Source organism: Schistocerca americana, chromosome X (assembly GCF_021461395.2).
Source record: "Schistocerca americana isolate TAMUIC-IGC-003095 chromosome X, iqSchAmer2.1, whole genome shotgun sequence".
Taxonomy (NCBI): Eukaryota; Metazoa; Arthropoda; class Insecta; order Orthoptera; family Acrididae; genus Schistocerca; species Schistocerca americana.
Genome location: NC_060130.1, coordinates 336,236,462 through 337,389,894, shown reverse-complemented (window position 1 = coordinate 337,389,894; position 1,153,433 = coordinate 336,236,462). Strand labels below are relative to the sequence as shown.

Below are 1,153,433 nucleotides of genomic sequence, written 5' to 3'. Positions count from 1 at the left end.
GGTAAAAGAATACTAGAACAGTTTAAAGAAACGAGAAGGCAGAAATGCGTGAACTTGACTTCTAGTTTAAATTTCGCACATTCAAGCAGAAAGGCATGGACATTGTTACGAACGCTTGGCACTGCGACCAATGTCCAGAATCAGAAAGCGAAGATAATGCCATCGGAACTGGCATTATATACAGAATCAAGAGCTGAGAAGGTCCCTGTAGATTCAACCACCAAATACAGAGTAAAGGGCCAACTAAGGGAAATAAATGGCTACCATCATGATAACACCATCTTGTCAGGTCTATTTAACGAAACAGATATAAATGAGGCTATCAAAACATTGAAAAGATGGAAAGCAGCAGCACTGGATGATATATTCCGTGCATTTACGAAACGTATTGGGGAACATGGACGAATGCTGGTGAAGGAGTTATACAGTAGTATACACTAAAAGGGAAAGGTATCTCAACAGTTAAAAACTGAACATACGCGTGGCGTTTGAAAAGTCCGAGTAAAGTCCGTGCAAAGTCCGAGAGATGGAACTACCGGCGCGTATCGAGGTCATGTTTAGTTATTAGCATCTTTGGAAAGAACGCACACCAAGTTTCAGCAATATTGACTATATCTTTGTGTTTGGCATTCGTGTGCGTCAAGGAAGTCGAGTGATTGTCAAAAAATGGACGGAGAAGAATTTCGTGTAGTGATTAAACATTACCTTATGAAAGGCAAAACACCTCAGGAGACTAAAGAGAAGCATGATAAACATTATGGTGACTCTGCAGTTTCGATTAGAACAGTTTATAAGTGGTTTCAAAATTTTCGGTCTGGCACAAATGATGCTGAACGTTCTGGACGCCCTGTGGAGGTTGCGACTCCAGAAATCATTGATAAAATCCATGTTATGGTGATGAATTACAGAAGAGTTAAGGTGCGTGAGATCGCTAGTGCTGTGGGCATCTCGAATGAACCGGTACATAATATTTTGTATGAGGATTTGGACATGAGAAAGCTATCCGCAAGATGGGTTCCGCGGTTGCCCACGCTTGACCAGAAACGGAATCGTGTGAAGTGTTGCAAGGATGGTTTGCAGCTGTTTAGGAAGAATCCGCAGGACTTCAAGTGTCGTTTCGCCACTGTGAATGAAACATACACCTGAGACCAAACAACAATCTAAACAATGGGTTAGCAAGGGAGAATCTGCACGAAAAAAGGCGAATGACCAGTCCTTCGGCTGGAAAGGTTAAGGCGACTGTCTTTTGGGATTCGCAAGGGATAATCCTCGTCGACTATCTGGAAAAGGGTAAAACTATTACAGGTGCATATTATTCATTGTTATTGGACCGTTTGAAAACCGATCTGCAAGAAAAACGCCGGCGATTGGACCGCAAAAATGTCCTTTTCCATCACGACAATGCACCCTCACACACCTCCGCAGTCGTGGTCGCAAAATGAATGGAAACAGGATTCCAACTCGTTTCACATCTTTCCCATTCTCCAGACTTGGCTCCCTTGGACATTTGTTCCCCAATTTGAAGAAAAGGGTGGCGGGACAAATATTTTATTCAAATGAGGAGGTGATTGCAGCAACTAATAGCTGTTTTGCAGACTTGGACAATTCCTATTATTGGGAAGGGATTAAAAAATTAGAACAGCATTGGACGAAGTGTGTATAAGTCTAAAAGGAGACTAGATCGAAAAATAAAACAGGTTTACATCAAACATGTAAGTAGATTTTATTTTGCACGGACTTTTCAAACGCCCCTCGTACACTAGAAATCCTCACTTTTATAAAGCCCACAGACGATCCCTCAAGATACCGACCAGTTGCAGTGCTCAGTCCGAGGATCAAAGTACTAGAACGAAACATCCTTAACAAAATTAAAGGAATAATAAATAACGTAACTCCAACATACCAGGCTGGGCTCTGAAGGCAGCGGAGCTGTTGTGAACAGCTTCTATTTGTGACATCCTACACTGAGGCTGGATCCCAGAAGAATCTAAAGACATAGATGGCCTTCGTTGATCTGTCAGCAGCGTATGATACTGTGTGGCTACATGGACTGCTGCTGAAGCAAAAAAGCATGTCCCAAGAAAGAAATCGGCGTCACTTTTGGGAAGTGGGTTAACCAACTGTTACTTCAAAGTTAGCGTTGGACAAAATCAGATTGACATTTACCGTAAAAAATGGTCTTCCTCAAGGGTCATTCCTAGCATCGTCACTCTTCAATCTGTACACGAGTCACATGCTGAACACTGCGACCAAAATGTTTTGTTACGCCGATGACCTCGTCATAACCATACACACCAGCACCCTAGGGGAAGAAGGAAATATATTGTCTAGAGACTTAGAAACTCTCAAAACGTATGACAAAGTATAGAGATTTGAATCAAATGCAACCAAGAGAGAAGTTGCGCATTCCACATAAACAACAGAGTTGCAAACCCACAGCTCAATATGAACTTCTGTCAACAGAGGATTAGACACAATTTCCAGCCTAAATGCCTTGGTGCTACACTGGACCGGTCTGTGCCACAGTATGGCAACACAGAGTTTTGAATGAATCAGTGAGGATTATTATGGGTGAACTCAAATCCACGCCGATCCCTTGGTTGCACACCATTAGTCACATTCCACCATCAGGATTGCGACGTCAAGAAGAAACCAATCGAGAATGGAGGAAGCTGCATCATCTCGGTAACCTTGCAATTCACATAGTCTTAAATGACCCTCCTCCATGCTGTTTAGTATCGCGCAGTCCATTGTGACTTAATATAAGAAACAACAATAAAGATGACACTAAACAAGAGTGGTGCAAGAAACGGAATGCTGCAACAATAAAACGTCAGGATGTTCAACATTCATCTTCAAGCCTACCGGGATTTGGTGTCAACCGAATTTAGTAGACAAAACTGAACAGGATAACAACTAGCCACGCCAAATACAATGCTATGATACAGAAGTCTGGACTCTGAAACTTTACAGCCTGCGATTGTGGGGCCCCACAACAAACCGTTCAGTACTTTGTCAGAGACGGCCCTCTGAGAAAGTGTCGAGGACCATTCAGTGATATTATTAATGCTGCTCCCTCTGGTATCAATTGGCTTCATTCACTAGAATAATGCTGAACTCTGATTCAGTGTATTAACTGACAGTACTCATTTCATAGTTTAAATGTTCTTGTTAGTATTACTAAATTATTAATTTTCGTAATTTACACACTAACTTTGTGTCTAAATCCTTAAAAACAGTGTCGTACTGACAAATAACTCTGAACATGACACCATTTTTATGCAATTCAGTAGAATCTTTCCAGATGCAATGTGTCTGACTGCTTCATTTTAATACTGTGCTATGATTGGTTGGTGAGGGAATGGAAGTTCCGGAATCTTAGACTTAAATGTATCTTATTTATTTATTGAAACTAAATTAATTGTCTCATTTTAATACTATACTGTGATTCATTGGAGAGGAGGGGGACGGGTGGGAGAGAGAGAGGAGGAGTTGTGGCCTGAGGATAACATTGAGAAGGATGATGACGTAACTGATAAGACTGCCCCTGCATCTAGGCAACCTGCACTAACAAGCGGCTGCCTATTGGATTATGATGTCGGTGGTATCACTTACTTCAGTATCACATTATGTGCAAATTGCGCTGGCTAGTTTGTATATGGGGTGTCCCATTTGTCTTGACCACACTAAAAACTGTTTGTCCAGATGCAAATTACAACATGTTTCAAAAAAAGGTTCTATAGCCATCAGGGGGACATCAGTCAGCATGATTGCCTTCGTTGTAGCTTTGTTTTTTACAAAGATATGAACAGCGGTATGACTTTTTTAAATAGCACCCTGTATTTTTTATTCGGTAATTCATTTCCTCTCCTAAAGACCCATTCAAAAATGTATCACAGTGTATCATTCACTGAAACACAACGTCATTAATTACATGACACAACATTGACGTTGACGCTCCCGGGGCTTAGTGCAGGTACTCGGGGTAAGGGCACACCTCCAAGTGCTGACATTATAAGTAGAATACACACCCGTCATTTCGTCAGCCATCGTCAGTTGAAGAGTTGTGTGAGTAGAATGTACACCAACGAAGAGAAGGTAGAAATGCTACTCATCTATGGGGAATGTAAGTTAGCTGAACAGTAATAGCAATATTGTTTTCTTATGTACGAGTACATTTAGTAAAGTAGTTTAGTCCTTTTAAATACTGTTGTGTAGAGTAGGCATACAGTAAAGGCTGTCCTTCCTAAAAACTGCAGCGACATAACGTTTCTTTTATTGTGGTGGAAGGTAGGCGAAATGCTACGCAGGCAGTGGAACTGTAGAGAGAGCGATGTCCTGACAAGAACCCACCTTCCTGACGGATGCTTTCTCGTCTTGTTGCGACGCTTCAGGAAACGGGAAATTTCAACCCACGACGACGCAATCGTGGTAGCACTCGCACAGACGAAGGTGCCAAAGTTACTGTTCTCGCTCCCGTTGCTATGAATCCACGTGTGAGCACACGACAGCTTGAACACGAGATTGGCATTCCTAATACCAGTGTACTTCGTATTCTTACACGTCAGCGGTTCCATCCTTACCATGTACACTTCATCAAGAATTGCATGGGAATGATTTCCAGAATCGTGTACAGTTCTGTCAGTGGGCACAGCAGCAAATCCTCGCCAACTTCTTCTCCAATGTTCTATTTACCGATGAATATAGGCCGCGTCCTGTGTGAGCGACAGAAGCGAGCTACAGCGTCAGGCGACAAAACACAACCGCAGGTGTAGTTACGGAAGTGTCGTATGTAAGCGACATCTGTGTCGCTGCCTGTCTCCCGCTGCAACTGGCGACGTTTGAAATCAAACGTGTTTGCATCTTGTCGCTGCAGCACACGCGACAGAGAGCGACAGCCTGTGTATTCTCGTCAAAGCAGTAGAGCGGACGCAACGCCAGCTATGAATTACTAAACATCCGATTTTAAGAACACTATTCCGTGAAAAAAATTGATTCTTCCGCAACCTATAGCTTGATATCTTTAAACGATAAAGGTCTGAATTTATTTTCTTTATTCGTCATAGTTACTGTGCTGCACGAAATTGAGGACATGGCTGCACGAAATATTTAAGAATTTGCAGAGGTAAAATCACATTGTGCAGACCTTCCGTATAGTTCATTTAATGCCATACATAATTGCGTATGAAATGTTACCAAAGTATCTAAATTGTATTTAAATTTGATACTGGGATGATATCTCTTTTCATTCTTGAGATATTGGTGGTTATATCCGCAGACGGGTCGCTCGCGGCGCGTCCGAACCTTTCCTGCGCTTCGGGAATCAAGTGGTCGTAAAAATCGTCGTATCTCATAAAAGGTTCAAGATATCGAAGTGACGAATTTTCGAATTGGCAGCACACAAAAAGAACTATTTTATCATATGATTAGCACTCGATACGTTTTTGTAAACGCGTGAGCAGAGTGAAAACAAGACTCCCTATAACTTCATATAAATTTTTATAGCCACACAAAGGGAGAGAAACAGGTAAACGGGTATCAAAGTGACCAGAATGAGATCTAGTTTTGCATGAAGATGTTTAACTGCTTGAAAGTAATCAGGGTAATTAACGGAAACTTAATCAATAAACTGAGGAAAATTTGAAATTTTTCACGAAAACCTGCTTTAAATGAAGTGTCAAAAATTTCCTCTGTTTAAGAGCTAGCTATTTTGCACATAAAAAGATACATTGGCGTGGTATTTAAATATCAAAAAGGCTTCCTTCGAATCAAATACGTTAGGAAGGAAAATGAGGAGTCAGTAAGATCACACTTTCTGAATAAATCTTGATATTAAAAAATGAAAGAAATGAGTCAAATATTTTATGACATGATTTGTCTATAGGAAATAAGTAAATCAGGGAAACGTTCTACGTGCCTTTGAATGATGCTCGAAATCTTGAACAGAAAATGAGGTGCACCAAACGTTTCCCTAATAATTTTTATTTGATACTTTTAGAAAAATCATTACAGAGAACGTTTGACTTTCTTTTCAAAAATTTTGTAAGCTTTACTTTTACAGACTGTTTAGAGTAATTGAAACCCTTGGCCTTAACATTGACTGCTGATGAATTACGTTTGCAACGTCAAATACAGTAAAATTTCATGGTTCATTTTAATTTATTAGGAATTAAATGTGTGTAATATACTGGGATAGGTGTGAATATCAAGTTCTTTGACAAGACCTTAAAAATATGCTTAGCGATGCAGTTTAAATAGTATACATAAAACTTAGTCTACATAATTGTAACTGACTCTGTAAAAATTTAAAACCAGCCTGGAATCAAAAAATGGCTCTGAGCACTATGGGACTCAACTGCTGAGGTCATTAGTCCCCTAGAACTTAGAACTAGTTAAACCTAACTAACCTAAGGACATCACAAACAGCCATGCCCAAGGCAGGATTCGAACCTGCGACCGTAGCGGTCTTGCGGTTCCAGACTGCAGCGCCTTTAACCGCACATTCACTTCGGCCGGCGCCTGGAATCAAACCCAGGACCTCTACCTATGACATAGTCACCCACTGCATACGCTACCCTAACACCACAGTTACATTTCGTATTCAAGACGAATCTGTGCACTTATGTTTGTATTTAGTGTAGTTAGTCATGTAGTAGTCATTCCTCCGCATTTATTGGCTGTTAAAAGTTCTTGATCATGTAAAAAAAACAACACATTCGTATTTAATTTATAGATGAGATGGTCGAATGCTCCTCTGCTCATTCACGTGTATTCGAAGAATTTGTCTGGTGATCTTCATAGTTGATGGTATTTATGAAAGTCTCCATGGCGATTCCTCCCTTTGCAAATTTCATGCACAGCATTCGTTTTCGCTTTATTCTGTAGCTAATTCTGTAGCCTTACTCTCCAACTACAGTATTCTACAGGTTGGGAACGCCGTTTTATAGAAACAGCTGATTGGCTCTAAGCAGCCATCTTGTAGTGCGACATGGTCGCTCGCACGCAGGACACCCAAGCTTTCGCCCGATGCTGCTGCTTGTCGCTGCAGTGTCACGTATACAGAAGTCGCTCGCTGTCGCTCGCTTCTGTCGCTCATGTAGGACGAGACTGCACAGCTACCCCACGCGGCTAAACACAAGGAACATGCATTATTGGTGTTGCGACAATCCACGATGGCTTAGACAGGTGGAACATCAGCATCAATGGAGAGATAACATCTGGTGCGGGATGCTTGGTACTAAAATTATTGGCCCTTATTTCATCAATTGCCGTCTACACGGCACAGCGTATGCCAACAGCCTCAGACGAATTCTTCCGCCTCCTCTGGAGGAAGTGCCGCTAAGAACCAGAATGCTTATGTGGTATCAACAAGATGGGTGTCGAGCACATAATGCCTTGTGTGCACATTGTGTTCTGAGCCGGAGGTATCCTGCCACATGGATTGGTCGAGGAGGAACAGTTACTTGGCCTGCTAGGACTCCTGATTTAAACACTCTGGAAATTTTTCTTTGGGGATGCATTAAAGACGTTGTCTATCGCGATATTCCAACAACTCCAGAGGACATGCAGGAACGTATCGTGCTTGCTTGTAATTCTCTTCAGCAGGCAACACTGGAAGCAGTAAATAATTATTTCATTCAACGAGTGCACCAGCGTATCGGTGTCCAGGGTCACCACTTTGAGCACCTTTGAATGTTCTACTCCTGGGGAATGGTGCAGGAGAGTCAAAGTTAATTTTGTGTTATGTTTTTACTTTGTTTTCATTTGTTTTCTGACAACTCCAGGAAGTGGATGGGTTTGTGACCCTGGGCTCAGAGTCAGTGTTGTGTTATGTAATGAGTAACGTTGTGTTTCAGTAAATGGTACACTGTGATACATTTTTCAAAAGGTCTTTTGGAGTGTAAATGAATTACCGAATAGAAAATACAGGGTGCCATTTAAAAAAGTCGTGACACTGTTCATATCTTTTTAAAAAAAACAAAGCTACAACGAAGGCAATCATGCTGATTGATGTCCGCATGACAGCTAAAGAACATTTCCTTGAAATATTTTGAAATTTGCATCTGGACACACAGTTATTTAGGATGGTCAAAATAAATGGGACACCCTGTATATACTGCTTCCTACAACTAGGTCGTCATACCACTTTAGATACCTCTGTTTGGTTTCCCATTGGTAGTTTTCCGCCAGCAACACAACCGGACGGAAATTAGTCTTTCCGACTGTTTATGCGCAGTATACTCCATTTATTTATGCAGAGGATAATTGCCTGATTTCAAAAAACTTGGCTCCTCAGCGGATCTTCCTGCACTTAGCTTCAGTTTTCTGAAGTCTCGACGTTTTTAGATACAATACTCCCATGTAACTTCTCAAGTTATGTATCATATGATTTATATATGTTTCGAGCAGTAACGACGCAAGAATACTATTGTGAAGTACTTCTAAAGTTACATATACGTAGGATAATTTTGGACCATTAAAACCAACGTGTTGACTTTTGCTACAAAATCATAAATCACGTAAAAAAGACGTTCTGATTGTCTGTAGCTCGTATTTTGTTCAGTATGTGTCAATTCGGAGCAGTATTGAATGTCTTTCGGAAGTCAATGAAAACGGCGTCAACTTGTTTGCCACTACATGCAGACCATAGATCTCACGGACGAGCAGGGCGAAATGAGTTGTAAATGGACCCATGTAACTATATAAACACATGTAGAAAAACTGTTCCTTATTCTAACAGAAAGCTTAGTCAGAGTTAGTACTAAAACATGTTCGGATGGCTTTGGAAGCGCAACAGAATTCCACAAACGTTGAGGCAGACATTAGATTTAAAGTCTGTTGATGTTAGTCATTAGTAAACACTAAAATCAGTTGTTATGCTCATCAGTATAAATATTTTTCATTTGTTCCGTCCAAAATATGTCACAATATCAATCTGATTTAGTTTGTAGACTGAATGCTAGGACAATAACCGGGAGTTTTACGTGAGTTCATCTGCTCCACGTGTTCCCATGTACCGCCTGCGAGATAAAGCCTTCCTCTCGGTCAGAGAGCAGGGATGGGGAAACCAGACTGGTTAATTCTCAATAACCCGTATTCTTTGGTATTTGTTTGGTCTCGGTTATAACACTTTTTTAATTTTATACTTTAAACCAAGTAAAAAACCGAAATATTAATTAGCCATAGGAGGGTTTTTAAGAAAGGATTAATTTTTATAAAATTTCTTCCATTTCGTCATCTCAGCTGATACAGTAACGAACGTAAAAATTTAAATAAAAATACAAAATAAGAAAAGTAAGCAGATCTGAAGGTGCCTACCGTAGGAGAAACGCGTCATTGAAAATGGAAAATATATACATCATAAAAACTTCTGCATCACCTCGGTTCCGAGAGTTCCGGAACCTGTACAGAAAATTGGAACAGAGATCAACATAAACATCATTTCCACCCTTTTTATTGCTCATGAAAACCACACATTGCATTTGTACCACCACAGAGCGAGAGCTTCAGAGGTGGTGCCGCGCGGGGTAGCCGCGTGGTTTGAGGCGTCTTGTTACGGTCCGCCCTGCTCCCCCCGTCGGAGGTTCGACTCCACCCTCGGGCATAGGTGTGCGTTTCGTCCATAACGTAAGTTAGTTTAAGTTAGATTAAGTAGTGTGTAAGCTTAGGGACCGATGACCTGAGCAGTTTGGTCCCATAAGACCTTACCACAAATTTCCAAAATTTTTTCAGAGGAGGTGGTCCAGATTGCTGTACACGCCAGTTCCTCTAATACTCAGTAGCACGTGCTGTTGCACTGAAGCATGCCTGTATTCGTCATGCCGCACGGAATTATCCGAGCGGTCTAGGGCGCTGCAGTCATGAGCTGTGCGGCTGGTCCCGGCGGAGGTTCGACTCCTCCCTCGGGCATGGGTGTGTGTGTTTGCCCTTAGGATGGTTTAGGTTAAGTAGTGTGTAACCTTAGGGACTGATGACCTTAGGCAGTTAACTCTCATAAGATTTCACACACATTTGAACATTTTTGTATTCGTCGAGGCATACTATTCACAAGTTCATGAAGGCACTACTGATCCAGATTGTCCCACTCCTCAACGGCGATTCGGCCTAGATCCTTCAGAGTGGTTGGTGGTCATGTCGTCCATAAACAGTTCTTTTCAATTTATCCCAGGCATGTTCGAAAGAGTTCATGTCTGGAGAACATGCTGGCCACTCTAGTCGAGTGATGTCGTTATCCTGAAGGAAGCCATTCACAAGATGTGCACGATGGGGGCACGAATTGTCGTCCATGAAGACGAATGCCTCGCTGATATGCGGCCGATATGGTTGCACTATCGGTCGGAGGATGGCATTCACGTATCGTACAGCCGTTACGTCGCCTACCATGGCCACCAGCGGCGTACGTCGGACCCACATAACTCCACCACAAGACAGCAGGGAAACTCCACCTTGCTGCACTAAGGCGTTCAGCTTGACCGGATTGCCTCCAGTCACGTATAGGACGATTGTCTGGTTGAAGGCATATGCGACACTTGTCGGTGAAGAGAACGTGATGCTAATTCTGAGCGGTCCATTCGGCATGTTGTTGGGCCCATCTGTACCGCCCTGCATGGTGTCCTGGTTGCAAAGATGGACCTCGCCATGGACGTCGGTAGTGAAGTTGCGCATCATGCAGCCTATTCCGTACAGTTTGAGTCGCAAAATGACGTCCTGTGGCTGCACGAAAAGCATAATTCAACACGGTGGCGTTGTTGTAAGGGTTCCTCCCAGCCATAATCCGTAGGCAGTGGTCATCCTCTGCAGTAGTAGCCCTTCGGCGTCCTGAGAGACGCATGTCATCGACAGTTCGTGGCACTAAGTAACAACGCAGACGCGATCGATCCTCTGTGTTACCGTCTAAGCATGGTTGAACTGCAGACGACACGAGCCGTGTACCTCGTGATGGAATGACTGGAACTGATCGGCTGGCCGACCCCTTCCGTCTATCTGTGATACAACATCCATCGTCAACGTCTATCTTCAGGAGTTCTGGGAACCAGGCTGATGCAAATTTTTTTTTTTATGTGTGTAGAAACCTCCGAAAGCAAGATTGTATTTTTAACGTAATTTGTATTTGTTGAGCTTTGCATCGGTTTGAAATATTGTGTTGTTATAGAAAATGGGAAAAGCTATCAATGCTATTCTAATAAGAATGCCGACAAGGTCGAGCGACTAACGCGTGGCATAAGAATTACTACATCAATGACGTTACTGTGTGTCGTGGCTGTGGGTACGTGTGTACTTGGTGTGTGCAAGACTTGCCCACACCTGGTCTGTACGGTACATTCTCGCTGTCGTAGTCGGGAATCCGTCGTATTTCATAATGGCGCCGACCTTAGACTGGAAATTTTTTTTTACGAAGTGATGTAGCAGTAAAGTACAGTGCTTCATGTCCTTTAAAAGATAAAAAATTCATCTACCATTTCTATGAAATAATAAAGGAGGAACGAAATTACAGTAAAAGCAATAAATTAGAAACTTAATAATAATTCATTCATAAAATACAATAAATATAGAAAGCAGCTGATCTGTTGCTTGTGACTATATAATATGGTATTATCTGCTTAAAGCCCTTGGAATCGGATAAATTAACACGAAAAACAGGACTTTTAAACCTCAGTTTTCACCCTCTGGCACTGACTATTCAGAATACCCAAATCGTGTTGTATTCTCAATTACAACATGATTTTAAGCAAAGTTTCAAGAAAGTAGTATCAATGGGAGAATGCAGGTGATTTTTTGTAGTATTAAACCACTTAACACTTTTCGAGAAAAGCAGTGAACTGTGGGCGGACTAAATTTTCTTTTATTTGCCCATTTCATTTAATAACATGATTATTTGCATCTTAAAAGTGAGAGAGTCAGAAGTTTTCGACCTTAGTTCGATTTCTATGTTTATTATAGAAAATTGCTCATCTCATAAAACCGTTATTTGAGAAGTTTTAACAGTCAGGTTAAAATTGCGTGGAAGAACAAAAACAATACAATCGCAAGCTGGTTGTTTCAGCGATAACCGCCACTCTCACCCGAGACTGCAAACGCACGCTGTTGTCACAGTGTCACTTGGTTCATATGGCTGCCGCCTACGCAGATAGCTCATGTTCAACAATAGAGTTTTTGCTGCAACTTCACTACGGTATTGTAGGATCTCGAAGCTAGACGATTGTCTGTTGAAGCAAATCTTCTACTTGGACAAAGGCTTACGATTTTTGCCGATTTCTGCCTATTCAGAACTACAATGAAACTATTTTAGTGCTTTAAATGATTTTACAGAATAAAAAGTGAAAGTCATTTTATTTTGTTGTCAAGAACGCTTTAAATGAGAGCTGTCTATCTTATTTTAAAAAATATGCAGCAAGTTTTGCTGTCGAATATACGAGAAATATCAATGCGGCTGAGCTAGTTTACCGCGCGGATTGGCCGCGCGGTTCGAAGCGCCATGTCACGGATTGCGCGGCCCCTTCCTCCGGAGGTTCGAGTCCTCCTTCGGGCATGGGTGTGTGTGTTGTTCTTAGCGTAAGTTTGTTTAAGTTAGTCTAAGTAGTGTGTAAGTCTAGGGATCGATGGCCTCAGCACATTGTTCACTTTGGAATTCACACACATTTGAATATTTGAGCTAGTTTTAACGAAATAGCGGCTTTCTTTTGGAGTTGGAAGCATTGATGAATATGACACACAGATTCGAATCTGGATATTTTATTCAAATTATGGGTTACAATATGTTTATCCAAACACTGAAATAGATTTGAGTATATTCATGACTATTTCAGTAACAGCAGCATCTTATCGACGCAGTTTCAGCTAGTGAAAGAAGATAAAGAAACTACTTACGGCCGGTTATAGGGAAAATCGATTGTCAAATTCAGCTATGCTGTCGATAAAGTATACCACTACTGCTGAATTTGACTTAATGACCTAACCAATTATTTTCGTTCGCTCAAAGCACGGAACTGGAAACTAATATTACAGTACAAACGTTATTCTGGGAAAGGAATGTCTTCTCAGCACTTATTTATAGCCCTTTTCCTTTTATTTACGATTAATAATTTATGTAATATAAATAATTCAAGAGAAGCCATTCCTGTTATTTATTATACATCATACTAAAATCGGTGTGCGGTGCCTGACATAAAAAATAAAATGTAGATTTTCCTTTCTTTCAGTTTATTTAAAGGCTTTACACAACTCATAATTTATTTAGAAAAATGATGTATTTAAGTAGTTGTGTGCAATATTTTTTATCTGTTGTTGTTATTATTATTATTGTTATTGTCGTCGTCGTTTTCAGTCCGAAGGCTGGTTTGAAGCAGCTCTGCATGCTAGTCTGTGCTTTGCAAGCCTGTTCGTCTTAAGTGTGCAACTTACACTCATTTCAAACAGCTTACTAGATTTAAGAGCTGATCTCCCTTTTTTCTTTTTACCCCCCTGTCTCCCCCCCCCCCTCACGCAGTTAACTTCCACTACCAAACTGAAGAGGCCTTGATGTCTCTGGAGGGGGCCTACCAACCGATCCCTCCTTTTAGTCACGTTGGGCCTAATGTTTTTCACAATTTGATTCAATAGCTCCTCATTTTTTATTCGATCTTCCCGTCTGGTATTCAGCATTCTTCTTTTAGACCAGATTTGAAAACCTTCTATATTCCTCTTGTCTCAATCACCTATTGTCCACCTTTCACTTCTATAAAATGTTTGACTCCAGACAAATACCTTCATAAATGACTTCCTAAAGTTTAGTGTTATACATGTTAAATGTTAAAAATTCCTCCTTTTTAGAAATGCATTTCCTGCTATTGCCAGTTTGCACTTTATTTCTTCAGTACTTCGGCCATCATAACTTACTTTGACACCAAAATAACAAAACTCATATACTACCTTTAGTGTGTCATTTTCGTCTCCGACAGATTTACGATGTCATCAGCAAACCGCAAAATTCTTATTTCTTCTTCCTTAATTTTAGATCCATTTACAAATTTCTCTTAGATTAGTGATTATCTTCATAGCTTGATAAATGTTCATACAGATTAACATCGCGAAAACGCTAGAACCATGTCTCACTCTCTTCTCAACACTGCTTCCCTTTTGTTTCCTTCGGCTCTTATAAACTGCAGTCTTCTTTCTGTACAAGTTGTAAATAGTCTTGCGGACCTGGTAGTTCGTGATCGCTACCTCTGAAATATCAACGAGTGTAGTCCATTTCACATTGTCAAAACCCATCTCTAAATCTACAGATGCTATAAACATATGTTCTTCGTTCTTCAATCTGTGTTGTAGAATAATGATAGGGTCAGTGTTGTTCTATGCCTTTCTACATGTCTCTGGAACACAAATTGATCTTCCCCAACGTATGCGCCTACCTGATTTTCCATTCTCCTGAACCATAAATGGCGTCAATATTTTGCAACCATGACTTGTTTTCCAGCAGTATTCACACGTGTCAAAACCTGCCTTATTTGCAGTTGGAATTATTATATGCCTCCTGATGTGTGACAGTATTTCGCCTGTGTGATATATCTTGCGCACCAGATAGAATAATTTTGTTGAGGCTGGCTCTCCCAAGTTCCGCAGTGATACTGAGAGAATGTCATGTATTGTAGGAGTCTTGTTACCACTTGGATCTTTCAGTGCTCTGTCAAATTCGTCTCGCAGTATCATATCTCCCTTTTCATATTCGTCTACTTCCTCTTCTCTTTCTATCATATTATTACCAAGTTCATTTCCTCTGTAGAGTCTCAATATTTATTTCTCCCAACTTTCAGCTTTCCCTTCTTTGCATAGCACTGGATGGCTAACTGAGCTCTTGATTCTCATACAGCTGCCTCTCTTCTCTTCAAAGGTATCTTACATTTTGCTATGGGCAGCACCCATCTTTCCCATAGCTGTGCATGCTTCTAAGGCATTGCATTCGTTCTCTGCCTATTTCTGCTTAAGGGGGCAGGCTCCAGACATTTTACAGCCCGTGCGAAAATTTAAGCGTCGTCTTCTCCCCCCTCCCCCCCCCCCCTCCCCCGCCACCCTGCTACCCCACCTCCTCACGTTATCAGACATAGCCATTCATCCATAACGTCATATGTTTACATGTCACAATTACTCACATGTCTTTTTCAAGTGAACATGTCCTTAAGGCCAGAGCCAGCTATGGGACACCAGCCGGTGAAAAAGAAGTGAAACATTTACATTGTCACATATTTTGAGTTGTAACTCCAAAATTTATTATGTCAACCAAAATGAAGTTATACATGAAATGTAATCGCAGTTGCTAATATAAACTACCATTAGCTGTATAATGGAATAATGAGAATGAAAATTTGTAGCGAACCACCGCTTATCGCGAACGGTTACCGTTTTTTATTAATCTCATTTTTTTCGTTGTATTTGTTCGGAGGGGACGTCCCAAGACACCCATTCACCTTAGTCGCTGATACATTCGAATTTTTTTTTTCATTAGAGACAGCAGATAAGCCTCTGACCTAAGAGGCTGAGCTACCGTGCTAGCACCAGAAAGCTATCCGAGCACGACTTACGGTTAAACATAAACTTCCATATGTCGTCAGCCACGTGCCTGCAACACATACTCGCACATCCATTATGGATATTCCCGTACAGGAGAGACATTTTAGTTGAATGTCGCTTGCCTGGTTTTGGCGGATAAGTACGGTATTCCAGCGCCTGTGTTGTTCCTAAGTACGATGCAGTGATCCATCAGACATGCATGCGTGTCCGAAGGAACATTGCAACGTACTTCGGAACAATAAAGGTACTGCGATATCGCAAACATCGTATAAAATTATGTTATGTTACTCGCAGAGTACATAACTAAAATCTGTTCACTTTTCTCGTTCTCAGGAAACAGAGGAGTATGCGGTGTGGAGGGAACAGCACCATGATCGCATGATACATCAGAATGAAGGCAGCCGTTACACGAGTCCTATCCATGCTGTCCCAGAGTGACGTACTGACATATCAGCAGGCAGTCACGGGCGAACACGGTACGCGCAATACAAAGAGGCGACGAATGTGTTGTGGTCTGCCACACGCAGTGGATAAGTGGCTTGGGAATATATCCTTACGCCATGGAACTACTGACACTTTTATTTCTGTGGTAAGGACCCATTTCTGACCCGGCTAAGAAACGTAGGCATCTTTGCAGTAAGTACGAAAAAATACAAAATAAGAAAATAAAAAATGTTACTGTTTTAAAAATTTAAATGTTGGTTACATTATCCACTGTTGCAAAATCAACACTCGATCTCTTACAGCAGTGATAGTTCCCCAGCTTCATTCCTCATTGCCCGCTGGCAATCGGGAGGGGAGAATTTGCAAAACAGTGATGGAGATGGAGTGGCAGCACCTCAGACAGTTGCGGCGCGAAACGTGAAGCAACTAGAATAGCTGAGTGCTGCATTATCGGCAAAATCGTCGGCGCTTCTGGTGTACAAAGTGGAAGGTTATAGGACAGCAAGTGACTTACAAAAAATGCTTTATTTGTTGAAAAAAAAGTGTTTAAGTCACCAGCGCCTATTTTGTGTGTCCATAGATGGTAAAAGAAAAACGGCGGTGGTCGGATGTCAAGAAGGTGTGTTTTCCGACATGCCACAACCACGATTTACGGCTGAAAACAAACAGTTTTGAAAGCAGTTTGACTTATTGTAGAGAAAGGTAACAGTTATATCCCAAATAAAGTTGTTGGAATGAAAATAGCGCAGTTTAGTTAGTTCAGCTCCAAAATAAAGTTTGATAGGTTTCTTCCGTGTTATATTAAAACTGATATCTGTTTATTATGACTTCAGCATTGAGAAAGGAAAGGCAATAAGCGAAAACTTAAAAGAAATTACAGAGAAAGCAAAAAAATTAATTTAGAAGAAAGTGGCAACATGAAGAGCAATGTAAACGGTATTAAAGGCAAATCCAAAGGTGGGGGAACGGTGGGGGAAGGATGCCATTCATCTTTCCACATGTAAACGGCGCTTAATCACAATGTCTGGATTCAAAAGGCTGTGGCACATGGCAGGCAATGCATATTTTTCTTATTTATTTATTAAAAGTGTTTTCTCAGGGATGCTGCTATAAGTGCTTAAAGTTTTTGTATGGGAAATCTTAGGCCATCATATGCTGACATTTATCTTTAAATCGTTATTATAATGCTTTTCGCTTCTATAGGGGCTTTCCAGCTGACGCAGGTACATTTTACGTGTTGTGTAGGCACATGGTAGAAACAGAATAAGCCTTGCTATTTTGAAAGGCACACCTAACGTGACCAACTCCAGCGCTTCGTTCTTAATCTGCATTACAATATCGTTGATAGTTTCCGGTAAGACATTAGATTTTATTAATTATTTGTATTTACCAATGTGCCGTAAGTTAGGACATCTTTGCTTGTCGGGGGATTGGTGCATCTTCGCGGTGTGCGGTCTGGCCCGACACGAATTCCACTGGGTGGCCGTTGCGGAAAGAGGGAAGGACTGGCACGGGTCAGTTGGAGCGAGCTGTCAGAAACACATGTGGGACCAGCAGCAACGACTGGTACGACGTGGTGTACCGCTGTTAAAAGGGTACTGCTAGGAGTTGGCTAACATGTGGAATCATTTTGTATAGCTGAAATCCGATAATGGTTTTCCAGATGGCTATACCGATGCTGTTGGTTTAAAGCTCCGATTCTGCACAACTGAGATGCGGAAACACAGTGGAGACGATACGTGTGGGGTTGTTGGTGAATCTTATTGCTGTTCATCGTGCCTTGCCTGGCCTTGTTAGACGATCTGTGTATTCTAATCGATGTGCGGCCACCGTAGGTAAATTGTGTTGAGAGCAGGGCTATCATTAATGAAGCGTGTCAGTGTTTGTAGCCAGTGATTTCGGAATGTGGGCTTAATCTCTGTACGTTCTTGCATTTCGCTAGTTTGCTGGGGCTAGCGCGTGCTATTGTATGGCGGTTAGGGCCGTGTTTCCGGCCTGCTATGTGCGCGCACGGAAGGACTTAGGTGTAGATAAGCTCGCACTAAGCAAAATCTTGGATATTTGTGTTAAGGTCTTATGGGACCAAACTGCTGAGATCATCGGTCCCTAAGCTCACACACTACTTAATCTAACTTAAACTAACTTACGCTAAGGACGACACACACCTATGCGCTAAGGAGGACTCGAACCTCCGACGGGGGCAGCTGCGCGACCCATGACAAGACACCTCAGATCGCGAGGTTAACCCCCGCGGCTCGCACCAATCCTGTATCATTATTTGTAGTAAATATGGATCGGTTCACCTGACCTTCTACTGATCCTTCTGTCAAACTGTTTGTTACTGCGAAGCAAATGGCTACTGAGAACTGTGCCTGGAAGCGGAAATCTAGCGCTGCCACTTGTCCTTAAGATTGTGTTATTTAACGAATCTTGTAGCTGTTAGTAAAGCTGAGGTTTTAGATTACTCCTTAATACTCAGATACTCAGCTTAAAGACCGGAATCCAGCTTTTCATTGTTATATAGTAATTCGTAACGGGAAGATCTTCAGTACGATAATGACCGAAACAGAAGAAATGGATTAAAATTTTTGCTGCGGCTGGACCTCGACCGTGGGTCTTCTTGCTCGTTGGGCAGAAATGCTAACCATTCCACCACCACAATACGATAGTCAACCTTGCTGCACGAACTACCGAAGTTGAGTGCCCTCCTCAACACAAATTTCAATTCATATCTTCAGCTTATTTTCCGTTACATTGTCGCTACTACCAGGGCTCTCCAGCATTGGAATAGCACCTCAAGCGTTCGACGTAACGGGAAGATAAGCTGAAGATATGAACTGTGTTGGGAGTGCACTCAGTTTCAATAGATCGTGGAGCATTATTGACCATTGTGTCGTGGTGGTGTAATGGTTATCATTTCTGCTTAGCAAACAAGGAGACATGGGTTCGTGTCCCGGACGCAGCATAAATTTCAATTAAATTCTTCTGCTACGATTATTATTGTAGGTAAAGAAGAGACTTAAATGTCTCAGGGAAGAATTTAATTATTGGAGGATCTTTAATTTCACGATTTAAAGGTACAAGTGTTGAAGGGAGTTGTTACTGAATGTTTCTGTGATCAGGTTTTAACGTGGTTGTTCTTTCCACTGAGAGTATTGGGATATCATTTGTATTACTGGCGTTGTCCAGGTTCCGGCGGCGTCGCTGGTCCCTTACACTGTATACAACGAGGGCGTCCACTTGCGTTGATTGTGCTGTGGCGGTGGGCCCAACTGACGTGAGAAGATTATAGATTAATTCAAGCTATGTACTGTGTAAATAAACACTAATTATGATGGTAAAGATTTGATTGGTGGTTGTAAGAAATGCTTAAATTTTACTGTGTTTTGAATCTTTATTTAATTTCTTGGGTACTTAATAAATGTTTTAAAACGGCACGTGGCACTTATTGGGCCCAATCCTTCTCCATTTCTATGTAACAGAACTTATCTTCACACTTCCTCAGCTATGCAAAACTTTCATTGTCTCGTTTAATTCATCCTTTTGGAACCATATTAAAATTGAAGAATTTGTCGTCCCAAAAACTTGTCGGCCTGGGCGGTGGCATGTCTCGACTCCTTACCTCCTGCTGCTTGATTTTCTAGCACTTCCTGTCAATCTAATTTTTTAGACATCTGCATTCCCTTTCGCCTGCTTCATTTATTGCGTTTTATATTTTCTCCTATCGGTAATCAAACTCAGTATCTTATAAGTAACCGAAGGATTCCTACTAGGTCTTATCTTTTTACTTGTGTACCTATATGCTACCTTCACTAAATCGTCTCTCAATGTTACCCACTCGTTTTCTAGTATCCCTTTCCCTTGTTTGAGTAAAACGTTGCCTAATGCACTCTATGAATCTCTCAACTACCTCTGGTTTCTTCAATTTTTCCAGATCCCATCTTATTAATGCCCTATCTCTTCATTGTTTCTTCAGTTTCAGTCTTCAGTTCCAATCTAATGAAATTCGTCAGAGTGCATACATGCCCCTGTAAATGTCTGAAAGTTTAAAATGTGATTTCTAAATCTCTGTCTTGCCGTTACATAAACAATCTGAAATCTTCCCATGTCCCCAGATCTACCATGTACACAGTCTTCTTACATGAATCTTAAATCAAGACGATTTAATTATGGCCTGTGCTAAACTCTGCCAGGCGACTCCTTATTTCATTCCTTTCCACTGTACCATATTCAGCTTCTAATTTTCCTCCTCTTTCTCTTTCTGCTATCGAATTGACGTCACCCATCACAATTTAATTTTCATTTCTATCTGAATAATTTCCTTTGTCTGATCATACGCTCTGTCAATCTCTTCATCATCTGCTGAGCGAGTTGGCTCATAAACTTGGACTGTCTCGGTAGACGTTGGCTTTGTGTCTGTCTTGGCAATGAGAATGTGATCATTACGCTATGTAGTTTACCCTTCTTACCATCATTCCTATTTTCTCATTCATTGTTAGACCTACTCCTGCCTTACTCCTATCTCATTTGTGTTGATAACGTGTACTGATCCGACCAAAAGCCAAGTTCTTCATGATATTGCACGTCACTGATTCTCACTCTGTGTAACTTCAACATGTCTATTTTCATTTTTAAGTTACGTAATTTAACTACCCGACTAAGACATCTAACATTCCACGCCCCGTCATGTAGAATGTCAGTTTTATTTTTCTGAACACGACAGCCTCCAGACAAGTAACCGTTCAGCAATCAAAGTAGTGTACTATTTTATCCTGGAATATTTTACCAGAGAAGAACCAGTCATCATTGAACCAAGCAGTAGAGCAGTTAAAGCTGTATTTTCCCTTTGCCTTCCGCCGTCCACATACAAACGTAGTAGGGCCATGTAGGTTAATGTTACGAAGCCAAATCACTCAACTACCCAGACCGTTTCCCCTGCAATTGCTCAAGAGGCTGCTGTCCCTCTTCACGAGCAACTGGTTAGTCTAGCTTCTTCACAGACACTTCACCATTTTGGACGCACCTATGGTCCACCAGCTCGATTCTGTTAGGATGACTGTAATATTTGGCTCATTTAAGTACTATTTTTCAATAACTATTGATCTTTATTAAATCTACCTTGGAAATGACAAAATTTCTGAAATGTGTGCAGAAAACATTGCAGAAATATACTTTTTCTATAATTTGTGTGTGTGTTTGTGTGTGTGTGTGTGTGTGTGTGTGTGAGTGGGTGGGAGGATGGGTGGGTGGAAGTGTGTTATGAAATACATCTTAAGCGTTATAAATTTCATTCGTCCACGTGAACTTAATCACCGAAAATTTAAAGAACAACACGATAAATTGCAAGCTTGTTACGCTGAAATCCTACATATTGATGTCTGACGACTAAGCAAAGGAAAATTGTTGGAAAGGCTTGTCAGTCTGAAATTATTTTGTTCCTACAACAAAGCGGCAAAAATTACGGTGAACCTCATAACGATGGAGAGTAGGCACTTACACCTTTTTTGTCTGATATTAGACAAAGATTCAACAAACTTAATTTGAAATTTCAAGGAATAAAAAAGACAACTGGCCAAATGACTATTGAAATATTTGCATTTGAAGCCATACTGCAATTGTGTAGAAACAAACTTGAAGAAAAAGTTTTATCTAATCTTCCAACTGTGGCCATGCTCCGATTAGACTTACCTATCGTCAAAAGGATGGACCAAGACATGGTGTCTTGTTTCAAAGTGTACTTGGAAGAAATAAGAAACAGATTTTCAGACGGGTAGAGGGTGAGTCAGTAAGAAATCTACGTGCTCTGAGGGTCATAGTATTGATGGTTCAGAGCAAAAGACTTCATGTGAACAAATGCCCTATTTCGAATAGTTTACGAGGTAGAACACCGCTAATGTATGTTTTGTACGTTTTTTTAATAGCTCTAAAACCACAGCTTCTGACGTAAACGTTTCACAGTACAAAATTATACTCTATTAAAATTCCTGAAATGAAGCTCGTATTCAGCATCATCTTGTGCTAATAGTATACGGGAAGAGACTGAGAGATTATATAAAATCCAGCACGATGGACATACGCTGTAGCTTAGTCTGTTTTTGCAAGACAGTTTGAGGTTCTCCGACGACTTTATAGACCACAATGTCCTGTATTCAATTATTTGTCCTGAGTTCCTCTACACTACCGTGGTAAGATTGTAAGCAATCACAGTTTACTGAATAACAGAAAATAAATAACAGTGTACAATACACGCGTTCTAGCTCGGAAAACATTCGAAATAGTGCATATGTCCTTATGAAGTTTTTTGTTCGGAATCACCCCTCAAAGCATGTACCTTTTTCCCCAACGCACCCTGTATATTCGAGGCTGATACATTATGTTATGTTGGACGAACTGATCTCAGATAATTTATTTGGGAAATAAAAAAATCGAAGTTTGACATGGTACACAGCTTAAAGCTCAATTTATAGAACATCGTGGAAAGTAGGTGTAAATTGAATTTCAGAGTTGCGTGCCTAAGGAGTTACAAAAGTTCACAAGACTGTGCACAGTTTATTTTAACACTATTTCCTACAACTCACGTTTGTGAAGCTTAGTTTTAAAAAATAAACCACTTGGAAATAAATATTGTAACCGGTCACCCAGTCATTTAGAAGCTTCAGTGAGCATTGAATCCAGTCCCAACGATGTAAATATAGACGCAGCCAAATTGATATAAATTAACATTTGTAATTTTCAACTTACGTTTGTGTTGCAGTTAGAATAAATAGTGGACCAGAGGAAAGAAGAAACTTGCATTTTTTCATTCATAGGTTTTGTTATGAGAAGGTTACCTGAATTGAAGGAGCTTATCGGCTTTTTGACGTTTTGAAAGTTTAAGGTTAATGGTATCAGAATAAACTGTATTTTGCCATTCCAAAAATACAGCATAGTTTCTTAGAGATACGACTGGCTGATCTTGAATAAAAATACTTGGAAACCAACTTCAGGGGCGAAATACACTCATCCTGACCCATTTTTGATAGTAACTCAAAATGTTGATATTACTGATTCAAAGATCGCCCATGCGATCATGCAGTTGTTTGTAGGGGGCAGGGGAGACTTGGTAGTATGGACTATTTTTAATACTTTAGATGACGAATGGGACTTGTAAAGTACCCATAAAGAAGTTCCAACTATGACTCTGTTAAAAACCTGCGTAATACCGACTTTAAAAACATTTTCTAGTCTGTGAGCTGCGAGGTGGCCGTGGCCACCCTTTGTCCCCGCCCGCCACTCCTCCACACCGGGCATGGGCGCCCTTGACTGATCCTCTTCCTACCATTAACCTTAAACTTTCAAAATGTCAAAAAGCCGATAAGCTCCTTCAATTCAGGTAACCTTCTCATAACAAAACCTTTTCTGCATCATTCGTATGCACTTGTCTAGCTACCGAAAAGTTATAAGACTACATATAAAGATAACTTTTATTTACGCAGAAATAGGTTAAAACATACTCAGTTAGACATGATGCAAACATTCTTTTCTTTAACTTATTGAAAATTGATCAAGAGCACTTTATGCAATTTTCAGCACTCGCAAATATAGTGGCAGGCATTCTATGAAATTCTGTCAGTGTCGTATCCTGTAGTTGGCTCATGCTGTCATAACGATTAATCCAGTCAGCGCCAACACTCGATTCCCATGAACACATCATTAAAAATCAGATAGTTGTTAAAACGTTTTGCGTCAACACTCGACTCCTGTGAATACATCCCATCAAATCTAATTGTTGTCAAACCGACCCGCGACAATTTTAAATTCTTATCCCCTGTACTGGGGGATTTTAATATCAAAATCATAGCTGATTACTAAAAAATTACTCTGAGCACTATGAGACTTAACGTCTGAGGTCATCAGTCCCCTAGAACTTAGAACTACTTAAACCTAACCAACCTAAGGACATCACACACATCCATGCCCGAGGCAGGATTCGAACCTGCGACCGCAGCGGTCGCGAGGTTCCAAACTATAGCGCCCAGAACCGCTCGGCCACTCCGACCGGCAGCTGATTACTGTTAGCAGCTGCACAGTAATATTATTCCAGGAAGGTGTCAGATACAGTCATCAGTTGCGAATGGTATGCACGCGCATTAAAAAAGTTGTGCATCAACCTGGTTCCCAGAACTTCTGAAGATAGACATTGACTGTGGATATTGTATGACAGACACAGTCCCCTTGACTGTACAGAGATGTCAATAAACCCGCCCAAAGATGTAAACAACCTATTAGACGGAGGGGGCCCGACAGCCGATCAGTTCCAGTCATTCCACCAGGAAGGAGATCTAGGGCTAGTGTTGTCTGTAGTTCGACCATGCCTAGACAGTTAATACCGTGGTTCGATAGCGTCGACTTTGTTACTTTGTGCCAGGAAGGGCTCTCAACAAGGGAAGTGTCTAGGCGTCTCGGAGTGAACGAAAGCGATGTTGTTCGGACATGGAGGAGATACGGAGAGACAGGAACTGTCGATGACGTGCCTCGCTCAGGCCGCCCAAAGGCTAATACTACACTGGATGATTATGGCTCGGAGGAACCCTGACAGAAACGCCACCATGTTGAATAATGCTTTTCGTGCAGCCACTGAACCTCGTGTTACGACTCAAACTGTGCGCAATGGGCTGCAAGACGCGCGGAGGTCCATCTTTGCAACCACGACACCATGCAGCGCAGTGCCGATGGGCCCAACAACATGCTGAATGGACTGTTAAGGATTAGCATCACGTTCTCTTGACCGATGAGTGTAGCATATGCCTTCAACCAGACAATCGTTGGAGACGTGATTGGAGGGAACCCGGTCAGTCTGAACACCTAGACACACTGCCCAGCGAGTGTAGCAAGGTGGAGTTCTGTGTGTCTGACGTACGCCGCTGGTGGTCATGGAAGTGCCGTAACGGCTGTACGATACGTGTATGTAATCCTCCGCATGATAGTGCCACCATATTGGTAGCATATTGGCGAGGCATTCGTCTTCATGGACTACAATTCGCGCCCCCAACGTGCACGTCTTGTAAATGACTTCCTTCAGGATAACGGCATCGCTCGACTAGAATGGCCAGCATGTTCTCCAGACATGAACTCTTTCGAACATGCCTGGGATAGAGTGAAGAGGGCTGTTTATGGACGACGTGACTCACCAACCACTCTGAGGGATTTACGCCGAATCGCCGTTGAGGAGTGGGACAATCTGGACAAACAGTGCCTTGATGAACTTGTGGATAGTATGCCACGATTAATATAGGAATGCTTCAATACAAGAGCACGTGCTACTTCGTATTAGAGTAACCGGTGTGTACAGCAGTCTGAACCACCACCTCTGAAGGTCTCACTGTATGATGGTACAATATGCAATGTGTGATTTTCATGAGCGATAAAAAGGGCGGAAATGATGTTTATGTTGATCTCTATTCCAATTTTCTGTACAGGTTCCGGAACTCTGATAACTGAGGTGTTGCAAACCTTTTTTTGATGCGTGTATTACTCTTTACCTATTTCGAATACACATTTATATTCGTAACTGGTGTTAACATTGTAATGGGAACTGGGCAAAGGACTTTCTTTTTTCATGTTCTGGAGTATCCGATACACAAAGTAAGTTCACCAAGCGATCCAATAAAGTGTAAATGGTAGTTTTGCGTTTAGTATACTTTTTGTCTTATGTATTTATAAAGAGTAAATGTGACAAAACAACAATTTAACATAAGATTAATGATCTTTCAGGAAACTGAATTATTTTCATATTTTCGATTTATCAGAAAATTGTAATTACATTTTAAGTTGTTGATTTGATGTTGGAATTATTAAATATGAATTCTCAAAATAACATTAGTAAAGACTGTCAAGGCATCGGTAATTCGTAAAGGTGAAGGGCTACCTTGCTACTTAATAACTTTGTTCTTCCTGTGTTCTTGTCGAGTTACTTAGCGCGAGTGGCGAGTTGATTGTGGTTGTTATTGTTTGAGGCAGTGATTGATGTACTGCCGGTGTAAAAATTGTACTCGACTAAAATTAATTCCGTATGTGCAATAAATGAGTTAATGAGTGAAGTCAAACCCCTACAATTTATATTTATTTAGAGCAATGCATCAAATGAAAACACAAGGAATCCTTTTGCAAACATGTAGGAGAATTACGTGTGCCAAGACTGCTGTGACATTTATTTTAATTCAGTGTTTTTTTTTCAGTTAGTGTCGTGTGAAAGTGAACGAAGAATGATAATCGCCGAACAAAAATCTGAAACAGAAATGAATGGTTTGGGAATGTAATAGACTTGGAAGCCTACACCAAAACAGTTAAACGAGTTGATAATATGTTTGAACCAGTAGAATCAGGAGACAAAGACTTGAAAAGGCTGTTTATGGGGACTATCTGAGCAGTGAAAACTAGTAGTGGAAACGAAAGTGGGGAGAATAGAGTCTCTTCTGAGCAAGGCAATCAAACCAGTTAAGTATGAATTAGTGACAGAAAGGAAGAAAAATTAAATTATTTTGAAGATGCTGTTGCTCAGATAAAAACATATGGAAAATTTATGAACCGGTATTGCAGATGTAGAAACCAAAGTTGAAACATATTTTACTGTTCTTAGAAGTATATTAGATGAACAGATTAAAATATTTACTGACACAGTAAAGTCAAATGAACCAGAAGGTAGAAGGAATGTAATGCACATAGAGGAGTATTTCTGTGCTTGAAATTTGGAGATCTTAGAAATGTAGCAGTAAGTGATAATCTTCACAGTAATACTGCTACTTTGTGGTGTAACAATTCAGTGAAAAATTGGTCGGCTCAGGGTAGTTTGGGTGCGGTTGATGTTTTACAACATTGTAAAGACTAGTTTGTGCTTAATATGAGTGAGTGTGTGAAGCTTAAGAGCAGGCCGTTGTAACCGAGCGGTTCTAGTGCTTCAGTCCGGAACCGCGCTGCTGTTACCGCCGCAGGTTCGAATCCTGCCTCGGGCATGGATGTGTGTGATGTCCTTAGGTTAGTTAGGTTTAAGTAGTTCTAAGTCTAGCGGACATATGACCTCAGATGTTAAGTCCCATGGTGCTTAGAGCCATTTGAACCAATTTTGAAGCTTAATTTGGTCTAAAAAATTTCGGAAGGGGAACGAACTTTTGTCATGGACAGACAAAATTTTTCTGTAGGCTTATCATATGCAGAGTTGAAGATCTGAAAAAGTTTTTTAAGCAGATTCTGGTCTGAATCTCGACAGGCCGCAATAAAAAAGGGAATTTTGAAGGGACCAAATTACAGAGAGAAGTGCATGAAACAGTTTTTCAAAAACCAAATAAAGTTAATATCTCATTTAGACAAGCATTTGGTGAAATGATACATATGCTTGAAAAGGAAGATTGCCGTCTGGCATTCAAAGTGATTACGTGTATGGGCTGGAGCCAACCGTGAAACAGTGTTTAAACCATGTGGACAAATTTGTCAGAATTATGCATATATAACAGGACACACTCCTCGAGTCAATTCCAACGGTGTGTCAGGCGTAGCTTTAGTGTGGGCTGGGGTTCCCTGCTGTGAGAGGACGCTGCGCAGCTGAAGAAGGACCGAAGATGGTTACAATGCTTTCTTTATTGAGGCACGTTTGTAATCCTTGGTTAGCGACCTCCTGCAACTACGTCACTATGTTGACAGCGACAGTGTGGCCGTAAGCTTTTGCAGCGAAGATGTTTGGCTGTTTCCCACTCTAGGTCGTGGTGCATAGTGTCTTCAATTGGTAACCCGGTGAGGCTACAGATGGCTGGATCCCCACGTCATGCTCTCGGAACGGTAGCGAAGTGTGGAGCTCTCCTGAGCCCCGAAATGCTTCGGTGACAGAGCGGTTCGTGTCTCGGGTGAGGCAGAAACACGGTGTGGAGTAGAACATGCTCGATTTCCCATTACTGCCCTCCTGTTCGACGATCACGACCTGATTCGTGTGCCATTAGAACTGCTCTCTTGTGATTTCACAGTAACAACGTGTTAGCGGGTCACACAGAAAGTTTAGGGCCGTGGGCAAAGACACAGTTGTCGTAATAGTGCTGCAGTACTATGCTGGAGGCCCACCCAACATCGGCAAGAGTGGTCTGTCAACAGAAAGGTAGTTGCGAAGCCGCTGGCCACCCGGTCTATTGGGCAGCGCCCGACTTTGGCACAGCCTTACTCCGCTCTGGTACTACACAGCTGGTTCTAAGTCTCGTTCATAACTTTATTCATTTTTACATTTCCTCCCTTTCACGAAGAAAATCCAATCTTAGATTTTGCTGAAATAGATACACCATTTTCTTTACACTTATTTACACTTTTCCTTTCAACCTCAATTCCTGGCGCTGCGCGGAGTGGACGCGTTGTTTAGGGCGCCATGTCACGGATTTCACGGTCCTTCCCGCCAGAGGTTCGAGTCCTCCCTCGGGCACGAGTATGTGTGTGTTGTTCTAAGCATAAATTAGTTTAAGTTAGTTTAAGTAGTGTGTAAGTCTAGGAACCGATGGCCTCAGCAGTTTGTCCCTTAGAAATTCACACACATAAATTCCTGATATCACTTTGTGCTTGGCAATATGTTCATTATCTCTATGAATTCACTAGCACTTAACCCTGCACAGGGGTATTTGTTCATGGTTCACTTTGTTCTCATCAAATTATTTCTGGTTGGTGCCGTTGTGCCTAGATTGAACCCACAGCTTGCTTCTTATTGTCGTAACATGAAGAGTTCTGTAAGTTAATGAGATAGGGCAATTTTGAGCAGAAGCCTAATGTTAAGAGACTGCCATTTTCTCAACTGTTCATACGGTGCCAGGAGTCACATTTCAGATTGACACAGCTCTGTAAGCAGCATTATGTACAATTTACGCATCTTACTGCATACAGGTAAGTATTCATCAAGTAGGAGCAGAACAGGTTGTGCAGTGGTTAAACCACTGTCCTCGCAACGAAGAAGGAAGGAACTGGATATAAAGTTCCGTCATGGCATCCTGATACATGTTTTCCAAAATCACAAAAGGTGGATCTGGGGCTAGTACTTCTGAAAAGGCCCCCGTGCTTTCCCATCCGGATTTGTATCACTTTTCTAAAGACCAATTCCTCGGCGTCTAGTCTAAGGGCAAAGTGTGTCAGAAAGACGACAGCGCAGCTTTCACTGCGATCTCTATTGTTAGCATAAAGCTACTATTCTCACCATTTGAGGCTAACAGATGAATCAAGGAATCACTCTATTCCTTATGCCACTTGCCAACGAAGATTTAGAGTTTGACTGGCCTCAGTCCGTCAATAGGTAAGAGATTAACAACTTGATGGAGTTAACTTTGATATTCTACATATCGTACGGAATGACGATGGCGTCTAGATATTCCGAGAGCTTCGTATCTACTGAAATGAGGTCGGTTGATGTTGATGCCATGTTGTGCGTTTGAATTAAATTTCAATACAGCATAGCATTTACGGGTATGGCTATACGTGTTCAGGCACACGCACACACTACGCCAACGAATGACAACCAACAGCTTCGTTGGCTGAGATTTGTTCAGGGCGGACGGGTGACAAATCGGAGCCAATAAAGCTGTTGGCCTTCGTTGGTGTTCGGACTACTGGTGGTAACATCAAAGAGTTGGTGGTGGTTTGGCCTTGAGGCCGCTCTGCTAGTGCGGACACCGGGTCGAATGCTCGTTACGTCAGTAGCGATTTTCTATGTGTTGTGTACGTGTGTGTATATATTGTGTAGTAATACTGGAGTATGGAGTGGAATACGGAGACGGTAATAAAGCTGACAGAGTCTTACCGTGAACGGAAATGTTTATGTGACACTACGAACTGATTATAAAATCAAATCGAAAAGATTAGACGCTGGGAAGAAAATAGGTTAACTGTTAGAAAGTAATGTACACGATGTGAAAAAGAAAATGGAATCTTTATCGATATTTTTTCATTGTAAACGATAAGGAAAGACAAATAAACCTGGAAGTCATCAATAATTTTTGTGCTGCAGGTACAGATCTCCTAAAAGATGTGTCATGTTAGGAAATTTAAGGCCTATACATTCAAATGGTTCAAATGGCTCTGAGCACTATGGGACTTAACATCTATGGTCATCAGTCCCCTAGAACTTAGAACTACTTAAACCTAACTAACCTAAGGACAGCACACTACACCCAGCCATCACGAGGCAGAGAAAATCCCTGACCCCGCCGGGAATCGAACCCGGGAACCCGGGCGTGGGAAGCGAGAACGCTACCGCACGACCACGAGATGCGGGCCTATACATTCAAAATCTGTAGCTTCCATTACCAAAAAAATTGTGGAACAGTGCATATTTCAAGTCTTTACTTTATAACAATAACAAAATGGAAGCAATAACTTACCAGAATCAACTGAGATTCCTCATGCCCGAATCCCTTTCCCCCAAATCCTTAGTCTGGTGAGGATGAGAGGACAAACACCAGTGTGTTGGTATTGAACGTTCAGCCGAATCAGTTGGATTTTGATCGTTGTCCTTCATTGGCCCAGCGTGTACACGGCTTTAGAGAGGCAGATTACACTATCACTCCGACGGATGGTCAAGACATCTGGACCCGGAGAGTGGGAATGTGTCAGTCGCTAGAAGAGCTACGGCAGACAAAATTGGCGGCAATGTGCATAATATAAGACTCAAGCTGACGTCGTCAATCCTTATTCATACTAACAATCGGTATTTGCAGTATCATTTTTAAGAAGAAGTTTCGGAAGATCAACAGATGAATTTTAAAAACGAGATGAATGTCGGCGGAGATAGTCTATCTCTGACGGAAATGTGCCCTGCACGGGTAAGTGAAAAAATATCGTTAAGCAATCTACACTAATGGAAGAAAGTAACAACACCAAAAAATAATTAATGTAGAGTTATGAAATTGTGGAAAATATCGTTAAGCAATCTACACTAATGGAAGAAAGTAACAACACGAAAAAATAATTAATGTAGAGTTCTGAGATTGTGGAAATAAATTTGTCTAAGTAACATATTTAAATGATTGACATTGCAAGATCACAGACCAGCCTTTGCAAATGTGAAATGCTGATACATTAACAGCCGGTGTATCCACAAGAATGTTGAATGCAAGCATGTAAAACTTGCATTCATTATGTTGAACAGGTGCTAGAGATCAAAAAAATGGTTCAAATGGCTCTGAGCACTATGGGACTTAACTTCTACAAGGTCATCAGTCCCCTAGAACTTAGAACTACTTCAACCTAACTAACCTAAGGACATCACACACATCCGTGCCCGAGGCAGGATTCGAACCTGCGACCGTACCGGTCGCGCGGTTCCAGACTGTAGCGCCTAGAACCGCTTGGCCACTCCGGCCGGCGCTAGAGGTCAGTTTGTGGGATGGAGTTCCATGCTTGTAGCACTTGGTCGGTCAATATAGGCACGGTTACTGCTGTTTTTGTATGACGATAGAGTTTTCGTCCAAAGATGTCTCATCTGTGCTCCGTTTATGACACATTTGGTGATCGAACAGACCAAGGCAACGTATCGACACTCTGTGAAGCATGTTGGGTTACAAAGCGGTATGTGGGCGTGCGTTATTCTGTTGGAAAGCACCCTCTGGAATGCTTGTAATGAATGGCAACACAACAGGTCGGCCACCAGACTGACGTAACAATTTGCAGTCATGGTGCGTGGGATGCCAATGAGAGTGCTCCCGCTGTCATATGAAATCACACCCCAGACCATAACTTCAGGTGTAGGTCCAGTGTGTCTAGCACGCAGATAGGTTGGTTGTAGACCCTCACGTGCCCTCCTTCCAACCAACAGACAGCCATCACTGGCACCGAGGCAGATCGAGCTTTCAGCTGAAAACACAGCAGACCTTTACTCTGCCCTCCAAAGAGCTCTCGCTGAAGTCAGAAGTGGTGGTGGTTTGGGGCCAGTGGAATGCACGCTACAGAGTGTGTCGCTTGGATTTGTAACTGAAGCAACCAACTTGTAACCTTTCTTGGTGTCACTATGGTGCTCACTGCTGCTCAAAATGCTGCGGCAAACGCAATGTGCTAGAGCCATGCGCCGAACACGACGGTTGTCGCTCTTGGTAGTGCCACGGGCTGCCCGGAGCCATCTTCTCGTGACCATACATTCTCTCGACCATCGCTGCCAGCAATAATGTACGGTGGCTACATTCGTGTCAAGTTTTTCTGCAATATTGCAGAAGGAAGATCCAGTTTCTCATAGCTCTATTACACGACCTCGCTCAAACTCAGTGAGATGTTAATACTGCCGTGTTTGTCGCCTTAATGGTGTTCTCGACTAACATCAACTCACCACGCCCAGTTTCGAAAGTAACTAACGCACAACCGCTACAGCGTGTATTTAAAGTAAACCTGATTTGCAAGGTCTTTCTTATGCGACTGGCGCGAAATATGAATAGGCTTCACCTGGCAGATGTAGAAACTTGCCTATTAACTTTCGTTTATGTCGCACAACTCATTGGTGGTGTTATTTTTTTCCATCAGTGTACGTCAATGTTCGGTTGTGTTAACACATAACTCGTTAGCGCACGAGCAAGCCATAATTTTGTAGTTAAAAGTGAAATAAATGTTAAAATAGCGATCTTGAATGGGTTTCAAGAAAAGACGGTGATATTATGTATAACAGTTGGGTGCTTGGTATTGCGATTAGACATTGCAACTGTAACATTTACTTACGGATTATTACCCTCCCTGAGGCGACATTGATTTTACCTTACCATTAGATAATAGTAAAGAAGAAGACATATGTTATTCTTATTTAAAAAACTTTGAACACTATCGTAGTGACAATAGTAACTATTGATCATGTCGTAAGTTCATCGTTGAAAGTAGCAACATTAGAAGCGGCGACCTACGAGATGAATTCCAATAGGAACAGCGAGATATCTTTAGAAGACATGACGTAAACATGGCCTCTTTACCAACATTCAGCGAATGATCTAGTGTTGACTGTTCACTCTCGCAGTTCATCGAACGTAGCCTTCCATATGCATCTTCACGTCCGGCTCGTCGCAGTTATTTTTAAATCCAGCCGAGTAGTGCGTGTAAAGGGAAGACTTCCTGCCAGTCGGTACGGGAATTTTTTCTGATTACGGAAAGATAGCAGAAACAGGGAGGGAACGTGAGGTTCAGCACACGTGGTCTGCTATCACCAGTTCCGCTGAACCTCAGTCGCCTGTGTGGGACGGAGCGATAAGGCTAGGTTAGCAGACGTCTAGCTGTATTTTGTCGCTGCAGAAACTTTCAGCGCTCTTCGTGATTTCCGTGGGCTCACTTTTCCAACTTTTCTTTTTCTCGTTTCAAGGAGTGCTAGCATACAAAATGTAGATGGGACACAGAAACCTTCGGTTCCCGATTCACTCTAAGAGTTGCCAGACGCATTTCTTCTGTTATTTCGGCAAATATTTTCTATTTCGTTCCTTTTTTAAATTTGTAGATGGAGTCGGCCCAAACAAATACTGCTCATACTGATCATATAATTCATACGACTCCCAATGTCAGCGGAAAGCGTCGGTTAGTTTCCAGATATGAGCAAATTGTTTTTTAAAACGAAATTTCACGTGCCCATTAGATAGAGTACACCAATTAGTATCGTGCGATATTCGGTTTATTGATCTGAGTTAAGAGAGACAGTAAACCACGAAAAATAATGACAACTCCAGCAACTACTCAGTAGGGCTGCTGCATGACGCTAGCAGACACAGAGGGGCAGGGCTCCACACGAGACAGGTATGTCGGGCAACGAAGACGTGGCGAAAAAAAGGTTTTACTGTCACTGTTGATACATACCTGTAGACCGAATATCACACTAAACTAATTTGCGACCGCTCCATAGAACGACCACGTAAAATACAGCTTTAAAAAACCAGACTGTCTCTAATTTGAAACAAAACTACGCTTTTCGTTGATACTGGCAGTTGTATGAAATACGTGATGAGCCGTATTTCTTTGGGATGACTCCAGCTACACATGTTGTTGTTGTGGTCTTCAGTCCTGAGACTGGTTTGATGCAGCTCTCCATGCTACTCTATCCTGTGCAAGCTTCCTCATCTCCCAGTACCTACTGCAACCTACATCCTTCTGAATCTGCTTAGTGTATTCATCTCTTGGTCTCCCTCTACGATTTTTACCCTCCACGCTGCCCTCCAATACTAAATTGGTGATCCCTTGACGCCTCAGAACACCCTCTGGAATGCTTGTAATGAATGGCAACACAACAGGTCGGCCACCAGACTGACGTAACAATTTGCAGTCATGGTGCGTGGGATGCCAATGATAGTGCTCCCGCTGTCATATGAAATCACACCCCAGACCATAACTTCAGGTGTAGGTCCAGTGTGTCTAGCACGCAGACAGGTTGGTTGTAGGCCCTCACGTGCCCTCCTTCCCACCAACAGACAGCCATCACTGGCACCGAGGCGGAACGAGCTTTCAGCTGAAAACACAGCAGACCTTTACTCTGCCCTCCAAAGAGCTCTCGCTGAAGTCAGAAGTGGTGGTGGTTTGGGGCCAGTGGAATGCACGCTACAGAGTGTGTCGCTTGGATTTGTAACTGAAGCAACCAACTTGTAACAGTTCTTGGTGTCACTATGGTGCTCACTGCTGCTCAAAATGCTACCTACCAACCGATCCCCTCTTCTGGTCAAGTTGTGCCACAAACTTCTCTTCTCCACAATCCTATTCAATACTTCCTCATTAGTTATGTGATCTACCCATCTAATCTTCAGCATTCTTCTGTAGCACCACATTTCGAAAGCTTCTATTCTCTTCTTGTCCAAACTATTTATCGTTCGTCTTTCACTTCCATACATGGCTACACTCCATACGAATACTTTCAGAAATGACTTCCTGACACTTAAATCTATACTCGATGTTAACAAATTTCTCTTCTTCAGAAACGTTTTCCTTGCCATTGCCAGTCTACATTTTATATCCTCTGTACTTCGACCATCATCAGTTATTTCGCTCCCCAAATAGCAAAACTCCTTTACTACTTTAAGTGTCTCATTTCCTAATCTAATACCCTCAGCATCACCCGACTTAATTCGACTACATTCCATTATCCTCGTTTTGCTTTTGTTGATGTTCATCTTATATCCTCCTTTCAAAACACTGTATATTCCATTCAACTGCTCTTCCAAGTCCTTTGCTGTCTCTGACAGAATTACAATGTCATCGGCGAACCTCAAAGTTTTTATTTCTTCTCCATGGATTTTAATACCTACTCCGAATTTTTCTTTTGTTTCCTTTACTGCTTGCCCAATATACAGATTGAATAACATCGGGGAGAGGCTACAACCCTGTCTTACCCCCTTCCCAACCACTGCTTCTCTCTCATGTCCCTCGACTCTTATAACCGCCATCTGGTTTCTGTACAAATTGAAAATAGCCTTTCGCTCCCTGTATTTTACCCCTGCCACCTTTAGAATTTGAAAGAGAGTATTCCAATCATCATTGTCAAAAGCTTTCTCTAAGTCTACAATTGGTAGAAACGTAGGTTTGCCTTTCCTTAATCTTTCTTCTAAGATAAGTCGTAAGGTCAGTATTGCCTCACGTGTTCCAGTATTTCTTCGGAATTCAAACTGATCTTCCCCGAGGTCGGCTTCTACTACTTTTTCCATTCGTCTGTAAAGAATTTGCGTTAGTATTTTGCAGCTGTGACTTATTAAACTGATTGCTCGGTAATTTTCACATCTGTCAAAACCAGCTTTCTTTGGGATTGGAATTATTATATTCTTCTTGAAGTCTGAGGGTATTTCGCCTGTTTCATACATCTTGCTCACCAGATGGTAGAGTTTTGTCAGGACTGGCTCTCCCAAGGCCGTCAGTAGTTCCAATGGAATGTTGTCTACTCCGGGGGCCTTGTTTCGACTCAGGTCTTTCAGTGCTCTGTCAAACTCTTCACGCAGTATCGTATCTCCCATTTCATCTTCATCTACATCCTCTTCCATTTCCATAATATTGTCCTCAAGTACATCGCCCTTGTATAGACCCTCTATATACTCCTTCCACCTTTCTGCTTTCCCTTCTTTGCTTAGAACTGGGTTTCCATCTGAGCTCTTGATGTTCACACAAGTGTTCTCTTATCTCCAAAGGTCTCTTTAATTTTCCTGTAGGCAGTATCTATCTTACCCCTAGTGAGATAAGCCTCCACATCCTTACATTTGTCCTGTAGCCATCCCTGATTCGCCATTTTGCACTCCCTGTCGATCTCATTTTTGAGACGCTTGTGTTCCTTTTTGCCTGCTTCATTTACTGCATTTTTATATTTTCTCCTTTCATCAATTAAATTCAATATTTCTTCTGTTACCCAAGGATTTCTACCAGCCCTCGTCTTTGTACCAACTTGATCCTCTGCTGCCTTTACTACTTCATCCCTCAAAGCTATCCGTTCTTCTTCTACTGTATTTCTTTCCCCCATTCCTGCAATTGTGCCCTTATGCTCTCCCTGAAACTCTGTGCAACCTCAGGTTCTTTCAGTTTATCCAGGTCCCATCTCCTTAAATTCCCAACTTTTTGCAGTTTCTTCAGTTTTAATCTACAGGTCATAACCAATAGATTGTGGTCAGAGTCCACATCTGCCCCTGGAAATGTCTTACAATTTAAAACCTGGTTCCTAAATCTCTGTCTTACAATTATATAATCTATCTGATACCTTTTAGTATCTCCAGGGTTCTTCCATGTATACAACCTTGTTCCATGATTCTTAAACCAAGTGTTAGCTATGATTAAGTTGTGCTCTGTGCAAAATTCTACCAGGCGGCTTCCTCTTTCATTTCTTAGCCCCAATCCATATTCACCTACTACGTTTCCTTCTCTCCCTTTTCCTACACTCGAATTCCAGTCACCCATGACTATTAAATTTTCGTCTCCCTTCGCTATCTGAATAATTTCTTTTATTTCATCATACATTTCTTCAATTTCTTCGTCATCTGCAGAGCTAGTTGGCATATAAACTTGTACTACTGTAGTACGTGTGGGCTTCGTATTTATCTTGGCCACAATAATGCGTTCACTATGCTGTTTGTAGCAGCTTACCCGCATTCCTATTTTCCTATTCATTATTAAACCTACTCCTGCATTACCCCTATTTGATTTTGTGTTTATAACCCTGTAGTCACCTGACCAGAAGTCTTGTTCCTCCTACCACCGAACTTCACTAATTCCCACTATATCTAACTTTAACCTATCCGTTTCCCATTTTAAATATTCTAACCTACCTGCCCGATTAAGGGATCTGACATTCCACGCTCCGATCCGTGGAACACCAGTTTTCTTTCTCCTGATAACGACATTCTCTTGAGTAGTCCCCGCCAGGAGATCGAATGGGGGACTATTTTACCTCCGGAATATTTTTCCCAAGAGGACGCCATCATCATTTAATCATACAGTAAAGCTGCATGCCCTCGGAAAAAATTACGGCCGTAGTTTTCCCTTGCTTTCAGCCGTTCGCAGTACCAGCACAGCAAGGCCGTTTTGGTTATTGTTACAAGGCCAGATCAGTCAATCATCCAGACTGTTGCCCTTGCAACTACTGAAAAGGCTGCTGCCCCTCTTCAGGAGCCGGCCGGAGTGGCCGTGCGGTTCTAGGCGCTGCAGTCTGGAGCCGAGCGACCGCTGCGGTCGCAGGTTCGAATCCTGCCTCGGGCATGGGTGTGTGTGATGTCCTTAGGTTAGTTAGGTTTAATTAGTTCTAAGATCTAGGCGACTGATGACCTCAGAATTAAGTCGCATAGTGATCAGAGCCAACCCCTCTTCAGGAACCACACGTTTGTCTGGCCTCTCAACAGATACCCACATAGCGAGAACAAATTTGAAAATATCTGCTGGAACACCTTCGCGATAGCCGAGCACGTTATTACGCCGACACCGGTACACACAGAGCGAGTCTGACGCGGATGGAATGATTCTGGACATGATTCTTAGGCGGTTCTCCACATTCAGTTAAGTAAATAGCGGCGTGGTGCGTATGTTCTACCTTAGATAGACGCTACATGAACATATAGAAAACCCTCTCACACTTGAGCATGTAATTTACTATAAACGCAGACAGATGAGGTACACAGATTCCGCTCGGGTGGGCGAAAGGGTCAGGGGGTGGGGGTGGGGGGTGGGGGGCAGGAGCGTAAATAAGAGACTGATGTCCTCACATTTATTGTAGTTTACTAGTAGTTAAGCCGAGATGAAGTGGTCTGGACTGGAAAGATTAGCGTGGAGAGTTAAATTATACCAGTCTTCGGACTGAAGACCACAATAGCGACTACAACAGCAGTCCACCATTCACAATGAATCTTGGTCATTTGGTGTCATTTGGTTAATAAAAGATCGTCATTCAATTATAACCTAACACCTAAAGGCCGGTCCACACGTTTGGAAACGTATCTCTCCATTAAGTTTTAGTTAACAGAAACTGGAGAAGTGCCTCTTTGTTACCCACCAGTATCATTCCAGTGTTTTTTTAGTTGCATAGTGGGTCAGTCCACTGAAGTAAAACTACGTTACAGAATAAACCTAACTTACTAATAAAGCAACTACTTACGTGAATCCTTTGCAAAAACAAAACTGTTGCTGTGAACACCATTTACGAGTACGCTCAAATTTTAGTATCTGCTATTGAATATACATCATGTCGAGTATAAATTCATGTTCGGAGCAAAGCGGCGTTATCTACCATCTTTTATGTTTTAAAATTGGACCTATTGAAAAACTGTTATGATCAAATTCTGCTGCTGTGATTATATTCAGAAATATTTTAAGAAAATGGTTAAAGAATTTCAGTACCATAGAATTTTGATTTTATGTTGATTACTCTCTTACACTGAGTTTCTACAACGAATTAATTTCTAAATGTTAACTATCTGGAAAGCATAGAACAAGCGAAAAACGACTGTGAGTAAAAAACGCGCACGTATGAGACTTTCGAACCGAAGGAAGAAAAGATCTTTAGAGTCTAACGTCCTATCGACGGCCAACTCTTTAGAGATCGTTGACAAGGTCGGCCTGGATCAGAACTCGCAAGGGAGTGTGCTCCCTGCCGCCGTTGGATAAGCAGCTGAGCAGCAAGTCGTATACTCCTAGCTCACTCATTTGTTACATAGTTTAATTCTTAATTTTTTGCGTGTTTTTGGTACTTGCATTGTTTAATTCATAAATTTCGAGCGTATTATAGTATTTGAGAGTTGTAGCATCGCGTTTTAGTACCTGAATAGTGTAAATTCGCGTAGTCGTTTGTCTACTGTTTTGTTTTGAACGGCCAGTGTCGGTTGGTCGCAGTCAGTGTGCTCCCTGCCGCCGTTGGATAAGGAGCTGCAGCAGCAAGTCGTATACTCCTAGCTCACCATTTGTTTTATAGTTTAATTCTTAATTTTTTGCGTGTTTTTGGTACTTGCATTGTTTAATTCATAAATTTCGAGCGTATTATAGTATTTGAGAGTTGTAGCATCGCGTTTTAGTACCTGAATAGTGTAAATTCGCGTAGTCGTTTGTCTACTGTTTTGTTTTGAACGGCCAGTGTCGGTTGGTCGCAGTCAGTGTGCTCCCTGCCGCCGTTGGATAAGCAGCTGAGCAGCAAGTCGTATACTCCTAGCTCACTCATTTGTTACATAGTTTAATTCTTAATTTTTTGCGTGTTTTTGGTACTTGCATTGTTTAATTCATAAATTTCGAGCGTATTATAGTATTTGAGAGTTGTAGCATCGCGTTTTAGTACCTGAATAGTGTAAATTCGCGTAGTCGTTTGTCTACTGTTTTGTTTTGAACGGCCAGTGTCGGTTGGTCGCAGTCAGTGTGCTCCCTGCCGCCGTTGGATAAGCAGCTGAGCAGCAAGTCGTATACTCCTAGCTCACTCATTTGTTACATAGTTTAATTCTTAATTTCTTTGCGTATTTTTGGTTCTTTCATTGTTTAATTCATAAATTTCGGGCGTATTATAGTATTTGAGAGTGTAGCATCGTGTTTTAGTACCTGAATAGTGTAATTTCGCTTAGTCTCCTTCCGCCGCCGAGCAGTGTCAGCAGTGCGCAAGTAGCAGCATTACTGCATTTACTAGGCAATCTTGTATTTTAATAACCGTTTAAATTTTGTCGATTTGTTTGCGCTCTCTGTAGATTAGTTCAGACGTTCTTAGCAAAACAGCTTTTAGCATGGATAGGGACTGCAACTGCTGTGTTCGGATGCAGGCTGAGTTGGCATCCCTTCGCTCCCAGCTTCAGGCAGTGTTGGCTTCGGTCACACAGCTTGAGGCTGTTGCCAGTGGGCATCACTGTGGGGGTCGGGATGGGGGTTTGTCGGGGACGGCCAGCTCGTCCCACGCATCCCCTGATCGGACTACGACTGTGGTTGCCCGGGATACTGCCCGCATTGAGGCTGATCCCTCACCTGTGGTAGAGTGGGAGGTCGTTTCAAGGTGTGGCAGGGGGCGAAAGACATTCCGGAGGGCTGAACGGAAAGCCTCTCCAGTTTGTCTGACGAACCGGTTTCAGGCTCTGTCTCAGGCTGATACTGATCTTCGGCCTGACATGGCTGCTTGTCCTGTTCCAGAGGTTGCCCCTCAGTCTGCAAGATCCGGGCAGTCGCAGAGGGTGGGCTTACTGGTAGTTGGGAGCTCCAACGTCAGGCGCGTAATGGGGCCCCTTAGGGAAATGGCAGCAAGAGAGGGGAAGAAAACCAATGTGCACTCCGTGTGCATACCGGGGGGAGTCATTCCAGATGTGGAAAGGGTCCTACCGGATGCCATGAAGGGTACAGGGTGCACCCATCTGCAGGTGGTCGCTCATGTCGGCACCAATGATGTGTGTCGCTATGGATCGGAGGAAATCCTCTCTGGCTTCCGGCGGCTATCTGATTTGGTGAAGACTGCCAGTCTCGCTAGCGGGATGAAAGCAGAGCTCACCATCTGCAGCATCGTCGACAGGACTGACTGCGGACCTTTGGTACAGAGCCGAGTGGAGGGTCTGAATCAGAGGCTGAGACGGTTCTGCGACCATGTGGGCTGCAGATTCCTCGACTTGCGCCATAGGGTGGTGGGGTTTCGGGTTCCGCTGGATAGGTCAGGAGTCCACTACACGCAACAAGCGGCTACACGGGTAGCAGGGGTTGTGTGGCGTGGGCTGGGCGGTTTTTTAGGTTAGATGGCCTTGGCCAAGTACAGAAAGGGCAACAGCCTCAACGGGTGCGGGGCAAAGTCAGGACATGCGGGGACCAAGCAGCAATCGGTATTGTAATTGTCAACTGTCGAAGCTGCGTTGGTAAAGTACCGGAACTTCAAGCGCTGATAGAAAGCACCGAAGCTGAAATAGTTATAGGTACAGAAAGCTGGCTTAAGCCAGAGATAAATTCTGCCGAAATTTTTACAAAGGTACAGACGGTGTTTAGAAAGGATAGATTGCATGCAACCGGTGGTGGAGTGTTCATCGCTGTTAGTAGTAGTTTATCCTGTAGTGAAGTAGAAGTGGATAGTTCCTGTGAATTATTATGGGTGGAGGTTACACTAAACAACCGAACTAGGTTAATAATTGGCTCCTTTTACCGACCTCCCGACTCAGCAGCATTAGTGGCAGAACAACTGAGAGAAAATTTGGAATACATTTCACATAAATTTTCTCAGCATGTTATAGTCTTAGGTGGAGATTTCAATTTACCAGATATATACTGGGACACTCAGATGTTTAGGACGGGTGGTAGGGACAGAGCATCGAGTGATATTATACTGAGTGCACTATCCGAAAATTACCTCGAGCAATTAAACAGAGAACCGACTCGTGGAGATAACATATTGGACCTACTGATAACAAACAGACCCGAACTTTTCGAATCTGTATGTACAGAACAGGGAATCAGTGATCATAAGGCCGTTGCAGCATCCCTGAATATGGAAGTTAATAGGAATATAAAAAAAGGGAGGAAGGTTTATCTGTTTAGCAAGAGTAATAGAAGGCAGATTTCAGACTACCTAACAGATCAAAACGAAAATTTCTGTTCCGACACTGACAATGTTGAGTGTTTATGGAAAAAGTTCAAGGCAATCGTAAAATGCGTTTTAGACAGGTACGTGCCGAGTAAAACTGTGAGGGACGGGAAAAACCCACCGTGGTACAACAACAAAGTTAGAAAACTACTGCGAAAGCAAAGAGAGCTCCACTCCAAGTTTAAACGCAGCCAAAACCTCTCAGACAAACAGAAGCTAAACGATGTCAAAGTTAGCGTAAGGAGGGCTATGCGTGAAGCGTTCATTGAATTCGAAAGTAAAATTCTATGTACCGACTTGACAGAAAATCCTAGGAAGTTCTGGTCTTACGTTAAATCAGTAAGTGGCTCGAAACAGCATATCCAGACACTACGGGATGATGATGGCATTGAAACAGAGGATGACACGCGTAAAGCTGAAATACTAAACACCTTTTTCCAAAGCTGTTTCACAGAGGAAGACCGCACTGCAGTTCCTTCTCTAAATCCTCGCACAATCGAAAAAATGGCTGACATCGAAATAAGTGTCCAAGGAATAGAAAAGCAACTGGAATCACTCAATAGAGGAAAGTCCACTGGACCTGACGGGATACCAATTCGATTCTACACAGAGTACGCGAAAGAACTTGCCCCCCTTCTAACAGCCGTGTACCGCAAGTCTCTAGAGGAACGGAGGGTTCCAAATGATTGGAAAAGAGCACAGATAGTCCCAGTCTTCAAGAAGGGTCATCGGGCAGATGCGCAAAACTATAGACCTATATCTCTTACGTCGATCTCTTGTAGAATTTTAGAACATGTTTTTTGCTCGCGTATCATGTCATTTCTGGAAACCCAGAATCTACTATGTGGGAATCAACATGGATTCCGGAAACAGCGATCGTGTGAGACCCAACTCGCTTTATTTGTTCATGAGACCCAGAAAATATTAGATACAGGCTCCCAGGTAGATGCTATTTTTCTTGACTTCCGGAAGGCGTTCGATACAGTTCCGCACTGTCGCCTGATAAAAAAAGTAAGAGCCTACGGAATATCAGACCAGCTGTGTGGCTGGATTGAAGAGTTTTTAGCAAACAGAACACAGCATGTTGTTATCAATGGAGAGACGTCTACAGACGTTAAAGTAACCTCTGGCGTGCCACAGGGGAGTGTTATGGGACCATTGCTTTTCACAATATATATAAATGACTTAGTAGATAGTGTCGGAAGTTCCATGCGGCTTTTCGCGGATGATGCTGTAGTATACAGAGAAGTTGCTGCATTAGAAAATTGTAGCGAAATACAGGAAGATCTGCAGCGGATAGGCACTTGGTGCAGGGAGTGGCAACTGACCCTTAACATAGACAAATGTAATGTATTGCGAATACATAGAAAGAAGGATCCTTTATTGTATGATTATATGATAGCGGAACAAACACTGGTAGCAGTTACTTCTGTAAAATATCTGGGAGTATGCGTACGGAACGATTTGAAGTGGAATGATCATATAAAACTAATTGTTGGTAAGGCGGGTACCAGGTTGAGATTCATTGGGAGAGTGCTTAGAAAATGTAGTCCATCAACAAAGGAGGTGGCTTACAAAACACTCGTTCGACCTATACTTGAGTATTGCTCATCAGTGTGGGATCCGTACCAGGTCGGGTTGACGGAGGAGATAGAGAAGATCCAAAGAAGAGCGGCGCGTTTCGTCACTGGGTTATTTGGTAACCGTGATAGCGTTACGGAGATGTTTAATAAACTCAAGTGGCAGACTCTGCAAGAGAGGCGCTCTGCATCGCGGTGTAGCTTGCTCGCCAGGTTTCGAGAGGGTGCGTTTCTGGATGAGGTATCGAATATATTGCTTCCCCCTACTTATACCTCCCGAGGAGATCACGAATGTAAAATTAGAGAGATTAGAGCGCGCACGGAGGCTTTCAGACAGTCGTTCTTCCCGCGAACCATACGCGACTGGAACAGGAAAGGGAGGTAATGACAGTGGCACGTAAAGTGCCCTCCGCCACACACCGTTGGGTGGCTTGCGGAGTATCAATGTAGATGTAGATGTAGATGTAGAACTTATTCGTGTCCTTTGCGAAGAAATCATTCCGAAATATGTTTCAGGCCACTTAGAGAAACCACGGAAAACCTTTATCTGGATGACCATCCTCTCGAATGCGTTCGAGACGGAATTCTTACGAGCAGATTCAGTGCTCTCATCCATAACGATGAGAAGCGAGAGACTGTTGCCACTTATGGTACTATCTACGTTCCTGAAATGAAGGCAAAAATTTCAGAAATATTCTGTTATACATGATACAGTAACATTAATGTGTCCACCACTTATATTCAACGTCAACGAGCAACATTCACTCACAGACGGCAGGTAGCAGCACTAGTAGTGTGGGGTAAATAAAGCGTGTCAAGGGGACGTGGAAAACAATGAAATCATTGTCGTACTGCAGAGATGGAGACCTGCATCTGACGTCAGAAAGGGCATGATCATTAGCTTTTGGGTAGAGAGCGAAAGCATTTCTGAAGTGGCTAAGATTGTAAACTGTTCGCGTGTCACCGTGGTTACAGTATACCGCGCATGGCAAAATGGTGCTATCCAAAACAGGCATCGAGGCGACTGTGGAGCACCACGTGCCACAAATGACAGCTGTGAACGACGGCTGCAGTACGGGTGAATATACGTACAGCTGTTGAGCGCCTAAGCATCCAGATGAACCAAGGGGCTACCAACAGTGTCTCCTCAAACCCCGTTCAGCGAACATTGCTGCGTATGGGCTTCCGCAGCAGACGCTTGGCTCATGCACACATATTGACTGCTCTTCATCGGCGAATAAGGCTGGAATTTTCAGCCATTACCATAGCTGGACGTCCAATGAGTGGCGATTGGTGGCTTTTCCCGATGTGTCATGTTTTATGCTCCATCATACAACCGGACGTCGGCATGTACGGCGTGAAACATCTGAAAGCAAACTTCCTGTAGCAGCCGTTGGAAGGATTCAGGGCAGGGAGCATTTCTTGTGTGGTCTCATCATTCTGGAACGCACATGTATCAACACAAGTGTGCATCTATCTTTCCTCAGCACGACAGCATCTACCACCAGGACAATGCAACGTGTCACACGGCTTGCAGTGTAAGTGCGCGATTCGAAGATCACCAGGATGAGTGTACCGTACGATCCTGGTCACCAACCTCCATGGTTTTAAACCGAACCAAGAATCAATTGGACCATCTCGGTCGGGCTGTTCGCGCCATGGATCTTCAATGGAGAAACCTAGTGCACGAGGCTATGACAAAGAAGTTGGCGTGGCTCCACTTTCATCTACATCTACATCTATAATGATACTCTGCAAATCAAACTTAACAGGCTTGATCCAACCACGTCCACAATAATTCTCTGTTATTCCAGTCTCGAACAGCGCGCAGGAAAAACGAACATCTGCAGCTCTGATTTCCTTTATTGTATTACGATGATTGTTTCTCCGTATGTAGGTCAGCGTCAACAAAATATTTTGGCATTCGGAGGAGAAAATTGGTGATTAATTGTTGTGAGAAGATTCCGTCGCAACGAAGAACGCCTTTGTTTTAACGATGTCCACCCCAAATCCTGTATCATGTCAGTGATACCCTCTCCCCTATTTTGCTATAATACAAAACGTGCTGCTCTTTTTTGAACTTTATCGATGTACTCTGTTAATCCTATCTGGTACGGATCCCAGACCGTGCAACAGTACTCCAAATGGGAACGCACAAGCGTGGTGTAGGCAGTCTCTTCAGTAGAACTAGTAAATTTTCTAAGTGTTCTGTCAATAAAATGCAGTCTTTGGTGTGCCTTCCGCACAACATTTTTATGTGTTCTTTCCAATTTAAGTCGTAATTCCTAGGTGCTTAGTTGAATTTATGGCATTTAGCTTTGACTGATTTATCGTGTATCCGAAGATTAACGGATTCCTTTTAGCACTCATGTGGATGACTTCACAATTTTCATTATTTAGGAATAATTGCCAATTTTCGCACCATACAGATATCATTTATAAATCTTTTTGCGATTTGTTTTGATCTTCTGATGACTTTACTAGACGATAAACGACAACATCATCTGCAAACAACCTAAGACTCCTGCTCAGTTTGTCTCCTAATTCGTCTATATAGATAAGGAACAGCAGAGGGCCTATAACACAACCTTGGTGAATGCCGGAAATCACTTCAGTTTTACGCAATGACTTCCCGTCAATTAATACGAACTTGCCCTCTATGACAAGAAATCACGAATCCAGTCACTTAACTGAGACGATATTCCATGAGCACGCAATTTCACTACAAGCCGCTTGTGTGATACAGTGTCAAAAGCCTTCTCGAAATCTAGAAATACGGAACAATTTGAAATCCCTTGTCAATAGCACTCAACACTTTGTGTGAGTAAACAGCTACTTGTGTTTCACAAGAACGATGTTTTCCAAATCTGTGTTGAGTATGTGTCAATAGACCGCTCTCTTCGGCGTAATTCATATTGTTAGAACACAATACTTGTTCCAAAATCCGGTTGCATATCAACGTTGATGATATTGGCCTGTAATTTAGTGAATTCCTCCTACTACCTTTCTCAAACATCGATGTGACTGCGCAACTTTTCAGTTCTTAGTTACGGATCTTTCGTCGAGCGAGCGATTGTATATGATTGTTAAGTTTGGAACTATTTCATTAGCGTAGTCTGAAAGGAACCTAACTGGATAAAGTCTGGGCCGGAAGACTTCCTTTTATCAGGGGATTTAAGTTGATGCACTACTCCGAGAAATCTACTTCTAAGTTATACATGTAGCCAGCTGTTCTTGATTCTAATTCTGGAATATTTACTTCGTCTTCTTCAAATGGCTCTGAGCACTATGGGACATAACATCTATGGTCACCAGTCCCCTAGAACTTAGAACTACTTAAACCTAACTAATCTAAGTACATCACACAACACCCAGTCATCACGAGGCAGAGAAAATCCCTGACCCCGCCGGGAATCGAACCCGGGAACCCGGGCGCGGGAAGCGAGAACGCTATCGCACGACCACGAGCTGCGGACCTTCGTCTTCTTTGATGATGGAATTTCGGAAGGCTGTGTTTAGTAACCCTGCTTTGACAGCAACGTCGTCGATAGAATTTCCATTGCTATCAAGCAGACAAGACACTGACTGTGTCTTGCCACCAGCATACATTACATACGACCATAATGTCTTTGGATTTTCTGCCAGGTTTCTAGACAAAGTTTCTTTGTGAAAACTATTATAGTCGTCTCGCATTGAAGTCGGCGCTAAATATTGAGCTTCTGTAAAAGATCACAAATCTTGGAGATTTTGCGTTCGTTTTAATTTGGCATACTTTTTCCGCTGTTTCTGCAACTGTTTTCTGACCCGTTTTGTGTAGCAAGGGGGCTCAGTTCAGTCGTTCGTGAATTTATTTGGTACAAATCACCCAATTCCTATCTATGCTATTCCTTTGAATTTAAGCGACATCTGGTCTATGACTTACACTATTAATTTGGAAGGATTGGAGATTGTCTCTCAGGAAGGTGTCAAATGAATTTTTATCTGCTTTTTTGAATAGATAAATTTTTCGTTTATTTTTGAAGGATTTGGGGAATACAATATTCAGTCTCATTACAGCAGCCCTGCCTTCACTAATCATTGTATGAGTTTCGATGCTCGTTATTAGCTCAGGATTATTTGTTGCTAAGAGGTCAAATATGTATTCACAACCGTTTGCTATTCGGGCTCATAAACTAACTGCTCGAAATAATTTTCAGAGAATGCGTTTAGCACCATTTCGTATGTTTTGTGCGTACATCCGGATTTAAAGATGTATTTTTGCCAACATATGGAGGGTAAATTAAAGTCACCACCAACTACAATTGTGTGAGTCGGGTACGTGTTTGAAATTAAACTCAAGCTTTCTTTGAACCTTTCAGCAACTGTATGATCTGAGCTGGGATGTCGGTAAAAGGATCAGATTATTATTTTATTCCGGCTGCAAAGAATGACTTCTGCCCATAAGAACTCACAATAGCCGGCCGAAGTGGCCGTGCGGTTAAAGGCGCTGCAGTCTGGAACCGCAAGACCGCTACGGTCGCAGGTTCGAATCCTGCCTCGGGCATGGATGTTTGTGATGTCCTTAGGTTAGTTAGGTTTAACTAGTTCTAAGTTCTAGGGGACTAATGACCTCAGCAGTTGAGTCCCATAGTGCTCAGAGCCATTTTTTTTGAGAACTCACAGTAACTATCTACTTTAATTTCGCTACAGGATAACCTACTTCTAACAGCAACAAACACGCCACCGTTAACTGTTTCTTGCATATCCTTTCATGTTGGTACCTTCCAGAACATAATTAACTTTCTACTTGCTTGTCTTTCGATGGTCCACGCCGCTAAATGTGGTTATTCAGGCTTTTGACAAGTGGAAACATTAATGTGGTTGGATAGTGTATAATGCTCGGCATTAGAACTGCAATACCAGGAAGAATAGCAAACAATGGAACTTAACTTATTGTTCATATACAGTACTGAAGGAAGAATGCATTGTTAAATTTGTAGGCAATTTGTGAATGTGCAGGACACGTAATTTACTTGACAGGGATGTCACTTTTGGCAGCAGCAAATGCTGTGTCTTGGCTGCACATCGGTTCGAACTGAGTTTCGATGACAGGTAGATGTACGTAATTTCAAGTTGCTTCAGCTCCATGTCAGATTTCACCAATCCTAGTGGCTGTTGAATGGTGGAACGCTAGTCTGTGGCCATTCCATGACCAGGTGTTTCAAATAGTCAAGGGATCTGAAGAAAATACGGATCAGAACATTAGTCGAACACCCTCTGTATCGAGGTAGATGAGAAGAACATTGGCAACATGTGGTCTTGCCTTACCTAGTTGAAAGATAACGTTACGGGTGCTTTGAAGATAGGACATGGCCACCGTTCTTAACAGGTGAAAAATGTAAAGCCTCTGTCCAGCTAACTGTCTGTGTCAACGAGAGGTGACGGTGTTGTGCACCCAGTGGCGCTCCATATCCTGACGCCAGGTGCTGGGCCCGTATGACGATGACGAATGCACCTGGTAGTGTTGTCTATCGCGATACTATACGTAGAATTGGGTCTACTCTGAAAAGACAACGAAGCGCCACTGCTATGCCCAATATTGAGGTTGGACGCAGCACTGTCGGCACCTCTTTCTCTGTTGCTGCCCCAGGGATGGCTGCAGTAAATATCTCCGTACTAAAAGTCCCTCATGCTTCAAAAGTCGTGACGTTGGCCAAGTCGATAATTGTCCTGGTGAAAACAAGCCACATGACGTGGCTGTACTATCCTGCACAGCCCTGTGAACAGTAAGTCTATCCTCTCGGAGGGTATTTATATGGAACAGATGTAATCCTCCAGGACTTTGAGTATGGGTCTCGTGAACCGACAAAGTCCATATTTTAATGTCAGTCGTGGGATCCCGCCCAAAGCGAGCAGCAATATTATCGTGGAACGGTAAACCACAGTCTGTATCCGGCACGAATCTACAGTTGTCGAATTCCGACATGTCCTGGTAGATGTTTCTGCTTGTGACGCGAAGCATAACGTGATCTCATAAGTAACTAACAGTTGAATGCGAATTCTGAGTTAGAGATCCACTGTTTAAACATTTATTATATACATAATATAAACGATATTACTCCCTTTTGCTTTGTGAAGTTGCTCTGAGATGCTAATCATTTGCGTATCAGCCGGCCGGTGTGGCCGAGTGGTTCTAGACGCTTCAGTCTGGAACCGAGCGACCGCTACGGTAGCAAGTTCGAATCCTGCCTCGGGCAAGGATTTGTTTGATGTCCTTAGGTTAGTTAGGTTTAAGTAGTTATAAAGGTGCAACCACAACGGAGGGGTATCTGTTGAGAGGCCAGACAAACGTGTGGTTCCTGAAGAGGGGCAGCAGCCTTTTCAGTAGTTGCAAGGGCAACAGTCTGGATGATTGACTGATCTGGCCTTGTAACAATAACCAAAACGGCCTTGCTGTGCTGGTACTGCGAAAGGCTGAAAGCAAGGGGAAACTACAGCCGTAATTTTTCCCGAGAGCATGCAACTTTACTGTATGATTACATGATGATGGCGTCCTCTTGGGTAAAATATTCCGGAAGTAAAATAGTCCCCCATTCGGATCTCCGGGCGGGGACTACTCAAGAGGATGTCGTTATCAGGAGAAAGAAAACTGGCGTTCTACGGATCGGAGCGTGGAATGTCAGATCCCTTAATCGGGCAGGTAGGTTAGAAAATTTAAAAAGGGAAATGGATAGGTTGAAGTTAGATATAGTGGGAATTAGTGAAGTTCGGTGGTAGGAGGAACAAGACTTCTGGTCAGGTGACTACAGGGTTATAAACACAAAATCAAATAGGGGTAATGCAGGAGTAGGTTTAATAATGAATAGGAAAATAGGAATGCAGGTAAGCTACTACAAACAGCATAGTGAACGCATTATTGTGGCGAAGATAGATACGAAGCCCACGCCTACTACAGTAGTACAGGTTTGTATGCCAACTAGCTCTGCAGATGACGAAGAAATTGAAGAAATGTATGATGAAATAAAAGAAATTATTCAGATTGTGAAGGGAGACGAAAATTTAATAGTCATGGGTGACTGGAATTCGAGTGTAGGAAAAGGGAGAGAAGGAAACACAGTAGGTGAATATGGATTGGGGGACAGAAATGAAAGAGGAAGCCGCCTGGTCGAATTTTGCACAGAGCACAACATAATCATAACTAACACTTGGTTTAAGAATCATGAAAGAAGGTTGTATACATGGAAGAACCCCGGAGATACTAAAAGGTATCAGATAGATTATATAATGGTAAGACAGAGATTTAGGAACCAGGTTTTAAATTGTAAGACATTTCCAGGGGCAGATGTGGACTCTGACCACAATCTATTGGTTATGACCTGTAGATTAAAACTGAAGAAACTGCAAAAAGGTGGGAATTTAAGGAGATGGGACCTGGATAAACTAAAAGAACCAGAGGTTGTACAGAGATTCAGGGAGAGCATAAGGGAGCAATTGACAGGAATGGGGGAAATAAATACAGTAGAAAAAGAATGAGTAGCTTTGAGGGATGAAGTAGTGAAGGCAGCAGAGGATCAAGTAGGTAAAAAGACGAGGGCTAGTAGAAATCCTTGGGTAACAGAAGAAATATTGATTTTTATTGATGAAAGGAGAAAATATAAAAATGCAGTAAGTGAAACAGGCAAAAAGGAATACAAACGTCTCAAAAATGTGATCGACAGGAAGTGCAAAATGGCTAAGCAGGGATGGCTAGAGGACAAATGTAAGGATGTAGAGGCCTATCTCACTAGGGGTAAGATAGATACCACCTACAGGAAAATTAAAGAGACCTTTGGAGAAAAGAGAGCCACTTGTATGAATATCAAGAGCTCAGATGGAAACCCAGTTCTAAGCAAAGAAGGGAAAGCAGAAAGGTGGAAGGAGTATATAGAGGGTCTATACAAGGGCGATGTACTTGAGGACAATATTATGGAAATGGAAGAGGATGTAGATGAAGATGAAATGGGAGATATGATACTGCGTGAAGAGTTTGACAGAGCGCTGAAAGACCTGAGTCGAAACAAGGCCCCCGGAGTAGACAATATTCCATTGGAACTACTGACGGCCGTGGGAGAGCCAGTCCTGACAAAACTCTACCATCTGGTGAGCAACATGTATGAAACAGGCGAAATACCCTCAGACTTCAAGAAGAATATAATAATTCCAATCCCAAAGAAAGCAGGTGTTGACAGATGTGAAAATTACCGAACTATCATCTTAATAAGTCACAGCTGCAAAATACTAACACGAATTCTTTACAGACGAATGGAAAACCTAGTAGAAGCCAACCTCGGAGAAGATCAGTTTGGATTCCGTAGAAAAACTGGAACACGTGAGGCAATACTGACCTTACGACTTATCTTAGAAGAAAGATTGAGGAAAGGCAAACCTACGTTTCTACCATTTGTAGACTTAGAGAAAGCTTTTGACAATGTTGACTGGAATACTCTCTTTCAAATTCTAAAGGTGGCAGGGGTAAAATACAGGGAGCGAAAGGCTATTTACAATTTGTACAGAAACCAGATGGCAGTTATAAGAGTCGAGGGGCATGAAAGGGAAGCAGTGGTTGGGAAGGGAGTAAGACAGGGTTGTAGCCTCTCCCCGATGTTGTTCAATCTGTATATTGAGCAAGCAGTAAAGGAAACAAAAGAAAAATTCGGAGTAGGTATTAAAATTCATGGAGAAGAAATAAAAACTTTGAGGTTCGCCGATGACATTGTAATTCTGTCAGAGACAGCAAAGGACTTGCAAGAGCGGTTGAATGGAATGGACAGTGTCTTGAAAGGAGGATATAAGATGAACATCAACAAAAGCAAAACAAGGATAATGGAATGTAGTCTAATTAAGTCGGGTGATGCTGAGGGAATTAGATTAGGAAATGAGGCACTTAAAGTAGTAAAGGAGTTTTGCTATTTGGGGAGCAAAATAACTGATGATGGTCGAAGTAGAGAGAATATAAAATGTAGGCTGGCAATGGCAAGGAAAGCGTTTCTGAAGAAGAGAAATTTGTTAACATCCAGTATTGATATAAGTGTCAGGAAGTCATTTCTGAAAGTATTCGTATGGAGTGTAGCCATGTATGGAAGTGAAACATGGACGATAAATAGTTTGGACAAGAAGAGAATAGAAGCTTTCGAAATGTGGTGCTACAGAAGAATGCTGAAGATTAGATGGGTAGATCACATAACTAATGAGGAAGTATTGAATAGGATTGGGGAGAAGAGAAGTTTGTGGCACAACTTGACCAGAAGAAGGGATCGGTTGGTAGGACATGTTCTGAGGCATCAAGGGTCACCAATTTAGTATTGGAGGGCAGCGTGGAGGGTAAAAATCGTAGAGGGAGACCAAGAGACGAATACACTAAGCAGATTCAGAAGGATGTAGGTTGCAGTAGGTACTGGGAGATGAAAAAGCTTGCACAGGATAGAGTAGCACGGAGAGCTGCATCAAACCAGTCTCAGAATTGAAGACCACAACAACAACAACAAGTTCTAGGGGACTAATGACCTCAGATGGTTCAAATGGCTCTGAGCACTATGGGACTCAACTGCTGTGGTCATAAGGCCCCTAGAACTTAGAACTACTTAAACCTAACTAACCTAAGGACAGCACACAACACCCAGCCATCACGAGGCAGAGAAAATCCCTGACCCCGCCGGGAATCGAACCCGGGAACCCGGGCGTGGGAAGCGAGAACGCTACCGCACGACCACGAGATGCGGGCAGTGACCTCAGATGTTAAGTCCCATAATGCTCAGAGCCATTTGAACCATTTGAATTTGCATAACCAAGGATGTCAGTTTGAAGTTAGCCGTATGCCGTATTACTGGCATTCCAGTTTTAATGGACAGCTGTGTATTTTGGAAAATATGACACAATGAGAAGAGGAATGTCGGGTGCTGTTCCGACACTTGAGCATTTTCGAAATTGTGATAGTTTCCGAAGGCTATATTTGAATACTTTTAAGACTAAATAGTACCATACACCTTAGTAGAATTACAAAACGCAATGTCATAAGTATGTAAGTTCATTAATTTCTTAATATACAGTCTCTAAATTAAGATCGTGGTCGGAATAATCAGTAGGAAAATGTATTTGACAACAAACTAAAAAATTTAAATGCATCCTATACCAACAAAAGAAAGGTGCAACTGCAATTAATAACAAGTCCAGTCACCCGCAGCGTTGAAAATTGCTTGACCTCTCCGAGGCATGCCTGAAACCAAGCTTTCCGCGTATTCACGTGGAAGAAATATACAAAAGCTTCGATTTTGGGTTGACAGCCGTTTCAAAATGACGTTTGCTTGTGCTTGACGCAATGTTAAGAATGGGTTTCCCGAAAAAAGGTTAATAATAATTTTTTCCCACTTTTGGAGTCACTTTGCCGATTAAGACAAGTTCGTCTAAGTCACCCACGTTTTAAACAATTTACAGCGTGTTACCCACTTCTACGGAAATAATTCTGATTTCCCCATATACAGGGCGAATCGAAAGAATGCGGAATTTTGGAACGTATTGTGGCAATGCTGCGAGGGAAGTGGCGCCGCATGAGTACAGAATGCTCCTCGCGCCGTGTTGCCATTTCGTAAATGGTAAACATGTATCAATGAAGCGGTGTGCAGCGTGCCTTTATGGTAAAAGTCTATTACAAGAATGGAAATGTGGACACCGCACATCGAGAATTTCAGCGTCATTTCAACATCGGACGGCATGGTCGTGTTCCTTCAGCGCATGCAATGAAGAACTGGGTCCGCACTTTTAAAGCAACTGGTTCTGCACTGAAGAATCAATCCGTAGGGACACTACGAACCGCTTGTACGGGAGACAATATCCAGGCTGCGCGAACTGCTTTCATAAGTAGCCCACAGCATTCTGTTCGACGTCACGCAGAGGCTCTGCAGTTGCATCGGTGCAGACATCAACAAATACTGAAAGTAGATTTAAAGTTCCATCCGTAAAGGCTTCTGATCGTTCAGCAATTCGAACCTAACGATCTGTTATTGCATAACTAATCTGCCGAACGCATATTAGCAAAAGTGCACGACGACGACAATTTCATTAACAACCTGCGGATGTTGGACGAAGCTCACTTCCAGCTCAATGGCTTTGACAGTAGAAGAATTTTTGCTACTGGTCTTAGCAAAAACCACATCAACTACACTAGCGTCCATTGCGCAGCAGCAAGGTTACTGTATGGTGAGCGTAATAGGCCCTACTTTTTTGAACATGATGATAGACGTGCAACCACTTTAACGTCTGTTGGGTATGTTGCCATGCTGGAAAGCTTTGTTACGCATGATCTGCCCCATTTCCCTACCAACAGTTGCTTTCAAAATGATTGAGCAACAGCACGTATGGCACGGATATCGATGGGCGCTGTGCGACTGTTGTTTGGTATCCGTGTCATTTCAAGACACGGTGACATTGTACTCATATGGCCTTCCAAGATCACCTGACCTGCTAGCGTGTAATTTTTTCTTGTGGGGCTACCTTATGAGTGTGGTTTACCGTATTCGACCTGCTACCACCGAAGAACTTACAGCATGAACACGAGAGGAAATCTCTTGGGTTCCTATTGAAATGTTAGATCGAGCCATGCGTAACGTTCCTATCAGCCTGCCGGAATATCTGCACCGAGGTTGAGTTCATCTATCGGATGCAATATTCAAGACATAAAAATGATTCTGAAATTCTGTAATGGGACACTCTGTAAGTTACATTGATATAAATATGTGTAAAGTAATCGTGTTCATCATTAATCTCCATTCCAAAATATCCCTTTCTTTTGAGTAACCCAACATTTAGACGGCAGGCATGGCTCATTTTCGGACCTTTGGGGTGGCTACAGAAAAACACGTAGGCTGCCCTTATGTCTTTTCTTGTGTATCTCAGTCAATAATTCAAAGTAAAGTGATGTTTTATAGACATTGCATGCCGGCCGCAGTGGTCTAGCGGTTCTAGGCGCGCAGTCCGGAACCGCGCGGCTGCTACGGTCGCAGGTTCGAATCCTGCCTCGGGCATGAATGTGTGTGATGTCCTTAGGTTAGTTAGGTTTAAGTAGTTCTAAGTTCTAGGGGACTGATGACCACAGATGTTAAATCCCATAGTGCTCAGAGCCATTTGAACCATTTCAACCAAGACATTGCATGAAGGACAGAAGTTACCTTTACTAGTCTGTGAAAGAACTAAGGCGATATATTTTACAATCTACGTGTAATGTCGACTAAGCTCTTATTTAACATACTGTATTTTCCACCCTTTGCATTTCAGTCGTTTAAATTTTTATAGAGTTATATCAGACGTGAAATTGTAATGTGTAAATAATTCATTTTTGTTGCAATAAAGTTTTAATTACATAGTAAATGTTTATAAACTTGAACTTTTCTATCAGTTTACCTAGTTCGTAGAAGATTCTGTCAACATTTTCTTTACTGAATCTGCTGCTTGATGGAAACTCTTGGATTCACCTGTCCTCAGCCTGTCCTCAGCCTAAAGTCTTCATGACTTTTCATAATACGATAGCAAAAATTTTTACAAGCTTCCTACAGAAAAGATAATCGCCGTTGCAACCGGCTTGTCTTCGTCCTCGGAAGGCTGCGGTCTCGGCTTCTTTGGTCTTAAGGCGCGTTCAATCTGCCGGTTGTTGTAACCGTCCGTGAAGAACGCGGCCTGCAAGCGCTGCAATTCAGCTGCTAGGCTGTCACAGTCGGAGATTTCGCGTGCTCTGTGCACCTGTGTCCCCAGAACACCCTCTAGCAGTGAAGGAGCATGACAGCTGGAGGCATGCAGGTACAAATCTGTATGTGTCGGCTTACGGTAGACGCTGTGTCCTAGCGAGCCATCTGTCTTCGCTTGAGGAGCACATCCAGAAATGGAAGCTGATTGTTTTCTTTTACCTCCATCGTAAACTTGATATTCTGGTGCAGTGAGTTCAGATGCTGCAGAAAGTCTTGGAGGCTTTGTCATCCGTGCGGCCAGGTTACGAATGTATCGTCTACATATCGAAAAAAGCAAGAGGGCTTGTAGACTGCCGACTCGAAAGCTTCATCTTCAAAAGCCTCCATAAACATATTGGCCACTACTGGTGATAGAGGACAGCCCATCGCTACTCCATCTGTTTGTTCGTAGTAGTTCCCATCGAACAGAAAGTATGTTGACGTAAGTACGAATTCAAAAACTTTCGTGCAATAATGTTTCCGGTTCATCGTTGAATACTCTCGGATAAAACTTAATATTTCCTAGAACAGGTTTGTTGGCTAGCTCTCTGTTTTGTCGTAAAGCTTTTAAGTCTATCACCTAATGTACATTTTGGAACTGAATACCTCTCTCTTGCCTCTTGCTTCCATGACTGTCATTTCAAGAATCTGGCTGTTTCCATAGCTTTCTTCACGTCATTTTCATTCCTTTTCCGTGCGGACTTCCCCATCTTTGCTTGCTTTTTTTTTGTTTTGTTTTCTCAGTGCAACCAGAACCTACCATTACGATGGTTTAACATTCCTATTATGTTTTTGGGGCTAGATTACGTCACAGCTTAAAATATGTAATATATTATAATAGATAAAATATATAATATATAAAATAAATAACATATGTGTTTAACGTAGAATAAAAATACGATATTACTTACTTGCAAGTAAAACACAACAATCCAGATTTAAGTTCGTGCACCTCAAATCATATTAGTAAGAATAACTTGCTGCCACTCCGAAACACACCGTTGCTTTCATTCAAAATCATGTTCGGTCTTGCTAGTCCCTCCATATTTCACACCAAACTGTCGTGATATGTGCTGTCCCTAGCTCCAGTGCTTATAAACAGCTCTTGTCATATACAGTCCGCTGTCCGATACTACCAGACATATCCCTACCGCCTATGTGAAGATATATTGTTTATAGGAAATATTTAGATCCCTGCCAAATAATACCTAATTTAGTACTATTGTGAAACTACCGGATAGGATTATGTTACACCATCTTTTTCAACAGTGTCTTGTACTTTTTTAACCTTTACATTTCTTAAACTTCCAACAGCTATTGTACACAAGTAAAGAGCTTAACATGTAAATGAGAGAGGACGGTAGAACAGATACGTCTCCGCATTTTAATATATGTGGTTTGATCTTAGTTGTTTGATCTAGAGTATTTGTGCATTACCGGCAACTGCTCTTTCCCATTTGTGGGAACAGGAAAAAGTAGAGTTGTAATTTATCTTCCAAGGTGCCATCTGACATCTCAGTGATGCTATGTGTCTTATTACGGATCTGTATTGCAGGTGCAGGTTACGTAAGGTACTGAAATTGTTTTTCAAGAAGATATTTATGGGGCTGAATAATTCTGCAGCTATGATTGTACACAGTGTGCTGTTGTTTTCGTGGCGTGGTTGCGCAGTGGTAAGAGACTGGACATCTGTTGGAAAGAACGAGCTCCTCGTCCAGGCCGTCACGATCCAAGGGGTGTCAACTGGTTGCCGTGTCATCCTCTGCCTTACGGCGTCATGCAGATGTGGTATGGAAGCCCATGTGGTCGGCACACCGCTCTCCCACCGTTCTGCAGACATTCCACACCGTGGAGCCGCTACTATTAGGTCGAGTATCTATTCAGCAGACATCACGAGATAGAGCGCACTCCGTAACAGTTTTCCGACCGAGGAAAAGTCCTTGACAGTACCGGCAATCGAACCCGGGTCCGACCGAGGAAAAGTCCTTGACAGTACCGGCAATCGAACCCGGGTCCTCCGCATGGCAGCTGTCTATGCACGCCACTCAGTTACGGAGGGTACGTATTCGGAAGAACGACGGCAAATGTCACCATCCGGCGATACAAATTTAGGTTTCTCTTGATTTCCGCTATATAGCTTAAAGCGACACCGAGATGGTTCCTTCGAAAGAGCACATCAGATAAACTTCTTACCTTTCTCAATCCTAACTAGTGCTCCATCACTAATGATCACACCGTCGATGTGACATTAAACACTAATCTTCCCGCTTTCATCGCCAGTCTGAGGACTTATTTGATGTGTCCCTCTATACCGTTACTCGTGTATATTGTACACGTCCCACCATCTCTATACAGCTGCTGCAACTTAAATCCTGTGTGATCTGAGGTTTTCCCGGCGTACTGAAATCTTGAAAATTTCTCGGGTATTCAGCCGGGTAGTGTCGTCCAAAAGGCGCGATATTTCGGCAAGCCGACTTCTTGCCATCTACCGGTGTTCTTGGAGTCTGATTGATCTCTGATGGATGCTGACTTTATATAATCTCCATCCCTCTCCCGCAGCCACCGTCTGGGCGCTTCCGAGCGGTCCGCGGCCGGTACTGGGGGAAGTGCGGCGCCCCGCGACAGATCATGGGCAGCAGTCCTTTCGTAGCCACGACCGCTTGCGGAACTCTGCCGTCGGGTTACAATGCTTCTTTTTCTTCTTCAGGTGTCCTGACAGGAGCGGATTTCCGTGTGGACTGTCGTTGTGTTTTAATCGTACTCAAAGCTGGATCCCAGGCCTTGCTTAGCTGGAAACCGCTGTCTTTATTTATTAGTTCGTCATGCAGCCAGATCTCCACTGCCCTTTTTGAGGACACAGTCCCAGAAAGGGTTCGATTGCTGTAACACCTTTGTGCCATGGTAGTTTATGTCATGTCCATGTGAGATATAGTGCTCTGCCACGGTGGACTTGGTCGCTGTGCATTGTCAGTGTGGCGTTTATGTTCACTACATATCTCCTTTACCGTCCGGATGGTCTGGCCTACATGCGTTTTCCCGCACTGGCAAGAGATACTGTAATCTCCCGGTTTCCGGAGTCCTAAGTCGTCCTTGACTGGTCCTAATAATGTTTTCGTTTTTGATGGAGGGTGAAACACGCACTTGACATTGTATTTTCTGAGTATTCTGCCTATCTTTGTTGACGTGTTCCCGACATATGGTATAATCGCCGTTGCAACCGGCATGTCTCCGTCCTCGGAAGGCTGCGGTCTCGGCTTCTTTGATCTTAAGGCGCGTTTTACCTGCCGGTTGTTGTAACCGTTCGTACGGAACACGGTCTACAAGTGCTGCAATTTAGCTGCCAGGCTGTCACATTTCGAGATTTCACGTGCTATGTGCACCAGTGTGCTCAGAACACCCTCTCGCTGTGAGGGAGCATGACTGGTACAAATCTGTATGTGTCGGCTTCGGTAGACGCTGTGTCCTAGAGTGCCATCTGCTCTTCGATTCACGAGCACATCCAGAAATGGAAGCTGATTGTTTTCTTCTACCTCCATCATGAACTTGATATTCTTGTGCAGCGAGTTCAGATGCTGCAGAAAGTCTTAGAGGCGTTGTCGTCCGTGTGGCCAGATTACGAATGTATCGTGTACATATCGAAAAAAGCAAGAGGGCTTGTCGACTGCCCATTCGAGAGCTTCTTCTCCAAAAGCCTCCGTGAACATATTGGCCACTACTGGTGATAGCGGACAGCCCATCGCTACTCCATCTGTTTGTTCGTAGTAGTTCCCATCGAACAGAAATTATGTTGACGTCAGTACGAATTCGAAAACTTTCGTTACCGTTGGTCCGAATTTTTCTCCTATGAGTCCTTAGGGAATATCATTGAGATACCCTAGTAAAGAGGGATACCACGTCAAAGTTCACCATGAGGTCTTCTTGGCCCAATTGGAAGTTCTGGAGCTGCTGGACGAAATGTGGGGAGCTTCTGATGTGGTAGTGACATTTGACCACAAAGGTACTGAGCATCGACGTCAGGTCTTTTGCTAATTCATATGTTGGTGCTCCAGTGTTGCTTACAATCTGGAGGAGAGGCAATCCATCCTTATGGACTTTAGGTAGTCCGTAAGGTCTAGGAGATGCAGCTGCTCGTGGACGAAGTTTCTTCACCGTCTTCTTATCTTCGAAAGTGTGTTGGAGAAGCTCAATAGTCTTCGTTTTCACTTCGTTGGTAGGACCGTCCTCGATTCTCTGGCAGGTGTCGTAAGTCCTACAATTTTTGCTTGTATACATTATATGGTAGTAGGACCGTGCAATTCCTTTTATCTCCTGGGAGGAAGACAGTCTCTGTATCTTCTCGGAGCCACTTCAATGCTTTTCTGTCTTCCTTGGAGATGTTTGGCTTCGAGGAAGCCGCCCTGGTTAGTACACGACATGTTTCCCGTCGTATTTCCTCTGGAGCGTCACGTGGAAGTGCAAGAGCGGCCTGTTCCACCACTCTGATGAATTGTTTTGTTGGTAATGTTGTCGGCGTTGGTGCGAAATTCAGCCTCCTTTAGAGTACGGAAAAGGTAGCATCTCAGTTACTTTCCCTGTACAATCGATGACAGTTCTCTGTGGTTCTTCTTGTGGTGGTTTGGCTGCAAGGCGTTCGTATTTTGCAGTTTGTCTGCAGATGGCAGGTGGCAGATCCATTGAGGAAATGGAAATAGCCACCTCAGTTAATGGAACATGTATGATTCCATTGTAATGGTACTGTTTTTAGATTGCTGAAGTCATCATTCTAATTATATGAATGTGTGGTGTTTGTTTTTTCGGACATGTCGGAAAGAACAGACGCTGCACATTAGTATAATTAATTCGCCTCGATGGGCAATGAATCCACCATCTTCACTGCGGGTGCACAATTACTTTCGACCACCTGTGGGAGTCTCAAGTAGCGAGCATGGAGGACATGGACGAGGACTGCTGATATGTGGCGCTAGCTGGGAATCTGAGTAGGCCGAGACGCGTACCGAGACAGACCGAGCAGTGGCGGTAAATACTGTGTCTGGATGAAGCAGTGGTTAACGCAACTGCCTAGCAAGGAGGAGGAGATCTTTATATTTTGACTGAAGTTCAGTCTTGATCACATCATTTATGTTTCAATGACATAGGTAACCGGTTTCGGTTATTTTTACATAACCATCATCAGACCCATGGCTCCCTTAGGATGGTAGGCGGAGCTGTCCTCAGCTGCTACGAAGTCAGATCAGTTGACTTCGTAGCAGCTGAGGAGAGCTCCACCTACCATCCTAAGGGAGCCATGGGTCTGATAATGGTTGTGTAAAACTAACCAAAACCGGTTACCTATGTCATTGAAACATAAATGGTGTGATCAAGACTGAACTTTAGTCAAAATATAATAATCTAATGATCACTGTATTCCAAAAATGTTTACCAAAATTGAGGAGGAGATCGTTTGAATTCTGGTCCGCCACACATTTTCACTCGTCGCCGCTGATTCCGCATGAAGTCCCGATGCAGCTGACACTACTAGTTCATTTCTTTCCTTTCTCCCCCTTCAATTTACGTAATCAGCATTCTAAACTTACTAGAGGCTTATTTCGGCTATAAAGAAGTAGTAATAAGCGACAAAACAAGAAGAGCTTTAAAAGTTCCTGGTAGATCCATACTGTGTACCGATTCGGGACAAAAAACATGGAAACAGTTCCTTTGCTTATGGCTAGGTATTTCTCCGTAATATCCTTTCGTCTGGGAGTGTTAGTCCAGCAGAGGATGAAGGACAGATTTGAAAGGGAGGAGGTGGAGAACAGGGGGAAGCAGAGCAGTGACGACGTGTTGTGAGTCGTGCTTGTACAGAGCAGTCGGTAGTGCACTTTCCAGGGGAAGGCAAACATAATAGGTTCGAGCCCAGTCCGGCACTCACATGTAATCTTCCAGGAAGTCTCAGATCAATGCACAGGCCACTACAGAATGAAAATTTATTCTGGAAGGAAGAATTTTCATGGACAGACCCACGTGAGTGTCCATAAGGTGATTAAAACATTAGGGTGAAAATTATACAGATAATTTACCTGCATATTTTATGGTAAGGAATATTTCAGGTGGTGTGTGTGAGGCACGTGTTTGTAAACTGGCTATGTTCTTGCTTAAGCGTTCGTGGTACTACCTCCAAACACAATACTGAACCTTCACAGTGGTCTACAGCGGGCGTTTTCCTATGATGTAACGTGAAGTCGTATGCTTAGGGAACTGAAGTGAGATTGATTGATTGGTAGGGTCCTAAACGCCTGCCTCGTTTTACAACTGACAAGAGGTATGTTTCAGAAAGTGTGACAAAATTGTATTTGCCATTACAATGCATGCTTCGACGCTGGAGTTTATCACTTTAAACCGTCTCAATAAGCACATGCTGTTCAAAATGGTTCAAATGGCTCTGAGCACTATGGGACTTAACATCTTAGGTCATCAGTCCCCTAGAACTGAGAACTACTTAAACCTAACTAACCTAAGACATCACACACATCCGTGCCCGAGGCAGGATTCGAACCTGAAACCGTAGCAGTCCCGCGGTTCCAGACTGCAGCGCCTAGAACCGCACGGCCACCGTGGCCGGCACACATGCTGTTACTATAAGTTGTATGTAGGTTCTACTAACACGCGAGTATTACAAACATGCTTCATGAATTCAAATAGAAATCCTTGGAGGGAATACGACGTTCTTTCCTCGAAATTATATTGAGAAACCTTAGAGAACAGATATTTGGAGCTGACTGCTGAAAGGTTTCTCTGCTGCCAGCGTACATTTCGCGGAATAACCATGAAGTTAAGACAAGAGCATTTAAGTCTCGTAGGAAAACATATAGACAGTCGGTTTTCCCTCACTCTGTCTGCGGGAGCGACTTGTTGTGTTATAAGGTACCCTCCGCCACGCATCATACTGTTACCTGGGTAGTGCGTATGTAGATGTCGACGTTTCGTATGTAGATGTAGACTTTTTTATGTCATCAGGAAACTAAGTATTAATTTCCGGTTATCAATTTGTTATATCAAAGTGCTTAGTTTAGGACTCAATGCCAGTTTGATGCTAAGGTTTTGGGATACACTCTCCAGAGTCGCTAACATTGTATACGACTCTCCTCCTATGAATGGGAGGAATTTTAGTCAGCAAGCCGCATGTAACGAGTACATATCGGAAATTTTGAACGAAAGTATAGTATTCAACATTTATCTGGCATTGTGATTATTGAATAAATGCCAGACGTCGCCTTTTTGCATGAACTATTCTGCTAATTACTGGAAGAGACGTAGGGAAACCTCGAAAATCTAAATCAGGGCGGTCGTATAGATACGTGACTACTTGCGTGTCATCTGAACAACTGAAAATCTCAGGGAAACCAAATTGATCCCTACTCTGTTTCCTCCTGAATTAAAAGAAACACTATCTTGTAATAACGATTTTAAATCGCCCTCATAACCACATAATAGTGCACTACAATGATACAAAGCAGCGGACGTAATATGTTGCACGATTGTTGGTCCTGAACCTGACTTTCAGATTAGAGTAAGGAACCGAAGTTAAATGCCTTTGTCTCAGCAGGACTATGACAATAAATCTTAATGGAATTGGAGGAGATGAACTACGCTTTTGATCTAACTTTAGATTTATATTTGGAGAAGACTCTCTACATCAGATATTGAAGGCTGGAATGAGACCCAACAAGTTAAGTTATACAGAGTGTTCCAAAACCATTCGTTCAAATTAATATAGGAGATGGAGAACATTAAAACAAATGTATTTCGTTATGGTACATATGGTACCTGACGGCGATGACATGCTAGGAACGATTTACACAGAAGGTAGTTTAGTATGCTGTTTGGACCAGTGACATCCGCAGAAACTGTTCGAATGAGCGACCACTTGCCTACATGCACACAGTAGATCTTTGAACAATTAGTTGTCGTGTCTGTTCGAAGATTCCTGGAATGTAGGCAATGCTAACAGCAGCGGTGGCAATTCTAACGACTCGGTCTTCTTCAATATTCAAAACAGGTGGTGGTGGTTAGTGTTTAACGTCCCGTCGACAACGAGGTCATTAGAGACGGAGCGCAAGCTCGGGTTAGGGAAGGATTCGGAAGGAAATCGGTCGTGCCCTTTCAAAGGAACCATCCCGGCATTTGCCTCAAACGATTTAGGGAAATCACGGAAAACCTAAATCAGGATGGCCGGAGACGGGATTGAACCGTCGTCCTCCCGAATGCGAGTCCAGTGTGCTAACCACTGCGCCACCTCGCTCGGTATATTCAGAACAGTTTCATACACCAGCTGCTTCATATGACACCAGAGGAAGAAATCCAGACAAGTGAGATCAGGTGACCCACGCGGCCAGGTGCCAGAGCAACCTCGGCCGATCCATCGATTCCCGAAGGTGGCTCTCAGATGATTCCTCGTAGAAAAGCTTAAATGGGATGGCACCCCATCGTGCTGGAAGATCATTCTCTGTCTAACATTCAGATGTACAGCCTCCAGCAGTTCTGGCAACAAATATTACACGAAGATGCGATATTCCCGTCCATTGAGGGAGAATGAAGGAATGTATGATTCAATCAAACTATCGCTGAGAATGCCAGCTTACACATTAATATCAAATCACTATTGACGAACCAGAGATTGAGTATCTCGTGGATTCACATATACCCAAACATGCGAGTTGTGGATATTGAAAGTCTTCACGAGTAAACAAACCCTCGACGCTGTAGACGACCTCGGCTGGAAATAACTGGTGCGGCGCAGTCTGCTCACCCAGTCCCAGTACCAGTACTGGAGGAAATGCATGTTCTTCATTATTGGCACACGTGCTTTCAAGTACTGAAGAGGATGTATTTTAAGAGTCTGATGAATATGTTCCAAGTGGTGGCGAAAGTAGTGTTGAAAGCAATGACGGAGGGAATATAGCAGTACGAAAGACAGTTAAAAGATCTTCAAGGATTGAAGAAATTGATCTAATTCAACAGCAGCCTGGCAATGAAACAACAAAGATCAGTGGAAGGGGGAGGAAGAAATGTGATTCGCAGGATTCATCCAGAAAAAAAAACGAAACGAAAAGTTATCGGAGAAAAATCGGAGGAATGAACTGAAAACTGTAGGAAAGGAAAATGTGACGTTAAAACTAAAAGTTATACCTGCTAAAGTTCTGAAATCATTGTGAAAGTGCAGAAAAAATTGCCGGAGGAAAAGTAAATGACGATGAGAGATAGAAAATGTTCATAGAATATTACAAATTGTCCCCAGAAGCTCAAAATCAGTTCATAGTTAATCACGTGTCTGAGGGAAAGAAACATGTAAAGCGTTTAAGGAACAAACCTGAAGGAACTCAAAACAGGCAAAAATATTACAGGAAGTACTTACTTTACAGTCCTTCTTTGAAGACTAAGATAGGAGTATGTCAGAATATGTTCCTTAGCACACTTTCTTTAACAAAAAAATAAGGTAAGAATATTTGTGGAGAAAAGACGGGGCTCTGAAGGAGGAGAGTGTTCTGAAGTAGGACGTGGTAAACATTTTGATCATCCGAAAGTTCCATCTGACGACGCTGATTTGATAAATGTACACATTAACATGTTTCGTTCCTACGAAAGTCATTATTCTCTATCTCATTCTTCTAAAAAATATTTATCCCCATACTCGAGTATCTCAGGAAAGTACCGGCTCTATCAAAAATTCTGCCAAACCAAAGGTATGAAGCGAAGAAGTGAAGCGTGTTATCGAAGAGTTTTTGTGACCTGTTTCAATCTTAGCTTCCACAAACCGAAGACTGACACTTGTGCAAAATGTGACAAATACGTCATGTTACTCACGAACTGTACTGATGATGCTGAACCTTTTAAGGTTGAAGTGGAGCGGCAGCTACATTTGGATTTAGACCAAGCTGCTTACGATCAGAAAGACAGTGATAAAAAGAAAGCTGAGCAGAATCCAAATGTAGTAACCCTGGCCTTTGATTTGCAGAAATTTCTACCCACTCCTTTCGTACGCTGTGGTGTGGCATCTTACAAAAGACAACTTTGGACCTTCAACTTGACCATCTATGTAAAGAGACATAAAGGATGTTCTCCAATATGTTACATTTGGAATGGTGGCAGGAAGAGGTAGCCAAGAAATGGCTTCTTGTCTATATGATTATTTGATGGAGCTGGCCGACGAAATTGTTGAGGTACACATGTACAGCGATTCGTGTAAGGCCAAAACAGAAATATTTTTATTGGCATCAAAGTTTCTGAGATTAGTGGAAGAATTCATGATTCAGGGAAGGCGTTTGGAAATCAACCCCAAGTTTCTTGAAGTTGAACATACTGACTTGGAAGCTTACTCAATTCACACAGACACTGAAAAAAAAAAAAGAAAAATTTTGAAGTACAGGATGCGGCAGAACGACTAAACAGTTTCTATCGATTACCGCTGGGACTGAGGTGGGGGTAGGCAGTTGCACGTGGTCTGCCTTTGTTCAGTCGTTGACCCCATTCCAATAGCCAACATGGTCTGGATCGGTGCACATCGTGGTTTTGCCGTTCGCGCTTATTATGAAAACAACAGATGTGTGGTCGCTACACAACGAGCTTCTAGGCGACAGTTCAACATTCTACGTAACAGTGCCGTTCCTAATGCAAACACAATTCGGTCCTGGGTATGGCAGTTAGAGGAAACTGGTAGCACACTAACAATAGATACACATGGTCGACGCAGATCCATCAGAACGCCAGAAAACGTGCAACGGGTGAGAACAGCAGTTCAACAATCGGCCAACTGTTTTGAATACAGTCAGAGAGAGTCCCTTTAGTCAACCATAGTGCCAGTAGTGCTAGTGTTTGTTTTCAATGCAGTCCAGAGACAGGTAGCGCTGTTTTCATTGTTTTCTACAAGAAGTGGCTAGCAACCACAGTTTAGTCAACAATCAGCCGCCTTTAGGGAATTAGCAGTCTAGTTAAAAGTTGATTAACTGTCTACGGTAAACTGATTTCTTAGGATGGATAGGATGTGTGATTGCTGTGTACGGACGCAGGAGGAACTGGGCATTGTTCGTGAACAGCTGAACGTGTTGATGGCCGCGGTCAGCCGTCTTCAGGCTGCTGCCTCGGAGTGTAGCGGCAGTGGGGAGTCTGCTGCGTCGCATGGTACACCTCAGGTGTTACGTGCTTCACCCACTGTCCCTGCTGTCGAGACATCTTCGCGGGTACCGGGCGCGGTTGGGCCACCCTCGAGACATCTTCGCGGGTACCGGGCGCGGTTGGGCCACCCTCTCCCCAAGGGGAGTGGCGGGTTCAGCGGCGTTCGCGGGGCACGAGGCGGAGGGTAAATGTGGAGACTGGCCGTGTGGCATCGCCCGCTTTGTCTGTGAGTGGACATGCGGCCGCTCGATCAGCAAGGTCCGAGCAGGCACACGGGGGGAGGGGTTTATTAGTTATTTGGAGCTCCAACGTTAGGCGGGTGATGGAGCCCCTTAGGGAAATAGCGGAAAGGTCGGGGAAGAAGGCCAGTGTTCACTCTGTCTGCTTGCCGGGGGGTCTCATCCGAGATGTGGAGGAGGCCCTGCCGGCGGCGATAGAGAGCACTGGGTGCACCCGACTGCAAATTGTTGCTCATGTCGGCACCAATGACTCCTGCCGTCTGGGTTCAGAGGTCGTCCTCAGTTCGTACAGGCGGTTGGCGGAATTGGTGAAAGCGGAAAGCCTCGCTCGCGGGGTGGAATCAGAGCTATCTATTTGTAGTATCGTTCCGAGAACCGATCGCGGTCCTCTGGTTTGGAACCGAGTGGAAGGCTTAAACCAGAGGCTCAGACGATTCTGCGGAGCTCTGGGGTGCAAATTTCTCGACCTCCGCTATCGGGTGGAGAAACGTAGGGTCGCCCTGAATAGGTCAGGCGTGCACTACACGCCAGAAGTGGCTACAAAGGTAGCGGAGTATGTGTGGAGTGCACATGGGGGTTTTTTAGGTTAGAGAATTCCCTCCCTAGGCCCGACAAGACGTCTCCTGAGACGCGGCAAAGTAGAAGTAGGCAAAATGCAACAAGGAATAACAATATTAATGTGCTAATAGTAAACTGCAGGAGCATCTATAGAAAGGTCCCAGAACTGCTCTCATTAATAAACGGTCACAACGCCCATATAGTACTAGGGACAGAAATTTGACTGAAACCAGACGTAAACAGTAATGAAATCCTAAACTCAGATTGGAATGTATACCACAGAGACAGGCTGGACAGTGAAGGGGGAGGCGTGTTTATAGCGATAAGAAGCGCAATAGTATCGAAGGAAATTGACGGAGATCCGAAATGTGAAATAATTTGGGTGAAGGTCACTGTTAAAGCAGGCTCATACATGGTAACTGGATGCCTCTATAGGCCCCCTGGCTCAGCAGCTGTTGTGGCTGAACACCTGAAGGATAATTTGGAAAATATTTCGAGTAGATTTCCCCAACATGTTATAGTTCTGGGTGGAGATTTTAATTTGCCCGATATAGACTGGGAGACTCAAACGTTCATAACCGGTGGCAGGGACAAAGAATCCAGTGAAATTTTTTAAGTGTTTTATCTGAAAACTACCTTGAGCAGTTAAACAGAGAACCGACTCGTGGCGATAACATATTAGACCTTCTGGTGACAAACAGCCCCGAACTATTTGAAATAGTTAACGCAGAACAGGGAATCAGCGATCATAAAGCGGTTACTGCATCAATGATTTCAGCCGTAAATAGAAATATTAAAAAAGGTAGGAAGATTTTTCTGTATAGCAAAAGTGACAAAAAGCAGATTACAGAGTACCTGACGGCTCAATAAAAAACTTTTGTCTCAAGTACAGATAGTGTTGAGGATCAGTGGACAAAGTTCAAAATCATCGTACAATATGCGTTAGATGAGTATGTGCCAAGCAAGATCGTAAGAGATGGAAAAGAGCCACCGTGGTACAACAACCGAGTTAGAAAACTGCTGCGGAGGCAAAGGGAACTTCACAGCAAACATAAACATAGCCAAAGCTTGCAGACAAACAAAAATTACGCGAAGCGAAATGTAGTGTGAGGAGGGCTATGCGAGAGGCGTTCAATGAATTCGAAAGTAAAGTTCTATGTACTGACTTGGAAGAAAATCCTAAGAAATTTTGGTCTTATGTCAAAGCGGTAAGTGGATCAAAGCAAAATGTCAGACACTCTGTGATCAAAATGGCACTGAAACAGAGGATGACAGACTGAAGGCCGAAATACTAAATGTCTTTTTCCAAAGCTGTTTCACAGAGGAAGACTGCACTGTAGTTCCTTCTCTAGATTGTCGCACAAATGACAAAATGGTAGATATCGAAATAGTCGACAGAGGGATAGAGAAACAATTAAAATCACTCAAAAGAGGAAAGGCCGCTGGACCTGATGGGATACCAGTTCGATTTTACACAGAGTACGCGAAGGAACTTGCCCCCCTTCTTGCAGCGGTGTACCGGAGGTCTCTAGAAGAGCGTAGCGCTCCAAAGTAATGAAAAAGGGCACAGGTCATCCCCGTTTTCAAGAAGGGACGTCGAACAGATGTGCAGAACCATCGACCTATATCTCTAACGTCGATCAGTTGTAGAATTTTGGAACACGTGTTATGTTCGAGTATAATGACTTTTCTGGGGACTAGAAATCTACTCTGTAGGAATCAGCATGGGTTTCGAAAAAGACGGTCGTGTGAAACCCAGCTCGCGCTATTCGTCCACGAGACTCAGAGGGCCATAGACACGGGTTCACAGGTAGATGCCGTGCCTTAACTTCCGCAAGGCGTTCGATACAGTTCCCCAAAGTCGTTTAATGAACAAAGTAAGAGCATATGGACTATCAGACCAATTGTGTGATTGGATTGAAGAGTTCCTAGATAACAGAACGCAGCATGTCATTCTCAATGGAGAGAAGTCTTCCGAAGTAACAGTGATTTCAGGTGTGCCGCAGGGGAGTGTCATAGGACCGTTGCTATTCTCAATATACATAAATGACCTTGTGGATGACATCGGAAGTTCACTGAGGCTTTTTGTAGATGATGCTGTGGTGTATCGAGAGGTTGTAACAATGGAAAATTGTACTGAAATGCAGGAGGACCTGCAGCGAATTGACGCATGGTGCAGGGAATGGTAATTCAATCTCAATGTAGAAAAGTGTAATGTGCTGCGAATACATAGAAAGATAGATCCCTTATCATTTAGCTACAAAATAGCAGGTCAGCAACTGGAACCTTTAATTCCATAAATTATGTGGGAGTACGCATTAGGAGTTATTTAAAATGGAATGATCATATAAAGTTGATCGTCGGTTAAGCAGATTCCAGACTGAGATTCATTGGAAGAATCCTAAGGAAACGCAATCCGAAAACAAAGGTAGTAGGTTACAGTACGCTTGTTCGCCCACTGCTTGAATACTGCTCAGCAGTGTGGGATCCGTACCAGATGGGATTGATAGAAGAGATAGAGAAGATCCAACGGAGAGCAGCGCGCTTCGTTACAGGATCATTTAGTAATCGCGAAAGCGTTACCGAGATGATAGATAAACTCCAGTGGAAGACTTTGCAGGAGAGACGCTCAGTAGCTCGGTATGGGTTTTTGTTAAAGTTTCGAGAACATACCTTCACCGAAAAGTCAAGCAGTATATTGCTCCCTACTACGTATATCTCGCGAAGAGACCATGAGGATAAAATCAGAGAGATTAGAGCCCACACAGAAGCATACCTACAATCCTTCTTTCCACGAACAATACGGGACTGGAATAGAAGGGAGAACCGGTAGAGGTACTCAGGGTACCCTCAGCCACACACCGTCAGGCGGCTTGCGGAGTATGGGTGTAAATGTAGATGTAGATGCTGTTGCATTGGGGATTTCAGACTGCAGTTTGAAAAGGATTCTGCAATGCGATTTGAAGTTCCATTCTTTCAAAATAATAATTGCTCAAGAATTACGCCCAGCAGACTACGACAACCGTCAAAATCTGTGTGAGCAAGTGCTTGCTCAGATCCCTCCGACTGCAGCTTTCTTCAGAAGTGATGAGGCACATTTTCATCTTAGTGGGTGCGTGAATAAGCAAGACTTTCGCTGCTGGACTGAAAATAACCGCCGCATTATTCAGGAAAGACCGCAACATTCTCCTAAAGTGACAGTGTGGTGTGCCATATCACAATTTGGCGTGGTAGGCCCTTACTTTTTCGAGGAGGAAGGAGTGACCGTGACAGTGAATTCCACACGTTATGTTTCAATGTTGCATAATTTTCTACAACCCAGAATGGGCGGGATCGTGGAAGAACATGGACTGAGGGACTAGTTGTTCCAACAGGATGGAACTACTGCTCACACACTCGAATTTCACTTGATGTTTTGAGAGAAATGTTTCCGGGACGCCTCGTCTCTTTGAGAGATGATGTCGAGTGGCCTGCACGGTCACAAGATTTGAGCATTTATGACTACTTTCTTTGGGGATATCTGAAGGAAAAGGTTTTCAAAAGCCGCCCTCACACCCTACCAGAGTTAAAAGAGCGGATTATTGACGAAGTGAATGGCATACCCCGCGAGATTTATGCAAGAGCTGCTAGAAACTTCAGGGATCGTCTACAACAATGTATTGATGCTAACGGCCGCCATCTCGAGGACACTATTTTCAAAACTAAATGAATGTAAAATGGTATATTGTACTAATTTAGGAAAGAAAATTGTTTTTCTTTGTACATCCAAATTTAATTTTTATAGCTCCTTAAAACTGCATAGTCAGTTCTGCCGCACCCAGAAGAACTGCCAAGATACTGGTCCAAATTAATACCCATGGTTCCCGGAAAGCCACCCATAACTGCAATAGAGCTGGAACAAAAGGACTTCTACAACTTTAAAGACCTGATGAGAAGTCATTATCTGCACAGGAAAATTAACACAGAAGGGAATTCTATAGTTTGGAACACGATAAAAGGGATGAAGTAGCATTCAGGTATGCCAGGAATTGTCTCCTACAAACACAGTTACTCCTCGGAAGAACCATTCAATATGATAGATTTGAACAGAAAGAAAACTCGAGGCTTGTCTATGCCAAAACTTGCACCTGTTTCAGATGCCATCATACCCATTTCAGAAAAGACGTTAGAGGACTTAAGGGATCTCCATCCATACACGAGTGAAAACAGTCGTCCATTCTACATGCAATCACCTGAGAGCCAATACACAGTCAGATGAAAGACATAAACAGATATATTATGAAGAAGATGGTAATGATGACGGAAACGAGTCATTTATTTTTTCTCTCTCCGTTTACAGTATCAACCATAGTGTATGCAAATTACTTGTCTGATATTAAGAAATGTGAATAAACAGTTTCCCCTCGATTACGAGCCCAATAGTGTTTTCACGATTTACAGTGATAAATTGTTATTTTTGGAACATGTAACAGTTTCTATCAGTTATTAAATTCTTGAGGAATGAATAAAGTGATTTAATTAATGAGTACAAGGAAATATTTATCTTAAAATTACCTGTTTCTGGTCATTCAGTGTACCTGACTCTGATGGCCAAAGGGCCAATGTCGAATAATGTAAGAGATTTCATGATCTTAAAAAGGGCCAATGTCCTCTTAAGTCCTTTAATTTTGAATCTGCAAATTCTAGAAATCTGTTATCTAAAAATAAGCTGTAGTTAATTAACTTACTATAATGACAGTGACAAATAGTCCCAAATAAATTGTTAATAATTGTCAGAAAATGACAGAAAATATTGAGAAGCTTATAACTTAATACTAAGATTCTTGATATCGGCCCTTTTAGAACCAAGCCACAGATATTTCCACTCGCAGACCCGTATGCCCGATATGTGTCAGCCATTTCAGCACACGTAAACCGCCCCATGTTCACTGTCGTCACTAGACGGTGATGCTTGCGAATGAATCGGCGTGTTTCCAAGTAGACCTCAGACTCAACCATCCGTCCACAGAGCAGTTTTGAATGTCAGTACACATTCCCAGCTGGCGACACCGACACAACATCTTGCGTTAGTAACAATAACAAACGTCTCCGAACATTTCAAGCTGATTTCGGAAACCATATGTTCCTCATAGAAACACATTTGGTTTGTTGGTAAAATTTCGTCGGACTTCCAGTCATGTCCAGTGGTTTAAAATCCACGAGCTTTCGGCCGAGTTCTCCTCGACCGGAAGCTCGTGAATTTCGAATCACTGGACGCGGCTGGAATACTGAGAAAATTTTTTCAGTGTATATCGATGCAAAACGATATATTGGATATTCGTTTTGATGTTTCTTACCTCATTTATTTATTTGAACGAATAGTTTCAGAACACCCTGTATCGCAGGGCCGAGTTCCTCGGACGTCAGGCTTGCCTGTAAGCTAGTATCCGTGTTGCGTAGTCGCGGCCACGAGGTGCAATGTGGCAGGGACCGACGATATACATCTCATGCGGCTATACTGGGAGAGTCCGCTGTACTTCAATGACTCGTAAATATTGGATTGTAGTTTTTCGCATTGCTATAACGACGAAAGAGCACATTCTACGAATGTTATCAGACGGGACGTAACATGCCTCCTACAAAGGTTGGCTTGGTAGAATGCAAAAAAAAGTAAAACAGTAATACCTACGTTCTCCTCATACGAAAATTATCCGGAAGCTGAAGAAAAAGTAGGGAAGAAAAATAATAAAAGAAATACTCAAAACGAAAGCTTTCTATGGGGAAGAACAAAAGGACCAAGCCGTAAGTAAAGCGAAAAAGCAGAAAAGGAGATTGGTGGGTTGGTTTGGGGAAGGAGACCAGACAGCGTGGTCATCGGTCTCATCGGATTAGGGAAGGATTGGGAAGGAAGTCGGCCGTGCCCTTTCAGAGGAACCATCCCGGCATTTGCCTGGAGTGATTTAGGGAAATCACGGAAAACCTAAATCAGGATGGCCGGACGCGGGATTGAACCGTCGTCCTCCCGAATGCGAGTCCAGTGTCTAACCACTGCGCCACCCCGCTCGGTAGAAAAGGAGAGCTGCAGCCACTACATCGTAAGCCACACGATACACGTAGTTCTTGAAGAGGGACAGCAGCCTTTGTATTAGCTGGGGGGGAAAAATCTGGATGACTGACTGATTTGGATCTGTAACATCAGCCAACATGGCCTTCCTGTGCTGGTACTGTCTACGGTTGAAAAGAAGGGGAATCTAGAGCCGTAATATATTCCGAAGGTATGCTGCTCTGCTGTGTGACTCAATATCGTGGCATCCACATAAATAAAATTTTCTATAGTAAAACAATCCCCCTTCCGGATCTCTGGGAAGGGACTGCCCAGAGATCTGGAAAAGAAAACCGGCATTCTATGGGTCGGACAGTGCAAGTTAGGTACGTCAGTCATGCAGGTAGGTTGGAAAATTAAAAAGAAAGAGAAAGTATCCGTTGAAGTTAGATATAGTAGCAGGAGGAACAGGACTTCTTGTTAAGTGAGTACAGCGATAAAAATACAAAATCAAATAGGGGTAATAAAAGAGCAGGCCTAATAATGCGTAAGAAAACAGGAATGTGGGTAAACTACTATGAACAGCATAGTAGATGGATTATTGTAGCCAAGACAGACACGAAGCCAATACCCAAAACAGAAGTACATATTTACATGTCAAATAGCTCCGCAGATGATGATGACATTGAAGAAACGTATGATAAGATAAAAAAAATTATTCTGATTGTTAAGAGAGACGAACATTTAATTGTGATGGTAGACTGGAATTTGGTAGGAAAGTGAAGAGAAGGAAATATCATAGTTGAATATGGATTTGAGAAAAGGAATGAAAGAGGAAGACTCCCGGAAGAACTTTGCACAGAGCTAACACTTGGTTTAAGAATCGTGAAAAAAGGTTGAATACTTGGAAGTGACACAGGATACCGGAAGTTTTCAGACCTATGATGTAAAGGGAAGACACAGACTTTGGAACCAGATTTTAAACTGTAAGACATGTCCAGGGGCAGGTGCAGACACTGACAATAATTTATTGGTTTTGAACTGTAGATTAAAACTGAAGAAATTGTAAAAGTGCAGAAAACTAATGAGAAGGGCTCTGGATAAATTGAAAGAAACAGTGTTTGTTTAGAGTTTCAGACAGGGCATTAGGCAACGATTGACTACAACAAGGAAAAAGAATGCCGTACAAGACGAATGGGAAGCTTTGAAAGGTGAAATAGGCAGGAGAGGAAGAAATATACTATACATAAAAAAAAAATTAAAAAAAATCGCAACACCAAGGAGTTGTGCGACATCAACAAAAGTTGGTAATGAAAAATGATGTGCATTCAAATTTCACGCCAGTAGCATAAGAGTGGCGCTATTAGCGCCATTATGAGACTAAAAATCAGTTTTTTTTAATACAGGCTGTAACGGTCGTGAGTGCTACTTACCTTTGAGACTGGGCGTGGTGAGTTGATGTTTTCGAGAATGCCTTTAAGGCGACAAAGACACCATTATGAACACCTCACTGAGTTGGGACGAGGTCGTGTAACAGGGCTACGGGAAGCTGGAGGTTCCTTCTGCTATAATGCAGAAAGACTTGGCAGGAATGTAACCACTCTACATTACTGCTGGCAGCAGTGGTCACAAGAATGTACATTCGCAAGAGGACCGAGCTCCTGACGGCTACCTGGCACTACCGAGGGGAAGACCATCATGTTGGGCGTATGGCTCTGGGGAAACGTACTCCCTCTGTAGCAGCAATCTGAGCAACGGTTGGCACCATAGTGACACTAAAAATTGTTACAAATCAGTAACTTCAAGGACAGCGCCGAGCCAGCCGCCCTGTAACTTGCATTTCACTGACCAAAAGCCACGGTTGTTTGCGACTTCAGTGGTGTTAAGTGTGAGCTCATTGGAGGACAGATCATAGGTCTGTTGTGTTTTCTGATGACAGCTGGTTCTGCCTCGGTGCCAGTGATGGGTGTGTGTGTGTGTTAGAAGGAGGTCAGTTGATGGCGTACAACCAACCTATCCTCGTGCTAGACATACTGAACCTACACCTCGAATTATCACCTGGGGTGCGATTTCGTATGACAGGAGGAGGACTCTCGTGGTTGTACCGCTCACCCTGACTTCAAATTTTTACGTCAGTCTTGTGGTTCGACCTGTTCTGCTGCTATTCATCAACAGCATCCCATAGTGTGTTTTCCAACAGGTTAACGCTCGCTCAAATATCGCTGTTGTAATCTTACATGTTCTACAGAGTGTAGATATGTTGTCTTGGCCTGTACGATCACCAGATCTGTCTTCAATCGAGCGCATATGGGGCATCATTGGACGACAATTCCAGCGTCACCCAGAACAGCATTAACCGTCCCTGTATTGACCAACCAAGTCCATCAGACATGGAACTCTATCCCACAAACTGACATACAGCACCTGTACAATATAATGCATGAAAGTTATTAATGTATCAGAGTTTCACATTCGCAATGGCTTATCTCGACGTTAGATTAACCTATGATATTTCAGTGTTAATCACTTAAATATGTTACTTAAAGAAATGCTTTCCGAAATTTCATTACTCTACAGTACTTATTTTTTGGTGCTGCGACTTTTCTTTGCGTCATTGTAGTTACGAAGACAAGAGCTATTAGTAACCCTGCCTGTCACAGGAGATATTGAATTTAATGGATAATAGGAGTAAATATAAAAAATGTAGCAAATAGCAAATGAACCAGTCGAAAGGGAATACAAATGTCTAAAAATGAGATTAAGAGGAAGTGGGAAAGGGCTAAGCATAGGTGGATACTTTACAAATGTAAAGATACAGATGTATAGTCACACACGTATACGTACGTGGTATCACGTAACATTCCGCCAGTGTGGACGATATTTGCTTCGTGATACATTACCCCTGTTAAAATGGACCGTTTACCAGTTGCGGAAAAGGTCGATATCGTGTTGATGTATGGCTATTGTGATCAAAATGCCCAACAGGCGTGTGCTATGTATGCTGCTCGGTATCCTGGACGACATTATCCAAGTGTCCGTACCGTTCGCCGGATAATTACGTTATTTAAGGAAACAGAAAGTGTACAGCCACATGTGAAACGTCAACCACGACCTGCAACAAATGATGATGCCCAAGTAGGTCTTTTACCTGCTCTCGCGGCTAATCCGCACATCAGTAGCAGACAAATTGCGCGAGAATTGGGAATCTCAGAAACGTCGGTGTTGAGAATGCTACATCAGCATCGATTGCACCCGTACCATATTTCTATGCACCAGGAATTGCATGGTGACGACTTTGAACGTCGTGTACAGTTCTGCCACTGGGCACAAGAGAAATTACGGTACGATGACAGATTTTTTGCAGGCGTTCTATTTGGTGACGAAGCGTCATTCACCAACAGCGGTAACGTAAACCGGGATAATATGCACTATTGGGCAACGGAAAATCCACGATGGCTGCGACAAGTGGAACATCAGCGACCTTGGCGGGTTCATGTATGGTGCGGCATCATGGGAGGAAGGATAATTGGCCCCCATTTTATCGACGGAAATCTAAATGGTCGTCGAAGCACCATACCATGGCCCGCACGTTCACCGGATTTGACGTCTTCGGATTTCTTTCTGTGGGGAAAGTTGAAGGATATTTGCTATCGTGATCCACCGACAACGCCTGAGAACAAGCGTCAGCGCATTGTCAATGCATGTACGAACATTGCGGAGGGCGAACTACTCGCTGTTGAGAGGAATGTCGTTACACGTATTGCCAAATGCATTGAGGTTGACGGACATCATTTTGAGCATTTATTGCATTAATGTAGTATTTGCAGGTAATCACTCTGTAACAGTATGCGTTCTCAGAAATCATAAGTTCAAAAACGTACATGTGTCACATTGGAACAATCGAAATAAAATGTTGAAACGTACCTACGTCCCGTATTTTAATTTAAAAAACCTACCTGCTGCCAACTGTTCGTCTAAAATTCTGAGCCATATGATTGTGACTATTACAGCGCCATCTATCACAAAGCGAAAAAAGTGGTCCAACTAAAACATTCATATTTCTTTACGTACTAAACGAATATGTAATAAGCATGAGGGTTCCTATTTAAAAAAAAAAACGCGGTTGATATCCGTTTGACCTCTGGAAGCGCCATCTAGCAGTCCAACCATAGCAGCATCTGGTTTCTCCCTTCAAGCTTCGTTCTTTGTAATTTTTTCGTTTGACACTTGTTTCGTGAGGTATTTGGCCCGGTCAGGATCAATGGACCACCCTGTATATCACTAGGTGAAAGATAGATGACACCTACAGGAAAATTTAAGCGGCCTTTGGAAAATTTGGGAATTTGTTGTAAGGTCTTATGGGACCAAACTGCTGAGGTCATCGGTCCCTAAGTTTACACACTACTTAATCTAACTTAAACTTACGCTAAGGACAACACACACACCCATACCCGAGGGAGGACTCTAACCTCCTATGGGGGTGCCTAGCCTGAGACAGCGCGGCTACCCAGCGCGGCCGGGCTTTGGAAAAAAGAGAAGCAGCTGTTTGAAAATTAGGAACTCGAATGGTGAATTAGTACTAAAGAAAGAAGGGAAAGTTGAAAGGTGGAACGAGTATGCAGAGGGGTCTACAATGGAAACAGACTTGAGGGCAGTATTGTAGAAAGTGAATAGGACGTAGATGAAATTGAGGTGGGAAATGTGATACTGCTAGAACAATCTGACAAATCACGGAAAGATCGAAGTCGAAACAAGTGCCCTGGAGTAGATGAATGGAACTACTAATATCCTTGGCAGTGCCAGCCGTGGCAAAACTGTTTCATCTGGTGCGCAAGATGTATGTGACAGGCGAAATACTCTCAGACTTCTAGCAGAATGTGGTAATTCCAGTTCCAAAGGACGCAGATGTTGGCAGGTGTGAATACTACCGAACTATCACTGTAATACGTCATGCCGGTAAATTGTTAACACGAATTATTTACAAAATAATGGAGAAACTGGTTCAAGACGACCTAGAGCAAGATCAGTTTGCATTCCGCAGAAGTAGAGGAACACGAGAGGCAATACTGACTCAACGACTTGTCTTAGACAATAGGTCAAGGAAAGGCAAACCTACGTTTATAGCATGTGTAGAAGTAGCGAAAGCTTTTACCAATGTTGACTGTAACACACTCTGTGGAATTCTAAAGTTAGCGGGGTTAAAACACACGTAGCAAAAGGCTACTTACAACTTGCACAGAAACCAGACGGCCGTTATTAGAGTAGAGGGCCATAAAGGGAAGCAGGTCTGTTACGTGAGTGATTTATGGCTGTAGCCTATCCCCGATGTTATTCAGCTTGGCGGAACAGTAGAGGAAACCAAATCAAAATTTGGCGAATGAATTATTTCAGGGAGAAGAAATAAAAACTTTGAGATTCACCGATGACATTGTAATTCTGTCAGAGACAGCATTAAACTAGTAAGTGCAGATTCATGTAATGGGCAGTGTCTTGACAACTTGATATAAGAGCAAAACAACAGTTACGGAATGTAGTTGAATGAAAGCAGCGTTGTTGACAAAATTAGATGAGAAAACGAGACTCTAAAAGTAGAAGATGAATTTTGCTATTTGGGCAGCAAGATAACTGATGATGGCCGAACTAGAGAGGATACGAAATATACACTGACAATGGCTAGAAAAGAGATCCTGAATGAGAGAAATTTGTTACCATCGAATATAGATTGAAGTGTTTGAAAGTCTTTTCTGAAAGTATTTGTTTAGAGTGTAGCCTTGCATAGAAATGAAACATAGATGATAAACAGTTCAGACAAGAAAATGATAGAAACTTTTGAAATGTGAAGCTACAGAAGAATGCTGAAGATTAGATAGCTAGATCGTGTTACTAATGAAAAGGTACGGGAAAGAAAACTAGGAAGAAAATAAATTTGTGGTCCATCTTGAGTAAAAGAAGAAAGATAGGATCGATAGGTATAACACGTTCTGAGACGCCAAAGGATATTCAGTTTAACACTGGAGAGAAGTAGGGCGCAGGAGGGGGGGGGGGGGGGCAGTGGCGGGAACCAAGAGATGAATAACAGTAATCGGGTTCGAAAGGAAGTAGATTGCGGTAATCATTCGGAGATGAACAGGCTTGAACAGGATACAGTAGTATGGAGACCTGAATGAAACTAGTCTTCAGACTAAAGACAACAACAACATCACCACCACCACGCGAAGAAGACCCAGACGAAGCGTATGTATTTTTTAATAGGCTATAGTGACACTAATTATCGAAGAGTGGATGGATCCAGTTTCTACCTTGTCTTGGTGCGCAGTGATTGGCACATTAGTTTAGCATTCGAGAGGATGACTGTTGAAATCCGCATCCGACCATCCAGATTTAGGTTTACCGTAATTTCCTAAATCGTTCCAGGCACATGCCACGATGGTTCCTTTGAAAGAGCACGGCCAATTTTTTGCCCCATCCCTGAAAAAATCCAAGCTTGTGCTTCGTCTCTAATGACCTCGATTTCGACGGGACGTTAAACTCTAACCTTCCTTTCGTTGTGGGTGGGCTTATGAACACTGTTAAAATGCTGGGAAGCAAGGAAACTAGTTCGTTTGCGTTACGTATTCTTAGTAATGTGTGTTTTTGTTTTTTACTGCCACCAAATAAAGAGAACTTTGCCTATATCTTCGTAATATTTTGATGCTGTAGAGTTCTCTGCCAGCAGCTAGTTTTGGTACTTATCCCTTGATAGTATTTTAAGGATTTCTGTATGTTGTCATACATTTATTGCAGTAAAAGGAAACTATTTCCTGGTTAGAACTTCTTCCTTTCATTTAAATGGGTACCTCATTTCACCCCTCCGGTGGGACGAATCCGGATATTTTTCACAAAACAAGATTATTATTTTTATGGTGACACGGTTCCTCTTAAATTGAAACATGATTAGTATCATGTTGTTTAATATAAAAGAGATCTTGATAATGTTTTTTTGCAATATTACTGCTCACTAAAAATAATTTATATGAATTAAAAGTCAAGGTACACTGACATGTCCTACTCTCCCATAGTTGGTACACAGGGAGTGGATAAAAATATGGGAACACCAAAAATACACTGTATTACGACGTCTAATAGAGCTTAGGTAACCTATTGGCACTCAAAAGAGCTTCTGGTCGTCTTGGAGTGGGTAAATATAGGTCCTGCAAGGTTTTTAAGGGAACTGTACATCGTTGTTCCTGCAAAGCAGTGGTAAGTTCTGTTACGATCATGAAGGTGGATACCGATCACGCACATTTCTATCCAACGCAGACCACAAATGTTCAATAGCATTGTAATCTGGTGACTGTGGTGGTCAGGGGAGATGCGGCAGATGATCCTCGTGCTCACAAAAGCAGTCCTGGACGATGCGAGCTGTGTGAACAGGATCCCTGTCGTTTTGGAACACAGCATCACCAATGGGAAACAAACATTGTACTATGAGATGGAACCGATCAGACAAAATGTTCGCATAATCCTCACCTATAATGTGACCTTGAAGAATAACCATGGGCCCCATGGAATACCGCGATATGGTTGTCCAAGTCATCAACGAACCCCCGCCATGTTTCACTCATGGGACGTAAACTCAGCCAGAAGTTGGAAAGAGTATGAAACAAGAATAATCCGACCAAATGACTTTCATCCATTGCTCCACTATCCAACCGTATTGGTTTCTGCACTACGTCGTCCTGTTAGGGACATATATATGAATATATGATTGCTTTGTGGCTTTCAAATTCCAGCTTGCCCTGCAACTCCTTACTTACGGAGCTCCCTTCGTGTTGTTTTGGTTCTGACAGCGTTCGCGAGTGTGAAATCCAGTTCTGCAGTGTGTTTTGTAGCTGTCGTCCTGTTATTTTTCGTCATTATCTTCCTCAAAGACCGTTTGCCACGATCACTCAACTCACAGTTTCGTCCGAGGTGTGACTTATCGGGCGCCGGCCGAAGTGGCCGAGCGGTTCTAGGCGCTACAGTCTGGAACCTCGCGACCGCTACGGTCGCAGGTTCGAATCCGACCTCGGGCATGGATGTGTGTGATGCCCTTAGGTTAGTTAGGTTTAAGTAGTTCTAAGTTCTAGGGGACTGATGGATGAACTGGTGCTTAAAAGAAGTAATTAGAGATGATACTACCACGATACCGTGTAGCTGCAAAACGTTAAAAGATAAAGTACTTTGGAACAAGTAATAAACTGATTAAAGGCATGTAACATTGCAGTTTTAGTTAACGGAAACAATCATGTTTTGCAAAATTTCACAGGTGTTCATTGTTGTGCATAAGCATGAATCGTATGTGCGTTTTGAAGGTAATTTTGTAAGCAAGGTAAATATGAGTAGTAGCAGAGCAGTGCGGCATTAAAATTAAAATTAAGTAAATAGAATACCTAATGAGCTAGAATTCCCAACTTTTACGGCGTAACTAAAATAAGGTAACCAATGATTTTAGGGTGATGATCCGAGTCAGATGTTATATTTAAGAGGTGCCGCGAAATAAGATTACACGTATTGTTTTCGTCCGGTATCAGCTTCATTCACTGGCTTCTACAAAATAATGTAGAATGTTCAGCAACGACTGTTTCATATCTCGGGAGTTATCGCATTTCAGACTAGGAGCGCAGCCTCAGCGCTGATAGTGGATAAGGTCTGTCTGCCAAGTAGTTTTGGCGTTTCATGCTGCTGACTCAAACGCTGCTTCCCGGTAATCTGTGCAGTGGGTACTTACTGCAGGTAGCCACGAGTGTGGTGGGGGGGGGGGAGGGGGGGGGGGTTGCTCTCGGCTAGTAGAATCACTCAGTTGTCAGCTGTCGCTTGAGCGAGACGGATGCAGTGCGCACGTGTCGCCCGGGAGCTGAATATCTGTTCGTTCTAATTGTAAGTACAGAACAACCGTATACGATTTATAATGAAACTGCTATATGTGTTCGCAGTTATCTCCGCGATATGCGAATGTTTGAATGTTCAGTGATGCCAGGATAGCTTTTATTAAAATATTAGCTCTACAGCCATATCTACATACATGCTCAGCAAGCCATCGTACTGTGCTTGGTGGGGGGGGGGGAGGGGTCGGGGAGGGGGGGACGGAGGAGAACATTTTATTGTTATGCTCAGAATTATCCAGACGACCTGATTTATGTTCTGTCTGATTTACATGCAGTGCACATCACTTAACTTCCATGCAAGTCCTCTAACATCTTTGCGAACAGTCGTTTACCACAAGTGCTCACTAGACAATACCATCGCATATGCCAATAAGTGAAGATGCAAATTAGTACCACGACACTGAAAGTCTCAGGGACCATCTTATTACAGATGAGACAGTTCACAGCGCTTGTAGTGTTAGATTTGTTAAAATGAGTGACATTTTAAAAATGTTTCCAGTCTCATTAGTATCTGAGACAACTAAAGCCTATAACACTCTTACAAAGAAACGTTCCGCAATGCTTACTCAAAATTAAATTTTTTTGTGAATAAGAGATTTTGCAAATATATCTGGACTCCCAAAGTTCTATGATAATTCGAAATATTCTTGATCTGTGAAAGGTCTTCCAAACACCCATTCGCTCGTTCACCTGGCAAGCTGTTTTGCATAAACTGATTAATGAACTAACCAGTTAGAAAGACAGCGAATATTAGCGTCAAGCGCTATATGGAAACCTCACCATCGACATCGTAATACAGGTAATTTCACTGTACCCATGATGACATGTGGATCTGTGTATAATTCGAAAGTGACTCGAAGTGACATTAAATATCTACGTCCTTCATGAGCAGATAGTTGTGTACATGTTTCATATCTAACAGAGACTCGAACACATCACTGATCGCCGGCCGAAGTGGCCGTGCGGTTAAAGGCGCTGCAGTCTGGAACCGCAAGACCGCTACGGTCGCAGGTTTGAATCCTGCCTCGGGCATGGATGTTTGTGATGTCCTTAGGTTAGTTAGGTTTAACTAGTTCTAAGTTATAGGGGACTAATGACCTCAGCAGTTGAGTCCCACAGTGCTCAGAGCCATTTGAACCATTTTGAACATCACTGACTATCGTTGCTAACTAAGCGTAAAGAGGCGAGAAATATATAATTTGTAGCTAGTGTCAGTAAATTTGAAGTGACGAAAATTTTCTGTTTTGGAATGAGACTCTTATGTAGCACCTATTGAGCATCTTAACAAACCGCTAAAGATGTCAGATGTCAAGTAGGATTTCATTCAGAAGTACCAAATTAGAAACAACGTGATATAGTGTTTTGTGCTGTCTGGGATCCGAACCTAATCGGATTGTTAAGTAAGCACAATCGAACGTTGAATATCAATCTTTTTTCACAAGTCGCGTGATTTTTGAATCTGAATCGATGAGACAAAAGAATCAGTTTTGACTTTCTGGGATTCACACGCTGTACCTATTGCCGTCGTTGAATGGTCCCGAAAGGACGTTAAGTATCGATTTCTGTCACCAATAGCGTCATCTTTGTACCTGGAATGACGAGACGATAGAATAATGTTGCCTTTCCTCGTTGTTTTCTTGCACGAATGGACGTTGAGTGTCGGTTTATGTCACCAGTAGCGATGTGTACGCATGTTTGAACTACAAATGATATGATGAAGTTTTCCGATCTGACGGAGATTCGAACTAGGGCTATTGATAAAATATCGATACACCGATATTTTCCTCAAAAAATGTCGGTATATTTCGGCGATATTTCTTCCTGATATATCGATATTGAAAGCCAGTATCGAGTGCCGATATTTATATTTTATATTATATTTCCTTAGCAATTTTCGGTAAATATTGGAAATTGTTCTTTTGAAATTGTAGTAGAATGTTTTTTACTTTCACTGTGTGAAGGAGTCTTTTTGAGCGTCACGTTCAGTCTTTCTCTTTGACTGTGTGAAGGAAGTATAGGTGGCACAATAACGAAGTTCAATTGCACTGGGGGGGGGGGGGGGGGCATGTGAATTGCATAACGAGATTTCCGATTTGATTTCCAGTGTGAAGAAAAACAATTTTTAACGCAACTAGTGTGCTATTTCTTCACGTCGATATTCTTCAACAACAGTTCCTAAGGATGATGAACAAAAATCTAAATGGCAAGACTGTTCTTTGCGGTGGATGAAGACATGTGAGGGGAAATTCTGACGTAATCAGCGCTCGGCGCTACTTTCAGAAACTGCAACATTTCACTTCACCACGCAGTTTTGACACTACAACTGCTTAGTATCTGGCGTTTGCAGAAATGAAGAAACAGAAGAGTCAAAATGTAGTGCTCCGGACAAATCCGATATGTGATGAAACAGAACGCTGGACCCATCGGACACCTTTTATTGTGCCACTTACATGCATTTACTGTTATTAGCAAGCTGGTTATCGCCAAGCGTGAACGTGCATCGTTTTCTTAGATTCTATCTCTAAGGGGGATAAGCAGGGTGTTAGCTTGTTGCTGTACATAATATCTAATAATAAATCAATATTTAAATATACGGCTCTAAAACCGGCAATATATTTACAATGTGCAGCCGATATTTTTATAGGCCAGTACGTCGATAGATTTCCGCCGGAATATCAATACTTTTTTCCATGTACCGAGGGCCGATGACGATGTTTTTTTTTTTTTTTTTAAACATCGATATATCGGATTTCCGATATTTTTAAAAACATCAACTGTCTTGATTCGAACCTCACATAACACTTTTTCTGACTACACATGTAGAGATGTGAAACATTAAGATTGTTTTTCACAAGTAGCGATGCGTGCGCTCGCTAGAGCTTGAAAAGGCATGATAAACGTTTTCGTGCTGGACCAGGCTTGGCTTTTGTGGAGACCTTGAAGAGTTTGGAAGCTAAAAGAAAAGAAGTCTTAATGCAATCCTATATTTTCAGCATCTAAACTTCAAATAAAATAAGAAATAAGCGGCATGTGATCTTACAAGGCTATTACTTCATTAACTCAAATAAAATTATTAATGTAAGGAAGCTTGCTGGTGAACGAATTTCTACATGGCGCGACTTCCACCTCTGTCATGGCGCTACCTTACGTCTAGTTGGTACTGAAGGGCTATAATGGTTAATGTAGATTTTGAACCACGGTGCAAGCCTACATTCATCCCTCGGAATTTCCGGTGGTGCAAAGGATCTCTTTATGCCAGTTACAAATGGTCGCCTAAAGAGAAAATCGACCCCAAAATTTAGGCATACCAATGAATCAATGATATAATTTTGTTTCCTTTGCTTTTTATTTTTTGGTCTCCCTACCTCCCCTTCTACCCCGATCTGCTCTCACCAATTACATCTTGATCGGCGAGCTTCTGCGCTACATTTTAAATTCCAGCTGTTTTTTTTATTTTTTACTGTAGCTGCACAGTTATGTATTTGTTTAGAGGTTTCGTAAAGTCATGGAGTACGTCTGCTCTTCGCAAAGTAAATACTATGTAAACTGTAGGAAATTCAAATAAATTTCATTGAAATCTGGCACCTTCTTCTTAAAATAAAAGAAAATTATGCAGTGAAACCACATTTATACGTTTCTCAGCTCTACGTTTTTCGCACTTTCACGTTGTGTACTGTGCACTTTTTCGAGTTTACATGCAAAGTTACCTCACTTTCACGTTTTCCATTTACAAGGGTTTTCGCACATTTACGCTATTATTTTTAGACCTCTACAGACATTTTCTTCGCACATATACATTATAAAGACCAAGAAATTGCCTCGGAACGGTTCTTAGATGGTGTGGCCAGTGACTGTTGGTTTACTGTTTGCATGCAAGGTCGAAATTATTATTGTGGACCTTAGCTACAGTTCACATGACGTGACTGTTGTTGACGTTGTGGCAGCCGGTTTCAGATCATGTAACTTGGCGGAACATTTCTCCCAATAGCGGCCTTCACACGACGCCACTCGGGGATGCTGTTGACAGACCAAGCAGCGGGTAGCCGGCAAAATGGTTCAAATTGCTCTGAGCGCTATGGGACTTGACAGCTGAGGTCATCAGTCCCCTAGAACTTAGAGCTACTGAAATCTAACTAACCTAAGGACATCACACATATCCATGCCCGAGGCAGGATTCGAACCTGCGACCGTAGCGGTCGCGCGGTGCCAGACTGAAGCGCCTAGAACCGCTCGGCCACCACGGGCGGCATAGCCGGCAAGGAGTTAGAATGCAGCCCGCTGTCCAACAATCACACAGTACATACCAGTGGCACTTGACGGTAGTGTAAGCAGGTAGAGAGCACATTGTGAGTGAAACTACGAGTGAGCGGTTCTAGTTCAGAGTGACTGGAACCGCGCGACCGCTACGGTCACAGGTTCGAGTCCTGTCTCGGGCATGGATATGTTGATGTCCTTAGGTTAGTTAGGTTTAAGTAGTTCTAAGTTATAGGGGACAGATGACTTCAGATGTTAAGTCCCATAGTGATCATAATTTTAAAAAAAAAAAAAAAAAAAAAAAAAAAAAACTAGGAGTGTGTTTGCACGAGGTGAGCTGAATTTTTTAGTGTAGTTTCTTATTTTTGTGTATGCGAAAATGGTGAATCACAAAATAAAAGAAGATATCTTTCCATGCATGAGAAAGTAAACGTAATTGAGGAAGTGCAAAGAAGTCCTAGTGAACCTAAATTGGGCATCCCAGAGCGTATCAGAATCCCTTATTCTACCTTAATTACCATACTGGCCAATGAAACGCAGATAAGATCTAGTGCTTCGTAAGCCGGGCCAAACGTTGAGAAACGCACGCGTACCCAAGGTGGAAAGTTTGCAGGCCTGGAAAATTGTCTACGGCTGATGTACCTGTCTCAGGCTTTATATTGAAAGAAAAGGCTTTAGAATTCGCAATAAAATTAAATGTTTTATGCTTTTTCTGGTTCGAAGGAAGATGTGGCATTACTGGCAGGAGAGTTTGTGGAGAGGTCAATATGTGGATAATGTCACTGTAGAATGTTGGAAAGAGCACGCACTGAAGTTTAACAGAAATATGTTAAAATGTTTCATATTAACGTTATATCACTTCTACATTTATTTTATCATCCTCCTTGAAAAACGTATGAACGAGGTGGCAGGTATCACTACGATATTGACAGGAGGTTAAAAACTTTCCGGTTACCACTCCTCTGCTAAATTTCTTCAGAGAAATTTGAGACATTGTGTGCATATAAAAGAACAAAGGAAAGAATGCCTGAAATAAACATCTTCCAGACTACTTTTTTGTATTTTTATTATACTATGCAATGTCCTGTACTGAAGTCAAATATCATCTCAGAAGAGAGGAGAGTGAGAAAGTTTTTCAATAAACTTAGAGTTTTCTTGTTTAAGTAAAACCCGATACTTTCTTCGTCTCCGTATTAAGATATTGTAAAAACCTCCAGTCAATCATAATTCGTAGCATGTAGCTATATATTAGCATATTTAAAGTTAACTTTCAAAACGCTGTAGAGATAACACCACTGGTCAGAATGACGTCAAATTGCAACGAAACACTATCGGAGAAGGGGGAAAACGTATGGCAGAAGGAAAAAAATAGTATGAAAATTGATCAGTAGATGGCGCTGTGTGTGTATCACAATACGTAAATGAAAACACCTGTCATGCGCACGCCCTATTGAAGTTGGTATAAACACGCCGGGCACATGGTTTTTCCTCCTTTCGCGTCTGCGACGTTCGCTATGACTGTCTCAATGCAGGATCGCGCTCTGCTTGTAAAGCTGTATTACAAGAATGATGATTGTGCACGCGTCGCTCCTGCAGAAGTTCCGGACACTGAAGGGTGTGAGAAAACGCGTTGGTCCGATGACTGCCGTGACTGCCGTGGGTCTGGAGAAATGATTCGAAATTCGAAAAAACGGGTTCTTTTGATGTTCAACCTAGTGGAGGAGGAAACGAATTGATTCGACGTCAGTGGAAGCAGTGGCAACAATAATGCAGGTGAAGGCGAGTCGTGGTGTGCAAACATGTAATCCACGGAAAATTGCCCGAACGTTAAACATACCAGTGAGCACAGTGCGTAAAATCCTATGAAACATACTTCTTTGCTATCCATTCAAAATTACCCATGTGCACGAGTTGCTTCGTGTAGACCTGCCAGCAAGATAGACCTTTGCTTTAGAATTTCTTGCTCGCATGAAAGCGGACAACGATTGGCCGTTGGAAGACTTTGTGGACAGACGAAGCCCACTTCCATCTGACAGGGTATGTCAATACACAGAATTGTCGAATATGGGCAACGGAAAGTCCACACGCAAATCAAGCAGTACCACTTTATCCTGAAAAGGTCACTGTGTGGTGCAAGTTTACGGCATCATGTAATCATAGGGCCATATTTTTTCGAAGAGACAGGTGATTCCGGTTCTATTACCAGTACCGTTACCGGTAAGCGATATGAGTGTCTTTGCGCAACCAAGTCATCCAGCTCTCCATCAGCGTGGATGTGTGGATGGGATCTTTTTTATGCAAGATGGTGCACCTCCGCACATTGAAAATCCAGTTAAGCAGCTGCTGAAGCGCCATTTCGGAAATGCTTGAATTATGAGCCGCCATTTCCCTACAACTTAGCCGTCCCGATCACCTGATCTTAATCCGTGTGACTTCTGGCTGTGGGGCTACCTGAAAGATGTGTTCATTGTTCCGACTGCAAGCTTAGCTACATTGAAGGCACGCACTGCGCAACACATTCTGAACGTGACCCTGGAAACACTTCGATCAGTTGTGGTTCATGCTGTTTCTCGATTTCAACTTACAGAAAACGGTGGACAGCATACTGAACATATTTTGTGCCTGTCACACGGAAATTAATAATCCGATTTGTTTTTCACTGATGCTTTTTATGCGGTGTTTGGCCTCAGAAAAATTAATAACCGATGTTATTTATGCTTTTTATGTTGTTTTTGTCCTCAGGACATTTTAAAACCGATGTGATTGATGCTTTTTATGCGGTTTTTGGCCTCAGGATAATTAAAAACCAATGTGATCATTTTTACGCTGGTTTTGGCCTCAGGACAGTTAAAAACCGAGTTTTTCCATCCGATGTGATATGACCTTGCCGTGGTGAATGGGCTTACGTAACTAATAGTAACACACCTGTACACCCATGCACATTGAGTAGTATAGTTTGTTTAACGTACAACGTACAACTTAGGCATTGTTGATTCATTTGTGATTTGCAGTCGATCACTGTTAAATTATGATGCTTATAGCGCCATCTATTGCTACATTTTGTAACTATTTCTTTTTCTACTGCCATACGTTTTCCCTCTTCTCCGATAATATTTCGTTGCAATTTGATGTCATTCTGACTAGTGGTATTATTTCTACAGTGGTTTGAAAGTTTAACTTTAACTACAATTACCCTGTATTTCTTATTAGTTCTCATTTTGTAGCTTTCATATTCGTGATACTCATAGTGTTTGCAGTTCTTTAATGTGTACCTCAATGTGTGTCATGTTATCCCTATTACTGCGTTGTTCTTCATTCATGAACATCTTAACCTCATAGAATGGAGAAGATCATTTGCATACATGTAATTATGATCTGAGCGATTTACAATCACTATTTTGTGATACAGCCTACATACTTAAATGTTGTCAATGTGTTGCCACAGTAAATCTATGGATAGGTGTAACCACCTGATCGCATAACTCACCGTTGCAAGGCATAGACGAATATTATTTGATTTACCGTTTGTTGATATGTTGTCCTTCACAATGAGATACCATCGCGATCTGCCTTGAGATGGAAGGTTGCTGTCTCGGTCGTTCTATCAAATTGTGTCCCATTTCATATCCGGCCATTTCTCTTCTACACAGCTCACAGATCCTTACGTCGTTTTGTGTCCTGAGCACGTATAACTTGTGAGTCGGTAGTGGCTGGAGGCAATTTCCAATATTGTCCATCTGGCTAAACTATAAGTAATATAACCTGAGATGACGGTAAGTGACACATATCAGTAGGATATTGACCGGAGGTTGCACGTATTAGTATGATATTGTCAGGAGGTTTAAATTTGTTGGTTTCCATGTTTCAGCTAAATTCTTAGTTATAATCGCATGGTGGTTGCGAAAGCTCTTCCACATGTGTTGATTAGACGAGTTTTCGAACTCTTCGGTACGTGCGCTAGGTCCAGTCCGCCTTTGTTACTGTTCGGGATAGGGTATCAAATCTTATTTTGAATATGTGATCTCTCATCGCAGACCACAGCGCAACGCTCTTTGGTTACTGTCAGCTATGTGATCAGAGAGAGTTCAAGTGGTAACTGTTTGAGAATTTGAGAGCCAGTTTATCAGAATACGTAACGCAGCGTTGTTAATGACATTTTCGATTAGAGTAACTTTCCTTTATCTGTCTAGTACTAACTCTGAAGCCCAAGAAATTCATTCAATCAAAAGTCCCAATCATTCTGTACGTTGATCGGGTAGATACAACCCATTTACAACAATACTGCGCTAGAAGTTTGTCAAGTGAAATGAATATTTAGTAAACCTATAACGATGAGCTGAATCGGGAATATCACAAGAAATCAGAAAGTTTGTGTTGAAGAAGAAGTTTTATAAACTGACAATTTTCCACCTGGTAATTTCATAAAAACAGATTGCTGGCGTTTAAAATTGAAAAACACGGAAGGAATGCAAAAAACCAGTTTAATAGTTAATATTTTTTCTTAAAGATAAAGATTAATTGTTGTAATCAAGCACATACATTTCCTCGCAAGTACTGTTTTGAATATATTTACACCAAAAGTAATGTTTTTGAATAATATATAATAATTTTTTTTAGAATTTATTACCAAGACATATTTCTTGTTTTCCCCATGGTATGACTGTTAATGTGTGCTTTAAACAAGTACGATAAGAGATTGTCATCCGACGTTTACGACTGCCGTTTCTGAATGAAAATCAAAATGTAAAGTGTCCCGGGCTCTGTCAAAATTATTGCTCAAAATTTTTAACAAAAATTATATGCAATGGCGGGAAAAGGCTTCCGGTGTAAGCACTCACCACCCCCTTTCCGCCAACGGCCTTGTCAAAGAGGGTGGAGCAGACAGAGGTTCTGAGCCTTGATGTTGGAAACTGCCATCAAAAGCCTGAGAAATTAGCAAATATCAGCGGCATGACGATGTAGGAGGCAATGGCAACCACTGCATTAAAGAAGTTTATTGCGTATTCACATAAAATGTATCCTGTAATTGAAAAATAGTGTCATGATGATCTGTCCATTAACAAAAGATTTCAAATTAGTCCTTCGTTTGGTTCTTTGGGAGACGATTGTCAAGGAGTACGTCTGAGTACGTCTGAAAGATGATGTCTATTGATATTTCGTGCCAGTCGCATACGAGTGGCGATAGTAGCACCTCTATGAGCATGCAAATCAGGTTCGCTTTAAATATACACTGTAACGCTCGTGAGCGCTAGTTGCCGTTGAGATTGAACGTGGTGAGGTGATGTTAGTCAAGAATGCCTTTAAGGCTACAAAGACGCCGTTATGAACACCTCACTCAGTTTGAACGTTATCGTGTAATAGGGCTACGAGAAGCTGATGTTGCTTCTGAAATATTGCAGGAAGACTTGGCAAGAATGTAGCCACTTTACATGACTGTTGGTAGCCGTGGTCACGAGAATGTACGGTCATAAGAAGACTGGGCTCCCTACGGCCACGTGGCACTACCGAGAGGGAGACCATCGTGATCGGCGTATGGCTCTGGCGCGTCTAAATTGCATTTGCAGCAGCAATTTGAGCAGCAGTTGGCACCACAGTAACACAACGAACTGTCACAAATCGGCTATATCAAGGACAGCTCCGAGTCAGTTACCCTGTAGCGTGCACAGAAGGAGACTAATTGAGGGCCTGCAACCAAACTTTTCTATGTTCCAGGCGCACTGGACCTAAACCTGGAGTTATGGCTGGAGTGCGATTTCGTATGACACCAGGAGCACTCTCGTGGCTATCACCGAGCGAGGTGGCGCAGTGGTTAGACACTGGACTCGCATTCGGAAGGACGACGGTTCAATCCCGCGTCTGGCCATCCTGATTTAGGTTTTCCGTGATTTCCCTAAATCACTCCAGGCAAATGCCGGGATGGTTCCTCTGGAAGGGCATGGCCGACTTCCTTCCCCATCCTTCCCTATTTCGATGAGACCGATGACCACGCTGTCTGGTCTCCTTCCCCAAACCAACCAACCAACCAATCATGGCTATCCCCCTTAGCCTGACTGCAAATCTGAAACTCAGTTTGGTGACTCGACCTGCAGTGCTGCCATTCACGAACAACATTCCATGGGGTGTTTTCCAACGGTTTAACGCTCGTCTACATATCACTGTTATAACCCAACATGTTCTACAGAGTGTCGACATGTTGTCTTGGCCTGCTCGATCACCAGATCTGTCTCCAGTATAGCAGATATGGGACATCATCAAACGACAACTCCAGTATCATCCGTCTCTGTAGTGCCCGAACAACTGCAACAGGCATGAAACTCAATCCCACAAATTGACAACCGGTATCTGTTTAATACAATGCATGAACGTTTGCATGACGATGTAGGAGGCAATGGCAACCACTGCATTAAAGAAGTTTATTGCGTATTCACATAAAATGTATCCTGTAATTGAAAAATAGTGTCATGATGATCTGTCCATTAACAAAAGATTTCAAATTAGTCCTTCGTTTGGTTCTTTGGGAGACGATTGTCAAGGAGTACGTCTGAGTACGTCTGAAAGATGATGTCTATTGATATTTCGTACCAGTCGCATACGAGTGGCGATAGTAGCACCTCTATGAGCATGCAAATCAGGTTCGCTTTAAATATACACTGTAACGCTCGTGAGCGCTAGTTGCCGTTGAGATTGAACGTGGTGAGGTGATGTTAGTCAAGAATGCCTTTAAGGCTACAAAGACGCCGTTATGAACACCTCACTCAGTTTGAACGTTATCGTGTAATAGGGCTACGAGAAGCTGATGTTGCTTCTGAAATATTGCAGGAAGACTTGGCAAGAATGTAGCCACTTTACATGACTGTTGGTAGCCGTGGTCACGAGAATGTACGGTCATAAGAAGACTGGGCTCCCTACGGCCACGTGGCACTACCGAGAGGGAGACCATCGTGATCGGCGTATGGCTCTGGCGCGTCTAAATTGCATTTGCAGCAGCAATTTGAGCAGCAGTTGGCACCACAGTAACACAACGAACTGTCACAAATCGGCTATATCAAGGACAGCTCCGAGTCAGTTACCCTGTAGCGTGCACAGAAGGAGACTAATTGAGGGCCTGCAACCAAACTTTTCTATGTTCCAGGCGCACTGGACCTAAACCTGGAGTTATGGCTGGAGTGCGATTTCGTATGACACCAGGAGCACTCTCGTGGCTATCACCGAGCGAGGTGGCGCAGTGGTTAGACACTGGACTCGCATTCGGAAGGACGACGGTTCAATCCCGCGTCTGGCCATCCTGATTTAGGTTTTCCGTGATTTCCCTAAATCACTCCAGGCAAATGCCGGGATGGTTCCTCTGGAAGGGCATGGCCGACTTCCTTCCCCATCCTTCCCTATTTCGATGAGACCGATGACCACGCTGTCTGGTCTCCTTCCCCAAACCAACCAACCAACCAATCATGGCTATCCCCCTTAGCCTGACTGCAAATCTGAAACTCAGTTTGGTGACTCGACCTGCAGTGCTGCCATTCACGAACAACATTCCATGGGGTGTTTTCCAACGGTTTAACGCTCGTCTACATATCACTGTTATAACCCAACATGTTCTACAGAGTGTCGACATGTTGTCTTGGCCTGCTCGATCACCAGATCTGTCTCCAGTATAGCAGATATGGGACATCATCAAACGACAACTCCAGTATCATCCGTCTCTGTAGTGCCCGAACAACTGCAACAGGCATGAAACTCAATCCCACAAATTGACAACCGGTATCTGTTTAATACAATGCATGAACGTTTGCATGATTGCATTCAACATTCTGGCGGTTACACCGATTGTTATTGTACTAGCATTTCAAAGTTGCAATAGCTTATCTCGCTTGTACATTAACTTTGATCTTGCAGTGTTAATCAGTCAAACATGTTACCAGGATAATGTATTCCCGAAATTTCTTTACTCCATATGTATTATTGTTTGATGTTGCTGTTTTTGCCTTCGGTGTATCTGCCCATTCTATGTACGTTGGAAATGTCTTTTTCGAGAAAACGGTGCTCCCGTGGTTTCTCGTATAATAGCTTTTTAGGCTAACTTTCAAAATCAATGTGAAGAATGACTTTCACGTTCCTGAAAATTTATAGGAAACGGCTTCTGGATTTCAAATGAAAACGTGGCACAAAATTGGTATTGTTAAACAGAACTCTCCAGAACGCACTCTTTTTGTCTGGAAACGTTTTTAAGTGAGCTGGGTTGATTCAACAAGTTGATAAAAACCTTTCTCCAACTAACTAGCAGAAAAATACCGTAGGAAATAACCAAAAGCTTTTTAGGACAGAGGATGGAGCAATTGACAGTACGCCATCCAGGAGAGCAGGGATGCGAGATTGAGTGGCGGTCGGTACATGCTGAACAAAATACTACTAACCCCTTTAATAGAGCTCACTAGTAGTTATTTAGCCCTATAGTTGGTGCAGAGCTGGTACCAGGTGATCATGTGACCATCCCCCACCGAGTTTAAGTCATGGCAGAGAAGTGGTTTGCATGTGTTAGTCGCTAGTATGGAATCGGCGCATAGGCTAGGCCGGCATGGGGGCATGACGAAATGGCAGAGGGAGCTGTTGTATTTGGGCGAACCCATGACCACACCGTGAATGAAGTTGCCCTATCTGTTAAAGTGTCAACGCGGATTGTCCCTCAGCTACGACGGTGGGTCGTGAGACGTCCCTTGATGGCTTGGTTGGTAGCCCAACAGCTGACAAGAGGCAAAGGTTCAGCCATCGGCTACCGATCCAGCACGCAATTTTAACTTGACAGAGTTTCAAATCAGCGCAGACGCCACTCGGGGAATATGAACGACGCAGCGACATATATTTTTCCTGAAATCGGACTTCATTCTATTTCTCGTTGATAGATATTGTTCATAGACTACATATTTTACGTACACTGGAATTATTAATCAATTCAATTTCAACTTTAGTTATCCTTTTCTTTCAGTCATCAATCTTCTCATTGATTTGATGAGCCCTGTCATGAATTCCATTCTTGGGCCAACCTCTTCATCTCAGAGTGACACTTGCGCCCTACGTATGCAATTATTTTTTGGATGTATTCCAGTCACTGTCTTCCCCTACAATCTATCCCATACAGCTCCCTCTAGCAACATGGAAGTTAAGCTATGATGTCTCAGTACATGTGCTATCATCCATTCCCTTATACCTGTCACTGTTCTTCAGATTTTCCTTTCTTCACCGATGTTGGAGAAGACCTGTTCACTACTTATTTAACCACTTCTACTATTTATTCAGTATTTCTCTATAGCAACGCATCTTAAATGCTTCGATTATCTTCTTTTCCAGTTTTCTCATACTCCAGGATTCAATAGCACTCACTGCTGTGCTCCATATGTACCGTCTCAGAAATTTCTTTCTCAAATTAAGGCTTATATTAGATGGTTCTGGAATTCTTTTGTCCAGGTATCCTCGCCTGTTCTAGTCCACTTGTTATGTCGTTCTTGCATTGTCCGTCGTAGGTTACTTTGTTTTTCAAGCTAGGAGCATTCCTTACATGCCCGCCTAGTCACGTGTGTTAAACCGTCACTTCCTGGACGGGGCAAGTTCTCCGGTCCCGCATCGAATTCGCACGGCGCATTAGCGATGAGAGTTGACGTGCTGGCCAGGCTGGATGTGATTTTAGGGCAGTTTTCCACATCAAATCGGGTGAATACCGGGCTGGTATCCAAACATACCTCAAACGTTTCATAAACACCTAGAAATCTTTCGAACGTTTTCACATAAACCATACAACACTCAGGCAGCTGGAGTACACATTTAGCCTTGTGGTGGGGGTGGGGGTGGGGTAACAGGTTGACGAGAGGAAGTGGTATCAGGCCACCCCTTAAATTAAATGCCAAACCTCTTAATAACTATGGCGATCCTGCGCTGATGCTGGACAGAGGAACCAGAAAAAGAGAAAAAAGATTATGAAGCTAGCAGAGTTCTTTCAGTTCATATAATTCGTGGTCACTAGTTCTGATGTTGAGTTTATCGCAACTCTCATTTTTCCTTCTCTTCATTATTTTCGCGTTTTTAAAGTTTACTGGCAGTCCCTATCCTGTACTCACTTCACTGGTCAATCCACTCATCATGTCCTGTCGTCTTCACTTATACTGAGGATAACAATTTTATTTGCGAATCCTATCACTGACATTTCTCTTCAGTCCGTATTCTGTACTCATTACATTGTTTAATCGATTCACCAAATCTCGTAGTCTTCACTTTCACTTAGGATAGCAGTGTTATCAGCCAAGCTTCTCACTGTCATTTTTCACTCTGAACTGTAATCCCACACCTAAACCGTTCTTTTATTTGGGTTACTGCTTCTTCTGTGTACAGGTTGAACAGACGGGACGAAAGACTGTATCCCTGTCTCACACCCTTTCTAATCAGAGAAATTTGTTATTGGTCTTCCATTCTTATTTTTCTCTCTTGATGTTTGTACATTGTATATTATTCGTTTTTCGGTGTAGTTTACTGTTCTTTTTCTCAGAATTTTAAGTCCCTGGTAACTTTTTAAATTATCGAATGCTTTCTATAGGTCAACATAGCCTATGAAAGTGTCTCAATTTTTCTTAAATCTTCAATCCATTACCGACTGCGATGTCAGAATTGCCCCTATGATGCTTTTACCTGTACAAAAGTCACATTGATCATTATTTAACCAGTCCTGAATTTTCTTTTCCGTTCTTCTGTATATTATGCTTGTTAGCGACCTAAATATATGAGCTTTTAAGTGTGTTGTGCAATAGGCTTCACATTTATACACTGTTACTATCTTCAGTATAGCGTGGATGATGTTTTTCCGAAAGTATGATCGTACGTCTCAAGTATTTTATATTCTACACCCTAGCCTGAACAATCGTTGGTTGCCATTGCCCAAAATGGTATTAGAAATTCCGACTGACTGTTATCAATCCCTTCCGATTTATCTGACCGTAGATCTTCCAATAGCTTTCTTAAACTCTGACCTTCGTACAGTATCCCCTATGCCTTCCATATCAACGTCCATTGCTGCTTCCATCAGGTTATGAGACAGTTCTTCCATCTGAGAGATGCCTTCAGTATACTCTTGCCATCAATCTGCTCTCTCCCCTGCGTTTAAGAGTGAAATTCCAATTGCGTTCTTAACGTTAAAACCATTTCTTTAATTTCATCTAAGATTGTTTATCTTTTCTATATGCTGTATCGGTTCTCCCGATGACCATTTCTTTTTCGACTTCTTCACATTTTTCCCGCAGCCAGTTCGCCTTGGCTGCCCTGCACTCCCTGTTTATTTCATTTCTGTGTGATCTATGCTGCTGCAGTCCAGTCTTTCCCTGAACACTTTTGCACATACTTCTTTCGCCGAACAGTTTAACTATTTGTTCTGTGTCTTCGAAGTCATCTTCCTATGACCTATATTCGATGTTCAACTTCTGTGACTGTCCATTTCGGACATGCCAATTGATCATCAACTGAATTGCATTCTGTGGTACTCATTGTCGCAATATCTGTCGCCATAGAGAACTTCAAATGCACCTCGTCATTTTTCAGTACTTCAATATCCCATTCCACTTGATAATTATTCTTCAAGGTGGTTTTCTGAAATTTCAGTCGATTATAAATTGTAATCCGAGTCTTTATCTGCTCCTTTGTACGCCTTATAGTCCAAGATCTGATTTATTAATGGTGTAATACAGCTGGAATCTTCGTGTGTCCCCAGACCTTATCCAAGTATAGCTCTTCCCCTGATGATCTTTGAACAACGTATTCGCTGTTACTAGCTGAAATTTATTGCAGAACTCAATTTGTCTCTGCTCTCATTCCTACTACGGAGTCCATATTCTCCAGTAAATTTTCTAATCCTCATCATACTAGAGTTTCCCAATCACCTGTGAGTGTTATATTTTTCACTTCCGTTTACAAACTAAATTACATGTTCAAGATCTTGGAAATTTTTGGAAATTTAGGGTAAGTTTCTATGGGACCAAACTGCTGAGGTCATCGGTCCCTAGGCTTGCACACTACTTAATCTAACTTGCGCTAAGGACAAAACACACACCCATTCCCGAGGGAGGACTCAAAACCTCCGACGGGGGGAGCCGCGAACCGTGGCATTGAGCCCTAGACTGCACGGCTACCTCGCGCGGCGAAGATTCTCATATACTTCCTCTATACCTTCATCTTCTGCTTGTGACGTTCTACTTGACAAAGAAGTAAATAACCCGCAAGATACGACAGGATGTCAATGTAACTTCGTAAGCAAATACACCAACGGGGAGTATGTAAATGATCAGAGCTGCAATTCTCTGGCATAGGTAGGACAGCCATTAGAGTGGATTAGTGTCGTTCGTGTTCAGTGTTATTAGAATGTTTGGTAGGGCATATAAGAGGCGTGAATTGCGTCAGATATCGATTAATTACTGTGAAGGGCTTGGGGGTGCTGCGTACGCTTGTGAGACATTGGTAGCAGTACCTGACAGAATTTGAAAGAGGCCTCTCGCCGAATCCAGCAGTATTCAGGTTTGTGCGGCGTTCGTATGTGGTAGTGGTCCGATGCTTGACTACATGGAAAAGTTAGGCAAAGTATACTCGGCTTTGTGGTTCCGATCGACCACGTGTGAGCACCAAGACGGAGTATCGCCTTACTGCGCAGCAAGCGCATCGTAACGCCTTCGCGTCTTCGCCTGCTATCCGTAAACAAGTAATGGACTCCCTGAAACATTGTTCCGTAAATTGTAAGCATGAACCATTCATGAGTGGCGTCGCATTATGTTGAAGGACGATTCGTGCTTCTGCACTACCCCGGATGACCAGTGCCTGGAAAGGGACAGCGTTGTTACTCCTAGTGTCACGGTGTGGGTAACCACCGAGTAAGACCTTAGGTGACGGCTGGTAGTGATTGAGGAAGCACTGATGTCACAACGTTTCGACACGGACAACCTGCATCCTATGTGTTCACTCTCGTGCGACAGCATCATAGTGCCATTTTTCCAAAGAACAATGCTTGTCCAAACATGAAACGTGTTTCTATGTTACATCTGCACCAAGCAGATGTATTTTCGTGGCCAGCTTGATATCGCCAGATCTGTTTCCGATGGAACAAGTGCAAGATCAGCTCGGATGCCATCTTTGTCCGAGCGCCAGTATGCAGGATATCAAGGTCCAGTTACAAAAGTTGTGACCCATCATTCCTCAGGAGTAAATGCAACGGCTTTATGACACTCTTCCCTCCAAAATCAGTGTATGCAACCCAGTTGGAGGGTTAGTAATCACTGAAATAACATCATATACCCTCTCAACCTGCTAACATTCCTCCTCCTCTTCCGGATACTTCAGTTATTTTGTCTATCAGTGTATGTCTGAACTGTTACTTTATCGCAGGTTTGCCGACGATTCTAAGACGAATAATGTTATTGTGGTGTCACCGCCAGACACCACACTTGCAAGGTGGTAGCCTTTAAATCGGCCGCGGTCCGTTGGTATACGTCGGACCCGCGTGTCGCCACTATCAGTGATTCCAGACCGAGCGCCGCCACACTGCAGGTCTAGAGAGACTTCCTAGCACTCGCCCCAGTTGTACAACCGACTTTGCTAGCGATGGTTCACTGACAAATTACGCTCTCATTTCCCGAGACGATAGTTAGCATAGCCTTCAGCTACGTCATTTGCTACGACCTAGCAAGGCGCCATTACCAGTTACTATTGATACTGAATCATGTACCGTCAAGAGCGACGTTCATCATTAATGGATTAAATTTAAGTATTCCACCAGCTACGTCCGTTTTTTCTAAATTCTAATTTCCTTGTCCTGTTCCAGACCTCACGCCAGCCTGCGTGAGCTAAAACTCTTGCCTTTCGGCTTCCTCTAGTAACCCGGTGTTGGTTCTCCTTCCAACCACAACAGTTATCACTGAATTATTCACAATAACTAACTCTCTTTCCTACTTTTCTATTCGCGATAAACCCCACTCCGTTTACACAATTTCCGCTGCTGTTGATATTACTTACCGATCGTCTGACTAGATATCATTGCCGTCTTTCCATTCCACTTCACTTACCCACATTATACCTCTAATGGATCTTTCCATTTCCTATTTCAGATCTCTAAATTCACTGCCAATTCCAAACTCCTTACATTCCTTTTTTCCCGTTAGATTGGGCCCGCAACGTAATACGCGTCATAATATTACATTCTGGAAAGAAAGGTCCAGACTAGGAGCAAAAAGTGTAATATTCATTATTACAACAGGTGTTTGGGCTGTATTGGCATCCTCAACTAACATGCGAATAGAACATTGGTGAAATTATCTGCACATATGGTGCGTGTCAATGTCAATAATTATAAGATGGAATAGTGCGTTAGTACCCACGTCTAGTTTGATTTGACGTCCATATTGCATCTATAGTAGACTGTCAATGTCTAATTCGGAGAGATTATGTGATTTGTAGCAATTTTTAACATATGGAATGAGTTCTGTCACTAATATGATGGAAGTATTCGGAAACAATTGCTTAAGATTTTTATTATTCGAAGCTGGGACAAATGATATTTTGATTAATGTTCAGAGACGGTATCTGTAATCGACGAGTGACAGTCTCTCATTGTAACTGTTAGGAGCAAACATTAACCACCATACCTTGGCATAAAGAGGAAGATATGTTATTGTAATATATTGTAAATGAATTATTATGTACAATATAAAAATATTGCTTTTTGGTGTCAGTATTTTCAAAATAGCAAGTACGAGGAAATGTATGTTCCTCACTTAACAACAGTGTAAACCTGTATTTCTAAGAAAACCCATCATCGATTAATCTGTAAAAGTTCAGTTTCGTCCCATCAGCATCAGCATTGTTCATCTCATCAGCACTAGAATTATGGCTCAAATGGTTCAAATGGCTCTGAGCACTATGGGACTTAACATCTGAGGCCATCAGTCCCCTAGAACTTAGAACTACTTAATCCTAACTAACCTAAGGACATCACACACATCCATGACCGAGGCAGGATTCTAACCTTCGACCGTAGCTGTCGAGTGGTCCTAGACCGCCTAGAACCGCTCAGCCACACCGGTCGGTACACTAGAATTATGTTTTGAGGAATTATCGGCTAGAAAACGATCAATTTATGTAGCCCCCTCTTCAATACAAATTTTTTTGCTATATTTCAATTTATATCCTGATACTGACGTCCCCGCTTTCGAACCGATTCCAGCCTGTATGATATTCAAGAATACGTTTGTCGCTAAAGGTTTACTAAATACTCATTCGCAATATTAGCAACAATGCATGGTTGTTGTAAATGGAATGTATCATCCTGATCAACATACAGAACTGAGGGAAATTTTGATAGCACGAATTTCTTTGGCTTTAATCTTACTGCTAGAGAGGTAAAGTAACGTAAAAGTAATTTCGTATGACATTGTTGACTTTAAGACCCCTAGAAAATTTGTTCAGCGCCACATTGGAAAAGTTTACATTATTTGCACCGAATGGAGCCTGCAGTGATAAATAGAATACCCCCGACACAGACTGCAAGGTGGCTTGTGGACTATATATAACGGATGGTTTCTATCAACCGGCCGTTTACAGAAAATTTGTGATAAAATCCTCGGATATTGTAATACATATTTTATTTTCAGTGTAACTTGAACCTTATCTTTCACAGTTCACTATAGTAGAGACAGAAGCCATAAATACTCACCGTAAACGAAATACTTGAAAAATAAAAACGTGTGTCTTCAGCCCAATCAAGGCAACTGATTTACTTCATTGGTTCAGCCAGTTTCCGTGAAAGAGCAATAGAGTAATAGCTGATAAATAGTGTACACATTTAAATTAGTGTCAACACATTCCATATTTTTTATTGTAGGTATTTTTTTGTCATTTGAAACCGAATAACATGTATTAAAAACCCAGGTTTCTAAAAGTCTTCGAAGATAAGAAAAACACGCACGCATTTGACTAAGTATCAACACTTAACATACTATTAGAAAACCATTACTTAAGCTTGTTCATAGTGGCCTAATTAGACCTGAGATTAGACAAAATTCGAGGTGACTCATTCAAAGCAACTTTCAGTGCATCGACTCACAATACCTAGTCTCTGCAAAATGTGAATGTGACTAAATGGGCCGGCCGGAGTGGCCGAGCGGTTCTAGGCGCTACAGTCTGGAGCCATGCGGCCGCTACGGTCGCAGGTTCGAATCCTGCCTCGGGAATGGGTGTGTGTGATGTCCTTAGGTTAGTTACGTTTAAGTAGTTCTAAGTTCTAGGGGACTGATGACCTCAGATGTTAAGTCCCGTAGTGATCAGAGCCATTTTATGACAAAATGGAGTGAATTGGTCATACTTTTCCATGAGGGCTGCATAAAGTTGATTACTATCACTATATCAGTAGGACGTTTCAACCACTAATACTAGTCAAGTACATAGCAACCTTCCCACAGATGTATCCTTCACGAAAGGTGAGAGCTGTCTCGTGATTTTATGTGTATAGCGTAGATGACTGTCTTAAGTGCATATTGAGATACAGTATAGTGTTCTGTCGTTTGATGATGAGGAGATAAAAGGAAACCGGCTGCTTGCACATAGCCTACTTTTGAACATCAACAAGGGGGACGACGAACGTAGCCCACCTATGTATTGGGTGGAGCACAATCTACAGCGTCACATTTCTTTCTTCATGAAACACTGCGGAAAATTTCAAATTTAACCTAAGAAACAATGCGAAGTTTGGTGATAACTGACCTCACTTCACCTCCTCAGTTCCCTTGTAAACCAAATAGTGGCTAGGAAAATTTCTACCAGGAACAGAAGTCGAGCCGAAAATGTGCGGGTCGAGCACCACTGAATGAACGTGCTTTTACACGGATATGCTAATAGGTACTGACTGCTAGGCTGACCAACATCCAGTTAAAATTATAGCGTCTATTCAGACATTCTGTAGCAGGTTTCTCCACAGACTTTGGTCATTGGAAATATATTAATACACTCCAACGCACGAGTGCGTGATGCTGACCTAGTTGCATTTCAGACGCTGCACACTTCAAAATTGTGTAGGACACTGTCGAAGTATAGGAAACTGCATACTGGTGTTTGATTTTATTGTGATTTAAAAGGTTTTAACTTTTATACTATCGACACAATGAATTTTCAGTGCTTAATGAACTTCGTAAGGCTAACGTTAGGTTTATTTGTGAGGAACTGAGTTAAAGCATAAACCATAATTCGTCAAAAATTTATTTTTGTGGACTCGGCTGGAATAATTTGAAAACTGTGATTAACAGACGCTTTCTTGACGTATATTGATACAGATGAACTTCGTTAATATATCATTTGTGTATGCTGCACAGTCTGAGGTAAGTGGGTTTCGTAGCTGAACTAACTGTAAGGCTGTAGCCGACGATTCCCTGTAGACATATGAACAGAGGCACAATTACCTGCAGGTTCGGACACTTGTCTCGAGCACCCAGACGCATAGGCATACATTGATGTAGTGGTAGGTGGGGAGTGGCCTTGAAACCAGTGCCAGGAGCGAATTGGCATGTAGTTTCTTCTCAACGTGTTGATGTACTAAATCTGAAGCATTCATTTTCCTGGTTTGGTGAGCAGCTTGTGTGCAGAGGCAGTGTGTGCTGTTGTCGCAGCTGTTGGCAGCGGGCTTCTTCGCGACTCACGTAATGTCGCAGCAGCCAGGCTCTTCGCCGCCACGTCAACCGGATACCCCACCGCCGCCTCATGCTACACCAGAGGCACCATTAGTTCCGGTGACATTACTTCAGCCAAAAATTGCTATCATCCCTCAGCCGACGTGTACGATCGAGCAGGGGATACTCCAGATGCAACCGTAAGTATTCATTTCCTTATGGGCATTGAATTACATTTGTCATTGTAGTATTCCTCAGTGCGAAGTCTGCTTTGATGCAGCTCGCCACGCCAGTCTATTTCGTGCAAGTCTTTTCATATCTGCGTAACTACAGCACTCTAAAATCACTTGATTCTGCTTAATGCATTGAAGTCGCAGCCTACATCTGCAGTCCGTAGGCCTCACACTTCCCTCCATTAACAAATTAATCATTCCTTGACGCCTCAAAACGTTTCGTATAAATTTAAACCTTATTTTAGTCAAGTTATACCGTGAAGCCTTTGTATCCCTAATTAGAAGCTGCATCTCTTGAGTAGTTAATGGAATGAAATGTCGTGTTGCGAGGGCCTCCTGGCGGGTAGACCGGATCACCTGGTGCAAGTCTTTTCAGATGACGCCACTTCGGCGACTTGTGCGTCGATGAGAATGAAATGATGATTATGAAGACGTCACAAACACCCTGTCCCTGAGCGGAGAAAATCTCCAACCCAGCCGGGAATCGAACCCGAGCCCTCCGGGCATGACAAGCTGGCTCGCTGTCCACTCAGCTACCGTGGCGGACAGTTACTCAATTAAACACAATTATTGATCACATATATTTTACTTGTACGGTTCTGTAATTTATGTATGGCTACATGCTGGAGTTGCTCATAGATTTTAATTGGATCAGATGTGTTCAGGGAACTAATTTTACAGCCCTCTTTATTGATCATTGACTCTATACACACTGATCCGCCAGAACATTATGACCACCTACCTAATAGTCGGTATGTCCACCTTTGTCACGGAAAACAGTTGCGACGCGTCGTGGCATGGAAGCAGTGAGGCCTTGGTAGGTCGCTGGAGGGAGTTGGCACCACATCTACACACGCTAGTCACCTAATTTCCGTGAATTCCGGGGGAGGGGGCGGGGGTCGTGGGGTCAGGGAGGGGGAAGGAGGGAGGCGATGAACTCTGACGCTACGTTCGATCACATCCCACATGTGTTCGATCGTGTTTAGATGTGGCGGGCTGGGGGTTAGCACATCAACTGGAACCCGACAAGGTGGTCCTCGTAACACTCCATCACACTTCTGGCCTTGTAATATGGCGCATTTTCTTGTTGAAATGCCACTGCAGTCGGTAATCATGACCGTCATGAAGGAGTGTACGTGTTCTGCTACCAATATACGATCCCCCTTGACCGTCATGGTGCCTTGCACGAGCTCCACTGGACTCATGGATGCCCATGCGAATGTTTCCCAGAGCATAAAGTAGCCGTCGCCAGCTTATCTCCATCCTGCAGCACTGGTGTCAAGGAGCTATTCCCCTGGAAGACGATAGATTCGCGCCCTCCCACTGACATGACGAAGAAGGTATCGGAATTCATCAGACCTTGCAACACTCTGTCACTGCGCCAACGTCCAGTGCCGGTGATCACGTGACCATTGCAGTCGTAGTTCCTGATATCGTGGTGTTAACATTGGCACATGCGTGGGTCGTCAGCTGCGGAGGCACATCGTTACGAGTGTTCGTTGCACTGTGTGTTCAGACACTCGCCACAGTTCGCAGTCAGTCCTGTTTTACCAGTCCGCCCAGCCTACGGCGTCCGACATGTGTAACGGTGGTGGCCGCCCAGCCTCACTACGTCAGGACGTGGTTTCATCTTGGTTCCGCCACGTCTTGCAGAATCTCACCACAGCACTCCTCGAACACCCGACACGTCCTGCGGTTTCCGCAGTGCTCGTGCCGAGCCTCCGGCCCATCACAATCTGCCCTCGGTCAAACTCAGATACATCGAGTGCCTTCCTCATTCTACACACGGACAGGACGCTCCCTGATACTACATTCACCGTGTGTGTGTGTGTATGACTAGCAGTCATTCCCCGTTAATTGATGCCGCTGTCGCCTGAACGAGTTTATATCTGTAGCGGGTCGGTGGTCATAATGTCCTGGCTGATCAGTGTATCTGTCTTCTTGCATTCGTCTTACTTGCCTCAGTAGCCACTGCCACAAACTTACGAATTTGCGCTTGCTCTCAACCCGCAGATTTGCAGTTCAGGTGCTGCTGATGCAATATCTTTTTGCTATATCGTGATGATGATGATGATGATGTTCGGTCTGTGGGGCGCTCAAATGCATGGTCATCAGCTCCCGTACAAAGTCCCAATTCTTACACAGTCCAATCTAGCCACTATCACGAATGATGATGATGATGAAATGATGAGGACTACGCAAACACCTAGTGCCCGGACAGAGAAAATACACAACCGGGCGGGAATCGAACCCGGGGCCCCGAGTACTATATCGTTACTGACGTCTGTGAAACTGCAGCATAAAGAAGGACTTACGTGGAAGAAATGTGTACTTTACCACATCCTAGATTCATGACAACATACAAATAATTACTATGAAGCAGCGCTACATATTCTCTTGTTCTGTGTGTTCAGCATGTTTCGAAGCATCTGTATTAGAACCTCCATGACAACATACAAATAATTACGATGAAGCAGCGCTACATATTCTCTTGTTCTGTGTGTTCAGTATGTTTCGAAGCATCTGTATAAGAACCTCTAATCGTCGTGTTTCGGAGTGGCAGAGTGTTTGCTAAATCGCACTCAAAGAACTTGGTATCAGAGTCGACCATGTGAGGATTGTCTTAAGGGAAGCGAATGGTCGACTTCGGATTACTGGGAGAATTTAAGTAAAGTGTGGTTTATGTGTAAAGGAGACAGCATATAGGACGCTAGTGCGACCCATTATTAATTACTGTTAGAGTGTTTGAGATCCGTGCCAGGTCGGTTTAAAAGAAGACATACAAGCAATTCAGAGTCGGGCTGCTAGATTTGTCACCGGTAGGTTCTAACTACGCGCAAGTGTCACGGAAATGCTTCGGGAACTCAAATGGGAATCCATGGAGGGAAGGCGACATTCTCTTTGAGGGACAGGATTGAGAAAATTTAGAGAACCGACATCTGAAGCTGACTGCTGAACAATTGTTCTGCCAACAACATGCATTTCGCATCAGGACCACGAAGATAAGATACGAGAAATTAGGGTTAGGTTTCTGGGAGAACCTGCTAACCAGTCATATTCCAAACATTTTCCTCTGCTGTCATGTCAGACGAATGTAAAGGAACTATACATAACTGTCCGTTGAAGTATTCTCAAAAATTTTCACCATACAGCTTCGGTCATAATTCTATGGAAATATAACATGTGGTACTAGCGGAAGGAGGAGTGGTACCACAGTCTCTAAAGCCATCACGATGATGCGATTGTTGCTCAGATTGTTGACATTCAATACACACTGTGATAGTACGTTCAATAGAGTTGCGTCCCAAATCATCACACTTTGTGTTTTTCCGCTAGGCCTCTCATCAGTGCAGACTGCCGGATTACGCTCATTACAATAGACAAGTGTCTAAATCTTCATAGCCATCAAAGGGTAGGTTGAAGCGCATCTTCATGCAGAAACACTACATTTAGCCTTTCAGAACGCCTGTGACGGATTTACATGCCTGTTAGCAGACTGAAACTCTTGTGACGCCTACGAAATGGATGCTGACACAATAGTCTAGATACACCAGTTAAGCTCAAGAAAGACCAAATGAAGCTGTCTAACTAGACATATTCATACCTGCCTCTGTACAGTGACGTCGTTAATCACTTACTACTGTACACATTTTAGAAAGTATTCGTGTTTGAAGATTTGACACTTTCTGTAATAATTTCAGTTAGTTCAATTGTAGCTCAGAGACTGGTTTCTCAATCCTTGTTCTTTATTTCTGACGCTATACGTACGTTGTTATATACCTATACCTCTTTCCGTGGCCATCATCGGTTTAGTAGGAGTCTTTGGTAGGAGTGTTCGAAATCTGCTAACCGAAGAAGTTTTTGTAAGTGGTCGTCGTAGTCAAGTCCTGGTCTTTAAACTGTATCCATGAGTCAAGGTTTGACTATCAAACTTGTCCGCTAAATCTCATGACGTGATGGCAACTAATCCTGTTCGTCCAGGTCTATCCATCGTGTTGAGAAAAACGTTTGTGCGCACCACTTGAGTCGAAGTTCGACGGTTTGAGACCTGCCTGTGGAATAAATTTTTATAATTTTTATAATGAGTCTTTAGCCATCGAGAGGAGGAGCGATCGTCACATTCGAGTCCTGATCACTGAAACTGGTGTAAGATTCGTGCCCTAAAAGTTATACCGGTCCGCAAAGTGGCAACATCCACGTTGTTGACAGTGGTCCATCCATCAGATTGAGACACTTAACTCAGCGGTAGTCTTAGTGCTAATTGAAAGATAGGAAGATTTTAAAGAGTAAGGCGTCGTGAACAGAATGGTCATCAGGATAGGGGACGAATAATCCCGAATTTTTCAGAAAGAAACAACGATAAAATTATTTATTCCTTACACGATGAGGACTTCAGTTCCACTCGTCGACAATTCAAGTTTAGTGTCTTAACGATTGTGTCATGTCAAATGCAAAATCATTGCTGAAAAGCATTTATAAGTAACAAAAATTCTGTTCTTTTAGATAGGTGCAAGCTTCCTTTAGCAGCAAACTTCACACACTTCGATCACTTCCTCACCGGTATTAACTGTAAAATCTTGATGAAACACTCTAAGAACACTCATGGAACAAACGCGATGCCACACTGTATGCACACTCACTAACAACAGCAACACTAAGCAGTTAAATTTTAGATAGTACGGCAATAGCCATCTCCTCATCCTGGTGGAACGCTAACTCATAAACAGGACAACAAGTACAGTCTCGTGCACTTCCGTGGGCTTTCAATGAGCATTTATTTATTGTGTGCATTCTCCGAACGGACAGAAAAGATACAGGTTGAGGTGTGTAAGACCTACCACCGTTTGTTTCATAGTGGGGCAATATATTGAAAGGAGGGATTCAGGAAATGATACTATGCAAAGATACACAAAATTTTGTTACATTTTTTATGCCATTATTTCTCATGTGATGCAAAATCCTGGAGCAATTATGATCTTTTAAAATGGAACATCTTAAAAGAAATTCGAAAGCTCTTGAAAAGACGTACACATTGATATAACTCTTAATAATGATGGCGTTCAAATGTTTTGCAAACTGATCTGAAAAATGTGCTAAGATTATGAGATAAAGCGATCAGAACTGCCAAGTGCGGCTCTTACGTCACTCTCTGTCTCTGTATGCAACATATATTAAATACATATTTGAACGAGTCTTACCAGTTCCGTTCTCATACACTAATCGCAAGGTACACTTCCAGTTACAAGAAATCGTAACTGTCGACAGTAGGTGCCAAAAGGAATACTTTTTATAATACTAGTCTCGGTCTACCTTCTTGCTGCATATAACAACGGAGCCTCGTTTCACTCTGTTTACACGTCCCGACGGCCTTGGCTGTGAATTTTAGCACTTTTTCAGATGTTTTACGAAACCTCTATCTTTGACAATCGTTATACCACTGTTATCGTCGTTTCAAGGGCTTTCTGATTCCGTTAAAGGAAGACTGATATTCGTTAGTAAAAAGAAGGAGAAACGAAAATTGACATTCTTGCTTGAGTATCTTAGTCCAGCTCATGCACTGCTCTAGGGTACTTGCGCATACAGCGGGTTGGCTGGTGATCTGGAGCTGATTTTCAGCAGCCAGTGCGCAGGTAAGAGTCAAGACAGGTGTGCGCTGAACCACTACTGCAACAGCAAGTCGTCCCTTATCACTTAAAACGATGACGTATCGCCTTTGCCGCCAGTAGGATGCATAGTGTTGTCCCGGATAGTGCATATGTACGGACGTTGCTTATCGCTTTTCTGACTACACTACTACGCACGTCAGTTATTAATCGCAATATCGACACTCCACTGGGCACATATTGTTTGTACCTATGCGAACGTGACGATAGTGAGACATTATTTTGCACGACTGCGTAGCGGAACCGTCGGCAATCTCATTTTTGGACTCGTGCGGACACTTCTTGGGTTTTAAGTCTGCAGATGAGAATATTTTCCCGTTTAAGTGGTTCTGTTGGACGCTATGCATCCGTTGATGGCCGAAACGAGTACTAAACTATTTATTCTGTAAAAGACAGAATCCGGTGCTTATCTGACAGTACAAAGGAACACTAGCTAGTGAATGCTACGTTACATAGAAACCGAAGGGGAGGTGATCTGTCTGTTGTCAGAGTACCACTGAATTCAAAAGCTGTGAAAAGTTCAAACACAGTTTTAATTTGTCAGAGATGGTTGTGACATAAGAAAATCTGAATGCTTGTTTACGCTAAAGATACATGTCTTTGTGACCGATTCGTGACATAGGCGCAAATGTATCCGCATAGTGTTTCTAGTAGGTAGCGTATAAATTATACGTGGTCGTGTTGGAAGTCAGATCTGGAAGCTGGAGAAATCTGTAGAGATTAAATAAGAGTCCCTAACCGTTCTTTCCACCAACCTATCGTCTTCTAAAGTTGTGTTCCCAGTGCAGAAGACAGCCCATCGGTCGTGGCGGAGGCTGCTATGCTGTCATTTCAATCTTGAATCTGTATTTGTACTTCCTTTGTGGGATGCCACTTGCTCAGGTCTGTATCTACAGAGGGCTAGATCTGTAGTTCTGACAACGATGGTGGGTGACACCTCTCATTAATGTGTCCTGTTTATTTTTATTTTAAAATATCACTTTTTACACTATCTTCTACAACACTCGACATAGCTTTCTTAATAGTACGGTAACTTTTCTGACAACTTCCGATATAGAGTACGACATGTCCGTCCAAAACATAGATACAAGCCCGGCTCTGATGAACACCCGAAACAGAGTGACTAGCACAGCCGAAGTACCTCGTCATTCAGGCGCACCAAAGAGACCTGAAGGTGTCCGAAGCACTTCGGTTGTAAAATCATTACTCTTATGTTTCTCATAACTATTGAAATTTAATAAATAAAAACGATAAAGTCGTGAGATTGTCGTACTGAAAACTGGGTTAAATACAATGAAAAGCACTTGTATACAAACAACCTTTGTGAGTAAGCCGTGCAGTAGTATCTGCCGATTTCAGGGTACCGATGGATGTCCAAACCTAAAATCGCCAGATTGAATAAAAAGATAGTAAATGTGGTTGAGGAATCAGGTGAGTGATGTCCTGGAGGCAGACCTGGAATTTCTGCAAATTTGCAAGACGCGCTCGCCGTCTCGCCGCTGTGTCCGAAGCGCCTCTTCCCATACAAAGATTTCGTCCCCAAGCTGATGACAACGATGGGGAGCAAGCAGTAATACATCCTGCACTACAGACATCTGTAGCAGTGTCTCAGATCGTGCTGATTGAAGGAGTATATTGATTTAAACACTGAAATGAGGACATCCGCGATGTCTGATTCCCAAAACGATCTTTATAAATAACTGAGAAACTCAATTTTTGCGAGAAAATGGAAAATTTGGGGGAATACGATGAAATTCATTTAATTTATGGTTGGGATGGGCGTTATTGCGCAAGAGATAATATCTCCAGGCCAAATTTCAAGCGTGCTACCATCTTGAATCAAGGGTTAGTCACTGTGGACATGACTAAGGTTTCAGTACAGTTCACAAAGCCTATCTATATCAGGAAGTGTATTCAAGCCCTCTCCAAAATTCACACGTAACACTTTTACTATAACTTTGTGAAGCCAATCTTCACCAGTTCCCAAAATTTTCATCCACTGGATGAAATTCTGCGATCCATATGAGGTACACTCATGACAAAATCTTCTCGGGTTGAGAGACTAGTCAATGCGTTGCTCTCCGGCAACGTTTCAGCAAGTTTCTTACGTGCCATCTTCAGGCGAAGTGTCGGGTTCACTGCTGCTGCTGCTTTCATCTAATACTTTCCCCTCTTTGGGGAAGTGTGAGGGGGAGTTTGTAGCCTTTTGGCTTTTACTCCCCTGTGTACATGTGTGTGTGATTTTTCTATATATTTTTGGTGTCTGTGATATGTGATGAGTTGTTGTGAGTGTGTCTGGTATTTGCCTGAGGTAGGCGAGATGATTGGTGATATACGGGAAGGAACTGGATTAGGGATTGGGTATTGGGATTTTCTCTTCGACTTAATCATCGAAGATCATCATAGGGCGCTTGTGTTTATCGCGGGACATGTCATACCGACCTAGGGAGTGGATGAGTGCATTTCCGGATCTGGAAGTACCTTCATAGAAGGCCCTTGCCAGATCCTGGAAACGCTCTCTCAGGAGTGGGATTTCGGCTGCGGCGTGCAGGTCGTCTGTGGGGAATTCGAGAGGTAGATGCAGTGCCCTTCTGAGGGCGCGGTTTTGCAGCCTCTGGAGTTTGTCCAGGTGCTGCTTTGCCGCGTATCCCCAGACAGGGCACGCATACTCCATTACCGGCCGGATGAGGGCCTGGTATACATTTACTGCTACTGGGCAGGGAAGGGAGCTGGTTGTGTTCAGGATAGGGTATAGGATGGACATTCTGGCGCAGACCTTCCTGTGGACCTCGTCTATGTGGGGTTTCCACGTAAGACGAGAGTCCAAGGTTACGCCAAGGTACTTGGCGGTTCTGCGCCATGGGAGTTGGGTTCCATTTAGGTAGAGGTGGAGGGGGGGGGGACGTTGAGGAGGTTCGCGCCTTCCGAGCCTGCGGGTAATCAGCATTGCCTGCGTCTTCTCCGAATTGATGGTGATGCGCCAGCGACGGGCCCAGGTTTCTGTGTCGTCTAAAACCCTTTGTAGCCTACGAATGACCTGGTCCTTGTTCGCATTTCTCGTGCAGAAGGCTGTGTCGTCTGCGTACTGCGCGGTGTGCACCAGGAGGGCCGTTGGAGTGTCCGCAGTGTACAGACTGTACAATACGGGCCCCAGGACCGATCCCTGTGGCACCCCGGCACGAATACACCTTCTGGTGGAGGTGGCAGTTTCTACTTCGACGGAGAAAGTCCTATTTGTGAGGCAGCTCTTGATTAGCTGAACTATGCTCCCGGGAAACCCTTTTGAGTACAACTTGTAGAGTAGCCCTCTATGCCATACCGAATCAAAGGCTTTGGCTACGTCTAGTAGCACTATCCCGCAGTAGCCTCTGTGGTTGAAGCCCTCTGTGGCTGCTTCAACCATTCTCATGACCTGTTGTGGGGCAGAGTGGTTCTGGCGGAATCCAAATTGGAAATCCGGCAGATTTTGCTCTCTGGTAATATGTTCTTGTATGGTTTTTAGCAGGAGGCGCTCATAGATCTTGCTGAGTGTTGGCAAGAGGCTAATCGGCCTGTAGTGCTGCGGGAATAAAGGGTCTTTTCCTGGTTTGTGTATCGCGACCACTTCCGCATGTTTCCAGCAAGCTGGGAACTCGCGGGAACGAGTAATCTCGTTGAGGACGTTCGCGAGGTGTGTGTTCGCTGTGGGTGGGAGTTTTTTGACTAACTGGTTTGTGACACTGTCGTGCCCTGGCGCCTTTTTTGTAGGGTGGGACCTGATTACTCTTGCCACGTCCTCGGGGGCAAATAGTATGGGTTCGTCCTCTGGGTCCCCCTCAACATTGAGGAAGACGGCCAGTTGACGACTGACTACCTCTTCATGCTGTTCATCCTGGGGTTCAGCCGTTTGAAACTGCTTCTCGAAGGAGTCGGCGAGGGCGTTGGCCTTCTCAGCATGGCTGTAGACCAGTCCCCGCTCGCCGTGCAGTGGCGGCATCCTGGCGCGTCTTTTTGTGAATTGTTTGGTTGCTTGCCAAAGTGTATGATCGTCTACTTTGAGAGCTGTGAGGCGGTTTTGCCATTGCTGGTTTCTGTGCTCATTGAGCGCTACCTTCAGTTCTCTCTGTAGACGATTGAGCAGCCTCCTGGTGGCCTGATTTCTGGTGATCTTCCACTCTTTTGTCACTCTGTTCTTGTGTCGGATTTGAGCTAGCAAGTGTTCCGGGAGCTGTATTTGCGGTGGAGAGCCATCCCTTTGTGGTGGGGTGGCCTCTTCCGCTGCCTGCAAGATGGTGCCTGTCAAGTCTAGTAGCGCTTGTTCTACTGTTTCGGCAGTAGGTGGCGGAGCGCGAGCGATATCAGTTTCTTGGTATCGCTCCCAGTCTGTGCGTTTGTAAGACGTCTGGTACCGTGGGAGTGCTACCCATTCTCCCACATCGACTTCTAGAATCACTGGGTTGTGGTCGGAGGGCATTCTGTTGATTGTCCTTGCGGTCACAAATCCTGCGATCCTCCTAGTGAGAGCTATGTCTAACACATCGGGCCTGCTTCCGTTTTTCGGAAAATGTGTGGGCTCGACTGGACCCCATGTTTCGAAGTGGTGGGTGCGCGCTAGTTGTTGCAGTTTGGCGCCTGCTCTGGAGGTTACTCTAGAATTCCAGTCAGAGTGTTTGGCATTGAAGTCTCCCCCTATTACGAGTTTGCCTTCAATTTGCCCTAGAGCAGCTATGTCTCCCTCATCTATCTGGTCATGTGGGGGTCGGTAGACTGCAACAATTGTTAGTGGTCCAGTGGCAGTGGTTACTTCCACCGCCACTGCTTCGATTTTGTTGATAGCTGGTAAGAATACCTGGTGGTGGGGGATCCCTCTTTTTACATATATGGCCACTCCTCCGCCTTGGGTTGGCCTGTCTTTACGGTAGCTGTGTCGGGTTCACGTCGTGTCCGGATCTTTATAGCCGCAGGACCACGGGCTTCTCTGCATCCTCGGCGCTGGTCGGGCCAATCAGGCGCGAGTGGAATCGACGCGGCGGCGCATGGTGGGGGGAGGCGCGGGCACCCGGCCCTGGCGTCTCGTCTCGGTGCGGTCTGTTTATCCCATCCGCCGCCACTGACCTGCCTCCATCGGTGCGCTCTCGTCTTATTCTAGATAATCTTGTGTACCACGCGGTGCCGAGTTGGAAGCCACTATCCCAGTTGACCAGGTTATCACTGATCATTTTCTCCACTGCCCCTTTAATAGTAGAGTCCCAGAAACCTTTAGATCTACACAACACTTTGCTTGTGATTTTATAGCAACCGGTCGCGCGGGTTCACACAGTTGGCAACTCACCTTGTGTGTCCTCCCCCACCAGCGACCTTGAACAATTGACATGAGCCTGCTAGGGCCTTTAGGGACTCAGGTGGCAAAATCCACGTGACGTGACCCCCTATCAAAGAAAGCAAAATTGTCGTCGCTTTCTAAAAGAGCGAAGTTGTCGTGTTGGGGGCCACGACTGACAGAAACGAGAGGACCGCTTCGGCGAGATGCAGCGTGTGTCAGATGACCATCCAAAGGAGGTTTCCCGGACGACGGAAGCATCTGACCCCCCACCACCGAAGAAGACGACGAGCGAGAGCAATGCGCGCAGCCGCCGGATGGACGTGGAAATTTCTGCGAATGTTCGGTGCCGCTCCCGCACACTCGCAGGACGGAGACGACCCGCAGAGCCAGGCTGACACCTCTGCAGAGTTGCTGCCAGATCCAACGTCCGGCCATGGGTACAGGAGAGGGCAGCGAGGAGGTACTTTCGAGACTCCGGTCGTTGGTACCCGTGGGTTGATACAGCCAAGCACATGTCGCAGCCGCCCCGACAGCTGCCGCGCCAGTAGTCGCACCCGCACCAGTCACGCCGTCTACAGAAGCCGTCACTCCGTCGCCAGTAGCTGGTCTGGCAACACCAGAGAAGCCTGCGTAGGCCGAGCAAATCTTGTGGAAGCGCCCAGACGCGGCCGTAGAGGACACTCTCTCCCCCAGCCAAGTTCCGGTCACGCCAGCCGGAAGAAGAAGAGGGCGCGCCTCAGGACGACCGCATCGCGGAGGAAACCCGATGAAGACGGTTCATCGCGCCCTCCCGGCGCCACACAGCGAGAGCCAGGGTGTTCTAACTGGTGGCGCCGGAACAGGTACAGGCTGCAAACCGGTATGCAGATCTGTCGGAAGTAGCCGAGACTGACGGAGATGAAACTGCCCCGTCGCCCGCCGCCGATCGCCATCCATTGGTGCGAGGACTATGGGGAGCTGCAAGAGAACCTGTATTCGGTCGTAAAACCAAGAAAGATCATCGCGGGAACCGACACTTACAAGATTAGAGCAGAATGTATTGAGGACCACACGAAACTCATGCACCTCTGCGAAACCGAGAAGTAGCACTGTTTCACGCAGAGTACTGAACAGCTGAAGCTGCTGAAGGTCGTCTTTCGCCACCTGCCGTTGAAGGTGGAACCGGCAATCCTACAGCGGTAGCCGGAGGAAATATGCTTACAAATCCACCACGTGGGCCTAATGCGGTCACCCAGGGCTCACAGGGACATGCCCTTGTTCCTAGTGGTATTGATAGACAACGTAAACCGGGAAATTTTTCAAATTGACAACATTGCCGACTTCGACGTAAAAGTCGGACCGCTCTTTGCGAAAGGCAGGAGAGCCCAGTGCTTCAACTGCCAGCGCTTGCATCATGGGACAAAATATTGCAGAATGCCTGAGTGCTGCTGCAAGTGCGCCGAGGAGCACCAGTCACGGGACTGCCCGAAGAAGAAGGAAGACCCGCCGAAGTGCTGCAACTGCAACGGGGATCAAGTCGCCTGCTACCGAGGATGCGCCGCATTCAACCGCGGGAGTCACGCCAGCCGCGTAAACCCGAGTCGCAGCTTCGCGGATGTCACTAAGGGGAAGCCAGCCGCCCCCTACGAGAGGCCAGCGCCGTTCGCACGGGAGGCCGCACTGGCACCGTAGCCGTCGCAGCTGCTTCGCCGGCGGCACCGCCTACTGTCGAGGGAGCCGGCTTGCCGGCGCCCAAGGAACAAAGGAGGGTTGCCGTCCACGCAGGGAGTTCCCAACACGCTGCCCCGCTGCAGACTACGCGAAACGTCGCGATGGAGTCAAACCTTCCCGAAACAGCGAAGGAAGACACCACTGACCTGGCCGCGCTTCTGCGGTCGCTCAACCAGATGACGACTCATTTACCGGTTCTCGTGGGAGCAGTGATGGCGGCTCTACAGGCCACCACCGGGAGAAGCCAGCCTTAAAATTGATAAACAACCATATTTATCGGTTAACCATTTACACGTTCAACGTCAGGGGCCTCTACCCCCAGCAGGGCGAATTTCGCCAATTCCTACGGGATGAGGTGGTCGACATCTGCCTTGCACAGGAGACCTTCCTCAATCCCGGGATCGACGTGCGAGCAGCAAATGTTTGCTGCTACCGAGATGACAGAGCCACCCACAACGGCGGCACTGCCATCTACGTTAAGAAGTAAGTGCGCCACCACCGGGTCCAACTGCCGGCGCTTAATGCGCTGGAGGCCACAGGAGTGGCAGTTAACACCATCGCCGAAAAGATTCTTTTCGTGTCGGTGTACCGGCAGCCTAGCAGACCGCTAGATGAAGCGGACTTCGACGCCCTGCTGTCGTTGGAGGGGCGAGCTTTCATTGCCGGGAATTTCAATGCGAAACGCATCTAATGGAACTCGCGAACTGTCAACCACAGTGGGCGCCACCTCACCCGCGCTGTTCACCGTAACGGCGCGCTCACCCTGGGGCCATTTGACGCCACGATCTTCCCTGTAGGGGGCAACCGGACGTGCTCGATATTGATCTTCTCAAGGGCATTGGGCAATTCGCGGCCACCGAGACGCGAAACGCCCTGTCCTCCGACCAGGTACCGGTCATTTTGGGCCTCGACGTGGTCGGAGCTTTTCTTCCAGAGAACCGTCCGAGCTATCGCAGGCTGGACACCGAGAGCTTTCGGACGAAGGCCCTCGAACTCCTCGAGGACGCGCCAAACCCCACAGAGGTAGGAGCAGACATCACCCTAGCATACTTCACCCGAAGAATACTTCGAGTAGCAGATGAAGCCACGCCAAGATATCTCCAAGGGCGACGATACTTCTAGCGACAGCTACTGCGCCATGTTTTGGACGCGATCACCGAGAAGAACCGACTGTTTTGTGAATGGCAGCTCACTTGCCAACCAGACACGAAGCACCGCTTAAACCGCATGAGACGGGAAATAAAGGCAGCAGTCGAGCAACACTGGAACCAGGACTGGGCAGACCTTGTGTGTAGGCTCAATCCTGAGGATGGCAGTGCATGGAGGGTGGTAAAGTCCTTCCTACACCGGCGGCAGCGAATACCGCCCTTACTGGACGGGAACGACTTCGCCAGCGACCCGGACGCAAGAGCCAACTCTTTGGCTGACGCGTTCGCTGCGAACTTCACACCGGTAACCGACGTCATCGACAAGGAGCACATACGGCGGGTCTACGAACAACAACCAACCTTCCGCGCCGCAAAGGAGGAAGGCGATGCTATCGAGCCGATAACGGAGAAGGAAGTTGCTGTACAGCTTCACTCACGGAACCCCAAGAAGGCTGGAGGCAGCGATGGCCTCAGGAACTTCCTGCTGAAGAACTATCCGCCGGGATTACACCGCAAATTGCCTATGTTTTCAACTAGATCCTCCGATCAGGTGTCTAACCCTCTGCATGGAAACATGCGGAGGTTGTAGCCATTCTAAAATCAGGCTAGAACCCACGCCACGCATCCAGCTACCAACCAGTCAGCGTGCTCCCGTCCCACTCGAAAGTTTTCGACAGGCTGTGCGCGAGAAAGCTGATGCAGCACGTCACCCAGGAGGGCTTAATCCTGGAAGAGCGGGTCTGATTTCGAGAAGAACATGCCACTTCCCAAAAGCTCCTGCGGGTGGTAGAACCGGTGATGAGAGCACTGTAAACAAGGGAATACCTTAGGGCAGTGTTCCTCGACGACTCCGGCGCGTTTGAGTCGATGTGGCACGACGGTCTCTAGTTCAAACTTTTTGAACACGGGATACCGACGTCCTACGTCACGCTACTGCGGTCGTACCTGTCTAAACGAACCTTCCACGTGAGGGCCGACGACGGTACGTCCACAGACCAGCAGATGCGTGCAGGGTGCAGCACGGGTCGGTACTCGGCCCCTTGCTGTACTCCATGTACACTGCCGGCGCCCCAAAAGTGGCAGGAGTTGAACTGGCGTTGTGCGCGGATGATACAGCCCTGTTTACTCGCTGCATGAACGCCCAAGTGCAGAGAAACCGCATCCAACGCGGGTGCGACGCCTTGGGCTCATGGGCAACAAAGTGGCGGCTGAAATTCAACGCCACGAAGAGCTAGGCAGTTGTCTTCACCCGAAGACTCCCGCCGCCTGGGCTTGCGCCAGTCGAAATCCTGGGAGAACCTATCCCAAGGAGTGGAACGGTGAAATACTTAGGGGTTACCCAAGACCGCAGGCTCACCTGGAAGCATCACATTCGTGATGTCTAAAGGAAAGCAGTAGGACGCCTTCGCGCCCTGTATCCGCTCCTAAACCCGCTGTCGTCATTAGCACTGCAACAACGTATTACGCTTTACTTAACATTGGTTCAACCACTGTTAGAGTATGCGGCCGTGGTCTGGGGGAAAGCCGCAGATGTTCACATTGTGACTTTGTAGTGGATACAGCATCGCGCCCTGAAGGCTGCCCTGCATCTTCCGAGGCTCTATTCGACGCGCCAACTCCACGAGGACACCGGGATCCTGCCGTTCCGAGATAGGATCGGCGCCATCGCCAGGAAGTTCTACGAGAAAGCGGGCCACTCCCGCAACCGACTCATACGGGGACTGGGCCAACAACCACACCACAGGCCAACCACGCGTCGGCGTGACCTGCTGAGGCATTAAGTTTTACTAATCCCCCTGCAGAGTGTGTTTACTTCTTTTACGGGTTTCCATCATCAAGGACGAATCAGGAAGACAGGTAATATCTATTTTCTCCGCCATTGGGAATCGCAGGAATGACAGTTCTGTCTAAACTGCACCATCTCGAGCCAAGGACAGGCTCTTCTTATAGGGTCAGCGTCAGCGAACATGACACTTCCCCTGAAGATGGCAAGTACGAAACTTGCTGAAACGTTGCCAAGGAAAAAAGAACATTGACTCGGCTATCAACCCGAGAAGATTTTATCATCGAGATTCGCAGAGAAAGCCTGCACTCTCGTATGAGGTGCACTCATGTTCAGAAAAAGAAAAACAGAATATGTTGAACGACTAGAAACCGGACGTTCATATTCACAGGACATGTACATTGGTATGTTCTGGAGAAACGATTAGCATTTCAGTCACCTCGGTTCAGCATGTGTTTTGTCGCCTAGTGGGCACAGGGTCCGCCATGGACCCCGATAACTTGTCCCCTGCGTGATGGCATCGACGCGTATTAGGCCCCGAATGGCGTCCTGTGGTAGAGCCATACATAATACATTCAACTGCTTCCAAAGTCCATCTGTGGTGGTTGGCATTGAAACTTCTCTTTCGCCATATACCACACATTTTGATTGGTGATAAGGCTGCTGTTCTGGTGGGCCAGGGCAAAAAGCTGGCATCCTGTGACGCATTGAAGGTACGTGTTCGTGCAGCAACATCTGGTCGTGCATTGTCTTACTGAAAGATCGCGTCCAGGGTATTGTGCAGAAAGGATATGCCTACGAGTCGCAGGAGGCTATTCACGTAGGTCACACTGGTCACAGTGCCCTGGACACGCACCAACAGTGGATAGCACACCACACCGTAAGTCCTTGAGTTGGCACTGCATGTCTCGTGCAAATTCAGTAACTTTAATGCCGCTCTTTCCGTCTACGGCGAACCAAAATGCTACCATCATGCCATACCTGTCCCCAGTGACGTCGTTCCACACACCATTGCCGTCTATCATCTTTCTACACATTCGTCAAAAGTAGACAGAGGAGTGTACAGATCGCACGTAACACATATCGAATAAACAGCGACCGACTGTCATCACCTCTGATAGTGTACGAGGTGTTACACTTATCATGGTTTCCCCCAACCCTAAAAAAAATTCTTCCATTGCTATTCCTTCTCTACTCTCAGACATTCCATAAATACGCACAATCATAGTTAAATAAAATTACACACATACAATAATCTAATTTAAAAATAATGTTGTAGGTAAAAGACAAAGTAGTGGATACGTTATGTTGCAAACACTACAAAACACAAACCACAAAACATATTGGAAGTACAAAAACAAACAGAATACAGTGGTGTGCATAAAAATGTGTTGCGAAAAATACAAGCAATGCATAGTGCTGCAAAACATCTAAAATTTAGACCAAAATTATCAGTGTCTAACGCAGGGAAACAACGATGTGCTAGCAGAAGGCATTTCCCGATGTAAGAAAGGAATCAACCGAAAATCATCGTAAGTGTAAATCAATTTATTCTTAACGAACTGTTTTTCGATCTAAAAGGAAATCAAAATGTAAATCACTTAATTACAGGCCACTGATGATGCTTTACCTCAATAAAGCGAAACACGCCTGTTGAAAAAAAATCACCCATTTCTGTAGTTGCCACAACAGAACAAAAATACCCTAAAGAATTGTAAAGCAACTACGGACACTATGGCCAAACAAATGAAGACTTTAACTTTCGTAGTATTGAGAGGGAAGGAACGACCTGTTCTCCTCTTCGTTATCAATACTGCTTTCTGCAGCCTCGTTGCTAAACTGGGAAATGCTTATTAGTACCTCAGGCGTATCTTGCAACTGTGATGGATTTATGCTTGCGTGTCAGCGTTAATTTCTACAGTGGTCATTCTAATGTTAATTCCATTATAAGGCGACTGTTTCACTACGTGAGCCAACAAAAATTTTTTATGTTCGAGGTTCTTGATGTATACATCGCTGTAATGGATCATGTTCGACTCCAGTTCGATGTCAATAAAATGTCACGCTGATTCGTTCAGATTGTATCCAGTGAGGTTCTTAAAACTTTGCCTTGTTGCTATATTTGACATCTAGTGCGTATCTCTCATTGACATAGACCAAGTATTTTCTCTAAATATGCAGAATTGCAACAGTAGAGACTTAATATCTTTTGCAGGACCTGCTCTTCACAGATGGATTCTCAGAGTCAGGACACGGGGCACTCCGACAAAGAAGTCACTAGTGCTATTTCCAACAACAGCACTTCCCTGGATCACCTTGATATGCAGGGTAAGGAAAACTGCACTGCAGCCAAGCTTGAGGAATTAGGGAAAAGACAAGAAACGCAAAGTTGCAGCAAGGATCAGATTTCTGGCACTAACAAACGCCATCAAGAGGAAGAGCAACCGCAGCATGATACACAAGCAGAGGCGCTGAACGGCTCCGTAGCAGAAGCGCGTGCTGTTGAATCCAGTAATGCTGTGAAGGTAACTACTGCTAATTACTCACTGCTGTATACGTGAAACTGACTTCTGTAATCATTAGTTCCGTAGGCATGTAAGATTTTGGATATTTTTTCACGTTTGGAACGGAATAATTGCATCATTATCACAAACGTTTTTTACGGTACTGCGACTTAAAATTATTTCTTTTTGATGTGTCTGACATCGCTTATATGTACATAGTTGCACAACAAAAACTGCCCAACTGAATATCACAAAAAGGTGAATCAGATGAAATTTAATAAATGAATGACAATCTCAAATTAAACATTTAAGGTCGTATCTAATGAGATGAAACATCTCCAAACCAACAATGTGTCAACAGAACAATAAAACACAGTTATTCATATAAACACAACCAATTTTCTTCCCAAGGATGCACAACTGTCATCACCTACTACTCGTAAGGAATAACAACTGTTCCTGATGACGAGATCAAGCCGTCTTCATTAGAAGCCAGCTCATGAAGACCATTAGAAATTTGAGAATCCAGATTAACATCGTGTCGGAATTTCGTTACCCCATTCCCCCAAGACCAGAGAGACAAAGAAAATAATACAATTACAGAGGTTGCAATTTCAAAAAATAATATTTAAATTTTATACAGGAATAAGCGACAAATATACAAACTTATGATAAAAGTTGACATTTTCAGTTGATTTCCAGCTACCAATAATACGTAATCTAGTGCTTGAAGTTCAGTTGAGAGCAAAAATTAAAAGACTGCCAGTTGTAGTGTAAGAATTGGAACACTCATCAGTGTTTTCTAATGAATGTTTATTTTCGCCTTCGTATTGATCTGCAAATCCCGAAATTCTAAATACTATTCAGATTTACCCTACTTCCTAAAACGATGATAAACCCAGTGAGACATACCGAATATTGTTAAAATTGCTTGTACGTGTCGTAATACTTTGTAAACAATTGTGAATAAGATGAAGACTGTTAATAGGAATTGGTAAGAACTCTCTATCAATGTGACGGGATGTGCTTAGATTATGTTAATGGTGAATTTCTTTTTTCCAAAGTTTTAATTTTTCGTCTGCAGTCTATTTGATACAGACAACAATATACAATCAATATGAACCGTTTCTAAAATTGACATTCATTATTTCTTTGCCAAATTTGAGCCCCTATTCACCAGCGCCAAGACTTTTGTGATCATTGTTTTGAAAACAATTTCGATTGGCGAAGTATAAACGACAGAGTTTCTTTGTTGCCCAAAATCTCTCCGTTGGGTTGAGTGTATCGAATAGAACGTAAACGCTCTCTCACATCAGAGAATCTGCTTTGTATCACCTCGTGAATATAGGAACATATTTTTTTTTTTATGTTCGGGTCCATAACTTCAATGCATTATCCAGAAGTGAAAACCATTTTGTCTGCTATTGGCTATTCATGTAGCCAATGTACTACAACATTTATTATGCTTTACTAGTCAGTTTCTGAACGAGGAAATTTTCAGTGAAATGTGTGCTCGTGGTCCCTCTGGTTGTTCTCGTATACATATATAAAGTCATATTACTTTTTCTAGGGAAAAAAATTCCTTTCCGACGTTACACGATTTGGTGGAGAAAATTGTTCTGTTCTCTAAAAAATTCTGTGTTCCATTTCTCTACAATATGGACGTTGTAAAATTTAGTTGTATTTTATGGTATACCCACAATTGTGAATCGATTGGAAAATAGTACGAATTGGGCCACGTTGCTTTGTCACAGTTCGTAGATGTGTGAAGTCTGAGCAGGCTTGAATGACACCAACACCGACTCGCATACTTTGTTAGATTTGGGATTATACGTTGCAGCAGGTAGTGGGTTTTGTGCTGCAGGCGCTGCCAGTAGCGATCGTGCTGCAGCAGCCGACTGCGCTGCCACGGAGAAGGCCACTGCCGCCGATTCTGCCACGTCCACCTCCACCACCCACGCCTCCCACACCAGCAGTGGTAGCGCCGGCTCAGGAGCCATCAACTTCTTCACAGCTCATCATTACCCTACAGTCCACGTGGACAATTGACTCCCGACGCATTGAGATGCAAATGTAAGTACTTAATTTCTTTACGTTCACAAAATAAATATTTAGCACATATAAGAGACATTACAGATATAACTTACCACCATGAAATGTGATGATGCTCTTACTTCTACTATATACACTGCCGGGAAAGGAATTAGTACACGTGGAAAGAGGACGTAGATTTTGATCCGATTACGGCATACGCCACCTGGGGTATAGTAATTGCACTTGTAACGATTTGAGCATTCTCAGCCAACAGATAGCGTAGTGGCATAGCTACCAGAGTGCCACCTGTGTCTATATTATAATAGGGAATCCTCACAGCCAGGAGGGTCAGTGAGGTGCAAACAAGTGAAGCAAACAGGCAACCATGTTACGGAAAGGCACATGTGCTTCCTACAGCCATCTGAGAGAGTTTGAAAGGGGTCAAACTGTGGTCTTCCGAGTGGTGAGATGCTCCTTTCGGAGAATTGCCACACAAGTTGGATCTGCTGCGTCAATTGTGCAACGATGCTGGTATCAGTGGTCACGTGAACATTCTCACACCCGTAGACATGATTCTGGACGACCATGCAGTACAGACGCCCGCCAAGATAATCGTATTTTAAGGTCAGCAATGGCAGATCGTACAACTACTACAGCACAGATAAGAGGGCTTCTGAGTCTAGACATGTCAACATGAACTGTCACGACCGGTTACAAACAGTGGGGATATATGCAATCACACCTGTAGCCCGATCCATTCATGTGCACGGCTCGACTGTTGCCGTCATAGCATTACTTGGAAGTTGGAATTTCGCTCCATGGTCTTCAGCCATGAAAGCAGATTGTTCCTGCACGCAAGTGATGGTCGTTTGTGCGTACGACGTAGACCTGGTGAGCGGAGTTTCGTAAAGTCCATTTTTCGAAGACACTCTGACCCTCCACGGGCCTTATGGACTGGGGTGCGATAAGCTACAGCTCTCGTTCACTTTTGGTATTTCTGGAGGGGATGCTAACCAGCAGTCGGTACAAATGGTTCAAATGGCTCTGAGCACTATGAGACTTAACTTCTGAGGTCATCAGTCCCCTAGAACTTAGAACTACTTAAACCTAACTAACCTAAGGACATTACACACACCCATGCCCAAGGCTGGATTCGAACCTGCGACCGTAGCGGTCACGCGGTTCCAGACTGTAGCGCCTAGAACCACTCGGCCACCCCTGCCGGCGCAGTCGGTACATGCAGAATGTTGTTAGACCCGTTCCTTCACCGTTCTGGCAAAAGGAAGATGGTGTGTTGTTCCAGCAGGATAATGCTCATCCACACACTGCCACTGAAACTCAACATGCTCTGCAAGACGTGCAGATACTCCCCTGACCAGCACGATCTCGAACTTGTCTGCGATCGATCACGTGTAGGATATGAGGAGACGAGAAGTGACTCGTGCGGCTAGTCAACAACAGCTCTTACAGAACTACGTGAACAGGTCGAACAGACATGGGACAACATATCCTTGGACAGTAGTCACTATCTATACGATCATCTGGTGCCCACAGTCCGCACCTACATTGCTGCCCGTGGAGGGTACACCACTTACCAATATTGTTTTTCGTGTCGATACCTGGTACATCATAGCTGATTGTGCTTTTGGTCTGTAAATGTAATTTCTCCGCCTCGTGATGACTGGATGTTGCGTGATGTCCTTAGGTTAGTTAGGTTTAAGTAGTTCTAAGTTCTAGGGGACTGATGACCATAGATGTTAAGTCTCATAGTGCTCAGAGCCATTTGAACCATTTGTCTGTAAATGTAAACATATCACGTACTCCATATGCATTCACGCAACAATAAATCTTGAGTTAATTGCGAACATCTAAAAGCGTGTACAGATTTTTTTTTCCGGCAGTGTATATTCAGCCTCCAGTGCGAAACATTTTTCCCGCGGATGGATTACTTACCGGAGAACATGGCTGTAGAAATCTGCATTTTCAATGTTCAGGAAGAAATTCCACGTTGAAAATTGCCTCTCCGTTATTCTAGCAATGCCTGCGACGTAATAGTTCCTTCACCGAAGGACAGAGGAAGAAGTCATTAGATGCTGTGTCACGAGAATACGGGGGAGTGAGACAAAATTTAATGCGCCACAGAAGCGGCAGGTGCATCTGTGTCCTCTGCAAAACGAGCTGGGACCTTTACACGTAGCAAAGCATCCGCACGGAACTCTTATCTTCCAGTGACGCTTCTTCTTGGCAGCTTCATAAACTAGTTAGAATATTACGGTAGTATGCTACTGTGACAGTTCCCCCTTAGCACCGTAATCTCTTAGCACGACACCACAGTTGTCCCAAAAAGCATTGAGCATAATATTAGCCGACGATAGATGTGTCTTCACGTGTTTTCGGCTGTGATGAACGCTCGCATTTCCACTGCTGGCCTTGCTCTTTTGTCTCTGTGTCATAATGATACAGAAGGTACATGTCCACTCCATGGTGATTAGGCGACTAAATAAGGCATCTTGATTGACGTGACACAGTTGCAACCTTTGCCCCCGTTCGGCGGGGTTTTTGAGTATGTGTGAGCACTTGGGGTACTTAGTTGTCGGTGACCATTGCAGTGTTTAAAACGCCGTACAAGATGTTGAATTCTGACTGATGACTGATTTAATATTTTTCCACTGTCTCCTCGATTGTGGTACACCTGTCTTCCAGCACAAAGGCTGATTCCCGGTTCTTCACAGAGCTGTGGTGTGCCATGTCGTTCTTCGTCATTTAGATTTGTTTAACCAAACTGGAGGTATCTACGCCACCCAAACTCTGTAACATACGGTGGTGTGTTGCAGTCGTACACTCCCGGCAAATCAGTGTGAATTTTTCTGGTGTTGTTACCCTTCAAATGTGTAAGTGTAGTACCATTCCGTTCTTCATGTTATGAGTAGGCAGCGATATTGCGTTTTGGTTCCTCTAGCATGGATCAAAAGTACTGTGGCGCGAGTATATAAGTGTCTATCAGGATTGCAGAAAGATAGTATCATGCTCAAAAGTATCTGAACGATCTGATCTGCGTTCGCCTGATTTTCATGCAGACTATATAGCGTTGCTTTCTTGCAGGTTCTCTAATCTGTTTGGGGTACATTCGTTTGACTGTACAAAATGGTTTCCGTACCACAAGCGGCTAGCTGAGAAATTGCCACTGTATGGGAATCAATCAAGACGTAAATTACTACGACAATATTCCAAACATTAGGAAACGTGTTATTAAAGACGAGACAGTCCTTAACGCTTGTAAGCTTAATATAAGCAACACATCTAAAGTATTACCATACTCATTTGAATCTGAAGAAACCTTTGTCACATACATCATTCTGCGACCCTCACTCAAAATTAAATATTTATACGAAAAAGAGAATTCGAGACAATATTTCGTTCTTAAATTTCTATGAGAATTCGAAAAATTATTGCTGTCGAAAATGTTTTCTACTTCTACATCTACATCCACGTGATTACTCTCCAGTTGACTGTTAAGTGTGTGGAAGAGGGTTTATCGAACCACTTTCAAGATAAATCTCTACCATTCCACCCTCGAAGATCTCACGGGTATCCGACCTCTGATTTCTGTTAATCTATTAAGATGATTATTTCTCTCTAAGAAGATACTGCCGCAACGAAAATTGCCGTTGTTTTAATTATTGCATCCCAATTCACGTATGACATCCGTGGCATTCTCTGCCCTATTTCGCAATGATACAAAACGAGCTGCCCTTATGCGAACTTTTTCGAAGTCCTTCGTCAATTCTATCTGAAGCGGAATACCAAACCGCGCAGAAATACTCCGTAAGACGACGGACAAGTGTACTGCAGGCAGTATCTTTAGTAGATCTGTTGAATTTCGGCAATAAATCGCAGTCTTTGGTCCGCTTTCCCCCACAACATTATTTATGTGATCATTCCAATTTAAGATGTTCAAAATTGTAATTCCTAGTTACTGAACTGAATTCACAACGTTTAGATTAGTGTGGTTTGTCGTGTAATCGAAATTTAGAGGATTACTCTTAGTACTCATTTGCATGAATTCAAATTTTTCATGATTTGTATTCAACTACCACTTTTCGCACCGTACAGATATATTGTCTAATAATTTTGCAGTTGAGTTTGACCATATAACGACTTTACAATACGGTAAACGACGACATCATCTGCAAACTGTCTAGGAAGCTGCTCAGAACGTCTCCTACATCGTTCATATAGACCAGGAACAGCAGAGGAACTATAAGCCTTCCTTGAGAACGCCAAATATTATTTCTGCTTTACTCAACGACTGTCCGTCAGTTACTACGAACCGTAATCTTTCTGACAGGAAATCACGAATCCATTCAGACAACTGAGATGATAGTTCGCAGGCACGCAATTCGATCAGATGTCGCTTGTGAGGAACGGTGTCAAAAGCTGTCTGGGAATCTAAAAATATGGCATGAAGTTGGCGTTCCCTGTCCATAGCACTCATTACCTCCTGAGAATAAAGAAGTAGTTGTGTTTTACAAGAACGATATGTTCTGATTCCATGTTGACTATTTGTCAAGAAATCGTATTCTTCGAAGTAATTCATAAAATTCGAACACAGTATATTTACCTACTGGAAATCGATGTCGGTGTTATGGGTCTGTAATTGAACGAATTACTCCTATATCCTTTCTTCAACATTTGTGTGACTTGCGCAACTTTTCAGTCGTTAGGCACGGATCATTCGACAAGCGAACGGTTGTATTTGATTGCTAACTGTGCAGCTATTTAGTCAGCATACTCCGAAGGGAACCTACCTTGTATACGACCCAGAGCGGAGGCGTCGCCTTGCTAATTGTCGTTCCTGCGGCGGATGGTTTTGTATAAAGTGGTTATTGAAGTAACCAGTTAAAAAAAAGGTAGTTAGTAGCTTCAAGCGCTCTATGGAACCTCATGGTAAAATTTTTTTTATCTGACTGGAATTCGAACTCGTCACGTTCCGCCTTTGTTTTCTGACCATGAATCTCGACTGTTTGTTCCACAGCAGCGACATGTGCTCATGTCTAACTAAAAAGAGCGCTACGAAAGGTTTTGTGCTGACTGGGAGTCCAACTCCGCACATATGCCCACGAGGTCGTGTTATTTTCCAGGACTGGCTTGCTTGAAGTCATAAAGATTTTATTCGAAAATCTCTGTTGACTGGGAGTCGAAACCAGCACATATTTTCGTTGCTAACTACAAACGGTGTGTGTGTGAAATCTTATGGGACTTAACTGCTAAGGTCATCAGTCCCTAAGCTTACACACTACTTAACCTAAATTATCCTAAGGACAAACACACACACCCATGCCCGAGGGAGGACTCGAACCTCCGCCGGGACCAGCCGCACAGGCCATGACTGCAGCGCCTGAGACCGCTCGGCTAATCCCGCGCGGCAACTACAAACGGAAAGCCGTTTCCATGTAACTGTGTTTCACCAGAAACTGGAAGTGGAGTGTTGGAATTTGAAATCAGGTGATGAAAACTTTTAATCTGAAATGACGTGATGAAAAATTCACTCTCTACATGGGAGTTGAAACCAGCGTCTATCGTGATTGGTGACAATACACGAAGAGGCGTTAGACATAAAATTTATTTATCAATGGTAGTTCTGTTTGTACATGTTAAGGCTTTGAATGAAATGACGAATGCTTCTGTGCTGGACCAAGTTTCGAATCCTGATACATCCTTTCGTGGAAACCTAGAGGAGTTTGCGATCTTTGGGAAAAGAACGAAACGATGGAGCTGTGTCGTCCTGAGAGAGCCAAATAACGGGAACTGGGAGATATGAGTTAGAATTGTAGTCCAACACAAAAATATTCAACGTCTCAATTTCAGGTCAAATAAGAGTCCGTACACGATTAGTTGGTTCATAAAATAAAATTTCTGGTGTAAGGAAGGTTACTGACGACAGAGATTCTGCTTGCCACGACTTCCACCACTGTATGCCCCAACCTAAATTAGCTTTGCGCCATCCGGTAGCGAATGGATATCATGTTTAATACGGATTCTGAATTAAGGTGCGACATGTCGTCCTGTCTTACCAGAGAGGAAGAAGATCGGATCGTACGCGTTAAAAGTGGGTGCCTGATGTGGGAATCGAGCCTATTCCTTGCCACAATCAGATTTCAGCCAGTCCACCAGAACATGTATGTAACACTTATAATTTGAGTTGTAATTGAAGATGCGCGACACTGTTGAAGCGTTCTGAGTCTCGGAAGTGTAGTACAGATTGTCCAGTACATTCAATTTCTGGATCTGTTTCAAGTTGGTTCGACCGCATCTACATTCAACAGCTGCCTTTGTCAGGTAATGTTTATTTTCGATACGATCAATACCTCCACAAAACCCAAAATTCAATGGTATTTTTACTGTACTGATATAACCGCTAAAACCAGTGTATATGCCGTTTTAATTGCAAATCGGTTACAGTTACTTTCTGACACTATGATTAAAAAGAGATTATCCGCACTTAATTTCTGACACTATGATTAAAAATATCTTATAAATAAGACTCGTAAAGAGAAACTCGATCTGTATTAACTGGTTAATTATCAGCAATCTTCTTACATGCCTATTATTCTTCAAATCTCATGTGAGCCGGGTTAGAAGACGCTTCTCGCCATCATAGTCTCGATTAGAAGCCATTTGGAAATTTTAACCCCTTCAAAACTTTCTTATTTCGAGATATACCAAAATCATTTGGTGAAGACGTTACTTGACAACAGAAAAGGTACTGCATTACCTTATTTACTTCCAACATAGTAGCAAGGACGCGTGTAAAACGCTAAAACTTAATATCAATGCCAGTTGAAAACCCAGAGCATGTTACTGTCTTCCATTAAATGTCTTGGTCATTGTTTCCAGATGACTTGCTCAAAGTTTCCTATTTCAAGTAGTATAAGGAAGAAAATACAATAAAAGATCAAGTGCTATCGTTTCAATAAACTGAAATTTAGTACCAGCTTCAATAATACAGAATAATAAAATACCATTGGGAAACGTAACATGCGACTCAGCGACCGTACAATTACTATTCAGTCAGATTTGGCGAAGTCTGTCTACAGTGCTCTTTCTCACCTAACAATACGTAGTTGGCTTACTGGGCTCTACAGCTACACGGTAACAGCAATTTGATGTGAAATGCTTGCGGACTGCAGATTTTTACAACTGACACAAGAGTGTGCTCGTGCTTCCGACTTTATTATTCGTTCTCTTCATATTGGACTCACTGAAACAAAATCACATATTCTCTCAAAGTGGGAGGTTTCTTTTCTTTCCTCCTTCCCTTCTACGAGATTTCTCTGTTAGACAGTTAAATCCCCATCTGCAAGGGACATGCCAGTAACCAATTTGCAATAAGCTGGTTAGTACTGTTAAAAAGATTTCTTTTAACGTTCGGTGTAGGTGAAGGTATTTATTTTCTTATAAAACGTCTTAAGGAACAACGATCATACAATTCCTGAATAAGAAAAGTTCATTGACAAGATAGGAAGAGGTTCGAAAACAAAGTCCACACAGTATGACTCAGGTCGGTCTTTCCGTCTGATAGGACTGAGTAAGTATTTAGCCTAAGAAGTATCACAATTTGTGTATCTGTAGCTGTACGAATGTATCACTGAAATCGTGTTTAACACTTAAGAGTACAGAACTGCTAAAAATCCAAAGTAATTATCAGTAGAAGGTGGAAGTCATATTCAAAAGGAAACGTATTTATATGATGTAAATTGGTTGAGACAATTCGTCCTTGCCTTCTTAAAGCGAGCATTGGAAGTTACATACAAATGTATACTGTCAATATTTCGAGGAAAGAATGGACGTAGTTCTCATAAACTAAAAATTCATTCAACGAATTAGAATTTGCAGAAATAGCAGGACTCGAACCCATTACCTACAGATTATAAATTACCGCTTATACCATTACATGATTCTAGCACTCGCCGACAGCGATGTTACTGCGTTGTATCATATTGACGGTAATGGCACACTTTTTTAAATTACATACAACAGCCGTGGAGAAATAACATGAATCACTATTAAAGTCTAAATTGCACTTCTAAAGTATGCCAGTTCGATAGCTTTCGAAACAGTGCCGTATTTGACATAATCATCATTTCGCCGGGCAATTTCCACCGTGGTTAAGACATAAGCAGTCCGTAAGTGGCAAACATCACACGGTGTTAGATGCGGAAGTTGCTAGAGGAAATGTTGTCGTGTATTAGAGCCGCCGATGTCGTGTCTGCTAGTGGTCCTACGGTAGTCGGCGCTAATATGCGCGTTTTAGTTCCCTCGTAATGCTGCATTTCGCCTGTGTACTAAAATTATATGTCTAGCGTAAGAAAAAAATCACAATTTCACACAATAGCACGCCACAAATGGCAAGCTAGCGCAATAATATTTTTGCGACAGAGGTCCAGCCTGGGTGTTCACTTCCGAACGCCTTCATGCTCGTGACCCCGCGTCCCAACGCTATGGTCGCAGGCACCGACTACGGTCACCGGCATCGAGGTGATCACTGCGTGTCGCAGCTACAGCAACAGCAACAGCGTATGCTACTGCTCTCGTTTTGGCTAGTAAAATACTATTCATAGCTACAGTGCGAGTTTCCATGGAAAAAGAGTATGATATGCCGAGTGAAAGTGCCGCAGTGCGTCTTTGACGGAAATACAGACAGATTATCTAACTTTGTGTTGCATGAACGAAGTTAGATGACCATAAGCCGAATGAAAGTGACGCAAGAGAGATTCTACTGGATTTTATAGAGATGATTTTTGGGAGATTTCGAGTGTGGGAGGGTGTGAGAACCTAATAACTGCTAAGGCATGCGTCATAAAGCTTTGACAAAGGGCAGGCAAAGTTAGGCATGTAACAACTGTTCGTGTAGATACGACGTGAGAATCTTTGTTGCATGTAATCCACCACCATAGTTAAAATGTACCAGAAAATGTAAGTGAAATGCACTTATCAAATTAGCTTACGACGAAAGTATGTGGAATGAAAGAAAAAGTTAACTATTTGATTTCATCGCTGTTGGGAAATGATCCATGTGGGCATAACCGTTTCCGGCCTCTAAAGCCATCTTCACATTTGTACTAGTTGTGTCCAATGCAATAAGTATCATTTGTCGCCGTGATGGCTCCCATAACATAAAGAGAAAGTAACTGCAAAACCAGCTTACCCAAACGTCAGGTAGCAATAATATACTGCGCATTTTTGATATGCGCATCAGGTGTCATGTGCAGGCAGCACATTGGAACTCTCGCCATAATGTGAAAACATGGTAGTGGAAATAGAACTATAAGGAAACATGATAAACAAATTATTCACTTCACACAGTAACAGAAGGAAAATGTATCTCGTTAGATGTAGATGCAAAAATAAGGGTATAGACAATCGTACAGTTCTGCTTTACATACATTTTTCACCTGCACGCCGGCCGAAGTGGCCGTGCGGTTAAAGGCGCTGCAGTCTGGAACCGCAAGACCGCTACGGTCGCAGGTTCGAATCCTGCCTCGGGCGTGGATGTTTGTGATGTCCTTAGGTTAGTTAGGTTTAACTAGTTCTAAGTTCTAGGGGACTAATGACCTCAGCAGTTGAGTCCCATAGTGCTCAGAGCCATTTGAACCATTTTTTTCACCTGCACATTTATCACAGACAGTTGTTAGTCAGTGTGTTTATTGAAGGTAAAAATCCTCTGGTTTGTTAAGTCATGTCAAATTTCATCTATACGATCAACGTTTCGAACCCTCTGCTGGTATGGTATCCTCTTCGAGATCTCGTGGTGTCCACGGTTACTGAAAACAGAGTGATTACAGCTTCCATAACTTTTGTCTGGGATAATGTTTCCTTAAATGATGAACAAAAAAAGTCATTGTCATTAATCATTCCTTTAAGTCCTTCCATATCCTTTCTTGTGAAGTAAGGAGACCCGCACGCTTACTTACGCAAGGTATTGAAACGAGGATGTAGGATGGCGTATGATGCAGATCTTTAATTATGGTCTTCTGTTACCATTTCTTTACTGAATTTCTTTCGGGGCATTTGTAAATCGAATAAAAAATAGGAAGAAAATGTCTTGAAAACTGCAGTGTTTCCCAGTAGGACACAAAGCGACGTCTCAAGCCTCTGCCCCATGAGAGGTCGAGCGCGTTACCTCTAATCCAACAAGAAGCTACTGCAGCTTGCCTTCCCGCATTACTTCCGTGGTGCCAGAGGTAGACTGATCGGAACGTGGAAGAAGAGAACAGTCGTGACATAGGCGCCGAACATCAATACTGGGTTCAAACTACGAATTTTCATTACTCAGTGTCACGTCTTTGTGGAATCATTCAGAATATTTCATCAACCTGAAAAGAAAGGATGAAGTGAATACAGAGGGATGGTTTAGCACACACCCGGAAGTAAGTGGAAAATCATAGCGTTGCCCAACTTTCCCTGCAAATTTCTCAGTTCCAATCTACAATAGTCTCCGTATTCAGACTGCTGGAGTGGCTCTAAGAGTCCCGTGTAGTGGAGAGTAAGCATAATCCATCCATAAAACGAGGATATTGGAATGTAGTCGAATTAAATAGGGTGATGCTGCTGCGGGAATTAGATTAGGAAATGAGACGCTTAAAGTAGTAAACGAGTTTTACTATTTGGGTAGCAAAATAACTGGTGATGGTCGATGTATAGAGGATATAAAATGTAGACTGGCAATGGCAAGGAAAGCGTTTCTGAAGAAGAGAAATTTACTACATCGAGTATAGATTTAAGTGTTAGGAAGTCGTTTCTGAAAGTATTTGTATGGAGTGTAGCCATGTATGGAAGTGAAACGTGGACGATAAATAGTTTAGACAAAAGGAGAATAGAAGCTTTCGAAATGTGGTGTTACAGAAGAATGGTGATGATTAGATGGGTAGATCACATAACTAATGAGGAGGTATTGAATAGAACTGGGGAGAAGTGAAATTTGTGGCACAACTTTGTCTAGAAGAAGAGATCGGTTCGTAGGGCATATTCTGAGGCATCAATGGATCACCAATTTAGTATTGGAGGGCAGCGTGGAGGGTAAAAATCGTAGAGGGAGACCAAGAGATGAACACACTAAACAGATTCAGAGGGATGTAGGTTGCAGTAGATACTATGAGATGAAGAACCTTGCACAGGATAGAGTAGCATGGAGAGCTGCATCAAACTACTCTCTGGACTGAAGACCACAACAACAAAATTAATTTGATAGGTGCTCACCCACCTGGGGAGTGCAAAGTAACTGCAGGAGTTTCCAGCTGAGTTTTATACCCATTTCATTAACTAGGCAAATAGTACAAACTGTAGGTAGGACTATACTTCTCGACCGCCATTGAAACCTACACAACAAATTAAGAGGAGGAGAGTTTTTATGTAGGCCTCCCACGCAGTAATGCTTACAACTGTTTCCTTCTGGTTTCAGTGAACGACAAATTCACATTTTCTTTCAATAGATGTCGTTTAGCTTTTCGACTACTTATTCTCAGTTATTTCCAACGGCTTTACCGCAGTGGTGACACCGTTTCTCGTCAGATCACCGAAGTCAAGCGCTGTCGGGCTTGACTAGTACTTCGATGGGTGGCCGTCCGGGTCTGCCGAGGGCTGTTGGAAGCGGCGTGTACTTAGTCTTTGTGAGGTCAATTGAGAAGCTTCTTAATTGCTGAGTAGCGGCTTCGGTCACGAAAATTGACAACGGCCAGGAGAGCGGTGTGCTGACCACATGTCCCTCCATATCCGCCTCCAGGGACGCCTGTTGGCTGAGGATGACACGGCGGTTGGTCGGAACCGTTGGGACTTCCGAGGTCTGTTCGGATGGAGTTATTATCCTCAGTTACCATGTTTGAAAGCCGTCATCCGGATATATCACAATATTCATATGGGAAGAATTGCGCCATAATTACAAACATTTTAATATGTGATGATTACAAAATGTTGGCAAGAATAATTTACAGAAAAATGGAAACATATATAGAAGTCGAGCTCGCGGAAGATCAGTTTGTGTTCTGGAGAAATTGCAGTTTAAAATGAGTGCAAAATATCTGAAGCATCACGAGGCAGTGTTCCTTGTAAATTATCCAATGGGATCTACGCTTTCATATGGAGACGGTGCTATACTTCTTAGAAAGTCAAAGATATTCGTTGTGAAGTGGATCAAACGATATTTAGAGGTTGGAAATGTTCTGACGTAACCACAAGCGCCGGTACGAAGAGGGAGAACGCAAGACCAGAGGAGGGGGTGAGGAAACGTCAGCCAATAGCCCGCTGACAAGGACTGCGCCGCGCCAGGAGCGAAAAAAATGGTTCATATGGTTCTAAGCACTATGGGACTTAATAGCTGAGGCCCTAAACTTATAACTACTGAAACCTAACCAACCTAAAGCCTGCCCGAGGCAGGATTCGAACTTGCGACCGTAGCAGCCGCGTGGTTCCGGACTGAAGCGCCTAGAGCAGATTGGCCACCGCGGCCGGTGCCAGGAGCGACATCTGCAAGAAGTGAATACAAGCGACGCTCTTGCCGGCATCGGCCGCTCAGATCGGCTCCGAATACGGACGTTAGTGGACGGTTGTAGAAAGGCGCTCGCAGAACAGATTGTAGTGATCCGTATCAAGTGCTTACTTGGACTTTGTCTATAGCGAAGACTATTATTGTTTTGCATGTCACTTGCGACACCAATGTAACTCCAGTGTTAAGAATTGTCAATTTGCTTTATGGAAGTAAAACTGCTAATGTTATTTGCTTGAATTGTTGTATAGCATTCCGAGAACACTACATCCCTTAGGCACACTATAAGCGACATGTGGAAAGATCCAACAGGAAACATGGATGATTTACCGGAGGGAGGGCTAAGGTACAAGCTATAATCGATAATGGCGACGATTGGATTAACTATTAGGTCATTGACATTAGTAATATCATGTATTTCCATGTAAACATATATTTATAATATTGTCTTTTATTTCATACAGATAACAGCGTACACTTTCATGTGGAACTGAATGTACATGTTTAAGAGCCCACTATTTATTGACTTTTTCGTTTCGAATGATCATTCCTATAAGATCCCTGAATATTAACCATCACTTCTGAAACACCCTGTATAGTGTACATGTCACAATTCGCCAACGAATACTGAGGTTAAGAAAGTCATGGCATACCTCCCAATATCGTGTAGGACCTTCTTTTGCACGATGTAGAGCAGCAACTCGACGTAGCATGGACTCAAGAAATCGTTAGAAGTCCCCTGCAGAAATACTGAGCCATGCTGTCTCTATAGTCAACCATAATTGCGGAAGTTTGTCGGTGCAGAATTTTGTGCACGAACTGACCTCTCGGTTATGTCCCAAAAATGTTCAATACGTTTCATGTCGGGTGATCTAGGCGACAAAATCCTTCTTTCGAATAGTTCATAATATTTCTCAAACTATCTGTGAACAATTGTTGCCCGGTGATATGGCGCACTGTCATCTATAAAAATTCCATCGTTGAATGGCTACAAATGGTCTTCATATAGCCGAACATAATTATTTTCAGTGAATGATCGGTTCAGTTGGACCATAAGACCCAGTCCGTTCCTCGTTACCACAGCCCACACAAATATGGAGCCACCATCACCTTTCACAATGCCATGTTGACAACTTGGGTCCATGGCTTAGCGTGGGGTCTACGCCAAACTCGAATCTTACCATCAGCTCTTACCAACTGAAATCGGGACGCATCTGACCACATCACGGTTCTCCAGTCGTCTAGGACCCAACCGATGTGGTCCCGAGCTCAGGAGAGGCATTGCAGATTATGTCGTGCTGTTAACAAAGACACACGAGTCGGTGGTCTGCTGGCGTAACCCATTAACATCAAATTTTGCAGCAATGTCGTAACGGATACGTTCGCCGGATGTCCCACAATGATTTCTGAGGTTATTTCACGCAGTTCCGCTTGTCTCTTAGCACTGTCAACTCTACGCAAATGCCGTTGCTGTCGGTCGCTAAGCGAAGGTCGTTGGCCACTGTGTTATCCGTGGTGAGAGCTAATGCCTGAAATTGATTATTCTCATTACACTTTTGACACGGTGAGTCTCGGAATATTGAATTCCCTACTGCGGCCGAAGACTTCCTGCATAAGAAGTCACCCTCTTTCTGCCAACGGCCTTGTCAAAGAGGGCGGAGGAGCGGACAGAGGTTCAGGGCACCCTCTTGTCCTAAGGATGGGAAACTGCCCCTAGAGGCGGAGGAATCAGCAATGATCAACGACGTGAGGATGCAGAAAGCAATGCAAACCACCGTATTAAAGACACGTAACGTGTTTCCACAGGACATGTGGCCTGTAATTGAAGAAGTGTCATGATGATCTCTCCATTGTCAAAAGATTTCGGAATAGTCCCCCATTCAGATCTCCGGGAGGGCACTGCCAAGGAAGACGTTACCGTGAGAAAGAGATTGAATAAGGAACGGAAGGATAACGTTCTATGAGTCGGGGCGTGGAATTTTAGAAGGTTGAACGTGGTAGGGAAACTAGAAAATCTCGAAAGGGAAATGCAAAGGCTCAATTTAGATATAGAGGGGGTCAGTGAAGTGAAGTGGAAAGAAGACAAGAATGTCTGGCCAGATGATTATAGGATAATATCAACAGCAGCAGAAAATGGCATAACAGGAGTAGGATTCGTTATGAACAGGAAGGTAGGGCAGAGAGTGTGTTACTGTTAACAGTTCAGTGACAGGGTTGTTCTTATTAGAACCGACAGCAAACCATCACCGACAACGATAGTTCAGGTATACATGCCGACGTCGCAAGCTGAAGATGAAGAGACAGAGAAAGTGCATCAGGATATTGAAAGGTTAATACAGTATGTAAAGAGGGATGAAAGTGTTTTAATCATGGGGGGACTGGAATGCAGTTGTAGGGGAATGTGTAAGCGAAAAAGTTACAGGAGACAAGGAATGAGAGAGGAGAAAGACTAATTGAGTTCTGTAAAAAAGTTTCAGCTAGTAATAGCGAATACCCTGTTCAAGAATCACAAGAGGAGGTATACTTGGAAAAGGCCGGGTGATACGAGAAGACATCAGTTAGATTACATAATGGTCAGACAGAGATTCCGAAGTAAGATAGTTCAAATGGCTCTAAGCACTATGGGACTTAACATCTGAGGTCATCAGTCACCTAGACTTACAACTAATTAAACCTAACTAACCTAAGGACATCACACACATCCATGCCCGAGGCAGGATTCGAGCCTGCGACCGTAGCAGCTGCGCGGTTCCGGACTGAAGCGCCTAGAACCGCTCGGCCACAGCTCCGAAATCAGATACTGGATTGTAAGGCGTACCCAGGAGCAAATATAGACTGAGATCACAATATAGTAGCGATGAAGAGGCGGCTGAAGTTTAAGACATTAGTCAGGCAGAATCAATATGCAAATAAGTGGGATACGGAAGTACTGTGGAATGACGAGATAAGCTTGAAGTTCTCTAAGGCTGTAGATACAGCAATAAGGAATAGCTCGGTAGCTACTACAGTTGCAGATGATTGGATATCTCTGAAAAGGGCCATCACAGAAGTTGGGAATGAAAACATAGGTACAAAGAAGGAAACTGCGAAGAAACCATGGATAACAGAAGATAGATGAAAGGAGGACGTTCAAAAATGTTCCGGGAATGTCAGAAATACAGAAATTCTAGTCACTTAGGAATGAAATAAATACGAAGTGCAGGGAAGCTAAGAAGAAATGACTGCAGAAAAAAATGTGATGACATCGAAAAAGAAATGACTGTCGGAAGGACAGAGCATACATGGAAGTCAAACCAACCTTCGGTGGCATTAAAGGCAAGGGTGGTAACGTTAAGAATGCAACGGGAATTCCACTGTTAAATGCAGAGGAAAGAGGAGAAAGGTGAAAATAATACATAGAAAGCCTCTAAGAGGGAGAAAATTTGTCTGTTGTGATAGAAGAAGAAACAGAAGGCGATCTGGAAGAGATAGGGGATCCAGTATTAGAATCATAATTTAAAAGAGCTTTGGAGGTCTTAAGGAAAATAATGCAGAAGGGATATATAACATTCCATCAGAATTTCTAAAGTCATTGGGAGAAGTGGCAACAAAACGACTATTGACGTTGGCGTATAGAATGTATGAGTCTGGCGACATACCTTCTGACTTTCGGAAAAGCACCATCCACACAATTCCGAAGACGGCACGAGCTGACAAGTACGAGAATTATCGCACAATCAGCTTAACAGCTCATGCATCCAAGTTGATTACAAGAATAATATACAGAAGGATGGAAAAGAAAATTGAGGATGCGCTAGATGACGATCTGTTTGGCTTTAGGAGTCAAACAGGGATGTAGCCGAGTTTGTGACTTTTACGAGTTCCTAAGCAGGAACGAATTTTATAGTATCATCTGTGTACTTTAATAGTTTAGTTTCTTGAGTTTCTGTGTGTTTATTTAATATCTAATACCCATAGTTCTAGCGTTTTCGTTTGCGTCGGAAAGTAAATCGATTTTGAGACTTATTACAAGTTCCTAATGAGGGGCGAATTACTTAGTTTCACCTGAGTGTTTCGGTAGATAGGTTTATGAATCTCTGCGTGATAATCTAATTTATTAGACACAATTCCTGCGTTTTCGTCAGGGTCTACAGTAGAGTTGCGCAGCACCTGCCGATAGTCCGTTTATCTGCATAGTTTAGTTTTCCACGGTCGTTAGTATGGACAGGGACTGCGACTGTTGTGTGCGGATGCGAGCCGAGTTGGTGAAACTTCGCTCTCAGCTTCGGGCTTTGACGGCTTTTGTTACACAGCTTGAGGGTGCAGTTGATGGGCACCACCGTTGTGGGCCGGCCTTTGGGATCCAACGGACGTCAAGCACGTCCGAGTCCTCCGATCGGTTCTCACCGGTGGACAGCCCAGTTACTGCTCGCACTGAGGTTGACCCATCACCTGTAGTCGAGTAGGAGGTCGCCCCAGGGCGTAGCAGGTGGCGGAAGACTACCAAGGTGGCCGAACGCGAGGCCTCTCCAGTTTCTAGAATGAAATTTTCCCCAGGCTGTGGCTAAGCCATGTCTCCGCAATATCCTTTCTTTCAGGAGTTCTAGTTCTGCAAGGTTCGCTGAAGAGCTTCTGTAAAGTCTGGAAGGTAGGAGACGAGGTACTGGCAGAAGTAAAGCTGTGAGGACGGAGCGTGAGTCCTGCTTGGGTAGCTCAGTTGGTAGAGCACTTGCCCGCGAAAGGCAAAGGTCCCGAGTTCGAGTCTCGGTCCGGCACACAGTTTTAATCTGCCAGGAAGTTTCAAAGTTCCTCTCCAGTTTGTCTGACAAACAGGTTTGTGGCTGACACTGTTGCAGAGCCAGATGCTGTCGCCTGTCCTGTTTCAGAGGAAACCTCTCAGCATGCAATATTCGGACAGTCACACAGGATGGAATTATTGATAGTTGGGAGCTCCCACGTTAGACGCGTTATGGTGCCCCTTAGGGGCTTGGTTGACAATAAGGGAAAGAAAAGCAATGTGCACCCTGTGTGCATATCGGGTGGAGTCATTCCACATGTGGAACGGGTCCTTTTGGATGCCATGAAGAGCACAGGGTGCAGCCAACTGCCGGTGGTGGCTCACGTCGGTACCAATGATGTGTATCTCTTTGGATCAGAAGAGATTCTCTCTGGTTTCGAGCGGCTAACAGAAGTGGTAAAGGCTGCCAGTCTTGCTTGCAAGATGAAAACAGACTTTGCCATTGGCAGCATAGTCGACAGGATCTACTGCGGACCTCTGGTATTGAGCCGAGTGGAGAGTCTCAATCAGAGTCTCAGACGATTCTGCGACCGTGTAGACTCAGACGGTTTTTCGATCATGTAGGCTGCAGGTTCCTCGACTTGCGCCAAAGGGTGGTTGGGTCTCGGGTTACGCTGAATACCTCAGGTGTCCACTATACGCAGGAGGTGGCAACACCGGAAGCAGGGGCTGTGTGGCGTGAACTGGGAGGTATTTTAGGTATTTAGGTGTTGGGAAAGTACCAGACCTCCAAGCGCTGATGGAAAGCACTGATGCTCAAATGTTATAGGCTCTGAAAGGTGGCTAAAGTCAGAGATAAGCTCAGCCGAAATATTTGCGAAGCACCTAACGGTGTTGCGATAGGATAGTCTGAACACGGTTGGCGGTGGTGTGTTTGTTGCTGTTAGAAGTAGTTTATCTTGTCGCGAAATTAAAGAAGATAGTTCCTGTGGGTTAGTATGGGTAGACGTCATTGTTGGCAACCGGAATAAAATAATAATTTGATCCTTTTACCAACCTCCAAATTCAAATGATACAGTTGCTGAAAGGTTCAAAAGAAAACTAGAGTTTGATTTCAAACACGTACCCGACTCATACAATTATAGTTGGTGGTGACTTTAATTCCCTGTCGATATGTTGGCGAAAATACATGTTTAATTCCGGAGATACGCATAAAACATCATCCGAAATTGTGTTAAACGCATAGTCTCAAAATTATTTCGATCAGTTAGTACATGAGCCAACGCGAATAGTAAACGGTTGTAGAAACACACTTGAACTGTTAGTAACAAATAATCCTGAGGTAATAACGAGCATAAAAACGGATACAGTGATTAGTGAACACAGGGTTGTCGTAGCGATATTGAATATTGTAACCCCCAAATCCTCCAAAAGTAAACGAAAAATATACCTATTCAAAAAAAAAAAGTAGATAAAAATTCACTTGACGTCTTCCTGAGAGAAAATCTCCACTCCTTCCAAATTAATGACATAGGTGTAGACCAGATGTGGTTTGAATTCGGAGAAATTGTGGTCCGCAGCTCGTGGTCGTGCGGTAGCATTCTCGCTTCCCGCGCCAGGATTCCCGGGTTCGATTCCCGGTGGGGTCAGGGATTTTCTCTGCCTCGTGATGACTGGGTGTTGTGTGATGTCCTTAGGTTAGTTAGGTTTAAGTAGTTCTAAGTTCCAGGGGACTGATGACCATAGATGATAAGTCCCATAGTGCTCAGAGCCATTTGAACCATTTTTTTTTTGAGAAATTGTGTCGGCAGCAGTTGAGAGATTTGTACCAAAGAAATTAACGAACAACAGAGCTGATCCTCCTCGGTACACAAAACGGGTCAGAACACTGTTGCAGAAACAACGAAACAAACATGCCAAATTTAAACAGGCGCAAAATCCCCAAGGTTGGCAATCTTTTACAGAAGTTCGAAATTTAGCGCGTACTTCAACGCGATATGCTTATAACAGTTTCCACAACGAAACTTTGTATCGAAATGTGGCAGAAAATCCAAAGTGATTCTGGTCGTATGTGAAGTATGATAGTGGCTAGAAGCAATCAATGCGTCCTCTGCGCGATAGCAGTGGAGATGCTATCGAAGACAGTGCTGCCAAAGCAGAGTTACTAAACACAGCCTTCCAAAAAGCCTTCACAGAATTCGAATCAAGAACAGCTGACAACATGAGTAACGTAGAAGTAAACATCCTCGGAGTAGTGAAGCAACTTAAATAATTTTATAAAAGCAAGTCTTCTGGTCCAGACTGTATACCAATTAGGTTCCGTTCAGAGTATGCTGATGCATTAGCTCCATATTTGATAATCATATACAACCGTTCGCCCAACGAAAGATCCGTACCCAAAGACTGGAAAGTAGCCCAGGTCACACTAATATTCAAGAAAGGTAGTGGGAGTAATCCACTTAATTGCCGGCCCATATCATTAACATCGATATGTAGCAGGATTCTGGAACATACATTGTATTACCTCAAAGAAAACGGTCTATTGACACACAGTCAGCATGGATTTAGAAAACATTGTTCTTGTGAAAGAAAACTAGCTCTTTATTCACATGAAGTGCTGAGTGCTACCGACAAGGGATTTCAGATCGATTCCGTATTTCTGGATTTCCAGAAGGCTTTTGACACTGTACCACACAAGCGGCTTATAGTGAAATTGCGTGCTTATGGAATATCATCTCTGTTATATGACTGGACTTGGGACTTCCTGTCAAAGAGGTCACAGTTCGTAGTAATTGACGGAAAGTCATCGACTAAAACAGAAGTGATTTCTGGCGTTCCCCGAGGAAATGTTACAGGACCTTTGCTGTTCCTCACTTATATTAACGATCTGGGAGAAAATCTCAGCAGCCATGTTAAGTTGTTTGCAGATGACGCTGTCATTTATCGACTAATAAAGTCATCAGAAGATAAAAAAAACTGCTAAACAATGTAGAAAAGATAGCTGAATGGTGCGAAAATTGGCAGTTGACCCTAAATAACGAAAAGTGTGAGCATGCACATGAGTGCTAAATGGAATCCGTTTAACTTCGGTTACACGATAAATCAGTCGAATATAAAAGTAAAGGCCGTACGTTCAACTAAATACCTAGGAATTACAATCACGAACAACCTAAATTGGAAGGAACACATTATTGTGGGGAAGGCTAACCAAAGACCGCGTTTTATTGGCAGCACACTTCGAAAATGTAACAGATCTACTAAAGAGACTGCCTACACTACGCTTGTCCATCCTCTTTTAGAATACTGTTTCGCGGTGTGGGATCCTTACCAGATAGGATTGTCGGAGTACATCGAAAAAGTTCAAAGAAGGGCAGCACGCTTTGGAAATCATTAAAAGAAAGGCGTTTTTCGTTGCGACGGAATCTTCTCACAAAATTCCAATCACCAACTTTCTCCTCCGAATGCGAAAATATTTTGTTGACACCGACCTACTTAGGGAGAAACGTTCACAACGACAAAATAAGGGAAATCAGAGCTCGTACGGAAACGTATAGGGGTTCGTTCTTTCCGCACGCTATACGAGATTGGAGTAATAGAAAATTCTGAAGGTGGTTCAAATTGGTTCACATGGCTCTCAGCACTATGGGACTTAACATCTGAGGTCATCAGTCCCCTAGACCTTAGAACTACTTAAACCTAACTAACTTAAGGACATTACACACGTCCATGCCCGAGGCAGGATTCGAACCTGCGACCGTAGCGGTCATGCAGTTCCAGACTGAAACGCCTAGAACCGCTCAGCCACAACGACCGGCACTTAAATGTGATTTGCAGAGTATCCATGTAGATGTAGATGTAGATGTAGGAAAAGTAAAGCCTCGAAAGAGGCAATTCTGACGTTGCGGTTAATAATGGAAGAAAGACTAAAGGAAAACCAAGACACTTTCATAGGATTTGTCGACCTCGAAAAAGCGCTCGACAATGTAAAATGGTGCAAGATGTTCGAAATTCTGAAGAAAGTAGGGGTAATGTATAGGGAGAGACGGGTCATACATAATATGTACAGCAGCCAAGAGAGAATAACAAGAGCGGTCGGCCAAGAACGAAGTGCTTGTATTAAAAAGCGTGATACCTAGGCAGTAAAATAACCAATGACTGACGGAGCAATGAGGACATCAAAAGCAGACTAGCTATGGCAAAAAAGGCATTCCTGGCCAGGAGAAGTCTACTAATATCAAAAATCGGCCCTAATTTGAGGAAGGAATTTCTGAGAATGTACGTCTAGAGTAGAGCATTGTATGGTAGTGAAACATGGACTGTGGGAAAACCGGAACAGAAGAGAATCGAAGCATTTGAGATGTGATGCTACAGACGAATTTTGAAAATTAGATGGATTGATAAGGTAAGGAATGAGGAGGTTCTACGCAGAATCGGAGAGGAAGCACTGATAAGGAGAAGGGACAGGATCATAGGACATCTGTTAAGACATGAGGGAATGACTTCCATGGTACTAGAGGGAGCTGTAGAGGGCAAAAACTGTAGAGGAAGACAGAGATTGGAATACATCAAGCAAATAATTGAGGACGTAGGTTGCAAGTGCTCCTCTGTACTCTGAGATGAAGAGGTTAGCACAGGAGAGGAATTCGTGGCGGGCCGCATCAAACGAGTCAGAAGATTGATGACCAAATACCGTTTCCCGAAATGGAATGTCCCATGCCTCTCGCTCCAACTACCATCCGTGTTCAGAGTCTGTTAACTCCCAGGGTGCGGCCATAATCATGTACTGCCCCTTTTACACTTCGTGTATGCGATACTACCGCCATCTGTATATGTACATATTTCTATCCAACGAATTTTGTCACCTCAGTGTATACAAATAACTTTAAGTATGTAGTCACTACGTAGGAGAAAATAATCTTATATTCTTAACATCAAAGCTGTATGAATTTGGTATGAAATCGTGAATGAAACTAACAATAATTATGATCCAGGCAAATTTCTTTCATAATGACTTTTGACTAAAACTAGCAGTCACGATGGCGATAAAGGCAAGCGCATGTATCATGAAATTTACACCGAGGCTAATATTTTAGATTGTATTTGCAATATTTTTCTTTGCTTCATACATCTAAACATTGATGAGCTAAAATATTATGGCCAATATCCGCCGGCCGCTGTGGACGGCGGAAGAACCATTTTTTGAGCCAATGTCCATTGCGGGACTGAATGTCACCTGGGGCCGTTGCAAGCAAGAAACGATATCTGGATAGCACATAAGACGACCTGAGACGAATGGGAAGTAATTCTAGCTATGATGCCGGCCATAAATGTAAATCCTCTGACACAAAGGGTCTGACAAATGGCAGACGGCAGATAGTTATGGTCCGGTGCCACGGAACGTGCTTCAAGGAAACAGCGAAACTGGTGGACAGGCTACTGTAGTGTAATCAATAGAAAGCTGTGGACTACGTGAACATTACTACGGACTATATGCATTCTTTCATGTTTGAGCATTTTCCAGCAAGATAACAGCCCATGCACAACGCCTGAATAGCCTTACAATGTAACTCTTCATGATTTCCCGGCGATCTAATGACATCTTGGGTTGTCGGGTGTTCTGCAGGATATCAGCGTCGTACTTGCACGATATTTCGGTCACGTAGCTCGTCACCTTCATCAGGTGCGACCTGAGACTGTCTCAGGTCGCACCTGATGACGGTGACGAGCTACGTGACCGAAATATCATGCAAGTACGACGCTGATATCCGGCAGAACACTCGACAACCAAAGATGTCAGCCTTACAATGGTTTGAGGAACGTGATAGTGAAATTGCACTGAAGTCTTGGCCACCAGGCGCCACCGGTTTGTATGTTACGGAAACTGCAGAACGAGTACGTAGACATCTGGTGCTACACACATGCGGAATCTTAATAAGGATTTGTCGAAATCCTTCAACGTAGATTTCCTGCCGGATTGTACCCCAGAGGAGGACCAGTGCTCTATTAAGAAGGTAGTCGTAATATTTAGGCCGACAGTGTATTTAATGTTATATTCATTTTGCTGGTGCAGACGCAGCACAAAATGCATAGTTCCACGTTTAAGATAAATAGGTACTTTTGTTTGAAAAAGTCATATTTCAACAGCCAAGAGGTGCTGATAAACAGATCTTTATTAATTACAAGCATCAACATTCACATCATATTCTGGAATCAAAATTACGTGTAACAACCTACATGGCAACACTGCTATGGTGTCAGTTAAGTTAAACGCTAATCTCTGTATCAGCCATCAAAAATAAGGTGCATTAAGCAGTCAGTAATAAAATTTAGAGATAGAGTAATCTTCATTATGATCAGGGTCCATCTGTTCGTGTGGAGCTACTCTATGTACTGCCAACTGCACACTGTTTCCTGTTTGCAGACTTATAACTAAATCGTAAGAATACCCTAATATAAAGTATATCCCTAAATTTTATTGCTGGATCGTTAATATACTATTAATGGCAGTGGTTTTGGGTAGCATTTTATTTTATTGGACGCAATAGCAATGTTTCACTATAGCCTGCTGTAAATACTTTTGGTACCAGAAAACAATCTGAATGTAGTAAAAGTGAGCTATATTTTTTATTTAACTATGACGCTTTTCAGATACTTACGATCTGTGAGACACCTTCTACACAAAACTGTTATTTTCGGCTTAGAAATATGTGGATAAGCAGTCAGTACCTTGCGATATAATCACTATCGATATGTTTGATCCTAAGCTGTGTAGGTGTACAGAGAATTTTGGAAAATGCTATCGATATCAAATCATGGATCGAACTTGGTCTCTAAGCGTCCCCTGCCATGACCGTTTCTTAAAGGCTTGGCCAGACAGAACGTGGCCTGACCGTGCGGCATATGGTCTTGAGCCGCAGCGACCTGGTCGCGTCGCTGACATGCTCGTTATTACCCTGTGCAACACAGAAAGCGGCTTCGATGCACGGCCGCCGATCTGCCTCCACGGCCTTCGCCTAGTTGTCCGAAACTTCCCCACCGCCGCTTTGTGCACTGCTGGCACAATTGATCGCTGTGCTCTCACACTGCTACGACAATCGCACTACAAATGCCAGCTGCGAATGGGTTACCGGCCGTTTTCAAGCAGTTGTAGAGGCCAGTCCCTCTTGCCAGTATGGCGTCCCTTGCCGCTGGACGCTGCGGACTACCGCAGTAGAGCCGCGGCTTACCGAAGTTGTTGTGCGAGTTGCCTACTTTTCTGAGCGTCCCAACGCGGGAGATTGAACTGACTATGGTATAGCTCCAATCCTGCCATTGACTAACGCATGGATAAGAGCCCGACCCTTCGGGACAGTGCAACAGTACTTCATAGGCATGCCACATCAATCTGCTATCACTGTTGGTAGACACACACTTTATCTATGGCAACGAATCACTCCACTACTGACATCCGATATGTACCAATTGGTCATTGCTACACTGTGGACACGTAGAAGGACACATCTGTGTATTCCTGTAAACATTCGTGAGGCTCTGTGCTGCAGAGAATGAGGGAATTCACCGATTTCGTTGTGTTGGGGGCCATTATGGATTTCATAGTACCACATTTATGCCTTATGCGATAAAAGCAGACTTCTCATCAAGTTATAGATAGAATATGGTGATCAAATGTTTCAAGAATAGATCCCATTTCAGCAAGAGGTTCAAAGGAACTGAGCAGAAAGTTATTTTACAGGTGTGGAAGTAGCTTACTTTGATACTGTGCGAAACACAATATTAGTAAGTCACTATGACCTTGGGCCATGGATGTCTCTAGACTTCATCAGCAATTAAGATACTTGACTGTGTTATCGGTGAAGACATGCATGCAGCAGAAAGCAAACACTCAGGTGATAAAAGTCATAGGATAGCGATATGTCACACATAGACGGCGGTAGTATCCTATACACAAGGTATAAAAGGGCAGTGCATTGGTGAAGCTGTTATTTGTACTGAAGTGATTCCTGTGAAAAGGTTTCCCACGTGATTATGACCACACGATGGAATTAACCGCCTCTGAACGCGGAATAGTAGTTGGGGCTAGACGCATGGACGCTTGGAACATTCCATTTCGGAATTCGTTGGGATCCATGTTGTCAAAAGTGTACCGAGAATAGCACATTTCACGCTTTACGTCGCACTACGGACAATCCAGTGGCCGACGGCCTTCACTTAGCGAAAGAGAACAGCAGCATTTGCGTAGAGTTTTCAGCGCTAACAGACAAGCAACTCAGCCTGAAATAACCACATAAATCAATGTGGGATGAACGTATCCGTTAGGACAATGCGATCAAATGTGGTAGTCATGGGCTTTGGCAGCAAACGACCGACGTGAGTACCTTTACCAACAGCGCGAAATCGCCTGAAGCGCTTCTGCTGGGCTTATAACCATATCAGTTGACCGTAGACGACTGGAAAACCCTGGCCTTGTCAGATGAGTCCCTATTTCAGCTGGTGAGATGTGATGGATTTCCTCAGCATCGCCTGATTTAATTCGAATACATTCCATTACCTTAGTTTTGCTTTTGTTAAGGTTAATCTTATATCCTCCTTTCAAGACACTGTTCGTTCTGTTCAACTGTTCTTCCAAGCCTTTTCTGTCTGTGACAGATTTACAATATCATCGTCGAATGACGAAGTTTTTATTTATTCCTCTCGAACCTTTTTCCCCTTCCTAGTATCTTCCTGCTTTCCTTCAAACTTTGCTCAGTGTCAAGATTGAGTAACATAGGAGATATGCTACAAACTTGCCTCGCTACCCCCTCAACCGCTTCTCCCCTTTCACCCCCTTTGCCTCTTATAAATATCGTCTTGTTTTTTAAACAAATTGTAAGTAATCTTTCACTCACCGTGTATTACTCCTGTTACCTTCAAAAACGTAGATAGTTTTTTACGGTCAACATTGTCAAACGCCTTATCTAGATCTGTAAGTTCTATAGACGTAGGTTTGTCTTACCTTAATTTACCTTCGACGTAGTCCAATCTCTGTCTTCCTCTACAGTTTTTGCCCTCTGCAGCTCCCTCTAGTGCCATGGAAGTCATTCCCTCATGTCTTAGCAGATGTCCTATCGTCCTGTCCCTTCTCCTTATCAGTGTTTTCCACATATTCCTTTCCTCTCCGATTCTGCGTAGAACCTCCTCATTCCTTACCTTATCAGTCCACCTAATTTTCAACATTCGTCTATAGCACCACATCTCAAATGCTTCGATTCTCTTCTGTTCCGGTTTTCCCACAGTCCACGTTTCACTACCATACAATGCTGTACTCCAGACGTACATCCTCAGAAATTTCTTCCTCAAATTAAGGCCGGTATTTGATATTAGTAGACTTCTCTTGGCCAGAAATGCCTTTTTTGCCATAGCGAGTCTGCTTTTGATGTCCTCCGTGCTCCGTCCGTCATTGGTTATTTCACTGCCCAGGTAGCAGAACTCCTTAACTTCATTGACTTCGTGACCATCAATCCTGATGTTAAGTTTCTCGCTGTTCTCATTTCTACTACTTCTCATTACCTTCGTCTTTCTCCGATTTACTCTCAAACCATACTGTGTACTCATTAGACTGTTCATTCCGTTCAGCAGATCATTTAATTCTTCTTCACTTTCACTCAGGTTAGCAATGTCATCAGCGAATCGTATCATTGATATCCTTTCACCCTGTATTTTAATCCCACTCCTGATCCTTTCTTTTATTTCCATCATTGCTTCCTCGATGTACAGATTGAAGAGTAGGGGCGAAAGGCTACAGCCTTGTCTTACACCCTTCTTAATACGAGCACTTCGTTCTTGATCGTCCACTCTTATTATTCCCTCTTGGTTGTTGTACATATTGTATATGACCCGTCTCTACCTATAGATTACCCCTACTTTTTTCAGAATCTCGAACAGCTTGCACCATTTTATATTGTCGAACGCTTTTTCCAGGTCGACAAATCCTATGAAAGTGTCTTGATTTTTTCTTTAGCCTTGCTTCCATTATGAGCCGTAAGGTCAGAATTGTCTCTCTCGTTCCTTTACTTTTCCTAAAGCCAAACTGATCGTCACCTAGCTCATTCTCAATTTTCTTTTCCATTCTTATGTATATTATTCTTGTAAGCAGCTTCGATGCATGCGCTGTTAAGCTGATTGTGCGATAATTCTCGCACTTGTCAGTCCTTGCCGTCTTCGGAATTGTGTGGATGATGCTTTTCCGAAAGCCAGATGGTATATCGCCAGACTCATATTCTACACACCAACGTGAATAGTCGTTTTGTTGCCACTTCCCCTAATGATTTTAGAAATTCTGATGGAATGTTATCTATCCCTTCTGCCCTATTTGACCGTAAGTCCTCCAAAGGTCTTTTAAAATCCGATTCTAATACTGGATCCCCTATCTCTTCTAAATCGACTCCTGTTTCTTCTTCTATCACAGCAGACAAATATTCCCCCTCATAGAGGCTTTCAATGTATTCTTTCCATCTACCCGCTCTCTCTTCAGCATTTAACAGTAAAATTTCCGTTGCACTCTTAATAGTATCACCCTTGCTTTTAATGTCACCGACGGTTGTTTTGACTTTCCTGTATGCTGAGTCTGTCCTTCCGACAATCATATCTTTTTCGTTGTCTTCACATTTTTCCTGCAGCCATTTCGTCTTAGCTTCCCTGCACTTCCTATTTATTTCATTCCTCAGGGACTTGTATTTCTGTATTCCTGATTTTCCCGGAACATGTTTGTACTTCCTCCTTTCATCAATCAACTGAAGTACACTCCTGGAAATGGAAAAAAGAACACATTGACACCGGTGTGTCAGACCCACCATACTTGCTCCGGACACTGCGAGAGGGCTGTACAAGCAATGATCACACGCACGGCACAGCGGACACACCAGGAACCGCGGTGTTGGCCGTCGAATGGCGCTAGCTGCGCAGCATTTGTGCACCGCCGCCGTCAGTGTCAGCCAGTTTGCCGTGGCATACGGAGCTCCATCGCAGTCTTTAACACTGGTAGCATGCCGCGACAGCGTGGACGTGAACCGTATGTGCAGTTGACGGACTTTGAGCGAGGGCGTATAGTGGGCATGCGGGAGGCCGGGTGGACGTACCGCCGAATTGCTCAACACGTGGGGCGTGAGGTCTCCACAGTACATCGATGTTGTCGCCAGTGGTCGGCGGAAGGTGCACGTGCCCGTCGACCTGAGACCGGACCGCAGCGACGCACGGATGCACGCCAAGACCGTAGGATCCTACGCAGTGCCGTAGGGGACCGCACCGCCACTTCCCAGCAAATTAGGGACACTGTTGCTCCTGGGGTATCGGCGAGGACCATTCGCAACCGTCTCCATGAAGCTGGGCTACGGTCCCGCACACCGTTAGGCCGTCTTCCGCTCACGCCCCAACATCGTGCAGCCCGCCTCCAGTGGTGTCGCGACAGGCGTGAATGGAGGGACGAATGGAGACGTGTCGTCTTCAGCGATGAGAGTCGCTTCTGCCTTGGTGCCAATGATGGTCGTATGCGTGTTTGGCGCCGTGCAGGTGAGCGCCACAATCAGGACTGCATACGACCGAGGCACACAGGGCCAACACCCGGCATCATTGTGTGGGGAGCGATCTCCTACACTGGCCGTACACCACTGGTGATCGTCGAGGGGACACTGAATAGTGCACGGTACATCCAAACCGTCATCGAACCCATCGTTCTACCATTCGTAGACCGGCTAGGGAACTTGCTGTTCCAACAGGACAATGCACGTCCGTATGTATCCCGTGCCACCCAACGTGCTCTAGAAGGTGTAAGTCAACTACCCTGGCCAGCAAGATCTCCGGATCTGTCCCCCATTGAGCATGTTTGGGACTGGATGAAGCGTCGTCTCGCGCGGTCTGCACGTCCAGCACGAACGCTGGTCCAACTGAGGCGCCAGGTGGAAATGGCATGGCAAGCCGTTCCACAGGACTACATCCAGCATCTCTACGATCGTCTCCATGGGAGAATAGCAGCCTGCATTGCTGCGAAAGGTAGATATACACTGTACTAGTGCCGACATTGTGCATGCTCTGTTGCCTGTGTCTATGTGCCTGTGGTTCTGTCAGTGTGATCATGTGATGTATCTGACCCCAGGAATGTGTCAATAAAGTTTCCCCTTCGTGGGACAATGAATTCACGGTGTTCTTATTTCAATTTCCAGGAGTGTATTTCTTCTGTTACCCATGGTTTCTTCGCAGCTACCTTCTTTGTACCTATGTTTTCCTTCCCAACTTCTGTGATGGCCCTTTTTAGAGATGTCCATTCCTCTTCAACTGTACTGCCTACTGCGCTATTCCTTATTGCTGTATCTATAGCGTTAGAGAACTTCAAACGGATCTCGTCATTCCTTAGTACTTCCGTATCCCACTTCTTTGCGTATTGATTCTTCCTGACTAATCTCTTGAATTTCAGCCTACTCTTCATCACTACTATATTGTGATCTGAGTCTATATCTGCTCCTGTGTACGCCTTACAATCCAGTATCTGATTTCGGAATCTCTGTCTGACCATGATGTAATCTAATTGAAATCTTCCCACATCTCCCGGCCTTTTCCAAGTATACCTCCTCCTCTTGTGATTCTTGAACAGGGTATTCGCTATTACTAGCTGAAACTTGTTACAGAACTCAATTAGTCTTTCTCCTCCTTCATTCCTTGTCCCAAGCCCATATTCTCCTGTAACCTTTTGTTCTACTCCTTCCCCTACAACTGCATTCCAGTCGCCCACGACTATTAGATTTTCGTCCCCCTTTACATACTGCGTTACCCTTTCAATATCCTCATACACTTTCTCTATCTGTTCATCTTCAGCTTGCGACGTCGGCATGTATACCTGAACCATCGTTGTCGGTGTTGGTCTGCTGTCGATTCTGATTAGAACAACCCGGTCACTGAACTGTTCACAGTAACGTACCCTCTGCCCTTTTCCTATTCATAACGAATCCTACACCTGTTATACCACTTTCTGCTGCTGTTGATATTACCCGATACTCTTCCTTCCACTTCACTTCACTGACCCCTACTATATCTAGATTGAACCTTTGCATTTGCCTTTTCAGATTTTCTAGTTTCCCTACCACGTTCAAGCTTCTGACATTCCACGCCCCGACTCGTAGAACGTTATCCTTTCTTAGATTATTCGATCTTTTTCTCGTGGTAACCTCCCCCTTGGCAGTCCCCTCCCGGAGATCCGAACGGGGGACTATTCCGGAATCTTTTGCCAATGGAGAGATCATCATGGCACTTCTTCAATTACAGGCCACATGTCCTGTGGATACATGTTACGTGTCTTTAATGCAGTGGTTTCCATTGCCTTCTGCATCCTCATGTCGTTGATCATTGCTGATTCTTCCGCCTTTAGGGGCAATGTCCCACCCCTAGGACAAGAGAGTGCCCTGAACCTCTATCCGCTCCTCCGCCCTCTTTGACAAGGCCGTTTGCAGAATGAGGCTGACTTCTTATGCCGGAAGTCTTCGGCCGCCAATGCTGATTATTTATCAAAATTTAGCCAGTGGCGGCGATCAAACCCGGGACCGAGGACGTTTTGATTATGAATCAGAGACGCTACCCCTAGACCACGGGTACATTTACCTTTCAAGGTAAGCCTTAGGGTCAGTACTGCTTCGCGTGTTGCATCATATTTTTGAAGCCCTTACTGATTTACCCCGAGGTCAGTTTCCACAAGTTCTTCCCATTCTTTTGTAAATAATTCGTGTCAGTATTTTGCAAGCATGACATACTAAACTCACAGTTCGGTAATATTCACACCTGCTTTCATTGGAATTGAAATTATTACATTCCTCCTAAACTCATATGTTACTTCCCCTGTCTCAAATATTCTGCATACGAGACTGAAATTTTGTCATGCCTGTCTCTTCCAAGGATGTTAGGAGTCCTGAAGGAATGTCGTCTGTATCATGGCCCTTGTTTCACCTTAGGTCTTTCAGTGCTATGTCAAATTCTTCTCGCAATATCATATCGACCATACAATGTACATATTTTTCCCACTGCGTTACTATAATGTTTGTCTCCCGATCATTTCCCTTGTAGATATGCATTTTTAACTAAGGACCGATTCTTACGGTCAGTGGCCTGGAAACAAACATTTCGGAGAAGGCGAAGCTAGTCGGCTGTTTTCGCGCTCCTGTACAAACATGTACGGAAAATGGATGAAGAAGATCAGTGAAAACGCTGGACCAGCATGCCTGATCTTCGAACGTGGAGGTCGTAGATTTCCCGCCCTGTAAGGTACGATATGCAATAACCTGTTGCAAATATGTTGACACTGTGTATGCGCGTACAGGCACAAGTAGTTTTCGGCACACCGTTCAGTGTACATTGCAAAACATTGGGCACCACAACGGACGACACCTACGTTGACCCAACGACAGCCTCTATTACAACGGCAGTGGACATAGAATATCGATCGTGGATTCGTGGTAGAGTGTCAATTGGTCAGGTGAATCATGTTTGTTGCTCTAGATTGATGGTAGTGTCTAATTATGCCGCTATCCCGGCGAACGTCTGCTCGGAACATGCACTGAGACAGAGACGCTGGCCAGAGGGGGTAAAAGCCTATTTTGCTGTGGTAGAAATTCATCTGCGATTTCGTTGGACCTGTGGTAGTAATAGAACGCACCATGGCATTTGTGGACTACATGAGCATTATTGCGGGCTACTTCCATCCCTTCAGTCTTGATTGCTTTCTCAATATTAGTGTCATCATCCAGCAGAATGACTGTCGGTGACACAAGATCGGAATTGTGACTCAGTGGCCTGAGGAGCATGAGAGTAAAATGACGTTTATATCTTCACCACCAAATTTCCCTGATCTGAACGCGATGGAACACTTTATGGACGCTACTGGTCGCCGCCAGCCTGTAATCTACGGAAATTGCATGCCTAGTGAGTGACATCTCGTGTCACAGGTGGTAGGGAGATGGTAGCGATGGTGCAATTTTGATATCAAATTGATTTGCAGATTAATTAAATTAATCAATTAACTACCCCCGCCCCGCAACAAGTCCCATTCCTACCCCCACCCCCAAATGAAGACGTGTTCTCTTCAGAGTACGTGTGGTTCTCTGCCCTGGTCAGGACACAGCTGCCTAGCTCGATCACCCACACACAAAAGCTGGACCATCCCCGACACCACCCCACGCCACTGACTGACGTTCCAAGAAGTGAAAACAATTCACTGCAAGAATTTTATTTAATGTCAACGCATCTCCTATAATCGAGTATCTATTAAACTGGAAACCACAATCGCGAAAATATTAAATGCCCTCTTCCCACGAAAATAGGCACAATCCATTTTCTTTTAGTTTTATGAGAAAATCGGTATACTTTTTAAATTCGATTGCAGGACACAATTCGCAGCTCATTACTTTGCGCCATCCAACGAAGTGCATCGCCGCCGATTACATATGACCAAAATTCAGAAGCATATAGGCCTACACATCCACCCTGAGTATAACCGGGGGGGAAAAAAACTTCCACTATTTTACTGCGAAAGCTACCGATCACTTCAGAATGTCCTCTTATTGTGAAATCGTCTTAATGGTAAATAAAAAGCGAGAATTTAAACTGCGAAGAGAAAAAAATCTATATTAAGCAATTTTTTTCTGCTTGATGGGCCAATTACATGTCAGAAAAATACCGTCATTTTACATTCGACATCAACAAGCTACAATTGAAGACAACATTGGTGTTTTGTACACTATTGCAAGTCCCGTTTTACAAATGTGAAGTTATATCACACCTGCGTTTATGAAACAAATAGTGAGACCTTGTCAAGTAATAGAACCTCCTATAAGATTTTATCGCATCTCCCTCTCTTCCGTTACAACGGAACCATTTACCATCTGCGTGCTTATATTAGACATTTTTGCTCTATAGCTCACCTATACCACCATGTGTGTAAAGTTTCTGTTATACAGCAGATTGTTGCATTCTAGTGTTGTAAGCAATTTCATCATCATGAAATCTACTCACATGTCGGGAAAAAAACACTATCAATTCTAGCATCCGCAACGAGCTCAATACAAGTTTATGGCGTTGAAATTACAGAAGAACTGATGAAATTGATAAAACTGATAGCGCTATCAACTGCAATGCATATTACTGTACGTTGTCCCATATGAACAGTGTCTTTCCCATCCCACCCATCCACTGGCATGATGTTGATTACTGCATAATGACTGACTGACACCACTTGGTTTAGGTGGAGGGAACCATGGCAGAACACTGGATATCTGCTAATTGTCAATGTAGAGCATGGGCTTCAATGTAGAGGTCATGACCTTCAAACAGTTGTTTGGATGCTGCAGACTCACCCTATTTCCATATGCTGCGATGAGTCCACATATTTTTATGGTTTTTTATTTCTTTCACCAATAAGATAACAGTACCTCTTTTTATTTCTAATACATCGCCCATGTTGTGAATAGCACTTTCAGGCGATGTTCATCACCAGAACAGTAATCATGGACATAACTGCAAAATGATTCCATATGTTGCGATGTCTTCCACATTTTTGTCAGTGAGGTACATCGCTTCTGTGTTTTATTTCTACCAACCTGCGTGTTGAGGGAGCTGCATAGCTTACACCATGAGGTGTTCAGCTTCTTATGAGAGCCAAAGGATCGGAACGTGTTAATGTAGGTTTAGCAGCTGTCACAGACCCTGAAGTCATGGTAGAAAAAAAAAGTGTAGGGCCGTGTACAAAGCTGTAGTTGTACACTGCTTGAATGTGTTACAGCCAGAAACACAAACTGCCTACTGTTGGATGAGGTCTTCCCTCCAGTAGAGTCAGCCAAACTCTATGCATTTTTGTTCAAGCGACTTCGAGCACTGGCCACATACTCCAGTGAAGCGATACGTGTACATGTAATTGCACGACGTCAACAAACCAATGGTGTTTGTGGTTTCGACATATCAGAAGAGAGAGATGTGGTAAAATCTTGCAAGAGGTTCTATTACAAAGAGTGGTATAACTGGTTAAAGTAAGGATGCAGATAGTTCTCTCAAAACTATACCGATTTTGCTAATAAAACTAATAGAAATCGCCTGTATCTATTCTCATGTAATCATGACTGTTTTTATTAGTATCATTACCATTGTGTGCTTGAAAACAGGTGTTACTACAAGTCCTGTGTTAGTTCATGCTTCGTAACCTGTAATTATAAAGTACACATCACTTGTATTATAGCTCATTCTGGAACCTAGAAATGATAGTGTTTTTTTTTCCTGACATGCAAGTAGACTTCGTGAAACAGGGTGTGATGATCAAATAAAATAGAACGAAAGAATCTCCTATATGATAGAAACTTTAGAGACATGGCGGTATAGGGGAGTTATAGAGCAAAAACGTCAAATGTAAGCGCACTGATGGTAATTGGTTTTGATGTAATGGAAGAGAGAGAGAGACACCGTAAAATCTAGTCGGAGGTTCTATTACAAGACAGGGTTTCACAATTTTTTTGACAATCGGAGATATAATACAGCTTCCCACTGGTAAAAGGTGACTTGCTATAGTGTATAAAACATCATTGCCTTCTTCAGTTGTAGCTTGTTGTTGTCAAATGTAAAATGATAGTATTTTTCTGACATGTGAGCTAATGGCGCGAAAGACTTTAATCTCTAATGTTATTCTACATGTCTGAAATATTTGTAATACACACGTCCTTGGGAGCTTTCTTACAGACACTGATTTGAGGGCAAGAGATGCTCTTGGGTCGTGTAATATGTCCATCGAGCTGAAAGAAATTGCTTAATATAGTTTTTTTCTTCGTGGTTTAAATTCTCGCTTTTTCTTTAATCTGATGGTGGTTTCGAAATAACTAGGACATTTTGCAGTAATCGATAGTTTTCATAGCAAATTAGTAGATGTTTTTTCCCCAGTTTCACGCAGGGTGGATGTGTAGGCCAATATACTTCTGAATTCTGGTCATATGTAATCGGTGGCAGTGCACTTCGTTGGATGTGATTATTCAATTTCTCCAGGCGTATTTTATGACGAAATAAATCTCGGGTGAACACCCTGGTACACACATACCAGGCTGTGCACCTGAGATTTATTTCGTCACTTCGTTGGATGTTGCAAAATAGTGAGACACGAATTGTGTCTTGAAATAGAATTTAAAAACTATATCGATTTTGCTCATGAAACTAAAAGAAAATTGATTTCTCCTATTTTTATGGAAACAGGACACTTGTTATCATCGTGATTGTGGTTTCCTTGTTAATAGTACTCAATTATAAGGGATGCATTGATATTAAATATGAGTTTTGAAGTGAATTGCAGTCTCTTGTGTGGGAAAGTGTCGGGGATGGTCCAGTGTGTATGTGTGTGGCAGTGGTCGTGGTAGACAGCTGTGTCCTGACGAGGGTATATCCTGCGGGCTGGGATATCTTCGATTTATCTGCTATTGATTTGTTGGTTCAAAATCAAATGGCTCTGAGCGCTATGGGACTTAACTTCTGAGGTCATCAGTCCCCTAGAACTTAGAACTACTGAAACCTAACTAACCTAAGGACATCACACACACCCATGCCCGAGGCAGGATTCGAACCTGCGACCGTAGTGGTCGCGAGGTTCCAGTGATTTGTTGGGTTTACATGCTTTTGTGGTGGTGAAGAACCATCGTCTCAAGGCAGTCTGGTTGCCTCTCGTCCGCTGGCGGAATGGCGGTGGGCCGCAGGAAAACAGCGAGGCACTCGACAGTAGCAGTTTGCCATTTCAAGAAGCCTTTGTCCCCCGATAGGTGAAAGAGGGAGAGAAGTAGGGGGTGTCTAATTTTCAACAGTTTGCCATGGTACAATGAGGAGAATGCATGTTCAGCTACCATCCTCTCTGCAACGTTTAGGATGATGATTTTCCGTTGTACATGTGTTGCATTATGGCCTTTTCATTACGTGTGCTGGTTTTTTTCCCCACAACAATTTCGATGTGTAATTAGAACAGTGATGCATTCTCTCAATCAGTTGTGGTAACGCGTAATGGCTTCGATTACCTGGGGGGCAGAGTGTTTCTTGAGCAGGTGTCTGTAGTGAACCCTGGCGTCAAACGGCGATAGATACAGTCGTCGGCTGCATGCTTACAGAAAACGCACTTATTAAACAGTTTGTTTATGGTAAGTTCCTATGGGACGTAACTGCTGGGGTCATCGGTGCCTAGGCTTACACACTACTTAATCTAACTCAAACTAAATTACACTAAGGACAACACACACATCCTGCCCGAGGCAGGACTCGAACATCCGACTGGAGGGCCGCGCGAACCGTGGCAAGACGCCCCAGACCTAGTTGCTTACCCGCGCGGCACTTATAAACTACTCTCTGACCAACACCAGCATCTTGTCAGTTGAATATATTTCCGCTAATAAATAAAGAGAGTACCCTAAACCCCAGCCATTTTCCATCAGCTTGTGGGTGAAGGGTAGTTTGAGTGTGTTGGCCACTATTTTTGATTGGCATTGTGAAATTCTTTCGCCCACGCGGAGTGGCAGTGCGGTTTGAGGCGCCATGTCACAGACTGCGCGGCCCCTGCCGCTGGAGGATCGAGTCCTCCTTTGGGCATGGGTGTGTGTGTTGTTCTTAGTAGAAATTAGTTTAAGTTAGTTTAAGTAGCGTGTAAGTCTAGGGACCGGTGACCTCAGCAGTTTGGTCCCTTAAGAATTCACACACATTTGAACATTTTTTTGAAATTCTTTCCCAGCAGTTGTATAGTTGTATAGCATAGTCAATTTTTGAGGTGTATTGCGATTTTAGGCAGTTCTTGTGTAGCGATATGCATATAGTTGTGTAAATAGGACCGATCTGTGTGATTAATTACGTAATTAGGACCGATATCTACTTCAGTTTCACAGACAAAATAGATAAAGTACACTAACCTTACCTTCCTCTCCTACACTGGGCAGTTTCCATGTGTTGGGGGGGGGGGGGGTGGGGGTGGGGGGGGGTGCGGTTGTGCACTTGGTCTTTCGGTCTTTTCGTCCAGGAGGACTAGGGTTGGAGTCCCGGAAAGGACACTGCCATTTTCAATTTCCCGCCAGTGCCCGGGTGGGTAGTGGGGTGGGACATCAGCACATGCTCGGACAAAGAAATTCCATCCAAAATTCGAAATTCTCACCAAAATTTGAAATTCGCCAAAATTCGAAATTCCAGACAATAGGGTAGGTGGGGGAGGTAGAGGGGGAGGGTTAAGAACGGGGAGGGTGTGGGGACCAACGCGCAGGCTGAGGGCAACATATCACGCCATCTGCACGTGGGGTCGGTTGGGTTTGGGGTGGGCTTGGTTGGGGGGAAGGGTAATTAATTGATCAGTTTAATTAATTTGCATATCAATTTGATGTCAAAATAAGACCTGCATGTCATCTCCCTACTACTGCCACATACAGTGGAAACCTTTCGAGGATTTGGTCAATCCAGCCAAAGCAGAATCATTGATATATTGAGTACAAAATGTGGATCACCACTCTTTTAAGCAGGTGGCTATAATACGTAGGCGTGTTGAAAAGTAATGCCCAGAATTTTTAATGTAAAAAATATTAAAGCTTTTTGAATAAAACAAACTTTATTAACGTTCTGCATTTTTATTCCTCATGTCTACACATTTATTTCTCAACATAGACACTCTCGCGATAAACACATTTCTCCCAACGGGAGGCTAGTTTATGATACCTTGAATGTAGAGTGGTTTAATTTAATGATGGAGCCACAACCTCATCTCTGCTTGCACTGCCTCATCACTATCAAAGAGAAGTCCTTGAAGAGGTTCTTGAAGTTTTGAAACAGATGAAAATCGGGATTATCGATGACAGTCAACCCAATGCGCCGGATTATTGCACGTGTTGCAGCACTTGTGCGTGGTCTGGCAATGTCTCGCCGAAGGAGAGGGTGCTCCATGTGTGGACAAAATCTTCTAGTTCGAAACTTGATTACAGAGCGCACTGTTTCTCACGCACCAACACAGTACAATGCACACCGCCGTGTTACACACTACAATATGGAGCCATCTAGCGGCAGAAGGATGCAACTCGCGTCAGCAAGCGGGTGGATAACATGTAACACCTCGACCGATAGTAAGAAGAGAATTAAAAGAATCGGAGGCATTACTCTTCAGCTCGCAGTTGTATTTTGGATCATCAGTGTTAGTGTGCTGAGAATGTAGGGTTAACAGTGAAATATGGACTGTATTGCATGTTTGCTAACAAGCATTCTACACAAATGGTGGTGAGAGCAAGAAGCGTCTTTCCCATTAGCGCCTGAGTCGCCTCTCATATGCCAAAGCCATCACTAAGTGACGACCTTACCTAAAAGACCTTGCAGAAAAGACAGACAAATGAAAGAACAACAATGCATTATGCGTATCTCTCGTTAGCGATCATCTACGAGTTTGCATACAGTAAGCTTTTTAATTACGAATCATTAATTAGAAATATAGTGACAACTGTCAAAAGTTTGTATTGCTAAAATAGCTACAAAATATGAAACACTTCATCTCACTAATGAAAATGGTATGCTAAATTCAAAATACGCCTCAGTGAATACTTACCTACTCATAGGATGAAAGTGGTCATTTTGAGAGCCCTAGGATGTATCGAACTGATTGTCCTGTGTCCATTACCTCATGTTCATCCCGCCCCGCTTCAGCAACCTAACAACAGCTTAGTCGACTAAACTGTGAACCGAGCCTGCCTTCCTCCAGCGGGTGCAAGGAAGTGAGTGTTAACTTATAATCCCCACTATCGGAGTCTGTTTTAATGAAATATGTCTTCTATACTGTTCTTATCGTCGAATGTACAACTACAAACCTGTTTTGGTTTGCATTCGTAAGTTGTGAATACGTTTCATGAATATATAAATCAGGTTAATGTACTGTTCATTGACATGGAATAAGTGCATAAGGCATCTCGTGTGCACACCATCTACTAACTCCCTCTTTCTTCCTTCATTTTGTGGATTTCGTGCCCTGCACTGGCAACGATACTGGTACTTGTAGCAAAGAGTCTAGCGCTCCTGGAAACGGATTTACACGTCTCACATAGAAAATAGCAGTTTTCATTGGTGCTTATAATCTGATGTTGATGGGCCTGATATGGTCATTGCTATCAGGTCAGGATTCTTTTTATTTGCCCTTTAGGACAGGCTCATCCAAGAATTGCGCCCGGCGGGCGTGCCTGCGCCCCGCGGGCGCAAGGCAGTTTAGTTCAGCGCCCCGTCCGCGACCGTGTCTCGCTAGTGTTGGCATAGGAGCTGCGCTGCCCTGGACTGTCCCGCAGCCGGCCGAAGTGGCCGTGCGGTTAAAGGCGCTGCAGTCTGGAACCGCAAGGCCGCTACGGTCGCAGGTTCGAATCCTGCCTCGGGCATGGATGTTTGTGATGTCCTTAGGTTAGTTAGGTTTAACTAGTTCTAAGTTCTAGGGGACTAATGACCTCAGCAGTTGAGTCCCATAGTGCTCAGAGCCATTTGAACCATTTGACTGTCCCGCAGTCATATCCAACGTAAACAAAGTAACAGAGGAAGCCCAATTCTGTAAAAGAGGTCGATGAGCGGTAAAAAAAGCAAACCATTTACTGTCTAGGTAACAGCTAATGTTCGTGTGGCAGAATTACTACGCAAAGCTTTAGAAAACAATATCCAAAACAAGAATCGAAGAACATCTGAGTTGTTTTCTGACCCACAGGTTCATTTTCATAGTTCTGCACTCATCATTATGTACAATAAGCGTCTTCTGAAAAATATATCAGTTTCTTAAATGAACTAGAGTCATAAATATTCTATTTTAGGAATAATTTCATGTAAGGGATATAGAGTCTCATTCTTACTGTTAGCAGTTACAAGTAAATATTTTTTGTTTTACTTCGGGCTACATCTTTTTGTATCACTTTTCAGAGTTTAGAAATCGGATCCTTAGTTTGCTGTTTTGTACGTAATAATTTTACCCGACCAAGTTGGAATACTAATTAAAAATAGAATTAAGGTTATAAAGCTCAATAATTCTCACAATCAACATTGTTAAAGAAGACAATTACGTACGAAGCGTGTGTACAGCGGCATGGCGAAGCTCGGCGGGCGGTCCGCACGGCCAGATAAGTGACACGGCTCGGCCACTGTGACAACAAACGAATTCGCCTGGGGCGCTGGCCGCGGGCGACAGTTTGGACGAGCCTGCTTTAGGAAATGGCTCTGAGCACTATGGGACTTATCATCTAAGGTCATCAGTCCCCTAGAACTTAGAACTACTTAAACCTAACTAACCTAAGGACATCACACACATCCATGCCCGAGGCAGGATTCGAACCTGCGACCGTAGCGGTCACGCGGTCCCAGACTGAAGCGCCTAGAACCGCACGACCACACTGGCCGGCCTTGCTTTAGGATATAGGGCTTTGTCACCAGAAACCATTGTCCATCTCCTATCATCTTCTACCAAAAATTGCGTAACATCTTCGATGATTTATTTTCCGAATCGCTACTTTTTAGCTTAGGTTTTATTACCTCAAAGGGTGGAGGAATTTTCTGGTATACACTACACTGTATGGTGAGAGTCCAGTCCCACTATGAAATTTTGAATTGTACGCTGACGTGATGAGTGGAAAGTAAATGTTCCAATTACTCCAAAGGCTGTTCACAAAATGACTCAGCACATCTGAAACTTGGTAAGACATGCATTCTGTTCTCCGAATACACTGAGGGTCGAGGGACCTAATTTGAATATTGCAGATGTGCAACAGACAGCATAGCCATGTCATTAAACTGGACATACTTGTAAAATTAGTACCCTGACCCATGAACATAGTATCAGGAACACCAAACTTGAAGAAACAGTTGTTCACTATGGCTTGGGCTACTGTGCACGTCTACTGATATATAAGGCAGCCATTGTAACAAAATGAGAAAAGGGAGCTATCATTGTCAATGTGGAGTGGTGTTCGATTAAATGGGCCCATAGTATGTATCCCAGCATTTGAAATGGTTTCGATGGTACTGCTAACCTTTATAACGGGACGTGTTGGCAACTGAGGTCAGCATGTTGTGCACAAGGCATATAATTCCTGACATGTAGTTACACATTCTGTTTCCCTCTCCACCACCAAGAATTGCCAGCTATTTCTCACTCAAGTGGTCTTCATCTGTCATGACATAAAAAAATGACCTGATGGTTCCTTCGACATTTCATCCCTAAAGCTGCAGGTATTAGCACATGTGATCAGCCTTTAGTCATTCTACAAAACAAGATTTTGTGTATCAAAATTGTGACAGTCACCTAAATATTTTCAGACAGTGGTAGTTGCCCCAGGCTGCTGCCCTTTATTGATGCCTCTACCCAACTCTTGGAAAACTCCAATCTTCCTACTCGAACTAATGCCAGTACTATGATTTTCCCAGGCTTATGTACGTGATAGTCAAATTCGCTCAACCTCAGAGCCCACCATGTAAGATTACTTGATGTACCCTTTAGTTCCAGCTACCACTTTAATGCAGTATGATCTGTTACAGCTTTGAACCATGTGCTATACGAGTAACAGTGGAAGAATGTCACACTGTAAATAATAACCAACATTTCTTTTTCTGTGGTATAATAATTCTATTCTGCTGTATTCAGCTGCCTTGATTCATATGCTACTAGTTGCTGTATGCCACTCACATTTGGTATAAGAACACATCCTATTGTCAGACTGCTCACTTCACGTGATAATATTAACACCTTCCTAACTAAAATGGAGAAACACCAATACTGGATTCACCATTAATGCCTCATTCAATTTTAAAAACATGTTTTCACAATCAGTTGACTACTGGAATTTTAATTCCTTTATTAACAAACGGTTTAATAGTTCAGCAATTTCAGAAAATTCCTTAACAAATTTCTTATAGTAATTAAAAAATCAGAAGAAAGACTGAAGCTGTATTGTTGTCTGTGGTTGTCTGATATAACAGACTGCAACAATGAAATGTGGATCCATTCTGACACAGTTCAATCCCGCGTCCGGCCATCCTGATTTAGATTTTCCATGATTTCCCTAAATCGCTCCAGGCAAATGCTGGGATGGTTCCTTCGAAAGGGCATGGTCGACTTCCTTCCCTGTCTTTCCCTGATTTGATGACACCGATGACCTCGCAGTTTGGTCTCTTTGCCCCAAACAACCCAACCATAACCCATTCTAACACTTTCTTGACTAATCACATGACCCAAATAATTCACCTTTTGTTGCTGCAAAGTAACACTTTTCCACACAGAGCGTAAACTGTGTGCTATATATCCACTTCAAAACTTCTTCTAGCCACTGGACAAGCTCTCTCACATCTTTCAGAAATACAATGATGTCATCATGATACACCATGCACTGTTTTGACTTCAACCTTCTGCCCACTTCCTCTAGTAGACTTTGGAGCGTAGCTGGTGTATTTTTAAAACCAACTGGCATCTGATGATATCGGTAAGAGCCCCAACGAAAAGCAAAGGGAGTTTGCAGCCTGTCTTCACATCTGCTTCCAGCTGGTGGTAGCCAGATTTAGAACCCATTATCTAGAAATATTTACAATGGCCCGAGTTGTCTAGCGTCTCCGTTATAGTTGGCATAGAACATGCATCTGTAATAGTTCTTGCATTCAGTAACGGTATGACAACAACATCCATATTTTTTGTGCCATCTGCTGATATCTCCATGAAATCTACTCAACATGTACTGTCACTGCACTCAATGATACCAACAACCAACCAGCTTTTGGTCAATAAACTCTTCCATTACTGGTTGCAAGTGCTTTAGGATTCTCTACTGTTTTCTGTACACTAGAGCATTCATGCCTGTTTGTAGTTGGCAACAAAGCATTCATGGTAGCTTTGTCTTTCCCCACTTCATATACCACTTTCTCATGTAATTCAGATATATCTACAGTTATCTTGTGGCCGAGGTCCCCCTTCCAGCCTGTTGAGATCATCCTCTTTCAGGACATCTGAACTGGCAGTTAGTAATCCTTTTGGAAGACTTACATAATCCGTGAAAGAGTTATAGATGGCAGTCAGATGAAAGCAAGACAAATAGAACGTAAAAAAACTGTTTATTATTACAAAAGGAATCGCCATAACCGTTAATGAATTTGTCCCGCTATGAGACAATTTCTTGAATGCCTTCATGGAAATATGTTCTTGGTTGCCTAATGAATCATGATGGTACATATGCCTTCACATATTCGTTCGAAGCAAATTGATGGCCATGAACGTATTTCTTCAGGCGTCCAAAAATAAAGAAAAGGCACGGGGAGAAGCCCCCTTTGTGCCAGATTGTTTAAAACGTGCTGCAGAAATTTCACTTAGAAGCTCTTACACATCGATACAATGTCGATCTCTCAGCATACAAATAATACTTAAGGAGCCCTAAAGAAAGACTTTCACAGCCGTCAAATTTCTTCTGATGAAAAGGTACATGCCTGAATACCATGAATACCATCATGGTTCCATAGGAAGCCGCAGGCACTTTTCAGTGAAGGTATTGCCGATCACATCTCACAGTAGGATAAATGTATTAACAGTCACGGTGATTACTTTTGGGATAATAAATAGTTTACTTATTTATTTCGTCTGTCTCGTCTTTATTTCGCTGCCCCTCATAAACAAAATCGCAGACGGAGTAAATCTATGAAGTATCCTTCAATGTACGAGATCATGATCGATGCCCCAGTTTCAGCAAAATGCAGCACAACTCTCGAGTTTCATGCTGTGAGGCATGAGCGCTAAAAGAGTAACTGCATGTCGACCAATCATCCTCTAGGACGTTTCGTCACGCCATGTCGCCAGATTTCACAACTGTTTTATTTTGGTCATTGACAAAGATTTATATTTGCTATATTAATTTGTTTGCAAAACAGGAAAAAGAAAAGTTATTTATAAATGTGCGCTGCGAAACTAGTTATCAGGTGGTATGATATTAATTTCTTTCGTAGGGCCTCCAAACCACAAATAATACAACTTCTGGACACAAAACACCCTGACCCAGGAACTGGTATTGTGACTGCTAAAGACAGCACACTTATAGCTCCTGGTGGTGGACAGCAATATCAGAGCCCAGCAGCAAATGAAAGCGAGAAAACGAACGACTTAGACCTGCTGCACCAAGAAACACAACTCCAGGGGAAAAGCAGCCAGGCGACGGCAGAAGTTCGTATTGTTCAACCCAGCATCGTTTTCGGTGATGGGAACAGTGGAGCGAAGGTAAGTAATGACTGCTCATTTACTACTAAGTACCAAAAATGCATTTTCTCCAAGAATTATAGGCTCATATGAACTCGACATAGCACAGTTTTCCTCGAAAGCTTCTGTAATGAGACATAAATGGTTTTAATTTCAAGGACTCATTTCTTCACTAGAAGGCAATTCTTCACGGTTATTAGATGCGACAAAGGGAACCATCATCAGTATACGCATTCTTTGGAAACTAAAAGAAACAAATTAATAACTGTAGCGTACGTGATTATTAAAATTATTATTTGAAGTGTATCGTGAAGTAGTGTCAAATGCAGAAACGCACGATGATGGAAATAGTTTTCTATTACTTTCCTGCTTAGAATATGGAAAGTGGCGCCTGAAGATCAGTTGAGGTTTAAAATTATGATGCAGCCGATTGTACTGGAAGAACTCCAATACTCATTAACATTATCTAAAACACATTCCTTCTTGTCTGGTTGTGGGAGTGAAAATCTGTAATTTCTAATCATTGTTCCGATTTTCACTACTTGCTGAAACTATCATGGTTTCAGTGAGTCATCAACATTATAAGATTATTCGGAATGTACCACTTGTTAATTGCTGGAGGCATAAAGTGTCGTGTAAGTTATATAAACTGCATGTTACACAGGATGAATATTAATATAACCGACAAGTTGCGGGGACGGATTCCTGATTGGAAATGGAGGTTCAAATGGCTCTAAGCACTATGGGACTTAACATCAGAGGTCATCAGTCCCCTATAGACGTAGAACTACGTAAACCTAACTAACCTAAGGACAACACACACATCCATGCCCGAGGCAGGATTGGAACCTGCGACAGCAGCAGCAGCGCGGTTCCGGACTGAAGCGCCTAGAACCGCTCGGCCACAGCGGCTGGCGGAAATGGAGGAAAAAAGGTCCTATGAACATATGTGCAGAAATGCATCGTTGCCACGGTAGATGGATCTGACGAATGAAAGTTTCTGTGACTACGTGCGGTGTGTTCCTTGTATATTTCAGGCTGTGTGACTGACGCAGCGTACTTCGAGCAGCAGAATGGTCTGGTATTCTTGTCTAGATGGTGTTTCTTTACGGTCAAGCAGACGGAAATATTCGAGATGCAGCCTGACGATACCAAAACGAGTACCCCCACAGACACCAACCACATCACACAACGTTTCAAGCCATTTTTGAGCGTTTGTGTGATCATGGGTCCTTTCAGTCAGACGACCGGGCAGGGAGGCGGCGGACTGTGCGTACACTAGATTTCGTCGACCGGGTCCTACAGGATGTCGAGACGAACCCTTGTACAAGCTCCAGGCCAAGACCCACGAACATGGTGTAAGTCAAAGTACGATAATGTTTACCTTTCATGACAACCCCTGCTATCCCTATCACATGCAACGAGTGCAAAGATTATCAGCAGCGGATTTCCCTCTACGGGAAGGATTATGTCGATGGATTTTGCACCAGACGATCACTATTATGAGATTTCTGTCATGAATCCTCTTTACCAACAAAGCAAGTTTTACTAGAACTGTCATCATCAATCTGAATAATCGTTATCTTTGGCTAAAGACATGGTACACGGTCAGAGGAACTTTCTTTCGTCAGTGCCATCTATCGTGGCAACGATGTATTTCTGGACACGTGTTTATCAGACCTCTTTTCCTACATTTGCAATCAGGAATCTGTTCCTGCAGTTTTCAGTTTCATTAATGTTCACCATGTATAAGTTTCAGTGACTTATCATGATGTTTGTTACGAATTCCTGCACTCTGTGATACATTACAGAATTATTCGGAATGTACCACTTATTAATTGGTGCTGGCATAAAATGTTGGATAAGTTTACCAGTTAGGAAGTGGAATATGCTGATCATACGTATCTCTTCAATATCGATTCTACTTCTCGGTGGGCACCACGGCCTCGATAAATCTGAAGAAAGGAATGATCCAGTCAGGCTGCGTATTAAAATAGTAGAGGAAAGAACTGTACCTGGCGACACTTTTCAGACTATCATCTCTAGCCGTCCCTGTAAAATTTGTTTATTTTCTTTTGAAATTGTAGCATTCAATTAAGTCGTATACCTACATACTGTACAGCGGACTTCCGTTTGCATCGTGTATTCTGAACCGCTCTCTCTACATCACGTGGTTAGAAACGTGGCCAGAGACAATCTATGTTATGAATGACATCACAATCATGACATCACACGCCACACCCCTTTTTTCTTACGTTATGAAAAAATGAAGATGAGGAATTTGAAAACTGGCAGCTAATTTAATAATAGAAAATTTTAGTGGCAACAAATTTTAATACACACAAGCACGAATTCTAGCGATTAACGCTCGCAATAACGAGGGGGCTGGGGGCAGGGGCTGCTTGACACTTTATCCCCACATTTTGAAAATGCTGTAACCTAGTCAATTACTTTATATTTTAAAAAGTGCTTCTCCCAAGTTCAGTAAATATGTAAAATTTAATGCTTAGTAGTAGATGTCACTTCCTCCAATGAATTTCTTGGGATCAGGACCTTACTTACACATCTAGTGGTAGCGTCTTTGATTAGTAATCAGAATTTTCTCGGTCCAGCCACCGCTTAAATTTTGAATAAAGGTCATCAGCAATGGCTGTCGAAGACTTCTGGCATAAGAAGTCACCCCTCATTCAGCCAACGGCATTGTCAGGGAGAGCGGAGGAGCTATCAGAGATTCTTGCGCTTTCTTGCCCTTGGGGTGGGAAATTGCTGATAAAGGCGGAAGAATCAGGAATGATTATCGGCATCAGGATGTAGAAGGCAATGGAAACCACTGCATTAAAGAAACATAAAATGTATCCACAGGATATGTGGCCTGTCATTTAAAAAGTGTCACGTTGATCTCTCCTTTGGCTATAGATTCCAAGCTAGCCCCGATTCGAATCTCCGGGAGTGGACTGCCAACGGGGAGGTCACTACTGGAAAAAGACTGAATAACCAACGAAAGGAAAACGTTCTACGAGTCTGGGAATGGACTATTAGAAGTTTTAACGACGTACAGAAGCTAGAAAATCTGAAAAGGAAAATGCTAACACTCAATCAAAATACAGTGCGGATCAGTGAAGTGAAATGGAAAGAATACAAGGATTTCTTGTTAGATGAGTATATTGTAATATCACCAACACGGAAAATGGTATAACTGGAGTATGAATCGTTATGAATAGGAAGGTAGGGTGGAGAGTGAGTTACTGTGAATAGTTAAGAGGTAGTGTTATTCTCATCAGAATCGACAGCAAACGTAAAGGAAGATGAAAATGTAATTTTCATGGGGGATTGGAATGCGATCGTAGGGGAAGGAGTGGAACAAAGGGTTTCGGGATTATATGGGCTTGTACTAGTAAAGAGAGAGAAGGAAGATTAATTGAGTTCTGCAATAAATTTCAGCTAGCAATAGCGAATACTCTGTTCAAGAATTAAAAATTGAGGAGGTATACTTGTAAAAGGCAGGAGGATACGGGAAGATTTCAGTTAGATTACATTCATAGTCATAGACAGCCAGTGATTCTGTAATCAAACACTGGATTTCAGGTGTTGCCAGGAGCAGATACAGAGCCAGAGCACTATTTAGTAGTGATGAAGAGTAGGTTGAAGTTCAAGAGAATAATCAAGAAGAATCAACGTGCAAAGAACTGGGATCCGGAAATACTAAGGAATGAAGAGGTACACTTGAAGTTCTATGAGGCTATAGGTACTGCGATAAAGAATAGCTTAGTAGGCAGTTCAGTTGAAGAGGAATGGACATCTTTAAAAAAAAAGGCAATCACAAATGTTGGAGAGAGAAACATAGGTACACAGAAGGTCACAGCGAACAGACCATGGGTAACACAAGAAATACTTCAGATGATCTATGAAAGAAGGAAGTATAAAAGTGTTCAGGGAAATTCAGCAATACAGAAATACAAGTCACTTAGGAATGAAACAAATAGAAAGTGCAGGAAGCTAAGGAGAAATGGCTGCATAAAAATGCGAAGAAATCGAAGAAGGAATGATGATCGGAAGGAATGACTCAGCATATAGAAAAGTGAAAACAAACTCCGGTGTAATTACAAGCAAGGGTGGTAACATTAAAAGTGCAACGGGAATTCCGCTGTTACATGCAGAGGAGATGGCGGATAGGTAGAAAGGGTCCATTGCAGGCCTCTCTGAGGGAGAGGACTTGTCTGATAAACGTGATAGAAGAAGCAACAGGAGATGATATAAAAGGGATAGGGTATCCAGCATTAGAGTAAGAAATTAAACGAGGTTTGTAAGACTTAAAATCAAATCTGGCAGAAGGGATAAAGGAAATTCCCCCTAAATATCTCAAATCGTTGGGGGAAGTGGCAATAAAACAATTATTCACGTTGGTGTGTAGAATGTATGAGTCTAGCGTTGTACCATCTGACTTTCGGAATAAGGTCATCCACACAATTCCGACGATCGCAAGGGTCGACAAGTGCGAAAATTATCGCACAGTCAGTTTAACAGATCATGCATCCAAGTTGCTGACAAGAATAATATATAGAAGAATGGAAAAGAAAACTGACGATGAATTTGGCCTTAGGAAAGTTAAAATCATCAGAGAGCCAGCTCTGACGTTGATGTTGATAATGGAAGCAAGACTAAAGAAAAAGCAAGATCCGTTCACACGACCTGTCGACCTGGGAAAAGCACTCAGCAACGTCAAATGGTGCAGGATGTTAGCAATTCTGTCAAAAATAGGGGTAAACTATAGAGAGAGACAGGTAACACACAATGTGCAAAAAAAACCAAGAGGGAACAATAAGAGTGGAAGACCAAGAACGAAGTGCACGGATTAAAAAAATGTGTAAGATGGGAATGTAGTCTTTCGCCCATACCGTTCAGTTTATACATCGAAGAAGTACGACGGAAATAAAAGAAAGGTTCAAGAGTGGTATTAAAATTCAAGTTAAAAACGTATCAGTGATGAGGTTCGCTAATGACACTGCTATCCTTACAGAAAGTGAAGAAGTACAAGATCTGGTGAATGAATTGAACATTCTAATGAGTACAGAATATAGATTGAAAGTAAATCAATATATTTCACAATTTTAGATATTTTTCCACATCTTTCACGTATATCCCAAAGTTGACATATTTCATGCAATTACGTGAAGTCTGTCCCGCAGCTTTCTGTATCACGTCAATGTCAATGTCATATCAACATCATGATGCTCTCAGTCAATCATAATGTTACGTGTACCAAATATTTATGAGTAAGTTATCACTGCTAATCAACCACAAAACTACTAGTGTGTATCTGACGCCGTAGTGAATGTGTTAAAAACGAACACATTGGTAAAAATAATGATGTGACGGCGTAATACTGTAAGTACTGCAGTTTTACCGATTTTTAACCAAAGATATTGCACGTATAAGAAATACGACACCACGATAGATAAAACCCTGTTAAACCATCACTACGTTACTAGATTATGTGATACATAGATTGTGTGTTAAAATGAGTGTGTTGCTCGCAGTAGTACAATACAGATGTCAACAGAAAATTCTAGCGCTTCCGACCAAAAACACTGTGTGTATATAAATTAGCACAGTGCTAAGGAATATTAACCTAAAGAGCTGGCCAACACAAAGCAATCCGCCTGCGGGGTTGACCACTCCTCTAATGCTGATGTGTGGAGTATGGTCACGAACACATTGCCCCAGACCCAGCGATGACCGAGAAATTTGCACAACGTATGCGTAATCGTCTCTGGCCTGGATTCTGGCTGAAAAGACACTACTGCAGTATCACGCAATGGACATGCCACCCGTAGTAATAACGACAGACAGGTTCCAACACCTCGGTGGAAATCTGTGTGCTGAATTCTCTATCCCTTGACCAATCTTAATTGGGGTATCAGAATTAGCGCTAATGCGTGAGGGATCCAATTTGCTACCAGGCCCCCAAGTGGAATGCAGAGACGTAATTACAATTACGATCACTAAACAAATAAAACGTGCAGTATTATTAATATTCAGACATTACTATAAAACTCATATATTAACTGTAGGAAAGTCTGCGTATGATCACTACTGTGAACGTAATTTAGACTTATTCACGAACCTTGAAAGACCCACGCTGGACACCTACCACACAGCAGCATTTAAAAAAAATGCGAAGAGAAAGGCATCTATGCATAAATAATAAGTAACTTCACGTATATTCAGGGTGTTCATTTCAACTGAATACATTGAAATATCTCGAGAACTGCATATCGGATCAAATAAAGCTATAATTTCAGTTTGTTTGTTTCGGAGGGGGGCATCTAATGATATCACACTCGACCCACATCCCACCAAGTGTGTGGGAGGCAGGGGGGCACCTTTGAAATCTTCAGTGCGAAACTCCGTTTTTTATTGCAGATTAAGGTTCTAAGGCAGAATCTACATATGTTTTGTTTGAGGCATTTCCTTCGTTTCGCCACAGATGGAACTATAATCGGAGGAATAGAAATCGGTACACAGTCGTAATTTACCACATGCTACTCATTGGCCCTTGAATATCCAATGGCACGTGATACCTCACCTCCATGCTGCGAGAGTAGGGCAGGTCAGTAGTTCTTAACTTCTAATTGGAAACTCCATTCTTAACGTTGTAATCCTCCGACGCACTGAACAGGGGACTACTCGATGCATTACTGTGGCCATGGCTTGAGTCGAACGCTACTCTACTTTTCCAATTTGAATTAGTGTTCAAACGTAGTACCACAAAATTCAATACACTTAGTGTTCCGCTTTTCAGATGAAGGTGCACAGGAGAGAAACATATCTGAGGGAATGTCAGCACAGGCGTTTCTGATGCGGTCGACCACGTCATCACGGCTTGTTTGCACTTGCTGGCACACCTCATCTTTTAAATATCCTCACAGAAAAAATCCGATGACCTAGCGCGCCAATTAATAGGGCCACCACTGCCGATCGTTCGACCAATGTAAGCATGGTCCAGTACCTCCTGTGCTTCAATTGCGTAATGCGCTGGGCTACCGTCATACTAAAACCATATTCTTGTCTAACGTCCAGGGCAACATCCTGCAGTAGTACCGGTAATTACTGTTCCAAAAACGTTTGATATCTGCGTCCATTCAGTGTGCCGTCAATAATATATGGACCAATGAATTTGTTCCCCATGATGTCACGCAGTACGTTAAAAGACCAAGGACACCGATGGTCAACTTGTGTAACCAGCGGGGATTGTCTACAGTCCAGTAATGCATGTTTTGAGGGTTAACGCTACCATGGTTTGTGAATTTGGACTCATCGGAAAATAGTACCTCGGCAAAGAACGTGGGAGTCGTCTGCATTTGTGGACGTGCCCTTTCACAAAACACTGTCCGATTATGGAAATCGGTGCCATGAAGTTCTTGATGCAGTGACACGTAGTATGGATGCTACTTATGACTGTACAGTATTGTGACAATACTACCTACGGACATACCGGAATCGCATATCAGGGATGACTATCTATAAAGCTACTAGTTTGCACCAAGGAACAGAACTATTAGATCACAGAGTCATCTGTTCGCAAAATGTCGGTGATATTTACGTTAAAGCTTGAAAGGGAGCTCGCAGGCTAGTTGGAAAAGAAATGTCGTGTTTGTTGTTCATACAGAGGGAGGGAGCGAGAGACATGCCATCACACATACGCTTAGAGAAAAAAAGAAAAGTCTTTATACAGAGGGAGTAATCGGTAGAGATGAACTGTAATGATTACAGGTAGCTACATGAGAGGGAATGACACTACATATGTTTTAAAAAGGGGAAGACAATACCTTCTCAGAAGACATGGTTTCGAGACTTAAAATTGACATTCTCCCATATTTTCCGTGTGTGTGAGGAAACGGTAATGTTATCTCTTCTGAATGCTTAGTATTCTCGCCCATTACAAGTGAGTTGCAAGTCATATGTATTTGGAATCATATAAAATGTTTTGATGTAGAGTACATTGGTTTGTTTCCAGTTACGAAAAACGATACACTTAGATCACATATCGATGTTACAATAGATGAAATTACCAGAAGTCTGCTAATAGATGATAAAAGCGATTTTGTACACATATCGATTGCATGTACTTCATCTGCATAACTTAGATTAGTACCTAATAGTATAGTCTATAGTCTACAGTAATGTTCGGACACCAGACTTGGAGGAAAATATTACAACGCTGTGGAAGGTGACCGCTGTGTCAGTACCAGGCTGTTGCCGTGCCGGTACAGGGTAAGCCAAACGACCGCGTGGAACATTCTCCATTACATTTATTACTCCCTTTATCACTCACAGCGAGTGCAGGTCTCACTAGCGGCCGACTTTCCACATCAGGAGAAATTATGTCGCTGGTTCCTTCTCCAGGCAACCATGATTCCGGGATTTGTGTCATCCATCCTATTCACAGATGAGAACACCTTTACGCGGAGTGGTATCGTCCACTTTCATAACAGTTATCTGTGGGATAGTATGCAGAACCCCCATGGTGTAGTGACAACGAATCATCAGCATCGATGCAGCCGGAGTGTGTTGGCCAGGATAATTGGCGACCGTATTTTGGGACCAGTCTTCCGTCCTCGTTGCCTAACAGGCCGGAACCATCGGCGTTTCTTGTGGGTGACTTTGCCCATCCTGCTGGAACATGCGCCCCTGATGATTCGAAGGGTTATGTCGCTGCTACATGATGGTGCTGCAGCCCACTTCGCCGTTAACTTCCGGACACATCTCAGTCCTCTTTTCCCTGGTCTATGGATCGAACGAGGGGGTCCTGTTGTGTGGCCTGCTCGTTCACCGGATCTCAACCCTTATGATTTTTGGTTATGGGGCCATCTCAAAAGTATCGTATATGCAGAGCCCACTGCAGATGTGGAGACAATGAAGCAGCGTTTTAACGCTCCCTCTGATACTTTTCGGATGTGAACGTGTGAGACAGAACATGCAAGCGTTGACACACATGGAAACCATTTTCAACACATACTGCAACTGTGGCTGCATGGCACAGCGCGTGTTAGACTGCAGTCTTTGAAAAAATATATCATTGAATAAATGACATAAGTTCATTACACCTTTTTTGTTCCGTATCGTCACATCGACCAATCCTTAGAGTTTCTAAACTGTGGAAAAAATCACCCTGTATAGAGAATCTATACATACGAGATGTACATGAGGACAATATTATGGAAATGGAAGATGACATAGATGAAGATGATATGTGAGACGTGATACTGCGTGAAGAATTTCACAGAGCACTGAAAGACCTAAGTCGAAACTATTCCCCAGGAGTAGACATTATTTCGTTAGAAATAATGATAGCCGTGGTAGAGCCATCCATGACAAAACTTTTCCATTTGACGAGCAAGATGTATGACTCAGACGAAATACCTCATATTACAAGAAAAGTAAAACAATTCCAGTTCCAAAAAAGGCAGCTGCAGACTGGTATTACAACCGAACTATCAATTTAATAAATCACAGTTGGAAAATATTGTTACGAATTCCTTACAGAAGATTGGAAAACTTGGTAGACGCCGACCTCGGGGAAGATCACTTTTGATTCTGGAGAAATGTAGAAACATGCGAGACAATACTTATTCTACGACTTCTCATAGAAGATAGGTTAAGGAAAGGCAAGCCTACATTTGTAGCATTTGTACAAATAGAGAAAGCCTTTGAGGATGTTGACTGGAATACGCTCTTTCAAATAGCAAAAAGGCAGGGATAAAACACAGATAGCGAAAGGCTATTTACAATTTGTACAGAAACCGGATGGCAGTTATAAGAGTCGAGGGGCATGAAAGGGAAACAGTGGTTGAAAAGGGAGTGAGACATGGTTGTAGCCTATCCCCGATGCTATTCAATCTGTATATTGGGCAAGCAGCAAATGAAGTAAAAGGAAAATTTGATGAAGGCACTTAACTCCAGGAGAAGAAATAAAAACTTTGAGGTTTCCCGATGATATTGTAATTCTGTCAGAGACAGCAAAGGACTTGGAAGACCAGATGAACGGAATGGACAGTGTCTTGAAAGGAGAATATAAGATTAACACCAACAAAAGGAAAGCAAGGATAATGGAATTGTGATGCTGAGAAAATTAGATTAGGAAATGAGACCCTTAAAGTAGTAAATGAGGTTTTCTATCCGGGCAGCAAAATACCTGATGATGGTCGAAACAGAGTGGATATAAAATGTAGACTGACAGTGGCAAGAAGAGAAATTTGTTAACATCAAGTATAGATTTAACTGTAATGGAGTCTTTTCTGAACGTATTTGTGTGGAGTGTAGCCATGTAGGTAAGTGACACAAGACAAGAGGAGAATAGAAACTTTTGAAACGTGGTGCTTCAGAAAATGCTGAAGGTTAGATGGGCAGATCACGTAACTAATGAGGAGGTACTGAACAGAGTTGGTGAGAAAGGAATTTTGTGTCAGAACCGGACTAGAAGAGGGGATCGGTTGGTAGGACACATTCTGAGACATCAAGGGGTCACTGATTTAGTACTGGAGGGAAGCGTGGGGGGATTGTAGAGGAAGATCAAGGACAGATTCTTCTTGTCAAGTCTGGACTTAATGACTTCGCAGAAGCCAGGAATTTATTTCTTACCAGAGACAAAGAGAGTGCTGTGATACTCTGTTTGTATCTTTGTGAAGTCGGTACTTGTCTGATGCAGCAGAAATCAGACGCAAATAGCGCAACGTTTCTAACTGTTTGTCTCTCTCTTTACACATACACTCTCTTACAAAGCAATCCAGGAACTGCTTGTTTTATCAAAACCCAACCATTGTACGAAATATTTGTTTCATTCTTTTCGTAATAGTTTTTCAATTAGATATGTAGCTGGACATCTGGTTTTTAGTTGTTATGTGCTGTAGAAATTCCTCCTAAAGGTCGCATCTTATAATCTTCTAGCACTTCGGTTGATCTGAACTACTCGAATTCTGAATATTTAGGTACACCAGCGTGAAGTGTAGCCTTTCTCGAAAAACGACTTACATTATTCTAACAAAAACACATCAAGGGATCACCAATTTAGTATTGGAGGGAAGTGTGGGGGTAAAAATTGTAGAGGGAGATCGAGAGATAAATATAATAAGTAGATTCAGAAGAATGTCGATTGCAGTAGTTACTCGGAGGTGAAGAGGTGCACAGGATAGAGTAGCATTGAGAGTGGCATCAAACCAGTCTTCTGTCTGAGGACCACAACTACAGCAACATCATGAATAATCGCCATTAGCAAAAAATGTTTAGCTGCTGATGGCCATTATGATTCTATTGCTATGTTAAGACAGTCTAATATTCGTCCTATACATTTGCAAATACTAAGCCAGTCACATGTGGGATCTAAACCACCATCTTCCAGGGAATTAAGGTAAATACTAAGGGCTTGTGTGAATATACATACATTTAGGGTAATTAAGGACTGATACTTGGTTATAAAATTATGTTCTGTGTGTCTTTACTTTTAATTATTTAACCAGGAATCTAATTGCACAAATTATCAAACACTGATGAAGAGTTTTCTACTGCAGAATATATCTTGATGGTATTCTATGTTGTACATCAGGTTGACTTCCTATCCCTCATATCCCGTAAGCAAATCACATTTCGAAATCAGTATGGGATACAATACCTTCCCAGAGGTTTTTTATGCTAGTGTTAAGCACATGTAAAATTCTAATGGCAGTAAATTTGAGAATGCAAAGAATACCAGTACATCCCTAGAGGGCCTAACTGTCTTGCTGGCAAAGATATCTTTCTTCTTGTAGTGTTCAAACCTGAGGTTGGTTTGCAGCAGAGCGCCATTCCTCTCTTCTGTATGCCTTCCTCTTCATTTCCACATATGTGATACACCCCACGTCATTCATGATCTGTTGCATGTATAATATGCTTGGTCGCCCCCGCCGATTCCTTCCCTCAATAGCTTCTTCTGCTATTATTCCAGTGATGTTGTTGCGTCGTAGGATGTGCCCTACAAGTTTGTCTCTTCTTGTTTGGATGTGTCTCCACAGAGATCTGGTCTCCTGTACTCTTCTAAGCACCTCTCCATTTGTTACTTTGTCTCTCCAGCTGATCTTCATCATCCTTCTATAGCACCACATCTCCAGGGCCTCTGCCGGTCTTCTCTCCTCTCGTCCAATTGTCCAAGTTTCACATCCATATAGGGCCACAGTCCAAACGAAACCTTTCATGATACGTTTCTCTATTTTCAGACTGATGTTGTTGATGGTAAGTTCCTTCTCCGATTAAATGCAATTTTGGCCTTTTGTATTCTGCTCGCCATTTCTTTCCGGCTTCTACCAGCCCTTGTGATTTTGTTTCCCAGGTAAGTAAATTCCTCTATCATTTCCAGCTCCTCTCTTCCAATTCTCATTCTCAGAGGTTCATTTTCTTCTCCTGCATACCGTTACTTTAGTCTCTTTCCTGTTTATTCTCATTCCATACTGATTGCATACAATTTTTTCCATTGCTCTTAGGACTTCCTCTAGATCGTCTTTTGTCTCCGTGACTTTAGCAATATCATCTGCATAATGTAACATGTCTATCTTCTTCCCATTAATTTTGATCCCTACCTCAGTAGTTTCTCGAACTTGGTCTACAGCTTCCTGGATGTAAGCATCGAATGTAAGAGGAGAGTGAGCACATCCTTGTCTTACCCGTTTTCTAATATTTTCTTCCTGTTCCTGGTGACAGTTCCTAATCACTGCCACCTGATTCTTATAGAAACTATCACACGGATGTCTTTGTACTTTATTCCACTTTTCTTCAGCACTCTGAACATCTCTTGCCAGATAACGTTATCAAATGCCTTTTACATGTCTACAAAAGCAATATAAGTAGGTTTCTTTTTCTGTAACTGCTTTTCGATAACGAAGCTCAGTGCCAGAATCGCCTCTCTGAAACCAATCTGATCTTCACTCAGCATATCCTCCACCTTCACTTCATTTCTACACTCCTGGAAATGGAAAAAAGAACACATTGACACCGGTATGTCAGACCCACCATACTTGCTCCGGACACTACGAGAGGGCTGTACAAGCAATGATCACACGCACGGCACAGCGGACACACCAGGAACCGCGGTGTTGGCCGTCGAATGGCGCTAGCTGCGCAGCATTTGTGCACCGCCGCCGTCAGTGTCAGCCAGTTTGCCGTGGCATACGGAGCTCCATCGCAGTCTTTAACACTGGTAGCATGCCGCGACAGCGTGGACGTGAACCGTATGTGCAGTTGACGGACTTTGAGCGAGGGCGTATAGTGGGCATGCGGGAGGCCGGGTGGACGTACCGCCGAATTGCTCAACACGTGGGGCGTGAGGTCTCCACAGCACATCGATGTTGTCGCCAGTGGTCGGCGGAAGGTGCACGTGCCCGTCGACCTGGGACCGGACCGCAGCGACGCACGGATGCACGCCAAGACCGTAGGATCCTACGCAGTGCCGTAGGGGACCGCACCGCCACATCCCAGCAAATTAGGGACACTGTTGATCGTGGGGTATCGGCGAGGACCATTCGCAACCGTCTCCATGAAGCTGGGCTACGGTCCCGCACACCGTTAGGCCGTCTTCCGCTCACGCCCCAACATCGTGCAGCCCGCCTCCAGTGGTGTCGCGACAGGCGTGAATGGAGGGACGAATGGAGACGTGTCGTCTTCAGCGATGAGAGTCGCTTCTGCCTTGGTGCCAATGATGGTCGTATGCGTGTTTGGCGCCGTGCAGGTGAGCGCCACAATCAGGACTGCATACGACCGAGGCACACAGGGCCAACACCCGGCATCATGGTGTGGGGAGCGATCTCCTACACTGGCCGTACACCACTGGTGATCGTCGAGGGGACACTGAATAGTGCACGGTACATCCAAACCGTCATCGAACCCATCGTTCTACCATTCCTAGACCGGCAAGGGAACTTGCTGTTCCAACAGGACAATGCACGTCCGCATGTATCCCGTGCCACCCAACGTGCTCTAGAAGGTGTAAGTCAACTACCCTGGCCAGCAAGATCTCCGGATCTGTCCCCCATTGAGCATGTTTGGGACTGGATGAAGCGTCGTCTCACGCGGTCTGCACGTCCAGCACGAACGCTGGTCCAACTGAGGCGTCAGGTGGAAATGGCATGGCAAGCCGTTCCACAGGACTACATCCAGCATCTCTACGATCGTCTCCATGGGAGAATAGCAGCCTGCATTGCTGCGAAAGGTGGATATACACTGTACTAGTGCCGACATTGTGCATGCTCTGTTGCCTGTGTCTATGTAACTGTGGTTCTGTCAGTGTGATCATGTGATGTATCTGACCCAAGGAATGTGTCAATACAGTTTCCCCTTCCTGGGACAATGAATTCACGGTGTTCTTATTTCAATTTTCAGGAGTATATAGGGTGGTCCATTGATCGTGACCGGGCCAAATATCTCACTAATTAAGCGTCAAGCGAAGAAACTACGAAGAACGAAACTTGTCTAGCTTGAAGGGGAAACCAGATGGCACTATGGTTGGCTCGCTAGATGACGCTGCCCTAGGTCAAACGGATATCAACTGCGTTTTCTTAAATAGGAACTCCCATTTTTATTACGTATTCATGTAGTACGTAAGGAAATATGAATGTTTTAGTTGGACCACTTTTTTCGCTTTGTGATAGATGGCGCTGTAATAGTCACAAACATATGGCTCACTATTTTAGACGACCAGTTGGTAATAGGTAGGTTTTTAAATTAAAATACAGAACTTAGGTACGTTTGAACATTTTATTTCGGTTGTTCCAATGTGATACATGTACCTTTGTGAACTTATCATTTCTGAGAACGCATGCTGTTACAGCGTGATTACCTGTAAATATCACATTAATACAATAAATGCTTAAAATGGTGTCCGTCAACCTCAATGCATTTGGCAATACGTGTAACGACATTCCTCTCAACAGCGAGTAGTTCGCCTTCCGTAATGTTCGCACATGAATTGACAATGCGCTGACGCATGTTGTCAGGCGTTGTTGGTGGATCACGGTAGCAAATATCCTTCATCTTTCCTTATAGAAAGAAATCCGGGAACGTCAGATCCGGTGAACGTGCGGGCCATGGTATGGTGCTTCGACAACCAATCCACCTGTCATGCCATATGCCATTCAATACCGCTTCAATCGCACGCGAGCTATGAGCTGGACATTCATCATGTTGGAAGTACATCGTCATTCTGTTATGCAGTGAAACATCTTGTAGTAACATCGGTAGAACATTACGTAGGAAATCAGCAGCATTGCACCATTTAGATTGCCGTCGATAAAATGGGGGCCAATTATCCTTCCTCCCATAATGCTGCACCATACATTAACCCGCCAAGGTCGCTGATGTTCCAATTGTCGCAGCCATCGTGGATTTTCCGTTGCCCAATAGAGCATATTATGCCAGTTTATATTACCGCTGTTGGTGAGTGACGCTTCGTCGCTAAATAGAACGCGTGCAAAAAATCTGTCATCGTCCCGTAATTTCTCTTGTGCCCAGTGGCAGAACTGTATAGGACGTTCAAAGTCGTCGCCATGCAATTCCTGGTACATAGAAATATGGTGGGGTTACAATCGATGTTGATGTATCATTCTCAGCACCGACGTTGCTGAGATTCCAAATTCTCGCGCAGTTTGTCTGGTACTGATGTGCAGATTAGCCGCGGCAGCAGCTGTAACACCTAACTGGGCATCATCATTTGTTGCAGGTAGTGGTTGACGTTTCACTTGTGGCTGAACGGTCCAGACACCTGGATGATGTCGTCCAGGATACCGAGCAGCATACACAGCACACGCCCGTTGGGCATTTTGTTCACAATAGCCATACATCAACACGATATCGACCTTTTCCGCAATTGGCAAACGGTCCATTTTAACACGGGTAATGTATCACGAAGCAAATACCGTCCGCACTGGCAGAATGTTACGTGATACCACGTACTTATACGTTTGTGACTATTACAGCGCCATCTATCACAAAGCGAAAAAAGTGGTCCAACTAAAACATTAGCATTTCTTTACGTACTACACGAATATGTAATTAAAATGTGGGTTCCTATTTAGAAAAAAACGCATTTGATATCCGTTTGACCTATGGCAGCGCCATCTAGCGGGCCAACCATAGTGCCAACTGGTTTTCCCCCTTCAAACGAGACGAGTTTCGTTCTCGGTAGTTTTTTCGTTTGACGCATATTTCGTGAGATGTTTGGCCCGGTCACTACCAATGGACCACCCTATATATATATTTATATATCGGTACTGGTACTCGGTATTAGTTTATAGATAGGTCTCTTGGTGCAATAATTTTTCTTTTTAATACCACTGTTTGCTAGCTGTCCAGCATGTGTATTTGGATTTCTGTGGATCAATCGAAATTACGTTAATAACAATGATGATACTCAGACTTTCTTGTATTTACTATATTACGAGTTATACGTTAATGCAACAGATTTAAGTAACATTGTACGTTTGCTTTTTGTAGATTTCGTAATTGTACTGACATGCCCTCATTCCACTTTGGGGTGCTGGCTGAAAGTGTGATCGCCCATGCATAAGAGTTAATTTTGAATTGTGTATTATGACTGGTCCAGAGACAGAAAAAGTAGTTAGGGGAGTGCCTGGCGCTTATCTGCAATGCAGCACAAATTTTTCCACAAACGTGTTGGATCCTGTCTTCAGTTATTACTGTGAGTGGGGGACCCTTCGCTTGATCAGTGGCTTTTGCTCCAGCAACCACGTCGGAGACAATTAGGAATACATTTTGCATAATTATCGGTCATTGCGGGATTTGGAGCAGTGTGTTGATGGAATCGTTAAACAGAGGTGATGAAGTCAATACGTTAAATGCAGGATGCAAGGAAGATGATTGAATTCAAAACCTGCTATCCTCAGTGTAAAATTTGCAGCTTTACTTGTAAATGATCGAATGAAAACTAAAGTTAAAATAGGTATGGGCATGGAAAAGAAGATGAAGAATACAAAGGATGTAATGAACAGAATAATTACAACAGTTTGAACTTGTCTAAAGTTATGAAACTAGGCAGTAATTTCATACAAGTAGGGGAAATCACTTCTAAAATGGCTTCAGAAGTTGCTCCAAAAGAAAAATCTATTGACAGAGAGAATATAACACCCATCGCCAAGACAGGTGGAATATTACCTCTCATTCCATAATTTACTGGGTTTTCTGCGCTTAGAGGATAAGGAGGAAGAGCAATGGCGTTTGTTAAGTCTGTAAACGACGCACAAACAGCTTGGCGACAGTTACCGCACGTGCAAAGGACTTTATCATACAATGGAAGCAATAACACTTTGTGGAGGGAAGGCTTTGTGTTTAGGACCATGTAGGAAAAACCGGTTTGGTTTATGTCTAATGAATAAAAATCTGTGTGTTCTTAAGAAGTCTTTCAACAAGAGTAAAGCAGAGCTCCCAGCTCTGTCCCTCATGGGCAAGTCGGGACCAACCGACCGACCGCTGTGTAATCCTCTGTAAACGTCCTCACTGGGTGCAGTATGGAGGGGCGTGGTGTGAACACACCGCTCTTCCTGCCATTGACGGTTATCTTGACCTCCGAGCCGCTACTTCTCATTCAAGTAGCTTCTTTAATGGCGTCAATAGACTGAGTGTATCCCGGATCAGTCCTCTCATCCAGGAAAAATCCATGACAATACGGGAAATCTAACTCACGTCCTTCACATAGAATCTAGACATACTGATCATTGAACTGTGGAGGTAGACCCTTCCAACATGAGCATTTACCAGCGTTCGCTTTGAATATTATGCTAAAAAACTGCAAATATTACATTTTCGAAGCTTGTTAATGTGAGATACTTTACGCAAATCGTTTAAATGTTATGAGAGTGTGATTGTTAATCTCTAGACGGAAAGCGAACCTGGCTCACATTGGGAATCATAAAAAGAAAAGGGTAATCTTTTATGCTATTTTGATAGCTTCGGTAACTTAACACCTAATCGAGATATAGTAATGCATTTCGGAAAATATACAATAAAGTACATCTGCAATAAGTATAAATCATCTAAATGGCTCTGAGCACTATGCGACTCAACTGCTGAGGTCATCAGTCGCCTAGAACTTAGAACTAATTAAACCTAACTAACCTAAGGACAGCACACAACACCCAGCCATCACGAGGCAGAGAAAATCCCTGACCCCGCCGGGAATCGAACCCGGGAATCATCTAAAAGTCAGAGGTGTGATCACCTTTGTTTATAGTTTCTCAACTCTAGACAAATTTGCAAGTCTTTTAAGTATATGCGGACAGTTTCACAATGGATGTAACAGATAATGATCAAACGTTAATCCAATCGGATAAGAACTCTATTATAACTGCTGTCATTAACACCACGTTAAATTTGTTTCATAGCGATTACAAAATGCCTTACTCAACTTATTTACCTATAGTTAAATACCGAATTCAACTTACCACATTTCACAGAATATTGCCAAAAGTGGGAGCGGATATGACTGATGGAATGGGACTGATCACGTTCAAGTCTAGAACATTAATTTGATATAACGCACTGATTGACTTATGCTGAAATATCTGAAGTTCCATAACAGCTAGGTGGCGTACTTCTGTTGCAGTGGAAGACAGGTTAAACTTCTGAGCCTCTTCATATGTTTAAAGAGCTATATAGTTTTAAGTTTTTTTTTCTCTGCATCATCTTCGCGCTTATTCTTGATATTGTATGATTCAATCTACCTCAACAAGTTGGGAATAATGTCATGGAGTTCATAAGTTACATGTTTTAAAGTAGCTCTGTCCAGAATATCCAGATCACCAATCTATTTATAAAAGTAGAAGTGACTGTTTCTCGATGTAATATTCAGTATTTAACTGTAGATAAATAAGTTTAAATTAGATTCATGATCTGGATATACTGGAAAGAGTTACTTTGAAATATGGAACTTATGAACTCCGTGACAATATTTTCAACTTGTTGAGGGAGGTCGAGTCATAAAACATCAAGAATAAGCGCGAAGATGATGCAGAGAAAAAGAAATAACGTAGAACTGAATCTCAGGTACAATAAAACACTCAAGCGATGCGAAATGAAGAGTAAGTGTACAGTAAACTCCCGTTTATCCGAAATTATCGGGACGGCGGTCGGTTCGGATAACCAAAATATCAGATAAACCGAAGTCCTCCTGTTTCCACTCGTGAAACACCCCGAATTGCGTCAGGCCAGCAAAATATGATCGTAAAACGTGCATATGGTACGTACATTGTTATTGATAAGATTATGAGTAAGGCTGCAAGTTTTTGACTAAAAGTTTTGTTAACGTATTAAAAAGGCGCCGAAGTATGATTGAAAACTCAAAGTTTTTAAATGCTGAATAAGAAAGCTCGTTTATTTTGCGATCTTACAGAAAAAAATCCGTCTTATTTCGCGGCAGGAAAAAACAGGAGATTTAATTTCATTACCTACTCTTTTGAATAAAAAATAAACTACTGTACAAAATTATGAAACAAATCTAAAGACTACTTAAAGGAATGAAAAGTTTGTCTAAAGGAACTTTAAAACATAAAAAACAAAAAACTTTTAACTTATGGACGTTGAAGTTCTAGGACACTTCATTAGAATTTATTTTTTGTTAAAAAAGCCTGTAATGTTCTTTTTTTTTTGGTTTGTGAAACTTTTGTTGCGGTGCTATATCTCCAACGTTGGAAACAGACGATTACGGGATAAGTCACCTCACCCTGTTGGTTGATGTGCTCCAGGGCGATTTGGATGGTTTCTGATCGGTCACGATTTGGACGATTTCTTCCTCAGTTAAATCGAAAAAGTCATTTTCCATCCAGTCTTCAACGTCGTCGAAGTTCACGTCTTCACATACCGGTAGCTTCTCCAGTAAGTTCACCAAAATTACGTCATTTTCATATATTTCTATCACGTCAGCTTGAATTTCGGTGTTGCCTCCTTCTTCCCAACACTGATGAGTTGCCTTATGATGTAAGATTTTTTCCCAAGCACTAACGAGAGAAATTGGAGGAATTAGATTCCAAGCTTCAGCAGTCCAATGAATGAAACTTGAGACATCGATTTTTTTAAGAGCTTTCACAAAATCTATTTCGGAATCAATCGCACCGATTACGTATTCCAGCAGCTTGCTTCTGTAATATTTATTCAGCCACTCAGGTACACCTTGGTCCACCGGTTGACGTAGAGACGTGACGTTTGGTGGGAGAAACACAACTCTGATATCTCCATCTTGTAGCTCATGTGGGTGAGAAGGAGTGGTGTCCACAAGAAGTAGCGTCTTTCGAGGAAGTCCGTTTTCCTCCATGTATTTTTCTACAGCGGAACAAACTCTACCTGGAACCTCTCTTTGAAGATGGCACCGTTCATCCATGCCTTATGCTAATATGTGTACCACAGTGGCAAAGGTTTATCAGCTGGTTGCTGTCTAAATGCTATTGGTTTTTTGGATTCGACAATTAAAGTAAGGCGCAGTTTATGATTGCCAGTGGCATTGATGCATACGAGGACAGTAGCTCTTTCTTTACTTTTTTATATCCGGATGCCGTATTTTCTTGTTTAGAGGCAAGGGTTTTTGCTGGCAACATTTTGTAATTCAACCCGGTTTCATCACAGTTGTGAAGTTGATCGCCAGTATAACCTCTTTTGTCGATGATTGTATGCAGTTTCTTCTTAAAATCAACGATAGTGGCTTCGTACCCAGATAAAGATTCGCCGATGACGCCAATTTTACGAATGCCATGCCGCTTCCTGACCCGATCGAGCCAGCCATCGCTTCCGAGGAATTCTTGCTCCTTTCCTTCAATCAGCTAATAAAAAGTCATCGCTCTTTGACGAAGTAGAGGACCTGAAAATGGCAGACCTTTGGCTCTTATTTGTTCACGCCACAAAAGTAAGGCTTCTTCTGACAATGTGCACCTTTTTCATTGTTTTTCAAGATTTCACTGCGCTTCCTGACTCTTGGATGGAACAAAATTTTTCAATTTCTGGTCGATTTGTCTTCCAATCAGTAATCGTACTCCTACCGACGTTCACATCCGCAGCAACTTTCGCGGGTGGCTCACCTGCAAAGCCTGAAGCTTTGCTCCCAACGATACCACATTGTATTTTCGTTTCGCGCTTGTAGTCACTTTCAGCGTTTTTTTACCACCACTCGACTGATTCTTTTTTGGTTTCTGACCACTTTTATCTCTGGACATTTTAAAGCATGTAGCATGAGCACGAAACGTTAAATCGAAAACACACAGTCGCACGACTTGACGGCACTCGAGACGCACTAGACAAAGCTTTTGACTTTTGGATCCAGGCTGTGGCAACCATCGAATGAAAACATTCGATACATCTGTCTCCTCTCCCCTGTCCTACCAAAGCCCACGCGGCCTCACAACAGTGCGTTGTACGTTCACTGTTAAATTGTTATACGCTCTGCTTCGTCTGACGTACCGACAACAGGCGGAAAGTGTTTGGCGCCGCGTTGGTTTCGACAGGGCTACGTCACGCTGCATAGAGCAATACTGTACGTACTGTACTTCCAAAGAGTTCCATTAGATGCCAATGGCATGAAACCACGCAATACGAAGAAGAAACACGCTAAATCTTCAACCAACACACGCACGAATTGACGACACACGGACTTTTAACACGCGCCAGTGCATTGATTAGCAGGAGACCGCCGAAACACACCAGCGAATGCATGGCTCCAGGAGTAGACAAGTTGAAACTTGTCAAGTGTCAGTATAGCTAGCCAGAAGCGCAGCTGCGCGATGCATCAGACAACGCCAATGTGAGCCGCGAAATGCGGAAAAAATTGTTCGGATAAAGCGGATTTCGGAGAAACGCGATTTGGAAAAACGGGAGTTTACTGTATTTTGATATTTACGGGATAGTAAGGTAATGTTCGTTTTAGGTTCTGAGAAAATTATAATTGAAAATGGCACCTCAAGGGCAGCGGAACACTCGGTAAATATTCAGAACGCTAACGTCCTAAGCGTTGCCTCTTACATTTTTGGAAGTTCATTCAACGATGCTGCTCCCACATACTCTTTACATTATTTTTGTCCAGCAGAAGCATCTGCATGTAGGACTGCGGAATCATCAAATTCGCCTGCTTACATGCCAGTCGTGGTAAGATAGTTTCGGAATTAATTATATCAATCAGAGATCAAGACGGAGATATTGTGGATTTTGATGTTGGAGAGGTAACTGTTCAATACACTTAAGAAAACGTAATGGGCATCGTATTCACGTTATGTCTGAAGAGAAGAAAACTGATGCAAAGAAGATGAATATGATGAAGAAGAAGACGATAAAGAAGGATAAGAAAGCGAAAAATACCCTCACAATTGAAAAATACTGTCATCAAAAGAGTACACAGCTCTATTAAACTAACATCAACTAATTGCCAGCTCTCATTCGACGGTGTGGTGACTGATGGTCAAAGAGAAGAAGGAAATGATGACGATGAATCGCATACTGGATATGAGGGACAAAATTCTCGTTAACAGTTGTATTACTCTCTTCGAATCTCATAAGTAAAAGCCATTTATTCAGGCAGTTTTGACTTACAACGAAACAGTTGTCCGTATACCGAAGGAAACTTTTTTGATGGATCAGGAGCGTCGAAAACTGCTTATATTTACTTAAATAAAACTTCGGCACTTCACTTGCTTACGGATATTCAGTATCATATAAAAAACCAAATTACTGATCATGTGCGCAGTCAGAGAACTGCAAAGCTAATGAAAGAATAATCTTCTTTTACGCCAAATGATCAATCCCATTACATGATGCTAGTTGGGGAGTAAGAAATGAATTAAAGGAATTTGTTTCAAATGATGGACGTCTCAGATTTGTATCCTGCTCAGTATCGTATTCGGGTCCGCAGGGGGTTGCAAGAAGATTGTTTTAAACGCTCGCCCTGAACTAATATTGATTCGCAGCAGAAAAGACACTAATTGTATTAGTCTGGAACCGCGCGACCGCTATGGTCGCAGGTTCGAATCCTGCGTCGGGCATGGATGTGTGTGATGTCGTTAGGTTAGTTGTATTATCTGCACTTTCTGAGATAATACAATTAGTTCACATGGTTGAAATGGTTCTGAGCACTATGGGACTTAACAGCTCAGGTCATCAGCCCCTAGTACTTAGAACTACTTAAACCTAACTAACCTAACGATATCACACACATCCATGCCCGAGGCAGGATTCGAAACTGCGACCGTAGCAGCAGCGCGGTTCCGGACTGAAGCGCCTTGAACCGCTCGGCCATACCGGCCGGCTAAATTCGTGGTAAGGTCTTACGGGAGCAAACTGCTGAGGTCATCGATCCCTAAGCTTACACACTACTTAATCTAACTTAAACTAACTGACGCTAAGGACAACACACACACCCATGCCCGCGGGAGGACTCGAACTTCCGACGGAGGGAGCCGTGCGGACTGAAGAGCGACATCATTAAAAAAAAATTTAAAAAAAATCTAAGGCTGTTTGTTGTATTTCGTCACTTGGATTTAAACCAGTGTGTGGCACCAGAAATTAGTACATGAACATGGTAAGTTAAATTCATTACAGAGCTCAAAACAGCAGGATACATAATTTTAGCTCTTCAGTCAAACGAGAATGCGATTTTAGATTATTGCAGCACACTGAAGGCAATAAAGTTGAAAATTTATCTAAATTTTATGAATATTCTGAATAGAACTATTCAGTTGATTTTAGAACAAAGAATACTATTCAAGCCAATGATATGTGTAATGTTTTTCATAATAATAAGATTAATATGTACAGTATTTTCATTTTTCCCCATTTTCCTTCTGTAATAGATTATACAAGGAAATATTTTATTATTGACACATCATTCGAAGGAGAACTTGCTCCTGTTGATAATTTCACTGTAATAAGCATGAAAACTTAAGTAGCTAAAGAGCTGCATCTGTCAGCACGCAAAGTTTATCTGAGGAGAGCGGTTATCACTAAAGAAAATGCCAGCATCGGGGCCGGGCGGTTCTAGGTGCTACAGTCTAGAACTGCGCAACCGCTACGGTCGCTGGTTCGAATCCTGCCTCGGCATGGATATGTGTGATGTCCTTAGGTTAGTCAGGTTTAAGTAGTTCTAAGTTCTAGGGGACTGATGACCTCAGATGTTAAGTCCCGTAGTGCTCAGAGCCATTTTTGAACTAAAGGAAATGATGACCTTCATCAAGCCTATTTGTTTGACCTGACTGCACATTCCAAATACAATTCAGGTTAAGAATATTTATTAACAGTAAATGATGTGCACTTTACATCTGCATAAGTCGCTGCCCTAAATACTAAAAATTGTACTAAGGTTAAAGATTCATTCACAAAATTATAGAGAAAAAGTAATAGGATTCCAAAGCCCTTACAAACAGACATAGATAATGAATTTTATAACACTCATTTCAAGAAGCAAATGGAAAAACATTACAATTGATCACCACACATCCTTTTACAACTTGAAAGGTTCAGTTGTGGAGTAATTCAACAGAACTGTTAAAAAAATGTGTTAGACGCTTAACTGTTCATGGGTCTTTCAAATGGATTGATACAGTGCAAAATATAGGTAGTCGAGATAATCACAGACAAAAAAACAGAACAATTAATAAGAAACCTGATGATATGAAAGATAACAGCCTTTTGTCTATTGTGTATAATAAGATCAAGATGATAGATCCACAGATAGCTAAATTCAAAGTCGGCAGTGTTTGTAGACTTCTATTGTTGTGGCCTTCAGTCCGAAGACTGGTTTGATGTGGCTCTGCATGCTATTTTAACCTGTGCAGGCCTCTCCATCTCCCAATAACTCCTGCAACCTACATCCTTCTGAATATTCTTACTGCATTAATCACTTGATCTCTCTTTGCAGTTTTTACCCACATGCCCCCCTCCAATACTAAATTCATGATCCCTTGATCTGTTTCTGTTAGAAAAATATAATTCGATTTTCGAGAAAGGCTGCACACCACACTGGTCTGCCGAAATACTCAAAATTCGAGCAGTTCAAGAGACCAACCCAAGATCGTATCTGCTAGAAGATTATAAGATGCGATCTCTATGAGGAGATTTCTACAGCACAGAACTACTAAAACCCAGATATCCATCCGCATATCTTGTTCAAAAACTAATACGAAAAAAGGAAACAAATATTTCGTGAAATGGGTGGGTTTTGATAAAACATACAATTCCTGGATTAATTTCTAAGACAGTGTATGTGTAAAGAGAGAGATAAACAGGTGGAGACGTTGTGCTATATGTGTCTGATTTCTGATGAGTCAAACAAGTACCGACTTGACAAAGATACAAACAGAGCATCACAGCACTCTCTTTGTTTCTGTAACAAAATGTATATCTGGTTTCTGAAACATTTGTGTGTGTGTGTGTGTGTGTGCACGTGTATTTGTGTTTGTGTGTGTGTGTCTTTGTGTGTGTGTGTGTGTGTGTGTGTGTGTGTGTGTGTGTGTGTGTGTGTGTGTGTTTAAATTTGTCGCCCAACCCGTCTTTAATTTTCAAATTTCCCAACTTCATTTCTTGATGGCGCAATAGAGAAAAAGAAGGTGTGGTTTGTGAAGTCATCACTGTAGCGTCATACATAAGGGCGTGTGGCTCATCGAAAGGTCAATGATATGGGTCACGTGATGGAAACAAAGTGCATCGGAACACACAATGCAAACATTGTGCCCTGGATAGTAGGTAACCATATAACTCACTTTCCGTGAGCTGTAGCCTTTTTCTGAAATTACAAAAATTACTGCAGAAAAGTACTCCAATAGTAGTCAATGTGTTACATTATTATTCCACAGCATATCAATAAACAGTAAGTCAAATCACTTTAAGTATAATCAGGAACAAGTTATAAGTCACAAAAATTTTGAAATGAAAGCCATTGGCAACTAAACACAAATTTCCATTTTTGAGAAAGGGGAAATTGTTAAGACATTAAAGAAATTCTGTTCATTTGCAAATATTCTGTGGTAAAGAGACCATCTGTTTCAAGGAACAAGTTGGTGCATGACTGACGAAGTATAGCTTAACTATCCACACGTTTTAAAAGCATGCAAAATTTTACTTGCCATTAAAATTAGTAAGAGAAGAATTAACAATATCCTTCAAATAGCTTTAATATATAGGGTGTCTATGTTTCTGAATATATAGGGTGTATCAAAAAGAATCACCCGATTTGGAATGTCTATATTTCTGAAACTAACAAGTATATTCAATGAATTTTGTTTTTTGATGAATGGGTAACTGAAAAGAATTTGAAGCCATGTTGACTAAAAAGTTTGTTTGTACCTTTTCATAGGTGTTCAATATGCCCCTTTTGAGATGCACGCCATATGTCAGTGCGGTATTCAAATTGTTCCCACACTGCAGCGAGCATGTCCTGATTTAACAGCTTCCACAGCTGCTGTTATCCGATGTCTCAGTTCATTCCTTGTTGTTGGTAATGGAGGTACATAAACATAGTCTTTTATAAATCCCCACAAGAGATAATCACATACAGTCAGGTCCAGTGACCTTAGAGGCCAATAATGTAAGGCTGAATCATTTGGTCCAGTACGACCGATTCATCGTTCAGTAATGGTTTGAGTTAAAAATTCCCGGACTTCCAGATGCCAGTGTGGCGGTGTCCATCCTGTTGGTAAATGAAGTCGTTTGAATCAGTCTCCAGCTGTGGGAAAAGAAAAACCTCAAGCATATCAACAAATGTGCTTCCTGTAACAATGTTCTCGGCAAATAAAAATGAACCACACACCTTTTCCCGTGAAACTGCACAAAACACATTCTATTTTGGAGAGTCCCTCTCACGTTTTACAACTTCATGTGCTTGTTTCGTACCCAATATTTTCACATTATTACGGTTCATCTTTCAATATTAAATGGGATGTGGCCTCGTCACTAAATGCTAGGCGTGGAAGAAAACTGTCGTCCTCTATCTCACCAAGAACGACATTACGGAACTCCACACGTTACTGTCTGTCACTTTCACGAAGAGTTTGCAGTAGCTGAATTTTGTATGGTTTCATGTGTACACGTCGACGCAACACACGCCACACGGACATCGAGGGCATGTTGAACTGTCGAGCTGCACGGCGAACGGATTTCTGTGGACTCCTTGTGAAACTATGGCGGATGCGTTCGACGTCTGTTTCAGACACTCGGGGACGGCCCGGCGATTTGCCTTTACACAAACAACCTCTTTCTCGGAATTGTTCATACCATCGTCTAATGTTCTGTGCTGTAGGAGGATCCACACCATACCTAGTACGTTAAGCCCCGCTGAACAGTTATTGTTGATCCGCACTACGCAAAACGTAGAACGCAAAACGCGTTCTGTTCTCCCGACACCTTACTAGAAGTGGATGCACACTGCTGCAACCTAGCGGGAGCCATGTAAAACTCGCGAGTTTGTTCTTTCCAACAGTACGTTGTTCATACGCATATCTCAAATAACATAATAGATATGTTTTTTTAAATCGGATGACTCTTTTTGATGCACCCTGTGCTACACTGGAGTTAAATATGTAGGTCCTTTAATATTTAGAAACGCCGCACAAAACACAACGTCATGTCTCACAAAAAAAGTATTGTAGAAAATGAAATTTGCTGATGGTGGTCTTTACAGCACGTTCCTTCATGTGATTCTAAAATCGGTCATTAATTTGGTACACCGACCAGGAGCCATCATGTACTCCTAGGTACCATATCCTCGGGGTACAACACTCTCCCTAGCTTTATTAACATTACTAGTTTCGAGCGTTGTTCATTCTCAAGTGCATCTGTAGCACCTATGGGTACACGATTCGCATCTATTTGAAGCATCGGTTTCGAATTGTTTCGCGTCAATGAGTTGTCGATTCTGCACTGTATCAATTGTGTGAATTCTATATGTTTGACCAAACTGAAGTGTCGTGACGAATTTTTAAGTTTTCAATATCTTTACTGTTTAATTTTATAATAAAACTGATATCGTTCTCAAATGTATGGAGAAACAGTTTGTCTATAGAGAAAAAGCATTAATATTTTATAAATACATCTAAAACAGCATAATGTTTATTTTGGGTATCAACTGGTGAAAATAAGGGTGGCTGGAACGACGCAACATCGTGTTAATATGTCTATTTGCGATTTCTAACCTACCAGAACTACACCACAGTTTCCTAGTATAGAGAGTTTGTGTGCCACAGGGATGTATGTTTATGCTACAGGTTCACCCTTCAGGCGTCATGGTGGACCCAGGGATGCTACAAAAACCAGATCATTCCCTGGGGCAGAATGCATTTCAGTCGCTTCTGCCGTTATCAGCTCCAATGCAGATCATGCCTCCCACACCACCATCAAAAACCCTGGCTCTGATGCCGTTACATCAACAAAAACTCACTATCAACCCACAGTCGACGTTTATGATTAACCAGGGACTACTTCAATTGCAGCCGTAAGTATCGTTGTTTTGTATGTCAACTAAAATTTAGTGTCGGCTAACGGATACTGGACATCGGCTTTGGCTCATAACGTATTGATTTGGCATGTAATGTCGTACATGTGCAGATGAGGAATGTGTATTTTACTAATAATATTTATTTTGGTATATGTTTCCTTTTTTTAATGTGTTGTGGTGACAGACTATCTGTAGCATAAGTCGACGACTAGTTTAGATAGGAACGTGCCGGTCTGGTAGTGAATTGACGAAGTCAAAGAACGTCCTTTCATGATAGGAGCCGTAATTATTGGAGGATCATCTGCGACAATTTGAAATCATGCTGAATTCTGTTTTATATTTTCTTCTCCGTCGTGTATATTACGTGAAGAGATTTCGTTTATTTTATGTGCTTGATTTAAGGAAACGTTATGTTTCGAGCTTTGCCTTACAGATCATTACCATTGTTGTATTTACTTTATGTCATAATAATGAGTTACATGTTGTTCTCAGTTAACAAAGCAAATATGTTTTAAACAGTAAACTAAAAGGAATATAAACGTAAAACATAAAGTTTAAAATATAAAACAAATATAAGTAAAACAAATAATTAGAATAGTAATGAATGTTTAGATGATTTATTTAGGTATATCGAAAATACTCCGGCAGCACATTGTGTATAGCCAATTTTTCCGACATGGTATTTGAGAATCGAGCTTTATTACACAGGGATGTATATGGCGTGAAAGCTTCTTTCATTCATGTTCGAACAAAAGTTTTCGTTTTTCAAAGCTAATTAAAGGTGGTGGGTTACTTTGCAAAATTTCAAATTATTACAAAAATTAATTATACAGTTTTCAATAACATTAATTACATATTAACTGTTATATGAAAAACTTTTTTATATATCGTCGTTTCGAATATATTACCTGTAAACCTAAAATACGAAATTACTTTGCGGGGTGTGTTTTACCCCTAAAAGTGAAATTGGGCACAATAAAACAAATACGGATTACGCTATTTTGCTCCTTCTACACACCCATCAAGTACCATGAATATTGTTTATAGACACTTGGAAATGTTCCCTAGCAAGGCAAATCGAAAAATAGCTTTCTGTTTCCAGTAGTGGGTAAATGGTTTTGAAGTACAATATGAGTAGACACTTTTATGTACAGATGTACGCTTTCCAAAGAACCGCAAGATATCGGCAATGCATCTTGAAACTGATCGATCCAGATCCTAGGTTTCAGAGCGTCTGATGGGCCTCCGGACTGCCGCACAATGTCTGCAATTCTCACATTGATCCTAAACATTATTATAGCACTCCTTGTCTCGCTATAGGTGGAGCAGCATCTCCTGCTTCCTTTGATTAATGTTCTTTGAACTGGAGAAATTCTATTATACCTTTGTGTTCTGTTATATGTCCTGAAACTTTTCGATCAGACTATGGATCATAACGTAACGAGAGCTGTTCCTAGGCCAAAGTTAACATTCCAACCTGCTCTGTAACCCTAGTAACCTCATCACGAGGTATCGTAGCCTCACCCGTCTCATACGGACATTGGGTGTCCGAGTTGCTCACTTAAGGTGACTTGCCCATTGTTAATTATTTTCGTTTGTTCTGCAACTTTGTGCTGGAATGTACCAATCTTCTCAAAATTTGTTTGAAACCTGATACTTGCTTTCTGTATGTAAAGGGTCAACGGAGCTATTGACATACCCCTGTGGATCTCACAATGATTCGCATTGGTTGAGCTGACAGATAATCAGATCGCTCCCCATGGGCTCATATGCTTTGATGCAACTGTAGCACAACGGATTAATAATAGAAATCGGGTGTCCATAACAAACATGAGACATGGGTGTTGCACTTCGCAAAAGGTAATAAACAAAGGGAAAATCTGACTATGAAATGGTCCAAATTGTCCAGCATTTATTATTTATTTCTACTAACACATACATGAACAAGAATAAGCTACAGAATGTATTCGATCTTAGAACACACAAAAATTGAGAAGTACGGACATGGAAGAGTTCAAATCTGACAGTTAAATGGTGTGGCAAAGACTGGATAGGTTAGGTGAATGCGAAAAACCCAGCATCTCATAAGTCAAGCAAGATAAATCCGCAGTAGAAACACAGTGATTACGTTATTGCTCCAAAAGAATGTAAAACTACAAGGTGGAAGTAACATCTTTGATCGAGTCATGAATAAGCTCGAAGTTACTTGAGAGAAGTATGAGACCCGTAGAACATATTTGACTCAAACAACGTACCTATAAACGCTCTTTAAGTACCATTACCTGCTCGATTAAGCTGTAATTTCCCACCGTATACTGCATACAGATGTGTAGTAAGTTGCGAGCACTCTGAGCTGCTGCAGTCTGCGAAAGATCAGCCGCTGACTGCAATAACATGTCTTCTATACACCTGCAGGGAAGTATATCGTCTCAGCCTCTGAGGAGCAAGAGCTTCCCACAATATATACAAATTGAGTCCTCTCCTCAGATTTCACAGACGAAGTGATCTCTTGAGAATCTCAAGCTCAAGAGGTCTCTTCAGAATCCGCGGACCAACTTATTTCTTCAGAACCCCCAGCGCAAATGTTCGTTACCAAAACATACTTGTCTTCCCTTTCTACCAGTTTTCACAATTCCCGAGCGCCAATGAAAAAGGCTCTGCAAAAAGCTTATCAATGATATTGTTCTAAACGAAATAACTAACTATCCACCTGGCAAAATATTTACCATGTTAACCAATCATATAACTCCCACATATGTGGCTGTTAAGGATTTCTAAGTTTCACTCCAATACTTTAGTTTATAGTTTCGCTTCAGCCATTTAGCTTGTGGCCGTGTCTGAATTTCTCGGAAATTGACGTCCTAACCTCCCTTCCTCTGCTATTTTTTAGGATTAATCAATGAGGTACCCCTCTTGCAACATGTTAGAGTGGAGGATGGGAACCCCACGCTAGGCGCTGCCAGGTTGTCGGTTCATCGCTATTACAAAGAAAGAAAGGAATACTTGAACACAAAGCAGCTGTATCACATCTCACAGGACACAGAGATCTGTATTTGTGACTGTCTTCCCCTTCCACAGCGTTCTAGGAAGGTAAACCATTGGTGAAATGTAACGTTCTTTATAAATGTGTTTTTGACCTGATGACACAGCTTACAAAAATCCAGATTCTGCACTAGAGCAGGTGCTCGTCACGGAATGTTACACATCTTCTTAGAACAGATTTAAATACATCATAATCTGAGTTCTATCCCAGCCAATTAATAAGAATTTATCGTTTGTAATAAGTAACTTCAGATACTGCCAGGGTTAATTTCTCCTCTTTCCTGGAGTCAGCTATGCATGTGATACATTCTGTAGTTTAGCTGGGGCCATGATTCAGGGTGCATCGGGAGCAATACTGATAGAATGGTACTCCCAGCTGCGCAAGCTAGACAAAGATTGGGCTATATCATTTTATCTGCCATGAGCGGACACTTCTCCCTATCCCCTCACTTTCATCTGTGAAAAGCGAGCCAGAACTCTCAGAGAGGATGGGAGGGGTGAGAGGGGGCATTAATTGGACTCTGAGTCACTGCCCTGTGCCTCCCTGTCTACTCTGTCCCATTATGGCTCCAGCTAAACTACAGAAAGTATTACATGTATAGCTGACACCAGAAAAGGGGAGAAGTTAATTCTATCAGTATCTGAAGGTACTTAACACAAGCGCTAAATTCTCATTAATTGAACGTGATAGAAGTCAGATTATGGTGTACTTAAATGAAACATGAGACATGCCAGTCCAGAAATGGACTGGCGCGTATCCTATTGCATACTAGGTTTGGAATTGTTACCCCACTGGGGTTTATGACACAACAACGTTGACAGGCTACAGCCACAAGTACGCTGTTTAACACACTGAGTGAGGTAGCACATAATCTTCTGCCAGCCACTGCCCGGGATAGACGTGTGGCACCCTTGGACCGTGCCGGAGCAAACAAGGCGCAGCCTCAGTTCAGTGCGACTTTCAGACAGACATCCTTCTAATACAGACTTCAAGTAATGCCAATAACAACAAACAGATAGGCGCCAATAAAAACGATATTTAGATGCGGATTCACATATGGGCAAGGGCATCACCACGTCACAACCATTAGTCGAAACACATGGTCATTCCAAACAGGAAATGTTCGGCATGCAGTACAACTTTCTCACAAACAAGATTTACATGAAAGCAATTAACGATGACATACGTGCACGAGTATGCCGTTTTGAAGCCACTGTATATTTTCCAAATTCCACAGGAGATATGTACAAAGTAACTGTGGCTTATACCAATATGGATCTGTGCACCGTCAAGGTGCTCTTCTTGCCCTTTGATTTATCCAACGAGGTTACAAAATAGGCTCTGGCTCCTTTCGGATCTGCTTTTCAAATACAGCAGGAGAAATGGTCCATAAATAAACACTTCAATGTACGTAATGCTGTACGAACTGTGCGAAAAGATCTGAAGAAGCAGTACCCTCTTACTTGATCATAAATGGTGGTAAGTCTCTGACTGTATACGAGGGCCAGCCCTGCACCTCTCTGACGTATTATGGTGTAGATCCCTAACATGTCCAGAGCCCGGCTATCATTGCAGCCAGAGAAGCCCTCGGATTGACTTCGCAGGTAGACTCCTACGCAAGCCACTTGCTTAATAGCCGCTCTGTATCATCAGAGGCAGCTAATTCACAGCAGCAGGATGCATCAATGACGCCTGGGATCGAACCCACCCCAAAGTCAACAGGCGTGCTAAACCGACTTCCTGCTACTGCTACTGCACTAGCTCAATAGCCTTCGCCACTTCTCTGGATCCACTTATCTTGCAGGAGAAGCGAGAAAGCCCAACCAAACATTCATCCAAAACATCTACCTCTTCTGCGTTTAGCCTTTCGGCACGTGATACAGCGATAGCCTAGAGGCCAAATCAATCACCTTCACCAGCACGATATCTGCACCACAGAGGGTCAGTGCTAAGTCCTAGGACATCCCGACCGAAGCAACTGATCCAGAAATATCCGTGCAAAATCGAAACAAGCGCACGCAGTATAATGTGGATCCCACAGACGGCCATCGCAAAAGATGTGCTATCACGATCAGATGTTCCCGAACCACTTGAATTGCGTTTCGCTTGATTTGCATGTAGCCAACATAACGTAACTGCCTTGCAGGTCCTCTAATCACTTTTCGGTACAGTCGCTATACAAAATTGGTACCACAAGTGACCACTAGGAAACTATGCTCCGTATGGCAATTACCTCCAGGTTTAAATTAATATCACGATATTACAAATATCATGGAACACCTGAGACAGTCCTTAACGCTTGTAAACTCAGATTTACTGCAACAAGTAACATTTCTAAACTACTGTCACTTTCAGTAGTATGTGACACAAATAATGCCAGCAACAATAACACATAAATTACTCTGTAATCCTTACTCGAAAATAGATTCTCTTGCGAATAAGAGATTTTCAAGAATATTTGTACTGGCAAGTCTCTATGATAACCCGAAGTATTCTTGTGCGAACAAAAGATTCTCAAGAATATTTGGACATCCAAGTCTCTATAATTACCCGAAGTAATCTTGCTATCTGAAAGGGTTTCCGACCACTTAATAACCGTAGTTCATTAAGTGAATGCTTTTGCATAAACTGAAAATGAACGAAGTAGCCACAAAAATAACGAATAACAGCGTCAAGCTTTCTATGGAAACTTTACCATCAACATAGCATCACTAATATTTTCACTATCTTCATGATAGTGTGAATGCTCTGAAAACCTAATCTTTTGCATATCACATCTTCTTCCTGTCGGTTAAATTTCGCATCTGTAGTACGTCATCTTCGTGGTGTAGCAATTTTAATGGCCAGTAGTGTAGATTTCGTCTGACAACTATGTGATAGTCGAGATATTTCCTGGAGTAATACAGGATTGTCCCGCTAAATTTCTTTGATATTGTCTACGTATTTCAATTAAATTTAATCAATGATTTTCATTTACAGCTTATCATCTAGGGATCATATAGCTTGTAGTCCAGGATGATCCTTCCACAAAGAAACTACAACTAATTTCGACATAATTCGGATTATCTCTCTTAGCTATCACTATTTCTATAAGGGAGGAGAACTGCTGGAGCAGCTCGTTAGATCAGTGGAAACGTCGTCGCCGGTGGTTCTAGTTTCACGGGAGGCTAGCATTTAAACTCTTACGTGATAGATCTAGACCGGTTCGTTTTGCTATATGTGCAAACAATTCACGTAAAAATCGGTCTTCATGACACGAGTAAGCTAATATTCGAATTCATTTCTACAATAACACTCAACCCGTAAATGGCACAGATGTTCAAGCTTCCTGCCTTCCGCCTTCCATTAAATTCAAAATCGCTACACATCTGTGCACCAGTCTCCTTTCTCCTGGTAAACTATGCCCGCAATGGTAGATAACATAGTAGTCTTCCCTTTATATTGAGCGGCAATACAGGTTGCAACGTTTTGTTACTGCAGAGTGTACACATTGTTTACAGAAAATATGAAGACGAAACTACAATATTAAATAATCTCTGGTTGCCCATGTGAATGTGCAAACGTCCGCTGTAGATCGTAGGCGCAAGGCGCGATCCGTCGACATCGTTTGAGCTGACGCCGCATAGCGTCAGACGGCCATAGGCCGGCGAAGGAGAAATTTTTTCGATCTGGACAGGCAGCCACGGGCTTTTCCGAGAATCGTTTCCCCGCGGTTTTGCTGTTTTGCGGGATTTAGAAGGAAGTAAATAGTTTTGTAGCTCCAAACAGACTGATAGGGTTAGCAGAATGGCGAGTTGTAGTATACTTAATTATGGAAGTATCAAATTCAAATTGCTCATCTTTTCTTTTGCACTGTGTGACGTTTCCCATGAAGAGTAACTTAAAGTGGAAATTCCTCTGGAGACGTACATCCATTACGTGATTTTACTTCAGTTATTACAAAATCAAGTTGAGTGCACACACTGGGTAGCTGAGGAAGCTGGTTAATGGCGATTCGATCGAGCGAGAATTGAATGTATTGAACAGACTGTAATCTGCTCCAGGGAGTCACGAAGCCAGAAGTCTCATTCGGTGTAGCGCACCAGTGCTACTGGAAAATCATGACCTAGGCTGTCTGTTGAGTTCAGTGGTCTGTTACCTGGTGCTCGGTAAGTATCTGTAAGGTTAGCGTTCAGTTCCCACTCCAGGCGAAAGTTCTAATAGGCGCTGAGAGTTCCTACTTACCCACGATCACGCCAAATGAAGCATATACGATTCTATCGTAGTTCCCGATTCATATTAAACGTGATGTCCCTTCGCTACCGATTACACGTTAGACTGGGCCATGGCAGAGGTTTAAGTGACAACATGTAGAATTTCTGTCACCAGCCACCTTTCTTATAGTAGTATTTTTATTTCAGCTAAAGAGCCAAACGCCATTTAATGTCACAGGACACCTATTCTATCTTGTATTTCCCCTTGACATGTTGAATACATTGGTTCTGGTTTCACGGGATTTGATCCCTTCGTGACTCATAGTGCCATCAATTCGTTGTTTGAAGAAGGTTCCTAGCTCTTCAAGTTCTTTACGTAAGGCGCGTATGATTATCCGAACCTCGGCACAAAAATTCTCATAATGTTCTTACATGTTTTAGCATGAGCACATGTAACTGTGGATGATAATATGTTTTGATTTTTAACATCTTTTGATTCACTGTCAATAAAGATGTGACGGTTCGATTCACATGGAGACAGAGTTCTTTTTGTCACATCATTTCATTCAAACTTGCCACTCCTAGCTAGCTACTGGTGAAAAAAACTTCTTAGTTAACGAGTATTCTTGTAGTCAACAACGATAAGTGCTGGGTTCGATTCCCAGTCATCACTGTACTCTTCATTACGTCTCTTCTAGTTTAAATATGTGCAATCTTGTTTCTGGCGAAAGAAACATATAGTTAATGTCTGTTCGTGGCGAGAAAACAACGAGGTGCCGGGTTCAAATCCAGCGAAGGCATAAATTATCAATTTTATCATCACTGCAATTCCAAACAGCTGTCTACTGGTGAGAAAATTTGATATCTGGAATCTGAGTGTGCTTACATACCTATCGGACAATTTTCTGGGTTCGAATCTCCATCCAACAAATACATTACATCATTTCAAGTTTGTTATTTGCGAATGAAACAATATTTGACATCTTTTGTGATTAATGAACACAGACAATAGTTTCTGGATAGTTGTTCCGATCCAGTACAAAAAATTTTGTCATGTAGTTTGAAGTTCATATTTGCTAACTGATACTGGCTACAAATGTATTGTATCACGCATTTTTATGGTCAGTCAGCAATGACGATGCATAATGTGGTCGGAAGAAACGTACGTTTTTAATGTTACTTTCTGTTAGATAACAAGTACGATAGGTGGCTTTCGAACTACACATCGATCAACGCACCATCGTGAAGGTAGCGAAATTACTGGTAATACGTTGTTGACGTTGAGGTTTCGATAGAGCACTTGATGCTGTTAATCATAGCTTTTGCGGCTACTTAGTTCATTATTCAGTTCATACAAAAGCACTCGCATAGTTAAAGACGGTTAATAGATGGTTGGAAAATCATTAAGAGGAAAGAGTTCAAGAATGATTGATGTGTTAGAGGTACGGTCATTACTTGTGTCAGGTACTAATGAGAGTGTTAACGCTTTAGAAATGTCGCTTTTCGTACTGAATTTGAGTTTACCGGGGTTAAGTACCGTCACATGTATTCTCTGCTATTTGTAGCATCTTGATATTAATTTATATCTGGAGTTATCCCAATAAGGAGAGTGTTTTTAGTGGTTATCTCTGGTAACCGTTTTATGTAGTCAGATGACAATACCAAAACGCGATTGGAGGACCTACAAGGCAGTTACGGTATGTGGGCTGCACGCAAATCGGGTAAAAAGAATTTCAGGTCATTGGGATACATTTGACCATGATTGTGGATGCAAGAGAAGAGAAATTCTAACAAAATGGACACAAATTATGTGGAATATGTCACAGTGTCTCCCACATGATGAAAATGACGCAAGGTAATGCCCCTCAATAGCAGAGTTCAGAAACAAAGGAAGTCAGTCAGTCTACAATCTTAGGCCACAAAATTTTGTGGGCTGAAGACACCTAGAACAAACTGAATCTCAACATGCAAGCCTACAAATTCACCAATCTCAACTGATAAGCTTCTGATACCAACGTATTATGTTTCCGTCAATATGCGCATGCTGCTGAAGTGCACTACGTGATAAAAAGTATCCGGACATGCCCACGAACATACGTTTTTCATATTAAGTGCCTTGTGCTGCTGCCAGGTACTCAATATCACCAACCTCAGTAGTCATTATACATCGTGACAGAGCAGAATGCGGCGCTCCGCGGAACTCACGGACTTCGAACGTGGTCAGGTGACTGGGTTTCACTTGTGTAATACGTCTCTACGCGAGATTTCCACATTCCTAAACATCCCTAGGTCCACTGTTTCCGATGCGATAGTGAAGTGGGAACATGAAGGGACATGTACAGCACAAAAGCGTAGAGGACGACCTCGTCTGTTGACTGATAGAGATCGCCGACAGTTGAAGAGGGTCTTAATGTATAATAGGCAAACATTTATCCAGACCATCACAGAGGAATTCCAAACTGCATCAGGATCCACTGCAAGTACTATGACAGTTAGGCGGGAGGTGTGAAAACTTGGATTTCATGGTCGAGCGGCTGCTCATAAGCCACACATCACGTCGGTAAATGCCAAACGACGCCTCGCTTCGTGTAAGGAGCGTAAGCATTGGACGATTGAACAGTGGAAAAAAAGTTGTGTGGAGTGACGAATCACGGTACACAATGTGGCGATCCGATGGCAGGGTGTGGGTATGGCGAATGCCGGTGAACGTCATCTGCTAGCGTGTGTAGCGCCAACAGTAAAATTTGGAGGCCGTGGTGTTACGGTGTGGTCGTGTTTTTTATGGAAGAGGTTTGCACTACTTGTTGCTTTGCGTGGCACTATCGCAGAACAAGTCTACACTGATGTTTTAAGCTCCTTCTTGCTTCCAACTGTTGAAGAGCCATTCGGAGATGGCGATTGCGTTTTTCAAACGGTCTAGCAGCTGTTCATAATGCACGGCCTGTGGCGGAGTGGTTACACGACAATAACATCCCTGTAATGGACTGGCCTGAATGCTAGAGAACACCTTTGGGATGTTCTGGAACGCCGACTTCGTGCCAGACCTCACCGACCGACATAAATACCTCTCCTTAGTGCAGCGCTCTGTGAAGAATGGGCTGCCATTCCCCAAGAAACCTTCCAGCACTTGATTGATCGCATGCCTGCGAGAGTGGAAGTTGTTATCAAGGCTAAGGGTGAGCCAACACCATTTGAATTCCAGCATTACCGATGGAGGGCGCCACGAACTTGTAAGTTATTTTCAGCCAGGTGTCCGGATAGTTTTTATCGCATAGTGTAGATGTCATCTTTCTTCAACAACCCACCAGTTGTAAAGTAGAAGTCGCTACAGGATACGACAGAATTACCACATTGTAACCGACACACACACTATGAGCATGTTCAAGCAAAAACCCCATGTACCCTGCCCCCCTTTCCCCCCCCCCCCCCTCCTCCCGGTTTATACTCCCGTCCGGGGGAGGCATAGCCGCTTGGTTGTCCCACCTGAAGCTGGTAAACATTTATGCTCCCTCGGAAGCACATCGTAGGGCGGAGTTCTACTACGGTCATACATCGAAGCTTTTCATATCCTCGCGTGCACTGGTAATTCGGGGTGGAGATTTAAAATGTGTGATATCTAAAGACGATCAACACCGAGGCTGCAGTTACTGGAATTAAATTAATACATTAGTAGTGGAAATGCCCCTGAAAGAAATGTTTCCGCGGGTGGAACCGAATACCATCGCCCAGAAATACAATATAGGACAACTGATAATTAAATAAAAAATAAACAAATAAAATAAATTGACCACGCACCACGAACGAATTATCCGATTGGGGCAGAAATCAGTAGATGTCACGTACAGACAAACAAATGATTATAATTTCAGTAAAAATGGTGATTTATTTAAGAGAAAGAGCTTCAAAAATCCAGCAGTTGGGGGTTTTGACGTTCTAAAGCGCCATTTGGACAGAATTTGCCATGATAGCCCTAAGTAGGACATCCAACAACTCTATTGATCAAAGCCTAGCCAAATAACAGCTTGCGTAAGGGCCAGAGGTAGACCAAAGTGTTTTAGACTAGTTCCATATGTGAAGCTTTTCCTCTTGAATAGATCATTATTGTTTGTCGAAACTGTAATCATTTGTTAGTCAGTTATGTATGTCACATCTAACGATTTCCGTCACATTCGGATAATTCCTTTGTGATGTATCATTTTTTTTCTTAGAATGTACGTCACGGCGAGTTGAATCTGCTGTCTTGAAGATTTTACGCACGAGGAAGACGCCTGACAAACATCGTTGAACGTGAAATGTGTCCTGTCACATTTTCACATTATATTGCTATATACCTATTGATACGACACATGCCTCAGGAAGTGTATAGGGCTTTAGGGGTTGAGGTCTCTGGTATCACAACTGCAGAATTCTAGTGCACGCAAACTTGAAAACCCAAGTCCAGCAAACTTGGTGCTCGGCATTGGCTGCACGACCAAAATTTCCGTGAGGCGTACTTTGGTGAACAAAACACGCTAAATTTAAACTGAGGAACTTCATAAAAACTTACGCAGTTAATCGGTCCACATGAAATAAGACCGTAATCCTTTCTGGCGTTGCAGCAAGAATATTCTCCAGCCGTATGTGCTATTCAAAATATACCGCAGTCAGACAGATTAAAGAAAAGACCACGAGTATAATTCGTGAAACTTCCACCGATTTCAAAGTTCGTGGCCGGGCCTACGATGACCATATGTTATGTCCCCTCATCCATTCACCACGAGTTTCAAGCGTCGCAGCGAGCGCGCTGTGTTTCAGTCGCCACCATACGCGTTGGCATGGGAACCCAGTTCAGTAGACAAGCTGACATCATAGCTTTCATTCCACAGCGCTATATTGCTCCGTATTGTAAATGAGTAACAGACCGCACACACATCGAGCCATGGCCAGGAGAACTTCATCAATTCACAGAAATCATCGTTGATCAAAACAGAACCTCACTTGCTAGATTCACAACAGGGGTACTGCACTGATCTTTAAAAGCGACACCATCACACACACCTCCGGGCGCGTACGGACTACTGATAGAGTTTATCTGCGCAGCTAATACCCCTACGACGACTTCTTTGCAGAAATCATTAACGATGTCCTTCAGGGAGCAACGATACCTGCGGATTCGACTCAGGGAAACACAGTACTAATTTCCAAAACGAAGAGTGCCGTGACCATAATAGCTCTGTGGTTAATTATGTTCTTAAACTTCGGCTTAAAATTGATGATACGTGTCTCTTGGAATCGTGTCTCTTGGAATCCTACCAACACAATACCATTGAGGGGTGATCAATGACAAAAATTCCAGCCCATTATACTGATCTCATATCCATAATCTGGCAGACGAACACATAAATTGCCATCACATTTTTAGGACCAGAGAAAGCATATGACAGAACAGATTATGGCTACCTATTGCACACAACGTCCGCTCTCGGCATCCACTCCACCTCTGCTGATATCGTTGCCTCATGCGTCAGTGACACATCCTCGAGATTAAAAAGAAAAGAAACGCTAGCAAACACCATCTCTCTTCAAAAGAAAACTTAGACAGGTTTGCCCTTCAGTTTGTTCACAGTCGCAATGGAGCCCTTGCTACGATATCTACACCTCACGCTATCGGGCATCAATATACAGTATACGGCCTCAAAATAGTCGTCAGAGACTACGCAGATAACTCTTTTAACCTTGATACTCTGAGATGACAGAGACAGGTCGCCCAACAGATGCTAGATAACTAATGACGGTACAGCGGTGCATTACTGAACATACAAAACTCTGCATTATTACCCACAGGTTTATTGCCTGTCCAAACGACTTAAGGATCAACTGGAGCATTAAGGTGCGGCAAAACATGAGGTACCTCTATCGCCTCCACAAAAGTTTCTTCGCCTAACACGATCGCACAAGAAATCATCACCACATCCAGGAAGTTGGGATAGTTTGAACATAAGGATCCTGGAATCTACTGCACGGCGATTCTTCTGCAAAGGGGGTACGAAGTCATCAGTAATACCAACGACAGCGCAACTAAATACCTCTATGGATTCTTCCAGCCGGACGCTGTGGTCAAGCGGTTCTAGGCGCTTCAGTCCGGAACCACGCGGCTGCTACGGTCGCAGGTTCGAATCCAGCCTCGGGCATGGATGTGTGTGATGTTCTTAGGTTAGTTAGGTTTAAGTAGTTCAAAGTCTAGGGGACTGATGATCTCAGATGTCCCATAGTGCTTAGAGCCATTTTTTGGATTCTTCCACCAGAAAATCGATCCATCGCTGCCACCAGACATTGCTGCGTATGTTTTACCAGAATGAGTTGCCATTTACTACCAAGCAATGAACCAACTTGGCAAGAGGGTGTTTCACGGCTCCACGTCATTCATATACAATACTTTGTTTAGCCCTTTGAGCCGCATCCCTCAGCAACCTTGCACAGGGTATCGGGCAACGTCTTCCGTCCGATGGTACCTACCTTCGTACAAGCAATGTGGTGTGAAGCCATCACCAACACAATGCCCGTGGGTGAGAAGTTGAACCAAGCCAACCTTGCACAGAGACTGCTCTGCAATTATTGTAACCATTATCAAATTACCGATAGCGTCAAACATAGATTTTTGTTTCGGGGCCAAAAATTCAGTCGGAGCAGGAGACGAAAGAAACTGCTCTCATCAAAACGATGGCGCCTCACACAGCCACAACATCACATTTGTCACAACTGTACTGGCAAATTTCCCGTCCGCCAATCATTACAGCTACATGTGGCTGGCTGGGCACTTCATCTGCTATGCCTTACATACTGCACATTCCGATCTTGAAGACTTCACGGCGCACCTTGAAAATCATAGATGGTGTGTAACTAAGCGCCCTCGAAAGAGATGAAAACCTACGCATCAAACTTCATCTTTATAACAATTTCCTCATCTTAACCTACGACGACACCCCTTCAATCTACATCACTTTAGCTGCAGTAAGTGTTATTTTATTTCTTCTTAAGACAAGATACCTTTAATTTCAACAATCTCAAATCAAGTCGACAGGAACTTTATTCTGCGCGGATGACGAACATACTTTTGAGCAACCTATACGGACTAATAGTGAAAATACGCCCAACACACACAAGCAATTTGCCGTCAAGTTCATTTTTAGTGTGTAACGGATACATACGTCTTTAATAATAATAACAATAAAATGTATTACCTGTTTACATAAGGATTCAGTAAAACACTTTAACATAATGTCCAATAAATTTTAATGAAGGAAATATTGAGAGGCATTCTTCAGAAAATCTGGGAAGTACATGTGCCAACCAATTAGCTTAAGAACTGTGTATAATAGCAACAAACTCTCATAACAAAGACAATGTCATAATTTACACCACATAAAATTAAGGTGTACATTCAACATTATGGGTATTTCACTAAGAACTACGATTGAGGATACAATTCCGGAGACTATGGATATGTGAGTCTGTAAATAAGGGAAATGCTGATTTTTCAATCGTTTCCACTTCATTTTTGGAAGACAGTTTTTCTGTTATTTTTTTCTTGGTGAGGGGTCTTTCCCTTCTGTGTTACCTTAACCACATATCGCACTCCGGCAAGACAAGTGACATAAATATAATAAATCTAAAAAAAAAAGTTTTCTAGTTCGTCTGAAAATAAGTATGACGTACCTCAACTTGCACTAAAAATGTAATGGATTTTACTGCGAACGATACTTACTTGAAATTTAAAGGAAGATTATACATTTTTTCTAATATAAGGTCTACAGCATTGATTGCCAATTATCTATGGTACTGCATTTTTGAATTATGTCTCTGTTCTAACCGGGGTGCGAGGAAATGGTTCAAATGGCTCTGAGCACTATGAGACTCAACTGCTGAGGTCATTAGTCCCCTAGAACTTAGAACTAGTTAAACCCAACTAACCTAAGGACATCACAAACATCCATGCCCGAAGCAGGATTCGAACCTGCGACCGTAGCGGTCTTGCGGTTTCAGACTGCAGCGCCTTTAACCGCACGGCCACTTCGGCCGGCCCGGGGTGCGATATGGTTTGTCTATTGTACCCGTGGGCTCGCGAAACGTGCTGGATCTGCTGTTAGCTGTTAGCCTGTGAATGTGCGCCCTTGCCTGGTTGAAATGTTACCAATCAGGCCGCAACTCCATCCACGTTGAGGAGCCCTCTCTCAAGCAGCTGAAATAATGCGGTTTAGATTAGAAGTCTTTGTCATTTTCAAGCCACCTTACTTTTCGTGTCACTTTATTCTCCTAAAGTTAACTGCGAGATTCGGAAACAGACGTACGTAAAAGTATAAACGCTTCTAATTCATTACAATTTTTTGTGGGTGTGAGTAGGGGAGGGGGATGGGGGAAATTAAAATTCTGCTTCCTTTCTCCCCTCCCTCAAACCCGCATGTTTGGATCCGCGCCTGTTCTAATTTACGTTTTCGTTAGGCTTCACACCTATCCCATATTGCTTATTAGCATAGATTTCTATTTTCTTTACCTACATGCATTGACCAAAGAAGAAACCAGAGGGAAATTCAAATGTATACTACTAACCCACTCCGTTGCAGGAGTCAGTAAACAGTGAAGAATGCTACATACTTTTGGGTGTACGTATTGAAGAAACCTTGAACTGGAAGAAGTATATTACTGAGCTTCGCAGACATTTAAGTTCAGCTACCTTTCCTCTTCGCGTAACTGCTAATCTGTCTCCTGACATAGTTTGCATATTTCCACTCAATAATATCTTACGGAATAATTTCTGTGGCAACTTCCCACTTATAATGAAAGTACGGATTGCACAATAGCAAGCAGTAAAAATAATATGTTGTTCAGCCCCGCGGAGTGGCTGCGTTGTTTGAGGCGCCATGCACGGATTGCGCGGCCCTCACGCGGGAGGTTCGAGTCCTCCCTCGGGCATGGGTGTGTGTGTTGTTCTTAGCATAAGTTAGTTTAAGTGTTGTGTAAGTCTAGGGAAGATGACCCGATGACCTCAGCAGTTTGATCCCTTAGGATTTCACACACATTTGAACTTTTTTTTTCCACCTGCGAACGTCATGCAGGTGCCTCTTCAAGGAGTCAGGCATTTTAACTGTACCATCACAGTACATACATATATTCGCTAATGAAATTCATCGTAAATACTCCGTCGCAATTTTAGAAGCACAGTGGTCTCCGTATCTTCAGCATTAAAGACAAAATGACCTTCAGTGCCCATTATTAAAGCTGTCAGCGGCTCAGAAAGGAGTTCAATTTGCAGCAACAAAAATTTCTGATCACTTAAACAATAACATAAAATGTCTGACTGGTTGCAAAGCAAGTTTATATCTAGTCTGAAATCATTTCTTCTGAACAACTTCTATTTCATGGACGAATTTCTACTTGAAAACTGGTAGCCTATAAAAAGTAGTTTTTCAGTGTATTTGCATCTGTCGCACAAAAATTGTTTTTTTTTTTAGTGTTAACACCAATCACGTGTACATGTCCTGTAAACTGACTCGTTCCACATTATTTCGATAAGAGAATCGTTCAAATGATCGGTGGAACATACAACTAACAGATAATCTTTTTCAGGACCTGCGTTCTGCAATTTAATCCAGTTAGTCTGGATCCGAGAAGTCCGCATGATAAGCAGCTGGATCACAATGTCACAGCAGCCAAAGAAAAAGATAGCCTTACGAATCTGGAGACACTGAGTTCTCACAGTCCAGACGAGAAAACTGGTGATAATGGCCTATTGAAAAAGACAGAATTGCAGCCGGAAACACAAGCCGAGAGACAAAAGAGCTCCGCGCAATCAGAAGAGAATGAACTATCCAATACCGTCATCTGCGACAGGCCCAGTGGAGGGAAGGTAAGTACTGCTAGTCAAGCAATATTCGGTACCCAATGTGTGACTGTATATACCCATTTCATTTGTGAAGCAGTATAACACGAAATAATCTTACTGATGATGTATTCTTCCCTCGAAATGGCAGTTCCATAGAAATACTCTGTTACTTCTTACTTGCTTGTTCACTTTGTTCGTCGAAACCAGTAACGAACAAAGAAATAAAATATCATAAAGTCTGTCTGTGGAACAGTTATTTCCAGGGAAAAATTCTTTATCAGTTGCAGCCCCCCCACATAAAAATTCTTGTTATAAATTAACGGAGAAGATAATTAAGAATGATGTATTCATTGAGGCTGGTTTCAATTTGCACGATATGGCTACGTTTATTTTACTTGCTGCTGCACTGCGATGGTATTCCTGCGAGCCTCGTATGAAAAATAATCCGCATCACTTTAAAACAAAATTCGAAATTACGAAACCATTAATGGTTCTTTCTAGATGCAATGAAAAGAGAAATATTGCAAGTGAAAACTGTATATAATTATGGACAAATTTTCTAACAGAAATGTAGCTATATGTTAACACGATGATGTACCGGTGTCGTCAATTGTTGCCGTTACGTAAAACTAACTATTTGTGTTCATCTTATAATTAAATTTTCCTCGAGAAAACATTTGTGTTGAGTATGCTAACCCATCGTCATTAGAAGCCCACTCTAGTAAGTCAATACAAGCCAAAGAGGGAAGCTTAGTATCACATCGGCCTTCACGAAAGCCAAAAGAGACAAAAATACAATAAAGAGGTGTGACATTTTAAAAACCGAAACGTATAAATTTATCGACCACAAGTGTATCAAATACAGAGACATAAAATGGTAATAATAGTTTTCAACTGATTAATTTCTGTTGAACCGAGTACACAGTGTCGCTGACTTACCTAAATGCTATAACTAAATCTATCGTATTTTCTGCTCACAAATATCGAATTGAACTTTACATAACGGGACGTCAAAACATTCCGCAACGCATTTGAAACGTCACCTAACAACGAAATCGAATAAATGAGACCTCAACGTCAATGGTTCTCTGGATGAAAGTTTTGACGTTGATGTTGATGGGATTTGGCGGCGTCGTCTGCTAACATTCGAAGTTAGCCCCATTTTCGCCGCGCTCTGATCTTTATTCTTGCATTTTGTACTTTTGTGTTTTATGAATATCTACTTTATTATCTGGTTTATTTTACAGGCGCACTGCAGTGGTTCTATGAGGACCTAGATATTTTAAGACCAATTGTTCTTTTACATAAGAGGCCAAATGTCTGAAGCAGAAAAGCGATTTTACATTTTATAATATCTTTAACAAGAAAAGCCTACACTGTACGTAACCAAGAACCTAAACTGATGAAGTAACTTTCACTAAATAAATTTTTTGACATTGAAAAAGTCAGCTCTACTAAATACCAAAAGTACAATTGTTTTTGGCGTTAAGTGAGACTGAAAAAGTAAATATGAGCTGTAATGTATCAGCTGAAAAGCCCCTGTGTCTTATTTTCTGAATACAGACTGATGTGCGTGTATGCACTTATTCTCATAGCAAATAAATATCAACGTTTTAAAATGTTTGAGCGACAGTCTCTTGCTGTTTCATTTCTCAGAAATTTACAATCCAAACATGAATTTCGCTTCGGTTGCCAACAAAGTTTATCATTGCTTGTTCTTTAATTCTGATACTACATTCCGATAGTTCTTACCTCAGAAGATATCTAATAATCTCACTTCCGCGATTTGGTACTGGTCTAAGCGAACTGACATTGCGTTGACGTTCCATCCTCAGTAAACACATCGCCATTTGAGACTGACGTCGCTTTCCTATTCGTTCTTTTACCGTCCAGCGTGAATCGTCCTTAACGCGAAACTGGGCATCTGAAATTCATTTCAGAGTTAAATTTAAAATCTAGTAGAGTATTCTGTATGATCTGCAACATGCTTTAATACTCATTTCTTTTCGTCTCTTTAAGAGCTTACTGATCTTCAAGTTCCAAGCATTCTTCCAACATCCTCAACTTCCCGAATATTTCAGTGAGTAATGAGCAGTATTGCGACGATTTTCTGACTACTATGTTCTTCATCATAAGCTATTGTTTGTATGTCCCAATTTGTAAATTGCCGGTAACATGCCCACACAAACGAAGAGAGAAAGAAATATTTTGCTCAGTTTACTAGTTCTAGTAAAGATCATAAAATTACCTCGATGTTAATTGCATAACTAAAATGTCGAATTCTACTTGTGAACTTTTCTTTAAACAGGTAGGCTACTAATGTCGCCCAAGTTTCAAAACCATGTGAAAGGGCCGGTCGTACTAGTGTTATGCGCAGCTAGATCTTATTATATCCTATCTCTTATCAGTCGTTACTTGAATAAATTGTTCAGACTAAAGAACATGACATTGACGTTTATTATTCGTTGATGCACTTCTTTCGTCACTTTTGTTCGTCAGTATCGAATCCAGTTACTTGAATTCTCGAAATCTTTCAAAGGTAGGGTCATTAACAACAATGGAAGGAAAGAGAGCTTGATGGCGTGATAAAACTAGATACTTGCTTTTATCCTCATTCATCATCAGCCCAATATTCTTCACACTGTGGAAAAACAGGGAAGTGTCAGCACGTGCTTTCTCCAGGATATAGCGGAGAATCACAACATCGACAGCAAATGCCAGGATAGTATCTGCTACCACCATCTCCGTATCTCCGATTCGGTTAGATTCACAGCATACTTTCTCCGAAGCCAAGTTGGAGTCCATTTCGAAAACTGAATGGTGGCGATAGTTGGTTGCCGATTCTTACTTGGACAGCCTCACAGGTCTGCAAGCCGGCCCGACGAGTTCGAAAGCCAACCGGAACGCATGAATCTGGACGACAGCCGCTAGTCGGCGCTCCTAAAATTTTCGAGCGCTGCTGTTGCCATCTCAGCGCTATGCACGTGCCGCGCTGCCCGCGTCAGTGTATCGGCTGTTAACGGCCGTGCTATGAAGCTAGCAGCGCAGGGGCTCGGACCATTAGTCGCACTCCGACTGCGCTCTCGTATTGTTCGTTCCCTCATCGTTGTTTGTTTGCTTTTACTGCTATGCCTAGGCTCTTGATTTTATTCACTCTCCAGACTTGTCATTCTGCCATGTCGTTATCCGTCCTTCGCTGTTGTTGTCTTCCACAGTACTTCGTCGCTTTTCGGATCTGATGACGATCGATATTTCTTTCTAGGGCTCCGCCGGAGACATTTTTCTTACTAAAGAAGTTGGCTGCTCTCACACATCCGGTTGCTCTCACATTCGACAAGACGCGTTTGTTGTTATCGATATATTATTCGCAACGATTCCATGTGGTTGCGTTGGACCTTGAGTTCTATCAATACTAAATGCCATTGGGTCAGTCATATCGCATTGTGGGTGACGGATTTGCAGAGACTGAGTCAGCGTTGTGATTTCATTTATGCAAACCCGTCTTGCAAATCCTCATATAAGGATTCCTCGATTTGAGACATGCTGGTCCAATTGACCCTCAATCCAGAAGTACGCACTGCAGCCCTCATCCTGGACAATCCTTCCTTGAGTGATATTTTGAAAATCGTTCACTCCTTCGAGATCGCACAGGCAGAAAATGAGCGCCATATGGCTCGACTTCAGGTGGCGACAGTTCGACCGCCACCAAGGGACACATTTCTGGTAAGTCCTATTCCCACCGGCGGCATCGTGATTGGTCACTTTTGGACGTATCAATGGCTTCTGAGCAGCGAGTCACACCGCGTCGGTAGAAGCATCAGGATCTCCCATCTTCTCCTGCTGTTTCACGACGCACCATCGTGCAGATTGTTCTGATCATAGGGAACACTGCACCCTTTGTGGAAAGGACGGGCATCTCCGAATTGTATACCGTTCCACTCCGCATTTGCATGTACTTCAGGCCAATTCTCCCCGAGTCCTTTTCCCATCACCAAGTTCTTTATTGATCCCACAATTACACATCAGAACATTCGTTTCCAAGTAGACGCAGGAGCGACTTTTCCCTGGTGAACTTCCCAAGATTGCTCGTTTGGGCTACCCAGCACTTGAACCACCCTCCCGCGAGGTGATTGCTTATGGTGCCAGCACAGTTCCCCTCAGAGGTCCGTTCACAACTACAGCAGCGAACAAGAACGGTACACAGCCGATAACGTTGGCTATTGTCAATAGCTCCTTAGCTTGCTACATTTTCGGCTTGGATACCTTCTCGCTGTTTCATTTCTCCATCACAGACGAAGTTAAGGTCGTTTTGGACATGGCTTCCTTCAAGGAACTTGACGACCTTTGTGCCTGTTTCGTGACTCTGTTCGAATCTAGCCTGGAATTCGCCACCAATTTCGAGGCACATATTTCTCTATGTCCAGATGCAGTGCCCCATTTCTATCAGACATGACCACTTCCAGTCTCCCTAAAGACGGCGTTTAAAGTCGAACTAGATCGCCTTCACTAAGCTGGGATAGCTAACCTGTCAAAACTAGAGCTTGGGCTACACCTCTGGTAGTGGTTAAGAAATCAAATGGCTCCCTCCAGCTCTGTGGATATTTTGGGTCAAAAATCAATGTCCTGACACACTCAAAAACCTACCACATTTGGAGGACATCCTCACAAAACTTGTCGCCATTGAATCTTTTTCTAATAGAGATCTTTCTGATGCTTGTTTACAGATCCAGCTAGGTGAGGAATCACAACGCATTATGGTCATCAGTTATGCCTTTGGCTTTTAAAAATAGGAACATTTCTCATTTAGCATCTCTTTTGCTCCAGAACTCGTCCAGAGATACTTGGAACAGTTAACCATGTGCATCCCAGCTACATTGCTTGATGCAGGGCCCAGGTATCGCTTCCACAAATGCTGTTTTTTTTTAGAGACAAGTGGAATATCTTGGACACTTTCTCAACAAAGAGAGGATTCAGCTCTCTAACCACAAAATTTCAGCTGGTTGTGGTCGGTTGCCTGTGAGCTGCTTTCACCCCGCTGAAGCCCCTGTTACACTAGGCGCCCTGTCTTGAGTTCTTTTCTCCAGCATATCCCCTTGCTTTGGCTGCCAGCGCTTCCCTCTGTGGCATTGGTGTAGTGCTGATGCATCATAGTGATGATGGTAGTAAGAAAGCCGCCGCCTATCCATTGGAGACACTGACGCCGACTCAAATAAACTACTCATAGATGAAAAAAAGAGGCTATGGCGATCATCTTTGCTGCTACGTAATTCCATGTGAACCCCTTCGGGACCTAGTCTACACTGACTCTAGACTGATGGTAGCATTCTTTGGCACCACTCTCGGCTTCCAGACTGGCCAGCACAAGGGCTCCCCGGTTGGATTCTTTTCCTTAGTTCTTACAATTACACCATTAAGTACAAGCTTGAGGCATAACATGTAAATGCGGATGCACTCTCTCGTCTACGCTGAGAACCAGACTCGGCATTTGACCAGCATCTTGGATGGGTTTCCCATTACTGCTACTCACATCGCCACAGACACGCACTACGACCCAATCTTACAACGAGTCACACGCAATACGTTACACGTGCAGCGCCTTCAGACAGCTGACACTCCAAGAGGTTTGGAGCTTCATGACACCAACAAACTCTCTCCTGCCTACTAGACTGCACGACCGTCAGTGGATCACACGGAATTGGAGTGACCGCTCTTGCAAATCCCTCAATCACACGGATAAAATTTGCACTCGAGGGCACCATTAGCAGTTCCTGGAGACACTGGTATGGAAGTAGAGACCTCACCGCAGCATCCGTCCACTCAACAGTCACCTCCATGACAGCCAGCGCATTATCCGTCGTCCCTCGTTCTTCTCCTCGGTGGCGGGTTCCCACTGTGCCACCTGTTCATCTTCCGAAATATCGTCCAGGGCGGTTCCGGACCTATTCACCAAATTTGTGGGGAGGGAAGGGGGGGAGGGAGGGATCTCGTATCCCGGCTTCATGAGTTTGAAAACCCGCCAGAAAGAACCTAGATGACAGCTGCTAGGCGGCGCTCCTAATGTTGGTGAGAGTTGTTGTCACCACCTTAATGCTATGAACAGGCCATGCCCCCCCCCCCCCCCACACACACACACACTTGTATCGGTGTTTGCGAAAGCTCTATAAAGCTAGCAGCGCAGGGCACCGGACCTCAGTCACGTTCCGACTGAACTCTCATGTTGTTCTTTGCACTCACTGTTTGGTTCCTGACATTGCTAGGTCTAGGCTCTCGATTAGGTTTACTCTCCAGACCCGTCTTTCTGCCGTGTTGTATTCACTGTCTGTCCATCGCTGTTGCTGTCCTTTCGTGGATTCTGGCGACTCCCCTTCGACTCACTCGGTCGGTCAGCCAGTGTCTCCTGGTCGTGGTCGATTCTCGTTACTAAATCCATCAACCAAGTGGTCGATGTTCTCATTCTGAATTAAGTTAAATTTTTTGTCACGACTGTATATACCGACTCGTCGTTGACTTTGACTCTCATTCGTGGGTGCCTTAATTATAAGCCCATTGTTACCTATTAAAAGATCATTATTCTGTCAAATGCAGCATGGTAGCACTGTAAAGCCTACGTCGCATCAAATTTGTTTGGTGAATCAGCTTCTCACTGCATTATATCGCAGACAGTGTAAATTGTCAGTTACATGTGATTTTTATAGGCCTGATGAAGACGTTATGTCGTTAGGTATTTTAAATATATAAATGTATTTGGTTTGAGGTTGGAGCAATGATTAATATTCAGTTAAAATTAGAGTTGTATCTTTCGTGAAATAGTTACAAGAAGCGTGAAAGGGACCGCCACAACGCATCATTGTATGAAATGTTAGCTAGCCAGAGTCACAATATGTTTTCTTAAAGTAGCTGGTGTGCTCTTGTGACGCAGGCGCTGGAAGCAGACGGCGCCAGTGGCCCAGCAATGCCGCAACAACCGGATCATCTACCGCCCATGCTTCCCACACCACCCGTGGCAGCTGCTCCTACTGAGACTTCACTACAACAGCAAATCCTTCAGACACCACAGTAAGCACCTCGTTTCTTTCTCTTAACCGTTGTTTATCCCGTCTCTCCGTAAGGAGACCGTAAAGTTTTTAGAACACATAAACAGATATGTAACAGTTAAAAAGGAGAAAAATTTACACGAGAGTTTAGAAATATTGAAAAGATGATTTCTGTTGATGGTAGTAAAAAATGAATATTCTTTTCTAAAAGAAGTTAAAATAAAAATAGGAAACATTGTGTGGAAAAGTGGAAGATCTTACATAGAAATATTCTGTTGGCCGGCACTAGGAAGCGGTAGATTTAGGAGAGGGAAATGTAAAGGCTTTGTAAGGCCACAGCTCATTGATTACTACGAAAGAGTTTGGCGTGTTTTAATGAGGTGATGGAAGACGTTGATATTTGGAGACAAAGATGGAGCGGGAGGCTGGAATGCTGGTAGGGTCATGAGATAAATATATAGCGAATGCAGAGAGAAGGTGAGGCACTGGGAAAGCCCCTATGTAGAACAGACTAGGAACGGAAAACGTAAGAGGTGATAGGACGGGTAAATATCGAACGGATTTAATTGTCCACGAGAGAGGAATTGTAAATTTCGTTGGGAAAGTCTGTGGGGTGTATGTAAGTCAACAGTTGGTGGTATGTGCCGGTACAGATGCAGTGAGATGAGACTGAAATTTGATGAGATGATAAGGTCCAGAACAGGAGGAAGTTGAAGGATGCAGAAGGGATGGCGGAGTACATGGCATTCCAAGAGTTCGAGAGACTGATTGAACTATATTTGGGTGGATATCCAGGCAACACTGACGGAGGAATGGATGGATCAGATCTATATTTTGTAGGGGTGTATAATTACTGATGGCCTGAATCTCCACGTTCAATCGATCGATATTTTTTTAGTTTAATCTATTACGACATCCTTTTCCTTGTTTCCGCTAAAATACATATATCGGATATAATTTGTGCCACCGAGCCGGCCGAAGTGGCCGTGCGGTTAAAGGCGCTGCAGTCTGGAACCGCAAGGCCGCTACGGTCGCAGGTTCGAATCCTGCCTCGGGCATGGATGTTTGTGATGTCCTTAGGTTAGTTAGGTTTAACTAGTTCTAAGTTCTAGGGGACTAATGACCTCAGCAGTTGAGTCCCATAGTGCTCAGAGCCATTTGAAAATGACTGAGGTAGATAAAATATTGACCGATTACTTGTTGCTCTCCAATCTTTGTTTCTCAATGTCACGATACATTAATTAGGACTTACCACAAATCTTTCACCTGCCTTTGAAGTCACCATTGCTAACGCACGGCAGCTCGTGGATCCTAGACTTGAAGATTCAAGGTCCATGATCTGCTACAGCAAGACCATTTTTTAAACTTACAGTAAATTATTTGAAAATTGTTGAGGCAAGGATGTTATATGTTGTGTAAAGAAATTGTGTACTCTAATTTGATACTTGAAAGTAAACACGTTACTACGATTACGGAACTGTATATGACGTTTGGCTTACGAATCTCCCTATGAAGCTCAATTGTGTTGCGATCAGAACTTCCCAAGGTCAAGGCCTGTGGGTTAGAAAGGATCTGCAAGTGTCAGTGGGGTCCTTAGGCATGTTAGATGAACACTGTGTTAGCTGAAGGTGAATGTGCGGAACGTGTCAGTGGGTTTAGAAGTATTATACATCTTCTCTGTGAAAATGTGGCTATGTGTTTACCTTTTACACTAATAAGCAAAACATTATGGCCACTGCTCACCGCGACGTTGGATGTCGCCTGGTGGCATTTCGCAGTAACAAAGAAAAGTAAGCAGAGCAGACGCTGACTGGAGCTCACACTAGAGAAGATGTGGGCTGCAAATGGGGAAATCCACTGAGATAAGTGACTTTGACAAAGGACAGATTATTATTACACAGAGCCTGCGAACGTGTGTTTTGAAAATGGCGAACGTGGTCGAATGTTCATGTGCTACTGTCCTGAGCATCTAAGGAAAGAGGTACAAAGACAGTGAAACTAGCACTAGGCGATAAATGGTTCGACAGAATGTGAGGTTCGGAAGCTTGTTTGCTGTGTAAAGTAGGATAGATAGTGATCTGTGGCATCTCTGCCGAAAGAGTACAATGCTGTTGCACGCACAAGTGTTTCGGAGCACATCGTTCATTGTACGTTGTTGAAAAGTGAGCTGAGCAGAAGACCACCCCTACGTGTTCACATATTGACCCAAGGACATCTTCAGTTACGATTGCAGTGGGCGCTGGACCATTGGTATTAGACCGTCGATCAATGGAAACGTGTCGGCTCTCCAGGTGAATCACATCTTTACTACACTAGGTCGCTGGTCGTCTCCACAAACGACGTCAGGTGAAGGGCGGCTCGAGATGTGTAGCGCGCCATGGACACATGCCCGAGGGACTACTATTATGCTATGGGAGGCATTCTCCCGCGCTTGCCTGGGACCTGCGGTAGTCATAGAAGACACGCTGACAGCGGCGAACCACATGCATCCCTTCATGATTGATGTCTTTCCCGACGGCGATGTATGCCCGAGGGATTAGTATTATACTATGGGAGACATTCTCCTGCGCTTGCCTGAGACCTGCGGTAGTCATCGAAGAAACGCTGATAGCTGCGAACGACATGCATTCCTTCACCACTGAGCTCTTTTCCGATTACGATGTCATCTTTCAGCAGTGTGATTATCAGCGCTACAGTGGCTTGAGGAGCATTATAGCGAACACACGTTGATGTCTCGGAGATTAAACTAGCCTGACGTAAATCCTATGGGACCCATCTGGGTCGCTATCGGGCGCCATCACAACGTGCGCAAATCCGAGGCCCGTTATTTACGCAAATTACCTGATCTGTGCGTAGACTTATAATGCCACATACCTTCACAAACCTACCAAAAAACTGTCGGATCCCTGATACGCAGAATCAGTGATGTATTTCGTTCCAAAGAAGGACAAACGAGCTGTTAAGCAAGTGGCCATAACGCTTTGTATTCATAAATTCAGTCATTGAGTAGAAAAGTTTATCAAGCAGACAAATTCCAACTTCTTTTGAGACAACGTGTTTATATTCTCTGCCAAAACTTGTAATTTACAAAATTGGTGGTCAACCGTAGTTACGACTGCGTTGTTTGCTCCCTTTTCGTGCAAGAGTAAGTTAAAACATTATTTAAGGGGGGGGTGTTATTTCTGTTTGTACAGTTATATTGTAGAAATATATTGAAAACTGGTACTAGCTCTTCACAAAAAAACTTAATGAGTGACTTAACAAACAAGTCTCCTCATTTTCACGACAACTTCATATGAGAGTATTAGCACAGCGAAGTTGTTTTTGGTACCGTAGTTTTTGAAAAATATTGTTCACATGGTACTCGAGGGTGGAAAACAGCTGTAATCCTTACTGCGCGTTACTGTGAATGAAAATTTTTCGACCCATATATGTGCTCATCCATTCTGGTGCCTTTTCCAAATTGTTTGAGATATAATCAATAGTAGTGGCAGTTTATTATGTTTGTTGTAACAGATGTCTTAAAGGCTTGCTTCCTCTTGGAGCACCTTGTAAAAGTGATGCATTACTTACACCACTGTTTGTGAAAATTGTAACACCAAGAAGAAGACAAGTGATTACAATAATATTTACTACACAGATTAGAGACATGACAGTGCACAATTGATTGGAGTTACAGAAGTACACATGCACTCTGATCACGAGGATTCAGTCAGTGCGAAGCCGCCACGTGCCACAGTCAGAGCCTGTAAACGTTGTGGCATGAAGTCAAAGAATGCCAGAATATGCTGCTGGGGAATACACAGCAATGCGGTTTGTTGGCGCATCCACAAAGCGTAGTCAGTAGTTACAGGAGGGTCATAACAAACAAATTGCCGACCGATCATATCCCAGACATATTCGGTGAGCGACATGTCGGGCTTATCTGCAATCCAGAGAAGCAATTGTAACCATCGTTCTTCGAAGAAAACTTGCACATTTTTCACCACATGCGTCCAGGCATTGCCCTACTGAAATATGGCATGTGGAGCTGCCTACAGGAGGAGCAGTGCTACGGGCTGTAAAACCTCCCTAACTATGACAAAACTAAGCGGCTGTTGTTCAGATTGCCCTCAATACGTAGGAGGCGAGATCGTATGTTATAGTCAATGGCACCCCAAATCATCACGTATGTCGTTTGTCCGTTATGCACTCAACAATGCATTTTTCCCTATTGCGTTCACCACGATAGCGTCTAACGCTTACGTGGTCATCTCTGTAGTACAGGTTGAAATGGGACTCGTTCGAGAACGCTACATTTTGTCACTGAGTACTCCAGTGACGGCGTTCGTGTGACCATTTCTGTCTAAGGGATGGTGGTTTCTAATCAATGACAGCCGCCCCAATGCCGCGTGTGCCATCAGTTTAACACTCAGTAGACGGAGTGGAATAGACACTGCAAACACGTCCAGACCAGTAGCATATCTCTATGGTCGAGCAAACTCCGTGAACGAAGACGTTCTGACAGCTGCGGCCACGCGGACGAGATGGGCATCCTATGCTTTGGTTGCATTGTGCGTTCCAGATCCAGCTCGTCACTGTTACGGCCCTGTTCTACCCACTGCTTCCACACACGTGTCACTGCTGTAGCGGCGTGTCTTGTACGAGTCACAGTGTCCTGATATTACATACACGTTCCCGGAGACCAGTCATTATGCTTCATTGGAACTTACTCATATTCTTTGACGTTGAAAGGGCACACCGGCATATGTTTGCACCTTTCTACTTCCTTTGACGGCTCTGTGCCGACTAAGAGTGGCGTAACATTGACCTGTCCGATTTTAAAAAAGAAGGAGTCTCAGGGCATACGTGCTAAAAAAAGAAGGAGTCTCAGGGCATACGTACACGTCACCTCTTTGCAATCTTACTCACTTGTTATGGTTCCGCTGTTCTACACATTCTCCGATATCGGAATGATTCAGACCATTCCTTCTGGATGTTGCACTATTTACAAACAGGTCCGTATATAAAACGAAGTACAATAGATATATCAGGGAATGTGCTTTTAACTTTTGCATGAACTGTTATCACCACTACAATTATGCTTGCTTTGAATGGAGTGAGTTATATTTGATTTTCCTGGAATCTAATTTGTTGAAACTTTGTAGTACTCGTTGTAGTATTAACTGCATGTCCCATTCTTTTGAGGTGAATGGATCGATTTTCATATTATTTTTAGGAAGTGTTTGCTTAAAACACTTACTAGTTTTTTAATGACACCATTTTGTTATTTTCTTTAATTTATAGATCAACTTGGTCACCGCCCAATTTTCAAAGCTCCCATCTAATTACTCTTAACACAATATTAATTTTATTTTGAGAATTATCAGTTCCTAACATAAGAAGTATGTTTCTTTGTATCTGATAACTCTTCTAAATAAACAACAATACGTTCTAAAATATGAAGCAGTTGAATATATATTCTTATTCTGACCATTTTGTACAGATCTCTCTTAATTTCATGATACTTTCATGTCTTATCCATGGTTCTTTTGATACCCCATTGGTACCATACTTCACAGCGTTCTTGGGAAACGATTGTTAAAACTGGAGAGGAATTTATTTTGAAATGCATAAAGTTTCGTGTTTACACCATTATGAACCTTATTCTAGCTGGTACCTCAAAAGCTCATTCTAAAGGTTCTTTTGTGAGATTATTAACTACGAGGACGTACTGAAAAGTACTGACAGTGAATTTTTTATGTGAAAAAACTATTCTTTACGTATACCTACGTGCAGGCCCCTGCAGCTTGAGGGATCCGAATCTTAAGGTGTAGTATGGCAGTGTGTAACGTAACTACGTCGGTGCGCGAGAAACCGCGTGTTGTAATCTCGTTCGTATTTGAAGAGTTCGTCTACACACGAACAACCATCTACTTCAGCATGACAATGCCAGAGCACACACGAGCTCTGCGACAACAGCAGGAATCTGACGCCTAGGTCCACTGTTATCGATCATACATCTTACAGTTCCGACTTGGCCCCAGCCGATTTTTATCTGTTTCCAAAATTTAAAGAACACCTCTGAGGCCTTCAGTTTGATAATGACAATGTGATGTCAGCGAAAATGAGGGCGTGGCTCCGTGAACAGAACTGTCAATATCAAATCTCTGCAAATTCTTTAGCTTTCCTGGATGCTCTTTTTAACATGCTTGTAACTATTTCCGCAATCCGAAGAGGAGCTTACTTAAATTACCAACATCTTTAATTACTTAAAAGACATTTAGAACACAAAATATGGCCTTAGTCAAAAAGCTATCTTAGGGCTCCTCCCACCGAATGGCGGGAGGGCAGTATTCCCTCCACGTTGAACCACTGTTACACAACATATACCCACCTCCAACACGAAGACTTCTTTTCGTACCATTTTTACTTCTGCAGCCACCTGTCTTTTCCTCCACAAATACCAAAATTGGTCTGCTGCTTTCAAAGTCACATTTACCAATCAGATTTCCTCAGTAAACTAACTTAAGTCGACTACACTACGTTACCACAGCTTTACTTTTATGTTCATCTTATAACCTATTTTCAAGACATTACCCACGGAGTTCAACTTATCCCTCGTGTCTGTTATAGATTTCCGTCATCGGCATACATTAACGATTTTGTTATCTCCTCCTCCTAGCTATAAACTTCTAGTTGAATTCCTTTATTTCTTGCTCCATGTACAGTATGAATAAGATGATGGATAGTTTGAAACCAAGTCTCACTCACTTCTGAATTACTACATTCCTTTCACTTGCTTCGATTGCTGTGACTGCAAACAGGTTTATGTGCAGTTTATAGACAATCTTTCGCTCCCTATAATTTATCACTGATAACAGAACTGCAAAGAGTGAAGAACATCTACAAATTCATTAAAACAATTTGCGGTGAAAAGACTTGTTACTGCTAGCACATAAAGGAGCTACTGATGTCTGAATATACTAACAAACTTACATAAGTAAAAGTGAACCAAACGAAGCACCTACGCCCGTCAACGCCCGTCACTTTCCTCAGCTGAATTACACAGAATCCCTAACACTTGCGGTCAAGTTTACAAGGACATTGTCAAAAGAAGCATTAACACCTGGCTTAAAGAGCACAAGAAGAATTGTTGTCAAGGTAATCCGGATAAAACGGCAGTGTATATAATGCCCTAACACCAGAAAAACTGGAAATTGGCTTTCCCATAGTATGGTTTTATCTAGATACAATCATTATTGGGCTAGAATGGACAGAGAGGCCATAGAAATTCAAAATCACAGAAACAACGTCAACTTGAAAGATTAAGGTTAGAAATTAGCCAAATTGTGTGTCTTTATGCTAAATACAGCAAACAGCGCCCACACTTCCCCACTACAAGCTGCAAAACACACTTCGGTGCGAACGCATGACTCAGAGTCAGCGGTCTGATGACGTAACCACTCGAACATTAGGTGGATACGTACAAACTGTTCGGATTTCCTAGCTTTTTTAAGTTTGATGGTGCCAGCTGAGTCTTAAAAGCCTCTGACGATGTCTCTACCATTCAGAGACGAAATGATAATCTGAGATATATGCCTTGGACCACGACCTAATCTCCATAAAAGAAATTTACCGACGACACAAAATCCACCGGTAAAAGCCTGCAATGTGTGGTGTGTATTGTAACTCGGCCAATAATAATAGTTGCAAGCATCGTTTTGATGTCATCTACACTGCCGTCTACCTACCGATGCTTACTACAGTGGTCGTGCAAATTATTACCCGTCGACGATATGTTAGGTTCTCATCTATCCACTGGTCCAGTTGACGCTATGTGGTGCTGGGTTGAGAATCTGCTGTTGGTGAGCCTTTCTGTGCAAGATGTAGCATTCCAGAAGCTTTCAGCTGGGAGCCGCTTACGCTCCCTCGCGATCGTCACGATCTCTATGGTGCCCCTTCCGCTGGTATGGCACATTTGAAGATCATTCTCCGCAGGACTCCCTCGCGTAGTCCATGACGTAAGTGTAACTGAAAATGTTCCCACCAACGACTGCTGTGTGGACCACATTGCTCGTCTTGGCGTCCACTTTTCCAAGAGAGGCGATGTGAAGTTTACTTTCTGCTTTATACTCTCCCATCGTTCACATCGTTCCAGTAATCGTGATATCGTCATGTCGTCCATCACGATTCTTCAAAGACGAGTGAAAATTTTTTTGGATCATATTTTGTCGTAGTTGATCCACGTTACGCCGTTCTTATAAAGCGTAACTTCTTTCCTTCTGATACCTAAATTAGTTCCAAGCCTACCAGTCTGTCTGTAGAACTGCCTTGTCGTGCCGTCATCCTTGGCTAGATTGACAGAAATGATCCTTCCACAAGAGTCAGCTGGCTGACAAGGGAATTAGTTACCACTGAGGATTGTTTAGAGAAGAACTATGTTACAACGATGGCCACAGAGCTCAGTCCACTTACAAAATTGTTATAGTTGCCATATATCTACTGTAGAAAGAAAGTGTTACATAATAATTTGCCCAATTTCACTTCAATGAAAAACACGTCAAATATAAAAAACTGGAGAATTAATAGCTCGGGAAACTTCGTTATCCTGCTCTCCTCAGACTCCTGACGTATCCTTATGGAGACGATATCGCACACTGACGGTGTGACGTTACAGTATATGGCTCGAGACGCTCGAGAACTTCTCATTGCGTTTTACGCAAAGAAAGCCTCATGAGACACGACATATTGCAAAAACGCTAACGACGTCCCGATTCCGTGACAAATGAAAGTCTGAGGACAACAGCCTCGGACTCTTGAGACAAGGGCCAGTAGGCTGACTCATATACGGAGGTTTGACCTTATGGTTACACGACAGGATTTTCTACACATTACAGCCATATCAAATATAGTCCTGGCAACGCCCCAAACCTCTGTGCACTGATCCTCCACATGGACGTTTACGATTTGCTATGTCTATAATAATGTTTGTGATAATGGCTGTGCTAAGAAATGCATATCAGACAGAAACAAATGTCATAGAGTGGAGACATGCATATCTGAACGAAGAGACATTGTTGACGATCGACAGCTGCACGAAATACTTCAAAATTAATTCACTAATGGTGACTTTCTTGACTTGATATGTATTAGGTATAGATCAACTATCCATTAGTGATATGGGAAAATTTAAAAATTTATACCGGACCGGAACTCGAACCCGTTTATGACGAACGGCCATCCTAACCACATTTTTTTTTTCTTTTTACATGAGAGGGAATATGACCTTTATTTACAAACAGCAGATAACAGAAAATACAAATGGGGAAAACTGACCATTCTTTTAAGCAGACGGGAAGTAGGGATGACGGGAGATGTGAACGTGGAGGTTGCCTCGGACCCGATGGCAGGGCGGAGGCCGGAGTGGTCAGGGGTTGACCACATGAGGCCTGGCCACGGCGTCCCAAACACTACCAACCAACCGGAAGACGACATGAAGGGACAGTCAGGGAAGGAGGTACTTAACTGTAATCGTGAAATTTCACCATGTGACACAGTAATGGGTGGTAGGAGATACGTGAATGGAAAACACGGTGCGGTATCAAATATTGCGCCCGGCAAGGCTTGAAATAACGTGAGGCGGGTGTCATTAGTGCACTTCGACAGCAGTCGAGCCAACCAACCCGGCACATTCCAGCAGAGCGGGGCGGTTGTGACGCAGGAAAGACGATATTTGGAAGTTTGACTCTGGCCCTGAGTCGTGCACAGACAGCCATAGCGGTTCTGCTGAGTGCTGGCGTAAAGCGGAAAATCCGGGTTCGAGTCCCAGTTGACCACAAATTTTCATTGTCGTCATTCCTTTACACAGTTAATGATTGTTCGTATCCGCAACTGCGAATACATTTCGTGGGACTCAAAATGGTCTGAAAATATGGGTATCAGCAGTGTCTGATAGCCATGTCATCAACGTTTCTGACTCAGTTCTTGGCTTAGATTTCAGGTACATACATTCAGCGTGAAGCCATACCAAGGAGAAGTAGACAGTGATGTCTATCTCCTGCAGTAGCTTGAGAAAAACACTGAAGGGCGTGCTCAAGTCGGTTATCCAGCATGTGTTTTCAATTACTGCAAAAATCAAAATGGCTCTGAGCACTATGGGACTCAACTGCTGAGGTCATTAGTCCCCTAGAACTTAGAACTAGTTAAACCTAACTAACCTAAGGACATCACAAACATCCATGCCCGAGGCAGGATTCGAACATGCGACCGTAGCGGTCTTGCGGTTCCAGACTGCAGCGCCTTTAACCGCACGGCCACTTCGGCTGGCTCAATTACTGCAGTCAAACTAGTTGTCAACATAGTTAACACGATAGGTGATGTCTGTCTATAAAAACCACACTTGAGGATAAAACATCCTTGTCTAAAAACATCTTCCAGAGAAAACAATTTTCCCAAACTCAGCACACATTGGTATGCGTTCAGGACCATAACATATGTGGGTAGACTGAACTTACCCATGATATACGTCTGTGACATAATAATGTTTCGTGTGTGACTTAGTACGTGTACAGAGATAGACTCCAAAACTGAGAATATTTACTTTGCTTCTATGTAGTCTTTGGAATGTAGGAGACAGAGACTCTTCCGTATCGGAATGTGAAGTTTAGATCAGTTTTAAACGTAACAGTGTGATTGTGAGTTAGCGAAGTAATGAATGCGAGTATGAAATTGTATTATGAACCTCCTTCTGTATAAACAATTTTGCAAGCTAGCGAGGAGATAGCAAGTGAGTCGACGACCTGTGTGCAGCGTGGCGGGGAGCGGGCAGAACGTTCGACGACGTCAGAACACGAGCCTACGCTGTATTGTCTTGAGTAGTAGCTCCTTCTTCATCGGGGTGTAATAGCGTTAGCGTTCTACAGAGATCAGACACACAACAGAGGCGGAAGCACTGCTATCTGGTTTGATAGCGGAACGTCACACATTTCTGAAAGTTGATTTATTTAGGTTAGGGAAAGGTCCAAGTATTCTAGCGAAACAGAGAGATTTGTTTAGAGAGTTTAACGCATTGTAAGAAAATTTACGATTACATCCTTATAAATTCTATCAATGCAAGAAAATGTCTGTGTTTACATTTTATTACATTCGGAAAAGATCGATACATGCTTGAGAGTACCCTCCACCAATTTCAATTCAACCATATCACCAGAGAAAAAACTTATAATTTCATTGCCGTAAATTAACGTGAATCCAACTTTTTTTTTGCTTTTTAAAACTTTATTTTGAACGAAAATAGTATTACTCAATTTAAACAAAGCATCTAACATCACGAGTACTACAAATGTGCGACACATGTTTGTGAATTATTTAATTTCATAACCTAATGACACAATAAAAATATTTGCTTCCCGTCAGTATTAAGCTTCATTGCCATTTCACTCCATATTTTCCTTCCAATCGACCAATTTTTGTGCTGAGAATGACTAGACAGACAAATTTCCCACGCTTCTTGTACCGCTGTGATAATTCTTTCAAAGCCCATGGGTCGCCGCTCGTTGCGCTCTTGAAAAATACAAACTGGTTTGTGTTGCATTCGGACGCTCTCTCGCATGCTGTTACTGCCAACGCTTTCCGAAAGGCTTGCCGCCAGGACACTCCCTCAGCGTCAAATGGATTATTTTGTGTAGCGCACTGCGGATGACGACGATGTTGGTTTGTGTGGCATTCAACACTGAGGTCAAACAATTTGGAAATTTTCTGGTAAGGTCTTATGGGACCAAACTGCTGAGGTCAACGTTCCCTAAGCTTACACACTACTTAATCTAACTTAAACTAACTTATGCTAAGGACGGCACACACACCCATGCTTGAGGGAGGACTCGAACCTCCCAGGGAGTAAAAATTTGGAAATTTGTGGTAAGGACTATGGGACCAAACTGCTGAGGTCGCCGGTCCATAGGCTTACGCACTACTTAATCTAACTTACGCTAAGGGCAACACACACACTCATGCCCGAGGGAGGACTCGAACCTCCGACGGGGGGTGCCTCGCGAACCGTGACAAGACGCCTCGGACCGCAAGGCTATCTCGCGCGGAATCGAAGTCATCAGCGCCCGCAGAAGTTTCCAATATTTCCAGTTCTAATCTCGCCACTTCCAGAATGATGATGAGATGATAAGGATAACACAAACACCCAGTACCCGGGCGGAGAAAATCCCCGACACGGCCGCGAATCTAACCGAGGACCCCGTGATCCAGAGGTAGCAACCTTAGCCACTAGACCACAAGCTGCGGACTCGCACTGCGGAGTAACAGCGTTGAACGATGCCCGCCCCGCCCTGCTCCACTCAGGCCACGGCCTTTGCGATATATATGGTCATTCAGTTCCCCTACTGATGTTTATTGCAATTCGAACCTCTGTATCTGTCCTTCAAAAACCACGCGCGATATTTTCCTATTGTCTCGCTCTCGTCCTCCAGAAAAAATGAACAAGATCCTTTTGTAGGAAATGTAGTTAAATTCTTTACTGATACACGTTTACATTAAAGGTGGGAGTTTTAGAATCGTTCAAGAAAAACAGACACAAGTGACCTTCGAATGCACTCTTACTCCCACACTCAACCCTCCACCGGTCAAGATTTCTAGTACGTCGTTCATGCCACTCGCTCTTACGAATGTACAAACATTTGCGACTGAACGAATTATTTCCCACGTTCGAACACTTTTAGAATTCATTGACTGGCCTTATTAAGCCGCTAGCTTAGTCACGCACTTACAAATTGTAAAACTGACGTTTGAGTAAATTTTAGCTAACAGTTTTGTGAATTTTAATAGCATAAAATAAACAATTACATCGATGTATTCGTCATTCCTTCTGACCAAGAAACTACTGTGCTTGTAAGGGTTAAGTCTGGATCGAACTGTCAACGTAATTGGTTTTAGCATAACGTTTACAAAAGTTGTTTTTGTTTGATTATTCTCGCAGGTACGTAAAATTAATAATGTTAGCGGAATAGGCGACTATGCTGGTGCTGTCATAATAGCACAATCAACAGAGATAAAAAAAAGGTCAAATATCGGGAATAGTTCGTGTAGTAGGAAATTTTGTACAGTGGTAGGAATGAGCTCCACGTGCAGCATACTACAAATCCTGACTGGTGATTGATGAATGTTGGATGGAGGTGTATTTGGAGGTCGCTGTTGTACGTTTTTCTTGATAAACTCGGAAACCGTGGCCCCCAACAAAACGACTCCTCGTAAAAAACTTAACTACATTAACTTTCCTGCCAAAAGTTCCTGTTCACTTTTCTCCGTAGGGTTAATAGACCACGTGTAGTGAGCGAGAGAGTATTAAAATTTGACACGTGGATTTTGAAGGCCTGATATAGATGTTCAGATTGCATAAGACATCAGAAGGGACAACTGTATCAACCTGTTTACTGCCAGAATGAGGTTATTATGTCTACAAGCGTCTAGGTTCAATTCTAATCCCGTGCGTAGTTTTGCACTGTAAGGAAGTTTCATAAAAATACATAACATTATTTAATTTCGCAAAGGTAATAAAAACGTAATAAGTGTAATAGAGTCTTGATACCTATAATTATCACACTACGAGGGTTTCCAAGAAAGAAATGCACGGCATTTTTTTCTCAGCCGAAAACAAAGCTGCGAATGCCAAACGTTACGTACGTATTATCTGAAGTCTCCTGAGTGAGCGCGCCAAGTTACCGTCACTTCTGACAGGTAGCGTAGCTGCAGTAGAGTTTAAAAATGGCGTTACAAGCAATGTGCCGTCTTTGAATTCCTCACCGAAGAAAAAGAAACAGTGGACAATATTCAAAAACGCTTGTGCAAAGTCTATGGAGCATCTGCTGTCGACAGAAATACAGTTAGTCGCTGGGCGCGGAGAGTCGGTGATCAGAAGGCGGTTCGGCAGAGCTCCACGATTTGCAGTGGTCGGGGAGACCATCCACGGCTGTCACACCTCACACGTTGCAACGAGCTAATGTTGTCATTCGCGAGGACAGAGGCATTACGACTCGGCAGTTGGCAGACATTTTGAGGACAGTTATGAGGCGATTCACACAGTGAAGTACTGGGTGCACCACCAGGACTGAGTTTGGTACCGACTGGGTATTCACGCCCTTGTTTCGCGCTGGATGAAGGCCATAGAACAGAATGGAGATTACGTGGAATACTAGGGTGTGTAGATAAAACACCATTCTATCGTGTGTATAATTCTCATTATGTTCAGTAAAGCACTGTTGAAGAAAAAAATTGCGGTGCATTACTTTCTGGGAAACCGTCGTACTATGAAGAATAATGTTTTCCTGGACCACAGTTCCCTAATTGTAAACTGTTGATCCTCAATATGTACATCGGTTTCTGCGGCTCTGTGCCGTCGTTGCAACAAACTGTTTATAGATACAACATCATCTCGTGCTGCAGCAACGAATGAAGACTGTTTGTTTAGCCGTTAGCACTACAAGATGCAGCCATGCATGAGTGATACCTACTAGAATACAAATATTCACTGTTTCCTGCATGTCTCCTTTTCATACTTTCAGTCATTCATTGCACAATAATGTAGCCTTCTGTGACTAAATCCCAAGCTTCGTATTTATTAGCTCTTTAGAACACATGGGCCACGGACATCTTATTTGTGCAAACAGTAAGTATGCGAAATTTCACATTAACACCGAAAGCATTACAGATGGAGCAGTAGCTCAGTTGGACGAGGTCGGATGAGAAATCTAGTTTTTGCGTAGATCGAAGTACCATACCGGTGATCTCCTGAAGCTGTTTACCGCAGGCAGAAAATAGGTCAGAACATCGAGGAGGTCATTTGATACTCACCCTCCACATCTGCACTATTAATTACGAACGGAAGTTGATGTTCTCTAAAGGGAAAGGAATACTCTTGGAGGTATCGATAATCTGCTGTGTCAATATATCTAAACTGACTCAATTATTGTAGCTCACTTTTTGTGTAACTTCATGAGATCTCTTGCGCAATCAGAACTGACGGGTGAAAATTATCAGTTTTCTCTCGTCACTAAAATACAGTGTAATTATTGGAATTCCAAGTAGTGTTACTCTAAGCGTATCAACGAGTGCGTTGCAGTATAATAATGATAAACACATTTGGACCAAAAAAACAGAGAACCGTGTGATTTCTCCTGTAGCAACTACCGTGTATGGAATATGTCAATGGCTTTTAGTCACTCCCCCCATATCCCCGCATCACACATTTTCTGCTGGAGACGAATAACGAGTCTTTCAGCGAATTATGATGCATTTACATACTCGGTAATATCACTCACTGTATATGTTGTCCCACCGATCCAGTTGCTGAATTTCACGAAGACACCCAAGCCAAGTGATATTTCCGTGTTTTTATACAATGTTTCGGAGTGGACCTCATATTTATCTGTGTATCTGACAGCATTATCTGTAACTAGTGTCCGTGTGGCGCCTACATCATTTTAACGACGTTACTCACTATACTATCATAGTTAAATTGTATGTTGAAGTTATTCATGCTGTACCCATCGGATTGTTAGATAGTTTGGTGCCGTACTACTATCATCAGTAATACAATTCGGATAATATAAACTGTAATACTATAGTCCTGTTTCAACCTTTTCACGAATTGGTACGGTAAGCTTCAGCGTCTTCATCGCACGCAATTTCATCATCCTTCAGTATATGCAATCGTGTTGAATACGACTTTGTTCTAAGTGTTTCTCTTTAACGCCCAATTTTATATGTAATTTTGCTAATTAGGGTGTATCCGTATTTTCCTTACTTTTGTATATCTACTACAGATGCCTATTACTGGTGCATCCGCAAGAGGTATGATACTACATTCTTTTGCAGGATCATCACTCATCAAATTGACGAACAGAATAAGGACACGCCACCACCTATCTCAGGAGCCTGCAACTTGCCTCAAACAGGAAGCCCGTCTGCGGTTCCTGGTGAAGACCATCAAAGTAAAGAAAGTACTTCTGTCACATCGAAAGGAAAGCAGAAGTGCCGCAATATTAGGCAGCCTCAGAACACGAATAACAAAACTGGCGCTAGGAACCGCCAGAGGAAGAAAATTCCAATTCGTGGTGTTACCTGTGATTGCCGCAGTGAAGCGAAGGTAAGTACGACAGTTCAACAAACAGGATTTTCGAGGGTGGGTTTTGACGAGGACGGTTCTCTTTTATGGTCTATACAGGGAAAATTTCAGATCAACATACAACACAGTCATACCACAATGTACATATATACGGTGTTTTGTAGAAATGAAAATACAAAATTAGCCTAGTAAAATGTATTTGTTATGTTGAAAGGTTTCTAAACATTTGGACACATGATTCGATACAAATAAAGACAGAACTACACTGAAGTGCCAAAGAAACTCCTATAGACATGCGTGTACAAATACAGAGATATGAAACCAGGCAGAATACGGCGCTGCAGTTGACAACGCCTATATAAGACAACAAGTGTCTGACGCAGTTGTTACATCGTTTACTGCTGTTACAATGGCAGGTTATCAAGATATGTTTTGAGTTTGAACGTGATGTTATAGTCGGCGATGGGACACAGTATCTCGAAGGTAGGGATGAAGTGGGGATTTTCGCATACGACATTTTCACGAGTGTACCGTCAATATCAGGAATTCGGTAAAACATGAAATCTCCGACATCACTGCGCCCGGAAAAAGATCCTGCAAGAACGGGACCAACGACGACCGAACAGACTCGTTAAGCGTGACAGAAGTGCAACCCTTCCGGAAATTCCTGCAGATTTCAATGCTGGGCCATCAACAAGCGTGAGCCTGCGAACCATTCAACGAAACATCTTCGATGTGGGGTTTCGGAGCCGAAGGCCCACTCGTGTATCCTTGATGACTGCGCGACAGCCGGCTGGAATGACCGTGCGGTTCTAGGCGCTACAGTCTGGAACCGAGCGGCTGCTACGGTCGCAGGTTCGAATCCTGCCTCGGGCGTGGATGTGTGTGATGTCCATAGGTTAGTTAGGTTAATTAGTTCTAAGTTCTAGGTGTCTGATGACCTCAGAAGTTAAGTCGCTTAGTGCTCAGAGCCATTTGAACCATTTGACAGCGCGAAACAAAGCGTTACGCCTCGCCTGGGCCCTTCAACACCGACACTGGACTGTTGATGACTGGAAACATATTGCCAGGTCAGACGAGTCCGTTTCAAATTGTATCGAGCGGATGGACGTGTACGGGTATGGAGACAACCTCATGAGTCCATGGACCCTGCATGTCAGCAGCGGACTCTTCAAGCTGGTAGAGTGATATGGGACCCCTGTTACGTCTAGATACGACTCTGGCAGGTGACACATACGTAAGCATCCTGCTTGGTCACTTGTTCCTATTCATGTCCATTTTGCATTCCGACCGACTAGGACAATTGCAGCAGGACATTGCGATACCCCACACGACCAGAATTGCTACAGAGTGGCTCCAGGAACATTCTCCTAAGTTTAAACACTTCCGCTGGCCACCAAACTCTCCAGACATGGACATTATTGAGCATATCTGAGATGGCTTGCAACGTGCTGTTCAGAAGAGATCTACACCCCGCAGTACACTTAACAGATTTATGAAGGGCCGTGCGGGATTCATGGTGTCAGTTCCCTCCCGCACTACTTCAGACAATAGTCAAGTCCATGCTACGTTGTGTTGCGGCACTTTTGCGTGCTCGCAAAACACGATATTAGGTAGGTGTTTCAGTTTCATTGGCTCTTCCGTGTGTACCAACACAACGATACTAGTGGTCGTCAGAATCTAATGAGATCAACCCTTCTTCTTTAGGAAAAACCTAATCACGGCCATTATTAGTCACAGGAACAGCTTAGCAATGCTTTGACTCTCACCTCACAATCTCCCTCATTGAATGAATAAAAGAAAAAGCATAAGTATATCGAGCATTACTCTCAGCAAGGCACAGTTACAACTAAGGCAGCAGAGGTCGTTCCACTTACAAAATTTTTATGGCTGCCATATGACTACTACATAAAATAAATATTACATAAAACACTGAGGCTGGTCAACAAAAAATTTAAAAGAAACTGAATTTTATCGATAAGAAGTATGTCAAATACAGTAACGCAGGAAGGTAATTATGATTTAAAATTGATTAATTTCCTTCGGAATGGATTCGCAGCTTTACTGAATTGTCTACACGCTATCGCTTAAAACTTCCCAGTGTTTTTGCTGTCCATAATTCGAAGCAAAAGTCTGAAGCTAAGTTAAGAGCTAAAATTAGTTAATTACAGTGAGTTACGACAATGTTTTAAGGATTCTCCACGCAGTATGCACTAAATTGAAAAGTATTCTGAATTTGGTACAATTTGTAAACCGATGATAGTGAATATTATTTGTAAATTTACTGATATGTACCTAGACAATGATAAGCGTAAAGTATTCCATACAGGCTAACAGACTGGAAAGAGATCTCAGTGTGATTCAGAAATAGACATGAGAAAGATGATAATATGCAATTACTTGCTGCTTTAATCATTCTGAAGTAATTTGAAACTCATTAACATCTTTTCTCATTTGATGCCCATGTTCAACTCTCCACCTCTCCTGTTGGTTTATAGAACGTCTTATCGAATGCACATAATTTTCAGATCAGTATTTCCCTGTAAAAGTAAATCATTAAGTTAAATAAAAACTACATAATTTCGAGACTACCTAACTACTGTCTTCGGTTGGGATGATACCACCGCAATGAGTGCAATGAAACCTGTTCATCGCAACGCAGTTCCATGCAAAATTCGATCACACGGCATCACGTCAGGGGCAGCGTAAGTCTGGATTGCCTCAACTGTATGTGAGTTCTATGTGCCTGATCAAAACATAGAGCAGTCAATAACTTTAAAAATAAATTGAATCTGCTTGATGTGTACTGAAGCAGTGATAAGCATGCAGTTACAATCACGGTCTGAAATACATCATTCTCAAAATGCTATAGCTAGTTTCCCGACATTTGTAAGTGTAGTAATATTATAAATACAGGCTACAGTTCCATGTCGAAGGCTCGAAGTGGTGACAACTATCTGATATAGGACCACCTCTCATAGACAAAATACATCATTGACGTGGAGTTAGTGATGTCGTGAAAGCTGGCTCGACCAAGAACTACGCCAGGATAAGAGCGAACAATTTCTGCAATTACAATCACGGTCTGAAATATATCGTTCTCAAAATGATGTAGCTAGTTTCCCGACATTGTCTGATAAGTGTAGTAATATTATAAAAACAGGCTACAGTTCCACGTCGAAAGCTCGAAGTGGTTATCATTATCTACTATAGGACCACCTCTCGTAGACAAAATACATCGTTGACGTCGTGGCACCGAGCGAGGTGGTGCAGTGGTTAGCACACTGGACCCGCATTCGGGAGGTCGACGGTTCAATCCCGCGTCCGACCATCCTGATTCAGGTTTTCCGTGATTTCCCTAAATCGCTCCAGGCAAATGGCGGGATGGTTCTTTTGAAAGGGCACGGCTGACTTCCTTCCCCGTCCTTCCCTAATCCGATGAGACCGATGACCTCGCTGTTTGGTCTCTTCTCCCAAACAACCCAACCCCCACCCCAACGTCGTGGAGGTAGGGATGTCGTAAAAGCTGCTTCGACCAAGAACTACGCCAGGATCAGAGCGAACAATTTCTTTGCTTAAAGAATTTGTGTGTTATTGTGCTGCAGTTGCTGCAAGCGGGCATCGTGCAAGGCCTGCGCATGCTACGACGACTGGGTCTACCAAGGAGGAGGAGGCAATGGGCTCCCACACCGCGGGCGCCGCCCAATTCTCCCGCATCACCAACGGCGGCCACGGCTTCTGCGCCTTTGTTTCCTCCACAGATGCAACCGTATGTATTTCCTTGTTTTACTCCCGCTAAAGCATACTGTTGTGTTTACAGCGAAGTATCTATGTATCTCACTATTTCTGAATTGCATGTTATCATTCCACTCCAGATAACTCAGACATACGCTGATGAGGAAAAGTATTATACCCACTGCCCACCCTGATACTGAATACCGCCTACTGGCCCTGCGGACGCGTCCGCGGCAAGGAAGGTGTACAGGGTGGTAAGAAAAAGTCTGAAAAATCTTGTAAGGATGTTTCAGGATACGTTGTGCTCGGAAATAATTGTTAACAAAAAAATCGATACGTAGCTTGCTTTCCAAGTTAATAAGCATTGACGTTAGTGAATCAGACCATTGCAAGCGCAAATTCAAGTGGCACGCACACAATTAGTGTCAGTTGTTCTCATGACGTAGGTGGTAGACCACGTGACTTCTGAATCTGTGGCTCATATTTTGTATTGCTCTCTTGTTCGGCTATAGTAAACTAAACGAAGACTATGTTTGGCGACACTTTCTGCAGCAGGTTGCTTGAATTTGGGGGCGCATCGGAATGATTGCCTAATTTCCATGCTAGTTAACTCGGCAGCGAAGGAACGCAGCGAATTTTTTCCTTAACAGTTATTTCACAGCACAACGTATCCTGTAACACCCTCACAAGCTTTTCAGGCTGTTTCTGACCACCCTTTATAAGCCGGTAAAAGACCAATACGAAAACATTTTGTCGAAGACACTAGCCACAAATTGGGAAGTACACTGACACAATGAAAATTGTTTCTGTTATATATACCGTCACCTGGGAACGAACAACTAGGAAATTGCAAGGCTGTTCGGCTGTCAGCGTATTATTGCCGTGAACATCTCTGGAAAGTGGTAGGATGATGAAACCAAGAGAATGCTACGAGGTGTTGCATATCCGCTCATTATCACATATCGTAGAGATGGGAGGCTTGCCTGCTCTGGCTATCTGTGTCAGATATGACGACACAGAATACAATGCTGGTTCGGGCAAAAGACCTTCGGAGAACATTGCTCAGCGAACATAGTTGAACATGCACTATGTGATCAAAAGTATCCGGACACCCTCAAAAACATACTTTTTCATATTAGGTGCAGCGTGCTGCCACCTACTGACAGGTACTCCATATCGGCGACCCCAGTAGTCATACATCGTGAGAGGGCAGAATGGGGCGCTCCGCGGAACTCACACACTTCGAACGTAACAGTTGATTGGGTGTCACTTGTGTCATACGTCTGTACTCAAGATTTCCACACTCCTAAACGCCCTTGGCCCACTGTTTACGATGTGATAGTGAAGTGGAAACGTGCAGGAACACGTACTGCACAAAAGCGAAAAGTCGACCTCGTCTGTTGACTGACAGTGACCACCGACAGTTGAAGAGGGTATTAATGTGGAATAGGCAGAAATTTATCCAGACCATCACACAGGAATTCCAAACTACATCAGGATCCACTACAAGTACTGTGACAGTTAGGCGGGAGGTGAGAAAACTTGCATTTCATGGTCGAGCGGCTGTTCATAAGCCACACAACACGCGTGTAAATGCCAAACGACTCCTCGCTTGGTGTAAGGAGTGTAAACATTGGACGATTGAACAGTGGGAAAACGTATGAGTATGGCCAATGCACGGTGTACGTCATCTGCCAGTGTGTGCAGTGCCAACAGTAAAATTCAGAGGCGGTGGTGCTATGGTATGGTGTTTTTTTCATGGAGGGGGCTTGCACCCCTTGTTGTTTTGCGTGGCACTATCACTGCACAGTCCTACATTGATGTTTTAAGCACCTTCCTGCTCTCCACTATTGAAGAGCAATTCGGGGACGGCGATTGCATCTTTCAACACTATGCACGGCCTGTGTCGGAGTGGTTGCACGGCAGTAACATCCCTGTAATAGACTGGCCTGACAGTGTCCTGACTTGAATCCTATAGAACACGTTTGGAATGTTTCGTAACGTCGACTTCGTGCCAGGCCTCACCTAGCGGCATCGATATCACTCCTCAGTGCAGCACTCCGTGAAGAATGGGCTGCCATTCTCCAGGAAACCTTGCAGCACCTGATTGAACGTATGCCTGAAAGAGTGGAAGCTGTCAGCTAGGCTATGAGTGGGCCAACACCATACTGAATTCCAGCATTACCGATGGAGGGGGCCACAAACTTGTAAGTCATTTTCAGCCAGGTGTCCGGATGCTTTTCGTCACATAGTGTATGACTTCGAAACGGCAACCCTTGCGTCTTCTCTCGCAGAACCAACGACATAGCGCATTACGAATGAATTGGGATTGGGGTAACCTAGATCAGATAGTGGATCACTGGAAACGTATCACCTGGTCAGACGAATCACTTTTCTTGTTACACCATGTCGGTTCTCCAGACGTGCACAGTGTCATGATCGGAGCCCTTCGGGTGCAGTATTATACTTTTGGGAACATGGAAACTGTGGTGTGATAAGGGGGTCCATGACATCTGTTTCTGCGTGAATATTATTGCTGACCATCTACGTCCCTTCATACCAGATGTCTTCCCGAATGACGATGGCATATTCTGGCATGATAACTTGCCGTGTCACAAAGCCACAACCGTGTTACAGTCATATGATAGTTAACTGACGTTGATGCCTTGGCCACAAAATTCGTCTGATCTGAACCCGATAGAACACGTCTGAGAACCAATCAGTCGCCAGTTCCGCGACCACAAATCTCAGGTGCGTAATTTACAGGAATTGCGTGACCTATCCATAGACATCATAGGTATCTTTTGCCACATACCACCGCATACCTACTATGTACTTGTTGAGTACATATCACGCAGAATCGCTGCTTTATTTCGTTATTATGTCACAACCGCCGTGTGATAGGATGCGTAATAGGTGCGGATGTTTTGATGGGGAGTCTCATTATGTTCCACGGGAACACATTAAGTCTATGAGCATGAAAGAGAGGGAATGCAGCTGGCATTCTTAGAAGAAGTTATGCCATTTCTTTCCACATGCTGTCAGAAATTGTTTTACATATACACTACTGGCCATTAAAATAGCTACACCAAGAAGAAATGCGGATGATAAACGGGTATTCATTCGACACATATATTATACTAGAACTGACATGTGATTACATTTTCACTCAATTTGGGTGCACAGATCCTGAAAAATTACTACCCAGAACAACCACCTCTGGCCGTAATAACGGCCTTGATACGCCTGGGCATTGAGTCATACAGAGATTGGATGGAGTGTACAGGTATAGCTGCCCATGCAGCTCCAACACGATACCACAGTTCATCCAGAGTAGTGACTGGCGTATTGTCACGAACCAGTTACTCGGCCACCATTGACCAGACGTTATCAATTGGTGAGAGATCTGGAGAATGTGCTGGCCAGGGCAGCAGTCGAACATTTTCTGTATCCAGAAAGGCCCGTACAAGACCTGCAACATGAAGTCGTGCAATATCCTGCTGAAATGTATGATTTCGCAGAGATCGAATGGATGGTAGAGCCACGGGTCGTAACACATCTCAAATGAAGCGTCCACTGTTCAAAGTGCCGTCAATGCGAACAAGAGGTGACCGAGACGTGTAACCAATGGCACACCATAGCATCACGCCGGGTGATATGCCAGTATGGCGATGACGAATACACGCTTCCAAAGTGCGTTCTCTGCGATGTCGCCAAACACGGTTGCGACCATCATGATGCTGTAAACAGAACCTGGATTCATCCGAAAAAATGACGTTTTGCCATTCGTGCACCGAGGTTCGTCGTTGAGTACACCAGCGCAGGCGCTCCTGTCTGTGATGCAGCGTCCAGGGTAACCCCAACCATGGTCTCCGAGCTGATAGTCCATGCTACTGCAAATGTCGTCTAACTGTTCGTGCAGACGGTTGTTGTCTTGCAAACGTCCCCATGTGTTGACTCAGAGATCGAGACGTGGCTGCACGATCCGTTACAGCCATGCGGATACATTGCCTGTCGTCTCGACTGTTAGTGATACGAGGCCGTTGGGATCCAGCACGGCGTTCCGTATTACCCTCCTGAACCCACCGATTCCATATTCTGCTAACAGTCATTGGATCCCGAACAACGCGAGCAGCAATGTCGCGATATGATAAACTGCAATCGCTACAGGCTACAATCCTTCCTTTATCAAAGTCGGAAACGTGATGGTACGCTTTCTCCTCCTCACACGAGGCATCACAACAACGTTTCACCAGGCAACGCCGGTCAACTGCTGTTTGTGTATGAGAAATCGGTTGGAAACTTTTCTCGTGTCAGCACGTTGTAGGTGTCTCCACAGACGCCAACCTTGTGTGAATGCTCTGAAAAGCCAATCATTTGCATATCACAGCATCTTCTTCCTGTCGGTTAAATTTTGCGTCTGTAGTACGTCATCTTCGTGGTGTAGCATTTATAATGGTCAGTAGTGTAAATGGCACATGTCGTTATCAGAACGAGAGATGCTACGGACGGCTCTAACATTACCCCGGAGTAGATATTGTTCAAAATGGTTCAAATGGCTCTGAGCACTATGGGACTTAACATCTTAGGTTATCAGTGCCCTAGAACTTAGAACTACTTAAACCGAACTAACCTAAGGAGATCACACACATCCATGCCCGAGGCTGGATTCGAACCTGCGACCGTAGCAGTCCCGCGATTCCGGACTGCAGCGCCTAGAACCGCACGGTCACCACGGCCGGCCGGCCGAAGTGGCCGTGCGGTTAAAGGCGCTGCAGTCTGGAACCGCAAGACCGCTACGGTCGCAGGTTCGAATCCTGCCTCGGGCATGGATGATTGTGATGTCCTTAGGTTAGTTAGGTTTAACTAGTTCTAAGTTCTAGGGGACTAATGACCTCAGCAGTTGAGTCCCATAGTGCTCAGAGCCATTTGAACCATTTTCTCATCGCGGGCGGCTTAGATATTGTTGTTGGGGTTGGCCTCAGAATGTAGAAGACCAGATGTTATCTCCAAAGCAGGAGGGCTGAAAATCATGACACGTGGCATTTTTAGGCAGTGCGTATGGTCTCTTCAAGCTGCCAGGTTCCCATCGCAAATGTAACAATCTGTAGAGGCCAAATTAAAGCGCAAGCATTGTATTTTGTTACTATGCACCTCACCTACGATTTAACACGACCGTTGCAGCTTGAAGAGCTCCTGTGTTTTAGGTATAGCATTCCGACACAGCAGCTCGTATCGTCTCAGTAGCAGATCTAATCGCTCCGTTGAACGGAATTGTTCGCATTCGTCTTAGTGTGCGTGCATCGCGAATTACTTATTACTTTACTCCGTTGCACAAATTCTCCGTGTTGTGTTGTGAATTCATGACCTTTTTCACTATCGTTATTTAGCCAGAAGGGACAAATAAACTATTCTTGATCAGTGAGGTATATTTTACTCTGTTATTAATCAGTGAGGTGTATTTTACTCTGATCTACATCCTGAAGCAGATAACTCAAGTCTGACTCCAATTTCGGCGACATGTCGCAACAGGAAGTCGTATGTAGCAACTTCAGAGTGCCATGTTTTGAGTGGTGTTCGTACTTCGTTCTAAGGAACTTGTGTCTCGTCCTGTGAATATATAAGCTACCTGTGGTAGAAGAAATGAAGCAAGAAGCTAATTTTCCCAGAGAAAATTTTACACATACTGTTTTAGTTGACAGCAGCCTTGATGCATACATTATATGCATACATCGTACATCATCTACGAAAAATGCAGGAGAGGTCCACTACATAACTAAAACTGTAAGGTAAATTCTGATCAAGTATATTAGATAATCAGCAAGGCTCCGACGCGTATTTCGATGCGTATTTTACACATATATCGGACATAAACTACGAAAAATGCAAGTGGGTGTTCCACTACGGAACGTTTACCGAAAGATTAACGGTATCACTAGTGTATTCACAAGACGGGTATGTTTCAACACTACAATACAGAAGTAAATTAGTGTATGTATCTTCAAGTATGGCACTTTAAGCTATACTCGATGTCAACTTTTAACTGGAATATCCGTCCTCTTACTATTCTCGCTTGCATTTCATTAACCGTTCGCCCCTGGTAGCTGAGTGGTCAGCCCGACGGAATGCCATACCTAACGACCCGGGTTCGATTCCCGGTTGGGTGGAGAATTTCTCCGCTCAGGGACTGGATGTTGTGTTGTCCTTACCATCATCATGTTATCCCCATCGACACGCAAGTCGCCGAAGTGGCGTCACCTCGAAAGACTTGCACCAGGCGAACGGTCTACAGGGTGGGAGGCCCTAACTACACGGCATTTCCAGATCATTAACCTAAAAACACATACTAACGTCTGTATAAATAAGTATTTGACAGAAAATTTAAGGGTGCGAGACGGATTTAATGGAGGGAGAGTGGAATTTTCTCGATTTAATAATTCACTCATCCCTTTGAAATTCCATAATGACTTTAGTGATACGCTATTGAAATATTCAGTATGTGCAACTTACAAACGAGGAAATATCACTTCCGTTGTACTGACACAGTTTATATAGCCTGAAATACCAGTTAGAAGCGTTAATATGCGATTTGAGAGATTTATCACCAAAGTTTTTACTTGCGCCTAATCGCATTACGACATCTACAGTGATAAAGCACAGAAATCACATTTTTAACCCTGTAAAGAGACGCAAGTCACGAATTCGTTAACTATGACTATAAACCGTGACATATCACAACTAAAAATCACAGTTACTGAAATGCAGCATTCACAGAAAACGGTGATATCTATTATTCACAGTCACACGTCTCTACCCCTAAACATCCTCTGGTCGCTCTGTCCTTACCTATGTCACATGACTACAACTGCTGTCATGTCAACTCTTAACTCGTAGACCACGATTTGCAGTTACTTATAGATTTTAAACGTGGATCGTATTTAAAAAACATAGTATGTTTTTATAATTAGTTTGCATTCAACTAATACATGTATAGCTGAAATTATGTCTTTTAGATAACCGTTTCACACTATGAGTCGGTAATGCAGGAACATAGACAAGTTCACAGCTAACTTATTCACCCTCCTGTATCACTACTCTGTCCGCCCCCGGTAGCTGAGTGGTCAGCGTGACAGGCTGTCAATCCAAAGGGCCCGGGGTTCGATTCCCGGCTGGGTCGGAGATTTTCTCCGCTCAGGGACTGGGTGTTGTGTTGTCCTAATCATCATCATTTCATCCCCATCGACGCGCAGGACGCCGAAGTGGCGTCAAATCGAAAGACCTGCACCAGGCGAACGGTGTACCAGACGGCAGGCCCTAGCCACACGACATTTCATCACTACTCCAGACAACTAATATTCTTACAACATGACTACAAAATTTTCTTATTGATACACATAAATGATAAAAGATAATGGTGTGAATAATTTCCCCCCCCTCCCCCCCATGAACCATGGACCTTGCCGTTAGTGGGGAGGCTTGCGTGCCTCAGCGATACAGATAGCCGTACCGTAGGTGTAACCACAACCGACTGATATCTGTTGAGAGGCCAGACAAACTTGTGGTTCCTGAAGAGGGGCAGCAGCCTTTTCAGTAGTTGCAGGGGCAACAGTCTGGATGATTGACTGATCTGGCCTTGTAACACTAACCAAAACGGCCTTGCTGTGTTGGTACTGCGAACGGCTGAAAGCATGGGAAAACTACAGCCGTAATTTTTCCCGAGGGCATGCAGCTTTGCTGTATGGTTAAATGATGATGGCGTCCTCTTGGGTAAAATATTCCGGAGGTAAAATAGTCCCCCCTTCCGATCTCTGGACGGGGACTACTCAGGAGGACGTTATTATCAGGAGAAAGAAAACTGGCGTTCTACGGATCGGAGCGGGGAATGTCAGATCCCTTAATCGGGCAGATAGGTTAGAAAATTTAAAAGGGGATATGGAATATGTTAAATTTACATATGGTGGGAATTAGTGAAGTTCGGTGGCAGGAGGAACAGACTTCTGGTCGGGTGAATACAGGGTCATAAATACAAGATCAAATATGGGTAATACAGGAGTAAGTTTAATGATGAATAGGAATGCAGGTAAGCTATAACAAACAACATAGTGAACGAATTCCCAGCTCCCCAGATGACGAAGATATTGATGGAATGTATTATGAGATAAAAGAAATTATTAAGATAGTGAAGGGAGACGAAAATTTATTAGTCATGTGTGACTGGAACTCGATAGTAGGAAAAGGAAGAGAAGGAAACGTAGTAGGTAAATATGGAATGGGAGTACATCTACATCTACATCTATACTCCGCGAGCCACCTTACGGTGTGTGGCGGAGGGTACTTATTGTACTACTATCTGATCCCCCCTTCCCTGTTCCATTCACGAATTGTGCGTGGGAAGAACGACTGCTTGTAAGTCTCCGTATTTGCTCTAATTTCGCGGATCTTTTCGTTGTGATCATTACGCGAGATATATGTGGGTGGTAGTAATATGTTGCCCATCTCATCCCGGAATGTGCTCTCTCGTAATTTCGATAATAAACCTCTCCGTATTGCGTAACGCCTTTCTTGAAGTGTCCGCCACTGGAGCTTGTTCAGCATCTCCGTAACGCTCTCGCGCTGACTAAATGTCCCCATGACGAATCGCGCTGCTTTTCGCTGGATCATGTCTATCTCTTCTATTAATCCAACCTGGTAAGGGTCCCATACTGATGAGCAATACTCAAGAATCGGACGAACAAGCGTTTTGTAAGCTACTTCTTTCGTCAATGAGTCACATTTTCTTAGAATTCTTCCTATGAATCTCAACCTGGCGCCTGCTTTTCCCACTATTTGTTTTATGTGATCATTCCACTTCAGATCGCTCCGGATAGTAACTCCTAAGTATTTTACGGTCGTTACCGCTTCCAATGATTTACCACCTATGGCATAATCGTACTGGAATGGATTTCTGCCCCTATGTATGCGCATTATATTACATTTATCTACGTTTAGGGAAAGCTGCCAGCTGTCGCACCATGCATTAATCCTCTGCAGGTCCTCCTGGAGTACGTACGAGTCTTCTGATGTTGCTACTTTCTTGTAGACAACCGTGTCATCTGCAAATAGCCTCACGGAGCTACCGATGTTGTCAACTAAGTCATTTATGTATATTGTAAACAATAAAGGTCCTATCACGCTTCCCTGCGGTACTCCCGAAATTACCTCTACATCTGCAGATTTTGAACCGTTAAGAATGACATGTTGTGTTCTTTCTTCTAGGAAATCCTGAACCCAATCACAAACCTGGTCCGATATTCCGTAAGCTCGTATTTTTTTCACTAAACGTAAGTGCGGAACCGTATCAAATGCCTTCCTGAAGTCCAGGAATACGGCATCAATCTGCTCGCCAGTGTCTACGGCACTGTGAATTTCTTGGGCAAATAGGGCGAGCTGAGTTTCACATGATCTCTGTTTGCGGAATCCATGTTGGTTATGATGAAGGAGATTTGTATTATCTAAGAACGTCATAATACGAGAACACAAAACATGTTCCATTATTCTACAACAGATTGACGTAAGCGAAATAGGCCTATAATTATTCGCATCTGATTTATGACCCTTCTTGAAAATGGGAACGACCTGCGCTTTCTTCCAGTCGCTAGGTACTTTACGTTCTTCCAGCGATCTACGATAAATTGCTGATAGAAAGGGGGCAAGTTCTTTAGCATAATCACTGTAGAATCTTAAGGGTATCTCGTCTGGTCCGGATGCTTTTCCGCTACTAAGTGATAGCAGTTGTTTTTCAATTCCGATATCGTTTATTTCAATATTTTCCATTTTGGCGTCCGTGCGACGGCTGAAGTCAGGGACCGTGTTACGATTTTCCGCAGTGAAACAGTTTCGGAACACTGAATTCAGTATTTCTGCCTTTCTTCGGTCGTCCTCTGTTTCGGTGCCATCGTGGTCAACGAGTGACTGAATAGGGGATTTAGATCCGCTTACCGATTTTACATATGACCAAAACTTTTTAGGGTTCTTCTTTAGATTGTTTGCCAAAGAATGATAGAGGAAACCGCATGGTAGAATTTGCACAGAGCATAACTTAATAATAGCTAACACTTGGTTCAAGAATCATGAAAGAAGGTTATATACATGGAAGAAGCCTGGAGATACTGAAAGTTCTCAGATAGATTATTTAACGGTATGACAGAGATTCAGGAACCAGGTTTTAAATTATAAGACATTTCCAGGGGCAGATTTAGAATCTGACCACAATCTATTGGTTATGAAATGTAGATTAAAACTGAAGAAACTGCAAAAAGGTGGGAATTTGAGGAGATGGGACCTGGATAAACTGAAAGAACCAGAGGTTGTAGAGAGCTTCAGGGAGAGCATTACGGAATTATTGACAAGAATGGGGGATAAAAATGGTTCAAATGGCTCTGAGCACTATGGGACTCAACTGCTGAGGTCATTAGTCCCCTAGAACTCAGAACTAGTTAAACCTAACTAACCTAAGGACATCACAAACATCCATGCCCGAGGCAGGATTCGAATCTGCGACCGTAGCGGTCTTGCGGTTCCAGACTGCAGCGCCTTTAAACGCACGGCCACTTCGGCCGGCGGGGGATAGAAATACCGTAGAAGAAGAGTGGGTAGCTTTGAGAGATGAAATAGTGAAGGCAGCAGAGGATCAAGTAGGCAAAAAGACGAGGACCAATTGAAATCCTTGGGTAACAGAAGAGATATTGAATTTAATTGATGAAAGGAGAAAATACAAAAATGCAGTAAATGAAGCAGGCAAAAAGGAATACAAACATCTCAAAAATGAGATCGACAGGAAAAGCAAAATGGCTAAGCAGGGATGGCTAGAGGACAAATGAAAGGATGTAGAGGCGCATATCACTAGGGGTATGATAGATACTGCCCACAGGAAAATTAAAGAGACCTTTGGAGAAAAGAGAACCACTTGCATGAATATCAAGAGCTCAGATGGAAACCCAGTTCTAATCAAAGAAGGGAAAGCAGAAAGGTGGAAGGAGTATATAGAGGGTCTATACAAGGGCGATATTCTTGAGGACAATATTATAGAAATGGAAGAGAATTTAGATGAAGATTACATAGGAGACATGATATTGCGTGAAGAGTTTGACAGAGCACTGAAAGACCTAAGTCAAAACAAGGCCCCGAGAGTAGACAACATTCCATTAGAACTACTGGCAGCCTTGGGAGAGCCAGGCCTAACAAACCTCTACCATCTAGGGAGTAAGATGTATGACACAGGCTGAATACCCTCAGACTTCAAGAAGAATATAATAATTCCAATCCCAAGAAAGCAGGTGTTGACAGATGTGAAAATTACAGAACTATCAGTTTAATAGGCCACGGCTGCAAAATACTAACACGAATTCTTTACAGACGAATGGAAAAACTGGTTGAATTCGACCTCGGGGAAGATCAGTTTGGATTCCGTGGAAATGTTGGAACACGTGATGAAATACTGACCCTACGACTTATCTCCGAAAATAGATTAAGGAAAGACAAACTTACGTTTCTAGCACTTGTAGACTTAGAGAAAGCTTTTGACAATGTTGACTGGAATACTCTCTTTCAAATTCTGATGGTGGCAGGGGTAAAATACAGGGAGCGAAAGGCTATTTACAATTTGTACAGAAATCAGATGGCGGTTATAAGAGTTGAGGGGCATGAGAGGGAAGCAGTGGTTGAGAAGGGAGTGAGACAGGATTGTAGCCTACCCCGATGTTATTCAATCTGTATATTGAGCAAGCAGTAAAGGAAACAAAAGAAAAATTCAGATTAGGTATTGAAATCCATGGAGAAGAATTAAAAGCTTTAAGGTTCGCCGATGACATGTAATTCTGTCAGAGACAACAAAGGACCTGGAAGAGCAGCTGAACGGAATAGACAGTGTTTTGAAATGAGGATATAAAATAAACATCAACAAAAGCAAAACGAGGATAATGGAAAGTAGTCGAATTAAATCATTAGATTAGTAAATGAGACGCTTAAAGTAGTAAATGAGTTTTACTATTTGGGGAGTAAAATTACTGATGATGGTCAAAGTAGAGAGGATATAAACTGTAGACTGGCAATGGCAAGGAAAGCGTTTCTGAAGAAGAGAAATTTGTTAACATCGAGTATAGATTTGAGTGTCAGGAAGTCGTTTCTGAAAGTGTTTGTATCGAGTATAGCCATGAATGGAAGGGAAACGTGGACGATAAATAGTTTAGACAAGAAGAGAATAAAAGCTTTCGAAATGTGGTGCTACAGAAGAATGCTGAAAATTAGATGGGTAGATCACACAACTAATGAGGAGGTACTGAACAGAATTGGAGAGAAGAGAAATTTGTGGCACAACTTGACTAGAAGAAGGGATAGGTTGGTAGGGCATTTTCTGAGTCATCAAGGGATCACCAATTTGGTGTTGGAGGGTGGCGTGGATGGTAAAAATCGTAGAGGGAGACCAAGGGATGAATACACTAAACAGATTCAGAAGGATGTAGGTTGCAGTAGGTACTGGGAGATGAAGAAGCTTGCACAGGATAGAGTAGGATGGAGAGCTGCATCAAACCAGTCACTGGACTGAAGACCACAACAACAACATGAATGATTTATACACAGACTATCTTTTTTGTGTATCCGTGGAGAACTTCTTGTGTTGGCACTGCCTAATGATGATACGATGATTTATTTATAAGTAAATTCTTTCCTTTTTATTAGTATGATAAATAGGCGTATTGTATAGCTGCCTTCATTCTCTTTTATATTAAATTTCATTTGTTCATGAAAAGTGGCTGTATTCGAACTTGGTTTTATTATAAAAATATGTACTATTAAGATTAACAGCGTTATTAATATTGGAATAACGTGTTTGAAAAATCCTTTATTGGAATCGTCCTTTTATTGCAAAGTCATTGATATAATCAAACTTTCTGTAGCTAAAGTGGATTTATTTTTACTGTTTCTGTTGAGTATTGTAAGTGCTCGCGTGTCGGCTTTGACATTTCTCGTCATGCTGGTGCTGCTCCTGAGCGTACAAGCAGACAGGGAACGAGCTGGGAGTTACAGAGAGGGCGCTCTGCCGACTACTGCTACCCCATCCCTCGGCACTGCTCAGTACACCTGTTTCTGCCCCTCGCTATATCGGCTAGCAGCATGATGCCGATTGAATCTGCCTTTTAATATACAACACTGCTTTCGATGTGACGAACTACAGAGACACAATTTCGTTACCCACAAGAACAATCGCATCTTCTCAAAGTATTGAAAAAAAAATTATTTTTAAGGCTGCTTTCCCCATGGGTATAGAGCAGTTCATCTCTTCTTCTACCTTATTCAGGTTCAAATGGTTCAAATGGCTCTGAGCACTATGGGGCTTATCTTCTGAGGTCATCAGTCCCCTAGAACTTAGAACTACTTAAACCTAACTAACCTAAGGACACCACACACATCCAGGCCCGAGGCAAGATTCGAACCCGCAACCGTAGCGGTCACGCGGTTCCAGACTGTAGCGCCTATAGCCGCTCGGCCACCCCGGGCGGCCCCTTCTTCAGGCTTCAGGGTTTTTCCGGTCACATCTTCTTATTATATGCCACTATTTAATCGAATTAATTTCTTTTTTGATCTCTCCAGTGTGTAAACTTCCTATTTTTATACTCGAGTTGCATAATATTCTGGCCCAACTCCTAAGATCCGGGTTGCATAGGGATCGAGCCCACAAACTGTAATGGATACAGGATCCTGTCCTGCATTGTTGAGGAACGGAATGTGGCGGCCACACATTTACGAAGAAGAAGTCAAATATGAACAATGCCTACCTTCATTTTGATGGTTTGGTCACATTTCCGTAAATCATCGACAGTGAGACTCATTAACTGCTTTGAAGACCATGTGCAAGGAACACTGACGTCCTTACAAGTAATGAAACCATACTAGAACATTCTACAAAATACATGCGCTGAAGTGGTCTGCTACTATGCTCAAACGACCTCTCAGACATTCATCCAAACACCAAGTTTCTCTCACCTGAGTCAACCAAGACAAAAATGGAGCGAATATGGGAAAAATTCTCGTAGCCGGAAATGTTTGAAATGTGGCAGGAACACTGCCATGAAGAGCGTACTACAAATTTCCACCCGTGGGGTGTGAGCACTGTGGTGGGGAACATTTAAGATCACTTTTTAAGTTTTTCTTGAAGAACTCGTAAACCACGGCTTCTAGAGTAAACTTTTCGTAGTATAAAATCAAAGTAAGTTAAATTACCTACAAAAGCGCCCTGTTAATTTTTTTCTCTATAATTAATAGCTTCCGTGTTCCATGGGATAGAAAATCGCGAATTATAAAAAAAATAGTGTTTTAATGATATAAAATTAATGTTTTTATGTTCAGTAAGGGGGAGCGAGAACAAATATTAAATTTGTGCACCGCGTCTGAGCGCTGTACAGCCGTACTAAAGGATAAGGTGTGATTCGGAGGTGTAGCAGGGCGGAGGATTTGTGGCAGGAGAGTACAAGTGCGAGCGAAGGTAGGTCACCAGATTGCATCACAGACTTACCTCATCCACAGATCTATAAACTGAGGAGCGAGAAGGTTATTCCCAACTGTATCCACACCACTGCGTCACAAGAAATAACTATCGTACCGGGTGTTTCACGATGTAACATCGACCCTCTGCAGTGCGCCTTATAAATCACTGGTCACGTTGTGCGCACACATGCCTAGGGCGTGTTCACTATCCACAATGTACATTAACACTATGTGGAACACTGACGTGATTTACTAACAATACTAACGAAAGAAACGCATACAGACAAGCTCTGCGTAAATCTCTGCATACTGTTCTACGTCGCTGGAAGAAAAATTGATTCTTACCATCCCATACGGCTGCTGCTGGCAATTTCCCCACTATAAGTGATGCTCGCTTTTCATTTTAAAGACAGATTATACATCCCCAGCATTTCATGTTCAGTTTTGTTACATGAAAAGACATATTTACTTCACTGAGCTCGAGTTTATATAGTGGAGTTACTTTCTGTTTATTAAATGAGGACTTATTTGCAGTTGTCAAGATTTATGTGTTCGTTTCTCCAGCGTGCTGTTTGAGAGTGGAACGATAGAGAAATAGCCTGAAGGTGGTCCCACGAACTCTTTTTTAGGTACCTGATGTGACTAATAAAGTAGATCTGAGGACAAGAGTACTCGTATTCAAGGCTACAGTCGACGACGCCTGACTTCCACAAGGAAAGATCTCCGTATTGTGCACCAGGCATGTGATAACTACATGAATTCTGAGATATTTATACGAAAAGAAGTAATGCGCCCCTGCAACATTTTGTGTCGTTCCGCACGATTGGACGGAGACTAGCAGCAGTCGCACTAGAGGATAACCGTCCCATGCGTCGATGAACGCTCGCCAGCCGATTCGCACAGAGTGAAATCAGACGGCGTACAAAGTGAAGACAGTTGAACTGTCAAAATTTTAACTGCAATCTGTGCAGGTATTTGTTACTGACTAATTAATTTTATTGTCCTCCATGAAATTGTAGTGTACAAATTATTTTCGGAACTGAGAGTTGGCGGAAATCCGAAGTAGAATGCTAAGAAGTATTTAGTCAGGCAAGGAACGTAAGTCGAAAAGACAGACTAGATGCCATAGGAGGGATAGTGTTCATTTTAGTCAACAAAAAAGTTGTGTCTTTCGCAGTCGACACTGAGTGTCCCTTAAGTTATCTGGTCGAAAGTAAGAAGCGCAGGTGCACTTCAGTTATCTGCCCGATGTTTCTACCTGCCCCCCCTATTACGCCGTGACAGTTTCACAACCATTCGAAAACAGTCTACACTATTTGGAGCGGAAATACCCAGAGCATACCGTATACCTGGAAATGACTTTAACATAACTACTGTAGGTTGGAACGTCTACGGATTCATAGCATTTAGTACCGAAAGGCAGTACTGTAGTCTTGAGAAGTCTTTTGAACAAGTTTTCCGAATATTGTCCAGAGCAGCTAGTTAAACAACCCGTACCCAATGGAAACATTCTGGACCTTGTAACTTTCAACATGTGTTAATTCATCGACAGTGAAGTGATATCATGATGGCACTATGGCGACGATGGTTACTGAACAGGTTCCTAGCATTACATTTAGACACTGAAAGGACATCACTTACTTTCAAAATGACGGGGCTAAAGGAATTATGGGCTAAGTTTAAACTCATACTAAAATGCACTCTGAAGAAATATGTGTCAAGTGAATGGATTAAGGCCGGAGAAGACTCTCCGCAGCTTAACAACAAAACTTTGAAAATTCTGAAGAGGCAGAGACTGTTTCGTTCCCAGTTGAAAAACGAACGCGTACATGACGGCATGCGAAGATTAGCAGAAATTCGTGTGTCTAAAGAAAGATCGATGAACGAAGCATATAACAACTTCCACCGTCATACTTTGGCAAAAGATCTTGCCGAGAACCCGAAAAATTTCTGATTTTACGTAAAATCGCTAAGTGAGTCGAAGGCTTCTGTCAAGTCACTCGTTAACCTGTTTGCTGTGCCAATTGAAGACAGCAAAAAGAAAGCTGAAATTGCAAATTTTAAGAATCATTCATGCAGGAGAATCGTACACACATGCCCCCGTTTGACTGTCGAACGGATTCCTGTATGGAAGACATAGTAATAGGCATCCCTGATGGAGTTGAAAACAAATAAGGCGCCAGGTTCGGATGGAACCGCAATTCGTTTTTACAGAGAGTACTCTATGGCATTGGCCCCTTAGCCTACTTTAGGAACTATAAGAATGTAGTGACTGTAAGACGAATCTTAATTTTTGGCTATTTTGTTAAAGAATACCATTTTTACTGTTTTTATTATTAAATTGCAAAGCCAAACTAAAAAACAGTTCCCCGTTTATAAAAGCGAACTATCCTTTGAAATCCCAGAAAATCGTCATCTGAACTTTCTTCTTCTTCTTCTGCTTCCTCTTCGTCGTCATCGTGGTCCTCTTCATAGATAAGATGGTCTTCACTGCCATCGAGAGTGTTATTTATGGGACACTTCTTGAAAAATTTAACAATAATATCTTCTCTTATTCTAGACCACGACTGTTTTATCCATTGACACACTTGCTTGATTGTAGGTCATTTTAGAGCTCTGTTCAACGTGAACTCATGTTGGGTTTCTTCCATCATCCATATTTTACGTTCCTGTCTCTTATACGTTTTAAATTTATCGTGACATCAGTTGTAAGTAAGCCCTCGCCGAAGAACATCAAGCTCTGTATTGCCCTGTGTCAGTTTTCTTTCACAAACTTTTTCAAATGGTTACGAAACAGATCTAGCACAAGAAGAGAACTTTTCTTCAATAAACATTTTTTCCTTTCTTACCACAATCTGTTAATCCATAATTTATTACCAGCCTCGTCCATCCAAGCCTTGTCATACCATTTGAACAACAACACCTGGCGGTATCCTAGAATATTTTGGCAAAGTTTTCCGCTTGAAAATGACCATTGGATTAAGTTTAGGACCGTCAGCACAACAAGAAATGACAACAGTGTGTTACATTTTCTTATGTCCACTTGTTTTCATAGTTAAAGCGTTAGCACCTTTCATGGTAGCAGTTCTGATACTCGGCACATCAAATATCAGAGGACTTTCGTCCATATTCGCTAACTGGCTTATTTGTTGGTTTTCTTTCAATATTGAATAATAAAGCAATGGAAAGATAATATTTTCTCCTCATACTCTTATGTCATTTTCTGAGATATTTTGGTTTTAGTTCGTATGCTAAGTCCATGACGCTTCATGTTCCTGTAGCAGCAACCGACTCCACCCATAATTCTGTTAAGTTCCACTATAATGCCAACGTACGAACTTGTATTTGAATCATTTGTGTATTAATTCCAGTGTCATTTTGACGGTGTCCTTGATTCCATTTCAATACGTCATCTTCTCGATTTGGTCATTTTGCATTCAGTCCTAGCCGGCCAATGTGGCCGAGCAGTTCTACGCGCTTCAGTCTGGAGCCGCGCGACCGCTACGGTCGCAGGTTCGAATACAGCCTCGGGTATGGATGTTTGTGATGTCCTTAGGTTTGTTAGGTTTAAGTAGCTCTAAGTTCTAGGGGACTGATGACCTCAGATGTTAAGTCCCATAGTGCTCTGAGCCATTCAGTCCTCTATTTGCACATTTAGTCTTCTTCACAATTTTCAGTTCTCCTTTACTAGCCCGCAAATCGCGACTGGGTTTTTCTGTTGGTGGAGGACCGAAATGCTGCACAGCTGCCCTGTTTCCATGATCTTCCGCATATGGTACTACTTTCAATTTATATCCCGCATCATATGAAAACCTTTTGTTTTTTTTCATAAGGAAACTAGCCACTAACAAAAATATTGTACTGTTTCCTATAACACAAATCATTTTCAATTCAAGTTCACTGGCACCGTAGACTGCCAGGATAGACAGTGTTCTGGGTTTGTAATGGCGGGGCGGAAGGGAGACACTGTTAGCGAGCTTGTGCATCTCTGCAACTCATGTTCGCCGCATCGGTGCACAGCTGCTGCCGGTTGAATTATATGTTGCCGGATAGAGACAGGTTTCCCGCGGTATCGATTATAAGCCCCTTCTTAAGACTGGTGGAAATTTTAAATCAAACACCGGACATTTTTATATTAATTCCGAGTATAGGACGCTCCTGAATTTTGGACGCAATTTTTCAAGAAAAATGGGGCCTTGTAGTCCGTAAAATGGTTCAAATGGCTCTGAGCACTATGGGACTTAACATCTATGGTCATCAGTCCCCTAGAACTTAGAACTACTTAAACCTTACTAACCTAAGGACATCACACAACACCCAGTCATCACGAGGCAAGTCCGTAAACTACGGTGATTTTCGTGTATCGCGAATATCGCACCCGGCGCAAAACGATTTGAAAAAAGTTCAGGTGACTGTTGTGTATAAGAAGCGTAAAAAAAGAACCGGCAAAATTGTGGACCAAAATCCTGATAATCGCGTTCTTTCAGAGTTCTTGAACATGTTCTGAGTTCAAATATAATACATTTCCTTGAGATGGAACAACTTCGTCCCATAGATAAGTGCGGATTTCGAAAGCATCGCTTGTCCTTGTCTACATGATGTCTTACGAACGACAGACAAAGGCCAGCAGTCAGATTCCTTATTTGTAGATTTCCTGAAGGCATTTGACACGTTGCCCCACTGTAGACTGTTAAAGAAACTTAGAGCATACGGATTAAGTTTCCAGATATGTGAAGGGCTGGAAGACTTCTAATGTTATAGAACCCAGTACGTTGTGCTCTGCGTCGAGTGTCCATCAGGGACCAAGGTATAGTAAATAGTGTGCCAGGGAAGTGTGATAAAAGCGCTCTTTCTCTGTATATAAGAAGGTGTGCTGAAAAGTAACGCTTCAAAATACTTAAAGAGAACAAACGTTATTAACATTGAACAACTTTATTCTTCATGACTACATATTTATTATTCAATATACTGACCTTGGCGACGACTACATTTCTCCTAGGGAGAGTTCAGTTTGTTGATAGCGTTACTGTTGAATATCTGACTTTGCTGACGGACCCACAACCTAACCTCAGCTTGCACCGGTTCATCATTACCAAAGTAAAGTCCTCGACTCTTCAAGTTTTAGAAACAGATAAAAATTGGATGGTGCCATGACGGGAATGTATCGAGGATGCTGAGAGTGAATCCCAGGCCTCGGATTGTTGGTGTCACAGCGCTCGTGTGTGGTCTGCTAAGGAGCAGTTGTTCCACATGGGGACAAACTCTTCGAATTCGAAACTTGATTACAGCATGCTGTTTCTCACGCACATGACATGAAGAATAAAGATGTAGAATGCTAATAACATTTGTTCCATTCAATATGCTTTAAGGATTTTCTCACACAAAATTCAGAGGCACTGCTTTTCAGCGTCTTCTCTTACATAATCACCTGGCGGACAGGGTGAGCACTAACCTGCGGATATTTACCAATGACACTTCGATTTACGAAAAGTTGTCGACATGAAGTGAATATGGGAGGGTGCGAGACACCTGAGACAAATTATCTAGCTGGTCTGATGAATGGCAGGTTGTTCGAAACGAAGAAATAGAAAAAACAAAGCTGTAGTGTTTGGATTCATATTTTTAGTGTATTACTTGACACAGTAACGTCGATTAGATACCTAGGCCTGGTGTTGCAAGACGGGCACATAAAGAGGGTAGTAGGGAAGGCGAGTGCTCTACATCAGATTGTTAGATGAATTTTAGAAGAGTGTAGATCCTCTATAAAGGAGACCGCATAAATAACACTATTGTGACCCATACATATGTACTGCTCTATTGTTTGACATCCGTCCTAGGTGGGATGAAAGCAACACACTGAAACAGTATAGAGGAGTGTCTCCGGATTTGTTAAGGCTAGTTTCGATCAACACGCGAGTATTGCAGAGATACTTTGTCAACTCAAATGACAATCCCTGGCGAAGAGACGAAGTTCTTTATGTGAAACACAATCAAGGAGGCGAGTACTGGCATTGTATGTATGGGAGTAGCGGCCGCTAGAAGTTAAAATTGCAGAGCAGTCACGTGACGGATGTTATTTTTTCTTTATTTTGATATGTTTCATTCGAACAACGCGAACATCTGTGATCTGTGGAAATACAACGTGTTACACCACCATGCAATAAAATAAATTCACAGCTGCAGCTTACAGTACGTATCCGAGGGCCACACTTTGCTAATATCGTGTTGTGTGCAGCGCCCTGTCAAATAAAGTTGAGTAAGTAGGTTGTGTACAGTTAAAGTAAAATCTCTGGTCAGGTACATCCTAAGGTGAAATAGGAACACATATCAGTTATTATTGAGTGAGACAAAGCCTTATCGATTTGCGCTTTGACTGAAAGCACATCATGAAGCAAAATGTTAAACAATAATAAAAAGCAATACTAACACAAACTACGGAAAATATCCGGCGCTTTTCCGGGCATTCTTATACACAAGTCCAAGAATCGAGATCCTGGTAATTAAAATAATTTTAAAAATATATGCACTACTGGCCATTAAAATTGCTACACCAAGAAGAAATGCAGATGATAAATGGGTATTCATTGGACAAATATATTATACTAGAACTGACATGTGATTACATTTTCACGCAATTTGGGTGCATAGATCCTGAGAAATCAGTACCCAGAACAACCACCTCTGACCTTAATAACGGGCTTCATACGCCTGGGCATTGAGTCAAACAGAGCTTGGATGGCGTGTAAAGGTACAGCTGCCGATGCAGCTTCAACACGATACCACAGTTCATCCTGAGTGGTGACTGGCCTATTGTGACGAGCCAGTTGCTCGACCACCATTGACCAGACGTTTTCAATTGGTGAGAGATCTGGAGAATGAGCTGGCCAGGGCAGCAGTCGAATATTTTCTGTATCCAGAAAGCCCGTACAGGACCTGCAACATGAAGTCGTGCATTATCCTACTGAAATATAGGGTTTCGCAAGTATCGAATGGAGGGTAGAGCCACGGGTCGTAACACATCTGAAATGTAACGTCCATGGTTCAAAGTGCCGTCAATGCGAACAAGAAGTGACTGAGACGTGTACCCAATGGCACCCCATACCATCACGCCGGGTGATACGCCAGTATGGCGATGACGAATACAGGCTTCCAATGTGCGTTCACCACGATGTCGCCAAACACGGATGCGACCATCATGATGCTGTAAACAGAACCTGGATTCATCCGAAAAAATTACGTTTTGCCATTCGTGCACCCAGGTTCGTCGTTGAGTACACCATCGCAGGCGCTCATGTCTGTGATGCAGCGTCAAGGGTAACCGCAGCGATGCTCTCCGAGCTGATAGTCCATGCTGCTGCAAACGTCTTCGAAATGTTCGTGCAGATGGTTCTTGTCTTGCAAACGTCCCCATGTGTTGACTCAGGGATCGAGACGTGGCTGCACGATCCATTACAGCCATGCGGATAAGATGCCGTCATCTCGACTGCTAGTGATACGAGGCCGTTGGGATCCGGCACGGCGTTCCGTATTACCCTCCCCAACCCACCGATTCCATATTCTGCTAACAGTCATTGAATCTTGACCAACGCGGGCAGCAATGTCGCGATACGATAAACCGTAATCGCGATAGGCTACAGTGCGACCTTGATCAAAGTCGGAAACGTGATGGTACCCATTTCTCCTCCTTACACGAGGCATCACAACGTTTCACCAGACAACGCCGGTCACCTGCTGTTTGTGAATGAGAAATCGGTTGGAAACTTACCTCATGTCAGCACGTTGTAGTTGTCGCCACCGGTGCCAACCTTTTGTGAATGCTCTGAAAAGCTAAACATTTGCATATCACAGCATCTTCTTCCTGTCGGTTAAATTTCGCGTCTGTAGCACGTCATCTTCGTGGTGTAGCAATTTTAATGGCCAATACTGTAGTTAAATAATAAATTGAAATTTAATAGTCACTTTTACAGACGTTAATACACCTGTGACATTAAAATTATGCTATTAAAATTAATCAATACTGCAAAACCCAATGTCGATGAATTTCCCTAAGCCCTCCGAAATTAACTGTGGGTAGGCCTCCTCTTTAAGAACTAACCTCTAAGTGCTTGTGCACGATGTTAAAAGAATAACGCGAAAATTACGGCCTTGGACATAGCTCTTAAAGTGGTCAATTTGCATAACAAGTATCTCACTCTGGCTAACGCTGTCTGACTGGAGTAAAATGTTGCTGATGATTTTGAACTGATTGCTGACATCTTCCAAAATATAAATTAGGTAGGAACCTATAACGTAATGTATGTGAATGGAGCGAACAAAAACAATAATTAAACTCGTTATTAATTTTTATTTATAAACACATGTAGGAGATCAACATATTAATGTTTAATCAAAAACTGTGATAATTAGCTCTGTCCAAATTTTTATAAAGTTTAAATTAAAAGCACTGACATTCCCTGCTAGTCATTACTTATTGCCCTCCTAAGAAATAACTCTCTCCCGATGTTCAGTAACAACTGGCAATTGTTAATTCCCGTAATGCTTGATAGGAACAGTGACTGGAATTTTGTGATTAAAAACCCAGAACATCACACATCCACTGCTAGTGCAAAGTAGATGAGGTAGGCGATCGTTGTGTATTCCACAAGTACGAAATCAATATAATTACTCTGACGGTGTTGCCAATTATTCTCGCTGTATGTAAGACTGGGGTGCTCCGATCTGCTCGGTGCAGAGTGAAGGCCCCTTCACAGAAATGGAAGCGTCAGCACCCGTGCAGGATTCCAGGATGCCGCACCCTCTACCGCACTGCTACGTCAAGTCTACCCGGACATTTTCACGTCGAACCCGCAAGTGCTATTTCGATGCTGACACTTTCGAGGCATCACATCCAGTACTCTCATGTGGCGCTTAGTTACGTCCTGAGTATTCACTGCTGTCAAAATGGTGCCAGTCGCCAATCGCAAAATTTCGAACCACTGTGGTTGAACTACCAGGTTTCCCTTTAACAGAAAAGCCCGACAAAAATAACATCTCTTTTCCGGCCTCCAATGGCAACACGAAACCCTCCCCTACTACCAAAAAGTATTCATATCAATGGCTTAATCTGACGTTTCATTTCTTTACGTCAACCGCACGTTCTGTTGCAATGTCCATACCCTCGCAACCACGTTCGAGAAGTTCAGAGAAATTGCATGAAACTCTCATATTGAAATCAGATGGCAGTTAGGAGTACTATTCGTGTTGGAACTGCTGACGTCAAGAATGGTAAAGAGGCGGTCTTTTTACAAGCATGAATACGTTTCTAAGATTCGCAGCTGGTTACAAATACCATTAAATTAACATAAAGACGATATCAACATTGCAGTCTTTCTGGCGTTGACTTACAGATGTCGTGTTTGTAGAAGCTGATTAACAAAATTAAGAACTTCCTACAATCAAGTGTATATGACTGCAGAAGTCAGAAATAGCAACGTGATTTGTTTTAAGATTACACTTCACTAAGATGGATCAACATAAGAAACTGCAGATTACGGTACACGAAATTTTCACATTTAAGCAAGATGGAGACTAAGCAATTCATGTTGCGAATGATAACGTCACAAATGCGGTAATGAATTGCTGCTTTTACGTACATGAGGACACATATATAAAATTAGCGGTTATTCGACACAGTAAAAAGCAAATTAAAATTGAAATTGCGTTTTAACAGGCGTTACGGTGGGAAGCACAAAAAAAACGGTCACGGGGGCACTGTCAAAACCGCGGTTGCCATTCTCTTAATTATTATAGTATAAGATTCATTATGACTATTATGTTATGGTGGTTACACACACTAGAGGAATCAGTGTCCATTGTAGCTTAGTGTCGAACAATGACTATGAAAATTCACAATATTTCAGCGTGTAAACATGAATGACCTGTATACATTGTACAGTCGGAAATTTCCACTGTAGAAGCCATTAAGGAAATGTTGTATGGGGATAATTGCACAACTTAAAACGAGGCTTGGTAGAAGCTAATTTTGTGTAATTACATGACATGATAACACACCACAGAAGCCACCAGTTACTGTATAGGCATTGCGTACAGTAAATTGGTTACATTATCCACAAGGCATACGTACTTGAAAATAACTTCTCCGTCAAAAACGGTTACGAACTCATCAACAGCATTAAACGAATACCCATCCTAGTCACAGCTGGATTTGGATTTCTTGACACAGTCAACAGATGTATAAACAATCAGTGGAAAAATAAATACCATACTCAAACATGGATAAATGGGTGGAACTGGATTTACATACTTTGAGAGTCCCTGGAACTTACATTATCGCACAACTTCTTTCTGTTAAACAACATGTTTTACATTCATGTACAAGGATTGGCAATGGATAGTAGTCCTGCAGACTTGCTGCAGGCACATGTATTAACAATCCTGAAAACAAAATTAAATCCCAAACAAAAATTAAAGACGAGCTACTTTAGTATAAACGCTATGTTGATGACACTCTCATTTTGTTCAGTGGATCAACCAAAGAAATAGAAAATTCTAGCCACAGAACTTAATAAAATACACCACAAAATTCAATTCACTGTAGAACATAACACGCCAGATAACATCAAGTATCTTGATTTAAAAATCTCAAGTGAAAATCAAAAGCGCTACTTTCAAATTTTCAGGAAGCCAACAACCACCAGTAGTACTATACGTAACTCTTCTTGCCATCCGCACCAATATAAAGGATTCTTCAGGCCTATGGGTAATCGCATGCTTAATATCCCAATGGAGACAAATGAAAGATGTAAAGAAATAGAAGTTATTAAATGGGTAAAATCCCACTATGATAGATAAACTAATACGTACTGCAAAATTAAAGCAACGAATTTCAGAACAACCACTCGCAAACAAGAATACCACATTTGTAGGGCCACCTTCCATAGGGAAGGGTTCTCACCAAATTGCCAAATTCTTCGAGACGTACAGCATAAAAATATACTTCTTCATCGACAAAAAAAAAATTAACACACAGTACTAAAACTACTATACAATAGGTCAAAGGTTACGGGTATCCAGACTCACTTGAAACTCATGCCAAAGCTGCTGCAAACTAGTACGAGCTTCACAACAGCATTCAAAGAGCACATGAACAATCTGAACAAATCCTGCTATGCTACACATGTTGTCCAACACAATGATTGTGTAAACAGCATAGAACAAAACCTCCAAATACTTCCTCTTACCAATAAAGGGATGATACTCGAACTTCTTGAATAAATCGAAATGTTTGTCAACACAGCACCTGACTACCTACTCAGTGACCAGACAGAACTGGGAAATATATTTTTTGTTCAGAATTTGAAAGACTTGCTAGTTGAAAGTAGCTTATCAGTCAAACAACACTGCCATTCAGCATTCCTACCAATTCCCCCCCCCCCCCCCCCCCCACCCTCCTCACTATCCATCTCCTTACATCCTGGCTAAATATCCAAGACTTCGACTGTTAAAATAAATTAATGGTTATGTATATATTAACTTTTGCTGCAGTAAACAGAATTTGCCGTCACTAATACTGCAGATCACGTTAACGTTAAAAGATAAATAAGTCGGCAGTCCATTTGAAGTTTTGTTCTTGCTAATTTTAAATGCAAATACTATGATGTTCTGTTATTTTATCTCTGGACATATATGTTAACGCCAGTTTTATTAAAGTATTTTCCCACATATCGACTGTATTACATACAAACAAAAACAGATAATATCTCTATGCAAGGTATGTCTATGTTATATCTGCAGGAATATCTTTGTAACAAGCAACAGCTGTATAGCACATACTGGATGCTGGCAAAGTTTCGTAACTGCGGTTTATGTACACATATGTCCTGCAAAAATTAAGCAATGAGGTACCATTTGCCTATCACAATGGTAGCTGACAGATGGATATTAAAAATAAAGCCACCCATACTGACGCGATAAGCACCAAATTCATTTTTGGACCCAAATCGCCTTATAAATTATACTCACGGCAATGTATTAAAGCATGTTGGATCTGCCTATCACAGAGCCAGCACCCGGCATTACACATTGAAATAGCCATGTAACCTCCTGTGCACCATCTGAAGATGAGCCTGAAAAGATTCGGATACCGGTTTATGGAGTAAATATTTATTTCAAAAAACTGACTTGTTGCAGTCATGGATTCTTAAACATCAGCAGTGGATAAAATTCGTAAATTTGTAACATCCCAAAATACAACTATTGGATTCTTTGGAATATCCAATTTACAACCGGATATGTGTATTGGTTGCTATTTTTAAAGTTAAAACATTTATGAAATTCGCAAACAGCTTGCTGCTTTTTATCGAGCAGGAAATATAGCTTGCAGTTGGGAGCATTCCCGTTATTATTAGTACGTCTCATTGCCTTGCCATGTCTGTACTATTTAAGCAGTGATCTAGCTGTGGGAAATTTCGGATTCATTAGCTTTGTGTGTTCCAAGGTTTCTGCTCTCTAATAACTGTAGATTTATGAGGAATGTTTGAATGGTACGTTTAATTTACGCTAATATGGGATAGTTTCAATGTCATTAATAACTTGTAATCGTAATAAACAGGCATGTTTTTGTGCTTGAGGCCCTCTGTAAGCACTCGGGCGTATATATCTTTAGTTTATTGATATTATTGTTTTTATATTAATTAGTTTTCCATTAGGCTTCATGAGGTATTTTCATTCAAAGAGCATATCGTTAGGACTTTGACTGGCTCAACAGGAACTGACTTGTCTTGGTGTTTAATCTTAGAATGTATCCCACCAGAGACTTTACAGTAACGTAACGAAACCTGTGAGGACAAGTCAAATCAAAACCGAACACGTGCAACGGTGGCATCATGGAATGGCTCCATTCAAAAATAATTATTACATACTTTGAGACATTCACCCTACTGGAAGACAGGACCATCAACCTCGGTTCGTACAACGCAGTCGGCCACTGACGGGTAGACAACCGCACCCATACTTGTTCTCCCTCGTCCGTTTGAAACCCACGTCCACGCATGTCTTTCTTCAGGTTGCCTTAGATGTGAAACTAACACAGTGAAAAATCTGGAATGTACGGATGTTTCAGTGTTTCCCAATCAAACTGCTGAAGTTGGTCTTCATCCAACTGTGGTTTCACGCTCGAGGAACTTGTCCCTATGTGATCGCCGGCTCTGCTTAGAGGGCAAGCCAGGATTCAAGCCACGTCTGCTACACTGCTGTCTGTATGGTAGTAGCATAGTAGGGGCTAACCGTATGGTACTGTGACATCTGGACGACCACACTAGACCAGCTCGCAGACAATCAAGGCCATAACCAACAACTGCGTGCCCCTGTGATGTGGCACTATGCCTTTTCCTTACCATAGCGGTAGCAGTATGAACAAATAACAACAGTGGGGCCACATGTCATGCAGATTTTGCATTATGGCAGGTTTTCGGATTTATTTTATCACAATGATAAAATAAGGCAAATAAGAGCTGCTACGGAAAGATATAAGTGTTCGTTCTTACTGCGCGCTATACGAGATTGGAATAATAGAGAATTGTGAACATGGTTCGATGAATCCTCTGCCAGACACTTAAATGTGATTTTCAGAGTATCCATGTAGATATAGATATATGCGTACAAACTTTACTAGGTTGGTACCGAATTTGAATGGCCCTTTCTATTATGTGACGAATACATACACAATGCGTAGATGGGGAAGCAATAAACAATATTGACAGAAGAGAAATACTGTTTATAAGGCCCGAAAATTTTCTCGTATCATGGGAACGGTAATGTAGGATTCTTGAATCCATGGAGAATAGATATTTGCCACATGTAAACTGGGCAGTTCGGGGCTAAGGCACCTTTTGCTGCCGCGCGTGAAGGATTAATACCCGGAAAACGCCGAGCTGGCCCTGGAAAAATCCCCTGAATATCCTCGCAACTTGAGCAAAACCTTCCTTGTAACCACTCTGTAGCAAACACGGAACGTGCCGGGGTCTGTAGCTTCGCCTGATAACCTTTCAGCCACTACCCAACATTCAGTAGTTACCACTGATATTTAGAAATACATTTAACTGAACTGATGAATCCTACAGTCATCAGTACGAGTCATGTTACACCTTAATTAGTCTTATCGTGTCTTCGCGGTCTTCACCCAACGTGCACGTTTGCAGCAACCGATTCGTTCAGTAATCAGTCGCAAATACTGGTATCCTAAACGTTCTCTATTGTATTTCTCGAAAAGATAGTCGTCGTTCCACCACGGATTCGCAGTTGATTTCACCTGATGGTGATGTCAAAAACTCGAGCAGTACTCAAGAACGGGTCGAGCAAGTTCCCTGCAAGCGTTCTCCTATATGAATGAGCTACACTTTCACACATTTCTCTCAATTAACCAAAGTCGACCATATGCTTTTCCTACTACCACCCTAACGTGTTCATTTGATTTCAATCGTCTTGTAACGTTACACTTATGTATTTGATCGACGTGACTGTTTCAAGCACACCACTAATACTATATCCGAAAATTTCAGAATTATTTTTCCTATTCATCTGCATTAACTCATTTCTACATACAGAGCAAACTAACATTCATCACACCATACAGAAATTCCAAGTAATGCTGCATCCTCCTACAGCCGCTCAACAATGACGCTTTCCGTACTCTACAGTGTCATCAGCAAACAGTGACAGACTACTGCTTGCCCTATCCGTCAGATCGTTTACGTGTGTAAAGAACAAGAGCGGTCCTACAACATTTCCTTGTGGCACTCCTGACGAGATCCATGTCGCTGATGAATACTCGCCGTCCAGGAAAAATTACTTATTTTACTTAAAAATCTTCATGTCACTAACGTATCTGAGATTCTGTTCCGTATCCTCCGTACTTCGTTAAAAACATGCTTTCAGTGTGCCTCAGTAAGCGCAGATTCTGAGCGGCCCAATGATGTACATCTTACCATGATTTGTAGTGGTATCGCCATTGGTAAAGATAACTGACTCAAAAACGTATTGTCCCGATCTAGAATCTGAAGTGAGTGATTAAATCCCACTTATCTTCAGCAAATCTCGGTGCTTAATCCTGAGGTGAAGTGGCACATGCTATGGATGAAAGCTGTTTGTACGATAAAATGCAAAAACGCTAAGATAATTTATTCCAGAGGTACTCTCATTTTCTCTGGATTTAACATACGTGATACTAGTAACGCCGGCAGAAGGAATACTTAATTCCGTCAGCTCATTGAAGGCTTTCTCTTCATCTCTTCCGACAACAATGTTTTGTATATTTGCCGAATTGTCATCCTTATTGGACACCGTTTCTCGGGATACCTTTGTGCGGAAAATTTAAGTGTTCTATTCGTGTTCCTCCTGCTTTCTTCATAAACAAATAAGCTATTTGTTTTCTCACGGTTTATGGAACACATTTATCTTTATTTATTAATTAACCGGCACTTTGTTCACATGAGTAACACAAACGCAATGAGAGCTACCTTTCTGTTGTGTCCCTTTTGCATCGTTTTCACGGCTGTGAAACATTGTACACTCCTGGAAATGGAAAAAAGAACACATTGACACCGGTGTGTCAGACCCACCATACTTGCTCCGGACACTGCGAGAGGGCTGTACAAGCAATGATCACACGCACGGCACAGCGGACACACCAGGAACCGCGGTGTTGGCCGTCGAATGGCGCTAGCTGCGCAGCATTTGTGCACCGCCGCCGTCAGTGTCAGCCAGTTTGCCGTGGCATACGGAGCTCCATCGCAGTCTTTAACACTGGTAGCATGCCGCGACAGCGTGGACGTGAACCGTATGTGCAGTTGACGGACTTTGAGCGAGTGCGTATAGTGTGCATGCTGGAGGCCGGGTGGACGTACCGCCGAATTGCTCAACACGTGGGGCGTGAGGTCTCCACAGTACATCGATGTTGTCGCCAGTGGTCGGCGGAAGGTGCACGTGCCCGTCGACCTGGGACCGGACCGCAGCGACGCACGGATGCACGCCAAGACCGTAGGATCCTACGCAGTGCCGTAGGGGACCGCACCGCCACTTCCCAGCAAATTAAGGACACTGTTGCTCCTGGGGTATCGGCGAGGACCATTCGCAACCATCTCCATGAAGCTGGGCTACGGTCCCGCACACCGTTAGGCCGTCTTCCGCTCACGCCCCAACATCGTGCAGCCCGCCTCCAGTGGTGTCGCGACAGGCGTGAATGGAGTGACGAATGGAGACGTGTCGTCTTCAACGATGAGAATCGCTTCTGCCTTGGTGCCAATGATGGTCGTATGCGTGTTTGGCGCCGTGCAGGTGAGCGCCACAATCAGGAGAGCATACGACCGAGGCACACAGGGCCAACACCCGGCATCATGGTGTGGGGAGCTATCTCCTACACTGGCCGTACACCACTGGTGATCGTCGAGGGGACACTGAATAGTGCACGGTACATCCAAACCGTCATCGAACCCATCGTTCTACCATTCGTAGACCGGCAAGGGAACTTGCTGTTCCAACAGGACAATGCACGTCCGCATGTATCCCGTGCCACCCAACGTGCTCTAGAAGGTGTAAGTCAACTACCCTGGCCAGCAAGATCTCCGGATCTGTCCCCCATTGAGCATGTTTGGGACTGGATGAAGCGTCGTCTCACGCGGTCTGCACGTCCAGCACGAACGCTGGTCCAACTGAGGCGCCAGGTGGAAATGGCATGGCAAGCCGTTCCACAGGACTACATCCAGCATCTCTACGATCGTCTCCATGGGAGAATAGCAGCCTGCATTGCTGCGAAAGGTGGATATACACTGTACTAGTGCCGACATTGTGCATGCTCTGTTGCCTGTGTCTGTGTGCCTGTGGTTCTGTCAGTGTGATCATGTGATGTATCTGACCCCAGGAATGTGTCAATAAAGTTTCCCCTTCCTGGGACAATGAATTCACGGTGTTCTTATTTCAATTTCCAGGAGTGTATATTCCTCATCAGCCGTGACGTATTCCAAACATTTTATCCAACGGACACCCACACCTAAAAAATTTCATGCTGAGTAAAAAACACCGTTTCAGCCGTATGGTTACTTAAATTAATAAGCACGACCGATTTCGTAACATTAGTTACAGCAAAAGGTGAATTTCTGAACAAAAAAAAAAAAAAAAACGTGAGACTTTACCAGAAAGTGACATCCTTGAATAAATTTCAGCAAAAAAATCGTTAGAGTTCTACAGCATCAGTTCAAACTGCGAATCGTACACTGATTTCCACATAAATGAATTGTAAGTCCAAATTCTTGCTGGGTGTAGCATCCTAAAATTGAGGAAGACACCACGAGCATCTTCTAATCGTAATCGATACGTCACGAAATTCTCTAAATCCAAAGTCGTGGCGTTACAGTAATTCAGCGCTCACAAACCGAGGCAAAGTTGCCGCTTATCAGACACGACGGCTCACAGAGACTGCTCTCAAAATAAGTCAATACGAAGCTGTTTGAAGTTGGCCGCTACCCTTATAAAGCTTCGGTCTGCGACCACTGAAGTCAGATCAATAACTTGGTAAGACAACTGCTGAAATTCATAACTTAAACTTTTAACATACCTGTTACATAACGATTTGTACAGAAATTTTCTCATAAATCTCATACTGCCGTTCAATTATGCGTAATTTCTTTATAAATAACGTTCTTCTGTGGCTACCCTTAGTTTTTCAGGTTTTTACAAATACATGTATCAAATAATTTAAACTATGCGTTTCAGTAATTTCCTACTTTCTAGTTTATAATACCACTGCTACTTTTAAGATTTCTATAGTTACTTTACTAGAAAAACTGATTTTTCTGCCGGAAATGCACATTTCGTCCCATCACTTACCAACGAGTACAGTTTCAATGAGCCTACTATGACTGTGAGATACAGTTCTAAGAGATGCATCTGTATACACCTTTTTTGTTGTAGCCCCGTATTTGGTTGCCGCGATAATTGCTTTTATGTTTCAGAAAATATACGTAATATTTAATTTATAAGATCTTACAAACTAATGCAGATATAGAAAGCGCATCTTAACTCTCATACAAGTCTCTTGTATCTGCTTAAACTGAGAATCTTAGCTCATCAGTGACACATATGGAGCAATAGTTATTAATGTCTGAAGAAATTTATTTTCCACATAATCACGCAAATGCGGCAATGAATAGGTCTCCATTGTCCCCATCAACCGACAACATTTTTCCCGTCGGGAAGCACGTGTCTCGCTCGTTGGGCTTTTCATGTCGGAAAGACACCGCCACATGTGGACAGAAGTGTGAATTGGCTACTACGTGCTCTTGTCAGGCGGGTATCAGCTGTCTAAACATGCTCCCTTCGATCTTAAACTCCACCTAGGCGCGCGCGGTCGCGTGTTACCGTTTGAAATCAGTGTCTCTCGCATTACTGGTGGGCTGATTCATTACATCTTCGACATTAGTCTATTGTGGCCTGCGACAATATTTCTATAATGCCGTGAAGTTCTAGGAATCAAGGAGAAGTTTCATATCAACAGTGCTCCAATACCATGTTTTACCAGTAAATATTAGTCATTGCCACAGTTTATATTACTTGCATTCACCCACTTTTGAAAGTGATCTGACGACCTTTTATCAAAGGCTGCCACTTTCTGGTATTATTTCACGGCTTGTTTCCCTTCATCACTATATCTGGTGATGTAACTAACGTTACGAAACCGGTCGTTCTTTTTACATAAAGTAACCATCCAGCTGCAGCGGTATTATTTGCCCATCGTGGCGTATTTCCTTATTTGGGTGTGAAATCACACCTTTTTGCATAACATCTATATCAATATCATTCTTTAAGCCACTTAATGGTGTGTGGTAGAGGCTACTTCTGCTACCACTAACTTATACCCCTACCGTGCTGCATTCGCGAATGGCGAGTGGGAAGAATGACTGTCGGTAAGCCTTTGAACTGGCTCTAATTTGTCGAATCTTCTCTTAGTGGTCATTACGAGAGATGTAAGTGAGAGGGCCGGTCGGTGTGGTCGAGCAGCTCTAGGCGCTTCAGTCTGGAACCGCGCGACCGCTACGGTCGCAGGTTCGAATCCTGCCTCGGGCATAGATGTGTGTGCTGTCCTTCAGGTTAGTTAGGTTTAAGTAGTTCTAAGTTCTAGGGGACTGATGACCTCGGATGTTAAGTCCATAGCGCTCAGAGCCATTTGAACCATTTTCAGTCTGGCATTTGCTTTTCCTACTGTTCGAAAAATGGTTCAAATGGCTCTGAGCACTATGGGACTTAACATCTTAGGTCATCAGTCCCCTAGAACTTAGAACTACTTAAACCTAACTAACCTAAGGACATCACACAACACCCAGTCATCACGAGGCAGAGAAAATCCCTGACCCCGCCGGGAATCGAACCCGGGAACCCGGGCGTGGGAAGCGAGAACGCTACCGCACGACCACGAGCTGCGGACTCCTACTGTTCGTTTTAAGTGATATTCCACTTAAGGTCGCTCTGCGTAATTACGCCTAGATATTTTCCAGCAGAGCAGTTGTACGGTGGTGACTTACTTTTCATATGTATACTCAGTCATAAGACAACAATTGTCTTCGTATTAGAAACGGATCATTCTTAAGCTTTACATAGGGTCTTTACTCGGGAACTAGTCATCGGATTTTGAAGAGTAAATCACCGTTGAATTCTGTTCTTTTAGAACTACGATAATAGAAACAGAAATTTGAGTAGAGCCATTAAAATGAGCGAACCCATATCTCTGTTGTTAATATCACTACAAAAAGAGACTATGCAAAACTTAATAAGAACTCTTTCACAACCGACCTGGCTGAAAACCGACTTACGATATCTTCAACATGTCCAGAAATATTTGAAGTAAACAACTTGGCCGACTCATCCAGTACTGCTTCAAAAGCAAAATGGAAATATAATGTATATTACCAGGTCTTAATCCTACTTGAAAATTGTTGTGCTTCTATCCTCAAATCGGTTACAGTGAGACAATTTAGTCATTAGTGATAACCTGTGTACAATTACAGACTGGCCTACGTGAGCAGAAGAGAGGCATATGTGCAACCATTGACGGTGTAAAATCGACTAGTTTGCACCTGTGCATGAATGCTGTTAAAATACTCATTTACTCTGTAGGACGTTACATTTCTTTCTACACATATGGTGATTCATAGCTGAATAATGTGTAGTGTCGTGGCCCATTCCTAAGCTTCGTCTAGTTCAACCCTCTGTAAATGTAACATGTTCTATATTGGATGAGAACTTGCCCTTTCGAACATCTTTGTCGTGGACGTGACAGTGTCGAAGTCGTTAAGTACGCAGAACATCCCACTAACGTCATAACACTTACAAACAGAGCGTTTCTTCAGTTGGACAAGGATGGAGGAGGAAGCCGGTTTGGACTTATCTAAAGAAGCAACCAAAAATTCACTTGAATCGATATAGGGAAGACAGAACCGGCAGAGTAGGATGCCTGGGAGGCAACTTTGAGACTCAATTCCCCGATTTGATTTATTTCTTACAAATATTAATACTAACCAATACAAAATGAACATTGCATACCTTATGGATAACATGATGTTGCGTAAAACCTACATCTGCATTTTCATGGATAATCTGCAAATCACAATTAAATGCCTGACAGAGGGTTTATCGAACCGCCTTCACACTAATTCTCTGTTATTCCACTCGCGAACAGCATATGGAAACTCCTTTATCTCTCCGTGGGAGCTCTGATGTCCCTTATTTTGTCATGTTCGTCGTTTCTCCGTATGTTGGACGCCGTGAAAACAGTGTTTTCGATTCGTAAGAGAACGTTGTTGACTGAAATCTCGTGAGAAGATCCCACTGCAACGAGAAACGCCTTTCTTTTAGCAATGTCCACCCAAATTCTTGAGAGTCTCTCCCCTATTTCTCGGTTATACAGAACGTACTGCCCTTTTTTGAAATTTCTGGGTTTACTCCATCACTTATATCAGGTGAAGAACGTACATCCCACATTAGTACTCCAAAACATGATGGACCTGTGTAGTGTAGGCAGTCTATTTAGTTGATCTCTTGCATCTTCTAAGCGTTCTGACAATAAAACGCAGTCTTTGGTTTGCCCTCCCCACAACATTTTCTATGTGTTCATTCCAATTTAAGTTGTTCATAATTGTAATTTCCCTAGGTATTCAGTTGAATATATGCCCTTTAGGTTTGACTAATTTATGATGTAACCGAATTTTAACGGATTCCTTTTAGCACTCATGTGGATGACCTTACACTTTCCATTAATTAGGATAAATTGACAATTCTCGCGCCATACAAGCGTTTTATGTAACTCGTTTTACAATTTGTTTTGAGCTTCTGATGATTTTACTAGACGACAGACGACAACATCGTCTGGAAACTACCTAAGACGGCTGATCATATTGTCTCATGTTACGTTTATGTTGATATGGAACAGCAGAAGGTCTGTAACATTACCTTGGATAACGCCAGTAATTACTTCCATTTTAATCGATTAATTTCCGTCAGTTACTACAAACTGTGACCTCTGCTACAGGAAACGACCAAGCCAGGCGCATAACTGAGACGATATTCCAATAGCACGATATTTGATGACAAGCCAGCTGGGAGGTACGGTGTCAAAAGTCTTCTGGAAATCTAGAAATACATCTACATCTACATCTACATCTATACTCCGCGAGCCACCTTACGGTGTGTGGCGGAGGGTACTTATTGTACCACTATCTGATCCCCCCTTCCCTGTTCCATTCACGAATTGTGCGTGGGAAGAACGACTGCTTGTAAGTCTCCGTATTTGCTCTAATTTCTCGGATCTTTTCGTTGTGATCATTACGCGAGATATATGTGGGCGGTAGTAATATGTTGCCCATCTCTTCCCGGAATGTGCTCTCTCGTAATTTCGATAATAAACCTCTCCGTATTGCGTAACGCCTTTCTTGAAGTGTCCGCCACTCGAGCTTGTTCAGCATCTCCGTAACGCTCTCGCGCTGACTAAATGTCCCCATGACGAATCGCGCTGCTTTTCGCTGGATCATATCTATCTCTTCTATTAATCCAACCTGGTAAGGGTCCCATACTGATGAGCAATACTCAAGAATCGGACGAACAAGCGTTTTGTAAGCTACTTCTTTCGTCGATGAGTCACAGTTTCTTAGAATTCTTCCTATGAATCTCAACCTGGCGCCTGCTTTTCCCACTATTTGTTTTATGTGATCATTCCACTTCAGATCGCTCCGGATAGTAACTCCTAAGTATTTTACGGTCGTTACCGCTTCCAGTGATTTACCACCTATGGCATAATCGTACTGGAATGGATTTCTGCCCCTATGTATGCGCATTATATTACATTTATCTACGTTTAGGGAAAGCTGCCAGCTGTCGCACCATGCATTAATCCTCTGCAGGTCCTCCTGGAGTACGTACGAGTCTTCTGATGTTGCTACTTTCTTGTAGACAACCGTGTCATCTGCAAATAGCCTCACGGAGCTACCGATGTTGTCAACTAAGTCATTTATGTATATTGTAAACAATAAAGGTCCTATCACGCTTCCCTGCGGTACTCCCGAAATTACCTCTACATCTGCAGATTTTGAACCGTTAAGAATGACATGTTGTGTTCTTTCTTCTAGGAAATCCTGAATCCAATCACAAACCTGGTCCGATATTCCGTAAGCTCGTATTTTTTTCACTAAACGTAAGTGCGGAACCGTATCAAATGCCTTCCTGAAGTCCAGGAATACGGCATCAATCTGCTCGCCAGTGTCTACGGCACTGTGAATTTCTTGGGCAAATAGGGCGAGCTGAGTTTCACATGATCTCTGTTTGCGGAATCCATGTTGGTTATGATGAAGGAGATTTGTATTATCTAAGAACGTCATAATACGAGAACACAAAACATGTTCCATTATTCTACAACAGATTGACGTAAGCGAAATAGGCCTATAATTATTCGCATCTGATTTATGACCCTTCTTGAAAATGGGAACGACCTGCGCTTTCTTCCAGTCGCTAGGTACTTTACGTTCTTCCAGCGATCTACGATAAATTGCTGATAGAAAGGGGGCAAGTTCTTTAGCATAATCACTGTAGAATCTTAATGGTATCTCGTCTGGTCCGGATGCTTTTCCGCTACTAAGTGATAGCAGTTGTTTTTCAATTCCGATATCGTTTATTTCAATATTTTCCATTTTGGCGTCCGTGCGACGGCTGAAGTCAGGGACCGTGTTACGATTTTCCGCAGTGAAACAGTTTCGGAACACTGAATTCAGTATTTCTGCCTTTCTTCGGTCGTCCTCTGTTTCGGTGCCATCGTGGTCAACGAGTGACTGAATAGGGGATTTAGATCCGCTTACCGATTTTACATATGACCAAAACTTTTTAGGGTTCTTGTTTAGATTGTTTGCCAATGTTTTATGTTCGAATTCGTTGAATGCTTCTCTCATTGCTCTCTTTACGCTCTTTTTCGCTTCGTTCAGCTTTTCCTTATCAGCTATGATTCGACTACTCTTAAACCTATGATGAAGCTTTCTTTGTTTCCGTAGTACCTTTCGTACATGATTGTTATACCACGGTGGATCTTTCCCCTCGCTTTGGACCTTAGTCGGTACGAACTTATCTAAGGCGTACTGGACGATGTTCTTGAATTTTTTCCATTTTTGTTCCACATCCTCTTCCTCAGAAATGAACGTTTGATGGTGATCACTCAGATATTCTGCGATTTGTGCCCTATCACTCTTGTTAAGCAAATATATTTTCCTTCCTTTCTTGGCATTTCTTATTACACTTGTAGTCATTGATGCAACCACTGACTTATGATCACTGATACCCTCTTCTACATTCACGGAGTCGAAAAGTTCCGGTCTATTTGTTGCTGTGAGGTCTAAAACGTTAGCTTCACGAGTTGGTTCTCTAACTATCTGCTCGAAGTAATTCTCGGACAAGGCAGTCAGGATAATGTCACAAGAGTCTCTGTCCCTGGCTCCAGTTCTGATTGTGTGACTATCCCATTATATACCTGGTAGATTGAAGTCTCCCCCTATTACAACAGTATGATCACGAAACTTCTTCACGACGTTCTGCAGGTTCTCTCTGAGGCGCTCAACTACTACGGTTGCTGATGCAGGTGGTCTATAGAAGCATCCGACTATCATATCTGACCCACCTTTGATACTTAACTTAACCCAGATTATTTCACATTCGCATTCGCTAATAACTTCACTGGATATTATTGAATTCTTTACTGCTATAAATACTCCTCCACCATTGGCGTTTATCCTATCCTTGCGGTATATATTCCATTCTGTGTCTAGGATTTCGTTACTGTTCACTTCCGGTTTTAACCAACTTTCCGTTCCTAATACTATATGCGCACTATTTCCTTCAATAAGAGATACTAATTCAGGAACCTTGCCCTGGATACTCCTGCAGTTTACCAATATTACGTTAACTTTTCCTGTTTTTGGTCTCTGAGGACGGACGTTCTTTATCAACGATGATAATGTCCTCTCTGGTAAGCCGTCAGGTATTTTATCGTTTCACCCAAGGGGGGGTCCCTCTAACCTAAAAAACCCCCGTGTGCACGCCACACGTACTCTGCTACCCTAGTAGCTGCTTCCGGTGTGTAGTGCACGCCTGACCTGTCTAGGGGGGCCCTACAGTTCTCCACCCAATAACGGAGGTCGATGAATTTGCAACCATTATAGTCGCAGAGTCGTCTGAGCCTCTGGTTTAGACCCTCCACACGGCTCCAAACCAGAGGACCGCGATCGACTCTGGGCACTATGCTGCAGATATTAAGCTCAGCTTGCACTCCGCGTGCGATGCTGGTTGTCTTCACCAAATCAGCCAGCCGCCGGAAGGAACCAAGGATGGCCTCAGAACCCAAGCGGCAGGCGTCATTCGTTCCGACATGTGCTGCTATCTGCAGCCGGTCACACCCAGTGCGTTCAATAGCTGCCGGAAGGGCCTCCTCCACATTACGGACGAGACCCCCCGGCAAGCACACCGAGTGCACACTGGCATTCTTCGCCGACCTACCCGCTATTTTCCTAAGGGGCTCCATAACCCGCCTAACGTTGGAGCTCCCTATAACTAATAGGCCCGCCCTCTGTGACTGTCGGGACCTTGCCGGAGAATCGGCCACTGGCCCAACAGGCGAGGCATCCTGTGGTGGCTCGGAAACGATGTCATCACCACTAGGAAGCACCCCGTACCTGTTGGAAAGGGGTAAGGCAGCTGCCACGCGGCCAGATCCCACCTTCGCCTTTCGGCCAGGCACGCGCGAGCCCACCACTGTCCGCCATTCACCCTGGAGTGATGGCTGACCGGTAAGATGCTCACTGCCGGAAGACGCAGCGACATCAGGGGTTCCATGTGATTCCAAGGCCACCGAAGTAGGCATAGGTCTCACCACAGTTGCCCCAACGCCACTACGAGCCGACGCCTGCGCCTCGAGCTCGATGAGCCTAACAGACAAAGCCTCCACCTGCCCCCGAAGAGTGGCCAATTCTCCTTGCGTCCGCTCACAACAACCACAGTCCCTACACATGACTATGTTTACCCTACTCTATACGGTGACAAATTCCCAAGATAATCTTCTGATGAGCTACTCTGATAATCAAGAAACACTCACTGAAATACGGTATCAAGTTGAAATCCCTGGTCAATAGCACTCAACACTTCGTGTGACTAAATAGATAGTTATGTTCACATGAACTATCTATCAATAGACCGTTCTCTTCGAAGTAATTCGTAATGTTTGAACACAACATATGTTCCAAAATACTGTTGCATATCGACGTTAACGATATGGACTTGTAGTTCCGTGGATTACTCCTACAGCCTTTCTTCAGTATTGGTGTGACCTGTGCAGCTTTACAGACTTTGAGTACGGATCTTTTGTTGAGCGAGCGGCTGTATATTCTTGGTAATTATGGAGCAATTGTATCAGCATACTCTGAAAGGAACCTAACTGGTATACAATATGGACCGGAACTCTTGCATTTATTAAACGACTGAAATTGCTTCACTACTCCAAGAATATCTAGTTTTGCGTTAATTGTGTACATTAATTGGTACTAATATTGTGATTCACTTCCTAGGTAGGATGTAATAATTCTTTCCAGCTCATCAGATGGACGCTGTCTCAAGTTTTACGACGTTACTTAAAGATGCTGGAATCACTATTGTACTTTTGCTCTACCTATTAAGTCGTATCTAAGGAGTTTCTTTTTCTTACGTTTGTTAGGACCGTTAATAATGAAAAGAAGCAGCAAAGCCAGAATACGAAACGCCATCAGAACACAAAGAGCAGCACTGGTGCGAGAAAATGCCAAAAAAAGGCAGATGTACCGCTACAAGACACAGAAGCGCAGGAACAGAACAACGCAGCATCACCTGAAACGCCATCCATTATCGTTGGCTGTGAAGGACACAGTGGAGATGAGGTAAGTACAACCATCCAGTCGTTAATCAGAAATCAGTTTTTTGCGGAAGTAGGCTTTTGGATACCTAATTCAGTATTATCATTAGACAGCACAGAATAACTGCTTCCGCGACGTATACTGTCCCACCAGTTTCAACCAGTAATATTACGAAAGATTAGCTCACTTTATTTTGCATGAGTTAATTTGCATGGCTACTTCAGAGCACCTATAGAGAGTCTTAAGTTTCGAGATCATTGTCTCGGAGTGAATACTTATCATTAGATAATGTCAAAACTACATAGCCTGAAGACTGCTCAACGACTATTTTCTGTAGAAGAGTATTATTTACACTACATATAACCACAGTTGTTGAAGATTCTAGGTTACATCAACTCCATGACTAGTAATTTACAAAATTTGATTTATTTGCTTTAAACTCAGTATAAAATCGAGTGACATAAGTTAAAAGTTTGGAAAACATCCATTTGAAACTATTTGGAGCTCATTTCTCAACATTGCTTAGTCGTAGGAAACTGGGAACATTTTAACAACATACTGTACCTAAAAAAAGAACATTTGTGTTAGGCGTGAGTAGCAAGTATGGATAGAACCAGGTCTCTTTCTCACGGTGTGTCGATCTGCGAATTCTGAATAGATTTTAAGTACATTAGGGCTGGCACGCTCCTTTTCTTAGAGTGTGTATAGCATTAAGTATGTGCTCGTGGTGTAGGCGCTGGCGGCGGACATCGATGTGGGTCGTGGAATGACGCAGCAGTGTGGCTCATCCCCATCACTTCTGCCGCCACCTTCACGAAAAGGACACACATCGCCCACACCACAAGCTGAAGTCCCGGCTTCTATAGCTTCACTCCATCCACAAATAACTGTCAGCCCTCAGTCGATGTTGGTGAACGACCAGGCAACGGCCCAGAGTCTACAGTAAGTACTGTTTCCTTGATGTCCGCTAAAATACTTTGTTGTTTTGGTCATACACCCTGAAGTTGATTTGTCACAGCTCTTCTTTCCAGCTGCTTGACAACTAACCCCTTATTTTCTGCTTAACTGCTGAATCCCACAACATTGAAAAATTATCTGATCTACTCCTATCTAGACCTGCTCCTATGATTATTCTCTCTAGTTCCTTTTAACTGCAATTTTCAGTAACAGCTCACGTCATCACATGTAATAAACTGTTCTATTTGTCGAATTAATTATGTTTTTTACGCAAACGTAAACACTCACGACTTAGCCCTTATGCCTGTATCTATGATAGTGGGACATGTAACAGCACGTCACCAATCCCAGAGTTGGTGAGCCGTCATTATGCGGCTGCTTCTTCATTAAAGGAGCTCTTCAGTTGGTCCCACAAGGCTGAGTGGCCCTATTTCCAGACCTCCCTATCTCACAAGGAACCCCTTGAGTGTGAAGTCGCAAATTCAGTCTTTAGTAAGGCTCACTTGAAAGTGTTATCCTAATCAAGAGGGCGGCAGAAAATGATAGCCCGGGAGGCGCAGAGATCAATCTTCTATGGAATGTAAGTATTTCACTTCACAAAATTGACATAGTCGACATTCAAGATATATTCAAAACAAACCACTGACGTGCACCATCAGCACAGAATACAAGTGAAGCGCCACAGTGGTCACAAAGGTTCGCACCATCAAAATCGAAGGCGAACTCCATCACAGGAACTAACCCAGCAGAACGCTGAACTAGGTACCCACTCTTAAAGAATGCGTACAGAATCATATTGGTGTAGCCGGATGATGAGAATGGAATCTGATGACATGCAGTCAAATGCGAAACAGTCTTTCGTGGAACTTATCTTGAAAATGGCTGACCTTTAAAGCGGTGCTGCAGATATTGCGATAATATATTTTATAAATACGGAAAAAACAAACATCCAGAGTCTAAATTTATTCTGTTGCTTCAAATGGTATGAACTGCAATGTGACACACTTCTCAGGAGGAATAGTGTGGTCTAAAGGAGTATGATTTCTATACGCAGACCAGGAAGTAAGTAAAAGCAAGTTATTTCGACCTGCTATTGGCCAAAATCAGTGCTCATACCATTGTTGTAATTCCCACTCTTGATTGCTGTGGCGTAAATACTCCCTACTGATCTTGCAAGCTCACACACTCAAGAAGGAATCGTAGACGGTAGAGCAAAACAAATAATTTTCCAGCCAGTTTAGCATCCAGATTAACAGTTGGCACAATTGTATACAAATGCGTTCAGGCAGTGATGTTAGTGGATCTTGATACGACTCTCTTAGTAACCCCAAATGTACATAATATCCAGGATTCCTTTCATATGCTTTCTCTCACAAATCCCTGTTGATCGGATTTGAAAACAAGTTCGTCAATGAACGATGGGAGAGGTTTGTTTATCTCAACTACCAATGTTGGGGCGATTCCGCCTTTCACTGTGTGTTGTGAGGTTGCAGCTTTGTTTGAAATTTCGTTAGCTTACGTCCTCTCATTCTGTAGCACTGTCTGCAATCACTGTAATCTATGTCGCGTGAAATTTGATTTGCGTAGCGTAAAAGGTCACAATCATGCACATCTTGAAAGATTTTATCAAGCATTCTTGAAACGCGCTACCACCAGTTTTTGTAATAAGTGTGCCTTGTCCTTCCCTTATAAATACGGAAAAAACAAACATCCAGAGGCTGAATTTATTCAGTTGCTTCAAATGGTATGAACTGCAATGTGACACAATATCCGTAGTTTCTCTTATCCACTACATGCCCATACTGCTGTGAACTCATTCAAAATTTGTTCGTGAGTATCTGTTTACTGTGCTGCGGTTGATCTTACATGTACGTAATTACGTTTAGTACCCGATTCTTGGATAATGATTACCCTACACTAGGTTTCTCTGGACACGGGATTTGTGACACCCTGTCTGACAAGGATGACGAAAAACATGAGTCGACTCTTTTTTTAATATCACTGTCACTTATTGAGCGCGTATCGTTATCAGTTAATTATATACGACACCAGACATTCCACTCGATCTTTTCCTGCCTTTAACTGACAATACAGCAAAGGAAGAAGCTAAAGAACTCTTAGCAGAAACGTGAACACATTATGAAAAATGTCGAGGTGATCTCGATTAAGAAAGTTTTCGTTGTGAAATACTTGATTTCAGTGAATATTTAAAGCGTTTCCTCAAAGAGAAGGCTCCTAAACATTTCACCAGTCGAATTAAGTGAGTTAATGTTTGAAAACGATCTCGGTTATATTTTTCCAGATGTGATACTGTTTACCGAATTTTGATCTCAATATCAATTGCGAACTGCGAAACTGAGAGAGGATTCCCCAAACTAGCTCACATCAAGAACAAATTACTTACTACCATGCATGAATAACGTATATCCTCTCTCGCCTTGTTATCAGTTGAACACGAACCAGTTCTCTTGACTTCCTGGATGAGATAGAGGACTTTGCTATGGCGAAATCGAGGAAATGATAGTTTGGAGATACTCATCTTTTTATATTGCATTCATATAATAGGATAACTTAGTGTTTTTAAATGCATTTGGAAAGTTCAATTAGGTATAATGTCAACTAATGCATGGCATGGTTGATGCTGTAAAAGTATGTGTATTCCTTTAGCTTTGCTATTGTACTGCCAAAGAAATGTATTACTTCTACATGAAGTAAGCAGGGGCCAGATGTTTTCCCTCGTCCCAGGCCTCCACATAGGTTAATCAGGTCCTGGGCACTAGGCAACTATTTTTCAAAAAAAATTTATTGTTACTTATTTTCGCTGCACGAAGAACCACTGCCGGCCTGATTGGCCGTGCGGTTCTAGGCGCTACAGTCTGGAGCCGAGCGACCGCTACGGTCGCAGGTTCGAATCCTGCCTCGGGCATGGATGTGTGTGATGTCCTTAGGTTACTTAGGTTTAATTAGTTCTAAGTTCTAGGTGACTGATGACCTCAGAAGTTAAGTCGCATAGTGCTCAGAGCCATTTGAACCATTTTGAAGAACCACTTATATCAGCGAATTGTACAGCCGTCGATGCCTAGAGTGCGATTCGGCGAACACGTAGATGCAACCGTGACAAGCAAACGTAACTCCGTGTAGTTCAAAGTCCAAAATGCACACACGCAAATTTTAAGCACTTGAACCACATCAGAAATGTCTCAAATCAGTTTTTTGAATAATATGCAGTTCATATCGACGAATAAATTGTTGCAAATGTAATTCTTACATTACTAACGTCCATCATCAATCGGGACTTTCATTTGTTGACATTAAATATTTTATAACAATTCCTGTAGCGAAGTTCTTATGACAACTTTTCCACTATGTATGTTATACTAATAATGAAACAGTTCGTTTTTGTATTGCCTGTAATGGTCACAAAACTGCGATGTCGGTTGGATGAAATAAAACAAATATTTCCCTTACACCAGCCACATCTGATAAATGAAAACGTGATGCATTCAGACACGCTTCACAATCATTGTTAGTTTTATTTTGACAGAACTAGAATTGAGTAATAAATGGTCGCGGGGCTGTTCTGCGTATTGTGCTGCGAACCAGGCATACTTAATCCTTAAAAATGTGGTAACGCAAATTGTCAATGCAGAAGTGACTGATGATTAACAGTACTAGACCACTGATAATCCTGAAATGACAAAGCCCTACCGTAATTTACATTGTCCGACAGTTTTCTGAAGAATGTTTTATGGCGTTGAATAATTTTTTCTTTTGCCAAAAGGCTGAATCACACTTTTAGTTACAAATGTAATCCGAATTTCTTTTCATTACCCTTGTATAAACAGAGTTGTCTTTATGTTCAGCCCAAGAGTCCAACAAAAGAAGTTCAATATTTTCTGCAAATGATAAGAAGAGGTTTTGGATGCAACACTGAAAATTATACCTTCGCACTTCATTAGATTTTCCTACGTCGAATACAAATTTTTAAAATTTTTGCTCCTTTTTTAAATTTCTTTATTTTATTGTGGCTTGGTGTTCCCGAAGACACATACAAATCTGCAGCAACAGAAATGCAATGATACTTATTAATGGCATTGTTGTATGAGAATGTGTCATAGGATTTATCGACTGTACTAACTACTCTGTCGTTTTTCCGTTCGAAATGATGAAGTGAAGTTAGGATGCAGTTCTTGCACAAAAATGCTGCAGTACTCTGAGCGTGAATGAACAGTTACAGGAAGGACAGAAGAACTGGAAAATGAAGAGTGTAAAGATGTTAAATTGTATGTCTCGCAACATCTTAAACATGGGAGACATGCGTATCTGTTAATGCTCCAGGTAGAAACCATTCCTGCAATATAAAAAGTCTTTTGTGTCAAGTAAGTGGTAGCATTACTCCTTACGATTATATTTAGGATGCAGGTGCTATTTATGCTGTTTTCAGTCCAAAGAGAAGTTGGTTGCACGTTTGGCTCGCTCTGAGCACTATGGGACTCAACTGCTGAGGTCATTAGTCCCCTAGAACTTAGAACTAGTTAAACCTAACCAACCTAAGGACATCACAAACATCCATGCCCGAGGCAGGATTCGAACCTGCGACTGTAGCGGTCTTGCGGTTCCAGACTGCAGCGCCTTTAACCGCACGGCCACTTAGGCCGGCGCACGTTTAATTGATTGTTCACAAATCAAACCCCGCACCTGTATCACGCCAAAGACAGAGAAACGGCGTATAAAACTCAAATTGTGGAACAGTCAGTTAAAGTCAGAATTTGTTAAATGTGTATTTTTCAATTCTGCGTCAACCTGCTGTTTGAGTGATGAGTATTTAAAGTTTCAGCGATACCGCTGTGTATACTGCATAGGAATGTTTAGCAAACAGCTGTATCTCATCACAGAGCGCATAAAAAATTACTTGTTGCGTACCAGGCAGATACCTATTGGTGCAGTAGAGAATGAAATATTTCGAACAGTGGAAATTAGTCACATCTGTAAGGAACACTTCAAGTGTACTGATGTAAAATAGAGAAGATAATTGCCAGCTTACAGGCAGATTTGTGGAGCTGCCCATGATAGCTGTAATTTAAATTAGAGACCTACATGTTCGGTACCTGTTAACCATTGTTTGTACTCCTGTACCTTGCAGATGTGTAGGAGAAAAAGTGAAAATAAGTCCAGGACACGTTTCTGTGATTGCAGTGTACATCATAAAGTATACAGCTTTCGGTAAATCTATTACAGTGAGATATCGTGGTGACGTAACATTTCGTTTTATACATTTATGCACCCTTCTGGTATGCTTGGTACGTTTGCAGCGAAGTATCGATGTATCTTCCCCCATCTGAATTACATGTTATCGCTCAACTCCAGATTACTCAAAGAAACTCTAATGAGGCAGCATATAATGACCACCGACCACTGTGAGACTGAATGCCGCCTGCTGTCGTTGCAGGCATGTGACGCGGTGAGGCTAGAATAGAGGGTGGTCAGAAACAGTCTGAAAAGCCTGTCAGGATGTTATGCTGGGAAATAGCTGTTAAGAAGAAAATTAGTTATGTTGCGCCGCTTCCAAGTTAATTAGCACTGAAGTTAGCGAATCAGGCCTTTGCACGCGCAAATTCAAGTGTCCCGAAAACACAATTAGAGTCAAATGGTTGAAATGGCTCTGAGCACTATGGGACTTAACTTCTGAGGTCATCAGTCCCCTAGAACTTAGAACTACTTAAAACTAACTAAGCCAAGGACATCACACACATCCATGCCCGAGACAGGATTGGAACCTGCGACCGTAGCGGTCGCGCGGTCCCAGACTGCAGCGCCTAGGACCGCTCGGTCCCACCGGCCGGCACAATTAGTCAGTTGTTCTCATAGCGTAGATGATAGTGCATGAGACTGCTCAATCTTTGTCTCGTGCTCGATATTTACTACTGTCTCATGTCCAATTTTTGCATCGCTCTTTTTTTCGGTTTTAGTAAACCAAACGAAGACCACGTTCTCGACACTGACTCTGACGCTTGAATTTGCGGGAGCAACGACCTTAATGCCTCTGCTTATTAATTTGGAAACGGCGTAACGCACCGAATTTTTTTCTTAATAATTGTTTCTCAGCACAAATTAATCTGCAAGATCCTCACAAGTTTTTCAGTCTGTTTCTGACCATCCTTAATAAGCTGTGCAGAGACCTACTTGAAAACATTCTGTCGAAGATACTAGCCAGAAATGGGGAAACACAGTGACATAATGAAAACGGCCTACTGATATCTACGCTATCGTCTGGGAGCGTTCATCTCAGAACTTGCAAGGCTATGCGGCTCTTAGTGTACTATTGTCGGTAACATCTACGGTAAGTGATAGAAGGCGACGAGGTGTAGGACGTCTGCACATCATCACAGAACGTGGAGATCGTAGGGCTGCCTGCTACGTATTGAGGCATAGGTGGCTACTGTGTCAGATCTGATGACAGTGTACACTGCAAGTGATAGGACAAGACCTTCAGAGCACACCGTTCAGCAAACACAATTGAAAATGTGATTTCGAAGCAGCAACCCAAACGTCTTTGCATACTGAGCCAATGACATCGTCAATTACGAACGCGCTGGGAATGGGATCATCTAGGTCAGACAGGGGATAATAGGAAATATGTCACTTCTTCAGAAGAATCTAGTGTTGTGTTACACCATATCGATACTTAAAACATGCGCAGTGTCACAAACACAGACCTATGGTTTCCGTATCATACTTTGGGGAACATTCACCATGGCTTCCATGAGACGTGTAGTGTGATAGGGGACCCCATGACAGCTGTTGGTGCGTGAAGACAATTGCAGACGATTTGCATCCCCTCAATGACGACCTCTTCCTGAAGTGCAACACCAAAGATGAACCAACACGTTATGAAAATAGTGGTTACAATGCTTTGGGTTACAGTATATCAGCTTTCTTCTTCTTATGTTTGTTTAGAACTGGATATATCAGTCTTATGCTAACTATGTTCATAATTTACAGTCATACTTCACTTGAAGTTAAGCTTTATGGGGTTCACTGTTGAAAATAGCCGGCCGAAATGGCCGTGCGGTTAAAGGCGCTGCAGTCTGGAACCGCAAGACCGCTACGGTCGCAGGTTCGAATCCTGCCTCGGGCATGGATGTTTGTGATGTCCTTAGGTTAGTTAGGTTTAACTAGTTCTAAGTTCTAGGGGACTAATGACCTCAGCAGTTGAGTCCCATAGTGCTCAGAGCCATTTGAACCATTCAAATACAGCTCACATGGTACAAGCTCACCCATTTTGTTTATAAATGGCAGTATACACACACACCCTTACAGACACACGCCCCAAATGTCGGTGCACTATTTGTCAACTTGGATGCTCAGGATTTGTTATATCTATCCTAACATATGTGATAATTACTATACTAAGAGATGTCTATGTCAGGAGTTATTATACGTGAGTACAAGTAATTATGCTTGTTGAATTATCACTGAACCAAGAAACAGAAAATGCAGTTTGCTCCACATGCTGCACACCACAACTGTAGTGAGATGGTAAGCAGAATGGATGAGGATATTTTGCTTGGGAACCTCGTCCGCTTCTGCGAACAGCACATTAAGAGTATGAGCATGACAAAGAGGGAATGCAGCTTTCATTCTTCGAAGAACGCTTGCCATTGCTTTCCGCACGCTGCTGTAAACTGTCTTATATATATATGGCATGTGTCGTTATCAGAATGAGAAATGCTACCTGTTGCTGTTGTTGTTGTTGTTGGAATTGACCTCAGTATTTAAGAGCCAAGATATCATCTTCAAAGCAGTAGGGCAGAAAATTATGACACTCCGCATTTGTAGGCATTGCGTATGGTCACTTCAAGCTGAAAGATTTCCCTCGCATATGCAATAGTCGGTAGACGGCAGATTAAAGCGCAAACATTATATTTTGTTATTATGCGCTCCATCTACGTTATAACACTCCAGTTGCAGCCTGAATGGCATCTGAGTTTTAAATATTGGATGCCAGCTCAGCAGCTTGTGCCGTCTCAGTTCACCCAGCAGCAGATCTTACGGCTCCATCGAGCAGCAATGCCCGCATTCGTGTCTATGTTCATCTGTCGCTAATTTCTTATTACTTTACTCCTTAGCACAAATTCTCCGTGTTGAGTTGTGAATTCTTAAGCTTTTTCACTGTCGCCATTTACCAAGAAGAAGTAACTGTGGAGGAATTTCTGTTTTGGCACTTCCTAATGGAAATACGATGTTTTATTTACAAGAATATCCTCTTTTGTTTGTTAGTATCTACCTTAGGCTTCTTGTATAACTGTCTTCATTGTCTCTTATGTGCAAATATAATTTGTTTACGGAAAGAGAATATATGTACAGGGTGGTCCATTGATCGTGACCGGGCTAAATATCTCACGAAATAAGCGTCAAACGAAAAAACTACAAAGAACGAAACTTGTCTAGCTTGAACTGGGAAACCAGATGCCGCTATGGTTGGCCCGCTAGATGGTGCTGCTGTAGATCAAACGGATATCAACTGCTTTTTTTAAAAATAGGAACACCCATTTTTAATGGCATATTCGTGTAGTACGTAAAGAAATATGAATGTTTTAGTTGGACCACTTTTTACGCTTTGTGATAGATGACGCTGTAATAGTCACCAACAAATGGCTCACAATTTTGGACGAACAGTTGGTAACAGGTAGGTTTTTTAAATTAAAATGCAGAACGTAGGTACGTTTGAACATTTTATTTCGGCTATTCCAATGTGATACATGTACCTTTGTGAACTTATCATTTCTGAGAACTCATGTTGTTACAGCGCGCTTACCTGTAAATACCACATTAATGCAATAAATGCTCAAAATTATCTACGTCAACCTCAATGCATTTGGCAATACGTGTAACGACATTCCTCTCAACAGCGAGTAGTTCGCCTTCCGTAATGTTCGCACATACATTGACAATGCGCTGACGCATGTTGTCAGGCCTTGTTGGTGGACCACGACAGCAAATACCCTTCAACTTTCCCCACAGAAAGAAATCCGGGGACGTCAGATCCGGTGAACGTGGGTACTTCGACGACCAATCCACCTGTCATGAAATATGCTGTTCAGTACCGCTTCCACCGCACGCGAGCTATGTGCCGGACATCCATCATGTTGGAAGTACATCGCCATTCTATCATGCAGTGAAACACCTTGCAGTAACATCGGTAGAAAATTACGCAGGAAATCAGCATACATTGCACCATTTAGATGGCCATCGATAAAATGGGTGCCAATTATCCTTCCTCCCATATTGCCGCACCATACATTAACCCGCAAAGGTCGCTGATGTTCCACTTGTCGCAACCATCGTGGATTTTCCGTTGCCCAACAGTGCATATTGTGCCGGTTTACGTTACCGCTGTTGGTGACTCACGCTTCGTTGCTAAATACACTCCTGGAAATTGAAATAAGAACACCGTGAATTCATTGTCCCAGGAAGGGGAAACTTTATTGACGCATTCCTGGGGTCAGATACATCACATGATCACACTGACAGAACCACAGGCACATAGACACAGGCAACAGAGCATGCACAATGTCGGCACTAGTACAGTGTATATCCACCTTTCGCAGCAATGCAGGCTGCTATTCTCCCATGGAGACGATCGTAGAGATGCTGGATGTAGTCCTGTTGAACGGCTTGCCATGCCATTTCCACCTGGCGCCTCAGTTGGACCAGCGTTCGTGCTGGACGTGCAGACCGCGTGAGACGACGCTTCATCCAGTCCCAAACATGCTCAATGGGGGATAGATCCGGAGATCTTGCTGGCCAGGGTAGTTGACTTACACCTTCTAGAGCACGTTGGGTGGCACGGGATACATGCGGACGTGCATTGTCCTGTTGGAACAGCAAGTTCCCTTGCCGGTCTAGGAATGGTAGAACGATGGGTTCGATGACGGTTTGGATGTACCGTGCACTATTCAGTGTCCCTTCGACGATCACCAGTGGTGTACGGCCAATGTAGGAGATCGCTCCCCACACCATGATGCCGGGTGTTGGCCCTGTGTGCCTCGGTCGTAAGCAGTCCTGATTGTGGCGCTCACCTGCACGGCGCCAAACACGCATACGACCATCATTGGCACCAAGGCAGAAGCGACTCTCATCGCTGAAGACGACACGTCTCCATTCGTCCCTCCATTCACGCCTATCGCGACACCACTGGAGGCGGGCTGCACGATGTTGGGGCGTGAGCGGAAGACGGCCTAACGGTGTGCGGGACCGCAGCCCAGCTTCATGGAGACGGTTGCGAATGGTCCTCGCCGATACCCCAGGAGCAACAGTGTCCCTAATTTGCTGGGAAGTGGCGGTGCGGTCCCCTACGGCACTGCGAACGATCCTACGGTCTTGGCGGGCATCCGTGCGTCGCTGCGGTCCGGTCCCAGGTCGACGGGCACGTGCACCTTCCGCCGACCACTGGCGACAACGTCGATGTACTGTGGAGACCTCACGCCCCATGTGTTGAGCAATTCGGCGGTACGTCCACCCAGCCTCCCGCAAGCCCACTATACGCCCTCACTCAAAGTCCGTCAACTGCACATACGGTTCACGTCCACGCTGTCGCGGCATGCTACCAGTGTTAAAGACTGCGATGGAGCTCCGTATGCCACGGCAAACCGGCTGACACTGACGGCGGCGGTGCACAAATGCTGCGCAGCTAGCGCCATTCGACGGCCAACACCGCGGTTCCTGGTGTGTCTGCTGTGCCGTGCGTGTGATCATTGCTTGTACAGCCCTCTCGCAGTGTCCGGAGCAAGTATGGTGGGTCTGACACACTGGTGTCAATGTGTTCTTTTTTCCATTTCCAGGAGTGCAGAACGCGTGCAAAAAATCTGTCATCGTCCGGTAATTTCTCTTGTACCCAGTGGCAGAACTGTACACGACATTCAAAGTCGTCGCCATGCAATTCCTGGTGCATAGAAATATGGTACGGGTGCAATCGATGTTGAGATAGCATTCTCAGCACCGATGTTTTTGAGATTCCCGATTCTCCCGCAATTTGTCTGCTACTGATGTGCGGATAAGCTGCGACAGCAGGTAAAACACCTACTTGGGCATCATTTGTTGAAGGTCGTGGTTGACGTTGCACATGTGGATGAACACTTCCTGTTTCCTTAAATAACGTAACTATCCGGCGAACGGTCCGGACACTTGGATGATGTCCAGGCTACCGAGCAGTATACATAATACACTCCCGTTGGACATTTTGATCACAATAGCCACGTATCAACACGATATCGACCTTTTCCGCAATTGGTAAACGGTCCATTTTAACACGGGTAATGTATCACGAAGCAAATTCCGTCCGCACTGGCAGAATATTACGTGATACCACGTACTTATACGTTTGTGACTATTAGAGCGCTATCCATCACAAAGCGAAAAAAGTGATCCAACTAAAATATTCATATTTCTTTACGTACTCCACGAATATGAAATAAAAAATGGGGGTTCCTATTTTAAAAAAAACGCAGTTGATATCCGTTTGACCTATGACAGCGCCATCTATCGGGCCAACCATAGCGCCATCTGGTTCCCCCTTCAAGCTAGGTGAGCTTCGTTCTTTGTAGTTTCTTTGTTTGAGGCTTATTTCGTGAGATATTTGGCCCGGTCACTATCAATGGACCATATATATATATATATATATATATATATATATATATATATATATATATATATATAATAACGTCGATAAGGCTGGTATAACATGGTTGGTAAAACCTACATTGATATCTTCCTGTTATTACAAGTTAATTGATATTATCACAGTTGCTGTACCTAGTGTGGATTTCCTCTTATTCTTTTTGTTGAGTGTTCTGAGTGTCCGCATATTGGATTTGACATTTTTCTCGCCATGCTGGTGGTACTCCTGAGCGTGCAGAGAGACAGGCGTTTAACAACCTAGGAATTCCAGACAAGACGCTTTGCCAATTCACGCTACCCCAGCCCTCGGCACGGCTCGCTACTAAGCCCCACTACATTCGTTTCTGTCGCCTCGTTGTATCGGCTAGCTGCATGATGCCTATTGAATCTCCCTTTCAGTATACACCACAGATTGTAATGTGGTGAACGACAGACACACAGATTCGTTAATCACAAGAGTAATCACAGCTTCTCGAAGTGCTGAAAAAATTTTATTTTTGGGACTGCTTTCCCTATGAGTTCTTCTCTGCTTCCTCCTCCTTCAGACCTCCGGATTTTGTCGATCAAATCTTCTTATTACATGTCTCTACTTCATGAGACGAATTACTTCTTTGGTCTCTCCATCTTGTAGGCTTTTCCATTTCTTCCTGCCCTTGTATAATATTATGGTCCTCTTCCTAACATCCGGCCTGCATAGGAAGCTAACGCATGAACTGCAATTGTAGATAGCATACTGCCCTGCATTCTGTGGAACGATATGTGTCGGTCACAGATTTACAAAGAAGTCAACACAAACCGAATAATGGCTATATTCATTTTAATGATTAGGTCTCATGTGGATAAAACATCGATCGTGAAACTCATTAACTGCTTTAAAGACCATATGCAAGTAACATACTGGCAGCCATACACGTAATAAAATCATATTATAACATTAGACAAAATACAAGCACTAGACTAATGTGGCATGTTATTAAGCTCGAACGAGTTCTCAGACATGCATACAAACACGGAGGCTCTCTCATGTATACTTAGCCAAGTCACCTAACACCAAAAATGGCGAATAGGGGAAAATTCTTGTAGTCGGAAGTGTTTGAAAAGTGTTAGGAGGAGTGTCATGAAGAGCACATTAAGATTTTGCACCTGTGGATTGTGAACATTGGGATGGGGGCTGTTAAAGATCACTTTTTAACATTTTTCTCGAGTAACTCCAAAATCACGGCTTCTAGCGAAAAGTTTCCTACTATAAAATTTCCTACAAAAAAGTCCTCTTCACTTTTTCTCTAAGACTAATACCCTCAGTGCTGCAGTTGATGGAATATCGAGAATTAAAAAAATAGTGTCTTCATGACATAAAATAATATTTTATTTTGAATGAGGCAGGTTAAGCACAAATATGTAGTCTGTGCACGACATCAAAACGCACTAGACCGTAATAAGGTATAAACTGTGATTCGGTGGTGTAACAGGGTGGAGGGGTTGTGGAAAAGGGAATGAAGGTAGGTCACTGGATTGTCATGAAGCGGTTACCTCATCCATGGGTCTGTAAACTGAGGAAAGCGAAAGGGTTTTCAGCTGTGTCTACCTCACTACGTCACAAGAAGTAACTAACGAACAGGGTGTTTCACAAAGTAATATCGAGCCTCTGTAGCGCGCCTTATACGCTGAAGAGCCAAAGAAACCGGTAGACCTGGCTAATATCGTGCATGGCCACCGCGAGAACGCGGAAGTGCCGCAGCACCACGTGGCATAGACTCGACTAATGTCTGAAGTAGTGCTGAAGGGAACTGACACCATGAATCCTACAGGGTTGTCCGTAAATCCGTAAGAGTACGAGGGGGTGGAGACCTCTTCTGAACAGCACGTAGCAAGGCATCCCAGATATGTACAATAATGTTCATGTCTGGGGAGTTTTGTGGCCAGCGCAAGGGTTTAAACTCAGAGGAATGTTCCAGGGGTCGCTCTGTAGCAATTCTCGACGTGGAGGTTGTCGCACTGTTCCGATGGACTGCACAGTGGACATGAATGGATGCCAGTGATCAGGTAGGATGCCTATGTAAGTGTCACCTGTCAGAGTCGTATTTAGGCGTATCACGTGTCCCATATCACTCCAAGTGCACACGCCCCACACCATTCCAGAGCCTCCACTAGCCTGAAGAGTCAGCTGTTGACGTGCAGAGTCCGTGGATTCATGAGGTAGTCTCCATACCCGTACACGTCCATCCAGTCGATAAAATTTGAAACGGGGCTCGTCCGACCAGTCAGCGTGTTTCCAGCCATCAACAGTCGAATGTCGGTGTTGATAGGCCCATCCGAGGCGTAGACCTTTGTGTCGTGCAGTCATCAGGAGTACATGAATTGGCCTTCGGTTCCGAAAGCAGATATCGATGACGCTTCGTTGAGCGGTTCGCTCGCTGACACTTGTTGATGGCCTAGCATTGAAATCTCCATGAATTTGCGGAAGGGTTGCACTTCTGTCAAGTTAAACGAGTCTCTTCAGTCGTCGTTCGTCCCGTTCTTGCAAGATCTTTTTCCGGACGCAGCGATGTCGGAGATTTTATGTTTTATCGGATTCCTGATATTCACGGTACACTCGTGAAATGGTCGTACGGTAAAATCCCCACTTCATAGCTAGCTCGGAGATGCTGTGTCCCATCGCTCGTGCGCCGACTATAACACCACGTTCAAACTCACTTTAATGTTGATAGCCTGCCATTTTAACAGCAGTAACCGATGTAACAACTGCGCCGGACACTTGGTGTCTTATATAGGCGTTGCCAATATCAGCGCTGTATTCTGCCTGTTTACATATCTCTGTATTTGAATACAAATGTCCATACCAGTTTCTTCGGCGCTTCAGTGTAAATCACTAGTGACGTAGTTTGCAGACATGCCCAGAGCCTGACTACTTTCACTATATGGAGTACTCATACGATTTACTAGTAATTTCCAACGCAAGAAACGCATATGGACAGGCTCTACATAAATCTATGCATACTGTTCTACATCGCTAGAAGAAAAATTGAGTCTTTTCATCCTGAACTAGAGCTGCTGCGTTCCTCCAACAAAGAAACCTTCCCCCACTACAAGGCGTGATCGCCCTTAATTTTAGAGACAGGTTATATTCCGCATCATTTCTTGTCGGCTTCTATCATGTGAGTAGACATAATTATTTCACTGAGCTCGAGTTTATATAGTGTAGTTATTTTCAGTTTGTTAAATGAGTACTTATTTGCAGTTGTAAACATTTAAGTGTTCCTTTTTCCAGCTTTTAGGGAGTGGAACAGTAGAGAAATAGTCTGCAGTTGTTTCCACGGATACTCTGCTAGGCATTTGAGTGCGAATATCAAAGTATTCAGTTAGATGTGAGGACAGTAGTACTTCTCGTCACGGTAACGGTCGACCACATCTGACCATCATAAGGAAGGGTCACGGAAGTGTGCATCAAGCACTTGATAACTCATTGGAATCTGCGACATTTATAAGCGAAGAAGTAATGCGCTCCCTGCGTTTTACGTGGCTGTACACTACTGGTCGGTGACTAGCACCAGTGGGAGTAGGGAATTACCGTCCTATGTGTAGATGAATGTTCGTCAGTCGATTCACACAGAAAATATCAAATTGCGTACAAAGTAAAGACATTTCTACTGTCAAAATTTTAACAGTAAATTGTGAAAGAATTCGTAACTAACTTCCTGAATTTACTGCCCTCAGGGAAATTGAGGCATACAAATTACTCTCTGAACCGAGAGTTCGCTGAGTCGAAAAATACTGAGGAGGCAGAGACTTTTGCACTTCAGATTCAAAAAATAACGCGCAAATGACGACATGCGAAGTTAGTAGAAATTCTTGCGTCTAAAATAAGATCGATATACGCAGCAAGCAACAACTTCCATCGTCATACTTTTGCAAAAGGTCTTGACGAGAGCCCGTGGAAATTCTGGAACTACGTAAAAGCGCTAATTGGGTCAAAAGCTTCTGTCAAGTCTCTCGTCGACCTGTCTCCTGTGCCAACAGTAGATAGCCAAAAGAAATCTAAAGGTGCAAATTTTAAGAAATTATTCATGCAGCAGAATCGTACACACGTAACGTTGTTTGGTTGTCGGTCTGACAGAGTTGAAAACAAGTAAGGCACCAGCTTCGGATCAAATCCAAATTCTGTTTTACAGAGTACTCGTTGGCACCGCCCACTTAGCCTACATAGTCTGCATTTATCGCGACTGTCGTGCACAACTCAAAGCCGAAAGCGACTTGAAAGAAGTTTAGGTGTCTACTGTGCATAAGAAGTGTAAAAGAAGAGGCTTGCTAAATTATAGATCAAAATCCAGATCATCGGTTTGTTGCAGATTGCTTGAAAATATTCTGAGTTCGAATATAATAAATCTCCTTGAGGTGTTATAGCTTCGGCCCACAAATCAGAGCGGATTCTGAAAGCATCGCTTGTAATTTTCTCAAATAACATCTTGCGAACCATAGATAAAGAACAGCAGTCAGATTCCTTATTGGTAGATATCCTGAAGGCGTTTGACACGTTGCCTCACTGCAGACTGTTAACGAAACTCAGAACATAATGATTAAGTTCCCAAATTTGTGAGGGGCTCGAAGACTTCAAATGTAATAAAACCCAGTACGTTGTCCTCGACGTCGAGTGTCCATCAGGAACCAAAGTATCGTCAAGAGTGTGCCAGGGATGTGTGATAGGACCGCTCTTTCTTTCTCTGTATATAAGAAGTTGTATTGAAAAGTGATCCCTCAAAATTTAATATGTGAAAACTACAAAGCTTTTTAAAGAGAACCAACGTTATTAACATTCAACACCTAAATTCTCCAAGGCTACATATTTATTTTTCAATATACTCACCCAGACGACGAATACATTTCTTCTAAAGAGAGCAGTTTGTTGATAGCGTTACCGTTGGATGTCTGACTTTGTTGACAGATCCTCAAACTCACCTCAGTTTCGACAGGTTCATAACTACCAAAGTGAGGGTCTCGGTTCTTTAAGTATTGGAAACAGGTAAAACTCGAATGTTGCGAAGTTGGGACTATATAGAGGATGATAACTGACAGTGAATCCAAGGCATTGGATTGATGTAGATGTCGCAGCGCTCGTGTGTGGTCTGTCACTGTCCTGCTAAGGAGAGGTCGTTCCTTGTGTGGACGAACTCTTCGAATTCGAAACTCGATTACAGCATGCTGTTCCCCACACGCATGACATTCAGAATAACGATTTAGAATGTTAATAGGGTTTGTTTTATGCAATAAATAATAATAGGCGTTACTTTCCAGTACCCCCTCATACATAAATGCCCTGGGGTACAGGGTGAGCAGCAATCTGCAGATGTTTGCCGACGACACTGTGGTTTATGAAAATGTGTCGTCGTCGAGTGACTGTAGGAGGGTAGAAAATGTCTCAGAGAAGTTTTCTAGTTGCTGTGACGAATGGCAGCTTGTCTAAATGTAGAAATAGAAAAAAAAACAATCTGGTGATGTTCAGATTCAGCTTGGTAGTGTGCTGCTTGCCACAGTCAAGTCGATTATATATCTAGGCGTAGTGTTGCAAAGATATTTGACATGGAAAAGTGGTATTAGGGAAGACGAATGGTTTACCGGATTGTTAGATAAATTTTGGGAGAGTGTAGATCCTCTATAAAGGAGACCGCTTTGAGAAAACAAGAGCGACCCACACACGTTTGAAGCATCGTGCTGTGTATAGGACCACGTTCATACAGAAAGTTGAATAAGTAGGTTGTGTACAATTAACATAAACTCTCTGGTTAGCTACATTCCAATGTTAAACAGGAAAACTTATCTGTTATTTTTGAGTGAGTCAAATCCCTATAGATATGCGCTATGGATGAATGTACATCATGAAGCCTAATGTAAAACAATGCAATGAAGGAAAAACAATGTAACTATGACAAATATATGATGTATTAGTCCTATGATGGGCCGTTAGATGGTACACGCGCAGAAACTATGGCTGGCTTTGAATGTGATGAGAATGCTAGGAACTGAGTGCACATGAATTACAAAGTCAAATACTTGCAATAAAATATATGGGTCCCTCCCCGTTTAGTTTTTTCGAAGAGTTTTAACTTTTTTAATAGTTACTCTCATTACGCCTTTTATGTCTTCGAACAGTATCCAGTTTATATGTTCTGTCGCAAGTATGTGACTTTCTAATCTCGTGTGCACTCGATTCCTCGCTTTTTTCTCACATTCAGATTCCGCCGTAGTAGTTCTACGCATGCGCCACCTGTCAAATGGACCATCATACGTTTCCGCCTTAGTGTGAAGTAAGCCGTGGCGCGGCTTTTTTGCGGTCCTCCCACTTAGAAAAATGTAAATTTATCTATATTCCCTTTTAGAGTTCGTCTGTTGGCCCATTTGGGACCGTACCACAGTCTTTTGCTAACTCTACGGTGGGTGACGAACAGCTGATTTGTAAAACTTGCCAAAACTATAATTAGTCAGTCCATCCCTCCTCTATGAATCGTATCGGAGACCCCACGTGCCAATGCATGAAAATGTCACCCACACACAGCCTAGTGCAGTACAGTTCAAGGGCCTCCGAAGAATTCGGTTGGACTTAACAACGCAATTGCGTATTATGTCTGAGGGCATCAACTCACACCTTTCGCGGTGTACTCAAATTATATTTTAGATGCATGCAGGCAGGTACTGCTACACTAGAAATTAGGTAAGCACCCGTAGTTGGTGAAACTTTTTGTAACTGAAGTTTATTGCTTTTCCCATAAACACTAAATCTAGAAAAATAGTAAGTATAATTCACAGCTAGTTCTTAAAAACTCAGAGTCCGGTTGAGGGTTTATATATCAGCGGAGGCTATCACCTAATTCACCATAAATCCGCCAAGAAAATCGTTCCTTCTACAGCCTAAAACTGAGAAATTCCCCACGAACTTGTCCTGCTCGCTGTTGAGAATCCACTAAATTGTCTAAGTCCAGATTGGACACCTATAATAATTACGCACAGGCAAACCTAGAAAAACTACAAGTTCTATAAAGGACCAATCACGAAGTTATTTAAGTCCGGGGTTTGGGCCTTAGAATAATTCAACGCTCACAAACTGCGGCAAAGTTGATGCCCATCGAACACGACTCTCAGGGATTGCCTTCAAGACAAGTCAATAAAAAGTTCAACTTTTGAAGATGGCTGCCACACTTACAAACCATCAGTCTCAAATCAGCAACTCAGTAGGACAGTTGCTGAAATTCATAATTTAAACATTTTGCATAGAACTGATATTCTACCTTATACGGAAATTTTCTGAGAAATCTCATACTGTCGTTCGTTTTCTTCAATTTAGCATAGCTTATTTACAAATAACTTTTTTTTCTGTGGCTACAATTATTTTTTCATGTATTTAGAAATAAATATTAATAAATAATTTGAGCTATGCACTCTAATAATTTCCTACTTATTTCTAGTTATATTACTGCCTCTAATTTTAGGATTTGTTTGGTTATTTCACAAGAAAAACTGGCGTTACTGAGCGAAATGCACATTTCGTCTTACCATTTAAAAAAGTATACAATTTCAGTGAGTCTACTATGAGTTACCAATATAGTTGTACGAGATGTATCTGTAGACTGCTTGCTTTTTGTAATCGCACAATGCCTTGCTGAGATTATTGCCTTTACGTTTCAAAAAACATATATTATATTTAATTTACAAAGTATTGCAGATATCTAACGTGCGTCTTCAATCTCACAACCGTCTCTTTTGTCTGCTTGAGGTGAGTCTATTAGTTCCTCAGTGAACATATGGATCTATAGTTTTTAATTTCTGAGGAAGTTTATTTTTCACATAGTCACGCAAATGTGTCAGTGAAAAGGTCTCCATTGTCCACCTTCAACCGACAACATTTTTCCGTCGGAAAACGGACTCTCTCTCTCCTTGGGCTTTCCGCCATCTGTGGAGAGGAGTGTGAACTAACCGCTCACGCGCTCCTGTCAGACCAGTCTAGTAGTCGAAAGACTTGCACCTCGATCTTAACCGGTGCGTAGGTGTTCGCGATCGCGTGTTTTCTTTTGAAATCAGTGTCTCTCGCATTCTCAATCAGCAGTCACCTTACACCTTCTACATTACTCTATCGTGTGCTGCGACATAATTTTTATAATGGACTGAAATTCTAGGAATCGAGGGAAAGTTCAGTATCAGTTATTCTGCGGTATCATGTTGTAGCTGGAAATTTTGGTCATTGCCATAATTTATATTACTTGTACTCAGCCAATTTTGGCACTTACTAGCACTATTTTACGGTTTCTTCGTAATCTGTACTCCAAATTATGATGTAACTAACGTTACGAAATCGATTGTCATTTTTAAATAAAGTAACCATACAGCTGCAGCGTTGTTTTTTCCTCAGCGTGATGGATTTCTTTATTTGGATATGAAATCAAGAACTGCATTGACATCATACTCCGAAAGCCACCAAATGGTGTGTGGTGAAGGGTACTTCTCCTACCACTAACTGATCCCCCCCATAGGTGTTGCATTCGCGAATGGAGCGTGGGAACAATGACTGACGGTAGGCCATTATACTGGTTTTAATTTCTCCAAATTTCTCGTCGTATTCGTTACGAGAGATTTATATGGAAGGAAGTAATGTATATGGAATGAAGTATATGGAGAGTGATCTCTCGAAATTAAGGCAGTAAACTTCTCCAGGAGGCACGTCACCTCTCTTTTATCGTCCGCCAATGGAGTTGGTTAAGTATCAAGGTAACGCACTCGCGACGACTAAACTATACCTTGACGAAAGTCACCGCTCTTGTTGCACTTCTCTGTCTCATCTATCAGTCCTATCTCGTAAGGATATCATATTGACAAACAATACTAAAGAATCCGTCGACAAGTGCCTTATAAGCCACTGCCTTCATGAATGAGTTACATTTCCTTAAGATTCTTCCTTTGAATCTCAGTCTGACATCTGCATTTATTCCTATTTGTTATGTATGGCATTCCACTTAGGGTCGTTCTGGATAGGTCCTCCTGGATATTTTGCGGCGTGTAATGTTTTCAGCACTGTAGCTGCACAGTAGTGGCTTTCTTTTCATATGTGTGTGGAGTCATAAGACAGCAATTGGTTTCATATTAAAAACAGATAAACCTTATAAGACTTCGTGGCAGATTAAAACTGTGTGCCGGACCGAGACTCGAACTCGGGACCTTTGCCTTCCTCGGGCAAATGGTTTATTACCTTTTTCTTTTTCTTTTTTTCAAGTGCTCTGCCGATTTTTTTTTTTTTTGCAAGTGATCTACCATCTTTTTTTTTTCTTTTCTTTCTATACCACTTTGTTCCGCCTCTGAACAGGAAAGGGAAACTACAAAAAAAAAAAAAGTCTACATGCCACCGCCACTTGTGTCCTAAGAAAAAAAAGTTCACCTCTTCAGGCGTGGGCACCTATCTATGCCCCAAAACAACTAACCTATTACTACAAGGGTGTAGGAAAGAAAGAAAGTAGGGAGGCAGAACATACAGAGTAGTGATGAAAATGAAAGTAGTTGTGTACGGGCTTTTGTTTTTTAGTTTATTTTATTTCATTTTTTGTTTTCTGTTTTTTTTCCTTTTGTTGTACGTATATTTTTATTTTCTTTCATTTATTTATTTTCTGTTTCGATTTTTAAAAAAATTATTAAATTAGTCTATGTACCGGAATTTCAGGAGTTGCTAACGCCTTCCGATTGGCGGAAAATCCAAACCTGTCTTCTCGAAATTTTAATGGAGATTCCGTTTGTAGTATGTTCAGAACATCTTGTTGGCAAAAAGGCATCAGCATCTCATGGCTTGGACGTTCCAGCTGGAAGGCGGGTCATGAAAGGCGCTCCATAGGAAATTGGGAAAGAACTGCTTGTATCTGGGGTTGAGAACAAGTGCACGGTGTCAATCATTAACGTACGTCAAATAACCTACTTCTGATTTCTCGTCGGGGCCAAAAAGGTAGCGGGCCGTATGACCGCGTATCCAATTCACAGCGTTAGTTTTGGTCGCGGAGTAATGAATCACATCCGGGAATAAATGCATCAGGAAATTGATCTGAGTAGCTGTCTGTCGGCAAAGGAAAGCCAAGATACGCTGAGCGAGCCTCCAGACGTCAGACGATGGACCACATGAGAGTCGATGAGCGTCTGTGTCATCTACACCACAGTGAACACAGAGGGGTGTGTCAGCAAAGCGGATGCGGTTGAAACGAAACGGGTTGACCTGTTTGCCATTGACGGTGATATACTCGTACTAGGTGGTCTGGACGCTGGTGCCGAGATAACCTGCATGCACCGCTTTCCATACGCGACGCCATATGATCTAGGGAAACTTGTGTTCGATGGGATTGGGGGTTCGACACATTTTTAATGTGTCGTGTACAGTCTTTGTCTGGACTGTATGTGGAAGGGATAAGGAGAGGAGGATATAAATTAATTCAAGAAAGAAGTGCCAAAAGGGATAAAACGGGGGTGCAATGTCTGATAACATGACTGGGTCTGACATGTAGACTGGGGCATATTCATGCAAAGGCAGTCCGGTCCGGCACATCGGGCAGAGACGCCAGACTTTCTGTTAGGAGCTAATGAAACGTGCCGTAACTCTGTCTGACGCATGGAATAAGCCCATTCAATCACGCTCCCGCGGGAGGGCAAGGAAGATATATTGAACTTCAAATAACATCCCGGTACAGACAAAGGATCCCATCGCCATCAACATACGACGTGCGAGGTTAATCGGAAACGAGAACACTTGAGCCACATGGGGGATGCGTGAGGCATGGTAAACATTCACGTATTGCGTACGATGTACAGTGTCGAGGAATCCAAGCCGGTGGTCCACAAGGACAGCCCTGGTCGTTTGGAGGAGACGTCTGCTGTTGCTTGCCGCTGAACGACGGAGGTCATTCATAAAATCAATGCCCAAACAGCGGACGCTGGTGGTCACACTTAGAGGAGCGACCTACACTATGTGATCAAAAGTATCCGGACATCTGGCTGAAAATGACTTACCAGTTCGTGGGGCCCTCTATTGGTAATGCTGGAATTCAATAAGGTGTTTGCTCACCCAACCCAATCTTCACGGAGTGCTGCACTGAGAAAAGATATTGATGTCGGTCGGTGAGGCCTGGCACGAAGTCGGCTTTCCAAAACTACCTAAAGGTGTTCTATAGGATTAACGTCAGGACTCTGTGCAGGCCAGTCCATTACAGGAATGTTATTTTCGTGTAACCACTTCACCACAGGCCGTGCATTATGAACAGGTGCTCGATCATGTCGAAAGATGCAGTCGCCATACCCGAATTGCTTGGGAAGCAAGAAGGTGCTTAAAACATCAGTGTAGAACTGTGCTATGCTAGTGCCACGCGAAACAACAAGGGGTGCAATCCCCCTCCATGAAAAACGGGACCTCACCATAACACCACCGAATTTTAATGTTGTCACTACAAACGCTAGCAGATGACGTTCACCGGGCATTCGCCATACCCACATCCTGCCATCGGATCGCCACATTGTGTACCGTGATTCGTCACAACGTTTTTCCACTCTTCAGTCGTTCAATGTTTACGCTCCTTACACCAATCGAGGTGTCGTTTGGCATTTACCTGCGTGATGTGGCTTATGAGCATCCACTCAACCGTGAAATCCAAGTTTTCTTACCTCCCGCCTAACTGTCAGAGTACTTGCAGTGGACCCTGATGCAGTTTGTAATTCCTGTGTGATGGTCTGGATAGATGTCTGCCTATCACACATTTCGACCCTCTTCAAATGTCGGCGGTCTCTGTCAGTCAACAGACGAGGTCTGCCAGTACGCTTTTGTTCTGTAGGTGTAGCTTCACGTTTCCACTTCACTATCACATCTGGAACAGTGGATCTAGTGATGTTTTGGAGTGTGGAAATCTCGCGTACAGACGTATGACACAAGTGACACCCAATCACTTGACCATGTTCGAGATCCGTGAGTTCCAGGGAGCCCCCACTCTGCTCTCTCACCATGTCTAATAACTACTGAGGTCGCCTATATGGAGTACCTAGGGGTAGGTGGCAGCACAATGCACCTAATACGAAAAACGTATGTTTTTTGGGTTGTCCGGATACTTTTGATGACATTGCGGTGGTAAACTAGATCGTCAGCACAGGCTGTACAACAGAAGCAGTGACCATGCAAAGTGAGCCTCACCAGGCATTGAGGAAGCCCCTGGAGTAGATGCTCTAATGCCAAAGCATACAGTATCCCTGTCGGGCAGAGCGCTCTACATCTACATACAAATTCCGCAATCCACCATACGGTGCGTGGCGGAGGGTACCTAGTACCACAGCTAGCATCTTCTCTCCCTATTCCACTCCCAAACAGAACGATGGAAAAATGACTGCCTATATGCCTCTGTACGAGCCTTAATCTCTCTTATCTTATCTTTGTGGTCTTTGCGCGAAATATAAGTTGGCGGCAGTAAAATTGTACTGCAGTCAGCCTCAAATGCTGGTTCTCTAAATTTCCTCTGTAGCGATTCACGAAAAGAAAACCTCCTTTCCTCTAAAGACTCCCACCCTCGTTCCTGAAGCATTTCCGTAACACTCGCGTGATGATCAAACCTACCAGTAACAAATCTAGCAGCCCGCCTCTGAATTACTTCTATGTCCTCCCGCAATCCGACCTGATAGGGATCCAAATCGCTCAAGCAGTACTCAAGAATAGATCGTATTAGTGTTTTATAAGCGGTCTCCTTTACAGATGAACCACATCTTCCCAAAATTCTACCAATGAACCGAAGATGACTATCCGCTTTCCCCACAACTGCCATTACATGCTTGTCCCACTTCATATCGCTCTGCAATGTTACGCCCAAATACTTAATCGACGTGACTGTGTCAAGCGCTACACTACTAATGGAGTATTCAAACATTACGGGATTCTTTTTCCTATTTATTTGCATTAATTTACATTTATCTATATTTAGAGTTACCTGCCATTCTTTACACCAATCACAAATCCTGTCCAAGTCATCTTGTATCCTCCTACAGTAACTGAACGACGATACCTTCCCGTACACCACAGCATCATCTGAAAACAGCTATCCACCATATCCAAAAGATCATTTATGTAGATGGAAAACAACAGCGCACCCACCAAACTTCCCTGGGGCACTCCAGACGATACCCTCACCTCCGATGAGCACTCACCATCGAGGACAACGTACTGGGTTCTATTACTTAAGAAGTCTTCGAGCCCCTCACATACTTGGGAGCCAATACCATATGCTCGTACCTTAGTTAGGAGTCTGCAGTGGGGCACCGAGTCAAACGCTTTCCGGAAGTCAAGGAATATAGCATCCGTCTGATACCCTTCATCCATGGTTCGCAAGGTATCATGTGAAAAAAAGGCGAGTTGCGTTTCGCAGGAGCCATGCTTTCTAAAGCCGTGCTCATGCATGGACAGCAACTTCTCTGTCTCAAGGAAATTCATTATATTCGAACTGCAACAAACCGATGTTAAGGATATTGGTCTGTAATTTTGAGGATCCGTCCTTCTACCCTTCTTATACACAGGCGTCACTTGCGCTTTTTTCCAGTCGCTCGGGACTTTACGTTGGGCAAGAGATTCGCGATAAATGCAAGCTAAGTAAGGAGCCTATGCAGTAGAGTACTCTCTGTAAAACCGAATTGAAAACCCATCAGAACCTGGCGATTTATTTATTTTCAACCCATTCAGCTGCTTTATAACCCCAGGGATGTCTATCACTATGTCCTCCATACGGGAATCTGTACGAGACTCAAACGGCGGTATGTCTGTACGATCCTCCTGCGTGAAAGATTTCTCAAATGCGAAATTTAAAATTTCAGCTTTCGTTTTGCTGTCTTCCGTTGCCAGACCAGACCGATCAGTGAGTGACTGGATGGAAGCCTTCGGCCCGCTTACCGATTTTACGCAAACCAGGATTTCCTTGGGTTTTCAGCAAGATCTTTTGCTAAGGTATGACGGTTGTAGTGGCTGTATGCTTCGCGCATCGCTCTTTCTACAGCAGCACGAATCTCTACTAACTTTTGCCTGTCCTCATTCTCCCGATCTTTCTTGTACCGCGAGTGCAACTGTCTTTGCTTCCTGAGCATTCTCCGAATTGCGCTGTTAAACCACGGTGGGTCTTTTCCGTCCGTAACCCACTTTTTCGGCACTTACTTGCCCAATGCGTGATTTACAATGTGTTTAAAATTTGCCCATAATTCTTCCACGTCCATCGTACCGGAAGTAAATTAAGTCGATTCATTTACTAAGTGGGATGCTAACAACTGCTTATCTGCATGGACAGCAACTTCTCTGTCTCAAGGAAATTCATTATATTCGAACTGCAACAAACCAATGTTAAGGATATTGGTCTGTAATTTTGTGGATCCGTCCTTCTACCCTTCTTATATACAGGCGTCACTTGCGCTTTTTTCCAGTCGCTCGGGACTTTACGTTGGGCAAGAGATTCGCGATAAATGCAAGCTAAGTAAGGAGCCTATGCAGTAGAGTACTCTCTGTAAAACCGAATTGAAATCCCATCAGGACCTGGCGATTTATTTATTTTCAACCCATTCAGCTGCTTTATAACCCCAGGGATGTCTATCACTATGTCCTCCATACGGGAATCTGTACGAGACTCAAACGGCGGTATGTCTGTACGATCCTCCTGCGTGAAAGATTTCTCAAATGCGAAATTTAAAATTTCAGCTTTCGTTTTGCTGTCTTCCGTTGCCAGACCAGACCGATCAGTGAGTGACTGGATGGAAGCCTTCGGCCCGCTTTCCGATTTTACGTAAACCAGGATTTCCGTGGATTTTCAGCAAGATCTTTTGCTAAGGTATGACGGTTGTAGTGGCTGTATGCTTCGCGCATCGCTCTTTCTACAGCAGCACGAATCTCTACTAACTTTTGCCTGTCCTCATTCTCCCGATCTTTCTTGTACCGCGAGTGCAACTGTCTTTGCTTCCTGAGCATTCTCCGAATTGCGCTGTTAAACCACGGTGGGTCTTTTCCGTCCGTAACCCACGTTTTCGGCACATACTTGTCCAATGCGTGATTTACAATGTGTTAAAAATTTGCCCATAATTCTTCCACGTCCATCGTACCGGAAGTAAATGAAGTCGATTCATTTACTGAGTGGGATGCTAACAACTGCTTATCTGCTCTTTCTGATGAGAATACTCTCCTAGCCTTCTTGACGGACTTTTTAACTTTCGTGACCATAGCCGTAATGACAACATCATGATCACTAATCCCTGTCCCAACACTGACACCGTCGATGAGGTCTGGTCTGTTCGTGGCTACCAAATCCTAAGTATTTCCATTACCCGTTGGCTGCCATTTAACTGCTCAAGACAGTTTTCGGATAATGTGTTCAAAAGTAATTCACACGACGGCTTGTCTGTACCACCTGCAATGAATCCATAGACATCCCAGTGTATACTAGGTATGTTGAAGTCGCCTCCGACTAATATAGCATGATCCGGGTACTTCTGCGATACAGAGTATAGACTCCCTTTGGATGATTCTAGAACTCTCACGGTGGAACCTGCTGGCCGGTAATAACACCCAAAAAATAACTTTATTTCTCCTAGCCCTGTTAAACGTGTCCCGATAACTTCAACGTCACACTCTACTTCGACCTCAGTAGACACAAATTTTTGTCAACTACAATGAAGACACCACCTCCTATGGTGTCTAATATGTCTTTCCCATATACGTTCCAACCCTCACTAAATATTTCAGAACTTCCTATCTCAGGGTTCAGCCAGCTCTCAGTCCCGAGAATAATTTGCGCGCCACACGCTTCCTGAAGGGCAGTAAATTCAGGAACTTTATTCCGAACACTCTGAAAATTTACTGGTAAAATCTTGACAGCTGAAGTGTCTTTACACTGAACGCGTCCTCATTTCCCTGCCTGCACGTCGACTGGTGAGTGTTCATCAGGACACTTCACACTACTGCCTAGCCTAAAAAACCCCCATGTGCACGCTACAAGTACTCTGCTACCCAAGTAGCCGCTTCCTTTGTGTAGTGCATCCCTGACATATCTAGGGGCGTCCTACAACTCCCCACCCTATAGAGCAAGTCTAGAAATCTGTAGCCAAGGCCGTCACAGAGTCGACGAAGCCTCTGGTTGAGACCCTCCACTCGGCTCCAAACCAAAGGACCCCGATCCACTCTGGGAACGATGCTGCAACTAGAGAGTTCTGCTTGCACCCCGTGTGCGAGGTCAGCGGTCTTCACCAGATCCGCCAGCCGCCTGTGCGAACTGAGGATCGCCTCAGAACCCAAGCGACAGGCATCACTGGTACCGACGTGAGCAACTACTTGCAGACGACTGAACCCCGTGCGCTCGATAGCTGCAGGCAAGGCCGCCTCCACATCTTGGATGAGGCCCCTCAGCAGACAAACCGAGTGCACGTTGGGCTTCTTTCTATCCCTGTACGCTATTTCCCTAAGGGGTTCCATCACTCGCCTAACGTTGGAGCTCCCAATAACCAGCAAGCCTTTGCCCCCATGTGCCTGCTCGGGCCCTCCTGATGGAGAGTCCACCTGCCCACTGACAGGATGAACGGGCGAGGCCAGACGGCCAGCCTCCACATTGGCCCTCCGCCTCGAGTGACGCGAACGCGTTGCAGTCCGCCACTCACCATGAGGTGAGGGCGGCCCCAGCGCGCCGGGTACACTACAAGGTGCCTCGGCGGCGGAGTCAGCGGACGCAGCAAGCGACACCTGGGGTGTCCAAAGCGACGCGTCAAACCCTCAGCCGTCGCTGCACCTCGAGGCAGCAGCCTGAAGGCGGTTGATCGTGGCCAGCAGCACGCTCAGCTGCTCGCGAATCGCGACCAGTTCCTCCTGCGCCCGCACACAGCACGCACACACCCTATCCATCCTACTGCTAATGTCTGGACGTATAGAGTTGCTACAAATAAAACAGCAATACGCGACTGCACAGTTGCGTCACCAGCGCCAGATTGAGCTGCGATATATGAACAATTACTTGCGAACTAAGCAATCAAATGACCACGACTACGCCACTATACAGATATTACAATGCGATCCTACCCCTGTCTTAGTATAAATGACAACCGCCTACGCGATGTTACACTCTACCGTTATTAAAATTTGATACTACCCCTTTCTAATTCGAAAACACGCAAATATCCGAAAAATTTCACCACGCAAGCACACAAACACACAAAGTAATTTGAATTAAACCTGCGGAACTAAAACTAAAAACTGAATATACGACTACTTTCTGCTACTGCTGCTCGCACACGTCACTCTGCAAGCACATATGAAACTGCACTGGCCTCTGTCTGCTACTAACTGACTCTACGAAGTAAACAGAAAGCACTGGCTGTCCAAAACAAACAACTGACCAACGACTCCGCGAATTTATACTTTACAGCTATCAATAAGCAGTATTACTCCTCTCAAATATGAGAATCGGCAAGGAATTTATGTAATTAAATATGCAAGCGCACAAACACTCGGAAAGAAATGAAGAATCAAAGTACAAAACAAGTATGAAAGCTAAATGCGCGACTCGCTACTGCACTGCTGCTTCACTGCACCAGCGGCTGTTGAAGGTTCAAATGGTTCAAATGGCTTTGAACACTATGGGACTCAACTTCTGAGGTCATAAGTCCCCTAGAACTTAGAACTACTAACCTAACTAACCTAAGGACATCACACAAATCCATGTCCGAGGCAGGATTCGAACCTGCGGCCGTAGCGGTCGCGCGGTTCCAGAGTGTATCGCCTAGAACCGCTCGGCCACTCCGGCCGGCGGCTGCTCAAGGCTCAAGGCTCGATCGCTAGAGACGCGATGAGGCGACCATTACAGAATATTATTGTAGTCGCGCTGCTCAAGAGCCACATTAGCACTGTTACTATACGAGCAGGAAAACCCATGTGTTGGAGGACAGATTTCAGAAAGGTGTGATCGACATGGTGGAATGCCTGAAAGAAGTCAAGCGATGCTAATGCGCTAGGTAAATGTTGCGACCGCGCGAGCGCGATTACGTCCATGTAACGGCAAGGGGCCTTGTGGATATTGTTGTCACCGCCCAACTAAGTCTGATCAAGGGAGGTGACGTATCTTGCTGCCTTCTTGAGTCGTGAGGCCAACAAACGGGTAAAAATTTTCATTCACGTTGAGTGGAGTGATGGGCCGGTAACCACACATCCGTGATCGCCCATAGGGCTTAGGGATCAGGATGACGACCCCATCAAGGAAGGTGGCTGGTATCGTCGTTATGGGTGATATCAGTTCACGACAGATTGACGTCCAAGTAGGTATAAGAAGATAGCTAAAATTCTATGGGAAAGCTTTCAGGTCCAGGGGACTTGCGGGCAGCTCCCACCTTCATAGCATCTAGGACTTCAGATGAGGTCACTTGCTCCTGAAGTTCTTGAGCCACATCCTCTGGCATGGTGTTGACAGTCAGTGCTACTACCTCCTCAATTATGGTCGGGGGATGTGAGACGGCAGCGTGCAGCCGGCGGAAATGAGAATAGAAAGTGTGACAATGGCGCATTGCGTAGTGTATCGTCGTTCTTCCGCATCGGTGAGGTCGTGGATGAGAGTTCGACGACGACGTCGGCGTTCTGTGAGGAGGTGGTACATCGAAGGCGTTTCGTGAGCCTTGTGGTTACGGGTGCAGGATGTGACAAGGGTCCCTTCTAAACATCGTCTGCATGAGTGAAGTGATCTGCGCTTTAGCACGATGCACTATCATCTGACAGACAGGAAAGAAGGCCATCGAAGTGCAAGCACGTAACACTGCATAATAAAAGTCTATTGTGCTCGCTTTCCAAGTTTAGAAGTCTTTGCCATTTCCCATGAATACCCTGCTTAGAGCTGGTTTCGCTCAGGATTGCCACCAGGATAAGGTTAATGTGTATGCGAGGCGACGTCGACGACAGAGGGCCCACGCACCCTCAATGACCCGTCGGCAATTGGGGACAGTCAGGTGGGAAACGTTTAATTTCCACAAGCCGCGACTGTGCCACATCTGTTGGCGGGCAAGGACGACATTGCAGACGTTATCGTCGTGTTCAGAGAAAGCCAGAGGCCATACTTCGGCATGTCGAGTGTCGGCAGCGACGGGACGGGTGAGGTATATACGGTCGAGGTGACTTGTCAAATGCGCCGCATAGTATGTGAAACCTGCGTGGGTGTCATGAACCTTTGTCGATGTGTCAACAAGCTGAAGTCTATTGGTGATGGCAGAGAGGGCCGCACACGGGGAATGACGTGGAAGTTGGTCATCAGGCTCTTGTGTGGAGCTGAAATTGTCACCGAGGACCATTTCATCCAGGGGACCCTCAAAAAGCGGCGTTACCTCGTGAGCAAAGAAGGGGCGTCGGTCACGACGTCGATTGGAACCGGACGGCGCATACACATTGAAGATGCGGACGCCGAACAGCCTGAGAGCCATACCTCTAGTATTAGGAAGGTAAACAACATCTTTAGAAGGAAATCCAGAACGGAGGAGGATGGCGACTCCACTACCATTGTCAGAAGCATGGGAGATGTGTGCTGTATAGTCAGTGGGGGCGTAGAAATAAGTGACGATCACTTCTTGGAGGAGGACAATGTCGACGTCAGCAGCATAAATGGTCTCTCGGAACATTGTCAGTTTGTGTGAAGCCCGAATGGTGGCCATATTCATCCTCGCGTTGCGTTAGTGTTGTGGGCGTGCACCCACCATTGGCACAGATGTTCCAGCGGAGATGTCCAGCTGGCGTGCAGCATCCTGCTCAGTCACTGTAACGTCAATCACTGGGTGGGAGGTGGGTCAGGCTCCTCCTAGGGGCACTGCTTGACGAGAGGGCCACCATCTCGATCTGGTCCATCGTCGACATCATCAGCCCAGGAGACTGGAACAGGTGGCAAGCGACTGTAGCACTCATTGAGGGCGAGGTGTGGTGACGCTGTTGTAGTGGGATCTAGGGAATCTCCCGCCATAGGTTCCATTGTTGCCAGGTGGGATCGTTCGTCAGATGGGACATCAGGAGCGTCCACTCCTGTCATCAGGGCGCTCGAAGGGAGATCACTGTCTTCTATCCGCTCCATTGCCTGTGATGCCACATAAAGAAGTGTGTCGTCGGATGGCGTTTGACTTCTCTTCTTCCGTTTTCGGAGCGACAGCTGCTATCGGAGGAGCTGTTCTGTATCAGAATGTGGACGTTCAATGTCCGAGTTCGCGCCAATCTGAAGAAAAGCAGAGATAGGCACCGCACACGCATCGATGTCCATCGCAGCGGGCGGGCTGGTCGTCGAGATCTGGAGAGTGGGTGGTCTCGTAGCCGTTGAAGGAGATGGTGCCGGTGAGGGCGCGGTCGCACCGTCATTTCCAGTGGAGAGTGCCGAAAGGAGAACATGAGCCTCCTGAAGTGACGCATCGGGGCTACGTACGGCTGTGGCGCAGCTGTCGAGTAAGGAAGTGACCGTCGCTTTATGAGCTGAGTCACTAGTCGGTACCTGGAGCAAACCTCAGCGGAGACAATCTGACCGAACATGACCCTCTTCTCCGCAACTAACACACGTCCGCGGATGGCCATCATACACCACGATGGCTTGCACGCAACGTATGAGCAGATAGGATGTACAGGTTTGGAGGATTCGATTTTGATTTGGCGGACACCATTCAACACGTGGTATGTTGTGAACGTCTGCCATTTTTCCGCAATGTGGACCATAACACTGCCGTAGGGTCGGAAAGCTTCGACGACCACGTCGTGTGGCACTTCGAACGGGAGCTCAAAGACCAGAATTGTTCGAAAACCTAAACCAGAGTGATGTACCGTTACCTCTCCAATATGCCCGTCAGAATGCTTAAACTTGAGTCCGTGTGCGTATTGTCGAACTACCTCAGCACATGCTTCCTCTTCCTCCGTCGTCATTTTAATATAGACTATTCTGGGTGTCCAGACGTAGCTCTTCACGAATGAATTGTTCAATTTCATAAGCACGTGGTCATGCATCTTCGAAAATGTTCAAATGTGTGTGAAATCTTATGGGACTTAACTGCTAAGGTCATCAGTCCCTAAGCTTACACACTACTTAAACTAAATTATCCTAAGGACAAACACACACCCATGCCCGACGGAGGACTCGAACCTCTGCCGGGACCAGCCTCACAGTCCATGACTGCAGCGCCCGAGACCGCTCGGCTAATCCCGCGCGGCCATGCATGTGCCGGCTTGGAATGTTACTTTAAGTGTCGCTCGGCAGTAACGGTTCGCCATAAGGTGCAGTAGTAATGTACACTACACAACACGAAGTACCGGGACGCGGAAGTAAACAACTGTGGTGCGCTGTCCGGCGCGCGGAGCCAGTACGCACGTGACCACGGCCGAAAGCCGATTGACGCTAAACGATCGTTTGACGAAAGTCACCGCTCTTGTTGGACCTTCCCTATCTCTTCTATCAGTCCTACCTCGTAAGGATCTCATATTGACGAACAGTATTCAAGAATCGATCGACAAGCGCCTTATAAGCCATTGCCTTCGTGAATGAGCTACATTTCCTTAAGATTCTTCCTTTTAATCTCAGTCTGGCATCTGCATTTATTGCTACTTGTCTTATGTGACGTTCCATTTAAGGTCGCTCCGAATAGGTCCTCATCGATATATTACGGTATGTAATATTTCCGTCCGCAGCTCGTGGTCGTGCGGTAGCGTTCTCGCTTCCCACGCCCGGGATCCCGGGTTCGATTCCCGGCGGCGTCAGGGATTTTCTCTGCCTCGTGATGACTGGGTGTTGTGTGATGTCCTTAGGTTAGTTAGGTTTAAGTAGTTCTAAGTTCTAGGGGACTGATGACCATAGCTGTTAAGTCCCATAGTGCTCAGAGCCATTTTTTCTAATATTTCCAGCACTGTAGTTGTACAGTAATGGCTTCATTTTCATATGTATGCGGAGTCATAAGACAACAATAGGTTTCATATTAAAAACAGATAAACCTTATAAAACTTCCTGGGAATATAAAACTGTGTGCCGGAGACTGGAACTCGGGACCTTTGCTTTAGGCCGGCAATTGGTTTACCACCTGAGGTACCCCTCCTCACAGCTTCAATTCCGCCAGTATCAGCACACACTCCACTACAGAGTGAAAATTTCATTCTGATAAACCTTAAGCTACATATATTGTCATTATTCAGAAAATGGTCATGGAATTCTGAAGAATGAATCATCACAGGATTCTTCTTTCTTAGAACTACGATAATAGAAACAGAAATTTCAGTAGTGCTGTTTGAACAAGCGAAGTTGATACCCATTTCTGTGTAGACAATACCGCTTCAAAACGAAACTATGCAAAACTTAGTAAGGACTCTCTCACAACTGATCTGGCGGAAAGAAGAATTACGATATCTCAGATATGTCCAGAAATAATTGAGGTAAACATCTTGACTGAATCATCCAGTATTGCTGCAAAACTAAGTAAGTAAATGTAATGTATATTACCATATGTGTTGATCCTACAATCGTTAGAATTCTACGATGAAGACAATTACTTTGGATCTTAGATTAATACTCGTAAATTTTTGTGCATCTATCCTCATATTGGCTGCAATGTCACAGTTTAGCCATTAGCGATAACCTGTATATAATTACTGACTGGTCTACGTGTTCAGAAGAAAGCCTATATCTGTAAACAGTGACAGTGTAAAATCGAGTAGATTACATCTGTGCATAAATGCTCTTTAAATTCTTGTTTTTTGTATCAGACGTCACATCCTATCTCATTTTAACAAATGTCTTGGTCCACTCCTGAGCTTCGTCTGTTTCAGCTCTTTTAAATGTAATACGTTCTACATTAGATGTGAACGAATCCTTTTCCACATGTTTGTCTGGGACTTGACAGTGTCGCCATCGTTCAGTACATAGTACTTCCCACTAATCTCGTAAGCCTTACAGACAGAACGTTGGTTAAATTGGACAAAGATCAAGGAGGAACCCAGTCTGGACTTACCTAAAGAAACATTGAAAAATTTACCTGAAGCTATTTAGCGAAGACAGAACAGGTAAAGAAGGATGTCCAGTAGGCAGGTTTGAGATTCACTTCCCTGAATTGATTTACTTATTAGAAATAGCATTGCATTTCTTACGGGTAACCTGTTCTGGCCTAAAACCTACATCTACACTTACATGGTTATTCTGCATAAAGTTCTTATGCGCCTGGCAGAGGGTTCATCAAACCACCTTCACACAACTTCTCTCTTATTCCATTTCCGAACAGCGCACAGAAAGAGCGAACACATTTATCTTTCCGTGCGAGATACGATTTTCATTATTTTACGGTAATGATCGTTCCTCCCTATGCAGGTGGAAGTCAAAAAAATATTTCCGCACTCGGAGGAGAAACGTGGTGACTGACATCTCGTGAGGAGGTCGTGCCTTTGTTTTAATGGTGTCCACCCCAAATACTGTATCACTTCTGTGACACTCTCTCCCTGTTTCTCGGTAATATAAAACGTTTTGCCCTTCTTTGGGCTTTCTGGGTGTACTCCGTTACTCATAACTGGTAAGGAACCAACACCCCACAGCAGTAGGTTGGACAAGCGTAGAGTAGGCAGTCAGTTTAGTAGATGTGTGGCTTCTTCTAGGTGTTCTGCCAATGAAAAGCAGTCTCCGGTTCACCTTCCCCACAACATTCCCAATTCTTTCCAATTTAAGTTTTTCGTAATTGTAATTTCTAGGAATTCCGTTGAATTTATGGCCTTCAAATCTGATTGATTTATCATGTAAAGAAATTCCTTTTAGCACTCATGTGAATGACCTCACACGTTTAATTATTTGTGGTCAATTGCTAATTCTCGCACCATTCAGATAGCTTATCTAAATCGTTTCGTAATTTGTTTTGATCTTCTGATGACTTTACTACACGACAGACAACAGCATCGTCTGAGAACGACCTAAGATGGCTGCTCAGGTTGTCTCCTGCAACTTCTATGTAGATAAAGAACGACAGAGCGCCCTTAACACTACCTTGGGAAAGGCAGAAATCACTTCTGTTCTACCTGACGGACTTTCCGTCAGTTACTACGAACTGTGACCTCTCTAAGAGTAAATCACGTATTCAGTCGCATAACTGAGACGATATTCCATAAGCACGAAATTTGATTACAAGCTGCTTGTGAGGTGCAGTGTCATAAGTCTTCTGGAAATCTAGAAATACGGAATCAGTTTGAAATCCCTTGTGGATCGAACATTTCACTTCAGTGAAAAGCTAGTTTTGATTCACATCAAATGTGTGTTGACTGTGTATCAACAGATAGTTGTCTGCGCGATAATTCTTATCGTTTGAACAAAATATATGCTCCAAAATCCTGCTGCATATCAATTAATGATATTGGCCTGCTGCAGTCATGGACAGTGCGGCTGGTACCGGCGGAGGTTCGAGACCTCCCTCGGGCATGGGTGTGTGTGTTTGTCCTTAGGATAATTTAGTTTAAGTAGTGTGTAAGCTTAGGGACTGATGACATTAACATTTAAGTCCCATAGGATTTCACACACATTTGAACTTTCTTTTTATATTGGCCTGAAATTTAGTGGATTACTTCTATTGCCCTCTTAAATACTGGTGTGAACTGTGCAACTTTCCTGTCTTTGGGTAAGCACCATTCGTTGAGCCCTCTTAAATACTGGTGTGAACTGTGCCACTTTCCTGTGTTTCGGTAAGGATCATTCGTTGAGAGAACGGTTATATATGATTGTTAAGTATAGAGTTATTGCATCAGCATACTCTGAAGAGAACCTTGTTTGTATACAGTCTGGACCGGAACTCCTGCTTTTATTAAGCGACTGAAGTTGCTTCACTACTCCAAGAACGTTGTTGTTATTGTGGTCTTCAGTCCTGAGACTGGTTTGATGCAGCTCTCCAAGCTTCTTCATCTCCCAGTACCTACTGCAACCTACATCCTTCTGAATCTGCCTAGTGTATTCATTTCTTGGTCTCCCTCTACGATTTTTACCCTCCACGCTGCCCTCCAATACTAAATTGGTGATCCCTTGATGCCTCAGAACATTTCCTACCAACCGATCCCTTCTTCTAGTCAAGTTATGCCACAAACTCCTCTTCTCCCCAATTCTATTCAATACCTCCTCATTAGTTATCTGATCTATCTATCTAATCTTCAGCATTCTTCTGTAACACCACATTTTAAAAGCTCCTATTCTCTTCTTGCCCAAATTATTTATCGTCAATGTTTCACTTCCATACATGGCTACACTCCATACACATACTTTCGGAATGGACTTCCTCAGATTTAAATCTATACTCGATGCTAACAAATTTCTCTTCTTGAGAAACGCTTTCGTTGCCATTGCCAGTCACTTTTTATATCCTCTCTACTTCGACCATTATCAGTTATTTTGCTCCCCAAATAGCAAAACTCCTTTACTACTTTAAGTGTCTCATTTCCTAATCTAATTCCCTCAGCATCACCCTACTTAATTCGCCTGCATTCCATTATCCTCGTTTTGAAGAGAATATCTACTTCTAATTTGCTCTCGTGTATTAAATGATACTGATACTGTGCTTCACTTCCGTGGAAGCTTGTGATAATCCTTTCCAACTCATCAGACGGACGCTGACTGACAGTGTTATGACGTTATTTACTGATACTAGAATCATTATTGTACTTTTGCTCTACCTTTCCAGTCGGATCTAAAGAGTTTCTTTGTCTTACTATTGCTAGGGCGGCTAAGAGAGAAGAAAAGCAGCTGAGCCAGGATAAGAAACGCCGTCAGAATACAAAGAACGGCACTGGTGCGAGGAAACGCCAAAGAAAGGCAGAGGTACCCCAACAAGAAACAGAAACGCAGGAACGGAACAACACTGAGTCAGCTGAAACGCCATCCATTACCGCTGGCTATGAAGGATACAGTGGAGGGAAGGTAAGTACACCTATTCAATAGTTAATAAGCACCCATATTTTTGTACAAGTAGATTTTTGGGAACCTAATACAGTATTATTATTATACGGCACAGAATAGCCGTTTCTGTGATTTATACAGTACCAATGCTTTCAACCTGGGTAATTATGAAAGGTTCGGTCACTTTGTTTTGCTCGGGAATGTTTCTCTGGTAAGAGCGAAACGAGTAAGATACCATACCAATTAAAAGCTCTGTTCAACTGCGTAATACACATATTTCATCGTATTTACTGTAAACCATTGGTATAATACATACGAGTTCAAAATGACTTGCAGCCACAGTCTTACACACACATGAGAGCATAAAGAAAAATGAAAACGGCAACACGTCATCTCACAGTTGCGTCTCAACAAGTGGATGACCATTGTTGTCAAGTTATGGTATTATGGGACACCAACTAAGTTAAGTAATTATGTCATCCTTCTTTTATTAGAATCCAGCTCCTCAGGGTCATTAGTCGCATCAATGGCTGACAAGACCCTAGCGACGGAGTTCTGTGCAACAAAATGAGAAAAAAAGAAGTTGTATGTAGGAACTTTCTGATTTTAAGACACAAAGTTCAACGTGAGATAATTATTCAAACACAGTGAAAGAGAGCGCTAGGTAATCACCACCTCCTATTGATTACTTTCTTTTGATTTTCGTTCACAATATCGCTGAATTATATAAAATATTTTTACTTAAAGCTTTGTGTTGGGTATGCAATACAAAAATGGAAACGAACGTTTAAATCTCAGATGAGAGTTACAATTTAAGTACAATAGATTCTATTTGGGAAAACTGCGATAGCCACAGAGAGTTTATAATTCATGTTCCCCTTCGTCTTTTTATAGAGTTGCAAATCCTAATTTGCCAGATGTTGTTCTATCTCTCTAACTTACGAGAAGTTCCATAATTACAGTGGCACTAATCTCTATGCACTGTGCAATGCAATGCAAAATATCGTGAATATGTAACAATATGTAAATAATTATATTCTCTTTGAAGCAATTCTGATATTCTGTGCCTGTTTGTCAAGTCACGGTAAAACTGATGAGCTTCTGTGGACTTGTTCTCTTATGGTTAATTTAGAGCACCTATAGAGCGTCTCGAGTTTAGAAAACACTGTTTCCAAGAGAATACTTAACATTAGATAATGTCAAAATTAAATAGCCTGAAGACTGCTCAACGACTACTACCTGTAGGAGTGTATTATTTACAATATAGCACCATAGCTATTAAAGGTTCTAGAGTATATCAACTGCATGATTAGTGATTTACAAAATATGATTTGTTTGCTTTAAATCTAATACTGTGTGAGATAAGTTAAAAATTTAGGAAACGTCCATTTAAAATCATTTGGAGCTCATTTTTCAACATTGCTTCTTCGGATGGAACTAAGGAGACTGGTTTGGTGCAGCTCTCGATTCAGTGAAAGTCTCTTCTTCTACGAGTAACTACTGCAACCTACATCCGTCTGAATTTGCTTACTGTATTAATCTCTTGGATTCCCTCTAAGGTTCTGACTTCCCACTCTTCACTCCAGTACTAAACCGGTGATCCATTGATGACTCAAAATGTTTCCTACCAACCGGTCTCTTCTTCCAGTTAGGTTGTGCCACAAATTTCTTTTCTCCCCAATTCTATTCAGAACCTTCTCATTATTTACGCGAGCGGTCTATCTAGTCTTCAGCATTCTTACCTAGCACCACATTTCAAAAGCTTCTATTCTCTTCTTGTCTAAACTGTTTATCGTCCATGTTTCACTTCTATAAATGGCTACACTACACACAAGTACTTTCGGAAAGGACTTCCTGACATCCAAATCTATTCTAGATTTTAACAAATTTCTCTTTTCAGAAACGCTTCTCTTGCCATTGCCAGTCTACATTTTATACCCTTTCTTCTTCGATCATGATCAGTTATTGTGCTGCCCAAATAGAAAACTGATCTAATCCTTTAAGTTTATCATTTCCTGAGCTAATTCCCTCAGAATCCTCTGATTTAATTCGACTGCATTCCATTAGCTTTGTTTTGCTTTGGTTGATGCTCGTCTTATATCCTACTTTCCAGAAATTGTCCATTCTGTTCAACTGCTCTTCTAAGTCCTATGCTGTCTCTGATAAAATTCCAACGTCACCATCAAACCTGAGAGGTTTTATTTCTTTTTCCTTGATTTTCATTCCTATACAAAGTTTGGCTTCTTCTTTACTGTTTGCATGAAATACAGATTGAATAACTTCAGGGATATGCTACAACACTGTCTCACTCCCATCTCAACAACTGCTTCATTTTCATGCCCCTCGACTCTTATAACTGCTATCTAGTTTCCGTACAAACTATAAATAGCCTTCGCTCCCTTTGTTTTACCCATGTTACCTTTAGATATTATCAAAATCTTTATTTAAATGCACATATGCTTTAAACGTAAGTTTGCCTTTCCTTTACCTATCTTCTATGAGAGGTAGCAGGTGTTCCTACAATTCTCGAGAATCCAAACTGATCTTCACCAAGGTCGGTTTTTACCAATTTTTCCGTTCTTTTATAAGGAATTCGTATTAGTATTTTGCAACTGTAGCTTATTAACCTGATAGATCGAAAATTTTCACACCTGTCAGCACCTGCTTTCTTTGGAATTGGAATTATTATATCCTTCTTGAAGTGTGAGGATATTTCACCTAACTCACACATCTAGCTCACTAGGTGGAAGACTTGTCGTGGCGACACTCCCAAGGCTATCGTTAGTTCTACTGGAATGTTGTCTAATACTGGGGACTTGTTTTGACTTAGGACTCTGAGTGCTCTCTCAAATTCTTCACTTAGTATCATATCTCCCATGCCAAGTTCATTTATGTACTCATCCATTTCCATAATATTGCCCTCAAGTGCTTCTCCCTTTTAAGGACCCTCTATGTACTCCTTCCATCTTTCTGCTTTCCCTTCTTTTGCCATATCTTAAAAAAATAACTTCTGTCTTACGCACGAAAGGCAATCCTGGATTAGACCTTCTCATGCATTCTCTTTCACACAGTGTGTCGATGTGCGGAAGCTGAATAGATCGCAGGTACACTAAGGATGACACTCTCCTTTTCTTAGTGTGCATAGCATTAAGTATGTGCTCATGGTGTAGGCGCTGGCGGCGGACATCGATCTGGGACATGGAATGCCGCAGCAGTACGGCTCACCATCATTTCTGCCTCCATCTTTACGTAAAGGATGCACATCACCCACACTGCAAGCTGCTTCGATGGATTCTCTCCATCCACAAATAACTGTCAGCCCTCAGTCGATGTTGGTGAACGATCAGGCAGTGCTTCAGAGTCCACAGTAAGTACTTTTTCCTTTATGTCAGTATTACACATCACAAAATCAAAGACATTCAAGAAATGTTTAAAACAAACCATTTACTTGCACCATGACCACGAAATAAAAATGGTGTGCCACAGTGATCACAAAGTTTCGCCCCTTGAAGGTTCACTTGTTGGGGGTTAGAAACCATGCAGGACATTGAGCTAGGTACCCACTCTTAAGGAATGCGAATAGAACCATATTTCTGTAACGGGGTGACGAAAAATCATGGAATTCGATTGCACGCAACTAAATGCGAAACTGTCTCAAGTGAAGGTTATTGTGAAACTGAGTAGCCTTTAAGGCGTAGCTGCAGAAAGTGCGATAATACGTTTTATAGGTACGGAAAAAACAAACATCCAGGGGCTGAATTTGTTCAGTGGTTTCAGGTGGTATGAACTGCAAAGTCGCACAGTTTTCAGGAGGGATACTTTGCTCTGAAGGAGTATGAATTTTATACGCAGACTAGAAATCAAACAAAAACAAGTTGTTTTGGCCATCAGTTGGCCAAAAGCAGTGCTGATGCCCTGACTGTAGTTCTGTTACGCCCATTTTCCCATGCTTGCTTGATGTGACATAAATATTCCCTGCTGTACTTTCAAGATCACATACATCAGAAAGCATAGTAGGAGGCAGAGCACCTCCATCTTCTTGTACCACAATAAATAACTTTCCAGCTAATTTACCATCCAGATAAATAGTCGGCCTAATCATGTGCGAATCTGCTCAGATACTGATGTTAGCTGTTCTTGATAGAACTCTCTTGGTACCCGTAATTTCCTTCATATCATTCACTATTTAAACATCTTTTGATCGGAAATGAAAAAGAATTCCATACTTGAATGATGGGATAAGTCTTTTACCTTAACTAAAAGTTTTCAGCCTGATTCCGCAACATCGTATACATCGGCAAGTTGGCCTTTGTTCGCAATTTCGTTATCTTACGTCTTCCAGATCTCTAAAACTGCGGAGTTACGCAACCATCAACATCTTCCCTTGAAATCACTGTAATCTGTGACACTTGAAATTTCATGTGCATAACGTGGGAGGTCTCTATCATGCACATTCTGTAAATAGTATCGAGGTACACAAGTTTTGTAACAAAAAAATGCCTCTGAGCACTATGGGACTTAACATCTGAGATCATCAGTTCCCTAGACTTAGACCTACTTAAACCTAAGGACATCGCACACATCCATGCCCGAGGCAGGATTTGAACCTGCGACCGTAGCAGCAGCGGCCGGCTCCAGTTTTGTAACAACTGTGCCTTGTCCTCCCTTGAATATCCACAGTTCTTCTTATCCACTGCATGGTCATAGCGTGCAGGCCTTATTCAAAATCTATTCATAATTATCTTCCTACTATGCTGCTGATGATCTTACATGTACGTAATTATGTTTAGTACCCGCTTCTTGGACAACGATTGCCCTTTATTACGTTTCTCTGGAGACGGCCTTTGTGGCACCCTGTCCTACAAAGATAATGAACTACGTGGCTCGACACCTGTTTCGATATTACTTTCACTCGTCAAGCACGTATCGTCATCATTGTACACCTCATGTTTATTGTCCTCACAGTCGAGAGTGTACGACACCAGACATTCCAGTGTCTCATCTTGCAGAAATGCTGATGTTTCATCTGCCACTTCTTTCTCACTCTGCGAATATATTGACGAAAAGAAACGCACAACAAGAAGATTCTCTGATGGAGAAAAATCAGAATAACTTTGTGGACATGATACATTTCGTGCGGTGCTTATTGCACATGTTCATAACCTAAAAGTTGAACTAAAAATGCGAGAAGAAAAGTACATCGAAGTACTCGATCTTTCCCTGCCTTTAACTGACAAAATAGCAAAGGAAGAAGCTAAAGAACTACTAACAAAAACGTGAACACTTTATGAAAAAAGTCGAGGTGATATAAAGCGTTTCCTCAAAGAGAAGGCTCCTAAACATTTCACCAGTCGAATTATGTGAGTTAATGTTTGATAAATATGATCTCGGTTATATTGTTCCAAATGTGATGATTCCTTACCGAATTCTCATCTAAATATCAATTGTGAACTGTGCAGCTGAGAGAGGATTCTCCAAACTAGCCCATATCGAGAACAAATTAAGTGCTGCCATGCAAGAAGGACGCATTTTCACTCTCGGCTTGTTTTCAGTTGAGCATGAACCAGTTCTCTTGATTTCCAAGATGAGCCAGAGGACTTTCCTATGACGAAAGCGAGATACTTCTTTTTTATATATTGCATTTATATAATAGGATAACTTTATGTTTCTAATGCAGATGAAAAGTTGTTAGGTATAATATCATCTAACGCATGGCATGGTTGATATTGTAGAAGTTTGTATATTACCTTAGCTTTACTGATGTACTTTCATAGAAATGTATTAGGTCTACATGAAGCAAGCAGGGGACACATGGTTTCCCTACTCCCAGGCCTCCACATAGGTTAATCAGATCCTGGGCACTATGCAATTATTTTTTTAAAAACTGTTAAGGTTACTCATTTTTGCCTCGTGAAAAACCACGTATAACAGTGAATTGTACAGCCGTTGCTGCCTAGTGTGTGAATCGACGAATAAGTAGACGCAACCGTGACAAGCAAACGTTAACACTGTGTAGCGCAAAGTCCAAAGTGCTCACAGGCGGATGTATTTGTTACGGAAGTGACTAGCAGAGAAAACAAAATCAAGGCAGTGTATGATGTTACATTATAGACGTCTTCCATCAATCGGGACATTCATTTGTTGACATTAAATATTTTATAACAATTCCTGTAGCGAAGTTCTTATGACCATTTTCCTACAATGTACGTTTTACTGGTAATGAAACAGTTCGTTTTTATATTGCCTGTAACGGTCACAAAAATGCGAAGTCTATTGGATGACGAAAACAAATATTTTCCTTTCACCAGGCACACATGATAAATGAAAAAGTAATGCACTGAGACACGCTTGACAGTCATTATTAGTTTTATTTTGTCAGTACTAGAACTGAGTAATTAATGGTCGTGGGGTTGTTTTGCATATTGTGCTGTTACCAGGCATACTTAATCAATCCATAAAACGTGGTAACGCGAACTGGCAATGCGGAAATGACTGATGATTAACAGTACTATGCCTCTGATACTCCTGAAATGACGAATCCATACTGAAATTTATATTGGCCGAAAAATTTCTGAGGAATGCCTTATGGTGTTGAATTTTTTTTTGTCCGCAGGCAGATACTTATCATTGGCATTGTTGTATAAGAATGTGTCATAGCATTTATCGATTGTACTAGCATCTCTGTCTTTTTTCCTTCGAAATGATTAAGTAAAGTTTGGGTTCAGTTCTTGCACAAAAATAATACTCAATAGTTTAGAGTATAAGAAGAGGCTTCGTCTTCACATCTGCTACGAATTTTTCTGCAGTATTTCAAGTTGATGAAATCTTCTCTACAGGTTTACTTGAGGTACACTTCCTAATTTTGCGTCTTCCTTTTCCATATAATTTTCTAAATCTGTTTAACCTGATGGGAGAAGCCTTGAAATCAGTAATGTTTCTAGGAGTTTAGAGCGAACTGTCTCGTAGGTCTCCCTCCGTCACGGTGGCTTGACTCTTATGAACAGTTATTTAGAACTTCATGCAGATCTTTCTTCCATTTATACATTTCAGGTTCAGATTTTAAGAAACGAAACCGGCTTTGCGCACTGCTGGAACCTAAGCGTTTTATTCCTCCTTCGTTTAACCAAAGAAATTACAGGCCTCCTTTTGTCACTGAAACCTGTTACTGTACATGTTTTCTTCTGTTTTAGAGGGTACTCTATTATTGTTCTGGACTTTAATTATCAGCATACCATCGTTCGATCCACAATTCACGGAATCATCTGAGTGATTTACTGTGCTTCTAACGCACTACAATTTCTAACAAAATGTCAACATCATTCGAATGAATATCCAAAAAAATTAACTAAAAGGAACTCACGTATAGGTTTTCAGGAGATGTAAATGATTTCAACTGCATACTTCGTGTTTCCTATTTCATCTTGGTAAGGCGGTACCGCAAAAGTAACAGTTAGTTATAACTGATACCAAGTGAGTTGCAAAATCGAGCAAATAGTGAGCGCGAACAATATATTTGCTGGAGTAACTACCAATCGGCAAATAGTGAGCGTGAACAATATATTTGCTGGAGTAACTATCAATCGAAACTGAAATTACCAGTTACGATCACATTGAGTCACGTTATTTGTTTACCGACGTGCCATCAACCGAGGGTATGTAGGCATCGGCCTGCACAAACATTGACTGCTACAGCTACAACAGGGGTTTACACTTCTCCAGCTGCCTGATAAGCTACGATTTTTGAAATATTTATTATTATTTAAAACTTACTTGCAATGTGTCTTAGTGGCTAAAATTTTGACATCGTGTTTCTTTCGGTGTATTCTTCTGGTATAAAATATTTCAGGGCAGGTTTCGACAAGACGTATTAGACTCTTCCCTTGTAATGAGGGTTGCATATGAAAACCTCGGCAGCACAAACAATAAGAGACGAGGTGACTGTTTTGAGAAATTGTGGAGTAAAGTTTCAATTAAAATCTTACCAATAAGATTTCCCTTAGGATGAGCTAGCACTGACTTGCCATTGTGTACTTTGTGGGGAAGATCAAGAAATATTACTTTGAAACTTCACAAAAAATCAAATAAAAGGTCCGGATAGTTCATTTTTTGATACTAAGATCTTTAGGACCAATTTTTACAACAGCAGAGAATAACAATGTCAAAAATTAGCCTTTGATCAGCGCAACACAAAATTACTTCTATTGTCATCTTACTGGAACACATAAGCAATGTTAAGGATGGCCCTTAATATTTCTGCCACCAAAGTGTCATATAATTTCACAGAAACTACAGTAAAGGACACAATAATGTTCCCACGCCCGGGTTCCCGGGTTCGATTCCCGGCGGGGTCAGGGATTTTCTCTGCCTCGTGATGACTGGGTGCTGTGTGATGTCCTTAGGTTAGTTAGGTTTAAGTAGTTCTAAGTTCTAGGGGACTGATGACCATAGATGTTAAGTCCCATAGTGCTCAGAGCCATTTGAACCATAATAATGTTTACTTTCTTAAATAATTATTCACATTTACCTGATTGCAACAATTTTTAAAAAGCATTTACGCCGGTCGTAGTGGCCGAGCGGTTCTAGGCACTACAGTCTGGAACCGCGGGATCGCTACGGTCGCAGGTTCGAATCCTGCCTCGGGCATGCATGTGTGTGATGTCCTTAGGTTAATTAGGCTTAAGTAGTTCTAAGTTCTAGGGCACTGATGACCTCAGAAGTTAAGTCCCATAGTGGTCAGAGCCATTTGAACCATTTTTTTAAAAAGCATTTACATCCAGGAAAACATTCAGGCTCTTTATCTGAGTTGTAAATACCCACATGATAGTTAGATTTGCACAAATCGTCCCTGATGTTCACTTTCCTGTTACAAACACTGCACAGATTGCTGTTATTATCAACCATGTTTTTAGCAATTAGCATTTTTCAAATGTGCACATCCAGACAAAGGTGACAATAGCGAGAATGTGAAATGGGAAGCAGAGCAGCAATTTCTTGGTTAATCGTAGAAATATCAACTAATCTGAATACGCACACCACGTAACATGTTTTAGAAACGTAACACCGTGTAGCGCAAAGTCCAAAGTGCACACACGCGAATTTTAAGCACGTCAAGCCTGTCAGAAATATCTCAAAGCATCAGTTTTTTGAATAACTTGCAGTTCATATCTTTTTGAATTACATGTTATCACTCCACTCCAGACAACTCAAAAAAACTCGATAGGTGTCACATTATGACCACGAGACCCGTAAGAATGGGTGTCGTCTGCTGACGTTGCGAACAAGTGGTGCAGTAAGGTTCTCATAATGTGTCCCTTAGCGTTGTTTAAAGCCGAGGTCTGTATGTAGTTATAAGGAATGGATGAGACATCATCGAAGACTGTTTAAAACCAGTGATGATAGTCTTGAATGTGTTTGTGTGTATTTACCTTAAGTAGAAGTCGTATATACACTGTTGTAATAGTCAATCACGATGAGTATAAGTATCTCAAACGATTTCTTGTCACCTGTCCCCCATGTCTCACCAACAGAGTGCTGGAGCTGAATCAGCCACTCAATATAAATGTCTCAATTGCCTGTAAATTCAAACTTCCCAAGTCCTTAAGGAATTGTATGTGAACACCAAGAACGCTCCTTCATGGCTCTCTCATCTCATCAGTGATTCCTGCTCAATAAATCTTACACAACGACTTCTTTGAAAAAAACTGGAAACTTTCTGAATTCACGATTCCAACTGGGCTGTAAAAGAAAATATGTAAGTTTCCACTGCCGTGAATATAAATAACAGGTTTGTTGTGGGAATAAAAAGAAAATTACCAAAAATTATATCAGAAATAAAAGCCATGACCAATGTTCAGTCAACCAGCGATAATTATTGCTTCTGGCAGCGTATTGAATTACAGCTAGTTTGTATCCAGCAAATGCCCTCATGAACCATGTGTTTAATTATTTTCCTCATTCATATGCACAACACTTCGTCAACATGCATTCGAGAAAACAGTGAAATTGTATCTGTTAATGAGTCCGCCTTCAGTGCCCTGCGTGTGGATGAATGGTTACGGGTATGACAGAAGAACATGAAAATGAAGAGTGTAAAGATGTTCCACTGTATATCTCGAAACATCGTAAACATGACAGACATGTGACTCTGTTAATACTGCAGGTCGAAAATACAGAACTGTACCATTTCTGTAATATAAAAATTCTTTTGAGCCTAGTAAGTGGTAGCATTACTCCTTATGTTTATACAGTAGAATTCAGATACTACTTGTGTTATTTTCAGTACAAAGAGAAGTTGGTTGCACGTTTAGTTGATTTTCCATACATCAAATCCAGCACCAGTATCATGCCGAACGCAGGGGAAAGGCATGTAAAATTCAACTTGTGTAACAGTCAGTTAAAGTCACCATTTGTTAAACGTATAGTTTTGAGTCCTATGTAGAATTGCTACTTTAGTGATGAGTACTTAGAGTTTCAGCTGTACGGAGGTGTAACTGCATAGGAATGTTTAGCAAACAGCTATATCTCAATACATAAAAAATGAATTGTTGCGAACTGGGCAGATGAAATATTTCGAACAGCAGAAATTAGTCAGGTCTTCAAGGAACACTTCAAGTATACCGACGTGAAACAGAGAGATCATTGCCATTTTACAGGCAGATATTGTAAAGCAGCCTATGATAGCTGTAATTTAAATTACTGATCTAATTTTGCGGTACCTATTGTTCTCCACATTCTAAAAAAGTACCATCCTTTATACTTCAGAGCCATGAAGATGTCTGGGCGATACAGTGAAGATAAATCCAGGACATGTTTCTGTGATTGCAGTGTACCTGAAAAAGTATACAACTTTCCATAAATCTATTCTAGTGAGATACCGTGGTGACATAAAATTTCGTTTTATAGATTTATTCAACCTTCTTGGATGCGTGTTATGTTTTTAGCGAAATATAAAGATATATCACTCTTTCTTAATTACATGTTGTCACTCCACTCCAGACAACTCAAAATAGCTCGATGGGTGTCACATTATGACCACGGGACCCGTGAGACTGCGTGTCGGCTGCTGACGTTGCGGACATGTGACGAGGTAAGGAAAGTAAAGAGGGTGGACAGAAACTTCCTGAATAATTCGTAAGAATGTTGCACGGTAGGTTGTGCTGAAAAAGTCCGCAGACACAAGTAGCGTCAGTTGTCCTCATAGCGTACATGATAGTCCACGAGACTCTTCAATTCGATCTTTATTACCATCCAATGCGCAATGTTTGTATCTCTCTCTTTTTCGTTTTTAGTAAACCAAACGAATACCACGTTCTTGACACTGTCTCTTGTAGGCCACTAGAATTTGCGCACCCACTGGCCTGATTGCCTAATTTCACTGCTAATTAATTCGGTAACGGTGTACCGCACCGATTTTTTTTCTTAACAACTGTTTCTTGGCATAAATTACCCTGCAACACCCTCAAAATCTTTTAAGACTGTTTCTGACGATCCTTCGTAAGCCAGGCAGAGACTAATGGGAAAACCGAGCGAGGTGGCGCAGTGGTTAGCACACTGGACTCGCATTCGGGAGGACGGCGGTTCAATCCCGCGTCCGGCCATCCTGATTTAGGTTTTCCGTGATGTCCCTAAATCGCTCCAGGCAAATGCCGGGATGGTTCCTTTGAAAGGGCACGGCCGACTTCCTTCCCCGTCCTCCCTAATCCGATGAGACCGATGACCTCTCTGTTTGGTCTCTTCCCTCAAACAATCCAATCCAACCAATGGGAAATCATGCCGTCGAAGATACTAGGCACTATTGGGTTTATACGCTGACATAATGAAAGCGCCATGCTATTATGTGTACGGTCACCTGGGAATGAAAATCTCGGAAATGGCAAGGCTATTCCGCCGTTAGTGTACCACTGTCGTGAAGGACGTGATAGAAGGACGATAAAACAGCTGGTAGGCGAAGATTGGTGGCTATCTGTGTCAGATCTGACGACAGAGTACAATGCTGGTGCGGGTACGGGACCTATGGAACGTACCGTGTAGCAAACGTTGTCTAACCTGTGATTTCGAAGCAGCAACCCAGACATTTTTATGTACTGAACCAACGACATCGTCAGTTACGAATAAACTGGGAATGAGATCATCTAGATTAGATGGTGGATCATAGGAAACATAGCACCTGGTCAGATGAATCACGTGCCTTTTTACAGTAGGTCGCCTCTCCATACATGCACAGTGTTACGAACACAGACCTATGGGTGCAGTACATTCGGGAACATTCACCCGGGCCTGCATGGGACCTGTGGTGTGATAGGGGACCCCATGACAGCTGTTGCTGCCTGAAGACTATTGCAGACGATCTATATCTACTCGTGGATGTCTACCTGAAAGGCCACACCAAAGGTGAACCGACGCACTATTAAAAAAGTGGTCACAATGGTGCAAATGGGTCTGAGCACTATGGGACTTAACATCTATGGTCATCAGTCCCCTAGAACTTAGAACAACTTAAACCTTACTAACCTAAGGACTTCACACAAGACCCAGTCATCACGAGGCAGAGAAAATCCCTGACCCCACCGGGAATCGAACCCGGTAACCCGGGCGCGGGAAGCGGGTCATAGTGCTTTGGGTTACAATATAAAGGGTAAGTCAGTAGGAAACATACATGCTTCGAGACGCGATAGTAAAATGGTTCAAATGGCTCTAAGCACTATGGGTCTTAACTTCTGAGGTCGTCAGTGCCCTAGAACTTAGAACTATTTAAACCTAACTAACCTAAGGACATCACACACATCCATGCCCGAGGCAGGATTCGAACCTGCGACCTTAGCGGCCGCGGGGTTCCAGGCTGTAGCGCCTAGAACCGCTCGACCACACCGGCCGGCAGACGCGATAGTATTAGTGATTCTGAACGAAAAAGCTTCATATGGACATATGCCCTGTTGTGAATGGTTTCCGAGACAGAACACGTTTAATATCACTTCTTCATGTTTTTCTTTAACAACTCGAAAACCGCACACTCCCACGAAAACGTATCTCAGTACACAAGTAAACTGAATTAAATTTTCTACAAAAAAGGTCCTATTTATTCTTTGTCTAGGACTAACAGTTTGCGCGAAGAGATCGTGAGAATATTGAAGATCACACGCGACGCGCGTGCGCTGTAGCTTAGATACTTTTTGTAGGCCAGTTTGAGGTACTTTGCCGACTTGGTAAACCACAAGCGCCCTGTATCAAAATGTTCGTCTCAACTTCCTCTATATTACTGTGGTACGTTGTAATCAGTGACAATGAATAATACAGAAAATAAATAGAAATGAACATTAAAAGTGTTCTATCTCGGAAACCATTCGCAATAGGGCATATATCTACATGAAGTTTTTTGTTCTTGATGATTAATCCTATCACCCTCAAAACACGTACCTTTCCTCCTGACTCACCCTGTATAAACTTTCTTATTTTATTGTTCCTTTAGAATCTGACATATCAGTCTAATGCTAAGTATGTTCATAATTTACAGTCGTATTTCACTTGCAGCTAACTTTTACGGGGTTCATTGTTGGAAATAAATACGTAATAAGGATTCAGATCAGCAAGCACAATTAATCAGTTATAAAAATTATCTGCACATGTAATTTATCCAGCTCGAATATAGCCCACAGGGTACAATCTCACCCATTTTTGTTTATAAATGGTATTATGCACACACATCCTTCCAGAGACAACGCCCCAAACGTCTTTGCAATAGGTGTCAACTTGCATGCTCAATATTTGCTGTATCTGTCATAACATAAATGATCAGTACTGTAGCAAGAAATACCTATCAGACAGAATTTATTGTACATCAGTACATGCAAATGATTGTGATTACACAGTTATACTTGATCCGAGACATGGAAAATTCAGTTTGATCCACATGGTGCAATTTGAGCTATAGTTGTTGTGTGATGGAAAGCCAAATGCATGTGGGTACTGTATTTGGGAACCTCGTTCTGTTCCATGGAGTGAACATCAAATGGATGAACATGAAATAGAGGGAATGTAGCTGCCATTCTCCGAAGAAGACTTGCAGTTTCTTTCCACATGGGATTGACCTCAGTATGTATGAGCCAATATTTCATCTTCAAAGCAATAGGGAAGAAAATCATGACACTTGGCATTTGTAGTCATTGCGTATGGTCTCTTGAAGCTGAAAGATGTCGCTCGCATTGCAGCAATTGGTAGACGGCAGACTAAAGCGCAAACATTATATTTCGTTATTCCTCGCTCCATCTACGTTATAACACGCCAGTTGCAACAAGAATGGCTTCTGAGTTTTAAATATTGGAGGCCAGCTCAGCAGCGTGTGTCGTTTCAGTACATCCAGCAGCAGATGTTATTGCTCCGTCAAGCAGTAATGTCTGCATTCGTGTTTGTGTTTCTGTGTCGCTAACTACTTTACTCCGTTGCACGAATTCTCCGTGTTGGGTTGTGAATTCGTGACTTTTTTCACTCTCGTCTTTTACCCAGAAGGAGGGGTACACAATTCGTTTGAATGAGACATATTCCGTTGCCAATGCTTAAATACGACAAATCCAAGGTATGTTATTCATAGCAAGTGGAGCCAGGCTTACGTCCTGGAGCTGATAACCAAAGACTGGCTTCAATTTCAGGACCAGTCACATCTGGAAAACGTATATAGCAACCTCAGCGCGCCACATTTTGACTGCTGTTTGTACTTCATTTTACGAAAATTGTGTCTCATACTGTGGATGTATAACATACATATATGGGTGAAGAAATGGAGCTAGAAGCAAATTTGCTAGGAGGAAAGCTAACACATAGTGTTTTACCTGGCAGCGGCACTGATGCATACATTATTTAGGGTGCGTCACTAGCTATTGCAACCAAGAATAACTCCGAAAGTATGATAGTAGCTGAAAAGTTTGTGGGAGAAATGTTGCATGGAAGAACGGGGGCCATAATATGACTTGGGTTAAAAAAAAAATGGTTCAAATGGCTCTGAGCACTATGTGACTTAACATCTATGGTCATCAGTCCCCTAGAACTTAGAACTACTTAAACCTAACTAACCTAAGGATATCACACAACACCCAGTCATCACGAGGCAGAGAAAATCCCTGACCCCGCCGGGAATCGAACCCGGGAATCCGGGCGCGGGAAGCGAGAACGCTACCGCACGACCACGAGCTGCGGACGATATGACTTGGGTTCTTTTTTAGCTCGATGGGGTCGCTTCAGAGATATGAAGGTATCCTTTGTCTTTTTTTCAATGGGATGATACAGTTTGGCACTTATTTACTATTTGCACGATATACGAGAGATAGTTGTCAGAGCGTGTGCTTCGATAAGAGCCGATGTGATAAGGAATACCACTCAGTCCATGATAATAAGGTTGCAGCACTGCATTGATACCAATGGTCATCACTCGGAATGCCTTCTGTAAATGGACGTTCATGCCACATTTTTATCCTTCGTTGACCTTCAAAGACCTTACACATCAGTGGATTCGTCTCGATAGCCGCTATCAGAACATAAGTACCAAACTATAGAACCCCATTTAAAAAAACGAAGTTGGCCTTCATATCTCTGACAGGATCCCAATTAGCAACAAAAAACCAACGTGATATTGTGGCCCCTATTGTCCCATGCAACATTAGTCCCACAAATCTTTCAGCTACTGTCATACTTTCGGAGTTATTCTATGTGACAATAGTTAGTGACTCACCCTGTATACATACATCGTACACGGTAGACGAAAAATGCAAGGGGAGGCGGAGGGTGTTCACAATACAATCAGACAGCAAGGTAAATTCTCGACACGTATATTACATAATGGACCAGGCCCCAATGTGTACAGATATATCGTACATAAACAAGGAAAAATGCAAATTGGTGTTCCACCACGTAACATTCACAGAAAGATTAACAGTACCACTAGTGTATTCACACAGAAGGATACTCCTTCGACACTACAATGCACAAGTAAATTTATGTGCGTAATTTAAGTATCGCACTTATGACTATACTCGATGTCGACTTTTAACTTGAAGACCCTTCTTCCCACTATTTTCACTTCTGTGTAATTAACGTTAAAACACATAACCAATATGTGACAGTGGTACGAGATGTAATATGTAGAGGGAGATTGGAATTTTCATAAATTAATATTTCACACTTATTTATTATCCCTTTTAAATTGCATAACGATTTGAGTGACATGCTGTTGAAATACTCAGTTTGCACATCTTACAGGCGAGAACATATCACTTCCGTTGCAATGACACAGTTTGTCTAGCCTGAAATGTAAATTACAATCATCAGAATGTGATTTCACTATTTACCGCCAATGTTGCTACCAGCGCCTAAACACAGTGTAACATCTACTCTGATGAAGCGCTGAAATCACATTTTAACATTGCGAAGAGATGCATGTTGTAAATCAGTTAACTGTGATTTTACACTCCGACGTATCAGAATAAAAGTTGCAGTTACTGACAAGTAGCATTCACAGAAATCACTCATATCTACAGGGTGTTACAAAAAGGTACGGCCAAACATTCAGGAAACATTCCTCACACACAAAGAAAGAAAATATGTTAGGTGGACATGTGTCCGGAAACGCTTATTTTCCATGTTAGAGCTCATATTATTACTTCTCTTCAAATCACATTAATCATGGAATGGAAACACACAGCAACAGAACGTAACAGCGTGACTTCAAACACTTTGTTACAGGAAATGTTCAAAATGTCCTCCGTTAGCGAGGATACATGCATCCACCCTCCGTCGCATGGAATCCTTGATGCGCTGATGCAGCCCTGGAGAATGGCGTTTTGTATCACAGCCGTCCACAATACGAGCACGAAGAGTCTCTACATTTGGTACGGGGGTTGCGTAGACAAGAGCTTTCAAATGCCCCCATAAATGAAAGTAAAGAGGGTTGAGGTCAGGAGAGCGTGGAGGCCATGGGATTGCTCCGCCTCTACCAATCCATCGGTCACCGAATCTGTTGTTGAGAAGCGTACGAACACTTCGACTGAAATGTGCAGGAGCTCCATCGTGCATGAGCCACATGTTGTGTCGTACTTGTAAAGGCACATGTTCTAGCAGCACAGGTAGAGTATCCCGTATGAAATCATGGCGGTGAATCGATGAGGTACAGTACATACTGACGAAACTAAAATGAGCTCTAACATGGAAATTAAGCGTTTCCGGACACATGTCCACATAACATCTTTTCTTTATTTGTGTGTGAGGAATGTTTCCTGAAAGTTTGGCAGTACCTTTTTGTAACACCCTGTATAAGTCACAGTCACACATCCCTATCCGTGAATGTCCTCTGGTCGCTGCATCCTTATCTACGTCAAATGACTCTTAATTTCTTGTGCACTATTGGCAGTTACTCTCAGGTCTTAAACGTATTTCATATTTTACAAACAGAAAATAGTATTATTATGCTATTACATTCTATTAATACATAGACTAATTTTATGTATAGTTGGAATTATGTTTTGTAGATTGCTGGAACCTGGAAAAAGTTCACAACTTATTTATTCGTCCTCTTGCAACACTACTGTAGTCAACTGACATTCTTACAAAATGATGTAGCCAAATTATCTTATTAAAGCACGTAAATCATAAAATATAATGATATTAGTCGTTTATACACAGGCTAACATTCTCCTGTAACTGTGGAGGACTTCCTGTTTTGGCACTGCTTAACGGTTATGCGACGTTTTATCTACAAGAAAATCCTCTTTCGTTTATTAGGATCTGACAAAGGGCTATTGTATAACTCTATTCACTGCCTTTTATATGCAATATCATTTGAATATGAAAAGTGTGTATAGTCAGGAATACTTTCTTATAACATCATTAAGATTGGTATAACATGGTTGGTAAAACCATTATTGGAATCATCGAAGTCACTGATATAATCGGAATTGCTGTAGCTATTCTGGGTTTATTTGTACTGTTTCTGTTGAGTAAAAAAATGGTTCAAATGGCTCTAAGCACTATGGGACTTAACAGCTGAGGTCATCAGTCCCCTAAACTTAGAACTACTTAAACCTAACGACATCACACACATCCATGCCCGAGGCAGGATCCGAACCTGCGACCGTAGCAGCAGCGCGGTTCCGGGTTGAAGCGCCTAGAGCCGCTCGGCCACCGCGGCCGGCTTCTGTTGAGTATTGTAAGTGTTTCCGTATTGGCTTTGACATTTTGTCGCCATGTTGGCATTGCTCCTGAGCTTGCAGACATACAGGCGCTTAACTAACCAGGAAATCCAGACAGCGCGCTCTGCCGACTGCCGCTACCCCAGCCCTCGACGCCGCTCGTTACTGGTCTCTTCCCTACTGCTTTCTGCCGCCTCGCTGTATCGGCTAGCAAAATAATACAGATTCAGTCTCCCTTTCGATATAAACTACTGCTTCTAATGTGAAGAACAAGAGAGACACAGTCTTGTTTACCACTAGAGTAGTCGCAACTCCTCGAAGATCTTGTATCATTTTATTTTTGGGGCTGCTTTCCCCATGACTGTATAGTAGTTCTTCACTTTATCTTCGTTTTTCAGGCTTCAGGCTGTTGTAGTCTCATCTGCTTATTATATGCCTGTATTTAATGCGAATAATTTCTTTTTTGATCTCTCCAATTTCTAAGATTCTCTTTTATCCTCTCCTTATATAATATTGTGGCACTCCACCTAACATCAGAGCTTCATAGGGAGCGAGCCTACAAACTGTAATTGATGACAACATCCTGTCCTGCAATGTCGAGGAAAGATATGTGACGGTCGCAGTCAAAGAAGTCGTAAATATGAACAATGACTAGGTTCATTTTAATGGTTTGGCTAAATTTGCATAAAGCATCGATCGTGACACTGATTAACTGCTTTAAGGACCATGTGCGAACAACACACTGGCAACCAAAAACGTAATAGTATCATAGTAGAACATACTACAAAATACAGCTCTAGACTAGTGTGGCCTGCTACTAAACTTGAACGATCTCTTAGCCATGCATCCAAACACCAAGTCTCTCTTATGTGTACTTCGCCGATTCTCCCCAAACCAAAAAGGGCGCACAGGGGAAAAATTCGTGTAGCCGTAAACGCCTGAAAAGTGATAGGTGGAGTGCCATGAATAAAACACTAAAAATTTCCACCTGTGGAGTGTGAGCATTGAGGGTTGGTACAGTTTAAAGACGATTTTCGATGATAATAAATTAATATTTGTGTTAAATAAAATTGACTGGGAACAAACATCGAATGCGTGCACCACATCGAAAAGCAGTAGAGCCGTAATAAAGTATAAATTATGATTCGGAGGTGTAGCAGAATGGAGTGGGTGTGGGAAGTGGGTAGAAGTGCGAGGGAACGTAGGTCACCGGATTGTCATCAGACAATTACCTCATTAATAGGTCTGTAAACTGAAGAGCGTGAAGGTGATTCGTAGCTGTATCTACATCACTACTCGAGTAGAAGTAACTGAGGTGTACGGTGTTTTACAAAGTAATATCGACCGTCCGCAGTGCCTTATAAGTCACTGGCGACACAGTTTGCAGATATGCCCAGAACGTGTTTACTTTCCACAGAGTGCATTATCACAGTATGGAATACTGATATGTTTTACTAATAATACCAAAGCAAGAAACATATATGGACAAGCTCTACGTAAGTCTCTGCCTACTGTTCCACATCGCTGGAAGAAAAATTGGTTCTTTTCATCCTGTACGGCAACTGTTGCGTTCCTCCAAGAAAGGCAACTTCTCCCATGACAAGAAGTGCTCGCCTTTCATTTTACAGACAGATTATACTTCCCCAGCATTTCTTGTCGACCTCTGTTATGTAAGTAGACTTAATTCCTTCACTGAGCTCGAGTTTATACAGTGGAGTTATTTTCAGTTTATTAAATGAATACCTATTTGTTGGTGTTAAGATTTAATTGGATCAGTGGAACAGTAGAAAAACAGTCGGAAGGTGATTCTACGGAAACTCTGCTAGGTACTTGAATGTGAATAACAAAGTAGTCACTTAGATGTGAGGACAGCAGTAGTCGTCGTCTCGGTTACGGTAGACCACATCTAACCATGGGTCGTTGAATTGTGCACCAAGCACTTGGTAACTGCTGGGAATCACCGAAGTTGATATGGGAAGAAGCAATGCGCTCCCTGCAACATTTTTTGTGGTTAAGCACCATTGGTTGGGGACTAGCAACAGTGGGACTAGAGTATTACCGTCCCATTCATAGATGAACCCTCCCCAGTCTATTTACAGGGAGCGCAATCAGAAGGCGTAGAAAGTAAAGACATTTACAGTGTCAAAATTTTAACGGTAAATTGTGTAATTATTCGTAACTAACTTCCTGAATTTACTGCCCTCCAGGAAACTGTCGCGATCAAATTATTCTCGGTAACGTCATAGTGTAGGACAGCGGGTAAATAGTCAGAACGGTCGTTGTTTTTTCGTCATAACAGGCACTTAAATTGTCTGTGCCTGCTTTACACCTGCCTTTTCCGTTTGCAAGAGCCTGAAAACAATTTTTGTGGTTAGCTAGAAAGCGATGGAGATCATACTGACCATAATTTCCAGTCTGGTAGTGCACATTACTACTTGCTATTTACTCAGCAGGATCAGAAACAATGACAATAAGTATAAGTTTAGAGTTAAAACCGATTAATATATTCTGTAAAAGTACACACACAAAATACAGTAATATCTCTAATAATAATAATAATAATAATAATAGAATCCCTATTGAAAACAGAACTATTAGTCTGTTGCATATTCTGACCAATTTTTAACTTCCTGTTTTTTTTTATTTAGCGCTACATGTTTTTTTCTTAAGATCGAATTTTTAGCGTAATATGTTCATTTGATTAGTTTGAGATTTCACAACGTTAACATTAACATGCTGAAGCATACAGAGATGAGGTCTGGGAAAGTTATTTTAATTTTTAATTTCTCTCTTAGATTCTGGTGGAATCCTTTGTATGTTAAACACAAGCGCGTTATGATGATGTGGCGCTGGTAATAGCGAACAGGAGTAATCCCTGGCATACTTGCTCGCCTCTGTACCTGTTATAGTGATACAGCGATTGTTTTGCCTCAATAGGAGGGGGAGTGCTCTTAGTAGTCAGCCAAAGTATTGCGTCTTTCAAGGTGTACTGAGTGTAACGTAATTTACCTGGACACGAGTAAGAAGTTTAGGGGAATTCAAGTTATTTATATAATGTTTTTATCTGTAACCCGATAACGCCGTGACCATTTCACAACCATTCAAACACAGTTTACGTTCTGTGGGGCGCAAGTATCCAGAGCATACCGTATTAGCTGAAGATGACTTTAAAGTACATAATGAAGACTGTGATACCTATGGATTCACAGCAGGTGGTACCGAGACACAGTCTTGTGAAGTGTATATGAATACAGTTTAAGAATATTCTCTTGAGCAGTTAGTTCGACAGCCCACATGCTATGCAAAAATTTTTCACCTTGTAACTTCCAACATGCATGACCTTACCGACAGGTAATCTCAGTATAGGGACGCTGGTTACTAAAGCTAATAAATCCATCTTGAAGGCTTGGAGAGGTAGTCCGCTTAAAAGAGTAGATTAACAGTTGTTAACATTAAACTTTGACAATGAATGGTCATCATTTAGTCCCAAAACGACAGGCGAAAACTAATTATGGGGAGTGTTAAACTGTTTGTAAATCACGCTCTGAAGAAGTACGTGCCGAGTAAGTGCATTAAGGACAGAGGAGACCCTCCGCAGTTTAATAACAAAATTCTGAAAATGTTGAGGAGGCAGAGAGTGTTGCACTCCCAGTTCAATAAACAACGCAAAAATGACGACGGGCAAAAGTTAGTAGAAATTCGTGCGCCTGCAAAAAGATCGATGCACGAAGCAGAAACAACTTCAGCGTTATACATCAGCAAAATATGTTCCCGAGAACCCGAGATCCTGATTCAGGTTTTCCGTGATTTCCCTAAATCGCTCCAGGAAAATGCCGGGATGGTTCCTTTGAAAGGGCACGGCCGATTTCCTACCCCGTCCTTCCCTAATCCAATGAGACCGATGACCTCGCTGTCTGGTCTCCTCCCCCTAACAACCCACCCAAACTCACTCTCATGTCTAAAAAACAGCACAGTCCCGTTGTAACCTGGTACCTGGGAGAACCCGAGAAAATTTTGATACTACGTAATATCGTTAAGTGAGTCAAAGACTTCAGCCAAGCCACTAGTAGACCTGCCTGTTGTGCCAATGGAAGACAGCAAAAGGAAACCTGAAGTTGCAAATTTTAAGAAATCATTCATGCAGGAGAATCGTACGCACATACGGTCGTTTGCCTCCCGTATGGAGAACATAGTAACAGGCATCCCTGACAGAGTTGAAAACAAAATAAGCACCATGTTCCGATGGAACTGCATTTCGGTTTTACGGAGAGTACTCTACGGCATTGGCTCATTAGCCTACTTAGCTTGCATTTTTCGCGAATCTCGCGCAAAGCGCAAAGCCGCAAGCGACTAAAAGAAGTTCAGGTGACTACCGTGTATAAGAAGCGTAAATGAACTGACCGCCAAAATTATAGACCAAAATTCTGATCATCCGTTTGTTGCAGAATTCTTTAATATATTCTGAGTTCGAATACAATAAATTTCCTTGAGATGGAAAACTTCGGCCCACAAATTGGTGGTGGTAAGTTCCTGTGGGACCAAACTGCTGAGGTCATCGGTCCCTGGGCTTACACACTACTGAATCTAACTTAAACTAACTTACGCAAAGGACAATACGCACATCCATGCCGGAGAGGACTCGAACCTCCGACGGGAGGAGCATACACGAACCGTGTCAAGGCGCCTCAGACACAAATCATTTTGGCTTTAGGAAGCATCGGTTGTGCGAAAGTCAGCTTGACCTTTTCTCACATGATATCTTGTGAACTATAGATAAAGAACAGCAGTTTCCTTATTTCTAGAGTTTCTGGAGGCGTTTGGCACGTTACCGCACTGCAGATTGTTAACAAAACTCCCAATATACGGATTCAGTTCCCAGATATCTGAGGGGCTCGAAGACTTGTAATTTGAGGGAACCCAGTACGTTGTCCTGGACGTTGAATGTCCATCAGGGACCAAGGTATCGTAAAGTGTATGCCAGGATAGTGTGATATCACCGCTCTTTCTCTGTATATAAGAAGGTGTGTTGAAGAATAATGCCTCAAAATTCTTAAAGAAAACGAACGTCATTAACATTCAACATCTTTATTCTTGCATGGCTACACATTTATTTTTGAACATATTCACCCTAGCGACGAATACATTTCTGCTAAAGAGAGACCATTTGGTTGATACCGTTACTCTTGAATGTCAGACTTTGCGTTGACGGATCCACAATCTCAATTGTGCTTGCACCGGTTCGTCACTATCACATTGACGTACTCAATTCTTTAAGTATTGCAAACAGATAAAAATCGGACGGTGCCAAGACCAGACTCTATGGAGGATGATTACAGTGAATTCAAGGCGTAGGATTATTGCAGATGCCGGCCATAGTGGCCGAGCGGTTCTAGGCGCTACAGTCTTTAGCCGCGCGACCGCTACGGTCGCAGGTTCGAATCCTGCCTCGGGCATGGATGTGTGTGATTAGGTTAGTTAGGTTTAAGTAGTTCTAAGTTCTAGGGGACTGATGACCTGAGATGTTAAGTCCCATAGTGCTCAGAGCCATTTGAATCATTTTTGATTATTGCAGATGTTGCAGCGCTCGTGTGCTGTCTGGTATTGTCGTGCTAAGGAGAGGTTGCTCCATGTCTGGAGCTCGATTACAGCATGCTGCTACTCACGCACATGACATAAAGAATATAATGCAGAATATTAATAACGTTTGTTTTATTCAGTAAGCTTTAAGAGTTTCACATACAAAATTGGGAGGCACTATAATTCAGCACCTCTTCTTGCACATACACTATGTGATCAAAATTATCCGGACACCTAGCTGAAAATGACTTACAAGTTCGTGGCGCCTTCCACCGGTGATGCTGGAATTCAGTATTGTGTTGGCCAAGCCTTAGCCTTGATGAGAGCGTCCACTCTCGCAGGCATACATTCAATCAGGTGCTGGAAGGTTTCTTGGGGAATGGCAGCCCATTCTTCACTCCACTCCACCACAGCCCGCGCATTATGAACAGGTACTCGATCGTGTTGAAAGATGCAATCGCCATCCCCGAATTGCTCTTCAACAGTGGGAAGCAAGAAGGTGCTGAAAACATCAATGTATGACTGTACTGTGATATTGCCACGCTAAACAACAAGAAGTGCAAGCCCCCTCCCCAATGTTTACGATCCTTACATCAAACGAGGTGTCGTTTGGCATTTACAGGCGTGATGTGTGGCTTATGAGCAGCCGCTTGACCATGAAATCAAAGTTTTCTCACCGCCCACCTAACTGTAATAGTACTTGCAGTGGATCCTGATGTAGTTTAGAATTCGTGTGTGATGGTCTGAATAGATGTCTGCCTATTCCACATTACGACACTCTGCAACTGTCTCCGGACTCTGTCAGTAAACAGTTGAGGTCGGCCTGTACACTTTTGTGCTGTATGTGTTCCTGCACTTTTCCACTTCACTATCACAATGGAAACAGTGGTTCTAGGGATGTTTAGGAGTGTGGAAATCTCGTGTAGAGACATGTGATACAAATGAGACCCAGTCCCTGACCACGTTCGAAGTCCGTGAGTTCCGCGGAGCACGCCATTCTGCTCTCTCACTATGTCTAAAATCTACTGAGGTCGCTGATATGGAGTACCTGGTTGTAGGTGGCAGCACACTGCACCTAATATGAAAAAGTGTGTTTTTGGGGTGTCCGGATACTTTTGATCACATAGTGTATGATCTGCCGGATATAGTGAGCAGCAATCTGCGGATGTTTGACGGTGACAGTGTGGTTTACGAAAATGTGGTCGTCATGGTGTGTCACGAATGGCAGTTTGTTCTAAATGTTGAAGTAGAAAAAACAATCACGTGATGTTCGGATTCAGCTTCGTAGTGTGATGCTTGACACAGTGACATCGATTAAATATCGATCGTAGTGTTGCAAAGGTATTTGAATTGGAACGGGCACGTAAAAGGCGGTAGTAGGGAAGGCGAATGGTCAGTTTGGTATTGTTAGGTGAATTTGATGAGAGGAGGCTGCCTGAAGAACACTAGAGCTACCCAGACTTAAGTACTCGTCGAGTGTTTAGGATCCTCACTAGATCGAATTAAAGTAAGAAATCGAGCTATTTAGAGGAGAGCCTCCGTATTTGTTAAAGGAAGATTCGATAAACACGCGAGTATTATGGAGATGCTTTGTGAACTCAAATGGCAATCCCTGGTGGGAAGACGAAGTTCTTTTCGTGAAACACTATCGAGAAGCCAATGCAGGAATTGTCTGCAGGGGAGCAACGACCTTTTTTTTGTCATCAGTCCTCTCACTAGTTTGATGCAGCCCACTACGAATGCCTCTCCTGTGCTAACCTCTTCATCTCAGAGTAGCACTTGCAACCTGCGTCCTCAATTATTTGCTGGATGTATTCCAATCTCTCTGTCTTCCTCTACAGGTTTTGCCCTCTACAGCTCCCTCAGAACCTCCTCATTCCTTACCTTATCACTCCACCTAATTTTCAACATTTGTCTATAGCACCACATCTCAAATGCTTCGATTCTCTTCTGTTCCGGTTTTCCCACAGCCCATGTTTCACTACCGTACAATGCTGTATTCCAGACGTACATTCTCAGAAATTTCTTCCTCAAATTAAAGCCGACATATGATATTAGTAGACTTCTCTTGGCCAGGAATTCCCTTTTTGCCATGGTTGGTCTGCTATAGATGTCCTCCTTACTCTGTCCGCGAATTTACTGCCTAGCTAGCAGACTTCCTTAATTTCATCTACTTCGTGACCATCAATCCTGATGTTAAGGTTCTTGCTGTTCTCATTTCTACTACTTCTCATTACTTTCACCTTTCCTCGATTTATTCTCAATCCATGCTCTGTACTCTTTAGACTGTTCATTCCGTTCAGGATATCATTTAATTAATCTTCACTTTCACTCAGGATAGCAATGTCATCAGCGAATCGTATCATTGATATCCTTTCACCTTCAATTTCAATTCCACTCCTGAACCTTTCTTCAATTTCCATCATTGATTCCTCGATGTACAAATTGAACTATAGGGGCGAAAGGCTACATCCTTGTCTTACACCCTTTTTAATGTGAGCACTTCGTTCTTGGTCACGCCCGCATCTCGTGGTCGTGCGGTAGCGTTCTCGCTTCCCACGCCCGGGTTCCCGGGTCAGGGATTTTCTCTGCCTCGGGATGGCTGGGTGTTGTGTGCTGTCCTTAGGTTAGTTAGGTTTAAGTAGTTCTAAGTTCTAGGGGACTTATGACCACAGCAGTTGAGTCCCATAGTGCTCAGAGCCATTTGAACCATTTCGTTCTTGGTCATCCAGTCTTACTATTCCCTTTTGGCTGTTGTACATATTGTATATGACTCGTCTCTCCCTATAGCTTACCCCTACTTTTTTCTGAATTTTGAACATCTTGCACATTGCACATTGTACATTGTGGAACGCTTTTTCGAGGTAGACAAATCCTATAAACGTGTCTTGATTTTTATTTAGCCTTGCTTCCATGATTATCCGCAGCGTCAGACTTACCACTCTCATGCCTTTACCTTTCCTAAAGCCAAACTGATCGTCATCTAGCGCATCCTCAAATTTATTTTTCATTCTTCTGTATATTATTCTTGTAAGCTACTTGGATGCATGAGCTGTCAAGCTGATTGTGCGATAACTCTCGCACTTGTCAGCTCTTGCCGTCTTCGTAATTGTGTGGGTGATGCTTTTCCGAAAGTCAGATGCTATGTCGCCAGACTCATAAATTCTACACACTAACGTGAATAGACATTTTGTTGCCACTTTCCGCAATGATTTTAGAAAATCTTATGTAAAGTGGTCTATCCCTTCTGCCTTATTTGATCTTAAGTCATCCAAAGCTCTTTAAAATCCCGATTCTAATGCTGGATCCCCCATCTCTTCTAAATCGACTCCTGTTTCTTCTTCTATCACAGCAGACAAATATTCCCCCTGATAGAGGCTTTCAATGTATTCTTTCCATCTATCCGCTCTCTCTTCTGCATTTAACAGTAAAATTCCCGTTGCACTCTTAATAGTATCACCCTTGCTTTTAATGTCACCGAAGGTTGTTTTGACTTTCCTGTATGCTGAGTCTGTCCTTCCGACAATCATTTCTTTTTAGATGTCTTCACATTTTTCCAGCAGCCATTTCGTCGTACCTTCCCTGCACTTCCTATTTATTTCATTACTCAGCGACTTGTATTTCTGCATTCCTGAGTTTCCCGGAACATTTTTGTAGTTTCTATTTTCATCGATTAATTGAAGTATTTCTTCTGTTACCCATGGTTTCTTCGCAGTTACCTTCTTTGTACCTATGTTTTCCTTCCAAACTATTGAGAGATGTCCATTCCTCTTCAGCTGTACTACGTACTGAGCTATTCCTTAATGCTGTATCTATAGCCTTAGAGAACTTCAACCGTAGCTCGTCATTCCTTATCCCACTTCTTTGCGTATTGATTCTTCCTGGCTAATCTCTTAAACTTCAGCCTGATCTTCATCACTACTACATTGTGATCTGAGTCTATATCTGCTCATGGGTACGCCTTACGATCCAGTATCTAATTTCGGAATCTCTGTCTGACTATGATGTAATCTAACTGAAAGCTTCCCGTATCACCCGGCCTTTTCCAAGTATACCTTCTCCGCTTGTGATTCTTCAACGGGAGTATTTGCTATTACTAGCTGAAACTTGTTACAGAACTTAATTAGTCTTTCTCGTCTATCATTCTTTGTCCCAAGCCCATATTCTCCTGTAACCTTTTCTTCTACTTCGTCCCCTACGACTGCATTCCAGTCTCCCATGAGTATTAGTTTTTCATCCCCCTTTACATACTAGATTACCCTTTCAATATCCTCATACACTTTCTCTATCTCTTCATCTTCAGCTTGCGACGTCGGCGTATGTACCTGAACTATTGTTGTCGGTGTTCGTTTGCTGTCGACAACTTTGTCTCTGAACTGTTCGCAGTAACACACTCTCTGCCCTACCTTCTTATTCATAACGAATCCTACGCCCGCTGTACCATTTTCTGCTGCTGTTGATATTACCCTATACTCATCCGACCAGAAATTCTTATCTTCTTTATACTTCAATTCACTGACGCCTACTATATCTAGATTGAGCTTTTGCGTTTCCCTTTTCCGATTTTCTAGTTTCTTTATCACATTCAAGCTGCTGACATTCCACGCCCCGACTCGTAGAACGTTAACCTTCCGTTGATTACTCAATATTTTTCTCACGGGAACCTCCTCCTTGGCTATCCCCACCCGGAGATCCGAATGGGGGACTATTCCAGAATCTTTTGCCAATGGAGAGATCATCATGCCACTTATTCAATTACAGGCCACATATCCTGTGGATACACGTCACATGCCTTTAACGCAGCGTTTCCATTGATTTATGCATCCTCATCCCGTTGATCATTGCTGATTCTTCCGCCTTCACGGGCAGTTTCCCACCCCTAGGACAAGAGAGTGCTCTGAACCTCTATCCGCTCCTCCGCCTTCTTTTACAATACCGTTGGCAGAATGAGGGCGACTTCTTATGCCGAAAGTCTTCGGCCGCCAATGCTGATTATTAATCAAAATTTAAGTAACAGCGGGATTCGAACCAGTTACCGAAGGCGTTTTGAATTTAAGGTACTACCCTCTTTTTTATTTTGTTCGATATTTTTCGTTGGGTTTGGTCTGGGCGAACGTCACAAGACATCCGTTCAAGTTGATCGTTGATTCCTTTACCAGTTTTTTATTACAAAGGGCGAGAAGCCCTCTGATCGAACACGCTGAGCTACTGTGACCGGCACCCCTAGACCACATTTATAAATTAAAATTTCAGATTCGTCACAAGGTGTGTCGTAATTTTTCTTTATTTTGATGTGCTTCACTTGAACAACGCGACCATGAACTGTGGAAATACAACGTTACACCGCCATAAAATAAAATAAATTCATAGATGAAACATAATACGTGATAACTTACGTTACGTAGCCGAGGACCACACGTTGCAAATATCGAACTGTGTATAGCACCGCCGTCGTGCATAAAGTTGAGTAGTTGAGTAAGTGGTTCAAAAATGGTTCAAATGGCTCTGAGCACTATGGGACTTAACATCTGAGGTCATCAGTCTCCTAGAACTTAGAACTACTTAAACCTAACTAACCTAAGGATATCACACATATCCATGCCCGAGGCAGGATTCGAACCTGCGACCGTAGCGGTCGCGCGGTTCCAGACTGAAGCGCCTAGAACCGCTCGGCCACACCTGCCGGCGAGTAAGTGGTCAGTTAACGTATACTTCCTGGTCACGCACAATCCAAGGTTAAACAGGAATACATACCAGTTACTGCTGAGTGAGTCAAAGCCCTATCGATACGCGCTTTAGTTGAAATTACATTATGAAGCTCTATATAAAACACTCTAATAAAAAAAATTATATCGCTAACTACGGCAAATATCAGCCACTTTTCCAGGCGTTCACATATACATGTCCAGAAAACCATACCTGGTAATTAAAATAGTTTTGAAAGAAGCATAGTTCAAAAACAAACTGAAATTTTAATTGCCCCCTTTATGGGCATTCATACACATGTGTCACATATATATCATGTTGTTTATGCCATTAACACTAACTAAATAGCTAAACCCCACGGCGATGAATTTTCCTGAACGCTCCGAAATTTTCTGTGGGTATGCCACCTGCTTACGCACTAGCCTCTAACTGATTGTGCACAATGTTAAATGCATAACGCGAAAATGCCAACGGCCTTGCCGCAGTGGTAACACCGGTTTCCGTCAGATCACCGAAGTTAAGCGCTGTCTGGCTGGGCTAGTGCTTGGATGGGTGACCATCCGGTCTGCCAAGAGTTGTTAGCAAGCGGGGTGCACTCAGCCCTTGTGAGGCAAACTGAGGAGCTACTTGATTGAGAAGTAGCGGCTCCGGTCTCGGAAACTGACATACGGCCGGGAGAGCGTTGTGCCGACCACATGCCCCTCCATATCCGCATCCAGTGACGCCTATGAGCTGAGGATGACACGGCGGCCGGTCAGTATAGTTGGGCCGTCATGGCCTGTTCGGGAGGAGTAGAGTTTAGTTTTCATAACGCGAAAATAACAGCTGCGACAGAGCTCTTAAAGCTGTGAACCTTCATTAGAAATATCTCACTCCGAATAACGCCCTCTGACTGGCGTAATATCTACATCTACATGGGTACTCTGCAAATCACATTCAAGTGCCTGGCAGAGGGTTCATCGAACCACCTTCACAATTCTCAATTATCCCAATCTCGTATAGCGCGTGGAAAGAATGAACACCTATATCTTTCAGTACCAGTTCTGATTTCCCTTATTTTATTGTGGTGATCGTTCCTCCCTATGTAGGTCGGCGCAACAAAATATTTTCGCATTCGGAGGAGAAAGTTGGTGATTGGAATTTCGTTAGAAGATTTCGTCGCAACGAAAAACGTCTTTCTCTTACTGATTTCCAGCCCAAATCCTGTATCATTTCTGTGACACTCTCTCTTGGAGATATGTTATTGATGATTTTGAGCTGATTACTGATACCTTCAAGAATATATATTACAAACCTAGATCTTAATCTATATGAAGGGGGCGAACAGAAACAATATGGTTCAAATGGCTCTGAGCACTATGGGACCTAACTTCTGAGGTCATCAGTCCCCTAGAACTTAGAACTACTTAAACCTAACTAACCTAAGGACAGCACACACATGCATGCCCGACGCAGGATTCGAACTTGCGACCGTAGCGGTCACGCGGTTCTAGACTGTATCGCCCACAGAAACAATAATTTAATTCAATATTAACATTTATTTATAAACACATACATGAGATCAACATACTAATGAATATCAAAATCTGTGCTAATTAACTCTGTCCAAATTTATGTAAAGATTAAATGGAACTGTGTCTCATTCCCCTACCAGTTGGCACTTATCACCATCCTAAGCATTTACTCTCCCCCGATGTTCACTGACAACTGACAACTAATAAATTCCATAATGCTAGGTCGGTACAGTAACCAGAAGTTGGTTATTAAAAATCCAGAAAATCACACATTCATTAGTAGTGTCAATGAGATGAGGCACGCGATCGTCCTTGATTCCATTAGTGTGGAATCAATGTAACTAGTCTGACGATGCTGATAATTATGCTCGCCGTATGTAAGACGGATGTGTCGATCTGAGCGGAGGAGACGTGCAGGCCCCTTCACGGAAGTGGAAGCGTCAGCACCCGCGCCAGATTCCTACCTGCCGCATCCTCTACCGCTCTGATACGCTAAGTCTGTCACTTCAAAAATGGCTCTGAGCACTATGGGACTCAACTGCTGAGGTCATTAGTCCCCTAGAACTTAGAACTAGTTAAACCGAACTAACCTAAGGACATCACAAACATCCATGCCCGAGGCAGGATTCGAACCTGCGACCGTAGCGGTCTTGCGGTGCCAGACTGCAGCGCCTTTAACCGCACGGCCACTTCGGCCGGCTGTCTGTCACTTCCATGTGTTACATGCAAGTGGTATTCCGATACGGATACCTTAGCGTCCTTACGTCCAGTGCTCTCATGCGGCCTTTCCTTATGCCATGCGTATTCCTTGGCGCAAAAACATTGCTGGTCACCAATCGCAAAATTATGAAACACTGTGATCCAACCACAAGGACTCCCTCCAAGAGAGAATCCCGCCGAAAATAGCGCGTATTTTCCATCCTCAAATGGCAACAGGAAATTCTAGCCTACTACCAAAATGTATTCTTTTCAGTAGTGCGTTCTGACATCACGCTTCTTTATATCAATCGCGCTTTCTCCCGCTAATGTCCGTAGCTTCGCAGCCGGATTCGAGATATTCAGAAAGGGCCGCTGCGAGGCTAGGGTTCGTTTCTGATGCCCTGCGCTTTCTACAAGCGCATATTTGCCTAAATTCATGAAAGTAACAAGTTTCAAATTGCATGAAATTTTCATCTCAAAACCAGTTGGCCATTAGGATTACCATTCGTGTTGGCACTGCTGACGTCAAACATGGTAAAGATGCGCTACTATTTACGAGAATGAATACATTTCTAAGATTCCCAAGTGGTTATAAAAACCTTTTAAAGTAACATAAGGAAGATGTTAACATCGCAGTTTTTACAGTCGTTGACTTACAGATTTTGTGTCTGTAATAGCTCATTGAAAGTGTAATTGCCGTTTTAACAGACTCTAAGGTGGTAAGCATAAAAAACAGTTGCGTTTTCACTGTCTTATACAGATATACCTGTCACGGAAACAATCAGTATAAAAAGAAATAAATAGCTCGAATATGCATGAATGGGTAAAGCTGAAATCTACGGAATCAGAGGAACCCTGGAACTTACATTATCACACAACTAGTTCCTGTTCCACAACAGTGTTTATATGAAACTTCCTGGCAGATTAAAACTGTGTGCCGGACCGAGACTCGAACTCGGGACCTTTGCCTTTCGCGGGCAAGTGCTCTACCGACTGAGCTACCAAAGCACGACTCACGCCCCGTCCTCACAGCTTTAATTCCTCCAGTACCTCGTCTCCTACCTTCCAAATCAGCGCACACTCCGCTGTAGAGTGAAAATTTCATTCTAGAAACAGTGTTTGTATTCAAGTACATGGAGTGGAAATGGGTAGTAGTCTTCCAGAATTTCTAGCAGGCACATGCATTAACAAACTTGAAAACAACTTTTTAAGTCCCAAACCCAATGGAAGATAAATTACTTTACTACCAATGCTATGTTGATGACACTCTCACCCTGTTCAACAGATCAACAAAGGAAATAGAAAAGCTAGTCTAAGAACTTAATAAATTACACCACAAAACTCAATTCACTGCAAAACATGGAACGCCAGATAACGTTCACTAACTGGATTTAAAAATCTCAAAAATGAAAAGCGTAATTTTTCAGGAAGCCGACCAGTGTTACCATACATAACCCATCTTGCCACATACACCAGCATAAAGAAGGATTCTCCATGACGGGTTAATTACTAGCTTAATATTTTAAAGGACACAATTTAAACAAATAAAGAAATCGAAGTTATTAAAGCAGCTGCCCTGAGTAAAGGTACAGCCCGCGAAAGGCAAAGGTCCCGAGTTCGAGTCTCGGTCGGGCACACAGTTTTAATCTGCCAGGAAGTTTCATATCAGCGCACACTCCGCTGCAGAGTGAAATTCTCATTCTGGAAACATCCCCCAGGCTGTGGCTAAGCCATGTCTCCGCAGTATCCTTTCTTTCAGGAGTGCTAGTTCTGCAAGGTTCGCAGAAGAGCTTCTGTAAAGTTTGGAAGGTAGGAGACGAGGTACTGGCAGAAGTAAAGCTGTGAGTACCGGGCGTGAGTCGTGCTTCGGTAGCTCAGTTGGTAGAGCACTTGCCCGCAAAAGGCAAAGGTCCCTAGTTCGAGTCTCGGTCGGGCACACAGTTTTAATCTGCCAGGAAGTTTATATCAGCGCACACTCCGCTGCAGAGTGAAAATCTCATTCTGGAAACATCCCCCAGGCTGTGGCTAAGCCATGTCTCCGCAGTATCCTTTCTTTAAGGAGTGCTAGTTCTGCAAGGTTCGCAGAAGAGCTTCTGTAAAGTTTGGAAGGTAGGAGACGAGGTACTGGCAGAAGTAAAGCTGTGAGTACCGGCCGTGAGTCGTGCTTCGGTAGCTCAGTTGGTAGAGCACTTGCCCGCGAAAGGCAAAGGTCCCGAGTTCGAGTCTCGGTCGGGCACACAGTTTTAATCTGCCAGGAAGTTTCAAATCCAGCTGTGCCACACTTCTTGACCAACACGATTATTCTGGAGACACCATAGTACAAGACGTCCACATACTTCATGTTGCCAACAGAGGCATGATACTTGACCTTCTTAAAAAAATTGAAATTTTTGTCAACCAAATATGGCACCTGACTACCTACTGAGTGACCAGACTGAACTGAGAAACAAATTTTCCCTTGAGAATATCGAAGACTTTCTTGTTCAAAACAGTTAATCAGTCAAACAAACCTACACTTCAACCCTGCTCCCTATGCCAGCCCCCCCCCCCCCCCCCAGACTTTCTATACATCTTTTTACATCCTGACAAAATTGATGTCAATGTAAACATCCCACCACAGAATAGATCGAGTATTATATGGTTAAACGTCGAAAATTTCTACTCTTAAAATAAATCAGCATTATATATAAATTACATTTAGCTGCAGAAAACAGAATCACCTTTACTAAATTTCTAAATTATGTTAACGTGATAATAGAAATAAATCATTTGAGGTTCTCTTATTTTTATTTTTAAATGTTGGGTTCATGTTCATACAAACAGCTGCAATTCTCTGCAAATACTATGACTTCATACTGTTTTATCTCTGGACATTAATGTTAAAGACGGTTTTATTAAAGTACTTTCCAATACATCGATTATATTACACGAAAACAGGAACAAGTAATGTCTCTGTGCAAAGTAGGCCTATTTCACATATGTAGGAAGACCTTTGTAACGAACAACAGTATAGTACATGCTGGATGCTGGCAAAGTTTCGTAACTACGGTGTATGTACGTACATATCCTGTGAAAGGGAGGCATATGTTACGATCTGTCCTTCACAATGGAAGCTGACAGATGGATACTAACAACAAAGTCGCCCCTACTGGCGCGGTATGTAGAGAATTCATGTTTGGATGAAAATCGCACTATAAATTTTTTGTATACTCATGGCAATGAATTAAACCATGTTCGAACTTCTTTTTACAGAGCCAGAGGTAGGCATTACACTTTGAAATAGTCACGTAATCTGCTGTGCGCCATCTGAGATCACCCTGAAAAGGCTCCAAACCGATTTATGGGGTAAATAACTAATTCGAAAAGGGTATTATACTGAATAAACAGTCATGCGTTCTTAAACATCCGCAATGGATAAGCTTACTAAATTTGAAACAGCCCAAAACGCAGATATTGTTTTTTTTCTGGATTATCCATAACCACAACTACATTTGCGTATATGGTGCTATTATTATCACACTTATTAAATTCGCCATCAGCTTATAGATTTTTATCGAGCATGTAATTTATCTTGCTACTGGGAGCGTCATCGTTATTACTGATAAGTCTCATTGACTTCTCACGTCTGTGTAATTTAACCAGTGACCTAGCTGTGGGAAGTCTTGGATTCATTGACTTTGTTGTACCCTGATTTCTGCTCTCAGACAGCTGTCGATTTAAGAGGAATCACGGCACCATGTTTGAATGATATGATTAATTTACGCTAATATAGGGTAGTTTAAATGACATTAATAAACTGTTATTTTAACAAACAGGTATGGTTTTGTGCTACAGGCCTTATGTGAACCCCCGGAAAAGTGACGAGTATATACATAGTTCAATGATATTATTGTTTTTTAATACTGATTTCTTTTGCATTAAGTTTCATGAAGTAGTTTCACCCAAAGGGTATACCTATAGGGCTTGGACTCGCTCAGCAGGAACTGATATGTCTCAGAATCACCAGAGAGCCTACCTCAATTGAACACAACCTAACGGTGGCAGTCAAATGAAAGAATACGCTTCACAACACGACCACCGTTTGGTTCCATTCAAAGTAATTACCACATGTGTTGAGATATTCACTGGGAGACGAGACTACCAGTTCCTGTTTCGTAGAACGCGGTCGGACGCTGAGTGATCCACAACCTCACCCACTCTTGTACTCCCTCGTCCGACTGAACCAACGTCCACACATGTCTTTCTTAAGGTTGTGTAAGATGTGAAAATCACAAAGTGAAACATCCGGGCTGTACGAAGATTGTTTCAGTGTTTTCCAACCACATCCCTGAAGCGTAGCACTCGTCCGTCTGTGGTTCCACGCCCGAGAAACTTGTCTCTGTGTGATCGTCAGACTTTATGTAGTGAGCGTGCGAGGAATGCAGGCCACGTCTGTTACACAACTGCCTGAAGGGTAATCGAATCATAGCAGCTAGTCGTACGAGATTGTGACAGCTAGACGACCACGCTCGACTAGCCAGCCAACAAACAAGGTAATAGCCCACTGCTGTGAGCACCTATGATGTGGCACAACGGTGGGGCCATAAGACTGAGTGTTATGGCGGATTTTCGATTTTAATTTGTTTGCCCCTTATACTTGCTCTACTTTATGTATTAGAGCGGCGTTATATACAGCTCCATATTTTTGATATGTGGTCTACGGCCTCGTAATGTAATTTATCAGGTTGTAGATTGAATACATGAATTTATTTTGTTGTATGATTGCGTAACACGTGTATTTCCACATTTCAAATGGTACTCACGTAGGACGAGTGAAACATTACAAAATAAAGAGAAAGTAATGTGCGACAAACGTGACTATGCCTCGAAGAATGAAAATACAGTGAGTGCTGCTAAGGTTTCCCTGATATGGAGTACAAATACGAATAAAAATATCTCTAGGCTGGCACCGAGTTTGAACTGTCTTTTACTATAGTTTGACGAAGGATACACAGTTCCTAATATGGGAAGAAATACACAAGATTGACCGAACAGAAATACTATTCCGATGACTTGACATTATTCACTATTCATGAGAAGAGAAAGATAGGATTCTTGTTGAAATCTGTGCTGAATAAATACTTGCTGCATCTCAAGTGGGAATCTGAAGCCAAGGATTAACTCGTGGAAGTCGTAACGTCAGAATACGCCTGGCTGGCCTTGGAAACAACTCCAGAATGCCTCATCCCCACCTCCATAAATTGAATAAAGCCTTCTTTATAACAATTCTACAGCAGACACAGAAGGTTCCGGAGTCTGTAACTCCGCGTAAGAACCTTTCAACCACTGCCCAACAGTTAGTAGCTACCAGTTTTATTGACGAAATAAATTTAACTGAACTGATATAGGATCCTAAAGCCATCTATACCAGTCACATTACACTCAAATTTTTCTTATCTTGTCATCGCGGTCTTTACGTGACACATACGTTTGCGCCAATAGAAGAATCGTTCAGTAATCAGTCGCAAATAACAGTTCTCTGTATTTTCTCAATAGTAGTCCACGAAGAGAAAGTCATCTTTGATCCACGGATTCCCATTGATTTCACCTAGTGGTGATTCCAAGCACTCGGGTAGTACTCTAGAACGGGTCGCCCAAGTTTTGTACACATATCAAAAAAAGGTTTCCATCAACCCGGTTCCAGAACTCCTTAAGATAGACGTCGACTGTGGATATTGTACCACAGACACAGTCCCGTTGACTGTTCAGAGATATCACTAACGTATCTGAGTCTGTTCGGTACGCTTGGTTCTTGGTTAACAGCATGCAGTCGCTCACTGTGTCAGATGCGTTCAGTGAGCCTCAGTCAGTGCAGATTCTCAGCGGCCCATTATTACATATTTTTTACTTTCGACTTTCCGAGATTTTTAGTGGTAGCGCCATCGGTAAAGGTACTCATTGAATAACTTATTGTCCCGATGGCGTATCTGACCTGAGAGAGTAAATCCCACTTGTTTTCAGTAAACCTCGCTGCTTAATCCACTGATGAAGTGACACATGCTATGCATTAAAGCTGTTTGTACGCAAAATGCGGAAAACGCTATGAGGACTTATTCTAGAGGTACTCGCATTTTCTCTGAAGCTGACATATAGATCATGGGAAACAGCTGTAGAACGAATACTTAATTCAGTCAGCTCTTCACCTCTTCCGAACAAAAATGGTTTGTATATTTGCTGAATTGTCATCCTTTTAGGACCCTGTCTGTCGGCATACATTTGTGCTTAACCTCATCTGTTCTCATCGTTTTCCTTCTGCTTTCTTCGTAAACAATGGAATGCTTTTTTTTTTTTCAAAATGAGCAGCCCTCGGCTCTCGCGAGCAACACAGAGAGAATGAACGGTTCATTTCCTTTGTGTCGCTTTTGTATCGGTATCATGGCTGTGAAACATCGTAGCTTTCTTATCCGGCGTGACGTATTCCTAAAAATTTTATTCAACGGACATTCACAGCTAAAAAAGTTCATGTTGAACCAAAAATACAGTTTTAGCTGCGTGGGTACTTTACTTAAAAAGCACAGTTATTTTAGTGACATTCGTTACGTCATCAGGTTTAAAGTCCTGATGGAAAGAAGCGGTCAACTAGTACCAGGAAATGACAACCTTGGATAAAAAGAACCTCAGATCACAGCCAGTAGTGGATGAAAGCAACAAATATAAAAGATGGCGCTGACGAATACTGACAATTACAACTTGATACTGGAATTGAGTTGATATCAAACTTTCCCCCGATTCCTAGAATTTCACTTCATTGTAAAAGTCATGTCGTAGCTCACTATAACCACAGGTAGAAGAGGCCAATAGAGGAACTTATATAGAAATGTAAGTAAACCAATAAACTTTCCGAGCGGAGGCACGAATCTGCCCGGCGGATTAGTGTCGAGGTCCGGTGTGCCGGCCAGTCTCTGGATGGTTTTTAAGGCGGTTTTCGATCTGCCTCGGTGAATGTGGGCTGGTTCCCCTTAATTCGCCTCAGTTACACTATGACGGCGATTGTCTCCACGTACGCGTACACCATAATTAGTCTACCTCGCCAACATCTGGGGTTACATTCGTCTAGTGTGAGACATTCCCGGGGGGTCCACTGGGGGCCGAACCGCACAATAACCGGGGGTTCAGTGTGGGGCGGCGGTGGAGTGAGTGGACTGCTGTAGCCTGTTGTGGGGTTGTGAACCACTGAGGGCTACGGGTGGGACGAAGCCTCTCCGTCGTTTCTAGGTCCCCAGTTCAGTACATTACATACATTACATACAATCCTATAAAACATGCTGCGATGGGTGGAACGGAGCAAAACTGAAAAACAGGAGAGAAAGCATATCATTTACTAGTCGATCCGACGAATGTAATCCGGGCAGCACCGCGACAGTAACGAGGAAACATAAGCTGGGCCATAAGACAGGTGGTGCATGCGCAGAAAAACTAAGACAGAATCTGAGTGTGAGAAAAATACCAGGAATTGACTGCAGACGAATCACAAAGCCAAACACTTGCAATAGAAAGCATGGGTCTCTCTCCTTTTCATTTTTTAAAGATTTTTAACATTTTAATAGTTTCCCTCATTACACCATTTACATCTTACAATGATATCCATATTATATTTTCTGTTACATCTATGTGACTTCGTAACCTCGTGTGAACCCAATTCCTTCCATTTTGCTCACACCCCGATTCCGCCTTACTTGTTTTGCGCCGGCCGAAGTGGCCGTGCGGTTAAAGGCGCTGCAGTCTGGAACCGCAAGACCGCTACGGTCGCAGGTTCGAATCCTGCCTCGGGCATGGATGTTTGTGATGTCCTTAGGTTAGTTAGGTTTAACTAGTTCTAAGTTCTAGGGGACTAATGACCTCAGCAGTTGAGTCCCATAGTGCTCAGAGCCATTTGAGCCAACTTGTTCCGCACACGCGCCACCTGTCTAATGGCCCATCATACGTTTCCGCGTCAGTATGAAATTACCCTCGGCGCAGCCCGGACTCCACTCGTAGGATCGACTAGTAAATGATATGGTTTTCTTCCGTTTTGTTTTCTTCCGTTCCCTTCACTGCTCATCTTATAGGTTTATTTATATTCCTTTTTAGTCTCCGACTATTGGCCCCTTTGCCACCATATCACAATCTTTTGCTAACACTGTGACGGGCGACTAATAAATGTTCTGTAAAACTTGTCAAAATTAGAATCAGTCATTTAACCTTCCTTCTATAAATCAGCACGGAGCTCCCACATGCTAATGCATGAAAATATCAGCCACACACATCCCGCCGGCCGGTGTGGCCGAGCGGTTCTACGTGCGTCTGTTTGGAACCACGAGACCGCTACGGTCGCAGGTTCGAATCCTGCCTCGGGCATGGGTTTGTGTGATGTCCTTAGGTTAGTTAGGTTTAAGTAGTTCTAAGTTCTAGGGGACTGATGGCCTCAGATGTTAGGTCCCATAGTGCTCAGAGCCCTTTGAACCATTTGAACACACATCCCAGAACAGTACTGTTCAATGGGGCTCTGTGGGACGGGGTTGGACTTAAAAAAGGAGGTGCGTGTTACGTCTGAGGGCTTCATCTCACAATTCTACATCTACATCTACATTTATACTCCGCAAGCCACCCAACGATGTGTGGCGGAGGGCACTTTACGTGCCACTGTCATTACCTCCCTTTCCTGTTATAGTCGCGTATGGTTCGCGGGAAGAACGACTGTCTGAAAGCCTCCGTGCGCGCTCTAATCTCTCAAATTTTACATTCGTGATCTCCTCGAGAGGTATAAGTAGGGGGAAGCAATATATTCTATACCTCATCCAGAAACGCACCCTCTCGAAACCTGGCGAGCAAGCTACACCGCGATGCAGAGCGCCTCTCTTGCAGAGTCTGCCACTTGAGTTTATTAAACATCTCCGTAACGCTATCACGGTTACCAAATAACCCTGTGACGAAACGCGCCGCTCTTCTTTGGATCTTCTCTATCTCCCCCGTCAAACCGATCTGGTACGGATCCCACACTGATGAGCAATACTCAAGTATAGGTCGAACGAGTGTTTTGTAAGCCACCTCCTTTGTTGATGGACTACACTTTCTAAGCACTCTCCCAATGAATCTCAACCTGGTACCCGCCTTACCAACAATTAATTTTATATGATCATTCCACTTCAAATCGTTCCGCACGCATACTCCCAGATATTTTACAGAAGTAACAGTGTTCCTTACAAAAAACTGGTTTTTGTGGCTACCCTTAGTTTTTCGTGTTTTGAGGGATAAGTTTAATAAATAATTTAGACTATGCGATCTAGTAGTTTCCTACTTATTTCTATTTAGTAGTACTGCCGCTACCTTTGTGGTTTTAATATGTACTTAGCCAGAAAAACTGATTTTACTTGCGAAATGTATATGTCGGGCTATCATTTCGAAATGTGTACAATTTGAGTGAGTCTGCTATGACTGTTCGATACAGTTATCCGAGCTATTCCGCAAGCACCTTGTTTGTAGTAATCGCACAATGTGAAACCGACATAATTGCTTTTATATTTCAAAAAATAAACATAATATTTAATTTACAAGATCTTACAAACTGATGCAGATATGGAAAGCGCGTCTTTACTCTTGTAATTATCTCTTTTTTATGCCTAAAGGGAGGCTACTAGCTCCTCAGTGACATCTACTGATGAATGCTTATTAATTTCTAACGAACTTTATTTCTCGTATTGTCATGCACGTGTAGCCTTGAGAAGGTCCCATTGTCCCCCTTCAACGGACAACCATTTCCTCGTCGGGAATCAGCCCTTCTCTCTCCTTTTGCTTTTTGTGTCTCATGTGTGGACCGAAGTGTGAACTACACTCCCTCCTCTTCCCCTCCGCTTGCTCCTCTCAGACCGAACTTAGCTGTCAAAACAGGCGAGCCTCGAGCTTAACCGCCGCCTAGGCGCGCGCGTTCGCGTGTTTACGTTTAAATCAGGGTCTCTCGCCGTCCTAATAGGCTGTCGCCTTACACCTTCGATGATAGTATGTCGTGTTCTGCGACAAAATTTTTGCAACCATGGGCTGCGGCAAATTTTTTGTAATGCAATGAAATTCTAGGAACGAAGGAGAAGTTTAGTATCAACAGTACTCCGATATCAAGTTGTAGCTGTAAATATTAGTCATCGCTACATTTTATATTACTTGAATTACCCCACTTTCGGCATTAATCTGACGACCTTGTTATCAAAGGTTGTCACTTCTACATCTACATCTACATCCATACTCCGCAAGCCACCTGACGGTGTGTCGCGGACGGTACTTTGAGTACCTCTATCCGTTCTCCGTTCTATTCCAGTCTCCGTGGAAAGAAAGATTGTCGGTATGCCTCTGTGTAGGCTCTAATCTCTCTGATTTTATCCTCATGGTCTCTTCACGAGATATACGTAGGAGGGAACAACATACCGCTTGACTCCTCGGTGAAGTTATGTTTTCGAAACTTCAACAAAAGCCCGTACCGAGCTACTGAGCGTCTCTCCTGCAGAATCTTCCACTGGAGTTTATCTGTCATCTCCGTAATGCTTTCGCGATTACTAAATGATCCTGTAACGAAGCGCGCTGCTCTTCTATCAACCCTATCTGGTACGGATCCCACGCTGGTGAGCAATATTCAAGCAGTGGGTGAACAAATGTACTGTAACCTACTTCCTACTTCCTGGTACTATTCTACGCTTTCTTTCTATTCAACTCTCCATCTGATGACGTACTAACGTTACGAAACCGGTCGTCCATTTTAAATAAGGTAAATGTACAGCGGCAGCTGTATTCTTTGCCCAACATGACCTGTTTCCTTCTTTCGGTATGAAATCAAACCTTTACGCATACTCCGCAAGCCTACTAATGGTGTGTGGTGGAGGGTACTTCTGCTACCACTAACTGATCCCCCCTACCTTGTTACATACACGAATGGCGCGTGGAAAGAATGACTGCTGGTAAGCCTTTGAATTTGCCCTAATTTGTCGAATATTTTTGTCGTAGTCATTACGAGAGATGTATGTGGGATGAAGTAATACACACACATAAAAAAGTTTTGCATCACCCCGGTTCCCAGAACTCCAGAAGGTAGACGTTGCCTTTGGATATTTTACCACAGACACAGTCCCTTTGACTGTTCAGAGATGTTACTAAACCCGCCCAAAGATGTAAACAACTATCCATGACCAGCGCCTATTAGACGGAGGGGGTCCGACAGCCTATCAGTCCCAGTCATTCCACCATGAAAGAGGTACACGGCTCGTGTTGTCTGTAGTTCACCATGCCTAGACGGTCAATACCGCGGTTCCATAGCTTCCGCATTGTTACTTTCTGCCAGGAAGACCTCTCAACAAAGGAAGTGTCCAAGCGTATCGGAGTGAACCAAAGCGATGTTGTTCGTACATGGAGGAGATACAGAGAGGCAGGAGCAGTAGATGATATGCTTCGCATGCTGCCCAAGGACTACTACTGCAGTGGATGAGGCTACCTAAGGATTATGACTCGGAGGAACCCTGACAGCAACGCCACCATGTTGAATAATGTTTTTCGTGCAGCCACAGGGCGTCGTGTTACTACTCAAATTGTGCGCAAAAGGCTGCATGATGCGCAACTTGACTCTCGACTTCCACGGCGAGGTCCATCTTTGCAACCACGACACCATACAGGGCGGTAGAGATGGGCCCAACAGCATGACGAATGGACCGCTCGGAATTGGCATCAGGGCCGGCCGGAGTGGCAGTGCGGTTCTGGGTGCTACAGTCTGGAGCTGAGCGACCGCTACGGTCGCAGGTTCGAATCCTGCCTCGGGCATGGATGTGTGTGATGTCCTTAGGTTACTTAGGTTTAATTAGTTCTAAGTTCTAGGCGACTGATGACCTCAGAAGTTAAGTCGCATAGTGCTGAGAGCCATTTGATTGGCATCAGGTTCTCTTCACCAATGAGTGTCGCATATACCTTCAACCAGACAACTGTTGTGGACGTGTTTGGAGGCAACCTGGTCAGGCTGAGCGCCTTAGACACACTGTCCAGCGAGTGCAGCAAAGTGGAGATTCCCTACTGTTTTGGGGTGTCATAATGTGGGGCCGACGTACGCCGCTGGTGGTCATGGAAGGCTCCGTAACGGCTGCACGAAACGTAAATGCCATCCTCCGAGCGATAGTGCAACCGTTTTGGCTGCATACTGTCGAGGCCTTCGTCTTCATGGACGACAATTCTGTCCCCCATCGCGCACATCTTGTGACTGACTTCCTTCAGGATAACGACATCGCTAGACTAGAAAGGTCAGCATGTTCTCCAGACATGAACACTATCGAACATGCCTGGGATAGATTGAAAAGGTCTGTTTATGGGCGACGTGACCCACCAACCACTCAGACGGATCTACACCAAATCGCCATTGAGGAGTGGGCCAATCTGGACCAACAGGCCTTGATGAACACGTGGATAGCATGCCACGAGGCATGTATCAATGCAAGAGGACATGCTACTGGGTATTGGAAGTACCAGTGTGTTCAGCAGTCAGGACCACCACCTCTGAAGGTCTCGCTGTATGGCGGTACAACAGTCAATGTGTGGTCTTCATGAGCAATAAAAATGGTGGAAATGTTTTTTATGTTGATCTCTATTCCAGGTTTTCTGTACAGGTTCCGGAACTCTCGGAACCGAGGTAATGCAAAACTTTTTTGATGTGTCTGTATTGTGCGACCCTTGCTGGACAGTGATCTCTCGAAATTTCAGTAGTAAACCCCTCCATGAAGCACAACGCCTCTCCCTTAACATCTGCCATTTGAGTTTATTGTGGATCACGGTAACGGTCTCGCGCCGACTTGACGATCCCGTGACGAAAGTCACTGTTCTTTGTTGGATTTTCTCTCACTCTTCTCTCAGTACTACCTTGCAAGGATCCGATACTGACTGACAATACTAAAGAATCGTTCGAACAAGCGCCTTCTACACCACTTTCTTCGTGGATGACTTACAGTTTCTAAGATTCTCCGCCTGGCATCTGCGTCTACTACTATTTGTTTAATGTGATGTTCCACGTAAGGTCGGTCTCAGTAATTTTTCCTCGATATTTTACGGTGTGTAAATTTTTCAGCAGTGCAGTTGAACAGTAGTGGCTTTCTTTTCACATGTATGCGAAGTCATAACGTAGTAACTCGTTTCATATAAAAACAGATAAGCCTTAGCTATATAAACTGTCATTGCTCAGAAAATGGTTATCGGATTCCGAATAGTGAACCGTCATTGAATTCTTCTCTCTTAGAACTACTATAATAGAAACAGAAATTTCAGTAGGTCCATTTGTATAAGCGAAGATGATACCTATATCTCTGTTGTTATTTTCGCTTCAAAAGGTGACTATGCAAAACGTAGTAAGGACTCTCTCACAACTGATCTGGCTGAAAACAGAATTACGATATCTTAAACGTGTCCAAAAATATTTGAGATATACAATTTGGCTGAATCATCCAGTAATGTTACAAAAATAAATATAATGTATATTACCATGTCTTGATGCTACAATCCTTAGTATTCTGTTATGGTTGGTTGGTTGGTTGGTTTGGGGAAGGAGACCAGACAGCGTGGTCATCGGTCTCATCAGATTAGGGAAGGATTGGGAAGGAAGTCGGCCGTGCCCTTTCAGAGGAACCATCCCGGCATTTGCCTGGAGTGATTTAGGGAAATCACGGAAAACCTAAATCAGGATGGCCGGACGCGGGATTGAACCGTCGTCCTCCCGAATGCGAGTCCAGTGTCTAACCACTGCGCCACCCCGCTTGGTATTCTGTTATGAAGACAGTTACCTTGGACCTTAGTTTTCTACTCGAAAATTGTTGAGCATCTATCCTCATAACGGCTGCAGTGTGACAGTTTAGCCATTAGTCTTAATTTGTGTGTATTTTCAGCCACCGGTCTTGCCGCAGTGGTAACACTGCTTCCCGTCAGGTCACCGAAGTTTAGCGCTGTCGGACTGGGCTAGCTCTTGGATGAGTGACCACCCTGTCCGCTGAGCGCTGTTGGCAAGCGGGGTGCACTCACCCCTTGTGTGGCAAACTGAGGGCTAGGTAACTGAGAAGCAGCGGCTCCGGTCTCGTAAGCTAACATACGGCCGGGAGAGCGGTCTGCTGACCGCACGCTCATCTATATCTGCATCCAGTGACTCCTGTGAGTTGAGGATGACACAGCTGCCGGTCGGTAGCATTGGGCCTTCATGGCCTGTGTCGGTCGTAGCTTTGTTTAGTTTTGTGTGTAACTACGTCTACGTGTCTACGTGTACAGAAGAAAGGCTAAATCTGTAAAACAATGACAGTGTAAAATCAAGTAGCTTATCTGTGAGTGAATGCTCTTAAAATCCTCATTTTTTGTACGGACGTCAATTCCTATATCCTTTTGACACATACTTTGATTCATAGTAGAAAGATAAGGACTCCTGAACTGTATCTGTTTCAACTCTTTGTAAATGTAAGACGTTCTGTATTGGATGAGAACTTACACTTTTGAACGTCTTCACCTTGGGAAAGACAGTGTCGCCATCATTAAGTTCTTAGAACTTCCCGCTAACATCATAAGCATTAAAGGCAGACCACTTGTTCAGCTGGACAAGGATCGATTAGGAAAACGGTCTGGACTTACATAAAGAACCATCCAAAAATTAACCTGAAACGATTTAGGGAAGGCAAAACAGCTAGAGGGCGATATCCAGGAGGCAGGTTAGAAACTCCCTTCCCGAAACCGATTTATTGCATAGCAACATTAATATTAATGTGTTATTATTAACTCTCTTTACCCTATTTCTCGCTAATGCAAAACCTGTTGCCCTTCTTTTTACTTTCTGGATGTACCCCGTTAATCCTATCTCATAGGAATCCCACACCGTGCAGTAGTACTCCAAAAGATGACGGACAAGTGTAGTGTAGACAGTCTCTTTAGTACTTCTTCTGCATCTTGTAAGTGTTCTGCCAATAAACCATAGTATTTGTTTCCCCTTCCCTACAACGTTTCCTATGTGTTCATTTCAAATTCTAGGTATTTAGTTGAATATATAGCCTTTAGATTTGATTGATTTATCATATAACCGAAGTTGAAGTGATTCCTATTAGCACTCATGTGGATAACCTCACACTTTTCATTATTTAGGGTCAATTGCCAATGTTCATATCATATAGATATCTTATTCATATCATTTGCAATTGACGATAGACTCCAGCATAATTTGAAAACAAGCTAAGACAGCTGCCCAGATCGTCTTCTAAATTGTTTATATAGACTAGGAACAGCAGTGGGACTATAAAACTACCTTGGGGAATGCCAGAAATAACTTTTGTTTTAGTCGATGACTTTCTGTCAGTTCCTATGAACTGTGATCTCTCTGACAGGAAATGAAGAATCCCTTCGCCTAACTCAGGCGATATTCCATAAGCACGAAATTTGATTACCAGCCACTTGTCAGCATTGGTATCGAAAGCCTTCTGGATATTTAGAAATGCGGAATCAATTTGAAATCCCATGCGGTAGACTCAACACTTCGTGTGAGTAAAAAGCTAATTGTGTTTCACATGTTTTCTGAGTCCGTGTTGTCTCTGTGTCATTAGACCCTTATCTAAGAGATAATTCATAATGTTCAAACACAATACATGTTCCAAAATCTTGCTGCGTATCACAGTTCTGAGAATATCTACTTCTAAATTACTCATATGTATTAATTGATGCTAATATTGTGATTCATTTCCATGATAGGTTTTGATAATTCTTTCGAACTCTTCGGACGGACTCTGGCAGGCAGTTTTATGACTTTAGTTAAGGATACTGGAATCACTATTGTACTTTTGCTCCCGCTTTTCAGTCGGATTTAAAGAGTTTGTCTGTTTTACCATTGTTAGGGCCGCTAAAAGGGAAGAAAAGGAGCAGAACCAGAATATGAGACCTCGTCAGAACACAAAGAAAGACACTGATGCGAGAAAACGCCAAAGAAGTGCAGATGTACTCCAACAAGACACACAAGTGCAGGAAGAGAACAACGCAGCATCAGCTGAAACGCCATCCATTGCCGTTGGCTGTGAAGGGCACAGTGGAGCGAAGGTAAGTGCACCTATTCAATCGTTAATCAGCATCCAGTTTTTTGCAAAAGTTTTGTTTTGGGTACCTAATTCAATACTATCGTTAGATGGTACAGAATAACCGCTTCTGTGATGTATATACTATCAGCGTTTACAACCTATACGATTTAGAAAGATTGGGTCACTTCGTTTTGTATAAGAATGTTTCTCTAGTAAAGACAATACGAATAGGATACCATACCAAATTAAACCTCCGTACAGTAGCACATTACACATATTTCGCAGTATTTACTGTAAATCAAAGGTATAACAATACGAAATGACTAGTAGCCAAAGTTCCACATGCATATGAGAGCATAAAGGAAAATGAACAGTGAAACACGTTATCTCACAGGAATATAGTTCTACCACAACAGTTTTTTTCGTGTTGTCGTAAACTGCTGCTATTATGGAACACCAGCAACGTTTCATAATTATGTCCCTTATTAGAATCCTACTCGTAAGGGTCATTAGTATCATCAATGAATGACAGGATCCTAACGACGCAAATCCGCGCAACAAAATGAGACAAAGAGAAATTACTTGTACGAAGGGTCTGATGATGATGACAAATATCATTTTGAGGTAGTGTTCAAAATAAAGTAATAGAAAATTCTAAGTAATTACTATCTTCCGTTGATTATTTCCCTTTTATCTAGGTTCACAGTTCCGCTGAATTATTTAAGTACTTTCATTTAAAACGTTGTGTTAGGTATACTATTCAATAAGTGCGAACGAATGTTAAAAGCTCAAGTGAGAGTTACGATTGAAGTTCAGTACATTCTAATTGGGAGAACAGCGATATCCACAGAGAGTCTATGATTCATGTTCCTCTTCAGTTTCATAAATACAATGGTTAATAGTCTCTATGCATTATGCACTATAATGCAAAATACCGTGAATACGTAATAATTTGTAAATAACTATACTCTTTCTGAAGCAATTCTGAAATTACGTGCCTGCTTGTCAAGCCACTGTATAAAAGGTGAGCTTCTTATGCCCTTGCTCTCTTTAGAGCACCTATAGGGAATCTTGAGTTTAGAGATCACAGTTTCCGAGTGAATATTTAACATTAGATACTGTAAAAAATACGTAGCTTGAAGACTGCTCAATGACTACTTTTTGTGGGAGTGTATTATTTACGTTGTATAGCATCACAGTTATTAGAGATTCTAGATTACATGAACTACATGATTAGTAGTTTACGAAATACGATTCATTGCTTTAAACCTAATAAAACACTGAGTGAATTAAGGTAAATATTTGAAAAATAACGATGTGAAAAAATTTGCTCACCATTGCTTGGTCCTAAAATTAGGAATATCTTAACAACATACCGCACCTAAAAAAATAACGTCTGTCTTAGGCGTGAACGGCAAGCTGAATAGGATTACGTCTCTTTTTCACAGTGTTTCGATCTGCAAAATCGGAACAGATTGTAAGTACACTAGAGCTGCTGCGCACATTTTCTTAGTGTGTGTACAGTAATAAGGATGGACTCGTGCTGTAGGTACTGGCAGCGGAAATCGGACTGGGATGTGGAACGCAGCAGCAGTGGGATACTCCACAAAGCTCACCCCCATCACTGCTGCCACCTTCTTCACGAAAGGGGCACACATCTCCCACACGGCAAGATGGAAGCCCGGCTTCGATACCTTCACACCATCCTCAAATGAGTGTCAGTCCTCCGTCGATGTTGATGAACGACGAGGCAACGCCTCAGAGTCTACAGTAAGTATTTTTTCTTTGATGTCCGCTAATATACTTTGTCGTTTTGGTCACACACCTTGAAGTAGATTTCTCACTCTCTTCCCTCCAGCTGCCTATCTATACCTGCCCTTGAGATTATTCTGTCTAGTATCCTTTTAACTACCGTTTTCAGTAACAGCTCATGTAATCACATGAGATCCAATTAATTACGTTTTTAGCGCATGTAACTATGATCGTGGAGTATGTAATTGGCATGTCACCAATCCCTGAGTACGCGAGTCGTTGTGGCGCCGCTGCTTCTTTATTCAAGCAGCTCTTCATTTTGTCCCACAAGGCTGAGTGGTCTGTGTACCAGACCTCCGTATCTCAGAGGAGACCTCTTAAATGCGAGGCTGCAAGTTTAGTCTTCAGTAACGCTCATTTGAAAATTTTGTGTTAACAATTATGACAGGAGAATGTTAGCTACTAATGACTCGCTTCAGGACGATGGAAAATGAGTGTCTCAGAGGTGCAGAGATCAGCCTTCTATGGGATATAAGAATTACACTTCACAAAACAGACATCGTCGACATTCAAAAAATGTTCGAAACAAACCATTAACTTGCAACATCAACACAGAATAAAAGTGGCACGGCACAGTGATCACAAAGGTTCGCACCATTAAGATCGAAGGTGAACTCCTTTGAAGTTATTAACAGTGCAGGACGTTCAGCTAGGTACCCACTCCTAAGGAATGCATGTAGAAAGAAACTGGCATAGGCATGCGTATTCAAATACAGATTTTTGTAAACAGACAGAATACGACGCTGCGGTCGGCAACGCCTATATAAAACACTAAGTGTCTGCTGCTAGAATGGCAGGCTATCAAGATTTAAGTGAGTTTGAACGTGGTGTTATAGTAGGCGCACGAGCGATAGGACACAGCATATCCGAGGTAGCGATGCAGTGGGGATTTTCCCGTACGACCATTTCACGAGTGTACCTTGAATATCAGGAACCCGGTAAAACATAAAATCTCCAACACCACTGCGGCCGGAGAAAGATCCTGCAAGAACTGGACCAACGATGACTGTAGAGAATCGTTCGACGTGAAAGAAGTACAACCTTTCCGCAAATTCCTGCAGATATCAGAGCTGGGCCATAACAAGTGTCAGCGTGTGAACCATTCCACGAAACATCATCGATATGGGCTTTTGTGTACCCTTGATGACTGCACGACACAAAGCTTTACGCCTCACCTGGGCCCGTCAACACCGACAGTAGACTGTTCGTTGATGAGTGGAAACATGTTGCCTGGTCTCGTTTCAAATTGTATCGAGCGGATAGATGTGTACGGGTGTGGAGGCAACCTCATGAGCCCACAGACCCTGCATATCATTAGGGGACTGTTAAAGCTAGTGGAGGCTTTGTAATGGTGTGATGGTGTGCGGGGTGTGCTGTTGGAATGATATGGGACCCCTCGTACGTCTAGATACGACTCTGACAGGTGACACGTACGCAAGCATCCTGTCTGATCACCTACATCCATTCATGTCCATTGTGCATTCCGACGGACTTGGGCAATTCCATCAGGACAATGCGACAACCTACACGTCCAGAATTGCTACAGAGTGGCTCCAGGAATACTCTTCTCAGTTTAAACACATCCGCTGGCCACCAAACAACCCAGACATGAACATTATTGAGTATATTGGGATGCCTTGCAACGTGCTGTTCAGAAGAGATGTCCACCTCCTCGTACTCTTACGGATTTATGGACATCCGTGCTGGATTAATGTTGTCCATTCCCCATCAGCACAACTTTAGACATTAGTCGAGCCCATGCCACGTCGTGTTGCGGCATTTCTGCGTGCTGGCCGAGCCCCTCCAGGATATTAGGCTGGCGTACCACTTTCTTTGGCTCTTCAGTGTGTTTGTATAACTAGGTGATGAGAAACGATGGAATGTGATCGAATGCAACCGAATGCGAAACAGTGTCTCGTGGAGCTTGTCGTGACATTCGCTGTCATTTAAGGCGTAGCAGCAGATAGTGCAATGATATGTTTCATATGTACGGAAATTCCAAGATTCAGGGACCGAATATATCCTGTGGTTCCAGGTGGTATGAACTGCGATGTCACACACTTTTCAGGAGTGATAGTTTACTCTAAAAAGTACGATTATGATACGCTGATCACGAATCAAGCAAAAGCAAGTTGTTTTGATCAGTTATTCGCCTAAAGCAGTGCTAATGCCAAAGTTGTATTTCTCTTTTGCCCATATTCCCACTCTCGCTTGCTCTGACCTAAATAGTGCTCACTGCCCTTGCAGGATCACGCGCACGACAAAGAATTGTGGGGGCAGAGCACCTCCAACTTATTGCGACACAATATATAACTTCTCAATGAGTTTACCGTCCGTATTAACATTCGGAGTAATGGTATACGAATGCGTTAAGGCACTGATGTTAGCTGTTATTGATACAACTCTCTTGGCACCTCTAATTGCGAGCGTTCCTTTAATACGCATTCCATCTTCAAATCCGGATTGCTCGAAGTTGAAAACAAATTCCTTATTGAACAATGGGATAACTTCGTTTACCTTGTCTACAAATTTTGGGGTGATACCGCAGTTTGCTGTGCGTCGTCAAGTTGGCGCTTTGTTTGAATTTTCATTACCTTACGTCATCCAGTTCTGTAGCACTAACTGAAGTTTTGCAATCATCCACTGCTTCCTTTGATATAATTGTGCTGTATGACGTGTGCAATTTGATGTACACAACGTAGTAGGTCTCTAACATGTGCTTGCTGCAAACTGTATCGAACATTTTGAAAAGCGCTAACACCAGTATTTATAACAAATGTGCCTGTCCTTCCTTGAACATCCGTGATTATTCTTATGGACTACTCGTTCATATCCTCTTGACCTATTCATATTCTGTTCATGATTGTTTCTTTACTATGTAGCGGATGCTCTTCCACGTACGTAATTATGTTTCGTACACGCTTCTTGAACAACGATTGTCCTTTACTATATGCCTCTCTGGATACGGGATTTAGGGCTCCCTGCCCTCCAAGAATGATGAACTACATGACTCGATACCTGTTTCGGTATGACTTTACTTGTCAAGCACGTATCGTCGTGACTGTACTGTTCATATATATTTTCCGCACAGTCAAGAGTATACGACACCACACATTCCAGTGACTCATCTTGCAGAAATGCTAATATTTAATCTGCCCTTTCTTTCTAACTCTGAGAATATACTGAAGAAAGGAACGTCAAAAGAAGAAGGTTACGTGATGGAGAAAAATCAAAAGAATTGAGTGGTCGTGACAAATTTCGTGTGACACTTATTGCTGTTGTTGATAAACTACAAGCAGAACTAAAAAAGCGAGAAGAAAAGTATTGCGAAGTAGGCAATCTTTTACTGCTTTCAAAGACAAAATAGTAAACTATGATGCTACAAAACCCGTAACAGAAACGTGAAAAATTTGTGAAAACGCCGAGGTTATCTCGACTAAGAGAGTTTTCGTTGTGAAATTCTTCATATTAGTGAACATTTAAAGTGTTTCCTTAAACAAAAGGCTGCTAAATATTCCACCAGTCGAATGATATGAATTAATGTTTGAAAATGATTTTGGTGATTTTTTTCCAAATGTGATGATTGCCTACCGAAATTTCCTCTCAATACCAATTGCGAATTGTGAAGTGAAGCTGAGAGAAGATTATACAAACTAGCCCTCACCAAGAACAAATTACATGCTTCCATGCAAAAAGTAAGCTTTTCCGCCGGCCATTGCGGCCGAGCGGTTCTAGGTGCTTCAGTCCGGAACCGCGGTGCTGCTATGGTCGCAGGTTCGAATCCTGCCTCGGGCATGGATACATGTGATGTCCTTAGGTTAGTTAGGTTTAAGTAGTTCTAAGTCTAGGGGACTGATGACCTCAGAAGTTAAGTCCCATAGTGCTCAAAGACATTTGAACCTTTTTTTTTTTAACGCATTTCCGCTCTCTCGCAATTATCAGTTGAACACGAGGTCACCAGCTCTCTTGACTACCAGAATGTGATAGAGGTCCTCGCGAGGACGAAAGCGAGGACAAGAAAATTTTGAAGTACTCATTTTTTATTTATTGCATTTATATAATAGGGTAAATTGTTTGTTTTTCTGAATGCACTTTGAAAGTTGCATTATGCATAATGTCATCTAATTCAAATGGTTCAAATGGCTCTGAGCACTATGGGACTTAACTTCTAAGGTAATCAGTCCCCTAGAACTTAGAACTACTTAAACCTAACTAACCTAAGGACATCACACACATCCATGCCCGAGGCAGGATTCGAACCCGCGACCGTAGCGGTCGCGCGGCTCCAGACTGTAGCGTCTAGAACCGCTCGGCCACCACGGCCGGCGTCATCTAATTCACGGCATCAGTGATAACGTAAAAGTCGTGTGTTACCGTACCTTCCCTACTGTACTTTCATGGAAGTGTATTAGGCCTACATGAAGTAAGCAGGACCAAACGTTTTTTTCTAGCCCTGGGTTAATCATACCCTCGGCGCCCTCCAAGTATCTTAGAAAATGGTAAAGTCACTTATTGTTTCCGCACGAAGAACCGCTTATAACAACAGGTCGAGCAGCCTAGTGTGCGAATCGCTGAGTAAGTAGATGCAGCCGTGGTGAGCAAATGCAGCGCCATGTAGTGCAAAGTCCAATGGGCCCACATATATGACCGCCAACATCTCCTCCATTGCTGTGTAGTTATGCTCCGCCTTGTTTAACTACCTTGAAGCATAAGCTACCGGATTGTCCTGAAAATCTACCATGTCCCAAAACACAACCGACTGCCTTTTGAAGCATAATACGAAAGGGTAAGCTCTTTCTCGAAATTAATAAAACCCAATACTGGTTCTGACACTAATGTCTCTTTCAATTTTTCAAACGCCTCCTAACATTCCTGCGACCAATACAATTTCGTCCCCTTCTTCAGTAGCTTCTTCAAGGGTCCGGCTATTTTCGCAAAGTTTTTCACGAACCGTCTGTGATAACTACAGAGGCCAATGAATGACTATAACTGCTTAGTTGTTTGCAGTATCGGATAATTTAGAACTGCGTCTGTAAGACGAGGATTGGTCTGCACGCCACGCTCACTAATTGCGTGCCCCAGATTTATAACTTGGATTTCCGCAAAAAGGCACTTGTCCACACTTAACTTTAAACGTGCCAGTCATAGTCTACTAAAGACATTCTTGAAACGTCTCACATACTCCGGTAAATCCTTTGAATGGACAATTATGTCATCGACATAGCCTAGACAAGTTTTTGGCTTCAGAGATAGACTAGACAAGTTTTTGGCTTCAGTCATAAAATCAGTGACACACGTCCTTGTGTTTCTCTGTATGTTTCGACGTGAGTTACCCCTCTCTCCCAAACCATACCTCTCGGCCTCTCGGTCGTTCTGACATATTATATTACAATCCCTGAGCTCGGGGGGGGGGGGGGGGGGAGGAGAGGGGTTGCTCGAATTTACAACTTACTCAACATCAGCTATAATTAACAGTTGCCTTGTCGGTGCGCCTTAGGAAAATGAAACATGAAGCATGTGATACGCCATCGAAGTCATTTACATCTCCTGAATACCTACATGTGTGTTTTTTATTAGTCAATTTCTTGGACATTCATTCGAAAGATATCGACATTTTGTTAGAAATTGTGGAAACACTAGAAGCATAGGAAATAACTAAGACAATTCCGTTAATTATGGTTCGAACGATTCTGTGCCGATAATTCAAGTCCGGAACAAAAACAGAGTACCGCCCAAGCCCAAAGAAAACATGGGCGGTAACCGTTTCCAACGTCAAAGAAAGGGTTGTAATTTGTTTGACTAAACTAAGAAGGAATAAAACGCTTAAACAGCGTGAAAAGCTGGATTCATTTAGTAAAATCTGAACCTGAATTGTATAAAACCAAGAAAGACTTGCATAAAGCTCTAAATATCTGTTCGTGACAGTCAATGCATCGTTACCGAAGGAGATGCACGAGACATTGTGCTCTAAATCCCAAATGATACGAAAATTCCTGATTTATAAGCTTCTTCGATCTGGCTAAACAGATTCAGAAAACTGTATGGTAAATGAACTTGCAATCTTTCGATGTGTACCTCAACTAACCTGAAAAGGAGATAGCATTAACAGATAATACTGTACAGAAATTCTTAGCTGATATCATGATGAAGCTGCTTGCTATCCCCTAAACGACTGTGTATTATTTTTGTGCAAGAACTGCATCCAAAGTGCACTTCATCATTTGTAACGAAAAAAAGACAGAGTCAACTGTGCAGTCAATGTAGGCTATGACACATTCTTATACAACACTGCCAGGGATGAGTACCATTGGTTAACTGTTTCCAAGCCACACATGTGTCTTCAGGATGATCAAGCCAAAATGGGTAAAAAATTATAAAACAAGACCAGTTTATTTGCAAAAATCTTTTAATCGACGTAGGAAAATCTAGAAAAACGCGAAAGGATAATTTTCAGTGTTACATACGAAACGCCTTCTGACAATTTGCAAAAAGTAAGGCATTGCTTTTGTTGGACTCTCGGTCTGGATATAATGACACATCTGTTTCCACGAGGATGACGAATGAAATTCTGATTACATACGGAACTAATAATACGATTCAGCCTCTGATCAAAAGAAATTTCAACAGCATAAAGCATTCTTCATAAAATTATCGGGAAATATAAATTCCGCTAAGGCTTTGTTATTTTCATTTCAGGATTATCAGCGAATCACTATTGTTAAACATCCTTTGTTTCTGCATTATCAGTCAGCATTACCACATTTTACGAATTTCATCAAGTATGCCTCGCATGCATCGCGATATGCAGGACAACCCCACGACCATCTCTTACTCAGTTCCAGTTCTGTGTAAATTAAATTAGCAATGATTGTGAAGAGTCTGAATGCATTAATTGTTCGTTTATCAGGTGTACCTTGTGTATGCATGAAATATGTATTCGTCATGCAATACACACTTCGCATTTTTGTGAGGAATACAGGGAATAATGAAGGAACTGTTTTGTTATTGGTAGAATGGTTCAAAAATGGTTCAAATGGCTCTGAGCACTATGGGACTCAACCGCTGAGGTCATTAGTCCCCTAGAACTTAGAACTAGTTAAAACTAACTAACCTAAGGACATCACAAACATCCATGCCCGAGGCAGGATTCGAACCTGCGACCGTAGCGGTCTCGCGGTTCCAGACTGCAGCGCCTTTAACCGCACGGCCACTTCGGCCGGCTATTGGTAGAATGAGCATTGTTCCAAAATTATCATTGGAACTGACATACAGAAATTGTTATAAAATCGACAAATTAAATTCTAGATTAATGAATGAAGTTTGTAGTGTAACAACATCTACTGCTTTGATTTTCTGTCCTGTTAGTCACTTGTGTAATAATTACATCTGCGACTGTTTAGTTGTCGATATCAACTGCAAATTATTCAAATGATTTGAGACGTTTTTGCTATGTTTTCAGTACTTAAAATACGCGTGTGTGTACATTGGACTTGGCGTTACATGTCGCTGCATTTGCTTGCTACGGCTGCATCTACTTACCCACCGATTCGCACACTAGGCAGCAAGGGCTGTTCGATCTGTTGTTATAAGCGGTTCTTCTCGCGGAAAGAATGAGTAAGTTTAACATTTTCTAAAAAATACTTGAGGAGGTCCACGGCTAGAAACAAACGTTTGGTCTTGCTTACTTCATGTAGGCCTAATACACTTCTATGAAAGTACAGCAGGAAAGGTAAGGTAATACACGACCTCTGCGACACCACTGACGCCGTGAATTAGATGATAGTATACCTAATGCAATTTTCAAAATGGATTCAGAAAAACACACAGTGTTACTCTATTATATAAATGCAATAAATAAAAAATGAGTACCTCAAAATTTTCTTGTCCTCGCTATCGTCCTCGCGACGATCTCTATCACATTCTGGTAGTCAAGAGAACTGGTGACCTCATGTTGAACTGATAACAGGGAGAGAGCGAAAATCCGTTCTTTTTGCATGGTAGCACGTATTTTTTTTCTTTTTAAGGGCTACTTTGAAGAATCTCCTCTTAACTTCACAATTCGCAATTGGTATTGAGAGGAAAATTCAGTAGGCAATCATCGCATTTGGAAAAAAATTACCAAAATCATTTTCAAACATTAATTAATACAATTCGACTGGTGAAATATTTAGCAGCCTTTTGTTTACGGAAACACATTAAATATTCACTAAATGAAGAATTTCACTACGAAAACTCTCTTAATCGAGACCAACTCCGCATTTTTCATAAAGTTATGACGTTTCTGTTACGAATTTTGTAGCTTCATAGTTCACTATGTTGTTTTTTAAAGGTAGTAAAAGATTGGCTACTTCGTAGTACTTTTCTTCTCGCGTTTTTAGTTCTGCTTGTTATTTGTCAACAACAGCAATAAGTGCCACACGAAATTTATCACGACAACTCAGTTCTTCTGATTTTCCTCCGTCAGTGTATCCTCCCATTTTGTGTTACTTTAGTCGTTATATTCTTAATAAATATGCTCACTTGATCTCATAGCTTTGTTTTCATAGTCACCAAATTTTGCCGAACATGGCTGAAAAACGGAATCAATGATAGCAACGCTTGACACCCGCTAATTATGTCCAGTCCACGCTTTTGCAAATGTGTTTTAGTTTGGTCCATTCGAGATGACGTGTTATCCCAGAAAAATAAAACAGCCAGTATTGCTATCGCCAGTTGCTTTTAATTTTTTCCTTAGCGATTCTGCCTCTTTTGTTATCGGTGCCTTTTCTTCTTTGTTCTCGACCACTGCTCCAAGTGACACGTAAACGGTATCGACATTCTGTCGAACAGCCGATATTGCATCCTCACGGCACCACCATCTAGTATCTGACAATGTATTAAGTCACCCATTATTCTTTACAAGAATGTGCCAACGATCAGTAGAAGCTATAAAAAAAGCGTATAGTCGTTGCTAAACTTGAAAGGAACTGACTGATTCTAAAGATTCGTCTGCACTCTTTTGGACCACGAGGTTAAACGAGTGTGAAACACAAGGCACATGAAAAGCTATGAATTCAATTCCTTTGTCTTTGAAATTTTCACACTCATGTTACTGACAGTTTCATAGGATTGCAAACGACGAGCTTCTATCCCGTATGACTGTGTGTGGAAACAAAACATTAAAATGTTTCGTCAACTCTTCTCTCGAAACAATACCTTACTACAACTGTTTGTTGATCTTTATGAGCCGTGTCTGATGTTGAATCTCCAGCTAGTCCGTAGTACAAATAATCTTGGACAATAGTGACTGATGGCCACGATCTTTAGAGCAATGCTTGTGGATGTTTTTGATTCAAAAGTGAGTCAAAATGAGCGAGTAGTTCAAGGGAACCTAAATAGTTACCATTAGGCAATGTTTCAAATATTTCGTTATCACTACGAGAAGCAAGTCCTTATATTGGCAAATGTTTAACTACTTCTACCACGCTCCGAAGAACTTCTTGCCCGTAATCTTCCTCTGTTTGAACAATAGGCTGCAGTTCACTGTTGACACGTTTCTCTTTCTACGATCGTAGAAGCCACATCACTGAATATTTGCGACGATTAGCGCTGTTTTCATGAAACATCGCTCTCCCTTCCCCCTTCTTCCAGTCATAAAATCCAGAGGTTGAAAATGGGTCACGCATTTTGGCTGAGTTCATATTGTCACTGACTAATTTACAGAAAATACAAAATACGCTGATGAGCCGAAACATTATAACCACCTTTTTAATATGGTGTTGGTCCACATTTAAAACACAGTGCAGCAGCGGTTTTGCTTGACATGGATTCTGGAAGCCCTCGTCAGGTTTCCAGAAGTATGTGGATCCGGATGTCTGCACAAAGGTCAGTGAATTCCCGAAAATTACGGTACAGTGGTTTGTGGGTAAGCAGCTGGCGCCCGATTGTGTTCCAAAGGGTACAGATCAGGGTTAAGACATCAGTGTGAGCTCATTATCATGCTCCTCAAACCACAGCAGCACGACTCTGACCTTGTGTCGCGGAGAGTTTTCCTACCTGGAACATGTCATCGGCACCAGAGAAGACATCAACCGTGAAGGGATGCAGGTTTCTGCAATAGTGTTCATGTAGTTCACTGCGGTCATGGTGTCATCGAGTACTGCCATAGGTCCCATAAAACCACTATTCGTTATACCCCATGTCTTAGCTTTGCTTTCACCGGCTTGCATCTGTGGCGCGGTCTATGGTCTATTTTTCAAACAGCGATTTGCCTGGATGACGGCGTGTAAGGAGCCAACCATCGACCTGGAGTAACAAGAAATACGATTCGTAACTGGAATTGTATGTTGTTCCTTTCAAATGCCTGCTGCGGTGGCCGAGCGGTTGTAGGAACTTCAGTGCGGAACCGCTCGACTGCTACGGTCACAGGTTCGAATCCTGCCTCGGGCATGGATGTGTGTGATGTCCTAAGGTTAGTTAGGTTTAAATAGTTCTAAGTCTAGGAGACTGATGACCTCAGATGTTAAGTCCCATAGTGCTCAGAGCACTTTCCATTATTACTACCTCACATACAGTTTCCTCTTACGCTGCATACACTGTATCCCTCGACCTAGCTGAAGCGGCCTGCCCTAGCTGACAATGTTTAAACTCCTGACACTACAGTGTTGTTCTGAAGATGTAATTCAAGAGGTATGGACTCCAATTTTCCATGAGTGCTATTACTGAGAAAAGTGGGTTACGACCAGAATCTCGCAAACATAGTGATCTATTTCCATATACAGTTAAATGTATTATACCTGCTCCTTTCAACTGTGTAAAAACGAATGTGATCATTAACTTTTTGCTTCATGAAAATGGTTTCAAATTGAGAAACGTGTATATGTATATTCCAAATCTCTTTAGTAAAACATATGTAAATATCTAACACAGGTACAGTACTGGCGAGTGAAAGCGCTACACAACGAAGATGACGTGCTACAGACGCGAAATTTAACCGACAGGAAGAAGATGCTGTGATATGCAAATGATTAGCTTTTCAGAACATTCACACAAAATTGGCGCCGGTGGCGACACCTACAACGTGCTTAGATGAAGAAAGTTTCCTACCGATTTCTCATACACAAGCAGCAGTTGACCGGCGTTACCAGGTGAAACGTTGTTGTGATGCCTCGTGTAAGCAGGAGAAATGCGTACCATCACGTTTCCGACCTTGATTCGGATCGGAAGTCGGATTGTAGCCTATCGCGATTGCCGTTTATCGTATCGTGACATTGCTGCTCGCGTTGGTCGAGATCCAGTGACTGTTAGCAGAATATAGAATCGTTGGGTTCAGGAGGGTAATACGGAACACCGTGCTGGATCCCAACGGCCTCGTATGATTAACAGTCGAGATGACAGGCATCTTATCCGCATGGCTGCGATCCCTGAGGCAACAGATGGGGACGTTCGCAAGACAACAACCATCTGCACGAACAGTTCGATGACTTTTGCAGCAGCATGGATTATCAGCTCGGAGACAATGGCTGTGGTTACCCTTGACGCTGCATCACAGACAGGAGCGCCTGCGATGGTGTGCTCAACGACGAAACTTGGTGCACGAATGGCAAAACGTCATTTTTTCGGATGAATCCAGGTTCTGTTTACAGCATCATGATGGTCACATCCGTGTTTGGCGACATCGCAGTGAACGGACATTGGAAGCGTGTATTCGTCATCGCCATACTGGCGTATCACTCGGCGTGATTGTATGGGGTGCCATTGGTTACACGTCTCGGTCACCTCTTGTTCACATTGACGGCACTTTGAACAGCGGACGTTACATTTCAGATGTGTTACGACCCGTGGCTCTACCCTTCATTCGATCCCTCCGAAATCCTACATTTCAGCAGGATAATGCACGACCGCATGTTGCAGGTCCTGTACGGGCCTTTCTGGATACAGATAATGTTCGACTGCTGCCCTGGCCAGCACATTCTCCAGATCTCTCACCAATTGAAAACGTCTGGTCAATGGTGGCCGAGCATCTGGCTCGTCACAATACGCCAGTCACTACTCTTGATGACCTGTGGTATCGCGTTGAAGCTGCATGGGCAGCTGTACCCGTAAACGCCATCCAAGCTCAGTTCGACTCAGTGCCCATCTTATCAAGTCCCTTATTACGGCCAGAAGTTGTTGTTCTGGGTACTGAATTCTCAGGATCTAAGCACCCAAATTGCGTGAAAATGTAATCGCATGTCAGTTCTAGTATAATGTAATTGTCCAATGAACACTCGTTTATCAGCTGCATTTCTTCTTGGTGTAGCAATTTTAATAGCCAGTAGTGCATTTGAAAACTTGCAGGATGCTGGATATTTCACACTTTCTAGTAAAGACAATGTAAAATTTCCCTATGAAGAGCTTCTGTTTTCACTTTTAATATTCGATGACATTCCTTGTGAAAAGTGAGATCATATGATGACATACATTCCTAAGGGTCACCAGTACTGTGTATACAGTTTTTATCTGCGTCACAGATAATTAGGAGCAGTGCTAATGTAATAATATTTTTCAGACAAGATGAATGTTATTTTAGGATTATATTCAAGAGTAACGTTAAACCTGATGACTTTTAATGCGTTCCTAATCATGTGTGAACGGAGAGCTCGGCACCGGAAAGCATAATATTTTCTAATTAAAAGGAAAGAGAATGGTTCAAATGGATCTGAGGTCATCAATCCCCTAGAACTTAGAACTACTTAAACCTAACTAACCTAAGGACATCACACACATCCATACCTGAGGCAGGATTTGAGCCTGCGACCGTAGCGGTCGCGCGGTTCCAGACTGAAGCGCCTAGAACCGCTCGGCAAGAACGGCCGGCAGTCATCAGCTGCAGTCAACTCAGTGGATGTGTACATAATATCTCCTGAGATATGTGTACTTATGAACATGGTTAAGATGGTGTATTCATGCTGATGGGCTGTTCTTTTTTAATAAAAAAACTGAACTCAATCCGAACAGGCCATGAAGGCCCAACGTACTGCCAGCCGACGTGTCATCCTCAGCTCACAGGTGTCGCTACATGCGGATACTGAGCGGCCTGTGGTCAGCACACTGCTCTCCCGGCCGTATATCAGTTTACGACACACGAGCCGCTACTTCTTAATCAAGTAGCTCCTCAGTTTGCCTCACATGGGCTGAGTGCACCCTGCTTGCCAACAGCGCTCGGCAGACGGGATGGTCTCCCATCCAAGTGCTAGCCCAGCCCTTCAAGGCTTAACTTCGGTGATCTAACGGGAAGGGGTGTTACCACTGCGGCAAGGCCGTTGACCATTCTGTTTTAATGCCCAGTAAAACATTGGGCTGTGATTAGCTGTTTCCTTTTCTTTTTGTGTTACAATACTGGTGTGACTGAGATATCTAAATATAGTGTGTTGTCGTAGAAGCTCTCTGACTGCTCTATTTCCAACATAGGGGGTGTGTCCCAGGAGAATGGGTGGGGGGGGGGGGGGGTGGGGGGCATTATGATCTCACAGAACAGAGCAGGGCTTTGGAAGAGATTTGGTCTTCACTTGACACTGTTTGAGAAACAGCTGGTGTGCATATCTTGAACAGAAAGTACTTTGCCTTCCTACTAATATAGCTGATAATATCCTACATTTTGAGCGCCGTATCCTGAAAAATATAATTTGCTAGTATAGATTTTGTAGGTGTTACTATACTATAATCAACACCATGAAAGACGATAATAGTGTAATAAACCAGTTGTTAGTCATCAGCTGTGCCAAGATGAATACGCTAGTTCCCGTTAGGTCACCAAAGTTAAGCACCATTGTGTATGGAAGTACGTTAATGTGTCACTGCTCAGGTATGCCACGTGCTGTTGGCAATTTCCCCTTTGCCTTTTAGCCAAGGGAACACTTGAGGTGGTGGCGTTAAGTCTCTGATCATCAGCTTTTGCCCCAATGCCCTGAATTAAATTCCAAACCTGTCTGCAGTGTTCCATAAAGTGAGGGCATTTAACGCTGTTGTGGCGATCGGATAGCGTTGACGGACTTGGAGGTCCCATTGGTGGTATTCGAGAGGAATAGGATATGTGCTGGCAATGGGTTTCAATGTCACCTTCTCTCATCTTGTCCAACACGGACGTGACTGTATACTCCACACACGATCAAAATACATTCCTCTAACCGTACGTTTGTGAAAGAAAGGTACCTGCAAGCGTGGAGGAAAAGAAAATCTTTCCTATTGGGTTGGTAAACCTGTCCTTCGGGATCTCCGAGCCATTCATACCACACAACCTTACTCGATATATGGTTTACTGAGTAGTCCAGCTTGCACCCTCTGAGGTTAACTATAAGTAAAAAATGGAAATAATAAAACAATGAGCAATTTATTGCAAACAACTGTAGTATTTCCACAATAGACACACTTAAATAATCAATGATGCTGATGCAGCCACAAAAAGAATCCTTTTCATTAAGTTTGATATTTATTTCCAATGTTTGATTTTCGTAATTTTTGTTATGCTCAAGTATAACTTTTTGTAGCCTATGCACCAGGTATGATCGTTGCTTCGGCAGAGATTTTTTGTTCTCGTGAAACGATAACTTTGAACAGTCTTCCGTCTATGGACTCAATGTTTGCCCTGAACATAGATTGTGGAAAAGGAATCATGTGTCCACCTTTAGCCGATGCCGAAGAGTGTTAACTCGAAGCCACTGGCTTCCAGCTAGCCAGGACGTCATTCCTTCCTAACTTGTTCTTGGACATTAGTTCTACAGTGACTAATTTACATAGCTAAAGCATTATTTCTTGATCCCGCCTTGACTGACTGGTGCCTACCAAACCATTCTGGGTGGGCCCATTCGCCTCCAAATAATGAATAAACTTACTTTCTGTCCATTAAAACATGTGTAACATGATTTAACACCCTCTAAGACGTGCCTAATATTTGACTATCCTGACCAGTCTCACTATTCACCTGCATAAGATTGAGATAATCCCCTTCTTGTGTGCTATTACATATCAAATTGCCAATGTCTTTACATGGTGACACTACTGGACTACGTGAAATAAAATCGTCATAACTTCTGAACGATTTGCGTTAGGACGTTCAAACTGCACGATTGGCCACGGGGCATAATGGGAATTAGTTTGCGCACGATGATTTGATTTAGCGACGAAGCCTACTTTTGGATGGGTTCGCCAATAAGCGAAATTGGCGCATTTGGGTGACTGAGAATCCGAATTTCACAATAGAGAAATCTCTACACCCTTGACGGATGACTGTGTGATGTGCAAAGTCCAGTCACGGAATAATCGGTGTGATGTTCCTTGATGGCACGGTGACTACCGAACGGTACGTGAAGGTTTTGGAAGAAGATTTCATCCCCGCTATCCAAGGTGAACCTGACTTCGACAAGATGTGGTTCATGCAAGACGGAGCTCAACCCCTTACAAGCAGGAGAGTGTTTGATGTCCTGGAGGAGCACTTTGGGGATCGTATTCTGGCTCTGGGGTACCCTGAGACACTGGCATGGGCCTCGATTGGGTGTCATACTCTCCGGATATGAAGACATGTGACTCCTTCTGTGCCGCTATTTTAAAGACAAGGTGTACAGCAGTACCCCAAACCCATTGCTGAGCTGAAAATAGCCATTCAGGAGGTCATCGACAGCATCGATGTTCCGACACTTACGGGGTCATGCAGAATTTTGCTATTCGTCTGCGCCACATCATCGCCAATAATGGCAGGAATATCGAACCTATCATAACCTACATGCGAATATCTGGAGTGACGTCTACGGGTTGAATGAAATGTGTGGACGCCGTAGTTTGTAATTAACTTACTTTTTTTCATATAGTTCAATGATTGTCACCCTGTAAATGCATAGGTATTACCATATCTTTTGTCACCGACACCACGACTGTGTAGTAATTGCCTCTGAACAACACAAGAAACGGGCTACATTGTATTCGTGTACTCAAAGTTGAATGTTTAACTGTGACTGCTCCTTCATGCATCATTCATGAGATTCGAGAAACAAGTGTGTTGGTGCATGAGCATCGACGCCCACGTGACAGTATGTATCTTAAGCTGCATTCGAAAACAGACATAATACTGTTGTACATGGTATCGTATTTGTCATTTAGGATTGACTTGGATTGTTTCCTTTAGTCTTTCTTTGTTTGGAGTCAGCCGGCCGAAGTGGCCGTGCGGTTACAGGCGCTGCAGTCTGGAATCGCAAGACCGCTACGGTCGCAGGTTCGAATCCTGCCTCGGGCATGGATGTTTGTGATGTCCTTAGGTTAGTTAGGTTTAACTAGTTCTAAGTTCTAGGGGACTAATGACCTCAGCAGTTGAGTCCCATAGTGCTCAGAGCCATTTGAACCATTTTGTTTGGAGTCTTTAAAGAAAGTGTAGCTTTTCGCCTGTTGGTTACATATTTTGACGGCCGCTGTGGGCGAGCGGTTCTAGGCGCTTCAGTCTGGAACCGCGCAGCTGCCACGGTCGCAGGTTCGAATCCTGCGTCGGGCATGGATGTGTGTGCTGTCCTTAGATTAGTTAGGTTTAAGTAGTTCAAACTCAAGAGGACTGATGACCTCAGATGTTAACTCCCATAGTGCTTAGAGCCATTTGGACCATTTTGGTTAGATATTTTGAATACTGATACATATGATACTAAGATGGGACTTTTTAGGTGTTGATGGTTCGCTATGGCTGATATGTGGTGTTTATTGTTTCTCTTTAGGATTTTTTTATTCTTTTCACTCCTTGCTTAGATTTCACTTCAGAGCATGCTAGTAGTACTGCTCTGTTAATAATATACAGTAATTCCACTGTCTTATATTATGATGTGTGTCTAGATACGTTGTGGATAGTAGTGTCTGTTGTTTCTTCTCTCCTGCTAGTTAAATTTATAATGGTTATTTTAAGAGTCTGCTGCATACTTAAGAGGCTTTCATCAATTTTACTGACCTAATCTCTACGCGTAGTTCCGAAATTTCTTTCTCTGCCTGAACTTACGTTCGTGTTTTTCTCCTGAGCTGTTGTTCAGTTCATCACTCTGTCCTGTCACAGAAAAGGAGATATAAACGAACATTTTACCGTACACGTGCATAGTTCCGTACTGACGTTTGAGACACATCAAGCTGATGTTCATATCGTGCCAAATTTTATACTCTGTATAGCTGATGGCCGACGCTTCCAGCTGACGGTGATGAAATTCCTTGCATTGTTTCCAGTCCTGTCGGGCATGGCTAAATTAACAGTTTCTTCTCTTCTTGAAAACGGTGCGATCTTGTATACATTAGTCTGTAAAGTAGTCCGCCCGCTCCAGGGTTTGGTCGACTCACCTGATGCAGTTACTAGGCGTAATTAAACCACCACCTTATGGGACTGTTAATCGGTAAAAACACGACCAGATACTGATACATTGTTTATGCGAATTACTATTGAGAAAGGGTCACCAAGCTTGCATTGACCAGCGGGTGAAGGTTAAAATGCCAAAAATCTGTTTTTACCAATTACCTACCTTGTGCAGCCATTTTATTGCTTTCAGACAATTTCCAATATCCGCTCATTATACTGGAAATTTTCTACCCCCAGCTAACTCTGGGCAATTTAGCCATAAATGTTAGAAAATAAGAAAATCTTGAAGTGAGAATTACGAAAAAGTAAGTGGATAAAGTCACATAAAAATCTAACACTCTGTTTCCATGGAAACAGCAGCGCTTATTCTCCCTTAAATACATCGTCACGTCTGTTTCGCCGACCAGCACCGTATTGAGGTAACATTTAGTTTCTCTGTTTGACTTAAACCTTAGATTGAATACAGGATGTCAAATAAAACACATTTCAGCCATCTAGTTGCCAAACTTATTTTGTTTGGCCCCCAGTTTCGGCGATTTACTACGCTATCTTCAGGCCTCTGACAGACGTGTAGGAAGATCCCATCTCGATTCTGGTCAAAATATGAGCCAGCAGTACTGGTATTAGTAGATTTCTGCTTGCAGTAGCGATGATGGTTGAAGCGATCGCTACAGAAAGCAGAAATCGACTAATACCAGTATACTAGTATTGCTGGCCCATGTTTTGACCAGAACCGAGATGCGATCTTCCTACAAGTCGGTCAGAGCCCTGAAAATGATGTAGTAAACCGCCGAAACTGGTATCCAAATAAAATAAGTTTGGAAACTAGACGGCAGAAAGTTGTTTCATTTGACACCCTGAGTCGAACAGCCGAATCCCGCAACCATCTCTGGAAAGATGGACATACAGTTACGCTGAATAATTACACATGTTAAAATTAAATAACCCTACAGCCGACTGAGGTCAGATACGCCACTCAGATGTAGATACAGCACAGATGCCGCCTTAAAATCTCGTCTTTTGCTCTAAAACTTTGAAGTTCATTAGGAGACATGGATGAGTCGATAACATTACTCGAATACGCTCAGCAGCACCGGCTTTCTGCACTACAGAAGAGTCCATGGCGGCGTTGCTAAATTCACAAGTTTCTTTAAACTCTCAAGTTTTGATAATCATCGAGACCTCTTAGTCAGTCAGCACTTTGGCTGAAAAAAAAATTGACTTTTATGTCCTACTGACTGATTCAGCCACCTCTACATTATGCTACTATACTCTGATCGGATAAAACATTGCAACTACCTTCTCTGTGACGTGATGGTCCACATTGGGAACGCCATACAGCAGGCATTCTGCGGGGCCTAGATTTGACAACTGCTTGGCATGTTTCTGGAGGCATGTGGCACCACATAAATATCTACAGGTCACACAGTTCCCGTAAATAACGGGCCGTGCTTTGTGGGCACATAGCCGTCGTTCGATAGCACCCATCAAGTACATATACGCAAATTTGATGACCAAGACTTCAGTTCGTAAGTTGACTATCACGCTCTTCAAACCACTGTATCACAATCCTGGCCCTGTGAAACGGGTAGTCGTCCTGCTGGAAAATGCCAGCACTGTCAAGGAGGACCACAAGCATAAAGAGACAGTTGTGCGCAATAATGTTCACATAGTCCACAACTGTCACGATTTCCTCGATTATTCCCACGCGTCCTATGGAAGCCCGGGTGAATGTTCCCCAGCCCATAACATTGTCCCTCTGGCCATCGTCCATAGCGCGGTGCATGTTTCGAGCAGCTGTTCGTCTGCATGACAGCGTTTTCGGACACAAACATCGACCTGATGTAACAAAAAACGTAATTCCTCCGACTAGGCGACATCTCTCCATTGAACCATGGCAAAATATAGATGATGCCATTCCCACTGCAATCGTAACCGCCGATGTATCTGGGTCAACGTAAGAATATGTAGGGGTCGTCTACAGCGGAGCAACGTGTTCAGCAAAGTGCGCTGAACGGCGCGGTTCGAAACATCTGTACTTGTACCAGATCTGTTGTCAAGTCTACCGCAGATTGCTGCCTCTCCTGTTATACAGAGCAGAAAGCCTGCGAAATTAACGCCCTGTAATGAGCCATAGACGACTAACACATTGTCGCCCACATGTGTTATCACCATTTTTCAATCACATTCCCTAGATGAACAAATTAACAGCTCAATAGCAGCCAACCAGCTTCGCCATTGTGGAGATGCTCATTCCCAGGCGCCGATCTATAACAATCTTCCCAGTGTTCAAGTTGCTTATGTCAATGGATTCCCCATTTGCGGCTGCTATCTTCGCTAGAATGATTGCCATTAGTCTCTGCTCCGTTTACATACGAGGGCATGCTGAAAAGCAATGTCTCAGAGCTTTTCATATGAATACTCTTAAAGATTTTTAAATAAAACAAACTTTATTAACATTCTACATCCTTATTCTTTACGTGTACGTATTTATTTCACAACATAGTCACCCTGATGACGATCATATTTCTCCCAACGGGATATCAGTTTGTTCATACCGTCACTACAGAAAGCTTGATCTTGTTGACTGAGCCACAACCTCATCTCTGCTTGCATCGCTATCAAAGTGAAGTCCTCGAAGGTGTTCTTTATGTTTCGGCAACACATGAAAATCAGATGGGATCAAGTCGGGACTACATGGTAGATGATCGATGACAGTGGACCCAGGGTGTCGGACTGTTTCAGACGTCGCAGCGCTCGTGTGTGGTCTGGTATTGTCATGCTGAAGGAGAGGGTGCTTCATGTGTGGACGAACCGCTCTCAATTCGGAATTCTATTACAGCACACTCTTTTGTACCCACCGACATAGTTACTTTACAAACCGCCTTGCCGCTTGCTACAATTCGGAGCCCTTTAAGGCAGAGGGCTGCAGACGTGTATAGATGAATAATAATGAAGTGAAATGTTGACAAGGTTTCTTTTATTTAACAAGCTTTAAAACTGTTCACATTAAAAATTCGGCAACACTCCTATACACTTTCATTAGAGCATCAAATGCCCGCAACGGCACCATGACATTCAGTCTCACGGTGGGAGGTAGTCTCACGGTGGGAGGTGGCCATAAAATTTTCACTTGGCGGTGTAGATTACGAAACAAGAGTCTTATATCATCCGCTTGCCCGAGGTCTCATTAAGTAGCCACTGACAAGTTCATTAGTGGCGGCTGAGTCAGCCGATAACGGTGGAGAGTCATACATAATTGAATTAATTCAAAGTCCTGTTTCAGTACCAAGTACGGATGTTAATAGAAGAAAAAATACAAATAATGTGACCTTGACGGCTGCATTCGATTATTCTAAGAGTCTGATGTAGGAAACCAGTTCCGATCAACTCAGGCAGTGGTAGCGCCGGTGGCAAATGTGCAGATCTAAAAAGTAACAACGCTTTCTGAATCCGTTAACTCTAGCCGAGACCCTACAGCCGTCACACTGGTGCCTGTTTGAAGTATGTAGAAGCGCTGTTTAGTGAGACTGTAAACCAACACCATGGTATTTCTTTTGACATTCATTAATGTTCTCATGGTCTTTCGTAAATCCTAGCATGAATGATAACCTTCAGGGATGTGGAACTAATATAGTTATATATTAATAGGCAAAATCAACCATTGTTGGCTACTTGTGTGAAATATGCTAACAATCAACTATGACTAGCGCTAATCTACTCAATTATGGTCATAACTTATAGAAATCTGTCTGCATGTATGTTAGGAGGAATTCAGAAAAAACCCTTTGCCCCTCCTCCTGTATCACTCATCTGCTGGTATCATCTGTTATCTCAAACTAAGCATTCATGTCACTTTTAAATTATCACAGTCAGCTGTCTATATATTGGCAAAATCAGGATCTGTCTAAGTCAAGTATTAGAGTCACCCGGAATTCACATTCATGAGATTAGATTAGAGATTAGATTAGATTAGTACTTGTTCCATAGATCATGATTACGACACTTTGTAATGATGTAGAACGTGTCAGGTTAATAAAAGGAGTCAATACAAGATATTACATTACACAAAATATTATATGTCACTAAATATTTTAAATTTTTTTTTGTGGGGGGTTGGGGAAGTTACCCACTTACTATATCCAAAAATTCGTCTAATGAGTAGAAGGAGTTGCCATTAAGAAATTCTTTTAGTTTCCTTTTAAATGCTATATGGCTATCTGTCAGATTTTTGATGCTATTGGGTAAGTGACCAAAGACTTTTGTGGCAACATAATTTGCCCCCTTCTGAGCCAAAGTTAGATTTAACCTTGAGTAGTGAAGATCATCCTTTCTCCTAGTGTTGTAGGCATGTACACTGCTACTACTTTTGAATTCGTTCGGATTGTTAATAACAAATTTCATAAGTGAATATATATATTGAGAGGCTACAGTGAAGATCTCAAGCTCTTTAAATAAGTGTCTGCAGGATGACCTTTGATGATCTCCAGCAATTATTCTGATTACACGCTTTTGTGCAATGAACACTCTTTTACTCAATGATGAGTTACCCCAGAATATGATGCCATACGAAAGCAGAGAATGAAAATAGGCGTGGTAAGCTAATTTAGTCAGATGTATATCGCCAAAATTTGCAATGACCCTAATAGCATAAGTATCTGAACTCAAACGTTTCAGCAGATCCTCACTGTGTTTTCTCCAGTTCAGCCCCTCATCAATGCATACACCTAGAAATTTTGAATATTCTACCTTAGCTACCGATTTCTGGTCGAAGTCTATATTTATTAATGGTGTCATTCCATTTACTGTATGGAACTGTATATACTGTGTTTAGTCAAAGTTTAATGAGAGCCCATTTGCAGAGAACCACTTAATGATTTTCTGAAAAACGTCGTTTACAATTTCGCCAGTTACTTCTTGTCTGTTGGGTGTGATAGCTATACTTGTATCATCGGCAAAACGTACCAGCTTTGCATCTTCATGAATGTAGAATGGCGAGTCATTAATATATATTAAGAACAGCAGAGGACCCAAGACCGAACCTTGCGGCACCCCATTCTTGATTGTTCCCCAGTTTGAGAAATCACCAGTTTTTTTGCATATTATGTGAACTGCTTATTTCAAGTTTCTGCACTGTTCCTGTTAGGTATGATTTAAACCATTTGCGCACTGTCACATTCATACTACAGTACTTGAGCTTATCTAGAAGTATTCCATGATTTACACAAATCAAAAGCCTTTGATAGATCACAAAAAATCCCAATGGGTGACTTCCGATTACTCAGAGCATATAATATTTCATTAGTGAAAGTATATAAAGCATTTTCCGTTGAAAAACCCTTCTGTAAACCAAACTGACACTTTGTTAAAATTTTATTTTTACAAAGGTGTGAAGATACTCTACAACACACTACTTTTTCAAGAATTTTGGATAAGTTAGTCAGAAGAGAAATTGGGCGGTAGTTGTTAACATCAGACGTATCCCCTTTTTTATGCAGTGGTTTAACAATGCCATACTTCAGTCTACCTGGGAAAATACCCTGCTTCAGAGAGCTATTACATATGTGGCTAAGAATCCCACTTATTTCTTGGGAACAAGCTTTTATTATCCTGCTGGAAATGCCATCAGTTCCATGTGAGCTTTTATTCTTGAGAGAGTTTATTATCTTCCTAATTTCAGAAGGAGAGGTGGGTGGAATTTCAATTGTTTCAAATGGTGTGGGTAAGGCCTCTTCCATTACCTGCCTTACTTCTTCTAATGAACATTTAGATCCTATTTTCTCTACATTTAAAAAATGATTATTCAAAATGTTTTCGACTTCCAGCTTGTTGTTTATCAAGTTTCCATGCGCTTTGATGGTGATGCCGTCATCCTGTACTCTTGGTTGCCTTGTCTCCCTTGTAATAATATTCCAATTTGTTTTGATTTTTTTATCAGAGGTATTAATCTCAGACATGATGCACATCCTTCTGGAGTAACAATATTGTGAAATATTGTAGAAGAAGTGGCTGGCAAGGTATTCTTTTACACTGCTTTTAAATATTTAAGGATGTGGCATTTCCTGTCTGATGTCCATTAGGAATCTGCTATATACTTTTGCAGCATATTTCGATATTCCATTCTGAACCGTTGAGAAAGATGTACTTTATATACGTAAATTATTTCTGATTCTAGTATTGTGGTTGTGAATTGTTGAGTTCATCCTAGAATCACTCTTGTTATTAACCACGAATATCATCACGAAAAATATGTATTGGTATGTAACGGTAAGAATCTCAAGTCCCTGAAGATACTACTGCAAGATGTTAGGATATCTTCTTTACAGGATTTCTCATTGCATGCACCTTTAGGACTAGAACGTCTTCGCCTTAGCTGCAATATTCCAGTACATTAAATCATAGGAAGAATTCAGTGAATATATGCAAAGTATGCCAGAAATCTATTCTGCAGGTCAACACAATGAGAGAGATAGCTGAGACAGGAAGAGATTGTAGGTCATTTTTGCCAACCTGAATGCCAGATGTACAATACACTGCAGTCAAAAGTAATGCAACCACATAGGGAAATGAATAACATATTAATGTTGTTCATGATGTCAATCACTACGCAGTTCACATAACTGGCTACTACGTAGGATGTTCTTGACCATTTGTTGTAATGTTTGTTGAGGAACTGTAGCAAAATATCGTTCAGTTTCTTTCTGCGAGATGGGATTAGTGTGTGGGTCTGGTCTTCAAGCAGCTACTTTAAGCTATCCCCAGAGTGAAATGTTGGGTGGGAATGAATCTTGAGACCGAGAGGAACCCCGAAACTTTAGAAAACCCCTATTCATGAAAACATTTTTCCAAGAAAAATCACGGTTTAGGCTGTATGAGCGTAACATTATTCAGTTGAAACCACTTGAATACAGGTTTATTTAACATCTATAAGCAGTGCACTGCTTACTGAGTCATAAATAATGCGATAAAGATCCGCCAAAATAATATTGAACACCAAACATTCAATTTTAGTGCCTACAGGGCGACTCGTGTCTCTGACGTGAACTGTCCGTAGACCAAATGGGTGGATTCTGTGGATTTACGAATCTATCAACGTAGAACCATGCCTCATTATATTAAAACTAATCATGGAGATATTCCCCATATCCGTTACAGATGACGTGTTCCACTGACAGAGAGTTAAACGTTTTCCACTGTCTTCTGATTGCAGCTCATGAACAACACGGACTTAGTGGGTACCAATCTGTAAGCACTTCCGCAAAACTATGTAGGCTGCACTAGTGTTGGCAGGCGCGCGTTACATAGTTTTCGTGGGACTCAAAGATGGTGCAGCGTGCACTTTGATCAACTGTCATGGATTTAGCACTTTCGGTCGACCACTCTTAGCTATATCTGCGAAGTTTCCCATCCTTTGTATCATATCGCACATTCTCTTGTTGATGAATTTGTTTGATGCAATCCTACCTTACTCTTTTGTAACTGTGAAGGCGTTCAGGCTCTGGAATAATGAGATCATTTAATATGCGCGGTTACAATGACTGCTGCTTGCTGTAATGTGCAACTCATTTCTTTCTCAATTAAAAAACGACCATATCTGCAACAAGAATGGTTGTGCCACTTTTTGAAGCCATCATACATATTCAAGACTGAACTAAGTAAGTTAAGTTTAATAGCCCATAAACGTTGAGATTATTTGAGACGGTACACTACCAGAGCTTGAGAAGGAAGGGGAAGAATTCTATGAATGCAGCATTTGACTCGTGATAAATGGATCACCCATATGTGGTTAATGAGACAACTATTGCAACAGCTCATTTTTATTCCACATTGTGAGTAGAGATGCACCTGCTTCCCAGTTATGTCTTCTTCATCCTAATGCTGTAAAGTATTCATATCACTGCGGAAGAGTCCAACTATGAACGATGGTGCGTGGTGCAACACAATACTGCCACAGTTTTTGGGGGGAATTCTGTAGGAAACCATGCGAATTCTGCAAAAAATATCACCGGGCAAGGAACAAATTCAATGATATGTAGATCATCATTGTCTATGCTTATAATTATGGAGAATAACGTTACAGGCAGCGCATTATGCCATATTAAAGTTCCTTACCATAATGTGGAATATGTTGGTTTTCTAGGCGTTTCAATGGCCAAATTGCATGAAGGCTCTATTAAGAAGTTTCATTTCTTCTAGGATTTTTTGAAGAGGCTTGGTTTGCGAAAAGTTGATCATCAAAATATATCTGTGGGCACTCAGATGTATCTACGTCTACAGTTACTCTGCTTCACTGCACGAATGCCCTAACAATGTGTGTGTGTTTAAGGTCTGTGATGTAAGTTATCATTCGAAATATTGGGCCATGTTTGGGGCCACTTCAATACCTCTAACAGAAGACTACTTCCACTACAAATTGCACACACCACTCCAATTTCATAGTTGAGATGACACTGCAGAGCTTTTAACCGATCAAACTCCTGTACACACTAGCATACGACTTAACCTCAGCACTTCGCCTTATCGTTAGGTTTCAGTTATTCCACGTAGCTCATTAGCATTGATCTACATATATGACATCTGTATATATTCACATAGAAGAGACAAAGATAATGTGTAGATGTATAATACTGATGAAGTCCACGGGCGATACAGTAAGAATTTGTTTTGCAGAACCTGCTCTCCTCAAAGTCATGAGGACAAGGGACACCCTGACGAAGGAGCAAGTGACTTCACTTCAAGGGGAGACGCGTCTGCAGCACTGCATGAACTGCAGGAAAATGAAAATATTACTCCCTCCATACAAGAAGAGAACCAGGACAAGCTGTGCTGCCATGGCACAAGCCAGACTGCTGATATTAATAACCAAAAAGATCAGGAAGACCAATTACAGTGTGAAAATCCACAGAAGAAATTCACGCCATCAGATGTGTTTGGTGTACCAGTTAGCACTATTTCCTGTGATGCTATCAGTGGAGTGAAGGTAAGAACTTGGGCGTCTTCACTATTCAGAATGGAAAAGAGCAATTTATTTTCATCAAATTTCTGAGAATGTGGAACTCTGGATACAGATATCAGCTTTGTTACTACAGGACACAATATACTTGCACCAATAACGTTTACAGCCAGTAATAAATTAGTATTTTCAGGTAGCAGTTTTTCGTCGATGATATTTCTTAGGTCTATATGAACAAGACTTCAGATCGAATTCCTTTTCTTTTTTCTTCAAATAAGTATTGTGATTAAACGTATCCAAATTGTCCCTCGTGTTGCATGAAAATAAAACAATAGAACGCTTACGATGTTCAGTTTTCTACAGTGCATTGCATCAGTAGTATTCAAAAATATCGAAATAATGTATGAACTTTGCACTCAAGCTCAACACAATGAAGTGTCTTAACATTATGAAACAATATGACATCACACTGCTAATATTGATATTAGCACAGCCTGATAAATTAGTTTTAAGGTTACCGGGAAGTTGTCCTCCAGTGTTGTGGGAGTATCCCAACAAAAGCTCTTTAATGCTGTAGTACACGCCAACAAATTACCCATAACGTAAGATTCGCAAAACGCCCCTCAACCAACAGATTCCACGAAAACCAAGAGAGGCGAAAAAATATTAATGTCTGGTTTCATAATGGGGAACTCATGTGTAAAGTTCATCTAATTGCTTCAATTTAAAATTCTGCATAGTCCGTACAAAGTCCTACAGCATTATTAAACATCTTTTTATAGAGGTTGCTCACTGCCTGAAAGTCCTCGGTCTTTGGTATTTCTTCCAGACTCCACAACGAACGGAAATTTTCATAATTTCAGTTTATCATGATGATTATTGTTATGAAACGTGTAAACAATGTACGTACTACACATAAAAAATACACTGCTTATCCACGCTATTATGACAACCTCTTTAAAAGCGTGTTAGTCCACCTTTAGAAAGGAATATAGCACCGTTTCTGCCTAGCATGGATTCGACATGATATTGTTAGTGTTCCCCAGGTATTTGGTACGAAATATGTAAGCATAGGTCACAAATTTAATATAAATTACGAGCCCGTGGTTTACGGGCGAGGAGCTGGTGTCGGATAGCATGCCAGATGTGTTCCATTATGCTCGATCAGGCGAATTTGGTGGCCAAGGTGCTCCTCAAGCTAATGTAGCACGATTACGGCAATGTGACGCGGACAGTTATCTTGCTACAAAATGGCATCACCGTCACAGAAGACATCAAGCACGAAGGAATGCAAGTGGTCCACAATAATGTTCACATAGTGCACAGCTATCATGATGGTTCCGAATATTACCACAGGTCCCATGGTAGTCAATCTGTATGTCACCCACAGCATAATACTGCCCCCACCGGCCTGCTTCCGTGACGTGCTGCGTGTTTCGAGCAGCCCTTCGCGTGAGTGACGGCGCATCCTGACACGACAGTCGACGTGGTGCAACAAGGAATATGATTTACCCGACTAGGGGACAAGTTTCCGTTTATCTACGGTATAATCTCGATGATCCCGTACCAACAGCATCGTAAATGACGCTATGGGGACCCATGTTCAACTACATGAGCTGAACAGTGCTCTATAAACACTAGAGGTGGCACCAGAATTTTACTCAGGCAACATATTTGCCACATATTGCCGCTTATCCTGCATCACGGAGCAGATAAGCCTCCGAGTTCCATGTTCTGCGATGAGGTGTGGACGTCTAACACCTGCTCATGGTTTACTGTCCATCACCCACTTTCCGTAAATGCTGATGAAAGTAGCACATGAACAGTCGCCCAGCTTCGCCGTTTCTGAGATGCTCGTTTACACGCGCAGGGTCATAGTACGCTATCCTTGTCAGCGTCGCTCGTCAGTGGATTTCCCGTTCTGCGACATGTGTCATCGCTGAAGAGATTACCCATTAGTCTGTTCTCCGATTATCCTTTCCATAACGTGTCACGCGCCTGCAACGTCCACACGTGCTATTCATTCTCGCGGTGAGTAGTGGCCATAATACTTTGGTATATCAGTTATGTAGTATAAGGCTGAACCTATAAAAATCTGACACTGAAATGCGTATTATATCTTACTACTAGACACTTAGGTAGGGTTAATCGTAATTATGTTTTTAAAACCTTTGTTTCTCTCCCATAATCTTGATGAACGTGTTGACATTGGGCCGTTAAAAGTCGCTAAACTTTTATTCATTCTTTCCAATATTTGTCTTTACCTTTTTCGAAGCAATGTACAAATGATCCCACTCGTCAACTCTCGCTCTCTCGTAAGTGATTCTGAGCAACCAGTCGCCTGCGTTAACTGGTCAATTAAAAATAAAAATACTTCAAGACAACTCGAGAACCATTCGCTATTGATTTGAAAGTACATCTTGACGTACAGTAGAAACAAACCTTTGTGACTGAACTGCTTCCAGCTCCACTGCATTATGGTGCATGCAAGGTAATATAAATACTGATTTGCATCTGCCTAATGAAAATGAGAAACGCCAGGAATTTGGAAAGAATGAATTACTTTCTTTAGAGACTCGTTACAACACTGAGCAAGGAAATAAGATTATTATATAACGTCCTTTCGACGACCGTTTAATTAGGGGACAAAGCGCTAGTTCGCATGAGGGAAGAACGGAGAAAAAAATCTGCAGTGCCCTTTTAGTTAGTGCGAAGCGATTTAAGGAAACCATGGAAAACCTTAATATGTGTGGGTTGACGGGAATTTATGCTTCCATCTTTCGAATACGAGTCCAGTATCTTATCACTGTACCTCCTCGCTCAACTGTTTAACACGAAATTTTAATTTAGGTGTTCAAGACATCGTTCTCAATCACTCTAGTGCTCATTTGTCTATAAATATTGATAATAATAAATGTGGTATTATTTTAACAATTCCTTGTTTTGCAACGCGTACCTCACACTGAGACTTCGTCGCCTTGCTTCTTTCCATCACAGCTCCCTGTCGAGCGCACACAAGCGTTTGAGGCTTGCCACTTTCGCGTCCTCATAGACACTCAGTGGTGATCGCCGTAGAGGCGACTTCCTTCCCGAAATGGAGGGTGGTAATGTATGACTGCTGCCACTCCCTTCCGTTCCCTTGTGATATGCATAGATCAGCATTTTCATTTCTGTACCTACAATTGGCTCATGTTGTCTTGTTGCTGTCCAATATTCTCAGCCATATATAGCTGCTGGGCCGATGATATACTTATGAACTTTCTGCTTAATATGATTAGGTATTTTCTTGTCACATAGCACTCCTTTTACTTGGCGCTCTTTTAGCTATGTAGCTATAACTATTGTAGATTCTCTGGGAACTTCCCATCATTCAGAGGTATGAGGAAGCCGAGATCTTAAGGATGAGAACATTTGCCGAATGGTTGGTTCTATTTGATTATGGTGTCACTAGTCTGAGGTCCACATTCCCACTGTTCAGTTTTCTTTATGTGTAACTTCAAGGTGTTACGCAGCTATGGATAGAAACGCATTGCTTTATCACATGAAACAAATATGTTATTAATGGACGACTCACAACGTTGGGTATGCACGTTATATTCGTTTGGAGAGCTTGCGTGCCACTGTATATGTGTACTGTTGATTCAGGTTGTGGCAGCGGACATCACCCTGGGGAGTGAAATGCAACCGAGTACTTCGGAGCAGCAGCCGCCTCAGATGCCCACTTCGTCACTAATGACATCTTCTGCACCAGAGGCGCCAGTCCTGGTTATGATGGATTCACTTCCCTCACAAGTCACCATCACCCCTCAGTCAACACCTAAAAATGACGAAAGGTTGCTTCAGATACAGTCGTAAGTGCATATTTTCATTGTTTCCGCTTATTTACACTGTAATTCAGGCGGCATGCAACTTGGAAGATCAGTTGAACGGAACGAATAGCGTATTGGGAAAACGTTGTAAGTTAAACACGAACAAAAGTAAAAGAAAGGTAATGATGTGTAGTAATATAAAGTCCGGACACGATGAGATCATTAGATTAGGAAATGAGTGGCTGACTGCTGTAGAAGCATTTTCCATTTTGAACAGAAGTAAGCTGACAACGACAGGAGCAACCAGGGACAAAGTACAGGCTGACAGGGAAAAATATCCTGGGAAAGACAAACAATTTACTATCGAAGATAAATTTAAGTGTTAGGAAGTGTCCTCTAAAATAATTTGTTTGGAATCTAGTGTTGTAAGGAAGTAAAATGTGGGCAAAAAAGGTAGAGGTTTTTAAAATTTGGTGCTACAGAAGAATGCTGCAAAGTAGAAGCGTTTGATCGAGTAACTAATGATGAGCTACTGAAACACATCGGAGAGAAAGTAGCTTTATGGAACAACTTGAACAAAGGAACGGATAAGTTGATAGGACACACCCTGAGGCTTCAATTGGTAATGAAGGTAATACGGGTTACAAACACTGTAGAGCGACACAGTAAGAGATACAATAATCAGCTTCAAACAGATCTGGGATGTAGTAGTTATGGATGTATCAAAAGACTCAAACAACATGGACTATCGTGGAGAGTTGCCATAAATCAGTATTCAGCCTGATGACAAGAAAACTTACCATTATATGCATACGTATGTGTTGTTTGAATAACTCAGTGCGCTGCTAAAGGAATCACACATAGATCGATCCGTCTCCTATGAATCATATCATGTTCTATATACTGTGGTCTTTCATAGTTTTCCTTCTATTTAGGTTTCATAATTAATCCTCATAGATCATTATTGTAGTTGAAGTGTGGCTGTACACAGATGATAGAAGTCTGTCAGTGGTAAGATATTATTGTGTTTTGTAGGACTTATCCTTCTCAACTGAATCTAGACAAGACGTACCCCGAAACACAAGCTTGGAACTTCACTCCTAACGGCAGTTCATCTTTGATTGCCAATAAAACGCGAGAAATGGAAAATGACTGTGCCACCATACCTGGATCAAATCAGCAGAAACATAACATGTGGCAGTTTCACAGGATGGACCAAAGTAATGCTGCATATAATCAACTGGCGTCAGTAGCACAAGGCCAAGGGGAGAGCTGCTCCGCAGCATCAGAGGTAAGTGGAATTCCATCCAGTCCCATTGCCAGTGATGAGCTTCCTATACTTCACAGAACACAACCGAAATTCCATATTCATCACGTATCTCAGCATGTTGGAGTTTGGACAGTCGTTCCTTGTTTGACACAACACAAATTAGAACAGTTGTCCGTTGATATAAGAAGCGATCAAAAAGTTTCTCTCTGAGGGCGTTACTGTAACGTATATGCAACGCAGTGTGACTCCAATGCGGGTATATAAGCACCGACATGTAGCAAGGGATTAGTTGGCATTCGTTACTTTCCAACGTGCGTGCGGTAAATGCGGAAAAATGAACTTTGGCGACGTTATTACCAAATGCGTCCATGCAGAATCTAAGTTCTGTTATCCTTTTCTTGGCTGCCGAAGGGTAAACACCGGTACACATCCATCGGAGAATGAGGAATGTATACGAGGCCGTCGCAGTTCGACCTGGGAGGCAGCCTCATCGATTATAGACAAGTCAGATACATTCGAGCGCCTGCCGTACAGCCAGTTATGGACTTCTTCACGAAGCAGCACACTGTGTTTTGCCAAACAGTTTTATTCAACGTGCGTCGGTGGGATGATTGCGTCATTATTCACAGCGATTTTGCCTTATCGACTGGAGGCCGAACTTCTCCGGATACGGACCTCCCGGCCGACGATGCCATACGCTCATTTCCTTTACCGATTCTGGACTGCACGGGCTTTGAACAGAAACTTTTTGATCGCATTTTGTATATGTACTGAGACTAGTTTCACCAAGCATAGCAATAAACGGTTAGATTGTTAGGTTTTTCAAGAGCATGTTTCACAAGTAAGGCCTACATGAGGAAAATTTCACAAAAAAATGAAGCGCAGTTGAAAACCACACTGCGAAAGTGACATAAGTACATCATAGAACGTATTCGAAGTGTCGGATGCGTTACATGGTACAACTGAAACATGAACCCGAACAAGAAAAAACTGCACATAACTGAAAAACAACCCCATCTCTAAACGACGATGCATAGCTGTCGTTAATCGTTGGCATTATGGAACACTAACTGATTCATAAGAAGACAGTTCAGCACTACGATGAGAGACACAACAGAGCAGCTTATCATCAAATTTATTTATTTATTTATTTATTTGGCGGCTTGGACTGTACATATGTGGATCATATCCAAATACATATTTCCGTTGTTAGTTTAACGCAGTAAATGGTCACAAACGAACAGAATTATCAAGGTATTTCATTTTTAATTAGACCAGCATCATACATAATAGCACATCTTGTACAGAATACCTACACACGTTTTATTTCTATTCTACTGTACATAAGAATACATCTTGAATTTTGTATGCACATTTTAATTCCATTGAACTGCATGTCTGTTTCAAATCTTTTGCGTTTAGTGTTTATTCATGGACTGAATGGAAACGACTTTGTACAACAACAGTCTAACTGTTTGCTTAAGTTTCTCTTTCAAGCTAATGTCTGAAATACGGTAAACAGTTGTACATTTTTATTGCCATCAAAGCTGTACTTCTTTCTAGTTTAGCCGTGTATTGTTGTGGAACTCTTAACATTATACTGTTTCTAGCAGCATTGTTATGTATATCTTCATTTTTATTGAACCTATTTTTACGTTCCCATGCAAACAGTAGTATTTTATGTCACGGGTGGTTGTAATTAAAGTGCATTTACACACAAATGTCCAGTGTGGGCTGAAATTATCGTATGGCAGCGAAACTTGGTAGATATGTTAATTCGTTATTAAGAACCAGATTTACGCTGAAAAAAGAAATTCGTTCCAGTTTCAGCCAACAGGTGCAAACCTGGTGCTGTGATTGCAAGAAAGATGGTCAGAAATGTTCACATACGTAATGGATTAGTAACGGGACTTGGACATAAATGATCAAACAAGTGAGAAAGACATAATGTTGATTTTATTATTAACAGCTGCACACAAACTTCGTTCAGGATGAGTACCGGAGGCGTCGTTGAGATTCTGCATCCGCAAAACAACGTGATCAACAATTGCTCGCAGCAATTCCGGTCGAGTCTGAGCAATATATTCCTGTGTACTGGCCTTCAGTTTAGGTAAAGACCGAACGTGTCACTGGTAAACACGTTGTTTTATATAGCCCCAGAGCCAAAAGTCTTGCAGGGCATGCGCCTGGAAAACCTCTGGAGATAATAAGTTCGCGAAGGTTACATTAAGCGGGTCTTTCTCTGGGCGGACGACATGAGGTGATGCCCCATTTTGCTTGAAAACAGTAGTTTCCACACAGTTGCGCACTTAAAAAGCAGAAAACACGTCCTCTACTCGGAAGACTCAGCAGCGTGCAGACGTCATGATGCACCTGATGGGCAGACCCTCTGGGTATATACTCTTCGAAGAAGAACGGACCGAGAGTAAAGATGACTGTGAATCCACACCACATAGTCACATACGACGAGTGCAATGTCTCTTCGTACAGAACACGTGGTTTTAACAGCACCAAAAATTCGGCATTTCCCTGTTTTCACTGCACGCTCTGGTGTAAAATGTGCCTGGCCAGCCCATAGGATGTCGCTCCGGTACGTGTCATGAACTTCAGTCTGTGCCAGAGACCGAAGAGCAAATTCACAGCATTGCTGTGGATCATGGCAGTGTAATTGCTGCCGTTAACATCAAACAATATGAGTAACAGCCAGTTGTCTCTCTTCTCAATAGTCATACTGTTGACTAACGTTATGGCTTGTCAAAGTCCAGCTTAGATGTCATATCGCCATACAAAAGGTGTACAGCACCAGATTGGCACCTGGTGGCCACCAGTTGAACTAATTTATTTTCCAAAGCAGACTGGTCCTGCTTTAACGAATTAGCATATTTACCAAGTTTCGCTGCCATACAATAATTAAAGCCCACACTGTACCTCCATGAGTAGGTGCACTTCGATTATAAGCACCCGGTAAGTTTTCTAAGCATTGGCGTACAGCTGTCTGATCTTATTGCATTACCCATTTCGTGATGGTTACTATTTCTCATTGTAAACTTTTTGCGTCACTCGACTTAGTCTATATTTCTTTTCCAAAGTCATAATAGCTTTACGATACGAGAAATACAGCATTCGCATAGCATCATCCGTGACTAGGGGTTTAATGTTTCTGAGAACAAGTATAACTGATCTTAGTTTGATAGTTAGGATAGTAATGTGGTGTTCCAACGGTAAACAATTATCTATACTTTGCCCTTAAGAACTTTGTGTTTTAAACTAAATTCATATCCAGTTCTTGTAATTGTGGCGATTCCTCTATTCTCCTTTTTTGTTGTTCTCAAATAGTACTGTTTTGGTTTCTTTTTTATGGAGAATTAGGGTCGGCCATTGGTGGCCGAGCGGTTCTAGGCGCTTCAGTCTGGAACCGCGCGACCGCTACGGTCTCAGGTTCGAATCCTGCCTCGGGCATGGATGTGTGTGATGTCCTTAGGTTAGGTTTAAGTAGTTCTAAGTTCTAGGGGACTGATGACCTGAGATGTTACGTCCAATAGTGCGCAGAGCAATTTGAATTTGGAGAATTAGGCTACTGGTTCCTAGCAACTGGGTGATAGACTCAGACATCAGTCTAATTTTTTTATGTGGTATCACATGAATTTGTGTCAGCGTTTATGCTGGTGGAGTCATTTCGCTTTCTGTGTTAAGAGATGAGTCATTTAAATCCATTCGAAACAACAGGGACACTATGCTGCCTTGTTCTAGACCATAACTTATTTGAAATTGACAGATATTTCTCTCGCTCGAATTGTATTTTTACTGCTTCTTTCCTATTTTGCAGGTATGATTTATTGATACAAACAGCTGTTCCTCTAATCCCATTGTGATTAAGTTTAGCCGGCCAGTGCGGCCGAGCGATTCTGGGCGCTACAATCCGGAACCGCGCGACCTTACGGTCGCAGGTTCGAATCCTGCCTCGGGCATGGATGTGTGTGATGTCCTTAGGGTAGTTAGGTTTAAGTAGTTCTAAGTTCTAGGGGACTGATGACCTCAGATGTTAAGTCCCATAGTGCTCAGAGCCATTTTTTTGATTAAGTTTCTTTACTAAAATATCATCTTCAACTAGGCGAAAGCTTTCGATAACTCATAAAATATACAAAGTGGAATTCGGCCTGTATCCAATCCCTCTGAAATTATATTTATACGTTCAAATTCTCCAGAAACAAAAATCAAATGGATATCATTTTTCCTATACCTTTTAAGATAATTGACAGTAGGATAACTGGTCTGAAGTTGCCTGAGCGCAGTGGACCTTGATCTTCGTGTAATGGTAAAACATTGGCCATTATCATTCTGTCTGGAAAACTACCTTCCGTCAGACACGAATTAACTAGATTGCAGAAAGGTTTCGCCACTTTATTTGTTGTTAACTTTAAAATTTTATTTGAAGGCCCATTTAGGTCAGTAGAGGTTTTATTATCGGATTTATCATTTTTACTACCTCTTGCTCTGTTGTAGGATTGCAACATAACTTCAGTTAATGATGGAACCTTGTTTATTCTTAAGCAGCTTGCCGAGGATCATTTTTATTTTGTTCAAGTCTTTGTCATATGTTGGTAAAATATTTGTTGTAAGTGCTTCTGACAGCTAAAGATTCTTCTATTATTCAGTTGTTTACTTGGAGCTTTATTGTTTACACTTATTGTCAGGAGATTTTCCTGTTTCTTTTTTCATTTCTTAGCATGTGTTCCTGCCTCTGCTTGCTTTTAAGTAAATATCCAATAAAATTTTATCAGTTATATAATCAGAAAAGTACAATGGCCTCCAATTTCCATTTTCCACTTTTTCCTTATAATCTATTCGTTAGAGATGTTGATGTCTCTGTAAGAGAAACAGTAGCGAGTCTCTACCTTCACAGAATTTATGTTTGAGGACAGTGAACTGCGGTCAGATAGACTCACTTCCTTTATTGGGCACCTGTACTTGTTGGATTCAACATTTATAATCACAAAATCAGTGGCAGATTGAGTATTCTTGCTTAATCTAATAAAACACTTAACGGTATTATGAAAACCACATGTAATATTAGAGAGAAACTCTTTTTCAACCTTGTGTCAGATAAAGAGTTAATACTGAAGTCCCCGCATAAAACTGCTTTACTTTTCCAGAAGTGCAACAGCGCGCTATCTATTTCTTGTATAGATCTATTGAAAGCACGAAATGGTGCCTAATATACAGATATTATTGTATACGTTACGTTTTGTAGACAAGTATTTGCACCATTGAATTCTCAGTGCTTTTTTGCAGCATATTTGTCTATGAGAAATGCTGCTATTGGTAATGTTATGCTTTCGTTTACAAATACGCAATTACCTCCACTAATGAAGAGTTTCCTGCAAAAATGTGACATTAATTTATAACTTTCTGTATAGATTTACTTAACTTTATTTCCTCTGAGCCAGTGCTCTGTTACACATATAATTAATAGTCTTAATTCGGCGTCAATAACAAGTTTAAAATTTTACTTTTTATGGACTGCATAGTTCTCCTTAAATGAGAAACATATCGACTTGGTCTTAGAAGGAATACATCATTCACATTCGCTTGATTCTACGAGCCGGCCGAAGTGGCCGCGCAGTTCTGGCGCTGCAGTCTGGACCCGCGAGACCGCTACGGTCGCAGGTTCGAATCCTGCCTCGGGCATGGATGTGTATGATGTCCTTAGGTTAGTTAGGTTTAACTAGTTCTAAGTTCTAGGGGACTAATGACCTCAGCAGTTGAGTCCCATAGTGCTCAGAGCCATTTGAACCATTTTTTGATTCTACGATACTAGTCTTACCGTTCCTATTAGCGTTGTATTGCGAAACCATCGAATTGTGTCAGGAAACTTGACTGTTTACGTTGCATGCATTGTGTGCTGCACCACGGAACTTCCTTCTTACACGACAGTGGTCTGCACATGGAGTTTATGCTTTTCTGTCTAATGGCAGCCCACAAACGCGGCATTTGCAGGCTTTCTTGTATAAAGCATCATTGGGTTGGGGTTGGGTTGTTTTGGGGAAGGAGACCAGACAGCGACGTCATCGGTCTCATCGGATTAGGGAAGGATGGCGAAGGAAGTCGGCCGTGCCCTTTCAAAGGAACCATCCCGGCATTTGCCTGGAGTGATTTAGAGAAATCACGGAAAACCTAAATCAGGATGGCCGGACGCAGGGTTGAACCGTCGTCCTCCCGAATGCGAGTCCAGTGTCTAACCACTGCGCCACCTCGCTCGGTATAAGGCATCATTCTCATGTGAGTTGGACACGAGAATGTCAGTGCTGTAAATGTGATCAACACACGAAACGATTTGCTCAAGCTCACCGTGCAACAGTCTCACAGGATTATCCCCGACAAATTCTCTGAAACGATTTTTAATTGAATCATAGGAGCACACAACTTGATAAACAGCTGCATATGGTACATGCCACTCTGTGTGGGTTGTATGGGAGGCATTCCTATTCAGGATGTACTGCAGGGGGAGAACGCTCCTGGTGGTGGAAATTCTTAAACTTCATAAACTTGTCTTCCTCAACTGGCATTTTTACAGATACTTGTTCTTGGGCGGAGCAATCAATAAGATGCTTCTCTTGACCCTTACTCATAGTAAAATTGTTGAAGCATCTGGAGCAATAATACTGTACATCATTGTGTTTATTCTGTCATGTGTTAAGTGGACACGTCCTTGACCCATATATAGTGCTGCTTGTGGCCCTTAGAGAATAACAGCAAATCTGCATGTTTCTCACGATGACCACATACTTTCGAAAGGCACGGGAGTCCAACAGTTTTACGATTCTCTTGTTTCTCTTCCCACAGTACATACTTCTGGCTTCCTCTTTTGCGTGGTATATAAACATGAAATGAATATAGTGTTTTCTGCCTTTCAAATTGAGGCACAGCCTGCAGCGTCACAGGGAATAAGATGCCCTTCAAGCCAAATAGCGCACGAATATCGTCCTTCCCTTATGTGGAAGCATGTTTAGGTCGTAGAATTCAATTCTTTTCACAAGCCGGTATTGACCAGACAAAGCAGAATTCGTCTTTAAGGTTCTGAACAATGATACACGCGTTTTTAGCAACTATATCCTTCAGAAGTTGGATATAGCTTGATCCCTAGTCAAAGAAGTTGGTGTGGACATCCAAATAACATATACTGCTGAGTATATTACTACTCTGTCTTAACCGCATTTCAGAAAAATGGCCTGGTATGGAACTCAAGATGAAATCATAAACCCACTTTATAACTGAGTCACCCTACATTGTCACACCAATCCCCCCTACCCCAAATATAGATGGTAACTTTCTGCTCCACACCACCTTCATGTTTGGGTGTACATTAGTTAACAGCGAAGTACTGCTCTACATGTAATACTGGGATAACAAAGATCTCTTAAGATTCTAGTAAGCTTCACTCCCAGAAATGGTATACGCACATTAAGGAAAGTTTAGGGTCTATAAACCTTGCAGGAGAATTATGTATGTGGGCATTCGAGATCTACTCCCTAAATGGGCCTCTAATCACAGAGTAGTGTGATACTGGCATACTAATGACCTGGTCCAGTCCTAATCCCATAGGATGGGTGAATTAGTTGCTGCTGCTAGACTGCTGATAACTATAGTTAGATGATCCTGGGTGAGGAGACGGAGAGTGTTGCAATTGGGACCCTGTAGACATCGCCATAAGAGGACCCTGCGCGTAGGGAATTCATCCAATGAAGATCCTGGAGGTGGTAACGGCGCCATAGACGCTCCCTCATGGAACAAGTCCATCCATGACGACCCAGCATGCGGGAACTATAGAAACTATTGTCCCGTAAATGGTAATGGTGCCGTAGATGGTCGCGCACTCAGAGGCAGTGCAACAGATAGCCCTATACATGGGAGTGTATCTACGAAGACCCCACACATGATGGTGGCGCCAGCAACGGGCATATCAATAACAATTAGGAGATGGTATTTTAGTTGCTGGCTGAGGTCCACCTCCAGACGGCATCCTCAGATATTCTGCAAGGAAAAAAAGACAGTGATAAGTATCTTACACGTGTAACGATGTCAGGAAAGAAAAAAATATTCGTATGTCAGTGATAATCTATGGTACTAACTCATAGATTGAACTGTGTCGTATGTGGCTGTCATATCATTTTCGTCTGTTTGTAGGCCTCCTCTTGTTACCATCTTCAGATCATCTTCATCATTATTGTCGAGCACACACAGAAACAAAGAAACTTGTCATCAACATTCCACATAAATTTGACATTCAAAGTTATTGCAGAAGAAGCATTACTCATGCATCTGCTCATCTATTACGGGGCAGATTCATCCCTGTGAGCCAATGGATGATAATGGGGTCATAGGCTGAAACAGCTCAACCCATACTCTCCCCATGGCTTCATTGTTTTTTATACTATCTAGAAACAAGAAGACAGACATTCAGTTATCAGTTAATGCAAGTGTGACTTATTGTAGAGAAAGAATGAATTGCTACACTTACATACAAATTCGTCCGTCGATTATTAATGGCCATTCCTGTGGGCAAAGGACAAAAAGTGTCAAGGCCTGGGGTGAATGATGCTGGAGTTGACGTCCTATGATGTTCCATATGGGCTCGACTGGAGACAGATCTGATGATCTAACAGGACAAGGCAACATCTCGACACCCTGTAGAGTATGCACAGTTACAACAGCGGTACATAGCGAGCGTTGTCCTGTTGGGAAACATCTCCTGGAATGCTGTTCATGAATGGCAATTCAACAGGTCGAATTACCAGACTGACGTACAAATTTGCAATCAGGGTGCGTGGGATAACCCTGAGAGTGCTCTTGCTCTCATGTGAAATCGCACCCCAGACCACAAATCCAGTGTGTCTAGAACACAGACAGGTGATTTGGAGGCCCTGAACCTGCGTCCTTCTAACCAACACGTGGTCATCACTGACACCGAGGCAGAACCAGCTTTTATCGGAGACCTCCACCATTCCATCCAATGAAATCTCGCCTGACGAAATGTAGTCGGAAATGACGGTGGTTGGGGGTCAGTTGAATGCATGTTACAAGGCATCTGGGTCGGAGCTGTCCTTAGAGTAACCGATTTGTAGCAGATCGTTGTGTCACAGTGGTGCCAACTGCTGCTCAAATTACTGCTGAAGATGCAGTACAATGCACCAGAGCCATACTCCGAACAGTATGATCTTCCCTCTTGGTAGTGCCACGTGGCCATCTGGAGCCCCGTGTTCTTGCGACCATGCACTCTGATGACCACTGCTGCCGACAATCCTGTACAGTGGCTACGTAGCTGTCAAGTCAGCCTGCAGTATCACAGAAGGAACATCAAGCTTCTCATAGCCCTGTTACGCGGCCTCGTTCAAACCCCGTGAAGAGTTGATAATTGCGTCTTTGTCAACTTAAAGGTAGTACTGACTAACATCAACTCACTACGTCCAGTCTCAAAGGTAACCAACGCTCACGATTGTTACAGCATGTATTTAAAGCAAACCCGATTTGCATCCTCATAGTGGCGCTACTAACGCCACTGTTATGCGACTGTCATGAAATTGGAACAGACATCATCTTCCAGACGTAGAGACACATCTACCTACTCTGGTTTATATCGCACAACGCCTTCTTGGTGTTGTGATTTTATTTCGTCGGTGTATGTCGGGTAATAGGCTTTACACTGTAATACTCCCTTTCAGCTGTAAGTTATCATATGGAAAGAATTTTCTGTATAAATAACCTTATCATTATTTATTTAGCAGTTCTCGCATACACTCGAATCTGTCTTAAGGTTTCCGTGTCTAACAGAATGGACACCACCCACGATGATGTGGCTGATACATACATTTATGTGGAATAGAGGATGGGGAAAGAAATGGAAAGGGTGGGTGGGAATTCTTGACTTCACCCATACAGGGTCGTGTGGTAATGCAGTGACGAAAGATGAATATATGTACCGAACCGGGACTCTAACCTTGATGCTCCACTTCTCTAGAAAGAGAACGGTTGCCTTTATCATCCCAGCCATATATATATACATGGTGAGTCACCTAACGTTACCGCTGGATGTATTTCGTAAACTGCAACAAATACTGACGAACCGATTCCACAGACCGAACGTGAGGAGAGGGGCTAGTGAAATTGTTTGATACAAACCATACAAAAATGCACGGAAGCATGTTTTTTAACACAAACCTACGGTTTTTTAAATGGAACCCCGTTAGTTTTGTTACCACATCTGAACATATAAACAAATACGTAATCAGTGCCGTTTGTTGCATTGTAAAATGTTAATTACATCCGGAAATATTGTAACCTAAAGTTGACGCTTGAAACCTCCGACGTTCAGTTGCGTGTTGTAACAAACAGCTGCAACATACATCGCGTTTCTACAGAATGATCTGCCAACGTTGCTCGAAAATGTCCCACTGGAAACGCGTCGACGTATGTGGTATAAGCATGATGGTGCACATGCACATTCCGCAATTAACACTAGGCTGAAACTTGACAGGATGTTCGACGGGCGTTTTATAGGACGTGTAGGACGCATAAATTGGCCAGCCCGTTCTCCTGATCTTACACCTCTGGACTTCTTTCTGTGGGGTACGTTAAAGGAAAATGTGTACCGTGATGTGCTTACAACCCCAAAGGATATGAAACAACGTATTGTGGCAGCCTGCGGTGACATTACACCAGATGTACTGCGGCGTGTACGACATTCATTACGCCAGAGATTGCAATTGTGTGCAGCAAATGATAGCCACCACATTGAACATCTATTGGCCTGACATGTCGGGACACACTCTATTCCACTCCGTAATTGAAAACGGAAACCACGTGTGTACGTGTACCTCACCCCTCATGGTAATGTACATGTGCGTCAGTGAAAAAGACCAATAAAAAGGTGTTAGCACGTGGACGTAATGTGCTGTTCCAGTCTCTTCCGTACCCAAGGTCCATCACCGTTCCCTTTGGATCTCTACGTAATTCGGTGCTCTCCGATACACACGATCGAACAGCGGAGGAGTGGTACTCAAGCGTCAACTTTAGCTTACAATATCTCCGGATGTAATTAACATTTTACAATGCAACCAACGGCACTGATTACGTATTTGTTTATATGTTCAGATGTGCTAACAAAACTAACGGGGTTCCATTTAAAAAAACGTAGGTTTGTGTTAAAAAACATACTTCCGTGCATTTTTTTATGGTTTGTATTAATCAATTACACTAGCCCCTTTCCTCACGTTCGGTCTGTGGAATCGATTCGTCAGTATTTGATGTGGTTTACGAAATATATCCAGCGGTAATGTTAGGTGACTCACCCTATATATACACTCCTGGAAATGGAAAAAAGAACACATTGACACCGGTGTGTCAGACCCACCATACTTGCTCCGGACACTGCGAGAGGGCTGTACAAGCAATGATCACACGCACGGCACAGCGAACACACCAGGAACCGCGGTGTTGGCCGTCGAAAGGCGCTAGCTGCGCAGCATTTGTGCACCGCCGCCGTCAGTGTCAGCCAGTTTGCCGTGGCATACGGAGCTCCATCGCAGTCTTTAACACTGGTAGCATGCCGCGACAGCGTGGACGTGAACCGTATGTGCAGTTGACGGACTTTGAGCGAGGGCCTATAGTGGGCATGCGGGAGGCCGGGTGGACGTACCGCCGAATTGCTCAACACGTGGGGCGTGAGGTCTCCACAGTACATCGATGTTGTCGCCAGTGGTCGGCGGAAGGTGCACGTGCCCGTCGACCTGGGACCGGACCGCAGCGACGCACGGATGCACGCCAAGACCGTAGGATCCTACGCAGTGCCGTAGGGGACCGCACCGCCACTTCCCAGCAAATTAGGGACACTGTTGCTCCTGGGGTATCGGCGAGGACCATTCGCAACCGTCTCCATGAAGCTGGGCTACGGTCCCGCACACCGTTAGGCCGTCTTCCGCTCACGCCCCAACATCGTGCAGCCCGCCTCCAGTGGTGTCGCGACAGGCGTGAATGGAGGGACGAATGGAGACGTGTCGTCTTCAGCGATGAGAGTCGCTTCTGCCTTGGTGCCAATGATGGTCGTATGCGTGTTTGGCGCCGTGCAGGTGAGCGCCACAATCAGGACTGCATACGACCGAGGCACACAGGGCCAACACCCGGCATCATGGTGTGGGGAGCGATCTCCTACACTGGCCGTACACCACTGGTGATCGTCGAGGGGACACTGAATAGTGCACGGTACATCCAAACCGTCATCGAACCCATCGTTCTACCATTCCTAGACCGGCAAGGGAACTTGCTGTTCCAACAGGACAATGCACGTCCGCATGTATCCCGTGCCACCCAACGTGCTCTAGAAGGTGTAAGTCAACTACCCTGGCCAGCACGATCTCCGGATCTGTCCCCCATTGAGCATGTTTGGGACTGGATGAAGCGTAGTCTCACGCAGTCTGCACGTCCAGCACGAACGCTGGTCCAACTGAGGCGCCAGGTGGAAATGGCATGGCAAGCCGTTCCACAGGACTACATCCAGCATCTCTACGATCGTCTCCATGGGAGAATAGCAGCCTGCATTGCTGCGAAAGGTGGATATACACTGTACTAGTGCCGACATTGTGCATGCTCTGTTGCCTGTGTCTATGTGCCTGTGGTTCTGTCAGTGTGATCATGTGATATATCTGACCCCAGGAATGTGTCAATAAAGTTTCCCCTTCCTGGGACAATGAATTCACGGTGTTCTTATTTCAATTTCCCGGAGTATATATATATATAAGTGGTATCTGTTTTGTCGGGCATGTTTGAGAGAGTAGAAACCACATGTTGTCGTGCATCTGGTGTTTACATTCACATGAAATAAAAAATGGAAAAAGAAAAGGGAAAAGATGGGTGGAACTTCATGACTTCTACCAGCACGAGACATTGTATTAATGCAATGGCAAAAGCAGAAAACTTTTGCCAGACCAGGATTTGGAACTGGATGGTCCACCTCTCTAAAGGAGTTGCCTTAACTGTCTTAGCCACCCGGACGTGCTCTCAGTCTGAACCCAATTCTCAACTTACTGCATACTACAATGCAGCGTCCTTTGTCCATTAATCTCCTTCTCGAAAATTATTGATCTCCATAGGAGTTTTGACAATGCTAGCGTATAAATACTGAAACAAGTAGCCATTGCGCTCTTACAGAAATGTCGGACATGTCCGACAGAATGGATATCACTCAATTATATACAAAATCAGTTCTTATTTCGAGTGCATCATGACTTGCCTCATATGTTCAAGGAATCCCAAAAGCATCTTGAATGGTAATCATAACATAAAGAAGTCATATTCACTTACCGATCCGTTCAAGGAATCCCAAAAGCATCTTGAGTGGTAATCATAAAATAAAGTAGTCATATTCACTTACCGATTCGTCTATAACCTGTCCTGCACTCTGCACGCATCTGACATTAGAAATTGTTGCAGAAACTTATGTCTGAAGGTTCCATGTGATATCCACGTAACGAGTGTGGTAAATTCTAATGCCAATCCATTCATATCTTATTGCTTGAAACGGAAAGGTGATCGCATTAAGCATGAGTCACAAAGCTAATGTAAGTACTCCATTTTTTCGTAAAAAGAGCAGTTCTAGATAATGGAAACTGTTGCTATAAATTATCAACGTATCCTGTTGTTGAATCATCATTCCTAATTTGTCATGGTTAAGAACGTCGCTGAAGCAAACTGTTTATGGTAAATATATACCTGATGGATGACTCGTTCATCATATTGAACTAGAGCTATTGTATCTAGTGATGCCATAGCAAGGTTTGAGAAACTTAAAATTTTCTGATGCTATCGCACTGTGCTTCCATTGCAAAGTAATGTACCGACGATTGTGAGAGTCAGATTTCTACTTAACATACATATCGCTGCAGATGGAGAGAGGTAACTATCTCCTCACCGCAAAAAAATCAACTAAGCTTCCGTCCTGATATAGAATATTAAGCCCGAGATGGTCTAATGTCTAGACAGTCACTTGAGGATATATCAGGTTGAGTGTAACTGTTACAGCAATGTTTTCTCAACCTACTGTATGGTAGAATCCATAGATAGTTTGTTTTAGCCGGTCGTTCAAGTATTATTTCCTCGAAATCTACACTCGACATAGTTCGTGCTTACCAGAAATATATTCATAAGTTCTGCTGACTCGTTAAATTTAGCGCATATCTTCTGTAAACCTTGGCTCGTTGAGAAACCCAGCACTGGACCTATTGAACCTTTCTGAGTAAAGTCTATTGTCTACTCCAACATTTTCATATACGTTTTAAACATGATAACGTTTGCACATAACTCAAATCCATTTGCAAATCGTTTCATAAATGCATATGAACCGGATTGTATTTCTAAAACTTCGCCACCTGCTAGGTGAAGCTTGTTCACCTTAGTGATGTTCAGAATGGCTAATGGCTCTGAGCACTATGGGACTTAACATCTGTGGTCATCAGTCCCCTAGAACTTAGAACTACTTAAACCCAACTAACCCAAGGACATAACACACATCCATGCCCGAGGCAGGATTCGAACCTGCGACCGTAGCACACAGTGTCACAGTCTCCACTTTTCCACATCATCTTCGGTACTGACTTCCTCGTAAAAACTCCATGGAACCCCCAGATGCGGATTTTTTTTATGAATTTAAGCAGATCTGAATTAATAAGTCATCTGGCGGGAAGTATGGCTATGAACAATTTTTTCCACAATCCAAGCCCACAATGGACTCCGTAAGTGTGTTATGTCTTTGCACACCCTGACGTTGCTGTTCCGCACTCTGTGCATTCTTCACTGTCTGCTCTATAGCTGCAGTGCCTCGGGCCACAGAACCGATGCTTGATAACACAACCAAGGCTTGAATTAAAAATGGAATAATTCCATTCAGTGCCTTAGCTTTAGTAGACTCATGGGTGTTTTAACATTTCTGCTTCTACTTCTCACTCCTTTCTGCTTCAGAACACTTTCGGCCACTGAAACGTTGACTGAATGCAATTTTTGAACTTTGCAAAGGGTACACGTAATCTGAGGCATTCCCGGCGTATACGCTATTTGAAGGGTTCTCGGGTGTCCAACCGGGTATGATCGTGGAATACTCACGATATATTGGCAAATAACCGCTCCGCCATCATAAAATGGTGCTGATGCAATGATCTGTCCGCTCTCTGTCGCTAGTATTTATCTCTCGCGGGTCCACGTGCGATTCCGAGCGCCGACTGCGTGAGGAGTGTTCACGTGTAGTGGGAGTGGTGGCTGCGGCAGGTTATGAGTGGGGGCGGGGGAGGGGGCGCAGTATCTCTTTGATGGCCTTAGTGAAATGCCATCGTGTCCGCTTGCAGCTTTGCTCCGTGATAGAGCTTCGTATTCGTTCCCAGGCGCTACTGAGTTGGTAACCAGTGCCCCTGTTGACGAAGTTACCTCTTGGGCGAATTTCTAAGGCCTCTTATAAAGATGCAGTCCCAGTAGTTCTTTATGGAGGCCAGTACTTTTGTCTCGTCATAATTCACTGTGTGTCTAGTGCTTATGCAATGTTCTGATAGGGCAAATTTCCTTGGTTGGCCTTGGCGGGTGTTGCGTTGGTGTTCTTTACATCGATCTTACACCGCATGAACTGTATGGTCGACAAAGGATTTGCCACAGCCGCACGGAATTTTGTAAGCGCCCGCTTTATTGAGGCCGACATCGTCCTTAACCATTTCTAGTAAGGCGCGCGTCTTAGCCGGTGATCGAAAGACAGTGTCGATCTTGCGTTGCCTCAATAGTCTTCCTATTTTGGATGACACGTTCCCTGTAAAAGGCAGAAACACCAGGCCTCTTTACTCTTCTTCCGTTTGTTCTACATCTTGGCTCCTACTGAGCTTCTGTTGTACCAAGGCCCTTAGGATTTGGTGATTGCCGTATACATTGTCGCGGAACAAAGTCCAGGTGTTGAAGCTCCGTTGATAGGGTCAGTGGTTCCTAGATCGTAAGTCATCTGTGTACCAAGATTTAAGCACTCCATTTAGGTGAACCGCATGGTGACAGCTGGATGCATGTAGGTGCAAGTCAGTGTGTGCGTTCGAATCCTGCCTCGGGCATGGATGTGTGTCATGTCCTTAGGTTAGTTAGGTTTAAGTAGTTCTAAGTTCTAGGGGACTGATGACCACAGATGTTAAGTCCCATAGTGCTCAGAGCCATTTGAACCATTTTCTTCAGTGTGTGCGGACTTGCGGTGGACACTGTGACCCAGCGAGCCATGTGACCCGTGCTGCACCAGGAAATCAAGGAAGGGTAGTTGTCAATCTTACTCGATTTCCATAGTGAACGGTATGTTATTATGCTTGGAATTTAGATGTTGTAAAAGTATTTATAGTTAGTCCTTTCCATGTGGCCAGATTACGGTCTTCATTAGCCGCCTAAGGAGCTAACTTTGCAATAATCCGACATCATTGTCAGCTACGATGTCGTGTCACCAGTTATACGAGTCCCCCCGGAAGATTCCATCAACTTATTCAGTCAGAAATTCGAGGCAGAACTGACACAACTTTTCAGACATGTGTTGACATCGATCTACTTTGTCTTATACTTCCAGTACTAAGAGCAGACCGACGGATTGGCCATAGGGAGCCCCCTCTCTCTCTCCACTGGCAGCCAACCTATTCATGGAGAGTTTCGAAGAAGTAGCCCTGGAAACCGCCGAACTGAAACTTGTATGTTACTTCCGCTATGTGGACGACACATTTGTAAACTGGCCACATGAAAGGACCAACTACAAATAATTCTACCACATCTACATTCCATCCATAATAACACACAGATCATTATAGAAATCGAGAAAGATGGACCTTCCTTGATGTCCTGTGGCAGCTCAGGTCAGATGGCTCGCTAGGTCATGGTGTGTACCGCAAGTCCGCATGCACTGACCTGCACCTACATGCTTGCTGCTACCACCATCCGGATCAGCTAAACGGAGTTCTTAACACCTTGGTACGCAGAGCACATACGATCTCGGACCCACAAAACCAATCAATGAAAAATGGTTCAAATGGCTCTGAGCACTATGGGACTCAACTGCTGAGGTCATTAGTCCCCTAGAACTTAGAACTAGTTAAACCTAACTAACCTAAGGACATCACAAACATCCATGCCCGAGGCAGGATTCGAACCTGCGACCGTAGCGGTCTTGCGGTTCCAGACTGCAGCGCCTTTAACCGCACGGCCACTTCGGCCGGCCCAATCAATGAAACTTAAATACCTGGAGACTGAGTTCCGAGACGATGGATACGTCAATCGCCAAATGCAAAGGGCCTTCCGACAACAGAAGCGCAGTAGAGACGAAGATGAAGAACAAACTGAAGAAGAGAAAAAAGTCCTGGAGCTTCTACGTTTTACAGGCAACGTTTCGTCCAAAATAGGGAAACTATTGAGGCAACACAAGAACGACACATTACCGACCACCGGCTAAGACGCGCGCCATACTGGAAACGTTAGAAGACGATTCCGGTCTCAAGAAAGCGGGCGTATACAAAATTCTGTGCGGCCGTGGCAAATTCTATATCGGCCAAACAGTTCATACGGTGGAAGATCGATGTAAAGAAAACCAACGCTACACCAGCCTAGGCCAACCAAGCCAATCTGCCCCAGCATAAAAAAGCATAGAAACTGAACACAGAGGGAATTATGAAGTGACAAAAGTACTGGCCTCCAGATATAACTAGTGGGACTGCATCTTCAAAGATGCCATAGGAATTCGCCTAACAAACAACTTCGTCAACAGGGACACTGGTTACCTACTCCAGTTAGGTCTGGGAACCATCAAGGAGCAACGATGGAAGCGGACATGATAACGTTCTACCAAGACAGCTGAAGAGATACTGCGCCTCCCTCCCGCCCCATCACTTACCGCTGCCTTCACTTGCCCCATAAAGAGAGGACAGACCATTCCATCAGCACCACCTGATAATGGTGGAACGGTTATTCGCCGAAATATCGTGGGCATTCGACGGTCGTATCCGGCTGGACACCCGAGAATCCTTCAAACATCCCAAAGGGTTTTACACTTTCTTAAACGACTGACGAGCAACGTTCATAACCCTTTTAAAAGTTATTCCAGCACACAATCTAAGTTTTTATGTCTTTGCTTTAACAACTGCAAATACACTATATGTTGACCGATGCCTATATACCTTCTTCCACGTAGTTGTTCAGCTTTGTCGAATAAAATTCAGTAAGCGACGTGACGTTCTGCTTAAGCTTTATTTGCAGCATATGGCAAATAATATTCTTTGACACCTCGTCTAGCTGGTTAATACCATTATTACTCCACATCAGGCACATACACAATTTGTTTTTAGGTCCAGAATAATACACCCTGGTATATGTACGCCCTAAGTTAAAAAAAAATGATGCACCATGAAGTAATAATCCTGATGGGACCGAAATTGGAATATGTGACGTGATATATGTGTACAGACCAACAAATAATTTAGACGAGAAAGAGCTTCACAAATTGAGCAAGTAAATAACACCTTGGTCGATCCCTGGCCCTTATGCAAGCAGTTATTCAGCTTGGCATTGATTGATTAATATAGTTGTTGGATGTCCTCCTAACGGATATCGTGCCAAATTATGTCCAACTGGCGCGTTAATTTGTCAATTGTCCGACCTGGTTGGAGGTCCCTGCCACTAGTACTCCAAATGTTCTCAGTTGGGGAGAGATCCGGCGACCTTGCTGCCTGGAATAGGATTTGGCAAGCTCTAAGACAAGCAGTGGAAACACTCGCAGTGTGTAATTGGCGACTACCTTGCTGAAATTTAAGCGCAGGATGGCTTGCCATGAAAGACAACAAAACTCACCGTATGACATTGTTGACATACCCTTGTGCTGCAAGACTGCCGCGTATGACAACCAAACGGATCATATTATGAAATAAAACGGCACCCCAAACCATCACTCCAGGCTGTCGTGCTGTATGGTGGGCGATAGTTACTCACTGTCATGGGCGTCTCCAGACACGTTTCTGCTTGAGATCTCATTGACTGGAGTAGAATTGTCTTCAGTGATCAGTCCCGCTTCGAAATGAGTCCAGATGACCAGTGAAGACGTGCCTGGAGACGTCCCAGACAGCGGCGAGATACTAATCTGCACAAGAAATTAGATGTGCAGATGTTCTTATTTTAGTGTGTGCTCATGTTGCAGGTTGTGGCAGTGGCTACAGGCCTGGAGTCGGGAATGGAGCTGAAACTTGGCCCCTCATTGCCTCACGCACCACTGACCCCTCTTTCACTGACATCATCTCGAGCGCCACAATTGGCAGCCCCATCTCTGGTGCCTTCACATCAATTACAAGACACCAATACTCCTCTGTCACAGTTGATGATCGACAATGGACTGACGCAGATGCAGTCGTAAGTATTGATTATCTTTATATCTCTGAAATACATAGAATCAGGGTATATTGTTGGACCATTCGAAATATTACCAGTGCTGCCTATAATAAAAGATACACTCTACATGAGAGTACGGGACGGAACGTAACAAATATTTAGAATTTAGTCAATTGAGTCTGAGCGCGACTATCTGATTCTATGTCTCTAAGACCTATCTTTTGGGTAAGGTGGGCTGCATTCTGAAAGTATTTCCTGAGGTCTCTTTTGGGTATGGTTCACGGGCTATGAATTTCAGATGCTTAAAATCTATACACATGTAAGTTAAGGTGGGTGGGTAGAAGAAACATTGCTGCAATGTTCGAATACAGATGATGCTCGACTCAGTCACGTCGATTAAATATACAGTTATAAAGATGCCAGAGGAAGTGAATAGGAGTGCATCGTGAGGTCAGCTGTAGGGAAAGTGAACGGCCAACTGTTACCTTTTTTTCTTTCTTAGAGTAGTGGAATGATGTAGCGCCCTTAGAAAAGGCAATTCGCTACAGAGCGTCTGTGCGACGCATTCTTGAGTGCGTCTTGAGCTCTTGCCGCCTTCACCAGATCATAGTAAAGGAAGACGTCGAAGCAATCCTGAGGCCAGCTTCTAAATTTGTTACAGCTCGGTCCGATCTTACCGATAGTGTTACAGAAATGCTCCGTGAAATGCAAATAGCCGGCCGATGTGGCCGAGCGGTTCTAGGCGGATCAGTCCTGAACCGAGCTGCTGCTGCGTCGCAGGTTCGAATCCTGCTTCGGGCATGGATGTGTGTGATGTCCTTAGGTTAGTTAGGCTACAGTAGTTCTAAGTCTAGGGGACTAATGACCTCAGATGTTAAGTCCCATAGTGCTTAGAGCCATTTCAACCATTTTTTGAAATGCAAACTCTTGGAGACAATATGACGACACTTTCACGAAATGCTATTGTGGAATTTCAGCGAACCATTTTTTCCGACTGTTTATAGACGATTCTACAGTCTACAATATTCATTATCCTTAAAGGTCGTAGTGACAAAATAATGGGAGGTAGGGCTCGTCCTAGAGTGTAACAGGTAGCCGTGCTTTTTCCTCACTTCATTTGCAAGTGAAACGCTGGATCAGGACAGTGAATGGCTAGCAGCGGTGGAAAGACTCTTCCCCCACCGCCAGTGTGTCGTGGCATGCCGAGTAGATGTGGATATAGATCCAACTGCCTGTTGCTCATGATATCAAGTCGTATGCTACTTCATCCATGATATTTCGTATTCCTGTGACATGTCCTATATGTTTCATAACGCTCCTTGCCACAAGTGTGTATTTCATTGACCAGTATGTTGTCGCTGCAGAAGAGCGCGGTGTAATGTTTAGATGTAGACTGCTGATCCATTCCGTAGGTGATAAGATACTATTTCTTTTGTAGCTCCTGTGCTCAAGGGCAGAATCTGGAGGCAAGACATCCGGTAACAGGGACGAGTAACAGCCAGGTATCAGGAGACATGTGTAGTGTTCCCTTCACTTCCATAAGCGATGTTGGTCACAATGGAAGGAATGTAAGTATGGTTAGTCCATCACATCTTAGTAATTAAAACCAAAGTTTGTGAAAATCATTTTCCCGACATATGAGCGTTTGGACACAAACACTTCAGTTTTGCATAAAAATATATACAGTAATATTGGTTTAAGCCTAAATTTCATTGCAATGATAAGCTACTTAATGTAACGTTTGAATTATTTTGAGATAAAAACTATAGTGAAAATGTTCCATGCCATAATATAATGGCGGTCTTTTAGAAATAAAAGTATATCCCGTAAATAATGGCCCAGAAATGCATCTAGTGCAGTAGAACGTATTCACAGTTCCACACGTATCACCTTTTGTGCATAAAATACGAAAACGCAGTTTTCAATAAAGAACTTAACTTAGGTGCTAAAACATGATTGACATCTATACCAGTCGATGTATGAGTATGACGCTACACAGGTAATACCAGTACAACGTTTGATAATCCACAGCATGAACAGAATACATAAATCAATTATAACTGCTGTTAAATGTACTGTCTACGAAAGAAGCAAGATTCATTTCTAATGAATTGCCAAAGTGGAGTTCATTAGGAAATAAGTGCAAAATATGACTGGGAAAGAAAATCAGCAATGCCTTTCAAAGGAACTCAATATCTGGCGTACACAGTTTAGGGAAATAGCTAGAGCCGGCCGAAGTGGCCGTGCGGTTAAAGGCTCTGCAGTCTGGAACCGCAAGACCGCTACGGTCGCAGGTTCGAATCCTGCCTCGGGCATGGATGTTTGTGATGTCCTTAGGTTAGTTTGGTTTAACTAGTTCTAAGTTCTAGGGGACTAATGACCTCAGCAGTTGAGTCCCATAGTGCTCAGAGCCATTTGAACCATTTTTGAAATAGCTAGACTACTATTTTGAATTTGGAGCTTCTGAGTTTCACGGTGCGCTACACAGAGTCTTTCAGACATACATGCACATTACACCGTAAAACACAGACACTGCCCAATAATATTACAGTCCGCGAAAAATAAGTCCTTCCTGGCGCGAAAATCACAGCAACTGTGCGTGTGCAGCATGTGGGAGGCAAAGTTGTTAACGTGAGTACGAGCGTAAAGCGGGAAATTCGGGCTTGAGTCTCAGTCCCGCAAAAATTGCCTTTTATCACCAATAAATTTTGCAGCTGAAGTCTCATCGTATTAAAGTGACTCCTCGCGTAAAGCGGGAAGTTCGGGTTCGAGTCCCAGCCAGCAAAAATTGTCATTTATCGCCAATAAATTTTGCAGCTGAAGTATAATCGTATTCTCAATTGTGAATACATCTCTTGTATTTCATACAGTCGTAGATCCTAGCAGCGTCTATTTCTTTAGACATCCATGCGTATCTGAAGAACACTGCACAGCATACCGTAAAACACAGACGCTGCAAAATAGTGTTACATGTCTAGACAGGCCGTGACAGTAATAAGTAAGTCGCCCCCAATGCAGGAATCGCAGAAACTGTGAGACTACAGGACGTGAACAGGTGGTGACATTAGGTGGTTTCTGTCGGTCCGGGAGGTGTGCTCGGATAGCCGAAGTTGTTAAAACGATCGCTCGCGTAATGCGGGAAATACGGCTCTGTTGTGATAAGCCAGTAGAACATGGCTTTTAATACATTCAATTGAAATTCGCCTAAGAGACGATCCTAGGGTTACCTTTGTAGCATCGCCCACTGCTCCGAGACTCGTAATTATTAAGTATATCATTTCCACACGCTTTAACAGCGACAGACAACGTGACAGGCGATGGGGATGTTCGAAATGATTTGAATTGTGATAGATAATGATGGACTCCAGATTCTGGTCAAGTCATAATACGTCTCTTGTCAATTTGTAATGTAAATTCAGACTCCCATTGAGATGCAGTCAAATGTACATGTTGGTGTGTGCGTTTTAAATGCTACCGTCTGCGAGGAGCCTTGATCTGAGATGGGCTCACATACCCCAGTATTTGCCAGTTTAAATAGCATGCCCCAACTTAATACGACAAGACAATGAAATTTACGTAGCTCTTTTTACCGAACAGGATAACTCACAAACAACTTGAAGAATGAAAACATCTCACCAGGAGTTTATAATCATCCGGATAATTGGTATGCCAATCCCTTAGTTCTAGTTCTATATTCCGATATCCACAGAGATCGATGATATTATTTAACTGCACTTTCTTTGTAGCTTCTTGGATCAGCAGAATAAATATTGTGTCAGTTTCATTGAACATTCCACGGATATGATAGCGGAACAAACACTGGTAGCAGTTACTTCTGTAAAATATCTGGGAGTATGCGTGCGGAACGATTTGAAGTGGAATGATCATATAAAATTAATTGTTGGTAAGGCGGGTACCAGGTTGAGATTCATTGGGAGAGTGCTTAGAAAATGTAGTCCATCAACAAAGGAGGTGGCTTACAAGACACTCGTTCGACCTATACTTGAGTATTGCTCATCAGTGTGGGATCCGTACCAGATCGGTCTGACGGAGGAGATAGAGAAGATCCAAAGAAGAGCGGCGCGTTTCGTCACAGGGTTATTTGGTAACCGTGATAGCGTTACGGAGATGTTTAATAAACTCAAGTGGCAGACTCTGCAAGAGAGGCGCTCTGCATCGCGGTGTAGCTTGCTCGCCAGGTTTCTAGAGGGTGCGTTTCTGGATGAGGTATCGAATATATTGCTTCCCCCTACTTATACCTCCCGAGGAGATCACGAATGTAAAATTAGAGAGATTAGAGCGCGCACAGAGGCTTTCAGGCAGTCGTTCTTCCCGCGAACCATACGCGACTGGAACAGGAAAGGGAGGTAATGACAGTGGCACGTAAAGTGCCCTCCGCCACACACCGTTGGGTGGCTTGCGGAGTATCAATGTAGATGTAGATGTAGATCAGGATCTATGGCATTCACCCACGGCTGTCACAGTTCATCGGATTCTGACCGATGAAGTATAAATCGTCAGTCACCGGCATGCTCTCCAAGGACCGCAGAAATAATACAGTTTTGAAGTACATCTTGGATGTACATCTTCCACAGCGTGTTCAACACGGGCTGAGTTCCTAGACAAATACCAGCAATGCATCATATCGTCATTTCTAACTTATTTCATTTTGTACAGAAAAATTATCGCAGAATTAAGTTTTATCGAAGGGACGGAACTCCAAAGCAGCCACATTCGAACTCTCTTACAGTCATTGAGAGGGAGGTGTTTCATTATTTCGCCCAAACACTGTAACGTAAGCATTGAGCAGTTTCCCACTTACCGAATTCCAATTCGACCTTCTATATCAGTCTTTGCTTCACTGTCGTGTACCTCTACTCGATATAAAACCGTCACTCCCTTTTTTCTGAGTTACCTCATAGGCCACCACTCCGTACTGTTTATTGATTTCTACGTGATTATTACTTACTACAGTCTAGCTGGTTCGAAAATTAGGAATCGGACATCCATAAGTAAGCAGTTTTGGAGGGCGAAGTTACCACCAAGGTACTTGCGCCGATAACTAAATATCTGACGGTGAGCCTATGACGTATGCCCTTTTTTCCCTCACAATGTTCTATAAGTCATACCCTTCCAAATTTTCTAATAATAGTGAGGAGATTGCAATTTGTGAACACATCTGAACAACTCAGTTAATTTATTTCACTTTAAATGTTCAAATGTGTAAGAATTCGTAAGGGACCAAACTGCATAGGTCATCGGTTCCTAGACTTACACACTACTTAAACTAAGTTAAACTAATTTATGCTAAGAACAACACACACACCCATGCCCGAGGGAGGACTCGAACCTACGGCGGGAGTTATTTCACTTTAAATTGAAGTATTACCTCCCTACATGGTCTGACCGCACTCAGAATTGCAGTAACGCATCTATCGCGAGCTTATATATGTTTATCACTGCTGATTTTTTGCCGTACCGTGGTCTTTTAATTATGTAACAACCACCCCGATTCGTTCGTTTTCATTGTTCCTGTGGTACAATACGCCATCGTAAACATGGCAATATGTTTTGATTATATCTTCTCCAGTGCAGTTATATTTTCTCTTGAATAGCATAGTTAATCAACTTCATTTTGATGTCTCCTGATGTTGCTTATCATACTCTGTAGCACTCCTTCATGTGTGACCCATTCTATAAGCCAAATACTGTTTTCCCTCAGATGAGACTGTGCTGCTTCGTTCTCTAGTCCTAAATGCAAACATTACAGTGGATGCAACACTATTTGTTGCGTGCCTGGCACGTAATGAATACCAAAATAAAATTCTTGCAGAGCAGGTATAAATGTGCTGTGCCAAAGTTTTAACATAAAAGACGATGCTTCAAGATTTGTTACAAAAAGTGATCTTTGCCCCATCAGCCAGTAGCTAAACTTCGCCTATCTGAAAACTACTGCCAATGCTTCCTTCTCAGTTAGGGAGTACTTTTGCTCACGGGTATTTAATATCCGACTACCGAAGCCATTTGTTTTTGTCAAGTCCTTCCCATCTTCTTCTTCCTTTTCATATAAATGGACCCCAAGGCTGTAATCCGACGCATCACAAACGAGATACAGTGCTTTCATCATACCTGGATGAGTCATTATTGGAGAGTTACAGAACTTTTGTTTTATTTGCTCAAAATGTCTCGTACATTCTGCCGTCCAAGACCACACATTATGTTTCTCCGTTAGTCTGTACAGTGCCTCCTTATTTAAAATTCGCCGTCAACAAACCGACGACAGAATCCGAAGAGATCGAAAAAAGTTTTTAATTGCTTCCTATTTCTTGGTATTGGAAAATCTCTTATGCCTGCCAGATTTTCTGGGTTGGGTCTTACCCCTTCTGGCCGTGTGATTTGTCCTAGGAAAGTTATCTGCTATCTTCCAAATATATTTTTGAAAATAAGGTCTTCCACCAGCAGGCACACACTTTTCTAATATTTCTCCTAATACCTCCATGTGCTCCTCCTATTTGTCATTGACTATCAGTATATCATCGACGTATTTTTTTCAACAATTCTTCCCTTAGCACTCGGTCTAGTGTCCTGATAAAAGCTGATACTGGTACGTTCAATCCAAAAGGTAGCGCTTTGTATTGATAACATCTCCCTTTATATAATAATGTTGTATATGGCCTTGATTCCAGGTCATGCAGAACTCAGTGATCTCCATATGTTAAATGAAGACCTGTAAAAATTCTTTGCTGCCTTCACTTTTTGAAGTACCTCGTCTATGTTTACCAGTCGATCTCATTGGTTCAGATACTTTGTTGGCTTGCCGTACATCCAACACAAGCCTCACATTTCCGTTTTTCTTTGCCACAATAACCAGAGAGCTATGGTACTGACTTCGAAACACTCTCTGTTACCGCTGTATTCAGCACTTTGTACAATTCTTTTCCTATTGTTTCTTTCCTACCTGTGGAACAATATAAGGTGGCTTAAAATATAGTTTATCAGGCTTTATTTTTGTACAATATGGTGGGCATTTTATTATTTCGGCTCTTTTCTAAAAACTTCCCTGAACCTTTCAGTTAATGATAATAACTGTCCCGAAGTTACACTTCCTTTACCAAAAATCTCAGTTATTTTTCTGTTGATTCTTTCCCATGTAAGCTCATTTGCTTCTTCCTCACTATATGGAGGTATACCACTACGGTTATGATCTACTAAATTTTCCTCTTCGGCATCATCTTCTCAAACCGCTAATCGGTAGAAGTTGCAAAAACCTTGTATCCTATCTACCGTCATTTTGTCATTACATGTTTCTTTTCTCCATTTCTCTATGGTAGAACCTCATTTCTTTTGTCGCATAATTTATCTCTGCTGTGTGCTCCGGCAACCACTTGGAGCCTATAATGATTTCCTCTTACTAATTAGGCATGACTACAGCGGCCATTCGATATGATTCTTCTTCTAATTCAACCTGCAACGTTACCTCACATGTAATTGTTTTCTTATGTTCAGCAAAAACTACTTTTACTTTGAATCCACTGGTCAGTAAACTCAGTACTTCATCTCCTGATTTCAGTAATTCGTTATACGCGTTGTTTGCTATCACAAACAACTGGCTTCCTGAGTCGACTAATGGTCTAGTCACACGCCGACCTACTTCAATCTCGATTATAGGGGTGATTACTGTCTTATTTTTCCGTATAATATCTTTTTATAACAGGGGTTTTTATTCATCACCTAATTTTTCTGCTTTTATCACTTGTTACCAATTTGTTCGATGCCTCTCCATATACACTCCAAAAATGATTAAAGTTTCAGGAAAATTGGATAATTTATTTAAGAGAATGGGATCACAAACTGAGCAAGTCAATGACGCGTTGATGCACCTCTGCCTCTTATACAATCAGTTACTCGGCTTGGCAAAGGTTGGAAGAATTTTCGGATTTACTCCTGAGGGTTATCGTGCCAAATTCTGTCCAATTGGCGGTTGTCGGATCGTATGGCTGGTGACAGTCCGGTTCGTATGCCACCGCTGTCTTGGGCGTCTCTAGACACGTCTTCGGCCTGTAATCTCATTTACTGGAGTATAATTTCCTTCACTGGTGAGTTCCGTTACGAACTGAGCCACGATGATCAGCGAAAAAGTGTCTGGAGACGTCCCGAACGGCGGTCGTTGCCTGACTGTTGCCCGCCATAGGCCCAACAACCAGGAGTAATTGTCTGGGGTGCCATTCCTGTTCGTAGTAGGATCCCTTTGGTTGTCATCCGCTGCACTCTTGCAGCACAGCAGTACGTCGAAGATACTGTACATGCCGTTTAGTTGCCTTACATGGCACGCCTGCAGGGCTTACATTTCAGCAATGTAGTTCATACCCGCACATAGCGAGAGATTCTACTGCTTGTCTTCGTGCTTGCCAATCCTTACCTTGGACAGCAAGGTCGCCGAATCTCTCCCCAGCTCAGAACATTTGGAGCATTATGGGCAGGGAATTTGACGATCTAACGCTCTAGTAGTATAGCGATAGGCACACATTCCTTCAGCAGGGCATCCAGCAATATCAATCATTGCCAAGCGAAAAAACAGCTTGCATAAAGACCATAAGTGTACCATCACGTTATTGACTTGCTCAATTTAAGAAGCTCTTTCTCTTGCATAAATTATCCAGCTTTTCTGAAATTGTAATCATTTGTTTGTCTGTACATGTACATCATATCTATCGATTTCTGTTCCATTCGGATAATTCTGTCATGGTGATTCTTTTTATTTCCTTATAGTTTACTTTCAGCGTTCGTTTTCTAGCTGCCTACTACAGTTATATGCTTCGCCCTCCATTTAATTTTCGACGTAGCAATATTTTGTCATTCCCCATTTACTGCAATAAACCGTGGAAATTTCTTATCAATGCAACTGGATGCAACTTGCCTTTAGGATGGAATTTACTAAATTTATAGCTATGTATAAATTTCACTCCTGGCCAATTGTCGCCTTATTTTCACTGTGTAATTTGCTACTGACTGCCTGGTTAACCAGTTGTTCAATAATTGGCTGTACTTTCTCTACCACTTGCTTTGCGACGTCCACTTCCTACTCGATCTCTTTTGTACTTTTACTAGTTTCTTCTTGCCGTTGGGCCGTAATATTGTCACGTAGAAGAAGGTGTAATTAAGGAAGGTTATTCAGCACGTGCACATACAACAGCGCGGAGCTAAGTGCCTCCGGCCAGAACACATTCAGCATATATGCAGCTACAGAACATTCAAGTACAATGATTCTTGACATTTCTGGATACTTCTAGAATGTACTCGAACCGAATGTAGAAGTTAAAATTGTAGAATCCAGGTGAGTTTTCAACTCACAACCCTCCATGCAACACTTAAGCAATAGAACCTCTACACCACTGTGTTACTCCGACTGTTCTCTGACATCGCTCCGTCCTGAATCGAACAGCGCCTTGGTGTTACGTCGTCCTATTCCGTGAACGAGTCATCGGTCCTGTATACACCGACTCCCGGATGACTGAAGCTCGCCCTGGCGGTGATCTTCTTGGAACTTCTTTTGGCGCAATGCTCTTCGTCACGTTTCCGCTTGTTGCCTATCGCTGGAGCTCCGAATTTACCCTGGGTTGCAGGATACTTGTAGGGCTTCATTCGAAGAACGTGGGCCGTATCTCCGATCTTTCGTCGTCTTGCGTTGGGGTCGAAATCTTCAACTTCATAAGTAACATGAGACAACTGTCTTACAACCTTATAAGGCCCAAAGTAGCGCCTGAGGAGCTTCTCAGAGAGAGACCAACCTTCTGAACAGGAGTGAAGATCCAGACGAGATCACCAGGCTGATAGACAACAGGGCGGTGACTCGCGTCATACCTTCGCCGATCGTTTTCTTGAGCCTGCAGCGTGCGGAGTCGAGTTAACTGCCGAGCTTACTCAGCTTTGGTTAACACCTGGTCGATGTAGTCGTCGTCCACGTCATCAGGATGTAACGGAAACACAGTGTCCATCGTCGTAGTCGAATCACGCCCATGCACCAGGAAAAATGGCGTAAATCCTGTGGTGTCATGTTTGGTGGTATTGAAGGCAAACGTCACGAAAGATACCACCTCATCCCAGTTGCTCTGCTCAATATTGACGAACATTGATAGCTTGTCGGTCAAGGTCGTATTAAGGCGTTCAGTAAGCCCATTAGTTTGCGGGATGGTAGGAAGTTGTCATGTGATGAGTAACGTTGCACTGACGGTTTATCTCTGTCACAAGATTCGATTGAAATACTTTCCCTCGATCCGTAATTAACGACCTTGGAGCACCGTGTTTTAATACAATGGCTTTCACAATGAATATGGCTACGTCGAATGCTTCGGCTGTTTTCACGGCTTTTGTAATGGCATAGCGTGTCAGATAATCAGTGCAGACAGTAATCAATCTACTGCCACTAGCAGACGTTTGAAATCGCCCGAGGAGGTCAATACCAACATACTGGAAAGACGTTTCGACTGGTGGAATTGGTATGAGTCGGCCAGGTGGTTTCTGAGAAAATGCCTTTCTCCTCTGACACTCTCTACAGTGCGATGCATAGTGACGGACACTCCTACTAAATAAACCTGTCCAGAAAAATCTCCTGCGGATTCTATTGCAGGTCTTAATAAACCCTAAATGTCCGGCCTCAGGTGTGTCATGGAATTTCTCTAGAACATCTAAGTGCATGCTGACCGATTTAAGGCAAGCACAATTGGAGATTTCTTGGCGTCCTTCTGCTCAGCAGAGAGATCCTAGAGTGCAGCGTGACAGTCACTATCTTCATCAAAGTCTTGATGGTCGTGCACAGGGTTTCTTGAGAGACAGTCGGCATCTTGGTGTCTTCTTCCACTTTTGTACACTATGGTAATGTCATACTCTTGAAGACTTAGTGCCCACCTGGCGAGTCGTCCTGTGGGATCCTTACGACCTGTCAGCCAAGTGAATGGCCTTCCATAGAGATACTGTCGAAATTTGAACATGGCCCAGATCACAGCAAGACATTCTCTTTCTGTAGTCGAGTAGCTTCTCTCGGCTTTTTTAAGTGTTTTAGAAGGCATAGACTATATAACCTTCTCTTTTCCACCCGAAATCTGCACCAGGACAGCACCGATCCCATACCCACTAACATCTGTGTGTAGTTCTGTAGGTGCTCTCTCATCATGCAGACCAAGTACAAGGTCGATCGTCAGAGATTTTCGCAGCACATCGAAAGAATCTTGTTGAGCACCACCCCAGATAAATTTAGCATCAGTTTTTAACAACTGTTGGAGTGGCCTGGCTTTGATACAAAACTCTTTGATAAAACGATGGTAATAAGATCATAATCCGAGGATGTTTCTCACATCTCTAATACTTTTGGGAATTGGAAAGTCCGTTATAGTTCTCACTTTTTGTGGGTCTGGCCACACACGTTCCTTTAATACAAGGTGTCCAAGTATTTTTATTTCTTTTGCTCCAAAGAGACACTTTCTTGGATTAAATTTCAGTCCGCCTTGTTGGAGACACTTAAGAACGGCCGTAAGTCTTTTTATATGTTCTTCAAATGTCTCTGAGGACACTAAATGTCATCTAAATAACAAAGTCACATCGTCCACTTCAGATTATCCATCATCCGTTAAAAGTTGCTGGTGCATTACACAAACCAAACGGCATTACCTTAAACTCATACAGGCCCTCAGGGGTGATGAATGCAGTTTTTGCACGATCAGCATCATCTACGTCGATTTGCCAGTATCCCGATTGCATGTTCATGATTGAGAAAACTTATCCCCTTTCAGACAATCTAGTGTATCGTCAATTCGTGGAAGAGGGTAATCGTCAGCACAAAAGCGCCAACTGGCATCCTTCTTCCTGACGAGGACCACTGGTGACGACCATGGGCTCTGCAAAGGCTGAATGATGTCATTCTCCATCATTATCTCTACCTCGCCGCGAATTATTCGACGTTCCGTTGCTGACGTACGATGTGCTCTCTCGCTTAATGGTTGATGGTCTCCAGAGCTAATCCGCTGCTTCACCGTCGATTTGTCTAATTTGCTGATCACCTGTGGATTGAAGCATTCAGACAACTCTTGAAGAATGGGAAGTAGCTCCTTCTGTTGTTCCTTAGTGAGATCTGGTGATAGTCGAGCTAGAAGATCTTGACTCGACGTGGAAGCGCTAATTTCGCCCACAGACTCAGCATGGGAGGTTTCTATGACGCTCATCTGTTCATTTGACGGCTCAGCGTTTACTATACACATGCGTATTGGAAGAATCTGCGGTTCTTGGCGACAGTTAACTATCCATAATTCACCGAATCCGTTCTTAAACGAGACGACAGAGGCTGGAATGACCAAGTTATTCTTCTGTTGTATGCTTCTCTTACATTTCAGTACAAGATTCATGGGTTGATGCATGGCATGACAAGTGGCAGTTATCTTTCTAGCGCTGACTGCAGGAATGATCACTTCATTCAGGACACATAGTCTCCACACACTCGAATGCGCATCTTCCTGTCCACAGTATCTCATCTCGTCTAGCATAATCTTCGAGCGACCACAATCTATAAGTGCCTGAGAAGCTTTGGAAAAGTCCCATCCGAGAATGACATCATGACTACACTCTTGTAAGACGATGAGTTCTAAAGGCTGTGTATGGCCACTTATACCCACACGAATGAGACATCTTCCTGTCGGTTTAACATATTCCCCATTAGCCACCTTCAGCAGAGATGTTTTGCTGTCGACGAATACGGTTTTCTGCAACTGGCGACGGTACTTCTCCGAAATGACTGAATATGATGCTCCAGAGTCCACAAGAGCTTTGGCTGGTCGGCCACCCATGAGGATCTCGTCGTAGTTTCCTATCGTTTTTATAGTGATCGACGGCAGACGATTTTTCTCTTCGGCGCCCTCACCTCCAAGGATGGTCGCACCCTTTAGTTTCCCAGGTTGCAGCGGCTTGGTGATCGGCTGGAGCTTCTAAACGGCGATGGAGACCTTGATCGGCGTGTTGTGGAGCATCCTCTCCAGCGGCTAGCTTGCGGCGATGGTGACCTACGTCGTCCTGCATCCTCATCTTCTTGTTCATATTCGTCGTCCCGTAGTTGGCGTCGGCTAAGATCGGTCTGCTGTCTTCTGACTCGGGCGTCATCAGATATCCGCCGCCTTTCTCGACAACAGCGCACCGCATGTCCCGGTCGTCCGCAGTGGAAACATACTGGTACGTTATCCTGGGTCCTCCAGACGTCAGTCTTCCTTGGTGTCCAAACAGGTTCCTGATGCGGCATTGTACGAACGTAACCCCGCCGTGGTTTCGACTTTGTCACCGTTGTAAAGGGAAATGAAGGACGGCAGATTGTGTTCAATGTCTGTTCCACTTCCTTCCTTATTACCTCTTGAAGCGTCTCGTTTTTTTTGCTCGTCGTGCAATCCAAGTGCCTTCTGAACTTGCTCCCTCACTATCTGACGAAGAACACTGAAGTAGTCAGTTGCTTCCTCCATCACAGACATCGATACAACGTTTACAAGCCGTTCAAACTTCTTGCGTGTAATTCTTTTTTGATGCACGGTCTCGATAATACTGGCACCAGTTTATTAAGTCGTCTGCTGTCGAACCCTCCTTCAGGAACAGGGCTAGATATATGTCCTCAGCAACACCCTTCATGAGATTTGCGACCTTATCTTCCTCCTTGATTCGAGGATCCACTATTTTACACAGCTCCAAGACGTCTTGAACGTGGGATGCTGTAGTTTCTCGTGGACGCTGTGCCTGCACTTTAATTTATCTTCAGCCTTGCACTTCTTGTATGCTGTTTCGCCGAAATACTTACGCAATTCCACCCGGAATACCTCCCAGCTTATGAAATTCTCATCGTTCTTCTCATTCCATTGCTCGGCAGTGTCCTCCTTGTGGAAAAATACGTTAGCCAAACACACGGTGTCATCCCTTTTGTTAAATTTGGCTATATGCTCATATACCTTCAGCCACTTGTCTGGATTTTGGCCATCGTCACCAGAGAACCTGGAAGGGTGTCTGATGGGGTGGCACATAGTTGCTGTCACCGTAACGTCCTCTTCTTCTTCTGTCTCCGATAGATTGCGATCTGCTGAATATGGCTCGGACTCGGTTTTCTCGCCACGTAAACGGCAGCTCTATCGTCGCCTAATGGGAAGCAGTGTGTCGTCGATAATGTGCGCTATCACAAGTTCCAACACCCAACGCCTCCACCAGAATAATGTCACATAGAAGAAAGTGTAATTACATGAATGACGAACACTAACTTCACTTAACGATGGTTTATTCAGCACTTGCACATACAAGAGCGCGGAGCGGACTGCCTCCGGCCAGAACACATACAGTATATGTACAGTGTGAGGTAACGGGCGAGTCGTCGCACCCTGAAAATATTCTAAGTTCGGAGGGAGCAGTGGCCGCACGGGCCCCCTGGCAGGCGCAGGCCGCTCGGCAGGTCGACCACGTGGTGTCAGACGCTGGCTGAAGCAAGAGGGGTCCAGCCACGTGGCTGGAAATTCCATGGTGACGCTATGTTGATGAATGAGACACGCCGGGAGTGCCAAAGATGGCGGACTTTGTGAAACCTTTATGGCAGACATTTCACAGTTCGTATAGAAATTAATAGTAGCCAGATGAATCGTGATACCTCTAAAGGAAATATGTACATTACCATTACTTGCACGGCGATTGTGATGGTGTAATCAGATTTTCAGTATATTTATTAGTTTAAAGTTTTGCATTTGACGATAAATTATACAAGTAACATCTAGCAACGAATTTCCAAAATCTAAATGGTTCATCCGTTTTCGTCGATCTACGCGCCTTTAGAATTGTATTAGTGTAAACCTAAATTGGTATGAATTACAGGCATGTAACTTGAATAGTACATGAGTTATTGGAGGTGAAAGTGGCCGATTGCTATAGGTCGCGTCAGGCCATAAGTACTCCACAGTTACACGAAAAAACGGTAGCAGCTTGCTTATAAATATATTTATTCATCTTTGTGTTCCTTTATATCAGATATATACTATTCATGAAGAAATTAGTCAAATATTTACTGTGTTTTGGAAAGCACAGAGACATTAGGCTACCGGCCTACCTTTTGTTCTATTCCTTTGATATATATTTATTTCATTTGTTTATGTATCTAATAATGTGTGTTAGAGCGTGTTTATGGTCCAGCCGTAGAAATATTTATTTAATTTCAAGTTATTCAAATGTAAATCCAGTACTTCGAATGCGTTTCATTATTTTTGTGTGGGTGCGTTAGCTTGAAGACATGGTGCGAGTGCTCTAGCCAATCACAGCGCTCGTGAATGGGGAGAGTGGATGGAAGTGGGAGAAGAGGATCGTTTCGGGACAGGACACGGGAAGTGCCGGGACAGCACGGCGCGAGGGAAGCACAGTCGTGGGAGAGAGGCTTGCAGTGTGGAGCAGTTTGCGCCTGGTCGCGAGAGACAGAAATATTTCTGAATGCCGACCTGTGCTCTCGTGTGATTTCTGTGGCTTCTGCAGTGAAATCGTAGTATGCGTTCAGAAGTGTATATCTCGCGAGCTGGTTGTTGTTCGTAACTAATTACCTGAAGTAGGAATCTATTGTTTCCCTGTTATTCAACTTATACACACCTGGAAATTGAAATTAGAACACCGTGAATTCATTGTCCCAGGAAGGGGAAACTTTATTGACACATTCCTGGGGTCAGATACTTCTCATGATCACACTGACAGAACCACAGGCACATAGACACAGGCAACAGAGCATGCACAATGTCGGCACTAGTACAGTGTATATCCACCTTTCGCAACAATTCAGGCTGCTATTCTCCCATGGAGACGATCGTAGAGATGCTGGATGTAGTCCTGTGGAACGGCTTGCCATGCCATTTCCACCTGGCGCCTCAGTTGGACCAGCGTTCGTGCTGGACGTGCAGACCGCGTGAGACGACGCTTCATCCAGTCCCAAACATGCTCAATGGGGGACAGATCCGGAGATCTTGCTGGCCAGGGTAGTTGACTTACACCTTCTAGAGCACGTTGGGTGGCACGGGATACATGCGGACGTGCATTGTCCTGTTGGAACAGCAAGTTCCCTTGCCGGTCTAGGAATGGTAGAACGATGGGTTCGATGACGGTTTGGATGTACCGTGCACTATTCAGTGTCCCCTCGACGATCACCAGTGGTGTACGGCCAGTGTAGGAGATCGCTCCCCACACCATGATGCCGGGTGTTGGCCCTGTGTGCCTCGGTCGTATGCAGTCCTGATTGTGGCGCTCACCTGCACGGCGCCAAACACGCATACGACCATCATTGGCACCAAGGCAGAAGCGACTCTCATCGCTGAAGACGACACGTCTCCATTCGTCCCTCCATTCACGCCTGTCGCGACACCACTGGAGGCGGGCTGCACGATGTTGGGGCGTGAGCGGAAGACGGCCTAACGGTGTGCGGGACCGTAGCCCAGCTTCATGGAGACGGTTGCGAATGGTCCTCGCCGATACCTCAGGAGCAACAGTGTCCCTAATTTGCTGGGAAGTGGCGGTGCGGTCCCCTACGGCACTACGTAGGATCCTACGGTCTTGGCGTGCATCCGTGCGTCGCTGCGGTCCGGTCCCAGGTCGACGGGCACGTGCACCTTCCGCCGACCACTGGCGACAACATCGATGTACTGTGGAGACCTCACGCCCCACGTGTTGAGCAATTCGGCGGTACGTCCACCCGGCCTCCCGCATGCCCACTATATGTTATGTTTCCGGAATATTACACTATTTCTATCAGTCTTCAAAGTTCTGAAATATGACTTTTTGTCGCTTGCAGTGTTAATCACTTCATATCCTATGCTCCATTTCTAAGCTGTGTCTATTGTTATAATTATGGTTAGTGGCCTACAGCAACTTGTGAAACTTAAGCTCTACTTTTTATGCATCTTCTGGCTGCCGTCCTGCTGGCTGCAGTTCGTTTTGATGTGGCACCTGCTTGATCTTTTGTCTCGGTCATTGGTCCTGCTCCTTCCTCTGTCTTGTAGCGGTTGATCCGTCGTATACAAATGTTTGAAAACTATTTTGCATTCGTTTGACTCTTCCTACGATCACCTCAGAAGATTTAAGCAGTTCATGTTGTTACGCTACAGAAGTAAACTGGCAGCATATTTTTTTCCCGACGTCCACGCCTGAAGATTTAAACAGTTCGGTGTTGTCAAGCGTCGCCAAATGTAAGTCGCCATTCCGCACTATTTATTGACTTACACTTGACTATTACTAGCTATAGTGAGACTGGTTGTAAAATTAGCATCGGATATTCATAAGTAGACAGTTTTTAAGGGCGAACTTACTGACAAGGTAGATGCGCCAATAATTATAGCTCTGACCGTGAGCCTGTAACGCATGACCTATCTGTTCTCTCACACTGTTCTATAATTCAATCCCTTCCACAATATTTAAATAAAGCAGTTAGTTTATTTCACTTTAAACTGAAGTGTGAGCTGCCTACTTGGTCTGATCGCACTTACACTACAACTAGAGTCAGTCTTCTGCTACGAGCTTACATTAGTTTGTCATTGCCGATTTTTTAACGTGCGATTACCTTTTAATTATAAAACAACTCCCCCGATACGAAATTAATCTTGAGTCTCAAAATTATTGTTTTGACCAAAATCGTTTCTAAATGGTTCAAATGGCTCTGAGCACTATGGGACTTAACATCGGTGGTCATCAGTCCCCTAGAACTTAGAACTAATTAAACCTAACTAACCTAAGGACATCACACACATCCATGCCCGAGGCAGGATTCGAACCTGCGACCGTAGCAGTCGCGCGGCTCCGAACTGAGCGCCTAGGACCGCGAGACCACCGCGGCCGGCAAAATCGTTTCTCCCACTCACATACGCGTCCTACTCGCCTGATGGCTCTGGTGGGATTCGCTCACTCCTTCTCGCCAAACGATCTCTAGGCGCCAACATGTTACTTGTAGGACAACGGGGCCTACAGTGAGGCTGTAGCAAAGAAGCGTAAGGGCAGATTAGATCAATTAAGTAAAGGATCGATATCTGCACCGTTACAACATATGGAGTGCGAAACAAATGTCATATTGTTTTTAAAGGAAATGTATTGGGAAATTTAGAGCATATATGTTTAATGGATTTCATGCTTACTTTTTCGTTCACCATTCCCTTTGACTTTTCTGTCAGTTGAATTTTCTTCTCTGAAAGGATATGACTGGAGTAATGGTGAAATAAACTGATGAGGTAAAATAAATGTCATGAGATGAAATAAAACCAAGAAAATCGGTCGGAAATGCTGAACCTCTAGCATAATAAATATCCTTGTGATAAAACCTTTTGCTTGTAGTGTGTCGCGTTAACAGGCGGCAAACCCCTGCGACGGTGAAAACTACGGTTGCTTCTGGATGCATGTTTGGATATCCTAAATGATTCAATCGATTTTTCGTGACGAGCCTGAGATATGGGCTGCAACACTATATGGTCTAAATTTTTATTTGTTTCCTCGTATTGATTAGGCGTTTCTCCCTGTTTACTCAAACACGTCGAAATGGTCTTAATCGCTCATCCTTTCTGAGTATAACTTTCTGGTTCCAGATTCGTAATCGTAACGCAGGCTTCTTCAACATAGTCAGTCTTCAAACAGAAGTCTCGATCTTCTTAAATCTTTTATTAAAGGTCCCTCCAAAGTTAAAAAGTGTGGTACTCACTTTATCGACAAGCATTCGAGGAACGAACTTTGCCATTATGTACAGGTCATCAGACGAATTTCTTTGACATGTTTCGTAACTAAATTTCAAGATGTGACAGACTCATTGAATATGTACTTTCCGTCAGAACCAGAGCCTCCACTTTCGCTACTGTTCCTTCCAGAGGGTCTTTGAAGCTACAGGGGTAGTTTTACAAGATTCTTGCAGTCCATTCCCGTATTCCGCGCAAGAAACACCAGTACAATGAGAAGTTCATCTGGGGTACTTACTTACATGTCTTTCATGGGATGCTAGTGGCACTTTACTATTTCCAGACTGTTGTCCCACGATTTTCGACATTTAAGTTTACCAGTAACAGCCTAGGAGTACATAGACAGTGAGAGGCTCTTGTTCCGTTTATATGATTCCTATTATTGTTCATTAAATTGCCCAAGACAGCTGTTTATGTCTAAGTCTATGAGGAAGTATGTCATCACTCTCCTATATTACTCGATTATGGCCTGATAAGAAGACGACCGGTTAATTATATAAATTATGACTGTAAAACACCACCCTTGATGTGCTATCATTTATAAATATGAAGTTGCTATACGTAGAAGCGATGGCGGAATCAGTTAACGGTACTACAGATTTTTAAGATTTGTACTTCTGCAACTGTAGTGGTTTATTAGCATCATTATTAACATTTGAGCCCTGTCAGACTACGTGATGAATAACAAAGGCATTTCCTGTGTTTCTTTTTTTTAATTTCTTTGCGACCATGTTACTTGCAGTCTCTCTGAATGGGCTCTTCTCCAGTCGTCAAACCAAACTTATTTTGTCTCGTTAGGGTTTCCTGCCAGACCAAATGTCCAGTCGTGAATTTTTTGCCTAAGAACTTTTCTGTCTGGTATATTAAGTTGTGTTACTCTTGGTTCCATCAGTTCGGCTTCTGCAGCACCGATCCATTTTATTGTTTCCATTTTAACTATTCTGCATTTGTTGTAGAATTTCGCTGTCCGTTTAGGTAATCTGCTAGGTTCCATTTTTTTGATACGCTAACAGCCTGTGTTTTTATATCCCAATAAGTTATGGTATAATTTTCAGTTTATGTATTTGCTTTTAATCCATATATTCCTACTTCAGTAAACTTTAGGAGCAAAAATTTTCTTGATTTTCTATAATTATCTCTTTTGATTTCCTCCAGTGCCTGCCTTTTTGTTCGAAACAATTTTTTATGTTTCATAGAGACACTTTAATTTTTTGGCTATGTTTTAGTTTCCGAGTTTCGTATATTCTGATGGTGATGGTTAGTGTTTAACGTCCCGTCGACAACGAGGTCATTAGAGACGGAGCGCAAGCTCGGGTTAGAGAAGGATTGGGAAGGAAAGCGGCCGTGCCCTTTCAAAGGAACCATCCCGGCATTTTCCTGAAACGATTTAGGGAAATCACGGAAAACCTAAATCAGGATGGCCGGAGACGGGATGGAACCGTCGTCCTCCCGAATGCGAGTCCAGTGTGCTAACCACTGCGCCACCTCGCTCGGTCGTATATTCTGAGAGCCATCGTTTGTTGTAGATGTCTTTTGCAAGTTTGGACGCTGTTTTCATGTTGTGGCAACGAGTTTCATAGCGTAAATTTCAAGTCCAGTCGTCTAAAAGGTTTCTATTAAATATCTGAATTGAGAAGGAACCCCTTGAGTGCGAGGTCGCAAGTTGAAAGTGTTGTGTTAGCAACAATAACAGGAAAAATATTAGAGGCCAATAATCCACCATGTGCATCAGGATGGCGACAGAAAATTACTGTCCGGGAGGTGCAGAGTTCAATTTTCTATGGGTTCGATGTTTTAAACCGCACAAAATGGGCCTTGTCGACATTCAAGAAGTGTTCTAAGCAAACCTTTAACTTGAACTATGGACACCGAATGAAAAATGGCGCACCACAGTGATCACAAATGTTCGCACGATCAAGATCTAAGGCGAACTGCTTGGCAGTTAAAAACCATGTAGGACCTTCAGCTACGTATCCACTCTTAAGGAATGCATATAGAGCCATATTGATGTGGCGGGTTAATGAGAAATGATGGAATGTGGTGGCATGAAACCGAATGCGAAACAGTCTGTCAAGGGTCTTATGGTGAAAGTGGCTATCCTTTAAGGTGTCGCTGCAGGTAGTACGATAATATGTTTTATAGACACGGAAAAACTACCTTCCAGAGGCTGAATATTTCTAGTGGTTCGAGGTGATGTCAATTGTAATGTCACATACTTTTCAGGAGGGATGGTGTGCGCTAAAGGAGTATGTCTTTTATAGGCAGACCGGGATTCATGTAAAAGCAAGTTACTTTCACCAGCTACTGGTCAAAATCAGCTCATATCATACTTGCAGTTCTTTTATTCTCATTTTTTCACTCTTGCTTGCTGTAACGTAGTTATTCTCTACTGCTCTTGTAAGATCATCCACACGAGAAAGGACAGGAGGTGGCAGAGCACCTCCATCTTCTCGCATCACAAAAAATAACTCTCCAGCCAATTTGCCATTCAAATTAACAGTTGGCATAACTGTATACGAATGTGTTAAACGGTTAAAACATTGATGTTAGTTAATCTTGATACAACTCTCTTGGTATCTCTAATTGCGGGCGTCTTTTTCGTATGCATTTCCTCTTCAAATTGCGATTGATCGGAGATGAAATCAAATCCATTACTGAACGATGAGGTAAGTTTGTTTATCTCACCTACAAATAAATTTTCGGGCCGATTCCGCAGTTTGCTGAGCATTGTCAAGTTAACGCTCTGTGTGAAATTTCGTTATCTTACGTCTTCCAATTCTGTAGCAATGTTTGAAGTTATGAAACCACTCAGTGCTTCACTTGAAATCACTGTAATCTATTTCGCGCTCAGTTTGGTGTGGATAGCGTAGTAGGTCTCTATCATGCACATCCTGTAAATTGTATCAAGCGTCCTTGAAACATGCAAACACCAGTTATTGTGAAATGTGCATCTTGTACTCTCTTGAACATCCGAATTCTTTCTAATGGGCTACACGGGGATATTATTCGAAATTTGCTCATAATTGATTTTTACTATGATGCGGACGATCTTCCCTGTACATAATTATGTTCAGTACTCGCTCCTTGGACAGCGATTGTCCTTTACCGTGTTTCGCTGGAGATGGGATTTGTGGCTTCCTGTCCGACAAGGATGATGAACTAAGTGGCTAGACACCTGTTTCAATACCATTTTTATGTGTTAAGCACGTATCGCAACCATTGTACTCCTCATGTTCATTGTCCGTTCAGCCGAGCGTATACGACACCGCTCATCCCACTGACTCATTTGCAGAAACACTAATATTTCATCTCCCACGTCTTTCTCATTCTGCGAAATTCCTTATGTTCCTTTCTGACGAAATTTCAACTTCTGAAACTGTTGTTGTAGACAGAACGTATTAGATATGTTTATCGTTTCCATTGTTCTACTGTGTATCAACACCAGTAGCACTGCACCCCTATTGTGAATTACTCGTCGACTAAGCAGTTCACCTACGCCCCATAGTATTATGCTGAGTTCGCCAATAGATGCCACATCTCCCGCCTTCTGTTGCCATTAGCAGAAAATATTGCGGTTGCGTGGAAGACAATAAGGGGTTCGTAGGAAGCAGTAAACATCATTAGACTTTAGCGAACTGGCACTCAAGAGGTTTCTTGTGAGAAGCTTTCTTGATTCTCTCGTATTTAGTTTTTAGCACATTGCGTGTCACATTTTAGCTATGTATGTATATCGTCCTCCTCAAAGATATTGGGGACCCACACTTTCTACTGTTTCTTTTAGAATTTCTATTTGTCTTTGTTCTGTTTGAATGTCCGACGTAGAACGTGTCGTCTCCAAAAGCTAAGTAAGTTTTAATGTATTCGTTGTCCAGGTGAGTGGCTTCGACGAGACTTCCGGTCACTACAAGATCACAGCCGAAGATGTTGTTGAAGCAACGAGCTGCAATGAACTAGAAGGAAATCAACAAGCACAATGGTAAGATTTCTGTACTTTATCTATCATCGTAGCTATGCTTGTCTGTTAGCAGATTCATGTGAATAATACACCAGTTTCTATTGTAATACTGAATGAGACGGCATATAAACAAAGCAAAAAAAGTTTTGCAACACCTTTGTTCCGAGGATTCCAGAACCTGTACAGAAAATTGGAATAGAGATCAACATAAACATCCGTTTCCAACCTTTTTATTGCTCATGAAAACGACACATTGCATGTTGTACTACCATGCAGCGAGACCTTCAGAGGTGGTGGTCCAGATTGCTGTACACACCAGTAACTCTAATACTTAGTAGAACGCCCTCTTGCACTGATGCATGCCTGTGTTCGTCGTGGCATACTATCCACAAGTTCATCAAGGCACTGTGGTTCAGATTGTCCCACTTCTCAACTGCGATTCGGCGTAAATCCCTCAGAGTGGTTGGTGGGTCACGTCGTCCATAAACAACCATTGTCAATATTCCATGTTCGATAGGGTTCATGGTTGGAGAACATACTAGCCACTCTAATCGAGCGATGCCGTTATGCTGAAGGTGGTCATTCACAAGATGTGCACGATGGGGGCGCAAATTGTCATCCATGAGGCGAATGCTCGCCTATAAGCTGCCGATAGGGTTGCAATATCGGTCGGAGGATGGCATTCACGTATCATACATCCGTTACGGAGCCTTCCGTGACCACCAGCGCTGTACGTTGGTCTCACATAATGCCACCGCAAAACATCAAGGAACCTCCACCCTGCTGCACTCGCTGGATAGCGTTCAGCCTGACCGGGTTGCATCCAAACACGTCTCCGACGATTGTCTGGTTGAAGGCATATGCGACACTCATCGGTGAAGAGAACGTGATGCCAGTCCTGAACGGTCCATTCGGCTTGTTGCTGTGCCCGTCTGTACCGCGCTGCATGGTGTCGTGGTTGGAAAGATGGACCTCGCCATGGACGTCGAGAGAGTGAAGTTGCGCATCATGCAGCCTGTTGTGCGCAGTTTGAGTCGTACCACGAGGTCCTGTGGCTGCACGAAAAGTTTTATTCAACATGGTGGCGCAGCTGACAGCGTTTCTACGAGCCATAATCCGTAGGCAGTGGTCATCCACTGCAGTAGTAGCCCTTGGGCGGCCTGAGCGAGGCATGGCATCGACAGTTCTTGTCTCTCTGTATCTCCTTCATGTCCGAACAACATTGCTTTGGTTCACTCCGAGACGCCTGGACACTTCTCATGTTGAGAGCCCTTCTGACACAAAGTAGCAATGCGGACGCGATCGAACCGCGGTATTGACCGTCTAAGTATGGTTGAGCTACAGATAACACGAGCCGTGTACCTTCCTCCTGGCGAAATGACGAACTGATCAGCTGTCGTACCCCCTCCGTCTAATAGGCGCTGCTCATGCACGGTTGTGTACATCTTTGGGCGGGTTTAGTGACATCCCGAAACAGTCAAAGGGACCGTGTGGTACAATATTCACAGTCAACGTCTATCTTCATGAGTTCTGAAAGCCATTGTGACGCAACACTTTTTTTTGTGTGTAGGATACAGTTAAGTATAGTGTGTGCCCAACGAGATTTGGGACTGAAATTAACCCTTTTGTAGAAGTCTATCGCTTGTTAACCCTTCTACCGATTGCTACACTAATCCAAGTTGTGAGCTCAACAGTTATGGAACTGATGGCAGGCACACAGACAGATGCAAGAATTCCATGTGTGAAGTCGTGTCACATCGTGTTAATTGTAAGTAAGACACTGACCAAATATCATGCGGCATTGCGCTGCTGTCCAGATGTAGCTGTCCCTAACTTCCTTTTGTTGCGGCTAAAAGACAGTGTTTTGTGACGACTAAGGCGGTCGAAGCAACCTGGATGGTGTGCCTGAACAGCCTTTCAGTTGCCGACCTACAGGATGCTTATGAAGACAGAAAAAAGATTCCTGGCAGCAAATTGTTCAAGTGGGAAGCTCACATTCTGAAAAGTATTCACACACTGCACACATTAGTTCAGTGATTTCCTTTCGTTACTTCATTCTCGATACTTATTGGGTAAACTTTGTATTCCGTACTATAACAGAGAGTTCATTTAAGAGCTGTTAGTTTATCAGTTTTAGTCAACGGCCTTGCCGCAGTGGTAACAACGCTTCCCGTCAGATCACCGAAGTATTGTCGGGCTTGGTTAGCACTTGGATAGGTCACCGTCTGCATCTGCCGATTGCTGTTGACAAGCGGGGTGCACTTATCCCCTGTGAGACTAATTGAGGAGCTACTTGACTGAGAAGTGGCGGCACCGGTAACGAAAAGTGACAACGGCCACGAGAGCGGTGTGCTGACTACAAGCCCCTCCGTATCCGCATCCGGTGACGCCTAAGGGCTGAGGATGATACATCGGTACCATTGGATCTTCAAGGACTGCTCAGACGGTACTTTTTTATTTCGTTAGTTTTATGTTCCTTGGATTATTCGTACGATTAATCGTTATGATGTGGAAAGAGTCTTTTTATATTCGCAGTATATATTCATATAGAAAGATGCCTATACGCTGACCATCTACAAGGTTTTATATACACATACATACATTTGAATTCAGTTGGTTGCAATCCTTCTACTTTGAATTCGTCATCCCACCATGACATCTCACAAACTCAGTCTGACATGAGCAATATTGCATTGACTTCGGGATTCAATCCGATTACCCCACTGCCGCAAGAAAGTGAAACTAATTGGTACAATTTGTAAAATATTATTAACCAATTTAAAATAAAACTGCTCAATTTCATTAATACTACTGTTTACATTTATTTTGATTATCAAATACGCCGGGAGAAACTCAAGAATCAGTGCTCAAAATGTTTAGCTTCTGACACAGATGTCCGTAAGATGCTCGTTGATTAGCACCACATATTATAATTACAGCACGAATTTGAGCAATGAAAATTTCCATTCTTAAATATGAGTTTCCTCAGTACATTATTCCATACAAAATTTTTGAATGGTAATACACCAACTATGTTAACTTACTAATTTGTTTTTCGCCAAGGAATGCATTGATTCGAAAAACAGAAGTTCCTTTGGAAGCTCAAATGGTTTTAAAATTGATTTACCATCAATAAGACATCTAAAAATGTTACATTCCATCCTACTTAGTATTTCGTCAGCATATGTGACCACTGCTGTATGGTGTAGTACCTGTAGATGTGCAGAACAAAAAATTTTCTATCTTTTTAGAACTGAGAATGAGATCGTTTGCAGAGGACTACTCAATAACGCTTTTAAGAACTTTATTTACCATTTATTTAGTTGCTGAATGTGTGACTGGACTGATTACAATAACAATGTGATCTGCATAAAGAACTAATTCTTATTTTTATATATTAGCTTGAAAGTGGATTACACAGTATGTAAGAAAGGATAGTGGACCTAAGATAGAGCGTTGTAGTACCCCAGAAGTGATTTTTCCGAGTCACAATAATCAACCCTGATTGCATTGCTTGAATTATCAAGTATAGCTTGTTGCACTCTTTTTTATGTGACATTATCCATTGTTATGTAGTTTCTCACTCAAACAGTTTATAGCTAGACTAACAAGTATTTCTGTATGTTCTCTTCCCAGTGTTGCTGATACGGTGGATGATGAGTCGCTCGCAATTGATTTCATATTAGAAAACTGTAGCTCACAGCATGCTGAATCTACAATCATCGAAGAACTCGAAGATATTTTGAATAAAGTAGACGAAGACAACGTTAACTCTGGTTCAGTACCTAATACTATATCACACAGACAGGTGAATTCATCTGGTGAGATTGCTAACAAAATCTTTTGTACTGCAGATACTACACACTGCAGTGGCGCCGAATTAGGTTTCTGTCAGCCTAACTCAGAAACTGAAATGGAACATCATGAAAGCAATTCTCGTTTACATGGAACAGTAGATAACGACATTAGCACATTTTCTTGTGAACTATCTTTGGTTAGTCAAGAAGAAAATGAAACGGTAGACCTTTGGAAGGAAGCTATAGAGAGCATGAAAGCGGAGGCCACTAACAGCACTAGAAATGAGCAGCAGCAGGATAGCCAACATCTCAGTACCACTGCACCTGCCACTTCACTATGTATTGTCCAGCTTCCTCAGTCTACTCCGTTACAGGCATCAACAGCGGCGGCTAGAACACAGTGTTCTCCCGATGGAGCTGATGCCCTACAAAAAGAAAATATAAAGCAAGTGTCAACTGCAATGTCAGGTGGCCCATCTCATCACCAGCGGCTAAATCCAAAACCATACGCAAGTGATATGTCAGCTATAGCTACCCATTTGCTTCAGTTCAACACGCAGCTCACTCCTATTCCTGATGACATTAGCGGAACTGCAATTCCATGTTCAGTAGCCCACGGTGGTCATGAACAGCAGAACAGAGCCAATCTTCTTGAACCAGTTACTGCTCAACAGCCATGCACAAGCCTGGCTCATCAAACGCAATTAACTGATGATATCGGCTCTTACACTCCTAAAGATGCAAGTGGCTCAGTCTTTCAAGATCATGTTCTTCAACCGAAAGGAGATGAGCAGCAGCTGCTTCGCCATCTGCCACAGCAGCAATGTGACATGTCAAACCCAATCTCGTCAGCGACTCATGTCTACAGTTATCTGCCATCAACATCAGGAGTCACCGCACCTTCACCTTTTCCACCAGCCGTTGAAGATGGCAACAGGATTGCACAACCTGGCGATACGCCTGCCAGAATGAAACAAGGGCAATCTGCTGTGCTGGCTAATTACCAGCAACACCAATTGCAGCAGGATCATAAGCAGCTCCCGATAGGAACAGTACCAGAACAGAAAAACCTTTTCTTTCTAAACATTCCATGTCTTGTTTCCTACTGGTTCCCATCTTCTTCAGAAAATGCAGGATACAATGTAAACCTGCAACCATCTGCAGAAAGACCTGCTTTGCAAAATGTAGAAGCAGGTAACCTGACAGCCGTCTCAGGTCCTGAAAGGGGAGCCGTCTCAGCCTGCAGCGAGCTGCCTAAAATTTCCATCAGCCAGGAGAGTACAGCACTACAGGCTAATAACGGACCTCTTTTGCCCTTTTATTACGGAAGGTAAGTGTTTTAATATCATTTCATTTATTATCCTTATTTTGCACATTACTAATGACATAGATTTAAATGGTGACAATATTGCTGACTGTACATTTTCAACCATAAAGGATGTATCAAACCATTAATGTGAAAGTTGTGTGAAAGTTAAAGGGTCATTGCCTGAGTGCTTTGAGATAGGAAGAAGCTGGAATGGAATTTTTGAGCACTTAATGGGTCTTGAGTGTACATTGCATGTGAGGCATGTGTTTCTCAACTGCTTACGTTTTATAACTAAGAACTGTCGGCTAAACCGGCATCGATTTCACTAGTTTGAAAACATTAGCCAGATATCTCTAATGTGTCCACTGTAGAGTGTGTCACTGTTTATGGTCAAAGAGTGGTTGTGAAAGATTCGATCTGCTCATATATCGTAACTCATAGCACTCAATCGTACGAGACAGGAAGGCGACACACACCCAGGTCGAAACTGCTGGATGGGTTAACGACCGTGACGAGTGCACTGGACAGCCTGGGTGTAATTTTTAGCCGTTTCTAGGGCAGATGGAACCCAGTGGTGTGAGAGGTAGTGGCAATCGGCTGGTGGGACCACTAACGCACTGCTGATAGGAGGAAATGTTGTATTCAGCTTCAACATTACGTTTTTAGTAATGCGAAGCAGTCACGCCCCACTCCAGTGACCCTATGCGGTGACGGTTTGCAAGAGGCTGTCTTCTGCCCTGCTGAAGAGTTGCATGCATAGCGTCCTGTGTTATTGATGTCAGGCTGGGCAGCAGCCGGCAGTATGCCACAGCCCCAACATCAACGGCACGTTCCTTCTTCTGCTGCAGCAGCGTTTTGCTGCGGAACAGTCTCACCTAGTAACCCAGGTCCGACATGCTTGAACTGCGGATGTGAGTGGAGACTGCCGTGGACGGGGCAGGACCTGCTTGCCACTGGCAGGAGTCTGGCGGTATCCCCACAAGGAGACTAAGTGCAGGTGGCGGATGGCCCAGCCCGGTCTTGAACCCATGGCTGCAGCAGGTGGTGTCCAGTCTTCTAATCGCCTGGGAAAGACTTGGCGTTGTGGTGATGCTGCTGCACTCTGAATGAATCTGCCTCAAAATTCATATCTCTTTATGGGGCCTCGATGCGCCTTTGTTCCTTTACTATCCAGAACCCAGTTACGCAGCTTACAACGATGGTCTTGACCTAGTGGGGTAACATCTGCCTGTCTGCTTCAGCTATTATTGCTGAGAATTGTTAGCCTATCTTGCAATCCTTTTACGTATATGTCATTGTGTGCCACATGTCCTCACACTCCACTTGCTAGGCCGCAGTTGCCAACACAGTAATTCACGATGGCTTTCTTACAACTTCTTACTAATCTCACTAAAAACTGAACAGCGACGCTACTCTACAGCTCTCGGTGCAGAATCGGTTTCTCTCTGTGACTACATCCACTTTTGACATCTAAAGTAAGTACACACTACGAAGATAGATATTCTTGAATGCTATACACCTACTAAATTAAAATTCAATACTGCTTTGCATCTACCTTGAGCTCTACAAATTCGTTTTTCTCTGATAGTTATAGTACAATATTCCTTATTCTCTAGCTGTGCCAATCATCTCTTTGGACTCTCTCTTTAATCTCGCAACATCTTTGAAGGGTCTCTTGCCCTGGACGTTAATTCAAATACTTCGGAACGTATTTCACTGCTAGCCATCTTGCCATACTTATGCGCAAATAACTTCTGATTCTCCATTCCAAACTTACAAACTAAAATGACTTGGTTTTCTGCTAATTCTGCTCACCCAAAACAACTTCCAGGAGCCTGGTGGCACTATATCATGTGAATTACGCCTTAGTGCATTTGAACATGGTTTAACTGGTTTGTCTTGTACAATAGACGCAAAACAACTTCCAGGAGCCTGGTGGCATTGTATCATGTGAATTACACCTTAGTGCATTTGAACATGGTTTAGCTGGTTTGTCTTGTACAATAGACGCACCTCGTGAAAGCTCTACACCGAAGGCTATCTTTGGCATGACGTTCAGCCAGAACGTCTACTTCCAGGCTCGAGTTGTACCCTTCACCCACTTCTTACTCGTTGCATGCATCAGACCATGTAACCTGTAGTGTGCTCAGTACGACCATGTAGCCTGTAGATTCCTCGAATCTCGCTATAGGTGGTGGGTTCTCCATTCCATTCCCACCTGAGAGCTCAGGGATCCACTACACAAAGGAAGTGATGACATAGGTGGTGAGGGCTCTTTTCTGTCGGTTTGAGGATCTCGGTAAAGTGCAGAAAGGATGTCAGTCTAAAAGGATGCAGGGTAATCACAGAACAAGCATCGAGCTAGCAACAATTGGTATTGTACTTGCAAATTGTCGTGGCTGTGTTGGAATAGAACCATGGGGCCAAGGGCTAACAGAAAGCTTTGAAGCTCAAATCGTTATAGGTAGATAAAGCTGGCTGAAGACGGGCATAAGATCAGCCAAAATATTTACAAAAGACCTATCCATGTTGAGAAAGGGTAGATTAAGTACAGTTAGTGGTGGCGTCTTTATAACTGTCAGAAGTATTTTACCTCATAGTGAAATTGGAACAGATAGTTCCTGTGACTTAGTATGGACAGAGTTAACAGTTGAAAACTGGAATTAATGAGTGCTTCCTTCTACCGTCCACCCCCCCACCCTCCCCCATCCTGACTCAGATGTCACAGTTGCACAACAAGAAAACTTGAGTCACATTTCAAACAGGTACCCCACTCAAAGTTATAGTTGGTCGTGACTTCAATCTACCGCCGATATTTTTTCGAAAATACATCTTTAAAGTCCTTGGTAGGCATAAAACGTCGTCTGAAATCATACTGAATGAATTCTCAGAATTTTTTTTGAACAGTTATAATTAGAGTCACGTACGACGGTCGGTGATTTTAGGCTTGTTCTGCGCACTTATGTCACACATTTTCCACCAGCCAATGAGCGTTCAGTAGTGTTCATAGCGCTCAGCTGTGAACGTCGTAGCCAATGCGAGCATTAGACGTGATCATACTGAGCCATTTAGTGAATTTTATTCCATTTGTTGCGAGTTGTCATTGCTGATGGTGGCGGTAGGAGACAAATTCTGTATAAGCAAGTGAGACACACATTCTGCAGGATATACGCTGTTTTCGCGCGAAGCACGTCTATGCGCGTACCGCAGCTGGCGCTTGGAACAGGTAACAATGCGAATCCCGTCCGTGCCTAGACCGGCGCGAACCGAGATCGTTGATGAATATCACTATAGTTCGGGAGTCCACTAGCAGTGTATGTGGTTGCGGAAACGTACTCAACCTCTTGGAAACAAATACTCCTCATCAAATAGCGAGTATCATAACGGCTACAGGGATTAGTAACCACAAGGTTGATGTAGTAAGATTATCGTAACATCCAAATCCACCTAAAATAAGCGAGCAATTTAGCTATTTAAAAAGCAGATAATAATTCACTCGACACTTTGATAAGAGACAGTCTCTGCTTCTTCCAGTCTGACTAAGGAAGTGATGACCACAAATGGCTTAAGCTAGAGGAAACAGTATCAACGGCATTTGAGGGATATGTACCAAAAAAATAATAAAATATGGTGCTGGTTCCCCAACGTACACAAAACAGGTCAGAAAACTGTTTCAGAAGCGACGGAAAAAGCATGCTGAATTTGAAAGAACGCAAAATCACAAAATTTGCAAAGTTTTACAGAATATCGAAATTTAGTGCAGTCTTTAAAGCCAGATGCTGTTAATAGTTTCCACAACGAGACTCTGTCTCGATATCTGCCAGAAAATCCAAAGAGATTCTGATCACATGTAAAATACACCATGGCGAGATGCAATCAGTACCTTCATTGCGCTGCGCTGTAGCAGTGTTAGTGTTACTGATACACTGCCACTACAGCAGAGTTACTAAACACGGTTTTCCAAAATTCTTTCACCAAAAAAGAGATGAAGTAAATATTGTAGAATTCGAAACAAGGACACCCCCAAACATGAATAACTCCTCCTCGGTGTATTGAAGCAGTTAAATCATTTAAGAAAGGGAAGGCCTCCGATCCAGATTGTGTATCAGTTAGGTACCTTCCAGAGTATGCTGATACAATACTTCCTTAATTAGCTCTCACATAAAACTGCCACTCGTCGGAAGATTTGTATCTAAAGACTTGGAAGTTGCACAGGTCACACTAATACCTAAGAAACGAAGCAAAAGTAATCTGCTGAATTACAGACCCATGTCACTAATGTTGTTTTGCAGTAGTTTTCTCGGACATATATTGTGCTCAAACATCATGAATTACCTCGAAGAAACTATTTTTTGAGAAACAGCTAACATGGATTCAGAAGATATTGTTCTTTGAAACACAACCAGCCCTTTACTCTCACAAAGCAATGAATGCCCTCGATAAGAGATGTCACATTTATTCTATATTTCCAGATTTCCAGCAGGAGTTTGACTGTCCGTCACAAGCGACTGCCAATGAAATTGCGCTCCTACGTAATATTGTTTCAGTTAAGCGAAAGGTTTCGTCATTGCCTGTCAGGAAGTTCACAGTTAGCAGTAACAGACGGAAAGTCATCGAGTAAAATAGAATTAACAGCTGGCGTTCTCCTAGAAATTGTGTCTGCTGTTCGTGGTCAACGGAAGGGAATTACGAGACATTCTGAGCAGCCCTTTTAAATTGTTTGCAAATGGTACTGTCATTTTCTGTCTTGTAGAGTCATCAGATGGCAACAGAAATTGCAAAACTAGTCAGACAAGATATCTTTATGGTGCGAAAAGTGAAAATTGACACAAATTAATGAGAAATAAGAAGTCATCCACATGAGTACAAAAGGGAATCCGCTAACTTTCGATTCTACTATGAATCACACGAGTCTAAAGGTGGCGATTCAACTAAATACTTAGCAATTACAGTTACGAATAACTTAAATTTAATAGATCTTATAGATCATGTTGTGGGGAAAGCGAACTAAGGACTGCGATTTATTGGGAAACACTTAGAAAATACAACAGCTCTACTAAGGAGATTGTCTACACTATGATTTTTGTCCTTTTCTGGAATACTGCTCAGCTGTATGGGATCCACATGAGATAGGGTTAACGGAGGACATCGAGAAAGTTCAAAGAAAGGGCAGTTCGTTCGACACTATCGCGAAATATGTGATACAATGTCATGAATGTGATACACGAGTTATGATGGCAATAATTAAAACACTGGCGTTATCCGTTGCGGCAGGATCTTCTCATCAAATTTCAATCACAAACTTTTTCCTCCGAATGCGGGAATATGTTGTTCGCACCCACATACAAAGGGACAAATAGTCATCATAATAAAATAAAAGAAATCGGAGCTCGCATAGAAAGATGTTCGTTTTTCCCGCGTCCCTTTCGAGAGTGGAACGGTTCGATGAATCCTCTGCCAGGTACTTAATTGCAAGTTCCAGAGCAAGCATTTAGATCTAGAAGTAGATGCGCAAAATATGGATATCGCAAGATTCGAACAGCCTGCCAAATGGAGACCCACAATGATGCCCCTTTCAAACCCGGTCAGGTGCTAATAACGTTGTCTCATACGAGTACGCTGCATTTCTATGTGTTTCACAGTGATCACGCAACATTTGACGCCGTTCACGCCCCTCACGTACCCTTCCAGGCCCGTTAACAAGACTAACCACCGACACCTCTTCTGCACTCTGATGTCTGTTCTACCTGTCACGATAATTGTAACTCTAATCATATACATACCTGCAGATGGTAGGTACATATACGAAGTTATATTGGCATTCGACAATGTCCTCTAGGTGCATCACCTTTTTTTGTGAAGTAGTATTTCATATACGTTGCAAGTGAGCGTTGTGCTTCCATAAACAAAGCTTGAATTAGCGCATCTGCGGACGAGCATCAAAGGGTGGAGGATTGGAAAATGACTTTCGAATTTAAATTTTAATATTATCCAGAAAATAAACAGAACATCTTATTAATAAGACATACAAATGTCCTCTAATGGAGACACCGGTGTGCAGAACCACACATTTACAAATGTAGAAACGTAACCCTATATTCATAATAATCTCTGAAACATTAATAACTGGGAAAGTAATACGAGGAGCCACTGATATGGTTGGGTGAATCAATGAAAACCAGATATTGATCCCTATTCTAAGAAAAACGTAAATGAACAAAGAGCCAGCATTGCCCACGTGAAACGCAGTTTTAGAGCACCTTCCGCAAGTAAACTTGAAAATTCATGTAAAATGTAGTTATGTCAGTACAGAAAACGTCTCGCCAATAATGCTGGACGGTGTGGCTTCAAAATTCTCATTTTAATAACACAAGACAAATATCTATGCTTTGCAACTCGGCAACAGGGAGAAGGTGTTTACAGGTCCAGAAGGAAACAAATAGTGTGCTGTCTGCCCATCAACGCAACCCTAGCGAACTCAAACCTCGACGTCAAGGAACATAATTGTCCGGCGTGACTCAACGTTCAAAGTGCTCAGTACAGAAATGTTTTGCACTTCGCAGCCAAACAGTAAGCTACACTTTTCTAACGGAAAACTTTACTATAGTGCACTTGAGTCAGGAAAGTACTTAGCAACTCGCGTACCAGTACATGACATGAAAGTCGTTTATAGGAGGTGTCTTTCAGGTCCCCCACAGTCTGCGGAAAATTTCATTGTGAGGCCCTTGCGAATCTCTTGCTGTTTACAAGCAGCGTAAAGCAACGAGAAAAACTTGTGTACAAATCTTCGTGACAGTTCGACAGAACTGATAATTTTCTAGTTTTCCGTTACTTAATAGAACATATTTTTGCTCCAGACATGGCTATTCGTGCAGCACGATGCATCGGCGAAGCCTATCTAGACGCAACTACTAGCAACTCTAATACCAAACTAAATAATTTAATTTAATCGTATGTCGTATGGCTAGGGCACACCGTCGGGCAGTCCGCCCCGGTAGCTGAGTGGTCAGCGTGACAGACTGCCAATCCTAAGGGCCCGGGTTCGATTCCCGGCTGGGTCTGAAATTTTCTCCGCTCAGGGACTGGGTGTTGTGTTGTCTTAATCATCATCATTTCATCCCCATCGACACGCAGGTCGCCGAAGTGGCGTCAAATCGAAAGACCTGCACCAGGCGAACGGTCTACCCGACGGGAGGCCCTAGCCACACGACATTTCCATTTATACCGTCGGGCAGACGGTTCGCCGGGTGCGGTCTATCAATTTGACGCCACTTCGGCGACCTGCAGTCGATGAGGATGATGGGATGATGATCAGGACAGCACAACACCCAGCCCTGGGCGGATTAAATTCCCCGAACAAGCCGGGAATCGAACCCGGGCCCAGAGGATTGACAATCCGTCACGCTGACACCACACGGACACCAAAGTAATGAAAGGTCTTTAAAATTTTATAACAGTGTCCTACACTAAGATATTCATTTGGCTGCCAGTCTTTCAATTCGTGGCCTATGTTTCGAGTTAAAAAGCAATTTTCTAGGTAGCTCAATTTTTTGTTGTGTAGTAATTGGTGTTTGTTGCAAGACGAAGTATAAAATGTTTTGTGTTTTAGTGCCGCGTCATGTCTCAGTTAAAAACATGAGCTTTCGAAGATATTCACAATCTCATTCATCAAGATCTGACTCACTTCCGGAACCGATGTGTATCTGTTACTGAATGATGCTCTGACCCACTTTTGGTCAAGTGACGTCACGAGGGGTGGCATCTGTGTGACTGAATGTGGGGAAACAGTGAAAATTTTAACATAGATGTAACAGTGTCAGTTGGCTGTATTTGAAGTTGGGTGTCGCACGAAACTTTTCAGTGCTCTATTTCTGTATTGAAAGCTTAGAAAGGAATGATTTTCTCAACTCGGCACGTTGCTTTCAGATAGGCCATCCTAATAAATTATATTTCAAGAAATGCTATTTCGGGAGCATGTGCAGAGTATTACCTGATAGAAACTATTAAGATCGCACATCAAAACACAAGGAAGCAAAATTTGTGGTTTACATAGTCTTCATTTAAATCCAATATGTTGGACACTCAGACATCTACCATGGGCCAATAAGATTGCATGGAGGTAACGTAACGTGAGTGCAGTCTGAAACCAAGCAACTCAGTCACCTCCAAACGCCACAAATCTTATTAACACGTTATAAAAGTAAACATAAAGCCTACATGAACACTTCTAATACCATGCTCTATAGCCTAGCATCTTTAGTACATATGGCAATGTTGGCGCTAAGTATTGTTATTTCATACCCCTACCCAGTATGGGCAGAGGTGGCACAGTTCGCAGTTCTTCAGTCAAGGAATTGTATAAAATATCAAAGGGGAAACGTGAAATACATAAAATATGGGGATAACAGATGAAGTTGACACAAGAGAAGGGGAAAACAATGGTGGTTAAAGAAACGAGCAAGGAGTAGTTTGACGAGGCACATTTACATCAAATCCACATACAGATAAAATGACACTCCACGAGGACGTAGCACAGAGAGCACGAATAAAGACGCGATCACAGTATGAAAGCCACATGGGACGATGATACTTAAACACGGTTCACTTATGTAACGCACACGGCAAGCACCAAAACACGACGAAGAGTAACTGGATTAAAACTGAAAGGACCTGCCAAGAGATGCGAGGCCAAAGACGAGGGAAAGAGGAAGTAGTGAAAGGCGTCGGTGGGGACGAGGGAGCAGGAAGGGGCTGAAGAGAGGGGGAGCCGGTAGCACACCAAGGGACAGGACACGTGGAGGGTGGAGAAGGGAACAATCCATGAAGGAGCGCAAGGACTGGGAAAGGAAAAGCAGGAAGGTCAGGGGTAGGCGGGGGGAACAGTAGAGGGGGAGAGACAGGAGAGGGAGTCCTAGGGATGAGGAGAGAGGAAGAGGAGGATCAAAGTTGGAATGAAGGATAAATCTTGGGGCGAAGCACATCATCTAGGACAGGGAGAAGCTGAAAGATTCTTTGGGAGAGGAGATGGAGGGTGTGGAAATACAGAGAGGGTGGAAGACATCGGTAGAGGCGTAGCAGCAGGTGGGGAGTGGAGAGGAAAGGGGACACCAGGTAGTGAGGAGATATTTATGATTGCTAATGCATTGGTAATGTTGCTCATACATAGTGAGGAGTAGAAATAGCCACAGCTAGAGGCGAGAAAGCAGGAATGAAATCATTTCGTAGAAGTGGTGCAATCTGAAGGGGCAGTTCGGGACTGATTCCTCATAGGGAGTTTGCAGGTGTGGCTTAACTGCCTACGACAGGTGCAGGTGAACGTTCTGCATGCTGCTTCATGCAGGATTAACCTCGTCCTGCTGAAAGTCCAATGCGGAGTGCTTCCCTCTGGAGGACTGCAGTAGGAAAGCAAACCCCAGTTTTGACCCATAGCCGGCAACATTTATTTGTCCTAGGACGTTTATCGACCAAACACGGCTGAGATTTACTTATTTTAGAGGATATGTGAGGTTCCTTAAAATAAAAGACTAGAAGAAAAGGCGACTATGGGGCTTCGTTTATTTCGACATATTTTACACGATGTGTTACCTTCAGTAAACTAAAAGATCAGAATAAAAGATGGCTATTGAATTGAAAATTATTGAGGGTTGTTTAACATCACGATAACATCGTCCTCTACCCCTGGGTAGACGCCGTCGAAACCTCCAAGACCGTACATAAACAGACGTCTGTTTCAATGTAACTATAGAACTGTTCACCAAGTATGGACTTTACAGTCGGATGGCAGTCTTCTCTATTCTTATTTCACTTAAATAGAGCGCACAAATGAAATGGGATAAACGGTGGCATCGTGCGGGATGACGCGACGGTAGCCTCCTTCTTGTATTGACTTATATCACTTTTGTTATAACAGAATAGACGCCGAAAATTTCAGACACACAGCGATAGTCTGTCTTTCCTCGAAAAATCTAGAAAGTTTCCTATGACATTCTTAAACAAAACTTCCTGATATAATAAAAAAACGTGTATCTGACTATGTCTCGAACGAAGGTGATGTGCCGCCCCTGCGGCGGGGCGGGGTTTGTCTGTAAAAGCAGCAAATTAAAATTCACCTACCTCAGAACGGCGTCTGCTCGATGTCTTTTCATTCGGCAACGTAGATACTTACAAGATGATGTAAAGGCAGTATTGATAAAAAACACCATCTAATATCTACACTTACTGAGGCCGCGCAACTCTAGTAATGAAATAAAGTTCTGTAGAAAAACTGTCATTAAAATTGTATCAGGCAGTAAGAAAATGGATTGGCTTCTGGAAACAATATCCGAAATTTCAACACAAAAATGTTTATTTTGTCCTTATAGCCAAAGAAACGGTACTATTCAGTCCACATTTAAACTATTGGCTATTACCTTCCGGTTCGTGATTCGTACATACATTTCACACGCACAGCAGCCAGAAATCTGTCCAAACCCGACACGATTTAAAATACGTTTTCACAGTCATTAATTCCACCACTAACATGAGTTATTACATTCAGTCCTTCTTGTGGATTTCTAAAAAGGAAACTGCTCGCCAAAAATGCTCAGTGGTTGAATACTGAAACATGCTATTCGGATACTATTGAGGCCAAATTTTCACACGCGAATATCATTCCAACAAAACAATTCCAAAACTTCCAAACTTCACAAAACTGTCTGTAACTACATCAGCGTTAGTCACGAAGGCATCAAACGAGAGGAATTCAATATTCCTTCATTTTACACATAATGAGAAATATCATCACATTTAACATCTCCTTCGCGACCGAAGCTGGCGAGTAACTTCCTTCTTGCAGCGTCACTCCCAGGATAACTGCCGGCCGCGGTGGCCGTGTGGTTCTGGCGCTGCAGTCCGGAACCGCGAGGCTGCTACGGTCGCAGGCTCGAATCCTGCCTCGGGCATGGGTGTGTGTGATGTCCTTAGGTTAGTTAGATTTAAGTAGTTCTAAGTTCCAGGGGACTTATGACCTAGGATGTTGAGTCCCATCTGACATGCAAATATTAAAGTAATGTTTGATAAATGGAAACGAAAAGGCAGTAATTCTGAAAATATCCTTTAGATACAGATTTTACTCCAGCTGACTTTCTGGCTGCTCTGTTACAATAGGAATCACACCTAGACATCATCAGCAAAGTGGGTAAATTCCCTAGGATCATTTTCCCACGACAGGCTTGAGTAAGTCTTGTGGGTTACTTAAGACGATAAATAATGCAACATTTAAATCTGACGAATGTCCCACGTACACACTCTCATTCACTCACATCTATTCCCACAACAATATTAGACACAAATAAGAATTTTGTCTGATTTTTATATTACGAAACTATGATAATTACAATGCTGAAATTTTTATACAATCTTCTCCCGAATAACAAAAGGTAGTGTACCGATTTTGAAAATGATTGAATAATATTTAATATCATTTATTTAGGTTCATAGGTGGCATGAATATACAGTCGCTCGAAGTGACACGCTGGTGCGTTCACACGCTGCACTAGCAGCAGGTGTACGTGATTCATTGATAGGACCCAACTTGCGCTTACCTTCACAGCCTCCAGCCCCAATACTGCAGGTTGTATAGCAACGAATGTTATCGCGCATTATCTCGTGACGTTACAGCCCGACAAAAAAATTTTGTCAACGAAAATAGCTAGCCATATATTCTGCTTACTATTAAAATCATTCAATTTTGTAAAGACAAGACACATACGAAAACTAATTTTTCCCGTCTTATATACTGTAAATAATACATAGTATGACTATTTATTTCAGTAATTTTGAAAATCTCACAGCACCACACTTTGTAATATACTGATCACAAAACATTCGTTTGCAACTGTGTCAAGTACATCTTAACTTTGTTCCAGGTGACCAGCTTTCAGCAGAAGAAAATATAACCTTAGGTATCTCAGATTAAATCATAAATTATATCTGTGTCAATGTGAATAATTTGTTTATCTCTCAGTGCTTCAGAAACTATTAGATATTAACATCTTTTTCAACTCATTCATATCGAAGTAACCTTAATATTTTAATATTCCTTACTTCTGCAGGCAATGTGTCAGAGACTACTTTAGGTTGATGCATCGTACACTTACGATATATGGCTTTGCAATGTACTTATCTTTGAAAATAATTGTTGTTTTTAGTTTCATAATTCTAACCTTAGCTGGTTAATGCAGAATATATTGTGTGATTTAAAGTATCACACAATCATATATAAATAATTTGGGAAGAGCTATAATTTTAAATTCCTTAAAATGATTCCCACACATTTCTTTGTTGGTAGGCACTCTCATTAGACTTTTTCCTTGTCGAATTTTCAATCTCTGTTTTGCATGAGTTACATTTCCCAGAGCAGTACTCCATACCGCAGCAGGCTATAAACATTTTCATATTAAGCACGTAACACTGTTTCAACGTTACAGTAGAACGTAAGCATTGTTAATATGTGTGTGTATTCAGTCAAACTTTGTCCAGTTGTAAAATAAGTTTCCCTTTCCGTATTAAGTGATAAAATATCCATACTTCAAGACACTTCACGTAACACCACTTGTCACAATTTCAATGTCCTTCAAGTTCAGTATGGCACAACTGGTGAGATATTGGTAACTAATATAGGTATCAACTGGGTTTAATACTAATCCTGTACTGGCGTAGAGAAACAACTAAAAGAGCTGAAAACAAATAAGTCCCCGAGTCCGGATGGAATACCAATTCGGTCTTACAAAGAGTTCTCTACGGCATTGCCCCTTACTTAGCTTGCATTTATCGCGAATCTCTGGCCCAGCGCAAAGTTCTAAGCGATAGAAGAACATCACAGGTGGCTGCCGTATATAAGAATGGTAAAAGAATGGATCCGAAAAAAATAAACCAATATCCCTTACATCGGTTGCTAAGTTAGAATATAATAAATTATCTTGAAATGGATAAGCTTACGTCCACGAATCAGTCCGGTTTTAGAAAGCATCACTCTTGCGAAACTCAGTTAGTCCTTTTCTCAGATGATATACAGTGAATTATGGATGAAGGGCAACAGGCTGATTCCATGTTTCTAGATTATCGAGAAGCGTCCGACGCAGTGCCCCATAGCAGACTGTTAAGGAAGATACAAGCATGCGGAATAGGTTCCCAGGTATGTGCGTGGCTCGAAGACTTCTTCAGTAATAGAACTCAGTACATTGACCTCAACGCGAGTGTTCATCAGAGACAAGGGTATCATCATGAGTGCCCCAGGGAAATGTGATAGGATCACTGTTATCTTCTATATGTTAAATGGTTTCGCAGACAGGTTGGGCAATCATCTGCGGTGGTTTGCTGATGATGCTGTGATGCATGGGAAGGTGTCGAAGTTGGATGACTGTAGAAACATACAGGATGGCTTAGACAAAATTTCTAGTTTGTCTGATGAATAACAGCTAGCTCTAAATGTAGAAAAATATAAGTTAATGAGGATGCATAGGAAACATAGTGTCCTGCTTGACATAGTCAAGTTGCTTGAATATTTGAACTAAACGTTGTAAAGTGATTTGGAATGGAACGAGCACGTGAAGGTTCTGGTAGGTAAGGTGAATGGTCGGTTTCGGTTTGTTAGGAGAATGTTAGGAAAGTGAAGTTCATCAGTAAAGAAGACCAGCCATAGGACGCAGGTGCAACCTAGTCTTGAGTACTGCTCGAATGCCTGGGGTTCACACCAGGTTGGATGAATTAAAGACATCGAAGCAGTTCAGGGGCGGGCTGCTAGATTTGTTACCGGCAGGTTCGAAAAACACCTAGGTGTTAGTGAAATGCTTAGGAAACTCAAATGGCAATCCCTGGAGAGAGGCGACGTTCTTTTGGAGGTACACTGTTGAGAAACATGAGAAAAAATACCACCACAGCTGTATCTTGTGAATGTCTGTATTCTATCACACGATTAGTTTCGGTGTCACATTACCACCATCCTCAGGCCCCACCACTGACTAAAGTGTATTTGATTTCCTTATTGCGGGATCCTTACTAGTAGCACCGGTGGGCTAGTTTTCATCGGGAGTCTAGACTCCCGATGAAAGCTAGCCCATCTGTGCTAGTAACAAGGGTACCACAGTAAATGCGGCAAGGAACTCAAATACTCTTCTAGCAGTGCTGTGGCCTGAGGACAGCGGTAATGTGCCGCCGAAACTAGTCGTGTGATAGAGTAAAGACAGTCTCAATTTAGTGCTGAGGTTGTACTTTTTCTGATATATATCGTTAGCTGAAAGTCCTCGTCCATGCAAGAAAATGGACATCCATAAACTATTGAGAAAATTTAGAGAACCGGCGTTTGGCGCTCACTGCAGAATGATGCTACTACCGCCAACATAAATTTTGCATAAAGATCTGCATATAAGATACGAGAATTTAGATCTCATACGAAGGCATATAGACAGTCGTTTTTCTTTCGATCTATTTTCAAGTGGAACAGGGAAAAAATGACTAGTAGTGACAGAGGGTACCCTCCACCACGCACTGCAGGTGGCTTGCGGAGTATGTCTGTAGATTGTAGATGTAGGTGCAGACGTAGATCCAGTACATTCCTTTGGCGACGCCAACTTGTAGTCAAAATAATTCTAGTGTAAAATAAGTAAGATTTATTTTGTAAGATATGAGAATTTCTTCGCAAATAAAAGAGTAATCTTCAAATATAGTCTTTTTGTTAGATACTTCCCGAATTGACTTCTAACGTTTACATTGTTTCAGTGCACCTGTGGAGTCAAATGTGCAGTACACTCCTCTGCATCCACGTGAGGACAGTGGAGGAGGCGTGAGAGGAGGCGGGGCTGAGACGGGTAACCAGCCAGACAGTGTTGAAGATGGCAGCCCCCAGCACGATTGCACAGCTCTGCAGTGGTCAGTATATCTTCACTTCATTCCTTTCGTTTGCCCCATCATCTGCCTTTTTTTCTAGAGATAGTGCTGTTGCGCAACTAACGGACTACTAGCAACGCTCTCGCGTACTTTAAATTAACTACACTCCACGCTGCGAGATAAAGAAGCAATGACTGGTACAACCTATATACATGACATTATTGAGAGTTAGTTAGAGCTGGTGAGAGCTGCGAAGGAGTAAATTTGGGCAGGAGGAGAGGGGGGGTAGACAATTAGCACATCCCTGTTTCGACCGTTAATACCAAATCATAGGTGCTACTTCTCATTCAAGTATATCCTCAGCTGGCTTCAGTAGACTAGCTGCAACTCATTCCCTTCCAGTCATTAAATGAAGGTTGTTTGCACAAGATGGAAATCAACTCAAAACCTCTTCATAGCAATCTGTCACATTTATGGCTTGGTAATGGAGACAGAAACTAATTTCTATACAATACCAATATTTAGCTCTGAAACTTATTTCCGTAACCTGACTGAACCTGCAGGCATTTATTTTTGTATTAAAAGAAGTGGGAGGTTTAATGACAGTGGAGAATGTTGAAAGAAGAGAATTTCAGTAGAGAACTCTATAGACACACAGGAGGTAATAGTGGTGGGGGAGGGAGGATTTACGAGAGTGACTTGCAGAAGAGATAGCTGTTGTGATAGAAGGTAGGCCATTAGCTGTGTTCTAAAGTTTGAAAGAATTTTAATTTGTCCAATATGCTGAAGAACAGTGTTCCAAAGTCCGATTCCTGATACAGAAAATGCTTATGGCAGCCGTGTGTAAAGGTACAGAGTGGATTTTACTCGGTTGGGAACGAGTTTTTCTGCTTCGTTGTTCAGATAGGATGTAAGGGTTGAAGATAAATAGGAGAGAGTGCAATGATTGAGAAGATGATACAGCAGACACGTGGTATAATGATCTCTACGCTTATTCACACGTAACCACGATTATTATTTTTATAGGCAGGTTGATACGGTCGAAATACCATACATCGCAATGCGTCACACACAAGCGTTTATCGACAGTTACAGCCAACGTGAGGACTCATACGAAACTCTTTGAAGAACAGGATCACAATAATGAAGGATGGGGAGTGTTAGTGACGACACAAGTTTCTTTTTAAGTTTGAGAGGAGATATTTTTTTACATTTCTGTAGTGAATGAAGCAATGCTGGTACCTTTCTACGTACTGCAGTTGAGTGTTCAGTTCAGTCTAAGTGATGGTCCAGGAGTATCCCCAGATCCTTTGCAGAAGAAAACAATGACTATTTCTGTGATGTTAAAATTAAAGGTGGAAGAGATTCTCTGAACTGAGGAGGAATATTGTTCACGTTTCAGATAGTATACATTGTAATGAAATATCTTAACATATAAAACCTTTGTCAGAGACTATGACCCGATCTTTGACCTCCCATGGAACATAGTAAGTACGAGAGAGTACTGCACGATTGAAGCTATAGTCATATCGAAAAACATGTTAGTATGACTAAGGTGGTTGGTCCGTTACCCGTAAAAGGCGATGTATCAGTTCATATGGCACATTTTTCATATTTCGTATTGTTTTATTTGTTTATTTATTTAAGCTGATCTGATTAGAGCCACCAGGCCCTCTCTTATATTGGACCACGGTTTCTCACACATGGTACCTTTTTTCATCATATTGACCGAAGAAATAACGTTTTTAATGCGACAAATAGTATTAAAATGATTTGAGTGTCTATAGCGACACTATGAGTAAATAATAGTGACTGTTGTTGTTGTTGTTGTTGTGGTCTTCAGTCCTGAGACTGGTTTGATGCAGCTCTCCATGCCACTCTATTCCGTGCAAGCTTCTTCATCTCCCAGTACCTACTGCAGCCTACATCCTTCTGAATCTGCTTAGTGTATTCACCCTCTACGATTTTTACCCTCCACGCTACCCTCCAATTCTAAATTTGTGATCCCTTGATGCCTCAGAATATGCCCTACCAATCGATCCCTTCTTCTAGTCACGGTGTGCCACAACTTTCTCTTCTCCCCAATTCCATTCAATACCTCCTCATTAGTTAAGTGATCTACCCATCCAATCTTCGGCATTCTTCTGTAGCACCACATTTCAAAAGCTTCTATTCTCTTCTTGTCTAGACTGTTTATCGTCCACGTTTCACTTCCATACATGGTTACACTCCATACAAAAACTTTCAGAAACGACTTCCTGACATTTAAATCTGTACTCGATGTTAACAAATTTCTCTTCTTCAGAAACGCTTTTCTTGCCATTGCCAATCTTCATTTTATATCCTCTCTACTTCGACCATCATCAGTTATTTTGCTACCCAAATAGCAAAACTCTTTTACTACTTTAAGTGTCTCATTTCATAATCTAATTCCATCAGCATCACCCGACTTAATTAGACTACATTCCATTATCCTCGTTTTGTTTTTGTTGATGTTCATCTTATACCCTCCTCTCAGGACACTGTCCATTCCGTTCAACTGTTCTTCCAAGTCCTTTGCTGCCTCTGACAGAATTACAATGTCATCGGCGAACCTCAAAGTTTTTATTCCTTCTCCGTGAATTTTAATACCTATTCCGAACTTTTCTTTTGTTTCCTTTATTGCTTGCTCAATATACAGATTAAATAACATCGGGGAGAGGCTACAACCCTGTCTCACTCCCTTCCCAACCAATGCTTCCCTTTCATACCCCTCGACTCTTATAACTGCCATCTGCATTCTGTACAAATTACAAATAGCCTTTCGCTCCCTGTGCTTTACCCCTGTCACCTTCAGAATTTGAAAGAGAGTATTCCATTCAACATTGACAAAAGCTTTCTTTAAGTCTACAAATGCTATAAACATAGGTTTGCCTTTCCTTAATCTTTCTTCTATGATAAGTCGTAGGTTCAGTATTGCCTCACGTGATCCAACATTTCTACGGAATCCAAACTAATCTTCCCCGAGGTCGGCTTCTATCAGTTTTTCCATTCGTCTGTAAAGAATTCGCGTTAGTATTTTGCGGCTGTGACTTATTAAACTGATAGTTCGGTAATTTTCACCTCTGTCAACACCTGCTTTTTTTGGGATTGGAATTATTATACTCTTCTTAAAGTCTGAGGGTATTTCGCTTGTCTCATAAATCTTGCTCACCAGATGGTAGAGTTTTATCAAGACTGGCTCTCCCAAGGCTGTCAGTAGTTCTAATGGAATGTTGTCTACTCCGGGGCCTTGTTTCGACTAAGGTCTTTCATTGCTCTGTCGAACTCTTCACGCAGTATCATATCTCCCATTTCATCTTTATCTACATCCTCTTCCATTGCCCTTATATAGACCCTCTATATACTCCTTCCACCTTTCTGCTCTCCCTTCTTTACTTAGAACCGGGTTTCCATCAAAGCTCTTGATATTCATGCAAGTGGTTCTCCTTTCTCCAAAGGTTTCTTTAATTTTCCTGTAGGTAGTATCTATCTTACCCCTAAACTAATGAACTAATAAAGTTAATACTCGCGGTACTTGTACTGCTGCTGATGCTGCTGCCTCTAGTAGTAGTAGTAATAACAATAATAATAATAATAATAATAACAATCATCACACTAATGAAAGTGGTAAATTCAATGAAGTTATAGGTTTACAAAACAGATGTATTCTGGTATAGCGAGTTCTGCGGAAAGGATATGTAAGGAGAGTACACAAGGTAAGAATACTACGTAATGAGGACGAAGATCTAGTTGGAAAGAAGGATGAGCAGGGGTAACAAGAGCGTTCAAGGACAATGTTAGTCATTATGCGTAAGTAACTCTCTTTTGCGTCTGGTGGTGTTATTTATTTCTCTAATGTCGTGAGAAGGGTTATCAAAGAGCCGGACTTCCAGAAAGTGGCTGAACGATGCAATGAGACAGAAAGAGTTTTGTTCTGATGGGATCGGATGATTCTACCATATATATAAGACAAGAGCTTTATGGTCGAGGAAATATATGTGGGACAATGTACACTTATAAGACACTGGAGAAGACAGAAGGTATGGAAATCTCTGAGCTTATCTACACACAGCGAGGATAACTGTGCATTTATGGTAAGACGTGATGAAAGAGTCAGACATCCAAGACACATCTAATACAGGCGTTCATAACCAGTTCTAAACGCCGTGAGCTTTCCTGAGAAAGACACTGCAGTCTAACATCACGCTAATAAAGAACTGGAAATATAACTGCCTATACAAGTTTCTTTTTCGGGTCAAGAGGGATGCACTTCTTATATTTTTGAATGGCATGAAAATCCGCTGATGATCTCTTGCATACAGAAGTCACGTGCTGATTCCTCTTTAGATTTTCATGCAGTGTTGCTCCTAGACTGTTCGCTGAGGGAGAGGAAGTTTACATTCATTTGTGAACATAATGTCTCTTCTAGGAAGACTAAATCATGTATCTGAAGAGTGAAATACATTCTGTACGTATCCCGTAGACTGTGTCTGAAATATTCACCACCACGTCCATTCTTCATCATATGCTACTTAGCACATTATGCAGGAGTACCCACGCTGATTTTAGAATAGGAATGCCGTCGTAGCAGGCTGTCATTATGTATCTATTTTACCCTTCGTCTGCCATCTAATGACTACGATTGCCATGTTAACATTTTGACACTCGTTCTCATTTATTGCTTTTCCATGTAAACCACATAGTTTTCACCAAATCACTGTATCATGAAGGTCATTCATATGATTATTTGGCACCAGTGGTCCTTTTGTTGTCTTGAAAAATCCCAACTGCCACTACAGGTGTCCTGAAGCAGTTTCAGTTTCGAGTCCTTTCAGGTTGTGTGCCCATTTACTCTAGATCTTTTTTGATGGTCGTGTGTTTTGTTATTCTTGTTTTCGACTTCTAGTGTAGGAAGTTTGTCGCATTAACAAAGTGCGCTTGACGCCAAATGTATAAATGTGGGATGAAGAGAAACCCTTACCACCTAAAGCAGCTGCTGGTAAAAGGTGACTTGCTTGTACGCAGCAACTGCACAGCTTCATCACAGGCCTAAACAGGTTTAGGCATATCTGTGGCAAAAAGTGGCAACAAAGACTGGCAACAATCAGCAAACCTCCACTCCACCTAACTCTGATTATAAAACGTCATATCTCCTGAACTATGAGTCGTACATAGATATAATTTTTCACGTTCATTTAGTGGTATATAGGAATATTGTATGCTAAATGGGTTATGAATTGGGTAAGTAGTAAAGAAGTAATAAATTAAAACGTCATGGTTGATAATGCAGTTTTATTGCATGGGCATTGAAAACGTAGTAAGCAATCACTTTTTTTCTTTCGTCATTATGAGCGCGGTAGGGGCGGTGGTGTCAACGAGAAAAAGTTCCGTAAATGTTTTTAATTATGTGCAGAGTTTGTTGGAAATAGCTTAGTTCTCTCAATCTCAAATACTGAATGAATGTAGTGTTGGTAATTTGCGCCCCACGAGTTCCACTGCCTCAAGACATAATCAAAGTTTGTAACTGTAATACTTGACTTATTGCGTTAAATCTTTAACATAAGTTTACAGCTCTTATTGAACTGAATATGATTGCATTTTAAATATTTAAATAGCATCAATATCTGTATGAAATACTGTTTTCTGATGGTTTTTTAACCACTGCGAGACATTAGATAAACAACCTGAGATTGGTACTGTTCCCCATATTAGATATTTAGTAATGTAGGTTTACAGTGATTTATTAATAAATATTTTACAACTCGTAACTTGCATTTGAAAATTGTGTGTGAAAAGTGACTATATGTTTAAAAATCACTGGCACCGATCTATCCTTGAACACTGCTATAGTCCTGAATCCACTAAAAGATGACTAACGTCACTTGTAGAACGTTCTGTTTGACTCATCTTGGCAGCGACTGTGGATGAGTCTTAATGCTTTCCTGAGGTACTGTGCTGATACCGTCTGTTGAGTGAAGCTGTCTGTCACTTCCCTTCACGGTTAGCCGGCGGATGCCCACTAGGATACTATTTGTGTGGCGTCAAGAGTAAGAATAACGTTTTCTTGATGTGCTCCACCCCAGTGGAGTCGACGTAACGACGTTGCCCCTCAGCTTTTGGCAGCTTCACACTCTTGTATGTAGGCTGTGTCCTGTATGTCCTTGAGGGACACAACAGTGTTTCGTCTATCTGATATTATTCATTTTTCGTATGTGGCCAGATTACTGAACTTTGCGTTTTTTTCATTGAGTCTACATTTTTTTTTGTTTTAAAATATTCTCCATTTTTCGTTTTTTTGTGTAGATCCCAGTTCATAATTTGAGCCGAGTATATTGAAGTAGATCTTGTCTTCTCTCGTTGATATTTCTCATTGCTTGCGCTTCCTCATAAGATATTTGCTAGCCATTTTATTCTGTTAATAGTTTCACAACACTAATGTGTTTTGCTGCTGTTGCAAAATCTTCCGTCATTTTGGCTACATAATTTATAAAACCCAAACAGTCTATTACTACAGCATTCTTCTTAGTCCCAATCTAGAAAGTTTAGAAAGGTTCCAAAGTCTTCACTAATACGAAGTTGAACAAGAGTGGTTGGTGACAGTCCATCTCCCTGGTGAACTCTCCTTTTGAATTCAGAGGGCTTAGCTGCAGGAGCGGGCATGTATCCTGCACGTGTGCGGTGCACTTGCTCGTGTGCAGTTACCAGGTATTCTGCGTGCACAGAGGGGCAAGTTGGCCACCCGCTTCTCTCCCCTCCTCACCATACCGTCTCTCCGCTCCTTCCACCGTAATGCGTTTTGTTTCCTAGCTTGCTTTGTTGAATGAAGGAATAAGGTTAGTAGGAGTGTTTGAAAGAAATCATGGTTTGAAAGAGGGGCAAGTTGGCCACCCGCTTCTCTCCCCTCCTCACCATACCGTCTCTCCGCTCCTTCCACCGTAATGCGTTTTGTTTCCTAGCTTGCTTTGTTGAATGAAGGAATAAGGTTAGTAGGAGTGTTTGAAAGAAATCATGGTTTGAAAGAATACCTATTATCTACGATACGTTTTATTTAATTATCGCAGGTGGAGTTTACAATACGTTTAATGTTTGGAACAAAATTTCTACATACAGACAAACGCGAACAGTTAGGTAAATTTTCATCACTGATGTTTGCTCTTAACCGAGACTTATTAATTTTCATAACAGAAAAAAATCTCTCACAAACGTATGTAGAGCCAAACATTGACATTATCTTCGCGGCTTCACGATGGAGACGAGGAAACTCTTGCTGTGGAAAGTCGTGATAAAAGTCTATTACACGTCTTGCCAAAAGGAACTTGTCTCTCAGACGAGAATTACACTGTAGATCTATTAATTCCATTTGCAAATTGGGATGAATATCATCTACAGAAACAGCAAATGGTCTCGAGAACCATTCAAAAGCTTGGGATAAATATCATATATCCCCAAATCGCTTGAGAAATTCCTCTTTTATTGCACTAAGACGGAAACATATTCTTTGCAATTCTGTTGTCGCACAGTAGACAGAGTAGGGAAATGCACTGCGTTCCCTGACGAGAGCTGTCGTTCCCACAGCTCAAGCCTGCTAGTGAAAGCTTGCACCGTTTCAGCCATTTCACAAATTATCTGATTTTCTCCTTGCAAACTTGTGTTCAATGCATTCATGTGTCCGGTAATGTCCACTAAAAATGCAAGGTCGGCAACCCACTCTGGATCTTCTAACTTGGGATCGTACCTTCCTTTGTCCTTTAAAAACTGATTTATTGGTATTCTCAGCTCAAAAAATTTTTGAGTGCATTACCACGACTAAGCCAGCGGCCTTCACTGTGATATGGCATGTCACCGTACTCTTCCCCAGTTTCAGCTAAATATGTGTGAAACTGTCTTTGTGTAAGCCCGTGGGATCTCAAATAATTAACTGCCCAAATAACCACTTGCATGGCGTCCCCCAGTTTTGCTGCTTTTGCACAGAGTACTTCTTGGTGCAAAATGCAGTGGACGCCATACAATGATTCTTCTGTACGCTGTTGCTTTTTTCTTACCAATCCAACAAATCCCATTTGTTCCCCTTTCATTGCAGGTGCTCCGTCTGTTGTCACTGACACCAAACGTTCCTACTTTAATTCAGCTGAATCGACAGCTTCTTCAACGGTTTTTAGGATGTCCGCGCAAGTGGTCGTGCTTTTTAAAGATATCATATCTAAAAAGTCCTCTGTTATGTGCAGAGCAGTGTCCACGCCGCGGATATAAATCAGTAATTGCGCGGTGTCTGAAATATCTGTGGACTCATCAAGTGCGATGGAAAATGCAATAAACTCCTGCATTGCACTCCATAATTGACGGTAAACGTCACCTGCCATGGCACTTATACGACGACTTACAGTCCGCGGAGAAAGAGTGACAGCTCGAAACTGATTTGCATTCAGTGGACAAAGTAAATCAGCAGCGTCATTGATGCACTTCTTTATAAACTCACCTTCAGCAAATGGTTTTTCAGCTCTCGCTATATTAAGCGCAATCATATAACCTGCACGTACCGCTGGGCTATCATCGTTGGTGTCCTGAAAATTTGGAAACAGTGCTCCATAAAATGTTAAATCAGTTAGATGAGGGACATGACGAAAGAAAGTCACAGATCTCTCGTGACAACAGCAACTTACATCAGATTCATCTCGTATCGTCAAATCGCTCTTCTTAAGCTCACTCAATTTCCCCATCCGCTCAGAATCCGACAATAAATTGTACTCGTCCTTGTGAAATTTACTATAATGGCGTTCAATACTAAACTTCCGCTAACCAGCGAGAATACTGCCACATATTAAACATTTTGAATTTTCACGTTTTTGCACAAAGAAAAAATGATTCTCGCATTCCTTTTTAAAAGATAGAAAATCTCTACTTCTCCGTTTACTTGATTCACTCTGCATTTTCCGGTTCTTGAAATACAACGTTCACTACGTGGTTGTCGCTTCGCATCAACGTCCGCAGCTTAGCCTGGTACTACACTACCGCAACCTGCCGGCTGTCGGCACTGCCCCGGTTGACGATTGCACGCGAGCAGCACACTTGAAAAGCTGTGCGCTCATGAGCCGCGTGCAACGTTTGCCGGAACGTCAGTGTAATAATGTTTCAGATTTCATGTTGGCAAGATTGTTTTATTGTCTCTTATAATATTTTCAAGTTGGTGTGCTCTGACAATATACTAAGTGGAACATTACTGTAGATTGAGGCATATGGCACTTCAAAATCTATTAATCTATTTTTCTTTCCTCAGAAAATTATTTATTATTAATGTTTTCAGCTCGCAGCTCGTGGTCGTGCGGTAGCGTTTTCGCTTCCCACGCACGGGTTCCCGGGTTCGATTCCCGGCGGGGTCAGGGATTTTCACTGCCTCGTGATGACTGGGTGTTGCGTGCTGTCTTTAGGTTAGTTAGGTTTAAGTAGTTCTAAGTTCTAGGGGACTGATGACCATAGATGTTAAGTCCCATAGTCCTCAGAGCCATTAATGTTTTCAGATTCAGTAATTGTTTTACTATTGACCGATATTTTCGAAACAGCCAGTGCTTGAATTGTCGCTCTAGTGATTTTGTAGATTGATACTGACAAGATCTTTTACAGTACTAGAGGATTAGATGCTAAGATAGTTATTCATCTCAGTTGTATTTTCACTGTCAAACCGAGGATGAATCAAAGCACATTTGCAATCATCCCGTACTTCTTATTTCTCCCACATGTATTCTATAGATTTTTTTTTAAACATCTAGTTCCTGTACTGGTAGAAGCTTCCATAATTCAACAGCCTTTTTACAGATTTTCTCACTGATCATTTTAACGTATCAAACGTTTCTCTTTCCACTTCGCTCACCTAAAAGCAACCATTTTCGTTCATTTACGTGATGTTATTTATAATTGTAGTGTTTATAAGAGAAAATTCTAATCACTTTCTACATCTACATTTATACTCCGCAAGCCACTCAACGGTGTGTGGCGGAGGGCACTTAACGTGCCACTCTCATTACCTTCCTTTCCTGTTCCAGTCGCGTATGGTTCGCGGGAAGAACGACTGAAGTAAAGCCTCCGTGCGCGCTCGAATCTCTCTAATTTTACATTCGTGATCTCCTTGGGAGGTATAAGTAGGGGGAAGCAATATATTCGATACCTCATCCAGAAGCACACACTCTCGAAACCTGGACAGCAAGCTACACCGCGATGCAGAGCGCCTCTCTTGCAGAGTCTGCCACTTGAGTTTGCTAAACATCTCCGTAACGCTTTCACGCTTACCAAATAACCCTGTCACGAAACGCGCCGCTCTTCTTTGGATCATCACTATCTCCTCTGTCAACCCGACCTGGTACGGATCCCACACTGATGAGCAATACTCAAGTATAGGTCGAACGAGTGTTTTGTAAGCCACCCCCTTTGTTGATGGACTACATTTACTAAGGACTCTCCCAATGAATCTCAACCTGGTACCCGCCTTACCAACAATTAATTTTATATGATAATTCCACTTCAAATCATTCCGCACGCATACTCCCAGATATTTTACAGAAGTAACTGCTATCAGTGTTTGTTCCGCTATCATATAATCATAGGTGACGAAATTTATAATTATAGTGTTTTCAAGCGAAAATTTTCCAGTAATTTCTAGTTACTTAGTCAATAAAGTAGAATCATATGAAAAACTCTGAACATATGGCATACGCTTGCTCATTAGGTATAATGGATCCTCTGATCAATTTGCGCCAAGTCTGATACGTCCCATTAGATAAATCTTTAGAAATACTTGGACAATACTTTTACCAGCTGTCATAGAATTTGCATTGCCGATGCGCAGCGAGAACATTACGCCACCGTTATAAAACTTTACTTCACGTCCAGACTCACAGCTCTACATTTTGCCGTACCCTCCAACAAGGATACACTTAGATTAACTTTCATCAGAAGAGCACTATAATCTAAAAATTTATGTTATGCATTTTTCATCAGACACAGCACAGAAAAATTATTATGTGAAAGTACTTTCTTAATTCAAGTTTTACATACTTTAGTAATGCTGATAATTAGTGATAGTATCACTTTTGGACATATTTCTCTTTATATATATTACATCACATAGTTTACAAAATGTGAATGAAAACATCAAATTTCGCTAATAATAGCTATCATAAAGGAATAGTCTTCGGATTTTATAAGCAATTATCAAGCGCTATTACTATAATTCAAGGAAGTTTTATCACTACTCACGATAGCAATACACAAATAGATAAGATGTGCAACTGATAAACATTTTCGCATTTTTCAGGTTGTAGAGCTCCCTGTGGAGCACGCCTGCGCTGTCCCTAGTTTTTGACTAGACGGTGGGCGTTCACTGCCAATGCGCGCGTGCACCACGATTATCCGAACGGAGAATTACGTACTGCATCAGTCCCCGGAGACGAAGTGCTACAGTTCGGAAAAAATACGAAAGGTGAACTTTTTTTGTGGTGTGGGAGATTTCCCAACTTAATTACGTGCTATGAACTTGGGTAATAATATGCCATGTGTCTGGAATTACTTTTCTGGCATATGAACCAGGACGAAATAATCAGAGTTTGTTTGGTGGCATGTATCAGAAGGGAGCACCGAAAGTGTTGCTACAAAAATGCAAACAACAAAGACGTTACCTGATCTGCAGTTTTTTAATGACTGATTTTCTACTATTTTTCTACTCTTTGTACCTGACGATTACATGCAACTGTCAGATAGCCATCAATCCTGACTTCAATGGACAATATTGACTCAGAGCAAATCAGATTGTCATTTAGGTCGTGATTAAAAAACCTAACACAGTTAGTTGATCTTTGTAATGGTGCGAATCTATAATGGAACAAACGTTTGGAAACAGGCACTCACATAACTAAAAAAAAATTGTAACACATATTTTTTATTACGCTGTGCTTCTGTTGCTGCAAGGAAGGTATGCTGTGTTTCATTGTATAGTACGGCTACTGACAGTTGTCAGCAGGATTAATATATAATAATTACATGCAATAATGATGTACTGCTAATGTATGATCATATTTTACAAAAATAAAAAATATTCAGAGTGAAAAGGCATGTTGTTTTCTTCTTGGAAAGAATACACTGGATGATAAAAAATAACACTCTTCTGGTAGAAGTTAAGAAGTGTAAAGGAAGAGCTTGCGGCAGGTTTTCACAAACTCATGAAGAAATTTTGCACGAAATCCGATAAATGCCGCCAGATTCAGTCACATTGGTTCAAAGATACACTAAATTTGATAGTGTAGATATATCTTCAGCATACGATGGTAGGAGGAGGTGACATTGTACGGGCTGGGAAAATAACACATACGCTATTGGCGGTAAGAGCAAACAGTTTTGCAAAGTAATATTGTATCACTGTCAGACAATTACTTAAACAAACAGTCCTGGCTACAAGTAGAAATCTCTTGAAGATTATCTGTGAAGATGCGTAGGGGCAAGAATCTGAGTCAGTGCTTCGGGGGGATGAGCGACATACCTCTACTGTCCTGACGATCCGAAATCAGCACGAAGATCACAAGTAAGTGTAAATTTTTTTAAAAAAATTGTAAGTTACTACTGGAAGGGCTGCGGGATCTGTACAATAATACGTTAAAATACACTTAAGTATGTAAGGTCACTAATTTATTCTAGAAGAACCTATTACACAATCCCCATATCTGAACACTGCTGTTGTCTGAGAACAAGTAATGTAAAAGTAATTATGTTAGTTAAGAACAATTGATCATTTGATTCATATGGGGTACCACAGCCGTAATTTGTTAATGTGCTGTAATATATATATAGTAACGAACCTAATACGATTAGCATGTACCTATCGTATCTTCAATCCAAAAAAAAAACTATACGAATGTCCCACTGCAGATGGCAGCATTGATCCCTGACCATTTCCTTTCCTTTCTTCCCCTCTCCACCTTCAGTTTTCATATAACGTATAACAGCTTCAGATTCTGCATTCGTAAAATTTGCTAGGCCTAGCTGGGCAATGACTCCACCTTCTTCAGTACAGACGCACAAATACGTCCGACCTCCTTTGGGAATCTCTAAAGAACGAATATGGAGGAAATAAACAGCGGCGGCGGCTAGGTGGTGCTCGATGGGAGTGTGGAATGGCCGTGAGGCTAGCTGAGATAGTCCGCGCAGTTGCGATAACACTGTGTCAAGGATGGAGCAATGGTTACCGCACCTGCCTAGTAAGCATGAGGTCCCGGGTTCGGATCCCGATCCGATACACATTTTCACTCGTCGCCACCGATTCCGAGTAATGCTCCAGTGCAGGTGATATTTGTGATCTCTCCCCTTTCCTTTTATTTCTTCCCCTCTCCACCTACAATTTACATATAAAAATATAAACAGTACAAATGTACATTTCAGGCTAACGTACTGAAATACAGAGTCCAAAGAGTTAATGGTAATCTTCAAGTGAATATTACGTCTTCCCTACTAGTCAGTAATTCGTAAATTAGTAAGTATCCAAACGGGGAGAAGTATGCGCAGTAAAGCTACCATTAGCCATACAGCAAGGTACAAACAAAAGTTACAAGAAATGTACAGATTAAAATAAATGAAGGGAATTTCAAGACTGCTGACGTTATTTATTAGTTTGCAGAGGAACAAACCATATTCAATGAACAATAGTAGCACAGACAATCGACAGCAGAAAGAGCCGAAGCTTCAACTCTGGCGAATCGGGCACTTCAATTTTACATATCCTTATGGACCATATGCTAAAACCAGTTCTGTCTCATTCCATATCACCATTACTGGAGAAGCAGTTTCTAGATTTATGCTGAAATACGCCACGACTCTCATTATCTTGACAGGAGGACTGGAAAGAGAGAATAAAATAGCCAGTGCATTAACAATACAGTTTTCGGTAAATTGTTAACTGCAAATAGAGGAGAAGTATTGAGGTAAAGAGAAATGAAAAAAGAAACCGATGCCTCGTATACGCAATATCTCTAAGGAGGCGGAAAAACGAATACGAAAGAAAATGACATCCTCTGCCAATATTAACGATCCAGATCTCGCATAAAATTCTACACGGAAACATTCGCAATTAACGCAGTTTGCCACTTATGAATCTGTCTAATGGAAATAAATGTCTTCATAAGTTCCCTCAAACAGATTTTTTGGAAAATAAACTGAAGAAGCGCCGCCATACGACAGACACGTTTGATTCAGCACTATAAAGTTAACTTCCGTAATATGTATTGCTTCATTTGTATATAAAAAAACCAATATGCAGAGTCAAGATCTGTATTTCTGCACAAAGCTTTGAAACTAGGTTTTACAATCACACGTGGTCTGTCTCTTTGACAGTCCTCATTTACCACCAAAATGAATGAAACCAATACCTGACCAGCAGCGGCGATTGATTCAGTTCTTATGACGATGCCAGAAACATATAAAATCTATTTCGAACTTTGCTTTCAAGATTTGGTTCACAGGACTTTACAGTGAAAGTAGAAAGCTAGCAATTACTGCCTTCTGCAGACAAAGAATAACATATTCTTTCTAAAATTTAACTGTGGAATCATATTACATCTTACTTGGGCCACATAAACTGAGATGACAAATTGATGGGATAGCAATATGCACATATACAAATGGCGCTAGTATCACGTATGTAAGGCGTAAATGGGCAGTGTATTGGCAGAGCTGTCATTTGTAGTCAGGTGATTCACATGGAAAGGTTTCCGACGCAGTTATGGCCGCCCGACGTGAATTAACAGACTTTGAACGCGGAATGGTAGTTGGAGCTAGACGCGTGAGACATTCCATTTCGGAAATCGTGAGGGGAGTTAGTATTTCGAGATCCACAGTGTCAAGTGTGTCGTGATAAAACCTATTTTCAGGCCTGACTTCTCACCATGGACAACGCAGTGGCCGACGCCCTTACGTAACGACCGAGAGCAGCGGCGTTTGCGTAGAACTGTCATTGCTAACAGATCACGAAAACTGCATGAAATAACTGCAGAAATCTGTATGGGACGTACGACGACTGTATCCATTAGGACAGTGTGGTGTAATTTGGCGTTAATTGGCTATGGCAGCAGACGACAGACGCGAGTGCCTTCACAAACAGCTCGACATCGCCAGCAGCGCTTATCCTGGGATCGTGACTATATCGGTTCGACCCTTGACGATTGGAAAACCATAGCCTGGTCATATGAGCCCCAGTTTTAGGTACTAAGAGCTGGTGATAGAGATCGAATGTAGCGCAGACTCTACGAAGCGGTGGACGCAGGTTTGCAACAAGACACTGTGCAAGCAGGAGATGGCTCCACAATGGCGTGGGCTGTGTTTACGTGGAACGGTCTGGGTTCTCTGGTCCAACTGAACCGATATTTAACTGGAAATGGTTATGTTCAGCCACTTGGAGACCAGTTGCAGCCATTCATGGACTTCATGTTTCCAAACAATGATCTCCCATGTCACCACACCACAATTGTCCGCGATTGGGTTGAGGAACATTGTAGACAGTTTGAGCGAACGATTTCGCCACCCATTTGCGCAACATGCAAGTCATCGAATATTTATGGAACACAGGCGAGAGTTCAGTTCGTGTTCCATATCCTGCATCGGCAACCCTTTCGCAGCTATGTTTCGCTACAGGGGCAGCATGGCTCAGAATTTCTGCAGGGGACTTATGACGACTTGAGTCCATGCCACGTCGAGTTGCTGCACTACGCTGGGCAAAAGCAGGTCCCATCGCTTTGCTATTCCTCTGTCTGTCCGACTTTTAAAAATCTTTTTTCTCAGGAATGGGTAGACGTACCAAGTTGGAACGTATCTCACACACGAAGGTCTATGGTCCATTGGCGATGTAAAAAAACAAAAAGTTCTAAGTCAATGCAATCAAAAGAAACGGCCATTTGTGTTACATATTTTGATGCCCACAAACTCACTCATCAAATCCTATATGGCACTTCACGTTGATCTACAATAATAAAATTTGGCAAGACGTAAAGTTTCATACAACAAGTAAATGAAACATTCGAAATTTGTTAATTTGTAACTAAGGGACACGAGAAAAATATTTCTTTCTTCATTTTTATCCGACGACCAATTCGAAATTAAAACAAACAGTAGTTCTGCATTCAGCCTGAATAGGCTGCAATGGTAAAAGTCAAACATGAAGCAAGGAATAATTTCGTTGCTCATGTTACGCGTTTCTTAGCACCGCGGTGTGGCCCCGCGTTTTGAGGCGTCATGTCACGGACTGCGTGGCCCTTCCCGCTGGAGGTATGAGTCCTCCCTCGGGCATGGGTGTGGGTGTTGTTTTTAGCATAAGTTAGTTTAAGTAGTGTGTAAGTCTACGGACCAATGACCTCAGCAGTTTGGTCTCTTAGAAATTCACACACATATGAACATTCAATCGCGTTTCTTAATTTATCCATCAGTTATTCAGGAGTTTCCAGAATGAGATTTTCACTCTGCAGCGGAGTGTGCGCTGATATGAAACTTCCTGGCAGATTAAAACTGTGTGCTCGACCGAGACTCGAACTCGGGACGTTTGCCTTTCGCGGGCAAGTGCTCTACCATCTGAGCTACCGAAGCACGACTCACGCCCGGCACTCACAGCTTTACTTCTGCCAGTACCTCGTCTCCTACCTTCCGAACTTTGCAGAAGCTCTCCTGCGAACCTTGCAGAACTAGCACTCATGAAAGAAAGGATATTGCGGAGACATGGCTTAGCCACAGACTGGAGGACGTTTCCAGAATGAGATTTTCACTCTGCAGTGGAGTGTGCGCTGATATGAAACTTCCTGGCAGATTAAAACTGTGTGCCCGACCGAGACTCGAACTAGGGACCTTTGCCTTTCGCGGGCAAGTGCTCTACCATCTGAGCTACCGAAGCACGACTCACGCCCGGCACTCACAACTTTACTTCTGCCAGTACCTCGTCTTCTACCTTCCAAACTTTACAGAAGCTCTCCTGCGAACCTTGCAGAACTAGCACTCCTGAAAGAAAGGATATTGCGGAGACATGGCTTAGCCACAGCCTGGGGTACGTTTCCAGAATGAGATTTTCACTCTGCAGCGGAGTGTGCGCTGATATGAAACTTCCTGGCAGATTAAAACTGTGTGCCCGACCGAGACTCGAACTCGGGACCCTTGCCTTTCGCGGGCAAGTGCTCTACCATCTTTTTTTTCTTTTTTTTTTATTTTTTAAATTTTTTTAATTTTTTTTATCTTTTTTAACTTTTTTAATATACAACAAGTTTTTTTGTTAAATTGTTTGTTTCCACTATTCTTTGCGTGAGACATCTCGGCTCGTTGACGGCACTCAACGCTCGTCTTCTCGAGGGTTGCACTATTATGGTATACCCCAAGCATATAGCTTGGTCTCATTTCTTTCTCCTCGTTTGTATGTGATCTCCTATGTCGGCAGTTGTCTTCTCTTAGCACTGAGTGCCCAATTGCCGGGCGCCACATACTGGTTGTAATGTGGGGAAAAAAATAAAAAATAAAAATAAAAAAATAAAAAAATAAATAAAAAAAATCGCTGCCATCATCGTTATCAACAGTCGGAGGCAGTGCATACATCTACTTCGTCGTTCCTTGTTCGTTTTTGTTCATCGTCTTTGTCGTTCATAGTGTCGTTATCCTCAATGCTGGTATATAGTTCGCGAACTTTTGTCTGTATTTGTCATCCTTCATCAGCAGTTGCGCTTGTGTGGCTAGATATACTCTGTAGCCCTGATAAGATGGCGCATCTTCGGCTTTAATTAGGTAATGCAGAGTATGTCCTGTCAGCCATGTCCATATATTTTTCTTCGTGATGGGGTAGTAAGTGCCATCAGGTTGCAACACCGATGTGATGGAGATTGTCTGTCTAGCTGTCCTGCAGATAGAGGCAAGGTTCATTCTGCACCATTCCCAGACCAATTTATTTTCTCCGCAGACACATCTGTGTAGCAAGTTGTCTATGAGGGCACACTCTCCACATCTGTCAGTTGCCGACAATCGTATTCTGTGTAATTTTTCTTTCGTAGGTATGGTCTCATTAACGACTTGATACCACGTTGATCTGATATTTGTGCCGAGCACTTTGTTGTGGATGTTCTTCCAGATTTGAGCCCAATCCCGTAGGGGATATTTCGTTTCCATGCGGTTTACTCTTCCAGTAGTATTCATTATCCGGTATAGTTGGGCGGTTGTAAGGTCCTGTATTGGTGCGCTCATCTTCGCTCGGAGGTAACTAACTTCGAGCAGAAACATCCTGATGTGGTTGGCTTTGTAGTGGGTTTCCCCCAGGTTTATCGGTATTGCTATATTAGTAGGTGTATACATCCGTAGGGCCATATGGAGCGCGCTGTCTGGGTAGTCTTGAAACAGCTGAATAGTTCTCCGTATAAGAAGAGCCTTGCATTTAAGTTCAACATCTATTAGCCCTAGGCCCCCTTTCTCTGGTGGGAGAGTAATAACATTAATTCCCACTTTGAATATTTCGCCCCTCCAAATATACCAACCAATTGCCGTCATTATTTGCTTGGAAATGCTGTTGACCACAGGGATTGTCTGCCCTACATACCAGATTTTCGAAAGTATCATTTTATTGATAAACTGCACTCTTTGTATGAGGTCCTGTTCTCTGCCTTTATTTTGCTGGAGACAACCTCTCGTCATAGCCAGAAGCTCTTGCCAGTTGTCCGTAGTAGTTTTCAGAGGGCAGCGACTCATTCGTATTCCCAACAGTTTGATACTCTCGTGTACTACATATGGACAGTTGTCATCGATTCTAAACCCACTACCGATCGGCATTAGTTTAGTCTTGCGATAGTTGAGCTTTGAGCATGAGGCTCTTTCATACTCCCGTACACTATTAGTGACTTCTTGTAGGTCTCGCTCCGAACGTACGATGACACTTATGTCATCCGCGTATGCCACACATTTTACAGTCGTCGAATACAGGGTTAAGCCCTCAAGCGTACGGTTCAGCAAACGAACAAGTGGCTCAATGGCAATGACAAAAAGAGGCATTGACATGGGGCAGCCTTGTCGTACAGATCGCTCAATAGTTATTTGCCGGGAGAGTTGGCCATTGATGACGATCCTAGAGCAAGCAGAGGTGTACATATTTTTGACCATCGTAATAAAACCGTCACCAAAACCTAAATGGTTCATAATTTGAAAAAGGTAGCTGTGCGAGATCCTGTCAAAGGCTTTGCATTGATCTAGAGCTAAAATTGCAGCCTCCGGTTGGGTAATAGCACTAAAGGAGATGATCTCCCTATAATCTGCCAGACTTCTAAAGATCGTTCGACCAGGGACGGCTGCTGTCTGGCTGTCATGTATGATTTTATGTAAAACATGTTTAATTCTCGCTGCTAGAACGCGGGCCACAATTTTGTAATCGGAGTTGAGGAGGGAAATAGGACGAAATTTATTGACATCATCTGGTGGGTATTCTTTGGGGACGAGTACAATTAGACTATCACTAAATCCTGCTGGTAGTTGCCGACCTGCTTTAATTTCATTACATATGTTCAGAAAGCAATGTTCGAGTAAATACGAGAATTGTTTGTAGAATTCAATGGGTAGGCCATCTGCCCCGGGCGATTTATTACCCTGAGCCTTCCTCAAAGCCTCCCGAAGTTCTTCCTCAGTGACATCACACAGTAATAGTTGTCTGTCCGTCTCGTCGAGGGTCGCTGTAAGGTAGTTTTTCATGGTCGTAATTGCCTCGTCATTCGTGGGCTCTGACATGTACAGCCGTCGGTAATAGTCGGTTATATATTCCTTTATCTCATTCTGGGTTGTGGTGACACTGCCATCTTCTGTTTTTAATCTGTGAATCAATTTCTGTCTAGCGCGGCGTTTCTCTTTCGCAAGATGGAAGGAGGATGGGCTTTCGTCATTAACGCTGGTACCATCCCGAGAACGTATTTTAATTCCGTCCAGTTGTCTTCGTTTCAATAGTGTTAGCTTCGCCTTAATCCTTTTGATCTGTACAAAGTTCTCCTGTGTCACATGAGGAGCAGAATACAGCTCACGGAGACATCGAAAATAAAATTCGAAAAGCTCTTTCTGCTGCCGGCTCCTTTCACAGCTGTAACCTTTCAAGCAATTAATAAGCTTGGGCTTTGCGCAGCGGCACCACCACAGCGTAACCGACGGGAAAGTTTGTTGGCGGCGTGAGCAGAGATCCCATACTTCCTGCACCCGTTCTCTTAAACCTTGATCATTGAGTATTGAAACATTCAGCTTCCAACCTGCTCTGCCACGGTACGTTCCCTGCCGTACCAATCGGATTGTACAGTGATATGCCTCGTGGTCGGAGAAGTACAACGGCCACGTCTCCGTTGCAGAGATCTTGTCCCGCAGGCGTTTTCCTACATAAATTCTGTCTAGTCGGCTGGCAGTTTGAGCGGTAAAGTACGTAAAACACTGTCGATCCCCGTTCAGGATTTCCCAGGTGTCTTCTAGGTCCATCAGTCGAACAGTTTCGGCAAGTGTCGCACAGCCGTTAAAGTTCGGCCATTGGTCTTTAGGCTTTAAAACACAATTAAAATCCCCGCCGACGATCACGTCCTCCTCATTCCTCCGTAAAAGATACAATAAGTCAGTAGCGTAAAAATGTGCTCTGGCAGCTCTATTTTGATTCCCCGAGGGAGCATAGATGTTTATCAGTCGAACTCCATTAATAAGGCACGAGATTCCTCTGCCAGACTCTAGTCTTTCCACATCCGTGACAATAATACCCTCTTTGAATAACAGAGCTGTGCCTGAGGAGCTATGTGGGATGGTATTTGTTAGTACGTCATACTCAGGAAAGTCAGGTAGAAAATGGTGAGCCACCTCTTGCAGCATCGCGATGTCTGCATCACAGCTATACAAATAATCGCGGAGACTGTGTATCTTCTGCTCTGAAGTTATTTTGTTTATGTTTACAGTGACTATCTTGTAGTCCTGAAAAGGAGGCATGAAGTTCTCTATGTTAAAAGTCGCTGACCAGTCAGCAAAAGCATGACGTCGGTGAGGAAATTAATACGTATCCGAATCATCATCTTTTCTCAGGTTCGTTGAAAGCTGTCGTGTCACAAGTAATTCTGCTCTCCCGGCTGGCATAGCCTCCTTTGGTGGTTCAGACGTAATCATTCCTCGATCCACCGAAATGTCCTCGATATCATCAGCCCAGCTGCCTGCATTTGACATGTCCATCTTCTGATCTGAGCCCTTTCCCGTTGGACACTGTTCTTTTCGCCCCTCTCTCAGGAGCTGCTGAGAGACCCGATCCTCGTCTGCTGCAGCTTGATTTCCAACCCCAGAGTTCGGCGTGGTCACTTTAATCGCCTGGTTGTGGCCACTCGATTGCTTCGCATCTGTCCTGCCACAAGTTGCGTCCGTTAATTCGCGGGCAATTTGCGCACCTTTCTCGCGCAGCAGTGAAGCTGTTTTCTCAGCATCCTTGTGAGCGATCCGTCGCTTTTTGTGTTTTTTGGGAGAAATGTCAGCCCTTTCATCTGCCACAGTCACTGAGGAAGGGCTGCAGATTGGTAAACCGGTATTGTCGTCGCTTCCCATCGATTTAGAATCCGCTCCTTTGTCGGCGCGCGGATCATTCTCAACATCTTGGGTTTTCTCGCCAACCTGGGCGCTAACCAAACACGTAGCCTCCGGATCGGTCAGTTTCATCATCACGTCGGGGGTGGTGTCAGCGTTGCCCTCTGGGGTGGCAGTCTCCATTGGTGTCTGGTCAGCTTCGGTGGTGTTGACAGTTGGGTCCATGTGAGTGACCTCCGTCGCTGCCATGGTCGAACGGACTGCCGCCACGTACGTTAGAGGCATTGATGACATCTTGTTACTAGGAACCTTTTCGCCTGGTGGCAATTGCGTCACTCGTCTCTGTACGCACTGTGCGCGAACATGATCAGTTGCACCACACCCAGAGCAAGTGCGAGGCTGTCCATCGTATATAACAATTGCCCTGTATCCACAGATCGTAATATATGATGGAATGTGTTTCTCCAGTTCTATTTTCACCTGTCGAACACCGTTCAAGACAGGAACTTTGAAGGACATCCACTTTTCCGCAATATTGCTGATAATCGTGCCATAATTTTTCAAAACTGCATTTATTTCGTCGGCAGGAACTTCAAAAGGTAGTTCGAAAATTCTAACTGTGCGGACACTAAATCCTGCACGAGATACATGAACTTCGCCAATATTACCATCGCTGTGAGTAAATTTAAGGCTATCACCGCATGACTGAACAATTTGATCGCATATTGCAGCAGTTTTAAACTTTATGTGCGCAGTACTGCTAACGATCGAAAGATGTACACCAACTATTTCGTCAAAAGATCGTTTCAAAACATTCTCAATCCATGCTTCAAGTTCGTAAGCTTTAGGTCGTGCATATTTCGGATCGAAACTGAATTTCAAAGTATCTTTTCGTGCTAGTTCATTCATAGTCAATTCGTGTCATGTTCCACACAATAACCCTTAACTGTGTACGCTACAATAGCGTCAACTCACCGTAAACAGCGCTCAGCCGGCAGCAGCAGAGACGTAAACACCAGCGCGCGTCCGCTCGCCACGGCCGCCGAGGGCCAACTATACCATCTGAGCTACCGAAGCACGACTTACGCCCGGCACTCACAGCTTTACTTCTGCCAGTACCTCGTCTCCTACCTTCCAAACTTTACAGAAGGTCTCCTGCGAACCTTGCAGAACTAGCACTCCTAAAAGAAAGGATTTTGCGGAGGCATGGCTTAGCCACAGCCTGGGGGACGTTTCCAGAATGAGATTTTCACTCTGCAGCGGAGTGTGCGCTGATATGAAACTTCCTGGCAGATTAAAACTGTGTGCCCGACCGAGACTCGAACCCGGGACCTTTGCCTTTCGCGGGCAAGTGCTCTACCATCTGAGCTACCGAAGCACGACTCACGCCCGGCACTCACAGCTTTACTTCTGCCAGTACCTCGTCTCCTACCTTCCAAACTTTACAGAAGCTCTCCTGCGAAACTTGCAGAACTAGCACTCATGAAAGAAAGGATATTGCGGAGACATGGCTTAGCCACAGACTGGGGGACGTTTCCTGAATGAGATTTTCCCTCTGCAGCGGAGTGTGCGCTGATATGAAACTTCCTGGCAGATTAAAACTGTGTGCCCGACCGAGACTCGATCACGGGAACTTTGCCTTTCGCGGGCAAGTGCTCTACCATCTGAGCTACCGAAGCACGACTCACGCCCGGCACTCACAGCTTTACTTCTGCCAGTACCTCGTCTCCCACCTTCCAAACTTTGCAGAAGCTCTCCTGCGAACCTTGCAGAACTAGCACTCCTTAAACAAAGGATACTGCGGAGACATGGCTTAGCCACAGCCTGGGGGATGTTTCCAGAATGAGATTTTCACTCTGCAGCGGAGTGTGCGCTGATATGAAACTTCCTGGCAGATTAAAACTGTGTGCCCGACCGAGACTCGATCACGGGAACTTTGCCTTTCGCGGGCAAGTGCTCTACCATCTGAGCTACCGAAGCACGACTCACGCCCGGCACTCACAACTTTACTTCTGCCAGTACCTCGTCTCCTACCTTCCAAACTTTACAGAAGCTCTCCTGCGAACCTTGCAGAACTAGCACTCCTGAATGAAAGGATATTGCGGAGACATGGCTTAGCCACAGACTGGGAGACGTTTCCACAATGAGATTTTCACTCTGCAGCGGAGTGTGCGCTGATATGAAACTTCCTGGCAGATTAAAACTGTGTGCCCGACCGAGACTCGAGCCCGGGACCTTTGCCTTTCGCGGGCAAGTGCTCTAACATCTGAGCTACCGAAGCACGACTCACGCCCGGCACTCACAGCTTTACTTCTGCCAGTACCTCGTCTCCTACCTTCCAAACTTTGCAGAAGCTCTCCTGCGAAACTTGAAGAACTAGCACTCATGAAAGAAAGGATATTGCGGAGACATGGCTTAGCCACAGACTGGGGGACGTTTCCAGAATGAGATTTTCACTCTGCAGCGGAGTGTGCGCTGATATGAAACTTCCTGGCAGATTAAAAATGTGTGCCCGACCGAGACTCGAACTCGGGACTTTTGCCTTTCGCGGGCAAGTGCTCTACCATCTGAGCTACCGAAGCACGACTCACGCCCGGCACTCACAGCTTTACTTCTGCCAGTACCTCGTCTCCTACCTTCCAAACTTTGCAGAAGCTCTCCTGCGAACCTTGCAGAACTAGCACTCATGAAAGAAAGGATATTGCGGAGACATGGCTTAGCCACAGACTGGGGGACGTTTCCAGAGTGAGATTTTCACTCTGCAGCGGAGCGTGCGCTGATATGAAACTTCCTGGCAGATTAAAACTGTGTGCCCGACCGAGACTCGAACTCGGGAGCTTAGCCTTTCGCGGGCAAGTGCTCTACCATCTGAGCTACCGAAGCACAACTCACGCCCGGCACTCTCAGCTTTACTTCTGCCAGTACCTCGTCTCCTACCTTCCAAACTTAGCAGAAGCTCTCCTGCGAAACTTGCAGAACTAGCATTCATGAAAGAAAGGATATTGCGGAGACATGGCTTAGCCACAGACTGGAGGACGTTTCCAGAATGAGATTTTCACTCTGCAGCGGAGTGTGCGCTGATATGAAACTTCCTGGCAGATTAAAACTGTGTGCCCGACCGAGACTCGATCACGGGAACTTTGCCTTTCGCGGGCAAGTGCTCTACCATCTGAGCTACGGAAGCATGTCTCACGCCCGGCACTCACAGCTTTACTTCTGCCAGTACCTCGTCTCCTACCTTCTAAACTTTACAGAAGCTCTCCTGCGAACCTTGCAGAACTAGCACTCCTGAATGAAAGGATATTGCGGAGACATGGCTTAGCCACAGCCTGGGGTACGTTTCCAGAATGAGATTTTCACTCTGCAGCGGAGTGTGCGCTGATATGAAACTTCCTGGCAGATTAAAACTGTGTGCCCGACCGAGACTCGAACTCGGGACCCTTGCCTTTCGCGGGCAAGTGCTCTACCATCTGGGCTACCGAAGCACGACTTACGCCCGGCACTCACAGCTTTACTTCTGCCAGTACCTCGTCTCCTACCTTCCAAACTTTACAAAAGCTCTCCTGCGAACCTTGCAGAACTAGCACTCCTAAAAGAAAGGATTTTGCGGAGGCATGGCTTAGCCACAGCCTGGGGGACGTTTCCAGAATGAGATTTTCACTCTGCAGCGGAGTGTGCGCTGATATGAAACTTCCTGGCAGATTAAAACTGTGTGCCCGACCGAGACTCGAACTCGGGACCTTTGGTACTGGCAGAAGTAAAGCTGTGAGTGCCGGGCGTGAGTCGTGCTTCGGTAGCTCAGATGGTAGTGCACTTGCCCGCGAAAGGCAAAGGTCTCGAGTTCGAGTCTCAGTCGGGCGCACAGTTTTAATCTGCCAGGAAGTTTCAGTTATTCAGGATAGATTACTGCAGGTAGATACAACGTTTGAAGTAGCGTTTGAAACACCATATCTACCTGTAGTAACCACTCCTGGATATTGAATCATAGATAAATTCCGAAACGCGTTATTTAAGCAATAAAGTCATTCCCTGCCTGATGTTTCACTTTTACCATTGTGAGCCAGTCAGCCTGAAAATCCCCAACGTTTTCAACAGGTTTTTGCAATGATCAAAATTCAAGTGATTCGAGTGGTCCTTTTCTGTAGTTTTAAAACTGTCTATCACGACAATGTTCCTGGGTGTATTGCGCGATCCCATCTCTCTCAATAAGTGGGTACGTTCAGCTTTGTCGAACATATTTTTTTTCATAGTCCTGATGTTATGGTGTGGGGAGACATAATGTTGCAAGGGCGCAGTGACTTCCTACTCTTAGTGCACGGTATGCTCACTGGTCAATGTTACTGTTACACTGTACCCTTCCCCATGTGCACTTTTTGAGGGATGCTCTCGCTCTGACTTCGTTTTTGTGGATGACAGTGTGGAACACCATCGAACAGCGCTGCTGGAGGAGCTCTTGGAGCGGAAAAACGTTCTGCAAATGGGCTGACTTGCTCGTTCCTCCGACTTAAACCCCATCCACCACTGGTGGGATACGTTCAGGAGACGTATTACAGCACATCCACATGCACCAACGACAATCCACCGGTTTTTAACCACGCCGATGGAGGTATGGAGCGCTCTAGCACCAGAACTCTTCTCTAACCTTGTGACAACATGGGAGCACGTTGCAGAGCACTGTTCGAGGTTACCACACACCATATGAAGAACCACATCCCATCTTTCATAATTTTCTGGGGACCATCACAAATCGTGGTGACTTCAGTGCATTTACTGTCTTTGAATAAAAGTATTGTATCCCTTCCTCTCACAAAAAATGGCTCTGAGCACTATGGGACTCAACTGCTGAGGTCATTAGTCCCCTAGAACTTAGAACTAGTTAAACCTAACTAACCTAAGGACATCACAAACATCCATGCCCGAGGCAGGATTCGAACCTGCGACCGTAGCGGTCTTGCGGTTCCAGACTGCAGCGCCTTTAACCGCACGGCCACTTCGGCCGGCCTTCCTCTCATTCCGCATTTATTTCCGTTACGTTGTGTGTTATACTGTAGCAATTCTTTCTATATATGGTCCTAAGTTTCATCGAACTATGTTACTTAGCAATGACACATCACGCGAAAATTACTTTCGTCCCTAAATTTTTCACATCAGTGCACCTTGGTGTCTGATTAGACAGAACAGTAACATATTATAAGCACCATTTCAACATAGCTAAGATGGTACAAATACGAGTGAACCGGTTGAGCAAGATGGAAGGTAGTAAATGGAGAGCAAATACATCAGGTCTCCGTAGAGCATCCTTTGCACTACAGCAGAACGTTGTGCACGAGACTGGCTCTGTAGAACTTATGTAAAGAAAATAGACGTCAGTTGTAATGCAGTTATGAGAACCATTAGTGTCACTCAGTTCTACACCTACATGCTGACTGCCAATACTATTGAACATGTCTTCCTCGCTCTTGTCGACAGGCAGCAAGTTTCTAAAAATTATTCGCTGCCCTCTCCCTGCCTAGAGGAGACTTTCAATGCAGATGACCAGCATATGAAGGAGGAGAACAGATGCACTCCACTGGCTTCAATCAGGACCCTTATACATGGTCCAGTCACATTAATGTGACCACCTGTCAAAAACCTGAACAACCACCCTTTGCCAAAGGTGCAAGAAGAGAGTCAGTGAGGTTCTGGAAGATACCGACAGGGATATGCAGCCTTGCTAATTCCATTGCCGTGGCCAGCTGCAGTAGATTTCTCGGTTGAGAATCCACAGTGCGAACAGCCCAATCGGGGTGGTCCCACTAAGTTTTAATTGAGTCTAAAGCTGGGGAGTTTGATGACTAGGGCAGTAGACTAAATTCCTCCTGGTGTTGATCAAACCATGCATGTGCACTGCCAGCTGCATGACATGTTGAATTGTCCTGCTAGCAGATGCCGTTGTGCCAACAAAAAACAAACTGCACGCAGGGGAGCATAATTGGCATACCAGTTCCAGCCAATACATAGAAGTCAGCATGCATGCATGAATCAGGCACCTGTGGAGGCCCATACAAAGCTACATTCGCTAAACGGACGTTGAGGAGACACGGTTCATAGCCCTTTTGTTAATCAGGGCGGTCAGTTGCTCAACTTTTGTTAGTCTGTTCGCCCGCACACATCTCGACAGCTGTCTTTCCCCCCTGTCATCTACAGCCCGTGGTGCACTACAGCTGACTCAGCCTTGGAGTTGGATAGCGCCATTTTGCGATGCACAGTGTACTTCAATTATGGTGGTACGCAAAAAGCTTACAAACTTAGTCTTTTCGGAAAAGGCAATGATCATGTTCTTTTGGACCTCAGAAAAAATTCCTCCATTTCCACATTACAACAACGCCTGTGCTGTTGTCTGTGTCCCCCTGACATACCGTATACACCATCCACTGTTACTGCTGCATGATGCGGTCTGGTTGTGGTTATTCAAAAATGGTTCAAATGGCTCTGAGCACTATGGGACTCAACTGCTGTGGTCATCAGTCCCCTAGAACTTAGAACTAATTAAACCTAACTAACCTAAGGACATCACACACATCCATGCCCGAGGCAGGATTCGAACCTGCGACCGTAGCAGCAGCGAGGCTCCGGACTGGAGCGCCTAGAACCGCACGACAACCGCGGCCGGGTAGTGGTTTGTTGCAAGTTGACATTGAACGTAGGCAATGGTCACATTAATGTGACTGGACCATGTACAATGTAAATAGTTCCAGATGTGCATTATTTTGATTTAATGTGTATATGACTTTTTGTTATAAATAATACATGTATTAATAATAATCGTAGTATGTGTAGTGGCTACATTCACTCTGCAGTGCCCTTACATGTTCTCTGTACCTTGTACAGGGTGTTTCAAAAATGACCGGTATATTTGAAACGGCAATAAAAACTAAACGAGCAACGATAGAAATACACAGTTTGTTGCAATATGCTTGGGACAACAGTACATTTTCAGGCGGACAAACTTTCGAAATTACAGTAGTTACAATTTTCAACAACAGATGGCGCTGCGGTCTGGGAAACTCTATAGTACGGTATTTTCCACATATCCACCATGCGTAGCAATAATATGGCGTAGTCTCTGAATGAAATTACCCGAAACCTTTGACAACGTGTCTGGCGGAATGGCTTCACATGCAGATGAGATCAACTGCTTCAGCTGTTCAATTGTTTCTGGATTCTGGCGGTACACCTGGTCTTTCAAGTGTCCCCACAGAAAGAAGTCACAGGGGTTCATGTCTGGCGAATAGGGAGGCCAATCCACGCCGCCTCCTGTATGTTTCGGATAGCCCAAAGCAATCACACGATCATCGAAATATTCATTCAGGAAATTAAAGACGTCGGCCGTGCGATGTGGCTGGGCACCATCTTGCATAAACCACGAGGTGTTCGCAGTGTCGTCTAAGGCAGTTTGTACCGCCACAAATTCACGAAGAATGTCCAGATAGCGTGATGCAGTAACCGTTTCGGATCTGCAAAATGGGCCAATGATTCCTTTGGAAGAAATGGCGGCCCAGACCAGTACTTTTTGTGGATGCAGGGACGATGGTACTGCAACATGGGGCTTTTCGATTCCCCATATGCGCCAGTTCTGTTTATTGACGAAGCCGTCCAGGTAAAAATAAGCTTCGTCAGTAAACCAAATGCTGCCCACATGCATATTGCCGTCATCAATCCTGTGCACTATATCGTTAGCGAATGTCTCTCGTGCAGCAATGGTAGCGGCGCTGAGGGGTTGCCGCGTTTGAATTTTGTATGGATAGAGGTGTAAACTCTGGCGCATGAGACGATACGTGGACGTTGGCGTCATTTGGACCTCAGCTGCAACACGGAGAACGGAAACCCGAGGCCGCTGTTGGATCTCCTGCTGCACTAGCTGCGCGTTGCCCTCTGTGGTTGCCGTACGCGGTCGCCCTACCTTTCCAGCACGTTCATCCGTCACGTTCCCAGTCCGTTGAAATTTTTCAAACAGATCCTTTATTGTATCGCTTTTCGGTCCTTTGGTTACATTAAACCTCCGTTGAAAACTTCGTCTTGTTGCAACAACACTGTGTTCTAGGTGGTGGAATTCCATCACCAGAAAAATCCTCTGTTCTGTAGTCTACAGCACACGTGCACGTTGTGAACAGCACACGCTTACAGCAGAAAGACGACGTACAGAATGGCGCACCCACAGACTGCGTTGTCTTCTATATCTTTCACATCACTTGCAGCGCCATCTGTTGTTGAAAATTGTAACTGCTGTAATTTCGAAAGTTTTCCGCCCGAAAATGTACAGTTGTCCCAAGCATATTGCAACAAACGGTGTATTTCTATCGCTGCTCGTTTAGTTTTTATTGCCATTTCAAATATACCGGTCATTTTTGAAACACCCTGTATTAATACATTTGAAGTCAGTGCAATACATTAAGATTTACAGCTGCTGTTGTTGTGGTCTTCAGTCCTGAGACTGGTTTGATGCAGCTCTCCCTGCTACTCTATCCTGTGCAAGCTTCTTCATCTCCCAGTACCTACTGCAACCTACATCCTTCTGAATCTGCTTAGTGTATTGATCTCTTGGTCTCCCTCTACGATATTGATCTCTTGATCTCCCTCTACGATTTTTACCCTCAACGCTGCCCACCAATGCTAAATTTGTGATCCCTTGATGCCTCAAAACATGTCCTACCAACCGATCCCTTCTTCTAGTCAAGTTGTGCCACAAACTTCTCTTCTCCCCAATCCTATTCAATACCTCCTCATTACAGCTATTATATTTTAATTTTTGGTCTATTTTAATCACATCTGTCTTCTGATTTAGTTTTTAGGTTCTTTTATATTGGGGCATTTGTCTTTAAGAATATATTAATTCTACGTAGTTTGAGCCAGATATAGACAGCCCACGCAGGAAATGGCAAAGATTAGCAGCGAATTGAGCTAAAGAAACGCGTTTGTTTGGCGCATATTCAGAAATGGAATACGCGTCAATACAGTCAATGAATCGGCAGTTAGCTGATGTCCAAAGAGAAGAAGACAGTGAGGAAGAGGGGGAACATTTAGAATACGTCGAACCTCTTGTACACATTCTAAATATGCCTCAGCAACAGGCACAGAATCTTGTGGAGTTAACGAGCGCCACGAAAAGGTTCGGTAACAGACGCAACTGTACCTGTAAACACAAGATACGCACAACAGAGAGGGCAGTGGGCGAAGTTGTTTGCGCCACGTAATGGTTCAATGACATACGCAACTAGTCCTCAACACAAAGAACAACACAGGGACAAGGGAAGGCAGTGCGGATTGTTGTAGTTATCAAACTTAGAAACGCCACAGCATAGCACAGTAAACGACGTAACTGAGAGAGTAGAAAACAATAGAACGAAAACACACAGTTCAGCAGAAGGCAGTGGTACAGGACAGGAAGCGATCATGGAGATGTTACAAGGAATGAACGATAGTATGACGAAACAGAATCAGGATATTAATACAGAGATGACGAAACAGCATCAGAAATTGAAACAGGATAATCAGAACTCGAGACAAGAGATAAAGACACAGATTCAACAGGTTAAAATCCAGATGGAAGAAGGGATCGGTAGAATTAATAGTAAAATCACACAGATAAACAAAGACACGAAAGAATCGAGAGAAAGAATTCAGGTACTAACACAAAGTCACCAGCAATTACGCACTGACGTGGACAAGGTCCAATTGCACATCATAGACGTTGACAAATAGGTGGAACGTTTTACGAAAAAAGCCGCTCGAACAGCAATACAAATTCCGGAAGAAGAAGCAATTCAAAGCAAGGTCGCAAAAGTTGCACTGAAAAAATATGATCAGCTGATCAGTAAGATAGAACTTAAAAACTAAGATCAGTTTGAAAAGTTTCGGACAGCGTTGATACAAACTAAAGAAGAAGAGATCGAGACCGATTACACCTGTAGCGAAACAATTGATACGTCAAGCACTAATACAGTACACGAACACGCACTGTCTGAGAAAGTTCAAGTAGGACCAAGGCCAGATATAACACTTGCTCAGAAATCGAAACAGAAAACCCCGATTAAAGTAATACATGACATATTACAGAACCAGGGACAGTATCTAGAAAAACAGGACACATACAGTCAGCCGATACCAATAGAAAGACAGGCGACTGAACCAGTAAATCCAGTGACACAATGTAACAGTAGCACAGGTACAGTACCGCGAATGACGAGAGTAGAGACAAACGAACAACACTTTTGTTCAGCAGTGTTACGATATGATGCAATTATGGGGCAGGAAACTGAGCATACGCAGACAGGCAGCAGATTACAAGGGAATTGGCAAGATGACAGAAGCAGTGGCAGAATCTTTGAGTCCATGAATCAGACACAAACCGGATTTATGAGTAGATATGATACAGACCACTTCCTAACAGCTAGAAAATTTCAACATTTCAAGGAAGAAGGCGGTAGCTTGCATGCACACACATTCATCGATCGCTGGCCGAGGTGGCCGAGCGGTTCTAGGCGCTACAGTCTGGAACCGCCCGACCGCTACGGTCGCAGGTTCGAATCCTGCCCCGGGCATGGCTGTGTGTGAAGTCCTTAGGTTAGTTAGGTTTAAGTAGTTCTAAGTTCTAGGGGACTGATGACCTCGGAAGTTAAGTCCCATTGTGCTCAGAGCCATTTGAACCATTTTTTGAACAATCATCGATCAGTTCCAAGTAGGCTTGCCAAACCATTGGAACATGGCTCACAAACTTGACATCATTTGTGCATACATGTCAGGAACAGTAGCGGAGGTGATGCAAAAGATCGCTGCTACCTGTACGTCTTACCTACAGTTCCGAACAGCATTTATCGAAAGATATTGGTCTAAGGAGGCGCAAAACAAAATTAAATACGAGTTACTTCAGATGACACCATGTGAAAACTCAGGGGAGCATAGCGTGGTAAAATTCTTTGACACAATGGGCAAAAAGAATCAATGCATAGACAAACCATACAGTAACGGAGAGCTGATAGGTGTATGTAGAATGAAGCTACCGGTAAAATATCAACAGGCGACAGTACGAAAAAACGAAAATACGGAAGAATTCAAAGTGGTCTTAAAGGAACTTGAATTCATGTTTAAAGAAGACGAGGTGAAAGAAACAAGAAAGGAGAGGGAACAGCAGAAGGAGAGGACTAGGAACGAATATTCCAATAATAATAATCGTGACACTAATACCAATAATATCAGGCAATTTAACAGACAAAGACAGTGGCATAATGAAGGCAATTGGCATGGAAACGAGAACCAAAATAATTGGTGCCGAAATAGGAATGGTAATGGACTCTCATACAGTGGTGGATATGGGTTTAGGCATCAAAATGCCAACGATCAAGGGTACTTTGAAGGAGGTCACGATGTCAGAACAGCAACTGGCGAGACCAAGGCGCGAATAATTACACAGGAAATTACGGTCCACAGAGACAAGACCAACACAGAAAAGGGAAACCAGAAGTAGAAGTTGGGCCACCGAATCCGGAAAAACGTAAGGATTGATAAAAAATACGGAAGAGGTTTGGCAAACGAACGACCACTCACTGTTGTTGTTTTGGTCTTCAGTCCCGAGACTGGTTTGATGCCGCTCTCCATGCTACTCTATCCTGTGCAAGCTCCTTCATCTCCCAGTACTTACTGCAACCTACATCCTTCTGAATCTGCTTAGTGTATTGATCTCTTGGTCTCCCTCTACGATTTTTACCCTCCACGCTGCCCTCCAATGCTATATTTGTGATCCCTTGATGCCTCAAAACATGTGCTACCAACCGATCCCTTCTTCTTGTCAAGTTGTGCCATAAACTCCTCTTCTCTCCAATTCTGTTCAATGCCTCCTCATTAGTTATGTGATCTGCCCATCTAATCTTCAGCATTATTCTGTAGCACCACATTTCGAAAGCTTCTATTCTCTTCTTGTCGAAACTATTTATCGTCCATGTTCCACTTCCATACTTGGCTACACTCCATACAAATACTTTCAGAAACAACTTCCTGACACTTAAATCTATACTCGATGTTAACAAATTTCTCTTCTTCAGAAACGCTTTCCTTGCCATTGCCAGGCTACATTTTATATCCTCTCTACTTCGACCACCATCACTTATTTTGCTCCCCAAATAGCAAAACTCCTTTACTACTTTAAGTGTCTCATTTCCTAATCTAATTCCCTCAGCATCACCTGACTTAATTCGACTACATTCCATGATCCTCGTTTTGCTTTTGTTGATGTTCATCTTATGCCCTCCTTTCAAGACACCGTCCATTCCGTTCAACTGCTCTTCCAGATCCTTCACTGTCTCTGACAGAATTACAATATCATCGGCGAACCTCAAAGTTCTTATTTCTTCTCCATGGATTTTAACACCTACTCCGAATTTTTCTTTTGTTTCCTTTACTGCTTTCTCAGAATACAGATTGAATAACATCGGGGAGAGGCTACAACCCTGTCTCACTCCCTTCCCAACCATTGCTTCCCTTCCATGCCCCTCTACTCTTATAACTGCCACCTGGTTTATGTACAAATTGTAAATCGCCTTTCGCTCCCTGTATTTTACTCCTGCCACCTTTAGAATTTGAAAGAGAGTATTCCAGTCAACATTGTCAAAAGCTTTCTCTAAATCTACAAATGGTAGAAACGTAGGTTGGCATTTCCTTAATTTTTCTTCTAAGATAAGTCGTAAGGTCAGTATTGCCTCACGTGCTCAAATATTTCTACGGAATCCTAACTGATCTTCCCCGATGTCGGTTTCTACCAGTTTTCCATTCGCATTAGTATTTTGCAGCTGTGACTTATTAAACTGATAGTTCGGTAATTTTCACATCTGTCAACACCTGCTTTCCTTGGGATTGGAATTATTATATTCTTCTTGAAGTCTGAGGTTATTTCGCCTGTCTCATACATCTTGCTCACCGGATGGTAGAGTTTTGCCGGGACTGAGTCTCCCAAGGCCGTCAGTGGTTCTAATGGAATGTTGTCTAGTCCCAGGGCCTTGTTTCGACTCAGGTCTTTCAGTGCTCTGTCAAACTCTTCACGCAGTATCAAATCTTCCATTTCATCTTCATCTACATCTTCTTAGATTTCAATAATATCGTCCTCAAGTACATCGCCCTTGTAGAGACCCTATACATACTCCATCCACATTTCTGCTTTCCCTTCTTTGCTTATAACTGGGTTTCCTTCTGAGCTGTTGATATTCATACAAGTGGTTCTCTTTTCTCCAAAGGTCCCTTTAATTTTCCTGTACGCAGTATTTGTCTTACCCCTAATGAGATAAGCCTCTACATCCTTACATTTGTCCTCTAGCCATCCCTGCTTAGCTATTTTGCACTTCCTGTCGATCTCATTTTTGAGACGTTTGTATTGCTTTTTGCCGCTTAATTTACTGTATTTTTGTATTTTCTCCTTTCATCAATTAAATTCAATATTTCTTCTGTTACCCAAGGATTTCTACTAGCCCTCGTCTTTTTACCTACTTGATCCTCTGCTGCCTTCACTACTGCATCCCTTTGAGCTACCCATTCTTCTTATACTGTATTTCTTTCCCCCATTCCTGTCAATTGTTCCCTTATGCTCTCCCTGAAACCCTGTACAACCTCTTCTTTAGTCAGTTTATCCAGGTCCCATCTCCTTAAATTCCCACCTTTTTGCAGTTTCTTCAGTTTTAATCTACAGTTCATAACCAATAGAATGTGGTCAGACTCCACATCTGCCCCTGGAAATGTCTTACAATTTAAAACCTGGTTCCTAAATCTCTGTCTTACCATTATGTAATCTGTCTGATACCTTCTAGTATCGCCAGGGTTCTTCCATGTATACAACCTTTTTTATGATTCTTGAACCAGGTGTTAGCTATGATTAAGTTATGCTCTGTGCAAAATTCTACCAGATGGCTTCCTCTGTCATTTCTTACCCCCAATCCATATTCATCCACTATGTTTCCTTCACTCCCTTTTCCTACTCTCGAATTCCAGTCACCCATGACTATTAAATTTTCGTCTCCCTTCACTACCTGAATAATTTCTTATATCTCATCATACATTTCATCAATTTCTTCATTATCTGCAGAGCTAGTCGGCATATAAATTTGTACTACTGTAGTAGGCATGGGCGTCGTGTCTATCTTGGCCACAATAATGCGTTCACTATGCTGTTTGTAGTAACTTACGCGCACTCCTGTTTTTTATTCATTATTAAATCTACTATTGCATTATCCCTATCTGATTTTGTATTTATAACCCTGTATTCAACTGACCAAAAGTCTTGTTCCTTCTGCCACCGAATTTCACTAATTTCCTCTATATCTAACTTTAACTTATCCATTTCCCTTTTTAAATATTCTAACCCACCTGCCCGATTAAGGGATCTGACATTCCACGCCTTGATCCGTAGTCACCAGTTTTCTTTGTCCTGATCAACCATCAAATCCACCTTTTTTATTCACGCCATGCCAGTTTCGTTGTAGAGGATCTTCCCTCCAAGTTTCACTTGATGACAAACCGACTTTTCCTATGCATGAACCAGTATATCAAGTACAGTTTTAACATTTACATTCGTTTATATAATATTATTTTTAAACTTACATCCATAGACCAACCCAGTTGACGTAAATAATGAATAAAGCATTTACACAGATGTCACGTCAAAGTGCTTGTTGATACGGAAGTCACATTAGGTAAAACCGAACAACGAAGTTAAATAAGACAAGTGTAGATGGTATCGATAATAGTGTTACGAGGTAAACGCCCTTATCGTCTCCGTGATGAGAGTCCCGAGAGCAATAATTGTGAGCGGAATGTTAGCTGCTCTCCGCTTTCTGTGACCGCTGCGTGCTTTATGAATATGTTCACAATGGCAGAATCAACAAGCTCTCCGCTGTGTGCTTTGTGAATACATTCACAACGGCAGAATCAACTCGAAAATAAAAAAAATTCGGTGTCATCTTTTTAGACGTCGCCACCCAGTTTCATACAGTTCGCTTCTGATCAAAGAGATACACGCTATCCATTCCTCTGTTGTGCAGATTTGTGGCACTTGGATAGGCTAAGATACAGAGCGTATGATCTTTTCGATTTCGGGACACAAATGTTACGTCCTTAGGAGATAAGACTGTAGACAGAACAATTACTGATCTTGAGTCTTACCACTTTACCGCAGCGATAGAATCTCTTATTTGAGCCTTGAACTCATCTCCCTAAAGTTTGTAGTTTTTCTTCCCAATGTCTGGAAGGCCGTTTTTGTTGACTGTGGTAGTACCTACAGTATATATTCCAGCATCCAGAATCGTTTTAATTAGGGACTCCTAAATTAAACAGTTGTCGTCTGCCGTAATACATTTTATATATAGTAGAAGTAAAAACAATTCTAGTAAAACCCTTACACAAAGATGGTTAGCGGCATTGTTGTGTTCCCCTTTCACACAGTAGGTATGAACCTTAATAGATGTCTTTATTTCAGCGTCTGTGGCATTCACCCTCTTCTTCGTTGTTGTAGGTATTTCAGGACTAAATCGAAAATTTGGCTACTCTTGGGATGCTTACAAGTCTGTTTGTTCACCAATATTCTGAACCATCTTAACATTTAGCCTAGTCAATGGAGACCAAAAAAGATCAGTCAGTTGAAAAATTTCCTGTAGTCGCATGTTTTTGTGCAGTGGAAGGGGAAGTATGCCATAACAAGACATTAATTATCCTGACCAGTGAGATATGAGCGTTGTGTTTGTGGAGCGTTTGAAGATCACTTTTTTGTATTTCTGGAATGAATCGAAAACCACAGACTCTAACGAAAATGTTTCCCCGCAAAAAATTGAACTACATTAAATTCACCACAAACAGATGCTACCCATTTTTTCTCCACCACTATACAATTTCCGCCTCGCAGAGAATGGCTAAATATCAGGTGATTGACCCTTTCAGGCCTGAATTTTTCAAGAAGAAAGAAAATATTTCCTTACGTGGTAATGTTGTTAGTGATTTTTTAATGACTTTAGATGTCAGATTTATACAAAAGTATGTACCCGTTTCCAATACATGCTTTGTCCACTTGGCTTCATTTTATGGACTAAAATAACTAATTACAAAATATTCTTTGTTGTAATAAATAATAAAATGAACATTCAATAACTATAATTCAAAATAACAATAACAATATTCAATATTATTCTAGAATACAGCGAACCAACCACACTGTGTACTCTGGTGGTCACGAGCTGGTGTACACTGTTGCGCATTGCTGCGCACTGCTTCGTTGACTTGCTGATTTTCATACTGATGCCCAACAGTGGCAGTACTTGCGCGTGATGAAAAGGGTTAACATTCACAAATGCGTATCTCCATTTTCCATTAGAAAAAAAATACTTTTGTTGCAGCTAAGACACAGTAAAAGTTAATGTTCACAATTGTAGCCGAAGGGCCTGAAGGTATTAAAAACAGTGTATTAATGATATAAAATCACTATTTGTTATTACATGAAATTGGATAGGGAGAACTATGAAATGTGTACCATGTCTCAGTGTGGCAGAGCCGTATTAAGGTATAAATTGTGTCCTGACGGTGTAAGAAGGTGGAGGGTAGACGCAGTAGAGAATGTAGATCACCAGATTGTGGTCATGCACTTCCCTCCACCATAGGTATGCAAACTGAAGAGCGAACAGGTCATTCTCCTATCTTTCCACTCAAATACGTAACGAGAAGCTACTTCTCTTCCTATTAGCCATGGACGATTATAACTGTGAAATAAATACGAGTTTCATACCATAGTATCCATCTTTGGTGAATGTTAGCGAACAGTGCGAAAACTAATATTAACTGCTGCTGAAGCTACTTTCATAAGCTGTTCATAAATATGTAACTTAAAGTTACAGGGTGGTAGAAAGTATTCCATATTCTGTGAGGCGGTAGTGTGGACCGACACAGGACAAAATTTATCAGCAAACATGAGCTCTAAAATCCATATCTTATGAACTGTGAGCACTTGTTCATCTTTGCTACTGTGAAACACATCTCCTTTACTACAAGCACTTTGCTGTTACGAGCTGCCTACAGAATGCAGAGAACACTGCTACTGTGAAACAGCAGCGCTTCTAATTTCATCTGCTTGCTGTTACATACGAACTGCACTTATGCTCCATCGCTAAAGCAAGTGTTCAGTGTTGTGTCCACTCATCGTACTGCATGCTTCTGTCCGGAATCTTAGGGAACCACGTACTCTCTGAAAACACCAGGCTTATCACGGATGCGATGGGAGGCATTGATGACTTAGTATTTTATGTAATTAGTGGGAATTGCGTACACCAAAGATTTCAGGTGATCCCAGAACGAAAACTTTAAGGCACTAAGATCGGGGGAACAAGCTAACCAACGTACTGCACCTCCCCGAACAATCCACTAACCATTAAATGTCTGTGTGACGGGTTCTCGGACATTTCCGAGGATGTGAGTTAGTGCTCCATTATTCATGAATCACACCTCTTGTTGTTGGAACAATACCTTCCAAGCAGGACGGGCAGTTCGTTGGAATGGAGCTGGGGAACTTGTCCTTATTTGTATTCTGCTTTCTGTAAGTCGTTTGTGAAAGCAGAGCGCTTGCAGTGGAAGAGATGTGTTTCACAGTGGCGAAGACGAATAAGTGCTCATGGCTTTTAAGCTACGCATTTTAGAGCCCATGTTTACTGTTTCTTCCTTGTTTTGGTACATAACAACCCCTCTCAATATATGGAATTTTTCTTTTAACAACCTTTTTAGTTTGTCACGCTAGGACAGCAATGGTGCGTGTAATGCCTCTACGATCTCTCAAAAGCTCTTCCACAAAATCGTGTCCTCATGGGTCTGAAAGTGAAAGCTGCAGTGCGCTTCCCAATGCATATTCTTTGAAGGTGCCAAAATGAATAACGTTGTTTGTTGAGTGTTAAGGGGGATGACACCGGTACTTGAAGATATCCGTAAGTGGTAGTAGGGCTGACCTGGTTGCAGTTGCAGACGAGCCGTTCAATCAGGAGGACGATATCAATCTACCCTACTATAAAAGAAAGAGAAAAGGATCGCCGGCCGAAATGGCCGTGCGGTTCTAGGCGCTACAGTCTGGAACCGAGCGACCGCTACGGTCGCAGGTTCGAATCCTGCCTCGGGCATGGATGTGTGTGATGTCCTTAGGTTAGTTCGGTTTAATTAGTTCTAAGTTCTAGGAGACTGATGACCTCAGAAGTTAAGTCGCATAGTGCTCAGAGCCATTTGAACCATTTTAGAAAAGGATCTCGCAAGCATCAAAGACGAAACTGAAACTTCCTAGTGAATGTCCAGCTGTTAGATAAGTCTATAATTATGAAACAATCTGCAGACATGTGCGCCAAAAATTCCAATGCCTCCTGGAGCTTATATTTTTCAAAAGGATTTTTAGTATCCAGAAATTTAGTTGATTTATAGTGGAAAGTATTTTCCATAGGTTATAACCTATCCCGATAGAGTAAGTAAAAGTCCATACCAACCAGAGTTGGAAAAATTTGCATGAGAGATACATGAGCACCCGCTCAAAAAGGATGCTGAGGAAATCAGCCGTGGCATTGTTGAATGAATCATTCATCCACTATTCTGTAAATATTTATGGAAAACATGAAACACTAAATCATAATGACTGGACGCGAATATTAAATTTGGTCCTTCGAATAACAGTGAAGTTCTACAGCCACCGCACCAACTCTTTTGGTTAAATTCAGATTAGCATAATGCGTCTGTCATTACTTGGATCGAAAGTACAGTAGTCAGAGAAGGCCATCCCTAGGAACAGGTAAATTCTATACTTACGATACATTTTTAAGTCTATGCCTCATCTCCTTCTCAACTGTTTAATAGTGTCCAACTACGAGACAAATCGCATGTGATTGAGAGGTGGCATGAGCCCCCTCTCATATTTCTATCTTACGATTCTCCTCTCTAATTGCATGCGGTGGAAAGTTGCTATTCCTTCACACGTGGACTTCCCACGCAGCGTCTCTCGTCACCCGGGTGGTCCGGTGACAGGCGGGCTGTGCTGATTTTGAAAGGGTGTGAGGGAGTCAAGTGAATGCTTTCTAGACGCCGACATTGTCAAAAGACACGCCCGGAGGGGCCTGAAGTAGCGGCTGGGCTAGAGGTTCCGTTACTTCACAGAAACTTAACGAAAACACTTTCTGGCGGGCTACCAGCGAGGCGTGGGAATGACTTGTGTACCCAGGCAGTTGTGGCGGGAAAATTCCCGCGCTTTCTGCAAAATAGTAACTGTGATTGGCTTGCTCAGGGCATAGCTCCGTGACGTAGCAAAATCAGCGCAGAAATTGGCGCCAAGAATCTCTATTGGTGGAATGGTAGTGCTCCGGCAATGGAGTGGAATTTTCCACCGGTTTTCGAGTTGCTGATTGGAACGTTTAACCACGGCCACTGTCGTGGGGGCGGGAATGTTCGGTGTTCGGCATGTACGGGTACCCTAGAGAGTAGTCGGCTCTCGCTTTTCGGTCGAGGACGTCAAAGCAACCAGCCATCGCCTCCGGTACGCCAGATCGTGTTCTGGCAGTTAAGAAGACAGTTTGGTAATGTATGTCTGCAGCACCAGCAGATAGGGATTTTCCTAGGTGATAATCAGAGCTCAGCAGAGCGCGCCTGTTCGTCTTTTTCTAATTTTGTTCTGTCTTGGGTAGCAGCAATTAATGTGGGGTTAGCCGTGTGTCTCTCTTAAGATTTGAGTGCCAAGGAATTGGCTCCACATACCACTTTGTCATAAACCTCACAATCTAGTTTAGGGACAACTTCACCTTCACAGCGTTTGTTTGAGTATCCAATTTTAGCCAATTTGATGTATTATAAATGTTTCATGTGTTTTTGTTTATTATTTTGTGTTTAGTCTTAATAAATCATATTGTTATTTTGGACAGAACTTTCATTCTGTTGAACGGTAGAGCAACCCATCATTTCTCACTACATTAATGAAACCTTCCTTTACTTAACTTATTTATCAAATTTAATTATTGCAGGTGCCAAACTCTTTTCTACTCCACTTGCAGAGTTGATTACAGTCAGTTAGCGTATATTTTTTAATCCATGTGCAACAGCAAAAGTCGGAGTTAGAATAGGGGGGGCTTAGAGCATCATTTACATATGTAGATTCTAGAAGAATTTAGTGTTAAATACACTGCTTGCCCCGGCACCTCGCAGGATTACTTTGAAATTTCCTGTCGCCATATTTTCAAATGAATATACAAAATAGTTTTTGAGCGTATATGTTACATTTAAAATGATATTTATTCATTTTATCCTTGAAATGAAAGTTTATTTACTGGAAATAATACATTTGAATCATTCTCGACTATTAGATATCTGCAGAAATTTGTCACTGATTGCTTTAAGCAACAGTCAATGATGTGACAAATTGTAGTGTTGACTCATTCGCGACCGGGTGCTCGGTATTGTTATTGGAAGGTCTAAGGGAAGAAATTTAGCGTTGGTTGCTGACTCATGAGCTGCTTGACTGTTATCAGTGACTCAATGTACGGCAGACGCAAGGCGCTGTCGTCAGCATAGGAAAAGGGTGGGGTGGGGTGGAGCTTCTGGAAGGCGTTCCATAGTTCTTGTGCCCGTCACAGTCAGTTGTCGGCAGTCGTTTGGACGAGACGGAGCCCAGAGCAGACGGCGGGTGCTTCCTATATTGGTAAGTACAATTCTGTGGAAAACAGTGCATCTGCATACTTGTATCTATAAATACGTTTGTAGCACAGCTGAAACTGCTATATTGCTGCTGCTATAAAAGCGATCTTTTACAAAATAGCTATGCGTGATGTTCAGTTAACATCCAAGTTCGTCTATAGTGTTCAAACATATTACGCTGGACTTTTATTGAAGTGAATTTCAGGCAGTTCACAGACATGCTCATATGAAAGGCGTTTTTTTTTTTTTGTTTTTTTTTTTTCAAAAATTAATTCATAGTTTTGGCGAACAAGTTAGATTCAACTCATGTGCACCAGCTAGGTCAGTCATCGTGTGACCTCTGTTGGCTTCAAGAACAATACACAACGGTATCAAACTGTCAAAATGGAAATTTCCAGTGATCTACGAAGGCTATGAGAATTTGGGACTTTTCTCTTACCCAGTGATTAGATTGCTAGATATTTCGTTAGCTGTAAGTTACTGTTGCTGTTATTTCTGTCTTTCCACAGTCTCAGATTTATCGTTTTGTTCATTAGCCAAAGAGATAAAAATTACCTCTTCCTTACGCCTGTCGAAAAATTAATAAATAATAGAAAATGGCTCTGAGCACTATGGGACTTAGCTGCTGAGGTCCTCAGTCCCCTAGAACTTAGAACTATTTAAACCTAACTAACCTAAGGACATGACACACATCCATGCCCGAGGCAGGATTCGAACTTGCAACCGTTGCGGTCGCGCGGTTCCAGACTGAAGCGCCTAGAACCACTCGGCCACTCCGGCCGGCAGAAATAATAGAAGAAAGTAAATCTAATACAAGTATTAATTACTCTGAGCGATACTTTAAGCGTTAAGTCAAGATTTTACTTCCATGACGATTTACAGGGCCAGAGATACAGTGCGCGATACACAAGTCTGCAGAGTAGTGTCCTCGAAATTAAGCCTGTGATGAAGACTGTAGATACTGGGAAAAGGGAATTTATAGTCATTTTCCCTATTATGTCATTCTTGTACTTGTTGATACAAAGTAAATCGAGGATATGGACACATAGTAGCTACATTCGCACACTGACTAAATATTTTAAGGAACGACTGTATATTTACCACGAGTAAACAACCGAGAATTATTTTCTTAATGAAGAGCTGTTAGGTAAAGTGTTGAATTACCACTACGTTTCTACGAGTTTCATAGTAATCATATCCTGGCGAAGTATCGAAATATTGCGAACGTCCCCCTGCTTTTCACGCTCGACAGACGGTTGCTGTTTCTCCCTGCGTGCAGGCAACAGGTTCTTGCTCTGTGGGCAGTAAGTCTGGTGTAGTGGCCGTGGGACCTGGGAGGAGTGGGATGTGGGTGGGTACAGGAGGTGCCTTAAAGTCTCTACGTGGCCATGCCTCCAGCCCCACCCACCCCTCTACGGCACATGACCACGGCGAACTGTGCTTTGGGGTATGTGCAGCCATGTGCCGTATATGAACAGGGTGGCTTCTGTCACTTCTCTACACTTCTCCTGAAGATTATCTGTGCTACACGCTTTGAAACGTCGCGTACTGCAACAGCACCACCCGGCTGGAAAAACGAGAGCTCCTCGCTAGCAGTATACACCGGAATAATCTATAATCACATATCGTAATCTCATTGCTAAAACGGCAGCAAAAGCTAATAATTACTGTGTGGTTATGAAAACAAAAGAACTTGGTTGTGACAATGAATCTGAGCGAAATAACGTGCTTTGCAGCCAGTAGTATACCAGCCACAAACAAATTTTCTGTCTACATCTCGATTCATTTTCATTCATCCTAAACATTATCTCACATAATCTGGCAAAAACTTTAAATTAAAATTGTAACAGCGCCGGTAAAAGAAAGGAGAACAACAGAGTAACGGATCTTTAAACGTAGAATTTTCTGAAGGATTGATCACGTAACCTTTGCTCAGGTAAAGAAATTAAATTTCCATTTGTCACACACAGTCGATTTTAGTATGAAGGAGCTGTCTACAGCCACCACTACCAGAAAGTTACTCAAAATCAGGCGAAACGTTTTCCTACATTCACGAAATCTAATGACCACTCTAATAACTTATATAAAAAAGCAGGGAGACCCAAGTAATTGTCAAGAAGACTGGATCAGAGACAAAGGGAGTTTTATTCTGCCATCGTAGCTTCCTAAGCAGTGAACGAGCGACGAGTGTTCATACTAAGTCGCGCAGAGCACAGTTTTCGTTTTGCCACCCGAGATTAATGTTCGTGATTCTGCATATAGGCGCCCTACACCTCGCCAAGGACGTTCCGAAGCCCCACCACACCTCCACTGTCCCCCCTCCCACTGCAGTCTTATCGTCTTGCTGTAAGAAGGTCTGAGTGGGAGGGAGGATGTTAGCGTTTCACAGCTGCTGACTCACAAGCTGCTTGACGGCACTCGGTGGACGGCAGACACGAGGCCCTGCCATTGGCATAGCGAGAGGGTGGGGTAGGGGTGGGGCCTTTTGAAGGCGTTCCGTAGCTCTCGGATACGCAACACTCCCTTGTCCCTTGGATGAGACATAGTCGAGAGCGGAAGTCGACGTGGCAACTACGAATATACGGCTGCCTATTCTGTTTGTCGGTATATCTCAAGATAAAATAGTGCTTACTTGTAACATGCGTAAATACTTTTGCAACACACTGTAGTTTACAGTAGTTTGAAACTTAAGTGGTAAACTGATTGTTACCATTAAATTCTTAGACTCAAGGTCCTGTGAGTGCCAAAAGAAAGTTGTCATCTTCAGACAAAGTGCACAGTATGCACCTAAATCGTTTTCGATTTATTATTTCTGTTCCAAAAGAGCTGTTCTATGAAGCTACATCGCAAGCTTAAACTTTCATCTGTGTGAAGCTGTAGTGTTTAAATATGTCTCCGTACTTCTATCGAAGACAATTTCAAACAATGTATAGAACCTAGCAATGAAACCTCTATCTTTAAGCATTCGTGAGTCTTGACAAGTTAGTCACTTTCGACATCTATCGACCATATTGCTAAGGGGAAACCTCCTTTTCCGTCAATCTAGATAAATGAGAATGTGGAACTGTCTGAATTGGGTAAAATATGTTTCTAGACAATCATTTACCAAACGGTTCAAATGGCTCTGAGCACTATGGGACTCAACTGCTGAGGTCATTAGTCCCCTAGAGCTTAGAACTAGTTAAACCTAACTAACCCAAGGACATCACAAACATCCATGCCCGAGGCAGGATTCGAACCTGCGACCGTAGCGGTCTTGCGGTTCCAGACTGCAGCGCCTTTAACCACACGGCCACTTCGGCCGGCAATCATTTACCGATATATTGTAGATGTAGTAATAAAACGAACTTTGTGTTATCTATATAGGACATTATGACATTCTGTCTTTCGCAGTGAACACGATGTTAGACATTTTACTCGCTGTAAATTACTCTCATAGTCGTTTTTTTCTTTAATTGTGAAAGATTCGCCCCGCGTTAACTTATTTTCATAAATACCATTTGAAGGTGCGAAGCGAAGTGCTAAAACATAAATTTTTAGTTGGGCTGGCCGATATGTTATTCAGTAATAGAAAAATGTTATTGTTCTAAGAATATTTATTTTTCTCAGCGATGTACTGAGAATAACGAAGTTACTAAAGTGTCAGTGTATGGACACGTATTGCTTGGATCAAAATTTATAAATTATAGAGTGCTGCAATCGGTCGTCCTTTTTTAGATTATATTACGCAAATCCAGATTTCGGCTAGTAGCTAGTCATTCTCAATGCACTATTGTCTATCGTCAATGCATGTAAGTCCCTGTTGTTCGGGCGTCAGTCACAGTTCTTTGAATACTATGTAATTTCGTGAACTAGATTTTGAAAGTTGTAAAAAAAAAGTATTCAAAATTTTAGTGCTTAGAACAGATAAAAAGAAACACTTTCTACGCAACACAAATGTCACAGTTGCGCCATATCCCCACTAGGGCTTCAGAGACCATGTTCAAGCATCCGTGTGATGAATATCGTTTAATTTATTTACTGAGAATGCCAGCCGTTTACATTAGTGTACAACTGGTATCTCCGCGTTAATGATTGTCTAATAATCTTAAAGCAACCAGATGTTTCACGCATAATGACTACAGCTTCAGTGAAACGACAAACAGCTCGCCTGGAGCGTCTGTTGGTGTATCGTACACGAAATACTTCATCTTCCACCACAAAATGGAATTCATAGCTCAGCAACACCTCTAAAAGAATATACATCACACGGCAATTTGAACAGCGTCTTTGATCTTCACTAGCGTCAAAGCTACCACGGACCCCTAGAAGGGAAACGGACCATCTATGTGATAATTGTGTCACTCAAGAAAAGCCTCTTTCCATTTCTTCTAAACACTCTCATACTCTGTTTACATGAATTTTTATGCCGTATTCATTTTGCGAGTGGAAAACGCAGGAACGATTTCGTGACGAAAAGCAGCGTGGTTTCCAATAGAGACGATGAGAGGAATTATCACGACGTTTCAACGAGCGTCAAGTTGATCATCTTTCGGCGCAGTGTCAAGATTTGCGGATCTCTCCCTATTGAAGGCGGCGAGAGGTGGCAACTGCCTCACTCTGGATGAGGGCGATGGGGCGTTGTGCTGTTGACAGCCTTGCTGGCGGGATTATGTTAGGATCTGGGTGGGCCACTATTGAGATCCATATTGAGCCCCGCGTTGCCGCCCCCTCCGCCACACTGTCAGCCAGCCTTACAAGGCCCTGGCAGAAGCTTCGTTTTGGTGGGGGATCGCCCTTCGCGTCTGAACAGGTGGAGGTGTCACTAGAACCAAGTTTTAAACAAGAAACTATCTCAACAGCACTATACGCCAGGAGAGCGTACGTTCACACATTGTAATCTTATCTTCAGAAGTCAAATTATTTCGGAAATCGGCAGCAAGATGTAGTACAAGTATCACACTGCAGTAAAAAGACTAACTGTTGCGTAACAATAAACCTGAAGAAAAAATCGCTGGTGGAACCCAGGTATATCGTTCAGTTTTAATGTGGATTAAATTTCCTTCATACTGGAAATACACCGATGTGCAAAGCTTAAAGACCCACGTAATTTTGGCATTACATGCGAATTAACGTAGCTCGATGAAACTTTGACCATACAAAACATAACTGCTACAGTATTGTACAGAAGGTAATTGGAAGAACTACACTGTGAGGTGACCAGAAATGACACTTTTATTCAAAGAAAATAAATACACTGAAGTCGCCAGTATTCGTGATGGTCCTCTGTACATTAGAGATGGCGACACATGGTTCTTATAGATTTGTGATCATCTCAGATGGCACTGCATACTCTGCCGATATGTATGAAGAAGGCCAGTAAAATCCGTGTTCGCTACGTCTTCAATGTCTGACTTATCACGCCTCGTGTGCAGGACATACCAGCACAGCCTGGTACTGTCATGCAGCAGCGTTATTGGTTCAAAAGTCTCTGAGCACCATGGGACCTAACTTCTGAGGTCATCAGTCCCCTAGAACTTAGAACTACTTAAACCTAACGAACCTAAGGACATAACACACATCCATGCCTGAGACAGGATTCGAACCTGCGATCGTAGCCGTCGCGCGGTTCCAGACTGTAGCGCCTAGAACCGCTCAGCCACCCCGGCCGGCGCAGGGTTATTCAGTCGCCACATCAATACTGGTTATCCTTCATGCTTTCCTGCCCCTTTTAATACATACTGCTAAATCTAATATCACACTAGACCAATTCGGGACCGCTCTATCTAATGGCACGTAAAATTCCCCTTTAGTAATAATTTTGTATGTAACTGGAAACAAACGTATGCTTTCCGTTGCCAGTAGGCACCACCTGAATCAGGTGATGAGAATATTTCTACACACCTAAAATGAAACTGAAATTATTTGCTGAAATACCAGACAAAATATGCCTCACTATTTTTAGGAGAAACGCTCGGTCTACGCAGAGTGAACCTTCGATGCACACGCCGGGCAGCAGAAAGTGCTTGTAATCCACGGGTGGTTATTCGTCTTTCATCTTTTTGTTTGGCTAACGGCTTAGTCAATAATTAACATAAAATGTTTTTTGTTTACTGGAGTTCTTCAAACTCTATCTGTTGCCGATACAGACAGTCGCGCAAGGATAACAGAACAAGCATGCTCGGGAGACATCTTACAAGGGAATGGTCCAATCCGAAATGCCGAAATCTGCCCTGAAACTTTTCACGCGGGAAGACTGAACCAAAAGAAAACCAGTGTCAAAATTTTAGCTGCTAAGGCACATTACAAGTATTTTTAAGAGATGTTAAAGTACCCATTTTTGCCCCACGAAGAATCACTTGTAACAGCGGTTTGTACAGCCGTTCCTGCCCAGCGCGAAATCGGCGAATAAGTGGACGCAGCCGTAACAAGAGAACGTAGCGCAGCTTGGCACGAAGTCCAAAGGGCACACACGCGAATTTAAGAAATGAAACTATACTAAAAATGATTCAAATCACAAATTTTTTGGAAACTTATAGTTCACATCGACAGCTAAACTGTTGCAGTTGTAAGTCTTACACAGGTGACTAGCACAGCAAAGAAAATGAAGTCAGTGCTTGATTTTACATTACAAACCACTTCCAACAGTCTAGACTTTAATTTGTTGACATGGGATATTTTATAACAATTCCTGTTGCACGGTTCTTATTATGATTTTTAATCATGTATCTTCCACTAACTAATCGTCATAAAAATGTGGAATGTCTACTGGATGACGGAAACTAGCGTCATTCTTACACGAGGCACACATGTTAAAAGGCACTTCGCAGTAATTACTGGTTTTACTTAAACAGAAATGGGATGGGGTAAGAAATGGTCATGACCATTGTTCTGCCAATTGTGCTGTGTACCAGGCATACATGGTTAAATTCTTAAGACATGGTGAAGTAAACTGACAATGAACAAATGACCAAAGTTTAAAAATAGTATTCCAAATGATAAGCCTGAAATGACAAACAAGTATTGGAAACTATATTGTCCAACTATTTTCTAAAGAATGCTTTGCACTGTTGAATTTTTTTATCGAGTGAATAACACTATTAGTTATGGATATATCAGAGTTATATTAAGTCTTTCCTTGTTCTCCTAAAGACAGAGGTGTCTTATCAGCAGATGAAGAATCTAACAAAAGCAATGAATTATTTCCTGCAACTGGTACGAAGGTGTTTCAGACGCATTATTGAAAATTATTCTTTCCCGTTTTTTGCAGATTTTGCTACATTGATCAGGAGATTTTTGCAAATAAACAGTCCTTTGTTGGATATTTTGGTTCTTTTTTACCTTAAGGTTCCTGAAGATAGATATAAAGCTATATTGTGCTTCTAGCTTGTGCTACAAACGTCACTTCTTGCAAGAAACAGGACTGGTTGGCTTTATACACATCATACTAGGGGATAACAAGAATCTTCGTCTTCACGTCAGCTACAAATTACTCTAGAGTATTACCTCATAATGACATGTTTTGTACACTATTACTTGAAGTAAACTTCGTAATTTTGTGACATTCTTTTCCATCTGATGGCCTGAATCCTTTTAACTGGGTCAAAGAAGCATGGGACTCAGCAGCGCTCATCTCATTTTCAATTCAGAGGGCCAGGTCTCTTACATCTCCCTTAGTAACGGTGGATTGACTCTCACGAGCAGTTCTAAATCTTTCGATTAGTTTTTTCTTTCATACTTTCATGAGCTTCATTTTGGCGCATATTTCGTACTTTGCGTGTATCTTTCTTACATTATACAGTTCACATTCAAATTTTACGTGACGATTCCGGCTTTGCACATCGCTTAACTTTTAAACATTTTATGCCTCCTGGGTTTAACCAAAAAAATTTATAGCCTTCACTAATAGCTAAAGTCAGCGTCATGTGGGAAGGGAGCCCAATTTTCAGCCGTTCTGCGCATCCCACTCCACTAGCCACTGGCAGCCAATAATATTCATTCCCTTTTTGAGTAGCTAGCAGCGAGTTACAGGTAGACAGCGAGAATGCTATCGGCAAGAGAACTGTAAAGAGCTGTAGGCACCGTAGAAAACGTTGGTTTCGTGTCGCCTGGAAAGCGTCGAAATTGCAAGCAGCCTGTAACACAAATGGATGATTTTAACAACGATGCTTTAAAGTGCTCCATGTGAATTATGAATGCCCGACATCCCAAAAACGTGTTACGGTTATGTAGGAGAAAACTGGCTTAAGTGATAGGCGCTACGTTAGTATAAGTAATTTTAAAAGACGTTGGTCACAGATATGTTAAGAAGAGAGTTTTTAATTCAAGAAAGTGAGATAGTTGCAGTACGAACTACATCCCATATAAAGATTCACGATACAAGGGAAGGAGGTAGTTCAACAGTGTATTACCTCGATGAAAGAAGGGTCAGTTAGAATCACTCCAGAAAGACTTGCTGGAAAATGAATGATGGTATTAGCGGCTTTAAAGTTATCTTAGGAATAGGTTCTCGAATAATTATTCTGCCTGCTGACTGTTCTTCTGGTTTTGTTTCTGAGAATAAACTTGTATTTATGTGTAAGAAAAACAGCAGTGACTACCAATTGTCGTTAGACAATTGTAAAATTGTGCTTCACGTCTACATAAAGCTGTGTCAGGTGTTCTCGCCTCCCGACGTCACGCAGAGTAAATCTGTGGCGCAGTGGACATAACGTCAAGATGTGAATTAATATTTCTTTCATGAGGATTGATCGAAATTGCTTTTAATATCTACTATTCCACTCATAGATTTGAATATATTATACGATGTAGCGTAGGAAAATGACCCTGACTGTTGTCCGCAGCAACGCAGTTCAGGACTTTGCCCGCTCTCTGCTGCCGCGCATGCACAGTTCTCATCCCTCCACGCTTCCTTACCGCTCCACTTCAATGCGCTGGAGCGCCGTCCTACGTGATGTAGGCTATAATACTGAAAATGCTATCTTTGATCTGGATAGGTACTGGATTTTTGTTCTGGACTTCAGTGATCAGAAAAATCATCTTCAAACTACGATTCATGGAATCGTCAGAGTTATTTCCTGTTTCTTCTAATTTTCTTCCAGATTTTGTAACCAAATTTCGACATCATTCAAACGAATATCAAAGACATAAATTAATATATTACAAAAATCGCAAACTGTGAATTTAAATTTATTTCAGTCGTAGTATTTATTTTAGTTACGTAACTAATAGATAACAAATATGTAGGCCTCCAGGAAAGTAGGTGAGTTCGACTGGATACCACATTCTTCGTATTTTATTTTTGCAAAGTTGTAAACATTTATTGTATTCTCCATTGCTGTGAAACTCTGGAGTCTCCACAAAGACAGACGCTATTAACAAGCATATACGAAGGAAACATATAGAAAACTGTTTTAACATTATGGTTAACTCATAGCGATACGATAAAGGCAACTGAAAATTATTGTGGATATTAAATAGGTTGCAAATTCTAGTGAATAGCAATTGTGAACAGTTGTCTCAGAGAGAACTGTCAGTGTAAACTGAAATTCACTTTACAAATTACGATCGCATAGGGCGTGTTATCTGTTTAACTATGCTTCATCTATCAAAGCTAGGCACCTGCCCTATTTAGCGTGTACTGTCTGTTGAAGCTACGGTAGGGGTGCACATTTCTGTAGCCATTTGGTGGGCTACGAATCTGGCAGTTTTCTGCATCTTTTTAATACCTATAGAGTGCCGTAACAGCTAAAGTTGTGACATTCCGTTTCTTTCAGTGTATTTCGCTGCATAAAAAATTCAGAATAGCTTTCGACATGTTGGATTTCACTGTTTCCTTGTTAGTTAGTATTGGCTACACGTGGGGAGTACACACAACACGTTTTCGTTCGGAGAGAGCTGTCATGTAGCGCAGGCAGTCAAGCCTGCGGGAACTACAAGACTTCTATACTTCCGATCCTCTTTCTGTTGGTTTAATATTGAAAAGTTTCGTTTAGGCCAGGCACCTCCATGAATTCTGTATAATGTAATTATTTTACGTATGAGTTAGATACTATTATGTTAATATGACTTGTCGTTTGAAAGTTGCGATGGCTACATAATCTATAAATTGCAATAAAACTGTTCATAGCTTTCAATTTCTTTCAACGTCAACTGTAGTCGTATGCTGTTTGATTTTCCGCTCATACACAGAAGACACCCTGTATACGGCAGTTAATTATTATGTCACCCTCTTGAGTGGGGTATGTATGGTGATAAGACGGTATCACCGTGAACTGTGTACACCGATAGCACCACGTGAAACTGAGTTGTGGAGTCAAGAAGCAGAATCTGATCCTGCCAGGAAGACGTGACGGTTTCCGCGAGTGTTTATTTTGTTGCGAGACCAGCGAGTATGTGGTGTGCTGCAGGCACTGGTAATGGAGAAGGTGCCGGGGCGCGAGATGAAGCAGGAGCAGCAGCAGTTGGGGACAGAGCCGCGCAGGCCCCGCCCACCACCTCCGGGGTCACCACGGCCGAACCCACCACCACCGCCACCACCCCCTCCGCAGCCAGCACCAGGCGGTTCCCAGATGGCGGTTACCAGTACTCGGGTGGTCGGCCTAGGAAGGTCGGGGATAAAGTAAGTATTTGCTTTGGTTATGTTCACCAAAATTCGTTTGTAGACTACTATCATATAATTTCCTTATAAGAAACTACGCATCGTAACGTGACGGAATGTGACATGGATTCAGCTAGACACAGTTCCATTCAGGGACTGCTTCGCTGGCTCATTTATTTACCTTTCAAACTTTTCATAACTTACAGCAGTTCTTATATGTGGCTCGGTGGTCTTAGATACTAACGCATAGCTTTGTGTTGACATTAAAAGCACAGATCGTTGCTAGTGACCAACTTGTGGGCAAACATCTCTCTATAACAACACTGATGGAGCGAAAACACTAACACCAAGACGTGTACAAGTGCCTGGGATGTATTTTATGACGCAGATCAGGTATATATAGCAACATCCAGGCTATTAGGATTTCACAATCGTACTTGAAATCCTATTTCAGAATTCAAAATGATGTCATGGTTCCATGTGCGGTAATAAGTGTCTATAAGGGAAGGAAGCCATAGTTTTCAAGACAGAGCCTGCAAGGCGTAGACGTGAGATGGACCAGAAAACAATAAGTAAGTTAAATTAACAATCATTATTCTTGTGGACTGACTTCCATAACATCTTCCACTATGATTAGCAAGCTACCTGAATGTGTGTGGCGGAGGGTACTTCTGGTACCACCACATGATCCCAAATTTCCATACGTGAATTGCTCGTAGGAAGAATGATTACCGCTAGTTCTCACTATGAGCTTAAATTGTGGGCATTGCCATAGGCTCGCCGCTCATCGTTCGGTACTGCGGCGTCTACACAGTTTTCCGCGCTTCATTAACAAAACACACAAGAGGTTATCACAAGAATAGACACAGATCACGGTTCATACGATCCATAGATGACCCACACGAATTTCTTCCGTTTGAGTAAATGACGACAGTGACTGAAGGAAAATATCCGTACACACAACCCAAATGAAAATAATTGATTACGGGGAGAACATACATTGAATAACTGGCTGTCATTGCCTTGCCGAAATCAAGAAAGGATTGTGCTACGTTCTAATCACAATGGACTCTGTAGATATGGAACACAAGCTTGTACAGGGTATTTGAAAAAAGACTTGACAGCTTTGAAAATTCATATAAATTAATTCATAGGACCTACAGCGGTAATTGTAGTGTGAATTTGTAGGGAAATACATCATGTTTCGTCTCGTGTAGTTGGCTAGTGCCGAATCGCACCGTAAGGCGCGCTAGCGGCAGATGCGTTAAAGATGGCTGCCTTCACTGGACCCAAGCGTGCTAGCTGTGCTTTGCTTTGAAAAAATCGAAATCGACGATAACAGTTCAGCGTAATTTACATACCAAGTACGCTAAATAAGCTCCAAGTAGGCCTACAATTTATGAGTGGCATAAATGTTTTGTAGAAACAGGATGTTCGATAAGATAGGGGAAATCGCCAGGTCGTCCAAGGACATCTGACGACGTCGTTGAGCTAGTGAGACAACGTTTTGTCAACAGCCCTACGAAATCGTCCCGGCGTGTATCTCGCGAACCGTAGATACCACATATGACTGTTTGTCGTGTGTTGGGAGACGGTTTGCATTTGAAACCGTACGGATTGACGATCGTACAAGCAATAAAAGACACTGATAAAATTGCTTGCAAGAACTTCTGTTCAGATGTGTTACATCGATTATATGAGGATGAACATTTCTTGGACAAAATCATCTTTTCTTACGAGTCGACTTTTCAATGAGGCAGTGAAAGTCCACATCAAACATTGCAAAATGTTCGTGATAGCCCTAAACTGAACGTTTTTTGTGCACTGAGCAAGAACAAAGTGTGCGGCCCCTTTTTTTCCGTGGGAGAACCATCAATGGGATTGTGTACGTGAATATGTTACAACAATTTTTGATACCACAGATCGAAGAGGATGACCAAGAACGAAATATTCACTCCATGCAAGACGGTGCACCGACCCACTACCTGGCTGTCGTCTGGTATTTTCTCAGTGGCCCCTTTCCAGTTCAATGGATTGGCCGTGGTGCGCCAATTGCATGGCCCCCAGGTTCCCCAGACCCGACATCACTCGATCTTTTTAGGGAGATTCATAAAGGATGCCGTGTTTGTGCTTCCTGTGCCGGCTTCACTACCTGAACTTAGAGCAAGAATTTACGCCGCCACTGAGCAAGTTACACCTGCAATGCTACAGCGAGTTAGGGAAGAAATTGACTTCCGATGGGATGTGCGCAGGGTAACCAACGGAAGCCATATACAACATCTTTAGTTGAAGGTTGATACACCCTGTGTTATACTAGCAGGTGGTGGGATATCAGCTGCATCCTCTTATAGCTACCGTTGCAACATTTGTCTGAAGCTATAATGGGAAACAGTGGAAAACCTAATGTGGATCATCAGATTGGAATATGAGTCCCAAATATGGGTCCACTGTCTTAGCCACTGCGCCACATCAATCGCTTGTTCCAATCGATGAGCAGGCACTTGCGGAAATAGTATCACTAGGAGACAAATCAGAGGTAGCAGTCTTCATCCGACCTGTTTCAGATTGTACCATAAATCGTCATGTCGTCACTACAGCGTATGTGGGTTTTCAGCCGGTAATAAGAAGAAATAATATTGATAATGATATGGTTAAGTAAGCTATGTTCAACCACACAGTTGAACAGGCTGCGTTAAATAACGACTAGAGAGGCCAAAATACTGGTGCCACTCATACCGAAGTGATAGTGGCATCAAGATATCATGCAGCCGCATAACGGACGAAACATGCTGGGATGTCAGAGTTTACCTTATTAGAAATGTTTATGGAATGTATCAGTCTTCCTGTTTCGAGTGTGGATGTGTGCGCTATTATCTAAAATATCACGTAGTTCCTGTTTACTGAACTCACCAGGGTCAACTGACGTTAGTATGCAGCTACAATGAAAACGATTCTTGGAAGAAGTAGAGTCATCCCCGCATGGGACGTGAATGCTAACGCGTACGTGGAGCGTGACTCTATTTATAGCATCAGGAATGAATTTTCCTGTTGCCCAAAATTTCCGTGAGTGAATGGGGTAACGAATCAATGAAAATTTTCAGTAGTGTGCTGCAGAACCCAGCGCCAGACGGGGCTGACTCCATACGTGAATATATCTCTGTGAAGTTCCACAGCATTTGATGATTATGGTACTATAATTTACACGCTGTGAAAAAATACCTTTACAAAGTATCATAGCATAGAGTATCTATAAAGTAAACATTGTTTTCGTATGACTTGATACAATATTGAGGCTACAACTCTACTGACGGTGACTAAATGCGCTATTTTTCCTTCAAGTGCCAAGGTTCTTCTCTAGAACTTGACGGAAGTTTTACTCAAAAAGCTGCATCTGTGAAGAGTATGCAGAACGAAATCTTTGTCTGATATAAAGTTGGATGGTATGGATGGAACAATCAAGAGGAACAAATTAAAGTAAATTAGTGGTACTCACACCGATGTCAGTTGTGTTAGTGTTTTTCCCTACGTTTTTAGCTTCCCAGTCATGTAAATGACATTTGTTGTCACATGTTTTTAAACTATTTAAAAGCTCAAATTTGCTAGCATATACATCTTTTGATGTAAATTACGGGATATTTTCTCGACTTAATTGCATTTTAATCTACTGATGTCCACGAAATCTCCTTCGGGTTTCTCTCAATCCATCTGCCACAACCTTTATTAAAGTTAACGTAGCACTTTCACACGCATACACTTCCAACAGCAATGACTGCCTGTTTGGGAACTACGCTAGAAAGTGCTACGGTCGTGAAACATTTTGACGAACACTTACCGCATGGCCGATCCAGAGTCTACCAACGCATTCCTGTTAAAAATGCATACCAATACTCTACGTTGCACAGGCCAATGCCAATGGGAGGGGTCAGCGACTACTACCATTATATTTTCTCTATCTAGGATAAAGCATATGACTTAAGTATTTCCATATTTTTGTCAGACCAGAAGTTAAAAATTTAGATTATTATTACTGGGAGAGGGTTTCTGGGACTTGTTTCTACAAAAAAAATTCTTTAGAAAAGTGTTTAAATAAATTATAAAAAATGATTTTACATTTATTTATATTAATTTCACAATGTCAACAGTTACTCAGATTGACATTAAGAACACTTCACAATACGAACTACTGCTATTTTTTGGTGTGTGCAGGGCAGATATACTTCTAGCAGGAAGTATAAGACATAATGTACTTACATTGTTTGCTTCTGGCGCATAAGTAACAGCATCCTTTCTTTGGCAGATTGTCCACAGCGGCATGTGTTACTTTCCGTCGCGGCTCTGTAATGATAATATCTCTGCCTACAGCACCTTGATGTTGATTACACTCATACCCAAAAGTTGATAACACTGTCGCGTATTTTGAGTGGAGGCCTGCAGCATTTTGAGCGCGTCTTTTCATGTTGAGAGCGCGAAGTTCCCGAGCAATATCTTTCAGGTACTGCTTTGTTCCAGAACTCTTTGACGGGTGATTCTTTGACCACTCCTTGTGTGTATCTTGAAATACAACATACGAGTTGTATGCTACAACGTCAATTAAGTTGAAAAACACCCCCATTGGCTATCGACGCGTTGCTCGACGGCAGCTGTACATTCATACAGATTTACTGAATGTATCCATTCCAGACTTTGTACAGTTGCAGAATAGGACAATGTCTGGCTTCACTTCCGCCACATTCATGTCGTGATGTTGAATTGACAATACTGTAACAATCTTTCCTTTCTTAGGCACATAAATGATTACAGTGGCATCATCACGAAAGGCCAACCGGATTGTTCACTGTGTAAATTTTTTTAGAGAAAGAGGACGGAGTTCTGTAGGAACATGGCGTTTGTCACTTCGATTAGTACCAACTGTAGTTATTTTCTCTTTCAAAAGATCAGATGCGAGTGGAACGGTAGTGAACTTTCTGTCCATGATAACATTTCTTGCAGATTGTTTCAAGTTAGACATTTCATTCAATCTTCTAACTATTTCAGGGTCATTGTTATGGCTCTTCTCATTAGCGTGCTTTCCAGCGTAGGGATCCGCAGCGAAGCAGTATTTCGTATCTGAATCACATAACAGGTTCACCTCTATTCCATATTTTCCTGGTTTTGTTGGAATATATAGCCTGAATGGGCATCGCCCATGGAAGACCACAAGTTCTTCATCCACTGTGACTGACTCACTAGGATTATAAAACTCAGGAAATTTACTATCATGTTCCATATATCCCTGATAGGAGCAAATCTGTCGGTCTGTCTTCTAGCTGCACGAGTTAGAGCATCATCAAAGGGCAGGCACTTTAGTAAGATTCAAATGCTCAAATGTGTGTGAATTCCTAAGGGACAAAACTGCTGGGGTCATCAGTCCCTAGACTTACACACTGCTTAAACAAACTATTGCTAAGAAAAACACACACACTCACGCGCGAGGGAGGACTCGAACCTCCGGCGGGAGTGTCCACGCAATCCGAGACATGGCGCCTCTAACGGTGCGACTCTTTAGTAAGAGCCTCAGCCTATGCTCCGAAAATGAAGCTCGGTTCATCGGAAAGTTTTCTTTACTAAATATATTAGGTACGCTGTCCTTGTTCTGTCTGTGGACTCCACAGTTCAAAAGAATTCCAATTGCTGACACAATTTCTTCCTTTTCGAATGCTATCGAAGTTTTCACGAAAATATCGTCAGATGATTGGTTGGTATAAATCAAAATGTTATCCAAGATGTAATCGTCAAGGTACATGAAAAAGCATTACCTGGTCTATCAGATTTTCTCCCCGCATTAGTTCCTTTTGGGGTCCTTATTACGTTAGCAGCAGACCTCCTCCCTTGACCTACATAAGGATCTCTTTTCCATATCGTACCTGATAGGGCCACCATATTCCTTTCAAGGTGATCAATTTATGCCTTCGGCCTGGATCGCCTTCTTGTTGCTTCAATATCTATAAAAAATGTGAAAGCAGAACCGAACACTAGCACACAAAACACTCATCTACCGAGACAGACATCGCAATATACTCCAAAATATCTACAAAAAGTAATAAAAATCAATAGTTACCCTGTTCATTTTCATCCAACTCGGTGCTGTCAGAAACAACTTGATCTGGAATTTCTACGACCACACCTTCAGTTTCACTGCTTGAACTTTCGGATAGTTCCTCACTAAATTCATTGTCTGAATTCTCAAGCGACTTTTTTGTTTTTTCATCTGTCAATTTATCGATTTGTACATTCTGTTAATGTGCCACAGAGATAATAGCTTCTACTCATCACACTGTTAATTAGTTGACTGCGGGTGGTGATTGTTGAGCTGCTACACCTTCAGTTACAACAATCGCTAAAACTCAACAATGAATGTAAACGAAAAGCTCTTCCTTTTATCAATTGTAGCAATAATAATTACGATAAATATAATGTATGTATTAAATACAAAACTGAACACAACAGCAGCTGTAGCCCAAAAACTACGTTGGGGTCAGCTACTGAGCCCCTCCCCCCCCCCCCCCCCCCCCCCCCCCGCCCCATTGGTACGCAACTGTCAAGGCATGTGAGAGCAAGAGTTAACTCCCTGAGAGACCATATTTCTTGCCCACATTATCTGTAAACATGTGAGTTATGTGGGCTGCGTTAACGCAGCGGGCGTCGCCCAGACTTACTAAGCGCCATGTCAGACCAACAGGAGAGGCGTACTTCAGAGCCCATCTGTAATCACTGCTGAGAGTGCCACATGGTTTGTCTCGAGAAACATGTTTCTCTTCCTGCTCCTCCTGTGACATGTATAGGAATAGAACTGTTCTAAGTTGCTATGTTCAGGGAAGTTTCTATTTTTGATTTTTTGAATTATTATCATGTAATACAATTATTCGTGTCTCCTCTGCGCCTACAGTAACAAGATAACAACGTAATCATGAACCAAACGCGTTCATCACCGTAGCCTGAATTCCTTCTCATGGTACACAGCCCACTCATGTTCTTATTCTTATTCGTATGGAGGATAAGCGTAGCATTACATTACAAGCTAACGTTAGAAACGTGACTCTATTACCACTCGTCAAGAAATTGCGTTGTTGACATGAACTCTATTCATGAATGCTCCGGTTCTGGAATATGAATGGTCACCACAAACATATTTCTTTTCCCTAATGTTTATCCTGTCTAATACGGTTTCTGTCTTTTCAGGATTTATCAAATTTTGTTTTATTTAACTTTGTAGCTGGCTGACTTTCCTGACACCACAGTCATCAAGGTAACGTAAGGGAGAAAGTCATGTGCACTATCTGTCTATGCATCTTGTAAACGTTGTTCCAAGTTTTATCGTATTTATAACTGTTTGCGTATCGTATTCTCTCAGGCGGAATTTGTGGATTAGCCTAGTAACTTCCTAAACGAATATGGGAAACAGCTTAATAGCTACACTAAGTTTGGCCCGTGTACCAGCCTACCGACGTTAATCTACCACGTGGAATCGATCCGTGTCTGCATCACTTCCCTGTCTTTGCACTGTACGAGCAGATGGTAGCAACATAATATAATTTCTAATCTTCCTCATAGACTGCAAAAACTGAACAATAGCCTGAAAGAGATTTACTGACATCGAGCCGAGTTAGCCACACAGCCAACATGTGTTATATGTTGCAGCCACACAGCAATCTTGAATTATTCCTAAGTATTCTCATTATGTGTAATATGAAGAGGTCCTACTTGTAGTATATCCAGAACATTAAATTACCGTTTAAATGTTCCTAATAATATAACAATAACCAATGAAGACTACAAACATCTCTTAAAAACAAATACTCAACCTGGGACTCAGACCTACATTTTCGTTCTGTGGCGTTATATGTGACGTATATAAAAAATTACACAGTAATTAAACATTTCGGTAATAGGGTCGAAGTACTACAATATTTGATCAGTTTTTGGTTGCATTCACTGAACACAAATACCCAAAACATAAATTTCTCTCTAATCTCGGAACAAATTACGGTGAAGCTCTCTGAACTCACAGAGAAGTAAATTATGGGTTACAAACAGAAAGTAGTTAATAAAATCCGTTGGCTTTATTATCAGATGTATTAAACATTTGATAGTTACAAATTGAATCAGGCTTTATTACCAGTTGTATTAAACATTTGATAGTTACAAACAGAGCCAGTACTTAATGATATCCGTGTATTAGTAGCATCTGTAGTTAAAGATGGAGTTTCTCTGCTGATATGACAGTACCAAATAATAGAATATGTATAAAAAATGTACTCAAATGTCGTTCTCCACACTGGCCGGCAGGGGGAGGAGAGTTGGTAGCTCAAATGGCTCTGAGCACTATGGAACTTAACATCTGAGGTCATCAGTCCCCTTGAACCTAACTAACCTAAGGACATCACACACATCCATGCCCGAGGCAGGATTCGAACCTGCGTCCGTAGCGGTCGCGCCGTTCCAGAATGAAGAGCCTAGAACAGCTCGGCCACACTGGCCGGCCAGTTGGTGGTGTAAAGCTTCTGATCACCAATATTTGTGCCAACGTCCTGGATTAAATTCAATACCTCTCTTTAGTGTTTCATGGTGTCATTGTAAATGACACTGTTGATATTGATCCGTCCATCGGGTAGGGACGTTAAGCTCGACGGTCTCTTTAGTGCTTTTCGGTGCAGGGTGTGTTCCGGCACCTGGTTCCACCCTCTTCCTTCCGTTATGTCAAAACTACACAAGTAGCTGCGTGGTCAGCGCGGCGGACTGCTAAGCGAAAGCGCCTGGGTACTATTCCAGGCAAGGTAGGAGATTTTCTCCACACGGGTACTTTGTGTTGTGTTGTCCTTATGTTCGTATCGTCATAATTGACATGACTGTTGAGATGGCTGAATGGGCACGGCCCGAAAGCCAGTAAATTGAATAAATAAATAACACTACACTGTACAAGCACTCATCGCCGTCATCGAGGCACAGCACAGATAGTCACTTGAAACTTCATAACAGGTCACAGGAAGGCAACGGTAAGCCTCCACTAGGACCTTGCCAGAAGCAGTGGTGCAGGATTCCTGCATCTGGTCCCCCTACACTGATTCTCTGAGTGTGGGTTTATTTATTATTATTAGATGCATAGTATTATATAACTGATAGTTTAAAATGTGTAGATTTATCTAAGGAAGGTAAAGTAATTCATGATAGTATCACGCTGGCGGCGTAGTTCGCGTTACTTGAATAGCCCACTTTCAATAGTGACAACGATTTTCATACCGTAATTTTAGAGCAAGAATCTTCACATTAGTACTGAAAAAAGGAAGTTTATAATGACATGGGCATCGATGTTGGAAATGAATGAAGAAGGAACTCTTCCTTTATGTTGTTGGAGAAACCATCCGAACATTAATCTGAAGTGATTTAGGGAAACCGAAGAAGTAGAGTAGCAGTGGGCATACTGAATACAAAGGGATGCTAATATCAAGATATGATAAGACTTTTGGGAACATCCACTCCATCCCCACGTGGCATTACCGCATCTTGAGCAACTGAGTGTGTAACCTGATTCCCCTGTGGCGCGCCGCCGACGCCTCTGGGGCAATTGCACGAATGAGATGGCTGAATGGGCATGACACGAAAGCCAATAAATTGAATAAATAAATAACACTACACTGTAAAAGCACTCATCGCACTCATCTACACACACCACAGATAGACACTTGACGCTTCACAACAGGTCATAGACCAGAATCAGGTCTCCTTTGTCCTCCTACCCTTTCTATTTAGACAGTCGTGTTCTAGGTTTGTTCAGCATAGTGAAAAGTACATCAGCATCAGAGCTGTCCTAGTTAAAAGTGGCAGTAAATATCGCCTTAGTATAACATTTTGTAAGTAACTATATCAGATTGTCAAGTATTTGAAGAAAAGCATTTTGGTATTATGATGTGGGACTATGGCCTGGCTGAGATCCATGCGCACTATATAAAAAAATATGTGTTGTTCCACTTCTCCTCCTACCCACTTACCCCACTAGAGCGATTTTAACTAAACTTGGTAAACGTATCACTTGCTGTCTGGAATGAATAGCTGTGGGAGTAGGAACCACCTACCTATAAAAGGTGTTGGGATGGGGGTGAAAAGTAGTGTAGCCCACGACGCTCAAATACACTTAACTTAATCGTGAAGTTTTTGATAATGAGAGCACTTAGTGACTTTCAACAGACTTTACACTTAATTTCAAACCTTTACGAAACTTTTTCTCGCTCACATCCCCCACAAAAGGATGAAAGGTAAAAAGTTTATCACTTACGACATTTTTCGATTTCTATGCAGTAAACCTGCAGCATGAGGAATGGCATTTTAATTTATTACTTCTTTATTACTAACCGCATTCGTGACACATTTTGGAAAGAGTATTCACATATAGCACTGACTGTACCAGCAAAATTACGTAATACTGCGACACATAGTTCAGGATGTCAAATACTGATATTGGTAACACATGTGGCAGACAGTATCCCCGTCGGCCTCTGAATGTACCTAGAGAAATATATCACTGTGTGCTACATAGATCAGGTGATACGACTTCAAAAATACTGAGATGCGCGAAAGTCTGCCACATCATGCATGCCGCTTTAAGTCTCACAGCACCAACGTATATTTTATAGCTCGCCGCACCAAGGGCGGGAGGGGGGGGGGGAGTACTTTGTGGCCACTCAACAAAATTCTCTAATTCAAATTTCTTCATCTTTATTGACATCTACTAAAAAAATATTGTATAAAGAGCTACTGATGTGTAAGAAAGGACCAGAAACCAAATTTGCTTTAGCACTCTCTACAAAAACGTATTTAGTATTTTTAACTTTTTTCGTCATTTAACTTTACTTAGCCTTACGTTCTTGAGCAGTATGTATTTACATTGGTAGTAAAAGTCATTACAGATATCTTGAAGAAAACTTCATTATAATTCAAAAATATTACAGATGTTTTAAATTAAATGTAGCCGTTTACTTTACATATTTTCTGGGATTACCTATTCATCATTTTCTTCGGAAACTTCTTCGCACTTGGAACATATAGCAATATTCTTGCTGTGTACACTGCATGTGTATCTCTCACAGTTGTTAGAGATCATAGCTGGTTTGTTCACTTTATTATACTGCACTGCTTTTGGCTTACTTTCACGACAGCACAAGTGACATCTTCTCTTCCTCCTTCAGCTTTATTTGCAGCGAACTTCTGCTTGATATTCCCTCCGAGAATACCTTCCATGGCTGAAACCACACACTTCCGAAGTCCTGCAATATTCCTAGCCATTTCTTCAGTGTATGGTTTCATAAACTGTCGTCCCATGTCTTGAAGAAAAAGCCATTCCTTATGAGATTTTGTCTTATTCCAATATGTGAAGTTGAGCAGAAACAATATATTACCATTGACGTCTGCTATGTCCACAAGAGTATAAAAAATAGATAGCGACCACCTTCTTGTTGCCCTCTTCGTTGAAAATTTCCTCATCATTTTATCTATTTTGTCACCGCCGCCTTTCGTCTAATTATAATATAAATTTATGACTTTTTCCTTCATAGTGTCACTAGGTGAACTGGATGCAGGGTCATAATGTTGAGTTGACAGCTACAGATGATTCTTTTTTCTAGTTTTTCACGAGGGATATAAGAAACAATTGTGATTGGGATGTTTCCAGTACTACAATAATTGAAGGTAAATTTCTGGGAATATGATTCTCTTCCTGAGATGTCTATCAGTTCTTCAGGTATGTGCTTCCTATTAACTTGTAATGTTCCCACGAGACTCAGCTTGTTATCTCTCCACAAATCTTCAGATATATTAGCTGAAGTGTAATATCTGTCTGTGGTGACATTGCACCCTGAATTATGTTTAATAACAACCAGGCGTTTCACTACAGCTGCAGCTGAATTTGATTGTTACGGACTATCGTTTTGTTCCGTGTATACGACTCCATGCTGATGACATAACTGGTTTTGGACTCTGTGATCATTCGTATAATATAACCATACTTTCCAGGATTTCCCTTCATAAAGATCTTGAAGGTCACTTGGCACAGAACAGTTACAACACTTCATCAATAACTGTGGGCATCCCAGTAGAATAATACAGTATCTTGGCTGTAATTCATTCACTTTATCAAATGCTTCTCGTATAGCAGCAAACTTGTAATGTCCCCCGCTCTCATTTCATATCTCTGTGTCAACAAACCTTACTATTTTAGTAAACTGACGGAATCTAGTTCTACTCATAGTAGCAGTATAAACGAAACTTCCTGAAGTGTTGGACCTTAAATCGGCAATAGGTAACTTACTATTGCCCTCCTTCCCCATAACAATACGTAGCCCTATATAAGTCACAAATTCCAGTCCGTCTCTTTCGGGTGAATTGTGTCTCAATGCTTCCTCAATGGTATGCTTTATTATGATGTTAACAATTTATTTTCAAACGATTCTTTTATTATTCCTAGTTTAAATTCATTTCTTATACCTTCTCACTCTTTCACTATATTTTGTGCTACTCGTCTTGTGATACGAGAGGTTTCGAATAAATCTTTTTCAGTGTTTGTAAAATAGTTTAAAATAATTTTCACTGACCTCACCAGCTGTGTCATTATCCACTGCAGGTGCCCAGATTTCGTCTTCCAAGTCTGATTGTACACCATCACTGTCCACAGCCTCGCGCACAACATATTCCTCTTCAGTTTCACCCACTACTTCATCACTATCACCCATCACAATTTCAGAACCTCCAGAATCTTCTAAAATATCTTATACTTCTCTCTCAGTAAGAGAGTGACGGGACAATTTCAATCATAGTTTTCCGTAACATTGTACAAAATGGGACTGAATAAGATGGAACAAGAAACAATCAAATACCGAAGAGAAATTGAATCGTTGTTGAGATCATTGTTGCTATCGACACAGAGAAATTCAATGCCCAGAGGGTCTACACTGCCGAAATGTTATAATTTATGGAATAAGATATTCGTTATCAAATCACATCCACCATCAAGAAGGTAGACTTTATGACAACAGCATTTAAACTTAAGTTAACGATTTATATTCAGCTGAAAATAATAAAAAAACTAAATATTTTCATTAGACTTTGAAAGTAAGAAATACCAATCTAAATTACATATTTTACAAAAGGTGAGCACAAAGTACCCTCCCTCTCGGTACCATATGGGCTAATTTATTACGTCTTCAGAACTAACTGGATTCGCAACGCATTTAGCAGACAGTAGTCACATATACCAGTGGATGCATCTGCAAAATTATGTCATCATGCGACACATAATTCAGATACGATCTCATGAACGTTGAGATGCATGAAAATAAAACTACAGAGCGAAATTCAAGAGAGATACAGATGTGATATGTATACAAATAGGTGTGAAATATGTCAAATAAATGTGAAATATATTTGACACGTGCACACATGGGCTAAACCACGGGTAAAAAGCTCACCCCAAACCTCTGGAACGATTTCAACCAAATGTGGTACACATATTCGTTACAGTCAGGAAAGAAATACTGTGGGTGTAAGAACCACCAGCCTCCTGTTGTGGTTGAGGTGATAGCGTGGAAAGAGAAGAGCGAGGAGGATATGGACACACAGAGAGGAGAAGGACGATATGGAAGAAGATCGAGGAAATAAGAGATTTACAGAGAGAGGAAGAGGGGGAAAAGGACAGAAAAAAGGACGAGGAGGGAAAGCTCAGAGGTAGGGGAGAGGAGTTGATGGACAGAGAAAGGAAACAGGAGGAGGCAGATAGTGAGAGGAGAAAGGAGGAGATGAATGGCGAGAGGGAGGAGGAGATGGACAAAGAAAGGCGGGAGGAGGAGATGAAGTTAGAGAGGCAGAAGAGAAGATGGACACAGGGGGAAGGAGCTGATGGACAGAGAGAGCGGTAGGAGCAAATGAGCAGAGGGAAGTGTATGAGCAGGTGAGTAGAGAGAGGGGCAGTAAGAGATGTACTAACAGAAGATTGTAATAAATACACACTCGGGCAACGTCAGGTACTCAGCTAATACTATAATAAAATTACGCTAACACATTTTCGGCAAAATTGTGGCGTAATTTACAACGTATAACACAGTGACAATACAGTATGTTGCTGGATTATTGTAAAATAATGACGGCACGAAAATTACCTTATGCACCCCCACCTCTCATAGCTGTTTGCTAACATATTAACGATTATCCCTAAATACTCACGCTTCGATTCTAAAATACGTGTAAATTCGGTGACCTAACGACTAGCACAGTGTGATATTCACTACGGTAAAAAAGACTGCACCTAACAGACTTGCAAGTAACCACTTACCACGCTAAATGTACACCGTAAACAATCTATTACACTTGTGCTATTATTACGACCACGTGGATAGGACAGAAACAATAGAGAAGTATTTATTCTAAAAAGAATCACAGCGTCCAGCGAACGCAGTGCGTCATGAGGCGTCTGTAGGGTAGGCAACACTACAACCCGCACTAGGCCGCGTGCCACCGCCCCAGCTGCGAATAAAGCTGCTGCGAACACAAGCGGAAGTTCACGAAAACAATTTAACACGTGCTGAGGCCACCGCCCACACATTAAAGATGGTGGCCAACAGGTCACAGCCGACAAAGATTAATGCGCCACCACTGATTACGAAAAACCAAGCAGCCTGTCTTAAAACTATATAAGTCTCTAATATCTGAGAATAACCCCAGTAACGACGTGTTATTAACACTCAGCTGCCTTGACATCCTGCTATTGCTAGTGAAGTCCTCTTTTACAGCAAGAATTTATTAAATCGACTGTCCTAAGAAATATTCTGGGATAATCGTACAATGAGATGTGTGGTGGTGGAAGCCTCGCCACCGTGATGAAGTCATTAAATATGCGATCTGTTTACATATACAGTGGTAAACTATGGCTCCCGTGTCGCATATCACCAAGCAATACGTACCCACACTTTGGTTCCTGAGATTTATTTCCAAATATTGTTACCATCCCGACTTAGCTCTACCTCGCATTCTTCTACTTTTGTTAACAATGTATATGCTGCTATTGATGAAAAGCAGTAAATAAGTATCTTACGTCAAAATTATTACGAATTTTTTTTCCGGTGACACGTTTCGCCTCATGTGTGTTTCAGAACTTGAAATATCTTCCCTGAATAATTGAAGTAGCTCGTTAAAAGAATTTATTGACATTCTCACATAGTCAAAGAATATTTCTTCATACATTCTTAATGTAGGATACAACGTTACGAATTGGCCACGTAAGAGCCGATCACTTAGTATAGGATGCACCCAATACTGATTTTTTTTTACTCTCGCTCTCTTTTTTTGAGAAACCAGAGTAAACACAATATTTCTTCTTCGACTTCCATTTTGACATTGTCAATTCCCGCTACACACTGAGAACGCCAACCGCTTACTAACCGCGGCCTGTCTGAACACGCAGGCCGTCATTTTGGGGTTCAAACCGCGCTATTTAAACTGCGGGATTCCTGCATGTCCGAACGCAGCCTTAAAATCATGTTTATTGTAATGGTACATGACCCATTATGCCCCTCCTAATCTGCATCTAACACTGTATTTTGCTGTATGCCTCCTCTGTTCCGAGTTAATCCCTACTAGAACTAAAAACGTATTTGGTTATTTTACCTTGATTGAATCTTCCTGTGACCTTGAATAATGTACTATTCTATACGTAAAATCAGCACAATTTTCAAATCTTGAATCAAATATTAGGGATCCCATATTATTAAAAATCACTGTAACCTCCAATTCACCTTGATAATCACGTTCCAGCACGGCCATTAGCAGAAATGCATAACCCTCTTTGCCACCAACAACTTCTATCTAAAGCATTTTACTGTATCTCATCTCTATCCCGATTTATTCCCCATTATGGATTAAAGTGGTCCACCCTGTATACAGGGTGGTCCATTGATTGTGACCGGGTCAAATATCTCACGAAATAAGCGTTAAACGAAAAAACTACAAAGAACGAAACTTGTCTAGCTTGAAGGGGGAAACCAGATGGCGCTATGGTTGGCCCGCTAGATGGCGCTGCCATAGGTCAAACGGATATCAACTGCGTTTTTTTACATGGGAACCCCCATTTTTTATTACATATTCGTGTAGTACGTAAAGAAATATGAACGTTTTAGTTGGACCACTTTTTTCGCTTTGTGATAGATGACGCTGTAATAGTCACAAACATATGGCTCACAATTTTAGACGAACAGTTGGTAACAGGTAGGATTTTTAAATTAAAATACAGAATGTAGGTACGTTTGAACATTTTATTTCGATTGTTCCAATGTGATACATGTACCTTTGTGAACTTATCATTTCTGAGAACGCATGCTGTTACAGCGTGATTACCTGTAAATACCACATTAATGCAATGAATGTTCAAAATAATGTCCGTCAACCTCAATGCATTTGGCAATACGTGTAAAGACATTCCTCTCAACAGCGAGTAGTTCGCCTTCCGTTATGTTCGCACGTGCATTGACAATGCGATGACGCATGTTGTCAAGCGTTGTCAGTGGATCACGATAGCAAATATCCTTCAACTTTCCCCACAGAAAGAAGTCCGGGGACGTCAGATCCGGTGAACATGCGGGCTTTGACGACCAATCCACAATTCATGAAATATGCTATTCAATACAGCTTCAACCGCACGCGTGCTATGTGCCGGACATCTATCATGTTGGAAGTACATCGCCACTCTGTCATTCAGTAAAACATCTTGAAGTAATATCGGTAGAACATTACATAGGAAATCAGCATACATTGCACCATTTAGATTGCCATCGATAAAATGGGGGCCAATTATTCTTCCTCCCATAATGCCGCACCATACATTAACCCGCCAAGATCGCTGATGTTCCACTTGTCGCAGCCATCGTGGATTTTCCGTTGCCCAATAGTGCATATTATGCCGGTTTACGTTACCGCTGTTGGTGAATGACGCTTCGTCGCTAAATAGAATGCGTGCAAAAAATCTGCCATTGTCCCGTAATTTCTCTTGTGCCCAGTGGCAGAACTGTACACGACGTTCAAAGTCTTCGCCATGAAATTCCTGGTGCATAGAAATATGGTACGGGTGCAATCGATGTTGATGTAGCATTCTCAACACCGACGTTTTTGAGATTCCCGATTCTCGCGCAATTTGTCTGCTACTGATGTGTGGATTAGCAGCGACAGCAGGTAAAACACCTACTTGGGCATCATCATTTGTTGCAGGTCGTGGTTGACGTTTCACATGTGGCTGAACGCTTCCTGTTTCCTTAAATAACGTAACTATCCGGCGAACGGTCTGGACACTTGGATGATGTCGTCCAGGATACCAAGCAGCATACGTAGCACACACCCGTTGGGCATTTTGACCACAATAGCCATACATCAACACGATATCGACCTTTCCTAAGATTGGTAAACGGTCCATTTTAACACGGGTAATGTATCACGAAGCAAATACCGTCCGCACTGACGGAATTTTACGTGATATCACGTACTTATACGTTTGTGACTGTTAAAGCGCCCTCTATCACAAATCGAAAAAAGTGGTCCAACTAAAACATTCATATTTCTTTACGTACTACACGAATATGTAATAAAAATGGGGGTTACTATTTTTTTTAAAAAAGTTGATATCCGTTTGACCTATGGCAACGCCATCTAGCGGGCCAACAATAGCGCCATCTGGTTTCCCCTTCAAGCTAGACGAGTTTCTTTCTTTGTAGTGTTTTGTTTGATGCTTATTTCGTGAGATATTTGGTCCGGTCACTATCAGTGGACCACCCTGTATATAGATACATTGTAAAATATGGAGACTAGCCATTCCTGAGAAGTTAGCAAATTTCTAATGTTTATACAACTAAACTTCTCAGTTCGATTCTGCTTGTACAGCACCCACACTCCTCCTGATATTCATATTCCACGTTTATAACTTCAGCATTTTTTTCTTAGCTTCAGGCTAGTATATAGACACATACTACCGGTCATTAAAATTTGGAGTGTCTTACAGTCCAAATGCAGACCACATGCAAAAAAACAGAGAAAATCGTGTGTGATAAGGCTGGTATTGTGCGTGTAGGACTCAGCTCAGCCTTATAGTTGTTCGGGCATATGCGTATGTAATCCCTGGACTGGATTTCCATCTCCACAGTAAAACTGGCCTCTATGGAAGAGCGACAACACAATTTTCACAGATATTTGCGGTGTGATATTTTGGAAAAGTGCGTTTGAGCTCTGCTGCATGATAATTCTACACCTGCAATCCTTTATCTCACATAGAGGGCATAAGAACAATATAGGAGCAAGATAGTAGGGACCAAAAGTAGATTTAATAATTTAGGGTCCAAATCACGTGATACAATTATACACAGAACAGTGAGTATGTAAAGATTTGGCGCATTATGTATTTTACACCACATGCTATTCGAGAGTCAATGACCCTCAGAATGTATGTAGGGCTGAGTAGCATATATCTCTATCCAGTGACGCCTATGGTCTGAGGATGACATGGCGGCCGGTCGGTACTGTTAGGCCTTCATGGCCTGTTCGGGAGGAGCTAAGCTTTAGCATATATCTCTATCACGTGCTGCAATATCATCCAAGTAACTTCTTTAATAGCGATCTGTTTAAGACTATTCGATAAATCACCACATTTTTCTTATGAGAAGCAAGACGCACGATAGAATATAACAATCCTCTTTAGGCATATCCAGATAGGTGTTTCGTAATACTATCGACAGAAGATCTATATCAAGTACGCTCCACTCCGCCGAGCGATTGTCAAAATCACAGAGTTACAGTTACGGAAATATAGCTCCTCACGACAATAAAATAATAGCGTTTCTCAAAATTCAAGAGGACAAAATCTGCAATTCATCTCGATGAAAGCAGAGAGAGAGGTAGATTTATAGTTCTCTTGAGTAATGATCAAAGAAACCTTAAATTTTAATTATTCCATGCACTTGCATGATATCTGATTTCTGCTAGAGTAGAGTTTATCCCAAATCCCACATGAACAATGTACGAGCTCGTCCCCTTGTGTGATCTACATGTGTATTTTTAAGAACTGAAACGGCATGCAAAACACGACAGCTTTATAAGATGATCCCAGTCTTTACATACGGGGATCGTATCAGGAAACAAGACTCATAACACGCTCGTTCCATTTACGATATGTGTCAGAGAGTACATTATCATCCGTACTACTCCATTCGGTAAACATCCTGGGTTCCTCATCGTATTCCTCTAATGCAACGGCCACCACCTATATCGTAGCATGTGAGGTACATCACAGCCTTGTGCACTAAAGTGATACATACTAAAACACTCGAATGTCTCTGCGAAACTACTACGACGACTCTGATCCCATACTGGAAATTATTGACTAACAATCAATGTGTTCCGAGGACTGCGAAGAGAAGCATACCCTTATGTAATCCAGCATACTACCTTACAACGTCCGATGTTTGGAATGTATGTGGCATTGGAATATGATCAGAATGCCTACTACCGCAGTGGCTGTTCTTTCGGACATGCATGCACTGTAGTATCGTATGTAGTCTGCATATTAGCAAATCCTTTAGTTGTTGATGACGATTTTATACACCACTAGCAGAAACCTCTGGGAAGGTGAGTCTGTTGTTTCTACTTCACTACTAATAAATGAGCTTCCCAAGACTTCGTTCAGTCGACAACTTAGCAACAATCCAACCCCATTTACAAATGTATCTTCAAAGTTATAACGAAGATTGTAATCAAACATCGGAACTAATATCTTGTTAAAACTACAGTCTACTAGGACTTAACATCTCCTCCAGGTTTTTGTAATGCATTTTTCTTGTGAAGAACTATTTGTACTCCAGTAGAGCAATCGAGCTGGATGCATAACATAGAATTCCATTAAGAGATAGCCTACAATACGACTGAAGAGGAACAGAGGGGTTAGTGGTACGCGAAGAATCCACTGTCACACAGCAGACACGAAAGCGAATTAATACTGAATTTTCATCCGGTCCTGAACTATGAGGAAAGTTCCAAGTCTGTATCTCATCAGCAAATTAGTTTAAAATCAATTGCCAAATTTGCGTCAAAGCGGAAAAGAGACAAGAAAATGAAGTAATTGAAACACGTTAAACATTAGTGTTTGTTGGCGTTTAATTCATTTTGGCAACCTTAACAGAGACAAACACGAAGTCCATTACGTAATTAAACATCTAAGCCTCTAGTATGGCAATACCATCATCTTTAACCAAGTAACATGTAACCGTCTCATCATTCTTTACAATAACGTTATCACTTTCCTGGAATCTTCCACTGCACACAGAACTCGTGGTTTGACGTTAGGTACTCACAAATCTCTATCTTCTTAAAGAAATCCTTACCAAAAACTTCCATTCTATGCAAAGCCCTAAGCTAACTGTCCTTAACGGAAAGCTTTTGCCATAATCCATTTTAAAGTCAGCCAGCACCAATTTATATGATATTGACATATGTTTTTTTTATACTGCCTCTGCTTATTTGAAAATGATTTTTCCAATATATGCAATTTGATACAGCAGTAATTCCCCTGTTTAGGAGAGTGGGATATTTCGCCTTTACATCGTGTCTAGAATTTCCCACCTTCCCACTATTAAAGTACACATAGGTCGCGTCATCCCAATCTTACATCTAATGCATACTTTAAAGTATTGTAGTTTCCGCCACAAATTCTAATTTATTTCTCAGCATAATGTTTTTTTCTGAGCATGTATATGAACCAGTGGAGGCTCTATGAATCAATGAAGACAAGGAAAGCGGCATGTTAGAGATTATTTGTGTAACTGCAGAATTACATTTTTTTCCATACAATAGAACGCTACACAGCACTGAGTCAGTATTGGCCTAGTGGAGTGCACATGTAGCCCCTGGAGTGCTATCTGCATATTGCATAGCAATTGTTTCTAAATCATACAGACTCGAATGTTCTACCAATAATACTCTGCAAGGAAGATGGTTGAAATGGCTCTGAGCACTATGGGACTCAACATCTGAGGTCATCAGTCCCCTAGAACTCAGAACTACTTAAATCTTACTAACCTAAGGACATCACACACATCCATGCCCGAGGCAGGATTCGAACCTGCGACCGTAGCGGTCACGTGGTTCCAGACTGAAGTGCCTAGAACTGCTCGGCCACACCGGCCTGCTGCAAGGAAGAAATTGGCGTCTTCTTAACTCAGTAACAGACCATCCACGCTGACTGTTGGTGGAATTGTCTGACAATTCTAAAATCAGCGCCAAAATTATGATTTCCTGTAGTTGATCAGTTACATCGAAGAAAGTGTTAAGACTGAGATGTGAGCGTATTAGGAGCTGACCCATCTAACCCTCACCACCTGAACTATAATTTCCGCACATCCTTATAAACCTTGTGGGTAACATTTATCTCTCCATAGTTGCCTAGTGCCCTAAGAGGAAGTTGATTACAGTGTGGTTAGCAGCTTCAAGTTTTGCTATTTGTTAATGAGCTATATTTTCCATATTTCCACATTTTCATATTTTTTATTTATTTTCCACACAGTTACACACTCTCCAAATTTGTCATTTTTTTTATTCTATGTGTAAATGTACTAAAATATTTGTTCTCATATTGGTTACCCTACTAATCGTTAGCATCCAACAGTGATCCAGATTCCCTCACCAAGCAGGATAGAATCTTCAAAGTTCAGCTAAATCACTTTCTCTCCATTTTCTTCCAAATGCCAAACCGGAAAGAAAAACTTCCATGAGCACACAAAGGCCATCACACTAAAACTCACACATGGATTGTGGAGGAGGTGGAGTGTTGACTACAGTTATTTTAAACACTCCTTAATGCCTACTGATTTTTACAAAATAACACTCCACGGCCACCAAACAACTATAACACCCATTTATACTTTTCCATACTTAAATAACACAGAATACACTCAAAATACAGCAGTCTAACCTTTCTACGTGCTCTGCAGATACAAGAACGAAATAATATTATGAATACCGATCAAATGCAGGTATTAAAGCTTCTGTATAACACATACAATAATGACCTAGGTTATGTGTATGTAACAGATGGGAATAGTAATGAAGTTCGAGGGCCTGAATTCAAGCCATTGTAAACAAACATAGCAGAATTGTGCTATTTTGTGTGTGTGCATGTGTTAGTTTCCCGTCGAAGCCTCCACTACCTAGGACTGGTTCAGGATAGGACTCAGAAGTGCATCCAGTTGTGTTATGTCCAGGATAATGTTGAGGGGTGATGTACCAGAAATATGACTGGGTATTGTCTGAGTTTGATCCACGAGCTTTAGGTCCAGGGTAAAGTCTTGAGCTGGATCTATCTCTGTCAGGTCTGGCAAGAAGTCCGTAGATGGATCCATCATCATGATAGCCACAGTAGCAACCAGAGTATGATCGACCAGCATTAGTTCTTGGGAAAAGGGCCTGGGGGAAGGACGGGGGGGTGTTCTCCTGAGAAACTGACACAAAAACACAACCACACACAAATCCTTTATAGTGCAATAGGGCTACATGTGCTTACAATTGGATAAAGTCAGTACCTCGAATAAAATTATTATTTCCATTTGTTAGATACAGACATTCTCGACCTTTATAGTACAGGTTTAAAGAACCTCTTATAGCTGCAGTTCGTCAGTATTCTGAACATTATATCAATTCTGTATCTCATGTGTATTATGAAGCTTTGACGGCCATAGTTGAACTGTGTTCTGTGTTATTAACATATGATAAATCGGAAATGGATATAGCCACTGACAGATGCTCGTAGAGAGATTTAGTGTAAAAATAGGCAAGTGTAAAGCTGTGTATAATATACCGAAAGTCAGTACTCCACCTCATCCACAACCAATGTCTGATATTTAGTGTGACTGGCTTTGTGCGTAGATGGAAGACTTCTTCCTAGCTAGATATTTGGAGGAAAAGAGGAACGAGTGATCTTTCCGATTTTTTGTAGGCTCTCTATGGCTTGATGGAGTGATCTGGTTCAGTGTTGGATGCTAAAGAAACCTGGTAGGGTGAGTTATAAGAGAACCAAAATTCTAGTACATTTACACAGTGAATTAGGAAACAAGAGGACAAATATAAGAAACATGTACAAAGTATGAAAATATGCGAAATATGGAAAATATGGTGGATAAGCGAATAGCAAAGCTAGATACTGATAACTGCATTCTAGTCACTTTTCTGTTTGGGCAGTACCCACCAGTGGAGAGAGAAATTTTATGCATGAGGAATATAACGACATGTGGAAGTTACGGGTCAGGTGGTAAGGTGCTAGATGGATCAACTCTTAATATGATGACATTTCGAGCTCAAAAATTCTTTCTAAAAGGCTGGTCGACATTAAGGAATAGTGATTTTAGTGCTAAAACGTAGATGTGACACGCAGTGCAATTGTTTGTCGATTCGGACTGTCCTCCACAGGGCTAAAACGACGCCATTTTATTCCTCGCAGAATAAGACTGGTAAGACATTTTGGTCTGCATTACTTAGTAACAAGCGCTAAGCGATATCTGGATAGCACTCCAGAGGCTACATGGACACTGCACTAAGTTTGTAGTGACTTGACACTCTATAAGGATGTACTGCAGGGAAAGAATTTCTGACAGTATCATCACACAAATCATCTGTAACACACCAAACGTAATTTCTTACAATTTATTACCTACTCTAGTTTTTAATATTCTTAGCAAAAACCATTCTACGGAAGGAGTAATTGGAATTGTGGAATTGTGGCACATAAAAGTAAGCACTAGATAAAAAATACAGATGACACCATATATGTGTATTTCAGTATTGGAAGGTCAGAACATTGAAGAGACACAGCGTCAAGAAATGGCCAATATTACTGCATGAGGTGGAATATACTGAGAAAAAAACTGGCAAGGACTTGCTGGATATATAAAAAAAACCATGGCTACGTCTTATAAAGTGGTGATAGTCGACGTTAAAAATATCTATTACAACAACCTAGTGTAGACAACAGTTTTCTTATGAAGCATTTATTTTAGCAAAATGATTGGGTGTGACTACCTAACATCATATTAAAACTTCTTTGTGGAGAGGAAGATAGTAGGGAAGCAGTAACGTTAATGTAAACAGTGGTAACACTGTTCCATCTTCCTCGGATGTAACATGTCGTGGTATCGTTATAATGGGTGGTTGTAATTAAATTTTTCCTATTTAACGCGTTATAACACGGAAACTACTTGCTGTACGAGTACCAAACTTGGTAGCATTAATGTCCAGAGTATGGGGTGCATGATTTCCATGCGTCACAGCGTCACCGTCCAGTTCCAACTATGGCCACCAGGTGCTGTGATCAGTTATCGTGATTCATAGTCTCAAACACCTCAGCAGTCGCAGTGCACTTGTTGACGTGTCAACGTTAGCTTGGATAAAAGGAGCAGGGCATTATTGGTGAAGTTTTGTTATCAAAACAACAATAATGCTGCAGCTGTACTTCGAGAATATCGTTGGCAGAAAGTATTACGGAAGTGTCCTCTTTCTCCACCTGCTGTGCAAACATGATGAAAAAATTCGAATCAACTGGAGAACTGGGTGTCGCTCCGGGAAGAGGCCGACGAATAGTTGCACTACAGGTGGTTGACAAAATCGCTGTTGCTAAGGCAGACAATGCTGCGCGCAGTTCCCGATCGTCAGGCAGTGCGCTTGCTGTGTAACGACACTTGAACATTCCGTGGTCCACTGTAGGGAAGGCACTTCAAACCATTCTCAAATGGTATCCGTAAAAGATCCATACTGTGCAGCAGCTTGCATCACAGGATGCACAATGACGTGATGACTTCGCTCTCAACTTTCTCCCAAGGACTGATGTTGACGAGGGCTGCCCCTGGACCACCCTATGGCCAGACGCCGCTCATTTTTCTCTGATGCATGAGTGGACACACAGAATAGCAGAGTGTGAGGATCTTCGCCTCCAGTAATTGTGCATGAAGTTCCTCTTTATGGTGAACGTGTCACCATGTGGTGTGGCTTCACGGCTAAATTCATCATTGGCCCATTCTTTTTTGAACAGGTTGGCGCTCACGGACGAAAGACGTGCAGTGTAACTGGCCAGCGTTACTGTGATATGATGCGCCAGCATGCCATACCCGCCTTACAGGAGAGAGACGCATTGAATTCAATAGTTTTCATGCAATATTGGTCATGAAGTTCTCATGCTTTCCTGAAATATGTTTGGAAACGACTAAATCATCAGCAGATCGTTTTCAGATGTTTGGCCGGCACAATCATCTGAGCTCACTCCCTGTGATATCTGGTTGTGGGGCAACCTGAAGGACAGGGTTTACCAGGGGAACATTCACGCATGTGCTGATCTGAAGTACAAAATATCAAGAGAGGTAGCCAGCGTACCTACGGACATGCTTCGTTCTGCTGTGCGGAATGCAATCCTGCACTTTCAGACTCTTTTGGACACTAATGCGCGCCATATTGAGCCCGTTTTGTAGCAGTAATGGTACCAGTATGTAATGTTATGATGTACCGTAGCAGCACATAAAAAGTATTTCAGTTGAACTGATTCTGCTTTATTTCTCTTCCTCATGTCCTTGACATTAATGCTACCAAGACTGGTAGTCGTACGGCTATTAGTTTCCATGTTATAAGGTGTTACATACAGAACCTTTAATTATAACCACGCGCTACTAGCCGCTTCATTTTCTAGCTAGTCTGTTTAAATGTATTAAAATTTAAGAAACACAAATTTTTGAAAATATGTTCACTGTACTCTGTACCAACCTTCCTCCCACCTATCGCCCCCCCCCCTCTACTCCGATGCAGGGATGTAGATTATAATTTATAATTATAAAGCAAACCCCATACAAAAAACAATGTTAATCCACAAGAAGTGAGAAAAGTTGCTAACTTAGACCATTTTCCATGCGAAACAATTTTTTCTCTCCCCAGGACCTTGTTAAAGTGAAATACCAAAAACCAAAGTATTATATGGAAACGGATAATATTTAAACAAACCAGTGTGTCGAGCAGACTTAAACCACACCCTATAACACAACTTGTAGAATAATCTACTATGATTAGTGACTGACAGGTATAGTGTAGACGTTTATCAGTGCCAAACGGGCCTAGTATGGCTGTAACCAGAAGAATTCGTCTGTATAACTGCAACATATTACTTTCTTCCACATATTTATCGCAACATGACCACAACGGCTAATAATAGCCAACACATAGGTTTAGCGACATAGCTCTTTAGGTTCATTGCCTAGCTGTTTAAACGTCGTTTTAACAGAAAATTTAGTAATGGCAGGATGCAGAAATAGACGGCGATACTGGGAAAGGTATTTTATACTATCTGTTGGTGGAAATCTATGTTAAGCAGCCAGTTCAATTGCTCTGATAGACATCACATTATTCTTTGAAAGCAAATTGCATTAAAAAACCCGGAAGAGATGTGTATGCTGTAGATCTCTGTAGTTTTAAAGGAATAAAATTTCCTGTGGGCAATCACAACCTTCGTAATAATATTAAAGAAACGTTTGCAACCTCCAGGGGCAAGATGCTTGATAAGTAGCCGACTGAATCAAGACAGGAAAATTTGTTTACTTACGATGACTTACAAGCAATACGTAAGTGCTTCCCAGCGAAACATCTGCAGCATCGGCTGCCCACGAGTTGCCAAGTTTGTTTCGAATACAGTGCAGAAGTTTCGTTGGGAAGCTGTCACACGCCTCCCACACAGTTCCGATCGCTCCTCATGCGGTTTCCACATTTTTTAGCACTGAAAAATGACATTCATGGTATGTCAAGGTGATTGAATATTAATAATATTTTATTACTGAAAATATTTCTAGAAATTAGAGATCTATATCTTAGAACGTTTCAAGACAGGTTGCTAGATGTGTATACCCACAAGTCGCGTTAGATGAGGTACTTTTATCTCAATCAGCTGTGGCCTGTCGGTCACTATCTTTAATGTTTAGGTAGTTGATTCAGTACGTACTGGCTTCCTGTTGCGAACAGCCACTGGAGTCGAAGAGTAGGTAGGCCCTGTGCTTCACGTGTGGCAGCATCAATCGTTCCTTGGCCAGCTTTCTGATATGGCACACATGGGCATGAAGAGGATAACACACACATTGTTTCGTTGGTTTTGTATATAAATAAAGCGTATTCCCTCTTCCATCCTATCCTATGGTAGGGAAATGAGTGGATAGCTTGTGGGCTATTTAGGCTGGGCCAAAGCGTGGAGACACCTCTCTGACGGTCTGGTGTTGGCAGCTGTGGCATTGTCACTGCGGCTTACCTCAGAATATTCACTGTGCGCTGTGAATACTTCCATCTAGTACCCCTCCAATCCCCGTGGTTTTGGTAAAAGTGCAAGTATCTGAGGTTCATCACGGTCCAAATTTATTTTTGTGTTGTGAGTGGTTGTAGCTATAGTTATTTACGAGTCTACTAGGGGCAGTCTTATAGTGATGTCACACCTTAATAACTCAGGGGCATGACTTGGTATGTATTTTGTTGAATTGTGGAAATTGTTTAACTCTGGATATGGGTGTGACGGTTGAAATATCAGGCTCCGTTAGTTGCTTACTGTGGTATGTCAGTGTAATTTGTTGAAATATCGCGCCGTGAAAGGTGTTTGGTCATGAATTTGCATATATCTTGGAATCTAATAGTTGTCGTATGAGGAAAATGGATAATATTATAGCAAATAGAAGGGTGATGCGAGAGTGCATACAGTAAACATTGTGACATCATTGCTTTATAATAATTCAGCAACATGCAGTAATGTCAGTGTGTCTTACGTCATAAATAATGCAACTGTTTAACCGAATATGTTGTGGCATCGGTTTATTACCGTACTTCAGCACTGCCACAGTGAAATATTATAATTCACAAGTCCCTTACGTTAGTAATTAGAATAATATTTGCTGACATTTTTTGGATTTATAGTTGTGCTGCAGTATGCTCAACTGGCACATAACGACGAGTGTCTTCTAATAAAAGAGGGAGGGGGCGTTGCGGGCCTGATTCTTATGAACATAGGTGGAAGGATGGGTTAACTTCAGCTTTAGGCCATACAGTGGCCCTAGACACGGTGGAAACACTTCACAGGGGTATAGGGGTAACACACACATTTGCCCAAAATGCGTGGATTGCCAGGGGGTGGAAAGGAGGGTAGAGGAGGATGTTCCAGGATGTCTTCCCTCGCATTGGGATAGCACTCCGTCTTCAGGCCAAAAATGGCCCATCGGGACCATCCGACCGCCGTGTCATCCTCAGTTGAGGATGCGGATAGGGGGGCTTGTGGTCAGCACGCCGCTCTCCCAGTCGTTATGATGGTTTTCTTTGACCGGAGACGCTACTATTCGGTCCAGTAGCTCCTCAATTGGCATCACGAGGCTGAGTGCACCCCGAAAAATGGCAACAGCGCATGGCGGCTGGATGGTCACCCATCCAAGTGCCGGCCACGCCCGACAGCGTTTAACTTCGGTGATCTCACGGGAACCGGTGTATCCACTGCGGCAAGGCCGTTGCCCACACATTGGGATAAGTGTCCCTTTAAATCCAGAAAGCACTCTGACACCCTGCTTGAAGAGAATATAAACTACTTTTACAAGTCAGGAGTGAGAGTCCTGCATTTGTCGAACTGCATAATAATTCCCGAATGTTGATACTTTCTAGTGGTAATCCTCCATTCAGTAATCTACTGATAATACACTGTCCAGTAACATTAGTGTGACAACTTGTCAATAACCTGAATAACCATGTTCTGTAGTGCAGGGCGTTGCGAGACTTGGAGGAAGAGAGTCGACGAGGTTCTGAAAGGTAACGACAGGAGCCGTGCTGACTCCAGTGCCGTGGCTAGCTGCACGACGTTTCTCGGTTGAGGATCTATGAGATGAACAGCCTGGTCGAGGTGGTCCCATAGTTTCTCAATTGATTTTAATGCCGGGGAGCTTGATGGCAAGCATGGTACAGTTAACTCATCCTGGTGTTCTTCAAACTACGCACGTACACTGTGAGCTTTGTAACTTGTCGCATTGTCCTGCTCGTAAATGCCATCGTACCGAGGAGAAACAAAACTGCATGTATGGGTGGACATGGTCCCCAAGGATAGATGTTTGCTTGTGTAGATCCATTGTGCCTTTCAAAATGACGAGACCACCCACGGAATGTCCACCGGCCTGGACCCAATTGTTTCAGAGTGTTTATTTTCAGACGTTCCGGCCCGAACACGATTACAGCCATCTGTCTGATGGCGCATAAAACATGAACCATGTAAAAAGGCCACCAATCGCCACTCAGTGGACGTCTAGGTGCGTTACTGGCGTGAAAATTCCAGTCTTAGACGCCGATGAACGGCTGTCAGCATGGGTGCATGAACAAGGCACCTGCTGCAGAGTCGCACACGCAGCAACGTTCTCTGAATGGTCGTTGAGGAGACGGTATTGGTAGCCCCTTGGTTCATCCGGGTGGTCAGTTGCTCAACAGCTGCACGTCTATTCGCCATTGCACATCTCCGCAGCCGTCCTTGGGCCAAGATATCTGTGGCCTGTGGTGCACCACAGTAGCACAGTATACTTTAACGCCGGCCGAAGTGGCCGTGCGGTTAAAGGCGCTACAGTCTGGAACCGCAAGACCGCTACGGTCGCAGGTTCGGATCCTGCCTCGGGCATGGATGTTTGTGATGACCTTAGGTTAGTTAGGTTTAACTAGTTATAAGTTCTAGGGGACTAATGACCTCAGCAGTTGAGTCCCATAGTGCTCAGAGCCATTTGATAGTATACTTTAACCTCTTTGGCACGCGAACAGTTTACAAACTTAGCCGTTTCGGAAATGCTTCCACTCTTGGCCTGAAAGCCAATGATCGTACCCTTTTGGATGTCAGATGAATCGCTTCGTTTCCGAAATGCAACAACGACTACACTGTTTTCCGCGTCCCCCAGACGTGCTTTACATACCCTCCATTGCTGGACTCGCATTCGGGAGGACGACGGTTCAGTCCCGCGTCCGGCCATCCTGATTTAGGTTTTCCGTAATTTCCCTAAATCACTCCAGGCAAATGCCGGGATGGTTCCTCTGAAAGGGCACGGCCGACTTCCTTCCCCATCCTTCCCTAATCCGATGAGACCGATGACCACGCTGTCTGGTCTCCTTCCCCAAACCAACCTACCAACCCTCCATTGCTAGTGATGCCACCTGCCGTCTGTGAGCGATTATTGCACGTCGCCTTCGAAATTAGGTGATGGTCACATCAGTGTGACTAGACCGTGTATCTGACATAACAGTAATCACTTTCCTTTCACTTCGTAAAAAGCCTTACGAATGTAGCGAAGCCTATGCTATCAAATTATCGGTAACCGTTTGCAAGTTAATGACTTCCAGTTGTATTGTGTTAATGACTTCCTTATTAAGTTGGATCTAATCTAATTTAGTACGTCAGATGAACACGCTAATTTACGTGTCCTGTTATGAACGTCCTATCTCCAGTCCTACAAGGTGTTCTGTTTCTTCGAAACATGAGTGTATGAAATGCTGGTACATTAATAACAAGCGTAGCCGCAAGAATGGTGAATGCAAGCATGAAAGCATGCGTGCATCATGTTGTATAGGTGCCGGACGTCAGAGTGAGGTATACAGTTCCATGCCTGTTGCACTTTGTCGGTCAATACAGGGACGGTTAATGGTGGTTGTGGATGACTCTGGAGTTGTATGACGATGGCCCATACTTGCTCCGCTGGAGACAGATCTGGGGATCAAACACGTCAAGGCATCATGTCGACATTCTGTTGAGCATGTTGGGTTACAACAGCGGTATGTGAGCGAGCATTACCCTATTGGAATACACCCCTGGGTGGCCGTGCGGTTCTAAGCGCTTCAGTTTGGAACCGCATAACCGCTACGGTCGCAGGTTCGAATCCTGCCTCGGGCATGGATGTGTGTGATGTCCTTAGGTTAGTAAGGTTTAAGTAGTTCTAAGTTCTAGGGGACTGATGACCTCAGAAGTTAAGTCCCATAGTGTTCAGAGCCATTTGAACCAACACACCCCTGGAATGCAGTTTATGGATGGCAGCACAACAGACCGAATCACGAGATTGATGTACAGATTTACAGTCAGGGTGTGTCGGATAAGAAAGAAAGTGCTCCTGCTGTTATACGAAGTAGCATCCCAAACAATAACTCCAGGCGTAGGTGAAGAGTTTTTAGCGTGCACACAGGTTGGTTGCAAGCTCTTAGCTGGCCTCCTTCTCACCAACACGCGGCCATCAGTGGCACTGAAGCATAACCAGATTTAGTCAAAAGACGTGACAGACATCCACCCTGCCCTCCAATGAGCTCTCGCTTGAGGCTATTGAAATCGCAAATTGTGATGGTTTGGTGTCAGAGAAATGCATGCATCTGTCTCGGAGCTGTCCTTGAAGTAACCTTTTTGTAACAGTTCGTTGTGTCTCTGTAGTGCCAACTGCTGCTCAAATTGCTGCTGCAGATACAGTAGGATGCGCCAGAACCATACGCCTAACCATACGTCTAACACGATGGTCTTGCCTCTCAGTAGTGCCACGTGGCCGTTCGAGGCCCGGTCATCTTGTGACCGTACATTCTCGTGACCACCAGTGCCAGCAATCGTGTACATTGGCTAGAGTCCTTCCAAGTGTTTCTGCACTATGTCAGAAGAAACATCTGACTTCTCGTAGAGCTATTACACGACCTCGTTCTGACTCAGTGAGGTGTTGATAAAGCGTCTTTGCCGAATTGAAGGCATTCATCATCACATCAACTCACCTCGTCCGATCTTAAAGGTAATTAATTCTCACGGCCGTTACAGCATGCATTTAAAGCAAACCTGAATCGCATTCTCACAGTGGTACTACTAGCCTCACTCTTATGAGAAGGGCGCGAAATTTGAATGGACATCATCTTTCAGATGTAGAGACACGCCCACCAGCTTTCGTTTATATTGCACAACTCCTCCTTGGTGCTGTGATTTTTTTCCGTAATTTTAATTCAGATAGAAGTTCCTTAGTAAACACATGTATTGTTACCGAATGAAAGGAGTAGATTTACAAGCCCAAATTCTTTTACAAAGCAATATATATAATATCCAATTTCACAATGAACGATCTACGTAGGGTTCTCAGTTCACGACTATAAACTAAGTGACAACTTAGGGACAACAAGGGTGATAATATAGAATGTATAACACAATATATTGGAGACATATTTCGCTACAATCTGCTCTCATTCCTTCAAATTTGAGCAGCCTACGCCGACCGCAGTGGCCGAGCGGTTCTAGGCGCTTCAGTCTGGAACCGTGTGACCGCTACGGTCGCGGGTTCGAATCCTGCCTCGGGCATGGATGTGCGTGATGTCCTTAGGTTAATTAGGCTTAAGTAGTTCTAAGTTCTAGGGGACTGATGACCTCAGATGTTAAGTCCCATAATGCTCGGAGCCATTTGAACCATTTTTGAGCAGCCTACGAGTTTTCATTTCACCATGTGAAAAGATACTGCCGCTTCCTGACTAGCTTAGTTAGCGTGAGCAAGCAACAGAAAAATAACTTAATGAATTCACCTACTCTTCAATACGGCAAATAATTATAATGACATTACCCAATTCATTCACCATTATAGAATCTCCGCAACAGCACAGATCGCCACCAGACAAGACCTGTCCTCCTCCGAAGCCATGAAGCGTCACCTCCACATTAGGCCAAAGTACAGAACCAGAAATGGAACTGGATTGACGAATGCTATTTAAAACCAAGGTAGCCAAGTGGCTTCTAACCAAAGAAGGCTTACCAATGGCTGAAGTACAAACTGAATCCCCAAAGATACGAAATCGCGTCAGTGACAATGCAAAGAGCTTGCTCGTCGAGCATATATCGGACTCTCGAAGCCGAGTATAAAATACACCCGTAAAATGTTGCCAAGATAGCTGTCGCGACCTTGTAAAGGCAAAATATAGTGAGAGAAAATGATATTTCTGAATGAATAGGCTAATTTAAATTGGTGGCCACCAAAACTGCAGTAACTTGCTAAAAGAATGCAATAATCGTCATGTCGCCATGTTCTTACCAAAAGATAACACTTGATACAGGGTTGGCAACACGTCGACCTTTTAGTCTTGTCCGAGTTATGCGTATAGCAGCACGGTGGACGTGTCCATGTGTGGCGCTCCGAGGGGAACGAACGTTGCCAGACTGCATTCGTCGTCGACATACATGACCAGTAGCTACCATGATGGTATGAGCTGCCTTGGAATACAGCTAACAGTCACCTCTGGATCACATAGCCGGTAATTTGGATTGCAGCTGCTACTTATCTGACTTGTTACGACTGGTGGCTGTACTCTGTATTCGAGGACACTGTGAAATTAAGTTTCAACAAGATAACGCAAGACCACATGTTTTCGGCGCTGTTCTGACCAACCCAGTACAGAGGATGTTTGGCTGTTCCCATGGAGATTACGTTCACTATATCTCTGACCTATTACAGAAATGTGGTCGCGGTTTGCCGAGAGACTAGTGCACTATCCTTCGCCAGCCACTACGGTGAACTTCGACAAACAGTTGAATCAGCATGAAGTGATGTACCCATGCATCCAAGTTCAGTTTGCCCCGAACCTCAAATGGGCTGCAGACATTGCTGCAGTGAGACATGGCAGATCTGATACTAAATTTCGCGCTCTGTATTCCCCCGAAAATACCTATAACTTTAATTCCTGCTATACTGTATTCACACGATAGTAATCATTTCGGTGTTTTGATGGCGGGCAATGTATAAGTAGCTTCATTACAGTGACGTGTAAAGGGTGCTCCTTAAGTCTACGTAGGAGCTGCAACACGCTGGTAGAGTATTAGGTCGGATCACGTGGGTGGGGCTAGTAGTCGTTGAATTCTAAGAAGCCACCCTGACACCATTTTCACCCGCAACTTCGAGATAGCCACTCTTACTTCTCTAGTGTTTCGGAACAAAGTCAAATTATCTTTGTTAATATCAATGGCACACAATTATGCTCATAACCACTTTAATAATACTGTCTCGCTGCACGATTACCGAAGAATTTTGCATGGGGTATGTACCGTCTGCAACACTTTGATATCACCAACACGTGATTCTGCCACTTACAACGCCTGTTTCTTCGTTCTGATGCAGTGTGCTTCAATATCATCGTTGTAGTCGGACGTGTATTGACAATCTTTATTTACATGACGCCTTGTCGGATTCGTACTGCTTCTTTGAACTCAGCTATGTTGCTAAGCTTCACTTTTATTTATTATTTCTTGCTCAGTATAAAAGCGGCCAACGCAGACTAGCGGAATCATTCCACTGTGAGCTATATCTGCAACAGTATTGAAGCACTATGCCTCGTCGACGTGTGTATCGTCAACGGCGCCATTGCATGTCAGTCACTATTTTACTTGCCTATGTACGCTATGTGATCAAAAGTATCCGGACACCCCCAAAAACATACGTTTTTCGTATTAGGTGCATTGTGCTACCACCCACTGCCACGTACTTGTAGCGGAACTGAAATGATCGTAGGCTGCCAGTAATTTGGAGCCCCGCGCGTTGATAGCGAGCGCACTGGCGTGAGACGGCCAGGGCGCGCATCCTGATGCCATCTCTTGGCGAAACCTGGAATTAGTGCGAGCTGAGGCCAGCAAGATCGAGCGAAAAGGCATCACCACGCTATCTGTCAGCCAATTTACTAAGCTCTCAGACTTAAATCTATTCTTTTTGTTGTTAATTGTAAGTTATTACCGTATAATTTAATCTTGTTAAGCTCTAGTTGGTGAGTCATTACGACTGGTATTAACTCCAGGGTAATAGATATAATTTGCTTAAACACTAAATGATTTTGATAAACTTGTGGAAGGGGAACCCCCACTCTTAGGAAGATGAGCTTCGCTCGTGGTAGCTGGAGGCACAAGGACTGAACAAAGGGAGAAGCTTGGGTAGTGTTGACGTGATCGGACTGGTGTAAGTGTGCTCACGCAAAAGTGGTTGTGCAACAGTGAAGAGGTGAATATCGTGACTGTTTGTGGAATAAAACGCGACGAATGTCTATCAAAGTCATCTCTACACTACTGGGGCAGGTTGTAAGAGTTCCTGTGCCCAAATTTTATGGCGAACGTGCACTGGCTTATACAAGTGTAATGGCCGCCATTGAGAGTATGAGATGTGAAGAGTTGCGTTTTCCACATGCCTCTCACCACCAGCACCTGCATGTCTACCCAAGGCAAGACAGTTCATAATTGTTTAATTCTAACTTTATAGAACTGTAAAAGGAGAATACCTGTCACGTTTGTATGCAAGTACAGAGGACAGAATACAGTTATGAGTAAAAATATGACGCATGTTGTTCCTGGTAAAGTGTAGTAACCCCAACCTAGTATAGTGAAATCAGACTGAGGCCACCATCGCCTCTTTCATTGACAATTTCTTTTATTGTAGAAAACTTGAGTGTATAAGAATGTTGAAAAGAACAACGGTCACACAAGAATTTGCTAGTCGCCATTTTGTAGTTAACTTAAATTTTTCTGAGTAACTTTTCAAGCAACATTTCTTAAATAATTCTATATTAACTGTTCCAAGAGTAATATCCAAAATCATTACATAAATTTGAAAGATAGAATTTTGTTAAGCCAAGCTGTATAAATATCTATGGTACTAATTATCAAGTCAACACACAGACATTGAAAGTATATTTGCTTTGTTGATTCATCTTGACGGATCAGTAATAGAAATATTCAAAATTGGTAAGTTTAAATTTAACTCAAGCCATTTCACTTTGAAACGAGCACAAAATTGATTTATTCTTTTGCTCATTCAGAGCTGACGACCGTATTTATAAGTATTTTCAGGAGGATTCGATGGTAAGTCTGCTGCTCTCGTCGTGCTGGAAGGTTACCCACTGCTGCTACCAGTGATGATTGGATACTTAAGCTCACTACAAAGTTAGGTGGGTCAGGTAGGCTGTGTTACCATGTGAACTGTAGGGCGTTGTAGGCTGTGGATCAAACCCATTCAATCATCACAGCTCTTTGGCTCATAGTCAGGTTAGAAGGTTGCTTTAATCCTTAGGTAAATACTGGCGAGTAAAGGTCAAAAAGTACACGCAAGTGAATTTAATAGCTTAGTAAGATCCAAGTGGCACATAGTTAATGTTGCGCAATGGCAAGGGTAGTAGCGGAGTAAAAGTGAACTGAGAGTGTGGCAGCTGTGCTGTATCCAAATATTAACAACTTGAAGTCACTACTACCTATTACCCTTAGGACAGTGCTAATTCCTGTTAATACACGTAGCAGTAAGCGCAAAAGTGTGATAGCTACAAGTCCGCATTTGTGATATACATACGGAATTAGGAAGCGGGTGATTCTGTCAGTGGAAGAGGCAATACAACTGAGTCGGTTGAAAATATATCTGTTTTACTGACAGAGGGATTCGGCTGTTTGGTCACATACTCCATATGAGCCACCTCAGTACTCATTAGACAGCATGAGAGAGCAGAATGGTGGACTCCGCGGAACTCACGGACTTCGAACGTGGTCAGATGATTGGCTGTCACTTGTGTCATACGTCTGTATGCGAGATTTCCACACTCCTAAACATCCATAGGTCCACTGTTTCCCATGTGTTAGTGAAGTGGAAACGTGAAGGGACACGTACAGCACAAAAGAGTACAGGCCGACCTCGTCTGTTGATTGACAGAGACAGCCGACAGTTGAAGATGGTCATAATGTAGAATAGGCAGACATCTATCCAGATCATCACACAGAATTCCATACTGCATCAGGATCCACTGCAAGTACTACGACAGTTAGGCGGAAGGTAGAAAACTTGGATTTCATGGTCGAGCGGCTGATCATAAACCACACATCATGCCGGTAATTGCCAAACAACACCTTGCTTGATGTAAGGAGCGTAGACATTGGAGTCCAGAATCACTTTACACAATGTGGCATTCCAATGGCATGGTATGGGTATGGCGAATGTCTGGTGAACGTCATCTGCCAGCGTATGTAGTGCCAACAGTAAAATTTGGAGGTGGTGGTGTATAGTGTGGTCGTGCCTTTCGTGGAGGGGGCTTGCACCCCTTGTTGTTTTGCGTGACACTATCACAGCATAGGCCTACGTTGATGTTTTAAGCACCTCCTTGCTTCTCACTGTTGAAGAGCAATTCGGGGATGGCGATTGCATCTTTCAACACGATCGAGCACCTGATCATAATGCACGGTCTGTGGCGGAGTGGTTACAAAAAAAAACATCCCTCTAATGGACTGGCCTGCATAGAGTCCTGGCCTGAATCCAATAGAACACCTTTGGGATGTTTTGGAATTCCAATATCATGTCAGGCCTCAGCGACCGACTACGATAGCTCTCCTCAGTGCAGCACTCCGTGAAGAATGGGCTGCCACTCCCCATGAAACCTTCCAGCACCTGACTGAACGTATGCCTGGGAGTGTGGAAGCTGTCATCAAAGCTAAGGGTGGGTCAACACCATACTGAGTTCCAGCATTACCGATGGAGGGCGCCACGACCTTGTAAGTCATTTTCAGCCAGGTGTTCAGACATTTTTGATCACATAGTGTATATTCGCCACATAGCATTCCATAGTGCTTCATAGAAGTACGCTACTGGTACCATCCATAAGATGTGAAATGTTAATATTTTCCAGGGAATACGATATGGATGTGGACGTAGACAGCCTGGGACCGGGAATTCCTGGCACTGGAGTCAGTGGTAACAACCGTCCTGTTTCCGTTGGAGAGACTGCTGCCAGTCCTGAAGGAAAACTGCAGTATCAGGACAAACGTCGCCGTCATGCCACAGACGGATGCGATGCCGCGATTAAACGTCTGAAAATAAGAGACGAGTCACAGCAAGCAACAGAACCCCAGCAGAACAGCTCCCCTCCTAAGAAAGGAGCGGCAAATGAATCCAATGAATTTCACTATGAAGGGCATAAAGGAGTGTTGGTAAGTACTTTAACTCTGTCAACTCACTGTTGTGACACTGTTCTTGTGTAGTACTCAGTCCGAACTCATGTTAGGTCCAGATCTCCACGCTAATCTATGCAGTCTTCGTCATTTCTGAATAACTGCCAGAAACTACATCTATTTGTACCTGCTTACTGTAACTGAGCATTGATGCCCTCTACAGTTTTTGCTGTCCTACACTTTCTTCTCCAACCAAATTAAATATTTCTTGCTACCTCAGGATGTGTCCTGTGAACTGAGGTGTTCATGTCGTCAATATGTGCCATGAATTACTTTTTTCCCTAATTCGATTCCTCCCCCCCCCCCCCATTTCTTATTCATTTTATCCACTTAATCTTCAGCAGTCTTACATAGCATTACATTTAAAAGGCTCCTATCTTTTTCTTGTCTGAGTTTCATGTTGTCCACGTTTCACTTTCGTATAAGACCACATTCCACATAAACGCCTTCAGAAAAGATTTTTTATGACTTTAATTTGTATAAAGGGTTTACAAATGGTTTTTCATAAATGCTTTCCTTACTACTCCTAATCTGAATTTTATATCCTCCCTAGTTCGGCCATGGTGACTTACTTTGACGCCCAGACACCAGAACTGAACTACGTCTAGTGTCTCTTTTCCTAATCTGAATCGCTCAGCATCGCCTAATTTACTTCGACAACATTCCATTACCTTTGTTTTGCTTTTATTGATATTGATCTTACGATTTCATCTCAAGACACTATACATTTCGTTCATCTTCTGTTCTTTGTGCTTCACCATTTATGACTGAATTACGATGTCATTGGCAAACGCCAAATATTTTACGTTTTCTCACTGAACTTTAACTATTTTTCCAAATTACTACTTTGAGCCCTTTACAGCTCGCTCATTGTACATGTAGAATAATATTGGGGGTAGGTAACCTCGTCAGATTCATATTGCTTCACTTTCATGTCCTTCGATTCTTATAACTGCACTCGGGTTCCTTTACAATTTGTGGAAAACCTTTCAGTCCCTGTATTTCTCCTCCATCCCTAAAAAATTTCTAAGAGGATAGCCCAGTCCACTTTGTCTTAATGTACAAATGCTAAGAACATCGGTTTGCCTTTCTTCAGCATATGTTTCAAGATAAATTGTACGGTCAGTATTGCCTTGTGTATTCCTACAATTCTCTGGAATCCAAAGTAATCTTCCCAAAGATCACCTTCTACCAGATGACACTACGCTACACGAAATAGCTGGACCAGTGACGTATCAGGTGAGACTATTTTTTTCTCCTCCACAACAGTGCACGGGTAACTCATTTGTTTCTTGCATGGCCTTTATGCCAGACTTTTACGTCCAGACAGACCAGGTTCCAAACCACAAGAAAGCACTGATTAGCATAAAAACACACATATTACATCGATTATTGAACTAGTCGTAAGTCATCAAGATAACATCTGGAAATTCTTACAACATGGCACGACAAATAGAAAACACGAAATTTTTTTTCCATATACTAAGTATCTTTTCGAATTTAAAACTTTTTTTTCGAACATGTAGGTCCGTTTGGTGCAAAAGCACATAATCTCAACAAGAGGGCGCTTATCTAGGACAGCAATGTAGTATTTATAGCGAAGATTGATGTTATTAATTATGATGTCTATCAGATCCCTAGGCAATGAACGCCTTTCATGTTGGAAAGGTTTGCTCTCTGGAACAAGGGACATTGAATGAAATGGGCGGAAATGGTGAGTAGCAACATGCCTCTGGATAACACGTCAAACAATCTCTATGGAATCAAGATAGATCGAGCTGGCCAGCTCATGCGCTTAATTGCTCGCCATTGAAAATAATTGCCCAGGAGACTAGTATGTGGTGACCGAGTATTGTTGTCCTTCTGGGTGAAATCATCACCTACGGCATTGGCGCATAAGTATCAAGAATATTCTGTTGCATTACATACCGACAATTCCGCATGAAAAGACATTGAGATGAGTGCACTGATGCATCAGCGTTAACTGTGAAACCTCTTCCTAGATGCTTAGTGGATGGGAAAAAGTTCTGGCACATTGACATTTACTGGTGAAGAAGTCTTGTTCTAATTCTATGCATATTTATGTAAAGGTCCTCATATCCATTTCCATACGCTGTCTTCCTCCAAAAGAGAAAAATACTTAACGCCTCACATTCGAGATCAGTGTACTGCACTTTCCTCCATTATCGAGTAATTGTTGCTGGTAGAGCATTCTGAAGAATAAATGTACAATCAATTCACAAAGAAGTGGCAAAATTCATCAGATACTACGGAGGAAGTGTCAACCAACATTCCTCCAAAATCAAACGTTACTTTACTTATCGCGTAGAATAATCCTATTTGCTTTTATTTACAGCAGGTACGAAATCTTGCAGTGTCGCTTGTCTGTTAGTACGGACAAGACGACCAGTATAGAAGTGCCTGAGCACTTCACTATAGGAAAAATGACCTTAAACGATGAGCTGCAGTATTACTTTGACTAGGCAGATCGAAGGCTGTTAATCTTCTGCACAGCTGAAGTACCTACCACATGGGTTGCACTCCGTGTTAATGCCTTCAAAGGCCAAAAATCTTCACCCTGAATTCAGTGTCACACTAGATGACGACGTCCTTCAGATTTCAACTGAGAAAACTGTAAACCCGCTACTTATTCATAGAATATGGCATAAAAACAGCTACTAACCACTAACATGACAGTTTTCTGTTATACATTTCATTTTTTCTTGCAATTATCGGTTACGAACATTTTGTTCATCACCTACAGGCTGCACTGCTTTTACAGGGTCAATTGTTAATCAGCTGTAGCATGCTGTGAATTCCACGGTGTCTGTGGTGTCCTAGTTGCTATGAAGGCTTGCATCTCTTCCGTGTAGCATGGAACATTCCACTGAAGAAACATATTGGTATCTCTATGTCACGTGGTTTTTAATGGAGTTAAATATGGAAACTGAAGAAGATGGAACCCTTAAGATATATTACGAAATGTCTCGTTGTTATGCAGGTTTCCACCACTGGGCACTATAATCGATTAGGATAGATATTTAAGAGTTTCGTATCAAACCTTGGTAGTATAACAGTTGCCACGAACTCATTATGATAAGTGTTATGAGATCTACAGTCGATAAATATTAATAATATCTTCATATATGTATATGTAGATTTCCTCGGAAAAGGCATTCGATGACTCAGAGACCACATTCACCACTGAAAGCGAAGATTCTACAACACCGACCAAACCCAAAATGCAAGATTATCAAAATACCCGATGGTAAGATTTCGTCAGTTTTTCTATGAACTTAATTTTGCCTTGTTGCTATTAGAGTGATATCTCACAGAAAAGGTTCTACTCCTGTAGAAGTGTAGAGTAGTATTAAATATCTCATTGTAACGTGCTGAGTTCTTTGAAGTAGGCTAACTTGTTGTTACTTTTTCTCTCTTCCCAGCGATGATGATGAGATGGATGCAGAGGGGGACTCAGACGACGATTCTGCAATAGAAAACTCCAAAACAGATGAAATTTTGCTTTCCGAGAGTGGTGGAACTAGGATCTACATGGACGCCCATGGGAAAGTGTATAGAACATTGCAAAGTATACAGGTGGTTGGATTATTACTAAGATACAAACAGCCAGAAGAGAAACGTCAGAATACAGGGAATCCTAGCTCTGCTGCGCCAGCTCATTCTGTAGTCCAGACAGCTTCTACTGCTGACAAAACTACGGGAAGAATCCTTCCACCTCCTACTGTCCAAGGTTCTGGCATAAAAAGAGCAGAAAACATCCGCCTGGAAACAGCTACTGCCGAACAGGCTACCACTGCCATGAGTGTTAAAACAACAAACGCTCCGAACCTTAGCTCTTCTGCTTCTGAACCAGATAGCAGTGTACCTCAGGCCCCTCTACCAGATGGTCCAGGTGAAAACGGGATTTCACAGTCTCAAGATACAACTGTGGTCACACAGAAAGCATTTACAAAATTGGGAGATGTGAAGCTCGATGCAGTAACACAGGCAGGTGTCCAGCTAGGACAGAAACGGCAGAATACAGGGAGCTTATCGACTGCTAAGCCAGATGGAGCTATCCAGTCGCCTCATTCCATTATTCTGTCTTCGCCTGTTGCTGGCAACGCTACGGGATCAATACTCCCGCATCCATATGTCGAAGAGGCTGCTAAACAAAGAGCAGAATCTGCCTCTCTGAAAGCAACTAGTGCTCAACGGATCTGTGCTGCCATGAATGTAGCAACACAGTACACTCCCAAAAATGTCTCTACCACTTTTGAAGCTCCAGGGGTCTCTTTACGTCAGAGTTCTGCATGTCAGCGTGCTGTTACTCTGCCAAAAGGAGGTGAAGGGCAGTTGCCTGATCACCCGCGACAGCAACAGAGGCAGACATCATACACCGTCAACAAAGATGCACCTATTGTACACGGAGTCCATAGTAAGCTGGCTTCTAGGACACCAGGGGCAGTCGCACATTCAACTGCCGCACAGGGCTGTGCAGCAGGCAACAGAAATGCACAGTCTGGTGCCAACTTTTCCAATGTGCAGCAACGAGAACCAGTGCTGCAGGCTGGTCGTCAGAGGGTACAACAGCAAGAGAACATGGCATTAGCACCGATGCTTCTAGTTTCTGTACCGCAAAACTTGGAATTAGTAGCCATTGTATGCAAATCCACCTATTCTTGCTCAGGTACTCCTACGGGTATAGAACACCATGTGAATCAGAATCCTGCTGTAGGAGAACTGGCTTTGCAAAATGCGGTAGCAGGTAACACGACGGTCATCAAACAGCCGGTAGGCCAAGCCATATCAGCGCACAGTGGGACACCTTTAAATTCGAAGAACCAGAATGGCGGAAATTCGAACAATCAAAAGGAGACTGCAGAACAGGCTAAAAATGGATCCTTGTCGACTGGCATCAGTAGCAGGTAAGAAGCACAACATGTTCTCCATTATCTAGCCTCCTGTAGCTACAGCTCATACATGTCTAGAGTACAGTCAACGTAGAAATCCTATGTGATTCTAAGTCACATGATTAATACAATGGCCAGAACGACTACACTGTGCATCTCATACGTACTTTATGGGATGCGCAGTGGAAATATTAGTACATAAAGTAACTGTCTCCACAGAATGAAAAACATTAGTTTCTTACATGTAACCGAATCGAGTAAATTTTAATTTTATCCTAGATATCAAGTTCTTAAATAAAGAACTTCTTTCACATGCATTCTATGGATAATCGATTCTGCTGTTTTATTGATCGTATTTAATTCATTCGTTTTGTTTGGGTAGGCATGATTCTTCGGTTACCGTGTGTTTGACCTACACGTTGTGTACACACAATTATCAACGCATATTATGCTTATATTAAGCACTATTGCCTTTCGGCTGGTTACGATTTTGATCGCTTTACTTCTGTGCTCCTCTTTACTTAAGTTGCCGTGAGCATGTCTGAAAATAAAATTCTCTATTTCAGAATCTAAGATATGAATTTGATACCATCAATAAAACAGCACAATTATTCCTTATTGAAGTATTAATTTAATTTATTATTTTCTAGCTACCTATCGTCTCTAGCAATCTCATTGTCACCGAACATTAAACTCTGATCTTCCTTTTTCTCCTTGTAACCTACTTCCTATACTGACTGCCTATGGGCACGTTATTTCAGGGCACCCGAGGAATCATATTCACAGCCCTCTGCTCAGCGTGGGAACAGGGGCGGATCTGCGGAAGGACGCCAGCCTGGCAGCGCGCCAGACAGCAGCAGCCATCAGTAGGACCACACAGATGCGCACTCAGCCATATAGAGGCCGGTAACCCTTCATTCTGCCTCTATTGTCCCCGCTGTTGAAACTAAGTAAAGTCCACTAAAAGTCACTTTGCGCAATAGTAAGTAAGTTCTGTATATGCTTACATTAACCATAATTACAGAAGGAGTGCAGTTGGCACTTATCTCTCACGGACATCACATTGGATGTTGCCACCAGTAACTGCCATCACTCTGTCAAGCAGCTCCTCAGACCTCCTCACAGGACTGACAGCAACACGAACCATTCCTTCCATTAAGACAAAATGTTTTGCAGTACATGGGATTGCACTCGGGGCCACTGTGCAACAGCCAGACACAGTAACAGTTCAGTTATGCATGTCGACCCCAACATTAAGATGTAAGACCATTATGGCATAAATGAACCGTGTGACTCTAGAATACCACTATATTCACTGATTCCTATATATGCCACAAAAAAAAAATACATCAGACATTTACTACAGGTCACTGTCAGCTTTTGAACAAAAACTTAAGATTCGTATCAGTGTAGCCAACCTTTCAGAAGTAATCACTGTCCAGTAGAGAGTTCAGCGTAGTGAAATATCTTGATAGAAAATAAGAATAGTACTGCTTTGTACACTAGAACGTATTAAAGGGCTAACTTTCTCCATCTATCACGAAAAGGTTTTCTTTTTTCAGTCAAAATGACCCCTTTCCTCACTGTTTATGAGAGATTTGTCTGTCGAGTTGTAGGACAATCTGTTAATTTTAAGTGACTTTAACAGATGTGCACCTAGCCTACTCCTGTAGAATTCTGCAGAGGGGGATGCCGAGGGGCGGATCGTTAACAACTGTCACATGTAGCATGGTTCACAACATGGGATACTGCAGAACTTTATGGAGTTTAAATCCAAGATAGTGCCACAAAACATGTGATTAGCAACTTAACGCCACCACTTCCCCTCTTCTTACTGGCCAAACACAGAGACAAAACTTTTTCTTCGCCAGGATTCAAACCAGCTCTCGGTGAATCCAGCACTGCCACACAGGCAAGTGTTAACAGAACTAGCCAAGGGAGCAGTTACCATTACATATTAAAACTATGTCACGAAATGCAACTCGAACTTGAATCTAGAGTAGTTTAGGAAGCGTAGGGGGGAAGTTCTGTGCATTGATTTGTATCATTATACATGCTTGAATGTCTCACATGGCTATTCTATTACCCTCTTAACCTGATCTGAGTCAGAATTCTTGTGTGGCAAAATATTTGCATCTTTAGGATACCTTTGGATACATTTTAGGAAATATGCTTTGGATGTTGATAAGGCATTTTATATCATACCTTTTCCACAAGGAGGTTTAGGCAGCAAGGACCGCAACAGAACGTCTGACTATGAAGAGTAAAAATAGCTTCCTCTATCTACTCCAATTTATTTTCTACAGAAAAGCATTTCTCTCCAGAGTTTTATTAATTGTATTTTTGTCTGATTCATTACATGTAATAACTGTTACTCTGTCTAATCCGTATTAATTTAAGTTATTCATGCTTGAGATATATTACTAATAAATGTTAGTGTCAATGTTAAATTTGTGCTGCCTTTGTCTAAACTTGTGAAGTATATTGGTCAGTTACTCCTCTTCATCTTCCTAATTCGTTTCACGCAACTCTGTCATCTACTGTAACATAAAGATAAGTTAAGACTCATTTTCGCAATAAGAAATGCAATGAGAGAGCAATCTTTGGGTTGCTTAGAACAATAACTTAGAATCCTTAATGCAATTGAAAACAATTCCTTCATTACAAACAAATTTTTAAATAGTAAAATTATTAGTGATGGTAGTAGGAGCGTTATTTTATACTTAAACGTTTTTTACTCTTCCAGGTTCAAGAAGTTCCTGTCGAACACATCATCTTTTTCCCTGGTTCTTGTGAAATATTGGAGAAGACACTGCCGGGAGAGTGTTGTTGCAGGAGACAATTTTGTGCTACTAGGATTTCTAAATGAGATTATCACTAGTGCGAGTTAGTCAGTGCTTGCATTGTAGCATCCCAGAGCAAAATTCTGGGTTCGCCTCTGAACTTGGCTCAAATATGAGTGGTTTAGTGTCGAGTTAGAGGAAGAAATCTAAAAGGAACAGTGAAAGAGAAGCTCTATATATTCACAGAGCACAAAATATTCATCGTTTTTGTAATTACTTAATTTCTGTGTTTTGTGGAAATATTGGAGAAGATACCGCTGGGCGAGTGTTGTTCCAGAAGACGATTTTGTGCTACTAGGAATTCTAAATGAGATTAGCACTGGTGCAAGTTAGTCAGTGCTTGCTTTGTAGCATCCCAGAGCGAAATTCTGGGTTCGCCTCTGAACTTGGCTCAAGTATGAGTGGTTTAGTGTCGAGTTGGAGGAAGAAATCCAAAAGGAACAGTGAAAAAGAAGCTCTATACATTCACAGAGCACAAAATATTCATGGTTTTTGTAATGACTAAATTTCTGTGTTTTGTGGTGTCTGATGATAACATACAACTGTAGAAAGTCAACAGTCCTGACCGTTCAGTGAGTTTTGTAGTAAATCTATCACTTTAATAATGCAAACTAATCATGCAGTAGATATGAGGGAATATGAATTTACATGAGCAAAGTTACAATATTAAGGTTTGGTAATACTTCGTTAGTAGGGTTAGAAAGTGTTATGTTTCCACTGTAAGGGTAATACGACAGATCGCAACAATGAAGATATGTCATAATGAAGTACTATAGTGGTATTCTTCTGTTGTATGAATGTAAGTTTTTCCTAAATAAAGAATATTCCATGAGTTATCAACCAAACTCGTTATTCCCTGTTGTTCTATTTAAACGTCACAAACACATCATATATGTTCCAAAATCTTTACTGTCAACTGCTATCAACTGAGAAATCTCTGCCAGTTGAACATTAAATAATAAAACTAAATCGTGATTTAGAGTTTCAGAAGAGTATCATAAACATATTCTGCCTTAAATCTAATAAATAACATTTTTTTAGAAAGATTTTATGATCCAGTTATACCGTGAAGAAATTCAGCTTAGATGAATAAAGTTCTCTGAACTTTAACTCTCTCAACATTGGACATGAGTAATATCACATTAGAAAAGATAAATCTACTTTACGCAATTATTAGTGAGGTAGATATGCAAAATATATGGTGATTATACCCAAATGGCCTGTGAATGTATGTTTAATAAACATATAGCTCCTTTTAGTTGACACAACAGATATTGCTCTGGTGCCTACACTCCGAGGGATAACTATGAGCTAGATGTTAAAGCACAATAAAACACGTCAGTGATGAAAATATCGGTTTCATATCGTTTCTGTAGAAAGGAGACAATGCATGTGGAAATAGTTCTGCTAATTCTTTCTTTCTGCTCATGTCTTATACAAATGACAAAAAAATTCTCCTCTTCACAAGTTATCTACCACAGGAATCAACACACTTCTTTCTGTATGAGAAGGAGTTTACAATCATGATTTTATGTATTATTAGACAGAAATGTAAGACCAGATATACATTCTACCAAGTGCCTTACCCCGTTTCAAAAGGACTAGATTTGCAATAGAGACAGTGAACATACAAAACAATGTGTGATGCTCTGGTAGTCTGTCAGTAAGAGCAGCTAGAACTGTGTTTGTGGAAGTACAAGTTATCAGTAATAACATCTTAGCTGTCATTCATTACTTACTACATTCATCATACATTTTCAGAAAAAACATAGTGTATTTAATTGATTTACATCCTAATTAAAATGAACAACGTTTGCACAACAAGATATTTTGAACGAAACTGGATTTATCTTGAACTGTACTAATATCAGAGGTGAGGTTTTGCAGGAAGGAGGAAGTTTCTAGTAGTAATGTCTCCACTGAGCTCAATGAAACAATGGGAACGTTCTAGTTGGCAGTATAAAATAGTACTAATGAAGCCATTACGGAAGTGCAACTTAAAACCTGCATCAAACACTACAACTACCAGTACTTTAGACATCCAAGCTATCAGAAGTTCAGAAGAATGTAAACACCGCCAGGAACACTTATTTTTTATCATAGTAATAAACAAACAGAGCAGAGATGCAGAACTGAAATACAGTATCTGAAGTATGCAATACTAAGCACTAAGTACAATGATTTACAATTGTGTAAGATGTTGTTGGAGTGGACACTGATATGAAATGATTGTGGCACTCAGTGGCACACCCAGAATAAAATATAGTTAGGATGGAAGACTATACCACAGCTACTCTTTCCATAGTATGGTATAATGAAAGTTGTCTACTAACACACAGAGCGTGAATTGTGAAATGAGGGCATTTTTATAAAAATCGGCAACTCAGAGCTGTAATAGAACAAGTATACTTGGGAAGGGAATACCTACACCATTCAATATAGCTGTACACGAGATTAAGTTGAATAAATCAGCAACCATTATTACACAAAGAATGAAGAATTGCTGAATTCCTTACACGAATATTAGATAACTGTTATATTTCATTATTAAGTTGATTTACAAACACCCAATTGAAGCAGCACTATATACAAGACAGTAACTAGTAGGCATTGATCCTAAATTGAAATAATGTTTGCAACAAAAGTGTCAAATTTAATTTGTGCCAAGTATTTGTATTGTCCACTCACTGGACTCTAAATCAAACAACATTAGAAAATAGTTGAACACATTCGATTCCAAGCAGAACTGACATTACAATTACGTGAAAAATTCGTATAAAAATCACATTCAGGCTCCAAGAGCACTTGCCACAACTTACAAACGTGTTGTACAGTGAACACAATGCAATTATTAAACAAATAATGCACTACGAAAGGTGTAATCTGTGTGCTCCATTCACTAAATAGTTTTATACCAGCATGTCTAGTTGTAAAATAACTATGCCCTCTTAAAATCCCACTAACATCCCAGAAAACAGGTGTCAAGACAATACAACCTTGATAAGAGAGAAGATTGCTACATGAGCAGCACATCTACATTAAACCCGCAGCTGAAAGATATTGGACATAATATAGGTATGTCAATAATTACAAACATAACAAGAATAATTACGAGATCCCAATAATATTTAATTAAAGGTAGTGAGAAATTTATAGCTGTTCACCTCCCAATTTTATGTGGACCCAGTATGGTAGTCACAATTGTCAAATATTGAAACACACAATGAGGTGCAAAATATCTTAAAGTCAGTTGAATTATGATACAGTTGAAAGACTTGAATACAGATGGTTTAGTGACTCTTACTAAACACGTTTTGATAATATTGTATTTGAAACAGCTTGTGAACTATGAATAAAAATACTTTCACAGAAGTAGCCCCAACATCACTCCAAACAAACTGTCATCACAACCTAGAACATACTTTGTAACCTAAAATTACATACACTAAGAAAGGTTGTATACTGCTAAAAGTGGAGGGATGTTGTCTCAGAAGTAAATATTTAATGATAATCATCAACTGTAGCAGTAATCAGACGGGGAAGTTGTCATTCATAACACACAATCACAAAATGACGATAGACAAAATGTGTCAATTCACACTTAAATACTCAATAAATGGCTTCAGAAAGAAGGAACAAAATATTTTTACTGAGCATAAGTTGTATAATTCACTCAACATCATAATAACATTGAAGCACATGAGCTCCTGGCATCACAAAGGCAGGTGATCTGGAAAGTCGAATGTGATACCATAACATGAAATCACTTTCACACAACAGTCACAAGTAATTACAATAATTTAGCTATATTGAGAGAAATAATGATATAAACATTTACATTGTTTGTAGTATTATATCACAAAAGATTGATACTGTAATTGGGGTAGCATCTACTGATTAACAAATACATGAAACGTTAGTAACTTAGTGCATATGAATAAATGATTCAGTTCTGTCACACATAGCAGATTGAGCAGTACGAAACCAATGAAATTTCTCTGTAGCATTTGAACATCTCACGAAAAGGATGCTACTGCATACAAAGAGTCTCTTCGAATATCGAATATTACAATAGAAGGAGCAGTCTCACCAAGAAAACTGCACGTTCACAGTGACCACAAGTACAACAAGACTGCTAGCTCCTAGAACAAGTGTGAATTAGAAACCAGCATCCGTCCCAATCGCCAAAGCACTGATGTCCCAGTTTCCTGGAAATGTGTGATCAAAGCTACCCCAGTGATCACAGAGAGAGAACGCCACAAATATCATTATCTTCTGTACCAATGCTGGTTACAGAATCATCTTCACAAAGTATTTGCAAATGCTACTATACAAGATAAAGAAAGAATGAGAACGAAATTTGAAATTCTTCACATAAGGGTCACCTGTCGTTACACTACCCATTCGAAATAAAGCAGATTTTTAAAATATTTTCCAGAAAACCAGCAGAAGTCATTGCAATTCCAGTAGAACATACCTTACATTTAATATTTGCGACAATGGGTATACCTCACACAAAAAGAATGATTGAATTATGTTATACAATGATAGTAAAATAATATTCACAATCTGATATCATTAAATTAAATCAAATAATTAGGTAATTAATGAGCATTGAAGTTGGAGAAACACAGATTCAAGTACAAAAACGAGAATTTGATACACTACAATGACATTCTTTGATAACAAACTAAATACTTGAAACGACAATGCAAAACTTGGACCCTATCAGAGTAATGTTTTGTAATGAAAAATGAAATTTAAATATAATATAGAACTAATACTTACAGTGGTTACTATGTAGTGCCATATCATAAAATCTTCATGTATGATCAGTCATTACAATATGCAAGTGAGGACAATTCCCTGGTAATGTCATGCCATTTAATATTCTGACTGTAGGCTCTAAACAATTAATCTACCAATTGGATGAAGAAATAAATATGGGAAAGAGAAATCTGACAACATTAATCCAACTAAGTGTACTAACGACCACATTAATAGTGAATTTCATATTAAAATTTAATGAACCTTTGCTCAGAGCACTGTCATGCGATTCAGCCTTCCTCCATACCTGAAAGACTGTAAATCATGGCTATGTTAATCACTTCATCATTTCATGCTTCACTGCCAAAACCTTTTGGTCAAAAGGCTAATTTTATGAACAGAACACACTTAAGATAACATACTTCAGATAACATAGTATACAACACAAGGAATTGGAATAAATGAATAACTAAACAACATAGGACTTTCTAAACTGTTTTCAGCAGGTGCACTGTCTCACGTTCTACAGTTCTCACACAAGATAAATGGGTTCTGTAATAAATAATATTAACATGAAGGATCCCTGGAAACATAGAACAATAATGACAGAAGTGAGTCCACGTCAGTGGTAAGTACAGAAGGTTAAACAAACGACAGTCATCATATGCAGATACACTGTCAATGAATGACAGTTTTAATACATTGCAATATTCTTCATCAAAAACAAAATATCCACTTACACATACTGTGACACAAGTACGTTTCATGGTCCACATTTAAATCTACTCTAAAATGGGAAATAAAAAAACAATGAAAACACAAAGTTATCCACAGTTTTTGCTACCACAAACAACACATCATCTATTACAATACTGCAATTCGCAAAACATTCTGCAATCGCTCATCGCAAAAGTTTCACACCATGGCTCACCTGTTGTACATTCAAAAGCCATCATTTTGGTCAATTACCAAAAACTTTCTACTGGAATGAAGTATAACTATAAATCTGCACCTGTATTCCAGGAATTTTCATAATCCTTTGTCTGAAATAATATAGACACAAATCTGGTGGTGGTGAGTTTCATATACTGCTTCCTAAATGCGCCATGAAAACATCATAATATGGCCTCAGTCTGAGAATAAAATATCATTAGTACCCTTGATTTATTAGTGTGCAAAAACTCTAAATTTCGTAATCGTGAAACTGAGAGTTCTCACCATTTTGGGGCTGACAGTTTCTTCCTCATATTCTCCATCAGCTACAGTGCTTTCTGCATTGGCAAATAAAGTATAAATTCTCACCCACCGGCTCTGTTGTCTTGCTTAATGTACTGATAGTATTCAATTCTAACTCACATTAGTTCCTGCAACAACTATAAGTTCTGTACACCCCTATCTGATTACAGCCTAGCTATATACACAAGTCCCAATAAGATAGATTATCTCACAAAATATCTGCCAGAAGAAATGCCGACAAACTCAGTCCACTTATCAGCAAATCACTAAAGTATTAACAAGGCTACAAAAATCACAATATCATCTTCATATGGAGGCAATCTTTAAAGCACAAAAAATTCACTAGGAAAACCACCTTGTCAATACAAATTCAGTACCACCAGAGTCTGCAACGAGTCACTCATGAAACATAAACGTTCTCCAACTGGAAAAGGAAAACCACAGCTCATGATCCCATCAGGCATTGTTCCCCTGACATTACTTTGTAAAACGCTCAAAATGAAATTTTATATCGAATTATCGTTACAAATCTTACAACTGCACACCACATTTACCATAGAATCAAACCTTCAAACATTCTGAATCTTCAGGTGGGCACGCATTCATATATGACTATCCTTCTACACCATCCTTAAATGAAGCACACTGATCTTAAAAGTTATCCATTCATATAGGCATAGGGCAGAACAAGAGTAAGGAAACAACACAGAAGATAAATGATGAAATATGCACTGTTTCTGCCATAGCACCTTGTGCTTGCCGAGTACATGACATATGCCGAAAATGTGATGTCCTGAGAGTATAAAGTAGCATTCTCACAGTACAGCAAGTGTTCAAAATTAGTCTTCATCATTGAATAATCCTGAATTAGTAGTGGAGCAATCAACAACATTCTGGACCTCACATACTCTGGTCACAAAGACTAATAAACAGGTGATAAATTCAGAACACAGGGTCCAAAAACAGAACAAGAATCTCTACAGAATTCCTAACATACCCAACAATCTAATCCACTTTACTCACTGCACATACAAATCATGCTTAACATAACGTACATAAAGCCAAGCTATATACAATGTGGTATAGGAACCTTCTTCTGTACTCCTCAATATCATCACAGAATAAGCCTCACTACACAGAAAATAGCTTGTCATACGGTTATTTATCGTATTTCAAAAACATTTAGTAAAATCACTCACCTGATTCATAATTAACATTAGCCTCATGACATAAGATATATTAGCAATCTAAGGCACATACGGAATCACATATGTATCGAACTTTCCATATATAACCACTTTATGAGCGAGTAACTAAGTTCTCATACCATATGACAAATACATAGAGTAGAACAATGCTATCATGTTCAGTGTAAACTACCGTGTCAAATCCCGAAACCAACAGAAATACACAGAAATATAGGAGAAGCAAAAGCATAACAAGTGGCAAAGCCTAACCAAGACCTGAAAACCACTGAGCGCCATCACTTCACTTGTGCCATCCACAAAGAAAACAATTGGCGTTAGAAACATTAAAGTAATACATTATCCAATAAAATTTTGTCAGAAGAGAAAATATACAATATGATATTGTGATGTAACAAAATAAAAGTGATGTTGTTATTCAATCGCAAATTTGGAATTTGAGATTTCGCTTACGGTTTTATGAATCACTATTGGCGTAAGAATCATGGACTGACCATTGTCATAAAATATTACAGTATGAAATGTGAATAGTTTTTACTTGCAGTTTCGCGTGGCTGGAAGCAGTCACAGCTAGCGTGCTATTGATTAAGAAATTGTATTATCGTTTTTCTAATTACTTCATGATCGTAGGTACGATCATACCCGGTTGTGAAGTTATTGTTATGACAAAACAATTTCCTAAGATACCAAAAAGTTCTTAAGGGCGCAAAGAACAACTATAACATCACACAAAAGGGAAATTCAATATTAGAGCTGATGCAAGAAGACGATAAAACAGTTTTCTTTTTATCAATGTAACACGCACATTGGACTGCTGATCTTGGTGTCTGTAATCTTAGCAAAATGCGTAATTAAAATGAAAATAATACTGAGGAGATGAAAGGAATGAGCACTGCAAAATGATTCAGTATTCCCAGAACAAATATTTATTTAAGTAAAACATATATCGTACCTTAAGCTTAGTACTACAATGACAGTAGACTTTTATGTCCGTTTCATGTCTATTGAGCGCTGTTTTATGTAGCTATTGTCCTCTTGAGTCGCTCGTGCGTCGTCACGATAAGTTATAACAGTTCTTCTTTCTACACTTCACTCAAACTTAGACATGACACGTTTTTATACATTTAGTAAAAATTAGATCACACTGCCACAAATCTGAGTCCGTCTTACTTAAGAAAAACAGTACAAGTGTTTAGTGCTCAAGGCTTCATTTGTTCTCCAGCGAACAAAATAGTGAAGGTTCGCATATCCATCCGTATTCTTCTGTTTATGGCTGGTTCAAATGGCTCTGAGCACTATGGGACTCAACTGCTGAGGTCATTAGTCCCCAGAACTTAGAACTAGTTAAACCTAACTAACCTAAGGACATCACAAACATCCATGCCCGAGGCAGGATTCGAACCTGCGACCGTAGCGGTCTTGTGGTTCCAGACTGCAGCGCCTTTAACCGCACGGCCACTTCGGCCGGCTCTTCTGTTTATATTGCCGCCCAAAGACGACGAATTACATTATTTAGGAAATTCCACCGTCGCTATGTGACGCCTTATTATACATTAATCATTCTTTATAAACAAGTATTTGCCTTCTGGCTGAAAGTATTAACTATTTGCTGTTTTAATGAAGTCAAAAATTGCGAATATCACGTTGCCTCTCATGAGGAGAGAGGGAATGCCGAAGGATTACCTCGATCCTCATGTCCTCATGACATATTCGTGATTTTTGGTGTGACATTTACATAATGTTACTGGCGTACTAAGTACATAAATTGAAATTACATTTATAAAACATATATCAGATATTTATCATTTTTCAAAATAAAGTTTTTCACTCTTTGTTCATCAGTCACTTCAATCCATAATACCAAGATTAACATTTATGTGCATATTTAAGTTTGGTCCATATTTGCTCATAACAATAAGTGAACGTTCATTTCGCACTTCAGGGGATAGAATTCAGAAATTACATTCTCTTGAGCTTAACAACTAACACATGAGTACAGTGAGTGCTTATTTTCACTAAACTAGAGTGCACAATGTTCGAGCTTCTGTTGACTCACTGTGTTTCAATTACAGTTTAATAACGTAGCACTACTCTTTGTGATGCTTTCACTTTCTCTGTTAGCTGTCTATGGCGTTCATCATGCGGTATATCTGTCCTTTCCACTGTGGTGCCAGGAATTCAAGTGGCTTCCCGGGTTTTTATTTACAATATGAAACAGAAGAAGTGGAAAATTATTAGTATAACTTACAACCTATTGGATACATTTGTTATGGATCGGGACTGGTCCGGAGTTCAGGGTCTTCCTATAGTGCACATTCATTTTCTTTGTCCATCAAGAGACAGGATTATAATTCATTTTAGCAGTGTTCAGGAGTGCCAGTATCAATGGCTTTAAGGTCTGAGGAATCTAACAATCTACTTCTCACTCATCTTAACTTTAACTCAAGAAAATTGCTTAATGTACGTAGGAAAATGTAGTCACACAAGTGTGCAAATGTCTTTCCTCCAGTATTTACGATTGAAGTCATGGCGGTTAGCTGTTTAAGGTTTGGATTGTTTCGTCACCCACGCGTCAGCTACTCACAGCGGCTGCACAGCGTTGCGTGAGCTACAATATTCAGTATCCGTTCGCACTCAGGTTGTAACAGAACTGCCGGTTGTCGATCGCTCTCTTTTTTTTGTGAACTTCGTATCACGCGAGTGCATCGATACACACACCACGCGCGCGTTTTCCATCGGAGAGCCGGACACTGAAGCTGCCTCCATACTTCCCTGTCAACTGCCTCCCATGAGGCTCACAGGTAAGTGACGACGAATATTTTAGCTGTCGCTGCACTTATAACAACACGGAACTTTGCGTTGCACCTGTTGTCGTAGCCTTGACTTCTTTTTACAGTTGCAGTACAACACTACCACTAATACACACTGAACAGTTATTTTTATTAGGCACGTCACACTTTAGTGTGCATCTTCACACAGCATTCGTGCTTAGTTCCTTCGTCGATAGCGTTCATTTACAAATCAATCAATTTTGCAGGTTTCCTCCATTGGTACAGAAAGACTTATATTCTACTATTTACAAAAGATCACTTACGAGATAATATTTACAATTAATGGTCACTCCTTTCGTTAAGTCCAGTGAACAACTGCCTTATGAATGGACCTATTGTATCTCCAGGTTTACTTGTGAACCTAAAAATATTCTTTCAAACTTTCTTTTAAGGGCTCATCTCCCCATTATGAAAACTACAGATTTCGCAACACTCGTTGCATTTATTCTTTAGTACACCCAAGATCATTTTCTACTGTCACATAGCATATCTAATACTTAACGAATACGCATTTAACGCTGACCCTTTTCTTTTGTGCTTTCCTTTGTGCTTGGCAAAATTTTTTATAATTGAGGGCAGACTGGATAAAAACAGGTCTCCCTCTTCGCTTCATGTACTCAGCAATCGTTCTCTGTAAAAAAAAATAAAAAAATATGGTAACGTGTGTCTACTATTTTTCGCATGAATGGAATTACCCACATTTCACTGGGTTTACGCAACCTGTATATAACAAACATTAGCAAAGCTAGCGAAGTTCATCGCGCTACGTTTCTCATTTCTCATAAGCACTGCTTTGCCTCGAAGTACATGTGCCTTTTACAAGTCGACCCTTGGTCTAGGTTAATGAACCAGGATCAAAAGGAACGGGCACAAGGAAAATGGAATTAAATCTGCATGTAAATAAAATTATCATAATAAACATAGGCACATGTATAAATTTCAACCTCTTTCATTACAGCATGCTTTGCTACTTCTACGTCTTACTCTGGTTATAGTCAGTATTAAGTTTAAATATCACTGCATTGCTTGTTCTTTAGATTAGCCTTCAATTAGGGTATTGAATGGTCGCTAGATTACACTACAAAACTTCTGAAGATCTTTACTTGGACTTATTTATGATACAGGGGGTTTGATGTGTGGTTTTTTAGTACCTTGATTCTACTGAAATCAATTCGTCAGCTAACATTCCTCATATACTCTTTAGATTGGGCTCAGATCACAAGGAAACAGTTTACTTTTATGGCAATTAATGGCCTCGTGGAGTACTTACGCTACATTATTGATGCTTCATGGTTTGCTGGCCGCGGTGGTCTAGCGGTTCTAGGCGCTCAGTCCGGAACCGCGCAACTGCTACGGTCGCAGGTTCGAATCCTGCCTCGGGCATGGATGTGTGTGATGTCCTTAGGTTAGTTAGGTTTAAGTAGTTCTAAGTTCTAGGGGGCTGATGACCTCAGATGTTAAGTCCCATAGTGCTCAGAGCCATTTGAACCATTTGAACCATGCTTCATGGTTTGCCTCTATTTGTACTGTATTTCAGCTAACTTAGTTTACCACAGCTTATTGTCTCCTTGCGTGAACACATGTGGGTTATCACTTGTTTTCTCATTTAACAGTACGCTTTAACTGAACTTTAAGGTAAGATATTTCCTCCACTCCTGTTCACTGTCTGGACGTTTTGAACATGTATTTTTTTTTAAGCAGGTAATTTGGGCTTTTACAACAGAATTTCAGGTACTTACATTACTAAAAATAAATCTATAAATCTTCTTGTACCTTGAGAGAAGTGCTTATTTACGCATCCTCCTCCATTTCTCACCTATACATATTTATATAGCTCTGGACAATCACCTCGCAAGCACTTTTTTTATACTAACTTAAAGTTAAATTGAAATTCTTTCTGCAACCTTAATTTCCTGCTTCAGCTTGTTGAAGAAATATCATTTCATGTCCATCACTACCAACAATTTTTTCATACTTCACATTTAATACTTAAAGTTTACATGTAGTAGCCATTACCATGTAGTCAGTGCGCTGTTCAACACAATACTTATCATTAACAGTTCACACAAGGAAATTTCCAGTACGCAAGAATTTATTTCCACGACAGTACTTAACCACTACCATTATAAAATTTCTTTAAGTCTTGGTGGTGAAATAAGCCTTTTACTGTCCCCGTAGCCGGGTCAGTTAATAAATAACTCCCTATGTGCGGTTTCCTTAAAATAAGGTAAGGACCTTGATACATATGTTCCAACTTGCGATTTTTCTTACATATTAAGGATGGCTTGAAATGAGTCTTAAGTAATACTTTTTCACCTACATGGTAATTTACAACTTTGTTTACTTTTGTATCATAGCCTTTCTTTAATTGAGCATTGGTGGTAATGGAACTTAAGGCTTCTCGCATTTTGACATCTAGATCTACCTCAGGGCTAGGTATCTTCTGTTCCTTCCTTCCAGATATCAACTCGTATGGAGTAAAACCTGTGGAAGTGTGTGGCAAATTATTGACTATCTCCTCAAATGGTGTCACAAAATCAACCCAACGAGTCTGCTTGTCTGGAATGTACGTCCGAACAAATCTGTTAAACTCCTTGAAGATCCGCTCAGTCAGATTCGACTGAGGCCTAAAACGTGATATTAAGATCTGCTTGACATTGTGTTGGGCCAAAAATTCACGCCATTTGCGGCAAGCAAAGTTGGATGCATTATCTGAAAGTATAGATTCGGGGACTCCCAATCTGGGGAAATAGTCATTTTCAAGACAGCGCATAATAGGCGGAGCACAAGATGTCTTCATAACATACATTCGAACGTATTTTGTGAAGTTGTCGAGAACAGCAACGAGGTATTTGACACCTTCCCTACCCATCGGTAGAGGGCCAGCCAGGTCAATGTTAACGAGCTGATTAGGTCTTTCTGCGATGATTGGATTCAATGGAATTAAAGTAGGAATATTAAGAGCTTTCGCCTTTTGGCAGATGACACAGAATTTTAGCAACTTATGTATCCGTCGATGTAGGTTGGGCACATAACAGTAAGTAGCAATCTTCTTTTTACACTTCTCTGGACCATAGTGGCCCCAAGAAATGTGGGCATACCACAAAAGATGTTCGACAAAACTGCTAGGTATACAAACAAGCCAGTAGTCTGATGACACAGAGGTACGATGAAATAATATCTGATTATGAATCTTGAAGAATTCAGACAACTTATGGTTTGGATTTTCTTGAAGAAGTCTGATTACTTTTCCCCTCTTAGGATCTGTGCTCTGTAGTGTCTGGATTTGCTTGCACTGTTCCAAGAAATATTTCCTATGAATGGGATCCTGCATAAGAAGAACTTCGTAATTCGACATCTGTTCTACCAACTCACTTGTCTCAGGCAGACCTTCGGGTGAACGAGAAAGTGCGTCTGCAATAACGTTATTCTTGCCCTTTATATACACAATATCAAAGTCGTATTCTTGCAAAAATAAACACCACCTTGTTAGACGCGGATGTTGTAATTTACAGGTCAGAAGACACGAAAGTGCTTGATGGTCCATAAATCCTTTTATCTTTCTGCCAAAAATGTAATAATTAAACCTCTTGAAGGCCCAAATAACTGCAAGTGCCTCCAGCTCAGTAACTGAATAGGACTTTTCACATTCTGTCAAGACCCTACTCGCAAAACTAATCACTCTGATTTGCTCTGTTTCGTCTACTAATTCAATCTGAAACAAATAAGATCCAATTCCAACAAACGGAGCGTCTGAGGTGATACAAAATTCTTTGCCCATTTGTGGATGACAGAGAATGTTACTGTTCAAAAGGCCATCTTTAATTGCCGGAAAAGCTTTCTGACACTCTGGTGTCTAATTCCAATGCGTACTTATCTTCAGAAGAGTGTGCAAAGCGGAGTTGTTCATTACTTGACCAGACAGAAATCGTCGAAAGAAAGACGAAAGACCGAGAAATCCTCTTAGTTGCCTCTTAGTTACCGGTGTAGGGAAATTCTTAACCGCAGACAACTTTTCTGGGTCGGGTTTAATCCCTTCAGGTGTAATCACATGACCTAAAAACTTTACCTCACCTTTTCCAAATTTTGACTTTTTCAGATTTGCTGTAACACCATGTTCTTAAAATCTCTGAAACGCCTTTCGTAGAATAGCTTAATGATCTTTCCAGTTCTTAGTGGCTATCAACACGTCATCTACATAATCAGTTACCTCATCTAAAAGTTCAGGTCCTAACACACAGAAATAAATATTCCCGAGCTTACATTTAAACCAAAAGGCATGACCTTAAACTGATATAAAAGCAGTATATTTCCTGGATTCCTTGGCCAATTTCACCTGCCAATAGCTACTTCTTAAATCAAGTGTACTCAAAAATCTAATGCCATGAAATTTTTGCAAGTGTTCCTCAAGTGCTTCAGATCGAGTCCTTATCGGTACAATTATTTTGTTTATTGATCTGGCCTGACAATACCGTCCTGTTTAAGCACGGACAACAAGGGACTTGAGTACGGCGAATTCGATAACTCGATAACATCCAAACACAGCGTTTTCCTAATCTCATGCTTTACAGCTTCTCGTCGGGCGTAGGGTACTGAATAGCTTGTTTTGCAGAACGTTGAGTGGGGAAGCACTTCCATTTTATACTCGAAACCTTTTATTACTCCTGGATTCTTTGAAAAGATTTTCTTGTAACTTACTAATAAATGGAATGTGTTAACTATTTGATGTATTAATGAAGTCAAAAATAGCGAATATCACAATATGCGTGCTTGCCTCGTTTTGTACATTAAAACTACTAATTACAGACAGAAAATAAAACACTGAATGCTCCACACTGTGAACTACAGTTTCAAAGCTCTAGTGTTGCAAAACACTCATCAACTGAAGCCTACTCGTGCCTCAGTGCGAAAATCATGAAAATTACATGAAACGTCCCTGCAGTCTGTTGTAACTTATTCAAGTGGAAGGACAGAACCAGAATTCATAGAGGATATCTGGAAAACCATTCACTCTTAACTAAAAAGCTCTCATGTGTGTTGGAACTCCAATACTGACTAGATTTTATTTGACAATCATTGGCTTTGCCAACTCACCGCCAAGTTATCACTTTTCAGCTTGCCTAATCCAAAACTCATGCTTGGCTTCATTACAGATTAGTCTTGTCGCCATAATGTGAGAGGGGAGAGGGTAGGGCTGTCCACAACCACACATTATCCTAGCTCAGTCTGGCAATGCCATCGCATAAAAAAACGGAAATCTTTATAGGTCTGGTAAACAACATTATTGAAGTTGATCAGCCACAATAAACAATAAGAGTTCATGAACATTACAGCTAATGTTCCTGTAATTTGTTTCTACATAATTCAAGTCGAAAGAAACAACTAGTAATTGATATAACATATCTGGAAAGCCACACACCCGCAACTCACCAACTCTCATGTGCACTAGAACTCCACTACACACCGTACCTTCACAACATATAATTTTTCTTTTTTATTTCTTTTTAAAATCTTATGGGACTTAACTGCTAAGGTCATCGGTCTCTAAGCTTACACACTACTTAACCTAAATTATCCTAAGGATAAACACACACACCCATGCCCGAGGGATTACTCGAACCTCCGCCGGGCCACATACAATTTTATTCATAGCTCTACAGTCACCTGGCAACAGAAGCAAACATGCATCAGACTTCGGTACAGATATGGCCCCTCTGGACACCAGATACCTGATATATATATCAGATATAGATTGAACTAACAGGCTACAACCACTATTTGCTATAAAATGAGTCATAGTAGCTCTGAATTTACGTCTTCCCTTTGTAATATAGCCCACTGCTCCCCTACTTCTAGCCATTTACCCTTTGCAAATTTTCTTTTTAGCTGTTGACTCAGTTTACGAGTTTTGAAAAACTGGCTCATACCCTCTATTTGTTTTGGCATCCGATTTCTATCCTTCACCATTTAACTACAAATATTTCACTTCAAAAGTTCCAGCCCAGTCCCCAGCATGGTCCGTCAGGTTTGCTCCAGCATGATGTCGTCATGCCACTAACGCTTCAGTATTAGTTACATCAATTTCTTAGTGTTTCTATTCGTTATTTACTGCAGCCTATTAAATTGTAGGCAGAATATCACACTCTACCATGACTTATAACAATGTCATGTAGAGGAGGGCGTAAGTAGATGAATGACAAACGCTAACTTCACTTAACGAAGGCTTATTCAACACTTGCACATACAAGAGCACGGAGCGAACTGCCTCCGGCCAGAACACATCCGGTATATATATACAGCTACAGAACATTCCAGTACAATGAATCTTGCCATTTGTGGATACTTCTAGAATGTACTACAACCGAATATAGACATTAAAATGTTTCAGTTCAGGTGAGTTCGACCCTCGAGGCAACTATCTAGCACCATAACCATTCCACTACGGATACTGCGCTACTCGGCTTCTTCTGCGACACTGCTCCCTCCTTAAGAGAGTAGCGTCTCGGTGTTACGTCCTCCTAGTTTGGGAATGAGTCATTGGTCCTGCATACTCCAACTCCCGATGACTGATATTCGCCCAGGCGGTTATCTTCTTAGAACTTCCCTTGCCGCTACGTTCTTCTGTACCCTTCCGCTTGTGGCCTGTCGCTGGAGCTTCGAATTTACCTTGTGTTGCAGGATCCTTATAGGGCTTCATTCGAAGGACGTTGACCGTATCTCTGATCTTTCGTGGTCTTGTGTCGGGGTCGAAATCTTCAACTTCATAAGTAACATCAGAAAACTGTCTTACAACCTTATAAGGTCCAAAGTAGCGCCTGAGGAGCTTCTCAGAGAGACCAACCTTCCGGACAGGAGTGAAGATCCAGACGAGGTCACCAGGCTGGTACACAACAGGGCAGTGGCTCGCGTCATACCTTCGGCGATCAGTTTCTTGAGCCTACACCGTGCGGAGTCGATCTAATTGCAGAGCTTCCTCAGCTCTGCTTAACACCGGGCCGATGTAGTCGTCGTCCACGTCATCAGGATATAACGGAAACATAGTGTCTATCGTCGTCGTCGCCTCACACCCATGCACCAGGAAAAACTGCGTAAATCCTGTGGTGTCTTATTTGGCGGTGTTGTAGGCAAACGTCACGAAAGGTAGCACCTCATCCCAGTTGCTCTGCTCAACATTGACGAACATTGACAGCATGTCCGCCAAGGTTGTTAAGGCGTTCGGTAACCCCGTTAGTTTGCGGATGGTAGGCAGTCGTCATGTGATGAGTCATGTTGCACCGACAGCTTGTCTCTGTCACAAGATTTGATTGAAAAACTCTCCCTCGTCCCGTAATTAACGACCTTGGGGCCCCGTGTTTTCATACAGTGTCTTCTACGATGAATTTGGCTGCTTCGAATGCTTCCGCTGTTTTCACGGCCTTTGTAATAGCATAACGCGTCAGATAATCAGTGCAAACAATAATCCACCTATTGCCACTAGCAGACGTTGGAAATCGTCCGAGGAGGTCAATCCCAACACTTTGGAAAGGCATTTCGGCTGGTGGAATTGGTATGAGTCGGCCAGGTGGTTTCTGAGGATCTGCCTTTCGCCTCTGGCACTCTCGACAGTGCCACACATAGTGACGAACACTCCTAAATAAACCTGGCCAGAAAAATCTCTTACGGATCCTATCGTATGTGTTAATAAATCCTAAATGTCCAGCCTCTGTAGAACACCTAAGCGCATGTGTTTAGGAATCAATGGTAGCCACCTCCTTCCAAACGGATCAAAGTTTTCTTGTAAAGTAATCCATTAACTACCTTGAATTGTCCTTTCACATTCTCTGACCGATTTAAGGCAAGCATAATTTGAGATATTTTGGCGTCCTTCTGCTCAGCAGAGAAATCCTGGAGTGCAGCGAGACAGTCACTATCTTCATCAAAGTCTTGATGGTGTTGCACAGGGTTTCTTGAGAGACAGTCAGCATCTTGTCGTTTTCTTCCACTTTTGTACACTATGATATGTCATACTCTTGAAGACATGGTGCCCACCTAGCGAGTCGTCCTGTTGGATGCTTAAGACATGTCAGCCAACAAAGTGAATGATGGTCTGTAACAACTGTAATGGCCTTCCATAGATATACTGTCGAAATTTGCACGTGGCCCAGATCACAGCAAGACATTCTCTTTCTGTAGTTGAGTAGTCTCTCCCGGCTTGTGTAAGTGTGCTAGAAGCAAAGGCTATAATCTTCTCTTTTCAAATCCGAAATCTGCGCCAGAACAGCACCGATCCCATAGACACTTGCATCTGTGTGTAGTTCTATAGGAGCTCTCCCATCATACAGACCAAGTACAGGGTCAGTCGTCAGAGCTTTCCGCAACACGTCGAAAGAATGTTGTTTAGCACCACCCCAAATAAATTTAGCATCGGCTTTTAACAACTCTTCGAGTGGACTGGCTTTGATACCAAAGTCTTTGATAAAACGATGGTAATAAGAACATAATCCGGGGAAGCTTCTCACATGTCTAATACTTTTAGGAATAGCAAATTCCGTTATGGTTCTCAGCTGTTCTGGGCCTGGACGCACGTCTTCGTTTGACACAAGGTTCCCAGGTATTTTGATTTCATTTGCTCCAAAGAGACACTTTTTTGGATTGAGTTTCAGTCCGCCTTGTTGGAGACACTTAAGAACGGTGCTCAGTCTTTTTATGTGTTCATCAAATATCTTTGAGAACGCTATAAAGTCATCTAATAACAAAGACACATCGCCCACTTCAGCTGCCTTAGAAGATTATCCATCATTCGTTCAAAAGTTGCTGGTGCATTACACAAAACAAACGGCATTACCTTAAACTTATACATGCCCTCAGGAGTGATGAATGCAGTTTTCTCACGATCAGCCTCACCTACTTCGATTAGCCAGTATCCCAAATACACGCCCATGGTCGAGAAAAACTTAGCCCCCTTCAGACAATCCAGTGTATCGTCAATTCGTGGAAGAGGGTAAACGTCCTTTTTAGTTATCTTGTTAAGCTTCCTGTAATCAACACAAAAGCGCCAACTGCCATCCTTCTTCCTGACAAGAACCTCTGGTGACGACCATGGGCTGTGCGAACTCTGAATGATGTCATTCTTCTTCATTTTCTCTACCTCGCCGCGAATTATTCGACTTTCTGTTGCTGACACACGGTATGCTCTCTGGCTTATCGGTTGATGGTCTCCAGTTCTAATCGGGTGCTTCACCGTCGATTTGTCTAATTTGTCTCTTCACCTGTGGATTGAAGCATTCAGAGAACTCTTGTAGAATGGCAAGTAGCTTCTTCTGTTGTTCCTTAGTGAGATCTTGTGATAGTCGTGCTAGAAGATCTTGTCTTGTAGTGGTAGCGCTAATTTCGCCCACAGACTCGGCATGAGAGGTTTCTATGACGTTCAGCTGTTCTGCAATTAACGGCCCAGTGTTTGCTACGCAGATGCATGTTGAAAGAATCTGCTGTTCTCTGCGACAGTTAACTATCCACAATTCACCGAAACCGTTCTGAAACGAGACTACAGAGGCTGGGATGAGCAAACTATTCTGCCGTGGTATACTTCTCTTACATTCCACTACAAGATGCATGGGTTGATGCATGGCATGACACATGACAGATACCTTTCTAGCGCTGACCGCAGCAATGATCACTTCATTCAACTCACATTGTCTCCTCACACTCGGATGCGCATCTTCCTGTCCACAGTATCTCATCTCCTCTAGCATGATCTTCGAGCGACCAGAATCTATAACTGCTTGAGAAGCTTTCAAAAAGCCCCATCCGAGAATGACGTCATGACTATACTCTTGTAAGACGATGAATACTAAGGACTGTGTATGGCCACTCATACCCACACGAATGACGCATCTTCCTGTAGGTTTTACATGTTTCATATTAGCCACCTTCAGCAGAGATGTTTTGTTGTTGTCGAATACGGTTTTCTGCAACTGGTGACGGTACTTCTCCGAAATGACTGAATATGATGTTCCAGAGTCCACAAGAGCTTGGGCTGGTCGGCCATCCATGAAGATACCGACGTAGTTTCCTATGGTTTTTGTAGTGATCGACGGCGGAGGATATTTCTCTTCGGCGGCCTCACCTCCAAGGAAGGTCACACCCTTTAGTTTTCCACGTTGCGGTGGCTAGGTGATAGGCTGCAGCTTCTAAAGGGCGATGGAGACCTTAATCGGCGTGTTGGGAAGCGTCCTCTTCAGCGGCTAGCTTGCTGCGATGGTGACCTACGTCGTCCTGTACCCACATCATCCTGTTCATCTTCGTAGTCCCGGAGTTGGCGTTGCCTGAGATCGGTCTGCTGTCTCCTGGCGCGGCCGTCATCAAATATCCGCCGCCTTTCTCGACAATAACGCACCACATGTGCCGGTCGTCCGCAGTGGAAAAATACTGGTTGGTTATCCTGGGAAGGCGTCAGTCTTCCTTGGTGCCGAAACAGGTTCCTCATGCGGCATTGTATGAACGTAACTTCGCCTGGGTCTCAACCCTTTCACCGTTTTGAAGGAAAATGAAGGACGACAGAGTGGGGTCAATATCTGTCCCACTTCCTCCCTTATGACCTCTTGAAGGGTCTCGGTTTTTTTCTCACCATGCAATCCAAGTGCCTTCTGAACTTCCTCTCTCACTGTCTGACGAAGAAAACTTGTGAAATCAGTTTCTTCCTCCATCACAGATATCAATACGACGTTTGGTAGCCGTTAAAGTTTCTTGGGTGTAATTTTTTTTTTATGCACTGTCTCCACATACTGTACTGGCACCATTATATGAAGTCGTCTGTTGCCGAAACCTCCTTGAGGATTAGGGCTTGATATATGTCCTCAGCGACGCCCTTCATGAGATGTGCAACCTTATCTTCCTCCTTCATACTACAATCCACTATTTTACACAGCTCCATGACGTCTTGAATGCAGGATGCTGTAGTTTCTCGTGGACGCGGTGCCCTGGTCTTCAATTTGTCTTCAGCCTTGCACTTCTGTCGTTGTGTGTCGTCGAAATAATTGCGCAGTTCCGCCTAGAATACTTCCCAGCTTGTGAACTTCTTCTCGTTGTTCTCATACTATTGCTTGCCAGTGCCCTCCAAGTACAAAAATACGTTAGCCAAACACACCGTGTCATCCCATTTGCTAAATTTGGCTATACGCTCATATACCTTTTGCCACTTGTTTGGATCTTGGCGATCGTCACCAGAGAACCCGGAAGGATGTATCATGTGGTGGCACACAGTTGCTGTCATCGTAACATCGTCTTCTTCTTCTGTCTCCGATAGATTTCGATCTGTTGAATATGGTTCGAACTCGGGTTTCTCGCCACGTAAACGGCGGCTCTGTCGTGGCCTGATGGGAGCCACTGAGTCGTCGAAAATGGTGCGGTATCACAAGCTCCAACACCCGGCGCCTCCACCAGAATAATGTCACGTAGAGGAAGGTGTAAGTAGATAAATGACGATCGTTAACTTCACTTTACGAAGGTTTATTCAGCACTTGCACATACAACAGCGCGGAGCGAACTGCCTCCGGCCAGAACACATACGGTATATATACCGCTACAGAACATTCCAGTACAATGGTTCTTGCCATTTGTGGATACTTCTAGAATGTACTACAACCGAATATAGAAATTGAAGTGTTTCTATTCAGGTGAGTTTTGAACTCACGACCCTCGATGCAACTATCTAGTACCCTAACCATTACACAACGGCGACTGCGCTACTCTGCTTTTTCTGCGACAATATTTCCCACATTACCGCCTGAAAATTCACGTACGCTGTGCTAGCGAAAAGGTTGTTTATGATATTTCCTGACACCATTCTAATGAAGACTGCTACCTCTAGTGCGTGTCTTCGCGAAAATATTTTAGCAAGTGCCTGCTCATCGATTGGAATAAGCGATTGAGTTGATTTAATGACTCTCGCATTTGGATCTCATGTCCCAATAGAACGATCCACTTTACGTTTTCAGTGGTTTCCATGATTGCTAAAGAAAATTACCATGATGGTACCAATGACTGGACGCGGCTAAAATCCTACCCTAGCTTGTCAAATACAATATTGTGTTCCGCATCTAGTGACTTAACTGTTGTTTGGACGTTAAACCAAATCTTTTCTTTACTTCAGTAACCTACTAGTAGATTTTTAATCAACGTTCGTCCCACCAGTGAGAGGCTTTGTTTAGGATAGGCGTACACACCACCACGATTAACTATTTACGTTCAGTTTTGTTGTGTGTTTGTTTTCCTTCAGTCACAATCGTTACTTACACAAACGAAATGAATTGGTAAGTGTCATGAATCAGTAAATTTTTTAAGCTTTGTGATATTATCTTGAGTTTTCTCCTAAGTATTAGCTGTCGAAATAGCATTCACATGAGCAAACCAGTTGATAGCACCATTGGTAAATGGGTTTAGCTCGTCTATGTTTAAAAGGAATAGCTCGACGTAGTCATCGAGTCGAGCCACGCACGTCTGCTTTCATGCTCTGCTTTCATGCCCAGCAGTTCACTCACAGCAATTAATAACCTATACCTGTGGTCCAGCAGTCAAATAGTCTATGCATAGCTAGAATTCAGAATTGATAAATACAAAAAGATATGAAATATAAATGAATAATTTAATAAAAAGAGTTCTTTACTAACGTCTTTAATTGATGTAGGCGACAGAGAATTATGTTGGAAAATGTTTATTCACGAAAGTGTACCACAACTAAATGGTAAGTAGTTTTATCATATCCATTTAAAATATACACAGAGAATAACTTTGCGAAATGCAGTAAAGTTATATTGACAGCGTTATGAAAATGATAGCAGAATCTCCGAGGTAATAGTCATCCAAGACATGTGAAAACTAAAACTATTTCGTGATCACAATACAAGAAATGTTCACCCATTCAGAATAGTCAGAGATCAACATGATGCTTTAAAAATTAACAAACAAGATGACGAGACGAAAGTCATATTCTATTCTCAATACCACAATGCAATTGGAAAAAGTTAGAATATTATAACGGCCGTTCACTGTCCAGACTGTATCACACACACGATCCTATAAGACTCGTTACCATAGGTAGGTCTCTTTCCTTCAAGCAAAAACGTACAAGTGTCCCAAATGTTAAAGTGTCGTCGTCGTCGTTCATCACCTGCACGACCGCATCATACACGTTACCCGACTTCTTAAAGAACAAATGTAAAAGTGTCTTCTTCAGGATCTATGTGAAAAGTGCCCAGCATCGCTCCCTTGAGCACACAACTCGAAAAACGTCGTCTCCACTCGACTCCCATGGTGTTCTGCAACTGCCTGCTTTCCCATTGGCTGAAGGAATCCCCAACAAAAACACATGATTTTTTACGTTCTAACGGCATGATATGACTCAACTTGACCACTTCCCTGGCTAAAGTAATATATTACAACATTATTTAAGTAAAGAAATGTTATGAACTTTCGGTCACACACTGACCATTCACAATAAATGTGAATAAAGGTCCATAAATAAATAAGATTCTTGAGCAAGTGTGCATACATTAAATGACAACACACTGCCGTTAAATATTATTTAAACAATTATTTAGGCCTGTTTCACAGAAGTATCCTTTTGTCCTGTTATCGAGGTTGGTGACAGCTAACACAAGCGGTTGACCACTTGCCAAATTACCATGATTTTGTGTTAGTAATTGTAATAAATAGTTAAATAAATATCCAGAAAAAATAGTAAGATACTCATTAAATAAATACACAAGTATGATAAGATATGAGGTATTCATGCTGCATTCATTTTCTGCATTATTTTTGAGAATACGATGTTCGGACGAACATTTGCATTGTGAAATGGTATAAAAAACGTAATAAACTCAGAAATAAAATTTATGCAGGTACATAGCTTTCAGGGATGATGACTATAGTGCAATGCTATCATCTGAGATCAAGTTTGTTGAAGTCTCGTGATTTCTTTCAACAGTTTTTAATTCAGAGGTTCATTGTGAAAATATTTAGTCACTGTAAAATATTAAATTCTGTAGGTTTAAATGTATTGAAAATATTGTTGTGTCCTTGGATGTACCTCATTTTTCTGAAATCACAAATGTATTCAGATTTGCTTTATTATTTGATGGTGAATTTTAAAGTGCCGTAAGAAGCCATCTTTGTGGATGCTTAGAAGTCCACCATTACTGACGCATTCCGAATTTTTCTAAGAGTGCGACCACTGTTCAGATTCACGTACCAGGATGTACACGCTTCCTGCCAAACCTTTGTACCAGCGCCTCTGATCGCCTGCAACGGTCGCTGAGGCTGGGCAGGCTGTGGCGCTTTGCCTGAGCCTGGCACGCCACCCCCTGAGACCTGGACCCGGTAGTGTTCAGCCGTACAAACATATTGACTTCATACCGATACTAGGCGACAGATTAACTCAGCTACATACATGTAGCGATACAGCACTGATCAGTGTCTATTCTCGCTATAGCGTAGTGTGCATTATGTTTTTGAAGCGATAACTAGGTTCCAGACAATGTGGGTCAGACGAGTGTGGAAAACCGTCAGAAAACCTCAGTAGCCGATGAACTGCGGCGAGTTTTGCCACGGTACCATTTAGCTGGCTCGGGAGCGTTACTGAGATGCTCAGTAAATTCCAATGACAGATAGTATATGAGAGGCATTGTGCATCCCGAGAGGCTTACTCCGAAAATTCCTAAGGAGTACTTTCTGCAGAGTTTTGCAAAATATTACTTCATCCCATAGACGTCTCGTGAATTGACAACAACGAGAAAATTCGATAAATTAAATTTAATACACAGGTATACCAACAATCATTCATCCTACATGTCACATACTACCGGAACTGGGAAAGGATGATCAGTTATTTGTACCCTCCCGCACACACCATCAGGTGGCTTGTGAAGTATAGATAAAGATACCATATAGCTATCACGAGTAGTATTACATCGGAATATGACCATAAAGTACCCAGCAAGCTTACTCGTATCTCACACAACCTAAATCATCCTCATAATGGAAAAAAGAAAATCTTTTCACTTTCAGTTCAAGTTACACTCTTATCAGCACACAGTTGTGGCAATGGAGTATGCAGTTTCACTTTCAGGCAGAAAAAGTTGTCAGTAAACCACAAGTAATGTATCTTACCATATAACATACTACAAAAAGGGCTATTAGCTTCAGTGAAAACAGGGAAAGATAGTTTGGGAGACTTTTTTGGCTCTTATGCAACACACGGTTGATATCAAAATAATACTAAAGGCTTGAGAAAAATGGAGGGATCCGCCAGCTCCTTTGTAGCTAACACAATCACAGGTTTTGCGACACTGTCTGGAGACGAGGAGTAAGAAATTCATTTGTCATTTGGCTCTATTGAGGTGCCGATGTGCTGAAAAGATATCTACATCTACATCCATACTCCGCAAGCCACCTGACGGTGTGTGGCGGAGGGTACCTTGAGTACCTCTATCGGTTCTCCCTTCTATTCCAGTCTCGTATTGTTCATGGAAAGAAGGATTGTGCCGTGCGGTTAAAGGCGCTGCTGTCTGGAACCGCAAGACCGCTACGGTCGAAGGTTCGAATCCTGCCTTGGGCATGGATGTTTGTGATGTCCTTAGCTTAGTTAGGTTTAACTAGTTCTAAGTTCTAGGGGACTAACGACCTCAGCAGTTGAGTCCCATAGTGCTCAGAGCCAAAGAAGGATTGTCGGTATGCCTCTGTGTGGGCTCTAATCTCTCTGACTTTATCCTCACGGTCTCTTCCCGAGATATACGTAGGAGGGCGCAATATACTGCTTGACTCCTCAGTGAAGGTATGTTCTCGAAACTTCAACAAAAGCCCGTACCGAGCTACTGAGCGTCTCTCCTGCAGAGTCTTCCACTGGAGTTTATCTATCATCTCCGTATCGCTTTCGCGATTGCTAAACGATCCTGTAACGAAGCGCGCTGCTTTGCGTTGGATCTTCTTTATCTCTTCTACCAACCCTATCAGGTACAGATCCCCCACTGCTGAGCAGTATTCAAGCAGTGGGCGAACAAACGTACTGTAACCTACTTCCTTTGTTTTCGGATTGCATTTCCTCAGTGAACTTCCGGTGTCATCCACAAGGTCATTTACGTATATTGTGAATAGCAACGGTCCTACGACACTCCCCTGCGGCACATTTGCAATCACTCTTACTTCGGAAGACTTCTCTCCATTGAGAATGACATGCTGCTTTCTGTTATCTAGGAACTCTTCAATCCAATCACACAGTTGGTCTGATATTTCATATTCTCTTACTTTGTTCATTAAACGACTGTGGGGAACTGTATCGAACGCCTTGCGGAAGTCAAGAAACACGGCATCTACCTGGAAACCCATGTCTATGGCCCTCTGAGTCTCGTGGACGAGTAGCGCGAGCTGGGTTTCACACGATCGTCTTTTTCGAAACCCATGCTGCTCCCTACAAAGTAGATTTCTAGTCTCCAGAAAAGTCATTATACTCGAACATAATATGTGTTCCAAAATGGTTGAGGTGTGGCATATCCAGTTTTTGCTCCTTTGTTAATGATCTTTCCTCTGAACTATCAGTTCATAACTTAGCTATTTTCAGGAAAGGAATTAGCACTACATGGGACTTGCTCTTCTTGAGAACCATTCAATGGTTTATCTGAGTGAAACGTTTAGCAATAACATAACAAACATCTTGGAAGTTTAGTGCAGAATCATTACTTACGACTTCCCGAAGCAATAGCGTATAGCAATAAAATTTGGGTAGTATGACTTACGTTTACTCATTTTTGGATTGTTATTTGGTGCGTCATTGGGGTTTTAATAATTGATTCTGTTGTTGTGTACGTACTATATGAAGAGTGTTGAGTGTGTCCGTTGCGTGACAGGGCTCATGGGTGAAACTTTTGGTTGGGATTAGTTTTGTTAGGGCACTGTAAAGTAGACATCGGTCTGCATAATTCCGCATGCACTAGCACTGCTAGATAATGGCATTGTACCGCACTAATGAAGCTCCGAGAAAGATCCTTCCCATCTATCTTCTCAAGCCTAAGGTAGCGCCGCAACTCCCAATGTTCAAGCCTTTTCGTAAAATATGACGATCAAGAGCCGGAGTTTACCCCACTATCCACTCCAGAATTTTCGTCATATGCTACAATCATACACTAAGTTCACTTCACTCACTGCTTCAGAATAGAGACGACAAAACTATTTCAGTATTTGCACAAAGCCACTTTATGCAGCGTGGACCGCAGCAAGATGTGCTGGGAGAGAGTCGGTGAGGTTCTGGAAGGTACCGACAGGGATGTGGAGTCATACTGACTCCAGTACCGCGGCCAGCTGTGCAACGTTTCTCAATTGAGGAAACATGGAGCGAACAATGCCATTGAGGTGGTGCCGCAGATTCTTCACTGGGTGTAAACCGGGACAGTTAAGTGGCCAGGGATATACGATAAACTCATTCTGGAGCTTTTCAGACCACGCAAGTACACTGCGAACTGTGTGACACGTTGCGTTGTCCTGCTGGTAGATGCCATCGTGGCAGGGAAAAACAAACTGCATACAAGGGTGAAGATGATCCCTAACGATGGATGCTCATTTTTGTTGATCCACTGTATCTTCCAGAATGACGAGATCGTCCACGGAAAGCTACGAAAACGTTCCTGCCGTACTGGTAGAAAATACGAAGAAATTCTGGTCGTATGTAACGTACACAAGCGGCAAGACGCAGTAAATACCTTCGCTGCGCAGTGCCGATGGCACTGTTACCGACGACTGTGCCGCTAAAGCGGAGTTATTGAACGCAGTTTTCCGATATTCCTTCACCAGGGAAGACGAATGGAATGTTCCAGAATTTGAAACACGAACAGCTGCTAGCATGAATTTCTTAGAAGTAGGTACCTTAGGGGTTGCGAAACAACTCAAATCGCTTGATACGGGCAAGTCTTCAGGTCCAACTTGTATATCGATTAGGTTCCTTTCAGATTACGCTGATACAATAGCTCCCTACTTAGCAATCATATAAAACCGCACGCTCACCGATAGATCTGTACCTACAGATTGGAAAATTGCGCAGGTCGCACCGTTGTTTAAGAAGGGTGGTAGGAGTAATCCATCGAACTACAGACCTGTATCATTGACGGCGGTCTGCAGTAGGGTTTTGGAGCATATACTGTATTCAAACGTTATGAATCACCTCGAAGGGAACGATCTATTGATGGGTAATCAGCATGGTTTCAGAAAACATCGTTCTTGTGCAACGCAGCTAGCTCTTTATTCGTACGAAGTAATGGCCGCTATCGACAGGGGATCTCAAGTTGATTCAGTATTTCTAGATTTCCGGAAAGCTTTTGACACCGTTCCTCACAAGCGACTTCTAATCAAGCTGCGGGCCTACGGGGTATCGTCTCAGTTGTGCGACTGGATTCGTGATTTCCTGTCAGGAAGGTCGCAGTTCGTAGTAATAGACGGCAAATCATCGAGTAAAACTGAAGTGATATTAGGTGTTCCCCAGGGAAGCGTCCTGGCACCTCTGCTGTTGCTGATCTATATAAATGACCTGGGTGACAATCTGAGCAGTTCTCTTAGGTTGTTCGCAGATGATGCTGTAATTTACCGACTAGTAAGGTCACCCAAAGACCAGTATCAGTGGCAAAGCGATTTAGAAAAGATTGCTGTATAGTGTGGCAGGTGGCAGTTGACGCCAAATAACGAAAAGTGTGAGGTGATCCACATGAGTTCCAAAAGAAATTCGTTGGAATTCGATTACTCGATAAATATATATGACGGTAGTATCGGTTCCCGAAAGAACAGTTACCGTGGATGACCATGCAGCTTTGCTAGAAATGAAATCATAATTAAATGGACACCCTAGCTGCAAACAGGTGTTCATGTACTTCATTGGGGACATGTTGAAAATGTGTGCCCCGACCGGGACTCCAACCTGGGACCTCCTGCTTACATGGCAGACGCTCTATCCATCTGAGCCACCGTGGGCACGGAAGATAGTGCGTCTGCAGGGACTTATCCCTTGCACATTCCCAACATGTCCAAACCACTACATTCGTAGTGCGCCTAATAGATGCTTGCCCATCATAGTCATTACTCGTGGCAGATTAATCTACCAAGTCCCGTACGAGTTCGGGCACAGCGTGTGGGTTCGAACAAGAAGGTCAATGGCCGGGCAGCCATATTTTAACTATATATGACGGTAGAATCTGTTCCCGAAAGAACAGTTACCGTGGATGACCATGCAGCTTTGCTAGAAATGAAATGATAATTAAATGGACACCCTAGCTGCAAACAGGTGTTGACGTACTTCATTGGGGACATGTTAAAAATGTGTGCCACGACCGGGACGCGAACCCGGGACCTCCTGCTTACATGGCAGACGCTCTATCCATCTGAGCCACCGTGGGCACAGAGGATAATGCGTCTGCAGGGACTTATCTTTCGGGAACATATACTACCGTCATATATAGTTAAAATATGGCTTCCCGGCCATTGACCTTCTTGTGCGAACGCACACGCTATGCCCGAACTCGTACGGGACTTGGTAGATTGATCTGCCACGAGTAATGAGTATGATGGGCAAACATCTATTAGGCGCACTACGAATGAACTGGTGTGGACATGTTGGGAATGTAGATCTCACGGGCAGCGTGCAAGGGATAAGTCCCTGCAGACGCATTATCCTCTGTGCCCACGGTGGCTCAGATGGATGGAAGTTCGCCGGCGGACGGCGTGGAGGTAGGACGTAGTGTGGTGTGCGCTGCGCCGTCTGTGCTTCCGCGTGGTAAGTCTTGCGCTTGCTGCGGCTTAAAACTCTGTTTATAGAACGCTTCGAGAAGTAATGAGTAGCATGCAGTGATGGCTCAACCAAGTCGAAAAGATACGTTGAAACTTACCTTTGATCCTCGATATGCCAGACCCAAGTCGTTTGAAGTAGAAAATTGGTTAGAAGAAGATGTGAAGCTCTCCTTTAATGATGTAATTGGGATCCACCTGTCGATTGTAACTTGTGTCGTGTTTGTTAAAATGCGTAGTTCCGAGTTGTGCGAGAAAATAGTTGAATCTACCGGAGGTGTCATGAAATTTAAGCACTCAGATGGAAACGTTGGTGAAGTCACCGTTGCACATGCTGGTTTTGGCATTCGCACAATTCGAATCTTCGAGTTACCTTTTGAGATTACAACAGACCAAATTAATGCTGTAATTTCACCCTTCGGGAAAGTGCTCAGCAACTTTGCCGAGAAATGGTCAAGCGCGCATAAATTCCCAGTACTAAATGGCGTACGTCAGCTTCGTGTAGAGTTACAAAAGCACATCCCGTCGTACATCAATGTCTGCGGATATAGAGGGATTGTAATTTATGACGACCAACCGCGAACCTGTGCCGCCTGTAACAAGCCTGGGCACGTTCGCGCAGAATGTATACAGCGGCGCGTTGCACAGCTGCCGGCCGGCGAGGCCGCCAGGCCACCGGCGATGACAACACTGCCAGGAACCTACGCCGCCGTGGCACGCGAACGGCCGACTGTCTCCTCAGCCCCTGAATCGTGTGCAAATACAAATTCTCCAAACACTGAAATTCCGATGGACGTCAGTGCCGTCATAGCTAACGACCTACAAGAGTCCCGCCAATCTACGGAAACAGTTGAAGTTCCACCGACACCGGCACCTGCAATTGTAAAGGCAGCAGATCCGCCGGAAGCTGAAGACCGACACACCTTGCAGGAAAGCGACACTAACGTGGATACTGAAGAAAGTCCGTCGAGAGGCAATTCTCCGAAGAAAAATAAGAAACGCCGGCTGGCGCGCAAAGGTGCAGAGGAGACAGCTCTCACACTCCGACAAAAAGCGAAGGAAATAGGTAGTACCTTACGCCAACAGATCTGTAGCAACACGAAAGCGACACCAGTTTCTGTGGAGCGTTCCCCTTCTGCGCTGGAAAAACGAGACGTCCAAGGAAAGCCAACAAAGAAAGCATCCAACGACCCTCAAGAAACGAGTCACTCTCATGAAGCTTCACTCGTCCCACCCACGACGACAACCTCCACCAGCTGGGCAGACGAAAGCGACCATAACAATGCCGACGCTGAAATGACAGAAGTTTCAGAAACTCAGACAGACTGTAAGCTAGCCCCACAGGTGGCTGATTTCTTCAACGACGACGTCTCCGCGAACGAACATTCTAAAGAACAAGGACACACCGCTGAAACATTTGCTACCGGAGAATATTATTAAGATGCGTTTTAAAGCTGACGTTTGCGAGACAAAACAGAAGAATGTTTTTTAAAGTTAGATCAAGTAGAATGAAGAATGTCTGACATACAAGCATACAAAATCGCGACAGTAAACCTTAATAAGATTCACAGTTCCTTTAAACTACAGAACTTAAAAGATTTTATATATGCTTCTGACAGTGACATTATACTTTTACAAGAAGTGACAGACATTGAGCTTGGTAACGTACCTGGCTTCAACGCCATTACAAACCCAGGGCATGGAGCGGAAATGGGCACGGCTCTGCTCACAAAGGAGGGCATAGTAGTCCAAGATGTAGTAAAACTACCAAACAGTAAAGGCATAGCGGCCACAATAAACAACATACGGCTCATTAACGTGTATGCCCCTTCAGGATCCAGTAACAGGCACCGCAGAACGGAGTTCTTTAAAGAAGAAATTGTCCCACTATTTGGAACTCGATATGATCACCTTATCCTAGGAGGAGATTTTAATTGTGTTTTGCATGCCAAAGACCAAACTCCCAATTTTAACAAGTGTACTGAACTGGAACGTATAGTTAATGACTTAAGACTAATAGACTCATGGGAACATATGCACGGTGCAGCCCCTGGCTTCACCCACGCCACAAGTCACTCGGCGAGCCGTCTCGACAGGATATATGTAACGCACAATTTGAAACACCTCATTTTGCAGTCCGAAGTATGGCCTACCGTTTTTTCAGATCATGCTGCATACATATGCACAATCAATCTGATAAAACAAGGGACATTCAGAGGTCGAGGCACATGGAAGCTCAATGTGTCACATCTGGAAGACCATGCTTGTCAGGAGGCATTTCACAAGGTATGGAGAGAGTGTGAAAGCAAATTTAGCTCGTACAACTCTGGCACTGACTGGTGGCTGAAACATGCCAAACCTAAAATACGGAGGTTTTTCATAAACTACTCCAAAGATAAAAACTTTTGGTACAAATCAACTATAGAATTTTACTTTCAGTGTCTAAGGGATTTGTACAAGTGCGATGCAACAGTTGTGGACAACTACGAAAGAATTAACAAAATTAAAGCAAAAATCTTAGTACTACGGCGTGAACAACTGGAAGGCTACCAAATAAGGTCGCGTGCCCAGAACTTAGCCCAGCACGAGGTCACTTCCATTTATCATGTCATTCGTGAAAGCAAAAGGGCGGCTCGCAAGATATTATCTGAAATAACAACTGATGATGGAAGGAAGCTGACGAAGCAAAGAGAGATTAAAGAGGCAATCGTACAGCATTTCGAATCCTTAATGTCTAGTCAGCCGGTTGACGAACAGTTTCAAGACGAGTTAATGATTAACCTCCAGGGCAAAGTATGCCACGGGGAAGCACAAACTCTCATCTCGGAAGTGACTGAAGAAGACGTCGAAGAAGCTATATATGGAAGCACGAAAAATAAGGCTCCAGGGGCAGATGGAATTCCGGCAGAATTTTATCGCAGATTCAGTGGCCTCGTAAAAGGCAAGTTTACTCTCATCTGCAACGAACTGCTAAACCCTGAGAATGACATCCCGAAGGAATTTCGTGAGGGACTCGTAGTGCTAGTGCCAAAAACTACCAATACGAAATCTGTAAGCGCTCTGAGGCCAATTACGCTTTTAAACAGCGATTACAAAATCTTTGGCCGCATCCTCGCTCGCAGGCTGAAAACCACAATGACCAGCGTCACTGGCCCTTATCAAACAAGTGTGGGCAAAGACAGAAGAATTCTCCAGACCCTCTGTGATTACAGGGACCTAATCTCAACGGCCGACGTCTGCAAAATAAAATGTGCACTCATCTCACTCGACTTTGACAAAGCCTTCGACAGAGTTAATCATAGTTTTCTCCTTCGCACCATGGGCGCAATGGGCTTCCCACCTCTATTCATTGCGGTAGTAAGAAATACAGTAACAAACAACTCAGCCAGATTTGTCATCAATGGACACATTAGCCGCCCGATTGCCGTCACCAGCTCCATTAGGCAAGGGTGTCCAATGTCAATGGCACTCTTCGCCATCGCCATCGAGCCCCTGCTTGCCTCCCTTATGAAACATCTACAAGGACTACAAATACATGGAGAAAAGATCGTGTGCAAGGCATACGCTGATGATGTTGGCTTCCTAGTCGTGAATGGCGCTGAAGTACAGAGCGCACTACGAATAGTAACAAAATATGAACAGGCATCTGGTGCAAAACTTAATAGAACAAAGTCGGGGATTTTCAACATCGGCCGTGGAATTGGGACGCAAACGCAGGATCTGTTACGCGAGCTTGTAACCATGAAATGTCTTGGCATAGATTTTAAAAGAAATATCAAGCACACTATTGCTGCGAATTATCGCAAATTACTTAACAGCATACGCGCCTCTGTACAAGCACATAGTATTAGGAAACTCGATGAACTTCAAAAAGTAACAGTGGCAAATGTATACATTACATCCAAAGTTAATTATGTAGCACAAGTTCTGCCACCACCTGCGACTTTGTTGAAAAGCATCGCATCTGCACTAGGACACTTTGTGAGCCGCGGACGTATTTTCAAAGTCAAATATGACATTCTGATGCTCCCTACGAAATGTGGTGGGTTAAATCTTACCGATGTCAGCAAAAAAGCGCAAGCCTTATACCTTGCTACCACATACAAACAATGGAAAGAGCCAAGTGGTACCCTTGCTGCACATTTGTTAAACGAAATAGCTCCTGCTGACGTCAGTGCACCTATAAATGTCCAACACATACCCAACGGACTATACCACTTGAAATACTTTTTCGTAGAATACAGCTATATACAGGCAAGGATTCCTGGAAAAGACATCATGAAAGTAAAAGAACTTTATAATAACTTGATGAAAGACAAACCCAGAAACGACGTAGAACAAAAGTATCCTTGTTATAACTGGGAAACAATATGGGAAAATATTCACTGCCGGAACTTACCAACGTATGTCAAATCGACCTGGTACTATGCTGTAAACAGAAAAATTACGACGAACTATAAACTTCACTCTATTCGATTGGCCGAGTCACCGCTGTGTCCATTATGTAAAATACCAGATACCGAAGAGCATAGATTGCTGTGTGACAGGGCAAAAGAAATATGGCTCTACATAAGACAAAAGATAGCGAGCATCAGCAGAACTACGCCCAATGCCGTTACGACTGCTGAATTTTTAAACCCTGACGGTATACCTTACCCTAAAACAAAACGAAATGCAATTAACTGGTTGAAAGGCCAAACGATGCATTACGTCCTAACAAAAGAATCAAGCAATAGGGAGGACTTCTGGGTATACCTTACAACTGAGCACCACAAGTTGATGTGTACTAAAAAATACAAAGAAAATTACGCAAACTTCTTAACTAAAACAATCCTGTAACCATTAGAAATGCGTAATTTACATTGCACATTCAAGCATTTCGTATATTAGACGAATGATTTTTGGTTAAAGTTTGTTCTTCACGTAGCAGGAGGAGGATTTCCAACAGAAAGTAGTCAGAGAAGATCATCAGTATAGACCAATTAAGCCTATGTGTATCTATTACTTTGGTTTCGGAGAAACACAGTGATGAAACTGGTTTATGCCATTTATTTAGTTTCTGTTTTTCTTTCCTTTTCTTTTCACAAGAAGACGCATTTATGTTAATTAAGTGTAAAATCAAGCAGAAGAAGCCTATTTTACTTCATTACCTTCTGAAAAAGGAAATTATACTTATCAGCAATAATGAGTTTGCTTCTTTCCGTTTTTCCACGCACGGAGAACGAAACCTACAGATGCAGTTACATTTCCACAACAATTATGAGACTGCCTTCTCAATGGAATTTACATTTATTTTTATTCAAGCCATGTTGCAAACAAAGGCAACAGAAGGGGCATACTTCGTTCGTCGTTCAGAAGAAGCGCGTTTCCACATCATCAAGTTACTTACATTCTTAAAGGCGGAGAAGCCGGGCCGAGAAGGCAACACTTGGCGAGCGTAAAGGATGGGTTGAAGGGGAGGAAGGAGACCCAAAAAAGAAAAAAAAAAAAAAAAAGAAAAAAAAAAAGATGGATAGAGCGTCTGCCATGTAAGCAGGAGGTCCCGGGTTCGAGTCCCGGTCGGGGCACACATTTTCAACATGTCCCCAATGAAGTACATCAACGCCTGTTTGCAGCTAGGGTGTCCATTTAATTATCATTTCACTAGATAAATAGTACAATTCTCAAGGCTGTCAGTTCAACTAAGTACCTGGGTGTTAAAATTACGAAAAACTTCAGTTGGAAAGACCACGTAGATAATATTGTGAGGAAGGCGAGCCAAACATTGCGTTTCATTGGCAGGACACTTAGAAGTTGCAACAAGTCCACTAAAGAGACAGCTTACACTACACTCGTTCGTCCGCTGTTAGAATATTGCTGCGAGGTGTGGGATCCTTACCAGGTGGGATTGACGGAGGACATCGAAAGGGTGCAAAAAAGGGCAGCTCGTTTTGTATTATCACGTAATAGGGGAGAGAGTGTGGCAGATATGATACGCGAGTTGGGATGGAAGTCATTAAAGCAAAGACGTATTTCGTCGCGGCGAGATCTATTTACGAAATTTCAGTCACCAACTTTCTCTTCCGAATGCGAAAATATTTTGTTGAGCCCAACCTACATAGGTAGGAATGATCATCAAAATAAAATAAGAGAAATCAGAGCTCGAACAGAAAGGTTTAGGTGTTCGTTTTTCCCGCTCGCTGTTCGGCAGTGGAATGGTAGAGAGATAGTATGAATGTGGTTCGATGAACCCTCTGCCAAGCACTTAAATGTGAATTGCGGAGTAATCATGTAGATGTAGATGCACTAGCCCAAGGCCACCCCTCCGATGACACATAAAACGTGATTCATCCGACAATGCCACTTGTCGCCACTCACTGGAGGTCCATTTGCGGTACTGGCTTGCAAATTCCATCCCTCGTCGCCGATGAACAGCAGTCAGAATGTGTAATAAAAGTATGTCATAGTACATATAATTATTCTACTTCTGTAATAGTAGTACTCAGATTTTACATGTAAATTTAACTTCAGTTTCATAAAGTGCATCTACCACTTTAAATAAAATTCTGCTTTAAAGTAGTCCTAGTTTTCCCACAAAAATTTTAATTCCAAAATTAGGATAGCAGAATGTGACTGCACTTCAGCATATTCTGTTAACAGCAGAGACATGTGTCGAGAATCTTAGTAAGACTAGAAGACTAGTTTAATCCCAGCAAAACAAATCTCCTTTTACTCACTCCAGAAAAATATAAAAGATACTATAAAATCTTCACTCATATTAAACTGCTCTCAATCATTTACAGGAGAATCCACAGAATCTGATGTTTCTAATTAGTATCACAACGAAAGTTTAAAAACCAAATGCCACTTGTGGCAACTGCAGATAAATTTTTAACAGTTGCATACCAATTGGGGGGGGGGGGGTGTCAGTAACGGACGCCAACGATGTTTTTAGGTTAAAACTCCTGTCGTGTTCAGTATTTTATTTAATAAATACATGAAATTTGTCATAATTATAATTGCTACAATCGACAATAAGAACAGCTTTTGCTTTACACTCATTGTTGAGTCATAGCGATTGTTATAAGCCGGCCCGGGTGGCCGAGCGGTTCTAGGCGCTACAGTCTGGAATGCGCGACCGCTACGGTCGCAGGTGCGAATCCTGCCTCGGGCATGGATGTGTGTGATGTCCTTAGCTTAGTTAAGTTTAAGTAGTTCTAAGTTCTAGGGGACTGATGACCTCAGAAGTTAAGTCCCATAGTGCTCAGAGCCATTTGAACCATTTTTTGATTGTTATAACTGAAGGTGTAGCTGGTCAACAATCACCACTCGCAGTCAACCGGTAAACAGTGTGGCGAGTGGAAGGTAATATCTTTGTGGCATTTGACACAATGTACAAGAAGATGAAATTGACCGATGACGAAATTAGAAATGTGCTTGAGAGTTCAGACTATGAATTTAGTGGTGAACCATCCGAAAGCTCAAGCAGTGAAACTGAATATTTAGTCATGGAAATTCCAGATCAAGTAGTTTCTGACAGCAGCGAGTTGGATGAAAGTGAGCAGGGTAAGTAACGATTTTTATTACTTTTGCAGGTATTTTGGAGTATATTAGGATGTGTGTCTGGGTAGAGTGCTTAGTTTCCTAGTGTTCGGTTCTGGTTTAATATTTTTATAGATATTCAACCAACAAGAAGACGACCCAGGCCGATAGCACAAATTAATGAACTTGAAAAAGACATGGTGGCCCCGTCAAGTATGATATGGAAGAGAAGCTCTTACGTAAATCAAAGGAGGAGGTCTGTTGCTAACGTAATGAGAACCCCGAAAGGAACTAAGCCAGGGATAAAACCTGATACACCAGGTTTAGCTTTTCCTATGTACTTCTATGATAACATCCTGGATAACATTTTGATGTCTACCAATCAAAAGCTTGGAAATCTTAGGGAATCATCCGAAGATATTTTCATAAAAAATTCGAAAGTGAAGAAATTGTGTCAGCAATTGGAATTCTATTGAACTGTGGAGTCCATAGACAGAACAAGGACAGTTTACGTGATACATTTAGTAAAGAAACCTTTCCGATGTTCCGAGCTTCATTTTCGGAGCATAGACTGAGGCTCTTACTGAAGTGCTTGCGTTTTGATGATGCTCTAACTCGTGCAGCTAGAAGACAGACCGACAAATTTGCTCCTATCAGGGATATATGGAACATGATAGTAAATTTCCTGAGTTTTATAATCCTAGTGAGTCAGTCACAGTGGATGAAGAACTTGTGACCTTCCATGGGCGATGCCCATTCAGGCTATATATTCCAACAAAACCAGGAAAATATGGAATAGAGGTGAACATGTTATGTGATTCAGATACGAAATACTGCTTCGCTGCGGATCCCGACGCTGGAAAACACGCTAATGAGAAGAGTCATAACAATGACCCTGAAATAGTTAGAACATTGAATGAAATGTCTAACTTGAAACAATCTGCAAGAAATGTTACCATGGACAGTAAGTTCACTACCGTTCCACTCGCATCTGATCTTTTGAAAAAGAAAATAACTACAGTTGGTACTAATCGAAGTGACAGACGCCATGTTCCTACAGAACTCCGTCCCGTTTCTCTAAAAGCTACACCGGGAACAATCGATTTGCCTTTAGTGATGATGCCACGTTTGTCAGTTACGTGCCTAAGAAAGGAAAGATTGTCACAGTATTGTCAACCCAACATCATGATATGAATGCGACGGAAGAGAAGAAAGACATCATCCTATTCTACAACTGTACAAAGTCAGGAGTGGATACATTCGATAAGTGTGTAAGAACGTACAGCTGCCGTCGAGCAAAGCGTCGATGGCCAATGGCGGTGTTTTTCAACTTGATTGACGTTGCAGCATACAATTCATATGTTGTATTTCAAGATACACATAAGGAATGAACAAATAATTACCCGACAAAAAGCTCTGGAAGAAAGAAGTACCTGAAAGATCTTACTCGTGAACTTTGTAACTTCAACATGAAAAGACGCGCTCAAAATGCTGTAGGTCTGCACTCAAAATACACTACAGCGTTATCAACTTTTGGGTATGAGTGCTATCAAAATCAAGGTGCTCTGAGCAGAGGAAACAACGTTACGGAGTCGCGACGGAAAGTAACATGTGCAGCTGTGCATAATCTGCCAAAGAAAGGACACTGTTAATTATGCGCCCGAAGCAAAGACCGTAAGTACATGAAATCTTGCACTTCTCGCAGGAAGTATATCTGCTCTGCACACATCAAGAAAGAAGAAGTAGTTCGTATTGTAAAGTGTTCTGAATGTGAATCTGAGTTATCCTTGTAATTGTGAAATTAATACAAATAAATGTAAAAAAACTATTAATTTTTTACTAAAAATGTCCCAGGAACCCTTTCCCACTAATAATAATCAACATTTTAATCTTCTACTCTGCCAAAATTGTGGAAATACATAAGTAATGTGATTTATCCTAGATAGAGAATGTGACCCCTCCCATTGGCGTTGGCCAGTGTAACATACAGAATTGGTATTTGACTGTTAACATACACTAAGCATGAAGATGGCAAAACACGCAATTATCATAATGTGTAAACACAGTATCACATTTAGCAAGCATGATGCATACATTAATAAGAATTTTATCACACTGTTCTGAGAGCAAGAAGTACGTAGCTTATAGCTCACACGAAGTATCATCCCTCAAGTAAGACTCATTAATGGAGAATGTACAGACAAAACCTCTCTATAGTATCCCAACACTGCTAGCAGTAGTAATTGACTGATCACTCCCACAGCTCGGCACTCGCAAGACATGCAGTTATTACGAAAATTTGTTGAACACTGACAGTATGAAACAATGAGTGAGTTGTACTGAAATTAACAACTAATCAGAATTTCACTGCAGAAGATCATGCCAGAGTAAGCCAAATTTGGAACTGGTTTACACTAACAGGAATTAACATTAAATGATAGAAACTGCAAGTAACTGCACATCACACATCAGAATCTACACTACTATACAAAGACAAGTCGTTGTTGAAAGCTGTTATCAATATCTCAAAAAGTACTTGCCCAATTTATTTAAAATTATCACACCATACTGCAATAAACATTCGAACGTACAAAGGCTACAAACTTTGTAAAAATATGTGGTATATAAGTGCAAGTACGATGTAATGTGACAACGTCATTCGTAGTAATCGTAAATAGTTCTTGGCTGATTTACTTCCTATTTTGATATGATACTCTAATAAAATACATATACTATATAAATTATCGAAGTTTCCAAGTTATCAACAAAAATCTCGGAACGACCTTGACCAATTTACTTCCAATTTTGACATAATACTTTAATATGCTCAACCAGTTTATGTACTTCTGTAAGATTTGTTGGCTGACAAGTCGCACGAGGCACTTCTAGTCCCATCACAGCCCAAACACGTCGTCGACTGGAGACAAGTCCGAAGATCGTGCTGACCCGGAAAGTCGCTACATACCTTGCAGAGCACGGTGAGGTTCACGGGAAATTTGCAGGTGAGCATCATCCCTTTGGAACAACACATCCCTTTCCTATGGCAAGAACTGCAAAAGAACGTATCTAACAACATTCTGCACGTACCGAGATGCTTGTTAGAGTCCCCTCCAGAAACGCCAGAGGTGAATGAGAGTTGAAGTTTATCGTATTCGAGACCATAAGGGCCGGGATGGGCCCAATGCGTCTTGGACGAATGCACTCTACAACACGGTGCTCACCAGGTCTATGTCATGTGCGGAAACGACCTTCACTTGTGTGCGGGCAGAATCTGCTCTCATCGCTGAAGACCAACAGCGCGCCATTCTATCTTCCAAGTGATCGTCTGACGGAACCAATGCCGGCCGGAGTGGCCGTGCTGTTCTAGGCGCTACAGTCTGGAACCGAGCAACTGCTACGGTCGCAGGTTCGAATCCTGCCTCGGGCATGGATGTGTGTGATGTCCTTAGGTTAGATGGGTTTAATTAGTTCTAAGTTCTAGGCGACTGATGATCTCAGAAGTTAAGTCGCATAATTCTCAGAGCCGTTTGAACCTTTTGAACGGCACCAATGGAGCCGTGCACGTAGATGCTGTGGCGTTAGTGAATGATGGGCTAGAGGTGTGCGTGCCCATAGTCCCACTACTGAGAACTGATTGGCAACAGTTCGTGTTGACACATGTGGATTCACGAGCCCTCTTATTTATGCTGTGTTAGCTGTACGATCTGTCACTGCTGCCCTCACAATATGACGATCCTGTCAGACATCTGTGCTGCGTGGACGTCCAGAACCTCGTCTACAGGTGAGAGAATGTTCACATGACCTCTGATACCAGCACCGTTGCACAACTGCTACAACACGTCCAACTTGTGTGGCAATTCTCCGAAACGACCATCCAACCTCTCGGAAGGCCACTACGCCCTTTCACACTCGCCCAGTGGGCTATCGGAAACACGAGTTTCCCTCCGTGGCAAGGTTGCCTGCTAGCTCCACACGTTCGTACCACACTAAACTTTCGGGCTGTGAGCATTCCCTATTAAACGGTAGACACAGATGGAGCTCTGATGGCTGTGACACTACGCTGTATGTTGTCGGACGACGTTGAAACCATTATCAGTACATCTACTTTACTCAGGTGGCAAATGCCGTCATCGGATCATAACCGACGTCGTCTTTCCTCCATGCATTGCTGCCTGTGGAGGCTACACTAAGTACTAAAGTTGGTGTTTCGGTATGGGTCGATTCCTAGTACCTCATATATACGAGGATTGGAACTCAAATAGTGGCAAACATTTATTCATAACCGATACAAAAGAGTTACATGTTTGCACCTGTCACTGTCCTTCAAAGTAGCTACCAGCGTTGCACAGAACCCGTCGCCAACGATGTGGAAGGCGTAGTATACCGTTAGCAGAGCTTGTTCTGCTGATGGTGTGAAAGGAGCGGTCTACTGCCTGTCGAATCTCTGGAACAGTTCTGAAGCGAATGCCACGAAGTGGTTCCTTCATCTTCGGAATCAAATCAAAGCCACAAGGACTTAACTCCTGGGAATATGGTGGATGGTACAGTACTTCCCAGTCCCATCGACCGAACAGAGCAGCCACAGCTAGCGCTGTATGCGCCCGCGCATTGTCGTGCAAAATGATGGGTGGGTTACGCAGAAAGTGTTGCCGCTTCTTTCGCAAAGCTGGCCGCAGGTTATGATCCAAAAACGAACAGTAATACTGTGCATTGACGGTGGCATTCGCTTCAGAACTGTTCTCGAGATTCGACAGGTAGTAGACCAGTCCATTCGCATCATAAAAAAAACAGGCTCTGCTAAAGGTATACTACGCCTTCCACATCACTGGCAACGGGTTCTGCATAACGCTGCTGACTACATTGAAGGACAGTTCAAATGGTTCAAATGGCTCTGAGCACATGGGACTTGACTTCTGAGGTCATCAGTCCCCTAGAACTTAGAACTACTTAAACCTAACTAACCTAACGACATAACACACACCCATGCCCGAGACAGGATTCGAACCTGCGACCGTAGCGGTCGCGCGGGTCCAGACTGTAGTGCCTAGAACCGCTCGGCCACCCCAGCCGGCTGAAAGACAGTAACAGGTGCAAACATGTAACTCTTTTGTATCGGTTGTGAATAAATAGTTGCCACTATTAAAGTTCCAACCCTTGTATATAACTGAAGGCGTCGACGTAGTTAGCGAAATCCTCGAATATTTCTTGACCGTTGTACTTCTTGAATCAAGACTAGAGTAACATTTGGACAGACACTGGTAACAAAAATTTCGAAAAGTTCTTGACCGATTTACTTCCAATTTCTACACGATTGTTGACAAATATCTCGAAAATTTCGTGACGGATGTACTTCAAATTTTTACACATGCTCTAATTAACATTCGGAAGGGCATAGGCAATATTTTTTGGAACAACAACGTACAGGACTTCTGTTAAAACAACTGTGAGGAAGAAAATACTGAGCTACTCTGTGCTATGAAAGGGTGTACGTGGTGTTTATTTTTCAGTTTCTTTTGAGTGCGATAACAGGGCATTTAAACCATTGGACAATTAGTTTCTCCCCTACGTATTCTTTCTCCTTACATATATAACTTTAAACAAAAATTGTATGCGCAACTATTTTGTTTCTTTCCTCGTAGCCGGTTATAAAAGAAAATAGGAAAGTTCTATTCATGGCTGTGGGCTTATGATTAGAATACTATTACGGAATGTGATCATTCGAAACTTGGTAGTCTTACTCATTTGCTGATTAAAACTATAGGAAATTCTATTGTTGAAGCTACTACCCTCACATAACCAGCAGCTCGACAGGCCTCTCATACCCCATATACCAATGATTAGAACCGATTTACCGAATTATTTCAAACGATTTCAGTTCTCAATCAACATTTCATAAGCTACAACAATACACAAGGTTCAACGTTCAGGGGATTGCTAAAGGGACATAGAGAGGGGAAGGAGGAGATGAGCAAAGATAGGACGGAAGAAAAGGTCGAGAAAGGTAGTGGGAGAAGGAGACGGATAGAGAGTGGGGGGGGGGGGGGCAATGGACAGAGAGAAGGAAGGAGGAGCAGGAGCCGCGGGGGATTAGCCGAGCGGTCTCAGGCGCTGCAGTCATGGACTGTGCGGCTGATCCCGGCGGAGGTTCGAGTCCTCCCTCAGGCATGGGTGTGTGTGTTTGTCCTTAGGAGAATTTAAGTAGTGTTTAAGCTTAGGGACTGATGACCTTAGCAGTTAAGTCCCACAAGATTTCACACACATTTGAACATTTTTTTTTGAGGAGGAGGAGATACAGAGAGCGGTGAGGAGGTAATCAGGACTTGCAGTATACCCAAATCCCATACATATTTAGCATCTGCAAATCATTGCAGTGTTCGTTAGTATTCAAAATGAACAAAATCCTGGCAAAGGGATAACAAATTTGCAAGTGGTGTGCACTGATAAGCAGATGATTTAACTTCTACCAAGTATGTCTACCTTGTCCTGGTAATGTCTTGCAGAAATCCAAAAACAGCCCAAACAACACATCTACTAAGAGAACCAGCCTAGATAAAAGAAAATAATTGTGTATGACGAGCACACCCTACATTTAATTCGCAACGGAAGCATTTCACGCATAATATAGTAACCTGGATAATGATGAATATGAAAAGCTTAATCACAAGATCAAAATAATTTTATAATGTGGTAATGAGGGACTTACAGTTGTTCACTTTACAACACGATGTGGACCCAGTATGGTAGTCATAATAGTCAAACAAGAATGACAGAATTATTTCAAGCAATACGACTTGAAGTCATTTGAATGATTTACAGCTTGAAATGTTTGAATGTGCATGGTTTAGCAACGGTGATTAAACACCTCTTGATAAGACTCTATGTGAAATAGCTTAAGAGACATTCTGTGGAACCAGTCAGAGCGGTACACCAAACAGCGTCCGTCGTCATAACAATACAACTTCATTGCTTCAAAAGTCGTCCCCCGGTGGCTGACTTAACAGAGCGACCGTACACATGAGACTACACATGAGAGTTGCAGTTTGGAATGTAGGCCTTAAAGACCACGCACACCTCGCAGTGTTTCTATCTCCCACCTGTCGTCTTATAAAGATGATAATGTCCCTTTTACTGCAGAGCATGTGCTCAGCCATGGCTTTGTTTATGAATTGGAGCAGTGACGGTTATGATTACAGTAAAATGAGGATCCTCTTCTCAGTGAAGAGCACTTCAGTACAATTAAAGAGATGCGTTATTTTATTCCGAACACTAAGTCTTCCCACAGCATCGTTACCACACGAAAGAGTTACGGCAAATGACTGTATGACAAATGACTAGTGTAAATTGCTGCCACATAAATCCAATAACGCTTAACAACACTTTTTGAAAAACATTCTGAGCAGTGAAACAAGTTACGCATGCTACAGCTCTCGCTTTTAACAAAATTTACGCTCGTGACCACAGGTGGGTTCGGCCATTAGATACGTGATCAGCCACTTTGGCCTGTGTCGTCCAACTCTAATAATGCAATAAATCTTAACAGTGGCGTTGCATGGGCGACCGTAATCGACCACGGCCCACAACCGACTATAAAAATGCAATATTTCTTAAGAGTGAGTTTACACGCATGATCATAATCAGCAACTGCTGTCTCCCAACACTAATAATACTGAAATTACTTCACACAAACGGCTATGACCATCTCTTATACGACCATTCACGTTGGCCATCGCCACCTGACTCTAACGAGCACTGACACTGGAGATCCTGCCTTTTAGCCAATCAGTGGTCAGGAATATGCTCACTCCTTTATAAGGGTCGGCTTTACTCAGCCAATTGGAACCAACCACACTATCTCCGGCTGGAATGTGTGACCGTAACTCGCCATCATGGCGTCTCCACTTTCTAATAGTCTCAGCAGCATTAGAGCTTGCTGCATATTGCACAGTGTTACTGTTTAGGGAATATTAATGTACTGTAAATGTTACTCATTCACCCCTTTTTACAAAACGATAAATTCTCTCAGAGATATCGTATTTTGAAAATTAATTGCCTACAAAATGCTTTATCAATGTCTTTAATTAAACTCATGATATGCTTCCATATTTAGTTATGACATTAATTAAGGTTGATCGACTTCAGTACTATAATGACATTAATAATATTGTTACTTTTTATAAAAATATTCCGAGTATATTTTATAAATAGTTATCCTAAGTCTATCAGCACAGTACCATCCCTTTTGTGTCTACTGTATCTCCACTTTTCGTTTCTTGATATTTTATCATCCTGTCTACTCTAACAATCTCATATATTTAAACATAAAATTTAAAGCGTAACTGAGCTCTCATCTTTCGACACCTTGCCGTATTTTATACAAAAAGGATGTCTCTTTACATACAACACACTAACAGTTTTGACGGGAGTCATCTGGGTTGTGGTACTCCTCGAGGGCGAGATAATACTGACACTACTGCTAATATTTTTTAATAGGCGTAAGGCCGTGATCCAGAGTATATTTCACCGCCTTACGTTTCGTCTTCAAATCCTGCAGACGTCATCAAAGGTTTTCGCGAGTCAGAAAACAGTTACAGTCTCAAAGGAGCTCAACAAACCGAACTGTTCTATTGCATCCACGCAACCGTCGATTCTTTATCTTATCATAACGCTACCTTACATAGCGGAATCGGGCAGACGTATGTTTTCCTTTAATTTGTAACAACTATCAAAGACTGCACCAGCAGATAACTCAGAAATCATCGTATTGATAAAGTGTTAAAGCAAACTAGACAGGTGTTCTAGTATTTGAGCACTGCAAAGGATTTTCGCCGGCCACTTGTCACAGCAGGAATATATGAAATCCCTAGCACTTGCGGGCCAGTGCACATAGGAACTACAAAAATAAGCAGTAACGCGCAACTTAAGGAACACAAGAGTAACGGTCGCTTTGAAAAGACAAATAAATCACAGTAGCTGATCATGTACTGCTGCCAAGGAACCACCAGATTCGTGTCTCTCCCACAGTGGTTTTAGCACGATCTAATCATTACTTTGCTAGGATGTACACGGAGGCCATAGAAATTGAAGCGAAAAAAAATTAATGGAACAGAAGTTGTGGGCCTTAGTGCTAAGTAAAACAATCAGTGCCAACTCTTCCTACTACAAGCTGCAAAACATAGGCCTTCATACGTCGGTGCAACACCGCTCTCTTAGGCAGAGGTCTGATGACGTCATGAACCGAGCTTAGCAGTTCAGTCAGCTTGCTGAGATTGTCTGAGACTGTAACTGCAATCTCACTAGGTAAACTTTCTTATGAAGTCTCCAGCATTGGAATACGGAACGTTAGGCAGTAAGATAAGCCATGGACCACGGTCTTACGTCCTTGAAAAAAAAATAACAGCAATAAAGCAATCATCGTGCTTGAAAGCCTATATTATGTTGCTAAACGCCTTTATGAGGAGGAAGTGTCAAGAGAAGATATACTTTTGGAAGGCACACAGAAGAAGTGTTCTCATTTACGTAGTTCTCTCACCTTTCTGCTGCGATGCAGAGACACCTCTATAGCATCGAATTTTCGAAGAGTGTAGAAAAACTTCATTTCTGCGGCTGTGCATCGATCTTTGATTGCAGAGTCAGCGCTGCTCCGAAAGCTCCTCCATCACAAGTGACAGGACATGGCTGCTGTGACCTGTAAGTTAATGGAGTTTACCTTATGCTCAGTAATAAGCTGTGATGTTATATTTAGGATAAATCGATTGTTAAACTACCACACCATGGAAGTAGATTCTGCAGCATTACACAGAAGCAACAAATAAACTGATATGGGCATGCGTATTCAAATACAGAAATATGTCAACAGGCAGAATGCGACGCTGCGGTCGGCAATGCCTATATTACACCAAAAGTGCCTGGAGCAATTGTTAGATTCGTTGCTACAATGGCAGGTTATCAAGATTTAACTGAGACTGAACGCTGTGCTGTAGTCGACGCACGAGCGATGGGACACAGCATCTCCGAGGTAGCGATGAAGTGGCGATTTTCCCGTATGACCATTTCACGAGTGTACCATGAATATCAGGAATCCGGTGAAAGATCATGTCTCCGACATCGCTGCAGCCGGAAAAAGATCCTGCAAGAACGGAACCAACGACACCTCAAGAGAATTCCTCAACACGACAGAAGTGCCTTCCGCAAATTACTGCAGATTTCAGTGCTGGCCATCAACAAGTGTCAAGTTGCGAACCGTTCTACGAAACATTATCGAAATGGGCTTTCGGAGCAGAAGGCCCACAAGTGTACCCTTTATGACTGCAGGACAGAAAGCTTTACGCCTTGCCTGGGCCCGTCAACACCGACATTAGACTGTTGATGACTGAAAACAAGTTGCCTGATCGGATGAGTCTCGTTTCAAACTGTATCGAGCGGATGGGCGTCTACGGGTGTGGTGACAACCTCATGAATCCATGGATGCTGCATTTCACGCAAGAGACTGTTCAAGCTGGTGGAGGCTTTGTAATGGTGTGGGGCCTGCGCATTTGGAGTGATATGGGACCCCTGATACGTCTAGACACGACTCTGACAGGTGCACCCTGTCAAATAGGTACCCCACTTATACATTACCATAAGTGGTAACTTCAATCTACCCTCGATATGCTGGAAAAATTATACGTTTGAAGCCGGTGGCAGGCATAAATAGTCATCCGAAATTGTACTGAATGCTTTCTCAGACAATTATTTTGAACTGTTAGTTCATGAGCCCACTCGAAGCGTAAACGGTTGCGAAAGCATACTTGACATCTTAGCAGCAAATAATCGTGGATAAATAGGGAGTATAATGACGGATACAGTTATTAGCGACCACAAGGCAATTGCTGCTAGGCTGAATACTGTAACACCCCCAACCATCAAAAAGAAACGTTAAGTACATCTATTAAGAAAGCTAATAAAAACGTTCTTATCGCCTTTTTAAGAGACAGTCTCCACTCATTATGTTCTCATTACGTAAGCGCAGAAATGTGTGGAATAATTTCGAAGAGATAGTATCGACAGCAATTGATATATACCACATTAATTCGTAAGTGATGGTACTGATCTCCCATGGTACACAAAACGGGTCAGATCGCTGTTGAAGAAGCAACGAAAAAAGCATGTCAAATTTGAAAGAACGCAAAATCCCCAAGACTGGGTAAGTTTTGTAGAAGTTCGAAATATAGCACGTACTTCAATGCCAGATACTTTTAATAACTTCCATAATGAAACTCTGTCTCGAAATCTGGTAGAAAACCCAAGGAGATTCTGGTCATACATAAAGCACACCAGTGGCAAGACGCAGTCGATTCCTTCACTTCACGATAACAACGGTGAAGTCACTGATGACAGTGCCATTAAAGTAGAGTTATTAAACACGGTGTTCCGAAACTCCTTCACCAAAGAAGACGAAGTAAATATTCCTGAATTCCAATCAAGAACAACTGCCAAGATGAGAAACATAGAAGTAGATATCCTCGGTGTAACAAAGCAGCTTAAATCACTTAATAAAGGCAAGGCCTCCAGTCCAGATTGTATACCAGTCAGGTTCCTCTCAGAGTATGCTCATCCAATAGCTCCATATTTAGCAGTTATATACAACCACTCGCTCACAGAAAGATCCGTACCTAAACACTGGAAAATAGCTCAAGTCACACTAATACCCAATAAGGGATGTATGAGTAATCCGTGGCAAAACAGGCCCACATCACTAACGCCGATTTTCAATAGGGTTTTGGACAGATACTGTATTCGAACATTACGAAGTACCTTGAATAAAATGATTTATTGACACGTAGCCAGCACGGATTCAGAAAATATCGTTCTGGCGAAACACAACTAGCTCTTTATATTCATGAAGTAATGCGTGCTGTCGACCCGGGATGTCAAATTGATTCCATATTTTTAGATTTCCAGAAGGCTTTGGACGCCGTTCCTCAAAAGCATCTTCTAAACAAATTGCGTGCTAATGGAAAATCGCCTCAGCTGTGCGACTGGATTCATGATTTCCTGGCAGAGAGGTCACAGTTCGTAGTAATAGACGGAAAGTCGTCGGGTGAAACAGAAGTAATATCCGACGTTCCCCAAGGAAGTGTTGGAGGTCCTCCAATATTCCTGATCTATATTAATGACATGGGAGACCATCTGAGTTGCAGTCTTAGATTGTTCAGATTATGCTGGCATTTACCGTCTTGTAAAGTCATCAGGTGACCAAAACGAATTGCAAAACGATTTAGATAAGATATATGTATGGTGCTAGCAGTGGCAGTTTACCCTGAATAAAGAAAAGTGTGAAGTTATTCACGTGAATACTAAAAGAAATCCACTAAAATTCGATTACGCGATAAGTCACACAAATTTTAAGGCTGTAAATTCAACTATATACTTAGAGATTATAATTACAAATAACCTAAATTCGTACGATCCGATACATAATATTGTGGGTAGAGCAAACCAAAGACTGTGATTCATTGGCAGAACACTTAGAAGGTGCAAAAGATCTACTAAAAAACTGCTTACATCACGCTTGTCCGCCCTATTCTGGAGTATTGCTATGCGGTGTGGGATCCGGATCAAGTGAGACTGATGGATCACATCGAGAAAGTACAAAGAAGGACAGCTCGTTTTGTATTATCGCGAAATAGTGGAGATAGTGCCACAGACATGATACGTGAGCTATAGTGGCAAACACTAAAACAAAGGCGTTTTTCGTTGCGACGGGATCTTCTCATGAAATTTCAATGAGCAGTTTTCTACTCCGATTGCAAAAACATTCTGTTGACACCCACCTACATTGGGAGAAATGATCATCAGGATTAAATAAGGGAAATCAGGGCTCTCACAGAAAAATTTAAGTGCTTGTTTTTCTCGCGCGCCGTTCGAGAGTGGAACGGTAGAGAGACAGCTTGAAGGTGGTTCATTGAACCGTCTGCCAGGCACTATATTGTATATAGCAGAGTAATCACGTGGATGTAGATGTAGATGTAGATGTCTGATCACCTGAATCCGTCATGTACATTGAGCTTTCCAAAGAACTTGGACAATTCCATCAGGACAATGCGACACCCTACAGATCCGGAACTGCTACAGAGTGGCTCCAGGAACACTTTTCTGAGTTTAAACACTTCCGCCGGCCACCAGGCTTCTCAGACATGATCATTATTCAAAATATCTGGGATACCTCGCGCATGCTGTTCAGAAGAGGTCTCCACCCCCTCGTAGTCTTTCGGATTTATGGGCAGCTCTGCAGGATTCATGGTGTCAGTTCCCTCCAGCTCTACATCAGGCGTTAATTGAGACCATGCCACGTAATGTTGCGGCATTTCTGCGTGCTCGCGGGGACCCTACACGATATTAGGCAGGTGTACCAGTTTCTTTGGCTCTTCAGTGTAGACATTCGATAGATAGCAAAAGAAGAGAGTAACTTTCTTACCTTCAGATAGGGGTCATACTGTTACTAATAGGTCTGACAGGGTTCTATTTAAGAGTGAAATAGATATGCTTGCCACAGAAAAAAACTATGAGTTTCCACCTTCTAGAATACGAATGGAAGATATTGTTGTTGACATCGAAGTTGAACTCTGTTTTTTTTTTGTTTGTTTTTTTTTTTTTTTTTGTTATCTGTACCACGTGCAGAATAGCCAGGATCTTGCTTAGGAGCAAATGAGCTGGCAGTAACTTTACGAAAGGCTAGTAGAAAGATCTCCGATATTTAAATTCTTGTAATGATATTCTAATTCTGCCAGAAGGTATAGGTAATGTTACAGTGATGATAATGGAAATAGAAGACTACCGGTAGAGAACTGGGGACTTATTAGATCCAAGAAGATACAGAGAACTCAAGGGACAAGCCAGAAATACTGTTCATAGGACAGAGAATAAGCTAATATAAGCCTCTTCGATTCCCCTCACTGACAGCATAGGTGTCACCAAAGAAGATGTGGTCAATGGAAAATGATGTATGGAAAATTCAAAGACATGACATTCAACTGAGATAGATTGTCGGTAGCAGTGACTGTCCGACCTGAGGGGCTGCCCAATACTTAGTCTCCTACAGAAATTTATAGGAAAACCTGACACACACACTACAGATTCTGGTCGATTTACTGAAAAATTAAAGTCCTTCAGATTTAGTCCAAATGGTGTTACCATCAGTTTTGACACTGTTATCTCTGTTTACTATTGCTGTTAGTGAGTTGATGACATAGTTGGAAAGTATTTTCGGAAAAGATACGGTAGATCTCTTTAAATATTGTCTCACATCAACTTGCTTTCATTGGGACAACAAATTATGTGAGCAAACTAATGGTGTTGCCATGTAGAATCCACTAAGCCCAGTTGTAGCGAATTTTCATGTGTAATCCTCTGAAGAAGCAGCCCTTCAGTCAGCGAAGGAGAAATACCTCATGTTAGTTTCAGTACGTTGATGATACCCACGTTCGATGGCCTCGTGGAGAAATAGAATTGCCAGAACTTTTAAATTTCTTCAATAATAATTCTAATATATACTTCACTATGGAAAAATATAATGAAGGTAAAATTTCATTTTCGGATGTTCAGGTGCTTAGAAAACTTGAAAGAATCTTAGATCATAAAGTCTGCAGCAAATCCACTCACATAGAAAGATATATTCACAGAAATTCCAGTCACCATCCGATGCGAAAGAGAGGAGTTATCAAAACACTGGTAGGCCCCAGTGTTTGGAGGATGAACTCGATCATTCTAGATCTGCCTTCAGAAGAAGAGACTACTGTGGCAAACAGATGAATGGGGGCCTACATCCTGAAAGATTTAGAGCTTCTAATGAAAAAAGAGCCAACTAATGGGTACGGTTTCCTTCCATTCGTATTTAATATCACAGATCGCACCAGCAGAGACCTTAGAAAACACAGTGTTTTTAAAGTGTTTAACCCAATTAGAAAGGTGTGTCAATATTTGGACGCTGCAAGGACCTATGGCCGCCACTTACCACAACACTATTTTAGAAAATCAGTTTCTCTTGCGGTCAAGTGTAAATAGCAACTAAAAAAAACAACAAGCATTAACGCCCACCTTAAGGAACGCAAGAGTAACTGTCCCCTAGACAAGACAAATAAATCAGCTATCAGCTGTAGAAGACCACGCACTGCCACCTGGGGATCACCAAATTCGTTTCTCTGACACAACAGTCTTAGTAACCACTGATCATTACTTTACTAAGATTTACACAGACACAAAAGAAATTCAAAAGCCCTAAAATATCTTTGACAAAAAGGAGAAAGAGTGAAATTATACAATGTGGGCCTTAGTGCTAGAAAACGCAAATGGTGCAAACTTTTCTCCACTACAACCTCATAACGTATGTCGGCTATCTCTGCTTTATTAGGCAGCGATCTGATTACATCAAAAGCTTGCTTGGATGCATAACAGCAATGCGCCTGCTGAGGCTGTTTGAAACTGTAACGGCGTTCTGACTCGTTAAAGCCTCTGATGGCGTCTCCAGCACTGGAAAACACTATGTGATCGAAAGTATCCGGACACGCCCAAAAACATACGTTTTTCATATTAGGTGCATTGTGCTGCCACTTACTGCCAGGTACTCCATATCAGCCACCTCAGTAGTCATTAGACATCTAGAAAGCAGAATGGGGTGCTGCGCGGGACTCACGGACTTCAAAAGTGGTCAGTTGACTGGGTGTCACTTGTGTCATACGTCTGTGCACGAAATTTAACACTCCTAAACATGTTTCCGATATGATAGTGAAGTGGAAACGTGAAGGGACGCGTACAACACAAAAGCGTGCAAGCCGACCTCGCCTGTTGATTGACAGAGACCGCCGACAGTTGAAGACGGTCGTAATGTGTAATAGGCAGACATCCATCCAGACCATCACACAGGAATTCCATACTGCATCAGAATAAACTGCAAGTACTATGGCAGTTAGGTGGAAGGTGAAAAAACTTGCGTTTCATGGTCGAGCAGCTGCTCATTACCCACACATCACGCCGGTAAATGCCAAACGGAAATACGGTAAGCTTTGCCTGCGTTCAAAGGAACAGAGTGCAGACTTAAACTACTGCAGTAAAAGCACGGCGTTGGTAGGCCGACAAAGCGTGTTTTTCTGGGGAACGGTGAGGCGACATGCCGCGGTCGTATTGTGCAAAACACATTAAGTTGGCGCCGGATGGGAGGCTGGCATGTAGGTATATGGGCCAGCGCTGAGAAGTCGCCGACAGCGCATTTTAGGCCGGGAATACACCAGAAAAATGTTCAAATGTGTGTGAAATCTTATGTGACTTAATTGCTAAGGTCATCAGTCCCTAAGCTTACACACTACTTAATCTAAATTATCCTAAGGACAAACACACACATCCATGCCCGAGGGAGGACTCGAATCTCCTCCGGGACCAGCCGAATACAGCAGAGGATGGGACCTTGTCAGAGAGCAAGCCGCCAAAATAAATGCAAACGTTCTGCGTATTTCCTTGGGACAGGGAAACTGGCATCCAGACGTCCAGACTGTTTCAAAACATGTTTAAGTATGATGCTTTTGGTAAGTTTATGTCCGTTCTTTGGAAACTTTGAAATGGAGGCAACGGGGTAGATAACAAGTTGTTTATGGAGGGCTGTGCTTCCACTCTTAATTGAGTTAGCAAAAGACACGGCAAATGTGTGGGAAAGAGGCCGCGAAGCAGAATCGTTTTTCCGTTTTCTTCCAATTAACTTTAAATTGTATGATTTGTCAAATCGGTTGGCAGTGCAAAGGCCATTCTCCAAGCTTAGGATACTGGGCTCCAGCTCGTGATTGGCTTGTGCGAAAGAGGGGTAAGTCAAAAAAGAGAAATGTTCTTTTGGAACCGAGCTGAGGAGGAAGCGGTGAGAAAGGAAGAAGGATCACTCTTGTGCAAGTCTTTTGTAGCGGCGCTTTGCTAGTAAAGAACTGCAGGTGTCTACCTAAATCGACTGAGGTGGCGCAGTGGTTAGACACTGGACTCGCAATCGGGAGGACAACGGTTCAATTCCGCGTCCGGCCATTCTCATTTAGTTTTTCCGTGATTTCCCTAAATCGCTCCAGGCAAATGCCGGGATGGTTCCTTTCAAAGGGCACGGCCGACTTTCTTACACGTCCTTCACTAATGCGATGAGACCGATAACCTCGCTGTCTGGTCTCCTTCCCCAAACAACCCAACCCCCCTCCCTCTCTCTACCTGAACGGTGAGACTTGTGTCCTTTGCTAGTGTGCGACTTGGAGCCTGTGCCAGTCACCTTCTGATCCGTCAGAGGTACTGCTTACATCATCACGGTCATGAGTGACGCGCGGGCCACGGTGGCCAAGCGGTTCTAGGCGCTTCAGTCTAGAACCGCGCGACTGCTACGGTCGCAGGTTCGAATCCTGCCTCGGGTATGGATGTGTGTGATGTCCTTAGGTTAGTTAGGTTTAAGTAGTTCTAAGTTCTAGGGGACTGATGACCTCAGACGTTAAGTCCCATAGTGCTCAGAGCCATTTGAACGAGTGACGCAGGCGTGTACTTCTTTGTCTTGAGTCGTCTGTCTAAACATTTGACATATTCCGACACGCACAGTCGTGGCACGGAGTGAAATTGGTTTGGCAGACCAGCAAACGGGTCCACCTACACACTGGAATCCATCGAGGTTCCAGAGGCTCATAGGGAAGTACCTGCATCCTGAATTAACAGAACGCGAGACCGGGTACTTGCATTTTTCGGGAACGCGCATTTAATAACAGATTGCCGCCGTCCATGACTTCAGTTGCCCAACGCATCGTGGTGTGCCGCCTTGACCAGCAGGAGGGAAAGGCCATGTCCTATGTGGGCGACAGAAGCGACCGACAGCGCGCGACAGCTTCAGGCGGCAAAGTACAACCGCAGTTATTGTTATGGAAGTGTCCTACATGAGCGACATCTGTGTCACTGCCTGCAAATGGCGACGTTTGAATTCAAACGTGTTTGAATCTTGTCGCTTGTAGCGCGTGCGACAGCGGCAGCCATATTCCAAACTGTACAGGGTTTTGTGAGGCAGCAGACAACATGTCGACGGATTTCACCGAAATTTCAATAGCAGAAGTTAGTCAGAGGCGCTGTTTGTGGGATATAAGACAGAAAAACTACCACAATAGATTCACATGTAACCAAGAATGGGCTGCTAAATAAATGTCCTGTGACGACGGCCTCCCTTCGGGTAGACCGTTCGCCTGGCGCCAGTCTTTTGATTTGACGCCACTTCGGCGACTTGCGCGTTGATGGGGATGAACCGATGATGATTAGAACAACACAACACCCAGTCCCTGAGCGGAGGAAATCTCCGACCCAGCCGGGAATCGAACCTGGGCCCTTAGGATTGACAGTCCGTCGCGCTGACCACTCAGCTACCGGGGGCGGACAATGGGCGGCTGTGGCCAATGTATTGGGCTCAACAAGTAAGTATCGTTTTTTTTCTTTTGCATGTGCGAATATTCATATTTATGTCATTACGATATCCAAAAAAAGTTGGTTTTATAGTTTATGATCGTATATCAGTTACAAGTTCATCTCATTGGAGTTATTTCTTTTCTTATCTGATTTCGTTTTGCAGTTGCCAAAAAGCGATTAAATATGTATGACACTTTTTAAATATTTGATTAGAACTACTGATTAAGACGCATTTTACATTACAATACTTAGTAATGTACATTGGCATCTGTGATGAAGGTAGAAATTACGTACTTGCTCCACTTAAATTTTCTACATTTTATTTACACAATACACGCAAAAATAGAGTTTAGGGATTTATTTATCATTAAAATAAAGCTTTTCTGAATATGCGCTTCAGTTTTGCCTTTTATAACGATATGTCTGCCGTTCATGAGGTGTGCAAACGTAGACGCCGCGCTCAATATCAGATTTTTTTCACCTTTACAAATCCATGACTCAAAGGAGTTTCCTTTTTTTCATGGCATCTGCTCTACGTTTGCTTTTCTTCTTCTGTATTTTGTAAATACAATGTAAAGACTGGAATGGGAAGTTGTCATGTTCTTAAATATCCCTGAACATTCTGGTATAGTTTTCCGTTCGTTAACTGTTGTAGGCAGTCTCATTAATGTACATGTAATAAAATATTTTATTTTTTCGACAATGTGAAGATGACTGTAATTATGCCACTTAGTATTAGAATATTATGTTATGCACGGATGTTTTGAAATCCAAGTAATACGCAGTAACTTGCCTAATGATATGTTGTGGTAGCTGCAGTGTATGTGGATTACATTATTCACTGCTGCGTGTGTTGTTCTGATTATATATTTTGAAGCTGTTATGTGTGTATAAGACCTGAATACTGTTGTGATAGGTGACTCAGATTTTGTATTGTATTAATATAATTAAGAAGCCAAAGAATTAGCTGATTACTTTACAATGGTACTTAAAAATTAAGTGGTATATAATTTGTAGAATAACAAGTTTCACTTTCGTCTTATTCTCTATCAATTTTGCTCAAGTGGAAAACAGAAGACATATTCCTTTCGTTTTGGCTAATATTTCCAAGTATACTGCAGTTTCCAGAATGAGATTTTCACTCTGCAGCGGAGTGTGCGCTGATATGAAACTTCCTGGCAGATTAAAACTGTGTGCCCGACCGAGACTCGAACTCGGCACCTTTGCCTTTCGCGGGCAAGTGCTCTACCAACTGAGCTACCGAAGCACGACTCACGCCCGGTACTCACAGCTTTACTTCTGCCAGTACCTCGTCTCCTACCTTCCAAACTTTACAGAAGCTCTCCTGCGAACCCTGCAGAACTAGCACTCCTGAAAGAAAGGATATTGCGGAGACATGGCTTAGCCACAGCCTGGGGGATGTTTCCAGAATGAGATTTTCACTCTGCAGCGGAGTGTGCGCTGATATGAAACTTCCTGGCAGATTAAAACTGTGTGCCCGACCGAGACTCGAACTCGGCACCTTTGCCTTTCGCGGGCAAGTGCTCTACCAACTGAGCTACCGAAGCACGACTCACGCCCGGTACTCACAGCTTTACTTCTGCCAGTACCTCGTCTCCTACCTTCCAAACTTTACAGAAGCTCTCCTGCGAACCCTGCAGAACTAGCACTCCTGAAAGAAAGGATATTGCGGAGACATGGCTTAGCCACAGCCTGGGGGATGTTTCCAGAATGAGATTTTCACTCTGCAGCGGAGTGTGCGCTGATATGAAACTTCCTGGCAGATTAAAACTGTGTGCCCGACCGAGACTCGAACTCGGCACCTTTGCCTTTCGCGGGCAAGTGCTCTACCAACTGAGCTACCGAAGCACGACTCACGCCCGGTACTCACAGCTTTACTTCTGCCAGTACCTCGTCTCCTACCTTCCAAACTTTACAGAAGCTCTCCTGCGAACCCTGCAGAACTAGCACTCCTGAAAGAAAGGATATTGCGGAGACATGGCTTAGCCACAGCCTGGGGGATGTTTCCAGAATGAGATTTTCACTCTGCAGCGGAGTGTGCGCTGATATGAAACTTCCTGGCAGATTAAAACTGTGTGCCCGACCGAGACTCGAACTCGGCACCTTTGCCTTTCGCGGGCAAGTGCTCTACCAACTGAGCTACCGAAGCACGACTCACGCCCGGTACTCACAGCTTTACTTCTGCCAGTACCTCGTCTCCTACCTTCCAAACTTTACAGAAGCTCTCCTGGAAACATCCCCCAGGCTGTGGCTAAGCCATGTCTCCGCAATATCCTTTCTTTCAGGAGTGCTAGTTCTGCAGGGTTCGCAGGAGAGCTTCTGTAAAGTTTGGAAGGTAGGAGACGAGGTACTGGCAGAAGTAAAGCTGTGAGTACCGGGCGTGAGTCGTGCTTCGGTAGCTCAGTTGGTAGAGCACTTGCCCGCGAAAGGCAAAGGTGCCGAGTTCGAGTCTCGGTCGGGCACACAGTTTTAATCTGCCAGGAAGTTTTATACTGCAGTTGTTTTACATATTCCTACTTTCATATTAGTGTAATTAATGGGTCACATAATACAATGAAAAATATAAATCCACAGTCACAAAGATAACTTTTATTACATATTTGCTTATCTGGTTTCAGAAGACGATGCCAAAAACAAATGGAAATCCCTGAGAGACTATTTGCGAAGAGAACTGATGAAGAAACCAATAACATCATCAGGTGACGCAGCTAATGCATGGAGTAGCAAGTGGTGTTATTTCCAGACGTTGATGTTTCTGAAGGACATAATGACACCAAGAGAGACTGTAACAAATGTGGCACTTGAATGTCAACAATCACTGTCATCAAAAGGTGACAGTGACACTGAAGTGACAGAAAGTGATCTTGGTGAAAGTATAGTCTTCAATGGCCACGTTGATTGTGTTGTGACTGAGGAGTTCCTGCCCAGCACAAAAGACCATAACTCTATGGATACCACATCACCACCTCCATCGTCACTGACACAGTCAGCGAAGAGAAGACAATCTGCTAGTTTTGAGAGAGAACTGCTTGTAATGGAAGCGAAAAAGATCAAAATTTTCGAGTGACAAGGCGAATGTGAAAACAGAAAATTTTTGTTGTTATTTTAAGCAAATTGAACCACTAGAATAAATTATAAATAATGGAGCAATAATTGATGTACTGAGAAGCAAAATTTCAAATAAAAAATAATAGAAGTAAGTACCTTTTTTGTCTGTAACCATATCTTGTAACCTGCCATTCTGGTTTCAGTGATTCAAGGCTGTGGATAGTAACTACCAGTACAGTTTTTATTAGTGACATGTACCTGCTTTTAAACTGAGTGATTAATTTATATCACTTACCATGATAGTCTTTTTGTTTGCATTTTCATAGATTTGTACAAGCTCCTATTAGAAAGCATCCTCAGAATTTTCTTATTTGCTGTTGAAACAACAAGACACAGATCAAGATTTATATAACTTAGGTTCAAGTAGTACAGTACATTGTGGATAGATTAAATCTGTTAAGGAAACTGATCTGCAGGGAGACCATGTTGTGATGTGGCAAAAAGGTTGTGGAAATTGGACATGAGTATATTGGGATAACTTTTTGTACATTTCAAGAATAGTGAATGTTTTTGTACTGAGGCCAGATATTTCTACCAGAGGATTGCAGTTTTATGTAACAGGAGCAGGGAATATGCCACATTTTGGATATTCTTTGAAATGTAGAAGGTTTGTTGGTCTGCAGTGAGACCAACAGGTGGTGGTTTTCTGTCATTCATCATGTTCCATAGATTACATCATGGAGGAGAACCTTCACGAATGTGGAGCAAATCAAGATATACACTGTTGTTGGTACATGCACTGTCTGCACAAGAATCTTTACTCCATTTCTTATTTCTGGATTCTGTGTTTATAGCCACTGGATTACACAGAGCTTTCCTCTCCCCACAAGATACTTTAGTGCCAGGAGTTATCCAGTTTTTATCTTTCTGTTCAGTATTGCCCTTGTTTTATTGTTAAAAAAACGAGATTGGAGTTGTTCCTGGAATATATTTAAGGAAGAGTTAAAGTTACTATTAACGTGCTTTATAAAATTCTCCCTTACATTATTTCCATAACTTCTCACTATGGTGATAGTCATTGTTAATGGTACAGTGATATAACAGTTTTGGTATAATCAGTGCCTAACTCGCCAGTAAATTTTATTGATAACATTTGAATATCATGGTCAGATAAATGATTGACTATAGGTTTTACAGCTAAATAGCTGAATGTTGTTGGATTTGAAACCAAATCGTCAGTAGCTGTTTCACAGTCTCATTCAACCATGATACAGAGTGACACTGTGGAAAATAACACAATGATGGACATGAACATTCTCATGAATTAAAAGCACTAGCAGTTTTCTTCGTTGATAAATATGTTTGTGAAGAGATATATTTATGCACTAGTTAGTAATGAAAACATACAAGTATGTATTTAAATGTTTATTCCAAATTTCCATTTTGTACACTATTAAAATATTTACAAAATTCATTTCTGATATTTGTTGCATCTTGATGTGAGGAATTTAACCTCACTGAGCTGCGAATATTTGTTCCCACACTTGACTCAGTGACTGTGTTACATGGCGAGTCAACACCTTCTTTGTCAATAATAATATTATGCAGAATAGTTGTTGCTTTCACAATGGCTACTGCATTGTCCACATCCGTTTCTATTGGTTTCAACAAGGTTCTCCATTTTGAGGAGAGAATTCCAAATGAGCATTCAACAACTCTCCTTGCTCATGAAAACCTTTCACTAAAGACTGCCTTCTCAGCAGTTAAATTTCTACCTGGGTATGGTCTCATTAAGTTTGACCTCAGCAGAAACGCTTCATCTCCAACAAACACAAATGGCCCTTTCATGTTCTAACTTGGCAGGAATGATTCCCCAGGCAAAATTATTTCATTTGATTCAATTTTCCTACGAAATACTTAATTATTGAATACTCCAGCATCACTGTCTCTTCCATATGCACCAACATCAATTACAGAAAATCTATATTTGCCATCCGTTACTGACAGCAGGACTATTGAAAAGTAATTTTTATAATTGAAATATTGACTTCTCGAATTTGGGGAGATGCGAATTCTGATGTGTTCCCCATCTATACTGCCAATGCAATTTGGAAACTGTCATTTTTCCAGAAAGTCCTTTTCAGTATTGGCAAAATACTCTTCTGTTGTTTGTGGCATATGTAATGGTTGGAAATATAACCACAGAGCTCTTGAGACTTCCTTCACAGTATTTGTCACTGTTGTTTTGCCAACCCTGAAGGAATAAGAGAGCTGGCGAAATGACACTCCCGTTGCATAATACCTGAAGGAAGAATAATTTTTTGTTTGTATACTGTTTTTGCTTCGTAAAAGTAGTATGTCTTATATTGGAACAGGTAATCTATAATAATAGCTTCCTCTACGGACACCTATTTCCTGTCAGCAAAAAGGTAATAAACTAGTATCATAAAGAGAGAAAGATGGGTGACTGGTGAGGTACACCATACAAAAAATAATTTGAAAATGTATTAAGACCTCTCAAAGCGAAGAAACGCTGATGCATATTATACTTTGTACAAAATAAGAGACAGATGACTGCAGTTTCAGCAGAGAAACAAAAACGTTATTCATTAATATGGCAGTAGACAAAGGACATAATGACTCAAAAAGACTTACATTCCTTTATAAATGAAAAGGAAAAAGTAACAAAAAGGGCAGAGGATAGCAAAAGTGATGTAGATCTTGTAGAAATAGCAAGCAGTTTTAACAGATATTTCGTAACTGCAGCAGATGATTTGATAAAGCAAAGTAAGAGAAAGTACTACTAACTACTGAATCTGTAAACTAGTATCTAGTACAAAACTATCATTTCATAAATCAATGTGAGTACGTAGTGCTCAAAACTAAAAATGTGGAACGTGTATATTAAAGTCAATGGACACAATTAAAGAAATAAAAAGCAAAATTTTTTATGAAGTGTTACAGATAAGCATTTGACGTGGGGAAGGACATATGTACTATGTAAAAAGATAAACACACAATGGAAATTCCTGGATGGAATAATACATAAAAATAGAAGGGAACCACTCATCTATTTATGGCTGATGGCTGGAGTGTAGACACACAGAAGGGAAAACAGTCTATGCCCCACACCTCAGTCATGTGTAGGTGAATGATTGCCTTTCTTTATCTCATGTAAGGCAAAGACGCAGAGTTTCATGTACAGAACAGTATACACTGTGCGTGATAAAGTTCTCAAGACAATGTACAGTGGACCCGTATTCCGACATCTGTACTAGTCAGTTCACATATGAGGAAGTGTACAAGATACATGCTTACAAATATTTAAAACTCAGGAAAGAGCAGTGGGATGTATATAAATAAAAATCAGAATATTTGTGCAATGAGAGTAAGTGATAAACTACTCCTACATAAAAATGTGGGCCCATGACTACATAAGAGGAAAGGAAAATTATTACATAAGACAGCAAAATCTCAAACTGACAGCGACTTTTCCAGATTAAGTAGGCAAAAGGTTTCTTTAATTAAGATACCAAATCAGTCAAGGAAGAAAAAGATTGCATTTTTTAACTGATTTAACTTCTGTGGTGTGATAGAAAATGTGGAGTAACCTCATATGTGCCTGTAAAAAATAATCCTCTTTTCTTCATTATATATAAATTGTAAAGTAACATGGTAAATGCAGTCAGAACAGAGATGTTCATCTGTCTTAATCTGTGTGCCTATAAACTTGTATAACACATCCTATACTCTCAACAGAAAATTGTAAGCTAGCGTCCACAGGCAAAGAATAATTAACGTTTATGACAGTCACACTAGCAAAGAATAGTTTGGTGCCTTGCACTATGAATTTATCAAATATGTAACCATTTTGCCATCAATTCGTAGAACATTCTTTATTGTCGACGTTAATTTACACAACATAATGTCCGCTATCACTGATTGGAAAGAAGTAAATTAGTAAAAAAACGAAAAACAAAAATCCAACGCTACACAGCTCATGTTACATTTTGAAAGCACATACTAGAATATGGCAGTAACTTACCTTAGCGCAATTATCAGCCTTTCTTCCATGCTTATTGGCCGCTGAAAGTTGGTGGTTGCATGCGAAATACACATTTTTAAACCACTGACGAGATAATCGAAGGTATGTATGTTCATTCTCGTATATTCAAAAAATTTGTTTGGTGATCGTCGCAACTCACGACATAAATGATGCAATTCGCCATAGAGACACCTCGTTTTGTAGATTTCATGTACAGCGCTTCTTTGACGTCTTAATTTCCTAATTACAATTAATTTTGCTACTGTACTTTCGAGCAACAACATCATTGTACGATTTGTGGGGGACATCTTTCGGAAATAGCTGATCGGAGCTTGCGGTAGTTTGTCGCTCGCACGCAGGAAGTAGTGAAGTAGTGAGTTGAAGCAGGAATGTCGCGAATCCGGCTGTCGCGCGCTGTCGGTCGCTTCTGTCGCTCACGTAGGACACGGCCTAAAGTGTTCGCTGCTGCGACGTAACGCTACAATATATATTTCTCAGCACCCTGTTCTTTCAAACCGTAATTTTCTTTTTTTTGTATGGCAGAATATAGATGCTTGGTGGTGGCGTAGTTTGGTGCCATAACCTGGATTTACGTATATGAAGTCAGAAAGAGCGATTAGTGTTCTGGTTAGTGTAGTGTGTCGATCCCCAGGAGATCACTTTGTCCACCATAGATCCCATGTTGGTAAGGCGTTTGTTAAATAAAAATGTTTCTGTGATGTTTCTTTAATAATTTTGTTATCTTGTCATGTTTAAGATGAATAAATGGAATATCAATTAGACTACAACTTCTCCCTGAGTTCTAATTAACAGTTCCTTCCCATTTTATTTTTGCAGTCTAGATCCGAAACGTAAGGAGTAACTTTTCACTTGGTGTCCACTGCGTGGATCTTTCACTTCATTAACGATAATCTTCTTTCAGTCGGCGAACCGCTGCCAGGATCTCGGCCCTTGTAACTTATGTGATGCTGTCAGTTTGTGTACTTGCCGATCAGGTGCGCATTATTAAGAAAAATATGGTTCATTAGTATGCTGTAGATATGTAATACTCTGATTCTGTTGTTTATATGTTTACTTGTTTTATTTTTAGTGCATTTGTGTCAGCGACTTCTGTGTCATTTGTCGACCGAATTCTTATCATTGCTAACGGCGTTGTCGTGTTATTTTTGTGGTGTTTACTATTGTATTTGCTTTGTGTTTGGTTGTTTTTGATTCTGAATCTCATGTACTACTGTCATTATACTGCGCATATCTTGTTAGTTAAATAATAGGTTGTCCACGTGTTGCATGGATAAGTAATGTTGTTGTTGATAGAGAATTTGAATGATAACGAGAGGCAGGGCTAGACAAGTAGACTGGGAGCGGGAAAATTAGGCATACGTCATGTAGGAAGAGCGCAACAAAACGGTTGAGGCACAGTTTGAACGTAGGGAGGCGTTGCTGTTGAACGGAATTAGCAACAACGAGGTCGCATAACAAGGAAATCAGGGGACAGACAATGCTAGATCGCGTGTGGTAGAAGATGTGAGCGGACCACAACATATCGAGGCAGATGCGCTTGATAGAAATCCGACAGGGAAGACAGGGCAGAATCAGAACGCAATGATGCGGAAACAACATCGCAGGATTCATGTATGAGTTCGAAAGATCACGATACGGTGGGAAAGGAAGAGGACTTCAATATAGTGGCATTTTTAATGGGAATGGAGAAGAAACTTGATAGACTAAAGGGAATGGAGGCTGGACTAAAAGGGATGGAGGTGAAAATTAACGAGACGAGGATGGGCATAAAAAATATCGGTGCTCAGGTAAATCAGATGCGGGAGGAACACAAGTCATGGGCAAATGAACTCCAAGAAGACCTACGGAAAGTAAACACCAAGGCAATGAACGGTTTAAAGATTGCACATGATCCTAAGAAGACAGTAGAGAGTGCCAAGACAGTTGCAAGTTTCTCAAGACGAGTAGCAGCTGAAGCATCGAAAGCGAGTAAACGCATAGGATTGCAAGGACGAGGGGCGGTCATCGATTTGAAATGGCTCTGAGCACTGTGGGACTTAACACCTGTGGTCATCAGTCCCCGAGAACTTAGAACTACTTAAACCTAACTAACCTAAGGACATCACACACATCCATGCCCGAGGCAGGATTCGAACCTGCGACCGTAGCAGCCGCGCAGTTCCGGACTGAGAGCCTAGAACCGCTAGACCACCGCGGCCGGCTCATCAATTTGAACAAGAAGGTCTAAAGGGTAGAAAAGCGACAAAATGACGCGGAGCAGCGCATCGACACAAAAATACGTGAAGCCACGGATTTTCATGCGACAACGGCCATGGCCATCTGAGCTACGCAAATTTGGGACAGATTCGGAGGTAACAACTGCAACTCCTGTAAGCGAGACTGAAGAGGTCCGTACTCTCCTTTCGTTGAAAGCGCAACAGGACGCGATCAACACGCGCATAGAGAAGAAATTGGAGGAGGAGCTAAGGAAAAAATTCAAATGCGGCCAAGCGCGAACGCAACAGCACCTGAAACAAATTCAGTCGGGACGGATAACTGTATACCGCTAGCGGCAAGCAGAGGATATGGTGAGATGAACGTCGAATTTTCTCGAAGCCGAGGAGGGAGCACAAATGAGGGGACGTCGAACGAGGACCTCCCAAGGTCATATATTTTCCTAAGGACGGAATTTGTCGATGAAATGCCACTTGATTTTCAGCATTTCCTCCAAGTCCGAAAATTCGAAATTTTCCAAGGTGAGGGTAATTTTACTCACCCACGGACTTGGATGTCACAATTTGACCTTCCTTTACCTCCAACTTGGCCATTAAATTACAAGCTCGACTTTATTTGCGTACACTTACAAGGGTCAGTTGCGGAGAAAATACGCGGGACACAGCAACGTGTAGAAGTTACCAGGAGTTCAAGGACAGCTTCCTAAATATCTACTGGTCCAAGGAGACGCAAGAGCGCATAAAATACGAGATGATTGCTGGGAAATTTCGAGAGTTCAGGCTACAAAAGCCCCGTCAAGTTCCTTGATGCAATGATTGACAAGAACCAACATCTTGACGTACTATGTTCTACCGGTGAAATCATTCGTCATTGTTACACCAAACTTCCGTCAGAATATCAACAAGTATTAGCTGGCAGGTGTATGTGGAGCTCAGTACTTTCTGTAACACACTTTACGAATTAGAGTACGCATTCCGAGCAGAGAGCATCAGAGAACAAAGCAATGGATGGCGAAGCCATGGCTCCAGTTTCAATGACAACAGAAGATGGGAGCAATTGAACAACGGAGGAAACGGAAACGGAGCTCAGATCGAGGAAATTGAGATTTGCGGGCCGAACCCAGTTCGAAGTGTGCAAGCAAATGATAACCAACGTCAATGACTAGTTAAGAATGCAGAAGAGGCACAAAACGCATCTGCAACTAAATTCGGACCCAGCCTCATCAATGTTATTAGATACGACGATGTTGAAAAAACGTTGCTGGAAGAAAGAGTGGAGTTCACTCAAAATGACGTGCATCCAATTGTTATGGTAACGATAGGAGGGAAGGGAGTTAGATCAATCCTGGATAGTGGTAGTGATAGTGGTAGGCCATTGCGGAAGAGACTTAGAGACAATGTAAGGGACTGCAAGACTGGGCGGAACTATCGGTAAAGAAACTAGGAATAAAAGGAGCAATAGTAGGGAAGGCAACTGAATTAAACATGCAGACAAGGGTAGAGCTACTTTGTCAAGATCACCTGCTGGTGGGCAACTTCTTGATCGTCCCAAATCTGACAACTGTGTTGATTGTCGGAACTGATTTTCTACGCGAGTACAATGCAGTACTGGACCTAGGACGTGGTACAGCGACATTAAATAAGGATAAAAGCATCATGCTTCGTTTCATTGATCGGGCAATACGAGCGCAAATCCCGGCGAGGTGCCTTAAGATCTGCACAGGTTCAGATGACTGGCATTTAGTGAAGGAGAAATCAGTGCCGAGAGATGACAGGGATTACTACTATGACCGAGAGGACACCGAGGACGACGTCCGTCATGCGATACGAGAGCGAATTTGTGGTATTGACAATATTACCGAAGAGGAGAGGGCGAAACTACAGATTGTGCTACTAAACAACATGGAAGTGTTCCGACCTAAGACAGGAACGATCAGTAATTTCCAGCATGTGTTCTGTCTCAAACAACATCAGAAGTTCTTCGTCCCACCTTATCCCATTCCAATCGCATACAGAGAGAGAGTCCGAATAGAAGTATGGAGGATGCTGCAAGAAGGGATCATTGAAACCAGTGTGTCCACATACAGTAATGCATTGTGAGTAGTTGAAAAGAAATATTAATCGATACGTGTGGTGCTTGATTCGAGGCAGATCAACTCAATAATCTTGCGGGAAACAGAACGCCTGGAGAAGCTGGAAGATCTCTTGCAAGGATTTCATGGTGTCAAAGAGTTTTCGTCCATTGACCTCCGTTCAAGTTTCTGGCAAATTGAGTTACACCCTTCGTGTCGTCTATACACGGCTTTCCTAGTTGAAGGACACTGTTATCAGTTCCGGCGATTGCCCTTTGGCCTCAGTGTATCGTCCGCAGCATTTATCAGGGGGCTGAACGGAATTTTTTCAGAGAGTCTGAAGAACGACATCACGTCTTACGTTGATGATATCCTCGCCACAAAGCCCTCTTGGGACGAACACAACAAGGTCCTTGGTGAACTACTAGGAACACTAAGGCAACATGGTGTCACAATTAATTTAAAAAAAAACCATGTTTCGGAACGAGAAAGGTGGATTTTCTTGGGCACGTAATTTCAGCAGAAGGAATTGTACCTAATACGGAAAAACTTGAAGCCATAGCACAATTCCCGAGACCACGGACCAGGAAGGACCTCAGAGGGTTCCTGAGCGTCGTAAATTTATGTAAGAAATTCATTAGAACGGAAAGGAATGGTGCACCAAGGCTTTGTGCCTTAACAGGAAAGAAGACACCGTGGCTATGGGACGAGGCAGCGGATCATGAATTCAATTCGCTAAAAATGGCTCTTGTGGAGGCACCCATCCTATCTCACCCTGACCGAACAGCAGATTTTTGCATGTGGACTGATGCAGGTAAAACAGGTCTTGGCGTAGTAATACTCCAGCAAATTATGGAAGAGGGGCATTAGTAAACAGGGCAATAGCATTTGGGAGCCGATTCCTTACAAAATACGAAAGGAATTATTTAGTAACTGAGTTGGAGGCACTGGCTATCGTGTGGGCTTTCAAAAATTTCAAATATTTCCTGCTTCGACACAAGACCCATGTCTTAACAGAACACAGAGCGTTGGAATTTTTGCTGTCGGCAAATTGGTACACGGCAGGCTGACACGGTGGATTTCATTCCAACAGCAATTTTACTTCTGCATCACACATGTCCCGGGAAAAACAAATGTGATTGCGGACGTACTTTCACGTTCACCGATTGGAAGACCAGATGAAAAGGGAGAAGATGCTGAGGATAGTCACTTTAGTCTATTCTATCTGTGGGGATTCGCTTTCGAGAACTTCATGACCGCATCATTACGTGATATAAGAAAAGAGCAGGATAAAGCTCCGGAACTGAAGCAGCTGAAAGAACGTTGGAAGGACCACCAGGAAGTCGAATTACGAATGTTCTACCTTGTAAGGAAGGGGATTTTATTCCACATACGTAACGCAACCAGCACGATATGGAGCCTTTGTGTATCAGTCAATAAGTTAATCTGGTACACACACTTAAGTTATTGTCACTTCGGCCATCGGAAACGCTTCCTTAAATTGAAGGACCTGTGTCATCTTAAACATATGGAAAGACGCATAAGGAAGGCTCTATCAGGTTGCAAGACCTGTCAGAAGGCAAAACCTGACAGCCAGACAATGAAGGCACCCCTCCATCCAGTCATTCGAAAAAAACAACGACACATGGCGGCCGCGCACTTAATGGGACCGCTCCCGGCCACTCGGCGTGGTTTCCGATACATTTTAGAAGTCGTTCAATCGACATCGAAGTTTGCTACATTCACTCCATAATGACGAGCCACAGCAGTCACTGTTCGCAAAGCGTTAACGAAAGACTTACTAGCACAAGTAGGCAGGGTGGACAAAAATATTACAGATAACGGGGTGCAGTTCAGGTCAAAACGATGGAAGGACACTCTGGAGACATATAGGATGGCAACCATCTACATAATTATCGGGACATCAACTCAGATTGAACCCCGCCGAACGATGGATGAAGGACCTGGGAAACCTGTGTGGTATCTACTGTCATAGACAGCACAGCACATGGGACGTGACGCTGCGGGATTTCCAAAACGTTGTGAGTGAACTTCCACATGGTTCAACTCTCTTGACACCGATAACTGTTTTGAAGAACAGAAACCCAGCAGAGAAAGTACGGGAACCAGTGGAATTTCCCCGGCGGAAACAGTTTCCGCACTGAGAGATAATCGGTATGGCGCTGCAAAGGATTCGGGAAGCTGGTAGGAGAAGGTTCGAATGGCTCTGAGCACTATTGGACTTAACATCTGAGGTCATCAGTCCCCTAGAACTTAGAACTACTTAAACCTAACTAAACTAAGGATATGACACACAGCCATGCCCGAGGCAGGATTCGAACCAGCGACCGTAGGAAGGAGCGAGAAGATAAGAAGGCTCGGGTCCATGAATTTCGCGTTGGACAGAAGGTTCTCGTCAAATCGTTTAGGCTCTCAAAGAAACAGAAGAGACAGTTGAAAGATCTCTGTTGGATTCCTTTCATGTTAATTTCTTAAATCTGTTGTCATTTACGGCATAAATTCCTCTTCTAAATTAACTGTGGTGTCTCTGACTATCTGGGAGGAGACTGAGCAGTGAAACGTGTTACTTTTACACATAAACAAGAACGATCTGTCACACTACTACACTTTAAAACAGTTTATATGTAATTCATGTCACACAGTCTCATACGGAACCTACATCCGCTTTCCTTTATGTACTGTATGTGATAAGATACTGTCATCCCCCTTCCCTTCTGTGTGAGAGGATGAATGAGCAAATGTATTTCAAGTTGCATGCTTGATGGTAGCAGACAAGCCTGTCTGCTAGAGAACAGCAGGACCAACGTCGGAACAGGTAGCTATGCTTTCTAAAAGCAGAGATGTTTCTATTCTTAGTATGGTCCTGTCCGTCCCTTGTCATGTTGGTATAGGAAGCTGCCCCTCTGGTCACTTCCGTTTGTATCTGTTAAGCGCGTTCGGTAGGGGCCCAGGTCAGTCTGTCCGCGGCGAGCATCTGAAGTGGTAAGATCTCCGGCTAAGCACGTGTCTGCTAAGTCCGTAGGACAATGGATTTCTTAAGTTCAGCCTAACTGAAAATTTAATCACCTTTATTTCAGGTTTAGCTCTAAAATATCTAATGTTATCTTAAATTGTAACGCAGTGTAATTCGAGTGAAGTTCAGAATGTCTTCCGGTAGTTGCTTTGCCATTACTTTGTGAGTAAAGTGGAACCACATGTTGATCAGTAACTCTAACTAAGATCATCAATCTTAAATGCGAATGTGCGTGAGATTATAACGTCTCGTCTTGACAATATTTTTCAATATAGCAGCTTTTCTTTATGTTCAACCCACGTGGGGTGTACTTTGTGAGGCCAGTACCACGTGCTTATACAATTGTTTGACCCATCAGGTTAATAGTAAGACGACAGTAACCAGTTCGAGGTTTTTCTTTTGTAAATCGCGTTTCGATGTAATTTATTTTACTTATCAAAATTATTGTGGAGTTACATTCTTTGTGTAAACCAAGTTGACCACGTGAAACATGTGGTGTAAGCATCAAAGTAACCCTGAGCTATTCTTTTCGGGAAGATTTCACAGAGAGTTAGTATGAATTTAGTATACGAGTGTGTGGTAATTTCATGACGGACAGGATTGCGCTACGAACGTAACTTCTTTTGGTGAAAATTGAATCGGTTGGTTGTGGTTAATTTCCTCTTCGATATGTTTCAATGTTCTTCGTGTGTTATTTTATGAATGCAGTGTTGTATGTAGTCTCCCAATCTTGGCTCCCTATTTGATGTGTTCCGTAGGATTACAAACTCACATTTTCACAATCCTAAATAAGGCACCAGTTTAGTTATGAATCAAGTTTGATATGCTGAAATTTTAACGGAACAATGATCAATGTTAAAATAAATGTCCAAATATAAACTGATATATTTCGTTTTATTTAAATTGTCTTTGTATATATATATATATATATATATATATATATATATATATATATATATATATATATATATATCACTGGTTATTATAAGATGAGTACTAAAAGATTATAATTAATGTTAGTCTGGTTTGGAATTTGGTAAGCTAGACTGGATACCTGGTGAAACAGTTGCGCAGTAATGCAAGGTTAACTTCCTCAGATAGCTCACAGCTTTTAACCCACTCTTATGGTCTTGAATATTAGCACCGCTTTCAGAATAAATTAATGCAACAACATTACACAGTGCCAAAAGTTCTCCAATGTGAATAATGGACCGCTTCGGATACGCCATATCGCGCAAGAGAATGCGTATCAGCTGGAGTTCCTCAGATCTGGAAGATCGGCAGGAGCGCATCTCATATAGCACATTAAAAACTTTATTGAATAAAGCTAGCGGTCACGACAGCAGCAGTTACAGCAGGAGGAAGGAGTAGAGAAGAACATAGAAAGGGGGACATACGATGGCAATTTTCTTACTCTGAACAAGCCACAGTTAATGCTCAGGGCCAGCTGAACATAAGCATTGTAGCATAAGTTTGTATAGTTATAATAATTTTAAAGGTAACGATCATTTCTTTAGATCTTTTGTGATTCACCAGGGTAATTAGCATAGAAACTTCTCCCATTACTGCTAGGTGTAAGAGTTGCATTGTTAAAATTTTACTGTACAAGTATTTCTTCGTAACATGTAGCAAGTTTTTAAATGTACAGTTGGTCATCCCAGAGCTGAATCAATTACAGTTGTTGAGAGTAGGGGTTTGCCGATTTAACGATGTAAACTTGGATGTTTATTTGTGTCCTACTTCGCGTGAGTAATATGTTATCTTAGCAGTTCTGCAGTTTGCACGGAACGACTGAATCAGGTGTCACAACAACAATAGAATCTTATATGTTTGAGTACAAAAAAAAAAAGAGCTCGAGTATTGGGAACGGAATTCTTCTTGTAACATGTTAGAGATCAGTTACAATCATATTTCTTCTGTTCATTGCGTATGAATCGCAGTACACGCCCTTGAACGACCCGGCATATAATTCATAGTATTTTGTGTGAGAGGGGCGTCGTTGAGATAGGTTTGCGAGATTCTTGGAGGTATTTTGTAGGATGGTCGTGTAATGTCCGCGCTAAATGCGTGTTGACGTTCTTGTGTGTTTTGCTGTGGTTTGTGACTAGTGCCCAGTGCAATGTGTCTTCACTGCGGGCTGTTTATTGTTATCGCCAGTGGCGCAATGTATTTGTGGTGCGTTTTTGTCTGTGGATGCTGCCTTTGGTGCGATGTTTCTCGCGAATTGGATATTTTATTCGAGTGTGGTTACACAGATGAGCTATCGTGTCTAAGGCGGTTGTAGTTCACTATGATTTTTCGCTTGTGGCTTTCGCATGTGGTTTCTTCACTATTGTGTGATGATATTCGTATGGGCTTTCGCGAGTAAGTTCGCAAGCGCCTGAGTGGTTGATCTTGGGCGATTGTTTGTACTATGTGATGTGAGCACGGAATGTGCAAGTCACATTGGTATGTTTATACAGAGTGAGCGAGGCACAGATTAATTTGTGAGAAAGAGAAGAACGGAAGATGTGTAGCTTGATAGTCAATTGTCGTTAATATCTTGTGCTTTATGTTTGTTTCAGGAGCTAGAGTAGAAAATGTTGTACACCAACCCGAGAAAAATTTGTGTCAGATTCAGCAAAAACAATAAAAAAAGAAAAAGAGAGAGAGAGAGAGAGAGAGAGAGAGAGAGAGAGAGAGAATTTCGTAGCAGATTGGTGACATCAGTTCTCATCCAGATTGATGCCATACACCAGCTTAGTGCCACTTTAACGTCCACAAGAATGGGAGTATATTAATTTGTATATATTTAGCAGTAATTGGGTTGCACGAATAAGTAATAGACTTAGATGGATTGAGTATGACTGAAGTGAATGTGTACTCTAAGTCAGCTTAGTAATTTTTGTGCATGAAAGGTTACGGGAAATTAACAGTACACTATCATACCGTACAACACCTCACCACTACTTAAGATTATAAAGAAATGTAATCATTTAAAATTATCACTGTAATAATATCAAATCATTTATGTAATAGAATAGGATTATATATTAGGCATTGTCAAACCGTTTATTCTTTTATTCTTGGAGTAATCTTTCATTATAATTCATTGTATTTATGTTGTAAACATATTTATACAAACACGGCACTGAATCTCCTTGTAAGCATTGTGCAGACTATTTGCAGCTGAGTTGATGGGGATGTGCCAGGCGTTTAGGAGAGGTTACTGACCTGCGGAACGGCGGCATCGACTGAAGCAGCTTTGGAGAGGGGCCGTCGCTCATGCTGGAAGGTCAAGGCCACAGGGCACTCCTGCGAGGAGGGCAGACACTGAAGGCGGTGGCCGACTTAGCGACCGGCGGGCCGCTGGTAGACATTATGTCATCGGCTGTGTGAATATGGGTCCAAAGCGCGCGAGCCCCTTCGGGCCTACATCTGTCAACAGGGGCCTGGCGTGGGCGCCAACGGAGCACTTTCACTGCCGGTACCACTACAAGGTCCCGAGGGACCCACCCAATGAATGGAAGCCCGAGACAGGAGCCAGCAGCACGCACTTGAGGTCCGCTGAATGAAGGTATTACGTGTCTGGAGACATGAACGACGGCGACAGCGGGAGGTGATTCACCTCAAACCTGGTGTCCAAATGCTGCAAGAGTCTTCCCATGAATGTCTTCAACAGCGGCCATGGATTGCCAACCACCACGTCATCCAAGACGGTCAGTAAACGAGACGCCGATGATTGTCGCCAGAGACAAGGTCCTGCCACACAGCGGGGCTGCCTGTACTGTACATGCCAAAAAAAAACTGTAACCCACCTTGACTAACTCATCCCATATAGCTGCCACATCCAACCTGTTGTCTGACATGTGTAGTGCGGTTTTTGGTGTGCCAATTGTAAATTTATAAAAAATGTTTTGGGCTCCCTGAAGACCTTTTGAGAAGGGAGCTATAGGAAGCTTTGTTTTGATTGTTGTTTTATGTATGTTTCTCTTTTTATTTTTACATGTCTGATATGTGCCTTACGGTTTCCGTCTTACACATTCATATGCTTACTCTATGTTTTATTATTAAGATTTATTTTTGTTAATGGACTCATGCATTATTTTGGCATTTGGTGTAAAGTTTCACTTGATTTATGACACTCATATGTTGTTTGGTTGTGTTGACACTTATATCTTTACATTTAAGCGGCAGATTTACACATTTTAGATAAATAAGAAGCATGGATAACTCGCAAAATTTAACCTAGTAATAGTTTCTTTTTGGATGAATGTGAGAGCGTGTGTAATCAATATTCTGTCAAGGAATGAATGTAGCCATGTCTATAATTGGGCAGGGGTAGTAATTTTTCCAAGGGGCAGAGAATCCTCAAGACCACAATTTCAGGATGAATGAGTTCGATAAATGTCAGCATGGCCGTGTAACCGTTTAATAATTGTTATATAAATCTGGGTCTTAGGGAATATGATCTGATGGTATGCTCATCACACTTTATTTCTCATTTATTTTTGTGGGCATGCAGCAGAGAGGGTATGGATGACCTCTGGTTGAATGTGGTTAAGACAGGGTATAACACTGTGCTGGGATTTATGGTGCAGAGAGATAGATTCATGTTCATTTCTTTGATAATGGCCGGCCGCGGTGGTCTAGCGGTTCTGGCGCTGCAGTCCGGATCCGCGGGACTGCTACGGTCGCAGGTTCGAATCCTGCCTCGGGCATGGGTGTGTGTGATGTCCTTAGGTTAGTTAGGTTTAAGTAGTTATAAGTTCTAGGGGACTTATGACCTAAGATGTTGAGTCCCATAGTGCTCAGAGCCATTTGAACCATTTTTTGATAATGACTCTACTAAGTGTCACCGTTTATTCTGTTCCGTGTCACACTAACCTTTTAAAGTGTGACACTCCCTATGAATAAATTTGAGAGGAACGGGGAGGTAATAAGAGATTTCAGGGAACTCTCACTACTGATTCGGTGCTATGGGGGAGGCTGGCTTGCAGGTATATGGGCCAGTGCCGAGAAGTCGCCGGCAGCGCATTCTAGGCCGGGAATAAAGCAGAGGATGGGCCTTTATTAGGGAGCAAGCCACCAAAAGAAATGTAAACGTTCTGCGGATTTCCGTGGGACAGGGAAACTGGCATGCAGACGCCTAAACTCTGTTTCAAAGCATGTTTCAGCATGACGCTTTTGGCGAGTTTATGGCCGTTCTTTGGAAAGTTTGAATTGGACGCAACAGAGGAGATAACAAGCTGTTTATGGAGGGCTGTGCTTCCATCCTATACTGTGTTAGCAAAAGACACGACAAACGCGCGGGAAAGAGGCCGCGAAGCAGAAGCGATTTTCCGTTTTCTTTCAATTAACTTTAAGGCCTCTGATTGGTCAAATCGGTTTGCAATGCAAAGACCACTCTCCGGGCTTAGAATGCCGGGCTCCAGCTCGTGACTGGCATGTGCGAAAGTGGGGAAGTCAAAAAAGAGAAATGTGCTTTTGGAACCGAGCTGAGGAGGAATCGGTGAGAAAGGAAGAAGGATCACTCTTGTACAAGTCTCTTGTACTGGCGCTTTGCTACTAAAGAACTGCAGGTCTCTACCTAAGCAGCGAGACTTGTGTCCTTTGCTAGTGTGTGACTTGGAGCCTGTGCCAGTCACCTACTGAACCGTCAGAGGTACTTCTTACATCATCACGGTCACAACGAGTGTTGGTTTGGCAGACCAGCAAAAGGGATCCACCTGCACATTGGAATCCACCGGGGTTTCAGGGGTTCATAGGGAAGTACCTGCATTGTGAATCAATCGATCGTGAGGCCGTGTACTTGAATTTTTCGGGGACGCGCATTGAATAACAGATTGCCGCCGTCCATGACTTCAGTTGCCGAACGCATCGTGGTGTGCCGCCTTGACCAGCAAGAAGGTAAAGTATTTGTGCTGCGACGTAGGGCTATAGTATATATTTCTCAGCACCCTGTTCTTTCGAACCATAATTTTTTTTTTTTTTTTTTGTATGGTAGAATATAGATGCTTGGTGGTGGCGTAGTTTGGAGCTATAACCAGAATTCACATGTATGAAGTCATATAGAGCGATTAGTGTTCTGGTTAGTGTCGTGTGTAGATCCCCAGGAGATCACTTTGTCCACCGTAGATCCCATGTTAGTAAGGCGTTTGTTAAATAAAACTGTTTGTGTGATGCTTCTTTAATATTTTTCTTGTCTTGTCATGTTTAAGATGAATAAATAGAATGTCAATTACACTACAGCTTCTCCCTGAGTTCTAATTAACAGTTCCTTCCCATTTTATTATTGCACTCTAGATCTGAAACATAAGGAGTAGCTTTTCGCTTGGTGTCCACTGCGTCGATCTTTCACTTCATTAACGATAATCTTCTTTCAAACTCATTAAATATTCTCAGTTGCAATGCCCCACTTGCAGCATCCAAACATCATGAAGGCAGGTTAACAATCCGATAAGGTGATATGAGCTGCTGAATAAGGGGTAAAATGCGCCCTTGTGGTCCTAGGTTGCTACGTTGAGATGTCAATAACTCAACAAATATTGTTCGTCTCAATGTCCCACTTGTAGCATCTTGAGAAAATTTCTTTTTTAGCCCAACAACAAAAAATGAAGACCGATTAATGGTCCGATTAGGAAGTACTGGTAACTGAATATGGCAGAACACTTAAGATTGGCCTTCTCGGTCGCTGCTTTCAGAGGTCAATAAGGAAATAAATATCCGCTAACGCAATATGTCACTTGTTAATTATAATTTTGCTCGCCCTGCTTACTTAATGTTATTAATTTGTCTCCCAGTGTAGTCTTGGTAATTATTTTTTCATGCTTGGTCACTCATTCTGAAGGCTGATGTACGATGTGTTGTTGTTGAAGCTATTAAGCTGTTTGCATGTCACTTCATGTGCAGTTGTCCAAACAGTTTTCGCTCTTTTCTTCTTACGGTTAAAGATCAACGCCTTTATTCGGTATGAGTTGAACTTTGTATCGACTTCTGCCGACTTCCCGACTCAGATGTTTCAATTGCTGAACCGTTCAAAGAAAACTTGGTTCTCATCACAAATATGTACACCACTCATACGTTTACAGTTGGCGATGACTTCAATCCATCGTCCATATGTCGGTGGTAGATGTAAAACAACATCAGAGATTTTACAAAATGCTTTCTCCGAAAATTATTTTGAGGAATTACTTCAGGAGCCCTCTCTAAGTGTAAATGATTGCGTCAACATACTTGACTTCTTAGCAACAAATGATCCTGAGCAGATAGAGAGCATAATGACGGATATAGTGATTAGTGATAACAACGTCGTTATAGCAAGACTGACCACCGCATCATCCATATCCACCAAAAGTAAACGCAAAATACATTTATTTAAGAAAGCAAATACAAATTCGCGTGACTTCTTCCCAAATAAGTGCTGTGCTAGTATTAGACCTAGTCGAACGAAAGGGAAATTTTGTCAAAATTCAATGAAAGCACGGTTGGTTAATGAAATCTGGAGCCACTGGCAGAGTGTGGTAACAGTCAACAGCCAGCGGGCCACGCGAGGTAAACATGACACTCACGGGTGCGGAGCTGCGACGGCAGTACTGAACGCACAATTTGTTTTGAGTGGAGCAACAACGAGCCAGAAAACTGTAGCGTTGCTTTAAGTTATTGCGATGTATGAGGCGGGGCACTAGCCCACAGCCAAGAGTGGCTATCTGTAAGTAGCTGACGTGTCTGAATTTATCCCTGCCGTAGTTTCTGCCTCTCTCTGACACTACGCTAGAAGCGAGGGAAAAATTTATATAAATAGATGGACAATTTTAGCTTGGGATAGGGTGTGCCAGGTCAGTCGAGCATTAGGATGGACCTGTGCTGGCCTTCGCTTATAGACGCCAGTCTGACAGCAATATTATAAGTATTCTGCATAAACTTGTATTATGTTTTCTATGCCCTTGTTTGGGCTACATTCCGCCTCCAGGGACACAACACCGTAGCGGGACGAAACAGCAGCCTGGAACTTGGAGATCGCATGGTCTGCCTGAAAGAGGGCAGTGACAGCGGTCTGCAGTGGGTCCAGATGGGGCTCGGTTCCCCTCGAGTCTACTGTCCACATTCACTTCCCACCTGGCGTACCAGGGTCCGGGCGAGGCGGACACTGCGGGAGGTGCAGCAGCGCTGCAACAGCGCCAGAGACGGGAGTGGGTGTTGCCATCCGGCAAGCACCACTAGCGGCTAACTGCAGCACAGCATCCAGGAAGGCGTGGGTTCGAGTCTGGTCCTGTCCTGGGAGCAGCGGCGGCCCGAGGGCCACGGGTGACCAGTACACCCACCTTCTTCCCATGGTCGGACAGAGCAGGCCAAACAGGGTGGAGGGTGGCGAGGACCAGGGACTGTAGCAGTCTACGGAATGGCAGGACAACGTACGGGCGGCACGCCGACACTATGCTTCACCCATCGAGTACTGCAAATTATGTGAATAAACGAATGTCACCGAATACTGCTGTATCACTCTGTACTGCTCCTTGACGCTCTTGAGCTTGCTCGGGCTCCTGACAAAATGCGGCGCGGTGGGTCCCGGCTTAAGGTCTGCCATCTGGAGTCCCGGATTCGACACAACGACCCCGCAGCAGTGGTGTCAAAAGTGGTGCCGGTTACAACGGCGGTTCCGGATTTCCACTCCCATATCTTATGTCAAGCAAGTAGCATTGAGGTATTCCTGTGTAGAGGGGCAGTTGAGGTGTTTGTTTGCGTTTATGGCAGGTGGTCGTGAACTTCTTGTTACGTCTTGTCGTTTGGGAGGTGTTCCTCCATGCCAGTATAGGGAGGAAAGCAGGACTGTTTACCTGCACACGAGCTCGATGTGGATGGGTGAGTGACGTTTGATTTATTGTTTATGTGTCTTGTGTTTTGAAGGGTTAAGTGTGAATTAGGACAGACTTTTTAATGGTGTCTTTTGTAAGGCCGGAGGAGCCTGTAGGTTTATCTGAATTTGGGGGAAATGGGGGACACGATAACATACCGCTTAAATGACGTAACTTTTGTAACATGACAGATCACGGATTACCGTGTACAAAGTGGGTGCCAAACAATTGCTTTATTTGCAAGAGATTTGGTGTTTGACGCGCAATTATTCAGAATGTAGATGGGCGATGATTCACCGCAAGAACTAAGTTTAAGGAGTAGTAGGGCGAAATTAATGGTAACAGTGGAGCTATAAGCAAGAATGGTGGAAACATGGTCAGCAGCGGAGGCTGCAGCAGTGACTACAGCAGAAGCTGTAGCCGCTCTAACAGAGCAAATTCGGGTATTATCAGAGGCGGGGATAAGGGACAAGGAAAAATATGAAGAATTAGCAGGGAGATTTGAGGCACTGTAAGTAGGGGAAGGGACGTCGGTTAAAAGTAAATTACAGGTCGTGGAGTGTCATAGACCGTTTTACCCGGCAATCTCGGCATTGATTAACCCCTTTTCGGGTAAAGCAACAGAGGGTGCGTCGGTATTCCTTAATGACATTATCGCAATGGCTGAGGTCAATGGTTGGTCGGATGTTGAAATGTTGGGAGTGGCGAAGTTACGATTGATAGGGTATGCAAAATCGTACATATTGTACCATGAAACGTTGAACAATGTGGGGACGTTTCCAGAGTTTGAGGCTGGGTTGCACCAGAGTTACCAAAAACATAATGGTACCAGGTTTTTCCGTGATAAATTAAGTGCATTAGTTATGAGGAGAGATGAGTCTGTGGAGATTTTCTTAGACAGGGTACGAAAACTGAATCTACAAACGTTCGAACTGTCACAGAATGGGGAGACTATTAGTAGATTGCTGTTACAAGACGCAGAGGTCAGGGCGTTAGATGTGTTTTTGTGGGGAGTACCGCCGGAAATGTCACGTCGGGTGAGAGCGGAGAATCCCAGTGATCTTGCGGCGGATCTAAGCATTGCCACGTATTTAGAGGAGGTAGATTATGCGACGAAGCAAAGGGTGGAGCATAAAGTTCTGGCAACGGAAACTAAGTGTTTTGGTTGTGGCAGGTAGGGCGTATTAGGAGGCAATGTCAGCGTCAGTTGCGGTGTTACCCATGTGGGAAAATGGGTCACCGGGCAGTGAACTGCAGGAGTAAAGATAGGGGGGAACCTCGGCGGCAGCAGGCGTTAAACGAGAACGGGATTGCTTCAACCATCGGAGAGCAGTCCCAGTGAAATTTGATAATGCGCTGGTAGGTGCACAGACGGAATGTTGCTTATTAGGCTTGGTGAACGGAAGGGAACAAAGGTTTCTGATTGACACGGGGGCACACGTGTCTGTTATTACTCTAGACCTCGTTAGCGGGAGAAGGCTTGAGCCACGACGTTATAGGTTACATGGCGTGGGGGATAATAAAGTGAAGTCATTGGGTACGACGGTACTTCAATTCGTGATCGCAGGAACTAAGTTTAGTGAGCAGGTAGAGGTGTTACCACGTGTCGTTGAGGGGTATTCGGTAATTCCCGGAATGGAATTCCTTGATAAACATCGTGCGAGGATAGATATTTGGCAACAAACAGTGGAATTCGGTGTCAATGTTTCTCATGGGGGAAACAGTTGCAAATGGACGAATGTCACAAGGTTCACTTAACATGAAGGTGACGCCAGCTAAACTGCGAACGGATTCATTAAAGGTCGATCATCAGGATAACGTACCGGCAGGTCAGGGAAGGTAGTTCGGGTTTCGATAAATACTGACTTACCAAAGGATACGCTGTACATGGTGGAGCCACTCTCGAGTAATGAGGAGTTGGATAATGCGCGCTGTTTTGTGCGGAGGTGTGTAGCTCACGCAAGTTACGTGGAATGAGATTGTAGGGTTCCTGTAAGTATAGATAACTTCGGCAGAGTGGATTTTAGCTTGTCGAAAGGAATGTTATTCGCCACGTTGGGTTTTATTAATGAAGATGACCTCGATAGGGAGGATTTAGAGGCGAGCCATAAGCAAAACGTCGATGCAGCGCAGTTAATGGGAAAGTTACAGCATTTGCAGGGAGACGACTGAGTCGCATTGGAGGAACTGTTATTGACATTTAGCGATTTATTCTGAACGGAGGGTACGTTACCGGCAACACCGATTACGAAGCATCACATACCAACGGAGGATACTACACCAGTGTTTAGGAATCCATATAGGATAGCACGTCATATGCAACCGCTACTAGAGGAATTTATAGAACAACAACCACGGGATGGAATCCTAGAGCATAGCGACAGTCCCTATTCAAGCAATGTAGTTCTCGTACCTAAGAAATCGGTGGATGGTACAAGGAAATATAGGTTTTGTTGTGATTATAGATTTCTGAATGCGAAAACAATTTCAGACGCACATCCGATTCCGAATATCACGGACACATTGGACAATCTGGGACAACGTAAGTATTTTACGACGATGGATATACGGAGTGGATACGATCAGTTGGAAGTAGCGCCAGAGGATAGGGCAAAGACAGCTTTTACTGTTCCTGGGGGACACTATCAGTATAAACGTATACCGTTCTGGTTGAAGAATGCACCGGCAACTTTTCAGCGTTTATTAGATGGTATTTGAAGGGGATTGAAACCAGAGACGTGTGTGGTTTTTACCCAGCTGACATTATAGTATTTTCGAAGGATATACTAGAACGTGTATCGCGGTTAAGATAAGTCTTTAGAAAACTGCGGTCAGCACGGTTAACATTAAGTTTAGAAAAATGTAATTTTGTGCAGACGCAGGTCAGTTATTTAGGTCATGTAATCAGTGAACAAGGGGTTCAAACCGATCCTCGGTTAATAGACGCAGTTCAAAATTTTCCGACACCACGTACAACGAAGCAGTTACAATCGTATATTGGGTTATGTTCATATTACCGTAAATTTGTAAAAGATTATGCTAAAATAGCCGAATCGTTAACAAAGCTTTTAAAGAAAAGGGGTTGAATTTCAATGAACGGAGGAATGTCAGAAAGCTTTCGATAAATTAAAAATGAGATTAGTTTCTGGTCCGGTAATTGTGTTTTCGAATTTTGAAGAAGATTTCATCTTATCATGTGACGCTTCAAATGGCGCAGTAGGATGTGTTTTGGGGCAAATGGTGAATGGACAGGAGAATCCGGTGGCGTATGCTTCTAGACAGTTAAATAGGGCAGAGCGGAATTATTCCACAACGGAAAAGGAGATGTTGGCTGTAATATATGGAGTAACGTATTTTCGTTGTTACCTTTATTGAAGGAAGTTAAAGGTCGTGACGGATCATGTAGCATAGAGATGATTACTGGGACTCAAGGATCCTTTTAGTCGGTTAACCAGGTGGGCTCTGAAATTAAGTGAATTTGACTTTGAAGTAATTCATAAGCCAGGGAAGAAGCACGGGAATGCAGATGCATTAAGTCGCAAATTAGACGCATTAGAAGTAATGGGTAAGGCAGTGGTGTACCTTAGCTATGTGGCGCCCCTGGCAGGAATTTAAAATGGCTCCTTCTGAAGAACCCCCCAGGAAGCAAAGAATGCAGAGAGATTGATATTTTCTCTTGTCCCAAGAAAATGTGAAGGCGTTTCTTGGCACACACACACACACACACACACACACACACACACACACACACACACATATATATATATATATATATATATATATATATATATATATATATATATATATCTCCAGTATTGTTAATTTACAGAAATTTAAGATAGAACGAAACTAATTTACAGCTCAGAATCAAAGGTGTTATGAAGGATTAAGAAACAGAAACACACATTTAGATACAAATACTCGTTATATTTTACACAGTTTATTTCAAAATACATTGAGTTGCTAGGAATACCAATATCAAATTTAACTTAACACGTTATTAAGCTCAGTTAATCTACTTAAATGCTACTTTCCTGGTTTTAATTTTCGCAAAATTATCAATTAATTCCTCTAAATTAAGTTTCGCTACCTCTCCATGTTCGATCGATAAAATGGCTAAATTTGACAAACGTTCCTGTCCCATGGATGATCTTAAATAATTCTTGATAAGCTTTATTTTACTGAAGCTTCGCCCACAAGAGGCCACCGTAACAGAAAGTGTTAAGTAAATTCTAAGAGTTATTTGGATATTCAGATATATATCTTCTAAAGAAAGCTCTTGAATCTTTTTATGAATGTCAAGTGGTGTTGCTTTTTCAACATCGTTAATGAGTTCTTTAACTTGCATTTGAAAAATTTCCAATTCTATATCTACATCATGTGAATATTTAATCCCGAAATCTGCAGCATGTTTAAGAAGAATATCAATTGGCTCTTTTTTTAGAGCTTCTGTCGTTAAAAAATAAAATTATGAAGATATGGAAGCCATTGCCTTATACCTCTTAGTGAGTACTGTCAGAATTCGATCATAAACCAAATTTATTTCCCTCTGAAACTCCCGTTTTGAGTCGAGATAGTCATCATGGATTTGTTTGTTTGAATCTGAAAGACGTTGGCTTATAATCCTCCGTCTTTTTTCAGCAAAATTATCATCGATGCCGATTTTTTGCGCTTTCTTTGTTGCATAGTCGATTGCTGGACCAATACCTTGATCTCGGATTTCCTGAATCGTATTTAACAATCCCTTTATCATTTTGCTAGCCTTCTCGACTGCAACAGTCTCTTTCTGAAGTGACTTGCTGATTGTATCAATCTAGACTAGAATTCTTTCCCACAGATGCAAAAGACATAGGAATTTGAAGTCGATTTGCTTGATGAGACCTTGAGCCCCCACTGACGTTTCAGGTTCCATTTGTCTTGATTAACATCAACCACTTCCTCCAGACTTGCATACTGTTCACTCAGTGTTCTTTTTAAAGCGGTGACTGCTCTTCGTTTGGTTGACCACCTAGTGTCTTAATGACCATTGAATGTAATGTCGAAGTTACTTAACACAGCTTGCCACTGCAGAAAGTTAATATCTTTTGAACTGTTCCAAAAAAAGTAATCATTAAAGGCGAAACAGCGGCAGCATGCGATCCGTTAAGGTTTAAACTATGTGCAGCACATGGTACAAACCGAGCACTATCATTATTTTTGAGAACCTGAGCTTGCACATCGATATATTTTCCAGCCATATTGCTGCCATTATCATAACCTTGACCTCTGCAATTATCAATACTTAGCCCATCTTCTTTCAGTTTTTTAAGGATGTCCTCTGAAAGCCTTCACCCGTTTTTCCGTTAGTGTTGATAAAGTCAATGAAACTTTCATTAACTTGACGTTTCCCATCTCAATAGTCAACAAATCTAATAACTTGGCTCATTTGCTCAATGTGAGCACTGACTGGTGTGCAGTCAAAGATAATCGAAAAGTATTTTCCATTTTTTTATTTGATTCAAGATTTTCTGCCTCAAGTTCCTTCCAATTAAAGTTATGAGCTCGTTTCGGACCTTAGGGGAAAAGTAACTGAGTGCCATTTTATTTTATTTAACGTATGCCATATGTTTTGCTAGTTTAGAATGTTAGCGACTTATAAGTTCTAATGTGCTTAAAAAACTCCACTACTTGACTCGCCAATGGTTTCGAGGAACAGCAAAGAAAGAAGTGGTAGATTATTCTTAGCACAAAATATAATTACATCTATGACTACTTTCAGTATGTTCCTCCACTTCTCTACGTCCTTCTGTATACTTTCTTGAATTTCATCATCTACAGTTGCCTTTTGTTTTAGTCGGTTTTGCAAATCTTTCCACTGTATGCAACACAACCTGTGGCTGGACGAGTTTTCGTGATTGTAAATGAGAGGGTTTAAGTGTTTGCAGTCATTGAAGCCTTTATTAAAATCTGAAAATGAAGATGACTTTCCTCGATGATCCTTCCCAAAGAGGAGACAGGGGAAACAAAATAGTGAATCTTCCGACTGGCTATAAAGTAACCATTGTCTTCGTACACGTTCGCCATTTGTGAGCTTTCTGTAAAACCACTTGCCATCGAAACGTCTATCTCCATCCGACACAGAAAACTTGAAGGTTGATACGTCAACTATTTGAGGGTCACGTTCAGCCAGCACAGTTCGAGTACTATCAGTAATCAATGGATAGCTAGGCCATTTTTTGGGATCATTGAAAACTATTTCACCTATTTCTGGTGAACAGCCTTCATCTAGTGGAGGTATATCATGACAACCAACTGCTGACCCTTCCTCATCTAAAGAACTATATGTGGAAGATTCGTACTCTTCATAGTTGTTTTCTGAAACTAGTGGGGCTATATGATGGAAAGTTGATGGTTGTAGTTGGTTGTCATCATTTGTTTGTGGATGTGTTTCCGTATTATCATATTCAAAATCGGCGTTACTCTCGTCTTGATCTGTTGCAGTGTTACGTGTGTCCACCTCCTTGTTGGGTTTTAGCCAATTTTCGAAGTCTCCTAAAAGGAGAACTGCAGCTCTTTCCTTTTCTTTTATTAGTTTTTTAAATGCACTTCCAGATAGTCTTTTAGGTCCCATTTCTTTGTTGTATGAAAGGAAATGTTTTAACCTGGAATGAAATATAAATGAAAATACAATGAACCTATACACATAATAATAATAACAATAACATATGAATAATTTATAATGGGCCACACAAAAGATAACCCTCTGGGCTCAAGTACCAACAATTGGCTCAAGTACTCTCCCCAGGTCAGGCCGAATGTAGACAAGACACTCAGACTTGTCATGTCGAAAATTGCCTTGATTTCTGCCACTGCCAAATTTCAGCTGCAGAGACACAGTGGAAGTTACCTAAAAGAAATCACGAAAGCTTTTATTTAGTGTGTTGGCGCTTACAAGGAAAGGCCGGTCCACACGTTACGATTTGTCTGCACAGGTATCTGCGCAAATGTGTGTGCATGCAAAAGATCGCCGCAAATCAGATATTAGATTGTAGAGCGTACCCAGGAGCCGATATAGACTCAGAACACAATTTAGTTATGATGAAGAGCAGGTTTAAGTTTAAGAGAACCGTCCGAAAGAACCAGTCGGGAATCAAATGGGATAACAAAGCTCTGAGGAATGATGATACGCGTTGAAGATCGCGAAGGCTGTGGATACTGGGGTCGTGAATACCAGGGTTGGAAGTTCAAGTCAAGAAGAGTGGAAATCTCTAAAAACAGCAGTCACAGATGTTGGGGTGATAAACATAGGAACAAGGAAGGGAAATACGAAGAAGCCATGGGTAATAGAAGAAATACGTCATGTGATCGATGAAGGAAGGAAGTATAAAAATGTTCAGGGAAATTCAGGAATACAGAAATACAAGTCAATTACGAATGAAATAAATCTGAAATGCAGAGAAGCTAAGGCAAAATGGCTGCAGGAAAGATGTGAAGGAATTGAAAATTAAATGATCGTCGGTAAGACTGATTCAGCATACAGATAAGTGAAAACAACGTTCGGAAAAATTAAGCCGACAGTAAACTCAGCTGGTCTGTCAGACCACGGAGAAATCTTCACATTAATACAATGTCTGAAAATTGGTTAAAAGAAGGCATCTTGTCGGCACATATAAAAGATAACAATAGAGTCGTCTGTTGGTAAATAAAAATCGATGTAATCTGTAAGGGTCTGAAACAACAGCTACGTGCTTGACGTTTGTGCGTCCCGTTTCCAGGCGCGTGCACTGCCGGGCTAGAAGCAACGGCGGTAACATTAAGACTGCTGAGCGCAAAGGAGAGGGCGGATGGATGGGAAAAATACATTGAAGGACTCTATTAGGTGGAAGACGTTTCTGATGGAGTGCTAGAAGAAGAGACGAGTGTTGACATGGAAGACAGAGGGGATCCAGTATTAGAGGCAGAATTTAAGAGGGCTTTGGAGGACTTGAAATCAAATAAGGCTGACGGGATAGGTAATATTCCATCGGAATTTCTGAAGTCATTGGGAGAAGTAGCAACCAAATGACTGCTCAGCTAGGTGAGTAGAATCTATGAGACTGGCGACGTACCATGAGACTTTCGGAAAAATATCATACTCACAATTCCGAAGATAGCAAAGGCAGATAGATGTGAGAAATACCGGACAATCAGATTAACATCTCACGCATCGAAGATACTGACGAGAATAATATATATAAGAATGGAAAAGAAAATTGAGGATCTATTAGGTGACGATCAGTTCGGGTTTAAGGAAGGTAAAGGCACCAGAGAGGCAGTCACGACACAGTGACTGATAATGGATGCAAGACTGAAGAAAAATCATGACACTTCCATAGGATTTGTCGACCTAGAAAAAGCGTTCGACAATGTAAATGGTGCAAGATGTTCGAAATTCTGAAGGGAATAGGAGTAAGCTATAGAGAAACCTTATCCATCGACACTTTGATTTGGTCTGAATGTCAGATATCAAGGTAAAAAAAAAAACAAAGCAGCAAAACAATGTAGAAGTATATCAGAAGTGACGGTGACAATAAATGCGTGACTTTTTAATATTTCTTTGAATTCAAACAAATTTTATTATCAGGGAAACCACATTGGGCACACTATGTTGCTTTAGATTAGACAATACTAACGATGTAAGAGCTAGAGAATTTAGAGTTAGCCAATTTGTTTCAAAAAAGTTTCGCATAGAGAGATATAATGTGCATCGAGAAACATATCGCAGCCAGATATGACTGAAATTGAAGTGCTCAGAGCTTGTTTTACTAATGCAAATTGACTAGTGCGGTATCGCCAGTTTTTGTGAACCTTGAATGCACAATTCACGTAATCTGATAATAATGCCCGTTATTAATCTGGATGGTTCATTGTTACCTGTGTGAATGGACCAGCAACTTTGGTTCACGCCTGATAATACCAGCTTTACGTACAGAAAAAATTGTGAAGGGATCATTGATGTCTGGAGTAAAAAAAAAACTGTAAGAGAGAGAGAAATAAATATATGGCATTTTTCACACGTCAGGCTTTATTTCCGATTTAAAGAAAGTTGTTGTTGTCGTTCTGTGTTCTGTATTCCATACAAACGCTATGAGAAATGCATGAAAATTCGGCCGGATTTCATTAACCCGGAGAGTCTCAGTGGAATGCAGGAAGGGACACTTCATGTCTCATGTGGCAAAACAGCAGGTAGTATAGTGGAAAAAATTCAGAGATACTATCAATATCACGCTTCTACTTGGCACGTACATCAAAGTTGCTTCTTTAACACAGCTTGCTTTTATCAAAAACATTCATCTGAGATTATAATGAAATTAGCGTCACTTTGATATTTATCAAATGTGATGACATTTACGATAAAACAACTGATTTCATCTTCGATACTTTTAAATCTTATGTGTAATTGTAACTGGTACTTCTGTTATAAAGAATATGACAAACAGCCAAATTCCCTTAGACAGCATACCAAATGTTACTGAAATAAACAATAAAGGTGCTGCAATTATCGAACACGAGTATGTTCATATTTATTAATTTTAGTAAAGGAAATGTAGTTGTGAGAAAGAAAAATTGTATGATTGGCATTGCAGATGAATGAGTTCATATTATTTTGAATAATCAAAAGTAAAACTCTGTTTTTTTATGTACTCATAAACAACAAGACTGATAATTTTAGTATCTTCCCTAGGGACGCTTTTGGCAACACCTATGTCGATTGAAACTTATAGTGACATATGCATGATTTTCCACAGATTTTGATATGTATATATTGTTATAATGTAGTTTTACCTACTGCTACGAATTTCAAATAAAACAACTAACTGGAAAAAAAACAGTCCAGAAATTAAGCATATATACGTAAGAAGCGTCAAATCATAAATAGTGCGATGCTACTGCGATAAAAACGGGGAAAATGTTTAACTGTCTGATAAAACAAAATAAGAGTTTCATTCAAACATGAATGAATCGTAGCTGCTTATGAACCATGAGTATGAGCACCCGAAACATGTTGCTATTACAGAACACATGACTCACCTTCCTTGATGTACGACCGAGCGCTTCCTATAGCTACACAGCCACAGATGAACTGGTAACTGTTGAGTTTTGCAGGGCCGTGTAACTTTGAATGCAGCTTTGGCGAGCCTTTGAGGGGGGCAGTCAGCCTCACGGTCGACAGGATTAGGGTCGGCACCGAGGTCCTTCTGCGAATAGGAGACAGACAACACGCAGGTGCGTGTCCGGCCTGGGCTACTTACGCTCACCAGCTAACACAAACACCTACCACTACGAAGGCGGGTAGCGATTTTGAAACCTAATGGAAAGCCGACCAGGGTGGGGAGGTAGGCTAGTCGTCACTGCCAATGAACTTTTAAGTGCTAAATTATTTCTCAGTATGATAACCAGGTATTACCGGAAGTGTACATGGTGCGTTCAGCATGGCTTGTTCTATGTCGCTCTCATTAGGCCTCGTGCTTCAAAATCCTCACCCCCAAACGTTTGGGAAAATCGTCTTTGCCCTGACCTGTCGAGAGTACAATTAAGCCAAAAGGGTCTATGTTCCTTCAAAACCTCAAATCTGCTAACACATTGTCGACTAAGCGGAGATAAAAGAATATGGTAAAAAGATTTGATATGACAATTACCATAGCAAAATTAATGAGACCAGTAATATTAACAGCGAATCTTGTTTATAGGTGTATGTGATAATTGTTATTAAATAGGTCTAATATGAATTTCTGGGTACTTTGTTAAGATAATATTTTGCAACTGTTGCCATAAGCTAATATAACAAGTAAATAATATTTACTTACCGTGAATATAGAGTATATGTTTACTTGCCCAATTAAACAAGAAATATAACTGGATCCGACCACAATCGCACTTTATACATTTGCATGGAGATGAAGATGTCAAAACTGGTTTGCAAGGTTATGTGCTCTGATAGAAAAGTTCATGGAGTAAGGAGGTTAAGCTTGGGTGATATATATTAGCTGAGCACTGCCAAAAAAGTAGTTGTAGTAGTAGTAGTAGTAGTATTTTTCAAAAGTTTACCTAAAAAGATGATACCGGCCGCGGCGCACATTCTGTTTCGAGCAGACGGCACATCTACGCCATAGTCTGCCTTTTCTTGGACTGGTTACTTGGAGTGACATGAGGAAAAAGCCTCCCAGTAAAGCGAATAGTTTTCTCGTCATCAGAGCGTCTTCCTATACTCTCTTTTCTCCGCTCTGTAGCAATTTTTTCCACAATTTCTCGTACCAGACTGGCTGCGGCGCAGCGCCATTTTTTTTTTTTTTTTTTTTTTTTTTTTTTTTTTTTTTTTTTTTTTTTTTTTTTTTTTTTTTTGAGAGCTGCGCGGCGCTCCATCACGTCATCGTCGGCGGCCTTTGGAATTTGCGCCCACCTTGTTCTTGCGCCCCTGGCGGGGAACACTCCTGCCAACCCCTATGTACACCCCTGGAGTAAGGGTGTCACGGAATGGCAAAGGGCACAAGCAGAGGATGAGGAGTGCCAGGGCCTTAGAACTCAACCACATTTCATTGTGGAGGGAAATTTGTTGTGTAGAGTTACCAGGTGCGGACCACAGGTAGTGGTACCAAAGAGTTTGATAGAGGAAGTCTTAAAGCAAGCCCATGATTATGTGCTTTCGGGGCCTGGTGGTCGTCGAGTAACAGAAAGATGAGTTGCAGAACGATTTTGGTGGCGCACTCGGAGAAGGGATGTGGAACAATACGTAGCCACCCTTTCCCCCCCTCCAAGCGGCAGTGGCGGCGGCTGAAAGACGACAGCGGCTGAGGCGGCGTGCGATGACGCGCGGCCCCAAGCTACGGCACGAGGCGCGGCTACCTGCGGCAAGGTCACGGACGGTCAGAGCGGTAAACTCTTTCCACTACAAAGGAGACCCCCGCTGTTATCGCAACGAGACAGCTTGTCGGACGGAGATCGCAATGTTGCTCCCCATGGACACAGGAGGCGGCGACTTTGGCAGAGATTATTAGCGCTACTGGACCTATTATTTGGTGATAGTGAGCACTGTCGCTTTTGCAAAAGTCAAGGGATAAAGGACAAACTATTAAGGGCTGCTAGCCTCATTAGTAACCCTTGTTAGATGCAAGAACACTGAGCATAGGGAGAACACGCTGTAGAATTTTCAAGGCAAAGACAGCGGACTTCGAATTTAGAAAGAGGGGATAATTAAATAAACCGATATTTGAGTAAAGTGGGTGTGTAGTCGTGATGAACTTACGTTTTGGTAATCCATGACGGTGAAGGCTAGGCACAGATAGCTGTGCCAGACAAAAACAAACTGTTCATCACAGAACTTAGGCCCCTGAGCCATGGTAAATTCCTATATAAAGAATTCGGAAGTAGCCAGGAAAAATGGTTCAAATGGCTCTGAGCACTATGGGACTTAACATCTGAGGTCATCAGTCCCTATAACTTAGAACTACTTAAACCTAAGTAACCTAAGGACATCACACTCATCCATGCCCGAGGCAGGATTCGAACCTGCGACTGTAGCGGTCGCGGTTCCTGACTGACGCGCCTAGAACCGCTCGGCCACACCAGCCGGCTAGACAGAGGACAGTAAAATAGGTCAACAACTTAAAGACACGTATGTGCAGTGCAGTTGTTCAACTTACGGTTTTATTTGGATCACAGGAACTGATGCACCATTAGTCCAGCCCATTCCACTCGTTGAGTTGCTCTAAGGCTAATACAAAAGGGGAACTGGTTTATGACACTGTGTTGACTGCAAATGGACAACTAGTTTGCCACCATAATTTTGCAGAAGGTAATTGTCTACGGAACAATAAATTTAAGAAGACAGCATGAGCTAGACAGTTGGCAGAATGCAATAGGCTACCTCCAAGTTCCTTTGGAAGAAAGCCCTCCCCGACAATTACCCTAGATGCTGTGTGTGTGACTTCATAGTGCCGTGTGACTACTCAAACGTAGGGCGTGCCAAACAGTAACCGAACTAGGGTGAGAGCTGGTCCTTTGAGAATGTGCATGGGTATTTTCGTCAAGATATTCTTATATTAATATCGTGTGTTTTCTTATTAATGACTTAATTAAATATGTCGAAGATATGAAATGTTGTTTGTCTTAGGTTAGTCGTTTTATTTATTTCCTTTTTTGATGAAACGTGCAACAGGACAGTACCTTGTTTACTGAGTGACAATTTTGAGCAAAGAGGAAAGAGGGAATGTACTGCTTTAGTATAAATGAAGTTATCTCTAATTTTAGGACCGTGGTAGACAGTATGTTGTTTTCTGTCACTGATCAGCTTGAAAATGGGGCAATGAGATCAAAAAAAGTTTGCTATCTCAAGGCAAAATATTGTCTAATAACTCAATCAGAAAGCAGGTCGACGGTGTTTCCCTCATTCCTGTCTGACCAGAACTAAATTTGTGTATTGACAAGGAGGCCATAAGCCTGAAAATAGTGGATGTAATGTAGTCAAGTGTTATCTGATCATAACGTGAGTTAACTAGATAAGGATAGATCATTACATTGGTTTCATGACACATACATAACTTGATTGCTAGTTGGTAAAGAACAAATTAGATAAAATTTAATGTGTCAAAATACGAAGTTTCTTTCTGATGAAATTTGTTACCTACCTAATGTGCTACTGTATAATTTTGTACTAGTTTAATTTGAGATTGGAGTTAATCATAGATTACTTATTGAGAGCCCCATTCTGAGTAAATAGTGTCAAGTAGTATTTGTTCCAAATATGTATTTTCTTTTTCAGAGTTTCTGATTATTGACTGGAGAATATTCATAACTGTAAATGTTTATGGAGCCATTGAAGGCTTGGTGTTTAGTATTATTAATTACATTGAATGTTTACTTATTTTCCGATGTTTTGCACAATTGATGAATAGGTAGTGGACATAGCAGAAAATATTTTGAAACCATTGTAGACTGAGTGTTTTATATTATTGTTTGTGTTGAATACTTACTACTTTTTCAATGCTTTGCATTGAACACATTCTGTTTTGTTGAGATACACTAACAGTCGCCCTCGTTATCAGTATTTGATTATTATGTCTTAGGATAGTATAGTGTGTTTACTTAATGAGTACCAACCTGTATTGGACATAAATGTGGTTAATTGCTTAAGATGATTGCATTTATAGAATTTTAGTAATGTTATGAATGTTTACATAATGTGTACCAACCTTTATTGGATATAAGCGTTATTAATTGATTAAGCTGATTTCATTCACAGAATTTTTGTAATATTATGAATGTGTTTACATAATGAGTACCAACTTGTATTGGATCTAACTGTGACTAATAATGGTGGTTTCATTTACAGAATTTTTGTAATGTAATGAATATTTGTGGCAATGGCCTCTGTGTCAATTGTCTTGGCAAGTTAACTATTTCAAATGATGTATCTTGAACCTTGCCAAACATAACAAAAAATTAATAACGGATTGGTATAGCATGGAGATTCGGGTCTCCTCCTCGTGGCACTAACCGAAAAATGTCCTGGACTGTCGTTCCATCGGAAAGACAGCCCTGAGTCCATTTTCTTCGAAGATATCCGAGAGTGATGAAACGGAACTTATTGTCCCGTTCCATGTATTTTCCAGTAAATTGCGGTACAGGAGAACTATAGCCAGAGTGTTTTGACTCTGTAGAATCGAAATCCGTGTATGACAAACCGAAGAGAATGGACCAAGTGGTGTTTATTTATTTATTTATTCATTTCATTTCATGTGTGCCAAGTTTCCTTGTATTCTTTCCCGTATGCGACCTTTGACTGTATGAATGAGATAGTATGTGATGTAGCAGAAAGCTCTGGTCAGAGGTCGTAGCATTGCATGTGCAGAGTCGTTCTGTGGTAGGGTAGTACCAGTTCCCTAAACGTGAACAAGTTTAGTAAAGATGGTGGCAAGTCAGGTGTGAGAGATCGCAAAGACCGCACTGCAGTTCCTTCTCTAAATCCTCGCACAAACGAAAAAATGGCTGACATCGAAATAAGTGTCCAAGGAATAGAAAAGCAACTGGAATCACTCAATAGAGGAAAGTCCACTGGACCTGACGGGATACCAATTCGATTCTACACAGAGAACGCGAAAGAACTTGCCCCCCTTCTAACAGCCGTGTACCGCAAGTCTCTAGAGGAACGGAGGGTTCCAAAAGATTGGAAAAGAGCACAGGTAGTCCCAGTCTTCAAGAAGGGTCGTCGAGCAGATGCGCAAATCTATAGACCTATATCTCTGACGTCGATCTGTTGTAGAATTTTAGAACATGTTTTTTGCTCGAGTATCATGTCGTTTTGGAAACCCAGAATCTACTATGTAGGAATCAACATGGATTCCGGAAACAGCGATCGAGTGAGACCCAACTCGCTTTATTTGTTCATGAGACCCAGAAAATATTAGGTACAGGCTCCCAGGTAGATGCTATTTTTCTTGACTTCGGAAGGCGTTCGATACAGTTCCGCACTGTCGCCTGATAAACAAAGTAAGAGCCTACGGAATATCAGACCAGCTGTGTGGCTGGATTGAAGAGTTTTTAGCAAACAGAACACAGCATGTTGTTATCAATGGAGAGACGTCTACAGACGTTAAAGTAACCTCTGGCGTGCCACAGGGGAGTGTTATGGGACCATTGCTTTTCACAATATATATAAATGACCAAGTAGATAGTGTCGGAAGTTCCATGCGGCTTTTCGCGGATGATGCTGTAGTATACAGAGAAGTTGCAGCATTAGAAAATTGTAGCGAAATGCAGGAAGATCTGCAGCGGATAGGCACTTGGTGCAGGGAGTGGCAACTGTCCCTTAACATACACAAATGTAATGTATTGCGAATACATAGAAAGAAGGATCCTTTATTGTATGATTATATGATAGCGGAACAAACACTGGTAGCAGTTACTTCTGTAAAATATCTGGGAGTATGCATGCGGAACGATTTGAAGTGGAATGATCATATAAAATTAATTGTTGGTAAGGCGGGTACCAGGTTGAGATTCATTGGGAGAGTGCTTAGAAAATGTAGTCCATCAACAAAGGAGGGGGTTTACAAAACACTCGTTCGACCTATACTTGAGTATTGCTCATCAGTGTGGGATCCGTACCAGATCGGTTTGACGGAGGAGATAGAGAAGATCCAAAGAAGAGCGGCGCGTTTCGTCACAGGGTTATTTGGTAACCGTGATAGCGTTACGGAGATGTTTAATAAACTCAAGTGGCAGACTCTGCAAGAGAGGCGCTCTGCATCGCGGTGTAGATTGCTCGCCAGGTTTCGAGAGGGTGCGTTTCTGGATGAGGTATCGAATATATTGCGTCCCCCTACTTATACCTCCCGAGGAGATCACGAATGTAAAATTAGAGAGATTAGAGCGCGCACGGAGGCTTTCCTTCAGTCGTTCTTCCCGCGAACCATACGCGACTGGAACAGGAAAGGGAGGTAATGACAGTGGCACGTAAAGTGCCCTCCGCCACACACCGTTGGGTGGCTTGCGGAGTATAAATGTAGATGTAGATGTAGATTGGTTCTGTTAGGATGGCGAACCATCCCCTCCACCACCTTTTGAACGAAGAACGGTTAGGTGAGGTGTCCGGTCGAGCACTTGTTCCTGGGTCGCGGTGCTGGACAGACATGGAGACGCAGCTCTCGTTTTGGTAATGTTAACAAAGGTATTAGATTGTTTGAAATCTGCTCAGTAATGAAGTCCAGATGTTGAAATCAGGTGCGAGATTACCATTAAACCCCATAAGGGTATTTATTTTCATAATTTATTTGAATTTCAGTAGAACTTTGCGTTTGTGCCTTGGTCAGGCCACGCACCATGGGCCTTAAGCTCACGGTCATATTATTGCTCTGTGCTGAACGGAAATTCACTCATTCAATCTATTTTAATCTGCTCTTTCATTTACAGTAATATTTTGGGGGAATTTTATTTATTTTTCACATGTTTTCTTTGTGAACTAGCTTTCGCGCCACGTGGTCGGTTGGAGCAACCGCCACATTGATAAATTGTAGTTTCGGTCTGAAAATGTATTGTACGCGATGAATAATCATATGAAAGTGAGCGAATGTAAAACAGGGAAGGAATAATCTTGTGTGTCCGTAATTTTCTAGATGTCTGTTGGCTACCGAAACTTGGCCACGTGTGTTGAATAGCATTGTAGTGAAGATGTTTCTTGTGATCCACCATAACTATTTGATTTGTTAGCGATGTTGTGCGTTAAGTAAAATACATGGTTTAAACTCGTGCCACTAGGAAAAGTATGCTCATTGATTTGATAAAGACTTGCGAAATACTCTTCCACCCTGACCTAGTTTTGCTTGTAGTGTCTTTGCTGAACTTGTTCTGAGTCACCTACAGCAATCGAATCTAATAAGCATGAGTTTAGGTATAACTGTGTGTCTGTACGAAATTACATTGAAGCCAGGTCTGCGCTCCCGTCTCATTCCATAATTACGTGGCGAAACTGAACCATCTTAACTAGAGAGACCAGTTGTGTTGATGTATATTAAAAGAGAAACACGACTAGTTGTTGAAATACCATCGGTACTGAGTAACTATCATATAATCTGTACCCTCGACTGATTATTTGCTCCCTCCATCATAAGGAATAGGTGAAAGTCATTACCACAGTCGAATTCTGGGTCATGAAAGCAAATAAAAGCTATATACTGCCTATTAAGCCCTGTATAGATGCCTTCTGTAGTGGTTCAAAACAATATTTTGTTATCCGTTGCGTTCAAATTTTTTCCGCTAGAAATTACTAATACGCGGCAATAACTCGCAGGGTCCCGTAATTTTGTGGACCACACGAATTTAAGAAACCATTTACTACAGACGGTAGCTTGCAGGAGCGGTAGGACATGGCAAAGTGACGGCAATCTCCCGACTTAGGTGGAGTTTTACCACCACCAGTACTGGAAGGTTACGTTGCACATGGAACGAACTTGATGTCCGAATTACTGCCACAGTTGTATCGTCTATTGAGAATTAAAAAATTACGGACCAGTCCATTTCATCCGCGGGTGAATGGGGGAACGGAGCGGGTACATGGGACAATTTCGAAAATGTTAAGTTATTATGTGAATTGAAACTGGGACGTTTATCTTCCATACGTGGTATCGAGTTATAACACTAAAATACATTCGTGGATCGGGATGTCACCGTTCGAGGTTGTCTATGGAAGAAAGATGCCATCGACATTTGAAGTTCTATGTCTGAAATCGGGAGCTAAAGGGGATGCAGTGAGGGAATTTGCACAGACAATACGGGAAGTATGGAAGAGCGTACAGAAGGCCAACACGAAAGCGTCAGAGAGGCAGAAACAATCGAATAGGCGGTTGGGACCTTTACCACAGTACAAGGTAGGTCAATGGGTATTAATCACGAATCCATATACACCTAAGATACACCTAAGGGAAAGACGAAAAAACTCTTGACGAAGTACCATGGACCATACCAGGTCGTGGAGATGAATTCGCCTGTGAATGTTAAAGTACAGCTGCCAACAAAAACATCCATTATCTACGTGAGTAGAGTAAAGGCTTTTAAAGGAATGGTGGACGGATTACCTCAATTACAAGCAAGTGACCCGATTTCAGAGGCTAGGCAAAGCAAGTGGAGGAAGAAGGTCTCGGCGGAAGAACAACAGCGGACGCATTCAAAACAGAATTATCGTGTCACGGATGTTCAGTATGCTATGCATGGTTACAAAGGAAAGTGCACATAAAGTAAGAACGTCCCTAGCTGTGTAACAGTACGTTTAAAGAACGGCTTGCTCAAGTACCAGTCAACTATGAAGAAAAGATGCGGTGTTTGTTGTTGTTGTTGTTTCTGGTGACACCATTGAGACACAAAAAGAACAGCTGTTGCGAAGTGAGTATTATAAATATCTCTTTGATAACAACTGGCTGACAAATGTTGTTATACGCTGAAGCGCCAAGGAAACTGGTATAAGCATATGTATTCAAATACACAGATTTATAAACAGGCAGAATATGGCGCTGCGGTCGGCAATGTCTATACAAGGTGTTACAAAAAAGGTACGGCCAAACTTTCAAGAAACATTCCTCATACACAAATAAAGAAAAGATGTTATGTGGACATGTGTCCGGAAACGCTTAATTTCCATGTTAGAGCTCATTTTAGTTTCGTCAGTATGTACTGTACTTCCTCGATTCACCGCCAGTTGGCCCAATTGAAGGAAGGTAATGTTGACTTCGGTGCTTGTGTTGACATGCGACTCATTGCTCTACAGTACTAGCATCAAGCACATCAGTACGTAGCATCAACGGGTTAATGTTCATCACGAACGTGGTTTTGCAGTCAGTGCAATGTTTACAAATGCGGAGTTGGCAGATGCCCATTTGATGTTTGGATTAGCACGGGGCAATAGCCATGGCGCGGTACGTTTGTATCGAGACAGATTTTCAGAACGAAGGTGTCCCGACAGGAAGACCTTCGAAGCAATTGATCGGCGTCTTAGGGAGCACGGAACATTCCAGCCTATGACTCGCGACTGGGGAAGTCCTAGAACGACGAGGACACCTGCAATGGACGAGGCAATTCTTCGTGCTGTTGACGATAACCCTAATGTCAGCGTCAGAGAAGTTGCTGCTGTACAAGGTAACGTGCTACGGGAAAACCAGTTGTTTCCGTACCATGTACAGCGTGTGCAGGCACTATCAGCAGCTGATTGGCCTCCACGGGTACACTTCTGCGAATGGTTGATCCAACAGTGTGTCAATCTTCATTTCAGTGCAAATGTTCTCTTTACGGATGAGTCTTCATTCCAACGTGATCAAATTGTAAATTTTCACAATCAACATGTGTGGGCTGACGAGAATCCGCACGCAATTGTGCAATCACGTCATCAACACAGATTTTCTGTGAACGTTTGGGCAGGCATTGTTGGTGATGTCTTGATTGGGCCCCATGTTCTTCCACCTACGCCCAACGGAGCACGTTATCACGATTTCGTACGTGATACTCTACCTGTGCTGCTAGAACATGTGCCTTGACAAGTACGACACAACATGTGGTTCATGCACGATGGAGCTCCTGCAAATTTCAGTCGAAGTGTTCGTACGCTTCTCAACAACAGATTCGGTGACCGATGGATTGGTAGAGGCGGACCAATTCCATGGTCTCCACGCTGTCCTGACCTCAACCCTCTTGACTTTCATTTAAGGGGGCATTTGAAAGCTCTTGCCTACGCAACCCTGGTACCAAATGTAGAGACTCTTCGTGCTCGTATTGTGGACGGCTGTGATACAATACGCCATTCTCCAGGGCTACATCAGCGCATCAGTGATACCATGCGACGGAGGGTGGATGCATGTATCCCTTCAAACGGAGGACATTTTGAACATTTCCTGTAACAAAGTGTTTGAATTCACGCTGGTACGGTCTGTTGCTGTGTGTTTCCATTCCATGATTAATGTGATTTGAAGAGCAGTAATAGAATGAGCTCTAACATGGAAAGTAAGCGTTTCCGGACACATGTCCACCTAACATATTTTCTTTCTTTGTGTGTGAGGAATGTTTCCTGAAAGTTTGGCCGTACCTTTTTATAACACCCTGTATAAGACAACAAGTATGTGGCGCAGTTGACGACATGAACTCTGCCTCGGCTTCCCTATCTGCCTTCCGACCACCATGCGCATCCTGTACGACCTCATCCCCTTCTCCCACCTTCTTGTCCTCGGAAACATACGCACCCTGTACATCGTCTCGATGCCTCCACCCCCTGATATTTCGCTTCCTCACCACCCCAGCCCGTTGCCACGCCTTTACCGTTTTGTCCCGCCCTCTCTCCATCTCCAAAGTCTCCACCTCCTTTCCCAACGCAACTTCCAGTACCTACCCCTGCCGGATGATGATCCCCGCCCTGACATCTACCCCTCCTACCAACTCTAACCCCACCTTGACCCTCCTCCTCCTTTGGGGTCACTTTCCCCACTTCTTCCCTTGCCCTGAGTGGTTTCCGTCCCTCCTACCACCCCCCTCCCCCGCCTACTCGCCGCCACCGGCCATTAACGTGCCATCTTCTGAGGAATCATTTGCGCTATGATTGAACAAGTCCCGCCCACTCACCCCCTCCGGAACAAGTCCCGCCCATTCACCCCAGGTTTTACCGGTATTTGTTTGTAGCCTGGTTTACCGCGTTCAGCTGCACGTTGCGGTTGAGCATTGTCTTTTTTACTCGTTTAATACATTGCAGTACCATTTGTGCGTGACCTATTTGCGTGTGAAAAGCGTTTTGTCGTGCGTTATAGAACAACTGTTTCCGCGTTTCGTCTTGTAATAGTGGTTTATAATGAGTTCTTTTAAATGTGAAGTTTTCAGGAAATGAGTACAGTTACCGCAAGACTCTGAAGAGGCATATTTCCACAGCCCACCCACGGAAGCTGAGAGAAATGATGTCTCCTGTTACAAATAACGAACGATCGTGTACATACAAGGATCTTACTTGTAAAGGTAGTTTAAAACGCCACCAACAAAATATTCATGGCGAACCGCAACATAAAGGCTTAAAGTGTACGATGTGTGCATTTGAAACCGATTCAAAAAAGTGCTCATTTCCATTCTGCACATGCATTATGCGTGAAACCAGAAGCCCTGGAATTCTCCAGTGAAGAAGAATTTTTAAAATGGGAAGAATAAATGGAATGTGCTACACATTCCAAATTCATTAAAAGCTGTGGCACTAAATTTTATGATGATGGCCCCACATGGTATTATGTTTGCCATCGCTAAGGTCAGTTTATCTCCGAAGGTGATGGGAGACGACATGTAAATTGACAGGGAGCAACAAAATCAATGAAAAGTGCCCTGCAGAGATTAAAGTCCAATACAAGGAAGGAAAATGTCATGTTACTTTTGTGTCCACTCATGTTGGTCACGATCTGGACCTAAGTCATCTGAACCTGACAGAAAAAGAACAGATGAAGATAGCTGAAGACATTGTTGCAGGAATCTCGTTTCCTAGTGTCCTCCAAAAAATTCAAGAAACAGTGCAGAATTCAAATTTGGAGAGAGTGCATCTTACAATGAGGCAAGATTTTCATAATATTGCAGCTGGGTAAAAACTGTCTTCAAAGTCAGTCAGACATCCAAATTATGCGATCAGTGTTGAAGCTTGGGTGCAAGAAGTGCAGCAAAGTGACTATCCATGTGTATTGTTCTAGAAGCCTCAAGAAACAATTAATGCCTGCACCCTGAACTGAGAAGTGAAAACTTTGTGTTAATTATAATGAACAACGCACAAGGCGTAATATTAGCTAAATATGGAAGTGATTGAATTTGTGTCGATGGAACTCATGGCCTAAATGGCTATGATTTTGAAGTTACTACGTTACTTGTACTGGATGACATGAAGCAAGGATTTCCCTGTGCTCTCCTCATATCTAACAGGAATGACTCTGATGTTTTGAGTATATTTTTCAATTGTGTTAAGTCTCAGGTTGGACAGATTTCACCAAAAGTATTAATGAAAGTTGTGGCCGAATTGTTTAGTATCGCTTGGAACAAAACAATGGGACCTCGTGAAACGAGACTTTTCTGTACCTGACATGTCGATAGAGCCTGGAGAGTCAATATTAAGAGCAAAATTCGAAATTTGGACAAGAGAAACGAGGTCTATAAAGTTGTTAAGTCGTTAATGTAGGTAAAAGACGTTGCTGTGTTTCAGGAATCATTGATAAAAGCACTGCAGAAACTCAACAGCGATTCACAGACTTCAGAATTTGGTCACTATTTCAAGACGTATGAAAAGAAAAAAGTGAAGTGTTGGCATATTGTCTTCGGATGCGAGGCGGACTCAACACAAAGATGCACCTGGAGAGTATGCATAAGACATTGAAATATACACCTGGCAATGCAAAGCAGGTGAAACGTTTGGATAAAGGTATATCCGCTTTGATGTCGCTTGTAACAGCAAATCTGTTTGACAGGCTCGTTGTCAACGTGAAAGGAAAGCTAACAAGTAAAACGAAAAGCATTCGCCGTACCGGTAAGCACAAATCCAGTATTTTGATGAATAAGGTCTCAATTAGGAAGGTAGGCGGAGGCTGGGAAGTACCATTGACAAAATCACATGAAGTTTACCTTGTAGGCGAAAACAGTATCCACTGTAATTGTAAATTAATATGCACTGACTGTAAAGTGTGCATTCATAGCTATTCGCGCACGTACTTTGATTATAGCATTAAGTTAAATATTTGCAAGCATATACATAATGTTTGCCAACTAGAGAGTACAGAAGAAAATCCGTTTGAAATTTCTGAATTACGAGATGTACTAGCAGCTACAGATGTTGGAAACATGTCTTTCATTAATTAGAGATAAGTGATTCTGAAGCAAGTTAGTGGAAATGCTAATGCATGCACCCCAGAAGCATTGGCAGAAGAGAAGAGAAAAATTATTTCTATTGTTTCTGGTATGTCAGCTACTGAAGTTCAGCTGGCCAACAAAATGATGACTTCATTGAAGGCTATGTAAGTGCTTTTTGCGCCAGTAGTGGTATCTCTTACACTAGCCCACAAAGAATTCACAAGAGAAAACTTGTGCCCCGGAGGAGACTGTTTTCAACAAAGAAGAAAAAATGGCTCTGAGCACTATGGGACTTAACTTCTGAGGTCATCAGTCCCCTAGACCTTAGAACTACTTAAACCTAACTAACCTAAGGACATTCAACACATCCATGCCCGAGGCAGGATTCGAACCTGCGACCGCAGGGGTGCGCGGTTCCAGACTACAGCGCCTAGAACCGCTAGGACACTCCGATCGGCAAAGAAGAAAAGTTCCTCACACCACATACCCATGGCAGTTCCTGATACAGAAGAAACTCACAAGATACTGAGAACAATTCCGGATGAAGGTTTGTATTATTAATTTGCAGCTACTTGCTGTTAATATTTTAAATGTTCATCTGTTGTGATTAGCTCTACATTGGGATGTAGTATGAAGATTCTGACGTGAAAATCAGTTCATTTTTTATCATTACATAACATGCTTCATACAAACAAAGATAGTGACGTAAGTTCCCTGTCAATTCCATCACATTATACAAACTGATAACCATAATCTAGGTTACAATACATATGTAGTTAATTCTTCCAGTGGACAATATTTGAGATGGTTATCACTAAAGACAATAATCTATTATGGTAGCGCATATGGTGTTACTTCTTTAGACAGATAGGCCTACTGTTTGACATGATTATCATTGGTACATTTTCTACAGTTTGGTATAGTATCAATAACAAACAGATATCTTCTCATGTCTGCTTCAGTATTATTATTATTATTATTTTGTCATACTTGAAAGGTCTCTGTTGGATTCCTTTCATGTTAATTTCTTGAATCAGTTGTCATTTACGGCATAAATTCAACGTCTAAATTTACTGTGGTGTTTCTGACTATCTGGGAGGAGACTGAGCAGTGAAACGTGTTACTTTTAGACATAAACAAGAACGATCTGTCACACTACTACACTTTAAAACACAGTTTATATGTAATTCATGTCACACAGTCTCATATGGAACCTACATCTGCTTTCTTTTATATACTGTATATGATAAGACACTGTCATCCCCTATCCTTCTGTGTGAGAGGATGAATGAGAAAATGTATTTCTAGTTGCATGCTTGATGGTAGCAGACAAGCCTGTCTGCTAGAGAACAGTAGGACCTACGTCAGAACAGGTAGCTATGCTTTCTAAAAGCAGAGATGTTTGTACTCTTAGTATGGTCCTGTCCATCCCTTGTCATGTTGGCATAGGAAGCTGCCTCTCTGGTCACTTGGTTTGTATCTGTTAAGCACACTCTGTAGGGGCCCAGGTCAGTCGCTCCGTGGCGAGCGTCTGAAGTGATAGGATCTCCGCCTAAGCGCGTGTCCGTAGGACAATGGATTTCTTAAGTTCAGCTTAACTGAAAATTATTTCAGGTTTCAAAAATGGTTCAAATGGCTCTGAGCACTATGGGACTTAACATCTGTGGTCATCAGTCCCCTAGAACTTAGAACTACGTAAACCTAACTAACCTAAGGACATCACACACATCCATGCCCGAGGCAGGATTCGAACCTGCGACCGTAGCGGTCATGCGGTTCCAGACTGAAGCGCCTTTAACCGCACGGCCACACCGGCCGGCTATTTCAGGTTTCGCTCTAAAATATCTAATGTTATTGTGGTGTCACCACCAGACACCACACTTGCTTGGTGGTAGCCTTGAAATCGGCCGCGGTCCGGTAGTATACCTTGGACCTGCGTGTCGCCACTATCAGTGATTGCAGACCGAGCGCTGCCACACGGCATGTCTAGAGAGACTTCCTAGCACTCGCCCCAGTTATACAATCGACTTTGCTAGCGATCGTTCACTGACAAAATACGCTCTCATTTTTCGAGACCTAGCAAGGCGCCATATTCAGTTACTATTGATATTGTGAATCATGTACTGTCAAGAGCGACGTTCATCATTAATGGATTAAAGTTAAGTATTCCACCAGATACATCCGTTTCTCTCAATTATAATCTCCTTGTCATGTTCCAGACCTCACGCCAGCCTGCGTGAGCTGAAACGCGTACATTTCGGCCTCCTCTAGTAACACAGTGTTGGCTCTCCTGCCAACCACAACATTGGCGACAAGGCAAAACCGCGTTATTATCGATATTGCCCTGATTTACTTGTGTAATGGCTTTCGCCACAATCTCCAGATGTAATGTCCGAATTTTATCGCTTACAGAATCAGCAGACACAGTCATTACTGGATGCCCTTGGACAGCTCGTCCAGGGTCAACGTGCAATGCAAAACGATGGGGCAGCCGCCGCTCCACCACTAACACAGCCACAACATGCAGTTGCACCAACTTTTCGACCTTTTGATGCTGCACTGGAAAGGTGGACAGAGTGGTCACACCAATTTGGATTCCATCTCGCCGCCTACAGAATTCAAGGTAACGAGTGGCAGCCTTTTTTGTTGTCTTTGGTAGGCGTACATACACACCTTGTGATAGTCAAATTGTTTCCCTGACGCAACGTAGCAACTCTGTTCTACGAAGAAATTTTGTCTGCATTAGGTACATATTTCAAAGAATTAGTCAATGTAGTTGCAAAACGGTATACCTTCTTTCGTACAAAACGTACGGCAGGTCAGACTAATCGGGAGTGGGTTGCAACCTTGCAAGGCCTTACTAGGGATTGTGCTTTTGAGTTTCAGTGTGGACTCCCTTATTCAGATACATTGGTACATGATGCAACTACAAAGAACATTTCAGATGTTCGTATAAGGGAACAGATTTTGAAACTAGTCAATCCCTCCCTTCTACAAGTGATGGACATATTGGATCGGCAGGACACACTTGACATTGCTTAGGAATCATTTGAAACTTCACCAGCCGTGTGTCAGGTTAACCGACCCACCGAGCGAGCTGCACGGAGCAGTAAACAGCCCTCGCACCCGGCCGCGCCGCTGTCGCCAGGCTCTCAGCCACGTGTGCTGCGCCGGCAAGCAAATGCAGTGCTCAAATCCTGCCCGGGGTGCGCTACTAGACATTCGCGTGAGAATTGCCCGTCATGCCAAGCTATTTGCTTTTATTGTAATAAAAAAGGAGATGTTCAGTGTGTTTGCCAGAAAAAGCTCAGATCGGAAGCTCAAAACCATTCCAGGCGTCGGAATCGGAATCGAACCAAGGATACTCAGGCTCGTGAAACTTCGCCCATGGAAATTCATGTAGTTCATTCCACTCCACCCAGTGCCACTCTCTCTAACAGTGACTGTGTTCGCCCACAAATAGTGTGTGTCGACATCGCCAGAACTCCCGTCAAGTCGCAAGTGATTCTGTACCAGTGTCAATTCACGTTGCACGAGACAGTCGCTCTTGTCATCAGCAGGACAATAAACTTTTTGTGGACTTGGACATAAACGGCAAAGCGATACCATTCCAGCTCGATACCGGGGCTGCAGTTTCACTGATCAATCAAGACACTTAAAAACTGCTGGGCAAACCTCCGTTGCGTGCCACAAATGTTAAGTTAACTAGCTATTCAGGTCAAAAGATCCCTATGTTGGACAGTGCAGCCTTCTTGCAACATACAAAGGACAAACAAAACTTGTGTCATTTTACGTCCGTCGCTCTTCTTCTGCAGTGAACTTGTTTGGTTTCGATTTATTTCAGTTGTTTAACTTGTCTATAGTAAATCAGGTCCTATCAGTGAACCAGACTGTGCCTTCCGACAGTGTTTCTCGTCTATGTGAATAATTTGCAGACATTTTTGCACCGGGCCTTGGTTGCGCTAAGAACTATAAAGCACATTTGGAACTCAAAATAATCGCGCAACTGAAATTTTTCAAAGCGCGCAATGTTCGCCACGCATTGTGTGATGAGGTCGCGAAAACATTACTCGATTTGGAATCACAAGGTGTAATTGAACATGTGCAGGCTTCTCTCTGGGCTTCACCCTTAGTAATTTTGCCAAAACCTTCCGGAAAATTGAGACTTTGTGTGGACTTCAAGGCAACAGTGAAGCAACAACTAGTGAATGCAACTTTTCCTTTACCCTGCCCGGAAGACCTTTTTGACAAACTGTGCCCGGGTAAATATTTTTCGAAATGGACCTCGCAGATGCGTGCTTGCAAATACCGGTGGACGAAGAATCCCAGCGCGTTTTGGTTGTTAACACGCATCTTGGGTTGTGTCAATTCAAACGAATGCCACTCGGGTGTGCATCCGCCACTGCATTGTTTCAGCATTATCTCCAAACTGTTTGTGCGTCGGTCCCTACTGCAGCAAATTATCTGGACGATATTGTGATCTCCGGAAAGACGGAAGAAGAACATTTGGCCAATCTCAGAACATTATTTCAGGTCTTGCGACAAAATGGTCTTCGCTTTAGGAAGGACAAATGTGTGTTTTTTGCTCGCGATTTGCCATACCTGGGACACGTACTCAATGCCCAAGGCATACATCCCAGTCCCACGCACCTTCGTGCCATACAAGACTTGCCTTCGCCGCAGAATTTGAAGCAGCTACAGAGTGTACTGGGAAAAATAAATTACTATAACAGATACGTGCCACATGCCTCTTCCACTTCAGCTCAGCTTCATCGCTTACGCCGTAAAGGTGTTCCGTTCGTCTGGACAACGGAATACGAACGCGCCTTTCGCCAGTTGAAATCGGCGTTGCTTTCCAATACTTGCCTTACGCCATTCGATCCCCAGAAGCCCCTTTTGATGATGGTGGATGCATCGGATTATAGGGATCGGTGCTGTGCTTGCGCACAAAGATGGATCGCACGATCGCCCTATTGCCTTTGCGTCCAAATTGCTCTCGTCTGCGCAAAGAAATTATTCACAGATCGAAAAAGAAGCATTGGCTCTCGTATTTGGTGTTACAAAGTTTCATGATTTCTTGCATGGTCGTCACTTTACCATCATCACAGACCACAAACCTTTGACATCGCTTTTTCATCCGAACAAGCCTGTACCTCCACGTACAGCGCAGAAATTCATTCGCTGGTCTATTTTCCTCTCGTAGTACCACTACGATATCTTGTATCGGTCCACTGCTAAGCACGGAAACGCCGATGCGTTTTCCCGTTTGCCTGTTGCTGAGGATACAGCATTCGATTCCTCCGAACTTGCTGGAATGTTCATTGATTCGGAAACCGATGACGTGGTCGAATCGGTTCCGATTTATTTTCGTCGTGTAGCTACAGCTACAGCTGCCGACCCTGTCCTTGCTACCGTTCTGCGTTTTGATGCTACGCAATGGCCCTTGTCAAAGTCACGGATCGGGGATACGTTGGTTCGCCGATTTTTTGCTCACAAGGAGAGACTTTTTGTTCGACGTGGTGTTTTGCTGTTGCGTTCTGATAATGATCGGTCCAGGGCCGTGGTCCCACGTTCGTTACAGTCCTCTGTCTTACAGCTTCTCCACCAAGGACATTGGGGTATAGTGAGAACGAAACAACTTGCTCGTAAGCACTGTACTTGGTTCGGAATCGATGCCGCGATTACGAATATGTGGTCTTCTCGCATGGTGTGTGCCGAACAACAACCAGCACCACCGCGGAAATTCTTTGCGTGGCCAAAAGCCACTTCCCCTTGGCAACGCTTACACATCGATTTTGCTGGTCCATTCTGGAATGCTCGATGGTTGGTTGTGGAAGATTCATTCAGTAATTTTCCTTTTGCTGTCCGGATGTCTTCCACGATGTCATCTGCCACCATCCAAGCGTTATCTGCTATCTTTTGCATTGAAGGTCTTCCACAGACTATTGTTTCCGACAATGGCCCACAATTCATGTGCGCAGAATTTCAGTCACTCTGCAAGGCCAATGGTATCCAACATCTGACGTCCGCGTCGTTTTCGCCACAGTCAAACGGTGCCGCTGAACGATTGGTCAGGACTTTCAAGTCACAGATGTTGAAGTTGAAAGAGTCGCATTCTCGGGAGGACGCGTTATTGCTCTTTTTGTCTTCGTATCGCTCTCAGCCCCGAGATGGTCGCTCACCGGAAGAGTTGCTCCATGGTCGTCATCATCGAACCTTGATGTCTTTGCTAAATCCGCCGCATCAGGTTCCTGTGCAGCGGCAGACACCTGCTTTTGCTCCAGGCGACGTTGTCAACTATCGCCACTATCGAGGTTCACGGCGTTGGCTCGAAGGGCGCATTCTTCGCTGCCTCGGCCGCGCTATGTATCTGGTTTTGGGGGCTTCTGGTGAGGTGCGTCGGCATCTCGATCAGCTGCGCCTCTGTCGTCACACGGGATCTGCCTCTCCCCGTCTGCTTGCAGCGACGGTGCCGTCCGGGGACCCATCTACTGGCTCGCCTCGGCTCCATGTGTTACCGACGCTGCCTTCCATTTTACCCCATGGAGACACGCCGCCGCCGCCGCCTGTTCTCCCGCCGGCGACGCCCGCAGTGGACGCTTCGCTGCAGCCGCCGGGCGCCTCCCTGGGTCACGCGCCGCCGATCGTTTTCGGGACCAGTTATCATCCGACATGGAACTGTTGCCCGCTCCGGACCATGTGTCGTCTTCGCGTACATCGCATGTTGGCGTGCACCCTGGAGCAGGTTTTCAGGCGTTTCCTAGCTCCCCGCGGTCCGAATGGTAGGGTGGGGGTGGCACAGCCTCGCCTGTCGTTAGGCTCCCCACCTCGTCACATACAACATGGGGTCCTCCCCACGTCGGATGAAAGCCTTATACCACAACCGTACGCCGATTTGCGGGGGAGGAATGTGGTGTCACCGCCAGACACCACACTTACTAGGTGGTAGCCTTTAAATCGGCCGCGGTCCGGTAGTATACGTCGGACCCGCGTGTCGCCACTATCAGTGGTTGCAGACCGAGCTCCGCCACACGGCATGTCTAGAGAGACTTCCTAGCACTCGCCCCAGTTGTACAACCGACTTTGCTAGCGATCGTTCACTGACAAAATACTCTCTCATTTGCCGAGACTATCGTCTCCAGGCGACGGCAGTATAGCATAGCCTTCAGCTACGTCATTTGCTATGACCTAGCAAGGCGCCATATTCAGTTACTATTGATATTGTGAATCATGTATCGTCAAGAGCGACGTTCATCGTTAATGGATTAAAATTAAGTATTCCACCAGCTACGTCCGTTTTTCTCAGTTCTAATTTCCTTGTCATGTTCCAGACCTCACGCCAGCCTCCGTGAGCTAAAACGCGTGCATTTCGGCCTCCTCTAGTAACACGGTGTTGGCTCTCCTGCCAACCACAACAGTTATCTTAAATTGCAACGCAGTGTAATTCGAGTGCGAAGTTGAGAATATCTTCTGGTAGTTGCTTTGTCACTACTTTGTGAGTAAAGTGGAATCACGTGTTGATCAGTAACTCTAACTAAGATCATCAATCCGAAATGCGAATGTGCGTGAGATTATAACGTCTCGTCTTGACAATATTTTTCAATATAGCAACTTTTGTTTATGTTCAACCCACTTTGTGAGACCAGTACCACGTGCTTATACATTTGTTTGACCCACCAGGTTAATAGTAAGACGATAGTAACCAGTTCGAGGTTTTTCTTTTGTAAATTGCGTTTCGAGGTAATTTATTTTAATTATCAAAATTATTGTGGAGTTACACTCTTTGTGTAAACCAAGTTGACCACGTGAAGGATGTGGTGCACGTATCAAAGTAGCCCTGAGCAATTCTTTTCAGGAAGATTTCACAGAGAGTTAGTATGAATTTAGTATACGAGTGTGTGGTAATTTCATGACGGACAGGATTGCGCTATGAACGGAACTTCTTTGGGTGAAAATTGAATCAGTTGGTTGTGGTTAATTTCCTCTTGCATATGTTTCAACGTTCTTCGTGTGTTATTTTATGAATGCTGTGTTGTATGTAGTCTCCCAATCTTGGCTCCCTATTTGAAGTGTTCCGTAAGATTACTAACTCACATTTACACAATCCTAAATAAGGCACCAGTTTACTTATGAATCAAGTTTGATATGCTGAAATTTTAACGGAACAATGATCAGTGTTAAAATAAATGTCCTAATATAAACTGATTTATTTCTTTTTATTTAAATTGTCCTTATATATATGTATATATATATATATATATATATATATATATATATATATATATATACCCGTGGTCTAGAGGTAGCGTCTTTGATTCATAATCAAAACGTTTTCGGTCCCGGGTTCGATCCCCGCCACTGCCTAAATTTTGATAAATAATCAGCATTGGCGGCCGAAGACTTCCAGCGTAAGAAGTCAGCCTCACTCTGCCAATGGCCTTGTCAAAGAGGGCGGAGGAGCGGATAGAGGTTCAGGGCACTCTCTTGCCATAGGGGTGGGATATTGCCCCCAAAGGCGGAAGAATCAGCAATGATCAACGACATGAGGATGCAGAAGGCAATGGAAACCACTGCATTAAAGACACGTAACGTGTATCCACAGGACATGTGGCCTGTAATTGAAGAAGTGTCATGATGATCTCTCCATTGGCAAAAGATTCCGGAATAGTCCCCCATTCGGATCTCCGGGAGGGGCTGCCAAGGGGGAGGTTACCATGAGGAAAAGATCGAATAATCAACGAAAGGATAACGTTCTACGAGTCGGGGCGTGGAATGTCAGAAGCTTGAACGTAGTAGTGAAACTAGAAAATCTGAAAAGGGAAATGCAAAGGCTCAATCTAGATATAGTAGGGGTCAGTGAAATGAAGTGGAAGGAAGACAAGGATTTCTGGTCAGATGAGTATCGGGTAATATCAACAGCAGCAGAAAATGGTATAACAGGTGTAGCATTCGTTATGAATAGGAAGGCAAGGCAGAGGGTGTGTTTACTGTGAACAGTTCAGTGACTGGGTTGTTCTAATCAGAATCGACAGCAGACCAACACCGACAACGATAGTTCAGGTATACATGCCGACGTCGCAAGCTGAAGATGAATAGATAGAGAAAGTGTATGAGGATATTGAAAGGGTAATGCAGCATGTAACGGAGGAAGAAAATCTAATAGTCATGGGCGACTGGGATGCAGTTGTAGGGGAAGGAGTAGAAGAAGAGGTTACAGGAGAATATGGGCTTGGGACAAGGAATGAAAGAGGAGAAAGACTAACTGAGTTCTGTAACAAGTTTCAGCTACTAATAGCGAATACCCTGTTCAAGAATCACAAGAGGAGGAGGTATACTTGGAAAAGGCCGGGAGATACGGGAAGATTTCAATTAGATTACATCATGGTCAGACAGAGATTCCGAAATCAGATACTGGATTGTAAGGCGTACCAAGGAGCAGATATAGGCTCAGATCACAACATAGTAGTGATGAAGAGTAGGCTGAAGTTCAAGACATTGGTCAGGAAGAATCAATACGCAAAGAAGTGGGATACGGAAGTACTAAGGAATGACGAGATACATTTGAAGTTCTCTAACGCTATAGATACAGCAATAAGGAATAGCGCAGTAGGCAGTACAGCTGAAGAGGAATGGACATTTCTAAAAAGGGCCATCACAGAAGTTGGGAAGGAAAACATAGGTACAAAGAAGGTACCTGCGAAAAATCCATGGGTAACAGAAGAAATACTTCAGTTGATTGATGAAAGGAGGAAGTACAAACATGTTCCGGGAAAATCAGGAATACAGAAATACAAGTCGCTGAGGAATGAAGTAAATAGGAAGTGCAGGGAAGCTAAGACGAAATGGCTGCAGGAAAAATCTGAAGACATCGAAAAAGATATGATTGTCGGAAGGACAGACTCAGCATACAGGAAAGTCAAAACAACCTTTGGTGACATTAAAAGCATCGGTGGTAACATTAAGAGAGCAACGGGAATTCCACTGTTAAATGCAGAGGAGAGAGCAGATAGGTGGAAAGAATACATTGAAAGCCTCTATGAGGGTGAAGATTTGTCTTATGTGATAGAAGAAGAAACAGGAGTCGATTTAGAAGAGATAGGGGATCCAGTATTATAATCGGAATTTAAAAGAGCTTTGGAGGACTTACGGTCACATAAGGCAGAAGGGATAGTTAACATTCCATCAGAGTTTCTAAAATCTTTGGCGGCCGCGGTGGTCTCGCGGTTCTAGGCGCGCAGTCCGGAACCGCGCGACTGCTACGGTCGCAGGTTCGAATCCTGCCTCGGGCATAGATGTGTGTGATGTCCTTAGGTTAGTTAGGTTTAAGTAGTTCTAAGTTCTAGGGGACTGATGACCACAGCTGTTAAGTCCCATAGTGCTCAGAGCCGTCTAAAATCATTGGGGGAAGTGTAAACAAAACGACTATTCACGTTGGTGTGTAGAATATATGAGTCTGGCGATATACCATCTGACTTTCGGAAAAGCATCATCCACACAATTCCGAAGATGGCAAGAGCTGACAAGTGCGAGAATTATCGCACAATCAGCTTAACAGCTCATGCTTCGAAGCTGCTTACCAGAATAACATACAGAAGAATGGAAAAGAAAATTGAGAATGCGCTAGGTGACGATCAGTTTGGCTTCAGGAAAAGTCAAGGGACGAGAGAGGCAATTCTGACGTTACGGCTAATAATGGAAGCAAGGCTAAAGAAAAATCAAGACACTTTCGTAGGATTTGTCGACCTGGAAAAAGCGTTCGACAATATAAAATGGTGCAAGATGTTCGAGATTCTGAAAAAAGTAGGGGTAAGCTATAGGGAGAGACGGGTCATATACAATATGTACAACAACCAAGAGGGAATAATAAGAGTGGACGATCAAGAACGATGTGCTCGTATTAAGAAGGGTGTAAGACAAGGCTGTAGCCTTTCGCCCCTACTCTTCAATCTGTACATCGAGGAAGCAATGATGGAAATAAAAGAAAGGTTCAGGAGTGGAATTAAAATACAAGGTGAAAGGATATCAATGATACGATTCGCTGATGACATTGCTATCCTGAGTGAAAGTGAAGAAGAATTATATGATCTGCTGAACGGAATGAACAGTCTAATGAGTACACAGTATGGTTTGAGAGTAAATCGAAGAAAGGCGAAGGTAATGAGAAGTAGTAGAAATGAGAACAGCGAGAAACTTAACATCAGGGTTGATGGTCATGAAGTCAATGAAGTTAAGGAATTCTGCTACCTAGGCAGTAAAATAACCAATGACGGACGGAGCAAGGAGGACATCAAAAGCAGACTCGCTATGGCAAAAAAGGCATTTCTGGCCAAGAAAAGTCTACTAATATCAAATACCGGCCTTAATTTGAGGAAGAAATTTCTGAGGATGTACGTCTGGAGTACAGCATTGTATGGTAGTGAAACATGGACTGTGGGAAAACCGGAACAGAAGAGAATCGAAGCATTTGAGATGTGGTGCTATAGACGAATGTTGAAAATTAGGTGGACTGATAAGGTAAGGAATGAGGAGGTTCTACGCTGAATCGGAGAGGAAAGGAATATATGGAAAACACTGATAAGGAGAAGGGACAGGATGATAGGACATCTGCTAAGACATGACGGAATGACTTCCAAGGTACTAGAAGGGGCTGTAGAGGGCAAAAACTGTAGAGGAAGACAGAGATTGGAATACGTCAAGCAAATAACTGAGGACGTAGGTTGCAAGTGCTACTCTGAGATGAAGAGGTTAGCATAGGAAAGGAATTCGTGGTGGGCCGCATCAAACCAGTCAGTAGACTGATGACAAAAAAAAAAAAAAAAAAAAATCACCAGTTATCGTAAGATGAGTACTAAAAGATTATAATTAATGTTAGTCTGGTTGGGAATTTGGTAAGCTAGACTGGGTACCTGGTGAAACAGTTGCGCAGTAATGCAAGGTTAACTTCCTTAGATAGCTCACAGCTTTTAACCCACTTTTATGGTCTTGAATATCAGCACCGCCTTCAGAAAAATTTAATGCAACAACGTTACACATGGCGACCCTGTTCTGTGATTCCGCTAGACTCTGGAATCTCTGAAACGTTAGAATGCGAGCGTTGTATAATTTTAATTTTTTTCCCTGCAGCGCTCAAACAACTTCTGCGTTGTTTCTGAGCAGACTTTCAAAAGATTCACGGCGTTGTTGAGCGGCGTTGTGTTGTTTGTCTTGTTTTGTTTTCTATATTTGTGTGTTTTATATGTATGTATTTTTTTTCTCGCTTGTAAATTGCACTGACTTCGATCAAAGATATAAATTTGTTTTACGTGTGAAAAAGTGCGTACTAGATTGGGAACCTTTCGTGTGACTGTCGTAATTTTTGGGGGATATATTTACACTCCTGGAAATGGAAAAAAGAACACATCGACACCGGTGTGTCAGACCCACCATACTTGCTCCGGACACTGCGAGAGGGCTGTACAAGCAATGATCACACGCACGGCACAGCGGACACACCAGGAACCGCGGTGTTGGCCGTCGAATGGCGCTAGCTGCGCAGCATTTGCGCACCGCCGCCGTCAGTGTCAGCCAGTTTGCCGTGGCATACGGAGCTCCATCGCAGTCTTTAACACTGGTAGCATGCCGCGACAGCGTGGACGTGAACCGTATGTGCAGTGGACGGACTTTGAGCGAGGGCGTATAGTGGGCATGCGGGAGGCCGGGTGGACGTACCGCCGAATTGCTCAACACGTGGGGCGTGAGGTCTCCACAGTACATCGATGTTGTCGCCAGTGGTCGGCGGAAGGTGCACGTGCCCGTCGACCTGGGACCGGACCGCAGCGACGCACGGATGCACGCCAAGACCGTAGGATCCTACGCAGTGCCGTAGGGGACCGCACCGCCACTTCCCAGCAAATTAGGGACACTGTTGCTCCTGGGGTATCGGCGAGGACCATTCGCAACCGTCTCCATGAAGCTGGGCTACGGTCCCGCACACCGTTAGGCCGTCTTCTGCTCACGCCCCAACATCGTGAGGCCCGCCTCCAGTGGTGTCGCGACAGGCGTGAATGGAGGGACGAATGGAGACGTGTCGTCTTCAGCGATGAGAGTCGCTTCTGCCTTGGTGCCAATGATGGTCGTATGCGTGTTTGGCGCCGTGCAGGTGAGCGCCACAATCAGGACGGCATACGACCGAGGCACACAGGGCCAACACCCGGCATCATGGTGTGGGGAGCGATCTCCTACACTGGCCGTACACCACTGGTGATCGTCGAGGGGACACTGAATAGTGCACGGTATATCCAAACCGTCATCGAACCCATCGTTCTACCATTCCTAGACCGGCAAAGGAACTTGCTGTTCCAACAGGACAATGCACGTCCGCATGTATCCCGTGCCACCCAACGTGCTCTAGAAGGTGTAAGTCAACTACACTGGCCAGCAAGATCTCCGGATCTGTCCCCCATTGAGCATGTTTGGGACTGGATGAAGCGTCGTCTCACGCGGTCTGCACGTCCAGCACGAACGCTGGTCCAACTGAGGCGCCAGGTGGAAATGGCATGGCAAGCCGTTCCACAGGACTACCTCCAGCATCTCTACGATCGTCTCCATGAGAGAATAGCAGCCTGCATTGCTGCGAAAGGTGGATATACACTGTACTAGTGCCGACATTGTGCATGCTATGTTGCCTGTGTCTATGTGCCTGTGGTTCTGTCAGTGTGATCATGTGATGTATCTGACCCCAGGAATGTGTCAATAAAGTTTCCCCTTCCTGGGACAATGAATTCACGGTGTTCTTATTTCAATTTCCTGGAGTGTATTCTGATTAGTGTGTTGCGTACCGGGTATAAATTGAACTAATGCAGACACATAACCAAGCTAAAAGTAGGCGGTCTAACAACTTAAGCAACATGGACCAAGGGGATAATTTGATTTCGAATATTAACGTGTCAGACAGTTCCGAAAACCCATTGGGGATACTTCAGAGGAAATGCAAAACAGGACGAACGGACCATCAGAGCCAGAAATTAATTTGCCTCCAACCAACCAAATTGATTTGCCAGAACTCATGAAAGCCTTATTGCAACAAAATAAAGAAAACGCAGAGAAATCTGAAAAATCGATCCGAGAGCTAGGCGGTCAAATGACGCAAAAATCTGAAAAATCGATCCGAGAGCTAGGTGAACAAATGACGCAAAAATCTGAAAAATCGTTCCGAGAGCTAGGCGAACAAATGACGCAGAAATCTGAAAAATCGATCCACGAGCTTGGCGAACAAATAGACGAAAAACTAATCCAGCAGACAAATAAAGTCGAAAAGTCGATGCAGAGAGTGTCCAATGATATCTCACAAAGAACAAACAATCTGGCAAGTGAAATAAAAAGGGATATTATGAAAGAATTAGGCCGTACATTTGAACAAATCGATGTTCGTCTGCAAGCCTTAGAACAAGGCAAGTGGAGTCACGATGCGGAATCGAAAGAATGCGAGAAGCAGCTACTTAGGAATTTCCAAGCGTGGAGAGAAGAATGCCAAAGGGAATACCAGCAGGTACTCTCCAGGGTCCAGGAGGCAGAAGCGCATTTTCCCGCGTCCGTTAGCAACACATAGCAGGCAACAGTCAAGCGATTCACGCACTCGAACAGCAAGTAGAAATATTGAAGCAGACTGGGGCAGAGGACAACAGACAAATACAAGATAAGATTGCGGCATTAGCGGACATCATAGGCACGATGAAGGTGACGGAGAGCGATAACAATACTACATCGGTAGTGGTCGTAGAGACCGAAGAAGTGCGTTCGCTTCTTAGATTTCAGAAGGGGCAGTTCGAAGTGAACAGGTGGCACAAAGCTGTAACAGGCGAATTACAAGAACGCGTGGCGCATCTGGAAAGCCGCATGGCGTGTGATTCCGAACTCACCAACAGCACTAAAAATAGCTGTACGAACAGTGCAGAGAGGGACTCCGGCCACGAGGGAGATTTTAACGACAGGGAAGAATGTATTTTGATGGGCAGACATGAGAAAAATAGAAACATTCAAGGGCCTCGCCAGGAGGAAATGCGGGGATTTGATTTCAAACATTTCCTTACGGTGAGAAAGTTTGAGATATTTCGAAATTCGCAAAAAGGAATACATCCACGAGCATGGCTCGAGCAATTTGAGTTCTGTCTTCCCCCCGACTGGGCAAGTTCACATAAGATAGAATTTATGTGTGGCTATTTGGAAGGCGAACCGGCGATTCGCATGAGGTCGGCAGCGCGTCACTGCAACTCCACTCAGGAGTTTCGACAAGCCTTTCTGTCCGCCTATTGGTCGGAAGCGGCACAAGATAGGGTCAAGCATGGCATAATTATGCTGCCTAATTTGAACCAGTCTGGTTTCATCATCCCAGCACGCCTATTCGACCACATGCTGCAGGCAAATCAATCTCTGTACGACCCATACGGGCCTGCGGAACTAATTAAGATATGCATCACCAAATTGCCGATGCACTTGCGCCACGTCATTCTTGCGGGACGATGCAAAGAGGACGTGGAAACGTTTAAGACACTTCTCCAAGAGTTGGAATACAATACAAGAGAATGCCCGCCTAATCAGGCACAAAGTTATTACGGGACACAGCAGCTCGATCGCAGTCGTGGCCATAGTACTAATCAACAGTGTGACTGGTCGTCGCGACGCGAATGGAACAATAATCGGGACCGGCCGTATAGAAACTGGGGTAACAGTCGCGAACACAGGTGGAACGACGGAAATGATCGAGGACGTGGACAGTATCGTGAACGCAACAGTTACGGCAACCAGAATCGATACTACAGTGAACACGGTGGGAATAGGACTGTTGGCGAAGCACCTCATGATGTTGAAATTCGGCCGGCTAACCCAAGACATAGCCCAGCAAATGGAAATGAACAAAACCGGCAATGACAAATGATCAGCGCAGAAGGCGCCCAATCAGAACAAATGAGTGACATGGCAAATGAGCACATAGGGTGTATAGAGAGGAGAATGAATTGATTGGTTCACATTTGTGACATATGCATTTTGAATAACATGTTGGTAAAAATAATGATAAATATGTTTCTATGTGCTTGATTGAAGTGATGTTTTTAGTTTCTTTTTTCTTTCCTTGTGCAATTAGGATTTAGGTTGGTTCAAATGTGAGGATAAAAGGTTTCTTTGTGAATGAGTGAAATGCTGTTTATGGTTTTTTTGTGTAAATTGAAAAGAGTCGGTCCTGAGAGAAGCGAGATCTGTGTTGAATTAGTGCAAAACTAAGGGGAATATCCGATCTGTGGGTATTATGGGTCTGGCAAACCCAGGTCCCCAGCTGTTTGTAGCCTTGTTTCCGATTTTCTGCTTTCGGTGCTACTATCTATCTATTACTATTCTATATCTGTCAGTATAAATGAGGATCTCTTACTATAATATGAGTGCTGTATGAATATTTTAAGATAGGAGAACTCTGAGAAAAGCATGAGTGAGTTTGGAATCTTGAAAACAGGAACCGATAATACGATTGTTTAACCAATGGCTTCCCAATGTGCGCTAATATATTAATATTGATGACATAATTTTTTTGTTCTTTATAGCTGAGTACGTAAAGTGCTGTCTGTGGATTTCGTAAGTGGATTGATTCCCTTCAAGGTGAAAGAAGAGTTGTGGTTTGTGTAATTTACGTGGCCCTGAAATAGTATTATGGCAGACAAATGACGAGCAATTTTCCAGCAAACGGAGAATGGAACGGAATTATGGATCCTTTTTGTAGTCTTGACTGATGTTGAGCCAGAGCCTGAAAAATTATTCTGCTTTAATACTTGCCCTAGAAAAGCGACGTTTATGTGTTTTGCTGATGCTGTGAGCATTAAAACTTACTGTTTTCGCTGGTGCGGGATTCACTGCATCCTATATGAGTTGACTGAAGAAATGTCCCTCTTGAAGGTAGAGGAAGATTAAATAATTTTGATTATGGGACCGAAGGAAAGCTTGGTTTAAAAATAAAGGAGACCACAATTTTGCCATTAATGAGAAATGAATCAAGAAAAACCACCACAGGCGAAATAACTAATTTGGAAGTGAAAGGTAACTTAAAGATGGAACGAAATTTGAGCAAAATGGGTAAGAAAATGTAGTATAACCTGTATGATGAAAATATTTTACCCTTCTCAGAGTCATCTGTGTGATTAATTCTTGTGATAACGTAATCTTAGATGAACTTGTCTTACTGTTTTATGTATGAACATATGAGTGTGATAAATGTATAATTGCGAGTTTGTTATCAGGTGTGTCAACTGGTATAGATGTTTTGGAGTGTAAATAACCATTGTTCTTTTTACTGTGTATGTTTAAGGAAAGCTTCTCCATATTTATCATGTTACAAGACATATGCCGCAAGCGTCAGGAAGAGGACGAATTAGAACAATAGTGGTATAAACACTGTGTTGAAGTAGCATTGAAGTAGCTTGTTGGATTAACTAGTAGTGGATTGAAGTAAGATTCTGAGTAATTCATGTTTATGGGTAGTTAGTTTGTAGAATAGACAACAGGTGTGCATGTCTGTGTGTAAATAACATGTGAACCCTATGCTTTCCTGACTTATTCTTGCACAAAGCATAATCCTATTCATTTTAGTTAATTAATAAGTAGCATTTGATTTATTAAAACGCCAGTGAACCACATTAGTGACGTGGATTTAGATATTACATTGTCAGTTCATTTAATTTTTATTTTTATGCTGTCAAGTCATTTCCCTTTAATTTTTTATATTGTCAAGTCATTTAACTTTTATTTTTTTGTTGTCGATTCATCTAACTTTTTTATTTAAAAAAATTAAGTCTCACTTTTGTTCTTAAAACTTGTGAAAGACAATACTAAGTGGTATTATGTATGACATTTTGTAATCACATAACTATGATGAACAATTTCTGTGAATGCAGTTGAGAACGTGAAAGCTAACAGGCTAAACTCTTACGAGACAGCAGGAGCAGCGCGGAGGACAACTAGTTGTAAACAGGCGGGTTTCCCAGCAGGACACACTGTCAACCGGGCCACTTCGGGAGCGCGGTCGACAACAAAAGAAGGGTATGGGACAAACACTTTCCCTTCGTGGAGGCGATGACCTGTGATGGTTGAGCGGTCCACCGCGCAGAAATCCATCTGCTGGCAACACACCACACGCATGCGACCGTGACGAGACGGCCGCGGTGAAACGACAGAAGACAGGGGATAAAGGGGTGTGGAGCCTTTTGACAGGTACTGTCCAGAGAAACTTGCAGGCGTCAATGACGACTATCAACATTTCTTGGCGGAAGCCCATTGTCAAGCGACAGTAAATCATGGTTCGGTGTTCTCTGATTGCTAAGGGTGGCACAAAGAAGAGCCACTAAGTGTCATCCTAGCCCAGGAATATCAAACGGGTGAGCCAATTGAGGATAACTCAAGAATTTAACAACACAAGGGGCGTGGAGCCTTTTGGTACGTACTGTCCAGAGAAATTGGCACACTTCAACACCGCCTATCAACATATCCTGATGGATGCCCACTGTCAAGCGACAGTAAATCATGGTTCGATGTTCTCTGGTCGCTAAGGGTGGCACAAAGAACAGCCATTAAGTGTCATCCTTGCCCAGGAATATCAAACCAGCGAGCCAATTAAGGATAACTCAAGAATGTACCAACACAAGGCACGTGGAGCCTTTTGACACATACTGTCCAGAGAAACTCGCAGACTTCAACGACGTCTATCAACATTTCCTGGCGGATGCCCACTGTCAAGCGACAGTAAATCATAGTTCGTTGTCTCTGATCGCTAAGGGTGGCACAAAGAAGAGCCATTAAGAGTCATCTTTGCCCAGGAATATCAACCCGGCGAGTCAAACGAGGATACCGCACGAATTGGACAACACAAACATGCAACCAAATCGAGATGTACATGACACGGGCCACTAAGAGAAACTTCATGAGAGGGCAGAGACAGCAGGATTGCACGCTACAGATGGACAAAAAACCCTAGTGACAGCTGCGGCGACAACCCCCCCCCCCCCCTCCTCTTACATTGTACCTCGGAACAGTGGAACTACTGAGTGTGCCAGTGAACAGTGATTATACAATTCTTAGTCCAATGCATATACGTGTGTTCTTCCAGAGATATTTTGATCATGTATTTTGCAGGGGTTCGATTTATTGGTGTTTTTTTCTTATTAGACTGAATCTTGTATTCTGTAGGTGTTTTATTTATTGGTATTTCTTTTAGACGTTGACTACTCTACTTTCAGAGCTGTTTTATTTCTCAATGTTTGTGTTTGTGTGATGTATTAGATTTGTGATACTTTGTTCCGTAAATTCATTCCTGTGGCATTGCTTCGTTTATTAGTCAGATAGCTATTCATTCTCATTGGACTGTGATCGATTAGCCTTTGCATGGGGCATATTTAAAGTGAGGAAGCCCTTAAGGGTAACAATCACTTAATTAATTGTAGTTTCAGTATAACGACACAGTGATCATTGTTTGCTAACTAACTGAAATATAGTAGAGTGATTAAATTAGTGCCACAAAGTTATTTTAATTCTACAAATTATTAGTCTTATAAGATATAGAATTTTTTGCAATAAACACTTTGTAAAACATATTTTTTTTTTCTCTAATCATGTTTTTTGCTTTTGCAGATTGTGCATTGTAATGTTCTGCTTTATAATACTGATGTCATTTTCATATTTTTTTAAACTACTGTGACACCTTTGTTATTTTCAAATTTTACTTGTTAATAAACAGTCATAAATTTTACTGTGATCAGTTGGCTCTTGCAATGAGCAAATACTAGTGAACTCCATAAGGGTAACAACCAGTAAATGTTTTCATATTAATGACACAGGGACCATTGTTTTTACTTGCTGACCGAGTTAGGTCTACACTATCTTTTAAATAGGTGTCACAGATTGTTTTTTTCTCTTTGAAATTGGTAGATTCTAAATATGTGCTGAAATTATTGTGTTTTAGCAAGTAGATGGTGACCTTTTGGCTTTTTTCTTTACATTTTTGGTTTAAGTTGGGTGTGAGAAGCCTGCTTGGGAATGTCCTAGCATGGCCAGAAAATTCCCTGCACAGTCTTTTCCCGGAGCGTTGGGGTAATGAAAGGTATCTGTTGGATTCGTTTCATGTTCATTTCTTAAATGTCATTTACGGCATAAATTCCTCTTCTAAATTTACTGTGGTGTTTCTGACTATCTGGGAGGAGACTGAGCAGTGAAAAGTGATGCTTTTACACATAAACAAGAACGATCTGTCACACTACTACACTTTAAAACACAGTTTCTATGTAATTCATGTCACACAGTCTCATACGGAACCTACATTCGCTTTCTTTTATATACAGTATATGATACGATACTGTCATTCTTAGTATGGTCCTCTCTGTCCCTTGTCATGTTTGTATAGGAAGCTGCCTCTCAGGTCACTTCGTTTGTATCTGTTAAGCATGCTCAGTAGGGGCCCAGGTCAGTCGGTCCGCGGCGAGCATCTGAAGTGGTAAGATCTCCACCTTAGATCGTGTCTGCTAAGTACGTAGGACAATGGATTTCTTAAGTTCAGCCTAACTGAAAATTTAATCACCTTCATTTCAGGTTTAGCTCTATAATATCTAATGTTATCTTAAATTGCAACACAGTGAAATTCGAGTGTGAAGTTCAGAATATCTTCTGGTAGTTGCTTTGTCACTACTTTGTGAGTAAAGTAACTCTAACTAAGATCATCAATCTTAAATGCGAATGTGCGTGAGATTATAACGTCTCGTCTTGACAATATTTTTCAATATAGCAACTTTTGTTTATGTTCAACCCACTTTGTGAGACCAGTAACACGTGCTTATACAATTGTTTGACCCATCAGGTTAATAGTAAGACGATAGTAACCAGTTCGAGGTTTTTCTTTTGTAAATCGCGTTTCGATGTAATTTATTTTAATTATCAAAATTATTGTGGAGTTACACTCTTTGTGTAAACCAAGTTGACCACGTGAAGCATGTTGTGTAAGCATCAAAGTAGCCCTGAGCAATTGTTTTCAGGAAGACTTCACAGAGAGTTAGTATGAATTTGGGTTACCAGTGTGTGGTAATTTCATGACGGACAGGATTGCGCTACAAACGTAACTTCTTTGGGTGAAAATAGAATCGGTTGGTTGTGGTTAATTTCCTCTTGCATATGTTTCAACGTTCTTCGTGTGTTATTTTATGAATGCTGTGTTGTATGTAGTCTCCCAATCTTGGCTCCTTATTTGATGTGTTCCGTAAGATTACAAACTCACATTTACACAATCCTAAATAAGGCACTAGTTTACTTATGAATCATGTTTGGTATGCTGAAATTTTAACGGAACAATGATCGATGTTAAAATAAATGTCCAAATATATACTGATGTATTTCTGTTTATTTAAACTGTCTTTATATATATCACCGGTTATCGTAAGATGAGTACTAAAAGATTGTAATTAATGTTAGTCTGGTTGGGAATTTGGTAAGCTAGACTGGGTACCTGGTGAAACAGTTGTGCAGTAATGCAAGGTTAACTTCCTCAGATAGCTCACAGCTTTTAACCCACTTTTATGGTCTTGAATATTAGCACCGCCTTCAGAACAAATTAATGCAACAACATTACATACTTTCCCTTTCAGATTTTATTTATAAATTTCATGTTCATGTGATGTGGAATTTTTTCATGTAGTTTTAGTCTGTGACTGAATCACTCTCCCTGAAAAGCCTGTGAGATTTTCTTCATCTGCCGCTATAGCTTGGATAGTATTTTTTGTAGTCTGAAAGTATTGAAGAAGTTATTTTTCTGAGAACCCCAAAAATAATACTATAGCTAATGACTGAAATAAAATATACAAAATACATATTTTTTAAACTTTAATGAATGATATTATTTATGGTGTTCATGACTTTGTTTTTTTACATAGTATGCTGTGTACATGATAACTCCACAATATCTTTTTAATTACTGATACACTTACCTATTTGACACAGATTATGAGGTACAATTTTTTTCATCAAATAGTGTATTTCACGTATACATTCCACAGACTGTTTTGTGGCGAAGTGAACAATTCTAGGTTTTGCATAGTTTAATTATTTTTTACTTGCTGTGGTGTGCTGCTGTATTTTCACTTAGTAATTCTATCGGTATGGCTGGAACCTGCAAATAAGTTTAAACTTAGAGTGTGCAATGATATGTCATGCTTGGTTCAGTCTCATACCATCCTCTATGTAGATAACTCACAAGTAATAGGCTGCTATAACACTGATGAAGATTTTATCTGTCATACTGAGTAAAGGCTTGGAGAATCAAGTGCTTTCTCAGTATGGCAGATTATTTGCATGTTCCAGCAGAACCAATAGATTTACTGAGTGAAAACACAGTGGCATACACAGCAGTGAGACATGCAACATGGATCATCTGGTATGTGATGGCAGTTCCATGAAGTTGACCACACTGCAAGTGATTTATCTTCTATTTCACTCATATGCAGTGGCATGTTTCTGTTCTATGTATGGAACATGATTTAAAATCCTGTATCTGTCAGTACATATGTGCAACAAACTTTGAGTCAACCAAGGCATAAACAGCTCCAACGTAACACACCAGGTATGAGATTAATTCTGTGTTATGCACAATGATGAAATGCCTTGTGAGTGATCGTCATATTCATATATGCCCAGTGTTACATCCCTGTTCCAGTATACAATGCCTGCATTCTGAATTAATGTTTACTTACAGGGTCTGTTACTGAGTGTGAAGGACTAGCTTTTGGCATTCCTTGGCAGCAAGAGATCCCTAACAGCACACCAGGTTCGAGATTAATTTTGTGTTATGCATAATACCGAAATGCCTTGTGAGACATCACTATATTCATATATGCCCAAGGCCACTTCCCTGTTCCAGTATACAATGCCTGCATTCTGATTTAATATTTACTTTCAGAGTTTGTCGCTGTATTGTGTGACACAGCAATTGTTACTGAACATCTCCAACACACCACCTAAGGTGGTCTGTCCCTGTAGCTGTGTGGTTAGAGAGAGACAGATAGCTATGCAGGGGCCCAGGTGCATTTCCTGGCCGAGTCGGAGAATCTATCCTCTCGGAGGCTGGGTGATATGTTGCCCTTACCACCATTTTACCTTTTTTTGAGATGCAAGGCACCAAAGTGGTATCAACTGATGAAGACTTGCTGTAGGCAGCCGAATGGTGCTGCATAGGATCTGCCAATGAGGATTTCCATTCGTTCACACTAGGTATGAAACTGATTCCATGTTATACAAATTATTGAAATGTGTTGTGAGTCATCTCAGAAATCATATATGCTCAGTCAATTTAATATTTATTTGCAGGGATCTAGAGTAAGCAGTGTATAGCTGTGTACGCTATGATGCATTGTTGTGACTTACAACTAGCATGGCAGTACAGCATGCCACTGTAACGGTGTCAACAGCGCTGGGTAGTGTTGTCTGCTCCACTGGATGGTGGTGAATGAGAAATAGACTTGTCACAATGGCCAGTCTGACCTCTGTACCACAGGTTTGCATGCTGGACAATGGGTATTTGGGGCAAATCCAGTAATACTCAGCTACAAACAAGTTTATTTATTTATAACATCACAGGATCATGTTTCTATATCTGCCTCCATCCCCTGTCCCCACTCCCCAGGGAGACAGCTCACAATTTGTTGTGCAAAGATAAGGTTAGACCATCAGCAAGAGTGAACCGCTAGTTCCTGCTACTAATAAGGTGAGAACACTGTTCCCTTGTTGTATATTTTTAAGAGCTTAAAACAGGACCAACTGCAGTAATGGATAGGAGCTGTAGAGATGTGAACTGAGTTGGTGACCCTTTGCTCACAGCTCCAGGCTGCTTTGGCTTCCGTCACACAGCTTGAGGCTGCTGCCAAGGGGCGTCAGTGTGGGGGATCGAACACAGGCATGCAAGGGACATCGAGCATGTCCCACGTTTCCTCCGATTGGCCCAATGCTGTGACTGCCCCGGGTACTGCCTGCACCGAGGTTGATCCGCTACACGTGGTCGACTGGGAGATCATTCCAAAACGTGGCAGACAGCGAAAAACTTTCCAAGGGGCCGGTTGTAGGGCCTCCCCATTTCGTTTGACGAACAGGTTTCGGGCATTATCTGTGGCTGACGATGTCTCTGAGTCAGATGCAATCGTCCACCCTGTTCCAGAGGAAGCTTCCCAGCCCACAAGGTCTGGGCATTCACAGAGGGTGGGTTTGTTGGTAGTTGGGAGCTCCAACGTTAGGCACGTAATGGGGCCCCTTAGGAACATGGCTGCCAAGGAGGGGAAGGAAGCCAGTGTGCACTCCATGTGCGTTCCAGGGGGAGTCATTCTGGATGTGAAAAGGGTGCTTCTGGATGCCATGAAGATTTCAGGGTGCAGCCAACTGCAGGTACTGGCTCATGACGGTACCAATGATGTGTGTCGCTTTGGATTGGAGCAGATTCTTTCTGGTTTTGAGTGGCTAGCGGAAATGGTAAAGACTGCCAATCTTGCTTCCGAGATTAAGGGGGACTGTGGTCCTTTGGTGCAGAGCCGAGCAGAGGGTCTGAATCAGAGGCCCAGGCGGTTCTGTGACCGTGTAGGCTGCAGATTCCTTGACTTGCGCCATCGGGTGGTGGGTTCCCAGGTTCCTCTTAATAGGTCAGGAGTCCACTACACACAGGAGGCGGCTACACGGGTAGCGGGGGCTGTATGGAAGGGACTGGGCAGTTTTTTTAGGTTAGAGGGTCTCAGTGAACCACAGAAGGGGCGTCCGTCTAAAAGTGGGCAGGTAAAACACAGTAAGGTAGTTGTAGAAACGATTGGTATTGTAGTTGTAAATTGTCGTAGTTGTGTTTGGAAAGAACCAGATCCCCAAGCCCTAACAGAAAGCACTGAAGTTCAAATAGTTGTAGGTACAGAGAGCTGGCTAAAGCCGGAAATAGCTCCAGCCGAAATTTTTTCAAACGATCTAACACTGTTCGTAAAGGATATATTAAATTCAATTTGTGATGGAGTATTTATTGCTGTCAGAGGTAGTTTGCCTTGTAGTGAAATTGAAGTAGATAGTTCGTGTGAAATAGTATGAGTAGAGGTTATACCTGACAATCCGAGTAACCCATTAACTGGATCGTTTTACCGACCCCCCGACTCAGAAGATGCAGTTGCTGGACAGTTCAAAGAAAACTTGAGTCTCATTTATAATAAGTACCCCGCCCATACAATTATAATCGGTGGTGACTTCAATCTACCCTCGATATGCTGGAAAAATTATACGTTTAAAGCCGGCGGCAGGCATAGAACGGCACCCGGAATTGTACTGAATGCTTTCTCAGAAAATTATTTCGAACAATTAGTTCAGGAGCCCACTCGAAGCGGAAATGGTTGCGAAAACATACTTGACATCTTAACAACAAATAATCCGGGACATATAGTGAGTTTTGATGGACCACAAGGTGAGTCGCTGCTAGGCTGAATACCGTAACACCTACAAGCATCAAAAAGAAACGCAAAGTGTATCTGTTTTAAAGAGCTGATCAAAATGCTCTTAACGCCTTTTTAAGAGACAGTCTTCAATCCTTCTGATCTGATCATGTAAGTGTAGAAAAGTTGTGGAATGTTTTCAAAGAGATAGTATCGACAGCAATTGAGAGATATATACCACATAAATTAATAAGTAATGGTACAGATCACCTATGGCACACAAAACGGGTCAGATCGTTGTTGCAGAAGCAACGAAAAAAGCATGCCAAATTTAAAAGAACGCAAAATCCCCAAGATAGGCAAGGTTTTACAGAAGTTCGAAATATAGCGCGTACTTCAATGCGAGATGCTTTTAGTAATTTCCACAACGAAATTCTGTCTCAAAATCTGGCAGAAAACCCAAAGAGATTCTGGTCATACATAAATCACACCAGTGGAAAGACGCAATCAATACCTTCAGTGAACGATGTCACTGATGACATAGCAGAGTTATTAAAGCCGGTTTTCCGAAACTCCTTCACCAAAGAAGACAAAGTAAATATTCCTGAATTCCAATCGAGAACAACAGCCAAGATGAGAAACATAGAAGCAGATATCCTCAGTGTAACAAAGCAGCTTAAATCACTTAATAAAGGCAAGGCCTCCGGTCCATATTGTATACCAGTCAGGTTCCTCTCAGAGTATGCTCATCCAATAGCTCCATATTTAGCACTTATATAAAACCACTCGCTAACAGAAAGATCCGTACCTAAAGACTGGAAAATTGCTCAAGTCACACCAATACCCAATAAAGGAAGTAGGAGTAATCCGCTGAATTACAGGCCTATATCACTAACGTCGATTTGCAGTAGGGTTTTGGAACATATACTGTATTCAAACATTAAGAAGTACCTCGAAGAAAATGATTTATTGACACATATTCAGCTCGGATTCAGAAAATATCATTATTGTGAAAAACAACTAGATCCTTATACTCAGGAAGTAATAAGTGCTATCGACAGAGAACGTCAAATTGATTCCATATTTTTAGATTTCCAGAACGCTTTCGACACCGTTTCTCACAAGCGTCTTCTAACCAAACTGTGTGCCTATGAAGTATCGCCTCAGTTGTGCCACTGGATTCGTGATTTCCTGTCAGAAAGGTCACTGTTCGTAGTAATAAACGGAAAGTCATCGAGTAAAACAGAAGTAATATCCGATGTTCCCCATGGAAGTGTTATAGGCCCTCTATTGTTCTTGATCTACATTAACGACATAGGAGACAATCTGAGTAGCCGTATTAGATTGTTTGCAGATGATGCTGTCATTTACCGTGTTGCAAAGTCATCAGATGATCAAAACGACTTGCAAAATGATTTAGATAAGATATCTATATGGTGCGAAAAGCGGCAGTTGACCCTTAATAAAGAAAAGTGTGAAGTTATTCACATGAGTACTAAAAGAAATCAGCTAAATTTCGATTACGCGATAAGTCACACAAATCTGAAGGCTGTAAATTCAGCTAAATACTTATCGATTACTATTACAAATAACCTAAATTAGAAAGATCACATAGATCATATTGTGGGTAGAGCAAACCAAAGACTGCGATTCATTGGGAGAACACTTAGAAGGTGCTACAAGTCTACTAAAGAGACTGCTTACACCACGCTTGTCCGCCCTATTCTGGAGTATTGCTGTGCGGTGTGGGATCCGCATTAGGTGGGACTGACAGATGACATCGAAAAAGTACAAAGAAGGGCAGCTCGTTTTGTATTATCTCGAAATAGGGGAGATAGTGTCACAGACATGATACGTGAGTTGAAGTGGCAGTCATTAAAACAAAGGCGTTTTTCGTTCGGATGGGATGTTCTCATGAAATTTCAATTACCAGTTTTCTCCTCCGATTGCGAAAACATTCTGTTGCCACACATCCACATAAGGAGAAATGAACAATACCAGAAAATCAGGGCTCTCACAGAAAAATTTAAGTGCTCGTTTTTCCCGCGTGCCGTTTGAGAGTGAAACGGTAGAGGTACAGCTTGAAGGTGGTTCATTGAACCCTCTGCCAGGCACTTTATTGTAAATATCAGAGTAATCACGTAGATGTAGATGGGGGTCCTAGTAATTGAAACCTCTCTACTTTTCCAGGCTGCATTAACTGTCCCGTGCTCGAGCATCCCTGTCCTCACTCCTTCCCCTCTTCCCCTTCTTTAGATGTTTCCTTGCTTACATTGGCCTGGCTGTCCTGGTTTTTTGCTATCCCTTACAGTCTTATCTTAAAGCTTTTCCCTTTCCTTTTTGGAGTTTTTGGTCCCTATTTGGGGTTTGAACTCCTCTAAATTTTGTCTCCATGGTGTGAGTCAACTGGGGAGCAACACCTAACATAAAGTCTTTGACATGTGGCCTTACACCTGTTTCATTTTTTACATGAAGCCATTGTCCTTTCTGTGTTGGGGTGTTATATACTCTTTTGATTGAGTCCTCTGACAACACAGGATCACAGTTCCGATACATGACCTGTTACCTCCCCGTGTATACCTGGGAGCAATGGCTTGTCATTCTGGAGCATCGGAACTCCCAGCAACAGCCCCTATTCCAGGTGGCCCTTGGTGTGTTTGAGTAATGCACAAGGGGAGAGCCCATGATTGCTTTCGGTGATATCAGGGTATCAAACGCATCAAACTTAAAAAAAAAAAAAAAAAAAAAACAGCCATTCTGTGGCTGCCTCTTTAGTCAGGAATGACTCTTATCATGGTACCTCTTTTTAACCTACAACTTTCCCCTCCCTGATATCCCCTGACAGGAGGAGGCTCAGAGTCGCTGGCTTGAGGTGAGATCTTTTCCTGCTATCTGGTTTGCGTCAAGACTGACAAGGACACCTTCCCACTATCAGCTCATTATTTTTGGTAGAAACTATCAAAGACAAGTTTGGCTGATCTATTGATCAGATTTTTTGCTGCTGAACAGTCTGTGGCCCTTTGTGCCTGTGACCATCTTCGCAACATTCTGATGTCCATTACTCCTCAATAGCCATTGAATATGTTTCAGGGTGTCATTTCTCACAGGGACCTCATCTTCCAAACTAGTGAACTGGTGAACTGGTGAACTGCGGGCCAGTCTGGAATGACAAGGCATTCATTTTGATCAGCATGTTCAGAAAGGTCCTAAGGAAAACCACATTGATAATGACCACTTTATTCTGATCTTTGAAGGGGATACCCTCCCAGAAAAGGTAAAGGTTATGGTTTATCAGTGTGATGGGAAACTCTATGTCCATTACTTCTGAAGTGTTGTTGGTGTTTATGTTTTGTACACATGTATGCATGCTGTGCAGCAGATCCTGTATGCAATGAATGATGAGAATGCCTTTGTTCCCTGCCCGTGTGCATTCATTGTCATGACTATCACTCTCCATGCTTGCTGGAGTCCCTGGATTATAAGAAGGAAAGGAGATACTGGGATATAACTCGATTGACTGTTTATCATAAACTGAGGCTCTTCAGAAATATGATCAACTTTGCTTTGTGTCTATGAGATCTACTATTGGCTCTATTACATCCTTCCCCCCTCTTCCTCCTTATCCCAGTGATGCCCCTCTCTTCTCTCCCTCTCCCCTGAAGTTAAAACTTCTTTCTCTCTGATTGTTGCTCCCTTCATCTGGCTATAGAAGTGATCCTTCTCTGGTGTCTGCTAGTGCGAGGGTCCCTTCTCAGTCCAGGAGTCTGCTGGTACACATTGACTGCGGAAGCATCAGCCCTGGGAGGGCCCAAGGCCACCCAGTGTCTCTGAGATCTAGGGCTTGCAGAAGCCTTCTCTCCTCCTCTCTCTCTCTCTCAAGAAGGAACATAGTGCCTGGGACGAGGCCCCTCATTGCCCAGGTTTCAGTGTTAAGTATCCTTTTCCTCATCACTATTTAAGGGCTTATGACCTCTGTCAAATTGTTGGTTACCCCTGGTCTGCATGAGGATGATTTATGTGTCTCAGTTAGTTACCACTTGGTGGCCTCTGTGGAGTGAGAGTTGCAGGGTGCCATGTACCATGCTTCTGATTGGACCTTCCCACACAGTTTTCAGTTTTCTCCCCTTAAACTGTGGGTAGTGCATTTCTGTCACCATATTGTGTTTGATACCAACTGAAGCTCTATCATGAGACCCATTCTCTGACTGTGGTCCCTCAATGTCCTCCACTTCCTTGCCCACACCTCTGAGGGTGCAGATAGTTTGACTCCACTCCACCTTTGTTCGACCTTAGTTTTGTTCCCTCCGGTATGTGGTTGTCAAATTTACGGCTCAGCTGCTTCTTCCACACTGATCCTCTTAGACGAGGTATACCACTGTGATATCTGTCTGGCGTCAGTGCCTTTTGCAGTAGCCCTATTGTTTCTGGTTGAAGCTGGGCATCTCCCCCACATCACCACCCTTTTGGTTTTAAGCTTCATGTTTCCTATGTCATTGCCATCTTATTTTTCCCCACACACCCCTCTTATTTCATACTCTAGCATCTCAGACGTCACCCACCCTCTGACCACCTTTCAGGTGGTCTTGTTGCTCTTTGCCATGATTTGTGTCTTCTCTCTTCGTCTTGTTCCCCACATTCTCTCCAAACATCTCTTCCCCCTTGGTTAGTTTCTTGACCCTGGATTGAGATGGATCTCTCCTGAGGGGTCTAAATTTCATTGTTTATGGGAGTTTCAGGATGTTGTTGTGTTTTACTGCAATTGGTCTAGGCTGTAAATCCGCTGATCACAAGGGATTTACCTTCATGTCTTCTGCTGGCAAGGTACACAATCTCTTGCCTGCCACATGTAGCATGTGTACTGCATAACTAATGGCCATTTACCAGGCTCTTTTAGTTTATTAAACAGTCCTCTCTCACCCATGTTGTGTTATGTGCAGACTCAGTGAGTGCCCTTGAGGCTATCAGGCAATGGTTTTCACTCCACCTCTTGGTCTCTGCCATCTACAGCCTCCTCACCAATCTTGACCATGCTGATTGTTCAGTTGACTTTCTTTGGGTTCCTGCTCATGTGGTATTCCAGGTAATGAGCTGCTGATCATGTGGCTTGGGGGTGCATTCCTTTTCTGTGACCTCTCTGGTGCTGGATTTGCAGCTTCTTGTCAAATCCCATTTTGCTTAGTTTTGGGCTTACTCTTGGAGTCCACCCCCCTGCCCAATAAACTTCTTGCGATAAGGGTACTCTTGCTGCATGGCCCACTGTGGATTTACCATCCTCTACTATCTTCGTATTGCTCATACCAGGTTGACTCACAGCCTCATACTCCATAATGATCCGCCCCCAACATCTCCGCCTCTCACTGTCATCCATATTTTACTAGACTCCCCCACTAAATATGCTCTTCCACTCCCTGTTGTCGCAGATGTTAGCAGACGACCTTGCATAGTTACATTTATTCTCGGTTTTCATCATAAAAGTAGTTTGTCCCCTATATTTAAGTAGCTGAATTTTCTTCCATAACTGGTGGCCTTCATCGTTGCCTTCACGCCAGCCAGCTTTTCCTCCCCCCTTTTCTCCCCACTTTTCCTCGCGGGATTAGCCGAGCGGTCTAGGCGCTGCAGTCATGGACTGCGCGGCTGGTCCCGGCGGAGGTTCAAGTCCTCCCTCGGGCATGGGTGTGTGTGTTTGTCCTTAGGATAATTTAGGTTAAGTAGTGTGTAAGCTTAGGGACTGATGACCTTAGCAGTTAAGCCCATATAATATTTCACACACACATTTCTCTCCATTTTGTTCGGTATTTTGTGCTGTTTCGTCCCCACCCCTCTCTTCTTGTGTCATCTTCCCTGGTGTTGTCCCTATTGTGTTGCAGTCTTGGTATGATGTGGGGACCGGGGTGGGTTGGCGGTGATTCCAGCACCCTGTCACACATAGCACCATTGGGGCGCATTATGATCTCCCCCCCCCCCTCCTGTTCTTTACTCTTCCTGCCACCCCAGTGCCCAATGTTCCCTCTGCCCATTCATTTGCCTGTTTTCTTTTCCCATCGACTAGACTGTGCTCTTGGTTTGTTGCTCGGACTGCCTCTGCCACTACTTTGGATCTTGGGATCGATGATGTCACCGTTTGGTCCCTCTCCCCATTCCAACAATCAATCAATATCTGCATCCAGCAGGCAAGCAGTGAGACACACTATCTGCTCTGTTAGCATCTGTGTCAAGATGTTACTTGGATTAATGACAAGTTGGAAATTATTACTTATTTCGAAATACAAATAGGCATTATTGTTCTCTGATAAACTAGGGCTTCAAAACTATGTGTGTGAATTTTGGAAATAATGACCAGTTAAAAATGCAACATTCTGAAAATTGAGAAATTTGGTTACAGATAACTTTTGAAATAACGTGATTTTAAAAAAACTAAAATATATACTGCAAAGTGGAACCAAAAAGGCTTTCAGCTAATTATATTGCTACACTCAGAATTACTTATCCACTCATTCCTAATTCCATCTCCAAGTGTTTATACTGATCCTGAAATTAATATTTATTTATGAAATTTATTTTTAGGTAACTGAGTTACATTGTCAGGAAAATTGATTGTGAACAATCAGATGTAGATATATTCCCATCTATAACAAGAAAATATTTAATCTATTTAGCAGTTATACTTGTGTTTCTCATCTATCTGGATCAATAATAAATGTATATTACAATTTGGTGATTGCAGTCTACTCTGTTGTAATTTACCTGATTGGTGACAAATGGATGGCCATCACCAGCATTGCACTGAGCCTCAATCACAGTCATCACTGCCCAGCTCGGATTCGGAGCGGATCGACCTAACAATGCTAGCATTGTAGGCTGGTGGCACAACCAGCATCAGTTGCTGCCGATGCATAATATCGAACGTCAGCAGAACTGCCATACCAGATGCTGATGAAGAAGGAAGGAAGATCGACGTTTGACATCCTGTCAACAGTGTAGTCGTTAGAGACAGAGCACAACCTCGGATACTTTCAAAGATGGAGAAAAAAATCAGCCTTGGCCTTTCATAGGAACCATCTAAGCATTTGCCTTAAGTGATTTAGGAAAATAATGGAAAACCTAAATCTGGAAGGCAGGACACTGAATAGAACCATCATGTTCCTGAATATGAGGCCAGCGTGCTAGCTAATGTGCTACAAACCTTCATCCAGAAGTGTTCTCAGTAACTTGGTTTCTTCTGTATCAGGAACTGCCATGGGTATATGGCTTGAGGAATTCGTTTTCTTTGCTGAAAACGGTCTCCTCTGCGGCGCAAGATTTCTCTTGTGACTCCTTTGTGGGCTAATGAAAGACATCCACTACTGGTGTGAATAGCACTTACATAGCTTTCAACCAAGGCACCATTTTGTTAGCCAGCTGAACTTTAGTAGCTGACATACCAGAAACAATAGAAATAATTTTTCTCTTCTCTTCTGCCAATGCTTCTGCGGCACAGGAACTGACTTGATTCAGGATCGCTTCTGTCTCATTACTGAAAGACATCTCTCCAACATTTGTAACTGGTACATATGGCAATTCAGAAATTTCTAACGAATTTTCTACTGTACTTTCTAGCTGGCAAACATCATGTATATGCTATCACATATTTCACTGAATGCTTTAGTCAGTACATGTGCATGAAAATCTATGAATGCATACCTTACAGTCAGTGCACACTAAGTTGGAGTTACAGTAGATAATATTTTCTTCAAGAAGATAAAGTTCATGTGATTCTGTGGCTGGTACTTCGCACCCTCTGCTTACATTCCTACTTGAGTCTCCTTATTCATCAAAAAATACTGGATTTGTGCTTACGGTGCTTGTCTTTCATTTTACTTGTTAGTTTTAATTTCAGATCGACAATGAGCCTCTGAAATAGCTTTGCTGTTACAAGCGACATCAATGCAGATATAGATTTATTCAAATGTTTCACCTGCTTTGCATTACCATGTATGTATTTCAGTGTCTTATGCATACTCTCCAGGTGCATGTTTGTGTTGAGTCTGGCTGACATCCTATGACAATATCCCAACATTTCACATTCTTTTCACAATGCGTCTTGAAATAGTGACCAAATTCTGAAGTCTGTGAATCACTGCTGAATTTCTGCACTGCTTTTATCAATGATTCCTGAAACACGGCAACGTCTTTTACCTGCATTAACGACTTAAGAACTTTATACACCTCATTACTCTTGTCCCAATTTCGAATTTTGTGCTTAATATTGGCCCTCCAGGCTCTATCGACATATCAGGTACAGAAAAGCCTCATTTCAGGAGGTCCCATTGTTTTGTTCCAAGCGATACTATATGATTCTGCCAGAACTGTCATGAATACTTTTGAGGAAATCTGTCCAACCTGAGACTTTACACAATTGAAAAATATACTCAAAACATCAGAGTCATTCCTGTTAGATATGAGGAAAGCATAGGGAAATCCTTGCCTCATGTCATCCAGTACAAGTAACGTAGTAACTTCAAAATCATAGCCATTTAGGCCATTAGTTTCATCAACACAAATACAATCACTTCCGTATTTTGTTAATATTTCAGATTGTGTGTTGTTCATTATAATTTACACAAAGTTTTCACTTCTCAGTTCAGGGTGCAGGCATTAATTGTTTCTTGAGGCTTCTAGAAAAATACACATGGATTGTCACTTTGCTGCACTTCTTGCACCCAAGCTTCAATGCTGATTGCATAATTTGGATGTCTGACTGACTTTGAAGACATATTATATGCAGCTCCAGTATTACGCAAATCCTGCAACATTGTAAGACTCTCTCCAAATTTGAATTCTGCACTGTTTCTTGAATTTTTTTGGAGGACACTAGGGAACAGGATTATTGCATCAATGTCTTCCGCTATCTGCGTTCTTTTTCTGTCAGATGCAGATAGATGACTTAGGTCCAGATCATGACCAACATGAGTGGACAGAAAATGAACATGGGAGTTTCCTTCCTTGTATTAGACTTTAATCTCTTCAGGCACTTTCCATTGATTTTGTTACTCCCTGTCAATTTTAGATATCTGCCCCCATCACCTTTGGAGATAAACTGGCGTGAGAGATGGCAAATATAGTACTTGGTGCCAAAGCTTTTAACGAATTTGGAATGTGTATCACTTTCCATTTTAAAAATTGTTCTTCACTTGAGAATTTTAGGGCTTGTGGTTTCACACATAATGCATGTGCAGATTGGAAACATCCATCCAGCACTTTTTAGAATCGGTTTCAAATGCACACATCGTACACTTGAAGCAATTATGTTGTGGTTTGCCATGAATATTTTGTTGATGGCGTTTTTAACTACCTTTACAAGTAAAATCCTTGTTGCATAAGTAGCAGTGATAGGTACACAAACATTCGTTATTTGTAACAGGAGGCATCATTTCACTCAGTTTCTGTCGGTGGACTGTGGAAATATGCCTCTTCAAAGTCTTGCAGTAACTGTACTCGTTTCCGCAAACTTCACATTTAAAAGCTGTCATTTTAAAACACTATGACCACATACAACTACAAGTGATAAAAACAGCCACAATGTACAGTATCTATTGAAATCAACAGCTTAGTTAATGCTTCAATACTAGAAATAAGTTTAATCTATAGTAAAGATGTTCATGTAGGCTAGTTACTTTGGTGTAGAAGGTGTTCATTGTTCAAGAACACACCATTTCAATAACTTGTCTCTTCAAAATGTGTAACTAGTAATTCATTCAATTTAAGAGGAGGGTTAAATGGTTAACTGGTGGCCAACTTCCTCCACTACATTCACAAATTTATTGCATAACGACCTCTGTGCATGTTTGAATGAGTAATATGTTCTGTGTAAATAAGTGTGGTAAACTAATTTTCTGTTTCATGGTGTGTGTCTACAACAGGTTAGAATGTTTTGTACTCCTGTATATTGTGGATTGACATACTGTACTGTATTTAAAGTTTATTGTTACTTCTTAAATGAAGATATGTTTAAAGAATTTTTTATTTACTTCTCGTTCATGAAAACCACTTCACATTGAATCTGTGGATGACGTATTAGCATATTTATTCTTTTGTGAATAGATATAACTTGTATGGTCTCACTGTGAGATTGTACGTTTGTATGTTTCTGTGTAAATGAAAAAAAAATTATGTCATCTCTCAGTTCTCACATTTTGATCACTGTAATTTGCATATCTCATTCTAGATTTACTATGTTATTGGTCCCCAGCATTTTTGTTTCATTTGTGTAATGTCCATACTATGTACTACATTTTGGCACAATGTAGCGTATAATTTAATGCATACACTAATTCATTTGTGTCTGTTACGTTTTTAAATCCCTTCTGGGAGTTATTTGTCCTTTTACGTAATTTTACTCATGAGTATTGCCTGCATTGCTTAAGCCTCACATTATTTTTGGAAAATGAGAAGTGTGCCAGTAATGATGTTTCGGCCCCTCAATCAACAGTAATCAAAATTTTGTGGGAGTTCTAAGTTATTTCAAAACATTCAAGAAAGATTATTATTTTGGGTGAAGCTGGGACACAAGCTTCTGCCCCTTTGAAATATTCAGAGTTGTTTCACTGTAGTAAGCACTGAAAATATTTTAATCATTTATAATGGAGTTAACACAGCGAAATCATTCCTGACTGTTGAACTTCAGCATTACTGTTGTGCATATCACACTACCAAAGCCAACTGACTAATTGACCTATCAGATGTCCACTTGTATGTCACCTACAATTTGTTCCCTCATGTGTTTGATTCTGATGTGTTAGATTGTTATAAAAATTTTACTGAGTCAATTTAAGTATGTCATTCTAGAATTTGTGTTTTTTATTTCTTTGCTCCTTTCACATACGTGCTAGCTAGTCATTGTGTGGGAGATCTGAAGTGGTGCTGCTGAAACATCAGTTTAGATTTGTGTAGATAACCAAATTAAAATCTGTCTAGCTTGTTCCTTCACATAGAGAATCTGCCAATATTTAACTGTTGGCTCGTTATTCTTTCGGTACTCTATTCTTATTGAATTCTTATAATATGAATCCTCACACAAAAGTTCCCTGCACATTTTCAAATTACACAGACACAGATGTGTTTTATTATGTTACCAGAGGAAGAAAGGCTTTGGAGGCAAATGATTACTTTTGAAGTAATATAATAGCTTTGTGATTTTGTTCTGCATAAAAGACAGTGGTAGTTGAAGACACTTTCATTTGGATCAGTATTGTTATTCTGGATGACAAATAATTTCATGGCCATTCCTTACTACTGGAATTTTTCACATGATGTTTGGAACACAAGTTGAAGTCGTATAAAAAAAAGTAAACTGATGTGAAAGTTATGTTCAGAATTTACTTATGAATTACTAAATTATCAGATGTGTTTGCTCTCATGCACCTAAAGTGTAGCAAGTAGTCTCATTACCTGCAGAGAAATGAAAGTGCTACACAAGTAAGGATGGAACTCTCCACAGATATTTAAAAAAAATTGTGGTATGTCACCTAACTCTCCCTGGGATTACGGAAGTGTCCGATTCCACCTGTCCGCTGTGACACATGACGTCATCGGTTTGGCGGAAATGGCTATTCTAAGCGTCTCCATAATGGTGCCTTTGATGTGATTACATACACATGGCAACAAACATGAAAATACGTATAATTAAGACAGTAAAATCTCCCTCCTGAAATACAATCAAACTAGCATGACAACCGCGGGAAATTGGGGGTTTTGGGAGGGGACAAGCTAAGTATAACAGTAAAAAAAAAACACACCACGATCCCAAAACACACAGAATGACGAACAAAAAAATTACAACATCAATAGGAGTCGATAACTTCCCTTGACCAACACAGATCAACCGCAGCTGACGATACCAAAACAACAACTCCAACAGTAAAAACTACAGAAAGTGGAATCAGACATTTCCCTTGACCACAGCTAACAATACCGAAACACCAATACCTACATATAAAACGACGAAAATTGGTTCGGTCATATCCCTTGACCTATATAGGTCAACCACAACTACTGATACGAAAATACCAACACCCACAACTATGAAAAACAAAACCAAAACCACAACACCTCAAAAACGGTCAAACATCATAAATTCCGCGCCGTAATGACGTCACACACAACAACACCCTTATTCATGGGTCAGAGCAGACGGGGGAATCGGACGCTTCCGTTGACCCCTCTCCCTCACACCCTATTATCAGCACTTTGCCAGTGAAATTAATTTAAGCTGTGGAATATACAATGACGCCCGTACTGGTTAACATATATATAATAATAACATAATAACAAACAATTAAAAAACGGAAGTGCTTCTTTACTCATATTATGGTGAAGTATACATGTACATTTCAAAAGTTTTTCCAGCACTTTAAAAATTGATTTCAAGTCACAACTGTGAAATTACAATAGACTTAAAGCTTATGCAAACAGACAGAATTTTTAGACTTTTTGGAGTGAATCTTAAATTAATATCTTGCTAGGTGTTAAATTTTGCAAGATGGTTAAAAGACACGTTACAAAAAACGTGCACAATTGGCTTCAGCTGTGCCAGGCACTTCCACGGCAAACATAAGAGATAACAATTTAGCAATGAATTCTTTAAATACGAGAACTCAGTACTCAGATGAATAGCCTATGAAGAAACATACTTCTATCATATGTGAGAAAAAGCATTGAAAGCTAAAACTGGAAAAACCCACCCTCAAAAAATAATTTGCTTGGAGAAATTGGAACCACAGTATACTTCACACTTCAGTTTCAGAACTCAGACAGCATATGTGAAACAAGCACCAATGTTCGCTATACTCCCAGTGGGCATCAAAATTACTTCGTTCTTGCTAGATCGATCCAAACTGTTTTCGCGTGTTATTCGCTGAATAGTTTTGCTGAAAAGTTTTAGGGGTGGAAGAAGAATTAGCACAGCTTGAAGAACGTTTTACAGCTGTGAAACACTGCAGCATTTATTTCCTCCATACCTGCTCTGTGACAAACATACACATCATCATCATTGTGTTTAAAAAAATTGCATATAGGACACTGATCACACAGAAACAGCCACAATTCTTTATAACCTCGTTTATAATGCGCAGGGATGTCATTGGTAGAATTTACAGGTTAAAATTCACCCGTTATCCATGCAAATATTAAAGAAATATGTCATATAAGCAAATATTTGACTGCTTTCATTATGCATTTCTACTTTACAGCATTCTTATATTCTTTAATTTTCGTGAGCTACTATTAGGGCACACACAAACAAAACGACTTATACTTCTTTCTGTATAACGTTGGTTATAGACAGTAGAAAATCGACTGCATCCTTGGCTTTACTACAGACATAACAGACTCAAGACGATTGTTTTCTCATTGTATGTTTGCTCTGCTGTATCCCTCAAATGAACTTATTATAATAAGTGAATTATTTAATGAAAATTTGTCCTTTTTGCCCTTAAATAACATCACGCCATTTTTTGTTTTCTATTCCTGGCGATGCTTCCAGTTCTCTATAAATGTTTTTGTTTCTTTAATAATACACATTGATATTATATTGCTATCCAGAAAAAGTTAAATTTCTTATCATTACTGAATTTCGTCACGGTCTAACATGTGTTGGACTGTGACGATAACAACTTTGATGCAGCTTCCAGTTTGCGGAACTGGCAGCTGTTTAGGGGAGGGCCTTACACTATTGATAGGCATGGAGGGGGATGAATGGGTGCGACTTGTTCCGGGTGAAATCCTAGCGCTAAGGGCACGTTTGTCAGACAGGCTCTCCGCATCGTGTCCGTCCTTGAGCGAGGCGCGAATGTTGGCCCGGCCTCCCGCTGTATGCTCGCACCCGGCGGCTCGCCCCATGGACTCCAGCGCCTTCCTCCTCCACGGCCGCTCGCGACGACTTGGCGAAGGTGGCTGCGTTGTTACAGCCTCTTTTGGCGTTCCCCAGACGTAACCCTTACCCGATGCTGGAAATAACGAAAATGTTGACTCGTTGGACCATACGGCGTGTTTTCACTGATCAGCTGTCCATGATTTAAGCTCCTAACACCACGTTTTACGCTTCTTTGCGTTGGTTGTCATAATTGATGGTTTCGATATAGCAGCTCGTCCATGAATATTTGATTTATGGAGCTCTCCCGACAGTGTCGATAGATACGGGGTCCCTAAGATGGCTATTCAGCAATGCAGTCACTTTATCAGCCATAGTTTCGTGTTAGCGTACGACGATTTCTAACATTTAGTTTTGATTTGCGCCCACTATTACGTTTACACAATGATGTCTTTCCATGTTTTGAATCGGGTGCCACGACTGTTGAGACAGTTGCTCTTGAAACATTCAATGAGTTGGCTTTCTTGGTTACTGATACTCCAGGTAATTGGGCCCCCACAATCTGCCCTCTTCAGAACTCTGTTAGATCTTTCATTGCACGTCGACCTCAGCCTCTGACTGCAAAATACGCAGCGTGCACTACTGATAAACCACCTGCAGTGATGCCTAGTCCATACTGAACACACACAGTCCGGAGTGTCTTACCTGCGTTGTTGACCATCAAACACGACCATCCCATTACTACCACTGTTCAAATTATTTTGTCTATCCCCTATACAACATGCTGTAAATTTTCTAGTTAGCAAATTTATGCACAATAACTAAAAATAAAAATAAGAAAGAATTTCATTTGGTCTTGGAATGATTTTGATACTGGTTAGCTAATTGTTGGTGTCTATGTTTGCCCTCTTCTGACATGTAAAATAATGATTTTCCTGTGATATTTGTGTGCAATTTATATTCTGGTCAATATGGTATTCTCCTAAGACCAGTGATCTAAACATTTTTGTTTCTTGAACTTTTACTTGAAATGACTTGACATTATGCTCATATTGTGTTATAGCTCGACCAGTCTCTGGCCATTGTTGTTAGTGAACCTGTGTCCAGGGCATTGTTGTATTGTTCCTCTGTATTTCCTTTCTCATCCTAAGTGTAAGTTTAAATCAGCCAATAAAATTTTTACATCACCTGTAGGAAGTTTTATTGTGGTTTCCTCTAGTTCATGCAGGTAGTTATCCACTGCACCTTTGTCTCTCTTGCTACCTTGGTTTACTACTGCATGTGAATTAATTATTTTTATTGTTATTGATATCATAATTATTGATGTCTTACAATTTACCCATTTCACACAACAAGTAAAATGCAAAATAATGTTGCTCTATAATATATGGATGTAGAAATACCAGGAATAGGGCTACTGATTCCTGGGCCTGATTCACAGCAAGCTCATGTGATCAGTGCACATGCCAGAAGTATGTAAAAGTCTACACTCACCAGAATTTTCTGTTTGTGAATTTGTATCTATTTGTGAAAATGAGGTAACCAGAGAAGTATACCTTCATATGTTCACTCAGTCGGAACATATTGTATTGTGTTTACTGTTCTCGTGCAAGGGATGAATTGGTTGTCATTCATAAGCAGCTGGGAAAAGCCCTAACTACTCTCTAGTAATTTGAAGTTGCTGTGGTGCTATCGAAGGTCATTTATCAGAGATACCCAAGGTATGCCAATCATATCCTCTCCTGTGGATATTGTTTCTTCTGCAGGAAATGCAGAGATCATAATTGCTCGACCAGTTGACTGTGAATGGCATGGCACTGGTAGATGTAGGCACCCTATATACGGGATGTAGGCATCAGTGAGAACTTAGGGCGCTACTCCCATCCACCTAACTGCAAAACTGAGCCAGTGAGACTCAATTCAATTGTTTGGAAACCTGCTGTGTCCAGTGTGGTGTGGTTGGCATCAGCATTTAAAATATATGGTGAATAATGTTTCCCTTAGGGAAATGGCAGCACGGCATGCAAAGAAACACCAGGTGCCCCTAGTGTGCATGCCTATCTATTCTCATAATTACATTTTTGTTAGCTGTGGGCGTGAGGGGGCATTCTGTGAAACATTACCAAATGCCTTCACTGAAAACTACCTAGAACACATACGATGAGAATACATTACATCTAATATCAATAAATCTTTCAGGACATCTGCAAGAAAACTGCTATCACTGACCATGAGGCAGGTTTAGCAACAATAAATACCAAAGTACAAGGGGCAACCAAACCAATTACACAATCTTATGTGTTCAGCAAACTAGACATAGAAGAAGTAACCTCATACCTCACTGAGGAGCTTGAAACTTTTAGCTTGGAACAGAATCATGTACAGGAACTATGGCTCAGGTTTTACAAAAATTGTTGACTATGTTCTGGACACACATGTACCCAGTAGAACAGCTACAAAGGAAGGTACCCTCCATTCGATAAAGTCACTGTAAAGAAACTTCTAAAGAAACAGAGAATACATTATAAATACAAAGCGGAGTAAAGGGCTATAGATATGGTCACACAAAATTGAGTGTTTAAGGCCTTCACTGACTACTGCAACAGAATATTGTCAAAAGCGCCTTCACAAAACCCAAGCAATTCTGATTAACTGTAAAGGCTGTTGGTGGCACTAAAGTTTATGTCTCAAGACAGGACTAAAATTGGGAGTAGTAAGGCAAAAGCAGAAGAACTTAATTTTGTTTTCAAATGTTCCCTTACAATTTAAATCTTGTACCACTGAAAAGATGACTTATACGAATATTAGTGCCAGTGGCATTGAGAAACATCTGGAGTCACTGAAACTGAAAAGAGCCCTACAGCCTGGTAAAATCTCTATCAGATTCAAACAAAATAAAAGTACTGAGTAGTTCATAGAAAGCACAAGCCATACCTGTCTGGAAGAAGGGTAGCAGAAGTGATCCACAAAACTGCCATCCAATATCTTGGTATACATTTGTTGTACAATGTCAGGACATATTCTGAGCACAAACATAATGAGGAATCTTGAACTGAAAGGCATCCTCCATGCCAGCCAGCACCCATTCCAAAATCATCCATCATGTGAAACCCAACACGCACTTCCCTCACATGACATATTGAAAGCATTAGATCAAGGCAGTCAGACAAATGCAATAATCATTGATTTCCAAAAAGCATATGATTCAGTACTACTCATAAGCTTATTACCAAAGGTATGGTCATGTCAGATAGCAAGCAAAACTTGTGACTGGATTGTTTTTATTTTTTTGGTAGGAAGTATGCAACACATTATCTTGGATGGAGAGTCATCAGTAGATGTACACACAGTTAGTTAGTTACTTGTTCCATTGACCAATCTTATGGTAACAATTATGATGTAGACCACGTCAAGTGCATAATAAATGCACACATGAATCAGCGTCTGTTTTTTAAGCTCAAAATTTTTATTACCACCCCAGTCAATTAAATGGCACAAAATGAATATATTACATGTATAATTTTATTTATTCCTATTCAAGAATTCATCTATGGTATAGAAGGAATTCTCAAGGAGATATGATTTCAGTTCGTTTTTGAAACTATTACTGCTGTCTGTCAGACATTTTATTTTTTCTAGTAATAAATTTAAAAGTTTTACAGCAGCATATTTACCCCTTTCTATGTGAAAGGTAGGTTAAATAGAACACAGCATAAGTATTCCTTTCGCCTTATACTATAATCATGAATGTCGCTGTTGTTTTCAAAATGGTCCATGTTGTTGAGAACAAATTTCATTACTGAGCAAATGTACTGTGAAGCTGTTGTAAGAATTCCCAACCTTTTAAACAAATACCTACAAGATGCATGACTATGAGCCCCACACGTTATTCTAACCACTTACTTTTGAGCAGTTAATACTTTTTACCTAAGTGTTGAGTTACCCCAAAATATTACTCTATATGACACCAGAGAGTGAAAGTATGTTAGCTTACTAATGTCTATATCCACAATATTGGAAATTATTTTGATTGCAAAAGTTACTGGACCCAGTCGCTTTAGGACATCCAAAATATGAATTTTCCATTTACGATTCTCATCTATATGTACACACAAAACTTGGTATGCTCTATCTTGGCTACTTACTTCTGCTGATGTGTTATATTTATTAAGGGAAGTGTACTCCTTGCAGCAGAAAACTGGATGTACTATGTTTTTTCAAAGTCCAGAGAAAGCTCATTCGCAATTAATAACATTTCGAAAGACATTATTTATATGATTTTCTAGTTAGTTCCTTTTACTGAATTAACAATGATGCTTGTATCATCAGCAAACAGTGTCAGTTTACCCTCTTCTTTCAGATATGAAGGGAGGTCATAAACATATATCAAGAACGGATGGAGACCCATGATCGAATCCTGTGGAACACCTAATGTAATTTCACACCTGTTAGATAAAGTGGTAAACTTCCTTAAATCACTTAAACCAAACAAAGAAGCTTTTTGCTTTTGTTCTGTGGATATGACTTAAACCACTCATATGCTGTTCAATTTATACCATAGAATTGTAATTTTTGTAACATAATGTCATGGTTCGGACAATGAAACGCTTTGGATAAGTCACAGAAAATTCCTGTTGGCATCGTATTACTTTTTAAAGACTCTATTATATGGGCAGGGAAATTATGTACTGCTATCTCACTTGAACAGCATTTTTGAAATCCAAATTGTGATTTAGTTAGTATCCCATTACTGTTGAGATGGCTAACAACTTTTGAGTAAATTACTTTATTGATGATTTTTGTAAATGCTATAAGCAAGGGTACTGGCTGGTGATTATTGACATCTGTGGTGTCCACTTTTCTGTAGAGAGGCTTGGCCATGGCACATTTTACCCGGTCTGGGAAAACAACTTGAGTTAATGATACATTACACACGTGACTAAGAACTGTAACTTTCTTGTTAGAGATGTCATCTATGCTAACAGAACAGTTATTTCTCAAACATTTAATACCTTCCCTTATTTCACAAGATGTTGTTGGGTGACAATTAATCAAACTAAGATATCTCAAAATTGATACTTCCACGTACTGCTTGGCTTTCTCTATTGAACTATTCTCATCAATTTTTTCACCAACACTTGCGAAATGTTTGTTAAACACATAGGTTTGAGAGCACCCCAAATAAGTGTGTTGGGTCCCTTGCCGTTCATGTTGTATATTAATGACAATACAGACAATATAACAGTAATCACAGACTTTTTGCAGATGATGCAGTTATGTAAAGTGAAGTACAGTCTGAAAAGCAGTACAGATATTCAGCCAGACCTTGATCAGATTTCAAAGTTGTGCAAGTATTAGCAACTTGCTTTAAAAGTGCAAAATATAAAATTGTTCACTTCACAAAATGAAAAAAAATACATGTAAGATCCTAGGACTATAATATCAATGAGTCACAGTTGGAATCAATCAGCTCATACAGACACCTTGGTAGTGCTTTGTAGTGATATGAAACGGAGCAATTGGATTGTTCAGTCATGGTTAAAGCAAGTAGCAGACTTCAGCTTATAGGTAGAATACTAGGGAATTGCAATCAGGAAATTACTTACAAATCACTCCTGTGATCCATCCTAGGATACTGGTATTACTCAAGTATGTGGGACACATACTAAGTAGGGATAACATGGGATGTTATGTGCATATGGACAGGCACAGCATGAATGATGACAGATTTGTTTCACCCATTGGAGAGTGTCATAGAGATGATGAAAGAACTGAACTGGCAGACACCTGAAGATAAACACAAACTGTCTCAAGAAAGCCTATTTACAAAATTTCACTAACCAGTGATGGTTCTAAGAATACGTTACAATTGCCCACTCCCCCTCATCCTCCACCACCACCCCACCACCCCCACCCCCTCCGAGACGTGTTGTTCCCATAGGGATCATAAGTACAAGCTTTGGTTACTTACAACACACACAGGCATTTAAACTGTCTTTCTTCTGACCTTTCATATCCCTTTCAAACCCTCTGCTTACAATTGTATACATTAATTTTTACTGTGTTTCAGTTGCAACAGGAGTATATTTCTCCAATGGGATACTGAGGTACACGTTTGTGAATGTTCAACTTTTTCATCATTTACAACTACTGCCAACCGTTGGCCATCACTATGAAAATATCAGAAAGTTAACATAGCAGTACACAACAATGTGCAGCATTGCGCCTCACCTTGCAACCACCAGAATACACAGTTATGATTGGTTTACTATATTTCACAGTATAATTAATTATTGTTGTTTTGATAGTGTATGGTAATTCCTGTACGATCATTTTACTATTTATTACAATAGAGACTATTTTGTAATTAGTTATTTTAGTCCATAAAATGAAGCCAAGTGCACAAAGTATGATAGGAAAATGGGCACCTATTTTTGTATAAATATTACATGTAAAATCATTAAAAATCAGCTACGAGAATTACCACAAAAGAAATACTTTCTCTCCTCCAGAAAAAAAGATCAGGTCTGAAAGGGATATGTGAATGGAATGGGTGAAAACCTAAATAATTGGTACAATGGAACAGATGCTATGTCATGCACGTCACAATGGTTTGCTGAGTATAGATGAGAATGTAGATGTAGTCAGTCAAAATTCTTTCATATTAGGAGGTAATTAACTGCTTTCTGTCATTGTAAAACAGTTCATTTTATTGACACAATATCTTAAGACTTTCATTATTACCTAAACAACAATAAAAAATATACATCGTAATATTTGTCATATTAGCACAACATCTGATGATTTTATAGCAGTAAAGATAAAATTATTGCCGTATAAAAATGACTGTGAAGTAATACACAGAATTCAACAATGAACAGCGATTGTTTGCAGAACTGGTGAATGAAGGGAAACAAAAAAAAAAAACTCACTGGAAGAATGTACATGGACATGTGGATCTGGGTTTGAACCCCTCTCTACAGAAATGTGAGTCCAGAGTATTGCCACTACATAATCCAGCTTCAATCTCCCTAAAATCACAATAGTTTGAGTGTTGTTATTTTTATTTTGTATGGTAATTATTGACTGATCGTTTTACTATTTATTACAATAGTGGAAATCAGTTAGAATAATTAATGACTCCATGACAAATGTTTTTAAAAATATTTTACAGGTGATGACCTGGATGAAATTTATAGTGAGCCATATGCTAACATATAATTTAATCTACTCCATTATAAATTCATATCATTATCTGAAAACAGCTTTCCCCAAAAGCTAATCAGAAAGGACTCTTAAACAGACATGTAAGAAACCATGTATCACTAGAGGGATTAAAACACCTTGTGAAAGGAAGGGAAATATATCTTTTGGCAAGAACAAGAGGGGGTCCTATAGTAGCCAAACATGGCAAAAACTACTCAGATTCACTAATAAACGTTTTTAAAGGTCAAGAAACATTCATATAATGTCAGAAATCAGTAATTCTGACAACAGATTTAAGACTATGTGGAATGCAGTGAAACAAGATACCAGAAAATCAGCCACAGAACATCACTTTTGAACTGAATGGAAGGGCTACAAATGATGAGTCACAGGTAGCAAATACATTCAATAATCATTTCTTAAATATAGTAGAAACTGTAAGAACAAGCAGTTCAAGAGGAAAATCACAGCAGTATGTTGAAAACGTAGCTCTCATAAATTTGAGTCATATGAATCTATCAAAAACTTCTCCTTCTGAAATTAAGATAATTATTCGTTCTCTCAAAAGTAAAATGTCATCTGGTTTTGATAGTATTTGTAACAGAGTACTAAATATTAGCTCCCATATAATAAGCCTGATCTTGTTCAAAATATGTAATGTGTCACTACCTAAGGGCATTTTTCGAAAGAGACTGAAATATATCATTGTTTAACACTGCTTTAATAAAAGTAATAAAAGAGACGTCAATAATTACAGACGTGTTTCACTGCTGACATCATTCTCCAAAATTTTTGAGAAGGTGGTGTACTGTAGAATAGTATTTCACCTTACCAACAATAATATTCTGAGTAAATTATAGTTTGGGTTTCAGAAGGTTGTTTTACTGAGAATGTCATTTACATGTTCATTCACTGAATGACACAAAGATTAAATAATAAAATAGTGGTGGTTAGCATTTTTTGTGACCTCTCTACAGCATCTGACTGTGTTGATGACAATATCCTCCTTGATAAATCAGAGTTTTATGGGGCTGCTGGCACAGCTAGCTAATGGATAATGTCACATGTAACCAAAAGAGTGCATAAAGAGAAAGTTCTACTTAATAATTCAAACAATATAGTCTCGGGACATATTTTTGAGTGTGGGGGAAATCATTTATGGGGTTCCTCTAGACTCAATCTTATGCCCACTACTGTTCTTCATATGTGTAAATGATGTTCCATCTAATATACAACAAGAAGAATTAGTTCTTTCTGCAGCTGACACTAGTATTGTAATTAATCCAAGCCTACGTGCAGAAACAGAAGAAATGTTAGAATAAGTTCCTAAAAGTATCATTGACTGGTCTTCTGAGAATAGTCTCAACCTCAATTTTAAAACGACACAGTACATTCAGTTCTGTACATCTAGGACTTGGCTGACAAGATGGGAAAGAAAACCAATGTGCACTCCGTGTGCACACCAGATGGAGTCATTCCAGATGTGGAACAGGTCCTCCCAGATGCCATGGAGAGCACAGGGTGCAGCCAACTGCAGGTCGTTGCTCACGTTGGTACCAATGATGTGTGTCACTTTGGATCAGATGAGATTCTCTCTGGTTTCGAGCGGCTAACAGAAGTGGTAAAGGCTGCCAGTCTTGCTTGCAACATGAAAGCAGAGCTGAGCATTTGCTGCATAGTCTACAGGACCGATTGCGGACCTCTGGTACAGAGCCGAGCGGAGGGTCTGAATCAGAGGCTCCGACAGTTCTGCGACCGTGTAGGCTGCATATTCCTTGACTTGCGATAAAGGGTGGGTGGGTTTCGGGTTCCGCTGAATAGGTCAGGTGTCCACTAAACGCAAGTGGCTCTGTGGCGTCGACTGGGCTGTTTTTTAGGTTAGAGGGTCTTGGGAAAACACAAGAAGGGCTTCAGTCACAAAGGGTGCAGGCTGAACACAGGAAATACGTACGTACAGGAACCATTGGTATAACAGTTGTAAATTGTCGTAGCTGTGTTGGGAAAGTACCAGAACTCCAAGCGCTAATAGAAAGCACTGATGCTCAAATCGTTATAGGCACTGAAAGCTGGCTAAAGCCGGATATAAGCTCAGCCGAATTTTTTTGCGAAGAACCTAACGGTGTTCCGAAAAGATAGGCTAAACACAGCTGGCGGTGGCGTGTTTGTTGCTGTGAGAAGTAGTTTAACTTGTCGCGAAATTGAAGTAGATACTTCCTGTGAGTTAGTATGGGCAGATGTCATTGTTGGCAACCGGAATAAAATAATAACAGGATCCTTTAACAGACCTCCCAATTCAGATGACATAGTGCTGACAGGTTCAAGGAGAACTTGAGTTTGATCTCAAACACGCACCCGACTCGTACGATAACAGTTGGTGGTGACTAATTTACCGTCGATATGTTCGCGAAAATACATGTTTAATTCCGGAGGTAAGCATAAAATATCATCCGAAATTGTGCTAAACGCATTCTCTGACAACTATTTCGAGCAGTTAGTTCATCAGCCCACGTGAATAGTAAGAGATTGTGAAAACACACATGACCTCTTAGCAACAAATAATCCTGAGTTAATAACAAGCATCAAAACTGATACAGGGATTAGTGAACACAGGGTTGTCGCAGCGAGATTGAATACAGTAATCCCCAAATCCTCCCAAAAAAAGCGAAAAATATACCTATTCAAAAAAGCAGATACAAACTCACTTGACGCCTTCCTGAGAGGCAATCTCCACTCATTCCAAATTAAAAATATAAATGTAGACCAGATGTGGCTTGAATTCAGACAATTACTATCGGCAGCAATTGAGAGATTTATACCAAATAAATTAACAAACAACGTAGCTGATCCTGCTGCAGAAACAACGAAACAAACATGCCAAATTTAAACAGATGAAAAATCCCCAAGATTGGCGGTCTATTACAAAAGGTCGTAATTTAGTACGGACTTCAATGCGAGATGTTGATAACAGTTTGCACAACGAAACTTTGTCTCGAAACCTAACCCAAAGAGATTCTGGTCGTATGTGAAGTATGATAGTGGCAATAAACAATCAATGTCTTCTCTGCGCGATAACAATGGAAATAATATCGAAGACGGTACTGCCAGAGCAGAGTTACAAAACACAGCCTTCCGAAATGTCTTCACAAAAGAAGACGAAGTAAATATTCCAGAATTCGAATCAATAACAGCTACCAACATGAGTAAAGTAGAAGTAAATATCCTCCGAGTAGTGGAGCAACTTATATCACTTAATAAATCCAAGTCTTCTGGTCCAGGCTGTATACCAGTTAGGTTCCTTTCAGAGTACGCTGATGCATTAGCTCCATATTTAACAATCATACACAACCGTTCGCTCGACGAAAAACCCGTACCCAAAGACTGGAAACTTGCACTGGTCACACCAATACTCCAGAAAGGTAGCAGGAGTAATCCACTTCATTACAGGCCCATATCGTTAACGTCCATATGCTGCAGGATTTTGGAACGTATATTGTGCTCAAACATTATGAATTACCTTGAAGAAAACTGTCTATTGACACACAGTCTACATGGGTTTAGAAAACATCGTTCCTGTGAAACACGAGTAGCGCTTTATTCACATGAAGTATTGAGTGATACTGACAAGTAATTTCAGATCGATTCCGTAATTCTGGATTTCCTGAAGGCTTTTGACACTGTACCGGTACCACACAAGCGGCTTGTAATGAAATTGCGTGCTTATGGAATATCGTCTCAGTTATGCAACTGGATTTGTGATTTCCTGTCATAAAGGTCACAGTTTGTGGTAACTGACGGAAAGCCATCGAGTAAAACAAAAGTGATATCTGGCGTTCCCCAAGGCAGTGGTATAGGCTCTTTGCTGTTCCTTATCTATATAAACGATTTAGGAGACAATCTGAACAGCGGTCTCAGGTTGTTTGTATGTGACGCTGTCGTTTATCGACTAATAAAGTCATCCTAAGATCAAAACAAATTGCAAAACGATATAGAAAAGATATCTGAATGGTGCGAAAATTGGCAGTTGACCCTAAATAACGAAAAATTGGAGGTCACCACATGAGTGCTAAAAGGAATTCGTTAAACTTCGGTTACACGATAAATCAGTCTAATCTAAAAGCCGTAAAATCAACTAAATACCTAGGTATTAGAATTATGAACAACTTAAATTGTAGGAAACACATAGAAAACGTTGTGGGGGAAGGCTAACCAAAGACTGGGTTTTATTCGCAGGACATTTAGAAAATGTAACGGATCTACTAAGGAGACTGTCTACACTACGCTTGTTCGTCCTCTTTTAGAATACTGGTGCGCAGTGTGGGGATCCTTACAAGAGAGGACTCGCGGCGTACATTGCAAAAGTTCAAGGAAGGGCAGCACATTTAGTACTGTCGCGAAATATGGGAGAGAGTATCACAGAAACGATACAGGATTAGGGGTGGACATCATTAAAAGAAAGGCGTCTTTCGTTGCGACGGAATCTTCTCACGAAATTCCAGTCACCTGCTTTCTCCTCCGAATGGGAAAATATTTTGACACCGACCTAAATAGGCAGAAACGATCACCACAATAAAATAAGGGAAATCAGAACTCGTACGGAAAGATATGTGTGTTCGTACTTTCCGCGCGCTTTACGAGATTGGAATAATAGAGAATTATGAAGGTGGTTTGACGAACCCTCTGCTAGGCACTTAAAAGTGATTTGAAGAGTATCCATGTAGATGTAGATGTATGAATGACAAGTGTGCCAGTGATAATTGTAACAAATGCTGATGAAATAATAAATAGGTTGGAAGTTTCAAAATTCTTATGTGTCCATACTGACAATAACTGAAATTGGAAAAACCACATTTTGGAAGTCCTAAAACAACTTAGTTTAGCCACATTTTCATTTGGAATCATTGTAAAACCTTAGGAGAGAGAAATCAGTTAATTATCATATTTTCATTCAATAATGTCATGGAATAATGTTCTGGGGTAATTAATCTTTAAGAAAACATGTCATCATTGCACAAAAACATGCTCTAAGAATAATATGGGTTTCTCACCCATGATCATCTAGTAGACATCAGTTCAAGGCATGGGACAGCCTGGCTACTGTTTCACAGTATATTTATTCCCTTACAAAGGATGTTATAAGTAATCCACTACAGTTCAAAAGCAACAATGATGTAATAATTACAATACCAGAAGGAAAAATGACATTCATTACTCAACATTAAAGTTGTCTTTAGCACAAAAAGTGGTGCACAATGCTGCAAAATAAAAAATTCATGGTCACTTAAACAGTGTTTAAAATGTCCGACAGACAGGAAACTAAAATTAGAAAATATACTGAGAAAAATTCTCCTTAACATTTCCTTCCATACTGTTTAGGAATTTACATTACTGTAATATGTATAATGAATATTACACTGAAAAATTTTCAGAATGAAATGACAGGTATAAAATAACTTTAAATCTGAATGTAAAATGAATTTTGCCACATCATTACAAATTATCATCCAAAATGATGCATGGAAAATACACTCCTGGAAATTGAAATAAGAACACCGTGAATTCATTGTCCCAGGAAGGGGAAACTTTATTGACACATTCCTGGGGTCAGATACATCACATGATCACACTGACAGAACCACAGGCACACAGACACAGGCAACAGAGCATGCACAATGTCGGCACTAGTACAGTGTATATCCACCTTTCGCAGCAATGCAGGCTGCTATTCTCCCATGGAGACGATCATAGAGATGCTGGATGGAGTCCTGTGGAACGGCTTGCCATGCCATTTCCACCTGGCGCCTCAGTTGGACCAGCGTTCGTGCTGGACGTGCAGGCCGCGTGAGACGACGCTTCATCCAGTCCCAAACATGCTCAATGGGGGACAGATCCGGAGATCTTGCTGGCCAGGGTAGTTGACTTACACCTTCTAGAGCACGTTGGGTGGCACGGGATACATGCGGACGTGCATTGTCCTGTTGGAACAGCAAGTTCCCTTGCCTGTCTAGGAATGGTAGAACGATGGGTTCGATGACGGTTTGGATGTACCGTGCACTATTCAGTGTCCCCTCGACGATCACCAGTGGTGTACGACCAGTGTAGGAGATCGCTCCCCACACCATGATGCCGGGTGTTGGCCCTGTGTGCCTCGGTCGTATGCAGTCCTGATTGTGGCGCTCACCTGCACGGCGCCAAACACGCATACGACCATCATTGGCACCAAGGCAGAAGCGACTCTCATCGCTGAAGACGACACGTCTCCATTCGTCCCTCCATTCGCGACACCACTGGAGGCGGGCTGCACGATGTTGGGGCGTGAGCGGAAGACGGCCTAACGGTGTGCGGGACCGTAGCCCAGCTTCATGGAGACGGTTGCGAATGGTCCTCACCGATACCCCAGGAGCAGCAGTGTCCCTAATTTGCTGGGAAGTGGCGGTGCGGTCCCCTACGGCACTGCGTAGGATCCTACGGTCTTGGCGTGCATCCGTGCGTCGCTGCGGTCCAGTCCCAGGTCGACGGGCACGTGCACCTACCGCCGACCACTGGCGACAACATCGATGTACTGTGGAGACCTCACGCCCCACGTGTTGAGCAATTCGGCGGTACGTCCACCCGGCCTCCCGCATGCCCACTATACGCCCTCGCTCAAAGTCCGTCAACTGCACATACGGTTCACGTCCACGCTGTCGCGGCATGCTACCAGTGTTAAAGACTGCGATGGAGCCCCGTATGCCACGGCAAACTGGCTGACACTGACGGCGGCGGTGCACAAATGCTGCGCAATTAGCGCCATTCGACGGCCAACACCGCGGTTCCTGGTGTGTCCGCTGTGCCGTGCATGTGATCATTGCTTGTACAGCCCTCTCGCAGTGTCTGGAGCAAGTATGGTGGGTCTGACACACCGGTGTCAATGTGTTCTTTTTTCCATTTCCAGGAGTGTGTAACTAATAAACTAAACATCTTGCTTGGTTCCTCTTATGGCCACCAACCACCTTGCTAAGTTACTTAAAAGCTTTTAGAAGGCAAGCAATATAATCACCAATAGGACCACTGTCTGTAAAACACAACAGTGTTCAATATAACATAAGGGTTGATGGAAGCTTTCATTTACTTTACCTCTTCATTATCCCCATAAATTACTTGAAGCAAGGTTGGTTTCTTGTAACCAACCATTGTGTCTACATTGGGTTACCTAGGTAACCAATTTTAAAGGTGTACTGAAGTTAGTGTACACAAGCCTCACGTTGTTTCTCATTTACATCTTTATAAATGTCATAATAAAAACAAAATTTAAATACGAGTACTTTTAAGGGAGAGGATCTAAATGGGAAGGAACCTAACACTCACTCTAATATACATTTGGGGTAAATTAAACAATATTATATAGTTTTGCTGCTCATTGGAATGGAAAGATAAACCTGCAATTTTTATTTACTCATGAAGTCCTCACACTGTTGTAATACTGCATCATATATAGGTTTTTATTTATTTCATGCAACTTTTCTTGTCTTCCTCTTCCTTTTGTTTAATTTAAATGTCTACAAAACCATCACCAACAATTTTCAGCCATCCAGAAGCATCACATTTGTGCTCAGCCTCCATTGTTCAAGAACAAGAATTAGAGGTCCTCCCACCATGCACTCCATACCTGTTTTCATGGAAAATTTTCTCAGGCTATTGGGATTTGAATATCAACAGTTAAAGGAAGGCATTGCCAATTCCTTCCCTGAGGAAGTAAAAACTGGTTACATCCGTGGGTCACATTTTCCCTTGAGGACTGTTTGTGTGTGTGTGTGTGTGTGTGTGTGTGTGTGTGTGCAAATAATATATGCTGATAAAGCAAGAATTATCCAGAATGTTGTAAAAAAATGCTAGCAGCCATATCTGTGCCCTATATTTTACATTTAATGCATACACAGCTTGTCCATGTTATCGATGCTCCTTTTTGTACTGTTAAATAATGTATAACACCCGGCTTTGAAAGAAGGCCAGAAATGGATGCATCATAGTGCAGTGTGGATAACATTAAAACTGCTTTGTTCTCATTTGAAACATATGAACACAGAGAAACATTATCTTAACTGAATCAAAATATAGATGACAGTTCTTGGCGTGCAGAGAAAGATTGCATTTCTGGTCATACATAGGACTTTTTCCTTTTCACAGTACTAACTATGGACAAATCCTATGTCATCAACAGCCTTGATAATTGTAGAGTTGTGAAAAAATAGTCAGTGACACATTTCAAATGCGTCAGATATTGCAGCAGCTTTGCCACTTTCAGACATTCAGTCCTACTGTTCACAATGTCAGGTCGTATAAATCTGCTTGTCTGCCAAGAGGAATAAGCTTGCACAATACAAAGGGAATGCATTTGTTTTCCACATTTCCTTTGTACATTCAGTGTCAGAGAATCTTACTCTAGCTGTAATCATGATACTAAGATATGATCAAATTCTTCACATATCAACAGCTTCAGAACTTTAGCTGCTGCTTCTGGAGAGATGCTATAGTTTGTGAATACCTGATTTTTCTTCCTTTTGATTTTATGTACTACTATACAACACATTTATTCTAAGCATTTCTGTATGTGTTGGATCAGCCCTTTCAGACAAAATATCATGCTTCAGCAACTTTCTTGTCCCAAAATATTCCTGATGCCATTTACTTCCACCTTCACCATATAGAATGCCTGCAGATAATACAATTGCTTCACTGTTTTTGTCAGCTCTGTCATTTCCATAGCTACTATTATCTTGTCTCTCTCTTTCAACTTCACTATCACTGCAAACACCTGTAAGAACTTCAATATCTATACTCTTCTTTTGCTTCATAGATTAATGTGTTGTATTCAGATTTAAATTGTTCCAGTTTATAATGCACGAGAATCCAAAGTTGAAGTTCACACTAGCAAAACGTATACAATATCGAACAGTTCATAATGTTGTGCAACAGTAGCCAGTAACAATTAGAACGACTTTTTGCAATGATTTTGTATACAGCTAAGGCTGAGTGTGGACAGTCATGACTGTATGACAATAAATTCATTGGGTTACCTTGGTCCCCTCATTAAATAACAAAGACTAATTTTTTGAGTGTGGACACAAAGGTTAAAATTACAAGACCACATTTTGTGTGTGTGTGTGTGTGTGTGTGTGTGTGTGTGTGTGTGTATGTGTGTGTGTGTGTGTGTGTGTGTGTGTGCAAGGGAGGGTGGGGGCTGACATAGCTCTATCTGGATGCACATATCTCATTGTGTCTCAGTGTGGAACTGCCACTGTGCTGATGCCCAGAGATGACATCAGTGATGACAATATATGTTCTAATCCTACTCAAGTGCATGACAATTTCAGTTTATAAGAAAACAATGATTGAGTGCATGGAATTCATGTCATATATCAATATCCTCAAGAGCAGATGATTGTGTCTCTACAATAACTGTTGTCATTCCCAGACTTGAATGGGGATGTAGATGATTGGAATGCAGAACAACTGAAAAGATAATGTTGTGAGGAAGTTAAACCAAAGACTGAGATTTATTGACAGAATTTTTAGAAGATGTAACAGGTTTACTAAAGATGCCACCTATGGTACTGTTGTCCATCCTCTTCTGGGGTATTGCTGTATAGTGTGGGAGCCACATCAGAGGCGATTGACACAGGACATTGAAAAAGTTGAAATAAGGGGATCTTATTTTGTATTATTGTGAAATGGTGTACGTGTGATACATGAACTGGTGTGGCAACAATTCAAACAAAGGCATTTTTTGTTGTGGCAGGATCTTCTCAATACATTTCAATCACTGAATATCTCCACTGAATGTGAAAATATTTGGTTGGTGCCAACATACACAGGGGTAAATGTTCATTTTCATAAAGGAACAGAATCTGGAGCTCACATGGAAAGATTCAGGGTTTGTCTTTCCCACGTGCTGTTCAAGAGTGGAACAGTAGAGAAACAGCTTAAAAGTGGTTCAATGAACTCTCTGCCAGGCACTTTATTGTCAATTGCACTGAAGTCATGTATATGCAGATGCAGAATTACATTTCTCTATTAAATGTAGAAAAGGCACCATAGTACATTAATGTCGTCCATGTTTGATTTTGTTACTAGGCCTGGTAGGGTATATAAAGGGCATGTACAGTGTCACATGTTGAGTGATTGCTGTGAAGGACATTGAGTTGGTGCATAATAACTGATAAACTTTAAAAGTGAGCTCTTTGTGGGTGTGCATTTTGTTTATTGGTCAAATTGCACAATATGCAGATTTTCGGGGCATTTGGATAATGTTAGTGGTCTATCTTGGACTACAAGAGAATGTGAAGGCAAGTACAATCCTTGCCAAGTTCTAGTCAAAGACATCTATCACCACAAGGGTGGATCACTACGTTGTGCACGAAGCACTTCGTAACCACTTCACCTCTGCATCTGCCACCCAAGAACAAGTAATGGACTCCTTGTAAAAATTTGTATCAATGCACACCACTGGTCAGAGACCAGCAACAGGCAGACTAGGGAATTATCCCTCCATGCATTGGCTGCTATTAATACTAAGATGTAAATGGTTACATCTGATTTGGTGCAGTGACTGGGAAGTGTGGACTACTAATGAACAGCATCACATTGTGTTCAACAATGAATTACAGTTCTGCCCTTCTCCAGAAAATCATAATCAGAAAGTGTGGCAGTGAACTTTGGAGAGGTCCCATTATTCCAATATTTTGGAAAGGCACAGTGGTACTACTCTGGCATCATGATGTATGGAGACTTAGGCTATGACTTCAGGTTATCGCTTGTAATGATTGAAATGCTGACTGCACAATGGTACATCAGGGACATCACACGTCCTCATGTGCTATCTCTCATGTGTGAATATAATACCTTTTTTAAGAGGACAATGCTTGCCCTCATATGGTATGTGTATCGTTGAACTATTTTCATGATGTTGAGATACTCCCATAGCCAGCAATATTCCCAGATGTATTCGCAATAGAACATGAGTGGGACCAGTTCAGACGTGAATTGTAGCACAATCTCTCTGTCCAGGATATCAAGGACCATATACCACAGTTCTGGTCTAGTTGGCCTAAGGAGAAGATACAATTGCTTTATGACACCCTTCCCAACAGTGTCAGTGCATGCAACTGGGTCAGAGAGAGTGCAGTGTCATACTGATAAGTGGACTCACACTGCTAATTTCTTTGTAAATTTGTTTCAATATTATAATCACTGAAGTAAGATTACATGCCCTTTCAACGAATAAGTTACATTTTTCTCACTCCTCCCCTTGTGAGTGTTTCACTTTTTTCATCAGTGTATTTTGGACACTGTTAACGGTCGTGTTGCAGCTCACAGTCTTTCTCCGCTGTTGCCTGCTACAGTGAAAGCATATTTGTAAGGTCATTCAATTCCATCCTTACCCTCAGTTAATCACCAACAAAGATTTGTTTAATACAAAATTATCTCTTTGTAATAGCACACTAAATTGCTCATTAGTCTACAAAACCAAACAATTCCTGATCGAAATTAAACAAGTCCAAGTATGACTACTCTCTTGTGACATGTATTGCATTTATAACACTAAGCAAATAAGCCTTATAGTAGGAAAACCACACACTCATGAAATATAATCACTGTTTGGAAATGTTATACAAATCCATTGAGGGCAGACAACAGGCCTATATCTCATGTCATGCCGACAATTTGAAAGCGCATCGGTCACCATCCAAATAGAAGTCCAATCTACTCCAGGTAAACACCAAAGGCCACCACTGTAGTTCACTTCATAGGCACAGAGTTGATTAAGGCAACTAGCAAATAAAGAACTGATTTAAGCCTGCAGCCTTGCAGCCTTATATTGGCTTACCATGGAATTTCACATTACCAGCCTATGATAGCAGCAGCATCTAGCTTCGCTGCTGGTGGTGCCTTTGCCATATATGAGTGATGTTATGCATACTTATGTATCGATATCTTCCATTTGCACATCCAGAGGAGATACTAAAATCTTGTACCATACTCACAGACACTTCTACAAATAGAATTACAGAGTTATCTACATCCTGTGTTAATGAAATGAGCGTGCAGCATTGTTGGCCAGGAGGTCTCATCCAGGGAAGTTCTTCCGCTGAGTGCAAGTCTTATTTCAGTCGACGCAACATTGGGTGACTTTTGTGCTGGTGATGAGGATGAAATGAAAATTTCCAACCTGGCCGGGAATCGAACCTGGGCTCACTGCATAGTAGGCAAGTATGTTACCACTCAGCTAAGCAGGCAGACATCCTGTATTAATGTCACAGGTAAACACATTTTACATTGTCTTGGATTTTGGTAATCCAAACAAAACACTGATTTACATGTGACAAGTGTTTCACATTTGAACATGATCTGTTTGTCTGCAATTGTAGTTTTGTAATGTACCTATGTTGTATGAGGTGTTCCACACTTTGGTTTATTTTCATTATGTTTGACACATTACCTTAATCACAGTTTTAATTTTGTTCTTCTTCCTTGGTATATGGAGAACATAGTAGAATGCAGTTCTGCATACAATGCTCGTATTAAATGCACTTCATTGTAAGAACAAGAATCTTATACCATAGATTAAGAACAGATCAGACACTAGAGGGGCTATGAATGAATTGTCTTCACTCTTCACATTAACTATCAATAGAAATGTTTACTAATATTGATTATGGGACAAGATTCATATTCTACTATGGTTTCTCTATTGTAAATGAATATCTTGAGCTATGGGCAGGTCACTCTTGAACCATAACATTCTATGTATTTGATGTAATAAAATGTTATGGTATGAGCGGCATCCTCCTCTTAGAGATGGAGTCTTACTGTCATATCAGAAAGCAGAGGCTCATATTGACTAATTGTGTGACGTTGATGAAATTAAGCTCTTAATTGGAAATGTAAAATATGCACTCCATTAAGGAAAAAGGGAAATGATCTAATGATAAGAGGAAAGGAAAATGAACAACTTTTACCAAAATTGCTGGAGAGCCCTACTGCATAAAGAACTGAAACAGCGCAACACACACACACACACACACACACACACACAAATCAAACTCTCATTTCAGTATGTTATGCACTTAGAAGAATCTGCAGCATTGACTTGAGGGCAGGAATATTAGCTTATTTTATATATCCCTTCTGGCCCTGTTTTAATGGGCAATGCTGCTGAAGCAAATGAAGTATTTGTTCACAAAAATTGGCCCATTAGAATGAAAACTGCATAACTAAAATTACTGCATTTACTTCATTAAAGATCTTGGAATTACACAAGTATGAGTCTCAGTTAAACTATAATTTACACATCCACAATACATGACACAAAAAGAATCCAAAATACACTTTGGCTTTTTGTTCGGGGATGAGAGTGGGGTACCGTATTCTGGTGCAAAGGTTTTGCACAAGCTAAGAACATGTCACATTAGCAATTTATTTCATGAGTTATCTGATTACCTGGATTCAATGAATGAATACTAATAATGATTTCATGAGTAGCAACCACATTTATATTAAACAGACTCCAGTTCTCACAACTTATGTATAACTGTTATTCTCTGATAATTGTTATTGTGGTGATATAAGACATTAAACTAATAGTAGGAGATAAATAGCTGCTATATGCTATAACTGAGAAAAATTGAGCTGTTTTAAAAATGCAGTTTATCTGCTTTTTGTAAGCTTTTGTAAATGTAACCTGTACACCTACAAATTGTATACAGCTATTTGGTAGTGAGAGAACAGTTTTCTCTTCTCCCTTCTCCTGGAGTGTAGACTTTTCATGCTTTAAAAATTTTTCACGATTTTCTATAAATGGTTGCCTGTTAATCTACTAAGTCTTAAGCTCACCCTATTATGGCTTGACATTGTTATATCTTGGAAAATACTGTGGGTTTAGCCATCAATACAGAATTTAAGGGGTTTAAAGCAAAAAGAAATGTAGCAAGACTGAGGGTGGGGAAGGGAGGGGGGAGAGGGAGGCTGAAAAACGGAGGGAGGAAGAGAGGAAAAAGTGAAGATGAAGGGGGAGAAAGGGAGAGGAGGGAGAGGCATTGAAAATGGGGGAGCAGAATGAGGGGAGGGAGAGAGGGAGAGGGAGGGAGAGAGAGAGAGAGAGAGAGAGGGGGGGGTCCACATGGGAGGGAGGTAGGTTGGTATGAGAGACAGTGCACAGTATGGATAGAGAGCAAGTTGTGTGGACTGAAGAGAGATGGGAAAAGGTAAGGTGGTGCAGTGGGAAAAGGTTAGTGGAGGTTTCAGCTGGGAGGATTGTGAGAGACTAGAATAGGTTGGAGATACAATTGCCATCTATGCAGTTCAGAGGAACATGTGTTGGAAGGTAGTAGCCAAATTGCCTGTGCAGTGAAGCAGCTGTTTAAGTCATTTGTGTTGTGGTGTACAGCATGTTTGGCAACAGGACAGTTAAGTTTGTTGTTTGTCACAGTCCAGTGGTGGCCATTCATTTGAGCAAACGGTTGGTTACTTTCTATGATCACATAGAATGCTGTACCACAATAGCAACTTAGCTGATGTATAATATGGCTGCATCCACACATGGCTCTGCCTTCCACTGAATAGGGAATGCCTGTGACTGGATTGTGTTAGCAGGTGGTCTGTGGGTGTATGGGACATATCTTGCACCTGGACTGTCCACAATAGAGTGTATGAAGAATTGGGAGTATGATTGGAATAGGCAGGGACAAGGACAATTTGTAAGTTGGGTTGATGATGGCACACAACTTTGGGTGATGTGGGTAGGATTTAAGGGAGAATATCCTTCATCCCATGGCATGACAAAAGGTAGTCAGAGCACTGGTGGACAATGCGGTGCAGCTTTTCAAAGACACAGTGATTATGGGCGATCAGAAGAGGGCTAGTCAGTGGCTGGTTAACAGGCTTACAGGTGTCAGAGGGGCAGAAGACATGGGAGATTTGTTTATGGTTGAGTTGGATAGGATATTGTCTGTCAGCTCTGGTAAGATTATAGGTGTATTTAGACAATTCCTACTTGTTGCTGTACATGTGGTCTCCATGGAAGGTGAGGCTGTAAGGACGAGACTTTTTGATATGGAATGGAACCCATTCTCTTTATTACAGCCTTGTGCTATATGGACACCATATATGCAATTGAAAGCAGTTGCTAAATATACCAATAACCTTACCAGGGCCTCTGACACCCATACACCTGTGAAAAAGACACTGACCAGCTCTCCTCTGATCACTCAGAATCACCCTGTCCTTGTGTAGCAATGCCAAATTGTCCCCAGGTTCCCTGACTACCTTCTGCTGTTTCCGGAGATGAGAGATTGTCTACCCAAAATCCTACCTAACTCAATCAAAATAGTATTCCACCAGCCACACAACTTACAGAATATCCTTGTCCATCCCCATTCCACTCCTACTCCCACTTCTCCACCCAGTAGGTCATTCACTTGTGGTCAGTCCACAAGCAAGATCTGTTCCATAGACCAACACACCACCTACTAACACAGTTCAGTCACAGGCATTTCCTATCCAGTAAAGGGCAAAGTCATTTGTGAAAGCACCATATTATATATCACCTATGCTGCTATTTTTGTACAGCTTCCAATGTGGGCATGACAAGTAACCAATTGCTTGCTCACATGAATGGCCACCTCCAAACTGTGACAAACTATGAAGCTGACCAACCAGTTGTCAAACATGCTGCATACAACACAAATGACTTCAACAGATGTTTCACTACACAGGTAATTTGGATAATGTCTTCCAGAACAAGTTGTCCGAACTGCATAGATGGCAATATCCAGCACTCTCCCCCAGACCTAAACCTCCACTACACTGGTCCTACTGCCCCTTCTTACCTTTTTCCCTCTCCCTTCAGTCCACACCACAACTTCTCTGTTCATACTGTATGCTGCCTCTCCCACCAAAGTCCCCCTCCCCCCTGCTATCCCTCTTTCGATCCTTCCCTACCCCTCCCCCTACATCAGAACAGGCAACTGCTTTCAGTAATTGAGTATCAATACTTATTGTTGCTGTGGCCACTGGAGTGTACATTTGGTTGCCTGTGTGGTTGCTCGTATGAATGCATGCACTCTTGCTAGAAAAAGAGCTACTGCGTCAAAGCTAGTGTGAATGCTGCCTCCTGTTACATATTTCTGTCCTCCACTTATTGGCCCACAGTAGGTGAGTGGTTGCCTTTCCATTATTTTAAGCACATAAAAGTTTGTCATTTATGTTGGTGAAGTAGCCATTTCAGTGTGTCTAATTGTCAAGGAACATGCAAACCATTGGAGACCAATTCAGAGTAGGTCACCAAGTTATTTTATTTCACTTCTTTGTGCACACCCTTATCGGTATACAATCAAGGTTCAGTCCCACACTGGGGTGGCAAGGTGTCTGGTCAATTTCTATAAGGACAGTTGTATACCCCTACAAAACTCAATGCCAACTGTAGCAAATGTTTCATCTGTGCATAAAGTAGCCCAATGGAAGCTGCTAAGACTACTTTCCAATTTCAGTGGTAGATTGATTGAAGTAGATCCTAAATTATATAGGGCTGTTATGTATGCCTGTTCATGTATGCTTGATTTGTAGACGCAATGCATCATTCAGAAAGGAGAGAAGTCACTATTTGTACTAGAACTGAAGAATGTTTTGAACATTCTTCGGGGCAAATATTGAGCCTGGATATTTTACAAATGATATTGAAGAACTCAGTTATGTAAGTTTATTTACAAACATAACAGTAGAACTCTGTATCCTGAAAAAGTTATTCATCTGTATCATAGTGAAAATTCATTAAATTCATGTGAAAGCATCTTTAAACCCCCCCCCCCCCCCAAAAAAAAAAAAAAAAAAACATGACATCTTTCTACAGATGTATTACTTCTTCATGCACAAAAGGTTGCGTGAGACAGAAAACAGCACACCTTAAGAAAACACATATTACAGGATGGTGATAAAACATATGTAATGAGGCAACACTAATAAGTAACACTTTTTTTACATTAATTATGGCGACAATTTGTCATCACAAAGCTAAGAAAAATAGAGGAATGGATGGACCAAAAAAACTAGGAACTTTAGAGATGGGTCAGGATATAACCTGAGAAAGAGAAAAATTAGGCTCTTGATACCAAGTCACTAGTTTTGTATAACCAAGTGCTAGTCTTAGCAAAGTAAAAGAAAAACTGGGACAAATCTGTAAAGGATTTAGCAAAAAAGATTAAGTGATGCTAGATGAGGTAGCTGGAAACAGCCTGACTAATAAAATACAGTATTATATTTAACGTCTATAAAATTGGATCTGCTAGTGACATGCAAGTGCAGGCTTTGTGGAGGTCTTGCGGTCCATAACCAGCTCAGGTCACCTTTGCTATAAAGAAAATAAGCAAAGAGGTAGATGGACCCCTTGGAATGTCTGCAAGACCTCATCTTGGTACTGTTTCAGTGGATGATTTAGAACAAGGGGGATATACACTATATGATCAAGAGTATCCGGACACCTGGCTGACAATTTCTCACAAGTTAGTGGTGCCCTCCATCGGTAATACTGAAATTCAATATGTTGTTGGCCCACCCTTAGCCTTGATGATAGCTTCCACTCTCACAGACATACATTCAATCAGGTGCTGGAAGGTTTCTTGGGGAATGGCAGACCACTCTTCATGGAGTGCTGCACTGAGGTATCGATGTCGACTGGTGAGGCCTGACAGGTAGCTGAAATTTCAAATCATCCCACAGGTCTTCTATAGGATTTAGGTCATGAGCCAGTGCAGGCCAGCTGATTACAGGGATGTTATTGTTGTGTAACCACTCTGCATCATGAACAGGTGGTAGATTGTGTTGAAAGATCCAATCGCCATCCCCCAATTGCTCTTCAACAGTGAGAAGCAAGAAAGTGCTTAAAACATCTATTTGGCCTCTGGTGAGATAGTGCCATGCAAAACTAGAAGGGGTGCAAGCCCCTCCATAAAATTCATGACCACACCACAACACCACCGTTTCTGAATTTCACTGTTGGCACTACACACGCTGGTAGATAACGTTCACCAGGCATTCCCCATACCCACACCTGCCATCGGATTGCCACATTGTGTACTGTGATTTGGCACTTCACACAACATTTTTCCACTGTTCAATCGTTCAATGTTTACACTCCTTACACCAAGCAAAGGGTCATTTGGCATTTACCAGCGTGATGTGTGTCTTATGAGCAGCCGCTCGGGCATGAAATCCAAGTTTCCTCACCTCCTGCCTAACTGTCGTAGTACTTGCAGTGTATCCTGATGGAGTTTGGAATTTGTGTGTGATGGTCTGGATGGATGTCTGCCTATTACGCATTACGACCCTCTTCAACTGTCGGCAGTCTCTGTTAGTCAACAGACGAGGTTAGCCTGTACTCTTTGGTGGTGTAAATGTCCCTTCACATTTTCACTTCACTATCACATGGGAATAAGTGTACCTATGAATGTTTAGTAGTGGGGTAATCTTGCTTACAGATGTATGACACAAGTGACACCAAATGAAATATTGTGAAATAGGGGAGAGAGTGCCATAGTTATGATATTTGTTGGGGTAGCAATCATTAAAACAAAGGAATTCTTCATCGTGGTGAAATCTGTTACAAAATTTCAGTCTCCAACTTCCTCCTCCAAGTACATAAATGATTTTTTGATGACCACCTTATAGAGGGAGAAAGGCTTACATGAAGAGATTTACATGACTGTTTTTCTCTTGCACTATCATAGAGCGGAATGCTGAGAAATAGCACAAAAGTGGTTCAATGAAACCTCTGTCAGGCACTTAAGTGTTAATTACAGAGTAGTTATGTAGATGTAGGGAAATATAAAGTAGTTACTGTATTCATTTTTTTGAGAGCTAATTAGTAGGAAATCAGTTAATGTCAGTACTCCATTTTAACACTTCATATGACTGGTTATAAATTAGCTATATGTTCATGTACTCTGACCCGTACAAGAAGTGAAGCAGGCAGAAGATTTGGAGGAAACTAAATGGAATTTCATGGGTGTAGATGGTATTTTAAATTATTTCAGTGATGCAAAGTCGATTGAATTTTAGAAAGAACTTGGCAGTCAAAGTCCATATAACAATAGAATGTTGCAGTCCATCTGGGCTCCATGCATGCACTGATTTGGTTGGGAAGGGTGTCGTAAGGCCATTGCATCCTCTCTTGAGGCAGGCTGGCCACAACTGTTGTGACTGGTCCTTGACATCCTGAGTACTGGCACTGGGATGGAGTTGCTGTCCAAGCAGGTCCCACACATATTGTATAAGGGATAATCATCAGGATCTTGATAATGATGGTAGTAACTGAGTATCACACAGACAGTTCATAGAGATATGTCCCACATGTGAACGAACATTGTCCTGTTGACAAATGGCACCACAATACTGTTGCATGAGAGGTAAAACATGAAGGCACAGAGTGATCAGAGATCTCTCAATTGTTAGCAGCGATGACCCAAAATCATACCTGATGGCTCATCATACAATGACGCCAGGAGTATCACTGCTTTGCTCTACAGAACATTAGTATGATGGGGCCTCTCCTTGGTTTGCTGTCACACTAACCAACAATACTCTTCCTGGGTAGTGCTGAGCTATGATTCATTGCTGGGCACAATGCAGCACAATTTGTCAGGAGTCCATGCATGCTTCCTGGTCATGACACCAACATAACTGCAGTTGTTTATATTATGGTGTTAAAGGGAGGCTACACATTCGAGAATGATTAGCCTCTGACTGATAGTGTGTGACGACACAATGGTGCAGGAAGTTCATTACTTGTTCGTGGATGGCAGGTGCAGTTGTGAAGGAGATACAATGTGCTTAATGCACAGTATGTATCATCCCTAGGGGTTGACTTGCACCTTAATGAGTATGCCTGGTCTCATGTTCCCGTGCCATTGAGCATCAGGCTACTGGCACATCTGATTGCCCCATTATTCTAGATATTGTACAATTCGACTAGCTGGTCACATGGAGATACAAAATGAGGCCCCTTACTAACTCTGTGAGGTGTTGCTAACAACATCCCATAAGAGTTAACAGGTATCTCTATGTCCTTTACAATAATCGCTCAATACCTGATGCCGTTCTCACCCCTTATACCGTATTTACCCTACCAGACCCAGTAAAAACACTAAATATGATCAACATTAATGTACTCTGATGGCAATTCTGTTGTCACAAGAAATGAAGCTCTGATCAATTGCAAACCCACCAATGGTGTGTAAATGTGTGAAGAGCATTCACATCTGACCATGTCTTCTGAGTGCTTGACTTTTTTGTCTGGAGAAGTTGGCACATAAAACAGCCAGAAGATGCACTAGTGAGTTGCCTTTGGACTGTGTAATTCTTGTCACTGTTACAGCTTGAATATCCCTACTTTATGACTGGGAATTTTTGTGGAACATTTTGATGCCTTGTTGTGCAGTATCACAGAGGAAGAAAAGAGTATTGATTTGTGGAGCTTTTAATGTAAATTTATATAGGGAATCTGGCAACAAAAGTTATGTAATGATGTTATTAGCCACTTTACAATTTAACAATATGTAAAATATGGTCAAATATACATTTTTTATTTACTGACTGTTGTCAATCATAACGCTCATCTTCCAATTGATCTGTTTCCTTGAAACTAAAATTTAATGTCATATTAATTTTCCTTGGATAATAAATTCACTGAACTAGTAGAAGTTAAACAAACAAGTACCTACCTTGTTGTAAATAGACTGTCAGATCATGGTGCACAGATAGCCAAATTACATAGTTTCTCTGCACATCAAAAACACACAACGGAAGAATTGAGCATGGTTAATGATAAAGTACTGGAAGACCATAGAGAAATCTTAAAAATGTTAATAGGCGAAATTTACAGTGGAACTAACACCAGGTCAAACTCACATATTTAATAATAAGGTTTTATCCATTTCTGAAAGTAATTTTGCCAAAAATATAATTAAAGGCACTACTAAGAAGTCTTTAAAAACTATTGATTCACACTACAAATGTAAGTAAATTTGAAATGAAAATGAGAAGTGTACAAAGTAGTAGCAAGGCTTGAGAAGTACTTTCCTGTTGTGATCTGTGCAGATGAGAACTCTCCCTGCAATACATCCTACATCTTGATAACCCCCCTGGCCCCAGTCTTTGCTAGTCCCTGTTCTTCAGCCACCTGTCCCTGTCCCTTCTTCCACTCCAAGACTATACAGCCTTCCATTCAGGCAATGGACAGAATTGTCTGTCACCTCCTCTATTTACTTTCTCTTCCGTTCCCCTGCCTCCCCTCCTCAATCTTACTAACTGCACCTAGCAGCCCGACCTCTGCCATACCGTGTCCCCACAATATCTCTGCATGCTCCCAGAGGCAGCTCTTCACTTGGTCCCACCCCTACCGTGCTATCCCTCCTCTTCTCTGGACCAGCCTCCTCCTTACCCCCACCACTCAGATAGCTTTTCCCATCAGTTCCAGTTGCTTGCAGTCCTGCCTTGGTGGGCAGAGATAATTGTTACATGTGTGCCAGTTGTGCCTGCCAGAATGTATGTGTGTTTTCTATGCTAGAAGAAAGCCTGCAGGCCGAAAGTTCACATGTATAGCAGTCTACACTCACTATATATATATATATATATATATATATATATATATATATATATATATATATATATATGTGTGTGTGTGTGTGTGTTTGTGTGTGTGTGTGTGTGTGTGTGTGTGTGTGTGTGTGTGTGTGTGTGTGCATGTGGTGAGTATCCATCCTTTTCATAACGCTGAACTATTTAGAAAAGAGAAGGTAACAAGCCATAGAAGATGACACTATTTCTCTTAAGGAGAGCAGGAGTAATATGTGTATCAGAAACTTTTAGTGAAATAGAACTTTTTAAAAGTGAATAAAAAAAAGTTAGTTGTAGAATATCTGTAGAGGGTGAAAAACACTTCACTGAAGCAGCAATACAGAGAAAATTTAATGAAATGAAAGTCTCTCAAGAGTCTTAATCCAGAGTAAAAAATCACAGTAATTCTCAAAAGTAAAAATTTGTATGGAGCTATTTTTAAGCTTATTGACCACATAACTAAATTTTTAAATGATGAATTGTCAACACTGGGAATCTTCTACATCTACATCCAGATCCACATTTATATTCTAGACCACAGAGAGGGGCTTTGCAGAGGGTATATCCCATTATGCCAGTAATGAGAGCTTGCTCATGTTCCATTTGTACATGGACTTCAGGAAGAATGACTGTTTTAACACTTCTGTGCATACTGTAAATAGTCTAATTTTGGCTTTACAATCCATATGGGAACAATATGTTGAGGTTTTAGTATATACCTAGATTTGTCACTTAAAGTTGTTTCTAGAATCTTTTTAAGGAGGCTCTCATGGGATAGTTTTTGTCTACACTCTTCTCTGGGTTAAACAAACCTGTGACTATTTGCGCCATCCTAAGGTGTATCTCTTCAATATCCGATGTTAATCCTTTTTGGTATGAATCCTACACTCTTTCCAGTATTCTAGGATGGATCACACAAGTGTTTTACATGCAATCTCCTTTGCAGACTAAAAGAATTTCCCTACTACTCTACCAACTGTACTTATGGCTGAGGAAATGTGGTTGATCTATTTCTTATTTCTACAAATTGTAGCACCCAATCAGTTACAACCATGACTCACTGATATTACAGTCACAGGATATTATGTTTGGTGAAATGTGTAATTTCACCATTTATGAAGATTTAAAGTGAGTTGCCAACCTTCACACCACTTATTGAAATATTATCAAGATCTGTCTGAATATTTTTGCCGTTTTTTCCTGACAGCACTTTATTACAGGTAACTGCATCATCTGTGAAAAGTCTGAGATTAGATTAGATTCAGTTTTCATTCCACAGGCCCCAAAATAAGAAGATTCTTGTGGGTGTGGAACATGTCAGAAAGTACAACATAAAAAAACATAGGAAATTTGAATATAATACTCACTTCCCTGAGCTTTTGTCAGGAAATTGTTAAGATACGTGAATACATTACAGTAAACTGGAACTTTTAATATTTACAGAATTAATACACACTCATAATTGAACATAGTCATTCATTTTTATGAAACTCATCATACAAAAAGTACCTAATCTTGACTGTTGTGACCAAGAGCTGCTGAAACTGAAATCTAATAGACATTTTTACTTAAGCTAGTATAACAGTCCCTGTTAAGATATTCATCCATAGAGTAGAAAGAGTTCCCTGCTAAAAAGCGCTTCAAGTTCTGTTTGAACTGTGCTTTATTGGAAACCATGAAACCAAGTTTTTAATGGTTGCTATAATTTTTTTTAAAATGTATGTTCCTGAATACGTGACCAATTTTTGGAACAAGGTAATTATAATGATTTTATTGTGTTGTTTGGATGAGAAAATGATGTATTTAAGTTGATCGCAGTGGTGTAGGAGGTAAAGTTCACATTACACATGGAATACACTTAAATGGGCTAGGAAAGCAGCTTCTGGTGGAAAAAAGTTAACAGATGTGTCAACAAGAAATTGGAGATATGACATACAATATCAAAGAAAACATATACATCTACATGATTACTCTGCTATTCACAGATCCATCTTTACATCTTCTTCATTCACCAAAATGTGAGTTGTCTCCCTCTTACTCACAAGTGGGCCACAGCTACTTGGAAGAAAAGATTCAGAATCCAACAACTCATAGGAAGACTCCAGGTTCCCATATAGATTATTTTTTATGAGCAAATCCTTACCAAGCACGAATGGGGCTAGTGGTTTAGTATAAATACTGTCAGTAACAAAAAATTTTAGATGTAGAGATTTTACTGGATACAGAATTCCGCTTTAACAGTTTTCTGTGCATTAGAAGTACTGGGTAAATATTGACCAGATTGTCTCTTTCACTATCCATGGTACATACTAGAACATTATTTCTGTAGAAACAGTTATGAGAATGGAGGTACTGCAATTTATATCAAGCATGGTATAAAATATAGATCTGTTAATAAGTTTCAGCATCTCAGTGCAGAAAGCGAGTTGGAGCTGGCACTCATTGAAGTCAGTAAGACAAATATATTCCCCAAATGGAAATTCTAAGTCATTTCTGAGAGCTTGAGTATGTACTAAACAGGCTCCATCTAGACAAGAAACCAATAATGCTGTGTCAGAACTTCAACACTGATTTTATAGAAACCAACAAAAGAAAAGAGCTTGTGTTCAACCTCACAGATACTTTCAGTGTAAAACAGACTATAACCACCCCAACAAGAGTCACAAAAACTACTGCCACTGCCATGGATCAGAAATTTGTTAATACAGGCTGTACCGCAAAATTTAGAGGTGCAACTCATGGTGATCATGGAGCTCAAGATTTTACCCTCTAAAGCTGCTTGTTGCAGATCCACAACTACAAAACAGCCATAACAGCAAGAAGCTTCAATACACATAATATAGAAACACTCAATTATCAAAAGAAAGGTGGAAAAAGTTTTGCAAATAGATGACATCAACAAAAAGTTCAAGAAATTCTCTAGCATCATCACTGCTTACTTTGAAATTGCATTCCATCTCAAAACACGAGCAATAAGAGGCACAACCTAAAAGCAAGGGGATGGATAGCAACAGGTATCAAAATCTATTGTGTGAGGAAAACAGAATTATTCACATTAAAAAAAAAAAATAAATAAAACTAACATACCCACACTTCTGAACACCTCCATTTAGAAATACATTCAAATCTACAAAAGAGTGATATTCCAGGCAAGAAAATGGCCAGTTATCGGTTTATAACAGGGCCAGCAAATAACAGAGTCAGCAGATAAAAATATGGAAAGTGATAAAGAAGAATGCGAATAAAGTGTCCCCTAAAATGGAAAATATCACTCTGATCCATGAGAACAAGAGTGCACGTGATCCCCAACACACCAAAAATCTTTCAAGGCGTTACTATGCAGATATCACAATTAATTTAATAGTCAGTAAGAAAACAGATGCTACAAAGAAATAGAGAAACAAAGTGCAGTCAAGTTCCTCTTCAATCTATGTTCATGGAACAACTAACAAATGAGGTCATCCATGTCGCACCAACTCTTAAGAAAAAACCTCAGTAATTGACAGTATTCCTGACTGCATCATAAAGCAACACATTACAATCATTTCGCTGCCTCTTGTAGATACAGTCAATTGATCCTATCTGACAGGCACATTTCCAGACTGTTTGAAGGAAGGCGAAAAATCAAGTATAGAAGACTATAGACAAATTGCCTTTCTATCAGGCTTCAGTGAAATGATAGAAAAATTAATGTATAGTAGGCTAGCGAAATATTTAGAGAAAAACAAAATTCTCACTGATAGTCAGAATGAATTTAGGGAAATTAAACTAACAACTAGTGCCATGTATGATTTTACAGAAAATTACCCACAAATAATGGACCAAAAACAAAGTGCCTCTAGCATTTTTTTTACATACAGCACCACAATGTACAGTTGGACAAGCTACAAGTCTATGTCATTAGAGACAATGCACTAAAATGGTTCACATTGTACTTGACAAAGTACAAATAAAACATCATCTGGATGAAAATACTAGGATATGTTTCTCAGTTGCAGAAATTCTGAAATAAATAAGTTCTCTGGGTATCCATTCTTGTACCAATCCTCTTTCTCCACTATATAAATGTCTTTGACCTAAACAATAGTCACAAACAAATACATTTGCTGCAGGTGAGTAATGACACAATTACTCTTATTAGAGTTCTCAATCCCCCTCAGCTACAAGCAGCTGTAAATAAAACTACATCACAGTTTATTAAAAGGTTTGACAGGAATAAACTACTGATAAACACCAAGAAAGGAACAACATACCTAAATTTCTGTTTGAAAGGTGATGCATGCAACACCAATGTGACAATGAATTCCAGCAAAATTTAATCCTCTCTAGAAACAAAGTTTTTAGGCCTGTGGCTTCAAAATAACTTCAAATAGCTTGCACATGAAAACAAAATAAATTGAATACTGAATAAAATATGTTATAGTCTATGGTTACTCTGTGTTGGAGCAAGTTTTAACATTGTCCAAAGGAAAAGCTTCATGTCGAGTCAGTAAGGACATTAACCTAGCTGGCCACTGTGGCCAAGTGGTTATAAGCGCATCAGTCCAGAACCAAGCAGCTGCTCCGGTCGCAGGGTCAAATCCTGCCTTGGGCATGGATGTGTGTGATGCCCTTAGGTCAGTTAGGTTTATGTAGTTAGTTCTAAGTCTAGGGGATCGATGACCTCAGATGTTAAGTTCCATAGTGCTTAGAGCCATTTGAACCATTTTTGAACATTAACCTACAAAACTCCCACAATAAACAATTTACAATTGTCTTCCACATAAGGTAAAATGATATCACCATTCATACTGTTTTGTAAAACTCTAAAGGAATTCTTATTAGATTATTGCTTCCATTCAGTAGCAGAACTTTTACAACATTTGAGATACAAGAGACTTGAAATTAGACAGTACAGATACTGCAATTAGTGCATGCTCTTTTGTGGATAAAGCTAAGTTTTATGAATCTATCGAAAAACACTGTATTTTACTATGCTGTGTTATGTTACTGTTTTGTTTTGGGTTTGTTCTGTGTCCCACAATCCATAAAGATTTTGTCAGTGAGTGAATGAATGAATGTATGAATAACTAAATAGAGAGATAGATATATTTTAGGTCTTTATGTAGATTGTTCCTAGTATTGATACTATGTATTGAGCTGTTGGCTGGAAATAGAGACATATTATTTGCTACAAATTTCATTATGGAATAAATATACAGAAAAGCTTTGGTTAGAAAACTCAGTTCCTTGAACTGGTTATACACTACGTTCTTTTATTTACAATAAATTAATCTTATTACATGGATTTACACTCTGAAAACATTTGCTTGGTTTAAAGAGCTACTCCCAAGTGTAGTCCCATATGACATAATATAATGAAAGTAAGTGAAGTATGCAAGGATTTTTTATATTTACATCTCGTACATCTGACATCATTTGCATTCTAAACAGGGTCTTCAGCAGTGCTGTTGTGTGTCTTTCCCAACTGAATTTATTATCAAGTTGTAGCCCCAGAAGTTTAACTCAGCCAACATCTTCTATCTGCATGTCTTCATATGTTATACACATGCTGGAAGGAAATCTCTTACAGGTTCTGAACTGCATATAGTGGGTTTTTTCAAAGTTCAGTGACAGTGTTATTATGACCACTATAATACTTAGAGTTTAAGGATTTTAAGATGGATGCTATTCTTTGGGATAAGAGAGTGTCATTTCCATTTTACTGAAGTTGTTTGTACAGACTGGTCTCCGATATTCCATTGCACTGTTTACTGAACCTCATAAGTCGAAACTGTTAGTAACAGAAACAAAGTACTTCTTTAAGAGGTTTGCAACACCACACACAGTTTTTACCAATGTCTCATTTATTTTTATAGCTATCTGTTCCTCTTCCCTTCTGGCCCAACCTGTTTCTGTCTTCACTACTGTACATCCTATATCATTTTTCTTTTGCTGTCCAGTGTAATTACCTATTTCTCATACTAAAGCTGTTTAGATTTCTGGATTACTTGCTTCAACATTTAGCAGTGTTCTTTGTAATGCATTACAGTGCTAACATCAGAGTAGTTTATAGACAGTACACACAGTTTTTGTCCCACATGGTGCCTTTATTCCTTGTGTAATCCATGGTTTATATATAGACCTCCATTTGATCTAAGTTACCTTTAGAGGAAATACTTTTCAAATAAGGAATTCACTTTATTAATGAATGTTTTGTGTTTTCCATTTGAGCCAGAAGTATTGCAAACATCTATCCAGCTCATATCTTTGAGCAGTCTTGTAAAATTCTCAGCGTTTCAATGATTTATTACCCTCTCACACTCAGGTTTAGTAGATTATATATTATGGCAAGTTCCAACATTTAACATAACATGTTGTATGCTATGATCTGTTAGCCCATTTACTACTGAATTTGTGATATGACTTTTTTCATAGATTAGTCTACAGAGACATTATTAATAGCAGTCTTGGAGTATTTTCACGGCCTAGTTGCTAAGTTCACAGTTGGAGTTGAATTATGGTGTTACTGGTTGCAATAATTGTGATTGGCAGAGCTTTTCCATAAATCCACATTAAAATCATCAGAAACCACTGTTTCCTTGTTTTTACTGTGAGATGGGTGAACAGAGCTTCCAGATTTTTTATGAAGAGGTTAAGGTTTCCTGAAGACATTTCATATATACTTATAATTCCAAAGGGCTTATTATGAAATACTACTTCTGTCGCACATGGTTCAGAGATCTGCTCTGAGCAAAATTTTTTAATATCGGTATTCTCGGAATCAAAAGTGTTTCTCACAAATGTAACACCTCAATATTATTATTGATATTGTCTGCAAGGTCATTAATATACAACATGAACAGCTAAGGTCCAAACATATTTCCGTCCGGCAGACCTGAAGATATTTTCTGCTGAAGACCCTCCATCCAAGATATCAGATTGTCCTCCCCACCAAGAAACCCTCAACCCAGCCACAAATCTTTCTTGATACCTTATATGATGATACATTCAGGAATGTGTGTATGTGTGGTACTGAGTCAAATGTCTATCAGAAGTTAAGGAAAACCGATTTTTTATTTGGTCCTGTAGATTATATGTTGTTCAGTTAGTGTACTCATAATATACAACAAGTCAACTGAAATAATATAGTATTACATGAGTGTTTTAGCTATCATTAGGGCCATACTGAGATCATGATAAGACTAGTCTCTGTGAAGTGTGGAGACACAGAGGGGGCACAGAGGCAAACATTTTAAAAAGATGAGGTTTAAAAATTATGTGGGAGAAGTACATGAATTGTACTATGTCTTATGTTTCTATCTCTTACCTAAAACAAGAATCCTTTCCCATAGCCAGTGAGTGTAAATGCATGCTGTTGTCACAGTGCCATATCTATGGTTATTTTATCTATGCAAAAGAAGAAACAGCTGCTAGCAAATGGATGTCTATCCATAACATAATTTATGTGGCAATGGTATGCTTGGTTCACACAGCTGCTGCCTGCACAATTCACTCATGTTCAACAATGGAACTCTTGCTGCAATTTTGCTATGGAATTGTAAAATCTGAAACATTAATGATATGATACTGAAGCAGATGTGCTACTTTACTGCAGGCATCCAATTTTTGCTAATTGTGGACTGGAGTGTGACTGTTTCAGCTAGAATGCTTTAAAGTATTTAATAGAATGATAAGTGCAGTGGAAAACAGATCTCAAATGTATCAAGACATTTCATCTGCTTTTAATTTACTGTCAGGAAACATCTTAAATTAGAGATATAGAAGAGATGCTGCTACAGAGGAGATAGTTGAAGCCATAGCTACTTTCAAGTTCTAGGTGAAAGAGCAGATTAAGAGCATTGAAATGGATTTCCATTTGGATATTTTGAAAGTTTTTAACATAATGGTTAAGAGATGCTTATCCAAACACTGAAATAGCTTTGCCAGGGACTGCAATATCTTGGGTGAAAGCAGACCATTAGATCCAATAGCTTGTCCATTGATATGACATGGATGTTATACTTGACTTTGGTGACTTATTTAATGAGATTTTTTCTCTTAAAACAAAGAAATGCAAAGTTCAATTACAACACAAATATTATTCGTGAAAGGGATATTTTCTCAACTCTTCATCAAGCCCTCCTTCCTCTGTTTCTAGTAACAATATAAGTACTACCAGTAATGTATAATTAATTATCTTATTATTGTTACTATATGTGTGTGGATGCTGTTGAATCCATGGTATATTCATTCATTTTCTGATGTATGTCATAATACTGTGTGTAAGCCTTGTAGTTGGGATTCTTTTAACATGTCCACTAAATTTAAATCATTGTCTTGTGTCTGCTGCCAGATCTGACAATGTATGAATTTGCTTTACAGGATTTAGGATTTCAATCTCTGTCAATCCTCCATTTTGTCTAGACCAAGAAGTTTTCTTTTAATTATCTGTCATCCTCTCATGGTGTTTTCCCAATTGCTTTTAATGTTGAGAATTGAAAATTTATCGTGCATAGATACCTTCAGGACGAATCATTACTTTGTAATCTCCCCTCTTTGTGTGTATGGATATGTACTTTTGGTTGTTGATTTCATGTATTCTGCTGCAAACTCTCTTGAGTTTTTGTAGTGGAGCCCTCAGTGCTTCCTTTTCTACACTCGTTTGTTTTAACAAAAAATGGAAAATCCAGGATGAAATAATGAGAATATTTTGAAAAGAATAGATTGCTACTCACCATATAGAGGAGATGTTGAGTTGCAGACAGGCCTCTCTGTGACTCAACAAAGCCATCATATGGTGCATAGCAATCTATCCTTGTTGTTCTATGATCATCAGCAAAATACATGAAATGTCTGATCCTTTTGCTTGATTTGCAGTACTTTCAGTTTCATCTCTGAATGATAAATTTAATGCAGATGAACTCAGCTGCTTTTTTTTCTGAAGAGAGATTTGCAGCTTTCTCACTGCATTTGCTGAGGATTTCTTTCTCATTTCTGTGATTTGATTATTCATTAGTATTGCTGAATTGCATAAAAACCTAAGCAAGAGATAATAATTTCCCCTTTGTTCATCCAAGCGGTATAGATTTCCAGCAACTTTTATTTTTTAATTCTTGTTCCTATGCCCTAAGGGCTTCATCTAATATGAAACTGAAGATGAGTGGATAGAGTCCACCTACTTGTAGAACATCTGTTTTAATTTCAAATGATAACATTATTTCCCATGCATTTTTTTTTCTCACCATTGTGTCAATGAATGTTTGGTTAATGAGGCTCACTCTCTTTGGGTCTAGTCCCTGTTCTTCTGAGATATCAAACAGACACTAGCAATTAAGTCATGTATTCCTGAACTTGCAAATAACTGAACTGTTTCAAATTACCTTATAATAGTTTTTGACTCAGTTTCTGTAGTATGCATGAGCATCCTACTTGAAAGATTGCACGATATTCACAGATTTTATGTTCATGCTATGGTTGTGTTGTATGAAGTGAACATGCTGAGAATATCTTGCACATACTTGAAGGAGTGGGATGCCTCTGTAGTAATTAGGTCTTTCCTGTGGCCTTTCTTGTGGAGTGGATGGATGAGTGTGTACTTCCAATCTTGTGGCAGTTATTCTGAGTGCTAAGTATCCTTGATTATTTATTTATGTTATTCAAGTGTGTTTGTCCCTATGTGCTTCAATAACTCTGATGGGGCCATTTTCCCCAGATTCCCAGTTACTTTTGAGTCTGAGGGTATGTTTGTAGATTTCATCTTTGGTGGGGCCTAAGATTCTGGGTATGGTTGTATAGTAGTCTCCCTGGGAATTTCAAAGGTGGACCGATCAAGGTGGTAGAGTGTTTAGCACACTGAACTTGCATTCAGGAGGATGACGGTTCAATCCTGCGTCCAGCCATGCTGATTTAGGTTTTCTGTGATTTCCCTAAATCACTTCAGGCAAATGCTGGGATGGCTCCTTTCAAAGGGCATGGCTGACTACCTTCCCCATCCTTCCTGAATCCAATGAGACTGATGAACTCATAGTTTGGTCTCCTCTCCCAAATCAATACAGCCCAAATCTTGAAGGTGGCTCTGAACAATTGTTTAGCTGAGAGAATTACAAAAATATCTCTCTACAGTTGTTGTGATTTGTCAGACTGAGTTTACCATCCTGCTCTCCAAAACATAGATTGTCTTATGTATGTCCACAGATGTTTACACTGAGCATCTGTTGTGTTCTTTAATGTTATTTTCAGTAATTTAATATTATTCTTCCACGTGAATTCCCCTTGGCTTTGTGAGTAATGTTTTCACCTGATTTCTGACATGAAAAGAATTTTGTTTAGACTCTTATATTTTAGGAATTCTCTCTTCCAGTTTTTGCAAAGTGTTTTCATATGCTTAGTTCCACTCCAATTGTTTTGTGTTCTTCTTCTGCAGGTTAGTTTTTTGGCTTTCTGTGTAATGTTGGTTTGGAACTGTGTCCAGGTGACTGCCTTTCCTTTCTGTCCTTCCTCTCGTATACTAGTTCCTTGGATCCTTTGTGTTAATTTTCTGAGGGTGTGTACTCTTGCAGTGTGCTCTTTTGGGGTGCATTTAATTTTGATGAGGACAAGTAGTGATCAAAGTCCACATATGCACCTGTGTAGATTTTAACTCTTTGAACTACTTTTTGTGAATGGTATGTGATAGCAATGCGATGGATTTCATACTCTTGAAGCAATAGTATGGGTTACTTCCAGTTGTTTTGCTTTTGGAAATGTTTCCTCAGGGAGATCACTGTGAGTTTGTAGAATGTTATGAATTTGGCCCAGTCCTGATAGCGAATTTATGTGCTGAGAAACTGCCAACAGCTGTTTAGTATACCTTTTCTCCACCAAGTTGTGTGATGAAATCACCTACCAGGATTCTTGTATCCATCTTTATTGTACAGTATACTAAAAACTATGTACAGTACCTCCATAAACTATACAATACCACTTTACATTAGTGCAGTGTCTGTATTTTATAGGGCTGTGTAGTTCTATACACTTAAGTCTGAAGGAACATTGTATAGAAGTACACAGACACTGTAAATGTACAGGCACTTCATTAATGTATTTAATGAGAAATTGAAGCTGACCTGACATGAAAACTCAATGTCTTTCCCTGTGTGGGGATCACATACTGTGCAATTACTTTCAGATGTAGACATTGGGACAGATATACGTTTGGGTTGGTCCACGAAGTGTGGTTGGATATCTGAAGTGGTTAAGGAGACCACTTGTCCCAAGCATGAAATCCAGGTTAGACATCCAATTTGGGACAAATTTTCATATGTTCCTGAGAAAACCGCACAGCTTTTGTTCAATCATACTCATAAATTGTGAATACATTTCAGAATACCATATTACTTTTCATTGTTTTTAGAAAGCATATACTTCTTGCAATTTATTTGCATACAATGATACAGCTCATTTGTTGTGTGTAATGTATTACATAAATATAGTTCAATTAAATAATATTCTTCAATTATAAAAATAACTGTATCCATGTAAGAGATATGCTCAAATTCTGGATGGGGAAGGGGGTGGGTGGGCGCGGTCGTACAGATTTGGAGGTACGACAAGGGAGCAGAGTCACCTTACTAAATTGCGTTGTATAAAATATGTATAATTTTATTTATTTTCAGGGAGCAGTTGGTTGCATACAATGCAACATCCTACAGTTTACTGGCTTTAGTTTAATTGGAATAAGTTTAAGCAACAAATTAAAACTAAAGAATAAATGAATGTACACATTTTATCCAAATGACATCAGTAAATAAATGAATTTTATCTTCATTTCCTTTTAGTTATCAGTATTCTGCCTCATTTGATGTGGTCTGCCCAAAATTCTTTTCCTGTACCAACCTCTTAATCTCAGGATAGCACTGACAACCTACATCCTCAATTATTTGCTACATGTATTCCAATCTCCGTCTTTCTCTACGGTTTTTATGCTTCACAGATGCCTCTAATTCCACGGAAATTATCCCCAGATGTCTTAACACATGTCCTATCAACATGACATAAATAAATGTATTACATTATTTCTTTTAGAAGTACGTACATACCTAACTGGTTTGCTCTGTCCTTCTACTAAGGGACACCTTAAAATTCTAAGATTCTTTCATTTCATAAAAAGTTTGATCTATGAGGAATATTTTGAATTTTCTTTTGAATATTTAGTGCAATATTCGTTTCTGTTTTTATGTTGAAGGGAAGCTTGTTTGTATACATTTATATCTTTTATTTTCAATTTAAGAAGCAGCATGCTGAGTTACATAATAATTTTTGAATAATATGAGGAAAGTTGCTACCTCATATGCATTAGGAGAAATACACAACTGCCATTTGACAGGATTCAATCTTGAGCTCATTGCATTTCTTGCTCCAAGTTACTGTATACAATTTATTTGAATGATCCAGATGATACAAGTATTGTCTTCAAGCTAGTCAAAGAAGTATCAACAAGGAAACTAGAAAATAATATTTTTGTTAAAGTTAATAAATGGATTTGCACAGAAAACACCAAACCACCTGTTAATATAGTGGGAAAAATTGAACTGGAGAAAAAATTCAAAGTTATTCTTGTGAGACTGTTTCACCAAGACCCAGTATCACATGCAAGCATAAACTTATAATTCGATCCTTCTATCCACAATGAGACGCATCCCCATTGTAACTGAAAATATTAGAGAAAACCTCAGCTCACTACCATATGTGTTCCCTAATCATGCCGCTATCACTGGAGGAGACTTTAATCTGTCAAAATTGTGTTGTGATAGTTACAGTTTTCTGAGTGTTGGGTATAATATCACATCCTGCTAAAATTGATTAAAAGCCCTTCTGAAAACTACCCCAAGGAGACAGTTTGGAAGCTCACTCATGATGACAAATTGGATCTATACAGTTAATAATTACAAATTTTTGAAATACTGTATATTTATAACTTATTTCCTACAATTACAGATACGAATTACATTTTTTCTTGCATTGGATACTGTAAGATTTAATAGTAGCAGTTTTTCAGAAGGTAGGCTGTCACAGACTTTTTAAAGCTTTGTAGTTCAGGAAGAGATTTTATTTGTCTTGGTAATCTGTTGGAAAGTTTTGTTCCTGCATGATATAGACCTTTTTGGCATAATGTGGTGTTACAATGATTAACATGTACGTCACTGTCTGACCTGGTACTGTAATCATGGACACTTTCGTTTTGAGGAAAAAGGTTTTCTTTTCTCAGTATGCTTTTTTTGACATGCATGACTACTTGCAGTATGTAAATGCAGGGAAGGGGTAGGATCTTTAGATTTTTAAAGAAAGGTTTACATGGTTTTCTGTTCTCACTTCTTTCATTATTCTTATAATTGCCTTTTGTTTTCTGAAAACTCTTATGGCCTGGTGTACATTTCCTGCACAGAATTCCCCCAAATGAATGTGGAAAACATTTTTCACTTCTAGCACAGATAGGGAGTTTTTTCTTTTTGTATGGTGCTTTTGGGTCTACAAATCTGTCATACAGGAACAAGCAGATACAGCAGCCCCATGTAATTTAGGATCTATATCAATCACTCTGTCACTGAAAATAGAAAGTAGATTTAATAGCTCCCATAGTGCTCATAGTTTACACACAGATGAAAGATTTGCTACTGTTGGAATTCAGTTGTGTGGAGGTATGAGACTGGCCTTCAGGAAATTGGCCAGAAACTCTCCCCCCCACCCCCTCCCTAGTGGGAAACTCATACTGAACTGTATACTAATAAGGGTTTGTTCAAGGAAGTGAAAAAAATAGTTTGGTGACTAATTCAGAGCTGTTTGGAAAGTTTCTTGTGCCAGAGAAGTGTGTAATCATCCTACATGTTCTTGTATCACTCCCAAAATTTGTGTAATACTCTTTATTTATTTTATCTCATTTAATGGAGAAAGCATATAAGACAGTCACACAAAATAGTTAAGTTCATATTCAGGCTTCATTTTATTATATTTTGTTGTTCATCACATAGTTTCTTAATTACTAACTATAATACTATATTTAATTCAGCTGGAAACTATTTTCATAAAGAAATATTTGCAATTTAAGGTTTATCAACAACACATGGAGCTAAAATTTTCTGTGAGCTAATGGACAGTCCACTGAAATGTATTTTCATTCTGAATCAGGATGATGATGGTCTGTTCGTGTGAAACATTACGTTAACATCACGTAATTATGAAACACTATGTGTGGGAGAAGTATCTACATGTATCATATTTGTGTATCTCAGATCTGATCTGCCACCAATCAAATGTGAGACCATTTGTTAATGAGTGTAGCTTACCAATCTGGTTTACATATTGAGACTTATGACTGTTAAAATACTGATCATCGTAAAAGTTAAAACTGTATTGCAATGAACATGAAGAGACTGAAAATCATATTCTGCAATGTAGTGCATGTTACATAACAAATTTTAATCAAACTCACTAATAGTACAAGTGTGACTGAAGACAACAGATTATGAGACAACCTAAGGTGAGTTACCAGATCAGGTTGGTTACAGTTTGCATGTTCGTTAGTAATTAGATATACCAAAATGACCACTTCGTTTTATAAACATAACAGTTTCATGCATACAGTGTGACACCCAAACTGACTTAAATTATTCTCTGATTTCTAAACTGAGGGTATTTCCCATAAGATTTAGCCGAGTCATGCCAGACTTGGCTAAAACTTTGGTTTAGTAGAATGACAGGCAATCAACTGTAGAATTGTATGATAATTTTTTAAGGAACAGAAAGGCTATTTTGCTAGGGCGAAGAGAGAAGGAAAATGTTTCTAATCCCCTCCCCTTCCCTCTCCTGCATCGCTGCACATTTACATATCCACCATCTACCTCACCTGCAGGTTTCTATAACAAAATTTCATAAATATGTTTTTGCTTTAACACAACCATAAGTGTACACTACCATAATTATTAGAAATCTTATAGTGGAGCATAACTGACAGCTTGAATGATGTAATACAAAGACAAATAGTTTACTTGAAAGCATGATACTATCCACCATTAATCATTTCTTATATTGTCCGCCCTGATAGCTGAGTAGTCAGCATGACTGATTGCAGTCCTATGGGCCCAGGTTTGATTCCCGGCTGGGTTGGGGATTTTCTCTGCTCAGGGTCTGGGTATTGTGTTGTCTTCATCATCGTATCATCCCATCCAGTGCGCAGGTCACCCAATGTGGCGTCCAATGTATTAAGTCCTGCACCAAGGCGGCTGGACCTGCCCCATAAGGGGCCTCCCGGCCAATGATGCCAAACGCTCATTTCCATTCCATTTCTTTTATTCACCATGTTATGCAGATCCAGTTATGATATGGAATCTACATGGATATGGAATGTATGAAAGTTGCATTAAGAAAGGCAAGCATGTGTCAGTAACTAGATCTGTAGCTGCACTCTGCCCACAAAAAATTGTCACTGCACAGCTGTATACTATTTGTCATTGCACAAATTAAGTAAACACATCAGAAACAAGAAAAAGTGAGTGTCTCCTCTGTTATATTATGTATTTCTCATTTATCCCCAACAAGTAGCTGATTATCTGCACAACGAAATTGACATTTATGAATTAATGACATTTACCTGCAAGTGGTAAGAACAGAGGACTGTTAAATATAAATGTGGCTCCCTGTAATGGAATTAGTGTTAACATTCATTCCTTGAATCAGATAACTTATGAAAAATGAGGGCTAATGTGACAAGTTTTTAATTTCTTTTGAATTTGTAGGGTGTTACGAATTTTATGCTTTATGATTAATGATAGCTTCCTCAAAACCTTAGCATCAAACTACAGTACCCTTCCAATTCCAGATTTAATTTGTTGCTTATTGTGGCATTTTGTGTGTGTGTGTGTGTGTGTGTGTGTGTGTGTGTGTGTGTGTGTGTCTGTGTGTGTGTGTGTGTGATGAGTGAGGTTGGTCTCTTTAAGGAAGTGAGCTGTAATTAATTAGAAATGAATAAGACTAATCCCCACATGAAGAGCATTTAATAATATGAGCAGTGCATGCAGAACTGTATTCTACTACACGTTAAATGTTTTCACAATTGTGAATATGGACAAGCATCAACTGTAGAATGGAAATATGAGAATGAAAATTTTAGCTGGATGCAGACTCATACCCGGATTTCCTGCTTATCACAAGGGGTCGCCTTATGGTTTGGCTATCCATGCCCAGCTCACTGCCAGACCCAAACTTCCATATATAGTCAACCCTGCATGCATGTCCAAAGGAACTTTGTATCGTAATTCAGAATTACACATGCACTGCAATATCGTATTGTACTACACTCTCCATACACAAAGGAAGAAATACAAAGCTAATAGTGTGCAAAAAGTAATGTATCAAACATGATGAAAATAAGTTAAAGTGTAGAACACATGATACAGCATAAGTAAGCCACAAAACCACAGTACCTGACAAAGATGTGATGTTCAAATGTAGATCACCTTTGGAATGTAAATAAATATTTTGTTTGGGTTTATCACATCTCAAGACAGAGTAAAAAGTGATCACCTGTAGCAAGAATACAGGACTTAGATCATTCTGTAATGCTCTTCATAAAATGTGAATATATTCTTCCCTTGGATAAGCAAGCATCAATGTGCACAACATTGCTCATGTGCAATGAGGTGACCCCTATCAGGGAAGCCAAATGCTGCTGAAATCATAGGCAGGTAATGTGAAATTCCATAGCAGGCCAATATATAGCTGCCTGGTTCCTAGCTGGCCCTTGATTTTCCTTTGATTGCTGCTTTAATTAACTCTGTCAGTACAATGGTCATTGCTGCTTATAGACTGGATTGGATTTGTGCTTGGACAGTTGCTGCTGTACTTCCCAAATGTGTGCATGACTGAAGTGGTGGGCCTGTTATCTGTCCTCATTGATGTAAATCAATATTTTGTTTGATATACAAGAACCAACACACAGCAAAACTCTTTTACCTGTAGCAGTAATGAAGGATTTAAAGCAATCTGTAATGCTCTTAATAAAACTGTCTATGAGTGTAATATGAAAGGAACTGACTTCTCCTTATAAATTGGCTTTCAGTGTGGCTGGCAATAGCAGTGAAACATGTAACATGACTATCAAGCGTGTTCCAGATTCATTCTGTGATATTCAGATGGAGAATGATGATGGTTACTCTGTGCATGCAGTTGTTTCTCATTGATGATACTTATATATGACTAGATTGAGATGTGGATGGACAGTTATTGTCTTCTTGTGGACAAAAATCATCATGCACTGTAAAAGGATTAGGTAGAAAGATAGTTATTTATCCACTATGTAATCTTGTTTAGTGCACTTATTTGGACCTACTGAAACATTATAGGCTGCTTGTTATTGTTCTGTCGTCATGTCTATTGGCATGTAGGTATTTTGTAGCTCTCTCAGATAAGATTTAGTTATTTTATTTTGAGTTCTATTGACATATTTTGCAATGAAAAACCAGCCAGACTAGTTGACAGCTTATGGGGAAGTGATGGAAACACATTGCACACATCATCATGAGGTGGGATATCTCTTCATGTCTTGTTGGACCTCCTTTTACCTAGTGTAATGAAGCAACTCAATGTGGCATGGACTCAAGTCATTGGAGCTCCTTTGCAGAAATATTGAGCCCATAATTGCAATAGTGTTACCTGTGATTTTATGCAGGACCTCCACCTCTTGATTATGACCCATGAATGTTCAACAGGACTCATGTTGAGTGATCTGGATATCCAAGTCATTTACTCAAATTATCCGGATTGTTCTTCAAATCAATCATGATCAATTGTGGCATGGTGTAAATTCCATAATTGTTTGCGAGCATGAAGTCCACGAATGGCTGCAAATGCTCTACAAGTAGGTGAACAAGCCACTTTCAGTCAATGACCAATTCAGTTGGACCAAAAGACCCAGTCCATTCCATTTAATAACAGCCCACACTATTATGAAGGTACCGCCAGTTTGCACAGTGCCTTTTTGACAACTTGCGTCCATGTCTTTGTTGGGTCTGCACCACACTTGAACCTTGCCACCAACTCTTACCAACTGAAATCGGGACTCATCAGACCAGGATATGGTTTTCCAGTCGTCTAGGGTCCAACTGATATGGTCACAAGCCCAGGAGACGCACTGCAGGTAGTGTCATCCTGTTAGCAGAGGCACTCACGTTGGTCATCTGCTGCCATGGCCCATTTTGCTGCACTGTCCTAATGGGTACATTTGTCATAAGTACTACATTGATTTCTGTGGTAATTTAATACAGTTTTACTTGTCTGTTAGCACCAACATCTATATGCAAAACGCTGAAGCTCTTGGTAGTTAAGTGAAGGGTGTTGGCTACTACCTTGTCTGTGGTGAGACGTATTGCCTGAAATTTGGTGTTCTTAACATTCTTTGGATCCCAGAATATTTAATTCCATAATGACTTCCAAAATAAGTGTCCTATGCATCTAGCTTCAACTACCATTCCAAATTCAAAGTCTGTTAATTCCCATTGTGTGGCCATATCATGTTGGAATCCTTTTCACATGAATTATCTGAGAACAAAAGACAGCTCCGCTAATGCACTGCCCCTTTGACCTTGTGTATGCAATACTATGGCCATCTGTGTATAAGTATATTGCTATCCCATGAATTTTTGTCATCTCAGTGTAATACTACAGAATACTGCACCCCACAATGGGTAACGAGTGCCCCCACAAGAAATTTGGTACGTAGCTGAATGAATTGATTAGGATAATAAGCGGCTCATTGACACTGACCACCTCAACCTGTCTACCGCTGCTGGTGTATATTGAACAACCAAACATCAGATGCAAAGCTGCAGTAGAAAAAGGAGTCGAAGAAGATATCAAACTAACATGATCCCCCAATTTACTGTCACTTGGACACAAAGGAGCTGCTCAAATGAAAGATACCTCTCTGAAAAATCATATAAAGATTAGAAGTTTGGGTGAAAGAGAGACAGGTGACCTTGCCTTTGGTAAGATAGGATATGTCAGTGGCAGGACTTGTGTTGGTGGAAGTGAGAGGATGTATAGGACAAGTTTTGAATCTAGGTCTATTGTAGGGATGTGAATTATGAGGCAAGGAGCTGGGTGCAAGCATGGATAAGGGATTGAAAAAGAAATTATGTAGGTTGGTTGGGCAGGGGAATATGACTGTGGGAATAGTAGGGAGGGTAGTCCAGAGGATATGTCTAATTGCAGGGCATGCTGAGAGATAGTCAAAACACTGGCAGTGAACAGAATTCAGTTGCCCCCATCCAGGACAGGACTGAATGGAGTGTTCCTTCTGGCCGGACAGTGTATATGTGGAGGACGATAGGTGACTAGTGAGACAAGGACAAGGTTTCAGGACAAGGCCTGGAAGATAATTTCGCTCCATGAAGGCTTGAGTGAGACCTTTGGCATATCTTAAGAGGGAATGCTCGTCACTATAGATGCAATGACCACAGATTGCTAGGCAGTATGGAAGTGTGCAGTTGTCAATGTGGAGGTATTGATGGTGTATAGTAGCTTTCATGAGGATATAGAGGTGGAGGTCAACATCAAAGAAGGTGGCTTGTTAGTATTATCTGGACCAGAGCAAGTAAATGGTGGAGAAGGTGTTCAGGTTCTGGAAGACAGTGGATAGAGTATTCTCTTCCTCATTCCAGATCATGAAAATGTCAATAATGAATGTAAACCAGGTGAGGAGTTTGGGATTATGAGTGGACAGGAAATGTTCCTCTAGGTAACCTGTGAGTCGGGTAGTATAGTGTGCTGGTGTGTGTATGCCCATTGCTGTACTACTTAATAGCTTTAAAAGGAAAGGTAATTGTGAGAGAGAATATACGGAGTGTCTAGCAAAGGGGGCTCTGGTTTCAAAACTAAATATCTCGAAAAGTAAGATCGATAGACAAGTGTAACAAAAAGTATGTTCATCATGGAAGAGCTAAGACTTTTGTATAGAAGTCATACAGAACTTTTGAAAGGGATAGGAAAACTGGTAACAAATGGCTCCCTAGGCTGTGCACCTCGAACAATGTCAGCAACATAATTAAACTTGTCCTCTGCAAACAGGTTTTGCAGTCGTATGATAATATTTTCGAAATGTTGATCATTCGTAATATGGAGGTAACACAAATGAACAATGATATTTGCCATCACATCCTGTAGTGTGTCAACCTGAATGAATTCAGATACCATACTGATCGCCGATTCAAGCTTGTGATAGTTTCTCACACGAAAAAACGGCCAATAATTCCTATCCTGCATACAGCAGGCCAAACTTGACCTTGAGATATTACATCGGTTTCAGTTCACAAAAATAGGTTTCTTGGAACATCAAAACTGCCAGTTTTGTTTATTCACAACTCCATTCAGGTCGAAATATGTTTCGTATTCCTCAACTAACATGAATTTCTTCATCATTAGTGACTGTGAGAATCTGGTTTGCAAAGTTAGTCCTCTGTCGCAAATCTCGTTCTGGTATGGCCTGATGGCTTTGAGTTTTGAATGGAAACGTGTACACTTCGTCTCTGGATTTTTGTATGCTGGAATGCTTCAAACAGGCTCTGCTGCAATTCTTCAGATGGATTTATTTGGATTTTCCTGAATAATTCCAGAAACTGTGGCAACATTTTCAGGTGTCTCTTCAGTTCGTCTAGGACCAACATTCCCTCCAGATCATCAGCGCTGCTATCTATCTCGTGGAATTAGCGGAAGAGCTTGTGGATGGTTTCCACATTGGGTCCTTTTGGAACATAGCATCATGTTTGAAAACTGCACCTTGTTGCCATAGGACTGTGTTCTAACCTGTGGAACTCAAGTACCAGAAAACACATTGTTCAATGTCATACATGATTTCAACCTCTTCCTTCTATACGCTAACCTCCTTTTTATGTTTCAACGATGGAACTGGTTGCTCTGAGCTACAGAGCAATATTTACAGGCGCTATGTATTGCGATCGCAGTGCATCTTTCAGAAGAATTTCGAATTATTTAGAAAGTTCTGTATAAAATTCTTATAGGTTTTATAATAAAAATTCCGTTTGTTGCACTCATCTGTCGATCGTAGTTTGTGAGATATCTAATTTTGAGATCAGGGAGTTCTCTCCTGGACAGATTATAGTTGGTCATGGTGAGCAGGAAGGGAGATGTAGATTTATAGTTGGTTGAACATTGTAAACATAGTGTTCAATAGTGGCAAGAGCACAGACAATGGGGACCCTAGTGTACATGGAGGTAGCATGGATACTGTGAAGCAGGGAGCCATGTGGTCAAGGAACAGGATCTGTGGAGAGGTGGTTATCTGAGGAAATGGTTGGTCTTTTTTATACAGGAAGTTAAGTTACAGGTAAAATTCTGATGGGGTCAGTCCACAAGAGAGAGTCTCTCCCTGGGAGGGGGGGACAAAGTAGTCAGCCACAAAGGGGCAGTCTGGGTGTTTGGATTTATGATCTTTAGGAAGGATGTAGAAGGTGTCAGTGTGGAGATTAGTGGGGTAGGGAGCGAGATAGACTCAGGGGAGATTCTGGGATGGGCATAAGGGTTTGAGGATGGACAGAAGATGTTGCTGGGTTATGGCATGGGGTCACTATGACAGGCCTTGTAGATGGACACATGTGACAATTGACAGAGTCCCTCTGACAGGTAACCCCTGCAGTTCATAATCATGGGGGTGGAGTTTATGTCAGTAGATGGGATTATAAGGTAAGATTATGGGACTCTCTCACCCAGTCCATGTACAGCTGCTGCCCTCTGTCTTCACACATACAAACCCACATATTTTTAATTTTTTTCCCCACTTTGACTGCATCCTGTTTTCACGAAGATTTTATTTTGTTTTGGGGTTTCATTATAGCCCCTTCTCAGATTTCATCGTTTTCCACTGTACTTCATTCATTAAGTCCTTTTTATGATTTTTACAAATTTTTCATACTACGCTATAAATTGTCCCACCTCCCTTTTCAGTCAGTACAGAAAAAATTCCCTACCTCTGGCGAGACTTTAGTCCCCCATATTGTTCCAGTATTGTTGTGTAGCTCATGGAATCCCCACAAGACCATGAAACTACCAATCTTGTGTAGCAATCTGTGTTTCCCAAATGATCTCTAGCTACAAAAATTCCGACATAGCATAGCCCTCACCTACCAAGTACTTTAAAACCATGTAAAACTGGTCCAAACCACATTGCGCTACCTCCTATCCATCTGTACTATTCTCCTGCTCTGTAACCCCAACTTTCTGCATACCATCTTGCAGACTGTGTCCAGTCAATCCACTTTCTCTCCTACATTTGACTACTATCTACAACCACCAAACAAGCCATCAACCCCCCCCCCCTCCCCCCTGCACCTCTCATAGCCACCAAATGCTGAATTGCAGACCTACTGTATTTAATACAGCCTCAAAAACTTAATTCTGGCATCCCACAGAACCCAGAGCCTAAAGAGATGTAGAACACAGTCCTGAACCAGTCCGCCAAAAGCCTCAGTCCTACAGAAATATCAGTCTTTTCACAAAGAGTTATCTTGGGCTTGACTCACAGATCCAGTCATGCTGAATTTATGAAAGGCCTACTCTCGTGGCCCCTACAGTGGAAATAGTTTCTTTGTCACTAACTGCATAAATCAGACTCATTCCAAAACCAATGTTAAAACCTGACGGACTCAGCTTGCTCCTCCATCCAACTGTGAGCCAAATCCACTACCCCAGTCCCCAAATCACCTTCTGTTAACTTTTCAGATCTTCCAGCCTCAAACCTTGTCTCACCATCATTCTCGAAATCCCTCAACATGTAAACCAATCTCTCATACTCAGAAAGGCCCACTAACCACGACCTAACAACTGATTCTGATGTTATGATCCTACGAATAGTGTTTACAATTGTGGTTATGAATCACAGTTATTGTCACGCAGAGGGACTCCAGTAGCTGTCACATATGCCCACCTACAAGACTTATCATAGTAACTGCATTTCCAAAATCTTGCAGGATCTCTAGTTACTCCTCACATCCTTAGGCCCATCCCAAAACCTGCCACGAGTCTGTCTCTCTCCTTACCCCCAAAACTTCCTGCACTTTTACCTTCTACATGCCTCCTAAATATCATTAATGCAAACATCAAAGATCTCCGATTGTGACTGGTTACTGTATACCTGCAGAGAGAATCTCTCCCTTGTGGACTAACACCTACTGCCCATCAGTTGTAACTTACCGTCCTATATACGAGACAGCAACCATATCCCCCACAAACCATCTCCCCACCATTCCTGTTCCTTTACCACATGGTTCCCTCCTTGACACTGTTGATTCCACCGCCGTCTACACTAACATCTCCAGTGATTGTGGTCTTAGCACTGTTGAACACTATGTTTCCAACAATCAAATGACTATAAATCTATAACCTCCTTCCTGATCAACATGACCAGTTATATGCTCAGCTATAATTACTTCTACTTTGATGGCTGGTCCATGGTACAGCAATTGGCACCTGCATGCCAATAACCTATGCTAACCAGTTCACTGGTTATCTAGAGCATTCATTCCTAATTAATTAGAATTCAAAATGTCTCATCTGGCTTGGATTCATTGATGACATCTTCATGATCCCAACTGAGGGTATGGAAAACCTACCCATATTACCCCAGAACATCAACACCTTCTCCATATTCACTTCACCTGGTCCTACTCAGCGTAAACTCAACACTTTCTCCACCATTCGCTAAATCTGGTGCTCCACAGCCCAACAGGCCACCTTTTTCAGTGATGACCTCCATCTCAAGGAAGATTACATCAAAACCTCAATTAACATCAGACCTGCCAACCACCAACAATACCTCCACAACTACAAAAAAATGGCTCTGAGCGCTATGAGACTTAACTTCTGAGGTCATCAGTCCCCTAGAACTTAGAACTACTCAAACCTAACTAACCTAAGGACATCAGAGACATCCTTGCTTGAGGCAGGATTCGAACCTGCGACTGTAGCAGTCGCGCGGTTCCAGACTGTAGCGCCTAGAACTGCTTGGTCAGTCTGGCCGGCTCCACAACCACAGATGCCACTCTTTCTACACCAAGAAGTTCCTTTCATATGGCCTATAGAGTTGTGGCCATACATCTGTAGTGTTAAGCAGTACCTCTACACATATGCTGAATGATTCTCTAAGGCATTCACAAAGCGAAAGCATCCTCCGAACCTTGTCTAGAAACAGAGTTGTGGATGGCCTCACCAGTCACCTGCAGTCCTCTCCACCTACCCACAATCTAGCCACAAGAGAACAGTTTTCTTGAGATTCAGTATTACCTAGGACTGGAGCAACTGAATCACATTCTCTGCCAGCATTTCGACTGTCTCTCACTGTATCCTGAAATGAGAAATATCATTCCTATTATACCCCCTCGCAACCCCTCCAACAGTGCCATACTGCCACCCACCCAACCTGTTCAATATCCTTGTACATCCCTACTCAATCCCTGCTCCCAACCCCTTGCCTCATGGCTCATACCCCTGCAATAAACCTAAGTGGATGATCTGTCCTATAAAGCCTTCCAGTACTGCTTCCTCCAGTCCTACCACATGCACGGGCATTTTGAAAGCAGCCACATGAGCTAACAACTTAGCTGCAACCACTGTACCACATGCTTCTTTGCCATCTGGATTCCTACCACCAACTTCAACTCTTCTGAATTATATAAATCGAAATTCTGCATACAACACATCCATCATTCCCACAACCCCCCTGGTCTCAGTTCTTGCTAGTTCCTATCCTCCACCTGCCTGTCCCTGTCCCCTCTCCATTAACGTACACTCCTTCTATCCCACCAATATGACTGCATAGTCCTTTCTTCTTAACACCCCTTCCTTTCCCCCTCTCCCTTGTTCCTCCTTCACAAAGTCTCGAGATTCTGCACAGTGGGTCTATCCTGTTCCCACCATGTGTTATGTTACACCACAGAAATTTTCATTCAGCTCTTAATCTAGCCTTCACATCTCAGTTATGTACTCATACATTAATACTCCAGAAGAGGAAGGGCAAGTGTAGTATAGGCAGTCTCTTAAGTAGATCTGTTGCATTTTCTAAATGATCTGCTAATAAATCAGTCTTTGGTTTACTTTTCTCACATTATCTATTTGATCATTCCATTTTGAAGCTATTCACAGTTGTAAACCATAAGTACATAATTGAATTTACATCCTTTAGATTTGTGTGCTTTATCGAGTAACCGAAACTTAGCTGATTCCTTTCAGCACCCGTATGAATAACTTTACACTTTTTATTATTTAGAGTCAACTGTTACTTAAAGGACTATACAAATATCTTGTCTAAATCATTTTGCAAATTGTGTTTGAACATCTGATGACTTTTCAAGATGGTAAACGATACCATTATCTGAGTATACTCAAGGGCTGCTCAGATTGTCTCTTAAATCGCTTCTATAAATATGGAATAGCAGAGGGCCTATTACACTTCATTGTGGAACATCGGATAGTACTTTGTTTTAATCGATGAATTCCTATCAATCACAATAAACTGTGACCTTTCTGACATGATATCATGAAACAAGTCGCACAACTGACATTATACTCCATAGGCATCCAATTTGATTAGAGGTCACTTGTGAAGAACGGTGTCAAAAGACCTCTGGAAATCAAAAAGATGGAATTAGTTTGACATTTCCTGTCGATAGAACCCATTACTTTGTAACACAGACACCCAAATTTGCCATCATGTCACAGAACTTCTATGGTGAATATTTAACATCAGTCGCCTCCATGGGATCTATAAATGGCGACAGCCATTATAGATGCAACAAGTTATTGTATTTTGACGTCAAATTTATGGAGATATTAAAGAATAAAGTTACATTGTCCAGCTGTTTAGTGCATTCTGTGCGAATATCGAAATAAGGTCTGTGACAAGGCTGGGGGACCTAAATGTTATATGAACGAGAAATTGAACACATGGAATATGAAATCATGGACAGTGTTCACTAATACCACACTGTGGTACAACCACCCCCACCTCAGACAGAGGTGCAGACTATGAAACAGAAACTATAGTTGGGAGTAAATGTAAGTCACCATCAACTAGACCAGAGATTTGCGTTATTCAGTCACCTGCAGGCAACACAATCGACTTCTGCCAGATGTGGACCTAGATACAGATAAACAACTGCAACTTCATTCGTGTGATACAATTCAGCAGAGATATATCACAGATTCCATCGTCATTTCATGTATCCAAAAATCCGTAGGCTACTACGTAGCCAGGCCTTTTAAGCACACCATGCATCAATGGGCCAACTTTCAAACTGGGCTCTTACTCAGAATAGAGGGACTCAAAGTAGAAATTTTCCATTTAGATACTGATAACGTTCATATACATATAGGCACAAAACACCGAAATTAATGAAACAGCCCAGACACACACACACACTTTTCACTGACACTAACATGTCTTAGAATAGTAATGAACACACAGCCCTAACATATCCACAGCAGAAACCAGAATACAATACAACAAAATTTAGACCTTACACAACGCCAGTGTACTTTACTTGTGGAGGATCTACACACAGTCAAACATTCAAGTACATGTACTTGGTACAGAGTGCAAGTAAATCCAAGATTGAAATAACCCCAACAACAGTTAGTCAGAAGGAAGAGAACAGCAGGGCAGGAAATCCACACAGACATGTAAAACACGTGAAAATAAAAACACTGTAAATGAAGGCAATCCGGAGCCATCTTTGTTATGTATATTAACAGCAGATGCAGTGTGTCCCAAGCAAATATCAGAATAAACAGATTGCAGAGACCGACTCTCACTAACAAAGGCAAACATCAGGACGTATCACCAGACACAAATCAGTAACATGCACGCGGCATAACAGATGTAATCTATTACCATGACATTGAGACAAGCCCGCATCTCGTGGTCGTGCGGTAGCGTTCTCGCTTCCCACGCCCGGGTTCGATTCCCGGCGGGGTCAGGGATTTTCTCTGCCTCGTGATGGCTGGGTGTTGTGTGCTGTCCTTAGGTTAGTTAGGTTTAAGTAGTTCTAAGTTCTAGGGGACTGATGACCATAGATGTTAAGTCCCATAGTGCTCAGAGCCATTTGAACCATTGAGACAAACCTACATAACAGTAGACCCGAAAACAAAGATATATTTCAAACGATACTGCTCTTAGTTACATGTCTCAATCATCCAAATGGGCGCAGAACATGTTACCTGACCAATGAGCAGACAGATCGTATGATCCTCCAAACTGTAAACCTCCCAGCCGACAAACATGAGCTCTGCAAACGTCTTGGGAGCAGCATATACACAGAATAGAGAGGGCTTGAACTTACAGAAAGTCTACAAGGATTTTGTAACATCATCTTCTTCACTGCAAAAGTGAGTACACCTCAGTGTTTCGCTTACACTGAAAATCCATGCTGAAGATAAAACAGTTACATTATATGAGGAATACATTAGCAGGAATCGACCTTCACGGTAACAAAGATTACTCAGACTGTTTGGAGCACATAGCCACAGCTGAACTCATTCACAGTCATGACAGATGGATACTAATATAATGTATGCACAGTATTCGTCTGACACAGAAACATTTGCAGACCTAATCAGAGGAGTTGCAGAATTTTTCATAGGTAGAACACTACATGCACATTAACGTCCACTCTGCACTCTGGAAAACTGATAGAACAGATACTCGAGGACATATACTAATTGCCACCATAAATAAGTGCAACCACTTTGTATTCAAAAAGAGAGAACAAGCATCAACATATTGTGGTAACGCTGTAGGAGTTAGTAACATAGATATATCACAGAACCAAACTAAAACTCACTTGTTGGCCGGTGTGGCCGAGAGGTTCTAGGCGCTTCAGTCTGGAGCCGCACGACCGCTATGGTCGCAGGTTCGAATCCTGCCTTGGGCATGGATGTTTGTGTTGTCCTTAGGTTAGTTAGGTTTAAGCAGTTCTAAGTTCTAGGGGACTGATGACCTCAGATGTTAAGTCCCATAGTGCTCAGAGCCATTTGAACCATTTTTTTTAAACTCACTAGCACATATAGCCCCCCATGAACCGTGGTCCTTGCCGTTGGTGTGGAGGCTTGCGTGCCTCAACGATACAGATAACTGTACCATAGATGCTACCACAATGGAGGGGTATCTGTTGAGAGGCCAGACAAACATGTGGTTCCTGAAGAGGGGGAGCAGCCTTTTCAGTAGTTACAGGGGCAACAGTCTGGATGATTGACTGATCTGGCCTTGTAACACTAACCAAAATGGCCTTGCTGTTCTGGTACTGCAAATGGCAGAAAGCAAGGGGCAACTACAGCTGTAATTTTTCCCGAGGGCATGCAACTTTACTGTATGATTACATGATGATGGCGACCTCTTGGGTAAAATATTCCAGAGGTAAAATAGTCCCCCATTTGGATCTCCGGAAAGTCGTTTCTGAAAGTATGAACGCTGTTGGTTTTGTCAGGGCACTTCATAACACAAACAGTTGAGTCCTTCGCTGTAGTATTTTTGCTTCTGGTCCATTCATGCTGCTTTTCTTTCTCACTATTTACAGTTTCTGTCGGTTTTGTTTTGATTGGTGCACTCGATTTCAGATAACCTAACAGTTCGGTATTTTCATGTCGAAGTTTCGTTAAATCATTCTCTAAAGTGTTAATCGCTGTTTGCATGCTTATGATACACTCTTTCAATTGTTCAATACCTGTTAAACATTTGTTACACGGAATATTTTCACTTTCAACGGCTGTATTTCCGCGCGGTAGAACATTGTGCAAATCACACTCGTGAGCCATTTTATTTGACTTCATATACGTACCAGTAGTTCACTATTTCTAGACCGAATTCCCGGACACTTGAGTTATAATATCACGCAAAATGCATTTACGACTGCAGTATTCACTGATTTTTACGTATGTCGTGCATTTTTCGTTCAATTTACGTTTATACTTGTAGAGCTAACACACTAGCAGTTTACACTTTCCGCCATGTTGTCAGGCCTGTATTTCAGGAACAACTGTAGCCATTGACATGAAACTTTTACAGGACATTAAACAGTATGTTCTGAGTCTACTAAACTACAATAATTGCATTTCAGTCACTGCTTCCGGAAATACAATTTTTTAACTACACAATTAAAATTTTGTGTACTTTTTTATGTTATCCTAAATAATTTTAATTATACATAACATTTTGTTCTGCTTTTAGTTCAGTAGACTCAGGATATGTATGTTATTACTCCCTGAAAATTTGAATACTCTACTCGAAGTGGTTTCTGAGATTTAGGGAAAAATGCAACAGAAAATAAAAATTTTCAGGAACGGCTTCTAAGGTTTCAAAAGACTGCAACTCACTTAATATAAGCTTAACTTTTTTTGTTTTTAGTCACTCAAAAGCACCCTGCACCACACTGTATATCATCCTCTAGATCTTTTTCCAAGTTTTTTCTTCATTTCTTGTTCTGGACTCCTTAATGGCCAACTGTTCTGCATACTCTACTTTACCAATGCGAATCTTGTCCATCTGTTCGAGTTCTTTGATGTGGTTTGCTCCACATTTTAATTCCCGTATGCTGTAGCACTTTCACCCTACCAATGTTGTCATAATTAAAAGCAACAACAGCCTCACTGACCTCCACTTTAGTGTTTTCATTCCAACAAAAACACTTTTTGGTAAGCGAGTCCATATAAGATTATTGGACGACTCAATGGGATTTTAAGTCCGACCATGCATTTCTTCAGTAAATCAGGATTTGCCAGGTCTGTGTAAATAGGTTTTATGATATCAATGACTGCTGTTGGAATGGAATGTTTATGGCTGTATGAACTGTTTGAGTATTGGGCATTGCGGTAATTGCACCACGAGTCAGGTCCAGGAGGACAAACGTGGTGTACTGGTTTTTCATCAGTTGACAATCTGTGGAAGAAGTTAGCCCATACTTCATGCTTCATTTTAAACAAATTTTCAGTATCATTTCTAATAGCCGCCCCATAATACTGCTGTAGTTCATCAATCATTTTATCTGTCAGCCTGCCTCTTATGGTTTTACCATCAGAAAGTTTCTTGTCTCTCAAGCTTTGTTCCAGCTTCCTCAACCTGGTGCCCATCCTCTTCTGGATATGACCAACACTTTTAATCTTTGTAACACAGCAATCCACAGTCTTCTACGCACAAATTACCGATTTTAAGAGATCTTGAAGTAATGCACGTAAAAACTAACATTTTCTACCGGTGTACATTATATATGAAAAAAATGAGATAAAATACTTCCCCTGTGAGTTTATATGTGACATATATATATACATACCATTTTATTCGGAAAACTGATAATTTTGTAATGAGATACGAATCCAAAAATGTGAAAAAAAATTTCCGCTCTAACTCCCCTTAATAAGCTTACTCCAAAGAGCGCTGTCAGCACCCATTTCACCAGTGAAAGATAGATGGAATCGTAAACTACCATGGTCCACAGAATTGACAAGATTGCAGAAAGATTCACATGACAAACAAAACCACTATCAAAGAACTAAGCTCAATAACAACTCAAACTTGAACTATACCAGATGCAAAACAAAAATAGAAAACAGAACTAAACAAAACAGGGCAAAACCACTGGGCCAACTCTGTTAAAGCACAACTACAGAACAACGTATGGGGAGAACAGTTAGAGACATAACGAATTAAGATCACAACAGTTTTGTAGACATTAAAACGAGCAGACAGTACGATGACACAGGGCTGGGGATGCTCAGCGGAGTTTCGGCTGAGCAGGTTCCGTCCTGATGACAAAGAAACACCAAGGATCCCAAAACACTATAAGGACTTACGGTACCTGATGAGCAATACTAACGAAAATGGTTGTGTTACCATGCCTTTCGCACATGAATAGGTAGCGCTAGAGATGGCTAGACTTAAAAATAGAAAGATGCCTGGCCCAGATGGAACACTTCTGGAAGCTCTTAAAAATAATGTCACACAGATAATCCCTTTTGTAATGGAGATATATAACGACGCCTTACAACAAGGAAGAGTCCCTGATCTTTGGGAAACAGCCAAGTCCACACCAATATGGTTTTGTGGCAAAAAGATCAACAGGTGATGCAATCAACCATGCATTAGAAATAATACACACCATAGAGGATAAATATCCATTTGAAATTTTAATCAGCATCACAAGTGCTTTTCATAACCTTTGGTAACCTGTGTTATTCGCTAGGTTGAGAGGGATGCAACTACCAACTGCCCTGTGTAACAGCTTACTAGACAGAATTAGGACAGAAAAGTGGGTAGCAGGATACCAAAAGGTAGTCGAGAAAATAACGAAAGGTTGCCTACATGGCTCAATCTGCGGAACAATATTTTGGGACATTGCTATCGAGTCACTTGTAAACAATTTGGATGCAGATGACGGTAAATGGGGTGGTCACATATGCAGATGACTTGTTAATCGTTGGATCAGCAGACTTATGAGCACACCTAGAAAACAAAACTACACGACTTCTACTAAGTAAACCTATAAGTAATTAGTGTAGCAGAAACAAAGTCAAAATAGCTGCAAACAAAACAATATATCTGTTATTCAAAAGAGCAATGAAATGGAACCCAATTATTAATATGGATAACGTTAACGTAAAGAGGAATCAAGCAATACGATAGTCAGGAATACACGTTAATGTATGATGTACTTTTAATATGCGCACAAGACTGGCAATTGACAAAGCAACGAAATTGATATACAAACTTACAAGGCTAAATACCCCACAATAAAGACTACCTTTGAAGATGCTACAAATGTATCACACAGCTCACTTGGAAGCTACAGTATGATTTGCATCAAATGCATGGGCGAACCATCTGTGTCTAGTGACCTATAGAAACATAGTGAGGAGAGGACAGAGGAGCGTACTACTCAGAATATTAGGTGTTTTGGCATTACATCAGTAGAAGCCTTGTATGTGGTTCTTGGGACTTCTTCACTGATATCACTATCCACCACAGTGCAGCTGCATACTAACTAAACAGGGCAGACACGACAAGGTTCGAGAAATAACGGGGGAAAACATCATTGGCATGTGTCAGTTAAACAACTATTGCCTTGACGCATGGCAACAGGAGTGGAAGAGACTCATAAAGGGTGTCGAGTTTTCTCTTTCTTCCCCAATATCCAGAAACCGCTGAAGTTGAAGCATGTGGATTCAAACTGTTGCACAGTTCACTTTTTGACCAGCCATGGCCCATAGAAAGCTTTTTTAAATTGGGTGAGCCTTAGTTAGAGCGCTATGTGCAGATGTGGGGCATATGGTGCTCCTGAACATGTCGCAGTACATTGAAACACTCTCACACACATAGGAACTGTAACAGAAAACAATGACATCAAAGAAATGTTACAAGATACAGATTAATTGTGTTCTCTTGGTTACATCTCTGATAAGGTTTTAAGAATACTGTGTGGCATCTATAGACCAGAAAATCCATATGGCAGATCTCTAAGAGACAAAAAGCAACATGATCCTTTGGATGAAAGAAAGTCAATCACAGCCACAGACAGTGGTGGAGATGCAGACACAGAAAATGACAAAAGCTCAACAACATTAGACACAGGTTTATAACACATAGGAGTATAACACCTAAGATATACAAATGATTATAAGACAGGCAGACAGTGCATGATAGTTTCATGCATCTAAACTTCACTATAAGTATGATAACTAAATAATATAAAGGAAAATGTCTAATGTAAACAACGAGGTAGTCGTAAATATCTAAGGAATACACCATACTGGAGGTCGAGGCTCGATGTTTAAGTTCGGAGTGTTTCCGTCCAACTATGGCACTGGTCAAGGGGAACAGCATCATACAGACAAACATACAACACAACAGCACACATACAACATATAGTACTATGTCTAGATGTAGCAACACAAACAGTGCAATAGGTACACCTCACACAAACACTTAAAAGATGTCATAATAGTGCTAGTTCCTAGACCATAGAAACAAGTACAAAAGAGTCTCTCATGATGTATTTAATTTAGTAACGAAAGGAGACACAATTTCGTATGTAACTTCAGGTGGGACAAGCTCAATGTTTCTGCCGAGGCCTTCCGACGTCGAATAGTAACAACACAAACGATAATTTATATGTTACATTTTGTTTTTAACAGTAAAAGTAAATGTGTAGATAGTCCCTTCCCTATCTTTCTATTATTTTCTTCCAAATTACTAAAATGTTTTATTTTAACACTATTTACTACAAGTAACTTAATTTTCTTGGAAACTTATTGTTATTATCCTTCCTTTACTGCTCAAATCAAATTTGCTAGTAATGTGAACCAACGGACTATTGCATGTAAAACACTTTAATGACGACTTGATTTTTAAAATATCAGGCAGGAAGTCTTAAATATGCAATAAATAAATTGATGTAAAATATCCAGGGTCATGAATGAATAGAGTGAACCCCACACATTTCAGAACAACATGGTATTGGATACAAACTCATCAATTCATTCATAATCCCTGCATAAACAGTTCTTATTTTGTTCGTGTTGTAACATCTCGGAACTCAACACTGTATTTTGCTGTGTTGGTGCACCTCTGTTCAGTGTCATGTTTCTGTGTTACATGGATTAAACAAGCTTTTGGTAGGATGAAAGGGAAGGGATTCATGTTGTTATTCTGTCTACAGAATAACAACAACAGAGCCGACTAGTGATAGCAATACAGACCTTTGGTTGTATGAATCAACTCGAAGATACTTTTCGCAGTACATTATAAATTTCAAATGTGACTTCAAACTCACAGAACAGGTGTAGTTCTGACATACAGAAGTCCTATCCATTGAATTATTATGTTAAATCATTCACATTTTTACCACAGACTCAAAACCATTACAATTTGGAAGCCGAACGTTTCATACACACTCTGCCTGATACAGCTCCCAACATGTTGGAGTAGAAATGAAGTACATTCAAGCAGTAGGAATCAAGTCAGCAGGTGGACAAGCTCCCTGATGCAACCCTGATGTGCTGGAGTCAGCACATAGAATTGGTTCTTGGCTTCGAGTTTCCACTATATCCATCACCAGCACCACTAAGTCAGCATACGGGCAAGGTCTCCTGAAGTATCCTGACGTATCAGTGCAGGGCATAGAACTGTTTCCAGGTTTCAGCTTTCAACCATATCCAGTGTCTGCACAACTCATAGTGTCTCACATAAGACATTACAGAGTGAAGTTCTTCAACACTTCATATCAACTGACCTCCACCGGATCGAAGCCTGTCAATGGTGTTTTAGCACCTGACATGACTTCAAAGCTATAGTGGAAGTAGAGAATGACTTTCTGGGGTTTGAAGGTGCAGTTCAGTGATATAAAGTGGGATTAACTGCGCAGCAAACAGTAATGCTCCAAGTGTTCCAAGACAACCGAGAATAATCCATTTACTTGAGATATCAATATGTTATGCAGCAACAGCATATCCATAGTTGACATGTTTGGGGGTGGTACTATGAAGATCACAAAAATGGTTCAAATGGCTCTGAGCACTATGGGACTTAACAGCTGTGGTCATCAGTCCCCTAGAACTTAGAACTACTTAAACCTAACTAACCTAAGGACATCACACACATCCATGCCTGAGGCAGGATTCGAACCTGCGACCGTAGCAGTTGCACGGTTCCAGACTGCGCGCCTAGAACCGCGAGACCACCGCGGCCGGCATGAAGATCACATCTCAGGACCCATCGCAATTAGTGTGTTTAAAGCATGCAAGTGTGATGAATCTGCATCATCTGCACAATGCATTACCGATTGCCATGGAGAGACTCAACCCATAGTGCAGGTGTCTCAAACCACTCTTTGATGATATTTGTCAAGTATCTACTGGAACACAGAGTTCATGAAGAGGATGAAAAATTAAATGTGTGCATAGGTGAGCGTATGTACACTACATATAAGGCTGCTTGTGTACTCCTGTAAACAGAAATTTTATAGAAGTTCAATTTACGGAAGGCATTCCTATGTCTGTTAGTGCTACAGCTGGATTGAGAGAAATACATGCTGAATTTAAAGCATATGAAAATGGTTATGTGGAAAGTATCACAGAATGATGAATAGAGATGGTGCAGTAAAAAGACAAAGACAAAGTTTTCTTAATGAATGTGATTTCCTCCCCACAGTTCACAAAGTACAAGCATATATTTTCAATGTATAGAAGTTGTATGAAAAATATATAGACTGATTGAAAAAAATAATGGCGGCACCAAAAAATTATTAAAGTTCAGTAATGAGAATTTGTTTACACATTTGTCTAGGTAACATACTTAAGTAATCTACAAAATCACCGGTTAATGTGAGAATGACATAAGCCATTGCAAATGTGAAATGCTGGTACATTAATAAACAATGTAACCACAAATATGTCAAATGCAAGCACGCAGATGTGCATGCATTATGTTGTACAAATGTTTATTGTCAGTTTGTGTTATGGAGTTCCCTGCTTGTTGCACTTGGTCGGTCAATACAGGGCCAGCTAACGTTGTTTGTGGATGATGATGGAATTGTCATCCAGTCATGCCTCATATATACTTTATCGGAGAAAGAGCTAGTGATCAAGGAGGAAAAGGCAATATATTGCCACTCTGCAGAGCATGTTGGGTTACATCAGTGGTATGTCGCCAAGTGGTGTCATGTTGGAAAATAGCCTCTTGAATGCTGTTCATGAATGGCAGCACAACACATCGAATCACCAGATTTACGTCCTAATTTGCTGTCAGGTTGTGTGCTGTCATAAGGAACTGCATCACAAACACTAACTTCTGGTGCAGTCTAGTGGGTCTAGCATGCAGACAGGTTGTTTCCAGGCTCTCAACTCGCCCACTTCTATCTCGCAGCCATCACTGGCACTGAAGTTTCATCAGAAAGCACAGCTGTTCGCCTTAAGTACCTCTGGTTCAGAACTGTCCTTGAAGTAACCGATATGTAACATTTCGTTGTGCCACTGTGGTGGCAACGATTGCTCAAAAGCTGCTGCCATGGGGCCATCCAGAGACTGGGCTTCTGGCGACCACACATTCTTGTGACCATCAATGTCACCAGCAACGTACAGTGGCTATTTTCCTACCAAGTCTTTGTGTAACATTACAGAAGTAACATCCTTAAACCAACCAACCAACCAACATCCACATTCTTGTAGCCCTGTTACACGACCTCAGTCAAACTCAGTCAGGTGTTGAGAACGGCATCTTTGTCGTCTTAAAGGCATTCTTAACTGACATAAGCTCACCATGTCTAATCTCAAAGGTAACTAATGCTCATAATCCTTATAGAACGTACGTGAAGCAAACCTGATTAGAATCCCCATAGAGGAGCTACTAGTTCCACTCGTCTGTGACTGAATAACAGCATCTTCCAGACGTATAAACATGTCTGCCAACTTTCGTTTATGTCGAGTGACTCCTTTTGGTGTTGCGATTTTTTCCTATCAGTGTTTGACAATAAATAATATTTTTCTTTTACAATTTGAAATAATTTTATTCCTTCATACACATATAGCATGTGACTTAACAGGTAAGATGTTGGAAAGAGAGTTTGTAGTTCATACGTTTGCAATTTCAGAGACTTCAAAGTTCAGCTACTGCTGTATCAGAGAGACTTAGCACATTAATAACCTTCACAATCATATGTCGTTCAGATGACAATACACATGATGGTTTAGGGATAGCAACCATTATAGATTCTTGAAGTTTAATATTAGCTGTTGCTGTTGCTGTAATTAATACATCTTTGTCCTGATATGTAGCATGTATCAAAAATCTTCCTCATGGAATTTACTTCATTTATGACTTCTATAGCATTCATACAATGCAAATAAAATAATTCTGGATAGTTCTTTAGTACGTCTATGGAAGTGTGTATGATCATGGACTGCCTGTTCCCATGGCGGCAGTATCACATACACAAGATATGAAAGGTCATGCATTGGTGGAGCTGACACTTATGCTAAGACGATTAACGTGAAATGGTTTCAGAAGTGATTATGGCCGCAGGAGGGAAATTAAGAGACTTATAGTGGGGAATTGTAGTTGGAGCTAGACACATAGGACATTCCTCTTCTAAAACAGTTAGTGAATCCAATATCCTGAGACCCACAGTATTAAGAGTGTGACGAGAGTGCCAATTTTTAGGTATTACCACTCACCATGGACAGTCTACCCTTAACGACCGGGAGCAGCAGCATTTGTAGAGTTGTCAGTGCTAACAGAAAAGCAACACTGTGTAAAAAACTACCGAAATCAGTGTGAAACGTACGAAGGACGTATCTATTAGGACAGTGAGCGCAATTTGTCGTTGATGAATCATGGCAGCAGATGACCGACACGAGTGCCTTTACTAATAGCATGACAATGCTTGCAGCACTTCTCTTGGAGTCGTAACCATATTGGTTGGACGCTAGATGAGTCCTGAATTGAGATGCTAAGAGCTGATGGCCGTGCGGTTCTAGGCGCCACTGTCTGGAACCGCGAGACTGCTACAGTCGCAGGTTCGAATCCTGCCTCGGGCATGGATGTGTGTGATGTCCTTAGGTTAGTTACGTTTAAGTAGTTCTAAGTTCTAGGGGACTGATGGCCTCAGAAGTTGAGTCCCATAGTGCTCAGAGCCATTTGAACCATTCGTGTAAAGTTATATTTGGCAATAAGAAATTCAGCCTTACGATGCAAGGTTAATTTTTGTTTAGTTTACCTAGGTTTCGATGCCAATAATTGTATCTTCTTCAGAACAAAAATTACATTATTTTGAGTGCCTTACGTTGGCCATGTCACGGAATAAAACTAATACAGAATAAAGACGCATAATCATAAAACCATGACGGTCAATACTAAAAACAATAAGAAAAATGTAGATGGTACTACGCCGGGCCAGGAACAAGGGACACACGCAAGCAACAAGGAGTTTTCCTTGTTGCTTACGTATGACCCGTATTCCTGGCCTGGCGTAGCTCCGCCTACGTTTTTCTTTTTGCTTATGATTATGCGTCTTTATTCTGTATCAGTTTCATTCTGTGACACGGCCAATGTTAGGCCCTCAATATAATGTAATTTTTGTTCTGAAGAAGATACCATTACTGGCATCGAAGCCTAGATAAACTAAAAAAAAAAATATTTTACCTTGCAACTGAAGGCTGAATTTCTTATTGTCTGAACAATTGCCGGCCGCTGTGGCCTAGTGGTTCTAGGCGCTTCAGTCCGGAACCGCGCGACCGCTACGGTCGCAGGTTCGAATCCTGTCTCAGGCATGGATGTGTGTGATGTCCTTAGGTTAGTTAGGTTTAAGTAGTTCTGAGTTCTAGGGGACTGATGACCTCAGATGTTAAGTCCCATAGTGCTCAGAGCCATTTGAACGATTTTGAGAGGTAGTTGGTACCACATCTGTATACATACCTAATTCCCATAAATTCCGCGGGAGGGGGCTCTGAGTTCTGTTACTATGTTCAATCAAATTCCAGATGTGTTCGATCAGGATCATATCTAGCGAGCTGGAGGTCAGCACATCAATTAGAACATGCCACTGTGTTCCTCAGACCACCCCACCACACTACTGGCCTTGTGACATGGCGCGTTATCTTGTTGTAAAATGGCATTGCCGCCAGAAAACATGATCGTCATTGTGGTATGAAACTAGTGTACGATATTCCTTGGACATCATGGTGCTTTGCATGAGCTACTCTAAACCTATGGATGCCCACGTGACTGTTCCTTAAAGCATAATAGAGGCGCCACCAGGTCTCTGTCCTGTAGTACAAGTATCAAGGAGCTGTTTCCCTGGAGGATGACAAATTCCAACAGTGTGATGAAGAAGGGATAAAGATTCGTCAGATGTTGCTATGCTCTGCCACAGTGCAAACGTCCAGTGCCAATGGTCATATTCCCATTCCCGTCGTAGCTGCTGATGTGATGTTAACAGAGGTACATGCATGGATTTTCGGCATTGGAGGCAGTTCGTTAAGAGTGTTCAATGCACTCTGTGTTCAAACACACTTATATTCTGCCCACAATTAAAGTCTGATGTTAGTTCCACCACAGTTCGCTGGCTGCCTTGTTTTACTAGTCTGTTCAGCCTACAACATCTGACATCTGTAATGATGGGTGCTGCCCAACCTAATGACACCACGAAGTCATTTCACTACGTGTCGAAGAAACTCAACACAGCACTCCTTGAGCACCTGACAACTTGTGCAATTTCAGAAATGGTCGTGCTGAGCCTCTGGGCCATCACCATCTACCCTTGGTCAAACTCAAATACATTGTACATCTTCCCCATTCTAAACATGGACAACACATTCACCGATATTACATGCACCACACATGTGGTTGACTAACAGTCATTCCTCGCCAGGTGACGCTGCCGTCGTCCAGATGGGTTTATATCGATAGTAGGTCGGTTATCATAAGGTTCTGGCTGATCAGTGTATAGTATCAACCACAGGAGGTGCTGTATTTTGGATCTGAATTATGTGCATTATGGTGTGTCTAACAAGAAAAAGCACCAAGTGTAGTTTGCAGAAGGAGAAGAATGTCAGACGGTTTACAGACTAACTGCTTGGGATTTTGCCTATCGTACTGCATCTATGAGTCCATCAGAACAGGCAGACCACTTCCATAGAAATATCGAACAGGTGTCAAAAATTTGTCATCTATACTGGATGAATACTGCAGAAGTCATATACAGAGTAATTTTCATGAGAAACATTTTTCACAGATGCTATATATGTCGGAATGAAGACATATTAATAAGAAGCAAGGGATGTAGCTAAAATTAAACTTTAGAAATCTGTAACGGCTTCTATCTGTAAAACATCATTTGCATTGTCGTCTGAGCGATATATGTCTGTGAAGGTTGTAAATGCGCCATGTCTCTCCGTTACAGCAACAACTGAACTGTAAAGTCTGGCATTCAAATGTATGAACTACCAAAGCTTTTTCTTCAACATCTCAAGTGTCAAGTCTCGTGGTATAAGCATATGATGGAATAAAACATATTACAACTTGAAAACATGAATATTATTCATTAATAAATTTATTTTGATAAAACTTCTATACATTCTTATCTCACAATTGGTACATTGTGAACTGTAGGAAGGAATTCATCATCCTTAGAAAAACGTCGTCATTCCCTTCTTTCTCCATCATCACTGATCATCAGTTTGCAGTACCTTCCAAATAACTGTTTTTATGTCCTTTAAAATCAGCATATATTCCTCGCTATCCAATCGGAGCATTAGTAGACTTAGGAATGCTTTCTGAAAACTATATTTGTATGGAATGTATTGTTATAGGAGCAACACTAGCAGACTTATCTATAGCACACACCTATTCACACAATTATAGCCTCATCCTTATCGTGAACGTCGTGTTCCAACAGATACATGAATAATTGAAGAGTGGTCTGACATACCTTCAGCATAGGCTGAGTCTGTCCCTGGCCATTCGTGTTGCATGTTGGTGACACCTGGGTGCTTTAAACATACTCATTGCATTGGGTCTTGAGATGTTGACTTCACAGTATCACCTACAAACATGTTGACTATGGATACACTGTTGCTGCTTAAGATATTGATGTCTCGAGGAACAGGATTCTTCTTGGTTGTCATGGAATCTTCGACGTATTTCAGCTTGTTGCTCAATTGATCCCTGTCCATATTACTAATCTGCACCTTTGTACCCTGGTGGATATCCTCTATTTTAAGTATAGTTTTTAAGTCTACATCAGGCTCTAAGCCAATATTAATACACTTAAAGCCAGTGGCAGTCAGTTGATAAGTAGAGCTGAACAACAGCACTCTGTGACGAATTAGCTGAGGCTCGATGGGTTGAGCAGCCGTTGAATATAGTGGAAAGTCGAAGACTGTCATCATTTACGTGTCCTGGTCAGAGATATCAGACTGCTCAAATGATCAGGCACTGTATTGTGTACATCATGGAGCTGTTGAACTGTGGGAAGAATAGAAGAAAACTGCGAAAAACGTGTACACAGCCATACATATAAACATGCAAACGCACACGCACACACGCTCACACACACGCTCGCTCGCTCACTCGCTCGCTCACACACTCGCTCACACACACACTCGCTCGCTCGCTCGCTCACACACACACACACACACACACACACACACACACACACTCACACAGCAAATAAAAAAATTGAGGTAAACGAATGGTTTAATACTTAAAAGCGAGTGTGTGAGTCAGTTTCTTCTGCCTGGATGTCGTAGATCTCTGATTATACTTCACAATGGTGATGCTCAACCCTTCACTATGGAGTATAGTGCCCATATGTTGATATCACGTAATGGATAGTAAGCGTGCACTGAAGGTGAGTGGTGGGAAGGTAGATGATTGAAACACACCACGAGAGAGGCCAGGCGTGCACTACACGCCGGAAGCGGCTACAAGGGTAGCGGAGTACGTGTGGAGTGCACATGGGGGTTTTTTAGGTTAGAGAATTCCCTCCCTAGGCCCGACAAGACGCCTCCTGAGAGGCAAGGTAGGAGTAGGCAAAATGCAACTGGGAATAACAATATTAATGAGCTAATAGTAAACTGCAGGAGCATCTATATGAAGGTCCCAGAACTGCTCTCATTAATAAACGTTCACAACGCCCATATAGTACCAGGGACAGAAAGTTGGCTGAAACCTGACGTAAACAGTAATGAAATCCTAAACTCAGATTCGAAAGTATACCGCAGAGACAGGCTGGACAGTGAAGGGGGAGGCGTGTTTATAGCTATAAGAAGTGCAATAGTATCGAAGGAAATTGACGGAGATCCGAAATGTGAAATACACTCCTGGAAATTGAAATAAGAACACCGTGAATTCATTGTCCCAGGAAGGGGAAACTTTATTGACACATTCCTGGGGTCAGATACATCACATGATCACACTGACAGAACCACAGGCACACAGACACAGGCAACAGAGCATGCACAATGTCGGCACTAGTACAGTGTATATCCACCTTTCGCAGCAATGCAGGCTGCTATTCTCCCATGGAGACGATCGTAGAGATGCTGGATGTAGTCCTGTGGAACGGCTTGCCATGCCATTTCCACCTGGCGCCTCCGTTGGACCAGCGTTCGTGCTGGACGTGCAGGCCGCGTGAGACGACGCTTCATCCAGTCCCAAACATGCTCAATGGGGGACAGATCCGGAGATCTTGCTGGCCAGGGTAGTTGACTTACACCTTCTAGAGCACGTTGGGTGGCACGGGATACATGCGGACGTGCATTGTCCTGTTGGAACAGCAAGTTCCCTTGCCGGTCTAGGAATGGTAGAACGATGGGTTCGATGACGGTTTGGATGTACCGTGCACTTTTCAGTGTCCCCTCGACGATCACCAGTGGTGTACGGCCAGTGTAGGAGATCACTCCCCACACCATGATGCCGGGTGTTGGCCCTGTGTGCCTCGGTCGTATGCAGTCCTGATTGTGGCGCTCACCTGCACGGCGCCAAACACGCATACGACCATCATTGGCACCAAGGCAGAAGCGACTCTCATCGCTGAAGACGACACGTCTCCATTCGTCCCTCCATTCACGCCTGTCGCGACACCACTGGAGGCGGGCTGCACGATGTTGGGGCGTGAGCGGAAGACGGCCTAACGGTGTGCGGGACCGTAGCCCAGCTTCATGGAGACGGTTGCGAATGGTCCTCGCCGATACCCCAGGAGCAACAGTGTCCCTAATTTGCTGGGAAGTGGCGGTGCGGTCCCCTACGGCACTGCGTAGGATCCTACGGTCTTGGCGTGCATCCCTGCGTCGCTACGGTGCGGTCCCAGGTCGACGGGGACGTGCACCTTCCGCCGACCACTGGCGACAACATCGATGTACTGTGGAGACCTCACGCCCCACTTGTTGAGCAATTCGGCGGTACGTCCACCCGACCTCCCGCATGCCCACTATACGCCCTCGCTCAAAGACCGTCAACTGCACATACGGTTCATGTCCACGCTGTCGCGGCATGCTACCAGTGTTAAAGACTGCGATGGAGCTCCGTATGCCACGGCAAACTGGCTGACACTGACGGCGGCGGTGCACAAATGCTGCGCAGCTAGCGCCATTCGACGGCCAACACCGCGGTTCCTGGCGTGTCCGCTGTGCCGTGCGTGTGATCATTGCTCCTACAGCCCTCTCGCAGTGTCCGGAGCAAGTATGGTGGGTCTGACACACCGGTGTCAATGTGTTCTTTTTTCCATTTCCAGGAGTGTAATTTGGGTGAAGCTCACTGTTAAAGCAGGCTCAGACATGGTAATTGGATGTCACTATAGGCCCCCTGGCACAGCAGCTGTTGTGGGTGAACACCTGAAGGATGATTTGGAAAATATTTCGAGTAGATTTCCCCACCATGTTATAGTTCAGGGTGGAGATTTTAATCTGCCGGATATAGACTGGGAGACTCAAACGTTCATAACGGGTGGCAGGGACATAGAATCCAGCGAAATTTTTTTTAGTGCTTTATCTGAAAACTACCTTGAGCAGTTAAACAGAGAACCGACTCGAGGCGATAACGTTTTAGACCTTCTGGTGACAAACAGACCCAAACTATTTGAAACAGTTAACGCAGAACAGGGAATCAGCGATCATAAAGCGGTTACAGCATCGATGATTTCAGCCGTAAATAGAAATATTAAAAAAGGTAGGAAGATTTTTCTGTTTAGCAAAAGTGACAAAAAACAGATTACAGAGTACCTGACGGCTCAACACAAAAGTTTTGTCTCAAGTACAAATAGTGTTGAGGATTAGTGGACAAAGTTCAAAACCATCGTACAATATGCGTTAGATGAGTATGTGCCAAGCAAGATCGTAAGAGATGGAAAAGAGCCACCGTGGAACAACAACCGAGTTATAAAACTGCTGCGGAAGCAAAGGGAACTTCACAGCAAACATAAACATAGCCAAACCCTTGCAGACAAACAAAAATTACGCGAAGCGAAATCTTGTGTGAGAAGGGCTATGCGAGAGGCGTTCAATGAATTCCAAAGTAAAGTTCTATGTACTGACTTGGCAGAAAATCCTAAGAAATTTTGGTCTTATGTCAAAGCGGTAGGTGGATCAAAACAAAATGTCCAGACACTCTGTGACCAAAATGGTACTGAAACAGAGGATGACAGACTAAAGGCCGAAATACTAAATGTCTTTTTCCAAAGCTGTTTCACAGAGGAAGACTGCACTGTAGCTCCTTCTCTAGATTGTCGCACAGATGACACAGTGGTAGATATCGAAATAGACGACAGAGGGATAGAGAAACAATTAAAATCGCTCAAAAGAAGAAAGGCCGCTGAACCTGATGGTATACCAGTTCGATTTTACACAGAGTACGCGAAGGAACTTGCCCCCCTTCTTGCAGCGGTGTACCGTAGGTCTCTAGAAGAGCGTAGCGTTCCAAAATATTGGAAAAGGGCACAGGTCATCCACGTTTTCAAGAAGGGACGCCGAGCAGATGTGCAGAACTATAGACCTATATCTCTAACGTCGATCAGTTGTAGAATTTTGGAACACGTATTATGTTCGAGTTTAATGACTCTTCTGAAGACTACAAATCTACTCTGTAGGAATCAGTATGGGTTTCGAAAGACGGTCGTGTGAAACCCAGCTCGCGCTATTCGTCCACGAGACTCACGAAGGCCATAGACACCGGTTCACAGGTAGATGCCGTGTTTCTTGACTTCCGCGAGGCGTTCGATACAGTTCCTCACAGTCGTTTAATGAACAAAGTAAGAGCATATGGACTATCAGACCAATTGTGTGATTATATTGAAGAGTTCCTAGATAACAGAACGCAGCATGTCATTCTCAATGGAGAGAAGTCTTTCGAAGTAAGAGTGATTTCAGGTGTGCCGCAGGGGAGTGTCATAAAACCGTTACTATTCACAACATACATAAATGACCTTGTGGATGACATCGGAAGTTCACTGGGGCTTTTTGCAGATGATGCTGTGGTGTATCGAGAGGTTGTAACAACGGAAAATTGTACTGAAATGCAGGAGGATCTGCAGCGAATTGACGCATGGTGCATTGAATGGCAATTCAATCTCAATGTAGAAAAGTGTAATGTGCTGCGAATACATAGAAAGATAGATCCCTTATCATTTAGCTACAAAATAGCAGGTCAGCAACTGGACGCAGTTAATTCCATAAATTATCTGGGAGTACGCATTAGGAGTGATTTAAAATGGAATGATCATATAAAGTTGGTCGTCGGTAAAGCAGATGCCAGACTGAGATTCATTGGAAGAATCCTAAGGAAATGCAATCCGAAAACAAAGGGAGTAGGTTACAGTACGCTTGTTCGCCCACTGCTTGGATACTGCTCAGCAGTGTGGGATCCATACCAGATTGGGTTGATAGAAGAGATAGAGAAGATCCAACGGAGAGCAGCGCGCTTCGTTACAGGATCATTTAGTAATCGCGAAAGCGTTACGTAGATGATAGATAAACTCCAGTGGAAGACTGCAGGAGAGACGCTCAGTAGCTCGGTACGGGCTTTTGTTAAAGTTTCGAGAACATACCTTCACCAAAGAGTCAAGCAGTATATTGCTCCCTCCTACGTATATCTCGCGAAGAGACCATGAGGATAAAATCAGAGAGATTAGAGCCCACACAGAAGCTTACCGACAATCCTTCTTTCCACGAACAATACGAGACTGGAATAGAAGGGAGAACCGATAGAGGTACTCAGGGTACCCTCCGCCACACACCGTCAGGTGGCTTGCGGAGTATGGATGTAGAACCGGATCAATTACTGAACTGTATTCATAACCTCAGATCAGTTACCTTGTATTCTGACATCATTGAAGATGTCATGGATTCTAAATTTAGGACCATACAGGTTAGTACCAACAGGGTGACATCATGTGTACCGCTACCCTGCTCAGTGATTTACTGTGTTGGAATATCACATGAGAATAACGTGTTAGACATTCATAGCACAGACTTCATTCTTGATGAGAAGTATGCACTGACATTACGTGAGTAGCAGATAGAAATCGGCAGGAAATCTTATATCTCTTATGTACAATGTAAAGCTATTATATGTATGTGACGAATCACTTAAAAATGGAGTGGCAGCTCGGACATTAGATCACATTTTGTTTATAGGAAGGATAGTTGCAGTTTAATGTTATATCTGTACTGATATCAAATTCATATCATACAAAGCCATGTCTACAGCGAAAATCGGTATTAGTTAAAAAAAGTCTTATTGCCATCCACCAAAACAGTGTGTGGGTAGCTATGGTACAGACGGCTTTGAATTTTATGGTTACCTGGAGACCTATTGCAATCTGAATTCATCATGAGGTCTACTGTTTGAATATATTCAGTCTAGTACAGCAAATGTTAGTATGGTAGTATACCAACTGAAGCAAGGCTATCCACATGTCTGTATGAACTATTAAAGCACTTTTCCCTCCCTTACAATTAATCAAAAATGAGAGGTATGATATGCAGTTTCTGGTGTGCGTTGTATGTGGTGGCTCAAATGGCTCGGAGCACTATGGGACTTAATATCTGAGGTCATCAGTCCCCTAGAACTTAGAACTACTTAAACCTAACTAACCTAAGCACATCACACACATCCATGCCCGAGGCAGGATTCGAACTTGCGACCGTAGCAGTGACGCGGTTGCAGACTGAAGCGCCTAGAACCGCACTGCCACAGCGGCCTACTTGTATGTGGTGTTAAGGACTTTAACACTGTCTTGTTCCGTTATATTCTTGATGAATAGTAGGCCTGCGTGCAACACATTGTGAAGAATATCTTATATCACTAATAATCAGTCCCTTTTCAGTTCCACTTGCATATGGAGCAACAGGAGAAAGAAAAAGTGTCTCTGACAGGTAAATTTTAGTGTAGAACTACGGTGAACCTGTGGGAGGTGTACTCTGCAATATCGACTGCTATGAAGAAACCTAGTAAAAGGTGCGAATCTCTTAAAACTGCTATTCCATTATGTTGTCAATTATTTGTTGGAACAGGAAATTAGTGTTCCTGACTTTTGAACGATATTAAATACATGATGTGCTGTATTCTGGTGACTGTTTCTCGTCTTAAAATGTCATGTATAAGAAGGAAACGGTTCACCACCAGGACGATGAATGTGCATCCCTTGATCTGCTCGACACACACATTGACACAGAGAGAGATGTATGGTTGGACCCATTCTGTTTTTTCTGGTGAATATGAAGCAACTGGAAACGAAGATATGCCTCTGTCAAGTAACTTCAGGTGTTAAATTACTGTGAACCTGAGCGACTTATACCCTGCAGTATGGATCGCTATGGAGTGACGCACTTTATGGTGGACCTGTCTTAAAACTACTCTTCCATTATGTTGTGAAGTATTTGTTCGAACACAAAGCTAGAGTTCCTGACTTCTGGTTCGTGTTAAATATATGATGTGGTGTGGCTTGGTGACTGTTTTGCAGCGTGGTCTAGCACTGGTGACTGTTTTTCGTGTTGAAATGTCACAGATAAGGAGGGAAAAGACTATTATTCTCGTAAGACGTCATTTTTTCGACAAATACGTTCATCACCCCTGACGATCATTACTAGAAACAATGGGAAAGAAGGAACGTCAGCTGAAAACTAAAGCACGAATTTTCTAAACGACTTCATCGCACAGAAAACTCTGAAAAACACAGCGAGCGAACGTTTCCAAAAGTTTATTAAATCGTTATTTCACCACAAACAGCACGAAACACCGCTCAAAACTATTAAATTTAATGACTGTATAACAGTGCACGAACAACTTTGTCAGCACTTACCTTTATAACCGCTGCAGCTGCAACCGCACGCCGCGAAATGTAAACACACTACTGCGGCGTGAGACTTGGATGAACGACGTAAGCACACTCACGAATAACAATCCACTCGAGTCAATAACACAGTTTTTTTTTCTTTATTGTGATTTTAAACACCTTATACAAAGGCGGGCTGTCAGCAGCACAATACGCCGCTCTTCAGCCTCGACTTTGACAACAAGTAGCACATAAAGGTGGCACAGAGAAGACAGTCAAAACGGTGGGCAAAAAAATGTAGACACTAAAAATCGAAAAAACATGGAGCCGTTCACGCTGGACGAGAAACTGCACTAACACTATGCGACACGGTGCACAGAACATGGATGATGGCGACGGCATGTGAACGGTGGTGGCGTGACGGCGAACAACACTACACACAAACGAAGGCACACACACGAAACACTGACGGCGACGATCTCCGGCGCGCGAATGTTCACTGAGCGTGTACGAGTCCGGGGGCCTGCCAAGAGTGGAGGTGGAGGAGGAGGAGGAGGGGAATGGGAGAGGGTAGAGCAGAGATGCCATGGGCAGAGGAGAGAGGGGGAGGGAGGAAGGGGGAGGGGAAGCCCAGGGGAAGAGGGAAGGAGGAAGGGGGAAAGGAAAGAGAAGGGAAGGGAAGGGAGGGAGGGAGGGAGGGAGGGTGCCTAAAGGAAAGGACACAGGAAGGGGGGGAGGATCAAAGTGGATAGGAGGGGTAGATGGAGGGGAGGAGGACATCATCAGGGAGGGGGAGCTGGCTGAAGCCACCATGGGAGAGGGTAAGGAGGGTGGAGAGATGGAGACCGGGTGGGACATGGGAATACAAGCGCGGCAGCGGGCGGGGGTGGGAGATGATCGGGGAGACTAGCGGGTGAGGAGGATCGAGTTTACAGGAGGTCTACAGGATCCGTATCCTTTCAAGGAAAAGGAGGAGGTGGGGGAAGGGGATGAGATCGTACAGGATCCGCGTGGGGGAGGGGAGACGAATGCGAGGCGGAGAGCATGGCGTTCAAGGATTTGGAGGGATTTGTAAAAGGGAGGGGGGGCGGAGATCCAAGCTGGATAGGGCGGATGAGGGATTAATAGGTGTGGAGGATGGTGGAGGGGTCCAGACCCCACATACGGCCGGAGAGGAGCTTGAGGAGACTGAGTCGGGAGCATGCCTTGGCTTGGATTGTCTGGAGGTGGGGAGTCCAGGAGAGGTGACGGTCGAGGGTGAGGCCAATGTACTTAAGGGTGGGAGTGAGGGCGATAGGACGGCAATAGACGGTGAGATAGAAATCAAGGAGGCGGAAGGAAGGGGTGGTTTTGCCTACAATGATCGCCTGGGTTTTGGAGGGATTGACTTTGAGCAACCACTGGTTGCACCAAGCGGTGAACCGGTCAAGATGGGATTGGAGAAGGTGTTGGGAGCGCTGCAGGGTGTGGGCAAGGGCAAGGAAGGCGGTGTCATCGGCAAACTGGAGAAGGTGGATGGGGGTTGACGGTGGCGGCATGTCCACCGTGTACAAAAGGTACGGAAGGGGGCACACCAGTGGAGGGGAAAAAGGTGTAGGAATCCGTGTTATGGATGGTGACATGGGATGGACGGCGGGAGAGAAAGGAGCCGATCAGACGGACATAGTTAATAGGAAGGGCGAAGGTTTGGAGTTTGAAGAGGAGACCGGAATGCCATACGCGGTCATAAGCACGTTCGAGGTCCAGGGAGTGGAAGATTGCGGAGCGATGTGAATTAAGCTGTTCGGAAAGGAGATGAGTGAGGTGAAGGAGAAGGTCGTCGGAAGAGAAGGACGGCCGAAAGCCACACTGGGTAACGGGAAGGAGGCGGTGCTGGCGGAGATGCTGGTGGATGCGTCGGGTGAGGATAGATTCCAGGACTTTGCTGAAGACCGAGGTAAGGCTGATGGGACAGTAGGAGGAGACGGTGGACGGCGGTTTGCCAGGTTTAAGGAACATGAGGATACGGGAGGTTTTCCACAGGTCGGGGTAGTAACCGGTGGACAGTACTACATTGTAGAGCCTGGCCAGGGTGAAGAGGAAAGAGACAGGAGCTTCACGAAGGTGACGGTAGGTGACACGATCGTGACCAGGAGCGGTGTTGCGTTTTATGCGGAGTGTAGCAATGAGATCCTGTGTAGTGATAGGGGCATTGTGTTCCGTGTGTGCAATGTTGTCCAAGTACTGGAAACCATGAGCGAGGGGAGGGACAGAGGTGTCAGTTCGATCGCGGATATCCGGGAAGAGGGAGTAATCGAACTGGGGATCATCGGGGATGGAAAACACATCAGACAGGTAGGAGGCAAAGTGATTGGCCTTACTAAGGGTGTCAGGGAAGGGGTGATCATCATGGAGAAGAGGATACTAGGGGGAGGGCTTAGTTCCAGTAAGGCGACGGAGGGCTGACCAGAACTTGGACGAGTTGATAGGTAGGGTAGCATTTAAACGGGTGCATGTCTGTCGCCAGTCCCGGCATTTCTTAGCCGCGAGCAAATTACGAATGTGTCGCTGGAGTTGTCGGTGGCGTCGTAGGGTGTCCGGTGCGGAGGAAGGCACGGTAGAGACGGCGGGATTCATGGAGGTGGAGGACAGCCTGTGGGGGTAAGGTAGGACGGTGCGGGTGGATGGCGACAGTAGGGATGTGGGCCTCCACGGCCTCAGACAAGGTCTGCTGGAGAAAGGAGGTGGCATGGGTGACATCATCCGGATGGTGGTAGGTGAGAGGGTCACTATCGACCTGGGTGGAGAGGGTATCCCGGTAGGCATTCCAGTTGGCACGGGAATGGTCATGGACGTACTTAGGGGGAGGGTCATTACGAGGGTCGGGGCGGGGGCGACGACCGTCTGAAACGGTGAGGAGGACAGGGAGATGGTCGCTACCAATAGGCTCCAGGAAATCCACCGTTATGCGGCCAAGGAGAGTGGGGGAGGAGAGGATAACATCGGGAGTGGAGTTGGATTCGGGATGGGTGTGCTGGGGAATGGGAATGAGGTCGCCTTGAAGGGAGGAGAGGAACCGATGCCACCGCCGTAACTGGGCAGCGGAACGACTATGGATGTTGAGGTCGGCGGCGATCATGTAGGAGGAGAAGGTACGGTCGATGTGGGAGAGGAAGTCGAAGGGAATAGGGGCGTTGGGGCGGACATAGATGGTGGCGCAGGTAATGGTAAGGCCGGGGAAGAAGAGACTAAGGATCAGGTGTTCGGTGTGGTCGGGAAGAGGAGGTTGGAGCCGAACCGGGATCTGGCGGTGGTGCCCAATGGCAACTCCGCCATGCGCAATCGGGAGGGGATTATCGGAGCGTTGGAGGAGGTAGGGCGAAGTGTGGATGGTGTGGTGGGATTGTAGGAAGGTTTCATTGAGGAGAAAGGCATCCACGCGGTGGGTGGCAAGGGTGTGCCAGAAGAGGTTCTTGTTGGCAGGAAGGGAGCGGATGTTGTTGAAAAGGATACGGTGCTGCCGTGCCATGACAGGGAGTTAAACGAGGGTGTCAAGACGGGAGAAGGTGAAATGGGCCTGGTTGTTGGAGTAGGTGGCATACATTTTGAGTTGGAAAATGGAACGGGCGGCGAGGGAGATCTGTTGGAGGGTGTGCGGGTGCTGAAATGGATGAACATTCTGAAGGACAATGGTGAGGAACCTGATGATGTCCTCAGCGGTAGGGGGCGGGCGAAGGGAGTTGCCAGGAGGGGTGGGGGCGTCCAGAGGGCGGACAGGAACGGTGAGTTCAGGAGTGGTAGGAGGGGGCCTGGCTTTACACTTCTGGGAGTAGGTAGGATGAGGGAGGTTACAGGTATTACAGGAGGGGGGGGACAGGAGATTGGGGCACTGCCGTAAAAAGTGGGCTTGCCTACAGTGCGGGTAGGTGGGGGCCTCGCAGCACTCAGATGTTGGGTGCGCATTATACCGCAAGCACCTTTGGCAGCGGAGGGATTGAGGAGGGGAACGGGAGGGGTCAACCTTATAACGCTGGTTAAAAAGGAGGGCACCCTCTTTCAGGAGACGGTCTATGGAGGGAGCGTGCTCAGAAAAATCCCGCAGCGTTGTGGATGCGGCGAACCGCACACAGCTCCAGATGGGGATGGGCCTGAAGCTCCGCCAACACCTCTCCCTCGGTGATCACCGGACTGAGCCGAGTGATCACGGCGGTGTGGGTTGGCAGGCGATGCGGGGGTTGGGGTTGGCAGGAGGTAGGTGGGGAAGGAGCAGGGGTGAGGGAGGCATGAGGTCCAAAGCGGGTGACAGGGATGCGGGAAAGGAGGTCTGTGTGGAGGGTAGGGCTGGGGGAGGAGATGAGTACCGAATCACGGCGAGGAGTGAGGAGGGAGGTGGGGGCACCAGGACAATTCTGGCGAAGGAAGAGGGTGAGGTTCCGGGCTTCAAGGAGGGAGGGATCAGGATGGGAGAGGAGGTAGCGGTAGGAGGAGGGGGTAGAGGAGGAGGAGGAGGGGGCAGGGACGGGTGGGGAGACATCCATGGCATCAGGGTTGGGGGAAAGGGACGTGGCGGAGCCTTTTTGGGAGCAGAGGAGGCAGGGGTGCCACTGGGGCGCTTGACGGCGGTGGAGGAGGTGTGGGGGATGGGAACAACTGGAATGTGGTGGGGAGTGGCAGGTCCCGGGGCTGGAGTCAGCGCCGGAGATGGTGAGGGCGATGGCGAAGGCGATGGTGAAGACGATGACGAGGACGATGAAGGTGAAGGGGAGAGTGTAGCGTGGGCCGTAGCCCGCCGGGCGACCACCCTGGCGGGGGCCGCAGAAACGGAAGGAGCAGGGAGTGGGAGCGGAGGGAAGGGATTAGAGGAGGTGCGGGAGGGAGGGGCTGGGGATGGGATGACAAATAGGGAGGGAGATGAGAGAGTGAGGAGTGGGGGCATGGACTGAGGGGGAAGTGAAGCGGCACACCTCGTGATAGTGGTGGCAGCAGCAGAGGGGGAGGTGTATATAATGGCAGTGGTGGTGGCTGTAGAAGAGGTGGTGGGGGTTGACATTATGATAAGGGGGAAAAAACACAGTACTAGACAAAGGAGCAAACGAGAGATGGGCAGGGCGATGTGAGACACAGAGGAGAAATGGACAGAGAATGACGAAGGAGCCCGGGGCCGAAGCCCCACTCTGCTGCCACTGAGGGGGGGGGGGGGGGGTTAGGCCGACCCGGCTGGCTGGTGGGGACGCCTGTGCTGCTGCTACTGCTGCTGCTGCTGCTGGCGGCGGATGGTGGGGGCAGCGAGGATCACCGCTGGCTGCGAGCGCTGGTGGAGAGGACTGCTGCTGGCTGCTGGCTGCTGGCTGGGGCCGGCGCAGGCGAGGACCGCTGCGTGCTGCTGGTGGAGACCGCTGCTGGCTGCTGGCGAGGACCGCTGCTGGCTGCTGGCTGCTGGCTGCTGGCTGCTGGCTGCTGGCGAGGACCGCCGCTGGCGAGGACCGCCGCTGGCGAGGACCGCCGCTGGCGAGGACTGCCGCTCGCTGCTGGCTGCTGGCTGGACCGCTGCACGCCGACGGGTTGGCTGGCTGGCTGGCTGGAACCTGCAACACCTATCACTTCGATTGGTACCAGAACATCACAAATCGAAGGGCGGTATTCAACCGAATTACCGCCGGAGGTGAATAACACAGAAAGAAAGACTGAGATTAATGAAAATAGACCGATAAGTTACTTATACAGCGAATATTAACACAAATAAACTTTAAAATAAGTAACTGAAGACTAAACCCTTATAAAATATTGACGAGTAATTTCAACAGCAGTCCAGCTTCTCAACCCCAGTATAACTCTCTCATTCCCACTGATATTATCATTTACCGGTCGCTTAGGTTTAAGGTCAAATGTTTTCACGTTTTCCATCATTTCAACTGAAGACCCTCATGGCCTATGCGGCATAGTGAGCCATGCCGCCCTGTCTTGCAATGTCACCAGCAATGCACATTGACATGGTTCTTAGCAGTCACGTGCAGACTTCTTGATCAGGAATTTCGCGGTTGTGGAAAGGGTACCTCTCTCTAGTCTGGTTTTTGTATCTATAAACAAAGTTGAATTGTTACTGTTCTACTCCATGCAGTTGCTTTAATCGTATCACATGTGGACATAAACATAGGCCAAGGTGTATGGCCTCAGCGATCGCCTCCACTTCGTGTAAGGTAGATGAATCAGCAGTATGTACATAACATGTCTATGCACAGAACTGTCACCAGCGCGCATCCATGGCAAATTAGCGGAACCAGAGATAGGCGAAGCAGTGTGCAGGAATTCTATAAGTAACGATACATCTTTGAGTAAGAACCTCTCACTTCCAGCGCGGCATTAAAGATATAAAATGGAAATAAACAAACTTAGAGTTAGGGGAAGCAGTGACCATACACCTCTGAGTGAACAGCATCTGAGGGAAACAAGTCACAGGGCTGAACCTGCACAAACAGTTCCTTAGGACACCACAGTGGCAGTATTCTGGAACTTGTATTTTGACATCATAGAGCCTGTCCCTGTGTTTGGAGTCCTGAACTCTGGGATTTCCTCCCCCAGTAACGCAGGTCGGCCATCTTTTATCGCCATCTTGTATACTGAGATCATAACAAGACTCCACCAATATTCCAAGTATTGGGTTATGACGTTGCACTAAGACTGCACAAGAATTCCAGATCGGCCATATTTTATTCAGGTGAGCCATCTTGCTTTGATGTCTTCGATTCTGACATAATACTAATGTGCACCTGTATTACAGGTCTCGGATTGTGACATCATGGAGCCGGTATTCCTAGTCAGGCAGTATGGCAGTGCACCATTTCGAATTCCCTGCCAATTTATACTTAGGACAACAGCCTACTGCCTCATGAAACACACCAGCGCAATTGGGCTAGTGGTCCAGTTTCTCGCCAAAATTTGAATCTCCTGCCAACATTTAAATTTCTGCCTTCTTAAAATGGAAGTGTGTCGGGGTAGGGGTGGATTTGAGGATGAGGGTTTGGCTGTAGGTGGGAAGGGGCGTGGAAAATCCCATGTCTCATTGATACGTCATCGGTGATACACTGAGTGCTCGTTTTCACCTAGAGTAACTACTAGCGTATTCATTGCGTCTTCCCGCTAGTGTATTTGGCGTATGACCAGAATATCTTTGGGCTTTCTGACAGATTTCGAGGTAGAATTTCTTTGTAAGAACTATTAAAAACATCTCACATTGAAATGCGCGCTGCCTTTAGAGCTGCTGTAAAACTTTGCCATTCTTGGGAATATTTCAGTCTCTTAAATTTGACATGTTTTTGTCGTTGCTTCTGCAACAGTGGTCTGACCTGTGTTGTGTACCAGGGAGACCACTACCTTCTCTAATTAATTTATTTGGAATAAATCTCTCAATTGCCGTCGATATCATTGGTTTGAATTTAAACAATATGTGGTCTACGTTTACATAGCCGTATTAAAAGGTGTGGAGAGTGTCTCTTGGAAATATTTCAAGCGCATTTTTATCTACTTTTTTTTTTAAATAGATACATTTTGCATTTATTTTTGGTGGATTTGGATGTTACAGTATTCAGTTTTGTTACAATGACATTTTCGTCACTAATCCCTGTACTCGTTACGATGCTGCCAATTTGCTGATGATTATTTATTACTAAGAGGTCAAATATGTTATCACAAGCATTCACACTTCCAGTGCACTCCTGAACTAACTGTTCAAAATAATGTTCTGTGAGAGCATTCAGCACGATTTCGGATGACATTGTATGTCTACCACTGAGTTTAAAGACGTATTTTCACCTAGATATCGAGGGTAGATTGAAATCATCACCAACCATAACTGTATGAGTGGAGTACCTATTTGAAATAAGACGCAAGTCGTATTTGAACTGTTCAGCAACTGTATCGCCCGAGTCGGGAGGCGGGGGGGGGGGGGGGGGGGGAGGATCGATAAAAGGAACGAATTATTAAATGGAACCAGAGAGCCCATCTCCCCATGCCACAAGTCGAGGAATCTGTACCCTACACGGTCGCAAAACTGCCTGAGCCTGTGATTTAAGCCCTGCACTCGGATCTGTACAAAAGATTCGCAGTCTGTCATGTTATCGATGCCACAGATGGTGAGCTCCACCCTTATCTCGCAAGAACGACAAGGTCTTTAACATTTCAGCTACCCGCCAAAAACCAAAGCGACACACAGAATTAGTACCAATATGAGTCACCACCTGCAGCTGGCTGCACCTGTCTCTTTATGGCATCTGGAAGCAACCATTCCACACTTGGAATGACTCCTCCCAGTATGCACATAAAGTAAACACTGGATTCCTTCCTCTCCTCGGAAGCAATATACGTAAGGGGCCCTATTACGCGCCTAGCCGTTGTGCTCCCCACTACCAGTAATACCATTATCTGTGACTGCTCAGATCTTGCAGGCCGAGACGCTTCCCTTGAAACAGGGCTAACGACTGCATCTGGCTCAAGATCTTTATCAGACCCAGACAGCGACTGAAACCAGTTTGTCAGACGAACCAGAGAGGCCCTCTAATCAGACCTCCAGAAAGACTTTCGCTGCCTGCCATACCTATGAACGACCTCTCACTCATAATAAACTCTAACATGCAACATTTTAAATGTCAGTTTGATCATAGCAATTTCAAGACATTTTTAACTTTTTAATTGAAATACCAGTACTGTTAATGTAAACGTGAACCCAATTCATAGGCCGTAGTGAAAAACTCGATATCGACCGACCGCTGTGTAATTCTCTACCAATCGAGTAATTTTATGCGGTATGGAGAAGCGTTGAGTCAGCACATGGCTCTACCAGACGTTTTCAGTTTTTTTTTGGCTTGGAGCCGCTACTGCTCGGTCAAGTAGATCCTCAATTGACCTCACGGGGCTGAGTGCATCCATAGTTCTCCCACCAAGGGAGAAAACTGGCAGTACAGGGCATCGAACTTGGGTCCTCCACATGGCCGTCAGTAGCGCTGACCTCTTACCTACCAAGGCAGACATTAATTATCAAGGTTAACTGAAAAGCACAGAACTGTTAGTTAAAACCTGTCCCTTTTCTATACACTTTCGAGTGATAACAACACTGGCGAAGTCACCGAGACATCTAATGAGTATGAAAGGGCCACAAAAAAAAAAAAAAAAAAAAAAAAATAGTTTTGCTGTATTCTAAAAGGCAGAACGATGGGTAAATAATAGAACTTAAAAAAAAACTCACATTATGTTTCTAGCGAAACAACCAGATGAATTCGAACGATTTGCAAAGTACGTGGCCTTGGAGCTTCATATTATGCTATTAGATGAATTAAGAAGGAAATTAAAATTAGAAATCCGAAAACAGATTTTTCGTGATACAGACGAGAATGGTGTTGAGACGAAAAGGTATAAATGTAGGAATCAATAACTCTTCTACGTAGGTCGTTTATTCTCCCACAAACATACATCTTAGTGTAACTGCTCCAAGTAAGTTCACCACAAACCTTTATTGGTGACTCTTCAGAACTGTGGCGTGGCGACGGCCCACCTATGGCGAAACACACGTTAACTTAGAAAAATACATGCGCAGAAATATGAGATACGAAAATTTGCACTTATTTGGCCATTTTACCAGTCTGGCCTTGTAATTTATGAGCAGGATCGTCAATCTGTTTCTTATTCAAGACATAATGTGAGAAAGGGTGGTGGCTGTGAACAGACTGTTGTAGAAGTTTATTGTTTGTGAATATCTCGTGGTGTACCGTGACAGAAATTATTCTAATGTTTAGCTTTTAAGGAGATTGACAATTTCATAGAAAAGCTTTTAGAAGGAGCATGCCTAGAGACGAATCTTTAGGGAGGGAAATCAATAGATGGCACCCAATATTTCGTCTAAAATGGCGTGCTCTCACTTGTCACGAGATTCTATTATATAGGTAAAAACTTCGAGGAAAATTTAGGCACTGAAAAACAATAAAATTGCAGATTTTCGTTTTTGTATCGGCTACTGATTTGTTTATTTGACAAGTAGTCGCTGGTATAATCGAAAGATACTTTTGGCTTTGTTGGCTGGGATTCATCAAGGTGCAAATTCGGTCGTGTAAATCTCTTGGAATGGCTTCCAGCCTGGTTATAGTGTTGGAGATGTGTGTTAAATACATGTGTTGGGTTTAGGTGAGTGTTCAAGAATGTGTTTATGGTGTAATGTTGGAATTGTGTTTTTATGATGGAAAAAGGAGGAGGATGAAACCCAGTGTTGACTCGTAGACTACTAACGTTGAACAGCATCAAAGGGCTTTGAATGAAATAATCCACAATGGCTGCAAAATGCTTTTATTCAAAGTCACGACCGTTTTCGTGTCAATTGAAGACGCATTCTAAGATGATAGAGATTATATTTAACAATTCATAACGGAAATTTAACTGCCTTCGAGCCACTCCCCACTGTTCGCATAAGAAAATAAAAGATGTGGGAAATATCTTCTGCCCTGCAAAAAATTTATTTATTGGAAACAGACACATGCCGTGCAAAGGATTACATTCATATTACATTACATTCACATTACTTGTCTTTGTTATAAGCTATGGTGGATTTCTGTCTATTCCTGCATTTGATAATATGGTGTCGGTCACAAAATTCGAAGCACAACTCACACACACATTCGACATTTGGTTCGTAAAATAATTTGCTGCAACACACCATTTGCTGAAAACCATGGGTTTCCAGTCTCGTCGTCACGTGACGCATTTCATGGCTAGGTTCCATCCAGGTCCTGTCTTGCATAGTAGACGTTGCATAGACGTCCTCCGGTATGTAGTTTTTCTTCTCATGCAGATCTTGTAGAAGATGTTTGAAGTCGGTAGTAGCTGGGAATATGGGATTGCATCTTAGATCCTCTATCAGGACGTTCTCCCTGGTAAGCTCGTACACTAGCCTCGATCTTAAGTTCTGCGGGACTCCTAAAATTCTCTTCAGGTATCTAGTCTTTACTCGCCCCAATTCTTCCAGCTGTTTGTATGTGAGGTATTCTCCCACTGATTCTAGGCCACACGTCGGAACAGGTAGTATCTTTTCCCTATCAGGTCCATACTTGTGCTGGTCGTTAGTCGTGTGATGTTCCTGATTTCATTCATACTTCTAATGGCCGCCACTGCTCTAAAAAAGTATCAAATGGCTCTGAGCACTATTGGACTTAACTTCAGAGGCCATCAGTCCCCTAGAACTTAGAACTACTTAAACCTAACTAACCTAAGGACATCACACACATCCATGCCCGAGGCAGGATTTGAACCTGCGACCATAGCGGTCGCGCGGTTCCAGACTTAAGCGCCTAGAACCGCCCGGCCATCCCGGCCGGCGCCACTGCTCTAAATCTTATATGTAGTCTGAAACTTTTTCCCGTTGTTTGGACAGTTGTAAGTAGGCTGTTTAGGTTTTATATTGGTAACGCCATGTAGCGCTCTATATGAAAATCATTGACTGTACTGTGTGTAGTCTGTGGCTGGTTTGCATTCTTGGAATATTTTCTATTGTAGTGTTGGGCAGTTGGATCTGAACAGCGCGTAGCGCTGCGCAGTTGGAGGTGAGCCGCCAGCAGTGGTGGATGTGTGGAGAGAGATGGCAGAGTTTTGAGAGCGGATGATCTGGACGTGTGTCCATCAGAGAGAGTAAATTTGTAAGACTGGATGTCATGTTTGACTTTTGAACACTATTAAGGTAGATACATTGTTTGTTCTTTATCAAAATCTTTCATTTGCTAACTATGCCTATCAGTAGTTAGTGACTTCAGTAGTTAGAATCTTTTATTTAGCTAGCAGTATTGGCGCTCGTTGTATTGCAGTAGTTCGAGTAATGAAGCTATTTGTGAGGTAAGTGATTCATGAAAGGTATAGGTTATTGTTAGTCAGGGTCATTCTTTTGCAGGGGTTATTGAAAGTCAGATTGCGTTGCGCTAAAAATATTGTGTGTCAGTTTAGTGATGATCAGTATAAGTAAAGAAAGAAATGTCTGAGTACGTTCAGTTTTGCTCAGCTGTTCGAAAATCAAATAACGTAAAGGGTTTACCAGCACAGTAATTCATTAATTTTTCTAAGGGGACGTTTCACAGTGACGCATAGATATTTCAAATTGTTAACTCTCTTGAGTGGTTTTCCATTGCATTTGACGTTCTCTGCTTCAGTGTGTCTTCCTCCTTTCCTGAACACTACCAACTCCATCTTCTCTTCGTTTATCTTGATGTCGCTTCGCTCCGCCCATTCGCTTAGTGTGTTTAGCGCCACTTGTAGTTTGTCTATGTATGTCGCTGCGATGGCCATGTCATCAGCGTACATGTACATGCTTGTTCCTGTCATTCCTTTCGGGACATCGCACGTCAGGACGTTAAACAGGTTTCTCCCAGTATATTCGATATCAGGGTCATTGTACTCCTTCTTCCAATTAGTTCCTCTAGTTTGTCTATTAAAACGTTTCTGTTGACCAGGTTTAAGGCTTTTGAGTAGTCGACAAAAACCTCACATAGTTTTCCTTTGGGTTCTCGTACCGTCTGTTTTATTTGTTCCAGCAGGCTTTCTACTGCCAGTGCCGTGGACCGTCCCTTCGTAATACCGGACTGCTTCTCTGGTCGAAGGGGTTCGAGCTTCTCTGCCAGCTTTTGGCGAGAATTACCGTTAGGAGTTTCAGTGGCGTGTATTTCAATGCTATTCCTCTGTACTCGCATGGGTTCTCTGTGTCTTCCTTCCCTTATGCAGGGTGATCCATTGATAGTGACCGGTCCAAATACTCACGAAATAAGCATCAAACGAAAAAATTACAAAGAACGAAACTCGTCTAGCTTGAAGGGGGAAACCAGATCGCGCTACGGTTGGACCGCTAGATGGCGCTGCCATAGGTCAAACGGATATGGTTCAATAGGCTCTGAGCACTATGGGACTTAACATCTGTGGTCATCAGTCCCCTAGAACTTAGAACTAATTAAACCTAACCAACCTAAGGACATCACACACATCCATGCCCGAGGCAGGATTCGAACCTGCGACCGTAGCAGTCGCGCGGTTCCGGACTGAGTGCCTAGAATCGCGAGACCACCGCGGCCGGCAAACGGATATCAACTGCGTTATTTTTAAATTGGAACCCCCACTTTTTATTACATATTCGTGTAGTACGTAAGGAAATATGTATGTTTTAGCTGGACCACTTTTTTCGCTTTGTGATAGATGGTGCTGTAATAGTCACAAACGTATAAGTACGTGGTACCACGTAACATTCCGCCAGTGCAGACGGTATTTGCTTCGTGATACGTTACCCGTGTTAAAATGGCTCGTTTACCAATTGCGGAAAACGTCGATATCATGTTGATGTATGGCTATTGTGATCAAAATGCCCAACAGGCGTGTGCCATGAATGCTGCTCGGTATCCTGGACGACATCATCCAAGTGTCCGGACCGTTCGCCGGATAGTTACGCTATTTAAGGAAACAGGAAGTGTTCAGCCACATGTGAAATGTCAACCACGACCTGCAACAAATGATGATGCCCAAGTAGGTGTTTTAGCTGCTGTCGCGGCTAATCCGCGCATCAGTGGCAGACATATTTCGCGAGACTCGGGACTCTCAAAAACGTCGGTGTTGAGAATGCCACATCAACATCTATTGCACCCGTACCATATTTCTATGCACCAGGAATTGCATGGCGACGACTTTGAATGTCGTGTACAGTTCTGCTACTGGGCACAACAGCAATTACGGGACGATGACACATTTTTTTCACGCGTCCTATTTAGCGACGAAGCGTCATTCACCAACAGCGGTAACGTAAACCGGCATAATATGCTCTACTGGGCAACGGAAAATCCACGATGGCTGCGACAAGTGGAATATCAGCGACCTTGGCGGGTAAATGTATGGTGCGGCATTATGGGAGGAAGGATAATTGGCCCCCATTTTATCGATGGCAATCTAAATGGTGCAATGTATGCTGATTCCCTACGTAATGTTCTACCGATATTACTACAAGATGTTTCACTGCATGACAGAATGGCGATGTACTTCCAACATGATGGATGTCCGGCACATATCTCGCGTGCGGTTGAAACGGTATTGAATAGCATATTCCATGACAGGGGGATTGGTCGTCGAAGCACCTTACCATGGCCCGCACGTTCACCAGATCTGACGTCCCCGGATTTCTTTCTGTAGGGAAAGTTGAAGGATATTTGCTATCGCGATCCACCGACTACGCCTCACAACATGCGTCAGCGCATTGTCAATGCATGTGCGAACATTGCGGAAGGTGAACTACTCGCTGTTGAGAGAAATGTCGTTGCACGCATTGCCAAATGCATTGAGGCTGTCGGACATCATTTTGAGCATTTATTGTATTAATGTGGTATTTACAGGTAATCACGCTGTAACAGCATGCGTTCTCAGAAATGATAAGTTCACAGAGGTACATGTATCCCATTGGAACAACCAAAATAAAATGTTCAAACGTACCTATGTTCTGTATTTTAATTTAAATAACCTACCTGTTACCAACTGTTCGTCTAAAATTGTGAGCCGTATGTTTGTGATTATTACAGTGCCATCTATCACAAAGTTAAAAAAGTGGTCCAGCTAATACATTCATATTTCTTTACGTACTACAAGAATATGTAATACTAAATTGGGGGTTCCTATTTTTAAAAAAACGCAGTCGATATCCCTTTGACCTATGCAGCGTCATCTAGCGGGCCAACCATAGTGTCTTCTGGTTTCCCCCTTCAAGCTAGACAAGTTTCGTTCTTTGTAGTTTTTTTCGTTTGACTCTTATTTCGTGACTTATTTGGCCCGGTCACGATCAGTGGATCACCCTGTATAGTAGTTCGATTGTTGACTTTCTCCATTAGCTCGGTATGCTTCCTAGTCCTATACATTTATTTAGATGGAGTTTCCATATCTGCAGGTATTCTTGTGCTGTCTGTTTTAAGTGTTTGTTCCTTATTCCACCTGCTCCTAGGGCTTCGTTGTTCCTCATTTTCTGTATCACTCCCGCAATTTCATCTTTGGCGAGGACCTCATTAGCCTGCGGGGTCCTAAATATCCTCATAGTGGGTCTTGTTTCTTTTGAACAGATTACTTTTCTTATGTGTTCTTTGCATATTTCCAAGGGGATGCTGGGCTGTATTTTCTTCCTTTTCGGTCTCAGAGCTCTGTGTGGAACTTCTTCTGCCTCGTCTATCGTATTCTTTTGTTCTTCATCCAGGTCTTACTTTTTCTTTGTTCTTATCAGGTCCTTGTATTTCTTCCGTTCTCGTTGGTATTCTGCTGTGGTTGCGCTTGCCATTTGTCCTCAAGTTTAGCGTAAGTTCTCCTTTCTCATAGCATTCTCTGTCGAATCACGGCCTCGCTCTTTTATTTCTGTCTTGTGTGGTGTCCCCGTCTATTATATTTGATTTCAGTCATGTGACAACCTCGTCAGTATTTCTTGTTCGTATTGCTCTTTCAACCTTATATTTTTCTGTCATTTTCCCTTTGATTATTTCCATGTCCGGGAACTTGCCATGTGTTACATTTCACCTTTCTTCTAATTTGATGGTTTTGTCGTTTTCTATATTTATTTGTACTAGAATGTGCTTACGAATGACTGCTTCTTCCTCTTTCACTGCAGTGGCAGGGAGGTTTGTTCTGATGCCCTTTGTGATTATTAGGTCTATTGTGCTAGCTACATTATGCCCTATGTATGTCCAGTCCTCCCGTCTGTTGCATACTGTGAAGCCCTCGTTTACTAGATATTGCATTACTTCTTTGCATTTTCTGTCTTGCCTATTTATCGCGCAATTCATGTCCCTCGCAATGATTATCTTGGCCTTGCTTCTACTGTAATCCAAGGCAATCCCTAGTTTATCCATTATGTCTGTTGCGGTGTGATCTGGGTTAAAGTAGACTGCTACTATAGCTCCAATCCTTGTCCTAACAACCAACATGTCCTGCAAAAAGTCAGTATTATTTTGCCTGCTGCCGTTCAACCACCGTCTTGCTCATGGCACGGTTCTATGTGTTGTCCCCTTCATTGTAACTATGGCGTTCCAATTTTAACGCGATATGTGTTTATAACTTCAAGTGAACAATGGACAGTGGCCCTAAGGCAGTTACGTTTACGATGAACTGAATTTCGTTCGAACAGGCCTCGGAAGGACTAACGGTACGGACCGACTGCAGTGTCATCCTCAGCCGATAGGCGTCACTGGATGCGGAAATGCAGAGGCATGTGTTTAACACACCGATCTCCCAGACATTGTCAGTTTTCGTGACCGAAATTGTTACTTTTCAATAAAGTAATTCCTAAATTGGCCTCAGAACGACTGAATGCGTCCCGTTTGCCGACAGTGCTCAACAGACCCGAACGGTCAATCATCCAAGTGACAATCAAGCTCGACAGCACTTAACTTCGGTGAGCTGACGGGAAATGGTGTTATCACTACGGCAAGGCCGTTGCAGTCACCTTTCCGCTATGAATTGTCAAACAGAATGTCACCTAAGGATGCGCCTTCGATTGACGAGAAAACGGTCGTGATTTCGAATAAAAGTATATTACAGCCACTGCGGATCAGTTCATTGAAAATGTGGAAATATGGTTGTGGTTGCCCTCAATTTAAAATAGCCTCCAACAGGTTTCTGAGCTTAACGTCCTCATTCGAAGACTGTGTCATTATAAATGTTGTCCATGTGCCTGCACTCAGTGTCACACTGCATAGAGACCAGCTAATTAATCCAGGTCATTTCCGAAAAATCTAGTGATATGGTTACTTCTTCTTCGCCTCCTCTTCGCAGCCTAGTACTGGCGGTGAAAATTCCTTCCGCCTCCAGGATTCCAACACCTTGCTTTCGAATGGAATGCTAACTCTCGTTATCGGTCTTGCCTACCGAGGCGGGTATCTTTTCGCAATGATATGGTACTCGGGAGGGATTTAGGTTGGTCCGATTGTCGATTTACTGAACAATATACAAATTTACCTCATACCAGGCTGGATTTCTGACGGTACGATATGCACAGACCTAAAAATAATTTGGCGATTACCTAAAGGAAGTCTTACAGGGTCATTACTGTGCGTATGTGTGTGTGTAATGATCGAGTGAGTGACATCGGTGGTCTATGAGGCTTTTCACAAAAATGCTAGTGTCTGCAGGTTGGTTGCAACGCCAGAGGACTCGCGAAAAGCAAGGAGACCTGCAGAGTATCGATGATTGGCGTGGAAACTTATATTTGACTATGAACCTAAATAATGGTAACGTATTGTCCATAAATAAATCAAGAGCTTCATTACGCTATTGACTATAAATCACTGGAGACTTTAACAGTCGTAAAATATCTAGGAATCACAGTCTGGGTCGATCTAAGCTAGAACAATCATGTTAAACGAATTGTAGAAAAAGCTGCTTACTTACTATCTGTGTCAGGGAGAAAGACGTCACACTTTTCCTCTCCATAATTCCTTAAGGTGTCATTTAAAACATCTTCGAGAGTACATGATTCATCCATGTTTCGGCATACAAGTAGATGGTTGGGGGTCTGGACTGCACCGCAGCTGCAAGTAACGTCCTGTTTATACCCCCATGAGATCAGCTTCGTTCTGTACCTTGAGAGTCCTGTTCTTAATCTGTTAAGGGTTCTCCAAGCTGTGTAGGGTAGGTGGTAACCACAGATAATTTATTCCCTTGTAGTAAACCTGCCTGTTCAGGAACACTTTCTTCGTACAGTAAAACACATGTAACATCTGGCTTGAAATCTAATGGTAATGTTCGCTGCTAAAACTTTTCCTGGACTTAAGGCGAAGTGCTGCAGGCGCATAATTGTACATAAAGTGTTTTGGGTTTTCATGCTTCTTATTTAATGCCGTTTTTCCCGTCATTCTGCGTCTTATGCGTGGAGGTACAATTCTGGCCAAGGGGTACATCTTTCGCACTGGGTTCGGTCCAAGGCAATCCGTAAATGACTCGTTTAAATCTAGGTCCACATGCCTCGTGTGGACAGATGTTCCTAAAACTGGTGCTCCATGATCTCCCACAGGCAAACATTTGTAGTAGGGTTTTGGAACATATACTGTATTTGAACATTATGAAGTACCCCGAAGAAAACGATTTATTGACACATAGCATGGTTTCAGAAAATATCGTTCTTGTGAAACACAACTAGCTCTTTATACTCATGAAGTAGGAAGTGCTATCGACAGGGGATGTCAAATTGATTCCATATTTTTAGATTTCCAGAAGGCTTTCGACACCGTTCCTCCCAAGCGTCTTCTAACCAAACTGCGTGCCTACGGAGTATCGCCCAGTTGTGTGACTGGATTCGTGATTTCCTGTCAGGAAGGTCACAGTTCGTAGTAATAGACGGAAAGTCATCGAGTAAAACCGAAGTAATATCCGGCGTTCACCAGGGAAGTGTTATTGGCCGTCTATTGTTCCTGATCTTTATTAACGACATAGGAGACAATCTGAGTAACCGTCTTACATTGTTTGCACATAATGCTGTCATTTACCGTCTTGTAAGGTCATCAGATGATCAAAACGACTTGCAAAATGATTTGGATAAGATATCTGTATGGTGCGAAAAGTGGCAATTGACCCTTAATAAAGAAAAGTGTGAAGTTATTCACATGAGTACTAAAAGAAATCAAGTAAATTTCGATTACACGATAAGTCCCACAAATCTGAAGGCTGTAAATTCAGCTAAATACTTAGGGATTACAATAACAAATAAACTAAATTGGAACGATCACATATATAATATTAATAAGACTGCGATACATTGGCAGAACACTTAGAAGGTGCAACAGGTCTAATAAAGAAACTACTTACACCACTCTTGTCCGTCCTATTCTGGAGTATTGCTATGCGGTGTGGGATCCACATCAGGTGGGACTGATGGATGACATCGAAAAAGTACAAAAGAGGGCAGCTCGTTTTGTATTATCACGAAAAAGGGGAGATAGTGTCACAGACATGATACGTGAATTGGAGTGGCAATCATTAAAACAAAGACGTTTTTGGTTGCGACTGATCTTCTCATGATATCTCAATCACCAGTTTTCTACTCCGATTGCGAAAACATTTTGTTGCCACCCACCTACACAGGGAGAAATGATCATCACGATAAAATAAGAGAAATCAGGGCTCACACATAAAAATTTAAGTGCTTGTTTTTCCCGCGTGCCGTTCGAGAGTGGAACGGTAGAGAGACAATTTGAAGGTGTTTCATTGAACCCTCTGCCAGGCACTTTATTGTGAATAGCAGAGTAATCACGTAGAGGTAGATGGGGATTCTTCCAGTGTTGCTGGCCGGAGATTCTGGGGATTTTCTCCCCACGTATAACCTGTCAGTTTTTTCAAGATGTTGTTTTTGCTGCAGATTTTTCCTTTCAAACCCACACCGTGTATTCTAAGACATAAAGTTCGCTCCAGATCGATTCATAGCTATTTTGGGGAAGTCACGGAACTGAATTTCGAATCCTCTCTACATAATATGCAGTTTTTTTATGCTCTTGGTACACCAGAGTAGCCTCCTCGCAGACTGCTTGTAAATTAATCGGGAATCGGGCTTACCCTGGGTAGTGCCGCATGACAAAGGCAAATCCTTCAACCACAGTGAGATATCACGGAGTAAACAAAAGGTTAGAAAAAGTTGATATCCGGCTAAGATTCATTGAAAAAATGTTAAGGAAATATAGTTCATCCACGAATGACGTCCCTTACAACACACGTGTAAGGCCGAATCATGAGTGTTGCTCATTAAAGTGGGGCCCTCACTTGGAGACGATCCAATGTGGAGAGGCCAGTTTCCGCACGGATTCTTGTTGCACCAAAGTTTGATAGTGTTACAGAGATCCTTAACCCGCCACAAGAGAGGTGTTGTGCATCACAGAGGAGCTTACTAAGGAAATTCCGAGAGTATACGTTCAAACCAATCAGGAAGCATTTTACATCCTCCCACTTACCTCTCGCGAAATGACCATGACGAGGAAAGAAATTAGAGCTCATGCGGAGGTTTATTCGACACTAAAATGAAGTGCTAAGTCGTAAAAAAAATCATTAATTAACTAATTTGATCTTTGACTTTGACACAGATAAGACAGGTACTGCATTTAAAGTCTCTTTTGATTTTTCTGCCTAGATGCATATATTAAAATTTTTTTTACCTGTCTAAGATAAAAACCTGTAGAAAAAAATTTCACTGTAGATGATAATGTTTTCTTCGTGGCTGCTGTAAGGAGAGAACAGGTTAGGCAGAGGATGAGTTGGCGGTCGGTTTCCGTTTCTCCGGTTCTCAGAGAACGCCAGGCAAAGTCAGAGAAAACTGCTACAACTCGCGACGAAGACTCCGTCTCTCTTGGCAGCTAAAGTACACACAGTCGCCGTAAGATTTTCTGGAGACACTTTAAAAATGAGAAGGTTGAACAACAGTGGCAGTGTAGTATCTTCTAACAAACTGGTCGCTTAGGGAACGTCTTGAACACAAGCTGACGGCGAAATATTGCGCGTCGTTAGTAGCAGATTCGCCCAGTATTGTTAATTCGTGAAGAAATAACTATGTACGGTATTGCTAAACACACTAATAGTTTTTATGAGGGTCCGGGGATCCTACAATGAATAGAAGTTCGTAGACGATATTTACCCATTTTTCCATAAGAGAAATATTTTATTCTTGATAATTGCGATTACAAGGTGTATCTCCTCTCTGCACTTCAAATTACGTCTATATGCAAACTTATCTGAGCCCCCCCCCCCCACAAAAAAACAATCCCCAATAGCCATACCTTATCTCTAACAATTGCGAAAAAGACTAGCAAAGAGCGTTGTCGTCACAGCAAAGAGCGTTGTCGTCTCAACTACGGTAGCACATCATCGCTAGCACTCGCAGCCTACATTCCGTAGGGACATATCACGACGCACCATTAGCGAATGGAACAGAGAAGATGGAAAAGATATTGGTACCCGAGGACACTCTGCCACCCATCATAAGGCGACTTGCGGAGTGGAGCTGTAGATTTTTTCGGGTGCGTAGATTGCAGGTCAAGCGCCATAGCAGTACATAATTCGAAGGCATAGCTGTCGCTTGAAGTATAGAGGATTATAACTCCAACCTACCGGTCTGTCCAGTTTTTTTACTTTTCCTTGATGTGTTTCGTAATATCCGTATTCCATGGATGTCCAGTTGTTATATTACTGTACCTCTTTACAGGAAGAATGGCTCTAAATATAGTAGATACTTTCACTTAAAGATGTTCTTGATTTAAATTCAGTAGATAGTTTTTTACGAAATATTTTGCTTATGTGGATGTCTTGAACCGATTATAAATAATCTGTAATTTCTGATCAGCTGCTTTCAAATTGGAGTGCTAAATCCGAAATTAATCTGTAATTTAACTTCTCAACATAATGCTCTTCTTACGTTGGATACTAGATTTTGTGTGATGCTTACATATGATGATCTTGATACGTAATATATATTAACTTACATCTTCGTTGTATTATATTTGATTTAATATGACGGACATCTTCCATGTTTCTGAACCAATAACGAAATTTTACTTGCTGTTAATCTACATTATATTAAGTTTATATGACTACAATTGTAGGTGATTTGGGGGTATACAGGGTGCTAAATGTATTGTTTATACTTATGTTTTGTTGTTATTGATAATGCCCCTTATCTGGTGCTGGAAGAGGAGCTGCAGCCTCCAGCAGTCCAGACTGAATTCAGATGTAATAGAGAGACGTGAGCAGTAACCTGTATGCTATCAGATGTACGCAGTGCCATCTGATTGGTCACCATGCTCATCCATACAACCAAAATATACATGTGCGTTTGTGAAATATGGTGGGACACTGCCATAGTTGCGTCTGGCTGTCTCACTGAAAAAAGAAGTAACAGTTACAAAGAGTTTGTCATGTCCAGTTCAGATGATGTGCTTATACATACGTAAATAACATGTTCTATAAGAACTGTTTTTTTGTTATTATCAACTCTATCCGACAATTACAGCACACGAACTCGCAGTTTATATAGTGCCTGTGAAATGTGAACCTGTGTGCCAGCATTAATAGGTAGGTGAAATTCCAAAAAAATCTATAGACTATTCAAAACTAGAGTCTTGAAATTTTCAGTTTCTGGCGGTAGTATATTACAGTGGTTTGTAATCGTATCACGTTAATACAGGAGCAGCGCTAATAATTTTTAGATAGAGGTCATCAGCTGTGAATTCGTAAGTTACAGTCAGCAATATCCTGTGGCACCATAAATTTATTTCGAAGAACGTTCATAAAAAATGTTCTTTGTTTAGGATGGCTGCACTTAATTCGCAGAAAACTGGTAGAACAAATTAAAAATATACAAATATGTCTATTTCATTAACCGCCTGTCCTTAAGATACTGAATATGTTGTACTAGAGGCAAGCGGTGTACAGAAGACTTCGGCAGAGTGACTTTTACTGTCGGAGACCTGCTGTATGTGTAACTCTGACGCTTCTTTACAGAACTCAACGTCTAGAGTAGAGTCGTCAACATGCCACCTGAATGGTCGAACAGTGGGCAATGATCTTTTCACAGATGAGACCCAATTTGGTCTGGAGAGTCATTATGACAGATTCGCATCTGGCGGGAACGTGTCACGTGATTTTGGGACTCGGACGTTGTGGAAAGAGATCGATATCGAGGGAGATCCCTAATGGTGTGGGCAGCCTTTATGTTGACCACTGAAACACCTCTTAAAGAATGTGTGCAGGTGGACTGGCAACTTTTAACTGCTGTCAGACATCTTGACGAGATCTTGAGTCATCATATGTGGTTTTTGGGATGTTCTGTGGGCCGAAACTTCGTACTGATGGACAACAATGCTCGACCTCATAGATGACGGGTGGTTGATGTTTTCTTGGAAACGGGAGATACTGCATGCATGGCGTGGCCTGCTCGCTCTCCAGGTTTGAATTCCATGGAGCATATCTGGAATGCATTAGATAGACAGGTTGCATCACGTCAGCTTCCACCAACCATTCTTCAAGACTTGCGAGCAGCTCTGCAGGAAGAATGGGCGTTATTGCCTCAACATGAACTGATGACATAATTCACAGCGTGCCCCTTCGTTGCCAGGCCCATATCGTTGCCAGAGGCGATCACACACCATACTGAGCACATTAACCAATTGTCGGAATGTACGTGCAAATCCGTTAAGTTGGAGAAAACGGAGTACATTTTGTCTGCCTTTATGCATATTGCAATTGTTTATGTTCTGTATTTTTACACTGTTTCTACTCAACTATCGCCTGCTTATACTACCGTGTATCAAAATAAACGCAACCTTGCTAACTCTCCGTTTGTTGCTTTAATTTTGGACACCAGTGTATATCCTACTGACTCCTACCGTGAGTCAGTTTGAAAACGAAAATTCATCTGGCAATAGCGGCTAAAAGGAGACACACAGCTTCTCTTGACCAGTCATCATTTGCCATAAGTCGCTAACAGATACCGCCGCACAGTTAATGTCGAGCAGTGAAGGCACAGACAACGCACAATGTCGAAGATACGCTGACTGTTACAGTGTGCATTATTAACAGAGCGTAGAATTATACGCTGTTTGTTCACATTAATGTGACCACCTGTCAGACGTCTGAATCACTGCCTTTTGCAGCGTGAACGTACAGGAAGAGAGGTAATGAGGTTCTGGAAGGTACCGACATAGATGTGGAGCAATGCTGACTGTAGTGCCGTGGCCAGCTGCTCTAGGTTTCTCAGGTGATGATTCCTGGCGCGACCTACTCGATCAAGGTGGTCCCACAGATTCTTGATTGGGTTAAAATCCGGGGATTCTGGTGGCCATGGGATTACGGTAAACTCACCCCGGTGCTCCTCGAAACATGAACGTACACTGTGAGCTGTACTAATCATTGCATTGTCCTGCTGGTGGAACCCATCGAGCTGAAGAAAAACAAATTGTATGCACGGGAGGAGATGATTTCCAAGAACCGATGAATACTTTCGTGTATCGATTATGCCTTCCAGAATGACGAGATCACCTAGAGAGTGCAGGCAAACATTCCCCAGCCCATAACTTTCGATCTTCTGGCCTGCACCCTTCTGAAGATTGTTGCAGGGTGTTTGCTTTCAGACATTTCGCATTGTACACGCCAACAGCCATCTGACCCATGGAGTATATAACGTGAATCATCTGAAAAAGCCACCTGTCACCACTCACTGGTCGCCCAGTTGCAATGTTGTCGTGTAAATTCCAACCTTCATCGCCTATGAACAGCACTCAGCATGGTTGCACGAACCAAGCACCTACAGCGAGGCCCATAACAGCAACTTTCGTTGCACATTCGTTGAGGAAACTCTGTTGGTAGCCTCTTAGTTCATGTGGGTGGTTAGTTGCTCAACAGATGGACGTCTATTCGCTCATACACTTCTCTACAGTCACCCCTATCATCTATGGGCCGTGATTCACCCTCGGTGCTGGTTTTCGATAGCGCAATTTTGCCAAGTGTGGTACACTTCAACCATGGTCACAGGCGACAGTTTAAGAACTTAGCGGTTTCGGAAATGTTTTGACTCTTGGCCTGAAAGGCCTACATGCTTTATATAACCTCCATTGCTAAAGCTGCCACCTGTGGTCTGTGGGTGGTTATTGCAGGTTGACGTCAAAATAGGCGGTGGTCACATAAAAAAAATAACTTGATCGTGTATATTATCACAACAAGCAGAGGTGGAATGAGCTTACTGTTAGATTAATTATTCATCATTCACCAAGTTTCGTTAGGATTACTCTTCAGAACTTTAATCTCAGAGCAACATCTCCTCCTAACCGTCACTTTAATGCTGATTATTTGCATATACAATATTTTAATAATTGACTGTTAATTGTTACTTATTATGTTGCAAATATTAATTTCATCTTACTAGGGTGAAGCTCCTCTTTCCGTTGGCTCAAATGGCTCTGAGCACTATGGGACTTAACATCTATGGTCATCAGTCCCCTAGAACTTACAACTACTTAAACCTAACTAACCTAAGGACATCACACAACACCCTCTTTCCGTTCTTCCGTGATATAAACATAACATCATCAGCAACCCTAGTACCTTCTGACATCACATCCATGTACACAAATGTGCCAGTAGAAGAAACAATCAGCATTGTTAAGAAACACCTACAGTATCGAGGGGACATCACAAGTACACACATAGATGAAATAGAAGCCACCATAAAGATTATAACAGAACAGAACTACTTCACTTTCAAGAAAGAGTTCTATTTGCAAAAAGATGGTCTACCAATGGGCTCACCCATCAGTGGTCTACTTGCAAACATATTTCTAAACCACACTGAAAACAAAATATTCAGTGACATTATACATCCAAAACTGTACAAGATTTTATACTGGTACCGATATGTAGATGACATCATTCGCTTGATTGATGAAACAGATACATTACACAGTGACATAAATGCAGTTCACCTAAAAATAAAATTCACCATTGAGACAGAAGAGGAAATGAACCTTAATTTCCTAGACATTACCATACACAGGATCAACAACAAACATAATTTTGGAATTTTCAGGAAGCCTACAGCCACAAGTATCACCATTCACATCAACTCCAACCACCCACAAGCGCACAGACTCTCAAGTTTCAGACACATCTACACAGGCTCAACAGCACTCCACTGGACAAACTCAACTACACACAGGAACTAAATACAACACTGCCTAATTACTTTTGACTCGGATTCTTCGGCCGACGTTCGTCTGATGATTATACTGACGTTTCGCCAGCACGAGTGGCTGGCATTGTCAAAGCTTCACCCTCAATTTCGGTAGTGAACTGGAGCCGAGCTAGCGGCCGCAAACTATATGTACAGTCGTGGACAAAACGAGCGAGACCTCTCGCCTTTTCGTTATGCTGATCCGCACAGCTTTAAAGTCTGCTACACAGCATAACAGGCAAGGCGACGAAGTGCTACCAACATACCATGCACAGGCGTGAAATCGAAAAACTACCCGAAATTTGTCAGACTATTTTCAATTATGTGTAAGACTATATCAATGCTGATTAGTGTCTTAACCACAACACCTAAATATAAAATGTAAATGAAAGAAGGAACGCTAATTAGTATAAACTGTACTAATAAAAATGAATTTCAGCTTATCGAGATAACATAACTGTTTTAGAAAGACAAAGTATCCCAGATCGTTACGAATTAGCAAAATATTATGGGCATTCGGCCGTGAAGTGGTCTGTGTCAACGTTCAGACCAGTCATACTGGATACCGTCGCTGACCTACCATGAAAGTGTGCAAATTCAGCAATGCGTGAAGATTCATAACGAAATTCAGTTAAAAATCATTCAGTGCCACACTTAAGTCAACTCAATTATTGACAGAAGCGGAAAAAGTAGGCTGTAACAAGTATGAAATTCTACAAGAGTTTCATATCGCCATCCACGGGGGGCCGGTACAGAATAAAGGTAGCAATAAAACGTATTGGGGGTCCGAGAATTTCTTAAAATATTCCTTTACTGATAGTCTGTCAGCCTCCATCGAGATTAGAACCGAAAACAAACCAGACCTCCCTGGCAGAAGCAAACACCTTTCACTACGCTAGCAGACAACCCAGGCAGACATCCCTCTATTATTACCCCAGAGATGAATAAACCGGCAATTTCTCAATGAAAGTGGCAAAATTATCTGTAGTTTCTGTTGCACAGAAACTACAAAAACATGAATTGTCTACCTTTATGTCACCGCTTATGTGACAATCATTCTGGCTCTTTATCGAAATTAGAAAAAACTGTTATTAGCGAGTAAATTTTGTAGGATAATTCTGCACCACCCCAGGAAATAAACGGCGACATAGCTGCCAAACGTATTCTACAATGTTTCGAATTCTCCATTAGACGTACCACAGCCGAAGTGTTCCTTAAGGTAGCTAGCAAAGGGAATGCTCGCACATCTAAAACGCGGTGGCATTAATAGTGGGATCTGAATTATCACGTGTATAGGCAAATCGATTTTATTTGCATTCCTGTAAACGTGATTTGAATCGAAAGCGTAGCTACGATTAATATGCTGATGTATCGACTGCAACTGGAACATTTCGAATAAAGAGTAGGGGAAATTATTATGCGGCCCTCATCTTCAGTAGCTGTGGTAGCTATTTACGTTGTTAGGATTTCGTTACGTAAATCGGTAAAAATGGAACCGTACTAGTCCCACTTTCTTGACCGTCTATCTGTCTACCCAACCCTTAAAACACGTTTACCTCGAGTACGGGTGGACATAATAAGCGGAAATGTATCGCACTTCCTGCGGTATACGGTCCCTTGGTGGTGTAAAAAAGTGAGCTACGTCAACGCAATCTAAAGATACGGCCGTTTATGTAAAGAAACTTTACGCGAAAGGCCAAAAAATGACTCTAAGAACTACGCCACCAAACTGCTTAGGTCATAAGTCCCCTAGACCCAGAACTACTTCAACCTACAGAACGTAACATACATCCATGCCCGGGGAAGGATTCGGACTGACGGCGCAAGGAGCCGCGCGGTCCGCGATATGACGCCGTTGAGCGCACGCCTAACCCGCGCCGGCAAGCTGTTAATATCATCTGGTGTTACTAAAAAGTTATTCACTTGTGGTGAACGATTTTCTGCGCAGTTCATGTAAGAAAGAATAAGTAAAATATATTTGATGTTACGGAAGAGGAAGGACGCCAAATTCATTTCCCATTGTCTTTATTCATGATGTTAGATTCGCAATCTGAGCATGCGTACTATCCATAATCACACTTTAGATCCAAGTGACAGTCACAGACATGCGAATACAACACATTGGCATATACTTGAGATATTTCGTTTCCCACGAAGTGGTGGCAGACGATGCTGTGGCGTCTTCGAAGCGCGAGTTCCTCCAGTGCTAGCTATCTCAGCACATCAGTTGAGCGAACTTGCGCAGTATGTTGGTAGCACTTCGTTGCTTTGCCTGTTATGCTGTGTAGCAGACTTTAAAGCTTTGCGGATCAGCATAACGAAAAGGCGAGGGGTCTCGCTCGTTTTGTCCACGACTGTAGCTGGCGCGCCAACGTCCGAGGGCTTCTCCGCGGTCATTTCCGGTGCGATTCTCCTCTTGCTACCTGCGGCGGTCGTTCGCTGCAGTACGGGAAGCCACGATCCGTTTACCTTAAGGATTTCCTCTTTCTTGTTGAATCTGTTCCCGTGTTTGTGTATTTCTACAGCTTCTCTAAACAAGCGGGTGTGATAGAGCTTCCCTTCAGCCAGAACTTCCGTATCGGAGAATTTTATTACATGGTCGGTCTCACTCAGCGCGTGCTCTCCCACGGCCGGTTTCTCCACCTGCCCCAACCTGCAATGTCGCTTATGTTCTTTGATCCTGGTGTTGATTAATCGTCCAGTCATTCCGACGTAAACTTTTCCGCTTGTGCATGGTAAGCGGTATATTCCCGACATTGTAAGTGGGTCCCTCTTATCCTTTGCCGATCTAAGACATTCTTTGATCTTCTTTGTCGGTTTGAAAATTGTCTTTACGCCGTGTTTGTGCAATATACGGCCGATTCTGTCCGTCACTCTGGGAATGTATGGCAGAAAGGCCGTACCCGACATTTCTTTTCCTGATTTCTTACTTCGCCTAGTATTTGGCTCTGTTACACTTATAATATAATTTGTGGAGTACCCATTGCTCCTCAGAACACTTTCCAGATGTTGCATTTCGCGTTTGAGGTGCTGCGGCTCACATATTCGTCCTGCTCGCGTTACGAGCATATGAATCATCCCTCTTTTCTGGCTCGGGTGGTGATTTGATTGTTTATGCAGGTATCGGTCCGTGTGTGTCGGCCGTATATTGCATAAACACGGCGTAAAGACAATTTTCAAACCGACATGGAAGATCAAAGAATGTCTTAGATCGGCAAAGGATAAGAGGGACCCACTTACAATATCGGGAATATACCGCTTACCATGCACATTCGGAAAAGTTTAAGTCGGAATGACTGGACGATTAATCAACACCAGGATCAAAGAACATAAGTGACATTGCAGGTTGGGGCAGGTGGAGAAATCGGCCGTGGCAGAGCATGAGCTGGGTGAGACCGACCATGTAATAAAATTCTCCGATACGGAAGCTCTGGCTGTAGAGAAGCACTATCACACCCGCTTGTTTAGAAAAGCTGTAGAAATACACAAACACGGGAACAGCTTCAACAAGAAAGAGGAAAGCCTTAAGCCGCCGGCACACGGACCGTGCATCCGAACGTTGAGCGTGCCGAGTTTCTGACGATATAGCGTGCAACAGCATGCTCGGGAGTCTTTCCGAACGTGCAGAGCAGTATCTGGCATGCCAGATATTCTGAGCGTGCGTCTGAGCGTTGACCAATGAGATGGCACAACGCCACCTACGTCACACGGACGCCGTCTCCCTTCAGTACAGAGTTGTGAGGCGCCATATTGGCATTCATTTCAAGCCTATATGTATATATGCTGTTTCTGAGCACCAGCAAATTGTGAATCACTGGAAAACCCGTTGATAACTGTGTGATTTGTTTCAATAAAATAATGGGAGACATCGTATTCGTGGCAAATGTATTATTGTAACTTGCGTATATGAGAGTCAGGCTAGTTGAAGGCAGCGACACACTGATGATCCACCCAAAACGCATTGTTCTTGGTACAATTTGTTATAGTTAAATTTCAATTAGTAACATATGTACGATTAAGTTTTTCAGCAAGGGGTAACATAATACGGTTAAATACAAGGGGTTTGTTGTTCGTTTACCGTAATGAGTAGCGTCACTGTCATATATTGAGTTATTTGTTGGGGCAGTGGTTCGCGTCTTGACATTTCCAAGTTTTTTTCCCCTAACATTCGAGTTTTTATTAGGTTCTGATACTTTATTATTAGTTTAATACAAGAATATAATATAATATTTGATGTTATGTAAATATAAGTTCACATTATTTGAGGCGTGACTTCGTTCGATTGGCTTCATCTACAGGACACCTTGCGCTAATTGTATAAAGACGTTTTGCTCCTATTTCTCTTACGCTTCATAATTCACATGTTGTAAAGATTCTGCTACTGCGTAGGAACAGTGATCAAGTAAGACTGACCTTGGGGTTTTACTAAAATGTGGGAATGATGAAACAATGTTTATCTTATTCGGAGAAGTATTCCAAATTTGTAACGCACAGTTTGTAATGGAACTTTTATAAGCCTGTGTCCCTATTGGTTGGAAATGGCAGTTTCCTTTTCGTGGACGAAAGAGGAAATTTTCGTTTTAATGGAGCTAACGTGGGAATTTTACGCGCGCCCGTTGAGTAAACAGTGTGATTTACCAACTAGAAACATCCCTCAACTGCCGCTGGAGAGCGTTGCGATCGCGTATACCACGTTGGGGCCACGTACCTTGTGATGGGGAGCTTGGGAATGAGTCGTTCAAATGAACGCTTCACTCCAGTGTAGTGCGAACTAACCTCTCAAATTCAATGAACTGGCACTTCAAACTCTTCACAGGTAGCACACACTACACTTTTTTCTAGTTCACTCACTCTCTTCCCCTCTCCCTCTCCCATTACATCGGCGCTACGTCACTCATTCTCCCTTCACTTCAGTCATTCCTCTACTACCTGTCAACGAATCGCACGGTGTTTGTTGGGAACGATAGGTTTAGGAGGGGTTGGGGTGGTGAGGGGAGAGGGGAAGGTAGCGTCAGCAGTGCTGACATCATTACCCGTGACTATTTGTGCAGTTATACTTCGCGTCTACGGGTAGCCTACCGTTGGCAGCGCTTGCAGACAAATGAATATTGAAGATACAAACGAAGAGGCTGACTGTGTGAGCACGCACAGCCAACATGAAAATAAAATGCTTACCTTGCGAGTCTGGAACTGAAGTATGCGTGGAATCCCCGCTTGAAAGATAATCGTTCATGTAGGAATGTTTATCTCGTACACCTTATTGAAATAATTACACTAAATGTCAATTTGAGGATTGTCCTGATTAAATTTAAAGAAAATACATATATATTTATGAATAAACATCAACGGATTTGGCGAATGTTCTGAGATTTCCGTTTAAAAACATGATTTGTTCCACTTTTTTCCTGTCGGGTGATTTCTTCTGTCAGTTATAAGGTGTCCTGCCTTAGAGAACACTCTTTCACACGGCGTGGAGGTTGCAACAATACACAGTCGTATTTCTGCAGCGAGGGGTATACTGACAGCCGTTGAGACCACCACTGAAGTGGATTGCCTTGCCTCTGTAGCAGGGGCTCTTGTAAATTTTTGTCCACTTCCACTATTGCAGCAGCTCTCGGGTGTGGATTACTCTGCAGCTTGGAAAACACTTCATCAAATTCGAGCCAGAGACTAGAAGTAGATTCGGTGGTTGGAACTGAGATTATTGCAGTAGCAGTGGATGTGTTCGTCACAAATTTCTCACAGTGCCTGATCAGGTTTAATTTCACCTTCTCAGCAGAATTTTTATCAGAAAAACCATGTAATTTGAACCGGGGATCCAATGAAGCTGCTTCTGTGAAAATGGAATTTTCCTCTGTATTTCGAAATCGTCGTTTTAGGTCTTCAGCCAACTTTTCGGCCATCTGTTGCAAGTCTACATGGATTTCAGTGTTATTAAAAAACCTGCAACACCATTTTTTCAACGAGCGACTAAGGAGTATAACTTAAGAAGCAGTGACAACATTTTCACTTGACATTTCCTCAGTGCAGTCTTTGAAAACTTTCAACAGGTCACAGGGTTGTGTTACACTTGCAATGTCCTCTGCACTGAGATTTGTAAGATCCGGATAATTCAGAGTGATAACTTTCATTAGGGAATTCTTAACCTCGATTATTCTTCACAGCATATGATAGGTTGAATTCCATCTTGTAACAGTGTCCTGTTTTAGTGTCAGAACTGGCTCTTTTAACTGTTCCTGCGTCTTTTTCAGTTTCGTGCAGGTCTGCGAACATCTTTTAAAAAATTCAACATTTTTTTTTTACTTTATTCAGAATGGGTTGAATGTGCGGAAGCCCATTCTGAACAATTAGATTGAGTGTGTGTGCAAAGCAGGGGATGTGTGTCCAGGCTGTGAGTCTTATAGCTGCCACAATATTAGCAGCATTGTCGCTAACAACACACATGACTTTTTCTTGAAAGTCCCATTCCCTTGTGACACGTCGCAGTTCTTCGGAGAGTTTTTCTGACGCGTGCCTTTCCTCGTATTTAAAGCACTCTAGGGGGGAAGACGCCAGCTCCAGGTCTTTAACGTAGTGTGCTGTCACCAAGAAATAACTCTCATTTGTGGTTGAGGTCCACCCATCCATTGTCAGCACAACCGCTTCCGCAGAATTAATTTTGACTCTCACAATTTCTTTCAACATGGCGTGCTGTTGTTGTAATAGTGTATTGGAAATGGTCTTCCGAGCTCGAATTCTGTAAGCACCATTCAGTTTGCCTACAAAACTTTGGAAATATTTGCTTTCCACTATGTTGAAGGGCAAATAATCCTTTACAACAGTCTCCAGAAGTGCGAAATCTATCTCCTGATTTCTTTTGTTCGAAAGAGGTTTCTGAAAATACATAGGTAATGTTCCGTGATGTTGAAGTCTGCTGTCTGATAATGAAGTGATACTGTTATTTTCTGGCACCGACTGCTATTCGCTTCCGGCAACTGCTGATGTTGGTTCTGGATTGTCCGGGTTATTTGTCCAAGAAATATCGGAAGATGCAAGAGCAGGGGGCGCTAAGCGTCTGACTGTCAATGACACTGTTGGATGCAGCACTCGAACATGACGCATTAGATTAAATGTATTTCCTCCTTTATATGAAATACACTAGCACTTTGCCTTCCCATCACCTAAATCGGCGAAGAAACCGCAAATTTCACTACTTTTACGCGATCGCGAGTTGCTAGTCATTGTATAAGAGTGAACAGACACAAAAACTGCTTTCCGGATAAAATAAAGAGGAATTTTACCTGAAATCGTGCCAATGAGTACAGGTGACAGTTTACGTTTTGAATTTGGAGGGTTATTATTCTCAACAAAAATAAAATCTACAGGAAAACTTCTGAATAATTACGTAACGTAGATATATAGACTTTGTGACAGTGGTAAACATACTCTGTTTTGGATTAAATTTTAAAAGAAACATAAAATTTGATTGCATTTGGTTGGTAGCCCTAGTTTTCAGTCAATGAATACAACAAATAAGGTTTCACTTGGCAGATAAAGACTTTTTTGGGCGCTTCATGAGAAAATGTTAAGCAAGATTAAATGTAGTACCTTCTTTATATGTGACAGGCTTCTCTGTTTATCTTTCCTTTGTCCCCTTCGACCATGCTCTATTTAACTCAGACACTGTAAGAGCGTAAAACGTTGTGTGCACGTTACTACATAGTTTGGCCATCTGCTGCCAAAATTACGAAGTATTACGAAGCTTTATTGTAAGAGCGAGGCGAAGCGAGCGTAGCCGCGGCTGAGCGGCGAACTGGGCAACTTCGCCAGGCTTCCGTACTTCATGAATGGAGCAAAGAGTGAAATGAATGAAGTAGTTCACGGGAATGAACGAGTTCGACCCATCTCTACACGTACCGTAAGCACAAGTCGCATCGTTCCTGAGCGTTCAGCAGCACGTTGAACTTGGCACGCTCAACGTTAACGTTCGACAGCACGGTCTGCGTGCCGACGGCTTTAAGGTAAACGGATCCTGGCTTCCCGTACTGCAGCGAACGACCGTCGCAGGTAGCAAGAGGAGATCTTCACCGGAAATGACCGCGGAGAAGCCCTCGGACGTTGGCGCGTCAGGTACATATAGTCTGCGGGTCTCAGCCGGTGATGGCCGGTGCAACGGTAGTTATTGGGGTTTAGGCCTCGTTGACCGCTCTGCTCTACAGATAGTTCCCTTTCGAGGCGCCAGTAGTGCTCGGTGGATCGGCGGAAGGTTGAGCTTTGCTCCCTTTCGTCGAAAAGCCGAGTAGCTCGCGGAGAAGCTAATTGTCACAAGAGTCACTGACTCACAGCAACCCGTAACTTCGCTTACAAACTCCCTTAGCGAGACTATCTCGTTCTGTGTTAGGGTTGAGCAGTGCCAGGGGCCCGTTCACGTCGGACCAACCCGCGTACTGTAGGCCACTTTTCTTCCTCCGCACCTCCTTTAGGTGCCGCGCCACTGCACCAACGGCGCACGCTAGGCCGTAGGGCATTCCCCCTCTTCAGCAGGACCTATTTGATAGCTCTTTCTTTTAAGAAAAAGCAAAATTGTCGTGCCCACCCGTACCTAATAAAGCTCCTGACAGCACCAAGATGGCAGATTCCGCCGGTGTTTCCCACGCCCTAACCCGCAGCAAGGCTGCAGCGAAAGAGGCGCGTGAGTCGGCTGTTCCCGTCGTCAACGTCCCGCTTGCCGCCGTTGAGGAGGTGTTGGTCGACAAGGATCGGCAGATCGCTGCGCAAGCGCAAGAACTGCTGAACCAGCGTCGATTAATAACCGACCTCTGTGGCCCAAGTGATTCCTCCACGCGGACAACTACCCTCCACATCAAGCTACATTCACTTGCAACTGGTGACTCATGCACTACCGTCCCACTGCGGCAGCTGACTCCAACGGCGGAACCAGCGGCTGCAGATGCGGACACAGAACACCACTACACTGGGCCCTGGCAGGTGGAGGGCCCACGACGCAAACCGAGAAACAGCACGCAAACCAGCGAGCAACCACACTCGCTAGGTAGCCGAAAGGCGCTGCTGCCTACACCGAAACCCACACTTCCGGTTAGGAACACTACCACAACAACAAACACGACCCGACCTGCGGTCAGCAACACCACATAAACACCAACCGCAGCTACGCCTGCACAACAGAAGACTGGTTTTTCCCCCAGTCGTAATACAAAACTACGGGGACCTTAGTGTCCTCAACACAACATTCACGGAAAGGCACACACCTTGCACGCTACACACGAAGTACTCTGGGGATAGGGCCTCACTGTACGTGTCAACTAACAACGAATATAAAGATCTCCTTATCTTCCTCAAAGAAAAGGGGATCGAACATTGTACATACAGGACTGCTGAAGAACGAACACAGCAGTACGTGGTGAAGGGACTGGACCCAAATACCCCAAACACTACAGTACAAGCGGCGCTCAACTTCCTAGGATTCGACTGTAAAAGTGCTTCCAGGATGAAGGGCTTCCGCTCCCACCATCGTCTACCACACTACCTGGTCGAGATGGCCGACACGGCCGTCTCCCGCGGCCTTCTGCAGATAAAAAGCCTTCTTCGGATGGATGTAAGGGTAGAGATATACGAACCACCACAAGTCCCCCAACAATGTAACAGCTGCCAGCGGTTCGGTCAATCGGCCCTTCGCTGCGGCCTGGCACCCCGTTGCCGCGGATGCGCTGGCAAACACGCATCCAACGCCAGCACACTAATCCACGAAAACATACGACGTTGCGCCAACTGTGGCCAAGGTCATGTGGCCAACTACAGCGGTTGTGACGAGTACAAAGAGGTGCGGAGGCGCAAAAATCAAAAGTCGAAGCCACCCAACGCCATAACACGTCCAAGGCCAGCACCAAACCCTGTTAAGAACGGAGTATCATTCGCCATGTCTACACGCCCTGGAGGAGCGGAGCAGGCCGCGGAACCTCTGCGCCCAGCACATGCACCTAACACAACCGGTGCGACAACACAACCGTCTCAGCCAACATGCAACACTACAACCACACCGGTGCCAACACCAGTCCCCAAAAAGAACACAACCCCTAAAGCCACTGCCTGCGAACCCACACACGACACACAGGAAGACACACCTACACAAGGACCCCCAGAACCAAAAACCAAGAGAAGGCGTAGGCAACCACGAGGTAACAGGAGTGGGAACGCACGTGAGCCACAACAAAGTACCCAACAACAACAAAACACTGACACGCAGACACACAGTCAGCAAGCCAGTGATACCAGCACACACACTACTCCACCCCTCACCGCAACTGAAACACAGGCACCGCACAATGCTCCGCACAACAACACAAGCGCCAGCCCACACATAACGCCAACACCCACACCAGCGGCCGCCAACACTACAACCGAGCCACAGGCCGACACACACAACACCAACACAACACTTGAGGGTTTATTGGCAGCAATATTCCCCCATCACACGACCGCTCAGATCTTTAACAAGTTCGCGGCGGCCATCACCACACTCGTCACATGGCTCATGACTGCTCAACCTGGGCAGTACTGGGCCGCCATACAAACAGCGCTCACCACACTGTTTACACCCATACATGGATAACACGCCACACCCGGCCCCCATCGCAAACAACCACATACTGACACAGATCCTGTTCTGGAATGCAGACGGGATCAACAACAAAGGGGCGGTATTTGCCGCGCTCATGGAGCGTAAGGGTATCCGTATCGCACTACTGAGCGAAACTAAGCTCAAACCACACAACCAACTAAACTTCACCGGCTACTGCGTCTATCGTACCGACCGACCGGACGGCTCCGGTCATGGCGGAACAGCCATCATCATAGACAAAGGCATAGAACACACAAACATAGTGCTCCCTGAACTTGAAAAACTAGAGGCAACTGCCGTCAGAGTCATGTTCAACGGAGCCGACACTACACTGGTGTCAGTATACAACAGCCCAAAAACATCAAAACACGCGACATCAGCCCAATACTCAACATATCACCGCGCGTAATCGCCGCTGGAGATCTTAACTCAAAACACCTGGACTGGAACTCACGAATACGAAACTTCAACGGCAAGAAACTGTACAAACACGCACTAGGACGAAACTACACCACAATAACGCCGACCGAATCGACGCACATTCCCTACCGGAGGGGACACAGGCCAGACGTGTTAGACATGACCCTCATCGAGGGCATAACAACGACACTCAACGTTGCCGTTGAAAACGATCTGCCCTCAAATCACCAACCCGTTATACTGTACATTGAAGAAACACTGCAGCACATGGAACAACGCAGGATGTTAGGCTACAGGCGCGCGAATTGGACCAAGTTCAAGGAAACGCTTGACAGTCGCATCCCACCCACCCACGCGATTAACGAGACAGCCCAAATTGATGAGGCAGTTGAAACCCTCACCAGCGCCGTCCAAGACGCAATAGCCGACATCATACCGATCCGCACGCCACAACAACACAGTGCTGCCCTGCCCCAGGAGATCCTGGGCCTAATCTCAATGAGGAACCGCCTCAGGAGACATTGGCAGCGTACCAGGCGCCAGCACTTCAAACAGCACATGAACAGGCTCCAGGGTATAATCCGGGAAAAAATACAAACATTTAAGACACAACAGTGGGACCAGAAAGTCGAAGGGCTGGACACCATGCGACCTGGCGTGTGGCAGCTGGCCCGACACTTCACCAGGGAGAAACTGTACACCCCAACGTTACAAGGGCCCGACATACCAGCATATTCTGCGGAAGAAAAAGCGGAACTGATGGCCCTCACACTCGCAGCGTCATTCACACCGAACCTGGATCCCTCAGACACAGCGTTCACACTTGCTACGGACCAGGAGGTCACACGCATCTTGGCCCAACTAGCGCGCAACATCATCCGACAAGCCAGCACAGCTGAAGTCAAATGGGCCATCATCATGCATACCACCGCTAGGAAGGCCCCTGGTCACGATGGCATTCAAAACCATGTCCTCCAGGAGTACACGGACAAAGCTGTAGACTACCTAACACACATCACGAATGCCATACTCAAGCACCAACACTTCCCCGCCTTTTGGAAGACGGCCAAGGTCCTGATGTTCAGGACACCGGGGAAAGACCACTCCCTCCCACAAAATTACCGACCCACCAGTCTGCTGAGCGCGCTCAGCAAGATCGTTGAGAAGGTAATATTAAAACGACTCGCCAGGCACTGTATCACAAACGACACCCTGAAAGCGGAGCAATTCGGTTTCAGGAATCACCACTCAACAACACAACAATTCCTCCGCGTCGTTGAATACATAACACACGGATACAGCACAAACAAAGCGACTGGGGTGGTGTTCCTGGACATCGAAAAGGCCTTCGATTGTCTATGGCACAACGGCCTAATACGCAAACTTAGCGACGCAGGGTTCCCCGACGAGCTCGTACGTCTGATACACTCATATCTCACGGACAGGAGTTTCAACACCGACGTGCAGGGCAAACAATCGACACGACATGGTATCCGGGTAGGAGTACCCCAAGGAAGCATCCTAGGACCCTTACTGTTTAACCTCTACATTAATGACCTCCCAGCTACACACTACACGACGGTGTCAATCTACGCAGATGACACCACCATCCTTGCGCAAGATTGGAAGCCGTCTAACATTAATTCACGACTACAGACTGCACTCAGAACGGCGGAGCCTTGGCTGGTGAAATGGCGTGTTAGAGTAAACGTCGACAAGTGCGAGGCCGTTCTGTTCACTAGAAGACCGAAGCAACTCCGCAAACATCAGCACTGCAACCACATAACACTACACACACGCCCAATACGTTTCCGCGAGAAGGTCAAATACCTCGGTGTCTGGCTGGACTGGAAACTGCTCTGGGGGGACCACATTCAACACGTGACCAACAAAGCAAACGCGAGGCTCAAACAACTCTACCCTATGCTTGACAGGCGTAGCACACTGAATAGGAGGGTATCTAGGTACATGTACATGACACTTATTCAACCCCTGATCACGTACGCAGCCACTGTCTGGGGATACGCTGCGCCAACTCGCCTGCACCGTCTGCAGCTCATACAGAGCAAAGTACTCAAAATCATAAGCAACGCTCCGCGCTACACACGCATCGCGGACCTTCACCGGGAATAGCAGCTAGATACTATCTTGCAGGTATTCCAAAAACTCTCCACACGACTGTGCAATAGCACGAGATACTCGCGTAACCCGTTTATCCTTTCTCTGGGTAACTACGACCACAACCATAGATGGAAGCATAACAGACCAAAGATACTACTGGCTAGGAACTAAACATCTATGGTCCATAGCACGCTAACACGACAGTACTGGCGAGCCCCTGCAACACAGCTACTTCTGGTAACCCCAGATGTTCGACCAGCCGAAAAACAGGCAATCGCAGGGAAACCGAACTGTACACAGCACGCAAGCCACCCACACACACCCCCTACACTGTGAGCCGATCTATGACCGATCGCCCACTAATGTATAACGACCTTGAACTGTTGCAGGGACGCAGCAACTGCAGCAAGCGAGCTCCAACAACGACAAAGGTAACGATGCACGATACCTCGCACTAACATAACTACACCTTGCATTCACTGTCGCAGATGGCAAGCCGCTACTGCCCTTACTACCCGTCCTACTGTCGCAGAGGTTTTTTTTCCCTTGGAGCTTGCCTTGGCACTTTTTTTCCTCTGCCCTTACAACCGCTACCCTTCGATCGCTTTCGTCCACTTTCTATCTCCTGATGGACCATGTTAATGAGTAATCTTACCCAGAAGCATGGATAACATCACAGCCCGCATCCTGTGACTCCTGACTCAAAAACTAACATGTTATACGGAGGTGACAGTAGAACTTTTGGTTTGGTCACCACGTTGGTGTGGGCGTGGAGGGGCCCCATCCTGCGCCAAAAGAGCTCGGCTCCAGTTCACCACCGGCAATGGAGGGTGAAGCTCTGAAAATGCCAGCCACTCGTGCTGGCGAAACGTCAGTAGAATATTCAGACGAACGTCGGCCAAAGAACCTGAGATAGAAGCAAATAGACAGTTTGTCAACAACTGGCCACGAAAACCTTAACAATTTTGTAAATACAATACACCAAATAGCCAGAGAGAATGTGTACAACACACAAATGATAAACAAACTGAACAACAAAATTAAAAAAACATATTAAAAGAGAACAAGCCATCAACAAATTACCAGCCATAACAGAGTACCAAGAACACAAGTACCAGGCAAACACAGAATACCAGGAGCACTCTGCAAAGAGTACAGCATGGCACACACTAACACAAAAACGTACACAGGATGGGAAACATACTGAAGAAACAAGGGCTACAAATATCATTCTGCACAAATAACACAGTAGAGAAGAATCTAAGATCTAAGAACACCTCTGCAGACAACTTCTCCAGAGCTGGAATATATCAGTTAACCTGCAATTCATGCTAGTCGGTCTACATAGGCCGTTTCAAAACGAGGTACTCCGAACTCCTCAGAGCACTAAGAAGTGATAGTACACACTCCACTTTTCCAGACCATCTGATACAAGGAAACCACCACCCAAAAAACATGGAGACCGTCCTTAAGATCCTCAGAGAAAGCAACAGACTCCATCAAAAACTCACAATAAATGGAGAACTTCCACATACGAAAAGCAATGATACAGGGAAAGAGAGTCCTGAATGAAAATACAACACTGTGCATCAAAACACAGTTTGGAACACTCAATGGACTATACAATGGTGACTCCCGACAAAAAAGGTAAGAAAAGAAAAAAAATCTGTTTTCATAGTTCTCTTCCCACCCCTCTTTCCATCTCTCTCTCTCTCTCTCCCTCTCTCTACCTCACACACACACACACACACACACACACACACACACACACATTCAAAATCAGCGCCATAACAAACACAAGACCACCGATGAACAAGTGAACAACGACGATAAAATGGCACCTCTCACTGAGTGTGTTTTCAGAAGTCCCTGCGCAGATCACATTTCGCCACATTTTGTGTAAGTGCATGTGAGGTGGAAAAGTGAGCAGGAATTTGTGAAAAACTAAGTGAAAGCAATGCATTAAATAGCAGGTGATTGAGACACCAACCAGGGACACGAAACAGAACGGAAAATGTGAGTATAGAATCGTACATAACCTCTACCCTCGAAATAGTTCTCCACAAATACACAATAATGTTCTTCATGGCTAGTTTGCAGATGACATGCTGTCGAAAAAGAAAAAACGCCGAAAACTTTCACTTAAATGGATGTATAATAATACAGTACAGTTAGCGATGCAATTTTAACGTGAGTATCCAAACAAAACGAAGCAAATTGCAAATATTGTGTTTCTTATGCCTACAGCAGTTAAATTATTACAAATGTGATATTGTACTTTACAGAAATAAAAATTTGGCCCACATAAGATAACACATTGGTGTCGAAATATGTCTGGGTAAATATAAAATTAAACTAATTGTGTTTGCATAAGGATAATTTCCAAAACAACCCAATTATTTTCATCGTAGTTTCTTTTTGGCCTATGACGAGACTAACTGCAGCTTGAAAGAACGTCACTTCATAAATAGCAACTTCTTTCTGTGGTGAGGCGTTCGCTTACTGCTGCCTTTATGTTGATGCAAATCTTAATTCTTGAGTACAACATAAATTAGAAAATTGAATCAAGGAGAATGGACACCATAAGTTGGTGATAAAGATTCGGAAACCATGAGTTGGTAATGAGGATTTACAAGTAATGAAACGTTGCCACTACAACATAAATTGGCGATAAAAGCGAAAGACAACATACTAGCAAGTACTAGTGAAAGTTTTTGTGGCAAACTAAACTGTATGATCAAAAGTATTCGAGCACCTATTTCCAGAAACTGATTTGAGGTATGTCCACGTTCCTCCTTTATTATGGCTTAAACTCTGCTGGGACGCTTTCAATCAGGTGTGTTAGAGTATGGAGGAGTATGTCCATTCTTCTTCAAGAGGAGAAGGCAGAGAAGATACTGATGTGAGATGCTGGGGTGACTCGAGCTTTCTAACTCATTCCAAAGGAGTTTCTTCGCAATCAAGTCGAGCATCTGGGCAGGCCTGTCCATTTCAGAAATGTTATTGTTAACAAATCATTCCCTCACATATACTGCATTATGATACAGTGCTGTGTCATGTTGATATAGTCGTCATCTCCGATCTGTTCCTCTACTGAAAACAGTACACAGTGGTTTAAACTGTGTTCATATCCTTCAGCATTTTCTTCAGCTCAATAAAGAGACCACACCCTATCCTCGAAATGCAGCGGTACACTATAACACTATTTTCTCCATACCTCACAGTTGGCACTATGTATGATGGGACGTAATTTTCTCCTGACATATGATAAACGCAAACCCTTCCGTCAGACTGCCCCAAGGTATAGTGTGATTCATCTCTAAAAACTACTTGTTGCCAGTCATCCACTGCTAAGTGACGTTGGCCCTTATACTTACTTAAGTGACGCATAGCACTGGGTACAGAAATGTGTGGATTATGAAGAGCTGCTACACCATTGTACCCGTATCATTTTAACTCCCTATGCATAGTCATTGTGATAGCTGGATTGCTGGTAGAACCTCGGAACTAATGAGTGATTCCTTTTCCTGATTTCATGAGTTCTACAGCCACATGCTCCAATGATCGATTGTCCCTGTCCCTAAGTACGTGAAGTCTACTCGGTCTTGTTTTATCGGTGGATTTTTCTTCTCAGTTCCATTTCACAGTCACTTCACCCGTAGTCGACTTGCGCAGCCTTGGAGAGGTTAGAACTCTCCCTCATTGATTTCTTATTGAGATGACATCCAGTGACCAGTCCACGTCCACAGTCACTCAGTTCTCCTGACTGGCAAATTCTGCTGTCACTGCATTTTAACTGACAACGCAGCAGTCACTACATCCTTTTATCTATGTGAGCTCACCTCTCGTGATATCTAGTGTTCTCTTGTGCATTTCATAGGGATGCCCAAGCAGTGAATCCATTTAGAGCTTGAGGTGACAAAAGTCGAAGGTACCTCCTAATATCATTTCGGATCTCCTATTTGCAGGCGTAGTGCAGCAACTCGCGTGGCATGGACTCAACGAGAGGCTGGAAGCCCCTTCAGAAATACTGAGCCATGCTGTCTCTGTAGCTGTCCATAACTGCGAAAGTGTTGCTGGTGCAGGAATTTGTGCACGAATGCTCTCTCGATTATGTCCCATAAATGTTCGATGGGTTCATACCGGGCTATCAGGGTGGCCAAATAATTCGCTTGAATTGTCCAGAATGTTCTTCAAACCAACAGCGAACAGTTGTGGCCCGGTGAAACGGCACATCGTCATCCACAGTAATTACATCGTTGTTTAGAAGCATGAAGTCCCTGAATAGCTGCAGGTGGTCTCCATGAAACTGAACATAACCGTTTTCAGTCAGTGGTCGGTTCAGTTGGGCCAGAGGACCCAGTCCATTCCACGTAAACACAGCCCACACCATTATGGAGCTACCACCAGCTTGCACAGTGCCTTGTTGACGACTTGGCCTCATGGCATCGTGGGGTATGCACCACACTCGAACCTACCGTCAGCTGTTACCAACTGAAATCGGGACTCATTTGACCTGGTCAGGGTTTTCCAATCGCCTGGGGTCCAACCGATATAGTCACGACGCCAGGATAGGCGCTGCAGGCGATGCCGTGCTGTTAGCAAAGATACTCGCGTCATTCGTCTGCTGTCATAGACCATTAACGTCAAATTTCACCGCACTGTCCTAACGGATACGTTCATCGTTCGTCCCACACTGATTTTTGCGGTTATTTTACGCAGTGTTGGTAGTCTGTTATCACTGACAACTCTACGCAAACTCCACTGCTCTCGGTTGTCTGAAATTTGCTATTCTCGGCACACTCTTGACGCTGTGGATCTCGGAATACTGAATTCACTAATAATTTCCGAAAGGAATATCCCATGGGTCCAGCTCCAACAACTTTTCCGTGTAAAAAGTCTGTTAATTCTGTCGTGCCGGTGTAATCACGTCGGAAACCTTTTCATAAGAATCACCTGGTTATCAATGACAGCCACATCTATGTACTGATATTTTACACCTCGAGTATGTGACACTGCTGCCATCTGTTTATGTGCATATCGCTATCCTATGACTTACGTGACCTCAGTATATATGTACGAGGGCCATTCAATAATTAACGAGCCAAATTGGTCTAGGGAAAAGCTGTTAGTAGGGAAAGTTTGGTACTTTTATGACTGTAAGTTGGCATCACTGGAATGAGCCCTGATCAGCTGATGTATCAACACTGTTTTGTTTATAACCTCAAAATACATTTCAAGATGGCGAGTCCACTTGCTACGTCCACGTTAGTTGAACAACGTTTTGTTATTCGGTTTTAATTTGCTGAAGTCGAGAAACCAGTGAATATATACTGTTGAATTTCTAAAGTTAATGGTGTAGGCTGTATGATTCGTGCAAATTTTTACAAGTAGGTAGAGCAGTTCAAAAATGGTTGAGGCTCAATGACTGGCCGACCAGTTGCAGTTTCAACTCCCCCACTTGAAAGTCGAATTGATGATATTACTCGTGCTGACCGCAGTGTGACTGTGGAAATGGTAGCTGATAAAATATTATCTGTAACAAGTTGAAGTACCGCAAAATATGTGCCAGATGGGTTCCAAAGGAGTCGATGCGGCTACATAAGGAAACAAGGTTGAGAGTGTGCACAGAGCTAGAGGAACGTTATAAAAGAGAAGGTGAGCACACTTCCTCAACAAAATTTTAACTTGTGATGAAACTCTGGTTCACTATTACGAGCCAGAATTAAAAAAAAAAAAAAAAAAAAAAAACAAGGCATGGAGTGGAAGCACAGCAACTCACCTGTCAAAAAAATTCAAAACCCAAGCACCAGCAAAAAAAAAAAAAAGGTCATCTTGACAGTGTTTTGAGATGCTGAATGTCAAGTTTTTTGTGATTATCTCCTAGAACAGCGTAAAATCAACAGCCAATACTACCCGGATTTATTTTTAAACAAGTTGAAGCCAGCTATGAGAGAGAGACGTCGTGGATCTCAGAGGAGAGATGTGATGCTCCAGCAAGACAACGAACGTCCTCATATTGCTCAACCAACCTGTGAAACCATCGACAGAATGGGTTGGGAAGTACTGCCTCATCCCCCTTAAAGTCCTAATTTAACACCTAGTGATTCCCATTTGTTTGGTGCACTGAAGGAGGCATTACGTGGGAAGAGGTTCCAGGACAACGAGAATGTGAAAAAGTTTGTGGGAAATTGGTTCAAACATCAAGTTAAATAGTTATTTGCACCCGGAATAAAGAAAGCTTGTAGCCAGTTGGAACAAGTGCATGTATGTTCAAGGGGATTATGTTGAAAAGTAAAAAAAAGTATTGTTTTGCAAAAATAAACGCGTTTTTCTCCAGACCAATTTGCATCTTGTATTACACTAGTCAACAGGCATTTTGCATCTGTGATGTGATACATCAACTAGTATGTATTTTGGTGTGTAGAACCAGAATATACCTTTCAAAATGTTCTAGCACGTACCATTTTTGGGTTTTTAAAGGTCTTTTTATTTTTCGTGTTAATTATTTCGGTTTTTGCTGTTCTTCGGTTTTGACGTTTAATTGTTTGTTTCTGATTTCCAGAGGAGAGCTAGAAGATCTACAAAACGTCGGTAAATGGTTGTTGTGGTAATATATTGTTGTAAAACAGATCCTCAGTGCAAACATTTTGTGTTTAAAATTTACACTAAGAAAAATGGGAACTGGTAAAACTCGTTGCTGTCTGAACCAACCCGAAAACTTTTGATATGTGTGTGGGAAATTCACTGCAAAACCCAAAGAAAACCAATCACTGATTTCTTCGTACATCCATAGTTGAAATGGTGGACAGTGGGACGTCAGCTGGTATAAATTTATATTAAAAATGAAAAAATTCCTCCAGCTGTATTTAAGCTGTCGATTTTATTTTAGCAACTAGTTTCAACGTTGTAAGAACGTCATCTTCAGGCACATACACTTGTTGACATCAACTGCGCGTGGCTGATACTAGAAGTCAGTTGTGAGATGCGGACGGGCTCCGTGTGGAAGGTGTTCGTAACTCAAACCACCTTCCACACGGAGTCCGTCCGTATCTCACCACTGACTTCTAGTATCAGCCGCACGCAGTTGACGTCAACAGGTGTCTGTGCCTGAAGATGACGTTGTTACAACGTTCAAACTAGTTGCCAAAATAAAATCGACACCTTAAATACAGCCGGAGGAATTTCTTTATTTTTAATATAAATCACTGATTTGGTTAAGAAGGTATATAAATTGTATTTTGATTGTCCTGATGCTGATCAAGATAAAAATTTTGCACCTCATATTGCCTGCATGACCTGCACTACAACCTTAACCGTGGGGTTGAAAGGAGAACGCCGCGCCATCCCATTCGCTATTCCGATGGTGTGGTGTGAGCCTAATGACCATTATTCCGACTGTTACTTCTGTCTTACAAGTATTTCGGGACATTCAAGCAAAACTAGACATAAAATAAAGTATCCAAATATATCTTCAGTGCATTTGCCTGTGCCCCATGATGAGGGATTGCCTGTTCCTGTCTGTTACTTGAAAGCTGCGGAACCAGACACGAGGTCAAGTGAATCAGAAAGTATTGAACAAATAGAAGAGTACTGCCCTCAGTATCGTGATACTTCGCTCAACTCTTTAATCAAAAGGAATTGAACGATTGTGTTCGCGATTTAAAACTATCGAAACAGCAAGCTGAACTCTTGGGGTCGAACCTGCAACAACGGAACATTCTAGTTCCAGGGACAAAAATTTCCTGTTTCTGATCAAGAGGTGCTTCCTTCGCTCAGTATTTCGATATGCAGAATTCAATATGTGTATGTAGAGGTGTCAATGGTCTCATGATGCAGCTAGGTGAACAACATAATCCACGGGAGTGGCGACTATTTATTGACTCCAGTAATACCAGTTTGAAAGCAGTACTACTGCATAATGGCAATGCATTTAGATCTGTACCTTTGGCTTACACAGTAGACATGAAAGAAATATATGAAACAATGGCTTTCCTGCTAGAGGCAATCAAATATAAGGATCATGAATGGCAGCTTTGCTGTGATTTAAAAGTTGTTGTACTCCTTGCTGCTGCTTTTTGTGCCTTTGGGACAGCTGTGGCACCAAGAACCGCTATACAGTCAAGGAATGGCCTATGAGGAATTCATATGTTCCTGGAAACGTAAATGTGAACAATACCCCATTGGATGAGCCCAATAAAATCTTTTTGCCTCCCCTTCATATCAAATTGGGCCTTACCAAGAACTTTATAAAAGCTCTGGATCAAGAAGGTGAGGCCTTTAATCGCTTAAAAGAAAAGTTTCCCAAATTAAGTGAGGCAAAGCTGAAAGAGGGTATATTTGTTGGACCACAAATAAGAAAATATGCTGAAAGATCCAACCTTTGATACCAAACTTACAGATATCCAATTAGCTACTTGGTCTTCTTTTAAAGCAATTCTGAAGGGCTTTTTGGGGAACAGAAAAGACAAAATCTATGCTACCGTTGTGAATGATCTGTTGGACAACTATAAGAACATGGGGTGTAGAATGTCGCTTAAAATTCACCTTTTACATTCTCACCTTGATTTCTTTCCTGAAAAATTGTGAGCCGTGATCGATGAGCATAGTGAACGCTTTCACCAAGACATTCTTACCGTGGAACACCGCTACCAAGGCCATTGGAACCCTTCGATGATGGGTGACTACTGTTGGGTCGTGTTAGGGAGAGTGATGAAACGACAAACAAAAGAAGAGCTCTGTCGTCGCATTTTTCAAAAACCAAATGTGATTAAAGGTGAAAATATCTTCTGAACTAATTTGGACCTGTTATTGGCATAATGTCCATTATACATACCAAATTGTGTTGATTTCGAACGTTTTGTATCTGTATTTTTGTTTGATTTAATTGTTTCAATTTTGGCTATTACCATTTTATATTCTGCTGTGTATCTAGGAAATGTGACGTCATAGAGAAAAACTGATTTTTACCAGTGTATTCAGCACCCCAAAATTAGGTAAACCCAACCATTTACAAACCATATGCAGAAAAAAGTTTAAATTTGTTAAGTAGTGTTATTGAATGTCCCTCGCGTATATTAACGAACCTGACAATTCCTCGCAATTGCTAAATATGTATGGAAATTAGATGTAAATCATCAACTCCTTCCAGCCCACTTGCCTCTGCCCATCTTCTCTTCCCCATCTCTTTGTCCATCTCCCCCTCTTCCCCTCTCTCTCTGTACATCACTTCTTCCCTCTTCTCCCTGTCCATCTCCACCTACTTCCTATCTATGTCCATTTCCGCCCACCCTCCCCCGATGTCCTACTAGCTCCCTCTCACTGACCTTGAGCCTTGTTTATTGTCAGGTCAAACAAAACCTAGATTGCGAACTGAAGTGTCTTAATGTGAATGGATCCTTAGGTACCTATGGTATACAGAGTATGAGAGACACTTCTTCAGCTGCTGGAACTGTGAGGATAGTTGCTTGTATTACATTATTTCGCATGGTTTTAATCTGTGAAGGAGTAGCATTACAAAGCTTCAGACGATTCTGATAACGTGGTAGTATTCTAATCAAAAGATGCTAAGCCATAAATTCAACATTCCTCTCTTCTGTGAAGCTCGCAGCGAGGAAGGAAACAGGGAGCTCATTGTTGTGTATACAATTCATGTCTGAATATATAAGAGGAATATGGGAGTAACATAATTTCCAATCGTTTACATGTCCTACTATCGCAGTTGAAATTGACTGAAAGCAATAAATAGAAAGCATACATTTTCACAGCAGAGCACAGAATTTTCTTTCTCTTAGTCGATTTTAACAGAAAACCTGTCACAATCTTTTGAAAAAATGTTGACTGTTTCCGTCTAAGTTTGTATTAGAGTATCTGAAACGATTCTCCTCCTGCGTCGTCCGATGACCATAGATGTTAAGTCCCATAGTGCTCAGAGCCATTTGAACCATTTGAATCCTCCTGCGTCTGCGGCGGGGCGGGGTCGGTCGGTCGCGTTTTTGTTAACGCTATCTTTCAGTCCATCTACCTCGATTGGACTCTTGCCGATGTCCCTTCACTCTGTGGTAGCAGATACGTGCTAGGCAGTTGATGAAACCACCACCTAATACCTACCACACACAGGCCGCGTAACTCTAGTTGAATGTCAGTTCCTGAAAGTTCATGATTAAAAAAATCGGGCGTTCGGGATATTCAGTCTACTTGCAGAAAAGCGTTTAACATTAGATTAACTCTGCTTTTTATTCATTACGAAACACATGCAACGGCCATCAAGTCCGTATTTAATATGGTAAAACGTTATCATTCAAAATTCACCGTCTGTATAACATATATTCAAAGCAGCCAGAATTTGAGTAAATCCGATACGACTAATTTTCACGTTCTACCAGTCACAGACTCACAACTATTCTCGAGTTAAACATTCGGTCGTTTCAGTGGTCTTCTTCGTAAAAGGTGCTCGCCAAAATATTCCGAACAAATACTTCCGCACTCCCTGATGAATCAACCTGCCGTCGCTATTGACACATCTCAGCAAAGCTCCCTTGATTTTCATAACATTCACAAGCTTTGTCCACAGCTTTATGGTGTTATACATGTATACAGCTTATTATTTAAAACTGACGTCACTGAAGTTTAGTCCTCCATTTTTTTGCCGAAAGAGAGAGGCTGTCTAATTCCACTTTCAAAATATGGCCACGGCTTATTTAGTATTCTAATGCGGACGTTATTCTCGTGGCTATGTCAATAGGTATTACTAACACGTGGGAGCAAAGTTGAATTTGGATATTACGTGTGTGTTTCCAAATTCTGTTTTCTAAACTTCGTTCAGCTTCATCGTGCTGTGTGCTTGAACTGCAACGCGTATGCTTGTTACGGTTTTCTTGTAGTTGGCAGTGATGGTGTGCTTTATGTTGTAACTATACTCGATGTCTAAGGCATGCATGTGGGAGATTACTTTTACTACCCCTGTGTTTTGTGTGGCAAGTCCTCGTCCTCATCTGCGTATAATTTGTAGCGGGATTTGTATGTTATTTTCATTTGTTACCACAAGACCTACATCGTCGGCGTATGCCTTGCAGACAATGTCGTGGCCATGTGCATGTAATCGTCGACGCTTTTGCTGCAGAGTGACGAGTGAAGGTCCAATAGCAATGGGAAACAAGGCCATAGATATTGGGCGGCCAAGCCTCACTGAACAACTGAAATCAAAACTATTCGATAATTGAGCGTTGATCTAAACCTTTCTCTAATATTCTGTGCATCACGTTGAGAGACCGTAGTATAAAGCCAATTGCACTCACTGACTCTAGGAGGTTGGAGTGGCTGTTGTTGGAGAGTATATTAGTTTATTTACTTATATTTCTCTCATTTGTTCGATGTCTAAAGACAAACGTTAAAATCACTGTGTGGTCCAACATGCAAAAATTGTTGAATGATTTTTGCTTGAAATCTATCATTTAAACAGACTTAAATATACATTTTGATTTTTGACTTTTGAGTCATTGCACTATTTTAGAAAATTAGTTCAAAATTGTTTTTACTTTTACGTAACTCATAACTTAGCTATAAAAACATGAAACATAATGGACTGACTTACTTCAAAAAATGGCTCTGAGCACTATGGGACTTAACAGCTATGGTCATCAGTCACCTACAACTCAGAACTACTTAAACCTAACTAACCTAAGGACATCACACAACACCCAGTCATCACGAGGCAGAGAAAATCCCTGACCCCGCCGGGAATCGAACCCGGGAACCCGGGCGCGACTGACTTACTTCCAAGAATATTACTTGAAAATGAAAATACAACAGTATTATTATTAGCCTCGGCGTATTTGCACTTCAAGAACATGGACTCAAATATTTAAATTATTGTGCTCTCACACAGTACTCGAAGAATAATCCTCTTACCAACATATTCAGGCTGTGGTAGTCGAAATCTGGCTATCGACGTAAGCCGAAAAGTAGTCTTAAAACTAATGTTGCTCTCCGCTGCGGCTGATTGTTGTGAAAAAAAAGTTTGTTGAATGTTAAAGCGGACGATCTCAGTGCTTCCGCTAGGATATAGCTTTTTAGGTCGACGCGTCATGGCGTCCGTTGAAGCAGCGGCCGCTAAAATTGTAGAGTTGTAAACGTTTTAAGAAAAATTAATTCAATGCAAGAAATATGACAGAGTGCTCACTGTATATCGAAATAACTCACATATAAACTTTAACGTACTATATTAACAAGGTTAACAGCATAAATGCTTACATTATTTTCGTGGTGCATCAAAAAAAAAATGGTTCAAATGGCTCTGAGCACTATGGGCCTCAACTGCTGAGGTCATTAGTCCCCTAGAACATAGAACTAGTTAAACCTAACTAACCTAAAGACATCACACACATCCATGCCCCAGGCAGGATTCGAACCTGCGACCGTAGCGGTCTCGCGGTTCTAGACTGTAGCGCCAGAACCGCGCGGCCACTTCGGCCGGCTTCGTGGTGCATGATGTCCGCTTCTTAATACTAGAAACAAGGGAAGAGGAGAGAAAGAGAAGAACAATCTAGGAGCGTTCTTTTCCCTTATTAATAGCATATAAGTTATTACATTTAAAGAGTTTATTCCTTGATACTAAGATTAAATTTAATATTTACTATAAAACAGGAACATTTTACGCCGCCTATGCAGTTGGTGAGACACATAAGGTTCGTGTACATTTATTTCGTCGCGCGATAGACTTTTCGTTCCAAGCATTTTTCTTTAAATGTCTTTACGACAGAACTGTCACTGGGACGGCACAACCCCCCCCCCCCTCCCCCTCCCCCAAATGTTCGTGGCACATCATTTTTTAAATTGTTTGTCACTAACATTTCCTTCCGTGCGTCCACAGCGCTCGCACACATTGTAAAGTCCTTACTGTTCACACTTTAGTAACACTTACAATATCTTGTTGATTTACAAGTTCCTTTGGTTTTTATTTTCATCTGTAGTCATTTAGACAAAACATGAAATTGAATAGTATTTAAATAAGACAAACATTACATACACAGGGAGTGATATTACGGTGAAATAAATCTCTCTGAGATTGGTTTTGTAAAACGATGTATCTGTATTACAATACCAAGGTCTATCTTACTTTGGCCGCTTTGACTTTGGCTGTTGCAGCTCAGATTGTGCTCACAGGCACTCATATTGGGAAAGTCCAAGATTTTGCAAATTCCCAGGGATTGTGACTATTTGCTCCTCATTTGGCAAGGCCTGAGGGAAAACCCGAGTGAAAACCTAGGCGAAGCGATAAACTGACCCATTTTCATAGTTATTGAACTATTACTTCTTGCAAGATCTTGGTAGTACAGTAGGATGTGTTTGATTTTTTTCATGATATTGGTGCATGTGAAGTTATGTATGACAAATCGTTCATTCGTTGCAGAGAAAACAGTTATGCTTCGTGTTGTTGAGGCTGGTTCCTGGCGCCGCTGGTAGGCCCTGTGCGGTAACCGTTGGAGACGGAGAGGTCGATGCCCGGTTCGTGCAGGCGCAGTACCCGTTGGCGCGTCGGTTGTGGCCACCTGATGCAGTTGGGCGGGTTGGAGTGGAGTGAGGTCCGCTACCGCCTCCCCCCCCCCTCTCCCCCCACCGCCAATTCACCACCCAACACGATCCCTGGCAAGACTCCGAAGGCGTAGCATCTCGCCTTCGTCAGTGTACGTGGAAAAACAGACATACAACGTAACACTCCCTTCCCTCTACAGACGTTATAACTAGTGGGACAAGGACGAATAATTGATGTGGTAGCTAATGTGAAGCTTTCCCAGTTCCTGGAGTCACAAGCTAGTACATTGTGTCAGAACTCATTACTTGTTTTGTATTGACACGCAGTTCACACGCTTTATTACTTTCGCAAATACGTCTCACTTTAGTTTCGTGAATGACACTTTATTGCACACGTTGACTCGCACGCACATTTTGGCGTCCAATGACGAGTACGCTACTATTTACCAGGCATCCATAGCGTCTCTGCTTTCGCTGTATTCGTAACAGTCCACAGAGCAAATGCGTATTGTTAATCTAAACGAAAGTATAGTCCGTCCCAAAGACATTAGCCTTGTGCTCGTTTTGTGATAAAGTTTCGCCGGCCGCCGGTGGCCGAGCGGTTCTAGGCGCTTCAGTCTGGAACCGCGCGACCGCTACGGTCGCAGGTTCGAATCCTGCCTCGGGCATGGATATGTGTGATGTCCTTAAGTTAGTTAGGTTTAAGTAGTTCTAAGTTCTAGGGGACTGATGACCTCAGATGTTAAGTCCCATAGTGCTAAGAGCCATTTTTTTTGTTAAAGTTTCCACACTTTTAGAGAACACACACACAGTTTTTCGCGCACGATATTGTCACCTTCAGTGTCTTTTCGCTATATAACGTTCAATATCGGCATTTCAGTGCCTATAATAAAAAGTTTAACTTTCACAGTGTCACGTAGTTCAAGATTAATTGGCTCGGCTAGCAAATTCAGCACCGACGTTTTTAAATTCAAATCACACTGTTTTTCAGTTCACTCAGGGCTCTACAGTTCTTTCTTTTACAAATTACAGTTCATAATTATGTTTGAATAAATAGAAAATGTGTCCAACAGATTTTAGACAATACTATTGTATTTTCGTCCTATCTGTGGTGAGTCCCATGTCATATCTGCACTTCTTGTCTCCCTGAGCCAGGCTCAACTTTACAGAAACTTTGCCCTTACTGTTATCATTTATTTTTGACGTCTAAGACATTCATATACGCTCAAAGCGCAAGCTCCTATATTTATGGCTGCCTAACGAATTGCAAATCAGTCATAATTATTTAAAGAAAAAATCCTAGTATTTTCAATCAAGGTTGCACTTTACAAGTGCCTATCTTTAGAGGCGTATGTTAGTTACGTGATTTCCTGCACACACGACATATGAGGTATCTTTGGTGTTAGCCGACCCTACTCTCATGTTCACCCTTAAAACCAGTGCTCAAACATCTCCCATTTCTTTCAGCGTATATCCTAAGGGCCTAATATACAACATTTATATCTACATACTTCATTACTAACAAGAAATAGCACTTTTTTCTGGGCACTAACGGCAAGTAAATTGAAATTCTTTCAGCATTCTGTGCTGTCATTTACGCTTGAATAATTCTTTAGGATATACACAAACATATGGCATACATCATATTTTTCAACATTTTAAATGATTTCAACAGCAGTAGTACTCTGTACTTGGTACAGTTACTCACATAAACTAACTTCTAATGCATGGTTTTCTCAACCTTCAGGCATTAAAATATTCTGTCTTCACATTGGAAAATATATCGCAAGTTTAAACTACTGCTTACTAATTTATTTACTGTTCTACTGAACAAATCTTTTTAAATCTTTATACGTGTTTATGCTACTGCAACAAGCGGGCTGTTATACGAAGAAGAGGATGGTTCAATTACCCATATTGCATCATCTTTCGTATCTCTTTCGTTCCTACCTCCTTTTTGGAGTCATGGGACGGTGTAGTTAGCATGGCAATACGTGCTATGAGGCGCTACTCCTGTATTGTAGGTATATCCCTTGATAGTACCCGTCCTCTCTGAAAACACATGCACATATTGTATAAGCAACTGAGTCAGTTCCTTATATTGTGCAGGAGACAAATATTCCGATTCTAACACTTTACTATTTATGAACTCCCTTTTTTCTTCGACGTTCTCGTTTATAAATTCATTGTAATATTCTTTTGGTTCGTATAAGCCAGCGTCTGAATGCATAGCCAGTAGACTTCCATAATTTATTCGAAAGCTTCGGCAGTATTTGCCGTGGTTTTGCTTGCGTGCGTGGCAATGGCAATAGAATTCGCTTGCCCTTGTTTACAAGACTTAGTTCTCCACACAAGAGGTCGATTATTGCGTCCCTCTGGCGTAGGAACTCGGTTCCCAGGATGCAAGCAACCATCAACCCTTTGACTAATAGAAACGAGCTCTTTGTGGCTTCATTTCCTACTCCGAACTCAACTTGCACATCGTGCCTTATCTCTTGAGACTCTGAGCGCTATGGGACTTACCATCTGAGGTCATCAGTCCCTTAGAACTTACAACTGCTTAAACCTAACCAAGCTAAGGACATCACACACATACATGCCATAGGTAGGATTCGAACCTGTGACCGTAGCGGTCGCGCTGTTCCAGACTGAAGCGCCTAGAACCGCTCGGCCACAGCGGCAGGCTTAACCGCTAAGACAGGTAGACTGTTATTTCGACTTATGTGCTTATACAATTCTACACTCAGGACGTTTGCCGACGCACCTGTGTCCACTACCACCTGGATCGGAACGCCATAGATTTCTGCTTGTAATACGGCCTGCACAATATCTTTATCAGTTTGTTGACACTTCTGAGGTACGTTCATTAATTCATTCTCAATGTTAACTCTATTATTGTATTTCAGCATTTTTAGGTTTGTGTCTTGTGTGTCTACTATCTTCACGTTATGATTTCGATTATTATCATGGTTTTTGGGTCGGCTGTTTTGCCTCCCCAGTAGTGTAGATTGAAAAGCCGTATTATTTTGATATTGTTGCTGGTTGCTGTAACCACCCGTCATATTTGGAGGTTGGTTGGAATTCTGTGCCCATCGTGGCGACGTATTTGGTCGCCACTGCGCTGGTTGTTCATTGTACTCGCGTCCTTGGATACGGTTACTTCGCCACTGCGGGTTACCGTGACCATTGTATCAGTTGTTCATGCGCTCGTCGTGACGCTTTTTCCTACTTTGATTCGGGTACCCATTACCATTATTCGGCCCCTGATTTGGTTGCCTCCATTACGTATACCATTACCGTCAGGTGTTTGGTTAATACTGTTGCAGTTGTTTTCAGCTTCTTGCTGGCTACAACCTGCGTGATTAAATTTACTTTCACTTTTCATGTCTTCGATAAGCACATCTACAGAGTCAACAACCTCCGTAAACTGTTCAATGTCATACTCCGGTAAATTGATAAAGTATTTTTTACATCACCAGGTAATTTCATTTTAGTTAGCCTTATTGTGTCCCGGCCATGTTCATTCAAGTATCTAGTCTTATTGACACACTTTTCGAAATACTTGCGGAGAGTTCCCAGTCTGGGATTGAACATCTCAGAACTGTGAAACTCTTTCCTTAGTCTTTCCTGTATACAACTGGACCAGAACTTTTGTAAAAATGCGTACTCAGACTGCTGTATGGTATGGCATCTCTCGGACGCGTCCGTTGCCCAGAGTGCCACTTCACCTTGTATTACTGACACAATAAATTGAATTCTTTGCCTTTCTGTCCATCCCCGTGAAGAAACATTGCGAAAACTTTTAATGAACACGACAGGGTATACGGTACGCTTTTCATTGTTGATCGGTTGAAACTGCCTATGCTTTATAACATTATCCTCTTTATGGTACAGTGAATTACCACTGTCCTTTTCCATTCTTATATCCGGCGGTGAACAGTAAGGCATTCCGCACTGTGAACTGCTGTTGTCAACCAGTGGTGCATGTGCGTAAGCGCTCTGCGCATTGTTCATGTTGTTGCTCGTTTCCAACCCAGGAACCTGGCTGGCTACCGGTCTTCAACTGTCAGCTTGCTATTCCGGTTTGGTTAGTCTCCGAGCGACATCTCTTTGCCAAACGGGGAACTCCGCTGGTGTACGTGACTCCATCTGAAATACGCGTAATTCTGCTTGAATTGCGGCAGCGCTGGTGTCGGTTTTCGCGCTCAGATCCGGTGTCGCTTGTTCACAGCTCATTTTATGCTTCGATCTTTTATGAGATTTCGCGATCCTTTACAGATAGCCACTCATCAAACTCTTTTTAGACCTTTAGTGCTTGGGCGACTAGATTTTTGTCTATGTTCTGACGCGCCTCAAACTCTACATTTTCGACACGACTTGCCAAGTTTTGAACCTCGTCTTCAAGGCTAGTGTCAGCTATTTGTAACTTTCGCGTCTCACTGGTTAAGTGAGATCCGGCATTTCTCTGTATACACCACGCAGTTCCACAAGTTCGGAATGTATGCTACTCAATTTTTTTCTCCAAAATTTGTTCTCTTTGTTCAAGTTTCCTATCACGCTCTTGTTGTTATTTCTCTAAAATTTGTTCTCTTTGTTCAAGTTTCCTATCACGCTCTTGTTCACGCTCATTGAGCATTTTAAATAACCGCCCTTTCTGATCGAGTCGTCGCAAAAATTCTGCGAAGGGGTCGGCAATAGGTGAACACATAGGTGTTCCATCTGTCGTACCACTTGACTCGCCTCCCTCCAAATGCTGTGGAGTTATAGGTCATACATATTTATTATTGTATGGTGCATCATTTGGTATCCACAGAGCTTCGTGCCCCACTTCGGAAGAGATGTTTTCCGATGCGGTGGCATGGGATTCATTTCCACTCCGAACATTGTTTTCTACTTCCATATCGAGCAAGTGGTGCTCGTCAGATACAGGTGCTTTTCCCTGACCTACTTTACCCATCATGGATTTAATTTGGCACAACTAAAAGTTCAAATACTAACAAAAATGTACATACGAGGGTTGGAACTTAAGTAGTGGCAACTAATTATTCACAACCGATACAAAAGAGTTAAATGTTTGCACTTGTTACTGACCTTCAAAGTAGTCACCAGTGTTGTGTAGAACCAGTTGCCTGTGGTGTGGAAGGCAGAGCCTGTTCTGTTGATGGTGCGAATGCAGCGGTCTACTGCCTGTCGAATCTCTGGAACAGTTCTGAAGCGAATGACACGAAGTGGTTCCTTCATCTTCGGAATCAAATCAAAGTCAGAAGGAGTTAAGTTGAGGAAGTATGCTGGATGGTACAGTACCTCCCAGTGCCATCGACCAAACAGATCAGACAGCTTGCACTGTATCCGCACCCGCATTGTCGTACAAAACGATGGGTGGGTTTGCACAGAAAGTGTCGCCGCTTCTTTCGCAAAGCTGGTCACAAGTAATGCTACAAAAAGGAAGAGATCAGCTTTTTATAATTTTATTTCGTGTATATTTATTTCGTCGTGCGATACACTTCTTGTTCCAAGCCTATCTTTTGTAATGTCTTTTACGACAAAACTGTCACTGGGACGGCACAAGGTACTGATGGATGACCATGTCAATAGGCTTTACTGAATTTACTGATTGCATCGCTCATATAATGTTAAGGACTCCTGCTGTAACTATAATGTCCCTGTAATCACACACGGTGTCGAGTATTGATCTGTCCATGATAGGTTCCGGTGGTCTCAAGTATTATCCTCTTGTGCCTTTGTGCAAGAATGCGGACCATTATTCTGTAGTTACTGTTAAGCAGTGTCATAGGTCGGAGGCTTGGGAGAGACACATTACGTAGATTTTTCGGAATGAGCACAACCGTTCCTTCCATGGTATCTTTCGGGATTGCGAAGTCAGGTGTCAAAAGTTCGCTATATATTTGTAATAATTTAGCTGTCAATTGGTAAAACTCTGCAGGTACGCCATCTGGCCCAGGGGATTATTTTTTCGGAGTAAGTGCTACTGCAGCATGTATATGATGTTCACCGATCTCCTCTGTAAGATTGTGATATGCTATAATTCTAAGTTTCCCTTGAAGATTTCGTAACATTTATGCCCGTGTGTTGTTACCAACAGCACTGCGGGACATACTCGTAAGTTGTGCAAAATGTCTGCATATTTCTTCTTTAATTTCCTATAGGGTGGTTCAAACAGTTCTGTCATTGGTTTTGACTTCTGTAAAAATTTTCGCTTGCCCATCTTCATTTCGCGTGCAACATGAAAAACTCATGTTTCTTCGAGGACAACCGTGTCCTGCCTTCACGACGGATCTTCGTGTCCTAATTGTTTGCGCTTCAGACCTAAAATTTTTGATTTTATTTTCTTAATCTGTGTACTGTTCCTAATTTCCTGCGCATGTTGTTTGTGGAGATCCCCACAAACGCTGATAATAAAATTCAACTGTTTTCTTATACCTGAACTTTTTCTGCGCGAGGAATCCATTAACGGTTTCCGTAGTCTCCGCTTGGCATATTGAAGCCACCGTGCCAAAGGAGAGCTATAAGAAAGAAACTTCCTCCCAAATTCTTCCCATGTGGTGCTAAAACACTCGCTACATGCTGCATCTAGCAGATGCTCGACATTTAATTTCCGGTATTTCCGTGCTCGATGGGATTTTGAAGTTCCATATTTAATGTGGTTATGTATGCTGCATGGTCGGAAAAGCTTGTAGGCCACACTTTCATCTGCAGTACAGCAAGGCGCGTCACTGTTTTTAGCTAACACGTTTCAGATAGTCTTTAACTCTTCCACTATGTACGCTAACTTTGTGGACGCGTTAAAACTGTGTACTTGAACTTTGGGATTTACAACACAGTTAAAGTCACCCGCAATGACAATATTGGTATGGAGCGTACCAAACAGGGGAGCGATTTCACGTTTGAAAAATTCTTCTCTATTGCATCGATGGCTGCTTCCTGACGTGAGTATATATTGATGATCCTCGTGTTATACAATTTGCAAGCAATACCTCTACTATTAGGAAGAGTTTCAACGTCGTTAACGACAATTCCTTCTTTCGTTTGCATCGCTGTCCCTAGTTCGCTTCCATGTTCAGAGTTAAGAAATAGCATATAGCCAATTATGTCATTTAAATCATTGCCTTTAACTTGAAGTATGGCAAAGTCGATGTCAGCGGCACATAAAAAATTTTCAGGTTTCTCAACTTAAGTGAACTTCCTGTACTGTGGTGGTGGTCTTGAACGGTGAGTCATAATTTTTTGAGCATTTAAGAGCTCTCATAACTGCCAACCACGCTTTGGCCGTTTTAATCTCTATCTGACACATAACAACATACTGTTATCTGACTCGCTACGTACGCGGTTTTACTGCCTAACAGATCCTTCGCAGAGTCAGTCTTTGCCTCGTCAGTAGATGCCGGTATTTCGTTCATCTCTGCATCCTCAGTTGGTTGGTCTGCTCAGTTCCCTTGGGTTGTAAGATTATTTACATTTGCTCCTAAGTCGCAAGAGGTCTGTTTTGTCTCACAGTTATTTGTTTCACCTGCAATGTGGCTCAGTTTAGAAGGGATGCGGGAACTTGTGATGGATGGTACTAGCAGACTGTGCACAGAGGTTCCCACAGATCCTTCGCTGATTTTGCTAGCCCTTGCACGTATTATCGGAACAATTTGCTCGAGGCCTTCGTACGCAAGCCTTTACTCATTGCTTTTTTCTATAGGAACGACTTTCTAGTTTGGGCTCCGAAGACTACGCTGCAGTTTCCTGGTCCTGATCAGAAAAGTTATCGTTAGCAAATACTACTTCAGAAATTTTCAAGTCATTTGGGATGTTGGTGACTGGGGCTTTCGTCACAGGTTCCGTGAGTTAAGGTTTGGTCAAGGACGGCCCCGCAATTTCGGTGGTCTCCATCGGAATGTCACTTGCACTAGCATTCGTGAGTGTTGTCATAATCGGGATGGGTTAGTAGTTTCTGATACGTGAGTAATTGTACCATTCGTCATAGGTTCTGTTAGCTGCTTTGTGGTCAGGGACACCTTCACAATATCTCTGGTCTCTTTTGGAACGACTCTTCCACTTACATTGTCATTCAGGATCGTTGCTGTAATTGGGGTGGGTGGTTTCTGTCTGCCACCACTAAAGTTTGCGGTAAAGTGCCGTACCCGCAGCTCTTGCTGCTTCGCCGACCGGCAGCCCGGCCATGCGCCTCTGTACACATCGGGCACGCACGTGACCTGATTCACCGCATCCAGCGCAAGTTCTGGGCTGCCCATTATAGATAGCCATGGCTCAGTATCCGCAAACATTAATGTAGGACGGAATATGACGTAGCACATCGACTTCAATACAGGGAACTTGGGGGCAATGGACCACCTCTCGGCAATATTACTTAAGATTACCCATAACTCGAGACTACTATATTAATATATTCAGCAGGCACTTCCGACAGTGTCTAAAAATTCTGACAGTGCTGATACGCAGTCCGGTAAGTGAAAAACTAAGACCACTTATCTTGCCATCACAACGTTTAAATTTGAAACTGATTCCACACGATTCTATTACTTTCTCAAAACAGTCTACATTCGTCAGTTTCACAAAACAGACACAGTGACAGTCGACGTACGGATTATCATATAATCTACGAAATTCATTTTCAGTTTTTCTTCTAGGAACTTTTCAGCCTTGAAGGAAGCCAATATAATTCAATTTCAATCGAAAGGAAACTTCAAAGAGCCTTTCCTACTTAGCTCAAACATCACGGCATTTTCTAGTTATCTGACGACCGCTCGACAATATGCAGATGTTTTCTTAAGAGCTCGAGAAGACTGACAGACCTTCTTACCTTCCTACATAGACATACACTTTATCAACCCACAGTGTTGCCATATCACAATTGTGAGAGCTGTTCGGGAATTTGACGTTCTTAAGTAAACGGCTCAGACTTCCTCTCTGCGGCAGTCGGCCAGGCCAAGTTTTGTGCCTAATATTTTACTTTCATGTCATCTCGATGAAATATTCTAAATGGTTTCCATTTAACATGTGACGCTGAGTAAGTAAAATTCATTGTTTGATGCTAGATCTGACTTTTGGCACCTAAGCTGCGATTGCTGTCTAATGTCACGTTCCGAGTAATCTACATTAGAAAACATTGACATAATAATAAAAGTGCAGTGTATTGTTGGCATAGCAGTGACACGATCGATTGCCAATGCGCTGGTCGATAAGCAAGTCCGTTCGGGTCTCACTGGCGAAACGCTGCGGTTTGGAAGTTTTCTCTCGTTTTCTTTATTCGATCTTCTAACTGTCAGAACGAAATTCAGTGACTAAATCATACGAGAAGCTCTGTATCATAAGCCATCTCAGAACCTCCAATCAATACGTTCTAGAAATGAGCACAAGCGTCTGTCTGGGAAAAACTGAGTTGCTTCAAAAGAAAGGCTCAGAAAAGGCACAAGAAGACTATTAATGACAGTAATTTATGGTTTGGTTGCATTTAGGGTATCATTGCCTGAGACAAACAAGCAATATACACACTGAGATCAATCTGGAGGTGAAATCCATACTGAATGCAACCTTCTTAATAACTATCGTTTTGTATCTGCTTCAGAAGAGATACATCTTCGTTGTATATATATATATATATTGCAAGGTAGCAGTATTTTGCACCTTACTGTAATATAATAATTGTTGCAAAGACGAGTTAGATATCGGTTATTACGTTATTTGTCAGGCAATCAGCCTATTGAAATTAATATAGGGAGTATCAGACGGCATAAGACGCGTATTAATGTTAAGAAATTCGCATGTTGCATGAAGTCGGGGTTCAGGTGATATTTTCACGGAGTTTGGCTGGAGAGGACGAGCGGCACTGCTCAAAGGCAGGGCAGAGGGGTGGCCGACCATTACGAGTCGGCATGCGAAAGCGTCCCACTGGGGGAGACGCGCCGCCGGTGCAGGTAGGCGGGGCCTTTGAGGGACGGCGCCTCGTTGGCGCTGAACGTTAGGTCGACGCCACTATGTCGAGATGAGCTGGGGCCTAAGGGAGCCTTCCCACGAATCTTAACGTTTTCTGGGGCTTTCTAAGAAACGCGGTTAAGCTAGTGGTTCAAATGGCACTGAGCACTATGGGACGCAACTGCTGTGGTCATAAGTCCCCTAGAACTTAGAACTACTTAAACCTAACTAACCTAAGGACATCACACACATCCACGCCCGAGGCAGGATTCGAACCTGCGACCGTAGCGGTCGTGCGGTTCCAGACTGTAGCGCCTTTAACCGCTCGGCCACTCCGGCCGGCTGTTAAGCTAGTACAATGACCTTTTCCCGCACGAGGGCGAACAGAGAGACACGATTAGTGGGTTCAATTTTGAACGGAGTTTCAGTTTATTCCACAGAACATTCTAGGCGCAGTAAGGCGCAGAATGTTTTAATTGGCTGGAAGAAGTCAGGAAATAATAGTGGGAGCGGAATGTGCTGGTCTAGAGCCACGGGATTGGGCAGCTCGACAAATAGCGTGAGGGTGCTGATTTTTGCAGAGGGAAGCTCTTGGAGCTGTTATCGAGGAGAAGCGTCTTAGCTCTTGTAGCAAGCGGACGTCTTGCTTTCGGCTTTGCTGTAGGAGAGTAAATTCTTTTCAGTGTGCTGTGCAGAACTTTGAATAAGTCTGCCAGCTGCAACTGAAACTAGTATTCAGCTAGGGGCACTGTCACGTTTTACTGTTAGAGACAGGCTGATTCCGCTAATTACGTTTGGGAATACTGTCTCACAGGAAGGAGACAGGAGCAGAGCAATTTCCTTGAGCCACACTTTATTGAAGACGTTATTGGATTCCACCTTTGGGCTGGAGAGTCCCGTCTTAACGAGTGCGAGACGATTGGAAAGCAAGCAGAATTAGCTTTTAACCAGCAGTTTACGAACAGGAAGCCTGTTCGCGAAAATAAATTCATTTTTGCTGCAATTGAGGCTTCTCGACGACGCTGACGCCATCGGCAGCTTGCTGACCTGTCCACGATGCTGCATTTGGGAAAGTGATGCTCAGATTCGGCATTTAATCCGATATTACGCACGCCTGTGATTACCAGAGCTCAGTTTTCCAGCCACGCTCTTATTGTGAATTTGTTAATCGCAGTAGGTTTGTCTGACGTATTTTATGCCGTCGGACACGGGAAGAGAGTAGAAAATAACATGTACAGATGCGTTATCCGACCTTAAGAGTTAGTTTTGGAATTTAAGGGCCATTGCCATTACTAACTTAATTTTATCACTTAAAATGTATGTCGTTGTTCTGTTTGATGTTAGGAAGATTGGTGTTCAATAAATGTGTTCAATGCTATCCTTGTTTGTTTAGTAGTAATAAGTTCCCTGAACACTATTTAGTTATTAAATATTAATCAAAATTAGTGAAGGGGCAGATTTAATTAACAGTTTGCGTCTCATAACAGGCCTTCAGCCAGAGCCAACGACCCGATCCAGTAAGCAAAGTGAACAAGTAAAAGTATTAGGGTCCCTAATCATCATTATATTGAATGAAACCCCTTCCAATATAACAAGTGTATAATTTAGCTGCATTTTCTGAAGCAGTTCAATCATGGTGATAGAATACGTGCTTCAGAGGCTCTCAAGCCATTTTCTGCATGATCAGTTATCACATGAGTAACTTTGCTATCATTGTGTCGAAATTTTATGACACTTGCGTTAGCAGCTATTAAGTTCTCACACTCCCCCTCACACCGCGTCACCAAAACAACCTAATCTAATGAAACCTAACAGAATACCTACTGCACCTCTTTCAATCAGCTTATATTCTTCATAACTCCGTCCATGGAATTCAAATTCAGATGAACTGTCTCCATTTCCGTCGTCGAAGACTTAATGCGCCACTTCCACTCGGTATATCACATCTTTTTCATGGAAAAGGTACGACATCACAGACTCTATCATACCATTTCTTAAGTACAGCGTATATGACAGGTAGATTGGGGTAGTGGTTAAGGGGGTCAGTTTATAATCCGCAGGTAATTCTGCCACTTCCATGAATGTTCATTGGCGCTAAGCAGTATTAATTTAGTAGCACATCGAGCATTATTAAAAATTCATAATTTAAAGAATTCATAAGTATATAACAGAGGATGTAGTGGACTCAGATGCTCGCCTACATTTACAGTTTTTCTCTTTATGTACTACGATTTATGTTTCGCATTAAGAGAAAATGATACCTCATTGCTGCTTTCGTCAGTATTGCCGACCTGCCTGCTTGTAAATAAGGAGACCATAAATCAATTTGTTCCCGTCTCTCGACGTAATAAAAAAACAAAATACTTTTTCTCTATTGCTTTCATCAGCATTGACGTCATGCACAAAGTCACCAAAAAGTATGTTTCATGTTTGTCTTAGTCTTTTAGGTCAATGGTTGTACTATAATTTAAAATCAAGGCTTTATGTAACGAGTTTTACGTATAATCTGCTCCACTTTTTATAGAGGAAGAAATAAGACGAACGAATTTTCATCCTCTTCGAGAGAATGCATAACGTTCATTTGCCATAGACAAAACGTTCTCCTTTACAAGAAAATAATTCAGTAACATGGCCAGTTTCTGTACTCTTCTACAACTGCATTTAGCCGCCGGGGAACACAGGCCACGAGTTTCCGGATGAGTCAATTGTTCTGTGACAATTCTTCCCATTCTTCGTGAACTGCCAGTTTAACAGCTCACGTCGCTGATCATTTCAGACTACAGTTTTACATAGTTCGCTCTTTTTACAGGAGAACAGCCTGGATGAATATTTGGCCTACCGAAAGTATCAGACAAACAAAAGGAAACATTACGCTGTCCAGAATTCGCTGTATTAAGGACTAGGAAACGGACAGTCCACTTGCCACAGTATGCCGCAACCATCAGCTGAAATGTATCTCCAAATTGTGACAGCTCTTGATTCTCACTTTTGCTCTGATGTAGATATTTGCTGCCGTACCTCGCTTCACTTGGTCTATACACATAGACTGAGATATTTTGCGCTGAAGAAAACATTTTCTCGATCGTAGATATTGTAATGTTGATGCATTAATTTGTTCTGAAAGCGGTGCTGATATTCAAGACAATAAAAGCGGGTTAAATGCTGTGAGCTATCTGGGGAAGTTAACCTTGCATTACTGAGAAACTGTTTCACCACGTATCCAATCTTCCTTACCAAATTCCCAACCAGACTAACATTAGATATTTTCGATGTTAACCTGTAATAAAGGTGATTAGATTTTCAGTTAGGCTGAACTCAAGAAACCCATTGTCCTGCAGTCTTAGCAGAGACACGCTTAGCCGGAGATCTTACCACTTCTGACGCTCGCCCCGGACAGACTGTTGGGCCCCTCCTGAAGGTGCTTCACAGATACAAACGGAAGTGAGCAGAGAGGCCACTTCCTATGCCAACATGACAAGGGATGGACAGGACCATACCAAGAATAGAAACCTCTTTGCTTTTAGAAACCGTAGCTACCAGTTCCGACATTGATCCTACTGTTCTCTAGCAGAAAGGCTTGTCTGCTACCATCAAGCATGCAACTGGAAATACATTTGCTCATTCATCCTTTCACACGGAAGGGAAGGGGGATGACAGTATCTTATCATATACAGTATATAAAAGAAAGCTGATGTAGGTTCCGTATGAGATTGTGTGACATGAATTACGTATAAACTGTGTTTTAAAGTGTAGTGGTGTGACAGATCGTTCTTGATTATGTGTCAAAGTAGCGCGTTCCACTGCTCAGTCTCCTCCCAGATGGAGTCAGAAACACCACAGCAAATTTAGAGGTGGAATGTATGCTGTAAATGACAACAGTTTTAAGAAATTAACATGAAAGTAATGTAACAGAAACAATTCATAACCCCAACGCTCCAGGAAAAGACTGTGCAGGGAATTTTCTGGAAATGCTAGGACATTCCCAAGCAGGCTTCTCACACCCAACTTAAACCAAAAATGTAAAGAAAGGGCAAAAGGTCACCAGCTACTTGTTAAAACACAATAATTTCAACACATCTTTAGAATCTACCAATTTCAGAGAAAAAAAAAATCTGTGACACTCATTTAAAAGATAGTGTAGACCTAATTCGGTCAGCAAGTAAAAACAATGGTCCCTGTATCATTAATATGAAAACAGTTTCTGGCTGTTACCCTTATGGAGTTCACCAGTATTTGCTCATTGCAAGAGCCAGCGGATCACAGGAAAATTTATGGCTGTTTATTAACGAGAAAAAATTTATGAAAATAGCAAAGGTGCCACAGAAATTAAAAAAAACATGAAAATAACATCAGTATTATGAAGCAGAACATTACAATGCACAATCTGAGAAAGCAAAAAAAAAAAAAAAAAAAAATGATAGGAGAAAAAATATGTTTTACAAAGTGGTTATCGCAAAAAAATTCTATATCAAATAAAACTAATAATTTGTAGAATTAAAATAACTTTGTGGCACTAATTTAATCACTCTTCTATATTTCAGTTAGTTAGCAAACAATGATCACTGTGTCGTTATACTGAAACCACAATTAATTAAGTGATTGTTACCCTTATGGGGTTCCTCACAATAAATATGCCCCATGCAAAGGCTAATCGATCACAGTCCAATGAGAATGAATAGCTATCTGACTGATAAACAAAGTAATGCCACAGGAACGAATTTACGAAACAAGATATCACAAATCTAATACATCACACAAAACAAACATTGATAAATAAAACAGCTCTGAAAGTACAATATTCAACGTCTGAAAAAACAATAACTAAAACACCTGCAAAATACAAGAGTCAAGGTCTAAAATAAATAAATAAAACACCTGCAAAATACAAGAGTCAGACTAATAAAAAAACACCAATAAATCGAACCCCTGCAAAATATATGAGTCAAAGTTTCTCTGAAAGAAACACATGTATATGCATTGGACTAAGAACCGTATAATCACTGTTCACTGGCACACTCAGTAGTTCCACTGTTCCGAGGCATAATATAAAAGGGGGTGGGTTCGTCGCCGCAGCTGTCAGTGGGGATTTTTGTCCATCTGTTGCGTGCAATCCAGCCGTCTCTGCCCTCTCATGAAGTCTCTCTTAGTGGCCCGTGTCATGTACATCTCGATTCGGTTCCATGTTTGTGTTGTCAAATTCGTGCGGTATCCTCGTTTGACTCGGCAGGTTGATATTCCTGGGCAAGGATGAAACTTAATGGCTCTTCTCTGTGCCACCCTTAGCGACCAGAGAACGTCGAACCATGGTTTACTGTCGCTTTAAAGTGGGCATCTGCCAGGAAACGTTGATAGGCGTCGTTGAAGTCTGCCAGTTTCTCTGGACAGTAAGTGTCAAAAGGCTGAAAAGGCTCCAAGCCCCTTGTGTTGTTAAATTCTTGTGTTATACTCAATTGGCTCGCCGGTTTGATATTCCTGGGCAAGGATGAGACTTAGTGGCTCTTCTATGTGCCACCCTTAGCAACCAGAGAACACCGAACCATGATTTAATGTCGCTTGACAATGGACATCCGCCAGGAAATGTTGACAGGCGTCGTAGAAGCCTCCAAGTTTCTCTGGATAGTACCTGTCAAAAGGCTCCATGCTCTTTATCCCCTGTGTTCTGTCGATTCACCGTGGCCGTCTCGTCACTGTCGCGTGCGTGTGGTGTGTTGCCAGCAGATGGATTTCCGCGCAGGGGACCGCTTGGCCATCTCAGGTCATCGACTCCACGAAGGGTCGCACTGGTGTGGCCGGCCATTAGTTCCGGGTGCAAGGGAAGGTGTTTACCCCACACTCTTCTTTTGTTGTCGTGCACGCTCCAGAAGTGGCCTGGCTCACAGTGTGGGACTTCATTTTTTTTAAATAAAAAAGTTACATGAATCGACAGTATAAAAATAAAAGTTAAATGACTTGACAAAATAAAAAATTAAAAGTGAAATGACTTGACAGTATAAAAATAAAAATTAAATGAACTGACAATATAATATCTAAATCCACATCACTAATGTGGTATGCTTCAAATTTAAACAATTTACTTGCGTTTTAATAAATCAAACGCTACTTATTAATTCACTAAAATGAATAGGATTATGCCTTGTGCAAGTATAGGTCAGGACAGCATAGGTTTCACATGTTATTTACACCTACAGACATGCATACCTGTTGTATATTCTACAAACTAACTACCCATAAACATGAATTACTCAAAATTTTACTTCAATCCACTACAATGTAATCCAGCAAGCTACTTCAATGCTACTTCAACACAGTGTTTATACCACTACAACATTGTTCTAATTCGTTCTGATAAACCGAGCGAGGTGGCGCAGTGGTTAGCACACTGGACTCGCATTCGTGAGGACGACGGTTCAATCCCGTCTCCAGCCATCCTGATTTAGGTTTTCCGTGATTTCCCTAAATCGTTTCAGGCAAATGCCGGGATGGTTCCTTTGAAAGGGCACGGCCGATTTCCTTCCCCATCCTTCCCTAACCCGAGCTTGCGCTCCGTCTCTAATGACCTCGTTGTCGACGGGACGTTAAAACAACACTAACCTAACCTAACCTAACCGTTCTGATAAGAGACTAGCAATTATACATTTATCATACTCATATGTCTATACATAAAACAGGAAGACAATTTCACATCCATACCCAAGGCAGGATTGGAACCTGCGACAGTAGCGGTCGCGCGGTTCCAGACTGCAGCGCCTAGAACCGCTCGGCCACTGCTGCCGGCAGTCTCCATGGTTTCCCTTAACATCTGAGCTTCATGATGAACTCAGCCTTCGGTTGTTTATCGTCTTGTATTTTGAGCAGTACCATATCCTAAGGTGTCAAAATCTGTTTCAACTAATAACCTCCACAGCTAAAGGAACACAACGTGTGATACGACTTAAGCAAAGTATGATACAGTGGTATCAGACGCGAAGGTCGTCGTGGCTCGGACTGTGCAGAGTTTGGTTTTTAACCTTTACCTACCTGGATAATAAGCTTTTCTCATTCGGCAAATATGTGAACGTTGTTACTTAAGATGGTTTATGATTAAGCTAAATCCCTTCACCTACAACTTCGTAAAAAGAAATCGTATTAACTGCTCTGACCAGCGGTTTGTGGAGTGATTACTGCCCATATTTTGCCGCATGTCGCTGGTTAGAAGCATAAGCTTACTGAGCAGACAACTGATCTCCCGGAAGGAAAGGAGGAATGAAGTGAGACCTCTCATGTCGAAGGGTGGTTCAAAAATGGCTCTGAGCACTATGGGACTTAACATCTATGGTCATCAGTCCCCTAGAACTTAGAACTACTTAAACCTCACTAACCTAAGGACGTCACACAACACCCAGTCATCACGAGGCAGAGAAAATCACTGACCCCGCCGGGAATCGAACCCGGGAAAATCGGGCGCGGGAAGCGAGAACGCTACCGCACGACCACGAGCTGCGGACTCGAAAGGTGGTGTGACTTATTTCAGTACTAATAAAATGAAGTGAAATGAACAGGGACGTTGGCAGTAGGAGGTCACTGTTGGTCCAGTAGGACCGTTGCAGTACATGGTTCTCGAAATGATGCAGAGCCAGTTTATGTTGAGAATATACAGAAATGGAAGCCACAGGGCTATTAAATTCTGCAATTCGTATTCATTGCTTACACATGAACTTACTGTTGCAGTATACTTATAGAGCTCAATTAGTCAACTGCATATTATCCAGTGAGAATGATCAGTGGTAAAGAGTCTTCGCTACTTCAGATTACTGAAACTGGTGTTCCACAGAGTTAAAATTTCCGATTTGCTACTATGAAAGGGTACAGTACCGCCCGACATTGAAAATAGGTACAACATTCTTCGTTATTCTTGTCAGTACAACATATTTTTTGCAAAAATAACTCAATTTCAATTAATACAGCGAAGCCGGATACCAGTGTGGGAAAGAATGACAATTTATTTATTTAATTGATCACATGTGCACTCTCACAAAGTAAATCCCTACATCCAGTTTGGTGAGATCTGTGAAGTGAATGAGTGTATGGTCGTCTGCTAACTGCAGATAGTGAATGTGAATATATGATCATCTTTGAGACGATCCCTTGGCCACCTTTGGTGGAACCAAAGAGATGAAACTTACCGGAGCTTTGAGCGCCTGAAATGTAGCTGACCAATACGGTAGCATGGTCTTCCCCCACCTCGACAGAGGTGCGAGATGACCTGAAGAACGGCCATGTTTCAGCACCCTGCCGCTGGATCTAGTGTTGGTAAGACCTGTCTTAGGCGTGCTCCGTAAGGACAAAAGAGTGGAGACATGGTATGCATGTGAAATACTTAAGAGTAGTTTAGAATAATAATTTCTCTATTTCAGGAACTTTTGTGGGGAGAATTAAATGTCAGGCAGGTAATATTAATGGGATCGTAGTAATCTTCGGAAGTGACCAACGGTCACAATGAAACCACGTGTAGCAATAAGTTGAAATACTTCCGAGTGCTTAAGTTAAGCTGAATTACTGGCGTGTGTACTATAAGTTGGAAATATTTAAGAAATGGCTTGTGCAGGACTTGAAATTAGAGACAAGTACTTCCACGTGGTGAGTACTGTGTGAGTCTCAATCTGTGTATGAGACAAAGTATAAAGAGAAGTACTCGTCCATGGTATCAGTTGAGGACTCGCGTGTGTGATGAATATGTTCTTAATATTACTTTGCGTGTTATGTTTCCGTGTGACGCTTGATTCAAACTATAATACTCTGAGAGAGAAGCAAGGTGAGTCAGCCGTCTATCCAGCAACGCCACTTGGCTTTCATTGCACAGGAAGACGTGCATATAACGTCCAGAGTTCGTAGTAGGAAAGAAAAGTTACGAAGTGGGGCAGTGTCGTACGGCACTGGGATGAATACTAATTGAAGTGGGGAAGCTGAAAGTGATGTGATTACAATGTTGTGACTATTCCTTATGTTCTATTCCATGTTGCAGTGTGGTGTATGTCATGTAATTTAAGTATGTGTGGTTTGCATGGGAGAGTAGCAAGGTAGTTTCAGAGGTAGTGGGTTATGCATGTTCCTTTTGTACCGCTCGGTCTGGAGGAAAGTTTCGTGATGATGGTTGTGAGAGTCGAAGTGTGAGATATAGCAAAAGATCCACCATCCTATCCAGAAAGTGCACTGTAGGGTTAAAGAATTACGAGACCATAAGATAGAGAATCACCAATGTAAAGCCATGTCCTCTGGCCGGAATTTCTCATGTGTTATTGTTGTAGGTTACAGAATTTGTGTGTTTAGGTTATAGAATTTATCGGAATAAATAAGATAGTGAAAAGAAAAAGATTGGTGGCCTTTTCCTTCGAATTGTATGTTGTCATGATATCCAGAATTTATAATGTGTGCGCCATTCATATTCAGTGCGATGGCCACGTGTTGATAAAAGCCGTTAAATAAGAAAGAAAATGTGGTATTGCCAGTGCGTAGTGAACAGTCAGTGTTGTGTAAGTTACTAATAGTCAGATGTGCATTTCCGTTGCGTAATATCCAAGCAGGAGAATAACTTTTAACTTAATTGTGAGTACTAGAGTTCATGTTACTTGATCAATAAAAAATGAATCCACTCGCTTGGCAGACCACTCATCTTGCAGGCCTGACTGCTTGATGCCACAGTATGAGCAAGGCATGTGGGTGCCTCTCAACTAAGTGTAAGCCTCTGAGTCGGATGTCTGCTTTGCAACGTTGAAACTACAGTTAGACTATTTCTGCGAAAATATCAACTCGGACCACGTAAAATGAGTTTACTGCGACGAAAACACTTGATCTTCTGCGGTATTGTCTTCCTTGCGCTAAATGAAATAGGTGACGTCGACCAAGTCATCTAGAGAGAATGGTTCTGATTTTTAACAGAAAACATTAACATTCACTGGCAGTGTAAGTGGTGTTTACTGCCAGTTGTAGCATTTTACTAGCGTCATTGCTAAGTGCAAGTAAATGATGTAGACTAACCCAATTCCTATTATGAAGTAACGTCTTCATCAGTTCATTTAGTTTCATTGCAATCTACGAATAATTGGAGATGTCGCATATTTACTTAATAAGTATTCCCTAGATATGGAAGGAACTAAATAACTAATTGTGACTGTCCACTTGCCACAGAACGCCGCTACCGTTCTCTAAGGACTAAATAAGTACCGGTTTTGGTCAACCTATTCTAAAAGTGACCAACAAGCATTAAAATATTCCTCCAAACACGTGTACGGCAGCAGCAGAACGAAGAAGTTAATAGCGGTAATGACAGTATTAATCTAAGTATTTGGTATCTTCATACTTTGCAATCATATTCCTCAGTCTAAGAAATTTTTTGAAATAGGAAACATTTCAAAATGGCTTCGAATGGATGCTATAGTTTCTAAAAGCGTCCTTACATCGTGTTAACATGAGATCTGCATTATTTGCCTATCAGAAACCTGCAGATAATTAACCAGTTAATAGAGAACTAAATTTTTCACCGTATCTAATCTGTACTCTAAGCACATTATACGTTACGACACACTCAGGAACTTAGCCAATGTGGTCTTCGGTGGTCTCTTGGACTGATCCTAGGTTCTTAGTTGCGAGGTGTGGGTTTGATTCCCACTTCCATCACGTATTTTAAGCACACACGAACAGATCTCCTTCACGTTTAGTAATACTAAGTGAAGAACGTTAGGTTGCACCATAGATTAGAATACAGAATAAAAATATCGTATCCCTTCGCTACCAACTGGGCCAGAGTCGATTTTGTGTGGGCTGCAGCAGAAGCGGAAGTTGCGGCAAGCAGGAATTGTGTCGCCAGTGAACTTCCTTACACTAGAATCTTCATTGTATTAAGTAAACCACGGGTCACTTCAGCTCACAGAGCTCTTATTTTTGAACTCGAGCCATTGTAATATTTGGTGCTGGACTGGGATTCGAATCGAGTCTCCTCGTACATGGTGTCTGATCCGCACGAGACAATATAGTTCAATAATTTCGTTGTTTTCCGCAGAGTGGCAAACTACTCTGTGTCTCCACGAAAGGCACGTATGTGGGTTTGAATACTGGTCCAGTACAAAAATATTAATTATTTCATTCCAAGCCCCAGCATACGCACACCGAAGTACTAAAGACAAATAATTTTCATTTTTAGTTTTTCTACATGTGCTCTCGACAGTAACGATAGGTGCCGTTATTTCTAGTCAAATATGTATGCTTCTCACTACTGGTGAGCGAACAGTTTGTGGATAGAAAAAACGGCGGTAGGTGCCAGGTTCGATTCTCAGTCAGGCAAAGCAATTGTATCCTCATTTGAAATTCTAATATCTCGCTGCTGGTGAAAAAAATCGATACCTAACTTCTGATTTTACTTAGTTAACACTCTGATGGGTTCGATTCCCTGTCACAAAATCTTAAATCATGCTACTTCGTTTTAAACACATGCAAACTTTGTTACTTGATTTTATATTAAATGTTTTTCGTAGTTAGTTAACAGAGAGATAATGGTCTTGAAAGGATTCCAGGCAGAACATAAAAATATTCAGGTTCAGATTTTCTAATTGGCACTGGTAAAAACTTCTGTAAAGGACGAGCCAGTCGGTAGGAAAAGGATTTTTTCCATTACGGCCAAGCCACGGCCAGCAGTGTTTGCTGCCTGTAAATTCTTTCGTCCGACGGTCTAGCAACAGGAAGTCAGCACCAAGGAAGGGCACCTTGATCACGTGCCTCCCTTGCGTGCTGACCGGGTAACGTCGCCCCAGGCGTCGCTCTGGACTTGGTTTTCGCAGACACCAACCTTCGCCATACTTTACCTTCTGTCTCACCCTCACCTCCCTTGGCCCGACAAGCATAGCTTTTGGCAATAAATATCCTGACAGAAGAAACTTTGTCCTCCTCTTTCCAAAACGCCCACAGCTGTCCCACCCACCCAATCCTGTACACTTCGATACCTCAAGATTCGGTTTGCCTAGTCATCAATGACGAACGTTGCTGTGATCGAGTCTCGATCAGGCACAACAGTTTTGCTTCATTAAAATGGCTATAGGTGCTTGGTTTCAATCCAGATACAGAACAAAAACTTTGTCATGTCGTTTAAAGTTCACACATGTGGATAAATAACTGCTCAACCTTGAGTACAGATATTTTGTTGGTGATACAATGTTAATGTTGAGAATTCCATAGAGTGCTTGCCACTGTTAATTGAGTTGCGTTCATCTGGTTAGTTTACCATCCTGTTTATGACAAACCACTTGTATCAGGAAAACATTTCACATGGGTAGGAAAACCTTTTAAAGACCAAAAATTGTCAGAGAAAATCTTAGGAGTCCAGATATCATCTCAAAATATCTTGCTAACAAAAATATTTATTTTTGTGTAAAGACTGCTGGAATGACTTACGTGACCGAGTTAGTTAACTCAAACTCGAATTAGTGTTTAGTGATTGTGAAATGTGAGCTACTGTCATAAAATAGAAACATATTCTAGTATTTGCAATATCATGGTGTTGATCTATGTCTGGAATGTTTACCTTAAAGAACAGTGTTCTCTAGCGATGTCTTGTGGTATCCATTTTGTATAGTCATACATCTGTACTGCAAAGAGAATAGATGACCTGCAAGACAACTTTGTTATGTGGGCTGTACGCAAAACAGGGGAAATGTAGTTCAGGTTGTTCGGATGCTTTTGGCTGTGATAGTGCATAGGAAAAGAGAGCGAACCAATCGCAGTTTCAAGCGTCACTCTGTACTATACTCGTGTCTCTGTGATAAACACTCGCCATCCCACACGACTTACTTAATTGCTGAAGACGTCTCCAAGCCATTCATATACCTGAGTACCTATTATGTATGTTATGACATTCATTAGCAGTATACAGCGGGGCACTGTGTCTAATGCTTTCCGGAATCTAGGTATATGGAATATACCTGTTGCTCTTCATCCCTGATTTGCAGTATATCATGTTAAGAAAATGGGAAGCTGCCTTTCGTTCGCGATACACTTTCTATATCCGTGCTGTTTTGTTTACAGAAGCTTTTCTGTCTCAAGGAGATTTATTCTGTTCGAAATTACATCGTGATCAATAGTTCTTCAGCAAACGTATGTTACTGATACTGTTCTATGATTTTTCAGACCCTGTCTTCTAACCTTTAGGAGTCACCTGCCATGTTCTCTAGTCGCTTGGGAGTTAGCGCTGGGCGAGATATGGGCGATAAAGGAAAGCTAAGTTACCAGTCAGTGCCGAAGAGTACTCTCTGTAAAAGCACACTGGGATTCCATCCGTACCTAGCAACTTAATTGTTTTCGTCTCTCTCAGATGCTTCTCAACACCAGGGACGCTAATTTCTACGAGGGCTATTCGGAAAATAAGTTACGATCGATCGCGAAATGGAAACCACTGGGAAAATTAAAAATGTTTCATTTGCATTAGTTAGCTACACCTTTCAGCTACTTCTCTATGTGGTCGCCGCTCCAGCTTAGGCATTTCTCGTAGCCTCGTGCCAACTTTCCAATACTTTCGTCATAGAAGGCAGCTGCCTATGCTTTCCACCAGTACTATATGCTGGTCTACAGCTCGTTGACTGTGCCCAAACTTTGTCTTCAAAGCCCGCGGTTCGAGTAAATTTCCCCACCATGTTATAGTTCTGGGTGGAGATTTTAATTTGCCGGATATAGACTGGGAGACTCAAACGTTCATAGCGGGTGGCAGGGACAAAGAATCCAGTGAATTTTTTTTTAAACTACCTTGAGCAGTTAAACAGAGAACCGACTCGTGGCGATAACATATTAGACCTTCTGGTGACAAACAGACCCGAACTATTTGAAACAGTTAACGCAGAACAGGGAATCAGCGATCATAAAGCGGTTACAGCATCGATGATTTCAGCTGTAAATAGAAATATTAAGAAAGGTAGGAAGATTTTTCTGTTTAGCAAAAGTGACAAAAAGCAGATTACAGAGTACCTGACGGCTCAACACAAAAGTTTTGTCTCAAGTACAGATAGTGTTGAGGATCAGTGGACAAAGTTCAAAACCATCGTACAATATGCGTTAGATGAGTATGTGCCAAGCAAGATCGTAAGAGATGGAAAAGAGCCACCGTGGTACAACAACCGAGTTAGAAAACTGCTGCGGAAGCAAAGGGAACCTCACAGCAGACATAAACTTAGCCAAAGCCTTGCAGACAAACAAAACCTACGCGAAGCGAAATGTAGTGTGAGGAGGGCTATGCGAGAGGCGTTCAATGAATTCGAAAGTAAAGTTCTATGTACTGACTTGGCAGAAAATCCTAAGAAATTTTGGTCTTATGTCAAAACGGTAGGTGGATCAAAACAAAATGTCCAGACACTCTGTGACCAAAATGGTACTGAAACAGAGGATGACAGACTAAAGGCCGAAATACTAAATGTCTTTTTCCAAAGCTGTTTCACAGAGGAACACTGCACTGTAGTTCCTTCTCTAGATTGTCGCACAGATGAGAAAATGGTAGATATCGAAATAGATGACAGAGGGATAGAGAAACAATTAAAATCGCTCAAAAGAGGAAAGGCCGCTGAACCCGATGGGATACCAGTTCGATTTTACACAGAGTACGCATAGGAACTTGCCCTCCTTCTTGCAGCGGTGTACCGTAGGTCTCTAGAAGAGCGTAGCGTTCCAAAGGATTGGAAAAGGGCACAGGTCATCCCCGATTTCAAGAAGGGACGCCGAACAGATGTGCAGAACTATAGACCTATATCTCTAACGTCGATCAGTTGTAGAATTTTGGAACACGTATTATGTTCGAGTTTAATGACTTTTCTGGAGACTAGAAATCTACTCTGTAGGAATCAGCATGGGTTTCGAAAAAGACGGTCGTGTGAAACCCAGCTCGCGCTATTCGTCCTCGAGACTCACGAGGGCCATAGACACGGGTTCACAGGTAGATGCCGTGTTTCTTGACTTCCGCAAGGCTTTCGATACAGTTCCCCATAGTCGTTTAATGAACAAAGTAAGAGCATATGGACTATCAGACCAATTGTGTGATTGGATTGAAGAGTTCCTAGATAACAGAACGCAGCATGTCATTCTCAATGGAGAGAAGTCTTCCGAAGTATGAGTGATTTCAGGTTTGCCGCAGGGGAGTGTCGTAGGACAGTTGCTATTCACAATATACATAAATGACCTTGTGGATGACATCGGAAGTTCACTGAGGCTTTTTGCAGATGATGCTGTGGTGTATCGAGAGGTTGTAACAATGGAAAATTGTACTGAAATGCAGGATGATCTGCAGCGAATTGACGCATGGTGCAGGGATTGGCAATTCAATCTCAATGTAGACAAGTATAATGTGCTGCCAATACATTGCAAGATAGATCCATTATCATTTAGCTACAAAATAGCAGGTCAGCAACTGGAAGCAGTTAATTCCATAAATTATCTGGAAGTACGCATTAGGAGTGATTTAAAATGGAATGATCATATAAAGTTGATCGTCGGGAAAGAAGATGCCAGACTGAGATTCATTGGAAGAATCCTAAGGAAATGCAATCTGAAAACAAAGGAAGTAGGTTACAGTACGCTTGTTCGCTCACTGCTTGATTACTGCTCAGCAGTGTGGGATCCATACCAGATAGGGTTGATAGAAGAGATAGAGAAGATCCAACGGAGAGCAGCGCGCTTCGTTACAGGATCATTTAGTAATCGCGAAAGTATTACGGAGATGATCGATAAACTCCAGTGGAAGACTGCAGGAGAGACGCTCAGTAGCTCGGTACGGGCTTTTGTTAAAGTTTCGAGAACATACCTTCACCGAAGAGTCAAGCAGTATATTGCTCCCTCCTACCTATATCTCGCGAAGAGACCATGAGGATAAAATCAGAGGAATTAGAGCCCACACAGAAGCATACCGACAATCCTTCTTTCCACGAACAATACGAGACTGGAATAGAAGGGAGAACCGATAGAGGTACTCAGGGTATCCTTCGCCACATACCGTCAGGTGTGCCCCTGTCCCTGTCCTAGAGTTTACTTACCGCACGTATTTTGGAATATTACATATATCCTGTCCGAATTATTCAGTTGTGTTTGTGGTTTGTGATCTCATGTTAAGTGCGTAAGGGTGTAGTGTGGCCCTCAGTGAGGCGGTTTCTCCAAACCGTGGTTCAGCTTTAAATGCAACCGTGATATTCAGATTTACTCTTTTATTTAATCATTTCTCAACACAATGGCACAAACCTCCTAGCTTCGTTGCGTGTTGGTATTGAGGCCGTCCTTGCTGTTCTTTGAGTGAATTTGGGTCTGAATGCGAGTATTGAACCTTTCCCGTCCCCCTGGAATTGCGTCCGCGATTCTAAATTTGGAGATTCTGTTGCGAATCGTACAGTGATTCACAAGCAATCGTACGTAGTTACCAGGCAACAGCAGTTATATAGATGTCTTATATCAGTGTCTTAAGAAATAAATAATTTCGTTTCAAGTCCTATCCAGTGTGCCAATGTTGCGTCACCTTTAACTACGCCATTTACCTTGTAGTTTCCTTGTTAGCCCATCTATAGCGCTTCGATGCGCACAAGTTAAATAATTAGCGTTCCCTTCTCATTTAAATCAAATTCTTTAGAATAGATCTTGTTTTCAGGAATGTTGCTGAAAGCTACTCTTATTCACAATGTGCACACACTTTTTACTTAATTTTAATATCTGATTCATGTGAACAATCCCTGGATCATGTTAATTATTACATCCCATTTCTTATGACTGCCATTACAATGGATGTTCTTTTATGAGTTTTTTCTTACAACTAGGTTAATTAGTTTTCCTACTCAGTAGAACCTCTTTTTTGTGTGGCTAGAGTTGGTGGCGACCCAATCTTTCACTTTTATTTTAATGTCAGATAGCATTTCCATTTGCGTGTGGCTCTTTTAGCCATCAGGGTGTAGCTTAGGGTTCCACTCATTTCATAAAAACCACTTAAGTGCACGTCACTTACAGGTTCATCTGGATAGGGACGCTCTTCCGTGAGCTGGAGACCAGTTAACAATACCGGCAAATGAAGGTGGATTAGGCTTAATAGACTGTAAGGAAAAAATGCACCGCCCTCAAAGTTAAAAATCTTATAAAATCCTTGAAATAACCAGCAAGTCAGTCGTATTTATTGAAGGCCGAGTGGGGAAGGCAATATTTATCTTCCGTCCCATAACAATAAATATAATCATCCTTGGAGAATAGTATTTATCTGACCTCCCATAAAAATACGAATAATCTTTCTTGGAGGGTGATATTCATCTGACCACCCATAAAAATACAAATAAGATAATAACCAGTAGATTTGTATTTTGAAATTCATATTGTTGGCCTAATCTCTAAGTAGGCCTTTTACAGAAAAATAAAATAAAGTAAAATGAAGAGTACGCTACGTATAGCTTCAATATTTTGCCCACATGCCACTGGCATCAAGAACAGCTTGGATCCTTCGGGGCATAGAGTTGACAAGTTTATGGAGAAAGTCCTCATCCATGGAAATTCTCTCCTATCAGGAATGAACCAAATCCCATAGATTCCCTGAGGAGGGTCTGGCCCATTGTTCCGCAGAGTCTTCTTAAGTTGCGTCTACACGTACTCTATGTGATTGAGATCAGGTGACTTTGGAGGTCACGGAAGGCGTTGAATAATATCCTCCCTCCTTTGAAAGCAGCTCTGAATCCTAATGCTAGTGCGCAATGGGTGATTATCATGTAAGTTAATGAGACGTCCTTCAGGGTACCAAAGCCGAGTTTTAAGAATGATTACAATTTGGAAAATGTTCATAGCATGCTGAACTGAACCTGCTTTGGGTTCGTTCTAAAGTTCCTGCACCCATGCGAGACGGTCAAACCCAAAATTTCACGCCAAAGCATCCGATTCTGGCGCGAGTGGCCACGAAGCGCGTGTCATATCGTTGTCCATCCGGCCGGTAAACAAGAGTATGACATCTGCTTGTGGACTCAATTGTCCTCTCGTCGTAGAAATTGACTTTCCTCCCATTGACATCTTCTCAGGATCTCACAAATGCTAGTCTGTCCACGGCTCGTTGACCAGAGAACGGTTCTTTGATAAGAGCATGACGGTACCTGATTCCATGACCCTTCAATCTTCTGAAAGCAGTTCTCGAGGAGACCAGGAAATGTGAAGCTCTGCTTCGTTCCCAGATGAGTGACAAAGGAGCATTCTGAGCCTCCCTGACCAATTCTTCATCCTGCGTCCGTGTAGAGACTCATGGTCCTCCAGGTGTTGGACATCTCGCTATCTCACCATTATGTCTAAATCGTCTAATCCATCTGTTTGCTGTGGAATCAACACCATAACAACGTCGTGCCTCAGATGCACTACGATCGTTTTCAACGAAAGAAATTAATCGCTCGTGAACATTCACGTCAGCGATTTTGAAACAGACCTATGACATACACCAATCAGCTGATACGTTTCTCTTAGCTGAAAACACATCAGGTGGTGGTGGAAGTAATTACAAATAAATTTGCCCATTTTCAATATTTTTACTGAGACCATTTGACTGTTTGTTTAAAGATTAGACTATTATACAATGGAACGTTTTTAAAGAATGTGAAACCTACAAAAGCCTATAACTGCACAATTTGTGGTGAATTAAGGTTTAAAATATTATCTACAAATGTCTGAATTTTAAAAAATACAGTAAACTCCAATGAGCTTATTCTTTTATTGTGTTGATCTCATTTTGTTCGTTATTGGTGGTTGTATTTGTTTTGGGGCGGACGTCCCATGACACCTGTTCAAGTTTATCGTTCATTCATCCACGCAGTTCTTCTATTACAGAGGAAAGCTAGTCCTCCGACCGAACACGGTGAGCTACCGTGCCGGCTGTACTCAGCCTTTGAGACAGATGTGAAACGCTCGTCATTGTACTAATTCTACCTACGTGCAGTTCATATATTTCAACCATTTTTACGCGCTCGAATAATGTTTTTCAAAAGAAATAATACGATGACTCTACTTGCAATGAATCTCGTCATATACTGTATCCTACCTATTATATTGCTTGTATTTGACGATATAAACACCAAGCTGACGCTCCACGACAGCTGGAATTGTGAACACTGGCACTCCTGAACTTGGGCGTGTGCAATGCTCTCTTCTTGGATTCTTAAATTATTCGGGCCGGGCAATCTTTTGCCTCTCATTGTACTTTGTCCTCACAGTCTAGCGTATACGACACCCCACATTCTACTGAGTCATCTTCCAGAAACGATAATGTTTCATCTGCCACTTCTTTCTCATTCTGTGAAATTCCTTTGATTCCTTTCTGTTGAAGAGTCAATTTCGGCAACCGTTCTTGGGGATATAATGCAATGTGTGCTTCGCTTCTCGTTGCCATTGTTCCCTCTTTGTATCACCGCCACAAGCACTGTTGCGAGTTACTCGTCCACTAAGCAGTTGAACTGCGCCCCGTAGCTTCATGCTAAGCTCACCATTGGACGCCATTAGCTACCAATATTGAGGTTGCATGGTAGACAATATGTGGGGCTTCGGATGCCGTAAACATCTTTAGCCTTTTGCGACTTCGCACCCAAGGAGTTCCTTGTAAAAAAGAGTCGGGGGCGTGGCGATGGTGGAAGCTTAAGATCGTGTTGATGCGAGACGCCAGATGCGAGACTGCAGACTCTCGGACGAATGCCCACTACAAAGCAGTTAATCCGGTTGACTGAATTTGTAGTCAGAAGAGGAGTTACAATTTGTTCTAGAAGCGTCTACGAAAATGAGTATGAGCTGGAGACGGTTATCAGACAGCTTCATGACTCATAGAGTGAGACGTATTCCGTTTGAAACGAACGTGGTGACTGAGTGCAAGCTGACGAGGGGAATTTTGCTCTAAACTGGGCTCCTCGTGGCGATGGACACTCTGCAGAGAGTCGAGAGGACGCACATCGCTAGACAGCGTTGCGAAACATTGCTTGCAAGGTTCGAGTGAACACTTTCACTACTAGATGTGATAAAGTGCTGATTTCACCGCTGAGAATAGTGTAGAGAAACGAATCGGTGCTTCTTTGTGGAGACTAAGGCATTACGAAGTGCTTGTTTATTGACACACACTTGAGACAAATTTTTGCTCCTGGTTTATGACCAGGAAGATTCGTGTCCGGCATTGTACTAAAGTAGTTTCGACGCGAGGAGTTTTCGGACGCCACTTGACGTCCACTGTGCATTCAGAATTTTCTGCTACGGAATGCACTTCGTCTGGGTGACGACCAGCAGCACTGCGCAGATCACTGCTGCATAGTAGCCCTTCCCAACTCTGACTCTGGTGATATACGCACCCCGTTTCAGTAGATACGTTGTCTTTAACAGTAAATGTGTTACGTTCAATTAATTTGATCATAGAGCTCTGTATTGAGAGTGCGAGTCATGGTGGAGGTTTCCGCAACTTTGATGTTAATCAGTATCAGTCATTTTGTGGTACCGTCGAAAAGACGGTGGCGCGATTTCGATTCAGCTCACAAATGTTTTGCCCATCACAAAGTTAGATTAATGAATAAAAACTAACATTCTGGGTCAATACTTATCAAATTTACATATTTTTCTTTGAATTTTGTTTTTACAATAAATACCTTGTCAGTATCCAGATTTTGTGCTGTTCCTAGGATTTGATTCCAAATACCTATCATGATTAAGTTAGATTAGAGTACCATCACAACATGGTGAACTAATTCACATGGAACCCCCGGTATCAGGTTGACAATGAGAGGGCGAATCTGATAGACTTTAGGCGTGACCACTCCATTACAAACACAACACTGACAGCCAGCACACGTACCCATACCGTACGCTACGAATATGTCGCACTGCACTGCGGGGTGGTACTGAAATTTTAGAATTAAAACAAATTTTGCAGAAAGAAAGACATTCATACGTTTACAGGGATGCACGAGGATCGAGATCTGTGTTTCGTTATACATAATTAATTATAAAATGAAAAATCTCATGCGGGATGTGCGTGTTTATATACGAAGGGATATAGGAAGTGACCAGTGCCTCCTGGAGATTAAGATAAGACTACTATCAAAGTATGAGAAAAATAAGAAACTCCAAAGGAGGCCACAACATGAAATGTTAAAAATCGACATAGAATGAAATGATATTAAGACCTGCGACATTGACCCAGACTCAGAGGCACTAGGTAAAAGGAAGAAAACAGAAGCGAAAAGCTACTCAGAATTTGGCACACATATAGTAAAGAAGCCATTAAAGATATACAAGTAGCCTGTCTGAAGTTTCTACAGACAAACACATTAGAGAGTTGGAAACACAAAAATTGACACTGAATGCTGCAAAACAAATAGTGCGCAAAGCACACCAAGAATCGTGAAACTCTTAGAACATGACGTACACGATAGACATCAATGTACATACGAAGTTAAGAAAGCCCGAAACAGGGGAGAATCACTATATTGTCTTATGGAGTACTCGGAAGACCGAAGGTGGCACGGAGAAAGTGAAACAATATATCTAATTACTATGGACGCGATGAGAGGCTTTGAAAGGCATGAGAAACAGTAAAGCTACAGTAATAGATAGAATAAACGCAGAACTAATTGAATGTCCAGGCTCATCACTAGATAAAAGAACTTTGCAACTATCAAATGAATGTTGGTGGAACTGCACGATTCCAGACTCTTGGTATAATGCAGAAGTAAACGCTCTTTTCAAGAAACGGAAAATCAATGAATGTAAATAATTATTTTGGCATCTATATTCTAATCACTGGTTACAAAATACACTCAAAGATTATCAATAACAGCAGGAAGATCATCATAGAAGCTATTATTTCTGAAGAGCAAAAGTGGTTTAGACCAGGTTGTTCACGTGCACACACTGTGTCCTTAATTAAAAACACTACAGACAAACACAGAGAATTAAATACACAAACCGCTTATGGCCTTGATTGACCTTGAGAATGCCTTTGTCCTTTTGAAGCATGATAACCCATTGAAGATTGTGTCTGAGTGTGGGTACCCTTTTCACCTAATAGAGGCAGTGAAATGTCTCCACAAAAATACATGTATAGTAATAAAGACAGGTAGGAATCAATTAGAGGAAATAAGTATTAACATAGGCGTAAGACGAGAGGGTGAAGTATCACCTACCCTTTTTAATGTTTGCATAGATTTCATTTTACGTCAGTTCAAATGTAGGGTAGAAAAAGGAATTAACAAACCGAATGACGAAGACCTAAATGTGCTTCTTTTTGAAGATGATATCGTTATGGGTAAAAGAAATGAAGATGGCCTTCAAAGAACAGTGCAGAAGCTGAATGAAATATACAAGAAATAAAACTTCCAAATTTCAAGTACTAAAACGAAATTAATGGAATTCCGAAGAATGCATCGCGCCCGGCCATAAACTGTTTTGGGTTATTCACTTTTAGAAAAAATCTCTCAAATCTCTGATTTTGACTCTTGACACTGAAAATGAATAAAGTGCTGCCGGTCCCTGTGTTACCCTATGCACTCTAAGGCTCTGATACCACGAGGAGGAGGCGTTATTGGAAATGAACATATTAGAAAATAGTAAAATATTTTAAACGTTTTCAAAATTGAAAAATGTGTTTGAGATTTGATACAACACCTCATTAGCATGCCAAGGCACAGAATTACACACAAGGTCCTGAATTAGAAGCTGCGTGGGAAACGATATACTGGAAGAACTCGAAGAAGATAGCAATGATTTTCTTTGTGAGTTCGGTACAGGCAACAGCCTAAGTCCTGAGAGGGAAGTGACTACGATAATGATGATGATGATGATGATTATGATGGTAAGATTCTTCCCATGACTCCTAGTCTGGTATCTACCTCTCGTACTGTTTTGTTTTATATGGTCACTCCTCTAAAATTCTCTCTGAATGGCTACTCCTGTATAATTTAAGTAGTTACGCTTTCTAGCAGTCTGCCGTCAATTGCGTAATTATGTACTAGTAGATCTCCTCTCCTGTGCATTCGCAACATGTTACATTTCTTTGTATTCAGGGTCAACTGCCAGTCCTTGCATCATTCATGAATTCGCGGCAAGTCTTCCTGCATATCGCTACAGTATTCAGGTGTTGCCTTCTTACAGACAACTGCATTGTTTTATGAAGCTTCCAACAACATCTGCTACATCATTCACATGTACTCTAAACACTAATGGTCCTATCCCAGTTCCTTGGGATACTCCTGAAATTATGTTTACATCTGCCGATTTTGTTCCAATGTGTTGAGTTCTATGTGTTAGGAAGTTCTGAATCTAGTGCAATACTCGAGACGCTTATATTTTTGCTCACTATATGACAGTGCAGAACTGTGTTAAATGCCTTCTGGAAGAGAAGGAACATAGTATCAACTTGAGGGATGTATTGATTAATAATTGAAACAATGTCTTTATCTACGAAACTAATTAAAACTGAATAGATTGAAAAATCAGCCAACCAGTTGCAAATAAAGGCTTCTTATCCCTTGACCATGGTTTTGATATTTGTAAAAATACCTTCTTCTGAAGTAATGGTCTTATTGCATCACGTGGTACCACAATAGATTAGATGAAGCCGAGCGGCTCTTGTCATTAACGAAATTGATGAAACAAGAGTTACTGCAAGCCATGGCTTAAGATAGTGCCAGATTACACATACCGTACTTCAGAAAGACTACTAATTAGTAAATACCCACAGGTAGAGGCTCTAGTCACCGTATAAATGTAATAGGCGCCACGAGATAAAATATTTGAGTAAGTTACATGTACCTTATACCAGAGACTTAGGTCTTAGTACACTCAGGTTTTTATAAACCAAAATGCATTAACTACGAGAATATTTACATTTGACAAACTGGGCGAAATTTCGATGGAAGATTTAAAGAACGTCTGAACCTAACTGGCACGAAAGCCTCTTTTTATTTTAGTACAAACTTAAAAGAACAAATCCTCACAGCCAGTGACATGAATGAGTTAGGTACTGTAGTAGCAGAGTTAGATGTTAGTGCAGGAAGTAGTAGATTTCCAGCCAGTGTTTGTGTCAGAGGAGGTCGTAGGTGTTCATAAAGAGCCTATAGCTCAAACTGTAGTCAAAATTGCTCAGTTCAGGCAAGAATTGCAGACTGAATCTGCATCACACTCCACTGCAGAAGACGAAATGGAGGTTATTAAATAGCAGAGCATAATAAACTCAAGAAGGCAATGAGTGATCGGCTGAGCTTGGAAAACCAAAATGTATTAAGAGAGAGACAAGTGAATCATGAGTGGAAGTGGTAAAATGTAATACATAATCGTTGTTATGGGTGCTGAAGGTTCAAACATGATGCCAGAAGAAGTAGGAGGCAATGAGCCATTTGTTCTAAATTTGGAAGCACAGTCAACAGGAAACATGCACACCTCCAAAGAGGAGTTGGTCACAAGTATGGGAGTAGTGGACCAGATAATAAATGGGAGGGATAAATTCGCAACTGATAAGACTCAGTTTATAGAAAATAGTGAGTTTAACGCAGTTAGTACAACACTAACAAAGTTTGTAGTGTCAAGACGGGCCATATCAGTACTAAGCTCTTATGCATATCTGTTTCTGTTGCCTTGTAGCTGTGGAGCTGTGAATAAATTTATCTGTTGGGAAGGTACAGATAACAATGGAGTTCTAGTGCACTTGAGAGCTGGTGCGTTAAGGGTGAATGTCCTTCCACGTATGTTGTATTCATTCTTCATTCTATCTTTCCACTTGGATTACGTAGACCAAAACTGGAGGAAGATTAGACGTAAAGTTCGTATTTTTCACACTAAGGAAAGGGTAGGCCACAGCGCAGAAGAGTTTGGCAGCACCATAATTTTGATACTGTTGTACTTGGTGGGAAGTACCCATTGTTCTATTTTCTATCTTTAATTAGTAGTTTTTATGTGTGAAATCAGGTAGTTCACAGATTCCTACTGTTGTAGATTTTCTCTTGTGATAAGATGTTTTGGGATGATGGGGCACTTACGGACTGTCTGATGTTAACTTTTTCCTCTGTGGATGGCATATATGAGGTGAAGGTGAGGTGTGGTAGTTAGACTTTGCTTTCCATGTCTTCCTGTCTATTTCTCTTGAACTTATGATTTGTTTCTTCGATAAGGTAATTTGCTGTGTATTTAATGACCATTTTTCCTGTCTATGTGTCTGACATGTAGTATGAGGATTGTGTAATATTGGTCATATAGTACTTTTACAATGGTAGTTTGATATAGATGCGATTCTCTATGTGCTTTAGCTTATTAATATTTTTGATGTCATGATGGTAATGTTGTCTCCGTGATATTCGAGTTTTGTGATATGAGCCAGGAAAGTTACTGTAATACGTGTTCACTGAAGTTATATATCTGACCAAATATATTTCATTATACAGAAGCTTGGATTGTGACGATATAGAGTAATAAATAGGACGCTTTCCACACCACATTTTACATATTTTGGCTCTGTGTGTGTGAGTGTTAAGCATGATCTGACACTTCACTGAGTAAAGTGGGTAGTGGGCGGGAACTGCTTGTTCTATCTCATTATAATTAGCTTGTTCCGTCCCATTATATTGAATACTATAGATGTTTGAGATACGTTCATCATCTTTACAAATTTAAGATATATTATAACTCGAGTGAAGACATGGACTACCTTTTTATTTAATTTATAATTACATAAATGCACTTCCTTTCCTTAATCAATCTACGTTGCCTTGGGTTAAATAACTTTTAGATTGTATCAAGAGTTCTTCTGCTGGTGTTGGCAAGGCAGAGAAGTGGTCACTCTGTAGGTTGGTTAGTACCAACATAAATTTGGGTTAAAGGCATGGATGATGCACCTGCTTGCCAGGGGTAGGTCGGGGTTAGTAACAGTTTCCCTCCCCTCCAGGGCGGAAGACAACGGCCGGTGAGGGTCGCCATGACAGGATCACTCTGGGGGAGGCTGTCGAGCTTAGTGGATGTAATCGAGGGCGATCTCCGTCTTTGCCGCCAAATTCTTTGTGGGATGAGGTATAATTTATTATATTTTTATTAATCTGCTCTTTTTCAGGATGGAAGTATTTAGCATGTCGTTACTACCATTCTTTTTTCTTTTTTTCTTATTTTTGAGAAATTTTACCTGTAAAAATTATAATTTTCAGTTACGGTTTCTGTTCCAGAGGTGAGCAATTGGGGGAGGCTCAAGTTATCCATTTGTAGTAATGCAACCAGTTAGTGCCTTCAGCACACGAGAGCAGCAATAGTATCAAAAATCATATAGCTCTACTTCTAGCAATAGCGTTTTGTAATTTTAAATTTCTTACTGGTCTTGCTAAAGTAACATGGGGCCTCACCCCGCCCACTTAGCTTAACTAGTGGTCTTAACTGCTGATGAGAAATTTAGACAATGACTCCGTGTGAAATCTGGTAGGATACGCGTGTTTCTTGTGTGAGTTAGTTAAGGCTCTAAGCATGTGCCGTAATTTTTTGGCTAATTCATAACTTTTGTGCTCGGATCTTTTGATTCGTGGTTAATCCCATTTCCAAACAGGATCCTAGGCGAAGCTCCATGTCCTAACCAATTGGTAAAAAATAAGTTTGCGTCTGAATATTTGTATGGATTAAAAACAAGAATGGACCGTGGGGTGAGTACAAAAAGTTACCCGTTGGTGTCGATCGCCCACGTGGTGTCGAATTGCACCGACAGCCAGCTACCAGCTCGTTCTTGAAAATAGTTAAGGTGAGGATGCTTGCGTTTCTGATAGTAAGCGCGCCTCCAGTGCGAGAGAGTGTTCAGTAGACTTCTGATAATTTGGGCATCTTCAGTGCTAAGTAAGATACCATTTATTCTCCTTGTCTTTGTTAATTGCTATTGTGAGATCGCTTACGTAGCGAGTAAAAGAAATGATAATGACGTTTGTAAAGTTTCATGGTAAGTAATAAAATGTCGTTTGAATTTTGATTCATGGATTCAGTGACCGATCATAACAGACCCATCCAGTGTAGAGAATAATGTTAGTACTAAATTGAAGTCATCTGGTTGGAATGAAAATTAACAAGGTTACAGAATATAGATCATATTAGAGCGTGGTAATTAGTTATTTGCCCACTTTGTTGGCCAGCCGTAGTGGCCGAGCGGTTCTAGGTACTACAGTGTGGAACCGCTCGACCGCTACGGTCGCTGGTTCCAATCCTGCCTCGGGCATGGATATGTGTGATGTACTTAGGTTAGTTAGGTTTCAAATGGTTCAAATGGCTCTGAGCGCTATGGGACTTAACTTCTGAGGTCATCAGTCCCCTACAACTTAGAACTACTTAAACCTAACTAACCTAAGGATATCACACAAATCCATGCCCGAGGCAGGATTCGAACCTGCGACCGTAGCGGTCGCGCGGTTCCAGACTGAAGCGCCCAGAACCGCTCGGCTACACTGGCCGGCAGTTAGGTTTAAGTAGTTCTAAGTTCTAGGGGACTGATGACCTCAGAAGTTAAGTCCCATAGTGCTCAGAGCCATTTGAACCACCTGGTTGCTTGAACTCTCCCCAGCGTTATCCGTTGCGCTGGGGAGGACATTGAGCACTGTAGTCTAATTCCTGAATCATTGCAGAAGATGATAATACTTTATGTCGACGACATATTGATTGCCGAACGGACGTCACAAGATCACAACAAAGTCCTGAATCAGGTACTACAAGCGTTTGATAGGTACGGTGTTAGAATCAATATCGAAAAGTCCGAGCTCGGCAGGAGAGAGATAAAATTTCCAGCACATCTGGTGACAATGGAAGGTGTACGCCTCGATTATGAGAAATTAAGTAGAGTTAGCGAATGTCCCATGCCAGAGAGATAAAAAAGGCTGCGAGCCTATTTGGGGTAAATTAACTTTTACAAGTGGTTCGTTAAGATTAAGGAGATTGGCACTCCATAGTTGTATGTCCTAATCGGAAAGAAGAGTTTGTGGAGATGGGATGAGTTTGCGCAAAGAGAGTTTGACAGTTTCAAGGAGGCATTATTGTATGCTCCTCTACTTGTACACCCCGATCTTAATAAGTCCTTTTGCATGTCTTCAGACAGTTACCGGAGCGGTCTGGGAGTGGCTTTTTTCCAAGAATGGGATGAAAATGGCGAAATAGTACCTAAAGCGATATCTTGCGCGAGTAGGATGCGTAATAAAGCCCGACAAAATTATACAGTCACGAACTGAAAGCATTATCGATCGTATGAGGTTTCAATAGATTCCGGTAGTATCTGTTTTGAAGAGTTGCAAAAGTATATAGGGACTACAGGGCATTGCAATTCCTTATGACAGCTAAGTTGACCCACAAGAGATTAATGAGGTGGGTCATGTTCCTTCAGGAATTTAATTTTCAGGTAATCTATGTGTCAGGCCCCCAAAATGTGGTGCAGACGCTCTAGCCAGAGGTCCCACTGGAGTCACACAGAATGGTGATGCTGAACCAGATAAGAATATTTATGAACTACTGTATATGCGAGGTGTGGCCTTCGAAAATTTTGTAGGGAATGCCATGACTAAAATAGGAGGTGAATATGACAAATATCCCAATTGGCGAATAATTAAAGAAAGGCTGAATGATCAGGGGGAGAGGAGGTTCCTAAAATTCTATAAAATGAAGGATGGAATCCTGTTCTACAGAAAACAATCGGATACAGTAGACTGGATGGTATGTGTACCAAAAGAAACGGTTAACAAATTGATTTGGTACTACAATCTAAGCTATGGTCACTTCGGAGCCCGAAAGTGCAGTAGGAAATTGGGGGAATCGGTGTACTTTATTAGCATGGAGTGGAGAGTAGAAAGGGTGCTACGTACGTGTGCAGTGTGCCGGAAAGCGTGGTCCTCTGGTGTCTCGTGTAAAGCTCCACTCTTTGCGATTGTACCGGCCAGGTTAAGGGAATTTGCGGACATCGGATCTGTTCGTGTCTTTTCCACGAACAATAAACGGATATCAATACGTTTTTGTAGCGGTAGAACTAGTGTCCAAGTATGTGACCTTTGTTCCCCTAAGGAAAGCTACGGCGAGGACCGTAGCTGCCCTTTTGTTAAACAATTCCTGAAAGAAGTAGGACACGAAGAGGAAGTGATTGCTGATAATGGACCACAATACATTTCTAAACTGTGGCATTCGACATTGAAGAGAAAACGTATTAGGACGGTATTTATATCCAAATTCAACCCGGCCTCGAACCCGACTGCAATGGTTGTTGAGGAACTGAATAAACTCTGTCGGATTTACTGCAATCGACATCACAGAACCTGGAATGCTTTTCTGGGTGACTTCCAGGATATCATTAATGAGTTGCCACATGAAAGTACAGGCCTGTGTCCCATTGTGGTGCTGCAGAATCGAGCACCACCTGATGGAATTAGAGAGTTGGTGGATTTTCCTCCAAGAGAAAAGCAAAGACATAGTGAAATTGTCAACTTAACAATTAAAGCGATTCAGAAAGAGGCTCTAAGTCGGCACAGGAGACAAAAGGAAAAGATACGCCACTTAATATGAAAAACTGGAGACCAAGTGTTAATTAAAGGTCATCGTTAATCTAAGAAGCACAGGTTTCTTGCTAGCAAGTTTTTAATGGTATGTGGGGCCATTCTGTGTGAGGAGAATGGTTCAGGGGATGTCGTCGAAGTCGAAACTATTCGCGGTCGAAGGTCACAAAGTCTGCACCATGTTTCAGACATAAATGTATTACGACAATGAGAGAAAAAATTCTTATTGGGCAATTTCTAGCCACATGGTAGGTATAAGGATCATCGAAGTATTAATTTTGAGTGTTCAGTGGGTGTGGAAAGATTAATTGAGGGGTAGTGGTTAAATTTTGAGTACTGTTGGACTACTTTGAGTATATCTGGAGTATGAGAATAAAGGAGAATCTATTGATGAGGATATGTGCTAGTTGCGCCCTAAGTGAGCGACCATGTTTTTTTCTTAGTTTTTTTAGAGAGTTAGAGAGGATGGTGATTGCGCCGATAGGAGCGCAGATTAAAGGGTCAAGGATCCCAGAGCATCTAGTGGAGAGGAAATGAGAGGTATTTGTGAGATTATTAGGGAGTTTCAGGAATAGAGTTTGCTTTGGAATTTGTTCCAGATAAAGTAAGAGTGTATGTCAGATGCTGCAAAAGCATGGATTAGAGAAGAACCACTGGAGCGAAGTAGAACTGAACAAATGATAAAACACTGTAAAAGGAATGGTAAGATCCTAGCATCATGCCACAGTGATCAGGTAACCTGAACTGGTAATGTATAAAATTAATTTCTAATGCCCTATAAGTAAGATTTACATCAGATGTATTAAGGCATTCTTGATTACTTGTATGTGGTGTGTGAATTTATGTGTGCACTCTTTGTTATCAGGCTCCCGTAAACTTTAAATAATAGGTGATGGAGGCGACGGCAAGTTGTTAATAACCTGGATGTAACATGATGACAATAACAGCTAGTGAAGTGATCGGAAAATAAAGATATACAATGGATTTCAATGTTAATCAGTATCCTGAGAAGAATATTCACAGGAAGTAGTCTCAGTGCATGAGTAAAGTTGGAAAAATCATGCTAACAAAATAATTCTAATTAAGTACTTCATTGCAAGTTATAATTCAACAGATTTGCCTATTTCTGTGCCTTCGGATGTGTCATCAAGAGATATTCTTAGTGGACATTTCCATGTACAAGATTTGGGAAGTTCAAAAGATGTCTTTGTGAGTGTTTAAATTAGTGTAATTGTAAATCCTAGGAAGAAGGGAGCAATCAGTCTTTGAAGGATCTAGTGCTTGTAATTAAAATTGTTTTAATATAGCCTAGTATGGAACGATTAGTCCATGTCAGGAGAGAAGGTCTAATGGCCTGTAAAGTAGAGATTTTTTGATGGTTAATTAAAGGGATTTCCTTTTAGATATAGAACCAATCCGAGATTTCAACTTTACCTGAACCTAATGCATGATATGATCCTTGGAAGGATGTCAAAAATATCTTTTTCCTTTTTCCTGCATTTTATGCATCATCTCTCTGCAACTGGTAGAATAATGTGTTAACGATATTAGAAGTAAACAAGCTCTTGAATTTTGTTTTGTGTGTGTCCCATTTCTTATTAATCGATAGGAATTTAGAGAGAAAATAAATAAAGAAGGGTTATGTATCTCCTATGTTTGATTGTCAGGATGCGATAATCGGAAGGTGTTAAAAGGTTTTTGGTGGATTACACTGTTAGTTTTAGTGTAACTGTTCTAAATATGACTCCTTAACGTGAAAGCAAACATTGAGTCGCTGAATTTATGATTTTTAAATAGTGTAATCCTTAATTTTCGTAAACATTTTGAAGGTAATTGCTTTTAAATGTCCAACTGTCAAGTTGCTAAGGATCAACTCGAACGAACTACTTATTACTGGGAAGTCAGGTTTCTTCATTCATAAGTTAACCAGAAAATCTAGTGAGAAAGGAAAAAGGAACAGTGGCCGAGATGTTACACCAATTCTCTCTGTTCCGCATTGCAACATCTCTGTCTGTCTGAATGGGGAGAGCAGAGTGGGGGTGTCCCATCGTGCCAGCCCCGGGCCGCTGCGCTCCCCTCCATTGCCGGCTCTGTCACCTGGTACCACTGTGCCGCGGCTGGTGTCAAGGCGGGTTCCCACTAAGGAAGCCGCGCGTCAAAATCGTGCGGCAGCCCCGTGTTGCCATGGAAACGCCGTCAGTGGCACGGCGCGGCAGTCTCTGCGTCGTGGTTTGACCATGTCGAACCGCTTCCACTGCCGCGTGCCGCGCTCCAGGTCCGCACCGCCAATCAGAGAACGTGCTGAGCGTGACGTCAGGTACGGAACCCCGGGACCCGCGAACTTTCGCCGAACCGCTGGTGCGGACGCGGTGGCAGCTATGAAATACTTATCATCCAATTTCAAAGAAACTATTCGGTAGAAAAATTTGATTCTTGCGCATGTTAGAGACTGATAACTTCTCTCGATAAAGGACCGAATTTCTTTTCGTTGTTTGTCGTGGTTGCTTGCTATATTGCATTTACGTAAAGCTTTACACGAAATTTTAATGAGTGTGCAGAGGTACATCTATATCTACATCTACATGAGTACTCTGCAATTCACATTTAAGTGTTTGGCAGAGGGTTCATTGAACCACAATCATACTATCTCTCTACCATTCCACTCCCGAACAGCGCGCGGGAAAAACGAACATCTGAACCATTCTGTTCCATCTCTGATTTCACTTATTTTATTTTGATGATCATTCCTACCTATGTAGGTTGGGCTCAACAAAATATTTTCGCATTCGGAAGAGAAAGTTGCTGGCTGAAATTTCGTAAATAAATCTCGCCGCGATGAAAGACGCATTCATTTTAATGACTTCCATCCCAATTCGTGTATCATATCTGCCACACTCTCTCCCCTATTACGTGATAATACAAAACGAGCTGCCCTTTTTTGCACCCTTTCGATGTCCTCCGTCAATCCCACCCGGTAAGGATCCCACGCCGCGCAGCAATATTCTAACAGAGGACGAACGAGTGTAGTGTAAGCTGTCTCTTTAGTGGACTTGTTGCACCTTCTAAGTGTCCTGCCAATGAAACGCAACCTTTGGCTCACCTTCCCCACAATATTATCTATGTGGTCTTTCCAACTGAAGTTGTTTGTAATTTTAACACCCAGGTACTTAGTTGAATTGACAGCCTTGAGAATTGTACTATTTATTGAGTAATCGAATTCCAACGGATTTCTTTTGGAACTCATGTGGATCACCTCACACTTTTCGTTATTTAGCGTCAACTGCCACCTGCCACACCATACAGAAATGTTTTCTAAATCGCTTTGCAACTGATACTGGTCTTCGGATGACCTTACTAGACGGTAAATCACAGCATCATCTGTGAACAACCTAAGAGAACTGCTCAGATTGTCACCCAGGTCATTTATATAGATCAGGAACAGCAGAGGTCCCAGGACGCTTCCCTGGGGAACACCTGACATCACTTCAGTTTTACTCGATGATTTGCCGTCTATTACTACGAACTGCGACCTTCCTGATAGGAAATCACGAATCCAGTCGCACAACTGAGATGATACCCCACAGGCCCGCAGCTTGATTAGAAGTCGCTTGTGAGGAATGGTGTCAAAAGCTTTCCGGAAATCTAGAAATACGGAATGAACTTGAGATCCCCTGTTGATAGCGGCCATTACTTCGTACGAATAAAGAGCTAGCTGCGTTGCACAAGAACGATGTTTTCTGAAACCATGCTGATTACGTATCAACAGATCGTTCCCTTCGAGGTGATTCATACTGTTTGAATACAGTATATGCTCCAAAACCCTACTGCAAACCGACGTCAATGATATAGGTCTGTAGGTAAAAACGCATTGCGTGGACTTTGGGTACAGTTCATTTTAGGTAATACATTATTGCGTATGAAATTTAGTCAACATATCGAAATTGTTTTTATAGCTGAGAGCAGAACGATAGCTATCATCGTTCTCGAGATATTGAGTGATACGTTGGCGGGCGGGCTGTGCAGTAACCGCGCGCGGCTCGCTCGCGACGCGACCGATACATCGTCCTGCTCGTCGTAAACCATGTGGTTGTATCAACCGCAAATTTCGTAAACGTTTCAAAAAATCGTAACTTTATTTATTTATTATTTTTTTTTTTTGCTGTAAACGATAACTTGTAACAAGTCATGTATTTCGTCGCATGATAAATATTCAAAATCTGTTTATTTACCGAGATATGAAAGTAACTACAGTTTTTCAGAAGGGATAGATGAATTTTGTTAAACGGCATTTTATAACATGTGAAATGAGAAGTTAAACCGAAACTAATTTGCTGGTATGTCATAAGATGTAATTTGCTAATTATCTACAACTTTTGATTATTTCCTTAGGTAAGTAACAAACGTTATTTTACTTTATCCAGTGTACTTTATTGGTTCAAGACGCTTTTTACCTTTTACTTTATGGCATCTTCAGTGGAATCTAGAATGATTCAGTTATGTTTTGATATCTGATACTTGCAGATTATAAAACAGTTCACATATTTTTTTACGTGAATAACTGATTACTTACAGTGAATCGAGTTTTTGGTGGACATCTGCGTTTCCCCTCACCTGGTCACATGCTGGAGGTTGAACTAAAACTTTGATTATGGAACGTAAGCACATTTTCATGTTCGGTCTTTTCTCTTCTGTCACTAGCTGTAGACATTTCACCGAAAACACTGATTTGAAGTCGTAACTACAGTGTGTTCACCTCATGTTCCTTTCTGTTTGGTTTTTTTATGTACATGTTGCCAACCTAAAGAATTATATGCTGAAAACTACTGTTTGTTTAGTTCTGTTCTCCTTATATCTGCATGTGTGTGTGGCTAGCCAGTGGTAGTTATAGAAAGTTGAAAGTGAATGCAAAAGTTGTCAGACAGTGGTTGAAAAATTTGGTGTTCAACTGATTTCAGTTTTGGTTTAAATGTTTTGTGGAGGGGTGCATGGAAGAGTAAATTCACTGCTTACATTAATAGATAAAATAGTAGAATAGCATTTCAACTGATGATTATTGTCAGAATACTATCACCCAACCCCTTTGTCCTCACTCTTTGACGCCTCATAATATGTCCTGTCAACTTACCCCTCTTGTAGTCAAAATTGTGCTGTAATTTCCTCTTCCTCTTCTATTTAATTCCAGACCTCTTCTTTAGTTATACGATCCTCATATCTAATCTTCAGCATTCTTATTGATCACCACGTTTTGAAAGCGTCCATTGTGTTCTTGACAGAACCGTTCATCACCCACGTTTCACTTACATACAAGGCTGCACTCCACACAAATACCACACTCCACACAAATACCGCACTCCACACAAATACTTTTGTAAAATAGTATCCAATCATTAGAATTTATATTCAATGTGAACAAATTTTCTTATTCAGAACGCATTTCTTGCCATTCACAGTCTTCATTTTATATTCTCAATTACTGCTTCCCTTTCAAGTCATTGAAGTCTTACAAATGCAGTTTGGTTTCTGTACAAGTTGTAGATAATCTTGTGGCCCTGTGTTATATCGATGACATCTCCAGAGCTTCAAAGAATGTTTTAATTAAGATTGTCAAAACCTTTCTCTAAACATGCATATGCTATAAACACAGTTTCGCAGTTCTTCAGTGTGTCTTCTTAGCTAAGTAGTAAGATCAGTATTGCCTTGCGTGTTCAGATATCTCACAGGAATCTAACATTGAGCTTATGTTAGTTTGTACAACCCCTCCCTCTCTCCTCTCCACATATTCCTTCCCCTATCTAGCCTTCTCTTATTTGCTTAGTTCTGGCTTGCCAAATGAGTTCTTGACAGTTGCTTCTCCTTTGAGCAAAGTTTTCTTTGTTCTTTCTCATTTTCATTCCCCTACGTTTACTTAGTGCAAAATCGCGTTGCAATTTTGGACTTTCTGTCAACGTCATGTTTAGACATTTCTATTTCCCATGGCCTACTTTATTTACTGCATTTTTATGTTTTTCCCTCTTGTCAAATTTAATATATCACGTTTTATCTAACGATTTCTGCTGTACCTTCTTCCCGTTCACATACTCTGCTCCATTGACCACTTCTTCTCTCAAAGATATCCATTCGTATTCAAGCGGATTCCTTCCTCTTTTTCAGTCAGTCGTTGCATCACGGTAACTTTAAGATAATCGAAATACTGTGGGTCTTGACTTATTCAAGTTCCGTTTCCTTAATTTACTACCGTTTACTGTCTCTTTAGTTGTAAACTGCAGCTCGTAATCAATAAATTATTGTCGGTTTGCGTCTGCACCGGGAAATGTCTTACAATTTAAAATCTGGTTTCGGAAACTTTGTTCCAAATACGTATTATTCTTTCATGATTCTTAAGCAAGGTGCTGGCGATGATTACATTATGCTCTGTACGAAATTCTTTCAGGTGGCTTCCACTTTCATCCTTTCCCCCAAGCCTTTGTGTTCTTACTGTTTTCCTGTACCTGCTACCGTATCACATTTTAAATTTTTGTCTCGCTTAACTATCTGAATAATCTCGTTTGTCATACATTGTTTCAATGTGTTAGGGGATAGTGAACAATCATGAATGGTAGTCATGAAATCTGTTTATGGTGAAGTGAGAAAACATGAATAATGAAATATGTGAAAGAGTACATTGTACAGAAAATGAAAAGTTGGTATGTCTTCACCCTACTTCGTCTTTCCTTCATGTAGGTGTAAGATATAATTAATCAAACGCACCGGGCGTTTCAGTGGGTCCCGCCCCATACCTCAGTGGCTGTCCATCATTTTCTACCGCTAGCGTCTGCCACTTCCAGATGAGAACACCTATTCCACGAGCCGCTGCGTCAAAGCAGAAAACGCTTGCTGCTGCTGTTGCCGCATCACGCGCTGCCGCGCTCTAGTGGGAACCAGCCTTCACTGAGCCAGGCAGAACCCCAGGACACAGCGTCCACACGATAGCAGCGCGTCTGGGAAGAGGGCGTAGGGGGGGGGGGGGGGGGAGAGGAGGTGGGAGCCGGGGGCATGTCACTACACTAAGTGTCTGACGGCAGCCCGGATCTTCATTAGACTAGCAAGAAGTTTAACCGTTGGTCACGGTTTGCAGAAATCGGGACAATGCTTAGAACGGTAGGTGGATAATGATTTCTGGAACTGTAGTAAAATGAGACCAGTAGATGAGGAAGCGATGGAGACTCAGACATGGTAACGGGGGTCAGTAACTGATTAAATTCTCCGTTACTATGGTGAAAGGTTTTGCAACATGAAGATGGTGTTTCTCTAGAACTTAAAGAATTAATAGTCGGTGGGAATGAACTGTGTCAAGATACGGAGATAAGGACAGTACTTCTGGTTAAATGAGAAAGTGTAGCTAATAAGAGAGAAACTCCAGGTAGGACAGTAGGATAACATAAGCTTTAAAAACATTTGCATGAATACTGCTGTGAATCAAGGGGGACATTAAAGGTGAAAAAAACGTATCTGCTGCAAATAATAGCTAACGGATCCGTGTAGTAGCGATCAGAGGACCGATCTGGATTAATAAAGGACATGTTGACATGATACGAGATACAGCAAGTGGGTGTTTATCAGATCAGAAATGACATTGGAGATAGAAATGAGGGCTAATGACGAATGTGTAGGAACCCAGCGTATGTACGAGATCTCACTCGTTAACAGCGGAAGAGGCAAAAAGGACGACAAAGCTATGGTCCTTCTCACTGCGACGAAATTGTGTAATGCGTGTGGTCACTACTGGTTAATCCTCCAAGTGTCTGTGGAAGGAGGTCCCCCAATTGTCCTTAGATCATACCCTGTGTGTCAGTGAAGGCGTTATATCAAGGATGTGTCAAAGTAAATGCTTCAAGTTGATGAGTTGGTGCATTGATAGTTTCTTTTAATGTATTTTTGCAATATATTGCTTGTTCATCTGTTAAATGGTTTTAGTTTGGGTTGTAAAGAGAGTAATTATGATCTTTACATCATAGGTTAAATATTATTTGGATTAGCATTATGAGTGTTGTGTTTTGTCTCTCTTTTGAAATAAATGATGATCATGGAATGTGTTGTAGCTGGAAGAGTAATTACCTTAAGATTTATTTTCTTCAGGTGTCATGAGAAGTAAATTTGCGCTTTAAAAGCCACACCTGATGGATACGAAAAATTATTCGTGATCAGTTATAGTACAGCTCAAGCGGAAAGAAAGAATGGAGTAGAATGATTGGTCATAAAGATATGGGCATTTCATAACAATGATGTATTCTTGTGACGTGATGCCGTTACGTTGCGAGTAAAGCAGTTCAAAGTGGTTCCTTGCGAACTTTCATGGACGATTAACCAGGACATTTGTGGCCTTTTTTTAACATTATGTTATGTGTTTTTTTTATAATTGTCTACTTTAAAGGATGATAAAGATGATGTTATCTGTAGCACATTACTTAACAGAGGTAGGGAATATGAAAGAAAAATGATTTAGAATACAATTCTTGATAATATTTGATAGTTGTTATGTTGTATTTGACGAATTGCGGTAACCAACGTGGACATACTATCCACAGAAGTTATGTTCATTTTTGGTGATGTTGAATGAGGGTGGAGGGAGGGGGGGGGGGAATTGTTGTACCACAGGACTTATTTGTATTGCTTAAGTATACACAGTACAACAAGTTAATTGTTTTATGTACATTTTATAATTTCTACGTGACTGATGCAACTCGCTCAGTAGTCTAGATGATTTCTTCTATTTCTGATGTGACACTGTTGTTAGCAAGTGAATATTGTCACCTATTGTCTTCTTTGTTCCAAAAGAAAGTTTATCAAATAACTCAAGTTGTTAAACATAATGTGAAACATAATCTGACAAAGTCATAGACAGTATGGTTGATGTACGTCTGGTGATGTTTACAATGGCTTAGTAGATACATGATGCACAGACCTCACTGGGAGCTAGGGTCTCCTCATGGTCAAGGCTGAGAGATAATACAAAAAAAAGAGTGATGAAAAACAAGTCCAAACACGTCCTTCCATGGCAAGGGCCCATTTAGTCCATTTTTTCACCATGGGAGGGAGACGATGAGAGGGAACAGCTTGTTCAATCTCATTATAATTAGCTTGTTCCGTTGCAATAGATGTTGGAGATACTTTCATCATTTTACCAAATTTAAGAAATGTTATAACTCGAGTGAAGCAATGGACTACTTGTTTATTTAATTTATAATTACATAAATGCACTTCCTTTCCTTAATCCATTTACGTGGCCTTGGGTTAAATAATTTTTGGTTCGTATAAAGAGTTCGTCTGCTGGTGGTGGCAAGGCAGAGAAGTGGTCACTCTGTAGGTTGGTTAGTACGAATATATATTTGGGGTAAAGGCAGCGATGATGCACCCGTTTGCCAGGGGTGGTTCGGGGTTGGCAACAGGTTCCCCTCCCTTCCAGGGTGGAGCAGAACGGCCGGTGAGGGCCGCCATGACAGGGTCACTCTGGGGGAAGCTGTCGAACTGAGTGGACGGAATCGAGGGCGATCTCCGTCTTTGCCGCCAAATTCTTTGTGAGATGGGGGATAATTTATTATACTGTTATTAATCTTCTCTTTTTCAGGATGGAAGTAGTAAGCATGTCGTTAGTAGCGTTTTGCAATTTTAAATTTCTTACTGCTCTTGCGAAACTGACATGGGGCCTCACTCCGCCGAGTTAGCTCAACACGTGGTCGTAACTGCTGATGACAAATTTAGACGACGACTCCATGTCAAATCTGGTAGGATATTCGTTGAGTTACTTAAGACTCTAGGCGTGCGATGTAATTTTTTGGCAAATTCATAAATTTTGTGCACGGATCTCTTGATACAACCAGCAAACTGGACGAGGCTCCGCGTCCTAATTGGTAAAAAATAAGTGGTCTGTGTAAACAGTTGTATAAATACAAAAAGAGAATGAATAGTGAGGTGAGTACAAAAAGTTAGCCGTAGGTGTCGATCACCCACGTGGTGTCGAATTGCACCGACAGCGAGCTACCAGCTCGTTCTTGAAAATAGTGACGGTGAGGATGCTTGCGTGTGCCGTAAATTGTTAATTTACCAAATTTTATAGGATGTTTTATCTTTAAAGAAATTTGTTTTTTTTGTGTATATAGGAGATGTTTATGTCTGCTTTGCTGCCCTCGTTTTCCCACCAAGAACCTTTGCTATAATTTTGATGAAGGGAACATTGTTGAGTAGTAATAGAGGGATTGGGCACTGAGGACCCAAAGCGTGGTTCATTAACTCATAACGATTCGGTCCACGTAATAACATGGGGTGCGAATTTCAATCACTGACCAATCAGACAGACTACAGATGCAGCATTGTAGCTGCCCCCCCCTGTCCCAGTGCACAACATTAAAAAAGCGGGACCAGATTTCTGATAGTATAAGCACCTTCAGTGCAAGAGAGTGTTGAATAGATATGCGATAATATGGGCACCTTGGGCACCTTCATTGCTAAATAAGATACTATTTATTCGCCTTGACTTTGTTAATTGCAACTGTGAAATCGCTTAAGTAGCGAGTAAAAGAAATTGTTATAACATATGTAAAGTTTCTGGGTAAGTAATAACAATGTCATTTGAATTTAATTTCATGGATTCAGTGGCTGATCATAATACCCCCATCCTGTTTAGAGAACAGTATTAGTAGTTGTAAATTTGTGGTAAGTTCTATGGACCAAACTGCTGAGGTCATCGGTCCCTATGCTTACACACTACTTAATGTAGCTTAAACTAACTTACGCTAAGGACAACACACACACACATGCCCAAGGGAGGACTCGAAGTTCCAACAACGGAGGGAACCGCTCGAACCGTGGCAAGGCACCTGAGACTGCACGGCTACCCCGCGAGGCAACAATGTTATTACTAAATTTAAGTCATCTGGCTTGAATGAAAATTGATAAGGATAGAGAATATAGATCATGTTGGAGCGTGGTAATTAGTTACTTGCCCGCTTGGTTGCTTGAGCACTCCCCAGCGTTATCCGTTGCGAAATCTTAATATGATAATTGCCTAATCAATCAGATACGAACTTCGGGCCGGTCCCCTTTCAATGAATCCCATTTCATTGAACCAAGCGGGTAAGCAGCAAGTATATGAGATGCCCTGGTACACACGTAACCGGCACTCTCTATCATAGATTGCGAGTCAGAGAAAAAAAATAACGGAGAAGGTAACCGTTCAGTGGGTTTGGATTTTTGGTCTTGGTGAGATATTTGTTCTGTTTTTGGCATCCTGTGTGTTTGTTTATTAGTGTCTTTGAGCAGAGCATGTGAGATGAAGAATACTGTTGGTTGTTCCACTATTAATTCAGGCTTATTCAATACTGAAGATGAGTTTTGTACATTTTCTGTGTACTTTAGATACCAAGTTGCACTCTCAAGAAGTCATTTTCCGGTGAGATTACCCTTACATGTAATAAGAGACCCTGTGCGACCTGTGGTCATACTGAAGATTTATTTAGAAGGTTTTTTTAGAGGTGTATTTTGTTTGATTTATTGATTCCGCAGGTGAGGATCAAATTGTGATTTTCTGTGGCTGTGTTACGATTAACGTGATTTTATGATGAGTTTCTTGATTTTTTTCATAAAGATGATTTATGAGGTGATTTCTCTTACTGTGGTTGGAGAATATAGTTTTTCAGGACTTACATGTGTTCCTCAGGTTATTGTGAGCTAGAAATTAGTATTTCCTTTGCAGGAAATGAGAGAGCTATGACTATAAGAGTGATGTGTGTGATGATGCAAGTTTGCTGACCTAATATAGCAGGACCATGCCCAATACTGACTGTTTTGTTCTTTATTTCCTGATGCAGGAAGCATTGTAGCTGATGCAGGATACGAGGAAGGAACAGATAGCCTCAAGATAACGAAGAAACCATTTTTATTATAATGATCTTGATGAAATTTTTAATTTTTTGCACAATAGTAAATAAGGAGAGACTAATGAAACTTGATTTTCAGACTGAGACAAGCTTACAACGTTTTTATTGAATTATTGAGAAGCAATACATGAAGTTTATCATCCCTAGTTTTGTGTCTTGATTATTTTGGAGATCAGAGCATCATAATATAAGTGGGAAATTAGAGTACACTTCCTCCTACTTAGTAATTTCGGACAATTGACCGAAATGATAACTTTTGAGGGAAAAATGATAAACCACGATGTGAAATCTTTGACATTTGGGTGAATGTAGAGTGTTTTGAGTATTCTCAGTAGTTGATGTGTCGTTGTAGGCGGTAACAATAACTGTGGATGATTTTGGGTACTATGTTTTCGTTTTTATTGTTTTTTTTCTTTTTTAATCCAGTGAAAGATTCGAATGTAATGTTGGACCATGAAGTACATTTGTGTGTCAGATAATGTATGTGAAGGACTTGCTTTCAGTAATGAATGTGTCATTTGTTAAAACTGATGAGATGATGAATTTACTTGGTTCCCATTTGTCTAGCTGAGCTGCCTGGTTAACTTGTAGTGTTCTACATATTTCATGCTTAATGTTTACATTCCTTCCGAGTGTAGCTTGTTATAATGAGTGTTGTATGTTTAATGCAGATGGCACACTGTAAATTACAGACAGCATTTGGTAGGGTGAGTGGAGATGGTGATAGACCAGTGGGCCCTGAGTCTCACTGATGGCCGGTAGACATGTTTTATTAAGGTTTAAATACACATCATGTCGGTAGTAATGCGAGGCAGACGTGCCCCACTGCGACGACCCTGGCTGGCTACAGTTTACTAATGGCTACTTCTGCTCTAGCAAAGAGATGCATTTGTAGGCACCCTGTGATGACATCAAGCCGAGTAGCAGCCAGATAGCAGACCCTTGATATCAATGGCGTTCCTGTGTGAAATGGCTTCACTTGGCCATTCTGACCACACATGCCTCCACTGCAGAGGCGAGTGGAGGCCGCCGTGCATAGCACATGAGCCACTGCCCCCTGGTTAGAGACATGATGCCCAGCTAGCCCGATCTGGTTTTGATCCGGTAGCTGCAATTGGCAGTGGCTGATCTTCTTGTTGATTGGCGTGGAATGGCGTCATATTGGTGCAGCTGGCCTCAGGATAAATCTGTTTCAAAATTCACACCTGTTTATTTGGCTCTGAGATGCATTTGTTGCGCTATTTCTCAGCCAATGGTCACATAACTCACACCTTAGATTTGGACTGGTGTGTTGACATTGCCTTGCCTACCTGAGCTGAGTACAGGTAGCCTGTCAGGTAATGCTAATCTAACCCACGTGTCGCCACACTGTACTTACCAACCCAGTTAGTACTGAAATATTTCCTGACAGCTTTCTTACAACTTCTTACTAATCTCACTAAAAACTGTGTAGCAACATCACCTCTCCTCCCTCTTCCCTCCAAGAGGGAGACGCAGTTCCTCAGGTCTTGCTGAGGACTGCTTCTCCACTATGACGACTTCTACCCTTGATATGTAAAATAAGTATATCCCCCCAAGTTTATGCTAGACTGGCAATTCTGAACACTATACATTTACTATGTTAGTTTTTTAGAGTCCTTCATATCTTGTTTAAGCCCTAAAATTTCAGTTTTCTCTCTCACTCAGCGAATGCAGTCCACTGGAACCTGGACAACCCATGGATCGGGTTTCTGAATAACTCATCATCCCAGACAAACTTAAGCTATGTAGAGCAACAGCAGAGAAGCAATGGTGCTAGGAATAGCGAAGATCCGGGTGACCATCACTCGATGTCAACTATCCTGTTACTGTTCCAAGGGCTGCATTAGTTTCTTTACCTTGACTGCTCCTCTTGTGCAGCTATCATCTGAAATAGTAAATGAACTAGGCTTCGTTCCCTGGAATGTTTAGGAAGGTAGGGTTGTGTTAAGACAGCATTTCTAAGTGATTGTCCAGCCAGTACAGCTGTGGCCGTGTTATATTTAAAAAAAGTAACTCCCACCATTGTAGCTGGCAAATGAAATGTCCATCTTGCTCGCATGAACTTCCTTTGTCCATAGTAAATTGCCGCTACTGTTACGCCGTCGTACACCAAGTATACTCAATGTAGAGCCACTTGGTGGAGGTATGGCTTTGGTTCCATCATCTCCTTTTGGCATAGGCGGCACTCTGCCTCACCCCTGAACAATTGCATGTGCTTCCTAAAGTCTGGATCTCACGAGCATGACTTACAGTTACCACCCGACTTTGGCGTTGTTGTAGCTCACCTGGTGTTATTACCACATGCCGATGGGTTTTCTGCCACCAATAACACACCATTCTCTTTTACTTGCACACATGTCTCCATTGTTTCAAGCCTTACTGGATAGTTGTGCACCATATAACATTTAAACTATGTGTGCTTGTCCGCCACTGGTACCATCAATGAAAAGTACAATCGTGTGTTGTGTGTTTTCACATCCAGAGTAGATCTGTGGTAGTAGAAAGCCAGGTTCTGGCTGCTGGGCTGTGCTACCAAGTGTAACTTTGTCCGATATTTCTCTTTAGATCTTCCTCAATCGCTTCAAATATTTCTCTCGGGACAGCAAGACTGGACTCAGTTGCTCATGTAGTGCCTGATGAATTGCTTCCTGCAAACTCCTGAAATTCACTCTTGCGTCCCAAATACTATCTCTTGGTGAATGCAAAATTTTCATCAGGGTTATTCATGCATTAATGCCTGCATTCGTGCTTGAACTGCCTCTGAAACACGGTTTACAGTGATAGGTGACGTACTGGCACAATCCACTACCTCTCTAGTTAGCTGTCGAAGTATGCATGTGTTGTTCAACGTAGTGCTCTACAAACTTGCAGTCCTCGTAGAATGCCACGCTAAAGTCGCCCTGTTTCAATCTGCCAATTCCCCTGTAGTTTCTGCTATCCTATTCAGGTCGCTAACTTCATTTCTATCCGCTGTCCTGAATATTGTCATGAGTATACCCCCAGCTAACCTTCATTCTTTTTATACCATTCGTAACTTGTGTTGTACTACTCCTACTACTTTCTGCACCTTTTCCTGCAACCGTGCATTCGCCACGAGCAATTTGTAGTGTTCTTCAGACACCTCCCTGAGTTCAACATTACTACTTGCTAAGTGTTGTCAACCCGGAAACATTTGTTCCAACCTCCTTACCTCGTTCCCCAGCACCCACACATCGAATACTAAACTCAGCGTCCAATTACGACAATATCATACCACATCTTCCTGCCTGGAAGACAAAACGCATCTCTCCAGCTAGTGATAACGCAGCGCGTCCACTCTGCCCCATACGAAAAAGTACAGCACCACCAAGACAAGCATTCTCTCTCCCTCTTATCTCGGAACGGCAACCTGAGAACTGGGACGATTATCACCTCCCCCCCCCCCCTCTTCCAGCAGCCTGCTTGCTGCCTCCAAACAGCACCTGTTACCAAATTAATAAAGATGATGCTTACGCTAATGCATGCAAACGATTCTATCCACAATTACGTTAATAATCTACAGAACATGCGAGAAGAAAATTACCAGAGTTACAAGACTCATTATAAAACACATAACATATTGAGTACCGCCGGCCGAAGTGGCCGTGCGGTTCCAGGCGCTGCAGTCTGGAACCGCGAGACCACTACGGTCGCAGGTTCGAATCCTTCCTCGGGCATGGAAGTGTGTGATGTCCTTAGGTTAGTTAGGTTTAACTAGTTCTAAGTTCTAGGGGACTAATGACCTCAGAAGTTGAGTCCCATAGTGATCAGAGCTATTTGAACCATTATATTGAGTACCTCCTCGGCCTTAACGCATATGGCGCACGAGGTATATGGGCTCTTTCTTCCTGTTGCTCATTCTTGCGCTTCTTCTTGTTTGTTTCCTTCTCTGGCTGCACTAATATTCCCAGTGGAATCGGCTCTGGTGCACTTTTGAACGGTCGTAAACGACCGACATGTACTATCGTTGATCTCGCTGGCTACTGTAGCTTCACATTTACAGATGACATGGCTTTAATCACTTGGATTGGACCTTGGTACCGTGTCACAAGCTTCCTTGTCGTCCTTTCGCCATATACGGACTTGATATCACCCACAGGCCCACACTGCACTGATGTAAAGCTCATATGCACTCTGCTGTTTCCTCTTGCTTTGCCATTGCCTCAGTGTTCACTTGCTGGACCTTCTTCCACATCTCTCTCACCGTTCTCACTAATTCTCCAACTGACTCTCAGTTCCTCTTCCCTTTCTGCTTAATGATATCGAATGGTGATAGCATCTTGTTACCATACACTACCTGGAATGGCGACCACCCGGTGCTGGTGTGTAACTTTGAAGTACACTCTCTCCCCATTGAAGATATGTACATGTTCCAATCTGTATGGTGGGAATTAACATGACAGCTAAGGATTCTCCCAACTGTCATCCGTTCTTCCCTTTGATTGAGGAAGAAGAGAGGTAATGACTGTTTGTTGGCATTAGTCAGCTTGTCAGGCAGCAGCAACTAGACAAGACATAAGTGGCCATAGGAGAGTGACCGATTTTGTGACATTTTACGAGTTCCTAACCAGTAGTGAATTGTGTGGTTTCAGCTGTGTGCTTTGGTAGTTTAGTTTCTTGAGTTTCTGTGTGTTAATTTTATATTTAATAGACACAGTTCTCGCATTTTCGATTGATTCGGAATGTGAACAGATTCTGTGACATATTACGAGTTTATAATCAGGAGCGAATTATTGAGTTTCACTTAAGTACTTTAGTAGTTCAGTTTGTGAATCTCTTCGTATTAATCTAATTTATTGGATACAGGTCTTGCATTTTCCTCTGTGTCTGCAGCATGTATCGATTGTCCTTGTTTGTCTGTTTAGTGTAGTTTTCCACAGTCTTTAGTGTGGATAGGGACTGTGACTGCTGTGTGCCGATGCGATCTGAGTTGGTGACACTTCAGTTCAGCTTCAGGATGTGATGGCTTCAGTTTCACAGGTCGAAGCTGCAGTGGATGGGCGTCACTGTTGTGGGCTGGCCGTTCGGATCCAATGGACGTCCAGCACGTCTGAGTCTGCCAATCGGTCCACGCCAGTGACCAGCCCAGTCACAGCTAGCACTGAGGTTCACCACTCATCCATGTTCGAGGTGGGAGATCGCCTCGGAGCATGGCAGGTGTCGACTGACTTCCCAGAGGGCCGCATGTAAAAGCCTCCCCAGTTAGTCTGACAAGCAGATTCTAGGTGCTGCCTGTGGATGACACTGTCCGTCGGCCGATGCAGTCACTTGCCCTGTTACAGAGGTAACCTCTCAGCCTGCAAGATCCAGGAAATCACAGAGGGTGGGATTATTGGTAGTTGTGAGCTCCAATGTTAGGTGCGTTATGGGGCCCCTTAGGGACATGGCTGCCAAGGAAGGGAAGAATGTCAATGGGCACTCGGTGTGCATATGAGATGGAGTCTTCCCAGATGTGGAAAGGATCCTTCTGGATGCCTTGAAGAGCAATTTGCAGCATAGTCGACAGGACCGATTGCAGACCTTTGGTACAGAGCTGAGTGGATGGTCTGAATCAGAGGCTCAGACGGCTCTCAGGCCGTGTATGCGGCAGATTCCTCGACTTGCACCAAAGTGTGGTCGGGTTTCGGTTTCCACTGAACAGGGCAGTTCACTACACGCAGGAGGCGCCTACATGGGTAGCAGGGTCTGTGTGGCGTGAACTGGCCGGTTTTTTGGGTTAGAGTGTCTCGGGGAAATACAAAAAAGACTCCAGTCTCAACGCGTGCAGGTGAAACATAGAAAGAATATAGATACAGGAACCATGGGTGTAACGGTTGATAATTGTCGTAGCTGTGTTGGGAAAGTACCAAATATCCAGACGCTGATAGAAAGCAATGATGCTCAAATCGTTATAGCCACTGAAAGCCAGAGATAAGTTCAGCCGTAATTTTTTCCAAGAACCTAACGGTGTTTAGAAAGGAGAGGCTAAACACAGTTTTCGGTGGCGTTTTTGTTGCTGTTATAACTAGTTTATCTTGTAGCGAAAGTGAAGTACATAGCTCCTGTGAGTTAGTATGCGTAGAGGTCATTTTTGGCAACCGGAATAAAATAATAATTGAATTATTTTACCGATCTCCCAACTTAGGAAATACAATTCCTGAAAGGTTCAAAGAAAACTTGAGTTTAATTTCAAACACGTACCAGACTCTCACAATTATAGTTGGTGGTGATTTTAATTTACTCTTGATATGCTGGCGAAAATACATGTTTAAATCCGGAGGTACGCATAAAACATCATTGTGCTAAGCGCTTTCTCTGAATATTATTTCGAGCAGTTAGTTCATGAACCCACGCGAATAGTAAACCTTTTAGTAGCAGATAATTCTGAGCTACCAACGAGCATCAAAACCGATACAGGGATTAGCGAAAGCAGGATTGGCATGGCGAGATCTAATATTGCAACCTCCAAATCCTCCAAAAATAAACGCAAAATATACTTATTCAAAAAACCAGATTAAAATTCACTTATCGCCCTTCTGAGAGACAATCTCCACTCCTTCCAAATTAACAATGTAAGTGTAGACCACATGTAGCTTGAATTCAAAGAAATAGTATCGACAGCAATTTAAAGATTTATTCCAAAGAAATTAACAAACGACGGAGCTGATCCTACTTGGTACACAAAACGGGTCAGAACACTGTTTAAGAAACAATGAAAAAAGGATGCCAAATTTAAACGATCGCAAAGTCCCCAAGACTGACGATCTTTCTCAGAAGCTCGAAATATAGCGAGGACTTGAATGCGAAATTCTTATAATAGTTTCCCCAACAAAACTTTGTCTCGAAAAAGTGGCAGAAAATCCAAAGAGGTTACGGTCTTATGTAAAGTATGTTAGCGGCAAGGCACAGTCAATGCATTCTATGCACGATAGCATTGGAAATTCAATGAACGACAGTGTTGCCAAAGCAGAGTTTCTAAACACAGCCTTCCGAATTTCTTTCACCAAAGAAGACGACGTAAATATTTCAGAATTCGAATCAAGAACAGCTGTAAACATGAGCAACTTCGAAGTAGACATCCTCAGAGTAGTGAAGCAGCTTAAATCACTTAATAAAAATAAGTCTTATTGGTCAGACTGTATACCAGTTAGGTTCCTTTTAGAGTATGCTGATGCATTATCTTCAAACTTAAGAATCTTATAGAACCGCTCGCTCGACAAAAGATCCGTACCCAGACACAAGAAAGTTGCACAGATCACACCAATATTCAAGAAAGGTAGTAGGAGTAATCCACTAAATTACAGGGCCATATCATTGAGGTCAATATGCATCAGGATTTTTGAACATGTATTGTGTTCGAACTTTCTGAATTTTCTCGAAGAGGGCACACGGTCAACGCGAATCGTCCTCGTGAAACACAACTACCTCGTTACAGATACGAAGTGTTGTGTGCTACTACTGACAAGGGGCTTCAAATTGATTCCCTGTTTTCAGATTTCGAAAAGGCTCTTGACGCTGTACCACACAAGCGGCTTGTAGTGAAATTGCATGCTTATGAAATATGGTCTGAGTTATGTGACTGGATTCGTGATTTCTTGCCAGGTAGGTCACAGTTCATAATAACTGACGGAAAGTTATCGCGTAAAACAGAAGGGATTTCCGGTTTTCCCCAGAGGTAGTGTAACAGGCCCTCTACTGTTCCTTGCCTATAAAACGATTTACAAGACAATCTGAGTAGGCGTCTTAGGTTGTTTGCGAATGTTGCTGTCGTTTATCTTCTAGTAAACTCATCAGAGGATCAAAACAAATTCCAAAACAAATTAGAAAAGATATCTGAATGCTGTGTAAATTGGCAACTGACCTTAAATAATGGAAAAGTGAGAGGTCATCCATATGAGTGCTAAAAGGACTTCGTTAAACTTCGGTTACCCGATAATTCATTCAAATATAAAGGCCGTAAGTTCAACTAAATACCAAGGAATTATTATTGCAAACAATTTAAATTGGAAAGAACACCTAGAAAATGTTGTGAGAAAGTCAAATCAAGGGCTGTTTTTTATTTGCAGAACACTTAGAAAATGTAACAGACTGCCTACACTACGCTTGTCCGTCCTCTCTTGGAGTACTGCTGTGCGGTCTGGGATGCTTACCAGATAGTATTAACGGAATATATGGAGAAAGTTCAAAGAAGAGCAGCAAGTTTTGTATTACCGCTAAATAGGGGAGGGAGTGTCACTGACATGATACGGGATTTGGGCCGGTCGTCATTTAAATAAAGGCGTTTTTCGTTGCGGTGGAAACTTGCCATGATGTTTCAATCACCAACTTTCTCCTCCAAATGGGAAAAAAAATTTTGCGCCGTTCTACGTAGGGAGAAACGATCATCATAATAAAATAAGGGAAATCAGAGGTCGCACGGAGAGATATAGGTCTTCGTTTTGTCCGCGCGCTATTCAATATTGGAATAATAGAGAATTACTGTGAAGGTGGTTCGATTAAGTTTCTGCCAGGCACTTAAGTGTGATTTGCAGAGTATACATATAGATGTAGATGTAGAGGTAGTTCTTAATTTCTTCACACTCAATAACCGATTCAATTCCTTCATCGGTTCTGACATAAAGCGTCCCTTGGTGCGCCATTATTGTCTGTGTCATCCCAAACTTCAGTATCCATCTAATCACCAACATATGCACGACTGAGACCGCCTGCTTGTCTGATCCGGCATCAGCACCTTCTCGAATCTTCTCGAAAAAGTAATTTGTTATTCTCATCAAAAAACTATTCCCTACTGGCGTCCAGCTGAATGGCCCTAACAATTCGTCCTATTATCGATATTACTATTTACTATATTACTAATTACTATATTACTATTATCGATTCATTCGAATCTGCACACTGTGCATACTGTACACAATTTCTGGCGCACTATTCGACATCACTTTTTCTTCCTCTTCACCAGTAATTCTCTGTCATCCTTCAAGTCCTCGCTCGGCAACCTCCACGACCCGACGAAACGTGATCACGCATTTCTCTCAGCATCCCTTTTCTTAGCTTCACTGGTACAACCACTCGTGGCCCTTATATCGTTTGTCTACACAACAACCTATCACTCGTGCCGAATTGCCACTGATCATTGTACTGCTTACTCTCTCCATTAGCGTTTTGTACTGCTTGTCATTTAGCAAAATCTTGACGTAGCGTTTCTAACACACCTACCTATCTGCTCAGTTCGTCCACATTGTGATGCTTCTTCTCTGGTTTGTGGAATACTTCGCAACGTACTCAAATTCATTGATTTTTAATACAAATCTTATCATTCTTCTGGATGGGTCCTTCAAACCCAGCTACCACTTCAAAGCAGCACAGACAGTCACTACCTTAAACTTCCTCCCGTACAGGTGACACTGGAAGTATATTACCCTGTATACCAGGCTAAGCATTTTCTTCTTAGAGGTAGAATAGTCTCTTTCCGTTCCATTTAATTGTCTCAACGTAAAACCTCCTGGATAAAACGCACCTGAGAACATGATTTGATGCATCACATGGTAATACAAATTCCATGTGAAAAAGTGGCTACACCGACGCTGTGCTCAACGTGGATACTTCTTTTAGCTCTACAAACGTTTTCTGGCACCCCTCAGACGACAAAGATGTGATGCCTTTCCCTAGTAATAGCATAAGCGTCGTGCTCTATCTGCAAACTACTGGTGAATTTTCTATAATATTTTTTAGTTCCCAGCAAAGTCCGTAACTCCTTACTTGTTAGCGTAACTGGGAAATCCCTCACTGTCTGTACCAATCTCGAATCAGTTCTTACACCATCCTTTCTAATTACATGACATAAGTAATTTACTTCTTCCAATGCAAAGTGATATTTTTCAGGACTCAGTATTAAATGAGCTGCCCGTAACCTCATGAATACAACCTTCTGTCATTGCGTATATTCTAGCATATCCCTGAATAAACATTTCTGTCATCCAGTTGTACTAAACAACGACCTATGCTTTCAACACGTCATTCTAACGCTGGAATGTTGCTGGCGCATTCTTCAAACCTAGTGACATACCTCTATACTGATACTGTCCCCACGGTCCTGAATACATAGTTTTCGCTCTGCCCTCAGGGGTCATCTCTAATGAGTAATACAGTCTTAGACAAAAAAGTTGATCGCCGGCAAGCCGCCGCAGAGGCTAAGTCCTAATATTTACTTAACGTAAGTAAGTCGATCGCCCCTCAGAATTCTAAATCCGGCGGTATGCACGACCTGGAAACACTGTAGATTGCGGAAGTTTCTGGAGGAAATGTTGTTCTTTCCTCGACAGCTTTCACGCACGTAATGCCTCGTTTTCTAGTGGTTAACGTCACGCAATGCAGCCAAAACGTCCTGAGACAGAATATACTCCAGTCCAACATTTTCTAACGCATTTCGGTTGTCTGCGAAAGTAGTCAGTCTGATGGAGCTCCAAAATAATTCTCTTCGCTTTCAAATCCACCGGTAAAGCCAGAAATCTACACAAAAATTCCGCCTCACAGGTCGCGGCTGTGTCAAGACCAATTTTACGGCCGGCCGCGGTGGTCTAGGGGTTCTAGGCGCGCAGTCCGGAACCGCGCGACTGCTACGGTCACAGGTTCGAATCCTGCCTCGGACATGGATGTTTGTGCTGTCTTTAGGTTAGTTAGGTTTAAGTAGTTCTAAGTTCTAGGGGACTGATGACCACAGATGTTAAGTCCCATAGTGCTCAGAGCCATTTGAACCAATTTTACGCTCGGTAGTTTCCACGCCTTACAGAGGCCCCCGGCAGCCGCCTACCAGCCGCACGCCACTCGCCGACTTCGTCAGGTGTCGTACGACCAGGTGAATGCGATGCTATGATTGTGTTTATCAACTGTCATTTCCTAAAGTGAAGGTCTTTTATATTTCAGTTCTTTTATCTTTTGGATGCTCGAAACTTATGAGCGTTGTTCAAGAGTTGTAAAATAAAGTAGCAAGTGGAAAAAGGTTTAACATTGCAAGACATTGGTTGCTCTGGGTATAAAAGAGGTGTTAAGGCAGCAAGTAAACTCGGAACACTTGTGCTGTGTGTGTATTGAGTGCTTTTGGGCGAAACACGTCAGCAAAGGAAGCGTCGTTCGTTCTGACATGACTACGTTTCTACATTCAGGAAGTCTCGAGAACTGACATATGTGGTATATCGCGAGCATTTAAACGCAGTACGCTATTTACATTAAAAAGACAAGTTTCTGAAATCGGGTTTAGGACTACAACGGGCTCCAACTGAAGGCAACAAAAATCAAACGGGTGACTGATACCGCATTTTAGCTTCGACGTGATCATTTCGCTCATTGAGAACTCCTATGAAGTACTGTTACTGGTGTCTAGTTATGGCGTCCTTATCTTAACTTCTGAAGAGGAAACTGATGGCTGAGTCGTACGGAAATACATCTCCTCGAGCAAAGGCCAATGTGAACACTACATTTTGCAGCTGGTGGCTCAATAACGATGTTGTGCATTACTAAACCTTCCCGAGGGTCGTGTCTGTCGCAGCTGGTATTTGTTTCCAACAACTAAGAACTGTAATTCAGCTTACCATGGAAACCTTACGACGAAAGTCCATTTAAATAAAACAAAGTATTGCAACATGAGCGACCCTGTAACAGCACCAATGAATAAGATACTATTCATTCTGGACTTCGAAACGATCTGAGTTTATTTGCTGTTCTCTGTCAAACTGAAACAATATGCAAATTTGGCATTTCATTTTTTTTATTTTTTTTTTTTTATTTCTTGATTTTGGATGCGTTTCCCTGTAGCTCTGTCACGAAACTGTTAAAAAATCTGATCTTAGGCGCTACTGCAACCGCGACCCAAAAGATCGTTCACTTCAGAAGCAAAAACGTTATCTCAATGCCGCTGAAGGGCTTTAACAGTTTCTTCGCTATCGTCCCAGTGATGGCTAGAACCGATAAACCATTACGTAAAAATGTTTTATTTGCTATTTCCACGTTGTATTGTCTTCCTGGACTCAAAAGCATAAAGTTATATGCCGATGGCACACCAATTCAAGGAAGTAACTCTGATTATTCAATCAAACCGAAAAGGAAATCTCATGTGAATTTGTCAGCATATTTATGTCATCCAGAAAGTAACTCGGCACTCACAGTGTTGCCAGACATATTCTACGTTGTAGTCAAATTTCAGTTACACTACGAGCAGGAAGAATTCGTTTCACCAGACTATGTGAGGCCTGGCGCAGAACTGAGCACTCTTTGTCTGAAAGACACGGCGAATGCGGGCTTGAATTAAAAACGTATATGTCAGTGGGTATTATTCACGTTTCTGAACTACTGCGTAGTTACTAATAATACTCAAATGCTTCGGCTGCAGATTAAACATTATAAATCAGTATCTACACAAATTATTTCTGTTTTCCTGCCATGAACACACTGAAAAATCTAATACGTACTAATTAATTGAACGCGATTCACATGTCTGGAGCGTCTCGAGTAGTTATGCTGCATACATTGTGAGAAAGTAACACGTTGGCGGCAAGCCAGGAATGAATTGGTGCCTATGTTGTCGAGTAGAATATTAACGTCTTTCTCACTGGACACAATGACTTTGCGTGTGTATGATTAAAAGACGATCAACAGTAAAAATTGAATTAAATATCACTGTGGACTGTTTTAATGCATCGCAAAGTTACAAAATTAATATTTACCCAACCCTGCCCTGTACATTGCGTTAATTAAATTCATGGGGAAAGTATTACGTCTGTGATATATTTAGCAAAGACAGTGCAATCTGGATGTAATGACTGGCGACAAGCGCAGGAATAAACGGTGGCTTACCGATGGACACTCCAGCTCGCGCTAAGATATAAACTGGACGACATCTTCTTGGCTCTGAACCCAGTGTGCCGAAATAACTATATGAATTCTTCATGTAGCCAAAGTGAACTCTGTTCCTACATATGATGGAGCATGTGGAACAATTATCATGCCATCAGCCATCAGAATATTAACTAATGATTGACGACTCTCTTCTTACCCCAGTAGGAAGAGAACCTACTCGCAAAGTAAGACGAGGTGACGTCAAAATTTACGCTCACAAACAAAACGAACTAAAGAGCTTGTCTCCACTGTATAGTAGTATACATGTAAATAGCTTTTCTGAGAAGCATGTAATTCGTTTCCTTCTCTCGTATCACAGCACATGTTTCAGTATGAAGCGAGATAATAAATATTATAGGGCTGTGAAGTATAATATGGTAAGAGACTGTAATTGTAGTCCCGATCAGAAACATTATACAACCCAAGGGTCTCTTTTCTTTCATACATAACTACCGCTAGCAAATTGTTATTTATGGGTTTGCCGACATCGAATTTTTATTTCGTGTAATACTTGTGTTAGTTTACTGATTGCGGTATGGGGACATGTAAGGATGGACACTGACCCTCCCTCTGCCCCGCCCCCACCATTCTGCAGTGAACATATCTGTGCATGTGTGTGCATTCAGCACTGACTCAAAGTTGCCACAACGCTTTACAGAATTCACGCATGAGACAACACAACTGCCAGATCATTCAGACAGCACTGAGTAAGTCGACAGGCCATGGACAGATAATCAAATTAACGTCGCTTTCCGTGTCATATTCATCTAAAAATGGAGTTTTATTAAAAGCAGTCGAGTGTTCCAGAGAGCACGCTTAGATAATTCCCATACGAATAATTTGATAGCTGAAAGGGCCCATTAGTGTGAAACTAATTTATTAAGATCAAATTCAAGAATCGAGGCATACTGAAAATGTAAATTCTGATTTATCAGGCGCTTTTCACGTTTCTTGAGAAAGCATCAGCAGCAGTTGTATTGTAACTACCGTTAATAGATGACAGTGACAACTGTATAATCAAAATGGTACGAGTCCTCAGAGACTTTGCATGACGTTAGTGTTGGTGCACTTAATCTACCGCTGACTACTTAATTGAAGGTAGCGTGATGTTGTGTCCCCTACTTAAAATCAGCAACTCTTATGAGACTCTGCCTGTATTATACTCCTCCACAAGCTATGCCCTGAAAAAATGGGAATGAGCGTACGGCATTGTGGGTCGGGACTCTCCCATTCGGGGAAGTTCGCCCACCGAGGGCTAATAATTACTTCGTGCGATGGCACATTGGGCGACTTGCGCGGCGAATATGGGGATGAAATTATGAGGAGGACAACACAAGATCCAGTCCCTGAGAGGATAAAATCTCCTCCCCATACGGGAATCGAGCCTGGGCCCTTGGCATCGCATGCTGCCGCGCTGACCACTCTGCTAACGCGAGCGTACCATTCGCTGCTGTGTGACTATGGACTCCTCACGTTTCCATCACAAACAAGCAGAGAGCTGAACAAAAATCCTTAATGTTTGAAGGAAAACACCCGTCAATCTGCTAAATCCTATGTAAGAAGCACGTATCTCATCACTACTAAGTGGCCACAGAAGTAATTCTTATGGTAAATATGTTAATGCTGCAGATAACTGTTCAGGCAAATTACCGTCTGCTACTCAACTGAAATGACAATCATTACACAGGTAGTTAAGTAATCAGTTTGGTACAGAACTGCCTCCGCTATTACGAAATTTACTGCCCATTAGTTATTTGAATGAATAGACGTTTCACTTGGGGTCAGAAGTATTTGACATGTTTTAGCCGTTTCACAAGACAATGACTAAAGAAAATATGCTGTTAAAATCACACTACAAGTATTGTCTGAGAAACAGTTATACATAAAATCCCGTCGACGGTCTTTTAGTACTGGAACAGAATTACCGTAGTTCACTAGATATTTATTTGGAATTTCGATGGCTGAATAATTTGTGTACGATAACCAATAGAGCGTTGGGAAATTAACGTTTTCGCCTAGGGTACAAGGTGGTCATTTTACGAGTAAATTGCAATTTATTTCGTAATTTACAGCATGGAAATCCTCCTTTTATGAATTACTGTGCTGGTAAACGCATTGCGTTATTTGATTTTCAAACAGCTGAGCAAAACTGAACGTACTCAGACATTTCTCTCTTTACTTATTCTGATCATCACTAAACTGACACACAATATTTTTAGCGCAACGCAATCTGACTTCCAATAACCCCTACAAAAGAATGGCCCTGACTAACAATAACCTATACCTTTCATAAATCACTTACCTCACAAAAATCTTCGTTACTCCATCTACTGCAATACAGCGAGCGCCAATACTTCCAGATAAATAAAAGATTCTAACTACTGAAGGCACTAACTACTGATAAGCATACTTAGCAAATGAAAGATTTTGATGGAGAACAAACAATGTATTTACCTTAATAATGTTCAAAAGTCATCATATATTTATCAGTTCATGATATCCAGTGTTACAAATTTACTCTTTCTGATGGACACACGCCCAGATCGTCCGCTCTCAAAATTCTGCCACCTCTTTCCCCACATCCACCACTGCTGTTGGGTCACCTCCACCTGCGCAACGCTACGCGCTGTTCACATCCAACCGCCCAACACTACAATAGCGAATATTTCAACAATGCCAACCAGCCACAGATTGCACACAGCACAGCCAGTGATTTTCATACAGAGCGATACGTGACGTTACCAGCACAAAAACCTAAACAGCCTACTTACAAATTATAGACATGAAATGCCAAATTTTCGTCTTGTTTCAGTTTGACGTAGTACAGCAAACAAACTCAGATCGTTTCGAAGTCCAGAATGAATAGCATTTTTTTCATTGGTGCTGTTACAGGGACGCTCATGTTGCAATACTTTCTGTTTCATTTAAATAGACGTTCGGCGTAAGGTTACCTTGGTAAGATGAATTACAATTCTGACGTGTTGGAAACAAATACCAGCGACGATAGACACGACCCTGGGGTAGGTTTCGTAATGCACAACATTGTTATTGAGCCACCAGCTGCAAAATGTAATGTTCGCATTGGCCTTTGCTTGAGGAGATGTCTTTTCGTACGGCTCAGCCATCAACTTCCTCGTAAATAGTTATCATAAGGACGTCATAACTAGACACCAGTAACAATACTGCATAGGAATTTCCACTGAGCGGAATGATGACGTTCAAGCTAAAATTTAGTAATAGTCACCCGTTTGATTTTTGTCGCTTTCGGTTAATTCCTGTAGTACCCCTACCCCCGATTTCGGAGCCTTGTCTGTTCGATGCAAATGGTGTACTACACTTAAATGTTCTCGGTTCATCACCTATGTCAGTTTTCGAGAGTTCTGAACGTAGAAAATGAGTCATGACAAACAGAACGATGTTTCTTGATACAGTAAAATTATTTGCTGACGTGTTTTGCTCAAACGCTCTCGCTGCAAACATAGTGCAAGTGTTTAGAGTTGCCTAGCTGCCGTCACACCTCTGTTAAACCCAGAACAAACAACGTGTAGCAATGTTAGGCTTTTTTCGACTGGCGACTTTATTTTACAACTCTTGAACAACGGTCATAAGTTTCGAGCATTCAAAATCCTTTCGGTAACTGAAAGATAAAAGAACTTCTGATTAGAAAATGGCTGTTAATAAACACAACCATAGCCGTCACCTTCACCTGGTCGTACGACACCTGACGAAGTTGGCGAGTGACTTGCGGCTGGTAGGAGCATCTGTAGAGCGAGGAAGCTACCGAACGTTCACTTGGTTTTGACACAGCCGCGACTTGTGAGGCGGAATTGTTGTGTAGATTTCTGGTAGTGCAGGTGGGTTTGACAGTGAAGGGAATTATTTTTGAGCTCCATCACACTGACTACTTTCGCAGACAACGGAAATGCAATTAAAACAAACGGGGGAATGCTGTGTGTTCGCTCTCGTCACTGTTCGGTTACATTGCACGACGTAAACCACTTCTTTGCTCTCATTTTGTTCCTTATTGTCTTTGCACTTGATCTAGTTGGATGTCACATGACACTCAGTCAAGTTTATCGTTCATCCATTCACTCAGTTTTTCATTACTGTGGGCAACCAGTCATCTGACGAAACGTGCTGGGCTATCGTGCGTGAATTCACTAGACCAGAAGCAGTTACTGACTTGCAGGCTCTCGAGAAAATGACAACACTTCCTCCAGACACATCCGCATTCTACAGTGTTGCCAGATCGTGTATATAGCCGGTCTTAGAATTCTGAGGTGCGATCGAGTTTATTAGCCACCATAAGTGAACGACTGGGACTTAGCCTTTGCGGGTACCGGCCATTGATCAATTTTTTGTTTAAGACTGTGCCTACTGCTCAAGTCCATTGTCGAGAAATATTGGCACTGCTCCAGATTATTTATCGTTTCTGTAATGTTTCGGTTGGGTAAGCGTCTGTGGTAGTCATACATTTCAAATGGCGGTAGTTACAGTAGAATCGATATTTCCTCGATCCGTCCGTAGACTTCCGTAGACGTTTTGGATAAAATTACAATTCCTGTCCCAAAGGGCTACTAGTGTCTTGTAATACGTCGCTGACCTACTGCTGATTGCTAAACTCCTCCAAAATCGTCTCCAGAGACCATGGTATTCTGTATACCGACCAGCACACCGGCGCTTCGTTCCCCTTCTGAATACTGTGGTTCGTCAGCGGTTTTACAGGCAACGGTCCTTACGAAAAGAACAAGTTTTATAATTCTAGCAACAGTTTTTCCATCTCTGCCTTCTCGTTTCCCTCCAAATGCAAAATAGCATTTTGCATACATTTTGTGTATGTTATCTTATTTTTAGTGATCGTTACATTGCCATGATGATTAAAAATGCCCAATAACTTTATCCGTTGTGGAAAAAGGAGGTATAGCCCATAGGGTTTTATGATTTGAACTTAATGTATTCATCAAAGCTATGCTACACCTATTACTGTTATATTTAATGTACCTCACATGAGACAGGGGAGATGGCTAACGCTGACATTAAGATGCAGGAGGCACGGGGAACGATCGCCTGATCAATAGCGTGAAAAGATGACTGACACTATCTGAAGATACACTGGTTTCGAGATATTGCCAAGCTGAATTGCACTCACTTAACACAAGCACTGAGAGCACTTACCACCAGAGCTGACGTGCTAGCTGCTTGAATGAGCAAAGCATTGCAAAATGTTAGGTGGGTTCCCTGGGCCCATACGTGCATGAGACACATGTCGGTTGTAGAATATCGCAGAGACTGCCACCACAGCCGTGACATGGTCAGCCAATTAGCCAATGCTGTCGTCCTATTACTCAAGTGTATCACCAATAGAATGTGTCCTCCCCATGTTGTTCCAAAAAGAAATTGTTTCGAACAAACCCATCTGTTTATCTGACAGCACTAACAGAAAATGAGCTTCACTCTTGCAATTTTACCTTTGATCCATTCTAAAAAAGGAAGATTTGTAACGCTACACTATCAGTGCAATGTGAAAACTTTGTGACAAAATAAGTGAAATGACACGAAATCCTGGACAGCAGGGACTTCCCATATGTTCAGGCATGACACATTGTAATGAATAAACTTTTTTATAATTTCTGTGTTGCACTTAGTATATTCAGCTGGCTGCTAAGCACAGTTAACCTTTTGGCACGGTCAGTAATCTGTCTAACAGAAAATTTTAGTACCTGTTGTTAATACTTTTTTAGCTTCTTAGCGTAAATGATACTCATACTGTTCGTCAGTTTGAAGGCTACTAGGTGGTATTTAATAACATTTGTGATCTGTTTAACTCTTGTCTTACGTATATTAATTACAATTTTCATGAATAACTAACTGAGCAAAGACTAATTTTAACGTTAGTTTTGCTATTAATAAGATTATCACTGGACATTACTTGTTTGCTGTAGTCATAATTATCTTCGCTGTGGTCAATGCATGTTTTCTGTAACGCCAAATTGCTGATCCTGTATGAATATTTTGTGTTGCGACATTCTGTAATAACCACTTTAAACATTAATTCTGTCTTGTTTTAAAATTAATTTTAATTAAAAACCCATTTTTTAAATAATTCATACCTTTCAATTGCGCCCTGTCAGACACTTAGTCTCATTCATAAAAGAAGTAAGTCATCTTTTCTACACTGAAGAGCCAAAGACTCCCGCGAGCGTGCACGAATGCCGCAGAACGACGTGGCATGGACTCGACTGATGTCTGAAGCAGTGCTGGAGGGTACTGGCACTCAGTATCCTGCAGGGCTGTCCATAAATCCGTACGAGTACGAGGAGTGGAGATCTCTTCTGAACAGCACGTTGCAAGACATCCCAGATATATGCTCAATAATGTTCGTGCCTGGGGAATCTGGTGGCCATCGGAAGTGTTTAAACTGAGAAGAGTGTTTCTGGATCCACTCTGTAGCAAATCTGAACGTGTGGGGTGTCGCAAGGTCCTGCTGCAATTGCCCATATCCTTCGGAATGCACAATGGACATGAATGGTTGCAGGTGATCAGACAGGATGCTTAAGTAGATGTCAGCTGTCAGAGTCGTATCTGGACATATCACGAATCTCATATCACTCCAACTGCACACGCCCCACGCCATTAAGAACCCCCGCCAGCCTGAACAGTCCCCTGCTCACATGCAGGGTCCATGGATTCATGAGGTTTTCTCTATACCTCTACACGTCCATCCGCCCGATACAATTTGAAACGAAACTCGTCCGACCAGACATCATGTTTCCAGCCAACAACAGAATGTCGGTGTTGACGGGCCATGATGAGGCGTAGAGCTTTGTGTCGTGCAGTCATCAAGGATACACGAGTCAGACTTCGGCTGCGAAAGCCCATATCGATGATCTTTACTTAACTGGTTCGCACGTTGACACTTGTTAATGGCCCAGCATTGAAATCTGGAGCAGTTTGCTGAAGGGTTGCACTTCTGTCACGTTGAACGATTCTCTTCAGTCGTCATTGGTGCCATTCTTGCAGGATCTCTTTCGGGCGGCAGAGATGTCGGAGATTTGATGTTTTACCGGATTCCTGATACTCACGGTACACTCGTGAAATGGTCGCACAGGAATATCCCAAATTCATCGCTACCTCATAGATGCCGCGTCCCATCGCTCGTGCGCCGACTATAACACCACGCTCAAACTCACTTAAACCTTGATAATTTGCCATTGTAGCAGCGGTACCCGATCTAATAACTGCGCCAAACACTTGTCTTATAATAGGCGTTTCCGACCGCAACGCCGTATTCTGCCTATTGACATATTTCTGTATTTGAATATGCATGGCTATACCGGTTTCTTTGGCGCTTCAGTGTAATATCATTTATAATGCATCAAGTTATTATTTTTGTATCTCAGTCTGCGTTTTTGTTGCTTAAGTACTCAGTAATGAGTTAATTAATTGATTTTATTTCATGGCACGACATTTCAAATGTTGTCCACCTATTATTCTGTAAAATAATTCAATGACTTTTATAGAGTATGAGAGATATCCAAGCTCCATTGTTGCGCACTGCAGGTCAGTGCACTTTGTCATGAGTATATCATTAGTTTCTTGATGGTGAGCTGGTCATTTTAAATTATATTTGGATGTTTAGGTCATATGTATTCTTCTATGTAGGGTATGTTCTGCTCAATTTGTAGTGAGGCCTGCTGTTTTCCAGATAAGGACATTAAAATTTTTCTTCATTTTCAGTATGGAGCGTGATAAAAAGTTCCTGTTAAATAACCACTTTCAATTTCACTAACATTCCTTTTTTAACTAGTGGATTAGTATCTGGAAATACTTCGCAAAGATTTTTCTATAATCAGCATCGATTTTACAAAATCATGGTCTTGGAGGCGTCTTTCTCTGTGATGCCTGAGGAAGCTTTGGTCACGCATTTCTGGGAAAGTGGACAATCAGTACTTACGTGATCGGGAGGCATGCTGCCGTGTTGCTTTCAACTACATACTCGTTCAGGAGCCAGCAGCTTGAAGTTATACGTTATCACCCTGACCTGGCTGTTTTCTCGATGAGATTGTTCCACTTATTGCAATATTCGAAAAGATTGATATATGAAAAGCCATACAAAATCATTCAGAAGTTATTCAAATGCTACAGTTGTTTTCTCTCGTTAGTCTTGCTATTAACCAAAGAAGCGACTCATGTATTGGTATGCGCAATGTTGCCAACGTTTTGTGTATTGTGATGAAAGCGTAGTCAACGTTTGTCACTCAGTCCTACTTAATGTACCAACTTTTCAATTAGTCTCCCTCTTACTTTAGTTTAATTAGCTATTGCTTCTGAACATCGTATAAAAGTGATTTCACGTGATGGTGTTACACCCGACTATCCGGATCACGTGGCTTTGTGACGTCAGATGCTTAAGTACTTCAACGTTACTATGATTTTTGCTCAATTATAAAACTTAAATTCTTTTTTAATATTTTATTTCACCTTTTATGAGTCACGGCCAGGCAGCAGATGCATCTCGAAACTTTTGTAATATGTATGCGGAGAGCGCATCGTGCCAAAATACGTCAGAAAAGTATTTTCTACATTAGCTGTCGTGTGGTAGTGGCATTTTATTCTTCTTCAAACCTTGCTTGACAGCTTTAACTCAGAACGAGTTTTCTACTTACGTGTAACCAATAAACTGCATGTGCATTGTCCAACTGTTATAGATAACACCAGAGAATTCGCATGCTTCGTTGATGATTAATTTCTCTCTCATAATTACTATTGTTTAAACAACACTAAAAGAAACCTTACGAAAATTGTGCACTGTATTATAAGAAACGAAATAAAACTACCCACGATAACCTTCTGACGAAAGTCTGTTTTAATAAAGCTGAGTATCTGTACACAAGGGTGCCTCTATCGAACCGAATTAGTAAAATTCTACTCACTTAGATTTCGATTGGGTCTGTGGTTAATTGGTATGTTGTGTCATACTCAAGAGGTATGCAAATGTAGCATGTCATAAATAAAGTTATGTATTCGTAGAAACCCAAAATTTGCTTGTCGGAAAGAGGCATTACCTGTTGTGCAGCACTGTAAGTTTTTCACCATTGCACTAAGAGCCGAAAGTATTTTCTTGCGGTTTCCTTGTCGATGTTTGATCTGACTGCTTGTAGCTCCTTCACAGAAGGGATGAAAACGTCACAGTCAGCGACACTGGAACCTAAATTAAGAACATGCGCTTTTTTACAGGTCAGCATGTTACCACAGAGCTGGTGAAGAGGTATGTGTCGTGGATTCCTATTACGAGGCTAATAGTGGCTAGAACTCGTAAATCGCTATTTAAAGGGCAGGATTAGTTGCTATTTCCACGTGCAACGACTTTCCTGGGCTGAAAACCGTAAATTTACAATCTTTTGTTACACATCAAGCGATAATAACTCAGATTATTCAATGGAAATGGCAGGAGAAATCAAGTGAATTTTGAGACTTAATTAAGTGCACACCAGAAAGTAACTCTTCGAGCAAAGAGCTGCCAAACATACCTTGCCTTGTTGCCAAATCTCAGTTACAGTATCGGCAAGAAGAAGACGACCCGATGTGTACCTTTAGAGGGCTGGAAAGTGAACATTGCTGGCATCTCAAAGCCGCGGCTGGCACGGCCTGGAAAACGTAATGCGTCTCATTCGCATTTCTGTAACTAGGTTTAGGGACAGAAGCGTAGTTACTGATAATACTCAGAACTGACCATTAAAATTGATACACCACGAAGATGACGTGCTACAGACGCGAAATTTAACCGAAAGGAAGAAGATGCTGTGATATGCAAATGATTAGCTTTTCAGAGTATTCACACAAGGTTGGCGCCGGTGGCGACACCTACAACGTGCGGACGTGAGGAAAGTTTCCAACCGATTTCTCATACACAAACAGCAGTTGACGGGCGTGCCTGTTGAAACGTTGTTGTGATGCCTCGTGTAAGGAGGAGAAAGGCATACCATCACATTGCCGACTCTGACAAAGGTCGGATTGTAGCCTATCGCGATTGCAGTTTATCGTATCGCGGCATTGCTGCTCGCGTTGGTCGAGTTCCAATGACTGTTAGCAGAATATGGAATCGGTGGCTTCAGGAAGGTAATAAGGAAAGCCGTGCTGGATCCCAACGGCATTTTTTCTGCCTCGTGATGACTGGATGATGTGTGATGTCCTTAGGTTAGTTAGGTTTAAGTAGTTCTAAGTTCTAGGGGACTGATGACCATAGATGTAAAGTCCTATAGTGCTCAGAGCCATTTGAACCATTTGAACCCAACGGCCCCGTATCACTAGCAGTCGAGATGACAGGCATCTTATCCGCATGGCTGTAACTGATCGTGCAGCCACGTCTCGATCCTTGAGTCAGCACATGGGGACGTTTGCAAAACAACAACCATCTGCACGAACAATTCGACGACGTCTGGAGCAGCATCGACTATCAGCTCGGAGACCATGGCTGCGGTTACCCTTGGCGCTGCATCACAGACAGGAGCGCGTCCGATGGTGTACTCAACGACGAACCTGGGTGCACGAATGGCAAAACGGAATTTTTCGGATGAATCTATGTCCTGTTTACGGCATCATGATGGTCGCATCCGTGTTTGGTGACATCGAGGTGAACGCACATTGGAAGCGTGTATTCGTCATCGCCACACTGGCGTATCACCCGGCGTGAAGGTATGGGTTGCCATTGGTTACACGTCTCGGTCACCTCTGGTTCGCATTGACGGCACTTTGAAAAGTGGACGTTACATTTCAGATGTGTTACGACCCGTGGCTCTACCCTTCATTCTATCCCTGTGAAAACCTACATTTGATCAGGATAATGCACGACCGCATATTGCAGGTTCTGTACGGGCCTTTCTGGATACAGGAAATGTTCGACTGCTGCCCTGGCCAGCACATTCTCCAGATCTCTCACCAATTGAAAACGTCTGGTCAATGGTGGCCGAGCAACTGGCTCTTCACAATACGCCAGTCACTACTCTTGACGATCTGTGGTATCGTGTTGAAGCTGCATGGACAGCTGTACCTGTACACGACATCCAAGCTGTGTTTGAATGAATGTCCAGGCGTATCAAGGCCGTTATTACGGCCCGAGCTGGTAGTCCTGGGTACTGATTTCTCAGGATCTATGCACCCAAATTCCGTGAAAATGTAACGACATGTCAGTTCTAGTATAATATATTTGTCCAATGAATACCCGTTTATTAACTGCATTTCTTATTGGTGAAGGAATTTTAATGGCCTGTAGGGTAACAGCGATAGGTGGGTTGGATTCCTGTAAAGGAAAAATTTAATATTTCGTCTCGTCATTTCAATTAAAACATCTTGCTACTGCCGAGAAAATCAGATATGTCACAGCTGATTGTGCTTCGATAAAATCCCGTTAGGTTCTAAGTTCGAATCCCTGGCCAACACAAAGCTTTACCTCACGGCATTTCAAATTAGTTACTTGCGCAGATGCAATATTTAACATCACTTCTAGTTTGTTAACGGAGACAATAGATGCTGGGTAGGAATCCGCGTCCGTTAACAATGTTTACAGCATGTAATTTAAAAAATGGCTCTGAGCATTATGGGACTTAACTTCTGAGGTCATCAGTCACCTAGAACTTATAACTACTTAAACCTAACTAACCTAAGAACATCACACACATCCATGCCCGAGGCAGGATTCGAACCTGCGGCCGTAGAGGTCGCGCGGTTCGAGACTGTAGCGCCTAGAACCGCTCGGCTCCATCAGCCGGCGCTGTAATTTAAAGCTGATATTTCGTAACTGATACTGTCTAAAATCGAGGTATATCACTCTCTGTATGCCTAGTCAGGAATGAATGTTAGTTTCCGTCAGTGAAGAAATCTTAGCTTAGTCTGCATGACCTGGGTTTGAATCCACATGCAGAACGAGACGGTTCGTCGTGTCATTTGAAGCTCATACATATTCTCAACTAGCAGCTCGTGAATAACTTAAATTTTTATCGTCATTTTGTGTTAAATAATAAGAACCGTATGTTACTTTGAAGAGGAAAATATGAATACGACGAACTTACTACGCCGGCCGAAGTGGCCGAGATGTTCTAGGCACTTCAGTCTGGAACCGCGCTACCGCTACGGTCGCAGGATCGTATCCTGCCTCGGGCATGGATGTGTGTGATGTCCTTAGGTTAGTTAGGTCTAAGTAGTTCTAAGTTCTAAGGGACTGATGACCTCAGAAATTAAGTCCCATAGTGCTCAGAGCCATTTGAACCATTTGAACTTATTACGTGCATTACCTATCTGATGTAATAATGAGAGTGGTAACATTTCAGGTACCGGTATGTCATTTATTGTAGTAAATGTGAGCTTACAAGCCTTAAGGACAGTCTTACCTGTAATAAGGTGTACCCTGATATTTGTAGTATCGTGGTATTACTTTACATCTTGAATGTTTTCTAGTGGTGATTTGTTGGAACCGTTTTCAATAGTCAAACGACTGTACCGAGGAGTGATTAGAGGACCCGCTAGACAGCTGCGTTATGAGGGTTGTATGTGAATTAGGCGAAATGGAATTCATGTCGTTCGGATACTTTTGAGCACGACAGTATATACATTGGTGCATGCAGATACTTTGTCTGCAAAGTGTGTTGCAAATAAAGTTAGTAGTAAAGAAGTAATAAATTAAAAAGTCATTACTGACGTTCAACTTATACCGCACGACATTTTAAAGGGAAGCTAATTTTTCAGGCCTATAAAACTCTGTGACGTCATATCATCTAAACTATGTGCCACATAGTGATATAATTTTGCAAGTGTTATGTGTGGATATTGTTTGCTGACTTTTTCTGAATATAGTTCATAGTAAAGAAGTAATATTTTAAAACGTCACATCTGATACTGAAGTCTTGCTGCATCAACGGCGAAAATATACGATAAAGTTTTTTCCTTTCATCGTTTTGTGTGGAAGTGTTAGCGAGAAGAACTATCGTAGAGGTCGAAAATCATGTGTAAACCTTCTTCGAACTCACTGAGGGGTTTCATTTTGAAATACTGGATAAATGAAATCTGGGTATTTACGCGCCATCCCTTACGCTGCCTCAAGACAAACATGCACCTTCCAACAGTGATACTTGACTTATTGTGTTATATTTATAACATAATAACAAATTTCTTATTGACTAGATCTTGACAATAATTGTAAATGTTTAAATTCTGTCAACAAATATGTGAAATTGTGAAAATAAGTATTTTGTTAACTCTTGAATTCTTTAGTTAGTCAATTTGTTACTGATACGGCGTCCAAGAGAGTCATTTCGACCCCCCCCCCCCCCACGCCTCTCACCCCCCAGCCAGGAACATGGCTCCAGTCTCCAGCGTCCGTCAAAACTTGCCCTGTTGACAAACGAATTCATTACCTTCTGTAGTTACCGTCATACACCTACGTCACCATCGGTGACACCACATTGTACCAAGACTTATCTTTCATTAGGTGGCATTATCCTGCGAATGCATCTGAGCCAGTTTAAATTTCTACGCCCTGTGAAGTACCGGAAGGAGAGCTTCACTTGGGTACAGTAGCGTTTGAATAAAGTAAAGATGAGGTTGTTCTGGATGGCAGTGTGCTTCCTTCCTGTTGTTCGTCAGCTGAAACTGAGGCGTGACTTTCTGCGTTATGATCTGTCTATCCACTATAAGAAGCCGTAACAGCCGACAGCGGCCATGTTATGAACATGTATTCAATTCTGGCAACGACTGTTTTCCCCGAATCGAAGAATTGACTTTTCACCTTTAATACAACGACTATGAAAACCTTAGCGCCTACAACATGTCAGACATGAGTCCCAAGCGCAAAGTACCCAGGATCAGGCTACGATAAAAAGCAATTATATCGCGCTCAATTCCTGCATCTACTGTCAGTACAATCCTAACCACATCCTGATCACACGACAAGCCCAACCGTTCCGTTCTTCGTACCAATCCCCCGCCTCCGACACGTAACACGACCTCACTCCCAACCCTACCTCCAACAGTGCAGTAGTGTCTCGTCTTATTTCTCACCGCTTTAGTTCGTATTGTAGAAACGCTATGAAATCCCGAACTGTCCTCTCAGTTTAAATACAATGAGCAATAAAATCAATCTTTTGTAATTTAGGACGTGACATTCCAGCCCTGTCAGTTAAATGAACAATGAGAAACAAATCAAATAACTTCACATCGCAATGCAATGTGTGCGTTACTGTAACGTATGTTTTCGATAAGAAGCAGAGCCAATGCTTTCAATATTATTCTCAGTATTTTGTAAACCTTTAGATAAGTCTTTTACATACACTCTCACAGGTGGTCTCACGTGTAATATTTGCCTCACTAATAGATAACTGCGTATTATTCTTAATCTTACATATTAAACTTTTCTTGTTAATGTACCACTTCTCTGAAAATTAGTGAATTATTAATTATTAATAATAAATTAATAATTAATTTGAGATAATTGTTTTATGCGAGATTGGTTGCAAATGTCAGTGATCGAGTCTAACTAATTTGGTTTAAAATCAGTCCTTGCCATACTGCTGATATTTAAGACCGACTGGAGAAACCTACTTGAAAATAACGATCTCAGTGGCTGCGAAACAGCAAATAGAATTGAAGGCAACGTAACAGCGCGTCGATAACGCAGCCGCTGGGATTACCTACCTCCTACGGCCTTCTGCTCCCTTGGCACCGGCGAGGCTGACGGACGGAGACGAGCGTCTCATCCAATGAGATGTCCTTATTCACCTCCCTATATTGTGGGCGGGACAGGGCGTGGTCTGGGCGGAGCTTACAGCTGTAGACCTTCTGTGATATTATGTTATCCTAACACAGGGCCACGCGATTGAGCTGCCCACGAGGCTGCCCGAAAAAAACCGAAGACATCCGAAAACACCCGATCGACAGCTGACTCTCGCGTTTGAGACACGTTAGTATTCTTAGTGTTATTGTAATTCGTCAAGTACAATGCAATGACTACTTACGACACAATATAACACGTACATAGTATTTTCGAAAGTGTAGCCTCCCAGTCTTGTGTTGCACAAAAGTGCCATCGAATGAAAAATTAATAACGGTTAGCTCATAAAAACTCTGCAGGGAAGAGAAGCACTCGAAACTACGCTAGTGTGTGAGCTTTTGAGTGCCGTCTCGTCATATAAGTCATTGCAAGAAAAACAGCCATATTGTTTTCCTGTCAGTGCCAGCAAGTGAAATTTCAGTTTTGATTTTTATATCCCCTGTGCGACCAGCTGGAACTTGGTGTGCCACTTTCTTCTGAGCCCTCATGTGTTGTTCCAGCTGCATTAGAAAAACTAAAGATGGGTACACAACAGCAAGCATAATGCCGTAATGGGCACTGTAGCGCCACAAATTAATATACAGCAATTACAAGTAGCAAAAATCGTTCCAGATTCTATCGTTCAGTTCAGAATAAAGTAATTTCCTACGTACAATAATAGCACAGACGTAATGTAATAAGGAAAAAACATAATTATCAATAAACATCTGTTAAGAAAGTACACGTAGGCTTACTGAGGCGAGTTAACTTCAGAGCTGGTCCACTATTTATGAAAAAGTAACTAATATTTTCATTACTCTATTACTGTCTTTAATTGTTTTTCCACTAGCTTCTCCATGTTTGTTGTGAGATTACTGGTCATTAAATGCATTGCTCCGGCAGATGTAGGTCAGTAAACTACTCCTAAGCTTCAATTCTGTTAATTTCATAATTGGCGAAAAACTTTCACAAAAATATTTGGTTCCAGATATACTCCAGAGTTGAACAGCTATTCGAAACACCTGTGGAAACCGTTCTCATGGGAGATTCTTGTAAATTATTTCAATATTTTTTGCAGGGCGAGACTATTGAAAGATATTTTACACGCAAAAGTAGTTTTCTTTTATAATCCAAAGCTGGTGTCCGAAACATCGGTAATGAATTTACATCTACCCCGCGAAGATGTACGCAATACATTCAGATGCTTCGTAACGTAGGTTAGGAAAGCAAGATCGAATATCCACTGGAAGTGATCAAACGCTTTCACTGGCGTTCGCATCATACCATGAACAATGCTACGTCCTTGTACATGTTGAAAACACGTTCTAGAGCAATGCGCTGTTTTCACTACTTCACGAGCTTTGTGAATGGTAACTTTCAATATACCATCATTGTGAATAACATGAGTCTCTTCCTCTTAATATGTGACAAGGAGGAGGTAAAACCGAGGGCAAAATCACATACGCCTATAATAATAGTAACATTTTCAAGTAATGAAATATATCAACATGGACGTTCTTCCTTCTCTCTTTCCAGTTTTAGCTCGAGAAGATTGGCCTTCCTTTACTCAATATCAAAAGTTATCAGAATTTTTCAAGAAGGAGCTGAAGATTTTCCTTCACATTGTACTTCTTCCACGTCGATTAAACAACATTACAAAACGGACACTAAAGGGCCGGATTGCGTTACAATAAAGAAAAAAGAACTATGCTGGGTTAAAGCACATGGATTCGTCCGATTTTCGTTTTGAGGGCCTTAATTCATCCTGAGCTATTACTCTCTTCTAAATTTTGTCCTACCGCGAACGCCAACAATACCGACACGCAGTAAACAGGCTGATCTTGCCGTGCGCGCATCAATAACAAGCGAGGGAAGATAACAGAAAGGTGGAGGAGGAACTGCTGGCTTACAGTGCCAATGGACTAGCAGGGTACGCACTCACAGGAGCCCACGCCCACTAAAGCGCATTTGCCTAACCTTGCTAACAGCTTGAAGAGTCCCGGCCGCTTGGCCATTTGATGTGTCACCCGAGTTGCATATCTGCCAGTAGAAGCCATTAGTGATGTCAGTGCTTGTGAGCGCTTTGTGCTATCCCCTATGAGTTATTTCGTCTTGGTAGTTAGCTTGTGTTCTATTAAACAATGAAATTCTCTCAAACGGAGAAACTGCGAGATGATTACATCCATCAGATAGTTTTATTCAGTCTCTAACTTGAATAGATATCAAATGTTATTAAGTACTTCCTATTTTGTCAGTTCCTTTGAGCGTAACATGAACCGTATCTTTATGGCACTCTGCCAAATAACGACCAGCTTTTTGTAATAATGGTGATCAGTTTCTGTATCTTTAAAAGTTAAAACTAAATGATCGTCTGTCCTAGAACTGATATGTGCTAAAAATATCCCAAATATTCCTATTCCCTATGCACAAAAAACACGAAAAATGTGAGGTCAAATTCTGCTTAAACAACAGAAAAAATTTTATACACTTGGAAGTATGACTTCAGTTCTTATCCGATGACTGTATATTCCACCTGCGGGAATTCAGAGGCACTGATGATGGTTTCAACGTCATCTGCGAACAGATAGCGTAGTGGAATAGCTATCAGAGCGTCATCTGTGTCTACCCTTTAAAGGGAATGCTCACAGCGAGAAGACTCACTGTGGTACAAAAGTGTGAAGCAAGCCGGCATCCATGCCACAGTGAAGCACTCGTGGTTCGTATAGCGAATTGAGCGAGACTGAAAGGGGTCAAAGTGTGGCCTTCCGAGGTGCGTGATGGGTCCTTGCGGAGCATTGCCACACAAGTCGGACGTGTTGTGTTAGCTGTGCAGCGATACTGCTATCTGTTGACTTGTGAAATTCTCATACCCGTTGACGAGGTTCTCGACGTCCATGCAGCACAGACGCTCCCCAGGACCGTCGTTTTGTAAGGGCAGCAGTGCCATACCATAAAGCTACCACAGCACAGATAAGAAAGCTTGTGAGCCCATTTCTGTCAACACAAACTGCTTCGAACTGGTTACTGGCAGTGGGATTACAGGCACAGAGTCCTCTAGCCCATCTTCCACTCACGCCACAGCATCGACGTTCACGGCAGTACTCGTCCCATCAAAGGATCACGTGGCAGATGGAATCGCGCAAGGTCTTCAGTGATGAAAGTACGTTCTGCCTGCACGCAGGTGATGCTCGTTTCTGCGTATGACATAGCTCTACTGAGAGCTGTATCTTAGAGGGTTTTCGTCCATGACACACTGCCCCCACCATTCCCCCGCCCATGCCTCCTGATCTGGGGTATCATAAACCGCAACTGTCGTTCACCTTTGGTGTTTCTGGGGGAGACGCTAACCAGCGCTCGGTACATGCAGAATGTTATTAGACCAGTTCTGCTGCCGTTCTTGTGACAGGAAGATGATGTGTGGTTCCAAAAGTATAATGCTCACCCACACGCGGGCCGTGGAAGTCAACGTACTCCCCTAGACGTGCAGAAACTTCCCTGGCCACCACGGTCTTTGGCCTTGCCTCCTGTCGAGCATGTTCGGGATACGATAAGACGAGAAGTAACTCGTGCGATTCGTCAACCAACAACTCTCACAGAACTGCGTGAATAGGTCGAGCAGGCGTGGCATAACGTATCCCAGGACAGTATTCGCCATCTGTACGATAGACTGGATGCCAGAGTCAGCGGCTGCATTGACGCGAATGGAGGCTGCATCAGGTGCTAATATGGGTATCTCAGCATGCGTCGACAACTGGTTCTTCAGAACCGCTTGTATGTTGATCCGTAGCTGTAATACTTCCGTGTACTTCATATGCACTGTTGCAGCAATAATTCTTGAGTGAATTGCTGACATCTAAAATGGTCTACTACTTTTTTTCCGGCAGTTTTATCCGTTTTAAATTCCGTCTACATTCCACATTATTCATAACACACCTAACCCTAAAAGCTGGTAAGAGCATCTTACTCCAACACGACATTTTTCCAGATAAGTCAGACATCTATCAAGGTTCTCCAGGGATTTCAGAGTCATCCTCATGTGTCTTTATGTTCTCACAGCCACTTCTAGAAACAGGAGTGCTAATGTAAATTTTAAACCATCAGTTTGCATGACTTCATGTCGGTACAATCTGTCATGGCTGGTTCAATATTAATCGTACTACGAGAAAAGTATCTTCGAAACATTTTCAAGTTGGTGCAAAATGGTATGTCCTTCAGTAGTTTTTCTCTTGAAAGAGGTACGAAACCTCAAAGAATTTGCTTTGGGTTATATGAATCTTAAGTCCTTCACTACTGTGACAAAGAAATTAAGTGCCTTAACTTGAGGTAGGGAATGCAAACATTTCTTCTGCATTCTTCATGTTTGAGAAAGCGACTGTGGACATGACGAGGAACTATTCCTCATTAGATCAGAAATATCCTAAAAATAAAAATCTGGCACTGTCGCTTAAGCTTTCTTTTCTTTTATTACAGTAAGTTTTACTGATATTTTGGTGTGAATTAACAAGGAGTAAACGTGTGCAGTTTAGCACTCTTCTACGAATTAGGTGAAGCGTTTCAGCTTTATTTCCGATGATTTTGCCACGACCACATTACAAATACTTGTTTCACAGGAATATGAAATTATGTCAGCAGAAAGCGAAATGGGAGCATCGTCAACGCCGCCCCTAAAGCTCTAGGTAGCAAAAAATTGGAGAAATATAACAGACATCCGAAAGCAGAGATCTACTAGTGATCTTCATTAGGTAGGTATTCAGCATGTAGCTGTTGGCTAATGAAGTGTAGTTACGTTAGTTTAAATAGAAACACGTTAAAGTGGTAACAAGTCGGAGTGGTGGAATTCTATTGACGGGGACTATCGGACCTGCTGTCCTAACAATAATTTCCTCCCGCTGTCTCTACCCCGATGGGTTTCACGACTTGTTATCTTAATAAAACCTTCCGGAAATTTGAGACTGAGTGTGGATTACAAGACCACAATAAAAACACAAACTGTTATAGAAACATTTCCATTGCCACGCCCGGAAGACTTGCTTGAACGGTTGGGACCCGGTACATTTTTTTCCAAGATACACTACTGCCCATTAAAATTGCTACACCAAGAAGAAATCCAGATGATAAAGGGGTATTTATTGGACAAATATATTATACTAGAACTGACATGTCATTACAGTTTCACGGAATTTGGGTGCATAGATCCTGAGAAATCAGTACCCAGAACTACCACCTCTGGCCGCAATAACAGCCTTGATACGACTGGGCATTGAGTGAGATAGAGCTTGGATGGCGTGTACACGTACAGCTACCCATGCAGCTTGAACACGATACCACAGTTCATCAAGAGGAGTGACTGGCGTATTGTGACGAGCCAGTTGCTCGGCCACCATTGACCAGACGTTTTCAATTGGTGAGAGATCTGGAGAATGTGCTGCCAGGGCAGCAGTTGAACATTTTCTGTTTCCAGAAAGGCCCGTACAGCACCTGCAACATGCGGTCATGCATTATCCTGATCAAATGTAGGGTTTCGCAGGGATCGAATGAAGGGTTGAGCCACGGGTCGTAACACATCTGAAATATAACGTCCACTGTTCAAAGTGCCGTCAATGCGAACAAGAGGTGACCGAGACGTGTAACCAATGACACCCCATACCATCACGCCGGGTGATACGCCAGTGTGGCGATGACGAATACACGCTTCCAATGTGCGTTCACCTCGTGGTCGCAAAACACGGATGCGACCAGCATGATGCTGTAAACAGAACATAGATTCATCCGAAAAAGTTCCGTTTTGCCATTCGTGCACCCAGTTTCTTCGTTGAGTACACCATCGCAGGCGCTCCTGTCTGTGATGCAGCGCCAAGGGTAACCTCAGTCATGGTCTCCGAGCTGATAGTCGATGCTGCTCCAGACGTCGTCGAACTGTTCGTGCAGATGGTTGTTGTCTTGCAAACGTCCCCATCTGTTGGCATAGGGTTCGAGACGTGGCTGCACGATCCGTTACAGTCATGCGGATAAGATGCCTGTCAGCTCGACTGCTAGTGATACGAGGCCAATGGGATCCAGCACGGGGTTCGCTATTAGCCTCCTGAACCCACCGATTCCATATTCTGCTAACAGTCATTGGATCTCGACCAATGCGAGCAGCAATGTCGCGATACGACGAACAGCAGTCGCGATAGGCTACAATTTGAACTTTATCAAAGTCGGAAACGTGATGGTACGCCTTTCTCCTCCTTACACAAGGCATCGCAACGACGTTTCACCAGGCAACGCCGGTCAACTGCTGTTAGTGTATGAGAAATCGGTTGGAAACTTTCCTCATGTCAGCACGTTGTAGGTGTCGCCACCGGCGCCAACCTTGTGTGAATGCTCTGAAAAGCTAATCATTTGCATATCACAGCATCTTCTTCCTTTCGGTAAAATTTCGCGTCTGTAGCATGTCATCTTCGTGGTGTAGCAGATTTAGTGGCCAGTAATGTTGATTTGCAGGATACCTATCTTGAACTACCATTTGATGAAGAAACCCTAAAGTTCTTGGTAGTGAATACTCTCCTCAGGTTGTACAAATACAAGCGCCTTCCTTTCGGATGTGCTTCTGCCCCAGCCATATTTCAAAGTTATCTACAAATCTACAAACCCTTTGGGCATCGGTACCCTCTCGCCTTAACTATTCAGATGACGTTGTCGTGTCTGGAATGACACCGACGGACCATTTACAAAACTTGCGTCATCTCTTTCAAGTGCTTCGGGACTATGGACTGAAAATAAACAGAGACAAGTGCACCTTCTTCGCGAGTGAACTGGCCTGCCTTGGATATGTACCCAATTCTCAGGGCATACACCCTTCGCCGGAACATTTGCGAGCCATCATCGATTTTCCAGCTCCAACGACGGTGAAGGAACTGCAAGCGATGTTAGGCAAGATCAATTACTACCATCACTTTATACCCCATGCATCTTCAGTTACAGCTCATCTTCATCGTCTTCGACGGTTAAACGTTCCGTTTGTTTGCTCACCAAAATGTGACAAGCCTTTCCATAAGCTGAAATCAGTGTTGTTGTCTAGTACTTGTGTAACAACCTTTGATCCTCAGAAACCATTATCTCTCATGGGGGATGCTTCTCATTTTGGGATCGGGCCGGTTCTTGCCCAAAGAACCGGTTCTCAAGATCGTCCAATTGCTTTTGCATATAAATTGCTCTCATCTGCTCAGAAAAATTATTCGCAGATCGAGAAGGAAGCTTTAGCTGTCATTTTTGGTGTGACAAAATTCCATGATTTCATTTATCTCCGGAAGTTTATTCTCATCATCGACCACAGACCACTGACTTCGTTGTTTCACGCATCGAAGACCGTACCTCCACGTACAGCGCAAAAATTGATTAGCTGGTCTTCGTTTCTTTCGCAGTACCATTACAACATACTCTATCGGTCTACTGCTCAGCATGGCTACGCTGGCGCGTTATCTCGTCTTCCCATTTCTGAAGACACAACTTTTGATGAATCTGAACAGGCTTATATGTTTATTGATTAAGAAAACGATAGTGTGGTCACAGGTTTTCCGCTCGACTATCGTCGCGTAGTGGCCGCTACAGCTGCCGATTCTTCTCTTACACTTGTTTTGCATGACATCGCTACGCAGTGCCCTTCTTCTAGTTCACGGATTTCCGATCCTGTTGCTCGCCGTTTCGTTGCACACCAACAGCCGTTATTTGCTCCGCATGGAGAATGATCAGTTCCGTGTTGTCGTTCCACGTTCATTGCAATCCGCTGTGTTGTGCTTGCTGCATCGAGGTCATTGGGGTCTTGTACGGATGAAACAGTTAGCTCGCCGTCATTGTACCTGGTTTGGTATCGATTCTGATATTAACAAGCTTTGATCTTCTTGCACGACGTGTACTGCCAATCAGTCTGCACCGCCACAGACATTTTTCTCTTGGCCCCGTTCCACCGCACCTTGGCAACGCTTGCATACGGATTTTTCTGGTCCAGTTTAGAACGCACGATGGTTGATTGTCATCGATTGGTATGGCAGGCAATTTTCCCTTCTTTGTGCAGAAGCCGTCAAGTACTTCATTCGCTGTTATTCCTGCCTTGACTTCAATTTTTAGCATTGTAGGTTTGCCTCAAGTTATCGTTACCGACGATGGACCCCAGTTTGTCTATTCCGAGTTCACGAATTTTTGTGAATCCCAAGGTGTTCAGCATATCACTTTGCTCCGTTCTCGCCTCAGTCGAACATTTTGTTTGCACACTTAAGACGAAAATATCTAAGTTGCGCGAGTCGCACTCTCGGAAAGCCGCACTACTGTTTTTTACCTCTTATCGGTGACAGCCACGCTCCGGCTCGTCACCGGCTGAACTCTGACACGTTCGTCCGCATCGGACATTGATGCATTTGCTACATACACCGAACCGTGTGTCTGCGCCACGGCCGATTCCCAAGGTTTTGCCCGATGACGTTGTACCTTTTCGCAGTTATCGCTGCACTTGCCGATGGTTACAAGGTCGGGTTCTTCGGCGCCTTGGCAACGCCTTTTACGTCGTTTCTGGCCATCCGGAGAGGTGCGCCGGCATCAGAACCAAATGCGCCTTGTACACCGAGGAGTCTCTGCCGCTCCTCGTGTGATTTCAGACCCCGTGCCGCGAGTCGACGCGCCTGCGCCGTTTCCCAGTGACGCGCTGGAGCTGCCCGTAGTTGAGTCATCGCTACAGCGGTTGGATGATTCCTTGGGCCCATCGCGGATGACAGTGGGTGTGCCTCCAGATATTGACGCCATGGTGGCCTCCACCCCACTGTACGACCTAGCCCCATGGATTGTGATCAATATTTGCCCGTCGGGTGCACCGGCCTGATGGGGGTCGACTCGGCAGACCCTCCTATTGTAGTAGATGCGCACACATCCCATGTTGACGTGCATCCTTAGGCAGTTTTCTAGCGTATCCCAGCTCCTCTCGGTCCAAATGGCGGGGTGCGGGTGGGCGAGCCTCGTCTGAAGTTCGAATCCCCACCCCCTCATCCACGTCAGCACGGGATCCTATCCCTAGCAAGCAGAAGTCCTATTCCACGTCTGTTCGTAAATTTGCGGGGGCGGAATGTGGTGTCAAAGTTACAAGCCACACTAGAGGTTGCGATAATCGAAAGCATTCCAGCACTTGCAACCTCTCTGGAGTCTCTGGCGCACGCAGCGCCTCTGTAGAGCACGGACAGAGACTTGCAGATCGCACTGGCCTAGTCAGCTACAGGTCGTGAGCGAAGTCAGATTAGAATAGCCATCAGCTCACTAGGTTCGCAGCCTCTAGTTTGCACATTTATTATGCACGTAAGACCAGGACTGCGTTATCTTGCATGGTGTATAATCCAGTTAATGTTTGTTAATGAGACATATGTATTCGAGAAAGATAGTTGTTATTAGTTATGTTCCTGGAGTGCAGTAGTAGGACAAAGGTATGTAAAAGTTATTTACTAAATTATTCCAGTACTAATTATTGTAGGATGTTCCAGATTCCTACAACCACCCCACTCTTGCTAACTTCTATCATTCCACTGCAAATCCCAGGGGTTCAGATCGAAAAGCATCATGTATTTGCGTGATGTCATGACATGCTGCCATCGATCTTCACATCACATCTTAAACAATACCTGTATTTAGGAATGAAAGTAAGAGAAATAGAGTTTTAACATTTAACCAGGCTGATTGAAGAAATATATGGATTTGTGTACTGAAATGAGAACTAAAGGCAAAAATGATTCTGAAAATGTTTTCCACAAGTTAGTGATTAATTAACTATTTGGTAAGACAATGGAAAATACCAGTAACAGAGTGAATATAAAATTAGTATTAGATGGAAAAATGTGATAAACTTATAGCAAAACCAAACTTTAAGGAAGAACTACTTTTACTGAAAATCTTGTTGCTATTCATATAAATAAAACTAAAATCACCATTAATAAACAAATCTACTCATATGTTGCAATCAGTATACTTCATTTTTCTAGAGAAATGATGTATGAATTTCACTATATATAATGAAACCAAAATATGGGGAAATTATTGAGTTGTGTGATCAAGATACAGACAGTTCTATCTACAATAAAAAAACTGAAAATGTCTATGAAGACATTAAGTCAATGATTGATTACTTTCATACAAGTGACTATTCAGCAGATAGTACTTATTGTATTCTACAAGTAAACAATAAGGTTTTAGGAAAGATGGAAGAGTTTTGTGGATTAAGGGCTAAAATGTATGCTAATAATGTTGGCAACTGAATAAAAAAGAAATCTGAAGATGTTTATAAGTATGTTCTTAAATATTGAGTAAGTTTAGAAGACTACAGAAGGTTGTTTATTCAACAATAGAGAACAACAGAGGACAATTAATATGACTCAAAGTGAGAAACATGAAATCTAAACAGCTCAATAAACAAGAAAGCCATGAGTACTCATGATGATAAAAGACGTGTTTTGGTAAATAAAATAGGTACACTACCACATTGACATTTAACACTGTAAGAGATATAACAAAATTTTTCTCTATAAATAAAAATATTTCTCAAAAAGCTGAACAGTTTTAAGACCACTAAATTGCTTAGAAAGATTAGTGAGTTACAAGTAAATAATTACATAATTTTGTCAGTTGTGAACATTTACCTACCACATATGGAGAAAAAATATATTTGGAACTCGATAAGAAATTTCAATTATTTTATCCAATAGATATTTGAAAGTAATTAGTAACAGGATATTCAAATTTTTGAAAATTGAAATATAAACGAATGAAGAAACTTAAAAATAACGAACTGCATGATTGGGAATTAATTGTGACTTTATTTTTAGAAATTCTTTCCCTGTTCAATTTTATAATCTTTAAATGGTCAACACCATACTCAGTGTATGCATTAAAAAATATTGACGGATATTATAAAGATAAGTATCAAACAGATGGGTATCGTAATACATGTAAAGAATGTGTTAAGAAATACCAAAAAATAAAAGATACAAGTTTATGTAGTAGAATGCATTGTCACAATAAGTTTTACAAGGAACTGTTCATAAAAAACGTATGGATGCTCAAGTAGAAAGATCCAGAAAAAGTTTTGAGAAATAATTGATTTCCTTATTTCATTAAATTGGATTTTTGTTTTCTTACATTCACTTTCTTAATAGGAAATACCATTTTTTATGAGAAATGAACGTTATAACAAAAAATATTCTTCCTCTTCATTTTCTGTGTATTTCATAACGAAATATAAGATTTTTTATTGAAAGTAAGTGAGTTAAGCATGGAATTTAAATGATACTAGCAGGTATCAGCAGGTTCTAGGTAACGTTTGCAAAGAAAACGAGTGAGTGAGTGTGACAATGTTGAGCAACGTTCTTCCCAACAATTGTCTATGGTTGTTTGACATGGGGACACCGAATACCTCAAACCTCAAGCTGATTGAAACGCTAGAAAACTGCTGCCTCCGCCTAATCCTAGGGGCAGTGAGATAGGCGGGAGTTCATGACGTTCATGACAAACTATACCAGCCAACGATTCTGGACTAGATCACTTGTTCCACGCATAGACTTGTCAATAGAATAGAGGCTTTACATCCCAAATTCTATAATCTGGATTACATAAGCTCTGTCCATTCTCAACACTGGCACTGTGTTCGTGTGACTTATCGTGTCATAGAATTTCCGCAATTACATGACATCTAAAAATGTACTAATATAGTATCAAGGGTCAAGGGCAAACAGTCCCTACGATAAGTAAATAAAGACAATATTACCCATCTATCTCTCACACGGAAGCCCACACTCAAAGTAGGTTGCACATCGAGACACTACAAAAATAAAGAAGGCAACATGCTCTAATCCTTACAGCCCGATGTTGCTGTGCTGCTGGTTTCCTCCCGTTATTTCTGCTCCTTGCTGGCAGTCGTCTTCTTCTCGCCAGCTGCTCCTATTGTATCTCCATGAAGGATTTGCACCACCTGCAGCTGGTCAGCACATAGAACTGGGGCAGGTGCCCGTACTTCTAGCAACTGAAACATGGTGGAGAGTTGTCGGATTTTGGTGGCATTGGTTGGAGCAGCAGAGCTGTGTCCAGAAATTCTTTGAGTCGGAATATATCGGCGTTCTTCTTGTGCCACCGTGGCCCCACGAATAACCACACTGGCGCCCTCTTCTGACTTGACCTTTGCCTCAGAGAGATATCGCCTTAGAAGTCTAGTCTTCTTTCTTAATTGACGATGGTTGTGATATCCACCATCCACGGGACCCTTCGGATGACAGATTTTAACATTCCCTTCCACTTTGGTTCGGCCTATGGATCCTTGATGACCACGGAGGCGCCGGCCGAAGTGGCCGTGCGGTTAAAGGCGCTGCAGTCTGGAACCGCAAGACCGCTACGGTCGCAGGTTCGAATCCTGCCTCGGGCATGGATGTTTGTGATGTCCTTAGGTTAGTTAGGTTTAAGTAGTTCTAAGTTCTAGGGGACTAATGACCTCAGCAGTTGAGCCCCATATTGCTCAGAGCCATTTGAACCATTTGACCACGGAGGCGGCTGATGTTTGTGTGTTCGCCTTGTAGTCGTCTTCGTCATGGAAGGGTGCGGCAGCGCTCTACCACAAGTGCTGCATTTTAGAATACAGCCGTGCTTCGAGGTCTGGGTGAACTGTTACCTCGTCGCGGCCCACTGCCCCTTTCAGTTGTCATAAATGACAAGGGCGAAACTGAATGGGTCGTCTTGACGTGCCTGCTGGATTACTGGTCGACATCTCGTCACCGTTTCCCAAGAGTTCATTCCCGCTTTCTCCGCTACGTCCACGGCTGTTTCTTGGTTTCCATCACCGTGACCTGCGGCATAGCAATGCTGCAGCTTATTGTTCTCTCGGCTCCCTGCTTTTCAATCGTCACCCTCATATTCCGAGGGCTCTCCTGGGCCATCTCAGAATTTTCAGTAGATTCTCATTTGTAAGGCTCTCCTCACGATCTTCCTCTTGTCTCCTTGGCACTGAGGTCCTCGGTCAGAGGGCTCACTGAGCAGAATGTATGGCTGTAGAGCATGTTTACCTTGTCTATTTTGTTTCCTTTTTCCAAGCTCATAATTATTTTGAAATAACTCCTTCAATCTCAGACCATTTTACTGTTACAAAAAGTTGTTTCACGTAAATTACTGCATTACTTTGTGTTCTTATTTACAGAGAGTGCAGGGCATTTTTCAGTCTAGTTATTATAAGACCAAATCCATTTTTCGGTTTGAAATATCTGACCTCTCCTGTGGATGAAATCTCAATGGAAAAGCTATCCAAGTTGTATTGAACATTTTTACTGGGTCACGAAATCAGCGGAGAATAATAAAATAAAGAAAAATACAAAATCCACAACGATAGGGTCAGTACGTGTGACGAAAACGGGTGAAAAACAGAAGACGACGCCTTTCTCACAACAAATTTAACAGAAAAATTTTCTCCACAAGAACCCTTGATCTTGGCATCTCGTTCTGTTCCGTTGTCAGCCTTTGTGAATGCTGCAATTTGAAATACACTGTGGAATATTCCACTATGTCAGATGCTAATTGATCTTTATATGGATTTTACATTCCAGATTCTGGAAAGCAGTCATTATCAAATTGATAAAACATTGTACTAACTGATTCGCTTTATATGGTGCTGTTCACGCACACTTACGTCAGTGAGTGCTTGCAACCTCCGCTTTCTGACGTCAGTAAGAGGACATTCACAGAAATGTGGAACCAATTACTATTTACTGTGACTGTTTACAAGAAGTAGTAAATATAAAACATAATAGAAGCATCAGGTGATTATTTTCTATTTGTTTTGGTCCAGGATATTAATACAGAAGAGAGAAATTGCTTTTGTGAGCCTACACAACACCTTTTGTCTACTGTATAACACTTTTACCTAGTTGATATTATTTGCGATGCTGAACATGCATCACATGAAATGCTGTAGAATGTCGTTGATGAGACACATGAAAAAATGTTTCAGCTCACTTACGAAAAGTGAAGATTTGTATTTGAGCATATAGCAGACTTCCATTGTGAAGTTTATAATATTTATATCTTCTGAAAAAGTGAAGGAGGCAAATTAATATTCACCATTAGAAGCATGTAAACAATAATGCTTCGTATGCTCCATCTCTTCGGCAGAATACCTATATGCATCAGGTTGAGTGGTTTTCACAACAAGTATGTATCTGCAACAGTTCACAGTGACCGCCCACGACTATGAAATATCTCAGGAGTCACTCGTTGCAGGAGGCAAAAATTGTTTCCCAACAAGTTTGGTCAGTCTGAGGGGAACGTACATTAGCTCTATATTTTTTGTTCTTATTTAGTGAGGAAGTCTCAGGCGTTTGTTTAATAAATACGAAGGATAATGTAAAAGTTCTCTGTTTAAAAACAGGCATCACAAGGTTTGAAACGTAAATACACTGTTGTGCAAAAAAAACTTTTGTTCTATTTCTGATAAAAAATATTGTGATCCTAGTTGTATTTTGAGTGCTGAATTGAAAACTGTTTTTGGTTTTTTTCTGTCAGGGATAGTTTATGAGTAATCATAATTTTATTTCTCTTTTCAGTTTCTGACATAGTGCAGCAAACGTGAGGTGAAATTCGACAAACAAATGCACATCTTTATGATGATATAAGTTCATCACATTAATGGAGGGTGGGATCTAACATATAACACAGTAACCTTTGTGTATACACTTTGAAGCATTTATTTGACATGAGAAATTACAGAAAATTGACAAACAATGAACCACTGCCTTGTATTGCACATCACTTTTTTTCTCTTATATTGTGAATCTGTCTTCTCTCGAATGATATTCCAGCAATAATCTGCTAACATAGAAGGTACCCACTTCCCTTCATAGTGCCTTTCTATGGTAGAAATGTCTTTATGGAATCTTTCCCCATGTTCATCCGATACGTCACTACAACTCTCTGTGAAGTAGTCCAGATGAGAGTCCATCATGTGTACTTTCAAAGACATATTGCACCCCAAATCCTGATAAGCTTTAATCATATCCTTCACCATTGCTTTGTCGTTAGTAGCTCTTCTTCTTCTGAGGAAGTTTTCCGACACCATCTTGAAACAGTCCCATGCGGTTTTTTCTTTATCAGTTAAACATGCTTAAAAATTTGCATCTTTCTGCAGCTCCCTGTTTTTGTGGGCCCACAAATACACCTTTCTTTATTTTTGCATCTGAAAGTCGGGGGAATTTGGTAGCTAGATATGCAAACCCACAGCCTGTTGGATCCATGGCCTTCACGAATATTTTCATCAGGCCAAGTTTGATGTGAAGCGGTGGAAGTAGTGTATATTCAGGAGCTACCAGACTTTCACGTTGCACGTTCTTTTTGTCAACTTTCCATCTTCGCCTAGGCCATTTCTTTTTCACGTAGTGTGAATTTCGGTCTCGACTATCCCACTCGCAAAGAAAACAGGCATACTTTGTGTAGCCTTGTTGCATTCCCAGTACCATAGCAATTACCTTGAAATCTGCACATATTTTCCATTTGTGTTCATTGTATTTTAATGAATTTAGCATCCTTAGTACAAATTCGTAATTCTCTTTTGTCAAACTAGTGTAAGCTACTGGAACAGAGGGTATTTTATTTCCGTTATGGAGCAAAACACCCTTCAGACTTGTTTTTGACGCATCTATGAATAGTCTCCACTCCTGTGAAATATACGGGTTCGATTCCCGGCGGGGTCAGGGATTTTCTCTGCCTCGTGAAGGCTGGGTGTTGTGTGATGTCCTTAGGTTAGTTGGGTTTAAGTAGTTCTAAGTTCTAGGGGACTGATGACCATGGATGTTAAGTCCCATAGTGCTCAGAGCCATTTGAACCATTTTGAACCTGTGAAATATAAGTGAAGTTCAGCACTTTCATCAGGCCAGCAACGTCATTGCAAAATGTCAGTGCTTCGTCAGTTGAAAAATAAGAAATAAAGGCATGTTCTCTGTGCCTGAACACACTGATTTTAGTACTTTGGTTCAGTAGATTATACTCTTGTAATCTTGAACCAAGCAGCTGCGCCTTTTGTTTACTTAGTCCTAGATCACATACTAAATCATTTAAATCTACCTGTGTTAACAAATGAGGTGATGACTCACTTGTGCAGTGATATAAAGAATCATCATCTGTGATTTCTTCAGTACTACTTATTTCAGTCTCACTTGAAATTTGACCTCGAGCTCTTGAAGGTACTGGAACGTTGTCGGAATGCTGCAATGGGATTCTCGCTGAAGGCAGATCTGGGTAAACAATGTGCCTCTTCGACTTTTTGTTTGTAAAACTCTGAATTTTTGTTAGACAGAAATAACAATTAGTAACATGGTCCTTAGCCTCCCTCCACACCATGGGAACAGCAAACAATGCCACATTCTCTTTACCTTTCCACCACTGAATTAGTTTGCAGTAACATGTAGCACAGCAGAAATGTAGTGCCCATTCTTTATCTTGGTCTCCTACCTCTACTCCAAAGTAATGTTTGTTTGCTTTCTTTGTGACTGAAGAAATTTTCTTTCTATTTCTGGCAAAAGTGAACTTTCCACAGATGTAGCAGAAGTTGTCCGGCTTATATCGACATCCATGACGACGTGGCATTTCTGCAAATTTAAAAATACCACTTTGGTAATACACCTGTATTAAATTAGTAGTAGGTAACTAGAGGAACGCTGATGTGTAAAAACAAGCAGTCGTTTTACCTTCAGCACCAGGCTCAATCAGTTTACACACAGGAACTAAAAAATTCAACCGTGCTCGGAAATATGACAGACAGCTACTTGTCAGCCAAAACACCCACTCGTTAAGACTGACACAAATTGTGGCTAACACCACTGTTGTAAACTCGATGCGCCTGCCCCTAGGAGGCGTGAAGCTTTACTGCCTAGGCAGCAACCGGCTGTAGCTGTTCGAGTTAATGAGATGTTTCAGGTGGCCTTAATGACATAGGTGTGGCAGGGGATAACCTTATGTCTGATTCTTCCCACCTGCTGTTGCACAAGAAATTATCATGTTCTATCACTACTGGATGCGGCAACATACCCGTATTTCTCTGTAACGTTTCTATGTTTGCCATGAATTGTGTGAATATACATATATATATATATTACATAAGAAGTATCCCTGACAACGCTATTTTGTTTACATATTTGAATTTCCCACGGTAAAATGGTCTAGAAGCACATACTTTAATATCAGAAATAGAACCCATGTCGAACAGTGATATTTATTATTATTCAACATATTAACCTTGTAAATCAATAAGCATAGCCTGACTACAGAAGTGAGGCCCCCAGAGGTGGAGGAGAAAACGAAATGAAACTTCACTGTGCGACAGTACCTAACAATTACTGCTAGTGTAGTTACTCTACCTAAGCAGCTTCTGAATCGAGGAAAAACAGTTACGAATTTTCTCGATATTGCTCATACTTTAGGTACTAGAGCTCTGCACGGCTCCGTTCAAAAAGAATAACTCGATGTAGTCGTAGCGTCGAGCCGCGCATTTCTGCTTTCATGCCCAACAGCTAGTTCGCTGCAAATAATAACCCGTAGCTGTGATTCTGCAGTCAAATAATGTATGCATTAGCTAGAGTTGCTATTTAATAAAATATACAGAAATACAAAATAAAAGTTAAAATGATAATTAAAAAACATGGGTTTCATTCGGAAGCGTGTAACTGATGTAGACGACAAACAATTACTTTGAATAAAATTTATTCAAGAGAGGACTTCTCAAATAAATGGGAAATGGTCTTACTATATTCAATGAAAATGAAAATAGAAAACTCCCTTATCAAACAAAGCAAAGTAACATGGAGAGTGGTACAAGACTGGTAGCATAATCCCCAAACAATATTGTCATCAAACATACACAAAAACTTTGTCATTTTACGATCACAATACGTGAACCATTCACCAGCTCAAATCATTTCAGAGTTCAGATTCAGAAATGTACACTTACGATACAAGTCTATCCTCAGTTCTGTAACACAAGCGAGAGAGTTAGAGTCCTACACTGGAGTACATTCAGACCGCTCGAAACATAAAGGCCCATTGGAAGTTAAAGAATGGTAGCGGCCGTTCACCGCCCAAAATCTGTCATACACTCCACGAGAAACCATATGCTATCACAGCCAGAACAAACTTCCAAGTGTCCAGAATAGCTCACTTTAGCCCTTCACTCGTCAAGTCCCAGGATTCGAATTGTTCTGGTACTGCCTACTTCTCCATTGACTGAAGCTCTATAGACATGATTTGACTCAACATCATCAATTCCAACACTAAACTAATATATTTCAACAATATATAAGTAAAGGGATGTTATTTACGTTCAGTCACATTGACACCAGCCACAATAAATGTAAATAGAGGTGTGTCGTTCATAAATAAATAAGCCAGGATTTTAGTGCAAGTTTGCTAATGATAAATCACAGCAGATTGTCATTAAATGTTATTTAAACAGTTACTCAGCCTTGCTCATCAGAAGCGCTTTTGGCACACCTATTTGAAGGTATTGTCAGCTGACACATATGGTACTCCACTTATGAAATTACCATGATTTTGAATTTACAGTTGTATTTAAGGTTTATTGAAGTTATGGACAAAATAGTGACTGTTTATTAAATAAATATTGAAGTATTACAATATATGAGGCATTCATGCTGAATTCATTTGCTGTGTAATTGTGGAAGGTAAGATATTCTGACAATCTGCATAATTAAAAGATAGGAAAGACATAATAAAACAAGAAATAACATAGATAGGCATATATAGCTTCTAGAGATGATAGCTATAGTGAAGGGTCATCATCTGAGGTGTTCTATGTTGAAATCGCATGAAACGTTTAAGAGCTGTTAATTCCGAGGTTCTCTGTATAAAAGTTTTTAGCTGAGAAATATTAAATTATATAGTTTGAAAGGTACCAAAATATTGTTGTGCCATTGGATGCATTTTCCTGAAATCATTGGTGTATTCGGATTTGCAGTAATACATAGCTGTAAATAGTTATATATTCTCAAAAAACTATAAGAAGCCATCAGTCCGCTTGTCTGACCCTCCAGAATTTCATGGAGCATTGGCTGCCCTCTTAAGCGACCATCGTTCATCATAATTGTCCAAACATGAATTTACCCATTTCCGGTGAAGCTGCTCGCCGATGTACCTGGACTCGCCATAGAATTTGCTCAGCCTGACCTGCTGTGGCGCCCCATAAGCCCTGGGCCCACTAGTGTTCAGTCATACAACGATCTGCCGGCCGAAGTGGCCGTGCCATTAAAGGCGCTGCAGTCTGGAACCGCAAGACCGCTACGGTCGCAGGTTCGAATCCTGCCTCGGGCATGGATGTTTGTGATGTCCTTAGGTTAGTAAGGTTTAACTAGTTCTAAGTTCTAGGGGACTAATGACCTCAGCAGTTGAGTTCCATAGTGCTCAGAGCCATTTGAACCATACAACGATTTTCCGTCCCCACATACCAGCTCGAGACTGCCAAATCGCTGGCCTACATAACGTATAACGTTAGAACAACTTTTAAAGTTTTTTTGTCATTTAAGAGATTACAAAATATAGTCAAATTTTCTAAAAATTTCTCTGTTTGAATCCACTTATCAGAAAAATTTTTCAACCCTCTAATCTAGATGCATGTATAATCACATTAGTTCTGATATCAGTTGGTAAGTGGTGAAGGTTGGTTTCGAGTGTGGCAAGACTACACGAGACCATGGACCCAGGTAGTCAACAAAGCCCTGTGCAAGCTTGTGGAGGCTCCATAACGGTGAGAGCTTCTTTACAGGGAATGGACTGTGTCCTCTGCTCCAGCTGAACCGTTAGGTTCGGCTAGTAGGAGACCATTTTCAGCCATTCATGGACTTCATATTTCCAAACAACGATGCAACTTTTGTGGATGACAGTACGCTGTATAGAGGCAACCTAACTCATTTCTTCGGCAGGGGGCTTCCAACGAAGTAGTGCACGTTAGTACATCGCAGTGCGAGAGTTTAAGGTGAGTGCGAAACTATCTCGGCGGCAAGCGTCACGGTTTGCGGTCAACGTTATTAAATTTGTTGACAATGAGAAAGAAATCGGAAGTTCATGTAAGGCCTTATGGGCTCAAACTGCTGAGGTCTTCGGTCCCTAAGTTTCCACAATACTTAACCTAACTTAAACAAACTTACGCTAAGGACAACACACACACTCATTCCCGAGGGTGAACTCGAACCACCGACGGTGGGAAATGAGAAACAGAAAGGATTTATCGAGGCAACTGAGCAAGCAACGGATCGTGCAGCAAGAATGATGAAGTCTAGTAACAGTACGTTTTGCTCAAACGGGTTATTCAGCAGAGAACCGAACTTCAAGGCTAGCAACGAAACTCTTAGAAAAATGTTTCAAAAGACGCCAAAATAAACGTGTTGCTCTGTGTGAAGGAGTAGACATAGTTGCAAAAACGTCATACCACATTCGGTTTTTGTGGGAGAATGAAGAAGCACAATCAGTGCCGAAATATTTTCTGTACTGACAAAAGAAAAGTAACTGGCGACAACCGTGTTGTCCTTTGTAGCAGGTTGATTTGTAAATTGTCGTACCTTCTTTCTCGTACTGGAAAACCTTCTCGCTTACAGTCATTTTCTGGCGACCGGACATTCAGTACCTCACAAGGGGTGGGGTGGTATAGGCCTATTTAAACCACCCGTGTGGTTCACAAGCATCGAGATAAAAACTGCAAGGTTCTCTGGCTATCCAGGTGTGAAGTTCGATTATAGTGATTTCTGGTTCTGTATTTTGTGTACGATGACGAATACGGCGCGCTTAAGTATTAGAAATAAAATAAATACAGTTAATAGAATAAAAATTGTGAATAAAGTCAGTACGATGCACATTGAAGAAAAAAATTTAAGCACTGGAAGAGATTCGAACATAGATGCCTTTGGTTGTCACGAATTATTTTAATCTCTTCGAGATGCCACTCCTCTGGTAAGTACCTCCCATTTTTATGCTGTAGTGTATAGCGTCAATTTTTTTATTTTTTACTCGCAATGTCTTTACTCATTCTAATATTTCTAGCTACTGTACGTTCCCAAAATATTTCATTACGTTAATACAAAACCAGTGATCACTTTGCAGTCGTTCTCCACAATGATCTGGCGGGAGTGACACAACAGTGTCATATGGGTAAGCTTCTCTTCTTAAAAAAACTAAAATACGAATGTGTGGAGAATCTCACTTCAGAGAACTGACAATCGGAAGAGCGGTTGTAGATAATTAATTCGTTAGAGACAATCGACGCTCGGAAACGGTATTTGATCCGATTCTAAAAATTGATTCATGTCCAACATGTAAACATGACAGGAGAAATTGCGTTATGATTCCAAAACTAGGATTTCATTTTCCGCAAATTGTATCAGAAGTAAAAATGGCGATAGACGATCTACGCGCGCGGCACTTTCGATATGTAGTGTCGCGGAATAGTAAATAGTGGGAAACGTGGAATATTGTCAAAGTTTCATTGCCTATACCGAGAGCCAGAGGCAGTAGGTTAGCCAAGAGCTAAGAGGATTGCACATATATCGGAATGTGTCGTCACGCAGGGGCAATTACCTGGTTACACACAGCAGGCGAGAGGGAATTGCTTAGCACGCGGGTTTGTGTTAGACGGAGACTTTCGTAGAGTGCAAGACGGAGGTATAGCGTCAGCTGTACTGCATTTCACAACTTCGCGTAAGTCTGCCGCAACAACACGTAACTCTGTCGCAACAACACCTAAGAGGCGAGTACGATAGATGAATCAGCAGTATAAGTGGAACGAATGCGATCATTACAAACGAGCATGACGTCAGGACGTCGCTCGTGCTTCCTTTAAATACTCCAACTTTGATAGCAACAAGGCACTCGCAGTTAGATTTGCAGTTAGATGCGTACTGGGACGCTGCGTAGCGCTCAGCTCGGTTATCGACATGTTAATCTTTATTAAGGAGATGTTGCAGTAAGGGCGGTCCATCCAGCAGCAGACGTGAGGGGACAGTGCCAGCTCTGGTCCTCTCTGCTGCCGCTGTCAATCATCAACCCAGGATTAGCAGATATCGCGGCAGACTCGCTCGCCGCCAGTGCTGGCCACATCAGTGAGCCGTCGTCGAGATCGTGCGGGGCCTAGGCCCTGTGCATCCGCCGTCACAACCGGGTGAGCCGACGACGCTGGGGAACTGCAGCCCGTTCCGCTCGTCCACCGCGGACGAGCCACCAGGAGGAGAAGGGAAGAAGACGGGGTGGGATAGAGTACACTCCGCACTACGAGAACGCCTCTCGTGCCAACAGCGCCGGGACTCCAACCCAGAGCCTCAACCCGGAGCTACCTGCTGTCTGCGTCGAGCCGGCCGGCTTGCCGGACGCCGCCAGCCACACGTGGCCGAAATAAGGGCATTCCTCCGCTATGTCACAGCACGCGGCGCTGCGCTAGCAAGACTGTGCGGCGCGGATCTGGTGTCATCGCTACAAGTCAGCGAGGACTCGGGGAAGGTCGTTGATATCACCAAGCCACATTGTACTCGGCGGGAATAAAGGTGTTATGAATTAATAATGTTTCTTTGGCGTTTATGACGTTTCTACAGCCATTTCCTAGCATCCTGACAACTGGAGAGGTCACCGCTCGGCCATCCAATCCACCGTGGGCGAGCGGGACCACCGGGGTGCCTACCGATACAAGACCACAGGACTGTCGTCAGTACTACTTCCACGTTCATGCTTCTCGGGCATCAACACAACAGTGCTGCCACCGTGGGCAGATTACCATTTTGCTTTGTCGGGTAAAAACATGTTATGCCCGTTTGGTATTCGTAAATAGTCTCCGGAGGATGGGCACCTGCAAGCGACTGGTAGACAAGCCAGCATGGTGGATTCTACTGACAGCGTACGTTGTCGGTCCACGACAGATATACAAAGGGGGCTATTGGTTATACGAAACTATTAACTGTGGTTCCTAAGCTGGTAATTTGGACAAGCCTCAAATTTCCGTCGTGTTAAGGCGAATGCCTACACTTTACCCTGAGATATCCAGTGATACTATCCTTCAATAACATAACGCAAGGTCACCTGTTGCCCATGCTGTCATGACCCGACTTCATACCGTGGACGTCTGACATTTACTCAGGCCGGCACGTACTACAGCTTTCTCTGAGAACTGTATCCAGCTGGACGGCCAACGCGCCTGATAGCGATCGACTAACAAACCATTTGAATGTAGATAACAATTGTTTAGGCTACTTTCAACGCCATTCCAGCAGGCTTTTACTGACTTTCCTACAAGCAGATGGCTGATACAGGGATCCGTCGTCATAAGCTAGAGCTGAAGAAGTTCTCTGCAACTTGTGAAGGCGGAGGTACTCTTCCCCTACGCCGTGGCCTGATGTACGTCAGAAATCGGTTCCTAAACCGTATATCTTGAGCTGTTAAGTGCAACCTTATCTACCGTATTCCCTGGATTCGCCTCCCAGTGTTTACATCTTGATCTCCGACCTGGAGATATTGCTCCATTCACGACGGTCATTAACTGATGAGGCAGAATCTGATTCAGATATATATTATCCGTAGCTGGAGAATTATTTTTCTAGCGATATATTGGAAACTTTGAATATCGGTGGACTAAGAACACTGCTAGAAAAAAAAAAGCGAAAGCCCGGAAGACTTGGTCAAATACCAATGTACCTTCGTACACGTAGCTACAATCGTCTCGTCTGTAAATGGTTTTAGTTTCAATTCTCTATGAGAGATACAATGCCAACCATCGTATATTAATGTTTTTCGTTGTGTGGTGCTTGTACTAGACCTGATAGGCTATGCAAGGGACGTGAAAGGTGTCAGCTGTTGATTGGTCTCTGTATAGGATACAGAGATGTAGCCTCTTCATGTGAGACAGCGTTACGAACACCGTACAGAATTTGAAAGCAGCCTCGTTGTAGGTCTCCATTTGGCCAGTTTGTCGAGTCGTGCAGTATCCATATTTCCGGGGCATTCAGATGTGACAATGGCCAGATGTTGGACAACTTGAGACCATGATGGCAGGCATACTCATCGTCAAGATTGCTGTCGACTAGGTCTGACACTCACAGAGGAGGATCTCCATATTGTGAACCAAGGAGATCGTATCACTTCAAATCCGCGGAGAACAAGTAATGGCCTCCCTGCTACATTCTATGTCATCTTGCACCCTTGGTCAGAGATTAGCAGTAGCTATGCATAGCCTGTCAGTGACATTACAACTCAAAGGCTGCATTTGGAGTGGTGCCATGACTGGGAAGCATGCATCGTCGGCGAGTGTGGCAGTGGTCTGGGGAGAGAGCCCATTCTGATGTTTTGGACAAAACCAGCTGGTGTTTCTCCTTGGATCATGGTGTGGGGAGCGATCAGGTATGATTTCAGGACACAGCGAGGTAATCGTGTGAACTTTGATGGCAGGAAAGTACATCATGGACATCCTGAATCTTATGTTCAAATCGTTCAAATGGCTCTAAGCACTATGGGACTTAACTTATGAGGTCATCAGTCCCCTATTCTCAGAACTACTTAAACCTAACTAACCTAAGGACATCACATACATCCATGCCCGAGACAGGGTTTGAACCTGCGACTGTAGCAGTAGCGCTGTTCCGGACTAAAGCGTCTAGAACCGTTCGTCCACAGCGGCTGGCTACATCTTATGTATTACCTGTCATGCTGTAGTATCGTGATACCATTTTTCAGCAGGAAAAGGGTTGTCCGCACAGGGCACACACCTCTATGAACTGTCTGAGTGATTTTGGGGTATTCTCCCAGCCAGCTTGATTGCCAGACCATAGAACATTTGTGGGACCAGATCGGGCGTCAACTGTTTCTCAGCACAAGTATCCGGAGTATCAAGGACTTGTCACAACTGTTGCGGTCATCTTACCTCAGAACAGGATGAAACTGTTTTACGGCACTTTTCTCAGTGGTACGTTCTCCAGTTGTCTAGGGTCCAACCGATATGGTCACGAGGCCAGTAGAGGCAAAGTAGGTAATGTCATGCTCATAGAAAAGACACTCGCGTCGGTCGTCTGCTTAAATAGACCCTTAACGCCAGTTTTCGCCCCACTATCCTAACGGATACGTTCGTTGTGTGTCCCACATTGATTTCTAGGGTTACTTCACGCAGTGTTGCTCGTCTATTAGCACCGAAAATTCTATGCAAACGCCGCTCCTCTCAGTCGTTAAGCGAAAGATGTCGGCCACTGCGTTGTCCGATGTGAGAGATAATGCCTAAAATTTGGTGTTCTCGCCACACTGTGTGTGTGCGCCGGTCGCGGTGATCTAGCGGTTCTAGGCGCTCAGTCCGGAACTGCGCGACTGCTACGGTCGCAGGTTCGAATCCTGCCTCGGGCATCGATGTGTGTGATGTCCTCAGGTTAGTTAGGTTTAAGTAGTTCTAAGTTCTAGGGGACTGATGACCACAGATGTTAAGTCCCATAGTGCTCAGAGCCATTTGAACCGTTCGCCACACTGTTGACACTGAGGATCTCGGAATCCTGAATTGCCGTGCGGAGCGGCAGCGTGGTTTAGGGCACCATGTCACAGATGGCGCAGCCACTTCAGTCGGAAGTTCGAGTACTCCCTCGTGCATGGGTGTGTGTGTTGATCTTGGAATAAGTTCGTTTAAGTAGTGTGTAAGTCTAGGGACCGATGGTCCCCGCAGTTTTGTCCGTTAGGAAGTCACACATTTGAACTTTTGAATATTGAATGCCCTGCGTGCCTCAGCGATACAGATGGCCGTACCGTAGGTGCAACCACAACGGAGGGGTATCTGCTGAGAGGCCAGACAAACATGTGGTTCCTGAAGAGGGGCAGCAGCCTTTTCAGTAGTTGCAGGGGCAACAGTCTGGATGATTGACTGATCTGGCCTTGTAACATTAACCAAAACGGCCTTGCTGTGCTGGTACTGCGAACGGCTGAAAGCAAGGGGAAACTACAGCCGTAATTTTTCCCGAGGACATGCAGCTTTACTGTATGATTAAATGTTGATAGCGTCCTCTTGGGTAAAATATTCCGGAGGTAAAATAGTCCCCCATTCGGATCTCCGGGCGGGGACTACTCAAGAGGACGTCGTTATCAGGAGAAAGAAAACTGGCGTTCTACGGATCGGAGCGTGGAATGTCAGATCCCTTAATCGGGCAGGTAGGTTAGAAAATTTAAAAAGGGAAATGGATAAGTTAAAGTTAGATATAGTGGGAATTTGTGAAGTTCGGTGGCAGGAGGAACAAGACTTTTGGTCAGGTGATTACAGGGCTATAAATACAAAATCAAATAGGGGAAATGCAGGAGTAGGTTTAATAATGAATAAAAAAATAGGAGTGCGGGTTAGCTACTACAAACAGCATAGTGAACGCATTATTGTGGCCAAGATAGACACAAAGCCCATGCCTACTACAGTAGTACAAGTTTATATGCCAACTAGATCTGCAGATGATGAAGAAATAGATGAAATGTATGACGAGATAAAAGAAATTATTCAGGTAGTGAAGGAAGATGAAAATTTAATAGTCATGGATGACTGGAATTCGTCAGTAGGAAAAGGGAGAGAAGGAAACATAGTAGATGAATATGGATTGGGGGGAAGAAATGAAAGAGGAAGCCGCCTTGTAGAATTTTGCACAGAGCATAACTTATTCATAGCTAACACTTGGTTCAAGAATCACAAAAGAAGGTTGTATACCTGGAAGAATCCTGGTGATACTAAAAGGTATCAGATAGAATATATAATGGTAAGACAGAGATTTAGGAACCAGGTTTTAAACTGTAAGACATTTCCAGGGGCAGATGTGGATTCTCACCACAATCTATTGGTTATGAACTGCAGATTGAAACTGATTAAACTGCAAAAAGGTGGGACTCTAAGGAGATGGGATAAACTGAAAGAACCAGAGGCTGTAGACAGTTTCAAGGAGAGCATCAGGGAACAATTGACAGGAATGGGGGAAAGAAATACAGTAGAATAAGAATGGGTAGCTTTGAGGGATGAAGTAGTAAAGGCAGCAGAGGATCAAATAGGTAAGAAGACGAGGGCTAGTAGAAATCCTTGGGTAACAGAAGAAATACTGAATTTAATTGATGAAAGGAGAAAATATAAAAATGCAGTAAATGAAGCAGGCAAAAAGGAATACAAACGTCTCAAAAATGAGATCGACAGGAAGTGCAAAATGGCTAAGCAGGGATGGCTGGAGGACAAATGTAAGGATGTAGAGGCTTGTCTCACTAGGGGTAAGATAGATACTGCCTACAGGAAAATTAAAGAGACCTTTGGAGAGAAGAGAACCACTTGTATGAATATCAAGAGCTCAGATGGCAACCCAGTTCTAAGCAAGGAAGGGAAGGCAGAAAGGTGGAAGGAGTATATAGAGGGTTTATACAAGGGCGATGTACTTGAGGACAATATTATGGAAATGGAAGAGGATGTAGATGAAGACGAAATGGGAGATAAGATACTGCGTGAAGAGTTTGACAGAGCACTGAAAGACGCGAGTCGAAACAAGGCCCCGGGAGTAGACAACACTCCATTAGAACTACTGATGGCCTTGGGAGAGCCAGTCATGACAAAACTCTACCATCTCGTGAGCAAGATGTATGAGACAGGCGAAATACCCTCAGACTTCAAGAAGAATATAATAATTCCAATCCCAAAGAAAGCAGGTGTTGACAGATGTGAAAATTACCGAACTATCAGTTTAATAAGTCACAGCTGCAAAATACTAACGCGAATTTTTTACAGACAAATGGAAAAACTGGTAGAAACGGACCTCGGGGAAGATCAGTTTGGATTCCGTAGAAATGTTGGAACACGTGAGGCAATACTAACCTTACGACTTATCTTAGAAGAAAGATTAAGAAAAGGCAAACCTACGTTTCTAGCGTTTGTAGACTTAGAGAAAGCTTTTGACAATGTTAACTGGAATACTCTCTTTCAAATTCTGAAGGTGGCAGGTATAAAATACAGGGAGCGAAAGGCTATTTACAATTTGTACAGAAATCAGATGGCAGTTATAAGAGTCGAGGGGCATGAAAGGGAAGCAGTGGTTGGGAAAGGAGTGAGACAGGGTTGTAGCCTCTCCCCGATGTTATTCAATCTGTATATTGAGCAAGCAGTAAAGGAAACAAAAGAAAAATTCGGAGTGGGTATTAAAATTCATGGAGAAGAAGTAAAAACTTTGAGGTTCGCCGATGACATTGTAATTCTGTCAGAGACAGCAAAGGACTTGGAAGAGCAGTTGAACGGAATGGACAGTGTCTTGAAAGGAGGATATAAGATGACCATCAACAAAAGCAAAACGAGGATAATGGAATGTAGTCAAATTAAATCGGGTGATGCTGAGGGAATTAGATTAGGAAATGAGACACTTAATGTAGTAAAGGAGTTTTGCTATTTAGGGAGTAAAATAACTGATGATGGTCGAAGTAGAGAGGATATAAAATGTAGACTGGCAATGGCAAGGAAATCGTTTCTGAAGAAGAGAAATTTGTTAACATCGAGTATAGATTTAAGTGTCAGGAAGTCGTTTCTGAAAGTATTTGTATGGAGTGTAGCCATGTATGGAAGTGAAACATGGACGATAACTAGTTTGGACAAGAAGAGAATAGAAGCTTTCGAAATGTGGTGCTACAGAAGAATGCTGAAGATAAGGTGGGTAGATCACATAACTAATGAGGAGGTATTGAATAGGATTGGGGAGAAGTTTGTGGCACAACTTGACTAGAAGAAGGGATCGGTTGGTAGGGCATGTTGTGAGGCATCAAGGGATCACAAATTTAGCATTGGAGGGCAGCATGGAGGGTAAAAATCGTAGAGGGAGACCAAGAGATGAATACACTAAGCAGATTCAGAAGGATGTAGGTTGCAGTAGGTACTGGGAGATGAAGAAGCTTGCACAGGATAGAGTAGCATGGAGAGCTGCATCAAACCAGTCTCAGGACTGAAGACCACAACAACAACAACAACGATTTACGCAGTGGTATGTCCCACGCTTCTAGCTCTAACTACCACTCCGCGTTCGAAGTCTGTTAATTCTCGTCGTCCGGTTATAATCACGTGCCTAGGGCACCAGCCACTGTTCCAAGTAGCGCGTGCACCAGGAAACCTGTGACGCTGGTATCAATGAAACAAATACCGCACATCACGCGGTCGCCGACGTAATTCCGCCTCCTGGATACCTACGACTGAACACAACCTCCAGGATGTCTGTCAGCTCTGGGTCAGGAGCCAGCTACATTCGTAGCTTACAAGCCGGAATGCGCTGAAATCAGCCTGGACGCCCCGCTCTCTACAGCCACGTCTTCACACTGCTCCATGTCACCCAAGGACGCCGCTCTACACGCCACTCTGGAGCTGGCCTCCATCTGAAGTGGTGCACGCTAGTGAACATTATTATCAGGTGTTTACGAACGATTTTTCTGTTGTTACTGGAACTGTCTTGTTTGTGAGTTTGTGCTGTGAATGAAAAGTTCTTTACCTAAAACTGGAAACTGTCATTTTTAACTGCATGCACCACAAAGCAGTAGGATGAAACATAATCCATATTGTCAGGACAAGTTGTGAGCCCATATTAGGACGTCGAGTGCAATGTTGGAACATTCGTTCTCGTCGGTGCTTGGGAACAGTGCTACATTAATCGCATTGTGTAATTGGAACTGGGTCTCAGCTGCGAAGACGACGTAGTGCCACTCATGTGTCCAGTGTTTTAGGGGGACCCCTGTCGGCTGCCTCCCTCTGCTGACTTAACAAAGAAAGCAATAGCAATGGTCATTGTGCTAAGGGTCTGTTGTGCTCCAAATGTCGCCGCACTGTCCATGTGGACACTTGCTTGTGCCAAACAATCCCATTCCCTTGCGGAAATGGCTCTACATTCGATCACGGCCAGGTGCACAGTATGATTCCTCTAGGGTGTCTGATGCGTCGGGATGTTTAGATACCGCATTACATACCGTGGGATACTGATAAACGGGACTGGGATTCCGCGGAACGATGAACTACAGCCACATTAGGGCCCCATATTGCCGTTACCGAACTCTGACGTGTGCTGGTAGGCGTTTCCCCGTCCGTATAACCATTTTCGTACAAACAAAAACGGTGAAATGGGTTTTCTGCATGGAACACGATGTGTAATCTTTCCTCATATACAGAATGGACACAGCGTTACTCCTGCACACTCCAGGTTCGAGTGATTTAGTTGAAATTCTAGAGATTTACGTATAGCATAGCTGCAGCAGACTACATATCGTTGTTCGTTACTTCGCACGTACATTGTATTGCAGAATATTCATATCACTGGTAGCTGAAACTGGAACACGGTGTGACTCTGTTAAGCTGACCAGTATGAAAGGAGAAGAGGGAGTATTTTATTGGCAGTAGAGAAACAGTAACATCAGAATGGATTGATCAGGAGAGCTCAGTGGAGGAGGAGGAGGAGGAGGAGGAAGAGGAGGAGGAGATTAGTGTTTAACGTCCCGTCGACAACGAGGTCATTAGAGACGGAGATCAAGCTCGGAGTAGGGAAGGAAGGGGAAGGATATCAGCCATGCCCTTTGAAAGGAACCGTCCCATCATTGGCCTGAAACGATTTAGAGAAATCATGAAAAACTAAATCAGGATGGCAGGAGACGAGTTTGAAACTTCAGGAGAGCTCACTCACTTTGAATGTGCTCTAATCATTGGATGTCACTTGACTAACAAATCCATCAGCAGCTCTTCAATCCTTTCAAAGTGGCCGAAGTCCATTGTTGGTTACGTGCTTGTGATGTGGGACCGCAATGAAATAACCATGCGCTAAACCAAGACCAGGCACTTCTCATGTACTGACAGACAGGGACCGTCGAAAATTGCGGTGCATGGTTGTAAAAATTTGCTTGAAATCAGCAGAAAATACCACTAATGTGTTCTACAATACTTCCAGCAGTCTAGTAACGCAATATTTGTATCCAGGGAGCTAAAAAGAATGGGTTTCAATGTTCGAGCAGCTCCTCGTAAAACACACATTCCTGTAGCCAGTCATAAGCAACGCTTGAGGTAGTGTAAAGACCGTGGACAGTTCCTGACTTGAGACGAGTGATTTACACTGGTGAATAACGCTATACTCTGTGTGAATATGATTGAAGACTTGGGATTTGACGAATACCCAGAGAACGTTACCTGTCTCGATTGATATTTTGGGGTACGGGAGTGTTTTTCGTGACTAAGGCATAGTCCCCTTACGGCGCTTACGAAAACCTCGAAATGTGTGAAGGTATGAACACAATTTACAGCATTCCTTACTGCTTAACGTAGAGGCACAGTTCTGAGATGATGATTGTTTGTATCAGGATTACAATTCACTATCTAATAATCCATAATGTGTGACACAACGCGTTGTAGACAGTAACAGTCTTGATATCGACTGGCCTGGCCAACGTCCTGAACTGAATGCACTGCAAGATCCTCGCCATGAGTTCGAATGTCGACTTCGCTTCAGAACCCATCGCCCAACATCACTACCTATATTAGCCTCGGGGCTTGAGTAACTATACGCCATCTTTTCTCCACAAACATTCAGACACCTCATTCAAAGTGACCAAAATATTAGTGCCCACTAGCAGGTGTCCGGAAAATATTCATTAGGTAGTGTATGTGCAGTCTGAATACTAATTAAACACTGTTATTTAAGGTAATCGTTAAGATCTCTTTCTTCTTGTGGTTATGAATTTCTGTTCTCGAGGAGACGCCACTTACCATAGCAATGACCATAAAGGTGGAACTGGAGAGATCGAAGTCGAAATGGACTACACACTGGAAAATCGGTTGAATGGGGACATAAAAGGATCAAACATAAGGCAAATGCTGAAACGAGCGAAGCCAGTACGAGGAATTTAATGATGAAAACATTTATTGTATTTTGCAGGTGATTCATTGCATACTTCGATTTTCGCCTATCTAAAATTTTGTTTGAGCCCTCGTGTGACAGAATAGTTTGATGCATCTCTCCATCCCTTTCTATACTGCGTAAGACTCTTCACGTCTGCGTAAATACTGCTACTTTCATCCGCTGTAACCTGCTTGCTGTAGGCTAGATCTTCGTCTCGCCCTCTTTGTAATCTACCGCACCCCATCCTAACCCGCCGCCACCACAGTTCTCACACATTTCCCTCGTTTACCCAGCTGACGATTCGTTGATGTCTCAGGATGTGTGCTATAAAGTGATTAATTCCCCACGTCATGCAGTGGCAAATTTTTTCCCCAAATCTATTCAATACCTCCTCATCAGTTGTTAGAAATCCAATCGTCAGAATTCTGTTATAGAACCATATTTCAAATACTTCTGTTCTCTTCTTTATTGACTCTTTACCGTCCAAGTTTAGTGCTACCAGCAGTCTCCCAGTACCATAGGTTTACGCAGGGAATTAAAAAAAAATGGATTTCAATGTTCAAGCAGCTTCTCGCGATTCGCTGTGCTCAACAACAACCCAGGGAATGACCGCGGTTTGGGGAATAGGCTTCAAAGACTAGCGGTACCCTTCCGACAGACAGTTTGCCAGTACTATAATTTTACGCAGGTAATTAAAAAGAACGGATTTCAATGATCTAGCAGCTTCTCGCAATTCGCTGTGCTGCACAACACCCAAGGGAATCACAGTGGTTGCGGAATAGGCTTCAAAGACTAGCGGTGCGTTACCACAGATCTATAAATGCACACTTACATGCTTGATTCTATGAATCCGCTCCTCTCCCTTTTGGAAAAGTGTTTCTTGGAGTCCTAATTGATGACCACCCAAGTTTTCCGTGTACCTGTGTTCTGCGTTCCGTCGAGGCTAAATAATGGTTTTGCCGCTGAGACCAGGCAGCCACATACCTGTCCTTGTGCATATTGAAGAAATATGGAAATAGAATTGTTAAGCGTCACATAACGACATGTAACGGAAACGTCACAGCATTTACGTACCAACGATAACTGTATAGTCTCCCTGTATTCACATAAAACATTTGTCATAGATCTTCCTAGGACAGAACTCATTTAATAAAGAGCAATTTCTTTCATAATTATCGTCTTCATGCTATTACTTATGGTTTGGGTGAAGAGTCTATGACATGTGTTCAAAAGATTTAAGGGTCGGAAATACTGCAGAGTTGAACTACGTGGTTTTGCTGAATCATGACAGCCAATCCTTCGATAGAGTGAGGTGACACCTCCACGTCCTCCGATAATTCATTGTAAATTGTCGTTAACTCCGTTCCTATGACGTTACAAGTGAGAGCATAAAATTTTCCGTTCAAGCCATCTAAACCAATTAACTGATTTGAAGTTAGTCTTTGTTTGTAGTGTATGCACTGCGCAACAAAATTAAAGGATCACTATTTTGAAACCTCGTCACTGTCTCCCATACTGACGCAGAAGTTTGAAATTTGGCTCAACGGTGACAACAGCTTTCCTCTGTAGTGGTGCATAAATAATGTGTCCTGCGACCTCACACTCCAAATCGGTGACGCTTCTATCAGCGAAGTGTCGACACGTGCTAAGACATGGCCGGAGCTCAGAAGTTGACATGAGGTGTAAGCCAGTTTAAGAAATTGACACTGGCAGTAAATTTCATCAAAATCCTTCCCAATGCCATTGTGGACCTGTCACATGATGGTGAGGTCGTCACACTCCTTCTTATCCACTTTTCACACCTTCGTTTGACTCCTCAGTGATGGATGTGAGAACCGTGGTGCCTAGCGTTGAAATTACGTGGATTTCTTATGGGTGGCCTAGAGAAACATTTGGGGCACACCGCCTCTCAGAATCGACACTGAAATGCTGAGGGGTGGACTGAAGGGCGTCAATGAAACCACTTCTTCCCGTGGCACGTTGATTCCACGGATTTCACTGTCTAAATCGACAGAGACCTGTACTTGATGATTTTAGGCGTTACTGTGTCAGAGATTTTTTCCTCCGCCACCCAAAAAAAATAACTGCCTGATTTCCACGCTGGGCATCGTAGTTCTGCATTCCACAGCAAATGTGTCAAACTAAGGTGCTAAATGCGCGTAGGAGGGGTGTATACAATTTTATGTCGTCGTGTGCCACGTCTACGAAGGCGTTAGACAGAATTGTGGTGAAATCTGCCCCCAATGTGACATCATTAACACGCCTTAAACCTCACATAAATTTCTGAGCTCTGGGCTTTTTCGCATGTGTCGGCACCTTCGTGACTGATACGACGCTGAGGCCAAGTGTGACGTCACAAAGCACCACGCTCTTGCATCGTTACAGAGGAAGATCGTAGATATCTGTGAGCAAAATTTCAAACCTCTGCCTTGTAGTGGGAGATAATTTTCTCATCAAAGTTAACCTTTAATTCTGTTGCGCAGTGCACTTCTTCTTCGGTGGTGTTCGTTACAAGGTCGGCGTTGTTATTCGGATCGACTATTGGATGACTGTAGGATAAAAGCGACTCACCTGCCATCGAATCAGTTACTTACACGAAGTAAAAATCCATACAACATTACATCACACAGTTTCTGATAGCTTCTTGTTCATCATATTTCTTCCTCCATTCATCGTTTAGAGGGCAGAGAAATTTTATTTACCTCTCATGGCTTCCCCGATGATATTGTATACTCGTGTAATTAACTGTATGAGTTCAATCGGAGACCACGCTCGAAGCATATTTCTCTCTAAAGATCGTTGTACTAAAGCTTCAATTTGTGCTTTAGTATATTTTATACTGGAGGTGTTTGCAATTGATCCCACAGAGTCGCTGTAGCCGTTTTAACACTTTTTGGGTTACTTTCCTGTCTGTCTATCTGTGTAATAAAAATGTTTGCAACTGATATTAACTAGAGACTTGAAATTTTACAAGTAGTTTTTAGTGGTGGGTGTGGCGATGGAAATGAAAACGTTTGATAACAGCTGGTGCAGGGCGCCACTGGAATAACGCTCTAGTCGATGTGTTTCGCCACTGAGCATTCCTTCTCAAAATGCAGATCCACCACTACTGGCCAGGTGTAGCTAAAGGAACTGTGTGCACGGATACGGAAGCAAAGTATTAGCCCTAACGAGTGCACTGTAGGTGTTTGCCCTGATTAAACATTAATAATTAGGACACATTGATGGTAACTATCAGCTGATGTAACGAAACAAGGTTAAAATGGTTCAAATGGCTCTGAGCACTATGGGACTTAACATCTTAGGTCATCAGTCCCCTAGAACTTAGAACTACTTAAACCTAACTAACCTAAGGACATCACACACATCCATGGCCGAGGCAGGATTCGAACCTGCGACCGTAGCAGTCCCGCGGTTTCTGGACTGCAGCGCCGAGAACCGTACGGCCACCGCGGCCGGCAACGAAACAAGGGTTACAAATAACGTACATCTATTGACAGGACTCCAATGATTGCACAGTACAAGAAGGGTCAAATACCCATCACGGGACAATGCGTGTGTATACATATATGAGAGTGTGATAATTATGAATCTTCGGAGGGAAGTGATTGGAAATGTTCTCGTATATTAGACCGAACAAAAATTAAATCGTGTTACCTGACAGGTAATTGCGGAGCTGAAGTGTTGGCGATGATTGCATCGGAAGGTTGGCGAGTAAAGAGAAACAGAACCCCAGAGATGAAAATCATGGTCGAAAGGCCACCAGGGACTGACTGATCAATCTGAACCTACGTGCCTATCATCCCACACGAATTTCGAAAGACGCGGCTGCGACACTTATTTGATATGTATTAGTCCAACTATGTTTTTTTTTTTTGATAGTTCACTGTGTTACGGTGATGTGGTGAAGAAGACCGTTCTCTGCGCCTCTCGATGAACAAGTCCGTCTACTATGGCTCTCAGCGAAGTAGTGCTTACTATGGCTCTCGGCAATCGGCAATAAAGTGTGTTATACTTCTCTCCGGCTCCTTCGCGGTGTGAGAGACCCAAAACTGCCATTTAGGCAATTCTGAGACCATGTACTTGATGTCGCCAATCCGAAACCTCGTAACAGTTCCGAACGCCAACCTATCCGATCTCCTCCCTCAACAATTTGCAGAGCCGCCCTGCGGCGCATCACCGTTCTCAATGATTCTGAGTTCCGGTCTGTCAAACGCCGTCTTGCAAAAACTTTCCGTAACTTTTTCTTCACAACGTTTACGCTCAAGGCATCGGTGGCCAGTCGGCATTAGACAAAAGACTTTCCTTCGGAGGCGCACCATGTTTACTGCACAGTAGTGCGGTGTTATTTCGTGGGACACGCCTTTTGGATGGGTGGTCTGTCGTTCAGAGAAACAGAGCGAGATTGTGAACTTAACACACAAATACCTTCTTTCCAGTGTGTGGCTAGTTCGGTCAAAGACGCACGCCACCGCCCTCTGCCACCGTGAATGTGACAGCGGGCGGCCGCTCACATGGCTCAGGTGGTTGTCGCTATTCCCCAGCGTGCGTCCAGTCAGCCGCCTCTTCTGCTGAATGCAGACCAAGACTAGCAGAAATTGTAGGGACCGTGTTATTATGCTCCGCTAACCACCAGAATGAATTAAACAAACACCTTAGAATTAAGAGAAATTAAGGGAAATTCCCTATAAACATCGCCAACTCTGGCGTGCAATACCGCTCTTTTGTACATACATCAAAACCTACTGATTAATTAAACTTACCTTTTCGTTGGATTATGAATGCTGAGTGAAAAGGACAGTGAAACACTAACTACAGCCTGACGTGTTCCATTGGCATCTGCCCTGCTCGATTGGTATGTTATTCAAGTAGAATACTGTTCAGGAGGATACCTGCAGATGGGTATGGTTGAGGAGAGTGAGGCGGAGGAGGAGGAAGGAGGAGACGAATTGTGAAAGGAGGTAATGAGACAGACAGACACAGGGGAGGGAGGAAATACACATAGGAAACAGTGGGGAGTATTGCGCACTTAAAGTTTAATTAGCGATATACTGAAGGAAACTTCACAAATTACAATTATATTTCAACTGTCATTTCATCCGAATTTTGATTATTACACAACAGCGTCCGAAAGTCATATGTACACTTCAAACTGTAATTCGCTCTTAGTAAATAAATAAATAAATAATAAGTAAATCAATAAAACAGAAAAGGTAATACAAATGAGCAGTGTTACCCGACCGTGGGGTAAGGGCGTGATTCTAGTGGGGTAAATTTGCGCGTTATTATTAAATGTGAAAAACGTATGTGTCATTCAGTTCTTCAAAAAATGGCTCTGAGCACTATGGGACTTAACATCTAAGGTCATCAGTCCCCTAGAACTTAGAACTACTTAAACCTAACTAACCTAAGGACATCACACACATCCATGCCCGAGGCAGGATTCGAACCTGCGACCGTAGCAGTCGCGCGGCTCCGGACAGAGCGCCTAGAACCGCTAGACCACCGCGGCCGGCCATTCAGTTCTTCTTCTATATTTAATTTATAGAGTACATAAACAAAATATGGCTTGTTTCTCAGCATACAACAGGTACCTTTGATACCATTTTTTTTTTTTTTTTTGCAATGAACAACACACAAGATCCTTCACTACCAAGCTGGTGTCATCAGCATACAGAAATGTTTTTGAATCACCTGTAATACTAGAAGGCATATCATTTATATAAATAAGAAACAGCAGTGGCCCCAGCACTAACCCTTGGGGAACGCCCCACTTAACAGTGCCCTATTGTGACTGAACATCACTACCACTCTCGATATTGCGGAGAATTACCGTCTGCTTTCTGTTCTTGGAGTAAGAGGCGAACCAATTGTAAGCTACTCCTCTTACTCCATAATGGTCCAACTTCTGCAGTAATATTTTGTGGTCAACACAGTCAAAGGCCTTCGTTAAATCAAAGAAAACACCTAGCGTCCGCAACCTTTTATTTAATCCGTCCAAAACCTCACAGAGAAAAGAGAATATAGTATTTTCAGTTGTTAAACCATTTCTAAAACCAAACTATACATTTGACAGCAAATTATGTGAATTTAAATGCTCCAGTAACCTTGTATATACAACCTTCTCGATAACTTTAGCAAACACCGATGGCATAGAAATAGGTCTAAAGTTGTCAACATTATCCCTGTCTCCATTTTTATAAAGTGGCTTCACTACAGAGTACCTTAATCGGTCAGGAAACCGACCACTCCTAAAGGAAAAGTTACAGATATGGCTAAGTACTGGGCTAACATACGCAGAACAATACTTCAGTATTCTGCTAGATACCCCGTCATATCCATGAGAGTACTTGGTCTTTAGTGATTTAATTGTTAAGGCAATCTCCCTCTTGTCAGTATCAAGGAGGAGCATTTCAGGTAACAGTCTCGGAACACTTTTTCTAAGAGCGCTGTATGATTCCCTGTTGGGACTAGGTTTCTATTTAGTTCACCTACTATATTCAGAAAGTGATTATTAAATACTGTACATATATGCGACTTATCAGTAACACGGACATTCCCACTACGCACTGATTCTATATCCTCGACCTGTCTCTGCAGACCAGCCACTTCCTTTACGACTGACCATATGGTTTTAATTTTATCCTGAGACTTAGCTATTCTATCTGGATACCACTTACTTTTTGCCTTCCTAATAACATTTTTAAGCACCTTACAATACTGTTTGTAATGGGCTGCTGCATTTAGATTTTGACTGTTTCTAACGTTTTGATATAATTGCCACTTTGTTCTACAAGATATTCTTATCCCTCTAGTCAGCCACCCAGGCTGCCTGTTTGTGCTAGTATCCTGTTTTGAACGTTCTAACGGAAAGCAACTTTCAAAGCGCACGAGAAAAGTCTTAAGAAAAGCATTATATTTATCGTCTACTGTATCAGCGCTATAAACATCTTGCCACTCTTGTTCCTTGATAAGGTTTACAAAGGTCTCTACAGGAATTGGATCAGCTTTCCTACACAGTTGATAACTATATTTAACATGTTTTGCAGCACAAAAACCTTTTAGAGTTAAAATTTGTGCATCATGATCTGAAAGGCCATTCACCTTTTTGCTAACAGAATGCCCTTCTAGTAATGAGGAATGAACAAAAATGTTGTCTATGGTTGTTCTACTGTTCCCTTGCACTCTCGTTGGAAAGAATACGGTTTGCATAAGATTATATGAATTAAGGAGGTCTACCAGCATCCTTTTCCTTGCACAATCACTTATACAATTAATATTGAAGTCACCCCATATTATAGGTATTCCTGAAAATTTGTTATTGTGAATTTATAATAGCTGTGAAAACACATGTACAATTTAAAACGAAAACGATGATTACATGAAGTACATAATTCATGCACGAATATAACCCTTCCTCACTATTATCTGTTGCAGGCGCATCACGTTCTATTTTAAAAACGTAAGAGTATTTTCAAGGCCACGAAAAATCCAGATCCTAAATTTCAGCACTATCTGTATAGGGTTAGTAGCCTTTATGACGCTCTGAAAAATTATTTTATACATTTTAATCTACTTTAAAAATGTTTTACAGTAAATTGATTTTAGTTAAACAATTATTTTTACCTGCAGTTTTGAAAAGTGTACCCACCACAATGTACATGTTGGATATCTAGACTCCAAACAAAGAATACCGTTGACCTTCTGTTGCAATTCTTCATCCGTTTAACTGCCACTCGCTGCGTCCCATGAATGTTTCTTGGTCATTATGCTGCGCAGTTATACGAAACGTGCAGTGACGCGAGAAGTTAATGGGGCATATTTCCCACCCAAGTAAGTCATAGATAAGGCCTTTTGTTACATAAACCCTGTTCGGTCTACCTATTAAACTACTGGATACGTATGTGTCTACTCGAACGTGCGGGTGGAGGTGACACGAAGTATCAACTAAATTTAGTCCATTCATCATGGAACACAATGCTTCTCGCGCGTTAGCTGCTGCATCCGGTGAAAGCATATACACTTACCAGCCAGAGCATTATGACCACCTAACTAATTGCCGGTACGGTTACCTTTGGTGTGAGTGACAGCGTCAATGCTTAGAGGTATGGAAGCAATGAGGCCTTCATGTGTAGCTGGACTAACTTGTCACTATATCTGCACACACGCGCCACCTGATTTCCGTAAAGTCCATGTAGGGGGAGGGGGGGGCAGGAGCTCTGATGCCACGTACAATAATGTCACAGATGCGTTCGATCGGGTTCAGATCTGGCAAGAAAGGAGGGGGGGGGGCACAGATCAGATCAACTGGAACTCTCCACTGTGTTTCTGGAACCACTCCGTCACGCTCCGGCCTTGTGACATGGTGCATTATCTTGTTGCAAAGTGCCACTACTTTCTGGGAAACATGATCTTCATGAATGGGTAATGTGGTCTGGTACCATACTCACTGGCCATGAAGGTGCCTTGCACAAGCTCCACAGGACCCATGAACGCCCACGTGAATATTCCCCATAGCGTAATGGCGCGGCCTCCAGCTTGTCTCCGTCTCGCAGTGTAGATGTGAAGGAGATGTTTCCCTGTAATACGACAGATTCATGCTCTCCGTTCAGAGTGACAAAGAAGGTATCAGGAGTCATTAGACTACGTAACTTATTGACACTGGGACAACGTCCATTGCCGATGGTCACGTGACAATTTCAATCGTAGTTGTCGCTGTCGTGGTGTTAACATTTGCACATGAATGGGTCGTCGGCTGCTGACGCCCATCGTTAAGAGAGTTCGGTGCACTGTGTGTTCAGACACACTTTTGCTCTGCCCAGAATTAAAGTCTGTTATGAATTCCACCACAGTTCGCTGCCTGTCCTATTTTACCAGTTTGCCTTGCCTACGTAGTCTGATATCTGTACAAGGGATCGCCGCCCAATCCCACTACGTCTGGATGTGGTTTACCTTGGTTTCAGCACATGTTGAAGACACTCACCGTAGCACTCCTCGAACATCCGCCAGGTCATGCAGTTTCCCAAATGCTCGTGCCGAGCCTGCGGATCATCACAATCTGCCCTCTGTCAAATTCAGATAGATCGCTCGCCTTTCCCATTTTACAGACGGACAGCACACTAACTGACACTAAACGCACCGTGCATTTGTGTGCTTAGCAGTCATTCCTCGACAGGTGACACTGCTATCGCCTGGACGGTCTTTTATGGATAGCTGGCAGGTGGTCATGATGTTCTGGCAGGTCAGTGTAGGCGTACGTTTACAAGAAGCAGGACATATAATTTTCCAGTTATTCCTTCTCCAGATTAAAGCATAGCTTCTGCTACATACGCAGAGAATAGTCCTGCATCACCCTGCAATGTATGCAGACGACTCCTCGTTACAAAAACAGTAAATGATCGCATAGACAAAATTACAGACCAATAACGCTACGATATGACTGATATAGGACCCTCAAGAACAGTTTAAGATTAAACGTTATGCCTATTACCTTCCTGGAGGAAAAGCATCTAATATCAGATGATTAACACACATTCAGGAAAAACGAATCATTTGAAACAAAGCTTGATTTACCCATACATGACATACAGTAAACAACAGATGCAGAGCAACAGGTTAATTCCCTCTTCCAAGGTCGAGGAGCACTGGCCAATGTTTAATGAAATGGAGTAGTATTATAAATACAAGATGAACTCAGTTATTATTTGACTTATATAGCTCGGAAATTTATTTTGGACAGAGAATGTCCTACAGTATGAAAGTAACAAATTGGATAAACGTGTTACCAGACTAGTTTCAGCAGCATTGCGCGATTGATATCTGACGACATTACTGTCTGCAGGGAAGAATTGTCTTTGTGCAATCGCAATGAAATGCAGAAAGGCTTGACAAAAAATCTGCTACATGCATTGAACAGGAGCTCTCCTTAAGAATGGATATGTTTACTATGATACCAATAACAAAGAGAGATACTTCCATAGTATCTGATTACAAGATCGGTGAAGAATACTCTCAGCATATCATATATTGTAACCATAACGTATTAGTAATAGTCGATGTGGAAGACTTACATTTCTCACAAGTTTTACTGGAAAGTACTATGTGTCTATCTGATATAAACCGCTATTGCGGCCAATTCTACAGTGTCAGTATGTCCCCGATCCTTTACAGATTCGAAGTTTTTCGTATAAAGCGGCTTCAAACATCTGATTACTTTAAATAAAAATTAATTTATGTGGTGAGATTATAATTCAGGTAATGTATGGATCTGGGGACCTAGAAATAACGAAGAGGCTTCGTCCCTGCCATAGCCCTCACAACCCCACAACAGGCTATAGCAGTCTACTCACCCCACCGCCGCCCCTTACCCAACCCAGGATAATTGTGCGGTGTGGCCCCCATTGGACCCTCCCAGGAACGTCTCACACCAGACGAGTGTAACCCCAATGTTGGCGTGGTAGAGTAATTACGGTATACGCGTTCGTGGAGAAAGTGTTTACGCAGCAATCGGCGACATAGTGTAACTGAGGCAGAATAAGGGGAACCAGCCCGCATTCGCCGAGACAGATGGAAAACCGCCTTAAAAACCATCCACAGACTGCCCGGCACACCGGACTATGATACTAATCCACCAGATGAATTCGTGCCGCGGACTGGCACGCCTTGCCGCAAGAAAGCAGTGCATCAGACCGCAAAGCTAACCGGGTGGTCTTTGAAAAGTATGGTGGAAGTTGTAAAGTGCTCTCATTATAAATCACTGGAGAAATATGGCCTGGGTAACTTTATCTACATTTTAAGCAAAGGCTTATAAACATACTTCATAGTAAAGAAGTAATATATTAAAATGTCATATCTGATACTAAAATCTTAGTGCAAGAATGGCGAAAATGCAGTATACGATAAACATTTTTACTTTCATCGTTTTGTGGAGGTGTCAGCGAGAAGAACTACCATAGAGGTCGAAACTCATGTGTAAACTTTCTTCGAACTCACTAAGGATGTTCATTCTGAAATACTGGATAAATGAAACCTGGGTATTTACGAGCCGTCCCTTACGCTGCCTCAAGACAAAAATGTAACTTCCAACAGTAATACTAGACTTATTCTGTTATATTTATAACATAATAATATAAATATTATTGACTAGATCGTGACAATAATTTTAAAAGTTTAAGTTCTATCAATAAGTATGCGGAATAGTAAAAATAAAAATTTTATTCCCTCTGGAATTCTTTAGTTATGTAATTTGTTACTGTTACTTGGTTCCAGCATAGTCATTTCCCCCCACCTCACCAGGATCATGCCTCCAGCGTCTATCTACTTAAGCTGTTGACAAACGAATTCATTATCTGCTGTAGTTATTGTCATACACCTACCACACCATCGGTGACTCCACATTAAACCAGAACTTATCTTTCTTTAGGTGACATTATCCTGCGAATGCATCTGAGCCTATTCTAATTCCTACGGCCTGTGAAGTACCGTAAGGAGAGCTTCACTTGGCTACACTTGCGTTTGATAAAGTAAAGAGGGGGTTGTTCTGGATGGCAGTTTGCTTTGTGCCTGTTGTTCGTCAGCTTAAACTGAGGCGTGGCTTTCTGCGTTATGATCTGTCTATCCACTATAAGAAGCCGTAACAGGCGACAGCGACCATGTTGTGAACATGTTGTATTCAATTCTGGCAACGACTGTTTTCCCCGCAACGACAAACTAACAGTTCACCTTTAATACAACGAGTATGAAAACCTAAGCGCCTACAACAGTCCGACATGAGTCCCACGCGCAAAGTACCCAGGATCAGGCCACGATAAAAAGCAATTATATCGCGCTCGATTCCGACACCTACTGTCACTACAAGCCTAACCACATCCTGATCACACGACAAGCCCAACCGTTCCGTTCTTCGCACCAATCCCCCACCTCCGACACGTAACACGATCCCACTCCCAACGCTACCTCCAACAGTGCAGTAATGTCTCGTCTTATTTCTCGTCGCCTTATTTCGAATTGTAGAAACGCTAGGAAATCCCGAATTGTGCTTTCAGTTGAAATATAATGAGCAATAAAATCAATCTTTTGTAATTTAAGACGGGACTCTTCAGCCCTTTCAGTTACATGAACAATGAGAAACAAATGAAGTAACTTCACATCGCAATGCAATGTGAGCGTTATTGTAACGTATGTTTTCGATAAAAAAACAGAGGTCATGCTTTCAATTTTGTTCTCAGTATTTTGTAAACATATAGAGAAGTCTTTTATGTACATTGCCAGATGTGGTCTCACGTGTAATATTTGTCTCACCAATACAAAAGCGTATATTATTCTTAATCTTAAATATTAAACTTTTCTTGTGAATGTACTGCTTCTCTGAAAATTAGTGAATTATTAATTATTAATAATAAATTAATAATTAATTTGAGATATTTGTTTTATGCACGATTGGTTGCAATTATCACTGATCGAGCCTGACAAATCTTGTTTAAAATCAGTCCTTGCCTTAATGCAGATATGTAAGACTGACTGGAGAATCATGCTTACAAATAACGATCTCAGTGGCCGCGAAACATCAAATAGAATTGAAGGCAAAGTAACAGAGCGTCCATTAGGCAGCCGCTGGGTTAATCTACCTCCTACGGCCGTCTGCTCCTCTGGCACCGACTGGGCAAACGGACGGAGGCGTGTGTCTCAACCAATGACATGTCCCTATTCGCCACCCTATATTGTGGGCGGGACAGGGCGTGGTCTGGGCGGAGGTTACAGACGTAGACCTTCTCTGATATTGTGTTCTCCTAACACAGGGCTGCGCGAGTGAGCTGCCCACGAGGCTGCCCGAAAAAGACCGAAGACATCCGAAAACACATGATCGACAGCTGACTCCCGCGTTTGAGACACGTTAGTATTCTTAGCGTTGTCGTAATTCGTCAAGTACAATGCAATGACTACCTACGACACTATATAACATGTGCATAGTAATATCGAAAGTGTAGGCTCCAAATCTTGTGTTACGCAAAAGTGCCATCGAAAGAAAAATTAATGACGGTTAGCTCATAAAAATAAGTCTTTGCAAGCAAGACAGCCATATTGTTGTCCTATTAGTGTCAGCGAGTAAAATTTTAGTTTTGATTTTTATTTCCGCTGTGGGACCAGCTGGTACTTCGTGTCCCATCTTCTTCTGAGCCCTCATGTGTTGTTCCAGTTGCATCAGAGAAACTAAAGATGGGTACACACCAGCACGCGTAATGCCGTAATGAGTACTGTAGCGCCACAAATTAATATACTGCAAAGGCTGACATCAGTTACAAGCAGTACGAATCGTTCAAAATTCTGTCGTTCATTTCAGAATAAAATAAGTGGAGGGTGGAGGGGAGGGGTGGCAGTGCAGTAATCAAGAAAAAGTCAATAAAACCTCACTCTCGACGACGTAGTTTCCCACTTACAATTATAGCACACACATAATGTAATAAGGAAAAATTCAAATTTTTTACTAAATATCTGTTAACAAAATACATGTAGGCTTACTGAGGAGTGTTAACTTCAGAGCTGGTCTACTACATATGAAAAAGAAACATCTTTTTTCATACTCTATTATTGTCTTTAATTGTTTTTCCACCATCATCTCTATGTTTGTAGTGAGATTACTGGTCATTAAACGCATTGCTCCGGCAGATGAAGGTCAGTAGACTACTCCTAATCCTAAGCTTCGATTTTGTTAATTTCATCGTTGAAAAAATACCTTCACACAAATATTTGGTCCCAGACATACTCAGACTTGAGCAGCTATTCGAAACAACACTGGGAATTGTTCTCAAGGGAAATTCTTGTAAATTATTTAAATATTTTCTGCAGTTTGAGTCCTTTCCATGAATACACGAGTGCACTGAGAGGCGGACAGCTTGATCTGAACTTCAGAAGGTGCACTTTCGACGTTGATTGGAACAGGAGTAGCAAAAAGAGTAAAATAAAGATTAAATCTTGTAGAATCCTAACAAATTCATCAAAATCTTCTTTCATTGTATCTTTTCGTAGATTTATTTAATCTATAATTAGAGCAACGTTCGAAAGTTCACAAATGACACTCCTTAAAGTTATTTTATCACCAGAAGTAGTTTTCTTTTATAACCCAAAGCTGGCGTCGGAAACATCGGTAATGAATTTACATCTATCTTGCGAAGATGTACGCAATACATTCAGATGCTTTGTAACGTAGGTTAGGAACACTAGGTCGAATATCCACTGGAGGTGATCAAACACTTTCACTGGCGTTCCATTCATGTCCATGAATAATGCTACGTACTTATACGTGTTGAAAACACGTTCAAGTGCAACGCGGTGTTTTCGCTTCTTCAAGAGCTCTGTGATAGGTAACTCTCAATGTACCATCATTGCGAATAACATGAGTCCTTTCTTCTTAATATGTTACAAGGAGGAGGAAAAACCAAAGGAAAAATCACACACGGCTATAAATGGTAGTAACATCTTCAAGTAATTCATATATCAACATGGACGTTCTTCCTTCTCTATTTCCAGTTTTAGCTCGAGAAGGTTGGCCTTCCGTTACTCCATATTAAAGATTTCAGAAATTTCTCAAGAAGATGCTGAAGATTTTCCTTTACATTGTACTTCTTCCACGTCGATTAAACAGCATCACAAAACCGACACTAAAGGCCGGTTTGTGATTCAACAGAAAAAAACATATTTCTACTATGCTGGATTGAAGCATATCGATTCGTCCGATTTTCCTCTTGAGGGTTTTAATTCATCCTGAGCTATTATCCTCTTCTTAATTTTGTCCAACCGCGAGAGCCAACACTACCGACACGAAGTGAACAGGGTAGTCTTGCCGTGCGCCCATCAATAACAAGCGAGCGAATATAACAGAGAGGTGGAGGGGGAATTGCTGCCTGACAGCGCCAGCAGACAAGCAGTGTCTGCACTCACATGCACCCACAAAAGCGCATTTGCCAAACTTTATCCTAACAGCTTATAGGTTCCCGGCCACTTGACGATATAATGTGTCACCCGAGTTGCATATCTGGAAGTAGAAGCCAATTGTGAAGTTACGTACTATCCGCTATGCGTTATTTCGTCTAGGTTGCTGAAATGCTCTCAGACAGAGAAACTGCGAGCTGATGACATCCATCAGATAGTTTTATTCAGTCTCTATTGTGAATAGATACCAAATGTTATTAAGTACTTCCTATTTTGTCTGTTCCGTTTTTCTGACATGAACTGCACCTTTATGGCACTCTGCCAAATAACGACCAGTTTTTTGTAACCATGTTGATCAGTTTCTGTATCTTTATCAAGTTAAATGTGAATGATTGTCTGTGTGATAGCTAGTAGCAGTATTGATATATATTAAAAATATCCGAAATATTCTTATTATCTATGTACTAAAAAGTGGAGAAATACGACGTTAAATTCTGCATAGACAAAAAAAAATTATACCTAGAAATATGACTTCAGTTTATATCCGATGACTGTATATTCCATCTGCGGGATAGTAGACGTACTGATAAAGGTTTCAACGTCGTCTGCGAACAGATAGCGTAGTGGAATAGCTATCAGAGCTCCATCTGTGTCTACCCTTTAACAGGGAATCATCACAGCGAGAAGCCGCACTGTGGTACAAACGTGTGATACAAGCAGGCAACCATGCCACAGACAAGCACTCTTGCTTCGTACAGCGAAATGAGCGTGATTGAAAGGGGCAGACTGTGGCCTTCCGAGATACGGGATGGTCCTTTCTGCGCATTGACACACGAGTCGGACGTGCTGTGTTAGCTGTACAGCGATGCTGGTACCAGTTGACACGTGAAATTCTCATACCCCTAGACGAGGTTCTGGACGTCCATGCAGCAGAGACGCTCCCCAGGACCACCGTTTTGTAAGTTCTGCAGTGGCGTGCCGTAAAGCTACCACAGCTCAGATAAGGAAGCTTGTGAGCCCATATCTGTCAACACAAACTGTTTCGAACTGGTTACTGGCAGTGAGATTACGGGCACAGAGTCCTCTAGCCCATCTTCCACTCACGCCACAGTATCGACGTTCACGGCAGTACTCGTCCCATCAAAGGATCACGTGGCAGATGGAATGGCGCATGGTCTTAAGTGATGAAAGTAGATTCGGCCTCCACGCAGGTTTCTAAGAGCGGCAGAAACTTACTGAGAGCTGTCTCGTAGATGGGTCACGCTAGCCCCCCGCCCCCTGCCCCCGTCCACGCGCCCATGCCTTATGATCTGGAGTGTGATAAACCGCAACTGTCGTTCACCCTTGGTGTTTCTGGGGGAGGCGCTAACCAGCGCTCGGTACGTGCAGATCGTTATTAGACCAGATCTGTTGCCGTTCTTGCGACAGGAAGATGATGTGTAGTTCCACCAGTATAATGCTCACCCACACGCTGGCCATGGAAGTGAACGTACTCTGCTAGACGGGCAGCAACTTCCCTGGCCAGCACGGTCTCCGGCTTTATCTCCTGTCGATCATGTTTGGGATACTACAGGACGAGAAGTAACTCGTGCGACTCGCCAACCAACAACTCTCACAGAACTACGTGAATAGGTCGAGCAGGCGTGGCATAACGTATACCAGGACAGTATTCGCCATCTGTACGATAGACTGGATGCCATAGTCAGCGCCTGCATTGACGCCATTGGAGGCTGCACCACGTGCTAATGTGGGTGTCTCAGCATGCGCCGACAACTAGTTCTTCAGAACCCCTTGTATGTTGAACCGTTACTGTAATACTTCCGTGTGCTTCATATGCACTGTAGCAACAATAAATCTTGAGTGAATTGCAGACATCTAAAATGATCTACTATTTCTTTTTCCGACGGTTTCATTCATTTTAAATTATGTCTACATCCCACATTATTCATAACACACCCAACCCTTAAAGCTGGTAACAGCATCTTACTCCAACACGACATATTTTTAAATAAGTCAGACATGTATCAAGTTACTCCAGGCGTTGCAGACTCATCCTCATGTGTCTTCATGTTCTCAAAACCACCTCCACAAACAGGAGTGGTAATAGTTTCTTTTCATCACGACCATTGTCTTGGTACTAAGACGTATAGGTACGAAATTTTATTGAAATGCTTCAGATGGCCAAGGACTATGCTGGGCCGTACACACAATTACAAAATTGTAATTTTTTCCATGTTTCACAGTAGACAAAAGCTATTAAGTTACTAAGTATTAGCACATGTTGCTGAACATATGATTTCACTTTTATCTATTTATTTATTTACACGTCAAGTTCCGTAGGACCAAATTGAGGAGAAAAAAAAGGTTCAAAAGGCTCTGAGCAATATGGGACTCAACTGCTGAGGTCATTAGTCCCCTAATACTTAGAACTAGTTAAACCTAACTAACCTAAGGACATCACAAACATCCATGCCCGAGGCAGGATTCGAACCTGCGACCGTAGCGGTCTTGCGGTTCCAGACTGCAGCGCCTTTAACCGCACGGCCACTTCGGCCGGCATTGAAGAGAAAATCTCCAAGGTCTTGGAACGTGTCAGTACATGAAATTACAACATAAGATTAAAAACGGATAAAAATAAATGTTCATGAACGTGAAAGAAGTCAGTCCATGAGTTTAAGTAAACGCTATCAGCAATACAATAAGAATCAGCTTAATTTTACAAGGAACTCCTAGACAGAATAGAAGGAGTGACCCATGAGGAAACTCTTCAGTTTCGATTTGAAAGCTCGTGGATTACTGCTAATATTTTTGAGTTCGAGGGGCAGCTCGTTGAAAATTGATGCAGCAGTATACTGCACACCTTTTTGCACTAGAGTCAAGGAACTCCAATCCAAATGCAGGTTTGATTTCTGCCGAGCATTAACCGAGTGAAAGCGGCTTATTCTTGGGAATAAACTAATATTGTAACAAGAAACGACAATAAGGAATATACATATTGAGAGGCCAATGTCAAAACACCCAGACTCGTGAACAGAGGTCGACAAGAGGTTCGTGAACTCACACCACTTATTTCCCGAACCGCCCGTTTATGAGCCAAAAACATCCTTGTAGAATGGGAAGAGTCACCTCAAAAGATAATATCATATGACATAAGCGAATGAAAACAAGAAAAGTAGAATAATTTTCGTGTCGAAGCATCACTCACTTCTGATACCGTTCGAATAGTAAAAATGGCAGTATTAAGTCTTTGAACAAGATTACTATCTGAACAACTAGAAATTTGAACTGTTCAGTTTCACTAATCGTATGCCCGTTCTGTGAAATTAAAACGTCAGGTTTTGTTGAATTGTGTGTTAGAAACTGTCAAAACCTAGTCTTAGTGTGATTTAACGTTAGTTTATTTTTCACAAGCCATGAACTGAGGTCATGTACTGTACTATTTGAAACCGAGCCAATGTTACACACAACATCCTTTACTACCAAGCTAGTGTCGTCAGCAAACAGAAATTTCTTAGAGTTACCTGTAATAGTAGAGGGCATATCATTTATATAAATAAGAGACAGTAGTGGCCCCAACAGTGAACCCTGGGGCAACCCCCCCCCCCCCCCCCCCCACTTGACAGTACCCCTATTAGATCCCACATCACAGCCGTTATCAACATTGTGAATAATGACCGTTTGCTGCTTGTTGCTAAAGTAAGAGGTGAACCAATTGTTATCTACTCCCCGTATTCCGTAATGGTCCAACTTCTGGAGCTATATTTTGTGATCAACACAATCTAACGCCTTAATTATATAAAAAAATAAGCCAAGCGTTCGAAACTTTATTTTTAGCCCATCCAGTACCTCGCAGAGAAAAGAGAATATAACAATTTCAGTTGCTAAACGACTTCTAAAGCCAAACTGTACATTTGATAGCAAATTGTATGATTTAAAATGATCAATTATCCTTGAATACAAAGCCTTTTCAATAACTTTTGCTAACACTGATGGCATAGAAATAGGTCTAAAATTATCTACATTATCCCTTCCTCCTTTTTATTAAGAGGATTTACTACCAAGTACTTTAATCGCTCAGGAAGCTGACCACTCCTAAAGGAAAAATTACAAATATGGCTAAATACAGGGCTAACATGTGCAACACAGCACTTTAATATTCTGCTAGACACTCCATCATAAGCATGAGAGTCCTTAGTCTTCAGTGATTTAATTATTGACTCAATCTCCCTCTTGTCTCTATCACAGAGGAGTATTTCAGACATCAATCTCGGAAAGGCATTTGCCAAGAAAGTTGTATGATTTCCTGTAGAAACTAAATTTTTATTTAATTCACCAGCAATGTTCAGAAAATGATTTAGATTGCCAAAAGTTTTCCGCGCACCTGACGTTGACGGTCTTGATGGAACTAGATTAGAACTATGCTATAGTTATGGCTTCGTAGTTTGCGTCGTAGTTTACTGTGTAAATTTTAAGCCAACAGTTTGCATGACTTCATGTTTGTACAATCTGGCATGGCTGGTTCAATATTTCGTCGTACTACGAGAAGAGTATCTTAGAAACATTTTCAAGCTGACAAAAAATGGCGTGTCCTTCAGTAGTTATCCTCAAGAAGGAGCTGAAAAACCTCACAGAATTCGCTTTAGGATATAGGAATCTTAAGTCTTTCACTACTGTGACAAGCCAGTTACATGCGTTAACTTGAGCTAGGAAATGCAAACATTTCTTCTGCTTTCTTCATGTTTAAAATCGCGTCAGTGGTCATGAAGAGGAACTATTCTTCATTAGGTTAGAAATCTCTTAAAAATAAAAATCCGTTAGCGTCGCTTACGTTTTCTATTATCGCAGTAAGTTTTACTGATATTTGGATATAAATCAACAACGAGTAAACGTGTGCAGTTTAGCACTCTACTACGAATTGGGTGAAGCGTTTCAGCTGTATTTCCGTTGATTTCGTAACGACCACACTACAGTTATTTGTTCCACAGGAATATGAAATCATGTCAGCAGAAAGCGAAATGGGAGCGAAGTCAACACAGCCCCTAAAGCTCTAGGTAGCAAAAAATTGGACAAATATAACAGACATCCGAAAGCAGAGCTTTACTAGAGATCTTCATTAGGTAGGTATTCAGCATGTAGCTGTTGGCTAATGAAGTGTAGGCACGTTTGTCTCAATAGAATCACGTTAATGAGGTAACAAGACGGAGTGGTGGAATACTATTGACGGGGACTATCGGACCTGCTGTCCTAACTATAACTTCCTCCCGCTGTCTCTACGTAGTTGGCAATTTTCTTGAAAGATCATCCCGTCTACTTTTCGGTGGCTACAGCGGAAACTGAAACGTACAGTACGTCTTTTAAACAGAAAATGATGCAGAATAAAGGACAGAGGAAAGGCCACAAACAATAAAAAGAGGCAGAAAGTCACTTAATTTTTTATATACTGAACGATAAAGACAAACAAAATAGATGGAATTTGGTATATTAAGTTTTCCAAATGATTTCTTATGGATACAATAGACCCGTGCTTGTGGGCATGGTATTCATCTTCTCCCGTTCTGTACATGCAGGTCCTACTTTTATACCAACTGAATATTTTTCTTTGTATGGGATGAACAAAATTGTCACTAAGCCACCTACTCGTGTGTGGAAAACATCTAGGAAGTGTCTATAGTCTACAAGCATATTATGTATTATTTATGCTATGTTTCCGAATTAATCTTCTGAACCGGCGAAACTGCGTTCTCACCTGCATGGATGGGAGTCGACAGGGACACTATTGCTCAACTTAAATACACTCCTGGAAATTGAAATAAGAACACCGTGAATTCATTGCCCCAGGAAGGGGAAACTTTATTGACACATTCCTGGGGTCAGATACATCACATGATCACACTGACAGAACCACAGGCACATAGACACAGGCAACAGAGCATGCACAATGTCGGCACTAGTACAGTGTATATCCACCTTTCGCAGCAATGCAGGCTGCTATTCTCCCATGGAGACGATCGTAGAGATGCTGGATGTAGTCCTGTGGAACGGCTTGCCATGCCATTTCCACCTGGCGCCTCAGTTGGACCAGCGTTCGTGCTGGACGTGCAGACCGCGTGAGACGACGCTTCATCCAGTCCCAAACATGCTCAATGGGGGACAGATCCGGAGATCTTGCTGGCCAGGGTAGTTGACTTACACCTTCTAGAGCACGTTGGGTGGCACGGGATACATGCGGACGTGCATTGTCCTGTTGGAACAGCAAGTTCCCTTGCCGGTCTAGGAATGGTCGAACGATGGGTTCGATGACGGTTTGGATGTACCGTGCACTATTCAGTGTCCCCTCGACGATCACCAGTGGTGTACGGCCAGTGTAGGAGATCGCTCCCCACACGATGATGCCGGGTGTTGGCCCTGTGTGCCTCGGTCGTATGCAGTCCTGATTGTGGCGCTCACCTGCACGGCGCCAAACACGCATACGACCATCATTGGCACCAAGGCAGAAGCGACTCTCATCGCTGAAGACGACACGTCTCCATTCGTCCCTCCATTCACGCCTGTCGCGACACCACTGGAGGCGGGCTGCACGATGTTGGGGCGTGAGCGGAAGACGGCCTAACGGTGTGCGGGACCGTAGCCCAGCTTCATGGAGACGGTTGCGAATGGTCCTCGCCGATACCCCAGGAGCAACAGTGTCCCTAATTTGCTGGGAAGTGGCGGTGCGGTCCCCTACGGCACTGCGTAGGATCCTACGGTCTTGGCGTGCATCCGTGCGTCGCTGCGGTCCGGTCCCAGGTCGACGGGCACGTGCACCTTCCGCCGACCACTGGCGACAACATCGATGTACTGTGGAGACCTCACGCCCCACGTGTTGAGCAATTCGGCGGTACGTCCACCCGGCCTCCCGCATGCCCACTATACGCCCTCGCTCAAAGTCCGTCAACTGCACATACGGTTCACGTCCACGCTGTCGCGGCATGCTACCAGTGTTAAAGACTGCGATGGAGCTCCGTATGCCACGGCAAACTGGCTGACACTGACGGCGGCGGTGCACAAATGCTGCGCAGCTAGCGCCATTCGACGGCCAACACCGCGGTTCCTGGTGTGTCCGCTGTGCCGTGCGTGTGATCATTGCTTGTACAGCCCTCTCGCAGTGTCCGGAGCAAGTATGGTGGGTCTGACACACCGGTGTCAATGTGTTCTTTTTTCCATTTCCAGGAGTGTATACGTCGACCGCAGATTCAATTACACACTTGTGTCTTCATAAAGGCCCACAAATACACTATGTGGTTAAAAGTATCCGGGCTCCTGACTGATAATGACTACAAGTTCGTGGCACACTCCATCGGTAATGCTGGAATTCAGTATGGTGTTGGCCCACACTTGGCATTGATGGCAGCTTCCACTCTCGCAAGCATACATTCAGATAGATGCTGGAAGGTTTCTTGGGGAATGGCAGCCCATTCATCACGGAGTGCTGCACTGAGGAGAGGTATCGATGTCGGTCGGTGAAGAATGGCACGAAGTCGGCGTCCAAAACATCCCGAAGGTGATGTATATGATTCAAGGCAAGACTCTGCGAGGCCAGTCCATTACAGGAATGTTATTGTCGTCTAACCATTCGCCACAGGCCGTGCATCATGTACAAGTGCTTAAGCACCATCCCCGAATTGCTCTTCGACAGTGGGAAGCAAGAAGGTACTTAAAACATCAATATAGGCCTGTGCTGTGATAGTACCACGCGCCGGCCGCGGTGGCCGTGCGGTTCTAGGCGTTGCAGTCCGGAACCGCGGGACTGCTACGGTCGCAGGTTCGAATCCTGCCTCGGGCATGGATGTGTGTGATGTCCTTAGGTTAGTTAGGTTTAAGTAGTTCTAAGTTCTAGGGGACTGATGACCTAAGATGTTAAGTCCCATAGTGCTCAGAGCCATTTGAACCATTTGAACCATAGTACCACGCAAAACAACAAGGGGTGCAAGACCTCACCATGAAAAACACGACCACACCATAACGCCAACGCCTCCGAATTTTACTGTTGGCACTATACACGCTAGCAGATGGTGTTCACCGGTCATTCGCAATATCCACACCCTGCCATCGGATCGCCACAATGTGTACCGTGATTTGTCACCTCACACAACATTTTTCCACTGTTCAATCGTCTGATGTTTACGCTCCTTACACCAAGCGAGGTGTCATTTGACATTTACCGACGTCATGTGTGGCTCATGAGCAACCTCCCGCCTAACTGTCATAGTACTTGCAGTGGATGCTGATGCAGTTTGGAGTTTCTGTGTGATGGTCTGTATAGATATCTGCCTATTACACATTACGACCATCTTCAACCGTCGGTGGTCTCTGTCAGTCAACAGACGAGATCAGCCTGTACACTCTTGTGCTGTTTGTGTCCCTTTACGTTTCCACTTCGCTATCACATCGGAAACAGTGGACCTAGGGATATTTAGGGGTTCGGAATTCTCGCGTACAGACGTATTACACACGTGACACCCAATCACCTGACCACGTTCGAAGTCCGTGAGTTCCGCTGAGCCCTCCATTCTGCTCTCCCACGATGTCTAATGACCACTGAGGTCGCTGATGTGTGGTACTTGGCAGTAGGTGGTAGCACAATGCACCTGATATGAAAAGTGTACTTTTTGGGTTTGTACGGATACTTTTGATCACATGGTGTATATTAACAAATAAGCTCACTAACAGATTAGTGTAAGATGCATATTAATGCCTGGCATTAAGAAAATTATTACTCTTCCGTTACACAGCACTCAGTCAAACAACACAACATATGTAAGTAATCCGTGGATACGAAATGAAGAAATAAAACATGTAATTGAGGTGGACCGATAGAAACTCTAATGAAGGCACGTGGCAAAGGAGCATGACAGTTTCCCTCAGTAGTGGCATGGCGGCGTCAGTTGTGCGGTTGTGATCGCAATTACGAAGTGACATCGTGATGCCAGCTGATCTGACTGTCACAACTAGAGAGCCACTATGTAATTAACTTTTCCTCTGACTAATCGGCAGTCAACTGTAGGACCATTTGGTATCTACAGCGGTCATTTGCGCAGTCTCAACAAGACGCCTAAACGGCAGGACCATGGGGTCTTGAGACTGCCTGTACCCACCACGGAAACGCGTTTTGGCGGCCGAAGAAACTAGATCTCCGACAGGCAAAGCCCTTGCTTTCGTTACTAATATCTTGAAATGTTTTCCCTAGGGCTCTGCAGTGGAGTATGCAAATTGCCTACCACACATACTCAACACAGAGATGCAATACATGTATGTATACGCCTTGTTTAACATTAAATCAATAAATTTTTAGTAACAGTAACTGAAACACTATGATCTCAACACTGTGGAAAATACAAATGAGATCAGTTCTCATTAATCATTAGTGTTGCAAATGAAACAAATTTCCTACAGCATACACCAAATGTTCCAAGTAGGGGCCTAGGATTAACACTGGAACGCTACCACTGTGACAGCAAAAATCAGTTACGCACTAGACTCGGTCATAGTTGTTTTTTCATTAGGATGGCCTGAATTGAACTGTTTTCGGGTGAAACTAAATACACTCATAAGTTTTAATGTATGAGTTTATTTTCTAAAGTTCGTATCTCCATTAAAAGCTGTACAATTAGTTCTTTGAACCAAAAAATTAATATAACTTGATTTAATTATGATAATGGCGATTCCTTACTTGAATCTCAAGAAATTTTATGTATCTGAAAATGAGTGTAAGAAAGTCAGTAATATCAAGAAATACACGATGGCATGCACAAAAATACAATAAATATCTGCGCGAGTGACGAGCAACAATTTCCCTGAACACGCCAACATATAGGGAAAATGTGATAAAACATCTACACCATCGTTTACCGTATTTCGATTGACTAAGTAGAGATTGGTACACAGAATTTACTGTGTCACCACTCAACCCAATAGAGGTTTTTAAACTATAATGTATTCCAGATGACACCACCACGCAAGCTTTTCACAACACATCCACTTTGGTTTTTCTCAGAGAAGGGATATTTAAGACCTTTATTCTAGAAGCCTGTGGCTATGTATTTCCCTCTATCATAATTAATGTAGATGAGAAGTTTAAATAATATCGCAAAGTGATACGTTACTGTTGTGCCGCATCACACTATTTTACCCTCCTTTTTGAAAAAGTAAACGTCCCTTTATGTCAATATTCAATCATTACTGATTAATGACACAACACGAGAAGAGAATTCTACTTCCAACAAACAACTGTAAATCTGAAATACCCGAAATTCCTTGGAATCTCCCGTTCAACGCTAAGAGAAAATGATAAAATACGTAGTATTACAAATTTCGTGCCACAATCAAGTAAAAGTTAGCGCAGTAATATCTTTAGCCTAGATTTTATATGGCAGGCCTACATCGAGATGATGAAACATAATAACATCACAAAACAACATGCACCAAGACAGAGCATCAATTACCTGAACATCTGAATACAATAAAAATGAAACAAGCTTGTTCGCATGAATAAATACAAAAAATGTGTTAGTGTCAGCTGACTCATTCCATCAAGCACAATCCAGCATGCAATAAAAATGAAACAACTTTGTTCGCATGAATAAATACAAAAAATGTGTTAGTACTAGCTGACTCATTCCATCAAGCACAATCGGCTCCAGAATCAGCTGGTTATGACTTAATTCACTTATTCTAGGGTTCCAGTGTGCAATTTTGTGCATGTTCAGTGGTTAATAAAGAAAGAAAAACACACACACACACACACACTCACACACACACACACACACACACACACACACACTCACACACACACACACACACACACACACACATATATATATATATATATATATATATATATATATATATATATGTATGTATGTATTAGTCCTTGTTTGGGACAATAATATACAAAAATGAGTTAACTGAACGTTGGTAAATTAATCACCGCAGGCGAGAACGCCAGAGATGGCTCACGGATTGTCGAAAGGCTATTTTCATCATAGCTATTACAGTCATATAGGGTATGGCGGGATATGAGGCACGTGATGTCCATTCCTTTGTGGGATTAGCCGGAGGTAAAGGGCCACACTCTGCTGGTCCCTCCCCTTCTTTCGAAGTTATTCAATCCAATCAGCTAACACCGAATCCTGTTTTGCTGGTGCTCCTCAAATTCGCTTCTTCAGAAACTTTCAGAGGGCCTTATGAACACAACTTCTACTCTTTAACCTTGCGCTCAATCTCACGAGCCGATACTAACATTTTGGTCTATTCTGAAAGTGAAACAGTGACAAAATATGTTGGTGTTATTAATTTTTAAAACTGCGTTTCATTCCAAAACAAACACTCTTTCCACTGCAAAACTAAAGGGAAAAAGGAAAAGGCTACAGATTTGCTGAAAAAAGCAAGAAGAATAACTCTCAGTTCCCCTCAAAGACTTACATCTAAATATACATTCGATATACCTATTCATATCAGTCCCCGTCACAGGCTATCATGTCTACACTGTTGGTTCACCAATGTTAACGAAGTCTATTCCCTGGGTTCAAGAAATAAGTTTTTAGGATGATAACAAGAGCTGTTGTATTCACAGATTTCTAAGTGAATACTTCCCAAGGTCTGTCAGTTCTCTAATGTGTGAAAAAAATGAAATTATCGTATGGCATTGTTGGCCGGGAGGTCTGAGTCGGGTTCGGCCAACAAGCGCAAGTCTTATTTCACTCGGCGCCGCATTGGGCGACTAGCGGCCGATGATGGGTATGGAACGATGATGAGAATAACACAACACCCAGTCCACGAGCGGAGAAAGTCTCCTACTGCGACGGGAATCGAACCAGGGACCAGTGAATGGGACGGAAGCATGTTACCACCCAGCTAAGCAGGCGGACACTCTAATAGGTGTAGCTGACAGGTGATAAGAAATATTAAAAATATCAGATGGCTATATCGTCAGGTGCGCATTGATAGCTGGCGGAAAGCCAAAAACACTATCAAAATATCTGTATTAAAAAGCCCTTTTGCAACACCAGATTCTGACATTACAGTCAATTATCATTTTGCGATACTACTAGCTACATTTCGCAGTTGAATACATAGTTAGCGGATTCTGGAGTAAGATTCTTACATCTCACTTTCATGAGGCTGGTCAGTGAGAACGTATTGAGAGATGTCGGAGTTGATAGTTTGAATATGGGATGCTTTACAAACCACTGTTGGATTCTAGATTCACAGAATTATTAAGTCAAAACCCGTAGGTGAGCATGGCTCTTCAGATTAGAACAGAGTGGCCACCGTCTCCTTGGTATTGCTGAAGAGATGAATCAGCGGACCTCACTGGCTGATGCATACACGCGAAACCACCATTTCTCCGTCTCTATGAAGCTTCCATTACGGATGTTTTCAGCCAGTCAGATGGGTAAGTGACATTGGTGCTATGACATGAATGTCTGAGCCAATGAGTAGCGAAACCACAAATGCAGTGCACCAACGTTTGGCCAGTTAACTGACATACTGCAAACGATAGCGGAGAAGTTTTAAGAGGCTTTCGTTACATTCAGATGTATAAAGAGAAATTCTTGCTTATTACCGTGGCGAAAGTAGTGAAACCCACTCGAAGATAAATGATGTTTTAGTTGGTGCTCCTAGTAAGTAACATTCTTTGTCATAATCAGGAGAACTCATATTCGCTTTTAGTTCAAAGAATTAATTGTAAGTGATTTAATTGAGACATGAAGTACAGAAAATAAACTTTTAGATTAATTCATAGGATTGTGCTCTCTTCCGTCCTACAACAGTCCTGATCAGGTTACTATAAATATAGTATAAAGATGCCCGATTTCTTTCGTATAGCTAAATGCGTTCTCACAGTGGTGCCATTCCATTATGAAACATGCGGCCCTGCGTTGAACATTTAATGTTGCATCATTAATGAGAAGTTCTCTCATTGTTATTGACCACAGTACCAAGCCTACAGAGAGCTTCAACTACAATAACTAGCAGTTTGTTCGTTTAACGGTAACCAAGGAGTAGACTAACTCTATAACTTTTCTGTGTTGAGTATGTAAGTGTGGTTGGCTGTTTGCGTACTCCACTGTCAAGCCCCCACACATCACCTCACATACCGACAGTAAGCACAACTATGTCGACTATTATCCAGGATTGTTACCTCTCAAACGGTCTAACAATCGCAGTCATAAGCGGTGAGACGGCATTTCTGTAGCGAACTTCTGTGCTCGCCACTTCGCTAGCATCTGTTATTCTCTACTTTGCGAGTATCGTTGCAAATGTAGATAGATGACTGTGCAGTACATCCATTCATTGTTAATTTTCGTGCACACACATAATCAGAGTATGCCAGACAGCACACTACATAATACTAGCACCTCGAGCGTAGGGCATAATTTACCATCTATCTCTATGTGGATGAGAGTCACAGAGCATTCTCGCAGTCTTACGAAAAATTAAGACTCAAGGGCCCCCTCGCACTGTCTTTGACCAGCCCACCCTGCAGCACCGTTACCGATTTAATCTGCAGCTGACCAGAAGCAGACTGCCACATTCCGCGTCTCGTGAATGAATGGAGTTAGTCATATCCTTGCCCATCCAGGTACACAATATTTCTCCAGATGACCCCATGTCGAAGATGTTAGCACTCTTTATCGGTCTATAGTAACAGATTTGAAAGTGTTGTGACGTAATAGCAGACGGTTAAGAAGAACATGAAACGGATGATTTTTATGCGAGTAGGAGCTCCAGACGGATGGAGTTGGAAGCATTTTACATAAATCAAGTACGATATCAATTTTAAAGTATTGTTCTAGTGGCTCGGATCAGTACCAGGAGGGAATTGGTAAAAGAGAACATAAACATACGCACTCCTAAGGCTATACGGTTCTGCACTTAAAACAGGCTATAATGTTAGATCGCTTGAGTTCCCGATCTACCAGTTGTGAGAAATGCAGCGCTGTTTGTATTCCAGTGTAAGAAATACATTTCCAGCGCATGACATACAGCGTTCTTGCAGGCTTCTCTACGATACACTATGGTAACAAACTGTGAAAACGAGAAAACTACTTCCATAAAAAAGTGGCTCTATGTGATACATGCACAACATAGCTTTCCAGAGATGTATATCGTCCACTGTTCACATCCGATCACGGTTCAGAAATTATACTATGCCCACATTAGTCCTATACAAAATGATCGTTAGTAACGGAGAACACCTCTTACAAGGAAACAGATAAACGCATACCACCAGCATCCGACATGTGAGATTAGAAGTCATGCCGCCACTAATTCTGTAACAGCACATCTGCCAAGCAGATGTATACACAGGGATTGCAGCGTCTCGCAAACACTTATCGCTAACTCAGAATCATGTTAGTTATGAAACTGAAATATCGATTTTACACCCGAGATGCGACAGGGGAATGGAGTACATTGCATAAAATTTCTCTCTTTTAGAGGAATGTGTTATGTTTCATCACACATTAGTTGGAAGTCCTCTGTTCCTCTGTTGAGCGTGAGGTTTACTATTAATGATCACGAGTAGATACTACTCTAAGGCACACGCGAAACAAGTGGTTGTATATGAGACGAACGCAGGATATCTAACACAAATGATGCATCCTGATGGAACATCAGAAAAAAGTGGTCAAATGACCTGCAGCAACTTCTCCCTCTCACTTTCTCTCAAGAATGAATCATCAGTCTACCATTAAATCGTACCTCGTTACAGCTCCATCTCAACCGACCAATCCATCCACTCTATGTCATCCTTGGTCCGCCCCAGTAGTCAGTGGGACAGAATGTCAATTACAGAGGGGCCGGGTTCGGTTCCTGGCTGGGTCGGATATTTTCTACGCTCAGGGACTGGGTGTTGTGTTGCTCTAACCATCATCATGTCATCCTCATCGAAGCACCAGTCGCCGCAGTGGCATCAGATCGAAAGACTTCACCCCCTTGCATGGTCCACCCGACAGGAGGCCTTAGTCACATGACATTTACATTTATTTATGTCATCCTTTAACATAGATGCAAATAAGTTTACAGGCAGATGGTTCTCTGTCCTCCTGAAAAGCGTCAAATACAGTAGTCAACTCACGTGTATCACTGTTACCTTAATAGACATGCAGTAGAATGTTGCCTCGACGGAAAAATAGTGACTGTTTCCCTGGTTCTCTTCGCCTCCATGTCGATGTTTTCTCGGATTCCTCCTGCTGCCGCATACATGTTCCCATGAACAAATTGTTCTGTGCCAAGCAGAAGACACGCAAGTACTTCCCCTACTTCCCCGCATTTCCGTGTGTATTCCATCAATATACGTATACATATTTTAAGCAGTTCTATCGATTTTTTTAATGTCAGTTCCACTCCTGTGATCATGACATAACCTCTCGTTCTGTGTTCTAAAACTGCTTGTAAATGTAGTAGAGCTGCCAACACCTATCGCAAATGCACTGATCAGGAGGTATAGAATAGCACTGTACTCTACTGTATCCAATCGCCTCCGCACCGCACTCCGCACCGCATATTCCACATTTTCAGGGCATGTGCTCTGATTTCCGTATGCTGGCTTGCGTCCGGCTTTCCCTGCATAGTGGGTGCGCACTTAGGAGCCTCTGATAGTTGTGGTTGACGATAGTTCGAAAGCGTATTTTATGTCCACTGAGTGTTTGTGCACTGGATTTTTTTTCCGCTGTTTAAGCATTGTGAGTGTGTTTGCGTAGCATTACACATGCGTTATCTTTTGACAATATACGAGTTGTTTTGGTGTCTGTTCCCTGTTTTGTGAACAGGTATGCAGTGCATGATTTCGACAGTTGACGATTAGCAGGCGTGTTGCAGAGCCATTCACATGCATTATTTTGACCATTTACGAGTTTGAAACGTCCCCTTTGAACAATTATACAAGACTGTGCTTAAACTGACACACAATACCTTTAGCGCAACGCAATCTGACTTTCAAAAATCCCTAAAAAAGAGTTGCCCTGACTAACATTAACCCATACGTTTCACAAATCACTTACCTCACAAAAATCTTCGTTACTCGAACTACTGCAATACAGCGAGCGCCACTACTGCTAGCTAAATAAAAGATTCAAACTACTCAAAGCACTAACTACTAATAGGCATAGTTAGCAAATGAAAGATTTTGATAGAGAACAATAATGTATTTACCTTAATATTGTTCAAAAGTCATAATATATATATAGCAGTTCATGACATCCAATATTACAAATTTACTGTCTCTGTCCAGATCATCTGATCTCAAAACTCCGCCATCTCACTCCCCACATCCACCACTGCTGGCGGCTCACCTCCAACTGCGCACGCTACGCACTGTTAACAGCCAACTGCCCAACACTACAATGGCAGACAACAATGCAAACTAGCCACAGGGTGCACACAGCACAGCCAGTGATTTTCATACAGAGCGCTACGTGGCGTTACCAATAAGAAAACCTAAACAGCCTACTGACGTAGCCCCCATGCTTCCCACAAAAAAATTTTACAAACTTTTTTGGGCACTGGCCAATACATATTTGTTAAAATTTTTTTCACTATTACAATAACAAAGAAATCAAATGCACACACTTATTGATACAATGTTGGTCAAAAGCTAAAATTTTCTCACTGTCCATAAAGACAGTCCTGATCATCCATCACAGTAAAATTGCTGTGTTTTTTTTTCTCAAAGTCTGATCAGTAAAAGGAAATGCACACGGAAGTAGTGGATTTCCATGCAATCTTGAAGAAGTAGTGTTGTCCTTCCAACGGAAAGACAGTGCTGACTCTTGACATGCAGACAGGTATTGGTCCACAACAGAGCAAACCCACAGCAGAGTCAGTCGAAATTTTGAAGAGTATTGGTAGGTAGGTCATCACAGAGCAGACCCACTGTAGTCCTGGTAGAGATTACGGTATTGGTGGGCCACCAGAGGTGCAGACCCACTGCAGTCCTTGTAGAAATAATGGTACTGGTGAGTCAGCAAAGGTGTAGACCCACTGTAGTCCTTGTAGAAATAAAGGTATTGGTGGGTCATCAAAGATGCAGACTCACTGTAGTCCTTGTAGAGATGGCCAGCAGCCATCTGTTGTGACTGTGCAGGTGCACAATCACCATTGAAGAGTCTTGCGGATAATATAGCAAGTCCATAACCACCACTTGTGCACTCACAAAGTTTTTGGAATTGTCCTTAGAACCAGCAATGCTGTTATCCAGTCCCTTGCTGAATTATTAACACATGTGCAAACACTAACAGACTCTACTTCTCACATATTGTCAATATACTATGACCAACAGAAACGTGTGCAGTGAAATGGAACTTACAAGTTAATAATATGATGAACTGGTGTCAATTACAATTTTATAACATAAGAATACAATTACAAAGGTACAAAATACATCATTAAAGAACGTAATAATACAGATAACATTTGTAGTAATAGGGACTTTACAAAAGAATAGAAATAAACATATACATCAGTGTTACAGGGATTATGACATAAGTAAATACATAAAAGATCAGAATAATTATTGAAACATCAACTTCACACATGACCATTAAAACAGAACAGAATTAATAATGTCTAACATCTTTACAAAGTAAATAACATATTATTAATGCAAATTATATTTGAGGATAACAGTATTCCTCAACATAGTTCATGTAGCTGAGTATTAGAAAAATTCTACAACATAAGTCTTATCAGACAAACATATAAAGACGGGAAGAACATAAATACACAAGGGTACGCGAACACATAGTGGGATAACACAAGGAAAGGACAGGGTTTGTTTTACTGCAGTATTTTGCAAACAAAACTTTCTTTACTTCTCGGAGGTCTCCCTTCGTTCTTCATTATTTCCAAAAAGTCCTATCTATACCTGCTTTCTGTACTTTTCTCGTATAGCCTCTCAGTGCATTTCTTCAAATTCATCGCAACTCATTCTCTTATTGGCTACCCCCTCTTAGGCTAACTTAAATCTACTGAGCTCAGATGCTAAACTAAGGGACGAGGCAATGTAGCAGCACAAAACAATTAACACACACAGCAATGACAAAAAAAATGGAAAATTGCAAAGGAAGCTACAGTAAATCTAAAGTACCAACCAATGCAACATTACAACTAATATGAGCCAATGTGCAGCAACAAGAAAAATAAATCAGTAGTAAAATTAGCTTAACAGAGTAATATAAAGTGAAATTTAGTAGCACTATGCCTGGCAAACAGCCGCAGCAAATGCAATAACTTATATCTAAACACGAGAAAACTCAAGCAGAAAAAATATTACAGTAAAAATGGCCATGTTTAATACATATGTCACATCTTAACACTAGAGTGATGCATCACTGTAACTTGCTCTAGCAGACAAGTTACCATGTCACTGACAAAAATTATGTATGCAATTCCTATGAAGTGGAAATGTCTTTTTGTGCTCCCTCATTTTTTTGGAGTACATCCATCATAAAGTTATTTTTTACTGGACCTGTAGGCACTAAATATTTATGTTAGTACATCAATAAAATTTTATTTTAACCAGTGCTGCAGTGCAGCTAGGAACTAGATATTAAACAAAATAGGCAAAGCAAGGCGTGAAACGTCGTTCACTAGCCATATAGCATTTCATAATGCAGTAAACAGTCTTTCAACTAGCAAGACAATAGACATGAAATGTTTCTCATCATTTCATTTCAGTAAATATCATAAATTAAGAACTGTACAGTGCAATCATGTTTTCAAGTTTGAGGGTGTCGTATTTACGATGTTTTCTACAAAGGAATGTCAATAGCGAGGATTATGGCCTCTTTTTTTTTTCTCCACCTGTGCCTCTGAAAGGCACACACTAATGGCTTTTTTCCAGGCGTCTGTTGTGCAGCTGGGTGCCCATGACGCATTACGTGAAGGTGGTCACTTAACTTTCTTACCGAAATATTTACGACAGCAGTTTCCGCTACTGTGACAGTCTCATACAAAAATATTTCACAGGTCAAGAATTTGCGTTACATATCTGTAGAAACAAAATCCTATTGATATAACAGAGTCCAAAAAATTTTCGTCGGCATTGTAATACATTCACGCATTTACATACATTTCATAACTCTTAAAGTACGATTCTTGGTTTCCAACAACCTTTTTCACAAACCAGAGTCCCTAACCACTACTCATTATTCCTTACCTTATTCGTCGACACTTCTTCAATATTTCATCATAACAGATACGTAGCATACTCAAATAACTCATATAGCATCAGCTTATTGATCATAAACATACCACAACAGTATAATACACATAGTCATCGTAATAATAACATCATAACACCTCAGTCAACTCTCAAAATCGTCATAGCTTCCTCCAATAATTTCAAAACCTAAAAAAATTCTCTGCTCATGTCAAAAGTGTCATCTGCCTCAAACGTACTTTAAAAATTGTGATCCCATACCAAATATATCATTCAAAGCTCTGATAATATCACAATGGGCCCGAAAAAATATGAACAGTTCACAAAGTACAGACAAAATACAATTTCGTATGTGTGAAGTTACCCACCTGTGTAATTGCGTAAACATGTGTCACTGATGTAGTAAAAAAATGTTTGTTTCTCTGTTAAATAATCAGGTAGCTATGTAATTCTGTGTTGGAGAAATATGGTACCGATTAGTAAAGTTGTATAAGCAAATACCATATTAGCTAGGGCTCCTTGTGCTTGCCACACACATGGTACACAAAGTAAGCTTGTACCCCCCTGAGGATTAATGTAATTATACCTTCCGGTGTTACAGATTACAGCAATGGAATGAAATGTATCACTGAAAACCTTTGTATCATTGTAATTCAAAAATTTTTAAAAATAAATGTTTTAAGTACAAAATTAATCACTCAAATGCGTGTCCTGTAGCGCTAAATGTGCATTTTGCTGTAAGATAATTCTGTGGAACTGTCTTAGTTATCGTCCTCTGTAAGCAAAGATCTGCTGAAGTCAATGTACTCACCTCGTAATAAACAAAAGTGAAATGGTATGCGTATAGATACTGTATGAGGGCCGTTCAGAAAGTAACCTCCGGTTGATTTAAAAAAATACAGCCCGCATCTCGTGGTCGTGCGGTAGCGTTCTCGATTCCCACGCCGGGGTTCCCGGGTTCGATTCCCGGCGGGGTCAGGGATTTTCTCTGCCTCGTGATGGCTGGGTGTTGTGTGCTGTCCTTAGGTTAGTTAGGTTTAATTAGTTCTAAGTTCTAGGCGACTGATGACCTCAGCAGTTGAGTCGCATAGTGCTCAGAGCCATTCTTGAGCCAAAAAAATACACCAAGTTAAATAAAAATATTTTAATATATACATCTTACAACTACATCTTTGCACTATTTTTCTACACAGTCTCCATAGCGATTGAGGCACTTATCGTATCTCTTCACAAGCTTTGAAATTCCTTCTGCATAAAAATCACCCGCTTGTGCCTGGAGCCAGCCTGTGACCGCATCTTTGAGCTCTTCGTCGTCATCAAACCGCTGTGACCCGAGCCATTTCTACAAATGCATGAAGAGGTGATAATCACTTGGCGCCAGGTCTGGGCTGTAAGGTGGATGGTTGATAACGTCCCACTTGAAGGACTCAAGAAGGGCCGTTGTTCTGCGAGCAGGGTGAGGACAGGCGTTATCATGCAAAAAAACGATACCGGAAGTCAGCATACCACGGCGTTTGTTCTGTATAGCCCGTCGTAACTTTTTTATTGTCTTGATTAATGGTCGTACCACGTTCCATGAATTCAACCAACAACACCCCTTTGGCATCCCAAAACACCGTTGCCATCAGTTTTCTGGCAGAAAAATCTTGCGAGGCTTTTCTTGGTTTGGTAGGCGGATTTGAATGTGCCCACATCTTTGATTGTTCTTTTGTCTCAGGGTTCACGTACTTAATCCAGGTTTCGCCACCAGTCACGATTCTGTTTAACAATGGTTCTCCTTCATCCTCATAACGTGACAGAAAGTCTAATGCAGAGGCCATTCTTTGAGTTTTGTGGTGGTCGGTAAGAATTTTGGGCACCCATCGTGCACAGAACTTACGGTAACCCAATCTTGCTGTCACTATCTCGTACAAGAGAGTCTTAGAAATCTGTGGAAAACCAGTAGACAACTCCGACATTGAGAAACGTCGATTTTCACGAACTTTTGCATCAACTGTCTGAACGAGTTCGTCAGTCACCAATGATGGTCTACCACTCCTCTCTTCATCATGAACGTTTTCTCGTCCACTTTTAAATAAACGTACCCATTCACGGACAACTCCTTCACTCATAACTCTTGGTCCGTACACGGCACAAAGCTCACGATGAATAGCTGCTGCAGAATATCCTTTGGCTGTAAAAAACCTTATGACAGCACGCACTTCACATTTGGCGGAGTTTTCTATTGCAGCACACATTTCAAACTGCCACAAAAACTAAACTAGCGCAGGTACGCCGTTCACTCGACCACAGCTTGATGCCGACTGACCTGTTGAGTGCGTGAACGCACAGATGGCGTCGCTACTCCCCCCACAACCCGCACTGTGACCAATCGGGGGTTACTTTCTGAACCGCCCTCATAGTTATTACGTACAGTACCGTGATCAAGAAAGTACTATACTATAATGTGTTGTTGAGCTACGAAAAAGGCTGTCTCACTGTAGCTATACCACAAAAGTTACTGCTAAAACATGTTTTCCTTTCCAGAAGAATTCAGAAAAACTGTGCAGATATAAAACAGATACAGCGCAAAAGCAGTATTGTAAATTGTGTCACATATTAGTAGCGTCGTGATATAATCGTGTAGCTGTCAAAGAAACCAAATGCTAAGTCATCTTTAATCTCACAGAATGTACTTCAAATCCAGAATGTATTTTCAAGTAAACCAAAGTGTTGCATTAAAATCTCATTAGCAGTACTGGTAAATGTTCTAAGTATGTGAGCCTTATAGTCGTTACGTAATCGTGCAACTAACAAGCAAGAATGTACACACACAATAACACTGTGTCGTCTGTTCACAATAACAATGCATTCGTAATTTCTGTTTAAGTAAGTTCTCTTGGTTCTTGACTGGATATTTAACTTCAAACATTGTTGTATGTTAACAGATTCCAAGTCTGACAAAGCATACTAGTAATGTAAAGTGAAAAGTTATATGGCAAAGACAAAGTTAAAAAGCAGATTATCTTTCAATAAATGGTTTTACATGTGAAATGTGGTGTAAACCTTTACTCTTCCTAGTACGCAGAGTTTCAACTTCAACGCAATTATCATGTGGTATACGTCGGATTCTGTAAGGTCCATTGTAAACTAGAAAGAATTTGTGACTTAAGTGTTTCTTCTTATGTGACAATGAATGAGCTTTAATGAGAACTTTCTAACCAATATATAATTTCTTTGCATTTGCTTTACCATGTAGTTTTCTTCTTTTGTCTGCTGCAGATTTTATATTTTTAAGAGCCAAATCAATTATGTCTTTGTGTCGAAGTTTACGTGTATTCGGGAAAGGTACAAGCTCTCTGATTCTGTTCGGTGGTTCTTCATTCTTCAGTACAAGAATAGGTGGTGAAGCAATCGAGTCATGAGGCATTTCATTCTGCACGTTTTGAAATAAGTGTAAATATCTGTCCCAATGCTGATGCTTTCTGTGACAATAAAGTCTGCAAAGCTTATTGATTTCTTTTATAATTCGTTCGGAGGGGTTACAATGTGGGGAGTACAATGAAATAAAAACAGGTTTGATTTTATGATTCCGAAGCATGCGTGACCAAACAGCAGATCTGAATTGCGGTCCGTTATCCGAAATGTCTTTACTAACGTGTCCAACTTCATGTAAGAAATTTTTGACAAAGGCGTGGGATACAGACCGTCCAGTGGCTTTATGTAACGGTGTGAAAGAAACAAATTTTGAAGTAAGTTCAACAGCAACTAGAACGTACGAAAATCTATTAGATGTTCTGACAAGCGGTCCCAAGAGATCAACAGCAGCAAATTCTTTTAATTTAGAAGGAATGATAGGAAACAGCGGAGCACGATTGGAGATAGTTGATGGTTTCGCCTTTTGACAAAGTTTACAAATAGACAAGACTCATCTAATTCTCTTTTCCATATTGTTAAAATAACAAGTCGTTCGAAGAATATGATAACATTTTCGTGGGCCAAAATGTGCATAGCTGAAATGAATATACCAAATGAGCTTGTGAACAAAATCGTCAGGAATGCAAAGTACCCATAGCTTGTCATCAACAGTGCGGCGTTTGAACAGTATGTTGTTTCTAAAATGATAATAATGCCGAATCTGTGTGTGTGTCTTTTCATGCCATTTGCTTTTGATGTCTTTCCAAATCGGATCTTTATCTTGTTCATGAGCAATGTCCTTTAAAAATGTGGTGATGAAGTTTTCAGAGGCGACTTTCTGAATGTAAAGAATACTGAAGTTTTCTCGAGGTTGCCTTCTGTGTTACTTTTCTCAAGCCCAGCCAGTGCGCGTGACAGTGCGTCCGCAACAATGTTCTCCTTGCCGGGAATGTAGACTATTGTGAAGTGGAATTATGGAAGAAACAATGCCCAACGTTTTAACCTGTCAGGATTTAATTTTGAAGACATAAGAAATTGTAATGCACGATGATCACTGTATACTTTTACGTGCTTACCTGAAAGAAAGACACGGAATTTGTTAAATGCCCAAACGATAGCTAAAGCTTCTAATTCAGTAACGGAATAATTTTTTTCAGATTTTGTTAGCACTCGGCTAGCAAAAGCAATGGTTTTCTGAGCGGTAGTGTCATTTTCTATGGCTTCTTGAAATAAATGGGCACCAAGACAGACTTTAGAAGAATCCGTGCTAAGGCAGAAATCTTGTGACAGATCTGGACGAGCTAGTATTGGCGCGTTAAGTAGTGATTCTTTCAAAGAATTGAATTCCAACTGTGCTTGTTCGTCCCAGTTCCAAATTGTATGTTTTCCAGTGAGAGAACAAAGTTTTGGTGTAACAAGAATTTGCATATTCAGAAAAGACGGTAAAAATTTACGAGACCTAGAAAACCGCGGATTTGTTTTTTTGTGGATGGAACTGGAATCGCTCTGATTGCTTTAACTTTAAGGATCCAGCTGAATGCCTTCAGAACAAATAATATGTCCCAAAAATCTCACCTTTGACCTACCGAATTCAGACTTTTTCAAGTTAACTGTAATTCCAGATTCTGCAAAAATACGTAACAAACTGTTGAGGATGCGATTATGTTGTTCCCATGAAGCTTCTGCTATTAGAATATCGTCCACATATAAGGTGATGTGACGTTTTAAGAACTCAGGTAATATGGAATTCAGCCCGCGAATGAATGCTGCCGAAGAAATGTTCAAACCAAAAGGAAGTTTCCGAAACTGATAACAAACGTCGGAACAAAGGAAAGCTGTGTATTTTCTACATTCTGGATGAAGTTCGATCTGATAAAAGCTGCATCTGAGATCAATGGAAGACAACACTTTTACACCATTAAAAGTTTGAGGAAGTTCTTCCAACGTTTGCGGCCTGTCTGTTTCAGGAATAATGATAGTATTGATTAGTCTCGAATCTAAGACAAGCCTGATCGATCCATTTTTCATCTCACCGACATGTAATGGATTGTTGTATGAGCTTACTGCAGGCTCAATAATGCCCTCGTCAAGCATAGATTGTATTTCTGTTCTAACACGGTCCCTATAATGTGCTGTAATTACGTATGGTCTAACACAAAATTTAGTATGCTCACGAACACGAAATTGGTATTGAAATCCCTTGATTGTTCCTGTTTTGTGAGTAAAAACTGTGGAATGTGCTTGTAAAGTCACAAAAAGGTCTTGCCTATCACTGTCATTACAATTCTCAATTGTTTGAATTTTATTCTGAATTAACTCATTGGTATCAAATGCGCCGTCGATATCATCCCTTTCAGTACTTCCAGAGTGATTGTTAGTGTCAAGTTCCGTCGAAAATTCCGAACTGTTGTCTAACAGAGGGTAAAGCCGATTAATTTCCTCGTCATGGTTTGAGAGCCAATCTTCAAATTTCAAAGCTATTGACTTACCTTCTTTCTCTAAACTTATTTCAGCATCGTGAAAGTTTAAGATTGCTTTGTATTCATTCAAAAAGTCTACTCCCAATACAACTTCCGTCGACAATAGTGGAACAATAAGAAAGCTCATAGAGAAGCTGTGGCTTTGACAAAAGAATTCTAAGTTGGTTTGTTTGCTTACATCTACACTTTTTCCAAAGATTGCACCTTGTAATTTAATCTTATGTAATAGAAGTGTGGGACAATCGTTCGATTTGTTGCATTTGCTAAGGGCTGTTTCACTAATTACTGAAATGGGACTGCCAGAGTCAAGTACTGCCGTAAATTTTACGTCATTTACTGTAATGTGAATCACAGGATATGCAATGTCGTTATGTTTTACGTCGTGTTCCTGGAGTAAGATGTCCCTAATGTCTTCCATTTTTACGTAATTACTAGCTACGGCAGCTGCGTCGTCAGTTTCACAAGTACGTTTTGTGGTTACCAGCGGTATGAGTCATTGCCTATTGTGTCTTTGTTGGCGCGCGTCGTTATTCGGATTTGGAGATCTAACTTCTACAAATTCACCTTGTCGAGAGGGCCCTGCTCTGTTTGAATCCCGCCAGTTCTGATGCAATTCAGGTCTGTCGTTACGATCACACCGTCTGTCGTCATGTCAGTAGATTCCATAGTTTCTTTCTTGTCGGTCACGTGGTATAGAATTTCTCCCTGAATCGTAACTGCGCGCTGGACCGTTGCGTCTAAAGTTATTCTGTCTCCCTTCATAATAATTATTTTGGTTCCCAAATTGTCTGTTTCTCTGATGGTCTCTGTGATAGTCACTACCGCGGAGAGGTGATCTTTCCCTGTAATTATTACTACTCTGCCACCGGTTGTCATACGGGTGGTGTCTGTTTTGGTCACGATTTGTGTTGTGAGAATAGCCTTGTCGTGTCCAGTTATTATTTCTTTCATCGCGGAATTGCGACGGATGTGACCTGTAATTGTTGTGTTCCTGTTTTCGCGTTCCGCGATCGTCAGTGTCAATTTCTAAATCTTGTAAGAGTCCCTGAAAAGCTTCAATGTCGTCTTTGCAACGTCCTGCCAAAATAATATGTCGTAAATGTTCAGGTAATTTAATTAAGCAAATGCGGATGCGTTCTGAGGGGCTGTATAGGTTTGAAAGATATTGATTCTAATGCAACATGTTTTCAAAATATTTCATAAGACTGGAAAATTCAGATTGTTAGAAACGTTTCGTCATTATGATGCTATGTTTTACTCGGTCTTGTGTAGCTTGAGACCAATACGCTGAGACAATGGCATGATAAAATTCTCCTTCACTGTGACAATCGTGAATGACTGATCGCATTCTTACAGCTGGTTCATTCTCCAAGTAGCCACACATAAATTCTAATCTGTGTTCTAACGACCAGTTGGGAGGAAAACAATGAAAGAATTGATGGAGCCATGCTTGTGGATGAATGTCGTTGCCAGAATTCTTAAATGTTTTGAATTTACGTGTAGTAATGAACAGCTTATAGTCAAAGTCATCGTGTCGGCGAGTAGCATATCGGTCATTGTTACGTCGTGTCGGCGGTTCCATCTCAAAATTCGGTGCTCCTTGCTAATTTCTTTCATAATTTATGAAATGCCCTGTGTTATTCTTTTGTGGCTTTTCCGTATTTCTAAGTTCCTCTTCCCGTGTTGGAGCGCGAGTGTCCTCTGAGAGTTTTTGCAAGTTGCGTAACCGAATCGGTAGATGCAACTGAGTCAATTTTAGCTTGCAAGGTCTCATGATTTTCATGAACAATAGTTTGCTTTCCTTTCATGGCTGCTTCGTGATTCTGTAATGTATTTTCATGCCGCGAAAAAATAGGTTGGAAATGCTCACAAATTTGTGTTTTTACTTCATTACAGACTTTTTGACATTTCGATTCGATTTTATGTAATTCAGTAGTTAAATCTTCACGTGTTTGTTCAAGCGTATGTTCCATTGAGTCTAACTTTTGAAGCTCTTGTTCCATTGCATCTAACTGTTGCTGTGTTTGTCTCTGGTGTTGTTCCATTGTGTCAACTTTTGAAGATATTGTTCCATTGTGTCTAACTTTTGAAGATTTTGTCCCATTTGTTTCTGATTTTGTTCAAGCGTTGTGTCTAACTTTTGTAGCCTTTGTCCCATTTGTTGCATTAACTGTAATAACAATGCACTGGTGTCTGAAACATGTTCGCCAGTGCTTTTCGGCAGTGAAGTTGCACCGGCAACATTCACATTTTGACAAGCAGATAATGTGTCTTGACTTATTTGAGGAAACGATGAGGATCCGAAACCTGAATCTGCGGTATTTCGAAGCTTGTGTCCTGTCATTCCCGATGACGACGACGGCGCCCTGTGGTGGCAGTACTGTGCAATTGGTCAGTTGGATTCCAGGCCTCATTGTGGACACACTGGATAGATGTACTGCCTCTGACTGTCTAAATAAAGACTGCCTGCAGAAGAAAGACTTACGTCCATGAAACATCCTGGTAGATTAAAATTGTGTGCCGGACCAAGACTCGAACACGGGACCTTTGCCTTTCGTGGGCAAGTGCTCTACCAACTTAACTACCAAAGCACGACTCACGACCCATCCTCACAATTTTACTTCCGCCAGTACTTCGTCTCCTACCTTCCAAACTTCACAGAAGTTCTCCTGCGAAAATTGCAGGACTAGCGCTACTGGAAGAAATTATATTGTAGAGAAATACCTTAACCACAGCCTGGGGGGTGTTTCCAGAATGAAATTTTTACTCTGCAGCGGAGTGTGCGCTGATCTGGAATCACATTTAGAATTATTTCAAGATGACATAGATGGTGGTATTAAAAGTCTGTACAGTAGAAAAGTGTCAACAGAAACGACTACACCAAAATATTCACCAGTTGTAATTCCAGCTAACACAAATGTATCAGTCGAAGTATTATGTGAAATTATTGAATTCGATCACCCATTACTTGCGAATGGAGTTTTCTATATGTATAGATTAACATTATATCTGTTAGATTTACCAAAAGTATCAAAGTCTGCATAGTGATGAAGCTTTATTTGTTGGTGATATTATGGGTTGGGTTGTTTGGGGGGCGGGGGGAGACCAGACAGAAAGGTCATCTTTCTCATCGCATTACGGAAGGATGGGGAAGGAGGTCGGCTGTGAACTTTCAAGGGAACTATCCCGGCATTTGCTTGTAGCGATTTAGGGAAATCATGGGAAACCTAAATCAGGATGGCCAGACGTGGGATTGTCCAGTGTGCTAGATGATATTATGAATATGAGAGATTCACACATATTACAGTTACACACTTAATATCCAAAGTCAATAGCTACAGTGAGATAGGTAAAAATTTTTTATTCAGTGGTGCAGCATTATGGAGGAAGATTTATACTGGTTTTTGCAGTATAGAGTTAGATGAATGTGATCTTAAATGTAAATCAAGAGTAATTATGAATAAACTTTTTTAGTTTTACATAGATGATTTGTCTATGTATTCAGATATGTTTCAGGATTCCTATTTTTCTTCAAGGATGATACTACTCAAGAATGTAATAACTCAAAAAAATTAGTTAAACTAGTACCTCTAAATTGTCATTATTTGATATTGATTGTAACAAATCATCAGAATTAGTTTTTAAGCTAATGGATATGTTGAAAGGTACATTACGAAAATTAGAAGCTTCATAAAAATGTAACAAATATTATTTGTGTAAATAGAGGGAGTTACAACAAAACTGTGTAAAAGTTGTAACGCTGGTAAGTCATCTAATAATTTTACTTCACAAAAATACACAAAAGAAAGTTGTAGACCAATGTGTAAACTATGTGTACATTAATACCACGTAAAAGTGTAGAATGAAAATAGAATTCGTTGAGTATGTGAAAAAGAATTTCTGAATATTTTTATAAAGATCATTTTCAAAAAATTCCTTGTGAAGAGCATTCAAAAATATTATTATCGACGAATATTGATGACAAACAAGAAACTGATACATTTACATAGGAACGGAAAGTTGGTCAAGGAATTAAAGATTAAATTTATTTTATAGGAATCCATCATCTATAGATAACAATAACAATTAATGTAAGGTTCAAATGGCTCTGAGCACTATGGGACTCAACTGCTGAGGTCATTAGTCCCCTAGAACTTAGAACTAGTTAAACCTAACTAACCTAAGGACATCACAAACATCCATGCCCGACGCAGGATTCGAACCTGCAACCATAGCGGTCTTGCAGTTCCACACTGAAGCGCCTTTAACCGCACGGCCACTTCGACCGGCAATTAATGTTAGGAAATTGTTGTAGAAAAATGAAGAAACGAAAGGAAAATAAGCCTGTACTTAATTTTTAAAAGTCTATAAAATAATAATTCTTTCTTGTCGGATTTTGAACTGTTTTTGTTATACACTAATCGAATAAATTTTTAGAAATAAAGGAATTAAACCTCTTTTTCATGATGAAATTTTGAATACTAATAACGATAAACCACTGAAAAAATAATTACATTCTCCTCAAACAGTGCCGGCCGAGGTGGCTGAGTGGTTCTGGGCGTTACAGTACGGAACTGCGTGACCTCTACGGTCACAGGTTCGAATCCTGCCTCGGGCATGGATGTGTGTGATGTCCTTAGTTAAGTTCAAGTACTTCTAAATTCTAGGGGACTGATGACCTCAGAAGTTAAGTCCCATAGTGCTCAGAGCCATATGAACCTCAAACAGTTTTGAGAAAGAAAAAACAGAAAAACAGTTATTGATTATCTGGATGATAGAGCATTTGCTAACAGAACACAATCATTACAGTTTGAAAATAATATATACTTAATTGAACCTGTCATTTCTTAACTACGGTAAACCAAAAATTAAGGAAACTCTAAAGCATAATGAAAGAGTACATCATGGACATAAAGTAATTTTTAAACTTTTCTGTGAGTACAAAATGAAGATATGCAAAAATGATATGGAATTTGCGTTTCAGACAGAAAACTGTACGATCACAATTGGAGGAAATTTAATTAAAAGTTTTAGATTGGTAAACAAAATATTTTATCAAAAAAGGCATGTATTTATATAAAACATAATGATCTAAATGTTTTCTGTCATCTACAAAATCTGCATTATATCCTGTAGATAAAGATACGGAAAAATTAGTAGATATAAACTTTATAGTAATAACCTTGATGAAAAAAACAGAAAATTTTTATTTTCCAGTATCAGTTGATAACATTCTACAAAAATGAGAATATAATTAACGCACTTACTAATTTTTTTTATATGATGAATGTTATCAAGTGTAACCATTAAAAGTTATGAAACATAAGAAAGACAATGTTGTAAACCTCCTTTATTTCAATCATGTAAGTAATTCACACGAATTTTATATAAAAAATTATTTGGACGATTTTGAGTCAAATTAATAAACATGAAACACTAAAACTTATTGGTGACTTGTGTTTCAGGCACTCCAACAGTAAAGCAAAAGTAAATAATCACACATCAAACTGTTTAGTTAACAATACATTAAAAGGAGAATTCCCAGAAAAAAATTTAATATGTAAATTTTAAAAACTATCAGTTTACACAATACGTTACATTTGTTATTTATGCTGACTTTGAAAGCTTGTAGCACCATTATGGATTGTGAGTAATTGGTACAGTGTAATTAATTGTATGTAACTACAGGGTATTTATTCCTTACAAGTTAAGATCATTGAATTTTTGGAGGGAAATTGAACTTTATGATGTATAATTCCTCCCTCCATGAACTATGGACCTTGCAATTGGTGGGGAGGCTTGCGTGCCTCAGCGATTCAGACGGCCATACCGTAGGTGCAACCACAATGGAGGGTTGTCTGCTGAGAGGCCAGACAAACGTGAAGTTCCTGAAGAGGGGCAGCAGCCTTTTCAGTAGTTCCAGGGGCAACAGTTTGGATGATTGACTGATCTGGCCCTGTAACACTAACCAAAACGGCCTTGCTGTGCTGGTTGTGTGAATGGCTGAAAGCAAGGGGAAACTACAGCCGTAATTTTTCCCGAGGGCATGTAGCTTTACTGTATGATTAAATGATGACGGCGTCCCCTTGGGTAAAATATTCTGGAGGTAAAATAGTGCCCCATTCGGATCTCCAGGCGGGGACTACTCAAGAGGACGTCATTATCAGGAGAAAGAAAACTGCCGTTCTACGGATCGGAGTGTGGAATGTACGATCCCTTAATAGGGAAAGGTAGGTTAGAAAATTTAAAAAGGGAAATGGATAGGTTAAAGTTTGATATAGTGGGAATTAGTGAAGTTCGGTGGCAGGAGGAACAAGACTTTTGGTCAGGTGAATACAGGGTTATAAATACAAAATCAAATAGGGGTAATGCAGGAGTAGGTTTAATAATGAATAAAAAAAAATGAGAGTGTGTAAGCTACTACAAACAGCAAGTGAACACATTATTGTGGCCAAGATAGACATGAGGCCAACGCCTACTACAGTAGTACAAGTTTATATTCCAACTAGCTCTGGAGACAACGAAGAAATTGAAGAAATGTATGAGGAGATAAAGGAAATTATTCAGATAGTGAAGGGAGACAAATATTTAATAGTCATGGGTGACTGAAAATTGATAGTAGGAAAAGGAAGAGAAGGAAACGTAATAGGTGAATAGGAAACGTAATAGGTGAATATGGATTGGGGGGAAGAAATGAAAGAGGAAGCCGCCTGGTAGAATTTTGCATCGAGCATAACTTAATCATAGCTAACACTTGGTTCAAGAATCATAAAAAAAGGTTGTATAGATGGAAGAAGCCTGGAGATACTGGCAGGTTTTAAGTAGATTATATAATGGTAAGACAGAGATTTAGGAACCAGGTTTTAAACTTTAAGACATTTTCAGGGGCAGAAGTGAACACTGACCACAACCTATTGGTTATGAACTGTAGATACAAACTCAAGAAACTGCAAAAAGGTGGGAATTTAAGGAGATGGGACCTGGATAAACTGACTAAACCAGAGGTTGTACGGAGTTTCAGGGAGAGTATAAGGGAAAAATTGACAGGAATGGGGGAAAGAAATACAGTAGAAGAAGTATGGGTAGCTTTAAGAGATGAAGTAGTGCAGGCATCAGGGGATCAAGTAGGTAAAAAGACGAGTGCTAATAGAAATCCTTGGGTAACAGAAGAGATATTGAATTTAATTGATGAATGGAGAGCATACAAAAATGCAGTAAATGAAGCAGGCAAAAAGAAATACAAACGTCTCCAAAATGAAATCGACAGGAAGTGCAAAATGGCTAAGCACTGATGGCTAGAGCACAACTGTAAGGATGTAGAGGCTTATCTCACTAGGGGTAAGATAGATACTACCTACAGGAAAATTATGGAGACCTTTGGAGAAAAGAGAACCACTTGCATGAATATCAAGAAGTCAGATGGAAACCTAGTTCTAAGCAAAGAAGGAAAAACAGAAAGGTGGAAGCAGTATTTAGAGGATCTATACAAAGCCGATATACTTGAGGACAATATTATGGAAATGGAAGAGGATGTAGATGAAGATGAAATGGGAGCTACGATAGTGTGTAAAGAGTTTGACAGAGCACTGAAAGACCTGAGTCGAAACAAGGCCCTGGGGCCGGCCGTAGCGGCCGAGCGGTTCCAGGCGCTACAGTGTGGAGCAGCGCGACCGCTACGGTCGCAGGTTCGAATTCTGCCTCGGGCATGGATGTGTGTGATGTTCTTAGGTTGGTTAGGTTTAAGTAGTTCTAAGTTCTAGGGGACTGATGACCACTGCAATTAAGTCCCATAGTGCTCAGAGACAGCCAAGGCCCCGGGAGTAGAGAACATTCCATTAGAACTGCTGACAGCCTTGGGAGAGCCAGTCCTGACAAAACTCTACCATCTGGTGAGCAAGACGTATGAGACCGGCGAAATACTGTCAGACTTTAAGAAGATTAAAATAATTTCAATCCCAAAAAAAGCAGGCGTTACACATGTGAAAATTACCGAACTATCAGTTTAATACGTCACGGCTGCAAAATACTAACGCGAATTCTTTACAGACGAATTGATAAAATGGTAGACATGGACCTTGGGGAAGATCAGTTGGGATTCCGCAGAAATATTGGAACAGGTGAGGCAATACTGACCTTGCGACTCACCTTAGAAGAAAGATTAGGGAAAGGCACACCTATGTTCCTAGCATTTGTAGACTTAGGGAAAGTTTTTGTCAATGTTGACTGGAATACTCTCTTTCCAATACTGAAGGTGGCGGGGGTAAAATACAGGGAGCGAAAGGCTATATACAATTTGTACAGAAACCTGATGGCAGTTATAAGAGTCGATGGGCATGAAAGGTAAGCAATGGTTGGGAAGGGAGTGAGACAGGGCTGTAGCCTCTCCCTGTTGTTATTCAATCTGTATATTGAGCAAGCAGGAAAATTTGGAGTAGGTATTAAAATCCAAGGAGAAGAAACATAAACTTTGAGGTTCGCCGATGGCACTGTAATTCTGTCAGAGACAGCAAAGGACTTGGAAGAGCAGTTGAACGGAATGGACAGTGTCTTGAAAGGAGGATATGCGATGAACATCAACAAAAGCAAAACGAGGATAATGGAATGTAGCCGAATTAATTCGGGTGATGATGAGGGAATTGGATTAGGAAATGAGACACTTAAAGTAGTAAAGGAGTTTTGCTGTTTCGGGAGCAAAATAACTGATGATAGTTGAAGTAGAGAGGATATAAAATGTAGACTGGCATTAGCAAGCAAAGCGTTTCTGAAGAAGAGGAATTTGATAACAGTGAGTATAGATTTTTAAGTGTCAGGATGTCGTTTCCGAAAGTATTTGTATGGAGTGTTGCCGTGTATGGAAATGAAACGTGGACGATAAATACTTTGGGCAAGAAGAGAATAGAAGCTTTCGGAATGTGGTGCTACAGAAGAATGCTAAGGATTAGATGGGTAGGTCACATAACTAATGAGGAGGTATTGGGGAGAAGAGGAGTTTGTGGCACAACTTGACTAGAGGAAGGGATCAGTTGGTAGGACATGTTCTGAGGCATCAAGGGCTCACCAATTTAGTATTGGAGGGCAGCGTGGAGGGTAAAAGTCGTAGAGGTAGACCAAGAGATGAATACACTAAGCAGATTCAGAAGGATGGAAGTTGCAGTAGGTACTGGGAGATGAAGAACCTTGCACAGCATAGAGTAGCATGGAGAGCTGCATCAAACCATTCTCAGGACTGAAGACCACACCAACAACAACACATATGTATAATTTGTTTAACTTAATAGTGTGTTTAAATAATGAAATTTTTATTAAATATGTCTGGCTGTAAAAACGAAATTGTATGTAAATAACCGGTTCATACTTAGAGAAATTATATGATTTAACTTAAAAGGCATAGAGAAGCCCCTCCGCTACGGAAGGGGCTTGGCGCATAAGAAAAAGGTGGAACTGGTGGTCATTCTGGGCGGCATGAGATTGAGCACGTTAGGTAGTCAGTGAGCAGCAGTTACATGGTCAACACCGCAGGTGCCAAGTGAGGTGTTCTGATTAAAAATCTGTGCTGGAATGGCCTCGGATGTGGTTCCGGCTACACCATGGTACTATCCCATTTGGAATTGCTCTGAAAATGATAAACTCGCCGCAAAGAGGACATGAAATTGAGCATTAAACATCCAGAGAAGGAACCAGATAGCCACCATGTGCATGCCACCACTATAGCGCCACTGTGATGCAAAATTTGTGTTTGAGCATTGAAATGATCCACTTCATGATACCAAGTAGGATACTATCCTAAAAGTGCTAAAGACCAAATATCCTGTTTGTGAATAGCTAATAATTTTTTAAAATTTATATGTGCCTAAGTATCAATGTTAAAGAGCATAGATGTTTTCAGATAAAAGTACTTGCTTCACAAGTAGTGAAAGAGGCACATAATTTTTTAACTGATGAAAATCTTTAATATGCTATGAACGGCTTTTACTTTGAAAATAACTAACTTTTAGTACTAATGAACATAATACTGGTTAGGTTAGTTAAAATCACTTGATTTACAAGTGGTGTTACAAGGCACTTAATTTTTTTCCTATTCGAAATTTAAATCTAATGTGAAATGATTTTGAAGTGAATTAAGTATATTGTCGGTGCTAATGGTTATAAAGCATTGCAAAGTAATTAATATCAAGGGGTATTGGAAATCAGTATTATTATAATGAAACGTTTTTCTGTAAGGTGTGCATAGTTATTGATAAACGGAAGGAACAGTTTAATGGCGTCAACTTTAATCTTTGATGTCAGGAGAAACTCAATTTGAATCTGGGTTTTTGCTCCTCAGTCTGAAACATTACCACTGTGGAATGAATATGACATGTGTTATTTCAGTGTCATGTTATTGCATTTGGGATGTGTATAAATGTTTTAGTAAGATTTGTACTCTTGTTAGGTGCCACTTACTGTTGTTTTGTCTTTGAGAACGATTTTGTGCCGAATTAGTTAAAGGTTGAGTTGATGGCTATAATTAATGTTGGGAAAGTAAACTATTTGTTCTGTGACAGATAATTTATGCAATTAATAACTACTGCTACCTACTGTGTAGTTCGTATGGTTATTGTGGGTGTCCATTGCACTTACTGAGAAAGAATGAATGAAAGTCCCTCTTGCAACAGTAAATACAAATCCACAGAGGATGATGTTTGCACATTATTATGCCTAATTAGGCTAGTGACAATTTTTTTGTATCATTTATTTAAATTTTTCACTACTTTCATTATTTTCAACATTATAGTCTTACTGCTTTATACTAATTACCACAATATAAAGATCATGTTCGATGCCCTCTATCCATTAGGTTAATGCACAGTCAAACTTTTTCAAAATTCCCACCAGAGAGTAACGCTTAGAGCAGGTAAAGGTTATATTGGGCGTTTTACAATTTGCGGTTGCGTAAAACTTGGCTTTCCTGTGACAGACTAGAAGTTCGGTTATTAGGAAACAAGTAGTATGCAACACGAGTAGTGTTATACTTGGCGCCGTGTGACTGGACGTTATTGAGTTTTGCTCTCAGAATAATACAAAACGTAAATATTGAGTGAAAAACATTAGTAGAAAGAGCAGTAGGCGTCCCCCAGCAGGAGTTGTAGCATATCAGATGGAATAGTTAGTAGAAAGTTTTCCAGGTTTGAAAAGTAAAGATACAAAACAGTAACTGAAATAAAGATGGACACCAAAGCGAAAGTAAACCAAGACGAGCGGGACGGGAAAGTACAGAATGGGTTTGGTGCCAGTTGTTCGACAGATACAACTAGACTTGGCCACTGTTTCTATGTTTCGATACTGTGTATCGATACGTTGAACTGTTTCAGTGTTTCGGAACGGCTATGGTTCACTGTTTCGAAACAGTGGTGTTTCATTCCGCCCCTGTCTCGGATAACCAGATGCGATCTCGAGCCAGACACAGAAACTTTATCCTTGTTTCAAAATAGCACTGGTTCAGTCCGTCTGTGCTTGGAACGGACTAACTGTATCGAAACAGTGATGTTTCATCCCGCTCTGTGTCGGACGAGATTCGGGCTCAGCACAGGTACTGAAACACATTTAACATACCACTTAATGAAACACTTTCAAGACTGTCGAAATCTTTTTGGCAAGCAATAGCATGAAGCGTAAGGTTTCCGAAAATACAGCTTCGTTTCTAGCTGACTGCCCTATTCCGAAATGGGGTAACATCTGCTATATAAACATTAACCAAACAATAAAATAACGCACACTATTCACATTCAAAATAATAAATGTGTGAAAATCATTCAGTTAAATTAGACGTTCTTTAAAACATACGCTTCTCTGTTCATGTACAGTAATCATATTAAGGAACGCAAATAAGCCTACAACATTTTGAATTAAAAAAAAGGCGTAGAGTGACAGTTATTAGACACATTCATAAAATTGATGTAGGTATGGTTGCACGCAATCTTTTTGACGTGTCACTGATGGTATAATGGTGAACGAGAAGGTCTAGGAAGCATGGTGAATTTATGGTAATGGTTCGAAACATCTTGAAAGACAAAAAATCTTTCTGCTATATTTTGTTATTTATTCGAATTACTTGGTGTTATTTGTGAGTCTATTATCCACAAAGATTCCTTTTGTGTGCATGGAAATTAGCAGGATGGGTATCTTAGCCATACTAATGGAATGTGGGAATACCAGTGGCGTATCCGTTGTTTCTGCAGTTTGCTCCCACCTCCAGATCCACTAGTGGTGGTTCTTCTGTCTTCAGCTATGGCGTTAAGAAGCACGCTGTGGGATTATTCTATGAAGCATGGTGTGGGATTATTTTATGAAGACGAATCCTGAGGAAATTAAGTGTAACTTGTGCTCGGCAGTGTTGACGTTTAAAAGTAGTTCAACCTCTTGCTTAAACAGACATTTGCGACATAAGCATCCAACAGTTAATTTAAGTGAAACTCGTTTGAAACCAGTTTTTATGAATCTGGGCAGTGACGAAGTCAGTTCAACGACTACAGCAACTGTTCAGGAATCTGCTGGTTCAGTTCTGGGTAGGTGTGGTAGACAAACAAAGATTACTGGATTTGCACCAAGATCAGTGCCTTCATCCAAGTGAACCATAATAGACAAACAGATCATATGACTTGTTGTTAAAGAATATCTTCCGTTTAATGTAGTTGAGAGTGTAGAGATTAGAAAAATGAGTTATCTATTAAATGAAAACTGTGTATATCCCTGTAGAAAAACCGTCACCAAAAGCTTAATCTCTCAAGCGTTCGACAACACACTAATATGAGAAAGATCTGCAGTGTAAGCTGCATCCTCCATCTGCATTACGACTGCTTGATAGACATCTGTGATAAATGAGAATTATATTGCAATGACTGCTCACTTCATTGATGAAAACTTCAATCTGAAGTCATATTTGTTATCTAGTTTTAAATTCCATAACAAGCATACAGCTAAAAACATTTCCATTGAATTACAAAATGTGACTTCAACTGAGGGTATTACCAATAAAATTATAGCTTGCACTACAGATAATACACTTAAATGGTGAAGGCAGTGATGATGCAAATGGTGGCATATACCTTGCTTTGCACATACATTGAATTTAATTGTGAAAGTAAGCCTTGAACCAATTACACAGACAAGGACAAAAGTGAAGTCAATAGTGAAATTTTTCAAAATAAGTCCTCAAGTATTTCAGAAATTACACAATATTCAGAAGCAAATGGGCTTCCTTATTTTATCGCCAAAACAAGATTTCCCTACAAGATGGAATTCCATGTATCATATAGCCTTTGCACCCTCACCATACTCAGTTTGGATTCACAGACAAAACTGTCCAATGAAGACTGATCAGTTATTGAAAAAATCTTGTGAAATACAATCTCCCTTTGAGCAAGTCACAACAGAAATTAGCAACAAAAGAAATGCAACACTGTTGTCTTATTAAGCATAGGTTTACAAAGTCAACGTCTGAGACTGAAAAATTCAGATTACAGCAATGAAGCCATTAATATAGTAACTGCTAAACTTAATAATGGAATCTGTACCCTCTTCATTCAAAAGTTTGCAGATAAAGCAATTGCTTGCGGAGCAACATTACTGGATCCTCGCTTCACGGAGCATGGGTTCGTAAAAACTGGGCATCGATTAAAAGAAACAAAAGATGCCATAATTAACAAGTGCTGTTTAATACGACACAAACCCACAATGTATTCTACAGACGATCCACCACCGGAAAAACCATTTGAGGTAAGCTCATTCAACTCTAGCACTGGCAACACTTCGCAAAATTTTGACCAAGCTGTAGGAGAGTTGATCCAAAGTGTAGACAATCCACGTGCTGCAAGTATAGCTTGATAAATATATGAAGATGCCAGACCACATTATCCATTGCTGTCATGGAAAGAAAACCATGTGTTGTTTCCTCCGCTGTTGGATATAATGAAACGATGTCTTTGTATAATGGCCACCTCTGTTCTATGTGAGCGCATATTTTGAAAGCAAGAACTTCAAGTGGAAAAGTATCAAAAATGATATTTCTAAACTAAGACTGAGAATAGGTACAGTAGATCTACTCAGAAATTAAACAGTAAAATTTCAATTGATATTGTTTTTCTCTGGAGAATGTGCACTGAATTTGTATCCGACTGTATTTTGTTTAGTCCACTAAATCCTACATGTGGCTACCTTACAGGAACATACTTCTGAAATCTGTTGCACACAGGAGACACGTTTTTGTTCACCAGTACGTTTATTTGTGTGTTTGAGAACAATCATCTGATTTATGTATGTACATGTTTGTGTGTTTATTTTTATAAATACACTATGTTTGGTTATTACGCAATATAGGCGTCTTAATACTTGTGTATCATAAATAATTCTCAGGCAGTTCAACAATGGTACTTTGATACTTTTGTTTTGTCTTTCGGATACTGTGATAAAAATTGCATTCCAACAGCAACTTAACTTCATCTCTGATTTCCTGGCGAAGCTTACAATAAAATGAAAATATATCTGCTTGCTGTGAGTACTTGAGTGATCTCCATATGACTGTACATCAGACAAACTTCTTTAGCTAGAATTGTAAGTGGTGTAGCGCCAGATCTGCCATGATGTAGGTATCACAAGGGCATTGCACTGTATGAATTGGTTTAAATTTTAATCTGAATTTTATACTACACGGCAACATACCGATCTCTGCATTTCAGTTACCTTGAAATATTTTAACATGTTTTCCAGTTCTATCAAGTGTACATATTAAGAGCTGTATTCAGCTGACTTGTGAATGTTTGATGAAAAACTGCCATACTTTACCATTGTGCTATATGCTCCAGTCTGTTATGATAATTTTTTTTATCTGCGTGCATCAGTCACTTTGCAGGCCTGCTCTATGTGACAAAAAACGAAAAATTTGACTAAGAAAAGTGTGAGTGGCACACTCATGAATGTTAATTCAGTGCCTCCCTTCCCAGAACGCTGTCTCAATAAATTACATCTCATGATACGCCTTTTCAAGAGCACATACGGATTTTCACTCATGCAACCTATCAAAATTAAGAGCTAGAATACAGGGAAACGAGTTTGGCAAAATCTATTATGTCAAACATACAAACTCTGTCCTCAGCCAATTGAAAAGTATGGAAGTCACACGACACGAAAGCAGTGCACTTGCTGCAGGAAATACGAAACTGCCAAGACACCTAAGTGATAGTTTCATACTTTCTGCGATATGATTAGCGCTCTCGCACCTCATTTGTGTTTATATGGACATACGTATACAGTAGCCATTCAAGATGATAAAATGTGTAGGTCTATTCGATTACAAAACACAAACTGTTTCACTGTTTTGAAACAGCGTATCGAAACATTACATTGTACTGTTTCAATTGTTTGAAAACAGTTACGTGTTTCAGTTTACCCATCTCTAGATACAACCACAGATGATGCCACGAGACAGCAGCAGGATTACGTGGACTATCATACACACGTAAATGATTCAGATAACGAACTTATCGCAAATGGAACAAGACAGGAGAGAGGACGCGATCAAAGACAGTAGATATGACCAAGTATCGATGGATATGTTTAATTCATCGAAAGTCACATACAAACTGAGTGAGCCGCAAGAGGCAGAATTTGAACACAAATCCATCAGGACTGGAAAGTGAAAAACCATTAGATATTACAGAATTGTTCAAAATGTTCGCTGTTCAGATTTCAGCACAAAGTAAACAAATTAACAAACACATTGCAGATCAGGGTTATCAAACGCAAACACAAAGTAAGCAGACTGAAATACACGGGATTGAAATTAGTAAATAAATTGATGAAGTAAATTCAGAATTAGGTGTAGTGAGCAATGCCATTAGAGATTTAAAAAGTGAGATAAATGCTATCAATAGTAATATTGCCACTATGCAAGGGCAAATTGATAAAATTAATGATAGATTTGATACACCGAAATTATGAAAATTCAAGAAAAGGTAGGACCTTTAGTAGTAAATTATTGTATGTATTGTATGCTAACCAGGGACCTAGAAACGATGGAGAGGCTCCGTCCCCACCGCAGCTGCAGTTGGGTCCACAACCCCATGACGACTACTACAGTCCACTTCACCCCTCCACTGCCCCACATCGAACCCAGGGTTGTTGTGCGGTTCGGCCCCCGGTGGAGCCCCCAGGGAACGTCTCACACCAGAAGAGTGTAACCCTTATGTTTTCTTGGTAGAGTAATGGTGGTGTACATGTACGTGGAGAACTTGTTTGTGGAACAATCGCCGACATAGTATAACTGAGGCCGAATAAGGAGGCTTTCGCTGAGGCAGATGGAAAACCTCCTAATCTGGAAAAGAGGTGCCTAAACAAGTAACAAACTAGTAACAGAAGTGCTAACAAATCACTTCTAAAATTCAAGGCAAAATATTCGACCTTGAAAGAAAAATAAGGGAAAAATCTAATCATTATACTGAAAGAATAAGTTATAGCTAATTATTAGTGGGCGATGAACGTTTCGACCAAGCAAAATGACAAAGGATGGCATCCTCTAGACGTTCTGAAAAATTGCGAAAGAGATTTCCTTGATTACTTGCCCGATTTGGAGAAAATTAATGTAGTTATCAGCGCTTAGGCAGGTGATGTGAAAAGGTGGGGATTAAATCTAGAAACAGGCCAAATAACATTTGAGGAATTTAAGTAAAAATTTATTGAGGAATACTGGTCAGAGCAGAAACCAGACTATTTGTGGAAGGAATTAATTGTAGCCAGACTGTGCGATTACAGGGGCAGGAATTCCATGAACGAATTCTGCGAAATATGGTACAGAAAACTGACTCATTTAAGATCTAGTGGATCAGAATCCGAAATAGTGTGGGATCTATGGAAGAAGCTCCTGGAGGATTCGAAGAGATGTGTTGGAAGCAACCACAAAGTTTCTCATCATTCTTGGAGAGAGTTGAAGACGAAGATCGCTGGAGAGTGAACTGTGACTATCGCCCAAGCAATAATAACTGAATAAGGGAAATCTATGACCAGAACGAACAAACAGAGAATAATTGGTATTGCATAAACATGAAACAGGGAGGCAGAGGTAGAGGATGTGGTAACGTTTCATATGGCGGTAGGGGATGTGTACCGCGAAATTTTCAAAATAGGTTCGAGTCCTCCCTTGGGCATGGGTGTGTGTGTTTGTCCTTAGGATAATTTCGGTTAAGTAGTGTGTAAGGTTAGGGACTGATGACCTTAGCAGTTAAGTCCCATACGATTTCACACACATTTTTCAAAGTAGGGATGATGCAGGAAACTAGGGCCCACGTCTATTGTGGGCCAGATCCACGTTGACAAGAACTTCAGGCCCAAGCTAGAGAAATCGTACAGAAGTAACAAAAAATTAATGCATCACGGGACTTAACATCTGAGGTTATCAGTACCCTAGACTTCAAACTACTTAAACCTAACTAACCTAAGGACACAACACACATCCATGCCCGAGGCAGGAATCGGAGCTGCGTCTGCAGCAGCAAAGCAGTTAAGGACTGAAGAACCTAGAACCGCTCGGCCACAGTTGCCGGCTGCAACGACCTAAAGGCAGGCACGCCTCACTAGTCGATGCGCGTGGGGTGCCAGATGTTGGCAGTTATGAGTCACGCATGGGCGACTACGCAGCAGGCAGAGGCTAGTGAAGTAGGCCACTGCGAGAGATGAAGTTGGTGAAGTGACCAACTGGCCGGTGGGGGACCGAGATAGCTACGATGGAAAGAGATGGCAGAATCGAAGACCTCAGTGAACTTGTTTTGGTAATAAATGTTTCCAAAGTAAATCAAAGTTCGGACATATTAAGCACTGGAAGCAATAGGAGAGAAATGTTGTGCAGGAAGGACTTGTCAGGGAGCGAAAAAAATCAGGATGATGTAATTAATGTTGAAAAAAGTTATATGGCCACTGATGTAATAAAGAGAGGAGGTGTCGAAGTATAAACAGTACCTGTACGTAGAAAAGAGGTGGAAATCGGTTGCACCGTGGAGGGTGCATGTGAAGCGAATTTAATAGAAGTTAATGAAAGAAACAAAAACGCCATCAAAGGTACTTGAGCTGCCGTTAATAGGGAAAGTAATGTAGCAGGTGATACATTGGCTAGTATAAATAGAAATAGGGTGAAGGACGAAATTCTCAATAGTGTGAATAAGGTAATGAGTGACGGAAATCCCACACATACCATTGTCAGCAGTACTGAGGATGAGGTTGAGTCCGACTTTAAGATGCGAATCACTGAAGTGAATAATGATTACACAATGTACGAGGTGAAAATGAACGTTATTCGAAGTAATGTTGAAGAAGACACAGAAACAGTTGATCAAGTGCAATGTTTAGAAGATGATCAAAAACTGAAAGTAATAGAACGTCAACTGATGGGTTAGCTCATTGTGTCAAGGTTGCATTCATGATTCAGTCTGATAGTGACGAGGAACTGAGTGATAGTACTTAGGACGAATACGTAGAAACAGAGGAAAAGGAGCAATACTTTACTAAAAATGAATATGAAAGACCTAATGAAGATATTTCGAAACAAAACCTGGCTGTAGAAACGGAACCAAAGAAGAAAGAGCCTCCAGATGATACAATACTGGGGTAAGCTTTGATTGCAGTCAGAAACGTATTCGAAATTTCAAAACCGAAAGAGCCTCCAGATGATATGGTAGAGGGGCAGAAGTTACTAAGAACTGCAAAGGAAGCAGACACCAAAAGGCCAAAAAAGCTCCAAGACGTACAGGAATTGTCAGAGGCTAGCGTTTCTTGGAATGGTGTAATGGTCGAACCGGATTTCTTATGGGAAGAACAGGAAGCTACAGAACATAGAATAATTAAGCATATTATTCCATTCAAAATTTATGAGATGCTATTACAAGTACTTTATGATTCTGGGTCACAAATTAGTGCTACCTCAGAATCTTTTTTCGAATATATCTTGCATAATCCAGGATTAGTTATGATATCTGTGAATAGAGGAAAAATTATTTGGACAACTGGCAAATCCAGTAAGCCCATCCATAAACAGTTACTAATAGAGTTTGCAACAGAAAGGCAAAAATTTGATCATGACTTCTTAGTCATACCTGAGTTAAGTGCCGAAATTATCCTGGGTATTGATTGGATAGATAAAGAAAAGGTATTTTTATTTTGTCAGAAAGGAATTGTCAAAATAAATAGAGAATCTTGTATTTTGGAAATCAAATTTCCTGGAAATGAAACTTTACATGGTGCTAATGTTGAATCACTAGTGTTACAGATGGACCCGGGTAATGATGGTTTGTCCAAACTATAGGAAATTTATCATCTGAAGAACTTAATGATGACTGTTACAAAAACAGAAACTTTTAATGAAACTGTTCACATAATTCAAGAACTTACACAGAACAAAAAACTGATTCCTTTAGCGTTCTGACTCTTAAGCAGCAAGTGTTCTCTGATAAACTCGGTTTGGTAAAGAACTTTGAATACTGCATTGATGCAATAGAACACAAACCATTTTTCGTAAGACCTTACCCAGTGCTGCTAGCAAAGAAATAAGCAGTACAGGCGGCAGCAGACAAAATGATCGAATGGGGAGTTATGGTAGTGAATATAACAGCCCGGTTATTATTGTAAACAAGAAGGACGGAGGTGTGACAGTTGTAAGTGATGCACGGACCCTGAATAAAACTGTGAAAAGAGAGGTGGACTGATCGGAAAACTTGGACGATCTGCTACAGAAATTCCATAATGCAAAATGTGTAACTAGTTTGGACCTCACTGTGGGATACTGGCAAATCCCACTACACAAAGAATCCTGAAAATATACGGATTTCCTATTTGCTGGTAGATGTTACCAGTATAAAGTCGTGACTTTTGGTCTAAACACTTCCGTTTCTGTTCTCATTAGACTATTGGATTCGGTACTAGTAAGAGTAGTTTGTCCTAGGTTGACAATGTATATGGAAGATTTTTGATTATCATCAAGGACTGAAAAGGAAATTGTAAATTATTGAACAAAACCCTGGCTGCTCTTCAACAAGGTGCAATAACTTTGAAATTATAAAAGTGTGAATTAGCAAGGATAGAAATAAATTTTTAGGCACTATTATATCTATGTCTGGGATTGGAAAGGACCCAGAAAAGTTGAACGCAATTGAAAAATACCCACCACCTAAGAACCAAAAGCAGTTGAAAGCATTTCTCGTTCTTTGTGGATTTTATCGCAAATTTGTGGAGGGGCAAGCATTTAACAGCCCTCATTTAAATGGTTTGTTAAAGAAAATTTGTACTTATATTCGGACATCAGAATATGAAAAAGGTTTTGAGCGGTTAAAGAACGAAATAATTAGAAAAGATATTTCACATCACCCAGGTTTGTTGGAACCATACCATATAAGTACCGATTGTAGTGCATATGGTATCAGCATAGAAATTTTCCAGGAGAAAACAGCATAAATAGAACCAAAATGTAGAAAGATAACTGTTGCTAGTCGAACCATAACCAAATATGTGAGGAATTATACCATTTCAGAGAAAGTAGCACAAGCCATTATATGGAGTTTAACACAATTTCGAAATTATTTGTGGAAGCATAAAATTACTATTCCTACAAATCATAGAGCATTAACTTTTCTAAGAGACTGTCACCTATTTACTGGCAGATTAAGCCATTGGGCTCCATGGCTACAGTAATTTGACTATGAGATTATCTATATATAAGGCAGTGATAATTATTTAGCAGATGCTTTGTCCTGATTACCCAAGGGCATGGATGTTGTACCTGAATAAAGCAATGATGAACGTATTTTTCACATGAGGTATATTGAAGAGGTTCAAGGTTAAAGGAAGATTGAACAGATTTGGAAAATACGCGACATTATCAGAACAAGGACAAAGTTTGGAATTCTGTCGAAATAAATTTCAGTACCTCCAACGTTCCTCAGATATGCAAGTTTTATAATATATTTCATAATATTTTGTACAAATGAAAAACGTAAATGTTGAGAAGTGGAGAGCAGGCTGGCGATCTCAGTTTGAAACTAAGGTTATTGACTATTTCCACCTTGCTTTAAGACACTGTGGCCCAAGAAAATGCGATCAAAAACTAACCAATGTAATAGTAATAAATGTGTGTTTTACTAAGAAAATAACTGATAGAATCAAATTGTGTGATATTTGTCAAAGAGCAGAAGCTACCAACCGAACCAACCAAGGTTGTATACAAAACACTATACTGGAAGACACTTTTGAATTGTTATCAGTGGATTTGTATGGGCCTCTTCCAAAAACTTCCAGAAATTGTACATATATTGTTGTAATAAAATTATAAACAGCCGACCAGTTGCAATGGATAAAGAAATCTTTACCTAGGTTTCAACAAATTTAAATTTGTCTTCTTCAGAAGGTGGCCTAAGGACAATGAACATCATAGCTTACATTAAAAGGTATGAAACTTAAGTCAAGAATAGAGTTTAACACATATTAAAGAGCTCTTGTATTACCAAAATATGAGAAGGACGCCTGGTACTTACAATTTTACATTAGTATGGACTGATGGATCATCGCCGTTTTTACAAATGTCTGCATAGATCCACTTGTCCAAATTAAAATATAGCCCTGAAAATAGGGTTTGTCATGTAAATGTAAATTAGTACATGGATGTTGCAGAGCTCACAAGCGACTGAGTGTAATCGGCCAGCGTAGTTACACTGCGGCCAGGGCAGGTGGCGCTCATGGCGCGAACCATGTGGCGATTGGCGTACAAAAGCAACGTGTAAAATATCAGTATTAATAGCGTCCTTAGATAAAGTAACAATAAAAAGAAGGAAAGCGTTTAACACTCCCGTTATAACAGTATGGGAGCCTTGGTATCACTAATGTAGTTATACATCAAAAAGGCAGGTGGCGCTTACGCCGAGAGTTACGTACAGTGGCATATACAGCCAGAATATAAAAATTACATTACAATATTAGTGAAGCACACACACCGTATATATGTCAGAACTTTAAAATTAACAATAATGGCTCTTAAGACAAAATTACGAACCCTGGTCCACAATCCAGTTAATACACATTCTCAGGGATCCGACGTTTTAGAGCCAGAGAAAATCACATAAGGGCCAATGTAGTGGCAGCCATACATCGTGAGAAAACCACATTACTTAAAGGGTAGTAAGCTTAAAGTTTGGAAAGTGCATCATAGCTTCCTGAGAAAATAGACCACTGAGGTTACCAGCATTAATGTTATACCATAAACGGTACAGGTTTAAAGCCTTCGAAAAATTGTCTACAACCAAGGTTCAACTGGTCGTTCAGTATATTACCGTCTTTGAGCTCTACATGTTTAAAAATTTGTAACTCTTCCCACAGATCTAGTCTACACCCTTTGACTTGTCTGTGTAGGATAACCGTGTCTTCTAACTGTTTAGGCATATGGCCGGCTATCAAGAGGCGTTCAGCAAAAGTAGAGTTGTGTATATTCGCTCCTTTTTTACCTAATAGATGTTCTTTATATCGTGTTTTCACAGCTCTGCCTGTTTGACCAATATAATATGAGGGGCAGTTATTACGGGTTAGTTTGTAAACACCTGAGTTGGAAAACCAATCACTGGCAATCTCTACTGATTGTACAAGATTTCTTTTTAAACTGTTATCTGTAGAGAAGGAGACGTTACAGTTATATTTTTTCTTTAGAAGACGTTTAATCCTATATGATATATTTCCCAAGAAAGGAACGGAAATAAATTTTTTAGCTTCTTTGCTATCAGTGGGGAGGTTGTTGCTCAAAGTCGAACAATTTTGGGAAATTTTCTTATTAAGCAAGTAATCGATCATATTCTGATTGTACCCATTACTAGCCGCAATCGCTTTGATGACATTCAATTCCTTTTGTTGATCCGCAGGTGATAAAGGAGTAGTTACCATTCGGTGAATGGCAGCATGAAAAAACGACAGTTTATGAGCTTTTGGATGAGTTGAGTCAGCAGGGATGACGTTATCTGAATACGTTTCCTTGCGGAAGATATTGAAATTGAAGGAACTATCCTGTATAGAAATTGTTAAATTGGGGAAGTTAAGTTCACGTTTTTCATTCTGAAGTTCTTTTGTGAAGGAAATCTTTTCATGTAAACCATTGAAAGTATTGAAGAGAAGCTCTAACTCATGATCAGTACCATCAAAAGCAGTGTTAATGTCGTCAACATAACGTGCATAATAGCGGATTTTGTGGCGTAATTCTGAACTTGAATTGAAGAACGTTATTTCCAGGGCGTTGATGAAAACCTCTGCTAAAATACCGGTGAGGGGGCTACCCATTGGTAGACCATCTGGCTGCACATACATTCTCCCATTAAACGTGAAATAATTGTATTTTAAAACGACCTTAAGCAAACCAATCAGTTCCACAATCTGAATTTCACTTAGTTTTTTATGCTTGAGAAGGTTCTTTTTTACATGGTCTATGGTTTCATCAACCGGGACATTTGTATAAAGACTGACGATGTCAAAGGACACCAGTCTAGTGTCAGGTGTACATCTTACAGTTTGAATATTGTTAATTAATTCCTTACTATTTTTTACAGAAAAATTATTTTCAAATGTGAAAGCATCTTTAATTTTAAAATGGAGGCGCCTAGCAAGTGTGTGATGTGGACTACCTATACCACTCACTACAGGGCGAATCGGGTGATTTTGTTTGTGCAGTTTAAACTGACCTCTGAGCACGGGTGATTTCGGGTTCATATTTATAAGCCCTTTCTTTTGGAAGTTATTAAACAGGGTGACAGAACTAGCTAAAGTACGCCGGATTTCATTTTGCAGTTCCGCGGTTGGATCTACGGTAACCTCAGTGATGTCATTTTCCTCAAAAAACTTTACAGTCTTTTCTATATATTCATTTTTATAAGCCACAACAGCGGTGTTCCCTTTGTCACTCTTAGTGACTAAGGAGTCGTGTTCTCTAAGCTTATGATTAATGCTTTTTACTATACTATATTCGCCCGACTGCCCATTAGGAAATAATTTAATTTCTTTTTCTATTATGTTATTACATTCATAGGCACATTTGACCTGCTCGGTTTTCTCTAATTTCAGGGATTCTAAACCGATTTTAAGATCTACAATGAGATTACAGATAACTGGATATTTACCGAGTTGAGCAGGCAAATTATACTTAGGGCCTTTACATAACAAGTCATTCTCAACCTGCGTAAAACTAATATTGGTTTTATTTAGTACTCTTTCGTAAAATTGACACTATTGTCTGCTGTATTAACATTTTTACTTGTGGTCCTATTACTAAACTTCACCAGCTTTCTTTCATGTCTAGCCTTGATTGCTTCTTTACGATTAAAGAGCCATTCATTAATACTGTTCCACAGGTGGTCAACTTGGAAATTACAAAGATCTTTAAAGGCTTTAGTTAAAAATAGGTGTATACAGTAGGATTCACTATTAAGAACATCTTTTTTCTTGTACAAATTTACTGTGCTATCCGAAATGACTAAACGCACTAATTTCTATTTAACAGAAGGCACTTTGTAACACTATTTAAAGTTTACGTACGCCTTCACATAATCAGGGGTAATGTCTTTTTCTAGGCACTGTCGATTAAAGTCAATAGCCATACCTGCTTTCACAATTTTTAATTTGATGTCCATGTACCTGGTTGCAGCTTTTGATACCTCGGCGGGCAGGAATTTCAGTATTTTAAACATAGCTGCAAAACAGCAATGGTTCCACGTAATAAAATTATAAACGGCCGACCAGTTGCAATGGATAAAGAAATCTTTACCTAGGTTTCAACAAATTTAAATTTGTCTTCTTCAGAAGGTGGCCTAAGGACAATGAACATCATAGCTTACATTAAAAGGTATGAAACTTAAGTCAAGAATAGAGTTTAACACATATTAATGAGCTCTTGTATTACCAAAATATGAGAAGGACGCCTGATACTTACAATTTTCCATTAGTATGGTCTGATGGATCATCGCCGTTTTTACAAATGTCTGCATAGATCCATTTGTCCAAATTAAAATATAGCCCTGAAAATAGGGTTTGTCATGTAAATGTAAATTAGTACATGGATGTTGCAGAGCTCACAAGCGACTGAGTGTAATCGGCCAGCGTAGTTACACTGCTGCCAGGGCAGGTGGCGCTCATGGCGCGAACCATGTGCCGATTGGCGTACAAAAGCAACGTGTAAATTATCAGTATTAATAGCTTCCTTAGATAAAGTAACAATAAAAAGAAGGAAAGCGTTTAACACTCCCGTTATAACAGTATGGGAGCCTTGGTATCACTGCCCCCCCCCCCCAAATTCTATCAGTCCCTCCAGATCCTTGAGCGTCATGCACTCCGCCTCGCCTTCCGTATCCGCCTCCCGTCCCCCACGCGGATCCTCTATGATCTCATTCCTTTCCCCCATCTGCTCCTCTTCCTCGAACATATCCGCATCCTCTACACCTCCCGCCGTCTTGAACCCCCTCACCCCCTGGTTGCTCCTCTCCTCTCCCATCCTTGCCCCCTGCCACGTCTTCACCGTTGTGTCCCCCCTACCCTCCATCTCTACACCCTCCATCTCCTTTCCCAAGGTGGCTTCCGTCAGCTCCCCCTCCCGGATGATGCCCTCTCTCCCTCCATTTATCCTTCCTATCAACTCTGATCCTCCCTCCCCCTCCTTTCCTCTGTCCTTTCCCTGGGCTCCCTCTTCCCCCCCCCCTTCCGTCCTGTTTCCTCCCCACTACAGCTCTCCCTACCTCCCTTCTCCCCCCCAGTCCTTTTGTATTCCCCTCCTCTGCCTACCCCTCTCCCTGTCGCGTCTGCCCCCTACCCCTCTTATGGGTCCTCATCCTCCATCAGCTCCTTTCCCGGTTCCCCCCCCCCCCCCCCCCCTCCGCTTTTACTCTCCTTTCCCCCCTTTTTGTTTTCCCATCTCCTGTCCAGTTTCCCCCCACCTGCTCTCGACTGTGGTGTCACCTTTGCCGACTTTTTCGTGCTGTGTTCTAGTGCCTATTCAGTGTTGTGTTGCGAACAGAAACCATGCTGTCGCTGGGTGTGAATTTTATATACTTTGCGAACAGAATCCAGACTGTCGCCGTGTGTTTTTTTAACTGTCTATTGTTTTCCCTGTCTGCTCCGTATGTATTTTTATTCGCTTCATCATCCCTCTGTTGCTTGTTTTAATTTCCCCATTTTCTTTTCGCCTTGTTACTCACTAAGTCCCCGATTTGATCGCCTGTTTTTTATTATTATTTATTCTCCTGCTCTTTATCAGAAAATCTGTAGGCTGCAGAGCGGCGTCCTAAGCTGCTGCCAGCCCGCCCCCTTTGGGAGGCATTGAAATTCAATAAAGAAAAAAAAAAAAAAATGGTATCACTAACGTAGTTATACATCAAAAAGGCAGGTGGCGCTTACGCCGAGAGTTACGTACAGTGGCATATACAGCCAGAATATAAAAATTACATTACAATATTAGTGAAGCACACACACCGTATGTATGTCAGAACTTTAAAATTAACAATAATGGCTCTTAAGACAAAATTACGAACCCTGGTCCACAATCCAGTTAATACACATTCTCAGGGATCCGACGTTTTAGAGCCAGAGAAAATCACATAAGGGCCGATGTAGTGGCAGCCATACATCGTGAGAAAACCACATTACATAAAGGGTAGTAAGCTTAAAGATTGGAAAGTGCATCATAGCTTCCTGAGAAAATAGACCACTGAGGTTACCAGCATTAATGTTATACCATAAACGGTACAGGTTTAAAGCCTTCGAAAAATTGTCTACAAGCAAGGTTCAACTGGTCGTTCAGTATATTACCGTCTTTGAGCTCTAGATGAATAAAAATTCGTAACTCTTCCCACAGATCTAGTCTACGCCCTTTGACTTGTCTGTGTAGGATAACCGTGTCTTCTAACTGTTTAGGCATATGGCCGGCTATCAAGAGGTGTTCAGCAAAAGTAGAGTTGTGTATATTCGCTCCTTTTTTACCTAATAGATGTTCTTTATATCGTGTTTTCACAGCTCTGCCTGTTTGACCAATATAATATGAGGGGCAGTTATTACGGGTTAGTTTGTAAACACCTGAGTCGGAAAACCAATTGCTGGTAATCTCTACTGAATGAAAAAGATTTCTTTTTAAACTGTTATCTGTAGAGAAGGAGACGTTGGATTTATATTTTTTCTTTAGAAGACGTTTAATCCTATATTCAACCTGTACTGTTTATGGTATAACATTAATGCTGGTAACCTCAGTGGTCTATTTTCTCAGGAAGCTATGATGCACTTTCCAATCTTTAAGCTCACTACCCTTTATGTAATGAGGTTTTCTCACGATGTATGGCTGCCACTACATCGGCCCTTATGTGATTTTCTCTGGCTCTAAAACGTCGGCTCCCTGGGAATGTGTATTAACTGGATTGTGGACCAGGGTTCGTAATTTTGTCTTAAGAGCCATTATTGTTAATTTTAAAGTTCTGACATACATACGGTGTGTGTGCTTCACTAATATTGTAATGTAATTTTTATATTCTGGCTGTATATGCCACTGTACGTAACTCTCGGCGTAAGCGCCACCTGCCTTTTTGATGTATAACTACATTAATGATACCAAGGCCCCCATACTGTTATAACGGGAGTGTTAAACGCTTTCCTTCTTTTTATTTTTACTTTATCTAAGAACGCTATTAATACTGATAGTTTACACGTTGCTTTTGTACGCCAATCGGCACATGGTTCGCGCCATGAGCGCCACCTGCCCTGGCCGCAGTGTAACTACGCTGGCCGATTACACTCAGTCGCTTGTGAGCTCTGCAACATCCATGTACTAATTTACATTTGCATGACAAACCCTATTTTCAGAGCTATATTTTAATTTGGACAAATGGATCTATGCAGACATTTGTAAAACCGGCGATGATCCATCAGTCCATACTAATGTAAAATTGTAAGTACCAGGCGTCCTTCTCATACTTTGGTAAAACAAGAGCTCTTTAATATGTGTTAAACTCTATTCTTGACTCAAGTTTCATACCTTTTAATGTAAGCTATGATGTTCATTGTCCTTAGGCCACCTTCTGAAGAAGACAAATTTCAATTTGTTGAAACCTAGGTAAAGATTTCTTTATCCATTGCAACTGGTCGGCTGTTTATAATTTTATTACGTGGAACCGTTGCTGTTTTGCAGCTATGTTTAAAATATATATTGTTGTAGTTTTGGAGGTATTTTCTAAATTTTTTAAGTTATGTACTATCAGGAAGGCTACTGCAAAAGCAGTGTTTAACAAAATGACTGATACTTTAATACTATTGGAAAACCCAAATAATGGGCCCCAGTTTAACTCAAATATGTGGAAGGAAGGAATGAAACAAAATGACATATGAGTAAAATATATTTTGGCTTACCACCCAGCAAGTAATCCAGTGGAACAGTATATGCATGAGTTAGGTAGGTTATATTGAACCTACTGCCACCACAATCAGAAGGCTTGGGGCAGATTTGTTATTGATTTTGAAAGCGTAATGAATACCATTTTTCGTGAAACCACAGGTTTTACGCCTGATGAAATTATGCTAAATGGTAAGAATAAAAGTGTAATTGAAGAGACTTTGAAATTTCCACCCATTGTAAGCCTTCACCTGAAAGAGAAAAAAGATTTGCTTAGGAAAAGGATGAAAGAAGTAACCAAATTCATAATCAATCATTTTGTTTCAGTAAAAAGTCATGAAAAATCCAGCGAAATTAACCACGATATTTCTAAATTTATATATGTTTATAACAATCCCTTTGAACTGCAAGGAAGTCCACACACCAACACATATTATGTTGTGTACCCCAAATCTATAAAACCTCTAGGGATACACAATATTGTCGATCTAAAACTGTATCTTCATAGAAATAAATATTACGAGGAGGCATGAGTGAACGTGCATTGCTTGCATCATCAGGTGCTTGACGAGTGCCAGGCATCCTAAGTTGTGGCAATTCTATTTCATTTTCATTTCGTGTTTTCAACCTAACCCTTCATCATTCAGAACTTTTGCTATCACCTTTCCTTCTTCCCTCTAGTAGCAAGTAATAGGAGAAAAATAAAATTTGATGCTCTAACTGTATACTAAATTATTTTCTGAGGACTAATGACAATCAGATAAGAAACCTCCAAGTCTTTCCTTGTGATCCCTTAACAAAGCTTTTCTTACAAATGTGTTGTCTTATTCGGGTGCAGAGTCAACAACATAGTAAAATAATCCCCAATCAGCATGAATTGCAAGCTTGAAGTAATTGGTCAGTATAGTTGCTCTAATACTGGATGTAACTTTCTTTATTGACAGATGCCTTGACCTTAACTTCAAAGCTTGTATATAACTCTTAAATTGAAATTTATTACAAAATGTTGTTACGTTGGAAAGAAATTATGTGTTACCAGATTTCTAATGCCTATTCATTCAATATAAGAAAATTAAAAGTAATATATATTACGTTTCTGAATTGATGTGTAAGAGGACTGCAATAAGGAATTGTTGCAGTATGAGTAAAGGGACTGACAAATGTGTTACTGGGCAGACAAGTAATGATGAAAAAAAATGAAGGACTGCCTTGAATACAAAGCAGGCAGTAAAGAGGACTTGCCAAACTGGAGGCAAGCAAGTATATGTTTATCTTGGACTGCCATACATCAGTGATGGGCGTTGCACAAAAAATTGAAATTCTTTTGTGTGTTTTTTATGTAAACATATGTCTAAGTGTTTACAAAAATGGACTGCTAAATGCTACTGCAGGCAGAAAAATATTTTGATTATTGAATTAACTATCATTGTGTGTATTTTTCTAAGATGTTTCTAAAGATGGACTGCCTATTTCCATTAAGGTCAGATAGAAAATAATGTTAGGCTCAGTGTAGCTGTATGTATGTCTGTGTAATTAATAAGAAATGGACTGCTATTGATGAAAGCAGCATGAAAAACTTTCTTAATGGATAAATTCGCCACTGTGTTATAAAGTGTATATATTGTACAGTGTAAAATGTTTTGTGCCACTGCTATGTGTATTGTTGTATATGGGTACCTACATGTTTCTTCAATACTATACATATTCTTAATAATGCATGAAATATAATGTATTGCTTAACTTGTCATTTTATAAAATGAGAGTAGACTGTCATGTGTGTATATGCAAATGAATATTGATGTTTTCTTTTGTTTTGAAAGTTATTGTTTCTTAGTGTGGAATTCGTGACATTATTTTATGTACAACCTTGGTTGGATGGATTCATTTTTTTGTTATTTTGGTTGCTCGACACCACTTAGGTGTTATTGATGTTTCATTGATGTGTGATGAGAAAACTCAATGAAACATGGGGCATGTGTAACACCATTATCGATTTTGAGTAATTGGTACAGTGTAATTAGCTGTGTATTAGTATTCTTTACGAGTAAAGATCTTTGAATTGTTGGAGGAAAATGGAACTTTATGATGTATACTTTGTTGAACTTAATAGTGTGTTTAAATAATGAAATTTTTATTAAATATGTCTGTCCATTAAAACAAAATTATATGTAAATAAGTGTAAGGTAAAAGGCATAGGGGACACCCTCCACTATGGAAGGTGCTTTGTGTGCAAGGAAAGGTCGAAGTGGTGGTCATTGTGGGCCGAAAAAGAGAGACCACATTAGGTAGTCAGTGGACAGCAGTTGCATTGTCGACACCACAAATGCTATGTGTTCCGTTGTGATACCAAGTCTATGGTGCAATGGTGTCAGATGTAATTCTTTCTGTTGAATGGTGCTCTCCCATTTGGTAGTGCTCTAAAAATGATTAACTCGCCACCAGGAAGAAATTAAATAGAGCATTAAACCGCCAGAGAAGAGACCAGATAGCCACCACATGCTTGCCACCACTACTGCGTCACTGCTTCAACTACTTTGGAAAACAGATTTGTACACCAGTATGAACCATTGTGCTTGTGTGTGTTTTTGTAACAATAATTCATGCATTGCAAAATTTCTGTTTGACCATCGAAATTATCCACTTCATCATACCAAGTAGTGTCCTATCCTAAAAGTGCTACACAGACTGAGTATCCTGTTTGTGAAGAAGTAATATTTTTTTAAAATTTTAATTCGACTACATTTCAGTGCTAAAGAGGATAAATATTGCTAGGTAAAAGTACTTGTTTCACAAGTAGTAAGATAGGCACATAATTCTGAACTGATGAAAATCTTTAATTTGCTATGAACGGCTTTTACTTTCAAAATGCCAAACTTTTAGTACTAATGAACATAATTGTGGTTACTTAAAATCACTTCTTTCACAAGTGTTGTTATAGGCACTTAATTTTGATCCCATTTGAAATTTAATGTGAAATCATTTTGGCGTTAATTAAGTATATTGTCAGTGCTAATGGTTATAAAGCACTGCAAAATAATTGATATCAAGTGGGATAAGAAATCAGTATTATTATAATGAAATGTGTTTCTGTAAGGTGTGCATAATTATTGATAAAGGAAGAAACAGATTAAGGGCCCCTACTTTAATAATTAATGGCAGGAGAAAAATAATTTTTTACCTGGGCTTTTATTCCTGAATGGGAAAGATTAATACTGTGAAATGAATACGAAATGTGTTATTTAAGTGTCATACTATTGCATTTGTTTTGTGTATATGTGTGTTAGTCAAATCTGAACTCTTCTCAGGGGCCAATTAGTCTCGTGTTTTCTTTAAGAACAATTTTGTAATGAATTAGTTAAAGGTTGAGGTGATGACTGTTATTAATAGGGGGAAAGTCTGATTAGTATTACTGTGGCTGATAATTTGTGCAGTTGATAACAACTGCTACCTACTGTGTAGTTCATCTGGATGTTCTGGGTGTCCATTGCGCTTACTAACAAAGAATGAATTAAAGTCCCTTTTGCAAGAGTAAATACAAATCCATAGAGGATAATGTTTGCACATTATTAAGCTTAATTTGTCTGGCGATGGTTTTTTTTTCTTTTTTGTTTCACTGAAGTAAATTTTTCACTACTTTCATTACTTTCAAAATTATACCCTTACTTCTCTCTATTAATTATAAGAATACAAAGTTCATGTTCGTTAACCTCTATCCGTTAGGGTAATGCATGGTCAAACGTTTCAAAATCCCTCCAAGAGCATTAGTCTTACTGCAGGTCAAGGTTATATTCAGCATTTTACATTTTGTGGTTGCGTTAAACTTGGCTTTCCTGTGACAGACTGATGTTTGATTATTAGGAAACATGTAGCACTCATGCCTGTAGTGTTATAAGTTTACTATTCAAGATGGATAAATGTCAACCAAAACCAGGAAATTCATACAGAATAAAATATAAAAAACCTGTACCAACAGGATACTGTTGTTATATCAGGTACATTAATGGACATTATAGAGTCCATGTGGCATAAGGAGGACGAAATTGTAATAAAAAATATTGAATGTATTCTGAAATTGAAGAAATGAAACCATGGAAGTCTGATGAACAACGAAGGTGTGTAAGATCAGAAAAATGTACACTGTGTAAATATCATTACTCACAGAAAAATAAATCATAAAGCTTATAGACTGGAAAATTTAGAAATCCATTATGTAATAATTGCAACTAAAACATCATAGTCTTGTACCAACTTATTTACATGATATCTCAGCAAATCTGCTTGTAAAAGAAGATGTTTGTGATAAAAGAGAAATAGATTTAATACCTAACGATGAAGATAGATACACCAGGGCCGCGCGGGATTAGTCGAGCAGTCTAAGGCACTGGAGTCATGGACAGTGCGGCTGGTTGCGGTGGAGGTTCGAGTCCTCCCTCGGGCATGGGTGTGTGTATTTGTCCTCTAGGATAAGTTAGGTTAAGTAGTGTTTAAGCTTAGGGACTGATGACCTTAGCAGTTAAGTCCCATAAGACTTCACACACATTTGAACATTTTTGAGATACACCAGGTTTGAAAGAAGACAGCAAATATGAGGATGAGATTCATTGATAGATTTAAATTTATGGCTTCTTCACTTCAAAAACTTGCATCGAATTTGAAAAGAGATCAAATTGAAAACATTAGAAAATTTTTCCTGAAGAACTGTTCTAGTTAGTGACAACAGAAGGTGTTTATCCATAAGATCCCATGGATTCTAAGAAGGAATTTGAAGAGACACTATTGCCAGCAAAGAAAGAATTTTACAGTAAACTGAAGCCTGTGTAATAAGTGATGCAGATAATAAACATGTAAAAACGGTTTGGGAAAATTTAACATCAAAAATCCTGGAGAATATCATGATTTATATTTCAAAGTTTATGTTTTGTTATGGGCGTATGTATCTCAAACTTCGGAAAAACTTGAATAAAAGCATACAAATTGATTAATGTTGGTGTTTTACAGCTCCTGGTTTATTATGGGATGCAATTTAGAAATAACTTAACTATCTACTATTATTATATGATTATGATAAAATTTTAGTTGTTGAAAAATTACTAAGAGTACTAATATCTAATGTTGTAAAAGATATGTTAAAGCAAATAACAAATTTATGAAAGATTATGATGTTAAAAGGATATCGAAATTTTTAACATATTTAGATGCAAAGAGTCTTTGTAGTCACATAGTGAGTCGATATTTACCATTCGGTGGATTTGAGTGGAATAGTCCAGAGTATTTTGATTGTACAGAAATAACTTAAATTTCAGATAAACTGGCACATGGGTATATATTTGAAGTAGATCTAGAATATACAAAGGAATGACATGATTTACAGAAGGATTTACCTCTCCCACCAGAAAATAAAACTGTAAATAGCACTAAATAAAGCAAACTACTAACTACTCTGGAGAACCAAAATAATTATCTTTTTCACATTAGACATCTTAAACAGTATCTGTCTCTAGGAATAAAATTAATAGAAATACATAGAGTCTTAACATTTAACCAGTCTGATTATAGAAATATGTAGATTTGAATACTGAAAAGAGAAGTAAAGGAAAAAGTGATTCTGAAAATGTTTTCCACAAGTTAATGAATAATTAACTATTTGGTAAGACAATGAAAAATATCAGTAACAGAGTAAACATAAAATTAGTATCACATGGAAAAATTGTGATAAACTTATAGCACAATAAACTTTAAATGAAGATCTATTTTAGTGAAAATCGAATGCTATTCGTGTAAGTAAACTAAAAATCAAGATTAATAAACACATCTACTCATATGTAGTAATGAGTATACTTCATTTATTTAGACAACTGATGTATGATTTTTACTATAGAGTACTGAAACCAAAATATATGGAAAATGTTCAGTTGTGCTATCAAGATAGAGAAAATTGCATCTACAACATGAAGACTGAAGATTTCTATGGAGACAGTAAATAGATGATTAATTACTTTGATACAAGTGAATATTCATCAGATAATATTTATGGTATCATACAAGTAAACAATAAGGTTTTAGGAAACATGAAAGACAAATTTAATGGATAAATAATCGAAGAATTTTATGGATTAAGGGCAAAAAATGAATGCTTATAATGTTCGCAATAAAATAGAAAGGAAATCTAAAGGTGTTTAGAAACATGTTGTTAAAAACTGGGTAAATTTATGCAGACTACAAAAGATTATTATTCAACAATAGAGAACAACACAGAACAATTAATATGATTCAAAGTGAAAAATATAAAATCCAAACAGCTGAGATAAACAAGAAAGTCATGACTACTCATGATGATAAAAGATGTGTTTTGGAAAATACGAGTAAAATAGGTACATTGCTATAGGGTCATTAAACATTCTATGAAGTCTAATAAAAATTATACTTTATAAATGGAAATATTTCCCAAAAAGCTCAACAATGATACAACACTGTATTGTTAAAAAGGTTAGTTAGTTACACGTAAAAACTTACATAATTTTATCAGTTGTGATCATTTACCTACCAGATATGGAGTAAAAGTATATATGGAACTCGATAACGAATTTAATTTATTTTAACTGATAGATATTTCAAAATAGTTAGTTACTGAGATTTTCAAATTTTTGAAAATTGAAATATAAATGATGGAAACCAGTTAAAAATAATGAACTGCATGATTAAGAATTAATGTAGACTTTATTTTCATAAATTTTTTTCTTTTTCAATTTAATTATTTTTAAATGTACAGTCCATAACTCGTGTTCTCGTGGTAAAATTCATGCTTCCCCAGCACGGGGTCCTGAGTTCGATTCCTGGTATGGTCAAGGATTTTCACCTACCTTGAGATGAGTGGGTGTTTTGTCGTCTTCATCATCATCATCAAGATTCATCCCCATTAGGGTTGGCTTAAGGTAATGGCAAACCATCTCCACTAGGACCTTGCCTAGTATGGCAATGCAGGTGTCCTGCAACATTCTGATATGCAGGGGGTATCATTAAACTGTCAACACCAAGAAATGTACTCAGTGTATGGATTAAAAAATATTGAAGGATATTATCAAGATAACAAGTATGTTAGGTATACAAGTAAAGAATGTGTTGAGAAATACAAAAAAATAAAAGATACAAGTGAATGCAGTAGAATAATAAAGAAGTATTGTCTAAAAACCTTTTACAAAGAATTGCTCATACAAAACTTGTGGCTGCTGAAGTAGAAAAAAATCAGAAAATTTTTAGATACATAACTGTCTTCCTTATTTCATAAAATCCGGCTTTTGTTTTCTTGCATTCTCTTTTTTGATAACAAAGACAATTTTTTAAGAGAAGTCAACTCTTCCTCTTAATTTTACACGAATTTCATAATGAAATATAAGAATTTTTTTATTGAAAATAAGTGAGTTCAACATGAAATTTAGATTATAGTAGCAGGTATCATCAGGTTCTAGGTAACTTTTGCTAACAATACGAGTGAGTGAGTGGAACAATGTTGAGCAACCGTCATCCCAACAATTGTCTATGATTGTTTGACATGGGGACATCGAGTACCTCAAACCTCAAGCCGATTGAAATGCTGGAAAAAAGCAGCCTCCGCCTAATCCTAGGAGCAGTGATATGGGTGGGAGCTCATGACGTTCATGACAAACTACATCAACCAACGATATGGACTCGATCACTTGCTCCATTCATAGACTCATCAATAGAATACAGGCTTTACATCCCAAATTCCATCATCTGGATTACACAAGCTATGTCCACTCTGAACACTGGCACAGAGTTCGAGCGACTCATTCTATCACAGAATTTCCGAAATGATATGACACCTAAATATGTACTAATATAATATCAAGGCTCAAGGACAAACAGTCCTGATGATAAATAAATAAAGACAAAATTATCAAACTATCTCTCACACAGAAGTCCACACACAATGTCGGTTGCACATCTAGACAACACAAAAATAAAAAACGGAGGATGCTGTAATCCTTACAGCCAGATGTAGCTGTCTTGCTGGTTTCCTCTCCTTGTTTCTCCTCCTTGCTGGCAGTTGTCTTCTACTCGCCTCCTGATCGTATTGCATCTCCATGAAGGATCTGCACCACCTGCAGCTGGTCAGCACGTTTCACATTAGCAGGATTCCTGTTGCAGAACTTGGGCAGGTGCCTGTACTTCTAGCAATTGAAACATGGTGGAGAGTTGTCGGATTTTGGTGACATTGGTTGGAGCAGCAGAGTTACGTCCAAATATTCTTTCAGCCGGAATATTTCTTCGTTCTTCTTATGCCACAGTGGCCCCACGAATACCCACACTAACCCCCCTTTTCTGACTGCACCTTTGCCTCAGAGAAAAGTGGCCTTTGAAGCCTAGCCTTCTTTCTTTGATGATGATGGTTGTGATGTCCACCATCCACAGGAACTTTCGGATGACTGATTTCAACATTCCCTTCCACTTTGATTCAGCCTGTGGATCCTTTGTGACGACGTAGGCCGCTGCTGTTTGTGTGTTCACGTTCTAGTCGTCTTCGTCACGGAACGGGTGCGGCAATGCTCTACCACAAGACCTGCATTTTATCCTGTAGCCGTGCTTCGAGTTCTGGGCGACCTGTCACCTGTTCGCGGCCCACTGACCCTTCCCGTTATCATGAATGACAAGGGCGAAAGTGAAAAGGTGTTCTGGACGTGCCTGCTGGGGAACTGGTAGACATCGCGTCAACGTTTCCCAACAGTTCATTTCCGCTTTCTCCGCTACGTCCACGGCTGTTTCTTGGTTGCCATCACCGCGACCGGTAGCATAGGATTGCTGCAGCTTTTTGTAGGCTCGGCTTCCCGCATTTCAATCGTCACCCACTTATTCCGAGCGCTCGGCTTGGCCATCTCAGATTTTCGCTAGATTCTCCTGTGTAAGACCCTCCTCACTGTCTTTCTCTTGTCTCCTTGGCACTGAGGTCCTCAGTCAGAGGGCCCACTAAGCAGAATGGCTGGCTGTAGAGCATGTTTACCTTATCTATTTGTTTTGTTTTTCCAAGTAGCAAATAATTTTGAAGCAACTTTTTCTATGCATCAGGCCTTTCACGGTTACGAAAAGTTATTTCACGAAAATTTCTGCATTAATTTGTGTTCTTATTTACAGATAGTGGAGGCCATTTTTCAGTCTAGTTATTGTAAAACCAAAATCATTTTTCGGTTTCAGATACCTGACCTGCCTTGCGGATGAAAACTCAACGGAAAAAAAATCCAAGTTGTATTGATAATTTTTCCTGTGTCACGAAAACAATGGAGAATAATGAAATAAACAATAAGAAGATTCAAAAATAGAAAACACACAACGTTAAGTTGATTTAGTGTGGCGAAAACAGGTTAATTTGTAATATTAACAAAAGACAACGTTTTCTCAAACCAGGTTTAATAGAAAAATGTTATCCACAAGAACCCTTATCCTTGACATCCCGTTCTGTCCCGTTGTCAGCCTGTGTGAATGCTGCAATCTGAAATACACTGTGGAATATTCTCATCCCTTACGTCAAATGTCAGTTGATCTTTATATGGACTGTAATTTTGAGATTCAGGAAGATAGTCATTACCAAACTGATAAATCTTTTTACCAACTGATTCGTTTTATGTGGTGTAGTTTGCACGCACTTACGTCTGTGAGTGCTTGCCACCTCCGCTTTCTGATGTTAGTAAGAGGACATTCACAGCAGTGTGAAACCCATTACTATTTACTGCGACCGTTGTAAGACGTAGTTCATATAAAATATAATGGAAGCATCAGACGGTTATTTTCTACTTGTTTTGGTCCAGGATATTAATATACAAGACAGGAACTGCTTTTGTGGGCCTACAGAACAGCATTTGTCTACTGTATAGCACTTTTACCTAGTTGACGTTATTTGCGATGCTGAACATGCATCACATGAATTGCTGTAGAATCTCATTCATCATACATATGAAAAAATATATCAGCTCACTTACGAAAAGTGATGATTTGTATTTTAGCATATAGCAGACCTGCATTTTGAAGTTTTCAATACTTATATCGTCTGTAAGGATGAAGGGGACAAACTAATATTCACCAGTTGAAGCATGTAAACAATGATGCTTCGTATGCTTCATCTGTTCGTCAAAATACCTATAGGCATCAGTCTCAGTGATTTTCACAACTATTTGTCTGCAACAGTTCACAGCGACCGCACACGACTATGAAATACGGCAGGAGTCACTCGTTGCACTCAGCCAAAATTGTTTTTCAGCAAGTTTGGTCAGTCTAGAGGAGAACGTACATTATCTGGAAAATATTTTTAATTCTTATTTAGTAAAGAAATCACCGGTACTTGTTTAAGGAATACGAAGGATTTTCTAAATATTCTCTGTTTAAAAACAGGAATGACAGGGTTTGAAACATAACATTTTATTATTATTCAACATATTAACCTTGTAAATCTATAAGCACAACCTGACTACAGAAACGAAGCACCCAGAAACTGAGGAGAAAACGAAATGAAAATTCAGTGTGCGACAGTACCTAACACATACTGCTAATGTAGTTACTCTACCTCAGGGCCGGCCAGAAATTCTGCACACGTGCGGTGCTCCTGCACATGTGCAACTTCCGGGTCACAGCGTGCACGCCGCAGCCGCCAGCGTTCATGAAGTGCATGTCTCTACGCACAGATGTCGCTTTATCCACTTGCTGGAATACTCTGTACCGGCGCATTCTAGTGCTCTTTCCACAGCTTGCAAGCCAACCATGGGAAGGTATTTCGCGTATTAAACATTTAAAATACTGTCACAGTCTACTCATTGAGACATCTACTTTTATGTTAACAGTTTAACCCAGTAAGACAAGTAATACAGTTTACAACCGTGGGTTTTTATGAAGGCAGCTTGACTGACGGCACGTAAATACGCGTAATGTTTTTAATCTAGTATTTAAGAAAGAGAGCACTTAGCGACTTCCAACGAACCTTATTCATGATTTCAAATAACTTTAAACTAATGCAAGATTTCCTATAACTAATTCTCGGTGCCCTCAGTTACACCCACATAATTTCTGTCTCACTGACTTCTGAACAGAATGATAACCACAGACCTCTCGATGATCACTTGTTATTTCAATACTATTATTGCTATATCTTTCATCAGTTCCGTCTGAAATCTGCATAATAACCGACAATTAGATGAATGTTATGTTTTATCGACTTCAGCTGAGTGTAGCCCTTCACACATTAAGAAAAACCCTAAATGTGAGTATACATTAGAACAATCGGTTTAATGACCAATTTTCCTGATAATAATGTAACATGGAGCAGAATGAGGCAATAATCAACAGTTAGTACACAATAATTTTTAATTATGAAAGGAATAAATCCAAACACGTTTATTACTGGTCATGAGAAATGATATAGTTAATATCGGGCACAAAAGCAAGGCTCTTTGATAAACGCAAGCAGTTGCGAAGATTTTCATCACTTATGCTTGATCAAAACCTTGATTTATTCATTTTCATCACCGAGAAAAATCTTTCACAAACATATGTCGACCCGAACATGGACATTCGCGGCTTCTCGGTACAGGCGTGGATATTCTTGTTGAGAAAAATTTTCGTAGAATTCTTTTGTACTTCGCACTGCAAAGAACTTGTCCTCCAGTCTTGTATTGCACTGGAGGTCGATCAGTTCCATCTGCAGATCATCCGGAGCATCTTCAACTGACGACCAGAGCGGTCGAGCAAAGAGGAGAATGACAGAAGACTAACTCGTAACATCTGCAAATCGTGCTCGAAATTGTTCCTTAATTTTTACAATTGTTGGCACGTATTCTTGAAATCTAGCACTTTCATGGACCAGTCCAAAAGTCGGGGAGTTTGCAGTGTTTTCTGTCAATAGCTGGCTCTCCCAAAGCGCAAGCTTCCTTTCAAAGGCATTTACTTTTTCCAACATGTCAGAAATTAAATTATTTTCACCTTGCTAGCTGACGTTCAGGCTATTCATGTGAGACGTAATGTCCACGAGAAATGCTAGGTCTGATATCCAACAAGGGTCTTTCAACATAGGTACGTATATCAAAAAATATTTTCAGCATTTTACCTCGACTGAGCCAGCGTACTCCGCTCCTAATTCCTCCAAGAGCCGCCGAAACTGGCGATGCGTAAGCCCATGTGTCTTTAGATAGTTTACACTACGCACAATTTGCATGATGTTTGCTAACGTTACTGATTTTTCACAAAGCGCCTCTCGATGCAGAGTGCAGTGAATTCCATACAACGTCTCGTCTGTGCGCCCTAGCTTTTTGCGCACCCGTGCTATGAGTCCTCTCTGATTGCCTTGCATTGATGGTGCTTCATATGTGGTCACTGAGACTAACCGATTCCAGTCCATACCGACGCCATCAATCACTTGCTCCACAGCTTGGAGTAAGTCCGAACCTGTAGTAGTCCCTTTCAAAGGTACTAAGTCCAAAACGTCCTCTGTTACACAAAGTACGGTATCGACACCTCGCATGTATATCACAACCTGGGCTGTATCTGTAAGATCTGTTGCTTCATCGGGTGCAACAGAGAAAGCAACAAAGAAAGCCTTATTTATTAGCTGCCTGTGCACACCGCCGGCCGTAGCACTGATACGTCTTGCCACTGTTTGTCTGGACAGACTGATTTCTTGAAACCTACTAACGTTCGTGGGACACACAAGTTCTGCAGCATCAATCAGACACCCTTTCACAAACTCCCCTTCGGAAAAGGGTTTCCCAGATTGAGCAGTTCTTAATGCGATTTTAAAACTTGCTCGCAGTGAAGATTTAGTGTGGTTGTCATTCCGGAAAATTGAAAACAGTACATTGTACAGCGTACAGCAAAATAGACATAAGTGTAACACAAGAAACTAAGAGTTCAAGAAGAATCAGTTACTTTGACGTACAGTAAAATCGAGTTGATGTGTCTCATCCATTTTCTTAAGGACATTTAATTTTGCTTGCCGTTCTTCACTGTTGAGTACACTACACTCGTCTTTGTGATGCGTATTGTAGTGTCTTTCAATAGAAAACTTACGCTGTCCGCCTATTGTTCGGCGGTACAGCAAACAATGTGAGTATTCGCCAAGGGCTACAAAAAAGAATTGCAGTTCCCAGTCATTTTTAAACGACTGAGAACATAGACCTCCCATCCTTTGGTTATTCACAGTACCTGCCATTTCTCAGTACTTCTCTGTTAAAGTTACGGTCACCAGGGGTAAACGAGACTGGGTATGTTGCGGTCTTGCTTGTACCACATAAACAGGGAAGTGGAGCCTCCGCCGTTCATTTAGGACACATGTCTAATAATAGACGTCGCTGTCGCTCGCTGTCGCACACGTGCGCACATGTGCAGCACTTCCGCAAGTCTGCACACTGTGCAGCGTTTGGCCGGCCCTGCTCTACCTAAACAGCATCTGAAACGAGCAAACCAGTTACGAATTTACTTGATATTGCTCATACTTTCCTTACTGGAGCTATCCATGGCCCCGTTCAAAAAGATAACTCGATGTAGTCGTAGCGTCGAGCCGGGCACTTCTGCTTTCATGCCCCACAGGTAGTTCGCTGCAAATATTAACCTGTAGCTGTGATTCTGCAGTCAATTAATGTATGCATTGGCTACAGTTCTATTTAATAAAATATACAGAAATACAAAATAAAAGTTAAATTGATAGTTTAATAACAAGGGTTTCATTAGGAAGTGTGTTACTTATGTCGACGACAAACAATCACGTTGTACACTACTTATTCAAGGAAAGACACCTCAAATGAATGGGAAAAGGTCCCACGATATTCAATGTAAATGAAAATAGAATACTTCCTTATCAAACAAAGCAAAGTTACATTGAGAGCCTTACAAGACTGGTAGCAAAATCCTCAAACTAAATTGTCCTCAAAGATACGCAAAACCTGTGTCATTTTACGATCACAATAGATGAAACATTCACCAGCTCAAATCATTTTAGAGTTCAGATTCAGAAATCTGCACTTACGATACAAAACTATCCTCTGTTCTATAATACAAGCGAAAAAGTTAGAGTCCTACAATGCAGTACATCCAGATCTCTCGAAACATAACTTCCAGTTAGAAGTTAAAGAACGGTAGCGGCTGTTCACCGCCCACAATCTTTCATACACGCCACGAAAAACCACGTGCTCCCACAGGCAGAATGAACTTCCAATTGTCCAGAATAGCTCACTTTAGTTCTTCACTCTTTAGGTCCCAGTTTTCCTACTGCTCTGGTACTGCCTGCTCTATAGACATAATTTGACTGAACATCACCACTTCCAACATTGAACTAGTATATTTCAACAATACTTAAGGGGATGTAATATAAGTTCAGTCACACTGCCGGCAGCCACAATGAATATAAACAGAGGTCTGTCCATAAATAAATAAGCCAGGAATTTAGTGTAAGTTTGCTCACGATAAATAACAGAAGATCGTCATTAAATGTTTTTTAAACAATTATTTAACCTCGCTCATCAGAAGCGCTTTTGGCACTACTTTTTGAAGGTGCTGTCAGCTGTCACATATGACTCATCAATTATTAAATTACCATGATTCTGAATTTCTAGTTGTAATTAATGTTTACAGAAGTTATAGGCAAAATAGCAACTGTTTATTAAATAAATACAGAATTACGTCAAAACTTGAGGCCTTCATGCTGCATTCATCTGCTGTGTATTTGTGGAGGATAAGAAGACCTGACAATCTGCATAATTAAAAGGTACGAAAAGCGTAATAAAACGAGAAATAACATAGATAGGCGTATGTAGCTTCTAGAGAAGATAGTTTTAGTGTGGTGTTATCATCTGAGTTATTCTATGCTGAAATCGCATGGAATGTTTAAGAGCTGTTAATTCTGAGGTTCAATATATAACTGTTTTTCGCTGAGAAATATTAACTTCTATAGTTTGAAGGGTACCAAAATATTGTTGTGTCATTGGCTGCATTTTCCTGAAGTCATTGGTGTATTCAGATTTGCAGTAATACGTAACTGTAATTAGTTATATATTCTCAAAAAACTATAAGAAACCATCCGTCAGCTTGTCTGACCCTCCAGAATTTCATGGAGCATTGGCTGCCCTCTTAAGCGAGCATCGCTCATCATATTTGTCCAAACACGAATTAACCATTTCCGGTGAAGCTGCTCGCCGATGTACTTGGACTCACCATAGCATTTGCTCTGCCTGACCTGCTGTGGCGACCCATAAGTTCTGCGCCCACTAGTGTTCAGTTATACAACGATTTCACGTCCCCTCATACCAGCTCCAGACGTTCAAATCGCTCTCCTACATAACGCAAAACGTTACAACAGCTCTAAAGCATATTTTTTGTCATTTAACAGGTTACAAAATCGAGTCAAATATTCTAAAAATGTCTCTGTTTGAACCCACTTATCAGAATAATTTTGAATCCCTCTAATGTAGACGCATGCCTAATCAGATGAGTTCAAATATCAGTTGTTACGCTGAAAGTAGGTTTCGAGTGCGACAAGGCCACTTGAGACCAAGGACCCAGGTCGTCAACAGAGCACTGTGCAAGCTGGTGGTGGCTCCATAATGGTGAGAGCTTCTTTACATGGAATAGTCTGTGTCCTCTGCTCCAGCTGAACCGATCATTGCTTGGAAATGGCTACGTTCGCCTACTGGGAGACCAGTTTCAGCCATTCATGGACATCGTGTATCTAAACTACCGGCACGGTACACAAGGCAATTATGAGAATCTCTTCCGAGGCAGTAGGAAATGATGGAGTGAGCATTGGCATGATTAAGAACGTCGTAAACACTATTATTCCAGTTATCACAGACATCTACAACCTGTCTCTTGTCAGTGGTACATATCCTACTGAGTGGAAGCAAAGTTTGATTCAACCCATACCCAATACTGACAACCCTAAGTCGCCAGGTGACTACAGGCCGATCAGCATACTTCCTGCAATATCTAAAGCCCTAGAATACAGCGTCCATGAACAGCTGACAGATTACCTCAAAACTCATAATATCCACGACAAATATCAGTCAGGCTTTCGAAAGCACCATAGTACAGCAACTGCATTAATCAAAGTAACTGATGACATTAAACATGCTATGGAGAGACGTGAAGCTACCATCCTAACATTGCTTGACTTTAGCAAGGCTTTTGATACAGTTGACTTTGATATATTACTAATTAAAATGAAGCAGCTGAATTTCTCAAACAGCGCAATACACTGGTTCGACAGCTACCTCAAAAACAGAAGTCAACAAGTCATTTGTGGGTCGGAAAAGTCATTATGGAAAAACGTGCGCTCTGGGGTTCCCCAAGGCTCCGTCCTTGGTCCATTACTCTTCTCACTGTACATTAATGATATTTCTTCAGTAATTCACTCCTACAACCACCATCTATATGCTGACAACATCCAACTGTACATAAGTGCAAGCCCCAAGAACATTGCTGACGCAGTAGCGAGTATGAACGCAGATCTTTGCTCTGTTTCTCGATGGGCACAGAACCAAGGTCTGAAACTAAACCCCAAGAAATCCCAGGTCATACTTATATCTCATCCAAAGTTAATCAGTCGGTACTTTCGCGAAACAGTCCCTCAAATACTCCTCAATGGTACCCAACTACCATAACAAAAATCAGTAAAAGACCTTGGAATAATCTTGGATGAACACCTAAACTGGGAGGAACAAACAGTCACAGCTTGCCGGAAATTGCTCTCCTCCCTACATGCAATTCAAAAATTTAGAAAAATATTTCCAACCCATGTTAAACAAAAATTAGTCGGAACACTAGTCTTGGCTAATCTTTACTACTGTGATGTAGTTCAACACGGCACAAATAGTGAAAATTCGAGATGCCTCGAGCTAGTGATGAATGCTTGAGTTAGATACGTATGCAATATACGGTTGTATGATCATATCAGTCCTTCATACTCCCAGCTAGGTTGGATACGCCCACATAAGGCACGTGATCTCCACACGATGTGCTCACTTCATCGATTTCTTAGCCACTGGAGCCCCCAGTACTTATCTTCTCACATTAAACACCTATCATCATTCCACAATCGCAATACCAGATCGAATACGTCTAGCATCTTGGCTGTACCTTTACATAACACAAAATCTTTCTCCGTGTCATTCTCCATCTCAGCCATACGACTATGGAACGCGCTCCCCTGTGATCTGCGTCTAATCCAGAACCACTCAACATTCAAGAAGGAACTTAAGACCTACATATTAGGGACGGTATAGCCACCATTGTTGTGCCCCTCTCATCTTTTTCTTTCTCCTCTCCATCATAGCTTCGAATTTTACCATTCTATTTCTCTTCCTCTAACCTATCTACCTCTTCTATATCTCTTTCACCCCATTCCATCGTCTTATGTCTCTGCTTGATGAGAATAACTCACAAGCTGCAAGAATATAACGAGAAAATTCCCAACTAGGAATAGGACTGACACTCATAAAAGAAAAATATGTTTACTTTCACATACATAGTCATCATCATCATCATCATCATCATCATCATCATCATTATTATTATTATTATTATTATTATTATTCTTGATTGTTATAATTATTTTTTGATTGTTATAATTATCATTGAACTACTGTTATAATCTCTATTTTTTTTCTTTAACATTAATACTGTATAACATGTTATATGCCCTCAATGTTCTGTAAAAACTGAAATTTGTTGAATCTGAGTATGCCTGGTTAGGTGTAAGAGAGGGCCTGAAGGCCCTAATCTTGCCAGGTAAAATAAATGCATAAATAAATAAATAAATAAACAATGATGCAATTTTTGTGGATGACTGCGCAGCATATAGAGGCAGCATAAGTCAGTTTTTCGGAAGGTGCTTCCAACGATGTATTGAGCCTATGTCGTGCCGTGTTGATGCACTACACCAGGCAAAAGGAAGTCTGACAAGATATTTGGTGGGATCCCATGTCCTTTGTCTCATTAGTGTATATTGTCCATATTACCCAGAAAAGCGAAGTGGTAATGCGAGCATATCTGGAAATATCTTGGTTGCGTGGCATGATACAGAGACGCTCTGGTTAAAGTAGTGCACGTCATTACATCGCAGAGCGAACGTGGAAGGTGAGTGCAAAAAATATCTAGGCAGCATGCGTAATGGCTTGCGGTTAACGTGATTAAATTTATTGACAATGAGAAAGAAACTGGAAATTTGTGGTAAGGCCTTATGGGATCATACTGCTGAGGTCATCGGTCCCTAAGCTTACGAACTACTTAACCTAACTAACGAACTTACGCTAAGGACAACACACACACCCATGCCCGAGGGTGGACTCGAACCTCTGGCAGGGGGAAATGAGAAAGAGAAAGGATTTATCAAGGCAGCTGAGCAGGTGACAGATCGTGCAGCCAGAATGCTGTAGTTGAGTAACAGTATGTTTCGCTCAAACAGGTTATTCAGCAGTGAACAGAACTCCAAGGCTAGCAACGAAACTTTTAGAAAAATGTTTTAAAAGACGCCACAGTAAACCTGTTGTTATGTGTGAATGAGTAGACATTGTGAGAGTGGGGTTGATCTGCTACTCTGTTATTCTGCACGATGGACTAATCTGAGATGTACCCTTTACCCTGTGGGTCCTGCAAGATTCTATTTCCACCCCCACACTACTACAGAAGTCAGACAGACGCTCCTAACGTTCTAAAGAGAAATATTTTTTGGAGTTGTCCGCTGTAAGGAAATGACACAAAAATTCACAAAACTTCTTACGTAACTAGTGGGATACTTGGGTACTGGAGTAGTGCTAGTTAGTGTAAGAAAAACATGAAACTAACGAAAATTATTATTTATTTTGCAAAAATTTTGAGAAATTACAATGGCACTTCTAGTTATGAATTGAGCAAGTTATATCATGGTTCTTTTCGGAATGTGAAGTTACCTCTCAAGGATAGGATTCGCTAATGAAATTTCTATACAAAGTTTAAGATTGTTATTGACTTGGCAGAATGGCTGAGAGCCGCACCTACTCAACTTGAATAATTATCCATTAGAATGTTGCTAGGTACGGTCGAGGCGGCCGCGTGTGAAATGCAGTGAAGGGTACTGTTGTGGAGGAAATATGGGGCTCACAATAGCTGTAGGGCACAATACCATAAGCTGCGATGACTGCTGTCTGCGCCACTCGCTGAGGACAAATAAGGTAACTCTCATTCTGTCTGGATTGACCTTCGCCAATCAAACTCTCCCTACGCCTTGATGAAGTCAAGGACTCGTATTCACCCACAGTCTAACTATTGGCGTGGTACACTGGTCAGATAACCAGTCCACTGCCATCCCACTCAAAAATTCGCTTGCAGGCATTTAACTATAACTCTGTTTGTTCACACTGCACAATAAGTGTAGAGGCCAACACAGTGAACAATGCTTAATCGCAAGGACTCAGTACAGAGTCGCACTTCGATTCGCTCTCAACAGAGGTGCTCTCCCAGTGAAGTACTGAGGAGAGACTTGTCCCTCGCTCTTTGTGTACACGTATGAGCGCGAACGCACTCGTTACGTGTTCTCGCTCCAAGAGCGACAACGGAATGGCCCCTCTCCACATCAGACGTGAAGGGAATTTCTTTCGGTCTCTTCCATTACTCCTTCAGCTCAAGGCATCAGAAATATCGTCTGCCAACGAGCATTGCTCTTCTAATACGGGAGGATGACGTTTCGTTTACGGCGACCAATCCGGAAATCTGTAGCATTGGCGTTTGGTGTTTGCTGTCTCCCTGTGAAAATCTCTGAAACTGCGTGTTATATTGTAAAGAATGCGTAGGCTGGGCGCTCCCACACAATGTAGCGGAATTTGTTTTTAAGCCGAACACAGGGTAATTCCCCCTTTTCACTCAGGCCAACGCTGTCAGCTCTACGGGCTGTCACCGAAAGACATAGATAGGCTGAGTCGTCCTCTGAAGGGACCGGCGTCCTGTTATACGGTTTTTGCCTCTCCCGAACTAAAAGCAAGCCCCTGCGACCGTAGTGTCTTGAATGTGTGTGTGTACACCAGCTTCTAGTATTTCAACCATGGTGTGCTTACTTGCTATTTGCATATCGTTTACATGAGTTCATACAACATTGACATTATCTTATCGAGTTTGGGTTCGAATGAAGCGTCTTGATGTGCGGAATATGATTGTGACGGTGGCATATGTAAGAAATGAAGGTCAGGAGACCACGACGTCTTACAACATAGTTGCAAGAACTTCATACGACATTCGGTTTTTATGGAAGAATGAAGCAGCACAATCAGTGCCGAAATGTCTTCTGTACTGACAAAATAAAACTAATTGGAGGAAACCGTGTTGTCCTTTGTAGCAATTTGATTTGAAAGTTGTTGCACCTTCTTCCTGGTACTGGCGACCGCCCCCGGTAGCTGAGTGGTCAGCGCGACGGACTGTCAATGCTAAGGGCCCGGGTTCGATTACCGGCTGGGTCGGAGATTTTCTCCTGCACAGGGACTGGGTATTGTGATGTTCTAATCATCATCATTTCATCCCCATCGACGCGCAAGTCGCCGAAGTGGCGTAAAATCGAAGACTTGCGCCAGGCGAGCTGTATACCCGACGGGAGGCCCTCGCCACACGCCATTCTTATTATTATTCTGGTTCTGGCAAACTCTCCCGTCTACAGTGTTTTTCTGGCGACAGGACACTCAGTACCTCACAAGAGGTGGGTTGATATAGGCCAATTTAAACCAACCATGCAGTTCACAAGAACCGAGATAAAAACCGCAAGATTCTCTGGATATCCAGATGGGATGTTCCATTATAAAGATTTCTTATTCTGTATTTTGTGTACGATGACGAAAACGGCGGGACTAAGTACAATCCTGGAAATTGAAATAAGAACACCGTGAATTCATTGTCCCAGGAAGGGGAAACTTTATTGACACATTCCTGGGGTCAGATACATCACATGATCACACTGACAGAACCACAGGCACATAGACACAGGCAACAGAGCATGCACAATGTCGGCACTAGTACAGTGTATATCCATCTTTCGCAGCAATGCAGGCTGCTATTTTCCCATGGAGACGATCGTAGAGATGCTGGATGTAGTCCTGTGGAATGGCTTGCCATGCCATTTCCACCTGGCGCCTCAGTTGGACCAGCGTTCGTGCTGGACGTGCAGACCGCGTGAGACGACGCTTCATCCAGTCCCAAACATGCTCAATGGGGGACAGATCCGGAGATCTTGCTGGCCATGGTAGTTGACTTACACCTTCTGGAGCACGTTGGGTGGCACAGGATACATGCGGACGTGCATTGTCCTGTTGGAACAGCAAGTTCCCTTGCCGGTCTAGGAATGGTAGAACGATGGGTTCGATGACGGTTTGGATGTACCGTGCACTATTCAGTGTCCCCTCGACGATCACCAGTGGTGTACGGCCAGTGTAGGAGATCGCTCCCCACACCATGATGCCGGGTGTTGGCCCTGTGTGCCTCGGTCATATGCAGTCCTGATTGTGGCGCTCACCTGCACGGCGCCAAACACGCATACGACCATCATTGGCACCAAGGCAGAAGCGACTCTCATCGCTGAAGACGACACGTCTCCATTCGTCCCTCCATTCACGCCTGTCGCGACACCACTGGAGGCGGACTGCACGATGTTGGGGCGTGAGCGGAAGACGGCCTAACGGTGTGCGGGACCGTAGCACAGCTTCATGGAGACGGTTGCGAATGGTCCTCGCCGATACCCCAGGAGCAACAGTGTCCCTAATTTGCTCGGAAGTGGCGGTGCGGTCCCCTACGGCACTGCGTAGGATCCTACGGTCTTGGCGTGCATTCGTGCGTCGCTGCGGTCCGGTCCCAGGTCGACGGGCACGTGCACCTTCCGCCGACCACTGGCGACAACATCGATGTACTGTGGAGACCTCACGCCCCACGTGTTGAGCAATTCGGCGGTACGTCCACCCGGCCTCCCGCATGCCCACTATACGCCCTCGCTCAAAGTCCGTCAACTGCACATACGGTTCACGTCCACGCTGTCGCGGCATGCTACCAGTGTTAAAGACTGCGATGGAGCTCCGTATGCCACGGCAAACTGGCTGACACTGACGGCGGCGGTGCACGAATGCTGCGCAGCTAGCGCCATTCGACGGCCAACACAGCGGTTCCTGGTGTGTCCGCTGTGCCGTGCGTGTGATCATTGCTTGTACAGCCCTCTCGCAGTGTCCGGAGCAAGTATGGTGGGTCTGACACACCGGTGTCAATGTGTTCTTTTTTCCATTTCCAGGAGTGTATTAGAAATAAAATAAATACAGTTATTTGAATAAAAGTAGTGAATAAAGTCAGTTTGATACTATGTAAAAAAAGATGTAAGAAGTGGAAGAGTTTCGAAAATATATCCCTTTGCCTGTCACGAATTATTTTAACCTCTAATAGGTGCCACTTCTCTGATTAGTGCCTTCAATTTTAATGTTGTAGTACATAAAGACAAATTATTTATTTTTTACTCGTAATGTCTTTACTCATTCTGATATTCCTAGTTACTGCACATGTCCAAAATATTTCATTACGATAATGCAAAACCAGCGATCACTTCGCAATCATTTTCCACAATGATCTGGCGGAAATAACACAACAGTGTCATATGGGTAAGAGCCTTAAGCTTCTCTTCTTCAAAAAAGTAAGATATGAAGGTGCCAAAAATATCACTTCACAGAACTGACAATCAGAAGAGCGGATTTAGGTAATCCATTCGTTACAGACAAATGACTCTCGGAAACGGTATTTGATCTGATTAGGAAAATAGATTCAGGCCTGACATGTAAACATGACAGGAAAAATCACGTTATGATTCCAAAATTAGATATTTATTTTCCGCAAATTGTATCGCAAGTAAACAAGGTGATGCCCAACCGGTTAGCCATGCGGTCTAACGCGAATGCGGGCTGGTTCCCCTTATGTCGCCTCAGCTACACTATATCAGTGATTGCTGCGCAAACAAGTTCTCTACGAACGCGTACATCACCATTAATCTACCACGCAAACATAGTGTAGTGCAGAACTGTTTGTGAACCTGTTTCCAAGGAGAGCCACGGAAATGGAGGCAACAGAGCGCATCACTACGAGACTGCCACGCCAGAAGAAAGAAGATGACTACAGCGTTTACAAAAAGACTACGTAATATCTGCATGCCCTCATTTTAAAGTTGTTTGGTAATACCATTTAGCCTGATGAGGAGGTATTAAATCGAAACATGTCGCGAAATAAATAAGTAATCCAATAATCATAACATGTAATACATGTAATAAAGTAATACAATAGTTGACAAAGTTGGTGACTGGTGGCGGTAATTTAAAAAAAACGTTCACATATCTTATGAACAGCGTTACATCCATCGCAATATGTAACTGGAACTGGGTCTCGGCTGCGAAGACGACTTATTGCCACTCATGTTTCCACTGTCGGCGGTGCGTGGCGGAGGGTACCTTGTACTACAACTAGCATCTTCTCTCCCTGTTCCACTCCCAAACAGAACGAGGGAAAAATGACGGCGTATATATGCCTCTGTACGAGCCCTAATCTCTCTTATCCTATCTTTGTGGTCTTTCCGCGAAATATAAGTTGGCGGCAGTAAAATTGTACTGCAGTCAGCCACAAATGCTGATTCTCTAAATTTCCTCAGTAGAGATTCACGAAAAGAAAGCCTCTTTCCTCCAGGGACTCCTACCCGAGTCCCTGAAGCATTTCCATAATACTCGCGTGATGATCAAACCTACCAGTAACAAATCTAGCAGCTCGCCTCAGAATTTCTTGCATGTCCTCCCTCAATCCGACCTAGTAGGGATCCCAAACGCTCGAGCAGTACTCAAGAATAGGTCGTATTAGTGTTTTATAAGTGGTCTCTTTTACAGATGAACCACATCTTTCCAAAATTCTATCAATGAACCGAAGACGACTATCCGCCTTCCCCTCAACTGCCAGTACCTGTCCCACTTCATATCGCTCTGCAATGTTACGCCCAAATAATTAATCGTTGTTACTGTTTCAAGCACTACACTACTAATAGAGTATTCAAACATTACGGGATTCTTTTTCCTATTCATCGGCATTGATTTACATTTATCTATATTTAGAGTAAGCTGCCATTCTTTACACCTATCACAAATCCTGTCCAAGTCATCTTGTATACACCTACAGTCACTCAACGACGACACCTTCCCGTACCCCACACCATCATCAGCAAACAGCCGCACATTGCTATCCACCCTATCCAAAAGATCATTTATGTAGATAGAAAGCAACAGCAGACCTACCACACTTTCCTGGGGCACTCTAGATGATACCCTCACCTCCGATGAACACTCACCATCGAGGACAACGTACTGGGTTCTATTACTTAAGAAGTCTTCGAGCCACTCACATATTTGGGAACCAATCCCATATCCTCGTACCTTAGTTAGGAGTCTGCAGTGGGGCACCGAGTCAAACGCTTTCCGGAAGTCATGGAATATGGCATCCGTCTGATACCCTTCATCCATGGTTCGCAAGATATCATGTGAAAAAGGAGCGAGTTGCGTTTCACAGGAGCGATGCTTTCTAAATCCGTGCTGATGCATGGAAGCTACTTCTCTTTCTCAAGGAAATTCATTATATTCGAACTGAGAATATATTCGAGAATCCTGTAACAAACCGATGTTAAGGATATTGCACTGTAATTTTGAGGATCAGTCCTTCTACCCTTCTTATATACAGGCATCACCTGCGCTTTTTTCCAGTCGCCCGGGACTTTACGTTAGGCAAGAGATTCGGGATAAATGCAAGCTAAGTAAGGAGCCAATGCAGTAGAGTACTCTCTGTAAAACCGAATTGCAATCCCATCAGGACCTGGCGACTTATTTATTTTCAACCCATCCTGCTGCTTCACAACCCCAGGGATGTCTATCACTATGTCCTCCATACGGGAATCTGTACGAGACTTAAACGGTGGTATGTTTGTACAATTCTCCTGCGTGAAAGCTTTCTCAAACGCTAAATTAAAAATTTCAACTTTCGTTTTGTTGTCTTCCGTTGCCAGGCCAGACTGATCAGTGAGTGACTGGATGGAAGCCTTCGATCCGCTTACCGATTTTACGTAATACCAGAATATCCTTGGGTTTTCAGCAAGATCTTTTGCTAGGGTATGACGGTGGTAGTGGTTGTATGCTTCGCGCATCGCTCTTTTTACAGCCACACGAATCTCTACTGACTTTTGCCTGTCCACATTCACCCGATATTTCTTGTACCGCGAGTGCAACTGTCTTTGCTTCCTGAGCATTCTCCGAATTGCGCTGTTAAACCACGGTGGGTCTTTTCCGTCCGTAACCCACTTTTTCGGCACATACTTTTCCAATGTGTGATTTACAATGTGTTTAAAATTTTCCGATAATTCTTCCACGTCCATCGTACCGGAAGTAAATGAAGTCGATTCATTTGCTACGTGGATTGCTAACAACTGCTTATCTGCTCTTTCTAGTAAGAATACTGTCCTAGCCCTTTTGATCGACTTTTTAACTTCCGTAACCATAGTCGTAATGACAACATCATGATCACTAATCCCTGTCTCAACAGTGACACCGTCGATGAGGTCTTCTCTGTTCGTGGCTACCAGATCTAAAATATTCCCAATACGTGTTGGCTGTCGATTTAGCTGCTCAAGACAGTTTTCGGATAATGTGTTCAAAAGTAATTCACACGACGGCTTGTCTGTACCACCTGTAATGAATCCATAGACATCCCAGTCTATACTAGGTAGGTTGAAGTCGCCTCCAACTAATATAGCTTGATCCGAGTACTTCTGCGATACAGAGTGTAGACTCCCTTTGAATGATTCTAGAACTGTCCCGGTGGAACCTGGTGGCCGTTAATAACACCCAACAATTCAGAATGGTTCAAATGGCTCTGAGAACTATGGGACTCAACTGCTGTGGTCATCAGTCCCCTAGAACTTAGAACTACTTAAACCTAACTAACCTAAAGGCATCACACACATCCATGCCCGAGGCAGGATTCGAACCTGCGACCGTAGCAGCAGCGCGGCTCCGGACTGGAGCGCCTAGAACCGCACGGCCACCACGGCCGGCACCCAACAATTAACATTATTTCTCCTAGCCCTGTTTAACGTGTCCAGATAACTTCACAATCACACTCTACTTCGACCTCAGTAGATACAATATTTTTGTCAACTGCAATGAAGACACCACCTCCTACGGTGTCTAATCTGTCTTTCCGATACACTTTCCAACCCTCACTAAATATTTCAGAACTTCCTATCTCAGGGTTCAGCCAGGTCTCAGTCTCGAGAATAATTTGCGCGCCACACGCTTCCTGGATGGCAGTAAATTCAGGAATTTTATTCCGAACACTCTGAAAATTTACTGCTAATATCTTGATAGCTGAAGGTTCTTTACACTGAGTCCGTCCTGATGTCGCTGCCTGCACGTAGACTGGGGAGTGTTCATCAGGACATCTCGCACTACTGCCTAGCCTAAAAAACCCCCATATGCACGCCACAAGTACTCTGCTACCCGAGTAGCCGCTTCCTTTGTGTAGTGCATCCCTGACCTATCTAGGGGCGTCCTACAATTCTCCACCCAATAGCGCAAGTCTAGAAATCTGCAGCCAAGACCGTCACTGAGTCGACGAAGCCTCTGGTTGAGACCCTCCACTCGGCCCCAAGCCAGAGAACCCCGATCGACTCTAGGAACGATGCTGAAAATAGAGAGCTCTGCTTGCACCTCGCGTGCGAGGCCAGCGGTCTTCACCAAATCCGCCAGCCACCTGTACAAACTGAGGATCGCCTCAGAATCCAAGCGAAGGCATCCTTGGTGCCAACGTGAGCAACTACTTGCAGACGACTGCACTCCGTACGCTCGATAGCCACAGGCAAGTTCGCCTCCACATCTTGGATGAGGCCCCCAGGCAGACAAACCGAGTGCACGTTAGAATTCTTTCCAGCCCTGTACGCTATTTCTCTAAGGGGCTCCATCACCCGCCTAACGATGGAGCTCCCAGTAACCAGCAAGTATTTGCCCCCGTGTGCCTGCTTGGGCCCTGCTGAAGGAGCGGCCACCTGCCCACTGACAGGATGAACGGGCGAGGCCAGCTGCCCAGCCTCCACATTGACCCTCCGGCTCGAGCGACGGGAATGCGTTGCAGTCCGCCACTCACCTTAAGGTGAGGACGGCCCCAACGCGCCGGGTAAACTAGAAGGTGCCTCGGCGGCTGAGTCATCGGACGCAGCAAGCAGCACCTGGGGTATCTCAAACGACGCGCCAGACCCTCCGCCGTCGCTGCACCTCGAGGCAGCAGCCTGAAGGCGGCTGCCCGTGGCCAACAGCACGCCCAGCTGCTCGCGAACCGCGGCCAGTTCCTCCTGCGCCCGCACACAGTACGCACACACCCAATCCAACCTACTGCTAATATATGGCCGTATAGAGTTGCGACAAATAAAACAGCAATATGCGACTGCACAGTTGCGTCACCAGTGCCAGATTAAACTGCGATATGTGAACAATTACTTACGAACTAAGCAATCAAATGACCACGACTACGTCACTATACAGATATTACAATGCGATCTTACCCCTGTCTTAGTACAAATGACAACCGCCTACGCGATGCTACACTCTACCGTTATTACAATTTGATACTACCCCTTTCTAATACGAAAATACGCCAAGATCCGAAAAATTACACCATGCAAGCACACAAACACACAAAGTAATTTGAGTTAATCCTGCGGAACTAATACGAAAAACTGAATTTACGACTAGCTTCTGCTACTGCTGCTCACACACGTCACTCAACAAGCACAGATGAATCTGCACTGGTCTCTGTCTGCTGCTAACTGACTCTACGAAATAAACAGAAAGCACTAGCTGTCCAAAACAAGCAACTGACTAACGACTCCGCGAATTTATACTTTACAGCTATCAATAAGCAATATTTCTCCTCTCAAATACGAGAATACGCAAGGATTTTATGTAATTAAATATGCAAGCACACAAACACTCGGAAAGGAATTAAGAATCAGACTACAAAACAAATTTGAAAGCTAAATATGCGACTCGCTACTGTACTGCTGCTGCACTGCTGCTGCACTGATACTTCACCAGCGGCTGCTCATGACTGGAAACGACTGATTTACACTGGTCAATCACGCTATACTTTGTGTGAATCTGAATGAAGCATTGGGATTTGGCGAATACCTGGACAACGTTGCCTGCATCGACTGAGATGTTGGGGTGTGGGAGTGTTTTTCGTGATTAATGCATAGTACCCGTACGGCGCTTAGGAAAACTCGAAATGAGTGAGGGTATGAACACAATTTACAGAATTCTGTACTGCGTGCAGTAGACGTACAGTTCGGAGACGATAACTGTTTGAATCAGCATTACAATGCACAATCTAATAACCCATAACATGTGAGACATTTGCTTTGTAGACAGTAACAGTCTTTATATGGACTGGCCTGGAAAGCATCCTGAACTGAATGCACTGAAAAATCCTCCCCATGAGTTCAAATGTCGACTTCGCTTCATAACCCGCCGTCCAACATCACTACCTATACTAGCCTCGGGGCTTGAGGAACTATACGCTGCCTTTCATCCACAAACATTCACACACTTCAATCGAAGCGTCCCAAGTGGAGTTAAAGCCGTTGTAAAAACTAAGGGTGGTTGGTTGGTTGGTTTGGGGGAAGAGACCAAACAGCGAGGTCATCGGTCTCATCGGGTTAGGGAAGGACGGAGAAGGAAGTCGGCCGTGCCCTTACAAAGGAACTATCCCGGCATTTGCCTGGAGTGATTTAGGGAAATCACGGAAAACCTAAATCAGGATGGCCGGACGCGGGATTGAACCGTCGTCCTCCCGAATGCGAGTCCAGTGGGCTAGCCACTGCGCCACCTCGCTCGGTAATTGGTGGTCACACCCAAATATTAGTGCCCATTAGCAAATATCCGGAAAATATTCATTAGGTAGTGTATGTGCGGTCTGAATGCTAATTAAACGCTGTTATTTAAGGTAATCGTTAAGATCTCTCTTTTCTTGTAGTTATGAATTTCTGTCCTCGACGAGACGCCACTTACCATAGCAATGACAATAAATGTGGAACTGGAGAGATCGAAGTCAAAATGGACTACACAATGGAAAATCGGTTAATAGTGAAAAAAAGGATCAAGCATAAGGCTAATTTTGGAACGAGCAATGCCAGTAATATGAATTTAATGTTGACAAAATTTATTGTTATTTTACAGGTGATTCGCTGCATACTTCGATTTCCGCCTTTCTAAAACTATGTTTCAGCCTTCGTGTCACGGAATAGTTTGATGCATCTCTCCACGCTTGTCAATACTACGCAAAGCTTCATGTCTGCGTAAGTACCGCTACCTTCATCCGTTGGAAACCTGCTTGCTGTAGGCAAGACCTTCGTCTCCCCCTCTTTCTATTCTCCCGCACCCCACCCCAACCCGCCCACACCAGAGCACTCACACATATCCGTCGATTACCCAGCTGAAGATTCGTTGATGACTCTGGATGTGTGTTGTCAAGTGATCAATTCCATACATCATACTGCGGCAAATTTTTTCCCTAAATCTATTCAGTACCTCCTCATCAGTTGTTAGAAATCCGATCGTCAGAATTCTGTTATCGAACGATATTTCAAATACTTTTGTTCTCTTCTTTATTGACTGTTTATCGTCCAAGTTTAGTGCTACCAGCAGTCTGCCAGTTCTATACGTTTACGTAGGGAATTAAAAAAAACGGATTTCAATGTTGTAGCACCTTCTCGAGATTCACTGTGCTCCACAACAACACAGGGAATCACCGCGCTTTGGGGAATAGGCTTCAAAGATTAGTGGTACCCTTCCGGCAGAACTAGAATCGCACACCTACATTCTTGGTTCTATGAATCCGCCCTTCTCCCTTTTGGAGAAGTGTTTCTTGGAGTCCTAATTTAGAACCATCCAAGCTTTTTCGTGCAGCTACGGTCTGCGTTTTCGTCGAGGAAATATGGTGGCTTTGCCGCTGAGACCAGGTAGCCACATACCTGTCCTTGTGCATATTGAAGAAATATGGAAAGAGAATTGTTAAGCGTCACATAACGACATGAAACGGAAACGTCACAGCATTTACATATCAACGATAACTGTATAGTCTACCTGTTTTCACATAAACAATTTGTCATAGATCTTCCTCGGACAAAACTCATTTAATAAAGGGCAATATCTTTCACAATTACGTCTTCATGCTATTATTTATGGTTTGGGTGAAGAGTTTATAACATGTGTTGAAAAGAATTAAGGGTCGGAAATACTGTAGAGTTGAACTATGTGCTTTTTCGGAATCATGAGAGCCAATATTCGATAGATTAAGGTGACACCTCCATGTCCCCCAATAATTCGTTGTAAATTGTCGTTAACTCCGTTCCTATGACGTTACAAGTGAGAGCATAAAATTCTCCGTTCAAGCCATCTAAACCAATTAATTGATTTGAAGTTAGTCTTTGTTCGTAGTATGTGCAGTGCGCAACAAAATTAAATGATCACTGTTTTTAAACCTCGTCACTGTCTCTCATTGCGACGCAGAAGTTTGAAATTTGGCTCAACGGTGACAGAAGACTTCCTCTATAGTGTTGAATAAATGTGACGCCCTATGACCTCACACTCCAGGCTCGGTGACGCTTCAAACAGCGAAGAGTCGTCACATGCTAAGTAATGGCCGGAACTCGGAAGTTGGCGTGAGGCCTAAGCTAGGTTAATGAAATCACAGTGGCAGTAAATTTCATCATAATCCTGCCCAACGCCGTCGTGGAACGGTCACACGATGGTAAGGTCGTCACACTCCTTCTTACCCACTTTTCACACCTTCGTTTGACTCCTCAGCAGTGGAGGTCAGAACTGTTATGCTCAGCGTTGAAATTACATGGATTTCTTATGTGTGGCCTAGAGAAACATTTGGGACACACCGCCTCTCAGAATCAACACTGAAAGGCTGAGGGTTGGACTGAAGGGCGTCAATGAAACCACCTCTTCCCTTGGCACGTTGATTCCACGGATTTTACCGTCTAAAACGACAGTCTGGGGAGTGTCAGCAGTATCGAATGATGTCAGAAACTGTCAATATGTTGCTCATCTCACTGTACTGTGGTGTTTGAACGTGAAACATGTGGGAATCAACTTCCCTAAGGAAAGGGTGGTTCCATCGGCACCATTTATCTCATCCCCTAAGATCTGTACTTGTTGATTTTAAGCGTTTCTGTGTCTGAGATTTTTTCCTCCGCCACCCATAAGAGAACTGCGTGATTTCAACGCCGAGCGTCTTGGTTCTGACTTACACAGCAAATGCATCAAACTAATGTGTGAAATGTGTGTAAGAGGGGTTGTGACACTCTTATGTCGAGTGACAAGTATACGAAGGCGTTAGGCAGAATTGTGGTCAAATCTGCTCCCTATGTGACATCTATAACCCACCTTATACCTCACATAAACGTCTGAGCTCTCGTCTTTATCGCATGTGTTGGCACCTTCCTGACTGATACGTCGCTGAGCCCAAGTGTGACGTCGCAAGGCACCACGCCTTTGCATCGTTACAGACAAAAATCGTAGACATCTTTGAGCAAAATTTAGAACTTCTGGGTTGTAGTGGGAGATAATTTTTTGAACATAGTTATCCTTTAATTCTGTTGCGCAGTGTATTTCTTCGTCGGTGGTGCTAGTTACAAGGTCGGCCTTGTTACTCGAGATGGCCATGGGATGAATGTAGGATAAAAGCCATCGAATCAGTTACTTGCCCAAAGTAAAATTCCATACAGTATTGCACCACATAGTTTCCGATAGCCGCTTGTTAATCATATTCCTGCCTCCATGCATCGTTTAGAGTACGGGGAAGTTTGTATTTTCCTCTCTTGGCTTCCCCGATGGTATACTATACTCGTCTAGTTCACTGTATGAGTTCAATCCGAGTCAACGCTCGGAACATATTTCTCTCTAAGGATCGTTGCACTCTAGCTTCAATTTTTGCTTTAGTATGTTTTATACTCGAGCTGTTTGCAATTGATCCCATGGGGTTACTGTATGCGTTTTAACTCTCTTTTATGTAATTTTCTTGTCCGTCCAGCTGTTTAGTAAAAATGTTTGCAACTGATATTAACTACAGACTTGAATATTTACAAGCAGTTTATCACTGTATGACAGTGCAATATTAACTCGGTTCTGGTTGGACTTCTTATTAGTGGTGGCAGTGGGGTTAGGAATGAAAACGTTTGATGACACCTGGTGCAAGGTGCCACTGGGGAAAGACCCTAGTCGATGTGTTTTGCCACTGACATGCACTGAGCATCCCCTCTCAAGATGCAAGTCCCTCACTACGGTCCAGGTGTACGTAAAGGAACTGTGTGCACGGAGACGGAAGCAAAGGATTGGCCCTAACACGTGAACTCTAGTTGTTTGCTTTGATTAAACATTAATAATTACTGCATTGTGATGGTAACTGTCAGCTACTGTAACCAAACAAGGATTACAGATTACGTACATCTATTGTTAGGACTCCAACGATTGCACAGTACAACAAGGGTCAAATACTCATCACCGGACAATGACTGTGTATACACTTTTGAGAGTGTGATAAATATGAATCGTCGGAGGGAAAGGACTGGAAAAGATCTCGTAAATTACACCGAACAAACATGAAATCGTGTTACCTAACTGGTAATCGCTGAGCTAAAAAGTTTGCGATGATTGCATCGGAAGGTTGGTGAGTAAAGAGACACAGAACCCTAGAGATTAAAATCGTGGTCGAAAGGCCACCAGGGACTGACTGATCAATCTGAACCTACGTGCCTATCAACTCACAAGAATTTCGAACGCCGCCTCTGTGACACTTATTTCAATTGTGTTAGTCCATTTATGGCGTTTTTTGATAGTTCACTGTCTAACGGCCGAAATTCAAGCGCCGCCACGCCAGTCGGAAAGGAGAGAGCAGAGAGAGATGTACATCATTTTTGCGAGACGAGGTGCAGTGAGATGCCAGGCAGGGTCGGACGCTAGCACGGCACGACCCATCTGCTCGTGAATTGCCTTATCCTGATGTGGTGAAGAAGACAGTTCTCTGCGCCTCTCGGTGACCAAGTCCGCTACTATTGCTCCCGGCGAAGAAGTGCTTACTATGGCTCTCAGCGTGGAAGTGTCTGATACATCACTCTCCGGCCCCTTCTCTGTGTGAAAGCGCCAAAACTGCCATTCTGGCGAATCTGAGACTGTGTACTTGATTTTGCCAATCCGAAACCTCCAAACTTTTTTTTTAAGATTCCGAACGCCAACCTGTCCGGATTCCTCTCTCTAACAACTTGCCAGGGCTGCCCTGCGGCACATCACCGTTCACAATGCTTCTGAGTTCCGGTCTATCAAACGCCGTCTTGCAAAAAATTTCCGTAACTTTTTCTTCACAATGTTTACGCTCAAGGTGTCAGTGGCCAGTCGGCATCAGACAAAAGACTTTCCTTTGGTGGTGCACCCTGTTTACTGCACAATAGTGCGGTGTTATTGCGTGGGACACACCTTTTGGATGGGTGGTCTGTCGTTCAGAGAAAGAGAGCGAGATTGTGAAAGCGCACAAATGCCTTCTTTCCAGTATATGGCTAGCTCGGTCAAAGACGCACGCCACCGCCCTCTGCCACCGTGAATGTGACAGCGGGCGGCCGCTCACGTGGCTCAGGTGGTTGTCGCTATTCCCCAGCGTGCGTCCAGTCAGCCGCCTCTTCTGCTGAATGCAGACCAAGAGGAGCAGAAATTGTAGGGACCATGCTTTCACGCTCCGCTAACCACTAGAATGAATTAAACAAACACTTTATAATTAAGAGAAGTTAAAGGTAATCCCCTATAAACATCGCCAACTCCTGCGTGTAATACCGCTCTTTTGCACATACATCGAAACCTACTGATTAAATAAACTTACCTTATTGGTGGATTAAGTGTGCTGAGTGAAAAGGACAGTGAAGCACTAGCCTGACTACAGCCTGACATGTTTCAGTGTCATCCGCCCTGCTCGACTGGTATGTTATTCAAGTAGGATGTTGATCAGCAGGATATCTGCAGATGGGTATGGTTGACGAGAATGGGTCGGAGGATGAGGAAGGAGGAGACGAATTGTGAAAGGAGGTAGAATGATATAGACAGAGACAGGGGAGGGAGGAAATACGCATAGAATGAAGTGAGGAAGATTGCGCACTTAAGGTTTAATTAGCGATATAACGAAGGGAACTTCACGAGATACAATTATATTTCAACTGTCACTTAATCTGAATTTTGCTTATTACACAACAGCGTCCGAAAGTCATATGTACACTTCAAACTGTAATTCGCTCTTAGTAAAGATAAAAAAAAAAATGAAAACACAAGAGTAATACAAATGCGCAGTCTTACCCGACCGTGGGGTAAGAGTATGTTTCTAGTGGGGTATATCTGCGCGTTATTATTAAATGTGAAAAACATATGTGTCATTCAGTTCTCCTTCTTTATTTAATTTATAGAGCACATAAACAAAATATGCATTGTTTCTCAGCTTATAACAGTTACTTTTGGTACAATATTGTTTTTAATGAACAATTCTGCGGCCTCTGAGCAAAATCATGCAAAAATATTCCAATCGGACCAAGAGCTGTTTAACAGAGAACACAGATAAAGTGTCGAGGACATTCATATCGAGGACAGGATTCGTGCAAGGACTCCTCGCAGTTGAGACAATGAATCCAGTATTCTGTTGATGGATGTTTGTTCTTTTCAGTACAGCCTGGGCAGTGAAAAGATTGTAAATTTATCGTCGACGTATTTAAGTTTTGCTTTGCTTTCTTTTTCTTTGCTTGATCTGAATCGAACAGTTTCCTCTTCGGTTTCTTCATTTCTTGTTCTGTTGATTGGGATTCCTGTTGCTTCTTGAATGGAGCCCCGTATAATATTTCTGATTTCCTCCCCTTTCTCCGGTCTATTTTGGCAATCTTTTGTTCTTGGCATTGGAATTATTTCTTTTGGGAAACGTAAGTACTTATTCAGGGTTATGATTCATTTGTAGATGTCTGTGAACAATGGCTTCGGAGAGATACAGATTCAACTTTGGAAGCACCATTAAATTTGTCACTTTTGTCTGTAACAATCGAAGACAAGAAGTCTTCCTCGGTGAATATGTGACGATCGATTTCATAACTGCCGCATACCTTGCACGCCTTTGTTGCCTTCTTCATTGTGGCCGTCCTTCATACGCATTTCCAAACAGTTCAGCCATAAAATCTTGCGAATTTACGTATGCAGGGTGGGCCACTGCTCGCATTCTGGTGCGGCTTGAAAAGCAGTGATCCACTTGCTGTAATTTGTGACTCCAGTTTGGAGGCATTTTAAGTTAAAGAATATTACGGTCTCTGCAATAAAGGACAGCACTCAGACGCAAATGTGACGCGTGATCGTCCAAAAATTAACAACACTGGATATTATTCTGTTGGCTGTATATGTTTCACAAAACGTTGCAGCCATGTGGGATAGAGACCTGAGTTGATGCACCCAGTGTCCGAGCACATCATTTGTGACCCAGGAGGGGCGCCATTCTTCAAACTCCCCTTCATCCTTTTCTGAGGCAAAATTCCTGCAGGTATTATAACCCATCCCCCCTTCCTCACTTGATGCTCTCACATAACATACAGCCGTTATCAGCTGACCTCTTTCCACTTTATCCAAATGCAATTTTGTTCATGTGCTTCTTGCTGAATGTTGCAATCAATGTCGGAACTTTGTTAGTAACTGTTATAATCTTTGACTCATTCACGGAAAATATATTATGAAGTCCAAATGTATATCTATCCATTAGCGAAGAGAGATTGTCAAAGAAGATGCTTGTTAGCTGTTTGTTGAACCCTATCGACAGTCCAAGGTTAGTTCTCTATGGTATCCGAAGGCTAAGATTTCATCTCTGCATTAAATTATAAGCTCAGTCTTTTCGGACCATCATAAAATTTTGTCAAATTTTGTTGTTACATTATTCCTTCAGAGTAGTCATGAACTAATCTTCTGAAATCATTTTGTATCATACCATAATAGCATCTCTCCAAAGATCTGTAGTATTCGGCAAGTTCCAGTTCCTACGCATCATTAAGAGTTTTTCTCAACCTTCCATGTTCGTTTAACCCATAATCTTGAAGAAGTGGGGAGAGCGGTGTTAATTTTAAGCTTATCTTTACCTAGGCAGCAGTCTCCAAAATAAAAAACATAGAGATAAAAGTACCCTTGAAAGGGCTTCGTACCTCTTTTGTGCAATTTCTGAGGGCAACTTCACTTAGTCAAAGCTCCCTCACTACCTGACGTTTAGACTTCCCCTTACTCAAGCCCTCTTTTGCAGCTTCGAGCACCTGTGGACTGCATAAGTTCCGTTCGGTTTCCACTTTGAAGCCGCTAAAACAGAAGAAATGGCTCTTTGAATACTACTATCGGTGTACAATATCCACCTTTAACGTTCATAAACGTTTCTAGCTCCATATCAACGAAAAAGCTGATAATTATAACGGATGGAATATGATTATTCACTGTGCCCTTTACCCCACCTGCGACACGTGAATTTGTCCCATACATACTAAGACACTGTCGCTTTTGTCTGCACATGTAAACCATGGAAACGCATTGTAGGAACACCGATGTGTTAATATATAACAAGACTGACAATACATAGTAGTACACAACGGAATACAGTTATAACTCGTAAGACCATTATTGCCTGAGTTATAGCTTATTTCCACAGCACAAAATTTTATTTGAAAGTAATGTAAAGCAGTTCTTACCGCACTGAGCAGCCGTTAGCACCAGGATAGCCACCAGTCTACGGCAACAAAGGGTCTGCCACAGAGACCATTTCGTGCCCTGCCGAGTAGTCAACTGCTGGAGTATTAAAACTGAGCAGCTCGTGGTCGTGCGGTAGCGTTCTCGCTTCCCACGCCCGGGTTCCCGGGTTCGATTCCTGGCGGGGTCAGGTATTTTCTCTGCCTCGTGATGACTGGGTGTTGTGTGAAGTCCTTAGGTTAGTTAGGTTTAAGTAGTTCTAAGTTCTAGGGGACTGATGACCATAGATGTTAAGTCCCATAGTGCTCAGAGCCATTTGATCCATTAAAACTGAGATACAACCTGGGGCCATCTTAGCCGCCGAGCTGACTTAACCCACTGTACAGGTGGAAATGGACAGAGAGAGAGTGGCAGAGGACGGAGGGGGGGGGGGGGGGGGGGTGCGGGGGCTTGTGGCGGTGGAGGTGGGAGAGGATCGTCACCCCATATTATAGATATTCCTGAAAATTTGTTATTGTGAATTTATAACAGCTGTGAAAACGCTAGTACCATTTTAAACGAAAACGTTGATTACATGAAGCATACAGTTCATACATGAATAGATCTCCATCTTACTATTATCTATTGCATGTAACTCACGTTCTATTTTAAGAACTGGAGAGTATTTTCAAGGCCACTAAAATCCAGATCACAAAATTTCAGCACTATCTGTACAGGATTAGGATCCTTTATGGCACTCGGAGAAATTATTCTATACATTTTAATCTGCTTTAAGAGCGTGGTACAGTAAAATGATTTTTATTTAAATAATTATTTTTATCTGCCGTTTTGAAGACTGCACCAACTATATTGTGCATATTGGGTATATAGATTCCGATCAAAGTCAGTTCTTCCGAATACCGTTGACCTTCTGTAGCAATTCTTCATCCGTTAAACTGCCACTCACTCCGTCCCATGAATGTTTCTTGGTCATTATGCTGCACTGTTATACGAAACGTGCAGTGACACGAGAAGTTAATGAGGCATACTTCCAACCCAAGTAAGTCATTAATAAAGCCTTCCGTTACATAAACCCTGTCGGGTCTGCTTATTAAACCACGGGTAAGTATGTGTCTCCTCGAACGTGCGGGTGGAGGTGACACGAAGTACCTATTAAATCTAGTAATTTAATCACGGAACACATTGCTTCTCGCGAGTTTGCCGCTGCATCCATTGGGTGTATATACACTTATCAGCTAGAACGTTATGACCACCTGAATAACAGCCGGTACGTTTACCTTGGGCAAGGATAACAGCGTCAACGTGTAGTGGCACGGAAGCAATGAGGTCTTGATAGGTATCTAGAGGAACTTGGTTCTATATCTGTACACAGAAGCCACCTGATTACCGTAAATTCCATGTAGGGGGTGATGAGCTCTGATGCCAAGTACAATAATGTCACACATGCGTTCGATTGGGTTCAGATCTGGCAAGATGGGGGCAGCACATCAACTGGAAATCTCCACTATGTTTCTCGAACCACTCCGTCACGCTCCTGGCCTTGTGACAAAGGGCACTATCTTGTTGCAAAATGCCACTACTTTTCGGGAAACATGATCTTCATAAACCGGTAATGTGGTATGGTACCATACCCACTGGACATGATGGTGCATTGCCCAGGCTCCACTGGAACCATGGATGCCCATTTGAATGTTCCCCATAGCATTAGCATAATGGCGCCGCCGCCAGATTGTCTCTGTCCCGTAGTGTAAGACTCAAGGGGTTGTTTCCCTGAAAGACGATAGGTTCACGCCCTCCGTTCGGAGTGACGAAGAAGGTATCGGGAGTCATTAGACTACGAAACGTACTGCCACTGCCCCAACGTCCATTGCCGATGGTCACGTGACAAGTTCAATAGTAGTTGCCGCTCTCGTAATGTTAACATTGTCACATGCAGTCTGAGATCTGTAACAAGGGATGGCCGCCCAACCCCACGAAGTCTGTAAAATGCTCTTGCCGAGCCTGAGGATCATCACAATCTGCCCTCGGTCAAACTCAGATAGATTGCTCGTCTTCCACATTCTACAGACGGACAGCACGCTAACTGACAATAAATTCACCGCGCATTTGTGTGCTTCGCAGTCATTCCTCGCCAGGTGACGCTGCTATCGCCTGGACGGTCTTATATGGATAGCTGGCCGGTGGTCATGATGTTCTGGCTGGACAGTGTAGACGTACATTTAAAAGAACCAGAACATATATTTTAGCAGTTATTCCTTCTCCGTATTAAAGCGTAGTTTGTGCTACATACGCAGAGAATAGTCCTGCATCATTGGCAATGTGTGCAGACCACCCCTCTTTACAAAAACGGTAAATGATCGGACAGACAGAATTGCAGACCAATAACGCTAACATCTGACTGTTACAGGTCCCTGAAGAACAATTTATTATTAAATAATACGGATATGACGTTCCTGGAGGAAAAGCATCTAATATCAGATCATTAGCACACATTCAGGAAAAACGAATCATATGAAACAAAGCTAGATTTACCCATACATGGCACACAGTAAGGAACAGATGCGGAGCAGCAGGTTGACTCTCTCTTCCAAGACGGAGGGGCACTGGCCGAAGTATAATCAAATGGAGTACTTTTATAAATATGAGATGAACTCAGTTATTATTTGATTAATATGGCTCGGAATTTTATTTTGGACGGAGAATGTTCTGCAGTATGTAAGTAACAAAGCAGATAATCGAGTTACCAGTCAAATTTCAGCAGCACTGCGCGATTGATATCTGTCGACACTATTGCATGCAGGGAAGAATCCTCTCTGCACAATCGTAATGAAACGCAGAAAGGCTTGACAAAAATATCTACTCCATGCATTAAATAGGAGCTGTCTTTAAGAGTGGATATGTGTACGACGATACCAGTTACAAAGGGAAATATTTCGATAGTAGCTGATTACAAGATCAGTGAAGAATACTTTCAACATATCATATATTATAACTACAACGTATTACTAACAAGCGATGTGGAAGACTTAAATTTGTCAGACGTTTTACGGGAAAGTACGATGTGCCTGTAAATAAATCCCATACAAAAAGCGCTATTGCGACGGATTCTACAATATCAGTACTTCACCGATTCTTTACAGAATTGAAGTTCCTTGCATACAGCGGCTTCAAACATCTGATTACTTTAAAAATGAATTAATGTGTTAATATTATAATTAAGTGTTTGACAAGTAGTATTGTATTGTATTGAATGGAACTGGGGACCTAGAAACGACGGAAAGGCATCCTCCCCGCCATAGCCCTCAGCGGTTCACAACCACACAACAGGCTACAGCAGTCCACTCACCCCACCGCTGCCCCACAGCGAACTCAGCGTTACTGTGCGGTTCGGCCTCAGTGGACCGCCCCACGCAATGTTGGCGTGGTAGAGTAATTATGGTGCTCACAAACGTGGAGAACGTGTTTGCACAGCAATCGCTGACATAGTGTAACTAAAGGGGAATAAGAGGAACCCACCCACATTCGCCGAGGCAGATGGAAAACCGCCTTAAAAACCATCCACAGACTCGCCGGCACGCCGGACCTCAACACTAATCCGCCGGCTGGATTCGTGCGGCGGACCGACATGCCCACCAAGCCGAAAAACAGTGCGCTAGACCGTATGGCTAACCGAGCAGTCTTTGAACAGTTTGTTGGAAGCTGTCAGGTGCTCTCATTATGAATCACTGGGTGAATGTGGTCTTTGTAACTTTATCTACATTTTAAGCAAAACGTAGTTTTTCACGAATTCCAATGTTTATGATGTCATATCTCCTGAACTATGAGTCTTATAATGATATTCGTTTACATGTACAGTCGTGCTGAGAAGCATCCGAACGACCTGAATTGCATTTCGCCTGATTCGCATACAACACTCATAACGCAGCTGTCTAGCGCGTCCTCTAACCGCTCCTCGGTACAGTCGTTTGACTATTGAAAATGGTTCCAACAAATCACCACTAGAAAACACTGATCTTTATCGCAATAACTCAAGGTATAAAGTAATACCACGATATTACTAATATAAGGGAACACCTCATCAAAGATAAGACTGTCCTTAAGGCTTGTAAGCTCACATTTATTACCGTAAGTGACATACACCAGGCGAGCGGTCTACCCAACGGGAGGCCCACGTCACACGCCATTATTATTATTACCGATACCTGAAACGTTACCACTCCAATTATTACGTCAGATAGGTATTGCACGTAGTAAATTCGTCGTATTCGCGATTTCCTCTTCAAAGTAACATACCGAACTTATTATTTAACACAAAATGACGTTAAAAATTGAAGTTGTTCACGAGCTGCTAGTTGAGAATATGTATGAACTTCAAATGACACCACGAACCGTCTCGTTCTGCATATGGATTCAAACCCAGGTCATGCAGACTAAGCAAAGATTTCGTGACTGACGGAAACTAACAGTCATTCATGACTAGGTATATACCTTGATTCTAGACAGTATCAGTTACGAAATATCAACTTCAAATTACATAATGTAAACATTGTTAACGGACGCGAATTGCTACCCAGCATCTATTGTCCCTGTTAACAAACTACTAGAGATGTTAAATATTGGTTCTTCACAAGTAACTTACTTGAAATGCCGTGAGGTAAGACTTTGTGTTCGACAGGGATTCGAACCCAGAACCTAATCGTATTGTTATCGAAGCACAATCAACTGTGACATATCGGATTTTCTCGGCAGTAGCAAGATATTTTAGCTGAAATGACGAGAAGAAACATTAATTTTTTCCTTCCTGGGAATCCAGCTAGGCACCTATCGCTGTTATAATCAACAGAAAACGAACGTTAAATATGGGTTTGTTACACCAGCAGCGACATGTGAGCATGTTTGAACTAGAAATAATATGATGAAGAGTTCAGTGCTGACTGATAATCGAATCCCACACATATCGTTGTTAACTACAAACAAAAAGACGTCAGGTACCGAATTTTTCTCCACCAGCATCTTGCAATTACATCCTTGAACTCACAGTGATCTCGCAAATAGTTCTGTGTCTCACTGGGAGTTAAAAACGTCGGATATCGTTATTTTTGACAACGAATGAAATTACATTAAAAATCAAAATTATTATCCACGAGCAGATAGGTGTTCTCATGCTATAGCTTGATAATACATAATGAAAACTATAGTGCCGGTCCAGGATCAGAGCCCATTCACGCGCAATATGTGGAGATGTTGAGGAATCTTCAGTTTTGAGCAAACAAAAAATTGTAGTCGAGCTATATTGTCACGAAGGGATCAAATTCTGCGTTAAGGGCGGTCTGAGGTGCATTCCCAGTAGAGAACCAGTTTTTTCGACATTCAGAAGCTCAAATAAAAGATAAAATAAGTGTCCTGTGACCCTACATAGCGTCTGTTTCATCACTAGAAATAAATAACTAGTATGAGAAAGGTTACTGGTGATAGAGTTTCTACATGTCGCCACTCCTAACTTTATTGTGGTTCAACCTAATGTCTACTTGATAGACAAGGAATATCACGTTTAATGTTTAATTTCAGACCACAATGCCATTATACCTTTTTCACTTGGCGTAGCCAGTAGAGAAGAGAATCTGTCTCTCCCTGTCAAAGTCATCGGCAGAAGGTGGAATCGAACACAGACCATGATTATATGAATCTATCAGCATTCCAACAGACCACCAAATCCTCTTTTCTGTGGCACATTTTTCTATTGTAACGCGTTGCTCCACACTGGATGAGAATTCTGACACGCAGGCTCCCTGTAGTGGTTTGCAGCATGTTCAGTACATTCATTTACTTGGTTGAACGAATCGCCATGAACTAGATGCCTCAGTTACCCAGTGCACACATTCGATTCTATTCTGTAATCACCGAAATAAAGTCACGTAACTGCCACCTACACAGAACAACCAACAGTGTAGGATGCAGTAATGTAAATAGGAAGTGTTCCTTTCCACTTGAGCTACTCTATTGTGCTATCTGTTTGTTGAAAACGTCGCGCAGTGCAAAAGAAAACCTGTAACTGTATGTCTATCAGAAGTCCCTATCCGGCCTTATGTATTATCTCACAACACTGCGGAATGCGGAAGTTCTGGAGGAAGTGTTTCACTTACGGTTCATCTAGTAGGGTGACTGTAAGTGTAGTGAACTGTAGACGAAACGTCGTGTGTTCAAATACATACACTGCTTCATTTTTTAAAACGCAATCCTGCTGTCTGCTGAAGTTGTCAATCTAATGAAACTTTGAACATAATTCCCTTCACTTCTCAACCCAAAATAGTCGCACGTGGAAGAAGGGCCTACTACTGCGACATTTTGTTCTTTTCAGGTTTAATAGACGGCCAGGCAGTAGTTGCATCTCGAAACTTTTGTATTATGTTTGGGGAGATCGCATAGTGCCCAAAGACGTCAGAAAAATATTTTCCACATTAGCTACCCTGTGGTACTGGAATTTTATTTTTCTTCAAACCTTGTTTACCAACTTTAACTCAGAACAAGTTTTCTACATGCATGTAACCAATAAACTGCATGTGCATTAGCAGCATGTGGTAACATGCTGACCTGTAAAAAAGTGTATGTTCTGATTTGCGGTTCCAGTCTCAAAAAAAAAAAAAAAAGTTCAAATATGTGTGAAATCTTATGGGACTTAACTGCTAAGGTCATCAGTCCCTAAGTTTACACACTATTTAACCTAAATTATCCTAAGGACAAACACACACGCCCATGCCCGAAGGAGGACCAGCCGCACAGTGTGACGTTTTCATCCCTTCTGTGAAAGAACTACAAGCAGTCAGATCAAACACCGATAAGGAAAACGCAAGAAAATACTTTCGGCTCATAGTGCAATGGTGAAAAACTTACAATGCTGCCTCTTCCCGTTGCTGACAAGCAAATTTTGGGTTTCTAGGAATACATAACTTTATTTATGAAATGCTAAATTTGCATACCTCTTGAGTATGACACAGCATACCAATTAAAAACAGGCCCAATCGAAATCTAAGTGTGTAGTATTTTACTAATTCGGTTCAATAGAGGCACGCTTGTGTACAGATACTCAGCTTTATTAAAACTGACTTTCGTCGTAAGGATATCGTGGGTAGTTTTATTTCATTTCTTATAATACAATTCACAATTTTCCTAGGGTTTCTTGTAGTGTTGTTTAAACAACAGTGAACATGAGAGAGAAATTAATCATCAACGATATATGCGAATTTTCCGTTGGTATCTATAACATGCAATTTATTGATTACATGCATGTAGAAAATTTCTTCATAAGGCTGTAGTCCGGTGCGTCTTGCCACGGACTTGATTTCTTTTCTGTTGTGTCTCGTGAAAGGATCGAAGACGTTCTGGTAACAGTTATCTGTAATCGTGCAAGGCTGACATCTCTGAATTCCGTACCAATCTTAATCTATTATTGTTCTCTGTATAATTTTATTCCATTATCCTATTTAGGAAGCATGCGTAATTTTTTTGTAGTCTTTTGTCCTCATGAGATGATGATGCTGAGTCGTCAGATGCACCCAGTAATCTTCTTTGCTTTTATTTTCTGCCTTCAAGACATAGTGCAGCGTGTGCCCTTTTATCCAGTTAACAGCATTTCTTTTCATATTAGAATATGGCACTGCGTCTGGAGTCAGAAAATCTGCGGCGGTGAAAACTGTTGGAGATGTTCTGTTAACGGTCGCTAATTTCTGCGTAACTATATGCCATATGTCTCTTACTCTTTCACACACGAATCGGTGTTCTTCAGTGTCGAGGAGGTTGCATGACGCGCACAAGGGCGAATTTGTGAGATGCATAGCATGGAATTTGGAATTAGTTGATATTTTCCTGTTGACTGCATTGTACCAAGTTGCTTTCACCTTAGAGGGTAAGTTCCGGTCGTGGATATTTTTCCAGTCGCTGTTGGGTTATTTTCTTTCAATAAAATTTCCTTCCTTAGCTTCCATCAAATATGTATAGATGTCCTTTACTGTTGTCAACTGCTGTTCTGAGAGCCTCGATGAGATATTACTGTACTCAACGAGAAAATTTTTTAGGTGACGAAGACCAGCTGGTATATGCCGCACATCTATTGGCGGCTACATGCTTGCAGGAGCAATTTGATTCAGCAAGTGGGCCGTTAAGCTGTCCGTAAACTGTTTCCATTGTTTGTACATTCGGCACACATATAACGCTCGTGACCTGTAACTGACATCAACGAGGTTTAAACCTCCTTTCCTTTTTGAGAGTGTTAGTGTACTGAACTTCACTTTGAAAATGTTGCCTTGGCTTACAAAGCTTACTATCGCGGACAAAATTCTTCTGGCTGTTTCTAATGGCATCGGGAAAGCTTGTACAAGATAGTTAAGTTTGGATGTTATATACACATTTACTAGAGTGGTGTTCTGTATCTCGTCCAGTTGCCTCATACTGTTTCCTTGTACATATGCTCGTATGCTTGCAAGTAGTTTTTAGTAATTGTTGGCAATGGTGTGTTGGATGTTGCTCCTAAATTCAATACCCAAACATTTCAATGTGGATACTTCCGTCAATTGCCCGCGATTTTGCATGCGTGTTCCTTTGCCTACGTTCATGATGCCTGACTTCCTTTTATTTAGTAGGGCGCCAGAAGCAAATTCATACGCGTGTACAATCACCACTTCATCTTCATTTATAACCAGGACGCCCACATCATCTGCGTAGGCGTTGCACACTATTTTCTTGCCGTTTATACGCAATCCTTGCAGGTGATGCGTGAGTGTGGCGAGGAGAGGTTCTATTGCTATTGCGAAAAGGGCCATTGCCATTGGGCAACCTTGTCGTACGGATCCAGTCGACTCAATCTCTTTACTTAGTTGGCCGTTTATCATTATTCGTGCTACACTGTTTTTCAAAATTTGTTGAATAATCCTCACTAATCGTGGTGGGAATCCCATTTCTTCCATGATTCCGAGGAGATACTTATGATCTACTCTGTCAAACGCCTTCTCGATGTCTAATGACACTAATGCACATTTTATTCGGCATACATTTGCGGTTGATGTTATATCCCTATATTCACATATATTCTGATAGATGTTTCTGTCTTTGCCTATACATGTTTGGTACGGGCCAATTACAGAGTTAATAACCATTTATATTCTTCTTGCTAACACGCGGGCCATAATTTTGTAATAACTGTTGAGTAATGTTACTGGGCGAAGGTTTTCAATTGCTTTGCTAAGTGAGTTTTTAGGAATTAGAACTATGATCCCTTCAGGAAATTCTTTGGGAACGTCAACATTTCCATTCATGAGTTCGTTGTACGTGTATAGCAACCTGCTTTTCATTTGTGGCCAGGACACTTGGTAGAATTCCACGGGGATACCATCAGGTCCTGGAGACTAATTTTTAGGACTCTGTGTATTGCGTCTTTCAATTCGTCCTCTTCTATTTCAGTGGTGAGATTTTCTAATTGCTCTGTATTAATTCGTCCTGATATGTTTCTAACAAGATCTCGCCGCGCCTCGTCGACGGTAGGTTTGTTGGATATCATATGTGAGATATATTTATGAACGGCGTTTTGAATTTCATTCTGTTTTGTGTGATTGGTCCCATCAGGTAACTTAACTTCTGTCAGTATTTTCTTGTTTCCTCTCTTATTCTCACGCATTACGTGGTAAATAGGTGTTTCCTCCCCTTCTACAATGTTTTGTATTCTAGCTCTCACTTTAAAACCTTCTGACTGTCGCCGCTTCAGTGCTAAAAGTTTTGCTTTAATTTTCTGAATCCGGCTAAAGTTCTCCATTAATCGTGTGTCCAGGGTGTACAGGTCCATAAGGCAGCTAAAATAAAACTCAGTCGTCTTTTTAATCAAGAAGCTTTTCTGCTGTGAGTAATCGATCAGCATTCTTATTATTTTAGACTTAGCACATTGTAACCACCAAGCTATGGCAGAATTGTATAGCGGAAATTGTTTCTCGCGTTCTTTCCAGACATTAGTAAATGCCACGCGACATTCATCATCTTGTAGATGTGTAATGTTGAGTTCCCATATGCCCCTCGCTCGGTAAGTCTCTTGTTTTCCTAAATTTACTGTGGTCATGTACGCGGCGTGGTCAGAAAACATAGTGGCCCAGACCTCAGTCTAGAGTACATGGTTCTTAAGGTTGGACGAGACGTAAATTCCGCCTAGCCTGCTTGCTGAGTGACTGGTAAAATATGTGAAACCGGGCTGTGCGCCATGGGTATGCTCCCAGGTATCGGTTAACTGCAATTGGTGGACTATTCTTTCCAGTTCTAAGGACTTGTTGAAATTCGGTGTCTGGTCTTTCGGGCTAAGTAGACAACTAAATAATCTTGACTTGTATCGAATAGATGAACGATTCCACTTTTTAAAAAATTCACTCTAGCACGCCTGTTATTGTTGCCTGACGGTGCATAAACGTTAATCATGCGGGCGTTATTAACAGTCACTGCAATTCCTCTACTGTTTTCAAGTCTTGCTATTTGTGTGACACGGATGCCTTCTTTCGTGAGAATGGCGGTTCCCAGCTCTGCACCGATACTGGGGTTTATTATGGCGTTGTACCCACGTATCTTTTCTAATTTAATATCTGTTACTTCCTGTAACAGTAGTACATCAACGTCAGCTTCATATAGAAAGTCTTGCAGATGTTGTAAATGCAGGGATGAGAGTATCTTATTAATATTCAACGTGGCGATTTTGTAGGCTTGTACTGCGTTCTTATTGTCCTATTCATTACCGAAGTCAATATTCGTCATACGAAGTGCTGTCGGACGAAAATCCTTTCACACATGTATGTTCCGGCAATGATGTATCCATTGTGTTCAGTTGGTCTCGTGGGGGAGGAGTCTGTCCCGTTCCTCCAGTTTCATTCAATTCTTCATCTTGGTTCATCTCGTCCAATTCATCAGCCCAGTTTTTCTGTTGGTTAGCTTTCGATGTCTCTTTTTCTGCATACCTGGTCTCAGGGAAAACCTTGTATGCATCAAAATTTACTAGCAGCTTCAATTTCTCGTGTGGCGAATGGTCCGTTGACATGGGGCATGGTGTATTTGATTTGGCTTGCAAGGGGTCAGGTGCCTGCATACTCAAAACCGGATTACAATGTTGTTCTTCGTGCAGTTTGTTGCTGATCTGCTTTGCTTTTTCTCGGAAAGGCGGTGCCAGTTGTTCAGCGCCCTTGTGAGCTAGTCTCCTCCTTTTATGTTTCCTTGGAGGACTGACTCTTGGGGAGGTTTCAACGTTTTCCATTGCCTCTTGGGTTTCTTGCGCTCGGTCCTGTCCGCTGCCAAGTGATGGGTCGGTTTCCTTGTTTTTTTCTGGAGACTTCTCATTCTGAATGACTATAATGGGTTCAGGGGTTTGTTCTATTTGAACAGAGATATTTGGTACTTTTTCTTGACTCTTTGGTTGTGTTGTCACTGCCGAGTCGCTAACTTCCATTACCACTTCACTGTCACGAGCAGCAGCATCCTCAGTAGCGGCCCGCATCTCGTGGTCGTGCGGTAGCGTTCTCGCTTCCCACCCCCGGGTTCCCGGGTTCGATTCCCGGCGGGGTCAGGGATTTTCTCTGCCTCGTGATGGCTGGGTGTTGTCTGCTGTCCTTAGGCTAGTTAGGTTTAATTAGTTCTAAGTTCTAGGCGACTGATGACCTCAGCAGTTGAGTCGCATAGTGCTCAGAGCCATTTGAACCTGAGTAGCGTCAGGAGCGTGACGCGTATGGAGTTGTCCAGCGGCTGCCGCTACATAAGTTAAAGGCAACGTTAACATGGCTGGGGGTGTCACTGCTTCGCCCGCAGGTAGTTGGGCAACTTGGCGATGTATACACTGCGAGCGGACATGGCCTGTACCGCCGCAAGACGCGCAGGTTTCTGGCTGCCCATTATATATTACAATAGCCCGATAACCACAAACATTTATATACGAGGGTATGTGCTTGTGTAAATCAACTTGCAATTGCCTGACACCATTCAAGACGAGGAACTTGTGAGCAAGAGACCATTTTTCTGCAAAATTGCTAATTATTCTCCCATAACAAGCTATGACCGAATTGATCTGCTCAGCGGTGATTTCAAATGGTAGCTCAAAGATACGGACAATCCTTAATCCAAAGCCAACATGCGTAACACGAACTTCACTAATACTGCCATCGTGATGTTTGAACTTAAATGTTCCACCACTACATCCAACAATTTTCTCACATAATTCCTCGTTTTTAAGCTTAACAGACACGACGCTACTCACAATTGAAAGGTGAATACCTATAATGTCCTCAACCGAAATTTTGACAACTTCCTGTAGCCATGTCTCAATTTCGAACGAATCGGTCTCTGCCCTTTCTGGTCAAAAACAAATTTCAATGTCTCTCTTCTATTAGGCTGATCGATCTCTCTTTCTAATATGAATCCATCAAGAGTCTGAAATAACGCAGCTAACTACTGAAACAGGCGCTTGACTTACCGAGCGGAGCGCAGCAGACCGCATCGCGCAGCACACGCCGGAGGTCTGCATACCACGACCGCCAAAAGCCAACTGCTCTCATTGCTATACTACTATCTGAACCATAGCTACAATAGCTCCAAAAGTCAACAATAGTTCCTCCAGAACTTCCACATTCCACAGTGTTGTGAGATAATGCATAAGGCGGGATGTAGACTTCTGAGAGACATACAGTTATAGCTTGTCTTTTGCACTGCACGACGTTTTCAACAAACAGATAGCGCAATAATGTAGCTCAATAGGAAAAGAACACTTAATATTTAAATTTCTGCATCCTACACTCCTAGACTGTTGGCAGTTCTGTGTAGGTGGCAGTTACTTGATTTAATTTCAGTGACTACAAAATAGAGTCGAATGTATGCACTGGGTAACCGAAGCAGCTAGTTCATGGCGATTCGTTCCACCAAGTAAATGAATCTACTGAACTTGCTGCATACCGCTACAGGGAGCCTGTGTGTCAGAATTCTTATCCAGTGTGGCGCGATGGCCTTACAAAAAGAAACGTACAATAGGGAAGAGGATTTGGTGGTCTGTTGTATTGCTGATACATTCGTATAATCATGGTCTGCGTTCGATTCCCACTTCTGCTAATGATTTTTGATAGGGAGAGACAGATTCTCTTCTCTACTGGCTACGCCAAGTGAAGAACGTATAATGGCATTGTGGTCTGAAATTCACATTAAACATGATGTTCCTTCTCTACCAAGTAGACATTAGGTTGAACCACAATAAGGTCAGGAGGACAACATGCAGAAACTCTATCACCAGTAACCTTTCTCATACTAGTTATTCATTTCTAGTAACGAAACAAACGATATGTAGGGTCACAGGACACTTACTCCATCTTTTATATGAGCTTCTGTATGTCGATAAAATTGGTTCTCAACTGGGAATGCAACTCAGACCGCCCTTAACGTGGAATTTGATCCCTTCGTGACAATACAGCTCAACTACTATTTGTTGCTTGTTCAAAACTGCAGATTCCTCAATATTTCCTCATATTGCGCAGTAATGGGTTCGAACCCTGGCCCAGCACTATATTTTTCATTATGTATTATCAAGCTCTAGCATGAGAACACCTGTCTGCTGGTGGATAATAATTTTGATTTTTAATGTATTTTCGTTCGATGTCAGCTCTAACGATATCAGACGTTTTGGACTCCCAGTGAGACACAGAACTATTTGCGAGATCACTGTGAGTTCAAGGATGTTATTTCAAGCTGCTGGTGGAGAAAATTTCGGTAGCTGACGTCCCTTTGCGTGCAGTCAACAACGATAAGTGTGGGGTTCGATTATCAGTCGGCACTGATCGCTTCGTCATATTAATTCTAGGTCAAACTTGCTCACATGTCGCTGCTGGTGTAACAAACCCATACTTAACGTTCGTTTTCTGTAGAATATATCAGAGATGGGTGCCGGGTTGGAGTTCCGGGAAAAAAAATTAATGTTTCTTCTCGTCATTTCAGGTAAAACATCTTGCTACTGCCGAGAAAATCCGATTTGTCACAGTTGATTATTCGGGAGGACGACGGTTCAATCCCGCGTCCGGCCATCCTGATTTAGGTTTTCCGTGATTTCCCTAAATCACTCCAGGCAAATGCCGGGATGGTTCCTCTGAAAGGGCACGGCCGACTTCCTTCCCCATCCTTCCCTAATCCGATGAGACCGATGACCACACTGTCTGGTCTCCTTCCCCAAAACCAACCAACCACAGTTGATTGCGCTTCGATAACAATCCGATTAGGTTCTGGGTTCGAATCCCCGATCAACACAAAGCCTTACCTCACGGTGTTTCAAGTAAGTAACTTGTGAAGAAGCAGTAGTTAACATCTCTTATAGTTTGTTGACAGGGACAATAGATGCTGGGTAGGAATTCGCGTCCGTTAAGAATGTTTATATTATGTAATTTAAAGTTGGTATTTTCTTTCAGATACTGTCTAAAATCGAGGTATATCACTCTCTGTATGCCTAGTCAGGAATTACTGTAAGTTTCCGTCAGTCACGAAATCTTTGCTTAGGCTGCATGACCTGGGCTTGAATCCATATGCTGAACGTGACGGTTCGTCCTGTCATTTGAGGTTCATACTTATTCTCAACTAGCAGCTCCTGAATGACTTAAATTTTTAATGTTATTTTGTGTTAAATAATAAGTACGGTATGTTACTTTGAGGAGGAAATCATGAATACGACGGACTTACTACGTGCATTATCAAACTGCCGTGATAATGAGAGTGGATACATTTTAGATACCGGTATGTCATTTATTGTAATAAATGTGAGCTTACAAGCCTTAAGGACAGTCTTATCTGTGCCAAGGTGTTCACTGATATTTGTAGTAACGTGGTATTACTTTACATCTTGAGTTATTGCGATACAGAGCAGTGTTTTCTAGTAATGATTTGTTGGAACCGTTTTCAATAGTCAAACGACTGTACCGAGGAGCGATTAGAGGACCTGCTAGACAGCTGTGTTATGAGGATTGTATGCGAATTAGGTTCAAAAAATGGTTCAAATGGCTCTGAGCACTATGGGACTCAACATCTTAGGTCATAAGTCCCCTAGAACTTAGAACTACTTAAACCTAACTAACCTAAGGACATCACACACACCCATGTCCGAGGCAGGATTCGAACCTGCGACCGTAGCAGTCCCGCGGTTCCGGACTGCAGCGCCAGAACCGCACGGCCGCCGCGGCCGGCTGCGAATTAGGTGGAATGCAATTCAGGTCGTTCGGATACTTTGAGCACGACTGTACATACATTGATGCATGTAGATACTTTGTCTGCAAAGTGTGTTTCAAATAATGTTAGTAATAAAGAAGTAATAAATTTAAAAGTCATGACTGACGTTCAAGTTATAATGCACGACATTTGGAAGGGAAGTTAATTTTTCAGGCATACAAAAGTCTGTGACGTCATATCATCTGAACTATGTGTCTTATAGTGATATAATTTTGCAAGTATTATATGTGGATATTGTTTGCAGACTTTTTGCGAACATACTTCATAGTAAAGAAGTAATATTTTAAAACGTCATATCTGATACTGAAGTCTTACTGCATGAACGGCGAAAATGCAGTATAGGATAAACTTTTTTTCTTTCATCGTTTTGTGAAAGTGTCAGCGAGAAGAACTACTGTAAAGGTCAAAAATCATGTGTAAGGTTTCTTCGAACTCACGAAGGGCTTTAATTTTGAAATAATGGCTGAATGAAACCTGGGTATTTACACGCCATCCCTTACGCTGCCTCAAGACAAACATGCAACAGTGATACTAGACTTATTGTGTTATGTTTATAACATAATAACATATTTCTTATTGACTAGATCTTGACAATTATTTTAAATGCTTAAATTCCGTCAATAAGTATGCGAAATAGTGAAAATAAATATTTTGTTCCCTCTGGAATTCTTTAGTTAGGCAATTTGTTGCTGATACGGGGTTCCAGCAGTGTCATTCCCTCCACTCCCCCTCCCACCCCCAGGCCAGGAAAATGGCTCCAGCCTCCAGCCTCGGTCTAAACTTGCCCTGTTGACAAACGAATTCATTACCTGCTATAGTTATCGTCATACACCTACCTCACCATCGGTGACACCACATCGTACCAGGACTTATGTTTTTTTAGGTGGCATTATCCTGCGAATGCATCTGAGACTGTTTTAATTTCTACGCCCTGTGCAGTACCGGAAAGAGAGCTTCACTTGGCTACAGTAGCGTTTGAATAAAGTAAAGATGAGGTTGTTCTGGATGGCAGTGTGCTTTGTCCCTGTGGCTCGTCAGCTGAAATTGAGGCGTGACTTTCTGCGTTATGATCTGTCTATCCACTATAAGAAGCCGCAATTGCCGACAGCGACCATGTTATGAAAATGTATTCAATTCTGGTAACGACTGTTTTCCCCGAATCGAAGAACTGACATTTCACCTTTAATACAATGAATATGAAAACCTTAGCGCCTACAATAGTCCGACATGAGTCTCACGCGTAAAGTACCCAGGATCAGGCCACGATAAAAAGCAATTATATCGCGCTTGATTCCGACACCTACTGTCAGTACAAGCCTAACCACTTCCTGATCACACGACAAGCCCAACCGTTCCGTTCTTCGCACCAATCCCCCGCCTCCGACACGTAACACGACCCCACTCCCAACTCTACCTCCAACAGTGCAGTAATGCCTCATCTTATTTCTCACCGCTTTAGTTCGAATTGTAGAAACGCTATGAAATCCCGAACTGTCCTTTCAGTTTAAATACCTTGAGCAATAAAATCTACCTTTTGTAATTTAGGACGTGGCCTTCAAGCCCTGTCAGTTAAATGAACAATGAGAAACAAATTAAATAACTTCACATCGCAATGCAATGTGAGGGTTACAGTAACGTATGTTTTCGATAAAAAGCAGAGCCAATGCTTCCAATTTTACTCTCAGTATTTTGTGAACATATAGATAAGTCTTGTACATACACAGTCACAGGTGGTCTCACGTGTGATATTTGACTCACTAATAGGTAACTGTGTATTATTCTTAATCTTACATATTAAACTTTTCTTGTTAGTGTGCCGCTTCTCTGAAAACTAGTGAATTATTAATTATAAATAATAAATTAATAATTAATTTGAGATAATTGTTTTATGCGAAACTGGTTGCAAATGTCAGCGATCGATTCTGACAAATCTTGTTTAAAATCAGTCCTTGCCTTACTGCTGATATTTAAGACTGACTGGAGAAACCTACTTGAAAATGACGATCTCAGTGGCTGCGAAACATCGAATAGAGTTGAAGGCAACGTAACAGAGCTTCGATAATTCAGCCGCCGGGATTACCTACCTCCTACGGCCTTCTGCTCCCTTGGCACCGGGCAGGCAGACGGACGGAGACGAGCGTCTCATCCAATGAGATGTCCTTATTCACCACCCTATATTGTGGGCGGGACAGGGCGTGGTGTGGGCGGAGGTTACAGCCGTAGACCTTCTCTGATATTATGTTCTCCTAACACTGGGCCACGCGATTGAGCTACCCACGAGGCTACGCGAAAAAGGCCGAAGACATCCGAAACCACACGATCGATAGCTGACTCCCGCGTTTGAGACACGTTAGTAATCTAGCGTTGTCGTAATTCTTCAAGTACAAAGCAATGAATACTTACGACACAATATAACACGCGAATACTATTTTGGAAAGTGTAGCCTCCCAATCTTGTGTTGCACAAAAGTACCATCGAATGAAAAATTAATGACGGTTAGCTCATAAAAAATCTGCAGGGAAGAGAAGCACTGGAAACTACGCTAGTGTGTGAGTTTTTATGTGCCATCTAGTCATATAAGTTCTTGCAAGAAAAACAGCCATATTGTTTTCCTTTCAGTGTCAGCGAGAGAAAGTTTAGCTTTGATTTTTATATCCCCTGTGCGACCAGCTGGTACTTCGTGTTCCACCTTCTTCTGAGCCCTAATGTGTTGTTCCAGCTGCATTAGAAAAACTAAAGATAGGTACACAACAGCAAGCGTAATGCCGTAACGGGCACTGTAGCGCCACAAATTAAAATACTGTTAAGGCTGACAGCAATTACAAGTAGTACAAATTGTTCCAGCTCTAAAGTATATTTTTTGTCATTTAACAGGTTACTAAATCGAGTAAAATTCTCTAACAATTTCTCTGTTTGAACCAACTTATCAGAATAATTTTGCATCTCTCTAACGTAGATGCATGCCTAATCAGATGAGTTCAGATATCAGTTGGTGCGCTGAAAGTAGGCTTCGAGTGTGACAAGACCACACGAGACCAAGGACCCAGGTAGTCAACAAACCACTGTGCCAGCTGGTGGTGGCTCCATAATGGTGAGAGCTTCTTTACATGGAATGGTCTGTGTCCTCTGCTCCAGCTGAACCGATCGTTGCTTGGAAATGGTTGCGTTCGCCTACTGGGAGACCATTTTCAGCCATTCATGGACATCATATTTCCAAACAATGATGCAATTTTTGTGGATGACAGTGCATCATATAGTGGCAGTATAACTTAATTTTTCGGAAAGGGCTTCCAACGAGGTATTGAGCCTATGTCGTGCTGTGTTGATGCACTACGCCAGGGAAAAGGAGGTCTCTAAAGGGGCTCCCAACGATGTATTGAGCCTATGTCGTGCCGTGTTGATGCACTAAGCCAGGCAAAAGGAGGTCTGACATGATATTTGGTGGGTTCCCTTGATATTTGTCTCATTAGTGTATATTGTCCATATTACCCAGAAAAGCGAAGTGGTAATGCGAGCATATCTGGAAATATCTTGGTTGCGTGGCATGATACAGAGACGCTCTGGTTAAAGTAGTGCACGTTATTACATCGCAGAGCGAACGTGGAAGGTGGGTGCAAAAAATATCTAGGCGGCATGACAACGGCTTGCGGTTAACGCGATTAAATTTATTGACAATGAGAAAGAAATTGGAAATTTGTGGTAAGGCCTTATGGGAGCTTACTGCTGAGGTCATCGGTCCCTAAGCTTACACACTGCTTACCCTAATTTAAACGAACTTACGCTAAGGACAACACACACACCCATGCCCGAGGGCGGACTCGAACCTCTGGCGGGGGAAAATGAGAAAGCGAAAGGATTTATCAAGGCAGCTGAGCTACCGACGGATCGTGCAGCCAGAATGCTGTAGTCGAGTAACAGTACGTTTTGCTCAAACGGGTTATTCAGCAGTGAACCGAACTTCAAGGCTAGCAACGAAACTTTTAGAAATAATGTTTTAAAAGACGCCAAAGTAAACCGCTATTATGTGTGAAGGAGTAGACGTAATTGCAAAAAGGTCATACCACATTTGGTTTTTATGCAAGAATGAAGCAACACAATCAGTGCAGAAATGTCTTCTGTACTGACAAAAGAAAACCAATTGGAGACAACCGTGTTGTTCTTTCTAGCAATTTGTTTTGAAAGTTGTTGTACCTTCTTCGTGGTACTGGCAAACTTTCACGTCCACAGTCATTTTCTGGCGACAGGACTTTCAGTACCTCACAAGGAGTGGGTTGATACAGGCCTATTTAAACCACCCGTGCGGTTCACAAGAACCGAGATAAAAACTGCAAGGTTCTCTGGATATCCAGGTGTGATGTTCGATTATAAGGATTTCTTATTCTATATTTTGCGTACGATGACGAAAACGGAGGGACTGAGTATAAGAAATAAAATAATACAGTTAATTGAATATAAGCAGTGAATAAAGTCAGTTCGATACACAGCAAAAAAAGATGTAAGAAGTTGAAGAGTTTCGAAAATATATCCCTTTGCCTGTAACGAATTAGTTTGACCTCTAATAGGTGCCACTTCTCTGATTAGTGCCTTCAATTTTAATGTTGTAGTACATAAATACAAAGTATTTATTTTTTACTCGTAATGTCTTTACTCATTCTGATATTCCTAGCTACTGCACGTGTCCAAAATATTTCATTACGATAATACAAAACGAGTGATCACTTCGCAGTCATTTTCCACAATGATCTGGCGGTAATAACACAACAGCGGCATGTGGGTAAGAGTCATAAGCTTCTCTTCTTCAAAAAAGTGAGATATGAAGGCGCCAAAAATATCACTTCACAGAATTGACAATCGGAAGAGTGGATTTAGGTAATCCATTCGTTACAGACAAGTGACTCTCGGAAACGGTATTTGATCTGATTAGGAAAATCCAGGCCTGACATGTAATCATGACAGGAAAAATTGTGTTATGATTCCAAAATTAGATATTTATTTTCCGCAAATTGTATCGCAAGTAAACAAGGAGATGCCCAACCGGTTAGCCGTGCGATCTAACGCGAATGCGGGCTGGTTCCCCTTATTTCGCCTCAGCTACACTATATCAGCGATTGCTTCGCAAACAATTTCTCCACGAACGCGTACATCACCATTACACTACCACGCAAACATAGTGTAGCGTAGAACTGTTTGTAACCGTGTTTCCAAGGAGAGCCACGGAAATGGAGGCAACAGAGCGCATCACTACGAGACTGCCACGCCAGACGAAAGAAAGGACTACAGCATTTACGAAAAGACTACGTAATATCTGTATGCCCTTATTTTAAAGTTGTTTTGTATTACCATTTAGCCTGATGAGGAGGTATTAAATCGAAACATGTCGCGAAATAAATAAGTAATACAATAGCCATAACATGTAATGAAGTAATACAATAGGTGACAAAGTTTGTGACTGGTGGCGGTAATTTAAAAAAACGTTTACATATCTTATGAACAGCGTTACATCCATCGCAATATGTAACTGGAACTGGGTCTCGGCTGCGAAGACGACGTATTGCCACTCATGTTTCCAGTGTCGTAGGGCGGACCCCTGTCGGCTGCCTCTCTCTGCTAACTTCACAAAGAAAGCAATAGCAATGGTCACTGTGCAAAGAGTCTGTTGTGCTCAAAACGTCGCCGCACTGTTACTGTGGATACTTGCTTGCGGCAAACAAGCCCATTCCGTTGCGGAAATGGCTCTACATTCCATCGCAGCCAAGTGCAAAATATTTCTTCCTCTAGGGTGCTAGATGCGTTGGGAGGTTTAGATCCTGCATGAAATACCGTGGGATACTGATAAACGTGACTGCGATACCGCGGAACGATAAACTACAGCCTCAGTAGGCCACGATTTGGCCGCTGCCGAATTCAGACATGTGCTGGTGGGCGTTTCCCCGTCCATAGAACCATCTTCGCACAAACAAAAACCCTCAAATGGGTTTTCTGCATGATAACACGCTGTGTAATCCTTCCTCATATACAGAATGGACACAGCGTTACTCCTACACACTCCAGCTTCGAGCTCTTGCGTTGAAATTCTAGTGATTTACGTGTAGCATTGCTGCAGCAGACTACACATCGTTGTTCGTTACTTCGAATGTGCAATGTACTCCAGAATAATGATATCGCTGGCAGCTGGAACTGGAACACGATATGACTCTGCTATGCAGACCAGTATAAAAGGAGGAGAGGGAGTATTTTGTTTCCAGTAGAGAAACAGTAACATCGGAATGAGTCGATCAGGAGAGCTCAGAGTTGAGGAGGAGATTAGTGTTTAACTTCCCGTCGACAACGAGGTCATTGGAGACGGAGCACAAGCTCGGATTAGGGAGGGAAGGAGAAGGAAATCGGCCATGCCCTTTGAAAGGAGCCATGCTCTCATTTGCCTGAAATGATTTAGGCAAATCACGGGAAACATAAATCAGGATGGCAGGAGACGAGTTTGAAAAGTCAGGTGAGCTCACTCACTTAGAATGTGCTCTACTCATTGCATATCACCTGACTAACAAATCCATCAATAGCTGTTCAATCCTTTCGAAACGGCCCAAGTCCATTGTTGGTTACGTGCTTGTGATGTGGATCCGCAAAGAAATAACCATGCGCTAAAGCAAGACCAGGTAGAGCACGTGTGATGACAGACAGGGACCGTCCACTATTCAGGTGGATGGTTGTAATAATTTGCTTGAAATCAGCAGAAGATATCACTCATGAATTCTACAATACTTCGCCGGCCGAAGTGGCCGTGCGGTTCAAGGCGCTGCAGTCTGGAACCGCTAGACCGCTACGGTCGCAGGTTCGAATCCTGCCTCGGGCATGGATGTTTGTGATGTCCTTAGGTTAGTTAGGTTTAACTAGTTCTAAGTTCTAGGGGACTAATGACCTCAGCAGTTGAGTCCCATAGTGCTCAGAGCCATTTTTTTTCTACAATACTTCCAGCAGTCTGGTAACACAATATTTGTATGCAGGGAGATAAAGAGAATGAGTTTCAAGGTTCGAGCAGCTTCTCGTAAGACACACATTCCTGTAGTCAGTCACAAGCAACACTTGAGGTAGTGTAAAGAGTGACTACCGTGAACTGTTCATGACTGAAAACGAGTGATTTACACTGGTGAATCACGCTATACTCTGTGTGAATCTGACAGAAGAATTGGGATTTGGCGAATACCTGGACAACGTTGCCTGCATCGACTGAGATATCGGGGTGTGGAAGTGTCTTTCGTGATTAATGCATAGTCCCCTTACAGCGCTTACGAAAACTCGAAATGAGTGAGGGTATGAATACAATTTACTGCATTCTGTAATGCGCGCAGTAGACGTACAGTTCGGAGATGATAATTGCTTGTATCAGCATTACAGTGCACAGTATAATAACCCATAACGTTTGAGACATTTGCTTTGTGGACAGTAACAGTCTTTATATGGACTGGCCTGGCAAGCATCCTGTACTGCATGCACTTGAAAATCCTCCCCGTGAGTTCGAATGTCGACTTAGCTTAAGAACCCTCCGTCCAACATCTCTACCTATACTAGCCTCGGGGCTTGAGGAACTATACGCTGCCTTTCATCCACAAACATTCACACACTTCAATCGAAGCGTCCCAAGTGGAGTTAAAGCCATTGTAAAAACTAAGGGTGGTCACATCCAAATATTAGTGTCCATTATCAAATGTCCGGAAAATATTCATTACGTAGAGTATGTTCAGTCTGAACGCTAATTAAACGCTGTTATTTAAGGTAATCGTTAAGATCTCTTTCTTCTTGTGGTTATGAATTTCAGTCCTCGACGAGACGCCACTTACCATGGCAATAACAATAAATGTGGAAATGGAGAGATCGAAGTCAAAATGGACTACACAATGGAAAATCGCTTAAATGGGGAAAAAAGGATCAACCATACGGCAAATGTTGAAACGAACAATGCCAGTACGATCAATTTAATGTTAACAACATTTATTGTAATTTTACAGGTGATTCACTGCATACTTCGATATTCGCCATTCTAAAATTATGTTTCAGCCTTCGTGTCACGGAATAGTTTGATGCATCTCTCCACGCTTGTCTATACTACGCAAGACTTCATGTCTGCGTAACTACCGCTACCTTCATCCGTGGGAACCTGCTTGCTGTAGGCAACCCGCCCACACCAGAGCACTCACACATTTCCGTCGATTACCCAGCCGAAGATTCGTTGATGACTCCGGATGTGTCCTATCAAGTGATCAATTCCTTAAGTCATGCTGCGGCAAATTTTTCCCCAAATCTATTCAGTACATCCTCATCAGTTGTTAGAAATCCAATCGTCAGAATTCTGTTATAGAACCATATTTCAAATACTTCTGTTCTCTTCTTTATTGACTGTTATCATCCAAGTTTAGTGCTACCAGCAGTCTGCCAGTACCATAGGTTTACGTAGGGAATTAAAAAAAAAACGGATTTCAATGTTCTAGCAGCATCTCGCGATTCGCTGTGCTCCACAACAACCCAGGGAATCACCACGGTATGGGGAATAGGCTTCAAAGACTAACGGTACCCTTCCGACGTAACTAGAAACGCACACCTACATGCTTGATTCTATGAATACGCCCTTCTCCCTTGAGGACAAGTGTTTATTGGAGTCCTAATTTAGAACCATCCAAGCTTTTTCGTGCAGCTGCGGTCTGCGTTTCTTTCGAGGCAAAATGATGGCTTTGCCGCTGAGACCAGGTAGCCACATACCTGTCCTTGTGCATATTGAAGAAATATGGAAATAGAATTGTTAAGCGTCACATAACGACATGAGACGGGAACGTCACAGCATTTACATATCAACGATAACTGTATAGTCTACCTGTTTTGTGGTCTAGCGGTTCTAGGCGCGCAGTCCGGAACCGCGCGACTACTACGGTCGCAGGTTCGAATCCTGCCTCGGGCATGGATGTGTGTGATGTCCTTAGGTTAGTTAATTTTAAGTAGTTCTAAGTTCTAGGGGACTGATGACCTCAGCAGTTAAGTCCCATAGTGCTCAGAGCCATTTGAACCATTTTGAAACCTATCACAGAAGCAAGCAAAACACAAATATTTCTTGTACCATGCGCAACACACAAACGAAATCTCGGTGCACTGACGTGTTGTCCAATATATTGCTCGGAAATCATATCTGATTCATGTTGCTACATACAGCTCTATCAGATATCAATTTGGATGCGTACCAAGTGTATAAAAGTTTATCTTTAAATACGCAGAAAGTCACATAGCCATGACCAAGATTGTAACTGGGGTCGAGAGCATCGTCGTCTACCACTTTGACAACTCGAACAGTGACAGTGCTCGGCTGGTTACTGACGTTTGCTGCTATCAAAGCTACAGCATGAAAGCACAAAAATGTTAATAACCCGAAGATCATTAACTTTGGAACCCATAGACAGACCTCGTTTGAGGTGATATGCCGTTGCTTTCCTCCGACCTTTGAGTTGACTTACCTAGCCAGTTAATAGGGGAACCTACAGTTTAACGTCGCTTTCGGATCACAGTGCAATTCGGCATTTTATACATCAACGAACACTGCCCGAGGGGAAATAAGTGTAAAATGGCACATAAAAATCGTGAGCCTGACGAGGGATTGAACCTGACGCCTTCGCATCCGTGGTCTTTCTCGTTATCACTTTGCCACCATGCAGCTGATGCTGCCGTTTTTGCTTGGCATTGATATCAAGGATCTCTCGTTTGTGCCTGAGTTGGCACTTCCGTATCCCTTAGGAGACTTTACATTTGGGATTACCCTCGTATATGTATGTGTAAACGCCTTCCGATGCGCACTCAAGGAAGATAAGAATAAACAGCCTAGCTTCAATATAATAAATACGCCTCAGTTTGTGGATGAACTCAGACTTAGGCTGGTAATCACTTTGAATATTTAGCAGTGCTGTACCCACTGGTGTTAAACTCGTTTTCAACCAATGATTCCCACAGCTACAGGACCACTACTTGTGATACCTCTTAGACAAAATACCTACGCAGTACTATCAGACGAAAAGATCAACCTGACACAAACTATGGGAAGTTTGTTTTACAACATTCGTACCTAGTTAAAGAGCTTTTCCTATTTTAGATATCCGTGAACGTTGCTGCATAAGACGATTTAAAAAGAAACTAAATTCCTTCAGCTACGACAATGTTCAAAGAAATCATCTTAACGGCACTAAATCGTGGTTTGTGAATCGTTTACCGGCCATACTCTGCCGCATTTCGCTGGCTGGGTGCCAAAAAGCTTACTGACAAATTTCACAGAAGGAAAAGGGGGACGAAATATCTCCCACTGGAAGGTCATGTTGTTTTATTTAAATGATTACAAAATCAGCTAAAACGAACAGTGAGATTGTCAGTATAAGCACATTACAGTTGTCAGTATGTTGTTGCACTGCCCACAGCCTGTAATGATAAAGGGCCCGTTTAGGTCAGGTATATTGTATACGGGAGTGGAAGAGAGAGCACCACTAAATTCTACAATCCGTATGCATTGCATACACTCAGAAATTACTGTTATAGTGTACTTATGGAGCCAAATGAGTGAATTGCATGTTTTCCGGTGAGGAAGAGCACTGGCAAACAGTCTTCGCTACATTAGGTTACTTAAACTGGTGTCACTTTGAGCTAGAATTTATGGTCAGCGACTAAGTGTAAGGACAATGAGTCGGATGCGGGTTTTACAGCTGTGAAATACTTTCCTACATTATAGAAGCGAATATTAAATTTGAACTATTATTGCGGAAATTTTGAACTTGGATAGCTTAGAATAAAAATCTTTCTCTTTATTGCAAAGGAAAACAATTTTTTTTCTAAAACAATCTCTGTCATACACAACCTGAAACAGGGCACGTCGACCAAATCATATGGAAGAACCGACAGCGACGTATATAGGAAGGCAGTAAGATACCTTGGCTTTTAGTTTGACAGTATTCGACAGCCATTTATAGGCGCAAGTAAATGAAGACGTTATCAAATAACGTCTTCAGCAATTACTATAGTTTTAATGTAATCTACAGGTAATTGCTGATGTTTGATTCCGTAGACAGGGAAAGAACCTGTTCTTGGGCAACTACTTCTATAATGACCAAAAAGCCTTAAATGATCTTCAGGTACATGTGTTCCAGCAGCGGTATGAAGAAAATGATAATAATAATGACCGTAATAATCGAATTATCCGGTAACTTCACACTTCAGCGTGGATTTTCTCGAACTAAGAAATTTCCATAATTAGTGAAATTTTCAAAATGGCTTCACATCGAAGCTATGATGCCTAGAAGAGTCTTTACATCCTGCTGACGTGATAATAGCATAATCTCCGCATCAGAAGCTTGCTTCTTCTTAACAATTTCATAGACACCTATCTTTTCCACCGTATCTAATTTTGTAAGCTAAGCACATCGTCCGTTACAGCACGCTATTGGGGCTGGGAAATGTGGCCACAATGGTCTGGTGGAACGAACTATCACAAGTGCAATGTTTGGGTTCAGGCATTTACTTTTAACAGGCACAAACAGATTTCCTTTACCTGTGGTAACCTCAAGAGAAAGACGTTATAATCCAGAATCCGTATCAAACTTCACGTTCCTTCATTCCCAACTGGACAGAGCCGGGTTATTTTGCGTAATGACATAGGTGAAGGTCATGATAAACAGATATACTGTCGCCAGTAAGCTTACTTACATTATAAAATTTTATTTTATTTGATGAACGGATAGCCATTTAAAGGAATAGGGCTCTTGTTTTACTTGTACTTGATTAAACTAGAGACGTTGAATTATTTGGTGCTGGGCTTGATTCGAATTCGTATCTCATCTTTCAAGGATCTGAATCTCTCGGAACAGTATAGTTCAATCATTTCGTTCCTTTTTCCAAGACTGTAATCTTCTCTAAGTCTCCTCCAAAGGTAAGTATGTGGGTCCGAATCCTCATCCAGTACAAAAATATTCATAATTTCAATGGAAGGCCTAACACGTGCACACCGGCCTGCTAGTGAAAATTAACATGCATTTTTAATGTCTGTTCATGTGTTACCAACAAGTTTTGGTCAAACACGCATACATCTTACTGCTGGTGAGTAAGCAACTGATACTTAAACTATATTCGTGGACGAGAAAGAAGTAAGATAGGAGTGCGTTTCGGTCGTCGCTCAGGCAAAAAAAATTTGTATCATTATTTTAGATTCAAACACCTAGCAGCTGGTAAGGAAAACCGAAACGTAACATTTGATTTTACTTAGTTAACAATCCGACTACGTGTTGGGTTCGTATCCCCATCACAGAACTTCACATCATGCCCTTCATCTTTAAATGCATACACACTTTGTTGCTTCTGAATGCAGCTATATCAGACATCTTTCGTGGTTAGTTAACAGGGATGAAAGGGTCTTGATAGGAGTCCCGGTTTATTACAAAAACTGTCGTCTTTTATTTTCAAAGTTTAGATTTCGTAACTGATACTGGCGAAAATTTCGTTAATTCATGCCTCTTCATGGATAGTCATCAGTATGATATGATTAGATTAGATTAGATTTGATTAGATTAATACTTGTTCCATAGATCATGAATACGAAATTTCGTAATGATGTGGAACATGTTGTTTTAATGGAATATATCTTTACATACCAGTATTCAATTTCTTTACAACAATTATTTACTCTCTCTCTCTCTCGTTCTTTTTTATTTCCCTCTCTCCCCCCCCCCTCTCTCTCTCTCTCTCTCTCTCTCTCTCTCTCTCTCTCTCTCTGTCTCTTCCCTTCTCTCTGCTTCTCTCTCTCTGTAACTGAGATTTGTGCAACAAGGCAATGTATGTTTGGCAACTTTGTGATCGACGAGTTACTTCCTGGTGTGTACGGAATTTAGCCTCGAAGTTCACTTGATTTTTCCTGTCATTTCCATTGAATAATCTGTGTTATCATCGCTTGAGGTGTAACAAAAGATTGTAAATTTACAGTTTTCAGCCCAGGAAAATCGTTGCACGGGGAAATCGAAAATAACTTTATTTATGAAATGCCACATTTACATACGAGTTGAGTATGACACAGCTTACCAATTGAACACAGACCCAATCGAAAGCTAAGTGAGTGGTATTTTACTAATTCGTGCCGGTAGAGGCACGCTTGGGTACAGATACCCAGTTTTACTAAAACAGAGTTTCGTCATAAGGCTACCTTGGGTAGTTTTATTTCATTTCTTATAATACAGTGCACAGTTTTCGTAAGGTTTCTTTTAGTCTTGTTAAAACAATAGTAAACCTGAGAGAGAAATTAATCATCAACGATATATGCAAATTCTCTGACGTTATCTATAACAGTCTGACAATGCATATGCAGTTTATTGATTACATGCATGTAGAAAACTTGTTCTGAGTGAAAGCTGTCAAAAAAGGTTTGAAGAAGAATAAAATGCCACTACCAGACGACAGCTAATGTAGAAAATACTTTTCTGCCTATTCTGGCACGCTGCTCTCTCCCCATACATAATACAAAAGCTTCGAGATGCATCTGCTGCCTGGCCGTCTATTAAACCTGAAAAGAACAAAATGTCGCAGAAGTTAGACCTTTTTACACATGTGGCTATTTTGGGTTGAGAAGTGAAGGGAATTATGTTCAAAGTTCCATTAAATTGATAACTTTAGCAGACAGCAGAATTGCGTTTAAAAAAATCTAGCAGCGAATCTAATAGAACTCGCAACGTGTGATCGATAGTGCGCAACACTTACCTTTTATTTTTTTCTTATAAATGCCTTTTTCTTCGTTGCATCTGCTCGGTGCAGATGTCGTAAGACATCCTTTTAAATTCGTTGTTGATCGATTAACTCAGTTTTTTTATTACAGAGGGCAGCTAACCCTCTGACCGAACACGCTGAGCTACCGTGCTGGCACAGCTACCATACACTTACAGCAGCTCTAGATGTCAACAACAGTTCCTCCAGAACTTCTGCATTCCACAGTGCTGTGAGATAATGCATATGGCCAGATCTAGACTTCTGAGATACAGACAGTTACACCTTTTCTTTTGCGCTTCATGACGTTTTTAACAAACAGATAGTGCAATAGAGTAGCTCAAGTGGAAAGGAACACTTCCTATTTAAATTTCTGCATCCTAAACTGTTGGTGGTTATGTGTAGGTGGCAGTTACGTGATTTTATTTCGGTGATTGCAAAACAGGGTCGAAAGTATGTACTCGGTAGCCGAGGCAGCTAGTTCATGGCGATTCGATCAACCAAGTAAATGAATGTACTGAACATGCTGCAAACCACTACAGGGAGCCTGTGTGTCAAAATTCTCATCCAGTGTGGCGCAACGTCGTTATGATAGAAAAATGAGATACAGATCAGAGGATTTGGTGGTCTATTGGATTAATGATAGGGTCATATACTTATGGTCTGGGTTCTCTCCCAACTTCTGCCGATGATTTTTAATAGGGAGAGACACAGTCTATTCTCTTCGGGCTACGCCAAGTGAAGAAGGTATAATGGGATTGTGGTCTCAAATTCACACTAAACATGATACTCCTTCTCTGCCAAGTAGATGTTAGGTTGAACCACAATAAAGTCAGGAGTGTCGAAATGTAGGAACCTTTCTTATACTAGTTATTTATCTTTAGTGACGAAGCAAACGCTATGTGGGGTCACAGGACACTTATTCCATCTTTTATTTCAGCTTCTGTATGTCGATAAAATTGGTTCGTAACAGGGAATACAACTCAGGCCGCCCCTAACACTGAATTTGATCCCTTTGTGACAATACAACGCGACTACAATTTATTGTTTGTTCAACATCTCCACATATTGCGCGTGAATGAGTTCGAATTCTGGCCCGGCACTAAAGTTTTCATTATGTATTATCAAGCTCTAGCATGAGAACACCTATCTGCTGGCGGATAATAATTTTGATTTGGGAGGTAGCGTTGCTCACGTTCGTAGGTTTAACCTTAAAATACCCTACACGTGCCTCCTGGGTGGTGCTAATTGAGCAACAGTGATTACAGGCAGCCAGACTATCCATAGGATCTCCTGGCAATGACATGTCAACTAAATAGCAGAAACAGTTCTTTTCAGAGCTCATTAACAAGAAACAGACGCCTTCAACTGAATATCGAAAGCATTAGCAGGGCAAAGTGTGACTACCTGTCAAAATTTTTGCTGGACAACAATATCGATGTCATCGCCATTCAAGAAACTGGTGTTTCCAGCGAAGAAATATTCCGAAGCCGAGGTCGAATTCCTGGATATTCTGCACTTGGTGTAACTTACCATGAGGTGTATGGAATTGCTACGTATGTCCGTAACAACATAAACGAAGCTTCGCTGATTTCTGTAAGTGTGGAGGCAGATATACATACAGTTGTCATACAATTGCACGGCATTACTATTACAAATGTTTACAAACCACCCAAAACAACATGGCCCGATTTTGTCCTACACACAGCAGAACATCCTGCAATATACATAGGAGACTTCAATAGTCACCATGAACTTTGGAAGTACTCTCAAAACGATGAAAATGGGAGCATGCTTGCAGAATGGATCGAAGAGAATAATCTTCATCTAGTGTTTGATGCCAAAGATCAAGGCGCTTTCAGGTCAGCTGCTTGGGACAAGGATTCAAATCCTGACTTATGCTTTGTTAGCTGCAACGAAACTGGCTTTCCCATCAACACTACAAGGAAAGTGATAGATGCCTTTCCTCACAGCCAACACAGACCTGTAATAATACAAATTGGCTGCACTGTTCCTGTCATACGATCAACTCCGCATGCTCGATGGAATTTCCAGAAAGCCGACTGGATGAAGTTTTCAACGGAACTGGATAAGACCATTCGATGGATACCTCCATCACATAATAACTATCAACGCTTCATTGGTGCAGTAACAGCAACAGCTAAAAAGTGTATGCCAAGAGGATACCGAAAAGAATATGTTCCAGGATGGAATGAGGAAAGTGAAACACTGTACCAATACTTTCAGCAAAGTGGTGACCCAGAGATAGCTACGGAACTATTGTCCAGCTTGGACATGTCTCGGAGGCAGAAATGGGCAGAAACAGTCAAAACTATGGACTTTACCCACTCGAGCAGGAAAGCATGGAGTCTTCTGAGAAAACTGGGAGGAAGTGCACCAGCATGCAGAAAAAATTCCGAAGTAACACCAGACCAAATTGCTTCCCACATCATTACCACCTCAAGAGTACCTCCTGACAAGAAACATACAAGACATATCAGACGACAGCTTCGTGACCTTAAAAAGAAGGCATCTCCCTCATCTGAGTATACCCATCCCTTCACAGTTTCAGACATTGACTCTGGACTGAAGGACCTCAAACCTCTTAAGGCACCTGGATTCGATGGTATCCACTCAGAATTCCTGATCCATATGGGAGGAAAAGCTAAGAATTGGCTGGCAGAATTCTTCACTGACATCCTGCTGACCGGTCAACTTCCATCTGAGTTTAAAAAGGTGAAGATAATATCTGTTCTGAAACCTGGCAAACCCAGCAACAGGGTAGAAAACTATCGCCCCATTTCCCTACTCAGCTGCTGCTACAAGCTTTTTGAAAGGCTAATATATAACAGAATAAGTAGCGCTATCTTAGAGAACGTTCCAGTTGATCAGGCAGGCTTCAGACCAGGGCGTAGCTGCTGCGACCAAGTATTGTCTCTCACATCCTTCATAGAGTCAGGATACCAAATGAAGCAGAAAACATCTGTGGCATTTGTTGATCTAACTGCCGCCTTCGACACTGTGTGGAGGGAAGGCCTTATCTACAAATTTCTCCGCATCATACCCTGCAGAACAATGGCTCGACTGATTAACAGCATGCTAAGTGATCGGAAGTTCCAGGTAATCACTGGAAGCAACATAAGTAAGGAGAGGAAGCTGAACAACGGATTGCCTCAAGGATCAGTTCTCTCACCCTTACTGTTCAACCTATATCTATCTGATCTACCTTGCACTTCGTCCAGAAAATACTGCTATGTCGATGATCTGGCTCTAGCCGTCAAACACCAGGACATGAAGACAACAGAAGAGATTTTAGCCAATGACCTGTCTGCATTAGACAATTACTTCAAAATCTGGAGACTCCAACCCAGTGTGAGTAAAACAGAAGTGTGTTGCTTCCATCTAAATAACCAGTTGGCGAACGTAAAACTGGAGGTAAGTTTCAGAGGCAGAATTCTTCATCACAACTGGAACCCAAAATATCTTGGTGTCACCCTGGATCGTACACTATGCTTCAAACAACACCTTCTTAACTTAGCTCAAAAGCTGAGGACTCGAAACAACATCCTCCATAAGCTATGCGGAACTACCTGGGGATCTTCAGCAACCACCCTGCGAACTTCAGCTCTGGGCTTGGTATACTCAAGTGCTGAGTATTGTGCACCAGTTTGGATGAATAGTCATCATACAAGGCTTGTTGATACCCAGCTGAATACGACAATGCGCATAATATCTGGCACAATCAGATCTACTCCAGTTTATTGGCTTCCACTGTTAACTGGTATAATGCCTCCTGATCTACGCAGATGTACTGCCCTTATGAGAGAATTCCACAAGATCTCCAGGAATTCTAACCTACCCGTGCATAGCGACCTGCCACTTTTAAAACGCAAGAGACTGAAATCACGTCATCCAACTCTGTGCGATGCTGCTGACACGGTGGCTAAGAATTTCAAACCTCTTGAAGAATGGAAAGGTCGGTGGGAAGCAGTGACAGATGTGCACCTGCATAACATCTTCTCAGGTGCTAAACTTCCAAGTGGACTCGACTTACCACGCAAGACGTGGTCTACTCTCAACAGAATCCGTACCAGCCATGGGCGATGCAGGGATGCTCTCTTTAAGTGGAACAAGCTGCCTGATCCAGCTTGTGACTGCGGGGCTCCATACCAGACTGTTCACCACATCGTCAGTGAATGCAGGATTCGAGCCTATCACGGCGCCAAAGAGGACTTCCTGCTAGCAACTCCAGATGCAGTGCGCTGGATTGAAGGACTGGATATTCAGTTGTAAAAACAAACTTAAGTTTCTTGTGTGCCAACACGTACATATATATATGTAATTTCATGATATGTCTGTATTAGCCATACGCTAAATAAATAATAAATAATTTTGATTTTTAATGCATTTTCATTCGTTGTCAACACTAGCGAGATCTGAAGTTTTTGACTCCCAGTGGGACACAGATCTATTTGAGAGATCACTGTAAGTTCAACGATGGTATTCCAAGCTGCTGGCGGAGAAAAGTTCGGCAGCTGACGTCTCTTTGTGGGTAGTCAATAACGATATTTGTGGGGTTCGATTCCCAGTCAGCACTGAACTCTTCGTCATATTATTTCTAGTTCAAACATGCTCACAGGACACTGGTGGTGTAACAAACCCATATTTAACGATCGTTTTCTCTACAATATAAAAGCGATAGGTGCCGGGTTGGAGTTCTGGGAAGGAAAAAATTAATGTTTCGTCTCGTGATTTCTGTTAAAACATCTAGCTACTGCCGAGAAAATCCGATATGTCACAGTTGATTGTGCTTCGATAACAATCCGAATAGGTTCTGGGTTCGAATCCCTGTCCAACACAAAGCTTTATCTCACGGCATTTCAAGTAATTTACTTGCGAAGAAGCAATATTTAACATCTCTCGTAGTTCGTTAACAAATGTTCGTTAAAAATGTTTACGTTATGTAATTTAAAGTTGATATTTGCTAACTGATACTGTCTAAAATCGAGGTATATCACTTTCTGTATGCCTAGTCAGGAATGACTGTTAGTTTTCCACAGTCACGAAGTCTTTGCTTAGTCTGCATGACCTGGGTTTAATTCCATATGCATAACGGGACTGTTCGTCGGGTCATTTGAAGTTCATACATATTCTCAACTAGCTGCTCGTCAATAACTTAAATTTTTAACGTCATTTTGTGTTAAATAACAAGTACGGCATGTTACTTTGAAGAGGAAATCACGAATACGACGAACTTACTACGTGCATTACCAATCTGACGTAATAATGAGAGTGGTAACATTTCAGGTACTTCATTTATTGCAAGAAATGTGAGCTGACAAGCCTTAAGGACAGTCTTATTTGTGATAAGGTGTTCCCTGATATTTCTAGTATCGTGGTATAACTTTACATCTTGAGTTATTCCGATACAGAGCAGTGTTTTCTAGTGGTGGCATGTTGGAACCATTTTTAATAGCTTAACGACTGTACCAAGGAGCGATTAGAGGACCTGCTAGACAGCTGCGTTATGTGGGTTGCGTGCGAATCAGGGGAAATGCAATTCATACTTTTGAGTACTACTGTACATCCACATTACATCTGCTGACTTCCGTCCCATTCGGATAATTCCTTGGTGATGTGTCGTGTTTTTTGTCTTAGAGTGTATTATTAGGATACTCTGATTGCTCTTCTCATGTTCATTATAATTTACATTCCGATACTATGTCGAATATCTTTCCGTTGTGAATTTAGTGTAGGTGTTTTTTGCTCATATAATAATCTTCTCCCTTATCGATCTCAGACTTGACAATACATACGTTTTTTGGGTCTCTACTGGGTTGCTGTATGGCACGGTGTCTTTATACAAGGGCCGGATAGATTTACTTGAGAGAAATTAAAGTATTTACTTAACAGAGCGCTCCACTTGCCATTTTTGTTGTGTACTGTTTGTTAATTATGTATGATGTATTCATTACACAACACATTAGTTTAAATTGCAGTTTGCGTACTAAGGGGCCGACTGTGACTTATTACGTGCATATATGACATGATTTTGGTGGCCGCTCTGCTTTTCATCAAATTTGCGCCTTAATTATTATTGTTTGAGTTAGTGTCCAATGAGTGGAAGATGTACATACATGACTCGCATTAATTAATTTAACTAACGATACAAGTAAATTCCATTCAAATAAAAAAAAATGAATTCCCTCATGCACTTCATGAGGCAGATATATTATGAGACTCTCTCCCCTGTAAGAGTTTTAATTTGCTTTTATGCTTGAATTGTCTGCCATAAATATTCCCACTTGCAGTTACACATCCACTTAGGCATTATTTCCAGCCTTTGTAATGGCACACTGAAAGGCATATAACGGAAAACGCTTTAGCTCTTTGCCAACATATGTTATCAACAGCCTGATCGTGGGATAAAAGTCGTTACAAAGTCAGATGTGGCAAAGAGAGGTGTCGACAGGCCACGGAAATCGATTTTGTTTTGTCAAAACGTGTTTAACAAATACGACTGTATGAAACTATTGCCATTGTGGAAAATCTACGTAGCTTCAACATCTGGTGTGATGCAAATAATCAACTATCCGTTGTTGGAACCCTTTACTAACTTCATAAGTATCTGTGGTTACTAGACCATTCTCGGAAATCATTTATTTATCAAAAATTATAATAGACTTAAGGATAACCAGGTTTTCCCATTCTGTTGAGAAGGAAAAGCCACACATTCTTTGAGAATTATAATGTTCGTGCTCAGTTATATTATTTGGCATCAGTTTAGCACAAAAATGTATCTTTTCCAACTTCTGATTTCAAATCTGAGAACAGGTAAAGCAATACAACCTTAACTCAATCTCAGTATTATCTGACCGTCAAATCACACTCATCCATATCACAAATATCTCAGGTTTTCGTGATGATGGCCTCAGTGAGGGACAATGTCCACCACTACTTCCTAGCTCTCTTATAGTGTAATATGCCACCGGAAAAATTTAGCTATTTCTAAGGATTTAGGCAGGTTGTCAGTTTTAGTAAGTCTGAATTCATGAATTCACCAAGCATAAAAAGATTTAATGGCACAATATCGCTTAAAGTTGTTAGTTTCTTCTGAACCAATATTTTCATCTGTGACTAATGGCTGACAGTACTGCCTTTGTTCATAAATTTACCAGTTATTGTATTATACACTCTGCTCTTTCATTTGGCTGTTCGTAAATGAACTCATTGATGTAATGTAAGAGTGGTGTAATATTCATTTAAGGGTGCCAACAAGTCTTCAGTGTTAAAATAACGTCATTCAACTTCTGTCATAGGCAGCTATGACGAATTGTTCAGATGTTTCCTTTCAAAGAATGAGTTCACCATCACTGTTTTAATTAATGACTTTTACAAAAATGTGTTATTTCATAATTCATGCTCTATGTATAAGCAGACAACTCTATTGAGACTGCATTGTGAAATGTGTAGTTGTGTAATAGTCTTTCTTCACGACTAAATTTCATTTGATGTGTACCAATAGTGTAAGACATCGAGTTCATGCCAGTGTCCACTCCAAATACATTTTTCACAATTATAATTCACTGTAGTGTACTGAATACCTGACTTTATGCTGTGTACTTCAGATACTGTACGTGAATTCTTATCTTTGTTTTGTTTCTTTCTATTATGATGAAGAAATTGTGTCAGGAATTGCTTATATTAATCTGACCATCTTCTAGCTTCGATAGCCTGTGGTGTTTAATATTTGTGTTAAACTGCACTTTTAAAATGGTTCCGCTAATACTGTTCTATACTGATGACTCGAACCTGTCCTTTGTGTGTTCTCAGTGAAGATATTAGTGTTAAAAACTCTCTCCCTCCTTATCCCCCCCTCTTCTGTCTCCCTTGTTATTTATAACTGTTCTCTTGTGTTGCCAGTCTGGTGTGCTACAATAATTTCAATAAATAATTTAGTCTCTATGTAATAAAAAATGTAGCACAAATACTGTGACTTTTGATTAGAATGTAAAGCAACAGCATACATCACATCTTATCTGAAAGTTTAGGATGACTCTAATAAGCAGTATATGACAGATAAGACGTTATTTCCGATAACTAATTGTGTCACAAACAACATCTGCTCATTGCTACAGTTCGATGCTCTTAGTGACAGCCGGCCGGACTGGCCGAGCGGTTCTAGGCGCTTCAGTCTGGAACCCCGCGACCAATACGGTCGCAGGTTCGAATCCTGCCTCGGGCATGGATGTATGTGTTATCCTTAGGTTAGTTATGTTTAAGTTCTAGGGGACTGATGTCCTCAGATGTTAAGTCCCATAGTACTCAGAGCCATTTGAACCATTTTCTGAGTGACAAACACCGATGGAGTAACATAATGTTTCGCATGTGATACAATAATGCTGGGCTCTTTCTCTGTTGCCGTCCTGGACTGCTGAAAGCTGAGAGGCGCCTTGGTACGAAGAAAACTTGATGAGATGCCTACCCAGACTTACATTTGGCTCTAAATATCGAGAAAATCATGTTAGCAAACTCATTCTCAAACAGAAGGAAATGTTTTTATTTCTGTCGCAGATATCTTGCAAAAAGGAGGACAATTTCATTTTTGTTTCTCGTTTGTATTAGACAGAAACTAAGAAAGTGTTTCAATAGACGTTGTGACATGTTTCTGGAAATGACATGGAACGAACTGTTATACTGAAGTGTTATACTGTGCTCTGACCTCTGGCTCCTTGTTATACTTTGGAGCGTAGACACCAGAGCCATGTGTGCTGTCTACTCTAAAGAGCTCTACGTTTATTAAATATGCATTCCAAGGCCATTCAGGCATCACTACCGTACAGTTTATGTACCAAGTTCACCACTAAGTGTGCATTTCAGGTTTGTGTATTGTACTGAGTGTACATTATAAGAAACTAGAGAGGTTACATATGATGGCACTTGTATCCAAAAAAGGGCGACTAAAAGTGGAAATCGCTTTAGTCATTGAATCTGAATTTCTTCTCAGTATATCGTGGCTCATAATATCCTTCTAAATACAATGTTATTCTCCACTTTCACGCAGAATATTTTTATGACACTTTTCTGAAACACTAAACAACCATTCCCTTTTATTAGTTTATCTCAATCTGACAGAATCTTCCCTATTAATATTATATATTTTTAGATATCTATGCGGTGTTTGTGACTTTGTAATATAACAACAAAAAATAATAGGTTTGGTTGGAAACTTGTGGAACACTCTTTATTTTGATAAACATATATTCATACAACAGTGGTACACCATTACTGCATTTCAATATGACATATCGTTATTGATGGTAGTTCTCACATCTTCTCATATCATCAAACAGAATTCCTTCCAACGCTATGGGCATAACATCGCAACTGTATCACCATAACACCAGCCATTACTCATGTGAGTTCATATTCCCATATAGCTATTGTGTTGATGATTGACACCATTACATTGGAAGATTTTATAAAAGAAATTCACAGTGTACTGAACAACATGGATTGTTGTTATCATCAGAGCATAAAACACAAAAATATTGTCACTAAAATGATGTAAATTTTTTGTTCCACTAATAAGTACAGCTTCTCTTTCACTGTCCTTTTAGGAGCTGCAACTATAGCTTAACCGAAAATAGCCACTCGTAACTGAGCCAAGTTCAGAGGCAACACCCAAATTTCCCACTGGAACGCTAAGAAGAAAATCTGACAAACGCACACTAACGCAAATCTGACTCAGAGGTTCAAATAACACATAATTCTTTCCTGGAACAACGTTCGCGCCGGCAGCGTCTCGTCCAGTGGTGCACAAAAGCCGGGAAAAAGCTGTCGTGTTCGACAGGAACTTCAAAAACCTGGAAGAGTACAAAAACGTTTACCTATAAAATAACGCTCTTATTAATATACCTAACGTAAGTAATAATTATACTGTTTATAATAACTGTGTGTCATGAAGTCATTTCCAGTTAAATTAAGATTGCTGAATTGTTGTCCGAAGAAATTGCTCCTCCACTGTATTTCTTTTTGCGCGAATGAGACGTAATCTTTCTATATGTTATGTTACATGCAGAGTTGTTTGAAATGTATTAAGAAGATGAAGAAGAGAACTGACCAAAATACTTGACTGGTTTACACAAAGGCATATATATTCCTAATAGACACTAACATTTATTAATAATAGATCTGAACTATGATTAACTTTAATTATGAAGGTTCTGCCATAGCAACAGTTACTACAGGTAATGCACCAGAAATCGATATAATAAATAAAATAGACATGCTCTTTCGTAGAAGATAGATTGAGATAAGTAGGAGTCAGTCTTACTTTTCAAAACCAGGGAGATGTTCTGCTGCATTCCTTGATTCTTAAAACTCCTTGTGGAATTGATGTGATGTAAAATGACTTAGCAACATCCAGAGTTTACTTACTAAAATGAAAACTGCACTCTGCAAAGGAATGTACAACATAATGAACCTTCCTGACCGATACAAAATTTTTGACATACCGGGATTGTGTCTCAGATCAGGTTGAAACAGTAACAGAACAATCTCATGAACCATCCAAGCACGCCTAACGACAAAAGTCAAGACACCGTTAGCACAGTACGTCCGCTCTATGTTTCCAAACCACACACAAGATCCGAGTTAGAATCCTATTTCATGACGCAGTTTTATTATGGAACGATACCCGCTTCACTAGCTGGGCTCGTTAATGCACGCCTGTGAGGGAGTTCTGGCCTTGCAGAGAGCCGGTCAGAATTATGGTAAAGAAAGAAGTTTATACTGCGAGTATCTGACCACCGAGAAAATGGGGGTGGTGGTGTTAAGTTTCTGATCTAAAACTGTGCAGCAAGGTCCTGGATTAAAATTACAAACATTTCTGCAGGGTCTCAAGGGGCGAAGGGTTATGATGTGTCGAGAATTCATGTGACGCGGTTGATGATCCACCCCTCAGCGACCCCCTTGTCACAGTTCTGTGGGAGTAGGCTATATGCACATCTGTTAAAGTCACTTACAGTTAACAGACTGGTCTACCACTCCACACACAAAACTCTTAAAAACCTGGAAGAAGAAAAGCTTTCCAAATAGATGGATACACATGTCCCTTAGGGTTTTCTACCATACAACGCTGTGCCATTTTTACTCTCTGTCAAGATATTTCACTGCAATGTGCACTCTAATGGGCAGTGATCAATTCTGGATGTTTTCCTACACCGGTTGTAATCTTACGTATTTGTTGAATAACTGATAATCACTTGGAGTAAATATCCGATGTATAGTTTATATTGTGGCAGTTATAGCAATCGGACAGTATATTGGCATCTAAAGTCACATTGCTTGTTTATGTCACACTTACAGTTTTTAGATCTAAATCTTAGGATCAGCCTGTATAAGTAAACTGTTATTGTTTCTGACTGCTATACAGTGGGCCCGAGTGTAGTTCCTTCTACTGCCAAAAATCTTGTCTTGGTGGAACGGTTCGTGCTGCCGTCAGTCTCGGGAGGAGTACTGAAGAACTAGTTGAAAGGATCATAGCGGTTACGGGTTGCAACAGCCAACGTAATGGCCGTGAGAGAGGAGTGCTGACCGCACGTGTCTTCTATTCGCGGCTAGTGGTGATATACACAGAACTTAATTACTACATGTGAAGTCGGTTTTAGTGGAGTTCAGTTAGTTTCAGGAACGTGGCACAGAAGAGGCAGAGCGGGCTGTACTCGTGACCTCTATGGGGCTGGGTGTGCATCTGGCCGGCCGTGCTGGCGGCTGCTGCTGTCTGGCGCGCTGCCAGGCTGGCGTTCTTCCGTAGATCCGCCCTCGTACCCATACTGAGCAGAGGGTCGTGAACTTGATTCCTCAGGTGGCCTGAAACAACGTGAATGCAGGCAGTCAGTCCTTTGAGTAGGTAACTAGATGAAAACGGAAGTTTAATGTCCCGCCGACAGAGAGGTCAGCGGAGACAATAGGTATCTATAAGGTAATGAGTTAAATTAATATATTGTTAATGGATAAAATAGTTGTTATATTCATTTTCAGACGCACTGTTGCCAGCTCAAGTAAACCGTAATACTGGTGGAAGGCGATCAAGAACGTTAACATTTCGAAAGTCAGTAGCTCTACCGTAAACTTACAGTAAACGAAGATTCATGCCTGTTAACAAAAACGAGTGAATTAAATATAATCAAGAAAACCATCGAATGGGTTATCCATAATGTGTATGTTAATGAAGTACAGCTCAACTCCCCTAAGGCGCCATCAGTGAACACAAATGACGCCTAAGCAGTAAATGAAATTTCCTCCTCTTTCGTTTACCGGCTAGTTGTCATATCTTACAACGTAAGTAGAGTCCTAATGAAACTCCTGTATTACTTTTTTCTTCAGGATTGTCTAATTATGATGAGGTGGTTTTAGCACAAGAAAGACGTGCTTTTGAACTCACCTCCCACCGCCTTTCTTAGTCGTCATATTACAGTTTGTGTGTCATATGAAACCTTAAACTTGATATGTATTGTGTTACTATGTTTTATGAAATTGCCTCCAGTTTGTAACCATGATACCTTTCGCTAAACTACCAATCAGTAAAGATTAACTGTTAACATTAATCTTTCCTTAAGCCTGAATGTAGAGGCGCTAAATACTTTTCTGTTTGTATTATTTGAGAACTTGTTTGGTGATAAACTGAAAACTTAGCCAATTCAGTTCTATATGCGAAAGTAATTCCTTTTATTCTGTGAAGGACAGTTTGAAAATCTTCTCAAAATTTTCGAAGCCTGAATCCTCTCTATGCCTTCAGTTAAAATGTGTGACCTGAAAAAGGTTGAACTGTTTATCACACGAGTGACGTCTTTTCCACGTTAGAAGATACTAAATTTATCTAGATTATATAAGAAACTGAGCTCGCTGGTTAAAAATAAATTTTAATAGGAGGCAGATGTTCTGCAATGCTACAAGCACTTAGGTCCTAATTAGGTGCACCCTCAGTGCAAGTAATATTAAAGTTGATGTTCCTATCGACTTTAAAAGGAGTACAGAATTACATACTTGCAATGCTTCAACTGAAATACGCTACTGACTGTTTTAATTTCCCAGTAGAGATAATTTTTTACACTAACCAGGTTTCAGATAACATAAACATGGGCTACCATGCGAAACTAGTGCAGCATAGCGAAAGATCAGTCAACAAAGTAGTGAAATGAAATCATTGTGTGACACTGATAGCCGGGAGGTCCCATCCGGGAAAGTTCGGCCGCCAAGCTACAAGACTTACTTCAGTCGACGCTACACTGGGTGACATGCATGTTGGTGATAATGATGGAATGACGATGAGCACAACACAAAACCCAGTCCACGATCGGAGAGAATCTCCAGCCAGGCCGGGAATCGAGCCCGGGCCCGCTACATGGTAGGCAAACCCGTTACCACTTTTTTGTGATAATTTACTGTTATTCTTTATTGTTTGTTGTATTTGTTCGAGTCGGACGTCCCATGATACCCGTTCAACTTGGTTATTGATCCATTCACTCAGGTTTTTTTATTACACAGGCCTCCTAACCCTCTCACCGAACCCGCTGAGTTACCGTGCTGGCAACTCTTAGCTAAGCAGGCGGGCAAGAAAGTAGTGTTTAAGCAGAAGACGTGGGTGAATATTGATGGCTGTTCTTTCTATAGCGAGTGTCAGGAGCGAAGGCTGAGAAGATACTAGCTGGTGCGCGACCGCTGACATTTGTATGCTGCGAATTAACTTTTTGAAATAAGCATTAGGGTATAGACATGTTTTTCGTAATCTTTATTCCAACCACGAATGGGGTACTGTAAGAATAATCGTAGCTAACATACACACAAAGACAAGACCCAGCGTAGTAGTGCAAGTTTATGTGCCAAATAGCGCTGAAGATGTTGAAGAGATTGAGAATAAAGTATTTTGAGTAAGGACAAAGGCAATTACCTTGTAATGGGCAACTGGAATTCCAAAGTAGGAAAAGTCATGAAAGGAATAAACAGAAGGAAATCATGGACTGAAGGAAAAGAAGGAGAAGGAAGACAACCTGATAGAATTTTGCACAGAGAATGATGTACACGATATGAATCACGGAAATAAGCTGCGTACGTAGAAGGGACTTGGTGACACGAAAACTTTTCGAATCGATTACATTGCGAACCTGGTGACACCAAACCGTTTGGAATCGAATCAGGCTGTCAAGTCTAGAGAAGAGCTTGGCTATAGTAAGAAAGTTCAAGTGGTTGTATGTTGCGTCACTTGCACGGAGATGACGAGGCTTGCACTGGATACACAAACATGCAAAGCTGCACCCAACTAGTCTTACGACTGAATACCACAACTATAGAACGCCTTATATACTAATGACACACATTACTGCTCGCCTTATACGACAGTGAAGTATTAAGGATCAAAATATAGGAGAAGACGCTGAACTCCTATGTCAGTAATCATGGACGCCTGTAGACCTCTCCTAAGAAAAAATGGGTGTATTTCAGTGGGAGCGCAATATTGGTGGGAGGAGGTGCGGGATAACTGCACTGAATATTGGTCACAAAATTAGTCAAATTCTGCTGTTTTGAATTTTACGTAATGTGACGGCTGTGTGCGCAAAATTATTTTTCTTGCAGCATCACTGCCGTAGCAGAAAAGTAGTAACAGTGATGTTGCAAGATTTGAATCTTCAGTAAGAGAATCTGACCAAAGCAAGATGATGAAGTAAGACTCCAAAGCTAGGTGCGCTGAGTTAAGTAATATAGACCGTACTGATGGTATTTGCAGTTATCTGCTACTTATAATAAAGAGTCCACCCAGCTAATCGGAGTCGCATTTAATAGCTACAAGAGAGACACGGCAGTGAGCACGTAGAGCCAGAGAAGAGGCTGCTGTTGGCTGGCTAATTGTCCCTGCTGAACGACTAGCTGAATCTTCAATGACAAATTAATTGTAATCTAAGGATACACAACTCGTGGATGGTACTAAAGTGGGCGCTTTCTTAAGATTGCTCAGTACTCAGTGTACGTACAGCAAATTTCGTACATCTACTGAAGGGTGATATCTGCATCCTGTGAGCGGGATTAGTACAATGACTAGCAAGAAAGCAGCCACCGATTCAGCACATACTGAAACAAGGCAAGTGGCATGTGATCTGGAAGCCAGCTGCCCTCACCCATTCTCATTGCTCTGGCGGAGAATACAAAAGAGATCGTCGCACACATTTTACAGAGGGAATAAAGAGTCATTTTCAATCTTGATTATCGTCGGTCAACAATTCTCAAACACTCCCCACTGTATGGTACATCTACGATTCTAATGTATGAACTAACAATCATCATTTATGCGTTTATGTGAGCTCTGACGAAGCATTACTTATAGTAGCTAATACCACTAATATCAATGAAACCAGACAATTACTTTATGTACTAATATTCCCACTGGACATCGCATAGCCTGCTTTTGAGTTCTGTGTTGTAACCATTCTATGCATGATTTAAATAACGTGACTTAGACTAATATACGGTTTCTAAATCGACTGTTCTTAAGACTGAGAAGTATACACTAGAGACATATAAGCTATGCTTCAGCTGACTAGATAGTAGAGCATATGTCACGCTTCTTACCTACTGCCGATGCAAGTCGACAAGGGTTCACTATTATCCTGTATTGTTGGTGACATCTGGTTGTTCAAATTCCCACCATTCTGGTTCTTCGAATTTCCAGGTGTTCCACTGCACGTTGACAAGGTTTGGCGTCCGGGATCTTTGATGGTCGCATTGTTATGTGCTTCTGCATTTTGCGAAGCCAGTCCTCGTGTAGCAGCTTGCTGATTCTCATCCTGACCTACACCTCCAGCAGGAGTCGAGCGATAATAGTTGAAAATAGCCGCAAAGTCTGATCCCACCACATTTGGCTCTATAGAAACTACAAACATCGGTGAAAACGTTAAGTTCCGCTGCAGTTGCTCATTCTGGCGACATGCCTGAAGACTAAGCTCTCGATGCTGCATATTGTCAGTTGTGGCACCTGGCTCTGCGTTCGTGTGGCCACCTACAGAACCTAGTGATGGAGCTGCTAATGGGATGGCTCCTGGTGTCTGGGACGCCAGATGACTGTTGACTCCCTGTATAGCAGGTGCAGCTTTCTTCATGCTGTATGATGTCTCACTCTGATGCTGTGGTGTGTAACCAGACAGCTGCGGTTCTTTCTGGCGACCAGCCTGCAGATCAGGCTCCCACTGCTGCGTATTAGCAGTTGTAGCATTTGACTGTGAATTCCTGTTGCCACCTACACCGCCCAGTGGAGAAAGTGCTGATGCAGTGGTTCCTGATGTCTGAAAAGACCGATTACAGTTGACTCCCTCTGCGGGAAGTGCAGCTTTCTTCATGGTGAATGGTGTCTCTCTTTGCTGCTGTGATAGGTGACCAGATAGCTGCTGTTCTTTCTGGCGACCAGTCTCTTGTTGCTGCATATTGGCAGTTGTAGCACCTGTCTGTGGATTCCTGTTGCCACCTACACCACCCAGCGAAGGAAGTGCTGATGTGATGGCTCCTGGTGTCTGAAACGCCAGATGACTGTTCACCCCCTGTGAGACAGGTGCAGCTTTCTTCATGTTGTGTGATGTCCCACTTTGCTGCTGTGGTAGGTAACCAGACAGCTGCTGTTGTTTCTGGTGACCAGTCTGCAGAACAGGCTGTCGATGCTGCGTATTGGAAGCTGTAGCACCTGACTGTTCGCTCCTCGTCTCAGCAATGCCACAAGAAGGTGCTGATGTATCGCCTCCTAATATCTCAAAAGATAGCTTGATATTGGCGCCCTGCACGACAGGTGCAGCTTCCTTCATGGAGGGTGATGTCTCTCTCTGCCTCTGGGGTAGGTGACCAGACAGCTGCTGTTCTTTCTGGCGACCATCATTCAGAACAGGTTCTCGCTGCTGTATATTAGAAGTTGTAGCATCTGACTGTGCGTTCCTATTGTCACCAAAGCCACCCAGCGGAGGAGGTGTTGATGCATTGTCTACTGGTATCTCTAGAGACAGACGAATGTTGAAGCTCTCCACGACGACAAGTGCAGGTTTCTTCGTGGTTAATGATGTCTCACTTGACTGCTGTGATTGTTGACCAGTCAGTTGCTGCTCTCTCTGGAGACCAGGCTCTCGTTGCTGCATATTGGCAGTTGTAGCACCTGACTGTAAATTCCTGTTGCCACCAACGCCATCCAGTGGAGATGGTGCTGATACAGTGGCTTCCGGTGTTTGAAAAGCAAAATTACTATAGGCCCCCTGTAAAATAGGTGCAGCTTTCTTCATGGTGTATGATTTCTCTCTTTGCTGCTGCGTTAATGTCCCAGACAGTTGCTGTTCCATCTGGGGACCTGCCTGCAGACCAGGTCCTTGTCGTTCTGTATTGGCAGTTGCAGGACCCGACTGTGCATTCGTGTTGTCACCAAGACCACCCAGTGGTGGAGGTGCTGATACAGTGGCTCCTGGTGCCTGAGAAGTCAGATGACTGTTGATCCACTGTACGACAGGTGCAGCTTTCGTCATCTTGTCTGATGTTTCCCTTTGCTGCTGTGGTAGGTGACCAGATAGCTGCTGTTCTTTCTGGCGACCTGCCTGCTGACCAGGCTCTAGTTGCTGCGTATTGGCAGTTGTAACACCTAACTGTACATTCGTGTTGCCACCTACGCCACCCATTGGAGGAGGTGCTGATGCAGTGGCTTCTGGTATCTGAGATGCTATATGACTGGTGATCCCCTGTGTAACAGGGGCAACTTTCTTCATGGTGTATGATGTCTCCGTATGCTGCTGTAGTAAGTGACCTGACAGCTGCTGTTTACCTTCTTTGGGCAATGTAACAACACTCTGAGGCGCAGGACTCTGAGGTAAAGAGACGCGTGCATCTTTAAAAGTGGAAGAACCGAAGCTGTGAGGGTACTGTGTTGCTACATTCAAGGAAGCGCAGTCTCTTTGAGCAGTAGCTTCCTGGTTGACTGCATTCATTTTCATATCCTCTATTTTTCTAAGTGGTTTCAAAACAGGTGTATCTCCAGGTTGTGCATGGCTGTTTCCATGTACACCGCCCAGTGTAGGACGCTGATATGCGCTGGTGTCTGAGTTAGAAGCAGAACAGCAGCTTTTTCGAGGAAACTCTGATTTGGCAGTCATGACACTGCTGTACCGTTGAGTAGTAGTTGCTTCCTGGTGGATGTGTTCTGCTTGTTGTATGCCAAAACCTAGGAGTGTTGTCCTAACTTCGTCAGTAGTAGGCATTGTCTGAACAACAGAATGAGGCGACTGGACAGTAACAGCTCGAGCAGCAGTATTTGGATTCCCTATATTCTGAAATTTCTCTTCTGGATGTCCATCTGTTTCTGTTACCCAAACCATTTTCATGTTTTCCAAAAGTCTGAACTGTTTCCCATTGGCGTTCATGTGGCTCCTACACCTGTTATCGACGGAATGCAGAAATTCATCTGGTTCTGAATCTTCTACAGTATCATCGTCGCCTGAGTCCGTTTCGGCAACCACCTCATCTTCATCGCTGGGAAAGAAATCAAAGTAACTACGGGTTAGCCTGCTTAAAACAACTCAGCACGTTACAATGTGATATTTAATGTTACACTGGATTGAGAATCGAGTAGATGATTTTCTGTGAGAGATCAATCCTATAGCAGCAAAGAAAAGTGGAGTTGATAGAAAAACTATCGATGTCGTACCTTTCGGTATTTTGATAATCTTGCATTTCATCGCTGGACGGTGATGCAGTAGCTTCGCCTTCTATGTTGAATGTGGTCGCTGAGTGATGGGATTCTCTTTTCGAAGAGCTCTCCATCTGTATAATGACAATCAAAATTTTTCAACTGTAAATCTTATAACACTACTCATTATCAGTTTATAGCTCCCGTTGTGTTACCCAGATATGAAAAGAAATTCTTAAATATCTATGCTATCCAATCAATTATAGCGTCCAGTGGTGGAAAATATGCAGAACAACGATACATCTCGTAACATGTCTAATTGGGTTCCATATTCTTGTGTTTCACTACCTATCAGCGCATGCCGAACACTTGATGTTGATGTGAAACCATCTATGTGAGCAAATGGGAGAACACATTTAACTCCATTAAAAAAAAAAAAAAAAAGCCAAATAGTGATACCGGCAAGTGTCTTCCATTCAATATCCCGTGCTACGTGGAAGAGGTCAGGCCTTCAAAACAACTACGACACCACTGGCGCCACGAAATTCAAAGAATTCAACAGCTAATTAACAGTTCACCTTGTAAAAACAATGCAGCCTTCAGGTAACAAACCAAATGTTCGTAACGGGTAACTGCGAGAAAAAAATAAAATCTTCTGAAAAAAAGTCATCATGTTGGTGGTTAATAGCTGTCTTTATAACACATCCTATAAATATGTAGTAGGTTTTCAGCTTTCTTAGTCGAAATCTGAAGCACATCGTCTCCTAGCGTGACACTGAATTCAGGATGCCAATTTTTGGCATTTTAAGGCATTATCATGGAGTGCGACCCATATAATATTTCAGCTCCTCGGAATATTAACAGCCTTCTTTCTGCAGAGTGAAAGCAGTACTGCAAGTTGCCGCTTAAGGGTCTTACTTCCACTATGAACAGCCCAGGCACTTCTTTACGGGTCGTTTTGTCCGTAGTAACATACCGGTGACATTGCAAGACTTCACACCTGTGACAAATAAGAAAAGATAACAAGATAATCCAATGCGATGAGTACCGTAACGTTTGCTGGAAGGATGTGGCAGCAGCTCAGTGGGAGTGCCCTCAACGACAGCTCAAAATGGGAAAATCCCCTCAGCGACTTCCTGTACCATCTGCACAAAGTCATCAGTCAACATAATAACTGATGTGATTGCTTCCTGTTCTACAGGGTGGAACAAAAATTGAAAGTTTAAACATGGGTATATTCACGGTATTCAAGCCGAAACGTACTATGTAAGTTAACAAGGAAGGACATTCATGATGTACCTGAGAATGGACAGCATAGATGCCCTCGGTAATTTTCCTCACTGGTGAACTCCTTTGAAGATGATGGAACTACATGACAAAAAAATGGTTCGAAAGGACCATTGTTACTTCACCCGAGGATTTACGGTTATATTTCCTACGTAGGGATCTGATGAATTTTGACAGTTCTTTGTGAACTGATTATGCATTTATTGTTCAAAATGCTCTACCAACAACAACTTCTCGATACTGGTGGAAACTGCAATGTACCGACCTCGAAAGTGAGGCGATAAGCTTTTTACTCTCTTCTAGTAAGGCAGTTTATGAAACTAACATACGAAGATTTACACAATTATGCATATCACTAGGACACCACTTTTTCAGCAGTAGGTGTCTAAGTTCCAGAAACTGTTTTCATCCGTTAAGCAACTTGGAAGAGAGTTCACAGTTCTTGGTAATCTATCAATGCACTGACCTCTTTGTCTTTTTGCGTTGAATTGTCGCTATGTAGGGCAATGGAATATCCTTAATACTTGTAATTGTCAAAGCAGTAGGCAATGATTTCACCCATAGAGACAACAAAACTTGATCACCAAGTGCTAGTCCCTTGGACAAATATTTTCAACGGCGAACCGCATGAAGTGGACAGCTCTAACGCTCTTGATGCTATAGAAATGGTCTGGCATGGTATCCATAGGCGTTTAGCTTCCAAAAGTATTCGTCTACAGGCCCTTACTACAGTTAGTAAACCTTTACAAGAATTTCAATCATTGCCCAAGGATCTGATAGACATTCATATTTAGTTGAAATTAGCTGGTTTTGTACTAAATGGACACAGCCACGGATACAACTGCCAAAATGTTTTAAATCCAAACATATACAGGTATTTCATAAATGGAAAAATTAATTTCGTGTTTTCTTTGTATCTTGCCATGTTGTTGTCATAATTTTCAGATGTTAACTTTATGATTTACCATTAGTTCAAGTATCAGTGTAATATGTGTGTTACGACGTTCATCAGTACTTTATTCTGGTTAGGAAACTTGTCCATCTGAATTTTATCAGACATAAAGGACATGGAAAAATAAATGACCTAACGTTGCACTGTTGTGAAAGAGGAAAAAATAGGTGTACCTGCCACGTCACTGGTCCTATTATTTTGTGTAGTGTAGTGTCAAAACTATAGAGCCTGACAATGAGGAAGGTCAGTTTGGGTACCGAAGAAAGGTAGGAACGCACGAGGCAAACTGACCGTAAGGTTTATCTTAAAACATAGGTCGAATAAAAGCAAACCTATTTTTTTACCATTTGTATATTTAAGAAGGCTTGTGGCAATGTGGAGTGTTCTAAACTGTTTGAAGTTGAGAAGCTAGTAGGGGGAATATACAGGGTCTGAAAGGTTATTTACAAACTGTAGAGATACCTCATTGCAGTTATAAGTATCGAAGGACATGAAAGGGAAGCAGTGGTTGAGGAGGGAATGAGACAGTGTTGTCGCCTATCCCCACGTTATTCAGTATGTAACCGAACAAGCTGTGGAGGAAATCAAGGAGAAGTTTAGAAAACGTATTAATGTTCAGGCAGAAGAATTAAACACTTCGCGTTTAACCAATCACATAATTGAGTCAGAAACGGTTTAGGACTTGTAAGACCAGTTGAATGAAATGGATAGTGTCTTGAAATGAGACTACAAGATCAATGTCAGTAAAAGTAAAACAAGATTAATGGAATGTAGTTGAAGGAAATCCGGCAATGCTGAGGAGTTTACATAAGAGGCACTAAAAGTTGTAGCTAAATTTTATTATTTGGGTAGCAAAATTATTGACGATGGCCGAGGTAGTGAAGATGTAAAATGCAAACTGAAAATAGTTAGAAAAGCATTAAAAAGAATATGTTAACAACTAATATAAATTACATATTACGAAGTATTTTTTGAAGATATTTATCTAAAGTATAGCCTTGTATGGACGTGAAACGTGAACAATAAGCAATTCAGACATGAAGAAGATAGAAGCTTTAGAAATGTGGTGCTATATCAGATTTGTCAGGATTAAACGGATAGATGGAATGACAAATGAAAGAGTACTGTATCGAATTGGAGAAAAAGAAATTTATGACAGAACTTGACTAAAAGAAGGAATTGGTTGACAGGACAGATCCTGAGGCATAAAAATATTGTCAGTTTAGTAACAGAAGGAAGTGCGAGAAGCTAAAAATTGTAGATAGACTCCAAGGTTTGAACACAGTAAGCGGGTTCAAATAGATGTAGATTACGGTAGTTACACATAGATGAAGAGTATAGACAAGCATGGAGAGCTAAATCAAACAAATCTTCGGACTGAAGACCATAACAAGAACAGTGTCAAATTCGAAATGTGTATGCAAAGCATCACATGCTGAAAGGACTGATGTTTCTGGATTTCCGTCACAGGTAGTGAATCTTGACGAAGCAGCAGTACTTACCAACGCTCTTTTGTACTCATCATAGTAAGTGTCACAGTTTTCAGTAGCACACACCTGTACTGGAGGGAATCTGTTCTCCTCCTGACCCTCTGTCGCTTGCTGTGACTCGTCGTTTAGCTTTGGACGTTTAGTCGCGGCATCACCTTGGTCTGTAACGTGACGATGGCGCTTATCCTGATACTGCTGTTTTCCTTCCGGGCAGCCAGCAATCATTCCAACGGAAACGGTAGGTTTTCTGTCACTGGAGATAAATTTCCTGGTTTCAGTGCCAGGAATTCCAGGTTCTGGAGTGTCTGGATCCACATCCAGAACATACTCCCTGCGAAAAAAGTAAGCTATCAATTCTTGCGGATATTGTCGGTAGTATACTTTCACAAAGTACTTGGGAAAGTTTGGTGTCTAATATACATAAGTAAATGAAAAACAGATCATCACTAAAAAGGGGCGTGAAATAATAAATATACGTGAAGGTTAGTTATGTTTCGGAGTTCTAATCAGCAATACGAGTCCGAGACGGCAACGTGTACAGAAAAGTCGTCTATCTACATCCGACTAGAACGTTGATACTGGAGCACGCCGCAACAGAACCAAGGCACAAGCGTTTTAAGTTCCTGAGTTTCGTGTTGGTGATAGCGAAGGGTAACCGAACTAAAAGTTCTGGTGTGGGTAGTACATAATGGTCCTTTGGTCCTTTTCAAGCACAGTTCATCTGCAACAGTGCAGCGAAACAATGTTATTAAAGTGGTAAAGAGCATCAGCGTGTCTCATTGAGGAATTGAGGCTGTCCCAAAACGCCTTAAAAAAGGGCGGCAATTTCTACGTTGCGGGTGAAAGTGATATCAAAGTGGCTTCCTGGAATTCTGCGACCTTAGTGACGTGACCCGGCTAGGTGCACTACCAGACTGTTGCAGCTCCTACTCAGCTTTAGGGGACACACCCTACACGTCATATATACTGCTGGTCATCAAATTGTAAAACTGTCCGTATACAGTGAATTACAATTGTAGAGGATTTCGGGAATCGCAGGCTGCGAAATTTAGTACCACATCTGCCACCTGTCGCTGCAGCGAAGTCTGTACCCCGGATGTCGAATTGAATTTGGATAAAAGATATGGGTACGTCACTTCATCCTGCTTCAACTCTGCGGCAGAGTTCATCATTCTTAGTAGCTGTCAAAAGATGTTACATCTGCTCTTGGTATTCTATGACCATATTGTTGCAATGAGTGAAGAATGTGGTGAACAATAAAGTGGTAAGCAACACTCTGGTAAACACAATCAAACATCATCTGTATCGAGGTAGTTCAGAACAGCAATGACAACATGTGGTCTAGCATTACCTTACTGAAACGTAATCTCACGGTGTTTTCGAATTTAGGGTACAGCCAAATAAGACAAGTAGCGACTGCTGTTCTAGTTACTGGCTGTGCGATCCAGGGGTGACTGTGTACTGTACTCAAAGGCAGCCGCTACCGTCACACGAAGTGCTGAGTCCATATGACGATGACAAATGAAATCTGGTCCCATTCGTTCCCTGCGGAGCCACCACACACTGTAATGTCTACTGTGCTGCTATAGTAGAATGGGGCTCAACTGAAAAGTCTGCGTGTTGCCAATCCTGTATCTAGTGTTGTCTTTGGGGACCCCATAGGAAACTCCATGACGGTTTGACATTATTACATTCTGTCTTCATACTGTTGCAATTTTTAAGGTCAGCAGTTTAAAGCTGAAGGTTTTTTCTGACATTTCATTTCTTTCTACTATGTTTTGCTTTTAGTAAAAAAAATGGTTCAAATGGCTCTGAGCACTATGGGACTTAACATCTATGGTCATCAGTCCCCTAGAACTTAGAATTACTTAAACCTAACTAACCTGAGGACATCACACAACACCCAGTCATCACGAGGCAGAGAAAATCCCTGACCCCGCCGGGAATCGAACCCGGGAACCCGGGCGCGGGAAGCGAGAACGCTACCGCACGACCACGAGCTGCGGACTTGCTTTTAGTAGGTCACGGCAATATCCGCTGCAATTCTTTACGTGTCACTGCTACATTATACATCATCTACATACCTGCTCCAGAAGCCACCGTATGATGCATGGCGGAAGGTACCTTGCACTGCTCCTAGTCGTTTCCTTTACTGTTCCACTCGTAAATAGACCGAGGGAAAAAGGCTGTCTATATGCCTCAACACGAGCCCTATTTTATCTTATTTTATTTCCGTGGTCTTTATGTGAAATGTACGTTGGCGGCAGTAGAATCGTTGTCCAGTCAGTTTCAAGTTCCGGTTCTCTAACTTTGTGAGTAGCGTTCCGCGAAAAGAACGTTGTTTTCCTACGGAGATTCCCATTTGAGGTCACGAAGAATTTCCATAATATACGCGTGCTAGTAACATATCCAGCGTTTCGCTTCCGATTTCCTTCTATGTCTTTCTTTAACGCGACCTGGTGTGGACCCCAAACACTCCATCAGCACTTAAGAATGGGACACATTTGTGTTATATATGTAGTTTCCTTTATAGATGAGTCAAACTTTCTTAAAATTCTCCCAATAAACCGAGGTCGATCGTTCGCCTTCCCTACTACCTCCTCTTCGTGCTCTTTCCATCTCATGTTGCTTTGCGAAGTTACGCCTAAACCCTTAAGCGACATGTCTGTGTCTAGCAGAACAATACCAATGACGTATTTGAACAGTGTCAGCTGTGGGGCATGGTATCAAACACTTTCCGGAAATCTAGGAATATGGAATCGGAACTGAGAGTTGGCTGAAAGCCGAAGTAGAAAAGTCTGAGATAATTAGCGATTCATGGAGCACATATCGAAAAGACAGATCAAAGGCCATTGGACAGAGAGTGTTGACTGCAGTTAGAAAAAATATTTTTTCTATTGAGGTCGAAATTCACTCTCGCACAAGTGTTCTATACGCGATCACCTTTACATTCCGTAACACTGGCGTGTTGTTCGAATCTACCGCTAACAAAACTAGCAGCCCGCCTCTGCAATGATTCGATATCGTCCTTAAATCTGACCTGGTGTGGATCTTAAACACTCCAGCAGTACTGAAGACAAGATCGCACAAGCATCGTAGATGAGGCCTCCTTTATAGACAGATAGACGGGACATCTTCAGGGGATCTTCAGGGGCAAACGTGTAACCCCCTGATTATGGAGGACTACTGGTAGACTTACTCTACTTTGCGTCCTCTATTCTGGAAAATAAATGTGAAGAGATTAATGTACATATTCTCTTTTTGTTGTCACTACTGTTGCCTCTATCAGGATTTAGACTGCTTCACTGGCTGCAGTGAATATTAGGAAGAAATTTAGCGAACTAAGTTGATTCCAAGTTACATTTATGCATAAAAAGGAGTGAGCTCCTGAAGTTCAGTAACATTTTATACGTTGAAAATCTTATCAGTGTAATTCTTTAAGGGGTACATGTTTCCCACAAAGTATTAAGCGACGATTCGATAAGTGAATAAAACAACATGGAAACTCAATTTCTACATAAATTCAGATACTCAAAGATAACTAAAGGCAAAGTTCATCATCTCTAGTGGAACTCGAGTTGTGAAAACATGGTTTCTATGTAAACTGAAGGTGGAGGGCGGCCGAAAGGAAAGGATTAAGATGTCAGTTGCATCGAGACATTACGCGGAATCAGCAGCGACGAGCGAAAATGAGTACCAAATCGAAAATCGAACGCAGGATCAGCTGCTTGCTAGGTAGGTGCGTTAACCACTCTGGCAACCAGGGCCGACCCACATTCCCACCGAGTACTACCTATCCGCAGTCGCTGTCTATTTCCCCCATGCTCGGTACTCTGAGATTCCCACAGATGGCAGAACGTACTTGTGCATCCGCTCTGAAGAAGACATGTCTGAGAGAACAGAAACCACGCATTTTTAGATAACAGGCTTACGAACCACAGCAGAAAGACATCAGGAACTAAATCGCGATCATGATGTATGAAGTGAATTATGAGCAGCTAAGGAACAAATTCGGTCATAAGTGAATCTGATTAAACAACAGCAGAATCATCTCTAGCACGATTCCTTTATAAAAAGGCTTCCGACAAAAGAATTAACAATTAAGGAAACTTCCTAAGAAGCAAAAGTGACTAACTCCATCCAAAATCATATTCCTAGTGCATATAGCAGTGACACGTTACACTCACCAGAGTCTCTAACAGCGACTCCTATTTCCGCACAAACTTCGGCATGTCCGATATCCGTGTATAGATACAGGACGAAACTTGGTGGTAGCAAATTGGCCAGTCGAAAAACCGACTCAGCAGTAGTTCAAATGGTTCAAACGGCTCTGAGCACTATGGGACTTAACATCTATGGTCACCAGGCCCTCAGAACTTAGAACTACTTAAACCTGACTGACCTAAGGACATCACACAACACCCAGTCATCACGAGGCAGAGAAAATCCCTGACCCCGCCAGGAATCGAACCCGGGAACCCGGGCGCGGGAAGCGAGGACGCTACCGCACGACCACGAGCTGCGGACAGCAGTAGTCCCAAGCGTATCCTACAGTTACGGGACAGCAGACCCAACACACGAATCGGCGTCCAAAATTTAAGCAACCGTTTTCCTTGTTTCTGGGCCTGAAAGAAACAATCGCGAGGCCACGTATTAAGAAACGACGAGCAGACAGACGTCCCACCAAAATGACTGCGAAAGCTAGCCTTGGAGACTTCAACCAAGCGTCCGTTTCCCCTGCCCTGGAACAAGGCGAAACCAAGAAAGTCCACCTGAATTTACTAATGTATAAGTGCTTGCAATTACATTCACATTCATACAGTCAAGCAGTCATCCATGTTTAGGAAATTTGGGTAAAGATACATGGGATGCTGAGCACCAAGAGTAAAAAAACGAAAATAAAAATAAAAGAGATCGGTTCCCAGCGTGATCTTTCCCTCTGGCATGATAAAAAATCTGAAAAAATACATTCAGAGGAAAGATAAGCCTCAGAACTCAATAAATTTAAAACATCATATGAAAGTTGGATTGACTGTCGCCTTTCACTCTGTTCTGGCTTGGGAAGAAGACGGACCTTGCCAGGTGGCTCTCTCAGTCCGTCCTGCTGTAGATTCGAAGTCATCTTCCTCTGCAGAATTACGAAAGAGTTATTACCCTGTTTACGTCGTGTACTGAGAATTTAATATTTCGATCATTCATTGTAAAACTGAATTTTATATCTTGTTATAGCTTATGGATTTGATTTGGGCCTCATAAATATTAGGATGAATCAGCGACCCCATATTGAACTGCTGTCTCAAAACATTAATAAAGAGCAGTTTCTCGTTGCATGCTATCAGGTTACGGATGCAGCCAAAGTATGTCAACTAGTGCACCTTGGACAGTCACTGCTTGCTGAATGGGCTGCGAATTAATCTCGTTCATTACTGTTATGCTACGTGGAAATGATATTCAGAAACTGTGTGCTGAATATGCCCATATTGAACTGCTGTCTCAAAACATTAATAAAGAGCAGTTTCTCGTTGCATGCTATCAGGTTACAGATGCAGCCAAAGTATGCCAACTAGTGCACCTTGGACAGTCACTGCTTGCTGAATGGGCTGCGAATTAATCTCGTTCATTACTGTTATGCTACGTGGAAATGATATTCATAAACTGTGTGCTGAATACGACGGATTAGTAACTTTTTTATGTGCAAGCTCAATGATAACGGAACTGAGAAAACGTCTTCATTAGCACTGCTGGATGCTATAAACAGAAGGTAAACACTCATTCAGTTCAAGATCACTTTCTGGATGAATCACTATTCACTGATAAATGTTTAAATGATAGCTATGCCAAACTCATATTTCAGTTACGTTTGATAGTGTGTGTGTGCGTCTATTTCTATTAACCATTGCGGGTGCTATGCGTTTCCAAATTGTCTTCTAAGCCACAAAACTTATACTTATTGCATAGTTCAGAGGTTCAGGATTTAACTATAACTACCTATGGGAGTAGTTCACTTCTTTTTACACTACACGCAACTTACACAGTGTAGATACATTGATACTGTTCTCAACCGACGTATCGACTTCCGTCATGAAGTCCGATAAAAATTTTGCAGGCTTCATAACTTTTGTTGAATTCTTATAGAAGAAAAACCGACGCCTGCTGAAGCGTGTGGTGAATCTATGAAACCATTAGCCCAACGCTCTATGTAAAAGACTAGAAGTACTGAAATCTCTAATATACACTACTGGACATTAAAATTGCTACACCAAGAAGAAATGCAGATGATAAACGGGTATTCATTGGACAAATGTATTATACTAGTACTGATATGTGATAACATTTTCACGCAGTTTTGGTGCATAGGTCCTGAGAAATCAGTACCCGGAACAACCACTTCTGGCCGTAATAACGGCCTTGATACGCCTGGGCATTGAGTCAAACAGAGCTTGGATGGCGTGTACAGGTACAGCTGCCCATGCAGCTTCAACAAGATACCACACTTCATCAAGAGTAGGGACTGGCGCATTGTGATGAGCCAGTTGCTCGGCCACCATTGACCAGACGTTTTCAGTTGGTGAGAGATCTGGAGAATGTGCTGGCCAGGGCAGCAGTCGAACTTTTTCTGTATCCAGAAAGGCCCGTACAGGACCTGCAACATGCGGTCGTGCATTATCCTGCTGAAATGTAGAGTTTCGCAGGGATCGAATGAAGGGTAGAGCCACGGGTCGTAACACATCTGAAATGTAACGCCCACTGCTCAAAGTTCCGTCAATGTGAATATGAGGTGACTGAAACGTGTAACAAATGGCACCCCATACCATCACACTGGGTGATACGCCAGTATGGCGAAGACGAATACACTCTTCCAATGTGCGTTCACCGCGATGTCACCCAACACGGATGCGACTATCATGAAGCTGTAAACAGAACATGGATTCATCCGAAAAAATGACGTTTTGCCATTCGTGCACCCAGGTTCGTCGTTGAGTACACCATCGTAGGCGCTCCTGTCTGTGATGCAGCGTCAAAGGTAAGCGCAGCCATGGTCTCCGAGCTGATAGTCCATGCTGCTGCAAACGTCGTCGAACTATTCGTGCAGATGGTTGTTGTCTTGCAAACGTCCCCATCTGTTGACTCAGGTATTGAGACGTGGCTGCACGGTCCGTTACAGCCATGCGAATAAGATGCCTGTCATCTCGACTGCTAGTGATACGAGGCCGTTGGGATCCAGCACGGCGTTCCGTATTACCCTCCTGAACCCATCGATTCCATATTCAGCTAACAGTCATTGGATCTCGACCAATGCGAGCAGCAATGTCGCGATACGATAACCGCAATCGCGATAGGCTACAATCCGACCTTTATCCTAGTTGGAAACATGATGATACACATTTCTCCTCCTTACACCAGGCATCACAACAATGTTTCACCAGACTACCCCGGTCAACTGCTGTTTGTGTATGAGAAATCGGTTGGAAACTTTCCTCATGTCAGCACGTTGTAGGTGTCGCCACCGGCGCCAAGCTTGTGTGAATGCTCTGAAAACCTAATCATTTGCATATCACAGCATCTTCTTCCTGTCGGTTAAATTTCGTGTCTGTAGCACGTCATCTTCGTGGTATAGCAATTTTAATGGCCATTAGTGTATGTCCAACACAATTTGTTGCATTCGAAACAGTGTTGTCGGGTAGCATTTTACAAGGTTGTAGCTCCCATAGCGTTTGTTCAATTTGATAAGTGGCATGATGTAGTCTGATCAGTCTTCTGCGGCACTATGTTGACCATCATATCCGAGGAAGGTATTTCAGGGTAACGTAGTGACACTCAACATCTGGTAAAGTGAGTCCATCCATCGTGGTGCAAGACATTTTTATCTTACGAGAGGAGGAAACCAGATGACATGTCACTCGTTATGACCAACCCACGGCCAGTTGCTCTGGTTTTAAACCCATCACCTCTACATCATTTCGTGAAGTAAGAGGTTCTGACGCTCGACGGTGACCGGTACTTCAGATGGGTATATGAGCATCGGCGGACTGCTTGCTGCTTGCTTTACATCTGATTTTCCTCCCTTTCTTTTACTTCCATACTTTTCAAAAACACAAACATGGTGCTACAATTCACTCACACTGTATGTATGAACTATAGTCCATCCCTGGTGGCTGAGTGGTCAGTGCGACAGTCAGACATGTTGTTTAGCAAATGGGGACCGCACTGCGTAAACGCAACCCGCATACGTGGCGCGCTTACAGACGAAGTGCGCATGAGATCGAGTGTCAGGGAGTCAACGTATTTCTACGTTCATCTCGGGAGAATCAACGTGAAAGTGTTGGTAGACTTTGGAACGGCAGTGCGGCATGTATTCGTCAATGTGTTTTATGGGCATAACACTCCCCTAGTGGCAGTTACTGGCTAAATGTGGCCCCCAAATAAGCAGACATTGCTGTCAGAAGCGTAGGCGTGTGAAAGCGCTGTTGCGGTAGAGGGAATCCAGATGGAAGCTGCGTGGACGACTGTGGATTCAAATGCACTTAATTCGTGGAAATATTCCATTATTTACTTGAAAAGGGGTATTTGATTGCAGATCTGAGCTTGTAAATAAAAGTTTAAACATCTGTGACCATTAAGAGTAATTTGCGTGACCGGGCAGCGAAACATTTCGAAAAAAGTGCGCTAATACAACCAATATCGGTGTAAATCTCACTAAGTTACTCGAAGTTGGCACCTGTTCATTGTTTCGATCTATACGTTCCAAGTTCCTCTCAAACAAAGATTTCTCTCTTCATAATGTTCGCAGACGCAGATTTTTTGAGTAAAATATCCGTAATGTTCTGGTTAGAGCCAACCATCCACACAGAGAGCCGTTTTTAATGTCAGTACACATTGCCAGTCGGGGACACCGACACAACAGCACACGACAGCACCAGTAACAAAATGTTCCTCAACATTAGATGTCAACTTCAGAGTCTATATGTTCCTTGTTTCGATGTTCCTGTATTAATTTGAACGAATAGTTTCGGAACGCCTGCATACTAACTCCATTGAGGAGCCTTTCTTCGCTTCAAGGAGGCAATTACAGCTACCTGTTCAGCTTGGGTCCCACCTGTGATAGTATTCGTTTACAACTGACATTCCCCTCTCCACGATTAGGAATTTATTTTCAGTTGTTTTATGGCTTGAATATTTTACTTTAGTCACATTCATCATTTACGCAAACGGGGCATGTGTATGGAGATCGTATGAACATTTATCTGGCCTTGCTACACCTTTCCGCGTGTTGTGTTTCTGAAACGATAGGAAGAAACCAGCCCACAAGCTAGACAAGTGGGGAAAACCATTTATAAACCACATTATCCGAGGAAGAGCGGCGCGTGTCGTTACGAAATCGTTGAGTCGGAGCGAGAATGTTGAGGAAATGCTCAAAAAATTCCAGTGGCTGACGTGACATGACAGTAGTTGTGCATCATGGAGAGATATACTACTAAAATTCCAAGAGAGCAAGTTCCGAGAAAAGTTGGACAACATATTACTTCCTCCTATACGCGTCTCTCGAAATGACCACAACGAGAAAATACGAGATATTAAGAGGTAATACGGAGGTCTACCGAAAATAATTTTTCGGGTCCACAAAGGAACAGAGAATGTGTGATCAGGTAGCTGTATCAGATATAACCTTCAGTTGGCTTGCGGAGTATAACTGCAGATCTTACGATGTCAGTGTACGAGCACAATGCTCGTTATTTCAACGTACTTGTTCTTTTTTTGGCCTCTCTCACCTCTACGCCTTACTAGTTCCGCCCTGAAAGCTAGGTCGCCCATTATTTATAGCTACTTATTACTACGTACAAGGACACTATACATATTGATTTTCGAAATAGGGATTCATGCACACTTATGAAAGCGTAATAGTCCGTATGTTATTACATATCTTATCTGCGTTATAAAATATACTTCAGTCACATGTATATATAGTGGTGTCAGTGTTTGCACTACCACTGGTGTTGCAGAGAGATTTGTTCACCGGCTGGTCGCGAGTAACGATCTTTGGTTATAACGTCGATGCTATTTTGTACGTTAGGAATGAGAATGCGGAGGCAAATGTTAGAACTGCTACAAATTATGTAAAGTGTTAAAGGTAAATAAAATGCGCTATGGAACCGATCACTGGATTGCAGAGTATCTATCTGAGTCTATGTTATGTTCTATCTCGGTGTGATACATACATTGTGCAATATATAAGCAAATTATGGGAAAATAATGCGTATAAACTAATTTTAGCGAACATGACGAAAAAAATACTTACGATTCGGAGTCGGAGGTTTCCAGATCGACCACCTGAATACTGGTAACCGCCACCTGTGAGCCACCTGGTGCTGGGGGCGGTTGCGGAGGCTGCGGGGGCGGTGGAGGCGGCCTCGGCCGTGGTGGGGCCGGAGGCGGCGGGCGAGGCCTGCGCGGGTCAGGCTCCTGCTGCTGCTGCTGCTTCTGCATCTCTGCCCCCAGCACGATCCCTGCTACCAGCACCTGCAAGCACAGCGTATTCTCGCTGCTCTCACAACAAACCTAACATCCGCACAAACCTTCACGTATTTCTTGCTGCTTGACACCACATCTCATATCAACGTAGTGCCATCGGTGTATACAGCTCATGGTGAACCTGTCTATTCTCCATCCAGATGATATAATAATTAACCTTCAGTATTCAGGGTGACTTTTCGATGTGGTTTGCAAATCAAACAGCATGCAGTTAACGTTGAAAGGAATCGAAAAGGTGCGAACCATTTTAACGCAATGTAATATTCGTGAAACTATCGCAGCTTTTCTCTATCTCACAAGCGACAAGTGATAATGACATAATATTAAGTTTTACGTAAAATGACAACATTATACAGATTTCGTGGAGAAGCTTTGTGTAGACGAACGTTTTCAGTAACAAACCAACAGAAATATGGTCTTTAGTTCGGAAGCACCGTACTTTCTGAGAATATGGCTGGCAGCGCTATATGGCCACAACCTCCGAGCCAATATTTCTTACGAGCCAATACTTTTTATGAGTTATCCACCACGCATAGCCAACACGAACCAAAAAGTCTCCAGACCTTGCTTATTCTGTTACCCTCGCGTGGCTGTCTGTTCCAGCAACATATAGTTTTTGAGAAACTTCTGTAGGTAAAAAAAAACTTTGAAGTTTTTTATTGACTAAACCGTTGGTCAAACGAAAACATGAAGCCAAATATTCATCTGTGGGTTAACTCTACTTTCGCCTGGCTGATGTGTGCATCGAACATGTACCGTATCCATGCTGTCTGCCCTACGAGTCGTCGATAGCATTTTCTCTCGTATTTCGGCAGATATTTGCGATATCGTTCTCGCATCGTGTAGTTGAAGTCAGCCCAAACCAATCTTGCTCATCATGTGCATGCGATGCCCAGCATCAATGGAAGGCGTCGGTTTGTTTCCCATTACAAATAAAATGATTTCCAAAGAGGATATTGCGTGCCCATTCAACAGAACAGCCCCAAATTAGTCTAGTGCGATATTTGCTATAGATATATGTAATAACAAGGACAGTAAAGCACAGCAGCACCCTGGCCCGCACTAACTTCTACCGCCTTGCAGAAGCGCTGCTCAGTCACTGATTATTCTTCGTGTGTTACTGTCCCTTTTAATATAGGTCGATAAACCGAATATCGCACTAGTGTAATTTGGGACCAGTCTATCGAATGGCCACGTAAAATTACGATTTAAAAATGATTTTGTTTGTAACAGGAAACAAACCGACGCTTTCCATGGACTATGGGCGACGTATGAAGGACGTGATCAGCGGTATTTATTTCAGTTGACTCCATTTACACGTTGCAGAAAAGAAATTCCAAATATGTGCCGAAACGTCAGAAAAAATACGCCTGACGACCCATGGCAGAGACGCCTGGTTCATCCACCGTGTCTCTACTGAAAGTTGTTAGATGTATTTTCTCTGATGTTTCGGCAAACAATTTCAACTTGGGATTTGCTCTGTGCAGACGGCATTATATCTGTTACGAGAAACAAACCAAGAAATTCCACTGACACCATGCGTCACATGAAACATATGGTAAGAATTATGTGCTTGTGCTGACACAGCCTAAAAATTGCAGTAAAAGAATTGCAGATATCTGCACTGACACCATGCGTCACATGAAACACATGGTAAGAATTATGTGCTTGTGCTGACACAGCCTAAAAATTGCAGTAAAAGAATTGCAGATATCTGCACAAACCGCAGAGACAATTTACATTCTATGTTTTGACTGAGACACAAATAATGCAGATGGTAGAAGTTCCAATTTACGTTATCTGATAGGACAAGTTCGTGTCTGGAAATGCATATTTAGCTCTAATCCTATGCTCTATTTACACCTCACGGAAGTTACTTAAAACTCGGAGCAACTGGAACACCGTATTAACTGTAGAATGTTCTGTACTGAGTCGAACTGATCTATGCCTGAATTGCTTCTATGTGTTGTGTCTGATAAACGGGCAAATGCTGCAGCGCCAGTATTCTCCACACAGCATCCAATGATGTGGGAACTTTTCTAGGATGTTGACGAGCTATTATTGATGGTATTTCTCCTAAACAGTACTACACTATCTAACGTCTGCTCTACAGCAGACATAATATAGTCACTCAATACTGCAACTTCAAGATTTGTTATGCTGGTGTTATTTACCGTCTCTGTTAAAATTATTATCTGAAGTGTTACGTAGTATTAAGTGCATTTTTCAGTACGAATGAAATTTAGTGCACAATAAAAACGAAAAATGTCGATGGATGGTACAGTCGGTGACAGAATTCGCGAGATCTCTCGCTTATTCGTTACGCTCAAGTGCAAAGCTTTCTTTTCCGGTTTCCTAACGGGTTAGGAGACAGAATGCTATCAACAACTAGTAAATCGCACATGAAACGAAAATTGAGAGGAAAACAGTTATCTACGGCGATCACAACCAGAAAAACAACTCACGCAATCTTTTTTATTTTTATTTATTTATTTATTGTCGTTTGGAGTGGACATAGCAAACGGATTTTCAAACCGCTTTGCACGTTTCACCACGCTTGTTACACACTAAGCTATCCACGAATGACAGAGTTTTTTATCCATCCCTTTTGTCGTAGTTTCAGTGAATGAAGATAGAAATAAGAGTTCAGATGCTACAACTGGGGCAACAATATTCTGAAATTTCTGACACATTAGAATGGAAAAGGTGCTAACAAAACATGGAATTACGTGAATTAGACGACGGAAAGGAGTAATGTACCACTTAAAGTAGCCTTGAATCCACCAGATCGAGTCGATATACGTTTAGTTGGAACTACAAGGGCACACTCATTCGTTGAAGGGGCACACAAAAAGAGATCTTTTTGTACATCCTTTGTTACGAATCGCTGGGACCCACACTGCACTACGATCTTCGGAGAGGCCTTGCGACTGTTTCCGCATACCAGCTTTTTTAGTCGATAGAATGGTGACAATTGTTTGGCGTGGCGTATCTCAAGAGTGAAGATTTCTTTCTGATGATCTCGCCTACTGGTTTCAACGTATTCCATTGAGAATGTAACGGAAATATTAGTGCAAATCTAACAGCCGGCCGGAGTGGCCGAGCGGTTGTAGGCGCTACAGTCTGGAACCGCGCGACCGCTACGGTCGCAGGTTCGAATCCTGCCTCGGGCATGGATGTGTGTAATGTCCTTAGGTTAGTTAGGTTTAAGTAGTTCTAAGTTCTAGGGGACTGATGACCTCAGAAGTTAAGTCCCATAGTCCTCAGAGCCATTTGAACATTTGAACATCTAACAAATATAAACAAGCTGTGTTACCACAAGTGACAGTTCCCTCGATAGATACGTAATTAATATAAAAAGCTACCGACTGTCATGGATCGATCTCGAAAGAAAAGCTCTACCTGCACCCAAAGAAAAATTAAACATTGACTTGCGGGATAGAGTGGTTATTAATCTTATTAGTTGTGTGTCATAAGTGCACATATTATAAAAGATTACTCGAAATACAGTGTCAGATGTAAGCCCACTTCTTGTTTACAATTCCTATAGGAAACGACAAATGTCTGCAATCGATAGTGAACCTTTACAGCTGCAGCTAAATCATCCAAAGTCGGTGTCTTATAAAAATAATTAACATTCATCTGTTGGGGTTTAATGCACACAATTATACTGTTAAAACTTCAAATCAATTATTTCAATACTTTCGAGAATATAAACCTTTACCTAAAACACATAAGAACCGTGCTGGCATTGTGAAACTGCGTTAGGAACTGTAATGTATGCATCTACAGTTTCAATAAAACTACAACAAGAAGGTTAGTTTCACATTATCAGATTTTCTGGAATTTTCTTTAGTTTCATTACCACAGATTTCTGACGTAATTAGAAGTACTTTGTAAAATTACTATTTCATCGTGTTTTGGTTGTGTGAGTGTTTTGGAGAGACTGAGAGACTGAATGGAGGACATACGTAAAATGAGGAAGCGATATTTTATTCAAACTATGTAAATGTATGGGTGGATTGGCTTATTTGTGGAAAGGGACCAAACGGGGAGGTCATCGGTCCCTTCAGTTTAGGAATGGATAGGGAAGAAAGTCGGCCGTGCCCTTTCAAAGGAACCATTCCGGTGTAAATGTATGCATGAGAAAGTTATTGTGCAATAAGGGACTGTGTGGCGTATGTCAGAGTGAGCTTAATGTTGTAAAAGGCAACCCGAAGGGCTGTCGAGTATTAAATTTATTACTAACTTATTTTGTGGAAAGGAAAATTATTTTGTTTTCACTACATTGTATTTAGCTTCGGAATTAAGAGATTTCTAGTCTAAATTAATTGTGGTAATCCGATTGACTGACATTATAAATACCGTGAGTATGGAAGTGCTCGAAGTGATCTGATTGATACTTCCTGGCAGATTAAAACTGTGCGCCAGACTGAGACTTGAACTCGGGACCTTTGCCTTTCGCGGGCAAGTGCTCTACTAACTGAGCTACCCAAGCACGACTGACTCGTCGTCCTCACAGCTTTACTTCTGCCAGTATCTCGTCTCCTACCTTCCAAACTTTACAGAAGCTCTCCAGCGAACCTTGCAGAAATAGCACTCCTGAAAGAAAGGATATTGCGGAGACATGGCTTAGCCACAGCCTGGGGAACGTTTCCAGAATGAGATTTTCACTCTGCAGCGGGGTGTGCGCTGATATGAAACTTCCTGGCAGATTAAAACTGTGTGCCCGACCGAGACTCGAACTCGGTAACTTTGCCTTTCGCGGGGAAGTGCTCTACCAACTGAGCTACCCAAGCACGACTCACACCCCGTCCTCACAGCTCTACTTCTGCCAGTATCTCGTCTCCTACCTTCCAAACTTTACAGAAGCTCTCCAGCGAACCTTGCAGGTAGGAGACGAGAAACTGGCAGAAATAGAGCTGTGAGGATAGGGCGTGAGTCGTTCTTGGGTAGCTCAGATGGTAGAGCACTTGCCCGCGGAAGGCAAAGGTCTCGTGTTCGAGTCTCGGTCCGGCACACAGTTTTAATCTGCCAGGAAGTTTCATATCAGCGCACACTCCGCTGCAGAGTGAAAATCTCATTCTGGATCTTGTTGATGTTTAATATACTAGCCAATAGGAATTTAGCATTTCCCGCGCTTTTCAATGGGACTTTATGCCTCAGACGTGTGAGTCGACATAGTCCCTCGGGAGCCGTCTTTTGATGAACACCTATGTTAATCCGAGCCTGATAAAATTTGTACCAAAATGAAGAAATTCACTCTTGACTGTTTAGGAGGTTTAAAATATCCGATCGGACTAAATATCTTCTGGTTACTTTTAGGTGTGAAAAGAGACAAATCAGTGACATTACGTAATTGATGTCGACTTGATAACCTTTTTCGGTTTTTTAAAGACAATAAAACAGCTTAAAGGATATTTTAGACATTTTTTCAATAATGTCATGCAAGAATCCCGAAATCTCGATAGTTTAACTAACTTTCAGTCGCCGCTCGTTGACTGGACTTATGTGGCCTTTGCGTGGATGGTATGAAGTCGAATCCTCGTCAACGCTGCTTTTGCCGGCTAAACCAGTATCTACCATCGCAGAGTTATGGGGCAGACAACCTGAAACCTATCCAGGTAGGTGGAGTGATTGTTTAATGGGCAGTGAGATACTAACCCACCTCGCCGTATTTCGTGCATTTAGCGGCCAGGAAAAGTAAAGTTCAGTATCGAATGAACTTTAAAAGCAGCAGTGCTAGGAAGACCAAAGCGTGTGTAGATAATCTATTGAACTGAACCGATGGAAGAAGAATTAAACCCAGAGCAGATACTGCGAACAACGTTAGCGGAGGGACAGCACACAGCAGGCAGGGAGGACAGCGAGCTATATAGGAACGTCGACGGAAGCAGCTGGGAGTAGCAAGCAGTAGATCGGCAGCAAGAGTAGTTGTCAATTGTGGACGGTGCTGTGGGATTCAAGAAACTGGACCGTAGCTGGTAGCCTTTGAAAGCAAAGTAATAAGCCTGTAATAAGTGAATGGAAGGAGGGTGTAGATTTTTATGATTCAGTATTTGGAGACGATAATATGAGAGGAAATTTTAGTTTTGGTGTGTGTCTCAGATTAATGACAGTGGTTATTCAAATTCAGTATCTGATACTTACAGGTCAATTAATGAGCAACACACCGTGGTAGCTGGTGTTAAGTTCACACCACGTCTTGCGAAGGAAATAAATAGGGTGTAAGTCTTTGAAGTTGATAAAAATATGAGTACTCCTATTCAGGAAGTAAGTATGGAACAGACACTTGACTGTAATGTTAAATTAGTACCATTTTCTGTCACTGAAGCGAAAATAGTACCAGTATTGGAAGCTGGCGAGCAGAAAGTTAGCTTTGCAACCATGTTCCAAAACCTTATGAACCAAATGAGGGTAACGAGCAGTATAATGAATGGAATGAATACAAAAACAAATGAACTTGGGTCTGATGTGGATAGAACAATAAGTAGGTTTGGTACAGATGTAAGTAATATGAATACAAAAATAAATGAACGTTGGTCTCATGTGTATAGTAAAATAAGAGGATTTGTTTCTTTGGAAATTAATCAGGGGTTTATAAAAAAGTTATAACAGTTTGATAATAAATTCAAAAATTTTAAAGAGGAAATTCAGGGAGTAATTGATCTCAAAATTTCAGTCTTAATTGACTCTGTAAGAAAATGAGATATCCCAGCTTCAACCGTGAAAGGTCAAATTTGCTATGCGAAAAAAGAATGTAAGAAGGATGTCGTAACAGTAAAAGGTGAGCTAATTACCGATATAGAGTAAGTTGCTGAACGTGGTAAACAGCTAGGTGAACAGAATGAGATTCTCACTCTGCAGCGGAGTGTGCGCTGATATGAAACTTCCTAGCAGATTGAAACTGTGTGCCGGAACGAGACTCGAACCCTTTGCCTTTCGCGGGCAAGTGCTCTACTGACTGACCTACCCAAGCATGACTCACATCCCCTCCTCACAGCTCTACTTCTGCCAATACCTCGTCTCCTACCTTCCAAACTTAACAGAAGCTCTCCTTTTTTTCAGGAGTGCTAGTTTTGCAGGTTTCCAGGTGAGCTTCTGTTAAGTTTGGAAGCTAGGAGACGAGGTACTGGCAGACGTAGAGCTGTGAGGACGGGCTGTGAGTCGTGCTTGGGTAGCTCAGTTGGCAGAGCACTTGCCCGTGAAAGGCAAAGGTCCCGAGTTCGAGTCTCAGTCCGGCACAAAGTTTTAATCTGCCAGGAAGTTTCAGCTAGGTGAACAGTTAAGTACTGACTAGAACAAAATACAGGCGCAAATGGATAATGTGTAAATACAGTGTAAAATTCTGGTTACTAAAATTAAAGAGGAAAGAGACAAATGTAAACTGTGTGGAGGCCAAATGTGTGCAAAAATACTAAATTTACAAACCAACTCGTCAGAATTCAGTGCAAGTGTAACCTACAAGAGCATGAAATAGCTTAACAAATGTAGAACAGAGAATTACTTACACTAGTTGTCATGTAATAATAAACAGTGTTGCAGAATCATCTGATATTGTGTATGTTAACCAGAGCCAGGTTTTGAGGTTTGATCCCCAAGAGTTCTGGAGTGATTTTGAGGATGTCTTACCTAGGTCATGGAATAACAGACAGAAAATACGCTTTGTGGTATCTAATCTTATGGGAAATACTCTTGTTTGGGGACATTTAGCTGTAGATAAGTATGACACAGTGGAAAGTTTTAAACAGATTTTCTTTGGGGTATACTGGGGGAAAGAAAACAGATGGAAATTTTCAATAGCTTTTGGTCAGGTAAAAAGTTTAACCCAAAGAAAGACTGTTAAGAGGTTTGTGCAGGAGTGGGTAACTACTTTGCCTTACATGACTATCAAATTTGAAACAGAACTTTCAAACAACTTACGGGAATTGAGCCAGGTAATATTTGCAGCGACTGCCGATATTTCGGTGGGAATACACCCCGCCCTTTTCAAGGCACAGACTAAAATAGCGGCGGTCGCTGTGAATAATTCCTGGCTGAATTCCCGTAAGCTGTTTGAAAATTGTATACGCCAGGAGAAACTCAGGTCTAATATAGAAACAGAACAATTTGTAATGGGATTAGAAAGCAAGTTGCCTTTGTACTGGTGAAATAAAATAATTTGTGCACCCAGAGAGGACATTAACAAGTTCATTGGTTGCTTGGAAAGGGTAGAGAATCTTTTGAAAGAAGAGGAAAATAACAATAGAGATTATAGTGCTCCTACTGGGCAAAATGAAGTTCAAGTAAACAGAATAGGTGCGCAGAGATCGAACATTACATAGGAAGGTCCAGAAAACGACTCGGTTTTACTGGAAATAGGAATGACAGTCATCTAAATCAGCAATCAGCTGAGAGAACAGAACAGCATTCCAGACAGCTGAATGAACGGAACGCTATGGCTAATGGCCAGAGTAGGTGACGAGAAAAACTATTGGCAGTCTGTAAGGATTCTACCGTTTGCAGACTGCCACAAAGTAGGTTAAATCAACTAGCAACGCCCTTTGAAAGCCAGCAACCAACACAACACAGTAGTGGTAGGGTACTATAAACCTAAAGGAGGAAAGGGAGAAACTGAAAAATTCACTATTCAAGGAAACGTGGCAGAATTTTGTGAACGATTGGATGGAAATCGTGAATCTAGAAACCAACTTAGCAAGGAAGCAGTCATCTGATGGGATTGTGAAGCAGGATATTAATCCAGCTGAGCACTGCAATGCTAAAGAGGATCATATGGGGAACATGGAAGAAAGCGCTGTACATAGGGAAAGTGTGGCAGAGAAGGAAGATATACCGGTAGATGAAGTTTTAGATGGAATAGAGGAGAGTCTGTCTGATAGTGATGGAGCAGTTTCAGATGTCGAAGAACATGTAAGTAGAGTGGTAGAAAGCTCACTACATAGTTATGCAGCTACAGGTGTAGATGATGGTGACAGTTATTTTGAAAATTCTGACACTATAGAAGGAAGTGTTGCAGAATCTGAGCGGATTAGAAAAGGTGGACATCTGAAGTAATGTTTTGACTTGTCACTGATAGAGAGATTAATTACTGCTAACACAATTAGAGGAAGAAGACCCCCATAAATAGGTGTATTATTTCAGCAGAAGGTATAGGATACGACAGATGTGAGGTAGTGAGGCATTTGTTGGAAGAACCAGATCCTGAAACTGTTGAACAATCTTTACGATAACCGATAATAAGAGGTTGCAGTATTTGGTGAAAAATTCCTTGCTTAGTTGATAGTAGTTTAGATGTATCTGCAGTGCCAAAAATATTGATGCTACTCCAAATCAGAAAGAAATAGTTAATATGCTCGTCTCCAGAATAAACACTGTAGTAGTCGTAAAGGTAAAAAAAAAAAAAAAAAAAAACAGTAGCTCACCAAGTCATGATATCTGTAAAGATTCAGGGTGAACAACGGTACCACAACTCCCTAATAATTTTCGGGTCAATTGCGGAGATGTTGTTGGGGCAAACTTTCTGCAAAAATACAAAGGGAAGATCGATTTTGGGACTAACGAGGCTGTCATTACCGTGCGTGGAAAGTGCTTGACAGTGCTATTTGCAGGAAGAAAGCGATATCCGGCAGGTGAGCAATGTGATATACCTATACGTTGCTGCAGGAAAAAAGAGGATACCGTGGAGTACGATGAATATGGAGAAAGGAAGGACATAGGTACCAATGAAATAGAAAACATCAGGATCAGAACTGAAGAAAAATTAGAGGAGTTATCGGATTTGACAGAAATACAGGAAAATTATGGGGGCAGTAGTAACTAACTGGCCTCAGGGGACTCGGATTCCTTGGGAAGTCAGGTGTTTGACGAACACCAGGCATCCCAAGTTCTTGGCAATATTATATCCTTTTCATTTTCGTCTTGTCATCCTACCCCTTCATCGTTCAAAGCTTTTGATTATAATCTCTTCTTTCTTTACTATCTTGTACACATAGTATACATAGTGTTTTGTAGGATATAAGGGTTACTGACAAACCATTTTTGAACAAATTCCGATACTAAAAACTACTGACATACTAAATAGTGGATGAGAAATGAGTGAGGAGAACACGTGAAAGTTTTGTAGAAGAACATTATGTACAATGTAAATTTTGATCATAAGCCAAGAACTCGCATAGTGAAGAGAGATGTTTTTCTGCCGTAACTTGCTTGAATGAATTTGAGTCTTAAGTGCTATTAATGATTGCTGTTTTGGAATTTGAGTTGGGTAAAGATAGCGGCAGTAAGAGTACCATTTACTTTTGATTAGTAGAGGTGAGTTCCCTTTTTTATGAAGAGGAGTTTATACTGAATAATACTTTAGTGGAGTAATGTTACTACTGGCTATGTAACATAAATGAAATTCAGAAAATTGTCTTTATAAATGTACCGATTATGACAGGAAATAAATAGTGTATGTATTTGGAAGAAACATGTATAAGATTTTTCTTTGCAGGAAGCAAAGTAATGATTGTTTGACTTAGACGTAGTGTATTTTGCAGGTGCACCCATTATGGAAACTGGATATGAGACTCACTTGAGACAGGTGCGTGGACGTTGATATTCATGAAGTATCAGAGTGTAGAATTGGTGTAAGAGTGAATGTCAAAAGAAGTTCCCATGCTGTTTCATCGAAAGATAGGTGCTGAAAATATATCATTTTTGTACAGACGCTCATCACACTGAAAAATTTTTGTGAAAGATAGGAATTGGTCACCATTTCACACTGTTGTCGAATAGGACAAGGATGCCAACAATAGCTTTTTTATGTGAAGTCTATGGATAAGTGTACTTAGATAAAAGAGAGAAGCCCTCTATAGTACCTTTCCATAGTGTAGATTACATAATGTTCAAAAAGAAAGAGCTTACATTGGTAACGAAGAACACACAACCAAGCGTCTTTTATATAAAGATGGTTTCAGCGAATTGATTTAGTAGCTTTTTCATTACGAAAAATCCTTTTTGCAATGAAAATGAGAAAGTAAAGTCTTCATGTGAATGGAGTTTGAAATAATCGGTTGTAATAATTTTTATGAAGTGAACATTTGTTTTGCTGAAAATAATCAGAAGATATGAGTTTTGTAAAAAACATAACTCTTGTAAAAATATTTTAAATAATTTTGATACACTGCTATCAAGTCTAAGCCGAAAAGAAAGTTCGATATGTTTCTGCAACAGAGTAAATTTTCACTTTCCAATAAACTTTTTGGCATTCAAAAAATTTAATAATTAGTTTTCATCAGTTTGGTTAAAATTACATTGTGTAATAATTTTGCTGTTATATCCTCAAATGTACTTCAAAGTAATTTTCGGTTCTTAGGGGGTTTGTAACGTAGCAAATTATTACGAGTTGTCCTCTTGGACTGAAAGCGTAGCCTGTCGTGCAGCCGGAAGTACAGCAGATTTTTGTTTTGTCTACAGGACCGAGCGAGCAGTGTACATGCCTAACGTTGCGTTCAATGTGTTACACATTCTCGCTATGAATGTGATGAAGTACTATTGAATATTAATCGATCTTTTTCATACTTAGTATACCAAATTATATGGATAACACAACCATACTGTTAAAATTTCAAATCAGGGACTTCAGTACTTTCGAAGATATTTTTACCTAAAACATGTAATAACCGTGCTGTCATTGTGAAACTGAGTTAGGGACTGATAAAATCTTCTCGCGTTGACAGCCGACTCAATGTTTTGTTCTCTGGCAACGTTTCAGCAAGTTTCATACTTACCATCTTCAGGCAAAGTGTTGGGTTCTACTCACTCACTCTCATCTGATACTTTCTCCTCTTTGGGGAAGTGCGTTGAGGAGTTTGCAGCCTTTTGGCTTTTACTCCACGTGTTTGCTTGTGTGTGTGATGGTTTTCTATGATTTTTGGATGTCTGTGTAGCGTGATGAATGTTCTGAGTGTCTGGTACTTGCCTGAGGTTGGCCAGGTGATTGATTTTAGGGAGGAGAGCATAAGATTGGGAATTGGAGATAGGGATTTTCCCTTCGACTTAATCGTCAAAGATCGGTCGTTGGGCGTTTGTGCTTGTCGCGGGACATGCCATACCGACCTAGAGAGCGGATGAGGTAATTTCGAGATCTGAAAGTGCTCTCATAGAAGGCCCTTGCCAGTTCATGGGAATGCTCTTTCAGGAAGAGGATTTCAGCTGCGGCGTGTAGATCATTAGTGGAGAATCCCAGAGGTAGATGTAGTGCCCTTCTGAGAGTGCGTTTCTGCAGCCTCTGGAGTTTGTCCAGATGCTGCTTCGCCGCACATCCCCAGACGGGATATGCATACTCCATTACCGGCAGTGTAAGTCCCTGATGCACATTCACTCCTACAGAGCAGGGAAGGGAGCTGGTCGGGTGGACATCTCGCCCGGATCGTTATAGCAGCTGGACCACAGGCTTATTTGCATTCTCGGCGCCGGTCGGACCAATCAGCGCGAGCGGAATCGATGCAGCGGCGCGGGGTGTGGGGAAGCCGCGGGCGCCGGGTCCTGCCGTCTCGTCTCGGTGCGGCCTGTTTATTCCAACCGCCGTCACCAACCTGCCTTCATCGGTGCGCTTTCGTCTTATTCCTGCTCCTTCTTCCCGCTCATTTTGAGAGCGCGTCTAATCTGCGTTTCTGTGTAGTCATTCTAGGATGGCTACACCGAAACGCAGATTAGACGCGCTCGCAAGATGAGCAAGAAGAAGAAGGACCTTCAGGAAGAAGGAAACAACAAAAGTCTGGCATTCCTCTCGTATGTAGGGCCGCCCACGGCAAAGATTGCTAGGATACTGGAGAAGAACAAGATAAAAACCATCTTCCGTCCTCCAGCAAAATTCAGGAATATACTGGGCTCAATGAAGGACAACATGGGTCTAAGAACACCGGGTGTCTACAGCATTTTCTGTGTATGCGGAAAAAAAATTATGGGACAGACGCAGCGTTGCATCACGCAACGCATCTCTGAATAAGTGAGAAGCGTTCGGCTCAGACAAAAGGAAAAACCCGCGGTAGCGGATCACAGCCTCAGTGAAGAACACACGATTCAATTTGAGACTTTGTAGAGCGAAAGGTTTCTGGGACTGTACTATTAAAGAGGCAGTGGAGATATGGGTCAGTGATGACCTGGTCAACCGGGATAGCGGCTTCCAACTCAGCACCACGTGGAACACAACATTAGCAAGAATAACACGAGAGCTAAACAGTGGAGGGCGGTCGATGGTGGCGATGGAATAAACAGGCCGCACCGAGACGAGACGCCAGGACCCGGCGCCCGTGGCTCCCTCCCCCCCCCCCCCCCCCTCGCCCCCTACCCAAGCGTCGCTGCGCCGATTCCACTCGCGCCTGATTGGCCCGACCGGCGCCGAGGATTCAGAGAAGGCTGTGGTCCAGCTGCTACAAAGATCTGGACGAGACATGAACCCGAACCTACACCTGAACATGGCAATTAACAAACTTTCTGAAACGTTACCGAAGAACAACGCATTGGTTCGGCTGTCGACCTGAGAAGATTTTAGCATCGAGATTCGCCGAGAAAGTTTGCATTCTCATATATGGGTTAGGGACTGTAATTTTTTCCTCCATAGTATCAATAAAACTACAACCAAGAGGGTAGGTTCACATAATCAGATTTTCTGAAATTTTCTTTAATTTCATTGCCACAGATTTCTGACGTAAATAAAACTGTGGAAAATTATTATTTCATCGTGTTTTGATTGTGTGAGTGTTTTGGAGAGACTGAGAGAGTGAATGGAGCACATACGTAAAGTGAGAATACGATACTTCATTAAAACAATATAAATGTATTGGTTGATTGGTTGATTTGGGAGAAGGGAGCAAACAGCGAGGTCATCAGTCCCATTGTATTAGGGAAGGATAGGGAAGGAAGTCGGTCGTGCCCTTTCAAAGGAACCATCCCGGTGTAAATGTATGCATAAGAAAGTTGTTCTGCAATAGGGGAATTTGTGACGTATGTCCGAGTGAGTTTGATGTTGTAAAAGGCAGCAAGAACGGGCGCTGAGTATTAAATTTAGTAGTAATTTGTTTTTGGAAAGAAAAGTTATTTTGTTTTCCTTAAATTTTATTTTGTTTTGGAATTACGAGATTTCTAGTCAAAATTACTTGTGGTAAACCGAATCACTGACATTCGAAATACCACGAGTATAAAAGTGCTCCAAATGATCTGCTTGGCTGTTTCACATGCTAGCGCAAAGGAATTCAGAATATCCCGCGCGTCTGAGTAACGCTTTGTGCCTCAGACCCATGAGTCGATATAATGTAGTCCCTCGGGAGTCATCTTTTGGTGAATACCTATGTTAAACCAAGCTGATAAGATCTGTACCAAAATGAAGAAATTAGCGCATTTTAATTGGTTCTCATGTCGTTGACGAAAAGCGACTATGGTAATGAGTATTTTGTGGAAGTTTTAGCTTTGTGAGTCATTTGTTTAAGGAGATACTGGCCTGTGAACATTTCACGTCGTCTGTAAACTCCGCATTGCGTGTTTCGTGTAGATAACGAGCCATAAAGCCGAGTACTTCTTAACAAGACGCCTACTAGACTGACGGTTTTAACTCGCAAGTACTCGTGGCCTAATGACTGTTTAGGACGTTTTAGATATCGGATCGGACTAAATACCTTCTGATTGCTTTTGGGTGTGAACATGTTACAGAGACAATCAGTGACATTACAAAATTGATGTCGGGATATTAAATACGGACTTGAGAGCCATTTTCTGTCTTTTAAAGACAATAAAACAATTTAAACGATATTTTAGACATTTTTTTTTAAAAAAGAGTCATGCAATAATCCAGAATACTCGATAGTTTAATTAACTTTCAGTTGCTGCTCGTGGACTGGAGTTATGTGGCCTTTGCGTGGTTGGTATTTTGTCGAACTCTCGTCAACGCTGCTCTTGTCGGCTAAACCAGTATCTACCATCGCAGAGTGAAGGGGCAGACGACCTGAAACCTATCCAGGTAGGTGAACTGATTGTTTAATGGGGATGAGACCAATCCGCAGGCTCGAGTATCCTCTTTATCAGATTTTTCTTGCATTTCTACATATAGAACATATTTTTCCTTATCACAAATTCAAACTCATATATAAGTTTAATGGTAATGAGTACCGCAAACATTGTGACGTAATTATTGTTGTTGTTCACAGTCACGTTCCACATCCTTCAAAAGACTAAGTAGCAAGAAAAGGATCATGTGCAACAGAGACCAGAGTTGGAACTAACGAATTTCTTGAAGCCATCGTACCTAAAAAATAATGATGGTCTTATTTCCAGTTTTTCAATAATAAAACAAAGTACATTTTGTGAGTAAGCAACATTAAGAATTTTAAAAGGCTCCACCATTCGCTCCTGTCATTACCTAATCCAAGAAGGGAGGGTCTGACGATTTGGGTCACCGGTTTTGATAAAGTTTTGCAAGGGCTTTCTGTATTGAAAATAAAGACACTTGTTTCGTCTCTTTGCTAGGCACTCCCTAGTTTTTGAAAAAATTGAATTCAAAATTAATGACGGAAACTCTTGTTTTCATGCCTCAGCCTTGTTGCTGTAATTCTTCGCGTATAGGAAAGCTAGGCCGACGGCACGGTAGCTCTGTTTGGTCAGAGGCCTACATACCCTCTGTAATAAAGAAAACAAATGAGTGAAATATTCAACGATCAACTAGAACAGATGTCATACGAAGTTCTCTCCGACAAAAAAAAAAAAAAAAAAAAAAAAAAAAAAAAAAAAAAAAAAAAAAAAAAAAAAAAAGTTTTTCGAGGTGTTAGACTAACAAACTGCGGATAGGTGTTCATTCCGCATTTTATCCGGTGTATCTAATATTCTGATAATCAGAGTACTTTTCTTTTCCTTTTACTGAAGTAAAACATCGGGAGGTGTGATTGATAATCAAATAAGTTTATATATTTAAAGTTATTTTTATTGTATATAAAGAACAAAAATACACCGTAAGTAAGTTATTGCGTAATCCCACCTGATCGTCTATTTGTGAGGGTTTTCACAATGAGTGCGACGAAACTTATCACAGAAACAGGCAAAACATAAATAGTTCTCGCACCATACGCAACACACGAACTAAATCTCGCCGCATTGCTCGTGGGAAACACACCTGATTCAGGTTGTTAAATGCACCGCCCGATGCAGAGGGGCAAAGAAACGTAGTCCGATTATTTGAATATTATCGCAAAAAATATCGAATCAAAAAGAAAGTTACGAGCACGAACTACGGGTTTTGTGGTCTAATGCCTCGACTGCCGACCTCGCTTGGTTTCACGCGTATACTTACGTGCACGCAAGCTACAACGTGAAAACACGTTTTACTGTCATCATCTTTAACCTCGATTTTTTTTCAATAACTCGGGAGTGTCTAACAAAAATCCGGAACACGTGTCTCTTTATTTCCAGTGTGGAAAATTCTTGCAAGACTTCATCAAAATCGGTAACCCACACGTCAGACCCTCCTCTTGTAAGCCGATTACGGTCCATTCGGTAGTAGGGGGAGGACATCACATCTCATGAGAATTAGTAATGAAAGTGGAACCCGGCGTCCACACACACACACACACACACACACACACACACACACACACACACACATATTTACGAACGATGATATCGAAGTACAGTATTATACTATGATTGGTCTCAGTTAGTATGTAGAACACAAAACCACAGTTTCTCTTCAGCAGTCGAAGAGTGGATGGTTTCCGGATGGCGTATGTCACTTCCGCATAAATAGTGTGTTCATGCAGAAGTTCGAAAATCCGTAACGTAACCTGGTTTCCACGATAACGATTTACCAATGGACTCTACGCCTGCTTCATATTATTATGTAATGAGAATATCGGATTCAGAACTTATCGATGTTGTCCGCAATACGTAATACGTTCAGACATTCGTGCGAATAAAAAGTTTTCTCTCCATATATTTGATATTCAGAAATACGCAAGTTATGTGGCGAACAACCACTTTTTAAGGGAAGATAGTATCCAAAAATTTGAACTGTCCATTCAACAAGTTCCTAGTACATTTTTAAGGGAATATCATACGTAAAATGTTGAACTGTCTACTCAACGTGCTCGTATGATGATTCATATTCGCGTAATTACTGTGAGAGATGTTGGATAACTAACCAAAATATTTTTTCCAAGCGCTGGATGAAGTTGTGTCCTTAGTTCATTCCTCATTATAAATGGAAAATATGCTTCCGTGCAGATGTTGTGAGTAAATCATCAATGCCCCTGACAGAATGAAACAGAGATTCTATGAAACATAGTGTGAATGTGTTCCACGGAAAATCATATTTCTGCATTAAGGATTTCCTTAGACAGATGTTTCAGGACACATAACGTGTTGTATGCATTTATAAATATCAAATACAACAGTAAAGATAATACATTAGCTCAGATGAGTACAACCCGTAAAAATATGGATGTATGTGAACTCATAACTTCGATTCCTCACGCACGGGCAGTGCGGTTACTGTCGAGCCTCTACTGGCACGGAGTGACAAGCACATACGAAGTGTGAAAGACCTGTACCATCAAATTTTGAACGTTGTTATCTCGACAGGGGCTTAGAATGGCCCTCTATTCTTTTGTGTATTGGAATTCTCAGTAATTCAGTGAGTGAGAATCTCTTCGTTGTAGTGCACGCTGACAGCGACGTGTTGGGATAGCGAAATCCAAGGTCACCTTTATATTGGTAGCTTCAGCCACATAATTGTGGGAATAAGACATTCGACTCCACAAATTCGTAAAGATGAAATTATTGTACTATATCTAACAATGCCGATTTTACCAAATAGTTATAAATCTAAATTTTTAATATTAGCATGTTTTCAAGGTACTCTGTCTCGTGATTGAAAATTTAGCTATAGTCGAAAGGCACATGCATTAACTGGAGAGTAGCTTTGTGGAATACGTAGGACAAGAAGTTCTACGCCCCATAGACCAGTCGCGTTTCAAAACACCAACAAGTAAGATCTTGATACGTCGATATGTTCATTCTATCACGAGGTACTGCATTTTCTTCGACTGTAATGACAACAGGAGAATTATTTATTTATAAAGGGTATGTATTAAGTTATCACAGAAAATATTTCAGATATTATGGCACTCTGAGCTATCAAATGTGTGTGAAATCTTATGGGACTTAGCTGCTAAGGTCATCAGTCCCTTCTGAGCTATCATTTAACAGTTTTATATGACTGGTAGACATAAAGTGAGAAGCAAACAAAAGCTTATTCCACGAACTTTAACTGCAGTAGGTTGCCCTGTAAGAAGCAAATTTTTTTTATGCCCACTCACCGTGTTGTCAAACATCACAGTTTACTCTCATGCATAGCTCTCACTGGCTTTAAGGACCGATTCGACTATGCGACATGCGCTTTGATTAAACAGAGTATAGAAGCTTTGCCGTGCTCGATTTCCACAGATACGCTTGGAAATGTCCTTTCCTTTACAGAAATTTTGCAGTATTAGACCTGGTTTCCACGATAACGATTTACCAATGGACTCTACACCTGCTTCATATTATTATGTAATGAGTCTACTGCAACCATCGAAACCGAAATTGTACGTTTGGCTATTTTCGGATAGCCTGCTTATTAGTTGCCATATTCCGTGATAATTCTTTCGTTATTAAACGACATGTTGTGAATAACCCCTTTAACTTGGTAACGTAAGTAACAAGTCGTTATGCTTTAATAATGTTATGTGTGGTGCACTAAAATTCTATTTTGTTCAATGTGGAATACATTAAACACGAAAGCTGCAGCCAGTAGCAAAAATGGCTCTGAGCACTATGGGACTTAACTTCTGAGGTCATCAATCCCCGAGAACTTAGAACTACTTAAACCTAACTAACCTAAGGACATCATATACATCCATGCCCGAAGCAGGATTCGAACCTGCGTCCGTAGCGGTCGCGGTTCCAGACTGTAGCGCGTAGAACCGCTCGGCCACCCCGACCGGCAGCCAGTAACAACTTTAAGGAAATTATATGGTAATTAAATCACGTCAGTTAGATATTTTTTGAACGTCAAGATTGCTTGCTGGTTTTATTTTTTATTAATTCTCAAACAAGTTACGGGAGTTCAGCCAGGTAATATTTACAGCGACCACCGATATTTCGGCGGTCGCTGTAAATATTACCGGGCTGAATTCCAGTAAGTTGTTTGAAAATTGTGTACGGCTGGAGAAACTCAGGTCTCACTTTTTATGAATTCATTATTTTTATCTGTAGACAAGACACTTAAATGCATGAAAGTAAGACTGGTAGAAAGTGTGACGTATAAACAAAAAAGGAATAAGTCTGGAGCTATTTGTTATAGTACCTCTGTGTCTGTCAGCGTCTTCAGAAGTGGATACTGCAGACGATTTTCTTATCGTGTTTAGAAGGCGACACTGCAGAAGGATTCGAACAGAAGACGAATGTAATCTCGTAGAAGTTTCGTGATGTAAATATCAGAGTTGATAGCGATTAAAGTTTACCATCATAGACCGGAAATATTATGCTGATATACGTCCTGCAAAAGGTTTCACACCGCGCGGGATTAGCCGAGCGGTATAAGGCGCTGCAGTCATGTAGTGTGCGGCTGGTCCCGGCGGAGGTTCGAGTCCTCCCTCGGGCATGGGTGTGTGTGTCTGTCCTTAGGATAATTTAGGTTAAGTAGTGTGTAAGCTTAGGGACTGATGACCTTAGCAGTTAAGTCCCATAAGATTTCACACACATTTGAACAAAGGTTTCGCTGTCAGTTTCGGATGAATATACCTTGAGTAAGTCAGATTTTTCTATATGATACATACTATTGAAGTCCTCTGATAGGCACAAGGACAATCGATAGATTGTGGAAGTTAAGATATTGAATTTATTTTTAAAATAAATATTCACTCAAATCAAAATAATATCAAAATAATGAAAATATATATAAGAAAATCAGTTTTCATAAATTAAGTTATCTGTTTCATGTCTTCTGTCAGCAAAGACAATAATTTGACTTGGTGGTAGTATAATTTGACTCTATTGGTGTAAACGCCCATGATTTATACAATAAATGTTACTTACGGTTATTTCGACTAGTCCATAGATGTGTATTAAAAATGGCTCTTCATTTTAGCTCTACAATAGAGATTGTGTAATCATTTATGCCACCATTCGCCTAATGAGTGTAGAAAATCGCCCGTAATTCAGACACAAACTTGTTAGCTGAACCGTCTCGGAACGACGTGGGATCGAATCAAGTCAATTATTTCCTCCCCAAATCAGCAGCACAGCTTTCCCCTATTGCCGTCAATCTTTTTATGGAAGATTTTAAATATATCGCACTCAGGACTTCTTCTCTTCAACCTACTTGTTTTCGGAGATACGTGGATGATATTTTCATTGTTTGGCCACATGGAATGCAAGCTCTTAATCGGTTTTTAGTTAATTTTAACTGTCTTCATCCACGCCTCAAATTTTCGACTGAAATTGAAAAACATGGCAAATTACCTTTTTTGGATGTTGTAGTACACAAAAAAGAAAATGATACCTTAGTACATGGCGTATACTATACTCCCGCACATACCGACCACTATCTTCATTCTACGAGCTGTCATCCACCACATCAGCGCATGGGAGTTCAACGTATATTGGTTCAAATGGCTCTGAGCACTATGCGACTTAACGTCTGAGGGCATCAGTCGCCTAGAACTTAGAACTAATTAAACCTAACTAACCTAAAGACATCACACACATCCATGCCCGAGGCAGGATTCGAACCTGCGACCGTAGCGGTCGCTCGGCTCCAGACTGTAGCGCCTAGAACCGCACGACCACTTCGGCCGGCAACGTATATTGGTCAAGAGAGCTTATGCCATTTCTGATTCCGAAAATTTGGCATAGGAACTGGCTCATCTTAACGCTGTCTTCAAGCTCAACGGATATATCGATCATTAAATTAATCGTGCTTTTCAGTTTTTACTGTCGAGAGAGCCAGCGCCGGTTACTAGTAAATCAGTTGCTTTTCTACCCTTTGCTGGAAGTATTTCTTCGAAAATTTCTAGAATTCTCAGGAAATATGATATTAAAAGTGTTCTTTTGCCTTTGGTCAAGACTAGAGCCGTGTTTGGATCTGTTAAAGATGATGGAACCCTATTTTATCTGATATAAAACAACAACGGTCTGGTTTTCGACCCGCTACATCTCAATTTGCGATTTATCTCCTTCGCCAGTTTCTACCGCCGGCGGCGCTGCAATTCATCGCTTCACAGGGGGCAGCTCTTCCGTTTCTCGCGCAGGCGCAGTGGCCTGGACCCGAGGTATAGAGGAGCCGCCGTTTCTGATGTTCATTCACTTCCGGCGTGATTGTGTACTCAGCGATCGCACCTGAAGATGGCGGCTAGATGGATCGCCGAAATATCGTGTAGTGAAGACTATCACATCCGGCAGCATACCCGTGAAGAGCATAAGCCCGTCTTGCTTTTGCTGCTGCAAATGGCGGTAGATCTGTCCAGTTGTGGAGGCGGGTGGTTTTTAAAGACGAAAAAGCCTTCTGCATGGCCTCGACAGGAAGAGTAATTCTTTACCGGCCAAAAGTTGCTATGTATGATCCAAAATATAGTGACAGTTGCAAAAAAATTGGTAGGGAATCAGTAACAGTATGGACATGGATATCGGCTGAAGGATGTGGGCTCCTGTGGGAACTAGAAGGAAAACTGGATGCGCGCAAGTATTTTTCAATTTTGAAGAATGTCATGTTGCCCTCTGAGACCGACAAATTTCGCAATGATCAGATAATGTTCGAATACGACCAATCACCTGTTCATATGTCACATATGGTTAACCGGTAGTTCAACGACCAAAGATAGACTCTTGTTTTGGAATGGCCACCTAAAGGAGCTGACATGAATTCAGTTGAGAATATTTAGGTAGAAATAGTTAGAATTAAAAAGGAAAAAGGATGATCACTGTCCACTCGCAGGCAGCTTTCTGATGCGATTCAGGACGCTTGGAACGAATTACTTGAATTTTCAAGTTACGTGGCTAGATTTGTGGGCTCAATGTCCAACAGACTTCGAGCCGTTGTGGAAGCAGAAGAATGCTGCACACAATAATGAGCAGCATTAGCAGAGGAGTTATTTTTGTTAACTAACCAGATTCATAAGATGTCTCTAATTTATTTTTATGAAGAAGTAAAATTTCATATCGTTTTAAGGAAAAGCTGCAAGTTTAAACTGGACGAGCAATTTAATTTTCTGCAGCATATGTAATGTTTAATTTGCCAAGAGTAGTCCTTATTTTCTATATTTATCCAATCGTTAAAAATACATAGACATGCAAAAAGAGAAAAAAAGTCCAGCAATAATCAAAAAAATAGCGGAGAATCTCGCCGATGAATGTGTAGTTGGAGAGCGAAGGTCAGACTAGAAGGGGAGGTAAGAAGGCCCAGAAAAAAGAAACAAAAATTCCAAATAGACTTCGAGTGTCTGTGAAAGCAGAAGGCGGTTATACGCGATTCTCGGCAGCATTAACAGAGGAATATTTTTTATTTACTTATATATGAGATTTTAGTTTGTGACGGCGGTATTACCCCACAAGACCCAACGCGTTTCACCATAGGCTACACAGCAACTGCGATAAACATTCTGAGAGGTGCCGACGTTCGCCGGAAGATCAACAAGTTTTCCAAAAGAAAAGACATGACTTCGAGTTTATTTCATTTACAGCGTTTCCAGTGTGGTTTGACATTCTAATATAAAATTGTATTATTGCGCATTATTTCAATGAAAGAGGGCAGTATTAAGTTTCGAGATATAAGAACTAAATAGATGTTTTTTATTTAGGGAATACACTACTTAACAGTTTGTATGTTGAACCAATGTGTACTTGTAATACAGATGAAGAAGAAATTCGAAAAAGACATTGTGGAAAGAGCAGACTGGTCCGTAAAAGGTGGTGAAGCTCAAAAACGAAAAAAATATGTAAAACACAACTGGTAGGAACTATTGATGATGGTGAGAAGCCATAGTCGATATGCCACTTTCCCCATTCTGGGATTGACTGAAATTTTTTGTCATCCCTGGGACTAAAACTGATACTCTGTTGAATGTAAAGAATATAATAACCAATGCAATTTACATAGCAGCACAGAATTTAAGTGCATAGTGTACAGATTAGGACCTATTAATAGTTTCTTGGGCCCGCCCGGTTAGCCGTGCGGTCTAGCGCACGGCTTTGTGGATGGGAAGGAGCGCCTCGTCCCCGGAACGAATCCGCCCGGCGGACTTGTGTCGAGGTCCGGTGAGCCGGCCAGTCTGTGGATGGTTTTTAGGCGGTTTACCATCTGCCTCGGCGAATGCGAACTGGTACCCCTTATTCTGTCTCAGTTACACTATGTCGCAGACTGTTGCACAAACATATTCTCCATGTATGTGACCACAACCATTACTCTACTACCCAAACATAGGGGTTAAACTCGTCTGGTGCGAGACGTTCTACATCTACATCTACATTGATACTCCGCAAGCCACCCAACGGTGTGTGGCGGAGGGCACTTTACGTGCCACTGTCATTACCTCCCTTTCCTGTTCCAGTCGCGTATGGTTCGCGGGAAGAACGACTGTCTGAAAGCCTCCGTGCGCGCTCTAATCTCTCTAATTTTACATTCGTGATCTCCTCGGGAGGTATAAGTAGGGGGAAGCAATATATTCGATACCTCATCCAGAAACGCACCCTCTCGAAACCTGGCGAGAAAGCTACACCGCGATGCAGACCGCCTCTCTTGCAGAGTCTGCCACTTGAGTTTATTAAACATCTCCGTAACGCTATCACGGTTACCAAATAACCCTGTGACGAAACGCGCCGCTCTTCTTTGGATCTTCTCTATCTCCTCCGTCAGACCGATCTGGTACGGGTCCCACACTGATGAGCAATACTCAAGTATAGGTCGAACGAGTGTTTTGTAAGCCACCTCCTTTGTTGATGGACTACATTTTCTAAGCACTCTCCCAATGAATCTCAACCTGGTACCCGCCTTACCAACAATTAATTTTATATGATCATTCCACTTCAAATCGTTCCGCACGCATACTCCCAGATATTTTACAGAAGTAACTGCTACCAGTGTTTGTTCCGCTATCATATAATCATACAATAAAGGATCCTTCTTTCTATGTATTCGCAATACATTACATTTGTCTATGTTAAGGGTCAGTTGCCACTCCCTGCACCAAGTGCCTATCCGCTGCAGATCTTCCTGCATTTCGCTACAATTTTCTAATGCTGCAACTTCTCTGTATACTACAGCATCATCCGCGAAAAGCCGCATGGAACTTCCGACACTATCTACTAAGTCATTTATATATATTGTGAAAAGCAATGGTCCCATAACACTCCCCTGTGGCACGCCAGAGGTTACTTTAACGTCTGTAGACGTCTCTCCATTGATAACAACATGCTGTGTTCTGTTTGCTAAAAACTCTTCAATCCAGCCACACAGCTGGTCTGATATTCCGTAGGCTCTTACTTTGTTTATCAGGCGACAGTGCGGAACTGTATCGAACGCCTTCCGGAAGTCAAGAAAAATAGCATCTACCTGGGAGCCTGTATCTAATATTTTCTGGGTCTCATGAACAAATAAGACGTGTTGGGTCTCACACGATCGCTGTTTCCGGAATCCATGTTGATTCCTACATAGTGGATTCTGGGTTTCCAGAAATGACATGATACGCGAGCAAAAAACATGTTCTAAAATTCTACAAGAGATCGACGTAAGAGATATAGGTCTATAGTTTTGCGCATCTGCTCGACGACCCTTCTTGAAGACTGGGACTATCTGTGCTCTTTTCCAATCATTTGGAACCCTCCGTTCCTCTAGAGACTTGCGGTACACGGCTGTTAGAAGGGGGGCAAGTTCTTTCGCGTACTCTGTGTAGAATCGAATTGGTATCCCGTCAGGCCCAGTGGACTTTCCTCTATTGAGTGATTCCAGTTGCTTTTCTATTCCTTGGACACTTATTTCGATGTCAGCCATTTTTTCGTTTGTGCGAGGATTTAGAGTGCAGTGCGGTCTTCCTCTGTGAAACAGCTTTGGAAAAAGGTGTTTAGTATTTCAGCTTTACGCGTGTCATCCTCTGTTTCAATGCCATCATCATCCCGTAGTGTCTGGATATGCTGTTTCGAGCCACTTACTGATTTAACGTAAGACCAGAACTTCCTAGGATTTTCTGTCAAGTCGGTACATAGAATTTCACTTTCGAATTCAATGAACGCTTCCCTGGTGGGGGGGACCACACAATAACCCTGAAAGAGTGGTTCGGTGTGGGGCGGCGGAGGAGTGAAGTCGACTGCGGTAGTCGTCGTGGGGTTGTGGACCACTGCGGCTGCGGCAGTTTCTGGGACCCCGGTAACATACAGTACAAAAGTATATTTATTTTCCTTCCCACTGATGGCCCGGAGAGGAATAACATAATTGTCAGAACCTGAATAGTGAATGCAGGCCCACAGTAGATCCAAAAGTTTTCTGTAATACCGACTAACTGCTTACAGTGAGTCCTTCAGGCCTAGGTTTTCTGCTTCAGACAGTGTTTGAATGTAGGACTAGTCAGGTTAGATTCTTCCTCGAAAGATCAGATTTAGAAGTCGAATAGTCCGTTACGGAAATTGTGCAGGTGCAAAAATGGTTCAAATGGCTCTGAGCACTATGGGACTTAACATCTGTGGTCATCAGTCCCCTAGAACTTAGAACTACTTAAACCTAACTAACCTAAGGACATCACACACGTCCATGCCGGAGGCAGGATTCGAACCTGCGACCGTAGCAGTCACGCGGTTCCGGACTGAGCGCCTAGAACCGCACGGCCACCACGGCCCGTGTGCAGGTGCCAGATGTTGTATTAGCAGATCTGCGAGAAAGAAAGCAGAGCCTAATATTTTCACAGCAGCCGATCTCGGAAAGTTCTTGACCGATTGGTTTTAAATTTTGACAGAACGTTGCACTGGAACATACCTGTGGTTTTAGATAATCTTTTTTAATACGTTTGCAAAAAGGGTTTCCGAATAGCCTTAGTAGCGAAGTAGTAACAAAGCAGAACGTCACGCTCGACGCGGCAGTTTTTAACGCATCTTAATATCTATTACGTCATGTCTCTGGAATTAATACTTCGTTCATCTCAGTATCAAACAAAACGGAAAAAATTACGCAAGCACTGAACTACCTTGTTAGTATGCATTATCGGTGGTCGGTATGGAAGCGAAAAACATATGACAGTGCACAGCTGCACATCAACGTCTGCTTCTAATCCTGCTTCAGCAGTGATAGATTAATTTTTTCAATTGATTTATTTCGCCCTCATACCACAATATTAGTATCTTATCAACAATATCTCCACATCTTAGTGGTGATTCTGAAACGCTATAGTCCACGTCATTTTCGACAGCGACCGAGTTTAGGTTCGTTCTGCGCATCTGACATCACAAAACACAGTCAGCCAATGAACAGAGAACGACGTTGCCATAGCTCGGCTACAGTGCAGAGCAGGGACAAGTGTCTTCAGTCTGAGAAACGTTCAGTCATAAATAAAATAATTGAACAAAAGAAATGTCTTGATAGCAGACTTTCTTTTATAGAAAGTTTGGAAAAAGCATTCTTTATACCAATTGCTTCATATTCTATTAATTAATTAAACCAAACAGGCAATAAGCCTCCTAATTCAGGCGATAGCAAGGAAAGGTGTTTGTATCATTCTCACGAACCACTTTTTCGCAATAAAGAACAGCGGTAATTGATTATCTGCTATTGTATTTCGACGAATCGTAATTCATAGTCATACCAACAGTATGTGTCGGTATTTTGGGTGATATTTTAGAGTCTGCGTTAGCGTAATGGTTAAGGTGTTTGGCTGCTGCATGAAAGGTTCTGATCTCGATCGGTACTCAATATTTTCTTTATTTAAAAACAGTATCGAAGTGTCTTACTTCATGAATTTTATTCGTTTGAATGCAATTTTTAGAAATTTCTAGTGCTTTGTCTCTTCATTATAATCATAATAATTTTTCGGTTTTTCTAATTTTGTCCTCCAATATTTCTTTTCACGGCAATTAAAAACAATGAAAAGGCACACATACAATATTCATGTTATCTATTTTGTTTGTATATCTTCTCTTCCGCAGTCTCTGTTTTACTATTCATGTTGACATATATTCTTTTGCGACAGTATTAAAAGTATTATTTAGAGAAGAATTTCGGCTCGTGCGTTGCCGAGCTACTTGATTGGCGCTATTCCTTGCTTCGCTGTTTTGGCAGCATCATATTTAATGTTTTCATCGACTGATCTATGTTTTGGCAAGTATTTGCTGTCCGGTCCGCAGCTCGTGGTCGTGCGGTAGCGTTCTCGCTTCCCACGCCCGGGTTCCCGGGTTCGATTCCCGGCGGGGTCAGGGATTTTCTCTGCCTCGTGATGACTGGGTGTTGTGTGATGTCCTTAGGTTAGTTAGGTTTAAGTAGTTCTAAGTTCTAGGGGACTGATGACCTTAGATGTTAAGTCCCATAGTGCTCAGAGCCATTTGAACCATTTGCTGTCTGTTGTGAGAAACACAACTTGTTTGCGCACTGCACCTGACTGATAATATATTTTAGTTTCTATGTTTTATTACGTCCACAATTCAGTTTTGTGTACTTCGCCAACTTTGTTTTAATCAGAACGTTTTAGAAAAAAGCGAAATGACTCTGGTATAAATAAAAGTTTTATTACAGTCGCTGTTTATGGTATAAAGGGTGTTCATTTTAAGTGGGGACACTGTAATCTCTTGAAAACGACATACAGAGTCAAAAGAAATCCTAATGAAAATTAGTTCCTCTCGGAAGGGGACATCCAATTATAACACATTTGATCACTAAATCGTCGGATTTGGTATCATTGGACGTCTCGTAGTTTTGTTTAATGTATTTTGCCTACTTTCTTTTGATTGATTGAAGTGCTTTAAAATAAAGCCAAACGCGCCCGGTGTAAATAAAACTTTTATTACAGTCGCGAAAAACGGATTATTTCTCAATATTACATACGACACCTATCTGGTACTTATATTAAATGAGATATTGTTATACAGCAAATTTTATATGAAATTTAGGTATCTTGTCCACATTTCATTCTCAACATTGTGGCAACTAAAATCGACTATACGGAAAATATACGCTATGGACTTTTACCTCTGCAAACTTTTCAAAATTTCGTGCAATGGTTTACTACATTTAATGCTGCACACTAACTGCGTTGAACATAGAAACAAAATTAAGTCATTTATGGGGGGGAAGGAATCAGTCAAGAAGACGTGTAAAAATCAAATTTTTGGGCCAAATAGTTTTTGTGAAATCGAATGATAAGTGTGTCAAAGCAGTCGGAACACCATGTGTCTGCACAGGCGAGCAATGCAGTGATGACAAATTCGCGCACAGCGCGGAATGCGGGGAGCGCGTCTCTGTAGCAGTGAAAGGGTTAATGCGGCCGTGGCGGCTTCACTTCATAAACTGCGCGTTCCCCCCTAAACGTAAGTTTGCGAACTATACTATACTATGACGCTGCTTCTCTTGGCGCGTGCGTCGTTTGTAACTGGCAACGCAGCAATCTCTCGCGTCTGGGAGGGCATGCGCCAGCCGCCAAGATAAAAGAATTGAACTATAGTTATATATGATACATGACCGGACGTAGTACAGCCCATTTGAGGACAACACTGTGAGGTATCTTACGCTTTCTAGACAGTTTCGATACGGTACATTTGCGCTCAATTACAGGACAGTTTAAGTGTGCAATTTAATTTTTATTTTTCAATGGTGTAATTGCTGTCGGTTTGCAGCCTTCCCTCTGACCTGCTCAGTATGCTTTAATCGTCTTTCATATAGGAGGCGTGACTGTCTAGTATGTACTCCCGGAAACTCAGCTGTTCCCACCATCTGTAACAGAGTTTCTTCTTACTATTATTTGCAGACCTGTGTAAAGTATTATTTAAATTCCGGTTATAAGTGGGGTTTTGATTTGTGCATGATATCGAATAATTAATTAACTGCGTTTCTTAATGCTTCCATCCCCGCCAACATGCATTAGAGTGCAAAGATATTCGGTATCTTATTATTTCGTGACAAGTGAGGAAAGGTTGATATCCAGATACTTTTTAATCTATTGAAATCAGCTTCGCTGCAAATTGTCAGCTGTTGTTGTTATGGTCTTCAGTCCAGAGACTGGTTTGATGCAGCTCTCCATGCTACTCTATCCTGTGCAAGCTTCTTCATCTCCCAGTACCTACTGCAACCTACATCCTTCTGAATCTGCTTAGTGTATTCATCTCATGGTCTCTGTCTATGATTTTTACCCTCCTCGCTGCCCTCCAGTACTAAATTGGTGATTCCTTGATGCCTCAAACGTGTCCTACCAACCGATCACTTCTTGTAGTCAAGTTCTGCCACAAATTTCTCTTCTCCCCAATTCTATTCAATACCTCCTCTTTAGTTATGTGATCTACCCATCTAATCTTCAGCATTATACTGTAGCACCACTTTTCGAAAGCTTCTATACTCTTCTTGTCTAAACTATTTATCTTCGTTTCATTTTCATACATGGCTGCACTCCATACAAATACTTTCAGAAACAACTTCCTGACACTCAAATCTATACTCGATGTTAACAGACTTCTCTTCTTCAGAAACGCTTTCCTTGCCATTGCCAGTCTACATTTTGTATTATCAGTACAAGTGTTTTACTAGTTTGTATTCTGGGGCAATTTTAATTGTGATGGAAAATTATATACCTCTATACTTTGCTTGCCAGATCTTGTATGAGCGAAACTGATATCACTTGCTTTGATATCCCTACACAGATCCTATGTAACACCGGGCTTAACAGTCCCTTTTCCACGCCTGCTGCTTCTAGCACAGCTAAGAATTGGCGACAGCGTCGTAAATGCTTGGCAACCCTCTGAGACTGCATATATTTCCGCATATGGCCCTAAATAGACCCGCTAAATTCACTTGATGATGATTATGACGAAGCCGGCCGAAGTGGCCGTGCGGTTAAAGGCGCTGCAGTCTGGAACCGCAAGACCGCTACGGTCGCAGGTTCGAATCCTGCCTCGGGCATGGATGTTTGTGATGTCCTTAGGTTAGTTAGGTTTAACTAGTTCTAAGTTCTAGGGGACTAATGACCTCAGCAGTTGAGTCCCATAGTGCTCAGAGCCATTTGAACCATTTGAACCATGATTATGACGATGTTTGGTTGGTGGGGCGCTCAACTGCGCGGTTGTCAGGGCCCGTACAAATTCCCAACCTTTGCTCAGTCCAAACTCGCCAGTTTCAGGAATGATGATGAAATGATGAGAACAACACACATTCACTTGACATTCACCTCCCACCTCGATGACGTACGCTGTATACAACTGTACTTACGTTTTACGGTGCGTTACGAGACTCAGCGACCAGTCATGCGATATGAGAGACCTGCTGAGAGCAGCGTTTCGATAGTTTAGTTACGCCGACACGGTAGCTCAGCGTTTTCGATCAAAGGGCCAGTTGCCTCCTATAATAAAAAGAGCTGAGTGATGTATTCAACGATCAACTGAAAGGGGTGTCATTTGACGTCCGCCCAAAACAAACAACGGACGCAATAACCAGCGAAATAAAAAAAAATTGGTTCTACATAGGTGTTACCATCCGACGGCAGTGCGGGTTGTTGTCTCTAGTCGCGGTGGGTACCAGGGCACACAAAGTTCTCTCCTTCCACTTCATTTAATGGAAATGAAAATTGCTAGAATGAAGTCTTCAACGTAGTCTGAAGTAAATCTTTACACGTTAAGTCTTCTCACACTCTCAACTCACTAAGCTGTTCTAATGGCCATAAATGTCCGTTCTGCTAATATCAAGCAGCATCATTACACAAACGTCTCTGAAGAGATTCGAATCGACAGTCAACGATGCATATTTGAGTATTGTTCGTCACGTAGCACTCATATGCCAGGGGAATAGTTATGAAGTGAACATAATGATTGATATACTTCCTCTGTGCTAAATTTCTGTAAACGCTATTAGCACCCCCTCTAGACGTTTGCTGACGCCGACGTTTGCAATATCCTTCCACTCAGTGAAGCTTCGAATATAGCAGTTTTCTTGGTTTAAATCTAATTGAATACCTTAAATATCACTTTCTATCAGCCTTAAGCCCAAATGTGGCTCTCAAAACGTGCGGTGTATTTGTGTTGCAATAGAACATGCACTGTTTACCGCATACATTTACCCTAAAAAATCAAACAACGACAGTAAAACGCATTGCACCACCGTTACTAACTGTAGCTTAACGGAAACACACGAATTCCTGAACAAATAACTCCGTGAAAAACCGCCTCTAAGAGGAAATGAAGCAAGATATAAAGCATTAATAATAACATTAAACAACGTAGTGAGATATTTTAACTGAACCAGAAACTATAAAATCAGTTTCGTGCCATACTTATGTCTTGCATATTAGTGCAGTAGAAAAGCCATCATACTAAAACGTGTCGTCTGTCTCCGTTGCTGTCAAGAGTGAAATGTAGATCTTAGACTTTTACGCGAAGCACTACTCAACAACAGTTACGTATTTTATACTGTCCAAAGCGATGAGCGGTAGCAGGCGATATCGCCAAGGGCGAGGGAACGCAACTCCGCGCTGCAATGGCTGCCGGGTGACAGTAAATGCGCTCCGGATAGCTGTGGTGTTCAAAGGCAGACAGTCTGCCAAGAAATCTGTCACAAAAATATTGTTGGGTGGAACTGTTATTACTGATGTGTCAGAAAGTGAAATCATTGTAGCTGTGCTATCGTTACAGTCATTACGTCATCATTGACACAAAGGGCGCTAAACAAAAAATATAAGCACAGAGTGGTTCCGACCCTGTGACGTTGAATTCGCATATCACTCGCGCATCACGGGCGTAGACAACACGACTGACTCTGACTGAATACAAGACTTCCTCTATGGAATACCGCAGCCTACTTCAGTGTTGCCAGATTGTGCAGATAACAGGACTTATTAGAGAATTATCAGTGCAGCCAGTTTATTGTCCCATCTCGCGATCGGCGCGGGCTTAGACTCTGCGGCGACCGGCCGCCAGCCAGTTTCTATGTCAAAAAGTGAACTGTGCATCGTAGGTAAATTCCTGAATTTTTGAAAGTACGTTTTCCTGAAACTGGCTGCGAAGCGCTTTGCACTGATTGACAGCACAAACTTCAGTCGCCACCAATTCTGACCTTCTTATCATGGAACTTTTATAAGGATACTTTCAGATTCTGTTTGAATTCGTCTGCAATATGTACCTCTGAAACAGCTGGCAGGTAGAGCGACGACGTGACAAGTAGTTCGAAGCATATTGTAATTTGTGTCCGAACAATACCACACTTTGTCTCAGTGCCAGCTTCAACGTACTCCATTTGTTTGTCTGCAGCTAAAAGTAACAAAATAAAAAACGATAAGAGCAGTGGAAACCGTGATGTTCAAGTTAAAATATAATCGACATGTCATAAAATAATATATGGTTTCGTAATGATTGACGGTTAACATATGACTGCAACTGGACGCAACTTTCGAGTTCATTGAGTTACACGTTCAACAGAATGCAATTACAGCACACATTTCACCTTTCTTAAATCATCACAATTCGTTACCGAGAAGTAGAGATGCTTTTCAAAATGTTGTTTAGCAACGAAAGGAAGCATTATGACGAAACACATAAATAATTATGAAATTCTGCATGGAGATTCCTCCCATTGTAAATTTCATGTACAGCACTCCTTTATCGCCTTACTTTTCTAACTAAGGCTAAATTTGTTGCCTTACTCCGGAGCTACATTATTCTACGGTTTATGGGCGTCGTTTTATAGAAACAGCTGGTAAGTAGCCATCTTGTAGCAGGAGATAGTCGCCCGCCTGCAGGTCACCCGAGAGTATCGCGCGATGCTGCGGCTTGTCGCACACACAGACACCACGCGCTGTTGGTCGCTGTTGACAATTACGTAGGACATGGATTTTAAGAACAAACAACAACACGCAAGCGGGGATGAACAAGATTTCCTTCTTACACGGCAACCTGCTGAAGCTAAAATTCATGGACTTCAGTACACCTCAAATGTTATAGAAATACTTCTTGCGTTAAGTGTACTGGTAATACGAAAGTGCGAAATTTCAAAAAGTTAACTCATGGCGTCATAAAATTTGAACACGTTTCTATGAACTTAACAGATTTTTTTAAATGAATAAATAATACTCTCAGTATCACTGCAGTCAGGAGAGACGTAACACCGAGTTATATTAGAATGAACTCCATGGCACACAAAGTAATATCTTTTTTGTGGGTGTTTTGAAACTCGCCCCGCCTATATAGGTATGCACTTTTTGTTCTAAGCTTTCCGCGAAGTTATTCTGCTGTTAACACGTGTGCCTTTCAACCATAGATAAATTTTCGTTAACGAGACAGAATACTGTGAGAAACAAGTCTATGTTAAAAATTTTGATTCATACTTGTTTCGTAGATTCAGCATTTGTAGAGAAACCAGATTATTTCTACCTTTACGAATTTAAAGACATATCTCCATTCACAGTATTTCCACAATTATTTGGTTAGCGCTGGGAATGTAAGTGGAACCTGGATCTGACATTCTCAACACCTCTCAGTCAGCGGACCCTGCACGAGCTTTTCACTCATTGAATTTCCATTAATAAGGAAGGCTGCGAAGGGATGCGAACTTTCTCCCAACCGTCAAACCGTGATTCAGCATATGTAAAGTTCATGACTATGACGTCCAATACGAATAAGTGCTTTTAGTTCTGGAGCAGTAGAGACTCAGAGCTTTCTGCCTGTGCATGTGATGTCGACGTCCTGAGTTCTTATTAAGCAGCTTTTTCAGTGTGTACTTACTTGACGTAATGAATTAAATTTACTATTGTGTTTGATATTAATAAATGCATACTGTATGTGTCCTGAAGACTTTGTTTAAAGATATTCCTTATATATAAAGACGATGTTTCCATGGAACATATTCAAATTATGATTCGTAGTATCTGTTACTTTTTCTCGGTGCCAATGATGATCTACTCAGAACATCTGCGCACAAGCAGACTTTGGATTGGCACTGGGAAATGAGGAAAGAACATAACCTAACCCAGCGGTGTATTTAGGTTACTCGCTAACAATTCTCAGAGTGATTATGTTAGTCATGATTTGAATGGATTTTAAATATTTTATTTCCTTAAGAAGTGGTTATTCGACACATAGCTTACGTATTTCTGAATATCAACTAAACGGATAGCAAATTTTCCGCTGCATAAGGGTTCATCTAAAAAATGAACCTGCTGGGAGGTGGACTCGATCCTAGGACCTCGTTTTACGCATCATTGTGTTTACACCTGCGCCACCAAACCCCAAATGTAACCTTAATACATTATGTATAGCGGACAGCATCGATAATTTTTGAATGTGATTTTCTCGAGATTCGCCATAATGGCATTTTATGCTTCTGTCACGAACTTGAAGTATGTTTAAAAATGGATGGTATGGTATGGATGAGGAAACTTATTACCCTTCTCCTATACGAAGAAAATCATTACCGATTTTCCATCTCCTGCAAGAACATAGTATTTATGAAGAAGTGACAGGTGCCATCCGGAAACCACACACGCTTTCATCACAGGCAGGAAGTCGCAGTTTAGATTTCTAGCTACTAACTATCACCGCAGAATAATGCTGTCCTACTTCATCTGTGTTCGTAGCAGAATTAGTGTTGTGTTCTGTATTCAAGGCATCATCGTACGAATCATTTAACCCTCTCATATTTCTCCAGTTTTAGGGCTTCGTACCTCAGTCGGTGAAAACGAATCCCTTATAGTTGTTGTCCGTCTGCCTGCCTGCCTATCTGCTTGCCTGTCTGTCTGTCCGATTCTTAAGACCCATTTTCCTCAGAAACACGTAAAGGTAACATGTTGAAATTTATTTGACATATTAAGGCCTACGCTCCCTTGACGATCTGACGCATTTAAGCTTCTAAATCAATGCAGTAAAATTTAGGGCCATTTATGTGACAGATTTCTATGTTCTCAAACTCAATCAAGACCTAATGGATACAACCCAATGGCCTACACTCATGAAATTTGATTTCAAAGCACATGTAAAGGAAAAAGTTCGAAAACTGTTAACTTGTAATTATATCGCATATATAACATTTCTTTGCCATTTATTATGAGTTATGAGTCCCTCTATCTTTTCATCTCTTAAGAACCCCTCTGCGTAGAAATGGATAGAATTATCAAATAAAAATCTATCACAAATACTAAGGTCTATGGTCCTTTGGCGAGGTAAATAATTTAAGCTTCTAAGGCGATGCAGTCGAGAGATAGGGCCAAATACGTCACATTTATTGATACTCTCAAACTCAATGTTCAAAACCTGCAGACTCTCTTTCTTATAATACTCCGGTCCTTGTGAACTAGCGGTAAAGGGTGTTCTTGGCATTTGAGAGGTCGCTGGAACGAGTCTTTGTCGACCTACGGAATTTTTTTTGTCTCTGTTTTAACCTAGCCTTCACCTCTCAACGATGTAAATAGTTGTCAGAAACAACATGTGGTTCGTATACCATAGGTCCCATTTCCCTAGTTGGGTACCTAGGACTCGTAGGGATACGCTAGCCGCCAAAGTGGCGCCCAATACGGAAACTACAACCAAGCCATTGAGCCACACGAAATTATTATATACTGTATCAATATATATAATTAAGTCTGTACAAAACTGTCAGAGCACAAGTCTTACTCGCACTTGTCCGTTTCGCCTCTTTATTTTGACATAGTACGACTGCTGCTATGAAAAACAAACTCCAAAATTCGAATTTCCGGCTCGAATTTTTACTTATTACAAGGTACTCAACATTTTTGGTTTCGCCGTACACAGTATGAAATTAAGGCCTGCTCATTGGGAAGTAAGTCCGGTCTGCATGCTCTGGTCAGTTGGTTTTTGTTTGGTGTACGGAAGGTCTCGTGTTCGATACTCACCGCGACAATAATTTTTACTTATTTCAAACAACCTCCTTCATACTTGTCAGTGCCAAATGAAGAACGCCTGGCCAGGCGTTACTCGGAATTCTAGTCAAATTTGATGTCCTCCCACCGCTTTGGAGTGAAATCTAATTTGAATAGAAGATGATAGAGGCGGATGTCGCGGCCAATTAAAATCCTTAATGTTGCTAACATTCAAAATATAGCAGCTGTGTCATTACTAAAAAATACGGAATTAAACAATCATTACGTGTTTAGATACAGTGCCTTAGATTATTTCGTTTGGTGCATCTCAATTATCTGTTTACAATATTACTTTCTTACTATCCAGTTTCTTTCAGGAATTTTGGAATAAAACTGTGAATTCCAACAATAATTTACTGATAATGTTTGCGAAACTCATTATTCTAATATTATACACGTTTTTTTCTGTGACGAGGAAAAACATGGGAAACATCCCAAAATACAAGGAAATGTGAAAAAGACAGCACTCGAGCCATCGTTCGCTGACCAGTTGTTTGAGATTCAATGAATAAGCTCGTCTTTCAGTAAAAATAATTTCTTTCATTTGAAATTGTTGTATGTTTTAGTATTAGGTCGCAGTATATTTTCGTACGCCTACCTTTAATGATTTAAATAAGATACCGACTTTCGATCAACTATTAACAGCTGTGAAGGTTCCCAAACGATTTCAACATTTGTAGTTTTGGTTACGTTTGCCATTCGATTGATTAAAAAAATTCGTTTCTCTATTACGTGTGTACTAAGGGCACGCTATTAATAAAATTAATAACGACTGCAACCTGCACCTCGAAATTTTACTTTTCTTTGGGTACCGTTAGAATTCATGTTTCGAGATCGATGCGAGACGCTCGGTAGCTTATTGTGTTCATAACCTATGCATAGAGGGAAGTGTCGTTAGTAGTAACACAACTAGTTAATAACTGTTAAATTTACATTAATGTAAACATTGCAACATCAACCACAAATGCTAATATCAGTGGAGACGACAATTACATCGAAATCCTTACCCTCGAGAAAACTACCAGCGATCCGCCATGTCCAACATTTGTCGCTATTCTAACACTTGACAGATCGGGTGGCCTGAAACCGAACAACATGGTGCATCGTGGCCCCTAGTGGTTCGTATCAAAGGGTTTAGAACAGGATCCGTTTTGTCTGTCCCGCCAGCGAATAAGTATTGTTGGTGTGGGTCCCGTATGTGTGCCGGTGAAGCACCCATTGAACGTCTGTCCGATCTTTTGTGATTAAGCTTAGTTTTAAGTACTAGCTACTGTCGATAATTTGCTTCCTGTCATTCGTATTATGTAAACACCATGTTATGTAAGCACTTTTTTCATCCTAATGTGTAAGATATTCCTGAATAATGTGCCGCAAACTGTAACTCTCAATTCTTATTGCTGCCTTCGTTCACTCAAACCGGGATAAAAGGGATGGAGAAAACATGAGTGGGTCATGAATAATTTCAAACATTTGGGGGAAAAACGTAACTCAGTTTTAAAATCCGTCAGCGAGACCCATCTCATGTCGCAGAAAAAAGCGAGCGTATTGTTACTACTGGCTGTTCACTCGAACCTGACTGTCTTCCTCTCAGCTTCTGTTTCGTGAAAAATACACGAGGCACACACGTAATTGACAATGTTGGTAGAGTTGTGTCTCCGACACCGTTGTGCTTTGAACTGGGCAGCAAACTTCTGCAGTTGGAATAACGAATAGGCAAGGGTTCTCGCGATTTATGTAACGGACTGTACATTGGCCTGTCTGGTTGCCGCCAGCGCATTTTTTCAGGTTTATCATTATTTTTAGCCTTTTTTAGTATTACGCAATTTTTCTTGCGTTAGCTGTTGATGCCAATTTGCGAAATATTCTGACTTCTAAAGCACAGAATATTATGTGGGATTGTATACTCTTGTGGGGCATACCACTGTTGAGATAGTCTCTGGTTTCCATTTGGGCGGCAATGTGGAATGTATATCGATGTTTCGACGAGTGTTATACCCCCCCCCCCCCCCCCCTGTGAACCATGGGCCTTGCCGTTGGTGGGGAGGCTTGCGTGCCTTAGCGATACAGATGGCCGTACCGTAGGTGCAACCACAACAGTGGGGTATTTGTTGAGAGGCCAGACAAACATGCAGTTCCTGAAGAGGGGCAGCAGCCTTTTCAGTAGTTGCAGGGGCTACAGTCTGGATGATTGACTGAGCTGGCCTTGTAACACTAACAAAAACGGCCTTACTGTGCAGGTACTGCGAACGGCTGAAAGCAAGGGGAAACTACAGCCGTAATTTTTCCCGAGGGCATGCACCTTTACTGTATGTTTAAATGATGATGGCGTCCTCTTGGGTAAAATATTCCGGAGGTAAAATAGACCCCCATTCGCATCTCCGGGCGGGGACTAAAGAGGACGTCGTTATCAGGCGAAAGGAAACTGGCATTTTACGGATCGAAGCGTGGAATGTCAGATCTCTTAATCGGGCAGGTAGGTTAGAAAATTTAAAAAGGGAAATGGATAGCTTAAAGTTAGATATAGTGGGAATTAGTGAAGTTCGGTGGCAGGAGGAAGAAGACTTTTGGTCAGGTGAATACAGAGTTATAAATACAAAATCGTATACGTGTAATGCATGAGTAAGTTTAATAATGAAGAAAAAAATAGGAGTGGGGGTAAGCTACTATAAACAGCATAGTGAACGCATTATTGTGACCAAGATAGAAACGAAGCCTACGTCTACTACAGTAGTACAAGTTTATATGCCAACTAGCTCTGCAGATGATGAAGAAATTGATGAAATGTATGATGAGATAAAAGAAATTATTCAGGTAGTGAAGGGAGACGAAAATTTAATGGAGATGGGTGACTGGATTTCGAGAGCAGGAAAAGGGAGAGAAGGAAACATAGTAGGTGAATATGGATTGGGGGTAAGAAATGAAAGAGGAAGTCGCCTGGTAGAATTTTACACAGAGCATAACTTAATCATAGCTAACACTTCGTTCAAGAGTCATAAGAGAAGGTTGTACACATGGAAGAATACTTGAGATACTAGAAGGTATCAGATAGATTATATAATGGTAAGACAGAGATTTAGGAACCAGGTTTTAATTTGCAAGACATTTCCAGGGGCAGATGTGGACTCTGACCACAATCTATTGGTTATGAACTGTAGATTAAAACTGGAAAAACTGCAAAAAGGCTGGAATTTAAGGAGATGGGACCTGGATAAACTGACTAAACAACAGGTTGTACAGAGTTTCAGGGAGAGCATAAGGGAACAGTTGTCACGATTGGGGAAAAGACATACGGTAGAAGAAGAATGGGTAGCTCTGAAGGATGAAGTAGTGAAGGCAGTAGGTAAAAAGACGAGGGCTAGCAGAAATCCTTGGGTAACAGAAGAAATATTGAATTTAATTGATGAAAGGAGAAAACATAAAAATGCAGTAAATGAAGCAGGCAAAAAGGAATACAAACGTCTCAAAAATGAGATCGACAGGAAGTGCAAAATGGCTAAGCAGGGATGGCTAGAGGACCAATGTAAGGATGTAGAGGCTTATTTGACTAGGAGTAAGATAGATACTGCCTGCAGGAAAATTAAACAGACCTTTGGAGATAAGAGAACAACTTGTATGAATATCAAGAGCTCAGATGGAAACCCAGTTCTAAGCAAAGAAGGGAAAGCAGAAAGGTGGAAGAAGTATATAGAGGATCTATACAAGGGCAATGTACTTGAGGATTATGTTATGGAAATGGAAGAGGATGTAGACGAAGATGAAATGGGAGATATGATACTGCGTGAAGAGTTTGACAGAGCACGGAAAGACCTGATTCGAAACAAGGTCCCGGGAGTAGACAACATTCCGTTAGAACTACTGACGGCCTTAGAATAGCCAGTCCAGACAAAACTCTACCATCTCGTGAGCAAGATGTATGAGACAAGAGAAATACCGTCAGACTTCAAAGAAGAATATAATAATTACAATCCCAAAGAAAGCAGGTGTTGACAGGCGTGAAAATTACCGAACTATCAGTTTAATAAGTCACAACTGCAAAATAGTAACATGAATTCTTTACAGACGAATGGAAAAACTGGTAGAAGCCGACCTCGGAGAAGATCAGTTTGGATTCCGTAGAAATATTGGAACACGTGAGGCAATACTGACTCTACGACTTATCTTAGAAGAAAGATTAAGGAAAGGCAAACCTACGTTTCTAGCATTTGTAGTCTTAGAGAAAGCTTTTGACAGTATTGACTCTTTCAAATTCTAAAGGTGGCAGGGATAAAATACAGGGAGCGAGGGGCTATTTACAATTTGTACAGAAACGAGATGGAAGTTATAAGAGTCGAGGGGCATGAAAGGGAAGCAGTGGTTGGGAAGGGTGTGAGACAGGGTTGGCCGGCCGAAGTGGCCGTGCGGTTAAAGGCGCTGCAGTCTGGAACCGCAAGACCGCTACGGTCGCAGGTTCGAATCCTGCCTCGGGCATGGATGTTTGTGATGTCCTTAGGTTAGTTAGGTTTAACTAGTTCTAAGTTCTAGGGGACTAATGACCTCAGCAGTTGAGTCCCATAGTGCTCAGAGCCATTTGAACCATTTTGAGACAGGGTTGTAACCTCTCCCCGATGTTATTCAATCTGTATGTTGAGCAAGCAGTACAGGAAACAAAAGAAGAATTCGGAATTGGTATTACACTCCATGGAGAAGAAATAAAATCTTTGAGGTTCGCCGATT

At 42.1% G+C, this 1,153,433-nt stretch overlaps 1 non-coding gene and 2 pseudogenes across 1 annotated transcript; 1 reads left to right on the top strand and 2 right to left on the bottom strand.

The window, feature by feature from the left end:
* Positions 1 to 136,991: 136,991 nt before the first annotated feature.
* Positions 136,992 to 137,110, top strand: LOC124557555 (annotated as a pseudogene).
* Positions 137,111 to 546,275: 409,165 nt separating this feature from the next.
* On the bottom strand, positions 546,276 to 546,392 carry LOC124556938 (annotated as a pseudogene).
* A 46,595-nt stretch (positions 546,393 to 592,987) lies between these two features.
* On the bottom strand, positions 592,988 to 593,062 carry Trnat-ugu. Its single transcript has one exon. It is a non-coding gene; the product is annotated as a tRNA-Thr (tRNA).
* Between the last annotated feature and the right edge of the window lie 560,371 nt (positions 593,063 to 1,153,433).